At 38.2% G+C, this 1,153,433-nt stretch overlaps 9 protein-coding genes, 3 long non-coding RNA genes and 2 other non-coding genes across 21 annotated transcripts; 5 read left to right on the top strand and 9 right to left on the bottom strand.

Moving 5' to 3' along the window:
* Positions 1-22,401: 22,401 nt before the first annotated feature.
* Positions 22,402-28,287, top strand: LOC124155204. Its single transcript, XM_046528921.1, has 9 exons — positions 22,402-23,479; positions 23,573-23,670; positions 24,716-24,932; positions 25,011-25,319; positions 25,453-25,560; positions 25,643-25,714; positions 25,805-26,034; positions 26,124-26,289; positions 26,373-28,287. Exons 1-9 carry the CDS (start codon positions 22,402-22,404, stop codon positions 26,522-26,524), a joined length of 2,430 nt encoding a protein of 809 aa, XP_046384877.1. The 3' UTR covers positions 26,525-28,287.
* Positions 28,288-79,670: 51,383 nt separating this feature from the next.
* On the top strand, positions 79,671-79,742 carry Trnag-ucc. The gene has a single exon. It is a non-coding gene; the product is annotated as a tRNA-Gly (tRNA).
* A 103,619-nt stretch (positions 79,743-183,361) lies between these two features.
* On the bottom strand, positions 183,362-186,888 carry LOC124155036. The gene is made up of 2 exons (XM_046528781.1): positions 186,591-186,888; positions 183,362-184,006 (listed from the first exon to the last, which is right to left on the bottom strand). Exons 1-2 carry the CDS (start codon positions 186,816-186,818, stop codon positions 183,854-183,856), a joined length of 381 nt encoding a protein of 126 aa, XP_046384737.1. The 5' UTR covers positions 186,819-186,888; the 3' UTR covers positions 183,362-183,853.
* A 9,333-nt stretch (positions 186,889-196,221) lies between these two features.
* Positions 196,222-208,495, bottom strand: LOC124155202 (ATP synthase subunit b-like). Its single transcript, XM_046528920.1, has 2 exons — positions 207,818-208,495; positions 196,222-196,227 (listed from the first exon to the last, which is right to left on the bottom strand). Exons 1-2 carry the CDS (start codon positions 208,493-208,495, stop codon positions 196,222-196,224), a joined length of 684 nt encoding a protein of 227 aa, XP_046384876.1.
* Positions 208,496-276,670: 68,175 nt separating this feature from the next.
* LOC124156023 lies at positions 276,671-311,658 on the bottom strand. 4 transcript variants are annotated; one of them, XM_046530305.1, is made up of 4 exons: positions 311,487-311,658; positions 309,183-309,232; positions 279,142-282,637; positions 276,671-277,510 (listed from the first exon to the last, which is right to left on the bottom strand). In XM_046530305.1, exons 1-4 carry the CDS (start codon positions 311,498-311,500, stop codon positions 277,036-277,038), a joined length of 4,035 nt encoding a protein of 1,344 aa, XP_046386261.1. In that variant the 5' UTR covers positions 311,501-311,658; the 3' UTR covers positions 276,671-277,035. The 4 variants fall into 4 exon arrangements, with proteins under 4 accessions (XP_046386261.1, XP_046386264.1, XP_046386262.1 ...); XM_046530308.1 differs by lacking the exon at positions 311,487-311,658 and adding an exon at positions 310,137-310,541; XM_046530306.1 differs by lacking the exon at positions 311,487-311,658 and adding an exon at positions 310,010-310,081.
* On the top strand, positions 291,431-301,836 carry LOC124156024. The gene is made up of 3 exons (XM_046530310.1): positions 291,431-292,294; positions 300,074-300,263; positions 300,700-301,836. The coding sequence occupies exons 1-3, from the start codon at positions 292,159-292,161 to the stop codon at positions 301,481-301,483; spliced, it is 1,110 nt and encodes a 369-aa protein (XP_046386266.1). The 5' UTR covers positions 291,431-292,158; the 3' UTR covers positions 301,484-301,836.
* A 5,308-nt stretch (positions 311,659-316,966) lies between the features above and the next one.
* Positions 316,967-348,543, bottom strand: LOC124156022. Of its 2 annotated transcripts, XM_046530303.1 has the most exons (7): positions 347,969-348,543; positions 333,714-333,830; positions 330,121-330,335; positions 325,491-327,857; positions 323,847-324,385; positions 320,037-322,450; positions 316,967-317,161 (listed from the first exon to the last, which is right to left on the bottom strand). In XM_046530303.1, the coding sequence occupies exons 1-6, from the start codon at positions 348,385-348,387 to the stop codon at positions 320,072-320,074; spliced, it is 6,036 nt and encodes a 2,011-aa protein (XP_046386259.1). In that variant the 5' UTR covers positions 348,388-348,543; the 3' UTR covers positions 316,967-317,161; positions 320,037-320,071. The 2 variants fall into 2 exon arrangements, with proteins under 2 accessions (XP_046386259.1, XP_046386260.1); XM_046530304.1 differs by lacking the exons at positions 333,714-333,830; positions 347,969-348,543 and having other exon boundaries at positions 330,087-330,255.
* Positions 348,544-353,522: 4,979 nt separating this feature from the next.
* LOC124156021 (mucin-19-like) lies at positions 353,523-417,177 on the bottom strand. Of its 2 annotated transcripts, none has more exons than XM_046530301.1 (10): positions 417,098-417,177; positions 415,895-415,956; positions 415,670-415,798; positions 415,330-415,496; positions 410,136-414,165; positions 401,359-402,557; positions 388,261-391,285; positions 376,637-376,886; positions 370,307-370,626; positions 353,523-356,133 (listed from the first exon to the last, which is right to left on the bottom strand). In XM_046530301.1, the coding sequence occupies exons 3-10, from the start codon at positions 415,794-415,796 to the stop codon at positions 356,078-356,080; spliced, it is 9,174 nt and encodes a 3,057-aa protein (XP_046386257.1). In that variant the 5' UTR covers positions 415,797-415,798; positions 415,895-415,956; positions 417,098-417,177; the 3' UTR covers positions 353,523-356,077. The 2 variants fall into 2 exon arrangements, with proteins under 2 accessions (XP_046386257.1, XP_046386258.1); XM_046530302.1 differs by lacking the exon at positions 417,098-417,177 and adding an exon at positions 416,050-416,953.
* A 406-nt stretch (positions 417,178-417,583) lies between these two features.
* LOC124156020 lies at positions 417,584-418,179 on the bottom strand. The gene is made up of 3 exons (XR_006864253.1): positions 418,125-418,179; positions 417,849-418,018; positions 417,584-417,743 (listed from the first exon to the last, which is right to left on the bottom strand). It is a non-coding gene; the product is annotated as an uncharacterized LOC124156020 (long non-coding RNA).
* A 4,838-nt stretch (positions 418,180-423,017) lies between these two features.
* Positions 423,018-450,136, bottom strand: LOC124156018 (probable phospholipid-transporting ATPase IIB). 3 transcript variants are annotated; one of them, XM_046530297.1, is made up of 18 exons: positions 449,835-450,136; positions 449,354-449,542; positions 447,721-447,865; positions 447,524-447,637; positions 446,496-446,930; positions 445,588-445,776; positions 442,926-443,047; positions 439,106-439,328; positions 435,496-435,678; positions 434,365-434,526; positions 433,229-433,390; positions 432,642-432,818; positions 432,382-432,552; positions 431,073-431,261; positions 429,715-430,253; positions 426,952-427,118; positions 426,669-426,872; positions 423,018-424,229 (listed from the first exon to the last, which is right to left on the bottom strand). In XM_046530297.1, exons 2-18 carry the CDS (start codon positions 449,509-449,511, stop codon positions 424,096-424,098), a joined length of 3,474 nt encoding a protein of 1,157 aa, XP_046386253.1. In that variant the 5' UTR covers positions 449,512-449,542; positions 449,835-450,136; the 3' UTR covers positions 423,018-424,095. The 3 variants fall into 3 exon arrangements, with proteins under 3 accessions (XP_046386253.1, XP_046386255.1, XP_046386254.1); XM_046530299.1 differs by lacking the exons at positions 449,354-449,542; positions 449,835-450,136 and adding an exon at positions 449,003-449,178; XM_046530298.1 differs by lacking the exons at positions 449,354-449,542; positions 449,835-450,136 and adding an exon at positions 448,559-448,759.
* LOC124156019 lies at positions 448,847-450,293 on the top strand. The gene is made up of 2 exons (XR_006864252.1): positions 448,847-448,937; positions 450,130-450,293. It is a non-coding gene; the product is annotated as an uncharacterized LOC124156019 (long non-coding RNA).
* Positions 450,294-463,782: 13,489 nt separating this feature from the next.
* On the bottom strand, positions 463,783-1,004,363 carry LOC124156015 (Kv channel-interacting protein 4-like). Its single transcript, XM_046530296.1, has 7 exons — positions 1,004,051-1,004,363; positions 985,910-986,026; positions 982,297-982,359; positions 470,638-470,829; positions 470,117-470,190; positions 469,077-469,439; positions 463,783-465,674 (listed from the first exon to the last, which is right to left on the bottom strand). The coding sequence occupies exons 1-7, from the start codon at positions 1,004,067-1,004,069 to the stop codon at positions 465,564-465,566; spliced, it is 939 nt and encodes a 312-aa protein (XP_046386252.1). The 5' UTR covers positions 1,004,070-1,004,363; the 3' UTR covers positions 463,783-465,563.
* On the bottom strand, positions 616,135-861,289 carry LOC124156016. Its single transcript, XR_006864251.1, has 3 exons — positions 859,787-861,289; positions 746,419-746,557; positions 616,135-616,206 (listed from the first exon to the last, which is right to left on the bottom strand). It is a non-coding gene; the product is annotated as an uncharacterized LOC124156016 (long non-coding RNA).
* Positions 688,781-688,853, top strand: Trnas-gga. Its single transcript has one exon. It is a non-coding gene; the product is annotated as a tRNA-Ser (tRNA).
* Positions 1,004,364-1,153,433: the final 149,070 nt, after the last annotated feature.

Below are 1,153,433 nucleotides of genomic sequence, written 5' to 3'. Positions count from 1 at the left end.
ATTATTTCCTTTTATCTTGGCTGATGAATTATTTTTTCTCGAAATACTCAACAAATCAAGTGGCAGTTAAAGTTAATTGGTATAATTTAATTCCTCCACAATCGGTAACTCACGTCACATCATTTCTGGACTCATCGAGCATCGACAAAAGATCTCCTAATTCCGAGCCAAATTCCACTTTCAATGGCTTTAAAAAAGATGGTTTTATAGAATAAATTTCTACTTATTGCTTTCCAAAACATACAATACATAGAATTAATTACAATAAAGAAACATAAAAGCGGATTTTCCAGAGAGGTGGCAAAGTTGAAGGCAAAAAACAATCAAACAAATTCCGAAATTTCAGTTAAATTAAAATGCCACGCATTACTGTTGTAGTCGCAGCGGCTAACAGCGATAAACTCACTTATCATTACTCAAATGAGACTAGTGAATTTTCCAATGAGTGGACCATTGTTTCCCTGTAATTTTCCCGATGAAAGTACAGATTTCGATGGAGCTATTTGGGCTGCATTTTTGGGCAAATTATTCACATTCTGCCAGCATAGCCTACAGGAATTATTCCCTCGGCTCTTTGTAGGAAAGTCGTGATGGGGATGTTGGGCAATGAGGACCAATAAGCCAACCGTGACGAGTCCCGCGAGCACTCGACGCGGAGCGCGCCATCGTGTTCCACGATAAAATATTTCATTCCTGGAAAACGGTTGCTCGGACATACTGTCGGCGACAAAATGATATGCCGCTGTACTTTACATATCTGGGCTTCAGTGCATGCTATTATAATAAATAATTCGTCATTTTAAAGAAATTTTTATCCCAAATTCTTATTTATTTTTTGTTTTACGAATATTTACGCAATTTATTTTACGCAAGGTGTAATAAATGACCCTGTGCACCATAAAATCAGCCGTTTTGTCAACTTCATGAACCTTGAAACTCAACCTAGGGAAAACTAGTGCGTCTAGAGTATTCATCTTCCACAACAAGTTGCAAACTTTAATGTAGATCAATATAATGACTTTTGCGTATTTTTAAAACACATACTTTGTTGTTAATTAACGAAAATGTTTAACCATTACCTAGTCCTAAAGTTTACCCTGAAAGCAAAAATTAAACTGACATTATATATCTGGCTCTAAATGTTAAATGTAAAGAAAAGTCATACACCCTAATTATATCTTATCGATTCTACTCCCTGTGGAGGATTTTAGGAGGTTTGAATCGATAATTTCACAAATGTTTTGACAAATAAGCCATACCAAAACATCCTGTCGACACTCGGTCGGTCCAGAACTGCAATCATGAAAGACATTCTATTAATTCCAAACATGAAAAAATATATGGTCATTACAAAGCCCTTCTGTGATCGATAAACACTTAAAAACCTACTTAGGTCGAAACCTTAAATAATCATCAAAAACGGTATTTTTAGAATTTAACTACTGAGGTATCCGGCTGATACCTTCATCATCCTGATCCGTCTTCTTATTAAGGTTTTCATAAGGCTTTTCTCTCCTACTATTCTTTGGACTTCCTCATTACTTACTCCGCGATCCATTTTATACCTTACCCGCCCAAAATACCTACATCTTACACATCCTACCTGGATAAGATTCCATCATACTAGTTTTCAGCATACCAAACATGAACCATGGAGGTATAATGTTTAGTGGTCCAATTTTCGAATTTTACCTGACTGGAGCATACCTGCAAGTAGTTCTGGTATAATACAAGGCATTAAGTCAGAGTGAGATCACTCAGTGTAACCCTTTTGAAACCCTACGGCCATTTACTAACAAACAATAGGGGCATACGGATTACTAACTCGCTCACTCAGCGGTTCAACTCGAAGGTTGGTTCGGATAGTTGAGGGTAGAGCTCGTCCCAGAATAAGCCACAGTCGTGCGAACATCATGTTAAACTGTTGTGCTCTATAGTTCTATTTCTCTTTCTTTGCTGTCTGCTAGGATTGATTATCGATTGTTATTTTGTATCTATTGTTCGATTGTGTCGATTTCCGTTTGTGTGCGCGCGCAACTTCCGGTGCACACTATGATTATGTGTGTTCGCGCCTTTCGTACTGTTAGCGTTGATGGTGATGAGTATCCATGTTTATCTGACTATATTTGTTTAACTAAATCTGTGTGGGTCTCATTGCCACTGCCTAAAAACCTATACAACACATCACTTATTCAGGGTATGAGGGCCAGTTCCTTTCCCTGGCACACCTTGCACTTCGAGGATTTTCTTTGGGTGTTTCCAAATGCTTCACTCGGGACTAGAACCCACGACCCTCAGGTCAGCAGTCAAGCGCTCCACCCACTGGGCTACCACGCTCCCTCGGTATACCAATAATGAAGTAAATCAGAGAACTAAATGCAACTCGTTTTCGTTCCGAAAAAACGGCCGAGAAGGATTATAACTAAGGGGCTGCATAGAGGAGGCCCAATTCCATCCCAATGAAGGCTGATTTCTGTTGCCACTTCGGTCGCATTTTAATCAGTTTTCAATAATATCCGCGGCGCGGTGATGAGTGGAATGCGACCCACTTTTTTCCATTATTTAGCAATGTAATGTTTGTCCTTGCGAGGAATTGCAATGAAAAGTGATGAATTTGATATATCACATCCTCATGTGTATAAATTTCGGTTAACACCCTAAATTAAATTATTAAATGAAATTATATCACATTTCTCCGTGAAACTCGAATCAATTTGTCCGTCAGCGACACGAGTGGCGACTTTTGTAAACCCATTTAAATGCGCGGTGTGAGGTAACACATTTAGAGGCCGATATGAGGATCCTCTTTTGTAGTATTCGTGGTTATCACAATTGTATTTAAGTACTCCACACCCATAAACCACTCCGTATCATCCGCTCAGCTACTATCGATCCGTTCATTGAATTCCATTCATTTCATTCGCGGTTCGCTTGCCAAAATGAACAACGCCCGAAAAAGAAAGAGCGACGTTCGATTTATCTCACCGGAATTAAACCTATCACCTTTCTCATCGCGAAAGGATGGCAGAAGCCACACGTCCAGTCAAAACAGTGAAAATTTTAAATGATCATACCTATCTTGTGATAAAGGACAAAGCCAGTAATACGAATGTAGCACAAAAAACTTGTTGATTGATTATTCATGACATTGGATTATATGGAGAAAAAAATTAAGGGAAAATGTTTCCCCCGCGCCGCTTGAATTTGAACCCGGTCCTAGGGAATTAAAGTCAAGACTACTGCCAGCGCAAAAAATCTAGTCCCTTATTAGCCACGTATTCCGATATTAAGTTATTATATTGAAAGGAGACCGTACCTCACAAAACACTAAGTCGTTGGTGGGCTTGAATCTCAAGCGGAGGTAGAATTTTTTCGACATAAATTCTGATTTTGCATTACGGTACGGGTATTTTATAGGACAGGATAACCGAGAGGGACCTCTCTGTAGTATCGTGAGAGTTAATTGTAAAATAAATTTTATAAGAAAAATATCGCAAATACCTCTGAAATGAGGAGCTTATAAAAAAATAGAACGTGCACCCTGAACTTCGGCTTTGCTTCAACATCAATTCACAATAATGGCGGTCACCAGCGAACTCTTAGACTGGACATTTTATTGTCAAGATACTAGGATTTTAAAGATAGGAAAATGCGTTAGACATTTATAAAAATGTGATTAACTAAACCTTATGACCAGATGCGAATTCAGGATTTTTTCCTGGGGGGCGCAAGGGTCTGACAGGCAAACGATCTTCTCATACTTGAGATTAAAAACAACATACAACAATTACTGTACGAAACATCCTCTTTATTTGGGAATGAAAGTTAGTAATATGAAATTAAATCATTGAGGATCCGTAATACACTAAAGCGAACGTAATGATAACCGTGTAAAAATTTTGACTAATTTTTAAGCGTCTGGGGGGGGGGGGCACGTGCCCCCATGCCACCCTCCTAAATCTCCCTATACTTATGACATTATAGTATATGAGAACATTGCATTTATACCTTTGAGTACGAGGATTTGACATGTTATATGTAACTTATTTATATAATATGTTACTCAGTGTAAACACACCTTTAGGTGGCTCAATGGCGTAGCCAGGAATTTCGTTCGGGGGGGGGTCCAAAACCAGGGAGGAAAATTTTTAAAAATAGGGTACTAAGTAGTTTTAAACTAATTTTAACACTTTTCATAATCGAAAAAACCTCGTTTGCTGAAGAAATATTTCGTAAATTCATAATTTTTCAATATTTTTTGTTCTTTTATGAAGAAAAATAATTGTGTTATCATATTTTGGGGGTCCGGACCCCCCGGAGCCACTGAGGTGGCTAAATCAGTCTTCACTCGTGAATACACACAGCCGCCACCAGCAGAGATGAAATGAAAACGTGGCGTGGTCTAGAACGTGGGCATGAATTCAACATCACAGCTTATCATTTGCAGCAGCATGGAGCTCTAAATATGCATGGTCGTCAAAGGGATTACTAACGCGGATGAAGCGATCCTATGAAGGTGAATCTTTTGAAGGAAATCGCTCCACCATTCTCCTAAACGCGCGATTAACGTGCGTGGCGGCGACTGGTGCGACCAATGAAAAAGAGGAGTGAGGAGCCTCAACAAAACAATTTCAGCGTGAACCGAAATGCCGCCGGAACGACTGGTCGATAAAGTCGTAAATGCTTTTAAAAAGGTTCCACCGCAACTCTTATCAAATTTCACTGCCAGAGAGGGTACTTGGGAGAACGACGGATATACGCGGTCTCCAACGGACGGCAGCGACAAATTTTCACCTTTAAAAGCTCTTAACAATACAATCGAGTTCGAAGCCGCAAGGATTTACATGCGAGAAGAGGAAAGATTGGGTGAAAAATAATATGCCTGTACCTACCATTAATACAAATGTGAAAAACGAAAATGCAGCCCACTAGAATCATAATATGGCATAAAAGTTAACACCGTAATAATTTCACTGAGGTTATCTCCAAACAAAAATAAAAAATGACAACAGCATTTGAAATAGAATAAAATGGGATACATAATGTCATAGTCATTGTAGATACATAAAGTCAATAGATAGTAAATAAATAAGAATCGGGAACGCCTTAATCACATAAACTTCTTCACATGGACAATATCAGCGACTACTTCAATCGAAAAATAAATAAAAGCATTTTAAACTCCATCAGGGGACTTTTATAAAATAAAAAATCAGTCTTTTCCTCAAATAAATCATATTTCCTCCCGATAATATTTCTCCCATCGATAAAGAGTTCTAGTGATTCCAGCCGCCTTCAGGAAATTGAATTTAATGCTTTCATTCCGTCTTTACCAGTAAGTTACAAGAACTTCAAACCTATTGAGGGGAAATCACAAAAGAAATATTTGCAAGAGAGCCCTTTAAAAGTTAAAATTCGACAACCGCGTTGTTGGATGGTCCTCTGATGAAAAGAGAATGACAGTTACTACTTCTCACTCGTCAAGTCGCTCCTCGCATGTGCTGCAAGCACATGGGATCACACGAAGATCATTTTATTTATGTATTCATTTATTTACGTATTTATGTATTTATGTGTTTATGGGTACATGTATTTATTTATGTATTTATGTATTTATGTGTTTGTATCTTTGACTGTTTATCTAATTATCTATTTATTATTTATCTAAATAACCCCCGAAAACAGCACAATGAGGGCTTTACATAGGGGGTTAAACAATGAACAACAGACGATCACACACACCCATGTCCTGGAAGGACGTCCAACCTATCCAGGCGGGACTCGAACCCGCGACCTTCGGTATGGTAGTCGAGGACTTATCCCCGCCGACACTGAGGCCGAGATTTAATCCGCGAGCTGAATAAATTCCAAAAGAAAGTGGCGCGATTTGTGAGAAACTACTGCGAGCAAATAGGCACAGATTTTACAGGTATCCGGATGGAAGCCGCTTGAGACCCGTAGGCTACGTGCAAAGCTAAGTATACTTAAGCATTTAAAAACACATATCTTTCAAAGAGACTCGGAGAACTTGATATGAGCTCACTATATTTCGAGGTCTGGCAGAAACGATAGAATAAGAGAGGCACTGTGCAGACCAACGGATGGGTATAGGACTTTCCCCATAGAGTATTTTTCCCAAGAAATATAAAATATTTCAAATAATGTTCGATCAAACTTAGGCAATTATATCCCTCCGGACGAGCACCTAAATTTTTCTCGCAGTTTCACGGCTGATAACCAAGCACCTGCCACCACACGCCAGTCGAGGGTACTAGCGGTGTAGCATGTAGGTATAAATAATGCCAACGCATCCACTCTCATAGCTCATACCGACACTCGGTTGTCCTGGTTGTCGTCGCTGTTAGTAATGGCTGCTTGTTCGTAACGCCTATTGGAAATGAAGTGCTAATTGAATCGTGTTGACAATGATATCTCCCTAAGCTCGATCTCAGGTGGTCATCCACAGTGTTTTATTCGCCACACCTACAGCAAGCCTAGTACGTACAATACTATAGACCTCCATTTCCATAGAATCACTTATCATTTCACCGTGTTCATTCGCTCGTCCACCCGGATGTTGTGCGGGCAGGTGCGGCAACAGCTCACCTCACACTAGGGCCATCGGCGCGTGAAATGACCAATTCAGGGTCAGCGGGCCAGTTTCTTCCTCCACGCCGGATAACTTCCTCGGCTCGAAGCGGAGATTCAAAAAAATTCGAGCATTCACTGTGCCCTGCAGAGGATATCTAGACGCTCTATAAATTCTGAGTCTCTAGACAGCAATAATATTTCTTACCCAGTAAGAGAAATGACAATGCCATTTGAACAATTTTTGTGTAACAACCGGTGCTTAATTTCGGTTGGAACTCGCCGGAACAGCTATCCGGTACCTCTATAGGGTCGGGTCAAAAATTTCATCGATTTTTTTACATTTGGTAAATCATGATTCCTCATCGTAACTTTTATTACATGCTTTAAAAAAGGCGGAACCTTAACGAAGGCTTGTATATGCAAATCGTGTGGATTAAACGTGTTGGCATGCGTTCCAGTACCTAAAATGTCATAAATTAAGCGCTGATAACCAGTTGTGAGATCAAATAGTGTTTTAGTGCATGTAATTAGAATAAAACAGGGTCGTAGTCATGAAAAATTTTAATTATAATTTCCTCTTCTCCCCAATAACTGATATTGGTTTCATTAATTTTGTGGTTAATGTGACAAATTTGGGGATTACGGTAGCCTAGTGGGCAGGTGCTCTACTGACCGAAGGGTCCAGGGCTCAACTACCGGAAGAAGCCAACGGACAGCCCCAAACAAAAGTGCGACGTGGCCCAGAGAAAGGACCTGCTCCCTAAGGAGGATACAGGCAAGGGCGTACCCAGGATTAAAACTTAGGGGGGGGGGGGGGTGTATGCCGTGGTCGTTCAGTTTGTAACATTTTAGCACAAAAAAGGTTTCTGAACCAAAAGTTTAAAAAATTATCACATTGATTTATTGGTTTTTCTAATTATTTGCTTGAATATATAATGATTTTTATCTTAGTTCCGTCTTATAATAATATCATTTTTCATCAAAAGAAAATTTGTTGAAATTTTTCGTTTTGACCTAAATCTATTTTCGCTTATAGAGGGGGGGGCAGCTGCCCCCTCCCAGCCCTCCGCTGGGTACGCCCATGGATTTTTTTCTGTGGTGTCACAAGAGCCTGACAGGTAAACAGTGACAAATTTTCACCTTTACAAGCTCTTAAAACTAAAATCGAGTTCGAAGTCGCAAGGAGTTTCATGCGAAAAGAGGAAAAATAGGGGGAAAATTGTGGAAAAGTGCGTCTTACCATTAACCCTTAACCAGTGACGTGCAATTCTTGTTACACTACCAGTGACGTGCAGTCTGGGAGACCGCAATAAATCAAAAGTTCATAAAATATTGCTACGCCATTTTTATTGTTTTTTTTTATTTTTCTTTGAATGCTTAACTATTTTAAAACTTATATTAAAATTTTTACACTCCCAATACGAACCAATTTGTCATAAAAAAATGTGATTTGAAGCAGGATCAAAAAACTGATGCCAAAAACACTTGAGTTATAATTATTATATTTATGTATCAATATTTCGCCAGATTCAAAAAAGGCCTTAAATGTTAAAGTTGGAAGGCTAAGTAGTAAGTAGCCATGAAATTTATCCCGCTTATTCCTTTTCTTGATGCATTCTTAGTAAGTGACGTGCGGTCTCACAGACCGCTAATCGAGTTCAATTGCAAATTTACAGAAATTAATAAAAGGAACGTTAAATTTTAAGAGTGGGATGTACTTGTTAAGCAAAAATATGAAGCTATTTTGAAATCTTAATTTTGAAAATATTCATAATTTTAGAAACGCAGCGGTCTCTCATACCGCACGTCACGGGTTAAGGGCTAATACAATTTTGAAAAACGAAAATGCAGCCCGCTAAAATCATAATATGGCATAAAAGTAACCGAAATTTATTTTCGCTTCTAGGGGGGAGCAGCTACAGCCTCCCTGCCCAAGAGCCTGACAGGTAAACGATCTTCTTATACTTGAGATTAAAAACAAGATAAAACAATTACTGTACGAAATATTCTTTTTGTTTTAATATCAAAGATATTAATATTAAATCAAATGATTCAGGCTCCTTAAAACGCAAAACAAAACGAACGTAATAATAACTGTAATAAAATCTTGTCTTTTTTTTTAAGCGTCTGGGTGAGCACGTGCCCCCGTGCGACACTAAATCCGCCAATGCTGCTCCCCATCCTTAATGTGTAGTATTCTTACGCCTGAGGTATAGTTATTGATGAGTTTTATCCTTGCATGTCTTTACTAACCTTCAGGTCGAATAACTGAGCAAGTGATTAAAGAAAGTCATCAAAAAATTATGTAATTGCTAAGATTATTTCTAAAAATCAATTTCCTAACGGAGTTTGCAATAATGAAATAAAAATTCTGCCGTAACAAAAACTCTGTGAGAGTAAAACCCAATGAAAACCCCTGACAACCCGTTTTCTGCCTACTTTAGAGGATGATATAACACGGTTTCTCCTTTTTCACGTCTTTATGTCAGTTTTGATTATATTCTCTTATTTCTTCCCGTTTATTAAACTTATATGAAAGAATTTGCAGCTGCTAATGTGCAATTAATATTCTAGCTTTCAGCATGTTTATTTTTCTTCCAATAATATAATGAGTTGAGCTCAATGTTACGTGACTGGTTATATTGGACAAGACATTTTTTATGGCCTGCCCATGCCTCAACAAGCAAAGACACCTGCGCCTTTTCTGTTAAGTATTTCGGGAGAGATGGACCATTTTATGAATGTAAGCACGAACCCATCTTCAAAAGATTGAGGACCAATCCATTTCGCCTAATGTATAATGTACAACAAGAAATTTTAAATATGTCTTACACTTAGAATCCTGAAGTTATCTCAAATTTACAAATCACTGAACCAATGAAATAGATGTACAGTTTGTGAAAGCAGTTGGGATCGTTCATTAATCTATTAAAAATACACTTTACCGCAATTTCTGTCGATATCTGTAAAATTACGGCAATTTCTAACATTTTTCGCAGTCTAATTGAGATTAAAACAGGAAATTCAAGTAAATAGTAAGCAAATTATTTGGCATAAATAAGAACACGCTTCCTTCGTGCAGTGATAATGATATTTATTCTCCCATTAACATTCATTAATCACCGTCATGTACCCGAAAACGGTTTTGAATCGCCCGGCCAAAGTATCTCACCGGACAACAACCTCGTTCCCCATTGATGAGAAATGGGTACTACGACGCATTTGGTACAGGTTATCTCCGCCGACAACGCTAGCGCTCAGCATGAAGCGATTACATTCTGTGGCGCGGTGAACTCCTTGAGTAGTGAGATGTTCAAATTCAAGGGAGCTCAAATTCAAAATGTATCACGGCAAGAATAAACTATCCCTGCCAAACAGCGTTAATAGGCGCAGTTTTTTCTCTTTTGCTCAAAATTAAACGAAAATAATTGAAATAGAATATTTCTGACAAATTTAACAATTCTCAGTAGTAAAATTATAGCTGAGATAATGCGAAAGCTGGACATTTGAATTAAAATTTGTAACTGCATCATGGAAGTTGAAATAATTATATAATTTTCTTCAAACCCATGCTTTGGTAACAAGAATTTTAAAAAATCCGCATTTAAATATTTTATGCTTATAAGACAAATTACTTCGTATACAAGTATGTAGCTACGTCTCTTTTCTTTTGATTCGATTGTAAACCATTTTCATCATTTCCGCGAGTTTTTTATTAAATCTCGAACAATTCGTTACTATTTTCTTCTCCCAAGAATGTATTAATAAAATGGCATACATCGGGATAATTGTAAAAGAGATAATGAAAGACTGGAGGACAGCATTCAAGCCAAGCCCTGTTGGAAATATTCACAAATTGAAAAGTGACAAATTTCAATTGAATAAATGAAAATTCAATTGGAGATTAGGAAATCCAATTGAATTTGCATATATTCAATTGAAATTTGTCACTTTTAAATTGAATGGAATTGAATATTTCCGATAGGGAGCATGTATGCATACACCTTTCTCCTTCGTGTTTTAGAATCTCAATTAGTGAACATAAAAAAGTTTGTGGAGGCAATAGAGGCGATTTCAGCAACTGACAAATTGAATTACTCATTAGTTTTTATGCTAAAAAATACAATGTTAAATTATACAAGTTTAAATTTCCTCATTATTAGGAAGTATACCCTTTTGCTCCCATATTCTATCCTTTTGCTGAACCTATTCAATCTTTATTACCTACTAATTTTCTCACTGATGTTGTTATGAGCCTTATTCAAACTGAGTCCAATTTCTGATCAAGATATTAGGCCAAGTGGACTGAATTCTACAATACATTTACAAAAAATGTCCATGCGAAAGGCACTATCATATCTTGGTTTGATGAGATTGATGACACATTCATCATTCAATAATCTTGTATACTTTGACAAATATGACCAATCTGTGGGAGCACATTTGAACTATTTTACATCTATTTTTACTAATGAAAATTTTCCAAACCATTTGATCCAAATTTAAAGGTAACATAAATACTCAATCACACTTTGATAATTTTGCTTGCCTGACCACTACAACCTTTTAAATGGTATTCACTGTCTTGCAAAGGAAAGTTCATGCATTTTCAACATGTCCTTCATCAACTCAGATGAAATATTTTGAACCTTTATAAACAGCTTTCATTGCATAAAAGTTAAAAGAAATACGTAATGCTGAAATTAGAAATACATACTCTCTTCTTTAAGAATAATTTAGATCAATGGTGTAACTATGGGGGAATGAGGGGATAGATTCCCCCCCCCCCCTAAGCTTCAGAGAAGGGAAAAAAATTATTCAAAATATTGTCTAATTTTGACTTAAAATAATAGGGAACTTGCATATATTCCAGATATAATCAATAGCCCCAAAATTATATAAAAATATATGTTTGCATACCTCGGTGAAAGTTTTTTTATTATTTATGACGTGGTTTGCGATATTTAATGCATCAAAGTTCACGAGAATTTTCAAATGCAAGTGAGAAGCGAAAACGCCCGATGATTGGCTGGTAGAAAAGTGACGTCATAGTTCAGTACGAGGAGGCACGGCGGCACGGCCATAGTACTTGAATTGAATACATGCGACGGCGTGGTTATGATTCATTTATTGTGACTTCAGGGCTATTATTTGATCTATTTCTCCTCCATTGAAAGCGATAGATTGCGTTAAGATGAAGGATTATGGTTATTCTTAGGCTGATCCTAGCAAGCTTCCTGTTACTGATTCCATCATGATAACAGGGTCTAGACTTCGTCGGCGCCGAAAGTCGATGCCGAGAAATGGAAAGGTAGCTGATGTGTATCTGAAATGTTTTATAGTTCATAACAAAGCGAGACTTGCGTATAATATTGGCGAAAGCGTATACTCATGTGAAATGTGTATTCTTTTGGCAGTCCGGTAGAGAGTCTTATGGTGAACTTATTTCCACCTCGAAGCTGTCGATGATACTTTCAACTTAAAAATACCTTGCCTGGGGGGCGACAGGAAGCTCTGAGGAAGCCAGACTTTCAATGTTTCAATGTAGTAGCGATAATATAGACGAACTTCCAACACAATCTACCATCTTGTGACTCAAAAACACCGAAGCCACTTCCTATTCTGCCGAAAGAATCGGTCAATCGCACTTCGATCAATATAATAAACGCGACGTCTTCAGGTGTTAATAAGTTACTTTTGTAATGAAATCATTCCTAAATTAGCATTCAAATGTGAATTTTTTCCAAACAGAGTCTTTAATACATTTTGGGAGCTTTTCTAACGATATCTGAAACCTACTCTAAAGGCGAGCTCATCGTCATTGCGATCGGTTGTCACTTAAAAATTCCGTATCGGAAATCCTAGAGGGATGACCTTCGACGATGACCATGATCACCTGCACTCTCACTATCACTGGAACCCGTGGTGAAAATATCATCCCAATCCTATTTCTATTTGGTTTTAACTGGGGAAAGAGCAACATAGAACTGCACATTCTTTGGGCAACTTTGGGTTTGACTTTCCCTCAAACACCCCATTTCCCCTGTAGTGCACATTAGTCCTATCTTTATACGATGGCCTGACAACCTTTAAATGGATCCTTGGCAGTGGCGCCGACTTCATGGGGCTTGAGGGGGCCCGAGCCCCCTCAAAAATTCGTTATGGGTGTGAGAAAAAAATTGTCAGGCTTGTCGATTTTCTTCGGATTGTCCAGATATCGAGATTCGAGTTATCAGGGTTCTAATGTTGATCATATGATTCTTTTTAAATGCTTAAAAAACTTAAAATTCACTACTTATAAAATTTCCCGGGGCAAGATCCCCGGTTTGGGCCCCCCCAATATTTTTTGTAAGTCGGCGTCCCTGATCCTTGGCTTATCCTGACAACCAACTAAATGGAAATTGCTGATCCACACGTCTTCCTCTATCTCTATAGTTTCCAAATCAAGGGCCGCGGAACGTTCCTCTTGTGACTCAACTTTTTCTGAAAAGCAAGCAACGGCGTAGAATAAAATCAAAGAATGCTGCGATTCATTTTTTGTGACCACCCCTGGATTCCATTCTTTTTCCATTTACAACTTCCTTTATCTTTCGGGGTAAACTATGGGACAAGATAATGTTTAAATATTTTCATTAATTTATAACAAAATAGAAGTTCTAAAAATACCCAAAAGCCATTTTATTAACCCCTCACTGATGAGTGTAAATTAATGTGGAGGATGAATGCTGTAGACGTAGTAGTTTTCCTTAGGTTGAGTTGCAAAGTTCATGAAGTTGACAAAACGGCTAATTTTTCGGTGCGCGGAGTCATTTATTGCACTGGCCGTGTCTACATTTTTCAATTTTTTTGTAATAAAATAAATCAGAATTTAGGATAAAATTTCCGTTAAAATGACGTATAGTTCATTATTATAGCATGCAGTGAAGCCAGGATATAAATTTGCAAAGTACAGCGGCACATCATTTTGACGCCGACAGTAGAAGAAAACGCTGTCTTCTTGGCTGGCACTCGAATGCATGAGGATCAACGTCGCTCTATATTTTCATATTTCCTCCCTTGATTTTAAACATCATGGAATTTTCTTTGTTCTTCCGTAACTGAAATTGAACAAGTGCCATAAATAATTTGAGTCCATCGTCACCATCGAGAAAAACCTATCTCGATTTTTGTTGTGAAGTTGAGTTTTTATTCTACGGCGGCCGGATTATCGAAAAATCTCAGTTTCAAGTTATTCAGTCAATGAAATATGGAAATATCATTTATATTAAAGTTATATTCGCTCACATAGCACACGGGTTTATCATTCCGTTTATTATACTCTTATTTTTCCGTAACGCTCATCCCGACAGACGGCATACATCGAGGCTTTTCTTCTAATTTCCTCCGTGGGAATGCAGACGAAAATTTTTCTGGGGTGTTATTGCACAGAGGAACAATGCACCACTTGTAATTTTTCCTTACTTCACCCATGTTCTCCTTTAAACGCAACGTGGCTCGTCCAAACCTGCAGTTTCTGGCTTACTGGGCTTGGATCTTGGACTCCTACTGAACTATGACGTCACGGCCAAAGATTAGTGGGGGCGGTATTTTTTAGCCCGCGAAACTCGAAAGACTTTTGGAAGTCATTTTCTAGTGTATAAACTGAATTTTAAGCGGAAAAAAGTATATTGCGGTACTAAGTGTTTACTGTAGTATATCAGCATACTGTTTATAAAAAGTATGCAATTTCCCTATTGCATCTACTTAAAGTTAAATTTTAAGAGCCAAAATGATGTAAAATGTACTTCCAGCCATGTCATTTTTCAAAAAATTTCCTGAAAATTTTCAAAAAATTACAATTTGCATGGCGGGGTGGCCCGTGGCCAACAATCCGCGACCAAACCCAATGGGCGACCAGCGACGACCGACTTACTGACCCTTACTGACTGACCCCCTTTTGGTAGCCGTGCCAGTCTTTATATATTGTCTGTCTTGGATTGTTGACGCAGGAGGCGGAAGAGGAGAAGAAGCTGGAAGTTTCCACAATCCGAAAATATACAGTAAAAGTCCGGGAGAAAATCTCTCGGCAAACGGCTGAGGGCCATGCGCCATAGGTCGAAAGTCAAATCACTTCCTTGGTGACAAACAGGCAAAAGCGAAAGGGAAAATTAGCAAATAATGGAAAATAGCAGAAATCGAAAACAATCCCCAAATAATCCCGGTCACAACACAGTGATGGGGGACTGGAACGCTTCATTCGGGGAAGGGAGGGATGGAAAAAAAGTAGGGGAATTTGGATTAGGAATGCAGAACAACAGGGGTGAGAAAGCAGCAGAATTTTGCAGGATAAACAAGTTATACATCAAAAACACTTGGTTTAATCACCATAAAGGGTAGAGGTAGTCATAGAAAAGTTCAGGGATATAGGGAGATATAAGATAGACTACATCATGATAAGAAAGAGGTATGGGAATTGTTGGAAAAACTCTCACAGGTTCCCTGAGGAGGAAGCGGATTCATATCACAACATAGTGCTTATGAGATAGAAGTAAGATTCAAAAGACTGAGGAGAATCAAAAAGGCGAGGAAATGGAATGTTGAAGCTCTGAAGGGAATTTTGAGGAGAGAACATCAGGAACCAGTAGTGCAGCAAGTTTTGGTTTTAGGGGAGAAACCCCCCCAGAGCTAAGAGAAATTTTTAAGTTTAATCCATTTTACTTAATGTATTAGTAGTACTTATAGAATAGTGCTAGGATTCATCAAGTATCTCTCATAAAGCGGTAAAACTAGTCATTTTGAATCATTAATCATAAAATTTTCTGGAGGAGGGCCCCCGCAACTACCGCTTACCATGGCGGGTATGCAATACCCCCACACGCTATAGTATTAGTTGCACCTAAAACCCCCCCTGGCCTTAATTCTTAGCTGCACCCCTGTCAGAAACTAATGGAGAATAGTATCTGTGAGATGGGAGAGAGGGAGACTATGAAGGAAGGGTAGGATTAGATCAAAACTGAAACAATCAAAGTGGCCAACAAGTCAATTGGCTATGTTGGCATTAGATGGAAAAAGAACTTAAAAGCTATGGACTGGGGAGGAAATGATAAAAGAAATAGTGGAAAGAAGGAAGTGGAATAATGTGGAAAAAGAGCATGGCAAAGGATGCATAGGGAAATAAATATTTGATTAAGGTTAATAAATATGATGGTAAGGGAAGCTTGTAGGAAAAGACAGTGTCAGGAAATGCAAAATTTTCAGATCTAAGATACAGAAATCGAGAGAGCTCTTTATGATATGAAGTCTAGGAAAGCGATAGGCATGGACAATAACCAGTCTGAGCTTTAAAAATTTGGGGAAGGATGGTAAGAGAAGGTCCTTTGAATTTTTATGCAGGATCTATGAGCAGGCGCGCCGACTTACAAAAAATATTGGGGGGGCCCTAACCGGGGATCTAACCCTGGGAAATTTTATAAGTAGTGAGTTTTAAGTTTTTTAAGCATTTTAAAAGAGTCATATGATCAACATTAGAACCCTGATAAGTCGAATCTCGATATCTGAACACTCCGGGAAATATCGACAAGCCTGACACATTTTTTCCTCACACCCATAACGAATTTTTGAGGGGGCTCGGGCCCCCTCAGGCCCCATGGAGTCGGCGCCACTGCATAATATAACTTAATTAACTTCTTGAATTATTGAGGGGGCTCCGCCCCCCCAAACGAATTATTGAAGGGGCTCGAGCCCCCTCAGGCCCCATGGAGTCGGCGCCTATGTCTATGAGGAGAGACTTCGGCCAGAGGATTTTGTGAAAACAGTTGTAGGATGGGCAGACTATAGGACTATTAGCCCAATATTACAAGGAAAGTGGTTCAGAGGATTTTAAACTCACCAATGGAGACGAGTACAAACAAGTACATACATATTTGGGTACAATCATTGTGCTTCAGAAAATGAAAGTCAGCTTGAGATTTAGAAGAGATAATCATGTCCTTAGTGGAGAGGAGTTGGATAAATTCTCTCTATTAATACATATTATTTTTAATACATAGGTTTTTAATATTTTGTGTACAATTTTTGATTCTATTTTGTTTGTCACGAATAAAGTAGTACCAATTTTTTATGTTTTGGAGATGAACCAGAAATGTCTGGAAATGGTGTGGTTGGCTTAATTTTCCCCACCTATCAATAGCAGTAATTTAGGAGTGAATAACCAACAAGAGGAACCATAGGGGACATCCTGGGTATCTTAAAAAGTTTTGTGAATAGGCATTATAAGCTTCTGCAAAAGAATCAAATACAAGGCAGAAATGACTATAAGAACAACAGCAAAATGTGTTCAGCCAGTTGCTCATTCAATATTTCACGGAGAACAAGTATTATGTAGTCTGCTCCACCATTTGATTAGCAATGCCATAAATATAGCATTTTTCAGAAAAATTTGTTCTATCATCGGGCTTAAAACAAAATAGAAAGGGGTAAGGATGGGAGGGAACTGATATTTGATGTCTTTTCTTATTTCAATCAAACCATTCAATATCATTCAAACTTGTAAGGAAACTTCAAAGGCTACCCGGTGCCCACCATTTACAACCAACAGGATAAGAACAAATGTATTGTAAGCCATGGGTGTACCCAGCAAAGGGCAGGTGGGGCAGCTGCCCCCCCCCCCTCCTAGAAGCAAAAATCGCAAATGTCTTTAACCCTTTTGCTGCTTCAATAGATTTTTCATCGGTTCCATTATTTTGCCTATTATCCAGAAAAAAATGAATTGAATCATTCATTTGACGTCGCTGAATGTCGCCGCACGAATGGACGTAGTTCCGCTAGAATTTCGAGCAGATGACAGCACCTACGACCGAAGGGAGGGTTTTTCGAAAACGTAGATATTTACCCGCATGTCGTGTTGAAAGGAAAAGTTTTTTGAAAGTCGTGGAATATCCCCGCATGTCGCAGGCAATAACCATAATGTTTTTTGTGGGTATTCCCACTTGTAGCAGCGAAAGGGTTAAGGAAAATAATATTTTTTCAAGCAAATAATTTAAAAAAGTAATAAAGAGCTGTTACAGTTTCCTTAAACTGTTGGTTTCATTCACCTCTCCCATGCTTAAACCTTACCTATACTAACTTGGACAACCAAGACTTGCCCCCCCCCCCAGTTTTGATCCTGATTATGCCCTTGTTGTAAGCTGAATAAGAATTTCAAACACTATAAAGTATAGACCAAGAAGGATATATCAGTGGTTTGTGACAATAGAGCAAAATCAGGAGTTGCAGGGAAAGCCTTCAATCATCAGTAGCGACCATTGAAGTCTCCATCTTCACTCATATGAAGAAGAGCTCTCTTTTCCATGTCATGGGAAACAATATCGTTGGCGGTCTCCCATCAGGAAGTAATGGCATCAACACAGGTTAAGGTATCATTTAAAATGGCCTTTCTTAGCCAATGACACACCAATACCAACTCAGAATGCCATCATTGTTTTAGGTTGATGTGCATTATCTGGGGCCATGTAGCAGGTAGTCCCAGGTTGGGCATGGCACAACCTCGGAATGGTCGCTATTCCGCAACCCTATCCTCGAGTTGCTCACTCTCACTGGCCTCACTCCTAGACCCTCTCAGCAGGGGGCTCCAACTCAACAGTGCATATTCAGCAGATGCTCATTAACTTTGAAGTAAGGATTTCCTGTGGGATAGGCCAAAATGTATGTGCAACACTGCCTCTCAGTCACAATGTGTAATGGTTCAAGCACTGGTATTGAAGTACCAATTGATAGGTTCGACATTATATCAACTTGAATCTTTCAACTCATCATGTTTAAGTCCCAACTCGAGTGGAAAAACTTGTATTATCCGTGATCTTTCAATGGTATCCTGACCCCCAACTAATTGCATCTGTAGCGTTCAAGTCATTGTGTGCTACCACCGAAAGGTAGCTCCACCTGGAGGGAGGCAGGTGGAGGACCCTTAGCACCGGTAACAGGGCCTTAGGGATTTGGTGCCTTTATTTAGAGAGTAGTGTCCCAGAGCCCATGCGAGTGAGACCTGCCAGCCAACACACGGAAGCTGTTATTTGAATCCGCAGCCATCAGTTAGTCCGCCTACTTTCTGAGTGCGACAAACTTGTATTTGTGTCCTCAATAAATGGATATGTGGTTCACAGTTACATAGGGCATAGTTATTTTGCTCAAGATAACTCTTAAAGACCCTATAGTATCCATAGGTGGGCTGATACAAGCATAGAAGTAATGAAGCAGTTCACCAGGTGCTACATATGGAGCATGTTTCTCTATGGAAGCAAGGCTTGGACATTGACAGCAGCAGAGAAGTCAAGAGTGGAAGCATTTGGAAATGTGGTGCTACTGAAGAATAATGAAGATATGTAAAATGGATCAACCATGAAAGTAACAAGGAAGTGCTAAGAAGAGTGGGAGAAAAGAGAAGTCTTCTAAAAGCGTTATGAAGGAGACGGGACAACTTAGTTGGCTACATCATGAGGCACGATGGCCTAATGAAGACAGAAGTAGAAGGACAGGTGGAAGGGGTGGAGGGCAAGGGACAGCTCTGAATGAGTTACATGTGACAGGTTATAAAGGATGTGAAAGAGAAGAAATACGTCGCTATGAATGTAGCAGAAAGTACCTAACCTTGGGTTGGTATCTATGGACTTCCGGTCCATGAGAAATGGTGAAAGACCTAACGTTGGTACCGGTAGACACTTCCGTTTCCCCATTACGTAAAGTGATAATGTGTACCGATGTGTAAGAGCTATCAAATAAATACAGAGCCATCCAGAACCGACTTGCTCATTTAATCCGCATCACCCTCCTGGACCAAAAATGCAACAATGAAAAGGCTAGCGGATAGGAGAGAGGAATGGAGAGCTGCGTCAAACCAATCTTAGGATTGTTGACTAATGATGATGATGATGATGAGGTGGATTGATGGAGAGCAAGCTGTAAGCCTTTTATCCCCCTATAGAGGCTTAAAAAATGTACAAAAATTTTATACGGTTCCGTCACTATTATGTTCATTCTGCTTTGTGTATTACAGAGCCTCAATTATTTGGGCCTTGAGCACAAGTCAAGACCACAGATTTGACATCACTGGTAGAATCTATTAAAAATATCTTTGTGACTGGCCTTTTGTGCAAGCTTGGAATGTTTCCAGCAATGTCTTAGCAAGAGGTGGGACCTGCAATGCTAAGGTCAGTTCACTTTATCTTTCAGGGTGAGCTGGTGTGGCTTAACCGAGTTGGGGTGAGAGGAGGGAAAGTTTATCTACACGTGACTTTCCCTCTTCCAATCAGCAGACAGTGGGCGTGGCCTAGCACTTCGGAATTTCAGTCGCTCTCAGACCTCCGTCGTGTCAACTTCGTGAATCTGCTAGCTGTGTTGCCAAATCTCGCGCGTTCTCTTGGTGCTCTTCGATTCTGCCATTTAAATCCAACTTATAACTTACTGTTCCTTATTCTTCCACTTCAATCCTTTTCCATCGCCTTTCCAGAAAATTTTTATTCACCTTTGCATTCCCATCAGCACCGAATCCCTCCCTCCACCTATTCCCTCTCAATACTTTTCCGATCCCTTTATTACCAAACCCTAACCCTTTTCCTCAACTCCGTATTTACTTTTGGGTATTACAGCCTATATAGTTTTGTATACCTCTGATTTAAAAGAGTAACATCCGAGCGTGTTTATTGAAGGCTCCGAAAGTGACTCCGAAAATTAAGATACTGATGGTAGGGAAGATGAGGAGGTTGATTTATTAGCCACACCACTCAGGCAATATGTTACAAAATAAATTATTTAATAAAATACCCGTCGTGCTACTTTTCTCCATTCTTTTTGCATCCTCATCCTCACGAATTCCCTTGCAATCCCCGTTTATCAGAATGTTACGCTTATGTATGCCTTTCACCAGCGGTCTCGCATTTAGCGGACAATATCCTGGCTTCTGAGATGGGATTATCCTCAATCCCCTCTAAATAAGTAGCTATTGTATGCATTGTTTCGCCGCCGGGCCCAAAATATCTGTGGCCATGTATGAGTCACACCTTTTCAGGGGGACACTAGGGCGTCTGTGTACATTTGGCAACGTTAAGGTCGCTCCTGCTCTCTCTCTCGGTACTACCCCTTCCCCTTCAGCGAGGCCCCTCCCCCTTCAGCGAGGCCCTCCGATAGTGTCCGGGATCTCACGAAAGCTGACCCGCAGAGATAAAATGAACAGATAATAGGGATGTGGGATGGGGAGAGATAGAAGTGGGCGTTGCCATGTTTTCTCAAAAGTCTTTGTTAGTGCATCAAAACAAAGACTGTGTCAAAAACCCTCTTCCCTCTTTGCCACACAGCAAACATACTCATGAAACGTACACATGGAGGTCTAAAGACAGCTACATTTCCTGGAGATTAGGCTCCACCAATTGCATTTTGGTTGGTTTTAGGGAAGTCATGTGCCCTCTGCCCTCATCCCCCCGAAAAATTTGGCGTGCCTCTCAGCCACAAAGATATTTGAAACTAATTCTAGTCAGTGTTAAAAAAAACATTGCTTAAGCGGGAAAGGGACTCATGGGGAAGGAGGACAGTGAATAGCTTCAACACCTGCGAGTATGAACCATGAACCATCCCTCACAACTTGGAGACATTCTATCTGCCTCAGGTTCTTTCCCTCCCCTCCATGCATGCCTGTCCATGGAAATATGTGTAAACAGCTAAAGCCTGAGCTCCAGAGCTCAAACCAGTTGGAGGAAGTGGGCTGACTCAGCTCAGCCTTCTAATCACAAGCTACAGGAAGATGACATAGGTAGGTATGCCACTGTTGGAATGATTTTGATTTTTTGTTGATACCCAAGCAGCGCCCAAGCGCATTATATGTGCATTAAATGCGCGTACGACCGCATTGGTCGCTAATCCGCATAAATACCGCATTCGTAATGCGCATTCGCAATGCACTTTATATGCAGGTCGTAGATACATCCGGAACAGTAGAAATGACTTTAGATACGACATAATCCAAGATTTATGAGAGCAAAATTGTCTGCTGTGGTTTTTCTTTTCCGGTCTCATCAATATTTCGGCGAATACGCAGAATTTTTTACTCATATTAGGGCGACATATATGTTTATTCTCTTGGGATATTCGACTATTTCCATGACAAGCTCTTAATGATTTAATTATTTAAAGGTACGGGTTGTTACGTGACAACTCCGGTGAAAGTGAAGTGCAACTTAGGCTGGGTAGTGAGATTTTAATATTCGCGGGAACGCTTAAGCGGCGGCCACGACCTCGGGCCTGGCATCATCATATGGCAACCAGATGGTGACGGAGACTTCGGCCTGCTTCGGCCCATCGGGCCGCATAGGGCCATAGATCTTTCATCTTCGGCCCGCTGTTTAAGTGGTGTTGCGTTCTTCTCAGTTCGGCGGTTCGGCTTTTTCATTAGTCGTTCGTGTTCGTCAGTTACTGAAGACAACGGAATCTCGAAGAATGGAAGTAAGTAAATTAAAATATATCTTTCTATTAATTTATATAAATATAATACAATTATAATGTATGTGTAGTATTTCTACGTTAAAACTTTCGCGGGTACTCGTCATGTTGAGTTTTCTATTCAGAGTCCCTTGAGAAAGCGACCAGCGTTGACCACCTTCGGTCGGGAAACGTTGTGACCACATCTTGTGACTTGTGAATCTTAAGAATTGACGCGGCGACATAGCCCAAAAGTTTTTATTCATCGACGAGTACCCGCGAAATTTTTAACGAAGAAAAGTGCTCAAGTTTACAGAAACGTGAGAGAGTGAATATCGTGAACTGTTGACGTGAATTTCGGCGAGCATGGCTTCCAAAAAGTTCATGCCTTTGCAGCGGTCTATTAAAAAGCGCGCGAGTAGATTAGCTAAGAGACAGATTGATACTTTTTTTAGAAATCTTGATGGAGAGTGTGAAAACACTGGAATGGGATATGAAATAATTGGTGAACAATGTGAAAATGTTGGGAGAGTAGAGCGTAGCGATTTGGAGTCGGACGGGAATGCCAATCAGTTCATGGAGGGGGAAGATTGCAGTCCCCTCCAAAGTGATTTCGAGGGTTGTAGCTCCCCTAGCGCTACTCCAAGTGTCCCCGAGTCGGATGAAGATTCGATTTTTGGAGGTCATGGTTCTTCAGATCCAGTGTACCAAACTGAAGAGAATTGTGGCGAAAGAAGAGAATTATCTCTTCGCACTCAGTTAGCCCAGTGGAGTGTGGATTACGGGATAACTTTGGAGGCAACCTCTGCCTTACTAAAAATTCTGAAGCCTCTTCACCCTCACCTACCGAAAACCGCCGAATCATTACGTTTGACTAAGAAGCGCAAAGTCCCCGTCAAAAAGCTTGATAATGGCAGCTATGCTCATTTGGGGCTAATAAATGGGATCAAGAAATTTAGTAAGATCCGGGAATTGGAAGACGCGACAGTTTTATTTGATATTAGCTTTGACGGATTTCCCATTTACAAAAGTGCTTCCACTGAATGCTGGCCAATATTAGCCAGGTGTAATCAACTTGGTATTAGAGAGCCATTTCCTTTAGGAATATTTTATGGGGAAGGTAAGCCTAAGCCTTTAACGGAGTATCTCTCTGAATTTCTGAAAGAGGTAATAAGAGACCTGAAGAATGATAATGCCTTTGCATTTGGAAGACAGTGTCAATTAAAATTCAGATATATATGTGATGCACCCGCACGAGCATATATCAAGTGTATTGTGGGGCATAATTCTATTCATGGATGTGAAAGGTGTGAGCAGGAGGGCGAAAGTGTAGGGCATTTCACAATATACAGTAGTGTAGTTGGCCCATCAAGGACCAACAATTCTTTCCTGAATGGAGAAGACTTCTCTCATCATAAGGGAGACAGTCCTCTGAAAGACATTGGTACCAATTTCATTTCTGATATACCTCTTGATCCCATGCATTTAGTGGACCTTGGAACTCTGAGGAGATTTTTGAAATATATTCTGTTTGAAGGTAACGTTGTGGCCAGACTGTCAGCTGCCAACAGGCGCACTTTGGATGCCAACATTGAGGAAGTATCACCGTTTCTTCCTTGTGAATTCACTAGAAAAGTAAGGTCACTGCACTATTTTTCAAAATGGAAAGCAAGTGAATGTCGGCAGTTTCTGTTGTATGTAGGCCCAGTTGTTCTGTGCAGTGTGTTGAAGGCCAATGTCTTTAAATGTTTCTTGCTACTACATTCTGGAATTTTTATTGTGAGCAATGAGAAATTGATCTCATCCTTGGTAGATGATGCAGACGAATTTTTAAAACTATTTGTGTCGTACAGTGCAAAAATTTTAGGGAGCAAATTCTTGTCATACAATATTCACAGTCTGCTTCATCTATGTGGTGATGTGAAAAATCATGGGCCTCTCGCAAGATTTAGTGCATACCCTTTTGAGAGTAAGTTAGGGCACATTAAAAAACTTGTGCGGTCCTCTCATCTGCCACTCCAGCAAATATTTAAAAGGCTATGTGAGAAGCAAATATTTGGAAATAAAAGTAACGATCGTAGGAGACGAGGAGTTGTTGGTGAACATGAAGAAGGTCCAGTACCTGATGGAATGGATGTGACAGGCCAGTTTCACTCATATGAAGATGTACATTATATTCTAAAAGATCGTCATCCTGACAACTGTGTTTATTTGAATAGTGGGCGTTATGGATTAATTAGAAATATCGTAACTTGCAATGGTGGTCTCTTAACTGGTATCAGGATTGTTGCTCAGGAGTTCCAATCATTTTCAGACTTATATGTGTATCCTATTTCATCTGGGAAACTAGGAATATATAAAGTATCGAATCTCTCACATGAAACCAAAGTGTATGAACTGAGTGACATACTATGTAAAGCAATTCTAATGCCCTATGGAGAAGAACATGTGGCTTTCCCTCTACTTCATTCCTTCTAGATGAGATAACTTCCGTATTTTAGCATCGTTATAATGTTCAGGTGACTAATGGAAAGAAAGTGTCCCCTTAACCTGTATGTGTGTATTTCACTCAAAAACGGCTTATTTTAGAGTGAGAGTGAATTTTTTTTCGTACGTGGCAGTATTTATAGCGAATTTTATTAGGCTGTAAATGCATTTTAATCAGTCCTATCTCTTCCAGGGAAAATTTTGCGTGATTGACTTTTTACTTTGGTTCGATGATGCTGACCGAACAGCAAAAGTAAAACCCATGAGGGAGACTGCGGTTGTGCCGGAAAGGTGGCTTCTCCCAAATCATGAAAAATGCCACTGGCCACATGATTTCAGGGAGAGTATGCTAAGAGGGCCAGCAGACGTGTCATGGCCTACTTATGATGTAGAAGTGAGAGGCACCTACGGTAATTTCTAAGTAATTTCTCATGTGTTTCATTCTCTCAGGTTTCTTCTGTGTGTACTTATTCAACCTTTTCTTGCAGATTCGTATCCGAAAGCTAGGCTAAAATTGTCAAAAGCCTGCGATACTGACAATTTTGAGTCTGCTGCGGAGAATGAGGCAGCACTTATAAGGAAGAGGAGGAAGCCAACACGGTTTAGCCCTGATTCTCCTTCATCAACGGAGAGTGAAGAAGATAAGGAGATGGCATTCCCTCCTAAAACTACCAAAGAAAATGGAGACGTGAGGATGGAATTTATGAAAAAAGCACCTGAGAATCAGGGAATACCTTCTCCTCCTGAAATTCCTGTTCGTGTACCAATTCCTAAAAGCACGAATAGTCAGAGGCAAAGTATGAATCATTTTGATTATAATGGTCTACTCGTAAAACTTATTGAACTAGGATTTCTATGTCGTGCTACAAGTACTTTTCCATCAATAGCTCAAAAATGTTAGTGAAATGAAAATTTCAAATGATTGTTTAGCAGATGGAGAAACGCGCAGTGATGAGCTTACATCACCTGGACCATCTTGTAGAGGTCACCAGCATCATCCCTCGACAAAGCCATCTAGGGAAAGTCGTAAATGCATAGGTAATTTTTACGATTTAGAAATTTTATTACTTTAATACCATTTTTTCTAGTCTTACAGTGTAATTTGTTTTCCTTTTTTTAGAACCACCATCTGGCAGAAGCTTGGAGAATGTGCACCAAGAGAGCACAATGCAGTCCTCAGGGGCATCAGAAGGTGAGTAGCTACAAATCTGCACCCATTGTTATCAAATTCAATACTCAATTTTCCTTCTTGTTAACTTTTGGTATTTATCTTGGTTTGAAGGAATGAAAAGATGCCTTCAGAAAATATTGAAAAATCAGGAGGAGATAAAGACAACATTAAGAGCACATAGTGCCATACTAGAAAATATATGTGCTCATGTAGGAAGTGAGTCATCCGCAGAGAATTTTACAAAGCCCCAAGGGTGGCCCTCTGCGATGCCTCTCACAGATCATGAGGCCTTCGAAAAGTTTGAGTTTTTTCTGGGGAAGAAAGAAAACTTTGATTTTGTGGTACGTAGTCAGTCTAATAATGGTTAATGAACAAAATGTAATTTGAAGTTATACACAAGGTAAACTGAAACTATTTTTTTAAACTGCAGACAAAATACATTTCTTTGAAATGTTATAGCCCTAAGGGTTACGAGGAGATGAGTAGGAATATTTGCCGATACATAATTTCAAGGCAGTTGAAGGTGAAGTTGAACTGGAGGGGAACAGAACAGAAGAAAGGCGTTTGCAGCACGAAAACTGCTTCTGTTCTGACTGGTGTGTATTTTTTCTTTAACACAGATTATGCCTATAGACATGATCACTTTCTTTAAATTATTATGTATTTTCTTTCATTACAGATGCAGTACTTTTTAAGTACCCAGGCTCCGGCTCAAAAGCCATAGCCAAGGCAGTGAGCTCCTGGCTACGTAATAACCTCCCCTCAAGCAAAAAACGAGCCTTCGGAGACACTGGAAACATTGGCTCAGATGATGATTTGGGTCAAGAATAGAGATAGGTTGATGGGTTTCGCACCGGCTCAGGTCCTCCATTTCTCCTTCCAACGTTTCGACGGACAACTCGCCCAGCATCATCAGGGATTCAGGAATCCAATTCCAAATCCTCAAAGCCTCGGGGTATATGTATAGAATTCTGTGGATGAGGGCAGTTCAGTATCTCCTGATTGGCTTTAGTCCCCAGTTGTATAAGCCAATTAGGAGATGCTGAACCGCCCTCACCCACAGAATTCTGTATACATATATACCCCGAGGCTTTGAGGCAAGTGGGTGGCTGACACAGTGCCGTTAATACCTTGTCCTGTGCTTCCCTCTCCAGGTCCAGCTGCCGAGTCCCTGGTGACCAAAGACGACCTGCTATGACTCCTCAGCCTGCTGTTGGCCCATCTACACCCGAAGGAGAGGACAAACAGTAGCAGGGATCCTGGACAACGCAGCTCGTGACGTTCTGGGATACTACGTTAAGACAGTATATTCCTGGAACCAACAGCTGGCAGCCATCGAGAAGGCAGACGGATGAGCATAGAAACCTTATCTAATTCCTAATTCTTAAAACTAGCCTTCTCAAATCCAGCCCTTCCGGCATCGATCTGAATTTAACGTAGCCTTGATCTAATTTCATTACACTAAAAATTAAGTAAATTCATAAAAATGGGAATGAAAAAATTAATTTCAATAGACAATCATTAAATCAATATGGTAAAACTTTGTTTGTAAATTTTTAAATTGCTTAAAATCCTTGACCTGTGTTTATAACTTTACAATCATGTATTAAATCATTTGTTCTTAGCTTTTCTTCGCTGAAATAACTTTTACCTCAATTAAAATACCCATCTCATCACTTCAATTCCCATTTTAGTATTATCAGTAAAATCACTTTAGTTTAATCAGCTATATTTCCTTAGAATTGTCCTTTTACCCTCTCTATGATAAAGTGGAATCGTAATGCCTACCTTCTATAAACGTTTACTTAAATTTAAATAAAATCAAAATTAAATTAATATACCACTATGCAAATCTTTCCGCCCTTGAAGCAAATTTAAATATTAAAATCACACTAAATTATGTTGCTTAAAACAGTTTAAAAACTCATCCCTCATATGTAAATATCCTGCACTTTTATGCTTGAGTCTGTAATTTATTTTGATGACGGGCGCTATGTAAATAATTCTTAACTATGACGATGAAAATTCCACATGACGACTGCAAGTTTAATCTACTTCATAATATGTAAATATAACATCAGTGACCAAAGCTTGTTGGCTTCAATATGACTTGTGCTTATAAAATGTAATATAATGTATATTAATTCCAATTTCTGACATTCCATCACTGCAAACAAAGCATCACCACAAGACCGGATACACCAGCAATGCAAGGACACCAGGGTAAAAGCGAAAGACATCACCGCGAGCACTTCATCGACCAACAACAACATCAGCTTCATATGCACGGCGGTCTACGTGGGGTTTTGCCGGTTTCCCTCACGTCTCGGACGAATGTCGGACCAATAGCCATTCCGGAGGAAAAGAGTTCCAGAATACTGTCGCAATTGTTACCCACGATCACATCAAACTTGCACGCATGCAGCACCGCAATTATATTGGTTTTTTTGTATTATATATAGTTTTGTATTGTTCATAATATTTTACAGCGTTTATTGCAACCCTTAAATAAATTATGGACAATTACTTACTATTATCTTACTATGATGTTAGCTATGTATCTCTTTCGAAATATATTTGGTGTACTTCTCATAGCACATTTTTTTATTTGATTCTTCTCTAAAAAACAATTCATTGGTGGTACTGCTTTCCAGTGGCGCCAACTCCATGGGGCCTGAGGGGGCCCGAGCCCCCCCAAAAATTCGTTCAGATGTGAGGAAAAAATGTGCCACGCTTGTCGATTTTCCCCTGAGTGTCCAGATATCGACATTCGAGTGATCAGGGCTCTAATGTTGATCATATGACTCTTCTAAAATGCTTAAAAACTTAAAATTCACTACTTACCTATCCCAATGAAGTGGAATGAGTGCATTAATAATGCACATTCAATATACCTAAAATGGGTAGGAAAAAAAGTGCATTCACAATGCACATTCAATGTACCTAAAATGCACAGACAAAAATGTGCATTCACAATGTGCATTTAATGTACCTAAAATGCGCAGACAAAAATGTGCATTTACAATGCACATATAATGTGCATTTAAGGTGGGGACTGAAATGCGCTTTAAATGTGCATTTTCTATGTGCATTTAATGCAGTAATGAATGCACATTAAAAGCACATAAAATGCACTTTGGCTCTGCTTGGGTAATAATTATTTTGAGCTGTGATTAGATTTTTCTTGCCGGCAAGAGTGTGTTACAAATAGGCAAAAAAAGGAATAGTAATAATATTAATTGTAGAAATTCAATTTACATGATATATGCTTTACTCTAATTTCTGAAGCAAGGTTTTAGATTTTTACCTTTTATCTTAATACTCAATTCAATAATCGATTGTCATACTACATAATGTAGTGTATAATGATTGATATCATCCATAATGAGTGAAAAAGACAGTATAAATTCTTATTCCTCTTCCTCAAAAAAAGTCCCTGAACCCTGCGTGCATGTGAATGTGGAGGAATTTTTTTGGTAGTATGTATTACTTAGAAGATGTTTTTCGTCCTTTGAATTGCTTTCGGCCCTAGAGACAATCATTTCATTATTCAATTATAATTAACTGTGTTACTTGCATAAAAATGACAATGTAGTCTTTTATTTTTATATTTACTGACAGCTAGACCACCCTCGGAATTAGGGCAGGAGAGAGGGGGAGGTGCATTGGGCAGCAGTTTTCAGGAGGTGGCAAAATTTGGAAAGTTTATTTAAAAGTGTTATGCATTGTGCATGTAATCGTAATGAAATATTTATTTTTGTATGATGCCATCTTGTTTCAGGGAAATTTGGCAGTGTTTTGTTTTTGTTGCATGATGGTCAGGACAGACACATTCATGGACAGCTGTGATTTCTAGGCGTCCAATGCGAGCCCTGGCAGTACCTATCTTTAATTATTGTGTGATGGCAAATAAATCTGTTGTGCCTCATAACTGAGTTGTGCTATAATTATTCTGCACACTGCAAAAAGGTTATTAATTTAACTAAATAAATTATTAATTAATGAATATTGATTTATATGTATATTATTAAAGAATAATCTTAATAGCAAACATACAGTGTGTAATTTCAAGTAACGCACCTCAAAAAATAGCTTACGCATGTATTATATTTTAGAGATAGGAGTGGTGGGAAGAAAAAAACAGAAAGATCTATCTATATGGGGATTCAAAGTGAAGCTGGGTTGTATTTGGTTAACATGTAGTCATCAAAACTGATGTTAGTAAATGGTTAACGCTGTTGATAAAAAACACTTTACCCATTGGCGTTGTTAAAATGTAGCTCTGAACGCAACCAATGGCTCACAACCAATGGAGAGGGAAGACAGGAAACGAGGGGGGATTAGGGTACGGGGAGCAAAAAACTGATCTTTGCCCCACCTGACAAAACTCCTAGTTCCGGCCCTGAGCCAGGGTCAGATCCCAAGGAGTCCGGGCGCTATGCCACCCACCAAGCGAGAGCCTTCCACCAATGTACATTGAGGTAAATCTCACAAAATGGGAAGAAAAAAACAGAAAGATCTATCATAAATATGGGGATTCGAAGTGAAGCTGGGTTGCATTTGGTTAACACGTAGTCATCAACACTGATGTTAGTAAATGGTTAACGCTGCTGATAAAAAACACTTTACCCATTGGCATTGTTAAAATGTAGCTCTGAACACAACAAATGGCACACCAGTGGTGTCGTTGGAAACACAACTTGCTCGCACAGCTCTTTGTGCATTTACATAGTAAGACGAAATTTTCTGTTTTTACGCTCCAAATTGCAACACCTCGAAACAGTGGGCCTCCCGGCCTCCCACCAAAAAGGGCCCTGGGCCACCCACATCCTAAATCCAGCCATGCCATGAACTAGATTACTTTTCAACAAGCAGGACGGTTCAGATGTTACAGATGAAGAAAATTACCAGTGATTGAAAAATACTTGGCAAATTCCAACAAACTTTAAGTATCCACTGGTGGGTGAGGGGAAAAAAGTGGATTTTTCAAATGAGTTGGTTAAAACCACATGAATGACCAGCGAATAGCATGTGCATTAGTTTTGGCCAGCGTGAGGGGGGCACAATTAATGTGAAGCTGGGAAAGCCGGTGTTGGAGCCACTGAAAAGTGAAAACATATAAAAAGGCCACTGAAGCGATATTTGAAAGGCCACAAAAGACACCACATGAGCAAAAATATCACCAAGAGAACATGATAAAATCTCAAAATTTTTGTCTGGCAATGGAAAGAAAATCAATGGGCATTGTTCTCCAAATGAGAGCCCAGGAAATGAAAACTACTGAAGAGAAAGGTAAAAAAAACATATACCTATTAAAAAAACAATTATATCATGTGGATTGCAAAACATGATTAAAAGACCACAGGGATGATGGTGATTTAGAATTGGAGTTTTTATGAAGATGACAATGCAAGAGCATCGTTAAATTTCGAAATAATGCAGGAGATGAGATACTGCATGAATATGTAAACACATAGGAAAAGGGACTTTGGGAACATAGGCATAAATAATTTTTTTGGGCTCTGTCTCCCACCTCACTGTCAACAAAAAGTGCACAATGAGAAAGGTGAAAAGTGCCCCTAAGAGACCATTTTATGTTGTAAGGACAGGCAAACTGCCCCCTTTCTCTCCCTATCTTATCGACATTGTCTCAGTGGGCGGTACTGTTACGTGGAATGTGTTGTTGTTCTAGCGGAGAGAAAGGGAGGATTAAATTTGTGAAGCAGAGCATTCATGAGCAAGAAAATAGCCAAACACCCATGGCCAGTATTTCTGTTTCCCCAAATGTTTTTAAATGATGAGGGGATACAACCTAGGGACATGGGCAGGGCCGGCCCTAGCAGGTGCGGGGCTAGGGGTGAACCTTCAGTGCGGGGCCCTTCACTTAAACTATTAAACTCTATACCCCATCTACAAACTCGAGCATTTTGAATCCCTACCACTCTCTGGCTGAGTATGTGTTCCCCTTCCAAATTCAGACTTCGTAATTACACCGTAATGATACCATCACGCAGTTGAGTTCAAAATAGTATGATACAAATAAAATTTATAATTATATTTATGCATAAAATTCAAAAGCTCCCGCTCTCACTCATGTCAAGTTCTCTCACTCATTGTTGTCACTCACACAACACAGTACTGTACTGACAAACGCAATTGCACAATAAACAATACTTCATTATTATTCCTTTTTCATAATATTATTTTTTTCTAGCACGGACTTAACAATGCAGTAATAGTTGAAATTGCGTTTTCAAAACTATCGTATATTTTAATTTTTTTTTCACGAACCCCCCAAAGCGAGGGACCCGGGAGGGTCGCCCCGGTCGCCCCGCCCTAAGGCCCTGGACATGGCAGTCATGCTTCTATTCTCTGGAGTACCTTGGTGCTTGTGGATTCAACCTTCAATTCTCCCATTGCATGCTATTTATTTACTTTTCTTGTGTTTTCCAAATTTCCCCACTTGTCTAAAAAAATTTCAGCTTGCTCCTCCCGTCCCCTGGATAGAACTTGTTCTCCTCCTTCAAGAAAATCCTTTGCCTGTTCCTTTCAGACCAAGCTACAGAAGAACAAAACTTGTCTCTGCATTGAGTGTCTCATCATCACAGAGGGTAGTTTTTTCTGCAGTGAGGGTAAAGGAATGCGGTAGCATGTAGGTATACCATGGAATTGATTAATTATCAGCACAACGCCAAGCCTCTATCAAGCCAACTCCATTTGCTTTCACTTTTCCCCATGATCATCATCATCACTGGTCAACAGTCCTAGGATTGGTTTGACGCAGCTCTCCACTCAGTTCTCCCATCAGCTAATCTCTTCACACCTATGTATTTCTTCTCTTTCACATCCCTCTTTACTTGTTCCATATATTTTGCTCTAGGTCTTCCTTTTCCATTCTTGCCTTCCACCTGTCCCTTGACGACTGTCTTCATCAGGCCATCATGTCTCAAGATGTGGCCTATAAGGTTGTTCCGTCTGCTTGTTAAGGTTTTCATGAGGCTTCTCTTCTCTCCTACTCTATACTCAGTAAAATGTTGGAAATAAGATCCACCTTGCAGTTGCTCTCTGGCTAGCTAGGCTGTAGCAAGAAATTTTTTTGGGGGATTTTGGAATGGAATTTCTGGTTGAATAACTTGGAATTGGTACATCTAATTGACCTTACTAAAATTTCAGAAGGGGTTAAAACCCCTTAGCACTCTCAGTTTGCTACGGCCTTGCATAGCAGAGAAGAGGGAGGGAGGTCTGAGGACCAAACTAAGGCTATATCACCTCGGATTAACCAAACTATTTTGTGCTCTTCATGAGGCCTAATTGCAATTCAGGCCTCACCAGACACAGTATGTATTTGGACAAAGTTATCAAATATTGCAGCTGTTTGTGGTTGACTAAGGTAATGGAAAACAATAAGGATATTCTGCCTGATTTTATTTTTGGTTGGTTGGGCCTTGTACATATTTTGGACTGGGTCACTTGACCCAAATGAGCCAAACTAGGTGCATTGGCGATAATTTTTCTAGGGGTACCAACCTTGAGAAGGGCCAGTGGCTAAGTAACTGGTCATCTTGGTTTCTCTGATGGCTAAACTAAAATTTAAAATATTAAGAAGATCAGAAAACGATTTAAAGTAAGGGTGTGATGGCAATTTTTCTGTTTGTTGCCAGAGAAACAACATAAAAAGAATGAAAACTAATTTGTAATTGAGTCCCTTGTTTTGGAGAATTTGGCCGAATTTCCACTCCTCATGCCCACCCTTGAATATCCTCTTCACTGAAAGCAAATATGGCATTTGGGTAGGTTAGTCATAGCAGAGGCCAACGAATCCCAGCTCATTCAGATTATCTTGGTCATGCTCAGCAGCTCTTGTTAGGATAGGGGAGCTAAGCTTGACAGTATCTACATCTACATAATATCCCACAAGCCACATAAAAGGCGTGTGGCAGGGGGTGTTACGACACCAGCCGTTTACAAATAAAAACGAAGTGCTCTAAGGAAATTAGGACCAGCATTTATTGAATTCTTTTATGGTTCAGGGGAAAAACGAATTCCCATATCTTCTACTCTATCTACTCAGCAAAACATCAATCCTAATTTATAGCTTCTATCGGACCTGGAAATATCGTGGGGCTCTAATATCATGTTCTCCGTGTCGCTCTTAAAGATATCCATTCTAAATTGTTCAAGCAATCTAAGCCTAGCACGCAGCCTCTGAGCCTCCAGCGCCTCCCAGCCTAATTCACTTAACATCTGGGTAATGCTGTCTGTACGCCCATAACAGTTTTTGACGAACCGCACAGCCTTCCTTTGTATTTTCAGTTCAGTTCGCAGATTAAGTATTTCTGCACCGGATCCCATACCCTCACTGCATATTCAAGGTGAGGTCGGACGAGTGTGAAATAGCATTTTTCTTTTTCTTTCTCATCTGAAAATCTTCCCACAATACACTTGACGTAACCAATTTCTTCAGGGCTATGCCGCAAATATTTCTTATATGCGTTCCCCATGATAGGTTCAAGATTATCGTAAATCCTATGTAATTCACTTCGTCTGTTGCCTTTATGTTAGCACCATCCACAGCATAAACATGGTTATAGTTGGGCGAACTCTGCAAAAAATGACCGACATGCAATTGCTCAGATTAAGCATGGTGCCACGCAGAGAGTTTAAACACTTTCCACCTATTGGTGAGGCAACAGCTGATGGAAAGCTGGAAAACACCATTGGCCCAGAGCGGCACAGAGAGACTGAAACAGGCGTGAGAGCACGAGGGTAATTCTCACCTGCAAAGTAAGTACTTAGCCATAGTTCGTCAGGATAACCGAAGTCCACTTTACTGTGCTATAGCATTGTATTATGACTTTCTTTATGTTCTGCCATTTCATCAAATTTTGGATGACAGAAAAAAGGACGTCGGCTCGATGCACTCGAGCAATGGGAAATTACCAGGAGGAGAAAACGCAAGGAAAATCTTTTGAATGACATTGAGTTCCTGAGTCATTCCCCGTTGTTAGCCCTCCCCCCTCTCAAACCTTCAACCGAACCCCAAATCCTTACGTATCCCAACCACCTCCCCACCCCCTTCCCCCATCCTTTACCCCCCAAACCCTCTCCCACTTCCGCCGACTCATAAATATACCCCTCCCATTTGCATGATTGTATATATATATGACTTCTTGACGAAAATATGGCATTTTGTACCTGATGATAGCGAAGTAAGGTCGCTGAAACGCGTCGTACCAAATAAAATTACTGTGGACATGCACTAAGTTTGCTCTTCATTTACCACTACTCTGGCTGTTAAAAAGTAGATAAAAGTTAATAAAAATAGCAATTTTGTCAAATGAACAAAGTGGAAAAAGTGAGCATTTCACAACTTATAAAATTTAATAATACAAATTTTTAAAAAACTATAAAATTAATGAAGTTGATGGTTGGTGAATTAACTTTGCGGAAGTTATACATGATAAAATAAAATCACTTTGTACTTTCCACACACTTTTAATATTTTGCAACCGGTTTCAACGTGTTCTACGTCATTTTCAAGGTAGACTGCCATCTCCAAACAAGCCAAAGTTCATTATTAGGTATACTGCAAGCTGAGGGAGGGGGAAAGTCTCCTTTCCACATTACCTACAACCCAGCCCAACCCAACCGGCCTCGGTGGCGCCGGGGTAAAGTCCCCGACTGCTAACCTAGAGGTCGCAGGTTCGAATCCCGCCTGGGTGGTTTGACCACCATCCAGGGCATGGATGTATGTGATTGTCAAACAAGTTAATTGTAAGAGAGGACTATCTAGTCCTAAATTCGCTTGTGAAATAAAGACGACATCATTATTATTATTACTTCCTGTGGCGGAGCTCTTAATTTCAAGCGCCGTCACCAAGGCCAGCCACCTGGCCGAGGTCGTTGCCCTGGAGCCCTGAGGTATTACCCTGGAGCCACCAGGGTACGCGGAATCTAGCGCCACGAAGGCGCCGCGGAGAGGGAGACGCTGACGAAACGGCAACGGAGAAGGACGTTCACATATGAGAGACATTGAGCTACTGTATCGCTTACCATCGCAATAAACGTGGTCGAATTTACTTTCGTTTACTTAATTGAAGTGCGGTTAATTACCAGTACCCATAACCCCTTCAATTCCCTCCTCCCCAACCTTGCAGCATAATAATGAACTTTGGCCTCTTTGGAGATGGCAGTCTAGCTTGAAAATGACGTAGAACACGACAAAACCGGTCTAAAAATATTAAAATTGTGTGGATAGTAGAAGGTGATTTTATTTTATCTCTAAAATTGAGCTTTACAATAACCCTTTCAAAAAAGAATCAGGTCCTCTTTATTCTTCTAACATCTTTATTTTATTATTTTTATTATATGACCGTTTTGCACTGAGTATGTTGTAAATAAAGAAAATTAATCAAAACTTGGAATTTTATAATAGCAAAAAAAACTTTGGTTCAAGTAATCTGAGTATTTTTTACCACACCATTCTTATACGCTTCACGATAGATGCAAGCGTTGTGGGTGCCCCCTAAGCTCGGGGCCCTCAGCAATCGCAGACCAGCTGACCTGCCACACACAGTCAAGCCCTATTGAAAATCTCAATGGGATTTCGTTTTCCTATAGTAATTTGACAATGGGAAGCAATTGTTCCTATAGGAAACTTTTATGTTCCCATAGGAAACTTCTATGTTCCTGCAGGAAAATTATATGTTCCTATAGGAAATTCAAATTTTCCTATAGGAACGTGATTCCTATAGGAAATTTTTGTTCCTATAGGAAAATTTGATTTACCTATAGGAACATAATTTTTTCCTATAGGAACATAAAAATTTCCTTTAGGAACAAACGTTTCCCATTGTCAAATTACTATAGGAAAATGAAATCCCATCGAGATTATCAATAGGGAGGGCATACCCAGGATCAAAACTAGGGGGGGGGGGGGGCAATCCATGGTTGTTCAAGTTGTAGGTAAGATTTAAGCATGGAGAATGTAATCAACATTTTAAGGAAACTGTAACAGCTCTTAATTAGTTTTTAAAATTATTTGCTTGATCATCCTTTCACAGTTTTAAATGAACTGACAATAATCCCTTTCCTGCTGGAGACTTACTCAGGGTTATGGAACCTTTATTATTCATCAGCTGTTTATACCATCTAGTGGTTGGAGGTGAGGTAGGCCTTATAAAGTGGCCTTATAAGCAGGCTTAATTCCTAGCTGCACTCCTGGTCTCAAGTGCTTTGGCAGCTACGCAAAAGTATGTTCCAGTACAAGGATACTCTTAAATATAGACGCCGGCAGAATTTTGTATAGTAATATAATCAATGTATCAACCATTTGGTAATATTCTTATTCATTTTCTCACATATTAAAAGCAATAAAAGATACCTATGCTTATAAACGTCATGCAATCGAGTAAACAAGATAAAAGTCTTTTTTTTTTCATTAATCTTGTAGCTGAGTGTATAAACGCTGAAAAGTTGACAAATTCGCAGAAAGCCCACGGCATCATAACGCCTTGGTCATTCCATGACATCTTGTATTTCGCGGGGTTAAGTGTTTATAGAAAGTTTCTGTTTCCGTCGTTAGATGTCGGAAATGTAGCGCTGTGTGATCGCGAGAGACCAGCAAATCTCGCAAGGCAGCTACCATTTATCTCACTTCTATACGTCCTTGAAAATGCTGGAGAGCAATAACACTGAGGCGTGAAGCGCACGGAATTGTTTATTTACGGGCATTTCTACATGATGGAAAATAATCACCGTATCTGATGTCCTTGATCTACTATTTCGGGAATGTCTCAGCGAGGAAATCGCATTCGTTACTGACGACAGTTGGAGTAATGCAAGATTGTTCAGTGCAATTTCCGTTGCCATGAAATACTTCATCCCCCTGCATTGCGTGCGTTTTGCATTCTGTGGTAACGATTTGTTAAATCTGTATATTTTATTGATTTTAATTCTCAGTAACCGATTTTCTAGAACTGTTGGGCAGTTATATACTACAATAGATTCTTCGTAGTATCAATCTTTTTTGACACACAAAATTTATGAAGCTATAAACTATCAATCTTTTCTATTCCACACCCTAAAACATTTAGGACAAAGAGGAAAATAAAAAAATAATAAATTTAAAAGATGGAGAGCAAAATGATGCGAATTCTTAGTTAATAGTGATAGTCAAGGGTGAAAAAATTGTTTGTAAAGCATTGAGAAACGTTCACTGAAATTCAAAAAAGGTGTCGCAATCGCAATACCAGCGTGGAAGATGATGAAATTGCATTCCTGGCGAAATGCTAGTCAAGCGAACAAGCACAAGGTGTTGAGTCATGCTTTTCCATTGGCTCGCCGAGCGTCAAGAGCAATTTACTTTCAACTCACACCCTAACCCCCTAACGGCCGTGACCAGCCGTGACACATTACTTCGGAGCGCCATTGGCTATTGACTCGGAGTCACGTCGTCAACGCGTTGCCTCCTACTTGCCTCGTGCTTCAGAACTCCGAGCTCAGTTGGAAGTTCACTGTTCGGGTCTGGCCGATCGATCGACCAAGACTCGAAGAAAAACTTCTTTCTGAGCTTCTAGTCTGATGAGATACTGCTGCCCATCCCACACCTCCCGACAAAAACTTGCACAATAGAACTCGAACAACTCTTCCAGCAAATAGGATTTTTCGAACGACCCCGTAACTTTAGTTTACCTCTCGCTCTTGCACTGAAAACTTTACCCACGCCGAACTCCCTTCCACAAAAACTTCCCTTTTATCATCTCATTTTTAGGAAGTGGCCATAAAAACCCAGAGTTATCGACCCGCGAGACCATAGGAAGATTAGAGAGAGTCGGCTGCAACAGCGGCCATGACAGATAGCTTCGTCCGCCAGCCCGCGGACTCGACTGGGAAAAAAAGGCTCCCTTGGCTTGTTTCCTTCATCGATGGCCTTGCTTACTACATTCCCCCACCTCTATCATTTTAAGAGGCACATCGACAACAGCGTGTGCAGCGAGCAATGAGGATTCGCGAAAAAAAGCGGAAGCAATAAAAGTAAGAACACACCAACTCCTAGCTTCGCTCCGTTTTTAGTGCCTCTGAAATGTATTCGGGGGGGAGGTCATGTGAAGAGCTCTAAGCCGAGTGCTAAAGAGATGGAAGCGAGGAAGGAAAACGGTTAGTAGGTTTGAACGCGTAGATTCACATAAAAAAAGTCTTTATCATACGAAAGGTGCCCTATCCCCCTTTTTTACCACTGCCGGGGACGAGCGAATTATAAACTGGAATGAGTTGAAGATAACAGTTGAAACTCGCTGACTTTCTCGGTAAATGACGATAATTAAAACCAGCCCGGTGATAAAAAAACTCCAAGACTCGCTCTATCCCATTCCCACAAGATAAAAGCGGAGGGGTATGGGAGAGCTGATGTAAAATAAAAAGAGCTCAGTCGAGCGGAAACTTAGGATGGGGGAGGGAAAGAGGATTCAGAGATACGAGGACAATGGGTAGGCAAGCATTCGGCAGTGGGGGGAATGAAACTGCCAGGCTGGTGGAGGGAGTGACTCGAGAGAGCGCGTGGAATACCTATAATCTTCCTGCGCAGTAGTTCTCCCTTCACAAGCCACCCTCTCCACTCCTGAAAAATTTCCCCAGTTCCCCGGCATTAATTCTCATCCCACCAGAACCTGCCTCAGCGCCCTCTTCCCTCCTCCTTCCGCTGGCTGGCGAGCCATCCCCTCCACACTGTTCCCTCCGAGCCCGACCAAGAGCGGAAAAAAATATACAGAACTTCATCGTTTCAGATTACTCCCGTCCTTCCCATATTACAGTGCAGGCCTCTCCGTCTCGTTTAGCTCGCCCTTCAAGTAAATTACCACTATATGTCTCCGGCAGGGGAATGGGGAGGAAAGGAAGCGGAGTGCTGCCCTATTTCAACTCATCCCACTCGACCCGCATGCCAAGCGGGGAGGTGAGGAGCGAGTCTCTCTCTCCCTCCATTCTATCTAAGCCTCTCCGCTCTCCCCCCTCCCTCAGCCGGTCTGCCACCTCTGGGAGTCGTCAAGTTCCCTCATCAGCGAGTCCCGAGCGGTAACATACTTCCCCTCCCCTTTAAGTTCTCCTCCCTCGAGGCCGCCCGACTACAAGGCAGTCTTTCCCTCAGCACAAACTCCTCCGTCCCTCTTTCCCCTATACCTCTCCCCTTGCAGTCAGCCAAGTCCTCTCTCCTCCCCCTCTCTCGACTCCCATCCCACTCCTGCCACTCTAACGAGAAGAGATTGTGGAGGGATAACAGCCGCACTGCTGTGCGCTTCGCACGTATATATACCTACTCGCGGCGCTCCGCGCGCTCGTTAAGGGGCTCCGCCCCTTAAAAACCCGGTTCCGGCTTCGCCGTCTACAATTGTGATCGTTCGAAGATTTTTTGTTTGAATAATCTCACCTAAGCTAGGGGCCGGCTTTGACGGCCAGGGGGTAAGGAAGCGCCCTACTCATTCCTTGGAACGGCTTCTCCCTTCCTCGTTGAGAGGCGGCTTCGCCGCCCAGGGGTTGAGTGTGCCCCCCCGGGGCTACTCCGCTCAATACTCGGAATGGCTTCGCCGTACCTCGTCTGGGGTCGGCATAGCCGCACAGAGGGCGAGGGAATTTCGGAACTTTTTCACCGTTATTCGTTTAAGGGGCGGCTTCGCCGCCCAGGGGTGGATAGAGCCCACAGCGGCTGTGCCGCTTGAACATCGGGGTGGCTTCGCCCCCCGGGGGTACGGAAGCTCCCCCTCGCCTACGCCAGTTACTCTTTGGAACGTCTTCTCCGCCTTGGGGATGAAGGGCCTCCCGCGGCTACTCCGCTTAGTCCTCATAAATGGTCTTCTCCACCGAGAGGGGTGCCCAGGGGGATTCGGGGTTTCAATATGTTATACATGCGGTCACCAATCTTCCACAGTGATTATGTAGCGATGATTGTAAAGGGTAGTGCAATGCGGCGTAATAGTTGCGACAAGTACGCATAAAAGAAGAGTTAATGGGAAGTATTTCATTTTTTGCAGGGGGTTCCAACGGAATACCGAGGGTTTTATACTTGTGTTAAACCAGTGGTCACAAATCGTTCTAAAAATTTCGTGCTGATAAGTCGTAGGGGTCCGAAATAGAGGCGGAATTTTGACGATTCTTTTACCCGGAGAGGTGATTTAGTAGAAATTTTTTGGGAGGTTTCACGGGGTTAGCGGGGGTTTTAATAAGTAGTAGTGGCACCGGCTAAATTGTGACGGAAACTACTCGGAAAGGCGACTTTAAAATTTTATTTATTTTTCGGTGAGGTTCCAGGAGGTTATCGGGGGGTTTCTGGTATTTTTCCCGAATGGTTTACGGTGGCCCGCCTTCACCAAACATTCCGGATCTAGAGCTCAGAGGGGACGGGTAGTGCGGCGTAATGTTTGCGAGAAGTTCCCAAATAGGAGACTTAATGGCACATTTTACATTTGGGGGGATTTCAGGGGATACCGGGGGTTTATATGTGTGTACTCCAGGCGGTCGCCATCCGTTCACATAAATTGCGTGGGGATGAGTCGTTGGGGTAAGAACCAGCGGTGGAATAGTCACGAAAAGTACCCAAAAAGGTAGACTTATATGCAAAATTTTATTTATTGGGGGGTGTATGTGGGTTTATCGGGGGTTTATAGGTTTTTACTGCCCGGGGTCATCAATCGTCCACATCAATTCCGTAGCGACGAGTAGTAAGGCTTGGAAATGCGGCGGAATCGTGACGAAAAGTACCCGAAAAGGCTAATTATATGCAAATTTTAATTTTTTAGGGGTTTTCAGGGGGTTTAAAAATGACGATAATATATGGTCACATTCATTTACTATCATATCTAAGAGAAGTTGCCCCTATGACATCCATATTTCGAGAGTAAAACAATAAAAAGTAAATCTCTCCCCGGAAAAAATTAGTAGTGCCCGCATGTTTTATTTTTTCGCGGTAATATCGATAAAATCATTTATTAAATATTTATGTTTTCTGAAAGATAATACATAGTTGTATGTGACTACAAAGTTTGAAAGAAATCGGTGAGGTTTAAATTGACAAATTCCTGTGTTAATCTTTTGGAAGTGGTAATTTTCGGTGATTTTCGGAATATTTTAATATTTTTCAGATTAACCAAGGACGAGGAAAGATAATTGTTGCCTACATTTCGTAGACAATGTAATGAACATATATAATAATCATTGCCGATGTCCAACTCACAAATTTAGGCCGACGGCTGTGGAAAGTATGAAATATTTTCCGAGAAATTAATTTTTGGACGCCATTTTGAAAGCGTTGAACTTATGAACTAACTTAAAAAATAACATAAATAGGTGGCGACATTTATTGGCTTTTATAATGTACAACAACGGTTCGTGTGATGGAAATGCATCGCCTGTATAGCGACAAATAGTAAACGGACTCCCGGGAAAAAATGGGAAGTGTCAGCCATTTTTAATTTTTTGCTGGTTTTTGGATGGTAATATTGTAAAACTGTTTACATTTTCTAAAACATAATGCATAGCTCTATGTATATATTAAGTCTAAACGAAATCAGTCGTGTAAAACTGGATGAAATCTTGTGTTAATCTTTTGGAAATTGTACTTTTTGGTGATTTTTGGCATATTTTAATTTTTTTCTCGGCAACCAATAATGACAAAACAAATACTTGACAAAGTTAAATTAAGAATCATGTAAGCATATATAATAATTATTTTCGTTGTGCAACAGCCAAAATTAGGACGATGGCAGCAGAAAGTATGAAAATGTTTCCGAAAAATAATTTTTTGGACGCCATTTTTGCGACGTAATACTTAACATTCAGCTAAAAACAATACATAAAAACGTGGAAGCATTTATTGGCTTTCTAAATATACAACAACTTTTCGTGTAGCACGCACTATTTGCGCGCAGTAAAATAAAAACCGAAAGACGGTCCCCGGAAAAAGGGCGATTTCGGCCATTTTGTCGTCCTAGCGACGACACGTGGCGGAAACTTCCGGTTTTCGGATTTTTCCTCCGAATCATTTCGGGTTCCCCGCACGCGTGCCAAATTTCAGCTCTCCAACATGTCTAGAAGTGGTCTAGAGTTTGTATCCATGAGTGAGTGAGTGAGGCACACATCCGGCTGTATATAGATAAGATATGTAAACTTGTATACTATATACCTACTGCCAGTCCTTGTGACCTTTATCCTTTCCGACCCACCCCATTACTCCCGTCCCATTTCTCTCTGTCCTCCCTCTCCCTTCTCCAGCCCCTGGCTCCACTGACTCCCCTGTCGAATGCCAGGGCCCTCCCCATTATGGGATGGGAACTTTCTTCTTCACCCCCTCCCCCTTTACTCCTACACCATTAACTTCGCCCCCCCTCGCTCCGCCTCTCTCGCTCTACAACATAAACCTTTCCTTCATCCCCTCTCAGCCCCTGCCTCCTCCTCCTACATCACTACCCCCCCTTCCGCTACAGCCAGTCCCCTACGAGTCCCGTTCGGTTGCCATGGCAACCGACCCCTTCGCTATTGCGGCTCTTTGCTATCCCTTCCTCTCTCCTCGTGGATAGGATATTTATTTCTCTTCGCTCTCAAGGGGGGAGGGGAGGTGACTGACTACATACATACATATTATTGGAGTTTTTTTGTACGCGTTTTTATGTTTGTGACGTCAGGCGTGAGGGGGATGAGGCAATCGATTTCAATCTTTATAACCCACGCCACCTCTCGCCGTATCGCTGTCTATGTAAACATTTATAAATCCGACGCCATCCCTCGTTCCATTTCCCCTGCAAAGCTCATGGGCTCGTGGTTTATTTATGCATGAATAATGTAAACATGGATTGGATCCTTTCGCTTCTAACAACTTCGTGGTCACGTCCGAACGTATATTAATACGTAAACGTATTTTGCATCAGCCGTCATGTATGCATGAGTTGGAAGCGTCTATTTGTCGTCCTTCTCCTCGAGTTCTCTCGCCAACATGGCGGCAACGCGCAAGTTCGTGAGGGGACTATGAACACGAACGCACCGCTGCGAGCTACGCACGTCGTGGGAAGGAAAGTTTGAGGGTCGAAGTTGTAGACTCATATTGCAGTGTCGTACCCACCTCCGCCCCCGGCGGTGAAGGATTCTCATGGCTGGCTGAGAAAGCATGTGGGCTGGGAGGCAAACTCGTCGTAGAGGACATTGGCCCCTGGGCCTGCGGTGATTTCTGTGCGCCGGGAGAGTTGAAGGGCCTCGCCTTCGTAATAAAGGGTGTGCAAGATGTGAGCCGAGAAGAATGGAAGTTTATGAAAGTGGCCTTCGTCCCTGCTTTTCTTTCCATCCAGTTATAGCCTAGCCCCACTCTCTGTCTTTCAACTTCCATAGCTAACTATTCGGAGAAAGTAACAGGAAACGCCTCGGATAGTTAATAGAGAGCTGGGAAAATAGATGTCTTGAATTGCCAGCACCACAACTACGCAAGAGGAAGACAGAAACTTGTATTGCTTCATGGCTTTCCTTCTAAGATCAAAAATATTTTCCAGGGTTTAACAACTATAATAAAAATTTTGATATTTCAGTACTATTGAATGATTAATGGGATGGCTATGAGATGAACAAATTCAATAAATTTCAGTATTGCGCAGTGGAGCTAGTTATTGTTTTTATAAAAAAATTCACTTTTATTTTTTTGGTTGCATTTTATTCATTTTGTATTAATATTTAAGTTATAAAACTTACTTACTTTTAAAGAACACAAAATCATTGTCAGAAATAGTACATTGAATCGGATGATGGGTATAAGTAAAACATTGATTGTAGGGTTTGAATTTTAGAAATATTTTGTTCTAGAGAATAAGAGCTAGAAAAAAACTTTGCGTAGGAAATAAACTGCGCGACTTTTTCTGCCGTATAAGAAAAAAATAATTAAGAAAAATAGCCCAAAAATTGTTCGTTTTAACGAAAAGGTAATAATAATGTTTTCAGTCATCAACTTATATTAGCTGTCGAAGTCACAATTTTTAGCTTGCCTTGACGGTATTGATTTTTCAGATTTATAATTAAATTTAAATTACTAAATCTCATGGAGAGATATGTATGTGTCGGCGCAATCAAGAGTCGCTCAATAAATAATTTACTTTCATCAACTATTTAGCGGCTACAATATGTGGGGCTTTAACATCGGAATTTTAAGGCTTGATTCCTAATTTAAAAATAATTAAATATGTATTGATTAATACATCAGGAAGAAGACTTTTACGTAATGTTTTCATATCAATGGTTATGATTAATATTTTTTTAAATCGTTTAAGTTAAGTAAAACTCTAGCAAGGCAATACAAATATTCTAAAATTATTGAGGATCATTGAGAACAAACTAAAACAAGGAGTTTGCGATTCTAAACAAGTTAAAGGTTAGATTTGGGAGATTATTCTCATTTTTATATTCTTTGAAGATTTATTTTAGAGGTCTTTTTCCGCCAGAATCGATAAAAATTACCTTGAGATAGGAGTGAGGAGGAATGGAGTCGATTCTTAAGCAATAAACGTTAATTTTCTTCGCGGTTTCGAAAAGAGGTTCTTTTTGCTTATGATGAAGAAAACATTTTCTCCTAGTTGTTCTATCCCCTTATTAATTTTTTGTCATATGGGTAAAGCCATCACTTTCCCGCCGATTAATACAGCTTATCGGTTTCCGTTCCTCTATTACGACGGACGAAGATCGCCTCTCGAGCCCGCGTAAGGTTTACTTTCGAAATCCGACGATAGATGGCTCCCTCCGCTCCGTTTTCCCGCTTTCCCATCTCGTTCGCCGGCATCGCCTCTCGCTCCCCTTCGCCTCTTCACTTCGCTTTCGCCAGCATAGAAGACTGACACGTATACCACCCTCGGGTTCGATAATGGTAGAGTTGGAAGCGGCTAGATAGGAAGCATGTTATGTTTTACCTGATAGTTAGGGGAGAGCCCATTTCATCGCGCGCAACTTCGAGCGAAAGATCCAGTGGACGGGAATACTGTTCCAACGTTCAAAGCAAACAAACGCATACCCGTATTGCGAAGCGCCCTCTCTCCCACTCCTCTAATACCCATTCCATCCGCCCTAGCCTCGCTTCCCCTTCGCAATGAAAGAAAAAACAGGCGATTAAACATGTTTCCCTCCCCTCCACATCCCCATTCTCCATCCACTCCCGTGCCTCCGAAAGGCGACGCACACCAAAGCCATTATCTCCATCCCATTCCCCCTATCCCACCCACCTATTAACGACCTACCCCCGTCCACCGACTGCGTTACAATCCCCTCCTCCCAATTTTATCTCCCGTGCAGCGGAGATAAATTATATTCGCGCTGAAATTAGAGTTCTGCGGATGGCGGGAGGGAGGGAAGATACGGATGAGGGGGTGAGGGAAATGGCTCGGAGGGGGGAGAAGTAGGGGCACTGGCGTAGACAGGGGGAAGGGAATTGCGGCTGTGGACTATTGAAGCTGGCAGGTGGGGAGGGGGGGAAGTTTAGAGAGGGCTATCGCGTCCTTCATACATATGAAAGGGGTGGAGTTTGTGTAATGCCACGTCATTCGAGTCTTCCTGTAGGCTGGAGGAGGGGCGAGGAGTGTAGAGTGGGGAGCGTTTTTTTCATGGTATTCAATGCAGTGGGGTGAACGGCAATCTGGGTTCTGGGTGGTGGGGAGGGAGAAATGGAATGGATATATGTACACCGACTGTTTGTTGGAGCTTGGGGAGGAATTGAAGGGGAGTCAAATGGTGGGGGAGAGAGATATGCAATGGAAACAAAATTCACAATTTGTGAGCGATTCAGTAATTTCATTTTATTTCTGGCTCGGTCTCTCTCTCTCTCGTCCTGTTTGAATGAGGATTTATGTACGCCTCCGGTGGTTTTAGGTATTCATCGTCGCGGTAAAGTAGGTCATAAATAGATCTCGCTGCATGGCAAAGTAGAAAGCTCATCAAAAGGCCTGGCGCGCGTCCGGCGTTCTCGTTTCCCGTTTTTTTGTGAATGTTTCATTGCATTCCCTTCCATTCGCTCTGAAGTTAATGTATTCATGGATGTGCGCTGTTGGAATAAATTTAATGGCCTTGCAAATAAAACCGCTCTTCCAACAGCCAGTAAAAGATGAGTACGAGTACATAACTGCTTCGCTAATGCCTCTAATTGATCTCTGCGTCTCCATGACGTGTTACTTGTGTTCAATTTTTTTGTTCGTGAATATAATGACGATGTATTCGCTGGAAAACAGACTCGCCAAAACTGTATGCGAGTACAAATATGAGATGGGATGAGTGGGGGGAGCGTGGCTGTAAGCTAGAGCCCCTACCGGTCGATCTTGCGAAATCGCCAGGTAGTGGTGAACTTCGGCAACGCCGCGAATCCCAACTACCGCATCCGCCCGGTTCGAGCGGAAATTCCCATGACGTCAGCAGTGGAGATTGTGAAACTACAGGAAGAAGGGGCGGGGGATCTGCACACCCCGTTGCGGACATGTCGCCTGTCGTGCCAAGATAACGATTCGCTGCGTAGCTGCAATTTGGAATATCTTGCTATTCCATGGACGCAATATGTCAGTGCACGTATTATCATTTTCTCCATGCGCTGCTTGAATGAGTTATATAATTTATATACATTAGGAGATAATTTATTCAAATAGAAGCTCAATCCCTTGGGATGAAGTAACTACCTTCACGCTGCTTTTTATAAATTTACGAAAATGAAGACGTAAATTTACATTCATCCGGACCCATCTTAGATCTGTGTATGTTCTCAAGGTAAACGTGTTGTATGCTAATTAAAAGGTGCGTTTTTTATACAAATGACTGCACATGCACGTACGCAATTCGTCGTGATTATTTTCTCAAGACTAGAGCGTTTTGGGCCCCAGAGATGAAATTAAAGTCAAAGATGATCAATTTCGGTCCAGATCTTAAAAAGCAAGCAAATGTGATTGGGTTTGTTTTAGATCCTCAAAAATTTAGTTTTCAGCTAGTTTCGACATCATGCAACGTTGTAGTGTAAAGCTCGAAGTTATTCGTCGCAATCACGTTAACGAAATACGCCATATTTGATGTTGGAGATACTTCTCGGAAAGATAGCCATCATTAGCCCATCCATGGAAAGGCTTACAATTTGTAGGTTGTCACTGTGAACTTAGGTACCCGTAGACGCTGGTATCCTGCTTCCCCTACATCTACAATGGCTTGTAACTGCGCGAGTCACTTGTCGATATTTGGCTAGAGGAATCTACATCTACTAATCACCCTGCAAGCCACCTACAGAGGTGTTTGGAGGGGGAATTTGGAATCAATGTCCCACTGGAGCTTTGCAGAGTCGGCTAGAAGTTTCACCGTATATAAGTGTAAGGTTCTACATGGTATTTACTGTTCACTCCTCCCTGACCTTGCAACCCAAGGCTTAGTCAGCAACCTAAACCAGGCACGTAGCCCGACTGGTTCCAGGGGTAGATTTGGATGTGTACGAAATACCTACACAGATGTATTATTGTTGCTTCTCACGCATTGAACAACCATAAATTTCATTAAATCGGCTATCTATTTCGTTTACACAATGGCGAATGGCTGGTTCATCTTCGGTTATTGGCAGACATCAAGAATTGTAACTATATTGAATAATGGAGGGTCACAGGATGTACGCATCTGGGCTAGTGGTCTCTGGATCAGATATACCACAAGGGAAAAAATCGTAGAATAGCGAAGCATTGAAAGTGCCCCGCCCGGCCGTAACGGGAAGGCTGTCTTATTGTTGGCTCTGGCGACAATAGAGAAGGGGAGATAGATGGACTTTGGCAAATGTAGAGGGCTAGGGTTACTGCAGAAGGAGGGGGGTTTCATGAGGGGGAATGGAATACAAAAGAGGAGACTTGGGTTCAGCGAGGCGAATGGCGAAAGGGGAGTGTATGCCTCTTGGGGATCCTTCTCATGTAGAAAAGGGGATCCATACGCATCTGCCTACATCCGCCTGTTCTAACGGCTGAATCGCCGTCGGCGCAAGTACTGCGCAGTGTGACGTGCGGAATGACGGTTGGCGGGGAATGAGGGTGGGATGGGAAATTTTAGGATGAGGAGAGGGTGAGAGGATTAAATGGGGAAACTACAGAGGCGAGGGTAGCGCTCTCCCTCTTTCCCCTTGCCGAGGGTAGGATCGCCGTTTCGTATCGATCGTTGAAGTGCTAGGCTGAAGCTGTCTTGCTAAATGTTTTTGTTCAGTCAACCGGTCGGAGAGGGGAAATGGAAGAGGGGAGAGAGAGGAAGTCGTATGAATATTTATTTTCACGAGCCCCGCCCGACTGCGGCTTGCAGAGCGAGTTTCAGCTCTTTTTTGTGCGTAGGCTCGCTAGCAGTATCAGCATTCACGTGCGCGACTGAAATGGCGCCTCTTCATGGGGGGGGGGGGGGTAGATAGAGGTGTATATCAGCCCGTTGCAGTGTATGGCAATGGCGGAATCATGCGTTTGAAGAATCATCAGCACATTACCCTGCAAACCACCTCCACAGGTGTTTGGCGGGGGGTGAACCAACGTGCACCAGAAGGTTAAAATTTTCTTCCACTATCTTGCACTACGCCTCTTGTACGTTAAACAGGACATAGTCATTTTTGATTTCATGGTCTGTCTTCATAAGTGTAGTTAAACTTGGGATGAAAATAATAACTGAAGTATGCATCGTATTAAAGACAAAGAGCTTACTCTGAGGTTATGTCCCGATATTAAACGTGTAGTGTGATTCAGACCTTAACCTAGTCCTTAAGAGTTGTAAGGTTCAAAGACTAAAAAAGTCATAAATATTTGAAGCCATCGTGAGTAAGGAATATGAGGCTTAACATTAAAGTCAATGGTCAAAAACTTCACCTGATAAAGCAGTTCAACTATTGCACAAAAACAGGAAGCGGCAAGAATATCAGGAAGAGAATTTGGTCAGAAAAATATGCGTTCATGAATAGAAATGCTACTAAGAGGATCATTGTAAAAGCGTGAGGAAAAGTCTCGTGGAGAGGGTCTCGTCTCTGTCTTCATAAGGGTAGTTAAGCTTGGGATGAAAATAACAGCTGGAGTATGCATCGTACAAAAGACACCTGAAGTGTAGCGACTGTCGGTGCGGAAATGTGAGCTTTAAGGGAAAAAAAGAAGAGAAATGACTCTCCAGCGAACAATGCTACAAGTAAACCTACCTACCTGGAAGAATAATAATGGCAATCTAATTTTTAGGTTAAATAAATACGGTCGTAACTCATACTATATTTAGTTTAATTTTCTCCATAGATGGATTCGTGGAATATTTCCCTCATTACGTTTGATCCAAAGCTATTTTTTTCTATCATTTATCCTGTTTTTTTTTCAGTGTAGTTATTTCTCAAATGAATGGATGATTACTAAATTGGCAGTGTTATGGCCAGGGGACTAGTTTCACTCTAATAATGGCATTATGGATAATTAATTAATGATAAGTAATTAATAAATTTAGCATAAATTTTATTTTATATATATTTTTAGTAAATTAAAAATATACCATAAAAAATTAATAAGTTAATGAACGTATTACATAAAATTCTACCTGACGTAGGAGCCAGTTTACGACGAGTGTTCCCAATAATATTACTGTTAAGATTTAATTTTTAACTCCGCCAGATCGCCCTTATTTAATTTAATTTTTCCAGCAAGGTTTTTCATTAATGAGGTTTTTATGGGCCAACTTGAATAGATATTTACAGCATATCATACATTTGTATGGGTATAAATGAATTACGCTAAATGGATTTTTAAAACGCATTTAAAAAGAGAAACTGAAGTCATTAAGATAGAATATTATTGTATTTTCGACAAGCGTACGTTATAAATTGGCGTTTTACCCATCGATGAGAATAATTACGTATATTCTTATCATCATGTTTATGATATAATAAATTTTATTTAAATTAGCTCTGTTATAAGTGTAATTGGACTTTTAACGAGAAGGTTGCCGGTTTAGTGGAAGGGGACAGAATATTTCGGGGATTTATAGAACCTTCCGGGAATTTAAAAAATAATTATCCCGCATACTCTTTAATCAAATAATTTTAAATTTTGATTTTTTGAAGGCATTTTTTAGCAATTTCATTTCTCCTTTGGGACTTGATTCAAAATAATTTATACGGGTTCGAAGCTTTAATTATTCTTTCAAACAAATTTAATGTGCTTTGTACCTGTTCGAAATTCTGTGCGCACGTATATTAGTCGCTGGAAACAGAGTCCGTTTCATTGAATTATGCATCTTGAATTAGAACTGGGCTTTGATAAAGACGTAATTACTTTATAATCAATCAACTTTCACTATTATATTATATGTAGCGAGGCACGACATGGTGGAAGTTCTTAATATTAGTAAAATTAGCCATTCCAATATTTCCACTGAGTTTTTACGCGTTTCGTCGTTGCAAATAATATTATCAAGTGTTACTGATAATGTTGTTTGTAACGACGAAACGCGTAGCTCCATAATAAAACTCAGAGGAAATATTGCAATGTGTAATTTTGCTAACTACTTTCACTATATACTATTACGTCAATGACAAGTATAGCGATGAATCATAATCCTGGTTCTTGAAATTTTCATTGATATTGATGGTCCGAGGCGGGAAATATTATGAATAGACTTACCACTCTTTCAGATTTCTATACCGTAAGATCAATGGCCATTGATACAACCCTGCTATTTTTACATCATTACTATTACGTTGAAATGCTGATTAAAAGATTTCCCAAAAATGTGCTGACAACAGCTAACGCACTTAATTAATCTCATCACATCTATAAGATAGGCAAAAAAAGAAAACCTGCCCATGCCAACTTCCTTAAAAACGCCTGCGTCAGTTAACGTATGGTAAACTGTAAATAATGACAGCAGTGTTTAGTCGACATGGAAACCGAATTATTAGCACTATAACACCTTCCGAGCCACCGCATTAATTCCCTAAACAAAACAAAAATAAGAGGACACGCACACACATACGATGACATATTTCCCGTTTCCTAGCTTATTCGTAATTTATTATTAATTTTTGGGCACTTTATAGAGTACACGCAGTTCGAGTGAGTCATCACCACCAATCCATCGTTCATTCACGCAATTACTTGATTCAAAGGTGGGTTTGAATAGGTGATGGTAGAGACTCACCCCGGATTAAGCCACAGGTATCTGATGATCACTCATCTAATTGTAAGATAGTAGAGTGTTATTTAGTTACCCTGGGAAACTTCATTCTTCGCGGGAGTTGTTTTGGGAGTTTAAGAAGGCTTTTAACCCGGGCTTTGAGCTCGGAACACTTCGATCAGGAGCCCAGCACCACGATGCTTTTTGCAACGATGCTAATGTGTTTCAAAGATGTTCATCAGGCGTACATATTCATTGTTTAGGTATTGATAGGCATCTCTCTCCTATATAGGTTGTTTATAGAGCGTTAGCAAGCTTTTTTACATGATTCCTTCACAAGAAGTGGAGCTAAACATTGTTTATTTAACTCTCGCACTCATCTTGTCAATAATTTTGAAAGGCTATGTTTACATAACTTTTGAGGCAAGATGCAAGGCGTTTCAACATAGTTTTAGAGGTTGCTAAAAATATTTATACCGAGCATACAAGATTCCAAAATATAAGTAAGTGTATTCGGTTTCATGGAGTCGCACATTTAGCATTTGAAAATACCTTTTCGAGGTTCATGATGATGTATTTATCTTAACAGGAAAGATTCAGGGTTAGCACAAAACATACGCATGAGTATGGGTGCGAAAGTTGAGTCCAAGCATGCAAAGTTCGTATCCATAAAAATTTATCAGCAGAAATGCTTTACATACATCTAGAAAAAGGATTCATCAGCTTTATTATACTGACTTACTATAAGAAACAAGAGTATTTTCAATTATTTACGATATGCCGCAAACTATTATTTGGCCTCGTGATATATTCAACCAATGAGATGATGGAGCCAGTATAATACAGAGACTGGCTTTCCAAAATAGTTAGCATTAACTTTAGACCTTACCTTAAGTAAAATGATCACTGGTAACCCAGGAATTCCCGCCCTATCTCATCTTTTAGCTACTCGAAAACGCGGGGCTGCGGGTCAAACACGCGTTCGTTAAAGTTTTCAAACTTTGTGTTTGTGTGTATGTTTGTCCCTCTATAGCAACTCCATGGCGATACCAGTTAAAAATGTAAACTGTCTCTTACATTTGGTGCATGATATATGTTCTCCCTCTATACAAAAGTGAGAATGCTTTTTGCATCGGGCCGTGAGCGGTCGTCGTTTTCCTTATTATAGCCATGTATTTAGATACTTGGTTATTATTTTATCCTTCGTGGTATGCTGTTCTCAACTCATATGTGTAATGCGGGGTGGCGAGTTCCACGATTTCCACCAGTTTCCACCAAAAAGTAGGTATGTAGGCCTTTGGCTACCCGTTCGCATACGTATTTACTTTGCAATGCTATTTCACCGTAATTGAAAAATTGCATTCGAAAGGTAAATTAAGGTTTAAACGAGGTAAATCAAGGTTTCTCATACGTCTTCTCCTCGAGTGCGACATAAAATCCGTTATGTCTTTTGGGTTTATACCTCATGAGCATAAGTTCCGCATTTTTTAACAACACTATCGTATTTGGAGATAATTTTATGGAAAATATCTTAGCAGTAATGATAGTTTATGGGGTGCTTCGATGCAAAAGGTCACGTCAAACCGCCTCTCCTTCATTCTTATTTATTATACAAAAGATCACATCAAAAATGCTGTTAGAGGTCAACAATGCATCCGAAAGTTTATTCCTGATCTCATGAAGGAAAGGGTTATCCATTACGCAACTAATTGGGTGAAGTTGACCTCGTGGAAGTATTGCTTACGCGCCACATCATTGGCTTCTCTTGCTTTGGAATAGGACTACCCACAGTTTTTCTCTATTATTCGATCAAACAGATCAATCTAATTTCATCCTGCTCTGTCATCGTTATTTCTTTGATAACGGTGCTATATCAGGCAGCTAAATGTTAGAGTTAATTCTGCTATCCATGCTGTCATCCAAAGAAGGTTTTCATGTAATCTATTCACCGGGAAATCACGAAATTTGAAACCTGCGATTAATTGCAGGTAAGCTTGAATCCTGAAGGCATGCAGCTCTCTCGGCTACAGATTTTGGCAACTAGAAATATAGCACATATATCATACTGATGATGTAGAAAATATGTATTTCACCTGCGTGGTGATTGAAAGGAAATAGCGGCAGTCTAAAAAAATCTAAGTTTATGGAGTTTGCAGAAAGGATTCTAGGGTTTTCCACCGGGGGGATTGTGTTCAATGTCTCCCAAAATTGCTCATAAAAATCGACTAGCAAGTCATTCTTCGAAACGTCGGAAGACCTGAGAATGCTTTCTGCACTTGTTACTCCGCGAAAATCTTATATTTTATGGAATTTAACAGCGACAATACCCCGATCACTCACAGAACTGCTCAATGTTTTATCAACTGACCTTCGTCCTTGTTAAAATCAGCCAGGATCACTTAGGGTGTAAAGGGATGTCCTTTCGTTGCTCACCAGCAGTTGCGTTTTTCAGAATCAGGTAGAACAAAAACTTGGTAATTGTGAGCGTACCCTGGGGAAATACAGATAAAATATTTACTTTATTTCCTTTTTTCCTCTGTTTTCTTTAAAAGGATGTATCGCTCTCTCTCTCTCTCTTTCGACCGGTCGTATTTTTTAGAGGCGAATTTATCATTTAAAACTTATCGAAAAACAAAGTTGTGATCCAGAAAAGGAGAAATTGGAGCTGAACCTATTAGACTCTTGACACATTTGCCTGCATCTCAATTCCAAAAATTTTACATTTCAGGAAATATTAAGGTATTTAAAAAAATTGCAATGCAGTAACATATAAATTGCGAGATAATACGTTCCTCTTCATAAGAGATGCAGAAGCAATGGCGGAATAACGTGAATTATATTTATTGTATTAACATGCCCTACTAGGCCGGCGCTTATTTTTTCAAAATGATTCGATTTAAAAGTTTGTGGTTTCAAAATATGCGAAACGGTGAGAAAAGAATTATAAAACAATTTCTGGATCGTGCGACGTCGGATAGCCTTACAGGGCCTTAATGCAGTTATTTTGAATGTTGAGTTTTTCGACCCAGATAAAACGTTTTCATAAGTAAAAATGATAATTTAGAGCCCTCTGATCAAATATTTCAACCGTTTAGTCGTATCACGATTCCTTCATGCCTAAACGCTGCCTCAAAGGTGCCCACCGCACGCCCCCCGCCAGGCGCCCCGCGCTTTTCTTGATTCGACACTCCTTAGTCCCGTGGATCTTTGTGATCCCGGCCAGATTTGTAATGAGTTGTTACGACAAAAAGTGCAGCGTTTCTAGTATGCTACGCGAGCTAGGATGGGAATCTTTACTGGAGCGTAGATCGAAGTATAGGCTTAACTTACTTAGGAAATTCGAAGAAGATATTTTCTCACATGACGTGAATCATATCCTTCGTTTACCGTCGAACTATGGTAGACGTGATCATGAGAAGAGAATAAAAGAAGTAAACTGCAAAACAGAAGAATTTTAAATGTCATTCTTCTCTCGTACTATTAAGGATAGCAACGTTGTCTCAATTGATAGGATCAATGGCGTCACTCGCAAGAATGACTTATTATATGTTCTTTCCATAGTCCTAACCTTTCACGTATTTTCTCTAGGAATCACTAACCATTAGCAAGTTTTTTTTATGAATATGCATGCACATTTTGCTAGTATGGATAATATTTCTATGACCGTGAGATGTGCATGTGGCGGTCCTCTTGTATGCTTCATGTTGGTGATTGGTCACCCCCTGCCAACACCCTATAGGTGCCTCGCAGGGTATTATGTAGATCTTCCCTCCTTCCCTTACATGCTGGCAGAGTGGATCTAGCGTGAATGATAATGACAAGCCGAGGACCATATGATTCATTATTCAGTGCAATTTTATAAAATGTGTGTGTACACTTTGTGTACTTTCAAGTGCAAAGTACACTTTGAGCGAAAAGAGGCAGGAAAGCTAGGATTTTCACGGGGTAAATACGTTGAAACAACTCTATGATATCTCGTTACTTTTCATGTCTAACGATCAAAGTTGACATTTTGTCATTGGGAAAGCTTTTGCGGTGGTTTTGTACTGTAAATAATGAATGCTAGTTCGACCTTCTATTTTGGTCACACCTATTGTAATCAGTCAAGAGTTTTACTGCTCGCTCGGCATGACCATTAACCACTCTCCAACATTGCACTTTCTCTTCACCTTTGATGGAATTCGCCTTCGCTTCTTCGATCCCTGCTCGTCCAACACTCTACAGGAACATTTAAAAAGGAAGTATTGATATCGAGAATGGAGAAGAAAAGGCAAGCTTAGTGACTGAGATTCTCATTGTTTATGCAGTAGATAATTATCGCACGTCGAACGAACCTGAAACTTTTTCATAATTTTTTTCTCACAATTTCGCATATTTTGAGACCACGAACTTTTAAATCGGATCATTTTGAAAAAATAACAGCTGGCCTAATGCCCTAGTTCAGTAAGTCGCACAGGTTCTTTCCTCAGCCGTCGCTCGTAGTTAGAGCCTGAACGGTACTTTTCACAAGTCTATCGGAGGAAGTCATGCACGGCCTATGTTGGTGTGCTTTAGTGTTTACCCATGAACTCACCCAACAGTTGTTACCTTCGTGTTCTGCTTATTGAGGTGCATCGACCGATGAGTGCATGCGGTGCTTCCATGTAATTTCAGCCATATGACCGCTGGGTGTCTGGATTGAATACGTGCCTGTAGTGGCGTGTCAAACGGTCGTATAAATAAACGGTCTTATACGGTAGTAACGGTCGTATTCTTCCCTTTCACTAACAGGGGCAATTGATCCCTTTTTTCTTAGTCCATCACAAACGACAGTAAAAAGTTGGTGAACGAGCCCATTTTCTAAAAACTATTCACATTAACCAAACGTCAATATTTGTTATATTTTCCAGACGACATTTTTAGATAGATGGATTTATTAAAAAATTGATTTAGTAAAAAACTTCCTTTATTAGGATTGCAAATTCGGGATCGGCGTCTATATTGTACTATTTAGATTGCAATTTATTGGCGACTTTGACCTGGACTGGAGGCAGAAGTCATCTAGGTATAAGCCCAGGATCAAGCGGTAAAAGACAGGTATCCCTTAACTTAAGTGGTTACAATAACCTACTACAATACCTTAATGAGTATTTGGCAAGTTTTGCATTCGCATGATTGTGGTAGTATAATTTTTTAGCATACGTAATGTTTTTTATACCGTGTGGTATGCGCGTGGGAATCCTATTGCATGCTGCATGCTGGTGCCAAACACCCTGAGGTGGCTCGCACGGTATTATGTTGATGTAGAATAACCCGGGTTTCTCGAAGTTCGTGCTGGAGATGGGATTTTGCTTTGATCGAAAACAGTCTTGTTTTGTGCTCCTATGCGCATGCTATTTCCATAAAAAGCTAGTAAATAAAAGAGACGTCTACAGTAGATGTAGTATAATATTCGATCATAAAATCACAGGTATCCTAAATGAAGGACTGAGTGAGTGACTCACTTGTCAAAGTTCTTCCGATACGAGTGGATAGCTACCCGAGGTAAGCTTCGTTCCGGTGCGGAAGGTCGGTTGTCTGACGAACACGTGCTACGTTTTGGCAAGGTTTGGTGAAGGAGCTGTGACCGCAGACACTTGCGGTGAAAAGAAAGATCAAGAAGGGCGACTTTTCAATAACCAAGGCCAGGGACATTGACCGGCACGTGCCGCTGTCAAAAAAGGCAGCTAAGAGATCCTGTGGTCAACATCGCATAAGGAGTAATGTGACTTTCATTTGGCCGCTTATGTGCACGTTTGGTGATTTGTCTTCGTGCAACATTGGTTTGACAGAAATTTGCTCGAGGAGAGATTGCCTCGGACCTGCACTTTAGTCTTTAGTTTCCATGGCAATGAGCAAGTCACGGACTTAGCCAGTATCCTATTATTAATGAAATGGACTACAGATTGAACCAAGGCCATATTGGTAGGTTTTCTTGGCAATGCGGTGACCTTTTGATTATGAAGGAACTTACTTCCCTTGACAATCTTTAATAAAGGCCTTTGACAGAGTAGAAATTTGATATACGGTCATACTTTGGCATGTTCAATTTCGAGCTCATTAGTGTTCGTTAGCAGAGAGACTTCGTTGCATGCATTACTGCTCTCAACGTTGGAAATATTGTCCATTTTTCCACATTGCCATGTTCTCGAGTCTTACGTCCGTTTTCTTACTACAGCGATCTTCACTTATCTGGGTACCACAAGATGTTGCCAACCATTTCAATTTTCTTCAAGTTAAAGACGACTCGCTAGTTCCTCACTAACTGTACTCTTATTCATTTAATCTTTTCTATTTTTATCTGACAGCGTGCTGTAGAAAGGATAATCCATGAGGAACTTGGGGAAGAAAAAAACTTCTGTCGGCGTAATTTGTAATGTGCATGATTTACGAAAGCAAGGGATTTATTTATTTGGAACTTGTACATTGAAATTACTGACAACTGCATTCAATATTAGATACTTTTATGGAGCGAATAATGCAATGAAGCCTTCCTGTGTCCTCGACCAATATGTACTAATCATTAATCAGCGACAGAGATCGGCTTTTGATTGGGCTACAGCGGGTGTCATTATAATGTCCCTTGAAAGCGCGCTCCAGGATTAGCATTAAAGGATCAAATAAAGATATGGCAATTTTTTAAGAGGTTAGAATACGGGTCTGAATTGAAAAAGGCGCCTAGTCAATATTAGTGATTGTAAAAGACTCTGGCAGGCTCACTGTACTCCACAGCAGCATCGCACCTCATCAACCAAATCTTCATGAAAAGGAAATGTATCACACGTAAGCAGGTTTCCAAGGAACCCATAATGCAAAGTGTGATAATTCTTCCGTCGACAAAATCTTCCTAGCATTTTGGACGAAGGTTTGCATACTGAACCAACTGTTGAGTGTGAACATCGTGTGAAGCTGACGGGCATCAGGAGCTGAGTCAGGCAGCTTGGAGGGTTTTTACTCGAACTGGGGCATTAAATTTTTCTATCCCTTTTTCATTTCGTGGAAACGCTCCACACACTTGCTCTGCTCTTGCGCGAGCTATTTGCGTGACGATTAAGTTAATTAATCTTGGACCGCCGAATAGGGTGGATTGTGATTGATTTAAAATCAAATATTTTGCCCAACGGCAGGAACTACTTAATGATACAGCTTTCTTTCTTGCTAGAAGAATGCCAACATTCTTCCGAATAATATTCAATGAAGTGTCTTTCAGAACTGTCGCGGTGATACCAAAACGAAATTCTTCTCCTCCCATTTTCGACGAAATGGCTTATCGTTATTCAACAAGCTCACTTTTATAAGTATTTGCACCTGAAACTCATTTTGCATAGTTCAAATTCTAGCGTAAATTGCATTCATGACAACAGCTTTCATGTTTAGCGCTGTTGGGGTGGTTGAGGGCTCACCTGCTTAACAATCTAAGTGCATCTTTTTGAAGTAGAAGTTGAGGAATAACTTTAACTTCCATTATTTGAGGTGAATGCGTTCTTGCATTGTGGTAGTTGCTATAGAACCAATAAGTAGCGTAGCGTAGTGAAGTATCCGATATTTAACTCCTTAGGGATAGATTTTACCGAACAAAGGTGCCTTTGTGATTTTGGAAATAGGCAGAGTATACACTTCGACGCAGGGTGGTTTGATCTACGAGTATATTACATTTTGGCTGGCTGATTATTCTATCTTCATGGCGCATTCCATAAATATTTCCGACAAGGATGACAAGTGAAATGAAACGAAAATGTTTCGTTTCGACTCGGTGGGGGAAAAAATACGAGGCCTAGGTTTACTTTCGTTCCCGCACGAAATTAAAATCACCAAGGAGTTTAGTTTCGACCCGGGACGAAACTTTACTCCTAGGAACGAAACTAAATTAAACGAAAATCCGCTACTCATAGTTAACTTTCGATTCCACAAGTTGAGTGGAGGGGGATAAGAGAGAATAGTTTCGGCCCATCACGTTTGGCATACGTGTGGAGAGGATAAAACATTGAGCTTAAAAATCGAATGGCCAGTTTGCGTTCACCGTTCTCCTGTTAGTGGTAAAAATATGAGTGCCCCATGCATTTAATAGCGGTAGCTCGAGCCTCGACTTCATTCAACCATACTTCGTACTCGATGTGTGGGTCGAAACTAAACCGTTCTAAGGTGAAGCACGTGGTCCCTCCGGTGCGAAACATTATCTGCGTTTCGTTTCGTCCCAGAGTTTTACTTTAGTTTCGACCCGAAGCGGTTTTTACTTCGATTTCGTTTCGACCCTCAGTTTAGCTACCCGGGTTTAAATCCACTTCGTTACGTTTCTATATTTCGCTCCCGGGGACGAAACTATTGAAATTTTGCTGGCTTTGACTTTCGTTTGGTTTCTGTTGCCATCCCTGGTTTCCGATAAAATCAAAATATCATAAACGAATGATCAATAACAGCACCATAAAGATTTCAAGATCAAATATAGATTCCTCGTGTTTCGGAATATCCTGATGCTCGCCCTTGTAAACCGCAAAATCGCCGCTTTTTATAATTTGGAAACAAGCTGCCAAATGTCGGTCACTCGGTGGCGGCGGTTTGGGACCGAGTAATGTGGTTTTTGTCGGCGTGTCAGAATTTGGTGTGGTTAAACCTTAAATTTAACCGGTCAATTGGCCTTGGGTTTACTAACCTTGTGCGAAGGTCGCATTACGTGAATTTCGGAGGTCAAAAGACAAGAGTGTGTCAGGACGACACGTGTGCTCAAGGGTTCGATTATGGTCAAACGTGGCATAGGAGTTACGTGCGCTCTGTCACTGATACAATGGAGGTCTTTTTGACTTCGAAATATTGGGTATTCACTGAGATATCCATGAAAGTCAGTTTATACACCCACGATAATTTAAGGTATTTTTTTGTACTATTAATCCATTAGATTTGGTCAAAAAGCCATAAAATAAATAGTGATAATTTAAAACAATAGGTAGTGTTTTTGTAAAAGAAAAAATTTGATGTAGAAACAATTTTCTCTCCCATAGTTTTTTGTGGCCGTGTATCCTGCCAAATACAATTTATAATTAGATACGAATAAATGAATGGTGTATTCCCATCTCATGTATCATTTGGAATCAATTTGACGGTATCTGTTGCACAGATGAATTCTGTGTATGGGTTAAATGATAATTTTAGACGAAAAACATATCTTTTAATTTTAGCTCGAAAGACAAATGTAGGTAGCAAAATATTAAGATATCAGGTTAATTTCAGCTAACTAAAAAAAGTTCGTGCTGCTATCGGAGTATCCACGGAGCTTTCTCATAATCGAACCCAACGTAACTGACAACAGTGGTCCAATCCCCTTTTTTATTGTCACATTTAAAAAACAACTCCATTGAAATAAAAGGTAGTTGCACTTTTCCACGATAATTTAATGTATACGCGTTTCGGCTCACAGAGCCATCATCTATTACAAGACCAGGTCATCAAGGTCTGGTGCAAGACCATGATACCAAGGTCTTGTACCAGATGATGGCTCCATGAGCCGAAACGCGTATGCATCAAATTATTGTGGAAAAGTGAACTACCTTTCATTTCAATAAGTCGAACTTCCACTATATCACGCCTGAATCAGTTGAACTTAAACAACTCCATCAAAACTTATGATTATATTTTTTATTCTTTGCCCTAATTTAGTTTAGGTACCTACTTCATAGCAAATTCTAGCATTTATGTTTAATGCTTCGTATCGCTCCGTGAGGTAGTCAGGTTAGTCCTGGACTGCAGGAGGTTAGTGTTTTAAAATTTACCTTAGCTAGAACTTTATTTAAATTTCGGAATTTCCATGATATTATCTGTTAGTAGGTATCGTCCTGTCTCTCCTAGGGACTGGGTCATGTATCAACGCCAGAATCAGTACTTAAACTTTATGAGCTATCCGTTACTATAGAACCTTTACAATCACTTCTACTAGGTTCCATTATATCATCGTAAATAAATATTTTCTTCCTGGAATTTTCCTCATTTATTTCCTCTGGCTGCTCTAATACTAAATCGAGTCCTTTCCAACAGTAACCTTTTGGTATTAACGTTTGGATAACAAACAGTAGTTATCCAAACGTTAATGCCAAGTTAGGACTTGTTTGTTTCGAGCCAAGACAAAAAGAGGTCTGACATTGACTCCTATCTCCCATTCCATGCATTCCCTTCGGCTTCCCTTCTATTCTCATCGTACCCCACTCGCACATGTCCATTAGAAATCCTAGGCTGACCACGAGAGCCAGCGCTCCCTTCCTCCAGTTTAATATTCTTGAACCTCCCTCTAATTATCACAGTCTTGAGATTCCTTGATCCTAGTTTTGCCTTCACCTTTGCCTTCCTTATCTTAATAATCACTAATTTTTCTATTTATGAGCTAGGATGTAATGAGATGAGAGGCACTAATACAGGCGTTTCTACCTCGGTGCCTTATACGGCGCCCTCGCTGTAGGGCGTCGCATGTACCTTGGTTGCTGGAAATTATCTGAAACTACATCCACGAGGTACCGTGCAAGCCACGACCAAGGTGTGTGGCATGGGGTGCTGGCACCAAGCATGCAGCAATCATCCTAGCCTTATCAGACACGCGCTCGCTTGCCGGACACATGCCAAGCAAGGTCACAGGACAGTGAGATGTGGTCAGACCAGAAACTAGGAGAGTACTAAGGACATAAGCATGCTACCATGCAAATAGAACTATAAGTTAGTAATAGAAAAGTTAGCGCAGTGAATGATAAAATAAGAGGATATTATTTTTCTCCTTTGTAATTAACTCTATCCGGAAAAATTATAGCTCTTTTCGTTCCCGTTACACAATCAAACAGGTATCTTATAGCGTACTGCCAACTCGAGTTCTATATTTCGTCTGTACCCTTCAACTTTTCTGGCATGGCTACGGATAAAATTTTTCTCTATCCACCAGGAGATATTTTTACTTTTGCTCCCCAAAGTACAGCAAAAGTGGTATTTGTGGAAAGTTGTCCATTCCGAATAGATTATAACTAGTGGGAATAGCTATTTCTAATTTTTTCCGTTCAAAAGTTTTCTATTTTTTCCCATGAATAACGAGTTTCACTCTTTCGTTTTTTCCTTTAGATCATATGATCGAAAGTATTTTTTTCGCGGATGTACCCCGTCAACTGTAAAACGGTGGTTAAATAGGAAGTGGTTTTGGTCCTCTTGGCGGTATTTTGTGCGGTTTTTGGTCAGGTGTGACCGGTTCAATAGCCTTGTGTACTTCCTTGAAAAGATTTCAAGGTATAAACAATGTGAAGGTTGGATGACAGGGCCTCAGAACGACACGTGTGAATTCTGTTTGGAGGCGAGGTTGCGGTAAAGGCGGTATATGGGTCACACGGCCAATGTTCACATAATTCTTGAACCATCCTATTTGGGAATGAATACAGGAATGATATTCGGTTATTCATTCACCCACTCAATTCAATTTATTTTCTTGAAATTCATTACTCATATCTCTTTCAGATGACTCATGTATCCAAATTCGCCTTCATTACGAAGCTATTTTTTGCACAAATTGCTACAATGGAATATGTAAAAAATTGTATCAATTAGACAAGTAAAAGTAAATTAAACAACGAATTTTAACACTTTATGATGAATATTTTCATCTTCTTCGCGGCCTTTTATATAATTTTTCCATTTCTTTCCACGATGGGATTGTTTATTCTGATTCTTTAAGTAGATGAAATCAAGCTAATTGAGATACCTAGCTCTCGTTAATCCTGTCATTCTTTAAGCAATATTTTAGGCAAGCAATTTAAAGTTATACTGAAATTAAGGAAAATTATGGTTCAGCTGTTTTGCTAATTCTATTTCATTAATCCCATATAGACACTGTCACAATTATCCCAAATAGAGACTGTAGAATCCCTGAAATATTTAGGAGTTGGACTCGATATGAATGATCTATCGTGGAAAATATATATTCGGGAAGTAACAGGTCAAGCTAATCATAAATTGGGTTTTGATAAAAGAATATTAGGAAAGTGCGACGAAAAAGTGAGATAAATTAGCTACTTCTCCCTCGTTAGACCCCACCTAGAATGCGCTTCAAGTGTTTGGGATCTTCATGAAATAGGCTTAAAAACTGAGTTTGAACGCGTGCAAAAAAAGAGCTGCCAGGTACGTGAAAAGTCGTTATGCTGGTCTTGTTAGAGTAACTATCTTGCCAGTGCCTTAGATAAACTCGGATGGGAATCTCTGTCAGACCGTAGATTGGAATATAGACTAAACCTATTAGATAAATTCAAAAGCAGTGTATTTTCTGAGGAAGTTAGCCATATTTAATGAATGCCAACATAATACGGTAGATCAGATGATACAAATAAAAAAGAGAGATAGACTGTAGAGCAGACAGATTCAGAAGCCTTTTTTTCCACGGTCAATAAGACATTTTAGCGGCAGCGTTAGAACTCACAAATATATTATATGACCTGAATTGTAGCTTTCTTACTTTTTCCAGTAAAGATAGGTATGAACTAACGAACGATCTTGCTGCTATCCAATAATTTTTTTTAATTCGTAGCAATCAATTTCAGGAAAAAATAACTCCCCATAACATAGCTATATCATTCAGGGTCCCTATTTAGAATTTAACCTTACGTCTACTTAAAGCATGTTCTGAATTTTCTTATTATTAATAACAGCATGTTTTGTGTGTTCTAGCTTTATTTCCAGAAAACCTAATGAATATTTGGCAAGTTTTGCCCTCGCATAACTGTGGTAGTATAATTTGTTAGCAGACGTCACGTTTTTTAGACCGCGTTCTGTGCATGTGGGAATCCTATTGCATGCTGAATGCTGGTGATTGATCGCCCCCTGCCAAGCACCATACAGGTTGCTCCCAGGGTATTATGTAAATATAGATGAATAGTGTACTAAACTAGCCCAATTTTTAAGGCAGGTTGCCATGCAGACGGCACAATACATGCTCCAAGCCGCGATTATCCCACGAGTTTTCGTGGAATGTTATTTGTTTGCCTCCAATGCTTCTCGTAGAACAGTAAGAAAAAATACGAATTTGACTAATGAGCCGAGAAAGCAACAATAGAGGCCTTCGAAATGTGGTACTACAGAAGAATGATGAGGATCAAATGGATCGACCGCGTTAGTAATGAGGAAGTCCTAAGAAGAGTAGGTAGGAGAGAAGAGAAGCCTCATGAAAACCTTAAAGAAGACGGAACAACCTTGTAGGCCACATCTTGAGACATGATGGCCCGATGAAGACAATCGTCGAGGGAGAAGTGGATGGCAAGAACGGAAAAGGAAGACCTCTAACAAAATATATGGAACAGCAAAAGAAAGATGTGACAGAGAAGAAATACGCTGGTGTGGAAATATTATCTGAAAGGAGAATTGAGTGGAGAGCTGCATCAAGTCAAACTTAGGATTGTTGACCAGTGATGATGAGGATGATGAGTATAAAGTACCGCTATCGTAAATTTACGTTGTAACGAGCGAACCGGCTCAATAGATGTGTGGATGGGATATTGGGTTATATCACCAATAAACCTGGGTGTAAGCATAGGGTGATTCTGCACCAGGCACGCAGCACTCATCCTAGCCTTAATCAGAAACGCGCTTGCTTCACGGACACAGACCATGCACACAGGACAACGACACGCTAGACAATTAATTCAGTTACTATTTTCACCTTAGCAATTTTTAACTTATTTGCATGGTATATTCCCTTATTATTTACGATGCCTGTCATTGTCTAACATTTGTCTCTTGCTAATGTAGCCCGAATGATTCAACATGCTCTCTCCAGCACCTCTTGAATAAATCAACGAAGCATTTATTCCACGGAGGGTTACCATGAATTACTGAAGGTACTGGGCAGCGGAATTCATTTAAGGGTAGCATGGGGGAGAAAGACTAAGGGCTCGGCATATTACGAGCTTATGTGATGTGATTAACACAGAGTGGCCATTAAAGATGAGGCAAAAAAACTACGATCGGTAAAAAAATCGTTTTGTAACTGAAAATGGTAAGGGTTAATGAATTTTCCACTTCCATATAATATTTCAGTGAATTCCTCAAATTCATTCTAATAATGCTTAACTTTTATTAGAAGAAGTTTTATTTATTTTTAGTAGAAAATTTCAAAGAAAATGATTAGAAAAATGAGTAAAATAACAGAAATGAAGATTTATAACCCCTAGTGACCATTAACTATGAGCCAAAAAAACTACGATCGGTAAAAAAAATTCGTTTTGTACCTGAAAATGGTAAGGATTGATAAATTTTCCACTTCAATATAATATTCCAGTGAATTCTTCCAATTCGTTCAAATAATGCTTAATTTATATTGCGACCATATCTGTCCACAGCGAATGTCGCTTTACAATCCAACATTCTAATCGGTTTTCTCAAGGTAGTTTAATAACTAAATAACTGTTAATATAACGATTTCTGTGCCTGATGATGTCGCCTCTGCGACGAAACCGGTCGTATTGAAGAAATCGTGTGAAAAGGTACCATAGCTTTTTATGGTTCGGTAGAATGTTAGGTAAACGAGGGAGGGGAAGGAAGAGAATAGGATTTTTAGATAGATTGAAAGGGAGTAGGCCTTACAGTGAATTGAAGAAGGCAGTGCTGGAAGGAAAAGGAGGCGCCCAGATTACTTACTTAGTACTCCACGGAAACCTACCTTAATCGGTAGAATAGTATAACAATAATATCACCCTTTTAGGTGTGGCGTGTCACCCGCAACATACGGGATAGACGCCGCGAATTAATGTTTTACAAAAATAATTCTTACTGCTCAATGAGGAATTATATAAGCATACGTTTTTGTGTTTATGTCAGAAAAAAGACTAGTCACCATATTTACTACTTGGTTTAATCGGAAAAGCAAAATAGGACAAAATATTGTTTTTTTTTACCAAATGTGCGGCATCTCTCCCTAATTTAGCCTGCATTTGTTGCAGTATCCACGGGACTTGGGGATCGCGCCGTCCGGGTGATTCTGAACGACGACAGAGATCGATACCTGGGAACGCTCAACAAACGCCCTCCCCCATTCTGAATTATCCAATAAATCGTTGAGGATATTTTTCTCGGGATGAGTTTCCATCGTAGATGTATAAAACGATATTGATTTCCTGAAACGGAAAATGAAAAAAATGATGTTATCACCCATGGGCCAGCTAAACCCTGATTAGATCGTAAATTGACGTTCATATCGGGAACATTGATCTTTGACTCTGGCCATGGGTTCAAGGAGCTAAAATGGCCGAGGAACTAGCAGGCGAACAATTTATCTCGTTTCTTTCATTTCTGACACGATGAGAATGTATCACCCCTTTTATACAATTGTATCCATCATGCGGTACCTATTCGAAGTGAACCCCGGACAGTGAAGGTTTGTGATAAAGATTACGTTATCAGTATGTGTACTACAATGTACTACAACTGTGTGTACAATGCTGATCGGAGATGCGTTATGCAGACGCTAAACGAATTAGGCTGGGAGCCGCTAGAGACTAGGAAGCTTTGCAAGATATGTTTAAGAACGACATGGAGAACATATTAGAACTTCACTATATTTCTAGGTACTATAGAAACGATAAATTAGGCGAGCTATTTTGCCGAATGGATAAGTATGGGAATTCGTTTTCCCCGGGCAATAAAGGACTTTAAAAAATGGGACACAATATCGTTTAGGCGGTTTTAAACGGGGAACGGAATTGCGCAGGTTAGAACTGCATTAATTTCTAAAATGGCGCGGAATTTCGCGAATGCATGAACGGAATTAGAACAGGGGCTATTTTGCCATCTCATGTCCATGCATTCTCGCATGTGTTCTAGCAATTCACCGCTTAATACGATACAATTTTGACTGCGCCTTCGTACAGACGTCAGATTGAGAAAGTACGTGCCTCGTGTAAAACGGCCTTTTAGAGAATTTCCTTTTTATTTTTAAACGGCTGATGTCCTAACACCCCCGCCACTCGCCTATTGAGACGGCTTGCGGGGTAGTATGTAGATGTAGACTAGTAACGCTTACATTTTTGGGACTTGATGATCTAGGACTTCCTTAATTTCAAGACATGAAATGCCTATTGGTATTTTAATGTAGTATTATAAGCTCCCTTCTTTCGCGGCTATATTTGGTTGTTGCAACGGAATTTAAAGAGAAACAAGTGGTAATGGAAATAATCACATATATGCTCATGCTAACACCATTCTTTACCAGGCATTCTTTGGAGTTGATATCTTTTTTATCGGAAGCGAGGGACTGCCGTAACTGAATCATGAATATGATTACTATTTCCTGGATTTCCTCTTCAATATTGAGAGATTTCATTCCCTAATTTTCATTGAAATCTCTATAGATGCGAAAAAATCAGTTGTAATGGGAATGAATTTACATCTTCATAACACCCTGTGAGCTTCCCCTAGGGTGTTTGGCGAGTGGTAAACAATCACCAGCATGCCCTTGCACATGTGCACCACACGGTAAAAATTATTAGGCACGCTGATAATAATAATAATAAATAATAATAACAATAAAATTCGTGTACATTTATTCAAATGAAAAATTTGCCAACGGTTAGTAATTCCCTCCGCAAAACCATGGAAGGTTAAAGAATTGGAAAAATAAAAGCATGCAATGAGTCGTCGAAGACAGTGACGCCATTAATATGGTGGTTTCCTATTATTTTTTTATTGCCTAAATAGAAAGATTATTACCCCTTGAGTACGTATTTCACGCTTTTAGATTTTTTAATGACGCTATCTACTTTTCGCGATTAAATTTCAAGGGCGCGAAAACGCGACGGCTAAGTATGAATGCTGGGAAAACACCATGTAACGTCATTCCAGTTCCCGCTGTCGCCTAGGGAGGTGACCTTGGGGCGAGGCTTTGAGCGCTGATACGATGCAGGCTGCTGGCAGGGAGCAGAGTACCCTGCTAGCAGGTAGCACTTGGCTTAATTATGGATTATTAATACCTCATCAAACGAAGGAAACTTTCCGACCATAGCCAGTTTTAAAAGGTGATTATTAAGAGATGTTTCCCTGAGCTCTGTGCCTCATGTATGCATTGGTAATCTCAGACGACGTAAAACTCCTATCTACTCGAGTAGCATCTAGGCCCCTGTGACCTCACGTGGAGTGGCATCGCATGGGCGCCAATCTAGCCTTTTTCAAATGCGGTTAAAATTGACCATTGCCATTCGCTTAAACTGGGATTTCTAATAGCAAATAATTTGTATATTATGAATACATTAATAGTGGGTTACGAATCGCAATCAATGCCTTTCATTTTCTTTAATGAAGGAAACTACCCTATTTAATTAATCAAGACACCGTTGCTATCCCAATGGTGCGGGGATAGAATGACATTTTAAATCTCTCAGAATACTCGTGTTCCTCACTATATCATGCCATCCTCAGAATAAATGATATTTTTAATAATGTCTCGAAAAGATATTGAGACCCAACATCACGATCATTCGTGACGACCTGTTACCATGAAAAGCAGCGCTGCTTTTCGGAGAAGAATTGAACTGAAAGCATTTTCACGAGAAATTTGAAAATAATCGCAAAAGCCACCTCCCTCTCTCCCCAAAAATAATTGTTGAATTTTCAATTTGGTCAATTAAATAAAATATTTTCCTCCTTCCGAAAGTTTTATCCGCCATCTTTATGTTTCTCTTCCGTAAATTACCAAATTACCACTTTCTGCCTCTCTGTGGAAGAAATTATTATTATTTAAGTATTATATCGATTAAGGTAGGCTTTCATGGTGTATTAAATTAGTATTCTGTCACTTCTTCATGGACTTCCCTCTTCATTTCGCAATCAAGGACGATCCCTTTCATTCCGGTTAAAAATCCTATCCTCTTCATCTCCCTTTTTTACCCAACATTATGCCCTCTAACACCGTTTTCAGCATCCCCTCCACGCGAAGTACTCGCCTCATCCATAATCCCTATCTCATCCGTATCTCATCTACGAGATACCTCACCTCATAACATCACTTCGTCGTTCTTCCTCCTTTCCGTCCACTTTAATTCCGTGGAAGAAATTAGAGCTCTATAAAAAAAAACTGAATATTGAAAAATCTTGCCACCGCAAAAAATATCTCCCCATATCGTATACATTCAACAATAGGGTAGTTTCCTTCATCAAAGAAAACGAAAGGCATTGATTGCGATTCGTTACCCACCATTAGTGTATTCATAATACACAAATTATTTGGTTTTTGAAATACCGGTTTAGACGAATGGCAAGGGTCAGATTTTATCCTCATTTGAAAAAGGCCAGATTGGCGCCCATGCGATTCCACTCCGCATGACGTCACAGGGACCTAGTTTCTACACGAGAGGATAGGAGTTATGCATCGTCTGAGGTTACCAATGCAAGCATGAGGCACAGAGCTCAGGGAAACATGTCTTAATAATCACCTATTAAAACTGGCTAATGTCGGAAAGTTTTCTTCGTTTGATAAGGTATTAATAAACCTTTTTTAAGCCAAGCGCTACCGTTCAGCAAGGTACTTAGCTATCCGCTAGCATCCTGCGACGTATCAGAGCTAAGCCTCGCCTCAAGGTCACCTCACCGGGCGGGAGGGGGAACCAGAAATACGACGTACGGAGATATTTCCCGACATTCATACTTAAGCGTCGCGTTTTCGCGCGCTTGAAAATTTTCACTTTTCATTTAATCGCGAAAAATAGATGTTGTCATTTAAAAATCTAAAAGCGCGAAATACGTACTCCAGGAGTAATAATATTTCGATTAAGGCAATAAAAAAATAATAGGAAACCACCCTATTGCAACACCTCATTCCAGCGATTATATGTCATTAGTCGTTTAATAAATTTCAAAGTCTTATTCTTATGCGAACGCATACGTCCCTCTCGATTGGTCTTTTTTGGCGGCAGATTACTCGCTTAAGAATTACGCTAATATCTTAAAATATTCAGAGGATATAACATACACAGTTGTAAACATTTATCTGCATCAAAAATTAGAAAATGTTGCCTTTCAATTATTTTCTTAGATTTATATCTTTTACAATTGAGATACAGAAAAATATTAAGCACGGTCTCATCCACTTACCTTGAAAAGTTCAAGATAGTATGAATTATCCATCATCTAAAAACGACCGTTCGAGCGGAAGGTAGGCGTACTCTCCCGTAAGTCTCGATTTTGTTTATTTATTTTTATTTATTTAAATCGTTTTCGAATAAAGTCGTGACGCCAATTTAAATAGAACATTTTTACAAAATCATGAAAAGAGACATAATATTATAAAAATTTTAAAAATTACAAAGAATAAACCAGTAGAGAGAGATTTTCAATTAGCTGACAGATGAGACATAGTTTTTACGGTGAAATTGTTGCATGATGAGTAAAAAGGATTGGTGGACGAAGAAGATGAGCTTAGAAGACAGGAGAGGAAGAAAGTAGAGATCTTATAATCATCCGGATAAAAAAGAGAATAAGTCTGCGAGGAAAGAAGCTGGGACATAAGATCATATAGAAAATAAATTGAAGAGATAAGGCCCAAGGACACTGCCCGGAGGAACTCCAGATGTCACAGGAGACCAAAACGAAGAGGCACCGGCGAGTATAACTCGCTGGGTTCTATAGGAGAGAAAAATATGAATAAGGCTAAGGATTCTACCATACATGCTAAACTGTTGGCTCAGTCCAAAACATTTTTAAGGAGTTAACCAACTAATTTCGAAGTTCGCAAAGTTACAGCAATGTATCAGAGTAATAAAGTCATTTCTATTAATAAAAGACATTTTGCAAGTTCCGCTTAATAGTTAAGTGGAACTGGAAGTGGAAGAACTGAGCAGCCGTGGATTCTTAAATTCGTTAAACTAAACGTAGATTTTATAATTAAATTCCCTTGAATTTCATTGAATATGGTTTTCTCGCGCAGACTGAAGAGTATTTTATCTGAGCTCAAAGAACTTGCTTCTTTCGCCATCTCAAGGAACTGCCGTTCAAGATCGATTTTTCGAATCTAGCGAAGATCTAATGAGGCAAAAGGAACTTCTTCCGCTCCTTCCCCAGGAGGTAGTCGTCTTTTCCAAATTGACGGCATGAGGCTGTTTCCTCATCTTCAGCCCAATCCAATTTGGAGCATTATGGGGCTTCAGAGCTCAATCTCGCTTCTTCTCATCTCCCTTAACATCTCGCCATTTTTGTGCCAGTGCAAGAAAATCAAGAATAAAGTTAGCCGCATGATAGATAATAGATTGAAAAGAAATGAAAACAAGGCACTATAATTCCAATTTTTTTTTCTTTAAGCATCGGAGTTTAAATACCTTATTTATAACCTAAAGCATGGGACGTATTTAGGACAAAAATTGACGTAAATGGTCATTTACTCGTCATTTGGGGCCAATTTATTGCTAATATCATGTTGTCTTGCAAATTTATATGCTAGTTTTGTGGATAACGTTTTGGATTTTCAATACATGTTCCTAAACATATGCGAAATAAAACGTTTAACTAATCCATACATGACCCATTTATTGTCGAATTTAGAAACGTTAATGAGGTTGGAGAAGTGCAGGTGCCGATGCAAAAATGTAAAATACTTGTCAGTTTTATAAAACACATTGACATCGAGCCTTGACACGCTATATAATGAAAACATATATGTCGGACCAGCATCTGCTTTAGCTGCTTGACTTACATAAATACATTTCCTGACTCTAACAGCTAAATAAGCAGGTTCTCCATCGAAAACGTATCCTTTAACGTGAGTCATCTCCTACGTGTGATGAATGTTTCCCGCTTACATATATTTTCTCTATTGAGCTGCATCACTCCAGACCATTAGACAGGGTCAATTTTTAATAAATTGCGTATTTTGCCTGTATATGGTCGGTGCTAATGAAAACTTTGGTCGTATGCAGACTATATTAATTCATTTTTAACCTTTCGCTGAAAAACATTTGCAAACATATATATCTGATCACTTTCTAGCTTGTGACTTGAACGCGGGTATCATTAGGTTTTAATCTAATAACTGATTTACTGCACTCCTATAAAGTTAGTAATTCTAAATTTCCTAAACTCCTGCTTACTAGAAGTGATTCCATTTCCTTATACATTGGAGTAAATTGAGTCAAAGATACTTCCCACTGCCAAGGTATGACAAATATAGCCATGAAAATGTGCACCGGTTATGGTTGCATTCATCTCACGTTTACAGGAATCATCTCAACTAGGTTCAAGGGGGTCGTTCATTCCAACCCAAATTTGTCGCTTAATCCGTAAATTGCCAATATGAGTGGGAAAATGGGTGGCCAACGAGTTTAAAAAAAATGTAAATTCAGCCATTAACTTGTAAACTAACTATGATGAATGTGAAAATTCCTTCTCTATGGAGAATCGGCTTGGTTATCTGGCTCATTGTCAGAGCGAAATTCTCTCGCTGGGCTTCGGGAATCACCATACAGCGTCCAACACTGGATGTCAGGGATAAGGGAAGTCCGTATCCTTCCCTGACTATTTGTATGAAGCGGTCAAGAACTTAAACATTTCGTCGCGGATTATCGTAAGAGTAACTAATGGATCAAATGCGGAAAAAAATATTTTCTTACAAATAGGAGAACTTTAACAGATCAGTTATAAAAATATTGGGAAACAAGCCCAAAATTAATTACTGTTTCCCTTTTCTATAATGAACTTGTATAGCAGTGCAGTAATATAAAAGCTGGGCAGTGCGGATAGCACTGAGCTCTTTAATTTTTTCTGCCTTAGACGGGCAATCAGGTAAAGCTGTTAAAATTATTCACTCGGGTGATGCAATTTTATTTTACTGGACGGAACAAAAGGCCTTCAATAGCGTTAAAAACTCACACCGAGTTAACCCCAGTATGAGCCTATAGCGTGAGTCTTTTACAAAAATAGCGTGGTACAGTCTATTTCCCAAGCCCAACTAAGAGTTTTCACCATGGCAAAATTACGTTTTTCTCCCTGTGTAATAAAATCTTCACAAAAGATCGCCCTTGTGTAGCGGCCACCTCCGTAAACGGCCAATTTTCCCAGAAACCGAGCGCATTTCCCATACACACATTATATATTCCAAATCTTTCCAGCGGCCTCCTCCTTTGACAACTAACAGCCATATTTTGTCCATTATTTAAAGGACCGAAAAATACTTTGGCCCATTTGATCCTCATCATTCTTATGTAGCCCCACATTTCGAGGGCCTCCAATTTTGATTTCTCCGCAGCTGTAATTGTCCATGCCTCACTTCGGTGCAAAAGCGCGATCCCAATATAAGTTTCGATAAACTGTTTCCTTACATATATTTTGGACATTAATTTTCTCTCACCTAGAAACTCAGCGTTCAAAAGAGCACGGATTTATAAAACACAAAATTTCCACTTTATGGCCTGCTACCAGTATTTCTTAACTTTTACCGCTGGCTTTGTCATTTATGCACAACATTTAAATTTAAAGCTCAAGCTAGATAACTAATCATGCAAGTTTTAGGTAGAATATTAATTACTGGCTCATTGTGTTATCGCTCATTCCCAAAAACACTGCACCGTTAAAATTTTAGTGACCACCACTTCATGAGCTGCCTCGTATTTTCAAACCGTTTGGTAGCCGGTTACGTTTGGTTAAGTAATTTTTTGTCCGGAGCTTTCGCCCGCATCCCAACACGATTTCTGGTCAGTTTCCAAGCGCTTTACTCATCAAAACCATCCAGAGATATTAATTCCCATCGAAAGTCATTCATCCTGGGATTAATTTGACGCAGTCCTCAAATCAATTCCTGTCGGTTAATCAATTAGGAAATACAGAACTTATCTGTTTGATATCCTTTATCATCTGTTCCATATATCTCATCGGGGCTGTTCCTTCGCCGTTATTCACTTCCATTCGCCCATCGATAACTGTCTTCGCCAGGCTGTCTCATGATGGCCGAAGTTGACGCGTTCTATTGTTAACTAGCAGGCTACCCGGCGTAGCTCGGGTAGGATATTACCCAGAGAAGTGGGAAACTTGGAATTTCTATTCACATATCAGAATTTTTAGGTAAAAGAACACATAAATTATGGTGACAGTATATAGGTATCGATTTCCGTATTCCGCGCATGAGATCAGCTTTTATCCCTCAGCTTTATCCATAGCATCGATCGTTGCATGTGTCCTTACGAGCGTAGACCCAAAATGTCGTGCGAACGCATACCCCAGTAAAAGGTTTGCACCGAGAGGATAAATAGGTAAGTGTAGCATGGGCGTACCCAGCGGGGGGCAGGAGGGGGCTTCTTCCCTCCCTCTCCACCCCCCTAGAAGCAAAAATAATTTAGTAAAAACGAAAGTTTTGAACAAAGTTTCTTTTGAAGAAAATTGTATACAAGCATAAGGCAGGGAACTAAAATAAAAATCATTATTTATCCAAGAAAATAATATTAAAAACTAATAAATTGTTGTCATAATTTTCCTTCTTTTGATCCTGGGTACGGCCTTGAAGTGTAGTATATTTTGAGTGATTTCCCATTTGAGAGAGCCAAAAGGCGTGCCTACATGGCAAGATGCCCAACAAGAGAAGTTGTATGATGTGACGTAACAATTGGTAATGAGAGAACGAAGCAAATGTGGCATTAAGGGGTTAGGGAACATGAAATGCACCAATGTACTAATTTTGGTCTTGATTCGTTCAGCCGTATAGGAACACATAGCGGACGTACAAACAGACATCCTCTTTTTATTCATATATAGGGGTGCGTCGAATCACTCCCGCTGTACTGGCTATCTTCCGCGAGGTATTTATTGTTGAAATGTTAGATACATTATCTTGAAATGTTTAGAGCATAAATAGCAGGCATTTGTCCACATACCTCCACTTTTAAAATTATGCCCAAGTATTTAATAAAATTTAAATAGTCCATATTTTAGATACAGGAAAATTTTGATAATTATCAACTGAATTTTCCCCCAAAATTCCATAATGATTCAGTAACTAGTTTTAACCATGTTATAATTCAGGAAAAAAGACTGTCCTTAATGCTTTAGAAGCCCACACACCTCGTAACTTCCGTTTTCGTCTTCATTATCTTCCTCTCACACTATCGATCCACTGGGTCTTCACCGCTCTTTTGTAGCATCATGTTTCGGGCGATTTCTACTCTTAACTTGCTTGCCATTTTCATCATCCATGCTTCACAACTACAAATACGCACTCCCCTGTGAGCGTCACAATAAAAAAAACACGTTAGCCTGTGTGCCTATCAATCACGACACAACACGTGCGGGAATCAACTTTGGAGTTATATTCGGCATTGATTTGGTGAGAAAGGCTCTGGCCAGGGTTGCGGGCGTGACAAACCATCAACTGACCACAAGTTGAATCGCGGCTTTTTTTTCGAGAAATACTTCCTCGATCATTCACGCGACCAAAACTGGGTCATTACGTATTTTGGTTAACCACAGCTTGAATCGCTTTCCTCCCAGATTTTGCTCCTTGTAACACGTGATGATTAAAAACATCGCGCCCTCACAGCGTTGTAAAGGAAGCATATCTTTGAACTTTTACAATAATGACGACACGGAACATGAAGCGTGTCGTTTCCTATGTTGCGGTTCCACGAAGTAGAGCCGCAAGCGTCAAAAAGTGGAAATTGTTCACTTTTTCGCCTGTACTTACGAAATTTTTTACGATAATTTAAAAAAATATATTTCTTCGAAATTGCAACTGATAACGACAGTTTGTAGAGAAAAACCAGGACGAAACCTTTACGAAAAAAAACATTTTCAACGTTTTCCGGCAGTTACCATGTAAAATTTTAACCCTTTCTGTCCTATTAAATCATGTTTTAATTAGATTGAGAATGGAAATTGTACAAAATCTGATGCTACAGAGGAATGGTGAGTACCAAAAAGGTCGATAGAGTGAGAAGGAAGATAATGAAGAGGAAAACGGAAGTCATGAGAAAAGTGGTAGAATAAATTAGACAGAAAGACCATCCTCATTCCCTAAGAAAAAGTGACCAGCAATGGCCACGCAACGTCGGGGCACACCCGAAAAAAATCATCAACGATAGATAAGACGTCCGACTCCTAGATAAGCCTTTTGAATCCTAGATTTATGAGTTAACTCAACTTCGAGCAACATGATTAGTTACTTGAGGTCACTTCTCTGATCTTTTCCTCACGAGTGGGCATTTTGTGTCTGGAGAACTCTGAAGACTGCGCTATAAGCTCCGGACTAAAAATCTCTTTTGGAGAACAGCTGAGTTCGCCAAACAGTCGAGTACCAGCTGTCTAAGACCAGAAGTGAACGACTGTTAGAACCTACTCCTTATTAATGGAAATTTGATCGTCAGGTGGGCAATTTGGTACAAATTGCGACGACATTTTCTTCAGCAATTTTTATAGGGCGCGTCTCTTCCTCCTTACAATTAGTTTTCATGAATGTGAAAAATGAAATAGCGGAGAATTTTGCCTTAATAGACAAGCCAAGCGCATATCAGTATGCATGCGTTGCATTTTCAGACTGCTTAGGTAGGATAAATTTAACTCACCCTCAAGCAACGCGTTTAGTTACTTGAGTTCACCTCTCAGCACTTATCCTCATGAGTAGGCATTTTGGGTCCAGAGAACAGCGTGCTATGCATGTTCCTCTGCATCAGTGATGGAATGCCGCATGTTACTATCGGTGGACGCAGCTCAGACTGCACACTTATCGAAGAGAGTGATTAATAATCGATCCTTTGCTGAAATCGCCCAAATATCATATTCACCAATTCCTAAGCATTCCGCTTCCCAAAAAAAAACTCCCTATTGATGTCCCCCCGCTCACTGAATAGCACCAAAACTAAATCCTTCCAATAAAGTCCGAAGATTCAAGCAGGATGGAGTGAATTTTTTCCATATTGAAAAAAATGCTTACAATTTACCACGATTATGAAATTTGTTACCACTAAGGTTTCAACGTTTCATCCTTGAAGATGATGTGGTAACATTGAAACATAAGTCGTAATAAATTTTATTATCGTGGAATATTGAAAGTATTTATTTCAATAGATATGCTGCAAAATATTTTCTTTGCTGAGTTTAATGAAATTCAGTAGATAGCTCTTTCGTTACATTCCAGCGCAATGTGAACCATTTAATTTTAATTTTAATTTTTTAATTTTAATTTTATTCTCAAACCACCGGATACAGCTCTTATTGGCCATTTTACACCGGGGTGTTCAACAAATGTAACTAGTAAACGTATACAAACAACCATGCCCTGGACCGGGGAAACCTACCCAGGCGGGACTCGAACCCGCGACCTCTCGTTCGGCAGGCGAGAACATTACCCCGCCGCCACCGAGGCCGGCAAATGTTAATGTTCTATTATGTTAATAGCGTCCGTCAAAAATATTTGTATAAAAATTACCCTTCTAGATTAGCCTGCACAGTACACGCTCGCCAGCAGATTTTTTATGAGTCTACCTCCCTTACATGAGGAAGGTGACACTGGTCCTGTCCAGTGCTTCGCAATTTTTAAACTTAGTGAGAACGAGCCCCTTCGCTGAATTTTTGGAGTGGCGTCTCATATTATTATGTCTCTACATCTATTAAGTACCGTGCAAGCCACCACCAGGGTGTATGGCACGGGGTGATTCCACAATAAGCACGCAGCACTAATACACGGGGCACGTCATTGCGCAATCTGACGTATGTACGAAGGCGCAGTCAAATAGCGTCGTGTAAAGCTTGCTAGAATTGCTAGAATGCATGGATGCGATATGGAAAAATAGCCCCTGCTCTAAAGGCCACTATACACGGTGAATGACCATGCGAATGATCATGCTGAATGATCACGTGATAATTCACAGGATCATGCGAGCAAAATAGAACATGTTCTAATTTTCATTGAAAGATCATGCGCATGACGGTTCATTTTTCAGTAATACGTGGCGAACGATTTCATTTGCATGATCATTCACAAGGTCATTCATCGCGTATAGCGGCATTAATTCCGAGCTCGCATTCCCGCAATTTCAAAAATGTTTTCAAATTCCAAAAAAGTGCTAACCTGCATAATTATACCCATGCGCTCGAAAAAGGCCAAGCGCACAGGAGAACGACACGTGATCAGACCATAAACTAGGAAATTGCTACGGACACGATCACGCTACTTTTCAAATAAAACTATTAATTAGTAATAGAATACGAAAATTTGGTGCATAAATTATTAACTGTTGAAATTTAAAGTAATCACTTAGTGCATAGACGGATCTAGGGGTGGGCACAGGGACACGTGCCCCCCCCCCCCAGACCCTTAAAATATATGCAAGATTTTTAATACCGTCCCGTTATTATGGCGTTCGATTTTTATTACCGAATATCCTTGTGCCCCCCAGAGCAAAATCCTTGATACAGCCTTCCTTGCTCGTGCCCCCAAAAACGAAATCCTGGATCCGCCCCAGACTTAATGTAAAGAGTGAATGTAAGGGCTAGAGCCCCCCCTCTTCCCCGAAACGAAAATAAGTCACCGGCCTACTTTAATGATGCTGATTGCAGCAATACCATGTCCACTGTCATGGGAAGCATGTCAGCATCACGACCGGAGCTGATTCTAGGACGGGTTAATCTTTTGAGCCTCAGCTGAGAAACAAACATTGTGAATGGATTGAATGAATAAAATCCATTCACGGTCAGCTGAATATAGCGTAACTTTTTTTTTTAACTACGCGAGGCCTAGAACTTCCCAAGTATATACACTGCGTCCTGTAGGTTAATTACAAATTAATTCGATATGAATGTAATGGCAGGGTAATATAAATTAGGTATATCACATGCAAATTGTGAATGAGCGATGTCGAAGGCGTCGGTGGTGTAATGGTCAGCATAGTTGCCTTCCAAGCAGTTGATCCGGGTTCGATTCCCGGCCGACGCACTTCTTTTTTTAATTTTTTGTAAAGCTAGAGGAAATGAATGTAATAGTTATTAATGAAATTGCAGTTGTCGTAAAACTTCATATTAAAATGAAATGCAGTTGTTTTTTTCCACAATGAATTTAATGCATACGACGCGGGCCGTGCCATCTAAAACATGACCAGGCCAAGTCTTAAGGCCGTTTTACACGAGGCACGGAATTGCGCAGGTTAGAGCAGCATTAATTTCTAAAATGGCGCGGAATTGCGCGAATGCATGAACGAAATTAGAACAGGGGCTATTTTGACGTCTCGAATCCACGCATTCTCGCATGTCTTCTAGCAATTCACCGCTTTACACGACGCAATTTTGATTGCGCCTTCGCACGTACGTCAGATTGCGCAATTCCGTGTACCGTGTAAAACGGCCTTCAATTTGTGTACGTTAACTTGTTACATTTGTTGAACACCCCGGTGTAAAATGGCCAATGAGAGCTGTATCCGGTGGTTTGAGAATAAAATAAAATTAAAATAAAATAAAAAAATAAAACCAGATGATGGATCCGTGAGCCGAACCGCGTCGTACGCATTAAAAAAATTGTGAAAAAGGCATTGAAGATTTCTCGGGACTTACTGCGGGTAAGGCCCTCCAAAACCTCCCCAGGCGCTTCGATGGGCGAGTTACACAAATCATTGGGTTCCTGAATTTATGAGGACGATAATAGGACGTATTAGCATACGGAGGATTCCTTACCAAGAGCTCCAGCCAAATGCCTGTATGTGGTATGCCTGACACTGGTCGGAATCTTTCCGATCGGTTTTCATTCCGAACGGCAGATTCCCCTCGGTAAACAGCGCGAACGGGATTTGATGCGCTTGAAAATTTTCATTCTAACGGCAATATGAGCCCGCATAGTGAGTCGTCGGAATGAATATTTTCAAGCAATCTAGTTTCGTCTTTCTAAAACTTCTATAATCTTAAATATATTCAGGCTATAGCAGGCGTACGTCGAGCCCCAAGTTATTGGTGTACGAGTGTAACTGCGCTTGGTCAGAGTGGCTTAACCGAGTCATCGAACAATGGGATTGGTAGACACCAAGGAGTAAATACTCGATCGTCACGGTATATGCATTTTAAGAACATGAGACTGCATCAGCTAATGCACCCATGCCAGTTGCAGTCGCCTGTCGTTAAATGTGACATAGTTCCTTGGGTGTTCACCGTTTGGAGCGCCATAATGACTCTTTCCTCTAAAGCCACTTCCCAATTCATTGGCCAATCCATTGGATATTGGATTGTGGTCCAACCAATTTCTAGTCCAAATTCCTTTTCAAAATATTGGACACAATTTCTCGACCAATTTAATACTTAGATCAAATTCTATTTTCTAGCGGCCAAACTCAAATCAGAAATCAGTTTTGTTGACTCCTAGTGGCCAAAATAAGAAGCTCTTTGCAAAACCTCCGGTTTGGCTGTAAGAAATTGGTTTTGTTCCGAAAATTCGCTTGAGGTTTCTAAAATGTGGACGATAGTAGTTGTTTCACTAATGGTTGAAGCGTAAAAATCACATGAATGCTTACACAACGTAAAATCATCAAAATACAATGGCGTTCTCTCGCGGGACATTAGGACACTATGTCGGCCAATATTGGTGTACATGCTGATACGTATCATACCGTACGTTACGCGTCAAATTTAACCCATATTGCTCGCCGATTTATTAATAATAAAATGGAAAGTGTCATACGGGCTTTGGGAAATAGATACGGAGGAACCTTAATATCGTAATAAAACTTCTTTAATCTGAAAGCTGCCAGGGACCGGGAAGGGAATACGCCGACTGAAATGTTGAAAGGTTTAATCAGCTAATTCCTTACACTCTAGTTGGGAGCTAAAAGGGTAAATGGAAATAAAAACTTAATCTTATTATCAGCAGTCGTCTATCCTAACATTGGTTTGACGCAGCTCTCCCTTCAATTCTTCTATCGCCTTTTCTTCTTACACCTGCATTTATTTACATCCATCATCGCCTGTTTAATTTACCTCACCTCTTTCGCACTTCCATTCCACATGTCCTTCAACGATAACTTTTGTTTGACTATCGTGTCTCAAAACCTAAGTTAACACTTAAAATTTTCCGTTTCTACGGTTAAGTAAGATCATTCTCAACGTTTGCCTGCATTTAAGACCTGAAAATTTTGCCTCAGTTCATTTCTCACAATCAGATTTAAAATTTTCATTTTAAAAGATACATAAAAATGTCAATGAATGTCTTTTCAATAAAGTTGATGGTGATAGCATTAGTCTTAAATGGCATTTAAGTAGTGGCAAGAGATCAAATATGACGCATAAATGTAATAAAAAAGGGGTACAGATGCAAAGTTTCCATACATATGAACTGAAGACAAATCTTAACAAAAATGTTTTGTACACGTTTCAAGGTGGTAATGTTAGTCTCAAACGAGTATTGCGTCTTGGAAATAGACAAAGAATGACAAGTTGGGATGAAGTGGTGCGTCCTGTTATAATTCGACTCTATAGCGGCGGATGTGGGGGTTTTAACGAGGAAGAGTCGAACACCCGCAGTCGGAGCTTCAAACTTTGGCCAACGTTTTTCGATATCGGCCGAGCGGTGTAGCGACCGTTACCAAGGAGACGAATCACCATCGCAACCGACGCGAAGCCCTGCGAGGGATGTAGTTAAAGTGATGTCGGATGCCGTGGAGGGCTCTGCCTGAACACACGAGGATGTTTCACCCACACCCCCTGGCAGTCACCACAACACAACCCAACTCCCAGCCTCCCAGCTATCCAACGTCTGCCTCTCTCCTCGTCGCACCCCCGCCTGTGGTGTGAGAAGCGGGGAACCTCTCTGCCTCTGCGACGTCACATCCTTGCAACACGTTCTGCACAACCAGGGGGCTTCGAAGCAGCAGACTTGCCTTTTTGGCCACATGCGCAGGAATCATTCGTTCACGTCGCATCCACGAAAGTTGCCAGGGATTTATTTTGGCAAGGTGTGTCCAAGCAGAAGCCAAATTTGTTGGCAGTTGACTCAAAGACAGGCAGTTGAAATAAATAATTCCGTAAAGACAGATTTTGCTAAACCAGGTCGTTAGGTGCAAAAATTAGACTAAATCAAGTAGAGGATCCAGAAACAATTCCGCAAAGATAGATTTTGCTAAACGAGGTCGTTAGGTGCAAAAATTATACTAAATCAAGTAGAAGACCCAGAAATAATTACGCAAAGATATATTTTGCTAAACCAGGTCGTTTGGTACAAAAATTCGACTAAATCAAGAAGAGGATCCAGACTTTTGACAGAGATTATGGTATCAGTACAAGTGGTACACTTGGAGAAAGCTTCTAGGGATTTCTTTTGACAAGGAGTGTCTAAGGTCAACCCAAATTTGTTGACAGCTATCTCAGAAGAGAAATAATTCCTCAAAGACAGATTTTGCTAACCCAGGTCATACGGTACTAAAACTACACTAAATCAAGTAAAGGATCCAGAAGCTATCTGGAGAAGGATCTGTTGCAATTATCCACTAAAAGACATAATTATAAAACTCAAATATTCGAACCATAAATTACACTGCAGCAATTACTGTTAAATGTCTGCATTTTCTGCTACACTTATAGGAATGGCCATGAAACTACTGGTGCGTATATTGTACAGTCACTAACTCGGCGATACTAAACTTTTGCGGGTAAAGTTCAGCCAGTACTGAGGCAGAGGCGTGGTAAAATTCAAACTTTCAGCGTGGGGTGGGGGCAGTTAGTTTCCCTGGGATATAGCTCGTGACGCGATCCTGTCTGGGGGCGTCCAAAGACTTAACCTGGATTTGAATCATGGAGCCATCGATCAGCAGCCAACCGCTATACCCTCCAGTTCAACTCGCTGCCCGTTAGATGGACACATTATTGTGTTTCATTCGATTTTATGCATTGAAATTGTAGATATTGTACAGCGCGATAATTTATCTTGCTCAGTATATATGCAATGTAAACAAAATAACTTAACAATATTGCTAAAATTTACCTTTTAACCTTCAAATTATGAATGTGGTAAGGCCGATGCGAGCCATGACTATATGAGGGTTATCAAAAATTCCCCCGAAATGTTTAGGAGATTAGATATTTTAAGAGTTCCCTCTCCATTTGAACCTCTCCCCCATCAAGAAATTTCTTTACTGGTCAGGGTGTAGGAATGTGGGACATCACCATGCTGGTAAATTGTTTTCAATTTGTATAAAAGGAAATTATAATCTTTCTAAGATGTTTTCGATGAAAATAAAAACTCGAAGATTACATCTTATATAAAAAGTGCATGCCTCAACGTTACTTACGTTTTATTTCATAATACCGCTGGAGCAATTAGCCTTCCTTTTGGAGGGAAAAAGTTTTTTTTTTCTTTTTTTGGATAGCATTCATCGTTTCTTCGGATTTTAATTCCCCACGTTCGATAAAGGATTTCCAGCAAGTCACGCACGCCAGTAATTCTTAAATCCCACGATTATTACGGTAGGCAGCGAATCTTCCGGGTTTCCTTCCGCGTATAGCCATTTTGCACAACCAATATTTCGCCAACGTTCCAGTTGGCCTCCTCAGGTCCACTAAATGTTGATGCAGAAATTTGTTCTTCTTTATATACACCCTGTTTGGCGCCTATTTTGTGTAGGTGTGCCCTGATTGGTCAAGTTCTTTGAAGACCTATTTCCACGCGCTGAAGAGAGAGTGCAGCTTTTTTCACGGTTGAAGTTCTTGGGTATTTTGGCGATTTCAATAGGGTGGTTTCCTATTATTTTTTTACTGCCTAAATCGAAAGATTATTACTCCTGGAGTACGCATTTCACACTTTTTCACAGATTTTTAAATGACGATATCTATTTTTCGCGATTAAACGAAAAGTGAAAATTTTCAAGCGCGCGAAAACGCGAATGTATGAATGCTGGGAAAACTCCGTGTGACATCGTTCTGGTTCCCGCTGTCGCCTTGTGACGTGACCTTGGAGCGAGGATATGTGCGCCGCTGAGATACAGGCAGCTAGCAGGTAGCAGAGTACCCTACTAGCAGGCAGCGCTTGGCTTAAATAAGGATTATAAATACCTTATCAAACGAAGAAAACTTTCCAATAGGCAGATTTAATAGGTGATTATTAAGAGGCGTTTCCCTGAGCTTTGTCTCTCATGCATGCAGTGGTAATCTCAAACGATGTAAAACTGCTATCTAATCGTATAGAAACTAGGTCCCTTTGACGTCACGTGGAGTGGCCGTTTTCAAATGCGGTTAAAATTGATCATTGCCATTCGTCTAAACTGAGATTTCTAAAATCAAATAATTTGTATATTATGAATACACTAATGTTGGGTAACGAATCGCAATCAATGCCTTTCGTTTCCTTTGATGAAGGAAATTACCCTATTGGATTTCTTGAGGAATTCTGATCCAACCGGCATGGCTTCCGGCGCACATCGACACACAGCCCACGATGAGAGGGAATAACCGAGTTTACATCTTTCTGAGTCGTAAGAGGGATGAGATTTTGAGATTCCCATCTTTTGAGACCAGGAGCGGTCAAAAGTTACACGCGCGCACATCTTAGTTTTATGAGTACTCTATGAGCACGTACGTAGCGCGCGCTCCGAATGCTTCGTATGTGCCTGCTCCGAATCTGGCCCTTTGTCGCCAGAGAGGTGCCGTACTAAAAGGTGGAATGCACTTTTGTCTTAAGCGGCCCATACACGGTCGTGCGTCGCACCACGTACTCTTCCCGCCATGCACTGCACGACACGGCACGCCAAAAACGCTCCTACTAACGGTCGTGCTGCTCAGTCTAATGTGTCGTGCCGTGGAGTGCAGGGGCGCAACAAGGAATTAAGGCTGAGGGGATTAGGTGCGACTAATATCAATGTGTGTGGGGGTATGGAATACCCACCAGGATAAACGGTTGGTGCGAGATCAATAAATTGCCGAATTTTAAGATAAACGGTTCAAAATGGTGAGTTTAACGGCTTTCTGAGGGATAATTTATTAATTCTTAACACTATTCTATTTGTAATATCAATCCAATTAAGTAAAATCGATTAAACTTAAAAATTTCTCTGAGCTCTGAGGGGGGGTTTAATCCCCCCCAAAAAAAACCCACGTTGCGCCACTGCTGGAGTGACTATGCAAATCAGCAAAGAAAGGTTACTGGCGGTTTTATTTATCGATTTTGTGTGTGATAGTGAACGACGAAAAAGAAAACGGAGGACGTGGTGTAAAGGTTGGTTGTTAAAAAAGCAACGGTTCTCAGATATGGGCTCATTGAGGGAACTGAATGAATTTAACCCAGAGAACTACAGAAAGTATCTATCCTCCTTTGATTTTATCAACCACAAACAGCGATGACCTCTGTATACTTCGATAAAGTTCGGCAAGATATTTACTAACATGAATGCGTTTGAGTCAGCCATGATTCCAGAAAAACTTCACGGTCACAAACAAGTATCAACAACGCAATCACAACTGACCCATGGGCGTACCCAGCGAGGGGTAGGAGGGGGTAGCAAAGAGGCACCCCCCCCCTAGAAGCAAAAATCGCAAAACTCTTCAAGGAATATCAGACTGGATTAAATCGAAAGTTTTCAACAATATTTTTTTAAACCCATAAAAATACGTTAGAATAAGACATGTGACTAAATGAATTTTTTATCACGCAAATGATTTTTAAAACTAATAAATCGCAGTTTTAATTTTCTTGAAATGCTTATTTCATTTTCCTTTTCCATGCTAAAATGTTACAACTTGAATAACCATGGCTTGTCCCCCCCTTAGCTTTGATCTTGGGTACGCCCTTGAACTGACCACTGTAAATTTTTGACCAATGGTTTACATTGCGGACGTGTTAAAATCCACAATGGTAAAACTGATAACATCGAGTAAAGTCAGTTTTGTTTTTATAGTTGGAGACAGAATGGATTTTTTATTGTTTCAATTTTGCTACGGAATTTTTCCAGAAGTATACGCAAAATGCTGACTCCTTCAAACCTTAGAAATTTATGAAAAAATAACGTGGAAAAGTCAACGACTTCAACAGTATAACTATATTTTGTTACCTATAACTATGAATTAAAACTATACTTGATTTAGTATAAATAGAATCCGAATTTTAAAATTTTTATTGGAATAACGAAATTTTTTTGACTGTGTTGACTACTTTCTCGAAGTACTTGTGGAGTGTGAACAATTGCGCGTGACGAGAGACCCCGAAAAGCGGATGCCGCAGATTGTTATCGAAAGAAGAATTGAGTTAAGCCAATAATAAGCTTGAGAGAAAATATCCGAGGACAGGAAATCTGAATATCCATTAAATTTGAAAAGAAATAGAACATCTTCGAAATCTTTTGTCGATTAATTTGGCAATCGCCTATGAAGAGGAGAAAAGTAGAGTAAGGAGTACTCAATACTGATAAAATAGCCCTCGGTGCGATAACAACCATTCTCTTACCTATTCTAATTCTATCGATTGATATTATTGATTTACTTTTCAATGGAAAAATCGGATTTGGGGATAATTATATTTTTCCGAATTTAATTGGCATTTGCCTTTCTGTGGAACTTCATAACGTGAAAAGTTTGTGAGAACGATATATATGGCATTGATGAGTAGAAAAGATTCCGTAGACCGTGCAAAAGGGGAGGATATAAGTAAGATAAGGGTGGGAATGGAACAGACGCTATTGATGAAAAAAACGGAAGGAGGGACGTACGCTGGTTGAAAAGGAAGCTCCACAAAGAGGGAAGCCCCTGTGGTTTATTGAAAAATCATCATAAGCAATCTCATCTTCATTATTAGCAACCTTATGCAATCTCAATACGTAAACCACTTCTTCAGTGAGTCATAACTCTTTAGAAGATAATATCCCCTTAAACGAAGATGTCGTATTGCCCACATATTTTGCAAAAATATTCAAAAAGAAACGAAACGACATAACCTGATGATGCTTGTGTAACTATCGAAGCATATTCAGTACACAGTTATAATAAAAGTTGTGGGCAATACGATATCTTCATTGATAATTTAATATCCCCTCCATGATAATCCTACATATGTGTCCTGAGAGGTACTACATACCCAATGTGACTTCAATGCTTAATTTTTATACTAATCTTAATTCTTCATCTTGATTTAATTTAGATGCCATGTCATTTGACCTTGAATAATGGTTATCTTATTTCATTGCTTCCATTCGATTTATTGATGTCGTGTTCCTATTTCGGATCTACTCCGCACAGCTAGTGGGGGGACTATTAAGGGCCCATATTTTGCTGCTTTATTTGACGTGGATTTAAAATTAATACCATCCTTCCTGGAGGTCCGTAATAAAATCACCTATTTAGGGTCATTATAAAGTTCCTATGGTAAAAATTAAAGATACTCTATTTCGTCGGAGATCAAGTCAAAAATGTATTTCTATCCATATTGAAACGATAAATGATACTTATATATGTAAAAATTCACTCTATCACGCTTGGTTCTTCTGATTTTATTAATTTTATCCTTCGTGGTAGGCGGAAACTACATACCAATCTATTTTCTATGCTAGAAATTCTGGTTATCATGCTATCATCATTCGTAATGGTTCTCTTATAAAAGATAAAAATTTTACAATTAAAAATTTCACTGTGAACAGGATTTGAATCTGTACTAGCAATAGTCATTAGACTTCCAGTCCATATCCTCAGTCAATTTTACACCACAACTTAATGTAAAAATAAGAAATATTGAACTGCTTACACAGTCATAAACTAATGCTTACTTATGTTTTGTGACCCTCAAGAGATTGGATGCTTACGACATCCAGCCCAGAAAGCGATGGGTAAAGAAGCCTTCCCTTAGTTATCGAAATATCATTTGGATTTGCCATTTTTTATTTGAACTTACTGTTCAGATAAATATTCAGGGCATTATAAATAGCCTTCATTAAGTTCCTGAAGCTTTCCTAATGACCATACGCCAGGCATCTGACCTTAAAAGATTTGGCCTTAGCGTGAAAACTTCTCTTCCTGCCGAATTACCCTCGTAATGAGTGCAATTTCTCTCTGCCCCTGGAAATGGTCAACGGAAAAGAAGCATTTATTCCTACTGCCTGTATACGGTTGGCTCAGGCCTCTTTATGGAGCTTGGAATCCATCTACTGGGGATGATTTCGGGATCGATGACGTCGTATATTACGGAGAATCCAGGAAAGGAGAAGAAAACCCTCGATTTTATTTTAGTTTCAGATGATATACATATAAACTCCATCTTTCAAATATTAATGTAATTAGAAAAGTATAAATTTTATCCCGAACAATCATCGATATTCAATTTTCAAGTATCGAAAAAGGTTAAAAGGTTAATCTTCGGCTCTTGAATTAAATGTATGCATTATAAAACGATGTAAATTCTGTAATGTTCACAGGGTGTAACGATTGATGAAAAAGATATTCACCATCTCGTTTATGGCGAGTTTTGAGTTGCCTGGTCCAATAGATCATTAAACATTAATACATCATGTTATTAGAATGCGGTGGTAAAGAACTTTTAAAAATTAAATCGTGACCTTCAAGTGCTGACTAAATTCAAATGAGGATATTTGCTACCTAATTTATGCTCTTAATTGATTTAATTCTTTACTAATAAAATAAAAATTTCTTATTTTTAACTTTACTGTTTTTAGGAGGCCAAATTTTTTCGATTCACGGATATTGAGGAATCAGTGGACGTAATTATTTATGGTGCGTAATCGAAGAGAGTTTGCTTTGAAAGACTATTAAGAAAACGGTTATATTAATATTTTAAGGAGAAAAAATAAGGAAAATTGCTGGATTAAACCCAATAGGTTATGTCAGTAGATGACCGCCAGTATTCGTAAGTGGATAGTGGATAAAATCGCGTTTCTGTGAATAGCATCACATACTAAATACAATTTTATTTTCCTATCGCTTGGAACGATGCTAGACCATAAATATTGAAAGGTCGACTTGAAATTCGAAACACAGACTTCTTTATGGTGATTTTTCCCATGAGGCCCATATCCTATCAGATAAACTGATCCTGTAGCGCGATTGCCGACGATGAATGAATTTTGTGTACGATTTTTTGCTAATCGCTGATAGGTAAAAATCGATGGTGAAAAGATCCCATATTTTTATCACTATAAAGCCAATCTTGCACATATACAGTATTCTGGTATAATTATCGTAAATATATACCACTAACACAGGAAATCCCTTCATGCATTAAACAGGCACTTAAATCAGGGACATCAAGCTTGTACGAGGAGGGAAGTTAAGTGAGTATGTTCCACTTAATCCTCACCCTCTACCCATTAAAAGTAATCAAAACATATGTTTATTTGAAATTTTTATTAATATTTTACACATATTCAAATCGCGTATTCACGAGACGATAATGATAAATGATTCAAGACGAGGTGATAATTGGTTTCAATTTAATATTTTCAAATGTAGCATACTCTATAGCCAGTAATAGTAAGAAATAAAACCTCCAAAACAGATTGATCGGCTGTCGGTATAACCATTAAAATGTACTAAATTGTCAAAGCTCAATTGTGTCTGTATACATTTTTTGGCCCGCAGTTAGCGGGATAGTAATACCCTGCGCGAAGATTTCACTATACCTATTAATTCAGTCTTTCGAATGTGCTAAGTGAACGTTTATTATGCTATTCATGTATTAATTTTTTATGCTTTTCCATACGCACCTGTCAGACAAAATGACAAAATATAATGTTTAGTTTAAGGTCAAATTTTTTGGTTGATCACAAGATGTCCTCTAATATCACCAAGCTGTGGTATCCGAGTGGCTGAGGAGTCGATACTTGATATCTAATGTGTATTACCGGCAAAGGTTCGAATTCTATCCTATGAATTTTTGAGCAAACCTTTTTATCTTTAAAGAAAAAGCCATTACGTATAAAAAAGGCCATAATTAGGACTAAAATTGCTGAGAATTGTAAATAAAGTAATTTTAATATTCAGGAAAAAGAGATCGGCTTTTAATGCCTACTCTATGTTTCTCTTCGATTTGTTCCCTTTTAAATTTTTCCTTTTTCACTCCGACCACCCACATATTTTAATTAAATGTGACATTGAATGCTCTAAATAAAATTAATGGTGAGTTTTTAGTGGCTTTCAGTTCGGATTTTACGTGGTATCCTCTAATGAGTCAACTGAGATAGTCATTGAATTCCCTTTCCATACTTTCACAAATTTTCCCGTCGTCTAATGATGCGTCTTGTCTCATTTACTTTTAACTTTTTTAGACCATGTTGTGTCAAAATTTTTAAATGAAAATAGGAATCTCTCGCCACCAATTTGTTACTTTTGTCATCAATTAGGTCATACAAACGATGACATCATTTTTTTTAGTGGCAATAATAATTCTAGCCTTCGAATTTGGATCGTAATTGCGAATTCAGTTGACATATAAATTAAATTTGAAAATTAACTATTACCTTTTTAAAACAATGTTACGAAGATATTAAAAATTCAACACTGTATGATTGTACTGTGTACTCTGTATGATTATTCTGTGTACTAATGATGCGTAGCACCCCTCATCTTCGTCATACCTACTCTGCCCCCATCCCACTCGCCATGTTTCAGAGCGTCAAATCAAAGCAGTCAGCAAGGGAAAATTGAAAGTATCACGTAGCATATACCAAATAAGTATAGCCTCCTGAGCAGTACCCAATTACTCGTAATCTGATGCATTTTTGCTTGATGGAAATGGTAAAGTAATACAGAATTGTTTTGCGCAAATTATTATTTTTAAATAAGTTATTTTTCTTTTAGGCATTAAAATTGTTAAGATATACATATTTTTCAGTGAATATAACTATGGAAGGCAATGTACTGACTGCATTTATCCAAGAAGTTTATACAGATAATGTACACTTTTTTTATGGTAACGTTCAACAAGCTCTTTCACCATAGCGTCATTATACGACACTAAGTTTTAAAGTCATGAGAATTCAGTGACGTTAAAACTAGAGGCTATTAAAAAAAAGTGCAGATTAACCACATAAACACCTATTTCCATTATAAATTTTGACTTATGAGCATTTATAAAAATTTGCATTTCAAACTCCTTGCATTGCCTGTCTGCAGTTGATGTACTACATCGTAGTCGTAAATCGTCGTCACATTTAGCGAGGGAGAAATCTTTTGAAATACCAGCTCTTTTTCCTATCGCATTGATTCATTCATATTGCCACGTAAGTAGGGTATGAATGGCAATAGGAAAGCCATTGAGGAGCGATATGACGGTTCCTTACCGAAACTGTTGGTGTGGACCACGCGCTTCCTCGACCCTCTGAGAACCTGCCTGATTTCGGGTTGGGGTGATGACCTTATCAAGTTCAGGGCAGAGTAGAATTGGTGGTAGTTGTATACCCATTCGGCTTATCTAGCATGTTATCTCGGCGGGTCACTTCCCACAGTGTGGTTAGAAAAAGTATCAGTGGGCTACCGACGAGGTCAAAGCAAAAAAAGGCAACAGACTCAAATCTCACTCGCAAGGGTATGTAGTCGAAGGCTCTTGAGAGCAGGGGCGTAGCTAGGAAATAAGGCTAGGAGGGGTTATAGGCGCAACTAATACTGGTGTGTCTGGGGGCATGGCATACCCGCCAGGGTAAGCGGGAGGTGCAGGGGCCCTCCCCAGAAAAAAATTTAGATATGTAGTGAGTTTTACGGCTCTCTGAGGGATGTTTTATAAATCCTTTAAAAATTCTATATGCAATATTAGTGTAATTAAGTAAAATGGATTTAACTTTAATAGTCTATGAAACATTAGCAGATAAAATAGCAAACTATGAAAATTTTTGGATTCAGGAAAGCCAATCTCGGCGTTAGGTGAGCAAATGGAGATCAGATGTTAATTACTAAAGGCAATTTCTCGTATTAATTGAGAAATAGTGGTAATTGGAATCCACATCATGATAAATGATACAGAAGGGTGATTGTAAAAGCAGAGAAGGGGAGAGATACTCGAACGATGATTAGTTCGTAGGCCTATTTCCTTTCCTCTCAAGCAGTGACTCAGCGAGGGAGGGGTTTTGAGGGATAAACCCCCTCCCCCAGAGCTGAGAAAATTATTTAATAAGACCGCAAGAAAATTTTTTCATTTCTCGTCTCCTTCCAAAAACATTTTTGTGTAAAAACTATAATACGAATGATTTCTTATGCTTTTTTCCAAGACCATGCTACGTAAATCTTGGAGAGTCACTCCCGTTGTATCCGTTGTTTCCATGACTGGGCAACTACATTATGAATGTCCTTCGTCAATAACTTCGACAAGATATACTTCATTTTAACTCCTAGTGTAAATATCTTAGGTTATGATTTAAACAAATCATAGGATTAATAAAAAAGGAACGGCTATAACAAAATTTCGCTCTTGATTAGCTAAAAGAATAGTAATTTCAGTAAATATCCTTAAAATTTGGAATAATCAACTCTATTCCATGGCTTGGACTTAGCATAGAATATTTCGCAAAAATAAAATATTTCATAGATTTTTATTGATTTTTTTGTGAGCTACAAAAATCAGACAAATTATTACTTTGAAAAAACAAAAATTATTCTGTACCATTTCACAAATGTTGTTGATATAAAGTGGGAATAAGAGTGGGTCCATGACACTACCTTGAGGGACGCCAGAAGCGACTCACACCTCGTGGGAGACTGCACCGAATAATACTTCTCTTTGCACGCGATCGCTCAAAAGTTCTCTTAAGGCCGTTTAACACGGTACACGGAATTGCGCAATCTGACGTACGTGCGGAGGCGCAATCAAAATTGCGTCGTGTAAAGCGGTGAATTGCTAGAACACACGCGAGAATGCGTGGATGCGAGACGGCAAAATAGCCCCTATTCTAATTTCGTTCATGTATTCGCGCAATTCCACGCCATTTTAGAAATTAATGCAGCTCTAATCTACGCACTTCGTGCCCCGTGTTAAACGGCCTTTATTCAGGAAATTTCATCATTATCTGGGCTGTAATATTTCAGTTTTATTAATAACTCTCCGCAGGGCGCTTTATCAAATGCTGAAGATTCTGTGCTTTTCCCGGTGAATAGCATGGATGAAAGCTTCTCGGGTTTCCAACCGGGTTTGCATGGTGTAGGCCGACGTTTCGTTGGGGGACTTTCCCAGCATCCTCAGGGCTGATGATACCGATATTTCACAAATAAAAAAATTTTACTTATACCACTACTTTTTTTCATAACATGACCTGGGTTTCGATGAGTTATCATCATCTTCAGGCGTAAATTATGTTGCATATTTCTTATTATTGTTACCTCGTAACATAACGGAGCAAATAACTTAGAAATAATAAGATAAATACATACACTATAATTTACGCCTGAAGATTATGATAACTCATCGAAACCTGGGTCGCGTTATGTAAAAAAGTAGTGGTATAAGTAAAAGTGAAATACAGTAATAGTGAAAATATATAATGGAATACCACAAATTTATTAATGAGTTTGTGATTTATTTTCTTTTTTCCAGCCTTTATATCAACTCACCAACCTGTCTGTTTGTCTGTTTGTTTGTCTGTTTGTCTGGTAAAAATCTTGTAACTCAAATTTGACTCACTTCCTGTGAAGCAAAAACGCTGAAATTTTGCACACTTCATCATTTCCGATGACAATACATGAAAATATAACTTTTTCTCTCCAACCCCCCTTTAACCACCCCCCAGTCAACCTATAGCCCCCCAAAACATGTTTTTGATCTAAAAAGTTCCAAATGGTCGATTTTCGTGTTTTGCGACCACAGTAAAAGTTATCCACTTTAGGCATATCCACATAGTAGGCATTTAAAAGCATAGGGGTGGCATTTTGAAACATAGGGGGCTTACCATTCACTGAAAATTTAATAAATATAGTGACTTTTTTAATACGTCACTTTTGGTTTTTCGGGGTCACTGAGTTTTTTTGCTTTGTGTCATATATAAACGTTGCTCATCCCCTGTAATCTAAATATAAAGGCTGGTTTTTAAAAAAAAATTTTTTATAAGAGCTTATTTTTATCCTTGTTGGTGAAACTGGCCCTTAGTAAGCTGCACTACCATTCAACTAAACTATTTCATTTATCCTGGTCCGGTCCATTCCATTCTTCTTCGCCCCTCTCGTACCCTTATTTACTTGTTCCTTTTAGGCTGTCTGTGGGCGAGTGAGTGGTCCGGGCGAGCTCGAATCAAAGCGCCATTGGAGGCCACGCACGTGGAGCCTAGGGAGGAAGAAGACATTCAGTCGCGGGCGGAGGCCAAGGAGGAGGAGGGGCAGGGACGGGAAAAGATCTGCAGGTGGGTCACTCACGAGGGCAAGCACGCCAACACGTGCACCCCGACCTCCCTCCTCTCACTCCAGCCACATTCACTCTCGTTTCAGATTGTTCCTGCTTCCAAGGATGACGGGACGGATTCCTCTAATTTGCTAAATTTGGCTAAAGTGGGAGAATAGGGTGGTTTCCTATAATTTTTTTATTGCCTAATTCGAAAGATTATTACTCCTGGAGTACGCATTTCACACTTTTAGATTTTTTAATGACGATATCTATTTTTCGCGATTAAATGAAAAGTGAAAATTTTGAAGCGCGCGAAAGCGCGACGGATAAGTATGAATTCTGGGAAAACCCCGTGTGACGTATTTCTGGTTCCTGCTGTCGCCGTGCGAGGTGACCTTGGGAGGAGGCTTTGAGCGCTGATGCGATGCAGGCTACTTGCAGGCAGCGGAGTGACCTGCTAGCGGGTAGCGCTTGGCTTAAATAAGGATTATTAATACCCTATCAAACGAAGTAAACTTTCCGATATTAGGCAATTTTAATAGGTGATTATTAAGACATGTTTCCCTGAGCTCCGTGCGTCATGCATGCATTGGTAATCTCAGACGACGTAAAACTCCTATCTACTCGTATAAAAACTAGGTCCCTGTTTCGTCACGTGGGGTGGCATTGCATGGGCGCCAATCTGGACTTTTTCAAATGTCGTTAAAATTGACCATTGCCATTCGTCTTACTGGGATTTCTAAAACCAAATAATTTGTATTTTATGAATACACTAATCTACATCTACATAATACCCTGCGAGCCACCTCTAGGGTGGCTCGCAGGGTATTATGCCACCTCTAGCTCGGCGTTGCGTACTTGGGGGCGGAGCCAACTCATCGCAGCAAGTTGGAGCCCTTGACAGCTCTGCGTTGCGAAACAAATGAAAGGCATCTACATCTACATAATACCCTGCGAGTCACCTCTAGGGTGTTTGGCAGGGGGTGATCAATCACCAGCATGCAGCATGCATTTGGACTCCCAAATGGACTAATGGTGGGTAACGAATCGCAATCAATGCCTTTCGTTTTCTTTGATGAAGGAAAATACCCCATTAATGCAAAAAGTTATATCCCATTGCGAATGTTACCATGAACATAACACGGGGTTGTCATTTTCAAAATGTTGTGGTTTTGCGCATGGTTTAAATGGAAACAGGTATAATACGTATATCGAAGCCTTCGAGGTGAAGATGATGAAGTAACAATCGCTAAAGAAAATTATAATGGTGCAAAATTGAAAGTGTTTTTTTCAATGTGGAAACATTCTACTACATCACGCATCCAGATGATGTAGTAACATCGAAACCTAGGCCGGAATAATTTTTTTCTCGTGGAAAATTTCAATTGTGTATTTCAATAAACGAAAACAAAATTACTTGTAGGTAACTTATACTTTTTCCGATTTTGTCGTCACAACCATTTTTTACGTACTTCATCGATAAATATCAATACTTGCGCTCTTAGTCGCCCTACAAGAGAAATATCGTGGGCAAGAGCCTATTCTTTACGAAAAGTGCAAATTGGACCATGGCTTGACGTCCCATCGGACGGATGGAGTGACGCACTCTAGGCACTAAAGACGCACTCAAGTTTGGATCGGGCAGTCTCTGAAAAATCTCTGCCACCCTATCTTCCTATGAATTATTGATACCGCACCATTCTTTCATGATAACCCTGTATAACAGGATATAAGTAAACTGTTGAGTAGGCTTCAACTAGGGGTGCAAGTCTCACACGCTATCCAGCCGGTTAATGAGACGGTGACTTACGACGTTTCGACGCGCTGCGATCGCATCATCATAAGAACGCGTGGCACCCCTTAATGCTGCCATTCGGTTTATGAATGCAGCACTTAATTTTCAGCGAAAAAAATGGAAATATATCCCGCATTCATCCACCCCCTCGTAAATAAAAAATGCAAAAAACGTCCACTTTTTAAGCGAAAAAATTATTTCTTCCGTGTAAGAAAATTGGATTATATTCTAATTATGTTTGAATAAATAAAATTGTGTTCGCACTAAATTGGGTACCTGGTTTGTTGTTATGCTGACCCCCCGTGTGGCAGCCTCAGATGAATGCCAAAATTCGAAATATGCGCAGCTGTCTCATTTTCACGATGGAGAACCCGTGAAGACTTCAACTCAGTTCCATCAGGTGTGCAACCGTCTTCCGAAAATCTTACATAAAATAAAATTCTTGGAATATCTTTAAGACTCTTTTTTCTCCAAGAGGCGTATCAATTGCTTGGTATGAGAACGTTCAAAAAATTAATGGAATTAAGTTTTTTTTGACAGCTTGGAGAACAAGAAACGCTGGTTTGTTTGGGAAAAATAAAATGGCGCTGCGTATTCAGCACCATTTTTAGTTTAATAACAACTTATTTTGAACGTTATTAAATTTCATTCGGTCAAGAATATTTTGGAAACAAAATCTTTTCCTGGCTCAGAGACAAATTATTTTGTGCGTGTACAAATGTGACAGTGATTCACGTTTTATTTTAATTTACGAACGAGTGCCTGATTGCAGAATATTTATCGTTATTATCATAAATTAAATGGGATTAAAAATCAAATATTCATCCATCTATCGATTTTACTCTGCAAAATTGCTTCTGAGTATATAGTCATAATGTTCCTCACTGTCGTACTCGAACTACTAATCGGCGAAAAAAAGGTAGGACGTTGAACTTTAAGCATTTGTACACCTAAAATCATACCGAAGCTCCATAGAGTCGTGTCATATATCATTTTACTCATTGTTCATTCCACTACAATAATAAATCATTATACATTTTTTAGACGTAAACGTTTTTTTCTACGGCCGAAAGAGTGAAGAAGAGCACGCGAAAAACTACTTCATCTGGTCACGGACAAAATATTTTATTGGAGCATTCCATTGTATTTTTATGGAAAGAACAATTTGCATTACAAAGAGCTTTTAAAAATTAAATATTACCCTTTGGTTTTTAAAATGGCCTAAAGGTAGATTTCAATTTCCGAGGTGTAGAAAAGAAAATGAATATCGCAGTTGCGTATGCAATTTGTTAAAAATATTTCTAAACTTTTCATGTAAAGAAATTCTTATATTGTTTCTAGAATCTAAATTAAATCAAAAAGACTAAAATCACTCCGCGGCAATGCACTCTACCAATACGACAATTTACGATAGGATTTTTTACAGATGCTTTAAGCTCAGCGTGCTACCTTTTTTTTGCGCCGATGTCAGGCATGTCTCAGAATTAGGTATCTTTGTTTGTTTCCGCATGGTCATATGTAAAAAAAATCTTCAGAAATGCGTAGATCATGAAAAATAATCTTTTGCCTACTTCTTTCTAATTTGTGGTAACATATGAGCTTATTTGTGTTAAAAACATCAATACTGTGGACAAGTGGTTAATATTTAAATTGGGTCGAAATTTCCCTCTCTGCTTATATTTGATTGAGTCTTTGAATTGCTGCCCCATCACTACTGAGGAACTTAATTTTAAGAATTTTTATCCTCTCTATGAAAAACTCACTTTTGTCTTTCTTCAGTCTCTATGATGGACCTGCGAGCCAAAACGCGGCGTACCTACGCACTGAAATAATTGTGTAGAAGCGCAACTACCTTTTATTCCAACATTTCAAACCCCCTCTATACCACGCCTGAATAGGTTGGATTTGTGCTTTATTTTTTTCACTATCTTGGTCTTTAGCTTTAGTTATAAATTAACATTCGAAATGAAAAAGTGCTACACTATATATAATAAGCCTTCCTCGTATTGATATGTAGTGTTGCGCTGCGCATCACTAGCCTTACTTTCCTATCATTTTTTCTACTCTCTTACTCAGCGATCCTCTCATTGGTAACGTATAAGTTATCAAAAATTCCTCTTTAAATATTCCTTTAAAATCTTCTCCCTGATATTGTGCCTGTTTTCTTCTATTTATTTTTCTAACACTTAAAATGTCCGGCTTTATGAAATATATTTCAATATGCATCTATTTTAAGCCCGATTTTCCCTTTTCTCGAAGCTTAGGCTTCCATTTAACCACGGTGGTCCTGAAAAAAATAGTCAAAGAAGATATTTAAGAGACCGATTTAAAGAGAAACATGGAATCCTAGGACGAAGGAAAAACTAGAAAATAATTTTAATAAACCTACCGGAAAAAGAGAATAGATAAGCGAAGATTTGTGAAAATTTTGATAAAATGGGAGATATCGGAGAGATCGGAAAACCGTTATTGACTCCTGATGGCGAAGGGGAAGAGAGCGAACGAGGGGTAGCGATGAATATAAAAGCGATCATGAGGAAGGAAATAGCGAGCACAGAGGGGGAGGATTCATTTAGATATTGGCCGCCGACATAATAGATAATCCTATTTTCCAGTATCCCTAAAGACTTTCATCTACATCTACATACTACCCCGCAGGCCTCCTAAAAAGGCGTGTGGCAGGGGGTGTTCGGGCACCAGCCGTTTACATATAATTTTTACATTACATACATTATATCACTAAACATAACATTTTCCTGCACGCCGTGTCATGACGTTTGATGAATTAATTGGATATAAATGAAAGTGCACAAAAGTAGGCAGTAATTAAGAATCGAGATACAAATGCATGTTACCTAGAATATCTACATGTTTTCGTTTATTATTTAAGGGTTGAGCAGGTTCGCAGTACTAACAAAATGTGCTCTCACCAGGAATCACAAATCGTGAGGTATTACACAATTATTACATACCTAATGCCAGATCATTGTCAGATTTGGCCTTTAATAGCGGAATTCGATTTTTAAATCTTCTCGTATTATAGTTTTGGCAGACCTATATTAATATGAAAAAAATGTACCCATTTCTAATCATTACTCTGCGAGGGAGCAGTGGTATTTTTATGGGAGAGCATTCGCACACTTTTTAATTTAAGTCTAATTGCTGTGTTTTCTGAATAGGCTCGGTAGATTTTCCACGGTGTGATGTTTCCTATCGGTTCATATAGGCTGTGTTTTCTTCGAAGATTTTGCTGTTGTACATTTCCTCTCGATCGTTCGCTAATAGTTCACTCCTCAAGGTGAATAGAGCTATATTCAACCGAAGGACCTACACCTAACACTGCAATATTAAAAATTACTTACAGCTTCATTTTCTTATTATAAAAACCACATCGATGGCTAAGTTCTAACGACACGTATATCAAAATTCGACCGGTTTGAGACAGGTATTTAAACGAAGTGTAATAACAAACATCAAAACAATAAAATTCAAGCAAAAAACTCTTTGTTTGCAAATGAATGCCTCTTTTTCAGTTTTATGAACTTTGGTTTTTAATTTCAGTGTACAATGAAAAAAAAATGGTCGTTTTTTTGCTCTCCTGAAAATGTGCTGTTTTTAAGATACGTGTATTTAGAACTTAGCCATCGATATTGAAAAAGAGAAATTAGTGCACTGGAATGACATGAGCCATTTCCCTTAGGATATCTGCTGCACATTCTTTTAGCCTGTCATATGTTTCATAAACTGTCAGCCTGGCATATGTTGTACCATCTGGAGCATGTTTCTGTCCTTGGCACTCTCCTAGTTTGTTGTCTGACCGCATCTGGTCTGTTCTGTGTGCATACTTGACTTGTATCCGGCTATATGAGTGCTGCATGCCTAGTGTGGAAGAACCCCGTGTCGCACACCCTCGTGATAGCTTGCAGGATACCTCGTATATGTAAAAACATTAAAGTTGGAACCCAGTTAATCATGAGACAAGAGTTCAAAAGAAAATAAACTTCTTTACATCATATTTTTTTATTTATATAACGGTTATTAGGTTTTTCTTTCTTTCCGAAACACGGATTAACGCCATGAATTTCTCCGTCTCCTATTTATTATTCATTACTTTACATTATTAACGTAAGAGTCACCTGATGTCATCATAATAACGGTTTTCGAACATTTGAAAAAGTTTTTTTTTAATCCGAAGACAAATTTCATGCAATGGAAATAAGAAGATTTAAATATCTTTGGCATGACTTAGTCAAAATTTACATTGAAAATCCGGAAAGAGCCAAGATTGCGGCCCGAGGTGACTGCCGTGGCCGAGCTTAAAATATTCCGGTCTCTTAAGATATTTTTACAAAATTGTTTTACAGATTTCTCTTCTCCGCTTCAGATGAAGTATAAAATTTAAGCTAAGGGTAATCTTTTTCAAGTCAGTAAAATGTAAAATAAACATCGTGAAGACGTCGAAAATACTTTGAATTTTTTTCAAGACTTAAATTCAAAATTGACGCTGTGGTTGTTTGGATGGCATGTAACATGGAAGCGAAAGATAAAATTTCTCGAAGACGAAAATTCTCATTTGCAGAAAATTCTCATTTACTCCACACAATGCAGAAGCGAACCGGATGTGAGGTATCTCCTTTTCATTTCGAAATTTTCTCCTTAATTCAGGGGTATTTTTCGAATTTTATTTCCATTTGCATATTTTCTGCCAAGTTGTTCGATTTTCCTAAAGTTGTATGTATAGTGGCCACTCAATTAACTATGTTTATGCAGTAGATGGTATTAACATGAAGGCAACAGACGAAGTGAAGTAGCTGGGAGCTACGATAACCTCGAACCTCTCGTGGGGAACATTTGTGAGGAATATTTGAGGAATAGCCCTGAAGAAATTAGGATTCGTCAAGCGTATTGCGGGAAAAATTTCGGATGAGAAAGTAAAAGAAAGGTGCTATTTTACACTCGTCCGACCGCACCTTGAATATGCAGCGAGCGTATGGGATCCGGTGCAGAAAGACTTAATCCGCGAGGTGAACAAAATACAAAGGAAGGCTGCGCGGTTCGTCAAAAACCGATACGAGCGAACAGAAAGCGTTACCCAGATGTTAAGCAAATTAGGCTCTGAACCGCTGGAGGCTGGAAACTCGGAGGCTTCGCGCTAGGCTTAGATTGCTTGAACAATTGAGAATGGATATCTTTAAGAGCGACACAGAGGACATAATATAACATTCACACTATATTTCCGGGTCCTATAGAAGCGATAAATTAAGAGAGATGTTTTGCCGACGGATAGATATGGGACAACGTAGCCTCTACAACGTAGCTATATAATTAGGGGTACCCAATTAGAGACTGTTGAATCCGTGAAATATGTAGGAGTTAGACTCAATAATGATCTATCGTAGAATAAACATGTTCGAGAAATAACCGCTCAAGCTAATCGTAAAATGGGTTTTGTTAAAAGAATATTAGGAAAGTGCGACGACAAAGTGAGAGAAATTAGCTACTTTTCCCTCGTTAGACCATATTTGGAATACGCTGCCAGTGTTTGGGACCCTCATGAAAAAGGCTTGATAACAGAGTTAGAACGCATCAAAGAAGAGCTGCCAGGTATGTGAAAGGTCGTTACGATAGTCTTGTTAGTGTAACTGACCTCTAGATAAACTCGGATGGGAATCTCTGTAGATTGTAAAAATAGACTAAACCTTTTAGATAAATTCAAGAGCAGTGTCTTTTCTGACGAAGTTAACCATATCTTACGGACGCCAACATACTACGGAAGATCATATCGTATAAATAAAATAAGAGAGATAGATTGTAGAACAGACAGATTCCGAATGTCATTTTTTCCACGGTCAATAAGAGATTATAACGGCAGCAATAGAACTCGTAAGTAGATTGCATGACTTGTAGAGTAGCCTACTAACCTATGTAAAAATTAATGCATATTTGTTAATTCAATTATTATTTCTAACATCATATAGTAGTATAGTTTGTTAGTATACGGGACGTTTTTTGGACGATGTGGTGTGCATGTGGGAGTCCAAATGCATGCTGCATACTGGTGATTGATCACCTCCTGCCAAACACCCTAGAGGTGGCTCGCAGGGTATTATGTAGATGTAGATGAATTCGTTTTTTACTCGAACCATAAAGGACTTTAATAAACTCTTGTCCCAACTTCCATAGAGCACTTCATTTTTTATGTGTATATGGCTGGTGTCCTAACACCCCCTGCCACACGCCTTATAGGCGGCTTGCGGGGTATTATGTGGATGTAGATGTAGAATTAGAGTTATATTAATTTCAGTGATTTCAATTGCACATTTGTTCTAAAACGAGATCAATCGACAGTTACCAATTCGGCTAAGAACATAATTTAAATAACTTTTTGTGAATTTTTAAGCCTCAACAACCATCGAGTAAAGAAATTAGACTTCCGACTTAAATGTGAAATACATAAAGCCAATACACATACTGTAGCATCCAGCAGCCATTGCTGCTCGTGAGCCTGCACGTAGGCATACAAGTCCAAAGTGGAAGTCTACCAGATGACCCGCACGTGATCGGCGGATGACGGTCCAGGGGTAGATAAGAGGGTTTTTCGGACCTTCCCCTGGGGGAAGATTAAAAGGGTATGCCTAGCTTGGCCCGCGGTTGAGTTGTTGGGCGGAGACACGCTGGGTAGTCACGGCCAGGATGCTGGTGAACTTATTTGTTCATTCTCAAAGGGAATAAAGTCACTGTTTTTTGGGTCAGATGACTTCTTATTTTCGGCACCTGATCATTCCATTCGAGAGACGCTCGTATTGTCGCTAATATCTCGTTCGAAGACGAGCGGGATACGACAATACAAACATAAGTTAACAATCAATATATTTCTTCCTATAATAAATAATAATTCCTTCGTATGGCATTGAAACTTAGCGGAGAATGCCCAGTGAGGGATAACAGTTGACATGCGTAAGCAGCATTGTGGTCGAACCGTAAGGCCTGGTTACATGATGCATCAACACGTATGTGCTAATGTGTTCAAGCATTCACGATTCCTGCGGATCGGAACGGAAATTGTACGAATTCATGAAGCAAATAGGATAGATTCTACTCTCTTTCCCTGCTTACGTACAAGGTAGGTGATTATGCGGAGAATGCTCATGTTAATTCTCATATATTTTCATATTTTTACATGTTAACTCGCTCCTTCTAATATATCGAGTAATTTTAAAATGTGTTACAGCCTGAAACTCAATGGTAGCGAAGTGTATGTTGGATAAAAATATCCGGGGATCGGGTGACTGTGGTGTTGGCTTCACACTGCGAGGGCATGAGTGCAATTCCCAGCGGTGGAGGAGAATTACCAGAGGTTACCCGATTCCTGCTTAATTGCTGTGCGGAGGACATTTCAAGGGCCACACTCCGTCCGTCGGATAGGACGTTAAGCCATAGTCCCCTTGGCGCCTTTCGTTCAGAGCAAGCTAATTCAGACGCCGGGTTTCTCTCCACCCTCCTATTCCCTCCCATTGGCACGAATGATCTAAGCTGTGCGTCGCCTCCTCCAAGTATCACACCATACCATAAAAATATCCATCCTCAGCTGAACATCCGTATTTGACTTGCAGGATCTCAAGTAGATATAAATAGTTTGGAGGGTATTTTGTAGATCATCCCGATCGTATTTTTGGCAACCGTCATTATCTGGCCCGAATCACTACTCGCGAAGATCCACTAATATCGAAGTTAGAAGAGTTTAGCGTTGTTTAAAACAAATCCGTCAATTTTTATGGTATAAACAATATGTTTTCTGAAAACTGTTAATATTAGATCTGTCTTTATTACATCATTTTTCCAAGTTTTTGGAACGAAAACTACGGGAATACCAAGGGCTCAAAGTTGGGCAACTTGATTTTACGCGCAAAAAATGGGTACTTTTTATAAAAAATTAAGTTCAGGAAATTATATGGGGCGGAAAATTTTTTGAAGTATATGTCCAATGTAGAAATAAGTTCTCTTTCGTGTGCTTTTTACAACGTTTTTCTTAACTTACTTTCGTGTCTGTCTGTTTGTATGTCTGTTTGTAACGGTGGAATTTTGTGAAGACTTTACTGATCTTTGAGGGCTAAAACAATCAAAAACGCGCAGATATTAAATATTCAAACATTGCGTGTTAGGTAATAAGACATTCATGCATAACTGCTGAATACTCAAGCATTAACTGATGACCTCTTGAATATTAACATTAATAAGTCAACTCATTAGGTGCTAATTTCTAATACGTTCAGATGTTAAGTACTGAGCATTACCTTCTCATTCAATGTAAATTGAATTTTAAATAACCTTAATAATAGTGAATAGCATCAATTAGCAGCAGATATTATCAATTTACATAACGGTGGAAAACCCAACTATAAATGATAATAATGCAAAATTGCTAACACTAAATGTAACCTTACATGCGCCCAACGTTCTTCGTTTTGATCCTAATGATTGTCATCAAGTATATCACCATTTGAGTAACAATTCATATCGAGACTCAGATATGAACAGAAAAATTTATTTTCTTCTATTTGGTTGGAGAGATAAACGTTTTTTTAATTTTTTAAATTTATAATAGATATTATTGTTGCATTGAAATTGTTTGCCTCGTTTAGACGATAGAGGTCCTCAAGCCCTGGTGCCTTGCTTTTTTTTACAGACAGTCGGGAGTGCACTTATAACGAAGAAAAGAATCACCTCATGCTGTCCCGCAAATTGTCCGCGAAAGGAGGAGGGATGGAGATGCACGCTGGGAGAGGAGGAAGAGTCCTTCCTCAAAGGGTCGGCGACCGTGCGTCCTTCGGAGTCGTGGGCGGGCGTCTGGTACGGCCGAGAGGGAAGCTGCGGGGATCCTACACCACGTGAAAAGGTGCCTTCGCAGACTCATCCCCGAGGGCGAGAGGCGGTCTTTTGGATGGGTGGGCCAACGCCCAAAAAATTAACAAATAAAAAATATTTGTTTCGGTATTTTTTCAAAATAAAAGAACACCAGTCTACAAGGTCAGGCATTTATTCATTTTTTCAGGCTTTCATTCGTTTATTCCTAAACGTTCTGTACCACCGAAAACAGTGCCACTGGCCATTCACATCGGGAATTTCAAGTTAACAAGTAAACGCTCGCGAACATCCATGCCCAGGATGGGGGCATTCTTCCCAGACGGGAATCGAACCCGCGACCTCTTATGTGGCAGCCAGAACTTTGACCCGCCTCAACCGAGGCCGGCAAAACTGTTTTAAATTCGCAAATTCTATTAGGCTCAAACAGAAAACTTTCACAAGTTCACTTTGTGAAAGTTCATTTCAAGTTAATTGTAAATCAACCCCATGATTTGTAATGTGGACTGAGAGAAAGGGCATGACGAAATGATAGATACAGTGGGTGAGGTGAGGTAACTATAACAGTACGAGGTGTGTTGAAAAAATACCAGAATGTTTTAAATTTCATTGGTTTTAAGAGTCCGATTGCCATTTTAAAAAATTAGGTTATTATACATACCCCTGAGATATGAAAAAATTACTCGCTGTATTCATTGTTTACTTTCCCCGTGGCAGCCATTAAGGTAAGACGTGTTTTTTTAAGCTCTGCGATCTTCGTTTGTTGAAGGAAATGGATTAAAGAGTGAATACTTGGTTAGCCAAGATTTCATAACTTAGACATTCAGTAGGTATAACAAATAACGTTTTTTGTCACGGAATCAGTTCGAAGTCTGAAATATAAAAAAGACTTTTTTCATTTTTTTACCTCTCGATAATTTTACGTGTCATCAATGCCCAAATTTCAAATTAGGAAGAATTATTCCCGCCGCTCAGCCAGTTTAATTTTGTCTTTCGTCGTTGTATACAACTTTGTGTCAGAAATTACTGATTACATTTTTTTTATACAGGAAATTTTGGCAAGGGTTAACGCTATAAATGCTAAAAATGCAAAGACGACATCTTAAGATTTAAAGGGTAAATATTTCACGTAAAACTAATAGTCGACCAGCAGTGATTCGTCCTCTTAACCCTTGAACGAAAAAGATACATGTGGAAAGTTGTTTATTCAACTTAAAATTCAATTGTTATTGCTACCCGTCCTTTCCCTTGGGCTACAACCTTGTCGCGGTGGAAAGGCTTGCGCGTTCCTATGACCCCTAGAGCTGCACTGGCGGGATTAATTCTAAATTATTCCCGGTAGGGCCACCCATGCCAGATAGGTCGAAGGGTAGGAGCCAGACGAAAGGTAGTCCACGTGATGGTGTCACGTGAAAAACACTGTTGGAATGGAAGTGGGAAACCCTTCCAACTATCTCTTCCCTGAAAACATGGAGTACAACCAAATGAGCCTCGGAATCTCATCGCCCGGGACCCGTCCGCAAAGGGCGGGTGTCGGGCACGGCAGCGAGGTCGGCAAGGTCCTCGGGGTCGCCAACATGCGAAATCCTTGCAGAGACTTATCATCATCATCATCAGCAGCAGCAGCAATGAAGAATGAAGAAAAGAAGACCAAGAAGATAGAAAAGAAGAAGTCGGCTATAAATGTAGGGACGTGGAATGTGAGGACTATGATGAAGGGGGGGGGGGAAGTTAGAAAATATCAAAAGGGAAATGGATAAAGGGAGGATAGATATCTTAGGATTATGCGAGGTGAGGTGGAGGGATGGCGGGGACTTTGAAGTGATGGGTATAGGGTTATATATAGTGGAGGGGAAGAGAGCCAGCGAGGGGTAGCTTTAGTATTAAACGGGAAGATGGGTAAGCGTGTGGTAGGCATAGACCAGGTAAGCGATAGGATTCTGGTGGTAGAAATTGAGGCGCGGCCCACCAACCTTGTGGTGGTCCAAGTTTACATGCCCACTAGCAATCATAGGGAAGAAGAAGTAGATGAGGTGTATGAACAGCTCGAGGAAATAACTAGAGACACATCGGGTAAGAAAAGTCTGGTACTGATGGGGTAGTGATATCAAATAGACTACATTATGGTAAGACAGATGTTTAAGAATAGTGTGAAAAACTCGCGCAGCTTCCCCGCAGCGGATGCGGATTCTGACCACAATCTAGTGCTCATGAAATGCAACGTAAGATTCAAAAGACTTATGAAAGTTAGGAAGGCGAAGAAATGGAACGTAGAAGCCCTGAAGGGGAGTATGAGGAGAGAATATCAGGAACTAGTGGACATTAGTATACGGGAGATTGAAAGTACTAAGACTGTTGAGGAAAGATGGGATAATATTAAAACGGGAATAGTCAAAGCGGCGGAGAAGTCAATTGGTTACGTCGACAGTAGAAGGATAAAGAAGCCGTGGATAACGGAGAACGTGATAAGGGAAATGGAGGAGAGGAGGAAGTGGAAGAACGTGGACACAGAACAGGGCAAAAGAATGTATAGGGAATTGAATAATCGATTACGACGTGAAACTAAGAGGGCAAGGGAGGCTTGGTGGAAAAGACAGGTGAGGAAATGGAAAAGTTCCAAAAGGATGGAGAAGTAGGCGCGTTGTACGCCAAAGTTAAGTCGATATCGGGCGGCAAAAGAGGACAATCCATGTGTAAAATTAAGGCTAAAGATGGGAGGATGCTAACCGAGCGAGCAGATGTACAGAGTAGATGGAAGGAATACGTGGAGGACCTGTATGACGGAATGAACAGACCAGAGAGATTGACTCTAGAGGATGAAAGTGCAGTGGAGAAGGATAATCTTGGGCCGGACATATTAGATTCGGAAATAGAGAGAGCACTTCGTGACATGAAGGCTAGGAAAGCAGTAGGCGTGGACAATATCCCGTGTGAGCTTCTGAAGAATCTAGGGAAGGAAGGTAAGAAAAGGTTTTTCGAACTAGTGCGCAGGATCTATGATGAGGGATGTTGGCCGGAGGATTTCGTGAGGACGGTTTTAATTCCGCTTCCGAAAAAGAAGAAAGCTGTGGAATGCGGAGATTATAGGACTATCAGCTTAATATCGCAGGCGGCGAAAGTGGTGCTGAGGATATTGAACAGACGAATTTAGGCGAGGGCAAACGAGTATTTGGGCGAAGATCAATTTGGTTTCAGAAAAGGGAAGTCAACTCGTGATGCAATAGCAATAATGAGGTCCCTCGTCGAGAGGAACCTAGAATATGACCAGGACGTATATACGTGTTTCGTGGATTTTGAGAAAGCGTTTGATAGGGTGAACTGGGTAAAGTTGATGGATATTCTCAAGAGAATAGGTGTAGATTGGAGGGATAGACGACTGATTCGTAATCTGCATATGGCCCAGACTGCGCAAATGAGGGTAGCGGACGGAGAGTCTGGGTGGGCAAGCATTGGCCGAGGTGTGAGGCAAGGCTCTATCGCCGCTGCTCTTTAACGTGTACGCTCAAGAGATGGTAAGGGAAGCGTGGGATGAGTTAGATGCTGGAGTAAAAGTGGGAGGAATGATGTTCAAATCAGTGAGATTCGCGGATGATCAGGCGCTGATTAGCCAGTCATCGAGGGGGCTTCAGGCTCTAGTGGATGCGTTATACGAGCGTTGCGAGGAGTATGGGATGAGGATTAATCACAAGAAAACTAAGGTTATGCGGTTTTGTAAAGCATCACGAGCGAGGAATGTGAGACTCAAGATAAAGGTGGGTGGTAAAAAACTTGAGCAGGTTGAGCAATTCAACTATTTAGGCAGTACGTTAGAGGAAAACGAATACAGTAGTAAGGACATCAGGAAGAGAATTGCATTAGCGAAGGAGGCGTTCGTGAACAGGAAGGAGCTTCTAAGAGGATCGTTATGTAAGAGTTTAAAGAAAAGGTTAGTGAAGAGTTTGATCTGGAGTGTAGCTCTCTACGGTGCGGAAACGTGAGGAAATAAGACGAGAGAAGATTGGAGGCATTCGAGATGCGGGTATGGAGAAGAATGGAGAGGGTGAAATGGACGGAGAGGAAAAGGAACGACGAAGTGCTGGATATGGTTGGCGAGGAGAGGCAGCTTTCAGATGAGATACGGAGGAGATAGAAGGTATGGATGGAGTTAGTGCTTAGCGGTGAGGGGATGTTGAAAATGGTCTTAGAGGGTAGAATGTTAGGGAAACGAGGGAGGGGAAGGAAAATAATAGGATTTTTAGATAGATTGAAAGAGAATAGGCCTTACTGTGAATTAAAGAAGGCAGTGCTGGAAGGAAAGGGAGGCTCCCAGATCACTTCTTGAGTACTTCATGGAAACCTACCTTAATCGGTAGAATACTATAATAAATAATAAATTGCTACCCGTCCAATCACAATAAGCGCCACGTCCAATTGCGGTATTGCCCTCCTCTCGCAATTCGTTGACCGAATTAGGTACAGTAACACAATATTTCCAAGGAACACAATATTTACACAATGCATCAAACTCAATCAATACATATTGCTTTGGCTGCAAAGTTCGCACAGTTGGGAGAATATAACATTTATTTATGATGTACTTTCCAGAATTTTTCATGGCACAAATAAATTCCATTAGGTTAGTCTTTGATATGTAGTTTTTCGCGGCGTTGTCTAGATGATGTCTCCATGTTCCTGGGTTTCACCGCGTGGATTTTCTTTGTGACGACAGTTTCGACCTGAAGACGCCGGTTGGAATACCGGCGAAACTGTCGTCACAAAGAAAATCCACGCGGTGAAACCCAGGAACATGGAGACAGCAGGTTAGTCTTTGTTGCATTTATTACCACTTAATAGTGGTGCCGCGAGACTCGAGACTTCCTCGTCTCGTCTCGTTTTCTTTTACGAGACTCTCGAAAGTCTCTAAATACAGAAATATGTCCTTAATTGGTATTTTATATAGCTTTATCCATAAATCTATGTCCTTCTGATGAAGATAAAGTCTAAGATGAAGTAAAATTACGTTTTTCTTAGGTATGAAATTTTAACTTTAATTCAATAATAACTTCTCGATGAATTATCTAACTATGAAAAAGAATTTTTGCCGAAAAGTCGATTTTTTGATGGCATGAGCATGACTTCTGGAGCCAAGTAAGGGAGTGTTAACCACTCAACGCCGTCATGCGTACCCTGTCCCCTTCCTCATCTCCTTCATCTGAAAAATTTTCCCCGTCAGATGTTGTATTTTAAATTAATTAAATGAACGCCTTCCTTCAACTGTACTATCGTGAAAACTGCCTATTCTGCTCGTGAGATGTCCGAAAGGGCCAGCTCCTTTAGCATGAGATACTATATCTTCCAAATTAGTTCTCTGTCCTCCCTCTGGTTTTCCCTTGCGTGTCATCACCTCGAGCCCCAAGTGTGTTTGGTTCGCCTCGTTAATCCTAAGAGTCCTAAGGGAAGGGGCCATGTGCTTCGCTCTCCATTTATTTATTTCTTCTTTCGTGGGAAGTAATCAACGAAGATAAGAGTCCTTCTAAACAGTCAGCGTGAACCAGGGCCCCTTCGATATATTCCCTTGATAGATTCGAAACCGCACGTTTCAGTCCACTAGATCAATTCATGCTGTGTGGTGTTCTTTCAGGCAGTGTTGTAATTCTCGTAGGATATACTTCCTGTGCGAGGTTATTTTTATGTTAGGGGATCCGTATTATGGCTTCAACAAGTAGAAAAAGATTACAATATCCAATTGATGAAATATTAAAGAATTACTAGCAAATGATTCAGACGAAAGTGTAAGTTAGGCAAGTGATGGAGAAAAATTATATCAACGAGCACTCTGAAATTGACGCAATACAGCTGAAACTCTTCTTTATCAAGGACGCTGTGTTTGAATGGACAATTTCTATTGTTCTCCTGCTCTTGCAACAAAACTGAAAAGCAAATACAAGATTGACTGTGGTGAGACGTTGAGGTTGAACCGAAAGGATATCCCAAAATACGTGAAGGAGTTGAAACTGCAAAGGGACGAAATATGTGGAAAACATCCTGGGCCAGTTTTTGTTCTCAAATAGAGGGAAACAATCGCATTCATGATCTCCGAATTCCTCAATAACAAAATGGGAATAGTACTGGAAGGGAAAAAAAGAGATTCGGAAGTGTGTCTCTGTGTTAGATTAAAATAAATTCATGGGTGAGGTGGATCCCAAGGACCTGTTATTGCAGTCGTACCTAATAAAAGATAAAGACATAACAAGTTATGTGTGAAGTTATTTAGGAGACTATTGAATGCCACAGTCCTAAATTTATACGTTATTCACAGGGGAAAAATTTATAAAAAGTTGACCCTCTTATTATTCTGAGTGCAGCTGATCAAGGGAATATTTTTGAAATATGCAACTCCATATGGACAGTTTGTAGAGGCTGTCACCCCCTAGATAACTTAGAACCACGACTCACAGATAGACATTTCCTATGGAGCATTCCTGCAGCTGGCAAGAAATCAAAGCACCACAGTAGATGTGGAGTTTGTGCCAAGCATGGGAAAAGAAGAAACAGTGTGCACTAGTGTGCAGTGGACTTATGCTTGTATTGCTTCGAACCATGTCACTGATATCATAATTACAAAGGTAAAATCACTTTAATAATATTCATATTGACATTTAAAACAACAGAACGTAAGTAGGTACAAAAATTGAGAAATGATTCGGTAATGATAGGATAAAGCCAAAGGAAACGGTGACGTCATGAATTTTCATGTAGGTGAAATAAATAAATAAATAAATAAACTTTATTGGCTCTAGGAATCCTTTCCTTTGGAGCCTAAATAAATACATAATAATAAACACTCAGACTGAGAAGGTTAACATTAAAAAAAAAAAGAAGAAATCATCAAACACTAAACCAACCAACTCAAACAACAACCTTTATACAGATTTCCAATAACATGAAACAAAATCAAAAACCATACAAAAAACATAAGAGTGATCATTGATTTGTTTTTATCGAGCTGTTTTGGGAAATAAATAATGGTGTGATTTAATAATATGCATGTTGGGCCTTTAAATAGAAGTGTCTACTGATATGCATGAAACAGGTAATCCTATCGAAAATATACAATCGGTTATGAAATTCTTAACCCTTTATCACTAAAATATATCATGTGATTATTTTGAGTTAATGCATGGCATACTAAACAATTTCACTGGTTAATGGAAACAACATTTTAAATTTTGAAAATTAAAAAAAATCCATTGTGTTCAGAAAACGAGATACATGAAACAATAAATATTTATTCAAAATGTTTGAAAAGTTATCATACATTAACACATTATTATACGCAAGTTTACAAAAATTTTCAACGAGACTAATTGTATATCATGGAAGTTATAAATTATTGAATAATAGCATGCCGAAAAGGCGAATACATTGGTGAACACATACACACACACACAATACATCTCATCAGTCCGCTGGTATGGGATTTAATTAAATGCCCACCGCGCTTGAGGGGTTAAATGCTGACCTTCTGTTCTTCTAAATGTTTCCTTGTTTCCTGCGATAATAACTTTGGAAAATGTATGTAATAAAATTAGACTATACTATCTAAAACGATAATTTTCAGTGCTTGCTGCTACGACCAAATTACCTTAGATTATACTCGCATAAAAACCAAGTAGCGGTGATAAAATCAGGGCCCAGCTGTGAAGAAGCAAGAGTAGAGAGAGAAGAAAGGAGTACGACAAGGCTGTTCAATGTCACCCGTAATTTTCAACGTTTACAATGAGAAAGCTATTAATGAAATCAAAGAAAAGGCATTGGGAGTGAATATCCATGGAGAAAAAATAGCATGCTAACATTTCCCGATGACATAGCCGTTATAGCAGAAACAGAGAGGGATTTGAAAAATATTCTGATTAATATGGGTAGGGTAATGGGTAGATATCAACTGAAAATAAGCACGAAGAAAACCAAGATCTTAGTATGCAGCAGAAGAGAAGAAGTCAAGACTAACATTAAAATAGGGAAGCAAAAACTGATAGAGGTGGATGAATTCGGTTATTTGGGAAGCAAGATAACCAGTGACGGGAAAAGTAAGAAATAAATTATCAGCAGAATAGCCTAGGCGAAGAGAGCATTCCACCAAAAGAGAGACCTGCTTACAGCGGGAAACTTAAATATGGAAGTAAAGAAACAATTTATAAGAACCTACATTTGGAGTATGCTCCTATACGGAAGTGAGGCATGGACAATGACCGCAGCGGAGAAAGCAAGGCTAGAGGCCTTCGAAATGTGGTGCTACAGAAGAATGATGAAAATCAAATGGATCGACCGAGTTGGTAACGAGGAAGTCCTAAGAAGAGTGGGAGAGAAGAGAAGCCTCATGAAAACCTTAATAAGAAGACGGAACAACCTTATAGGCCACATCTTGAGACGTGATGGCCTGATGAAGACAATCGTCGAAGGACAAGTGGAAAGCAAGAACGGAAAAGGAAGACCTCGAACAAAATATATGGTACAAGTGAAGAAGGATGTTAAAGAGAAGAAATACATAGGTGTGAAAAGATTAGCTGATGGGAGAACTGAGTGAAGAGCAGCTTCAAACCAATCCTAAGATTGTTGACCAGTGATGATGATGTGTAAAGTATCGTCCAGCGGCTCTTGCTATCCTGCTTATACTTTGCATGCTAGGAGAAAATGACGGCACTGTTCCGAATTTCGCAGAGCACATCAACTCGACAGAAAGACGAATGATGGTTGAAATAATTATTTACCTCTTCCTGCATGATATATCTTTCGAAGTTAGTGAGGGCATTTAGCATAATTTTGCTTAATTGTGTTGAGGATAATAAAATAAAAAGGATAACTACAATAGCCTTTCCTTTGACTTTGATATCTTTTATTTGGCTTTATTTTGCTATCAAAAAGACCATTCCTGGATTCCCTGACCGGCATTTATTCATCAGCCACTCAGCCACCAATTCTAACTCCATTCATCATATTTTGTGCTGTTAGCGGCAGGTAACCTAACTTCAGCAGCATGCATTCCATTCTATAAGGGGCTAGGAACCTCTCGAAAAAATGTATTTGCAGACCAATACAAAATTCCTGAGAGGAAAAATCAATCGCCCTGACCGGGATTCGAACCCAAATCCTCGATTTGCGGCTTAGGTCTTTAGCTCAAATGGCTAAAGTCAATTAAAAAACTTAATTGCAATGTTAATTAAACTTACTAAATCTAAAGACTATTTAAACTGCGTTATTAAACCGAATATTATCTCTTATTCCAATCGCATTATCATTGTGATTATTTTCTTTAACCTTCTGTGGATTTCTCTGCAGTACACTTGTGTCTACAACCCATTTTGGAAATTTTTTGTTTTATGTCATTAGTTTTTCATTGAGTATCGATAAAATCAATGGTTTTAGCAGCATTTTTATGTAATTGGTGTCCAGATCAATATATATTTATAGTTTATATTAATGGATTTCCCATTTCAAGTGTACCGTTTCTGGGATTAAGTACGCAAAAGAAACGGCTTTATATAATGCTACTTAAATTTATTTAGGGGAAACGAGACGAGACTCGAGACGATACTCAAGTTCAGAAAACGAGACTGAGACGAGACTGGCTCAAGTCTCTTTTCGCAACAACACTACACTTGAACGTATTACTATCATGGTTATCCTAGAATGTCTTTAGCAAATTAAGAAAATAACCAGTGAGAACCCAGAAAAACCATAGATTTTGAGTGTTTTGCCGTATCTTGAATATGAAAGAAAATTCGTAATTGGTTAAGTATGTTTGGTGCCGCTTAAGCGTTAATTTTCACCGTTGAGTAACTTGAAAACAAAATGTTAAGTGGACGGAGAGGAAAAGCAGCTGCTGCTACTATCTGTGAGCTCAAGACATGGTGAGTGAGAAGAGGAAACAGCGAGAAAGAAACAGGGAGAGGTAATACCCATGTGCAATCATTAATTGGCTCTGTCTGGCAGATCCGCAAAACAATGTGCCAACATCATCGATTTTCAGTGAGGAACAGATGCTTCCCCTTGGATAAGGCTAGTGGAGTGGTGGAAGCGTGTGGATGTTGTGAAACTTGAGGTGCGATACGGAATTTTGATAGCCGTAGTGTAGGGATCGATATTCGGCAAGCGGGGAAGAGGAAGAAATTAAGCAGGCACATGAGAACAATAATGAGTAATTAGGCGCATTCCGGAATGAAGAAATGAATGCATTTTGGGACTCAAGGAAGTCGAGGATGATAAATTATACAAACATATTCATTATTCTTGTAAAGCAAACTTTTCTAGTGTATTACCTCTTACACCTAACTATTGTTAGCATGAAGTGGGATGGACTATTTTTTATCACAATCACATTTGAAATCGAGGACTGTGATATTTAGCCCAAACCATAACGATTTCATAACCAAGCAATTTGTCTGTAATTAGATAATCTATCATCTGAGGGAAATGTTTTCTGAGGTCAAAAGGAAAATTGAAGAATTATAAAGTTTTAAATGCGTAAATTAGGCACCTAAAATACCTATTTATGCATTTAAAAATGTTAGCATTGTATCATCATTGAATGTTCAGACCTTTCTCCCTCCAGTTTTGGGAAAGAGAGAAAATTGCCACGGCATTGTACAGGAAGTCAACTCCTGCGGGTGCAGGTGTACGGAATCGCATCCGGGCATTTTGATTGAAGCGGAGGATAGCGGATATTATTTGGAAACATCCGAAGGTACGACACCATGACTTAGTCGAGCAGATCCTGGCATTGGGACATTGAAGTGACTGCAAGCCAAATCCAGTATAACGATAGGTAGGCACTCATAGGTAAGGTAACGTACATTATCTCCTTCCCATCTTCTTTCCCCTCACCAATTTTTTGGCATTTACTGAGTCTAAAGCATATATTTTTGTGCTAAAGAGTCGTACTAACCTTGATAATAAATAATAATATAAAAACGAAACTGACAACAATATTAAACTTATAATATTAATAATGCCATGCATCAATAATTTTAAGGAAGTCTAAAAAAATCAATGATGTCTTAAAAGGATGAGAAGACTGCAAGGCAACTGCAATTGAGCCACGGGAAACTGCTTAATGCAGCTAAATTGTAGAAAAAATTGTATACATTAGATGTAGCATGGAAAAAGGCCGAGGGGTCTCAAAGTGCCTTATCCGGCAAAAATTGGGAACAACCAAAACTACTGGTATATCCAGAAGCCATTCAGCCTGCTTATCATTTATATAGTAATGGCTGATAAAAGTGGGCACAATAATCCTTCGCGGCATACATAGGTAGTCTCTTTTTTATGTGGTGATTTTTTACAATAACGTCAAAAATACGGCATGCTAGCACGACAAACAAAGAATGTAAAGCTGTATTTGAATAAATATACGCCTGTTTTCATTATTTTCCCTATCATTTCAAAGTCAATCAATCGATAAAAATGCCAATGTTTAAACGCGAGACTTATCGCGAATATAGCTGTGTTGACTTGGAAGTGAATGAAGCGCTCGATAAGTGATAGTCGAAGGATACCCACATTGAGCATGTGTGTGGACCGAAAAAATACCTGTTCTGAAATTAATGTGAAAAAGTTCAGGAGAATCAATATTTGCAATATTTCTCATTTATATGTAAAATTAGTTTTCATTTTCCGACAGCACAGATTTATAATGGACGGAAATAAGCTTCTGCCTCCAAAAAGAATGAATATGCCTTAGATCTCACTACAGATGATTATAACCTCACCAAAATGCAAATATTTGACATAATTAATGTACCATTGGCTTACATAATGCTAACATGGCATAGTGCCATTTTTAAGTACGATGCATGACGGAATAAAAATTCGTGGTTAATCCTCTGCGTGTGTACTGTATTAACTTGGAGTGTAAGATTTTCTGTATGATTCCAGTGAATAAACAAGCGTCTGTTTTCATTATTATGCGTGTAATTTCAGATTCCATCCGCAGAGTTCCGGAGACCTAAACATTTCCTCGTGTCAAGTCACTAGGGACGACATAATTGTCACAAAAAGTCAACTTATCCAAAGAAATACCAGGAAAATGGACTCCATGACCCCAGATGCGCGCGGATACCTGCCATATAAATCCATATTCCAAACAGGCAGAAACTTTATCTTTGATCGTAACCTTTGATCCTTCAGAATTGGGAATCAGGGTCTTTCTAGGGTTGAGTATGGAATTTGGGAATCTGGCTATTATAAAACGTATAAAAATGTGTAAACTCCCCGTAATAGCAGCTCTCCATGATTTTCACTTTTTCCCTCATCTTTGCTGAACCAGGAAAGCACCCTCTTCCCCCATCCCCCGCAGGGTTCAGCGAACACATCTGAGGATAGGTGTAGAAAAAATGCAAAAAATTTAAATTTTGAAATAAAATTTCATTGAAAACATAAGCTAAGAAAGAAGAGTTGAGAAAATTAATATATTGACTCACTTATAAGCTGTTTAGTGAAATTATTTAATGAAATTGCTTTCATGAGCTTTTCATGGTGCCACTATATGTACCCTAATGACTTTGTACAACGTGACTGGTTCTCCATAGGTAATCCACCACGCTAGCTAGGTTTTATTGAATTTTATTTATGTAAAAGTCTATCCTTTAAGGTATCAAATTAATAATGGATATTCTCTTCTTTTAAATTAGGTCAATGTATGGGCACAGTTCCATAAGCCATATTTTTTAAGCCAAAGAAATTTTAATTTAGTCACCTGGCTCGTATTTAGCTCCCACGTACTTTAAAAATAGATTTCCAGGTGTCCTGCGAACTCTCTCCTCGAATTTAACCAATAAAAAAACATGCCTAAATTCACACATCCGCTGATATCGAATTTGTTCAAAAGAAGATGTTGAGTAAAACTGGGTACATACATGACACCATCTCTTCACTTAAACATAGGCACCTCGCACGTTTTAATTATACTAATATTCCTGTTGGCATTTGAAATTATTTGGAGGAGATTACCGACACCTTAGGTCCTTGGCGCCAATAGGAAAGGTGGGGTGACGCTAGGTGTCAGATGCAGCCTAGTGTAAAAGAAAGGCGCTGATGGGACCACGGCTTAACGTTCCATCCGACGGACCTAGTACAGTTCTTGAGATGGGCTCCACAAAGCAATCAAGCCGTGATAATGGATATATGTAAGTTCTTCTCCACGGCGTTGATTTGAACCCAGATTCAAGCGGTGCGAGGCTAACACTAAAGGTAACACACCAACGGGAGAGTAGAGCGTCTGCTGGCTCTCAACCAATAGGGAAGTGCACTAATTTTTTTTATTGCTGAATTTGAAAGTTTAGCCTAAAAAAGAAACATTAGTATAGTCACTTTTATTTTCTGCATCTGGGGTACGCACTTTAAAACGTTTTGAAAGTCGGAAAATTTCATGTTGCGCTGAAACACAGTGCCTCCATCTTGATTGAGATGTGACGTCACAAGGCAGTAGTCACCAGTGGAGTATCACTGAATTCCGTCGCCTTCTTTAGCGCGGCGAGAGTTTCCGGGAATCGGTGGAGTTTGCTTCCTAAAAATGTCGTCTAGTACCGAAAACATGAATTCAAAATAGAATTATAAATGATTTTTTGTTTCAAATTTCATCTCGACGTCGAAACAAAAGCCTGGAGAAGATATTCATTCCCGTGCCTTAAGCACAAGCTATACGGAATAAATGGTTCAAGGCTGCTCCTGACTCTTACCTATCGATGATATTCTGTTTTGAAGATCATTTGCGGGTATTGTAAGATCAAATTGATATTTATATTATAATAATTTACTTAATAGGTACCTCAGTCACATCAGAAAGTGTGTTGAGTCAAAATATAGCATCTTCCGCGTAGACCTACGTAATTTATAAACTGAAAGTAGTTTGGTTAAAGAATTATGGCGCGACTGTTTTTTTACACGACCGGGCAAAATGCGTACTTTGCCCATGATATGTGCATATATGATAACAAACGATTTTTGTTAAAGTTAATCTTTATTTGTTGAAATTAGTACATTTATAGGTGATACAGATATAAAGGTACACGGCAGGTCGCGCGGCGTAATTTGTACTCCACTGGTGACGGGTTCATCTTGCTGATCCAAAAAATTAGCTACAATACCTCGAACTTTGAAAACTCGCAATATAGGCAGTCAAAGTACATTGTAAGAATACACGAGACCATTATAGCCCAGAATGTACGTACAATGTCGAAATCCTTGGTTTTCAAAGATTGACGTATTTTATACGCCAGCGCGCCCGGTCCAGGGTTATCAACTTTTATTTCATCCTATTTGTTAGTTGAAATTATATTTCAGAATGGTTCTTTTAGCACTGCTACTGAGGTAAACTGGTTGGTACTGAGTACAAGGTACTGAGGTATGTACTGAGTAAGTAAACTCCCTTTGGAGTAATGTGAATTACAAGTGTTCGAGATATATGGCATTTTATATTCGCTTTGTGTTCTTATTAATTATGCCTGTACGCATATTGTTGCTTGCCGCGAGCCTTTAATGGTATGTGCTCTTGCAAGAGTGGTTTTCATTTTTAATGTGGAAGTTGGTCAGTATAAGCAAAGAAAATATTAACATTTTAGCGCACATCAACCCTTGTAGTCATCGTATCTCTGCGTTTGTAATGACACTGCTAAAATACCTAAACGCCATAATGATGATAAAAAAATTGTCTCACGTCAATGATTGCTGCAATTATAATTAATGATAAACTTGATGCCGTATAATCACAATGAAGACAACAAAAAATAAATGCCATGACGCAGTCTTGAACCACGGCCCCTCGGGTAAAAGCTATCCTTAGAGTCGTGCACGCTACCACTACCCCAACCGACCCATTGATTGGAAGAGGACATTTTGAATTTATATATATAACTTGTAAAAAGTAACGCATGAAAATTAATTAATTACAGCCTAACTAACGCCCTAATTGAAAAAGATGCAGCAAGGTACGCGGTCTACCCTTGTTAGCCTTAACGTCTCGCATTTCTATGGAGCGTTGAACCTGTCCTCCTTATTCAAAAATTCAGTAACCATAAATACATCAAAGTTTGGTAAACCATTTATAAATCGTTGGAATTTTCCTTCTCCCAACCAAGATTATCTTTTCTTGAACCCATCCTGGACAGCGAACCATTGCAACAACCAGCCAGCTCGGAAATAAGGCTAACATCCCATGATTCTAGTTGCGAAGGGCGAACGTTCCGGCCGGCGTGAATACATACGCAACGAATAAGTCTTGCAGCAAACGTCTGAAATAGGTTTATTAGTTTGACTCGGTTCTTACAAAAAAAGTTTTGGCATGATAAACGGCATTGTGTCAAAATATACCCAGCGAAAAATAAATGCCATCATGCACTTATTAAAGATTCAATGTGCTATTCGTACTACTCTTTCCAAACTTGAAGTTGACACGTAAATGAATATTAATATATTACGCAATGATGCAGTCGTTTACTCAAAAGAGAAGCATCCACATATATATTCTGAAGATATTTTATGACAGCAAAAAACGGATACCCTCAAATTCTGTAATTTTTCTATGCAATAATAGTGGTAGAACTAAACGGTGTAGAAGCTGCCTTCTGCTACTGCCTTGTGACGTCACGGCCAATATTCAACATGGACACCCGTTTTCGCGGCCTTTGAATTTTTCCATATTTCAGACGGTCATCTCGAATAAAGTATTCACTATTAGGATTTAAACTGTGGTTTTACGACATTATGTTATTCTGAACTCTAATTTAAAAAATGTGTTTGGTGCATTTGAAACACTAGTGCACTTCCCTATTCAAGCGGCCTCACTCGACTTGGAATTGTAATCAGCTGAAAAAAGCTCAGAGATTTCTTTTTGGCAATCAGTAAAAATAAAGTTAGTGAGGGCCCGGTCTCAGGCGTTACTTTGTGGAATTGCTTCATCATAGAATAAAATAAAATTACTTTGTTTTATTCCACACTTTATTTTAAATAGCACGACCTGGGTTTCAGCATCTAATGCTATCATCATGTGGTTCCCTGATGATAGCATTAGATGCTGAAACCCGGGTCGTGCTATTTTAAATAAAGTGTGGAATAAAACAACGTAATTTTATTATATTTTATTTTATTTTATTAGTGAGGGGCATCGACGGTCATTTAAGCCAAGTCCTCTTAACTAGATTCTACGACTGATGCCCGGTCTGCGATTGGTGGACTGTTTAATTTATAGGGTAGGGCGATATTAAATTATTTTAATTTCTGAAGTAAGGAAATAAAACTTTGTAAGGTTCACTGTTATTTAATTATGGGCACGACCCGGGTTTCGTAACTTGGTTACATCGTCAGGTGACTGATCTTGCATGCATCATACATTTATACACAAAGTACACAAGTGACAATGAGGACATATAAATGTATGAGGACGTATAAATGTATGATGCATGCAAGATCAGTCACCTGACGATGTAACCAAGTTACGAAACCCGGGTCGTGCCCATAATTAAATAACAGTGAACCTTACAAAGTTTTATTTCCTTACTTACAAAATGGAGAGGTTTCACAAAGTAAAGCCTGAAGTTATTAGTTATATTTTAATCTCATTTTAATTATCGGATTTTGTGCCCGGCCCGTTTTGACCCTGTATTATTCGAAGGCGTATCCTGGGTTTAGGTTTTCCACGGACCGGATCAGCTGAAGTTTATCCACATGTGTTATCCCACTCAGGAAAGATTCGAACACGCGACCCGGATTAGCAGGCGAGGACAATATCCCGCCGCCGATAAGATAATTTTTGAATGAGAAATTTAAACTTTGTTTTTCCCCAGAATTTTTTTATTGAATTGCGACCATGGTTTTAAAAAATACCAGAAGAATTTTATTCAATAAAAATCTATAAAAAACTGTTTAAGTTATTCATTCAAAATATTCAGGATATTCCACATAGTGTCGCCAGAAACCACCTAGTTTAAGCCAATAGGACAAGTTACAGCCTCAGTGAATTCAGCGGATGAAAATTCCGAAATTCACATTCCGCACTCTCATTCCGCATCCGTGCACAGGGCAGTGTGCCCAAAACTGGTGCAACATCCTCGCTATTCTCCATGTTCGTACTCGTGCATCACATCCGTGACCCGATTGTGAATCCACCCGGGGTGAAAACACCTATGCTCCTCATTATCAATCTTCACCTGCATCCTATCCATGTGATATCCTTGCATCTCTCAAACAACAACATTTAATATTGTCATTCTGCGCAGCTATGTTGAGTAGTTCGCTGTGATGAAACTCTACTAAATAAAATAAGACAAAATTAAATAAGAGAGATAGACCTAGATGAATTCCTTGATCCTTTATTCCTTGATCAACAAGACCCTATAAGCGTTAGAACTTACAAATAGGTTAGATGACTTGTATTTTAACCTACTAACTTATGTATTCCTTAATGCCTGTTTCAGACTATTCTAAGTATTTCTAATAGCATGTTTTATTTGTCCTAGTTTAATTGGCAGATTGATGGTCTTCATGAGTAATTGGCATGTTTTTCCTTGGCATGAATGTTGAATTATAATTGGTTGGTAGGCGTAACATTTTTATGTCCGTGTGATGTGTATGTGGGAATCCTCTTGTATGCTAGTGAGTGATCACACTCTGCCAAACACCCTAGAGGTGTATTATGCCGATAAACACCCGCAGGGTATTATGCGGATATACTATGCTCCACGTTCCCATTCTACACCAGCACCCAAATCGAGCAGTATCCCACTTTCATGCTTCGCATTCAAAATGCTCTCTCCTTACCTGATTCACATGCTACAGCAGTTGCTGCTGGAACAGACAATATCCAGGACGAGTGATTCGTGTTTATGGCATAAAATACTGCGTTCAGGCGGGATATGCAAATCCCATTTGACCAAGCGTAACAGAAATTTAATTTGCACTTAGGAGGAATTTCAGCATGAATGAATTTGCAATTTGAATTGAAAAGCATGTTGAAAAAATCATCTGCCTTAGACTGCATGGGCCGTTTTACACGGTGCGCGTGATTGCGCAGGTTATAACTGCATTAATTTCTCATTATGGCGTGAAAATGCGCCGATGTGCTGACGAAATAAGTACATTAGGTCCATTTTTCCATCTCACGTCCATACATTATTGCATGCGTTCTAGCGATTCACCGCTATACACGACGCAATTTTGTCTGTGCCTTCGCGCACACGTCAAATTGTGACATTTCGAGCCTCGTGTAAAACGACTTTATGACTTTTCATCAAGATGAATTTCATCCATAGAGTAATGACTTTAAATCAATGCGAGTGATTACGAATGAAGATAGTAATTACTTGCGGTACTTTTATCTATTTATCTCAATTACCCCCGAAAACAGCCCAATGTGGCCTGTAAATCGGGAGTTAAAACAAATAGCAACAGACGATCATACACACCCATGTCCTGAAAGGGAAAATCTATCCAGATGGGACTCAAACCCGCGACCATCGTTATGGTAGGCAAAGACTTATCCCCGCCCCCACCTCGGCCGATGAACATTTGGCAACGTAAATTATTTTTCTAAGGAGTAGAATATGATCATTTGACCGACAAATTTTCACGGTATCCCATAGCCTAAAATGATTCATAGTCACCAGAAAAAATATGCAACCACCAACCGACAATTAATCATTCGCCCCAAGATGACGGACGGACAAAATTTTTAAAAAATATGATGCTATTTCAATTCCTTCATTCTAAGCCTATAGAATATAGATCAAGGAATCTATGATAGAGGAATACGGTGACGGTGGGGTAAAGTCCTCGCCTTAAAGTGCCAAACCGTAGGTAGCGGGTTCGAATCCCGCCTAGGTAGGTGGTCCCTATCCAGGGTATGAATGATAGTGTCGTACTTCGTTAATCCTCAGTTGTAAAGGCCTATATGTGCTCTTAAAGGGGAAAATGGAAATTTAAAAAAATAAATATGAGGTGGCACTCATTTTGGTCCATGAAAGCTTTAGTGCAACTTTAAAATTTTTGTCTTATTTACTACTTTTGGTCCCTTTCAAAAATATTTTTATTACTTTACCTCACATGCTTGTAAGATGTATATTCCTCTCAAAGCGACAATCAAAAACACCAATGGTCTGAATGCTGAAATTTTGGGATTGAGCAAATTTTTGGTGGAAAAAATTGGAAATTAAAAATATCTGAGTATTTTCCACAAATATCAGTTTTTTCATCTAATATCCTATTCTATTGTGCTCTCAACGGAAGCCTCGTAAACCGATTCTGTGCCAATGCCGCTAGTGATGTTGAGGCATTCGCGTAGAAGCGCCATGCTAAACTTTAATGATCCCATTAAATTTATGTCGTCTCAAGCTGTGCATTTTACCACCGCTTCGGCTGGCGGAGGTCATAGAATAGGGTAAACGTAAATGAACGTTTTTGTGGAGAATGGTTTCTGCAGGGCAAAAATAGGGAGAATATCTGATGACGCCTTGGAGATATTTGGCGAGGAGAGTGCTGGCGTTAGTGATGATAAGGAGAGAAGCAATGGGACTATGGTAAAAAAAATAATGAGGAGCAGGGCTCCGCGCATACTACTGTCTGTAAAAAAAAAGCAAGATACTCGAGTTTGAGGAGCTCTAGCGTCTAATTGAAGCAATCGATTTCAATGCAATAAAAAGCATACGAAAGAGAATTTAGTTCTACGTTATATCATGTACTTTAAAAATTCTTCGGCTCAATAGTATTTCCTGTACTTAATTTTTTCTCAAAAACGTACCCGTTTTTTGCGCGTAAAATCAAGGTGCCCAACTTTGAGCGCTTGGCATTCCCGTAGTTTTTGTTCCTATAACTTGCAATTTTGATATAAAGAAGCCACATCTATTACTAGCTGTTTGCCGAAAACAAATTGTTTATACTACAAAAATTAACGGAGTTGTTGTAAACAACGCAAACCTCTGCTAACTCCGAAACAAGTGAGTCAATTGAAAATTGATTGGTACTGTTGTCTTCCGTAGAATGTTAGTAATGCAAGCACATATGAAATGTATATTAAATATCAATAATAACGTCAATATCACTTATTATTTATCTAGATGTTTCTATGCGCGTAGCGGCAGCTCCGTCGTGGGAGGGGGAGGCGAAAAGAGGCGCGTGGTTGCCACCGACTCAGCAGAGGGCGCGCTTCCTTTAAATGACCGACTCGCACAATGAAAGTATCGTTGTTGCACCCTTCAGGTAAACTTAAGGTTAGGTTGGGCTGAGCTTTCGTCAAAATGCTTTTCTACGACGTAAAGTCCAAGCCATAATAGCGTAAATTTTATCGGATGGTAAAAATTCATAATCCTTCTGTTTAGCCGCGACTCTTTTCACTGATATCAAGCTGATACCAAGACAATCAGACACTGTTTGATACACAGGATATCTTTTGTCCATACTTTTTTTCTGCTTCGCAGCGAAAAAAGCAAATTGCACTCAATACCATTTGGACTTCCGTCTCCGAAAAACCCGTTCTTGGTCGCTTGATTCACCGAGGGAATCTGCACTAACAATAGTCGAATCATCCCTAACAGAGCCGGACCTAGCAGGTGCGGGGCTAGGGGCGAACCTTCAGTGCGGGGCCCTTCACTTAAAATATTAAACTCAATATCCCATCTACAAACTCGAGCATTTTGAATCCCTACCACTCTCTGGCTATAAATATGTGTTCCCCTCCCAAATTCAGACTTCGTAATTACGCCGTTATGTTACCATCACGCAGTTGAGTTCAAAATAGTATAATACAAATAAAATTTATAATTATATTTATTCTTAAAATTATAACGTAAAATAAACATAAAAAGCGCGCTTTTTCAATAGGTAGGTATTTTTATAAGTTAGATTATGAATGTCTCTCATGTCAAGTTCTCTCACTCGTTGTTATCACTCACACGACACTGTACTGTACTGACAAACGCAATTGCTCAATAAAAATTACTGCATTATTATTCCTTATTCATAATATTATTTTTTGTCTAGCACGGACTTAACAATACAGTAATAGTTGAAATTACATTTTCATATTATAATTTTTTTCACGAACGCGGGGCCCGGGGCGGTCGCCCCGGTCGCCCCGCACTAAGGCCGGCCCTGATCCCTAAAGGTAAACGTTTTAAAGCAACCAGCGAATGATTCATTAACTGCTAGGGTACTGTGAGTCACGATGCGCTATGTGGCAACTGCGCACGACTTCGAGAGACTTTCTCTTTTCTGTTGCTTTGTTTAGCCCATCCCCGTCAGGCAGGAATCGTTCCGAATGGAGGTTTGGTATACATGTGGACGTACATCTAAATTCAAGATGGCCGAAAGCGGAATATTATTTGAAAATGTAAACAAAGGCGAATTTTAAGGCTCGAGGCGCATAGAAAAGTACAAATCAATTGGAAACCGTTATTATATTATTATTTGATGCACAATTAGGCCCCGGGAGTGATTTTGGTTTCATAACGTTTGGGTTAACATTTTTGGTGAACATCTTAATGCCGGTATTAATAGGCCTTTTACATAATTTAATGACTAGAATATGTCTCAAAATGATAAAGTGGTTTTGTTTTGATGTCATCTTACTATGGGAAATCATGTTAGAGGAATGTATCAGTGTAAATATTCGATGTGAACTTGGGGTAACATTTCTGATGAACATTTTGCTTACGAGGCATTTATCCCTATTTTCATCATTGTGGGGTAAAAATTCAATAGTGAATAATAAAAAGGTAAACTTTTCTTGTTGTATTTCAACTAGAACGCTGATTTGATGTAAATTAAAGCAATGGGAGTTATTTTGGTTTCATAACGTTTGGGTTAACATTTTTGATGAACATCTTAATCCCGTTATTAATTGGCCTTTTACATTATTTCGTGAATAGTATTTGTCTCTAAATCATTAAGTGGTTATGTTTTAATGTCATCTAACTATGGGCATTAATGTTTGAGGAATATATCAGTGTAAACATTCGATGTGAACTTGGGGTAACATTTCTGATGAACATTTTGCTTACGAGTCATTTATCTCTATTTTCATCGTTGTGGAGTAAAAATTCAATAGTGAATAAAAAATAGGTAAACATATCGTGTTATTATACAACCAGAACGCTGATTTGATGTAAATTAAAGCAATGGGAGTTACTTTGGTTTCATAAAGTTTGGGTTAACATTTTTGGTGTACATCTAAATGTCGGTATTAATAGGCCTTTTACATAATTTAATGACTAGAATATGTCTCAAAATGATAAAGTGGTTTGGTTTTGATGTCATCTTACGATGGGAAATCTTTTTTGAGGAATGTATCAGTGTAAATATTCTATGTGAACTTGGGGTAACATTTCTGATGAACATTTTGCTTACGAGGCATTTATCCCTATTTTCATCATTGTGGGGTAAAAATTCAATAGTGAATAATAAAAAGGTAAACTTTTCTTGTTATATTTCAACTAGAACGCTGATTTGATGTAAATTAAAGCAATGGGAGTTATTTTGGTTTCATAACGTTTGGGTTAACATTTTTGATGAACATCTTAATCCCGTTATTAATTGGCCTTTTACATTATTTGGTGACTAGAATACGTCTCAAAATGATAAAGTGGTTTGGTTTTGATGTCATCTAACTATGGGCAATAATGTTTGAGGAATGTATCAGTGTAAATATTCGATGTGAACATGGGGTAACATTTCTGATGAACAATTTTCTTATGTGGCATTTATCTGTATTTTCATAATTATGGGGTAAAAATTCAATAGTGACTAATAAACAGGTAAACATTTTTTATAATATTAACATAAGGGGACTGACATCAATCATCCGGGCCAGGTGATGGACTTATGTTTTTGCTGACAAAGAAATTTTTAGTTAAAAAGAAAATTAGCTGTTTTTCTTTTGGCATTGAAATGAGGCAAGAATACTTTCACAGAACAATTTTCATTTCAAAAAATTATTTTCAGAGACACTTTCCAAAAATACAAAGCCTATTTTCAGAAAAATAACTATTTGTAGCTTAAATATTAAGTACATGAAAGTAACACTCAACAGCTATCCATTTTGGTACTGTTGATAAGACTGCTTTTGATATCACCTTTGCTGATTTTATCTGGATTTGACTCCCTTTAGTCTGGTTCCTACCCTTGTAAATTATTAGTGTGAATTTACATGACAATGAGAAAAATTTATCATTGCCAATATTGTGCAGATTTCACGGAACACACAAGCCCTTCCACCATGACAAGGTAGTAGTCCTTGGAAAGGGACATGTAAACTGCTTATCTACATATTTACAATATAGGTGTAGCTCTCACGTAAAAAATAATGTAACCGAAGATGACCATCATTACCCGGCTGATTTCCCGTGAAGATTTCATCATCAGCATTCGCCGGGAAAGCACCAAATCCTTCTTAACTGAAGATAAATAAATTCTTTGCCCATTCTCTTAACATGTTGAGCCTTCAAGACTTGGGAAAATAGAAATATATGTACATTATTTATCAAGGATATATAAGAGCCAGTTGTTATTGAATGGTTATAGACATGCTGCATATGATTAGAAATGGCTATGCAACTCTGCTTGACATATTCATTTCTTATCATGCTGTTTACAGAACGACTGGACAAAAATTTTCTCTCTTAGCAAGCTGTAATGTACAAGACATCAAGTGTCAGGACTTAAAATATTGCAGTTTTATAGAAAGCACCTTAGCACTTCCTTATAGATAAAGCTAAATAAAAGTCATGACCTTGTGGAAGACTTAAGGTGTTATGCATGGCAATGACTAGAATAATCAAATAAAAATTGTCTATCTTGGCATACCTTCCAATACAAAAAATAAAATATGACTAGCACATAAAATGATACAAATGCTATATTTCTGAACTAGGAAGTATGCTCCATCAAATTTGAAAAGATAGTAGGAAGAAGTAAGTAGAAGATGCATGTGATGCAAGTCGTCTCAAGATCTGAAAAAATGTCATGCAAAATATTTAAGGCACACAGGAAAATGAAATAGGAAAGAAGAATGAAAAGGTGCAGCTATTGAAGACACAAATATTCCTTTAACCTCTGGCAATTGGGTAGCCTGCAAGCATGGTTTTCAGTGGCTTCTCCCAGTGATTATGTTGAACATTAACTTCCTGTAGGCAATGGGATCGTAAGGATGATCGACTGGTTGTCCTTTCAGATCTTGCTCAGCAAACCTTGATATGTAAACCCCACAGTTAAGGCCATCAATTTGCAACAGATGTTTTGGGTGAAATGTCTTCCAGTCTGCAATCTGACCACCACATTTATGAGCATGGAATATAACCCACCGAGCAATATTGTATTTATACAGATGCTTAATGCTATCACTGTAAGGGTCATAAAAATCAATTTCTTTTTCATTAAGCCTAACTACTATAGGAGAAGCCTATGTGAATTCAATGGATGAAATGGAATAATTAGCTTAGTTACATCTGTGAAGGTAATTTTCTGAAAAAGAGATACATAATACCTTCTTTAATTTCATATTGCTAACTACAAACTGCAGGATCTATAATTCTAGCCGTAGATATAGATAAGCTTACAATTGTTAGAAAAACTGCGATTACAGTATCATACAGCCAGCCTCTTTGAAAATCTGGTGATACACAGGCTAATTGCTCAACTTCTAAATGACTTATAAAATAATCAAGTGATTTAGATGCACAGAATTGACTGTATAATGGCCACTCCTGCAAACAGTTTTCAGAAGAATACTGTTAGAAGAAATTTGATCTGTGAAAGAGCAACACTCATTATTTATTAATGACTCTTTAATGGACTCTTGTTGTTCTCGGCTAGGCCTCTGGAAGTAGTGCTTGGTGGGTTTGTGATCCTTTGAGGTTTGGTGCAACCTGTACTGAGTTGTTAGTTTAGAGTTAGGGGGTACTCTTGCATGCTGTAGTTTAGGAGGTTCTGTGGTATGCTCAATTGCATCCCATTCCTCGAGCAGTAATTTTAAAGTGTTAAGAACATGGAGAAGGAGAGGCTCTGACTTTTTTTGATTGATTAATGATGTTATTTGCTTCAAACTCATTTCTATAGAATGGAGTTACTGTTCTTTAGATTGATCATTATTGGAAAATGATGATGAGCAAAGGTCCAATTTCGCTGTACTTTCAGCTTCAAAGGCAGGGGCACATGAAGTATGATGATTTCGAACTTGAAAAGAGTGAACTTTATGAACGTGCTTTCATATTGAATGTTTGTCACTGCATATGTGTGAACAAAGACCCGCACAAGATAACCTACAGCATTTTACGAAGCACTACTCTGGAAGGCTACAATCACCATTGGCCAACTTGACAAAGCACAAAGACTAAAGGATCAGACTGGGCTCTAACATTCCAACACTATAGCCTTTAGTCACTACCATTATATTTTCATCAGGGATTTTGATGCCTTTGTAATGGCGTAAACAATTTACGTTTGCAAATCCAAGAGGTGGCTATTCAATCATCCTATTGTACTTTAGAGACAGGTACGCTGTTTTTTGCATTCTGAAAATAATTGTTACAAGATCATCTAATCTCCTCTCAACATTCCAGTTAAGGTAATGGGTTTTCAGAATGTGGTGAAATGTTTCCACAAACATATATATTGGTATTAGAGTTGGCATGAGGAAAATTTCTAAAGCACATAGCCCATTTATTACTCTTACTTGATAACTATAACTTCAACTTACTCAATTGATCATAGGAAGTCATCAATATGAGCTTTTTTTTACCATTTTACTGAATTTTCTATACATAGAAGAATAAGTTTTTCTATAAATTCCTTGTATGGAATACAATTGTGGTTGGAAAACTGGTATATAACAATAGACCCTCGTTAATACGAACAACGTTATTAAGAAGTTCTCGTTTTTTCGAAGCAAATCGTTGGTTCTGACGAAAAGGTCTATCCAAGCTGTAGGAAAAGAAACGTTATTACAAAAGTTTCGTTTTTACGAAATTATGAACCTCAGTCCCGGTCCTGGCGGTTACAAAATGAACTTTACTACGAAGTTCCACGCGTAAGCTATGGCATTTAGATGGATATTCACTACTATAAGTTTTAATAATCACGCCACGTTTAAGTTGTCCTCATGTACTGTGACCGAGAGCGTCATTTATGGTTATTTCTTCACCATTCGCGCAACTTCATAAAACAAGCTTCATTCCTTGGGAATCATGGTGACAGACTCACAGCTCGTAAATTTTATGTACAGTTAGTTCTCTTCCTACGCACATTCGATTTACGAACTTGCAGAGATGGCAGCATTCAAAAATTTCGAATTTGGCGCCTTTTGACTTCGCCGTTGTTACGCCGTGCGGCGTAGAGGAAATCGTACTCTGGGCATAATCTGAACAAAGTATCATTCATTCCGGTGTGAAGTAAGAAACTGTTCAGCGTTTTGCCCGTTGTTCCTTGCCGCGGAGAGCGATTGTTTTCGGCTCCGGCTGCGTTGCACGCCCAGCTAGATCAATTCGTCACAATCGTAAGCGCACGTGAAGTGTTGGATTCTGCATGATAACCGTACTCCTCGATGCCTTGCATACAGTACCACCGGTCCGATGATGGCACAATAGGAGGTGCGGATAACCCTTCGCCAGCACGGTTTGCAGCCAATCGCTGTCCCCCAAACGCACCTCACACATGCGTAGTCGTACAACGTTGTCAAATGCATACAGAGCAGCGAAATAAGCCTGATCCAAAAAACATGCCCTTCCTTCGAATCTCCAAAACAAGTGATTCTTCCACTGGGTCCTTCACACTCGTCCTTTCCGTCTCCATTCTTCACGGAGACCCTGGTAGCCGTTTCACTTTCTCACCTGGCAACGCTGCCCCGGCGTAGACTATTCTGCATGTCATCGGACAACTCTCGGTGGTAGGTTTATCAACTTAAGAGCAAGGTCTTGGAACGCATCTAGTTCGCAAATCGGAATTACTGTACTCGGGAGGATATCAAACCTCGATTACGTCATGCCGCATGCCGAAACTGAAAAGATTTTTCCTGTTTATATATATTTCCGCGTAATTTAATCGCATTTATCACATACGGTTTTTTCTGACGATTCCCAAAAGAAACGTTCATACGAACTTCGTTATTACGAACCTCCGGACTATCGGGCCGTTGAAATTCGTAATAACGAGAGTCTACTGTAGCTGAATTTTTCCTGCTTCTAGGATATTATATCGGTAGGTATCTGTTCTTGTTTATTTAGATGAGTAGAACACCAAGAAGAAGTAAGGTGTTTGGGTTTCATGTTTACGTGGAAAGTTACATGATAGAGTAAATGTATTTCAGGGTTTCAGTTCTTCCTGTGCATATAACATTAGCAGAGCTCTCTAGTGCTCTTTCCATTCAGGTCAGACTTGGACCATTACTAATATCTCGATTGCTTATTACGAAAAATTGCTTAAGAAACAATTCTATTTTAACATGCTATAAAACAGTAAAACAGATGTTTCATAATAAATTAATCCATATTTATCTCTTTGCGACCCATTGTATTTAAATGAGCACCACTAGCTAGTTTTGTCAGTACATGAGAATTATTAGCCCATGCATAAAAAGAAATAGAAAACTTTACTAACTCATTTTAAAAATGCCCATGTATAGTACACTCCCGATTATCCGGGCTAATGATGGGGAGAGACGGCACGAATAATCGGAAAACACGGATAACCCAAAAGTTTACTGAAATGTCTGGTAATGTTAATAATTTACGTAAAAGAACAATATAATATTATGTATGCAGGTATTCTGTTATTTAAGAGTTCTTCCCGGACTCAATGAGAGCTTTCTTCGCCAGTTCGCGATCTTTTTAGCGGCGATAAGATTGTTGTGCTTGCATTATTAATGCTCTATATAAGGCCTGGTTTCGAAAACCACACATCCGTGGCTGTGTGATCACGGATGCAGTAAAGTGGTTTGAACGAATGCTTCAAAACCATTACTCGACGTCGGAAACTACTTTCAGGCACCACGCCACTTATGTTAGTTGCGTCTCGCACAAGTTTCCCAGGTTGCAACTGCTGCGGGACTTGTATCCCAAGGTCGGTAAAGGAGTACCCGTGATCACGGAGCACGGTCGTTCATTGCGAGGCTTGGAAAATAGGAACACGGTGGTCCCGTCGATGCAGCTAGCGCGCGATCGCTTCCGTTTTAAATAGGGGATTCTAGCGGAAATAATAAGCCCGGAGTATCCTCGCCATAATGCAGTAATTGCGATGATTTTGCGTCCGATTTTATTTTTAATGTATAGCATAAAAAAATGAGCAAGAGTGACAATAATGCATGGATAATCCGCTACCCAGAGAAACCGTAGGCGGATAATCGGGAGTGTGCTGTACTAACAATAAAAATAAAGGTTTGCCCAGAAAAAGACTGGAACTCTTAAAAGCACATGGAAACACAGTATTCTATCAAGGATGTCAGTGTATGAGGAAAATATTTGCCATTAAGGCTGTGGTATTTATCACACTGCTGTATGACTTTCAAAACTGATTTTATTGGTTTGAATTATTATTTCAGTTATATTAACTGGTCCGACAATGAGATTTTATGAAACCAAAATCGCTATATGATGCTGTGAATAGTTTTTATGCAGTACTTAAGATGCTGTGTACATTTTCACTCCTGTAAATTTCTTAAGTAAGAGTAATAATCCTAAATGATTCTTCCCTGCTCTCAAAATTTTGATCACTCAAAATAAAATTTACTGATAAACCTTAAAAAAATGGTGATCGGACTGAGTACATGAAATTCAATCACCTCATCAAGAGATATTAATAGGTAATCATTAGACCATTGGGTAATTCTTTTGGCCTCATGTTACCTGGGGTGTAGCTAGGACAGGTGCAGCAAGGAGGAGTTTTGGGGATAAATAGCTCTCCATATTATCTTTAACAAGTCTAGATACTGGTACAATTCCTAGCTCCGCCAAAAAAGCAATTGTGATACCTATGTGTAAAAAGGTTAACACTGTTAAAGATATGAAAAAGTGGCAAGTCACTGCACAATCAAACTTATGTACAAAGGCACAGTCAAAATTGTGTCCTGTAAAGCAGAGAATTCCTAGGTCGCATTCGAGAAGGCATGGACACGAGATGACAAAATAGCCCCTCTTCTAATACCAAGCTCACATTCTCGCAATTTTATGCCATATTGAAAATTAATGCAGTTCTAACCTGCACAATTACGTGCCCCATGTAAAACAGTCTTTAGTGATTATAGACCATGATTATTCAGTCAGTTTTTGCCAAAGTGTTTGAAAACCTGATTACTGCAGTAATCATGATTAAGGGCAAGGATTTAGGTGCGGTATTTCAACTACTAGGTACAAACCTTTTTGCTTTTTCAGCTCTTTGTAGCTACAGATCTCATCGATCATTTTCAGGTAGAGTGTATTGTGATTTTTCCAAATGCATTCAATAAAGTTTATCATACTTCTATCAGCAGCAAAACTGAAAGCCAATGGAATATCTGGTCCCATGCTATAAGTGAAAGAGAGAACTCGCAAATAAATTCCAGAATGCAGAACCATCACAATTTTATGCAACATCTACTGTTCCACAGGGCTCCCACCTAGGACCACTTCCTTTATTACTGTTTGTGAATGATAATTATCATGGATTTTCCATAGAGTCCATTAATGGAGAATGGCCTTAAATCTGAGAAAGCACTCCATCTCCGCTGTTAACTTGAAAATCTTCTATTCCATTGATTCACATAGTGCAGTGTCAGCAGTAATACTACATGATGTCATTGGCCTTCAGCAACGGTTAGATTATCTTTCTACTTTGTAGTACAAAAATAATTTATTGCAGATAAGCATCATTAAATGTAGTGTACTTACCTTTTGTAAATAGAAACTCCCTTTTTTTTAATATACTAATTATCTGAAAACATATTACAAAGGGTACACTAAAAACAGATCCAAGGTGTACTGTTGGACTACAAACTAACATTAGATACAGATATTGATTCAACTGTAAGCAAATAAATATTAGAGTCCCTTGGTTTCATATGAAGGCATTGTAAAGATTACAAAAAATATTCTCAGTTACCCTTTCCTGAATGTCAACATGGACAGATCTGCAATTGAATAATTTACATTGGTATGAGATCCTTGATATCTCAAATGTGTATCCATTATTGAAAAGGTACTGAACTATTTAAAAAAAGTTGCATTAGTATAAATGATAAACAGAAAGAATTATTTACTGGTTCAGATTTATTATCATAAATATACAGGTTAACAATTTTCATTACAGATCAAAAAGCTTATTTTACATATATTAGTTGTATTTGTCGTTATTTTCTGCCAAAGTTTTGGAGAGCAAGAGATTAAAACATTAGCTTTGCTTCAAATAAGTGTTCCACTGATAATATAACAAGAAATGTATACCTATGCATTATTAACAATTGAAATTTATCTTACAAAGATGAAAATAAAGATAAATGCCTCGTGAGCAAAATGTTCATCAGGGATGTTACGCCAAGTTCACATTGAATATTTAAACTGATTCCTCAACCATGTTTACACATTGTCAGATGATATAAAAACCATACCACTTCATGATTTTGAGACAATCTAGTCACGAAATAATGTAAAAAGTCAATAAATACCGAAATGAAATGTTCACAAAAAATGTTAACCAAAACGTTCTGAAACCAAAATACCTCCAAGTGCTTAGGTTTGCATCAAACAAGCATTCTACTTGTGATATAACAATAAATGTTTACCGGTTTATTATTCACTATTGAATTTTTACCCCATAATTATGAAAATACAGATAAATGCCACATAAGAAAATTGTTCATCAGAAATGTTTCCCAAAGTTCACATCGAATATTTACACTGATACATTCCTCAAACATTATTGCCCATAGTTAGATGACATCAAAACCAAACCACTTTATCATTTTGAGACGTATTATAGTCACCAAATAATGTAAAAGGCCAGTTAATACCGACATGAGGATGTACACCAAAAATATTAACCCAAACTTTATGAAACCACAATAGGTCCCATTCCTTTAATTTATATCAAACAGCGTTCTAGTAGTAATATAAGGAGAAATGCTTACCTATTTATTATTCACTATTGAATTTTTACCCCACAATGATGAAAATAGAGATTAATGCCTAGTAAGCAAAATGTTCATCAGAAATGTTACCCCAAGTTCACATAAAATATTTACGCTCATATATTCCTCAAACACGTTTGCCCATAGTTAGATGACATCAAAACCAAGCCACTTTATCATTACGAGACACATTCTCGTCATTAAATGATGTAAAATGCCAATAAATACCGACATGAAGATGTATACCAAAAATGTTAACCCAAACTTTCTGAAACCAAAATAACTCCCATTGCTTTACTTTGCCTCAAATAAACGTTCTGGTCGTATAATAACAAGATATGTTTACCTATTTATTATTCTCTATTGAATTTTTACTCCACTACGATGAAAATAAGGATAAATACCGCATAAGAAAATTGTTCATCAGAAATGTTACCCCAAGTTCACATCGAATATTTACACTGATATATTCCTCAAACATTATTGCCCATAGTTAGATGACATCAAAACATAACCACTTAATGATTTAGAGACAAATACTATTCACGAAATAATGTAAAAAGTCAAAAATACCGGCATTAAGATGTTCATCAAAAATGTTAACCCAAACTTTATGAAACCAAAGTAACTCCCATTGCTTTAATTTATATCAAATCAGCGTTCTAGTTGTAATATAAGAAGAAATGTTTACCTATTTATTATTCACTATTGAATTTTTACCCCGCAATGATGAAAATAGAGATAAATGCCTCGTAAGCAAAATGTTCATCAGAAATGTTACCCCAAGTTCACATCGAATATTTACACTGATACATTCCTCTAACATGATTTCCCATAGGAAGATGACATCAAAACAAAACCACTTTATCATTTTGAGACATATTCTAGTCATTAAATTATGTAAAAGGCCTATTAATACCGACATTTAGATGTACACCAAAAATGTTAACCCAAACTTTATGAAACCAAAGTAACTCCCATTGCTTTAATTTACATCCAATCAGCGTTCTGGTTGTATAATAACACGATATGTTTACCTATTTATTATTCACTATTGAATTTTTACTCCACAACGATGAAAATAGAGATAAATGACTCGTAAGCAAAATGTTCATCAGAAATGTTACCCCAAGTTCACATCGAATGTTTACACTGATATATTCCTCAAACATTAATGCCCATAGTTAGATGACATCAAAACATAACCACTTAATGATTTAGAGACAAATACTATTCACGAAATAATGTAAAAGGCCAATTAATAACGGGATTAAGATGTTCATCAAAAATGTTAACCCAAACGTTATGAAACCAAAATAACTCCCATTGCTTTAATTTACATCAAATCAGCGTTCTAGTTGAAATACAACAAGAAAAGTTTACCTTTTTATTATTCACTATTGAATTTTTACCCCACAATGATGAAAATAGGGATAAATGCCTCGTAAGCAAAATGTTCAGCAGAAATGTTACCCCAAGTTCACATCGAATATTTACACTGATACATTCCTCAAACATGATTTCCCATAGTAAGATGACATCAAAACAAAACCACTCAATGATTTAGAGACACATTCTATTCACAAAAGAATGAAAAACGTAAAAAATACCGGCATGAAGATGTTCATCAAAAATGTTAACCGAAACGTTCTGAAGCCAAAATCACTCCCAATGCTTTAATTTGCATCAAATAAGCGTTCTAGTTGTATAATTACATGATATGTTTACCTATTTATTATTCACTATTAATTTTTATGAATAAAATGATGAAAATACAGATAAATGTCTCACAATCAAAATGTTCATCAGAAATGTTACCCCAAGTTCACATCGAATATTTACACCAATATATTCCTCAAACATGATTGCACACAGTTAGATGACATCAAAACAAAACCACTTAATGATTTTGAGACACATTCTATTCACGAAATAATGAAAAAGGGGAATAATACCGGCATGAAGATGTTCATCAAAAATGTTAACAGGGATATTTCCGCTAGTGGTTACTCATTTGTTTTTTGATTCCAAATATCAGCATAGGGGCGCTGTCATCGATGTTCGTCAGAAATGTATACTATGCCTCCAATCTCTAAAATTCGTCAGGCAGGGAGATGGCGACAACAAGGGCAAAAACCAAAAATAAATATAAAAAGATATTGAATATACTGCTTACATTTAACGTGTATGATCTACGTATATACATTACGAACATTCTACGGAAGACAACAGTACCAATCAATTTTCAATTGACTCACTTGTTTCGGAGTTAGCAGAGGTTTGCGTTGTTTACAACAACTCCGTTAATTTTTGTAGTATAAACAATTTGTTTTCGGCAAACAGCTAGTAATAGATGTGGCTTCTTTATATCAAAATTGCAAGTTATAGGAACGAAAACTACGGGAATGCCAAGCGCTAAAAGTTGGGCACCTTGATTTTACGCGCAAAAACGGGTACGTTTTTGAGAAAAAATTAAGTACAGGAAATACTATTAAGCCGAAGAATTTTTAAAGTACATGATATAACGTAGAACTAAATTCTCTTTCGTATGCTTTTTATTGCATTGAAATCGATTGCTTCAATTAGACGCTAGAGCTCCTCAAACTCGAGTATCTTGCTTTTTTTTACAGACAGTAAATATCAAGGCTCTTACGGACGCCAACATATTACGGAAGATCAGATCATATAAATAAAATAAGAGAGATAGATTGTAGAACAGACAGATTCCGAATGTCATTTTTCCACGATCAATAAGAGATTATAACGGCAGCAATAGAACTCGTAAATAGATTGCATGACTTATAGTGTAGCCTACTAACCTATGTAAAACTTAATGCATGTTTCTTAATTCAATTATTATTTCTAACAGCATATAGTAGTATAGTTTGTTATTATACGGGACGTTTTTTGGACGGTGTGGTGTGCATGTGGGAGTCAAAATGCATGCCGCATGCTGGTGATTGATCACCCCCTGCCAAACACCCTAGAGGTGGCTCGCAGGGTATTATGTAGATGTAGATGTAGTTGAAGGCTCTTGTTGAAAGAGTATTCATGGATCCTTTTGTGTTTTGAATAATGTGCGCTCTTATAAGAATAATGGTTTTGATTTGGTAACTGATGTAATCACAAACTGAATCGCAAGCTGTCAGAAATGTTTCTTTTAAAACGTGCGATTAAAAAAAAACACCTCGTTGACTGAAGTATGGCGAATTTGACTCGGAAAAATGCTGTAAATTTGCCTTTGGAATCCTATCAATTCGATATAAAATCGTTCTACCCGTTCATTGAGGAAAAATATGAATCTGATCACATCAAAATTCATTGAATTCGTTATTTTGTTTATTTATTTTATTAGATTTTTGCGCATTTGAACGAATTGGCGATAAAAAAATATCCCATTAAAAAATCATCATTCGCTAACCTTGGGACTCCTAACGCCTTTAAACTTGTACTCCAGCTATCACGTTAAAGAAATCGTAACCATGTGCCTCATAAACTTACTCTTATAAGTTGTACTACTTAACTATTTTGGTGAATTTTGAAGAGTCATAGTTGGATATTTTTGTGTGGTAAATCATAACTAGTGCATTAACTAATGCAAATGGTTATTAATTACATACAATTTTTAAGTAATAGCAATAAATTCGAAAAACTGACATTTACTTTTTCGTGATTTCTAGCAATGCAGAGTTACCTTGCAAATACAACAGTTCAGGAAAATAATAGACTCTAGTGTAGTATAAATATTATTTTTAAATTCATTTTTACCCTCTGAAACCTATCGCGATGGATAAAAAATAACTACCTTATACTTAAACTACTTATATTATCTTTTGCCCCTATTCTCTTACTCTGCTAGAGCGGTGAATGAGGATTTCATCTCCGGGTACAAAGCTATTTCCTTCGCAGGCGAGAACTAGGATCTTACAGTAGAGAGTCCTAGGAGAGGAGACCAGGGCCCTTGCTTGTGCTAGGGGTTATCGATCGGGTAGGCCTGCTCTAAGCTTGGCTGCTCGCCTCACACGTGGAGGAAAAGTTTGTTCGGTGTCCTAATCGAAGCGAAACTCTTGGCAAAACTTTTTTCCGACTCCTACCTAAACGAAGGCGTTGGAAATGAGTCCCACGTTATATTAACATCGGATAAAAGCTTCATATTCTTGAGTTAGAGTAGATCCAGCGTATACCATATACTTACTTTAATCTTGGCTTCACAACGTAATTTACCTCGAAAATTCGATTCAGATTCATATTGTCCTTATTATTAAAGTATTCTAACGGTTACGGTTTCGATGTATTCCTCTCCACTTCACCTTCTACAACACCCATATCTCGTAACCCTCTTCCATATGTACGTAATATCCTGCAAGCCACCTAACTAAGGAAGATCAGATCATATAAATAAAATAAGAGATATAGACTGTTGAACAGACATTTACAGAATGTCTTCTTTTCCACGATCAATAAGAGATTATAACGGCAGCGATAAAACTCATAAATAGATTAGATGACCTGTAGTGTAGCCTACTGACCAATGTAAAACTTAATTCATGTTTCTTCATTTTATTATTATTTCTAACAGCATATGGCAGCATAATTTGTTAGTATGCATGACGTATTTTGTACTGTGTGGTGTGCATATACTAATTGCATGCTGGTGATTGATCACCTCCTGCCAAACACCCTAGAGGTGGCGCGCAGGGTATTATGTAGATGTAGGTGTAAGGTGTTTGGCAGGGGTGATCAATTACCAGTATGCAGCATGCCAGAGAAAAAATGAGCCTCCTGTATTTTCCTTCCTCCAGAAGGCGATAGTGAAGGAAACGCTTATATAAACGTTAAAACTTCAGTCTTAACTTTGTGAAAGTGTGCACGAATTTTTCGTTATTATGCGTAATATTTTGTGACAGTGTGGTATGAATGTTTGAATCATCTTGCATGTTAGTGATTGATCACCCCCTGCCAAACACCCCAGAAGTGGCTCGCAGGGTAAAATGTAGATGTAGACGTTAAGGTAGGTTTACAAGGAGTAATTTCTGTATTAGCCTGGCTCGTCAAGTCTGTCTTGCCTCCCGAGTTGGACTTCCCTTTTCAATTCAACATGAAGCCCTCTTCATTTTGTCTCATTCATGAATCGTATTCCCTCCCTTCTCTTCCTCCGCGTACCTATCACTCCTTCCCATATGACGGTCTTTAGCATGCCCTCTCAGCTGAGTACTTTCTCCATCCAAACCCTATGTTTCTTCCGTAGTTTATCTTTAAGTTTTCTATCCTTGCTCAGTTTGTCCAGAACAATACCGTTCGTCTTCCTTTCCCATACAGTTTCTCCATGCTCCACACCCCCATCTCACAAGCCTTCTGTCTTTTCTCGTCCTACCTCCTTCAGAAAGTAGTCAGATTCAAAATGTCTTGTTTTCCGAGATTATAACGGCAGCGTTGGAACTCACAAATATATTAGATGACTTGTAGGGTAGCGACTAACTTAGGTACGTATACCTTAATGCATGTTTTTGAATTTAATTACTATTTCTAATAGCATGCGGAAGTATAATTTGTTATACGCGTGACATTTTTTGGACTGTGTGGTGTGCATGTGGAAGTCCAATTGCATGCTGGCGATTGATCATCCCCTGCCAAACACCCTAGAGCTGGTTCCCAGGGTATAATGTAGATGTAGTAGTGAAGGAAACGCTTGATTAGTCGGAGGATTCCCTCACAGTGCGTATTGTGCTTGCGAGTGGAGTGATAGATTCCCTTCTCTAAAAAATTAATAGGTAAACGTTCAGGATTAATAGGGGAGACCGGGGCACGAGGCCCGTTTTTTTATTTTTAAACATTATTTATTTATGCACATTTGAATTTATGAGGTTATTGCTAAACTATAGAGTAGTCTTTTTAAATCTGGATAACAATTATTAAAATTGGTTATATGAGTTATAAAGTTTAAAAATAAATAATTCCTGGGCATATGCAAGGTGGGCCATCTGCCCCTACATCGGGTAATTTTGCCCACGTCTTTTTTGATAAATGGAACTAGTATGATTTTAGGAAATCAAAATAAAACTAATATTTATCAAAAATATATTTCAATGTATATAAAGTAAAGTAAAATATTGACTTAAATACTAACCATTTTACTATAAAAATGGGAAAGCTGTAAATTATTAGGATTTATAGCGTGTTCATATAAACCAATTAACTTTTGTGACTGTCCAGATACAAAATATTAGCGCGTTTTTGCACTCTTAAACTAGTACACGGATTTTATTGTTCACACATGTCTGATGAGCCCAACGCTTGCAGTTTGTGCACTGATTACATTTTGCTCCAGGATGACCGTCGAAATGGCACACCTTAGGCACTTCATCTTCCTACATCGGACGGGCGTATTTTATTTTTTCTTAGCTCCAGTTGGCATGCGTTACATTGTGATTCTATATTACGTTCAAATAGATGTGTGTCTTCACCGCTGCGCTTATATTTTAGTTGCGTAACCTCTATGGTTGCTACGTGAATTTAATTCAAGACTTTGTCTTCAATCCGTTAAGACGCTTGAACCCAACGCTCCCAACGACGACGAATTGTTTCTGAATGTTATTATTGTAGTCACGATATTTTAGTCTCTGGGGAAGACAACATTCCAGTAGACGCGAATTTTCTTGATTTCAAAAAGGCATTTGATAAATTATCCCACGGAAAGTTAATGATAAAACTGAAATCTTATGGTCTAGACGAAGATGTCATTTCCTGGATTAGAGAATTTTTGAGCGACCGCGTCCAAAGAGTAGTATTAGACGGTGCAGTCTCCAATGAGGTTAGAGTGACTTCTGGCGTTCCTCAGGGTAGTGTCATTGGCCCACTCCTATTCCTTCTTTATATAAACGACATTGGCGAGGTAGTGCAGAGTAAGTTACGATTATTTGCAGACGACGCTGTAGTTTACAGAGAAATCCGTTCCAGCAAAGATATAGATCTACATCTACATCTACATAATACCCTGCGAGCCACCTCTAGGGTGTTTGGCAGGGGGTGATCAATCACCAGCATGCAGCATGCATTTGGACTCCCACATGCACACCACACCGTCCAGAAAACGTCCCGTATAATAAAAAACTATACTACTATATGCTGTTAGAAATAGAATATAGAATAGAAATTCAGAAACATGCATTATGTTTTACGTAGGTTAGTAGGTTACACTACAAGTCATGCAATCTATTTACGAGTTCTATTGCTGCCGTTATAATCTCTTATTGATCGTGGAAAAAATGACATTCGGAATCTGTCTGTTCTGCAATCTATCTCTCTTATTTTATTCATATGATCTGATCTTCCATATTACGTTGGCGTCCGCAAGATATGGTTAGCTTCGTCAGAAAAGACACTGCTCTTGAATTTATCTAAAAGGTTTAGTCTATTTTTCAATCTACGGTCCGACAGAGATTCCCATCCGAGTTTATCTATGAGGTCAGTTACACTAACAAGACTATCGTAACGACCTTTCACATACCTGGCAGCTCTTCTTTGCACGCGTTCTAACTCTGTTATTAAGCCTTTCTCATGAGGGTCCCAAACACTGGCAGCGTATTCCAAATGTGGTCTAACGAGGGAAAAGTAGCTAATTTCTCTCACTTTGTCGTCGCACTTTCCTAATATTCTTTTAACAAAACCCATTTTACGATTAGCTTGACCGGTTATTTCTCGAATATGTTTATTCCACGATAGATCATTATTGAGTCTAACCCCTAGATATTTCACGGATTCAACTGCCTTTAACTGGGTGCCCCGAATGATATAGTTACGCTGTAGGGAGTTATTCTTCTTCCAGAAATTCATTGCGACGCATTTTTCCAAATTGAATTCTAACTGCCAAGCATCGCACCAAGCTTGGATAGCAGCAAGGTCATTCGTTAGTTCATCTATATCTTTGCTGGAACGGATTTCTCTGTAAACTACAGCGTCGTCTGCAAATAATCGTAACTTACTCTGCACTACTTCGCCAATGTCGTTTATATAAAGAAGGAATAGGAGTGGGCCAATGACACTACCCTGAGGAACGCCAGAAGTGACTCTAACCTCATTGGGAGTCCAAATGCATGCTGCATGCTGGTGATTGATCACCCCCTGCCAAACACCCTAGAGGTGGCTCGCAGGGTAATTTGTAGATGTAGATGGAGACTGCACCGTCTAGTACTACTCTTTGGACGCGGTCGCTCAAAAATTCTCTAATCCAGGAAATGACATCTTCGTCTAGACCGTAAAATTTCTGTTTTATTATTAACTTTCCGTGGGGTACTTTATCAAATGCCTTTTTGAAATCAAGAAAAATCGCGTCCACTGGAATGTTGTCTTCCCCGGAGACTAAAATATCGTGGGCGAAAAGCGCTAACTGAGTTTCGCACGATCTGCTTTTCCTGAGTCCATTTAAAGTTACCATTAATAAGTTTTGCGCGTCTAGGTGTTTCATTACCGAGCTGATTACGATGTGTTCAAGGACTTTGCAAGAGATGGACGTTAAAGATATCGGCCTGTAATTAGATGGCTGTTCCTTGTCTCCACTTTTAGATGAACTAACGAATGACCTTGCTGCTATCCAACCTTGGTGCAATGCTTGGCAGTTAGAATTAAATTTGGAAAAATGCGTCGTAATGAATTTCTGGAAGAAGAATAACTCCCTACAGCGTAACTATATCATTCGGGGCACCCAGTTAAAGGCAGTTGAATCCGTGAAATATCTAGGGGTTAGACTCAATAATGATCTATCGTGGAATAAACATATTCGAGAAATAACCGGTCAAGCTAATCGTAAAATGGGTTTTGTTAAAAGAATATTAGGAAAGTGCGACGACAAAGTGAGAGAAATTAGCTACTTTTCCCTCGTTAGACCACATTTGGAATACGCTGCCAGTGTTTGGGACCCTCATGAAAAAGGCTTAATAACAGAGTTAGAACGCGTGCAAAGAAGAGTTGCCAGGTATGTGAAAGGTCGTTACGATAGTCTTGTTAGTGTAACTGACCTCTTAGATAAACTCGGATGGGAATCTCTGTCGGACCGTAGATTGAAAAATAGACTAAACCTTTTAGATAAATTCAAGAGCAGTGTCTTTTCTGACGAAGTTAACCATATCTTGCGGACGCCAACGTACTACGGAAGATCAGATCATATAAATAAAATAAGAGAGATAGATTACAGAACAGACAGATTCCGAATGTCATTTTTTCCTCGATCAATAAGAGATTATAACGGCAGAAATAGACCTCGTAAATAGATTGCATGACTTGTAGTGTAGCCTACTAACCTATGTAAAACTTAAAGCATGTTTCTGAATTTCTATTCTATATTCTATTTCTAACAGCATATAGTAGTATAGTTTGTTATTATACGGGACGTTTTTTGGACGGTGTGGTGTTCATGTGGGAGTCCAAATGCATGCTGCATGCTGGTGATTGATCACCCCCTGCCAAACACCCTAGAGGTGGCTCGCAGGGTATTACGTAGATGTAGATGTATTGTTTGCATTGTTAATAGCACATTGAAGTATAATTTGTCAGTATGCGTGACGTTTTTTGGACTGTATGGTGTGCATTTGGGAGTGCAATAGGGTGGTTTCCTATTATTTTTTTATTGCCTTAATCGAACGATTATTACTCCTGGAGTACGTATTTCACGCTTTTAGATTTTTAAATGACAATATCTATTTTTCGCGATTAAATGAAAAGTGAAAATTTTCAAGCGCGCGAAAACGCGACGCTCAAGTATGAATGCCGGGAAATATCTCCGTACGTCGTATTTCTGGTTCCCCCTCCCGCCCGGTGAGGTGACCTTGAGGCGAGGCTTAGCGCTGATACGTCGCAGGCTGCCAGCGGGTAGCTGAGTGCCCCGCTAGCTGGTAGCGCTTGGCTTAAATAAGGATTATTAATACCTTATCAAATGAAGAAAACTTTCCGACCTTAGCCAGTTTTAATGAGCGATTATTAAGACATGTTTCCCTGAGCTCTGTGCCTCATGCATGCATTGGTAACCTCAGACGATGTATAACTCCTATCCTCTCGTGTAGAAACTAGGTCCCTGTGACATCACGTGGAGTGGAATCGCATGGGCGCCAATCTGGCCTTTTTCAAATGAGGATAAAATTTGACCCTTGCCATTCGTCTAAACCGGTATTTCAAAAACCAAATAATTTGTATTATGAATACACTAATGGTGGGTAACGAATCGCAATCAATGCCTTTCGTTTTCTTTGATGAAGGAAACTACCCTATTGCATGCTAAATGCTGGTGATTGATCACCCCCTGCCAAACAACCTAGATGCGACTCGCAGGGTATTATGTAGATGTAGATGATATATATCTAGGTATAATTTACGAAGATTTTAGTTCCCAAGCAATTGATTTGGTAATTCTTTTCAGGATAACCATCGGGATGGTGATGCAATTTACCATCAACGATCGGAGAGTCAGTTAAGGGCATCAACGAGGGAGATAATCAAGCAAGAAAATAATTTCGGGCATATATTTTTCCCTGCGCAGAGTCAAGCCCGAGGGTGTTTAGGTTCTGAGATGCCGTTCCCATTGTATTAACGTCAGAGCTGGACTCCACGTGCTGCTAAGAGAGGAGCGCATCATCCCGGTCAAGACTCCCCCGATCCGGTTATACCGCTTCTTTTAAAATGCTGTCCCAGGAAGCTTGACGCCTGACAGATTCTGCGGATAGGGAAGGCGATTTTGCGACCCTTTCCGTCATCGCACATTTCTGGGAATGGACTCGAGTAAGATTTCATTTCTTTTTGGTATTTGCCGTTTTTTAGCCTATCAAGGGTGGTTAATACATACTACGGTAGATCAGATCATATAAATAAAATAAGAGAGGTAGACTGTAGAACAGACAGATCGTGAATTTCCAAAGATCCTGAATCTTTTTTTCCACGATTAATAAGAGATTACAACGGCAGCGTTAGAACTCACAAATGGATTTGATGACTTGTATTATTGGCCTTATGTAAACTTTAATGCATGCTTCTGAATTTTCTTAATATTTCTAACAGCATGTTTTGTGTGTTCTAGCTTTATTGGCATTTAACCTTAATGAGTAGTTCGCAAGTTTTATCTTATATAATAGTAGGTAAGGTAGTATAATTTGTTAGTATATGTAACGTTTTTTGGACCGTGTGGTATGCATGTGGGAATCCTATTTCATACTGCCTTCTGGTGATTGATCAACCCCCACCAAACACCCAAGAGGTGACTCGGAGGGCATTATGTAGACGTAGATGTAATAGAAAAAAACAAGTGGCAAAAATTGAGCATCTCGGAAAAATTAAAAATTATTATTAACTTATGTAAAACTTAACGCTCATTTCTGAATTTTATTATAATTTCTAACAGCGTGTGGTAGTACAATTTTCTAGTATGCGTAACGTTTTTTGGACCGTGTTGTGTGCATGTGGGAGTCCAGTTGCATGCTGCATGCTGTTGATTGATCACCCCCTGCCAAACACCCTAGAGGTGGCTCGCAGGGTATTTTGTAGATGTAACTGTACCCAAGGAGTTATCTAAGCCCACCACATCCACGCCCATGTTGGAATTATCTGCAATAATTAAACCCTATGATTATTTAGGATTTGAGAATGAAAATGTATTTTGAGCAATTACGAAATGAAATAAGTACGAATTTTAAAGTGGGATGTATGGCGCAGGAAGCAATCAATCTGCTTTCCCGCTCAAGAATTAACACTGAAGCCCGTTTTTTTTATGATTTTTAGAGGTAACACGATTAAGTTTTACCCCCATATATTTTTGTGCGCGTTTAACCAAGAGTTTGCGTAGTTAATTTCGGGAAATGTGCTTATTTATATCGGTGTTGATCGAACGAATTTTAAATTACTTCTGGACTTGGAGGTTTTCGGGAATTATTCCGCATGGAAATACAGGGTGTCCCATTTATCTTGACCACCCGAAATAACTTTTTGTCCAGATGCAAATTCAAAAATGTGTCACGCAAATGTTCATTAGCCATCAGGGGGACATTGATCAGCATGATTGCCTTCCTTGTAGCTTTTTTATTTACAAAGATATGAACAGCGGTATGTCTTTTTTAAATTGCACCCTATATTTTTCATTCGACAATTAATTTCCTCTCGTATGACTCCTGTTCATATTTTTTGTAAGTAACAAAGCTACAAGGAAGGCAATCATGCTGATTAATGTCCCCCTGACGGCTAATGAACATTTGCTTGACACATTTTTGAATTTGCATCTGGACAAAAAGTTATTTCGGGTGGTCAAGATAAATGGACACTCTGTATACTGATTAAGGAATATTTCGCAAATATTCCGGCAGCGGCATAACGAGGGTGGAGGTAAGATTCTCCCCCAGCGCTCCCTCCCCCCCGAAATATAAAAACACAATTTCTTTCGTTCATAAAAGAAAACAAAATATTGAAAAATCATGAATTTACAAAATATTACCTTTACAAATGAAATTGTTTCGATTATCATAAGTGTTAAAACTAGTTAAAAACCTTCTACTTGGTACCCTTTTTTTATTTTCCACACGGGTTTTGAAATTTTCCTCGTATAATTAGATTCTGGATTCAGAAGATAGCGATCAAGAATTCTTGTGAACAATCCACCGGGTAGGATAGAGTCACCACTATTCTAGGAGAAGATAATGTCACCAAAGTTTTGGACAGAAGTCTGGCCGATGACCTCGTCCAAGGGCTACTGGTTATTTCAACCCGCAAAAAAGGTTAGGGTAAAAACCTGCTGGATACGAAAGTAATAGGAGGATTAGGAAAGGTTGTTTCCTTGTACTCACAATATTGCCTAGCCGAGATGGGTCGAAATAACGCATGGGTCAGGACGCCCTCCCGCTGGGTATTCCTGGAAGCGAGTGGTTCCGTGATTATTTCCGAAAGGGGATGAGTGGTCATGCTGCATATCCCTTTTTTGTTGTCACTTAGGGTCGTCCTATCCTTACCATCGAAGCCTCGCGTTCACGGTTCTCTCATTAAACACTGTCGGCAAAGTTAAAGGAATTTGACCACCAGTAGGAGAATGTGAGAGCCACTTTTGAATGCGAGTGCTAAACCGTTATCGGGAAAACCCAAGATGATTCCTTTTTGGTCGATTGGGGAAATCCCACTTTGTAAAACGAGCGGGAGAAATTACCTCAAGGGAAGGAAATTTCCCGCAAAAATCTGAAGACCTTTTTGATAAGAAAATTTATCAAATCATCTTTAACAATTTAACAATAAATTAACATTTAGCATAATATTTCAGCTCCCATGCGTCAAATAACGGCTTATGAATTCATGGAAAATGCGAGGAAAGACTAAGAGACTACACTATTCTACTTTAAGGCAAATCCCATCCCCGTCTCGAATAGATACCAGTTGCTGTCGGAGGAAAACTCCGAAGTATCTGACGTGCCTTACACTACCAAACACCCTACTATAGAGGCGGCTCGCAGGGTATTATGTAGATGTAGATATACTCTACAATTTATCTAACGTTGTTTCAAGTCCTAACGCTGCAGTTATGGTCTCTTATAGACGGCGAAAAAGCGATATTGTATCTTCTATGTTCTACGGTCTATCTTTTATTTTATTTTTATCGTCTGATAATGGGTATAAGGTAGTATAATTTGTTAGCATGCGTGACGTATTTTGTACTGTGTGGTGTGCATGTTCTAATTGCATGATGCATCCTGGTGATTGATCACCCCCTGCCAAACACCCTAGAGGTGGCTCGCAGGGTATTATGTAGATGTAGATATACCTCACACCCTGATGGTCACTTGCACGGTACCTCGTGGATGTGGATGTATTCATTAATGCATGTTTCTGAATTTTCATTGTATTTCTAAAATGACGTTTTGTACATTGTAGCTTCATATACAGATTTCCTTCATGAGTATTTGGCAAGTTTGGCTTTTGCATGAATGTGGAAGTATAATTTGTTAGTATGCGTAACGTTTTTGTGTCCGTGTGGTGTGCATATAGGAATCCTTTTGCATTCTGCATGCTGGTGATTGATCATCCCCTGCCAAACACCCTAGAGGTGGCTCTAGGGTGTTTGGTAGGGGGCCATAGAGGGTAGATATATATTTTATGTCTTTTTTATTGTTTTAATCTTGCATGGAATTGTTATAGGAATTACTAACCGCTCGCAAGTTTTGCCTTTTCATTAATGTGCTCGTATTTTTTGTTATTATGCGTAATATTTTATGATCAAGTGGTGTGCAATTGGTGGTCCTCTTGCGTGCTCCATGCTGGTGATTTATAACCCCCCACTAAACACCCTAAATGTGTCTCGTAGGTTGTTATCTATATGTAATGAATTCTTGGAAAATGTGATGAAAAATGAAAAGGACGATGTAGTTATTTTTTCATTTTGAGTACACCGCTAGAGTATGGGGACCCGTATGAAAGAGGAATGGTGTCGGATGTAAATAGAATACAGAGACGAACAGCAAAATTCCCTCAAAATGGTTGCAATAAACATAGCAGTGTGACTGAAGTAATTAGGAATCTAGAATGCGGAAGTCTAACCGATCAAAGGGAAAAATTTAGTGTGAATGTTTTGCGGAAATTTCAAGTAGGATATTTTTTGGCTAACGTTGAAGATATTTTGAGAGAGCTTAATTATTATAGTCGTTTTTTCCACGAACAACAAGGGACTATAATACCTGCGATAGTTTAGCTCTAGGATACCTTTACTCGGATAAGGTAAAGTAGGCTCTGCATCTAGAGTAAGAACTAACTATTTTTGTCAATACTAGCTATCTGCCTGCATTTTTTGGCATGTTTTAACTCGTGCATGTATCAATGATTACGCAAAATTTTCGATTTCTATTTCTAAGTATAAGTGTTTTTTGAATGGTAGCATGTTTAGTGTCCTTAGCACTGTCCTAGTTTCTGGCCTTACCGCGTGTCTTAGTCCTGTGTGCCTGTTTCCGGCGAACGAGCGCGTTTCTAGGCTAGGTTGAGTGCTGCACATTTGGTGTGGCATCCGTGCCACACCTCCTAGTGGTGGCTTGCACGTTACCATGTAGAACACGTAGCGCAACTTCAGTAATTTGAATGACTCAGCGAGGAAAACTTCCCGAAATTTCCTTTTGCAGGGCCAACTACTTCAAGGAAATTATCCCGGGTTTCATTTCAACCCAAAAAAATGCTTCAGAATTAATTAAAAATAAACACAATTTCACATTATATCGCTAACTGCCGCAGTCCAAAGACTTGAAACACACACAGTTTCGATCGCTAATTGAATGGCTTTCATTCTGTGGAAGTTCGAAGAGATAAGATAAAATATTATTGATCAAGCTAAAGAGTTTCTATAACGTGCAGTAATTTAAGTAGGTACTTATGAAATAAATTGATAGCTACGAAACCTGCATTTACCTGTACAACCAAGGCTTGGAAAAATTTGTAGCAAACTTCCAATACTGCAGTAGATCTGATCATATAAATAAAATAAGAGAGATTGACTGTTGAACAGACAGATTCAGAATGTCTTTTTTCCACCATCAGTAAGATTATAACGGTAACGTGGAACTCACAAATAGACTGGATGACTTTTATTGTAGCTTACTACCTCATGTTTTCCTAAATGTATGTTTCTGTAATTTATTATTATTTCTAACACCATGTTTCCTGTGTTCCAGCTTTATTGGCAGAAAACGAGTAGTTGGTATGTTTTGCCTTTGAATGAATGAGGTGATATGATATGTTAGTATGCGTAACATTTTTTGGATCGTGTGGTGTGCATGTGGGAATCCTATTGCATGCTGCATGCTGGTAATTAATCTCCCCCAGCCAAATACCCTAGAGGAGGCTCGCAGGGTATTATGTAGATGTAAATTATTGCAAAAATAATGGAGATATAATACATCTACATCTACATAATACCCTGCGAGCCACCTCTAGGGTGTTTGGCAGGGGGAATAATACTATACATTGGCTGATAAAGAATCGTCTTGATTGAAGTCAGGGGATGGATTTTGTAATGTAGCGCCAAATTTTAATGAAAACATTTTTTCCCTAAAGTTATGTTTACCAAATTGAATAACCATCATCTTTTTCAAGGAAGAAAGTCAAGCCTACGCCGTAAAACGACATTCAAAAATATCTCATTGTGGGTCTTACATAGTAAACCATATTGCGTAGTCTTTAAAGGGTGATAGTGTTTTCTATTCAAGAGTCTGCGGCCAAGACTTCAAACTGCAGTTTGAAGTCTAAACTCCTGCCGTGAGATTTCCATATGTACAGCACGGTATTTACGTTCGTTTTTACTTCTCACCACACCATTAGTATCAAAGCCTCATTTGTTTCCCTCATATATAGGAAGCGAGTGCTTAAATGGAGTTACTCTCATTTGTACTTATCCAGTAGATAAGATGATAGATAATTGATCTCCTTTTAAAATAAAAAAATGGAAAAAGTTGTAAGCATTCACCTTATATTTCCCAATTTATCTTGGTATTTCCAGTGACTCGTTTTCACGTACAAAATTTTTCTATTCACCGTGGCAACAATGGCTTCGAGGTAAAAAGATTTTCTGAGTTATGCGAGGGTTCAGTTCGTGGAAAATGCAGCGAATAGTGTCGCCCGAGGCTTTCGTGTACTTCTCCATTGCGTGCGTTGTTTAATTTGAAGCTTTCGCGGTCACCACAGACAGTAGCGGATACAGAAAAAACTCAAGGGGGCGAAAAAAGGGGGCGCAGGTGTCCTAACACTCCCTGCCATACGCCTTTTAGGAGGCTTGCGTGGTCGTATGTATATGTAGATGAAAAGATATCTTGAGCTACCTATACTTTTATTCAGTAAAGACAAATTCAGAGACTAATATTACTCTACTCATCTTATTTGAAGTATAAAAAGGACACATAATTTTTCTACCGCCTAGAATTCCATATAGGTATACTTCCTTAAAAATAGAAAGCAATCACAGTAAGAACGGTGATTGTCTTCAGCCTGTTGTAAAAAATGAGATACTTTTCTCGTAGTGCACGAACGCTGCTCAAATGCTATTGTAATTGCCTAGGTGATGTCACAATTGAGTAGAACGGTATTGACCGACACATTGGTAGAACAATTGAATAAAATTTCTGGGGGATTACATTTTCAAAATATTAATTGCTCACTCCCAAATGAAGAACGAGTTCCGAATAGTTTCATGCCCATTAGCGGATACAGAAAAAACTCAAGGGGGGTGTCGTAAAAGATATTTTGAGCTACCTTTGCTTTTGTCGTATTTAAACAGCTTTATTTTTTCATTTTCCTTTTTTTAAGTTTTATTTAAGAAGTTTTATTTAAACTGATAATACGCATATACAAGACAGTGCCATCGTATGACATAAAAAAGTTACAATTGTGCTTCTGCAATGTTAGGCAGTGCGGGCGGCCCCGCAAAGGGGGGAGGGTCGCGCGCCCCCCATATGTATCCGCCACTGTCCATGCCGTCATAAAATTTTCATCAGGAATGTTTTTGGCCTTCACGCAAAAATGCGGGAATAGCACTGTTTGAAAATTGGGTTAATACATAAAATATTGGGTTCTACAGACATCAATTATTTTTACCAACATTGCACGAGATGCGTTAGAAACATTAAAGCTTATATTATTCGATGATATGTATCCCTACTAAGGCTTTTAAAAATCACGAATCCAACATGAAAGATCAGCGATCGATAGACGAATATCAATTTGAGGAGATACGAGCATCCTGGCGTAAAGTTGGTGGTGAGTTGTCACCCCCTGCCAAACGCTGCTCGCAGGGTATTATGTAGATGTAGAAGTTAATTTACACCTACATAATTCTCTGCGAGCCACCTCAAGCGTGTTTGTATAGTTAACCTTTCCTCTTGGATATGATTGGCGACAAGAGCCAACAAAAAGAGGATACTTAAGTTCTTGGAAAATCTCTTCAACTCATATAATTTCGCATCCAATTAATAATTTACTCACAGGGTTTCTTCTTATCCTTAGTCGAATGCAAGCGATGTATTGAGAACAAGGAAAGAGTTGATTAAGCCTCAATTTCTCGTCGATGAAACCACTTAACTAATATTTTTTCTCCGTTATATCTCTACTAAAGTACAGATCGTAATTATTAATGCTAAAAGGTCCAACGATGGATGAACATTGCGAAATAATTTAGTACCGGAATATATGTGTAAAGAAATTTAAAGATACACTTTCCGAGGAGGGATTTTGGCCCAAGGAACGCAAACTTGATCGTTTTTGTTCATAATTAAGAACTTTTTGCCCATTCAAAGATGGAAAATAATTTTGAATGTAATTATATTTTTTTCATTCATGGATTTTTTCATGAAGAAGAGCATGGAGTGCTTAAAATAATGGTGCCTTTCTCCTGTCAAATCTGCTGTTAAACAACGTGCTAACCACGTCCTAAAATTCGTGGTAACAATTCGTTGGAGGTAATTTTCATGCTTCTATTCCCCTTCCGCATGAGTTTTTCATGCAATGAATGAGAAATTTTGCCGAGCATAGCGCAGCTAGAACTCTAGAAGCCTAAAGGTACGTTTTCATGAACGCGTTTCAGGCGAAGCGACGCGAAAGCGAGATTTTCAGCCAATCAGAAGCCCGGATTTCTTCGTGTGATATCGCGTACGTCCGCCTATCATCGCGTCACCCGAGATGAAATATGTTCTTAAGGGTTATCCCACGCTGAGTATATACTGACCTCACACATACCCTTCCTCATGAATTATGCTTTTTCCTATCTTCCGGACGGAAGTCTGTTACGAAAAATGGTTATCCCTAACAGCGATAAGCGATTCAAAAGTCCTCAATGATAAAACAGGGAAAGGAGTCCAACATATATTATTTTTGTTTTTTTTTTCGTCATAGAACAATTGTTAATTCCATAAGGAAAATTGTGGACGTTAATAAGAAGTCTCGAAAGAAATTGCCGTTAAAGGGGAAATTTCAGTGGAGTACGGTGAATATTCAAATGTAAACATCAACGGAAAGAAGTTTCATAGCTTTACAAAAGAAGGCATTAACTTTGAAAATGAAGGCTCTTAAGGTCGGATCTAATAGCTTCCTTTGAAGATCTTATTACTAAGAGACGTTGAGATTCGCGAAACCTGTGCAGCATGGAGGAGAGGTTGGGTTTTGTTGGACAACAGTGCGTAATCGAAATTTTTGGAGGGAGTCGTATATCAGTGCGAGAGGGTTCACAAAAAAATTGCTTGATAATGAATTACTCAAAATACCAGTAAAATGGATGGAGAGGGGGCCCTGCTACAATTAATAGCTTAGTGAAATACACGTAAAAGTTTTAAGTGGAGGAAATCATCTATTTTCGGGGAGTTTAACTGTTATTTTGGTTGATTTCATAATTATATCATTTAATGAGCGATCTGCGGCCATGCGGAAGTTGAGAGAAATAATTTCCCAAGGCTCTACTCGTTAGTTAGCGAGAGTAAAGGCTTGGGGAATCATTCTACTCGCAATATATTGCTTAGTTTGAAGAGTGCCAAAAAGTATACTCTGCTAGAAAATAACGTCGTTTACTCTGGTCTGTAATCTTATTTAATTCACGCATCGAAACATAGATTGTAAAATAGATTTTCGGCGAGAATTTCGTTGCGGCATCACGAATCTGTTCCACATAAGTCTTCTATTTGGAGGGGACGACTCATGGGGCTGTCTGGTTGATCACTGAGTCAACGTAAGCTCAAATCGTCAGGCATGAAAATTTCGCAGAGGACAATCCACCCTCTGAAAAGATATCTTTTTTTAACTTGACTTGGATTTTAAATTTTTCACGATTGAGGTGTAGTATTCAAACATATAACATGTGACGCAAATAAATTACCTCAATCACCCTTCTTTCAAATTGCCTTAACCTTTCTTTTCATTGACTTATGAGTTATGACCGATGACCGCCTATCCTAGGCCGCATGATGATAAAAACTTATCTCTTCAATGGATGAGCTCGTTAATACAAATGATTTATACTTCAATTTCGGATGTTTGAAAAATGAGTATTCAATCCTGAGGAACTATGTTCTTTAAAAGCAAATGAATGTGAAAGCGATGAAAATATAGAGAAGTTTAAAACTGTTTTAGTGTTCTGTAATGCAGCCTAGTTCATCCCTGAGACAGTCGGACCTAATTCAACTTTGAATAAAAAATTATCCCTACTCAATATCATTGAATTTTAGGTTACATTCCACATGCAATTATACCATGAAATACTAAGCTTGTCATTTGCTCCATTATTTCATGAATACCTTCATAACGGCAGCGTTTGAACTCATTAATAGATTAGATGACTTGTAGTGTAGCCTACTAACTTACGTATCCCAGCATGTAGATGTAGATCCCATAATGTTTCTGAATTTTCTTGTTATTTATAACAGCTTTTTGTTGATCTCTATAGTCTCAGGCTCAAATTTGTGGAAGTTCATTCTAACAAATGAAAAGAACAAACTTTGTATTTATCCACAAATTTATTTTCCTGGTACCAATTTATATCCGTTCTTTTCATTTGTTAGCATTTTTTGTGCTTTCTAGCGTTATTGGCTGAAAGCCTTAATGAGCAGTTGGCAAGTTTTACCTTTGAATGAGTGTGGTAGTATAATTTGTTAGCATGCGTTGCGCTTTTTGGACCGTGTGGTGTGCATATGGGAATCCATTGCATGCTGGTGATATACAACCCCTGCAAAGCACCCTTGAGGTGGCTCGCAGGGTATTATGTAGATGTAGATAAAATTATGCTCTCAAGTTTATTTTATATATTGTAGTTTTAAGAGTGCACATGTACATGAATGCATACATTTCCCAAAATTTTCATCCTGTAGCTTTTCCTCCAGCAGAATTACACACTTTTAAAAAATCACCTCAATAATCTCATCAGCGTTATCTTCCCGGAGAAGTTCTTACTTCTCGTTGTGCAACCTTAAATTTTTAACTAACACTTTGAGGGGAAACCCAGCCAAACACGTAGGTTTTTACGGAAAGTTCATTACTTATTAAAGCGTCATCAGTTTTCAAAATATTTTATTAGTAAGTATTCATAAACCTGATAGCGCTAGATTGATTTACCTAAGTTTTCTACCATCCTAAAAAGGGATCTTTGCCGCCCGAAATCTAATGCCTCTAGATCATTCAACCCTTTCGATCCCGACGAAGGCATGCCCAGACCAGACGATGCATTATTTACGACTGTCTGAAAAAATGGTACCGACCCTTCACCCGACGCTAATGGCAATGACACCAATGACCGGCGGGTGGTAAATCTCTCTTTCTCTCATCCTATAGCCCCTTAATCCTCATACGAGAGTTTTCCCTCAATTCCCGCGTTAACCCTGGCTTTCTTCTCCTCCTTTTTTCCCAGATCTGCGTTGGAAGATTTTCTGGGATTCCCAAACACCCCAACGGGCGCCAAACGAGGTTCACAATGCACTCTTCAAATTCCGCGCCCCCTCCTCCCACCCGGCCAGACACCTTCCACTCAACGTCGACACTTTCATTACAATTGTACCTGTCTCCTTGCAAGGGTCTCAAACCCAACCTCCTTCCTCTGCTCCCTCAACCCACACTCTGTGCCCGCGGCCATCAATAATCTCCGTAAAAACCCAAATATTCTCATTATCTCCGCTGGCAAAGGCTCAAAGGCAAAGGCAAAGGTCATTGGCTCGACTATCCATAACGTTGAATACACCGCGGTGTGCAACCGACGTATAGAAAATTCCCTATTCCTTTCTCATACTTTTTCCTCCCCTCGAACACGAGTACTGCACCTCTCCTACTTTGGAACCCGGACTCTTCTCTCTCGAAGCCCATGACCATGTTCGGAACGTTCGGAACCATCTGGATAAGGAGGTCCCCGTCTATACCCCAAGCTATCGTTCACCTTCCTAACCTAGCGATTGGCTCTTTGCTTCGAGCAACATGTTAGGAAAGAAAGCTTGGGGGTGGAAGCGGGTAAAGGCCTGCTAAGGGTTTTCACGTTCCGTCATTGAGACGAACTCAGGCAGTCATGGGGGAGTTCGGGTCTATCATTCGTCTAAATCTTTATCTACATAATAACTTGCGAGCCACCTCTAGGGTGCATGGCAGGAGGTGATCAATTACTAGCATGCAATAGGATTCCCACATGCACAACACACGGTCCAAAAACATTGCGCATACTAACAAATTATACTACCACATTCATTAAAAGGCAAAACCTGTCAGTTGCTCATTAGGATTTTAGGCCAATAAAGTTATAACACACAAAACATGCTGTTAGAAATAATAAGAAAATTCATAAACATGCTTTAAGGAATACATAAGTTAGTAGGCTAACACCCAAGTCATCTAATCTATTCATGTGTTCTACCGCTGCCGTTATAGTATCTTATTGATAGTGAAAAAAAGTCATTCTGAATGTGTCTATTCTACAGTCTATCTAGCAAAGATAAATTACAAAGATAGATGAATTATCTGGGGTCTCTATAGAGAAGAAATTACAGTGCTGAGATTTGGACAATATGAACAGCAGGCCAAAATTAGAAAAGGAGTGAGACAGGGATGTTCATTGTGACCTGCGCTATTTAACTTAAACCTACAAAGAGCCCTGGACGAGGCAGAGAGCAACTTACCGGAAGCAGGAATTAAGGTCACTTTATTACACACTTTCACACCTAATTCATTGTTTCAAATAGCATCCGCACCAAACAGAGGAGAAAATATTCTTGATTTATTAGCGACAAATATACCACATCAGGTAATAAACGTTGGCACTGTCGAAGGAATAAGTGACCATAGGGTAGTAACTGCAAAGTTTTCTCTAAATACCGCTGTAAACTTTAAAAAAGAGCGTAAAGTTTTCATTTTTAAAAGAGCTAATTTTGATGGGTTTAAGAGTCATATGGAAAATGCTTTCCCCGAGTTTCAAGAATCAGTATTAAAGTTAAATGTAGAGAATACTTGGAAAGCTTTTCTTTCGCTCGTAACTTCGGGAATAAATAGCTACATCCCTACATCTACATCTACATCTACAAATTACCCTGCGAGCCACCTCTATGGTGTTTGGCAGGGGGTGATCAATCACCAGCATGCAGCATGCATTTGGACTCCCACATGCACACCACACCGTCCAAGAAACGTCCCGTATAATAACAAACTATACTACTATATGCTGTTAGAAATAGAATATAGAATAGAAATTCAGAAACATGCAGTAAGTTTTACATAGGTTAGTAGGCTACACTACAAGTCATGCAATCTATTTACGCGTTCTATTGCTGCCGTTATAATCTCTTATTGATCGTGGAAAAAATGACATTCGGAATCTGTCTGTTCTGCAATCTATCTCTCTTATTTTATTTATATGATCTGATCTTCCGTAGTACGTTGGCGTCCGCAAGATATGGTTAACTTCGTCAGAAAAGACACTGCTCTTGAATTTATCTAAAAGGTTTAGTCTATTTTTCAATCTACGGTCCGACAGAGATTCCCATCCGAGTTTATGTAAGAGGTCAGTTACACTAACTAGACTATCGTAACGACCTTTCACATACCTGGCAGCTCTTCTTTGGACGCGTTCTCACAGTGAGAAAATCATTGAGGCGACAGAGAGCGTGTCATGCTAAAATGAAAAAAGTCAGCACGGATTTATCCGCTAATGAACGCGAGCTAATAATTAAAAAATATAGGATGACTAAAGCCGCCACGAAGGAAGCGTTCAGGAATGCGTTCACGAATTTTAAAAGAAAAACACTAGTAGAGCAGTTACAGGATAACCCAAAAGCATTTTGGTCATATGTTAGGGAAGTTCAAGGTAAACGATCTACCGTATGTTCGCTGAGAAACGACAATGGAGATGTGTTGACAAGCAGTTACGATAAAGCCAATTTATTAAATTCCTACTTTAAGAGCGTGTTCACGGAGCCTTCCGAAAACTCACCCGAGACCGATGACAATCCCTGTCTACATAAGATGCCAGCTATTGACATTAGTACGCTCGGAATAGAAAATATATTGAAATCGCTTAGTCCAAATAAATCACCTGGTCCAGACGAAATCCCTTCTCGCGTATATAAAGAACTAGCCTCAGAACTTGCCCCCTACTTGCAGTTAATATTCAGTAAATCCATCAAGCAACACGAAGTACCTAATGACTGGAAAATCGCTAATGTAACGCCTATATTTAAAAGTGGAGACAAGGAACAGCCATCTAATTACAGGCCGATATCTTTAACGTCCATCTCTTGCAAAGTCCTTGAACACATCGTAGTCAGCTCGGTAATGAAACACCTAGACGCGCAAAACTTATTAATGGGAAATCAACATGGATTCAGGAAAAGCAGATCGTGCGAAACTCAGTTAGCGCTTTTCGCCCACGATATTTTAGTCTCCGGGGAAGACAACATTCCAGTAGACGCGATTTTTCTTGATTTCAAAAAGGCATTTGATAAAGTACCCCACGGAAAGTTAATATTAAAACTGAAATCTTATGGTCTAGACGAAGATGTCATTTCCTGGATTAGAGAATTTTTGAGCGACCGCGTCCAAAGAGTAGTATTAGACGGTGCAGTCTCCAATGAGGTTAGAGTCACTTCTGGCGTTCCTCAGGGTAGTGTCATTGGCCCACTCCTATTCCTTCTTTATATAAACGACATTGGCGAAGTAGTGCAGAGTAAGTTACGATTATTTGCAGACGACGCTGTAGTTTACAGAGAAATTCGTTCCAGCAAAGATATAGATGAACTAACGAATGACCTTGCTGCTATCCAAGCTTGGTGCGATGCTTGGCAGTTAGAATTAAATTTGGAAAAATGCGTCGTAATGAATTTCTGGAAGAAGGATAACTCCCTACAGCGTAACTATGTCATTCGGGGCACGCAGTTAAAGGCAGTTGAATCTGTGAAATATCTAGGGGTTAGACTCAATAATGATCTATCGTGGAATAAACATATTCGAGAAATAACCGGTCAAGCTAATCGTAAAATGGGTTTTGTTAAAAGAATATTAGGAAAGTGCGACGACAAAGTGAGAGAAATTAGCTACTTTTCCCTCGTTAGACCACATTTGGAATACGCTGCCAGTGTTTGGGACCCTCATGAAAAAGGCTTAATAACAGAGTTAGAACGCGTGCAAAGAAGAGCTGCCAGGTATGTGAAAGGTCGTTACGATAGTCTTGTTAGTGTAACTGACCTCTTAGATAAACTCGGATGGGAATCTCTGTCGGACCGTAGATTGAAAAATAGACTAAACCTTTTAGATAAATTCAAGAGCAGTGTCTTTTCTGACGAAGTTAACCATATCTTGCGGACGCCAACGTACTACGGAAGATCAGATCATATAAATAAAATAAGAGAGATAGATTGCAGAAGAGACAGATTCCGAATGTCATTTTTTCCACGATCAATAAGAGATTATAACGGCAGCAATAGAGCGCGTAAATAGATTGCATGACTTGTAGTGTAGCCTACTAACCTATGTAAAACTTACTGCATGTTTCTGAATTTCTATTCTATATTCTATTTCTAACAGCATATAGTAGTATAGTTTGTTATTATACGGGACGTTTCTTGGACGGTGTGGTGTGCATGTGGGAGTCCAAATGCATGCTGCATGCTGGTGATTGATCACCCCCTGCCAAACACCCTAGAGGTGGCTCGCAGGGTAATTTGTAGATGTAGATGTAGATGGAAGAGGATATATAAGCTATGTTTTGCGGACGACTTAGCAGTCTTGGCAGAAAGTGAAGACCAACTACAAGAAGTGCTTAGGGAGTGGAAGTCACGCTGGCTAGATACAATCTAAAGTTAAGCAGGACCAAAACCAAGACACTCGTTGTAAGCAAAACAGGAATACCAGCACATATAATCTTGGGTAATGCACAGCAGAACAATGTAGAAGAATTCACGAATTTAGGAAGCAAGATCACCAAGGATACCAGAAGCAAAAGGGAAACAGAATACAACCTTCAAGAATAGCTTTCAACAAGAAGAGAAAGATATACGTTTCAAAAAACATGAGTATCAAGATTAGGATGAATCTACTCAAAACTTTTGTATGGAGCATAATGCTTTATGGTAGTGAAACTTGGACGATAGGAGCAGCAGAGAAAAAAAGAATTGATGCTACTGAACTATGGTGCTACCGTAGAATGTTAAAAGTTTCATGGGTAGACCGGGTAACGAATGAAGAAATACTGGAAAGACTGGGAGTGAAAGCAGACCTGTGGAATATTCTAACTGCAAGGAGAAGTAAATGGGTTGGACATTTACTGAGACATAATGGATTGGTAAAAACAGTTTTAGAGGGCACTGTGTAGGGAAAGAGCGGCAGAGGAAGGCCGAGGTTGAGCTACATTACCCAAGTAATGAAGGACATAAGTAAGGAAGTAAGGAAGTACCCAAGTAAGGAAGGAGGAAAACTCCGAAGTATCTGACGTGCCTTACACTACCAAACACCCTACTATAGAGGCGGCTCGCAGGGTATTATGTAGATGTAGATATACTCTACAATTTATCTAACGTTGTTTCAAGTCATAACGCTGCAGTTATGATCTCTTATAGACGGCGAAAAAGCGATATTGTATCTTCTATGTTCTACGGTCTATCTCTTATTTTATTTTTATCGTCTGATAATGGGTATAAGGTAGTATAATTTGTTAACATGCGTGACGTATTTTGTACTGTGTGGTGTGCATGTTCTAATTGCATGATGCATCCTGGTGATTGATCACCCCCTGCCAAACACCCTAGAGGTGGCTCGCAGGGTATTATGTAGATGTAGATGGGCTGCAACAGCTACCTGGAGCTGAAGAGGCTGGCGGAAGACAGACAGAGATGGATGACTGCTGCAAACCAACCCAAGGGTTGATTACTTAGAAGAAGACAGTCTATCTCTCGTATTTTATTTGTTTGATCTTATCTACCGTAGTATGTTGGCGTTCATAGGATATGGCTAACTTCATCGGAAAATATACTGTTCTTGAATTTATATGATAGATTTTGTCTATTTCTCAGTCTACGGTGGTCTATGGCTATCATTGAACTCCAACACCGCACGGCATTGAGTTACCTATTTTTTTGGTCATATACTAGGTAAGTTCAACGTAAACGATCTCCCGTGTGTTCGCTGAAAAACGACAATGGAGATGTGTTGACAAACAGTTGCGATAAAGCCAATTTATTAAATTCCTACTTCAAGAGCGTGTTCACCGAGCCTTCCGAGAACTCACCCGAGACCGTTGACAATCTCTGTATACGAAAGATGCCGCCTATTGACATTAGTACGCACGGAATAGAAAATATATTGAAATCGCTCAGTCCAAATAAATCACCTGGTCCAGACGAAATCTCTTCTCGCGTATATAGAGAACTAGGCTCAGAAATTGCCCCCTACTTGCAGTTAATATTCAGTAAATCCATCGAGCAGCACATTGTACCTAATGACTGAAAAATCGCTAATGTAACGCCAATATTCAAAAGTGGAGACAAGGAACAGCCATCTAATTACAGGCCGATATCTTTAACGTCCATTTCATGCAAGGTCCTTGAACACATCGTAGTCAGCTCGGTAATGAAACATCTAGACGCACAAAACTTATTAATGAGAACTCAACATGGATTCAGGAAAAGAAGACCGTGAGAAACCCAGTTAGCGCTTTTCGCCCACGATATTTTAGCCTCCGGAGAAGATAACATTCCAGTAGACGCGATTTTTCTTGATTTCAAAAAGGCATTTGATAAAGTACCCCACGGAAAGTGAATAATAAAACTGAAATCTTATGGTCTAGACGAATATGTCATTTCCTGCATAAGAGAATTTTTGAGCGACCGCGTCCAAAGAGTAGTATTAGACGGTGAAGTCTCCAATGAGGTTAGAGTCACTTCTGGCGTACCTCAGGGTAGTGTCATAGGCCCACTCCTATTCCTTCTTTATATAAACGGCATTGGCGAAGTAGTACACAGTAAGTTACGATTATTTGCAGACGACGCTGTAGTTTACAGAGAAATCCGTTCCAGCAAATATATAGATGAACTTACAAATGACCTTGCTGCTATCCAAGCGTGCTGCGATGCATGGCAGTTAGAATTAAATTTGAAAAAATGCGTCGTAATGAATTTCTGGAAGAAGAATAACTCCCTACAACGTAGCTATATAATTCGGGGTACCCAATTAGAGACTGTTGAATCCATGAAATATCTAGGAGTTAGACACAATAATGATCTATCGTGGAATAAACATATCCGAGAAATAACCGGTCAACCTAATCGTAAAATGGGTTTTGTTAAAAGAATATTAGGAAAATGCGACGACAAAGTGAGAGAAATTAGCTACTTTTCCCTCGTTAGACCGCATTTGGAATACGCTGCGAGTGTTTGGGACCCTCGCGAGAAAGGCTTAATAACAGAGTTAGAACGCGTGCAAAGCAGAGCTGCCAGGCATGTGAAAGGTCGTTACGATAGTATTGTTAGTGTAACTGACCTCTTAGATAAACTCGGATGGGAATCTCTGTCGAACCGTAGATTGAAAAATAGATTAAACCTTTTGGATAAACTCAAGAGCAGTGTCTTTTCTAACGAAGTTAACCATATCTTACGGACGCCAACATACTACGGAAGATCAGATCATATAAATAAAATAAGAGTGATAGATTGTAAAACAGACAGGTACAGAATGTCTTTTTTCCCACGATCAATAAGAGATAATAATGGCAGCGATGGAACTCATTGATAGATTGCATGACTTGTAGTGTAGCCAAATAACCTATGTAAAACTTATTGCATGTTTCTTAATTTTATTTTTATTTCTAACAGCATATAGTAGTATAATTTGCTAGTAAACGTAACGTTTTTGGACGGTGTGGTGTGCATGTGGGAGTCCAATGCAAGCTGCATGCTGGTGATTGATCCCCCCCTGCCAAACACCCTAGAGGTGGCTCGCAGGGTATTATGTAGATGTAAATGAAGGAATTCAAGACAATTATGGATGAGTACGCAATGGCCAGTGATGTCCTCCGAGGGGAAGTTTTCAGCGGGACAAAATCGTTGCGGTGAGAAGGGAGGTAATGGGATAAATTAAATTGAGATTTTTCTGCGGACACCGGGAGAGGAAAAAGGCTGAATCGGTGGATGCGATGGTGTGTGGGGGGATGGAAAAATAATTACCGATTAATCAATCGTTAATCGGTATAAGATTACGCTTGTTGCAAAAATAGTTTTAATATGAATTAGTCATGCCAAGTTCTGTTATGCGACACACAAAAAAAATCAATGAGAATGTAGATTCATTTTCTTTACCAATCGATTACTTCAAACTAGAAATTATTTAAGGAGTTACTAAATTACAGGAAACCACTATTCCAAATAAAATAACAGAATAATTCTCAAAGTTTTATTAAAAATTAAATTATTATATTGGCGTTTTTAGTGATATCAATCAATAATAGTTTTATTTGGTTTTTTAAAGAATTCACAACGTCAAACACTTTAAAGGAGGAGGAGAAATTCCTGTAAAAAACTGCATACATTTATTGCCATTTATTTACTTGTAATCCATCTATTATTTCTCTATGTCCATTAAGTTTACTTGAAACACGTGTTATAGTATCTATTGTACCCATTATAAAGTTTTATAGCGGTTAAGGTAACTTTCGATGCGAGATGATTGCCTTCCTCTGAAAGAATTGTTTCTTATTTTCAATGCATCAATTATTACTGATATAATGTAAGCCCCCCTCCCATCGCTCACTTTTTCCACCATCTTCCGATGGCCACCCGCGGAGTGCTGATGCAGATTCTCACGCTTCTCGGCCGCTTATCAGGTAGGAGTTAGGGAAGAACGTGCTCGGGTGAGATCAGCAAGGGGCAGATGGACGTAGGCTCTGGTAGGCGCGGCCGGGAGCGGAGACGACGAGTCTTGGTCGGGATGAGCCCACAATGTGTGTGTGGGTGTACTGAACGATCGAATAAACCAAGGGTAGCCAAAAATTGTGTTGGCGTATTAATTGGTCCCCTGATGACCCCTCGTCGAACGCTGCGCCTGCAGAGCCTTACAATACGATACGATCGGAGCTTTACATCTACATCTACATCTACAAATTACCCTGCGAGCCACCTCTAGGGTGTTTGGCAGGGGGTGATCAATCACCAGCATGCAGCATGCATTTGGACTCCCACATGCACACCACACCGTCCAAGAAACGTCCCGTATAATAACAAATTATACTACTATATGCTGTTAGAAATAGAATATAGAATAGAAATTCAGAAACATGCAGTAAGTTTTACATAGGTTAGTAGGCTACACTACAAGTCATGCAATCTATTTACGCGCTCCATTGCTGCCGTTATAATCTCTTATTGATCGTGGAAAAAATGACATTCGGAATCTGTCTGTTCTGCAATCTATCTCTCTTATTTTATTTATATGATCTGATCTTCCGTAGTACGTTGGCGTCCGCAAGATATGGTTAACTTCGTCAGAAAAGACACTGCTCTTGAATTTATCTAAAAGGTTTAGTCTATTTTTCAATCTACGGTCCGACAGAGATTCCCATCCGAGTTTATGTAAGAGGTCAGTTACACTAACAAGACTATCGTAACGACCTTTCACATACCTGGCAGCTCTTCTTTGCACGCGTTCTAACTCTGTTATTAAGCCTTTTTCATGAGGGTCCCAAACACTGGCAGCGTATTCCAAATGTGGTCTAACGAGGGAAAAGTAGCTAATTTCTCTCACTTTGTCGTCGCACTTTCCTAATATTCTTTTAACAAAACCCATTTTACGATTAGCTTGACCGGTTATTTCTCGAATATGTTTATTCCACGATAGATCATTATTGAGTCTAACCCCTAGATATTTCACAGATTCAACTGCCTTTAACTGCGCGCCCCGAATGACATAGTTACGCTGTAGGGAGTTATTCTTCTTCCAGAAATTCATTACGACGCATTTTTCCAAATTTAATTCTAACTGCCAAGCATCGCACCAAGCTTGGATAGCAGCAAGGTCATTCGTTAGTTCATCTATATCTTTGCTGGAACGAATTTCTCTGTAAACTACAGCGTCGTCTGCAAATAATCGTAACTTACTCTGCACTACTTCGCCAATGTCGTTTATATAAAGAAGGAATAGGAGTGGGCCAATGACACTACCCTGAGGAACGCCAGAAGTCACTCTAACCTCATTGGAGACTGCACCGTCTAATACTACTCTTTGGACGCGGTCGCTCAAAAATTCTCTAATCCAGGAAATGACATCTTCGTCTAGACCATAAGATTTCAGTTTTAATTTTAACTTTCCGTGGGGTACTTTATCAAATGCCTTTTTGAAATCAAGAAAAATCGCGTCTACTGGAATGTTGTCTTCCCCGGAGACTAAAATATCGTGGGCGAAAAGCGCTAACTGAGTTTCGCAAGATCTGCTTTTCCTGAATCCATGTTGATTTCCCATTAATAAGTTTTGCGCGTCTAGGTGTTTCATTACCGAGCTGACTACGATGTGTTCAAGGACTTTGCAAGAGATGGACGTTAAAGATATCGGTCTGTAATTAGATGGCTGTTCCTTGTCTCCACTTTTAAATATAGGCGTTACATTAGCGATTTTCCAGTCATTAGGTACTTCGTGTTGCTTGATGGATTTACTGAATATTAACTGCAAGTAGGGGGCAAGTTCTGAGGCTAGTTCTTTATATACGCGAGAAGGGATTTCGTCTGGACCAGGTGATTTATTTGGACTAAGCGATTTCAATATATTTTCTATTCCGAGCGTACTAATGTCAATAGCTGGCATCTTATGTAGACAGGGATTGTCATCGGTCTCGGGTGAGTTTTCGGAAGGCTCCGTGAACACGCTCTTAAAGTAGGAATTTAATAAATTGGCTTTATCGTAACTGCTTGTCAACACATCTCCATTGTCGTTTCTCAGCGAACATACGGTAGATCGTTTACCTTGAACTTCCCTAACATATGACCAAAATGCTTTTGGGTTATCCTGTAACTGCTCTACTAGTGTTTTTCTTTTAAAATTCGTGAACGCATTCCTGAACGCTTCCTTCGTGGCGGCTTTAGTCATCCTATATTTTTTAATTATTAGCTCGCGTTCATTAGCGGATAAATCCGTGCTGACTTTTTTCATTTTAGCATGACACGCTCTCTGTCGCCTCAATGATTTTCTCACTTCCGCGTCGTACCATCTCGGTTCGCTGCCTTCTTTTACTATTTTACTAGGGATGTAGCTATTTATTCCCGAAGTTACGAGCGAAAGAAAAGCTTTCCAAGTATTCTCTACATTTAACTTTAATACTGATTCTTGAAACTCGGGGAAAGCATTTTCCATATGACTCTTAAACCCATCAAAATTAGCTCTTTTAAAAATGAAAACTTTACGCTCTTTTTTAAAGTTTACAGCGGTATTTAGAGAAAACTTTGCAGTTACTACCCTATGGTCACTTATTCCTTCGACAGTGCCAACGTTTATTACCTGATGTGGTATATTTGTCGCTAATAAATCAAGAATATTTTCTCCTCTGTTCGGTGCGGATGCTATTTGAAACAATGAATTAGATGTGAAAGTGTGTAATAAAGCCTCGCAGATCACTTTATTCCTCCCACCAGGAATGAAGCTATAAGTCTCCCAATCTATAGAAGGTACGTTGAAATCTCCACCCACAATCAAGTTTCTTTCAGGATACTTGGATGCTACGCTGTTTATTTGATTTTGAAAATCCAACATTGACGTTATATCTGAGTTAGGTGGTCTGTAATACGAACATAATAAAATAGTTTTGAATTTTGGACATTTAATTAAACACCACACAGATTCAACGCTGGTCTCAGTTACGGTTATCGCTTGGCTGACGATTGAATTCTTTACAGCTATAAAAACTCCGCCCCCAACTCGATTAATTCTATCTTTCCGATAAACAGTGAACGATTTTGGGAAGATCTCATTGTCTGAATCATCATCTGTTAGCCAACTTTCTGTTCCAAAAATGACGTTACACTTCGTACTATGAATTAAATGGTGGAATTCGGGAATCTTATTTCTTAAACTACGGCAATTAACCACAGCCACGATTAAAACTTCGGAACTAGTATTATTGCGATTCGGGAATAATTCTGATTTGCTTTTGTCGAATAGACTATTTACAGGCTCTATACCGCTGATAAATGGAAATGCATGTCTTATTGACACACTATCAAAATGACTTGAGCCTTGACTGCCTTTGAACGTGTTGCTCGACTGACGCTTCTCGTGCTTAAATGTAATACCTGAAACGCTGATTTTTCTCTCTACTTCTCTATTCTCATTTCTGGAAGAATCTTTGTCTGTGAAAAGTTTTGAACTTACCCCTTTATTTTTCAACCCACTAATATATCTACACTCTGCCCTACTCTCTACTCTAAAAAAGACCTACAGTGCTCAAATATGCTACTCGCTACACGACTAGCCGACTCGGCCGTGTAATGGACTCCCGAACGGTTCAGAGGGATCCTACACGATCGGATTGCCGGCCTAAGGTCCACGAAGGAGGCTCCGATGTCCGTGCAGAAACGACGCAGCCTCTGGTTTATGCCTTCCACTCGGCTCCAAACCAGAGAACCACGATCGATCCTCGGGACAAGACTACAAATCGAAAGCTCAATGCCGACTCCAATGGTCCCACCCACCCGCTTCACTTCGGAATTCAGATCCCGGAGGGAATCTAGAATTTCCTCAGATCCACGGAAGGTGGCATCATTGACGCCGACATGAGCCACGACCCGCAGTCTGGAGCACTTCGTGCCCCGTACCGCCGCACCAACCGCCTGCGTCACCTGAGGAACACCGCCACCAGGGATGCACCATGACGTTACACGGTCGCTTACACCCTCGCGGTCTGCCCTCTCCCGTAACGGGACCATCACACGACGGACATTGCTACTCCCTAACACTATGATCCCCCCCTTCCCACTCTGACGCCCCTTCCTAGGTGCCGGTTTCGGGGTAGGAGTAGGCACGTCAGGCACCTCGGAGTTTCCATCCGACAGCAACTGGTACCTGTTCGAGACGGGGACGGGATTTGCCTCAGCATCCCCCAAACCCCGTCTTAGAGTGACACTACCACCGTCCCTCCGAGACACGACCCTCCAAAACTCAGATTTACGGGGTGACGTGACCCCGTCATCGAGAGATGGACCTCGAGGAAGGCTCTCGATCGACCAGCCGCTATTTGCAATCGGGCGAACCCGTGCAGCCCCTGTGGCACGGCGACCTTTCGAAGAACCACCCCTCGGACCATTCCCCTCAGCGGTATCAGCCACCCTTTCAAACTGGGCCCGAAGTTCCCGCACCATCGTCTCCAACGCGGTAATGCGGTCTCCGAGAGCCTCGCATTCACCGGCGTTTTCAACTCCGGCAACGGGTGACCTATTCGAAGGCATCCTATCACTATCGCAACTTTGGATTTCAGAAAAGCTTACCTGACGGGAGATACGCTTAGTAGATATTTGAGAGAGTAAAACAAACCGATAAACTTACTAACTTGTCTCTTTTTAAACGTAAATAAGGGAATGTAGTTACCTGGATATGGATTAAGTCGATTAATGGGTTTAAAACTAGAAAACTATATAGTTCCAAAGAAGACTAATTAACGAAATTAAGATATAACTTAACGTGGGACAAATAGATTAACGATAATAATCAACAAGAGAGCAAAGACGAAACTAACTAGCTAAAATATAAATTCCCCGCAATATGATCCCCACGAAAGAGCAGAGCTATAAAAAGGGTGATAGACTAACAAAAATGTATAAATAAGGGTAAATAAGTAATAAAAGTACTAACAACAATATATAAATACGCGTAAATAGACTTTAAATAAATAAGTATAAATAGACTTTGGATAAATAAGTAAAAAAGAGTATATGAGTCCTTGAGATAAAAGTGTGATCAGTTGCAATGCGTTTGGTGAAAGTATATCCTAACACATGAAAAACGCTAACAAGGCAAAAATATCAAAACCGCACTCGAAAATGCAATGGAAAATAACTGAAGAAGAAAAAGGTCAACCTCCTACCCTCTAAATAGTCACTCGAGTTAACCGAAAGTGGAAGAAACGGATTAGCAAAAGGGATTGATAGCAGGGGGGGAGGTGTGCCTAGCTCTTCAAGGACGCAGGTGTTGTTTTGAGAGGGCTAGGAGGGAAGGGATGAGTCAATGACTAACAACAAGAGGGACGGAAGAAACTACCTGTGTTTCAAGGGGAGATATGTGCTAAAATGACCACTACTGGAGAACGGAACGAGAGTTTTCAAGATCACAATGAGTGTGCTGCGCTACGAAAATTACAATAAAAATCCTAACAGTCAAAATAGACCTCAAAACAACGGTAAAACAAATAATATATGAAGAGCTTTATAACAGAAAAAAATATATTAAAACAATATGTATATATATCGTTAGCCTATAATAAGAATTAAGAGTTAGGATTACACACCTGATGTAAAAGAAAGAGGGCAACTATCACAAAATTACTTAAATAATATTAAGACACTATTCCGATAGAAAAATTAAATCTAAAGCAGCCAAATATATATTCTACTTAACGACCGTAACACCAGATTAGTAAAGGCGCAGCGACACAAATAAAGATAACGTGCAAATAACTATGCAATAAATAATACTAAAGGGAAGAGAAAAATTTGAGATATACGTAAGTTTTCTACTTATCACTACTAGCAGATACTCGATAATCACACGTCGCAGGAACCGGGATCAAACAAAATCAGGATATTCACTCACTCGCACACACCACACACAAAACCCACACCAACTAACAATTAATATTGCACCCCTATATTAAAACTAAGACTAATTTAAATAGCCTACGCTAATAAACAAATAAGCTACGACAATATATGTCACTGCACTATTATGCACAAGCAGCAAGACCCAAGCAAGCAGCAGCAAGCGCAGGTAGTCAGGTGGCCCTGGGGAGCGCGCAAGGGATGCGTCCGTTCCGGTCAGGAGCTGGAGGCAGAATGAATATTTATAATACGATTTTTACGATATTTACAATACGATTTTTACAATACGAATACGATATTTACAATACGATTCGGTACGATACGACCTCGTTACGATAGTCTTGTTAGTGTAACTGTGTGTGGTAGTGTTAGTGTAACCATATCTTACGGACGCACACATACTACGGAAGATCAGATCATATAAATAAAATAAGATAGATAGACTGTAGAACAGACAAATTCAGAATGTCTTCTTTTCCACGATCAATAAGAGATTAGAACGGTAGCGTTGGAACTCATAAATAGATTAGGTAACATGTAGTGTAGAGCGTAGGTTTCCGCGGCGATGGTTTGATCTCTGCATTTCTCCAGGGTTTTCTTCCGCGTCAGATTGTTGGTTGACAACAGTTTCGCTGGCTATCCTGCCAGCGTCTTCAGGTCGAAGGTGTTAAGGCGAAACTGTTGTCACCCAACAATCTGACGCGGAAGAAAACCCTGGAGAAATGCAGAGATCAACATGTAGTGTAGCCTACCAACTTGTGTAAAATTTAATGCATGTTTCTAAATTTTATTATTATTTCTAACAGCATATGGTAGTATAATTTGTAAGTATTCGTAACGTTTTTTGGACCGTGTGGTGTGCATGTGGGAATCAAATTGCATGCTGTTGATTGATCACCCCCTGCCAAACACCTTAAGGGTGGCTCACAGGGTATTTTGTAGATGCAGATGTAGAATAATTCATCTCTTTGTGTTTCCGTAAGCCTTACGATTCTCTTACCGTACCCTCTATAGATTACGGTACTGAATATTTGTAGTAGAATCGCAAAGAACTAAATTCATTGTATCATTACAGAAAATTATCAAAAACAAAACATCCTATTTGGCTGGTAGTGAAGGCTATTCGAGTTCTCCACCGGGTAATCTCCTCCATGGCTGCCGTCGTTTCGGGGTACGAGTCGTACTCCATCTTAAGGGCTGAGTGTCATTTCTCGGAAGGTGTTCACCTTATATAGCGTGCCGGGATGTCACCGAGCAAGGGCCATATCCGACTCTGATAACCTAGCACAGGAGATCAATCATCTTAAAAAGACCTTCCTCTTGAATGGCTACAACAAGGGGGAGATATCAGCGATCGAGAAGGCGCCCGTAGGGATGAAGAACGTAAGGAACCGGTGGCAAGAGCCGGAATGCCATACGTTTCCACGGTTTCCGGCAAAATCTCCAGAATTTTGAAAAGACACGGAATTGAATCCTTCTTCCGGCCCTGTACTAAGCTTACATCTACATCTACATAATACCCTGCGAGCCACCTCCAGGGTGTTAGGCAGGGGGTGATCAATCGCCAGCATGCAGCATGCATTTGGACTCCCAGATGCACACCACACCGTCTAAAAAAAACATCCCGTATACTAACAAACTATACCACTATTAGGGACCAACTACTTAGAGCCGAGGATCTCTGTGGGAGCAACTCCCGGGATATACCAGATTCCCTGTGAATGTGGAGAAGTTTACGAGGGTGAAACTGGCAGGACAATTGCCACGAGAATAAAGGTACATCAAAGGCATTTCAGGCTATGTCAACCGGAAAAATCTGCAGTGGCCGAACACGGCATCGACCAGAACCTAGCCATCCATTGGGAAGACGTGAAGATCATCTCTCGAGAAAATAATTATTGGGTCAGAATTACAAAGGAGGCCATAGAGATCCGGCTAACGGAGAAAAACTTCAACAGAGATGGCGATTGGCGGTTACTCCCTTGGTACGTACTTGGTACTCCCTCGTAACATATGGAAACCCGTATTGCATAAAATCCGATTGGCTAATACCGAGGGCCAATCAGAGGGAACCTGACATCCCGGCACGCTATATAAGGTGAACAGTGAACACCTTCCGAGAAATGACACTCAGCCCTTAAGATGGAGTACGACTCGTACCCCGAAACGTCGGCAGCCATGGAGGAGATTACCCGGTGGAGAACTCGCATAGCCTTCACTACCAGCATGCGCCGGGAAAGCATCCGATCTTTTTTCATCCTATTAGGCTCACAGCATAAACTTGTGGCTTAACATCTAGAAATATGGGCTTATAAAGGTTTTAAGTTGGAAAGTCCTCCGCTGCAAAAATTGAAGATAGATGCTATTTTGCACCGGTAGTGGCATAGTAACATAACCAGAGATGAGTACCATTACATTATAATGGCTTCGGTTGTACAGCACCTCGATTTATCTTCAGATTTCGTTATCCAGGGCACTGCGATCATGTGAGTAAAAATATGACCCTTTATAAAATTTTCCATTTTTACCCGCCGAGGCAGTTTGTCCTTATGCGCTGTTTCATCTCTCTCGGTGGCTACGGTATGTCCAAACATTAACCTGAATTGTTGTCGTCACATTGTTTATATATTTACCTTAGGAACACAATCATGGCAAGGTTATTTCGAAATGTGAAAAAAAATAATTCGTGAAATAAATATTAAAAACAATAAATGTGCGCGACTCCTTAATTTATTTTGCGGATTAAATGTGCGCGTGACGCTGTATTCACAGGAATCTATAGAAAAAAACCCGATAGGCGGAACCTAATCTCCAGGAAATTCAGTCGCTTTCAGACTTCCGTGGTGTATGGCTCCTAAGCAAGTTAGCTGTGTTACCAAGTGGGAAGAGGGTTTATGAGACAGTCTTTCGTTTCCATTCCCTGACAATTCATTTTAGAAAAAATGGCAACGCCCGCGTCTTTTTCTCTCCATCCCTAGTGTGGCAGGTCCCACCCCCTGCCGCGAGGCCGTCCGAAGTATTCCGAGCTTGCACGACTGGGCCGGTCGCAAAGATATTTGAAAAGGATTGCTTATGCAGTTACAAGAATAGACACTTATTAGGGGACAATGTGGGTCTGCAGCATTACAATAAATAGTTTGCCAACTACTCTGAATAGCTGGGTACAACATGAACGTTAAAAAAATAAGAAATACTCATTAAAATGGGTCAATATAATAACTCGTATTTACACGGTCAACTATGAATCGGAATAAGCAGTGAGTGATATTCGAAAACTACTTCATCTACATCTACATCTACAAATTACCCTGCGAGCCACCTCTAGGGTGTTTGGCAGGGGGTGATCAATCACCAGCATGCAGCATGCATTTGGACTCCCACATGCACACCACACCGTCCAAGAAACGTCCCGTATAATAACAAATTATACTACTATATGCTGTTAGAAATAGAATATAGAATAGAAATTCAGAAACATGCAGTAAGTTTTACATAGGTTAGTAGGCTACACTACAAGTCATGCAATCTATTTACGCGTTCTATTGCTGCCGTTATAATCTCTTATTGATCGTGGAAAAAATGACATTCGGAATCTGTCTGTTCTGCAATCTATCTCTCTTATTTTATTTAAATGATCTGATCTTCCGTAGTACGTTGGCGTCCGCAAGATATGGTTAACTTCGTCAGAAAAGACACTGCTCTTGAATTTATCTAAAAGGTTTAGTCTATTTTTCAATCTACGGTCCGACAGAGATTCCCATCCGAGTTTATGTAAGAGGTCAGTTACACTAACAAGACTATCGTAACGACCTTTCACATACCTTGCAGCTCTTCTTTGCACGCGTTCTAACTCTGTTATTAAGCCTTTTTCATGAGGGTCCCAAACACTGGCAGCGTATTCCAAATGTGGTCTAACGAGGGAAAAGTAGCTAATTTCTCTCACTTTGTCGTCGCACTTTCCTAATATTCTTTTAACAAAACCCATTTTACGATTAGCTTGACCGGTTATTTCTCGAATATGTTTATTCCACGATAGATCATTATTGAGTCTAACCCCTAGATATTTCACAGATTCAACTGCCTTTAACTGCGCGCCCCGAATGACATAGTTACGCTGTAGGGAGTTATTCTTCTTCCAGAAATTCATTACGACGCATTTTTCCAAATTGAATTCTAACTGCCAAGCATCGCACCAAGCTTGGATAGCAGCAAGGTCATTCGTTAGTTCATCTATATCTTTGCTGGAACGGATTTCTCTGTAAACTACAGCGTCGTCTGCAAATAATCGTAACTTACTCTGCACTACTTCGCCAATGTCGTTTATATAAAGAAGGAATAGGAGTGGGCCAATGACACTACCCTGAGGAACGCCAGAAGTCACTCTAACCTCATTGGAGACTGCACCGTCTAATACTACTCTTTGGACGCGGTCGCTCAAAAATTCTCTAATCCAGGAAATCACATCTTCGTCTAGACCATAAGATTTCAGTTTTAATATTAACTTTCCGTGGGGTACTTTATCAAATGCCTTTTTGAAATCAAGAAAAATCGCGTCTACTGGAATGTTGTCTTCCCCGGAGACTAAAATATCGTGGGCGAAAAGCGCTAACTGAGTTTCGCAAGATCTGCTTTTCCTGAATCCATGTTGATTTCCCATTAATAAGTTTTGCGCGTCTAGGTGTTTCATTACCGAGCTGACTACGATGTGTTCAAGGACTTTGCAAGAGATGGACGTTAAAGATATCGGTCTGTAATTAGATGGCTGTTCCTTGTCTCCACTTTTAAATATAGGCGTTACATTAGCGATTTTCCAGTCATTAGGTACTTCGTGTTGCTTGATGGATTTACTGAATATTAACTGCAAGTAGGGGGCAAGTTCTGAGGCTAGTTCTTTATATACGCGAGAAGGGATTTCGTCTGGACCAGGTGATTTATTTGGACTAAGCGATTTCAATATATTTTCTATTCCGAGCGTACTAATGTCAATAGCTGGCATCTTATGTAGACAGGGATTGTCATCGGTCTCGGGTGAGTTTTCGGAAGGCTCCGTGAACACGCTCTTAAAGTAGGAATTTAATAAATTGGCTTTATCGTAACTGCTTGTCAACACATCTCCATTGTCGTTTCTCAGCGAACATACGGTAGATCGTTTACCTTGAACTTCCCTAACATATGACCAAAATGCTTTTGGGTTATCCTGTAACTGCTCTACTAGTGTTTTTCTTTTAAAATTCGTGAACGCATTCCTGAACGCTTCCTTCGTGGCGGCTTTAGTCATCCTATATTTTTTAATTATTAGCTCGCGTTCATTAGCGGATAAATCCGTGCTGACTTTTTTCATTTTAGCATGACACGCTCTCTGTCGCCTCAATGATTTTCTCACTTCCGCGTCGTACCATCTCGGTTCGCTGCCTTCTTTTACTATTTTACTAGGGATGTAGCTATTTATTCCCGAAGTTACGAGCGAAAGAAAAGCTTTCCAAGTATTCTCTACATTTAACTTTAATACTGATTCTTGAAACTCGGGGAAAGCATTTTTCATATGACTCTTAAACCCATCAAAATTAGCTCTTTTAAAAATGAAAACTTTACGCTCTTTTTTAAAGTTTACAGCGGTATTTAGAGAAAACTTTGCAGTTACTACCCTATGGTCACTTATTCCTTCGACAGTGCCAACGTTTATTACCTGATGTGGTATATTTGTCGCTAATAAATCAAGAATATTTTCTCCTCTGTTCGGTGCGGATGCTATTTGAAACAATGAATTAGATGTGAAAGTGTGTAATAAAGCCTCGCAGATCACTTTATCCCTCCCACCAGGAATGAAGCTATAAGTCTCCCAATCTATAGAAGGTACGTTGAAATCTCCACCCACAATCAAGTTTCTTTCAGGATACTTGGATGCTACGCTGTTTATTTGATTTTGAAAATCCAACATTGACGTTATATCTGAGTTAGGTGGTCTGTAATACGAACATAATAAAATAGTTTTGAATTTTGGACATTTAATTAAACACCACACAGATTCAACGCTGGTCTCAGTTACGGTTATCGCTTGGCTGACGATTGAATTCTTTACAGCTATAAAAACTCCGCCCCCAACTCGATTAATTCTATCTTTCCGATAAACAGTGAACGATTTTGGGAAGATCTCATTGTCTGAATCATCATCTGTTAGCCAACTTTCTGTTCCAAAAATGACGTTACACTTCGTACTATGAATTAAATGGTGGAATTCGGGAATCTTATTTCTTAAACTACGGCAATTAACCACAGCCACGATTAAAACTTCGGAACTAGTATTATTGCGATTCGGGAATAATTCTGATTTGCTTTTGTCGAATAGACTATTTACAGGCTCTATACCGCTGATAAATGGAAATGCATGTCTTATTGACACACTATCAAAATGACTTGAGCCTTGACTGCCTTTGAACGTGTTGCTCGACTGACGCTTCTCGTGCTTAAATGTAATACCTGAAACGCTGATTTTTCTCTCTACTTCTCTATTCTCATTTCTGGAAGAATCTTTGTCTGTGAAAAGTTTTGAACTTACCCCTTTATTTTTCAACCCACTAATATATCTACACTCTGCCCTACTCTCTACTCTAAAAAAGACCTACAGTGCTCAAATATGCTACTCGCTACACGACTAGCCGACTCGGCCGTGTAATGGACTCCCGAACGGTTCAGAGGGATCCTACACGATCGGATTGCCGGCCTAAGGTCCACGAAGGAGGCTCCGATGTCCGTGCAGAAACGACGCAGCCTCTGGTTTATGCCTTCCACTCGGCTCCAAACCAGAGAACCACGATCGATCCTCGGGACAAGACTACAAATCGAAAGCTCAATGCCGACTCCAATGGTCCCACCCACCCGCTTCACTTCGGAATTCAGATCCCGGAGGGAATCTAGAATTTCCTCAGATCCACGGAAGGTGGCATCATTGACGCCGACATGAGCCACGACCCGCAGTCTGGAGCACTTCGTGCCCCGTACCGCCGCACCAACCGCCTGCGTCACCTGAGGAACACCGCCACCAGGGATGCACCATGACGTTACACGGTCGCTTACACCCTCGCGGTCTGCCCTCTCCCGTAACGGGACCATCACACGACGGACATTGCTACTCCCTAACACTATGATCCCCCCCTTCCCACTCTGACGCCCCTTCCTAGGTGCCGGTTTCGGGGTAGGAGTAGGCACGTCAGGCACCTCGGAGTTTCCATCCGACAGCAACTGGTACCTGTTCGAGACGGGGACGGGATTTGCCTCAGCATCCCCCAAACCCCGTCTTAGAGTGACACTACCACCGTCCCTCCGAGACACGACCCTCCAAAACTCAGATTTACGGGGTGACGTGACCCCGTCATCGAGAGATGGACCTCGAGGAAGGCTCTCGATCGACCAGCCGCTATTTGCAATCGGGCGAACCCGTGCAGCCCCTGTGGCACGGCGACCTTTCGAAGAACCACCCCTCGGACCATTCCCCTCAGCGGTATCAGCCACCCTTTCAAACTGGGCCCGAAGTTCCCGCACCATCGTCTCCAACGCGGTAATGCGGTCTCCGAGAGCCTCGCATTCACCGGCGTTTTCAACTCCGGCAACGGGTGACCTATTCGAAGGCATCCTATCACTATCGCAACTTTGGATTTCAGAAAAGCTTACCTGACGGGAGATACGCTTAGTAGATATTTGAGAGAGTAAAACAAACCGATAAACTTACTAACTTGTCTCTTTTTAAACGTAAATAAGGGAATGTAGTTACCTGGATATGGATTAAGTCGATTAATGGGTTTAAAACTAGAAAACTATATAGTTCCAAAGAAGACTAATTAACGAAATTAAGATATAACTTAACGTGGGACAAATAGATTAACGATAATAATCAACAAGAGAGCAAAGACGAAACTAACTAGCTAAAATATAAATTCCCCGCAATATGATCCCCACGAAAGAGCAGAGCTATAAAAAGGGTGATAGACTAACAAAAATGTATAAATAAGGGTAAATAAGTAATAAAAGTACTAACAACAATATATAAATACGCGTAAATAGACTTTAAATAAATAAGTATAAATAGACTTTGGATAAATAAGTAACAAAGAGTATATGAGTCCTTGAGATAAAAGTGTGATCAGTTGCAATGCGTTTGGTGAAAGTATATCCTAACACATGAAAAACGCTAACAAGGCAAAAATATCAAAACCGCACTCGAAAATGCAATGGAAAATAACTGAAGAAGAAAAAGGTCAACCTCCTACCCTCTAAATAGTCACTCGAGTTAACCGAAAGTGGAAGAAACGGATTAGCAAAAGGGATTGATAGCAGGGGGGAGGTGTGCCTAGCTCTTCAAGGACGCAGGTGTTGTTTTGAGAGGGCTAGGAGTGAAGGGGTGAGTCAATGACTAACAACAAGAGGGACGGAAGAAACTACCTGTGTTTCAAGGGGAGATATGTGCTAAAATGACCACTACTGGAGAACGGAACGAGAGTTTTCAAGATCACAATGAGTGTGCTGCGCTACGAAAATTACAATAAAAATCCTAACAGTCAAAATAGACCTCAAAACAACGGTAAAACAAATAATATATGAAGAGCTTTATAACAGAAAAAAATATATTAAAACAATATGTATATATATCGTTAGCCTATAATAAGAATTAAGAGTTAGGATTACACACCTGATGTAAAAGAAAGAGGGCAACTATCACAAAATTACTTAAATAATATTAAGACACTATTCCGATAGAAAAATTAAATCTAAAGCAGCCAAATATATATTCTACTTAACGACCGTAACACCAGATTAGTAAAGGCGCAGCGACACAAATAAAGATAACGTGCAAATAACTATGCAATAAATAATACTAAAGGGAAGAGAAAAATTTGAGATATACGTAAGTTTTCTACTTATCACTACTAGCAGATACTCGATAATCACACGTCGCAGGAACCGGGATCAAACAAAATCAGGATATTCACTCACTCGCACACACCACACACAAAACCCACACCAACTAACAATTAATATTGCACCCCTATATTAAAACTAAGACTAATTTAAATAGCCTACGCTAATAAACAAATAAGCTACGACAATATATGTCACTGCACTATTATGCACAAGCAGCAAGACCCAAGCAAGCAGCAGCAAGCGCAGGTAGTCAGGTGGCCCTGGGGAGCGCGCAAGGGATGCGTCCGTTCCGGTCAGGAGCTGGAGGCAGAAATGATTATATACTAACGATACGGTAGTAGTAGTAGGTAAGTTTTGCATTTGCATGAAAGTGGACGTATAATTTATATAAATAATTTTTCACATTCAGCCGTGACGCCAATTTACAGTGAAATGTTTTTTCAATAACATGAATTAGACACAATACAATAACTTTATAAAAACTAAGAAGAATTAACCAGTGGAGAAAGGAAACATTCATTTGCAGACAGATGGGACAGAGCTTGTACGGTGAGTTTCTTGCATGACAGATAAAAAGGATCTATGGAAGAAGGGAGCAAATTTAGAAGAGAGGAGAGTCGATATGAAGGTGAGCGCTTGGTTAAGGCTCAATTACACTGGGCTAGTTTACACGCTACAAGCCAGCTTGTGAGCGAATGAGATTGTAAACTAGCCAAGTGTACTCACCGCACTCGCTCACACGCTGCTTTTAAAAAAGCTCTGAACAAGCTCATGGTGCCGGCGACTTTACACGCTGCTTGTCTGCTTTTGAGCGAATGCGATTGCAAACTAGCCAAGTGTACTCACAGTTGCTTGTGGCGTGTGCACAAGCGACAAGAAGCAGTTGTGTAGAAAATGTCGGAAGAAGTGGTTCTCGCGGGAGTGGTAGTCGTGTCAACAGTGCTAAAAAAACGCGTTAATAAGACGACATAGTGCAAAACGAAAAAATAGGAAAGTTTGGGTGAAACCATGGGTAGAAAGACGTTTTCGTTTTGGCGCATCAAGTGCATTAGTTAAAGAATTGAAGAACGAGGACCCTGCAGGTTATAGAAATTTACTAAGAATTAGAGCTGATAAGTTTGATGAACTACTTGAAATGGTACAGGAAATGTTGTCAAAACAGATCACAAAGTTGAGGATGGCAATCCCCGTAACCACAAAACTAGAGATAACATTACGTTATTTAGCGACTGGTGATTCGTTCAAGTCTCTAGAGTACTTATTTAGAGTACCAGAAACAACAATATCAAAGTTCATACCCTATGTACTTACGGCAATTTGTTGTGTTCTTCGACCATTCATCGAGGTAAGTGAAAATTTCTTATGATAATTATATATAGGCCCTATATACACACTCAAGAGTTTTTCTATACCCGAGTTGAAAATGAAAGCAAAAAATGGGTAAAGCAAAAGATAAGTACAGTATTTTGTAATGTTTAAACATCCTAAATTAGAAATGGTTGTTTTTTTTCGGAATGACCCTTTTAGATTAATTTTCACATCCCTTGTTTTGATAATAGTATATTTCATCACTAGGTCCAAAAGTGACACTTTTTGATACGAGCTCATGGCCGTGGCCATTTTTGTGTGAACCGACAACAACAGCTGGCAAAACTGAAATACACAACAGAAGTGTCAAAAGGTCGTTGCCCTCGACATATAAAGATCATCAAAATGATGTTTATTTACCTAGGGAGAAAAAGAGCCACTTCAACGCTAGTGTCATAAACAGCTGTTTTTAGTGCAGAATGACAAAAATTGGTTTTAAAATGACGTAATAATTATAAAAACACATTCCAAGTTTTAAATTATATAATAAACAATTTTTAATGAACAAAAATTCTGTTGACAACATGAAAATTAATACAGTCGTTTAATACACCATTTGTCCAAAGCACAAATTCTGTTGACATGTGAAAATTAATACAGCTGTTGAAATGTTGAAAACGACTGCAAAACTGATGATCTCAATATGTCCTCGCCATCATGGGATTGCCTTGAGCTACTGCTTGCCTCGTCGCTAGAAGCAACTGATTGAGGATATTCAAGATATCTACCGAATTGTTGTGGAGCTGTTTCACTGTCCAATAACTGTAACTTACTATTGGTGATACACTTTTGTATTTCTTGTTGTAGTATGATGGCTGCTCTCGTAGGTAACTGACGCAATTCAGCAGCTACATACTTGCCAAACTCGTCATACGGCTTGTCCACAGTAGTTTTGTTTGCAATTTCATCTAATTTTTGAATAGCTTGCGATATTTCTTTGTCTGCTACATCTACAGATTTTTTAAATTTTTTTTTTAGGCGGTTCAGGTGGCTTCATTATTGGAGACGATTCGGTGATATTGTTCTTGGCCGGCGTATTTTCTGGTATACCAGGCTCATCAGGATCAGTTTCTTCTTCTACACCTTGTTCTGAATTTTCAGACTGGTTTAGGTCCTGAAAAGAGGCACAACAATTACAACAAAGACTGTACTAATATGTTACTTACTTATTTCAGCTGGAAAAGAAGTTATAATAAATTATTTTCGTTTTTCAGATGCCCAACACTGTTGAGGATTGGAAAAAAATTGAAAAGTTATTCCTCCAACGCTGGAATGTCCCCAGATGCTGTGGGGCGATTGATGGCAAACATGTGGTCATCAAAAGACCTCCTTGTTCAGGTTCAGAATACTTCAACTACAAGAAAGCGTACAGTATTATACTTTTTGCAATGGTGGATGCTGATTACTGTTTTACATATGTAGACGTAGGAGGAAATGGCAGAGCGAACGACAGTGCAATATTTAGGGATAGTACTCTCAACATTGCAATTGAAAATCAAACCATTGGGTTTCCTGAGAACTCTGTTATCATTGGAGACGATGCTTTCCCATTACGCACTGATCTGATGAAGCCTTTTAGTAAGCATGGACTCAGTGATGAAGAAAAAATATTTAACTATCGGATATCCCGAGCCAGGCGAGTTTCAGAAAATGCTTTTGGCATACTAACCTGGCGTTTTCGAGTGTTCTCCCGACCAATTCAACTAAAAACCGACACAGTTGATAGAGTAGTTTGGGCTGCCTGCAGTTTGCATAACTGGCTTCGAAAAACTTCCCCAGGCTATTACTGTCCACAGCAAGCAGTGGACAGAGAAAATTTGTACACAGGAGATGTTACACCAGCAGCTCGATTCTGTAAATGTGATATGGCCGTCACAAGCGGATTTCGTCAATGTATTCACGGCTTTGACGCTGGAGCGATTCTGAAACTTTTTGGTGACGTCACTCTCACAGCCGCGTCCGTGAAAGTATTCACGCCCAAGAGGGCCCGTGGTAGCTTCGTCGCGGCAATGCGCTCTAATTTTTCATTATGAATTTACGCTGTGATTCATAATTAATAGCACATTATTCATTAATTACGATGGTGGCTATTTCATATTGTCACTTCGCATAAGTAATATGTATTAAAAACAAATAAAAGAAATGCATAAAGTTAAATTTACATTCGCGTCCTATTTAAATTGATTGGCGTTCATTGCGATTTAAGTTGGTGGGAAGTTAAACCTTGCGCTGAGGGTTTGACAATTATCTTATATTTGTGCATCTTCTAGAATGTACAATTAAAATACTGACAACTTAATTTTCATAATAATTTGGAGTAGAACCAACGGTAAAAGTATTGTGCGGTATTGAATGTTAACAGATTTATTTAATATTTATTTCGTAAGTTCAAGCCTTCGATTTGTTTTTATTAACGAGAATGGAGGCTCTTTACATACCTCCGCTACTTTTGCATGAGCATCAATGTCGACGGAGGCAATAGATGCACATATATACTTCGACGGCAGATACGCGATATCAACATTCCCTGCGAGACGCGAGATTGGCGATGGATCACTGAGTTCACACCACGATTAATTCGTAGACGTTTAGATGGCTTGCCGGGGCATACTTTAGTACGTTAAGATAAACATTGATCATCTATTCCATCTCTTCCATGCATTATTGCTGCCGTTCAGTAACACGACCAACATGATTCGTTTTTCTGTTGACATTATAGAAATACTAAGACATGTAAACATCTCGTCCTCTAGCAGAAACTGTTAATAATCTACTCGTATTCGCGCCAGAAACATTTTCATCAGTATAAATCGTGAATAGTGGCATGTGCTTGCACAATCAGACATATATGTATACGCACCACAGCGCATTTAAAATTATATGTACTGAAATGATGAGAACAGCTCAAACACATACGAGAGTGAACCATTATTAAATAATAAAATAACACTTGTTCTCATTCCGCGTAAGCATTAGCTCCATATCATGAGGAAATTAGAGCTAATTGTGCAATTACGAGCCCGCTACGTGATAACTGACTTTGATACGCAGCACTTGACAACATATAAAAGAGGTAATATACAGTTTATAGCTATTAACTAATTAAGCAACCGTAACTTATCTTTAATAGGCACTTTTAAAAGAAAAGACCTCACTCAAAATTGAGTAAAGAAGTATTATTTACTTTGGGAGTGAATATTCCACGGCATTGTATATGTTTCTCTATGGTAACTGAAGTTGCAGTTGGCCGCTGAAGTAAGTTTGTGTCGGAGATTCTGATTCGTTCCTTGCATCCGCACAGCTACCAACATAAGAAACTGAAGTGATCGTTCGCAATCCGTCAAACATCTCACGACACAGGCTTACAGGATCGCTTGAACGTCTTTCACGGTGAGAGGCGTGAGAACTCCACTGTGGTTCGAACCACGCGAAGCACAGGTATGACATTTACAGAATCGAGCTGCAGGTCAATGGAGGCAAGAAACTAACATAATACAACCAGTAAACATACGAGGCAATAGCAATGCAAGTAAAACTGCTATGGAAGTCAGACAAGATTTCATGAAATACTTCACGGAAGTTAATCCTCTACCCTGGCAATGGGAGAAACTTGGACTAAAGAAACCTTAAACAATGTATCTGAGCACCAAAAAATCATTTGTACTATGCTACATTGATGTGTTAATAAATTTACTTACCAAATTTGATGTACTGCTTCTAGTTGCCAAAACCTCACTCCAGTAACTTGCTTCGTTGAACCACTGTAGCTTAGGTACATACAAATCATCCGTCCCACAGCCACTCTTCCTGCTTTTCTCAATTTTAGCCAATTCTCCTCTATAGACATCTTTGAGGGCCTTTATTTTAGCCTTAACCTGCTTCATATCCATTGACCCTAACAACTTATGTTTTTCCAAATCAGACATGAGTTGTTGAAACAACGTATCTCTCAACGATTTATTGCAGTAGTCTTTATGTTTTACGTTCCACAATGCAGCATACGGCTCATAAACTTGTAAAAACAAAGAAATATTACTCACATTCCACTTCATGATGGGCACTGCTTGCACACTACAGAACACAAACCACTAGTAAACACTCAACCGTACGGATGAAGGCAAAAACAGGTGGTGTCCACACGCTAGCCTATTGGCTACTGAGCGAGTGGAAAAAACCCAGTGTACTCGGGAACAAGCTCACTCGCCAACAAGCCAGCTTGTTTAGTCGCCGGCGTGTAGCGTGTAAACTAGCCCAGTGTAATTGAGCCTTTAGGGAGATTCTGGGAATAGGCAGATGGAGTAGGGAGAGGTAGCGGGTGGAACGAGTCGGTATTCTACAATTCAACAGTGGAAGGACTTCGGGGCAGTGGGAAGTCGAGTTTAAAGGCCTGGTTACACGGTACATTAACACGTACAAATTAATGTACGTTTGCGTGAATGCTTTTGGTGGACCGGAACGGAACACGTACGAATGCATGAACCAAATTAGAACAGGTTCTATTTTCCGTTCATGCATTCGCACAAGTTGGGTGGTTACACGGTGCATTTGGCGTTCATTCTCGCGTTCATACATTTAGACATTAACCCGTACGTGTTAATGTATCGTGTAACCAGGCCTTCAGATCGTAGAACGTTGAAGTCCGTTTTAAGTCTGAGGTTCTGCAGTTAGTTTGTTAGTATGCGTAACATTTTTATGACCGTGTGGTGTGAATGTGGGAATCAAGGGCGCAGCTAAGAACTAAGGCTGGGGGGGAGGGGGTTTAGGTGCAACTAATACCGGGGTGTATGGGGGTATGGAATACCCACCAGGATAAGCGGTACGTGCGACAATAATAAATTGCGGAATTTTAAGATAAATGGTTCAAAATGTTGAGTTTTACGGCTTTCTGAGGGATATTTTATTAATCCTTACATCATTCTAATAGTAATATCTATCCAATTAAGTAAAATGGATTAAACTTAAAAATTTAAATTTATTCCCCAAACCCCCCCCCCCTCGCTGCGCCACTGGTGGGAATCCTCTTGCATATTGGTAATTGATCACCCCCATACACATTGGAGGAGGCTCGCAGGATATTACGTAAATGTAGTAAAATATCGCCGAAAAAAAAACACTCGCGTCACTCGATATCACGCGCTCTTACCGAGCGGATTTTTATGTCTCACACACTTTCTTCTCCTTCGGATCCATCTACCGTGGTTTGTCGTTGTTTACGGTATTCCGAGGTATTCTTTGCCTCATCTACATCTACATAATACCCTGCGAGCCACCTCTAGGGTGTTTGGCAGGGGGTGATCAATCACCAGCATGCAGCATGCAATTGGACTCCCACAAGCACACCACACCGTCCAAAAAACGTCCCGTATACTAACAAATTATACTACTATATGCTGTTAGAAATAATAATAGAATTAAGAAACATGCATTAAGTTTTACATAGGTTAGTAGGCTACACTACAAGTCGTGCAATCTATTTATGAGTTCTATCGCTGCCGTTATTATCTCTTATTGATCGTGGAAAAAATGACATTCGGAATCTGTCTGTTCTACAATCTATCTCTCTTATTTTATTTGTATGATCTGATCTTCCGTAGTATGTTGGCTTCCGTAAGATATGGTCAACTTCGTTAGAAAATACCCTACTCTTGAATTTATCTAAAAGGTTTAGTCTATTTTTCAATCTACGGTCCGACAGAGATTCCCATCCGAGTTTATCTAAGAGGTCAGTTACACTAACAAGACTATCGTAACGACCTTTCACATACCTGGCAGCTCTTCTTTGCATGCGCTCTAACTCTGTTATTAAGCCTTTTTCATGAGGGTCCGAAAAAAACTGGCAGCGTATTCCAAATGTGGCGGCGTATTCCAAATGAGCGGTTATACCCAAACGAGTCAATAAAACAAAGCTCAAATGACCAATTCCCGCGAGTGGGCTGAAACTTTCATGTTTTTTTTTCTTTTAAAATAATGATAGAATGGCTGAATAAAGATGATTATTTCATTTAAAATTTAATTTCCCATTCATCTGCCGAATCTTTTTTATGAATTGTGATCAACTCTTTGTGATGCTATCGATAAGGGAGAATATCATGACTTATTAAAATAAATAAGAAGTTAATATAAAATAGTTCCTAATGTTAACAGTAAGTTATAAAGAACTTTTTATACACCAATGGTGAATGCCAATTATTGTTCAGAGTTGCCAATACGAAGGGTTTGTGTAATATATCGTACAACAAGCATTTCAACGAACTGAACTCATACCAAAGGAAATTCCTTTCAAAAGAAGCAAAGAATATGAATGCGAAGTGATTTAGATTGACTTTTAGTTTTTCGCGACTACGGCAAGTTTATTTCTTATGTCTTTACTTTTAGATTGTTCTCCCTTATATCTGGTATGATATGTGGCACGATGTGGTGAAAGTTATTAACGTTATTTTAATATTATTCTTATGAAACATTGCTATATTTCCACTGAATATCTTTGAACACGACGCATTTCATTGATATAAAGACATTCTCAAGTACATCATGTGAAGCTAAGCTTTTCCTTAAATATGTCCTCCTGTTGAAGGAGAGGGGGTAAGAGCAGAATGGGGTTTAGGAGTCGGAAAGTGGAGGGGAGGGTTTTCTCCTCTCAAAAGTGCTAAAGGAGCACCCCAATAGAGATTGCAGCCACCATTTTAGATTTTAACTAAAATGCATTCTTGAGACCTGGAAGTATATGAATCCTTTCAAGGCTCCAAGTGACTCCTCTTAGTGAATTTTAAGTTTACTTTTCCTTCCAAACGCAGCAGATGCCTTCTTGACGGTTCTTCCCTTTACGTTTTAGGCAGATGGCGCATCCCTAAGATAGTGAGGGCACAAGGAGAGCTGGCACACCCTCAGACACCCGTGCTTTTAACGTAATGCACGACAAGATTTTGGGGAGAATACAGTCAAACCATATGGACAAAACAGGCAATTTTGTTGTGGGGTGTACAAGGACTTATGTGGATATCGTGCAGTTCGGCATATTTGGGACAAAAAAGAAAGGAGTTCTAATTTCACCACCAGAGAGAATGTACACAATTGTTTTTTTTTTAGTAAATGGGGGCGATCTGTCAATGGTGGCCAAGAATCTCATGGAAACAGGACATAATTGCAAGCTCGAAATAAAAAACCTCCACTTGGGAACGAAAGGAAAAATAATAGACGCTCTTGAATTTATGGAAATAGGGGAACACAAAAATCTGAACACGACCCTGATGAATGACAATTTATTCCATTTTGCCTCAGAGCTGAGTCGTGAAAATGCTGAATAACTCGGAAATCTGCAATTTAATTCAATCACGTATTCCAACATCGTTGTAATCAGACAAATACTTTGCTCGAGGATAATTTTTCAGTCCGAGTTCATTTATAATTCCACATTTAATTAGATTAATTTCGTGGCAAAGTCTACCGCCATCAATTTTGTTGCGACTGCCAAGTATTAATTCAGTATTCTAGATTCGCTTCCTTAACTCTTTCGTAAATAAATTATGAATCGTACCTTTGATTTCGTTCACAGCCGCGTGTTCAAGGCATTGTTATGTTGCCAATTTGGGTTCTCAGATTTTAAATTCATTTCATGGGTATTATCGATAACAGATACTTTGTTACTTCAACAAAAATATTTATAAAAAATTCTATTTTATGACCGGTTTCCGCTGATGCACCATTATCAAATACAGAAAATACATGTGATTGATAATGGTGTAACAGCTGAAACTGGTCAAAAATAAAATTTTTAATAAATATTTAGTGCAATTAACAAAGCGTCTGTCTGTTATTGAAAATATGGAGCCCTTCCACCAAAATAAGCTTCAAGTTTCAATTTCCTTTGATGGGCATCATTATTTTCCAGGCGCGTATTCCCTCGTAGTTGCCTCGTGTATATCGTATAGCTATTTAAAAGCGTCACGAAATACCACTTGTCGAACGGGGCCTGCGGAAGTATCAATTATGGAAGCTTCCTCGCCTGCTCCTTTCTCCCTGCCCCTCTAGTAATTTTGTCTGTCGTCTTTCTGCCCATTTCTGCTCGCAGCCATACCATTCTCCGCCGACCTCTATCCACACCACGTGTGAGGCTGGACTCATCCTTTACAACCTTCCCGTTGACCCCAAAACATCCTTGGGATCCAAGGGCTTTTCAATCCTAACAACCGCAACCAAGGGCACTCCCATGGTTAAAGGAGGCCTAAAAACATAACGGTTAAGCGTTACATCTGTTGCCGTTTCGCGCGCATTTTATTCGGCGGCGCCACTAGGCAGCGATATCTCGTTCAGCGTGGCTTTCGCAATTAAGGGGGAACCATCATTTCAGATATGCCCGAAAACCTCCCCTCATTTTGACACATGTTGTTGCTCATTATTTTTCCATCGAATAGCGAAAAAATATTACTATGCCATCGGCCATTTAAAAAAGATTTATGTTATTGAAAATGACGGATTTTGAAATGCAATGAATGAAATACGCTGTCTTTATGGGAGAATGATGACCTTCCCTTGTAAAACATATTTTACCTCAAATTTGGCCCAAAATTTATCGTTGAAAAATTAGCACAGCATAGAATAGACATCGATGTCCAATAAATATTTTTTCAGACGGTGTTACCGATATGTTAGCGTCAGTATTATAGTTTAAAGAACATACTTCCTGCTTTCTGCAGAATGCTGCGGAGGTAGTAGCAAAGTTGACAATCGTGTCAATTGCGTTAAATTTGTGGTTTATATGATTCATTTGGCTCAGTAACGAATTACTACCGTGCATTTCCTGGTGAAAAGTGGAAATCAATGACTGTTAGCGCCGTGTGTAGAAATTTTCAAATCAGTTTTTAATGCGTGCGGCGCGACAATTCTAGCGGCGGACTTGAGAATCCGATACTGGGAGTCATGGAAGTCGGCATCGCAGGATACAAAATGACATAGAACAATATTATTATATCTGAGAGACAAGCGTCGGAATCCTCAAATGCAATATTCGTGACCGCAATGCTCAACAGGACAGTGGACGTCATGGTACTACTAAAATTTTAGTAGTACAATGGTGGACGCGTATTATCCAACGATTTGATCGATGGATTTTTCTCATTTATAGGAAAATTCACCAAAATCGTTGGCACATTAGTGGCTTTGCCTGGTTTCGCTAATAGTAGGGCCCTCTTCGCTTCTATAGCGTTGAGGTGTCTTTCCCTCTCCCGTTCCTTCCGCACCTTTCCTCTCCCAGAGGCGTCGCCGGGCTCCTATCGCGGCGGCGCCTCTTTCCTTTTCCCTTCCTCTCCTCCCCCTCCCCGGGGGATCGGGCGTATAAGCCACTGGCTTGGTTCACGGCCCCGGTGCGTTGTATCCTCGAAGGCTTCGAAGGCTGAGCCTTCATGCCTTGGTGGGCGCGTATGTAGTACCCTCAATCTGGAACCTTCATTCTTCTACCCTTCCTCCTTCGAGACCCTAAAAACGACCCTCTCTCCCCACTTTCCGATACCCAAACCCCATCCATTATGTTAACCCCTCTCCTTCAACAGCATGACTTATTTAACGAAAAGCTTGGCTGCACATGGTGACCCCTCACACCCACAGAAGAGAGCAACAGTGACAGACATATCAGACAACGCGGCGCCTTATCTTCTCGGGTAGGTACTCCGTGTAGACTGTGCCCTCGTGGAGACAACAGATGGGGGCTGTGCAGCAAATAGACGGATGAGCCAAATATTTATTTTCTTTCTAATTAATTAATTGACAACTCTTTTGCTTATAGGCCCTAACGGCAATGGATTGGTTAAATTTTCGTCTGTTAAAAATCAGTAACTTCATTTTCCTTTTACCTATTAGATTCATTTCCTCAATTGCATTACGCCCTTGAGGCAAAATGTTTTTACTAAATTAAATAAACATATTCTGATGAAAATTTTTTAGTATATGAATCCATTTCATAAGAGATGTTCTTATCTAGAATGATTTTACAATACTTGGAGTTAATTCGTGTGCACATAACAATTATCCTCCAATTAATTCTCTCTTAAATATTCTTTCGTACACTCTTATCACGCCTTCCGTATTTCAATAAATTTTCAATTCAAATATTTTGTTCCCCTTAAAAATGATACTTCTTCGTTGAATCTAGTTAAATGAGTTTGGACTTCCCTGTCTTGAAATTTATCTTTGTATTCACATCTTCATGAGCTGAATGATAAAACTAGTGCAACTCTAATGTAGCATATTTCATGCTAATTCCGATCTTCAATTTTACAATCTCATACCAGCAGAGCAAAGACACCAGGATAATACCAACAAGACATCACTTGAATTCAATATGACTTCTTATCATCATCATCACTGCCAAACACCCTAGAGGTGGCTCGCAGGGTATTATGTAGATGTAGATGATCACTGGTCAACAATCCTGAGAATGGTTTGACGCAGCTCTCCAGTCATCTAGCCTTTTCACACCTACGCATTCCTTCTCTTTGACATCCTTCTTTACTTGATCCATATAATTTAGTTAGAGGACTTTCTTTTCCATTCTTGCCATCTATTTGTCCATCGGCGATTGTCTTCATCAGGTAATCATGTCTGAAGATTTGTCCTCTAAGGTTGTTCCGTCTTCTAATCAAAGTTATAATGAGGCTTCTCTTCTCTCCTACTCTTCTTACTTAAACGTAAGTTCATATAAATTGTTTCCTTACTTCCATATTTAAGTGTCCCGCTGTAAGCAGTTACCTCTTTTGATGTAATGCTCTCTTCGCTTGGGCTATTCTGCTGATAATTTCTTTCTTGCTTCTCCCATCGCTAGTTTTCCTGCTTCCCAAATAGCAGAATTCATCCATCTCTTCCAGTGTTTGTTTCCCTATTTTAATGTTTGCCTTGACTTCTTCCCTTCTACTGCATTCTAATATCTTGGTTTCCTTTGTGCTTATTTTCAACTGATATCTACATACCACTTTACCCTACGCATCTTCATTATCAATTACACGGCGGTCTACGTGGGATTTTGCCGGTTTCCTTTACGTGTCGGACGAATTTCGGAACAATAGCCATCCCAGAGTTCCAGATAATATGTACAACCATTGCTACTACATGGCCACCAATAAATGTAAACTCGCATGCTGGCGATCAATCACCAGCACAGCATGCAATCGGATTCCCACATGCAAACCAAATGGACTTAAGAATGTAGCGAATACTAACATATTTAAACTTTCACATTTAAATAATCAAGGTGGCAGCAAAGAAAGTCTACAACCTATTAGTAAGTACTAACACTGCCTTATAGTCTATCTTATCGATCGTGGAAAAAACGAAAAACCACTTTCTGAATCTATGTGTTTTACAATCTCTTTTATTTAATTTTTATGATCGATCTACCGTATTATGTTGGCGTTCGTAAGATGCAGTGGCGTAACTATGGGGGTGGGGAATAGGGGGATGAGGGGATGAATCCCCCCCAAAGCCTCAGAGAAATCAAAAAATGTTTAAAATATTGTCTTGATCTGATATATAATAACTGCATCTGCTTAAAGTTAAATTTTTAGTGCCAAAATGATGTAAAATGCATTTTCAGGCATGTTATCCTTCAAAACATTTCCTGAACTCCTCGTTTCGTAGGGGTAGCCCCCACTAACCCCCCTAGTCTCCTTACATACCCCTCATACCCCCAAAGCATAATCATAGTTACGCCACTGGAAAGATGTGTCTAACGTCCTCGGATTATAAACTGCTCATGAATTTAAATAGCAGGTTTAGTATAGCTTTCAATCTACGGTCTGAAGGCCTGGTTACACGGTGCATTAACACGTACAAGTTAATGTACGTTTGCGTGAATGATTTTGGTGGACCGGAACGGAACATGTACGAATGCATGAACCAAATTAGAACAGGTTCTATTTTCCGTTCATGCATTCGCTCAAGTTGGGTGGTTACACGATGCATTTTGGCGTTCATTCTCGCGTTCATACATTTAGACATTAACCCGTACGTGTTAATGTATCGTGTAACCAGGCCTTGACATTGATTCCCATCCGAGTAGATCCAATGATGCATTTGAAGACCTTGAGAATTTTTCTGTAACAACGAAACGCTTCGTGCTCTAATATATTCGGTGGTAAGGTTTCAATATTTCATTTAACTGATGTTCAGCCAAGGGCCGGATCAAAGGGGGGCCAAAGGGGCCCTGTCCCTGGGCCACCCACCAAGCATTACCCTTCTTTAGGTAAATCTCACAAAATCGGAAAACAGAAAAAAAACATCATAATTATGGGGATTCAAAGTAAGCTGTGTTTTTCTCGTAAACATGTAGTCGTCAACATTGACATTAATAAATAGTTAACGCAGCTAATAAAAACACTTAATCCGATATTTATCATTATTTATACGAAAATATATACATTGTTGATAAATTTGCTGAAAATTGTGTTACTCGCATTTACTGTTATTACATTACAAAATGCAACACCTTGAAACAGTGGGACTCCCGGTCTAATACCAAAATGGTTTCCAGGCCACCCATATCCTAAATCCGACCCTGGTTCACCTTATACTTGTTGTGTATATGCTGGGCGAACATTAAACGCAATAAATAAATGTAGTCAAACGGCTGAGGGAATTATTCACTTTCAATAACGCACCGAAAAAACTAACCGGGAATTTCGCCAGTAGCCCCAGAATATCCGTTAAATAATGTATTATTCACGAGATGTATGGGCGTGTCAAATTTATCTGAGTGAAATTTCCAATCTCCTCCCTCGTTTTTTGGGGAAAGGGAAAAAAAAGGTTTTCCGCCAAAAAATCAATGTTTTTTCATTCTTTTTTTATCGCTTGTGTAATTAATTTATTAATATTGACGTAAAAAATGTGCTTACCCTACCCTATGGTATAATGTGCCACTCGCATTCATTTTTTTCTCATCCGAAACTAAAAAATAATGCAAGCTAATATCAAATGTACGGTGGCTCCCGTTAAGTCGCAAGTGTTTCGTATTTATGATTTCAAAGCAGTATATTGAGAGATGACATACCATTCACTCCTCATGGAAATTCCCTACTATTATATCCCCTCCCACAGCTTACACGCTTTCCCACGTTTCCTTCTTACTCAATTAATCCCTTAAATCCCTCGGGAAATCATGTCTTATAATCCTCTCCTATCTACAATAATCCTTCCTTTCTCTTATACGCGTATAAGTTTAGGGACTCTGCTAAGCTTCGTTTTAGTTTTGTGTTGCGGTTAAACAGCATTTCATCATTTTGATCGTTACACTGGTAGTTAATTTCATCAGCGCTTCTCAATTTCGCAACATTGTTTAATTCTTCTCTACTCCTGGTGAAAAAAGGAAAACATAGAATTAGGAATTTTATTTCGGTTGATGTTTTTATGTCCATGACCATTTTATTTATTCACTGGCTAGACACTCTTAGTGACGTCACTGGCAGGATATACTGTGTCTACATCTATATCTTATTCATTTTATCGTGAAGTACAGATATTTCTAATGCACCTAATGAAATTTGGAGAGGTAGTGGTCACTGTAGATGAGGAGTAGCACTTAGAAACTTCACGATCACGAAACTTCACTTACACTCCTCTAAATAGCATTTTAATGAAAATGATATCGTGGGAAAATAATGTTCAGGATTTAACAGGTCAAGCTAATCGTAAATTGGGTTTTGTTAAAAGAGTAGTTGGAAAGTGCGACGACAAAGTGAGAGAAATTAGCTCCTTCTCTCTCGTTAGACACCACCTAGAATACGGGACTAGTGTTTGGGATTCTCATGAAATAGGCTTAAAAACAAAATTAGAACGCTTGCAGAGAAGAGCTGCCAGGCACGTGAAAAGTCGTTACGATAGTGTTGTTAGTGTTACCTACTGACCTCCTACATCAACTCGGATTGGAATCTCTGTCAGACCGTAGACAGAAAAATAGACTGAGCTTTTTGGATAAATTCAAGAGAAATGTATTTTCCGATGAAGTTAGCCATCTCTTATGAACACCAACATACTACGGTAGATAAGGTCATATAAATAAAATAATAGAGGTAGACTGTAGAACACATATATTTAAAATGTAGTTCTCTTAGTGATCCGCGATCTATAAGTGACATTAACAGCAGTGTCATTACTTAGAAATAGGAATCGGAAAACTCGAAACTCGTGACTTGAGAGATATATACTACTGGGAGAAATAATCAGCTCCTGCACCATTAAGAAATTGTAAATTTATATAATTTACGATCTATTTTACATCATACACATTGAATGTCACCCTATGGCCTTCTTATGGATGCCCATGTAGTGACCTTCACAGGACGTCATTTAAATATCATCCAATAGACATCCAAAGGATGTCCATAAGAGACTTCTGGACGTCTGGATGTCAAATGGACGTCCATTGGACACCTTGCAGTGGCTGGGATACTACAGGTATTTGATCTCGGTATTATTTCCAGGCCGAATTTATTTTCCTTAATTGCTTCTATATAATGCCTAACAGGCTGTCTTATCCCAGTTATTATCTCCGTATAACTCGTTTTCAGCCGCCTAACAATGTTATTTCTCACTTGCTGCCTTTAAAATTGAAATGAAATGTGGGAAAAATAAAATATTTAAGACAAAACGTAAATGGTTTCTGGCATTACCTGAAGAAATTGACGAATTACGGAATGTCATGTCACTTGTTCTGGAATAAAAATATCAAGTTAAGTGGGAATGAATTGTTTGAGAATACCCTCTTCACCTACTTGCTCAATAAGACTAAACATTTGGCGAAACTTTAAATAGTGCCATCTAATTTTGGCAAAATCCCCATATCAGTCTATTTTTATATACAGTAAAGTCTCGACACACCGAAAAGTGGAAAGAAGTTTCCAACATAAGTCATTAAAATAAGTTTCGTTAGATAAAATTCGTGAATATTTGCAGCAACAACCGCGCAATTTTACCTTTCCCAAAAATTCAAAAGCCTTTTTTACGTCCTCTAATGATCAGACTTGAATTTCCACCCTCCTCCAGGCCTTGGGTTGTCGTGCATTCATCGTGGGAGCCAAGGTAAGCTTATCTAATTTATTCCCCGAAGTCAAGCCAATGAGAGTCCATATTGCCCACAATTAAATTCTGCGGGCTTCTTCACTGCACGCTAATGACATTATGTCACATCCCTTGATCCCAGGCCAACAGAATTGATCCCAGTTTTCCTGGTCTCCGAGCTCAAAATAGCTCATACTTCCACACCGTCGGTAATATGATTTTCGTCTGGTCTTTCCTCCACCGAAGAAGCAAATCTCCATCTCATATATCATTTTATGGTTTCAAAGTATATGAGTACATTAGGTTTTAATTTAAAGTTGAAATTAAGAGAAGTTAAACATTTAAAAAGTTAACTGTTAACAAACTTAGCTGTAATTTAGAAAAAAATTATTTTTAATGACGTTCTGATAACTGATGTCAAGCCAAGCGGAGTTTTCTTTATACTCTTCGGTCCAAGCTCCCAGCCAATCAGCTGTCTTCCTGGTGTTTCCGGAACGGGGTTGGTTTATATACTAAGTTGTGCTTTTTGAAGAAAAGTTTGAGTCCGGGCATTGAAGGGTTAGGTAGGGAAAGGGATATGGGAAAGGGCTGATTTAGGATATCTATGTGTTGATTTGGAAGGAAGGTCATAGTCCCACAGATTCTCTATTAAACTATTTCTGGTTTTTTAATGGATTTATGAAATTGCGTCAGAGCTGATTTCAGTGAGAGCAAAATTGGGCAAATTTTTAAGTCATTGCGAATTTGACGGTTGCTGTCGAACCAAGGGGCGCCTATTATTTTCCTGATTATCTTATTTTCACACGTTTGGATTTTCTTTAAGTGGCATGCACTAGCATGTAACCAAGCAGGCGAAGCATACGTTAGCAGCGGCTTAATGGTTGAAGAATACAGGAGAAGTTTGGTTTTTAGAGCTAACGGAGACGATGATTTTAGTAGAGGGAATAATGCAGCATGGATTCCGATGGACTTGTCGGTCTGCGTCTTGATATGGCTGGCCCAAGTGAGACGTTTGTCTAATATTACGCCTAAGTATTTCGCAGTCTGACTTTTGGAATTTCTGGTGTTATCGTAGAATAGCTGGTGTCCTTCGCCGGCTTTTGGACGACGCGAGAAGACGATATGAGTGCATTTGCTAGCATTTACACTCAATTTCCATTCGTCGGCCCATTCTTGGTAGTCATCTAGATGTTCTTGAAGAGTGTCTGCAGTCCGATGCGGATCTGAACCCTGGGCCATGATGGTAGTGTCGTCGGCGTATTGGTAAAGGTTGGTTTGGGGAAGGGTGGGAGTGTCGTTGACGTAGAGGTTAAATAAGGTCGGGGAAAGAATGGCGCCTTGCGGCACGCCGGAGGAAATGGGATGGAAGAAGGAATCAGAGGAATGGACTTTAACGTAGAAGGAACGGTCGCAGGTAAAGGATTGAATGAGTTTGCATAGGTAAGAGGGAATTTCCTGGTTAATCAGCTTTTCAATCAGGCCCAGGGTCCAGACTCGATCAAAAGCGGCTTCCAAATCCAAGAAAACACAGTGGGAAATGTGTTTACAGTTGAATCCGGCGACGATATCTTCCACCAGACGAAGGATTTAGTGAGTGGTGGAGGTTTTCTCTCTGAATCCAGTCTACTCCGGACTGACTCCAGTCTGATAACTGATGTATTTCTCTAAAAAAAACTTTTACGGTGACATAAAAAATAAATGAAATATTTCTTATTTTTGCTGGAATGTCGGAACTTGGAGACAAAGAATATAACGGAATAAATTACTTCATTTGGAAAAAAATTAAAATATCGATAAAGGTTCGAAAATCATTCGTTTAATATTACGAGGGCTATTTTTATTCTACCTCCGTCCACTCAGAAAGAAATTCATACAAATTATAGGCGAACATTGCATTTTTATGGCAACTGCGCGTCTTCCGTACCACACACTCGGCAATATATACTGCCACTCATTTAAGTATGAAAATTTATCCGAGCATAAATTTTTAGTTTAGAGTGAGTAGCAGTCTCATTTACTAGGTCGCCTCAATTGATTCTCCGTCACCAAAAGAGACCGACCGAAATGAAGGTATTCGTCTTTTTACATGAGTCGGCCCCTTAAAAGATGTGACAATTAAGTCTGGCTTCACGATACTTCCAGGGCCGGGCAACCCAGGCAAACGTGGCTTGGGAGGCGACCACACGCCCAAACAGCCCAAAATATATTTTTTTCCAACATTATAAATTTAATATATTGTAAACGACTCCCGAGAGGTGGCCCTGGAAGGAAACTTGTGAGAGGTTCCCAGACCCCCGTTAAATGGAGTATATTCCATACCAAACCTCACGGTAGACACAGCAGCAGTTTGCACGGGTAAGTATTTTGCCTTGAGCCGGCCCTGGGTACTTCCCAAAAGAGTGAGCACCGTTCGAATGTTTTTTAGTGCACTACTATTCAAAGGCATTCACTGCGTGTCATTTCACAACGTTGTAGTGAGACGATATTTTGGAGCGCAAAAGAAGGTAAAAATCATTTCATATTACTAGAGGACCAGCAAGAGCTAAGAAAAACTGTGGACATTTTAAATCCCCAACAAGGGGAAGTGAAAAAAAATATTTTTGCGCACGAATATCGACCGCGACGGTTTAAATAATGGAACAGCGATAAATATTAATAGCCAAGGAAATTTCAGTATGGAAATAGTATATTCAAGTTCCCTGTAGTATGGAAACTCTGAGTAAAAAAACACTTATTTACATGAGCCAATTTTTGACATTGAACGGGGAGTTACAGATCCTTGATTGTAAAATTTTTACTTAGCGATCGTAAAAAATGATTGAGCATTGTTATTTTAGGTTGCAGTTGGATGCTAAGTACTAAAGAGGATACTAGGTAAATGCATGGCCTTTAACCGGTCTCTAATGAAAGCCCAGATGAATACAATGGCACCCACATCCTGCCGCGAGATAGTGAATACAAATAAAATGCCTGACTGTATAGTCAAATGTTCTTGGTGCTGCCATGGTATTCGTCGTGATATTTATTGTATTAGGTTCAGTATTTGTGTATTCATTTGATTGACTACTCAAGCATTCGTCTTTAGTATACAGGTAGGTAGTTATTCAAGCAATCAAAAAATAAACGAATTTGGCACAACCCCAAGGGGACTCATCGAAGAGGCCCAAGTCCGTTCCGTGGAATCTTAATTTATGTTGTCTCTTCGGGCGCACACAAATATGTTTTCAAAAACGTCCATAGCGCGGCGATGAGTGGAGAGCAATAGTCTCAATATTTACAATGTTACATTTATGATTGTGTCTGAATCCAATCTGAAATTCGGTAAATACTATGGGAAATTAAATCTTAACATTCATAAGTCTTTCCCTGAATGGGCGAAATGAAAACACGCTTTGTAATAGTACCTTAGTGATTAATATTTTTAATATTTCTCAGGAGGAGCAACCATGCTACGTGCCGTGAAATCATCATTAGTCAACAAACTTAAGATTGAAGTTGATGCGTAGTTTTCCGCGGCGTTGTCTAGATGATGTCTCCATGTTTCTGGGCTTCACCGCGTGGATTTTTCTTTATGACGACAGTTTCTCCGGTATTCCAACCGGCGTCTTCAGGACCGGAAGACGCCGGTTGGAATACCGGAGAAACTGTCGTCATGAAGAAAAATCCACGCGGTGAAGCCCAGAAACATGGAGAAAACTTAAGATTGGTTTGACGCAGCTCTCCATTCCTCTCTCTTATATGTTAGACTTTTCATAGCGACGTATTTCTTCGTCTTCTTCCGTGAAGATGTGAAACATTTCTTCTCCAATTGCTCAAGGAGCAAGACGCGGAATAAAAAAAAATATAAAATTTCTAGTCATCTTGGCTTGCTACAGCAACGGAATATTACGATAAAAAAATTATGATTGAGCCAATTCAGGATTCACTAATATTTTAAATGGGCATTAAAATTTTCCTTCTGATATAAGCCTGTTTATAGAAGAAAAAACGAATTGATGAATTAAAAACCAAATAAAAAACTTTCTTCAAGCCTCTCGTGCAATTATAAAAGCAGTTTTAGAGTGGTCACGTAACTGCACAATCTGACGTGTGTACGAAGGCGTTGTCAAAACTGCGTCATGCAAAGCGGTGAATTGCTAGAACGTACGCTATAATGCATGGACGAGAGATGGAAAATATGCCCCTATTCTAATTTTGTTCTTGCATTCGCGTAATTGCACGCCATAATGAGACATTAAGGCAGTTCCAAATATCGCAATGACGTGTCCAATCTAAAACGGCCTTAAAAAACGAACGCCATCTCAACGCCATCAATAAATGTTGAGAGAACTAACTTCAAGTTACCATGCACACTGTATTACTGATTGTGAATTGAGTTGCTCCTTTGCTGCCTTTATGCTTTTACCGCCGCTCATGTCTCCGATTTAATAATTTTATTTCATGTTATTCTTTATCCTGCGATATCTCCTTCCATGATTCACGGTAGCGGATTCTCAATTCCGCCTCTAGAATTAGGGATGGCAATCGAAACTAAACGAAAGTAAAAACCAGTATTTTCAATAGTTTCGTTCTCGGGAGCAAAATGTAGAAACGAAATGAAATGGATTAAAACCTGTGGAGCTCATAACTCAGGGCCGAAACGAAATCGGAGTGAAAACTACTTCAGGTCGAAACTAAACTAAAAATCTGGGACGAAACGAAACGCAGATAATGTTTCGCACCGGAGCACAGTGGGCTAGAATCGAAAAAAGATGGCCAAAACCTCAAAAACGATTTTTTTGAGCTAGGAAGTTGAAATTTCGCATACATATTCTCAAATATTTTGTGCATAACTTTCCAGATTATTTATTTCCTGTGTTTTCTCGTTAACGATATATGTGAGGTCAAGTTGAACAAATTTAGCGAAAAACGACCACCCTCGCTTTTTTCTGAAAATTGCCAACTTTATCCTCGTGCAGTGGTTTCATGAATAGTTTTATCAACAAAAATGTTATACCATCTTAATTGACACTTCTTTTTATTTCATATGAAGGTTTTTTTTAATATTTTGTTTCATCAATAACTATAGATATATAACAAAATGGCGGAGCCTGTTTTCAGCCCCTTTTTTTTACTTAAACGTGGACCACGTGCTTCACCTTCGAATAGTTAACTTTCGACCCACACGCCCAGAACGAAGTATGGATGAATGAAGTAGAGGTTCGCCCTACCGCCATCAGATGCATCGGGCACTCATATTTTTACCACAAACAGGAGAACGATGAACGCAGAACTGGCCATTCCATTTTTAAGCTCAATGTGTAACCTCTGTTTATTCTGTCATGAAATGGGTCGAAACTGTTCCCTCTTATCCCCCTTCACTCAAATTCTGGGATAGAAGCATAACTATGATAAGCGGAGTTTAATTTAGTTACGTTCCCAGGAGTAAAGTTTCGCCTAGGTTGAAACTAAACTCCTTGGTGAGTTTAATTTCGTGCGGGAACGAAACTATAAGCTGTTCATTTAATCTCTGCGGGTGAGCTGGTGTGGCAAAAGCAAGTGGAGATGAGGGGAGGGAAAGTTTCTCGACATGTGACTTTACCTTTGCCAGTCAGCAAATAATAGGCGTGGCCTCAGTGAGTCGCTCTCAGACCTCCACCGAGTGAACATCTTGAATCTGCTCGTGGAGCAGTGTTGCCAAACCTCACGCGTTCTCCTTGCATGTGACTAACAATAAGTATGCCTTCCACCATAGAGTATCTGGAGAGGGCGTTAGGAGAAAAAAGTGAAGCCAGCAGAAACCTGTTTACTCGATGCGCTTTTGTTCGTCCGCCATATTCCTTTACCCCGCTCGCTCGTTTTCCCGTAAAGGTACGTGCTAAGAAAATCACCTAATTTTCAGTAATCTGAGGCTGCTGAAGCATTCTGAACGTATGCTGATATTCTAGAAGTCATCTTAATACTAATATATTATTATCTCCGTTGAAAAGTGAGTATAGTCTGAGGTTTCAGGCGAGATGGAGTGGAAACGTGACATAATGAAAATGAAAAAGCAGGAGCAATTTCCACAATTTTACATTTATTAATACGACCGGTTTCGCTTTTCAGCATCATCAGGTACCTGATGATGCTGAAAAGCGAAACCGGTCGTATTAATAAATGTAAAATTGTGGAAATTGCTCCTGCTTTTTCATTTTCATTCGAAAAGTGAGTATTTAACCTTGAAAACGTCATTTTTATTCAACCTTTGCAGATGGTTTGCTGCGCAGCTTACGGGTGCAGTAATTGCCCCGATAAAAAGATATATGGAATCGCATTCCACTAGTAAGTTGCAAAATAGTCAATTATTAGTAATATCAGTATCATTTGCTTGAAGTGCATGGTGAACCTTGTTAATTGTCTATGTATGTGCCACGTGCAGCAGGTGGACTCCTGTGCGGCAGTGTACAGGTTAATTGTTACTTAATCCTTATCAGTGCTAAAATTGTATTATTCTATGTTGAATTTTGTCATGAGCGATAGTGATTATCATAATGAAGTTAGAAATTAAAAAAAATATCCGTTCTTTTTTGGAACTCCTTTCATCTCTGCCTACTTCGCTGGTGAACATTTTTGTGTATTGACATAATGGTACAAAAATTTTGGTACCAATTCGCTGTACAAATTGTGCGACGTGAGTGAATTTCGTGCTTCATTGAACACTTGGTGTTCAGATATTCGGTCTATTTAGGGCGGAGATACGCATGGCACTCTTAACCACCGAAATTCGACATTAGTTAAAAATCATAAAACATGTCCAGGGATTTGTGGTTCTCAGCCAAGCATTGGCAAATTAATTTTGTTTTCGACAAATTATGGAAATTAGATCTAAAATGCAAAATTGTTAAGTTATTATAATGGCCTAACAATTGCGTCTCACGTTTTGAAAGGATTGCCTGGCAATATTTCAATTACCTACCGAAAAGTTATTATGATCATTAGCGATGACCAGTAACAGCACTTACTCAGCAAATAAAGAACATGAACTTCCTCTGTTGATGGGTTGATATTGTAACCCCACCGTGCGGGGCACATTCGGGGAGGGGGAGATTGGAGGGCAAAAAGGGGGGGGGCGGAGGTGTAGTGGGGATATTCCGTGCACCTGGGGCGAGGGAATGGGATTTTGGGAAAGGGCAGGAGGGGAAGTTTAGGGGTGATGAGACCTGAGACAGGAGCGTTCGGATAAAGAAAGCCGTTCGACTGCGTAGTTCGCTTAACATAAATTTAATGAGTTTAAATATGATCATTTACAAATACAAGCAAATCAATGGCAAAAGTAACAATTAACCTCTTCTCCTTGAATTCAATGAAATACAACGCATAATTCACTATGCTGCACAACAGAAAAATTTCAGTCCTTAACCTAAACCCAAAAAAAAATCACGCTACACGTTTTCACATTCATAACCCATACAAAAACCACAAGAAAAAGGGGACAAATAAAAAAAACAAGAAACGGGGGGGGGGGGATGGAAATATGAAACAACGAAATAGATATTGCACAGAAATTCACACGGTAATAGGGGGGAAGTACTGTCCTCTTCTCTATTTGTGCGGGGGAATTTTATCAATGTTCTTAATGAATTCTCTTCTTGACTTGGTGAAGTGGGAATTTTCTTCTGTTCCTTGAGGGGAGGGGGGGGGTTGGGGGGGGGGGGAATGGGATTTCGTGGCTTTTCTCTTACAGTTTGTCGAATTTTCGGGGCTCTCGATCTGCTGATCGTGGCGATTCCGTTCCGCGGCGTATGCTGCTCTGCGTCAACTCCGGCAGGTTCACGAGTGGGAGATGGCTTCTCTGCGACAGTTGGGAGATCCTTTCATCGGCACCACGAGTCTACCTTGCAACTCCGGACTCGCGTTGGGCACCCTCTCTCTCTCTCTCTCTCGGGATCTCTCCACCAACTTTTTTCTCTGCCTCCCCACACTCCGCCTACTCTTGGGAGCGTTTTTTTTTTCGGAATCGCAAAAAAAAAAGAAAATCATCTAAGCCCCTTTTCCTCCGGTGCACCACGTTATATAGCCATTGAGGGGAGGAAACACCGGGGAGGGGGGTCAGGGGAAAGAAAGGGATGATGCACTTGGGGCTGGACGGTCACTTCACCAAGGACACGGGGGGGGGGAGAAACCACGCTCTTCTTCGTCTTAAGAATTCGACTCGCACACATATGGAGGGGGGGGGGGGAAGGGAGAGCATTACAAATTGTGGGGAGGAAAATAGGGAAACATCAAATGGGGACTCAATGATTCATGACACTCACGCACACATTCACACGAACACATATCAAAAGAAAAAAAAAAACGGCCTTCCTTCACCTCGCACTCCCGTCTCATGCGCCACTATGTAAGCGGGCAGAATGCACCGGTTACATATGCCCTCCTCTCAAAAGGAGGAAATACGGGGAACGTATTTACGAAAAAAAATATACAGGCAATCCGCCCAAAAAAAAAAAATCGCGATTCGCGAGGGGAACGCCCTCCTACTCAGGCGGAGCAACACACAGCAAACAAAGGCGGAATACAAAACATCGCCTAGGGAACGCGTCTGGCAAAGGAAAAAAAAATATCTCGGACACGTACGGAATTAGATTCCCGAAATTGTACGGACCTATCAATCCGCCGTCTTCTCCTTCCAACTCGACAGCATTTGGGGCAACGATACGGCGAATGACATATGGTCCGCTGTACAATGGGAAAAAATAACATTGGGCTGATTGTATCATAATAATTATCACAACAGCGCGCGTAATAGTTACACATTCCAAGGAATGCTCGAAGGCTCCGAACGTTTTTCGGCCGTTCGCAATCCACTATCGCCTTCACCTTGTCTGGGTTGGCCTTCGTTCCCTTTGTATCGATAACGTATCCCAGAAAATAGATTTCTTTCCCGAGGAAATTAGATTTTGTTATATTTAACCTTAAATTTGCTTTCTCGAAACGGTTGAAGATATCCCTGATACCTTTTTGAAGCGTACTTTTAATTTCTGGACATAATTGGAGCCTCTCCTCCTCATGATTCAACTCGTGGGCTGGGGTCCTTCCTACCCGTAGTGTTGATAAAATGGGGACTTCCACTTTTATGTTTGGCAGGTTTGGGTGGGGAAGTCGCTCGACCCAAACTCCGTAAGTTTTCCGCCCGCGGAGGTGGAAAGGAAAAATCCATAAGAGATTGGGGCATATTATCCTCATTCCGATTCCCTTCGCCCCCTTCTCTCTCATTTCCCTCCTGTCTATCTGCTTGAGTCTGCCCTCCTCCTCGGCTTCCACCGTGGTGCCACGAGCTAAACCCCCTGCGTGACGGATTCCTTATCGCGTTTACGTTAGGGTGGGTCTCTTCTGCCCTTCCAAAATGATTTTGGGACTGATCGAATCGTCCGAGCATAATTAAGAGCTTGTCGTAAGTGGCAACTTCCAAACTACGGAGCAAATCCTGAACATATGGTGGGAAATGTCTTACCAATAATGCCACCATTTCCTCCTCATTCTCCGGCGGCTCACACAGTTTGATCGCTGCGATTTTCCGAGTCGCGTACTCTTGCATGCTACTTCCCGGCGTCCTCCTGTACATTCCCGACATAACTTTAATTTTATAATTTATCCGATGCTCTTTACTCCAATACCGCGCGACAAATAGTTGTTTGAATACTTCCATCTCCTCCGGGAAAGGAAAAATTGTATCTGCCCATCCCTTTGCCCCTTCATCCAACATCTGATAGAAAAACCGCGATCGTATCTCGGGCGGGATGGCGTGAACGGAATAATAGTTTTCAACTCCCCTCATAAATGCTATGGGGTGTTCATGTGGTTTGCCACGGAATTGCAAATTAGCCGGGGGACTCGGAAAATTAGTCGAAGAACCCGTACCGCCTACCTTCATTCGACGGATCCCTGCTTCCTCTTCGGCAATATCTCTAATTCTTTTTTCGTGGTGGATCTTCTCCTCCTGTACACCTCGGGAAATTATTACAACTTGCTCCCTTACAACCTCTACCTTCTCGTTTACTTCCCTTTTTACTTCCTGAACGCGTTCGTCCACTATCTCCCCAATTCCTTCAATCTTCCCATTAATTGCCTCCAACTTCCCTTCTAGTTTCCCCCTTTCATCTTTCTCAGTATCGAAACGCTCTTTCATATCCTTCATTATTCTTTCGAATTTCTCGTCAAGTTTCCCCTCTAGTCTTTCAAATTTCTTGATATCCTCCTTTCTAGCTCGCTCAGCTTTTTCAAATCTCTCATCAAGTTTTTCCTCTAGTCTTTCAAATTTATTGATACCCTCCCTCCTAGCTTCCTCAGCTTTTTTCTTATCTTCCCTCCTAGCTTCCTCAGCCTTTTCGAATCTTTCATCAAGTTTTTTAAATAACTCATTAAGGCTGGTAATTTCGGTGCCTCCACTCCTGTGCTCTATTCTATCCTCCGCCTTCTCCGCTTGCGACTCCTCATCCCAGTTAGAAACGTCAATGATTTTCACCTCACTACTGGAATCTGACCCGTCCTCATCGTACCTAGGGGGTTCGCGATATTCTCTAAAACTCTTACCTTCCGGTTCCATCGCGTACGAGAGTAATTATTACAACAAAATACACAAGGAAAAAATAACAATGAAATTCGCACTTCGCTGAAAGAGTAACAATCATGAAAATCACGCTAAGGCAAGTCACGGTCAAGGCTACCACCGCAACACACGTTACCCACACTTTATCTAATACGGTGGCCAACTGACTGACGCCCACCAAAAACACAATTAAATCCGGACATCTTACAAGAACATGAGCAGAAATGAAAGGTACGCATACAAAATTGGGAATCTGATTCACAAATTTAAGAAAACATCGCTCCAAGAAATTTCCGCGATCTATGCAAAACGAAACGAATTTACTAATCACTCCGCTTGAGTCACTCGGGTCCCTGTTCGGGCGCCAATGATGTAACCCCACCGTGCGGGGCACATTCGGGGAGGGGGAGATTGGAGGGCAAAAAGGGGGGGGGCGGAGGTGTAGTGGGGATATTCCGTGCACCTGGGGCGAGGGAATGGGATTTTGGGAAAGGGCAGGAGGGGAAGTTTAGGGGTGATGAGACCTGAGACAGGAGCGTTCGGATAAAGAAAGCCGTTCGACTGCGTAGTTCGCTTAACATAAATTTAATGAGTTTAAATATGATCATTTACAAATACAAGCAAATCAATGGCAAAAGTAACAATTAACCTCTTCTCCTTGAATTCAATGAAATACAACGCATAATTCACTATGCTGCACAACAGAAAAATTTCAGTCCTTAACCTAAACCCAAAAAAAAAAATCACGCTTCACGTTTTCACATTCATAACCCATACAAAAACCACAAGAAAAAGGGGACAAATAAAAAAAAACAAGAAACGGGGGGGGGGGGGGGGATGGAAATATGAAACAACGAAATAGATATTGCACAGAAATTCACACGGTAATAGGGGGGAAGTACTGTCCTCTTCTCTATTTGTGCGGGGGAATTTTATCAATGTTCTTAATGAATTCTCTTCTTGACTTGGTGAAGTGGGAATTTTCTTCTGTTCCTTGAGGGGGGGGGGGTTGGGGGGGGGGGGAATGGGATTTCGTGGCTTTTCTCTTACAGTTTGTCGAATTTTCGGGGCTCTCGATCTGCTGATCGTGGCGATTCCGTTCCGCGGCGTATGCTGCTCTGCGTCAACTCCGGCAGGTTCACGAGTGGGAGATGGCTTCTCTGCGACAGTTGGGAGATCCTTTCATCGGCACCACGAGTCTACCTTGCAACTCCGACTCGCGTTGGGCACCCTCTCTCTCTCTCTCTCTCGGGATCTCTCCACCAACTTTTTTCTCTGCCTCCCCACACTCCGCCTACTCTTGGGAGCGTTTTTTTTTTCGGAATCGCCAAAAAAAAAAGAAAATCATCTAAGCCCCTTTTCCTCCGGTGCACCACGTTATATAGCCATTGAGGGGAGGAAACACCGGGGAGGGGGGTCAGGGGAAAGAAAGGGATGATGCACTTGGGGCTGGACGGTCACTTCACCAAGGACACGGGGGGGGGGAGAAACCACGCTCTTCTTCGTCTTAAGAATTCGACTCGCACACATATGGAGGGGGGGGGGGGAAGGGAGAGCATTACAAATTGTGGGGAGGAAAATAGGGAAACATCAAATGGGGACTCAATGATTCATGACACTCACGCACACATTCACACGAACACATATCAAAAGAAAAAAAAAACGGCCTTCCTTCACCTCGCACTCCCGTCTCATGCGCCACTATGTAAGCGGGCAGAATGCACCGGTTACAATATACATCTTATTTGTTCTTAATTAGAAATTAAATGATCAGCCATATAAATAATGTTGTGAAAGCATAAGTTGATAGGTATTAATGAATCTTGACCACTTTACATGCCCATAATGTGTTTTGCCTTGTTCCATAGCCCATTATTGTCCCCTAATCTCTTAGAAAGTGGTGGCAACATGTTCTAATTAGTTTTTGCTGAGTTACTGCATTCTCTGGTTATTATCATTTTTCATCTAGCTGTTGTTCATCTTTTTTTGCTCGTAGGTTTTGTTTATATTTGTTTATGTGATTACAACTTTGCTGAAGCAACAGCTCTTTTATCTATGATAGCATCAAGTTAGTGCCTCTTTCATTTTTTTCAAGTTAGTGCCCCTTTCATTACTTCTTTGTGAATATGTTCATGATGATCAATCATGTGCTCGTCTGTTTTGCAATTTAAAAAATAAGTATACTAATAATTATACAATAAGTATAATTACCCTGTATAAAGATGATGAAAGTATGTGGCAAATATGGTGGTTTCCTACTAACTACTCGCCCAGAACTCATAGTCTGTCAATGAATTTCCCCCTGTGACTCAACATGTGTGTCTTTCGTTACAATTGTCACTTCAATTTTATTCAATGTGAATAGCACTTCTAAGGTTATTGCTTACGATACAATAAACAATCTATTTTAGGCTATTTGTACACAAGGTGCATGCGTATGTCGTACAACTACAATACATAGCAAACAAAAGTATGCACCTATTTTGTACCATATATGTGCACCATAATGTCAAGTTACTCAAATACTAGCTTGCAAAAATTCAATTTCATTACTTTCATTGTTTTAGCATTAAAGGGTGACAAAGGTATTGCCAATTTTAGACAACATTAAATGGAATAGGATTATTTTGTATATGTGTAGTAAATTGTTCCCTACTTTGATAAGGACCAACTCTGTTTACCACCAGTGTGGAAGTGTGGTGGCCTAGTGGATAGACCATTGGGAGACTGCTTGAAGCGTGACACCTTTTGACACATCCAACACAAATTCTTGCATTTTGTGGTGGTCCAAGAAAGTAATCAGCCCTCCTATTCCGAATATCTTACATTCAATCACTTGCTTAATTAGCGACTAACTTCAAACGAATTCGAAATTTAAATTGCTCATTCATTGTTCTCCTGATGAAGTAGAAACCTAAGTGATAGCATTTTTCATAAACATCTATAGGTTTACCTTGATCAGTGATGCTAAGAATTTGTTATCTCACACAGATTCTGTCCATTTAAAATTGTCAAATAATTCCTAATTAGGTAATATAGCTAAAGAATTTATACATATTTTTAATTTCAGGTTCAGCTAATCCAGTAGCTGATGTAATTGAGGGTGTATGAACGTACAAAAATTGGAAATAATCCCGGGAGTGTGGCGGCCTTCATCGTGTATTCATAATTCTCTTGCTAATCTGAATATATTTTAATAGAATGTTACATCATGTCGGCCTAAGATTTATTGTTAATTCGGTTACTTTGCATTAATTGTATAAATAATCAGTTTCAATACCATTGTTAAATCATTCTGGAAATCTGAAAATGTAACATTTGATGGGTGTGTACATTATATAAGTTGGAAAATGGGAATTGTTTTCTTTTTTAATACCTCCTGCAACGATTCCATTTAATACAGCTGCTATCCACTGTGCATGTTTGTCTGATTTTGGGGGAGGAATGTAATTTCTGATTTGTCAGCACTTTAAATTCACCAGATCCATCCTCAATTTCTTCAGATAGTATTGTTTTCATGGCAGTTAACTCGGAATTTTAAGCGAAATCTCTTTCGATCTTGTCTCTTAGCTGATATTTTACTTTCCTAATGCTCAAATGTTTCCTTTGATGAGGAAGCCCTTTCGATTTAATGGCCATGAGGTTATTAACGGTAGTTTCGGAAATGATTTACACTGTGTAACACTTAGATATTGAAGTTACATACCCGAAAAAATGTCCGGTGATAAGAATCGAAGCTTGACTTCGGTGTGTTTCAAATTTTCTCATCAATAATTTTTGTAGAGCATTGATAATGTTATGGTACGCATGATTCCCGATGTAATTACTGTTGCAAGTCTTGCTAAGCCATATTATTTTCCTTGAATCACGATTTATGTATATTTTTGACGGATTATTAGCCAAATAAAATCTTGTAGCGCACGCAATAGCAATTAAACGTGATTATTATCGTAGCATTCAGTGTCCTCCCATTCCTCTCTCGTACATTTATCCTTTTTTGTTTACTTTCATAACTGAATTTGGTTTAAAAGGTTCTACTGTGATCATCTCAAGTTATATACTAAGTGGTATCAAATGAATTCATCAGTAATTTTTCAGCTTACAGCTGAAAATTAGTTGCTATTGTCGCAAATGATTTGTGGTGCGTCATATTTTTAATTTGCTACACCGTGGTTGTCTCGTCTATTTCATCCAAAAGATGCATTTTTTCCGGTTTTATATTCAACAGATAACCTTCCCTTATCGGTGGGAACGACTTTTTCCGGCTGTCAGTAGGTAAAATATTGAGTTTCCTTTGACGAATTCCCCATAAGGAACCATGTATTTCTGCTCCACCCGAGGTGGAGCTATGGAGATGGCGGACAGGCTAAAGTGCCACGCCCCCCTGGCTTCACTTTCCTACCGTGGGAGGGGTAGCTAACGCCCTCTCCAGATGCTCTATGCCTTCCACCAACGGTGCCTCATTCAGCGGGGTAGCTGACGATGTCATGGGCTTCTGTGAAAGGATTATCCCCAATGCCTTGCAAATGAGTAGGTATATTGTCTCGGCGCCGGGACCAAAATACCTGTGGCCACCTATGACTCGCACGTTTTCAGTGACAAAGTAGGGCGGCTATGTACATTTGGCAACGTTATGTTCGCTCCTCCTCTCTCTCTCTCTCTCTCGGTATTACCCCTCCCCTATCAGCGAAGCCATCCGAGAGTGTCCGGGCTCTTACGAAAGCTCACCCGCAGACATAAAATGAACAGACTATAAACCCAGGCGTCGTATTTTCATTCCCCTCCGGAACGAAATGAAACATTTTCGTTTCGTTTCACTTGCCATCCCTGGCTAGAATTGCCGTCGCTCCGCGCGCATTAACATCAGATTTCAAAATCACCACTGGCGGCGCTACCAGTCATCGATTTCCACTTTTCACGAGGAAATACACGGCAGAAATAAGTTACCGAGCCAATAAATCATATAAACCACACATTTGACGCATGCGAGACGATATTTAGCTAAAAAAAAAGACCACCTCCACTACGATAACAGGCTTAAATCACGCTGAGCGAGATACAGCTGCTAAGGGGCGCCGCCGAATAAAATGCTCGTCAACATATGTAATGCTTATCCGTCACATTCTTGGACCTCCTATGCATAGAAAAAGCTCCATGCTGCGATGTAATATTCGTGATCAATTGTTTGGGTTATCTAAAGACGGTAGTAAAGCGATTGAGACAAATTACTGTGTCACTTCGCGCTCATAAAAAAATTCATCTAATTCAAATTCGATTCAACTCCACGGTAACTTTCCCATGTATTTATCTAGTTCTCGCGCTAATTTTACCGTGAGCTATTGACCTGAAGGAAAGGGAATCTCGCAAGAGGTGCTCCCTAAGATTAATGCATTACTATTTAATTCCATAAACCGGCCTACAGTATCGTGGCGTTACATTATGCACTCCCCTTTCTTCTCGTTCCCCTAATTTGGATCGATACCACTCTGGTGGCTGTTTACGCCCCGGACGATCGCAGCAGATGGACAGCGTCCGCTAATTTCAACGCGAGTGATTGAGCGCCTGAGACTGACGGCGGTCGAGTCATTCATTTTATTAACGTACATGAATGATTGAGTGATTGCGAGCGCAGACGCATCATTTTTTTGATACTTTCATTGTGTCTAGGTAGTTGTTTTGCTCGTCCAAATGTTTCACGAAGGATTTGCTTGAAGCAAGACCCCTGTTCTTGCCTGCCTGCAGTTCATCGAGCCCTCCCTCCCTCCCATCTTTCCCATATCACTATCCGTTATGATAGATTAATTATGATTTTGATTCCTTTTTCAGTGAGGCTTTTTATTGTTCTTTTTAAATTAGTAGCATTTTTGTTTGCCGCTCATGAGGAAGGTTCATATGGATTTTGGGCGCCCCCGATTCATTTGCCAATCGCAGAGTCGCTGTGGTGCGGGTGCCCTCCCCCAGAAAATTTTTAAGATGAATGGTTCTGTAAATGGTGGGTTTTAAGGCTTTCTGAGGGATATTTTATTAATCCTTACACTATAATTTAAGTAATGTTTATCCAAATAAGTAAAATGGATTAAATGTTTTAAAAATTTCTGAGTTCTGGGGGGTTTTAACCCCCAAAAGCCCCTCTCGCTACGCCACTGTCTTCAATAACCCGCCATATGTAGTATCTTATCCGAGGCCTGCCACGGCCGATCTTACCTTCCAAATGTCCTTCCGCGATAATTTGCGATATACTATCGTGTTTCATTATTTAACCGATTATACTGTCCCGTCTTCCACCTGAGGTTTTCAAAAGACCTCTCTCCAACCCATCTTCGTACTTCAGCTTTATCACATGATCTATTCATTTAATATTCATCAACTTCTATTGTACCACATTTCAAAAGCTTCTAACCTCGTTTTATTCGCTGCTGTCATCGCCCTTGCCAAGCTGCCACAAAGTAGTATACTCCAAATATAAGTCCTAATAATAAATTGCTTCCTGATATCGATGCTTATATTATGAAAAGGGCGAACCCAGGATCAAAACTAGGGGGGGGCAAGCCATGGTTTTTCTAGTCATAGGTAAGATTTAAGCATGGAAAAGGTTAATGAAACCAACATTTAAGGAAAATGTAATACCTAGCTCTTGTTTAGGTTTTTAAATTATTTGCTTGAAAAAATATTATTTTCCTTAAAGACATTTGCGATTTTGATTTGCGATCAGCAGAAAAAAAAGACTCCTCTTCGCTCCCTGTGTACTCTCTACTTGAGCTATTCTACTGATCTATTCTAATTCATTCTTCCTTCGTCCACCATTTATTCACTCGGCTGCCCAAGTAGCAGAACTCCTTCACTTCATCATTTTATGGTTTCCTAGTTTCAAGTTAGCATTAATAATAGGGTAGTTTCCTTCATCAAAGAAAACGAAAGGCATTAATTGCGATTCGTTACCCGCCATTAGTGTATTCATAATATACAAATTATTTCGTTTTAGAAATACCGGTGTTGACGAATGGCAATGGTCCATTTTTATCCTCATTTGAAAACGGCCAGATTGGCGCCCACGCGATGCCACTCCACGTGACGTCACAGGGACCTAGTTTCTATACGAGTAGATAGGAGTTATACATCGTCTGAGATTACCAATGCATGCATGAGGCGCAGAGCTCAGGGAAACATGTCTTAATAATCACTAATTAAAACTGGCTAAGGTCGGAAAGTTTCCTTCGTTTGATAAGGTATTAATAATCCTTATTTAAGCCAAGCGCTACCAGCTAGCAGGGTACTCAGCTACCCGCTAGCAGCCTGCGTCGTATCAGCACTCAAGCCTCCTTCAAGGTCACCTCACAGGGCGGCAGCGGGAACGAGAAATACGTCTCACGGAGAGATTTCCCGGCATTCATACTTACCCGTCGCGTTTTCGCGCGCTTGAAAATTTTCACTTTTCATTTAATCGCGAAAAATAGATATCGTCATTTAAAAATCTAAAAGCGTGAAATACGTACTCCAGGAGTAATAATCTTTCGATTTAGGCAATTAAAAAAATAATAGGAAACCACCCTATTATAGTTTGTCTTAAATAGGAATAGTACTTGACTGAGATACAGCTAACGGTACTGTTATGGACGTTTTTACTTAAAACTTTCCGTTACTTTTTTCTGTTCAACTATAACACGTGGCAAATAATCATCCACTTTTTACGTTCCTGAATAATACTTTATACCCGACGTTCGGAAGTACAGACAATAAGTAATATCCAGTCCGTAAATACACTATCTATATTTTCAAGTCCGAAAGAATCGACAAATTAAGAGAGATATTCTGCAGAGCGGATAAGTATAGGAATTCGTTTTCCCCCGATCAAAAAGGGCTCAAACCTAGACCTAAGTACACGTATTCCCGTTCTTTTGTTAATGGCTAGTGTTTTGACACCCCCCGCCACACGCCAATGAAGGTAGCTTGCGGGGTAGTATGTATGTGTAGCCTTACCTTTAAATTAGGAGTGTCGTTGATCAATTTTGTGAGTTCACCTCCCCTTATCCTTCCCTCTTCCACTACCCGCCCTTTAAAACACCGATTACTCAACGTCACCTCTCTCAGCCTCTACCCCCACCTCCCACTCTTTTCCTCATTTTTCTTTCCCCGATTTTCATATTTAACGATTTTTCTTCACATTAGCGAAGTGTTTGTCCATGCAACGAGATTTTGATAGTGGTACTTATTTCCTCTTTAAACTATTTTGCTATATTTGAAACTATATATCATCGCGTTCCTCCACACTCTACTTTCCCCGTTGACGCACACAACCCATTATAGATGATGACCTAAGGAATTACCTTTCTTTCCTACAAAAGGAGAATATCACAGAATTAGGAGGGCATAAAATATGAGGCATGTTAGGGATGGTGGGACTAGAGACAGGTCAAAGTATAATCCTTTTCAAATATCTTTGCGACTGACCCATTCGTGTAAGCTCGGAATGTTTCGTGTGTCGTCATGTGAGCGGCAGGAGGTGGGACCTGTGACACTATACCCTTTTTCCCGACTCATAGCGTGTTTCCTTGCGCGCCCTGTCCCTTTCAAATTTCTATACCCTTTCCGTAATTGTTGGCGGCTGGACGATAGAGAGCTAGTTGTCAATCGAAGGCGATACTCCCTACATCGCACCGTTCCCCTCCATCCCTGTCCCTTTTCCGCTCCATGCGGCCGACCAGCGGTTCCAGTCCCTGGAGGTGGTGTGCGAGGCGGATCGAACGGCCATAGGCAACAACAATTTGGCAACACTGTGAGCTCGAGAACGATGCTTACTGCACGGATCTCAGAGAAAGACTGAAGACCCCCGCACACCTCTAGGTGCCACTCCTTTGTGATTGGCTGTAATAGTGGAAGGGATACAATCGTGTTCAAGGTCACCCGCCATCAGCTGGGGAAAAAGGATTGTAGTAGAGTAGCGGCACGTGAAAGTGTGGAGAAGGACTCAGTCTCTCTCTCTGATGTCCTTGTAGTACTCATCGCTTTCGAACCCGAAGTGTTGCCAAACGTAATTTGTGGAGATCGCTCAGCTTTCGTTTGCGTGGCTTGCTTTCGTGCGAGTGGTTTTATCAAGGATACTGCATGGAGGAGGCCCTTTTTCTTCCCATTGAAGGCTGATTTCTGTTGCCACTTTGGTCGCATTTTAATCGGTTTTCAAAAATGTCCGCGGCGCTGTGATGAGTGCAATGCGATACACTTTTTTCTAATGTTTTACAGCGTAATGTTAGTTATTGCGAAGAATAACACAGAAAAGTTATGAATTTTATAGATTACATCACCACGTATATAAATTTCGGGTTACACCCCTAATTATGCCTTATTTCCCCGTAAAACTCAGATCACTTTGTTCCCAACGATGCGATGCGATGTGGCGACTTCCGTGAACACATTTAACTCGGTGACAACACATTTAGAGGCCGACTTGAGGATCATCTTTTGTAATGTTCCTGAGTTTTATTTTGAGAAGAATATTTAGCTGCAATGGCAGAGAGAAAAGAAGTTCTCCACCGTCAAGGACAGGAAATTATTCAGCCCTTGATCAGTATGACTTAAGCGAAAAATAGCGGACGCCTGCGAACGCTCGCGCACCCTGCTGCGAATTCTCAGAGGACGGGGAAGACTGGAGAACACGGTTACCGCGCAACTTCTCCCTTTACGAGGTGAAAATTAATACTGTTACTTCTTTAATTGGCTACTTTTATGAAGACATCATTCGCTAGAAAATCCTGAGATACTATGAGAAGAGAGATTACCCTAAACTGAAGAAGTTCTTAGTGAAGAGTTCTAGGGATCGCCACCGGTCAGGAACTAATAAGAAATACTAATAAGAAAGAAATTAGGAAAGAATAATTTCAGCACTAGTTACAAATTCAATTTCACGTAGAAGTACTCTGCTTAAAGGATGAGACAAATGTTCAATGCAAACCGACCCCAACCGGTAGAACAGTTTAATGGCGTAATAAATTAACTCAATGAGAAAGGCGAGTAATTGGAACTCGATTATCGATTTATCGTCGTTAAATCCTCCCCGGGATTGTGATGACGGCACTGTTGTTCTGGCATTGCCCTAGACAGTGAGGCGATCGCTTCCACAAGAAATGCGACGAGTGCGAGTCCGCCAGTTTGACACCTCACACGGTGATTGTGGGCAGCGTTCCAGGTGGAGGGCAATTAGAGCATGAGCATGGAAGCTGCCGCCTGTAAGGCCCACGGAGACAATGAGTACTTGCATCTCCACCTATCTCACGCAGTCGGTCTGACGTTCTCCGCCGGCGAGGGAAATCTAACATCCCCCGTGGCATTTTATGTAACGTATGATTAAAAAAATGATTTCGGCATTTTCATTCCGTAATTTCTATACGTAATCCAACAATATCTGGATCAACTGGTTTCCACTAAGATCATCGGGTGTTCCCATTTCATATTACATTATGCAGATAGAAAAATCTTAATTTCACGCTTCAAAAAAATGTAAACCGACTCTAATTACATCACTTCATCCCATTTCAAATGTTTTTGAACCTTTGAGGCCAAGGAGAATAGTGCCAAAAACTATTTTTATTTAAGTGTGGAATGCAACAAGGTTTAGCAGTTATAACCACCATTCCCAGGCGAAACGGAAGCGATTAGGAAGTGTTGCGTAAGCGTCGGACGGAGTGTTCTGGAAGTTGCGGTGAAGTGTTGCGGAAGCGTTGATGAGGTGTCGCGGAAGTGTCCGGGAAGCAGATTATGGCCCACTCGGAACGCCTCCGGAAGCGTTTCGGAAGCGTCCAGGAAGTGTCCATCCGACACCTGACGCTGCCACATTGCAGAAAAGATTTCCACATGGAAAAATAAAATTTTAATTGTAAATCATGGAAATAATTATGAACAGCAGGTTTTTGTAAAATGAAAGGTAGATACAATTCTGAAAACAAATGCCACGTCCAAGAATCGAACCTTATACCTCCGGGTACGAGTCGAATTCGGTAACCACCTGTCTACCGCTCTTGGACGACAACATAGTAATTTTAAGGGACTATAGCAGCAGCGACCCTCGCTGGCGGCGGTGGGACTTAGGAAATCTACGGCGGCACGTCCAACCTCTTCACCACCATAAATTGCACTGTGTGAAGCCCTAGCTGTTTTTAGTGTACTACCATGATAACATTTAAAATGCTCCCACAACACTCAACCGCTACTGCTACTCCCGCAATACTTCATCGACGCTCCCGTTTCTCGTGGGTTCAGGGGCGGATCCAGGATTTCTTTTTGGGGGGGGGGGCACAAGCAAGGCCGTATCCAGGATTTTGTTCTGGGGGGGGGGGGGGCACGAGGATAGCTCGTAATACAAAACGAACACAATGATAATGGGACCGTATTAAAAATCTTACATATTTTTTAAGGTCTGGGAGGGGCACGTGCCCCCGTGCCCCTCCCAGACCTTAGGGGCACGTGACCCCGTGCCCCTAGATACGCCTTTGCGTGGGTTGTTTGTGAATTCTCTCAAATGCAACTTCACTGTTATTTACCCTTTCCATCATACATTATTAATTACAAATTAGCAATCCTTTGAGGAAGTCCTATGACCAAAATAGGCCCATCCTATTCAAGAAAGCGCGAGGGAAGAGTTCAGAAACGAGTGAAGAAACCGGGGAGATTTCGGAGAGCTTTTGGATCACTCCAACGGGAGTGTTTGGGAAGCGTCGCGCGAGCGTCCTGGGAGCTTTTTAACCTGGGAGTGGCGAGGAAGCGTCAGCGAAGCCGAAGTGTCGAGAGACGGGGAGAGTTCGGGAAGCGTCCGGGAAGCGTTTCAACCAGGAAGTGGCGAGGGAGCGTTCGGCAAGCGAAGGGTCAACACTCAGGTAGTCAGCTGCCGGGAAGCGTCCACATACCGTTAAACGCCTCCTGAACACTCCCGCAACACTTCCAGAACACTCCTCGAATGATTTAGAATGATGACAAATCTTATAAGATCTTACAGAGAATTACAGAAAACCGAAAATATTAGTTTTGGATTCTAATTCATTCCGAAATATGATAAATTAGTAGGTATATTAACGCACCAAGCTTTATTAGGTAGAAGTTTGTTAGAAACAAGTAAAACTAAAAAGAAATAATTTTCATCAACATCTACACAATACCCTGCGAGCCACCTCTAGGGTGCTTGGCAGGAGGTGATCAAATTACCAGCATGCAATTCCCACATGCACACCACACGTTCATAAAAATGGCTTGTTATGACAAAATATACATGCACATTCATTGATTTCTATGGTAAATCCATGCAAGGTTATAAATATGAAAAAATGCAATTAGTCGTCCCAGCGGGTGACGCCAATAATTTCATTAATCGAGATACCGTTGCTAACTCAGTTAGTACGTGGGAAGAATGACATTTTAAACCTCTCTTTTTTGCTGTATATTATTTTTCTTGTGGCCACGTCTACCATAGTACGACGTTAAACGAGGGATGTATTTCTCGTCGTCTGAGGAACAATGTTCGGCAAATTTGCAAATATTTCCCCACATGAACGACCCCCAATGGAACAATGGAAAAATATCAACATGCAATAAATAATATCCTAGTAAGTAAACGACGGTAAACGAAGGATGTATTTCATGCCGTCTGAGAAAAATTCTGTTGGGTATTTCCCTCCCTCCCCTTCGGCGAGTGTCGTCGCCCTCGGGATTTTCCAAGGCCCGGCCAAGTCCCTTTCGGCCCCTTTCTCATGGTCTCCGCCAAGGGGACTCGACTCACACCCTTTTGGAGTGAGGGAGTGTCGTTACTTGAGGGTCAGTAACCCTCATACCCTAGCATCGATGCCCTCGCCGACGGCGTGGGTTTCAAGTCAGTGTTCAAAGAAAGCCGGGTGCGTGTGGTCGCGGAGTTTTGTCGTGCGCTTCTCCGCAAGTTGCGCACGAAATAAACCAAATTCGATTGAAGGTGTCCTCGCTTTTCATTTTATAATAGCCCGTCCCCGCACGCACTTCTTCTGTGCCACCTTCGGGCCGGATTGCGCGAACAAATTCTTTTCCGTCTTTTCTAAAACCTAAGTAAATTTATCCTTCACTTTGCCCTACGCTCCTGTAAAGATTCCCATCCTAACCCTCCAATCATTACCTTACACACAGTTGCGGATCCAGGATAAGGACAAGAGGGGCTAAGAGGGGGTTAAAATTCCATCAGTAGTGGGAGTCGGAAATATATCACCATTTTATCTTATGTAAATTGGATACTCAAAGGGGCTATAGCCCCCCCCCCCCATAGATCCGCCACTGCTTACACATAACATCATAGTTCTCTTGAATGAATTCCACATTTTCGCGGCCAAAATTATTTCCTCCGACTAATGTGTGAGTAAAATATAATTTATCTCGTCGTTGACCTCGAAACATGTCTGTAAATTGCGGGTCCTCGATGTCAGTTTTGCAATTAATTTCGGCCGGGTTATCTTCAATCGAGAAGATATTTCGGAATTTATATTCCAATCCTGTCAACTAATTTTAAGTTTATGAACAACGAGGCAACCTAAGTCTGACATCTTAGTCGATGTCACAGGTTAAGGCAGCAAGGCCCATATTTCACCATTTCGTGTCGTAACGTTGAGTGACAGTAGTTTGTGATAATGATAAATGCATCTAACTCCAGAAAGATAAAAAACGACGTAAAATTTATAACAACAGGCGAATGAAGTCGGATTATCGGGTTATCGCAGCTGTTTTATCCATACGAACCGGTTCAATCTGATTGATTTCTCTCGGCATGGCCCATTACTCTCCGCTGGTAAGCAGCCTACTTAGGCCCCATACCCGTCTCGTAATTTATATTCACTGGCGTGGGGACACGAAGCATTGACCCATGAAGACCATTGCCATGCAGAAGAGAGGGCCTGTGCACAAACCAGCATTTCTACATCTTAATGTGCATTCTTGAAAATGATTTTTTCGCAGGTAGACATTTCGCATGAATTTTTTCGCACGTCATTGCTTTGGGAAAGGTGATGAGTGCTTCCCAAATTAAAAAAGTAAGTTTATTTTTATGTTCTTTGCAAGCATAAATTTTATTTAAGTTGAAAGCAAACGACAGTAATATACCATGTCTTCTATGGATGAAAGTCTAGTTGATCAAATCAGAGTATGTGCTCTCGTCGCGACTAAGTTTTTCTATTCGTCGCCTAAGGGGCAAAAATAAAATGATCGCTCTTTTCTCCCACTCTGCGGTTATGATTTTGTGGAAATTATTCATAGAATTGGTATTTTTATCGAGGTATTTTCGCGACTGCGCGACCAAAAGCAAATAGGGTAGTTTCCTTCATCAAGGAAAACGAAATGCATTGATTGCTATTCGTTACCCACCATTAGTGCTTTCATAATAATATACAAATTATTTTGTTTTAGAAACCCCAGTTTAGACGAATGGCAATGGTCAATTTTAACCGTTTTTTAAAAAGGCCAGATTTGCGCCCATGCGACTCCACTCCACGTGACGTCACGGGGACCTAGTTTCTACACGAGAGGATAGGAGTTTTACATCGTCTGTGATTACCAATGCAAGTATGAGTCACAGAGGTCACGGAAACATCTCTTAATAATCACTTATTGAAATTGTCTAAGGTCGGAAAGGTTCCTTCGTTTGATAAGGTAGTAATAATCCATATTTAACCCTCCGGAACTCGCGCTGAGCCTGACAGGCTCACATTGTTGATATTTTCTTAATAGTTCTTGACAAATTCTCAATAATGCGCTTAGATTTTCTCTACCTTTTCCTTACTCTTTTGGCTACATTTTACATGCGCACAATATCCCGATCAACCTATCATAAGGTTGGAATATGATACTTTTGCTTCGTATGCACGCGGTGTGAGCCCCTCAGGCTCATCGCGAGTGCTCGCGTTACATTTTTGATTCTTACCCTTAGCCTATTATTTTTCTCTGATTGCCTGTATAGACACAATGTAGGCTGTTATGGATAACCTCTAACACTATACTCCTAGTAAAGGTTCTTTTTCTGCCTAATCGGCTTGATATTTCGAAAGTCAAAACTATTTACATGTGAGTGTGTCTGAGAAGCCATTGTTGCTCCTCTTACTGTAATTACAAGCGCGCTATAGTTGACACAAAGTAAGCTACTTGTATTGATTTCACACAATGTTATAAGTTACGGTTCGTTATAATTACACCTCTTTTCGAAAAGTGTATTCACATCGCCACTCGTCGGCCATAAAATTCGGAGGACACGGTCATTCTGACTAGAGTGTGCGCAGATATTGGAGGTGCTCTTCTCGCTGAAGTTTCAACTGCGCCAGTTCCGCCAAAAAACCGTGAGTATTCTGTTTCAGCATGCTAGCAGTGATTTTTTGCTTGCGAAAATTATAGAAAATACAAATAATAACAGCAAAGAAGACAAAAAATGATACGATAGCTGTTGTCATGAGATATTTGAAAAATTTGACAATCGTAAAAGCTCTTACATTATTGGTGAATACACTACCATTTATGAGAAAATTGTGAATTTTCGAGGTCTTATCACATTCTAGCAATAAATCCCAAGTATGCCCAACAAATACGTGATAAAAAATTTTGCTTTGGTAGGTAGATGCTAGAATATTTTATACTTGGAACTTTGAAGTGTATGCTGGTAAACCACCTGATGGATCGTTTTCGGTCAACAACAGCCCTTCTGATATCGTGAAGAGTTAATGCTCCCCATCGGCAGTACTGGTAGAAATATTTCGATTGATAATTTATTTCCCAGTTTTTGTTTAGTAAATGAACTCTTCAAATTCCGACCTGCCGTGATTGGAACAATTCGGAAAAATAAGCGGGAGTTACCTACTTTTTTTCGTTGAAACAAAAAAATAAGAAATCCAGTTCATTTGATTGCTGCAAGACCTGTTTCTTGCGTCATACACTCCAAGAAAGAATAAATTTGTGTTTATGATATCAACCACGAACTATAACAAAAAAATGATGAATGTAGTGGAGATGAAAGAAAGCCAGAAATGATACCTTTTTCTGACATAACAAAATCGGGAGTAGATACACTAGGGGCCGGTTTTATAATGTCTGGTTAAACTGGAGTTTAAGCTAAGCGTCGGTTAAGTCCCAGAATTCTGTTTTATAATCGATGGTTAAGCCAAATCTGAGCGTTAAAGTGGTAGTCAAGCTAAACCATGGATTTCCCTTGGGTAAAAGGTTAACGTGAAGTTTATTAAGTTGAAAATGGCGGATGTTTTGAAATGCTGAAGTACCCTACGATAATATACGGAAGAAATAATCGACCAAGCGCAGCATCCTCCGTTTTTATCCGTATCTACGATATCAGCAATCAATTTCCAATATTTTTAGCACCATACTAGCAATTTAATAAGTGAAATATTTCCATAAGACCGGTGATATATCCGGAACGGACCACTGTTTTCATGCTATTCGACGTATTCTACGGTATACGCTACGAAATCCTTACAAACATCTCAAGTTTGATAATAATCACCATCCAATAAATAATATTGTCTATTCTATGGACTGCAGTCGGAGATCGTGTGCCAAACCCCTGAAAATGTTGAAGTTATGCAATATTTGTGCCGGTGTAGGAGTTTGTTATGATTTGTGCCAGCCAAGTGAGATGATGAAAAATATTAGAATTACATATCGGAGAGAAAGAAGGAGGTGTAACAGGAGTGTAGGTATAGAAATCTGTTATTACCTGGTTTTGCTGACTTCATCAACGAATTAAAAATGTGTCGGTGTTTACAAAGACAGTTTGAATTAGAAGAACAGCCAAGTTTCGTACCTATTTGGCAATCGAAAGAGAGAAAAAGATCGTACTTACTGATTGCATTCTGATTTACTAGCATTTGATGTCACTATAGAATTTATAATTAATTGTGAGGATATATGTTATGAGGTGAAAGTATTTTCGTATTTCTTTTTCCAAAAGATATGTTTGTCAAAGTACTACAAAAAAAATTGTAGGTAAGTCCATTAACAATATCTGGTGTACGGCTTGGTATTTCTTGGAGATAAATATGTAGGAATAAGTGAGGCAAGTGAAAGATTGCGTGAAAAAGAAAGGATTTTGCACGTTTCGTACGTAATGTATACAAGATACTGTTTGAGTTTTCTTTGGAGGCTGAGAAAGGCAAATTGATGCAACCAATACAGCTCGTGTGGGTAAAAAAGTAAGAATGACTGATTTGCTCATGAGATGGTATGACATATTAAGGAATTTGTTAGGCAAATGAGCCTTTAGAGTGGAAGTTTACTAATTATTGTACTTTTTGTGACTAAGTAATGACCTCTCATTATTTTGATAGAAAAAGATTTGGAAAGGCACCGTAAGCAAGAGAAGTCTTCTCGTCTCTGAGTGTTCTAATGTGTAGCCTTCAACGGAAAAAAATGCGACTTTATTGCCTAAGTGCAGTTCGTAGCCAAACATAGGTTATGTACTATTAAAACCTCCTAGCAAATCATCTACCATCAAAAGTAGCTTCAGAGCTATAGAATCAGTGGTGCATCTGCCATCAAAAGTAGCTTCAGAGCCATAGAATCAGTGGTGCCCATCTAGATACCTCATGTTAAAATATAAGAGTGCCAATTTGGTTACCAATACTTATCTTATTTCAGGTTTGAATATTTTAATATGGTGAAAGTAAACAATTCGATACTTTATCCTGAAAAAGTTTGATTTTATTCCACACATTTGAGCCTTAATTCAAGGAGAGAATTTGGACCCTTGCACCTGAAGACTCATGGAACATCAAAGTCAGATTAATCAAAGAAATATTATTTTAAGGTTCTTAAGCATTGTCTGCTAAGGGAATATATTTATTGGGGTTCTCAAGCATAGTCTGCTAAGGGAATGTTTGAAACAATCAGAGTCAGTTGTATTTCTTACAATATTGAGCCAGCTGGGCTACTCTTGCTTGCAATTGGGGAAAGCTGTTGTCTGTGTACATATGTATTTGCTCATGAGGTTGAAATTACAGGAAATGACTGCATTCACCACCATTACATTCATTATTTTCCATGCTAATCAGTGACTACTGAAATTTTTTCATCGATAAGCTCTTTCAAAGTATTTTGTATGATATTGAGCAAGATATGGTGAAGTTCTTCATATTAGTAAAATTAGACATTGCAGTATTTCCACTGAGTTTTATTATAATAAAATCAGTGGAAATATTGCAATGTCTAATTTTACTAATAACTCTTTCAAAGTCTTAAGTGGGATCCTTGGTATGGTTTCTTCCTAAAATATTAACCCTTACTACTACTTGTCAACGTTTAACTAACTAATGTGTTTAATAAGTCTTCAAAGGATAAGTGAAGACATATTCCTATAACAGCCAATTTATATCACATATCTGGTACACTCGTTAGTTTCTTGGGATGTCAATCCCATACGTAGCTTTTATTAATTTTTTCATGCTCCATCAGCCAATTTATATCACATATCTGGTACACTCGTTAGTTTCTTGGGATGTCAATCCCATACGTAGCTTTTATTAATTTTTTCATGCTCCATCCATTGAACTGTCACTAATGAGTACATACGTTCAAAAAATCTATTAGGTATAATATCATCAACACTAATAATAATGCATGACTAGATATCTCATTCCATTACTTACTGTTAGAAGTGATCTACTCATTAAGGTTGACATAGTTTTTTGTAACATACATGGTTATTCCATTTATTCCAGAACCATTGTCTCCCTGCCCTTGCTTGTTACTCAAAATCCTTACCTTAATCACTGTTGTCAGCATTTCAAGCTTGATATACACTTCATCTACATCATTTATATCTAATTCATCTCCTGCAATTATTCCCTCACCTCACTTATCACTTCCTACTTCCTTTTCCTGTCAATATTATCTATACATTCCTGTATACCTCTATTCTTATCCTCCTTCTGGGTCAAAAATACCAGTTCCATAGCAAACCTTACTCCATATGTCTTAACCAGACTTCTATTTGCACTTTGGTACTGTGATTATCCCTTTAATTCTCCTCTTTTTATTTATTCCAAGGATTATCTCTGTCTCATCTGTCTCGCTCCGATCTGCATCACTAGAGATATATTTTAACATGCATAGCTGCAACATATGTAATGAGAAACAGTCTATGTTCATGTCACAAAGGCAAATTTTCTTAATAGATTTGTGAAAGTGGAGTGGATGTAAGGGAAATTGCTCCTATAATCACTTCATAAATAGAACATGGTACGATAAAATTCTGTGAGGAAGTCATATTATTGCATTTATGATAATCGAAGCACATGTATTAATTATAAGTGAGTGATGTCAGTGTGGTGCATTCAGAGATTACTTGGTACAGCATTCATAAGGATTACCCCAGAAGTAGGTAGTAAAAAATATTACTTACTGTGACAACATGTAACAACATAATTCCATTGAAAACCCATATCCCAAAAAGACAGTTGCAATGAAGGAGTCATCATGATGGAATCCTTACGCTTTGCATTTGATACAAATAAATTCTTTAAATGCTATATAAATAACAGTATATTTGTACAGTGACGGATACATGGGGGGGGGGAGGGGGCTAAGGAGGGTATCCAATTTGCTCCCCTTGGGTACCATCCACTTTACACTAGATAGAATGGTGGTTTATTTCCAACCCCCACTACAGCTGGAATTTTAACCTCACCTAGTCCAACCCCCTTGTCCCTATCCTGGATCCACTACTGTCTTTGTATAATTTAGTACTCTGCTAAATATTTAAAACATGTTCAATGAAAGCTTCATATTTTGTGCGCTGAGAATAAAAGAAAATATCTATCACATGTATAGTATAGTATTCATAAACACCACTGAGAGTTGAAATTTAATGCTTTCATTCTGATTAGATATGTTTTTCGACAGATTTTTTATAAATTGAACCCAGCAACTTTAATATCTTTGCACCCCATCTCCTTTCCTTAAATCTTAAATACAATACAAGCCATTGCTGTTGATTAGATATGAAGTTAGTTATGTTAGCACTTAAAACTTATTCTTACACAAGGTTTGCAAAAATAGTATTAACATAAAGAATAGATCCCCCATCCCAAGCTATGAGCCAAAAAGAGTTGCAATATTTGTTACAGATGCATATTTTTATAACAACATGCAGCCTGCTGGTAAAGTATGAAAGGTTTGCTGCAAACTGTACATTTATTTAATAATTGGATAGCAGGAGCCCATGAAGTAACTGTGGTAGGGTTACGCATAAGTTATTCAAACTTTATTCATTCTTCTCTAATTTTAATTTTAGACTGTGAAGCTATGTTCATAATCAGTGATTTCTGAACATCCATTCAATTTAAAATGGCAATGAATACATTCTCAATGGCATTACCATAAAGACTCACAGTCATCCCTATTACAATATCAACTACACTATTGACAGCCAGTATCAAAATATGTTTCACTTTATACTTCAATGGTAAGGGCTACTTGGTGTCATGCAATAGATTTTGGTCTCTCTAATGAAGAAATTTAAACTTAGTTCTGACCCTTATTGAAAATTTATTTGCCAGAGATTATGGATTTCATGAAACATATTGCTTCTTAACCCTTTAGCTGCGGGAGCGTCAAAATTTTTCTGCCACTGTGTGCGGGACATGAACGGGGAAGATATTTTTCCGTCGACCCCGGGCGTGTGTCTAGCAGGTAGTGGACCCTCATAATCCGGGACTACCCACCCTACCCCCTGACGACAGACCATGAATACAATTGAGCCCTTTCTAAGAATCATAATTGGAATTAAAATATTTGAACGTTACTTTTTCTAAATTGAATGTAAATGAATTTTTTTCCTCAAATTTGGCCAGCATGATATTTTTATGAGCGATTTGATATCAAACAGTAAAAAAATCCATTGATTTTTAACCATATTCCTCAACATTTCAACCATATTTCAGCCGATTTGAACTTTGGGGAGCATTTGGAACGTATGTTTGGATGCGGTAGGTAAAGATAATGGATAATAAAGGTTATAATAGGCATTCTCATGAAGGTGGTCCGATATTACTCCAGATGAGGAGCTGTCGAACTGGAAAATCTGACGAGTAAAATCATCAGTCCTGGACCAAGAAGATGATGCGGATTCAATGTCTTCAGCCAAATTGAATGGACCACCATCGCCGGAATAATTTGCATCATCCTCATCCGTCTCAGTATCCCTGGTAGACACAGACACATCGGAAAATTTTCCGTCCTCACTCTTACAATCAGAGTCGAATAAAATATTGAGAACATCTACAAGACAAACCTTTCTCCTTTTTGGCCTAGATGGCAAATTTTCACTATCCATAGTGAAAATAAATGAAGAGATTCACAAAATGTAGTCACTCGAGTAGGTACTTGATTAGGAGCAAACGTACACCACCGAAACTCTAGAAAAACTGAGCAAAGATCAATAGAGCATGTGGAAAAGACGGGATATTCGAAGGGAAACCCATTCGTTGGGAAATCCAGAACGAGATTATAATACTCAAAGGAAAGAAATGTCCTTGGTAATTACGCAGGTGCGACAGACCCACCACCGAAAGTATAAGAAAGAATAACCAATGCTTTCAAATAAGTCTCCCCGGCTAATGGACAATGACAAGATTAAAAAATTCCTAGGAAATGTAAGGATTCATTGGAATTGTTTTCTTCGTGAATGTGCCGCGGAGAGCAGAGAGACCTCTCTCTCTGGGAGAGGGATAATCTGGGTAGCGCTCCCCGTGGTGAGGGTACCTAGTCCTCGAAAGACGCCTTTGTACTCTCTGCCTCTAGGTTGGGCCGAGTTCAAGCAACCGCGGAAAGGATGGCAATAAAATCCTAAGGGAAGTCTGCCAGTGGTAAGAAAATCTGGTCAAACGTAGAAATACGTTTTTCCCGCACTCACCATGCAGAACGTTTAAAAACGTTCCCGCAGCCTAAGGGTTAACAGTATATATATATAATCATAAAAAAGATGAGATAATTTAAAGTTATGAAATATCTGCTGCTAGCTGACAATTATATGGCTCAATTCTTTTCGTGTCTGTAACACGAGTGGCACATGGCTGAATATACCTCCTCATTGTGAAAATTTTAATAAAACTGAAAATGCTCTATATAAACACAAAAATCATCAAAGGAATTACCATGAATTGATCATAACAATGACATCATTGTGACAGAAGCCTCGTTATCGTTTTAATGAACACTGATGAATTTTTCTATTAGACGGTGGTTGGTTAGAAATTCTGTTATTTAAATTATGGCCATGGTGAGTACTTTGAAAACGGTAAAGGCTTTGATTATTCACAAATTTCAAGTTGTTCCTAATTCCGTAGGGAACACAGAGATGATAATAAATTAGCGTAGGGGCCATACTAACGCTAAGAAGATATATCTTACTGCAAAAGTATGATTAAAATTTATCGTCATTATGATTAAATTGTAGCCTCAAAATGCTCCTAAAATCGCTCTGGTGGCGTACTCAATAGAAAACCATTTCAATTGGTTTCATTATACAAATGAGAATCTTCGTTCTCGAATAATAAGCACAAACAAGGTTAATTTACCACTATTTCTTGCACTCATACAATTAACACTTGTACTTGCCAAATATTCACAAATCGAGGCGAGTATTTTTATTTTAACGACACACTGATGATTGACCATAAGATCGTCAACGATTAAAACCGAAAATATTGGCGTCATCTTCGTTTTCAAAGCTAACCATCACTTCAAAACAAACGTAAACAATTCTTTCACCACTCTCCAACTCGATTTTTTTCAATTTTGACTTTCGTCTGTTTCACTTTTTGCGATCAATTGTTGGTATGAGAATTACAGTAGCTGCGCTTTCCTCTCGTTAAAGTTCCCATAAGCCAACCGGCGCACAGTGGGCGGAAATCGGAAAAAGCCGGACAAAATTACAAAATGGCTTTTTTTGAGTTACAAACTTGAAACTTCGCAGGTATACTCAGAAATGATTGAAATTTATGGATATGCACTTCAATTGGCATAGATCCTACCCGTTACTGAGATACAGAGGCTCAAACGTGAGCAAATTTCCATAAAAACGCCCGTCTTCAATTTTCTCTGAAAATCTTCCAAAGTAAGTGGATGGTGAAGTTATGGGTGGATTCTTGCGAAATAAAAAACCACATAATCTGTTGGCATGGTGTTTTTTCTTTAATTTTCCGTAATCTTAAAGAATACTGTCCAGAAATTCTTACCGTGCAGTAACAAAATGGCGGATACTGTTTTTCGACAAAGTTTTACATTTAGGTAGAGTTTCAAATAGGTTTTCGGCAAGGTCGCGCGGAGTAACTTATATGAGAGCATTTGTTGAAGATTTCTTAAGGTTTTTATGCAGTTTTCTTTGAAATAAGTTTGCGTCGCCGGAAATGACATTGATTTTTCGACCGCGCGGCAGGGTTCGTCTCCGCGCGTCGGGAGTTGGATTAGCCGCGACGCGGTAAGGTTATTGAAGCTGTATGGGTTTTAACGCTCACCATTCACCGTTTTTATGTTTTTCTTCAAGACACCGATTCTCAAATGGTCTATGGTGAAGACAGTGGAGGTTTTTTATGCGATGTACTTGCAAGTTTCATCGAAGTTGATTCCGTTTTCTTTGGATACGATCGAAGACCATACTTCTATTAAAAGCGTTCAAACCTCGAAAAAGTGAGTTGTTTTCCTGGGACTCATACAAAAAGACCTACCAGAAAGATACCAGCTGAGACCCTTATACCTTCTTCACTCTCCGATCCCTGACCCTCAGGATTCTACTTCGAAAACGGTCGTTTTATGACACCGCGGAGTGGAGCCTTTGACCGTCTTAACGGGGGTATTTCCACGGGAACTTCTAGCTTTTTAAAAATGTGTATCATACCCTCAGTTCTACTTTATATCCATAAAATGTTTTCTTCTTGAGAAGCAGAGAATAATGTTCATAAATATGGCTAATAATACAGTGTTCAGTAACTTAACATAACTACTAATCATGAAGCTAGGGCATAACATCTGATGGCAACTAAATAATCTAAATTTTATGGACGAAAATTATGGATCGCGTGACAATCTCATGTTCGGCACCTACAGTAAGTACTAGAAAGTTGTCAGGTTGACGATGACCTGACGATGTAACCAAGTTACGAAACCCGGGTCGTGCCCATAATTAAATAACAGTGAACCCTACAAAGTTTTATTTCCTTACTTCCAACATATTGTATATGTCGTATCGATTGGAATTTAAACAGTGTCATTTGATAATTTAAGCTTTAATTTATTTTAGTTAGGAAAGGAATGCTAAGAAAATTTTCAGCAAAAATTAGTAATATAAATTAAAATAACTATTTTGAAAAAGATGTTCGGGGATTTATTCAAAAACGTACTTACAGGCAAGTGGAAGTTTGAAATCTCTACGCTCCACAAACAAATTCAAGTCACTTTCACAAATTCTGCGCACTCAAGAGAACTTAACTTTCCTACACCACAGTCAAAGTAGAACTGAGGGTATGACACACGTTTTAAAAAAAGCTAGAAGTTCCGATGAATTGTCTACCTAAACTACCCTATCTTCATCGTATCTGCTTCAACAACTTTCTAGTACTTACTGTAGGTGCCGAACATGAGATTGTCACGCGATCCATAATTTTCGTCCATAAAATTTAGATTATTTAGTTGCCATCAGATGTTATGCCCTAGCTTCATGATTAGTAGTTATGTTAAGTCACTGAACACTGTATTATTAGCCATATTTATGAACATTATTCTCTGCTTCTCAAGAAGAAAACATTTTATGGATATAAAGTAGAACTGAGGGTATGATACACATTTTTAAAAAGCTAGAAGTTCCCGTGGAAATACCCCCGTTAAGACGGTCAAAGGCTCCACTCCGCGGTGTCATAAAACGACCGTTTTCGAAGTAGAATCCTGAGGGTCAGGGATCGGAGAGTGAAGAAGGTATAAGGGTCTCAGCTGGTATCTTTCTGGTAGGTCTTTTTGTATGAGTCCCAGGAAAACAACTCACTTTTTCGAGGTTTGAACGCTTTTAATAGAAGTATGGTCTTCGATCGTATCCAAAGAAAACGGAATCAACTTCGATGAAACTTGCAAGTACATCGCATAAAAAACCTCCACTGTCTTCACCATAGACCATTTGAGAATCGGTGTCTTGAAGAAAAACATAAAAACGGTGAATGGTGAGCGTTAAAACCCATACAGCTTCAATAACCTTACCGCGTCGCGGCTAATCCAACTCCCGACGCGCGGAGACGAACCCTGCCGCGCGGTCGAAAAATCAATGTCATTTCCGGCGACGCAAACTTATTTCAAAGAAAACTGCATAAAAACCTTAAGAAATCTTCAACAAATGCTCTCATATAAGTTACTCCGCGCGACCTTGCCGAAAACCTATTTGAAACTCTACCTAAATGTAAAACTTTGTCGAAAAACAGTATCCGCCATTTTGTTACTGCACGGTAAGAATTTCTGGACAGTATTCTTTAAGATTACGGAAAATTAAAGAAAAAACACCATGCCAACAGATTATGTGGTTTTTTATTTCGCAAGAATCCACCCATAACTTCACCATCCACTTACTTTGGAAGATTTTCAGAGAAAATTGAAGACGGGCGTTTTTATGGAAATTTGCTCACGTTTGAGCCTCTGTATCTCAGTAACGGGTAGGATCTATGCCAATTGAAGTGCATATCCATAAATTTCAATCATTTCTGAGTATACCTGCGAAGTTTCAAGTTTGTAACTCAAAAAAAGCCATTTTGTAATTTTGTCCGGCTTTTTCCGATTTCCGCCCACTGTGCGGCGGTAGGATTTGCTTTATAAAACACAACCTCTCGTTAAACTCCACGTTACCGTAATCTCCACGTCAAATTAACGTGAGGTTTAACCAGACATTATAAAACCGGCCCTAGATCAGTTATGCACGGCATGCAATGTATCGAGTAATGCACGGCGTTGTCCTATGCCAAATATTTACGTAATGCTAAATATTGCTGTGGTAAATTCCTACATTTTATACCTCGGAAACAAAAACTTAGAAGTGAAATCTCGGGGAGCGTTATTTAGGCATTGGCAGCTGGAGTTCGTAGATGAGCACGCATAAAGAAGGGGAACCATAAAATCGCTCCCCAAAGAGTTAGGGCTAATTATAGGACGAGCCTATCAAGACTAACAGAATAGATTAACCAAAGGCACCTAAAAAACAGAGAACCCAAAGTTCACTGAAATTTGAAAAATTGTGTGCAGACTGTGGATACACGAAAAATATATTTACCGGGTATGTCTGCGAAAATAGTGGAAAGTGTATTTGTCTCGAGCATACACATTTATTGTATGGTGCATGCTTGCAGAATAATGATCATAGCTAATTTTGCCTTATAATATTCTTTCTGTCCTAATATTAACACTGTAGTGGTTTTACGAGTCAATAAATCATTGACAAGTAATGGTAATCTATTTTATGTCACACTCGATATGAAGAAATAATTGCATATTTTATCAGACGTAAATGGACTTGATTTTCATGAAATGGACCATTTCAGCATTATTAGTTAGACTTAAACAAAAGAAGGGGAAAAATAATCGACTTTAACAGGTGAGGACTTGAAAAAGAAAAATGAGCCTGACAGGCTCAGCGCGAGTACTCGCGTTCCAAAAAGGGGCGCGAGTCCTGCAGGGTTAAGCCAAGCGCTACCTGCCAGCAGGGTACATCTACATCTACATAATACCCTGCGAGCCACCTCTAGGGTGTTTGGCAGGGTACTCAGCTACCTGCTAGCAGCCTGCGTCGTATCATCGCTCAAGCCTCGCCTCAAGGTCACCTCACAGGGCGGCAGCGGGAACCAGAAATACGTCACACGGACTTATCCCATCATTCCTACTTAGCCGTCGTGTTTTCGCGCGCTTGAAAATTTTCACTTTTCGTTTAATCGCGAAAAATAGATATCGACATTCGAAAATCTAAGAGCGTGAAATGCGTACTCCAGGAGTAATAATCTTTCGATTTAGGCAATAAAAAATAATAGGAAACCACCCTATTCATTTCGCGAATATAGTATTTTTGTGGTTTGAAAAAATAGATAACATCATAATCAACGAGGATAAAAAAATAATACCGTACACAGAATCAGGATAATTCAACCCTTACATTTTCAAGTTGATATCTTTTCCAGCTATTTTACTCGAAAGCATTTTCATATAACTGATGAGATTCGACTTCAGTTATACCATTAGTTAGCTGATAACTCAACAAGTAGTTCGGTCACGTGCCAATATTTTATTTCTATCATGATTCTCATTATATAATTTTTAATTTAAGTAATAATTAATAATATAAGTATTCTTCCGATTAAGGTAGGTTTGCATGGCGTATTTAAGAAGTATCCTCTCGGTCTCCCCTCCCTTCATCGACGTCCCTCTTCAATTCATAATAAGCCTACTTTTCAGTGGCAGATACGTATTGGGGACGCAGAGGGCCCACCACCCCCCTTGCTTGGCTGCCCGCATTGCCGAACGTTACAGAACCACAATTATAACTTTTTTTTCTAATAAGATAGCACTGTCATGTATATACGTATAGTCAATTTAAATAAAACTCTTAAATTTTACATGTAACAGGATTATTTTTCATTACGATAAAAGTATGGGCAGCTCAAAATATCTTTTGCGACCCCCCTCTTTGAGTTTTTTTTTGTATCCGTTACTGGCCTCTCCCTTTCATTCTTTCTCAAACTTCTATTCTCTTCTTTCTTCTGTCTCGTTCATCTAATAATCTACCTTCTAAAATCATTTTCAACATCCCCTGCCCGCTAAGTACTCGCTCCATTCACACCTTCTCTCACCTCGGTATCTCATCTACTAGAAGAAGGCATTTTTCCTCACCCACCATGCCCAGAAATTCTTCGTTCCTCTTCCTTTCCGTCCACTTCACCTCCAGCATTCTTCTCCTCACCACGCCTCCTATCTTTTAACGTCCTCTTTTCCCTGTGTCCATGTTTCCGCACCGTAAAGCGCTACACTCCAGATCAGATTATTCGCTAACTCGTACGCACCGATCTTCTCATAAGTTCCTTCCTATTCATGAACGCCTCCTTTGATGACCAAATTCTATTCCTTATATCCCTACTGCTCTATTCATTTCTTATGGTATGTATAAGGAAAATTATTTTTTTAACAATTCATAGCAAAAATTATTTTACAAACAACAGGTTTTTAATGAAATGAATGTATTTAAGCTGTAGTCAACATTTTCCCTATGCTTAGAAAAGTCCTCCCACAAGAGCCTGTAAATTTTGACTTTCAAATGCAATTTTCATATAATATATCCTGTTGAACCATTTTTGACGGTCAGTCGATGACGCACAATTCGACAGGGGCGCAGCTAGGAATTAAGGCTGGGGGGGGGTTCGCTGTAACTAATACTGGTGGTTCCTAGGGGTGTGGTATACCCGTCGGGGTACGAAGGAGGTGCGGGGGCCCTCCCTCAGAAAAAAATAAGATAAATTGTTCAAAATGTTGATGTCGCATCCCGACGCCTTCGCCAGGACGTAATGACAATCGCGAGTCACAGGAGTCGAGTGGCTGCCTCCTGACTCGCGGGTGTGGTTGAGAATCGGGGAAAATGAATAAAATTCCCGCTGGATACTAGTGAGGTTATTTATTGAAAGTAAAATACAAGTCCCCTCTAATTAGTCCAGCTCGTCGAGACGCCGGAAAACCCAGCCCAGCCGCTTCCTCTCTCTGGAGAGGACTGGCGACACATCCTCCTCTTGCGTAGATTGTGTCCCAATCGAACCTCCCCCCACTCTCGACTTGCCCCCCAAAAGGCCAAAAGGCTCTGCTCTTCATCATGATGTTGATAACAGAACCCACCGCCAAAGGCAGGCACGACCAGAAGCAGGGCCATGTGGGGGTGCATGCAACACCTCCCCCCTTTACCAGAGAGAATCTTCCACACGATTCTCTCGACAAACTGCACACATGCCAAGCAGATATACATACATGTTACACACAAAAAAAAACATGAATGCTGGAGTCACTGATACAAAAGTGAAAAAAAATACACACAGTTAAAGCACTAACGTTTTCCCGATTGTGGCGTATTGCTACCACCCGTTCTCGATACTAATTGCTGGCTTGAACCCGGAAGGGGTACCAGCGGTAGATTTACCGTATCAGATGGTGGACTTTGATGCATTTGTTCTGTAGATGTATGCACCTTACTAACAATTTTTGGCTTAAAGATTATACATAAATCTTTACATTCACGGCGTCCCCTGTCATCTGAATACGGGATCAACCTTTTGAAACAACATTTACAACAACAACAATAAATCATTACAAGTAATATGAGAATCAAAGATACATAAGTAAATGTAGAAATTTTCTTGTGCTCATAGATGTGAGCTTGGTCCCAACTCTCTTTTTCAATTAATTGCTCCACCTCCGAGACCTTTACACTAGCATATTTTAAGTCATCCAAATGCCGAATCAAAGGCGAAAACGGCAAGTTTAATTTTAATCTCGCAAAAGATACTAAATCCTCCTCCGATAAACAGCAATCAAAGGTCAATGAAAGAGGAGGTATTACATCATCCTTGGAATTATTATATTTAAGGTTTATATCACCCTGGAGAATAGCACCAGTGCTATAACCTTTGCAATAGTCATTAAACATTAATTTTCCTGTGCCACTTATGGTAACGTCGTAAGGGTCATCACTCTTACATAGCACGGTGACCTTTTCAGGTCCTGGAGAAACAAATAACCACTCCCTCGATCCTAAACGAGTCCAGAATGTTTTTTTCTAACGACACAATTCTTCGATCACAATTTAATGGTATTGAGGAAGCTGATAGAAGCAACTGAGTTTCACAATCATCAAGCACGTGCACAAGTCTTAGTGGGCATGTTTGCTTACACAATCGTGCATTTGCACTCACCAATTTACAATCAGCAAAATCTTCTCTGGAAAGTTTTGTTACATATCTCCCACTTTTATCTAGCAGCAGATACTCTCTCTCCGGCTGGATAAAAATAAACTTCATTGACGTGCCGTTAATCTTAATAGGTAATGGTATTACATGGTACACATTAAATCTTACTAAGTTACTCAAAGGAATTGAAATAACATATCCCAATACGTGATTAGATAGAAATACATCCAGCTCTAGCATTTTGAGAAGTTTACTTCGGTAAGCCACACTTTGAGGGAAAGGTAGGGTTAGGTCTTTAGGAATGTCTGCCTTGTGCTTGTCAAACATAGTCATTATTTCTTCTGGGCTAATAATTTGTGGCTGCAGCACTCCCTTTTGCGCGTTTATTAGTGAGTCTATTACAGCATTATACTGATAGGAGAGTTCTCCGATGGCTTGACTTAACTGTTGGACATGTTCGTTCCCTGATAAGACCAAAATAATATACTTTGTATGATCAATCAGCTCTCCCGTTGTTTTATCAATATAATTTTCTAACCTTCTCAATCCTTCAGAAAGTATTTTCTCATTTCCCTCGACGTCTATTAATGACTGATTGACAGCTGAAATAGTGGATTTCATGAGAGTTACTTGTTTCTTCACAATAGTTAGAAGGTCCTTATTTTCAGCTTCCAGGTTACCTATTTGCCCTGTATAGTACAATGCATCTGCGTCATCCAGGGTCCCAAAAAGAACTTTACTTACTTCCCCTATAAAATTAAAAAGGCCTCTTCTTCGCCTATCAGGAGATCTCGAACGGGAAGTTAACTGCTCCATTATGTCCTTTAGTTTATAAATTCTATTCAAATCATTTCTCAGTCCATGAAACGTAGTTCGGCACCCAGTCAGATGAATCCACGAAGCATTCTGATATTTCCTGCAGAAGTCTTCAGTTAACGAAGCATAAGTATTTACTACGGCCAAGTTTCCTTCCAGTTGAGTGACATTTACGTAGGTGACTAATTTCCATTCACTACTATACATTTCCGCCTCTCCTTGTGAATCGTAATACAGCCCAGGTGATTGTTTGTACTCTTCTATTCTGTGGTCTTCCCCCTTTCCGATGGTCGCGAGACTCAAACAGAGGAAGATGCAGGCTCCCATCTCCATTTTTAGGATCCTGCGGAAGATTAGAAGAATATCTTTAGCCGGTTGGCATGGACTTTCACCTCCGACCCCCTTCTCCTCCTTATCGTAACATTCACTCCGTCCACCCCTGTGACATCATACGGACCGATCCACTGAGAAGATAATTTCTTTGAACGCCCCCTTCTAACGGCTTCGTCATGCAACAGGACCCTATCGCCCACTTTAAATATCTCCAAGTGAGTAGTCCTGTCGTAAATTTCCTTACTTCTTTGTTTTGCTTTTAGTAAGACTTCTCGGGCCCTCATGTGACTACTTTGCATCCTATCCCGCAATTCCTTCACGTAGTCGTCATACGTGTACGAGGGAACTGAGGGGTCCTTTTGCAATATTCCTGGGAGGTTAGCCTTTCTCCCGAACATCAACTCATGCGGAGAGAATCCCGTTGCGCAATGCGGTGTAGTGTTATACACAAAAATGGCGTACTTCACCCACTCTGTCCAATTTGTCTGGTCATCCGAGATGAAATGACGTAAAAACTCTATCAGAGTTCTGTGACTTCGCTCTAGGGCTCCGTTCGATTCTGGATGGTACGCTGAGGTCTTCAACTTTTTTATTCCTAGTAATCGGCATGTATTACTGAATATTTCACTTAGAAAATTAGTGCCTTGGTCAGTTAAAATTGTTTGAGGAACACCGTACTTCAAGATGATATTATCCACAAACGCTCTTGCCACTGTGGTTGCATCCTGTTCTTTTACTGGGATTGCTTCCATAAACTTTGACAGCTCGTCTTGAAAAGTGAGCAAATACCTACTTCCGTCATCTGTAACGGGTAGGGGTCCCACGATGTCGAGGCTACATTTTTCAAACACGCATTCAGGCGTAGTGGTTATCTCCAACGGCATCTTAGTTTTCCTCCTAGTGATTTTATTTTTTTGGCAACTCTCGCATCTTTGAATGTATTCTACTATGTCCTTTTTCATTCCTTTCCAAGCATGATACTGCTTGATTCGTTTGTACGTCTTATTCATTCCTGTGTGTCCCCCAAGAGGTGAGTCATGATATTGCTTCAATATTTCTCTTTTTCTTTCCTCGCATGGATTGGCAACACCATCCGTCTTCTCTTCAGCATCCAAAGAGTAAATTCTACTTAACGCGTCAGCATTAGCATTCTCCGATCCCTTCTTGTATACCACATCGAAATCGTATTCCGCCAATTTGATTCTCCATTTCATCAACCGAGAGCTCGGGTCCTTTACATTGAATACCCAAGTCAGCGGCTTATGATCTGTGACTACGGTGAATCTTTTGCCGTAAAGATAAGGACGGAAGTACTTAACTCCCCATACGATGGCTAGCATTTCCTTCTCCGTCGCGGAGTAATTTACCTCAGCTTTACCGAGCGTACGGCTTGCATAAGCCACGGGCGGATCCTGCCCAATGATGCCTTGAGATAATATAGCCCCCAACGCGTAATTGCTCGCGTCGGTCGTGAGAATGAATGGGCGTGAAAAATCTGGGTATTGAAGAACTGGCTCCGTAATCAAAAGATTTTTCAGTTTTTTAAAAGCATCTTCTTGCTCGTCCTTCCATTCATACTCTGCATCCTTTTTCAATAAATCATGTAGAGGTTTAGCTATCAGTCCAAACCCCGGTATGAAGCGGCGATAATACCCCGCCAATCCAAGAAATTCCTTCAGCCTTTTTACTTTATCCGGCCTGGGGAAATTTTTCACCTTCTCCACAGTCGAGGGATTTGGTTTGACCCCCGTCTCTGAAATCACATGCCCCAAGTAGTTCACTTCCTTGCGAAGAAACTCACATTTTTCCGGCTGCAATTTCAAGTTGTGTTCCCTTAGCCTTTGGAACACTTCTCTCAAGCGCTGATTGTGCGTAACTAGGCTATCTCCATGCACAACTATATCATCAAGGTAAACATAACAGTGTAACCCTTGTAAACCACTCAATACCGTATTCATAAGGCGCTGAAAAGTAGAAGGAGCTCCTTTAAGACCCATCGGCACTCTTTGAAACTCATAGTGAGCTCCTAAGGCACTAAACGCCGTTTTAAATTGGTCCTTCCGATCCAACGGGATTTGGTAGAACCCACTTGCCAAATCTAATGTGCTAAAATATCGTGCCTTTCCCAATTGATCCAAAATGTCTGTAATATTTGGCAATGGATAGGCATCGCCCACCGATTCTTCATTTAATTTTCTGAAATCCACCACTATTCTCCACTTTTTATCTCCCGTAACGTCAGCTTTCTTCGGTATAACGAGTATTGGGGAGTTCCATGCACTTTTACTGGGAACAATTATCCCCTCTTCTAGCATTTTCTCCATCTGCCTTTTTACCTCTTCCTTTTAAGATTCAGGGAGTCGGTAGGGTCGAGTATTAATGACTCCTCTTAAATTGGGAGTGGGAATCTCGTGACTCAACGTCTTAGTGTGCGATAACTTGTCTCCAGGCAAATAAAACAAATCTGCGAATTCTTCGCACAATTCAGTGATCACTCTCTTTTCTAGATCACACAGATGCTCTTGCCTTAAGCAACTCCGTAAAACTTCTTTCCTTGACAAATTATTTTCAACATTGCATTGAATTTCTTTCATATCAGTATCCACAGATTCCAACTCAACAGGGGAAATCTCTACCTCTTGTTCCTCATCGCTGATATTCAAAATGCTTCCAATGCACTCTCCCATCTTCCCCTCCGTCAAAGCTGATGCTAAGAAGACACCCTCTTTTATCTCTTTCTTGTTTATCACTCCCACCCCCGTGGATGCAGTAGGAATTTTTACTCGCACTTCACTTCGGGAGGGTATAGATATTTTTCTAATCTCCTTAGTTACGTCTTCCATGGATTCTTTTGAGTCAAAGTCCATGAGTAGGCCTCTCATGTAGACCCTTTTTTGTGTACAATAAATCACTGCGCCAAGATCATTCAGGAAGTCCCTACCGAGAATTCCATCTACTTCAAGACGAACATCGGCTCCCTCTATCAAATGAAAACCATGTTGCATCTCCTTCCCTTTCGCCTCCAATAATATAGCCGCTTTCCCTTTTGTCTTGATGGGCTTATCAGTAATGCCTCTTAATAGCAAGTAGTCCCCCGGCCAACACCTGGTTTCCCCCTTCAAGGACTCCATTTTAATAATACTCACATCTGCTCCGGTATCAATTAGAAGACGCAAGATGCCTCGTTTGCTCTCTCGACTCTGGAAGGTTATCGTATCGGCTACGTCACAGCGACTCGGCCCTTTCGACAACTTTCTTACTTCCGACAGACGAAAGCTCTTATCTCCTTTCCCATTCAGCGACCGCGAGTTATCATCCATAATTTGACGCGGCTGTGGCGATCCATTTTCGGAGGATTTGGCTCTTGGTCTGCGACAGTCTCTTGAAAAATGGCCTAATCGCCCGCAGTTAAAACATTTCACACTTTCTACCTTTTTTATCTCCTTCTCTTTCATGTTTACCTTCCCTTTAAGGTAGCATTTTTGCGCTGAATGCCCAGGCTTGCCGCAATTTTCACATTTAAAATATCCTTTCATATTCCCTCTTTCTTTCAGTGACAATATGGCACTCTCCTCTTCTAGGGCGACTTCTACCGCAGCAGGCAATAGTATAACTTCTCCCTTACTCCTCACAATTGTTTGTATGCGATCATTAGCCAGCCCTTGAACAAAGCAAGCTTTCGCGAGATGGTTAACTAAGGCTAAAGCGCCGGCGATCTCTTCCTCTTGAGATACTCGTCTGGCCGCTTCCCTCAATTCCGTTTGCATAGAATCTATGCGATTACCCCAACTTGCAATGCTCTCCGTCGGACCTTGCTTGGAGTTAAACATTGCGCATGCGTAATAGTCTAGGGTACGTCTTGTAGCATAGTTTTCTTCTAAAATAGCTCTCACCTGGGGCCACGTGTGAGCGTGATCTCTGACGAGAATTTTTGAACGAGCATCCCCCGTTATCCGAGCCTTCACGAACTTTAATAATTTGTCATGATCGATCGGATTTACTAACTCGAACACAACGTCCACGTTTTCTAAAAACTCCCGGAGTTCTTTCTTGTTCCCGTCGAATGGCTTATTAACAATCTTTATGGCTTCCGAAATACTGCAGAACGTTCCGCGGCTATCAAGGCCTTCTGAGCTAGTCATCGTTGTGACGGACATTATGACAGTTAGCAGACAAACTTAGTAAGGGCGATACAAAGGGCAGAGGAAAGGAATCAGGGTGGCTTACTTACAGTAAAGCCGACTTCTCCTTTGTACCCTCTCTCAGCGCAGCTTCCTCTCTAGACGAACCGCTGCGATGAGGTGATGCCGAAATCTCAGGGGTGGCGGCGACTAGTCGGTAGAGCCTCCCCTCTCAGCGCCTGATGTCCTCTGCTTCTCAGTGAGGCTCTTCAGTGGCCTTCTCAGGTCTCCACCCTGATGTCCTCTGCTTCTCAGTGAGGCTCTTCGGTGGCCTTCTCAGGTCTCCACACTGCGGCCACGACGACGATTCTCGAAAAACCCCACACACCTAACACCAGTTTTAATGTCGCATCCCGACGCCTTCGCCAGGACGTAATGACAATCGCGAGTCACAGGAGTCGAGTGGCTGCCTCCTGACTCGCGGGTGTGGTTGAGAATCGGGGAAAATGAATAAAATTCCCGCTGGATACTAGTGAGGTTATTTATTGAAAGTAAAATACAAGTCCCCTCTAATTAGTCCAGCTCGTCGAGACGCCGGAAAACCCAGCCCAGCCGCTTCCTCTCTCTGGAGAGGACTGGCGACACATCCTCCTCTTGCGTAGATTGTGTCCCAATCGAACCTCCCCCCACTCTCGACTTGCCCCCCAAAAGGCCAAAAGGCTCTGCTCTTCATCATGATGTTGATAACAGAACCCACCGCCAAAGGCAGGCACGACCAGAAGCAGGGCCATGTGGGGGTGCATGCAACATTGAGTTTTTCGGCCTTCTGAGGGATATTTTATTAATCTTCACACTATTCTGTAAGTAATATTAATCCAATTAAGGAAAATTTATTTCACTTGAAAATTTCTCTAATGTAAGCTCTGATTATCCCCCAACCCTCCCCCCCGCTGCGCCCCTGCAATTCGAAGACTATACATAACTGTACTATACCTTGTATATTAAAACTAGCTGACCCGGCGAACTTCGTACCGCCTAACAATCAATGAACTTACAGTTTACTTACACCATTTATAAATCAAGAGCGGCTGTATCGTTTTAATCATGTTTAATTTATTATAATAAAATAAGGATACAAATTCAATAAAACTACGTAATTGAGTACCAAAATTGCTTGTCAGAAAGACATTTTCTTCATTGAATCTACATAGGGTGGATCGGAGCACGTTTACGCGGATTTTTTTCAACAAATTTTCTTACGTTTTAGCTTAAGAAATTTTGGGCATTGTGGTTTAATAAAGCAGTTCATGAAATAAAAATTATACGCATTCAGTTGTTGGCTATTTGCGTTATTAGCTGTAAAAAAAATGTTTTTAGGTCCAAGTCTGTTGCATACACTTGGCCCATTCAGGGGGGAGGTTGACACAACCCCAGACCGACGCTTGACTGATGCTCAAAATCGTGCAAGAAAAGCCCCGATGAGGCAGCATTCGCATTAAATGACTTAAGGCGCGCCAGTTTTAGTATCTCTGTTTGGAAAAAATGCACTGCGTAAACGTACTGCATGCGTAAACGCACCACGGTGAGCCCTACACATTCGGGTTTAATGTCTTGCGTCAAGCACCTTCTGATAAACAACAGTTTTTGTTTTGTTATCAGGCGCAAGATGAAGCGGATGAAGCTAAATAAATATAGCGAAGCAAAGCAGTGACGCAGCGAGGGGAGGTTTTGGGAGATAAACCCTCCCCACCCCCCAAGAGCTTAGAGAATTTTTTTATGAAAGATTTTGTTATTAATATTAGGGGGACGGATGACTAACAAACAAAACAGATTTAACTATTCACACAGCCGCAAAACCCACTATTTTGAACCATTTATCTTAAAAAATGTCTGAGGGAAGTGCCCCCACACTTCCCGCTTACCTTAGCGAGTTTTCTATACCCTACAGACCCGTGGTATTAGCTGCGCCCAAAACCCCTATCCTAGCTACGCACTTGAAGCGAAGGAAGAAATACAGAGGATGGTTTATCGACTCGTGAACATTATTATAGTATTCTACCGATTAAGGTAGGTTTCCATGGAGTACTAAAGAGGTGATCTGGGAGCCTCCCTTTCCTTCCAGCACTGCCTTCTTTAATTCACTGTAAGGCCTACTCTCTTTCAATCTATCTAAAAATCCTATTCTTTTCCTTCCCCTCCCTCGTTTCCCCAACATTCTACCCTCCAACACCATTTTCAACATCCCCTCACCGCTAAGCACTAACTCCATCCAAACCTTCTGTCTCCTGCGTATCTCATCTAAAAGCTTTCTCTCCTCGCCAACCAGCAATCCAGCACTTCGTCGTTCCTTTTCCTCTCCGTCCATTTCACCCTCTCCATTCTTCTCCATACCCACATCTCGAACGCCTCCAATCTTCTCTCGTCTTCTTTCCTCAGAGTCCACGTTTCCGCACCGTAGAGAGCTACACTCCAAACCAAACTCTTCACTAACCTTTTCTTTAAACTCTTACACAACGATCCTCTCAGAAGCTCCTTCCTGCTCATGAACGCCTCCTTCGCTAATGCTATTCTCTTCCTGATGTCCTTACTACTGTATCCGTTTTCCTCTAACGTACTGCCTAAATAGTTGAATTGCTCAACCTGCTCAAGTTTTTCACCACCCACCTTTATCTTGAGTCTCACATTCCTCGCTCGTGATGCTTTACAAAACCGCATTACCTTAGTTTTCTTGTGATTAATCCTCATCCCAAACTCCTCGCAACGTTCGTATAACGCATCCACTAGGGCCTGAAGCCCCCTTGCTGACTGACTGATCAACGCCTGGTCATCCGCGAATCTCACTGATTTGAACATCATTCCTCCCACTTTTATCCCAGCTTCTAACTCATCCCACGCTTCCCTTACCATCTCTTCAGCATACACGTTAAAGAGCAGTGGCGATAGAGGACAGCCTTGCCTCACACCTCGGCCAATGCTTGCCCACCCAGATTCTCCGTCCGCTATCCTCACTTGCGCAGTCTGGGCCATATACAGATTACAAATCAGTCGTCTATCCCTCCAGTCTACACCTATTCTCTTGAGAATATCCATTAACTTTACCCAGTTCACCCTATCAAACGCTTTTTCAAAATCCACGAAACACACATATACGTCCTGCTCATATTCTAGGTTCCTCTCCACGAGGGCCCTCATTATTGCTATTGCATCACGAGTTGACTTCCCTTTTCTGAAACCAAACTGATCTTCGCCCAAATACTCGTTTGCCCTCGCCTCCATTCGTCTGTTCAATATCCTCAGCACTACTTTAGCCGCATGGGATATTAGGCTGATAGTCCTATAATCTCCGCATTCCACAGCTTTCTTCTTTTTCGGAAGCGGAATTAAAACCGTCTTCACGAAATCCTCCGGCCAACATCCCTCCTCATAGATCTTGCGCACTAGTTCGAAAAACCTTTTCTTACCTTCCTTCCCTAGATTCTTCAGAAGCTCACACGGGATGTTGTCCACGCCTACTGCTTTCCTAGCCTTCATATCACGGAGTGATCTCTCTATTTCTGAATCTAATATCTCCGGCCCAAGATTATCCTCCTCCACTGCACTTTCCTCCTCTAGCGTCAATCTCTCTGGTCTGTTCGTTCCGTCATACAGGTCCTCCACGTATTCCTTCCACCTACCCTGTACCTCTTCTCGCTCGGTTAGCATCCTCCCATCTTTAGCCTTAATTTTAGACATGGCTTGTCCTCTTTTGCCGCCCGATAGCGACTTAACTTTGGCGTACAACGCGCCTACTTCTCCATCCTTCTGGAACTTTTCCATTTCCTCGCACTGTCTTTTCCACCAAGCCTCCCTTGCCCTCTTAGTTTCACGTCGTAATCGATTATTCAATTCCCTATACATTCTTTTGCCCTGTTCTGTGTCCACGTTCTTCCACTTCCTCCTCTCCTCCATTTCATTTACCATTGCCTCCGTTATCCACGGCTTCTTTATCCTTCTACTGTCAACGTAACCAATTGACTTCTCCGCTGCTTTGACTATTCCCGTTTTTATATTATCCCATCTTTCCTCTACCGTCTTGGTACTTTCAATCTCCCGTATACTAATGTCCACTAGCTCCTGATATTCTCTCCTCATACTCCCCTTCAGGGCTTCTACGTTCCATTTCTTCGCCTTCCTAACTTTCATAAGTCTTTTGAATCTTACGTTGCATTTCATGAGCACTAGATTGTGGTCCGAATCCGCATCCGCTGCAGGGAAGCTGCGCGAGTTTTTCACACTGTTCCTAAACCTCTGTCTTACCATAATGTAGTCTATTTGATATCTCCCCGCATCCCCTGGACTTTTCCACGTGTACCTTCGCCCTTTATGATGATTGAACCACGTGTTTGTGATGAATAATTTGTTTCTCCTACAAAATTCTGCTGCTTTCTCTCCCCTGTCGTTCCGTATTCCTAGACCAAAATCTCCTATTTCGTTTCCATCCCTCCCTTCCCCGACTGAGGCGTTCCAGTCCCCCATCACTACCAGATTTTTCTTACCCGGTGTGTCTCTAATTATTTCCTCGAGCTGTTCATACACCTCGTCTACTTCTTCCTCCCTATGATTGCTAGTGGGCATGTAAACCTGGACCACCACAAGGTTGGTGGGCCGCGCCTCAATTTCTACCACCAGAATCCTATCGCTTACCTGGTCTATACCTACCACACGCTTACCCATCTTCCCGTTTAATACTAAAGCTACCCCTCGCTGGCTTTCTTCCCCTCCACTATATATAACCCTATACCCATCACTCCAATAATCCCCCCCATCCCTCCACCTCACCTCGCATAATCCTAAGATATCTATCCTCCCTTTATCCATTTCCCTTTTGATATTTTCTAACTTTCCCGCCCTCATCATAGTCCTCACATTCCACGTCCCCACATTTATAGCAGACTTCTTCTTCTCCATCTTCTTGGTCTTCTTTTCTTCTTTCTTCATTGCTGCTGCCACTGATGTTGGTGATGATAAGTCTCTGCAAGGATTTCGCATGTTGGCGACCCCGAGGACCTTGCCGACCTCGTTGCCGTGCCCGACACCCGCCCTTTGCGGACGGGTCCCGGGCGATGAGATTCCGAGGCTCATTTGGTTGTACTACATGTGTTCAGGGAAGAGATAGTTGGTAGGGTTTCCCACTTCCATTCCAACAGTGTTTTTTTACGTGACACCATCACGCGGACTACCTTTCGTCTGGCTCCTACCCTTCGACCTATCTGGCATGGGTGGCCCTACCGGGAATAATTTAGAATTAATCCCGCCAATGCAGCTCTAGGGGTCATAGGAGCGCGCAAGCCTTTCCACCGCGACAAGGTTGTAGCCCAAGGGAAAGGACTCGTGAACATAGCACGTTAAATTGACCATGAGAAAATCATGGGTTTTCATTAGTACATGAGCACAAACAACACAAAAACTGAAAGACTGACCATGCGATTTTTTAATCGTTATCACGAATGCAACACGAATTGGAAATTGAATATGTTTAAGCTCAAAAGGGCATATGAGTTGAGATCATGGAATCTACGGAATAAGGACTTCCTCACCTTTGAATTTTCCTTTAAGTAAAGTTGCGTGAATCGCATTCATTACCAATTATTTTAATCACCAAACACGTTCCGTTGGATAGTTATGGTTGGTTTAGGCTTCGAAAGATCATGAACACAGAAACTACACTTTGCTGTAAATCGCGCCTTGGTAAGCCAGGTACGTCCAAGGAATTAAAATATTCAGATAGATAGTTGGTGATTTCGTCTTCGTTTGTAACACATTTAAAAGATTCGAATTCATGCAGAGTACGAACTATTTGAATTTACCTCGTTTTAGTCATCCACATCTTCGTACTTGCTCGCTAAATCAACCATCTTTGATTCTTTTGGCGATCAATCATATTCTGAAACTCTTTGTTGATGAGCTCACCTCAATCATTCCAAGGAAATGAGTTAAAACTACTCGACTCCTCGACAGGAACACGGACATTACCGTTTGTCAACAATTGCTTGGAGATTTGTTTACAAACACGGTAGTGAAGTGTCAACTCGAGCTGGGCCACGGCTGGGCTTACAATTAACTCGAATTAAATTTTTTAAATGTAATTTCAATTTAATTAATATTTTGAATATATTTAGTAATTGAAATGTTATATTGTTACCAAATTCAGTTATTAAAGTGGTAAAAACAAAACAAATTATTTAATTTGTAGTTTTGACCGACTTATCAATTGTTGTGTTGCTATAACTCCTAAAAGCATGTCCATAGGAAAGAGATGAATTTTTTTTGTGAAATTATCCTTTTTTTAATGGCCTATATGTTAACCCCGCCTGAGACGAATCCAAAGAACCAAATCTCATTGAAATCGGTGCAGCCGTTCTCGAGTTATAAGTGTTCTAACTAACACGATTTTCGACTTTCTTTTATATACAGTAAAACTTCGATTTTACGCACTTTGATTTTACATCAAGTCTCGTTTTTACGCAGCGACACTCAAGTCCGGCCGGAAAGCATCGGGAAGTGCAATGGTGAAACTTCGATTTTACATCTTTTCTTGATTTTACGCAGTTTTTCGATTTTGCACAGCATAACCCCAGCCCCAAAGAGGCTGCTAATCTTGATTTTACGCAGTTGTATTTCGACTTGTTTTGAAAATCCCAACTGAAGCAATATGAAGTTAGGTTATTTATTCGTCTCAATGGGTTGCAAAAATGAATACAGGAACGGTTGAAATGACGTCGCGCTGTTGAGCGAGAAACTAAAAACATCGCGAATCTAATTATTGCTTCCCCCTGCGCCCTCTCAGTAATATTTCAGTCTCCTTTACGAACGCGAATATCGCTCTTAGTTAAAATTTGCCGTTGAAGGATATCGAAACCTAAAACATACGGCAATCGCCGTGTATGCGTAACTATTATTGATTGACAGATGACCGCCGGAGATATTAACATTATCACCTTTCGTTTATTATTCGACTTATTGGTCGACGCTGTTTATAACATATTTATTGCAATTACAGTAGATGGTCGTTAATCAGGAATTATGAACTACGGAATATCTATCCCCAACGGAAGGTTTTCTAGAATTTTGCCAACGCTATGCTTTCCGTCGCCCCAGCGAAATGAGTCGTTAAAAATCCTCCCGTGCCAAATTTTGGCTTCCAAGATGATCCAATAAAGATAGTCGTACTCTTAGTATGGACGTAAGTCGATGGTGATTCAACACGATGGTAAAAGCAGCATGCGTTGTCTTATTCCGCGGGCTAACCCCACATCTGCGGGACGAATGGAGGCGAGGGAAAGTTGATTGCGCGGCGCGCTTATCAGAACTGACTCAACTTGTATCTCATTGTCAGTGGGTTTAAATGAAACATGGTTGGATCTTGAATAGCTATAAGCTTAACTCCGTTAGATGGCAAGCGTTTATTTTTAACGGAACGGGAGTTAATGCCCTCGGAGAATAACTCGCGTCGTCAATCGTCATGTAATCATTGAAGTCAAATTCAAGACGTGAGTGATAAGGCAGTCCCTTTAAATTCAGGAATGGCTTAGCACCATTAAATCGAAATACAAAAAGTGTCCGGTGTTGTTATCAGACATGGGGAGCAAAATATTAAGCGAAGATGAGTCACACATCGGCTTGTGAGTCGAAGGTTCCGGCGCTGAATTCGCGGAAGAATGCCGACAGAGAAGCTATACTCGGTAGATTCAATCTACTAATGCTAAAATTTAATGGGAAAATGGTTTTTTAATGCGTAAAAATTATAAAGAGGGAAAATTTTTCCGGACTACTAATCATTTGTTATTCACCACTGGCGGCATGACGGTAGTTTCGCCGTTATTTTAAAAAAGTGATCTAAACACCGGAAAAATCTGAATTACCGAATATCCCGGGTCCTGCGTGCTCCGTATTACCTATGGTATGCTATTTGGAAGGAGGTAACGGACAGCTGGGGTCATTAGCGCCATGAAGTAAGGGCTGGGGGGATAGGAACCCTATGTTGGCATTAGCCAGGTTGTAATGATAGGCTCAAAAGGGACCAGGACTTAATGTCCCATCTAATGGACAGAGTGGTGCACTGGAAGTGCCCTCCACATTACACTCAAGTAGGGATAGGGCCATCTCTGGTAAGTGTCTGCCTCTGCCAGGACTTGAACCCAGGCCCACAGGGTGTAAAGCCTTTGTGATGTATAAGCAAAATTTTGCTCCCTGTCAATGGGGTTAATTTGGGTGACTATCCTCATATATCTCATTTCTTCAATCTCCAATCTTTTTTTGTCTGCAGGTGGTTTTCCTGAAAACTGCTTTTTATGAGAATATTTTCGAAAATTAGCTTCTCTGCGAGCATTTAGTATCACCATTCCGAAATTTATCCAGGGTAACAGAAGTAATTTTAGTGCCAGAAATGCTAGCAATTCTACCATGTTATTCAACCAAGGGAAACATTGTTCAGGAATGCAACGTTGTTTCTCTTAAGGTAACACGTCATCTGTGGTGTTGCTTGTGAGTAAATGAGATTATTAGGCTTCAATTTCTAACCTCCATATGAGTAATTGAATCTGGGAAACATATATCTGATGCGATCGAAAAGGATTTCATGGTCTTTTATCGTAAAACCTCACATAGGAGACTTTTTCTTGTTCCGGTTCTGGCTTAAATCAGAACTATACAAAAGTGTAAGACGCAGCATTCTAAAAATAATGAGCAAGTGTTATCCTGAAAACTATACTCCTCCTCAATACCAACTCTTGATTTTACACACTTTGATTTTACACAGTGCCCATATTTCGGTCCCTCCAAATGCGTAAAATCAAAGTTTTACTGTATATAGATTTTCATGAAAATGAAATCTACTTCCTCTCTTAAACCAACCTTTTTAATAGACACAACGCAACACTTCTACCGTCTGGAGGTACGAAGAGGCTGTTGATCCCATATAGCCCATCATATTAGGGGATCATCCAACACCTGATTTCTCAATACGTTCAACTCGTCCCAACATCGGCGCGAATAACATCAGGTGTTGCAAGCCTCCACTAATGATTACCATAGTTCCCTACCCGCCTGTCGTTAAGCACGCATATGACTGAGGATGAGGCTCGACTCCCTCTCCAGTTAACTTCCATACTATGCCGCTTCACCCCGACAAGGAGGAGAGGTAAGTTGGAAGAGAGACTGTGGTGCTAATGAGACTTTGAGCGGCAACCACGGCGACTCCAGCCATCCCGCGATACTTCTGCGTTCTAACGACGAAACGAGAAAACGAATGTCGTCATCCCTGACTTTGGTGGACAAAACACTATGGAGATAGTTTCATTTACATCTATAGAACCCTGTTTGCCACTTCTACATCTATATAATACCCTGAGAGCCACCTCTATGGTGTTCGGCAGGAGGTGATCAATCACCAGCATGCAGCATGCAATTGGACTCCCACATGCACACCACACAGTCCAAAAAACGGCATGCATACTAACAAATTATACTACCATATGCTATTAGAAATAATAATAAAATTCAGTAACATGCATTAAAGTATACGTAGGTAAGTTAGTAGCTGCTCTACAAGTCATCTAATCAATTTGTGAGTACTATCGCTGCCGTTATAATCTCTTATTGATCGTGGAAAAAAAGACATTCTGAATCTGTCTGTTCCACAGTCTATCTCCTTTTTTTATTTGCATGATCTGATCTTCCGTAGTATGTTGGCGTCCGTAAGATATGGCTAACTTCGTTAGAAAATACACTGCTCTTGAATGTATCTAAAAGGTTCAGTCTATTTTTCAATCTACGCGTATCTCACTTCTCACATCTAGGCTCTACAATTTTAGGTGACACTATCTGGGAAAATCCACGGCCGTCGTCGACACGATTTTGTCATCTCATCCGCTTTAAGTGAAAAAAGAGACAAAAGAAGTTACAAAATCAGAAAGACATTATATTGAAAGGCAGGTGAGTGACCTTAATGATTTCAATTCTGGAAGTAAAACGATCAAGTTCTGTTTACTACTGACAATGGTCAACGGAAAGGTAACGCTTATGTTGTTTACCTTATTTTCCCAATTCTTTCTTAACCTTAATGACAATATCATTTATTATCCAACAGGAAAGTATAGTCATTTCGAAATTAAGAAAAACGATTGTTTTAGTTTGCAACACACTGATGGAAAGCTGAAATATTAGGTACTAATTCTGCGGAACAAGAGCGTCGGGTATGAATAACTTAGGAGATGTAAAATATCGTACACCTGATATCGATAAATATTGTTGTTTTGTCTACGCTGAACTGCCACACACGATTTTTTAAATGCATATTGGATACATCTTATCGATTGGAATTTAAACAGTGGCATTAGATACTTTCAGTTTTAATTTATTTTAGTTTATAAAGGAATGATAAGAAATTTTTAAGATAAAATTAGTTACATAAATTGAAAAAACTAAAAACATACTTACAGGCACGTGGAGGTTTGAAATTTATACTCTCCACAAACCAATTCCAATCACTTTCACAAATTCTGCGCACTCAAGAGAACTTAACTTTCCTTCGCCATAGTCAAAGTAGAACTGAGGGTATGATACACATTCTAAAGAAGCTAGAAGTTCCCGTGGAAATACCCCGTTAAGACGGTATAAGGTTCCGCTCCGCGGTGTCATAAAACGACCGTTTACGCAGTAGAATCCTGGGGGTCAGGAATCGGAGAGTAAAGAATGTACGAGTCTTAGCTCACTTTTTCGAGGTTTAAACGCTTTTAATAGAAGCATGGTCTTCGATCGTATCCAAAGAAAACGAAATGAACTTCAATGAAACTTGCACTTATCTCGGCTGAAAAACCTTCACTGCCTTCACCGTAGACCATTTGAGAATCGGTGTCTTGAAGCAAAACATAAAAACGGTGAATGCTGAGCGTTAAAATCCATACAGTTTCAATAACCTTACCGCGTCGCGGCTAATCCAACTATCGACGCGCGAAGACGAACCCTGCCGCGCGATCGAAAAATCAATGTAATTTCCGGCGTCGCAAACTTATTTCCAAGATAACTGCTTAAACACCTCAAAAAATCTTTAAAAAAATGCTCTCATATAAGCTCCGCGTGACTTTGCCGAAAACCCATTTGAAACTCTACCTAAATGTCAAACTTTGTCGAAAAACAGTATCCGCCATTTTGTAACAGCACGGTAAGAATTTATCGATGATATTCTTTAAGATTACGGAAAATTAAAGAAAAAAACACCATGCTAACAGATTTTGTGGTATTTTATTCTGCAAGAATCCACCTATAACTTCACCTTCTACTACTACTACTTCTACACCAAAAAAAGCCATTTTGTAATTTTGTCCGGCTTTTTCCGATTTACACCCACTGTGCTACGGGCACTACCATCCGAGTTTATCTAAGAGGTCAGTTACACTAACAAGACTATCGTAACAACCTTTCACATACCTGGTAGCTCATCTTTGCACGCGTTCTTACCAACTTTCTCCATATCCTCCCTACAACCTGACGTAGATAGCATATACGTGTGAATTATCTTGCGACCAAAAATACGACTTCCTTCGCAAAAGTTGTAATCGTTTGGTATTGAATGTATGGAAAACATATCTCCCCACAACAGAGCTATTTTATTCAGGGTACCCAATTAGAGACTGCAGAACCCGTGAAATATCTCGGAGTTGGACTCATTAATGATCTATCGTGGATCTACATTTGTCCATATCTAAGACAGGCCAAGGTAATCGTAAATTGCGATTTTGTTAAAAGAATACTAGAAAAGTGAAACGAAAATGAGAGATAAATACCTTAGACCCCATTTGGAATACGCTGCCAGTTGAAAGAAAATAAATTCCTTAAGGCAGTACTTGTTGCTGGGCAAAAAAGCGGGGATTGTTTGGGAAGTTAAAAGGATGACAGTGGGGTGATACACAAAGATTTAAACTGAAACACAATTAAACAAAATCGCGCAAGCTCACCCACTCTTTGCCGAGGGGAGAAAATTTCACGTAGGTATATATCATACACCCACTCAGGTTTAAGAAGCTGCCGCCTACGCTAGGGGCCCACTCACACCAATGAAATACACAAAAATACTGCGTCAGTTTTAGGGATCGCTATGAAATGGGCTTAGAAACAGAGCTAGAACGTTTACGTAGAACAGCAGCCAGGTGCGTGAAAAGTCGTTACGATATTCTTGCAAGTGTTACCTACCTTTTAGAACAACTCAGATGGAAATCAATGTCAGATCGGAGATTGAATACTAGATTATACCAAAGATGGCGTAGTTTATTTTCCGACAAAGTTAACCATATCTTATGATCGCCAATATACTACGGTAGTTCGGATTTAAAAAAATAAAATAAGAAAGATGGACTGTAAAACAGATGCATTAAAATGTAGTTTTTTCCCTGATCGATAAGATACTATAACGGCATTATTAGGACTTAGAAATAGGTAAATTGACTGGTAGTGTAGCTTATTTACTCATGTATTCCTCAATGCTTGATTTTTCTATTATCCTAAGTTGTATTTCTAACAGTATGTTTTGCGTGTTCTAGTGTATCATAGGCAGACTGCCTTCATCAGTTGGATATAGCAGATTATGTGTCATATGTAGCTTACATAACGCGTTGTGCATGAGAGTGGAAGTAAATTTTAATACTGTGGTGCATGTTGCTGATTGTTCACCACTTGCCATACGCCTCTGCAGGTGGCTTGCAGGGTAATGTAAAGATGTAGATTTAGAACTTTGCATGATTTTAAAGTTTCCTCTTGGATCGTATTCGTGAAGTTTTGTCGGGTTTCACACCAGGTAATTGGGCTTATTTATACCTAATTATTACATACAATAATTTGCAATGATACATGCATATTTATTCTCACCTTCGATTGAAATAATATGCATTTGATCAAAACATGTTAGCTCACGATGAGTGTCCTTTGCGAAACTAATTTATGCATCCATCCAGTCGGCCAATCTGAGATTTAAAAATGCCTGAGTAATGTTCATTAATAAGACCATTACCTGATGTGACGCCCGAAAAAACTTAATAAATAAATATAGATTTTCTTTTCATCGGCATTTTCCAATGTTTTCAGTTGGGCAGTGTACGAAGTACCGGATATAATTAACTGCTGAGAAAATTGGACAAGTATCAATTCTCACGCGATGAGACCTGTTTCATCCGAGGTCCTTACACCCTTATGACCTTGTTCATAATGACCTTGGTATCTCTAAGTTTTGAAATGCCGAAATCATGGTTCAGGCGTATTGTGGCAAAGCGGATTAAAACTGTAGATGTTTCGGGGTTCAAATCTGCGTATGAGTGAGATTTCTGTAAAATATCGTACTGTAGTGATCCGGAAATGGAAGATTTCCATTTCCAAAATATGCATAAATATGTTTTTGTGTGACGTCTCAGAATAGCCAGCTATGACAAACCTTGCCTCGGGATTTGTACCTTTTCACTTCCAAGAACGCCTGAACTTCCTCTTCCCCTTCCTCTTTGATGAAAACATCCTGGTTCCACTTCCCTATATAATGGCACGGTGGAGATGCTATTGGCACTCAGTCAGTGACAGACACTCACTTACTTGACACAGTAGACTCGCCAGTGGTCAGTCATAATGTTGCCGTTAGTTGGAGTCGAAGCGCGGGCCGTATCGCCCGTGCCACCGAAGCGCCTCGCTATCCACCCGTGCCATCACCAGCAGTTCCTCTCCTTCCCGAGAGTTTGGTAATATCCTAACTTTAGGCTATTCTGGACGCACAAATTCATCATTTCTTCATGCCTTTTGCTTGAATTGATTTGGAAATTGGGTTTTTGAATGGAAATAAACTTAGGGGTACAGACTTTAAATACTTGTGTGTGATTATTTGCGTCCCGACACCAAGGGCAAGAACCCACGCAATTCAAAGCGTGAGACCCGCGACTTTCGAGGTGGCGGGCCGCACCGTTACAGTAGCACCAACCTTGTTGTTCGGCATCCCTGTAGTTCAGCGGCGGCTAGTCTGCACTTTGGATTTATTCAATGGAACTCATAAGGAATAATATGAACTAGAGCTGTGTCGTTCATTAGAATTATTTTTCTCTGACGAATTCGTAAATTATGGACGAGGAATCCAAATCCAGTTGCGCTAGCTCTGGCTGGTTGCTATGGAGTCGAATGATGCAGCTGTTATCCGTAACTGCAGAACATCAACCGTTCTTAATGAACGAGTAATAGTCAGTGGTTTCAGATTGTTGCAGACATGAATTTAGTGAGAACCATGAACAGAAAATTACCATGGAGAGTAGAGACTTATATATTTTCACCATCTTTGAAAGGCGTGTTGGATGTTAGCAATGCAGGTTGTTTGCCGAAATGAATAAAATTTTATCACCATAAACTGATTTTGCCGTAATCAGGTATATATTCATCTTCGATCGAAATATAATTATATAAATTTTTATTTACCAGTAGATGATAATTTTTATTTTACTTATTCTTCTTCCAACGTCCTGCGGGTTTCCCTAACATCTACATCTACATAATACCCTGCGAGCTACCTCTAGGGTGCTTGGCAAGGGGTAACAAATCACCAACATGCAGCATGCAAGAGGACCACCACATGCACACCGCACGGTCATAGAAATATTACACATACAAGCAAAATGATACATTCTTCTTCATAAAAAAAACTTGCTAATGGTTAGTGATTCCTAGATCAAATGCATGCAAGGTTACAACTATGAAAAACATGCAATGAGTGATCCTAGCGAACGATGCCATTAATCCTATCAATTGAGACAACGTTGCTATCCTTAATAGTACGAGGGAAGAATGACATTTTACATCTCTCTGTTTTGCAGTCCATTTCTTTCATTTTATTCTCATGATCGCGTCTACTATAGTACGATGGTAAACGAAGGATATCATTCACGTCCCAGAATCATCATTTGAGGTTCTTTCATGCTCATACGCATGGGTAATATTCCTCACAAAATATATCGGTTTCTTTAACCGTAAATAATGTACGGAGGTCACCCTGAAATCGCATTGATCTCTAAACATTGTTTCACTTTTCATTCGTGTCGGCAGTAGCAGAGAAAGCTTCCCAAACGCTATTGATTGAGTCAGTCGTCCTCATAAAAGCCTTTGGTGATTTACGAAAAAATTACTTTCTGCGCGGCATTATCCTGATACACTCTTGCTACGACCTAATACATTGATGATTTTAATAAAAAAGATTTCATGCAGCCGCTTCTTTGATATGACGCAGAATCGATTTTACGAAGCCATCGAGCAGAGTGCCTTTCAATACATACAAGGAAGTACGACGGTGGCTGGAAATTGCGTCTCTTTTTCATTAAGACTTCATTAAATCAGGGGTATATTGCCAATTAAACTTCCTTTTCCACGAAACCTCCAGTAAGATGAAAAAGTCAAGACGAGGAGGAAGAAGAATATGGGATAAGAGATTAAATAAGGTTCTATCGCGATGAGGGGACGATGTGATTGGGTCCATTCTGAGAAATAAATTCTCCTGTATACAAGCATGCTGTGGAAAATCGTACGGATGAAATTCTGAAAGAATTTCTAATGAGAATATTCCAAGGTACTTATGAGGGATTTTCTCAACTTCCTGTCGATAAATTCGGCGTGTCGAAGTTATTTTAACCAAAAAGTAGTGATTGAAAAATGTGAAGTTACTCTCGTATTTAAAGAAATGTTGAAAAACGTCTTCTGTTAAAGCAATCATCGCCCATATATATATTGAAGAGTTGGTTTTAGGAGGTAGCGGGTCATAAAGCAATGGCTTTACTACAGTTGAACACTTGTGGAATGTAAGGAATTCCCCAAAGACGAGTCTTTTGTGCACCCCCTCGATCGACCGTATTTTGTCTTGTTTCGCGTCAAATTACTTGTTTCAAACGCACTTTTTCAACTTGATATTTTCACGATGAAATAAGTAGAAATTTTTCCTGTATCTTGTGAACACATATTCGTGAGTTAAAAATAACTAACGTAAAATTTAACAAAATTGTTAAATGCGATAAGAATCTACTTCATTCATCGTGAAAATTTTAATATGAACCTAAAGTTTTTAACAGGCAATAAATCAAAGACCGGTCGAGTCGGATAGATGCATCTTCCTAATGGCTTGGATAAAAAAGGGTAAGGAATAAAATAAATCCATGGGTTAAATGTAAAAATATAAGGAAAAAAGGGATACACAAGCACTCATCCTCTCACTCAATTGCCTTGCAGAAAACATCATACCCTACAATCCACCTCTAGGGTGTTTGGCAGGGGTGATCAAAAACGATCATGCAGCATGCAAGAATATCTCCATATACACATCACACATGTTCATATGATACATAAGCCACTATAATACTCCTACTTATGACGGCATTCTGCATATGTGACGTTTGTTGGACGGTGTGGTGTGCATGTGGGAGTCCAATGCATGCTGCATGCTGTTGATTGATAACCCCCTGCCAAACACCCTAGAGGTGGCTCGCAGGGTATTATGTAGATGTAGATGTAGATGAAGCGGGAGCATGCTAAACATGCCCTTAAAAATACTATGAATATAAACTATACATACTAGAAACATAAATTCAGATCTGCATCCAGGAAAATATTTCCGCGTACGTCTCCAGCACACGCATAGGTTTGCGAGTGTTTCACCTCTATATGAACCAGCACATGCTTCTTTTTTTAAATTTTTATTACTATTCATTGGTACGAGTTACGTAGCTGCCGTAGGAGAAATCTTAGTAAAGCTCTGCGCAACTGAGGTGCAAGCAGAAATTAGTTCCTCCGGGCAAACGTGCGAGGTAAGTGAGTGTGTCGGGTGGTTTTTCTTTCATTGCGTCTTTTGGGTTCCTTTTTATTTTGCTGCTACGAGAGTTCCTCCAGCAATACCCTTGCCCCCCCGAGGGTGTGCGTGAGACGTTCGCGGAAATTGTTCCATTGGGCAAAGCTGCGTGTTGAGAGAATGAGGGAGTGCGCGTCTGTGTTTTCCTCTCGCTCTTTCATTTGTTTATTTTCCTCCCTTATTTCATCCCCATTTCCTTTACCCAATCTCGGAATTTTTTCTCTGAAGAGTACAGACTTGAGTATATTATTTCCCTCAGGTTTATACGAACGCATGCAGCCGAAAATTACGTTGCTACAGTGGCATAACTAGGAAGTAGGTATAGGTAGGAAGTAGGTATAGGTTATAGTAGTGTAGTAGGAATATGCTTTGGGGAGGGGTGTTGGGGGGAGCGCGGGCCCTCCCTGACTCCTTTGTCACCGGTCGGAATTCAGCGACTCGTCTCGCAGCCAAGATAATGATAAATGATCTTTAATTTTAAGCAGATTCAGTTATATTTACTATATGTCAAAACTAGACAATAGTAGTTTTTTTTTCTCTGAGGCTTTGGGGGAGGGATCTATCCCCCTCATCCCCCCCATAGTTACGCCGCTGCCCTACTACATTTACGTAGTCAAATGAATGGATCGTCCAGGGAATAAAATATTTGGGAGTCGAAGGGCTTTAGTCTACATAACTGCAAAAAAAATACTCACTAAAAAAGTGTTTTTTAAAGCATTTTAGCAGTTTAGTAGCCCTTAGCTGCTAAGCACTTGCGACTCAGCCATTAGCTAATTTGAAAAATTTCAACTGAATTGAATTAAGTACTCTTTCCTTCGGCTGGGATCCAATTTTTTTATAAAACTGGCGAACTTCCATATAATACGACTTAACTTAATTAACCGTGTCTATTCATTTCACCTAATGATAGAAACCCTCCTCAGTAATATAATTAACCTGATGATTTTAATAAACTGTTTGTAATAACGAAATCAATATATTTATTCAAAATGCTATGAAACATTTGAGTCATTTAATGAGGCTTTTCCCTTTGCAACGTCATGAATACGCTAAGATTCTATTTTAATCATAGTAATAACTCGGTCCCTTATATAGATCATAATCAAACGGCAGTTACCTTTATAATTCATTTTTACACCACTCTTATCCTCCTTGATCAGTTGCGTAGCAAGGGGGAGGTCCGAACCCCCCCGAAATATAAAAACACAATTTCTTTCCTTCATAAAAGAAAGCAAAATATTGAAAAATCATGAATTTACCAAGGATTTCTTTGACAAATGAAGTTTTTTAGATCATGAAAAGTGTTCAAATCAGTTTAAAACCCTCTATTTTGTACCCTGTTTTTCAAAAATTTTCCACCCTAATTTTGAACCCCCCTGAACGAAATTCCTGGCTACCCCACTGATACAACTCAGTCCTTGATCCCCATAGAATTTTGCTTCATTAAGCAACTCTTTAATAACTAATGGAATTAAATAACTTACGAATGCATATAGGTCATCATCAATTTTCCATTCCTTAATGAAAAGACTAGTAAACACTTAGCACTCCAATGTTACAAATGGCTCATCGCATTAAGTCTGAACGAGACGAATAAAGAATTGCAGTTTGGTTATTCGACCGAAAATGGTGACCTTCGCGGAAGCTATGGGAACAAGAAATGGAAAATCAGCAGAGCATCTCAGATCGATTTTGTACGCAAGAATAATCTTCACAGATCGCTCGAGTTGCAAGTATCTAATAATAAATCCCACTAGTGACTGGCAACCCGTTGAAACCGCTACCACCAATCAAGTTCGCTATCGTCGAGCTATCGCCACGTTTATCTCTTCAGTGATTTAAATACGGGGTCCGTTATTGTAATACAGATCCTGCTCGGTTTATCGATAACAGCGGATTTTTTCAGAACGACGGAAGGAGATCGTTAGATATTACGAAATCATTTCATCGTCGCTCCTTATCATCCCCGGCATTGATAAATGGTTTTACCTGCAACGAAATGTCTCCTTTTTTGGGTCATATGTGACAGTATCGCATCATGTAGAGAAAATAATGCGATACATCCTCCAGCGGAGATTGTTCGAGATAGCTGTCTATATTACGAAATCATTTCCTCTGCGCTCCTTATCATCCCCGGCATAGATGAATAGGTTTTCCCTGCAACGATATTTCTCCATTTTTGGATCGTATGTGACAGTATCGCATCATGTGGAGAAAATATTCCGATATGGCCTCCAGCTTTCAATCTGATTACGTATAATAAATGCGATAACATTTATCATCATCCCATATCTATTCCTGTTATGTCTTGCCGACTTAAAGTGGCCATTAAGGTGAAATTAACCAATCCACATTAAAATCTACGAGTTCTGATAAAAATTTAGAAATGATAGCACCAGAGTTTATTTTAAATCTTAATGTATTCTTGGAATTTGGATCCTGCCAGATGAAACATTATCTTCATTTCTTCTGCAATACCAGAAATTAACGAATACAGTGATTATTTGCTACCCGTTAATCAACTGTTAATATTCGTCTTTATGTCTATGACCCATCGTGATGGCCTGTAGCAGGTGTTCTTAGGCCCGTTTACACGGTAAATTAACCCGTGTGAGTTAATGTCTGTTGGCGTGAATGATTTTTGTGGACCGAAGCGGAACAGGTGCAAATGCATGAACCAAATAAGAACAGGTTCTATTACCTGTGCATGCATTCACACAAGTTGGCTGGTTACGTGGAGCATTTTCCTGTTCATTCACGCGTTCATACATTTAGACATTAACTCATACGGGTTAATGTAGGTCTTATCAAGCCTGCATTAACCCGTACGAGTTAATGTTTTACCTGTGCGAGTTTCAATTTCCTAGGATACATTAAGATTTAAAATTTACTGTTGTGCTATCATTTGTAAACCAGGCCTTTCGGCATTCAGTAAAAAATCAGTTGATGACGGAATGAACAATTTACCATAGGTCGCTAAACAGTCGTAATTTTTACGACGCGCCAAATTAAAATTCCAAAGTTTCTGAAAATCATTTTTCAATAAAAAATATGCATTTTGTGGTATTAGAAATATTTCTCCCCAGCACCTCAAATCAAAGTTTTTGTTATAAATCACACAAAAAGAAATATGAAAAATATTTCAACCAACGATACTTGGCTTAAATTTTAAAATATACATTAAAAATAATAAAACTTTATAGTCTGTATACAGGAAAGTTGGCGCATAAATAACGAAATGGTCGAAAGTTTAAACAAAACATGCAGTATAACGGCTAAAAAATAACTTTCGACCATTTCGTTACTTATGATCGGAGCTCTTCGTGTTTCATATCATTCTTCTTAGCTTTTTTAGTACTTTACAAATATGCTATTTGGATTGAGGTATTGTGAGAAAGTAAAAAAGTTAATAATTCTACTAGAGGTGGTATACCATTTTTCTGAACTGACGGCGGCTGACCTTGTGCGTGCTCGAAACCCACCCACTCTTCTAGCCAATCACAGAAGAGCGACAGGAGAAAGTGTGGAAGAACCCGCAGTCTCTCTCCGAACTCCGTGCAATGCACACCGCTCTCCAGGTAGCAGTGTTGCCAAGCCGAATCTTTGAAGATCGCACAGCGCTTGTTCTGCAGCCCCCGGAAGTACCATTATTCCCAAGGCTGGCAACGCCGAAAGGCCGGATGGAGGGGAGCGGAGGGAAAAAGGGAAGAGGATGGAGGGGAACGGAGAGGTAGAAGGGGCAGCGCTTATCATTGGCTAGTTTCTATTTTCCACCCAGCCGCCGTCAGTTCGGAAATATGGTATAGTCGGCTTCGTCGGGGGGAGGAAAGGGACGGGCGAACGGACTCGCCAGCTACCTGAGTCGGTCCCATACATTTTTTTGTCGGTCCTTTCCTCCCCTCCTTTGCTCGAGGCTCAGGTACTTCGCGGGGCCGTGCGCAAACTTACGTTATGCACACTATATCGATCACGTGATTCTGAGCCAGGTTTATAAATCTAGGGTAAGATTAAACGGTTGGAAATGTGAATGCTGAAGACATTATTCTTGGGTTTTATGCAAGATTAACCTTTTCCCTACGCAGGGCGTGATTTCACGGCCTGAATTTTCCGATGGCTAAGGATGAAGGCCGGGTTTTCACGGCTTGAATTTTTCGAAGCAAATGGCCAAAGGCCGTGTTTTCACGGTTTCGCGGTCAAGCATGCCAAGTGGGTCCCAACCGCCATTAGGGTCCCTCGGCGCGAGAGGTCCGACCCTTTCCTATTGTCCGCGTGGGGATTATCTCGGCCCATTCCGGCACTTAGTGACCCACTCAAGGAAGGTGCTCGTGGTCACTTATTTGTTTATAAGGTGGAATAACTAAAAAAGTAAATGTTGCATTTTTTGAAAATCAATGCCAAGAATTACATTTTCAATGTTTTTCTGATCGGTTCCAAATTTTAAACGGAACTCTAGCGTTCATATTAACGGAGTTTATCATCACCTAGAACAAATTCTGGAGACGCTAAGGTTAGATGTTTAGTTGTTATTTTTAAAAATTACTAGCAAGTTTATAGGAGCGATATTGTAATGATTTACATCCAAAAATATACGTTACCCTGTTTGCCACATTTTAAGTGTACATTTGCGGTGAAATTCGATAAAATATCCGATTTAACTCCAATGAAAATAGCCCTCGTAATGTAATAAAATATGATTCTCTCAGTTCTTTGTCGTGAGCCGAAATTACGGCGACTAATTTTAATAACCTCTCATCAACCTTTGAATACAAACGTATTATAAATTAATTTCGCTATAAATACTAATGAATGCATATCCTAAAAATTCGTAAATTTAATGTACAAATAAGGAATGTTTTACGTAGACACATGTTGTGAGAAGCATTCCATACCATTGCAGGAAAGAGCACTGCCCTACCCAGGTAATTAAGTACTATCATACCTTGGTTCTCTGGTCAGGTTACATTTAGGTGGTCTGCCCTGTACACCTCACGGGCTTACTTCGGGACACATTAGCGCATTAACGTTTTCTTGGAAAAACTTATTACCCTCCTACTGAAATATGTATGTGGAAGATGATAACCTCATTCTTCTCGGAATAGCTCCTTTTCTTTTCAAAATTTCCTTGGCGTGTATTCAAATTTAACCGTAAATTTTCTGTACGTATTCCTTTTCCTACTCGTGCAAGGATTGTCTTTCAAATGATGTTTCGGTGGAATTACATTTTTTCTTGGAATTATACAGCCAGGATTTTTTTCTTGAAGTGCCTTTCGATGGTTCCTTAGAGCTTTCGTTAGTTTTGCATGCGTTCTCGACGTGTTCAGAGTTACTTGGACGAGTGGAGCACTAGGCAAATTTGCTGGACGGGAATTTCCTTGCACTGGGAAAATGTCCAGGCTAATTACGGATCAATCGATCCTGGAAATACTCACCAGAAGTGATAATGAAGACCAGGATAGTGACTCTAGAAACAGTGTTTTGTATTTTTTCTTATTTCGTGCGTAATATTAATTTATATTTATCTAAGTGAAATTGCTTTATAAATATCGTTTTGCAATTTCAAACAACAAATTTGTTTGATTCAAGTAGTTTTATGAGAATTTTTCGGGAAAATATTCTTCTTAAAAACTTCGAAATGTTTCATTCCCATGTTTTCAGAGAACTCGTGGAGAGCAGACGCGAAAGAGGAGTGTGGATTTGGGCATCATGGATATAAAATATGTTAATATCATAAATCGTAAATATCTAGAAGTATGCTAGGAACATTGAAAGATTTCATTCCCTTTAAAGTATTTTTTGGACTATGATCTAATGCCCTTCTGCTGAAAACCCTTTAAAAAAACCGTAGAACTTCGTTTAAAAGTTCTATAGGCATTGCAAAATGAAAGGTATAAATTTATGAACTGACATTTAATGCAATAGTAACAATTTAAAAAAATTACAATCGAAGTAGTAACAATAAACTGACCGGAAAAGTACGCCGTGATGGGCTGCCTGCGGGAAAAAGGTCGAGGATTATATTTGCCCAGTTGACGAGGAAAGGGTCCGGCACCCCGCTAGAAAAGGTCATTAAGTGGAGGGAGCGACTACCTGGACGATTCCTTGCCGAGAAACAACTCCGTACAGGGCGAAAAAGAAATGCTCAAAGCCTTCGTACAGCCAAAAGCAACTTCCCGTGAAGGAGCCCGGCGCGAAAAGCGTATGGAACGTAGGCTTTCGCAGCGAGATTCACTGATGCCAACGACTTTCGAGTGCAGCTGCGTATTGCGCGTTGTCATGCAAGCTTTCGTGGCCATTGCAGGTCGCATCTTCAGGCGATAAATTGGAAAAAAATTTCAATTATATACTTGTCAACCCTCCTCACTCCACAGGGGTAGTGGAGAGGGGAGGGTGACGCTGGCGTCAGAAGAACTCTTCAGCCCCGTCCTTGAGCGGCGAGCGGACTATCCCACGTTGAGGTGTGGCGGGCAAGTGAATCATGGCTGAAACTATACTGGAAACATCGTCGTCGTTGTTTCTTTCGGAAGATTGGTTCTCTTTCACGTCTTGCTGAGTTTGACATCGTCCGATCGGTTGAAATTCTGGGGGCAATACTCAACTGCAATAGGGTAGTCTCCTTTCATCAAAGAAAACGAAATGCATTGATTACGATTCCTTACCCACCATTAGTGTATTCATAGTATAAAATTATTTGGTTTTAGAAATCCCAGTTTAGACGAATGGTATTGGTTAATTTTAACCTCATTTGAAAAAGGCCAGATTGGCGCCCATGCGATTCCACTCCACGTGACGTCACAGGGACCTAGTTCCTATACGAGTAGATAGAAAAGAGATACATTGTCTGAGATAACCAATGCATGCATGAGGCACAGAGCTCAGGGGAACATGTCTTAATAATCACCCATTAAAACTGGCTAAGGTTGGAAAGTTTCCTTCGTTTGAGAGGGTAATAATAATCCTTATTTAAACCAAGCGCTACCTGCTAGCAGGGTAATCTGCTACTTACTAGCAGCCTGCGTCGTATCAGCGCTCAAAGCCTCGCCCCAAGGTCACCTCACACGGCGACAGCTGGAACCAGAAATATGTCACATGGACTTTTCCCAGCATTCCTACTTAGCCATCGCGTTTTCGCGCGCTTGAAAATTTTCACTTTTCGTTTAATCGCGAAAAATAGATAACGTCATTCAAAAATCCAAGAGCGAAACCACCTTATTGCCTCCCGAATTAGTCGTCTGTGATAAAATTTTTCTTTGGCTAACACCTGCGTTTCGTCGATTAAAATTTTATGTCCGTCTTTAGAATATACATTATCAGCTACGGCCGACTTCTCCGTGTCATGATGCCGCCCGTTTGTGTTCTTTTATACGGGAAGTAACGGAGTGTCCGGTCTGTGCGACGTAAGATTTCCCGCATGAGCACGGGATTTTTGTACGCCTTCCACGTTCAGGGGATGGAGTCGGTCCTTGGCGGAAGGAAACAGGTCGCACATCTTCTTGAAAGCCTTGTGTCGCGTCACGATCCCTGCTTTCATCAGCACGCGAGAAATTTCTCTCTGAAGTTCCCGAGACGAATGGTGGCATAGGCGACTGGCTTTTTGTCCTCCCTCTCCGCGCATTCTTGTGGTGTGCATTTATTCGGAATTCTTGCGTGGCGCTGGATGAAAATTTCTGAACATCCATTCCGTCTGAATGTTTCTTTCTCGTGGTCCTCTTCTTTCCTCAGAGATCATCCGTCAGAAACCACTCTGGCCCTATGAAGGAGTGTATTCATGACCGATGCTTTCTGTTGCGGATGGTGGTGGGAATCGGCGTGCAGGTTGTGTTGGTTTTCTGTAGGTAGCGTGTCTCAGGGACCCGTTGATGTCCCTCTTCACCAGTGCGTCTAAAAAGGACAATTCCCTATTTTTCTCTGTCTCCATGGTGAATTGGGAATATCCATCGCGGACAAATCAGTGCTGTACACGTATAGGGATATAAACGAGTCCAAAAGAATTGCGCTTAATAGAGGTCTCAATGTTTTAAACGATTGGTATGGTACTTGACAATGAGAGTTAAATCAAATTTAACAAATTTGCATAACGATTTTTTTAAAGAAAAACTCACCCAACGAAAAGTATTCAGTCAATTAAGCAACGTTATTAAATGTAGAAACGGTTAAGTATTTAGGAGTAACTCTTGCCCAGGACTTGGGAAGCCCCAACTTTCTTGGCAACAGGCCTTGGGAAAAGCACATTAAGAAAACTAGCGGGCAGGAAAATATTACACTTGGATTTATTAAAAGAATTCATGGAAAATTCGTTGTAAGCGTCGAAGAATGATGCATGCCACTATTTTCTCGTGAGACATAATTTGGAATACTCCGGCAGAGTATGGGACCCAAGGGTGGTCTGGGGTGATTGGGGGCCCTCGGTTGGGGCTTCTTCTTAAAGGGAGATCCGAGGATTTTACCCCTGAAAATTTTAGGAAGTCGCATGCCCGAAAATAGATTTCGTCGCTATGGTGTTATTAAAAACTAGATAAAAGTTCATAAAAAATAGCAATTTCGCAAGTAAAAATACTACGAAGACTGAGAATTTCACAGTTTATAAAATTTAATAATGTATTAATGTTTTATTATCTATTATTTAAGTAGTGAATTTTTTACTTAAATTAAAAAAAAACCTCCACGCAACCATTTCCAATAACCCTTTCTAAAAAGCATTAGCCTCTCTTTTACGTTCAAACACCTTCATTTTATTATTTTTTACAGAACCTTTTTGCACTGAATATGCATAGTACTAACTAAATGTATTAAATTAAAATAACTAATTAAAACGTAGAATTTTATAATTGAAAAAAAAATTGGTTCGAGAAATGAGAAAATGTACATATTACATCTTTCACATACGCTTCACGATATACGCGAGCGTTATGGTTGGTCCCTGAGCTCAGGGCCCTCGGCGATTGCCGACCATCCGACCTGGCCAGACTGCCCCTGATAGGACCCATATGAAAAAGGATGGTTTTGGGTGTACACAGAGGCGAGCAGCAAGATTTTTTAATAATTGTTACGATAAACATAGTGGTGTAGGTGAATTAATAAGGAATTTAGAAAGGGAATTTATGACCGATTGAAGATAAAAATTTATTTTAAATCTTTTGCGGAAATTTTAACTAGAAAACCTTTTCCTGATTCCTCAAAATATTTTGAGAGAATTTTGAATTATTATAGTAGATACGATCACAAGGATAGTTACGGAAATAGACTGCAAAACGGGTAGATTTAAAATGCTCGTTTTCTCCGCGTACAATAAGGGACCATTATACTTGCGATAGCTCTAGGATAGCTTGCCTCGGATAAGGTAAAGTACGCAATTACGGTTAACAGCTTATTAAGTACATTTGTAAATACTAACTATCTGCATGATTTTTTTGCAGGCTATAACTCGCGTATGAATCAGTTACTCCGCTAACTTTTCGTTTTCTGCCACTAGCTAGCAGTTTTTTTATAATAGCATGCTGGTGTACTTAGCATTCTCCTAATTGCAGTTTATGGTCTGACCGCGTGTCGTTTTCCTTAGAGTGTGGCCTGTGCTCGGCGAACAAGCATGTTTCTGATTAAGGCAAGTATGAATGCTGCATGCCTGGTGTGGAATCAGGGCTGGCCTTAGGGCGGGGCGACCGCCCCGGGCCCCACGTTCGTGAAAAAAAATTAAAATATACGATAGTTTTGAATCAAGGTATCATAACGGCGTAATTACGAAGTGTGAATTTGGGAGGGGAACACATACTTAGCCAGAGAGTGGTAGGGATTCAAAATGCTCGAGTTTGTAGATGGGGTATAGAGTTTAATATTTTAAGTGAGGGGCCCCGCACTGAAGGTTCGCCCCTAGCCCCGCACCTGCTAGGGCCGGTCCTGTGTGGAATAATACCGTTCCACACACCGTGGTGGTGGCTTGCAAGGTACTCCATTGATGTAGTTGAACCATAGACTATACCCTGACCTTTTTGAAGAAAAAAAAACAAAAACTTCGGCTTCCTTTCCTCGTTGAAGAGAATGTACTTATATCCCTTGGGCGAAAACCGCTCAAAAATCTCAAATGTGCATAGTGAGATAACATGTAATCTGTATAAACTCGTAGACTAAAGGTCATTCAGGTCAAAGGGCTCTAGTTCAAAGGATATCGTAGATAACTTTTTCAACTTTTATGTATTTTAAGTTAGCCAATTCGTAAGTAAGATTATCTATCAATAAACACGCTCGGATAGATCATGATGTACGCTTGAGTTAAAATAGCTGACCACCATCCCTTATCGTACGAACCCTGCTGTCTTGAACAGATAAGACCGTTGTTTGGTCTAAGGTGGTATGGTCATGACTGGAGTGGGTAAATACTATTTGAAAAATTCATAGCGTGATTAATCCCTAAGCTATGCATGTAATCGGCCTTTTAGGTTGTGAATTAAAAAATGTGTATTCTACGTTTTCTGTGCCGTAGGTGATGTTGCGTTGATTTAGCAAGATCTCAATACCTTTGGTAAGCATGAGAATGGACAGACAGTATTTATTTCTCACCATCGACATGAAATCCACAATTACCTGAACCAATATTACGGCTAAAACACGATTAATACTCCTACGCTGTTCCATTAACCCCTTCCACTTCAATTTATTTTCTGAATATCGTGCTCCTATTCTCTATTTTTTTTAATTCTTAAGGTAATGAATAGATATTTAGTAGTTGGTAATCAACGTAGAACAGTCAAAAAAGTTTATTATGATTTCATATTGTGAAGTATCTAGTTAAATACATCGAGAACAAGCTATCGCAACTAGTAATATAATGTTGCTACTTCCTATGAATCATATTTCATGAACTATGAGTTCTTTATGTACATGATGGATGTTTCAACATATATAAACTACCAAAATATTTATATTGTTCCCCTAAATAGAGCTAAAGTCATGAAAATCTGATGGCGAGCTACACTCGTCATGGCGCCATTCAGCATCGGAAATTCATGACTAGCTAGACTCGTCATTTCAGCGCAAGGGGTTGAGATAACGTCGCTCAACTAGTCTCGAATGGATAAATCCTTTAGTAGTCCACAATACTACCTATTATTGTCACTAGAGTGTATCATCGTTCTCAATGATAAGTTGTCACCCGCGAGACCCAGATAACTTATGTGGCCGGTTAGGTGAAAAATTGGAAGGTTGGCACATTAAGTAACCTGCATTCTTTGTCTTCACAGCACCAAGAGCCGACGCGACGGTGAGATCAAATATGTGGTGTGGGTGAGAGGAGGAGGAAAGATGAAGTGCTGGACATGGTGGGTGAGGAGAGGCAGCTTCTAGATGTGATGCGGAGGAGACAGAAGGTATGAATGGAGCGAGTGCTGAGCAGTGAGAGGATGTTGAAATCTTTGTTTAACAGTAGAATGATGGGTAAGCGAGAGGGAGAGGAAGGAAGAGGATAGGACTTTAGATAGAATGATTGGGGATAGGCCTAATTGGAAAAGTAGGGGGAAGTCCATAAAGGGAGGGGAGACTTCCAGAATGATTTTTAAGTACTCCATGGAAACCTACTTTAATCAACAGAATACTCATTACATAATAATAATTCTTTTTCGGTATAAATAACGATTTTACGGTAATTTTCCAATTAATGGAAAATGTAAGATGCTTTAGGCAGATAGCAAAATGTCTATTTGGCGGTAGAAATAAAATAAGGCGAGATAAAATAAGGCGAGCGACATCTTGCAAAAGAGAAAGAAAATATTCATGACAATTCGAAGCTACCACTTATTAATAAAAAAAAAACTATCCTTGGGACGGGTAACAAAAGGAGATATTTATGAGGGTGTGTCATGAGAAAGGTCGCGCCAAAAAAAAAAAACAGAATTCCACTTCACGAAGATGAAAACAAATAATAATTACAAAAAAAAAACTTTTACTCACTTTATTCCAATAATGCCCCTCCAATGTCCAATAATGTGTAAGTCATCGTAAGACTCGTCAAGGGTCCTCTTCTCATGTTTCTGTCGTCTCTCATCCTCTGAAAAAGATGACTACACCTGCAAATACTTTCTCATCGTAAAGCGATTCTTGTTACATGCGTACAAGAGCGCTGATATGGATGTTAGCTGTCCTGAGATCTCTTCAATGGTTGGAATGAAGTATTCGCTTCATCAATCACTTCACTCACTCAGTGATTTCACCCGTACCTTGGATAGGTGACAGAAGAGCTCAACGGAACCAATCCCCGGACGCATACTTTCCACTTGATCACGGCATGGAGAGAAGTTTCTTTCCCAGCGCCATCTCGCGCAGCGATGATTTTACATGGGAATGGCATCACCCGGGACTTGAATCCACGACCCTTCAGTCAGCAGGGAAGACCCACTATACCCACAACCCACTACTCACGGATGAACATAAAAACAGGATTTCTGAGCACACAGTCACAGTTCTTAAACAAATCGTTTCGAATGTACACGGCCGAGTGACCGAGACAAAATACATCGCCCAAATGATCAACTAACTATAGCCTTGCAAGATATGGCTATGAGGTGACTCAACTATATTGTGGAAGTAGTGATACGTCAGCTTAGTAATTTGAGCAATGGCTTATGTAAGTGCGCAAGTTTACGCTCTCGGTCTGGGAAAGAAGGATGACCGCATCACCGATGGAACCTTAGTAGTTCAACTCGGTACACGATCTCCACTCAAGGTTCCGATTCACCTCCTCCGCCTAGCCACAGCACTGAGTAAATCAGGAAGCGCAACTTTCTGAAGCAGGAGTAAAGGCTGTGGATCCTCGGTGAAGACCCACATGTAGGCCCAACAATTCCCGGTAAAATGAGACTTTGCTGTAGCAGAAATACGCCTCGGCGATAGCAACGGCCAAAACGTGGGGCTAAACACATCGGCCGCAGGCACTTACCTCACATTCGGGCAAGGGCCTAGATATTACGACACATCGGTTCCCGTGAAATCACCAACGTGAGCAAAGCTGGACTCGGACTAAGGTTAAATGGACGACCAATCATGGCGTGGTGCTCTTGTCTGCAAGTGGCAGGCAAGATAAACATGGCGCCAGTAAAATGGGTCAAGAATGGTCAAAGTGCAATGCCCGTTAACGTGGGCTCCGCTAACCTTGAAATCTATTCTACCTCATCGCAAATACACAAAATAGCACTGTCTGTACAGTAGCCAAAAGCTATGAGCAACCATGAAACGAAAATTCGCTTTTATTATATGAAATGGAAAAGTTAGTTTCAATATAATAAATTTTTCAACCAATTAAAAAAACAGCAAAGAAAAACGCTTGCATTGTAGTTAGTCAATCATTTGAGCATTCCAATCTTGGTATCGTCCGCAGAAGTCGATACTCGCTCCCGTTTATATTTACTGTGAGAAACTTCCCACATGACCTACCACTCACGTTCATACAGATAATTGCAATTACATTTACGACTCCAACAGTCACCATTCTCATTGATGTCCTTTCTTTTAATTTCCTACCATTGAAAGGTCTTAATGTAAAAAATATATTTATGATAGCGAAAGTACATATATTCGAGGGTAAAACCTGGGAGACGACTGAATATAGGTGGAATTTTGAAGATCGGCCGTTCACATTTAGCGCACTCTTCCCACGAATATCCGGTATTTACATTCATACCAAGGGTATCATTTATAAACTAAGGGACATTATAGCGCGGTTTGGTATTCTGAACGGAGCCGGGAAAAACATTGCTCGGGGAAATAACCGGACAATTATTATCACTCGCTTTCGGAATCTCCACTTTTTCTGGTATGAAAACCTTTCGGTAGATATTTGCAAAAATTATATGCTAGCCAATATAACGGTTGTAGTAGTTCATTCTTATTTTCGAGGTTGTATTCCTTCCCACGAATGTTGCATTGTAGAATTTATAATTCGTATTTAAGCTTCGTTAATATATTATTTAACATTAGATATAACTACATCACCCATATTCTCAAATCACATACTCTACCACAACCAATGGCAAGCATTATTTAAGTTTCCTGTAGCTTTTTCATAGTCAAGGACTTGCGCGCGCGTTGATTAAAGATTGTTTATTGTGTACTTCATAGGGCATTCCGTTCATTTTCCGTTTTTACTAAGCCGAATACACATTTAATCTTTGAAAATTGCAATAAATTTGAACACTGTGGAGTGAATCGTGTGGAAGCGTACCGTTATCTCAACTAATGTTTACGTACAATTTGTGTCAAGTATTTGGTCCAATTTGTATGCATCTTTCAAGTATGCAGAAAAATCTGTGAATATGTAAATCAAAAAGTGAATCGTGTAGAAAGTACTGTCATCCTGCTTCTTGATCAATACATTTATGTAAGCTGAGTCTAGTATGGTTGCTGAAAATTATAGTCAACTCTCAACTTAGCCAATAAAGTGAATATTAATCTTGCAAAAAAAACTACCTGTACTTTGATTCGATGCAATAAATTGCAGTGCTATTCATATGCTAGATATTGCATTACACCTGTGCACAGAATGAATACGTAACTTCATTATTATTCATTGTTATCCTTTGTTTTTAGGCAAGTAAATCGACATCGACTGTTCGTGAAATATTTCAGCCAAATTTCAATCGTGTAGAAATTAGCGACTTATGTATGGGAAGAATTCAGACTAGAAGTGTGACTGTACAGTCGAAATGGGCGAATGTACACCTGATCACATAAATGCTACTGTCTGCTATCATTTTCAGTTATAACTATTACTTGAATCGGCGAGAACTTAAGTCAGGTAGTAAACGCAATATTGGGAAGAAAATCCCAGAATAGATCCGAGAGCCCACATTTAAGCTCGTTTCGTCGCAGGTAAGAAAAATTTCCCTACCAATGAGAGCTCTTTAATGAAATGATGCTCCTATGCGCAATTTACTACAGACCACAATCCGAAATGAATTATTTACTTCGTCAGTTGATTCTTAATTACAAGTAGCGAAGAATTTTTTTATACGATTTCCTCCTGTAAACACAGTTCGTGTCCCCGAAACAATGTCCGAGACTTCTTCGCGAAGTTCTCTCCACTAAGAAAACTTTTGATTATCTAGTGACCTTTCATCAAGCGCTATCCTCGCGAATACTTTTTTGGGGTGGAACCGCTACCAATGAATCCCTTAATACAGGGGTGGGGGGTACAGCGCTGTGTTATCGCGCCGCTGATAGAGCCTTCGAGAGAGTTACTCCGGCCCACATGATTGATTTTTTTGTCGGAGACTGCACTTCTATTCAGATGCCTGAAGAACTCATAACGAGGAACATAGGCTTCCAAAAGAAGCTTTCCGCTGCGGTTGCTGAACAACCTTCTTGATTTTTCGGTGCTACGGCATCTGTGGCTGACAAATTTTTTGTCATCCGTCGCAGGTGGAAAACATTTTGATCGGCCATGAGAAGAAGCACATAATACTAAGAATTTTCACCAGATGTAACTCCAGATTAGAATTATAAAATATACAACAAGAAAAAGTTTACGAAAATACGTCAAAGAATGCACATTTTGGTCAATGACTGGACATTGGGAATTTCATTAATAAGGGTCCTATGATATGAAAAATTTTGGGATGTTTATGATTTTCATTAAGATTACGTTTTGGAAGAGACAAAATTACTGTAATCATTCGACAGAGACACCCATTGACAATGCATGATCACATGAAGTCTCCAAAAACAAAAATAAAACTATTCAAAATCAAAGTTTTACGAGAGGTTTTTTAATTCAAAAAACCTCATGGTTAATTTCATTGGTACAAATATTCATGACTCACAACAAATAATACAGTTATATTTCATATCCTTCATCATATTAACATGAAAAAACACGTATTAAAATAACTATTATTCACAATATGGAACAACATAACACGGACTCAGTCAACTGCTGATAGAGAACACTTAAAAAAATCTCAGGCTTACAGCATTAACAGTCACAATAAAAAAAATATTTCATTTATCCAATCAATACAAATATCTTCATAAATTAACGAACCTTTTAGATACATGAATGTACAAATACAAAAAAAAACTTTAGCAGAAGTTCGAGGTTGTGTGTGTTCAAGTCAATTTACGGCACCATAGCCTTTAAACAAGTCCACCAGACAACTTAAAAAAACACCGATTTACTCCTTTGGTTCGGTCTCTTGCTGTTGGAAAATAACAGCATATAATTACACATGAACACTTCACTCAACCTCAGCATGATCAAAAGGAAACAAACTGATGCACCACATGAAACTAGTTCATCATCACTTACCAATGATGTCAAAGATAATTATTCTCTTTCCACAATCACCATACAAGTCACTCACAAACCTCTGAAGGCTGCTCCAGGACAATATTATCCACTTTTTCTTAGGCAGGAGCACTCAAAGATATAGGCATACCTGCCAGTCTCACTATTTACCTAGGAACTGACTGACCCATTAGTTGTGCATATTGATGAGGTGGAGCCCTGATAGGAGCACCTGACGGTAAGTTTGCATTTCCTTGGCTCAATGTCGGCACCGTTTGTGGTTGAGATTGTGGCTGCTGAGCAGCTGGTAGACTTTTCACAGGTCCAATCGGTAGAACTGCTGAGGTCCCCATAGACATTAAACCACTAATACTGTTATTTCTCACCTGGCCACTTGCATCAAGGCTCATTATTGGAATGCAAAAAGTATTGCTGTCAGGACTCATACCAAGCTGACTTAATGAAATAACATAATTAATTCCTAAGCTGGACAGTCGAGCCATGACCCCTGTATTCTTTAAATCCACTAATGGAATGACCAATTCAGGAGGAGCACCAGTGGCACTACCAAACTTATGCACCCTTTTAATGTGATTGCTGAGTGCCAATTGGCTGGGAAGCTTGATATTGCAGATTGTACACCTGAAAAATAATACATTCATAGTGAGCATATTGTGATTGCATTTAGAAGGTACATCAAAACTCCTCAAACAAAATGTGTTTCAAAACTTCAAGTAAATTCGATTAATGGTCAGTGGTCACACTATATGGCACATACAAATTTCCATATTAGTTGCTGATTGGCATACAGTTTAAAATAAATGTTGAGTAAGGTTTAGTATAGTTCTTTTTAAGTTCGTCGTGGAACCTCATGAACAATAAGTTTTGATGCAGGCATTAATGATATCTGCGAATTTATGATACCACTTGAGATGGGACCATGTTGTGATGAAAAAATTGAAATGAGACTCAAAATCACTACATAAGCAGTTATTCAAAATTCAGAGAATCCCATAATATGTGCTTTGCTGAATATTATTACACTTCCACTTACATTCTTATATTTCCCACTTTTTGTTTTTGCACTTATTTTCTATTTAGTATTATAAAAGAATTTGGAAAACCCATTATCTATTGTCACTGAATCTCCAAATAACCAAATGTTGACTGCAGGGAATGTGTTCCCATTGCCTGCCTCTAGTATTTGTTGCAATGCAATACAACAATTCAAATGGAAATTGGAATGAATCAACCTTCACGGATAGATACATTGATGATAGGTATCAAAACAATAACATTTCATGCTCCAGATAGGAATCCCATAAGGATGGCAAGAATTAGAATGTCATTCCTTGCTGAACTGGCCTTATCAAAAATGTTCAACTAAAAAGGAATTTGAATTGATATGAACACGGAATATTATCAAATTAATTCACTTTATGGTACTTCAAACCTTTAACTAACTTAGCCCATATACCTTGCAATCATTCTTCCAATTTTTTGGAATCGGAAAATAGATGAGTTTTATAAAAGACTAAGACAAGAATGGTGTTCAGAAAATGAGCCTAAGACAAGGATGACTCCTAATCTTCTTTCAACTTGAGCCAATGCTAATTTACTAGGGCATTTAATAATTGCTTTGGTAACGTTTAATACAGTCAATTAAATAATTTTTAATTGCATACTAGGTTTTAGCTGACATTCAATTTTTACTGCTTAGTCACAATACACAAAACCTTTAATGTTAGAGAATAAAGATAGAGATTAAGGACTCTTTCCTCAAAAAAAGGGCTATAAAACTTAGTAAAGTTTTACAATTCACAGGAGGTACTTGGACATGGAGATTCATTAGAAATCCAAAATTTACATATTACTTTATTTCTCCAATCTTCAAGAATTCTGGGCTTGTTCTTTTGGGGCTCCCTCCAAGTTCTCCTAAGCTATGATCCAATCATAATTTGGACCGGAGAAAGTGCAATTGGCGAGCCAGCAAATTCGAGTACAGTAACAGAACCCCAGAAATACTCTAAGCCAAACAGAATAATGGCATGAGATAACTACCATGAGTATTCAGTTAACCATATTTCCCAGGTTGGAGGACATCCTTGATGATAACTCAATACTTTAAAAATAAATAAATTACTCAACTGAAAACTAAAGCATATTCCACCAATACTCACCAGGGCTTAAGTTAATGTAATCAAATCATGTATTTAAAGATTTGCTTAACAGAGTAAAAATGATCTTTAAACTGCGTAAGGGAAAAAAATTACCTAAAGTAATTCCTTGTCTGATGGATAACATGCATGTGTTGCTGAAGGGTCTCAGGTGAAGGAAACTGCTTGTCACAAAGTCTACAAGTGACAACACTGTTGCCACTAGGGGGATGTGCATTTTCATCAGTGAGGTCAACAGTGGGTGGTCGTGGGGGACGATCAGTTGGAGGTGGTTGCCTTGGTGCCGGTCTAGCTGCCACAGGAGCAGGAACAGCAAAACCTTGGTTTTCCTGATGAGGGGGACGAGATGATTGAGATATTGATATTGCACTGTTGATGCCACCAGGGGAATTTTGGTTAGGAGAGGAGGGTGCTTGGGAGTGGTTTGGTGGAGGGGATGGTCGGGCTCGTTGTACACCACTTGATCGAGCTGGAGATGCTCCACTAGCTGGGGTCACGGTGATCCCTCTTGTAGCCAATATGGAAGCCACAGCATTAGCACTATGCCCCTTGTTCCCTGAGGAACCACCTGGAGGTTGGCGGACGCTCAAGGTTATGGAGTCAGTCAAATGAATAGTGGATTCACTGGAAGTTGGGACACTTGCACCACTGGAATTAACTGAACTGTCACTACCACTTTCACCAGTAGGTGATGCATTGGCACCCTGAATACTCTGGATTACTGGGACGCCCTCTCCCCTCTGTTGAACAGCGATTATCTCACAGTCCGAATCAGTTTGCTTAGAAGGAATACCAATGCTATCTCTTTGCTGTCTTCTCTGTTTAGTTGGTGGCTGACTTGGACTCTGCTGAAGCTGACTCTGTAGTTGCTGTTGATTTTGCAAAGCTGCTTGGTGATGGTACCTTAAGTTGGAAGAATTAGCCGTAGTACTCTTTCTCTTCTGAGCAACCTGCTGCAGGGAAGGAACTGCAGCACGAATCTGTTCCTGCTGGCCTTGCTGCATCAACTGATGATGTGACTGTTGGAAAAGCTGCTGATGGATTTGCTGCTGTTGGATCTGCTGCTGCTGGAGTTGTTGCTGTTGGAGTTGTTGCTGTTGGAGTTGTTGCTGTTGGAGTTGCTGCTGCTGATAGTGCTCTTGCTGCAGATTTTGCATTGACTGCAGCATTGAGGAAGTTTGAGGTAACTGCAGCCTAGCCTGTTCCAGCTGTGCTTTCAAGAGCGACTGATTATATGCTTGTTGAGAGCTAGACATAGCGTATGTACTCTGAGGCATCATTGCGGCACGGGGGGTCTGTTGAATATGAGTGGGCAATTGATTTGGATAAGGGGGAGGAGGCATCTGGTAGCGCTGTTGTGTTTGCATTGGTTGAGTATATGCAGAATATCCAGGTTGAGGTTGAGAGCCAGGAGGATAACCCTGGTGCATAGTCTGGTACCTTGCATTCAGTGCTGCTGCAGATGCAGCCAAGTGATTGGATGCTGATGCTGTGAATGGGTTGGCCGTAGCAGAGGGTTGAAGGTCAGGTTGATAACCTGAAGCTGGTATTCCTCTTATGTAAGAAGTACCAGGAATCGTTGGCAAAGCTGCTGTGGTTTGGGGATTACTCACTGCATGAGAGGTAGGCACTTTGTACAATGCAGGAGGTGGCTGCATAGGAACATTGGCCGTACTACGAGACTGGGATTCATTGTTCCTAATATTCGGAGGACGCATTAAAGGTGGCGGCATTGTGTCAGACACCCTGCCAGGAGGTAGACGAGTTTGAGGAGATTGCTGTGGGGCTCCACGAGCAGGATAACTATTTGCAGCCTGAGGTGAATCCGAAAGTACTGCCGAACTAGAGGTCGAGGGCGAATTCCTTTTTCCGGCATCTTGCTCATGAGCTCTAGATACCGCAGATAAAACTTCACTCCTAGGTTTAACAGGTGTTGCATTTTGTAATGGGTCGGAGGATCGTACGCCGGTGGGGGAGGGGAGAGGAGGGGTTCGAATATCTGCAGATGGTGATGGTATGGATGGCGAATTCGACAAATCACTAAGGGAGTCTCTACTGGCATCCTTATCGGATGACTCTCCATGTTTCGTCCTCACTGACCGTAAGCTGCTTTTCTTCTTCCTCTCATTGAGAGTTGCCGTTAAGTCAACGTACGGATGAGATTCTTTAGAATGCACGGCCAAGGCATCAGTGCTAGCACATGCCACAAAACATATCGGGCATTTGTAATGACCACGGCACAGACAGTGATCTTCGAGCGCAGTTTGATCTCCAACGACCGTTTCGCCGCATGCTTCACACAACATGCGTTGCTCTGACACCCTATCCGGGCAAGAAATGGCTGACTGTATCATGGAGTTCAGCGCCGCACTTATAAGAGGAGGAGGCCCATCTTTCTCTAATCTTTCGATGGGAATAAATTCAGATTGTACAGCTTCACATTCTGTTTCACTTGAACTTAATCCGTTTTTGTCACTGGCTACCTCAAGCGTACTCTGAATGACGGATGGTGACTTGCTTTGCATCTTTTCCATCTCACTCTCGGCACTTTTCATTTGCCGCATGATGCCTTTGTCTACAATCTGTTCTTTGCTTGCGTTCGAAGGTGTAGCATTGGACTCATTCACTTTAGAGGAAGCCTCAGAGGTTTCATTATCTCTTAACAGAATGGAGGACTCATTTAGTTCTGTACGGATAGGAAGAGAATCTTTCGCTTTTGGTGCGGACGATTGGGTGGCATCCGAGATTTCGTCACCATCGAGTACAAGTAAGGGACTGCCTGGCTTATCTTCCAACTTATTTTCCTCTGCCTTGCCAACAAATCCACCTTCGATGCTCTTTTCCTTGACACAATCCCCCGCCGGAGAACTTATCTGGTCATCTAAAACTGTAGCATCGTTTTCTTTTCCCTCTGGTTCTCCAATAGGTCCTTCTATCGATACAGCACCTGAGCTATCTAACAGCACCTCGGGCTTTTTATCTTCAACTGGCGATCTAAGATCATCAGCATTCTCAGGCGTTTCAATTCCTTTAGTTGACGACTTCACGAGCTTAAAAGAGTCCTTTTTATTGTTAGAATTGGTGCACATCAACCGGAATTTCAAAGGCGACCTATGGCTTGAGACCGTGATTCGTTTTCTTGCGACCTGGAGCCTACCCGAGGGAACAAATTCAGGGTCTTCGCAAACGTCCTCTTCCTCCGGAAGCCTTGTGAGTTTGACTTTGGGCTGCGAAAGATGCAATAACAAATGACGATGAAAATACAGCAATGTAGAAAAGCTCCTCCCTTTACATTTCACACAACAATATATCTGCGTACGCTGCTTAGATACTTTTTGTGCTTGTAACTTCGCTGTCTTCTGTGGTGAAGAGGGCGCTGGGTGAGCTAAGTCCACACCTGACAGCACTTTCGGCAATCGAGATAATCCCTTCGCTCGAAGTAACCCTGAATCATTCAGACCATTCTGAAGGCCCAAAACTTTCTCCGGTAGTTTATTCTCTTGCAGCGAATCTCCATCCACTTCCTCTATCTTTAATTTTCCCCTTTTCCACTTCTCCGTCAGTTGTTCTTCGCCTTCTTTACCTCCAACACCTACAACGAAAAGAAAGTAGAGATTAAATCATTTGACGAGGAATAAACCATATGCAAGTCATACTCACAGTCAAACCATAAGTAAATACTAAGCGATATGAGTAAGTTATTTCCTCACATAAAAGTTCGCCGTTATTTCAACTCGCTTTCAAAAAGAATGCCATTTCGGCGTTTACCGTGACGGGCAATCCAAAGGAAACCAGAAAATGCCTCGGATAAAATAAAATAAAACTCTATACAATGATGACGTCTGATTCCGAAATCACCGGGCATCGTTCACAGGGAAAACAACGTCAAGAGCGCCGTCACCTGACAAATGACATGTCTGACCCTGATTTATCAAGAATGTCGATGAAAATTACACAAGAACTCGCCATGGGAGGAAAAGAAACGTTACGCGTCTTTAACGCCGAAAATGGGTCGGTTAAAGAGGGAAACCCGGATCCAGCGATTGTGCCTTGAAAGCATAAAAAATGGGATCCATTCCAAATAATTATTGTCCTAAACATAACTCCGCTTCATAACTGAAAGTTGCATCCAGGGTCAATATCAGGAGAGAGACTTCGGAGACCAGCTCTCGGTCACGAACGACGGTGAAAATGGTGCAGTAAACCTATTGGCCTATCAATTAATATTTTCACCCCTTACAGGAGTCGCTTATGACTCCCAGTGAATTATGCCTGATTCGCCAATGGAGCACACCGCATTACCAGGGTCTGGGACCACTTTCGCGCAAGATTACAAGTATTTCATAAGCACTAACAAGAGATTCATCGTTTCGACTGGAACGATTAGTTAGTTAGTGTGACACTGATTGGACTTGCTAGCCTGCGTCATATGGTGGCTTAAAGATCTGTATTCTACGGTCATCGCAAAATATTTTCTCCTAATAGCATTACCCTTTCCTAAAAAAATACCAACCAAATTTACTGGGCCACATCTTCAACAGTTCCAACACAGGCATCTAGTTGAAAACGTGAAAAGTAATCTTTACATACCTTTTAAGCCCAACAAGACCACTCAAAAGAGGTCGCTCTTTATTCGGAGCCTGTTGTATAAAGGGAAAAGAAACAACAAACACATGACTCGTAACAGAAAGATTCATAATGAATCGAATAGATACCGAAGTTCGACTCCCCATAGTTGGCTAGTCATGTTCACACTGACCGACTGTTTCAAATTACTTGGGTGATATGGCGCCTGTAATCTATACTACTGTAGTGCTGTATTCTACGAATGCCGACAACATATTTTCTCCTATATGTGACGATATGCTGTTTCTCCTCCAATTATTTGAACTCACAACAGCACCATAAACATGACGGTAACAATAAAATTTCAATCGCGCAATTGGTTTCAAAGTTTGAAGAGTTCTGCGTTGCTTAAAAAACTTCTTAAAATTTAAAGGCATGTGAAATATGAGGGGAAACGATTTTACGTGAAAAATGGAATCTATATAAGAAAAAAAATTAGAACAAGAAATAGTGATGGGCAGAGGATTTTCAGGAAATGTAATCCCCCGTAAACATGAGTTATCTGTTATCCTTTATGCTGTATTGAATTTCATTGCTCATTTGGACGATAGAGCTCTTGGTATACGATCTAGGAGGTTGTAAGTATCTGAAGGCGCTGTTTCTGAGTTTTTAGAGAGGTCAAAGTTCCGCCATCTTGGTTTGACAATTTTTGGACTTAGTCTTTGACTGATATTTTGATGTGGCTAAGTTTTGTTCCGAAAGTGAAATACATTAAGTGAAAAATGCTACCACAATCATTATTATATCGCCGGTGATTGTCATCCGATTTTTTCAATCATTCGCGATACTTCTATGAATGTATTAAGTCGGTGTCAGTTAGCCACTTTACTGGTAAGGATATCCTTGAAAATATTCTTTATTACTGTAATTGTTAGATCTCCGTTGGCTATAATAAAATTAGATATCAATATAAGTGCAGGTAAATGACTAGCTACTCTCGTAAAATTTTATTTTCAGCTGAGCTGGTTGTAGAACGTAACCGTGGTGATTGATAGTAATTTTTCCTGGGAAAATATGTTTGAGTCATAGCTTCGCGAATCCTACCTATGAAGTAAGAAAAAAAAAGGTTTACATTATGCGTGTCATTGTTTATTTTCATGTCGTAACGAGTGACCAAAAATGTTTCGAAATAGTGAGCATTAGCCTTTATGGGGTTGTCAGTGTTCTGGTCGAAGTGGGCGTGGCTTGTCCTACCCAAGCACCCCCATTCCAGCCATACTTCGCTTCGCGCTCGAAACCACTGGTGCCCCCTCCAGATATTTACAACCCCCTTGTATACGCTACTGTTTTACATATGGGACCTCGACATATCTCAGTGCGGCCAACAGTTGGAAACATTAAAAGTAATTTAATGCATATGACTACCTAATTTTAAATTTGGCGACGAAAATTATTTATATTATTTATTATATTATAATCATAATTATAAACATCAGCCTGCCGGTGGTAACCTTCCAATCCAGGAAACCAGTTGAATTTCTCACACAAATCTATCCTTCGATCATGAGAAAGCCTATGAACTTCGTCATTACAAGAAGTGGGCTGGGAGTAAATAGAGGGTCACGGACTAATCTCCGAAAATTTCCGATGTCTGACTCCTTTTTCTAAAAATCCTGACCGATGAAGTTGCACTCCTTATTGCAGTAATGCAATGCCTTTCTCCACATTAATTTTCCAGTAATAGTTCCCCGTCGATTAAGTTGGAATCACTAAATATACAGCAATCGTAAGGAATAGCGAAGCGAACAAGATTTAAATGAAGGAAAATTTTTCCTCCAAATTGAGCGTCAATAATTTATTTCGTATGCTACCTGTAGTGATTCATCAATTTGGTCATCGAACGATTGCTCTAGTAATATTTATGCTCAAATAAAAGGTTTACACAGACCTATGTGAAATTCATAATTAAAGAAAACTATTTTAACCGCATGGATGACCTAACACCCCCGGCCACACGCCTTTTTAGGCGGCTTGCGGGGTAGTATGTAGATAGAATTTTTTTCAGTCGAGTTTTCAATTCTGACATTTTGGGTGTCTGGGTACGTATTTCATACGCAACGCTCCGCACGATTTCGACAAAAGAATGGAAAATATAGATAAATGACAGCATGGTATATTATATCTAGTGAAAAGAGGGGAATTATGCAGGGTTTGAACAAGCAGTAAGCATTAAATACAGCATTTGACCTAGAAAAAATTCCGCTTGAATGAGGAAATTGATCCAAGAATCACTAGGTAATCTAAGTAATATAGATAATGTAAATAACATACATATAACGAAATAAAACCAATATAGAAAATGTATCCGTACGTGATGCGCATCAAAGTTTAGCTAGGAAAATATTAATTATGCTTCCATAAAACGGAACAAATATTCTAAAAAACAAAATTAATCTTCTCCCACTAACTCAACCATGGGGTCGATTTTCAACTAATTACTTGCCACGACATTAAATTTCTGGAATATTTGATGTTCTCTTAATGACATGCAATACATAAAAATCATAAAAAATGCTTTATACGAGTCTCATTTAATGTCCGGTGAAAGAATTTAAAAGACAATTAAAGCTCAGCATAACGCAAGTTCTCATTTTTTATTTATGTTCTCATTCAAACATGGGTTTATGGGGATCATCTATGCGATAAAAAAAAGTTTTATTCAGTTACGAGGTTAACAAAGGTCTGTTCACACCTTTAATTTGAGCATAAATATTACAAGAGAAATCAATTAATGGCCTAATTGATGAATTGCTTCAGGCACCGTATGAAAGAAATTATGGACGCTCAATTTGGCAGCAGAAGTTTACTGCATCAAAATATTTTCAGTTTCCTTACAAATTTAGCATATGAAGTGATTCCGATGTAATCCATGGGAAACCATTAATGGAAATAGAATATTGTATTGAAAACAGATTTCTTAGGGGTTTCAAGGTAGTTTTTAAATTTTAATTTCACTCTGCCATGGTAACCTCTAAAGTTCTCCATTGAAATGAGGTAGATCAGATGCCGTGATACATCGTACGTGCGTCTAACGGTTAAGGATACTGAAGCGAGGATAAATGACGCTGATAAAGTGGTCAAAATTCACTCAAGTTATTAATATAGGACTTAAATCCTCTTATAATAACGAGGCAAACAATGTATTTTATAACATACATTTGTATTTATTTCCTAACGAAGGGCCTGTATCCATGAGTTAATTTGGCGCGTGACCGGCACCTGACGCACAATTTCGGACTCCAAATTTTTCTCTTGGTTATAGAGGGATATTTCCCATTCAATTCCCCTCCTGAATCCAGTATTGCGGGCAATACGCTACAGATATTTTTACAAGCCAAATGATAAAGATCTGAGCGGGCCGCTGTACCTACTCATGGAAAAAACATCGAACCCCTACCTTTCAGTCACACGTCAAGAGTATTAATACATAGCAGTAGTATTGAGAAAATTAATATAAAAGGAATATTAATATATTAAGAGTAAAAATGAGGTGCGATGACCTAAATAACATGAGGAAGGAACATAAGGAAGTCCACCACCTAACAGCCCCTCTCCCAAGAATGCTCCATTCAACAAGTCGCGAAATGCCCGCAATTTTATCCAAGAATGCACCAATATGACGCTCGAGGTAAACACCAGGATGCGTATTCCCTCACATTCGAACCAAAAAGCTGATTCCAGCGAGAGAATTCATGGGAATACGCAACCTACACCTGCATCGCAATCAGTAGAAGGAAGATAGCCCATCTGCGTAATGACTAATAAAGAAATGAAATAAAAAATACGAGGAAAACTACAAGATTTTTAGACTTGCATGAATAATAACCACCAAATCAAAAAAGGGTACGGATGCGTATCAAGTGTTAATAAATATTTTTTTTCAAATAAAACCTCCACAGGAAAAATTTTACAGGGTCTACAATCGAAAGGAAGAATAATCGCAATCGGATGAATCCGAAATTCGCTAAAGCCTTGATAGCATCGATAGTGAGAGAAATATATAAAAACAAAAAATGTACGGCTCTGAAGCAAGTTTTTAATGATAAAATATTTAGGAAAGATAAAAACGGAAAGTCATTGAAGAGCAAAAACGGGAACAAATCTTAAACCTTTAAATAAATTGACAAAAGTCAAACTCGATGACTTCATTATTAAAAAAGCGATCAACACGAGAAAGGAAAACATAAGAGTTATTACATGGCTGCCTAATAGATGCACATGATACACAAATTTTGTGCACCCAGACACGTGGTAAAAACTACTTGCCCTTCCGCCTACACAGCTTGACAGATAAGGTATCTCAAAGGGGAGAGATGCTATTCGTAAGTTGAGAAAAGTTAACTTTTTAAAAATACATGCACAAAAATAACATTTACGGATTGGAAAAATGTACATGTCAACAACAAAAATGTAAAAAATATAATCAAAATGGAAAAAAATTAAAATATCAGAAAAATGCAAATAAAAACGTTTCTGCTAACAATATCCACATGAAAATGTGTTAATCCATGCTCAAAATATAAGAGTAAACGTTTCTGCTAACACAAACGACACACTAGTCCCACAATAAAAAAGCACAACAAAATGTTTATATTGTTAACTCGCTGTTTGTGGTAAACATGGTTTGCCGGGACAGTTTTAACGCGCTTACGACGCGGTATATAAAGATGTGCTTTAACCGCATATTGTCAAAAACTCGAAAAAATTACCATTTGACGACGGATTTCTCTCCGCGACTTTTACTTAACCAGTCACAATACCAATTATGCTTCATGTTGGCGACGCGGAACTGGAATATCAAATGCTGCCAGACAGGCTTTGCAAGTCCACCGTCACAATTTCTTAGGAGATCTCGATCCTCGCCGTAACTTTTCAACACAAAGAACAACCACACGCCATGAAAGGTTCCAATTTTTATACTTACTGCCATCCATTGATTAATATACAGATCCAAGAGCACCAAAACTTCGATGGGGCATTCGAAATAATGCGATCGACTTAAATATCCCACAATACGCAATATATATATTGTAACATTCTAGGATATCCTGTAACATTGTTATCCACAAATCTTCCATATTTGCTATCGAACTGATGTTATAATTCCTATGAAAACTCCATCGAAAGTGAACGTGATACACAGAGAGTTCGATTCGACTTCTACGAAAAATAACAACAAACACTTACGAAGACCATCAATTAATGTAAAACATTCGGAATAGTAGAAACTCTCCCACCACAGCACCAAAAACTCGGAGAAAATGACACTATGATGAGACTTTTTCAACAACAATAAAACAATCTTGTAGATAACCTCCTATGATGAGAATTATATCACTTGATCTAACAGCACACCACAAAAAAACGAAGGACTTTGGCCCACAGCGCAGACGACATACCTTACGGACGGCTCCTGGCACCACTCCACTACGTAACACTATCGGTCAATCACTTCGCCCAACCTACATTCCCGCAAACAGTTACAAAAGAGACTGTGCTAGTTGACTGAGCGCAAGGCATTCGCGAACACACGTGATAAGCCAACAGAGGAACAGATCCGACCAACGCGCGTCGGTCCCCATCCCACAAAAATCACGCCGGAAGTGTTCATGACCGCGTCCTAGCCACGGTCGTCTGCTCGGATGGAGACAGGGAAGAGGGAAACAGATAAGATACACCAAGCATCTACACAGTTGCAGACGTGAGCGTCTACAGAGTAGTGCCGGACTATGAGATCTCCGAGATCCAGCCAGACACGCATTCAAGTCCAACGTCCGTACCCTTTGACCCATAAGTAAGATGGACTCGACTGCCCTCCCCCTCTCACTTCTGCCACTATCGTAGGGCATTTAAAGGCACCCCGTGCCACATAGTCAATCATTTGATTTCTCATGCGCCGGGAGTGCGTTTGGACGGCTTATCCTGGAAAGGTCCGTCGAAGGATGCAGTGCGTAACAAACATACGTGATGTAGTTAACTCAATTTCTCGTTAACAGCTAACCATTTGCACACTTTTTGCTATCTTGAAGTTAACAATTATTTACAGAACAAAAGTTACTATCGCCTGGATGACATGAACTAGACGAAACCTCATATTTTACAGACTATTGACATTACGAATGATAATGTTCCACGACATCTCTCCAAAAGTTGGCTTTATTGACAGTGCGGTGGCAGCATGGCAACGTTGAAGTTATTTTTTACAATTGACTTGCCGTGAAATGAAGTCGGTGCAAAGTAATGGTGAACTTACTCTAGCCCCTTCGTAACATATTGCATTCCATGATTTCGCGTGCTCGTATTAAATCGCATTCTGTCCGCACTAAGCACGCAGATGACGTTCCCTGCCACCAAAAACCCCAGTACAGCAACCTCTTTTTGCAAGTCCCATTTCAAATTAGGCGCGTAATACATCTGACGATTCACGTTAACTGGGAAGGACTGTGAAAATGCCACGGCACCTCAAGGTGAAAGGCATATGATCGAAAAAAAAATCGTCGCGAATTCCTTCGCAAGGCCTCGAAAAACATAAACGCTAACAAAAATAATGCAAACCAGCTGTAGCCATCTCATCTCTCGTGGATGTCATCATCAGTGTGCAACTTTGCAACATTCAGCAACTCTCTTTCAAAATGATATCGGGTAATCGGTGAAAAACAAATACGACCATCCGCATTCACTACAATAAAACTCTTATCTGTCGAAGTGACAGAAAGATTATGGGGTAAACATATAAGACCAGCGCCGGATCAAGGATAGGGACAAGGGTGGGGTTTGGTGGGGGGCCTCGGTTGCAACCTCGCGGCAGTAGTGTGGGTTCGATCAAAATTACGTTTTTATCTCATTTAAAATGGATACCCAAGGGGGGTTATAGTCCCCTACCACTGTATAAGACAAAGGGTGTAGCAAATAAACCACGTAAAATAATTTGCGACTGACGATAATAACGAACTAGCCATTGCAGAAATATTTTTTTAAATTATTCTACCGATTAAGGTAGGTTTCCAAGCAAACGAAAATAAAATCAAGAAAAGATGGGTAAATTATGAAGAGGATGTGGTAGATACTCGTTTATTTTTACCACGTAAAATTATTCTTGACCACTATTTATTTAAAATGACAAACCGAGCTAGTGAACAACGGCAAAAAAAACTAATGGTAGTTTCAATTTAAATCACAAAAGCCATCTTACAAGTTCCAAAAGCAAACAGTCCTCCAGATATTAATTGTCCTAATGTACTTAAAAAATGAATTCTCTATCACAGACACAAACAATAATAATACATATATCAACAGAATAATTTATACACAAAAAGAGCGGCAAAAAATTCAGTAAACACGATTTAGTGATACAGCACGCTATTTTGCTCATTTACTCTCTTAGTGGCAAGTACACCATACAAAAAAATAAGAAAAGTGATATAAAATACAACCATTGGCTAGCATTAACAAACATAAAAAACTTTCCATCGCATAAACCCCAAGGCCGTGTCAGTCAAGAAACACACTTGAGTGAAATGGCGAACAAATAATTTTATCAAAACTGATGACGTACAACATGCATTTCGCAGTGATAATTAATTTATTCATCAGTTTCCTTAAAAAACGCATTGTTTGTGTTCGCTAGTGTTTAAAACCATATTGACTTTGAAACATTATAATTTTATCGAGTCCCATTATTATAAGTGGATTTAAAAAAACAGCAGTCTATATTCAACATATTTATTGAGAAAATAATTTCAAACATATATATAATAAATAATACTCTGCCACATAGAAAAGCAAGGACACCATTAAATGGATAAACATTAGATGATTATAGCTCCCGCCCCCAAAATATGAGCAACAATATCCTAGTAGGCTTCGACGGTCAAGTGGTCGAATGCATATGAAACTATAGAAAGTTGGCATACAGTCATTATTTTAACAACGCGTGAACATACAGGCCCCAATATATTCTTTCTCGACTTGAAAAGTAACGGCACACATTTAACGCGGCAATCGCATTCAAATCCGACCCGAAAAGCGAATGGTTACGAGCGGCCTGAGATTCGCCGCGGGAGAAGGCATCTTTGAATGTTGCGCGCCGGCAGAGCGCCGCAGTTCGGATCAATTCCGATGCTAAGCTCCCCCTTGCGTAGGGCAGGGAGACTGGAACGGCTATGCGGGATGGTGGCAGGGGAGTTAACCGCTGACGTTATGGCCTCGACGGGAAGGCAAGGGGAGAGCGGCGACATGCTTGGGGCGAGACCCAGACGGGAGGCTACTCGTTACGGCGCATGCGCGTGGGTTTCGCACACGCCGACTGACGACGCTAACGTTGGAACGTTGAGTCAAGCCAGGCGGGCCGAAGCCATATTGACGCGACGGAACCAGCGTTAATTCTGAGAACGGAAAAGCAATAGTGCTCTTGCCTATCACCCCTCAGAAGATTTTCTAATCGTACCATCGACTTAAAGTTGTGCCAATACGAGAGCAACGAGGATCATGATCGACGACAGGAGGCTGATCGCCGAAATCAGGAACCATCCCTTACTATACGATCCCGGAGTACCCGAGAATAGGGATGTAAACGCTAAGGAGTCTACATGGAACTACATCGGCAAGACTCTAGGCTACACAGGTACGTGCAATAACCCCGACGATACCCTGACCCACCTCCTGCAAACCTGATGCCTTCACTAACGTCCGCACACCGCGCTTCTCGCTATATAGCATGCCGCGAACTTTGTTTAATAAAAAAACGAAGGTGAGCGCTAGATCCCGGCGCGCTTGCGCAAGGCAGTGTTCTTTAGTGAAGAGCTATGTCTTTTACCTCGGGAGTAGCGACCGCGATTGGATACATAATAGCGCATGCGCAGATAGCTTTCATGTCATCACATGCTCAAGACGCGATATGCAAGCACGCGTGGTCGGGAAGCAACGTGTGGGGTGGGAGCGAGTGTCTCGTCGGACCCCGACGGGGGAGGAGGCATTTGCGGGTGCACCTGCTGCGAGCGGCATGCCTCCGGGCCACAGCCAACGGCCAGAAGCACCAGCATGCCGAGGCAATGCCAACGAAGATTCCTCACGTGTAGGGCTTGCTCAATTTTTACTACCCTTGGCACAGTAATTGAGAGAGAATAGTTGAAGCACAGGTCTCTTCAAAGAACCAAAAATCGAAGCAAATTCGTCAGGGCATTGCATCGTGGATTTCTCCAAATCAAGCAAAAAAAAAAGTACGGGGGTCGCTTTAGTTCCTTCCCGCCCTTCCGAAGGGGCTAACTCCTAAAAATTGAGTTCTCACCTCCAACGAATACCCCCTGATCAATATACGATACCGAGCTTCTCTAACAAATACGATTTTACTCCAACCAACTGCACCAACTTCTCAGTGATATTGATGCGTATCGAACCACGACAGATAGTAATTGCAGATTTCGAAGCAGAAGTACGGGTAGCCACGAATAAATGGAGACAGATGAACCGAGGAGGGATGCGTAAGAGAAATGCGCGGCTAATGGCGGGCGAGACGAAACGGACGAAGACTTGTTCTCCCCCTCTCTTCCCTTCCGCCCAAACCTCTCTCACTTTGGTCGAAGTTCTTGGTCCGCAGCCAAGAGAGAGGGCAAGCGCCCTCAAGTGACATCACGCTGAACTCGCACACAGTGTACGTCCTAAATAACGAGGAGAGACACGACTCCGAACGGGATTGTATATTAATGGCATTCATTGGGACATTACAACAACGCGCATCTACCATTCGCTGCTTTTTTCCACTAAAGGCCTATCCTTTTCGGCAGACTAACCGATCGATGCTTAATATAATGGAATAATATCTTCGCCCAAGTGACCCAAAAACCCGGGAATTTGAACATTCCATGAGTTCCCATTATTAAGAGATTAAAGCTTGGTTCCCTGAAAGGAACTAATGCAAAGCTTACTTGCCCACAGCATCTCATTCATAAATTCATGTACTTAATCCTTTCAATTGCCGGGATAAAGTATTTGTGCAAACTAATTTATGCAGCATGTGCGGATATTATTATTTAATAGCAACCTCCGTTATTTAGGTCTATTTTTTGGTAGGTCTCTTCAACCACTTATTACGAACTCCTCCACAAAAGCGTGAAATATCGTTATGATCTTACAAAAATTTTGGCAATGAGAAGGAACATCCAGTTTTTTTTTTAGATAAGTTAGTAGATGTGCGATGTGAAGCGAAGATGAACGATGAGCCGTACGCTGCTGCAAAGACGTCGAGGTCATACAAGGAGCAATAGAGAGTGAATTGAGGGGGCACGTGTCTTGAGAAATATTCTTAGCTCTTCTCTATACTCGAAAAAGTCAGTTTCCTCAATAATTTAAAGTAACCAAACATCCGATAGAAGAATTACGATCAACGATAATGTATGGGCGAAGTTCGCATTTTATAACGGAAATTACGTTTGGGATTACAATTTTTTTCCTAGTTCTTTCAACCCCATAAAAAGATAAAATGAAAAATCAATAAAATTCATTATTACAAAAAGCGCGCTAGTAATTTAAGAGGATTCGCCAATTAAGTAAACTATTTTCCAGCCTCGTTCCACACACGAAATAATATAACTTCACGGAGGCATAGCACAAAACCATTTTTCATGCGTCACCAATGAAGAAAATAATGCTTATTTAATTATGCATAACCCCCTTACGAAACTAGGATAGTTTGCCACGGTCAAAAACCGTAGGAAGCGATCGATTACAAATGTGTTGAATTATATTCGCTGGATATATTAATTCTAACAAAGGTAATTGTGCTTGTGTGACAATCTTTGAACTTGGTATTTCACATGAACTTGACAATGACCCTGAAACCAATCAAAAATCAAAAGAGAGTTAGAATTATGCTCTATTTCTCCTCTGCAGTTGCAATCGATGAATTAATTTCTATTCTATACTAACATTTCATTCAATCCGACTGCCACCGATTGAAACCACGCGAGGGTAAAAGATAACAAAGGTATGCAATCCACAAGGTCACGTTCGCGCCCTCGATATCCGCGAAAATAAGCAAACGAAAGCTCGCAGACAGGCGCACCCCTCCGTGTTGTGACTGAGAATCGAGCACGGGGAATAGGATAGAGCCCCCACGCTGCAAAGAAATGCATATTAAAGCAACGTAAAAAAAATCAGCCTACCATTCAAGAACCCGTCGCGTGTAAACAAACGTATACGGGCTCCCGCAATACAATGCAAGTTGTTAACGGAACCATCGCCACCTATGTCTCAAAGCTATAGGAAAAATGAAAGACGTTAAGGGCCGGCTTTATAATGCCTATTACAGTTTTTCCTGGGCATAAAAACAGTGTTAATTATATCTCCAACTTGAAATCACCTGATTAACTAACCGTTATCCTGAAATACTTTTCATTAACATAACTTTCAAATCCGTTTAAGTCAAGATTACGACAGTATCACGTTCCGGTTAACGCTAACTAGACACAAAACATATCACTCACGGTCAATTGACCTTTCTTGGTGACATATTAATCGTATAAAACCTACGTTATCATAGTGAAAAGTTTAGGGTCTACTGTCTCGTACCGTGCTAGGTATTGGGACCAAAATTCATGAAAATCATACCCTCTGACCACATCCACGAAGATGGGTGGATTCAATACGGGTAATAAAAGCAAAAAACGGCAAGCAAGCTCGTCACGACCAAGCCGATACCTACGAGTCGATTACCGTCACGGCCCCTAGCCCGCAGCTGTATAGCCAGCGAGAGAATAATGCACAGCAGAAAACTTTGCGGCCTGCGTATCGATGAATAAAAAGGAGAAAACGAAAGGCCTACGGTCCCTAGCCTCAGGAATGAGGCAACGTGTTCGCGCTTGGGATGACCTTCAAATATCTCTCAATGTTAGGGACAGGCTATAAATGTACAGGATTGCCCTTCACGGGAACCAATGAAGACGATGGCAAGAAAAGGGCTAAACAGAACAGCCCCAGGTATTGGGTTCAAGCCTTTCATTTACAGAAATTCCTAGGAGATTTCCTAAAGCAGTTGGTATTGTCCATCCTCTTCAAGTGCCCATCATAAAGGTCTCATTAGATGTCGAAAGCCAACGCACTCACCCGTTCGGGCACAAGCCTCGCAAGCATTGATGGGGGTGGTGGAAGTGGGGGTGGGATTGGCTTCAAGTGAGTTTGAAGTTCAAGTACCCCTCGGGCCCTTATAAATATCACGTAGAATTGTAGAAAACATTCAGCGGAACAGAGAGACGGTCGGTTCCGGTAACGAAGCGACCGACAACTTAGCCGCATAATACTATCGCGCCGATCGGAAGTACTCAACCGGAAGGCAAATATGATTGGTATCCTCACTTTCACTGTTTTACTTGCGTGAACCGATGGGAGGAAAAGAAAAATGATAAAAACCCTCACATGCATAGGATGCATGATGGAGAACCGGGGGGTCCGTACCCCCCTCCCCCGAATATAAAAACAACATTACTTTGTTTCATAAAAGAAAAAAAGATTTAAAAATCTTGAATTTACGAACGATTTATTTGAACAATTTTTTTGATGAAGAAAAGTGTTAAAACTTCTTAGAAAACCCTCTAGGTACTGAATACCCCATTTTAAAAATATTTCCCCTAATTTTGGACCCACCCCCCCACCCCCCCGAACGAAATTCCTGGATAACCCACTGGCATAATTAAATTTTCTTGGTAAATTCGGAGATTTTTTCTCAGACGACATGAAACATGTCCTTCGTATACTATCCAACTACAGTAATTATGATCACGAAAAGAAAATAGACTGCAAAACAGTAATGTAAAAAGTCATTTCCTCGTACTATTAAGGATAACAGCGGCGTCTCGAATAACAGAATTAATGGCGCCGCTCGCTTGGTCCACTTAATGCATGTTTTTATTTTTTCCATTGTCCTACTCTAGACTCTTGAATGATCAACCCCTGCCTAACACCCTAGTGGTGGCCAGGGTATTATGCAGACGTAGATGTACACAATACGTTTCACTATAATGCAGCATTTCTGTGAAGCGGTAGTTAATATCGCCTGAATAATAAAATACACATCATAATAATGTGATGGAATTCAATTATGATTTAAAGGAAGACATTTCTGCATCGCTTGAAATCAGAAAGGTAGCTAGTTAATTTAAAATGGAGATAATTCCCATGCGGACTTCAAACCAATCTGACTCGTAGTCATAATAAACATTTATATGACAAACAAAGAAGTGTTTCCCACATTGCCATATAAACATGACGGAAACAAAAGTGGAGAGAGAGACAAAAGAAAGAAGAAGCGATGTGTTGTACCTCCCTCCTAAAAGAGAATCCAACACAAACCTTGGAACAAAGAGGAAAGCGCATAGTAGCATAAAGGGGTATATATGAAGAGGAAGAAAAACCTCGTTTATCACAAACATCCAATCAAATAAGGATTAAAGTGACCCCTTTCACCATAGTATAGTCACCCAACAAAGAATTACACCAATGCATGACACATAACTCAATTATTCGCGTTCTCCGAACACTTACGTGCTCTCTTGAGTTACACACGTTCCATATCAGGTCAAAGCTTGCAGATACAAGTTTGCATTGTTCTATGAGGTCCAACGCTCTTCTTCCTATGTAAAAAATACATATACTGTACGGAAGGAACTGGTTATCGACAGCATCATGACAAATGGCCGGCAGTCGGTGATGAATAATGTCTATGGGGATGAGCGATCGAATGTCAGAGACTGGAAAACAGTACTGAAGGATTGGCAGGATGAATGCGCATCACCTGCAAGGGTAGTAACACGACTGGGAGAGTGATATTTTCATTGAGAAAACTCATATATTGATTGAATAACGTCACCAATAATTCGCAACGGGCGTCTAAAAATATTTGAACGGTCGAAATGTTTTGGCCATGGTAAAATCTATGTTACCATCCGACAGAATGTTCTAATTGTAACTTTATTTTTATGATGATAATAATAAACAATAGCTCGATAAGTAAGGGACGAATAGAAAAACGGAAAAATATATTTATCTTCAAAACTCAATCTCAATCGGTAATAAAACAAAATTGGTCCATTGTACCATTAAAAAGCGATTTCCTTAACGAATTTTCACGAAATTTGTAGCAGCCAAATTTTAAAAAGTGCATAGAGGATCCAGAATTTTTAACTATGAATTTTAAATCACAGTGGTACATGATTATTTATTATGAACCCCTTAAGTTATTCTCCATGAAAACGTAGTCAAAATTGTGTTGTTTATAGCGGCGAATCGCTAGGACGCATGCGAAAATGTATGGAAGTAAGATAGAAAAACAACACCTGTTCTAATTTCGCTCACTCAAGCGCGCAATTGCACGCCATAATGAGAAATTAATGTTGTAATGACCTGCCCCGTGTAAAACGGCCTTTAAAAATGTGCGATTAACATAAATCACTTTTCAGCGAGACGTTCACCTAATAGTAATTTCGCAGCGGAACGACAAGAACAAAATAAGGGTCGCTTCAAAGAACTGACGGTATATTTACAATGAGGGATTTCCCCTCATTGTAAATATACCGAAATTATTTTTGCATACTTATCAGATCACAAACAAAAGAAAAAAGTATGCTAAATATGCATAAAATTATGATAAACAAAAGAACAAAATGCTCCAAACCTAACGCAGGCTTATTTTTATAGACAGCAAGAGCGCGAATGACAATAACAGGCAGCGAAAACATGTTTTTGCGGTTTTCAGGAAAACGATTCCCACATTAAAATAGCACAACCAGCAAGAGCGTTAAAAAATAATCGAGTAAGAAAAATTCACAGGGGTGTATTTTTCCGACTCCCTGATTGTCAATATATCAACGGTGCACTAGCCTCTACCTGATGAACAGAGCTCCAGATACTCCAGAGCATTTAATTTCCATTGTCGTTTGTCGGCATACTTACAATTAATACCCGATGATACTAGATAATTAAATAACAGGCGTGACTACCACGGTAAAACAAGTTCCACTATGGTCTCTCGTCGGTCACCGCTCAACCAGTCTGCCACAGTAGTACGTGCGCAACAAGGGAAAGGCCTTCATATAAACGCACGCAACAGCTGAAGTCTAAGCGGATGTAATGAGACCCAGGAACCCGACGAGCATGGAAGGTGTAATTATGCCTACAAGGGACTTCTTACCCTCATTAACAGGAGAAAGGACTTATTGTGCATCTACCTTCATGGACCAAATGTAATTAAATGAGGTAGCGTAATTAACAACGACCAACTACAAGATCATACTCGAAAAAATGACCACAGCACGAAGACACCGATATCAAAAACAGAAAGTCTTACGTTAACTTACGTTTTTGTCAGTTAACGTAAGTTAACTTTTGAAAAAGTTAACTTACGTTAACTGACAAAAATTAAATATGCATGTTTTGAGCCTGAAAGATAACTTGCCGCGAATAGTTCACTATGTTTCATTGTTTGTTCATACGACTTCCTGCCAAGATTCTGGTCAGTAAAAAGGAGAAGAGAACCGTAGGACAAGCCGATCAGCTTGGACAACTGCCGACCAGTAACGCCAACAACTAGGACTAGGCTAGGAAAGCCGAGCAGCATAAGTCTCTGCTAAATAAACTCAAGTTCCCATTTCAATGGCTTTCTATACTATAAGATGTATACATTCCTCCGGCGTGAATTCGGGGAATTATGCATCTTCCACCGTTTCTGCAATGATTACGCACGCAAACCATCCCAGTATTAAGTAGTACCTTTGCAACTCGTTGTACGCCACAATGCCCTTGTCAGCAAAATGTTGAGAACAACGGGAAAATGGTAAAATGTAATTAATAATAAAGACTACATGTGTTCATACTATTAAAAAAATATGCAGATAGCATTTCCTGTGTCTCATAGGCACGTAATCTACCAGGATTGACCGGGAAGCGAAAATGAAGCGAGAAAAACATTCAAAATCCGATTAGCATCACTAATTGATAATTACGGGCATCTGGTCCATGAAGGAGGAAACCAGGACGACCAGTGGAAACGGAGTAAAATAAAGAAAGAAAATCTCAAAAGCAATGAAAAAAATAGGGTATAACAAGAGGCTTTATGAAAGGGAATGTTAAAATAATGCAGAAAATGTGCAGGTTACTGTCTTAAATAATGCCTTCTTAACATATCCATCAAGTAATAAAGCATACGTAAAAACGGTTATACCAATTATCTACCGACCAAACACATCTAACCACCACAAAATATGCATTTTACATAGATATTCGACAGTACTGCAAACATTATTACAGCCTTAATATGACTTGAGTCATATCTATAAAAAAAACGGAACACTTCAACAACCACCGATGCAGAATTAATGAGAATCATAATTAACAATTTTATCCCCTTATATTTCAGTGAGAGAATGTAAAATGCGGTGGAAATCCTTGAGGGAGAGGTTCGCACGAGAAAGAAAGAAAATCATTATGTCCAGCCATGGAGAAGGTATTGGCAGTGATGATGACCATGAGAAGGATGGGCAAAAAGCTGGTTCATGGCACCTCATGAAGGAGATGAACTTCCTTTGGAACTTTGTTTTCCACAGAAAGTAAGATATTACCACCGCACTCATTATAATTAAGTCAGCACTACTATTGCTCTATTCGAACAAAGTTTCGCTTGCCTGATGAATATTTTCCTTTCCTCTTGATCTATGTGTTTTTTCTGTTTTATTACTCTGAACTGTGCATTGAGTTCTGCAAGACGATCGAGTTATTTTTCATAAAATCCAGGACCATTTGTATTATCAAGGTGAACTGTAGAAATATGTACATCTACCATATGATATCATTGTCAACTGCCTCTTCTACATTAAAGCAGTCAAGAAATATTATTGATTATTTACACGCAAATTGCATAAAATGGGTGATAAGGAAAATCTGAGTATTGTATGTTAGCTATAAATTAAGGGTATTAACAGTATCAGAGACAAAAGTTACATCTACCATATTCAAATAATTTATCCTGCATTTCATCTCTTGCAGCATGAATCGATCGAAGAGCATGATCTACCTGAATGATGACCACTCAAACATGCAAATAGCAACGACATCCTTGAGTGCACCAATATGGCTTTTACCAAATGTAACTCACAGCAATATACCTCAAACCATTCAGCCTCGACCAGCCCATCATGACGACACATCAAGTGATTGCGGAGAAGCAAGCAAAGGTCAAATGAAGGACCCACTCAGCAATGACGAAGAGAACTCCATGACCTTTGACATTGGTTCCAGTGATTCTGAAGAAGAGACAAGATCCAAGAAGAGGCTACTTGATGCATCACAATCCAGATCCACAACAGACACCACCGTCCTCAAAAGAGTTCGCAGAGACAGCAGTGGTTACCAATCTACTTCAGCAATAACAAGTACACCAGTAACTACAATAATAACCTCACATCAAAATGAGGCAACTATTAGCAGTGGGATGCATAGTGGACAAAATTTGGTCATTGTCAGCACTGAAAGTGAGAAAAATACTTTCAACCAAAGTAAAATGATAGACGTAGACCAAACCATGGCATCAACATCGGAGAGTAAAGACAGAGACAATCACATTGCAGACAGTAAAGTAATTGTTGCCTCTAAACACAATGTTTCTCCCGCTAACAAATGTGCTTGCCAATGTGGGTGGAAAAAACAAACTGAGGAAGAACTGTTTTGTTCAAGTATTGCAGCTTCAATGCAGAGACTGACCCCTAAACAAAGAGCACTACTAAAGCTCCAAATTCAGAAGGCTCTATTTGAAATAGAATATCCAGAGTGATCTAAAAAAATTGATGAAATAATTATCCATAATTGTTACATAGGTGCTTTGTAGGATTGGCGGCAGAATATCATGAGCATGAAAGGACATGGTAGCTGGGCATTCTGCTTTTTACGGAAGTGCTTTGGTGACAACATCACACTGTGAGTCATTGCGTCCAAGGGTAAAGTCAGAAGGGTATGCACGCTTGAAAGAAAATTCCATTAAAAACAGTTGTGCATGAGAATTCATTAATTACTCTTTGCTTGTGATGAAAATGCCTACAAAGCATATGACTTACTGCTAATGTTTCTAAAGCATATTTTTATATGTACTATAGCTGCTGCTCATTAAAGCTTCTGGCAAATATGAAACATGTCCATTTGTCACTGGAAGAGCAGGGTTCCTCCAAAAATCCTAATAGGGAGTGTGCTGAAGTATAACGTGTTAAATCTCCTTTTCGATGGGCTGATCAAAGTTTCATTTGATCTCTACTCTGGCCGCCCTGGTCGACAATCCTACATGAGTTATCTTGTTTAAGGCAGAGTGTATGTCCAAAAATAAATGCCCCGTTAAAAGCTGCCCATACAGGTGAATCTTCTACTGTCATCTCATTATTAACAACACAAAAATATAAAAGCTTGAACACACAATATACGACCCTCCCTTATGGAGTGTGAAAATTTCAGTCTCAAATAATAGAAAACTGCCTACTATACATTCGGTTTACAGGGTTTCTATTGCAGGCATTCTAGTTGTCAAAGTCAAAATAAATTTAAGAAAAAGCCTTCCAAAAGAATTTTGAAGCCGAGCGAATTTCGAACTAATTAAATAACTGTAGTCCCATCTTACCATAGCACTGCCAAAACCTTTGCTGGCCTTGGTAGCAGCAGGGTTTAACCCTCGTTTGCCACACTGAAGGTCACAAGTCAGTCCTGCCTGGGTAGGTTACCTTTATCAAAGTATCAGGTAAGCTAGTTGGTGCAAGGAGCAGGTTTGTGGCTTCCATAGTATTTATCCAGGATTTGAGTGCCTATCATGCATTCCTCTATGTTTAGGATGTGCCTCAGCAACTTAAGTACCTCCAACCTCCCCTATCGATTGCATAGAGTGGTCAGAAGCATGGGCGTACCCAGTGGAGGGAAAGTGAGAGGGTAGGAGGGGACAGCTGCCTCCCCCCCTCTCCCCGGAAGCAATAGTAAATTTTTTATTTCAAAACAAAATTTTTGAACAAATTTCCTTTAAATCCAAGAAAAGTGATAATAGCATTAAACAAATAAAAATATTTTTTCCGAACAAATAATTTAAAATACTATAAAAGTGCTGTTATGATTTTTTTAAATTTGGTTTCATAACCTTTTCTGTGTTACAACTTGAATAACCACAGCTTGCCTCTCTCTGGTTTTGATCCTGGGTACGCTCTTAGTCAGAAGTCACAATTGTTGTAGTTACAGAAGTTGTAGTTGACTACTGAATTTGGAGAAATGTACACAAACCCCTCCATCTCATAAAAATGGGAATATTCAGCACAGCATGCCACAAAAGGCATTAATGCCAACTTAACAAACATTTCCTTCTAAAAATCGGCGTACATGTTTTCATTAGTGAATATGCTCGCATTTAAAGGAACCTTGAGCACGATCAAATTTTGCCCAAGTATGCTTAACGTAAATAAACATATGAATTAATTAAACTAAAATTCTTGCCTTAGAGTGGGCACATAGAAACATTTTGTAATAGAGGAAAAATAAACGAAAAATAAAATTTTTAAAAAGTACTGCATCAAAACAAATAGAATTAATACTAAAATGTTGGTAAAAATTGGCACATAAACAGCTTTCAGATCAAGTTCGTTTTCATAAATGAAATCCGCAAAATGTAATAGAATTATACAGTTCTCAAATAATTTAACTAAAATATGACACAGTGGAAATTATCAATTTACACTTTTAACTTCAACCGCACAAAAAATTCCAGCTCATAAAAATACAATATATGTATATGTTTTCACTGAGACATTGAACAATGATGCCACACATTAAAAATTCAGGAAGGTAATTTTTCAAATTCGTAAGGCTGGCCCTCAGCCTATGATTAGTTTTACCATTCATCAAATTCACACAGAAAGTAAAAAAATACTGGCGTGCCTTGATAATCCCCTATTCAGCTTTCCATTACTCAGAAAGGACATAACTACACACTAACCTATCTATATAAGTGACAGCTCACTTAGAAAATGTATAAAGAATCTAAAATTATCATAGAAAAAATCATTAATTAAAATTGTTAATAAATTTACCATTGAAATCATAACCTACTCACAAACAACACAACAGACTCATGTTATCATAGTTATAGTATGAGAACTGTATTAAAAAATAACCAGTCTATGGCATCTAACTAGAAGAAATTTAAACAATTCCACAAACTAAAACCAATGCAGAAATCTTTGAAAAATCAAGGCCACCATTCATTCCATAATGCTAATTGGAGAAGGTATAGATTGAGTTGTTCTTTAACTTTATTAAACCATAACAAGAACTGAAAAAAATAAAATTGGAACCAATATACAATTGCACTATTATGAAAACTTCCTCTTCATATAAAATAAAGGCAATAAATTTAAGCCCAGTAAAAAATTTTAATAATGACTTGCAAGTTTGATTGTTACGACATTTAAATGTGACATATTTAATCTCCATAATATAAACAATCACGAGTAAAGGTAGGCGATAAATGCATCATACAGGACAAATAGAAACCTTTGCTGTTCATAAGAATGACTCTTAAAATTTACACACTGATTTCCATCAATGAATGTGCATTAAATTAATAGCTGGCTAAATTGCTTCTTTATTAGCTCAATTAATTTGTAACACAAGTCAACGCAAGTTTAAAACACTAGGTGGTAGTGGATAGGTAGGTAAGTAAAATTTCTTCTTCATAGCCAAAACTTAATAATACCATTTTCTTGTAGCCACTGTCTGGGAAATCATCTGGTAAGAAGAGCAGCAAAATTTGCCACCACCATCAGAAACAGGAATAACATTAAAGGCTATGGGCTAACATTGGGTAAGTTCCATCATTTAACCCATTAAGTCATTTATTATATTGATTCACCAAAAAATTCCACCGATGATGTTATGAGAGGGTAAACAGCATTGAAATCCAGACAGAAGTATGATGTTATGAGAGGGTAATTTACAGCATTGAAAGCCAGACAGTAGTTTGATATGATGAATTGATATTAGTCTGTTAGAATGTCCACATTCGTGTTCACCCACTGGGAGTCAACCCCGAACATTTAGAGACAGTTACCGCCAGAATAAGTCACAATGACATCATCAGTGGCAAATTACAAATGCCATCCTGCAGGCTCAAATACTTGTGTTGGAACTGATACCAATAATAGCACAGGAATACACATGCATGACTCAGTAAAATCTCACAGGAATCAAATGGCATGACATTATAACCTCAGACATCTTATTAGTCCAGGAAATGAAGCATTTTGGCTTGCAATTTTTTCAAACTGAATCGATTTTCTTGAAATTTTCACAATAAGTAGGGAATATACCAAGAATCAAAATCTATATCATGCCGACGGGCGCTTTTACCCTGGGGGTGGTTTCCACCCCATCTTGGGGGTGGAAAATATTAATTATATTTTGACTACAGGTATCAATAGAAAAATAAATTTTAAGAATAAAATGTTCTTTCCATTTTTTGGGTAAAATTAATATTTTTCGAGTTATTTGCGATTGTAAGTAACAGTTTTTTGACGAAAAAATGAACGATTTTAATCGATTATAGGCAAATAACTTGAAAAGTATTAATTTTATTAGAAAATTGTGAATTACAAAACTGTAGCTTGTAAAAAATTAAATAAAAATCTTTTTTTATATTTCCTTTATGACCAATTCGGACCGAGCTACAACTTGTTGATGGTTATCTATTGTTTGTCATACGCTAAATTTGAAAGATTCAATACCAAATAGCGGGAAAAATGTAATTTTCGAGGAACAATTATGTAATCTGTTTAAAAGTGTTTTTAAAAAACTTTCTTATAATGAGAAAAAATATTTTTTATCATGAAATTTGAGCGAGTTATGATTAAAAATAAGATCAGTCCCTAATTTTTTGTACGAAAAAATCAGTGAAAACAACTCCTTATTACCACACTAGACAAAATTGATCAATGCCCTTCAGTATTTCTCTTTATTTAAGTATTGTTAATTGATCCTAGAAGTTTTTTTAATTTACAAATCTAAATTTTTAAAAAATTGGAGGAAAAAGTGAAGTCATTTTTTACAATTTCGTTAAAAATGCTCTTTTTTTTTCAAAATAACTCCAAAAAAACTGGAGATATTAAAAAAATGCTAGAGTAATAAATTGTAGCTTCTTTATTTTCAAATATTTTGGTGTGTTTTAATTTTCTATGCAATAAATATTTGGTGAGATATTGATAATTAAAACCTCTATTTCCAAGGGAGCTCCACCTTATTTAAACCCTTAAATCCCTCCCCTTTCAAAATTAATGACTCGAAAAAAATTTAATTCACATGACCTCGTAGTCAGTAAAAACCCTACAACATACAATTTAAATGAACTTTCTATCATAAAAAATAAAGGAGCTATGTTTGAAATACCAATCAAATTTATTTTCGAAAAATTCGAAATCCACAATTCAGAGCATAATATTCCTCATAATCAGTGTATACTTTGTGTACTTTACGTTCGAAGCTAACGATACACTCAAATTTGCTACAAAATAAACACACATACCCATAAGATGTATATATACATACACATATGTGAGTATGTGTGCTCTCGCTCACAGTGACCTGTGTGCATGCATGTGGTGGGAAGACTGGAAGCCATACAGTCTCCGTTTGATTGTGTTTCATGTAATGTCTACATAAATGTACATTTATTTGTTTATGTTACCATGACGAAGTTTGTTCTGTTTATCCTATTGTTATATCTTTTCTGTGCTGTGATTAAAATCATGAGAGAAAAAAGTGAATACATAATAAAAGGAGTAAGAAAGTGAATAAGAAGATACAATGTGATAAATAATTTTTATTTTTAGGGTAAATAATTTTTTTTACATTAACCCCCAATAAGGGTTGATTATTATGGGTTGAAACGCCTTAAAATTATTTTCCAAACAAAAAAATAATTATACAAATAATTTAAACTAAATGTTACTCGTATTTAGCTTTAAAAAATATTTTTTTACGTTTCAGCTTTTAGGGGTAGTTTTCACCCCTAAATAATAAAAGGCGCCCGCCGGCATAATATAGATTTTGAAGAAGGGGGTATGATTAGTCTAATCCCAAATATTTATGCAAATCGATTCGGTTTGAAAAAAAATTTTAAAGGAGGTATGATTAGTATAAACACAACTTTTTATGAAAATCGATTCAGTGTGAAAATTCTTTTTTACATTAACCCCCAATAAGGGTTGATTATTATGGGTTGAAACACTTTAAAATTATTTTCCAAACATAAAAAAATAATTATGCATATAATTTAAACTAAATTTTACACGTATTTAGCTTTAAAATATAATGTTTTAAGTTTTAGCTTTTAGGGGTAGTTTTCACCCCTAAAAAATAAAAAGCGCCCTTCGGTATAATATAGATTTTGAAGTAGGGGGTTTAATTAGTCTAATCCCAAATTTTGGTGCAAATCGATTCAGTTTGAAAAAATTGCAAGGTTTTTCACTTTTACGAGCTTCATTTCCTGGACTATATGATCTTAGGAGGTTTTGACAAAAATCAGGTATACAGGAAACAACAAAGATATAAAAAATGAGACCCCAAGCAACAATGGTCCTCTAAAAACTCCATAATCAAGATGACCATCACTGAAAGCCAACAAGCAAGGTTAGTCCCAAACAAGGGAATCAGAAGAAATGTTAACTGATAATTAATAATAGAGGGACACAAGACAAGTTGAAATGATGGAGGTGGTCAAGAATGGAAACATAAGCAAGATTTTATTTTCTTCCCTTACTGTCACCCTAAAAAATAAATATTGGGATACCACATGAACAGAGAAGTTTGTGTGCTCACCAATGCTGATCAAATGTCCCACAGAATGCCTTCATTATTATGGATTGCTGAGGATGGCACAAAAACCTGACGAAGAAACAAGTGGCTGTTGTTTGAATTGATGAAAATCGTTTTCAACTGTCACTTCGATAAAACAATAATTAAGAGCCAAACATTACTTTTCACAACCAGATGAAACCCTACCAGACAGAAATTATTCCATAGTGAAGCCCAAATTTTATCCTTGAAAAGCATTAACGGAAATGGCCTTCAAACACTTAAATAATAACTCATCAACAGGTGGAAGGGAAAAATGGGAAAAAATATAAAGGAAATAATAAAAATATAGTGGAAAAATATAAATAGCTCATAGAAGGATGAAAATCTTTATCACAGATTCCACTTGCATTTTATGCAGAAAGCTATGATACTCAACACTATCACTGGGACCAAACCAAATCATCGGCCTAGCTTCAATAAACTTGAAAATGAAAACGTCCTTAAATACGTATGGAACCTGGAGCCATAGCAATGCCAATATACCAATACGAGCCGAATGCGCGAGAATTCCAATGATACACTAATATTCGACCTAAGTGCCAAGAAGTATTGTTATAGTCGTCCACTTCCAATAACTATGATATTTCATAATTCATTGACAGCCATTCAAACCGCCTCCAATGACTCATTTAAGCGCAACCATGGATTCTCCATTTCACTTCTATTTCTCCTGCCAACCTGATCAAACATTCCACATAAAAGATTCACTTCTCTTAAACATATTACCCTACCTCAATTTTTTAGTTCACAGCAAAATATTTCCAGAATATTCGCCAAATTATAGCTGTCTACTACTTAGACGGAAAGGGCGAAGAATTTCTTTCTATATTGTGCCCCATATCCATCAACTACAGGCAATGTTCCAAGGAAAAATACAATGATTATACCTCACGAAATACTTGGTGATATGCGTAAATAAAATAAAAAATGATTAATGTGAAACCAAAGTGTTAATTCTTGCTATCCAGTATAACACTTGTCCATTTCTCAAACACCCACACCTCCACTTGGCACACATGTTCCTTCCGACACACCCCTTCCGGCCGATAGCACACAAAATTATCATCAGAATCACATTATTAATTATTATAATTAACCCACATCGTAAATTACAATTACCGCTATTAGAGCGATCCAAAAATCGGTCGGAAATTAACAAATATGTCAATAATTCTCCTGACAGAAAAAGGATTCAATGTACACAATAAAAACAAGGGCATCAACAAATAAATCCCACTGAAATATTATGTGTTTGTAATTTCATGTATTTATGTAATACCTTAACCACTGACACATGACTACCTAAAACTTCTCGGCTGCAATTGAACATAAAGGTAAACGTAAACATTCGGTTTAAAATTTGAAGAGCCACCCCCTATGAAAAAATTGTATAAACCTGTATAAAATTTGTTTACATTCTTATACAATTGTCATGTCAATGTATAAGAATACATTGGGGACAATTTTTTCATAGGGGACAGGCATAACATACATACCCAACCTCTTTCTTTGAAAAGCGATTCATTAGTTAATGTGTTACAACGACTCAATGTATGATCAGTGTATAAATAAGGAGTTTCGTCGCCCATTACTGAACTTACCATTCTGATCAGTAGTTAAAGTTGCAAGGTCTGAGTCACTCATGGCCAGCCTGAAATAATAGAAATAAACCGTTTTCAGGAAAAAATGGAAATTTAGTGTAAAAAAGAGTGTATAAATATCACTTACACGCCCATTAAGACAACGAGTGTCACATAAGACTAAACAAATAACTCTTATCATCAATGTATCTTCGACAAAACGTGCAGTGAAGATCGAGTTGACACATCATATTTGGCGCCTATAATACAGTGCGCTCAACGTTGTCACCGCGCACAGAGATGTGCGACGTAAATCAATGAGAAAGGAAAACGAAAATAACCGCAAAGTAATTATCAAGCAGCGATGAAAATTGAAATCTAAAATATATTTCTCATCTCAAAAATAAATTTCATATGAAACTATATGGCAGTCCTCTTTCATGATTCACAGCTCGTAAACAACCTACACATAATACAGACAAAAGGTAAGCAGAGATGCCAGTAAAAAAACCTTAATGAAAATTAATAACTAGAAATTGAACCACGAAATAATGTGAAAACTACAACCCCAACGAACTAGTGAACAATAGTAAAGATCGGTGCGCACCGCGCAGTATTTCACTCCAGTGTCATTCGGGAAATTAAAAATCCACTACAATATAAGAAAATGGAAAACAATTAAAAATTAATCAAATGTAAGAACGGGAGCGCCACATGACAATAAACTTGATTCCAACAGAGAAAAATCAATCAATTTGAAACCAATGAACATTAAGAAAAACTATAAGCACAATAACACATCATTACTAGTAACGCAAATCAAATGCACGAAAACCATGCAAAATTACCACCACATCCACAATTCCCTCGAATAAATTAATAACAAAATAATCGATAACAAACGAAGTCACTGCAATCATTTCTCCGAAAATAAATGACGCTCGATTTAATTTTCCAATTGAAGAAACAACTCACCAATAGGTGTCAGAAGCATCGTGAAAAACGGAAACATAAATTGCCTCCCACTTTCAAATTACGATAGAGTACATGAAAACACGAACGATGGAGAAATATTTATCCAGAGGAACAATCACATAAACACGCACACACGTATCGGCGGACCGCGAACAGCGCGGCACGTCACTGTGGTAAAGGCGACAACTCCGTTCTGAATGGCGAACTCCTTTAGCGCACACAGCCGGTCTACCTGACACCCCTCGTTTGAAAGTGGTATGGCCTAGACCAGACAGGAGGTGAAGCCCCGCCTCCCTACCATCTGCTCACCCCCTCCCACACCTTTCCGTTAACCAACCAGCAACTCCAGGTTTCATGGCGTCCGGGGGAGCGTGGTAAGGGGAGCATAGAGGTCAGGCGAATGAGGGCGCGTCGTACATCCGCCCTTACATTCCCTCGGCGCGCCTGTTGTTTATTTAGGACCTACATTCAACGACACTTGCACATATCATTTTACATTCTTTACAAGGCCACATCTCAAGTTCTACTTTTTCCTTCCTCTGAGATCTCTGACTGATAATATTATGTATTGAAAGCTAGTTATGCATTAAAAGCTAGTTCTATTTACAAAGCATTTGTGATCTAATCAATCACAATCATCGGACAAATTATCAGTAACAGAAAAATGACTACCACTACGTCATCCAGACACGTGAGCAATGCGCGCAACTGATATGTAAAGAGCTACAAGTAGCATTCATTAGAAACGATTGTAAAATATCAGATGCAGCTGAACCTTCCCCCTCTTATAACCTTCTAACATTCCCCCTCCGACTGACTTCCCCTCTCACAGGATTCAGTTCCCACATCTGGCGTACTTCCAGCAGTCCGCCCCTCCAATACCTCCCCTCTACTTCGCTCATACTCCAGCCTCAAATTTCTTTTACACCACCCCTACCTTCCTCCCCTCCCTCCCCCCATCTTCTATACTCACTGGTTGCCAGGCAACGCTTCCTTCCCCCGCTCTTTCGACGGGAAACCCAAGTGCCTCGCCTCGGGCCTTCGGGCGGCATGCAATCGCAAACAATGTTGCTTTCTAATCGCCTGTGCCGCGGCAGCATATTACCGAGATGGAACAACGCTATCGGCCGCAATGACGTGTAGATCTAATTATGTTTCTTGAATGTCGTACTTTAAGTTTCGTAAAATTGTCTCCGTTTAACAGAACATTCTATAAACATCGTTATCGTTCAAATAGCGAGCTACGATAATGCTACGATAGTGCTACCGCATTGGTAAAAAAACGTTAAAATTCCTGGATACAGTACACGGTAAAACTCACCTGTGTCGGTAGATGTTTCGCAAGCTTACCTTGGTAATTCCATGGACACGTTGCCATCAGTGCTAAACGCCAACAATGACGACCGGAGTTTTTCACTAAGGTTAAACGAGAACTGCAGACGTGTTCGAATAGCATGTATGTAGAGTTGAGCAATGCGAAACCACAGATGTAGACCTCGGTCTAGCTGGAGTGAATGAGGGAAGAATGAATTCCTTGGGGGAGGTAGAAGGGAGAGGAGTAGAAGGGATTGTAGAGCGAGGGGAGAATGACTGGCGAAGTAGGGAGGGCCTGCTCGACGGCTGGCAGCAGTCGAAAGGGAGAACAAGTAGTCGTAGAGGAGGAAAGCTTCAAAAACTAGATTGAAAGCTGTAGAAACCCCATGAAGACTGAATGCGAGTTTCTCTCTTCGTGGGCCGAATGAACAGGACCTTCGCCCGGGGAAAACCCGAAGCTGATGATATTCCCCGTAAACTGCGCCACCCAACACAATGATACGATAATACATAATTAGAGGCTTTACATTGTAACAATTTTTTGAAAATCTTACTTAGCTAGAGGCTAACCTATATACCTAGTACGGAACCATTCCATGTGATGTTCTTAAACACTTCAATCAAGCCAACCCAATGCCATTCCTTTCCAAAGTAATTCATTTAGCGACCCTAGTAAGGAATAAGTACTACTTGGCAGAAATTCATTGCATTAACCAAAAAAGTTACAAGACAGCAAAGTTGGGAAATCGACTTTTATTGGTAGATACATCAAAAATATTTATGTGTGTATTTCACAAAAATGTTCAGCGTGGCCAACTTTCATGAATTTTTAAACCAGGGATCATGATCTTTTTACTTTTCCGACAACATTTCAAATAAATCCGCCTCAATTTTTAAAAATCATTGTTTAGTGTAATGCCATATCTACTTGAAATATCACAAGAGAAAATTAATGGCATCATACACAAATTAAGGCAAAAATAGTTCAGCATACCATCAGCATTCTATGGACAGCACCACCATTTACTGACGTACATAATAGCGCGGGCTCACGTAGTATAAAAATCACAAACTCTGTTTCAACTAACGTGAGGTTAATGTCGTTAATTTTTATCTACGACTTTCAAACTCATCCAAGAAATCAAAAGTTGTATTATCTCAGACAGGTTTGTTAATATCAAAATAGAATTTAAGGGTTGGAAATGGGGTTTCGTTATTTTTATAAAATGCTCCCTACATAACGCTCTTGGTCATTTCAGTCAACGACGGGTTTACCATGAATAAATCATATACCCTTACGAAAATAATACGCTCTTCTTAATGGCGTCGTAAGTTCGATTGTGGCGGTGCCAATCGTTCCCGTGGCGACTTGGGAATTACTCTGCACGGGAGTGGGTTATTCCATTCCAAATGTTATCCTTGGGTCCATATTTATATTCTTGCTCCGGCGTATTCATTTCACAATGTTTTTCTTATTTAACTAATTTGCATTACTTACATAAATGTTTTTTGACCATTGAAAATTAGGGTCAATAAAAGGCAGGAAGTGTGTAAGCCTGTATAATTCATTCAAATGTATTATAAATGAAATACCGGACTCAGTGGTGGATACAGGATAGGGACATGGGGCTAAGTGGGATTAAAAATTCCAGCAGTGGTGAGGGTCGGAAAATTTACCATTCTATCTAGTGTAAATCAAAGGGGGGTAAATCTAAGGCGAATCTAGGGGGGCTGCTACAGCCCCCTTCTAATGTTAAACAGCCATTCCACCCTGTTTATAGCTTCTCTAGACTCAAATTTGCTATATAAGCTTCATTAAAAGACTATTCCTGGTACCAATTTAAACCAGATTTATTTATTTAATTATAATAGCTAATATACTTAGGTACTTGAATTTTAGATTATTTAAGTAGTCATTATTCTAAGAATGCATTTAATTGATCGAATTTTAGCGAGGTTAAAGGGAACAACATTTTAGATCAATCTATTAGTTCCATGAATTTATCCTACGAGTTTCACAGTTATGTAAAATATTTTTAAAAAGGGGATAACACAGAAGGACAAAGACCGTAGAACATATATTTGTAAGTGTGACTTATCCACATTAACTCATCAACTTATAATGAACGTAATGAAAAAAATTAATTTTTTTAAACGTCTGCTGAGAAATATATTTAGTTCCAAATATGTGATTTGCTGGAAGTTTTGATAAGTTTTGGAAATTTTGATAAATCAAGGTCACAACTCGACTCAACGGATGTTAAGTAAAGGCGAAATTGAATGCACACAAATATCACAAGCGATACACTGTTTTTCAAAAGGGGACACTAACATTATGCGGGTTACTGAACAAAGCGTATTTGAGGAGTTTTTTCCTAAAATGCAGTGACAGTGCTTTGAAATGTGAATTTTTAGTTATTTTTCGCATTCAAAAAGAAGAAACTAAATTGAAATAAACTAAGATTTTACACAATTTTTATCATTACTTACGATTTTTTGCATTGTGGCACACGGAGTATTTTTTAATATCTTCAGTAAAAGCCGTTTCAACATGTGATTAAAATTACACTTTAAATACAATTGACTCTCATAGATTTTGTGCTGGCAGAACTTAATAACAAAGTTGTTTGACGGCGTTCTCATCGCTCTCATGTTACCTAATCAGACACGCACGGCAAGTATTTACACGTGGTTTACAGAGCAGCAATGCCCGCAAATGACGTCGGCGCAGCAATTACCCGCACGTCAAAAACCTGAACCTAAGCTACGACGTCGTATTTACTATGAGCTTTCCAAATAGGGTAGTTTCCTTCACCAAAGAAAACAAAAGGCAATAATTGCGACTCGTTACCCACCATTAGTGTATTCATAATATACAAATTATTTCGTTTTAGAAATGCCGGTTTAAACGAATGGCAATGGTCCATTTTTATCCTCATTTGAAAAGGACCAGATTGGCGCCCATGCGATGCCACTCCACGTGACGTCACAGGGACCTAGTTTCTACACGAGAGGATAGGAGTTATACATCGCCTGAAATTACCAATGCATGCATGAGGCGCAGAGCTCAGGGAAACATGTCTTAATAATCACTTATTAAAACTGGCTAAGGTCGGAAAGTTTTCCTCGTTTGATAAGGTATGAATAATCCTTATTTAAGCCAAGCGCTACCATCCAGCAGGGTACTAAGCTACCCGCTAGCAGCCTGCGACGTATCAGCGCTAAGCCTCGCCTCAAGGTCACCTCACCGGGCGGGAGGGGGAACCAGAAATATGACGCACTGAGAGATTTCCCGGCATTCATACTTAAGCGTCGCGTTTTCGCGCGCTTGAAATTTTTCACTTTTCATTTAATCGCGAAAAATAGATTTTGTCATTTAAAAATCTAAAAGCGTGAAATACGTACTCCAGGAGTAATAATCTTTCGATTTAGGCAATAAAAAAATAATAGGAAACCACCCTATTATTAGGTACATAAGAAGGTAGCGCTGTCGCTTTGCACTAATTCGAGAATTGCGGAACGAGGGATATGCTTGAAAACTTGGCTAAGGACTATGCCTCAATCAGCCCCGAGGACGATGAAAAAGTATTTCATCGAAACGTCGGCAGAAATGGTTAGCATAACCCGGTGGAAATCCTGAGAGACATTATATGCTTACTCTCAAGCTCATTAGCCCACTTTCATGTTTCACCATTCGAGAAGGGGTCGCGCAGCGCAAAACATCGACGAACATCCGATATTATGGTGCTTATATTTCGATTTTAATGTTTATGTTCCACAGTAACATACAGTAATCGATAAAATTAAATTTCGTTTAGGAGCGGAAGTGGCGCCACAATTTTTGGAGATGCTATTTTGACCGATAGTACATGTTGCGAAAATTCCACAGCTGAATAGAATTGTTGAAGTAGTCTCTACTAGTTTATTTTGAAAATTATTTCGTGCGCACAACCCATATAGGAAGGAACGTCAATACATTTATCGTGCACTCCACTTATGAGGTAAGTATTTTTGACCACGGATAGGAGGCCCTTATTTATTAGATATTTTAAATTATTTTTCTCTGAGATATGCTGCCGTAATTTTCACAGTTAGGTGGATAAATACATTTTTCTTTCCTGTAAAATATTTTTGGCCGTAATAAATATTTACTTAGTCAATACAAAATAATTCATTTTCCCGAACATCAACATTGGTACTTACTTGGGTACGCTTCTTCAGCAATAGATGTAGCTGCAAACCCTGAGGAAGGAATTAATTTTAGGTTTTCAATAGTCAAATGTTTCAATCCTTGTGGTCCTTGTGGCCTTAAAATGATTGCTTTTTTCTGAACAGCTGTATTATCAACAGCAGGTACAGCTTCCTAGACAGCAATTTTTAATTTTTCATAAATAAGGGAGCAGTCTTAAGCCATATTGTCACTATACTTCCACAAAACTTAGAGGATATAAATTATTTAACATACGATAAAGGCATAAGATCTCCTGAATCACATAGAGGAAAAGGAAACAGATGGTCTCCATTTGCAATGATATTGCCGCAATGGATGGTTGCAATAAGGCGGATACGACCACAGAAGTTCCCGAAATTTCCGGATAAATACCCAGCATATTAACGCATTATAATAATATATACCACAAATTTCTACTCGTTTGCTCATTATTTGGACATATTAATTCAGCAAAACTACTGACACAATCCTACCAACATCTTAAGTCGAAATTCCAACCGGCCATACCGATACCTCCACTGCAAAAACGCTCAACAATCCACCACCAAATCAAATCCACTCCTCTAATAGCCCTAGTAGTACTAGATGAGCGGATTTGTGAAATCTTCAGTTATTCACCATTAAATCAGCCGGGGCTGTTCCGAAGGCATGGATATCGATTCCTCCACTGCACAAACGCTCAACCATCTCCCACCGAATCAAATCCGCTCATCTAATACCCCTAGTAGTACTAAATCAGCGGATTTGATCGTAGCCATGTCTCTCGGTGGCTACGATTTGATTCGGTCGGAGATTGTCGAGCGTTTATGCAGTGGAGATACGCATGCCTCCTTAATAGCTCCGGCTGATTTAATGGTAAATAACTGAAGATTTCACAATCTAGCTTACGCCAAAAAATCTCATTCCGCAAAATAAAATGATTTTCAATAGGGTCCCACTTGTATTCACTTGCTACCGTGCATCTGGAATTCAAATTGAGAAAGACTTATGGTTTCCTGAGGTAACAAAAAAAGCTCACTTCTCGTTAAAGAAAAATGCTGATGGACAAAGGAAATCAATTTCGCTCATGGAACCCAAATAGCTGGTGGGAATGGTAACTAAACTATTTTGCGTCCGTCCAATACATCAGAGTTCCTGGTTCCTATATTCCTCTGGATAAAATTACAGCAACAAGTAAGAAATAATGCAAGTCAGGTAATCGAAAACACAGTGATTTATTGATATCGTGCGAAAAATATTGAATCCAAAAACATAGAGAAAATACATTGGAAGCAAAGAACGATGATTAGAAATAAGAGAAATGTATAATTTTTATTTCCCTAAAAGCAGGAGAACATTGAATGAACAAACTAAATTGATCGTAAAAAATAATTTAAAAGAATAATGAACTTAAGTAGTACAAACTCAAATAAAGTCTTCAGCTAGAAGAATGATATCTTCCTTTCATTTTCAAATAAAATGGTTTGAAGTAAACAGCAACCTGGCAAAGAAATGAAGGCACTTAGTACAGTCATTATTTTGATTTAAAGATACGTTAAAAACGGAGTGAGGCACACAGTAAAGCTGGAAAATCATTAACGCAATAAGAACGTCACGTTCACCCATCTCTAGTCTCAAATGTGCATGTATTGTATCACTAGTCAGTACGCAGATAGATTAAAGCTGTGGCATAACGACCGGGCATGTACAGAAAAAAATGTTGAAACCCCGATATTGTGCTCCATAAAATTCCTTAAAAAATCTTTACTGGCATGCTAGCAAGTCATAATTAACTTTCATTACTTAATCTTATTTTGAGTAATGGTATTGCAATATAAGGTGGAATCACGGTTATAGATAATATACTATCTTGAACATCATGCCAAATTTATTTCATGCCGGATTTAAGGCTCGTAAAATTAATAGTTATACATTTAAATCAAGCACTTTTCAAAAAACTACTTTCACAGGTCTCTTTTTCTAAGACCGTGGTCTGAGGCAGAGAAAAGAATTGACGCGAACTCGACGCCATCTATCCTTCTTCTGAATAACCAATACTGAATAGCAAACTGCCACCCTCACGGTACTGAAATTGGGTTAGTTTCTTAGACGGCATCAACGTCTTTTCCCGAGTGAACTTCCCAATTAGACACTGCATCCATGTTATTTTTCACCCGGAGATGACTTCTTACACGATTCACCGGTTGAGATGACAAAACACAAAAGAGCATGAAAAAATTGAGTACGATACTGCGTGTACCCAAGTTTCATGCTAATTTTCGCGTTAATTTCACGAGTTTCTGCGCAAATTTTTTCTTGGAACGCCATTATTGACTTGCCGTTTTTCTTCCTAGCCCAGCCCTCGAACAACCCTAATTACGCTGTTTTACACGGGACACGTAATTGCACTGGTTAGAGCAGAATGAATTTCTGTTTATGTCGTGCAATTGCGCGAATGCACGAGCGACATTAAAACAGGGACTATTTTGACATCTCCCTCCCATTCATGCATTCTCTTATGCGTTATAGCAACTAACCGCTTTACACGACACAACTTTGACTGCGTTGACTTCGTACAACGGTCAGATTGCGCAATTACGTGCACCCCTGTAAAACGGCCTATAGGAAAGAAAGAGTGTGGGTCCGGGAGCGAGTTGAATCTTTCGAAGGGATTTTCCCTGTTTCGTAATCCGTTCGGGTACCAGCACGAACTCAGGTATTCATGAGAGGAGAGTTCGAGAAAAAACGTTCGTCTGCAGGTCCCTATAGTAAAAAGATATGTATGATTGCAGATGAGAAAAGAGTTTTAGGAATTTAGTCAAATTACGGTATGAATAAGAACTGGTCTACAAGACTCGAAATCTCCAAACCACTATTTATTTATTGTATGTACTTCCCCTTTTGATATTATTGCCATGCACCAAGAATAATTTTAGCAACTAGGAACTTAAACCTTATCCTTCACACCCTCGAACTTTTTCAATTTCTCTTTATTTTCTCCCGCCAAATGTGAACTGTGGAGCGACAACCACAAACTTGCTGAATGTCTTCAGCTTTGACACGCCTCGACCTTTACGCCGATAAGAGAAATGGATATTTTAAATCATTGCGGTTCGAGATTAGATAAGTTGGATATTTCAATAGGACGCATCCAAGACGAAGCTACAACCACAAAAATGAATCCACCAAATATCACCAAGCAAACGAAGCCAAAATTGCAAACGAACCTTCAACAACGGAAAGGTTATTAATATCGTGTTTGAGTAGCAAAAATGTGTATTGATTGAGGATTTCATGCAACGGGGATCAGTGGCGGATACATACGGGGGGCTCAGGGGGCGCCCCCCCCCCTTGCGGGCCCGTCCGCACTGCCTAACATTGCAAAACCACAGTAATAACTTTTTTATACCATATCATGGCATTGTCTTGTATATGCGTATTATCAGTTTAAATAAAACTTTTTTAAACTTCGCATGTGACTTAATCATTTGTATAGACAGAGGTTTCGCAGGGCAAGTGTTAGGAACGTAGAAGCTGAAAAACGTTTTCATTGTAAGTAATGTAAAAGAAGAGTGGCATTTTTTTGAGATTCTAGTTGAATATCGAAGATATAAATATCTCATCATGAACTTACGTAAGACGCCAAGCGCATGGTGTCACAGAGGCACAGTAGTGTACCATAGGTTTCTATTGCCTTGAGAAAATGGCTTAAGTGCCGTCTTATCATAAACAAAAGTAGTAACATAACTTTATAGAAAATTCAGGAAGGTAAACTTTCACAGAGCGCAGAAAATGCGCTTTGGATCGTTAAATTATCTTTTAGAAACAGTATCATTGCTTTGAGAAAATGCGTTTTATATCGTGTCATAACACATTTTAATCAAAACTACTCACACCTTTAATATGATGAAAATCTTATGCTGATCAAAATCAATGTAGCATCAACTTAAAAAATTACATATAACAAAAGAAGGGGAGAAGTCTTTTCAACCCCCGATGGGCCATAAATAGAAGACAAAGTGAACGATTAAAATTATTTTAGAGCCAAAAATTATTATGATTGAGGAATTGGTCGCATCTGTGGAAAAGCTACACAATTCCATCTTCATAAAATACTTCTTTGTATCAACTTTCAATGCATAAGTTAACAACCCTTGGGTAATCCTAAACATGATTCCGACAGCTTAGGATTAATAACAAAATTTAACGATATAAATGAAAAACACACCCCTAGAGTGGATGTAGAATCCTTGATTTTATCAACCGAATGGTACCATAGATCAATCAATACCATAGATCCTGCTGACAACTCAGTTTGCAAACCTGAGAATTCTATATCCTAAGCGTTCGTCGAGAAAATTTCAGATACCACGTACCTAAATTGTGACGCTCTCATCGAAGCGTCGTGGAACTATTGAAGGGCACACGAAGGTGGAGATCGACTGCATACTCCACCCGAGCCAGCGGCTTTTGACTTTCGTGTTTTCTTGGAGCTACGCATCAATTTACTGAGGACAGATGGAGAAGAAGAGGTCGACTTGCCAGATTCCGTCGACTGGGGTGTTCTTGGCGTCGATTCATTTGAAGTCCTCGACAGCGACATGGAAGTATATTGAGACATCATACCCTGGTTGGGTAAAGTTGGAGCATTAACGATGACGGAAGAATGGGCTGAGCTTCCAAAATGGCTCCCTAAGGGAACGAAACTGGAACCAGAATTTTCTCCAAATTCAATCACAGTGTCTACACGCTTCTCGCAACCCAAATGTGACTCGATGTTATCCTCGCATGATTGTATTTCCACTGAACGAAAAGGACTGTCCTCGACGTTGATTTTAGCAAATTCATAATCACAGATACTTTCTGGACATGGATCTTCACATAAACTCGGAATCAAAAGCTGCGTTTCAATATCTTCATCCCCCATAGTTGAACTGCGACAACCAATGCCCATCGTCATGAAGGAAGCGTTCTCAGACCCTCTACCGGTAGCACCGACATCGTTTAAAGGATTGCAATCTTCGAATATCTCACAACCGAGGTTATCTTGAACCAAACGCTTCTTCTGCAATTTTGACTTTTTACCTCTTTTAATGCGTCTAGATATTAGCGCCGCCATTTCACCAACTGTAGAAGAACATCCGAGGTTTAACGAGATATCTTCTGGCCCCAAAAGTTCATCATGGTCACAGTGCAGTTCATCCATAGTTTCAGGAGGAGAGACAGAAAATTCAAATTCGATAGAAGAATTTTTCTTCGTCAAATGCGTATTAGGATTGCATTCTACGGTGCAGTTTTCTGATGGCAATTTTTCTACTTCATCACAGTCCTTAAGAGTTTTTGCAGAAATACTTCTGGACGGTTGTCGGTAGTTTTCTTGGCAAGATATATCGTCAGCTAGGATAGGAAGCTTCTTATTGTCGATCATTTTATTGCATAACAGAGTGGACTTTGGAACGTGAGATAGGTCTCCGCTGATATTAAGAGGGAAAACATCTTCTGAACTCTTACTAGCCTTTGCTTTCCTGTTTCTTTTCTTCCTCTTTCCGGAAACACCTTTATCATGAATCTCAAAAATTCCACACTCTGAGGAACACTTAATAGGGTTAGATGCAGTATCCTCGTGAGCCTTGTCGGCGATTCCATTTTTCTCCAGTGAAATGTTTTGCAATGAGTTGCGAGCACAAGGCATCGAGATAGACTGATTTTCAACGTGGAGTTTGGCGTTAAATGGCTCGTTCTGGTTTACCGAGCTATCTATATCCACTGATTCAATCATATTCTCTCGATGGGTATCTCCTTTCCCAAATTCCAACGTGTTCTCGCAGTGGTTTTCAACTGCTTTCGTCGCTTCTGCATCTAAACCAGTTTCTTGCTGAAGGGCCTTTCTATTTCTTCGTCTGTTACCTCTCCTCCTCTTTTTGTTGGAGCCTCTCTTACTGTCATCGCCAATAGAATCATTTTTATCACCTACATTTTTTTCTACCTCACAATGCTCCGAGTTTTTCTTTGATTTTGTTAGCAACAATTGGGTCTTAGCTTCTTCAATTACTTGATCCAAGGATTTTTCTTTCTTAGAATATTTGCATTTGTCTTTATCCGAGCCATCCTTAACGGCAGAAATCTTTAAATTTTCGCAAGATTTAGCCACTAAATTTCTCAAAGCAGTCTTCGCCTCGGAACGTTGGCCTCTTTGCTCCACCGACAAGCTCTCTGTCACTCCGCATCGCAATTTATCTATTAACTGAGTCGGCGTCAACAGCGATTCCAATTCTTTCGATTTTTGGCCCAAAGCATCCTTCTTCTTACGATCACTCTTATTCCTATTATCCTCCGTTGAAGCACTCTTTTCCAATGAGCTCTTGGACTTTTCTTTCAACTTAGCCTCCGGTACGCTGGCTTCTGCTCCAAGCCCTAGGTCTTTGACAGCCTTCTTCTTACCACGCCCGCCCGGTTTCTCATTTAAATTACTCGCTGATACCGTTTTTCCTAAATTTTTATTACAGTTACCAGGCAACGTGCAAGTCTGAGATGTTTGGGTAGCTCCTTGGGCCAAATTATTTTTGCTGGATGTTCGTTGACTCTTATTACTTTCAATGCTCGCGCCTTTCTTACCAGCGCTCTTGTTTTTGACACGGTCAGATAAATTCTTATCTGCGTTTTCTCCACTTTTGTTAGGATTATCATCGTGGACGAGATTTGGAACCCAGGCCTCTGGAACCCCTGTACCTTTTCCTTGAGTGGGGCTCTCTTTCCTGCCTTCGGATTTGGTGCCAGCCGTGGTAGAGGCCTCGGGGAAGATAGAGATATAAAATTGCATTTTAGTGATAATTTATCAGACTTCGAATGACAGTGGTATGAGGCACGCTAGCAAAAATAAGCGCGGTCCCTTAATGACATGAGCTATAGATTACATGTTACAGACCCTTAAAACGCACCAATCAAGCTAGAGTTCCTATTATTACCTAAAAACCATTAATAGTCATATTAACCAGACATATTTCAGAACCACTACAGTCTTCAGTGGTGACATTTTGAACTCAAAAGCACAAACACTAATGCGATTTTGGTGAGATTTGACAGGCAACTCGGAAAAAAAACTATTGTGCACTTCATTTTAGGTATGGCAAGATTTATTTATGAATCACTTTGCCCTTAGGCCCCATAATTTGTGTCCAACCTCAAGATAAAAATTTGCATAAGGGAATTCTATATTAAATATTTTTAATTAGAAAAAAGTCTACATTTCCACGTGAAAATGTCACTTATGAAGACATTAGGTATAGAGAACATAGTTAAGTCACTTTTATTTGTTATGTTCCAACCGTGACCCCAACAAGGTCGTACAGCCCTAGGAGGTTTTCAAGTTATTCAGACGATCCGCACATGAATATAAGCCAATAAAATTTACGCCAGTATTTTTTCAAGGGTAACTATATTTTTTCTACTTGTTATAAAGGTGAAATTTGACCGAACACTCTACATACCCTGAAAATTAAATGATGACAATGTATGTTTTAACCAAATATTATCACATGGAAAGCACTAAGTTCGGCCGATCAAGCGGGAATGATGCATCACGTTAAGAAAGTAAAGATCTCAAAGTAGAAAATTAAGTGAATGGTCAAATCTAAATACGAGTAAAAGTAAGATTTCACTTGTAACATTACTCAGCAGTGACATCCTCCAAACTAAATTATAAATGCAGGGTAAAAGAAACACGAACTTAATTTTTGCAAGGAAGAGGCTTACTTTTAAGCTTACTTTTAAGAAACTTACTTATGCAAGAAGCTTACTTTTGCCTGAGATCCGTGATTTGAATGAGCTTCATATTCCAAGAATTTGCTACTCACATTCCCGCGGAGTCTTTCATAGCTATTCATTTGTCCGAATTTCACCGTACGAGTGTTGGTTGACGATGAGTAGAATCACCGGCAAAGCCGTCCTCAACCAAAACTGAACGCAGTGAAACCCAGAAAATTTGGAGAATCACGCCGAGATTTTATCCAAGTGGCATAATTTTAAATAAATTTTTTTCCTTATTATAACTTCGTTCTTCTAAATGAAAAGGAGTGGCATATAAATGCACTCGCAAAATTCCTAAATGACTTCACGCCGTGAAATAAAATAAGGAAACTAATATCCTCCAAAATAAAGCAGGGGTAACGTGTTTATTCTTCCATTACCTGGGTCCGCTGCTCGTTTGGGGCCTCGTGCAGGGCACTGCTAAGTCTTCCGGTGGATCCTTCCCGATTAACCGGCTGAGAAATTGTGGGAAGTTGATTTGGGGTTGATTTCGTTGGTACCCCTCCACTAGTCTGTGTTCCACCGGCATTTCCATTATATCCACCCGTATTCGTAGATCCTTGGTCGGGTTGATGGCATTTACCCTTATTTTTTGTTTTATTAGCCTTTAAAACACTTTTGGAGGGTTTATTTCTGAGGCGGTGAGACGAGATATTTGGGCATGAAACTTGTGACGTAACTTCTTCAGGCGGTTTCCCTTCCCTAGCGAGTAATTCAGTTTCGCTTTTAACAACTGGTTGATGTTCAGCATTGATACCATCCACTGAGTGTGTTTTTACGATTTCTGTTTTGTTCGTGACCACATCAATTGAGGTTGAAGATATAGCTGCTTTGAAGTTTTCATTGTTTTTAACTTCGTGCAAAATCACCACTGGGTCCTGTGGAGGAGCTATTAAGGCGGGATCATTGTCATGGACACCTAAAAATTAATCAGTATTAAAAGTTAAAGGAGAGTGAATCAAATATAAGATACACAATACTAGTTACGCTATTTAAGGCGGCGTGAATAAAAATTAATGAATACATAAAACGTAAGGTGCACTATGCAAATTAAATTTTAATTGGATTCTACACTTCTTGTGTAAGCTTAAGACATGATATGTGAACACGGGGAAAGGAGGGCAAAGTGAGTTGTTTATCACAGCGTCTCAACTATTGAGCCCTACAAGGCGACTTCGGTACGTTCCACACCCGCCCGCTTTCAACTGGCTGTCGGAAATATCGAAAGTTTACACCCGAACAATTCGGCTCGCCGAGTAGTCCGGGCCAACAATATACATATAGCCTCTAGGGTCAACCGGCTAACCTTTAGGATACTCGCGTAACTACACCTCCCTATCCATCATGAAGGCCAATGGCTGGAGGAATTCAAATTTATTGAAAGTATTAGACAATTTCAAGGTTGGCAATGAAAATCGTAAAAATTATCCAGGTCGTGCTACTCTTTCACCCACGACAAACGCAAATTAGAAAATAGACTTTTCCAGTCTCAAATTATCCACTACGCCCAGACGTAAGCCCCAAATTATTTAATGCTCAAAATCATATTCAATAGAGGATGGCATAAAGCAAGGGGTTCTTAGCGCATTTCAAAATGCATCAGAACATAAGTGGGTTAAAAGAATAAAGTTGAACTTAAAAACGCATTTCAGCAGGAAAAAAGGACAAAAGCGACATAAAAAGACTATGTACATATGAAAGTTCACGTGGCTGACATAATTTTTAAATTGTTATTGAATTTATACAAAGGATAAAATGGCCGAAGAATTCGATTCAAAAAGGAAAAATTAGGGTAAACACGGAAATGATAAGGAAAACAGCGTTGAGAAAAATCTCAAACTCTGATCCATGAAATTTGAGGTGGAGATTGGAATGTCATGCTTATAATACAGGAATGGAAAAGGATAGCAAAATTAGTTTGGCGAAAGAGAAATATGACGGCAATATAATGTTTATAGAATATTTTCAGGAGCATTATAAACATTGGCATTATACTCTATTTCGCTTAAAATTTAAGTATTTACCTTCTTTAGGACCAGCACGTGACGAAGAAGGCCTCCTTTTGGCATCATCAAGGCTTAGAGAATTGGAAGACATTAGTTCTTTCACGGGCGCTGTGGATCCTTCTTTCACAGAGATTGGACTTCGCTCTGCGACTATCTTCGTCTCGCTTTCACAGCTGGATCGGTACTGTTCCACAGCCTGCATTTCTAAGTCGTGATAAATCCGAGAAACACTGTCTAGGGATGACTGAGACTGATACTGCTCAATCGCCAGTATTTCCAACTCTTTAAAACGTTTTTCTAAGCTATCTATGCTTGATGATGCCTCTGATGCCGGGGGTTTCGTACAATTGGATGGCACAATTCCTGCTCTGGTAGACAAAACGTCGCTGTACAACCGACGATGGCTTGAGACATTTAATGCTGGCGCCAAGACAGATTCCGCAGACTTCAAACGAGAACTACGAGATTTTTTACTTCGTATCGGAGGAAAAGAGGGATCAGATATAGTTTCCTTTATCATACTAGCCTGGAGAAAATTGAGCTCCAGACTCTTACTCGCTTGTACTAATTTCACACTTCGTTCAGCTGAAGTATCCTGAACAACAACTTCCTCATTTCTTTTCTTTTGATCAGCTATTTCTTCACCTAATCCCACATCTTCGTCGTGAAGTGTTAAATCGGGCCATTTTAACGAGTCAGCATTTTCTACCTCACAAATCCCGTCTTTGATGGGCGTTGACGTCATTGTTTTACCGATACCTTTCCTATCATCTGACAAATGAGCCTGAATTGTAAATTCGCTTTCTATACTTCCACCGCCTCCCGCACTGGGGCTGTACGCTTCGGTGAAGTCGATTGTATCTGGCGAGACTGTAGAAGCATTGTTAGGCATTTCAACATTAACTACGCTACTGGCCGAGCTAGACTCAAATACAATAGTTGATATTCCTTCAGACGTATCCTCATTTCGATTGCTATCAATTAATGAAGTTTCATGGGAGCTAATTAGTGATAAGTTTTCGGAAATATCTGGCAGACAGCTAGCTGCACTTGACTTCACTCCTTTATCGTCCAAAGCGTCATATCCAGGAATCTCCGATTTCTCTAATTTACCGCAATTATTATCTTTTACTATTTTTTCTTTGGGACCATGGTCCGGGACCTGGTGCCGAGAGCTCTTCCATCGGCCTCCACCCTTGGTCAAAACAATCAAGTTGGCCAACACAGCCCCACCACCTCCTCCACCACTCCCATTCCGTCGACGACTATTATTGTCGTTTAGAGTGAAATTGTAAGATTCAGGAGGTCGCTGATACACTGGTATGCTCTTCGGCGGAGACGAGCTAGGCTCGTCTTTTTCCTCTACCATCGGCTTATCTATCAATAAGACATCATTTATTGTTGAATCACCCTTTTGTGGCTCTTTGGGAGGTGATTTCTGCTCGTAATTAGTTTTAGGGGGAAATTGACTCGCCAATTCCGATGTATTATACTGAAGACTTGAAGGAGTGAATATAGAATGCATCGATTGATCCATTTGAGACAATGCTTGATAGTACTGCTGCTGGTAGTAGATTCTCAGAAAGTTTGCCATCCACATTTGATGCTCCAGTGACGTTCCGGAAGTCATAGGTTGCCGCCCAGAAACGGTAGGCTGCTCAGATCCAGTGAAAACTGGAGATTGGGGTTTCTGCATTGTCGGGATCACGTAATTACTGGGAAGGTTATGCGGCTGAGGCTGATGAGACTGTAAAGTCTGCTGTTGCTGCTGCTGTAAAGCGTGAAGTGCTTGGTTCTGCAAATAAGTTTGCTGGATTTGCTTCAGTGTTTGTCCTCGGAAATCCGACTGCATGCAATGTTGAGGAGAGTTATGCTTTTGTGCCGCAGAGACATGTCCAGGGCTATTGACAGAATTGACGTTCGTATTAAAAGATATTTTTCTATCTTCATTTGCAGCACCTATGTACGGGAAAAGGGATTTCGGAAAATCAGCAAATGAACCTGATGGGAAATACGGCCTCGATACTTCTTGCCCAAGCGTCATGTCGTCCTGCCGAGGATAAAACTCAGGAACTTCGACGTTCAAACCGGGAGGCTTTGAAGGAACGTAGCTAATTCCAGGGGGATTGACCAAGCGACATGTTCCAATCTGTTGGGCTCCAGTTTGAGGAAGCGGCGATTCTTTTGTATTTGGCACATTGCGAGCTTGCTTGGAGAAACCGCCAATTTTTTTATTCTCAAAATTAGAGATACCACGCTTCCATACATTTTTTGTGCTCTCAGAGCTCACCTTTAGATACAAAGAATATTCATCGCGGTCGACGTACTGGATATATGGCCGTGACAGACTTATATTTTCCTCATATATTGGCGGACGGCGGAATCCTGCAATACATAAGTGCTATTAGGAACGACCGTATAAGATTGAAAAAAAAATCCCCAAAATTAGCCGTCATAAACTACATGCACAAGGATTCGTATAAAGTAGTTTCTAAACCTTAACACTGTCCAATTTCTCAATACCACCGAGAAATTTATGAGCATATGCTTTTGGCACAGGTCTAAAATGTATCCTAGGAGTAGTAAAAAAATGATCCCATGGACGTAGAATGGTAGCTATTGGTGTCATAAGATATGTCTAATGTTATTTATTTCGATAAATAATCCTTGGATAAAGGATGAAATGATAAAAGAAATTGAATTAATTGAGAGAACATAGACACAGAGCATGGCAAAAGAATACATGGGGAGATAAATAATTGATTACGGCGGGTAAGCAAGAGAGTAAGGGAAGCTTGGTGGAAAAGACAGCGAGAGGAAATGCAAAAAAAAGTCCAGAAGGAAAGAGAGGTGAACGCGCTATACGCTTAGGTTAAGTCGCTGCTGGTAGGCAATAGAGGTCAACCCATGTCAAAAATTAAGGCTATAGATGGAAGGATGCTATCCAGGCGAGACGAGTTTCAGGGCATATGGAATGAATACATAGAGGATCTGTACGTCATCAGGAACAGGCAGGAAATATTCATAATAGAGGGCGAAATTGTCGTGGAGGACGATGACCTTGGTCTAGGAATCTTGGAAGCGGAAATCAAAAGAGCCCTTACTTGGTATGAATGGTAGGGCAAAGTTGGGCGTTGAAATATCCAGGGTGAAAAATATAGGGAAGGGCGGTAGAAGAAGATTTTTGAAACGGTTTTGAATCACACGAATGGAGGCGAGTGCAAAGGAGGATTTGGGCGACCATCAGAAAAGGAAGAACAACCCGTGATGCGAGAGCGGTTATGAGGTCCCTTGTAGGGAGTAGTCTAGAGTGTAACTACGACGTCAATGCCTGCTCCGTGGATTTTAAAAACGCATTTGATCAAGTGGAATGGGTTAGTGGATAGTGGAAATGCTAAAGAAAATAGGCGTATATTGGAGGGATAGGATAATCATTCGTAATATGTATAAGGCTATACTGCGCAAGTGTTACCTTGCCCAGTGTATACAGCACCCTAGAGATTACTCTCTGAGTATAATTTAGATGTTGATGAACTGAGGGTATCGGGCGGTGAATTAGGGTAGACTAGCATATGCCGAGTATTGAGACAAGGCTGATTGAGAAAACGCAAGGAGCGAAAATTCACGGTGAAAAATTAGCATGCTGCGATTTTCCGATGACGTAGCCGTCATAGAAGAGACAGAGAGAGACCTAAATAAAAATATTTTATTTAAGGGCCATGTTAAACCTTTTCAAGAAGAGTGACCAAAAATTAAAATTGTCAGGAATATTTTATTCTCATTTCCATATCAGTGGAGAATTGGAATATTTACCAGAAAATTTTCCAATCGAGCTAGCGAAATAAGCAAACGAGATAAAAGGTGATTAAAATTAGATTCTTTAAACACGGTCGACATCAAATGGACATAAAATTCACCTGTGAAATTTTAAAGTTTTATTTATTGCCATCATGGAAAAATTTCCCAACATTATCCCTGAAACACTTTCATTTGTTATGACAAGGGTAGCTAAAATGTATATTTACAAAAAATAAAAGTCACCGAGGATAACGAGGCGCTCTACAACCACCTAAGTACACTATAGTGAGATTTTGGAATAACAATGCTATAAATGGTTTTTTTCTGTGCTGGTGGTACGTATAAAATGGCTGACAGAGCTAAAGGATGAAAACTTAACTCGAGAATTAACTCAAGTTATGGGTGGTATATGTAAAGTTAGAACGCTCGCTATAAAGCAGCAAGTATTTTAACATTACATCTATTCGTAAAAAAAAATATTCGCACGAAGGCATTCGCAGATGAGCATCGAACTTCTAGAGTAAACTTGAAAATAAGCCTCAATTTTTATGGTTAAAATGAATAGAATAAATGTTCATTGCCCACTCAATCCACTATCACCATCGAAAAAAATGAAATTTGGCAAAAGAATTACGAATACCTGAGTTACGCCGTTATCAACTGAGCACAGATTGTTCATTGGAGCCAAGGGTAGGCACCAAGTCGAGTAATTGTTGTGGCGCCAGATATATTTTTTCTCATTCATCGCTACAAAATCTATGAAATAACTTAAATGTAGGAGTATACAAAAAAATAAGTTTTAGGAGTTGAACGAACTTTTCCAAGAGAGCAGCTTTGGATAAACACTTGCCCTCAGGGTAAGTCTTCGTTTCCTGTTCGCAATCGCCGTAAAATACATCCGAAAGCCTTACTCTGGTGAGGAACCGGCGGTGATGACGCATGAATTCTTGGGATAACACATCTTGCGGATTACATGGGCATTTCAGCGATCCACTGCGAGAGTAATTCTCTTCTTTAGTCACTACGTCCAGCTCCAAATCAGGTGGTGCATCTTGGGCAGCTCCCCTGAGAAATATCAGCGTCCACCTTAATTGATACATCGATGGATTCCAACAACACTTATCTCAAAATTTGACCGGTCTGAGATAATATTGATAATACTGTTAATAAAAAATAAAATCCAAGCAAAAAAACAACTCTTTGTTTGCAAATGTAAGCTTCTTTTTCAGTTTTATGTATTTTTGGTATTTACTTTCTATTAAAATTATAACCAATTAAAAAAATTAATCGTTTTTTTGCTCTCCCAAAAAGTTGTTATTTTTTAGGTACGTGTTGTTAGAACTTAGCCATCGATATGCTGTTCAGTCATTTTTCATACACTGGTTAAAGTAAATTCAATCTTGAGAACATAATTTTGTGTTTGCCATCATAGGCGGATAGGGGGGAGAGGACGGGGGAATGATCTTCCCCCCTTTTGTTCCTTAAGGCAAATCCGCGAGGTGCGGGAGTTTGCATTTCCTAACTTGATATTTTTTTTTCTTTTTCATTGATGTGAGCACTGGCGTTAGCGGCAGCTTCGTAACCTTCAGTGGGTGTGCGGTTGTGACCTACGTGGAATTTTGTTCCTTTGATCAAATCCGCGCGGAAGGTGAGTGTGAGCAGCGAGCGTTTCCTAATTTTATATTTTTTGTCTATTCCATTGGTGCGAGTTGGTCACTGGCGTAAGCGGCAGCTTCGTAAACCTGAGTGGGTGTGTGATTAAGTGTGAATTTGTTGCCCAAGGCAAATCTGCTAGGTGAGTGAGTTAGCTTGCGTAATTGTTTGTTTTATTGAGTTCCAGTTTAAATTGTTGTGTATCGCCCCAATCTCATCATATAACTTTTCTTGGGGAATTTATTTTCTTTCGATTCTTAAACGGCCGTAGATCGTTTATTTACCTATACAGGGTGTCCCATTTATCTTGACCACCCGAAATAACTTTTTGTCCAGATGCAAATTCAAAAATGTGTCAAGCAAATTTTCCTTAGCCGCAGTGGCGCCGACTCCATGGGGCCTGAGGGGGCCCGAGCCCCCTCAAAGATTCGTTAGGGGGGGCTGAGCCCCCTCAATAATTCAAGAAAATAATTAAGTTATATTATGCTTTGGGGAAATCACAAAAAATATATTGGTATTTTCCCATGTTTGACGATAGATACCTTTTAAAATGCATTCAATAATGTGTTAAAACAAATAATTTTAAGGTAGTAAGCAGGTTAACTGAAAACAAGTGGTGTGAATTATGATAGTGTTACGGTGCTGAGACACACTTTGAATTTAACCTCTTCCCGGGGTAAGACTCCCGATATGGGCCCCCCCAATATTTTTTATAAGTCGGCGCCCCTGCTTAGCCGTCAGGGGGGACATTAATCAGCATGATTGCCTTCCTTGTAGCTTTGTTATTTACAAAGATATGAACAGCGGTATGCCCTTTTTAAATGGCACCCTATATTTTTTATTCGGCAATTCATTTCCTCTCCTATAACTCCTCCTGTTCATATATTTGTAAATAACAAAGCTACAAGGAAGGTAATCATGCTGATTAATGTCCCCCTGACGGCTAAGGAACATTTGCTTGACACATTTTTGAATTTGCATCTGGACAAAAAGTCATTTCGTGTGGTCAAGATAAATGGGACACCCTGTATATAGATATCAGACAAGGAAACAATTTAGACGACGACAAAAACATGATTGAACCTGCCCGAGTCTGGGAGCATTAAAAAACAAGGCACACTCAAAACCTTTCGTAAGCCTCTGGTTGTCTTTCTAGCCTGTTGAAAGGAATGGAGTAGTTAAGGAGGGATAATACTGACTCTTATCAATGCGGATACTAATGCGGATAAAGAATATATACATTCCAATGGCAGATTCAGGCTTAACGGCTTTAGTTCTTAATAATCACAATGAAAAATAACTTGTTGAAATGCACACTTTAACTTACAAAGCGACCACGGTTTGAACACAACAGTAATGCTATCAGCAGGGCCATAGATCTATGTACAAGAACTCTTGACGTTGTTTGAACGTCCCTAAATATGACTATGATTTGTAATTTGGAAGATATTTTCTTCGGTTGCCTGAATGGATATGGACTAGGCCTCTTTTTTATACCGAAATTTCAAGTCTCCACGGCAAAAATCATAATTAATAACTAATGTAAAAAATAGATTTTAAAAATATGTAAAATCAACATCTGCCAGGCTTTTCAATTATGCAGAGAAAAGTAGCTCTAAAACGAGATACCCTAGTGTACACCATTACAGTCCCAGCTGTCTAGGCGGTCGGGCGTTGGTTTTTCATCCTGTGTATTTCTGCACCAAAAAGTACATCTGCCCTTGATAGAACTCGTAAGTGGGCTGCTTTTGGATACGTATGAACTTTCCCACAAGGTGCTACGACCGCACAAGTAGGCGGGTGTCCGTCAAACCGCAGTTTTTGCTGGCCAACCATGGAGTTATAAATGTAACACCATTCTGCCAACAGAGGTGCCCCTCTCAAACACCACTATGAAACTCACCAAGATGGTAGCACTGCTCCGTTATTGCAAGCTGCATGTCTACCTAAACGAGGGGTCTCCGAACTCTTCTATGCAAGGGTCTCATTATATATTTCCCTCATTTATGCGGGTCGAAGGAATAAAAATTTTAAAAATAAAACAAATCTGTTCCAGTAATTTAATTAAAAAGTAGTGTATAAACTTGGAAAAATATACTGTTGAAAAAATCAGGGTAAAGTGAATCGGTTTCCGCCTTTAGTTTTATGCAACCATATTAATGTGACGAATGATACTGCCGTTCTGACTTCAAAATCATTCATTAAAATCAGGCTCCAGATTAGATGAGACAATTGTAACCAACACACAAGGATTTGCTTGGCGGTCCGGATGATATTATGTTTCGGACGTGATATGGCCCGCGGGCCATAGTTTGGAGACCCCTGGCCTTCCATGATGAAATATTTTAATTATGCGATGTGAAAGTAACGCAGCAGTTCGAAAGGATAAAATATATAGTATATTTGCCCTCACAGTTGAATTTATGATTTGCAACTTAAGTATACAACTAAGGTAATCTTTTATTAGTTAACATGATGATTCACTCTCGCGTGCTTCCGTACATCGTCTATTCACATACTTGAAATCGTGCACAGTTAAAATATTTATAAGTTGTATTAAAAGGAAAGGAATATATCGTAAGGGAAATAGTTACATTAAAAGGAAAAATAAAACAATTTTCAACGAAGCTAAATTGCTTTCCACCAATAGTTTTAAACCGCCGATGAAAGTTGATATGTGCCCAGAATACACCATAATATACTTAGGAAATTACCCTTAAAATTAACTGCACTACGTTTTGATGCATAACACTATCGTGAAACCAAAAGGGTGTAATTATTGATATTTACGTTTTTCCTCTTCTAGAAGAGCCGAATAAGCGATAAAGCACTAGCTTCACCTGGAAGAACGGGCAGAACTTATCACATGTTCCATGGGCGAAATAACCTCTTTCGGCTAGCCTGTATCTGAAACAAAAAATGGAACTGGTAATCGAGAAAAATAATGGCTGCAAATTAGATAACATAAATTCAAACTAGAGAGCATACCGCACAAATTCTGGCTGCCAACAGATATCGCAGATGATGGAAGTCACCTTATTGATAAAAATGGACATACTGATATTGTAAAACATCTCTATTATAACGACAATTACTTACCCCCAATTACAGTCGAAAAAAAATAATCGACAATAACGACTGTTGATGCAAAAACTCTGACAAGTGATATCAATCGATTTGGGAAAAATAAAACGTGAATAATAAACTTTTATGCGAGCTGACAAATCTTTTGGGGAATATTAATATTCGTCGAGAAAAAAATTACAAAAAAATTCGCCTCAATCACACTACTACAGAGCATTAGCCCATCCATAAATTTAGATTTTGTGGCGACTCATAAATGAGTTTTAGAGAAACATTTAAAATATTTACAATTTTCAGCCGCACGATGAATCGGACCACATATATATAGAAAATACCAGGTCATCGATGGTGAAATTATTTAATACATCTGACATAATTATGTATAAGGTTGTGAGACGCACTGCAAAGTAAACCTGTCTTTTGTATGACAAAGGAGATAAAATTCATTGCATGCTATGTAAAATACTTCATCGCATCTAATTCTAGGGGAAGTATCCAGAAACTTTGGATTATGGTTGCTCCTTTAACAAGCAAGAAAAAAAGTTAGCGTCTGGAAGCGGTAGACACAGTTCTTACCACCAAGTTAAATAAAGAATCTAAAATTTAGATCCACAACGATTAAAACCTTGGCTTTTTGTGGGCCTAACTCCCATCTCAGTTTTCAGCTAAATCAATGGCTGAATAGGGTAGTTTCCTTCATCAAAGAAAACGAAATTCATTGATTGCGATTCGTTACCCACCATTACTGTATTCATAATATACAAATTATTTCGTTTTAGAAATACCGGTTTAGACGAATGGCAATGGTCCATTTTTATCCTCATTTGAAAAGGGCCAGATTGGCGCCCATGCGATACCACTCCACGTGACGTCACAGGGACCTAGTTTCTATACGAGAAGATAGGAGTTATACGTCGTCTGAGGTTACCAATGCATGCATGAGGCGCAGAGCTCAGGGAAACATGTCTTAATAATCACTTATTAAAACTGGCTAAGGTCGGAAAGTTTTCTTCATTTGATAAGGTATTAATAACACAGGTCAACAGTGGTTTTGGTGCCGGAGCTTTTAAAGCTGATTTCAAGTATAATTGGAGTGCTGAATCCAAATATGATATTTATTTTTTCCTATCAGCTCTAGTTTTCAAGAATCAGATGTTGTTACTTACGTAAACATATGTTCAATATGATGATATGGGATAATTACATAAATGATAAAACCCACAAAATATAAAGACTTGATTTATTAATAGGAATGTTTAATCACCTACAGTTACAACAGTTTTACAATAAAATTGAATACAAACAGTAACATTTTTTACTGAAATAAAACACTTTAAAGAAAAAAAGACGTAAAAACGTCACTCAACATTTCGGAAGCTTCTTTTGCGCGATTTTATTGCGTGCACTTTGTTAAAACAGTCTCGTTTTAAGCACCAGCAGTAATCTGCCATCATATGGTTATCCCATCTTCCTTGGTAGCGATCTTCCATTCTTTTGATTTTCTGATGAAATCATTCACCTTGTTTTTCACTTGTGTCACCTAAATTTTTAGGAAAACTGTCTAAGTGACTGTGTAGGTAGTGAACTTTTATGCTCATATTACATCCAAGTGATTTGAAGTTAGTGAGCATATTGTTTACCAGCTCAAGATAATTCTCTCGTTTGTGATTTCCTAGAAAATTTTTTATTACCTCAACAAATGAAATCCATGAAATCCAACTGTTTTTTTCAATCTTATTCATTGACTTGACAAAGCAGGATCCTTTGTAAGTTGTCTCATTTGTGGCCCATCAAAACTACCAGCTTTAAGTTTTTCTATACTTATCTGCGGCATTTTTATTCTTATGTAGCCGAAGCATGGCCCATCCTTGTCAAGAGCCTTTACAAATTGCTTCATTAGGCCTAGTTTAACATGAAGGGGCGGTAAGGTGATTTTCTCCCGTTTACTAAAGACTCAGCAATAATGTTTTTACCCAACAATTAAGTTTTCTCTCTCTGACCACTCCTTCTTAATCCAGTGGTTTGTCTGTCCCTGCTAGCACAGAGGCATAAGAAACAAGGATATTTTGTGTTAGAACGTAGGTTTCCGCGGCGATGGTTTGATCTCTGCATTTCTTCCGGGTTTCCTTCCGCGTCAGCTTGTTCGTAGACAACAGTTTCGCTGGCTATCCTACCAGCGTCTTCAGGTCGAAGGGCCTGAAGATTTCTTCTCGGTCGAAGGGAAGATTTTCTTCTTGAGTAAAGAAGGGTAGCAGATCCTTTTCCCTTGTGCGATAAAAATTAATTTTTGTACCTTGTTCCATTGAATTGCTGCCCAAGAAGAAAGTTCACAATTTTTAAACCAGCGTCTTCAGGTCGAAGGGTTGTTGTCTACAAACAAGCTGACGCGGAAGGAAACCCGGAAGAAATGCAGAGATCAAGGATATTTTGTGTTGCTAAATTGCTGCCCAAGAAGAAAGTTCACCATTTTTAAATCTACACAAATCACCTAGCGATGTCCCTGGTATTTTATCTTCTGTAAGACCAATACTATTGTATCATACTCTTCTTTCATTTCAGTTGAGTATTGGTATTGAGCCAAACTTGTTAACATTGTGAAGAACACATTTTAAACTACGCTTGGAGCTATCAATGAACAAACGCCAATCACTAGCTTCACATTGCGGTAGTCCCATTCCTTTCAGAAGACCTCTAATGTCTAAAAAAAATATAAGATTTTCTTCTTGAGTAAAGAAGGGTAGCAGATCCTTTTCCCTTGTGCGATAAAAATTAATTTTTGTACCTTGTTCCATTGAATTCTTTTCATGCATCCTTGAAGCTAGTAGTGCAGATGCTTCCTTCAATAAGTTCAATTCTCTAACAAGGTCGCCTAGTTCATCTTGATTAAATAGTTGAGGATTTGTTGATACTGCCTCGTAGTCACTGTCACTATCGCCAATAGCATCAGGAATGTGTTCACATAGCTCATATTGATCCTCACATACATCTCGTAATGTCTGAAATATTAGGATCGGGATTTCTTCTGAATGGGGTACCGGGCGTCTAGCTGAAGGCAAATCTGGATATTTCCACTTGTGGCGATTGTTTCGATCAATTCCCGAAACATTTAGCATGCAAAAATAACAGTCGTCAATATGGTTTGTTGGTTCTCTCCAAACCATTGTCACACCAAACTTTAAACTTTTCCTTTTTCCTGTAGTTCACTACCGCTGATGTACTGTACATGTTTTACACACAGCATGCGGTGCCCACTTTTTACCTTCGTCACCAAGCTGAATACCAAAATATCCTAGGTACGCACGTTTCACAAGGTCTGTAATGTTTTTCCTATTTTCTTTTAAAGTATATTCCCCACAAATGTAACAAAGCACATCACAATGATTTACTCAGCTTCTTCGAATTGAGCTCATTTTTAGAGGTTGCTTTACAAAAACTTTGAGAATTTGACCATTTGTTTTCGGAAATCCCCTTTTTGCTTACTTACTCCCGCATCTCCATTTTCAAAGACACGCTCTCTTTTTACCCTATCCACCCTTTTTTACTCTTCTCCACTTTTCTGTTATTCTTCCCACGTGTCGTTATTCTATAGTAATTACTAGAGTCCATTTCCACCGTGGGTTTCCCACATCCCTCAGTTGTATATTTTCCCACTGTCTCCACTCTGTACGCCTGTCTCCCTCTTCTTCAAACACGCCAAATCCTCCCCAACCCCTTTCTCAAAGGTATAAAGGTGATTTTCAAAGTAAATATTGCAGAGTGATTATGAATTAGTTTATTTATAGATTGCTTTAAATTTGAAAAGTATTTTCTGAAATATATCAAATATTTGAAAGAATCTAATCATAAAATGCGCCGTATCTAAAAAAAGTAGAACTGTTATATAAAAACGGATATCATATTTGGATTCAGCACCACACATATTGTTAATATCAGCTCAAAAACTCCCGGCACCAAAAAAAAATTTTTTTATTGTTGGCCTGTGTAATCCTTATTTAAGCCAAGCGCTACCAGCCAGCAGGGTACTCAGCTACCCGCTAGCAGCCTGCGTCGTATCAGCGCTCAACTCGCCTCAAGGTCACCTCACGGCGGCAGCGGGAACCAGAAATATGTCACACGGAGAGATTTCCCGACATTCATACTTACGCGTCGCGTTTTCGCGCGCTAGAAAATTTTCACTTTTCATTTAATCGCGAAAAATAGATATCGTCATTTAAAAATCTAAAGGCGTGAAATACGTACTCCAGGAGTAATAATATTTCGATTTAGGTAATAAAAAAATAATAGGAAACCACCCTATACCCTATCCCAGAATACGATGTTACCGGATAAATTGGCTATTGTAAATTTTAGGGAAAAATTAATTGTCTTATAATTATAACAGCATTATTTACGGAAGATATCATCAGAGAGAAAAATATATTTATGTAATAAAAACTATATTTACTTATCTACCTAGATATGAAAATTAAAATCACATATATCAAATGAAAAGAGAAAATAATGCTCCTTTCCTGAATTCAAAATGGCATTAGAAAATCTCATAAGAAAAACACATTCTAAAAAACAGGGATAAATACATTCCCATCCCTCTTGTTAAGGTTTATTAAAGCTAAACAATTTTCTGCTAAAAGTTGCGGACACTGCTTTGAAAATTTCATTCAAAGTTAATGGGGAGTTTCCCTGGAAGTGTAAGGGAGTTAAGATTTTTTTTTTAATTTTCAACCTATAATTTTTATACCTAGTTTGATAGTATCTACTCGCAATAAGGGTCATTCATACAAAAAATTTTCGAGCTATATCTGCAGCTCTTGATTTGGAAATTCTATACCCGTTTACATGGAGTTTGTACTGATAATACAAAAGGAGCTATGATTTTATAATCCGAAATTTTATTAATTTTTCCACATTTGTAATAAATTTTGGCCTCATAGGAAATTGAAAAAAATGTCTGGATAAAGCCACATTCTTCTTTAAAACATTCATTAAGTTACAGACTTAGGAAATTGAGTTACATGGGGTCCATAAAATAAGGACATAAAGTTATATACATCTATATTAATATAGTCTGCCCTTGGTAACAACTACGCACTATAGGTAGATTTCTTAGAAAGCTATTTTCATCGAAAGAGGAAGCTCTTGAGATGGCTTGAAATGAGAGATCACGTTGATGGTTTATTTGTGGAATTTGCCGAGCAATTTGAATGAATGACTCAACTTCGTTTTTCCACAGAATTTCGTTAAAATACGACCATGGTTTCGACGCTTAATGCCGTGTTCTGGTTAGGAATACATTGACGAACGCTGACGAAGATTAACGTCGACATCCTCCCCAGAAGATGAGGTTAACCATCGAAACCATGGTCGTGTTTTATTAAAATTCTCTGGACAAACAAATATTAATAAATTCATTCAAAATAAGATATTAATTTTAAAAAAGATAATGAAATAGTATAGTTAATTGTTTAATCAACATAAAAAACCGAGGAATTCCCAAAATACGTTTAATTGTATGGCTGTGTTTTACAGTTTACCTTCACGTGTGATGGGTTATAGAAGAGAGGACGAAAAATAAGTAGAAAAGAGGCAGGATAATATATACTTACTCTATGGTATTATTGTATTGTAAATAGTAACCTCTATTTTAAATACTTTTTTCGACAACTGTTTAATTCCAACGGGCACCTTCCGCTAGCAGCTAAATGATTTAGAAGTCTACTGAGGGTAAGGGGAGTAGCACATTGATCCCTTAATTTACGATATAATTTCCAAACAATTTGCCGAATTTTCTAGCTTAGCTCATTCTAATAATAATTCATTTTTACGTAGATAATTAACCATTAGGTGGTGCACATTGATAATGGAAACCGATCAAAATTTTCACCCATGCTACATCGCCAAGAGTGTAAAAACTTGCTAGTTATTCCATCTTTCGGAGTTATTTTTCACCGGTCATTCCCTGGTATGCGGTTTTCCTGATACATATACTTAGCATGGTCTCCATTTCGGACCATTTTTATGGCATATTTCAATATTCTATGTATAGGGGCAGCGCGTTACTGTGGTCCTAATTCGAAAAATGCTTGTCAAAGGCATTTAAAAAAGATTTTTTACGAGTTAAGAAAGTTTATCTAAGTGTCAGGCTGTAGATAGGTGTAAAGCTAAAAAATGTACTCATTTTGGGGATGGTTCGGCCCCATTAACGCCGTCCCCCCCCCCCCTCTACCCCCCTCCCCCCAAATGGAGGGTATACCGCAGGTTGCCTCAGCGAGCATTGTTTTATTTAGTTGATTCTGGGACTTGCCATGCAATGATTCACTCAGGAGATAAAAATAGACTAATAGTCACGCGCGATTATTATTCTCCAAGTATGCATATGAGATAACATTGTTACTTATACGTCACTTCCTCAACCTTGAGGATTGTTCACTAAGCGAAATCCAGAGCGGAGCATCCAGGGCGGGGCTTAGGGTTCTCAAAACAACAACAGCCAGCATTCATGCGACTCATTCAGCTGACGACGAAGAAATTATCTCCTATAGAGGGAGAGTGAGAGAAGCAAGAGATTAAAGACGCATGGAGGATACCTACGAAGAAAGCTGATAATTGATTTCAAAATCGGACACAGTCTGGCTTAGCCATTCCAAAGTTGACATCCTCACCGTGCAGCAGTGAGTTCAACGCGCATCCAAATAGTTCCGATTAGGATGACAGAGATATAAACTACGGGTTACTGAGAAGCAGCTATCACTCCACGGCCGGAGTTTCTTAACATTCCCATAAAAAAAGACTTGGTAAAGTGATAATTTTAACTTTAGAGACTGTCACGGTACGACGTGAAATCGACTCTGTGTAGCAAGGCGCTGCTATAAAAAGTTCAAAGGCAGAAACTCCCAACAAGCTAGCGAGACGAGAGAAGGCATACGACTAGATGCAGAGTCTTCACTGGAGTTTAAGTCCGCGTGAGCCATAACATCTTGGGACAACACGCCAGTTTGCATTGGGACCAGTTGCTCTTTTCATACACAGGCCCCCAGGTAAGTTTCTTTTTAAATCTAGTAGCACCTCAAGGCCGGACAAAAGCTGTCAACTTGGAGTTAACTGATAATTGGGAACAGTGCGTGTTACCGAATGTTAAGTAGGGAGCAGTTACAATTCAATTAAATTCACTTCATAGGCCTTGAGGCATTATAGCCATGACAGTGTAGTTTACAATATCTATAAACATATCATAAATATAAACAGTTAATATAACTTTAAAAATTCTGAAGTTGCACGCTTGACTCAAAAACGATTCTTCGATTGTTATAACAGTTCATAAAATACTTTTCTCAGTGCGACATACGCAGGGTATCATAAAAGAATGGCCAATTTTTTAAGCGCCTATCTTCACCTAGCAAATTTGCAAATTGCGGAAGTAGTAATATAATTTTTCTCAAGTATCTAAAGATAGCTCCATTGACCGTTTCGAACATGCCAGCTTTGATGCTAAAAATTCTGAGCACGACACTCTCTTTTGGCGCACTCTGGTGAGCATCGTGCAATGCAGACACTATTGAGGAATAACCGACAGAATAGGTGGAAGCGAAAACCACAACGGGTGCAATGCCCTCATTGAACACATATGGGCAACAAGTGAAATACAATGAAAATGAGATATTGGTCCTTAGTCCATTTTTACATGTCATTTGCTAAGTTTTTACTAGCTTTCTTTCTTCTGTCTGTTCAGTTATTGTTTAATAGGATGGTTTCCGATCATTTTTTATTGCCTAAATCGAAACGCTATTACTCCTGGAGTACGTATTTCACACTTTTAGATTTTTAAATGACGATATCTATTTTTCGCGATTAAATGAAAAGTGAAAATTTTCAAGTGCGCGAAAACGCGACGGCTAAATATGAATGCTGGGAAAAGCCCGTGCGACGTCATTCTGGTTCCGGCTGCCGCCGTGTGAGGCCACCTTGGTGAGAGGCTATGAGCGCCGCTACGATTCAGGCTGCAAGCAGGCAGCAGAGTACCCTGCCAGCAGGTAACGCTTGGCTTAAATAAGGATTATTGAAGGAAACTTTCCGACCATAGGCAATTTTAATAGGTGATTATGAAGAGATGTTTCCCCTGTTTCCCTGAGCTCTGTGCCACATGCATGCATTGGTAACCTCAGACGATGTAAAACTCCTGACTACCCGTATGGCATCTAGGTCCCTGTGACGTCACGTGGAATGGCATCGCATGCCCTCCAATCTGGCCTGTTTCAAATGAGGTTAAAATCGACCATTTACATTCGTCTAAACTGGGATTTCTAAAACTTAATAATTTGTATATTTTGAATAGACTAATGGTGGGTAACGAATCGCAATCAATCCCTTTCGTTTTCTTTGATGAAGGAAACTACCCTATTGTGTTTTAATTCCCACGTCGAATCTAGTGGAAATGTGGCACTCTTACTTTCGGTGGAGATACATATATCAATCATTAAAGTTACCAATGAAAAAGTTAAACTATATATGTAGGGGCGGATCCAGGATTTTTTTTAGGAGGCACTAGAGTCTCACAGGCAAACCATCGTCTCATACTTGAGATTAAAAACAAAATAAAACAATAACTGTACGTATTATTCTCTTTATTTTAATGTGAAAGTTATTAATACGAAATTAAATGATCGAGGCTCCGTTATACATTGATCTATCACATTTTTTATATATTTATAAGCGTCTGAGAGGGGGCACGTGCCCCCCCCCTAAATCCGCTTATGACTATATGCAATAATTAACTCTACTGGTGTGACTATATCCTTGAAAATATGCAACGTGCGATGTTACTGTGTCAGTCTGCCAACATTTTCACAGATGGTTCCTTCATATCACGAAGTCAAAAACTCTTTCTTCGAATGGACAAAGATTTTTTTCCGGATGTGTAATAACGGTTATTATGATTTCGGTACTGGAATAACAGCACCGCTAACTCCCTCAGCCTCTTTAAACTTGTTCTTCACAATTACTGCAGGAAATTCTGCAAGCGATTATACTTGTAAAAGAGCGGCACCTGGCCATGAATCACATTGAGATGAATTCTTATCAGCATTGGGGTAGCCAGGAATTTCGTTCGGGGGAAGTCCAAAACCATGAGGGGAAAAAAACGGTACTCAGTGAAGGGCTATGAACTAATTTCAATTTGGACGGGTCATTCCAGGAGCAACGGGAGTGTCTGCTGGCTACAGCATTCTCCTATTCCGAAAAACTGTCTGTGATAAAAGAAAGAAATAGAAGAAAACGTGGTGGATAATAGCAAATATCAATTGGAGGTGAAACTAACAATAATTTTTAGGGTGTTCAAAAATCTGCTTGTACTCAAAAAACTCCGCAAATAGGTATAAAAACAAATCGCTCGCCTCCTCCTCAATCTTCCCAAATTAACAATATGTACGACGTCCGCTGTGCTCTGAGAATTCCTTCAATTAATGATTTCATTAATCACATTGTCAAAAATTTCAAATCCAGGCTCAGGGCTACGAAAAATACACTTCTTACAGACATTTGGAACTACGATCCAGAAGTTCCCACCACATATATACTGCCTCTACAAATTACTCTTCTATGAGTCTGTCCTATATCTTTCCTTCTTCTAGACTTAGTTATTTTTTTAATATTCAAATATAACTGTGTCCATCAATATCGTTTACAAGGAAAAAAATACTGAAGAAATAATTATAAAAAATGAAAATAAATCAATCGGAAAAAATAATAAAACAAATAAATAAGAACTAAAAATCATAAAATATTATCAAAATAATAAAGAAAATAATATATTCACTGGAAAAAAAATGTTACTTCTGTGGACTTTTTAAAATTTAACAACTGTTTTAGTATGTAATTTTCTGCCAACACAAACTCCACACTACCCCAAACAACACAAACAAATGTGAAAAATAAAATTGTAATATAATCTGGCTGGCTGTGGTAAACATGGTTTACCGGTACGGCGTTAACGCGCCTTCGGAGCGACATTTAATGTGAGTCGTATAAAAATGAAGCTACTAATATTTATTCTAAATCTTAGTGGGCATGTAATATATTTTATGCAGGTTCACAGGGACTCATTAGATCCTAAAGGACCTTATACGGTTCCAATGAGCAGCCTTAAGTTTTATTACACCTACTGAGGAAAAATAATATTGCCTTTATCATAAGAATTAATAACCACGGCATAATATTAAAATTTTCTATTGCATCGTTAGCCATAGAAATAACTTTTTTCTTTGACTCTGGAATTGGCTTGGACGTAGGTACCATTGGAAACATTGCAATTTTGGGGGGGGGGGGGGGGGGGGGGCAATGAATAGAAGTTGTTTGGAAGTTTGAAGTGACTGGAGGGATGTGCAATTAAGATTCTTGGAGGGAAGGGGAAAAACTGTATCTCACGGTCTGCAACCACCCTCCACAACCGCAGTAATTAATATATTAACGTAAAAAGTCCGCCAAGTAAAATTTGATGATGGCCTTTTTCGCGATGACCAAGCTATGCAAAATTTTACATGACTTGTAGAACCCTATGAGTGAAATCCCACGGCCCCCAACCAAGTCTTTTTTATATGCCTAACATTTTCCTGTGTCACGAAATTCATTTTCCATTCGCTACTCATGGTAAGGTGAAGTCACACTCTCTGTGTTCCCTTTTTGATCATATTAGTGTTGACTTACTTAACTCCTGTCGAAAATATAGTTTGTCCTCCTTTCCGCTCACTACCTAAATACATAATACATTATCTAATCTCTTATATCTTAGGCCAATTCTCATTCAGCATCCTCAGGATCCGAGTTTTTACGCCTCCAAACTCCACAAAAAGGCACCACTGTATGAATTCAACAGGTTTATTGGTAGCCTAGAAAGCAGTAGTTTTACCCAACTTCCAAGAATGTGCATGTCATTTAGGAAAAAGAAGAGTTTTATGGAAATAAAATTTCAATCATTATGACGCTAATTGATTTTCTCCCTGTAATAGGGCTATACCGAACAGTGAAAGGATCTATCGAGCCTGTCGCCTTCCCATATAAAATTTCCTTCTTTAGCTCGGCTTAAGGTTCTTTGCTATTCATTCTATTTACCTCCTTATCCCTCTTCCTCACATGAACCCGATTCACATGACCATTTATTTCGTCCCTCTGAGTGATAGCTCCAGCCTCTCAGGGATAAAAAATCTGATCGCTTGACTCCTTTTCTGAATCATGCGGTTAATCTGCCATCCCTATTTCCGTCGCTTTTTGCGTAATTTCTGATTTACATTGTTCACTGCGGCACACCCTGAATCAAGAAAAATCGGTTGTACCCCTTATCCTGACTCATGGCGTGTGACCTTTTACCCCTTGTGTCCCTTTCACTCTTGTTGCCAATTATAAAAGAGCGGCACGTCAAAGTGAGGAGAAGGACTCGTTCTCTATACGACTTTCGTGCAGTAAACATCGCTCTCCTGCCCACAGTGTTGCCAAGCGTAATCTGTGGAGATCGCGCAGCGTTCGTTTGCGTGGTTTGCTTTTGAGTGAAGGTACATTTACTTTCACGGTTTGGCAACGTTGGTCGACATGGAGGGGAATAGTGAGGTGGTGGGGAGAGCACCTCTGATTGGCGACTACTTAAGCCCCGTCCAGCCGCGAAACGGGAAAAAGTTAAGTAGAGAGTTATTAAGGGACTATATAAATGTTACTACTTGTAAACGAGCGGCATTTGACCGTGAATCATATTGAGATGAATTCTTCTCAGCAGTGGGGTAGCCAGGAATTTCGTTCGGGAGGGAGGGTGTTCCAAAACCAGGGGGAGAAATTTTTTTAAGAACAGAGTATTCAGTAAAGGGTTTTAGACTAATTTTAACACTTTTCATAATCGAAAAAAACTTCATTTGTGGAGCCAAGAGTGGGGGATAGAACTCTATCTGAGCAAATGCATATTGATACAATTTTTGCAGAGTTCGTCCAACTGTAACCATGTTTATGCTGTGGATGGTATTAACATAAAGGCAACAGACGAAGTGAAGTACCTAGGAGCTACGATAACCTCAAACCTCTCGTGGGGAACATATAGTGGAATATTTTCGGCATAGCCCTGAAGAAATTAGGATTCGTCAAGCGTACTGTGGGAAGATTCTCGGATGAGAAAGAAAAGGAAAGGTGCTATTTCGCAATCGTCCGACCGCACTTTGAGTATGCAGCGAGCGTATGGGATCCGGTGCAGAAATACTAAATCCGCGAACTGAATAAAATACAAAGGTAGGCTGCGCGGTTCGTCGAGAGCTGCTACGGGCGTACAGACAGCGTTGCCCAGATGTTAAGCGAATTAGGCTGGTAGCCGCTAGAGACCCAGAGGCTGCGCGTTAGACTTTTATTGCTTGAACGATTGAGAATGGATATATGAAAGAGTGACACGCAGTAGCGGATACAGAAAAAAACTCAATGGGGCGCAAAAGATGTCATGATTTACCTTTACTTTTATCGTAATAAAAATATAATCAAGTCACATGTAAAGTTTAAGAAATTTCTATCTAAACTGGTTATACACATATACAAGACAGTACCATATTACGATATAAAAAGTTAAAGCTGTGGTTCTACATCGTCCGCTAATGCGAGCCGCCCCGCAAGGGGAGGCGCGCCCCTCGCGCCCCCATATATGTATTCGCCACTGGCGACACGGAAAACAAAATACTAAAGCCCCACAATAATTCCAGGTCCGAAAGACGCGATAAATTAAGAGAGATATTTTGCCGAACGGATAGTTATGGGAGTTCGTTTTACCCCCGAACCATAAAGGACTTCAATAAATGCTTATCGTAATTTCGCATTTCCTTCTTATGTGTAAACGGCTCGTGTTCTAACACCCCCCGCCACACGCCTTTTAGATGGCTTGCGGGGTAGTACATAGATGTAAAGACCGTTTTACACGGGGCACGTTAGCACTGAAAACATAACTTTTGATTTGAACAAAATTTATCCTACTACCTCCCGCTGGGTTCGCCCATGCTTCGACGGTCGTCTCGAACCACTGAAGTTCAGCGCATTCAACCAATCCACGGGATTGACGATCGTATGGCCGCCGGTGGCGCAAAGCTAACCGAAAATTCAAACAGACAATTTCAATTTCTACCTTCCAATTCTTGGTGGAAGGAATCCTCGCTTGATCATGTAAGAACGAAATATCTCCGCCCTTCAGTGGCGCAGCGATGGGGGGTTCTGGGGGATAAACCCCACCCTAGAGCTCAGACAATTTTTTAAGTTAAATCTATTTTATTTATTTAGATTAATATTACTTATAGAATAGTGTAAGGATTAATAAAATATCCCTCAGAAGGCCGTAAAACTCACCATTTATCTTAATTTATTTCCGGCGGAGGGCCCTCGCACCTCCCGCTTACCCTGGCAATGCCATACCCCCAGACACCCCAGTATTAGTTGCGCCTGAAACCCCCCCCCCAGCCTTAATTCCTAGCTGCGTCCCTGCCGCCCTTAATGGTAGTTACCATACGATTTGAACTATAGTGAGTTCGGGTACCCTCAATGCATTAGTCCAACATATCGTTCACTTCCTATTCACAGTGAGGGTAGCAGCATTCACCAGAGAATTATGAATTATGGAATAAGAAAGAATTGACGCTAAAAATAAGTAATGCGGTAACATGCGATAAGCCATTTCAGGAGAAATTGATATAAAAGCTTAAACCATTTTTCAATTAACTTGGAGAGTGCACTTCCAACGGATACGGGATGAGATTAAGTACCTACACTGATGCTGGGCTACTTAAAGCAGTAAGCTAGATTATTTTTAAGGGAGGGCGGCATGTCGTTCGCTAAGTATATAGAAGAATGTCCAGTATCGACCCTGAGCTCAAACTTTAGAATTAGATGAGAAAATCTGCTTTCGCCTCAGAATTGCAAGCAGTACCATTTTTAATGCAAATAAGAAATGGTATTCGTCTTACCCAGCGGCGTCATATCGTGAGGACCTCCCGCAGCTCACCAATTTGAAGATTCTTTCCACCTCGGGAAGCAGCCATGGCTCCACCTTCGTTCCATCCTTGTGACGGTGAGACTCTTTGGTTTCATATAAACTGGCGGATAAATCCAGAGGAGAAATACTCACGTCGAATTCGTAGAATCTTAACTCATCAACGAGGTTGAATGGTATTATATGCTGCACTCTTTTGCTCAGTTTCGACCATAGTACCGCAAAGCAGTCTAATAACTTCGCTCTCGCAAGACTTTGCACTATAGTCCAACGTAGCCATTCGTCCAAGTTAGTTCTTCTGAAGTGAGTGTCGTCCTCCGAAATCCACAAGTCCGCGTTTAAGAGAACATTGTCCTTGGCATATTCAAAAATTGTGTCATCACCAGAGAACATAGTATTTTCAGTAATTCATGTGAAGACAGTCATTCCCTCGCTTCAAAAATATACTGCTATAACGGGATATTCCCACGCAATGCACAAGAAAGGAATGCGTAGAATCTCTTGACATTGTTACAAGCTGAAGGTAAACAAATAACGACAACATAACACGTAAACAGAGGAAACACGGAAGCGGCGAAGGAAATCCTTAATTTGCATAATTGCATTCTCCTTCTCACGAAAAAATATTTTTAAAAACTTTACGAAGGGGTGAGTGCCAATGATCACTGCCGACACAATTTATGCTGTAATACGGGTAACCACGAATATTACAAAAGAGGATCGTCAAGTCGGTACCACCATGTGTTTTCATTCACCGCGCATTTAAATGGATTTACAGAAGTCGCCACTCGCGTCGCTGACGGGCAACTTGATCCGACTCTCACGGGGAAATAAGGTAAAATTAGGGGTGTCAACCGAAATTTACATTCACGATGATGTGATTTATCAAATTCACAACTTTTCAATGCCATTCCTCGCAGTAAAAACATTACAGTGACAAGTATTGGAAAAAGTGGATTGCATTTCACTCAACACTGCGCCGCGGACATTTTTGGAAGCCGATTAAAATGCGACCGAAGCGGCAACAGAAATCAGCCTATTACGGGATGGCATTGGGCCTCCTCTATGCAATCTCCTTGCCGGTAACTTTCTGATTCATAAAACAACTGCTGTACGCATTGCATCCATGTTTTTTTAGCTTCCTTCTATCCCCTCTATCTTCAAGCGAGAAATATTTACTAAGAAAAAATTATTCGTGATAACAGTTCTACGGATTCATTAAAGTTCGCGCATCATTTTATGATTACCCACGATGCAGCCGTAATACATCTGTCTAAGAGCTGGAAGGAGTACGTGCGGCTACTTCAGCGAAGATCAAGACCGTATATCCAATTACTTTCCTAGTGAGAAATGTGTGGTGGCATCTACGTGGGAAACTTCTGGTGATTGTTAATGGTAGATTTTACGTGACTTTGGCCATCAGATCAACGTGGAATTCAACATGGATTTCAACATACACGCAGCGAGGTGGGTTTGGGGGGATGACCCCCCCCCCCCCCGAAGCTCAGAGAAATTTTTAATTTTCATCCATTTTTACTTAATTGGATTGATATCGCTAGTAGAATAGTGTAAGGATTAATAAAATATACATAAAAATAGAAATCCGTAAAACTCACCATTTATCTTTAAAGTCCGCAATTTATTAATCTCGCACCTACCGCTTATCCTGATGGGTATTCCATACCCCACACACCCCGGTATTAGTTGCGCCTAAACCTTCCCCAGCCTTAACTCGTAGCTGCGCCCCTTGGTTGGAATGTACACAAGCAGTGTCATAGCCACAGGGGTTTTCGGTTTAAATTCCCCCTCGAGCCTTTGAAAGAGGCGCTAAAAACGGGTAGGATAAATACCCAAAATTTTCCCCCGGACTCCTCTTTGCCCTGGCGTGTTTTCCATACACCCCAGAGCAGGGGCACTAGGAATTAAGGCCCCGGTATTAGTTTCACTAATACCGGGATACCCACCAGGAAGCTGTAGGTGCGAGATTAATAAATTGCGGAATTTTCAGATAAATGGTTCAAAATGGTGATTTTTACGGCTTTCTGAGGGGCATCTTATAAATCGTTACCCTATTTTATTAGTAACATCGATCCAATTAAGTAAAATGCATTAAACTTCAAATTTATCTGAGCTCTGGGGGGGGATTTATCCCCCAAAACCCCCCCTCGCTGCGCCACTGCCCCAGAGGGACCCCAAAATCTCTGGTAAACACCTCATTTCAAAATCCTGGTAATGCTACTAAGTGGCGGAACTATGGGGGCTATTGAGACGAAACACATACATGATAAAATAGAAAATTTCGAAGGTTGTCATTTTGTGCAAAAGTATTTAGTTACATTTTCCGATATATTTACCTACTTTAACGAATTGAAATACAAATTAGCTCCAAACTTCGGGCCCATTTGACACGCTTTTGGCATCTTACAATCCAGTGGCAGATCCAGAGAGTGGCTATATGGACCCCTCCGGTTTTTCAATTTACACTAGATAGAACGGTAATATTGTTTGAATCCCCACCACTGCTGGGAGGTTATCCCCCACATAGCTCTCAACTTGTCCCTATCCAGTGTCCGCCCCTGACTAGAGGGGTAAGAACCCAGACAAAAATCTTTTTGCTGTCCAGAGTTAACCAGCTCTACTTTCTAATGATGCTAACAGAAATCGAAGTTACTTTCCATACACTCTCATTATCCAGTATTTTACAGTAGGTTTTCTTTGCATTTCCAAAAATAAATTATAGCATATCACATCGACTCTGTGAGCTATTCGCTAAGATTTACCAATTAGCAAATAGTACACACCACAGTAGATGTGTGTGCTACATCTCTATTACAAAAGAATGACACCGTTGGACAACGGTTGGCTTTGCTAATAATGACACAATAATTAAAGAAAAAAGGCAATATTTACCACATTAACTTGTTCTTCTTTAAAAATAATAAGACAACTTGGTCTCATAATGGCATGAAGCAATATATTGATGCATTATAGCCACCATATTATATTTAAAACATTTGATACTCTTCGATGAGTTGTCTATGCAATAAAATTATCATCTTTTTTACCTCTGTAACCAGATCTATACTAACTTTCAGGCAATATTATCCTATTTTCATTTCAAAGAGTAAATAAGTCAAAAGGAGAAACAACTGGAAAGCAATAGCATTATTTTAAACCGTATTCAAATTTTTGAAAAAATAATTAATAAAGTTCGGAAAAGAACCGGAAACTATTAGCAGTTTGAAAAGCAAACATATTCCACTTTAAAAATAAACATAATGCATATAGCAATATCCCCTTGCAGCATGTTCTGCAAATTTCAAATTAAGAGAAAAATAAGTTAAAACTTCTAGTAGTATTAAAAACAGTTATTATGCCTAAGTCTTCCAGTTCCACAACTTATATCGTTCAGAAATACAATTACCCATAACTAGGTACCTTGATCAGGATGATAAACTATGTAATATCAACCAAAAAGTAATTTTCCTTCAAGTGGAAATTTCGTTGATGACAAAGTATCACCTGCTACCATCATAGTTCAACATTAAGTCAATGTGAAGTCAGTTACCCACTGAACATCCACCAACTCGCTATTTTCACATATCAACATTGATTCTACCACCCATTTCTCACACGGTTGAGGGCAGGATTGAACCAGTAGACCCTCCTGCTTGATATGGCCTTAGCAATCTGTTAAAAATCAAACCATTGAACTTATTCAGGTCAATTAAACCCAGAAAAATTTAATGTTACGAGGGGTGCATGATTTCAAAGATTAAATTTCATCCTGAAAACAGAACACTACTCGTCGAATGGTCCCCGAATTCAACTATTCTCATCATGTACTGGATGGGGATTCATTTATCAAGTGACTGTAGAGTAGAAGAGACCATAATTTCAACATGGAACATATTTAGCAGGCAGTGAGCATGATCCTATTTTGTAGCTCATTGGATGCATTAATCTGGGATAACAATTTACTCTGATTAAAACGAATTACTACCACACCACAAGGCCACCCTAAGGGAATTAGCAGTTTACCCCAGGGACCCTCTAACAGCTTTCTTAGCAAATATAAATACATGGACAGTTTAATGAAAGAATAAAAAACCCCTGGAATCCAAATTCAATTGGAAGGCCACTCCAACCATCACACTAGTTCTAGTAGAATCTCACAATAAATAGTGTGCTCCTCCCACAGCTTTTAAAATGCCCAGTAATATTGCAAGGTTGGATAGCCAAGATTAGAAGTGCTACTGCTTAATACATGAGCAATTGATTTCTCACCGGCTGACAATATCACTCTTAAGAATGCTGTTGGAAGTTTGTTCTAAAACCTTCAAGGCACTATACAAAAGCACATCAAAATTTGATGCAGTACTTATGTGTATATATTACGACAAACACTACTAATACGTCCAGCAGGGATGCCATTTCTTTAGCAGCTTTAGAATAAGTAGGTGCAGGCCCTTTCAATGCTGTTGTATGCTAAAATTTGTTTTATGCACACACAACCTATTTGTCCAGTGTATGTACCATTGTCTGTAGAAAACACCAGGATGCTGCAAACTATTATAAGGTGAAAACTGGCTCCGTAGGTGGTTGGTGTGGTCAGTAAAATATCCAGTTGCTAGAGGATATCACACTGACTGCACCAACAATCATACGACTAGTTCAGTTTTTCTCAATGATTTCTATGAAGTAATGGAAAACAATAAGCGCTCAAAAGGGACCTCCAGCAAAATTCATTGCTAGTCCCAAAGACCACCCCTGACAAGCTTACCTATTGTCGAGTAGGCACAAACCATTGCTAGTGCAATATCCATTCCATTGATTTCTTATAGGTGGGTTTTACCTTTCTCGTTCGTAGTTAAAAAGGCATACCTGCATTGGGGGTCTATTATCCACCCAGATGATAATGTATAATTAAACTCATTGTGTGTAGTTTCACTCGTGCCAGCAAACATTTGAAAGCATCTTCACATTTCAGTGAATCATCAAAGGGAAAAACCTAAAGTAAGTAAATCTCACCCATAGATAATAACCCTTCAACACCCAAATGCAAAACTCAATTTGCCAACTCCCCTTCTTCCACTAGAATTCCCCGAACAATAAAATAATTATCAGTTACTCATGAAATTGATGTATAGCATACATCTTAGAAAAAAATCTCAGATTCTGTGAAAGTAAAAGAATCACACGAAACCGCTCATTGTAATTCTTTGTGTGCTGAGCTTTTTAAGTCAACAGGTTAACATTATGCAAGACTTTAGAGCAATATATCTAACAAAGCTTTACATAATAAATAAAATTGCACCAATAAAATTGCCAAACAAAACTGTCTAATCAAAATATAAAAGGAATTGTAGCATGATGAACTTAAGGACATTTAGACACAGGGGCGGTCTCGTGGGATGCTGATCAGTCAGGCCTATAATCTGTATCCATACACACCACAAACAAAAAGTAAGGAAATGGAAGGGCCAGAATGAGTCATTATGAATGAAAGCAATAATTAATCAGTTCAGTTTTTCTCAATGATTTTTATGAAGTAAAGGGAAACAATAAGTGCTCTCAGGGACCTCCAGCAAAATACATTGCTTGCCCCAAAGACCACCCCTGAAAACAAGATAGTTCACTCTATTCATGAACAAATATGAATGTAGTTAAACCTACACCCCATAAAATAATATTAACATTACTCAATAGGGAACTTGTAAGCTGTATAAATATTGCTACCATCTAGTTGGTATACACACAAACAATTTGATCACACTATTAAAAGGAAATTCATTCACAGTTCTATCAATGACAAGCCATGACACTCTCAAGTCTTGAATGCCATTGCGACTTCCATACATTGCACTAAATACCACCCAGTTTTTTCAATGCTTGTAACACAAGATTCAAACGTATTCTCAGCTACACTTTTGAAATGTTAGTGTAAACTAGCATATTAGGGTGCCCATGTGAGGTGCGAACCTAAGCCACATTTCTCACCATTAATTTTAAAAGGCTCCTCCAAAATTACTAACCATTCTGCTTACCTGAAAAATTTAAGGCAAATAGATTATTATTAGTGAATATTTACAATGCTAATAATGGTCCTTAGTAATTTCCAGCATTTTGTACTAGAGCATTCAATTGTACTTAAAATAGGGGGGCAATGAGATTCAAATTATTGATGCTTAAGCATGAATTATTTCCAAACTTACTGATTTTAAAATTTAATATAATATTAACATATTTCTCTTGTAAATGCATTTCTGTACACACACAGAAAGAGAGGTTAACATACTCCTGGCAAGAAACTGGCTTCTTATACTTTTGCAACCAGTAATCAATTTGGAGATAGTTAATTTCTGCATATGCCAGAGTTGTATATTACACAATAGTCTACATTTATAGAAAAATACAAAATACAGATATTGTGGAGACATTTCTTGAAATTGTAGACTGTAAAGAGGAGAAATACTTTTCAACAATTGGTACAAATCACCAAAAAGAGGGGGTAAAAGGAAAACTTTTCAACTGAAACAAGATCATAGTGGTGAATATGCTAAAAACTATACACAAAAAAGTATACATTATACAGTGTCTGTATTGTTACAATAAATCACCTTTCCAATATACAAACAACTGGTACAGGTAAAACTTGCCATCTGAGATTTTTGGAAAAGGCAAGCCCATAAAATATAGATTGAATATAAAAACCAACTACAATTCCAAGGTCAATTAACGCCCAAAGACACAAAAGGCTCTCGTCTGTATTTATACATACTCTCATCGTGGTTTTCTTGTGACAATTTTTTACTTAAGTCAAACGACTGGAGATAACACATTCTTTCTATCAACAGAACACTACAGTGAGGTACAAAGCAGCACTCCCAAGAGTCATTTTGGCTACAGTAGTACTAAAATACAAATATCCTAATGTCTCGCCTGTACAGTTTACCCTAAAAGTCTATTCAGGATCAATATTTACAATTGTATTTACAGTTTGACAGACTTTTTTTATAATCTTATTTATATAATTAGAATAATATTAATAATAAAAACCACCCTGTTGAAAAACTAAATACACCCTTTTTCTCCTTATCCAGTTAAATGAGAAAGATGCACTGATTCCCAACGAGGCTCCTCGTCACAAATAACCTTGCTAGTTTCTGTATCAGAAAATATCACAACTGGAGGTGGGTAAAATGTCCAAGGAAATTAGATTATGCCAACTAATACACTTTGATAACACACACTTCGAGCTCACACACAAAAACTACTATCACCTCCTGTCCATTCAAGCAAACATATTCAATAATAAACATTTTTACCTCATGACCCCTCTTCCTATACATGTATATGGTTTTTCTTATATGTATATTATGTACACAAATTATTTTTTCTCACACAACCTAATAGTTACTTATTTACATGTCCCACACACTCAACACTTATACAAAATATAACAACAGGTAATTTAAAAGGGATTTGAAAGGAGGATTCATCTCTTGATAGTTTAAGGCAGCATAGTATCTACATGGTTTCAACTCAAGAAGAGGAGAGAGGAAAAAATATTACGTCACAATTTTAGCCAAGGCATATCACCCTTTCGGACTCTGACTTCCCAAATCCTTTCTTAAATATGCAATCTCTTCTCAACTTTTTTTTCAAGGGACAGAAAAGGCAGAGATCCCCCAAATCTAATGCAATCACAAAGCACTTCCAACTCACAATGGGAAATATCAGGAACCTTCCAGGCAACATTGTGTTTCACTCATACCATTAACCAGCATGGCTGTTGTAAATATTATTCGCTCCAACTCACCTTGGCTGAAGCTCAAATGATATTTTTTTATTTTATTTGAATCCACAGTGAAAAAGGGTATTATCCTATTCAATTTGTGGATTTTCAACACTTAGGGCAACCTGTGCAAATAGCCATGAATGGTAGGTGAGACACATAATTAACAGAAAACATTTGCCCCCAACCTACGCCACCTCTAAGTGGAAGTCATTGCATGCTAATATATCACCAAAGTGGTGGCAGATGTGAAGGTGATGGCGGGGAGCCATCAGAAATGATGGGTCACTTTTCCTTTGAAAGACGTCTTCTTTTGCTGGCTGGAAGTTCTGACTCTGACACTAAAAGAGAAACAAAGAAAATTAGCAAGCAAATAAAATAAAAAAAAAACCATAAGAAATTTGTAACGCACTCTGAGGTCGATATGTCAAGGCAAAGCACAGTCAGGTACATACATTACACTAATAATGAAAATAACGGGACCCGATAGATGAGAACTAAATCAGAGACAGCAACTGGTATTAGGTCAACCAAGAGGAGACTCACTTGCTTCAAAACAAATCGCATTCATTAAATGAAAACATAGCTAGGAGAATGTAAGTATGTAATAATCTCCTAATGCCATGCATTTGCCTCATTCATCATAACTTCATTCACAGAGTATTTCCCTAGTTCATAACTTTGACTGAAAAAACAACTTAACTATAGAACCTGATAGCATTTTTGCCTATTTGAAGCATCTTTACCACTCTAAAATATATTATATCAGAATTCAACATTGATTCTATTAACTTATAAGACCATAACACAATAAGAGAGATAAAACAGTAAGGAAACAGAAGGAAAACAAAAGGCTGTGACAATGGACATGGACGAAATGGAAGAAAACCCGACAAGGAGGAAAGCAATCCAGCTTCAGAGAACCTCCACTAAAAAACCCATGCTTTGAGTAATTTTCATGATGTATCTGTTATAATTTGACACAAGGGAGAAAAAAACAGGCGAATAGAATGCTATGTAGGATCTGCAATGCTAAAGTACCAATGAAGCAAAATCACAATCCAGTCAAAGGTAACACACCCCTCCTCCCTTGCATCATGTCGCTGTGACAGTGTGACAAAATGTTTCTTAAATTATCTGTCTCCTCTTCCACAGTGAAGTCACCAAGACTAACCATACTCAAATAGACCCATCTCATTTTCATGTAGACTTAATGTGACCACAAGACAATATTTTCACCTGATGCCACAATGGTCATTACGACTGCAGTAATTTAAAACACAGTGTTATTCATATTATTCTCCTTTGCACTAATATTTCTAAGTGTCGTGAACAAATAATGCACAAACGATAAATGCACAGGAATATGAAATATGAATATCTAAATTATGAATAACATATAAATATCTAAAATATCACAGGGATCTATGTTATAATCTGTCATTCTGGTGGATGAAATTCTCCCTTAACAGGTTCTAGCGACAGCTACCAAACAAAAGACTTCCAGGGTTCCCACTCTACCTAAATGTCAAAATTCACGGTTTTTTCCAGGTTTTCACTTTTTTTCAAGTTTTCAGGGTTTTTTCAGGTTTTCACGGTCTCAATGTCGTCAAATTCATAGTCCGTTAATAAGCCAACAAAGGAAAATCACCGGCCATATATTAACTAAAAATTAACGTACGTGACGGACACGCTGTGAATGTAAACACAGCAATGAAAAGTGGTATGTGTTATGACGTCACCTATCGTTTGCAAAATTCAGGGCCGACTAACGGCCCAACCCAACCGCGCACTTGCCCGGACGCCGAATACCATGGCCACCTTTAATATGCGAATGCCCTTAGGACCTTCTTCCACCTGGACACTGGAAGTCCTTTCATAATTCCTCGCCGAGAGATTGTTTTTTGCACTCATAGTTATTACCGCACAGTAACCGATTTCCCTTATTCAATCTTATTGAGATCATGGAAAATATTTTATTTTATTTATAAATGCTATTACGAAATTACGAAGTTCAGTCCCGGTCCTACCTGCCACAAAAAGAACTTTATTACAAAGTTCCACGAGTAAGGAACGGCATTTAGGTGGATATACACTATGCCACATTATAACCATTGCGCTGCGTTTAAGTTCTCCTCGTGAACTGTGCGCGACAGTGTCAATTATGGTTCTTTCTTCAGTAGGAGATACTTAAGTATGCATGCAATATAATACGATAAGCTTCGTAACTGCCAAATCATGGTGACCCTCTCATTACCGCTCGTAAATTGGACGTAAAGTAAGCCCTTTTCTTACGAATATATGATTTACGAACTTACAGAGATACAAAAATTGGGGAAGTTCAAGCGTACCCGAAATTACAAATTTGGCACCTTTTGGGTTGACCGATGCGATGTGGTGTGGCGTAAAGGAACTTGCACTTTGGGCACAATCTGAACAAAGTATCACTTAATCTGAGATGAAGTCAGGAACTGTTCAACGTTTCACCCGTTCTTCCTTCCCATGGAACCCATTTTTTTAGGCTCCGGCTGCGTTGCACGCTAGCTAGATCAGTTTGTCAAAATAATGCGTTCACACAAAATTGTAATGCAGTGTTACATTCTGCAGGACAATAGCACTTCTCAATCCCTTACGTAGCTTTATGAACTAAAGATTCTTAAAAGAAACGTTCGTACGAACTTTGTTATTATGAACCACCGGTTTTTCAGTCCCGTGAGCTTCGTATTAATGAGAGTCTACTGTATCATAAAATAAAAGATTACACATTTCGATTTAACAATCATGTTTCATTCAAGCAGATTAAAGTTTTTTAACACCTAGGTTGATTAAAAAATATACAACATAAAATTAGTTACAAAAATGTACATATTTTAACTACCTAGATATTTTTACTTTTAACTGGCCCAGTGCTCACACCCCCCCTAACATGTCATTCAGGCCCCTGTTCGGAAATCCCTGCTCTTGTGCGTAAGTTAGAGAAGTGTAGCGAGAATATGACATGTGCATTAAAAAAATGAATACCAATGTTATACGGTTTTTTTATAGCATTGTAAGGAAGGTATGCAAGCTCAAGATAAAAGAAGGTAGGTACAAACTTGAGCAGGTATAACAATTCAATTTTAGGAAAGTGCACCAGAGGAAAATGGATACAGCAGGAAGGACATCGGTAAGAGAATAGGGTGGTTTCCTATTATTTTTTTACTGCCTATATCGGAAGATTATTACTCCTGGAGTACGTATTTCACGCTTTTAGATTTTTAAATGACGATATCTATTTTTCGCGATTAAATGAAAAGTGAAAATTTTCAAGCGCGCGAAAACGTGACGGGTAAGGAAATCTCTCCGTGTGACGTATTTCTGGTTCCCCCTCCCGCCTGGTGAGGTGACCTTGATCGAGGCTCTGAGCGCTGATAGGACGCAGGATGCTAAAGGGTAGCTGAGTACCTTGCTGTCTGGTAGCGCTTGGCTTAAAAAAGGTTTATTAATTCCTTATCAAACGAAGAAAACTTTCCGACCTTAGCCAGTTTTAATAGGTGATTATTAAGACATGTTTCCCTGAGCTCTGCGCCTCATGCATGCATTGGTAATCTCAGACGATGTATAACTCCCATCTTCTCCTATAGAAACTAGGTCCCTGTGACATCACGTGGAGAGGCATCGCATGGGCGCCAATCTGGCCCTTTTCAAATGAGGATAAAAATGGACCATTGCCATTCGTCTAAACCGGTATTTCTAAAACGAAATAATTTGTATATTATGAATACAGTAATTGTGGGTAACAAATCGCAATCAATGCCTTTCGGTTTCTTTGATGAAGGAAACTACCCTATTGCATTACCAAAGGAGGCGCTAATGAAGGAAAGAGCTGACGAGAGAACTGTTATGTGAGAAATTAAAGAAATGGGCAGTGAAAAGTCATTTTTGGAGTGTAGTGCTTTATGGTGCAGAAATGTGGACACTTAGGAAGGAGGATAAGAAAAGACTGAAGGCATTCAAGATGTGGGCGTGGCAAAGAATGGAGAAGAAGTGGACGAAGAGGAGGAAGAACAATGAAGTGCAGGACATGAGGCATTAATAGAGGCAGCTTCTAGATGAGATATGGAGGAGACAAGTTTTGGATGGAGCAAATATTGAGCAGGGAGGGAATATTTTTACAAAGTGCTTCCATAAAAGAAAGAGAAATGGCGAAAGCTAATTTATGACCAAAATAAGAACATATAAGTGATAAATTGATTCACCAAATTAATGATTTTTACCATTTAATTCAATTATACGATGTGGGAGGAATACCAGAGATGTGATCATGGAGAAGAATGGATGCATGTGGGAGGCTGGGTGGCCTGTCAAAGTTCAGGATTGACAACTTCCTTAGCCGGATTCCAGTGATTAATGAAAATAACTAGCACACAAACCAAAGCAACAATACTCTCCCTATTAGAATAATTAACAGAAGTTTAGATCCTGTTAGTACTCCAGGCATCGGAGACCATGACCGTAAGGGGTGCAGAGAAACATTTGAATTTGTGCTCATATGAATGATTTATGGGGGGAGGGGTGTGGAGCAGAAACCTATACACAAAATTCTAGCCCTTCTATAACCCATGCAGAATTTGAAATGATCACTCAGTCAATTTAGGGGCTTCATATGTTATGGGCATGCTTTATAGTTACTGGGATCAGAAAATTCTAGTACCTTCAAAATTATATCTCAACAGAAGTCCAACGTGGCTATATTTACAATGCCATCAATCAATGAGACATATTGGATTATCCTGCAATAACCTGCTTAACAACATACATCACAGATATGACTATCTGACAGTAAATTTACTGACCATGGGATTATCTCCTATGCTACCCTCTTCAACCAATACTCCAGCCCTTTCATCACTTTCTTTAGCCACCATCTCTCCCTCCACGTTATCACCATAGCTAACAGACATTCCTTTCTGATTCAAAAGACCTTCAATTGCTATACTACAGTTCCAATGCAGCAGACAAATTGCTTGCCTGAAACTCTTGCTTTGCTCTGAGTTTCCATTGACTCCAACCATCTTTAAAGCTCTGACAGGAAGCATACTGTTACTCCTGCTGCCGTTTTTATCATGTGTGTTCTATTCAATATATCCCCCTCTCCAATAAGAGAAGGTGTAAGTCACAATGAAAGGGGATTTAATCGTCATCAAAGAGGGAGTGAACAGCATCACCCCACTATCTGACTTTTTCAGGCTATTCACTGTGCACCATCCATAGTGAATTGTCAACAACCATAGGAATGGCTTGGAGCCACAGTACATTTTATGCAACAAACAAAGCCTTGCCGTACTGAATGAAAATAGTCGCCATGGTGTCCACTACCATCTTCCACAGTAGAGTGTTACTATATCTCAGGCACATTTTGATGCGCTTAAAGGGACCCAAAAAGGCCCCATGTCATTTTATGCCATGGCGGAGTTGGATTATTTGAAAGCGACTTCAGATATTTCCAAGACTAGACATCTAAATTAAGGGAAGATCCCTGCATTCGCGGAAATCCGCTTATTTTCACAGAAGAAGGGAGCACCCATCGACATTACACTCCTTATATCATTAGAAATTGGGGTAGCTACTGGCCTCGACTAGCTTACTTAGAGATTCTATGATTGAGTAAAAGTGGGTAAGAGAAGAGGGCAGTGTCTAAGATTGTCATACCCATGGCCAAGGGTTATCTACGCACCTTGGAGAGGGATTGGGATTGCAGTTGGGCAGCCGTGTAGTCACTACCTACCAATGACAAACACATGAACCAAATGCTTAAAATGTGAGACTAAGCCTCAGTTTACCAATTAAGAAAGGCCATATGACTTTTAAGCTAAGATATCGGAGTGATTTAACCTGCCAGGACCTTGAAAATACAAAGGAATGCCTATCACGATGTTGAGAGTGGTCTTTGTACACATGCCACGTTAGCAAAAACTTTGAGGCTTGACCGGGTGAAGATGCTACTGAATTTCTGTAGCAACTGAACCTGTTTTCATGGATTTGATTGAATAGACAGCTAGTTTCCTTGCATTAGTTGAAAATGACATCTCACTCTTCTCAATAGTCCGATTAACAGCTTCCTCTATTGCTGTAGACAATGAATGAACCACTAGACTTTAAAAAAGTGAGGAGAAAACTCTCCAAGGGACAGGCTATGTACACAGTAAATCAATAAAATGGAGTTCCTTTCACTAAGCTCCCCCTATATTAAAGACAGGGACCTGAAAAGTGGTTTGTAAAATGGGAGGTGTAACTGTATAAGTGAATAAGTCTTTAAAATTTCATGTAATTAAGTAACAGCGACATAATTTTAATAACATTTAGTTGCCCAGCAAGTAGTACCACTGAAATCACCAAATGAAATACCTACATGGCACAAACCAGTATGTAATAAGCACACATGGCACAAACCAGTATGTAATAAGCACAATCACCACTCCTTTTAAGCTTCCCATCTGCATTTCTTATTTAAGCATAACGCCCTATGCATATTAGAATATTGCGATCATTTTTTCAATGTGCATTCAATCAAAGATACTGTCCTCACATCTACAGTCTAATGAGCATTCACTTTCCTATTTGTCCTTGGGGTGGTATCAGACCGTTACCTATAGTATGAGATAATGTCAGTGGCAGTGACTAACACACTTCACTGCACCTGATTTTGTGGTCATATTTTTGAGTATTTCATGATTGGCTTCCAGGATACACAAGAATTACAGCCAAAGTAATCATCTTTCTGAATTGGTCATGCCACTTTTGCCATTGCTGTTGTCAACTTTTTTTCTGTAATTGATACCACACTCTAGTTTTGAGAAAGGAGGTGGATGGTTACTTGAATTCCTACTCAAGCTCACGCAGTCCCATTGCAGATCAGACACCCTTTAAAATCTAGATTTTTTCTCCTTTTTAAAGGTTTATTAAAAAATAAAAACACCTTCAACCCACCATTTTTAAACTAACATGAATAGCTATATTAACATTGTCATAATCATAAGTAGATTGTGCTCCCATAAATTGAATTTTGAAAGCATAATTCTATGACTATGATTGAATGTGAATACAGCGAAACCTCTCTCAAACGAAACTCATGGCACAGAAATTTTGCCGTTTTGTTGATCGGGAGTTCATTCCCCGGAGGTGATATGCACGTTGCATCATTCTAGGGGCATGGAAATTGAAGCAAGTCTGCAATGCATTATCTACATCCTTCCTTCGCATACTTCAAAACAGTGCTGATTTCTTCAACTGCAATGCAAATCGCGGGCGATAGACCACATTTAAGAAGCCTCAGTTCGTATTATTCAATCACTTCGCGTGCTTTTTAATCGGTTTTCAAAAATGTATGCAGCATAGCGGTGAGCGCGAGGCGATCCCTTTACTCTCAATATTTGAAATAGAGTACATGTATTCGTGAGGTTTACACTGAAAAATTAAGAATTCGATAGATTTGACCATTACTTATATAAATTTAAGGTAACAGCGCCAATTATAGTTCCATCATGAAATTTAGATCGCTCCACCATAACGACGCGAGTGGCGACTTTCGTTGACCCATTAAAGCGCAGTGGGTGGCAGCATTTCTTTTTAGTAGTCGAATCCAGATTACTCCATTGCAATATTTGCGGTCACGGGCTTCGTAAATAATTCATTGTACTAGCATCATTTCTGTCGTATTCCGGATAGACAACTGCCAATAAGAAAACATCTTGAAAGGCCTTATGCAGGAGTTCTCGAAGTAAAATACATCACGTTTTTGAAAAATGAGTTTTCAAGAAATTATATTCTGCAACCCTCAGTTTGCTGGCTTTGCAGATAACAAAATTTTAGTCTACTCTAGTGAACTCTTCAAACGACCCTTCAACATTCATGTCTTTTGAGATACCCTGCCAGGATTCACGGATTTCGCCATCACTCTCCAACGCGTGGTCGCAGTTGACTGCGAACCGGATAGATAACTGCCGATAAGAAAACAGCTTGGTCTCATGCATGAGTTCTCAAAGTAAAATCACGATGATGATGCTGTTGACTGCAAACCAGGTTTTTGCAAAATAACTAAATATGGTGACAGGTGCGACACGCTCCCAAGCTTACAAAGCCACTGTATTACCTCTTCAATTTTTCTGATTCCTTACATCCATTCGACAAACCAAAAACTCCACTAAAATCTGACAGCAATGCCGCTTTGCCGCAGAAATGACCCCTCTGTCGAGAAGTAGCACCTTAGCTGGTGCAGTTGGGGGGAAGAAAATAACGCGCACATTTCTTATTGCTAGTCATATGTTGGGGCCCGTGCAGCGATCGAGGAAGAAATCTACTTTCCCCATGAGTACATCAACTCCCGCCAACCCTGCTTAATTAATCCCGCTGTCATTCATGAATTTTTGCTGCTACCACAGGGGCATCACTCTCACCAGTGGCCCAGTCTAAACATGACATGTTTAGACTGTGACAGTTGATGCATGTGCCTTTATGACAGGAATCACTTTTGTATATGTTTAGTTTGTTTTCTGTTTTTGAGTTCATTTGTTGTTTGTTTTATTTGTCTGTGAGCATGTTTGTTTTTATTTTGATTTTTTTTGCTGATTTGATGCTATGGTGATGAGAGATAAATATAGCAGTTATAGTGGCATAGCCAGGGGGGATGTCCGGGGGGTACAAAATATTTCTTTGAAAAATGAAGTTTTTTCGACTATGAAAAGTGTAAAAATTGGTTTGAAACTCTCTATTAGTAGTACTAAGTTAGTACCCTGTTTTTCAAAAATTCCCCCCATGTTTTGGACCTCCCTGACCGAGATTCCTGGATACTCGACTGACTCTATCATTCTTAAAACAGCGTGGTTTCACGTACGTCCCCACTAAAAACGGAGGCAACTTCTCCGAGCCATCACTATTGGTGCATAGGAGTACTATAAAACGTTATTTGCTCATTTTTCCCCCGTGGCCCGCCTCTTCCTTTAAAGTATGGTCAGGAAGCAAATTATATAAAAAATGCTTTGTCAGCATTAAATATGTCCTTAGAACTGTTTCTATTCAGCTATCCTTAGCCTTGCAGATGTATAATTTGCCAATGGTGAAATAAATTTATTATTATTATTATCCATTCCCAACTTCTTGCTTGCTCCTTCAAGATGGGCCCTGAAATGGGGATCAGCTCCAGAAAGATAGTTGAAGACATTTGTCCATTGACAATGGTAATGGAGCGTTTTCAGTTAGGCCCCCTGGGACCATTTCCGACCGTTCGGCAAGAATTGTCTACGGTATTGATGACCAAATGTCATACTTAATTACAACTGCCGTCTTCTTCATGCAACGATCAACGGCCATCACAACCCTTTTCCTCTGAAGAAAATCAACACCGCTTCACATCGCTATAATGGTATGACAGAGACCGACCTTTAGAATAAAGCACTCAATTCAAATAACGTCTAGATCAATGGGAAAATGTTGGCTTTCGTCGCTTAAGTGCGAATATTTTTCTCTTCTCCTTCTCAGCTTCTCGGAATTTATGCGTTGCAATTTTGTTAAGATTCTTAAACAACCGTCAAAAGAATGCAATCGAAGTACATCATCATCACTGGCCAACAATCCTAGGATTGGTTTGACGCAGCTCTCCACTCATTTCTCCTATCAGCTTATCTTTTCACACCTACGTATTTCTTCTCTTTCACATCCTTCTTTACTTGTTCCATATATTTTGTTCAAGGTCTTCCTTTTCTGTTCTTGCCTTCGACTTGTCCCTCGACGATTGTCTTCATCAGGCCATCTAGATTTCATATCTTGTAAATATGCATGTAAATATTGGGACATTGAGTTATTTTACGAAAGTCAGCATTAACATTTTTCGCAATTCGCTGCGAGTTAGGGTTGGCAGAAACACACCATGGAAGGCTATGGTTACAGTTAATAACGACGATTCTGATTAGCTTATTCAGTGGAAGTCTCTGATTGGCCCTCCAACGCTATGAATATTAAATTATTCATATGAAAATAAAAATTTAACCAGAAAAATTGATTATTGAGAGGTGAATGTCACTCGATCGCACCAAAATTTCATTTCGTTGATCGGGAGTTTTCATTAAAGAGGAGTTCGTTCATCAGGGTTTTTCATTACTGTGTTTAAATAGCCAATTGGCTGGACCAATAGCATTTGTTCGTTGAATGGAGTTCTTCGTTTAGCGGGAGTTCATTAAGGTGAGGTTTTACTGTAGTAGGCAATTTCATGTTTTCTCTGAAATGAGACATGGAAGAGTTGTTAATCACGTTGATCTCACTGGACTCTTTGATGGCAAAAGCAATAAGGTTCTTCATATTGATTTTGGATTAGCATCAGTTTTTCAAAGGAGTTACTGCCTACCTCTAAATATCCCCAACAAGGACCAACCAACCACTCCTGAGACAGCTACCATTGTAGACCATGATGTTAGATCACTGATATCTCAATAAGCCATCTTATCTTTTCTAGCATCGAGCAGCTTTGCCTTCCTATACATGATACCTCCAATATTGTGCGGTGGTAAGTTATGGAATATTGGCGAGAAATAACCAAAGACTATAACAGAAGGCATTTTTAATTCCGACCGCAGCAGTAACATGTGCTAGTTGATAGCAAATCTGGGTAACAGAGGTCATAACTGGGATTGTTTTTAAGAAAGATAATGATGATAAATCAAAATAAACACTCTAAAATAATTTTCTGAATCATTCTAAAGTTAATGGTAGTTTTGAAAACTAAAATAAGCTACTGATAGAAATTCTTTTAAAAAATCGTAACCATGAGAGAAAACCATTCCTTAAATTCGTTATATGATCACTTCCATGTTGGATTGTGGGATAAACATGACAGAAATGAGTCAATTTCCAGTTAACAATTTTAAATTTTGATTAAGTTTTAAACAAGACAGCGGATCCAACATACAATTAAGTGACATTTTAAATGATGTTCTAGCAATTCTCCTTAAAAAATCTACTTTTCTAGCATGCTAACCAATTCAAAAATCCCGCTTTGAAAGATTGGTAATTTGATGGAGCCCCACTTACTACAAAGATCATTTCACAAGAGAGAACCCTGATCAGTCTAGTCATCTTCTCACTTATGCTAAATATACTGGTAATAATAACTGCATGAGAAAACAGCCAAAAACATGAAAAATCCGTCTGTTTAAATTTCAGAAGATTCTCTCTCACTCAAGCTACTTTGTGACTCCTCCCCAACTAAAATGTCACTCAATTCTGTGAATTATTTTTTAAAAGTACTGAACGATCGGAAGCTGCCTCTGCAATCGAAAATATAGGATATTTCACTAAGTTGATATTGAGGACTGAAAACTCAAGAAAGCAAGTGAAAGTGATTGCATTCGTGTGCATCCACCTCTCAACCACATCAGTGAGGGTCTAAAGTAATAACGTAGGAAGAAAGTTATTATCACATTAACAACTTATACAACGAAAGTGTTTAAGGTTTCTTTTTCACTGATGAAATTTTTGTAAACATGCAACTTCTCAAATTGGGAAAATCAGATAATAGGTTAATAGTTCTATTGATACCTGGTTTCCACTTCCTTCATTACGTGATATTATGGATTCAGGATGAATTCATAAATAAAGTGCTTTAATTCAGTTCTAGGTCTTCAACTCAACTGAAAAATGGCTCAAGATGCATTAGAAATGACTAGGGACATGCAAAAGTCGCAAATGCGATAACGCGAATTCCGTGGTTTTCCCACGAAATACGCGATTTCCGGGGTTTTCCCGCGAATACGCGAATTTCGTGTTAATTGCGATTTTCTCCAATTCATGGGCGATTTTCACTAACGCAGACGCTATTTTCGCAATTTTTTTCTTCTCCTCATGCTTCTTCCACGAAATTGTTTTTCGAGGCGTACATTTAAGCCGTAATTTTTTCACGGCACCGTGCAGTGAACGGCGATCGGCGAAAAGTCGTCGCGTTTGATAGTAGCCTCAAGGTAGCACTGTGTGTATTTCACGCCATAAACGGCGCACCGCCGGGCCAGATTTAACCTTGCCTTGCTGACTGTCAACAACACCGTGCCATCAACTGCGCGATACGACTCGTTTGAAGACATGCATTGAGACCAATGGTTATTTGAAAGAATAGTGCCTTGCCGTTGACGACGGCCGGAGCAAAGCAAAAGTCTGAAAGCGGTAAAAAGTGGCTGTGCGCCGTCTATTCCGTGAAATACACACGGAGCTACAATTGTGGCACCTTTCAGCCGAAACGACTTATCGCCGGCTGCCGTTCTCGGCACAGCGCCGTAAAATTCAGGCCACTTTCCGACAAGACGACTCTCTGGATTTCACGGCGCTGTGGAGGGAACGGCGGCCCGCGGAAATTAGTCGCGTCGGTGAGCGGCCAATGCCGTGAAAAAATTACGGCTTAAGTATACGCCTCGAAATACAATTTCATGCAGAGCAGAAGGAAAAAAATGAAAATCGCGTCTGAGTTGGTGAAAATCGCCCATGAATTGGAGAAAATTCATGATTTCCACAAGGAAACACACTCGAGGAAATAAGGCGACTTGTTTGTCCGGAGGATGTCTAAACCGCATTCACGATGTCTACAAAGTAGCCAAAATGCCATGGGAATCTGATGGTTGACTTAATAAAATAACTGGAGGGTTCAAACTATCCAAATTCTCACATTCTATGAAGAGTTAATTCTTCCGCTGCTAATGACGAAAATATGCGGCAGGACGTTTCTTGACCCGGGGGACGAAAGGCGAAAATTTTTGTCTGAGATTTTCCTACGCAGGCCTAATGCCGAAAATACGTTTCCTTGGTCTCCTCATTTTATGACATTCGTGGGTTTGCAAAGTCTTAGTTTCGGGACCCAACACAGGCCAACACCATGGACTGGCAAAATCTGTAACTGCCGAAATCCCGAAGCATGAACCTAGACCCTCGTCTCTTATTACCCCTCTTTGTGGCAAGGGACCGCAGTTATACAATTGTTCATTCAGTTAGTTTGCGAAATAAATGTATGTTTATTTTTCAAAAATATAAACAAAGAATTGAATTCTTTGTCTTTTGGCAGCGTTTACAATTTTTAAACAAAATTCTACCATAAATATTAACTCACATCTCGATTTCAGTATAAAATCAACATGGAAATTGTTCATGCATTAAATTCGTTAATGCTGACATGTCCAACATTAATGCTCCATACAGAGGGGACCGAAGAGTCTCACGGAGTGCAGTCCTGCATTCATGCTAAGGAGAGAACTCCACCGTTTTGAAAGAGTTAAGGAAGTTTAAAATGAGCCTCGAGAATATTCATAAGAGTACTTTTTTAGATAAAACCACTTATTACATCTGCAAAACATGAAAAATTCTAAAGCAGCTTCTGTAAAGTCAATACCTATGCAGATGGCTGAAAAGGCATCAACCAAACTTAGTTCTCTTATGGTAGAAGACCTAAGCAGAAAAATAGGTATTTGAAAAGATCTCAGTTTTTGATCCCCAAGAAGTTACGTCTACAGACATTAACCCTGGCTTAAAAACAAAAAATTCATGGCCTGGAATCAATGGAGACAGAGAAGTTGATGTTGGGGTTGGGAGAATTACAGAAATTACCACAAAAGCAAAATTCCCGGGGTTCAGTGGATGTAATTAAAGCAATCCAGGAGCTCAAATGTCTGAGACATCGTTTGCATCTAAGCGCCTTTAAGCGATAGGATCCCCTCTGCAAACATGGACCGAGAAAGATTTATTTCCTGCTATAGCACTGTGTTAACAAATAAGAGAACAAATCGCACGAATAGAAGGATCAACAACTTTGCTATTTCCACATAGTATTTTATTAACATCAACCGTGGTTTCGTTACAGAGTAACATTATCAAGGTAATGTTACTACCACCTTGATAATGTTACTCTGTAACGAAACCATGGTCGGTGTTAATAAAATATTATGTGGAAATAGCAAAGTTGTTGATCCTTCTATTCGTGCGATTATGGATTTCCATCAAGTTACGTCCTCTACGATTAATTATAAGAGAACAAATGTAAAAGATGACAACTTGATCACAATAGCAATATTTCATTTGAAATTACAGACGTTTAAAAGTAATTTCTCTCTATGTAAGCTAGGTATGTGTATAAGCGAAGGATAAAATATGTAAAATAGATGAATTCAGTCAATAATCCATGTATATTATTGCCTAAATTATTCCCGGTCAACAATATCCTAAATTAAGGGCAATGGGTGGGTCACTGGAAAGATGGCTCTCAATGGACATCAATTATTTTGCCGTTAAAATAACACCGATTTCAGGGGAAAATAACACCGCTTTTGTAGAAAAATAACACCACTTATGGCTATAAAATAACCCCACCTTTTGCATGTCCCTAGAAATGACCAACTTGACAGGCTACTTGAAATTTCATCCAATCCCAAGATAAAGTTAATGAGACCAGAAGATCTACAAAAAGTTTTTGATACAAAAAATATATTGATAGAATCAATGAGTTAGTACCTGATGAACCACTGCTTCTTGTCTTTCTCCTGGTGTTGACTTCTTGTTCACTCAGAGACTTCTCCGTACTTTCTTTGCCCCTGCTTGTCATTCCACCTCCCCCTCCCCGTGTTTTAGGAGGTGGCGATGCTCTATCCCTGGTACCAGCTTTGACACCCGTTTGCCGCACTGATCTTCTCATAGGAGTATCATCCCGAGGTGGAGGATTCGTCACTACTGGAGTACCAGTAATAGCTGTATTCTCCCTTGACCGGATTTCCCTCTTCGTGGCTGCCTCCTGATTCTTACCCTGCGTTCGATTATTCAACCTGCTATTTGTCCTGTTGAGGGAAGGAAATAATAACAATCAACATCATAAAAGGAATATAATTTGAAGTAATATCTACTCCGAATGATGAAGAGTAGGAAAATGTACCTCATGGCATCCTCAACTTGAGCTGATGAGGGGACAGAAGTTTAGAACAAATACTATTCCAAGTGCCTTAAAGAACAACAATTTCAATTTTTTAAAATTTCTCTTTAAATTGATGCAAATTCAATATTTTTGTGCAAGATTAGAAATGGTAGCTAGCAAAATTCTCATGACATTAGAAGCACGAGTACATTTAGTGGTGCATCCAAATACATATGAACACATATCCCATGATTAACCACATCGTATAATTTATTCCCATTAGAATCAAGGAGCTGAGAAAAGAATATGAAAAAGATAACGGATTTCCTTGAATTTCTATTAGTGATGGGTCGATTCCAAAATTTTATCGATTCCGATCCCGATTCCGATTCTGACATTTTGATTCCGATTCTACCGATACCGATTCCATCGATTCTGATGCCATAGGCTCCAAGAAAAATATCACTTAATTCCAGGCAACAAGAAAACCACTTTTAAAAATATTACTCTGTGAAAGAGTCAGTTGTCAAAAGCATCTTTCAAATAATGACTATGTAATTAAAATATAATAGCTAAATTTCAAAACAGAACATACCTGAGTACAGAAATTTTCATAGCAGTAATAAAGATTACATACTACGTATATGAATCATGTAATATTTGGCCTTTTCAAATTCTCAAGCAGAAAAACCAATTATTCTACATGCTCAGCCAGCAGGTTTTGACGTCTCCATGTTACAGTATTACTGTCTGCAGAAAATTGCCTTTTGCTACACATGTGTGTGATTGGGCAAGTACTTTCCCACCAAAATTGCAAGATTTCGGAGACTTTGGAATTTTTATTAAAAATTATATCAACGATTTTTTTGGATCTTGAATCTTCATGGAATTCAAGTGGTCGAAGCGAACAACTATAGAACTAAACTTTAGTTTTGTAGAGCCAAAAAAAATGCTATACTTCTCACGTCATTTAATCAACCTTAAAATCTCTTGCTTTTTTTAAGTTCAAGAAAGAAACTAAACGCTACAAATGAATATCACATCGGACGGTCGCAGTAATAAAAAAGGCTAAAAGAGCCTTGTGGTGTGAAAACTCCCCCTACCGCGCGACTCACCTCGGCGAAGGTGGAAAGGGAAAAAGGGTATCGGTTGTTGCCTTTCACGGAAATAGTTCTTTTTTCTCTCTCTTAAGCATGCTGACTTAATCTCTTCATTTTAATACAATACCCGAGGCATATTTCTTATGCGTGGGATGGTTCCAAAAATATCTAATCCTTAGTATTTTCACTCGAGTAATGCGCTAAATGGTCGAGTCGATCTATACATAATCCTTTTTAACATCCTCAGTTTAGTGTTTTAAGTCAATGAAGACGATTATCTATGCTTTAAATGACGATTTTCAAGACTAATGTTTTAAAAAACTTGAAAAATCGGCCTCAGTTACCGAGCCTTAAAGTTCCGCAGCGTGTAGCTCAGCCTTGACGCGCGATTGAAAAATCGCTCTTATTTCCTTCGTCGCAAACTTTTTTTTCAAGGTTTCTTATTAGTACTCTTTAGAAATCTCTACTTTATATTGTGGTTTAAATTTTCCGAGTTATATTTTTCGTAAACGCGTAAACGAAAGATAATGTCTACATTATGTCAAATTTCACATGAAAAACGGGTCGGCCATTTTGCGTTGTAAAACCCGACAGATGAGAGCCAAAATCTTCAAAAGTCATTGAAAGTATAGGCAAAGCACCAGATCAAAGGAATATTGCGTTTTATATTCCATAAAACTCACACCAACGCAAAACCACATGGATAAATTCAAAGATTTTTTGAGGAAAAACGATATCTCGCGTGGCATTGAAAAATTGGTCATGCTTGGGCCTCTGTATCTCACTAAAGGTTCGTATTTATGTGAAATGGCATATAAAGAAATATTTGGTAATGATTTATGAGTATTTACGCTGAGTTTCAAGTCTCTATCCCCAAATAGGTCATTTTGGACTTTATTCTAGCTTTTTCCGATTTCAGACTAGTGTGCGCCGGGTAGGAAGAGGATCGGCCGCTGCGGGTGGCGTAAAGGTATTCGGCGCCCACGTCGACAACTATAGTGTATTCGGCAAGCTGAAACTACCAGGCAAAGGCATTAGAATGACTTATCGGCTTTAAAAACTGCATTATTACATGAGTTTCATGATAGCGCTTCCTGTCGGCAGATTGCTGGACCTACTAGCCTCGAAAGCACTGTAACCTTAACTAATCGACTCGACATTCGTAATGCGACTCGAAACGCTCGAGTCGAGTACCAACTACTCGATCGACTTGAATTTTCGAGTACTCGCAAATCCCAAGAAGATATGTGTTTTGTTATTACGATTACGTGGCGCGAAAATTCAAATGACTGTTGGAAACGCGGTCGTTTATTTTGTTGTTTGAAGTACTACTGGAATCGGAATCGAATTTTCGCCTTGGCAAGTACTCGTTTTCGATTCCGGTTCTTGGCCGAGAATCGAGGAATCGAAGAATCGAGGAATCGAACCGACCCATCACTAATTTCTATTTTTTCACTCCTTTATCCAATTTTCCCTACGACTTCGACAATATATTACAGTAAACCATCTTTGGTTCTTCTCTTGAAACTTCAGACATTGAAATCCTAATTCTGGTATTTTAGTGAAAAATAAATACCATGCCAAATTATTAATATGTAATATTAACATTAGAGGAACCTCCATTATCTGTCCCAATAGAAATGAGAGACACGACACATTATCATAAAAATCCCTTCATAATGATTTTATTGATATCTTTCATCCCTGTCATGCCTTCCCTGAACATTTTGGAGCCATTACATAAAAAAAAACCATATTTAAGTAAATGAAAGATCGTAGCACTTTTCCACAAGAATTTTTAATGCGTACAACGCGTTTCGGCTCACTGAGCCATCATCTGGTACAAGACACTTGAACACATGTGAAGATCCCTTTTATACCCTTGAGAAAGGAGGGGGGTAGGAGAGGATTTGACATCTTTGAGGAACTTTGGGAACGGGTGTACAGAGTAGACAAAATGGGGAAAGATACAACTACGGGATGTGGAGAACCCACGTTGGAGGGAGGGTTCTAGTCGTAACTGTAAAATGACGACACGTGGGGAAGAACCATAGCAAAACGGGAGGGGGGGTGTTGAGAAGAGTGAAAAAAAGGGGGGTGGTTTAGGGTAAAAAGAGGCCACGTGTCTTTTGAAAGTGAGATTTTAATTCCACTTCACCCCATTTTTGCAGTCATTTACTAAAAATATATGTACTTCATTTGCTCACAAAATGTAAGAGATTGAGACATTAATTGAAAAAATTCATAGAGAAGGCCATCACTTAGCAATTAATACTGCTCTAACAACAAACATCAGAAGGTGCACGCACGAAATATAGGCACTGGAACAAATTAAGGCTACGTCCCACAAGGGAAAGACAAAAAAATACTTATAATGGATTGATTCACCATTAAACACCTAAAGGCTAGGTTACAGAGTACTTTAATGCATTCGAGTAATGACTAAATGCATGAACAGGAGAATGAACACAAAAATTCAATGGGCAACCACCCAACTTATTAAAAATATTCCTGTGAGCCTATAATTTGCAAGGTGAACTCCAGGCTACAGAAACTTAACCATAAAAATAAAATGTATTCCAAGGTTCAAATATCATAGAGATTGATATTATGAATATATTTAAATCTGAACTAAGTTTTACTGTGTAACTAGCTGACCCGGCGAACTTCGTACCGCCTAACATTCAATGAACTTATAGTTTAGTTGCACCATTTATAAATAAAGAGCGGCTGTATAGTTTTGATCATATTTGATTTATTGTAAATTAAATGAGAAAATATTGATGAAATAAAAATTATACGAATTCCGTTGTTGACTATGTGTGTTATGAACCGTAAAAAAATGTTTTTAGGTCTAAGTCCGTAGAGTAAACTTGGCTCGTTCAGGGGGCAGGTTAACGCAACGCTAGACCGATGCTTGACTGATGCTCAAAATAGTGTAAGAAAAGCCCCTATGAAGCAGCATTCGTATCAAATGACTTTAGGCGCACCAGTTATAGTATCTCTGTTTGGAAAAAATGCACTGCGTAAAAGTGCTGCATGCGTAAACGCACTACGGTGTACCCTACACATTCGGGTTTAATGTCTTGCGTCAAGCGCCTTCTGATAAACAACAGTTTTTGTTTTGTTATCAGGCGCAAGATAAAGCTAAATAAAAATAGCGAAGCGAAGCAGGGGCGCTGCGAGGGGGGTTTTAGGTGGTTAAAACCCCCCAAAATCTCAGAGATCTTTTTATAAAACATTTGGTTATTAATATTAGGGGGACGGATGTTTCACAAAATATTTAACTGTTCAAACAGCCGCAAAACCTACCATTTTGAACCTTTTATCCTAAAAAATGTCTGGGGAGGGCCCCCACACCTCTCGCTTACCTTGGCGAGTTTTCTATACCCTACAGACCCGCCAGTATTAGCTGAGCCTATCCTTAATTCCTAGCTGCGCCCTTGAAGCGAAGGAAGAAATACAGCGGATGGTTTACAGACTCGTAAACATACCACATATTATATACCATGAGAAAATCATGGGTTTTCACTGACACATGAGAACAAACATCACAAAAACTGAAAGACTGACCATGCGATTTGTTAATCGTTATCACGAACACAACACGAATACAACACGAATTGGAAATTGAATACGTTTAAGCTCAAAAGGGCATATAAGTTGGGATCATGGAATCTTCGGATTGAGAACTTCCTCATCTTTGAATTTTCCTTTGATTATAGTGGCGTGAATCACTTTCATTATCAGTTTTTTTAATAACCAAACACGTTCCGTTGGATAGTTTTGGTTGGTTTAGGTTTCGAAAGATCATGAACACAGAGCCTACCTTTAGCTGTAAATCGTGCCGTGGTAAGCCAGGTGCGTCCAAGGACTTTAAATATTCAGATAGATGGTTGGTGACTTCTTCTTCGTTTATTACAAAGTTAAAAGATTTGAATTGATGCAGAGTACACGGACATTACTGATAGTCAACAATTGCTTGGAGATTTGTTTACACACACGGTAGTTATGTGATTGTTGACAACTCAATTCGAGCTGAGCTTACCTCTAATTCAATTATTTTAATACTAAACGATTTAAGTTTTCCCTGGTGAATACTATTGTAATATTACTTTAACATTTTTAACATGTTTGAACATTTAAATTTTTTTAAATATTGTTAAAAAGATCAGTAGATACATTAGTAAAAACGAAAAAAATCTTATTTTTTTGACCGTCTTAACAACCAACTCCTAAAAACACATCTCTAAAATAAAGTTGATTTTTTTTGTGAACTTTTCCTATTTTTTAATGTCCTATATGTTATCCGGGGCTAAACGAATCCAAAGAGCCTAATGTCACTAAAATCGATGCAGCCGTTCTCGAGTTATAAGTGTTCTAACTAACACGATTTTCGACTTTCTTTTATATATATAGATGTCACATATTTGCACCACATACAGTGAACCCTCAATCATCCATGCAAATGAATTTTAGCAGTGGCCTAGACAACCAAGAATGTAATGACTGAGGCTGGCATATGGACAGTTTACTTCATAATGTGGAAAATATTTATTTTTAAATATTTAGGATTCATACATTTACATATGTTTTTAGATAAATTTTATACAGATGCATAGGCATGTCATTATTGTAGCCTTCAGATTATTCTTCAGAACTTAATGTTCAGAGAGAATAAAAATAGCCTGGATAACCCAATTATTCGTAATTGGGAGCTTGATAATCGAGAGTTGACTGTAGAGAAAATTTCTTTAGAATAGCAGCCTAGGATCAAAATTATTAAATTAGTATCATCATATTCCCTAAACATGCCATAAGTTCATGTTGACTTACTTGGGGTCCTTCAGCTCTTCTTCCTTGGTTGGAGTTATGGGGAGATGAGCGTGCTGGGCCAACTTTGCTCTCAGTTGAGCTCTTGACATAGGAATGGAAATCATTGGAGTCATAGGGAGACCTTTTGAGCTGTTTCCAGCAGGTAATGAATGAGTAGAAACATTGCTGTATGGTGCTGGATTCTTTCCCTTTCCAACAATCTCTATGAGAGGCTCATCATCAGATGATTCCTCTAAGGCCATTGACCCACCTATTGTGAATATAAAAATTAGCAAATTAGGTAAAGATTAGAAATAGGAATCCAAAAACCACTTCTTAACAGATGTTAATTTTTAAATAACAACAATAACATGCCCCTAGGTCAATGGGGTACTTTCTAAAACTATTTCAAGTACATGCTAATTTAAATATTAATTTATGCTGAGAAACACTGAGGGGGGGGGGCAAAAATTATTTAAAAATTGCTTCAGTATTAAATGAGATACTGAGCATTAAATTTTGAATTAATTGAAATTGAAAAAAGTAATTCTTAAAATTTCTTAACTATTCCATACCAACAAAAGGCAGAAAATATCTTCAAATGAACTGTATCACAGCTCCAAACAACTATGTATAATTTTTAGGTCACCAAGAGCTTAATATTGAAAAATATTGCTATATCTTCTCATATGAAAATTTAGAAACTAATTCTGTAGTTCTAGTTTTGAAATAAAATTCTGATATCAACATTGAGTTATAACAAATTAAACTTCATACTAATATATCTAAAATTCCCTCTTCCATTTTCTGAGCATTCTACAATACCCATGGACACAAGGTTTTTCTTTTGCAATGATTGCACAATACATACACAAATCCCTTGTTGATCCTTTTGCCCTAAAGAATGTTTTCATAATCATATAATTGAAGAAATTAGGGTAGCTCCATTTCGATATTTTTCTGCAAAATTTGGCTACTCCAGTAACTCATATTGATTCTGTCCAACAAGAAGGCCTAAACTTCCACTTAAAGAAGTCTCAACAATGTCTAAATCTAATCTAACCTTTTTGGAAGAACTATTCCACCACAGTCACAGAAATTACAACCGAATACTATTTCCGCCACATGGAAGGAATTGCAATTTTTTTGGAATATTATCGCTAGGGTTTATTTTGCAAAATACCTTTTGTTAGTTCCTTATAGCTATCATTAGTTTTCTTTAGGTTCTCGACAGGTTCAGAGGACATCATTTATTTCTTGGACAATAGGAGCATTCAGCGAATATCATTTCATTCATATGCTATAAGAAGCTTGTAGAGGGCAGACGCGAGTGATGAGAGAGTGGATTTGGGCATCAAGGATCAATAATATGTGAATATCCGAAACTGTAATTACCTAGAAAAATGCAAAGTGTATTGAATGTTGTCATTTTCCTTTAAGTACTTGTTGGTCTTTGATATAATATCCTTCTGCTGAAAACCCAAAAAATAACAGTAGAACTTCGTTTAAAATTTCTGAGGAGAGCACAAAATTAAAGGTGTACTGACATTTGCTGAAAAAAACAGTAATTTAATAATTTAAAAATTCAAAATTGCCCTGGTAACACTAACCTGACAGCAAAAATACACCACGATTGGGTACGTTCGGGAAGAAGGGTTGAGGATTTATATATGCTTAGTTGCTGAGGAAATGGTCCATCACCCTGTTAGGCATGGTCATTAAGCATAGGAAAAAACTACATGGACAATTCCTTGCTGCAAAAGAACTCCATAAAGGGCGAGAAAAGAGATGCTAAAAGCATTCATACAGCCAGAACCATCTTTCCATGAAGGAGTCTGGCCCGAAAGGGTTAAGTGAGCTTGTTTTAGTTTAAATTGTAACTAATTAATCTATTCTATGTACACTGTAGACTGCACATCTAACAAAATATATCATCTTTCAATTGTAAATTGCATCGACTGCACTGCAGGTATCGTATGTCCATAAGCACGAAGTTGATTGATGATGCATTGAAAAGTGATCTGGTAAATGAGTAGCATTTTGGCTGACACTGACGCAATAGGGTGGTTTCCTATTTATATTTTATTGCCTTAATCGAAAGATTATTACTCGCGGAGTTCGTATATCACTCATTTAGATTTTTAAATGACAATATTTATTTTTGCCAATAAATGAAAAATGAAAATTTTCAAGTGTGCGAAAACGTGACGGCTAAGTATGAATACTGGGAAAAGCCTGTGTGACGTCATTCTGGTTCCGGCTGCTGCTGTGTGAGGCCACCTTGGTGCGAGGCTATGAGTGCCACTACTATGAGGGCTGCTAGCAGGTAGCGCTTGGCTTAAATAAGGATTATCAACATCCTAGCAAACGAAGGAAACATTTCGACCATGGGCAATTTTAATAGGTGATTATTAATAGATGTTTCCCTGAGCTCTGTGCCACGTGCATGCATTAGTAATCTCAGATGATGTACAACTCCTGACTACTCCTATAGCACTTAGGTCCCTGTGATGTCACGTGGAGTGGCATCGCATGGGCGCCAATCTGGCCTTTTTCAAATGAGGTTAAAATTGACCATTAACATTCATCTACACTGGGATTCCTAAAACCGAATAATTTGTGAATTATGAATACACTAATGGTAGGTAACGAATCACAATCAATGCCTTTCGTTTTCTTTGATGAAGGCAACACCTTATTGCATCAGGTTTTCACTTTCAGTCTTTTACATCTACAGCAATGGAATCAAGATGAAAGCATTGAGTACATACAATGAGTTTTAAGTTAAAGGTTGTAAAGGGAACAGGGCTACTGCAAAGAATTTTGGAGTACCACTTACAGATTGCAAATTCAAGAATGATCAATCAATGAAAATATAAAGGCATTTAAAAAAAAGTCAGAAAAACCAATTAGCTATCTATCTAAAAATTATTTTTGCGAAAGATCCACAGAGAAAAAATCATTCCCCTTGACTGGGATTCGAACCCGGATCCCCCGATTTCCGGTCGAGTGCTTTAGCCAGTTAAGCTACCGAGGCGTCATTCTTCCCTGTGGATTTTTTCGGACACAACAGACAAGGTGTTGCTGGACTGCAGGGCATATAATCCACAAGCAGTCCAAATAGTGCGCACAGTGCCACAGCCGGATAGCAGGCCCGGACATAGAACACATAGAGGTGTTCGCTCTTGACTAGTTTAAAGTATACCGGGACTAGCCGCGGTGATAACTTTTACGGGAGTCACCCGCAATGCACAATCGTGCGAAAGATCCACAGAGAAAAAATCATTCGCCTTGACCGGGATTCAAACCCGGATCCCCCGATTTCCGGTCGAGTGCTTTAGCCAGTTAAGATACTGAGGCATCATTCTCCCCTGTGGATATTTGCGGACATACCGGACAAGGTGTTGCTGGACTGCAGGGCATATGATGCCACAAGCAGTCCAAATCGTATAGTACAGATCTCACGGCCTTCACTAGAAATTTTTTTTCTTATTCCTCCCCATCTTTAAATTCCTTTCTTATAATCGGGGTGCATATTAAACACCAATAAATACCTAACGTCTCTTTGCATCGGGGGTTGCCTGTACTTATAATAATAGGCTAATGCTCACTCAAAATCCTCTCACCACTAATGCTTTAAATTCCTGCAATAATTCCTGTTTCCAGTCACCCCATACACAAATGTAAATATGTATATGGAAATGCAAAGCAGTGAGTTTCTTTCCAGTTATCCTCATTTTTATGTCATGAACGGAGTTAAAATAAAGGTATCATGTGAAGTCAAATATCTGGTACGGTAAATTAAAACCCATAACGAGGAACACAAGAAGCGTTAGTTGCATAGAGCTGAAGATACTAAAATTCATCAAGCTTGATGAGGCAAGCACACCCGATAAAAAAGTTAATGGCAGGTGCTACTTCACACTTTTCAGGACACACCTTGAATGATAGTTGAGCACAGAAAGATTTAATGCACAAACTAAATAAAATACAAAGGAAAGAGACGCAACAAGACAAAATTGATGCAAGCAACACCTTTTACATGATTAGGGCTAGGAGCTGCTATAGACTCAGGAGCTACACCCTAGGCTTAGACTGCTTGAGACATTAAGAGCTAATATTTACCAAACTCCTCGGTTCATACCTATCTGACCCGTGGGAGTGAAAATATACATATCTTACAACAATTATGTGCCAAAAGAGGTCCACATCACTCTGCCTCGCTTATTTTTAACAAATTGCCTACGAGTATAAAACATATTTCAAATATTAATGTTTTTAAGACAGAATTTAAAAAAATTCTACAGCCTAAGGGTTATTATAATGTAAATGAATTTTTGTCTGATAGTTTATGACAACATGTATGTTTTGATGTTCTCCCTGACAATGTTCTATGTCACATGTTTGACCCATAGAACAATAAAGATATTATTATTATTATCTTTCAGAGTGACACAGAGAACATCATCTTGGCACCACAGCATATTTTCAGGGTTGATGAAAATGATAAAATAAGACAGATAATAAACCACTCAGAAGGGTACCAGAATGTTTTCCCCTTTAACAATAAAGGGCTTCAATTAATGTTAGGTCAAACTCAGACAGCCAATCTTTAAAATAAGCACCTTCTTCTTTTAGCGTACTCTAACAGGCTTATGGTGAAACACCTACATGCCTATTGCAGTTATAGTGTAGAACTCGCTGGTGCTCGCTACAGGGCTGTGTCCCTTAGAAGCCCTAGAGCTGGCATCGCCATGTAATTTAGTGGATGTTCGGACAAGTTTCATGCGAGTAATTGCAAAACATTCACTTTTACCATACTAAAATATGAAATTGATCACAGGATAAATCTGCTATATGTTGGGATAACTATTGCGTATTTTGCAAATATCGTAGGCCACATCATACACAAATCACCCAAAAATTGGTTCCAGAGCAGCATCCGGACTTCCGAGATCATTCCCCAAGAACTATAATCCGAAAGACAAAGCAAAGTTGAGAGGTCAGTAGTAGTTGATAAAATACTAAGCAAGTGACACTAGATTGTTAATTCCTAGTAAGGGGAATAGTGTCGAATAGATTAATAATAGACCACTTTATCGGATGTTAGTTTAGAAGAATAGGTTTATCAAGTCAATATTCAATTCAACTATAAACACTGGGGCACACCGTTTTCATCAAATTCACAGACCCAGGATTGAATGTCAACCTTTAAGAGAATGACTGCTGCAGAATTAAAATTCCTGTAATGTAATGCGTCTACACGGTTACCATTGGGATCAGAAAAAAAAATAAACCATCTGAAAATTTTACTCATTCCACTGTCTATCAAACCTAAATCATAGCAGATATATAGTACCTCCCTTTACATCCAAGAAATAAGCCTAATACGATCATAAACATGCTAATCTCAAAACAATTTGCTTTTTTACAGGTTTATAATGGGTAGTACCTGCATTAAATAGGTATTATTTTAAACTCACATCAATAAGCTTTTCAGAGAATAAACAACCATTTCGAAGAGGAAAAAGGTGCTCATGCCACATCGTATTTTACATTATCCAATTATGAGGAATTGAGAAATGTCCAGCAACCAGGAGGATTGATTTATTTTTTATTTTTTGCAGGAGGATCGATTCCACCAGTTTGAAAACGTTCACCTTTTCTAAAGCCCAATACAGTATTCTTTGTGCCTACAATGTCAAAGAAATTTGGTAGGCAATAAGTAGACGTAATGATGAGTTAATTCTTTGAAAATTTGATTTCTTAATTTTTGGTGATACTCAAAAGATTGCTTAATCTCTATCTCGATAGGCAAGAGCAGTGGCGTGAGTATGGGGGGGGGGGGGGGGATGAGGGGATCCCCCCTAAAGCCTCCAGAGAAATCAAAAAAATATTTAAAAATCTTGTCTGGAAAACATATAACAACTGCATCTGCTTAAATTTAAATTTTAAGTGCCAAAATGATGTAAAATGCATTTTCAGGCATGTTATTTTTCAAAATTTTTCCTCAACTTTCAAAAGTTTTCTGGGGGGTAGCTCCCACTGACCCCTCTCATCCTCCCCCAAAGCCCTCTCAACCCCCCCAAAGCATATTACTAGTTACGCCATTGGCCAAGGGTGGCAAAAAAATGTTGACCACATACAATGAAGAATATTGTAGGCATACATAATAATTTTTCCAAGGTTGATATGTCAATGGTACATCGTAAACAGAAAAAGGGATGGAAAAAAATACAATTTTTGCTGTTAAATTTAGGATCCTTTTGCAACAATCAACTTCTAAAAAAATTATGAGGAAACGTGGACACATCTATTAGCTTCCCTTATAAACAACAACCATCCTTATCGTATCAATAGTTCAAGAGTATTGGCGTAAAAACTAGAGATGTGCGAATAGTATCCGCGAATACTCGAATACCTCGAATACTAGAAAGTATTCGATATTCGAGATCTCGAATATTTATGCCAAAGGTGCCGTCTCGAATACCTCGAATACTTTTAATTTCGCGTCATACACTGTCGCTCGCACGTCGTTGGTAGTTGACTCGAAAAAATGAGGAGAACTCTAGTCGTTCAGTGCATGCAGCGCCGTTTTAGGCAAGCTGACGAACTACATCAAATTCGCGGGTTAGAGCGGTGAATAGAGTTCAACGTGGGGAACCGAAATTGATCGGGTGAAAAAAATCCGAAAATCCCAGGTGTCCCCCATCAGGAGAAGCTCAGTGCCGTGGGATAGTGACATTGGCGCATTTCCCACGATCCGCTATCCACCTCAATTCAGCGTTCGCCCCACCCCCTCCGACGATTTCCTCTTCTCCGAAATCAAACAAAAGGTCCCGGCTTGCCCAGGGATCGTATTACGAAGACCTCACCTTCGAAAAAAATATCAAGTTACCGGAAAATAAGAATAGCGTTTCACCCTTCTTCCCCAGGAGATGAAACTACCATATGGAGGAACTCATCAGTGCCGTGGGATAGTGACATTGGCGCATTTCCCACGATCTGCTATCCCCCTCCATTCAGCGTTCGCCCCACCCCCTCCGACGATTTCCTCTTCTCCGAAATCAAACAAAAGGTCCCAGCTCACGCAGGGATCGTATTACGAAGACCTTAGCTTCGAAAAAAATATCAAGTTACACTAGAACAATAAAAACGTGTCTCACGCCCCCTCTCTACTCACCCACTGGCCTTTTTCTGCTTACCTGCTTCGAAGTTCCCCATTTCTGGAGGTCAACTGCTGCATGAGTCATCTACTAGCCCAAAAGTAGTCTAGCAATGACTTTCGGCTATTGATATTACGCTTTTATTAGATTGAAATATTAGTAATAAGCGCGTAATTTAAAAAAGAATAAGACCAAACACGACATATTTCTGACTTTATTTAAGCATTTTACGCAGGAAAATAAATGCCGGAAAGACGAAGAAATACGACGGAGGCTTAGCATTTTGGCGTAATGCTCAAATACGGTGCTCTCCTATTATTTTTTATAGCCTCAATCGAAATATTAATACTCCTGGAGTACGTATTTAACGATTCTAGATTTTTATAAGACGATATCTATTTTTCGCGATTAAATTAAAAGTGAAAATTTTCAAGCGCGCGAAAATGCGACGGGTAAGTATGAATGCCGGGAAAAACTCCGCGTGACGTCGTTCTGCTTCCCGCTGCCGCGAGTGAGGTGACCTTGGGGTGAGGCTCTGAGCGCTAACACGACGCAGGATGCTAGCAGGTAGCCGAGTACCATGCTAGCTGGTAGCGCTTGGCTAAAATAAGGATTATTAATACCTTATCAAGCGAAGAAAACTTTCCGACCACAGCCAGTTTTAATAAGTGATTATTAAGACATGTTTCCCTGATCTTTGTGCCTCATGCATGCATTGGTAACCTTAGACGATGTAAACTCCTATCCTCTCGTGTAGAAAATAGGTCCCTGTGATGTCAACTGGAGTGGCATTACATGGGTGCCAATCTGGCCTTTTTCAAATGAGGATAAAATTGGCCATTGCCATTGGTCTAAACCGGTATTTCTAGAACCAAATAATTTGTATATTATGAATACACCAATGGTGGGTAACAAATCACAATCAATGCCTTTCATTTTCTTTAATGAAGGAAACTACCCTATTGTTTATATAAAATTAAAATATTCCATTAATCAGCTAAATTCCTGTTTGAATCCTTTAAAGGCAGTCACAATTACTCGCCAAAATCTTGGGTTTCCTGCTGCATAAGCGACCTAGTCAAACATTTTCACATTCATCGTTTAGTATTCGAGGTATTCGAAATTCGAGGTATTCGAATATTCGAGCAATGATTTGATATTCGAATTCGATATTCGAATTCGAGAAATCTACTATTCGACCCATCCCTAGTAAAAACCATACGTCCTTCTGGAAAAAAATGGGAAATGGTAGCCATTTTTGTTTTTTTTCGGGAGGATCAATGCAACCAGTTTAAAAAATATTCACTATGTGTTAATCTTAAGAATATTGTAATTTTCCAGTGACATTGAAGATTTAAGTTTAATTTTTATCTTAGTAAAAATTAAACTTAAAAACATGGGATGATGAAAACTCCAGGACTAGGCTAGGCATTTAAAGGAGAAGGAAATACACTGTCCCCCTTGAGAAGAAATATTTATAGCAGTGGTATCAAAATACAGAGCTTGCTTTTTTTCCCCACCCTGTTCAAATACCAAGAATATGGCATTTGCCTGATTATCATTCTATTATCATGTTTAGGCAATCCTATATCTGTTTTTATCTTTCAAGCTACTGAAAACTTCAAAATAATAATGAAATTCCCAGTCAAAATTTGCAGCATTAAGTTGGAAGTCTTTGATTAAAAAAAAATATTTCAGTTTGTACTGTGTCTGTAGACTTACTACTTTTTCACTTAAAATCACATTCTGAGGCTCATCGCTGATCTCTCTGAAAACCTTGAACTTACGTACTAAATGGTTAGTTCTAGATGATTGATGAATTCTCCCTTTAACATTCAAGAATACAGTGGAACTTGGTTAGTACGTTCCTCGTTAGTATGTTTTCCTCCTTAGTAAGGCGATTTCTCTCGGTCCCGGTACAATCAGAACAAAATACAGGTAAAAGTATTTGGTTAGTACGTTCAAAAAAATTGCGCTTTCCTGGTTAGTACGCTCAATTGCTTGCCGTGACGCAACCCGCAATTCGTTCTCTAGTATCTTCTTAAGGGTCGTAAACCTCCGAATTCATGAATTAATTTATTATTATTAGCCATTAACATTCTTGCATTCATTCCACATCTCTTTCTTCGACCGTGATTTATCCAAATGCATTTCTCAATTCTTATGACATGATGAATAATAAAATGCGGCTATTTATCAGGAATGTCTGACTATGGAAAACTGCAGCCAATGAGAAGCCCAAATTTTCCCCACCCCGAGCTCCTCGCCTTCTGTTGCCTCTGGAGTGCCCACTGCACACAAATTTCGCGAGTGGGCAATTGTTGCTATTGCACGAGTTATCATGATGAAGAAATGAGTCTTATCCAATTCCCACTTTATCTAAAGCAGTACTGCACGTACTCCATAAACTCGACGTCAAGGCTATGGAAGCATTGCATTGCTTCTCCTTCCAAGGAACAGTAGAAATAAATGAGATAACATTCTACAATTAGTATTATACTGCCTCCTTTTAAATGGTCTAGATTAGGTCTAGCGTATTTGACGACTGCTGCGGGAGCAGACGATGCTCTGGATCTCCACGCGAAGCTTAGCTTAAAAATATGTTATCTCGGCATGTAAGCAGACGACATTATACAAATTTCTAAAGTAAATTTCAACTGTATAATATAAAATCTTCTTGTAATTACGTCGTAATATAATAATCTTGCGTGTTATTAATCGATATATCGATCGATATAACAATCGATATGGTTTTATTCCAGAAGCGAATGTGTATGGCTTTTGCCATAATTTAAGGTTAATACAATTTTGTCCCATTTTTATGATGTTTAAAAACAACCAGTGGACATAATCAGGGTTGTTGTTATATTCTCCGAGTATGCTGTGAGAAAGAAGAAATGACTTAGCTTTACTTTCCTCTTTCTATAAATATATATAGGATAAATCACGGGAGATAGACGCTGTTTTCATGTAATTGTCTTCGGGAAACCTATGAAACATAGTGATTTTTATTCACATGGTATTGTTTTTCAATGTAGCGCTCATTTTCATGATTTTAAAGGTGAAAAGAGTTCAGGAAGGCGATCCTACGAGAACTACCGATAGTAATTGTAATTATGGCGACTTTTCCACAGATTGCAATTACCCCGACTGCTATTATTTACTTTCCTCCTTAGCACGTTTTCCTGGTTAGTACGTTCATTTTTTGTGGTCCCTTCAGAAACGTATTAAACAAGTTCCACTGTATTCACCAATTTTGATGTTTCAAAATAAAAATTCATCTTTGAGTTGATACTGAAATTGTTGGTGAATACCATGATCAACATTGAAGAAATGAAGGATGAGATCAAATGAAATATAATTGTCCCATCAAACTCTTATAAGGTGAAGTCTGAAGCTTCAATTTCTACGGTTGCTACTCAATGATTTTCCTTTGTCCGTCAAACTTATTCATAACAGTTTTGAAAAGAGAAAGTTATCTGGAACTTTATTGATAGACCTAAATATAACTTGAAATGAGCTTCATTTGAAATGAATATTTTGGGCAAGTCTTTCAAATGCCTAAAACTAAATTTATGTAATTATAGATCGAGGAAGTAGGCACAAATATATGCAGATAACAACCACTCAATTGCAGATCATTCCTTTTTCCAAAGCTAAAAGTTAATTTCATACCACTTGTCTATTTATCATTGTTGAGTTAAATAATATTTAGGAAAAATACTTGTACCAAGATGGACTTGGTACACAAAAGAGCTAAAGGGAGGATATGGACTGCCCAACCTAAAAAAAAAAACAAAATAATCCTGATACTAAAAATTAACATGGAATATTATTTTCAAACAAATATTAGTTCACCCTTAATAATTCATTAATTGATTTAATGGGTAAGCAAGTCTAGAAAGCAGTTATAATTTTGAGATCCTTTTGGTTGCATGCATTTCTGTGCCTGCTTGGAACAAAACTTAAAGACAATAAAATGTACTATGTAATGATATATGAGTTAAGTTTCAACTACTAAAGTTTTTTATTCAATTAAGCAAAACCTTCAATTTTTTGGCTAGAAATAGTTATTTTTCCAAACTTCACTCTTATGGGACAGGTGTTAATGTAATTAGTTTGCTTTTGACCCTTTCGTTGGAGTTGAAACATTGCCAACATATTTTTTTCCATTTGGTAACTTTAAAGAGGGTTCCACAAGAAAAAATTCAAACCCTAATTTTTTTGAAGACCATCTTGATGAGACCTATTATATACATGTGAGTGATCAAAATAAGTTTTATTTGTGAAATGAAGGTATGGAAAGACTCAACATATAAGCGCATCAGCAGTAAAATAAAGCATTTCCTGGATACTTTACAGACAAAAAAAAAACAATTCCAGCAGCCAGTATTAGCCAATTGTCATAGTATTGACTTGATTTGAGTTGAATGAAAGACTTCAGAAAACCATTTACGTAAAATTAATGAATATTATTACCTCGACGAGGCTTCCCCCCTCTCCTCGTCGGGGGCTGATCTGTATCCGGCCTTTCTGAACTGCCAGTGCTAGAAACTAATGTGGCTCCACTTGAGCTGGTGGCAGTCCCAGATGGTGGTGTACCTGCATGCCGCATCTTGTCAGTTTCCTCTTTGGTCGCTGGCACTGGTGGTGGAGCCAAAGTCTGTGATCCACCAGTAACAGGCTTGCTCTGCGGGTAAGGTGGACCTGGATGATTTGTGGACGGGGACTGCTGTTGTTTTGGCACACCTGTCATTTCCTCCAAACCCATACAGGCTTTTATGAGCTCAGCTGCATTTTCGGAGCACTTCCTTTTTATTGGTCTTGGCGTTCCCCCTTCACTGGAATCAGGAGTGGCACTCCGCCTGTGCTCCCTATCAGTTCTCCTGTGTCCAGGGAGTGTCACATGCAATGACTCTTCCTGGTCCTCTTTAGCTCCAACCGATGATGCTCCACTACTCTCTGATTCCTGACGCTTTCGCTTACTGGCACGTGGTATTGGACTGAGCTTGCTCCCAGAACTCATTTTCGGACTGCACTTGACGATGGCCGAGCCAGGCGTAGGCACAGATTCGTCATCTTTATGATCTTTGGGGCTCACCTTGGGAGCAGAGCGGGAAACAAGGGGAGAACCTTCTCTCATTGCTTTAGTTCCTGAGACACCCCCATCAGGACTAACCAATCTAGTACTAGATCTTGTATTCCTACCAACCACATGACCCCCAGCAGGTGCATTCCTCTTCTCTTCTGACTCTGATTCTGTTGGAATTTCTATCAACAACTGCTCCAATCGCTTTTCTTTCCCTTTGTTACGGGACACATAGTTATGATCTCCACCAGATTCTTTAGGAGCATCTGAACTACCCATCAGGTCTTTACTCGTAACAATACCCTCAAGAGAAATGCTATCGCCCTCTGTTGACTTCTCATCATGGAGCATACCTTCACTAGCCTCTCTGAGAGATGACTGAGATTCCTTCTTAGACTGTGACCTATTTACAGATGAATCGAGTCCTTCCAAATCGAGGAGGTTTTGCCCATCATCTAACGAAGGAGAAGGAGTTTCACGGTGCTTTTCTGGATTAGAATAAGTGTACAGAGGGGGAGTGATTCGGATTGGCTGGGGGTCCTCTAATGTAGGTGACGATATTGTTGATGGAGGAGTCTTATTGCCACTGCTGCCAACAGAACATTCTTTTGAGTCTGATTCAAATGAGCGTTTTCCGTACAGCTCATCTGCACCAGACCACCGTACACCGGATGAGTGACCAACTCCAGAAGCAGTTGTGACCGCAATAATAGTCTCGGAACTCACTGAATCCTTATGTATTCCACCACTACGAACGGGAGGCACATTTCGAGACTCAGCCTGCTCCATTGGCTGCGACACCATGTTGATAAGAGAAGGGGATGTGCTAGTAACCACAACAGATTTCACAACAACAGCAGTAACACCTTGAGCAGAAGGTCCACCTCCACTAACGACACTACCCTGACCAACAACTGCCGCAGAGCCAGGTCCTTTCATTGGGGAAACCTTTGAAACTAAAACTTTCACAGGGCTGGCAGTGGTAGGCAGAAGGGCCACAGCTCCACTCCCAGCTGACCCACCTTTTGCCACAGCCTCACTTTTTGGTATGCTAACTTCCAAAAGAGTTTTGGTGGCTCCCCCTCCTTGACTTTGGCCCTGTCCAGCCTTGGGTAAGGTAACTAATTTTATGGGTACCATTTTGGCACCAGGTGGTACACTGAATGAGGTGGATCCAACAGCTCTCCCCCCAGATGTGGTGGCAGCAATAACAGATGCAGACTGACTAAGGGTAACACCAGGTTGGATGGCATAAACTGTTGTAGTGGTAGCGGGGGTAGGGGATTGATTTGATAGTTGTATCGATGGTGCACGCGAAACTTCAACTGATGTTGTGGGTTGCACCGGAGTTCGCGATGCAACTGTGGCCACAGCAGGGGTCCCTTCCCCAGCACTTCTCAGCGTATCACTCTCAGAGGTTTCCACACTGCACACTTCACTAGACCCTTTTGATTCCTTAGTCTCACTATTATCACTTGGCATGGGTGATTTGAAAGAAGCCTCGAAGGACTTACCCGTGGGGACAACTGTTTTTGCAGATTCCGCCATAGATGACGAATCCGCTGACTGACTGGTTGGGGGTGGAGAGGACGACGAAGAGGAGGATGGAATAGTTGGTGATGAAGCAGTTACAACAAGAGGAGATGAAGACACAGCTGAGGATGTAACAGGAGGTAGAGGAGATGAAGAGGAAGTTGGTAAAGGCATGGTAGTCAAGGGTTGACCCATGCTGGAAACTGAAGGTGGGAGTGAGGATGGTGGATTGGTCCCAGAAGTTTCCTCCACCTGACTTCCAGCATCATCTGGCTTCATTCCTATCGCATCACCCACAGCACTCATCTTTTCTGGATGCTCTGGTGTGACTTCCACACCTGCCTCTTTCCCCTCCGAGTGATCTCCACTGATATTATGTGACATGCCCCCTTGAGGTGGTGCGTGCCCCTTGGAGGACTTGGAAGATTCTTCAGAGGGTGGAGATGTTCCACCCGATGCTGCAGTTTTTGAGGCAACTGAAGCTCCATTAGAAGGCACTGAAGTGTTTTTAGGGGGATTAATGGGAACAGAAACAGAGCTTACAGCTGGGCTAGCAACTGCAGGTGTCTTATCACAACAGGTCTCCGGATCTTTTTCTTCCTTTCGACAAGGGCTTTCTCCTTGATTGGGACTCTTCTCTGACAGAGCATCCATAGACTCAATGCCAGAGTCTTCACCCTGAGTGTTGCCTCCTCCCTCTTCCCTGTTTGTTCCAGCTGGACTCTCCGAGCCCCTCTCAACTCCTTTTTCCATGCTCCCATTAGCTGCAACAGTGACTGCTTTCGCTGACATAACCAACTCAGTCACAATTGGTGGAACAGGTGATTCAGCAATGCTCTTAGTAGGGTCAGTGATTGATTGCTCTGGAGGCAAATCTTCAAACTAGAATGAAGAAAAAATACATTTTAGAATATTTATGTTTATATAAATTAAACAGTAAATGGAATGAAAAACTGATTTTGTACGAAATCAAAAAAGAACTTCCACTCAAGTTTATATGATGAAAGAAATTACACTAAAATTTTAGTGAAACAACTTGTACTATGTTAATCACTCTAAACTGAATGATGCTTAAAAAATAATGAACATTATCAATTAGACAAATGATATATTTTCAGGAAGGTAGGTGCATACATTTATAATTGGGACACACTTCATACCACTACAAACATCGAAGTTAATAAAAAAAACGATCATTTACACAGTAGTTCCATGGTCATGATTTTAAATTCTTAAAAAAGCAGAAATATGAATAAGCAAGCAAGTTAAAATTTAATTTTCAAAACAAAAAATCATAAGAAATGAGGGGAAGAGCATTTCAGGCTTAGGGGCCAAATGAAAAAGAGAAAATTTGTCGACATTTTTGGGGTGGAAATAAGGAAAGAAAATAAAATAATCATCACGAGAAATTAGTGCATATTAAAATTGTTGAAATGCCTTACATCCTCATTTAAAACGAACAAGTTTATAGTTTCCTAAAATATTTTGTAGAAACTAAAAATTGCATCCTATAATTACAGTAGTAGCACTTGTATATTTTCATAAAAGTACCACCTAGAAATCTGGTGGACATTTCAAGAAAATTATGGACCCTAGGGAAAAGAAACACTTGGAAGTTGTATTTTCTTAAACCAACTAGAATTATTTAAATTAGATAAATTTGTAATAACATAACTATGTATTTCACATACACTGAAAAATAAATGTAATTATTACTGTGTAATGACATTGCGCCATAATGGTCTCAAAAGGATTGCGATCATACTGATACAGTTGACTTATGAACGAGATATTTCATGCTTCAACGCTAAAAGTGAAGTAGCCACTCGACTTATTTTGACTTTACACCAAACACAAAAAAAATAATTACCATGCTTCTATAGATCAATAAGAAACAACTACATTACTATGACCATAATCAAAGAAAGTTGTTAATGGTAAAATTGTATAGGAACAGAAGAAGTGTCTGATTTTTCAAAAGGGCTAATGAACACTTAGTTTACCAGTCTTCCAATCACAGGCTCAAGATCAATGTGTCGTCATGGCACATGGACCAATAATTGCGCTTCGAATATACGTGTGGAGATAAATGTGTGGACAGTGTATGCACGAGACTGACCTTGAAACATGATCGACATATCGATTTTTCTTTTGATCTGTCAATCGTAATTCTATGATAAAGTTTGAGACATTTTTAAGGTTTTACGACGCAATTCACAGCTTTTTCCAGGTTTTTTCACGGTAGACAAATTCACGGCTTTAACGTTATCAGGGTTGAGTGGGAACCCTGCACTCTTAGAAGGGGTTCACGAATGTCTGGGGTCCAATTGTACAGTACTTTCAAAAGTTTTAGGACAAAGTTTGTGGCACCACTTCTGCTTCCCGAGAAATTTTAGTTTCCCCTACTCTTTTTTTTTTCCTTGTTAATCGCCGAAAATATTTCGTTTGTGGAGGAAAATATATTGTCTCAGAGGGAGATACTTGCAAATTGATCATTCTCTTTCGATTCATGTCGGATTTACTGATAATTTTGTGTGCATTTTCTGCAAACTTGCCCCGGTAATGACAGTTGGTTTCTATTGTAAACGTCTGATTGTAATGCTGGAGATCATGAGATTTGAGTCTCCGACATGGAAAACAATGCTAATGTTATTTTTCAGGTTGTTCACTCGTTTCGTATTTCTTTATGTATTTCAAATCATTTTAAATACGACATATGCAAAATAAACTTTTTTAATGATAAAGAGTCATATAATAATAAAAAATTGGGCAGGGTTAGATGCTTACTTCTATGAATGGGTTGTACATTTTGAAGGTTATGGATTTGCTAAAAAGGGTAACCATAATCCAGAGGTGAAGGGAACATAAAAACCCAGCATCAGTGTTAACATAATTGTTTAAGACTGGCGACAAAGGGTCATTCACACTAGTTGATTATTGCAAATTTATCAATTGGTTTCGAATGCTGTTGGTTTTTAAGATTTTCTCTAATGAACAATATGCTGATCACACGCCTCGTGTGGCGGGTGTCGGAGCACAGAGGGCTAGCCGGTGGTAAAGATTGGATGATATCCTCGCCTCGGAGATAGTTAATGTAACAAATGATTATCCTCCATCAAAGGGCAAATCCTAATGTCCTCAAAATTTTGGGTGAGTAACTTTTACAGTACTCAGCATTTAGCTTCATAAATAACCATAACCAGTTTCTTCTGTAAAAAATACTGATGAGTCATAAATAAAATTTAAAGCTAATTGATAGATAGAACTTCAACCAAAAAGTTCATCACTTTTACTAGAAAAATATAATGAAGCTGGGCCATGCTTTTGCCCCAAGCTGCACAACATGTAACAAAATATCTCGATCCTGATGAAGGGTTAAATGTAAATCTTCCACTAAAGTGAAAATATTTTCACTTATTTCGTTTACACGTAAAGGAGAAAATCTGTGAGAATCATTTACTGCAAGTTTAACCGAATCTCTCAGTTACATACAATTGAAGGGGTTATTCCATGTATATTTTACATGGAATAGCCCCTACTGACACCAGATACGGAAATAATTTTGACTGAATACGATTAATTATCGTCATTTGATTACAATATGAAAATCTTAAGGCTGAAGGCTCAATACATGAAGTGATTGAAGATATTACAAAGTTGTAAAACTAAGTTTTATGTAAGTGTATCTACTTGTAAATGCATATCTCAAGGAATATGGATGCAAAAGATAAACAGAATTGCATTAATGAGCTTACATTCGTAAAGTAAAATTATGCATTACTAAATTGCTTAAAACAATGAGATTCACTGATGATATCTAGAAACCGTTAGTCAGTAAGCTAGTAGGTTATAAGAATTGGTTAATGTATTTGGTAAACGGTGCGGGGTATATGGCTTGAAGATTAATTACAAGAAGACCAAAGTTACAGGGTTTGTGATATATTACAAGCAAGGAATGTGAGACTAAACAAAAAGTAGATGAGTACAGGCTTGAGAAGGTGGAGCAATTCAGCTGTGTATCTGGGAAGCGAAGACAGCAACAGGGATATCAAGAAGAAAATTGCATTAGCAAAGGAGACAAGAGGACCAAAGTTGAAGAGTAAAGAGAAAGCAAGTGCTTTACCAGCACAGACCAGTATTGTACACAGAGAGGAGAGAGAATGAGAAAAGACTGGAGGCATTTGAAACGAAGGTGAAATGCACAGAGAAGAAAAGGAATGATGAAGAGCGAGACAAGATACGCAAGATGTGGAAACTCTATAAGGAAACAGAGGATTAAGGTGGAGTGAGAACTGAGCAGAGACAGAACCTTGATGCCATGTTAGAGGGAAGAATGTAAGGAAAGCAGGGAAGGAAGAGAATTGGATTACCACATTTACTTGCTCAAATGTTACCTTTGTGCATCCTGCCCACCCCCATTTTCAGGCAGGCTCATGAGAAAAAAATTTTTCTTATCAAAAATCAAATTTTTGCTGTATTGCCTGCATAATTTTACCGTGAGATGAATGTGCATTCTAAAATAAAAATCCTATACTCAATTTGAGTGTTGATGTACATCTTCATCATAGACTTATTGTATTACATACTGATATCATCAGAATACACAGCCTGTTTTATGGTGCATATTTTCTCCTAACATCACACAATAATTACAGATGTAAACGATCACATATCCAGCATAAACGACATCTGTTTGAAGTGATATCTAATGAAAGCAATTGCAGCATTATGACCTTTTCAACCCGATAATTTGACTGTGTAACATATTTACAAATATGATATTAGCAAATTAACAAATGAAAGCAGAAAGCCATCAGTATCAGATGGATGCCTGATATCAGCAGTGGTCTCATCAGCCATTGTTTGCTTTCAGCACAATAGCTGTGGGCTGGGAGCATTCAACATGGAACCTCTAGGGAACGCACGAAAAAACTAAGTTCACTATTTTAGCAATTATTATTCTTAACGGAAGATCAATAAATTCGTGGATCTAGAAACATCAATCTCTAATGAATATTTACATCATAATGGTACTCTTTATTACATTTTTGTTACTGCCTCTAAGATGTGAGAAACTCATGTCCTCAATTTCACTACCCCCACCTCGATGTCTTCGTTGCCATCTATGCCGTTTGAAATGCCACATTTCTTAACACCTTTGATGACTATGTTCTCTGGAATCATCTTTCTTGATGACAAATTCTATCCAGAAATCTACACAAAGTAGGTCCTTTTTTCCCCATGAGTGCCCGAAAGTATTGAGTACAAACATGCTCTACAGTAAGACACCAGGAAGAGATTCCTATACACAATCCAGTCTCAGACCACGTTGGGGTGCAACCAACCAATTTCGTGTGTCCTCACTATCATACCAGCTGGAAAGATCACTTTCTTGGGTATATTTTATTGTTAAAATATAAGGTGGGAGTTTTTTCTCATCTGCCAGCATTGTTAACATCACCATACAATGCTATTTATCATAACTACCACCTACACATGCACAGAATTCTGGTCAATACCATTAACAATTGCTTTTGATGGCATCTCAAAGTACATTATTGTTTGGTCTGTACCTCCAAATTATCCCAGTAAGTAGTGCTGTTATTTCCTTAGCTGAATAATATACCTCCGAAAGTTCTCCAGCTTATTGTATATGCATTTGGTTAGCTCTGGGAAGTTGATGTTCTTCACCTGATTGATAAGACTGTTTCCAATGAAAAATCATGGAAACCATCCTCAGCTTGCTGTACAGCCTGCAGGAGAAACGGCTGATTCTCTCACTATTTCTCTTGCTTTCACCTTACTCATTTATGCTGACACTGCAAATTCATAGTCATTGATCAAAGACGTATGAAGCGAGTTCAGTGTATTTTGCACTTTTACCCCGAAAAGCTCTCGTACTTTTTTTGTAGATTGAAAATTATCCTTCATTGTCCTCCAATATCTGATGCTCGCACCATTCATACACACAATAATTTCTTCCAGCTTCTTATTTTCTCGACACCACTTATAATATGTAGTTTTGAGCACACAGGGTATATTCACAATTTCACTTCAGAATTCATTTTGAGGATGGGAGCGGCAAATTAAAATTCTAAATGATTTGAACTCATTTACTCCTCTCACACATGAAGTGCATAGCACAGGCAGAAAAGCGGGTTAAGTAAGAAGTTACAATTTCAAAGCATTTGAGTCTTGCCACTGCATAAAAATTACTTTGCAGTGTTTCTATGATGTAGGTTTAGTGGGTATGCAGGAGGGGCTACATATTACATGATAAACACTACTACAGGCTCATGATACCCAATTCAGATTTTGAAAACACTAGAACGCACCACAACCCCTTTGCCGTGGCTTACGGAAAGAATGTAGACACAGGTTTGAAAACATATCAGTCCTACATTGTATTTCATCTTACAGCTCAATCAAAATTTACTGATGGTGACGTGTTATTCAGTGACATGGTGGGTTTTGGATGGCACTACAGTGTATTTTTGTGTGTGTTGCTATTCCAGTTGATATCATGTGATAAGGGACTTCAAGGTACTTAAGGTACAGTATAAATATATATTAGTGGAAATCTAAACAAACTCTGCTGATAGGTAAATTACTCTTACATTTCCTTTACTTAGCTACAATGCCAGCTGCAACAGTGGCTTTTTCACCAGCATTGAAAGGCCTCAATCAACGGGTATCGCAATTTTTATGAGGTTACCTATAGCCATATTGATTCAATAATGGTGCACCTTTTGCACCATACCAACTACACAGAAAGTGTGTTATACTGTGTGTATGGCATCCATGGATGCGCGGTTCTCACGGACTAGCACTCTATGCCTTAGATGGCCTGGTGACAGTGTCTGGGATACAGTTTCCGTTAATGCACACTGATTTTATACATCTTACCTATCCTGGCCATCTTAAAGCTGTGATCACGTCATTATGCATTACATGCAATGCAGCCACTAATGCTTCATTGGTGAAAAAGTGATGAGTGGTGCATCAGAAACAATGCTACTTGCCAAGGTAAAGAAACACTTTGTGGAACAAAGTTTCGAGAGACGACCGAATGTGATTCATTAAAAATAATGAATAAATTATTAAATGCAAGTAGATGGAAACATTCTGTATTATGGTAAATCTATAGGTCAGTTTTCCTAATGTTATAAGGATGAAAGGGCACCAAATGAATACTAAAGAGACTTCAATTCAAATTGAAAATTATTGTTTTGTAAGATCTCACTCCCAAAATTGTAGAAATTTAGGCTAGATTATGGACAAATAGTTCTTCTGCCTCATTCTAATGGTTAGGAAACAATGAGTATTACACTAAATTGAAAAATTAATTTAAACCCCATATTTCTATAAGAACCAAAAAGAAGGAAATAAACCAACCTGCCTTGGCCTAAGGTCCATGTTTAAATTTTTTAGATAAAAAGACTTCATGTTCAAAACAAAAAGGAGAGCATTCACCTTACATTTGACACTGTTATGATATAAATTCATGATCATGTATTAGCAATTTTAGTTGTGGTATTGTAATGGATATTTACAAGGAAAGAATTTAAGATGTTGAAAGTGAAACTTGCCACGATTTTGGTTTTGAACACTCTTAAATTAGCGCAAGACGGGGCCAAGGCAAGGGCATTTATTTTCTTTTTTTAAGTTCAAATAAAAATGGGATTCCATATTATTTTTTATTCATTGCAAACTTTTAATTTTTATAATTTATATAAAAACGGTTTTTTTTTATTAATTCTTCAATCTATTGTAACATTATATTCTCAAGTTTGTTTTATGAAATAATAGGCTGGCTAGACGTTTGATGTAAGGCTGGCTAGACATTTGATTTAAGGCTGGCTACTTCAAGAAAAAAAGCCTCATCTTCAGCTGCACACATATGAAGCTAGTAAGGGCACATAAATTTTTCTAACTTGGTGAGGAGGAATACACCTGTATCATAACAAATGAGTAAAATGAGAATGTAGCTACTTCTTTAAAATGACCTTGAATATTAATATATTGTAACAAAATTTATCCCTTGCCAACATTTTAATTATTAATACATATTTATACTCTTTCAATGCAACAGATTTACAATGAGCTCTTCTGTGTGACTTCAGCATCCATATTTATGGAGACAAGCAGTTAAATGTAAAGACTCTTATAAAAAATTCTACTTCCAAGACACTGCAAATCTCATCATTAGTGTTGTACATTACAAAATGGCTATGGGTGTTCCATACTGCAATCAGGATACAGTGTAACCTCGATAAAACGAGACCCAACGGTGCTCCAATAAACACTCGCTAGAGCGAATTGTCACTTTACTGGAGATGGAGCAAATTAAAGCTAATAAACCTATTGTCAACACTAATAAAAGAACATGATTGACGAGGTGACAAACACATTTGTATCCAATAAACTTCAGCATAAATCCAGACGAAAGGCGATATTTTGGCGTCACTAATTTCCTTACCATAAGAACAAACTAGCCATTCAATTTATAAGCGCTGTACTAGATAAAAATCATTCAAAGCATTGCTTTGTCACTCATTGTCCCAATGTGCAACCGACGAAGCCATTTTTGTATGTACCTAATGCGTTTACGTGATCATTCTATTATTTTGTTATTTTCCGCTGAAAGTTCAAACAATTCTGATAAAACTGCACTGCAGTTATTTAATGCCTCAAATGCTTCCATGAGTGATATTAATTGTTCCTGTGCGTTTTGTGGAAGTTGTGTAAAATAACATATAGCATTTGTTTCTACAAATGAAAACGGTGGAAAGTGGAGGAACAATCCTGCCTCAGAAGACTGTTTCTATCATCCAATGTAATATATTCATTATTTACACTAAAAATGTATGCTAAACATGCATAATTATGTGATTAAAATTGTCGTTGTTTTAAAAAAAAGTTCCATTTGGACTGTTACGCCCGCAACGTCATTGAAATAATACACTGAATGTATCCACGGAACAATTTGAATTAAAATTGGTATTACAAGACATTACATTGATATTATTTCACGAAAAATATAATGCAGATATTATGCTAACGTCACTAAGTAAAACAAAAGCAAGCGGTTCACACCTCAGGCATCACCAGCAATTATGAAGGGAGATGATGCTTTCGCTTTGAATTTGTATGACCAACTTTCCGAACATTTGAAGATCTCGATTCTCTATCTATCACTGACATACTCTGCTTTAGCCTTAAGCATATCCCCTTTCTCAGTAGTCCCCACAGATTGAAGTGGGAAAAATCACCCGAATAAAGCTCCTTCTAACTCTTCATGTTCAGCATTCCTGGGCAGCTTTTTTCTTTCAACTGTGATGAGTGCATAGGAAGATATATTAATTATGCCATTCTCATATTGCTCAATTATTTTCATTTTCTCATTGACATGTTTCGTGTTTCTTGGCCATGGTGTCTACCTTAAAATGCTCTCCATTCATGCAACTCACGGATGTGCAGGTATGCTGTCGACTGCTTTCTGCCACCCAAGGAACAAAAGAAGATCGAGCGTTCACGAATGTTAAAGCCACAATATTTTCACCAAAATGAACTACTTATTTATCGAAAGGTGTCCCAGTGATGAAGACTCACTATGGTGAGTGCCAACACCAAAAGGGCCTCGTAAAAATGAATGCATGTTAATAACGAATAATATTTGCATGTTTGAACATAAGGTTTGAATAAAATTTTTTTACAAGCTAATCATAAGGTCAATTGACGGTGCCTTGGCTTTCTCTTGCAATGGTGGGGGTCTCGCAGCCCGTACTTGCTTTAACTCGGTTCGACTTTATGACAATTTTCCATATTCCTAAAAAAAATATCAGTTACCTCAATGGTAATTTTAGCCAATTTTGGCATGTAATGTCCCATATACTAAATATTTCATTATTGAGAGGGGATAAAACAACAGGATATGAATAAAAAATTTAAGCTTCTGAGTACAATCACAAAAAAGTCCTGCATGGAAAACCTCAACTTCAGGACACTATGCAGGTAATTTATTTTTCTAATTGCACACAGAATGCAATGACTCCCAGGTACACAAATTGGTTTCACAGAATAAAAAATTTATAAATCCTATCATGGTGGCAACAAATTTGCAGTTCCCTTCAGGCAGCAATAGTACCTATGCCAATGAGCATCTGGTGTCTATGAAGGCCCCCTCAATAACTTTAGGACAAATCCAATTGGTGTCATCTCAAGTGAATAGGTAAGTTATAATGGAAGATATGCTTTAAATTTGAGTGATCAAAGAAATTACCAGATAACTATTTTGGATAATCCTTTTAATGAATGCTCACATTGCTAAAAAAATTAAGTTTTTCACCTACACCCTCAGAGATGAATTTTGGCTCAGGCAAAATTTCAGAGAACAAGAGTCCTCAAAATAAAGAATTTTTTTGTAATCAGGGCTGATAGTCATGAGCAAAGGGGTCTTAATTTGTCCATCTGCATTGATTATATTGGTATAATTGATGAGCATCTTGTGATTTAGTATACCTATGGGAGCATGGTAGCCTAGTGGGTGGAGTGCTTAGCTGCTCATCAAAGTATCGTGGGTCTAAATCTTACGTGAAGCCTTCAGACACCTCATAAACAATATATCTGAAGTGCCCAGAGTCCCAGTGAAAGGGATTGGCTCCTTATCCTGAATGTGTGAAAATCAAGTGCGTGGCTAAAGAGGATGTGATAAATACATTTACCAATTCCTTTACCAGGCCATATATTAAATTCACCGAAAATTTTAAAAAATCTTTCCATTCTTGAGATAATTTCTTCTCGCCTCATTAAAAGCATTTTAAGTACTGTAGTTTCAATGAGAAGATATATATTTAACTTCAACAAATAAGATTAAAGTAATTATCTAGTAGCAATCAATTTTGTTGCATTAACACACAACCATGTTGAGTGGAAGCTTAATTGTGAAGACTTACCACATAAGGTGTTTCACAGAATTCTTCTGATGGACGTTCCACAGCTTTCTCCTCAGATTCTTTCTCTGTTGCTATGAAGTGAGGTGAAGATTTACCAATAACCCGATGCTCTTTCTTTATCATGGCTAAAGTCTCAATGGCTTTCCTAATATGCTGGTGCACCTGCTGGGCATTCATGTCTTTTTTAGGAGATGAAGGCAATGAACGCTTGGCATTCAAGTCCACTGATGATATCATTTGAGGATTTTTTAACTTCATTTCTCTAATCATAGGTGAAGGATTCTTCCCCTTAAGGTCTATGGAGAGTGTGGAAACTTTTGACTTCACCTCAGCAGGTAATGGGGATGGAGAAGGTGTTAAAGGAGGAGAATTAGCAGGAGACTTGGATGATTCCCTCTTTTCAGTAGGAGCACCAGCTTGACTGACCTTGGTAGTGGATTTGTCTACCAACCTTCCTCCACCAGTCATCACACCAGGCACTGAAGCTTTACCAGCTTTGGCTTTTTCTAGACCCAATTTCTTAGCACTAGAAAATGACTGGCCTTGCTGTAATCCCCTAGTCTTTTCACTGGATCCTGATTCGCCTTTTCTACTCACATTCACTGAATGGGATTCCACTGCTTTATCATTAATGCAGTTGGGGCCTGACTTACCAGACATAATTGGTAGTGATACCTTAGCATGTGTTACATCATTCGGAAGTTGGCCCATGCCAGCAGTCCTATTAGGGGCCTTGGATGAAGATGGAGCATTGGTGATAGTGCTACTTCCAGTAGCTGAGGAGACAGGTAAGGACATAGGAGGAAGAACTGCACTAGAGCCTGCAGGGGGCCTTGAAGGATTCTGTAGCACATCTACTTTGCCGTGAGAACTGCTCTTTGAATCACTAACATTACTGGAGGATATGTCCCGACTAAACATTAATCCACTGCCACTAACAATATCTCTTTTTTGTCTGTCCACCTTTGGTGGGTAAACAAGACCATCTAATTTCTGAGTAGCTGACACTGACGAATGAGTGTGTTCGGATATCACAGGTTCACTTGGCTTGAAAGGTGATGGCACATGAAGGTGTTCCTTCTTTACTGGTCCACTGGAGGTTGATTCCTGAGAAAGAGTTTGACTGGAGGAAGGCAATGGACTGCTACTCTTCGTGCCCCTGGATATCACCTTCACAGCTAATAATGCACCCTGAGAGTCTGTAAAATCAAGTAAAAGCAAGGGTGAAAATTTTAATTTGTAATAAAGAGAGTTAAACTTATATTCTCAAAGCTTAATGGTGAGATGGATTTAGATTACAGAAATACAAAAAAAGGCAAAGTTTAATGCAACAGGGACAGGATTTCCTGCAAAACTTCTACGACTACAGAAGGTTAAAAATCTACCTTAGAACTGAGAAACTAATTTAGAGAACAGAATAAGGACCAAAATACCTTCACACCTAAACTTTTTAATAAGACTTACAAGACCCCAACAGACATGGCATGGTACTGAAAATTATGGTTCACCAAATTATGTTCTATACTCCCGATAAAGGAATGCAAAACAATGACACACAACGCTTCCCAACTTTGTTTTAAGTTTTCGTTTCATTTCCCTAAAGAAATCTGGTAACTCTAGTGTCAAACCATGCGAAATAAACAAATGCTTATTTATCATGGATCATGTGAACTTCACGGCTTCCCATAAGTTTTCATTCAAAACATCAATAATTTCCCCATTTTAAAACAATAATTGCCAGTGAGTAGCAAAATGATTAAGTATTGAAGAATACAGAGTCCACAAGGCAATACTTAAATCTCAATAGCTTATATATGTACTTAAGTTTCCACCATCCAAAACCTCCTGTACTTCTTGATCACGAGATTATGTAAAAAAGGAATCAAATTAAATATAATAAGTAAACGTACAGAACATAAGAACTCAAACAGTTTAAATGCTTATAAGTATAAATATAAGCATAAATGCAAAACAGTAAACCATACATCCTACATATGAGTATAACTCAATGAAGCCAAACTTTAAATATGGTTCAAAGTTTGTTACACCTAAACCAAACTCGTCAGTAAAAATATGCAAAGGCAGTAGAATCTTCCATGAGAGAAAAAGTTAACATGTTAGACAACATGTATTAAGAGTATGAAAACTGTCTGAATTTGGTTTATGTAGACACAAAAGAGTCCTATACAGTGAAGTACCTTACATTTGACAGACCAGTTGTCAGGTAACACAGGTGTAGGCCTTTAAATTACTGTTATATATAGAACGATAGTTGATTGACTAATAATGCACGAGAAAAACATTTCACTGAATTTACCCATTCCCAAATCTTATGTTGCTCTTCAGTTTCACAATGCTTGGAACAAAAGTTATTCTTCTAGCAGTAATAGTTACGGAGAGGTGGTACTACAACCTTAAGGGTAAAACATTAACTTGAAAGGATATGGATTCAGGAATTCACTCATTCTCACCAAGAAACATAACTTGTTCTGGGGGTTAAAATGCACGTGTTTAACATAAAATTATAATATGTACATTACTAAATAGTAAAATATATCATTAAATACCAAGGAAAATTACTTATTTATAAAAAAGTCGGTACTCCAAGAACAATGATTAATATATGATTCCAAACCTTGACTCAATCACAGCATACAATAGAGCTATATAGTCAAAATGAAGTCATACATCACACATTAAGCATTAAGTATGCTTTATTTCCACAAGAATATTTACTGTTCCAAAAAACTCACCCTGGTAAAAAAAAAATCAATACGAAGAAAGTTGTAAATATAATCTTTTGTAGCTCATGACAAAAATGTTTTAATCGTAAAAGAATAGGCTTTCAAAATTTATATACTAATTTTTCCTAATTATTATCGATGCTTGTTTTTGAATTCTTTACCAAATAAAATTAGAAATTTTATAAGGCTCATTGGTACTCTATTAGTCCATCAATAGAACTTTTTGGGGTACAAATCATCTTTAAATCACAAGAATAACAGAAAAAAACAAGAAAAAGTTGGTCAAAACAAAGGGAAAATATTAAAAATACCATAATGTGTATTCCATATCTTGCAACATAACTGATATCATATCTCAAATTATTACAATAATAACAACCCATTGTTACAACAGTAAAGAAATTAGATGTAAACTATCTAATAAGAGCATTTCATGAATCATAAAATATGTCAAAGGATCACTTGGGATATGACAAAGAACTATCACTTGGGAATTAATCAATTTGTTTCTGACCTAGTCATCACTATGGATCAAAGATATGGTTCTAGGTGCTTTAAAGTAGGGCGACCTTGACCTATTTTCGTATAAAGCTGACTGACTAGGAGTATGAAAGGTCAAGTAACTTAAGAAATCCTTACCACCAACAAAAAGTGCCTGGGTCAGCTATATACCAAGAACTGAATTTAGAGTGCAAATGGATTGTCTGAATGAAAGTAGAAGTCTCCAGCTTGACTTGGTGGAATTAGCTTATCACTGCAAATGAAGAGCTATGACTTCATAATTCCAAATAATTTATTTATGCACAGTTGTCTATTTTTACCTGTGTTAATCCCTGTTGATGATGTTCCATGATGAAACCATGACCAAATAAATTATGCAGAATTAGAGAGTCATAGCTCTTCATTCAAAAAGAATTTTCTACTTTAACACGAGAAAATGAAAGGAAAAGTGCAGAGTAATCTTTTGGCATAAGCATGATATCTGATTCCTGGCAATGAAAATACAACAATAATTGACTAACAACCAAACAAACATGATACGTAAGAATCAATAAGAAAAAGGATTTTGTGCCATAAAACACTGTTCAATGAAATGCCATTATGAAAGAAAAATGTTTAATCAGGGTTCCCACTCAATCTAAATGATAAAATTCACAGTTTTTTCCAGGTTTTCATGATCTAAATGTCTTCAAATTCATTTGTACATGCAGTTGAGGACCTCAAATCCGGAATCCAGAAACCCGGAAAACCAGAAATCCAGAACATTTGAAAATTCCTCTGCGTAGTATTTTGACTTGCCACCTCGTGGCACCACTCTCCAAGCCTTTTTCTGGGATGAGTAGGAAGTTAGCACATGCTATGGACATATGCTAAGAACCTTGTCAGGGACACATAAGGATATCAAATATCAAGTACAAAAGCCTGTGCACATGTATAAATTAATTAATTTACTAAATATACTATGAAGACCAGAAATCCAGAAGCCCTTCGGTCCCAAGCTTTCTGGATTTGGGGTCCTCAACTGTAAATCATTTTAGGCAGAAATATTGATCATGAAACAATCATCCGCTGCATGTTAACTAAGAATTTTACAAACACGACAGACACTGTGAATGCAAACACAGCAATGAAAGTACTATCTCTCCTGACGTCACATATTGCTTGCAAAATTCAGCTCCGGCTAAAGGTTGAGAGTGGGAAAATAGAGGGACTAGGGTGCCAGAGAAGTTAAGAAATGGCTGCATTTTCGCAAATGTTAATGAGCACTTTGGTTACCAGTCTTTCGGCTTTAGTATAGGCTTAAGGCCAATGTGTCATCATGGCACACAGACCAATAATAGCGCTTCAAAAGATGTGTCCAGATAAATCTGTGAGCATGCCTGCGATTGACTGACCTTGAAATATGATTGAAATATCCATTTTTCTTTTAATCTGTCAATCGCAGTTCTAAGTACATTTGTAAAATCAAGATTGAGAGATTTTTAAGGCTTTAGCAGCTTCAGGACGAAATTCATGACTTTTTCCAGGTTTTTTCACAGTATAAGAAATTCACGGCTTATTCAGGGTTTTAAGGTTTTCAAGGTTGAGTGGGAACCCTGTTAATGACAATTTTAACAGGCATGAGTTTCAGTGGACTAAATGTTTGGGAATGAAGATAGTTAAGATAATAAATAGATTATGAATAATTCTAGATATATTAGCCATTGCCTGCAGATTTGGCCGAGCAGCAGGCCTTTCATTAGAAAATTTCATCCATTTGGTCATTTCTGTGACTTGAAATCCAAAAATTGTGTGGGTGGGGGTTCTCAAGCAACCTAAGTAAAGAACAGTACTGTTTGATAAGCAAGCAGGCCATTCCAACCTTCATTGTATGAAATAAAAATTATACTTAATAGTACTAAAAGCATGATTCTCTCACAACAAGGATGAATAAGGTTTACATAGTTGCCAAAGCTTAAGGTGTGAGCTGATAGCTTTCCCCTCTCCCTACTAATTATTTCCAAGAAAATTAGCTAAAATATGGGGGTTCACCTTTTATGATGAATTGGTTGAAAATTGGTTTCATTTTAAAAGATTACTAGAAAAAATAAACCAAATGCCAAAACCAACTTATTCTCTTAAATATAGGTTGAAGAATTTGGGTGATCCTCATGTGAAGGGAGATGATTTTTCCTAGGGGCACTCACACACATGGTGCAGGAAATTCTGCAATAATGACCAAAAACAAAAGCTAGGTAGGTAATACAAGTAGGTATATAAAAAAATGGATCCACAGGACATCTTGGATAACAAAAAATACTCTGAAAACTGAACCATATACAATGTACATGCTTGATGGATTTTGAAATTGCGCCTAAGATACCATGAAGAAATAAAAGAATATGGGACATAAACAAATATATAAGTTAACAATACTTCAATTGATAAATAATGAAAAAGAGAAAGTGTAACACTGTATACAACATTAAATCTTTTCTCCAACAAATTACATAATATTTATCTTGTGTCTGGTCAAACGATGTCCTGGTTAATGTACAAAGAAAACAAAAAGAAGTGACAAATAAAACTAAAATGTTTAAAAACAAACAAAGATACTATTTGACAATTTGGTTGTCTAACTAAGTTTTCAATTCATTTATGTGGACAAATAGAACTTCTGTGTCTTTAGCTATTAAAAAGAATGTTTACAAAAATGACTTCAAAAAAGAGTCATTGAGAAGTATACATGACATTAAAGACACTGAAATTATGAGCAAACAGTACATCATAGTCAAAATAATCATCATACAATCACTTCTTTCATTACATCACTTTTCTTTAATAAGCAGTAGTAAAGAGTGTTTTATTTCCCACCAGAATTGTAACTTCAAACCATTTCAAAAAATACAATTCACGGCATTTTATTTTTGACCTCCACCAGCATGAAAGTCACCAAATAAATTTCCTAATTCATAGTGGAGTAAATGCAATTTTCAAATGATTAAAAGAATAATGTATCAAGTGTTTATAGTTACAGGCAAAAACTATCCCTCAGCAGCCTCGGTACTGACAACAAAGAAGTTATCTGAACCACTGTAAGGTATACATTGACCCTATGCATTAAGTGATGACACAGAGGCTACTCACTAGAAGGGATGGATGATATCTATCTACAATGAAGAGTACAGTGGCGTTGAACATAAAAGAACCAAACTAAATTTCATTATCTAATGTATTACCAGAGAAAGTAGAGTTCACAGTAAAGGTAAAAAGTGAAGCAACCGAAATTTTTTAAAACCTATGTTTCTGATAATTTTTGTTCTTTTTCTTAAATGCATTCCAAAGGCCTGTTTACACATCGTTTTTAATGAGACTTTATGCCATGGATATTAATGGTTTGATAAACACAACCAGTTTCTTAGAGTGGATTAAGATCTTTCATTGTAAAAGTAACGTTCAAGAGCAAATTATAACTGATTTTACAGACACTTTGGTTTTTCCTGGATTTTAAATAACTGCCAGTTGGTGGACATCATTGTGAAATAAATAATTGGGGTAAAGTTAAATCTTTATTTACTTATACAACCATAAAAATTTACTCGACAATTTGTTTTAAGATATGATTTCCCAAGCATAAAATAGTATTGAAATGGATGGTTAAGGATGTTTAAATCATTTAATTGTCAATATCTGCCCATAAACTAGGCCAACAAACTTGTCGTAACTGTGAGGAAACAGATTTAGGGAACAATGACTTCTGTCATCCAGTACTAGGTAAAGTTCTTAGTGAAAGTAAACATATACATTACTTTCAGATAAATATACTTCTAGAATTTCATCAATTTCACCCCAGGATACCGACAAACATGGAAAATCCATGGAATACAATGTGCTTGGGATAATTCATGAATAAATGAGTCAGTCCCATATTTCCATAATAAGCATTCTTGGAAGCATTTATAGAAATTTAGCAATAGAATTTCCTTTGTTCCACTGACATTCTCTCCTACTTTACAGGATTTTCTGTCATTACTCCTGCACATTCAAAACTTCAACCTTTATCCCGCTGAAATTATCGCCCTTTAACCTATTTACTTGTTAACTTGTAACTTTATTGTCTTGGTATATTCCACTATCTAAATTTTGAAAATGAAATGTTAGCATAAAATGACAGGCTAAGACAAAATAAGACAGTAGAAAACTTTTCTTTGGAGAGTTAACATTGAAATTAAATTACCATGGGACCAAATTCCTATAGATGATCGTAAGGGAAAAAAATACATGCACATGATCGTTTTGTTACAACCAGGCATTTCGTTATGCTGCTGTAGCTAATTACTAGAAAAACGCATCAATTAAGCATCAACCAAATACTTAGTTCTCATTACTTAGGGGTAGTTAAATATAAGCATTCAGACACACAAGTCAATAAGTGACACAATTTTACTGCTAGGAATTTAATCTATGTAACAACCAGGTAGCTAAAAACCAGGTCTACTCTCAGTGTTAATGAAAAATGAAACCATCAATTAAATCAACCTTATATCTTAGCACCAGGCAACTTCTATAAAGCAAAAAAAAAAACTACATATTTATATTGTGAGAAAAATTATGAGCAGAAATTTGATAGTTATTTGAAACACCCTACCTAAGGTGCACTGGGAAATTTACCACTACTTATGCATACCTGTAAATGCAAAACCTATAATCATTACTGGCAATAATGCAGTTCTTAAATTCAGGAGTTATTGACTCTTATTGAAGTGAACCGTTTGAGCAGAACACTTATATCAATACTTTAGCGAAGAATAAGCAGAGAATGAAAAACTTAATGATTTAAATATAAATCAAAGCAGGAATAACGAGATAACATTTCGTTTCTCTCCTAAAAGTATTCCCAAGATATTTCTGGGGCAAAATTCATAACTTCCACAACAAATACAGAAAAACGGGACCATCACATTAAATATTTAAGGAATCACCAGGTAGCCATGTATTACTTGATTGTTAGTGTCCTTAACCAAATAAAAACAGAATTCCTAAACAGATGACTGGAATTTCAGAAAGTGGAACCAATGCATTAACGATGTTGAGGCAATGTAATCTCGTCTGAAATTTCTAGCACACTCCGTGATTCGGACCATGTTTCGCACTACTGCAAGATACATCATCTGAGATAGTTCACACCCTTCAAGGAGAGTCCGGCAGAGAAGTATGAATACTATTAGACAATCAACTGAGCAACACTCAGGGCACCAGTAATTATTTTACTAACAAATGGTCCGTAGGAAATTCAAAGACAAAATAGGCAACGAATCATCAAACATCACACCTATTTTTGGTTTTGGATAATTCTAAAAGAGAAATGTGATACAGTTAAACACCTATTGCCTTTGTGATGAACAAATAAGCGGTACGATTTAAAATTACCGATATGATCACTTATATTAGGAACTTTACCAATCAACCAACAAGATCATTTGCTATTAGGCCCAATATAAATAACCGTACCACTAATGCCTCCTAATAATTACAATAATAAAACTAAGTTACCTGTGAAACTGAGATCCTTATCCTTATCACTTGGATGGTTCCTTCGACCCTGGGGATGCAAAATCTTGGATTCTTCCGTTTTGCTCTCACTTGGAACCTTCCTTTCTACACCCCCCACACCTCCTTTCACCTCTCTCCCACCAAACATTGCACCACCTCCCACATTTCTCTTGGCCCCAGGTGTCGACAACAGACTCCCCACTGCCAACTCACCATTCTCCATTGATGAATGACCATACCTCGCCTCAACACTTCGAGCGTTTCTTAGCACTCCAGTTGATGAGATCCCACTGTCCACATTCGGCACTGCCGTCCTTTCAAGGCTCTCACTACGACCTTCTCGCCTCGAATGCACTCTCGAACTGCCACCACCACTCGTTCCTGAGCACATTACCCCCGAAGCCACACTCCTTGGCGTGTTAGTAACACTTTCCGCGTCACTATGGCTGGCTGCCATGGGCTGTAAGGATGAGAACATTCCCGTCAACCTAATCCTCCGGAGTCCATCTCCCCCCACTTGCTTGCCCACACCTCTGAGATCACCACCACTTCCTCCACGACCTCGTCCAACTTGCTCGACCCTTCCACTCTCGCCCTCAATGATGTCCCCTGCTGACATGTGATGGTCTTTGCGGGGCAATAACGAAGAAAGCGACGGAGCTCCCACCATGCCCGCCTTCTTCTTCACCTCACCTCTCCGCTTGCCACGGTGGGCTCCCGGAGCTCCAGCAACTACCAGGGACCCTAAAGACCCTGCTTTCCCTTCAGTATCAATGGGCCTTGGACTCCCAGAATGCAATCTATTGATGGCACTATGTTCATCATGCACTTTGGAAGGTATTTTGCCCATTTCAACCGTTACCGAGCCTGTCACTATTTCTCCTGACCCTTTAGATGCCTGCTCCTCAAAGTTTCGGTCCCTTGCTCGAGACTTTAGTGGCACATCATCTAGGTCCCTCAACTTAGCTTTCCACCTCATTGCACTGGTTTCCAAGGGTTCCTCGGCGGATCTGCCACTCATGACATGACCAACACCAGAAATCGATCCAAGCGTAGAGCTTGGAGTCGCTTCTTTAACGACTTTTGCCTTCGCAGTCTTTGAAGCCGACGGTCTTTTCAACCTATTCTCCTCCACACCCCCCAACACACCTTCCTTCGTTCTTGACCTATTAACCTTGCTCCTCTTGTTTACCTTTTCTGGGGGCTGTCTGCCAATTATTCCTCCCGGATGCATCACACCTAGCCCAGTTGGACAACTTCCTTTGATGCTCCCCGTAATAGCAGACCCTGGAGAGCCGACCATACCACTGCTATCTGAACCCATCTCCTTCTCCCTAAACCTCTTGGCATCCTTCTCCTCTTTCCGCCCCACCACAACAGCAGCATTACGCCCTCGGAGAGATATGTGAAGGGGAGGCACACGAGGTTCACCACTACCAGAAACTCCCATCTGACCAGACATCCCCGAGGGCACAGAACTGGTAAGAGGACTACCAACACTGCTCGACACCCCGGAACTGAGGGATCCGACGCTTAATGTCCTCCCAATGGACCCGCTCATACCCCCTCCCACCGTCTTGTCAGCTTTTTTAATTGGAGGCACATTCACAAAGGAGACATCCACCTTATAGGCAGGCATAACTGGCTCGCTCTTTTCCAGCTTCAACCGCAGTTTAATTTTCTCCCCAGGCCCGTTACCGGAACCTCCAACCAGGAGAGGACCACCAACAATTTCCCTCGAGGATTGGCCAACTGACACCAAGGAGCTCTGTGAAGTTTCTCCAGACCCAGCTTTCGGCCTACTCTCTATCGAGCTGGCAGTGGATTTCACCGTGGCCTCCGAATCGGACTGATCCGTCGTTTCCTTCCGAGAAACAGTACTAACGTTAGACTCCTCTTCGTCAGAAAACACTGAATCAGGCCTCTCGTGGAAACTGGGGAAAAAGGGCTCTGGGGGCAATTCCGGCTCACTTTCTGAACTGCTATCACTAGGCATGGGTTCCAAATGCCCAGTAAGAGGATTTATGAGGAATTGGCGCTTTTTACCAGATGACGTTAGGGGAGGAGGGGAGGGAGGTGGAGAATTTGCTTCCCGCCTTTCTTTCTTTTGACTAGTTTCTTTCTTGCTAGCAGCACTCGTAGAATTTACTTCCGAGACAGTAGGCGAGTCTCTTCCACCAGACTTGACTGTTTGAGCCACATTCGCTGCGGTGCCTTCATTCTGCGAATTCATCTGCTGTGCCCTCTGACCCCATGTTGCAGATGTGGTAGTTTTTGTGGGAGTCACAACAGGAGCTTGGACGCCAGGGATGCCAATGCGAGTGTCAGCACTGACGCTGGTTGGAGTAAACTTGAAATCGGCATTATATTGCCCACTGAGCACAGTTTTGTGGTGTATAGAATGAGAGATGGAATTGTGCACCACATTTGACTGCTGATTCTGGAGAGCTGACGGTGGTCTCTGAAGCCTTGCAGAGGCCTGCTGAACTCCTGGGTAAGGAGGGGGAGCTTGAGAGTGTGGAGGGCGAATAGGAGAGACACCCACAGGTCTAGGTTGAGGAGTCGGCCCTCTCACAGCTCCCCTTCCCAAACCAGAAGTGACTCCTGCCACAACTCCACTACTATTACCACGCATAATACTGTGCTTGGACTGAACATTTAACTGTGTAGAGGGTTGAGAAACAGATGCATTTCCACTGGGACCCACAGTAGCTCTCTGGTGATTGGAGCCAAGGGCTGTCTGGTCCCCGTTGGTCTGGGGTCGAGCCCTTACAATGCCCGTGGGAATGGATGCAGTTTGAGCTTGTCCTGCATTCTGGTGGGAATTTGTGTGCAAAGTTTGGAGGTGCTGGGGCTGCGATGGCAGAACATGCGAGCTAGTGGAGTTATCCGGCGTTGTCCTTGGTGCTGCAGCAGTACCTTCAACAGCTGGAGGGGGTGACAGATTGAGATTTGGGACAGTGGCAAGGGATATGTTAAAAGGGGACACAGGGAGAGGCTGTGATGAGTCAGGATTGGAGGAGTTAGATGATGGAGAGCCAGGTGATAGGAGGGGAGAAGAACCACCAGGTGAGGATACCTCGCCAGCCACTGCCCTCCGCCTCGCAGTGACCTTTTTAGTCTTCCGTTGCTTATCCACAGAAGGTGGTGGCATGCGACCAGGTGTGGTTCCGCCATCATTTTGAAGAAGATTCACCAAGAGGGGGCTGGAAAGGGCCACATTTGGGGCAGAAGGACGGTCACCACTGGAGGGGCGTGCAGGGGTGCAGTTTGCCACAGGACTGGGTGCAGGGTGACGAATTGGGATGCTTGTTCCAGCCACCGTTACACTGGCTGGCGTGGTGCTTGATGAAGGAGTGGCGGCAAAGGCAGAAGCAGGCTGTGGAGTATTGGATGGGGGCAGGTTACCACCTGCAGTACCTGGATATGGCGGTGGGGGAACGTTGGGGAATCTAGTTGGGGTAGATGGAGTACGAGGAGCACCGGTAGGAGAAGCTACAACAGGTCCAACAGTTTGTGTTGAAGACACTGCTGAAGCTGGAGTTCCCGATGAATTCGCTGGAGCCACAGTTGAGCCTTGATGATGTGACTCCCGGTTTTGCATAGCATGGGCTGCATGCGTCATACTCGCAAAAGGGAAAGGTCCATAGCCACCAGGCCGAGCAGCAACGGAAACATTCTTTGGGGGGATAGGGATTGGATCACTCCCAGGAGCAACAACATTGGGACTGCGAAACTGATCAGGAGGACGAGGTGGAGGTGGTGGAGTTGTCCCCACTGAAGCTCCAGGAGTAGGTGCTGATGGAGGAGCTGCAAGAGAGGGGGGCTGCGTCACTCCTGAACTGGAAGCAACCACTGCTGCCCCAAGTAACCTAGCAACACTGCGAACTGCTCCTCCTGAAACTGTACCACTTGGTCCAGGATCAATGGCAGGTGGAGGACCTGGGCCATTGCTGACTGGTCTAGTTTCTGTCTGTAGCACGATTTCTTGAGTCTCATTGAACCGCCCAGCAATAGTTAACGATATTACCTGAAATAATAGGTAAAAAAATATCCATTAAAAACTAATGCCAAAACAAAAACTTTACATTAAGCACTTCAGAAATACAAATTTCAATAGGAGGAACGCTAATCTGATATCAAAAAGGAAAAAAATCTTGGAAACAGTAGAGCAACATTAGCAATGAATAGAACCCAATGACAATGTCAAAAATTTTATACACCATATATTTCAGTGACATAATGGTAGCACTAAATACCATTAATAAGTATTGAGCAATGCAATCCTACATCTAATGAAAGCAGATATGGTTCAAGGTATACTTCACTGCCATCATTAACTGTTTAATTCAAATCAGTTCACTGATAACAAGGTTCATTAAATATCAGATAATGTAAAGGGAAAAGATTCTTTTCTTAACAATCATCGCTAAATGAAGAGAGATCATTGTGGAAAACTGGTTACCATTCCTCACTAAGGTAGTTAGCAAATTAAGGCACTGTACCACTATTGAAGAAAACTAGCAAATAGATATGGTTCATATTAAGTTACCAAATAGATAAATGCAATTGTATTGCCCTTCCTATCACAAAACCTTTGCTGTCTATATTCCTGACTGTTTTGCTAATAAATGAAGCCACCATAGATGTTAACCGTAAAAATCATCTAATGCCTATTTATAAGAACATAGCGGATGGCAAACACAAATATCACAACCATACCCCATAAAAATGGAAAAAAGTAACCCAAATTAAACCTAATTCTGATCAATGTGTCATTTAAAGGCTCCTGAAGACTTTGCTGGAGTCATCATATTCATTAATGTTTACATCAATAGAATTATAAGAAAAAAAATGAGGCAATTTCAAAGATAATGCAAAACTAGCCACATTTGATAGCAAAAATGTAAGGTACTGAAAAAAAAACTGCATGAATTTATAATAGAAATAGGGTGAATATCAAAGAAACTTTGGAAAGACATATGTATGAAACAAAATAATGACCATTAAAAGATGAGATCAGTATTATATTTTGGATTTAGCAGCAACAAAAAACAACATTGATGGAATACGGCCATTAATTTTGACAAATGACCAATAAATTATGAGTCCTGGATATAGATAAAGTAATTTTATCAAACTACAACCTAGGTATTGAAATAAATTGAACTTTATAGACAAAGAAATGGATTACCTGATCTCCTTCTACCTGGACAGATAAGATACCCAACTGCCTGAGGGACAGGTCCCCCTGCTGAGCCAAAAGCCTCAAACGTTGGGCAGCCTCTCGAGGTATAGTGAAGGTCACTCGCACTGAATTCCATGGCTCCACTTTGGAAACCCTTAACGATTCTTCTTTTCCTGGAGGATAACAATATAAGAGAAGTTTAACAAATGGCAACATAACTGTATAGGGTTATTTTGAAAATAAAAGGGGAAATGGTTAATTCTATGACAAAAAATTTCCAGAGAAAGTAACAGTGAGAGACAATAACGTACACTTACACACAAAAACGTTGAAACATAACACTTACCTGTACATAAAATATTGCATAGATTTTTTACAATATAATTGAACCTATCAGGGAAGGCAGGATCAGTTAAATCTCCTTCACATGTGACCACAGTTTCAATAAGATCTCCATCACTGTCTGCGGCCATCTCTATTTAGCAAAAGGTAAAATAATAAAAATTAATTACCACTTAACACAAATCAAATAAAAAACTCAGTACCTACTATAGCAAACAAACCAACTTACATGCTTTCCAGATCACATTCAGGGGCAAAACCAACAAATTCTTTGGGAAATTAATAGGCAATCTGCAAATGAGAAAAATTGAGAATAAATCGCTCCAATTGTAAATCAACATCCAACTAATGGATATGTCATTCATTATCGTAGTAATAACGCACAATATGCATATCAAGTACTCTCATCATCCGAACATATCTTGACATCTCGAAACCAATGACGTCCACAAAACTTGTCTTATGCATTGGATTAGCTTTAAAATGACGGAATACTACAAAAATACCAACAAGCACCCGTATATTACACAGACCATTCCTCAAACACAACTGAATAATGCTGATGCTCGGTCTGTCAAAATTGTAAAATTTAAGTAAACCCAACAGGCATGACATGAATAATGCGATAAAACAACATAAAAATCCACAGCTCGAAAAGCACTGACGCCAATCAACCCAGAATTTGTTTTTCCGTGATCATAAGATTTACTTTCCATAGCCATTAACTTCCGTTTCGTTCACTAATCATTTATACCACATTATCGGTAGAAAAAAGTAATGTGATCCTATTAAATACAAGAACTTAAATAAAATTTTTCCCAAAATCTACACTTATACACCGGTTTTAATTAATTTATGGGTTGTATACAGAACGGTACTCGGTCACGTTCGTCAACATTTCCATGGAACCTCCATAACAGTAAACACTTTTCGTTTATCAACCTATATTTTTCATTATAACGTCATGCTACTACGTTTAAACTCATTTTCAAGCAATTTAACACATAATCAAGCTTTACAATTACATATATTGCTTAATACGATATCCAAGCCGTTCAAGGGGATTGCGACCTCCATTTTGTGACATGGGGGAGTGGAGCTCCGCTGCAGCATGCTTCTAAAGTTCCGTCAAAATGAGAACACATATAGCCATCGAAAATATAACTAATAAACACTCGCATGCTCGAAAGTCGTACGCATAATTTTTAAATAAGTAACATGACTTTCAATCACCCAGAGGCACTTAATTCCGTCGACAGAAAGTCGTTCGAGATTCGAAAACTGATCCCGTAAAGACGGAAAATCTTCCGTAACACCAATTTTGGCCTTTAATATATAGCTACATGACGGACGACAGACAGTATACAACGAAACTGAAAGACTACTCACATACCCAACGAATGAAAATCATTGTCAATAAGCCACAGCTTACCTGGTAGTAGGGAAAATTCAGGCATAATTTGGACGAAGTCATAAACGCCATGGAACAATAACAAGTGCCGCCATTTGCAATGCTCCAAACTGACATGCGCAAATCAATCAGTTGCATTATGGGAAACCTTCCCGCCACCAGCCATGTTGAAATCGAGTTTTCGTGAACTCCTATTGGAGCAGAGGCTACACAATTTACCGTAGTTACTAAACTTGTTCTGTATAGTGTTACTGTTCTATTTATTTATTGTTCTTGCAACTTTTCTATTCGTAACCTGTTGTACTGTAATTATAACTACACTGAGAAGCGCGAACACCTTAATTGTAATTGATGCGTTGGCACTTGGCAGTAGCAATCGATTTACATCCTTTCGTGCACTCACCACTCAATAGTTAGCCCATATTCATCTATTGGAGCTCAACATTATTAATATCGGTATCAAGGACCCAAATTTATGGTAATATTACATCTTAAAAATAAAATCAGTTGCGACTAAATAATTTTATTATCACATTATACTACAAGAAATAATTGGTTTTTCATATACAATTTACATTACAAGGATAACTTTTAGCCCTTAGAACTGGCTGATTGGAAAACGCCTGCCTTCCTCATTCTATCGAAGTCGGCATCGGCATCATAAGTCCTGCAAAAAGAAATATGTTTCAGAGGTTAATATAACTCTCATCTTACCAACGAAATTCACATATAAATTGATAGGTAGTATCCACATGAAACGATAGGGACATACTTGTAATACTCCGCAATCCTGCGCTTGCGTGGATCACTTATGGCGAATTTGTAGCCCAGACCAGCAGCAATACTTAATACAAAAGCAACAGAGATATTTCTTGTAATCTGAGAATTAAGAAGTCCTCGCATTTGAGGTTTGGCGAGCCGTGTTACTCCTGCAGTGGCCATCTATCAAATATACAGAAATAATACAATCAAACCAAGGCTCAAAATCATTACTCCGGCAAAATATGAGACGTGAATAATTTAAAAGGACATATACAATCAAGAGTACCTTGTTTAAAGAGTTCTCGTCCCTTTACAGCTCCCAATGCTGGCCGTCTGAACGAATAAACGAAAGTGCAAGGAGAAGAGGAAACAGCGACACCACTTGATAGTATTCGAAATTGAGAATCGGAATTCGCAATACAAACCAAACGGCGTCGGGGCGTTGCTATCACTGGTTTTTATTGATGTTGTGTTGGCATTGGTGGAATCTTATTTATTGCAGTGGGTAGTTCCGTTGTGAAAAATATGTAAGAGTTTTTTTCAAGGAGAGAGTGCTTTACACGGATTATTCCCCTTCTGTGTTATGAGTTGATGTGTAATCCGAAACCTGAAAGTTAATGCTGTCATATTTTGGTGTGGCTTGTTGTTGGTGTCGTGTTTTGTCCAAATGTGCACGAACTGGAATTTATTTTCTTTCCGAGTTCAGAAGGGAGGTGATTTTTTTAAATAATGTGTGTCAGGGTGTATAACGTTGCTAGTTTAACGGAGTAGCGACGTCGATGTTGTAAACAGGATGTTGTTGTTCTTAATATTAAAGAGTTCTTAGCCGAATGCGGAATTTTCCTCTTATGATGTGGATAGGCTTTTCTGTTCAGTTAAACGTATCTGTCCTTAAAATGCAAGTGGTTTAATTTCATGTAGCCGAAAGGTGTTATTAGAAATATGATCCGAGGTGATTTTCTGATCTTCTGTTTTGGAGAAATCCGTCGAAGGCCGTGAAACACAGCTGAATTTTTAAAACTCAGTTGCTCTATTCCACTGGTGTGTCCTTGTTAAGCACGATGACTCAGTCAATTGCACTCAAATAAAAAGCTATCCTCGGTGGTGTAGTTGCCTATATGATCTTATTTTTTAGATGACTTAGGAAGAGGGCTAGACAAGGCCTATCCAAAATTATTGAATATTACCTGAGGTTATCTGAGATTTGGTTGTTTATGACCCAATCATTCACATATTGACGTTTCAGAGGCCTACAATACGGATAGATTTCGGAGGCCTACGCGGTAAAGTGTCGTACGTAATTTCGACCGCCCCCAAATTAAGGTCAATAAAGTAATGTTTATGGTATCTCTGTATTCAATCTTAGGCGCAAGCTGTATTTTTCGCTGGAAATTTCTTTTCAGGTTTCCTGAAAATGACATAGTATGTGTCACGATTCCAGACTACTTATGCTTCCACCCTATGAACTGGCAAGCTGCAATTAAATAACATAGGTTATGACATTAGGGCCCTCATGTTTTATTCCCTTGCATACCAATGGAGTTATGTAAAGCCATCTGCTCTCTCAGACTTAATTTTACATCACAATTGGCAATCGCTTGTCAATCAATATGATTATTAGCAAGAAACCTGCCACAGCTTATTCTTATTTACCCAATCTTTTGCACCTGTACACAGATAATTAACTATATCCCTTTTCCATTCACGTAAGGTTTTTCAGTATCAAGCAATAAAAAATTTTACTCTGCAAATCTCTCTCCAGTTACTAATTGAAACTCCACAACCCACTGGGTAATTTAATTCACATATTACCTCTAGATATGCCGTTAGCATTCAATACTCATTTTTTAAATTCCACTACTCATTTCCTATTTCGCACTGAGTATCCGAGCTTTGGTGTGTTTGTGTGGTGTTTTCGAGTATGAGGTAACTGGTGTTAATACTATAGTTACTCTAAAACTGTAGCAAACCATTACTTAGCCTGCAATGCAATACAATGAGATACTTCGCAATTGTCCTGTTTTCTTATCTCTATTGAAATAGTATTGCAGATCCTCAATATTACCTCCTCCAAACTAAATGTTTGTGAATTGTAATGTTACAGAGGTCATTTGAATTAAGTTAAATGGTTAAAGACTACATTTTTAATGTAATTTTTGTCACTTTATCTGATTAAATTTTGTGGATTTTATTTTCCTCTCAAAATGGATTCAATAAAGCCAGCCATTCATTAAATTTTGGTGCCCATTAAAAACCTTAAATATGTAGCCAGCAGGGGGAGACATTAAAAGCTTCAGAGGTAAAAGTATTTGGTGTAACCCTTAAAAAGGAACTCACCCTCACAAATATTTTAATGGAAAAGCATCCTTGATAAGAAATTTTTATGTTGACCTCATCTTTTCATGCTGTCATTTCTTGGTCTGAGCAGCTGTCACAGTAATCAATTTTCATACATTACATATTTTTTCAAATAAACCAAATACTATTCATTATTAAAATTAAAAAGAAGAACTTAGTGCTTTCACATTAATATTTATTCACAAATTTACGACCATGGCTTCAATGTTAGACATCATCAGGCGATGATGACGTCTAACATTGAAGCCATGGTCATAAATTTGTGAATAAATATTAATGTGAAAGCACAAAGTTCTTTTATTTTATTTTAATAATGAATCGCTTTCACCAAGTTACGCCTCTATCAATTTGACTACCTGAGGCAGCAGCATTCTGATCCACCTAAGAGCTATATTGTTCTAACGAGGCTGAATTATTTTGCTTCTCCCTGGTAACTACTTTACTAGGCCACGATTGTGATAAGTTCCATCTTCCTCCACCTTGACCAGTAATTATAAAAAAATATTTAATTATGTACTTTCATTTTCGTGACCAAATAGAAAATTTACCAGCTCCTTCCCTTGAATTTCAACACAGCCATGAAATACTTCTTCAGCACCACTTAAAGTACCCCAAATACCACGGGAATTCCTAATTGAAATCTTATTCCCATGCACCTCAAAATCTCTATCAACACCCCCATTCAGGTTTTCATTCCTTAGTACCACATTTTTCCAAATAATTCAATCACCACATTAACTGTCAGCGGTCTCTTTCGTAATTCATTCCAAATCCTGTCAACACATTCCTGATAGATTCCTCTCATTTACTCATATATGTAGTAAATATTTGCGTGACTGAACCATATTCTTACTTTATGCAAAGAAAACTACACACTGCTGTATGCAAAAACAGTGACATGTTGTCCGACACTTGAGTTTCACTAATGAGTTAGATTGCCAGCATAAAAGTAAACATCAAGAAATTGATAGACTTTCACTGAAAATTTTTTAGAGAACAGAGCAAGGGGTTATTCCGCATGAAATTAAAGGCATTCAACAAAAATAAAACTGCTTAGTTTAAAGTGATGGCAAAAAAGGTCCTTGCACCATTCATACACAAGAAAACAATTTCATGAAGGTACAGGAAAATGTGAGGGGTGACACCTAACTAATTAGAATGAAATATGTTCCAGTGTATTTTTAAGACAAAGATGTAGACAACAGACTGCTGAAAACCTCAACCTGAGTTATTGCCATAAATACTCTACACAGGATTCACCACTCCCATAGTTCCATTGATTCCCACCAGTCGCAATAAATAGAGGCGTTCCAGTCGCTAGGACACAGGTAAACATACGTGTTAGCCCACAAGAGATGCACTACGCGTTGAATGTAATCGTTTATTGCTCAAAATCAAGCTCAGTTAATCAATATTAAGCTTATTTTCACATCTAACACTTAAAAAAACGCAGGTGAACATTTAAGAGTGCAATGTAGTTCCTTTAAAAGATACGTATTAGCCCGTATTACGTACTTGTAAATATGGTCTAGTGCTTAAGGTAATGGAACACCACTCTCAAGTTCCATGTTAGATTCCCACCTGTGGCAATTTTTTTCATAATTTCCTTCTACTTTTTCTGAAACCTGCTATTAACAATTATATTCATGATTTTCACTGATAATTTTAATTCTGTGCGAGGAAATGTTTGTTTACACTTGCTATGTCTGATGATCTCCCATTTTTTCACACGGAAGCTTCCTTTGAATTGTAGCATTTTCGTGTCGCAACACGACGCATTATTAATATACACATTGATTTGGTTTCCTTTTATGTTGCAAAATGATATTAACTCATTCTACCATTAATGCCTAGTTTTCGAATCTGATTTCGTTATTATTAGAACTTTTAACACCCTGCCGAGTAGGAAAAAAACATAACTGGAAAGGCTATATTCTTAGATGATTAAAATTGATAATTCTCTTGATAGAAAAAGCAAAATTTACCAACAAGATGCTTCTCTGGAGCCTCTTGTTAGATGAGATACAGCTTGCTGAGTGAAAATATCCCGTCTGTCCCTGACTCCGGAGGAAGAACCCATTACCTCCCTGGCTCGCTCTATCTGGTTTTCAACAGTTCTTTTCCAATGATTTGAAAAATAGGCTTGAATTGCAAGAGTCCACAAGCCCGTAATTCAATATGAAAAGAATCCAAGTACATGTGTATGTTAAACATGCGCCGTGTTGCGACAGGGAAATCAAATATGGACCAGAAAGTGCAGTGTGTAAGCTATGACTGGGACCAAATGAAGAATGGTATAGCAAGAATTAATGGAGATTAGAATACCGTATTTGTCTGAATATAGTCCCCCTTTCTTTCCAAAAATGCCCATGATAAAAGTAAAGGGGGGACTATATTCAAATGCACTTTTAAAATTTTTCCGGAAACTCAAGCCTCAAAATTAGGGGGGGGGGGGGGACTATATTCGGAGAAATATGATATGTGAAAGAAAACACTACTGTTAAGGACAAGTTAGAGAGGGTTAAAACAGGGATGTGTATTACAAGCAGCATAGTTGTTGATTAGCTACACGGAGAGTGTGGTTATGAAGCAGGATCAAAGAAGAAATCACTGGGTTTTTGTTGAGTGGTAAAAGAGGACAAGTTATGCCTTAAGTTGGAGTCGGTAATTCGAGGGTAGGATTAAATTTCATAACCAATCAGTTTCACTGTCCATTGGTACTTAATCTCTATCTGTTTGCAATACCTCTTTATGAAGACATAACAATCCTTATAAATACATAACAAAAATATACAGGGAACTTGATAGAAATGAAAAGGAATGAACATGATATTAGTTTAATATACTAAAATAAATACAAGGGGTGAGGGGATTTGCAGATAATGTCATGACTGTAATATAAATGGCATTGAATATAGAACAATTAAAACTGACAGAATTTCCATTTCTGCCCTGTCACAGGGGCATTTCAACATGTTACATTCATATTCAGTAATTTTATCTACTATTGAGTAAAAAAAACTATTATGTACTTACTTAAAAATAAAATGGTGACTTAAACAGGAGCTAATGAGTAAATTACCAATTCTATAAAAAAGCACACGACAAAGGGTAAAAGCAATGCAGTTATGCAAAGGAGCTGACACATATCACAAAGTTCTGGCAGCATTTCATCCAATTTCTCTACCCTAATGCACTGTCAACAAAGACTCCTTATGAATGAACATGATGAGTTTATCACAACCAAGTACACTTCCCCCGGCATACATGTATCCTGAATCAAGGTTGATTAATTGGTTACCAATCTTCATGTAACAGAAATTAGGTACTCAATAACAGAATATATTAGTCTCCATATACAAACAAAGTTACCAATTATGAAAGATTTAAGATGTATTTTCTTTAAAATTAGAACAAAAAGCACCATAAGGAAATAATGATGCTCCATAATATATGGAGGATGAAATCAAGTAATCTCTTTCCTTTCAAAATATGGAAGTGTCAAATGGCTCGGAGATAGTCTGTGAAGTTAGGTTACCATAATTAGGACAACATGGTAATTTTGTAAATGTCCTATTATCACAAACCAACAGTTAAGTTACTAATTTTCCCCATCTCTTTATCAACATCTTCTCTGAATACTTCACATTTTGATAGAAATCCTTCCTTCTTCATGCATGCTAAATAGATACACATACCTCGTCTGCCAAGAAAAACAAATAATGATGCATGCCTCTTAGGATATTACGCTCAAAAGCCCCAAAAGTGTTAATTAGAAAATAATACTTGAAAGAACCTAGAAAAGTTCCACAGAGAATGCTCAACAAAAATGACTTTGGTCAAAGAAGACTTCAAGCATGAAGTAATTTTGTAAAATGAATATGGTAAAAGGATGAGATTCATGAAAGTTTGGAATAACTGGGAGGGGAGAACTTTTTCCTCAGGAATTTTAAAATGTACAGAGGTAGGCAGCTAACCAGAGTTATGACCAAGACCTTCCACAAGAAATCAGTTGTTTGAATAAACTCCGCATCTGAAATGGATAAAAGGCCAATTAAGAAAAAGTAATATATTTTTAAATAAATAATAATGACTCAATAATTCAAGTAATTCAATGCATTAGCACATTTAACTGATACTTTTGGGACAAAAATGGAATAATAATTGAAAAGTTTGCATACTCCTGAAAACTCTCAATCACTAATAGAAATATTTAATTTAATTTTTATTGCCTTACTAGCTGACCTGACGAACTTTGTACGGCCTAATAATCACCAAACAGTTTAGTTACACCATTTATCAATCAAGAGCGGCTGTACTGATTTTAATAATTTTTAACTTATTGCAATAAAATATAAAATTCAATAAAAATACAAAAATAAGAACTACAATGGCTTCTCAGAAAGATATTTTCTTTATTCAAACTACACCAGGGACATAGAACAAGGCATGTATAGGTGGATTTTGTCAATGAAATTTTTTATTTTTATGTTTTTCACTTAGGAAATTTAAAACATTGTGGTCTTATAAAGCAGTTAATGAAGTAAAACCCATTCTTGGGGCAAGTTTATGTCATGTTAGACCGCTACTTGACTGACGCTCAAAATCTCGCGAAAATAGCCCCAAGGGAGCAGCATTAATATGTCATGACTCGTGGCACGCTAGTTATAACTCTGTTCGGAAAAGTGCACTCCCTAAATGTGCCCCAGTCTATCCTACACATTCGGGTGTAATCTCTTGAGTCAAGCACCTTCTGATATAAAAGTTTTTTAAATTTTTATAAGGCGCAAGATAAAGCGAATTAATTGAAAAACTAAATATAAAATCATAAATATTACAAACGCTGAAATATTGATCTTGTGATTTGATAATCATCATGACAATTGCAACACGAATTGGAAGTTGAATTTGTTTAAGCTCAAAAGGGTATATAAGTTGGGATCATGGAATCCTCGGAATGAGAACTTCACAATATTTGAATTTTCCTTTGAGTATGGTTGCATGAATCACATTCATTATTAGCTCTTTTAATCACCAAATGCATTCTGTAGCATAATTTTGGTTGGTTTATGTTTCGAAAGTTCACAAACACGAAGCCTACCTTTAGCTGCAAATTGTGCTGTGGTAAGCCAGATACATACATCCAAGTACTTCAAAAATTAAGATATATAGTTGGTGACTTCGTCTTCGTTTGTTATACAATCAACAGATTTGAATTAATGCAGAGTACCTACCAACTATTTGATCCTGATTTACCTAGTTTGAGTAAACCACATCTTCCTTCTAGGCCTTGCTCGCTCAATCAACCATTTGTGATTTTTGCGGTGGTAAATCATATTCTGGAACCCTTTGTTGATGACCTTACCTTCTGATGAAACGAATTTGCATACAATCCGAGGAAGTGAAATCAAACGGCTCGATTCGTCGACAGGAACACGGATATTATCGATAGTCAACAATTGCTTGGTGATTTGTTTACAAACACGGAAGTGAAGTGTCAACTCAAGTCGGAGTTACAATTAGCTTGAATTAGATTCTAAAAATATAATGCCAATATTTTTAATATATGTAACAATTAAATGTTATATAATAAACGTGCTATACTGTTACCAAACTCAGTCATTGAATTGGTAAAAACAAAAAAAATAATTTAATTTGTAGATTCAACAGCTGTTGCAGCGTTACCAACTCCTAAAAACATACCCCTTAGATCAAGATGAATTTTTTTGTAAACTTTCACTATTTTTTAATGTTTATTCTGTTATCCAGGACTGAGACGAATCTAAAAAACCAAATATCATTAAAATCGGTGCTGTCGTTCTCGAGGTATAAATGGTGTAACTAATACGATTTTCAACTTTCTATCATATACATAGATTTTCATTGAGAAATACTATAGAAACTTCTAAAAATACATGGCACTGATTTTTCCAGCAATCAATCTACTATAGGATGAACTTGGCACTAGTTAGTCTTAGGATGGGAATACAAAAGTTTTTAAAACCATGTTATGATGCATTCCCACCATCCAAGTAGTTACAAAGGACCTATACCTGGATATATGTTAGTTACAACAAGATGTGACTCCCTGCTCTGCCATCAAAACATTAACGTAAGATATACTAATCCAACTCTCATCCCAAAAAGATTTCATATGTGAGATTCTCATTTTTACGATTAGATTCAATAGCTTTTCCTCACATAGCCTACCAGTACTAGCTTATAAATTACCACCATAACATACCAGTCAAGCCGCAACATTTAGAGGCTAGTTTAGTCAAGAAACTTATTGTTCCAGATATTTACAGCTGTGACTCAACCAATTTATTTGAAATTATAACACATCTTTATTCATGAATATTAAAAACATAAACCATTCTTAGAAAAGCCATCTTTAAAAATATTATGGAAGAGAATTCAATCTTCAAAAGTAGGATAGTGCAAACTCAACTCTCTGAAACAAGTTACTTACCAAAATAGTCTTTCAGAAGAACTAGCGATAGGACGTATAATCCAAGACTGAGAAGCTCAGCCAAAACCATAAGATGATGCCAGGTTCGCACATTGAGTGCAACCATGATAAGTTCAGTTAGCACAAGAGATGAAAAACTTATTGCCACAATATGTATGAACTCATCCTCAAACAATACTAAAGCACCATACATAATTACACCACCTGCAAAAAAAGTATTGATAGAATTCAAACATGACTATAGGCTTAAGCAGAGTAAAAATTATTATAAGCAATTATTTACCTTGGTAAATACTAATTAGAACCCACATGAAGAATGTTTTGAAAGACAAAGATCTTCCTTTACTTAATTCCTTATAGAGTTCAGGGTAAGTGAGTGCAATTTTCCCTGATACATCCTTATCCAGGACCAACGAAAAAACTGGAAACATGGTGTATAGAGTGGCGTAACTTCACCCAGCACATAAAAAAGAAGAAAATAAGCTCATTGGAAACTTCATTGTGAAAGCAATCCCGTGCAAATTCTTTCATATCGATAAAATATTCAAACATGTTTCCTTTTTATCACCACACGTTTATATTATAATTTTGTTGTCATCATCTTCCAACAGAAAAATATATCTATATTTTATTTCAGACATTTAAAAATTTCATGATGAAACTTTTATGCTACTATTAATTGGAAAATTACAGGTGAATGGCTTACTTCGTACAATTAGTATGTAGCACTGAAATAAGATAATACCTCATTTTCAAGCTTCATATGAGTGAAAGCAAGTATCATATCTAAATGTCTTACTTAAGAGTTTATAAATACCGTATTCATCTTAATATAGTCCCCCCTTTTAAAAAAAAAACACTGGTGAAAGTAAAGGGGAGACTGTACTTAAGCATATTTTACAAATTTTTTCTCAAAACTGAGGCCTCAAAATTAGGGGGGGGGACTATATTCCGAGAAATACGGTAATTTATGATAAATTCCACAATTACAAGTAACTAGTTAAAAAATAAAAATTAAATGCAAATGGTATGACATTCAAATTACAGAATAAATTGAATAATTTCAAAATAAAAATTGTTATCATAACTTTCAAGGACAGTCATTTCAAAGTTACTGCAGTTCTCCAAAATTGAGGAGGGGAGGATGGCCAAAGTAGGTACTTGGGTAAGTGATGAACTATGTATGTATCTTGTGTCTAATCTGGAGAGGCCTTTGGAGATACCCAACTGACTCCAGCATCTCCATGATTATCAGAAATTAATATTTATTCACTGAAGAATTGCCCTGAATGCGTGAAATTAACGGTAGCAAAGCCAATAACTACACTCTTTTCCAATAAACAAACATTAAGAAGTTGACACACTGATAGCCAGAGTTAGTAAAGCATTTAATCCAGGATTACAAAAGAAATTCCAGAAAAGAAGGGGAAAATAACATTAAAGTCATTTAGTATATCATCGTTTTTAAAATACCCCTGCTGAAATCATAACAAATCTAAGCGTCCTTGTAGTCCAACTGGTAAAGCACCAGACCAGCAACCGGGAGGTTCTGGGTTTGTGTCCCACTAAGGCTGCATTTTTACCCTCTGATTTCTGGCTTTTTCCATCAACTACAGCACTGATGCACAAAGGTTAAGAAAAGACTTAGCTGTTTCACAAAATAAAATATCTTTGCGACCGGTTTCGATACAGCGTATCATCATCTGGCAATTACAAGTATCAGTACATAGAATTTATACCCTTGAAGGCGTTAGAGGGGTGGTAGAGTGGAGGTGGAGAAAGGGGGGAACTTTGGAGTACCCATTATTGGATGCAATTAGTTTGATTGTGTTTAGCTTCTACTAATTTTGTCCTTGGCACTGCCCAACAGTTTGCCAAGTGTATTTCTACTGTAGAAGGCAGCCTTCACTTGATCTTTAGGTAGTAATTTTCCAGTTTTGTTGGATATACGAACGAGATAGGGGATTCTACGCCATTTCGTGTCATCATCTTTCCCTCTATCTGTGTAAATAAGGTTGAGTGCGAGGACAAAATTAGTGCCGGAGAACACAGCGGAGTATATAATCTCCGTTGCAATGACTGCAATTCCTGTTACATAGGAAAAACTGGACGGAATTTCAACATCCGGGCCAAGGAACATCGTTCATGTTTTATTAACAACAAAGAAACCTCACACTTTGCCAAACACCTCTTGGATTCCGACCACACAAGCGATTTCGAACCGATAATCCTACATAAAGAAAACAACGGCCCAAGGCTTGACGCACTCGAGCAGTTGGAAATTTTAGTGGGCCAAACCTCACCCAACATAACATTAGTTAATGAGCAGTTGTATTCTCACCATTCACCCCTTTTCAATGTTTTTTTCTGAGAAACCATTACGGATGACACTCACCACTCCATAACACCCCTCCCCGTATTTCGTCATCATACACCAACCCTCGTCTACCCCGTGCAGTGACCCATCAGCGACGTACTTCCCAAACCTACCTTCCCTTCCCTTACCCCTCCACCAAATAATACACCGCAATTCACGACACCACTTCTCTCACAAACTATCAGCAATACATTGTATGCTTCACAGATTATGATTGATTCCATTGTTGAATTATACAGGATGAAGAAGCTAAACACAATCAAACTAATTGCATCCAATAATGGGTACTCCAAAGTTCCCCCCTTTCTCCACCTCCACTCTACCACCCCTCTAACGCCTTCAAGGGTATAAATTCTATGTACTGATACTTGTAATTGCCAGATGATGATACGCTGTATCGAAACCGGTCGCAAATATATTTTATTTTGTGAAACAGCTAAGTCTTTTCTTAACCTTTGTGCATCATGAAGGAGTTTCACCATGTTACGCCAACCACCATCGCATTTAACTACAGCACTGTTGTCCACATCCTATTTCAACCATAAGTATCTATCCCTTTCCTCCTTACCTTATGAATGTATTTGTATTGCTTTTACAAGTTAATATTTCTACACATTCAGAAAAACAAATTAACAACAATGCAAATAGACACAATCAAGGGAAACATACCCAACCATAAGGAAACCTTGATACAGGGCAACTGATGAAAAATAGAAGACTGATGAAAAAACTGCTTGCATGGTGGAAATGACTAGACCCCTATGGATTACAAACTGGCCAAGGGATGCCGAACGTTTGTAACTACGACGACCATGAACCAACATAAGACGGGCCAAGTAGCGAAACTGGGTCACAGAAAAATCTGCAGCCAGGGATGCTTGGCGTCCCTCAGACCCAGCTATTCCAATGCCAGCATCTGCCGCTTGAATCATGCTGACATCATTGCCTCCATCCCCAACAGCAGCCACGGCTCCTCTCCATCGACCGCCACCACTTCGACTGCCACCGCCGCTGCTCACTCCGCCTTCGCCATTTGCCCCAGATACACTTACGCCACCCCCTCCGGGAGACCAGCCACCACCATGGGCACGTGCCCTCACTAGCCTAGCCACCTGGGCCTTCTGAGTGGGTGAGCAACGGCAGCAGACAACACCTGGGCTTGCACATGCCAGCTCCATCAGCTCCTGTTCGTAGTACCTCAAGCAAACCTATTAAAACAACCAGATACAATGGATGATTTTACATCAATGGTTGGTGAGTTAACACTATACAATACATCTCTAAAAAAATACACGTGGCTGGGGGGCCCAAACTTCCGCAATTTCTACAGCCCCATTCTCACAGTAAAAATAACATTCACTTAACACATATTTTCATAATCCATTGCTATTACAATTAATTTAATTTTATGCAAATTTGATTAAATGGACATTTTTTGTCCGTGGATTACCTCCCTAATGGAAAGAATCTTCGTTGTGACATCATTTTTCCCAAGCCTTACGATTGTGGATGGTAAACATGCACCATAGTACAATAAAAGGAGGACAATCTTCCAATGACCTTTGTCATGAATATCATATGATGCCGCTGAACTGCTGTAATCTCAAGGTTCCTACATTAATTGCTTAGAACTGTAATGAAAAGATTGGTATACTGCATGCTCCCATGTTTTTCCTTCCCAAGCAAGTTCCTTTGGTTCCCTGGTATTCTTCGTCCCTGTGTACAGATTTATATGCTCCAAGTTTATCTCTAGGTGCTCTTTGAAGGACTTTTTCTTCAATTTTTCTCTCCAAGGTTCCTAAATTCTCTAAAAATTTATGAAGACTGAAAGAAGTTTTTGAGCTAATCACGGCCACTCCATCACTGATAGACTGATCTTCCTCTAGTTCAAACTGTACATAAATATATTGTATACACATAAACATGATGGAGGGTGAAGTAATTCAGTGGAATACCAACAGAGTGAATGAATATTTTTGACATAATAATTAAGCTCACATCACTTTATAATAATTAGTATACTTTACCTCCAGAGAATCACCAGTGATAACCAGAGCACAGTCTTGCTTTTTACGAAAAGCGTTCAGCTCCAAATGGGCATCTGTGCGAGTTGTAACAGGCCGGAATATATGCATCCCCTGTGTTCTGGAGACCAAGCGAGAGCTTTTTGCAATGCAAGTGGCAGTTTCCAATTTATCACCTGTCAGCATCCAAATCTTGAAAAATAATGAAGAGGAAAAATCAAGGAGAGACCAATACGCATGAATCTAGCTAAAAACTGAATTCAAACAATATGCAACTCAGGTAACTGATTACTATTCAAGAATTTGATTTTTGGGATGCACAATAGGATTTTCAATAGGAAAATCAATGTGTATAAATGAGGCAGCTAAATAACCATTCACCTTTCGGAGCCAGTTGCAAGAATCAAATTTTGACATAATTTATGGCTGAAAATTGGAAGAATTAATGAAATGGACCACAAGAATGCAGTTAAGCGCTTAGCCAATGTACACATCTGATCCATTGCCCAATTTATTTAAGCTTCATGGGGTAGATGATTAAAAGTAGATTCAGCATTAAAAAGTCAGCAATTTTAAATTTCCTGTCGGTTTTATAATGTGTAAAAAGAATAGCAGAGTTTTCTTTAACAACAACCTTTGGTGATAGAAAAATTATTAAAAGGTTCTCGTCTGGCATTCATAATTAAAAGATTCTGTCATTCCATCACATGGGCTCTCATGGGCATGAAAGGTCCTAGACAAAAAAAACGGATTCAATTCTGAGGTAAATACTGGTTTTAGAGCATTAAAAACAATAAATTTTTCATACAAGGCCGAGTAAAAATTTGTTCACGCTATGATGAGTTGCTAAAAAAATATTGAGGAAATGTAAAAATATTTTTTCTAACATTTTCAGTTTATTCCATTACAAATGATCAAGTTGTTACTAAGATACAACACATTAACCTTAGTTGTCTCGACTTTGGGTAAGGCCAGTAAATCACCATGTTCTATAAAATAATTCATGTATATTTCAACTTTACCAATAAACCACACAATAAAAAAGTGAATTTTTACCTAGTCTTCCAATGCCATACCTTGTCCCATTTGTTTTGAAACACGAAATTCAGCTATTTCTGAACATTATCACATATAATCCTTGTACCTCATTTCACCAAGCCTGATTAGCCCACTGCTACAACTGCTTCTTGTCCCTCTGAGAGTAGAGACTAACCTCTACCCAACTGGACTCAGTTTAAACTAAGGTTTCAAACCTGGTTTTTGCACTTTGCAAAAGATGTCTCATTAAAAGCAAATGGATCTCAATAATTACCTTTATCCCAGCATTCCTTAGAACCTCAAGTGTAGGACGCACTCCTTCCTGTAGTCGATCTTCAACACCAGTAACACAAAGAAGTTCCATCTCTCGCTCCAAGCTTTCAACAACAGCTGCAACTCTAACACCCCTATCTGAAACGCTCATTCTTGCAGCATTGTAGCGAGTCTGCAAGCAGTATTTTAATTTTAATAGACCATAAAAGATTATAATTTCACTTTAAAAGCTTGTAATTTAAAAAGAAACACATAACTTACTTCAAAGTCCAAATACTGCTCTTCTGTAAGGGACTTCTTGGCAACAACAAGGGTTCTGAATCCTTCTCGTGCCATATTATCACATTCTTCTTCAAGCCAGTCATTATACTGCACAATTCCTGACATGACAACATCAGCACCCTTAAGGTAAAAAACTATTTCTCCACTTTGCTCCTCCTGTAATTTATGAGAATTTTCACTTTCAGGAAATGCATAAGAATATATCATTCAAGGTAAGGTTAATGTTTGTCAGTGTGATTCCAGTAGCAATGAGAAACAAAAATAAAGTATGTGATTAGTTGAGGGTGGAAGAGAGTTACTAGTTGAATGATTTTCTGGTTTGTAGCTTACTAGCAGGCTTGGGAGAAAATTGGTTGTTTGAATCGACTGCATTAGAAATAATGGAATAAAAATAAAAGATTGGGATCAAGTTTGTAACAACATAGAACTGATCAAAAAACAGCTCCTCTATATTAAAATTGAAAATTTTCAAGTATCACTCATTCAAATCATAAATATTTGGGATTCAACCATTGTTTAACAACAAAAATATCAGTAACCACATTTACAAAGAGGAATATACCAACCTTGACAATAACTCCCATTCGCTTTGTCTCTGAAGTAAATGGAAAAATTTGTAAAATAGTATAGGACAACACAGCCCCTGTTGGAGTCCTAAGATGCATGCTCACCAAATCCCGTCGAACCAAGGCTAGACCAACCTCTTCTGTCCACTTAACCAATGCAACCTTCAAAATTAAATAATCATTACTTTCAGATGCATATCATAATGAATCACATAAGGAAGCAACAAACAATGCACCCTGACATATAAAATCGTTTCAGGTTCGATTTTGTGGAAGTTTGATTTATCCATGATTAAATAACACAAATGGTAATTTCCACACTTTTAATACAAAACTCAACAACCGACCATGGTTTCAACACACTGTGTCATTTCTTGTCACTGTCAAGAAATGACACAATGTGTTAAAACCATGGCCGGTTTTTGAGTTTTCTATTAACACGTTGCGTACCGGGATATTTAAATTCCTAGGAACGCCGATCCTTGACATATGTGCCTATTAGGGCGTAATGCCTTTGGTTTAAACATGGTTAAAAAGCTAATGTTTAGAATATAACTTTACCCAATCAAACGTTATAATGTATCAAATCATCATGAACAGCGAACAACAACTGAAAACGCACTAACGAATACGTATTGTACGCTTTAAAATTGTTTAGGTTGACGCGCCTAAATGACGAGAATCTTCGTCATCCGTCCGGAACGTTCGGAAAAAAAATGACGAGAATTCTTGCCATCCGTAGGCAACGTGTTAAAAGTGTGGAAATTACCATTTGTGTAATTTTATGTATCATGAATATGCCCTGAGTCAGGGAATGCTAATTTTTCCCATTTTGCCAAGTATACTAATCGCTTTCAAGCATTTCAGATTTTGAAGCATTATCTAGCTAAGTGATTATAAATATAGGAAACAAATAACATGAATTTGATTAAGATTACCATAAAAAAATAATTCCCCAAAATTATAATAGAGCACACAAACCCCTTGCTTAAAAGATCTGACGTGCATAAAACACTCATGTATTAGCATGTTTAACGTACATAATAACGTACATAACGTACACAGTATGCATTATCAAGCATATGTTTGAAAGTCCACAAGATTTTCCCAAGTTCCATAACGTTCACAAAATATACCTCATCTGGACTTGATGCCTGGTACACCACGTTCTGCCTTGAATGTTGATCAGCCTCAGTTTCATGACTTTCTTCCGTGGATTCCCCATCTCCCATACTTCCACTGTGACCTTCATACACTGGGGTCACATTATGACATAATGCCACTGCTTTAACAGCTTCCTATAAGAATACACACAAACAAACTCTTATTACCATATAAAACATTCAGGAGAAAATTTAGGTTCTTACTCCCAAAAAGACTTGATACATATTTTTCCTCTATTACAAAGAAATCTTTCAGACATGAGGATAAAAAATCAATTATACTAAGAGATTACAGAATTTCATAATAATAATACTCCTCAATTTCTACGCTCAGTACATTTTTTTCTGAAATTATAAGTAAGACTTAAGTCTCTGAAACCATAAGTAACACCAATATGGTAGACTCTTAATGATTTGAAAAATAAAGTCTTAGAAATGAACGTATCAATAAGAGAACATCTGAGCATCAACTATGCCAGAAACAAGATCCTGAAATATTTAATAATATATACAATGAATTTTCACTGTATAAAAAAACAATTTCAAAAATTTAAGTAAGTGTCCGGCGATACTTGGTAGATATGTTTCATCTCCATGAGAATAAAGAAAGAATGGTAAACTTTCACACTATTTTATTTAATTAACACATAGTGTCATTATCAAGGTACAAATTAGGTGCAAGGTGCATACACTGGGGTCACATCATGACATAATGCCACTGCTTTAACAGCTTCCTGTAAGAATACACACAAACAAACCCTTATTACCATATAAAACATTCAGGAGAAAATTTAGGTTCTTACTGCCAAAAAGACTTTATACATATTTTTCCTCTCTTACAAGGAAATCTTTCAGACATGAGGATAAAAAAAAACAATTATATTAAGAGAGTACAGTTGCACACATACAGCATTTCTGCCAAAAAAAACATTATAGAACTGAGGAAGGCCAATTTGTACCTTAATCATGACACTACGTGTCGAAACCAGGTAGATGTTCATTTAAATAAAATAGCGCGGAAGTTTACCATTTGTTCTTTATTCTCCTGAATTTCAAAAATGTTACAGAAATGACATTACACTATATTTCCCAAAAGGAACTAACCTGGACACGAGTAACTTCAGATCGCCGCAACTTGGCAGATGTGGCTGCTGAGCTGATGGATATAGACGCTGGTGTTGTACTTCCAGTTGTCAGTCGAAGAGGGGATGGTGTGGTTGCCCCACCACCTTCAGGTGTCTGTAGGGTTTGGGTTTGGGAATGAGCTGTTTTGAGATGGGCAGCCACCTAGAAGAATTAAAAAATATATTACAAAAACAAAAAGCTAATGGACATTAATGAATGCCCAAAACAGTATGATTTACAAAAACAAATATTTTGCTGTGTGAACTTTTCCCAGGCCTCCCATGGGGTGGGTAATTTCATTTCCGTTGATGTTTCAATTACTGACTTGGTAATTATCCTCAAGATTTATTTGCTATTTATTTATTCAAGCGGTTGCACACATACAGCATTTCTGCCAATTTACAGTGGTGCAGTAACAAACATGAAATTTAAACGCAAACAATGAAAAAAAAGAACAGGCAAAAGATGGTAAAGAACAAAAATAAAAGACAAGTGGAAAGGGAGGTGTACGAGGAGGTTTATTTATCCGCCGGTGAATGGGACAAGGCGAGATTGACAAATGAGTTTAAGGACAGAAAAAAACGGATCAATATTATCTGGCAATGAATTGAGCAGGCAGTAAAGGTGGTGTTGGAGTGAGCACTTAATGAGGGATAGACTTGGGGTAGGTGTAAGAAGTAATGAATGTGTACATACGGCTCGTCTAGGCACTCTGAAATTAATAGAGGACAGCAAATCAAGACAATCAATGTGTGAGTCTAGAATATTGTAAATAAATTTTAAATCTGTTTTAATCCTTTGATGGCAGAGATCAGTGATTGATATAGAAGATATGATTGAGCTGACTTCTCAATCTTGCATAGTCTCTGTTTGGAATCAAGTATGTACCTCCTCATTGGTAGGTGGGTCGATTCATTGGTTGGTAATATTAAAATGTCGACAGAGATAGAGCTACCCTGAGGTAGACCTGAGAAATATTAAGGCAATTGATTTTCCAGGAAAGTGCTATGTTGTTCTAAAAAGTGAGTGCAAAAGTTTATAAAACATACATAATATAAGCCTGAGAATGACATTACAAAAGAAAACCTAAAAATGTGCTACATTTAAAGGGCATTTGAAATGATTATAAAACCTCCCATCTTAATATCAGTAACATTTGGCATACTCGCTGTTCTTCATTCGTCACAGTCTCTGAACAATCACAACTTACATAGAATCAAGAAAAAATCAACAAGTTAGATTGTAACAGGAGAGGGAAAAATATCCAGGAAACAATCAACCTAGGCTCACTAGTGACCACTGATTTTCACTCTCCATTAATCATGATTTTCCAAAGTCTGATACCCTTTGCAGATACTTCCTCCATATGTTTGATGGATGCAATTTACAAAAATGTATGAACATGTACATAAAATTTTTCTCAATGACTTACCCCATTGTATTTGCTTGGCCCTGCTTTATAAATCTAAGAGAAGATATCCCTCACTTAAGGTAAACAAGTTCAGTATCCCACACTGCTAAGTCCAAGAAAAAATAAACGACACAGTAAAACGGAATGATGAAGTTTAGCATGGGAGGCACTTAACTTCAATCTTTGATGCCTTTCCTCCACAGTCAAAAGACGTTTTCTAAACAGCTAGCTCTGACTTCAGTAACGTCAAAAGATGAAGTTAGAAAACACCCTAAGGCGTCATTTATCTAATTAGATGACTCTTCATTCAGAAGTAGCATATTTGTCCACCAATCAGATGCAATAAGATGACATACTGTAAAAGTGATCTACTAAGAAAGTATACATAGTTTACTTTGATGTCAAGAAAATGACAACAGTGGAACCTCGATCTATCTTTTTCAGGGGGATGGACGAAAAACACGATGAATGTGGGAAAACGATCAATACAGGAATGTTAGGCTAGGTTGCCTATGTCCCAGGAAATGAGGGATTTTGGCGTGTAATTATGATATTCGCTAAAGGATCGAAACAAGATTTTGGCTAATTACAAGAATACTAGTACTTTATCAAAACACTTAGGTCATATTGCAGATTCGACTATCTTTCAAATATCCTAAAGGAACACGCCATCTCGCTAAAAAATGTTTGCACTCCACTCGGCATTTACACTGCTATTATGGATTTCTATCTGATGTAAAAATTCTTATCCATCAAAAGCCATTTTCAGTAAATGTATTCACGAGAGAGATGTGCACGTTCTGCCTAAAACAACCGCTTTCACTGGTGCAGTGATTGCTAGTTAGATGGATCACAAAGGCCAAAAATAGTCTTTTTTTTTTAAATGTTCCTTTCTAATAAATATATTTTTCATATGATTGAGGCAATGAGTAAAGTGTGAACAATGTTGCATTAATCGTCAGCGGCATGCCCACCTGATCCTCAGCTTCATCCCACTTATTATTTTCACCAGGTAGCTCGCTCTACCCCCACCCATACCGTCATGTGCTAGCGGACAAAGCGAGGCATTCCGTAATATTCACACGCTTCTAGCCCAGATTCTTTTCTTCATCTTCAATTATATCCAGTCCATCTTTTAAAGTTCTCACTTGTTTCTTCGGAAGGGCCATGTTCTGAAGATGAATAAAAATAAAATTAATAAAAAATAAACCTGACTTTATTACACCCACACGGAAAACACTCGCTAGTTTGAAGTCAACCCACCCTGGAAGTACGGAACCACTCGTGTGAGGTGAAGTTCGGAACTGATGCTATCGGGAAAGGTGTACGCAGAGCATACGGCAGAGGGTGAAGCATGGCCATATGACTGCGCCACGAAATTTGTTGTCCTAATAAGAAGGCAACTTACCCACTCATTAGTAACTCTGACAAGAACGTGAGACTTTATAGTATAACTTGTAAATTGATAACTGATGATAACCTGATATCCTGTTTTCGGAAAAAATGCCGAGAAGCTCAGCTACGAGGACATCAAGTTTCACCAGAAATCACCATCCTATTTTTCCTAATATTTCCTTGCTTAAAATGCTTAAATAACGTTAGAAATGCGTCGTCTTAGGTCCTGTTCTTTTTTAAATTACATTCACATTACTATTATTTCACTCTAATTAAAGTAGAATAGCAAATGCAGAAATTAATTGTTAGACAACTTTTGGGCTAATAGGTGATCCATGCAGCTTCTCCCTATGGTAGTTCTATCTCCTGGTGAAGATTCAAACTATGTGCCTGTTGTAATTAGCCATGAATGACATGTATACATTTTGTCTCATTTTCATCAATCGATGGATGCAGGAAAATTATACCTCGGGACCGCGATCTTCGAACGATCAATGCAGGAAAACGATACTTTGGGGAACGATAGATGCGGGAAAAAATTACATTGTCTACATGGAACTTTATTTGGGACCAGGAACGGCCAATGATGAATGCGGGAAAACGATGAATGCGGGAACGATAGATTGGGGTTCAACTGTAATTATTTTAGCACTTATACGAGCCATCATTCAAAATATTTCTTAATTTTTATTTGGCTGTAGTATTTTAGTCTGTTATGAATCATTCAAATATAAATATATGATACTCACAAAAAAGAGATAAAAATATGTAATTAGAACCTACCTCATCGAAAGTTTCAGCACCATATGAAACGGTTCCTAGGTGGAGCTTCTTCAAGATCATTTGATTCTGAGTAAGTGTGCCTGTCTTATCAGTTAATAAATAAGATATTCGACCTAATTCTTCAGGAATTGTTGTTGATCGTACAACTGTACCAGCTATTTCAGGATCCCTCTGTATACTCCAGGAATAGAAAGCCTTTCCCATGTCCAAATTCACCCGTAAACTGTAAAGTGAAATGTAGTACAATGATTATGAAAAAAATGTTTCGAAAGCATCATCAAATATCAAATAACTCACACCAATTTGGAAGCCTAATTTCCAAAGGCAGCGAAATTAAGGAATACATATAAATATACATGTGTAGAATTATGACAGGGTAATTTATTTGTAGCATGAAAAACAGCAGAGTATCACAAAACATAGAATGATGATTTTATGCATACAAAATATTATTCCCTTGGAGGAGGAAGAAGTTATTTGAAAACTAAAATTTAATAAAGAATTTTACAATGGATCACCAAGGAGATTAAAACCATAGATGCCCATTGGTAACATACTTTGCCAAAATTTTTTTTCAAATGAAAAATTCTTTCCTTCCCCTGATTAAACCCTGTTCCTCCAGTTTTTTTAGTTGTGTAGCTCTTATTATTTCATGATTCTATATACAGTAGACTCTCATCAATATGACCAACCTTATTATGAAGATCTTGTTTTTACGAAGCGACTTCTTGGTCCCGACAAAAAGTCTAATCGAACTTATAGTAAAAGAATCGTTATTACCAAATTTTCATTATTACATCATGCAACCTACGATGCATGCACACATTCAGTGGCAGAACTAAGGGGGGAGTTAAGGGGGCTATAGCCCTTCTCTACCCCGCTGGGTCGAAACACACACTAGATAATATCAAAATTTTTGAAGGTTGCCACTTAGTGCAAAAGTATTTAGTTACATTTTCCGATATATTTACCTACTTGAAAGGATTGCAATACAAATTAGCTCAAAAATTAGGGCCTATTTAACACGCTTTTGGAATGTTACAATCGAGTGCCAGATCCGGAGAGGGGTGAGGGGGGATATTTCCCTTGGGTACTCAATTTACACCATATAGAATGAAAATTTTGTTCAGATCCCCACTACTGCTGGGATTTTACCCTCCACTTAGTCCCCCCCACTTGTCCCTATCCTAGATCTGCCACTGCATGCACGCATCGTAGGTTGATTGAGTTGTACATATATCGATTTCTCAAGGATGTTCACACCATTTGCTGTTTAATTTCCTCACGTCAACTTCCATTCAGATGTTACTTACTTACGCATCCCCTGTTTTCCCCCAATTGTTGTCTTCCTAATTGTACTTCACCATATTCATCATTTATAAAAGACAACCATCATCCACATTCTTCTATTCATAAAATCAAACAAATGTGTTTTGTTTTGCGTATTTTTGCTCATAATTCCATTGGGTACATCAAGTGGCAGATCTATGATGGGGGGTAAGGGCCCCCCATCATAGGTCACTATAACTATCACTACATCATAGGACTATAGTCCCCCCCTTGGGTATCCAATTTACACTAGATAGAATGGTAATTTTTTTCAGACCCCCACTACTGCTGGGAGATTACCCCCACTTTGCTCCCCCTTATTACTATCCTGGATCCGCCACAGGGTACATCATACACATGACTCTAATACTGTTTTGCTGAGCAACTTTAAGTATTTTTATATTGTATTTTAGTGTTTTTTCAATGAAAATACAATAAATTTTGGCATGGTATTTTTGCGATGATTCCTAAAAGTAACACTCATACAAAGTTCATTATTACAAACCTCCAGTTTTTTGGTGTCGCAAACTTCGTAATAATGTGGGTCTACTGCATGTAAAGGTATAGTATTAATATTTTCATAAAAATAAATGTTATTAAACTCATTTTTTAAATACTCAGCTTGCCATTTATGCACTTGAAATACATACGTTCCTTTCTACTTCAGCTCACAGGCTCCATATTTATTTGATATTTTGAAAGACCTACCAGCAGAGAATATTGCTCAATGTCATTGATTTCATTTTAGGGCATAATCACATTTGTGATTTAAGGGGAGACAAAAATCAACTTCTACATTTTTTTCAAAAGCACAACAATACCTTAGAGGCAATATCAACATCAACACTATCAAAATGCATCATTTTTTAATACTATGAGAGAATTAGAGTAATTTGCAAGACTTTACACTGGATTAAACAAAAGACATCAACAGACCAATAATCATCAACAAATCTCAATTTGCAGACAGCGGTAACGTTGAAAATTAAATCCAGTTCAATAACCAAAATGTATACCAGTATGCCACAAACATTTTAGACTGTATAGAAAATTTTTAGATTGTATGATTGATTTTAATAATGATAAGCTTAAACAACTACAGTATACTCCCGATTATCCGGGCTAATGAAGGGGAGAGGTGGCACAAATATTCGAAAAACATGGATAATCCAAAATTTAATTTTATTTCTGTAATTTCCATAATTTACGTAAATCAAACAATCTATAATTGCTTACGCACATTGCCTATGATAATAGATTGCTTTCCGGAATCGTTAACAGCTTTCTCTTCCCGACTGCGATCTTTTTTGCGGTGATAATGTCATTGTACCCGTATTCCTACTGCTACATGTAATACCTGGTTTCCGAAAACCACGCACCTCTGGCTGCGAGGTCATGGATTCAGAAAAGTGGTTTGCACAAATCCACTTCGAAACCACTCAGTGATGCCGACTTACAAAAAATATTGGGGGGGCCCAAACCGGGGATCTTGCCTCGAGAAATTTTATAAGTAATGAGTTTAAAGTTTTTAAGCAATTTAGAAGAGTCATACGATCAACATTAGAACCCTGATAACTCGAATCTCGATATCTGGACACTCCCCCTCAAGCCCCATGGAGTCGGCGCCACTGAAACCACTGCACGACGTCGGAAACTACACTAACAGGCACCATGCCTAGTAGTCGCATCTCGCACAAGTTGCCCAGGATGCAACGGCTGCGGGACCCGGATCCCTAATCACTGAGCCCCATTCCGCACCGTGATGCTTGAAAAAGAGGAGCATGGAACTCCCGAGAAGGCAACGGGAGCGCAATTACGCCACTGCGTATTTGCGGTTATAGGAAACCAGGACTTTTGGCAAATTGTCTACACAGGGGAGTGCTTGGCTATGACTCATGCTATCTCTACTTCCACTCCCCCCACTGCTTTCACTTCTACTGTTCCATTCCTATCCAATTTGACCTTGACTGGTAACGGGGTAAACATGCCCGAGTGCGACAAAATCTCCGGTCCCCTTGGGCCGTAATCAACTGCATGCGACGCCACAGCAACAATTGCGCATTAGCGATATGAAATAGGCATACAATCTGAGATCGTAAGTAACATTTGTCTGAGTTTATGCATGATTAACCATTGAAGAATCTTCTAAAATTAATCTAGAGTTTTTTTCTATCGTTGTCTACAATGCTAGAGCAGACATCCAAGCATACTTGAAACATTCCGTGTCAGCAAATAGATAAAACAATTCCACTTAAAGAAGGGGATTCTAATGGAAACAATTAGCCCGGTGTAGCACTGTATTTAAAAAATTCAAATATCTTGGTGCTTTTTTGTCTGATTTTATTTTTTTATAAAGATTGCAGAAAACCTGGACCGTGAACTCATGCACGGATAATCTGCAACCTGGATAAAACGCAACCGGATAATCGGGAGTCTGCTGTATTAATGCAATCAAACATGAAATTAAAGCAATTAGAAGCGAATGACTTACCTAATAGGAATGATGTATGAAAATAGCAGAATAAATCTGAACATATATCTATACCAAGGACCACTGAAACCTTTGAGACACATCATAACCAGAGTTAATCCAATTACTGCACAAAACAAGACCTGCAATTAAGAGAAAATTGGATTAGCACAGTTTGAAGCACAAAATAATTATACACTGAAAACTCTGGTTTTTATGAATAACATTATTACAAAGTTATTGTCACTATGATATCATGGTCCTAATGAAACATCGCTACAAGGTTTGAAGCAAGCACAGCAGAATCTAAAATGCTGGCTGCTGTACAAATTATGAATTTTTTCTGGGCACCCCACACCCTTCAATTTTAGTACTTTCAAAGAAAACAATGGATGTTTCGCATAAGCAAGTAAGCTAGGTAAGGATAGAGCTTTCCTAATGGATTAGTGAATCTTGAAGGGCATTGAAACTATCCGAGGTTCAAGAGAGGCAAATAATTCAAAGAAATAAAGATGGAACTCTTACTTTTTTTTGTATATTAGAAATGATGCGAAGCTGCGCTAGGATAATAATTTAAAGGAGACTTTATGCGTTACATTCATTTATTTCCACAAAAATATCAGCAGATAAGGCAATTCCTGTTCAGGAAATAATGGAACAAATATTTCTTGATGGTGAGGGGTTTCCAATATAACCTTTACAGGCTGCCAGTTCTTGAAAGGGTAATGGTGTGGGCTAATACTTAATTCCAGAAGACCGTTTTACACAGGGCACGTCATTGCACAATCTGAAGTATGTAGAAAGGCACAATCATAATTGCTTCATGTAAAGCGGTGAATTGCTAGAACACACGCAAGAATACCTGGATGTGAGATGGCTGAATAGTCCCTGTCCTCATTCAAAGCTCGCATTCTCACAATTTCAACAAATTTTTTTAGTGCTGACAAGTGCAATGACATACCCCATGTAAAACAGCCTTTAATGTGACAGCTTGTGTGTCCTCGTGAAGTGTAGCTACAACTGAGACTAGCAATAAGGGGGAGTCACAGGGACTGGTTGTCATTCCCCACTCACTGCCAAGTGCATTTAATCATTCTAACCACAATAACAGTTAACCCTTCCAAGATTTAGTCTGTGACTTTGCCATCTCTATCAGTTGCAGTTGCCGTAACAGAGCTGCTAGACAATATTTTTGCTCTGTTGTTGCAATTGTGCCTGATGCTCACTGCGTTAAAATATAAATTTACTGAGAACAACTAAGAATGCATCTGTATTCAGAGAGAATATGCATCAGGGATCTAACTAAGAACAAGTGGATATTTATTCGGCCAACAGCTATTTAGCCATGACTATCAAGACCGTTTTACACGGGGCACGGAATTGCGCAGGTTAGAGCTGCATTGATTTCTAAAATGGCGTGGAATAGCGCGAATGCATGAACGAAATTAGAATAGGGGCTATTTTGACGTCTCGCATCCACGCATTATCGCATGTGTTCTAGCAATATACCGCTTTACTTGACGCAATTTTGATTGCGCCTTCGCACGTACGTCAGATTGCGCAATTCCGTGTACCGTGTAAAACGGCCTTCATGATTGTAGCTGGACATGGCATGAATCATCACAATGGACAAAATCGAATCCACCAATGCCTAGAACACCATGAATATTGACTTTCCTCATGTAAATAATTACTGCATGATGAGAGATGATCAAGGAGTTTTGAGAGGAGGGCACAAGCAGGAAGTTTTGACAATGGACCAGGGGTGGGGGAAATCATACTCCCATGCAGTATGAGGATGACTACATCGGATAGAAGACCAAAGAGGTAGGAGGGGAATGCGCCCAGGCTGGATAATCCCAAGGTACTTGAGTTGATTCCTTTATTCCATTTGAAGAAAAATAGTGCTACGTTTTCTTAAGGGTAAGGACTGAGCTCTTTGAAGCTATCTGCTCTCAGATTGCCATCACTAAATTATTCAATATTCCCAGACACATTTTTCAGGCATTTTATACATCTTTAACAGTCTCGTTTTTTATTTTGGGTGAGAGTATCCTCTACTTACTGATTTTAACAGGTTTCAGTCGCTTACCAAACTCTCATGTCATTCCAATCAGATGTGTAGAAAAATATCCATGCTACAAGCAATTTCCAAGTAAAGCCCAAATTTCCAAATTTTTCCCATAAAACAAATAAAATTTCTATAAATATTGCCCTTTTTCTGCTCAACAGGGATTGGTTAAATGCAGGGTAAACGATCAGCAACCTCTGCTGGGAGGAATTTGATAGAGGTCAGAGGAATATCATTCAAATTCTGAGAGCTCTACGAATAGCTGCCCTCTTAAGATACCAGGTCATGCCACATAATCAACTTAATAAAAATTGCATTAACTCACAAGTATGGTATGGTATAATGGATAGTTTTGCACCTTCCATACGAAACTTTGTGAAAATCAAAAGCATCATACCTGGTCTGTAAATATTAAAGCAAATAATTATGACCCAGTTCAAAATGGAAATGATGACTTAAGAGTCATTTGGAATGAAACTTGAAACAATGTTATGTCTTGTACTGGATCACATCCCCTGATTAAAATAACAACGATACCAATGGACTACAGTAAAAAATTAAACTCTGGGATATCACCAGGCATAACTTGATTGGAAAATTATAACATCTTACCTTAGTCAACTGATTAATTTCCATGTCCAGGAGACCAACTTTACTGCGAGGCTGTGAATTATTCATGACTGATCGGGTCTCAGAACCAGTGTAAACAACAACCCCAAGTGCAGATCCAGATGCTACCACACAATTGGCCCACAAGGTATTTTCAACATCCAACGACTCTTCCCCACCACCTCCGTCACTCTGTATAATGAAAATCGACAGTTAAGTACATATACAGAAAAACATACATAAAATTGACATAAATCAGCAATAGTTTCATTTACTCCTGTGAAATTCTTTCACAAACTATATGTAAAACCATAATATAATTTCAAAAATTAGGTTGATCCTCTCTTAAAACTACCCTAGGAAACATGCTCTAATCATCACAAATTGATGCTGTACAGAAAACCTTAATTTTTTGATCTCCAAAAAAATAATGTATGAATAAAAAGTATTTATAAGTCATAATTATCATAAAAAGTAATTTCCACCCTTCTTCATAATTGCTGATTTATCACTTGAATATATTATTAATTTTTCCGTGATAACATTGTATATGTATCACGAGTGTTATGCCATCAATGCAAACACTGGTTTTGTATCACCTTTTATAAGGACTTAAACACCCCAGTTTTGCATCTGATATCTAATAAGAGGATATTTGTTTTATGTTTTATCAACAGAATATTAAATGGTGGAGACTCATAAGAGCTTTGTGGAATTAAATTGTCAACATAATGAGACGCATTTTCATTCTATAAAGCCATTATATTATGAAAAATCACTAGTTTCACAGTAATTTACTGAAATGAAGAAAAAATATTTATTAGGGTAGATTACACGACAAATTTAGAAAAATTAATGAAAAATACAAATATAATCACATTGAACTGATTAAAAAGATATGTATCTCTTACCCTTGTAAATGTCCCAACAAAACCATGGATGTCCTTCTGGGGACGCTCGGCATACACTTGGCCACCAAGGGAGAAGACATCAGCATCTGATGCCAATTTTTGTGTGGCTGGTACAGCCAGTCTAAGTTTCCAGTCAGTCTCTCCATCTAATTGATCAGTTCGAACAAAGCATGCCCCAGACCTCTCCGTGGTACGCAATAGAACAAGGTCAGCAGGCACACGCTGGCCTTTCTCTACAACAACAAGATCCCCCACCCGAAGTCTTGCTGCAGGTACAGCAAGAGAAGCCACAGCAGTTCCACTTCCACTGCTCCCACCAACTGAACCAGCGCGAGCAAGTCTACGATATAACTGGCAGTTGACTTCTCGATCTCTTCTATATCTTCGATAATCATCAACAGCCTCTCGGAATATTGTAACAGCAAGGACAAAACTCTGATGGACAAAACAAATCATAATGCGTTCATCTCTTTTGAATTTGTACATTGGCCTGATAACACAAAGCTTACAATTCAAAATACTGACTATATTAATTCAGATTATTTCACAAAAGACATTAAATGAACAGAAATTGATTATTACTGTTGAAAAGGGTAAATATTGTGCCTAGCGATGACAAAAATGTTAATATCCCAAAGCAGAAAGAGGGAACAGAGTTTTAACTTAGAGAAGATCTGGACTAGAGTTTACAAGCACAAAAGCATGAGTATGGCAATAGCTATTGCAAAATTACTTAAATTAATGAAACAAATAAAAACAGACCATTGAGGATTTGATTGCTAGCATTATGACTTATTTTATTTTAATGCTTACATTAAATTACACTAGTTTGCCAATACTCTGAAATAGTATGACTTCCAGATAATGAATTCACACACTCGCAACAATCATTTTAATGTATCAAATATTTAGTCAACTTAAGGTAATGCTTTGGAAGACCAATCGAAAATACAGATTGAATATAGTACCCTACTATGTATAAGTGTAGCACAGAGATAAAAAATATAACAATTAAATCAAATACTTACCAATGGACCCCAATAAGTATAAAGATATCCAATTCTTATATCTGGAATAAACTGACTTGTAGCCATAATCAGGAAGTAAAGGTTGAGAAAAAATTTAAATTGTTGAAACAGTACCTACAATAAAATAAAATGGTTTATAATAACTCCCCAGTCAGTAGCAAGATAGGAAATAAATGCATAAGGGTTTACACACTCACCAAAGGTAGAAAAGTGATGACATTGTACTTTTGGTTTCTGATGACATTTGGTGGAAACTTCTCTGGGCTAACCTGGCCAATTATAATATTTCTAGCTTTGAGTTCACGTTGTCTTCGACACTTCCTCCATATCCACTGGCAAAGCCTGTGGATACACAAAATATTCTTCACATCCAAAAACTTCAAATGATTATGATATATTAAAAAATGCAAACCATGAGCCATAAAAATAATTATAATAAAAAATTATTACTATTATTAAAAGAAACTTGACACAAGCAATTTTTACAGATTGCATCTTGAAAACACACCGTTCAAAATGAAAGGTAATGTGAAAAGTGGATGTAAGGGTTCTTAACCCTTACATTCACTTTTCACATTAGTTTGTCGTCCAACGAACTTTTCGTCATCCTCGATTCTTACTAACCCTCGAATTCACTTCATTAAAACATTTATCACAGCTAGGAATTATTATCACCAAACAATCACTAACACACGGTCAAATTAATTATGGTTCAGAGAGATAACTCTCTCCTTGACATTTAACGGTAATTTTGGAATTAAATACTAGGACACAGGAAATACAGCCGAAAATAATATTTTTCACGTGAACTATAGAAAATATTAGCACTTCGAAGAAAATAACCCCACTGAAACCAAGAAAGTAATGATAGGGTATTAAGAAGCCATTTCGTGACTACCAATTAACGTCAGCTGCCACAAAAATACGATACCAGGTAAAAACGAAAATAAGCCGTGAGACAAAGAATACAAGATGATATAATATTGGCTGGAATCACGTCCAGAGAAACGGAGGGCATTGTTATTACGGTATTACCTCGAACAAAGACTGCTGCTATGTTTTGGAATCAACGGAAGGTCTTCCGTGCCTTTCGTCAAGGCTGTGGTAGACTCTGTTCGGCTGTTTTGAGTCAAAGAGGTCATAATTGGAACCAGATCCGAATCAATACAGCGGTGAACACTTTCTCAATTAGTATATTATAACCATCGCCTTCTAAACACTCTCCCTCGTCTCTCTTTTTGTACCCGCTGACTTCCTTTATTGACGTTTTTACAAAAACAGCTGACTAACGATAGTACATAAAACCAGCTGCACTCGTCCACGGCTCGACCCACACCACCTACATTCGCCGATGCATGACGATATTTCGTATTGGATGATCAAATTATATCAACATTGAACAAATATTTTAGATGTGAGTTGAATATACATTTTATATAGCTACACTGTCAAGCATACTAACACCAGTTACTTTCTTACTTGTCATCCTCATTGCCTTCACCATTATCCATTACGAGCATTTCGTCATCCTTTTCCATTTTTGCCACGGCTTTTCATGAGTTTACGTCTCAAAGTGATCTCCTATTTGAAATCTCACACATAAGCGAGTACTATAATATAATACAAGATTAGAACCAGCAATTACTCATGGGTGAAAGAGTAAGTGCCTCCGTTAGTCTCACTCGGAACAACTTCTTGATATCGCTCCTTATCTTTTTGTAGCGTACGCACGTCACAAAATGCTTGACGATGAGGCTCACTCGGTCTTAAATGTTCGATAATTATTGCCACAACGGTAAACCTTTAAAATCTTTGAAAACAATTACTCACCGACAGAACACAAGCCCGAAGCAACCCCTTTGCTTCTTCGTGTAATGAGGTTTATAGCTATCTCGAGCATCCTGTTCTGTAGGGGGTAGCAAATACTCCCTTTCGTCCAAATCAAAATCGCCCTCATGCAATGCAACACGCAGCGGTACTTCTTCCATTCTCGCTAACTTCTAAGCATTCTTGCATCGCCTACAAGGATGAAATCACATTAGGAGTTAATGACCAATTTTTATGCTAACCCAGGCATTAATCTTCACACTTGAATACATTCAACAAGGGACATTCAGCTTGTATGATCCCCAAGCACTATATTACAACTTACACATAGATTGATCAGATAATAATTTATTTTGAAAGTTAATTCACAAATAATTGCTAAAACATACAGCCCGGAACAGCGTTAAAGCCGAATAATAGCTTTTACTGTAACAAGAGCTAGCCCCCAAAAAGTTTTATGGATACCAATCAGAGCAAGAAATACCTTGAACATAGTAAACTACAACTTTATTTCTCCAACGATCTATATTATATACGCAATATTTCCCGGAACGATGCCTGATTGTCCAGCACACGCCTTGATTCACGATCACGCACTATTTTGTTTGTTGTGGTTGAAAAGCGCTACTCTTTTTTTTCCAGCGGGTTGTGGTCTTGTGTACAACTCTTCTACAGTTTCATTCATTGTGATTTCCTAGTGTTGTGGAACGTTTTAGGAATGTGGATAAGATATATATTTTTTCATCATTTAACCCTTTCATTTGCTGGGACCCAATCAGAGTGCTCCAACGACCCAGCGATACGAAGCAATCCGAAGACAGCAACAACGACAGGAGAAGAGTGAGAACATCCAAGAATCCGGTTCCGGATTGATCCGGTTTTTATCACGCATTAAAACATGTCATCGCACCCGAGAAGATTTAAATAAATGGATGGTTTAGCACTTACGATGTCAGTCAATTATTCGGATGTACAATCTGTGTAAACATAACATGATGGAGGTAAGAGGCGCCTCCGAAATTTCCATTCATTTGACCTAAATTATGTGATCCGTTCACTCCATTTTCTTCTCGGAAAATTGCCGATTGGGCAATGCTGGGCAATGTTTTTTTGGTTGTATTAATGTAGGTACGTAGCATGGCTTCCAATTGAAGGAGACCATTTTAATAGTAGTTTTTTGAATATACATGTAAGTATTTTTCGTGAGAGAGATTACTGCGAAAGTTAATCCATTGAGGTAGTCGGAGGGCAGGGCTTAATGTGATTAAAGCAACTGTGAGGATGCTGTGTGATGTTGTGGCTGGAGATGTTTCCCCTTGGATCTAGTTGACATTCGGTTGTATCAGTTGTTGGACGAATAAGTACCACCCAAGGCTTTATTGAAATTTAAGTCACATTATCTGTATAGTTTCAGAATATGACCTTACTAGAAAAATTGAATTTTTTTTTAACTTCTCCGTCATCTTTGGCTCTATTGCCCGTTAGCATATTGTCATCACTTCCTTCCATACTTGTGTGTCCTCCTCTGATTCTCTCCACATTTGAACCCTCTACTTCTACGAATATTTTTCTACGTGTTTCGCCCATCATTTTAATCTTTCATCTAGGTTTACTCATTCTCCCCTATGGTGTTCCTTCAACTACTTAATTCGCAAATATTCTCCAAGCATTATTAACATGTCTGCGTCTACCTACTCTATATTACAGCAATTTGCTGCATTTTAACATCCCTTCTTATGATAAATTTCCCTTCTTTAGGCTCTGTAGCCCATCTATATCTCCAAGTATTTTCTCCACCCGCTCCTGAAACATTCTTTTGTCACATGGTCAATAAATGGGAATGTAGAATTCTAATCTTCGAAATATAATGATGGAACCAATTAAAATTCTGTTTCTAAGGAGGTTCATCTACCTCGAGTATACAGTTCCTTTTATGTGGTATATTTAGTAGAGTCCGAACTTAGTTGCATGTGGGTGATGACACGTGAAACACCTGGCTACAGAGCATGCCCCAAAGCCTGGCCTCATAGCTTTAATTTTCCCTTGATGCCACTTCTTTTATGGCTGTTGAGTTACAATACTTAATTTTATGGCTATGTTACTATAACCTTACTCACAGACACCTGTGACTGACATGGATTTTGTCTAGTCTGGATCATCTCATTCTGAAGCTGCTATGGGAGGCATGGCCTAATTTTGCGTGTATGTGGTTATACATAAAGTGAATTTTTTTGGTTACAGTATCTCAAAATGAGAAGTTTGTCGTTATCTTCAATTTCTCAGGCATGCTTCATGGGGTAAATTCTTTTATTTAAGAAATGAGAGGCCAGGCTCTCAATATCTAGTTATGATATGAATCACTCTGGGAGACTGCGGAAACAGAAACACTCATCAATAACTTGATAGTGGTGGGGGCATAAATGCCTCTTAGCGATCGTTTAGAAGAGGGTGGAATTTATGAGCAACAAGAGGAAATAATTAGGGGAACTTGTTGCTAAAATTTAGTGGTGATGCAGGACTGGAATGTGGTGGGGAAGAGAGGTATGGACATTAATTAGGAACCATATGTGAGCAAGGGAAGAAGGCTGGAGAATGTCGCTTGAGAAAAAACTTGCCTTAAACGTCACAACTGGTACAGATACTCATGAAAGAGTTTAACGAATAAAGAGAGATACCAAAAAGATTACATTATGGTTTGCAGATGCTTAGGATCAGTGTAGAAAACTTACCTGGCTTCCCAGTATGTGCATTAGCCTCTCCCAGCAATGTGGATTAGGACCACAAGATAGAGCCAATTGGATACAAATATGTACTGAAATTAAATCAGAAGGGACTTAGGACTATTAAGTAATAAGTTATAACACCAGGGCCTGGTGGAGAGAATGAGTATGTGGGAAAATAGGAACATGAAGATTGTAGAGGAGGGATCAGAAAAGATTAAAGCAAATAACATGAGCAATGGATAAGTTGATTGGGGGTATCGAAGGAGAAGGTAACTGTGGGAATGATGATGAAATTGGAGGATAGAAGAAATTAAATGAATATAGACTCATGGAGAAGCAGGAGGTTATGGAGGGAGATACACTGAATTGATTGGCTGGAAATGAAGAAGGCAAGAAGAGATCATACATTCATGTAGGATTATAATCTTACCTCTGTCATGTGGGATTGTATTTTGTGGAAAAATTATCTGAGGAAAATTTGGGCCACCACAGTTGGTCAGCAAGGTTATTGATTTCCTCTTTGGTGGGTAATTTTTCTGAGGCCTAGTTCATGACGAGGGAAATGCAAGCATGTCTCTTTGTCTTCCTCTTTTGGCAATACAAGTCTGAGATGGAATACCAAGAACTTGCCCTCAATACTCACATCTTTTACCACTTTGACTTCCTTTGTTATCTTGTATATACAAGATATCTTATAAGATTGAAATGTAGTGGGTGAAATTCACTCTCCAAAAATATATTTTCTTAACAATGAACACTGTGTAAAGAAAACAAGAATATTTTAGCATGAGGGACTTAGTATTTATGCATAATTTGGTTGAAATAAAGTGTAGTGTCAATGAGCAGTGCTGTCCTTTCTCATGGTCCAACTTGGGTAGGCGCAATAAGCACAGGAGGCATCCTTCTTAATGCAATAATCGCCTTGGATGCCTAGAACTATGTGAAGCACCATAGGAACCTTAAATCACATTTATTTTCTCATAATCAGTCCATAAAACACACCCAGGGACTACATCCTGGGGTGCACACCTCTGACTTGCGAAGATCCTCTCCCAGACCAATACATGGTCTGTCTCAGTGAAATTTCACTACACTTGGGGCAGGTACAGTACTAGAAAGATGCTTTGGGGAAGCTTGGGTGGTGTGTGGTTTGCCTATACTGATATTTTTTCAATTTGTTTATCAGAAAACCCTGTATTTCATTGAATCAGCCATATATATATATTTTGTTTGCTGAAAGTTAAATTTTTTGTTGGCTACTGGCAAACATTATGAAATGGAACTACACAAAAAATGGAGAGTCAGAGAATAGGTGTCCCTGGCTTTGTAGTCTTGTCAGCAAATGTATTGTGGATAGTGGCCACAAGGGTAACATTTTGACTGAACCCCTTGAAGATCCCCTCTCCCTGGCTATGCACTTGAATTGGAGTGTCAGTCACCTCTGCACAGGGTGTCATGAACCTCACCAAGTGAGGTAACTTACGAGATCGCTCAAGCATAAGGAGGAGCACAATCTTGAGATTTGTGGGAGAGAAACAGTTTTCAGATGTAGTATGTGCCATTCTTGGTGTCTGAAATGAAAGAGGGGTTGACATATAAAAGTAATAAGTTAATTTAAGATTCTTTTTATTAAAATTTTTCTGTGATATGGTACATTTATTCCATCAGTACCTGACGAATTCCATGCATCTCTCTGAAGGTAGTTTCTATATTTTGCTTGAAGACAATGTTATTCCATCATCAGACAATGCAGCAATTTGTTTAAAATTAATTGAGGTAAACATTCAATTCGGGTCAACAGATTAATATAGTCTACATATGAGGGTTTCAATTGACATAAACCATACCACTCACTACACCATTTAGTTATTTTTTCAGTACAATTGTGGCACTGCCTTGAGATACCATAAGGATAATAGGTGCAAATTCCTCTGAGACATAGAGATAAAAATGTATCAATATGGTTACTAAAATATCAAATGTTTAATAACCATGTGGAATTTATTTCATTGCATACATATCCTTTTTTAAATGTGGTGATATCAATCCAAATATTATTAGATCATCATTTATTTTTCCAGAACAAAAAAATCTCCTGCATACATCATGGATGATTAGACATCACTATGATTTATTTGTATACAGAATCACAAATAATTCAGAGTTAGTATTTTTATTTCATGACAAGTTCCAATATTGATTACTATCAAAACATCAATTGTGACACATAGTAGTGGAATACCTCTTCTGTAATATAGTTATTTTAGAAATTATGTATTATTTTGTTGTTAGCAAACAGTTCTTACCAACACTGTGTGTACACAATGAAAACTGGAAAGGACCATTGCCTTGAAATAATGATATCAATGTAAACTGCTAGAATATAATGCTAGCTTCTCACTTTGTATTAGATTTTGAGGGCCATTCCTTTCAGCATCTTTCTTAGTCACAGAACTCGGCCCTCTATCATACTATATAATTATTTTTTCCAAAAGATCAAAGATATTATTTGGCATTATAGGCTATTGATTAAAGAACTTACCTAATTCAAAGTACAGTCATGCCTGTCATTCTTCACATCACATTATATTGTAGGTATAAAATCTCCAGATATTATGTTCCTATCATTCTTACAACCCTGTAATAACATTTTCATACTCTATAAATATAATCATTTTTAATTCCTGCAAATACTTGTAACATCTATTCTTGTAAATATAGTTTGAATTGATCATTTTTTACCACATATACTCTCACGTATGTTCCTTTGCTTCAATCGAAAAAAAACTCACTTGCAAAATTGGTCATTTCATCTCTCATTTTATCTTAAAGAACTTGAAAAAACTTTGTCCTTTGTTATGAAGTTTTGCTAAGACCATGATCTAACTTTAATCCAATCGTACCTTTTAATATCTATCATAATTTGTTAAAAATGATGGAGAGTGACTGTTCACTGGAATGAGCACATTAAATTCAGAACCCAGACTCATTGGTGCAGCGAGGGGTGGGGTTTTGGGGATAAAACTCGCCCCGGAGCTCAGAGAAATTTTTAAGTTTAATCCATTTTACTTAATTGGATTGATATTACTAGGTAATAGAAAAGTGTAATGATTAATAAATTATCCCTCAGAAAGCCGTAAAACTCACCATTTTGAACCATTTATCTAAAATTTCAGCAATTTATTAATCTCGCATCTACCACTTATCCTGGTGGGTATTCCATACCCCCACACACCCCAGCCTTAATTCCTAGCTGTGCCCCTGCTCAAACAGACAGTTGGTCATGCAGCACTATAAGAACAGCTTGATCGAGTGCATTTCTCCTTTGATTTAAGATCTAACAAGCACTTTAATGCCATATTATGCTTAAGCATCATTAAAGATTGTTATATTATGGAAAACTTCCAATAACGTATTTCACCTAGATATGATATAGAAAATAATATCCTCAGCTAGTTTTATTTTGGTACAAAGTAAATTGATACGTTTCACCGTGATGCTGGGCTTGAATCAATGGTTTCACTGGGATGCTCCCAAATTTCTATCATTGGATGCAGAACAATATATTATTCCATTAAAAATTGAGGGAAATAGTTATCCTCAATGTCATTTGCACCTGAAGAAATATAAGCGAGAGTATTGTGAAATTGGCATGAAGCAGTGGCGTAACTATGGGGGTGATAGATCCCCCTAAAAGCCTCAGAGAAATAAAAAAAAATATTTAAAACAATGGTCTAGTTTTGATACATGATATCTACATCTGCTTAAAGTCAAATTTTTTGTGCCAAAATGAAGAAGGCATGTCATTTTTCAAAGATTTTCCCAGAACTCTTGTTGCCTGGTGTGGGGGGGGGGGGGGGTTGCCCCCATGCATCCCCATTCCCCCTGCATATTCCTAGTTACTCCACTGGCATGAAGTGTATGTGTATGATTAAAGTGAATGATAAGAAATATGCAAATGGGAATGGGAAGAAGTTGGCTGAAAGTAGAAAATTAAAGAACCTCAGCATCTACTGAACCGTGAGTCTGAATTCAATGATTATAGCATGGGGGTACTCAATTACTTTTTATGAATTAGTATTTCAGCAGCCAGGATGCTTGTGTCATTAACTGGTCTTTAGAACAATGGAATAGGGTATGTAAAACATGCATCTATTCAAATTTTGTTTCTTCTATGAATCCCAAAATTAATTTTTATATCCATTTCAGGCTCAACTGGCATATTTGAATAAGTAAAACTTATTTTTCCCTTTTTAACATTGATGATTTTGGTTTTTACAACCTTAAAGCTCTGGTCTATGGTTCAATGTTATGGTCTGCATGGCCCTTAGCTCGGATTCTCCAGCCTCTCTTGGGCACCCACAGCAGACCCCCTGGGCTGCTCCATTAAAAGTGCAACCAGGGTTGACTACACCCACCTTTCCATGTTACTGGTTGAAGATGGGCATTGAATTTATGGTGAGTATATAGTGAAAGACCCAGTAGTAGTGCAACCCTCTGGTCACACTCAACTTGTGAATAGGACAGTTATTAAATTATCTGGTGATGAGAAAGTTAACGTGCACTCATGTACTCACCATATTAATAATGGCCTTTGAGAAGAATAATTCAGTCGACATGTGGCAGAAAAAAAGAAAATTTTTCTTCTTGAGTGCTAAATTTCAGAGACCAGTGGTTGAGAAAATTGGCATTAAATAATACGGGGGAGAAAATTGTTTCTATGGCATTTATGTGTAAGAAAATTGTTTTTTTCTGATAGCTTTTTATTGTCATGGGGAATTCTGTCTAGGGAAATTCGAGCATGTTATATCATCTTCCTCTTTTCTCCTCAAAAGTTGGAGATACATAGTATTCTCAAAGCTTGCTTGCCCATGTGTAAGAGAGGTGTCTAGCTAGGTATGAAGAAAAGGGAGGTAGATGAAATATGAAGGTAATTTTTGGTAAGAGAGTTTCATTGAACATATCTAAGGCATTAAATAAGGATTATATAATGTGACACCATTCAGATGACAAGTGCAAATTACACTCAGGGCATGCACAGCCTTACACATTTATAGTCAAATAGTAATATGTAGCATCACTCAGTGCAGTCCTACAGGAGTATGCAAGAGTCAGCCCACACAAGATACATGTATGTCTATTGATGTCAAAATGAAGTCTGGCTTATATCAGCTTGTATAAGTAGTGACAAAGTTAGGATGGCATCATGGTTAGTGCCGTTACGATGGAAATTTAAAATTAGGAAACATTGGCAAAAAGAGTTTTCATGCAAAGACCTATCCGTAGTATTTGGAATTGAATAGTACATATATATTTATAGAAAAATTTGGGCCTTAAAAGCAAGTATTTTTATTAATCACTCAAATTCATCTCATTGTTAACATGAAAGTATTTTTTAATTCATGTGATAACTTAAAGGTAATTATAAGATCATAATTTAATGCAGATGAACTCATGCAAAAATTGAGTTGCCTGTAATACAAACATACTCTTGGAGTAGTTGGTCGTCATACTTGTAACTTTCATGGCCAAGAAATGTTGTATTTTGATAGATTACTATGCATGTATACTGATCCAAAAAAACTTTCATCAGTCTTTTCATCTCATTTTTGTAATATTTTCCAATTTTTTTTGCGGACATGATTAGTCATGAGACGTATAATCCAAATGAATGAAGTTTGGTATTATGACCTATTGTGTTGGGGAACAGGCCAATAAAATGGACCCATAGGAGAGAACAGCAGATATAAAAAGCCTTGGAGGAACTATCTTTACATTGGTTCACTTTGAATTAAAGTCAAATCAGCTGTAATGTGGCACTTCCACCCTGGGAATTCTAAAAGGAAATTAGTGAGGTGGTACAAATCATCTCAATTTACCCCACAGATGTATGAAAATTGTTTTCTTCCCCTCAATTTCATTATGTACCAACAATACATCACACATTGCATAGCAGAGCCATAACTAAGCAAATACAAGATGAATTTTACACAGAACCAAAGTGAAAACAGATCATCTTAATTTGCTCATACCGGCTGTTTTAATCGTAATGGAAGCAATTACATGTTTCCAACTTCAAACTTAGCGAATCATTCATTGTTAGTAGATGCAATATGGAAATACGTATGTAGACGCACAGATAGCTGCTATTATGAAAGTCATCATCCAATCAAGGGAACTACATGGAGGAGGGACCTGTTTGTCCAGTTAAGAATTAATATTTTTTTGCCTCTTTGAGTCCGTGGCAGATACAGAAAAAAAAATTAAGGGGGGGACAAAAAGGTATCTTGAGCAGCATTTACTTTTGTGGTAATGACAAATAATTAAGTCACATGCAAAGTTTAAGAAACTTGTAATAAAACTGACAATACACATATACCAGACAATTCCATCCTATAATATAAAAAAGTCACAATTGTGGTTCGGCAATGGGAATGACCCGCCAGGGGGGGGGAGGGGGGTGGGCATGCGCCCCCCATATGTATCCAATACTACTTTGAGTGCATTTTAATTCATTTACCAAAATATTTGCAGCATGGTGATGAGTGTTTAGTGATCCATTTATTCTCAATATGTAGTTACAACAAAATATTCATCATCGTGAGGAATAGCATTTAAAAGTAATAATTTTGGTAGGTCAGATCACCAAGAAAATGAATTTTGGTTAACAGCCCTAATTTCAATTTATTTTTCTATGAAATTCAGATCAAATGGCCTGTCAGTGATGAAGATGGAGACTTTTGTAAATCCATTTAAATACATGGGGTGGAAACACATCCAGAAGTAGACTGGAGAATTCTTTATTGTAATATTTGTACATCCAAGAATGGTTGTGGGCATTTATATTATTTGCAAATGCACCGAGGATGTTCTAGCCAATCAGAAGTTATGCATCAAATGTGAAGAATACCCATTTTTAAATGCCAACAGAAGTCATCCATTCTATTCTAGAAGTCAGCGTATTCTAGTGAATGGGTTACATGATATGATGTTTCTACAAAGCTGATAATTTAATGTAAAAAATAGATCAGGTGAAATAAAGCTACAAATAGCTTAAGCAAACTTTTTAGTCTTTACAGTAATACATTGGCGTAACAGGGAATATGCTTTGGGTGGTAATGGGAGGGTCTAGAGGGTGACCCTCCACCCCTCAAAGGCAACTTTTTGGAAAAATGAAAGTTTTTGAAAAATTGCATGCCTGGAAATTCATTTTACATCATTTTGGTGCTTACAACTTGGGTTTCACTTGCAATTCTGTGGGAAATCATCACAACGGGGAAAATATTAGTATACCTACTAGTAAAATTTGTTTCTCATTCTCTTAGGCTTTGGGTGGGGGGGGATCTATCCCTCTCATCCTCATCATAGTTATGCCATTGTATTTATCTAATGGTCAGTAGATTAAATTTAATTTCTGGCTTTGAAATTTATGGAATATGGGCAATAGGGATGAAAAAAAAAACTCAATCAAAACATTTATAAGAACAAATAATGTAGTTAGCTGTGCACTGAAGAGAAAAATTAGGTAGGGAGATACAGTTAGAAATGTTTTGAGTTGTGGATTAAAAATTCTAACTTCTTATGCAATGGCTTGAAATATGAGTTCATGCCAAAAATATATCTATATGAAACTACTTCTTACTATAAGGATGGCACTACTGATTGTAAAAATGGAACTACATACATAATTGAAGATGGTTCATCACAAAATCAGCTTGATAAGTAAACTTAACTTTAAGGATGCTGTCAGATACAATTTTCATGGAAGTCCATTTGGAGAGATATCTAAGATCATAGGTAGGTATCTGAAAAACATTTAGACAACAGGATCGAACGTTTATCTGCTCACAGATGATCTTGCTTTACAGAACTAATAACCATATGTCTATTGAGAGTGGACAGTTACATATTTTAGTCTTCAATTCGTGATAGTTTAGCTTCAGGATACAGTTTCATATCCAGAGTTTTTAATGTTCACTCTCATATGCATTGAAATTAACATAGTTGTCTCAGGGAGGGAAGGGTCCTCTTAGATAAGGACGGAAAACTTATAAGCCCTTTTAACTTGATTTGACTCCTATGCTTTTGACTTGGCATGCATAAATATATTCCTCCTCATTGGATATTTTGAAATTAGGTACTTATGGAATGGTGAACATGTCTGTATCTCTTCACAGTAACAATATTAAATCCTTCATGGAGAAAGGTGTACCCTCACAATGCTTGGGGACCACTGATTTTTATGAACATCCCTATTAGAAACATTCAATTTCGTTCAATTGAAAAGTGACAAATTTCAATTGAATATGTGCATGAAATTCAATTGTATTTCCTCATATTCAATTTGATTTCCATTTATGAAATTGAAATTTAACGCAATTAAATGGAAATGAAATTGAATTTCATGCACATATTCAATTGAAATTTGTCACTTTTCAATTGAACGAAATTGAATATTTTCAATAGGGATTAGAGAGATTATATGCACTAGAAGTGTGTCAATTGCACGAAGAAAAATCATTCATCATGACTTAGACTCAAAGCAATGAGGTGCTTATAAACCAATTAAACTACCAAGGCATCCTCTGCCTCTTTGAAATTTGTTGGTTTTGTGGTGGTGGAGGTGTATTGCTGCACAACACAATGTACTAGAAGGCAGCATGTTCTTGCACATATGTATCACCACAGTATGAAGCCTAACTTTGACCATCAAGGAGTTTGCTATTGACAAACTTTAGGAAATAAACTTTAACTAGCCATAGGAAAACCTTCAAAGAGTCGAAGGAGAGCTTAAAGCAGAATTTTGAATCTTCTGTTTACTTATGGATGACTCTAAAAAGTACATAGCAGGTCTAGTAAGGCTATTTTATTATGAAAATTTGGTGTAGATATGGATCAGAACGGTGCACTTAGAAGAAGTTAGAGTGAAAATTTCCAATTAGAAGTTAGGTGATAGTGAAGTGGAGTAGAACACCTTACATTTTTTAAAATTTCTTTCATAATTATCCTCAATAAATACCTCATCAATGATGATCTTCATTCAATGAGTACAAAAAAACATTTTTTTTTCAGTTCAGTGATTTAAAATAGCAATCTTCCTAGGGACTAATTTTGCTTCTAGGAACAACTTTTACTTACTGTGCAAGGCATATGATGAATATAAAAAAAGGCTAAACAGTGGTCTAATCAACCTGGGAGAATGTTAATAGACACCCATATCTCACTTTTGACTGCAGTTTGTTATATAACAATTTATTTTTTTTTGGCGTTGAATATTTTGCCACTCTCCATGCAATATGAAGCTCAAGACTTTAGTGTAAAGCTTTGAAGAAAGGGTTAGAGTTTTTGAATGAGTATGGGGTTTTAGAATAAGTGTATTACAATAAGTTTGCTTTTGTTTACCATCATCATGAAGGGACTTAACAGTTCTGATGAAAATGCTGCTTATCTGCAGGAAAGCAGCATAATTGATGGTGCAACTTCAAGAGAAAGTTTCTTCATCAAAAATTTAAGGCCGACATTGGGAAAATATGCAAAGTTGGTTCCTATTTCAATTTAGCTGCAGCATCCTGGTCAAAAATATCTCAAGAGAGAGTTGTCATCAGTGCCCACTTTGTAGTTCATGGTAGTTGTGCATTTGGACAATCTTTTGCTTGTCAGTTTACGAGACTGGAGGTCCTAACTTCTTTGCTGAAAGTGAAAACACCAAGTATGGGGGGAGAATGCAAAATCAACAAAATTTCATTCAAAGCAGCAAATCCTTGGCATCATGCTCTACTCAAACTACCAGAGACGCCTTTATCGGTTCAAGGAGGCTGCTCTAGCTGACTTATCTTTCTGATGTTAAAATTTAAGAAAGCTAGTTTGATCATTGATTAAAATATAAGTCCAGTCCAGGGAAATATCAGTCTCACAATTTTCTCATAATTGAAAAATCACATCATCAGTATAAAGAAAAATGTTTTTTATTCTTATTAAGTTGAAGATCATCAGAAAAAATTTGGAAAAATATGGCTCATCACTCAACTTTGCAACTCTCAAAATTTGGATGCCAGGCGATGACATTGCACATCAATTCTAGAAGTTTTTTGAGCTAACCACATCCTAGGCAGATTTAGGGGGGACATGGGAGCATGTGCCTTCTTCCCCCAAACGCTTAAAAAATAGACTAAATTTTTAATACGGTTATCATTATGTTCCATATTGTTTTGTGAATTACAGAGCCTCAATCATTTGATTTTATATTAATAACTTTCATATTGAAATAAAGAGAATATTTCATGCAGCAATTGTTTTATCATGTTTTTAATCTCAACTATGAGAAGATTGTTTGCATGTCAGACCGTTATGCCCCCCCAGAAAATAATCCTGGATCCACCCTCACACCGCATCCATATGACGATTACCACACCTCAGTGGCATGTTGAGTTTCCAATAGCCAAAGTTACTTTTGCTTATTAGGTCATGTATAGCAACAGATAACATTGTAATGCCACTTGGACCCTAGGTGGCCATAGTAATCCCATAGAAGATTTGAAAGAGGGTTTGGGGGCAGGGTTGCCAAGTGCTGAGATGAAAACACACATTGTCAGAGAATAAAAAAGATTATGAATAGAAAGAGTTCTGCAAGAGAAAGAAAAAAGAAATTATATTTCCTAGTGATCCACATCCAAATGAGAATATTTTATGGCACGACAAGGGTTTGAGTTGTCAACGGGGACATCAAATGACCAAGCAATAAACATAGCTACCAAGGGTTCTTCGTACCCTTTTACTCTGTTAGGGAAAACTTTGGCCTGTTCAACTGTAAACATTGATGTGATTGCTCCAGCTTTCATTGAAAATGATAAGGCAATTTATGCAATGAATCCTTCCTAGAGTATGTAGAAAAAATGTTGATATATTATTTCTGCCTAGGACAACAGTCCAACCAACGTATGTACACCTTAGCATACAAAAAAAAATGCTTGGCATGCAGTGTGGCAGATTTATGGCAGATGTAAGAAGTTTCAAAATGCAACTCTGCTCTAGCCTGTCTGATCTTTTTCCTCCTCTTGAATGCATCTCAAACCATTCCTGCCATGTAATTTAGTGGATTTAAATCCTTAGTGCTTCAAAATGAGCAATTTCATGTTAATTAATGTCACAAGTGGGTAACATTGTGCATATCTAGTAATTTGGAAAGAAATAAAAATCTCAATCTTTGGCTTTTATGCTGAGACCTCAACAATTGGTTCCCTCACGATCCAACATACCATGGGCTGCTCAGGTAACAAAGGCCATAGACATGGCCCACACATATTTTTTGTATTGTATAAGTATGAATGTATGTAGTTAAATTAATCATTGAGCTTCTATAAATTATTTAGATGGAAATTATTACACAACCAAGGTAAATATGAATTATGACAATTATAGCCAATTCTGCACCCAATAAATTATTTTCTTTGACTCAGAATTTATGTAACCAAACATTTCTTCACTTTACAATGCACTTCCAATTATCAAGACAAGACTGCATGAACATCCTTTGATTAGCAATACGTAGTAACTTTTAAGAATAACTCATATTCAATTAAATTTAGTTGTACATATAAGATGCATATTTTACTGAAATAGGACTGAGCGCATTGACAGCTTTTAATGATACAAAACTGTAGGATCACTCCAATTCATATTTGGCCATAGCAAGTCAAGGCTAGCACAAAGTTCCTTGAAAAATGAAGTAAATTTATTTGGAACATTCAGATAAGACATTCAGTTTTTAAACATTTAATCATTACATCTGGAAAAAACTCTTCATCTAAACAAACAGCAGCAGGACTTATGCTATCATACACATCGTAATTTCTAACATGGTGATAAATTCTTTCCACATAAAAAGGGTATAGGTAGCAAAATACTCTCTCTTTGTTACCATATATTTATGTGCCAGGCCACAGAGACAAAATATTAACTAGATTATTTTTTTCTCTACATCAAATAAAGCAGTATCCATTTTATTTGGTACGAATGCCCCCTGCTTTGTGTATTGGACAAAAATGAGTGCTTTTGCTCAATATCCATTTCATTTCATTATAATCCTATCAATATATGGCAACATCTGTAGTTACATATAACTATATGTACACAGAAATAAAATACACTTTTGACCTGTATAAAAATCCTTCTTCAATGCTTGGTGTCACAATTTTCCTGAAGGAAGTACATATAGGAAAGTAAGAGCAAGTAAAAGAATGTTTCTCATAATGGGGATCGGCTTGTGAAGTTCGTATGCTTTGAATTTCTTAAAATTTATAATCTTTTAAATGGATTTCATTTGCAGGGAAGGGATATGTTTGATGCATGCTTTTTTTTGCAGTATATGTACCAGCTTGGCTTGGTGGAGAAATGGAACTGTCCACAATTATTTGAGAATAATTTTCAATAAAATGAGAAATAACTGTAGAAAAGGATATTTTCTAAGGCATGACTCAGCTGCGTATGCTTCCAGGAAGTCCAATAACCATATTTAATGGCTGTTGATTGACTTGAAGGAACTGATGCTGGAAAATGTACCAGTCCATGTGATGGAGAAAAGCTGATATGAAAATCCCATTCTATATTGAAGGGATAGTTATCTTTACCCATAGATTCCATAATTGCTATCATCCATTCATCTCAATCATATATTATAGAATCATTCATCTTAGCACGTAAAAATCCTGGAATATGTATTAATTATATATACACACTGAACGCTCAAATTTCAAATGAATGTTAGGTGTATTAATTAGTGCCAGTAACTCATTTGAAATTCCCATTCCAAGATAATTCTTCTTATATAGGTACAGCAGGTGTATTCTCTGACTGATGTACTGTCAGACACTCTGCTGATGATTTATCACTTCATCAGAAATGTGACGAATGATATCATAAATAAATATATGTACACTTATATTCTTAGTAATAACTTAGTTTTTCCTAGAGAGATGACCTTTTCTAAAATTAATTTGAGCTCAAGACTTATATTCAATATTTCTCTGGCTTATTTACACTATTCTCTGGGTTCATTCCAACACACTTGGTCAAAAAACTTAACTTTCAACAAGAATACAAGATTTTATAATGTGGACCATTCATTTAAACTATCTACTATTTTATCACTTGCTGCTTTTAAACAAATTTCTTTCAAAAATAGCAAACCACAGTGCCAATGAGCACGCACATCCAAAACGTTTATTATAGTGTTTCTTAAGATTTTCATACGAGAATATGCATCACGTGAATGTATTCTGCAATGTAAATCTTTCTGTCCATAGCAAAATCTTATCACTTCATCATCCTTAGGCTTAAATTCCACCATTAATCATGATCAATGCTTCTTTCATTACAACACTCGAAATAATTTCAATCATTGTACAATTTTGAGTTCTATCACACAGTTAAAGGAAGTTAGGCAGGACAACATATGAAATATCAAATTGACCTGTACTTGATGGAGATTGGGGTCAGAAGGAGGAGTCAAATACAGCCATTGAACTTGGGATGTGCTCATCATGAAGGCAGCTTTCAACAAATTCTTCAAGGGTGACCACTCCATCTCCATTCCTATCCATTTTCTGCAGTAAAAGACACAGATGGAATAATGAGATTGAAGGCATAGCTGAGGTAAGTACTGATAATTTTACATAACTTTTCTTATAACATAATTCTATGATTCCCACAATGGCCCAGAGCTTTGGACACTCTCTGTAGAAAGCAGGACGACTACTAAAGTCAATACCCAACATAAGTTTCCTGACGAAATATATATATATTGTAACCGATGCCGCTTGGTGCGGTTCATGGGCATTCAAATCAGCATTCCTGAGGTAGAGAAGGCTGACGTAATTTTGTGTGTGAATGTGTGTGAGGATGCAGTGAGGCATGAACGAACCCAAGTGCAGTGTATTTCCCCCACCTCCCACGATTCTTCCGCCCGCTTCCCGAGTACGGAATTTTCCTTGTGGACGTGACCAGTGCCAGGTTCACCTCATCCCCCCCCAAGAAAACAACACCTGCATGCAGCGATCGGAGGGTGATGCAATTCGCCACCCCCCACAAACTTTGGCAAACCCCCCCCCCCCCCCAATGGACGATTCGGAGAAAACCCGCCACTACGAGTTTCCCTACCAACCCCAGAAAGTTAACCTTGCGGGGTTATAAAACCCGAGGACAGCCAGCTAGAGTATTCATTATTCGGCATGGAGAGGCATCCGGAGGCTATGTTGGCTGGCAGAGGTGCATCCCTGTAGTCCCGTGGAAGAGAGAGAAAGATAAACAAGGCATGGAGTTTGGACCAGAAAGGAGAGGACTGGTGAAAGTTGGAAACAGGAGAAGGAACGGTTGATTTCCATTGCCAACAAGAAGGTGGTCAACCCACGTCATCCCACTGAATATTCTCTCAGCCCACAGTGAAAGTAGACGCAGCGACCCTGACCGGAACCAGCCAAGGAGGCCATCTCCATCCACGACACATAGAGCCGATAAGTACTCTTGTCACCCTACATTCCGTCCCTCCTGAATTCAGAAGATCCCCGAAGAGTCCCTTTTTCCCCCATTCAAGACCAGAAGAATCGTGAAAATTTCCCTTGCATTTATTTTATTTTTGCTTGCCCTCCCATGTTCCCCGTGTGTGAGTGAATAATTGTAGTATTTAGGAAAGTGTGTTTAAAGTAATATTGGCGTTGTTTATAGTTCACCTGTTTTGTTTTTGTATTCACTCCAGACATTTATTAAAGCACAGTTTTTGACTAATTGTTCTTTTATTGATTGGTAATTGTTTATTTTTTTAATTTCGGAAAGAACCAATTAATTTTGCTTTCATTATTATTTCACTGGCCAGTAGCAGTAGTGTTTTTTTTAGGTTAGGAGAAACGATAAATTTATGTGTTTTATTGTATGTTTCAAGATTTATTTGTGCATTAATTGTTTTGTTGAACTCGTAACTTGCAGTGTAAGCCTTCGTTATTTCGTGCACGCCAGCCCTCATTCAGCAATAGAAACCCACCCCACACCCACTTTCTTCTTTGTTCCCCACCTCCCCTCACTCCCGACCCACTACCCATTCGCCCTGGACGAGCTCTCCAAACAAACCCTCCCACAGTCCCACCCGACAAAGCGGTTTACAATGTATATATTTTTCATTATAATTTGAATACACCACAATGGGAATGCTACTTACATGTATTCCTGCACCACTTCACTGCTAGGGTGCACCTGGTAATTCCCCAGTTCAAACCTTCGTAAGAGTGAGTTGACTTATTTTACAAGAAATTTGATGACGACTAGTAATAAAGTTCAGTTTATTTTAGACATAGTTCACTGATTTAATCTAGTTTCTGTTTCATGTCTTCAAGTATGAGCCAATTTTCCTTTACAGTTTTGTTCTCTATGCTGGGAAACACATTAGGGCAGTGAGGAGTCGCTGCAATACACTCTCAAGGAGGCATGTTCATGAAAACTATAATATTAAAAAAAAAATAATTGTAACTATAAGGTTTTTACAATATTATTTTTACAAAAATAACAATCCTTGTTACTTCCTAGGTCTAAGTTCAATTTGATAATACTTTGATGGAAAAAACTATTATGGCTCTAATAGTTTTTTTTTGTAAACAGCGAGGTATTTGAGTGGCAAAGCATCAGGATATGTTTTTAGTGGAGTAGGAGAGGTCATTTCGAGGGGGAGTAGGTTGGGGTAAGGGTTAGTAGGTATGCATTTTACTTAAGATTACATCCCTTCCAATTATGAAATCAATGATGAAAAAATATAATGATTAGCGTGAATCAGGGGATATTCTTTTGAAGGTCCGCATTTAAAATACCAAATTTTTTCTCTATTTTGCCAGTGGCCTTATCAGGACCATTGGCACAGTAAGGGGGGGAGGGTTTGGGGGATAACCCCTCCCAGGGCTTAGAGAAAATTTTAATCCATTTTACTTAAATGGATAAATATTACTTATGGAAAAGTGTAAGGATTGATAAAATACCAGTCAGAAAGCCGTAAAATTCCCCATGTTGAACCATTTATCTAAAATAATTTCTGGGGGAGGGCACCTGCACCCCCGACTTACCCTGGTGAGAACTATATATCCCCCAGATTCCCCATTACCAGTTGTGCCTAAAACCCCCACTAGCCTTATTTCCTAGCTGCATGCCTGGACTGCCAGGACTATGACTCATTGGCTATATTGCACATCATTACATTCCTCCTCAGATAGATGGAGGAGGAAAGGAAGGGATTAGGTGTAATTATCTCTCTGTAGAAATGACTGGTAACCATGACTTACTGATTATTTGCCCTCGATCTGTTTTGAAGTTCTATTTTGCCTTAGATCTCTATAGAAATATTTGATTTTTTGGTATGTACTTTCCTAAACATAATATTGTTGCGAAATACCCTCATGAAAGAGAGTCTAGCACTCATTAAAAAATGCACAGGGATGCAGACTGCTTGAACCCCCTCCACCTCACAAAATGCCTTTTTAATTACCAAAAGAAGGAAAAAATGCTATGGAAACCTAAAATTAACCACGGAAGAGGACTTCTGAAGAAGAGCATCCAGCAAATCAAAAATAGGAAGAATTAGGAATATAGGACACAGGCAGATAATGAATATTAGTGACAGGCAGGTAATGAATATTAGTGAAACATAGGTAGATGAAATAAGAACACAGCAATTGAAATAGCAGAGAATAGCCCCTACCTCTTTATGAATACTCCCCAGGAGAGAGGGGAGTTCTCCCATGTAAAATTCTTTAAAATACCCTTTTTTAACGCATTTCGGAGCCTAAAATTTCATTTTTGTTCTCAACAACAGGTGGAATGGAACAAGTTTAGTCATTTAAGGATGCAAAAACTATAAAATAAAAAAAATATTTATAAAATTTAGGGGGGGTATCAGGGGGTCTGAACCCTGGCATCCCTCATCCACCTTTAATCCGCCCCCTGTCCCAAGGTTACGCTACTGAGCCTCTCACCTGGAAGAGTGCCTCGACCCTCTCGTTGACGGCGGCGGCCGCGTCGTCCACGATGCAAATGGTCGGGTGTCCCTCGCCGTCCCCAATACCCCCGCCCTCAACTTCCGACGCCCTCCGCCCCCGGTGGTGGTGCGCGGCGGGAACCACGTGGCGCTTTCGGTGCTGTGCAGAGGGGGAGGAGGGCGAGGGTGAGGAGGGCTTGGCCGTGGAGGCGCCCATGAGGTCGTAGACGGCGGACACGACGCCCGCCATCTCCTCCTTGGTGATCTTGCCGTCGCCGTCCACGTCGTAGAGGGCGAACGCCCAGCGGAGCTTCTCCTCGACGGAGCCGCGCGAGAGGACGGAGAGGGCGTGCACGAAGTCCTGCTCCCAGGAAGGCAGATCAAATAGAAATAAGAAAGTAACAATTATGACCACTACAAAAATAAACTGACGGACAAAATTTTCTCTCCACCATATACCAAAAATGCGGCCCGGAATCAACTTATTAATTTCAAAACGAATGCCGTCTACCCCGTGTTTTCATATAATTTTATTTAGGAGGTATGACTTTAAAACAATTTCATCATTTACAAAATGCTCCGTTTAATTATTTACTTGGCAGCCCACCGGTGTTTACAATGAATTCCGTAACTTCATCGCAATGGTCTCGCAACTAGGCGTGACTACGCTTGACAAGGACGTAGTGGCTGTAATTAGAGGCTGGCGCTAGTGACCTTGTGTGCACCTGGTATTGGACCACATACAGTCTATATTCTATCCACAATGTAGAGACACCTTAGAGTGAATCTATACAAGGGCGCTCAAGGTGGCTGCGTAGATTCCAAAAGCCGAGACCAACATTGAAACCCCAACTTCACTAATATTATGGAGAAGGTAGATAGTTAACAGAGATTGCATTGAGTACATGCATTATAATATTTGACATTTGTTGAAAACATACATGGATGTTAGAAAAAAATCACCTCTTAAATTGCATTAATTTACAGAAAAAGGAATTACTAATGTTTTAAGTTATTAAATACGGCTACATAACCCACCTCAAAGCTCAGAAGTCCGCTATTATCCTGGTCCAATGTCTTGAAGACATAATGAGCGTACTGGCTAGTGTTAGCTGTAAAATGAAAAACAATGCATGTCGAAACTTAATTATCTCACTATTCGATAGGTAAAAATATATTTCCAATTATATTATGATATAAGGACACAGAAAGGCATGAACAGGTTTCACATGTCCTCACAATCGAAACAACCTCATAAATGATGCAATGCTGTCATTTTCCCGCTACATAATACATTTACAATTTAACACTTTTTACATACTAATTATTCCCTGCACCATGGCATGGTTTTAAGTCATAGCGAAACAGTTTTAGAAAAAAATCATGCACTTTTATAAAAAACATGCATCCAAATTGTACGCTGAGTAACAATATACTCGCCAAAAAACTGAAAAATGAATTGAGTCGTACAATTAATTTTGATGGGAGGTGTTCTCGACTTTTTTTTTTGCTAGATTAAGGTTTGAATGAAATTCACAAAAAATCACTCTTGTTCTGACCTCCTTGAGGGAAGAACTGGGAGTATATTCCTTTGAATGTTTCCTCCCTGACGACTCCCGTGGGACATTCGGCCTTGAATCCGCGATAGATCCTCTTCAGCTCCGACTCGGAAAACCTCGTGGCCCTCCTCAGCGCTTCTAAGCTGTCCGGACGGTAGCGGGGAGCGCACTCACATTCTTCCAACTCGGAATCTGCATTGCAGTTTGAAATGCAAAATGACGCATTAAGAATAGCATGAAAAGTGAACATTGCTTTCCATCTCCTTGATTCTACTTTATTTATAACTTTGGCTTTCTTTAAAGTTAACAAAGAAAACTCCCTTTTACATTTGATGATTGCCTCACACAATTTTTCTTTTTATTATGATTGCATATTTTAAAATATGAAAAATTTAAAAATTAGTAAAAGAGTAATATGTTAAAACTTAATCACACCGTGAGCGTTACAAGAGAAATTATTAGCTGAGCTGCCAAAAAATTCCTTCTTCTCCGGAAACAAAAGTGAAAACACCGTTTCAGAAAGGTATTGTACATATAGCTTTAACGGCTATGGTAACTGGAATTGCCAGTATTGGTTGGGCTTGCATTTCACACTCTCTCTTCAGGAAAAATATTAGAGTGAAAGCTCATGAAAACCATGCTTGCGTAAAAATTTTAACTCTGACAAAATGTTAGATGTCAAGCGAAGAGAATGTAAGCACGTTAATTTTTTCTCGCACTTGCGAGGAGGAAGTTAGTTTAGTAATAGTATTAAATGTAGAAAATATTAGCGTGGAATGTTAGATCCAAAAGGGAAAATCAATTTAAATGCATTATTAGTCCAAGAAGTAGGCAAATGCAAAATTTCGATCAAAATTTTGTTTTGTGAATTGATGTGGATCAGGGTAATTCACTGCCATTCTGAAGTTTCTTCAGTGATAAATAATTTTATTAGATGAAAAACACATAATGATATTCCATTTTCAACTTCCTCTTCATAATTAAGGAAATTGTACCTGGCAACGCCCTTTAAGAATAGTTTTTGAGGCTGCATAAGGCAACACAAACTTGAAATGCAGTCCCGTTAGGAGATATACCCCCAAGAGACAGTATCCACACTACGTTCCCATTCACCCGCAAACAATAGACTATTGTTCCGGCGCCTACAAAAAAATACGGTGGGCAGACTCAGACTGAGTCCATTCACGAGGAAACCTAATTCTGAGCGAAAAAGCATTTATCAGAATTGAACACGTGGATTTCCGTTCTTGCTCTCCTCCTATGGTCGAGTTCCCTTATTTATTTTTCTCCCTAACCTATTTTCCTTGAGCGAAGCTATTCCTTCTCCCGTACAAGAGTTGCTCTCGTTTAAGAAGTTTTTTTCTGTTTTCATGACTGCTCGCCCTCGTTACTTTCTTTTCCTAATACATAAGAGAATAATAATCTCAGAATTACTGTGAAACCTGTCTTAAGCGGCCACAGATAGGGATGCATTTTCAGGAGGAGACCACTAATTAGAGTTGAAAGATTTAAGAATTTCAGGAATGACCTATAATAAAATGAGGAATTAATTAAATCTTTGAACTGACATGATTATCTGGCGATATTTTAAAAAGTTTTACCCCGTGCACGAATGCCTATGCTATAGGCTAGAATGAAGCAATACAGTTATCAGGACACGGAGGAGCGACTGTGTGTGTTATTTTTAATTAGAGCTCCTTAGTACGTAGAGATTTTGACTTTGAAAAGAACAATTCAAAATTGATATTCAACAGTATTTTGTAGAAGTTAGCGTCAGGGACTGAGGATTTGTCGTTGGCCAAAAAATGACCGGTGGCTGTTGAAATAGGTGGCCGCTAAGAAGAGGTGGAATTTAAAGTGCTTGTTCAGGAAACACGCACGGTTATGAAGAAAATTAGCCGCTAAACATGGTGGCCTTTGAGTAAGTTTAATTGTATTATAAGTGATTGTACCTTTTTTATATTCATCGCAGACGAAATAAAGTGAATAATACGTACGCAATTGACAATTTCATCATGATTTATGACTTAAGTAGAGCCACAGGGATTGAGAGAGCCGTACCGAGGGCGAACTTGACTCCCGTCCACGCCTGCTTGACGAACCCCAACAGTCTCCGGTACATGGAGCGGTGGGGGGTGCGATAGTGGCGACGCCCGCTCCGGCTGCTGTTGCTCTCGCCCCCGCTCTCCCCGCCCCCATCGCCCCCGCTCCCCTCGCTGCCCCCGCCATCCTCCCGCCGCTCCCGGACGCCCATCCTAGAGGGACCGCCTCCGCCTTCGCCCTCCGAAGAACCGGAAGGCCCCGCCGACCTGCCCGCCGAAGAACCCGCACCGCCCGCGAGGTGCTGATGCCTGTGGTGCTGGTGGTGATAGTGCAGATGGTGCTGGTGGTGTTGGTGGTGCGGTTGACCCCCGTAGGTGCCCCCGGCCGGGAGGCATTGCGTGGTGACCGAAGCGGTGGGATCGCCAGGTCGCGAGTGCAGCCTCGAGGACGTCTGCAGGAGGGTTAGGATGGAGGGGGTGGTGTGGAGGCGGGCGGGGGGATGGGGGTTCGTGCGCGTGGAGGGCGGGGAGGTGGGGGAGCGGTTGTGCCTCCCCGAGGGAGCGGAGTGGGTGGAGTTGAGGGACCCAATGGTGGAGGGTGTGCGGCGCTTGGGGGGAGAGCGGAAGAATTTGGTCGCGGGGGGGCGGCGGTGGCCGCGCCGCCGGCGGCTCAGCGAGTTCCTCGGGGTGGCCAGGAGACGGCGTTTGGGACGGCGAGCCGCTCTCCTACCCAGTATCACCTCCGGGACAGATTCCAGCGGCCCTCTCGAAGACGTGGCAGCGACGGTTGGGCTTTGGCAGTAAAAGACGAGTGGCAGACGTTGGTGGAATGTTTTCGGTGATTTTTTTTATGGATTCCAACTCTGCTGGAATGATACCGTATGAGAATACCTAATGGCTTTGGAATGTAAGATCAGTGTTTGTAAATTCAGTTTCCTTTTACCGCGAGATCGCAAAGAAGTTATGAGACAGAGACTTGTTTATATTACGCGATTTTGTCAAAAATTTTTGAAAGCTTTGATGAATTTGAACTTGTTTTGATACGGGAAAGATAATATGAGTTTCCAGCTGCGACTGAAGAAAATTTCGATTATTTTTGCTCCAGAAATGTAACTTGTATTTTCAATGAGATTTTTTTGGAAGACCTAAGGACATGATATGCTCGAAGAAGTTACAGACTGTTCAAGAGCGAGTGAGTCTAGACCAACGTACATCAGAGTGGAAATGTATGATTCCGAAAAATTGCTTTTTGTGATTCAAAGAAAAATTATAATGTTAATTTTAACTCTTTTCTACTCGATAGAAAGCGCCTGGTTTAAAAATTACGTCTTTAACTCAGAAGTCTGGGCATACGTATGTAAATGCAAAATACTGTGTAATATTAGCTTGCTTTCAAAAAGCAGACAGCTGATTATCGTTCAGGAATGGAATGCAATTCTGCGACCAATTTTTTATCACTTAAATGAGGTCAACTAAGAAAGTTATTTTTAATCAGCTTCGAACGATCGGCCTTCGAATATACAGATAAAATCAAAGATTGAAGCTAAAATACCTGGCTACGAACGACCCTATACGGCTGAGGAAAATTCATTTAAAATGGAAGCCCTAGCTCGAAAAAATATTGGGTTATTAATCGTTTCCATTAGATTACTTCTCCGTCACCTACTTTTTGATGACCAGCTCGCTGCAGGAAATGAAGTGTCTGGATTAAGTATCGGCGTCACTTTAATGCGTTCCGGATGGATAAAAAAACTGACGGTCGAAAAAGGAAATGAGCGCTTTTTCAAACTTAATGGCTTCCAATACTTAGCCGTCCGCTCAAACTTCCACGAGAAAGCTGAGAGAGTATGGGATATGCCTTGGGGCGGGGGATAAAACGCTTTGGCACCCCTTTTCCTTCCTCTTAACCTATCTCGGCAGGAGAGGAATTGATTGCTTTCGAATTTGGGTGTGGCCTCGTATTGATCCGAAGGTGAAGGAAGACGAAGATTGCGCTCTTAGTCTAGATGTTGGTGTAAGAGACTGTTTGTGGATATGGGCGCGTCCGTGATGGTATGCGAGGAGGTAGGGCACTCCGAAAAGAAGCGAGTAAGTCGGCTACGTGGACGAAGATGACGTTACTAATGGGGGAACGCCTCGATAGAGGGAAATTCCAAGGACTGAATCACGGAGTTTATGGTATAATAGAACTCCTGGGTGCTGGGTGTTCTGAAGGGCGACGATTACACGGTCCCGTTCATGGCAGGGCGTTGGGGTCCGCCGGGTGCGCAGTTGTGCGGAGTGGGACGCATGGCGGTGGGTGTCATGTGACTGGAATCCTTCCCGCTTCTCCCTTTCTCTCAGGTCGCCGCAGTCGAGGCGGTGATGGTCATCTGTCGGCGCAAAGTTCAGCGTCCGATGGCCAGGAAACAGATCCCTTGGCGGAGGATTCCGTCCTTCTTCATCTTGAAGAAGTTCGGGGGTGGCGAGCTGCTCAACTCAAGATCATTCCGCTAGCAAATTTCATGGTACTCGTGTCCTAAAATTGGACACAAAAGGTTTTGTTGTTGGATGGTGTCCGCCAATAAATATTCATGCAATAAAATGAACGATATTCGAATTTATGGCTAGATGCAATGGTAAATGATGAAATTTCTAAGGTGAGCAATATAAGCCGTTTCCGAAAGTATCATAGTAATTATTATTTTCATCAGATATCGAGAGACTTCACTGCATCAAAATCGCGTCACCTATAAGAGCGTTTGTACTGAAATCGCTATTGATGACGCAATTTTGACGTAACGGAGACTCTCAGTATCTAGAAAAAATTACTCCTTCGGCACTTTTAGAATCGGCCTCGATATTTCGCACTTTTCATTTCCGTGCTGCGCGCTTTACCATCTTCATTTTAGTTTTAGGTGTTTTACCATGATTTTTCCCATTAGCTTTATCATTTGATTAATGACAAAGCTCCATTAATAAAGTCCGTCGCACGGAATGATAAAGTGGGCCATTACTAATTGTATTATTTTACAAGAATAAGAAAATGGACATACATGGTGAAGCGAGATGTGATGGAAAAGCACTAATACCAAGAAAAATAAACCATATATTATATCAAACACATTACATACGTAATGACCCTGGGAAGATGCACTGACTAGTCAGCGGAGAGACTTTACAGTGATACTATCACGAGAACATAAATGCAAGCATAACAAATTGGAAAATATCTGCTTTGAGCTGGGCTCGAAACTGGTCCTCCGAATAAGTGCCGAATCTTTAAACCATAACTAGAATCATAAAGCTTCAAAGACATAAGACCTTGATAAATCTTTTCGCTGATTAGCTTGGTGCAAATGAGTGGAACCCTGTTTCAAACACAGGTCATGAAAATATATCATTTTTGACGAATTTCTGTCCTTAATTAGGAGTTCATTTCGCTTTTGTGCATCATAATTCCATTAAAAGGTGTACCTTTACTCATTAAGACGCAATAATTCACAAGACGAACTGAACAACGCTGAAGTACAATATAATGCCGTTCAATCTTTCACCGATAAGTCAGGAAACAGACAGTTTTTTTTTGTATATTAGCCACAAATATAAGACGTAAGTGACCGCAAAAAAGATAAGGAAAATAATTTTTGATCGTATACGTTCAACACTTTGAGTAGTATTGAAAACTCCTCAATAGAGAGGGAGAGAGAGAGGGAAATCTGGTGGGCAGGAGAAAAACCACAGAAAACGAATTATCCAGTTTTTTTCTAAATAGTTATAAGAAGAGACGAAATTATATAAGTACGTTAAAAATCGTTAATTATGTGAATCAGAGGGGTCCCTAAGATAACTCTCCGGCTATAATAAAAGGAGATAGATCGAAATCAGCACTAGGTGGCATGGGGAATATCAATTATTTTAATGGGACAAATAAGCTACATAAATGAAAAAAAATTTAAAACTTGGAAGGCCAAATAAAAAAAAACAAGAGGAAAGAAAAATCAAATACTCCTTATACATTACATACTAAATTATACTAAATATATATACTTATTCTAAATTATTTTATCTCAACAAGGCAAGCATAAATATGAAATATAATAGAAATATACTAAAGTAGATGTATGAAACGCATTTCAACGTTGAATTGGGAGTAGGGCTCCAAAAAAACAAGTGGCTGTAACTAATTTCCTAGTACGCGAAAAAAATTATCTCTAATCATCTTGAAATTATTATTCCAGTTCAAGTATTAAAATCAGGAGTAAAAGACCTTAAGGAGGAGTATATTTATGACCTTAACATATTCCACTGCACGTGGCGTTCCATTCGCTAAGGATGATAATAACTCTGAGCCAAGGAAAAATTTCTCCATCACCACCTGTTCTAAAAAGAGCTAAGAAGCTACATCTTTTATAATTTAGCTTGACCCAAAAGCTTCATGCGTGAATAGCGTCACGATTAATTCAGGCGGCACAGTTCAATGGACCCGTAGAAATGGATGCGTGTAACAGGACGTCTCTCTAATGTGGTAGGGAAATGAACACAACTTATCAAACTGTACGCCACTCCCGAGAGAACAAAATTATTTTGCTTTCTGTCCGCCAATTCTTAATTAGCACATGTGGGGAGCATGAAGTTTCCCGCTCCTTGATGACCACAAAATTTATAACGCAAAGATTGTCCTAGAGCGCGATGAGAAAATATTACTTCCTGCCCATCCATCCATTTCCGACTTCGTGTCCCCTCTTTTAGCATATATGCTGCTATTTATTTTTTTTACACTATGTGAGCCACTTTTACGTATATATAGGATATGTAGTGGAGGTTATATGCCGTATAGAATATTTGAGGAGAGATTTTGCATTTCTTTTGGGTCAAGTACTTATCTAGTCAAATGCTTATCTAGATTTTCATCCAGCAAGTGGTGAATAATAGTGCCTAACAAGTGGTTGAGTAAAAAGTTGGTTTGATATTCAAAGTATATATATACACTTTGAAATGTTCCTCGACGAGGTAAATAACGTAAAATACCCTAGGTTGGGCAGAATCACAGAAAACACTAAAAAAAGATAAAAAACACTCAAAGGTACTGAATTTTCGGTGGCGTGGCCACCTTCCTCAGAGTTAGGTCCTAACTCTGAGGAAGGTGGCCACGCCACCGAAAATTCAGTACCTCTGAGTGTTTTAAATTATTGACAGTGCAAAATTTTGGATAAACTTTTTTTGAAAAAGAATTTTATAAAACATGATATTTACATTCATCAAAATGTCTCACTTAAATTACAAAGGTAACACTATTTCGTTTATTTACTAATAAGAGCGGCACTAACCGTAGAATTTCACTGACGTGTTTTTAACAGATATATCAACATTACTATTTATTTGGTGAAAAAAGTTGCCCCTGATCAATTGCAGCATGAGATTAAAATAAAATAAAAGAGCTGAATATTAATAGTTCATCAGTTATAAATTAAGAGCCTAGCGACCAAGTATGGATAAAAAGGCTCAAATCTTAGCCTAATATCCATTAAACACTACGAATCAGCCGTGGAAATAGTTATCGGGCAACTGCCGACTTATACAAAAATAGAATACACCGATACCACTATCTTGTTATTTCTGGGGATAGAATTAACGGAGGCAAAGATCAGCTCTAAAAAATAATGCAGGAGATCATGATGAGATGATGCAATAAGATTGGCGTAATTACACAGAAGTCTTCCATAGAGCTCATAGGTTGGCTCGGCATTTAGCTCAAGTAATATGGATTTAATGGTCAAGCTCCTTGTTTGTGTCACCGTCTGCTACGATTTTATGGATTATTCCACATCTCCCTTGCATAGAAGAGAAAAAAAACTGCTCAAACAACAAATTTATTGCTATTAATCTTAAATTGTATAATTCCAGATGATAGGAGTTAAATATCACGAAAGTGATCATTGATTTATCTCCAAAAAAGAAACCTAACTTTTAGGAATCCCAAATAAAATGCAGAAGTTACAGTTTAATAACGTTTAAAATCGTTTCAAACGTATGATTTATTTATAAAGCTTTTAGTTCAAGTGATGCAAAGAGTTTTAATATCCCCTCCCATAATAATAGACCTCGCTTTATTTTGAAATATTTCTAAGTAGACGTTACATGGATAAATAAAGCCAAATGATTTTATAATAACCTTATTTCATGCCTATAATACAATTTTATCATTAACCTTCCATTCATCGATAAATTCCCGAAAATTAAAAAGAGGCAATCAAAAGTACTGTATTCAAATAACTCTGGCGGCTTGACAAGGGCTACAGAATTGAAAGAAGTCATTTAGCATGAAATTAATTAAAAATAAAACAAACATTCGTGATTTTTTTGTTTTTTTTTACATCAAATCCTTACTTCTCAATTTGGGAAGATAGTTATCACATTTCTCAACGCATAGACCAAGGATGTAATGCATCCTGAGTTATACGCAACACTAGTTACACATAAATCGTGAGTGTTGCTTTTAATGAGGATACAAATTTGCCATAGTAACTACCGTACCCAACGTAAATAAATCGACAGTATACCAAAAAAAGACCATCTAACGACAAATACTATCTACAAATTGAAATTAATAAAATAATTTACGAAAAATTAAGGTCAAGCCACACGGAGGTACACACCGTCAAACAAGAACAAGAAAGGTAAAACTCTCTGAGCGCTCAAAGGAATGTCAACTTTTTAAAACGATATACTTATTTAAGCCAAAAATCGCTTTATAAACCTTCGAGTTGACCATTGAACAAAATAATAATTTATATATCCATTTAAGTTAATAGAAACGTCATATTAATGAAGTGTATTTGATTGGCTTTGAGAGCGATTGAACGTAATGCAGTTCTGTATACCCACACGCAGCCACTCGCCTTCAGGCCAATTCTTTATCTCGCAGAAGAAAGGTATAAGTCCTTTTCCAATGGCACTGGAAGAGATAACTTAAGGCGTGAAGAGTTTAGGGCAGAATATCGGACATTTTGTCGGCAGTGGCGTGTGACGTATGCTGAGGGAGCGCCTCTAAACTGAGGAGGCACTGCGCAGTGAAATCGAGAAAGTCTTAGGGACAAATAACGACGGTTTGTTTACTGGGTCCCCTTACGCATTCCTAGTGTAATAGAATGGTCATATAAAAGGAGTTGAGTGAGGAAGATAAGGATGGGGAGTTGAACAGGGTGTTGGAATCGCCCTGGTTAATATGAAGGGTGTAGAGGAATGGGATGAGAATTAGAAGGAGTGAAATGGGAGGATGGTTGGAATTGCTTAAGCCGAGGCGGTGCGACTGGGATCTCACAACTAACGGAGACGATGAAGGAAGACACTGAGGGAAAGAATTCTTACTTAGAGGTTATAAGTTTCAGCCGAAGTCCTCTGAAATAAGCCTTGAAAGCTTTTTCATCCGACACTCATTCATTTCATTGATCCCGTGAGAATGTGAGAGGATAAAGTATTTTAGCCCCTATGAAAGGATACACAAACGTGAAAAAACCAATAGGATAAATAGTAAGGAGAAGGCAGAGAAAATATTTGAGTGATTAAAAGTCACAACTTTTTGAATACATTATAATGAAGTCCCAGGTTCAAACGCAAAACTCGTTGTTTGGATCCCCTCAACGATTTAAATCATTACCAAGGAAAAGCTTAAATAATTGTCATGAAATTTCCTCAATTGAATCATAAATTTAAAATCTAAATGTGAAATCATTTTTATATTTAGGAATATTTAAAAATAGTTATTTTCAAGGTAAATAATAAAAGGAAATCATACATTTTTCGATAGAGTGCAAAAAATTAGTAGCAGCTGAATTTAATGGTAGAATACTGAAAGAATTATTAAGAATAAAAAATATTGATATAGATGTAATCGGAAATAAAATAAAGAACTTAATTACATAACTTAAGTACATAAAATTACTTTCGTTAGCAAAAAGAACAAGCTAAACTCTGAAAAAAAAACCTCTGAGTTGATCGCCAGTATCATAACGTACAACAAATCCATTGACTCTGAGAGCAAACAAGAGGTTGATGAAATAATTAAACGAGGTAGTCAGCGGAAAACAAGGGCGAAAATCATCAGTAAACATCAGTAAACGGAAGAAGCCCCTTCGATGGGAAAAATGTGCGGGGAAGGAGGGATGCAAAGGAGAAGATTTCTTCGCTCTGTGGACGAAAGGGAGGATTTGTGCGGAGGGAAAAGAGGGGGATGGACCGGCAGGTAGTTTATAAGGAATAAGGGATAGGGCGCGAAGGAAGAGAGGAAATGACGCGGGGTAAAAGGGTTTTAGGAAGCAGCGCTGGGTTTCGGGGCGGGTGCGGAGTGAGGCTATAAATTGGGAGTCTCGTTGGCGAGATGAGAGAAGCGGTGAGGATTTATGGGGCCGCGGGGAATATTAAGGGACGGCGTTTGAATGGAATGCAATTATGACAGCGGTGGAGGAAATGGGGAGGAGAAGGAGACGGGAGAAGGGAGAGGGGAAGGATAACGGCAGTGAACAGGGCGAGCCAAAGGAAACGGGAGTCGGGGAAAAAGAAATTGTTTTCGAAAAAAAATACGAAAAAAATAAGACGAGAAGAGAATTTCCGGCTCGTAAAAAAATACGTGAAAGTTGGGGCAGGACAAGGGCGTGTGATTTATTGGTATCCACGTTTATTATGTGTTTATGAACAGTAAAATGAACTCGAAAGATCCGTAATACATCATATCTTTTGAGGAAAAACGTCATGAAAATGAGGTTTTCGGTGTTGAGAACAACGTAATTAAGTCCTGGATGACTTAGTGATTGTTTTTCGCGGAAATTGCCCATCAGATAGGCAATTTTATTTTTTATTAACGATGAAATTTGTTAGCTTTAAATTTTTAACTACTTCTGCATTCATGAAACTATGTATTATTTATGCAGAAATCGGGAGAAAAATAGAACCATACTTTCAGAAACAGTTAATTTATTTGATTAAACTACCTGTGACGATACTTTGCAATTTGAGTAATAAATTTCTTACCACGAATGAGGTTTAAAAGTTAGGTTTACGTAAGTTACATAACATGAACTATTACTTTCAGTGATAGTGTAATCTTATACAATGGAGCTCACCTCAAAGAAGAATGAAGTATTCATAAATACAAACTAAGTTTTCCTCTTCTGAACAAGATAGCTTGCTGGATTCCTTATTGAAGAAACTGTTTGGGAAAGCAGCGCATAAACACTTTATTTTTATAAATATCGATAGCGCATCATCTATAATTTAAAATGTTACTCACAAAGTAACTCAAATAACTGAATCGAACTATTAGAAATGTCTAACTTCTTGAGTTATGAATGAATCTGGACGATCAACAATATTTCCCTTATAGGAAAAAAGAATGGTTAAAATAAATTAATTGTCATTTAAATCACATAATATTCTATTAAACAGTTAAAAAATAAGCAAAAATTTAACATCTCCGTAACTCCTATGAAAGTGGGTATTCATAACGTAGGATAATAATTAAATGTATGTATTAACATGTAGTTTGATTACTCACGGTACTAACAACTGCAATATCAAATATCTGAAGGTAATAATTTCATTTTTCGTTATAAAATATACAACATCATACATTCATTCATGAATGCCATTTATTTATAAGTTTAGATGCAAAAATAACAAAAATTCCTTTTCAATAAAATTACGAAATTATATCGCTAAAAAAGATAAATTAGATCAATAAAAAATGTATATACGGCGGAAAGAAAGAAAATAAAAGCAAAAGAAATAAGGAGAGACCATTTTTCGCGATACTATATTATAAGAAGCACCGAAAAACCCTTTGAGCATCTGAAAATTGTTATTTTCTTCCCTGATTACCTCAAATAAAACGAGAAACAATGAATTTATACCTTTTGAGAGGTGATGAAGATTATAGATTGCTTTTCTGCTGCTTTCAGTAGGGATAGCAATTTTGCTCGTAATGACACATCCTCATAGCGTGGATACATCTCTAGTTAATTAAAAATACAAGCGAAAATGTCTAAATGTGGCCCGGACTACCCCGTAGCTGAGTCCCTTGGCCCTTGTATTTTTCAATCCAACATCAACAGGACGCAATTCGTGTTCAACGTACCACTCTTTCAGTAAAATCTCCAAAGCAAACGACTTCCCCGAATCTCGGGAAAGGACAATCACATTAATCCTTTTTCCTGCGCCGAAACAAAGGCACTAGCGTCATCTCTGGGAGAGCTCTCTCACGAGGAGGGGAATATAAATGGATCACTATGGCACGTCGCAAAATTAACCGTTATCAACATAGACGGAATACGATGCATTTCACTGGATGTGAAAATAAATCTAACTATGGATGAATGATTAATGTACACTTCCCAAAACTTCCCAGAGTTGAACACTCTGGAAAAGATTCATGAAAGAACGTTAAATGGATAAAAAAGACATTGATAATACAATGATGGTGAATGAAAGTTTTTCAACAAGTTTGTCCAGCTACTAAGTTAAAAGTATTCCAATTACTGATAAAAGATTGATTGATGCAATTGATTGACAGTTTATTCCTGCAAATTATGCTAAAAATGTTAATTATATGGAAAATAAAATCAATTTCAACATACTGCATGTAGTTAGAGAAAAAAGCTGTTAAGCATTCTAAGCTTGGACATATGCTACTATGCCAATGCGGTCCTATTTTAGACTTTTAAACTTGAAACTCCACTCAAACCAACGAATCTGCTGCACTTATTACGTGATAAAAGTAAAATAACATAAAAAGGAACACAACTTTCCAGAATTTATCAGACAGTACACAATACGAATTAAAATTTTAATAGCACACAAAAATCATTGGTGATAAATCTTTAAAGAAAAACCAACATGACTATTTAGCATTTTTAAGTAAAAAAATATTTTTCTTGGGAAGGTAATGAACGCTGCATTGAGTAAAAACGTGAACTAATGGACAGTTTGGTATATACGTACGAGTACCTTGTTAATGGCTACAATTAATAGCTACTCGATAGTTTTTTTTTTTTTTTTTTTTAACTGTAACGAATAAATTTCTCATCACGATACGTCTGACAATATCAATGATTTTTCAACCCTTATGGACATGTTTCATCCCGTCCAATTAAGCATCAAAGCCAGAATCAATCCTCGGTTACCCTTCATACGCAATCCGACCCTTCATCGCTAACAACTCTTTGCAAGTTCGCCTCTCCGGTGCTCGCCCGAGTCCATCTTTCTCAATAAGGGTCCTTCGATCCTCATATTTCTCAGTTAAAATGTCCGGCGTGCTCTTCGTCATTATGAATTTTGCGGGACACATTGGAGGAGAGCGAGGACGCTGATACAATGAGGATGGACGTAATAGGATCGCCACGGAATGAGAGCCAGACTCGCAGCGTAAAGGTTCACAGGGGATGAATGGTGATCGCATCACGGTGTGGATACGTATAAGGTGCTGTAACGTTAATCGGAAGCCACTCAGAGGACATTTTAATAGTTTTTCAATAAGCCACAAAATTATAGAACCTTAAAATATATGAGAAAGCGATTTCACAGAGGGGAGCTTATTGATACATTATAATGGCTGGGACTAAATATCCACGGGTATGTTTATATGCTTTATATAAATTGAGTTTTCCCTGTAATTATGCTAATGAGAAAACTATAAAATCAATAAATAAAAAATTAGTAATTTCTGTGGAGCAAGGATTTTGCCAAGTTTATTTGCTGTACTAAAAGAATTAAATAACGCAAAATTCGGCTGAATGAAACAAAATCTCACAAAACACCATTGATGAGTACGTAAAATCCCCATTTATCATGCCAAAAATTGATTTTTTCTTCACAATTTTACTTCAGTCAATTTATATGAAGAAAAATAGGTATTTAAGCACCAATTTAGGCGAACACCATAAATATGTACATTAAAAAGTGAAACAGCACGGATGAAAAACTTGCACGCAAAGAAAAACTAAAAATGTTCAGGCTCGAGCGACACCTAACCACAAGCCAAGAATAACTCGTAATAGTAAGTATCGTTACAAATTTATAATAACCTCCATCAGTCCCCTTACCCTCATCTATACTAGATATATACACTGACGAAAAAATTAACACACTCGTGTCCTAATAAACCGCACGGTGTCTCGCACGTGGTGCGATGATGAAGCCATGTTTTAAGGTGAAGCTCCGGAGGCCAAGAGCCTATTAGCAAGCGCTGAGAATGACACAGTACCGGAACGCCATGGGTGTGTGATTAGTGATCTCGGAGAATAGGGCAGTTGAAGGGGAATAGGGATGGGGGTGCGATATGGAGGAATGAGTTGGAAATTCGAGGTCAGCACGTGAAAAAAATGTAAACAAAACTCCACTCCATGAGAAACATCGCATCATCGGCAAATCATCATTAAGCGAGACCTCGCGTCAACGCCTTGTTTGGCAAAGGAAAAATAAAAACCGCACGGCTTCGAAGAGGAGAATTTATCGCCACAGTGAAACAGTATATACTTCAAAAGTGCTTCAGAATAATGCCGGATGCATGATTCGTGATTCGAAAAGAATCGCTCATGCGACTGTGGTGTCGATGTCACCTCGAGTGTCAAAAGCCATTGTAGGAGAATACATCGAGCTGAAAATGATGCGATTGCTTATCTGCACGGGAAAATCGCACTGTTTGCTTTTCTTCACCAGACACAAATATTGATGCAATTGAAAATAAATTTGGAGTGCGATCGAGTATGATCGGTGAAAACTATTTCCATGCATGAGATATTCAAAATCAATTTCATGCCGAATAGGTTAAATCGTTTAAATAGCTCAAAATGTTACTTTGCCAAATGAGTGAATTTTTGGGGAACAGAAGAAAGCAAGAATGAGAAAAATAACAATATTACTCAACAAAATTCATACGTTTTCAAGTGACCTGAATGAATCATTGACTAATTCTACTTCTGCAAAGAAATATGAAAGACAAAGACAGTATATTAATCGGTTCTGTTACTCAACGAGAATTTTATCTGAAAATATATTCAGAATTTTCTTAACATTGTCCTAAGAATTTGGAAATGATTTCTCACTGTCAGCCAATTTAGCGAGAGAACTAAGAGTCAGCTCCATCAATCTTAATTCAGAAGTGAAAAGAGTTAAATAATTTACTATTGTTGAGCTTATTTTAGGTAAGAATAGTTAAAAACTGACACATAATGAACAAACAACGCTAAGATTATAAAGCAGAAACACTCAGAGTGGACAGAAAAGCACAGAATATTAAGTTTGCACGGCAATGGGTGGCAGAAAAAGAATAATGCGTTGCAAGTATTTTTAAGAGTTTCAAATAGCTGCTAAAATACTAAATACTATAATAAATACTACTTTTTAGTAGGTTATGTCTGAGCGTTTATTTACCTCAACCCATTTCATACTTATTTATTTTGCAGGATATATCATTAGTTTCTTAACAACCCGGAGAAAATACAACAGTATTCCAATGTGGCTAGTGTCGGCCATGGTATAGCTCAGTCATCATAGTTCCAAATAACATTATTATTATGTTTACCATAAGAACGAGTTTCTCTCTCAGTCTCATCACTGAGAGAACCCTCTTTATTCAGTGCGCCAACTACTGGAGTTATTACCATTTGGCGTCATGCTGCTATTCATAGAAGAGGAACAGGTTCATGAATTGTAAGCATAATTATTCGTAGGCATAGTGCAGTGCCTGTTCCAGCTGCTGAGAATGAGAGCAGTTATGATGAGGGTCTAAAAATAACGCCATTACGTGTGATCTAAGGGATAGAAACAGCGGAACTATTTCCCTAGGCCATAAATTAGTCTTCCGGACAGCTGAGATGTCCTCAAATGGAGATAGATGCAGGCGTTCGTCAAAATTACACGCACTTCATGAAGTATGAACAGCTCATTAATATTCCGCTACTTGGATCGAATAGAGGCATGATACCTAAAAGGAAGGACATTTATGATATTAATGATAGTTTCATTTTTGCGTAGGCTCTAATAGCAGTGAATTATTTCACACCAAGAATTCTTACGGAAGAGAGGAATGGATTGGAAATGTTATTATAAATGCATATCAATTTTAATCATTTTATTTGGAAGGCTTACACTGATGAGCATTCATTTACTCATGCACTTGCACACGGAATTAGTTCAAAATGAGATAAATGTAATAGCTAACAATGAACCATCTTCCTTAATACGGGCAAAATACATTCGTGTAGCCGGTAACGGGCAGCTGAGTAACCGATGATTAACAAAAGAAGAGAAAAATGGAAGGAAATGGCACAAGCGTGGAAGGTATTCTCCAAAATGGGGAATCCGTTCACAGTTGTGAAGATAAGCATTATTAAAGAAAGTTTCCGTGAATTCTGTAACAGCGACGCTTGACAGATAATTACGAGACTAGGCGAAGAAAAAATAAATGAAATCGAATACGTATTTAACGAGATTCTATGGATGAATCTAATTTTCATCAATATTCTTGTAGCTAACTCTTAAATAGACGCAGAGAAAAATAGGAGGTTTTGAGGAGACGATAATAGTAACAGCACTGTGTAGGCAACTAAAATGGCCAAGCAGTCGTGAAATATATGCAGCTGAGAAAGCAGCTGTACATATTATATATTCAGAGATTATTTATATTTTATTGGCCGGATCTTTACACTCGTTTATACTTCATTGACAGGAACTTGGAGAGCGGTCGCTGAAAAAAATTGGCAATAAATTTCTGTATGTTAAAGGAAAATCATATCCGATAATTAAGTTGATAATTAGCTCGATGAAGTGTGATCACTAATTGTTAAAAAATAAGAAATTCCTATGAGTTTTAATTCAACAAAAGCTATATAATTAAAAATTAACATTAATTTTTGTACATTTTTAATTAGAAAATTAAAGAGGAAAGTGATCAATATAAAATTATTATTTTAATGAGATAATAAATCTATATGTAAATTGCCAATGGGATGATTAAAACAGAGATATTGAATTTATGGGAAACGGAGGAAATATTTGAGATTCACAAAAAAAACGAGGGTTTGAGAGCGTGGACCACAAAAATATCAATGATTTCATGGTAAAACCATAAAAACAGATCCACGGAGAGGATCTGAATGACCTATGGAAGATTGAAGCGAAGGAAAGAGAGCTTAAAAATAGGGTTGTATGCAAAGTGGTCCATTAATTTGACAAAGGTGAAAAAACAAACGCAGAGCGTTCAATTGGCTAGAGTTAACTACAAAGTTTTGCAAGTTTCGAAAAGTTAATTGCACTGTTTCTCAGGCCTCACTACAATCAAAAACTCTTACAAAAGCACCTTAATCAAGAAAGAACACTTTAAAAGTATATTGCATAAGATTTGAAGCTGAAAGGTAAACGCAATACATTACAAGATGATTTTGAGAAGCAAACAGACAAGCATTCCAAAGACTAGGACTCAAATATTTGAACGAAGAAAACGATTTCACCAGCAGCTTTTGGGAGTATTCTACGACTCTAAATCAGTGTATACCTATGCACTTTGGATTTTCTCACAGCCATGTGCTCTTATTAGCTTAAACAGCTGTTTACTTTCAAACCTGAATTTTACTTACTCAGTTTGGTTGATCTTGCAAATCTGGTTTCACAACATTTTCATCAAACTTAAGGACAAATGTTCAAACATACGATATTCAGATTCAGAATTTACCACGATTGACATTAGAATAAGTGCATATACAAAAATCACTCACAGTAACGAAGTTCATATTCAAATGTAACAAAAATAAACCGAAGAGAGAGTTCAATACGTGCAGATCGTGGTCATACTTTCAAAACGAGAGCATTTTGCAGTTTCCCCCAAAAAATGTAATCACCTGTGGAATCCAAAATCTTTTCTTGGCTCACTACTGCACTTGAAATTGGTTTCTCTCCATTTCGATTATATTTACGCTAACGAGACTGATGCAATCAGCATACAAATGAAAAAAAATGGGGGGAATCGTCAATCAGCTTTCGACCCCTTTCACCCGCACAGCTTACCCTCCAATTCATTTCCCCCAATACCGACTGCTCTCTCATCCCACCCAAACCCAAATACAACAAGTTACCAGAATTCCCTTAGTGTGTGGCCTATATACAGGGCTGGGAAAAATACAGGCTGAGGGGTATTTGAAATACAAAAGACAGTTCCAAATGTATTTGAAATGCAAAATATAAAATAACTATTGAATAAAAACGTTTGAGCTATGTCGCCGCGTCAATTCTTGGGTGGCCACAACGTTTCCCGACCGATACTGGTCGCTTTCTCAAGGGATTATGAAGAGTTGGGAATTTAAATTCTTATATATAGGTATCTGTGTCTGGCGTTGGGGGAGGGGAGCGGGAGGTTGGAGGAGTGGGTTGTTTTATCTCACTACGGGTTGCCAAGTATGGCTAATGTGAATGCCTGTGTCCCTGTTGAAATAGTTCTTTTCTTCTTTAGATATTTCAATGGCTTCTCTGACGAGTCTCTGTTTAAAACCTTTTACTTTAGCGTCGATTTTGGCTTCCTTGAAGTCGATATTGTCCTTGAGGTCGATGACGAGCCCCCGCGTAAATTGTAATGAAGAATTATAAAATAACTTTTACTTGGGTGTTTGAAAAACAAACTACAAAATATTAAACAACCTGAAGACACCAAGTGTTTATCAGATTCCTTATGAATGCGGTAAACTATATGTAGGGGAGACTGGCCGAACGATTGAGACTACATTGAAAGAGTACCGAAGGCATTTTAGATTAGCGCAACTAGAGAAGTCGGCCGTGGAGAAACACAGTATTAATGAAGACCATTCTATTAGACGAAGAGATGCAAAAGTTCTTTGCCACGCACAACGCTACTGGGACCTCGGAATTAAGGAAGCCATCGAGATCCGCCTCAATCCAAAAAATTACAATCGTGATATTGGCTTTCATCTTAGAAATACATGGAGACCTGTAATCAATTGCACGAAAAACAGAAGGGGAAGCTCATAAAGAACTTCAAAAGACTAATTAACCAATCGGACGACAACTGAGCCTTATTGTTGTAGTCGCAAAACGGTCGATTCAGTTCAGTGCACGACTTGGACATTCATTGCGTAAAACTCCTTGAAAATGGAAGACAAGTCGTCTTCCACAACGTAGGCCTATACGACTTAATTAACCTGGTTGAGAACCCTAGTAGAATTCCTCTATACAAAATAGTATTTGAAATACATTATATGAAAAATGAGAGATATTACAAAAATTTAGCCTGCCTTTGCACGTTAAGGATAGTTGCAAACACGAAGAAAAAGATTCAAAGAAAACGAAGTAATCTCTGAAGCATAATGTTACAGAAGTGTTATCAGAGGTACTTCATAAGTATTTTTTATTTTAGAATGGGAAAATAATAAACATCTGTATTTGAAATACAAAATAAAAGATACATTCACGTCCTGTATTTGAAATACTAAAGATAAATTACAAATGTATTTCAAATACGTATTTTAAAATACTTATATTTATACACGCCAAAATTTCAAGAGATACATGATATTCCGGTCATGATTTTTCGGATGTTTAATAAATTTTGGGCTCTTATAGGCATTCCTTTAACAGCCAGCACTGATTGTCACTAATTTTACTTCTCTTGAAACTTTTTAAAAGGTATAAAAATAAAAATAAAGAAATCCTATGGACTTTGATTGGATTAGGCTTTGTTGTTTTCATCAAATATATGAAATAAATGACCTTTGTATTCCAATCCCTTCAGAATATAGCTGGAAGTTTTCAGTGCTATACTTTCATATTCAGAATATATATCCGCCTGTAAATTTCATTTTATAAACAAATATATATGTATCTACGCATACCTTCGGAATAATAGACTTATCTATCGATGAAGGGGATTACTTACGATGGTGATTTCCAAATGATATGGGCGATCAAACGATACGTCACTAACACGTCAATAGCTTGATGCATCAGTGAGCTTATCATTGGAAAGGAGGGATGCTCGTCTTTCCATTGCAGACAAGGCTATCATCTCCACCCCATGAAATGCCTTTCATGCACATTTTCCGGGACGTTATACGTAGGACTGAAATTCCAATATTTTCCGGGGGCTATAAAACTCATTTCAAGCAGCATGCTTCAACGGCAACGTTACACTCAGTCCTACTACGCCTGCATCTGCCTGGCCTCAATGCTTCTCACACGCATAGATTGTTATTTTCTACCAGTCCCATAAGGTACGGAAAAAAATGCAAATGATGAGAAAGGAATGGTTAAAAATATAGAAAACGATTGAGCCTTCTTTTTGTTGCCAACGAACCGATAGCACCGAAACCGATAGGACCAAAAACAGATGCAAAGTTGAATGCTCACCTGTGCGCTTTTGTGAGGTTAATTTCTGGGAAAGCATACAATTGTGCAATAAAATAATCCGAAATCATTCTGATGATGAATATATCTCTCACATTGCAGAAAGATGTAATTTCAGGAGAATTCAATAACCTAGTATAACGTCAAAGAAGGTTCTTTATCAAATAATTAATGGCTACGACGTGGAGCAACATAAAAATATTTAAATAACTTCGAATATCGAGAAGAAGAAAGTGCTTTGAAAATGATTTCAAATTCTAAGTTCTGGGTAATTCAGTTAGGAAATAATTTACAAAAGGATAAAAATAGGTAAAAGAGTTTTTAAGTGTGGAGCGGGAATATATAGACCCTGGGATCACCATACGACCCGTGGGGATTGTATGGTGCTCCTTACTAAGTAGGGTAAGAATGGCTTACAAGAGGTTGCTTAACAGCGGAGCAAATGGATAGACAAGCGGATGGACTCAGATCTCCGTCGTCTGACAAGCTAGAAGTTCTTAAAACAGCGGCAATGCGGATCGATAGCACAATCAATGCATGCACAAGGAAGCGGTAGACAAAAAAGAAGGGACAAGGGATGATTCCACTATGTGACAGGAAAAATCAGATTCAGAGAAACGCTTGCGTGCATCTTATTGCTAACGATGATAATATATTTCATACGCGAAAAAATTATTTGACGAGTGATGTACTGACGAATAAACTACGCAACTCTCAATCATGGTTGTAACTCAGTAATGTGGAGACTATATCACAAAAAGAAAATTGATTTACTATTTTAATCTTTACCCATACGCACAGTCCAGCTTGACAAGTGGAATATTAGTTAAGAGACTACTGAATAGTCTATTGTGCCTTGCATTCATGAATTTCATATTTGTCCAATGCAACTTGGTGCGGCAACAAGTTGAGACGGCTTTATACTTGCATAGCAAGTTTACGAGAAATAATTTCCATTAAATACATTGAAAAACGAATTTCTATGCATATGCAATCAAATCAAATGCACATATTTATTGCTCACCTAAAAGTGCCTTAGAATCATGATAACTCACTCACAATCAGATACGTAGGTCAAAGTTCATCAAAAATAATATGTTTACGCACACGGTTATTGCAACAGTCAGTTAAAGGTTAGACTATTTCAACGAATAACAGCAAACATTACAATATATTGGCAAATTGAGTGAATTTTGAATTTTATCATAGACTAGCAAAAAAGTGAATCCATGGATACACCATATAAAAGTTTTGTTGAGCTCTCAGGGATTTTAAAGTATAAGATGACGAGTAGTTTCGCCTCTTATCATTTTGGCCACGAGAATACATGTGTCGAGGGAACATGCCATGGAACTTCGGAAACCCGAATCCGACCACCTAAGCAATATTTTCCCATCTCCCCGCGCAGCACAAATATTGCCCCAGATTGATACCAATTCCACTCGAACGAAACGTTGGAACGTAAATCCCCGCGCAATATTTTTCGAAACACACAAAGAGAAACGTTTACATCGTGCTTGCTCTCGAATTAAAACGGAGATCGAGATTTCCCGAAAATACGAGAGAGAGAGAGAAAAAAAAAATGAAAAACGATGACGCGATCAAACAAAAGGAGTTAGGTGGGTGGAAAATCGAGAGATTCTGGGGCATGTCTCGGAAATTCCTTGCACTCCTCCTCGACAAGGTTTGATGAGGGGTCATACGAGACGGGTGGAACTTACGAGCTAACAAGGGCACCTCCGGAGGTGGGAGGGAGAAATACGACTTGGGATGAGGGCTTCGTGACAAAGTCGGAAAGACGGGTGGGGGGAAAGTGGTGAGGGAAAGATGGGATGCCTCGAATGTCGTTCAGTGTGTCTCTCCATCCCCACCACGCTGCCGAGTTAAGAGACCGGGTCTCTGGCTCAAGAAGCCACTCCCCCCCCGCGACCCTCACCCCAGACCTATTTTGCAGCCCAAGAGACACCGAATACCCGGAGCGAATAACGCCGAGGAACTGGGGTTGGAAGCAATGGCGTAGCGAAGGGTAGAGTCCCGGGGGTCGCGACCCCCCGGAATCCACCCCCTCGCTACAATTACTTTGCTTCAGGAAAGAAAACAAAATATTGAAAAATCATGAATTTACAAAAGATTTCTTTGAAAAATTAAGTTTTTTCGATTATGAAAAGAGTTAAAATTTGTTTAAAACCCCCCACTTAGTGCCTTCTTTTTCAAACATCCCCCCTCCCTGGTTTTGGCCTCCTCCCCTGAACGAAATTCCTGGTTACCCCACTGGTTGGAAAGCAAGGGAAATCCCATAATGAAGCCCGGTCGGTAGGAGGGATGAGTTCTAAAATTGACGAGTGGGTTGTGGGAGATTCACATGTGAATTATATGGGCTAATATTCGGAGTCAATGCGGATCCTTGGGAAATTGGTGTTATCAAGTGACTTGAAATAGTTCCTCTCAGACTGCGGAAAACAAAATAAAAAATATGCAGATTATGCAAAATTAGAGGGCGGCAATATTTGAGCGACCTTTTACAATAGAATGATAGTTCTAAAAGTGACAAAAGAGGTGAAGATGATTCACATGTGTATTATATGGGCCAAAATTCGGAGTCAAAGTAGATGCATAGAAAATTAGTGAGCCAACATTCGGAGTCAATGGGAAATTGGAGTTATCAAGGGGCTTTAAATAGTTCCTCTCAGACTGCGGGAAACAAAATAAAAATAATTTCCTTCATATCTTCCGGGGTGCTGGAGAAATGCACTCAAAAATGAAGAGCTTTATCCCAAAAATATGAAACTGTGGAGCAGAATATGCAAAGTTAGCGGGCGATAATTTTTGAATGACCTTTTACTATGCAATGTTGGTTCTAAAAGTGACAAGAGGGGTGTGGGTGATTTACATGTGAAATATATGAGCTAATATTCAGAGTCAAATAGGATCCATGGAAAATTGGAGTTATCAAGGGAACTTAAAAGTTTCTCACAGACTGCGAGAAATAAAACAAAAACTAATTTTCACCTTATCTTCCGGGGTATTGGAGAAATTCTGCTCTCAAGAGTGAAGAGTCTTATCCCCAAAAAATGAAACTGTGTTACAGAATATGCAAAATTAAAGGACGATATATTTGAGCGCACTTTTACTAGGCCACGATGATGTAACACTTTTCAATTAGCTTCATTTAGAATATTTTGACCCGATGAAAGAGTAATTTACCAGTAGTAACAATTGTATCACTCATAATTCTCAAGGAGAACTCATTAGTAAAAATACAACGAAGAGCATTTTTTTTTTAATTTGAGGTTTCTTCGTAATACCAACAGTACTACCAGTATCAAGACTCATTTGAAAATTTTGACTAGTAAGGAGAATAATGAATTTCCTTTTAAGTTGTGAATAAGATAATTCAATGACGAATAGATTGTTTAAAATTTTCTCACTTATGAAAACTATAAGAGTGGGAGATGCATAAAAAATTAGTAACACTACACGTGGAGAGAAAAAAAAGGCTTTTTGTTTTGAATGCAAGTGCATTTAGAATTGTAGAATATTAAAATATAGTACCATTACAATTTATTTTTCTTTTTGGTATAATTTAGAGCCTAGATACGTTCTGTAACTGGATTAAAGAGGCTATGCAAGAGACTAACTCTGAAGTGACGTTCAACGATCCATGTTATGTTGCCAAAATTAATGAATTCCGCGTTAAATTTGAAAATTTAATAATGTCAAGGAATTACTTATCCACTGTTATGGGAAGCAACAATTGTTCATGATGACACTCATTCTACCGATATTAATTATTGGTGAATGGAAATAATGAAGAAATTGCTCTTCTACATTAACATTGCAATTTTTATTTCTTGTGCGTTCCAATTTGTTCACAATAAACCTTTCTAAAGCATATAATGTACGATACGCATGGTGCATTGCTATCATACGTCCCAAATCATGAACAGCACACAGAAAGAATACTATCCTTAAGGAATGCATTGGACCGCCGTTTTGCCATTTAGCATGTGGGATCTGTTATCAATATTGTATTTTATTCAGGGGGCTTCAGGGCCGAGGTTTGTGCTGGAACTGGATCACAGTCGTCAAATAATACTTAAACCGATTGAGATCTTCCATGTTAAGTTGTATATTTGAGTTTATTCCCCATGATATTATAAAAAATATAACTGACGCACTAGGAAACAACTAACAATAAGCACAAACATGTTGATGATGACGCTCAAACCAACGAAATCCATTGGTCGGCACAAATAATGGGGGAAAAGATCTTCTAAATTTATAGATATTTCACTCTGTGCTTTAAAATTTGCTCACGTGAGCCATTTTCAAAGTACATACTGTTGATTCAATATCTAGGAGTATTGTTCAAGACCTATACTCCAAGAAACTGAATCAACATTAAATATAGAGGTCAAGAGAATAAAAAAACTTAAAATATTCTTCCTAAAGCCCTAACCCTCCCCCCTATAACCCTTCGGTGACTGTGCGGGGTAACTCAGTTACACCAAATTATGTTAATGCTGTATAATTTTTTATTTTTCATTTTGTCCCTTTGATATTTTTTGTATTTGAGCTCAACCACTTTGTCATTATTAAGGCGAAAAATGATTTTTTTACATTAAATTTTTTTTGTAAACTTTAATTTTTATTGGTGGGGTAACTGAGTTTCCCCGCACAGCTGTTGGGGGGAAGAAAAAAAAACTTGTTTGTTATACGAGTGCAGGGATAAAAGTTGAATGCAATAAATTTTATCAGATTATAACTTCAATAACGCCAATATTCTACATGATGGCACCTTTTGTACTTGTTTTTTCATATTATGTTAGACAACATACAGTTACAATAGCAAGATATGAAAGATTCCTGCCATTTTGCACCAAATCAATGTAAAAACCTAAATGTAGCCTACAATGTATTTATAAATTATTCAAAACAAGATATTATATCATTAAAAATGAGCCATGGTGTTGAATTACAGGAAAGACCAAAGTACAAAATATAATTTATGAATTACAAATGGGGTTATCTGAGATACCCCACCCAATCGTTCGCGTGAGTTTTCTAATCACAGTCACGGAAAGGTTAAATTCGCTCACGTGAACCATTTTCAAAATATATATTTTTGCTTCAGTGTCTTGGAGCATTGTTCAAAACCTGCACTCCAAGAAACTGAATAAACATAAAAAATAGAGATCAAGAGAATGAAAAAAAAAACTCAAAATTATAAAATATCCTCCACTGCTACTTTCATTCCATTCCATTACCCGTTAAAAGAAAAAAAATATATTTCGTACAGGAAGGATTAGGACCGGCATTGCATCATTTAACATGTGGGATTCTTCATATATTTTGTATGAATTTTTCGGCTTCAAAATTATTCCTGGCGTAGAAGCAAAAATCTCTCGACTATCAAGGAAGCTCTCAAGATGTCACAAGTGTCGGGACGACGGCAGCCTGCTCCTCCCTCTCAGTGCAGATATAGAGGGAGTGGGTGGAGGAGGAGGGGTTAAGAAGCGAGTGGAATGGGGATGGGGAGAGGGAGGATGGAATAGGCGGGAATCAAGGGTGAGGAGGGATGATCCTGGAGGAAGAAGGCCGTTCCTCACTTACGGCGGAGAGCCTTCTTTTTTTTAAATATTTTTCCCTCGACTTTGCAGAAAATTTGCCACTCACACCCCTTCGACGATATCCACTTGTTCTAATTATTTCTCGCCGGTAGGGATTGAATGGGCTATCACAGTTTTCCGTTCGTAATTTGAATTTTGATAAGGCTCTTGAGAGAAAAAAAAACACTGATTCCCCCCCCCCCCCCGCATCTTTCCTTCCCAGTTGAGTTCGTAAGGGAGCAGGGAACGCAATACCGTGAGAAATTAACGAGCAAAAATAAAAATTGCGATCTGAGGGTTGGAATGAGAAAATTCGACAGAAAAGCGATTTATTAGCTTTAGTGGCGTATTAAAGATCTGTTGAAAAACGGACTAGTAATGACGTCACAGATTGATAGCCATTTGTTTATTTTTTCCAAACGAACTTCTCCGGCCTATGTAAAAGTATTGAGGGAAAGTTTGGTTATTTTTCCTATCCCTCCAGCGGAGTTCTTCGAGTCATGGTATCATTAGAGGTAGTTAATTATTTCTGTACTCATAACGCACTGTCAGGTAATATTGACCTAGAAACAGAGCTTTCAAATAATGAAACTTCCGCAGAGGGGTCATGCTTCCCTATGGTGATTAACTTTTAGGTGTATTTTCGACGAATTATAGTGCTATCAAAAGTACTAAAATCACTCCATAAATCTAATTATTGATTTTCGTGCTTACAGTATCCATTTTGTGGCATTTAAGTTTTAGTTTATGACTAAAACTGATTTAATCGCTTGCCGCACTACCTAAGCGAAACAGGCGAACTTCAAGGCTGTCACAACCTTCACCACGTTCAGATTTTGGGCAAGAAAGGATAAAAGTGAATTTACTCCGCATATATACTCATAACTTATTATTCAGATTGCCTTGAAGTTGATGAGATTACGAAGACATGATATTCATAGTATTTGGTATAAAGGATTACAATTTCCTCGCAGGAACGCTACTGCGCATATTTCGCGACGTGTCTATACAGCGCTAACCGTACTATATTTTGTTAAAAGGCACAATAACAATACATGTAGTCCATATTTTTATTTACCAAATCAGCTTGGGCCAATAAGGGTATTCATTAGATCGTGGAAGCGCTTTACGCATGACAATGTCGTCGGCCTCAGTCGAGAAAACCTTTTTATAAGTGAAAAGGTAATACCAGGCTCAGAATAAAAATAAGGGAAGTTGCAGACAACCTAATGCGATTCAGTAGAGATGATTTTACTTAAAGTTACCGCAGAAATAAAAAAGGCAGTGTAAAAATATCCAAATCGCAGAAATCTCAGAAACTCGAATTTGTTTAAAAAAAAAGATGGCAATCTCTCGATGGGAAAATTGGATGTCGTAACGTCAGAGTTTACCCGTCCATTAATATAATATATATTATATATTAATATAAGTCCCGGGAATAATTATTCTGCCAACAATAAAAAACGATACATTTTGAAGGAAATTCTCCACTTTGAATCCCATTGGGGTTAACATAATCTATGGCACCAGATGATAATAATTACACATTTAAAAAATAAAAGATGTATTGATTTAAATGCAAAACCATGACACGTATCGCAAAAGTAATAGAAAGTTTTGTAAAAATTAGTGAATAGTAAATTAATCAAGCGTTTGTACCTATCTAATTTCACCATTTTTTTCATTAACTAGTGCACTTCAAGAGAATTTTTATCACATGCTAATCTGCAAAATGCACTTAGGAGCAGCGTAGTAGATCCGCCATACAGGGTCTTTAAAACTTTAAATTGAAATGACGCGTTAGGTACACAAATGCGTCGCGGGCGATAAAACTTTATTGCTTGCCTTCTAATCAAGGACGACGGTAAACTTCCAATTTTTCGAGAGTTTTTGCACGTGAATAATAAAACAAGGCACATTCGCATTGACGGGCGCTTAAATAACGCTAGATATACGAGAACTGTGTCACTGTTGTTGACGTAACCTTTTGTTAAAATAGATACCAGAAATTCACAGCTCAAACTAGGATTAAAGTTAACTAAGCTGTTATTTTGCTTTTGACATCAATACTTGGAAAAAAATATAACGGCAGCAAAGTCTAGCTATCAAATTAATTCTTATTGGCTTCACTTGGACAAAATGTAAATGCTGCCAAGTCTATCTATAAAATTTATTTTTTATACTTTCAATAAACTCACATCAAATGATATCTGTATTATTGGAACAAAAAAGCAAAAATATACCATTGAGTTGAAATTTCGCAATTCATACTTAATGGTATCATGGGCTGCACCACGTTTGTATATTTCAAATTACCTGCTATCTTTAATGATTAAATTCTATATCGTGACCCACAGATGAAGTTTTTTTTTACCTTTCTTTATGATAAATTACGGAAAATAGGACGGAAAAACATCTACCGAGGCAATCATTTAAAAACAGTTCAAAAGAGACTGCTCTTTAGGAGGAAATTCCGTTGTGAACATATTTAATTTCTCTGGCATAATTACAGCGTGGAGGCATTATAAATCATAATTCATCAATAAGAACTTATATACGGAACATGCCTTGGCATGTGTTTTGATTAATCTAATTGTTAAAATAAAAAAGGGAAAACTAGGAAAAAAATTCCTCAGATGTTTCTCGAGGGATCATGGATTTATTTTCATTAAATGATACGTTCTACTAGAATAACTTGTTTATACGCAAAAAAATATTAAACACTGATGACTAAGGTGGAATAGAGCAATACCCTTTCTTCGGGCAAAACTTTGGCCAGCAAAAATTCCAATTTTAAGAGAAGTGGATTTACGTTGAAAATTACTTTAAATATTCCGGCAAGAGAATACCAGAGGAGATAGCAAAAGAAGTAATATAAGTAGGGATAAAGCTTCTTGAAGATAGTCTATCATACGTTTCGTTATGCAATGGTGTCATGGAAAATATAGCTCAGGCTTTTCTCCGTGGCGGAGAGAGAGTTAGAAGACCCTTAGATACCAGTGACCATCTGAGGTTACTTGCACAACTCAACGACTACGTAACTGGGCTGGTTTAAGCTAAAAAACGAGCATTTTACCTTATTTTACTGTCAATATGCAAGCAATATTTTACTCTAAAATTCATGGAATTATTTCGCCGAATTATGCTGGAATATTATTAGGCACTAAAAAAAGTATTGTACACAGTATGTTGCACCTTCGGCTTGTCAACATAAATAAAACGTCGTGATTTAAAATGGACTGCATTTTAGTTTTTTTATACCGTTGTTATAGGTATTTAAGTATCGTTCTTATAGGCGTGGAATATGCATCGTACACCCACCGTCAATCTGTTGTGACTGTTTTTTTCTGTATCTTCGTCCCTTCCAGTCCATTTACACTTTATTGTCTCTTCTACCTTCCCACTTCGAGACACCCTATACAATACAACCCCTTCCAGGGCACCTTAGACGGTCCATCTCCTTCCAGGGCACCACTCACAATCAGTCACTCATGTCTCTCCAGGCATCTGTATGCCATCTTTTGATCCAAAGAGCAACAATTTCATTGCCGTAACACAGGAAACAAACGATTTTAAGCTAATTTCAAATTCTGTCTTAAATTCGGGAGAGTTTTCACTTTCACATTATCTTATAGATAATTTTTCATAGTTTCATGAAGATAACACATTTTTAGGAACACATTGACTTAAGTAATACCTAAAAAAAACATAGTTCCTCAGCCGGCAGTCGACAGCGCAATCCCCTTGCCTACTAGGTTTTGAGGTGTGGAAAGGTTTGAAGATCTGTAGCGCCTCTGAATCCTCTAGTATTTACAGTTGAACGGCCGGAATTCCGATCGGTCATTTTAACAAGACAAAAGTAAGCTCACAGGGGTAAGGTGAAATCTTTACCATGGTTTTGGCAAAAATATCAATGCTTTGTGATATAGCGAGGAAAGTTTGGGTTAACTAATATAGAGATGGCTTACAAACATAATTCGGATGGTGCTTTCTCAAATACAAAGCATACTAATACATAAAAAAAAACAGTTTGAAATTCTTTTCGACCGTAAAAATAAAACGAAGCTTTTCTTCACAATTTTAAACAAATTAAATCCTAATGATGCAAACCTATGCCGATACACTCTCCCCGTATCAACGTATTGAAAGCTTGATACATTCAACAAACGCCTTACTTCATGTAAGCTCAAAGTTGTCGAATAATATTTGAAACCTCACTTTTAAACGAAATTAGCAGCATTAAATTAAGTATCTGCATTTTTACAAGACCGTAAAAATAAAACGAAGCTTTTCTTCACAATTTTAAACAAATTAAATCCTAATGATGCAAACCTATGCCGATACACTCTCCCCGTATCAACGTATTGAAAGCTTGATACATTCAACAAACGCCTTACTTCATGTAAGCTCAAAGTTGTCGAATAATATTTGAAACCTCACTTTTAAACGAAATTAGCAGCATTAAATTAAGTATCTGCATTTTTACAAGTTAAGAGGTAAGACATAAGGCATAGAATGCTAAAAAAATCACATCTTCTCGGTAAATGGAATGAATTTGGAAAATGCGATCTTCAAAAAGGAACTTCATATTTGAACTGTAATTCGAAGCGGGACACTCCGTTTCAATTTGCGTTGAGGGTCTTTCCCTACTTACCAGAAGGCATTCTGCACGAAATGCACCGTGAGTGCTTCACGCCCTCGACCGGAAATAGTGGCCACCTATTGCTCCGTGAAAATCATTTCCCTGAATCTAGGAGAAGGTTGATGTGTTTCTTCAACTTGGAAGAGACTCGAACTACAAAGATTTTCTCCAAGGCCAGATGATAAGAGCTCCACACATTTAGGTCTCGATAGAAAGATGTAAACCTCAAACGCAATCGTATTAAAAGCTTTCATTTAAGTGTAAAATTTTACAAATTCCATCTTCAAAAGAAGCTTGGAAAAAGCTTTCATTGGAACAGCAAAGGATTTAATTGTTTAATATGGAAGGCACACGTTCATGCACCAGAAAATATTTCATTCTCATGGGAAACTAACCTAGACGCAAGAAAAATTATTGTTTGAACTTTCCTAACTAAATCACAATTAAAATTTAACTTTATGAGGAAATAGTGTTGAAATAACGCTTAGAATGCGCGGTAAACTTATAACTTCGACCTAGGAAAGATTTCTATAAAGTTAAAAATAAAAGTGTACTGTTAGCCATGAGATTAACGAAAATGTTAAGCAGCACTGTTAAGCATGTAGACATAAGAATTAATTTTTTAATTCACGTAAATGACTATCATAACATATCAGCCTTCGTAAAACACTTCTAAACTGACGTCAATTATCCACTCTCCTTTTTGCACGGCAAAAATCCACTGATACATGCCCACGTGACATGATGCGGGGTAGTACACAGACATGGGCAAGAAAAATTTGGTTGACTGATGCAATTTGATGATAAAGGAATATATACCGTAACCAAATTTAGGGTGGACATTTGAGGGCATTTTTGAAACTAAAATGGAGAAAGCTTAATGCCGCCCAAGATTGATAAATTATAACTTTTTCTAAAACTGCTCACTATCGTCCCATTTATATGCAATCTAGCGGTCACAACAATCGTTCACAACAACTGGAATAAATGTGGCGTGACTTAGGAATTGAAAATGTGAGAAGAGTGTGTAATAGTTCACAACTTAACGCAGAGAACTCCTGCCGCGGCTATTTCTTGAGAAGATCCGGAATTTCTCCCCATACCAGACAATGGCAGGAGAGATAGCAGTACCTATCGATAGTTTCTAAAAACAAACAAAAGTCCTCTAATATCGATTTTATAATTGCGAAGCAGCGTGAGTCGTGAATCTGTATTTACTTCATTTCTTGGTCTCCACTATAATGAGCCATAGATATTTTTGCACATCACAATTAATGAACAGGTCCAAAGTTTATCTCCAGGTAGCGAGGCACATGCCTATTGTACAGTCTTGAAAGTATTTCCCAAAGTTCTCCCAACGGAGAAGGCACTATAAACTCCATGCGACCCCAAGCTTGGCACTGAGGAGACTTGAGAAACGGCGAAAAAAGGAATAGAAATGAGAGCTACAAAGACGAAGAGACAGGGGTAACTCGAAACCCTTTGCATGCACTGCAATCCTCAAAGATCCCTGCAACCTCACATCAGGTGGTCGACTCCACTATACATGACAAAAAGTTTTCGCATATAGTGCTATGCCATCATAGATGACACCTATCGAGGTTAACAAGGAAAATAAGAGCACAAGGAATGAGGATAATTCCATCCTAAAACTTTAATGTTAACAATTTGTTCATTAGATAGAGCGCACCAGAGCACCATTTTTATGTAAAAAACGGTATTTGACTTAAATTACAGCATTAGTTCGCTAATAACGGAAAAAATTAGTCTCATGACGAGCTTAGGCTTTATATTTTACAAAATTACAGGCATAAATCGAAAATTACATTACATTTTTGCTAAATGGAATACATTTTCTGCGATTGATCAAATTTTTTTACGCAATTACTTACGTTTGGCATAACAGTTTGCTTATAAAAAGTAAAAAAAAAATATTTCCTGAAAATATGATATGGAAAACCTATTTTTTTGAGGCCGCCATTCGATGAGATACTATTAGATGAGCATATTCTAAAATTTTCATGAAAATCGTATGTATTTCGTTTCTCGGCCCATCCACCTTAAGGCCATTTCGGGTCAAAAAGTTTTGGTCGCACCCTATGCTAATGTTCATACCGTCCGCTGCACCATATTCCACTCCCGGACGCCCCTCTGACCTTCCCCACATCTCACAAAATTCATCTCTTCCAGTTTCCAACTCTTTCCCGCGCATTAAGCTCGGGTCGAGTGAGAATACTTGAATATAGTCCGAATAGAGATCCCGGGGGCACCTTTTGAATCGTTAAGCCCGAGCAAAGACACCAAATTGTACGGAAACAAGTAAAGTGCGGTCTCATGCGAAGGAAAAATTGATAAATTACATTTTACACCAGAAGGACTGGACCCATCATTTTGACAAGTATTCCTTTACGTACTTAACTAAAAATTACCTACATTTTTTCCTGTCGCATTAATTTTTTCTGACCTTTATCTATTTTTTATGGTACGTATTCTGTCTAATAATACAGGATTTCTGTTTTCCAGTCCGCTATGCGTTTCCATACGGCACGGGTCCATATGGCTGCATGGGTTGCGACCAAATTTAGCACATAGGTGCACCTTATGCTCACAAACCCCGCAGTATTACTTTCGATCGCGTCCAACGCGTCCTTTGCGTCGTTTTCTGATCACCGTTCCTTACGTCACGTCATACAACTTCTACGGTTGGACATCCTGACGGGTAGGCACACTTCTTGACAACCTCAAATAGAAAACATAAATATCCTGGCTATGTGACCATGAATTTCAATTTCCTAGTTTCCCACTTCTCTGGGCACTATCCTTACTAAGCAACGCCGGGTGGCCTACTAGTTAAAATACGAGGGAGGTTTTTTTTTCAACCCCCGATAGCTCAGCAAAAACACCATAAAGCGACAGGCAGGTACTGCGCAGGTAGGGCAATTGCGCGGCCTCCGCACCACACGCTCAAGTAATTTTTGACCGTAAATTGTTAGTTTATATTAAGGTTAGTAGCAATCTAATTAACTGCACTTCCTCAATTGATTCTCCTGCCAAGTGTGCACTTCAGAGAGACAGCCAGAAAACTCGCCGAATGGCTTCAGCATTGACATATCTTGCTTGACCTTTATGCCGATAAAAGAGAATTTTCCTTTAATGCAATGCTTTCGATAAAAGAGAATTTTTCTTTAATGCAATGTGGCCAGAGTGTGAAACAGTGACGGCTTTAGCGTTTCTATATTGTGGGGAGTCAAACAAGAAGTACAACGCACCGACGCTGATCAGCGCGGTCAACCAGGCGAGCCCGGTCAACGCGGCGAGGCTGCCGCATCGAACCAAAAGCAGTATATCCAGCGTATATAAGATCAGCGGAGAAGCCACCGCGGGAGGCAGAAATATAAGAGAAGGTGACAGCAGAACGCTGTGCTAGAGAAAACTGTGCCACCTCAAGTGTAAACCGATTTTTGTGCATAATAAAAATCGTACATTGGAAGAGTGTTGTTTGTTTGCAACATAGCCTAACAGCGACCTTACAATAGCATTTGTAATAGTAACACGGGCTTTATTCAGGAAATAACTACACCGTTTTACTTCTGGCCATTTTGGTCTTTAAGTTAGCATGCATTTAACATTCCTAATTACATATTGAATGGAAATAAGCAGCATATTTGCCGCGCCGTGTGGCCTACGTTGTGTGGCTCCTGAGAAGCAGGAGCGACAAGACCGCTGTTCACTTTCAATTTTTTTTGTAAAATGATTTATTAAAATTTCTCAGTTGAATTGATAAATGAAGGAAAAGGTTATATTTAATTAGAAGTTATCAACTAATTTTAACATAAACGAAGAAATATTTTAAACTAGTCGGCCACCCGGCGTTGCTCGGGAAGGATAATACCCTGAGAAGGGGAAACTTAGAACTTGGAGTTCACGTTAATATTAGCCTCTTAATTGGGAAAATATGAAAGAACATAAAAAGAAACACAATTTATCAGAATGGAAGTTTAAAAGGATAGCGAGGTTATTCGTGGGCCACATACCATTGAACGGTGAAGTTGCAATAAAAGGCGGTATTGGAACTGAAAGTCCCCTAATTGGTCTTCACCTCGCATACAGCCCGTATAAAGATATACAAACATGGCAGAGTGGATGGGGATGCTATCAAAAGGTGGGGTAGTAAGCAGCGTGTTGAATTTTGAATGTTGTGTGGAGGGCATTTCAAGCGCAACACTTCGTCCGTCGGATAGGACGTTAAGCCGTGGTCCCCTTGGTGCCTTTCGTTAAGAGCAGGCTAATGCCGACGCCGGGTTTCTCTCCACCCTTCCTTCCAAACCCCTTCATGGCGCAAATGACCTCAGCTGTCGGTAGCCTCCTCCAAATACCATACCATACCATACCAGTAAGCAGAGGGTAGAAAATAGGTGCTAGGTACTTGCAGTGTTCGGTAATGAGAAAAAGACACAAAGGACGCGTCTGATGCAACTGGAAGTAGATCTACGGGGTTCGCGAGTATGATATGCACCTATGTACTAACTTTGGTCGCAATTGATGCAGCCATCAGTATGGAAATGCATAGCAGACAGACAAACAGACTCTTTTATACATGCAGATAATTTCTACTCGTCAAATTACTGGTAATGGTCCTTCTAGGCAGCCATACGACTCCAGTCCTACTGGAGTTAATCATGTCCGGTGAACTTGAAAACAAAGAAAGGTAGCCGATGTACTATTAGATTGAGTCTAAGATTCACCCATGTCGAGAGCAGCAGGGAAAGTGGGTTTATAAAAGTATGCAAAGGGTGTTTCGGCGCGTTGCTTGCGAGATTAAAAAAAGGAAAAATCTTAAGGCCAGCGACTTAAGAAGATTTAAGGATAGCAGTGGAAATAAATCCACTCCGTAGGCAACTGCGAGGGGTAGATAGGAGTCGATTTAACTCGTTTTCTTGTCTGAATATTTTCATTTTCCAAAATTCAGCAACATAATTCTTACCAAAAAATTAATCTTACTTTGAGATAATGATGTCAGTATCACAATGATAAAGCAGTTTCTCTAAAATATGTATTCATGAGGCTTAAATCCAAACTAAAGTTTTTTTTTGCCTACTTGAGCACGGTCATGGTTGTCCTTACTGACGAAAGACATATATAATGAGAGAGAGTAAGAGTTCATTTATAAGAGTTAAATTAATATTGGTCTAAATGGAACACATACTTTTATTAGAAGTATTTTGTCCACACTTGATAGTGGAGTCATAAACATAACCTTCTCCTCCTAAATGGCAACCAAATATTTTCTCTGGAGCGTCGCAGGACAATTTTATCCTTAAAAAATGGACACTAAGTAACCAAACACATCTCTGCATGATATAATAAATGTTTGCAGAGAATATTATACATGATAGAACTCCAACCCCTATGCAACGGTAAATCATATTCTCACTTTCCATAGGCAATTTAATTCCTCAGTAGTACTTGGCAATAGCATAAATAGAAAAAGCTATGCAATGAGAACAATCTCCTATTGTTAATAAACTGCACACATTTTTAAGAGGTGGCGTCGTTTTCAAAATTTTAAATATTACAAAGAAGTTCTTTCTAGGTGGTGATATTCTCAATGAATGGAAGAAATCGATCCAAAAATAGAAAAAGTAAGTGAAAAGAATGAAAAGCGTATCAGAGTGTCACATATGACGACCTAACTAAAACTTTATCGCTGGTGAAAAGACCAGTTTTTTCCTACGATTAAGATTTATCCTTTATTTATGAAGCAGAATTATGTGGTGACACATTTACACCGTGAAGTTAATGAAAAGAAGCAGGTACCCGGCCACAAGAAATGTTCCCTCCTGGGGCTAAACAACAAAAAAAGAAACACCCGTACATTGCGAAGCAAGGTACGTTATAGATGAACTGAATCGTCGTCGCTTTCATACCTCACGGGACTTCAAGAGGAGTTAGGTGGGATGGGGTGGTGGAAAGCGAGGGGTTAGAAAGCTCCTTATACCCATGGAGCAGGGAAAACAAAAAGTTTCCCAACCCCATTCCCTTATTTCCAACTCCTATCCAGACCCAGGCCTTTTACTCCGCATGGCAATATGCAAAATGGACGACTTAAACGGTTTAAGATGGGGACGGATTGGGAGGGAATTGTGCTGGAGGCTGGATATAGAGGTTAAAAGAGGTTAGGAGTGGGGAAAGGTAATGGTATGGGGAGGGGGAAGAAGGCGTGAGAAAGAAGGAGAGGAGGAAGTGAACGGGGAAAGGGAATATGGTAGAAAGAGAGAGAGAACTGAAGTTATTCACGTCGAGGGGAATTTTTAGTAGGTGTGACAGAGGCACCGGAGAGAAAGTTAGGAGAAACTAAGTGAGAGAGAAGGTGGTTGGAGAGGCTAATGCGATCAAATCGGAAGGGAAGACGTGAATTTCAACACGTGCCCAGAGAATTGAATTGATAGTAAATGATACTCTCAGAAAATTACCCGTGAAAAATCGCTTTATCCCAAAAAAATAGTTGTCACGTTAAGAAAAATCGAGTGTTTGTTCATCGGGGCTTACACTGGAGAAATGAGAATGTTCTGTACGTCATCTGATTTGAAAAAAGGTAACAAATTTTCCCCTTAATGAAACAATTCAGACCAAGTTTCATCTCCGTGTCTCCCTCTTATTTAAAGCAGAATTAAACGTGGCCATTAACTGAATCGCTCGAAAATAAAGTTTTACAGTCAACGGTCATAATATTTTGTCAAAAAATAATATCCATAATTATTCCCGGAAAGTGGTTTTGCATAAATTAGGGGACCAAAAATTTGATCATATTTTTCATAAAGACTCTATCATTAATTGGAGATTCCATATATATTTTTACGGAGAACTGAGTTGTTTTACTATCTATAAGAGAAAAAAAGAGCACAGAAAGAGATCATTTTGTCTATTAAAAAACTATCCTTATAACCCTTTGCCAGAAAGGTCAGGCCAGACACCATGCCACAGAATCGATCCACAAAAAGTACTCCTGAGGTTATAGTTATCATGCCACCATTCTTAGGCAGACTGAGCCTGATGAAAAAAGAGTGCCATTGTTTCCGTCTTCCATTCAATCCTCGTCTTCCATTTGTTTTCAGTTCTTCATTCAATAATATTCATCAGCGAATCAGATTAGCTTTACATGAGTTATATTAACTATGGTTACGATAAAAAAAAACAATTCAGTGAAAAAGAATCTCTCGTAGTATGTAAGAGCTATATCAAAAATGTCATCATCAATCTATCATGTCTATAGACGAAAATGCCATGATCTATGAAATGGTACTAAAAACAGATTTTAAAAATATAAGGCACAAAAACAATGTAAACATTGATTAAGCCCATAGTGATAATATTCTGATTGGAGATAACTATATAATCATGAAGTGAATGAGAAAGATTTGTTGTAAATACTGTATAGTACATGAATTCCTCCATGGAATCCGGAAAAGGTGCTGAATTTTTCCCATCGGAGAGTATATCGAAAATAAAATTTCAATGTGTTGATCCCTGGCTTCCTCGAAACATTGGAATATTAAAAAAAATAATTTTCGAATGGAAAAATAAGTTACAATAATGTAAACTATTCATCCACATAATGCGATTGGATCCGACTGACTCTAGGTGGAATAATTTTTTGGTGAGCGAAGGAAAACACTGAGAGTGAACTCATTTTGATTCGAGGAAACGTATATTACATTGGCAATTCCAAAATGATTATTTCCTCATTGCTTGTTGATTGACAAGTTTATGCATGACAGCTGCGAGTGAATTACAACGGCTGTCATTTCCGGTGAAGCGAGATCATTGAATAATACGACCGAGATGAAATTTCTGCGGACGAGTTGTTCCAAGTTGATACGAGGTTACAAAATGACATGACCATACACAGGATCGCTTTCCACTTGGAAGGGAGGGTACACAGTAGCCATGACAGTAAAGAGAAGACTCGCACATTATTTCATTTACAGGGAGACGTATATCGGTGAAATAGGAAAGAGTTGAGGATGTGTGAGAGACAAGAGCTGAAGTAGTTTTAACGCCAAAGTAACTCGATTATAGAAGAGCTATGCGAACCTCACAACTTAAAAAGAAACAGTTTTCAAGTACCTTCTCAGATGTGGTCCTTTAAACACGAAAAAACCTAAATTATTTTATATATACTATTATTTTTGACTTCTTTTAAAGTGTTTCGACAAAATTTATACCAAAACAGATAGATCAAATGAATAAGAAAATACTATTCAGATCGATTGTTGACGAGTTTACTTTGAGAAAATTCGTTGTAATACGATACTTACAACTTTAGTAATTTTTCACACTGCCTTGTTAATGACGTCTAAACGTTTAAAGCGGTTGAGCGAATAAAAGTGTGGAAAATTACAACAGCTGCTTGTATCTCATTACGAAAATACTACTCTTAAAAATGGGATAAACTAGATCACATCAATCATCAAATTCATATTTTTGGTATTAATATCTAATGAAAAATACATGTGCATTATGCTTGCGTGTACCTTATCTATTTTTCATAAAACCATCAGCATTTTAAGAAAAAAGATATAGTTCCCCTGCCAGGATCATACATTACAATATTTTTTGAGTCACGAATGGGTTTTCGCCTCCCACAAAGAGAATATCGCTTACCATTACTTTTCACAATCTTGGGAGAATTGCTACGAAACCAGGATGGCGGCGACAAAGGATAGAACTACAAGAGGCGCACCATAGGAAGGTGAAACCTTTCGCCTCCATCCAAATTCAAGTGGGGTTTGGGAAGGCGGTTTCGGGAGATTGGTAGAGAGATGCGAGTATTGGCGGAATGAAGTGAATCTCCACAACTCGAGGTTTCCTACGGTGGCGGAGAAGGGACCAAAGAAGGTGAGGAGAGTTTCGAATGGGGAATAAGAGGAAGAGAAATGGAGAGGGCGAGGGAAATAGAAGCAAGTAGAGAGACAGAGAGAGAGAGAGAGAGAGAGAGAGAGAGAGACAGAGAGAGAGAGAGAGAGAGAGAGAGAAAGGATTTCCTTTTGCTTCGAGAGAAACGGATATTATGGAATGAGAGCGGCGCGGAGAATGGGAAGCTGAAGGAGAAGTAAGACCGTGGAGTTGAGTGAGTGAGGGGGCTTTTATAAGGTTAAGAGCGCGAGTTGGAAGTTTTCGATGTAGGGGGGCCGGGAGGAAGGTTTAGACTCGAGAGTGGTTCGAGATATGCGAGGCAAGTAGTGAAATACAATGCAGGAGGTAGGGTATGGATGTGTTGGTACCACTCTGGAGAAAGCAATGAGCTTTGAGGAGGCTAGGTGGGAGGGTTTGAATGTACTCGAAACAGGTAGTCGAGTAGCCATGTATAACACTCGACTACCTGTAAGATTCAGAGTTGAGGCCCAATGCCAAGACCCAGTACTCATACTTATTGTACAAGAGACTATGTGGCTACTCAAGAACTCATGTATTCGTTTACCTATGTGGTTACTCAGTAAAAAATATTTAAAAAACGTTATTCGTCTGTAAGTAACAGCCTTCAATACCGCTAAATGTGATACAGCGAACCAACAGGGTGGTCGGTACGAAAATTGGCAAATGAGTAAATTTCTAAATTAAAAATTTTTCCTTTAGCTTAGCCGCCTTAAGGGTTGAAATGCATTACGAATGTTGACTCCGGTAACATTACTATTTTTCTAATAACTGATATTGTAGTTTCATCAGGTGTATCACCATAATCACTGACCAACAATCTTAAGATTGGTTTGACGCAGCTCTCTACTCAATTCTCCTACCAGCTAATCTTTTCACACCTATTTCTTCTCTTTCACATCTTTCTTTACTCTTCCCATACATTTTGTTAGAGATCTTCCTTTTCCGTTCTTGCCATCCACTTGTCCCTCGACGACTGCCTTCATCAGGCCATCATGTCTCAAGATGTGGCCTATAAGGTTGTTCCGTCTTCTTATTAAGGTTTTTAGGAAGCTTCTCTTCTCTCCTATTATTCTAAGGACTTCCTCATTACTTAATCGGTCGAGGCATTTATACAGGTGTATACATTTTTTAATTACTCCAAGTGTACTCGAGTACATCAACTCCAAGAACATTCGACTACGGTTTACAAACTACTGATTCGATCGAAGAAAGGGGGCAAATAAAAGTCAGGGGAAGGGGATGAATGTTTTGTGGTAGAGTAGAGGAAGGTACCTCTCGGGGGAAAGCTTTGTGTTTCAAGTAGGTTCCGGGAAAAATCCATGCAATTCGACTTTTCCACGAGGGGGAGAAAAATACCCATGTTTTTTTGGAGCCATTGTCTCAAGGTCATAGGGTCGCCATTTTTTTCAGGTGGATAATGGCGTAGGGGCGAAGGATAAAGGGTTTGTGGTTCAGTAAGGTAGAAAGCAAGGTTGGAGAAGGGCAGAGAGGAGGAGGAAGGGCACTTCGTTTTTTTATGCTCCAGACTTATTTTTGGCCTCTGCTCGCCCCACATATACACTATGTATATTCTCGTGGAAATGGATCGAGCGAAACGCGTCGCAGTCTCGTGAGTACCCGCACTACGCGAAATAAAGATATTTGCCCGCGAGATCAAAGTGACGGCTCACATCAATTTTTAGAATTTATTCAAGAGAAAATTCTAAGGGATAAAACTCACAAAACTATATTTGGCTCTCTTATAAATTCATTGAACTCACAAGAAATGCTTACCGGCTTTAACTGTATTATTTACTGACAAACGATCGCAAATCAGATGTTCAGACTGAGTCATGATTAAATGAATACAATGAACAGAATTTCAAATCAGTTGAATCAATTCCTTCTTTGTCTGAAAAATGGTTTTAAATACTTTTTAGAAATTTTCAGGGATATAATAATTAACTTTTGCCACCTCTTTTGAATCAGCACGGTTTTAAAGAAATACTACCACTCTATCCTTTCGATATTCATTTATATACATAAAAAATAGCTCTTAGTCAAGCACTGTCAATATATATTCTAGGAGAAAAGACTTGATGATATTTTTTAACTGTGTAGATAATGAAAGAGGTCTCCTTTTGTCATCAATGGGAAAGTTTCTCATAAAAAGCCATCGATTATGAAACCATAGTCAAATTACTATCGATAATATTATTATGAAATATCATTTGGCAATATTCATTTACATATCACTACTTTATCCTCTTTTTAACCAATAGTGTTAGAATTAAATCCATGCCTGAATGCGCATAAGGGGTAGGGTAGGTAAGGGGGGGTAATCTTAATGCTGCCGCCTTCAATCCTTTAACCAATATACAAGTATCTGACCCTATCCTTTAGACAGCTTTAGCCATTAAAGAAGCAGACAAATCGAGGTTTAGAAACTTGCTCATTAACGAGAAAAGGATAAACTTAAACTTAAACGAGAATTGAACGTAGGGGCATTGGAAAGGAAGAATAAAATACAAAACAGACAATAAGATATGAAAATTGGGAGTAAACAAATGAAAACTTATTAGATTTTGGAGGAAAGGTAACCGAATGAAGTACGTAAGGATTATGAATTTGGTATGAGGACATCCTTAGAGATAACTGCCGAAAGGAAGGAACATATGGACTGGAGAGCTAGGATAGAAAAGCACTATAAAACCTATTGATGGTAGAGAAAACAGAATAGATTTTTCCAGGAAGGAATTTTTTCCGAAGAGAACTTTCTGGAAAATTTCGGCTCACGGAAGTAAGGGGCAAGACTTCTCTTGGTACCGGTAAAAGTAGAATATTCAGTGATGACGATAGATGGAGCACTACCAATATTTTTTCCGAAGCACAGAACTTTAATGTACCCTCAAAATTTCCTTACTACGCAAAAAATATTATTTGTTATTTTTTACCATTGCACAGCGAAACTAAGCCTTCAAAGTTCTTTTCTACATTAGTTCATAAGGAATGAAAGCACTTCGTAGGCGCTACATTCAGCTTCCATAGGTAAGAACTTTTCCTACCCTTTCACAATCAAAAATAGTCTATCCTTAATGTTACCCTTCAATTTACTCACATCTATTGGTAAGTAACAGAGTAATAGACTTTATACTCCGTTCCATATAACAATGCATTAATTAGCCTAAATATCAAAAGCCACACATTTAGTTCCCATTCTGTCTTTACAATGCTCAATAAAAAGTTCATTACCTGCGTTCCCGAATTACCATCGTTAAACGCCCATTAAATCTTCAATTTAGGGCTACTATTAAATCTAGGATTAACTAGACTCAGTTACAGTAGTGCTATGGTGCCGGAACGCCGCGCCGTTCCGGCACTGGTTAACAAGAGACATAATACTCAAGTAAAACTTATGTTAATTCTAGAGCCATACATTTCTAATATATAAATTTTTAACCAAAACAAAATGATTTGTAATGAAATATAAATAATAACTTGTAATAAAAAACACACACACTTCTGATAAAAGCAAAGGAAAGTGTGTTCCGCACTAAAAATTTCGCCATGACATCACTGCTCAGTTCATTATTTAACTTAAACTAAATTCGCCTTCACTGTCATTTATCTCGTGCAGACAATTCCCTGTAAACCATGCATGGTGCCACAGCGTTGCAGCAACGTCTTACTAAAACCTAATAGGAGTTGCTACGACGCAATGACAACGTCTTTAAACCTTCCTAACCCTGCCACAAATTGGCAACGTCTTCACAGCATTGTTGCAACGTGACACACTACATTATCACAAGTCCTCAAGACTTTTGGAGACGTATTACTACGTTGCAGGTGCAATGCAATACGCCCTGAAGAGCACTTTGAGTGGGGAAATTATAAGTCGCAAGGTTTCTCATGGAAGATTAAATGAAAGACTTAAGCGGAAAATACTTGTGCCGGAGTTTCTCATCCAACAATAAATTAAGCTTACAGCGGAATGCTCCATTGATATCCCCGCGGAAATATTTTCAATGCCCCTAGCCTTCTCACACAGGGAGTTAAAAATATATCCTTCTGGCAACTGTTTATTCACTTTAAATTACAAAGAAGCCTGTATTAAACAACATTTTCTAAGTCACTTTCTGCCTCAGCAATTTTGAAAAATTCTTAGTCCAAACTATTGGAGATGTAATTATTACGTTGCAGCAATGTTGCAAAGCGACCTCAACATCGCTGCAACCTCTCACAACCTGTCTGCAATTTTGTTGCAACTTGTTTTGTTTATTGGGTTGTTATAGAAATAGTGATAAATTATAAAGGAACGCCTCAAAGATGGGTGGAATAAAAAAAAATTCCAAAACGAATGAATAAAATAATAGAGGGAATGTTGCTGATATGAGAATTAGGAGAGATGCCGCGCAGGCCCAAATCCAAAGGTGATGGCCTGTGATAAGGATGAAATCTCCCCCAATGCGATTGCTTAACGTAGACGCAGCGGTGCGATGCGGCTTATCTACTGCGCAATAATTCTTGTGGCTCACAAGGATAACGTCTGATTAACCAAAATGGTGAAGGCGAATTGAGAATTAGGGTATCATGAACACTCTCAAAAGGACCACCCCTTTCAATTACTCAGACCAAACTACGGCTCATATGCTGCTCGATTTCCAACTCCCGAGTCAAAATTAGTTTCCCTTGATAAAATAACGATGTTAGAGCAAAGCTTTTGATCTCGTCTCCCAAACTTAGGAATCTCTGAAGACCAAAATTAAAACATCGCCTTAAATTTTTTTTCATTTACTTAGGCTTAAGTTTCGAAATTCTTTCAGCTCTTGAAGGAGGAATGCGGCCGCATTTTGGATTAACCGAAATAGCGAGCCTGCGATCTGATCTCTTGGGTTGAGGAATTCTACTTCCAGCAATGCTGCTTCTGCGGCCGATTAATTACTAATTAAACATATTCTTCCTGCGCTCAAGTTATGCCGTGTACAAACACGCTTCACCACCTGGGAGAGAGAAAAACGTACAACGTTTTCGAGAGAGGCATATGGACCAATCTTTCAGATGCACAAACGTCCATTCAAGGGCCGGAATACTCTTTTTTTCGCAGAATGATGCGGTGTATATTTAAATCCAGGGCATGAAGTTACATGATACTGCCGTGCTGTTTTCGTTATCCTTAGCGGAAAAGTTAATTAAAATCTTAATCTAACTAATGCAAACTCCCAGCTTTTCCGCAACTGCAACATGAGCGAATTCAAATAGGAGTAAGCTGATGCTAGTCCATTTTGAGAAGTGGTTAACTCTCATTTTGGCACATAGGCCCAACAAATAAATGAAGATTTCCATGTGCAATCAAATGCGTAGAATTTTGAATGATAACTGAAAGCAATTAAGTCCACCTTGCGGCATTTCTTTGCTGTAAACAAATGCAGAAAACGTCTATTCGTAGAAATAAGCAGTATGTGGATTATAATTTTTTTTGCACCATGCAGATGTACGAGGTTAGAAAATTGATTCAAATTTTGATGGATGTTTTACAAAAACACACGAATAAAGAGAGATGGGGCATACCCTTAGTTATTGTCCCGCTTAAGCACAGTTTAAGTCATTGAAAAGCAAGCAATATCAAGGAAATGTTCATTATTTCATAAATTCATAGAAATTTACTTAGACTTCAATTGTAGCTAAAAACTCAAAGAAAAACAAATTAATACTGTTTAAATACATAGACAATCAATGACTCATCGAATAACACTCCTTTTTACTGGCTTTGTAACGTAACTTAAAGAATATCTTAAATTACTGGTACCCTAGAAAACTTCTGATACCTTATTCATTCGGATATATCATATGGCACTGTTAATTCTAGGCTTCCTATGAAATGTTTCATTATATAGAAATATGTCTAGAATTACTAGAGGACTAAGCATTGTTATTATTGAGGCTATTAATTGAGCGAATAATTTGCATTTTGTGACTTTAAAAAAATACAGCATCTAATTTAAATGTACATACAATCTAAGATGTAATATGATGGGCATACAGAGTAACAATAAGCAATTATTTTTCAAAATGCAATAAAAATAAGGCCAATTGAAATAAAAACGCAATATAATCTTGAAGCAATAATCATAGGTTTAATAATAAAAACACAAGTGAAACAAGGAGTCACAGTGTGGTGTTCTTATTAGGAAAGTTCGTTATCATGTTACTTTGATAACTAAAATTGGGCCACAATTAAATATTTCGTACCGGTATTGAAATATTTGGCCGGTTAAATCCATGTGATATGAGGAAATCACTAGCTAGATCAACAGCACGCTACAAAAGATCTCTTTCGTCAAATAACAATGAACCGATTCCATCCAGCAATTTGAAGTGCAGTCTCCGCCGAGTTTAACCTCTGTGTTTCTGCACGACATTTGGAATCATTTCGACCCTCTACTCTTACAAAACTTTTAATATAATCGTATTATTATGATAAGAATTTAATAAAATTATTATATGTAATAATAATTTATTTCATGATACTATTTTGGATTTTAAATATTGAGCGAAGCTGGAAACTCAATATAATAAATATAAAATAAGTCCATGAACTGAAGGAAAATTCGGATGAGAGTATTCTCATACTTGGTATTTTTATTAAAAAGTATCACAGTTGATTTATGATACATTAAATAGTATCCATATTAAAATACGGCAGAAAAGACAAATATACTGAAGAAAAAATGTATATGGCGATATGGTAAAAAATCCTGTCGGAGATGTATAAAATAGCACAGGTGACCTTAAATATAGGCTTATGATTGCGTCTATGGGGAGTAGAAAGAGAAAACTTTATCAAGGAAGGTAAATTCGTTAGCAGGCAAGGCGAAAGGAGTTTCTGTCTGTTGAATGATAAACAAGGACAAAGCACGGTAAAATATAGGTCTATTTGAAACAGATGGATCGGGGAGAGCTATTTGAAACCGATAAAAGCTGAGAAAAATCCCGATCTTCTGCATCGACGAATTTTCAGTAAGTATGCTGCAGTTTGCGGGAGAGATCTCAAAAAAAGGAGAAAAATGAAGACAATTTAGGTCGGAATACTGCTTTTTGTGAAAATATGTGAAATGAAGAGTCTAAGGTTATATGATAGGTGATAGGATAGGTTGCAGATATAATAATATTACATTCCATACTCCCACATTAATGAATTAAAACTTGTAAAAGCACTGAAATTATTAAAAGTAAAAATGGAACATGATTAGCATTAAAAAATTTCTTATTGCGTTTAACTAAAAAAATACTGCTTTGCGTGAGTTTACACTGAACATATACAAATACCCTCATAATTTTACATCTATATATCACAAATCATTTGAATTTTTTTGGTTGTGGCGTAATAATTAATTTTGGGGTAAATATCTTATGCGGAAGAGCAAGTAGCATATTAGATTAAACAAATGCTTACCAACAGCGAGAAAATACATTTTACTGCGGCAGCTTCATTGCTTGATTCAAAATCATTGATGCACTGAAGTCTCTTTTGTATAAACCAAGTTATTGAACCTCAGAAAATAATTTAAGCATTTACATAATACAGCACGAAGATATCACGGCACAGTATAGGAAAAGCAATTCGTATTTCGTTCGAACAACAAAGGATTTTAATAAATGTTACGCCATAGTCAAATCATCCAACCAAAGCAAACCTAACTTTTTTCGGGGTACATACACAGGTTTCTTGTATTATACTAATTATAGTAACTTAGCAAATAATTGTAACATTTAAGTAATTCAACATCATGTCTTACTCCACAAGATACATGGAGGAATGGGACACATGGAGGAATTGATAATTCCTTCGAACAATGAAGGATTTTAATAAATTTTACACCATAGTCAAAACATTCAAACAATGCAGACCTTTCTTCTTTTCTTGGTACATACACGAGTTAGTGATCCTTACATCGTATTGCCACACGCTTTCACTCACAAAAGTAGGTATCACCTAAAACCTACAGTTAATCAGGATCATATTATCTCGTCCAATCCCACCTAAAAATACAAAACGGAATTATAGCCAAGTTTAATACGTACAGAAGTAAATTATTGTTGTCCTATGGCATCGTACTGCTACACGCTTTCTCTCACGAAAACAGGTATCACTGAAAACCAACAGCTAATCAGGATCATATCATCTCGTCCAATCCTAACTAATAATACAAAACGGATTATAGGCATGTTTACTTTCGGAGGGCAACTTAAAACGCACGCTGGCAAATAAGTTAGCCGAGGGTAAATAAAAGTGGAGGAATAATAACGGGGGCAGGGAGGGGTGGAAGTATAGAGAGAGGAGGAGAAAAAACTCCGGGCACCGTATCCGGGGAAGTCCTCATCATCTCTTCTCATTATCCCGCCTCCCGAATTTCCTCGCATTAATCCGAACCCTCTCCTCACTCCTCCCCCGCTAAGAAGCCTCCTCGAGTGAGAGAGAGCCACCTTTCTCGAGCTTCGCCTCCATCTCCTCTCGACTTCCTCCTCTCCGAACTGACTCTCCTCAACCCCAGTTACGGTAACCCCTCTTCTCTCTCCTCCCCCGAAAACTCTCCCCCCCCGAAATTTTCCCCCTCCCCACACCGTCTCACTCAGCATCCCGAATCCATCCTCCCCCAACAGGCTATTTTTCGCTCTCCCGCATCATCTTGCCCCGAGGCTCTTCCGACGGAGGATGAGAAAAAAATGGTTTCATTTACATCTTCATCTACATATTGGCTGGCGAGACAGGAATTTTTGCGAACAGCGGCGTTTCTATAAAGACTCCTTGAATGTGACGGGAGATAGAACGCTTCAAAAATAAAAATTAAAAAGTTTTGGGGAAGAAGCTTAAGTACGAAACTAATAATATTCTTCTATTTTGGACAATATTTTGAATTATTGATTACTAAAATCATCCATAAAAATATTGTCTATATTAAATAAAGTTTTTACCAAGTGGCAAAGTTTTGATTACACTGTTTATTTTTATATAGTTTTCAGTGAATTTCATCTATCAGCATTTTTTTGTAAGATGATAACGTTAGCAATGATTTAATTGTTCTTGATGTGTCTATATAATTTGATGGCTTCTTTAGGTTGATGCCAGGTACTTGTGTCACATTAATGTAAAGGATTTCCACCGTACAAAATAAAATACAATAAAACAAAAGTAGTGTTGTCGGTAGAATACTCTTGACAACTCATGACTTCGAATGCTTGGCCTACATTTGCTTTTGAATTTATCCAGGGCATCCAGCAACAAGGCAAACTCGTAGCCAATCGGCTGATAGTGTCTCTAGGTTAGAAATGGTGCGTTTTCGATCGAAACATCACAGGTAATTTTGTTTCCTACTGACATCAGTTATAATCCAACGATTTTATCGCTGGATTTTTCTCTTTTCACTAGGAAAATCCTCCAAAATCGTTGGCACATTAATGGCTAATGCCGGGTTTACCTAGTAAGTGGGACCTTTCCACTTCTATAGCGGTAAGTTGTTTTACCCTACCCTTTCCCTTCCAATCCTACCCCTAACCCAGAGGCATCGACGGGCTCCTATCGCGGCGGTGCCTCTTTCCTTGTTCCTGCCCATCCAAACCCCTCCCCGGGAGCGCGGGCGTATAAGTCTCTGACTTGGTTTCCGGCCCCGGTGTGTTGTATCCTTAATAAATTTTACACCATAGTCAGAACATTCAAACAACGCACACCTTACTTTTTTTCTTGGTACATACACAAGCTAGTGACAGTGTCCTTACATCGTATTGCCACACGATTTCACTCACGAAAATAGGTATCACCGAAAACCAACATCTAATCAGGATCATATTATCTCGTACAATGCTAACTAATAGGAGTCCTGATCTCTCTGACATCAGTTATCCAGAGTGAAAAGTTCGTGACATAATTTTTCTTCACCCTGTATACGCACACACATTTTGTGAAAAATGATGATATAATCCATCGAAATCATAACTTTTCAACACTACTTCTCAAAATTAAAGTTTTATATGGTAAACATTTTGATTAAATGGATCTCTCAGTACTCCTCACCGCGCTGCGGACATTTTTCAAAACCTATTAAAATGCGCCCAAAATGGTAACGTACACCAAGCTTCCACGGCAAGTACTGGGGACTCCTCCATGGATTTCCCATTATCATGGTAACATGAAGTGACCGATCCAATTTCTGCTAACCAGCTCATAGAATTATCATGATACATTGATGGCTCGTTTTCTGATTCACCGATGCATCGAAAGCATTTTTTGTAGTGAATACTAAAACGCCCAGATTTCACGCTGCGAAACTTTGAGACCTACCTCTTTTTTTTCTAATATTCAAAGCCACCTAAGCAACCACTTCGACTTTCAACTATAAAATGTTTTTTCTTCGTGTGTTGACGTGCATATTGAAAAAATATATACACAATATTACGCATAATAATAACGTAGCAGGGGCTTAGCTCATTACGCATAAGCAACATCTCTGATAGTAAATATACGAACATGAAAATAGTTCATGAATATGAAAATTCCTGTCAAGTTGACCCGCACCGTAATGGAATTCATGGCTTCAATTATAAATATAAAACTGACGTGAACAAATATGGTATGAATAAGTGTTGCAGCAGTAATCGAATTGTTAGTCTTTCAGTTAAAATCATGCTTTAATGGCGTACTTAACGATAAGATATGGTGGCCTGATAAAGATAATCGTCAAAAGATAAGTGGACGGCAAGGAAAGAATGACTTCGGATGAAATTTATGGAAAAAGCAATGAAGGATGTGAGAGTAACCGTAAAAAAAAACTCGGAATTGTTGATAGCTGATGATAACGCAAGTATTTGCTCACGTTTAATTAAGTAAGGATTACTTACATATTTTACGTTTTACTCTCAATTTGACTAATTTTACCCCGTAATATAACATGAAATACTGTGCTCCCTCTGTAATCCGGGACTTCACTTCTCAGGCCCTGTAAGTAAGCCGGCGTTTTTACGAAGGCATCTACCAAGCGGGGTGGCTCGGTAATTTCGGGTAGTCTAATACGCAGGTGAGCCTAGTCCAACTCAGAAAATAGGGGAAGTAGTGCTTACTGAGTGGGGGACATGCACGAACAATTCAGTTGAGTATTGATACGAAACCATTTAGTACTGTAATGTAAGTTTAATTTTTCTGTCTTGTTATTTTACTTACGTTAACACTTAAATTGCGTATGTGTACCAACGTAGTGCATAAAGTATACTATAAACATTTGTGTACACAACATAACATATTGAGCCGAAATATTGCGTCGCTGTTGCTGATTTCCGATTATCCGGAGTTTTCGGTATTCCGGCAGTGATTTGGTCCGAGATCTGACGAATAACTGAAAGGCCTATATTAATTGATACGTATGACTACTAAGACATATTAATTTTATCAACTACTTTACAGTTATAATTACATTTCGATCACATTTTTGTTAGTGTTTATTTTCAAAGATTTGTACCCAATGCACTTGGGAGATCTAATCTATTCTATTCCTTTTGTTCCATCAAGCCGGTCACTGCAAGTCGCCTCTTGGGGCCAAATACAGTGGCGGTGAGATCATGCAGCAACCTGCAATCATTTAAATCCCAGTGCGTCCACCTTATCTTCATTCCTTCGCGAAGGGATTCTCTTGCTGGCGAGCCGATGGTGGCGGCATCTCTGAAGTCCATTTGCACACTACTCTCCGCGCGCTCCTTCCTTAAGCGCTTAAAAACGCCTTCCTCAGTCCCCTTGTTTAGTTTACTTCCCGACTTTCCCCATCCCATCTTGTCCAAGCCATTCTCCTCTCCCCACACCTCCCTTCTCATTCCAGCGAGGCCCCCTAGACGGCCGCTTTTAATTCTCAGGGCCGTTCTCTCTGGTCTTGCATTGTTTCCTCGTTTTGCTCCATCCTCTCCCGCCTTTATGCTAAAAACGCGTGGTAGCCTCCGGAGTTCATTAAATTTTTGTTCGCTTCTAATTGGAGGACGGGACACTGAAAGTAAAAAAAAATGTATAGCCTTAACACATGCTTGCTCTTTTTCCCTCGACCTAAGACCTCTTATAGCTTCTTCCATTCTCACCCGTTTTAAACTCCTTTCGTAATTACGAAACGCTTTCGGCGCAGCGGACTTGGCAAGTCTCTTTAATCCGCGACGATGATTTTAAATTGAGTCCAAAATCTTTAAAGGAACGGGAGATAAAAGTATTCAATGCAACGTAGTTCCTTTATGAGTTTTGTCTCTTGACCGAATACTAAAATGGGCCATCTGTTACCGTCAGCCCAAGTCACGCCGACCTTTGGAAATGGCAGCGGTGAGGCGAAGGTAGGATTTCATTTAACAGTGGATGAAAATCCATTAATTTTCACTATAACGAGAAGTATTCAATGAAAAATAATTCCCTTGTGAATTTTGCCTTTTGACCGTGCACAAAAATGGGTCATCAGTTACCGACAGCCCAAGTCATGTCGACCTTTGGGAATGGCAGAGGTGATGTAGGATTTCATTGAATAGAGGATGAAAATCCATTACGATACCCTAAAACGAGAGGCATCAAGTTGATGACAGTTAACTTTCACAGTGACTTGATGATGAATCCAACTTAACGGCATGGAGTTCAATTAAAGTTTCGAATGCATTGCAGGATTAGCCATCCCACCCGAGCAGAACTCATTCGATTCACTTCAAGATCTAGAGTTCGGCTCCAATGACGACAGAATTTGCGTCTAAAGCCGTCAAAGTTCAATTCAGTTTCCTCATTCAATGCAACTGCGACCATGATCTCAGGAGTAGGCCGCTATTCCGTCATATCTTCCCTTCTAAAACGCATTAAAAATAGCCAAACTATTAATCTTGTTCTCCTGGTATTGTGGTTGACACAAGACCCACTTCCTCACTCAGCGGTGCCATAGAAATACTGGATTGGGTAGGTGAGAGTTTATACATGGAGAATAACCCGGCATTGGAACCCGGTAGCCTTAGAACAGCAGCCAAGATTACCACGCTATCCATTTATCCACTCACCCACTTATCACGTTTACTTGCGCAGAAAAACATGTGGTATAAATATTCATCTGTAAGTATGCAACGCACTTGGTATTTTCCGCTCAAAAAATACTATTAATTTCACTGTGACAAAATCCATTATTGACAAAGAATAGTTACTGGCATTGCCAAAAGGGAAATAAATAAAATTCACTAGCTCTTTTTTAACCTAGTGGCATTCCATTCTATGATTTCTTGGACAATTCCCTTTCACTAAAACCAAGTATATATAGTATAGTTAAAGTGAATTGTCCAAGAATATCTTATAATGGTAAACAAACAATTCTTAGGTGAATACGTAGGTAGTGACCGCCTAGAACGAATCACAAGCTTAGGGAACTTTATGCAACAGGAATAAAATGTTGAGTTCACCAACGGGAAAAATATAAATCCAATAAGAAATACCTTGAAAACTATAGTAACCATAGGAAACCGTTAAAAATGCTCCCATAGTGGCTACTAAAATAAAATCTTCAACGGAACGGACTGGTGTTTCCTCTATGTAACCCCCTTGATCATAAATTTCAATTTCCAAGAGTGCAAAAATTCCACAGAATGAACTTTGTGGCCTTGACTGGGATCCGAATCCCCCTACAAGGCGAATCCTCGATCATCTCGGTCAAGGTGAATGATATTTTATGATTTTTTATCTCGCACATTTTGTGCATTGCTGTTAACACCGTAGAGTAATCACCGTGGCTAGTCCCCGAATATTTATCTTCTCCAATTTCCAATTTAGAAACAATTCAACTCTTAAAAAATTAAAAGAGTGATTTTTCCTCTTATCTTATAGCACATAGGAGATAGAAAAGGTTCAATTCAACGGAATCATTTGAATTATAAGTATTCACAAATAACTATTCTTTTCAAAATCTATGAAAATGTTTACAACCTTTTTCCCTGTTAGAACTTAAGTGTCCGCGGCGATGGTCTGATCTCTGCATTTCTTCAGGGTTTTCTTCCGCGTCAGCTTGTTTATAGACACCTTCGACCTGAAGAGGCTGGCAGGATAGACTGTTGTCTATAAACAAGGTGACCCGAAAGAAAAGCCTGAAGAAATGCAGAGACCTTTTCCCCTGTTAATAGGGATGTGAATATGGAGAAATGAGAATTAGAAGGATTATTTAAAATCACTCCATCGGGCTTACGCTGTATAGTCACAACTTCAAACTTCTCTAAGAAATACATCATACAACCTATGTCATTTTTTGTAAAATATATGGAAAACAGTTGAATTCACGTACACGGCGGCGTTTTTTTCATATTTGCTTTTTTCGAGTTCAAATTTTTTTTCCATTAAATTTTAGACTCAAAAAGAAGGAGAAGTATTAAGATTTGAATAAAATCTATTCATTAATAATTACTTAGCCAACCGTTTCCATTTTGTATATTAGTATAGAAGTTGTAATTTCAATTTTGGTGCCGGCTCATGATTACTATACAGCTGTCATGCGTGTTATGCTGTATGAATATTTCCTCAGAGGTACGTAGTACATCCTTGCCTCGCCGGCTCGCCTTTGGAAAACTCACGGATATTACAAAAAAGGATTCTCAAGTCGGCCTCTAAGTGTGTTGTCACCCACCGCTCATTTAAATGGGTTTACAGAAGTCGCCGCCCGCCTCGCTGGCGGACAAATTGATTCGAATTTCACGGGGAAATAAGGTATAATTAGGGGTATTAACTCTAATTTGTACACATTTGGACGTGATCTTTCAAATTTAATTACTTTTCAATGCCATTTCTCTCAATCACAAACATTATACTGCAGAATGTTGGAAAGAAGTGGATCGCATTGCACTCATCTCCGCGTCGCGGACATTTATGAAAGCCGATTACAATGTGACCGAAGATGCAACAGAAATACGCCTTGTCTATTGGATGAAATTGGGTCTCCTCTACGCAGTACCTACCCTTGGAAAAACCTTTGAATCCACGTCCACGGTGGCGTTTGTTTTCATATTACTGCTTTTACCGATTGGAAAGTGTATTCCCATAAAATTTGAAACTCATAAAGAGCAGTAGCTGTCTCCTCGATCGTAACCTTCGTGAACTTAGTGCACCCGCGACAGTCAGTTTTTTTCATCGTGCCTCTGGACGCAGCTCCTTGCGTCAGGAGCAGGGATCTCAAGAGTGCACTTCGGGACAACCTGTGTTCATGGACGAGTCTCCTTCCGCCGCCTCTATTTTTTTTTACGCTCCCGAGCAAATGGAGGGATTCAGCTCGTTGGCCCACATCCGCAGGGGCTCATTGTCGCCTCACTTCGCTCCCGATTCCGAACCTACAAGGCCGCCTGCTTGCACTTGCCTCAGAGAGAAAATATATACCACAGCACTCTTCGCACGGAATCAAGATTGAAATGGCAAAATCCGAGATCAAGCGATAGATCGCATGAATGGGATCGGCTGAAAAACCACGACAAACATTTCATTCAAAGTATTGAAATCCCAAGATTGGTGAACTATGGCATTTCATGAATAAAGATTTCTCGGGTTTCCCATCGCGTGTGGTTTTGGGTAATTGCTCCAAGCGCTTCAACTGATGAGTCTGCCATCCTCTCCAGGGGTATAATATTTACGTTTTTTTTAATAAAACACGTAAAGATTACATCCTAGAAGACTCAGCCGTTGAAATTTTGGGAGCAATTGCCCAAAACCACACCCGGCGGGAAGCCCGAGAAACTTTCCTTAAAACTATGCGCCGGGAAAAAATTAAAATCCTGTAGCACTTCATTTATTCCAAACAACGTAAGTTATTTTGCCTCCCTGAAGATCTACTTCCCTCGATCTGACATAGATACTTATCTTCTGGTCTTCCTCTGGGGGGACGTCTACATTGTGTTTCCCGCGAAAGGGAGGAAAAATTTTGGGGGAAGGAGGTGCTAAACGTTATCGTATGGTTCTTCGCGACAACAGTGGGCATTGTGTATTCCGGGATGGCGTGCGCATCCCTGGCAAGTGTGTGTGTACAAGTGCATACTTAATATAGTGTTGTTTAAAGTTAAGAATAACTGCGCGTTATTCCACACACCAATCCACTACAACTGGCGACGAGGATGGGATACGAACTAACTGCTGTGGCCAATCTATTGTGTTCTTCTTTGGCGTACAGTGATCCATAGTTTCCATTCTTCTCCTAATATTCTATATGCCTCCTCGTTCCTATCCCAATCTGAACGTTTTATATTCCACATTCGCCTCTATTCAATTCATAATTTTCAATTTAAAAAGAATTTAATTCTTAAAAAATTAAAAAGTGACTTCCCCTTTTCTGATGACACTTAAGGGATGAAAAAGTTTAAATTTTAATGGAGTCTTTTAATATAAAGTATTCATAAATAACAAGTCTTTTCGAAATCTAAAGGCTTTGTTACACGGTAAATTAACACGCACAAATTAATGTACGTTTGCGTGAATGATTTTGGTGGACCGGAAAGGAGCATGTACGATAGCGGAGGTATTCATATTTACTGATGTCGATAGGAAATTTTAATTCTGTTTAAGTTTAAACTCAAAAGGAAGGAGAAGTATAAGGATTTCAGTAAAATCTTATTAGAAATATTAAACTCACGAGGAAGGAGAAGTATATGGATTTCATTAAAATCTATTCACAAATATTTAATTAGCTAACCATTTCCATTTTGCATATCAGTATTGATCCAGGGGTTTCAATTTTTGTGTCGGCTTATCATTACTGTACAGCCGTCATGCCCACTCTGAATGGGTATATCTTCTAAGGTACTACAGACATCCCCGCCTCACCGGCTTACTGCTTATCGGCACGAATATCAAGGGCCGCATACCCGTTTATCGCCGGGGTGCAAGGAGATGCCTAGATACCAGGCGCACTGTCACGGACTCGAATGTCCAAGGCGAGACGAAGGAATGTTTCTCACGCTTCCATTCCTTCCGCACTCAAAATGTTTTACGAGTGCTCTGAAAGAAAGGATGACGAAATTGCAGATTATATGTGGCGGAAAAACTTAATTAAAACGATAAACAAAACAATCATGATGTAAAGAGAATACCTGTTCAGCAGGCGTTGAGATTGATAAAGAAACAAAATACGAACGTATATTACGGCAAATTACGGTAACTTTTTATATGCGGAAATAACTTGGCTGCAAAACCAAAATTTACGTTTATAGGCTAGCAATAGCAAATGCTGGTGAAGGTTAATTAGCCTATTCAATCCGATTCCGTCTCTGAATGTATAGGATTATTATTTTCAAACGAAGGATCAAAGGAGAAAAAAATTATTGTGACTGATCATCAGTAGTGATGCGTGACTAAGCAGTGAATAAAATCCTTCAGTCAACAATAAACAACCTGACATCAATAATGAGACTTTTCCGTCGACACAATATTAACTGCATGAAGGATTATCGGAATGGAATGAGCAGATATAGAAAAATGCGAGTCTGAAGAAGATCTTCATAATAAAGTATTTTCAGACATGACGAATACACACCGTTCATTAATTTACATAGTTCATCGACCTTGAAATTGACTGCTGTGCGCTTGAAACTTATATTGGAAATAAATTTTTAACTTGTACAATTCAATCAGTTAATGTTTCGTCATTTCTGTGATTAAATTCACAAAACTACGCCTTCAATCATTAATTTGATAAAATATCTTTATAATACTATCGTTAAAACAGAAAAGTTGAGCAGTTGTTGAATAAAAAATAACATAATTGATGTATAGTTTCTTTACCTCTCAATAATATTAATATTTAACATCGTTACTATCGATACTAAAAATGGATATTATCGTAATAACCCTAATTTCGGAGCTTCTTGCCACTTTTTACGAGACTGTAATGGGTAAAAAGTTTACTCCATCAATGCTTTGAGGAAAGTTGAGCTTAGTTGATTTCTCTTTACTATAAATATCAATAAGTAATAACGTTACGATCGATATTAAATATTGATATTATCGTTAATACCCTACTTTCGGAGCTTCTCGCCTCTTTTTCACCTGAATGATATGGGTGAAAGGTTTACTCCATCAAGACTTTAAGGAGCACCGCGAGACTTCCTAACACTCTTTCTTAAGATAAAAGACTATGACATCACATGACTAGCTTTCTTTGTGAAATTCCTCTTACTCCACTTGCATTACCCTTTGCCGTTTTCCCTAAAAAAATCGCCGAGGGCACTCGCCGCGTTGAAACGAGGCGTCTCGTCTCGCGCCCTCTTTTGCGGAGCCAAGGATACTTGGAAACACTCGGCCATCCACTTCGCGGGTAATGAGAGCTGGACCTTGCACGCAGCTTCTTTACGGCTCAACTCATCTCCTGCCTCTTTGTCACACCATCAATCCATCCACCTTTCATCTCTTCTAACGATAAAGCTTTGTTTTACCAATCAGGGGGTGCGGTGGCCTGGTGAGTAGAGCACTGGGTTTCGAACCAGAGGCTCCCGAATTAAAAACAGAGATAAATGTATGGGAAGAACGAAGTTTCATTTGACACGCATAATTATGAAAATTAACCGGTATTTATAAGTTTTCCTCTGGAGTATCAAGGTTTATGTTCATCATAGAATACATACAAACTAATTTCCGACTTATAACTGTTCACTTACTAATACATTTTTACTGTCATTGATTTTTATGATAGGTTTTGTATGCACTACCTCCAATAACGTGTTGATCTAGCGGGTAGCGCACTTAGCTAATTATTGTAGAGTCTCGGACTCAAATACTCACCGAATTCTAAAGATACCAACTCCAAAATCATCAAATCGAAGAAAAGAATTGCCCATCAGCCTTAAATGCGCGAGTTCCACACGCCTTAGGCTTACTATGTGGTGAACTCTATCCTTACCTAAGTTAATCAATATAGGTTGAATCATTGAGTGATGTTGCATAATAGGTAGGCAAATCGGCCGAAAAATTCACAAAATCAAAAAGTTTTATGTGATAAAAAATTGACTAAGATTTTCACTTCTCTCCCACTTAAAATTTTCCATTATTAAACTCTGGATACCTCTTTATTCAGTGATGACAATGCCTGCTAATAATTCCCACTGATTCAGACTTTTCACTTTTTTCCTTAAGCTCTTTCCCATACGAACCCTAATTTTGAACACGTTTGAGTTTCATACTTATATTATTTCAACTTTGGTGATGTTACAGGAAAACATTGGAAAACACAGCGAGTAGGCAAGCTTGGAGTTAAGAAAGCAAGTATCTATTTTTTTTCCTCATAGATTTCCTTATGGAAAAATGTCATTATGCAAGGAAAATAAGGAATGCCAAGATTATGTTTTGGACTCAAGAGTACGACAAAACACAGGGGAAAATTCGCTTCTGAGGCACTCTATACATTAATTTTAATACATAATTAATGCCGTAAGGAAACTTCAATAGAGCTTTATATTGCAGATTTAATTTTCATTTTATGGCGATAAATTTCTGCAGAAGTGTTCCAAGAGTCTCCTTAATCTTGCAAAAAAGTATAATTTAACTCGGAACACCGGCTTGGATATAAATTCACTTCGTCTCGTAAGCGTAATTTTTCCCGCCCAAGCAAGCCCCACTCTCTTATATCCTTCATCGTCTCTTTAATTACTCTCTGCAAACGAGCCCTTTTTTGACGCAGAAAAAGCCATTTTGCGGAGAAGAATAAGTCATCACGCAACTAAGAAAAGACTTAAGCTACCAAATTGACATTTTTAAGAGTAATATACCGGCCTAGAAGTTGATGAGAACTTGCGCGTTTGAAACTACTCGTGCGTATACTCCCTGACGAGATAATGAAAGACAAGGAACAAAGGATGATCCTGTAGCATGGAGTAACTCTCAATGGATTCGAGGCTTTTGGCAATGATAAAATTTCACCACGTGAGGAAACATTAATGAGGTGAAGCTACCGGAGGCGATGGTACGGCACGGGGAAAATAAGTGAGCATCGCTTCGGTTGGCGCCCCATTTGACCTCGAAATTGTCGGTCGTCGCAAAATGGAGCACAGGGAATGACGGGAAATGATAGTTTGCTGTAGATGATGAGAGGGGACAACCGAGAAGCCGAGTTGCAAGAAGGTGTATCACGCGCAGAGGAAAATAAAAACCTCCGTGAACGTGACAAAAGACGAGCAGTTAAACGGAAGACACCGTGCGCTGTGACATTATTGCTCTGAGTGGTATCGCGCCAAAAGAGGCGCTATTCCCACCCGTCCATCTCCCGAATTTATATCTCACGTTTCCACTATACGTACCTGCCCTTAGATAGCTGGTAACGGCGCAATTACGTCAACGTGCGAGAGCAAGGAAATTCATTTCCTTAATATACAGGTGGCAAGTTTTTGTCTGTTTCACACTTTGTTTAAACAAATAAGATGAATCCATGATTAAAATTACAAATGACAATTTCCACACTTTAATACAAAATTAAACGACCGGCCATGGCTTTAGCATATCACGTCATTTTTAAGGTGATACAAAACGCACTTTCTCCGATATTTAAACGCAGAGCCAAGGTAGGAAGTGTGAGGTGAAAATGATATAATATGTGAAACCAAAAAATCGCTCGCGATTTATTTTAACGCCCTCATAACCATAGGTTTTTTGGACCAAAAAAAGGTAACAAAAATAGACATGAATAGACAGTATTTACCATTTTCGATCGGTATCTTTATATAACGTGTGATATTTTGAACCTTATATTTTTTGTGACAGTTTATTTGGAGTAGTGGCTTAAATCGTAGTTCCTTTTCACCATCGATTTTTATCGATTTTCATTAATTTTCCTCATTATTAAAGCATCTTTATTAACGGATATACATATCAACTGAATCAACTGACACATGAAATTAAACTGCATTGCGCATGCGCCAATGCGCATGCACTTGATACATTTCAAGGATACGTTATGCGCATTGCAGTCACATGGCATCTTATCTTTCCCCATGCAACGCGGATGGCAGGCAAGCAACACCTCCCACACGAAATCGTTTTCATTAATTCCACTTGAATTAACTGAATTACTCGCGGGTCATATTCTCGGCTGGCGCACATCGGTTGGTTCGTTCGCGGCATCCTCCCTTCGAAACCTCCCTCAGCCTCCTCGCCGAAATTCCTGGCTTTATTCATCATCACCTCCGCACCATTAATTTTCTTTCCCGCGGCTCGGCTTGCACCGAGACAACACACCCTTCAGCGCCGAGAAAGGAGGCATTACCTAATTATGCCCCACCGAGCCATGCTTAGGCTAATATTATCAGCCTCCTTGCGTCGGACAAGGTCTTTCATAGAGTGGGAAGATGATGATTAACCGCGAGGCATAACTCCTAGTCATCAATGCGAAAAGCGCCCTTTGATAGAGAGAGGGATCCACTGTTTTTCTCTTTCTTTTCATTATTTTATTTCGGCAACTCACGCGCGAATCCTTGCGCAAGCACCACAGTGCTCTCCCTAGCAGCTCGTTCATGTGCATTAATCTTTCTAGTTCTTACCCACCCCGACTCTTCACTCCGTGCTTGGCTTGCCGTTGCCACCTTAATCCAATCTCGACGAGCCGAACGTTAGGAGAAGGTGGGGTAGGGAAGAGTGGAGAGTAGGTACGCTAGCGTGCACTTTGAAAGCGGTGAAAGACCCTCGGAGCGAGGAAAAATTCATTACGCCCTGCATTTTTCGCCTCCTCCCATGCCGAAGCTAGTCTTTCATTTAAAGACCAAGCCTCTCTCCGAGGGGAAATGATGAGAGAGAAAGAGAGACAGAAAGAGAAAAAAAGGTAGGCGTCTGTTTACGCACAAACCTTATTCCGAGATAACGCTGAATCTAGACCGCAATTCCCTACTCGCGCTTTATTACAAAATCATTGTCCCGCACCGCAAGCGTTTTTTCTCGTCATTTGTTTTTATTTATCAGGCCAGCGTTGTACTAACCGTGCATCGCACACACTTTTGGCCGGCTTATGATAGGTTGTAAAGCTAAAGGGAAATTTGGGACGAGTAGAGGAACCATAAATGGTAACGAAGTATGCAATGCTGGCAAAGGCTGCAATTTGGGAGCAGACAATGATGAAAGAAAAATTTTATGACACTGAGAAGGAGCACGTGTGCAAGGCTGTAAAATGAAAGTAATTTAAAGTGCAAAAAAACTCACGACGAATAACCGATGTCGATAGGATCCGACGTCAACAAGTTTGCAATGTTCCGGCGAAAATGTGAATTAGAATATATAAAAAAAGAAATTTCTCATTTTTGTAACGAGCATGCGAAAGAAAAATTTTAACTACTGCATTCATGTGTGTCAATCGGCCGATATTGAAATGGCATGTAAAAAATGCCTGTAAATTTTAAGGTGACCATATGATATGAAAATATACTCAAAACGCAATATGTCACCAAATATGTTCTCTTCATTTGATAGAATGCATTACAACAGGTAGTTCAGGGAGAAAAAAGATTTTGGTCAATGTTCGTAAATCATCCAACTGTACAGAAATAAAGAAAAATTCTTCACTTCACGAGGGAAAAATGTATCAGCGGTGGTCAAGGATTTTTTATGTTACCATCAGATGCCATTGCCAAAGATGAATTGACATTTTATCTCTGGTCAAACAACCAAAACGTTATATTATACTTCCAGTGTGCGGTATGTAATTCATTATTTCGTAATAAAAATCTCCTTCTTCACCAATTTTTTTCCTGCGACTAGAACATATGGCTATTAAAATGAAGGATAGCTATGACAGAAAAGCAAATTTATCAACATACTTTTTTCAACTCTTCCATAAAAACATGCAAGTTATGGTGACTGACTAAAATTGTGTCTATGATCTAAGACTATGGTGATTGACTGATTAAAAAATTACTCTGCTTGAAAAAATCACGCAAACAAGAAAAGTGTGCATTCATGCATTATTTAAAGCATGAGAGACGTCACTCAGTTTTCTGACAAAATTTTTTAAAACTGTAAACCTTAGAAAATTTACACATTTAAAATTAAAATTTAAGGAATTTGACAATTGTTTGGTTGAATAAATATGATATTAGAGTAATGATAACACTTCTTGATAACACTTCATGGCTAATATTGAGACCTTTCACCACGTGTAAGCTTCTAGCTGGATTTATAGTATTAAAATTGAAATTAATCAAGTCTTTTAACAGAAAAGATTCTGCTTTAAACCATTCTATATCAATAAGTTCACCATTAAGCAGAAGGTAATGAGAGAAGGCTAGTATTTTCAGGGCCGTAATGGCATGGAAAAACTCCATGATAAGAATCATAGTCAGTAGATTTTTAAAGTTAAAGACAATCAATATAATTTAAGATTTTAGTCCACGCTGAGAATTATCCCCAGCGCCGAAATCGATGTTCACTTTTCCAGTTTCGAGGTAGCTCAACAAAACACAGCTCGTTCTTCCCCATCAAGCACGCTTTCCTGGAAAAATCACGCTCTGCCCATAATGCAAGCTGTTTATCGAGGCTGATGCCTTTCTAGCAATTGACGGCCCTAATGAAGGCAGCTTGTCCTCTCGCGTCACTCACCTAGGCAGCTCCAAGGCCGCTCAATGCAAGCATAGGTTACGGCCTTCGCATTTCACTTATCCACCTCCATCTACCTAAGCCATGGGTCAAGTCATGTGCAAACTGCTACAGATAATTTTTAACAGGAGGCTTCGATATGATTCTGAAGGAGATCCGTATTAGAAGAAATTTTATTTTTAATTTCACACACATCAATTCCTCCTGACCGGTAGTATTTGGTCTCCTTTTGCCACGAATCACTATACGTATACCAAATAACCCACTTCCGACCACTGCCTGTCTGATCCATACAAATTTTTGGGGTGAATGGGACGAAATACAACAACTAGTCATAAAATCGACCCCCTCTAAAATCGTCTGAAACCCTAGAAAAAATTGTCGAAACACTAAATGTTCTATCTATTACAGTATTGCCTACTACCTCTACGCCTCAACAGCTTGGGGACATTTGGCGGTCAAAAAATCGATGGTAATGAGGAATTTGAATATCGCGGAGAAGCTCGTTAATAGCACCTTGTTTTTTTGTGGGAGCGATTCGTGAACAGCTTGTATCAGTCAAAAAGCCTGGAAGCCAAAAACTGTTTGGTATTCATAGGATTAAATTTAGGTTGTTTAGTAAAACTTTTACTGAAGAGACCCTCGCCATTTCAAGATTCAAGATGCTGGCCAACGAGAAATGCGCGATAGAAAATTAAATTATCGTCAACTCAATTTAATTCACATGAACGAGGTGAATTATTAATGGAAAGTAGTTATGCAGCAACAGCTTATTCTACCGCTTATATATTTTATATTTATTCTTTGATGGCATCCTTAAAATCCTCGCTACAGCAAAACTCTTCCTGTATTATTCAAACATGATGGAATTACTCTATACTTGTAGCTATCATACTCGTTCGACTTTAATACCTTAGGGTTATTGGAACATATTGTTATCTGTATACATATTCCGTAAAATAAATTAAAAAACATCAGTAGATTTCTACAAATCTCAAGATTATTATACATGACTATGGACGAAATTATTTAAGAGTGTCGTTGGTAGACAGAATGTTAAATTATGAATGATTATATTAAAATTAAAAAATCTTAGTGCCTTTTTTCACTTTGGTTAAAAATTTAACTTCAAGAATATATAACTGCCAGGAAGTTGATTCATATCAAAGGCTGGTCATAATTTTAATAGAAGGTGGAGCAGGTGCGTTCAACTAAGAAACTTTTATCTGAGATGAAGTCATAAAAATTCCATATCTATATTCATGAATCATTGATATCCTCTTATTTTAATTAAGTGGAATATAAAATGCACGCGCATTAGAATGATGAGAGGCTCAACTGTAAAAATATTCGAACCCATGGTGTTGATGTAAAAGAACCCTTTTGCCTTTTGGAGTGAGAAGAAAAGGATATTTATCTATTACAATTTGTCATGGCGATGATTTATCTCGGGCTCAAGAAATCTTTGGTAAACATTTTCTATCACAAAATGTAATAATTGATTCAGGATTCTTCCAGGAATTATATTTCACTTTGATATATTTAATTTAGGTTAATTTCAGAGCAAGAATAATTATCAAAACTGTCACCGCCGGAAAGTGACTTTGAGGCAGCTAACTTTGAGAGCAGCTCTCATAAGGTGGCTAGAAATACATTTAAAACATAATCGTGACAGAGAAGGAAAAATTTTGAAGAAGTGTTATTAAGAGGGGTCTTAGAGTAATAGAAAGATTTGTTAAGGGCATTGGAATGAATATTATAACAAATTTCAATGCTTAAATTGCCAGAGAAATAGATCAAATCGTCGACATCGAGAAATTTCTTAATGATATTTGAAGTAATTCCCTGTAATTTCACATAAAATACAATCAGAAGTGCACTAATATTCATTTATGTGGAAATAATTCAGCAGTCATTCAACCGTCGCAAGTAGAAAATTTTATTCTGTGAAAATAAATGAATGTTGAAAATGGGAAGGGAAAAATGAAATGAAATTCAGCCCGCTTTTTCCCCTTTCGTTTTTGCTTTCTCTCGTCTCCGCTTCAAATCACCCGTCCTCCGTCGTCTCCTCCAATTACTTTGCGGCAACGCACGACTTGTCACATCGCTTTTCCTTCGAGGACTAGCTTGTGGGAGGCAGAGAGACGGTCGAAAATTGTAACCGCATCTCCTGCAGGGTGAAGACGGCATGAGGAAGATAGTGAGGAGACAAATTTTAGCAACGCATGATACATTGGTGAAGAAAAAAAATATAACAAGAGAGGTTATTAGGATTCCTTCCCACATTCCAATTCGCCTTGGTATTCACTTTTCACCCTGAGGTTTTATTACGGTCTCCAACACAAGTTAGCGAAGAAATAGGCGACTATCAAAAAGATTTTTGTGCTTGAATAGGATTGTTGTATCTTCTCATGGTTAGCTAATGCTAGCTGCACCTAACCCTTAGCAACGAAAGAATTAGAATGAACGCCTATATCCTAATCCAGAAATGAGTATCCGGGCTTATGCTGGCTTGCGATATCAGGTAATTTAATATTGAAAAGGTGCGTTTTCAAAGATTATATGTACCCATTAATCTATAATTTACAGTACCCTGTTTATCAAATGAGCATTTATGGTGCTTTAAATGCGGCTCGCCCTGAAGATGTTACTATCATTCACAGAAACCCACAGGACTTATAAAACACCATTTTAAGGTAGGTACCTCATTCTTATTAAAATGTTTTAATTAAATGAAAATTTATCAGAATACTATAGTGGAATATTCTAACATGTAGACTAACTACTTCAGGGCCTAGCAGGGTAAGATGTTTAAACCTGGCCAATACCACGAGTAGAGCGAAAAAAATCTTTTCCACCAATTGTTAGATCTCTGCGTTGTCACAAGACCCGTCTGGGGCATATTGAAGGTCCAACGGTTTCCGTAAATGTTTGAGGAACAGAGGAACAGAAAAAAATTCAATGATGGGTATTGGCAGAAATTACATTTATTAAGTGTTTAATTATTGGATCATCATTTATATGAATAATTACGCAATTCAGTAGCCTACAGCTTTTTCAAAGAAGATGAGGCGATAGTCATTCGAATAAGCACATGGCATTCAGAGAAAATATCACGGATGGGCATTCAATTTTATAGATTTTTTGTCGATATAATTTCAGAGTTTTCGACATTAAACATTCTGCGAATATTCTATGATGAAATTATTTGAATATTTTTTTTCGAAATTATTTAATACCTACATTATGATCAATGCCTTATACTCACAGATTTAGTAGGACTATTTTTTCATAAGTTTACTTTAATTGATTGAAAATATGCCGTCAATCATATTTTTCATTCTATATATAGTTAAGAATTAGCTGAACGAAGATTATTGATATTTATCACTTATTTAATCTAATCTTTGAATCAAGGCTACTAATAGTAAGAATTTTTTAAGACCATGTAACAGGTCAAAGACTTACTTCTTTTGCCTATCTATATCTCTCTCTTTACTCATGCAATAAACATTCGTGCAGAATGAGAGAGTACGCGTAATTGTGCATATAACGCGAAATATCATAGAGAAATTAGGTGCGTCAAAGAACTTCATCGTGAAATACACTTAAAACTTTATAAATGGTGCTAAAATCTCCTTCTTCACATTACTATTATTGAAAATTCCTTTATATAAGTACAAAGGGTCGACAAATGAATGTATAGATAACTGAATAGAAAATTCGTTCTCTAGAATATTATAAAACTAACAAAAGATGTTCATAACCAAAATCGACAGGCGGTCGAAGTGGAATAAAAGACTAATGGTATTGCTAACACGCATAAAAAAGGATTTTAAGAATGAAGCAATCCATGTCTGAGAAAGAAATTAATTTTATCCACTGGGAGGTAAGAAAATACGAAGAAAATTAGTAAAAAACAAAAATCCAACAAACACTCCCATATGTGCCTGTAAAAATCCGCAGAACGCTTCAGTTATTGTTTTCATCTAGACTCGCCTCGAAGAACTAATGCCTTTGACTAAAAAAATTACTAAGAGAGTCAAAATGGATACGCTTCTCCATAAAGTGACTATGGAGGACTTGGGATTTGCATCCTACACTCTGTGCAAAGTGAGCACTTCCAAACCCCATATTCCCCGTCTGTTGCTCCTTAAATCTTGTGTGTATTCAAAAGAGATCTTCTTTTCAAGAAAAAATCTCGTTTCACAAGTAGGTTAAGCAGCCACATGGGGAAGAAAAGAGTGTATTCTGAGAGCGAGGGCTCTTCGAAAATGTTTGGAGGAGAATGCATCGTTAAAAATTCCTCATTATGGAATCAACTGAAGTTATGAATTTGAACGTAACAGCAGTGCATCCTTAATATAACTCTTCAAAGATTTCAGGAACAATATATGACCTCTTAACATGCTATACTCTATGCCTTAAGTCTCAGATAAATATGTCGTCCTATTGCAGGTGGAGATAAAACACGTAAGGCGTGCGAAAAGACTTAATAATACCAGCTAAAACAATGAGCTCACCGTATTTATAAACAGAAAAACCACCGAGCAGGTCCTCAATGGAGTGTTAGTATAAAGGTGGTCTTTGTAAAGGCCGAGGTCGAAGACTGAGTGTATCCATCTTCGTTGATAAATAACAGAGAACTATAAAATGTTTGACAGTGACATCTTTACATTCTTTGATCCATAAAAAACTCCACACCCTACAATACCATCATTCATAAAGCACAAAGAAATGATTTCTGGTTAAACAGGACGATCTAAGTACCAACGAAACACTGAAGGAGGAGAAAGCTTTGAGTCTCAAAGATGGGGTTTCTCGAGGAACAGGGGACACAATACGCAATCCCTTAGCTTCACTCATACGAAGGTAATACTTCACTGATGCATAGCGCCAAACATTTGGTATGCTATTTGGAGGATGCGACAGACAGCTGAGGTCATCTGTGCCTTGAGGGAAGGTTATGTAAGGAAGGTGGAGAGAAACCCGGCGTCCGCATTAGTCTGCTCAGAACGAAAGGGGCAAAGAGAACCACGGCTTGAAGTCCCATCCAACGGATGGAAATCTTTGCTTGATATGTCCTCCACACATCATTCAAGCAGGGATCGAGCAGTCTGAAAAATTTCGGCCACCGCCGGATTTAGGACCTGAGCTCACTGGATGGGATGCCAACACACTAGCTACCACTCTAATCCGATCCCTTGCCATACATTTTATTATAGCTTAGTAATCACTCCTCGAAACCAAAGGTAAAGAGCACAGTGAGACAGAAAATTTAACTTCAGAGGGTTAGTCGGCTCATGAATATAAATTTCTTTTTAAAGACACAGAGATTAAATATTTTACATAATTTGCTTAGGTAATCATCCAAAGTATTCCGAATTTCATCACAGTAAGTAACAATGATGGCAACATTTAAACAGCCAGAATTTACCGTTGGGTTACATTCCTCAAGGCAAATTAATTAGACTGAGAAGACTTCGGAGGATGTAATATAAACTCATCAAACAATATATACGGGCCCACGAGTGGTTTTCCAAGATTCTCTCTAAGTTACGGATGACGGATCACATAAGCAAAGCAAAGCCATATAAGCCGTCCCGGAAGTTAGGAGCTAAAAAAATAATTCAACAATGCTGCTATAAGCTAAAGAACAAATTAAAACCAAAATAATTGTGATAAATACGGAGGAGAAAAATGTTCATGACTGGTGTTTTGCTCTTCATACCTTATGTACTCTAATGTTACTAAAACAAATACAATAACCCTGCGCAGTGAAAGAAAAGAAAAGAATAGTTTTGGCCCCTACTATACGGTGCATAGAGTTACACTTTATTTCAAATGAGGTTAAACATCATAGTTTTAAAGGTTAAGTATCGATATTCTGAAACAAACATAATCACCATGTACATTGAAAGGAAAGAAATGAATAGTTTTTGCCACTACTTCGGTACACAGAGCTACACTTTATAGCAAACAGTTTAACCATAGTGCTATTAAAGTTTAGGAATCGATATTCTGAAAAAAATACTATAGCACACCTCTTAAATCATTCCACGGAAAAGTTTTTATTTGAAATATATATAAGCTAAAGCTGAGGGGTATCCTAAGCAATTCCCCGAAGGATTTCGAGGGACCCAACCATGCGCGATGAGTCCTTTCCCCTGGAGTAATCAAAGCCCAGAAACTATGTATACATACATATATATAAAAGGGACTGGCCCTCTCAAAGTAACCGAAGAAACTTTATCAATAAGGACCTGCAACTCGTGGGTCGCTCTCGCTTTCCAAATCTTGGGCTCCTTCCCATCCCAAGCGGAGTCCGTGAATGCCATTCCTCTACATCTCTCGCTCAGACCTCCCACTCAAAAGCCCTGCGATACACGTTGGGAGTGGCGCTGCACAGATAACGGCCCCATCAATCACACAGCGTCCCTCTTTCCTCACAAGTGCGTCCCAAGGAGAGTCCCTGGCCCATGGGTCCCGAATACTCCGTCAACCGCCACCAGGGATACACTCACTCGATCGCCACCGCAACTCCATATCCTGGGGGTATGGTGCTGCTAACCACTCTTGCTGTTGGGGTCCCCTCTCCAGTCTCATGCGTAATTGTGTCTATCGGCAAACCGTCCGACAGCGGCCACTGGGGTTGATGGAGGGCTAATTTTTTTCCAAAAAGAGTTCCAAAGGCTCAAAATAACTTAGATGCACCAAGTATTAAGTTCGCCATGAAAAAAAATATTTGACCTAGCCGAGGTTCGAACCCGGATTTCTCAATTGCTGGTCAGGCGTATTAGTCAGTTACACTACCAAGCCCTTTTCTCGGAACGAACTTCGGGATGGGTTTTAGCGAACAAGAAAGACTAACTTCGCAAGGTGTTGACATCACACTTGTGACATCAACAGTTTCTTCAAGCGAACATGGTGAAGTTCATCCTTAGTGTAATTAACTTCGCAACAGTGCGCGTGACTGCATAAGAAGTCACTTATTTCATGCAGTGTACAAGTGACTTTGTATGTTGTGTTTTGACAACATAAAAAATAACATTGGACTCCCATCAGATCGATAGTTGACGTGTTTACTCTGTGAAAATTAATTATAATAAGATAAACAGCTGTAGAAAATTTCTCAGACAGCTCTTTAAATGCCATATAAACTTTTTAACCGACTGAGCGGATAAACAGGGCTGCAAATTACTACAAATGTTTGTATCTCATCATTACACGGTGGAAATTGAATAATTTGGTTAGATAGCGAGTGGTAATCCAGTGAATGAGGAGATTAGATAAGTTTGGCGGCTTTGGCGTTTGATTTCCATCCTGTGGGCCCGGTTTCAAATCCCTGCGGTTGAGGAGATTTTTCTAGGACTACCCAATCCCTCGTAAAATAAATTGTCTGGAGCATTTAAACTAAAGCAATCTCCCTATCGGAGTGGAAAATTCAGTCGGAAGAGTACATTTGCCATGACACATCCTAAATTACCAAACAAATTACATTACCAGATGAAGTAATTACTCAGAACTGTTGAATTTCTTTCCGTTTACAGGATTGAATTATTTGATCGACCATTTACAATGGAGCGGCCATCGAAAAATGATTTAACTAAAAGAAATAGCAGTTAACTGTAAAGAATGGAATAAAGAGCTATACATTTGATAAATGACATCATTATGAATGTAAATTTCGGTTGACACCCCTAATTATACCTCATTTCCCCGTAAAACTCGGATCAATTTGTCCGTCAGCGACGCGAGTGGCGACTTTTGCAAACCCATTTAAATGCGCGGTGGTACACAACACATTTACAGGCCGACTTGAGGATCCTCCATTGTAATACTCGTGGTTTTATATAGTCTAATTTTGAAAGAACTTCGGATCTAAGATCTTGATGTATGTAGTCAACTTTACAGCACATGGAAAATTATGATCCCGAAAAAAGTCATTTTTCGAACAAAATTCACCAACTCTGGCCTTACATTGCGGTATTTCATTATAAGTTTCCTGGATATCAGACAATTACTTATACCACTTATTTTTTATCAGAGCAAGACCCGGGTTTCAGTGAATTAATGAATATGGTGATAATTCATTGAAACCCGGGTCGCGCTCTGATAAAAAATTAAGTGGTATAAGTAATTGTCTGATATCCAGGAAACTTAGTCATTTTTCGGCCTACACCAACCAGAAATATAACATTTCGTGTTCAATGATATTAAGATGGCCGTCGACAATTAGTCGACTGTTGACCATTGGAAAAATACACTGAAAATTCAATCTTGGAAAAAAGTCATTTTTCGGTCAACCCTTACCAGCATTCCAATGTTTTGAGTCCAGTGCCCTCGACAATGATTCGCCGTTGATCATCGGATAAAAAAATCACTGGTGCCTGCCATGGGGATCGCAAGTCACCGTTGCATCTGGTATTGATTGATCGAACCGGCTGGCCACTTCATCCTATCCGGCACTTTCTCTCCTCCGTCCGAGTACGATGCAATTGCAAAATTTGAGAGCTCGGGTGAGAGTTGCAGTCCGCGACGCGGAAGTGTGTGAGAGGCGTCGAATTGGTGTTGGCACACGTGCACACGCCGTAATTGGGATTGCATTAAAACTCGCCGCATCAGTTTAATTACTCTGGCCGTTGGCGAGAGGTACGTGTGATGGAGAAACTGGGAACTTGGTACGTTTACGCGCATCGCTGCGTGCGTCACTTGTTATTAACGCTCTCTTGTTTGTTCTTTCTAATTTTCTCTTCTGTTCCCAACATCAAGTGCAGCACAAAAAAAACTATTTCCCACATTAAGTGCAATAGAATGTGCCTAAGAATTAAAACTTAATCGAAGGAATCGGAAAACCGAAGTGTGAGAGGAGTCGAACTGGCCCTGGCCTAAGTTTTGCGTTTAATGTTTTTTAACGTTCTTTCTAATTTTCTGTTATGTTCCTAACATTGCGTGCAATTAGGAAAATGCTATTTTCTGCGAGAAAATGTGCCTAATGATTAAAAGTTAATGTAAGGAATCTGCAAGCCGAAGTGTGAGAGCAGTCGAATTAATGCTGGCCTAAGTTTTGTGTTTAATGTGTTTCACGTTCTTTCTAATTTTCTCTTATGTTCCCAACCATGCGAGCAACACGGAAAAAACTATTTTCTGCGAAAAAATATCCCTAAGGATTAGAACTTAATCTAAGGAATATGCAAGTCGACGGAAAAATTGTAGGCTTATTTATAATGTGTTTAAAGAGTAACTCGGATATGACAGTAAAATACATCGTCTAATGAGATGAAAATAGTATTATAAAGTAGACATTTCTTGGATACCTACATACCTCATTCCACGGTTGAAGGCCGCGTGGCATTATAAAAAAACTTCTCCACAACAAAGAAAATCAGGCTGACAGCCACACCGGTTACAGCTAATTGCTTTTGCGGTTTTTCAAAATAAAATTAAAAACACTTGGGTGGGATCGTTAATTTCATATGTAAATGTAAGGAAACAAGGTAATAATAACCTCAACGTAAAAACACGAATTTTCAAATGGCTTACGTTTTCAACTGTAGTTAAACTTCCTAGATATTTTTGGAAATAGATAATGAAAAATCTGCGTATAATTTTTTTATATTCATATAATTATCAACAAAGGACACATGTCCGTAGACCAAGGTCCAACACAAGGAAGCAGTATGCCAAACAATGTATAAAAATTCAAAGAATTTCAAACCAATCAGGGCTTTAATGATAATATAATAATGTCGTCTTTATTTAACAAGTGAATTTAGGACTAGATAGTCCTCTCTTACAATTAACTTGTCTGACAATCACATACATCCATGCCCTGGATGGTGGTCAAACCACCCAGGCGGGATTCGAACCCGCGACCTCTAGGTTAGCAGTCGGGGACTTTACCCCGGCGCCACCGAGGCCGGCGGTGTGCTAAACAGTAAAATATAAAATGGTGTAGGTAGACCAAAGTGCATTTTCATACCGAAGAATTTAAAACATTTTCATGCAATAACATAAGTGCCACAGCTGATTTTAGTGTCTTGATAATTTGTATGTTCAAAAGTTTCACTTCACCTGAATTTAATGAAGAAAATGTAGAAATAAACCCAACATTTTCTATACTTCTAACTCAGACTCATTGAATTAGCGAGAAATACATTATGATAATTTATAAATACTTAATGAAAAAGGAAAATTGATCACTAAGAATTATCCATAAAACAAATATTGTTCACAACAATTCAAAGATATATTACTGATGCCAAAAAAACTAAGCAAATCGTGAGAAATACTTCAAAAGATAATTTGAACCAGTAAAGTTCAAGAGAAAATACCACTTTGAGGGAGATAAAGATCACACAATGAAATGAAATTGGCAATTGTGCCGAAGGGAATCGGTCTAGAGGGAACAGGTTGGATGAAATAGTTATTAAAAAAATGTGAATTTCCCCTCTCTCAACATTCAATGCTCCGAAAATACTGCTGTGACTTTTTCATTTTCTACCTGCGCAAACCCGGCATTCATTTACGTTGGAGCGAAATAACCATCAACACCGTAAACGAAAAAAACCTACACTTCCAAACAAGGCAGACGTGGTTTGATTGATCGGAGAGTGTCCCCGTTTTACGGCACTAGACGGAAGAGTGTAGGCACCCATCGAAACAGACACATATCGGCCTGCACCTCTCATCTCCCCCAACCCACCCACTTTTATCTTATCAATCCTTTCCGGAAGGCAGGGTAAGGAGAAGAGGCGTTATCCAGAGAGGTGCGGGATAGACATGTTCACCGACAGCAAAAATTCGGCGACGGCAAATTCCGGGCGTATTTTTTGCCGGAGTACACGCTGGTGGTGAACAGATACTTAATGTAATGACACAGAAAAATCTCACTATACAGGCTTATCTGCCGGAAAAATCTACCGATTTGATCGATAGATTTTTCTTCCTCATAGGAAAATCTACTAAAATTGGTAGCATACTAATTGCGTAAGCTTGGTTTCGCTGATGGTAGGACCTGCCCGCCTTGTGACGGTGCAGGATTCCTCGTCCCCTCCCTTCCTTCCCCGTCCTTCCCCTGGAGGCGTCGTCGGGCTCTCATCGCGGCGGCGCCTCCTTTCCTTGTTCCTTCCCGTCCTTCCCCTTCTGGTGGTAGAGGAAAAAAGCTGATCGCTTATAGCCCCTGCTCCAGGAGTGTATCCCGCGAGCCCGTCCTAAGGGTTTCGTTCCCACTATACAGGCTTATCATAAAAGAATGGTGCGGTTTAGGACATGACTTAAATGCGAAGTTGAGCTAAATTACTTTGTGAATATATTACTTGACCACTTATTTCTTAGAATTGTTTTAGTTTATCTTAAGCTTTGACCAATAAAAGTATTGGACTATCAAATAAGAATGGTGCAGTTTTGAAAAGGAGTTAAAATAAAACAGAATTACTTATATTTTATGTTTTTTTCTACTTTGCGAATGTTTCGTCTCAAATCAATTTTTTTTCTTAATGAATAAATATCAATATGTGCACCCTTAGTCGCTCTACCAGAGAGAAGCCTGGCGTCGACATTAGCTTACTGCTCCTAATGAAAGACGCCAAGGGGACCACGGCTTAATATCCCATCCGTTGGATGGAGTGCTACGCTTGAAGTGTCCTCCTCAAGGCCCTCTCACAGTGATCGGGAAGCCTCTAAAAAATCTCTGCCAACCTATCCCTACTTACTTCTAATGAATTATTGGAACCGCACCATTCTTTTAAGATAACCCTGTATTTGAAGTTCCGACAGATATGATAGTTTAAAAGAGATGTTCTTTTGGTGCAGGAATTACATTCTCTGAACAATAAAGGGCTCTAATAAATGCAAGAGGGGAGTCAGCCGTCATATTTTTCCGATGTGTATCTCCTTTATTTTCTTTTTTCACCTGCTGATGTCCTCACACTCCCCACCTTACTCCTTTTGAGGTGACTTACGGGGTAGTTGATGGTCTCTACCTCTTAAAAAGATAATATATGAATTAAGTTGAGGGCCGCTAGAGACTCAGAGGCTATGCACTAGGCTTAGATTGCTTGAGAAATTGAGAATGGATGAATGATGAGCAACTAGATCCTCACTACATTTCCAGGTTTGACAGAAATGATAAATTAAGAGAGATAATTTGCCGAACGGATAGGTATGACAATACATTTTTACCCCGCACGATAAAAGACTATAATAAAAGTTAGGAGCAATTTCGTTTGAGCATTTCCTTTTAAGTTGTTATCGACTAGTGTCTTAACAACCCCTGCCACACGTCTATTGAGGCGGCTTGGGGGGAAGTATGCACATCTATAGGTCGCTAACGATTAAAAGTTGAGAACCAAGAATTAAGAAGTGAAAAATGAAGATTAAATATCGAATATGCATCCTAGCAATGGGAATATTGTGGAAGGTAAACGATGCTATTTTCAGCAGACTCATCCTCGGTGGCGCGGCGCGGACTATCTTACGGTGCTCATGGCGCGGCGACGCTCGTGAGAGGTGGGCCTGAATGCTAGCCCACTTCGTCTCAGTCTGCTCCGGGCAACCAGGAGGGTCGCTGTTTTGTGAGCGATGGAGAAAGGTGGGTTTCTTCCAGAAACATAAAGTTAATGTATTTCTTAAAGCATATTGCATCATGAGTCTTTCAATTAGAAAAAAAATCCAGTATATATTTACCACTACTTGGATAGATTACTCAATTTCGTCGAAAACTAGACCAAATTATCCTTACTCCTTCCAATTTCACGGTTGTATTCGTATGATTTCATAATCAGTCTTATTATGTTTCATTCTGCGATTTTTCCGACAGATAATCTGCGGAACTCGAAAAAGTTTGTATCACAGACGTTACAAAAAATCCTCATATGAAGCCTCAGATTATGCCTGCAAGAAAGAATAGCACAAAGAATAAATGATAAAGAAATTCTGCATTTTTCAGAGAAATATCGCTAGAAGATGTGTAACTTGAATAATAAACAAAAAATTCTAAATGAGACTCACGTATTCAACAAATTTCACGGTTTATTTTACTGCAATTGTTACTTATTCAAAAAATTCAAAAAATGTCATATAATAGCTAAATTTTTCATTACTTGAAGGCATCATGGCGCTATAGAAAAAGGATATAATAATTATAAAGTGCATTATTCTTTTTTTCCGCAAAATTGATCTAATATGCAACCGCCGGCACAGCTTTGATACCTTCGTGCTATCAGTCATATTTTCTTGAAAATAACGAGAACGTCGCGTCGTAAGAGCGATAGTGACATTATCCATGAGATAATCTAAAAGGAAATAAGAAATACCTTCTAATGAGAAGGATTCCTAAGCGATAGTACCGTTGCCCATTAAGTTAACTGCGAAGAAATGAGATATAACTTTAAATAAGATTGATTCCTGTTTACTGGAAAGCGAACACATTTTAATTCTCCGTGACATTTGATCGCCTAAAACCGAAAGGCTCAACGGATTTAGCATTTTCCTTAGGTTTTCTGCGCTTTCCTGGCTGCCGCTGCCCTGCTTATCCTCACCCTCCCCACGTAACCTTTTCCCTCCTCGCCCTCTCCGCCAATCTCGCAACAACCCACGCTTTAAAAGGCTCCACACGCCGCCCACAAGAAATCCATTCCACGCACACAATTTTCGGACCGAGAAACTTTCTTTCCTGCTCCATCTTCTTCTCCAACTCTCCCCTCCTCCCCCCTCCCCTTCCATCCCTCCACACCCCCTCCACCCACTCGTTCCCTTAACGAGGATACCCCAACCCCACCAAGTGGTGCTGCTTTTCCCCTTCTTGACCTGCCTTTCGACCATCCCTCCCGCCAAAAACCCTCGCGCACCCCATTTGCATAATTATATATACACGCTCTTACTCCCCTCCCGACCAGGTGGAACCTCCAACACCACCACCACAACATTTGCACCCTTACCTTGCTGGCGGTTCCCTCTCCTGGGGGGTAAAAAGAAGGCCCCTTGACTCTCTCGAGGCTGGGTTTGCTACATGAATGCGTAAATCGGCGCGTTCCGTAAAAAGCGAAAGAACTAGAGTTAGCCACCTATTTCTTTGGGAGTAAAATTACCCATGTATTGATATATTAACTGGGATGCTATCCTATTAGGAGATAAGGTAACTTCACGAGCGTACAGTGAGCTGGAATCCCTAAAAGATGGCCAAAACCTCGGAAAGACTATTCATTAGATAGGAGGTCGAAAATTTGTTTGAACATTCTCAAATATATGCTATGGTAAATGTACTTGAAGATTTTAATCTAAGTTTCAACTCCATGGCAAAAAAAAACGTTTATGAGATCTTCTTCAGTTTACCTCGATTTCAGCTTACTGTGCACAAACCAGTGTAATAAGCATTGTAGTTTGAGTATTTCTTTTCGAAGACTTAGAAAGGAATACACAGGGTTTTCGAAATATATATATTAAATCAAGAGATGAAAATATCAAGTATGTTTTGAGTATCTGCAGTCAAAAGGTCGCCATCGTCTCAATATTTCGTTAAATCATTTTGAGGACCTATTAAGTTCAGAAGGAGAAGGAATATTTTATTGCTTTATTCGATTTTAAAAATTATTCACTTTTATAAAAACCACAACATTTTCCAATAGTCAAAGTCTAACGTCACCAAATATTTGACTTAAGTTACGTTAGAAATAACTACGTGATATATAATTTGATTTAAGGTACAACAATTTATTTAACATTAATGTATAATCTAAGCTTATAAAGTCTCCAATGCGTTACTCCGAATTAATGCATATTTCCGTTAGGTAGTTGAATAATGTTCCAATATGCTACGTACATGTCATAAATTTGCTGTGTTATCGAATATGTGAAGGGACATCTATGCTCGTGAATAAGGCACGTCATTATTATATTACGTAGATTCCATTAAGCCAAGGACGCATTGGATGATGTAACGTATAAGATGAGCTGCGGAGATCCTCATGGGGTGAAAAATGAACAGATCAAGTCTATAAGAAAAGGGAGATGAAAAAGAAAGAGCTATCTTGTAATAATTAGGGTATCACTCTGCTGTCACGGAAATATTTGTGCAAACGATAAGTCGAAAGCATAGGTATAAGAACGTATCTTATCCAGGATCTCTTCAGATAGAGTGCTCGGTAAAATGAAACCTCTAAGCCACTCTGAATTTCATGACATAGGATTTTTTCTGCACTACTCAGAGCATCTGGCAACTTAGTAACTCCTGATAAAGTTTATCCATTAGTGGAACCTAGTCTTGGCGTTTCACGGAGAGAAAATCACGGTATTATATTTTAAAACTAGTCAAACACTTAGGAGTTTTGCTGAAACAGCACGTTTGCTTAAAAAAATGTAGGTTATAAAATTTCCTATCAATTCCTCAAAGTAAATTTCTAGATTAGCTTAGCAGTGATCTCATATTATGTGTATCGAAAAACTATTTTGAATTTAAGGCAGCTTATATTTAAGCGATTACTTACTACTAGTCACACATCTTTATTGTTTTTTTTTCAAATTTTCAATATCGATCCACTTGCAATAATATGTATTTTTCAATTAAGGAACGAGTACAGCCTTTACTGCAACTCTGGAAATCTATCAGGCGCCAATTTTAGATAGGGCTTTTAACACAGGTTTAATACACGGAAAATATCCATTCTAATTCGATAAAAAATTAAGAAAAACCTAAAAAATTAAAAAATATCACTGAAGAATTAGAAATATGTTTGGAACATTTTTTTTATTTTGTAGAATTCACTAAAAACAGAAGGCCAGATCGAAAAAATGATCTGACATGCGCCTCTGCGCAGCATGCCACTTGCAATTGATGCATCTGTTCTGTACACGGCTTGGCACTAAATCTAACACTTGCTCCAATGCATGGGTAAGCACAGCCCGCCAATCTGTTGCGCAGCCCGTGCAGTGACTGGCACCTTTCACCTCTGCGGGCATCGCAACGGCCGCGCTCGCACACAGAGGGATAGACAGGGCTTCGCGCCTTCCGCCCCGCTGACCCCGTGGCCCGCTCCCGCCGGAGTAGAAGGGTTCACGGGAGAAGCAGACACCCTCACCCGTCAAAACTCGGCAACCACTTTTGTCGTTCGGAACTGACGCGAGCCGTGAATGCGTGCGCCAGGCTTTTCTCGGGTCGGGTGAATTTTTGGGGAGCTGCTCGTTTTTCATTATCTTAGTTAATGTTTAATAGTCTTGATCGTAATTAAATCGGTCGTAAATTAAGAAGACGCATCCCTCCCCTCGACCAGTAGTAGTTAACCTTGTTTTATAGACGTATAACTCCTTTAAAATCTGAAATATAATTAGGGAATTTTCAGAATACATAAAATAGACCTTTGCCAACATTTTCTAGTTTCTCAAATACATATCCTCTCCTATATATAGCAAATATATATTTCATATATAAGTCCTTCAGCCTGCCACTAAGCAGGTCGCAGGTTCGAATCCTGCCTGGGTAAGTTTCTCATATCCAGGGCATGGCTGTTCGTACCAGTGAAATCGTTAAATTTGTTGAAAACTCTTATGTAAAATGGCCAATATGTGCTGTATTCGGTGGTGTGGGAATAAATAAAAAAATATAATAGAAATAAAATATGAAAATGTTGCATCTGAGACAATGGTGTCATGGTGGCGGAAAGTACCGGAATGCTGTTCCGGCACTGGTTAACAAAAGACACAATGGTCAAATAACACTTCCATCGTAGAAGGACAGGTGGAAGGGAAGGAGGGCAAGGGACGGCCCCAAATGAGTTACATAGGACAGGTTATAAAGGATGTAATAGAGAAGAAATACTTCGCTATGAAAAGACTAGCGGATTGGAGAGAGGAATGGAGTGCTGCGTCAAACTAATCTTAGGATTGTTGACTAATGATGATGATGAACACTTCTATCAATTTTATTACCTCAAAATTTTCAATTTATATATTCGTAACCAAAACGAAAAATTGGTAATAAAATGCAAATAATAACTGGTAATGAAAAAACTCAAAATAATATTTTTCTTCCAAAAAAAGTTAAGGAAAGTGCATTCCGGCACTGCTGATTTTGCCATGACGTCATTGACCTGAGGTGATATATTGAGGTGGTATTATCCGAAACCAGAAACTTGCCAATTTTGAGAAAGGTCCAATCAATAAACCCAGAAAACTTCAAAATGGCATTTTTTTCTTTAAAAGAGTAAATTGTCATGGAAAAAAATTCAGTCTAGTGGGGGAATGCGTCCTCTTAATGCCGTTTTACACGAGGCATTGAGTCATGTAAGTTTGCGCATAAACACGTGCGCCGGGAATATTACGCCCTTGAAGGCGACCAATACGTGCAAATCCATGAACGAATGCGATTATTCTACTCACGTGCATACATTCTCGAACGAATCCTTCTCTATATCAAAAGTTGAAACAGCTGCTGTGACCTCCATATTGGACGCAAAATTACCTGTCTAGTCTTCACAACTCTTCGCTTAGCAGGTGAGATGGGCTTGATTATAATCAGTAAGCACGTCGTTGGTTAGATACGCTGCACATGAAAACGGAAATATATGATTCAAAGAATAATTTTGTAACGGAAATTCTTCAGCAAGAAATCATACATAATTATATATTCTCGTTTAAAACGAGGTTCAATTTGTTCTAAAAACGCTTGTTAGGGAATATTTTTCACGATTAAAAAAGAGAGTTCCTACGAAATCTAAATTTTACAACATACGGTTGAACTTTTCAATGAATACTACAAAAAGGAATGCGTCAATTATTAAGTTTATATGTCAAAGTAAATTATGAGAATAAATCAATGATCACCATTAAAAACTTCTAAACTGTCTCTTGACCAATGTACGAATATGAAATAAATAAAAGAACACTCTTTGACTGGTCCAGCTGCAAGTGCACAGGGAATCATCAGATTAATCGAAGAGTTTTAAGCTAGACTTCATACGTATCTATTACATCGGCAGCGATAAATCCACTCGAAACGCTACCTGCCGAGGGGAAAAGGACTGATTGATTGCTCTGTCAACAGGTTCCGTTTCCGTAAATAATTAATCCTCTCCGAAGCCGTGCGGCCGCGAAACCTGTGCAGATAAATCCTTTTAAAGCTTCGTGCTATAAGAATTTCAATGGATCCCACAGCGTCGGTGCAAAGAGCCTCAGTCACTTCCGCCCCGCCGCGACAACCGACTCCACACGTACGATAGAGAATCTCAGCATGCTCTTTGAAAGTCAATTCTAGCAGCCAGCGTCACGGAACAAATTCCGAAAATAGAGCCAGTTTGCTTACGCAAGTTCACTCAATTTTTTTCCGGTAGAAATCTGCGGCAGTGCACAACAGAGCTTAAGGGAGTTTACTTCACACCAACACGATACGCGGATTCCCTATAGAGATTACAACTTGACGGGATTGAACGCAAATGGGTGCATGAGCAACTAGAAAAGAACGCATGGATGGGTAAAGGAATTCGCAAGTGAACAAAATTAATTCGTAAAGAATGGTAAGCGGATATATGAAATTGTGATAATTTCTTTTTTATCGGTTTTAGCATTTCACTATGCAAGCTCTTAGAAAACCGCACATGACTTTTCCATAAGGAAATTTTTGTGACTAATTATAACTTGGGATGACGATGCATAACATGAAAAACCTCTAAGATGAAAACTCTAAGGACTCCCTTAATCTATACCCACATTGTACCTATGCAAGGAAAACCGAAGTCCTATCCACAGAACACGGCTGATGTTTTACTGCCTAAGTCCTTCCTCGATAAATGGGGGTGACTCGGCTATCACTTATTTCAGACAACAACTGTATAAATATGCAGGAAGCGGCGTTGTGGTATATTGGTTTTTCGTTGCTAAAATTTGGGATAAAAATAAACTCATGTAAAATGTCAATCGCAAAATATTAACGTATTGCAATAGATTCATGATCGATGAATCGCTCGAAAATGTATTTAGCGCAGTGAAGGAACTTGGTTTCTCACATAATATTCATGGAAATGAACAAAAAATTTAAGCAAAAAATTATATTTTAATATACACAAATTATTGAGATGGAGCATGAACAAAATGTTTCATTTAGTATTATTTCCGTTTCTCGCCAAATTAAAAAATAAGAATAAACGGGCTGTTTGAAAATAACCGTGCCTAAAATGTGCACCTATATGTTTCCGAATAGTTCAATCAGTTTGTTCAATTTGAAACGAATTACGTTTAAGTAACATATAATTACACAAAAATAATACTTGAAAGCACATCGCCGCCATCCTGAAGGGAAAATAAAAGATCAAGTCACTTTTTAATGCACGTAAACTTTCAACGTAAAATCTGAATATTTATTCCCTAGGTTGGGAGACCTCAACACTCAAAAATCAATGTTTAGCAATGAAGATACTTCTCTCCAGTTATCTTTTGAAGTTGAGAGCACTCCAAGGATACTAAAAAAGTGAGTGAATACAGAAGTCCTTCTAGTAAATTTTTCTCAGCGTCAGCAATCAATAAGAGGTGAGTATTGATAAAAATGGCAAAGAACGACAATTTTAAGGTCATAATCCGAACATGGGTGATGAATAAGCGATCATGGGTATGAAAAGACAGATAAATCATGAATCAATCAAAGGGTAGCAAACGGAACTGATTTCTCGAGCGGATCAGTTGTTGCCCTGGGAATATACAATCACAAGTGAAAAGTCGAGAAAGGAAAGTGGGTTTGGAAAATGAAGATTCTATGCAGCACAGTGGCTCGAATACAAGTTTACGTGATTTGTTTCTCATAACAGCAGAAATATTACTTTTTTATTTTATTTATTTATTTGCAATAAACCCAAAAACAGTACATGAGACCTTTTACATTGGATTTTTAAACAAATGGCTAAATAATAAAGTGTAACAAGAAACAACGACAAAAAAAACTTGATTAAATACACTCAGATATCACGTGATACTCCACTTCTATGAACGCCTCATCCGCTCATATGCTATTTGGGAAGGGCGGAGAAAGAAAGAGGGATTTAAAGAGGAAGTTTCCTGATGGCGATCGTAAATGATGAAATTGATGATGTTATGTCAACAGAAGGAGCTTTGATGGAATTGTAGGTAAGATGTAGCCGGTAGGTAAGGGATCTCTGGGTCACTGATAAACGGTGGAGAGGTAGATGGAAAAGAGACGAGTTCCGTGTTTTACGGGAAGGGACACGGAGGGAGAACATTGAAAGAATGTCGTTAGACCTGAAGTAGCCATTCATGAGTCGCTGGAAAAACCTGAGGTCACTAAGAGTACTATGTCAAGTTGAGAGAGGAGATCATCAGCAGTGAGATTACGGAGGGAAGGGTTACGGTTTTTCACGATGCTTACGAAGAAATTAACAGGTCTATTAAGAATTTTGAGATTTGACTTTAATACTTAGATACCATTAAATAATTAATGGTTTGAGTTAACCACAGACCTAAGGTTAAATATAAACTCAATAGCTATCTCCCCATGATAATGTAATATGACGAAGTATACAAGTAAATCGACTGCTCGAATCCTAATAGCGTAGGGAATTGCAATAATATCTATTAGCGCTCAACACCCACCTTCCAGCGTTAGAACATTCGTAACCGCTTCGAAAACTCAAGTTGAGGAAACCATGTGATACGTGGCGAACGCGGTTGGGGCATGTTATCGAAAGGTCAGTCTCGGGAACGTGGAAAAAGTTCGTAATCCCAAGCGTGCTCGCGTGGGTTTTTTCCGATCGCAATCTTATGATAGGCTGTGGTGAAGGTCTTTGGTGAGAGCGATTAGTTATAGATGGAAGAGAGAGAGAGAGAGAGAGAGAGAGAGAGAGAGAGAGAGAGAGATGGAAGCCGCGTGGGTGATGAGTAGGATGGGGGAGAACCAAAGTGATGCTGGAGTCGAGGCATCAATCCGGGGACGCAGACATTTGGAAGACAAGAACAACGCTAGAGGAAGGAGTGGGGCCACTCACCAACACCCAAAATCGCACGTAATTAATGTTATAGCATGCGTTATTATTGCATGAATACGGTAATTTTCAGTTGCATTTACTTATTCATATTTTTAGCAATGTGATGTTTATTTTGTTTTAAGAAATAAAAAGGCTCAGTTCTGGTTTTTCATATAAACGACGCGGTTAATCCATTCTATATTTGCATACTCTTATGCGTCGCCATATTGCTTTCTTTAGCGAAAGAGTGAAGTAGCATACTAAAGCGATTCAAAAAATTTAAAGAAATCAGACTTTAGAACAGAAAGATTAACTGTTACTTGTTTTCATCGACTTTTCTTTCCAATAGTTACCCAATTATAACCCAGCATAGTTTTTTGGGAAAATAAAACTAGAAGATTTGTCATTTAGAAAATGTGTAAATATTCAGGTTAGTCACCGTAATCATTGAAACTTTGACCATTTAATTTTGCAACATAAAATAATCATTAGCTCATATTTATGTGCACATTTAAATGTGTGCATCGTAAGTTGTGCAGTGCAGACTTTTCTCCACTTTGCTTAGAAGCAACTCTGGGTTAAAAGGTGTTAATCTGGTTGTCACGGTAGTGTTTCATTCTTACATACGGTAACGTTTGCAGGCAAATAAATTTTACTAACACCACTTCCTAATAAAATTGAGCTCCCCGGATTCCAGTGAGTGATGCCTCGTTCAGATTACTATTGTTCCAGCAATCGTTGGAACTGTCGTGAATTCACACTACGATGGTTTAAACCTGTGCTGCCCTCTAGTGTTGTCTAAAGTGAACGAGAAATTGACGGTTAGCAAATTGCAGGGTCAAGATATTACTATGTTCAACGTGTATTTAACGAATAATTTTTCTTCCGCCCATATAATTTCTTGTTTGGGCAAATCCATGAAAAATAGAGCGAAGGGAGCTTCACGAAATTTTCGTCTTTCTCATGTCGCTTCCTTTTGCGGTCTCCCAGCGCCTAACCATCGTAAAGTGGCAATGTTCGGAACTACGGTAACTATTGTCAGGACATGAATGCACAATGCTAGTTCGGCCAACTATCGTTAGGACGATCGCTCGGACAATCGTAATCTGAACGAGGTATATTCATTATCGGGGATAGATAGGGATCTGTTTATACTATTATTGTTTCCGTATTTACTCAACACAAGTTTGAAATGGAGGGTAGATTATGGTAAGGGGTAGGGTAAGGCCCCGCACGTAGGACTTTGGTCGATAAAACAAACGTGCATTCACACGACCATGGCGAGCCACTGTGGCCCTCATGTACCAAAAATGGTCTACATTAAAACGTTCTTCATTTTTTTTCTGAAATTTAAAAATGTTCTGCATATTTACTCAGGCTCTTACGACGAAGCTCGTTTAATCATTGAAAAATTCTGGCTAGTCCATGAAGGTATACATCATTTTGACAAAAAATTGACAACATATTCACTACACCATCATAGTCTGTAAAAATAAAATAAATGCATCGCACCGAACCACTTTTGCAGTTTCTCGAGCCAACTCAATGTTCAGAAGAAAAATTGGAAGTTAAAGAAATGACAATCGGAGAGAGGATAATTTATTGCCATTTGAGGAAGATAAGAGCTTATTAAGGGATGCATGGGTGAAATTATTTCTTACAGAGTCGAAGAAAAATAATTCCAAAAGTTGAGGGCTAATTGAACACGGAATGTTTAAAAAAGGTAGCACCGTGTGTGGGGTAATAATTAGATCCAACAAGCTCTATTTTTAGAAGGAAAATATTACCGCATACCCTGAAATTAGGGGATGTAAATACTGCGATTAATTAATTTTTGATTACATTGCTCAAAACTCTGGATTAAGAGAGCGATTATTAGGAAACGATAAAAGTTTCAGAGGTCGATTGCGGCAAAACATTTGCCTACACAAAGGTAAAAAAAGGCGACGAGTAACGTCAATAAAAAAATAAAAGCATCCCATTATTATGATTGTCAATAAAGCAAGCGGAAAAAGGCTATAAATATTGAAAGGTTCGAGAAGAAAACACTCCGTGACAATTAACAGACGGATGACTTCAATTTCAGAGAAATTTCACGGTTTGCTAAACTTTCCTCGTTTTTATATACCCTGCAAATTGCCCTGTTTAAAATAAAAACTGCGCATATTAAATTTGATGAGATAGCGAAAAATAATATGGGAAAATAGTATGGGAAAAATAGTTACGTTCCCCATTTCAAAATAAAATGAATATAAATTATAATAAAAGTTAGAATTGGTAATATTTTCGATACTCGAACTTGTCCATGCTGTTTTTTTAGTGTAAACTCACTTTTGGCAAAATTTATGAGATCAACAGATGATATTTATAAAATTGTGCTTGCTTAAAAACTAAGAAAAGATAACTATCAAAACTCATGTTATCCAAGTGCCCAAAATAAAAGGTCCAAAATATAACTTGATCAAAGGGACAGTCTTTGAAGGAGACTGTATTGAGTTATATTTAGACCCTGATCGAAGATAAGCATGGGTAAGTTTTTCGCGAGGGTAAAAGTGAGAAAGAGATGCTAGAAGCGTTGTATGAGGAAGAGGCTGAGTTTTCCCTTCTCCCTCTTTTTCCTAAAGAAGCGGTGAAAATAGATTAGGGAAAATAGAGAAAGAGATAGAAAAAGGAGAGAATGAACACAAATGCTAATGTTTAACCAGAAAGAAGTCTGTTGAACATTTAGACTAAGAAGGCAATTTCAAATTCCTAAATTACTGTAAATCAATTCAAAATTAAAATGCATACATATTTGTTCGAAAAAATACAATTATAACTAGTGTTGATTGAAATACCCATTAATCATGAAATAATTTTACTTAATAAATATCAAGAAATTTGGTATAATTATCTCACTGATCAAGGCTAACCTCCTCTATTGTTCTCAATGCAGAAATTAAGTGCGCAAATTATTAATATTCCGTGATACAAGGTCCTCGAACAAGCAATATATCATAATTATCAACCCCATTTGGCAACGGCATCCAAATGGCAGCGTCAAATGCTTCCATCCGAATCATTCAAGCGAAGCAGCTGTTTCCTTGGAAACGGATTGATAACAAAGTAACCTGGAAAAGGTGGGATCGGAGCAAAACTTGAACCACATTATCCCTCGCCACTTGAGATATTTCCACGGGTCCCCGCGAAATACGACACGTGCACACACCAACACTAATGCCTCTTAACATTTGAGGGAACTCGTACGAAAGGTGAATGAACGGTTCGAATAATGCCCCTTTGAAGCGAGCACAATCCATCTCATTCATCGCCATGGTTTGCGAACGTGTGCACATGATAAAGGAAACTCACGCTTCTCTCGCTCCCGGCGACAATGGCTCTCAGATGGTCTGATCTCCTTCTTCCATCAAATAATAGCTATGGCAGCGCCCCGATCTTTGTCTTCCATTGGAGAGATGAGGGGAATTATTATGTCCTCTTGTCAGCCATTGTCTGCGATGATCATCATACATAATTATTTATTTCTAAATTAAGAAATATAGATATCAGCTGTGATCACACTGCGTCAAAAACATTCAACCCGTATCAAATTTTTGATGATTATAAGTGAAATTTCCTAGATTTTTTTAACATGAATTAGCCTTTAAGCCTTAATTTGGCCAAAAAAACAACTGGAGTGAGCCTTATAGCCTCTTTAAACAGCAGACTTTAAACGAGAAAACTCATTAATAAATTGGAGCCGTACATAGTAGGTGGAGAAATATTGGAAATTGTCCATAGAATAAGTGTACAACAGAATGGCGGTAGTATTCAAACAAATAATATAATACCATATTCTATTTTGACATAGCGATACAGACTCAAATCACGGGGTTTTGGTATTTAGGTTAAATGCGTGACAATAATTTATAAAACAAAAAAAGATAGGTATTACTTTCTAATCTAGGAAAGAGGGACCTGATTAAGCGTAGTGGTTTTAGGAAAAGACGGTACAAAAACGGTGCTTTAAAAACGTGTCGATTTCACCGGTTAATAGTGAAAGAAATGAACAGTCTCGTTTCTAATACGCACTCCTTCTCATTCTAATATCATTCAAGAGCAATATTCGAGTCCATAGAATATTTTTTCGTTGAAACCGATTATTCTGCAGGTAGATGAGGATTAAGGGGAATTTGTATGGGCAAATGGAAAATCTTTTCTCAATCTCCAATATCAGGGAAAGGAACGTAAAAAAACTTAAACTGTAAAGCAAGTAAATATATTTTTAAGCCCAGGTTTGAAGTTTGTTCCTGCACTTTCTGAAGGGAAATTAAAAATTGCCATCATGGGTTAGAATTAACAGGTGGGGTAAATTTAGGTGCCATCTCAATGAAGTAATTACACATAGATGAAATTGAATGGCTAAATTCCTCGGGCAAACCGAATATGGCATGATACACGGTCCTAATACGCAAGAGATGTAACTTCCCTTATCCCTCTGGGAATAATTTCATAATTACATAGACTTAAAGTTTGTCGCTATGGCTCATTAAAATAAGAAGATTTGCAGCAACGTCAATGACGAGAACACGCATGCACCACGCACATCGTTTCGCAAACTATTCCCACCAACGACATCTAACGGAAGGCCCTGAAGAAATTTTCCAGCTTCTTGTGGGACAAAAGCTATATAGGATACGACGGGGGAAAGCAGAGAGCTACCAAAAGTGGCCTCGTGGTTATCACCTTGGAGCAAAATTAAGACGCCATTGCTTCCGTTACGAGGTATAAAGTTAACTTTTCAACCCCAATCTCCATTCAACCCGAAAGCTCGAAGAGTTAACGGCACAAGTTTTCACAACTCCAATAACCCGGTGATAAAAACCCACAACCCCATCGACGTGGTGCTTTTCAAAGGAAGATTGGAATCGCATGGGTTAGGGGGATGGGGTGTCTGAGACGGGTACAATATGCGGCCAAACTGTAGGCAGGGATGAGAGGGCCCGAAAAGGCAATAAATGGAATGATTGAAGGCTCATCCTATCCGCCTTTGTCCCCAGATTCCACTACTTCGCACAATGGGAAAAAATAAGGAAAAATGTCTAAATGCCTGTTTTCGAGGTAATAGACTAAAAATTCGGCAAAATATTCATCAATGAACGGAGAATCACGGAAATTGACAAGGAAAGCATCGATTAACATGTCAATTTCTGTGTGAATCCAAAGTTGAATGATACAAGGACCCAAATATGGCATAAATAAAAAAGGCTCTATTAATTTTTCGAAAATCTTACCAATTACATATCAATGCTAACGGCCCTTCTCAAGATGGCTGGATGTGCAATTCTTCAGTTCACTTAGGGAGTGCGTATCATTATACTTTTTTGTTGATACGTGTGGAGCTGCTTAAGTACCAGGTAGCAACGCTTAGTGAAAGATTAAATGGGATATATGCTAGGCATTTGCAATAATAAATTATTCCTTCTATTTACAGTTTTTTAATTAGAATACAATTACGTTAGTAAATGGCAGAATGAATACATTTCGAATGAATAGCATAAAAATACCGTTTTACTTCGCCAAAAGATTCGTAATAAGGTAATAATAGAAGAGTTGTCAAGGAATATTCAAATAAAATTTTAAAAAGTGTATACTTGTATGTCACAGCAGTGAAGAATTCGCACGAAAGAGTTACTAAGGCCATTTGGGTGTGGGGAAGATTTGGGACTGCGGACACTTGAGTTGGAGGAGAGGGGAATGGGTTGAATAAATGCCCAAACAGGGGTTATGAATTCTGCGAATCGAAGCGATAACGGAAAAGGAATCACCCGACGCTGGCCCACCCCGAGGTCGCACGCTTAGAACCCAATGGTGGTCCCAGGAAGAAGGAAGCGGATATGGCAAGGGAACCACTTGGGTCCCCCTGCTCAAACTCTGCCGTGAGGATAGTGATCGAATACCAAATGCGACTTGAAAAAATCACGTGCGCTTTATGGTGGAAAAAACTGAATGATCGTTTTCTCTGTCCGGCAACGACCTCAGCAGAAACCTTAAATTGCAATTAAAATACCTTTTACACGTCAAGTTATACCGCGGAGATGATTGTATTGAACTCATCCGAAACTTTGAATTCCTATATTGAACTATGAGGACATATTTTATGAAACATTTTTAGCACTAATATTTCACTAGCTAGTCGATATAAAGAACGCTAACCAAGATGAATGAAGGTTATTGGGTTTTCCAACCGTTCCATAAATTTTCAGGAAAAAATATTATGCATTCGATCTCAAGTTCTTCTAGGAATCCATTTCTACTGTTACTCACAGCAAAATTAACTTCCCGAGACAACGTGCCGCTTTTAACCTCGCAATACATCGATATAATTTATTTTATTTCTACTGAGCCTTCAATACCCAAATGCGTGGTTATATTAATTCACATTTTTCGTTGAAAAATATTTGTCTTATGAACAAATAATTCGTTGCTTATCATAAAATTCCAAAATTAATCATTTGTACGAGGTTTGCCCAGGAAGTAATTCACCACAATTATTTTCTCAGCCGACAACGATGTTGCGAATGCGAAACGTCACATGTGCATTATCTAAAGTTTAATGGTTACGCACGCAATATTTCTGGCTTTGCCGACATTTACGTTAGCTGCAGGACCGTTTCAAAACGGCATCTGTAAGTGATATACATAGCAAACTGCGTGCCGTTATTGAATTCCTCACTGCAGAGAAAGAAGCGGTTGGGAATATTCAAAAAAGAGATAAGTCTAATGAGTGTCTGCTCTCAACAGGAATACAGTTAGTCGCTGGGGTCAGAGGACGAGGGCATTAGAAGGCGGTTCGGCGGTGCTCCAAGATCTGCAGCGATCGGGGAACTGGACAAGAATTGGAACCAACAGGGCAAACGCGTATTGTATCGCGATGACCATTGAACGGGACGGAGATTACGTGGAAAAATAGGGTGTGTAGTTAAAACATCATTCATTCGTGTGTTCAGTTCTCGTTTTGTGCAAAGAATAAATGTCGAGGAAAAAAATATGGTGCATTACTATCTGGGCAACCCTCGTAAAATTTGTCTTAAATGAATGCATTACGAATGATGTTTGTATATTGAATTGATTTGTACATTGAACAAAAAGATAAACATCTGAGTGCAAATCAAAGAGCATTATGTATTTACTCTTCACTTTCTTTTTTATCAATCTAATTCCCAGTAAAAAAAAACACCTTTAGTGATGAATATGATTTCAACCGCCGACATAAATTTCTCAGACTAAATTTATACGAAATTCGCTGTATGTATACCTTAGAGGGTTTGAAACATTGGGTAATTATTTGGTAACTGAACACACGTTAGTAGAAAATCCAAGTTTTTATAAAATTTCAGACGTATCTTGAGAGGCATCTTGGGTGCAATAATTAGCTAAATTTTGAATTGACAGTACTCTTACACATATCTTAGCCAAAATTTTTCCACTGAATATGAATGGAAAGGGTTAAAAGAAATTAGAAGCTAGCAGTGAAAGAAAGAATAATAGCTAAAAATATTTCCGGAAAAAGTTATTTTAGAAGAGAACCTGCATAACACTACGAATAGACCTAGCTTTAATACTTGATAACCAATAAATACTCAAGCTGTGATGAAAAAAAACCAAAAAATTCCAAAGCAATTGAAAAAGTCACACTCGCGTGACGCACTCACTTAATACCAGTGTTCAGGGATAGTCATCGGGATAGAATCTCGAAGGAAGGTCGTCCGTGAATTCATAGGCAGGGATATGAACGCCGTGAATCCAGCCACGAGATGTAAATGCCCGGCGAGGGAATGGAAGGACAGGAGCGGCCATGCGGCACGCCGTGATTACGCTGTTTATTGCGGCATACAGGATGGTTGCTATCTCGCAACCTCCACGATAATGTTTTACACTTCTCGCCATGAATCTCGGCCAGAGTGAAACGGCATAGTGGAATATTAATGAAGATATTACAGTCGAAATTTCCGACTACTCCCGGTTCCCTGGAGCGATGAAATACGCTTTATGGAATAACGGTTCACGGGTGCAATTCCATTCATGCGGAAGTAGGGTCGCAAACCCACGACCATCTGGGCGAGGGAACCATATTTCCCCCTTGATAATTTTAGAGTCTAAAACTTCTAAATATTATGGGCCTAAATAATTATTCACTCACACCAACAACATTCACTGCTCACTCATAAATGTTATGATACGGAAGGAAAGAAATGAGTGGAGGAAGAATTTATTGAAGGTAAATATCCGATTCTTCTTGAATTGATTTATTTGATTATATTGTTATATGAAGATGATTAAAACTTTGATTTGCTTACTTATGGGATGTTTGCTACACCAAAAAGCAGTGGCGCGACTATGGAGGGGATGAGGGAATAGATCCCCCTCAAAGCTTTAGGGAAACAAAAAAATTTAAATTATTGTCTATTTTTGACACATAATAACATCACCTGCTTCAAGTTAAATATCATGTATTAATATCATGGCAGTAAGTTGAGTTTGAGTCTGAGTTTTTTCAAAAATATTCCCGGGCCTGGAGGGGGATAGACCTCCCCCAAGGCCCCTTCATCCTCCCCCTCCCCAAAGGGTATACCTAGTTTTGCCACTGCCAAGAAGGTTACGGTAAACAATAATTTGGCGTGAAATATATCTTGGCACATGCATAATTCACTTTGATAGAAGCCAATGAGTAATCAAGAATATTCAGCTAAAATAATAAAGAGCTCTGAAAAAGATCGGGAGAGCACGTGAAAGCATATGTGAGTGAAAGGGTTGAGAGAAAATGATTACGTGGCCGTCAATTTCATTCTGGATAAATATTTGCGTTCAGAATTTAACAGAGCAAATAAGACAATTCTAAATTCGTCACGTTGAGTGAATCAACGATAACGATGTGCTTTTAATACAATGAATGACGTACCGTGACGAAATGAATACCTAATGAAACTAATACGTTGATGACTTACCGTGTGGAAATAAATATTTACAATAAGTAACCATTTAGACGAAACTCTTTTCATCTTCGTCAGTGAAAATTCTTTAGTCATCCTTAATCATATCACAATGAAACTATTAGTGTTTAGTATATCGTAACAAATATAACTTACAAATTTTGAAGGGTCATTAATGTATCCCAATATGGAAGGCTGATTTCTCGCAGAAACATATGCGATTGGAAATGAAAGTAGCAGCACTGAATTTTCATTCAGAGTAATCCTGGATTTTCATTTCAACAGTGGCAATATAACTATTGAAGAGATGAAATATGCCAGGAGTGTTTCGGCGTTATTCTAGATATCAGCAGGAGAGTAGCCAAAGAGTAGTTATGAGAGATAATTTCGTTAAGAGCAACCTACCAATCTAATAACGACGATACTGGTAATAAAGACAATATTAATTCCTATTTATTGGCATTTTTCACCGTTCTACCTTATCTAGTGAAAAACCATAACCATGAAAATATACTATTATTAATGGGGTATGTATAGTTTCATGTCTATAACCTCTTCTAAACAATATAAAATAACGAAAGATAAAAGAAAAACATGACGACTTTTTGAAAAAAAACATTAACTCATAAAATGAAACAGTTATGAATGTTATCAATCTTTGGGCAGAAATAAATGTTCATCTTGCTTTCTTCTAAATTTACTATGGAAATTACCACCATAAAGCCTGGACTTATATTCGCTTCTCATCATAAAATACAAAATTATAACCAACGCAGGGGTTTAAACATTCAATTCAAAAATAGAATATAAAATCATCAGGGGAAATAAATTTGTCTTTCTTCTCTCAGACCGGAAGAGTAATAAAGAAACGAATCCGGATAGAGTTGTGATAAAAGTGAGAAATAGTCCTGAGCTCAAAATAAAACTCCTGCGAACCGCTATCGATTGCATGAGAGAATAAAGAAACCTTCCCTTCATTAATCGTGTCAGCTTCACGTCGTAATCAACCTCTAAAAAATTGCATATTTTTATCTAAAGGTCAGGTAACTAACAACGGGGGGTTTTTGGCGGAAGGCGTACATATTGTTGTCAGCAGAATCCGATGAACCACGATGACCTTATACCCTCCATTTAAATTAGCCACGACTTTCTACATTTCGCATGATATATGAAGTCTAGTTCATTTCGGAAGGTTTTTTTTGTCACGCACTGTATTTCCAAGAAACCTAAACATCCACTATGGCCGGGAAAGTAATACTAATGGACCTTTAAAATAAATTTAGTGTGCCAAATTCAAGCTATACTACTGCGGACTGAATGGCATGTTGTAGGGAGCGTTACTACAATAGCCATCGGAATAAAACAGATAGGAGAAAAGGTGGAATGAAGGTTGATTATGAGATGGGAGTAGTTCAATTTTTATTACAGCCATTTCTCCCGTCAAATGACGCCCATGGGTGTTGTCTAAAAGGTCATGGCAATCCAAGCCATGGGAGAACACCCACAGCACGGCACCCATGAGTGCTTTAAGCTCATGATAACTTTTCTCAGCAAATGGAAATCTCGTAACTATCGATGTGGAAATATATTTCTGTTATTTATCCGTTTCTACTAGATCTAAAAATATAGATCACCGTCAAACTGGAATTCCCTCTTACACTCGTAAACACGTCAATTTTAAATTACTGAAGCACTTTAAAGTCCATCGTGCATCTTCGCTTCCCCTATCGGCTCCAAACCTGATCCTTCATAAAGCTGAGCAACACTCAGTTCACGTGCAGTAGCCGTTTTTTAAGCAAGACGATTCCTTTGTATTTTAGGCAATGTTTGCCGGCGATGATTGATTTGGTCCCAGCAGTTGGTCCCGATGTATTCAATTTGTTCGCTTGAGGTTCGTTATCGTCGTTTGCTATTCAGCGGGGTGCAATCGTAACGAAATTTCTGGCTTTCGCGTCGGAGATGAAGCAAAGGACCCGGGCGGGATGGGAGGGAAATAAATCAGGCCCATTACTTGAGGCACATTCCCCTCTTGAATTTTCCAGACTCTAAGAGAGGTCGGCCAGCAAGCAAATTGAACGTCATCGGTGACGAGGGCGTGCAGAGAATCGAAATAAATGCACTCGACGATGGGGAAATTAGATAAGGCTTTGAGGAAGCCTCGATTCCAACACAACGCATGAATATGCATCCTTCTGCTCGCTAAGTAAGCACTGCCGCTACGGCGACGCGGGTACATGAGAAAATTAGACGAAGAATATACGAAGTTTGGATGAAAAAAGCGGAATTTAATACGGTTTGGGACTAGGATACGCAAAATACAAGGTCACAGCATCACCGAACTGTATTCGTGTGCCTTTGAAAACTTATTGCGAAGCTTTACGGCCATTTCACACAGTAAAATTAATTACTTGGAGATGGAAGCAAATAGAGCGTTTTAAGCCACCGAAAGTAATTAATGATTTTTTTTATGAAATACATTTACATGATTGCAGCTCCTTTCAATGAAATTCATCTGTTAACTGATCAAAGGGATACAAAAAATTGCTCGTGATAGAAACTTCAATTAAACTTATGAGAAGGCAATGACAACATCACATTTGGATATATTTATAAAAATACATGATTTTTGAATTACGTCTGGCTCCGTAGATACGGTAATTACATTCACCAAATGTGTATAGGGCACTCAAATATCTGAGATGACCTTTTCCATTTCTAGAAAGAGATTTTTTGGACAAACATTCCGTCATCCATTACACAGGGAATTTTAATGATCACTCGCGAAATAAGGGCAATCTAAAGGATAGTGCTCATTACTAAAGTCTTTCTCTGATGGTCGTCTGTATATGAATCAACGTCATAAAACCAATGGTGCACACCTCTTCCCAAGGGATGTATCATAAAATATATTTTTTAAGCAACAGATGCATATACTAGCTATGTAATTTGAGCTTTCTCGAAATAAATATTTTTTTGCTCGCCACGGCGACGCAGAGCATGCAAGAGATTGAGTTACAACCCAAAAAGCAGTTTTTGCACATTGTTTCGGAGCGAAACGGTCGAGCGACTCTGGTCCTTCCCTGGATTCGATATGAAAATTCGGTTTCGCGTGATGTCGTGACGCGCTCGAGCGAAAAAGAGAGGGGGAGAGGCTACCAGGGTTTGGGAAGGGAAAGAGCCGCCACGAGGGGAACAAGGGTAACGGCATTTTCGAGAGTGGGTAGCCTGATCCATGGGCGGATAAGGGGTTGCCAGTAATCCTGTCGGGAGTCTGTAGGCTACGGAATACCCACAGTGACAAGGGAAGGTATCCGAGGACCTCCCTTCAAAAATGATATTTTTAACATATTTAAACCTTTGATGTTTTTTGCTTTCATTACACTTTAATGTACAGGTTTCGTACCAAGACCAAGAAAAATTTCTTTCGTTTACATGTACATAGTTTTCAACCAATAGGCTATCTCCTAGGCCACGGATCTTCAACCTTTTCTATGTAAGGGCCAAAATTTGACGTCACATCGTCCGGAGGGCCGCAAAGCTTACCGTCATTTTACCACCACATCAATAAAATAAATAAAAATAATAAACTTTCAAAGTGCAATAATGTATTGGCAAAAAAGTTCAATCAATCAATGCGACTTTTGACATAGTATATTTCTGACGAGTGTGTCGATATTTGGTCCGTGAAACAATATTTTCTTTAGCCTCTAGGGGCCGCAAGAAATTAGCCGGCCGGCCTCATGCGGCCCGGGGGCCGCGGGGTGAAGACCCTTGTCCTAGGCGTTGCTGGATTTGTTGGTTTCATATATTATATTTTGATCTTACTTTCCGTAGTGTCATGGCATTGCAAGGGTTAAGGTAAGTTGGGAGAGGGAATATGGGAAGGGATTAGACAGGATTCGTCCTTTTTTTCAGATAAATTATTATTTAGGTTCGGGGGTGGGCGGCAGGCTCCCCCTCCCCCCCAAAACTCCGCCCATAGCGGTGATGCCACCGCTCTCCATTATGCACCCAGCCGTCTCGTCACGTTCCCAGTTTACGACGGCGTTTTGTGGAAAACATCGGGTATCGGGGAACGACTTACAACGACACGTGCGGCTGACGATAGGGGGATGGAGGGAGGGTGCGAACGAAACACGGTCTGTGGGCATTCACGTCGAAGCGGGGATACAGCCGCGGAGCTTATGTGCACGAAAACAACTTTGTGAGTGTTTTGAGTCCCGAATGCCGATGTTGCCCGCGGTTAGAGTCTTGCAAAACAAGACCATCCGCTCAGGATTATGAGGGCGATGTTGATTCACACGGAAGGGTGCTCCCCGCGAGACAACAGTGACACGAAACTAGAGTGAGGTGCTCTGGACAAACAACTTCATCACGGGATCAAACTAGGGTTTTTCGTCCGTCATTTTACATTTTGGCTGACCGCGCTCAATACATATTTTACCACCCAGATGGGTCATGGTTTAATTTCAACCAAATTGACTATAAAATAGAGAGGAAAAGTTATTAAGTGGAGAGGACGAGTTTGTGGGCCAGGGTCGCATATGATGAAAGGACAGAAATGATTGAACTCTCCCACAGACCAAGAAATATCAATGGAAATGAGAATAAATGAATAATATAACCGGAATGTAATTTTTTTTACTTGTACACGATAGACTTCTAAACCTATAAATTCCATGTTTTGATTGAGCTTTCATATGATATCTCATTAACGTCATCTCAGGATCCTCCTATGAAATTGAGTTTTTTAATCCGTGGTAATATTAAAAAGTATCGAGACAAACAAAATTGATGGTACTAAAATTAATATTGGACAACGTGGTGGCCAACAGATTTTACAGAGGTCTCTCTCATCCAATAAACCAAAGCATATTCACGGGTGATCATTTTTCAATATTTCATCTCAAACGAGTTAACATAGTGAGCATAGAGTTGTCATATTTATGTGGAGAGTAATGCTGAATTGGCGTATCACGTAAACGAACAAATTAGTAAAATGTCACTGTAAAATATTGTTAAGACGATGTTAGTGATTTCCACAGATGAAAAGATATCAAAGCAAAACGTCGAGTGAATACTGGCATTATTTTGACGTTAATACATCATCAAAATTGCACCAATTACTTCAGTTCCATTTTGAAAATAAAAGAAATAGAAGCATTCCACTTTCACGTAAAGATATTAAAATTTTAGACCACAGTGGAATACATGCATTCCTGAGAAAAAAATATGGTAGAAATGGGTATGACAACAAGAAACACATTCATTCTGTCGAAAAAATAATTACGGATCCGATACATTTCCTCAGAAAGTCGTGAGAAATTTATTGAGTGTTTGAGTTCGGCATGACGATACGCTGTAAAATGCAAAAAAAGGACATATGCTAAAAATTTTTAAAGAATATAGCCTTTATTTTATGAAGAAAACAAAGTTTAAAGTATAGTATTTCTTTACCGGTTGGGTTATAGCTAAGTTTTCTTAGAAATTGCACAAATTAAGTTAAATTGAAATAGTGTAATTTCCAAGAAAACTTATAATGGAATACCACAAAGTTAGTAATGAGTTAGTGAATTTTGGGTTATAGCTGTCAAAATAATAATATTTCATGACTCCAACAGTATTTTGACTTAATTCCTACCGATTTCTTAGGATTTAATCGAGGCCTCACCTTGCTTTATGATGATTTGTTGAAGTAGATTGAATTTCGTGGATAATCAAGACCTACTACCGAACTGTAAACGTTCTTATACGGCAAGTAATTCATAGTGCATCTGAGAAACCACGCGATGTCAAACGAACGCGAGAGCTAATGGTTTCGCTTGATGCGGGCAGAGCACAGCAGGCAGGGAGGCTGACCAGCATAGGTCTCCATCTGCACCTGCTCCTTAGCGCGAACCTCAAGTAGGCCTCCTGCCATTCCTCCAATCGGACGGAGAGGAAGAAGCGATATGCAAGCCTAGGAAACTGGCGATAATAAGTTATTAGGTCACGGAAGACTAGGCTACGATTGCCCTCCCTTGCTGATTCTACCCTCGAGGGATCGTGCCAACAAGCACTGCCGGGAGGCACTTTGCTGCATGCTGAGGTTCCTTTGGGGACCGCCGCCGCGCGCCTTAAAAGGAATTTCTCATTAGCTTAGGGGAATAGTTTGTGCGCTACGCACTTCCCTCAAGGCACCCAGATGCATGCTGAAGATTTTATCAGAGGAGTTTGTTCTCATGACTACGTGAATGCCTGACTTTGGGGATGCGCTCAACGCGATGAGAATTCCAAGATATCATGTTCAACGTATTAGAATAGCTCTACACCATACAATTAAAATCATTTCTTATGTACAACTACATTTATAATGCCACAGATTAATCTGCCAAATCTCTCGATCTCCACAAGTTCGCGGATATAACACGGAACGTATAGCATCTCATGAAACCTTTCTGGCAAGGATTAACTTACTATCAGTACGTACGGCATCTCAATAAAGATATCAATGCAAAACTTCAAGCGAAGATTGCTATTTGTTTCACACTATTGAATTAATATTGTCCCCAACGCTTCGGTTACAAGTTTTAGACACTGACACAAATGGGAAAATTGAAAAATAGTTACCTAGACACAGAAAGTGTGATCTGTGAGTGCAAAGCGCTAATTTTCAGAATATAATTGAAGTAATAGCACAAAAATTCACTACTAAGTTAATAGCCTTCCGCCAGAGGCTTTAGCTGGCAATTATATCTTCTGATACTCTTCTCCGTATGAAAGCAATACTCAGGATGATATCTCCCGCAAAGTTTATCATAGGGTGGAAGTCACATCGGAGATAGTATTAAACTATTCGAGTCTTCTGTTTTATCTCTAACGTTTTGCCACTGTATTTTATTTTGGAGGATATACGATGCGTGTTCAGAAAATAACGGGAACTAAATGTTAAATGTCTCGCTAGTTTGGAGAATTCGACTTTCAATTTATCTTATTATATTACTATACACGACCCTGAAGCATGATACGATTTTCAGTTGAAATTTTTGTTTACGTATTATATGGCAGATGATAATGGTTGACATGTTTTTATGATCTCGGAGATTTTCGGCGCACACTTCATTGCTTGCTCGTGAATTTTTGGCCAAAAACAATACGGTAAAGATGCGCCTGCTGCCATGTTCGCCAGACACGGCTAAGTGTAACATTTTCCAAAAGTGAAGAGTTCCTTAAAGGGCCGTTGTTTTATAAGCGACATGGGGCATTAAAAGAAATCGCTGAGAGAACTACAGGATATCCCTACTTAGCCGTGTAAGATCGAGCTTTATAAAGGCTACAAATATAGGGAGAAGCGCTGGTACAAGATAAGACAAGCATGATATCTGATGGAGTCTATTTGAAGGAGACTACATTAATTAATGTAGACTAATAAATAAATATTTTTTTCAAAAAACTAAAATTCCCGTAATTTTCCGAATACACCTCGTGTACTAATCAGGGGAAGCACTCACAGGGAAGCTGTAACGAGAAACAAGAGTCAAAGATTCTTGGCTCCCAAAGGACTCCTTGAACTGAGGCCTCTTACCTTCTGGCAATGGAGACCCACGCACAGAACACCTGGAGTACGGGAAACATGCGGGCGTATCCCAGGATTCGCACGTGTGCGACATCCTCCTTGCGGCGGTCCGTGAGGTAGAGGTACTATATCTGCACCTAGGCACAGGAAGCACTCTTTGTCACTCACGCGAGCAAACATCTGAGCCAACCTCGCGGGAATTCTTCACTTCGCATTTCGCTGGGACTTCCTTGAGCACGCAGTCAAAGTGATCGAAGTTCAAGAATGAGGCGAGGAATGGAGACGTTGAGGGAGAGAGATCGTTTGGATTCGAGAGAGCATACTCGTGCCGCTTTTAGAGATAGAATGAGGGCCTTACGGTAACTATTTGCGAAAATTAATACGATTACAATAAATAATAAGCCAGGAAAAATAGCAACTATGCATTCTATAATTTAAAATTTAATCGTTGACTTTTTTCAATAAACTGTATCATTTTCAAGACAAGTGGTACCACTTGACCTGTAATGCTAGCAGCGGTGGTGCAGCAGGCAAAGCCTGGCTATGCTACCAGCTTGATGCACTGAATTTTTGAGGCCTTAACCCAGTAGAATTCCATTTTAAGTCAGGAAAAATAACGCCTTTGATTTCTATAATTTACAATTTAATCGTCGACAAATTTCCATACACAGTATCATTTTCAAGGCCAGTGTTGAAAAAGGCACAACATATTGAAACGGCGATTGAATTTTAAATTAAAGACGGCAAAGGTGTAACTTTTCCTAACTTAAAATGTAACTCTACAAGGTTATGGCGATTACAATATAACTCTGGCCATTGCATAATAAAGACTAATTATTCGATATTTGAAAGGGCGAAATTTATAAATATTGGTATGAACGTTAAGGTAGAGAATCCAATGTTTTTTCTATGGAAGAAATAGATTTTTCGAGATAAGTTATAACTATAAAGTAAGGATAAGTTGAGAAAATAATGCAATAAATATCGATTAAAGACTAAAGTTCTCGTACATATTCCATTTTGCTAAAGACCTATCCTTTTTCTTCATAAATAGTGAGGAATTAAGATTTAACAAAATATGTCCATGAATTAAGTTTATTTTAGCATAAAATAACCAGAGGTTCATATTTAAGTGTTATGTATTGTTAAAATTATTAAAAAGTCCAAGTTCCCTTTATTTAGCAACCAAAGAAATTTCATTATATGTCACTCTTCTGTCTACATTTCGCATTTCCCATCTCTTATTTAACCTTAAAGAAACTACGAGATTATTTCATCGATCCATTTTGGCTCAATCATTACGTACTTTATCAAATCATTTTGGCTCAATTATAGAAAAACGATAACTTTCACTGATTAGGATCCAGAATGCCGTGAATTATGAGGTATACATGTTACAGTCCGATACGTAGAAAAGAAGAAGGAGATTAGATTCACACCCCAACCTGTTACAGAGAAGCAGACCCGGGTCTCATAAAATCCTCGTTGAATCCGGAGGCTCAAGAGCTGCAAAAATCTGGGATTATAGCAGGTCATATTGACCAATCTGAGGACGACCGCGAGATAAAACTCATAGGGCTATCACACGGAATGTGCTACATTAAATCTTCACCCATGAAAACCCCAAGCACTTGAAAGTGTCCGTGAATTGCCCTTTTGGCTTACCCTGATATCCTTGAATCATATGAGATACGAATCTTTCCATTAGGAGCCGCGAAGCACTTACTAGAAATTTCACGCACATAAATACTTATCCGTCTTGCGAAATGGGATATAGAACGGAAGCGGTGACCCTTAAAAAGGTCAAAGATATGACAAAGGAGATTTACGTCTTCCATTCGATGGGCTTCTTTAAAAAAAACAATAAAGAATCGGAACCTTAAACGATGGAACAGATCCAAAGCATTAAAGCTCTATATTCAGCCCTCTCTCCCGTCTAGTTTATTGGAAAACGTCCAGAAAAAGCACCACTTCACGCATGTATATACGTTTTTTCCCAATATTTCTTCGGCTTGAAAAGGGGAGCTTCGTGAAACGTACGCGCCAAGTAAAAAAGCAAACGAGTCTCGACTGCGCTTCACGCGCGTGAGTGTGTCTGCGATTGATGACTTACGGCCAATTACGCCCCGTCGATGGTCCTCGAAATTCGTGCGGCCAAAACGTCTTTCTCCATCTCGGCCCTTCTCAGTGTCTCCTGGGGAACAACAATGCATCGTCTGCCTCTCCTCCGGCAACAAGAAACGTCGTAAAGCTCGAGAATGTGGGTTATATAGAGAGAGGTCTTTTTTTATACGAAGGTCTTAACGGCAAAAGGGGAGAGAAAGGTCAAGTGTTCCCTAAACGATTTCGTATTTGAGCGGTCGGTAGGAAAAAAAAGCTTTTCCAAAAACCTTGAGACGTGGAGCCATTCCAATAACTGGAGATATGATGAATACGGGTGCTATTTGGTTGCGTGCCGTATACTAGGCCTCTTTTTCTATAGGATAAAAACGTTTACTCACTTTCGAGTAATATATTCCGAAATGTGACGCATTAACGTTTCACGCACATTCTGGCTACTTTATAAGGCAATAAAAATAAATCTCGAAAGAAGCCGAAATCGGTACCTTAAATAACCAACAACGAGACAAGGAAAGATCTCCGATCAAAGAAGTTAGAACAGAAGAGTGAAACATCATAATAATTAAATAGAACTCAGCTGTCATTTTACATTTGATGGCTTAGTTTTGCACGAAAAAATTCTAATTAGAATTTTTATAAAATAAATGACTGAGGAAACTATTCGTTGGCTCCACAGGATTGCTATTGAAAAATATGCCGTTTATCCTTGTTTTGAAGAACAAAAACGACTCAACGGAAAAATATAACCAATGTAAGATAAATTGATTGTGCTTGATCTCCATAGCACAAGTCATAAAAAATAAGCACCGAAATAAAAATAAGTTTGCGTTCCTAATCCGTAAAAAATATGCACAGAAAGATTGGAAACAATAAAAGATACACTGAGCTGTATGTTCCACAAAAGTGTAATTGACCGACCCAGGTTTCGACATGTCATTTTCAAAGGTTTGAAAATGCTTGTGTACCTTTGAAAGTGACATGGTGTACATGTCGAAACCTGGGAGAATAAAGTAAAAGCATCTTGTACTTTCCACGCGATTATAATATTTTGCGACCGGTTTCGATGTGTTCTACGTCAATTTCAAGCTAGAAATCTCTTGCTCTCTCAAGCTTGAAATTGACGTAGAACACGTCGAAACCGGTCGCAAAACATTAAAATTATGTGTAAAGTACAAAGTGCTTTTACTTTATTCTATCATGCACAAATTCCACAAGGTTAATTCCCCCACCATCAACTTCATCGAAACCTGGGTTGGTCAGTTAAATTTTGGTGGAACATACAACACTGTATCTTTCATTATGTTTCCTGTCACCAAATTCCACCAAATATCGCCATCCAGCCTTAAGTTGTACAGAAAGATTCGTACGAAAAACATTGCCAAACGAACGCGGGTGTATATGGACGAACGAAACCGAGATACGGAAGAGAAGAAATGGTAAAAGGACTAGAAAAACACAATTATGATGAAAAAATGTGTTAGTCGCAGACAAAAGGGAACGAGAATAACGAGTTTAGCAAAGAATAGCAAAGGGAGGAGGACATGGAATGAGCAGGAACAATAATCAACGAGCGAGGGGCATGCGAAAATAAATTGAAAGCTCCGAGGGTAGAAGGATGGATGGAAAAACAAAGGAACCTCTCCGGGAAAACAGGAATCTGGGAGATTACTGGGTTGGGTTCCAGGGAGGAGGGAAAAAGAAAATACTGAGGGCAATGAAAGAAACTGAAAGGAGAGAATCGTGTTGGAGTTGGATGGAAGAAGCAAAAAGAAACGCTCAGGAGAAACACGAAAAGGAAAAATCAGTGGGAAGCAGGGAAGGACCACGAGTATTACAAAAACTCGTTATTCTCGTTCCCTTTACCTGCGACTAACAAATCATCATAATTGTGTTTTTCTAGCCTATTTATACCATTAAAATATCTCTCTGAATCTATTGGAATACTCGTAGAATACTCGATGATGATCTAATCTCAACCCAATACCTCAAGTCGACCTCTAAATGTGCCGTCAACCACCGCTCAATTAAACGGGTTTACAAAAGTCGCCACTCGCGTCGCTGATAGGCAAATTGATCCAAGTTTCTCGGGGAAATAAGATATAATTAGGGGTATTAACCGAAATGTATACATATGATGATGTCATCTATCAAATGCTATTACTTTTCAATGCCATTCTTTGCAATCACAAACTTTATACTGCAGAATATAGGTAAAAAGTGTATCGCATTGCTCTCATCACAGCGCCGCGGAAATTTTTGGAAACCTATTAAAATGCGACCGGAGTGGCAACAGAAATCAGCCCTCTATGGGATGGAATTGGGCCACCTCAATGCAGTTTCCTTGAAGGAACCGTTCACGAGATAGACGAAGACGGAAAATCAGCGAGAAGCAGATGGATTGGATGAGGAGAGGGCGGAAGTATGACAGGGAGCGAAAGATAGATAAACGAGGCGTGGAGCAGGGGAACTGTTTGGCCCCAGCAGCGAGAATTGCTATAGTTTCCTCGAGGTGGTGATAGCGATGGGATAAAACCCAAGGGCGCAAAAGAAAACAACCTTGGGCCAATAGGGTGTGAAGAGAAGAAGAAAAGAATAATACTGTAATGGAATAATAAGGCCGGGCCGGAAGGTGGTTACGTTTTGTACTCAAGTGGTGCAGCCTACAAATTTTTTTTGCAAAAATAGGGATGTTTTTCAACCCCTGACCGAGTTTCACAACCACTCTGTGGTAGATGATATTTAAGCCCGTGTGTAAGACCAGTGACGTCATGGCAAATCAGCAGTGCCGGAACGCACTTTCCTTTACTTTTTTTAGAAGTGAAATCTCTCTGTGTGCTTTTTTATTACTAGTTATTTTTTTACATTTTATCACAAAAGTTTTTGTTTTGGTTACGAATATTAGAAATTTTATGGCAAAAAAATTGATGAAAGTGTTATTTAGGTATTATGTCTTTTGTTAACCACTGCTGGAACGGCGTTCCAGCGCGTTCCGGCACCATGACAATAATATGTATGATTAAAAAATATATATTAGCGATAATGAAGCCTTAAAACGTCAATGATTGGTCACTTTCATTTTTGTCCATCATTACATTTATTTGAAGGGGGAAGCGTAACTTTATTTCTACAAGTTACTCGATGTTGACTAAAAAGTGATGCTAGAAGGAAAATTCATTTAATCACCAGTACATTCGTCGCGGTCTTGGACCTAGTTTCTCCATTTCCATTGCAAAGGGGGAATAACTTTCGCAATAATTATTTTCGTAATATATATACTGAAGAGTTCACTCAGGGGATAAAGAAATAACTAATTTTTTAGGAAGTGTTCCCAGACGAGGGAATATTTTCACGGATTATTAGAAAATTGCGTTTCTAATACGATGCTAAGAAAAAAATTTAAATTCAAGAGCCGGTAAACCTAAGGAACCACAGCACCCGAAAAAATTAATGCTCATATAAGACAGAATTGCGCAAAAAATTAAGTCTCTGTTCCATCAAACAAAAATATATCAAATTACGGCCAATTTATCCATAGCATTCCAAGTATTCGGATCAATTTTGGTTGTCTCAAGTTTTCCGAGTTTTCTGCCATAAAATAGCCGAAAAAATGCCGTAAATAAGCCGAGCACTAGTAATACATTGTAACGAGGTGACACTTATAAGAGCATATAATGCCTAATAATATGATAATTATGACTAGTATCTTATATAAGACTCTTACATGAAATTGGCATTAGAATTTGCGAGTCTCTAGAATGCTCCACTATTCATGTACTTAATTCATTATTTTCTATCGGCCTTTCATGGCTATATTTACAACTAATGTGGAGTTAGATTTCTTTAAAAAGTGAACTTGGGCAAACTATTCTTTTCAGAAGCCAATGAAGGAATTCGATAACCTAGGAATCACTGAGTACAAACTTTCTGAATCTGTTCACGTAGAATAGTCGATGATCGTCTAATATCAACCCAATAGCACTCTCTATAAGTCGTTAAAAGTTTTGATGGATTGAAATCTTCTTCATTAAATTATAACTCCGCCAATCTTGACTTCCATAAGAAGTTAAGCAGCTGCTAATCTATAATCGATAATTGGATGAATGGAGGCTTCAAAAAGGCTATCTGGAACCATATTGAAACTTATAACTTGAAGTGACTCTTTCCCATCTATCAAAAAAAAAAAACCTCCGCTAGGAATGGAACCGTGACAAACTGATTTTCAAAGAGCTGATGTAATAGAGTTCCAAGAGGTCCCCTTTTATTAAGTTAGAACATTTTGCAATGAACCTCTAAAGATACAAGTAGTGGAAGCCAAGTGATGAAGCATACATGCTTAATTTTACTTCATTAAACTATGATTGGAATATAATTTGCGGTTCTCACAAAGATGACAAATTTTTACGCATTTTCAAATTTTAGTACGCAGCCCTAATAGAACCCACGTTTAAATTCTTAATTTTCAACCTAGGTGGGTTGACAGATAAAACCTGGAAAATGTACTGCATCATATAATTATATTATTCTATGAGGAGGCTTCACAATGAACCGTCGGAACATGTGATAATTTGTTATAGTTTACACGAGTGAGATGGACAAGGAACTCATTATTAAGTCTCGAAATATGCCTAGTCTATTAATAATAATTATCTGCAACTGGTTATAGACCAGGTTCAAGGAATACGCGCAATAAAGTGAGGAACAAAAAAAATCAATGAGGGCACGTCGGCTGTTAAGAAATTTCTGCCAACGTGAACTGTTTCTCTAATTGCACCGGGCCAAATAGTAACGGGCATTCAGCCTGCCTTCCCTATGCTAATGAGTACCTCCAGGGCACCCTGTATTCCGCCGTCTCGAGACATACGTGCACGGCAAGACCCCTCAAACACTACACCCATCCAAGTCATTTCAGTTCATCTTCAGGCAGGTGCTGAGTCGGACGGTCTCCGGAGCAAAAGGCCTTGGATTGATCTTCGGCGGCGGTGGTGGTTAATCAACTCCCGTCAGTTTGCTCGAGACAGCGTAACTGAATCAAAGGGCTTGCACGGAGTAATGGGAAAATGAAAGGGATTAAGTGCTTCCGCTTCGAATTTCTCTGGCTCCACCGTGCCCGCCCTCCGTTTAGTCGTCTGTAGGTTCTACACGGTGCCGCGCACCCGGAGGAATTCTGAGGAAATTGACTGAAGACACTCGTTAAGAGGAACCGGAAACAGCATTAAGTCAGTGCCGTAGCATTAATTTTTTCTTGCGTCAACATTCTTCGCCCCTCAAGATTTCGTGACGCACCAAACTAAGAAGTTTATTTCCATATTTTTATTTCTTTAGCGAGAACATCATTAATCCCCCAAGTCCAAAAAGACGGTATTCCTCAAAAAGAGGAATATTTGTCACAGCTGAAAATATAAGCGCTGAAATTAGGAGGTAATTTATGAGGACTTAAATTTGGAGCATGTTGCTTTATGGTAATGGACAACAATAGTATGCTTAGAAAATAACAGCAGCAGAGAACTCAAGGTTGGAAGCTTTCGAAATGTGGTGTCGTAGAAAAATGATGAAAATCAAATGGATAGATTGTGTGAATAATGCGAAGTTCTAAGTAGAGTACCTATCAAAGGAAAGAAGTCTTTTTATAAAATTGGGTAGAAGACAAAAAAATTTAGAGGGCACATTATGACACACGAAGGTCTAGTGAAAAACATCGTTAAAGGACTGGTCGGAGGGCAAAACGGTAGAATTAAGCTATGGATGAGATTCATAAAGCAGATGGTAAAGGTTTTAAAGCAGAAGCATAACGTACGCGTAAAAAGATTAGCCGATAAAAGAACTGAGTTGAGAGCTGTGTCAAGCCAATTTTCGGGTTGATGATTGTTGATGAAAATGATAAACTAATGAAAGCTAAGTGAATATCAGGCCCTGCAGCAAGGGAATCGTTCTCAGTTTGATTTTCAGTGGACATCTTAGATTTATTCCCTTCAATCTAAATAGAAACAGACTTGATGGTACTTCAAATGTTGCACGCACGGAGGGCATACAAGTAGTCCCGCCCACTGCCGCTCATGCCCTTTCCTAGATTGCCCTCGACCATGACGAACTCTTCCGCCTCTCTTCCATAATATTCTCACTTCCTGACAGAATTATCCCATGTTTCGATTGTCGAATTGTCACATTTACATTGTATTTAATATTACTATTTGAAAGTATTCGTTCCCATTCACGAAATGCCTGCATATGATATATAAGTAGGTTCTTTCCAGCCGGAATATACTGCAGCAGTAACTTTGGATATGCTGCCAATTTAAAACAAAAAAATATTTCCAGGCACAAAGGAACTTCGTAGGAATAAAAGAAATAAAAAATAATGTAATTTTTATACTCCCGTAAATGAATTACAGTTCAGGGGAATTAATTTTGCATTTACTGATAGATATTTCGTTGCGTCACAAAGCTTGCTCATAAATTTTGTACACGTATTCGTTAGTGAAAACTGAAATATCTAGTGTTAAAAGCATTTACAAGTATTCGGCAAAGAAAAATGGGACCATATTTATATGAATGGGTTCGTGAGGTTATTCATATTTTCTATCTAATTAAAAAAATAGGATTTCTTAATATCAATTTATCCGTAAGAGTAAGCCAGCTACGCAGAACCTAGTTACAACATTGACTGATAAATTTCTCAAGAAGTATACCGATCGGCCACAATAAATTACCATGTGGAAATAGCCAAGATTTTATTTCTTCCATTCCTACGAGAAAGGATACCCACAAAGTTACGCCCGCTACCATTAATTAAACAAAGGAACTTGATGACTGTATACTTTTTGAGAAACTTATCAGAGTATCTTAGCATTAAGTGCTGCATAGCTGGCTGAATCGTAAGGATAAATTGATTTTAAGAACTCCTACTTTTTTTAATTACATGAGAAATATGATTAACCTCAGGAGCCCATCCATATGCTTCATATAAGTATAGTACAATTTATCTTTGCGGAATAATTATAAATGCTTTTAACCCTATAGATATTTCAGCACTTAATATAGTTTTCACTAGCGAACACGTACAAAATTTCATGAGCAAGCTTCTGACGCGACAAAATAACTACCCGTAAATGCAAAAATAATTCCCCCGAACTGTGATTCATTTACGGACGGAGAACAATTACACGCCTGTGAAGTCCATACACGTGTGACTATCGTATACCACACATAATTAAACGAAGCCCTCATTTTCAGCTCGCCATGTTACCAACAATTTATATGGAGTAATTCCGAGAATTAATTTCACACAATGAGGTTAATGTCAGAGTTCGATGGAGGAAAATCATTAAAGATGGCCCGACCTGATCAAGTCCAAGAGCCATTAGCGTCTTCTCAAGCCCTGCGATGACCTTTCAACACGAACACCAAGGGCGAATAGAGAAAGATGGAGAGAGCGAAGGGACATCGGGAGTGGAAAAATGGCAACTTTTCCCCACGAATGCTCTTTCACGATCGGAACGGCTACAGGGCGACGGGGATAAAGAAAGAAAGAAAAAAAAAACGCCAGAGCGGGAGAAGAATATCGACGACCTTTTCCCACCATTTATTGGCACGAACGACCCTCCATCGCACGGGACTCGACCGATACAATGATTGGACCAATTTGATGCCGAAATGAGGAAGAGGAAACAGGAAATTAACGAGCTTTTTTGGTGTGAGAAAAGGGGGAGGAAAAAAAAGCCGACGCAGGAAGTATTGAGAGAAAGAGGGGAAATGGTATCATGGGGAAGGAAGATTTAGAGGGGTGACACGGGACGGAACGAACATCTGAGCAAGTGGGGGTCGTGAGGTTTGGAAGGGGGAGAGGTTTCGGAACGAGCAACCTGTTAACACGCGCGGTGGCGACAGATGCACCAATCAGGCCCGAAGCATTACTTGTGCGGGAGCGTAACGAAGCCGATCCGGGGGCAAACGCATGGCGAAATCCCGGGCGGACGGACGTCGTCGGCGGACGGTCGTGGTCCAGTGCGCTGGGCAAATGGACGCACCGCGTAAAAGGCGATAGTGGGAAGGCGTACGGGAGGGAAGAAAAGAATTTCATGAGGATCGTTTCCACGGGGACGAGGTCACGTATAAAAAGGAGCAAATCGGAGGTGCTGGTCTTCAATTAGGGCTCTTTCTTCTACCTCAAGAACACACCATGATCCTGAGGAAAGATGAACGGCAAATCGCTCCTATACTTGGGTAAAATAAAATAGTACGGCTGACATTTAAGCTGCGACTTAATGAAGATATATTCTTGAGTGAAACATGAACCCGGACTTATAACCTAATACTGATTGTTTCGGATTAAACTCACAAATAAATTTATGTTGAATTTTAAATATTTTATTTTCATTATAAAATTAATATTGATGATAAAAATATTAATAATGATTTCTATTGTTCAATTCAAATAAGGTTCATTTTATTTACCAAATGAATGCTTTTAAATTGAAAAATAAAAAAAATCATGCTTTAAATGTGAATATATTTTAGGAGCACATCATGAAAATGTCAGTAAAGAGCCCTTACTGCACCTGTGAGAAGTAGTTTAAAAAATAACTTTGAACTCACCTTATAAATATGAAATCTCTGATCAGCGAAACGAAAATTCATCCCTGCATTAGAAATCTCCTAAACCATCTGCGTATACAATTTTCCACGAAGTTTAGGAATATTGGCGACAATTAAACCATTATCGGCTCATATAATCAGTATTTTTAAGAATATCATTATTTCTATAAATATTCGAGTTTGAATCAAGCGTTTGCATTAAAATTTATCTGAAATATCTACCAAGGAGTAGTATTATTTATTTCCTACATCGTGAAGTTGAAATAAATATAGGGGATAAGAAAAATGTGCAAAATACATACGTTTTCAAAATGTAGTGGAAGTTAAAATGTTATTTTTAACTCACTTATTTAATTTTTGATGGAATTAATAAAGACTCCACCTCGACTTTGAATATTTTTGTAGCAAAACGAGGCACAAACGGGTAGGGGGCCAGACAATCTTTGAACTCTAACCACATGGTATCAACTAAAAAAGATAATTTAAATTTTATTAAAACATTTTTTAGCTTCAGTTACTGAACAAATAAGGATAAAATTTGAATGTAATTAATTCTGGAGAACCAAATGCATTAAATTGATCTGCTTCGTAAATATTTCGTATTTTTGGAATGTAAATTCATGACAACATGGCTTTGTGACATTCAACTACCACTGCTATTACCACCTATAATAATTGATTGCTTGGGTATGTAGCAGTCAATTAATTATACTAAAATTGTGTGAAAGGGTGCATCAAGAGATTTACATAAATTAGGACAAAATACCAACGGAGTCGAGGAGAGTGAATGGAACAGATAAAAGGATAGCGGTTGAATTTCTCCAAAGGTTAAGAAAAAAAACACCCGTTAGCAGCTTTGAAACAGGTGCGCGGTCAAGAAGCAGGTCTTCTAGGAAAAGTTCAGTCATACGGGTGGAAAGAAGTTTAAAAGTTTCCATGACAAGGGCTGCTTAGAGGAGAAAAAAAGAAAGAAAACGGCTGCAGAACGGGAAAAAACTCTCGAGTTTAATGGGAAACACGCAGCATCTACTGGTTTCACTCAGCCAACTTCGTCAAAATACGAGAAATTTTAAGAAGAGAAACACATTCTAAGCCACCTTAGACTGCCTTTTTTCTCAAAAGTGTATTTATCTGAAAGCAAGCCTCCTTTTAATACTAAAACTGGTTGCGGCACCTTCATTCCGACATAATTTTATACTTCGAGAGTGACGAATTACACTAAGGATATGCTTAATAAGTTTTAATATTCCGAATAATTTTCAATCATGATTATAATTTGTAAATTATTTAAACATTCGACCATCGATGCACGCATCGTAAAATCCAATCAAAATTTAAAGTTTTTGAGTAAATAAAATGTGCATCACAATCTAGGTTGAGTCATATTTTCATTTACTTGATGATGCAACAATTTCAAGAAAATTTACTTTATTTCGTGCAAAGACAACACATGGTGAGATAAGAGTGAATACTTACTATGGGCCACAGTGAGTTCTCATCAAATTAAGTGTAGTGAACAATTTTCCCGGTGTTATAATGCCTCCTTTTGGGTAGAATGTAGACCTAAGGAGCCGGCATCAGAAATGGGCATCTTGAAATTTATGAAGTGGGAAGGAACAATACTGAAACCTTTGTCATCTTTTGCGAAATAATTTGGAAGTTGAAGACATGTGAATCCATCTAAATTATTTAACATTCTTACAAAGAGCTATCGCCAAACTCTCTATATGATTATTAAACAAGGCTATCAATGCCATACAAAATATACTTAGTTGATCCTGCTCGTATATTTTGATCGTGGATTAATGAAATTTTTCATTTGAAGAAGAGCATTTTCATGAAATTTTCATTTCCCGCTATTTTAATTACATATGCCGCTATATTAACGAGTGCTCGTATATCCATCAACTGCCGTAAGGTTAATGAGTATACACCGAACAATGGCCGCTAATGAAGGAAAAATAAGCAAAAAAGTTGGAGCATAAAGGGATGTAATAACGAACTGGTACTCAATAAATAAAAGAAACACATTAATTCTGCACGCAAATATTTGACTTCAATTTTACGCCCCTGAAAATTCATGCCGGCATTCAGGCTTCCTTCAATGTAGGCCACACGCATATTAAATATGTTAAGTGGGTCTCGAAAAGCAGGATAGAAATAACGAAATCCCCAAAGCAATTATTCTTCTTTCACCACTAGCTATGTATAGCTATGTCAAAATCGATTGCACGCATTAAACAGACGTACGTGAGTTTAAGATTATTTTTCGATGTTTAACGATACATGACGGCTGCATATAATCACGACTGAACGCACAGAGTAAGGATGAAAAGTTCTCCCAAATATGTTAACCGACATCGTCATCATATTGTTTCATCATAATATACCATATACTTGTTATTTTTTTAACTTTTAAAATGAAACATAGCAATATTTTTTGCTCATCTTTTATGCACTCGGAAACTTACATGGTCTTATTTTTGGACAGAATGTGATTAGGTACGCCGATATGTACACGATGAGCCATTTTTGTAAAATTTATGGGTATGGATATAGGAGAAAATGTGGACGAAGCAAAATTTGTCTCGGTTCACACGAAGAAAGCGCGTCTTCTGCCTCAGATATAAGAATCTCAAAACGTTGATGAGAGCTAAGCGCAAAATGTGAATTTTTGGTAAACATTGGTGAAAGATAGCGTGCGGACTAGCAGGTAGAGAGAGAGCCAAATGAGAAAGATGGAAACTCGGGTTTAGGAGTAAAATGGTCACTAGTGGAAAGCCAAAACGGGGTAAGGTGATCAAAATGATGTCGCACATAACAATATGTCGATGGCTAAGTTCTAACAACACATATCTCAAAAATAGCAATTTTTAGGAGAGCAGTTAATATAACTGAAAAAGAAGCATTCATTTGCAAACAAAGAGTTTTATTTTGCTTGTATTTTATTTTTTTAATGTTATTACACTTTGTTTAAGATACCTGTCTCAAACCGACCGAATTTGAGATACGTGTTATTGGAACTTAGCCATCTATATGCGCCTTTATGGCGTGTTTCTTTTTGCAATGTAATCGATACTATTTTTAAGTAAACATATTTTTACCGCATACTTTCGACAAGTTAAAATCTGCAATGCTAGTGGAAATATAAAAAAAAAACGCTAAAATCTTAATTCTATGAAGTGGTTGAGTATGAACACAACCAGTATTTAAAAACAAAACTCATGTAGAATATGACAGAAAATCAGAAGTATCTCAGAAATGGTTATTATAATCATTATCATCAACTACAATGAGTAGAATAATGATTCAAATTGGTTATACAAAAAAGAAGGAAGAAAAATGACGCAATCTATTATTCATACAGCATTAAAATATGAAACTCTTAAAGAATAAGACAGGGCATCAGTAACATCTCAGATATTGTCAATTGCATTTGCAATACTTAAATTCAACAAGCTCAAATATGAAATGCCAGGACAAATATTAAAAACACACTAAAATCTAAATAAGATAAAGTAAAGGAAAACGTGTACAAAAGGATATAACGAATGAAGAACATAATTTCTGAAATGAAATGTTACTGAGATCGCTATTAAAATCAGCTTCGTAACTTTGCAACTCCAGGGGGTAGAATAGTAAGATGCCATCCATCCGATACAGTAGTCAGCAAGGAGGAAACCAACACGCAATAACTAAATTTCGCGCTGATGTGGAGGAGGAAACACGAAGCAAAATCAATGGTTGAAATAAAAAAAATAAACGGCGAGAGAGTGCGCGGGATGAAGAAGGCGTGAGCGGCGAAGATGAGAGAGCAACGCTTTCGCGAATGGTGTTAAGGGACTCGGGAAGGATGGAGGAGGATATCGCGGGTGATTGGGGCATAATCGGCGGTCTGAGGGTTTGGCCCTCGAGCGGAGAGAGCGGAGCGGCCTCCCGTGGCCGGAGAGTTTATTGGATCCGCGGCAAGGGTGAGAGAGATAGGTGTTTGGGGAGCAGTGGCGGAGGAAAGGAAGGATTCGGGCGGAAGAGGGCGCTTAAGGGCCTTTGAGGAGAGAGGTGATTGTGCGCGGAGATAATTGAAAAGGTGAGCTTTAACAGCTTTTGGAGATACTGCGGACAGATTGCCACGTATACGCACTAAATTACGAGAGATTGAGAGGGCATTCGCCTCAAAGACACACACGCGTGACTCACTCATCATAATCTCCAGGAAGAAGTGAGCTGAAGTAATTTCATATGATATCAAATACGCAATTTAGATGATTATTCCTGCATTTTTAGTTCATGATTTCACATTTAGAGTAGATAAAAAAGTAGAATAAAAAGTAGTTCTGTATAAATCCTACCGACCTAAAAGATTAAGGATAATTAAATGTCACTTATTACCTAACAGAAAAAATGCGCTACTTACAGATAAATTACTCAAAAAAATTTATTTAATGATTCATCGTATTGAAAGCATTCAGGAATCAATAATAATTGCTTCCAAAATGATGAATAAACTTGAATAAGCTATTTTGAATTTTTTTCTATTGTATTGATGCATTCATCATTTTTACAACAATAGAGGCATAGCAGTAAAAACATTTAGCCGTATGAATATATTCGAAAGTATTCCTTAAAAAAATTGTCTTTTAAACTTTGTTCCTTAGTCAAGAAAACATGTTTTTTAAAATGTACATATTGTGCCTGGCTGTATAATAACATAGCTTGACTCATTTTGAAACACCCTCACTTCTTAACTGCGTTATTTTTATCTCTCGGATAGTTTTATATTAATGATTTATTATAATAGTACAATCACTCAAAGTTAAGAAAGAAATCATATGCAATTTGAAATTAAATAGCGCTGTAATGCCAGCCTAGTGGTGAAAAAAAGGGAGCAACACTAATTTTCAATCCGATCTGTCAAATGCCATAAAATTTTATCTTCTACTCACTTCAGTAGACTTGATTATTCAAAAGGAGGTCATCATCAGTTTAAGCATTCTCAGCTATTCAAAATTCCCATATTCTCCAAAGGCCTAGAGCATTCCTGGCTTATCTTGACTTAGAAGTAAAACTTGGGAAACTTGCAAAACGAACGAAAAGTTATCTTTAAGCTTTCAGGACCGATCAATTAAAACTTATTCGCCCCCAAGGCGTTTTGATCAAACAACCACTAAAACTGACAATTGTCTACTGCAGCAGCAGCAGCATAAAAGCCATGAAGAGCAAGTCTGACGTCGTTTCATGTATTATATAGAAATTTTAAGCACGAATCGGTATCCGCGAAAACAACATTAGGGAACGATGCTGAATGATAGTTCATTTTAATGGATTAAAAATTGAATGCTACAAAAAAATCATAATTTCTAGAATTTATTCAAATAAGCATTAGAAATATTACCTTACAATGAAATTGAATTATAGTAATTGCGCCTGCTAATATGTATAAAAATGTACGCTCTAAATTATATTTTAAGCAACAAATTTTGAATACTTACCACAGAAAATAGCCACAAAAATTAAATATTAACTATTTTTTTCAACTCCAATGCATTACTCAAAAGTATAAGTAACAAATTTCGTGGGAAAAGTGGCAGAAGTTACCAGAATTAAACGAAAACAATGATTTTATTTTTCTGATACAATCCAGGTTTAAGCCGGTCAATAAAAATGTATTGCGTTTCATAGATGTGCAATAATTTCATGATATTGATAGAGAAAGAAAAATTAGTAAATCGCATCCAGTTCAGCGTTACTCAATAAGAATTTTGTTCATCATAAAAGAATAGTTTACCAAATCATAGTGTGAAAGCCGATTTAAGATAAAAACCGTTAATTTATCAACTAGGTACCCAGTAACACATCAGACTTTAAAAATTGTTATTTGATCAACCGTCAGCGTCTCAGAGGCAAACAGTGACACAGATACATATTCTTAATGTAAATCAAGATAATAGAGATGATTTTGTAGTAAAAGCAAAGGTGTATCAAAATCGCGATCAACTTTCCGTAATGTTTTAATTTGATTGCAAAAGCAATTTGATTTGATCCTCCTCTGATTTCAACCATACTCTTATTGAAGGTGGATTGGAAAAAAGAAAGCGTAGACAGTAAGTAAGTAAAAAAAAGTAAGAAAAACGACCACAACCTGCGCCAAATGCTCGAATCCGTTCGAGTGAGAAGGCAAAGAGGCGGTATCCTTGGAGAGGGAGGCAAGACCAAGGAGGTAAGCTGGGAGAGAATCGACGACTCGAGAGTGGGACTTAATCGAGTGTTGAGAATAGAATTCCTTATGCATGGGGGACGGAGGTGGGCTACAGGATGGCGGAGGAGTGAGGTAAAAAGGGAAAAAGAAACGGAGCAGGAGGGGCTGCTTTTTGGGATAGCAGGCCATTTGCGGCGGATAAAGTTTAGGATGCACTCGGGTGCTGGGAGGCAGTTATGGAAAAACAGGTTGAGCGTGAATGGGGAGTAATGTGAAACGAATCGGGGGAATACTCGGAGCGGAAAAGGAGAAATATGTGCGTACAAAGGATTAGGGATCCAAGGGAGAAGGATAAGTGGAGTACCTATATGCTGATGGGATATAGGGCAGAGAATTGAGCCCGGTGCACTTATATGTGCAATCGTACGGAGTGAATTCATCGCGGTGACTTCAATTCAAAAAGGTGTTTTCATGAAATGGAATTTGAGGCACGGTAGAAATGACACTGATATTGAAAACCTTACAGATATTGATTACCTTACGGATATTGTTGGTCAATTATAATTTGCTTGAAATTATATTTTGGCGATTTTCTTTCTGGAGCACCTGCCTTTTCATGGTTATGCGACAAATTTTGACGGATACGAACTTCTCGTTTGGATGTATTTACTTTCACCGCATTCTTGTACTGCAATAGCATTACTGAATATCGATTTCTACCACTGTACCTCAATCAACTGGAAACAAAGCTGTCGCAACGTTTGTCCATCCAACGATAAAGTTGACTTTTTATTTGAGCGAAAGCCATTACATGATATTATGCAAATACAAAATCTTGGATGTAGATGGAAATATTTCTCATGCAATATATTAATCGAGTTAAAATCAACAAAAGCACTTTCACCGTATGTATATTCGCACTAAATTAGGTTATGATACTCCTTTTTGCGGTAACCAAATATTTTTAATTTAAGAAAAATGCGTAAAAATGTGACAATTTGTCTACGAGGAAAGGTTTTAAGGATAAAAAATATATCTAGCATTTCCTGAAGAAGTATCATCGAGTGAATTATAGACTGGATCAAAGTGAAACCCCGAAAAACTTACTTTATTTTGAAATGCGTGTTACCTTGCACGTTCAAAGTAGCCCCCAAATCACAGCAGGATTTTACGCTGTATAATTTTTAAAGTTTCAAAAAAGTGAGGAAATGATACCCCTCGTAAATCCAATAGAACAACAATAAAAGTAAAAATTTGAGCAAGTACAAAAAGAAATCAGAATATTTACATCCTCAAAGGGGATGCGCTTTGATCATGAACACCTGCTGCTGTCAATCAAACTCGATTTCAATTAATTTTTAGATCGGTATCAATCAATGCACTCTCAATTCCAGTCATCAGAAACCCATTCCATCCTCGTCAGTAGAATCCATTCAACTGCTCTAAACAGAAACGATTGGATTAGTTTTTAACGATTTTTCAATGATTATAAAACGTGGCTAAGGACGCCAGCAGCTAGAAGAGTAAAGTACCTACCTAGTGAGAATAAACTAAGGCACAGGAGGGAAAGTTGAATCAACCAAATAGCAAAGAATGAAAGAACTTTTTAAATGACTTTCCAAATGTAAAGTAGGAGAGTGATATTTCCTATAAAGAGTATTAATAGTAAAATAATAGTAAATAAAAATTCTCTCTTCACATTGAACCACGGACGTAGAGTTCAAATAATATTCAAACCAAGAATGGTGGGAGGATATGAGTTTTTATGATATCCAGCTACTGCGGTTTGAGAGTGCAGCAGAGCGACGAAGAAGATCGAATATCATTTATCCATGCCAGCAGTTATTCAAGAATGAAAACGAAAAAAATAAATGCTTCAGATTTTGATTTTAATTAGTCTATATTATGTTCTATATAACTTTGAAAATATACTTACGTTAAAATCTAGAATAGATGTTGGCTACCTACACAAGCCCAATTATTCGTTTTTACAAATGCATTTTTATAAAGTTACTCTGTACGTTCACAGTAACCTCCAAACCGAAGCAGCGGTTTGCGATGCATAATTTTTTAAGCTATCAAAGAGCTTAATGAAATGATAAAAAGCTCAGGAAAAGCAATAGAACATGCTATGCGTGAATGATGGGTATGTGAATTATAAAGGAGATAGAAGAGGAACCATTTTAATAAGAAGATAACGCTCACTACATAAATATTTCAATGCCTCCACTTTGAAATTATATTAATGACTTAAAAATATGATCATTAAGGATAAAACCATTGTAAACAAAGAGAAGGCACACTATACTACCATAATTTGACATGATTTATAGAACCACTACGTAATAGCAAAGAAATTCTCCGTAAGCATACGCAACAAAATATTGACAGTGACCCGTCTTGGGGATGCGTTCACTCTAAAAATGAATGACGCATTTTTATCGCAATAAAATTTACTAATAAATCCAGTATCCCTAATGAAAAATCAACTTGTGACACTATTATTTTTACTTTTCAATACGTTTAAAGTTTTCAGCAAAATCAATGGCACAAAAAAGCTCCATCCATTTCCGTGCGGAAAAAACAAAGCTAATCTCATCAATTCAGAAATATGGATTGGTTACCAGGCAATTCACTCACTTTCGCTTCACAGGGGAAGGTTAAAGAAATAAAAGAAGCGGGAAATGGTTCCAATGAAGCTGGAGCTGCGATGCACGGGTCCTTTACCCCAAAATGTGGACTAATACCCGTCTTCGCGTAACCTTCAGTCTAAAAATGAGCTGCGCAATTAATTGCAATGAGAAATTTACACAAATGAAACCAGTGTCTCTAATGAAAAATCAACTTGTAAAGCGATTAATTTTACTCTATAATACGTTCAAAGCTTACAGTGAAATCAAATGCACAAAAAAAAAACGCTCCATCGATTTCCGCCCAGACAAAGCGAAGCTAATCTCATCAATACAAAGATGGGGACCGGTTACCAGGCAACTCACTTACTTTCGCTCTGCAGGGTAAGGGTCAAGAAATAAAAGAAGCGGCAAACGGTGCCAACGAGGCTGGACCCCGAGACGCACAGAACCTTTGCCCCCGACGACATCTCCGACAATCTCGCTCCAAGGGCTCCCTATTTATTCCACCCCCGGCTCCACCCCCTTTTCAGAGCGCCTCACTCCAAAACTCAGGCCGCTCTTACTCTCTCCGCCCCCGCAGGCGGCAGGTGGCGAGACGTCGTATTACTGTGGAACGGGGACAGGGAGGATGAAATGACCGCTTGAAAGCTTAGCAAAGGGAGTGGACGGAGCGGAAAGCGATATTCCATTTCGACATTGAGTCGGGGGTTTTCAGGGAGACAGGAGCAGCTGTAGAAGGCTGTAAGGGGACCGGGACGAGCCGAGAGTGGAGGGCTGTGCCATGGAAACGGAGTGTTTGGACTCTCAAGAGTGCGTGGGTTGGAGTGAAGGAATGTCGATGCGCAAGTAAGCGAACGCTCGAAGGTTTTTCCGACAAAGAAAACACGTCTCAATCTAAACTGCCAAGGGTATGGGCTCGAGAAGAAGACTGATCCATACATGAAAATTAATTCACAATAATTTTATAACAAATATAAAGAGGAGGCAAAGAGATGAAATAAAAATGCACATTATCTTTAATTAAGGAAAAGAAATTGGCTACTTAAATGATAAAAAAACAACCAAATGAAACTATATCCAAGTATAATCGGAAAAATTCACCGAAATAAATATATGGAACGTAGTAAAATATCCATGATGTTTTCCATTCCAAATTATTATAATTGAGGACCTTAGAAGCCAAGGATAATACGTGCAATTGTTTTGGCGATATTTGCGGAAAATGATTGCTGGGGTACACAATATTGTCGCAACAAAGAAATACATATAAATCACTGAATCTCTATGTATATGCTTATCAGTGATTCATTTATATCCCTTTGCCGCAACAGTAGCATGTACCCAGCCAACCATTATCTGCACATTTCTCAAAAAGAAAAAAAATGTACTTATCGCCCTTGGCTTCTAAGGTCCTCAATTATGATAATTTGGAATGGAAAACATCATGGATATTTTACTACGCTCCATACTTTTGTTCTCGTTTCGTCTCAACAGATAACAAACATTAGTCAATAATTATAATAAAATTAACATTTTTATCTTTCGTGAAGAAATACACCTTACATATGTTATCTTTTATTTCTTTCAGAGTGTAGCAATTGAATTATTAACCTGCATTTTTCCCTTGAATCAATATTATTTTCAGTGTACATATCATTATTATTTTAAGATACTCGCTTTTGTCCTATTCTTCATATCCATGACCTTCCCCAACAAATCCTCCTTCGCACCCTCATGGACTTCCACTAACGCCTTCCGTCGTTTCTAACTTAATCATACTTAACCTCTTTGAACAGCAGAAAGTGTACCAAACCCCTCTCACAATGTGGGGCGTGGTGCATTTAATTCTTTCGAGTGTCCATCGTCTCTCCACTGACACCACTCCAATCTAGTGTACCCATCTCAACACCCACTGCCACTCACGTTAAAACCATGCTTTCCTTTGACCATTACAATATATCATTTGGCCGATGAAAAGTCAGCCAGTCAGTGACGACAAAAATATTAGTTCAGTGAAGTGGGGGAAGGGTATCGGCGGGACCTAACATAACAAAGACAGCGAATTTCGTGACAGGTGGGTTTTACATCATTGTTTCGTTATTACTATTATTATCAATACTTAGTTGTCATATCCATTAGATTGCAAAGGAAATCAGCTTTGATATCTTATGCCACCATATGAATAACTTTAATATGTGATGCTATGCAGACAACAGACTAACCAATGGGATTTTTATTCGGCTTTCAGATAATTTCACGTACTTAATTCGCTTACTCAACTCTGATTTTCGATTACTAATTACTTTCCACGCAAGTTCCATTTATCCACTCTCTCCTTATTGAATTTATGTATTTGTATGCATTGATTACTAATTATTTTACATCTTCAATGGTATTTACAGAGAGTAAACTGACTCAAATGTCCTGCAAACATACTGCTTATTCCTACGTTGCGTCATTGTGTCACACATACAATATAAAATACGAAATGAATTAGCAGAAAACGAGAATTTTACTTCATGGAGCCAATAAAATTGAAAAAAAATAACAGCAGCTACATTGATTATGTATAAATTAGTCTCAAAAGAATGATTCTAGATTTCTAACTGAATTCCGTTTCATGAGAGAAGTTCATTCCCACTCAATTAAATTTTATCAACGACATGGTTACATGAAATCAATATTTTGACGGAAGTATAATGATTATATTTGTGATAAAAACAAAAATTGAGCTTTTAGTGGAATACAAGAATCGAGTGTTGTAACTACATGGTGAAAACCAAATTCCTTGCAAGTAGTGGTGCCTTATATGGAAAATATGTACTATGCATATGATGAATGTGTGCATCGCATGTTAAATTCATGCAATGCTCTGTACTGACTGTAGTAATCGTATATTTGTATAAAAAACGAATTTATTTTCATTATAAAGAAAGAATACAACAGATTTCAAAGAAGGCAATAAAAATCGTGAACTGAAACTCGTTAGGGCTACTTGTCCATCTTTGACAATCAGCTTATGGAAAATAGAGTCTTACAGTATCAAAGTGATTTTACAAGCGCAGAAAACGCTAAATTTATTTCCTCAAAGTGATCCATCCTAATCTTTGAGCATCCAATTACCTTTGAGAGATTTTTTCTTTAAAATAATTATATTTAACCTCTTTTACACGCGTGTTTACTCGGTGGATATTTTTTGTGCTGCTGAAATGCGCAAAGACGCTGAAAAAGGCTTCTGGTTGTTTATTTTGACAGCTTATAATTTTCTCTTGACTACACAGCGTCTTGAAATACCTTAGTGTGTAATTGCATCATTCCCGATACGAGCTTTGAGATGGGGATCTTGAAGAATTTCCAAGGGACGTTTCCAGCGAAATACTTTCAACGTTAAACTCGTCTAGACGCAATGTGATCTCAAGAGAAGGTGAAGGTATCATGACTACAAATGGAAATATCCAAAAAAACGCTAAAGGAAATATAATAGGCGCTACTACGCAACAAGAGATGCTAAGTGCTATTTTTGATGGAAGAATTCGATAAAAAGACATGGGAAAATGATAAAAAAACACTGGGAAAAATTAAAGAATAACTTTTCTTATGTAAAGCAGAAGGCTGAATATGGTTGTATTTATCGAATTTGATGGTCAAAACGAAGAAATTGGCCTAACTGCATTCACTATCATCACAAAAAGATGCCAGCTTCTGAATATTTACATACGGAGAATCGAGAGTAAATTTGACCTTGTCTCACCAACGCTATTCATTCCCACAAAAATATACAATCACTCAGATAAAAAAACAATTTACCCCCTGCTATCGAAGCATATCATATGAATTATTGATTAACGACTTAAGATTTTTCCGTTGGACTAAGTTCAAAAGGTTTATCGGCCTTAGCATTTGGTTTATAACATCCAATTTTTCTAAAACGACTTGTTTCTCACATCAGGCAGATATTCTTATTGCTCCTGAATCCTAACCACGATCTGAGAAAAGAATGAACAAAGACTCGTGGATATAACTGTCCGCCTACAAGCCGCATTTGCTGGGACCATTCACTAGATATCAGCACGAACAGTCGCCCATCGGAAAAAATGCACGCATAAGGATTTCGACGGAAAAATGTACGGGGACTTCAATTTCTCCATATTTTGGTTTCTTGCGCGTCAATTGCAATGTGACGACAAAAGTTTCGCTGGCACAAATGCCAGCGTCGACAGGTCACGTAGCAACCGAAGCGGTGGTAACTGAAAGATGACTGAAGGATATTGGAATCTCAACACCGAGGAAATCTTCGTAGTGACATGCATGGGGAGGTTCAAAATATCCATCTGGGTAAAGGAATGTGCAAAATATTTTCTGGAAGTCATTGGAAAAATTGCATCCGTATCAAAGAAAAATATAAAAATAAGGTTGTGTTGCATTCGTTTTCTCGTGAAAAATAAAGTAAATTGGAAACATACGCATTTCCCCGTTAAATACCACATACTGGGTAGAGACAAATTGAGTCACGAATTTTTAACCCTGGACACCACGTGGAACGAGACACCAGGGTGGGCTCGCGGGGTTACACTCCAGGGGCAGGGTCTGTAAGCTCTCGCTTTTCACCTCTGCACCACGCAAGGGGGAGGACATGGAAGGAGAAAGGAAGGAAGCGCCGCCGCGATAGGAGCCCGACGACGCACAGTGGGCTAGAATCGAAAAAAGATGGCCAACGATTTTTTGAGCTAGGAAGTTGAAACTTCGCATACATATTCTCAAATAAATTTTGCATAACTTCCTAGATTATTTTTCCTGTGCCTCCATGTTAAAAATATATTTGAAGTCAAAGTTGAACAAATTTTGCGAAAAACGATCACCTCGTTTTTTCTGAAAATAGTCAACTTCATCCTCGTGCAGTGGATTCATGAATAGTTTTATTGACAAAAATATCATACCACCTTAATTAAAACATCTTTATCTTCCACTTGGAGGGTATTTAAAGATTTTGTTTCACCATTAACCATAGATATATCACAAAATGGCGGAGCCTGTTTTCAACCAATTTTTTACATAAACGTAGAATAAAGTAGATACTTACGCTGACTTCCGCCAAGTGACTTACACCACGTCGTTCTACGAAGTTTCGACATTGTGAATCTATAGTAACATCTTGCACTAATTTGCAACCCCGATTTTTACATCGTTATTTCGAGCGTGCGGCCTACTCCGGTTCTGGTCGCTGGCGGCGGAGAATACGGCGACGCGGCAAGCGTGTGGATGGGATATAGCCACATTCAATTTTATATCTGAATAATAGATATAAAAGTGATAGAAAATAATCACCAGAAAGTAAAATTAATGAATATTGCTACAAATGATTCTTATTATGCAATCGCTGGGCACTGAAAGAGGTACACTGAAAGGTTTCTTTCTTTGAGTTCATTCCAGATACTACTACGGAGAATGGACATACATCGTGTGCTTAAAGTAGGGAATGGGACACTTTTGTTAACTCTTAATTGTATAAATTACTATCTTTGGCAGGCAAAGCATTCGAAGTCGTAAATTGTCCAGTGCATTCAGCGGCAAGGCAAATTTTCAGGGCTTGGCTCTAAATTTCTGTTGTCTAAAAATGGTGCATTTTCGACCTAAATATCATCAGTACTTTTGGTTCCCACTGGAATCAGCTAGACTAGATCTTGACAGAGAAACTTCAGCAAAGTTCAATTTTCATTCATCAGAGAAAAGGGAACACAAACTGAAGATGAAATACAAGTCGCTCATTGAAATGCCGGCGGTATTAGAAATAATCATTTAGTGCAAAGCCCGAGAAACGATTTTACATGATATTTCTTCTTTCACTGAAATTCTTTCTACTCTCCATCTTAATTTCTTTCTCCACTGTACCTCCAATTTTTTTCTCTCCCAAATCCAACAACGCTGTTGAACATCGTACCTCTCAAACTCACAGTTGTGTAAAATCTCCCTAAGGCCACAGCTTTCCTCGTAATTACCTCCCCAAGAGAAGAGAAAGGCGAAGTCCCAGTACCCTTAAAGACGTCCAAGGTGGGTTCCACTCCATTTCCTTTTGCCAAACAGACCTCATTTTTTTCTCTAAGGCCATCTTTTTCTTTTTTCTTTCTCCTGCTCGCTTCACCCAATCCTCGGCCTCCTTTCGCTAAGGGTCATAATCTGACCCAGTGTATAACCGAATCGACCATAGTGGGAAAAGCTTCTTCTGCAACCCTTACTCACAAATAAGCGTCTTTTGACCAGTGAATCTCTAGCTTTCTTATTCTGACAGAATTTTGGGGAAATGGCTATAATCTAGTAAGCTTCAATGCAGTAGAAGCCCAAATTTAAGGCTCACCAACTCCCTGTCATTATGAAATACATTAATGAAACGCGGAGTGGTGCATAGTTTTGATAGCAAAATACATATAATCGGATTTCTACAAATGATGCGATCTAAGGGCTGTATTCTAGGGCGGATCGGAAAAATCGATTTTTTTCAAATCCATCTGGCCCAATCAAAAAAATTTGTGGGACCGATGAAAAATAAGGCCTGAAAAATTTGAGACCTCTAGGTGAACCCCTGACCCTCGCTAAAATGCAATTTAGGGGGGGAGGGTCAAAAAAAATATACAGTATTTTATGGTCGTTCCCTATAGATTTTGCCGAGTTACTGCCCACTAGGACAAAAATTTCGTGCATTTTGACGTATCTGCCACCGTTTAGTCACAAAATGCCCAATTTAAGTCCGCGTCCGCAAAGAAAATATTCCAACGCCCACGCAGCGTCGCGAATACAAGAGCCGCAGGTCGATCCCTTCCCCTCCCCGCTCACTTCTCCCCCTTCCACGCCTCCAATATAGCAAAATTCATCCCGCGTATGCTGCTAGGAGGTCGTTTATCTTTGATAATATAAATCGGAAGATGGAAGAAGGTAATAAAGGAAGCGTAGTGAGACGACTTGTCCCTTTTAGGCGCCTCGTCGGCGTTAAACAAATCGATGTAACCAACTTTTAGGAAAGTGATGAAATATTTTTAGATCCGAGAGCGAAGGAAAGGAGCCTACGGTCTATGAAAAGGCCTCTCGAGTGGCTATAAAGGTGTGCGAATTTTGGATATGCGCTTCAATTTCGGCATTGTTAGGCCTAGCGGGCAGTACCTCGGCAAAACCTATAGGGAATGACCATAAAATATTGTATTTTTCGAATTTCGACCCTCCCCCCCCTAAATTGCATTTGAGCGAGGGTCAGGGGTTCACGTTGAGGTTACAAAATTTTCAGGCCTTATTTTTGATCGGTCCCACAACTTTTTTCATTGGGCCAGATGGATTTGAAAAAAATCGATTTTTCCGATCCGCCCTACTGTATACCATCACCGCAAGACAAGAACCCAGTTTTTTATGTAATAAAAATCATATTTATTTAAGTATACCGGGACTAGCCACGGCGATAACTTTTTACGGAGTCACCCGCAATGCACAAATAGTGCGAAAAATCCACAGAGGAAAAATCATTCGCCTTGACCGGGATTCGAACCCGGATCCCTCGCTTAACTGCCTAAAGCACTCGGCCGGAAATCGAGGGATCCGGGTTCGAATCCCGGTCAAGGCGAATGATTTTTCCTCTGTGGATTTTTCGCAATAAAAATTCATATTTATTTTTGTTAAATTAAAAGCAATATTCAGCTAAGGTGTCTGCTATGAGAATGATATGCTTCCACTAAGAACAAAAAAATCCATTTTTTATGAATCTATCTCATGACGATGTATTCGCCAACATAAATTGGAGTCATGTTATTTTAAAAATGTGGCATCGATTATCCTTCGGTCTTTCCACTCGAATCAGGAATTTACACCCATTAAAGCAAACTTCCTGAGATTACAAGGTAATTATTTTCTCCTTTCCTCAGACAATATTATTTCAATATCTTAGGTGGAGGACAGAAGATTCATCCTATAATATAAAGTTAACTCCCACTAAACTTGACTTCTTTCGAGACGGATTACTTGCTAAAAGGTTATACAAAAATCTCGATTTTTTTACGGTACATGCGGTAGATAAATGTCAAAATTTGATTATGTTCAAAATGTATAAATATAACTTCAGTACCCTCTCTTAGGTAAAATGTTTATACTTGAGACAAATATAAAAATTAAGCTTATGTCGGGGATAAAAGAATAAAACATTGTGAAAAAAACCCAAATATCTTGCAAGAACAGAATAAGATCAGAGAAAAAAATTAATTCTTCGAGACGTTTTATTGAATAATGTGGAGGGTTGCATTCTTTCTCCTTTTACCCCTTACAAAGTGTGTACATACTAAGAACAACCAAAGGAAATAAAAATAAGCAAATCTTCGATAGTATAATTTACCGCTCTAAAAAATTCAGGGATTCACAGATGCTACCAAACTAGATGACTTGACGGAAACTCTCAGTGAAATCTACGAGTCAAAGCACTCTGCATAAAATTGGCAAACAATGACCTAAGATTGAGAGGAATCATGAATACAGTAGATAAGAATTCGCGAGAATAAATAAAATACGATATATAGTGCAGCGTGAGCGGAATATCTCAATCGGTCCGACGATCTTTTCCAGAAACAAAACTTAACACAGAAAAGTCTACAAAATGTAATGCGGATCGTCATGTTCCGGGAAATGATACAAAATCATTGCAAAAGGAATAGTTAAACACTGTTGTGGAAGAGAGAACGGATTAGATTGCCTCCAAAGGCCGGCGTGGGATGGGCAAAAGAGGCAGGGCTGAGTTCCCATCGAGACGGATTCGGAGAAGAAATATTTTCGGGAGAATGTGTGGAAAGTAAGCGGACGCATAGGAGTGGGACTGCCGGCGAGTTGAGTTTTCGGGAAGGTGGGCGTGGGAAGAGAGGAGGTGGAACGGAAATGCTGCTTTGGAGTTTTCAAGAGGGCAGAGAGCCGGGGAGGGGGCTGGAATCTTGGGCTGAAGAACACGCCAAAGGGATTACAGGAGGCGGCCACGACAAGCAAACTGAGAAGTTGGGATCAGAAATCGGAGAGGTTCTAGGGAACATGGGCGATCATTTCACGCAGTCAATCTAATTTTTTGCCATTTAATTTATTAGAGGTAACAAAGTTTCCAAACTGGTTAAATAAAACTGGCTATCATTATTAAAAGAGTTTTAATCCCTAGTTCTATGAAATCAATGGTTTGAGAGTTTACTTTGTGGAATTGTGACATGATGGATAAAAAATTAAGAATAAAGCAAATTTAACTGTTCAATCCGTCCTTATTACTAGCCTTATTATTGGCCTCATTCATGCCATGTAACAGTAAAAAAAAATTAAAAAAGAAGGAGAAAAATAATATAAAATGGCATTCACTAAATACCAAAATTTTTAAGAATATGAATAATAACATTAAACTGGAGAATACAGGTATCTAAGGATCCATTTAAGAATGTAGCTCATAAGGTTTGTAAAGACTTGGATAAATTGGATGGACTTGGACAGTTCTTTTTACCGAAATGGCAGGGAATATGAAAAGTATAATTGGGTACCATTACTGCCAATCCCTAGTTTTCCCACCAAACTCTGGTGAAATAAAGCCATAAGTAAATTAAAATACATCCCTCACAAGCCAAATCATATAATACAAAGAGAAAGCGTATAAAGATTTCTTCGGTTTGCTACGCGCTGTTATGGCAAATACATAGAGAGCAAAAATTGCTCATGTTGTAGTAAAATAAGTACATATGCTTAAGTCCAAAAAGAAAAAGAAATATTCTACTATGACAACGAAGTGGCAAGCCATATCATGCAAATAGATGCATTAAAAAACCAACGGCCAATCATCCATACGAAGCTAACTTATCCCCTTAATTTCAATCCAACCTTTATTCCCCTTATCCAGAACTTTAGCGGCAACGTACCAGATTCGATCATATCCGAGGCTATAGATACAGTCATATAAATAACCAAGGCCGTTTCTTAAAAATTCAAACGAATGTCACGTACAAAATAAATTGATTCCCTGGGGTAGAAATCAGTGAAGTGATTGAGTATGAAAGATGGAATTAACATTGATATGAACAAAGGGTCAAATAAAAAGTTCTCTGTCTTCAGGAAATCGCGCAAAAGAAATTCAGGTTATTGCGAAACAAAATTCACGACAGGCTCCGTCACTCCCTGATTCAACGGAAGGGTTGGTTTAGGTACATGAGAGAAGAGCTCTACTCAACCCAGGCTGAGCCACGGACGGTTGCATTAAAAAAATTCAATTTCCTATCCCTGGACTGGTATCAAGTATGATTTGCACCACTAACAGTTATATGAGAAAAATATACAATGAGTGAAGTGATTCGACATTTATTTAGTACATATTCAGCTCAAACGAGCATGGAACGATTGCCCCTTATAAAGGAGACGAAAATCCAGGCGGGACAATAGGGCTGGATAGGGAATGAGAAACGGGATAGCACAATAGAATTCACCCAAGCGTCATAGGACCTATAGAGGACACAAGTGGTCGCCTTTGGGCAACGAAGGTTGTCGAAGGATTTGGTACACGGAAGGGGAAGTGGAAGCTGGCAGAGAAAGTAAAAGTAATAGCGGATGGAGTTTCAGATTATTGGCATGGTGGGCTCGAAGCCAAGGTCTACGGACGTGAGGAAGAAAATGATTTTTGTAGAAGAAAAAGACATCCATCTGGAAAATGGATGTGGCTTGAGTGCGATACGAGCCGAGAGAAATTACTCCATAATGCTCAAGTACCTGATAAAATGTGGCAAAGATGGCCTTTGCTTGTTAGAAGCAGGATTCCAAAGTTCACTGATCGAAGCGATTAGGATAAATGTACAAATAAAAAGGCGGAAAAATTATGGAGAGACTTAAAGGAAACTTAATGCATACTGTTAAGTTCTAATTTTCGTACTAGTTAAGTGCTACTGAATGGAAAATAATCTGGAGTAAACTGGTTTATATTATACCTAGCTAAGGTGTAAAAAAAGTTGTATAACGCCACACATTCTTCCTGCAAAAATAAGCAACTGTTGTTTAGAAAAGCCTCCTCTAATGTGATACATGAAATTGCTCGCCAGCACCGAGATAAATTTATGTTAATATTCGTACGCATGAATAACTTGTGAAGGGAAAGTCATTTATTTATGTTTGGCTCAAATTCCTAAAGCCGCATGGAGCTGACAATTTTTTCTCTCATTTTTTGACCCATGAAGTCAAAACGGTGACTTAAAGATCGTGAGCGGAGATTAAAGCAAAAAAATAAATAGGTTAGCATGAATTTCACATTTAACCACTGGGAATGAAGTTAATAAATGTCTCAAATAACTCAATGGTATAAGTCCTTATTGTAAAATACCACGAGTGTTAAATCCCGACCGTACGTATCGATTTTCAATAAGTTTTTCCTTTCCATTCCGTGAATGTATAGAAAATAAATAAACTCCCTTATTATTTGCGGAAGAATTGGGGGATTAAAATGGAAATCTACAAAACAAGGCATTCGATGACGACATCCAACGATCGATACCCTGAAACCCTCTCAAAATTCTAATTTACTGACCCCTAAGAGAATTAAATGCGAGCCAAAAAAGGATTTAGTCCAGAATTATTTCCGATAGAATTTTTTCCCCCTGACATTATCATCTCGCGGAATTTCACGTGAAATTCTCTCGACAGGGGGAAAAAAATCATCCGAGCGCCTCTCAAATCCCGTCCGATTATTAAAAGGAGCCCAACGCTAATGCGTTTCATCTGATTGGCTCTCGCGGAATATATTTTCTCGGTATTTTTCGGCGAATACCTCTTGCTCGTACACCGTCATCGGCGCCTCGCTGAGGAATCTGACAGAAAGCGGGAGGGAGAGGGTTAACAAGGATTTCCGACGGTGGGTTTCGCGCTGGTAGTTGAAAGGTATTTGTTTCGATCGAAAGGTTGAATTTCATATTTTTATGCGAGATTCGGCATCGGCAGGAATTTAAAAGAGAAGGAGAGGTTACTCGATAATTTTATGCGATGGGATTAAAGACAGAATTATTGTGCGATGGAGACTAGTCCGATTTCGCGAATTGGGAAACTAGTTATTTCTTTCGAAGGAATTAATCTATTTCCAGTAGATTCAAATACAGAATTAATCATTGATTAATCATTAATAATCGATTTCAGCCAGCTAATTCATTCTACATGGAATAGGTGAATTAATATTTCAACGAAATAATATCGAAATATGCTGCCATTCACACATTAAATACATGAGTTAATTTTTTTGGGTAAATGGAAATTATAAAGTCGGTGGTTTTCGGCGTGGTATTTGCTGAACGTTTGGATGAATAACATAAACTCTGTTCTTCCACAGATGTTTTTACTAAAACACGACCATGCTTTCGACGATTAACGTCATCTTCTGGTCAATGACGTTAGTTGACGTTAGATTGACCAGGAGGTGAAGTTAGTCGAGTTTTAGTAAAATAATCCTGTGAAAAAACAAAGTTTAAGTTATTCATGCAAAAAATTAGAAAGTTTAAAAAATGAATATGGGGACAGGAATAAAATGAATACGACGTATGGTTATTCAAAATAAAGGAAAATCACAACCGGCAAACGTGACGCGACGTTTAGCTTATTCATTAAAGAATAATTAGGACCTGGAGGAAAAAACGATGAAAACTAACGGTTTAAATTAACTTACTCAATATCTAGGCGCCTGTGAAATGGTTTCAGGCTCGACGTGGTGGAAATGCGATATATCCAGGATAAAATATGTACAATAAATGTTAATTTACACACTTTAGCACATAACTCCACTACCGGCAATGGTTTCAACACTATATGTTATTTCCAAGGTTGAAAATGTCGTTGACCTTGGAATTGACATTATGTGTGTAAACCATGGTCGATAGTATAGTGATATACTTGTATTAAAGTGTGGAAGTTACTATTTTTTGTTTATATTTCTAATAGATCTTGGCGCTCATTTAATTTTAAAATAGGGAGCAAAATTCCACTCCCAAAAACAAAAATAAAATGGAAAACTAAAATACGCTGAAAATATGATTAAGAAGGAAATTTAAAGACTTTCGGGATGTGAATTTATGTTTGGCCGAAGTTACTGAAAACAATTCAATATATTTGTTAGTAAAACTACAGTATAGCAAGTAACCAGGTTCAGAGAAATGTGCAAAACTTATGTGATTTTAACACCGGAAATCCGTAAAAATAAAGGTTGTGAAAATAAGTACGAAGGGTGGCGTTAATGAATACAAATATGTAGCTGTTCTTAGAATGTATATACGGGAAAACTAATATAGGTGAGAAATAAGAATACGCAATTCACATTAGAGGTAGTTGTCTATGAGAAAGTTAATTGATTTGACTTAAATATACACATTAACAATCTCGGCAGTCAATGTTGCGAGTAGCACGCTTTTTAGGTAGTACGTCATTAGAAGCAAATCTTATACATATATCTTGACGGCGGGAAGCTAGCGAAACGCATTGAAGATAATTTTTGCCATTATTTGATATTTTTTCAAACTTCATCTTTATCTCACACTAAATTAATATTATCTCATTCAAAATTAGGAAGCTATCTTAAACAGCGCTCAATTTCAAAAAGCAATGACTTATACGATGATTCATAGTCATCTTCTTCTGCATCAGGAAAGAGTGCTGAAGAATGGATATTTTCATGTAATTATAGGAACCAGATGTAAAGTCCACTATGTACTGTTTTCGAGAAAGTTGGAAAGTAAATAAACTAATAAATATGTTTATGGAATAAATTGAATATTTTTTCTAATTATTCGAGCGAAACAAAAATCGCGATTTGCCGACGCCGCGTTATACCCATTCACAAAATAATACTCATTCATTCTAATATGTACAATGGAAACGAGACACCTAGGTCGGGCTCGCGGGTTACACTCCTAGGGCAGGGATTCTAAGCGCTAGCTTTTTTCCTCTGCCCGCAGGAGGGGAAGGACGGGAAGGAAAAAGGAAGGAGGCGCCGCCGCGATGAGAGCCCGACGGCGCCTCAGGGGAGGGGATAGGAAGGGAGGGAAGGGACGAGGAATCCCGCACCGTCACAAAGGCGGGCGGGCCCTACTAACAGCGAAACCAAGCGAAACGCAATTAATATACTACCAATCCTAGTGAATTTTCCTATGAGGAAGAAAAACCCATCGATCGAATCGGTAGATTCTAATATGTACAGCATGACTATACAATCATTGGCCGCCAAATGATTTGGAAAACTTGGATGCCTTTCGTATATAATCACACCCGTAATTTAGACGCCGCTGTGGATTCGTAGAAACTGAGACAAACTAACTGGAGCTCGGCTGGGAGCGATGAGTACGGCACACTGCGTTGGAGGACGTGAAATTGCTGAATTCCGAACACTGCGTCTCCCGCTCCATTTCACGGCCGGTGCGGAGGGAAAAAAAAAACAAAGGAGCGACCAATTACGCCAAACCCCCTTCTGCCTTCCGAGAACGTCTCGTCGTGACGCGCGGGAGAGGCTTTACAGGCGTCCCGGCTCCTGTTGTTTCCAAGCTCCAAAACTTTTCGCGTTCCAGATTTCATTTGCACTCTCGCGAATTAAAGTGAGAGAGGCAAGGTATACGTGTTCTCTCTCCCCTCTAAAGAAATTCCTATTTTTTTTTTCGCAACCGCATTTAGCAAAATCTGCTAACGACTCCTGTGCTCTTTCGACTCCTCTCGTGAATGAAAATAAATATCTGCGTGATATGATTAAAGCAAAAACATCGTGCGTACTTCATTTTTTTGGAAAATATCTAACATGATAATCGAAAAAAACAAATGAGATGCACGAAATGGTGGCGGTGGCATAGTTTCAGCCCTTGTTTGTTATCCCGTGGTCATGGTTTTACGTATTTCTAGGCTCACATTTTGGTTGTGCGTAATCTATAAGCGGTAGAAGCCTCTGCGAAATAGTGGCGGTGGAGACGTGGAAAAAAACTTTGAAATTCCATGGGTTATTGAACTATAAGGATTGTCCTCGAAACATAAAAAACGGTATGATACATTAGGCTACTCCAATTAAAGTATGCCAGCAAGAATATAATTTGGTATCCAGTTAGTATTCAAAATCACAATCCAATATCTTAATTCTGAATGTTAGCCAGTATGGTCAGGTTACTAGATTCTTAGATTGGAATCACCATACCTACCTTACTTAATTTTTTAAACACTTTTTAAATAAACCAAATCATCACTCAGAATATTAAAAAAATGAAATGTGTCAGCCCAGCTTCAGCTCTAACTCAAGCAAATGGCATGGGAGAACTTTTATCAAGAATAAAATTTCTCCATAGGTCCAAGCTGTGTGTGTTCTTCCATGAAAAAAAAAACTAAAATTAAGCATGAAATTACAATCTCAAATCAAAATCCGAAAGTGGAAAAAAATACTCTTAAAGAAAGATGAACATGCAGACTATGCAGGTGTTCTTCATGGATGAAAAGGAGAGGCAGGTAGAAGCAATATGAAATGGAGATACAAGCTGGAGATTTATCCCTCGACGCACATTATTAAACTTGTTGCCTTTTGGAAAGCCGTGCTACACACGCACATATTGAAAAGGGAACGCGTCCTGGCGGGAAATAAAAGATATGCGACGGAGGGGTGAAGATTTAGGAAGGGAGGGGGAAGGTGTGCGGGGATTTATGGCGAAGTTGGGATGTGGGTATAAGTATTTTTTCTCAGATTGGAAGGGGAAGTTGCGGAGTGAATGGATGAACGTTTATTTAAGCTCTACGCTTCCCCTTAAGAGCAAATACAAAATACAACAATATTTGCTCGAGCAACAAAAATAAATTTATAAGATAATTATATATAATTGACATATTAACAATCTCATTATTCGACTATTATAACATTACTATTAGCAACAAAAAGCAATAAAACACATGGAAAGCAAAAATAACCTCAGGTACACGATGAGAACAAAACAGAGTCGAGCAAGAGGAATGGAAACATCAGAAAAAAAACTTCGTATCACTTGAGATTGCACACCATAAAAATGAAAATAATTTACTGGCATTAAATATAATTTACACTTTACAAATATAATGGATAACACAAAAATAAATATAATTTAAGGGCGTAAGTTCTCTTTGAGGAAGTAAAAAGGTTTCCTTGAAGATGAAGAAAGAAAAGGAATCTTTTATAAATGACCGCAAGGAATTCCAGAGATTACTACCAGATAAAAGAAAAGAATTTGGATAAGTGTTTGTCCGAAAAGGATGGGGACAGTATGAAGATAAGAGACACGCAGGTAGTGTTGGGGCAGTGTGGCACCACTGGAGGGAGTTGCAGAGGTCCGTCCGAAGGTTTTGGACGGGAAAGGACAAGGGTTTAGGGAGCAGAATTGAAAATGAGGCCACTGGATGGGGAAGGGGTGGACTGGGTACATGATGCGTAAACGGAAAGAAGGAGGAGGCAATAGTGAAAGGAAGGAATGATACAAGTTAGCGAACGTTGGATTTATGGCTCGATAGGGGATCAGTGAGTGTTTCTCTTAGGACTTCGGGAACCGTATGGAGCTTTTCAAAAGAAGGGGGCTCAGGAAGGAATCCATTTCGCAGACTGAAATCGAGAAATTTCTATAACTCGATAGAGGAATATAGAAATTACACAATAGTATTTTTTCATTTTCAGATAACTATTTGCCCATCGAGTTGGATGAAAATACTTAAAAACGATGAAAATCATAAGAGGAATGTGCCACAGTAATTCTTTTAACCTTCATCAAATATCATTCAGCTATATTTGGCCCTTGACGCCAGAAAGAAAATTAAGTTAAAAAAAAATTATTATGACACATCTAATTAATATAAAAAGGATAAAAAATTATACAAAAATGAAGACAAAAGTCAAATGCACGATAAAAATAAATGAAAAACTAGTGATTTACCTTTCGTATGGCTATGTTCAAAATAAAAAATTATCTGCAAAATGAAAATATGTGACAAACTAGCGATTGGCCTTACGCATGACTTTGTTCAAAAACACTTATCATCCACGAACATAGAAATACATTTATACCAAGTGAAACGATTGAAAAGAAATGAGAACTGAGAGAGGAGGGAAAATGTTATGTTAAGCATTGCTCTCGTGGGCATCATCAAAAAGCGCCAACAAGTTTGTGGAAATATTTGAAAATAATCTCCATATTTACCTTTATATGTTAAAATCTAAAGAATAATTAATTAAGTGAATGGAGTTGAAATCATTTTAAACATAAAATTTCATTGGGAATTGATATTTATTGAAAATGTCAGATTTCTAGATTATCGGGAAGTTATTTGAAAAATTGAGTTGCAAAATTCCACCGCAACAGACACAAATCAAGCGAAGTAGAGTAAAACGATATAATAACACGAGAACTGAATGACTAAAAGGTGTGGGGAAGAATAAATAAATAGAAAAAAGGAATACGTTGGATTGGAAATATTAAAGTCTAGTGAGCGAGTGAGCTGAAAAGAGCAAGGCATTAGAATTTGGAACAGGGACAAGTGGAAGCCGAGATTTTCCGAAGAGAATGGTAACGCCTGCAGCGGGTCTGAGATTGGGGGAGGTCCTTGTTGGAGGAGTAGCAAGAAAACAAGGATGGAGCAAAATGAAAAAAAAATGGATATAATACAAGGAGAGGAGATAATATGCTGAACCTGATCCAGAAACCAAGGCTAATACGTAAACTCCAGGGTATATTCATTGATAAGACAGAGACTACGCTTCGAAAATGCAGCAATCGTGGTTTTACTGGTAAAGAAACGATTACGTATAAGGCAGATCTGTAATTGAAGGCACTAGGAACAGCAGAAAGAGCATGCCGACATGAAAACTAAAGACAAAATTCTAAAATTCCACCAAGGGATCATATCAGGGCCAAGGAGTTTCACCGTTTCGCAGTAGAAAAAAACGGAAATAGTATTTATCTAAAAGTTGCATTTCGGATTATTTTGGCCACATATCTCATTATTTTACTTTTTTAGAGGAGGTCATCTGAGCTTTGGACTCGTTTTATCAGACTACACAGCTGTATAAATACTAATAATAAATTCAAGCAATACACAAAAAGGAGTCAAGCCAAAAGTAAGGATAAACAGAAAGCATGGAGATGGAAAACGGTCTTACTAATCTCGAGCCTTAGCACTTCAATTACTGTGACCCAATTCGAAAGCAAATCGAATACTGTTTTCATACCACCCACGATAGGAAACGAATTTCCTTGAGACTTGATATAGAATTGCACGGTATTTTTTTAAAGCAGCCTCTGACCCCAAAGAGTCCTAAAAGAAGACGAAGACCATAGTATCGGCAGTCAATTCTATTTCTCATTTTTTTAGCAAACTCTAACAAAATACGGACCAAAACCAACATTTACAACACCTAAGAAACACAGAAAATGGAGTCATCCACGCATTAAATTAAGGAAAGACTTTGAAAATGTAATTAATAGGCATGGATAAAGTTTCAAAGGCTGGTAGTAAGTTTGTATGTTTAAGATTAGATGAATCCTTGCAGCAAGTTTGGAAGCACTGAAAGCATTATTCAATAGAATATATAAAAAAGGTGTGTCAAAGAATAAAAAACAGCATTCTTTACCTGGCGGCTGCAAATCGTGAGATATGTGAGCGAGAACTTTAAGTGCCTATTCGCCGATAGGATTGATGAATATAATGCTACTAATTGAATAATTTTGCAATATGCAACTAACCAGCTTTCATTCCATTAGCTTAAGTACAAAGATACAGTCGAGAATAGAGTGTATTGATGATGACGCAGCACTGAATAATTTACATAATATTTCCATATTCTATCTAGATATTCAATCATAGCTATATTTAATCTTGAATGAAGTTCCATCGTTTCACATACAGTGAAGCCTTGAGGAAAGGGCATAGAAACTAATATTATAATTCACTAGTTCAATGACAGCCAGAAAAGGAAATCGCTAATTCATTTATTCCGACGAAAACTTTATTCGTTTGCGCACATAGGAACGGAAATGGTTATAAAATTAGGACCAAGGACATTTCATGGGATTAGTTTAATTTGGAGGTCACTGAAGGTCACGTTAGAGCGACAAGGATTAAAAATCAGAGCGATGCTATGCGAAATCTCCCAGGAGGGAGTTAGCATCGTGTCGGGACGGATTTCATGGGCAGACCGAAGGGATTATTGCGATGACACTCATATGTCCTATGTGTATAACGGATCCAAGAGAGTTTCCACGAAAACCATACAGACACTCGTGTTATAACGCCATCCTTGTTGCTACTAAAATTTGGCAAAATGATTCCTTTCAAGGGAAAGATTCATTCAATGCCTAAATACCGCGTTGGAATCTACAAATAGATGCATTATCAAAACAGCAATTTGATAAAAATTAGTGCTAGTTAAAACTAAACTTCATTTAATGCAGTTTTTCATTATTTTAAGGGCCAGATAATTTATTGTATTAGGGTCCAAAGCCTTTTACAAATTTCAAAGCTTTTATGGCAGCAATATGGCACATTTAACTCATGGACAACTGTGGGATTCTAATCAAACACATTAATTAGTTTGTAAACGAAGATTAAGTCGCATTTTATTTATTTAAAAGATTTATCCTCTTCTCATCATCTTTCATCTTCGTATCCATTTGTCATTTTTTACTAATATTCTAAAATTGCTTCGCATCTAATGATTAGAATGAAGTCATCACGAGCCCCATTACTTAATTTGGATTCAAGCTAGAATAGTATTTTGCACATTTTTCAACAGTTCCTCAAGGCCGAACAGTTATTTTATTATTTTCCGTTATGGCATCTGTTTTATTAGAGGCAAATGCGACATGAGGTGGTGTACAATTTTTAGGGTAATATTATTTTTCTTAAACTTTTACAATGAATGAGATTAAACTAACTATTCCAATATAATATTTGCTCTAAAGACTAACTTCATGATAAATTAATGCTTAATCTCTCTTTGAGTTTCATTTATTTTGACTAATAAGGTAATATTTTCCAAAGAAAGTAAAAAAAACGGAATGAATCAAACAAGTAGAGAATGAGAATCGTGACAAAATCATGAAATAGTATCCATCGTTACCCAAAAATAAATATTTTATCTGTTAAGGCGTTATTAATAAGGCATTAAAGTAAAATAGGTCGAATATGACGTTTGAATACGCCTTACTGGAGAAAAATGGATTTTGAAGCATTGCATTTAATATCGCATTTACACTTAATACGAAGAGCAAGATATTTTGGTGATTGAGCCTCTTATTTTGGTGCAAATGTGGAATTTGTATATTTTTTATCAAAAAATTTTCAAGTAATGGAATATTTGTATTCTTAACGTAAAAATTCACCTCATCATAGAACTTGATTGTTTCAATCCGGTTGCTTCCTTATTTAAAACCCGCGAAAACTTCGCCAGCAACAAAATCTTGTAAAGAAATAGAATTTACATCAACTTAAGTTGGAAGTTAATCATTATATTTCCGTCAATTTTCGGCGGTTTATGAATAAATTGAGGCTTCAAATCGATAGGCATTAATATTCCCAAACAAATTTCTCGACTCGAGACGGAATCGCTGCGGACCATCGGGTCGAATTCTGTCATTGGGTCATCTCTCCTTTCGCCCTAATCCCACCGCTTCTCCCCTCTCTCTACTCCCCTTTTTGTCTCCCTCTAATCTCCCCGACCACCGCTCCTCCAAATCACAATCAGGGTTTTCTTATCGGGGACTAAGAAATTTCTCCCGGAGTCAGACGAGCCATTGAGTTCTTCGGGAGCGGCGACTGGCCTGAATAAAAACCAAGCCACAACAGGGTGATTTCCTTTTATTTTTTTATTGCCTAAATCGAAAGATTATTACTCCTAGAGTACGCATTTCCTTTGGGCGAGGACATGTGCGCCGCTAAGTGCAGGCTGCTGATGCAAGCTGCTCGCAGGTTGCAGAGTACTGCTAGTAGGCAGCGCATGGCTTAATAATGGATTATTAATACCTTATCAAACGAAGGAAACTTTCCGACCTTAGCCAGTTTTAATAGGTGATTATTAAGACATGTTTCCCCGAGCTCTGTGCCTCATGCATGCATTGGTAATCTCAGACGATGTAAAACTCCTATCTACTCGTATAGAAACTTGATCCCTGTGGCGTCACGTGGAGTGGCATCGCATGGGTCCCTTTTTCAAATGCGGTTAAAATTGACCGTTGCCATTCGCCAAAACTGGGATTTCTATAACCAAATAATTTGTATATTATGATAACACTAATGGTGGCCAACGAACCGCAATCATTGCCTTTCGTTTTCTTTGATGAAGGAAACTACCCTACTGCCACTCTCTCCTCCAGAGCGCTCGCCTATCGTCAACTATAAAATCTTGCGGTCTCAAGTTTGAATACGAATAACTAAATATCGAATGCCACAGCTAAGCTAATGGCAACATAATTTTCTTTTTTCATTCAATGTTAGAGACATAATTTTAGTTTCATGAAATAGAGAGCATTTGCAACGAAAGAAACACCTGTTTCAGAGAATGTTCAACGGAAGTACCGGTGTGTCTATGAAATATATTGTTGATAACCATTAACCCTTTTAGTGCGGCGGGCCGATACATTGGCTCTTACGTACATCATTTTATTTGCTATAACTTATACATACATTGATATATTTTATTTCAGCAAACGTAAAAATATTTTGTCAATATTAACCAGTTTGACTTTGATAATAATAGTAATAATAGTCATCTGGTCCCAGAGGTAAACCAAAACGGAATTAGCTGATTCTCATGGGCACCCACAAAAACGTACACCTTACTGTCACAACCACAATGAAGATATTGCACGATGAATATAGTTAGCTCAAATAAAACAACGCAGTTATTTTAAAATAACTTTGTAACCGCGCGTGTAACTGCATGCAAAATTACTTGTTTAATGCAGTGCTTTTTTTAAAACAATGCGGAACTATGAAAAGAAAATTATGACGCGACTAATTTTCCTGGACCATATTTAGTAACTAAGATAATCAAATTCCAAGTCAAGCATGCAAGATTTCAGGGCCAATAGAAAGTGGAATTCTTAAGAGACGTGAGAGGGTAATTGCGCGAGGAAGATGGCAATGCGGGAGGAGGTGGCAAATGCGAACCGGAGACAAGGCGGGACAGTTTGCGGCCGCCGTGGTTAGTTGGGCTCTAGCGCACTCGTGCTCCCGACGAGGTGGTGGAACGCGATGTCCCGGGGATGCTATCTGAATAACCCGCACTTGGCGAGATCCTAAACATTCCGTACCAATTATGATGGGGATTGCGTTGGTACGCAAGCTGAGAGAATCTTACGTCCCGTCTTACTGATCGAATCTCGGCCGGAGAATTTTCGCGGGCGCCCAGCTACACGATTTGGCCTCAGCAACTAATTTGGAGGGCATTCCAAAAGCACTGTTCTCAATGTCTGCTGTGGAATTTCTCACCTCCTTTACACACAATCTTTATTTTTTTTGTATGCATAGTAATGCGACATTCACTCAAATATGCCCTCATACGCACCACACACAAATATTTTTTCACCTTTAATCTTATTCATTCATGCTTTGAGGAAAACATCCAGTATCGGTAAGCTTAGTTTAATTGAAATCCCCATAATTATTGGATTAGTATAAAATTTGAATTTTCCAACTCTTTATTCAGTAATTTTATTACAATGCCAGAAATAAAGAAAAGAAACGTTTCGGCAGTCAAAAAATTCCTGAGGGAACTCTTTAGTCTAGAATTTTAGCTATGGCAATCCTTGTGCTTTAAAGAAAAAGGTGCAAACACTTTCCAATCAAACGTAAAACAAAAAATCTTTGAAACGAATAAGGGGGTAGAAAAAGGAACTCCAGAGACATCCTAAAATAGCTTCCCTCGTTCAAGTAAAAATAAAGAACTTTAATTAGCAGCATCGAAAATTGCATATTTCACATTCTATCATCTTAAGAACTTTTTTATAGGAAAAGATTAACATTATTTGTATAAAGTAATCAATAAATAAATACGTCTTAGATTAAACATGATTTAATTAGAGCATAATTTTTAATAAGAGCACATTAACTAAGGAGAAATGAATGCGAAACTTCAACAAGGACAAAATGCTGAGGCGGAAACAAAAAATATAATTGGGATAAGGCCTAGGGCTAAGAAAATGAGACACGTTGACACAGCTTTTTGAGCTGCTAGTGCTCCATCACACTTGCTCGACGCGACCTTCGGACCTGCCTGACAAGAAATCCCCTTATGGAACTTGCGGTCAACTTCCCTCAGCGGATTTCCGACGGCTCTAGCCCATTATTCTTCTTGCGTCCGCACCTACTCTCTCCTGCACCGCTCTAATTGTCTGCGGTTCTTTCTAGACTAGCCGCGATACAAGTAGTGTTAAAAATCTCACCAGAGTGCTTCGCTTGAAGACAAAAGTTCCTTTGAGATCCTTTCGTGCCGGAAAAAAATCACATAATAAAAAAAAATATCAACAAGATTTTAAGCCATTACAATCGTAGCCTCATTAATTTGTTTTCAATTATAAAACCTATTTCTACTTTTTAATCGGTTAAAAGTCTAGTTAATCGTTCAGCGACGGCTCTCCAATGTGCCCTCTATATAATGTGTCAATTCCGTATCTTCTTTTCAGGAACTTTTTGGAAGGAAATTTATAAGGAAATTGTTTTCTTGGGATATTTTTTATCCACAAGAAAAAATTGAAGCTAGCTATATATAGGTATTACACATTATTCTGTAACGAAGAAATTAATGGGTATTCCAAGTATTCCATGATAAGTAGTGACTATTACTGTGAGCCTCTTTTCAAAAATTAAATGCAAAAGTAATACACTCGGACGGATATTTGAGGAAATGTTTCGTTGAATAATTCCTCCCAGTTTTCATCCACTTCATTAAACAAAAAATACTATAATAGTTCAAAAATTAACACTTTTGATGATGAGATTTTATTAAAGACGTATCAATTTAAAAAAATTATTTGCCGCAAGACATTTCCATTCATAAGTCATAGGCTTACCAAACTGTTTTCACAGATACTAAATTAGACAAGATCATTTATCTTGCAGATGGAAACTGACTTGATAAAAATATTTTAAATTCAAGTACTTTTCAGTCGTTACGTATAGATATATTCATGATAGAAAAACGAAGAAATGACCATTTTTGATTCCGCTAAAATAGCGAGCAAAGGTAAAAGAATCTCTTTTCGGTGAAATGTGCCTTTATATTCAAAACAAAGTGGGTCTAATAGGCATGATATTCTAAAGGGACCAAATATTTCTTCAAAATAAAAATTTCGAAATGAAATCAACTTGTTTTCAAATTTATATATTAGAAAGAAAAAAGCAGCAACGCTTCATAACAGTACTCCAAAGCCTTTGTCATACAAACTCGCAGTCGAAGTGGAGTTCCACTCGAACTAACAAGAACCTTGAATCAACTCCACAAATTCCTGGGCAGCTAGATTACAAAAATGCCTTCCATGCAAGAGTTGTTTCATACATGGCTTCAAAGGACAGCAAATAAAATTTACCAACGGAAGATATTAAAAAGAGACAAGAATTTTCTTTCTATTCCGTTTGAAATATGGAATGAATTGGTATAGTATACGTAAAAAAGGCTTTCCTCTCACAGTCACGAGCTTTCAATCAAAGGTACAGAATATTTGAGAGGGGCTACAAATATACAGGTACATTTGAAGTATCCCATCATACTAGATCCCAAAATCAACGAAATTTCTTCCAGCTTCACCTCTAACGATGGGTAAAAATATTATGTAACTAATAGAAAAATTAGTTAAGCATAAAAATTTAAAATGATAAATTAAATTTTCAAGACTGATTAACATAAATGAAAATCATATGACAATCACCTCTAAAATGCTAAAAATACGACTATTGGACATAATTTTCTATTAAATGAGATAGCTTTAGGAAAACAACAGTTAAAAATATTATAATTATATACTGAAAGTTTTATTCAGTATAATACATAATTTATGGTAACACTTTTTGATAAATATCTCTTATGCACAAATATAATCCGACGCAAATTTTCCTAGGGTATTTTCTGTTCATAAAAGTAGGCGTAGTCGAAGTAAAAATACTCAAAATAAATTTCAATAATTTTGCTGAAGGTTTTAAGGCTGATATGCTATCAATAAATAAGAAAATGGAATATAATACTATGCATGCCAATATGGAAATGCATCACATAAAATAATTTAGCAAAGGAAAAGATAGGCCGAATCATGTGTCACTCACCAAGAGGAAAGATCGTGCTTTTTCCTTTTATTTTCCTTTCGTGGTGTTTCTCACGGCGAAAACGCCCAAGAACCTGCGAGGAAATGATATTATACACTTTGTTACAAATCTATGAGACGATTATGAATACAAATTCGAATCACTTTCAAACTCTCCCCAAAGGAAGTGGAATACCACAGTGAAAAAAATGGAATCACATTGCTTCCTATACCTAAAGTAAAAGATACCTTTCGATTATTCCATGGGCGAAAAACAATATTGAAGCAGAGAATTCAGGACGATCCCTTTCGTAATTGTTAATGGCGACGAGAAAATAATAATATGTAAAGAAATAAGAAAATGAAATTTTCGTTCGTCTTGGTTGAGAGTGTAATCATGAGAAAACATGCAAATCACAATTCTCTGAACTCATCGCATTACTTTGGAACAAATGAAACTACAAATAAATGAAAACACACATAATTTAAAAAAAGCATAACTAATTGCCACTTGAATGATTTCAAACATCATTCTCCAGAATTTGTAACTCTGAAGAATCGAACTCGTGCGGCAGACTCTCAAGAGAGATCACAAGAGGTAGAAATCGGTGGCGTTTTTGCATACAATCATGACCCGTGGAAGATAACAACCTATTTTATTTAAACAAAGCCCAAGTTTTAGCGAGTATAATTGCTCGCCATTGATTTAATACGAATTTTAGCTATTAGGTATATGAATCAACCCGAAGCGACGGTAGAAAATCATCGCGTAACATAAGACATTTCCTTTCAATAGAATAATAAGTAAATGCTATAACGTTAATGGGAGCGTAACTTAACTGCACATAAAAACGAGAAACGACATTTCGCTTTATTTTTACATTAACTCCACGAACAGGTATCATCACAACTTGAAGTATCAGTAAAAAGAAAATTATATTGCCATAGAATAGAGGTTTTGTGAAAGCGATGGTTGCTAATTTTTTCTTGCGAAGCTATAGAAAAACTAGTTACAAAAGTGATGACCGTAGGCGAGCTTTGCGCATGTGCTGGAAACATGGAGGGCAGTACTTGTCACTCGGCTGAACATGCTTCGGTGTAAGAATTATAAATTATGAAAAAAATTTACTTTAGCGAAGCAGTCGCAAATGAATTGGTATCCTCATCCCAAGAAAATAATTATCATTGATTTTTACCTTCATCCATCTGGAATGCAATGCAAACCAATCTGGATAGAGCTTTTATTAGTTTTATTAACTTTCTTTTCGGATACCTTAAGCTAAATGAGAGGTAAAATTCTTTCATCGTCACGGCTCTTCAAAATTAGGCAAGTTTTTCTTGGTACATAAACGAAGAGCCAATTAACTGAGGGATTGCGTTCACGATGAAAGGGCATAAAGTATAAATAAACATATGTAGATTTATTTTGGAAAAAATATTTGGCCTTGGAAATAGGTATTGGCTCGGGAAAATTTAGAACTATCAAGGCAAATAAGAGTGCCACTAAATTAAAATACGAGCTATAGTGAGCATATTAGTGTGTCATGTACCATAAGGCTATGAGTCATCCCTTACACAAATATATCTTTTTTTACAAACTTTCGGTTCTCATCTACGGTAGCAAGTGAGTATAACCTTACCACATACAGTAGCTTCATCTAAGAAATACAAAAAAATTATGCAACGAGAATCTAATACATAGGCGCATTCGATTTATCGACTCATTTGATGACGATAGTAAAAATGCTAAAATTAGGGCCATATTCCATTTCAGTTTATAACTATGTATAGGTACTGACGAATTTATTCTAGCATAATTTCAAATTAAAAACAAATGAAAATCTAATCTCTACAAATAAATTTGATATATTCCTACCTGACCTCCTGGATCATAAAAGAATGGCAAAGTACTCCGCATTCCCCAAACCCTACATCTATCAGCAGGATGATACCTATCAAAAGTGACGACGTGAATACAAAACAGAGAGAAACACTGCTTTTCGCTGAGCAAGAACCATACGTTTCGTCATTTTCATGATCCATATTGGAGTCTCAAAGCGGTATCATGTTTTCCCCATGCTACGTGTCCTCATTAACATCACGGAGACATCAGTACAGAGCACGGACACCCAGCCAAAGGATTTAACGATTCCGTTGGTCCGGCCTTAGGCGGAGCTTTATCTCGGACGTCTCCTCTTCTTCCCTCACTTTCCTCCTGGAGTAATGGAGGGGACCGACCCGGCCCGACCTCACTCTTGAATTATTCGACTCCATCTCCCTATTAATATGCGCGCAACCCGACCGAGTCGTCTCACCTCGTGAATCCCAACGATCCAAGCACTCTTCTCGCGGGTTTTGATTCCCGAACTCCGCCTCGCGCCGCTGTCGGTCGTATCTCTGACCTCGGTACGCAGAAAGCAGAGGAGCTTAACCCCAATCCACGGAACCCCGTTTCAAGAAATATTTTCACTTTCTGCCGTAAAATTCAAGTTTTTTACCATTAGGTTTATCTCCCCAGCACTCTAGCCGTTCACTCCCTCAGTTGTTCAACACGAATTTTGGTTTGGCTAGGTGATGGTAGAGGTCACCCCGGATTAGGCCAAAGACGGGTGAAATTCACACATTTAGAGTTGGTGGAGCTAGTTATTTTCCTTAGACCACTTCGAGGATTTGTACTTTTGGATTTCCAAAGGCTTTACTTGGGATTTGAACACGGGACCCCTCGATCAACATTCAAATGCTCAACCCACTGGACTACCACGCTCCCCACTCTTAGCGTTATGCGCAATTTTTTTTTTTACAATTATGCAGCCGTAACCGGTGTCCAAGGGCTCAAATTAAGTTCTATGGCTGGACCAGACTCTGGAACTGATTCCACAATTCTCCCAATTTAGCCACTGAAAATTCTTCAATCAAAACACATTCAACGCCAAGGCAGTGCCACAAAATCGGAACGCCTTGGGAGTCAACTTCAAATATTCAGGGTAGTTGTGGCCAGTTCCTTCCCTTTGGCCACCTCGCACTTTGAGGGTTTTTGTTTGCGGGTGTCCGAAGGCTTGAACACAGGACCCCTGGATCAGAAGGCAATTGCTTTACCCACTAAGCTAACATGCTCCCCACTCTAGGCGTTATGCACACTTATTTTTTTTCAATTATGCAGCCGTGACTGGAGAGTCAAAGTAGGTTATATAGCTGGAGCTGAGTCTGAAACTGAGTCTACCACTCCCGAACTTTAGCCCCTGAAAATTCTACAGTTAAAATATACTTGACACCATGACGTTGTCACAAGGTAGGAACGCCTAGAAATGAAAGAAATCAGTCGCCTTGATGGATTCCCAACCGTGCTAATATTTTCAATCCCTTATGTTCTGCAATCTATATGTATATTTATTTAATACCAAGGCTGCTTCACAGCAATGGCGGATACATATGGGGAGCTTGGGGGGTGCGCGGCCCCCCCTTCCCCCCGGCATTGCCTAACATTGCAGAACCACAATAATAAATTGTTTTATACTAAGATGCCACTGTCTTGAATATGCGTATTATCAGTTTGAATAATACTTTGTTAAACTTTGCATGTGACTTAATTATTTGTACTTATGACAAAAGAAAAGATAGCTCAAGATATGATTTACGCCCCCACCTTCAGTTTTTTCTGTATCCGCTACTGCTTCACAAGCTGGGCGCGTCTTCAGCAACCTCTCCGTGCTCTGGTCTAACCTCTTCCTCCTCCTCCCTCTCGTATACAAATCCTCCAAATCGCCCACCTTCCGGTGGCGTTGAGGGAGGCAACAATCCCGGCCACCTAGGGTCACAATTGATCCGCTATCCACTTACCATAATGCACCAGCATCCCATCACCGCAACCTCTGCTACGCTCTCCCGCGAATAAAGTTTATCTTAGCCGCGTACACCATCTCCCTCCGACACAGAGACCGCAATTCTAGCCGCCTGAAGGCTGACATTGATTCCCGTCAAACCCCGGACTCATGTTTGTTACAGCTTCGCTAATTCCGCTATCTCCTGTGATTAACACTCCTGGATGTTTAATTAAACTGTGGAAACTGTAATAAATATCGCGAAAATTCCACAGAGAAAAATCGTTCGCCTTGACCGGGATACGGTATAGTTCACAAATTTCCACTAAAGGGAATTACGCCTCCGCGGCTTCACTGGAAAAAGCACTTGACCGGAAATTGAGGGATCCGAGTTCGAATCCCGGTCAAGGCGAATGACATTTTTATTCTGTGGAATCTTCGCAAAATTAGTGCATTACGGGTGACTCCGAAAAGTTATCACCGTGGCTAGTCCCGGTATATTTAAAATATAATAAATAATTTGCCTTAGACGGAATTCGAACCCGGATCTCTCGATTGTAGGTAAGATAAGTGTAACTGTGAGTTACACATGCCTGACCGGCATTCGTGAGATCTGGGTTTGGATCCCGACTAGGCCAAATGATTTTTTTTTCATGGCTAATTTCATCATCAGTGTATATAAATTTGCACCAAGAGCGCGACTGCGTTCAAAGTTACTTGTTTCATGTAGTGATTTGGAAAACGTCCACCTAAATCGACCTCATTTGGGGACATAAAAAAGTTGCACTTTTAACTTTTTACCGTGGAATATAGAGTAGCGTATATTTCTCCGACAGCGGCTTAGTGAGCATGGCCTTGTCAATAGCTTGAAGCATGAAGTCAATATCTACCTTATTCCGTAAACTCTGAGTAAAGTCTGAAATTCGCCTTGTAAAGGTTTGGATCGGTGACGATTCAACGGTGGATTTTGAAACCGGTAGCAGACATTGATATATTTCTTTTTGATCGAAAATGGCTAGGATACAATTCTCAACTTATCGAAAATTTCTTGATGCAGAAACATGGATTTTAAGGATAAACACTACAGCCAGTTAGACTCACAGAAACTAAACCCTCACAAGTTGTATGAAAAAAGAGGAAGAGGAGCCCACTTACACTGAGAGGAAAACAAACGTTATTGAGCAAGAAATTTAATGAGGTATTTTGATACAATTGTGAAGAAATATACTTTGGCAAAAGGACGACAGACAGCGCTAGTGAACCCTCAGATTATACTAAAGAATAGAGGAACAGTCAAAAAATGAGAAAAAAAGGCCGAATGAGAGAGTAAATCACCGATATGTAACGGACGATGAAGAGTTATACTATGGCAAATGTCGTTGCTTGGCAGTAGCGAAAGATCTTCGTTTGCAGGTCCAATGAGGTCAATGCATGAACCAAAATAATCAAGATAAGACGATCAACAACTTTGACCACCGCTCAAGAAGAAATAAATGAGGCAAAGGAGTATTCCAAGTCGATATATCCTAAAATTTTCCAACTAACAAGAACAGTGTAACTTACGCTCATATTTGAAAGTGGTAAATATAGCACGATTTTCTCCACTACAGCCCATTCGAGAACCGCATTGAGTAACATAGCTCCACAAATACGCTAAAGAAGAAAAATGCATCGAGGAGTCATACAGCAACTTTGCATCATTACTGGAGAGAAAGTGTACACTGCTTGTCTTCTTTGGAAATCCATTCTCCCGATTTATGCTATGCAATGATGTAATGTCATTATGCAAATTACCGTTGCTACCGCTTAATTGCATGCATCCACCCTCCGACTTACGCTCATGCATATTCTGACTTTTTCCAAACGTGTCACTTGTTGATGCTACCCTGCGGCGGAAACAACGACATTCAAATGAATATCTTTAAGCAAAAATACAGAAGTCCCATGCATTTTCAGTCACACACTGAAAAGTTCTATCAGCAGCAATAACGAATATTTACGACTGAGACCTTTAATTAAGGCTGATTATCGCACGTTGTCAAATTATTTTCATCAATGCTGAATTAATTGTCACATAAAAAGGACAAAAAGAAAGGGCACGAATGCTCGGTAACACTAAAATTTTAAGTTGGTTCTTTCCGCCAAAGTAGTAGTTCCTTATCGAAGCGTGACCTAACATTAGCGTGGTTGGCGCGATAAGTGATAACATCACTTTAATTCTGTGCTCTTCATAATAAACATAACAAACATACATATCAAACCGAGCTGCATGCACGCACAAGATCCATCACGCTTAAATATATTATACAAAATATCAATAAATAAATTAAACTTCTTCTTGCCGTATGGTGGGCACACCGAGAGACAGGAAAAATAAACGAAAAATAAAAAAGGGAATTTACGGGGAATAGTTACCTCGAATTTTCGATGGGACGCAGCCCATCTTTCTCAATGATAAGAGGAAGGAAAGTGAGAGTAGAAGGAAGGGTGCAAAGGAGAGGGTAAAGATGGAGGGAGACAAAACGGTTGACGGGGATCGGTGGTGCTTTTGTGGGCGCGGTTGATCCCTGGAGCAGGAAACGCACCTCTAAAAGCCCAAATGCACCCCTGCTCCAGGTCTTCAGCTCTGGGGGGGTGGTAGACGGGAAAGGGAGGCCAATATTCCCACTTTGTAACACTCGTCAAATAGAGTGTTGCGGGAAAAAGCTGTATGGCGACTGGAAGGGAGGCAGAAAGAGAGGAAACGCTATTGCAAGAGGAGCGATGCCCATTCATTCGCATACACAGGGGGTATAGCGGATAAGCCAATGTAAAAAGCGAGGCATTCCTACTACAGGAGTATATATACAATGTTTTTCGTCGTGCAAGAAAGATGTGACACTGAGGGGAGAGGGAAGGTTAGGAATTAATCGGGAAGGGGTATGGTAATGAGGATGCGACATGTTTTTAATCTTGCACGGTTGCAGGGTGTGGGCTGTGGTTTAACAGATATTTTATGTTTGGACAATGGTTTCGTTGTTTTAAAGATGCTGGCCAGATTTAGTGGTCTTTTGAAGACGAGTGAAAGGCGTCGCGGGAAAGTCTCGAAGTGGTTGTGTAGTCCGGGAGGACAGGGAAAAGGTCTTTTGGAGTCCTACGCAGTGCGTCCATGCCCGGAAAAAAGGTCGTGCGTAGGGATATAGGCTGTGAGGAATTGTCCCCACCTCGTTGTTTCGGGACATATGTTTTTTTTCGGATTTTGTGCCGAAAGAGTTATTCCAGGTAACCCCTTCATTTTACAAAATATACTTATTCTTTAATGGCCAAAGTAGTAAAAACCGATGCATAAACGAAAAAATGACACGCGAATTTATCCATTAAAGCGTCAAAATCTAATATAGGGATACGTAATTTTATATGCGGCAAAAAGGGAAAAGTTTTCCATAGTGACACGCAAGATAATTTGGGCTGTAATCTTCACATCGTATTGAGCGGTGATCAGAATTCTTGATCATTTTATCTTGGTAATTTTTTTTTCGTGCATTTACCTCATTAGGTGATTGTCTGCAAACGAAGATCTTTCGCTATAGGCAATCAACGACATATGTAAATCGACGGCTTTTCATCGTCCATTAAATTTCGGTGATTTAACATATCATTCTGACATTTTTAATTTTATGATTGCTTTATTTTGATTTAGGTTGATTATCGCTGATTGCCAAATTATTGCCATCAAAGCTTTAGTAATTGTCACATTAAAATTACAAAAAAAGGGCAAAACTCGCCGATGTTTCTATTGCAACGTCATCTCTCGGTGAGTGCAATGTTCTTCCCATTGGACGATTACACCTCTGCCACCTTCGCACGATCTTTCCCTTCAATGCACGTATCGCCCGTACGCAAAGGAACTCTTCACGCATCCTACCTCCTACAGATACTTCAGATCGCACCCCCCACTACTCACCTTCAACCTCTCTCACACTCTTTCTCCCAAGCTCTCCGACGTACCACACACACACAAATACACGGAACCACATGAACCTCTCCTTCGCATCCACCCCTTCTCCCCCAATCAAGGCGATGCCCCACTCCAAATCGCCTTAGGGGGACCTGAAACCCCCATCCTCCTCTTCCCCCACGTCGGCCGCCTCTCATGCAAATCAGAACTCGGGATCGCAATAACATCTCGTCGTCATGGCAACGGACAGCGTGTGTGTGTTTGTTGGGGAGAAGGGAGTTAGCCGAGGAGGATGAGATGAGCAAAAGGTTGAGGGGATGGATGGATTGAATGTGGGTTCGAGGAGAGATTGGACGAGTGGTCCAGGGGAAGAGAAAGATATATACTCATACTGGACCTTAGTCCGTGGTTCCCTGGCTCCCCGGACGGGACCCAATTTATCGCTGGGAATTAGGGCGGTGCGTGAGCGGAGTGGTGGTGGTGAGCAGGGTTTTGAGGTGGGCAGAGTTGAGTTTCGGTAGCGGCGCTGGCACAACTCATATGTGTACCGCAGAGGGTTCTAAATACTCATAAGCAAAGTTGCCAATATCGGTGAAGCTAATTTAAAATAGAAGCTGGCAGGCAACTAGGCGTGCAAGTGCACGCCACTATCTTTTCTGGTTCTACTTGTTTGAGTGAGGCAATGATTTGTCTAGTATGTTTAACATGCAACAGCGTCTGCTGACAAAGGTAGCAAACTGCTCACTTAGTCACGCGAATGTAAAATCAGTTATCTTCGCTGCTGACAAATAGCTATTAGAAACAATGGTGTGCAAATGGGAAAGTGTCGAATAGTACAGTAACAGAAAGATTAGGAATGAGTCAAAGAAGCGAGCGCTGTATCAACATCTGATCAGAAAGTTGTCCAATCTTGTCTGTCTTTGGAACAATAATTACTTGCTGTGATAAGTGCCATTGTTGGGAATTTTAGAAAATTTATTTAGAAATTTATTCCTGGTAGAGAGTTTGAACATCAAAATCTAACTGTGTAGACATAAAATTACTCTTTATCCCCTTAAGTAGAACGTACCAATGCAGAAAAACGCCAGATATAAAATATTTTTTGATGAAATATACCTAAATGGATTTTGCGCTGCGCAAAAACTAAAGGGGCTCAGCTAGCCTGTCAACTGAAAGTATATCTTTTTAGAGAGATGGAACCTGCACCTCCTATAACTTGGCGTTGGGAGACTTCAATAACGCAATCGACATTAAAAGAAAAGAAAGAGTTTACCCCTAAGAAAAAAAACTCTTGGTTCTGGGGAGGAAAGTTTTGAAACCACTTAAAATGCCTCAAACGGGTATAGCTGCTGTTTTTTTACATCAGGGAATATCTTAAATCTGAGGTGATGGTGCAAAAGAGTGTTTTAAGATACGGATTCAGTGTACAACCCTAATAGTAGAGCGCATTTCAATGTGCTTAGTACAAAGTCTTGCTGACTGGAAATAGTCCACCGGTTACGTTAAGTAGTCATAAAGCTGGAATACCAATATCCTTCTTCAATATCCTCTCTTCTGTTCAGCACACAGCCAAACCCCCGTCATCGCATTCAAACAACTTTTTCCCTTCAGTATTCCGAGAAACTACTCACCCTATGAATCCTGCATTTCAACATTTCACTAAGCACAATGTTGATTCAAATCCTCTGCCTCCGCTTCATAACATTGAAGACTACTATTTACACTCAAAATATCCATAAAATTCTCAAAAAAAATGAGAATTTTATGGCTATCTTCTATCCATATACATTACCTCGTCTCATATAATGGGGTGAACAAATTATTAGCAATCCTAAAACACCTAGCTAATATACGTACAACTAGTGGTTAAATATACTTTACAAAAGTATTGTTCGGGTTCAAAACAAGAAATTCTGCAGAAGATTTGCATTTATCATGAAAGGTGTTAGGATGAATAAATTGGTACTATTATTTTCTTTAAAGTTTTGGCAATATGGGAGAATAAAAATCAAATTGGACTGAAATATCTATCTAAATTAATAGGAGATAGGAAATGCTCGAAGAATTTAGTTATAAGATTCTTTCCGATTCATCAGAGTCATATTACTAAAGTTTAGTTATTGCGCCGTAGAGTAACATATGATTTTATAAAAGAGGAGAATGTAGTTGAGAAGTTGACTATGAGGAAATCTTTTCGGGGTTTCCACCGGGTGAGTTCCTTATAGGACATCGAAACGTTGCCCAACAAGCAACTCACTCAGTGAAAAACCCGAGAAGATTTCATCAGTATCATACGCCGGGAAAGAACAAAATCATAAATCAGTTAATTGACTATGTTCAAAAAGAATATATTTCCTCTTTCTTCTCTGGAAGTTACTCATTTAAATCATTTTCTACAAGTTTACACAGGAAGATCCTCGCTGGTGGAAGAAAATTCAACACCTAGTGGCGATTACCTTGATCAACGATAACAATGCTTGCTTAGAGGGAGAATGTGTAGAGTCGAAATTTGATGAGTTACGCAGGAAAGCCATCATGATGTCGCGCCTCTGGATCTATTACGATCCTCTGATGGATAGAAATGTGAGCGTAGAGATTGGAGATAATAAGTGCGGAAAACCCTAAGGGTTTGTGTCGAGAGGGTACCATTTTAATTACGTCCACGTAAATCGACCTCATTTGGGGACATAAAAAACTTGCACTTTTAACTTTTTACCGTGGAATATAAAAATTAACTGCCTCAATTATGGCCATAAAAGTTAATCGGTACCGCGCGACCTGTAGGACAACGTAAAACATAAAAGATGAAGATCAGTAGCGCGCAGTTACGTTACAAGCAAATAGATAAAATTAAAATTGATGAGGAGTAAAACAACCAACCGTAAAGGATAAAGAATTATGACTCAACTTAGATAAATCGCTCGCAATAATTTTTGTTCATCACTCACCATCTTTGCATTACCAAGACACAAGTGATGCAGGGACATAAATAGTATGCTAAGGTAAGGTAAGGGATAAAAGCATTTACACCTTGAATAAAAAAACGGGTTGATGAACGTTAGTGAATTAAGCAGATTCAATTAGAGAATATTCTCCATTTGATAACAGTTAACGAGGAAATTATCATTCGGGAATCTTTAGAGATTAACTCAGAGTAAAAGAAAGACTGGACTGGCGTAATATTGTTAGTAGTAAGGTATCCGGGCTTGCCTGATGTGGACATGCAGCTCCGTGCCCGCCGAAATAATCAATCAGTTCTTCAAAATGGAAGATTCATACAAGACCGAAATTCGGAAGTTCAAGCATAAAATTAAGCAGTATAATGCTCCAAATGGATCAAATAAATCTTTTAATTTCAAATCTACTAAATTATAAAGTGAAAATTTTTTTCGGTAGGTGTAATTCAAATAACTGAAAATTAAATTTACAATGGGAATGCGGATATCAATTATGAAACTTCAAAGACCTTCTCGAACATAGTTAAATACATCAATATTAGTTTTAGGAGAATCGACCGCAAGGCTATACCTAGGTTACTGCATGGTAAATGAGGTAATCAATATCATCATTTTAACTAGACTGATCCACGCAATATTCACAGAAAATAAGCCAGTCATTGTAATCCGCAGGCGTTAAACTAAAATATACCTGGAAAAAAGAAGCAAACGAATAATTTTCGATTGCCGGCCTCAATGGCGGCGGGGTAAAGTCCTCGCCTGCGAAACCGTAGGACATGGGTTCGAATTCCGTCTGGGGAGGTGGTCCCTATCCAGGGCATGGATGTTTGTGTTGTGCTTTGGTGATACACCGTTGGGAAGGCCTTTATGTGCTGTTTACGGGGAAGTTGGAAATAAATAAATAAATAATTATTTAAGAACATACACAAATGTGGCTTAACATTAACGAAAATAACTCAATGACTCAGGAGAAGTCTCAGTGAATAGAACAAACCGTTCATCAACATTCAAACCACGATTGAACAACAAAGACGACGTAAAATAATGACATAAAAACGTTTGCATATTCCACAGACTTTTACTATAAACCGAACTGCTTCAACAACTTATGTCATTTTATGGTAAGACTCTCGATAGCTTGTTATTTTCAATAAACTTTAGCGCAAAGGAAATAATTTTATATCCATAAGCGTTCCACTCACAATTTAGCCTATCCCTTTCAAGTGATATATCTCTGGAATAAAAGCTACCGTATACAAATAACACAGATTCATGATATATAATTTTTTAATGATTATGATTTTAATTTGAATTTGATAGGTAACGAAAGGTTATAGTCTGGGTATCTTTTAAAAGAAATGAGGATGATGTCCTTGAATCCTGGCCAAGTGTAGAAGCTACAAGGCCTAACTTCATAGAAGAAATATTGAACATAAATTACCTTACAAGTTTCATAAACGACCCAATTTTAATCGACTTCAAACGCTACATACGAGCCTCTTTGAAAAGCATCGACGCTGACGTAATTAGATTAATGAAAAATTTAGGTAACAATATGTTACATATGGTATTCACATCAAAGTTGTGCTTATTCTCCGAAAATTAAATCACTCTTTGAGAAAAATGAAAGTGGAATTAAATGTTTCGCAGATAAACAATCCTAAAGGCTAATAAATAAATTCCGAATATTTTGGGAAGTATGTAGGCCAAAAGAGTTTGTCACGTATTGGCGATGGAATTTGAGAATAGACTTCATGCATTCAACAGGGAGACTAAAATCTTGTTATCTCCGTTGGCACCATGTTAAGACGAGTAGATAAAAGATGGCCAGGGATGGTAACTTAGGTGCGAAATGAAGACAGTTCTTGACAAGGAGATGGAGAGACTTCGTGATTACTTGGTGGTGTTCGACGTTTGCCGAGGGATGGAGAGGAAAAAGGAAAAACTGAAGAAAATGAAGAGGATGGTGAACTGAGAAAGTGGATCGCACGAGTAAAAGAAAAAAATCTCAAGTAAACAAATAAGTCACCTCAGTTTCCCAGTTTTACCCAATCCTCTTTTCATTCCATAATGAAGGAGAAAGATACTCGCGACTTCAGCTAGAGTTTCTAGTTTGCCCAAAGTGTCTCTGAAGTTGTCAGAGTTTAGGATCCTCCATGCCGATTGCGTGGACCGGGAGTGCAAAAGGAAGATTGATGAGATGAATGAGGATACTGTTAAGCGGAGGGAAAAAGTTAGATTAGAAAGGTAAGAATCGAGCAAACTTTAAATGAGCCGATTTTGACGCTGGCTTTCCTCCATAGGTACGTAGCAGAACAGCCTTGGGCCAAAGTTCTATGCTAAATTAAACTTAATCTGTAATAATCAGAAGAAATTATGATTGCGGCCTATGAATTAGGTAAATAAATTTTCGCTGAATATGAGAAAATTAATATACTTGAGGCTCTCAAGAAAGCCCCTGATATAAAAATAAATAGAAAATATCATAGAAAGATTTTAAAAGTGAAATGTTAGCCGTTAGAGATCATTTCAATCATGATTTATTTGAAATGCATTACAATGTATCTGACTGGAATATACTAAGATTATGCGATACATATCGCATTGAAATTCATCATCTTTCGATATTGTAGAAGATATATTGCACAGAATAATTTAGGGTAAAGAAAAATACGTAGAGTAAAAAATATTAACACTTAAAACTTCTAAAGTGACAAAAAATGTTTCATCCAAGAAAAAAATTAAAAATGATATTGAAAAGCACCTGCCAATTACAACTAGCCGTAACGTGCAATATACCTTAGACTAAATAGAATAAATAATAAACCTCAAATACAAAAAGTCTTCGTGTGAACATCTGATTCGAAGCATAATTGACTGCTAAAATCTACGAAGGAAGCACATGTCATTATTACATGTGGGGAATACTGATACTACCTGAAAGTGAATTGCTCAAGATTGAATTGCACATAACTGTTATTCTGATCCCAAAAGATCTAAAAAGTCCTCAATTTTCTAAGGCGCACCTACGCGCGAAGGAAAATAGCAAAATAGCTTCATGACCTACGGAAAAAACGTTGGAAATACTTTTAAATATTTTTCAAATTTGATTGATTTAAAATAATCCTAACTTTCACGAAAAGTTAAGGGTAATTTCTCATAGATTGAGGGGTAATTAAAAAAACTGATGTTATCTTGAGTTGAGAATGATACAGGGCACATTCAGTATTTTGAAATGTATAGCATATATATTATCCAATACACAAATTTAAACACTGAGCATCTCTGAAATATTGAGGGAGGTTGAACAACAGAGTGAAAATATTGGTTTTTATAAACCCACGTCACTTCATCTCTGGTTTCTATGTTGCTAGCTTCTTGTCTATTATGTTGATGCTTGGCATTGCATTGGTGTTTGGAGTTTCTTATTAGAAGCAAAAGAAACAGCATCTTTGTTCTTTACAAATTGAGGTTGTGTCTCTATTGCCGGGTAAAGTTATACATAGTCCATCGCCACAGAAAATACCAAAAATCTATTTGGATTTTGACTGACGTTAGGAAGTCCAACTAACCCACGAAAACAACCGTAATATCTTAGAGAAAGGATCTTATTTTTATATTTACCTGATATTTTTACATTCCTGAATACCTATATGAAACATGGAATATTTAGCATTTCGAGATGTATAATAAAATCACATCCGTTACACTAATTCAAACATTGAACATCCCTGAAAGGGGGAGATTGGGTGGTCGAGACGAAGGCGTGGAACGGGAAGACCTCCCTAATTAAAACTTATGCTGAACTTCTGCGAGGGAGAGGGGAGGAGGAGCAAGGGGTGGTGGCGCTTCCGGCTGGATGGCGGGAAAACCGTTGACGTAGTTGGCCCTGAGGGGGGACGGGGTGATGGAGGAGAGGTCGTTGATAGCAGTTTTGCTAGAGGGAGAACACAGGAGGGAAAGAGGCGCTGCGCTGTACCTTCCCAATGAGGGCGACGGGCTCCTTTCTTTTCCGAAATAATATTTTGAAAAATACGCTACAAGGGAGGAGTGAATGTGATCATTTTATCATAATGAACTGATCCGCAGATAAACCAGCGTGTACTCTCTAGAGAATATATATATATATCTTGTAGGGTGGAGAGAGGCGTAGCGGATTATCCTCCCCAAACTCGGATGCATTCATCACTCAGGGTGTTGGGGAAGGATTCGCGGGGAAGAAGTGTTAGGACTAAGAAACTTCACGAGCTCGCTTTCCCTACGAACTGTTCCGTAAAAAAGTTTCTCACTACAACCCACGGGAACGAACGTTGGAATATGCACTTATTAAATGTCAACCCAAAAAGGAACTCTTTTGTTTTCCTTTACTTTGTCCGCCAAGCTTTGCGCTTTCATTTCAGATGAATTAATTAAAATCCCCATATTATGATATAACATTTTGAGCGCAGTTAATGGAAGGTGAGTGAACTTGTTGGCTTTACATTTCGTCATCAAAACATGTATTGGATAAGAAAATGACTCCTACTCAGCTGCTAATGACATTATTCTCATACCTTATTCGGAAAACCTTTTAATTTGACTTTAGAAGAAACTACCTTGGTGATGTAACAGGTAGCCTACTTGACCGGTATTTGGAGAACCGGAACCGTATTCCGATTAAGCAAAGATTTTTTTCAATTGTGAATTCCATCTTTGGATTAAGTAACTTTGTACCTGTGGCGTGACTGCGAATAAAGCTACTTGTGTGTGCTTTTACAAATGGTTCGTCAAATTTAAAGTCATTTAAAACTATTTCTTCATTACGTAGACCACTTGAAAATAAAAGAGGGTGTTTACACTGGCTAAGTAACGAAAATAATGTATAGAATCGCAAAAAATCACTTAATGCGACGTAATAGTACTTGTATTATGGACTATTATGATGGAGACGTACGCGTACTCTACAGTCATATTTTATTAGTCGTGCCCTTAGACATACCCTGCGTGATTTTTCCCTGATGGCCATACTTTGCTGCTAAATATACAAATGATAGCAACGGTAGAAATGAAGTAAAGGCACAATTGGAGTATTTTTAAAAGTAGTCGTATTGATGCTTTAGAATGCCTCTGTAGAATAATGATTTACATAAGTCAGTTACCTAGCAATATACTTACAATATGCATGAAAAATGAATGCAAGAGACACGAGTCAACATTTCCTTCCAAGAGCGATTTGCGATTGAATGAAATGGAAAACGCACTCTGAGACGAAGTAAGACAGTATATCCATCGGAGTTATGGCATATATAAATGACATCGCAAAATATACAAATCTCTCCAACAAGTTCTTGAAAGAAATCGAATCAATAACGTTATGGCACTTTTGATCGGAGATAGATATTCTATCTCAACGCGTTTGCGAACGAGATTCGCGCATACATTTTCATGCATATATTTTTGAGTACACGTCTCAGAGAGTAGGTTACGATAGAACTCTATCCAAGATTCTGATACATTGCAGCACATTACATCGAGTGCCTCGTAAAAAGAGTGCGTCTTACGAGACGTATGAAAGTTCCATCAGCACCAAATGACGTTTTTCATGAATCGCAAATAATGAGAAAAGTGGAGAGAGTCGACGCCTCATTTACGTTCGGGATCTCTCGAGTGCACTGAAGCAAAATTTCACGGAAGCTTTAGCGTGACGGATGGCAAGTAAGATCTCGCGGGAACGGTCTGAAAGTGGATAGGTACACACTTGCAAGAGCAAGGGGATTGGTGCGGAGTATTCTATCTCCGCAGTATATTATTACGACTAGGACTAAAGTCTATCCAGGAATATGGCCAATGAGCCGGCGTCATAAGTAATAAGTCGGCGTCGGTGGTAAGTCATAAGCCGGTGTTTATCGCTGCTCTTAGCACTCAGTAATAAAATGTTTTCTCCTAAGAATTCTTTAGCCTAGAGACGTTAGGTATGGTATGGTATTTGTAGGAGATGATCGACAGCTGAGGTCATTAGCGTCATGAGGGAGGGGTAAGGAAGGATGGCTGGAGGAAAACCCGGCGCCGGCATTAGCCTGCTCTTAACAAAATACGCTACCACCTTCACTAATCATAGATTAACGTCCCATCCGACGGACGGAGTGCTGCGTTTAAAATGTCCTCCACACAACATTCAAGCGGGGATCGGGCAGTCTTGAAAATTCTCTGCCACCGCCGGGATTTGAACCCCAACCCATGATGGGAAGCCAACCCATTAGCCACCATACCAACCCAATCTCACGAGACTCTAGGTTTTGCCTATGTTATTTCTTAATCATTTTCTCTTGAGCATCATTTCTGGTTTAATTTGTATCTAATTTCATACTTTACAGCAAATATCGAGGGTGATACAATCATAAAGCCATCTCTAATCGAGCCAAAATTCAATCGGCCTTAAGTGAAACATTTTATTCCATCTAATCAGTGCTTTGATGGACTTCATGAAAAAATGAATAGGCATTGAGACAACAAGTTATTAATTTTATGTGTTATAATTAAGTTATTATTTATTAGTTTAATACCTATTCGAGCAATAGTTTCACTGCGGGAATTTTGGCACTCACTATCCGCCATTTCTGAATTTATGTCTACATGAGTCAGCTTATCATTGTGCCGGAACCTCTGAAGGTGAGTGTAATGGGTTGATTTCGCCAACGACATGAAATACCTGTGGACGCAAAACATTCTTATTTGTTAGCGCAATAATAGTCCAAAATGACTTCGCCATTTCACTCGAAAAATAACAGGCGTTGTGTGTTAGAGAAGAGAAAGACATACGGGTATATGACGTATGTCTCTCTCTCTCTCTTTTATTCACCATGAGCCGCGAAAGCTTCAATCAAGAAATTAAGTGTCAGATTTTAGATACACTGAAAAAGGAAAACAAATAACATAAAAAATAAATACATGATAGTATTTCAAAATTAGTATTATTTGAAGGAAAAAAATAAAACAAGGATATATAAATTCCATGAAGTCTTATGTTGACCAATATGCCATCAATACTTGATTACCTCTATTTTTATCTCTCAGGAAAAGTGGATAAAAATAATTACTAGATGACCAGCACTATGCTCAGTTAATAATTGCTACGTCGCGTCATTTAACTTAAAAAAATTAGAATGTATCGGACCGTAGAATTGATCTATATACAGCGAGGCTAGACATGGCGTAAGCAATATGGATGAAAATTAATCAAGAATGATGTTGGGCCGTGATTGGAAGGAGATTTTCATACAAAATGCCTTCTAAATCGAAAACAAACAAACGGCTTAAGTTCTGTCAATGAGTTAGCGGTGAATATGGCCCTGGGAATGTATCCTGCAAGGCTAAATCTTTCCGGTATCCAATCTTAAACCTACAGCCTCACCGACCGTTACTTGCGCTGCTAAGGTCTAAAGTTTTCCATTATAGACCCTTCCATTCTCCATGAGTTACCAGAGTTTTACCATCATCCAACCTCTCTCGACCTATTTTCCGAGCATCAAGGGTCTCACAACGGTGTCAAGAGAGAGAACGGGTAATACCGGCTTTGTCTATAGGTAAATGTCCTGCATTAGGGAGGGATGGTCGGGAGATACATAATGGACAATGTCGTATTGAACTAACGATTATACCTATCCGCATTTTGAAACTTCTGGTCGCAGATAAAACAATAGCCTACGGTGGGGACGAAAATGGAATAAATTAGTTTATTTTAATGAGGATAAGTCACTTACCTTGACCTAGACTGGGCGGATAATCTAAAATTGTGCCTGGTTCTTAAGGTGACTTAATTACCAAGTACCCTCCTTCCATTAAGAAGTTATGGCTTCAGAGTAATCAGATAGAACAATATCCAACCGGACATACGATACGGACAAATTCGCGACTGATCATGTCCCACTGCAAAGCCTAGGATTGCCCACTGTTCATAGCCCGAGGTTTATATGATCATTATCGCTAATTATCCCTTTTATCTAAACATGTAAGATACAAAATGGAGATAGTTAGGTATGTAAGGCACGGAATTACTGGATTTTGTATCCAGGTCAGCTCAAAGAGGCTATTTCTTGGCACTAAAGAATTTGAAAATTGAATTTAAACTTCGGTTGAATCCATAGAAGCACAACTCTGGCTTACCCGCAGTTATTCCTCCATAGAAATAACAATAAAGTTTGTAGGCAAACGCATCAAGACTTCCATTAGGCCCATTGAATTATCAATATCAGCGAGGTTGGGAGTACCACGGAGGAGATACTCGAATGGGCGAGCAGATATCTTTGAATGGGCGATGGAGATAGTTTGAGGAGTGGTAAATGGCTGTCAGCAAAGGTGCTACAATGGTAATTACCGATACGCTCTCTGAGGACATCGTGAGTGGTTTTGATCGAAGACTAATGAAGGGGAAAAGGCTTTGTATGCACAAAGTATGTTTTTGCTCCCGATAGTGCCGAATAGATTCGCGCAAAATACGGTAGATGCCCGAAGAAAGCGTTTCCTAGATGTATTTCGGAAACATTTAAATATAATTCGCAGAATTTTCAGGATATAAAAATTACTTTAAAAACCAAACAATAGAGATGTGAAGAAAATTTTCTACCGCTGAATTTGCTCAGTGAGAAAATTACACAGGATTGCATTGCACGTTTCATATAATGATTATAAAAATAAATAACAAATAAATCGAATGCCAAAGGCGTTTCTCTGGCCCAGTCAGTGGTTTCCCTTTCTAAATGATGCCTCGTAATAAGTTTTATGGTTTCATAAGTATAAAACATGCAAAAAAGCATTAAAAAAATCTTAATAAAGGGGTTATTTAGAGGCATCGCATGAAAGGAGCGAGCAAAACAAGTTTTGTACGAGTGGGTATACCGCGAAGTTCTTGAAAGGAGATCAAAGAAAAATATCTCGATGGATTAAGAGTGGAAAAGGGAAACTGATGCGAGTTTTCGAAACTGTACGAAATATTTGCTGACGCTTGAAAAGAAGACTTTTGAGTCGCTTCGAAAAAATTGAAAAGCAGTTAATTTGAAATTTACTAATTGGTACTCATATTTGATTCACAAAATAAAAAAATATGTATAAATTAATTACACTTCGGTTATGTTAATCGAAACTCAACACTCAGCTAAGAAATATAATCAGTGTGAGGTAATGGCATGCATTGCCAATAAATAAAATAAATTAAAGATGGAACTTGGGGAAAATTATTATTTATTTAAAAGAAATAAAAAAAAAATTTGCATGTAGCCATTACGGAAACGCATCAAGCTCTCAAACGTGATCCATTTTGATATACTTTAACTTAGATTAATACAGCACCTAATCCATCTAAATTGTCTTAAGAATTTAGATAGTTGAAATGACAAGCTAAAGAGAGATATTTTGCGAGAGAAAGACAGCTGTGATAAAATGCTCCCATGATGTGGTGCGAATCAAAATATATAAAATGTCACAGATTTCTGACCCATCAACAAAAATAATTTCTAATTTGATCCACCCCTATAGTCATACCGATAATCCATATATTCTGCCACGAAGATTAAGTTTCTTACAAAGTTAAAGTCTAAATTAATGACAGCATTATGCTTCAGCAAATGAAAAATTGTGTAGTGCTTCCATTGAAAAAATCAAACTAATCAATTCTGCAAAACAGCAATAGGAAGCTAAGGTTGAAATTTAGCATAATTTATAACGACGGAACCCAACATAAAACAAAGAGAAGATTATTATACTGAAGCCCTCCTTCTCTTCCTCCCCAAGCTAATTCCTACAGTTCCCTTCTTCTTTGTGTAGTTCTTTATCTACCCCTATTACTTGCCCTCCTTCTCTATCTTCTGATCTACTAGGTGAACTTTTCCTTAAACTATTCCTCCATTCATTATATTCCTAACATAACTGCTGTGCCATGTCACATAGCCTAATCACCGATCCAGTATGGTGACTTCTCTGATATGTTGTGCTACACCGTTACTTTTCTTCTCATTATCTCCTACGCACTTCCTCAATTTTCATCCCATCCGTCCACCAACACCAGAACTCAAAGGCCGACTCTATACTTTTCTAATCAGTTTTCCCAATGGTTCATTCATACGTAAGCGATAGACAGGAAAAATTTACTCTAGCGATGATTTTACCCTTTGATATGGTCATAGGAATTTCAAACGATAGGATAGCTTAGAGGAGTAGAAGAGGGAAAAAGCAAACCATTCGTTGAATTGACTTTGAAAAGGGACTTTGTCTCACGTAGAGATTGAAAGGTGAACTCATATTTTTTTCGCATGCGTACCTCGAGTGTTTCCCACTCTGATTGTCGGGCCCTTCGCCAACACTGTTTTTTTCACATTCATGCGTTCGCGAGTGAAAAAAAATTTAGGTTCTTTGCCACCATTTCGCCTTTCTTCAGGACCCGTCAAAAGCAGGCGGTAGGGTCAACCACTATCTCCCTCCTCGCTTTTTCTCTCTCTTTCTTATTGCGACTACCCTTTACCCTGGTCTCTATCTCGAACCTTGCCTACCTACTCCCTTCTCTTTCCTTGCTTCAAATCCCTCGCCTCGCTTCATTCCTGTCACTATATAATACGATCAAAGCGCGCGTCCCTCGCCACAACATAAAACAGGCTGACAGCAGTACATGCCTTCAACTGCCGTGTTTTAGTAACAATTAAACTGGAAAGCTGTTTCCACACCCACATCGAGGCTTAGCAAGAGCGTTTTTTATTTGAAAAGCAAACCCATTCAGATCTTCAACATAATCTATAGTTGAATTATTTCAAAAATCCGATTAACAATTTTAAACAGTTAATATAGAATTTCCATTCTCATCATAGATTACTATATTTTTACCATTTGTGCTAAAGCCTACGTGATTTTTTTTTAGTTCTCACTATCTTCATCTTCTTTAAAAATCGTTGTCTTCGTCAGAGAATTCATCATTTTCATCACTTGAAGGTAGGTAAGATTTTTATTCACTTGATCTACAAGAAAGTTAAGTTTAAATCCAATCACTTTGCCTCAATTACCACCTGCAACGCTCGATATATAATCATCGATGTTGATGTTTTTAAATATTTATTGACGGGAGGAGAGGTAGAATTGTTGAGCAGAGAGAAAAAAAACAGAAAGTTTAAAAGAAACTGTATCTTTAAGAAAAATAAGAGAATTAGGAACAAACGAAACGTCTGACGTTACACACCACACGAGCCAAACCCTTATATCTATCGAAAACTTCGTCGTCTGAAACTGAAATACGATTTTAATTAACGTTCCATCCGACGTACGGAGAGCCGTACTTGAAATTAAAGCTCTTCAGAAAACATTCAAGCAGGAATAGGATGGTCTCTGAAAATTTCAGACACCGCCGGGATATTGACCCGGACCCACAGGGTGGGGAGCCGCCACTCTAGCCGCCCCAACAACCCTATCCCTAAATTTAATTTATATTCACGTAGATAGAACCACATACGTGGCAATAAGGATGCATATAAAACGTCAGCACTGTAGCACTTAGCCAGCCGGAGAAGTTCATATGAAGCCACGAAGGGGTAGGAATAGATGTTTTCAATTTGTAAAATCACTATGACTACCGATTTTAATATATTTTTGCCGGCGTTGGTGGCAGTGGGGTTAAGCCTTTGCCTGTTAAACTGAAGGTAGTTGGTTCGATTCCCGCCTGGATAGGTTGCCACTAACCAGGGTTTGGCTGTTCGTGTACGATTAATTACTAAATTTTACAGAAACGTCGATGCAAAGGCCAAATAGCGCTGTTTTCGGTGGTGTAGCAGTAAATAATAAATAAATTTATTCTTCCACTTGCAAGTTATGGAAAAAAACGAGGTCATCTCGAAGATACTCCCAGATCCACCACATTTATGGGCCCATAAGTCCCCCATAATATATATATATATATATATATATATAAAAATAAAGACATGTCTCGTGAAATCCACCTCACATTCCGATCGTCTCCATCCTGCCCTTTATACCCCGAAGAGGATCCTCGAGGACTGTATTCTTCCAATGCGCTTTCAAAGCTCGTCTTTCAATTTGGTCCCTCCACGAACGATTCCCTATTTATCCCTCCGTGGCCTCATCCCTCTCATCCAGTCCACGAGTACGTACCTCGTTCCAGGGCCCTCTAATCCCTTCTTCCCGACCACCCACTCCTGCGGGATATAACGTCTTCCCACGCATCCACAACCGACTACCTCCTCAATTTCCCTTTCCGCACCGCCGTCTACCAACAAATGTATTTATTTCGTTTGATTCTGCCTCTCTCCCCAAAAAAAAAGTTTCTCGTAGCACGACCAATAAAAGGAAATCGCGTTAGAGCCTATGCTGTATGTATCGTTGCCCAAAACGAGGTACGTCAGCACCACAAGCTTTTCAGGTGGTTGGAGAGGGGTTCATGGTTGCGTCCACAGCCGTATTTGTAGAGCAGTGTCTACGGAAGGGCAAGCCAACGGCCCTTGGTATGACGATTTCAACCGTGGTGTGAAATAAAAAATACTCCGGACAAAGACTGATTAACATTCTTATGAGTTTTCGGTTCTGAGATTGGTTTACTATTATTTGGAAAGGAAAATTTATTTTATCAGGTATTTAAACAGCAACGCCTATGAATGGGCTATCCAACGGTCCTTGTGATGATAATTACAACAGTGGTGTGAAGTATAAAATATCGAGGATAAAGAGGAATTAATATTCTCTTGAGCTTTCGGTTCTGTGATAGGTTTATTTTTAATTGAAAAGGACAATTAATTATTCATGGAAACTCAAAAACCTACGTAATAGAGATCCATTTTCTGCCAATTTCAAACATACAAGTGAATAATTTAGTTTGTATTTGGGTGGAAAATATTCTTCAATTAGCTATTATAAATTGTTATCGTGGTGTCTGGTGGCTTTGTAATTGTTTTCTGCTGGCTAATTCGCGATTATTTCCTAAAATAATAATGGCTGAATTGCAAAACATAGCAAAACATGCACTTCATGGATAAACACACGAACTAAATATAACACGCGTTATATATAGGTAATACAAAAAATAGGTTAATATGAAGTTTTTCCATCAATCTACCTTGCCGTCCTCCTCTCTACCAGTCGCGGACTCTGGATAAAGCGAATTAAATCCACATATGCTGCCTCTGCGGCTCAATTTTTTCCCACCAAAACCTTTAAGATATCCATCCATTCACCTCCGGAAGGCAGTCCAATCCCTGGAACACCAGGCCCCGTTTCCATGGGGATTAGGAAAAATGCTATGAGAAGGGCGAATGGGCTGTGGTAGGATAAGTGGAATTCGAGGGTGCGCGATCTTGTGTTCTCAGGAGAGATGGCAGACCTTGGGAACGGAGGAATGGATGGACGGCGACCAGCGCTGCTGGATTTGGATTTCACGGCGGAAAACTCTATTTCCTTTCTCATTGACGGTCATTATCATCGCCATATTTCTTCCTACATTGCTTTCCAAACACTCCTATTCGTCCTTTGCCCACTCGAAAGGCCTGGTTACACGGTACATTAACACGTACAAGTTATTGTATGAATGCATGTACACGAGAATGAACGGGAAAAATTACCGTGTAACCACCCCAAAATGTACAAATGCATGAACGTGTGTACAGAAAATAGAACCTGTTCTAATTTGGTTCATTCATTCGTACATGTTCCATTCCGGTCCACCATAATCGTTCACGCAGGCGTAAATTAACTTTTAGGTGTTAGTGTACCTTGTAACCAAACCTTAAGAGCCGGGCAAAGATTGAATATAACGTAAATGCACCTTGAAAATCAAAATAAAACCTTAAAAATAGGATGACAAGGCTCTAGAATTATTTAATTCTTTGCCTCGAGCGTAAATTAATGGAGTTAACTTTACATAATGAAATGTCAAACAGTTTATAATTCCACATAAATTTAATACTGTACGACCTTGTCCCAGATTCTATGTGACTCTTCATCATCAGGTACATTCGCATCGAAGACACTGAATAAATGAATACCTCTAGAATTATGTTTTCGTGTTTCCAAGTCTTTTATAGTTTTCGATTGCCCTCAGGTGACCGATTGTCAAGAAATAAAATATATTCCTAAATTTTATGTGGAAAAACAACATAAATAGTTGGATACTAAAAATTCGCAAAATATTAAGCAACTCTAAACAATTCAATTAAATGTTCCAGCGAGAAGTCTCTTACTTGCATCCAACTTACTTCATAAATCAGAGAAAAATTTCATTATCAGTTTATTTAACGCAAAGAATTTTACAAGAATATTTCCGAAAGTTATAAACTAACTTTATAGAAATTTTCGAGAGTGAAATTTTCAATATAAATATTCCAAACCCGAGAGTAATAAATCGTTATCTCCAAAATAAATTGAATGAAAGAACGTGAATGGGAATCTATGGAATATGCTACCAGCATGAGACACGCTTTGACAGCATGAGAAAATTACATTTTTTAAGCCCTAAATTTTACCTTCTCACTTGTCCGCTTTCAAAGAAAACTGTATTAATTGCAGCCATTTAAGAAGCATTGAAAATGATGAGAATTTAAATGAATCAAGAAGCAATGATAGGTTATGATTCCTCATTCAAATTTAAGATTTTCACTGTGTAATATGTATGTAATATGTATGTGAAAGCCGACTTCCATTACCACGAATATTACAAAAGAGGATCCTCAAGTCGGCCACTATATGTGCTGTCAACCACTGCGCATTTAAAGGGGTTTACAGAAGTCACCACTAGCGTCACTAGTAGACAAAGTGATCCTAGTTTCCAGGAAAATAAGGTATAATTTGGGGTGTTGACCGAAATTTACAGACATGATGATGTTATTTGTCAAATTCATAACTTTTCAATGCTATTTATTGCAAATTGAAACATTATGCCGCAAAATATCTGAAAAAAGTAGATGACACTGCACTCACTCATCTCCGCGCCGCGGAATTTTTTGAAAGCCGATTAATATGCGACCGAAGTGGCAATTGAAACCAACCTTCTATGGGATAGAATTGGGCCTCATCCAAGAAGTCCCTTCGTCTATGACAAATAAACTCTTATTATCAGAGAAAGCACAAGATGTACTTATCTCGACATAAAAATATTATGGCGTCACAAAGTCGTCTCCCCCATCCTTGACGGTCTGGTAGCTACTCCATTTTAAAACGCCTCTCCAGACAGAGGAATCGATTCTCTGACGGCGGCCTAGGTGACGGATCCGAAGAAATTCCTTGGTCTTTAAAGCGGTAACATATCATTTTCACATTAGAGGGCTTTTCCGTGCATTTATGGGATATTTAAGGAACTAACGTTTGAAGATTTCAGTAGCAAGATAACAGAATTTTCCGTAGTTATGAATAACTTTTATGAGTTAATTTCTTGCGTTATGTTGATTAAACATTTTCTAATTAGCAGTGGAATTACATCAGACACTTAATTCCATTTTCGAGAATTTTAAGGTCTTAAATAAAATAGTGGAAACATAGCAAGATATGGTAAAGTGGCATTGACTAAGTAATTCTGCAATAGGCCGGCTCAATAAGCTTATTTCAGCAATATTTTACCCTAGAAAAACCAATATACTGAAAGTGAGTAGCCAATTATTGGCACTATGGTGATAAATACAGAAAAAAGTCACAATAATACAGTTCGAAGTAGTGATACGCTGAAATTTAGATGAGCAGTGGATGAACAGTGAAAATTATATGAAAACTTTACAAAGAAGATGGGATTTTAGCTTTTGATGAGAATATTTTCTTTCTCAGGTTTGCGCAATATTATTTCAATAATCTAAGAAAAGACTGATTTTGTGTACTATAGAACGTTAAGCCAGAATTTTTCCTCAAGTCTTAACTCTATTTCTATCCTTATCCCTTTGTTTTATTCCTATTTATTAGAGTATATTTCCTAAATGGATAACCTTTTCTTGCCGAGTCTAACGTCCTAATGAAACCATGAAATAATGATTTCGCTACGCATATTCACGTCGAAATACCTCGAGAAATCTTGGAGCCCTCGCGCGGGGCCATTATTCTGTCACGTAAATTATAGCACCCGAAAGTCATTTGCTTTTCTGAATAGATGTAAATTAAGTCCAAACTACATCTTTATGACACCAATTAAAGGAAAAACGGCTCAAGAGTGAGTGATAACTGTTGGTGACGCTAATCTTTGCAAAATAGCTCGAGGAGAGGGAAAAGAGTGGTGGAGAGGTTGCACTGGAAGGTCGCAAACGTACAGGCTATTTAATTTCGGCTATGCAGGATTTAAACGATTCAATGACATACACGCTAGCGTATTATGAATTTGAGAAACATACAGTCAAAGTCAAATTTTAAGACTTTATCTTACTCTTCCGACGAGTGAGTACAGTTAATGTTGTGACGGATGCCTGGTGAAAATATTCAGCTGTGGCTATCTGTCGAAATGTACGATAGTAAACCATGATGTTGGAAGTACTACAGACGTCATGGCAAAATTAGCAATGCGTTTTTATAGACGTTAAATTACTGTCTGTTTTTTATTATAAGTTATTATTTATATTTTGTTACAATTTTTTTGTTTAGTTAGAATACATAAAATAGAAATTTTGAGGCAACAAAATTGATAAAAGTGCCATTGGACTACTATGTCTTTTGTTAATCAATGCCGTATCGGCGTTTCGGCACCATCACATCACTGATTGGCAAAATTAACGTATCATTAATATTGAGTACACAATACACAGATGTAGGATATGAGATAATAGCGACAAGGATTATTGCATCAGTTTATGGCATAATAAATTCAATAGATGAACATATCAACATAATGTTAATTGAATACCATATTGCTAATCTTGAAAGTTGCATAACATGAATATTTGAAGAAATTTATACAATAATATTATTTTTCGCCCGTTTCTTCACATTTATTCAGCTTTTTACTTTACTCATTACACTTATTACTTATTATGGAGTTCTCTCAATATTTATTAGTTCAGAGCCTTTTAATAAAATGAAAAACTTGTACTTACGAAGATGCCTTATTCTACTCTGTGATTAAATGTTTATACTACGTCGTTTTAAAAGAGGCGGCCGCTGAGCTTTTGCTCAAGGGTAGATAAAAGGAGTTCGAAAATTTTATTTATGTTATTTTTAGTGAATTATGAAAGGAGATGATATAATGCATCAGGGTAAGGAAACCTATTAGGAATTGAGCGTGTGAAATGAACCGGAGCTTGGAATTTTTTTAATTAAACATTTTAAGATGATGATAGGGGTTTCTATTTTCAAAAAGTTTATATCAAACATTAGCGAGCGATATTTTCTCTTATTTTTCATTGAAGATGTTTTGCGTAATAGAAATCACGGAACGCAAGCGAGTTTTATATCGCGTTTCATAAAAAAATTACGAATATACTAATACGAATATGAGATCTTGTTTCAAGCAAAATTTCTTTTCCAATATGGTTTTACTCCTATGATGCCCTTCCTGAAGTTATAATTCTTAAGCTTAATTTACACTTCAGCAAAACATAATTCTTCTCTTTAAATGCTTCACCACTATAATATATCCAATTTAAAACATTCTACTTCCGAGTTTCACTTTACTAAGCAATTATTCGCTAATTAATTATGCGTTGATGGTCATTGAAACGTCTTACAAATCCAGCCATATTTTACCAGAAATTAAGTTTTAAGCGCTCTGAGAAAAATAATATTCACTGGGAAGATTTTTTTGTTTCTAATTATAGCTATGAAGCAAAAGCAAATTTGTAATTTATTCTCAAGCTATATGTGATCGCATTATGTTTAAAGGGCTACTTTTTTTATTGTACATTACTTACTTATACATTTTATTTAATAATTATGATATTATTACTGATGATTAATATATTTTAGTGAGGTGCTGCTGTCGCTGACTTCGTAATCTACCTTGTACTCGTATACATTTCGAGAAAACAGAAAAGCTACGGTAGAACAAGCCTACCGTCCTTTCGTCCAGTTATTTCCATTATGGAAAGTCCGACCGGAACGCAATCACCCTTCCCAGAAGTTGAGGGGGAGTGGTGCAGTAAAATCGGGAGCTCATGTTTTCGTGCCTCCCTCACCAACTTTTCGCACCTCTATCCCACAGCACAAGGAACAGGAAGGGGCGATAGCGGCCGCAAGACGGGCGGGACTTCGGGCTTTTGGACGGGAACGGAAGCCAAAGATGAAGAAGCGGAAGGGATGAGAAAGTGAACCAATAAAGTAGCACCTCCGATTCGATAAGTAAGTACGGGTATTCTCTCTCACGGAAGAGAAGCGAAGGCACGGAAAGAAGTCACGCGTGCCAAAAAACAATAAAAGTCAACGTGCGGGTGATGATAAACGAGTGCTCTGCCAGGAATAACGCATGTGTGGTATCTGACGAGAGTAATGAAGACGAATGGCGTACTTTGGAGGGCGGGCAACGTCGTAACATTCATTTTTGCTGTCCGTTCTCGGTTCTATCTTTTTTCATCACGAAACCTGTACTGTACTGAAGTAAGCGACACGCTGGCTAATGAAGTACATTCAAAATGAAGTCTCAATGCATCAATTTCACACTCGCATTGAAACGACTCTGTGCGAGTCTACAGAGGTGATATATAGCATTTTTTCATGCTTTTATTTTCTCAAATGATGGAATGCAACATCCCGATTGAGTAAACATAACCATTACGGAAGCATTCTAAAATAAATTTAACCATAGGAATAAACAAACCGTCTTTAATTTTGCCTAAGGGGAACTGTTACACGCTGCATTGCACTACCATACGTTTGTTCGTAATATTAGTTCAGAAAGAAATAGAAAGGGAAATAAATACGCTAATCAAAAGCATTTAGCTCACTGTTTAATAAATTTAATAAAATACCACCATTCTTATATAACAGCGTTTGTTCACAATCTGTTTTAAAACTAGTGATCACGATAGAGCAAGAAAAATAAAGAGACCCGTCATTTTTCGATTCTTTATGTTGTCGTCATTTTCAGGAATTAGTATTGATGATGTCACAGTCTCCTGCCGAGAGGGTCACTGTATTTCAACTCTTCCTCGGCCTTGCGTACTCCGTTATTGTTTAAAATAATATGAAAGATTCATTCCTTCAATAATTCCTAGCGATATCGGCTCTAAGTGAAATAACCTATTATTTTACACGAAACAAATGAATGCTATGTTTCTTGCAATCGTTTCACAGAAATTAGCGATAAAACGACATAAAAACCTGTTCAGAATCATCTTTTGTTCCGTATTATTTATTCGGAATGAATATTTTCCTTTCATTCCCTGCGAGTTCTCAAATATACATATTTAACACGAAGGAAGGAATTATTTTCTCCAGTTATTTACTTTGTCCAAAACATTTTTTGGAGTAATTTTGGAGAATTATGAAGTAAGGCATGAAATAGGTAAGCGATTCTTTAAAAGTAAATTGAAATATGACTTAGCGCAGAGATTACAAGTCAAGCAAAGTATAGTAACGGTAAGATTGATTAAAGTGAAACAAATATTAATTTTGATTGCGAACCAAATTATTGCAAGACCAACGCCTGAAACCCCATAATTATCCATCACAAATTCAGTAATCTTACTCTAAGTCTACGTGTAAATGGTATGATATTTATCTTTTGCAAGAAATATGTTATTTCAATAATATTACGCAGAGTGCTTTTAAACCGAAGAACTATACCCAAAATTAAGTAATGAATAATACCGTTGACATCCCATGCTTCGGATCACAAATTTAAACGTTTACTTTAATGATGACTACAAAGTATCCGTAAAAAATTGTCAATAACAACTATAAATTTTACTGTTCCATTGAATTTAGAAGCTCATAATTATTTCACAAATAATGATTATCATAATTGATCCAAGACAATTCCCCGAACTCCCTTCTAACATTCCTTGCCAAGAAATTTTTTCAACATATCTATTAAAAAATATGACAGCACTAAGTGCTCGATTAAAGCTAGCTTAAACCGCTGAGTTGACGCAAAGATAAGGAATAATAGGATTTAAATTTTAGCGTATATTCAAGGAAGGTAAATAGCGAGGTAACTAACGACTAATTTGACATGTAAAAAGGACTCGGAGTAAAAGAGCTCGGCAGGAAAATATATTCCTTAAAGAATATTTGATGAGGCTAAATTTATTATCTAAGAATCAAGAGTAAAGGGACAGCTGATATTTTTTAATAAAGGTGGTTAAAAAAAAGACGTGCAGCGGGCAAGGGCACAGTTGTATGTCAAGCCACACCGTGAGATAACCTTTAAAGACGTCTCCACGAATTGAAACGGGATAATTACCCGTTAAACGACATCATAATAAACGACCGCCAGAGTTAAGAGAGAGAGAGAGAGAGAGAGAGAGAGAGAGAAGGTCTGTGAGCAGTAAGAAAAGGTAACGTTCCCTTTGATAACGAGACGCATAACTACGGCGAAAAGGACGGAAAAGGAGCGAGTTCCCTTCATAATCAGTTAATTGCGGCGAGAAAAGAGAGAGAAAGATAGAGAGAGAAAAAAAAATGAGAGGGGAACGGCGCTTTAAAGTGTTGCTGAAGACAAATCGCGGAGCAGACTGCGCATCACGGAAAAATAACTCTCCCGTTTTGCCGCTTTGAAAGGACGGCGCTGCGGGTGCTCGCTCTACGAACAGTTTGTCTCCCTTGCACCGCCTCGAGGAAGGAGGACGAGCCGCTTGATGAAAACAAATGCTCGGAGAGGAGGAGGGAGAACTCTTAAGGGATTCATATTAACACGGGGAAGCGAGTGTAAAAACAAGGAGTATCGCGCTCAAGCAAGCTCCTCGGTGTCATTCAACGTTTCCTCTCGCCCTCAAGGCCGGGTCCTTGTTCCCCCCAATTCATAGAGGCATAAGTTATTCACGAGATTAACTATCAACGAGCGTTGAGGAAAGTCCTTTTGGAAAAGAATTTTTTGGGAGAAAGTTGAAAGAGTAAACGGCCGCTTTAAGGCATGGGTTGCAAGTAAAATTTGATCTTTTCCTACCAAATGTCTCCTGTCCAAAGATTTAGAGTCGAAACTCTTTCATCGCTAAACTGTATGAGAACTTTTTCTGGAAAAATTCGGATATATTCAATATGCATAAGCTTTGCGCGAAATTTAACCGAATTTAATTCGATCAATCAATATTATATTCTAATTTTTGGTAGCGTAGGATTACATAAAAGGCTAAAATAGGTACAAATTATTTTATCAAAACACTACATCAAAATTAGTAACAGCTTACAATTTTATCCCCTTGTAAGACGATTTTGAAGAAAATTGATTTCAACAAAGCAGCAGGTCTGAACGGTGGAGCCGATCGTCACCATTGGGCAAAATCATGACGTTTTTATTTTATTTCTTACAATAAACCAACCATCGAAAAAGGTTAAGAATTTGGAACATCTTTAAGGCTTTATCTCCAAAAATGCTTCATAGAAAGAAGGGTACCTTTGCATTGAATGATCAAAGAACGCTCAGGTAGTAACTGACAAATATGAGTATCTTATTTTTCTCATTTACTAGTTTGAAAATTTTTGCTCGCTTGAAATAATAATTATGATTTTCAGTGAACAATATAATAGCATGTTCATTCAAAATACTAATTTACTTAAATTATCCAACGAATGGTATTTAATAATATCATTTCGGACTGACTGTTGCAATTTAATCAAAAATAAATATTCTAATACCCGACGAATTCTCTCGCGGGTAATTTAAAAATAATAAATCTCCTTTGATCAGACCTATATTACACTTCGGGGTAGCCAGAAAGAGTATTGAAAATTGATCAAATACCAATGCCTCAGTCTCGACCTTATTAATTGACTGTTGCAAAAAGGAATCAGCCATGTAACAGGAGAAAAGTGTGTGAAAATATTCGCCTCCTGGTGGTTATCCTCCGATTTTAAACCAAATGAGAAGAGGAATTCTCACGGAGGCATATGTTTCGATGCAATACCGTGACTTCGAATATCTCGCTAGCAGTAAATTCCTTGGCAATTTAGGAATTGACAATTATCGAGAAACGCAACGATTCTTTTTATTCAGCAAATTATTAACATAAAGTGGTGAATAAGTTCAATTTTCACTTTTTCCAACTATTTAATCCAACTATCGGTTTCGATACACTATAACATTTTCAACTTTGGTGGGCTTAGCCTCGTGCTTCGACATTAGTGCAATGGTGAGAAGGAAATTTTATGGAAGAGGCATGTTTGGGGCGGGGAAGGAAAGAGTAAAGACCAATTCATGATGGAACATTTCCCCCTCTTCGCTCCTTCGCTTTGGCATCTTCGCTTACAATAATTGTGTACCACTCTTTGGGAGACTAACGAAATATACCACCTTGCATTGCACAAATGAGTTGCTAGTTGGATATCTTTAAGGATGAGAAATATTCCAACCGAGTTGGAACGACATATTATAACTCCAAGCAGAATATAATGAATAACTTATAGGGCTTGCAGGACTATGGTATTTGTATTATGGACGAATTTTACGCTTACAGAAATTTCAAGTGAAAAAAATTCACCGAATCAGGGATTGAGCTGCAGTCCTACGGTTTTCCGTGCTAATCGCAGAAACGGAAATCTGCCGCTCCGATTTTCGCCGAAATTCCGATTCCCGGTCCAGATAGATACTTTAGCATGAATATGCATGCGCTATTGTCAGATCACAATAAGACAAAACTACTTAAGTGATACCTGACAAAACGTAAATCTCCATATGAGCCTACCTTCCATACAATCGAAAGTATTCCCCGTTTAAGCGACTTAAATTCTACCTTTTTCAGCGACCATCTCCTTCAACGGTCGGCAACCATATTTTTTCGACAATCTTTGATCGACCAATTCCAGCCCTTTATTACCATATATTCTTTTAAATGTTGATTGGGAATTGATGTCTTTTAATATAAAAACTCTACGTTTCAAAATCCGTCTTAATAGCGTTCTTTAAAGAATAAATTTATGGAACAGCCCCCCCCTCCGCAAACTTTAATCAGTTTTGTTTCATTCACACCGTTGGTAATGGCATTTACGAAAGATATTTTTCTTTTTGATTTCTTTCCAGATAAACATGAAATTTTTAGGCAAAAACTAAATAATTCCTGATTTCATTATAACACATTGTAGAAAGCTCTCTTTTATATTAAGCATTCACCATTTTGTGCGGCCACTCTTCTTAAAGTAGTGTGGTGTGACTACTTATTACAGGTAGTATTTGGTACGATAATTGACCATCCACAGCGGAAGAAACACACAATCTGGCGCGGAAGACTAAATAGGACCTCCTTTTTTTCTAGATACAAGCACGAAAACAGCGAGTAGATTGGGAGAGAATGGGAGCGAGGAAAGTAGAGAGAAGAAGAACGAGGGCCACCACGTCCTACGGCGCTAGAGGCGAACTAGGTAATGGCTAGACAAAGATTTACGCGTGGGAAAGAGCATCCGTGGGGTGGAGGAAGGGGTTGGGGGTTGGGATCCGGAATGGCGTGGAGGGCGTGGCAGTGGCATGTGATGGAGAGGAAGGGCGCGGCTGCGGAGCGTACGTGCGTTACGTCCGAGAGTGTGGGGCAGGGCGTGGAGGCAGTGTGTCGGATTCGGAAAAGGGGTGGTGACCAGGCTGACGGAGAGACGGCCTCGGTGTTGTGGGCATAGAGTGGGAGGTAGGGAACGAGACCCCTTCGTGAAATAGTGCGGGAGTGCGTCGGATGGTCCCGAAGCGGTCGTGACGTTTGATGGGCCGTAAAGAGGCTTGCGGTTAAGATGCAACCGCGGGGAAGGAGGAGGATGCCGGGGAGATGTTTGGGTGAAACGGGCAAAGATTTTTTTTCTCTCTCGCCGAAAGAATGGGAGGGACGAAGGTTGTTGAAAAGCGGTGGCGTAGCGTGGGGGTAGTCCGGGGTCAGGAACCCCGAGAAATATTAAGAAATGCAAAAAGAAAAAATTAAGCATTGCACAGGGAAAAGACTACAAATAATAAATGATCTTACCGTTATGAAAAAGGCTGTCTCCTTTTTAAATAATAAAACAAAAGAAATGAAATAATGAAGAACTAAATCCTGAAAAATCATGAATTTGCAAATAAAATTTATCTGAAAAATGCAGTTTTTTCGATTATGAAAAGTGTTAAAATAATTTAAAAACCCACCACTTAGTTATGCATGTATTTAATGTCTCCCCCTCCCCCCTCCCCAGGTTTTAGACATCCCCCGAACTAAATTCCTGATTTCTCCACTGTTAAGAAAATCGGGAGCAGGGATAGAGAGACTTTAGGGAGAAGGTACGTTTTAAAGGACAGTAGCAGCTGCGTGGAGTAGAAAAATACATGCCTTGCAATTAATTCCACATTGATACTAAATCAAAGACTTAATATTTATTCTCAGATTTTTCCTCTCCTAAGCTATTGTACGAAGTGATACCTTCAAAATCATTATTGGCATAAATTCAAACCAAAGTCGTTAAATAATTCCAAAATTCAAAAAAATGAAAACTTTTAGCTACGTAGAATGCATCAATGGTATCACATTTTGGTTAGAAAAGTCATAAAATTGGTAAATTTTATGAAATTGTACAATAGATTACATGAGAATATTCCCGTCGTATAAAGTTTTGATATAAGATCATTTTAATGAACCCAAAACGAAATATTTTCTTCTAATATAATCTCTGGTGTCTTCGGTTAGATAAATAAAAAAAACTGCATCACTACTGTAATACTCCATTTCACTTCATTTTTATGATTTTTTATAAATAAGAAACGAAAAAGTAAAAGTTGACTTCGAATATGACAGAGGTAGATGTTTAGAACACAAAAAAACCTCGATGAACTATGTGCCCCTGTAACTTTTCAAAAAGTATTCGTTAAAAAATATTCCAGGCTCTTTCGACTGAACTGAAGTTACAGAAGGGATAAAGAATAAAGAAGCGTAGGCACAAAAAAAGTGAATGCATCAAACGAACGACGTGCTCATGAACTGAATCAGTTACTCCAAAACAGCATTCATTTGACGACGGAAAGAGGGTTACGAGGATATTAGTTCATTAATATTTAAATTGAGGCAAGCTGCACCGAGAAACAATGACGTATAAAGGAACTTTCCTTTATCCAAGATTGGTGAGCGTTTTTTTTCGGCGGCCCAGCTACCATTGTTTAGGAGCCTGCCTTCAAAGCATGCAATGAGTTTTCTTTTATCACCGGTGCTTTAAGAGTTCAAAAGTCTCTTTGATATGTAAAGCCGTTCCGTCAATAAGGGAACATGGATTAAAGAACACCAAATTTTTAGCCATTCTCCACTGAGTCGGCATCACATTTCTTTCATTTCGTTTCGGAAGATTTTTTTCTGGCATTGAAATAAACGGATCGTCATGCTCATTAGAGCGGGAAGAAAGAAAAACGCAAGGTTACAAAAGAATTACTTAGCTCTCGGTCCTCGGTGACCTTGACATTATACATGCGTTTATAAATGGAACAGGCCTCACGGAGGAAAGAAAAGTTCTGAATTTATTTACGTAACCACATGTTCATCGTCAATAGCAAAGGAAAAAGCCCATATATAAAGTTTGTTGAACCAAAAACGGCTTTATAGGAATGAATGTATATTAGCATTCGCCTTAAGTTCACTTCGATAGCAATTTCAATAATCGATTTTCCAGCGATATCATACATTGAAATCATAAAATGTATCTCCTCAGTATAGATGCCACTGAAAATCCTAAATATGTTAGAAAAGAGAAATATATCCTTAGACCAAGCAGTCTACGTAATAAATGCAATTGATTCAACTCTGTAGTACTTAAAATTTATTAAATTCATAATAATATTTAAAATGATCACAGCAACATGTTACTTTTAGTGTCTCAATTTATCGGTATTATTGAAGAGTGTGTATAAAATTACTTAGTGATGTGTTCTTAGAAATATAATTTTTTATTACAGCTGTGCATAACATCAATCAGAAATTGATAAAAATATTTAGTGATGAAAAATTCTGCATAAATGCTACAGAAGAGTACCGACTACGTCCGCATAAGATAGAAAAATAGAGGAACTAGGTAAGCATTTGTCACGAGGAAATTGAATTAATTTGGAAATATAAAAGAATTTAATCAGATCGCAAGGCAATCTACGCCAAACTTCGAACCGTCATCAATTCATACAGATATGGTGCATGATGAGTACCACCCTATTTCGAGTAATAATAATAATAATAGTAATAATGATTAATTTACTCCTGCATTTTGATTTTATAGCTGATAATAACAGACAGAAGGAGGTCTCCAAGGTCATAACACCAGAATTGAGCCACCATCAAGTAGAAAAATGCATGCCAAAAATAATGCCGTAAATATTACTTAAGTATTTTAACGAAATAACATCAAAATAAATGTTAAATAATTTCTTGAGAGAAAAGCCGGCCTTTGGAAAATCTTAACATTTTACTTAAAAATTCAATTTGTTCAATTTCAGCGAAGTACTATGTTCTGCATTAATTGATTTGGTAAAGGATACTCGCGATTCATTTAATTCAAGAAGTAAAAGAATAAATGCTTAAAAATCTTTCATAAAACATTTTCATCGAATGAATCATAGATTCTGGGAATATTCGTCACATGGGACGAGGAGCTCAAAGACGTTGTTTGTGGGTGTCGAAGTATTCGTGGAGAGATAACACTTCTCACATAACCCATGGAAACATTCATGCGATGGGTGAAATCTCCATCCAAGACAATGGCGCGGAAGTTAAGTTATTCTTGGACGGGCTAGCAGGGGGAATGGCGAAGGACTCGATGCAACCACAACATCGACATAGGGACTGCACGGAGAGGCGCCTCACTAACAAGCGCATCTTCACACTCGGACCCGATCCTCGGGTGCGTCTCGAAAACTTTCCTGGGCGAGACCATCACTCCACGAATATCATCATCAACGAGATCACGACCATCTCCCGGACTCAACAGCCATTCCAACGGGCTGACGAGGCCGTTATATCTCTCTCCATTCCTCCCGGAAAACGGGCCGCGAAATCATGGCAAACTCCCGTGCATTCGGTAAAACTTCGTTCCGTAAGAATTTTCACTCATAACAAGTAAATGAATGGAATACCAAAGTTTTGAAATGGTCGACAATTCCTATCTTAAGGGATAAAGCCGGATTCAGAATTATTTTCGGGGGGGGGGGCAAAAGGGCCTGACAGGCGTAAGATTATCTATTATTTGAAACTAAAAACAACAAGCAGCAATTATAATGCGAAATATTCTCATTATTTTAATACGAAGTTAGCCAGTTTTAATATTAAGTTATTAGTAAGAAATTAAATGATTAAGTCTGCGTAACATGCAAAACAAAACGAACATAGTGATAGCCGTTTAAAAAAATCTTTTCTATTTTTTAAGCGCCTGGGGGGGAGGGAAGCACGTGCCCCCCCATAAATGAGCCTATGTTAAGGGAGCAATATTTATCTTCAAGAGATGGTTTTAGTGAGAAGAAATTCATTTATCAAGATTTCAGGTCAAGATTATAATTTTAACTGCGTCAATTATTTGTCAGCATCGCTGTATCTTTATTATCATTTTTTGGCGGAATGATTTCATCCTGCCCTAGGGAAGTGTGCGGCGCTTATTCTTGGAAAGTGTGCGGAATACTTATTTTTAAATGTTCAGCTCTCATTGCCACTCTTACTCATCTTAAACCCTTGATAAATCAAAAGGAGTGTCCAGGTATTTTATATAAATCATAGGGAATAATCAACAATCATTTACCAACCAGTATGACAACGGAAGTTTTTGGCCTGTTTTTTTTTCAATTTCACTCTACTGTGCGATGGTGCTGTGGGCTCAAACGAACTTTTTTTTCCTTTTCCTCGATCATAGGGAGAAGTTGGATTTATTTCCATAAAATTATGGAATGGAATAGATAAGGTCAACATACTTATCTTAAAATACAATCTAAAAATGTGATACTTATTTATTCAAACTGCGCCGGCAACTACTAACTCTATAAGATTATGCAAGATAACTGTACACATCCGTTCCATGGGATTTTTTGTCAGGGATGAGTATCTAATATTTAATCTTTTTTGCACAATTCAACTCTTCGAGCACATTTTTCAGCATCAAGTGACCTACTTGCTCCGTGTAAGTAGTAAACTGTTCACATTACTAGGGAAAATACAAAAGAAATCATTGACTCTTCAAATACCAATGACTTGTGTTTTGTTGGTACAATAAAACACTTACGTAGACTAGTATTTTTCAAGATAATTATCGGATCAAATGGACAAAATTCAGTGCTTTTTGTAGTGACGATGATTCTTAAAGTGTTTTCCCAGGAATTTTTATACTCCTTCGGCGAGGATACTGACGTGCCACCGAACGCCGCAAAAATCGCCCCTGGACGGCTCCACTGAATTCGGCAGTCGACGCACAGGTCTATATCAACATCCACCCCGAGGGGCTGACGATGCTGTTAAATCACCCCACCAACACACCCCCCAAAAAACCGACCCGCGACGCCAGCGCCGCGGATTCGAACTGTCACCGCGGATAACCCGACCACAATGCGCGCTAGTCACCACCTCTCGGCCCACGTGTGACGTCGACGTGACAACAAAGGCCTTCCGCGATACGGCGTGATTGTTGCGGGAAGCGTTCGGGAAAGGGGGCGGTGGCTGTGTTGAATGGTTGAGGGACAAGGGATTTCATTAACCGGGCCAGGGCGCCGTTGTGGGCTCCTGATAGCAAGCGGGCTGGATGCATGCGGAGGAGCCGGTCGAGAGACCGACAGATGTCCCTTATCAATACTTCGGAGAGCGAGACGATGAAAAGCACTCCAATTCACTCGGACACTTACTCCGGCGTTCATTCGAAGAAAAATATAAAGTATTGATTACGCCAGAGTGAGCTCTATTCTTGATTCACAAAGGGGCGGAAAAGTTAAGGAAAAAAAAACTAATGGAAGCATGATCGACAAAAAAGCGGTATAGACAGCTCCTAAATAAAAAAATTAAAAATAAGCATACGATAAAGCGATAGTTGTTGAAACGTGGGGAGTTTTTCTGAAAAGTTTTATTTCGTCGTCAAACAATCAGGGAAACAAATCAATTCCTTTTGACGACAATTCATGCTTGACGCCGAACAGCGCCAGAGTTTATGATTTCTTTTTGAGGATGAAAATTGATTTCACGGAGTTTACATCCAGTCTGATTTATTGGAGCGAGCTATTCAACGAGTATTCTTCGATATGTGGTCTTCCAAATTGAATAATGCGCAATACCTGGACGTTAAAATGCCCATGCATGCGGAAAACTGAAACTTTCAAGATATATCATGTAGCTTTTATTCACTAAGTCAAGTAAAGATTGCGGTTAGATGCATTCAGTTGTGAAATAAGTTTTATATCATTAATGAAACATTCATAATGAGTCAATCATTACGCAGACCGAGTATTATCATCGAGACGTGGGGTAGTTTTACAAAGTTTTTTAATAGCTTCTACTTCAAAAAGAAACAAAAAAACTTCGGCAAAATTACACATTTATCTCTGTAAATAAATTAATGATGCAACCATAAGAAGAAGACCTCGATAGCAGGCGCTCTTCTGAAAAATAAGAAAAATAATATGCTTGGTTGAATAAGACACCCGTGCCATGAGGAAAATAATTTTTCGAATACTTGAAATCCAAAAATTTGGATTCAACCGGATCGTACTAGAAGTATTTAGCTACTGATTAAAAGAAACAAAACAAAAAATAAAATTTACAACAAAACAGAGGAGGGTCCATATAAGTCAACAGCAGTAGGTGACAAACTAGAATAGGTAACAGGATTGTTTTTTCGACTTCTTGAAACCAAAATTTTCAAGCTATTAAAAAATGAAACTTTTTTCTATGTTGAGCTAATGGAGATGAAAAACACGGATTTTCTCAAGTGTGGACATGAAAATTTGACCTTGAACTTTTCTTTCCGTCCACATTTCTTAAAGAAGAAAAGTTAAATCTCTTTGTTACACAAATAAACGGGCTACGCTGCGAATTAAGGTAAATATTTATTTAAAAAAATCACATCGATTCAGTTTTGAAGGATGGTACGTACAACATTCCAGGCTAAAAGGAGCAAGAAAATTATGTGCTAAGTTAATCTGCAAAAATATCTCCTCTATTTCAATTTTTCTAGCGTGCTTTGAAACTGATATCTTTTCATCAGCGATGCGCAATTTAATCAAAACAAAACACGCATTTATATTAATGCAACGTTGAAAACACATGATACATCCAGGTTTCGCAAAGACTAAAGGTCATGAAGCACAGATTGATACGAGAAGAAATAATAGGAGCTGGCGAGGGACATGAGGAGAAGAATACAAAAGGCTTTTGTGGAGCACTTTGTGAGGGCGTGTTCGTTCAAACTCCATGAAAGGAGTTAGGAGGAGGAGCGGGACCACAAAAGACGATGCCGCAAAGAGAGCTTTACGGTAAGGGTTGTATGGAGACGGGGTGAGGAAGGTCGGAAGGACAGTGGAGACGACGAGAATAAGGGGGTGTATGAAAGGACAGGAGGGTGGATACGGGAGCAATGAACCAGAATATGGAAGGAACAAATCAAGCACTTAAGATGTGTTTAGCAAGATGACTCAAAGTATAAGCGATTTTCATGAAATATTCACACTATACTCCTCTAAAGCGGCCCCAAGACGATCAATATTATTGTACAATGTCTTGGGTTGTACAATATAATTGATTTTACTTGGAAAATATTGAAAGGTAGTGCAAACTCAGATGTTGGAATTCTTTGCAAACAATTTTACATTCTGTTTTACAAATCTTAGTCCATATGTCGAAACATTACGTGCGACCAAATGGCAATATATTGGTTGATTTTCAATATCTTGAAAACATATAGGGCAACCGGGATAATATTGTGCCGTCTGTTGGCAAGAGAGTGCTCCTCTACGCATTCGACAAGTGAAGTAAAATGCTAAAATGTACCTGACATTATGGGAAACTAATATAATTTTCTTAATGCCTTAAAAGTCATAACTACATTTAACTTAAGATCATTGGGGTGGACTCATCCTTGAAGAAATAAACTGCAGTCGTAGCACCAGAATTCTGATATGTTAGTCAAACACGTATATTAAACGAAAATATCTCTAATATCGTTACAAATAGAAGTAAAATATGTTATCTGAAATATATAAGGATAGAATTAACTACTTCCTCTGACCTTAATTTCGCCGTTTATCCTCGATGGATGTCGTCTATTTGTATTTGTAGCATCTTATACAAAATTAACTTCTTTTACATCGCAAACCAAGCCCCTTTAAGTTAAATTCGTTGTAATAAGTATCGCAGTATAATTTGAGACTTTTTTCATATACATAGTCATTTTCATGAATACCAATAGTAGATGACGTTGTATCGATGATATCGGGGAAGAAAAAATGAGAGATTAGACAAAGTTACTCATTAGTATGGCCGTATAATCTTAACTCCTACAAGTAAAGTCTGATTCCATACGAGAATGAAGCATGCACAAAGAGACATAACACGTTTATCAGCGGCGACGAAAGGATACATGGACACGAGAGGAAGAAGTGACAGGAAAGAGGAAGCTGAAAGTTAAGAGGGGAGGAGGTCAAAAATTAAGGCTAGTCTCTCGGGTTAGTTTCTGAATAGAACTCGATGAAGTCCACCCTTATCCTGTAAGGAAGACAAGCAAAGGGTTGGAACAAGATGGTACGGGGCGAAAGAAGCTTGGGGAAAGTGAGAAGTTGCATAGTTTGAGTTGGGAGTAGTTTTCATCCAATCTCATGAGTTGAAGCGGAAACCAGAGGCAAAGATCTGGGAAGGTCGTACTTCCGGTGGTCCAGCGATCGCTAGCAAATGGCGTATCCGAGGACTATGCGCTGATTTACGAGCGTAGTTTGAAGATATATAATTTTCCTGAATAATACCCCGGACGCTTAGATTTATCATTCGATACGGGTTTCCCATTGCGGTATATCCACAATAGTGAAACAAGAGGCGGACCTCACACCCGCGTGCGATATATTATGCCACTGAAGAGGAAATTACTTTTGCGTTCACGAAGCCATTGATTCGATTTTTTTCCGTCATGCAAGCATATTCGTGAGATATATTTACAGTTTTTTTAATAAAATACCATGCTTCTAGGTGGTTAGCTTTTTTATATTCTGTTTTACAAATCTTAGTCCATATGTTGAAACTTTACGTGTGACCGAATGGCAGAAATCTTCCCATATAGTGCCTATGAGTGAACTAAAAATAATCTAGTGAGAATGTCTTCCATAATTCGTTACTTAAATTATATTTATTGTCCTCATAAAACAATTAATTTAAACATTTACGCGCCTCAAGAGTCCATATTCAAGAGAACGCGTGACAAGCCTTAAGATCTTAAGCGTCGGCCACGTTTACAATCTAAAGCTAATAACCTTAATGCAAAATTGATAATTATCTTTCATTCGTAATGCGCAGCTAATATCATGTTAAAATCACAAAGTTTATAGTTTACTATTCAAAGAGGGAAAGTTATGGATGTATTTTTGCTTTGAGTTTTAAACACATTTCACGCATTGGAATTTTTCTTGCGCTGCCTAAACGTTACCTTTCCCAAAATACTACAAAATATTGCCATGAATTATTTTCAACGACATTTTTTATCGGTGATTGAAACTTAATTGTCTCAAGAAAATATTGACAGAAAGCTTAAAAGGAAACATCTCTGTATATTTAATCTTAAAATAGACTAGAAAAAAATTAATAATACAAAACGGGGTATTCATTCAGCTTTAATGGATAAAATTAGTAGAAATTGCATATTCTAAAGCCGCATTCCCAGCTAGAGTAGATGTTATGAAAACTATTGATCTCGATTAAATCTTAAATACAAGCGGTATAAGAAACTCCCAAGAATCTCTCTATCCCTTTCTTTCCTTTTCTAACTACCAAGTGAACTATGACTTCGTCTCCGATATCTCAACAAAATCAAAGAATTCACTTCATTGAAAATAGTGGAAACGTTCCATATATTGATTTCCCTATTCCACAGAGAATTGATGATCTATCCTCTATTGGTAAAACCAGCATAGTCACACGAATCGAAACCAAAAATTCCCCTTGTTACGGCGCTCAGACGGAATTTAACGGCGCGGATAATGAGCCCATGTCTGAGGGATAGTGACTTTGGGATAAAAGAAAATATAAAAAAACTGGAGGCTTTGAGGATGGAAAAATAATACGAGAAAGGAATAGAATAATCCGATCAGTATGGAAAAGAAAGCAACGGAAGAGGGAGGAAGAGAGAAGGAAATATGTTTCCTTCTCAAGCGACTTGAGAAGGAAACATTCTTTTATATGTTACAAGCAGGCCACCCAGTGTTACTCGGGAAGGATAATACCCAAAGAAGAGGAACACTTGGAACTTGGATTTCATGATCATATAGGATTATTTTATTTTATCTTTGAACGTGTAGAGAGGTGTGCATACCCGGCAGGATATCCCACAGCAGAAGTTGTATGACGTGACGTAACAATCTGCTAATAGAAAACGACACAAAGGATGCGTCGGACGAAATAAAAATTAGCACTACGGATTTCGGAAGTATAAGAGATATCTATGAACTAACTTAGGTCACAATCAGTGCAGCCGTATGGAGACGCATAGCGGACAAACAAACATACATATTCTTTTATAAATATAGATTACACGACCGAGTCGGGGGACATTTGTCGGGTTGCTTGAGGACGCAATCGAAATGGTGGTGGATGGTACGATGGTGAAGTACGGTGGAAAGGAGGTCGGGAGAAATGAGAGGAGAGAAGGGCAGGAATGAAGATGGAAAGAGCTAGGGGTCCCTGGAGACATGTGTCGTTTTGAGAGCAAGGGATCACACGAGGGGAAGGACGCAGAGATCTGTGGCCGAGTGGGAGGCTGAGGGGCAAAGGGATGAGAGCTCAGAGCAAGGAAAAGCAGACCCCGCAACAAGGCTGCCAGCAGTCGACAGCTGAGGGCAACCCTGAAACAATATGAAGGAGGAAAATTCGTATAGGTGTCGCCTTTGAGACTGGAAAAATTAATTTAAAATATTCGGAATAGAATGCATTTTAATTCTCATACCTCTCCTTCTTCGTGAGGGCTAAATTTAATCAAAATAAAAAGTTTACTCAAAATCAACAAACTAATAGATACAAGTCAAACAATGTTTTAGACGGAAACAGACAATTCCTATTGCCATTCTTTTCTAAATTTATTGGAGACATAACTACGCCAACTTTTGAAGCATATAAAGATCATTATGTGATCAAAATATAATTATCTGAACGAAAATTTTTCTTGTGAATGTATGTTAGCATTTGAAAAAATATTTACTCCCAATCTTATGTACATGGAATTGAAACATGTCGCCTACGGAAGGGTGAAGTGAGTTGAGTGCTCCTATTTATCATTATTATGTAAAAGTAGCGGGCGTGGATAAGTGGAAATCCCTTCTTAGGAGTTGAAGGAATAAACACCTTGGTTTTTCCACATGGTGATTTATTTTGTTCGACCATGGTTTTGTTTCAGGTGAACATTTTCCAGGTGAGGAGTACAGGAAAAATTAGCAATGTATATATTTTCTGTACTCCTTAACTTGAAAACGTAACGCTGTAACGGAACCATGATCGGAAAAAAATAAAATCACCACGTCGAAAAAGCAAAGTTTCCATTTCTTCATTTCCTACTTTACCAATCTTGCCCATAGAATCCAAAACTTGCTCTTCCTTACCCTTACAACGGCAGGAAGGGATGAGTACGATGAAGGGATAGGCGCGGAGGAGTGAAGCGAGGTTTTTGGCGTGAGCAACACGTAGGGTGCAAGCGAGGTCGCAACGTTTTCCGTCCATATCGCTGGGGAATAGGGGCGCGGATTTGAGTTAGGGGCGGGAAAGTGAATATTGGCCTGGAAGGTGGTGGGGCGGGGGGGGGGGCTGGGGGAGGGACGAATGGGGTGGAGAAAGGCACGGATGGTTGGTTGTGAGTGCAGGGGATAAGGAAGTAGGGTAATAAGGAAGTGCCGGAGGTTGTTCGCTGAGTTGCGTCCCACAAAGCCCAAAGCTATTCCGGCGAAGAGTTAGGAGGAGGAGGGAGGAAGTATCTGGGAATAAAGGTACGAAAGAGCCATGAGGAAGATCATACCCGAATGGAGTCAGATGTTAAAGAGATGTGAAAGAAAAGATGGATACCGAATAACGGAAACCGGACACAGGATTATGGAAGTACCCAAATAATATAGGTTTTTAGGTTTTTATCACAAAATATTAACACTAAACTAATTTATTTTTCTTGACCTCAATTATTTAATGATGAATAACGTCTCGAAATATAGGCCTGAGAATGATATGTAAAATTGTTTGCCAACGAATTAAATCGTTTTTGGCTTAATTTGGTGGCAGTTCAATATATCCCTGATGAAAGAACACAAATGACAATTTCCACACTTTTTTATTCCAAACTCAACAACCGACTATGGCATGAAAATGACACAATGTGTTGAAACCATAGTCGATTGTTGAGTTTTGGAATAAAAAAGTGTGAAAATCACCATTTGTTTGCCAACGTTTGGTTACATTTCTTATATCTTCTTCAGGGCAATGAATGATAACGGTTACATTAAATTTGTACATGACACATGATTCATAGCATATAAAACCGTTTCCGGCTTGACATGGTGAAAGTTCGATCTATCCACGATAAGAAATAGAAATTGTTATATCCAAACTTTAGCTCAAAACATAACCACCGACCATGGTTTCGACGCATTATGTAATTTTCGAGTGAAATCATTTGTAGTTTTTATCATGGGTATAGTATTAATAGTCCTAAAATCTTTTCCAAAGATAAACAAATGATCAAAACTTAACAATTGTGTTAATAATCAGTTTATGGCAGGATAGTTAAAAATTCACGCATTTCTATTTTAGTTAAAATACATTAAATAGATAGTGATTGGCAATTAAAAATGTAATCGCTAGCAGCCAAATTAATCCTTCCGTAATATTGGATCGATTTAATCCACGAATACAGAGGTATTTGGAAATTTAAGCGTATGAAGCAAAGTAATTTAAGGAGAAAAATATCTACTACTGAGTTTTAATTTCCTGAAAGCATTAATTGCTCGCAGTAAAACTCTCATTTACCCAAATAATAAAGGTTTTTAGTTTTTTGATCACAAAATTCAATTCGCAACACGTAATTTCGGCTGCATTAGCGAAAATAATTGTGGGCAACACCTGTGCGGACAATCATAGCGGCAGGAAATTGCGTAGAGATGGAATTTTTTCCTGAGTAGCGCCTTATCGTTCGGAAGATCCAACCCACTGCCTCAACCCCTACGCAACATCGACTGTCCCTTCCATATTTAATCAGGCTTCTATCCCGAACGCGCAGACGAAATGAAAGGTATGGCACGTGAAGAAATCGACAGGTAAGAACGGGAACAAGACGTGAGGCAACAGTGGGAGCGAAAGAAAAGGAGAGGGAAGAGGAATCAGAGAGATGAAGAAGGAAGAACGAAAGATGGAAGTAGGAGAAAGGAAGGAGAAAAGCTCAGAAGATGGCGAAAGGGTTCGAGGCAGTAAGACAAGGGTTTTTAACCCGCGGCCCCCGGGACGCATGCGGCCCGTAAAGACTAAAGAAAATGTTGTATAGCAACTACAAAAATACAAACAAATATCGAAACACTCGTCGAAAATAATTAATAGCAAAAATCGCATTGATTTATTGAACTTTGAAACCAATCAAGATTATTTCACTTCGAAACTATGTTTTTTTTTATTTTATTGATGTGGCTATCAAATGACGTGTAGCACTGTGGCTTTCCGGACGAAGTGAAATCGATTTTTCTCCCTTGCATGAAAAAAAGGTTGAAGACCTCTGCAGTAAGATGTTACAGGGATGAGAAACGGCCGTGAGGAGGTCGAGACGAACGGGTGAGTTAACTTGGAATACGCCTTTCCTTCCGTCACCATATTTCTTTTCCTCCTGAATCTTTATTCCTAAGGACATGGAAAAGCTAAGATAAGATTACAAAGGAGTGATATTTAACCGAGTCCAGAAAATCTTGACTAACGCACCATGTACCAACTTGAAGAGCAGAGCGATGTGTGGAGAGACGTACAATGTAATGGAGGGAAAGGCGCTCGTGGTAAGTTGACATCCAAAGTCACTATTCAAGAGAGAGATGCGGGAACGATGAGTGTTCCACCAGAATGGCATTTCAATGTTAATGGTGAAATGTATAATTCTAAAAATGTAGTTGATGCAAACGTGATGGAAATTTGCAAAATAAAATTTAGGTCTCCACTATCCCATTACCAATTACAGTTGGTATATACAATCAATTACTATCAGTCCTCACAATCAGTTCCCAAATATATATCTACTTCTTCTTACATATATCTCTTCATAGGGTGAATCTGAAAATATCCATCAACAGCATATTTTGCAGCTTTTTGGGGAGCAACAACATAAATATGAAGAAAATTTGGTCACCTGGGTCAAAATACAATTAGCAACAAAATCCAGCAGTTTTACTGGGAAATACAACTTACGCAGAGAAACAAGAGGATATTATCATTATAGATTATGTTTCTGACGGTGCCAAATCGTAGTTGAAGGAACAATAAAGAGCAACATGAAATCTCGCTCCAAAAGATGAAAGACCTAATTTAATCGATCATTCCCCATCGATAATCGATGCAGATAAAACCATGTAATTAAATGGAGTGATACGATAAATAAATGGAGACCAAGGGACAAACTTCTGCGGGATATTAAATTATTTATGGAAAGAAAAGGAAATCAGGGGATGAGGGCGTGTTGAAAAGAGGAAATGCTCGAGGGCATTTCCTCTTCTCTCTCGGTGGAAATAATGACGGAGAGAGAAAGATGTTGGGGAATGTATCGGAACCAAATACAGGAAGCTAGAGAGCGAGCGAGCATCTTACGAAAGGCCAATACGCACAATATGAGTGGACGATAAGTTTTCACTCGTTTTTGATTCAGGTTGTTTAACAATCGGTCACATACGCTCCTATTCATAAGGATGTTACTTTACGAAAATGCCAGTGTTCCATTGTACAAGATGACGAAAGGGTTACCATTAACATTCAAACTTGAGCTGAAGAATAACGCAAAAAGATCCGCTAAAGGAAGCAATACTTGCGGCAAGCCTAGTTAAAACATGTTAACAGATGCCTGGCCAGTTTTATGGATCAAGGCTGTTTAAAATAATGTTGGCTATGTAAACTAAGATATTGAACTTATTCTTCTCCACTTCTGACAAATGATGTATTTTCTGCACATTAACCAATAAATGAGTGGAAAAAATATACGTAGATATATTTTTTGCCCATTTACAGAACATCAAGGGCGTTTCCTATACCAATGGCTATATATTTACTAATATCGTAATTATAATATAATAGCTATGAAATAAGGTAAAAATCAATAACACAGATAATAGCAATCAGTTTGTCAATTAAAAGGACTGAGGAATTAATAGCGGGCTGTTGAAATAAAAAGAGTCGCAGGATTTTTAGTAAACTTAAAACTGTATAGAACATAACTGAGATGTTGAAAATGCGAGTATTTTAAAAACGACATAATGTAAATATTAAAGACGCAAAATATGTTTTAGCTTGATGTGCTTCTTAGCACTATAACCCAATTATCAATCAGCAAAACCACATGCAGTTCATAGAATTTTAGTTTTACCCCGCGAATATTACTGCAAAGCAAAAACTAGTAGGGATGTGCGAGTACTCGAAAATTCGAGTCGAGACGAGGGTACGTTGGTACTCGACTCGAGTGATACAAGTAGTATTGCGAATGTCGAGTCGAGTCGTTTCGGTCACAGAGCTAACGAAGCCAGTATGTTCAGAAATCTGCCGACAGAAGGCACCATCATGACACTCATGTGGTATTATCGTTTATAAAGTCGACAAGTCGTTCTAATGCCTTGGCCTAAGAGTTTCAGCACATAGTGGTCGACATGGGTGCCGAATACCTTTCCATCAGCCGCGACGTCCGACCGTCTTCCGCCACCGCGGCGTACTTGGAGAAATCGGAGTGGACCACAGCATAGCTCATCCTTCCTTATGCGATAATTTTATACCCTACCATACTCAAACGCCGAAGGAATGCGTAAAAATTGTTAAGATTTCTATGGAAATAAAGGAACTTTCAGGTTTTAGCGGGCAATGCCAGTGTTTGACGTTACAAGCAGTGCCATATTTTAGCCTTTTCAGCACTAAGAACGTCAAATGATAATTTTCGTTTATTCCTTTGTTGCGTTTAGTTTCTCTCTTATATTAACAGAAAATAGTTGATATGGTTGATTAAACGAAGTAAGAAATAAATAAAACGGCTTTTTTAAAATCTACAAAGCTAAAGCTAAGTTCTATAGTTAGTTCCCTTCGTCCAATAAAATTCCATGAATATTCCAGATCCATATAAATCGTTGATATAACTTTTAATAAAACTTCCCAAGATTCCCAAACCTTGCAACTCTGGAAAGAAAGCACTTGTCCAGCTACACAAGTGTGTTGCGAAAGACATTTTTCTGTAACATGGAGACGTCAAATCCTGCTGCCTGAGAATATAGAACTAATATTTTTTCGGCCTTAGAATTTGAAAGCATCAAATATTACATAAAAATTTACAAATAAAACTGTACAGATATCTTTGTTGAGGGGTCTTCTGAGCAGTTTAGATGCATACATTGACGATATATTACTAGAGGTTATTTCATTTCAATTGTGCTTTTGGAACTGTTTAAGATACATTAATTTTCATTCATCCCCCAATTGTGTCTCAGTTACCATCAACGTTCCTCGTTGTCTCTTCTTTTTACATCAAGCTAAGCATTCAAAATAGAAAATTCGCAAGGGGATGGAAAAAATTGAGAATACGTTGGAGCATGCATTGCTCTATTGCCTAGTACAATAATTACCATACTCGACTCGATACTCGCGAGTGTTTTTCAACTCGACTCGAGGTAAAAAAGTACTACTCGCAAATCCCTAAAAACTAGTATAATTACAACGTTTTTCAGGCTCAACATTATTACAGGCAAAGTTATCGCAATCCTTTTATTATGATGAAAAGCACAAATGAGAGAATGACTTATTTCTTTAATTCTCCAGATCATTTTCCTTCTCGACAGAATTGTCACGCAGAGATAAAATACTCGATAGTAAAACTCAACATATGTATGAGATGGAAATCTATCTCTACACTGTTACAAACAAGCTACTTCAACGAAAATTCCTATTTATAAACTTGATGGGGCAAAATCTAACGCACGATTTAAAGTTTATTTCGTATATTGATATCGGCGGTTAAACAGTAACATGTATAGAATTCATACATCCGTTTCAAATTTCAAAGCTGGCTTATTGAAAATAATCGCAAACTAATGGAATTCGCGGGTAAAGAAAAAAAATCGGTAGTAATTGGAGTCGGTGCTGAACGTTTGAAATGTGCCGCTGTCGGTGCTAAAAAGAATCGTGACAACTATTCCGCGAGGGATTTCTTTAATTAAGGCGAGAAAAAAGATCAGTTCGAATCCCATGGGGTGGTCCGGCCATCTCGCTTTCCTTTCGATAAATCTGCTTTTGACAACGTAGTCCGGATATTCTAGAAGCTCTCGTTACGCCGGCTCTCCGTTGGCCCTAAACCCGAGTTCTCCGCCCCCAATCTGCCGCATTCCGATGATACCCCGACGCAAAAAGCTGGAAAAATAATATTCACTGTCGCCTTTCCATTTTTCAGTCCGCGTTCATTTTAAATTGCTCATCCATCCACCTTCTCATATATTCTCTGTGCGTAACGTTGTTTAGTGTCTTGGAGTGAAGGTCTTTGACAATAGAATGCAATTTTTTTGCAATGAATATGCTTTTTTTATCAAGCAAAAAATCCTAATGAAGGTATAAAAATATAGCGAAACGTTGGCAAAAAATTTGCATTAATTCTTAAAGACCTACATTCCAAGACAATAATCAACGTTAAAAATAAAGATCATGAGAAATGAAAAAAAAACAAAAGACCTTGTTAATTTTACCCACTGTCAACTCACATAGGGTTTCAATAAAATGATTTGAATTGGTGAGGGTAGAGCTCACCCAAGACTAAGACACAGGAATGTAAATTTCTATCATTCAGTAATGAGGTGCATGTTCCTTTCCCGGGGATACCGCGTACTTCGTGGGTTTATTTTGAGGTGTTCGGAAGCTTTAGCTAGGATTGAACCTGGGACTTTCCAATTGGTCGCCTAAACCTCAACCTTCATGACCTCCATGCTCCCCTCGATTATGCACAAATATATTCATTTGATAATGTGCCGCTCTTTCACTAGGAAGAGCAATTGAATAAAAACACTGCAGATGGAGGGAATTGGAATCCGCTCAGTAAACTAGTAGCTACAATGAGATTATTTTCGTCGCTTTCAATGCTACAACTCGTTAAAAATACAACGAAATTCAGCAAGAGAAAGATCGGTTTGTATGCTATTCCTTGAGTTCTCCCTTGACTTTAGAGTAAATAAACCTGTCCATCCATGATGTACGTCAAACATCGAATTGCTCGAATTTGAGCCCTATCACGGGTTACATCGCAAACCAAACGCTTCATTGATATCATTCATAAAATCCAATACACATTGACCTGGATGATGAAACTTTGATAAGCTGTTAAGTAATTAACTAGTCACCCGACCCCCCTGCTATGTAGAAAATTAGAATCGTTTAACAGTTATGTGGCTAAGGCATTTGTTGGAGAGGCAGAGAGAGAATAGAATTGAGAAGGGTACCTACTATGCAATTATCTTTATATACATTAGAGGAGGTGAAGAGCTAAGATTCGCTGTTCATTATAATATTGAAAGGACCTTTCAGCATGAAGCGCAGCTCGCTGACATGGAAAGACTTAATCGACCCTTCAGCGTGAGTAATTGTGCAATTAAACGATGGGGAATCCAGCAAAATAAGTACATAGGACCAGTGTAACCTTTGCAGTGCTGATATAGAAGAAGATGAGAAAAATATGTTCGTGAGCGCGTGCAGTGTAATACTAAACTAGAAGTACACCATAAGCGAAATGGAAGAGCCGGAATATAGTCAATTAATAATGATTATTAAAAACGGTTCAATAATTGGCGAACTCCAGCATGACTTCGCACCTACAGAGCTGATTATAACGCCACCGTTACACGACGTTAGTGGGGATGAAAGTTCGAGGAAGAGAACCCGCAAAACTGAATTCATGCATGACATTTGGCGGAAGCCTTCCAGCCAACTGCCTATTCTTTTTTACGCGCAAATTTCTTTTTTGGTATTCTGTTTTAGATTTTCGGGTTTTATGAACATTTTTTCTAATTTAAGTATGCCGAGACTAGCCACAATGATAACTTTACGGAGTCACCCGCAATGCACAAATTGTGGGATAAAACCACAGCGAAAAAAATCATTTTCCTTGACCGAGATTCGGTTCGGAAATCAGGAGATCTTTGATCGAATCCCGGTCTAGACGAATGATTTTTTCTCTGTAGATTTTTTGCAAATTTTTTTTTGTGATGTATTTTTATCCCAAAATCGTTGGCGCAATACATACAGGAGTCGTAAACCAGTGTTCAGCACTGACAATGAGGCGTCACGTACCAACTCCACAGTGCACCTCGACATTGCCGCAGCGATTGCGTGCTGGATGAAGAGATCATTGCATCAACCTTTCCGAGTCACCATCAATCACTCAACTCCCAGGGGACCTTCGTCAACCCCCTGAGCCGTCCGATCCAACCTCATCGACGGCTGACCGTATCTCATGTCCCCAATTTCAACGCCACACCCCATCTGCCCAACCCATCGCCTCTCTTCGGCCACCAAATCGCCAACGATACAACCCACGAAAGGACGTCAACCTCAAGTTACATTCGGCCACCTCACTCTCCCATCCTTTTCCCTGGCACCATTTCCATCCCTTATCTGTCTCTACCTTTTCCTTATGCCCACTTCCATTCAATCTTCCACTTTCTTGGTCTCTTCCGACCGTGGAAACTGATAAACTAACAGGTCGAACGTCCCAACTCTTATCTCACGCCATTCACTACCGTTCATGGATGGCTGACCGCGAGAGATAAGGATTACGATTTAAATATTTTCTTTTTTTACTTGATTTATAGCCATTTGCATTAACTTTGGCTCAGTCATTGCTATCCTTAAAAAAAAAACGCTTTATGCTTTACATAACATTTGCTGAATCAATTATTTTGGTATCAGATAAAAAAAATAGATTAGCAAAGTGAAAAATTGATACAATTCAGAAGATAAGTTATTATGTAACACCCATTAAAGGGATATAGAATGTTGAACTTCGAAGAGAGTTTTGATGGCAACAATTTTTGAAAACACTTCCAAATAAATGAGATGATAGCATTCCTTCGAGTATAAAAGTTTTCCAGTTGAAAGCATCAAGCCCCTCTGCACGTAGCAAAACTATGGTAAAAAAGTCGTACCAACATGAAGTTTAAAGTACTTTTTTATCAGACTTGGCGCGTTCTGAACTTGCATTAATTTAACCTTAATGATTTGTATCTTTCTTCTGCATTCCCTATGTTCACTTAGCATTTATTCACCATCGATTAATTCGCAATCATATCCAGAAATATAAATAGACAAAGTGAAATATTGCCGTGAATCAACAGAGTTGACCGAAATTATAAAGAAATTATGACATTACTCTCATTGAAGAAATATAACATGAGCAGGAATTTGAGCGAAAAAACATTGATAGAAAAAATATCACTGCCGAAAATACTGAAACAATGAGAGCGTCATTTTCATTCAAGTATTGTGGATTTCCAATTATAACCCTTTAACGCCATGCGTATAGCAACATAATGGCAATAAAATACCAATCCAATGGAAAAGAAACATTCTTAAAATTCAAAACGGTTCCATGGCTGTAGAGAGAGTGATACTGGATCTTAAAGAAAAATGTATCACTTTCACCGCCAGGAAAAGTTCGATCAAATCCCTTTACAACGAAATGGACTTAAAAATCCCTCTCAGCTACCGAGGAAAAAACTGAATTGTTTTAACGGAAAAACGTTTCGCTTCTGCCACCGAGGGCGTAACATTCACGGTCCAACTCTACGGGGACCCTCCAGTACGTCCGCACTAATTCCCGGGCTCGAGATAGCCCTTCAATTCTTCCTCATTTTGGGATCGCTCGCGTGCGCTTTGTTACGTACTTCCCCCGGGCATCCCATCGAGTGCGTTGTTTTCGGGCCCGAGGCTCGCAAACAACGAGGAAAGCAAACAGGGTCGCTTTACTCCCTCGCCCAATTTCTCACACACTCCACTCTCCCCCCAGCCAAACTAACCGACTCTCTATTCCCTTGAAGTGGGACGCGATTTGATGAGGAGGGGGCACTAACTAAGAGGCAGGGGACGGGGCATACCTGCGAATCTCATTCGCCAGTATGACTACCGATGAAAGAGGATGTTTGTTTGTTTGTCCGCTATGAGTTTCCATACGAATGCACTAATTGCGACTAAATTTAGTAAATAGGCGCATCTTGCACTCCCAATCCTGTAGTATTACTTTTGGTTGCTTCCAATGCGTAATTTTTCTGTTGCAGTTTGTTTCGTCAGGTCATTCAAATGCTGCGGTTGGACATCCTGCCGGATAGGCACACATCTTGACACGCTCAAAGATTAACTATTACAGTCCTATACGAATTCCAAGTTTCCAAATTTCCTGTTTACTATCCTTCCCGAGCGACGCCAGGTGGCCGGCTAGTACTGTATGAAACCGAGAGCGATGATTTTTGGCTGATAACACTTCCGTACCAATGGTTTCAACCCACTAATGCGCAAGCCTAACCAGCTCTTACGGATTACATTACATTATAATTTGCTTGTTTTGTTCTTACTGTCGGATATTTTATGCATCGTTATATCAATGGGAAGTAAGCAGTTGTTAAACTTGAACTCGGCTTCTGCGATCAGAATTGAAAGGAGAAAACCTGAGATCGCGTGATCGATTTGATTAGTTGACAACTCAAACTATGTGACAAGAATAGCATTTTCATGAAACCATCTCGCGATCTCCGCTGGTATAAATCGTTATGAATCGCTAATGATTTCACGAACGACTCATCTATCGTGATCAGGGTGAGTGCATTTTGCTAGCCTAGAAGCCTTTATGAAAATAATTTGCCGGGAAAGAATTACATTAAATTTAACCATAGTATTTGTTCACATTTGTTAAATCTCGATCGGAATTTTTGCTCTATTAATGAACGCATTATTTCCGCTCGACCAATTTTCGTTACGCACCAGTAGTTTAAGATTAATACGAACATCATTACTTTTTTAGGGAAACATTTGTCAGTATGTTAAATTTTCCATCAGGCATTTTTCTCAGATGTATTTTTTTAACATGAGATAAAGGTAAATGTCGAAAGTAAACCACCCCAATGTACCTAGGATATTTCAAGATGATGGCATAAGTTAAATTCGATTAAAATGCTGCCAAAAAGACAAAATACGATCGGTCAAAAGGAAACTATACCGACTTCTAAATGTGGTTATTAAGAAGGAGAAGTATAATGGTTTTAGCAAAATCTATACGTTAATATTTCATTGGCTAATTTTTTGAATTTCCTTTGATAAAGCTGAATTTGGTGTTTCAATGCTGGCCTCACAATTTGGCTACAGCGTGGCTACCTTGAGATTTTTTGAACAGGTTTGCCATGGATATTATAATACAGAAATCCTCAGTCGTCCACAAATTTGTGTCGCTACCCAACGCCCATTTAAATGCGTACTCTCGTCACTGAAAGGCAAAGCGATGCAAATTTCATGGAGAGAAACAAGCTAAAATTATGACAGTATACCTTTATTTAAGTTATTGAAGGTGTTGTCTATCAAATGCACAACTTCTCATTGCTAGTCCTCACGATTGCTAATGCAATGTTGCAAATATTGAAAATAAATGTATCACCTTGCACTCACAGCCGCCGTAGGACCAATATTTGTACATGTTCATTCAGTGAGTTCTGTGACTAATTTCAGGGCCTTTTAAAATGGTATATTATGGTGAAAAATAGGCTGCGGAAATTTTTGGCAACCGATAAAAATGCGCCGTAAGTGGCAAATGAAAAAATCTTCAACGGAGCGTATCAAAGCTTCCTCAATTTAGTCTTCATGGTATACAGTATGAGATCCCTTTGGTGCTGAGGAGAAAGTTTCCCACGGAGGCACCTTGCTAGCGACGCCTCAACGCCCTTGGCCGCCGCCGGCCTTTACACACTCATCCGTCACACGTGTTTGCCCCAAGACCTATTTTCCATTCCAATCCCTCGCGCACGGCAAGGGATCACTGTTTATCCCGTCATTTGGACTCCCTCTCCACTCGCCACACAAATATATTTGCTCTGATTAAACGCTGCGATGAATATACTCGTATTCAATCCAACCATCACGAAGCAAGTTTCATCGCGACTGAACAACCTTCGATTTTAAACGTAAACAGATACGACCAATTTGCACACCTTGCCACTGAGGTAGTTTGTCGTCCATGAATCCCGGTTCGTTGCCGTCATAGTGTTTATGTTATCAACTAAGGAGCATGACATTTTTGGGTTAGTTTTTTCGTAACTCATGGGACTGGATCCGGTTGGTGTTGTACCTGGAGTGTTTTTTCACACCCCGTGGACCTGGATTCAAATACCGGCGGTGGCAGAGATTTTTCAAAGGTCTGCTCGACCACTGCCTGTGGGTTTTGTGGGGGACATTTCAAGTTCAATACTCCGTCCATCGAATGAGACGTTGAGCCGTAGTCACCTTGGTGCCTTTTGTCACAGAAAGACTAATGTAGACGCCGGGTTTCTCTCCGCCCTTCCTTCCTTGCTACTTCTTTCTGCAAATAACCTTAGCTTTCGTTGACTCCTCGAAATACCATACCATAACGTAATTCATCAAGTATGCATCGGTATTGATGCAGGGAAAGCTCTTAGTGACTAATCATGAAAGAAATTTGATGATGGGACCAATCTTATGCCCTTTCAACCAGGGATGGCAAGTGAAACGAAACGAAAATGTTTCGTTTTGACCCGGATGGGAACGAAAATACGAGGATAGGATAAATTTCGTTACCGCACGAAATTAAAATCACCAAGGGGTTTGGTTTCGACCCTGTACGAAACGTTACTCCCAGGAACGAAAGTAAATTAATCGAAACTCCGCTGTTCATGGCTAAGTTTCGATCCCAGAAGTTGAGTGGAGGGATTAGAGGGAATAATTTTGACTCATTACGTTTGACATACGTGTAGAGGGGTTAAAACATCGAGCTTAAAAATCAACTGGCGTTTGCGCTTTTGGCGTTTGGCAGTTTGCGTTCACCGTTATCCTGTTAGTGGTTAAAATATGAGGGACCCAATGCGTCATGCATCTAAAGGCGGTCAGCTGAACCTCTATTTCATTCAACCATACTTTGTACTCGGAGTATGGGTCGAAGCTAAACTGTTCGAAGGTTAAGCACGTGGCCCCTCGGATGCAAAACATTATCTACGTTTCGTTTCGCCCCAGAGGTTTAGTTACGTTTCGACCCGAAGTAGTTTTGACTCAGATTTCGTTTTCGACCCTAAGAGGGAACTAAACTATTGAAATTTGACTGGTTTTGACTTTCGTTTAGTATCTGTTGCAATCCCTGCTTTCAACGCATCTACTTTTTTCATTAAAGTGAACAAATCAACGCAAATTATATTTAGCATATTTTGTGGAACAATATTAGAATGTTTTCAAAGCTGACATTCATTGATATTCGACAGAAAATAGCATTAATAATTATGACAATTTAATGCAAATATTAAATCGCTATTTTTTTAAACCAATTTGTTTTCACACATGACATTTAATGATATTCGAAAGCAATTGATATAAATATTTAAGAAAATTTAATGAAAATATTATTAAACTCATTAGTTTTCAATTTTAATAGGCCGACGGCGCTCGAGAAACGAAGTACTTATACACCACTTTATGAAATGTTCAGGATATGACTTATACATGTACTTTAACAATCGGCCTTGTGGTATAATTTCCGGAAATTGCATTTCTACATACCCATTTTATACAAGCTATGATGGCATTTTTTTATAATTGAGTAGTTCCATAGCTTTTCACGAGGAAAGAACAGCCAAGAAATGGCATTTGTTATTATTTTTATCGACGAAAATCACTGGGAAAAAAAACCTGAATTTATTTACTGGCGATCGAAAAAACTAAGTACAAAGTTGTAAAAATCAAAATATAGGCTTAAGAATTATTGCCCTAATCAACCGTAGAAAGGCTGACAGTGAAAATCATTTTAAAATAATAGAGCCATTTTTGAGTAGAACACGAAAAGTACAAACATTATTTAACATGAATTTATGTCAGGCAGGAGTCACTGACAAATATTATCTCCTAATTATTTCACAATATGAGTTCAATTGAATCAACTAATTCAGTATTCGGCCATTATGGAGGCAAAATCATCATTTGATTTGATATTGTCCTCGATATGACGAAAATGAACATGTGTGGAATTAATTTGCGAAAGAAATACACAGCTCGTGCACTCAGTGATGACTAATTCTCACAAATTTGAGTCAATTTCAATGGAATATGCAGAAATTATGAATATTTTTCGGACGGATTGTTTTTACTGATGACATGGTAGCTTCAGTTAACCTTTCCCTAATCATAAATGCAAAGTACAGAGAGAGCGTTGGGGTGTATCAGTGGCGCACAAAGTGCTACGGCAGCAAGGGAAAACCAATATTTACGTTTATGCATGATAATAGTGGCGTTATCGATAGACTTCCACAACAGTGAATAATGTTCCTCACTTCCTCAAGTGTTTGCACTTATTGAGGCTTGAACGTTCCGCTATTACATGTTCATCCATGCACATCCTCAGGGTTACTTCTTGTTCCAAGTACCACGTGATTAGGACCCTTTCGTTCATGCAACAGATCTACAACAATGGATAGGTCTCGGTGATAACCTTTGGTCAACATACAAATACTTTTGTACTCAGAACTTGGTGTCTTAATTATGAAGAATAACCTAATTTCCCTAAAATGTGAATTTATTACAATGAGAAATCCCTTTGCCCTTCTTCTTAGCCCTGAATAAGGGCCCCTCATTTGTCAATCAAAATAAGGATTATTGTTCTCGTTAGCTCCCAGTTCTATACAAAGATAATAAGAAAACACTCGCGTGGATTGTCTATTTTTCACATTTTTGAATGGGCTTCTGTGGAGAATCACGGAGTAAACTTTCAGCCTGTGGTAATCCATGAGAAGGAAAGTGAATAAATCTCACTAAAAATGTAGGCAATAATAATTTTATTTCAATACAGAAACGTCGAATTATTTAGAATCGTAGAAGATGAAAAAAAAGCTAATGAAAATTTTAAAAGTGCTAAAGACGCATCAAAATAAACGAAGCAAATAAGTAGGAATTAACGTTAATTAGAGGAAGAAAAAAAGGTATCATTTCCCATGACATCAACTAAAATCAAATTGGGTTCTCACAGACTATGAGACAAAGCCAAACAGGTAGAAGAACGCATTGAAAAGCCTATTTTTCAGCTCGGAACTGAGAGATAATTGTCATGGATACATCTTCATAACTTAATTTGATCGGGTGATAACTTTATTTTCAATTTTATAATTTTCTGAAGAATAAAAAATCCGAAGCATTTATAGAAGTTCAGAAATATTTATTATGAAAAGAAAGATTTAAAGTTCTGAGAGAATTTTAAAGCTTTATTATTACATAAAGTACCCCAAATTGGCAAAATATTTACATATTTTTTGGCTTGAGCGACTCACTGTTTCATATTAATTCTATCTCCTCGTAGGGATCGCCATTAGGTTATTATAATTTGATAAAGCTGAGCTGTAGTCATCATATACATATATTCATGCGACAAATTAATGGACTTTAGATTCTTCAATTAATTGTCTCTCAAGATTCGAAATTACATTATTACGTGGACTAATTCTCCTTCCATTTAAGTGTCAAATTATGGAAAAAGAAGGAGAATGCGACCTGTTAAACATGATGAACACAATTTATCAACATATATCCTTAAACAAATTCTTTAAGAAAATAAAATTCTGGGAAAAAACGGCAAATTTTATTCTTTCAAAAAAACGTAAGATACAGGATGAATAAGTTGGAAGAAGCGTTTGCCGTCTTTGGACGATAAACTAGGAAAATATTTGATTGAAAAAATAAAAATCGGGGCATTTAAATCAATGATCGATTGCCTGGCACTTCGGATAATACGCGTATTATCTTGTTCGTACACCCTTTTTGTTGTTTTTGTTAAATTTTGTTCGTACACCAATTAAAAATGTATTCTTAGCAAACGAAAAAATTTCATAAATTTACATTGTAGTCGTGCATATACATAAAAAAGTGTATGCAAATTTTTACGGACATTTTGTTCAAAGCGTAACAAATTGGCAATCAAAAAAACACATTTTTAGGACAAAACGATAAGAATCAATCCCTAAACCTTCACAGCAGTTTTCTAGACTTTTTAAATTCAGCGTAAAATCTTCGCAGTGAACGCTCCCGTTCAGCTATGAAGAACTATCAAAATGCCCATCACCCCAATTTTCCCACCTCCTCAAACACATATTTCAATCTCTGGTACTTCCCTAAACAACTAAACTGCTCCCATGTTCGTTCGAACACCATCAATCATGGTACTGAATTCAATACCCGAGCATATCCTGAGTAGCCACCGTATTTCAACAGGAAACCATAACCTAATGACGATGATGACGCGGGAGAAATCGTCGAGAAGAACGCTACTCGGGCTGTCGACGGCTGTCGGGCCGCGTTATTATCGCTCCGCGGGTCGCTCATGCCATCAAGTGCACATGCCAGGGCGTGTCGCGTCCACGCCATAATGGTGTCAGGACGGTCGTCATAAAGCACACACACTCACAGGACGCAGGGCCGCGTGTGATGTCGAAGGGTGCGAGGCGGCGTAATCAGCGCGGTCGGACTGAAGGGAGGCTTAATCTCTCCGCCAAGAGTCGGCACTATATCCACACACATGCACGCGAATCTACACCACCTCGTCGCGTCCGGACCGAAGATGATCCACATGACGAGCCCTCTGCGCTCATGACACCGCATTTCTCGGGCGAAACTCGAGTATTTCGGAATTCAAGAGGCCCGGTTCGCTAATTTGGACCGTCGCTGAGGTTTCATTGCTAACGACGGCCATCACTTCGACCTCGGTTTCGACGCGTCGAATCTTCCGCTGGAAATCCAAAGACCCCTTGGGGAAGGAGCAAGATCTCCGCAATGTGACCCCCCCACCTATGCACATTGAGGAAATTGGTGATGCCCTTGTCTCCAACATGGCGTTTACGGTGCGTCTGCTCTCATGATAGAGGATATTCAGCCATCCTCCCGCGAAACGCGTTTACCACCAGGATCCCAATTTAACACAGGTACTGGATTAACGTGAAATACACACAACTCGGAATGGGCGGGGAAAATGACTGGTTCCAATTGATATCTACAGAACAAACGACTAATGTCATTCAGACGCAGCAACATATGTATTACATAGAAATCACCGCAAATCCATCAAAATTTCATTTTAGTACTCTGAATAATATCTTCTATCTTTTTTGTCTTCCATATAAGATTATCCGCTAATTTACAAATTAAATAGATCATAGCGTTTCATTTTAGTCACCATGAGAGTTTGAACTGCACTACTCTACGATAAATCAAACATTGCCATCCAAGTTTAAAGATTTTCCCATCATTAACCAATATACACATACATGCAACTACTATGTAAATGCAACTACTATGCATATCCAACTACTATGTATGTATATGCAACTTCCTAAAAAATCGAAATAATCTAAAATTAATCGATAGAGGAAAGAAAAAAATGCTTGAAAATGAAAAAATTATCTTCCGAGCGTATATAAAGAATTTAATATGAATTCCAAATATTTCACAGATGCAAACGCAGAAAATGGACCAACGTTACTTTTCCCACATTAACCAATTCTCTCTGAAGAAACTAAAGCCGTTTATATTGAATGGAAAACTTCAGTAATCGTATTTTGATGCTGCTGATAGCCATCTCCACGGAATGGACATAAAATAAACGCGTAAAAAGGTGAATTATTAAATAAACGATGAAAATATCGGAATTTGAATAATTATTTCCCCTTAGTTGGTGTAAAAGCAAAAACTCTGAGCTTAAGAAACACTATAAAAAACATCACCTGAGTAGCCAAGTCGTAAATGATATAACGCTGAAAAGAAAACTCCCCAACGCAAAGAATCCATGATATAAGATTATCCCAAAACTAAAATAATAAACGAGAGATCATATTTACAAATGTTTCACATGTATCCATATTAAAGAAGAGATAACTTATCTCTTTAACACTATTGACATGATCGTCAGAGGCAATCTACATCTTGATACACTAAAAGAGAGCGATGAGTTAGAGGGCCGTTCAGGTCCGAAATAAGGCATAAAAATAGAATAACAAACAAGAACTCATCTTTTCAAATCTTCTAAATTAACCCATACTAAAAGAGGGATAACTTCTCTGTTTAACAATATTGACAGGATCATCTGAGGCACTACATCTTTATCCACTCTTCGAGGACAGTGAATTGGAGGGAATTGAGACCCAAAATAACGCCTCTTCGCTCCACTGCCGATAAGGAAAGCCCCAAAATGATCTCATCCATTCACTTCAAACGAGCACGTGTCGCAACGACGAAGAGGAATGGCTCGAAGAAGAGGAATGAGCGATAAGACGATGGAGAGAGAAGGCATAATTCCGGCGAAGATCACTGCGCTCATCCCGAGACCAGTCCCATGCCACCGACGCTTAGACCTCTCCAGTGACACTCCCTACCCATCCCAAAACCCTTTTTCCCTGCCTACACTCCCTAGAGCATTCCTCCCCTTCACCTAGGGTATTCACGCCCCATCGGTTTAATCCGTCCGCCCTCATATCCTCCATCCCAACCCTCGCTTGGCACAACCGCTTCCCGTCCCGGAACTCACCCCGTTTGCAGGATGGTCACTGACTTTAAAAATCCGGGAAAAAACCGATGAATTAGAAGCTACCGGAGAAAAAACTCATCACATGTATCAAAATCGTAAATATCACTGATAAAAATTAAAAGTGGTAATTTTCAAAGTGTGGAAATGACCATTTATACTTGATATCATGGTTACATTACATTTCCACCAAGTTAAGCCGGAAACGATTTTTTACGCTCTTCAATATCACGCGTAATATCTCATACTCAGGGTGGGGGTGCGACAGTTTACACTTCGAGGATTTTATTTGGGGTGTTTGAATGCTTAGGGTTTGAACACAGACCCTTCGGCTAGCAGTATAACGCACTACCCACTAGATGCTAATACTCTCCTATCGTAAATAATCACGCTGAAATACACTCTTGCGCTCGAATTGCGCAAATGCCGAGAGAAATCCAAATTTCGCGGATACATTCAACCGGAGATTGGTTTGCATAGGCTAGGGTAGAATTCACTCCAGACTGACCCACAGCCGAGTGAAGTACACACGATTAGAGTGAGGATAAAGACCAATGAACATGTTAGCCCAACTAATTGATTTATTTTAGCCTTAATTTTTCATTTCGTGACATTTTTAAGTCAACTTCATCAATTGGTTAATAGAAGCATTCAGAAGCTCACGAAGGAAAAGTGTCGTCGCCCTGATGAAGTCTCCAGCAGCGGGGACGAAACTGTTGGAATTTTAATTTGTGACACAGGTAAACCCAAAAATAAGGATCTTAAGTCAACTTCATCTTTAAAACTCACTTAGTGATTCAACTAGGACGTTGGGATGGGTGAAAGTAGAGGTCAATCCAGACTAAGTTACGTTTGTTATATCTCACATTCATGGAGGTGTGATAGTCCTTACCCAAGCCTCGTCACGCTTAAGATGATTTTCTTGTAGGAGTCTGAAGGCCTCAACCGGGGTTTGTACCAAGACCAAATATTAACCTAACATTCCACCAACTACTCTTCCACGCTACCATCGTTAATTATCACACAGAAATCATGCGATGCGGTATGCATAATGCGGACATTCTACCAACAAACACTTCACATTTAACCTTAAAATTATACTAGCTGACGTCTCAGCATTTAAAAGCAATTGTGTTGCTATGCTTCTGTAAATATTTTATTGAATACGTAAATTGAAATCGAATATTAGGATAACTAAAATAATTATCGAACCCATGTCAATCCAATTTTTGGGCGTAACCTCGTGAAAACCCATAATGATTGAAAGGAAGAGAACTTGATGCTTGAGCCTAATGATTTTTCGACAGTAGACGCATTTTAATACAAAGGCGTCATTCTGAAGCACCTAGGGAAGAGGCGAAGCAAAAATATTTATTTTGTGATTCATCAAAGCCAAATATTTGTATTGAAATGAAAGTAAGTCGCTCTTTTCCACAATAATTTAATGCGTAAGACGCGTTTTAGCATTTCTCTGGTACAAGACGTACTGTGGAGAAGAGCAACTACCTTTCATTTCAATATATCGAACTTCCACTACATCATGCCTGAATCGGTTGAACTTATTCCGAATATTTATATTTAATGGAAATTTCCCATAAATTATTTGCATGTTGTGTGAACAGAAAAATAAAAAGGTACAATTTAGTAACCTGGAAGTGTTAAACAAACTCTAAAAAAGCGGTAAAAATTCGAGGATAAATAATGTTTGTAGGAAACTAAGAGGCGACCTTGTGAATGCCACCGGAGTGAGTATGTTTGAAGAGATGGTTTCCTCCCGTCCTCCTCAGCGGCTCGGGGGATTTCCGGACCCGCGATCCATCAATGTCGCATCATTCTCCTCGCTGCCGCCACAGTCATCCTATTCGCGCCGCAACACCGTGCCTTAATCTACCCGTTCCTCCAGGCACAATGCACTCACTGGGCGCGACCCGCTCCTACTGCTAGCCATGTTCCCAGAGGAGGGTGTATGGACGCAAATATTCCTTCGCTGGTGAATCAAACCCCACGCCTCTACCGCAGTGCTCTCAAATTCCATCGTGTGACTCTCAGTATTTCTATTATGAGTCGAAGTTCGATTCTACCCCATTTTATAGCCATAAATATTTATGTCATGTTCAAAACCGCACCATTATTTTATGATAACCCTGTATTTTTCCGGTAAAATTAAGTTTACACGGTGCTTGCTGCAAGTCACTCCCAAACCAGTCTTGTCTGCAATACCATTTTGAACTTCCCTCTTCCCCCATAAGGCCAAAGCCCTTTAATTATATCTTTTATTCCTATTCTCATTTACTACTCCCCCGCTAGCGCAATACCCTTCCCAACATTTAAATACGGTTTTTTTAAATTCCCTCCTACTTGGTGATTGATCCATCCAGACCATTTGTCTCCTCACCCACAGCATCAGTTCGTCACTCACCTTCACCACCGACAGCTTTTTATTTCTCCTCCACAATCTAAAATGTTATTGATACACTAACGTTACGATTGTTTCATACGCTCTTTCCTATCCTACCACAGATGTTTACACACGATCTAATCAAGTTGGAAACTTATACAGAGAATAAGAGCCTTGAATAGGAATTGTAAGATGAAGTGCTCCAACACCCTTAACGAATTCTACTTGTACGTTTTACACCGACCCGGGTATTACTTAATTGGTTTGAGGGAATCGATTTAGTTCATAATGCAGTAATACCTGGGCCGGTGTAACACGGAGAAGTAGAATACGTTACAGCTGTTGGAGCACTTCATCTTAAAATAACTTGAACAATAATCAATGTAACGATGAACAGACACCCGAGAATGTTTTTGCAAAATATTTCGTCGAATAAAATCCGCATCATGCATAAAATGATAATGTTATCAGCGGAACTAATATTTATCCATGATTGACGATTCCCAATGTCAGTAGATATACCCAGAGGCTAAAAACTGCTCCATGCATCACGGCCGTATTTATGGTGACCTGGGACGAATAACCCTCTTCATTCATGTTACAACGGATACGCAATTATTCATCAGCGCGACCTGCTTCGATATAGAGCATAGCATCGGGAATACTGTACGTAAATTTCTTCCCCGGGAATCAAAACTCCATCTTGCCTCCCTCCGCGACCACCCTCAATCTCTCATTCGTCACACCAAATGGTGTGCACTTCGGTTTCGATTTGGGACCTCGAATCAAAAACGTAGCCTTCGCAAGATCGATACAAAAAAACTCATCAAATGCTAAACTGTAATTTATACATTATTAATGTTGAACCAATGATACGTGTATCTTTATGCCAGTTCATAAATCAGTCCAGAGCATACTAATTTTGGATGAATTGCACGTATACTGAAAATAAAATTAAAAATATCTGGCATTGGCCTTTATTCGAGTTTACACTATGATTGTTTTTGCGCATAGATTTTTTTAGAGAATATACATTTTTTAAATGATATATGTAATTAATTTGTGTGATCCATTTATGATGTAAACATCACCATTTCAATCATGAATTAAAATGGCTTAAGATAAATAATGCTTGGTTTGATTGCTAACCCTAAATTCTCGGTAGCTATAATTACAAGAATTTTAACTATGATAATAGTTATATTCTAATGAGTCAATAAATGGAATAAATGTTAATACGCCTGCCAAAATAGATTTGCTTATATTTATAAAAAAAGCACAATTCTCACAATAAGTATTCAGGTCCGAGGTTGACAAATGCAAATAAACATCTTTCTTAGTTCCTTGGTCTGTATTAAAAATAATTAAAAAATTAAATTAAAAAGGTAGACTGCCAACATGAGACCGTATTGGGACTGCTGAAATTGCACTAATTTTTTATTCCACTCAATTTTTATTCCACTCAATTTTATTAATATCCAAACGAAACAGCAGTGTTTCTCATATTTAATATCATACGGAGACGTTTTAAATTTCATCACAATTCATTACTCCTCTAACATCATGGTGTGTAATTTTCGATTCACAGACAAAAATAAACTAAAAATTCAAATTCATTATTAATTAAGGGCATACACATACGGAAATATATATCTTTCTTTCTTATGTTATATTGACATTCGAGAAAAGTTACCTGTAGTTAACATATACTTGGTACCTATATCAATATTAAAATTACACTGCCATATATTTCCTAGCCTTAATTTCGAGTCCCTAACAATATCCAAACGATACAGCAGTGTTTTTTATTTTTAATATCATACAGAGGCGTTTTAAATTTCATTACAATGGAATTCCTTCTAACATCATGGTGCGTACTTTTCGATTCACATACAAAAATAAACTAAAACGACAAGAGCTAAATCTTTTTGTTTCTACATGATTAATGTAGAAGTTGAATAAGAGCATTCCAGACAGAAGTTTCAAATGGAGAAGCAGAAACAGAGAACATTTTTCCACCCCATTGCTTCGAAATTATCGCCACTCTTTCAGGCTCAAATGGGGTACATCCCTCGACGCCAGATGCAATAATCGATATTGGCCACTCGAACGATGAACGTGGGCGCGGAGCGGAAGTTGCCACCGCGGCTCAGGATCGGGATATTTGGGACTAACGACTTCGTAATGCTGGCAGATCATATATATATATATATATCCCGTGAATTAGGGGAGTTGTATTCACCCGGTGACATTATAGATATTCGAACGCGCTACGTGAGAGCTAGGGAAATGAGAGTGATTGCCCGTATACCATGTTATTTTCCGCGCTCAATTTCCCACGGAAGATCAATCGATACTGGAGGGCAAAATGTAAAAGGTGAGTGAAACGGAGAACTAAATAAAAGAGTTGGGAGAACGATGGGAACTGAAAATGGAAAGCAGTGAACGAATTTCAATAATTGAGGAATGAAAGGGAACAGAGAGAAAAGGAAAATTATTAAATTTGTTAGGCTTGGTTAGGGAGAACATATCAAAAGTTTAGCAAATGCTTAAACAATTTGACCAACGTTCGCATAATTTTTAATTGGCGTCAAGAGAAAAGTAAAATAAAAATGACTGGATATAAGTAATTGCGGATGAATAGAAAAATAATAATATCAACCAATATCAAACATTCCTGAAGACAGAAGAAAAAAAATAAGATAGACAAAAATTCCTGAAAAGGCATTACCTCCTCTGAAATGACATTTAATAAGAGACATTTTTCATCATAGCGCATAATTTTCACCTAATAATGAACCATTTCAACGATAATGAATGCTATCAAAGTTGCTACAGGAAAAATGCTTTTATAAGAACTTATTTTCATATATTGAACATACATGAAAACTAGTAGCTATATGCTTGAACATTGAAGGCTTATATTTGATAAACATTCTATCAGAAAGGGAATGGCGGGGAAAGAAAAAACCGCGTTGAGATAGAAGGAGAGAGAAAAAAAAGGTGAAAGGAGGAGCAAAGACTAATCAACGATTACAAGATTAATTATAGTCTAATTAAACACTGACTTCAGGGAAAAAAGTTAATTTTCAAATGTTAAGTATATCATTGAGAGCTTGAATGCAGAATAAAAACGATGTGACTGACTGAGGATATTGGAAGGAAGGCAACTTTATGTATCATGAAACCCACTCATATGAAGGTCTACGCAGGGAATTAAGCCAGCCCCACCCAGGTTGGGTAAACATTTACATAGGCTCAAATAGAAGGGTAAAATGGCAAAATTCATGCCCTTTAACCTTTCCGAGATAAAAAGTGTCAACCGACAAAACACACGGCCGTTACAAGACGAGAGTATAGGATATCATATAGGGATATTTCCGGGTGTTGATACGAAGAAATGAATTGCATTCGTATGAGGCTAAGTGCGTACGTCTCTCAATCCTCGAAGAACAGGAGATAGCACTTGCAAGTTCACAGATTATTACCTTGTTTGCCACTTACTAAAACCTGAAATATTAAATTTAAGTTCTTTCATGGAGCATATTTCGTATCTCATACGTAATACAAAGTGATTGAGTCAATATAATAAATAAAATCAGATTACGCAGAAATTCTGTGCGGCACGTATACACAATGGCTAAAAATAGTGAAGAATAAACGTTTTCAGCCGTGGTGTTCGTAATTTTCTTCCACTAACAAGGCTTAGAGTAGCTGTATCAATGTATCCATGATAAATTAAAATTTGAATATTTCCATTTGTTGTTTTTTCAAGCGGAACCTTTAAAATGACCTATAGTGTCAAAACCATGGTCGGTAGTTGAGTTATTTATAAAAGTGTGGAAATTACAATTTTTTGTACTCATTTTATCATGGATATATCGCATTTCCATCATGTCAAGCCTGAAAGAAATTCATATGTATCAAAGTAACCCCACAATATAGCAATAGAAAACTCTGACTAAAATCTAACAACGTACACATACATACCAGGAAGAGATCAGACGCATTCAAAATTCCATTTACGCCCAAAACGCCCACACATTGGAAATTAAATCGATTTCAATGGAGAATCTAAAATAATTTTATCATCCCCTTCTGGACCGATCTATTTTCCGCTGTCCACCCACGTCGCCGGAAAATGACACGCAGTCTCCGACAGATTCACTTTTAAGTGGGGCACTGCTTTTTTTTCGTAGAGGAAAAAAAATCCTTGCCAATCTCTTCCCCCTTCGCTTTTCCACCTTTTGAAAGGTCTCGTTAAGCCCAGAGTCCGCCCTGTCCGATGTGACCTCCCTCACAAAGGATTCACTGCTTGGCCGATCCCCGGGGCATGAAAGGGACACTCATCCAGGGTCAGAGGGATTGAAGACCACGGCCGCCTCCCGCAGCATCAACTTACCCAAACCGCTTCTCCCGGACTGCTGCGCCCCTTCCGAGCGAAGCCTAAGAGAGAAGCCGCACCCACGTCAACTCAAGTCTCCACCCTGATCCGATCCTGCTCCTCGACTAGTCTTCCTGCTGAAGCGCTGTTGTCTATCCGCATCTATCTCCATCTCTAAGCTAACCTGTACGCTCACCACATCTATATTAATGTAAAAGTTAACAAATCTAATAGATTTTCCTTAAATATGTGAGGAATCATTATAGTCTTGAATTTTCTAGGTGATACAAATGATCTCTAGCGCACAGGGAAATGTTGGGATCGCCCATTTTTTATTCCTGAGCCACCAAACAGCCGGTTTTTTATACTTAACAATCAAACGTACACAAACATCACGTAAGTGACTGGGTAAGCCACCCCTAAATAGCGGTAGCTTATCCAGTCACCTAACCCCTAGTACTATCCTTAGGTAAGGGTAACTTAACCCAGGCGGGACTCGAACTCGCGACTTCTTGTGTGGCAGGCATGGACTTTACCTTGCCGCCACCGAGGCCACCTCAATGATGAAGCGATAGCAATAAGAATCAAGGGAAGAAATTAAACCGATAATCAGGCTGTACCATGAGCAGCTCTTGGATAGAATATAGAATGATAGAACGCCAAAGTTTACAGACTAAATTTGAACGGTCCATTATTTCAAAAATCGGAGCTCGACCTATCCCCCTCCGTCAGCGTCCGTATGAAACCAGCGGACAGTTGAGATTAGGGATGGTTGCCTAGAGGATGAGTCGCAGCTCGAAATATCGGCAGCCTTACAATCACTTTCCCCGTGTAGAGGACGAGAAGATTTCGTCATTGCAATGCACGCGGGAGGCGTTGAATCTATACGTTAAGTAACTATTGGTGTAGCTAAATTGATTTTCAATTCCAAAGGCAAATACACAGATATAAATAAATATAGGTCATATAAACTTACATGTGATGAATATTTAGCTCATGCGAAAAGAAAAATCATTTTAGAGTGTTAAACACATAAAACCGTCTATCGTAGCTTAAAATTTCGCAATTATTCAATCAATAAATATTCATTATTGCCATTAATTAAAATTTTCAATCGCCTCATACTGTACCGCTTAAATTCGCAGTGCTTTCAAATTTATAGGCAAAATTTTATCCGGTTTTAAAGCCGGTCAAAAAGCCATAAAGGCAAAATTTCCCTCGAACCAAGTAATTGACTAAAAAAATTGGTATAAATGTGGTCAAGTCATTATAAATGAACAATATAAAAGCAACTAACGTTGCGAGAGTCCCAAAAGTAATTTAGCACAGCAAGTCTCAAGGAAAAAGCGGTCGTAATATGCTTTCCCGATTTTAAAGGGCAAATGAAATTCAAGATGATTTTAAAAGTTTAATTAAGGCGGAGTAAAACGTAAGAAAAGAAGTAGAGGAACGAGACATTCAAGATTTGATTTTTTGAAGAAGACTCTCTTCTATTAGGTGTAATTATTAGCTTCACTGTTTTTACCCTAAGTACTTACCTCGTGACCCTCTCCGTGGGAATTGCCCTTCCATTCCACTCGATTATGCTTCCCACGTAATTGATTCTTCTGAGGATGTTGTCAACCCAGCGCGCGCGTCTTTGGGATGAAGTGCTCTCTAGTGACTTTTAATTTATGATTTTCCTACTTGCCTCCACCCTCCAATAATTAAGGCTCTCAAGATTGATTCATAAGGCTTTATCTTTTCTTTATACACGCAAATAATATCTTATCTAAATCTCTAATATTAATCTAAATATCTAATAAATTCATAAAAATGAGAAATACAGAATGAAAAGTCCTACACCAATGCTGTTTTTCATGAAACAGTAAAGGGTGTTGGCAGCAGTATTGCTTACAAAGATCATATTTCTTAACACCTAGTGCCATGAGCCTCGGTATAATTGCCATGGGAATTAAAGAACCTGGGTAGCGTAGTGGTCTGCGCATTGGCCTGGAAAGCCAAAGGTCCGTGGTTCGATTCCCGGTCCAGGGGAATTTTTTCTCATGGCAATTCTTGTATATATTTCTTTCGTTCAACGAAACAAAAAAATAGATAACTGGTAGCCCTCCTCATTTTCCCCTCATTTCACGCATTTTAACTATAACGAAATTAAGATTCAATATGATTACACTATGAGTGTGGCAAAACTACGGTCGCCTTCATTTTCTTCTCAGCTGCCCACATGAAAGTCGTTCCCGGATGAGAGAGGACTTACTAGTAATACCCACGCAACTGGCAAAGACATCCTTCCTAGCCTTATGGTCGACTCCTCATCCACTGGCATGCATGATGTGAAACTAAATGAAATTCTCCCGCAGGATATCATTCAATACTTGCTCACCCTCGGTATTTCCCCCAGGGAACGATGTTTCCGCTTCTCTAAATCGCATCTCACGATCGTCCAAAACTGGCCAAGTAAATATCTAACACTTATTAGGCATCGCCTTTCGACACCTTATAAAAATCTCACCTCTTGCGCAAATAAGAAAACGAGCATTTAATAGTTATTAATATCAATGGGGTCGGGAATTGTTTTGTTTTTGAGGTTTCTGCTGAACTTGAGAAAGAGGTGCTCTTAAGAATTATTGCTATTAAGATTATAATTAGCTCTTGTATGTTGAAGTCTCCTATTTACCTTCCAAGCGTTCATATTCTGTGAAAAATTCCATTCGCATATCTAAAATTATCTAGATGGTTTTTACCATGAATTGGACATGATTGAGCACATACGTAACACAATTCAAAGAGCAAAGTTATCATCAAAATGAATGTTCATCATATTAAATGTTGATCACAACATTGCTATGGCAAGATTCCAGAGCGATGCTCACTAATCGCCTGATTGAAAGCTGCAGTGTTATTACCGAGCTTAGGCCAATGCCCAACGATTTTTTGGAGTTGAAAAACTTTATTTTGTCTCCAAATTTATTCAAAGCGTAAAAAAGCATTTCTTATAAATATTTTATGATAGATATAAAAAAAACGGTGGAATTACCCGCGGTGTGCCTGTAATGAGTAATCGGCAAAAGAAACGAATAATAAAAATTTTATAGAGCTGATAACATACTGGAGACATATTTATATCCTTCACTGAGATTCGAACTCGTATCCCAAAAATCCGCGCGAGGTGCCTTTTCTGCTATCCTAGCAGATTTCCTTCAAGGCGTGACGTGAACTTGAACGGACACTTTTATTTACCAAATTTTTCGCGTAACTAATTGTCACAGCCATCCTTCAGGTATGAGTGAAATTTTAACGGTGAAGTGAGCAACATATTTCTTTGGGGAGTTGTGGAGACCCTTCATAGTATTCACGTAATGAAATTTCGTAGGCAATAACGAGAAAATTTTAAAACTATATAGAGAGGAATTCCGACAAATTTAGAAGAAAACAAGTTTACAAGGCGAAACATATTGCGACCAACCTAGAATGATGTAAGCGACTTCAAAGTGGTCAACAGTGAATTAAAAAAAGGCTTCCTTTCTTAAAACATAAAATTTAAAAAATCCATTTTCCTCAGTATTACACCATAAATTCAAAATATTTCAAAATGAATTAAAATATCGTGTTAAAAAATTTCCTTTATCATAATTTAAGTTATTTTTAAACGAAATCCATTTTCCTTAACTTGAACCATTTATTATTGATAAAAATATTTTAAAATGAAAAAAATGTCTAAAGATTCCCATTCAATTTCCGACAGGTTCATTTTATCCCTCACGCATGCGGCCGTCATATTCCCCTTTTATTACGCCTCGTCCTTCACATTTTCCTCCTCCCCCCTCGGTCCCTTCCCCGGCACGAGGCTCTCCCCTCTATTCCTAATACCCTCGCCACCAGCTCCTTCCCAATTTCCCCTTACATCAACCCTCCTTCCCCCCTCCCTCTTCAAATTCCTCCCGGCCTCATATTTTGGTTTATTCATTTTTTTTCATCTTTTTCCTTTCCTCCAGTCTCATAATCCCATTTCCCCGAGTCCCTTTTCCCAGTAATTTAAGGGGCCACAATCTGAGACAATGAGGTGGTATTCTTGATGCGACGGCCTTTCAAAATTAACCAGTAAATTTCCTCTTTTCGAGAGGAGCGGGTAGTTGGTCGTGAGAAATGATTCTCCAATATTCCCCAATGTACGTGGGACGGTAGTCGGCTGAGAATCTTGAGGCAAAATGCGTTGAATGCGTAAATAGCTAAATTATTTTTATTTTTCTTTATCTTTTCCTTATTATAACCACGCTGAAAATACTAGCGTAGCATAACACCAAATTTTTATCATAGAGATAAGTTTAAGATGTAAACCTGTGATTCCTTATGCTACAAAAGATAAATTGCTCAACGGATGGATTCGTGAATGTTATTTTAAGCTTCATAAGTATTTCAACTAAAAATGGAGGAAATAATTATTTTACAGAAAGCTGTTTCTCACCGATTTTTATGACCATGGTTTTAAAATTAGATACACTGAGCCTTTGAATTATTTAAAAGCACTGAACCTTTGAACATCACTGTCCAGGAATAGGTTTCATCATAAAACGTCCGTATCAAAGACCGCAAATGAGGTGTTATGAGAGAATAACAGTACAGGGTTTAAAGACGCGTCCTTTTTGCAGTAGATATATTTCAGTGATTCAAGGCTTGTGCTTTCAATCACAGACAAATAATAGTCAACTACCGGCTTATGACAAAGATACAAAAGGATAGCAGCTTACATATGAATTGATTATAAATGCGCAGCATAATCGCTTACAATTAGTGTAAAAAGGCTAAGGTTGGTAAAGTTTCAATGAAACGATTTCCTGCGGCGGAACTGACACTAAATTACCCTAAAATATTTTATTGTATAATTATGTTCAGCATGCTCACGAATATAACCAAATTTTAAGCTCCATGACTTTTTAGTCTATTGGAAAAAAGTAGAAATAAAATTCTGCACATCAAAACTGTTATCATTGTGCAGTGGGCTGTGCGTAACTTTTCCATTAGTCTATTGATTCTTATACTAATTAACGAACATCAAATGCAAATATGTCCAGAATATGTGGATTTAAATATTTTAATATTTCAATTAGAAAGAAATAAGGAAGGTTTTTTTAACGCTGCACATTATCATATAACACCTATTATATTTTTATCCAATTTAATTCATCATTCAATTTAACTACGTCGCGACGCACGCTTAAATTGATAGCAGAATTGCTAAAAAGAAAACAAATAACGCCTGAAAATGTTTTGTAACGCCCAGTTTCAAAGTCAATTAATCATGGAAAAATTAAATACACAGAATTTCTATTCGAGAGAGAGAAATGCCATATTAGGAAAATAATTGGGTAAAAGCTATTAACAAAATAACTGGGAAGGTATAAGAACGTTGCATATTCGACTTTCCACAAAATATCAAGCATTGGTGGTTGAACGAGTTAGGAAGTTCAGGATAATTTAACGGGAATAATTCTCCTTACTAACGAGCACCCCTTCAAAACAGCAAGTATTCAGACATAGATTTACAAGCTAAATAAAAAGAACAGCTAACAGCGATTAATCACACGTAATTCCCACAACTTTGCTTTCCCTTAAAGTATTAAAACTCTGCGCTAGAAAATGCGTGCATGTTTCGACGACAATAGAAACTCTCGTAATTTCTCATTGCACTCACGCAATTTCAAGTAAAAGGAATCGCACGCGACAAAAATTCACGGACTAAATTGGCTTCGACTTAATAACTCCGCATAAAAACTCCTGTTTCACGCTAACCCAATGAAAGACACGGAAAAGGAGACAGTCGAGGCCGTTCTGCATTTACGCCCTTCGCGTAATTTTCCAACCGGACACGGCTCCTTCCCACTCAGTCTTTTCAGACCTCCTTAGTGGCTCAGATATTGAGGACAAAGGCAGAACTTACACCCTTAACGTAAAAGCTTAGGCACTTTTCTTCGAATGAGGCGATTGAATATTTATCGTGATGCTCACAAATTTCCTTCAATGTTTTTTTAGGTAATTAGTATATTTGGTTCTTGTGTTTTTCATTTCCGCATACCAGAAATTTGATGTTAGCCAAGACGGGCTTATTGCCCTACAGGCTACCTTACTTCCCTTGGGTATCCATTTTACATTAGATAGAATAGTAATTTAGTTCGGACGCCCACTACTGCTGAGAGATTACCCCCACTTAGCCCCCTCCTTGTTCCTATCCTACCACTCTCACTTGTCACTATCCTATGTCACTCAGATTGAGTGGTCCCTGGTGAAGGAAGGATGTTTGAGAATAATGCCTAACCACACATACGTGAGCAATACTTTTTATAGCAAATTAACAAATTTACGGCTATATGACTGCTGATAATTCTCATCAATCGGGCGTGTGTATTTAAGTTTGTTATTTCAATGCACTAAAAATACACAAAATGCTTAGAAATTCATAAAAAAATTTGTCCTAATTGTTTTGTAGTGTCCTTTCAATAGCCTTAGAAATTGGATTTGGACAATAATTGTCTCATCAGCCAAGAAAAAAATATTCATGTCAAAATAAGGTGACCAAATTACCCTTGTTTGTGCATTTTCCGGTCAACAAACTATTCAAGAAATACTGCGTAGATAATTATGTTAAACAGATACCACTCTCTATAGAGAAATTAAATTTTTTTCAGAAGAATCCTGGTGAAGATTCATTACCTATGTTTGTGTATTTGACGGTCACCAAACTGTGCCGGCCGGAGAAACAACATGGAAATATGTAATAGAGATACCATTCTCCATCATCTTTAAGGAGAAATTTCAATTTTTTCGAGGAATATCATTTCACGTATTCATATGACTCATTCCGATCGTACATTTGTTCTTTAGCTCTCAAATAATGAATCATTAGCGCAACCATTGAGAAAGACTTATGTATTTCGAAAACTACTTCATTTATCGGGAGCTGTCCACGGAATATCAAAGCAACATGATAAGAACTGAGCCTTCTTGCCTTTTCTCTCAGATATTCACCCCCCTTCATCTCCCCCACGATTCCATTTTCTCAGCGTCTCCGCAATGTGTCTCCTTTGCCGTCACCCGCTTTACCCCAAGTCGACCCACGCGGCCTCCAACATAACGATTCGGACCTCGCCACAATCTCTCGCCCAATATTCCGCTCTTTTTATACGTAGCGGCGGCGGCGGCATGGTCTGTCGGGCCACACGGCGGTGGCATGGCTATGCGAGGAAGTTGTGGGGGTGCGTGGGTGGTGAAAGGGGAGAATTGGGGGAGGAATTGGAGAGCAGGCTGCGCACAGGAAATTGAGGAAGACGGACGAAAGCAAAGCGAAGGGGGATAGCGACCATGGTGGACCGCCGCCCCGCCCACCAACTTCCCGCCGCATTCTCCTCCATCCGGCACCTCGATACATTTCTCAATTTTCCCTCGTGACATATTATTTCTCCTTCCGCTTTGTCAAGTTTCTTCAATAAATTGCATATAGGCGTGAGTGAGTGATTGAAGAGTAATTATTGTTAGAACAAGATGTTGACCCACCCTTCGAGTGGGAGGATCACGATTTTCATGTATGGTAATTGATAAAGATGATCTAACTGAATATGAAGTGAGCACCATTGAATCTCTACAGTTATATTGTACGTATGCAGCTCATCGGAGTGCTGCACTTCTACATGCTTAATTTATTTTTACGAGCATGGTCTGTTTCAGCTTGTTTTGTCATAAGGGACAAAAACCTAATTCGTATGAATAGAAGAAATAAAAACTTGGCTATTACCATGTGGAAATAGCTAAGTTTTTTATTTCTTCAATTCTTACGTTAAAGGATTTCCACAAAGTTACGCCCGCTACTATTAATTATAAAAACCCAATTGTAAATTCTGGTCAAATGCAAATAACTGGGATGAATTTTTACGACGAATGTAAGTGATTGGGCTTTCTTTACACTTCCATTTTAAGGTACGTGCTTATGGATTTTAAAGCATGTTCCATGTCAATCTGCACCTTAAAGAGGAATATTAGTGGAAGCAACTTAAAAAAAACGAATCTATACTCCAGACGCAACCCCGCAGCCATCCTGTCCTTTACCCCATGTCATGACATCCGCTTCCCTCTCTCCAAATTTCATCTTCTCCAATCCGATCCCGAAACTTTTTAAAAGCAAATGCGTGTAGGCATTGATGTATGTAATACAAATCAAACGCGTCATGTTGTTTTGTTTGCCCTGAAGAGAAAGAAATTCTTTTCTCGGGAAATATGAGGCCTCAATGTTTCTTCAAAAGACTTAGAAAACCAGAAATTTCTTGAATATGTTCATCTAGGATCCATATTCAAGAATAGTATTTTTACTCCACTAAGAAATTCTCTTGCATTAAAAGGCTTGAGCTCTTACTCGCTGTTTTGAGAAATGAAAAAAATCAAGTTCAGTGAGAGTTCAAGCAAGGTTTTGTGGCATCTAATACGTAATATAAAAAACCTGGAAAGTCACATGATGCCGCCAAAACGAAAAGATTTAACTGATGAAAGAAGATTAAGTTGATATTTCAGTATAATGTGAGATATTTTAATTAAGACAGTTAAAATATCACTACGCAAGTTATATCCCTTATGAAGGAAATTGAAGCAACTAAAATACGATAAAGTGTAACAACTGACAAACGAATAAATAATTGAATGAGACGGAGAAGAATACTGTAAAATTACTTGACATGTCATCATTTTTAAATGGAAAACATTCACATTGATTCATAGTGATTTAGCCAATGCCTGTGAGGTAATATTTTATCCATAACTACCTATGAACAGCTGACTACATTCGTTTCAAGTTGTAGCGAGTTTTAAAATTTATCTATTTGTAAATGGCCTGAATCGCATCATAAAGCGTAGCTGCACCTGCCATTGGCTCCCAGAAGCCCAACCCCATTAAAAGCATGCCAGTAACAACTGCATCACCGTCAAAATAGTTCACCAGTGAACTGATTACAGCCAAGAATTATTGATCCAATTTTCAGTTTCCTGCAAATGTTTTCAAGGTGCTGGTCGAAGTAAGCCTGCTCCAATTAACTTAACTTTCTCTGGAATGGAGTGAATGAAAGTAAACCAATAGGAGTTTTCACTTTCCTCTCAAACAACGCAAAGTTGTCACCAGAGAATGATACTGATGATAAAGTCACAGAAAGTTGGAGGGTGTCACGTGAATATAAATTTTCTCCTGCCTCATTTATAATTCAGATCGCGTGAATTTACACAGCGGAGCAATGGTGATAAACATGCAGGTGAGCCATCGGAGAAAAAAAGCCAATGTGAAATCATTTCTTGACACGAAGTGACAATTTTCACAGTATAAACGAGAAAAGTTATATAGCTTATAACAGATGAATACAAAAGAAATATCATTATAAAAATAAAACAGATTATTAGGGATCACAGAGACGGAACCGTTAAGCTGGGACTTTCAGTTTATGACCAGCTAATAATTTACTCGAAGAATATGGGCAGCACGATATAATAGGTTTGCTATCAGTAAAACTGGCTTGAGGGTGACTATCTCCTCTTTAGAGGATGTAATGATATTCCATATCTTTTATCAATAATCCATAGAGTGAATTATGTTGCCGTGTTGCTCACTTGGCATAATTCAAGACCACAGCACACAGAAAGCGTGGCTGAGAAAACTAAATAAATGAATGGGAGATACCTCATGTCGTAATGAAATAAAATTGAGCCTAGTCATCTTACCGCGTCGTTTAGTTCTTATACCTAGGCACCTAATTTACTCATACTGTTAAGGTACATACTCTATTACCCTCTATACATATGCATTAAAACGAAAATGGACATAATATAAACTCAATCGATTTAAAAAAAAAGCATCTGCCGAAAGTAATTCGAGAAGTATTGATTTCATAAAGTTATTTCTTAATCTCTAGCATGCAACTGAAAAACTCTTCTCTTACGATTTCGCATAAATGAAATTAAACTGTACTAGAGGAAGAATTTCTTCTTCAAGTAATGCAGATGTGTTGTGAGGAAATGAATGTTCATCGAGCATAAAGGGGAGACGACGCAAAATTTTGACGACCGATAAAATATCGCCAACGGCAGCTTTTCAATCGAATAATGAACGGACTGTGAAAGAAACAGAACTTTTCAATTATCGATTTCTCATTCAATTTCATGACCGAATGTTTCCCCGAAATTTTTTTTCGTCAGTTTCCCCCGGCTTAACTTCGACTCATAAATTCTCAATTTAACCGCTGCGACAGAAAAAGAAAATGTAAATTTGGCAATGCAAAATATGCTCTCTTTCCTTCCTATTACACCTCTCTCTTCAACGCCCTCTTCCCTCGACTCGTCTCCTTCGCTCGAAAGCGTCAACCCGAATAAACAGAGGGCCTGGAATAACAGGCTTTTAAAAACATTCATTACGACAACACTCCTTTCCTCTTCAGTTTTCTTCTTCTCCAGCAGCCTCGTTTGTTTCTCCTAAAAAAAAGATGAAAATTGTGCGCCACTCGATAAAAATGACACTCGGGAAAAGGAAACTCTGGCGAGCGATTTTGAAACAGTTTACTCCCGCTCTCCACGGCAAGGGTGAGGTGAACTTCCACAGAAGAGCGCGGTCCTATATGTACGCTACTCAACTCTATTCGAATTGTTTTGAAAGAAGTCTAAACTGCTGGAGCTCTGGGAAAACAAATAAAACTACCAATGAATGTACATTGCAACGAGGTATTACGTCCTTGGAAAATTTAAGCCAAGCTCTGCATTTTAAAACGACGGGAACATTCAAGCAATAAATTTATAACGTGCACTGTGGATTTGATATAAGTTTCGTGAAAGGAAAAACTTTACTAACATCACCTCGAATTATATAAATGATCTCTATAAATTTACCCATTTTTCTAGCATTTAACTTCCAAATAATGCCTTCAAACATGACGTTTGAAAATTTTCGTATAACTTTCCAGATTATAGAGATACTTGGAGGTTATTTAGAAAGTGTGGCAATGCAGCGAAGGAAAAATTCTGCTATTATTTTTCACTATTAAATCTGGCATTTGGCAAGCTGCTTTATTCACCAAATTACAATTCATCAAAAGAATCGAATTTCTTCTAAAACAATTTGACAAGCAATTCAGCATTCAAACATTATATCAAACATAAGCGTCAACTCAGAGAATATACTTTAATAGTTACACCCACACAATCAAGGTTCGCTTATTTCATTAAGAGTGAAATCCCATCACCTTCGGGCGCTCTAAAGGTCTGCTGAGCCAGCAGTCGGGGTTAGAACCGCGCCAAAAATATGAGATGGTCGCAGGTCGCAGTCTACACCTCTAAAAAAAAACAAGAGTTCTTGTTCAATATGTCTAACAGTTGGCACTCCAATGGAACGATGAGGCCTCACCATCACCAGTCTCAATAGTCTTTCGAACAAGCGTTAGATAATTTCACGAAACAAAAAGTAAAATTCATACATATTGAGCAAGGCATACCACTCGCCACCTCTTCAAAATTAATAACAACGTAAGAGTCCATCCAGTTTCCACTCACCAAAGGGCTATTTAATGCTCTCACCCACTATTGCAACTAAACCTTAATAATTAGAGTACGGGAAATACTTTGTAACCGCAAGCCCAAAATAATCAATTTTTGACAGACAGCTTACTTAGTTAATTGGAAAAAATAAGATGTAAACGTTTTAGTTTGTGTAGGTGACGTTCACATATGCATTGATAAGTATTTCGAATGAATATTTTTCGCCATGTGCAACTAAATGCCATACATAAATAAATCTATTCAAGATATTTATTTGAAATAAAAAAACAATTTCTGGTAATACCAAGTTGAATATTACAGCTACGGTTATTTTTATTTTAAGAAAGAATGTTGTTGTGATACGGAATTGGGTTACGACTTCATAACTTACGAAATGTTAACCATGAAATATAAAATAAAAGGGATAAGGAACTAGAACGACTTAATTTCTTCATACAGATAAGAACCGGTCAAGAGAATCATAATGCCAAAATATGTGTTTCCATAACAAACTTTTGAGTGTACGGCATTGAATTAATTAAACGTTAAAAATTAACGTAGGATACTGCTGTGATATGAATGAATTTAAAATACAATTAAATGTAAAAGTAAACCAAATTACATATTATACTTCCTTTGTTTCCAGACCAATTTTGCCGCAACGCAGTGATACACAATTTGTCTTTTTCGCTGTCCGTACCGAGGGGAAAAAACGCCGGAGGGAATGAAGCCTCCATAAAATTTTCCTCAATACCGTTTCACACCACGCCTGAGCTCGCAAGGACTGTGGGCTTCTCGTTCGTTTTTCTCATTTTAAAGGTTATTGCCTGAAAACAAACTTCCTTTTGTCGCCACGTCATGTTTCATAAACTACCTACCACTCCGTTCCTCCATGCCAACGGGAGTCGAGTCCTCATAAGGTCCCCATCAGCTTACGTTGTTTGCGCACGCGGCTAAAATAGCGTACACTCTCCTAGTCCATGTGTCTGGTTTAGCTGTTTTTTCCCACCTCATCCCGGAACGACATCAACACAGTCTCACTATGCGTGGCTCTTTGAAGATTCGATCTCGGATGGTGCGTCTCCACCTGCCTCGGAAATATTTTTCTTTTCCATCAAATCCGTGGGAAATTTCCATTCCTCACCTCAAGGCTACACTACAGAGGGGGGGGGGGCGCCAGTCTCATCCCTTCTTCCTTCCATACAGAGACCTTTTTTCCATCCTTGCCTCACGCCCCTGACCTCAGCACCATGCTTCAAGTCCAACCTCATATGCGATGTGACTCGAACTTATATCGCCTCCTCCGTCACCGCTTCTTTCCACTCACCTCTTCGCCCACGCCTGTTTCTTTCCATCGGTCTGCTGTCTCCTCCGCCAATGAAGCAGCCCCCACCTAAACACGCTCCTTGCCCGACTTCCATCCCACAGCCCCGTGAAGCCTTTCTAGGCCCGGCTGTCCATGAGGATGAAATAACTTGACTGGTTGCTACATTGCCTTTATATTAAGGTCGTAACACATTCTATTTTAGTATGGAAATAACGTTCTTGTCGGAGAAAGATGGCGTGGGTGGTCCGTATCATAGTTTTGTCGCACTTATCTTTATTCAAGAATATTGAACCCACCCACCTCATGAGACATTCTGACAGTCTGGTCGACCTTAAATAAAACAGACGAGATACCAGTTTTCCATACAATTTCCTGCTTCAACCGCGCGCATGACCACTCGGCGTCCTAAATCTACGACATATTGCTGGCGATTTTATTTAGTGATTTTATTCAATATCAAAAACAGTGGTGTTTTAAATGTGTTTTTTTTTAGTATGAGAATTAAGCCATAAGCCCAAATGGGATGAAATCTGGGACCCCAGCCAATTAGTGACAGTGCTAGTCAGTTAGTGATTTAGCATGACACCTTCGGATAGCAAGGGTGGCTCTAAGCGGTCAGGAACTCATACTTTCCCTCTGTGTAGCCTATTTCCTTGATATGGCCAGTAAAACTGCAGCATCTTCCTTGACACGGGAGTGAAGAACAAAGCATTAATACTTATGGCATGATATGTCACAATCGCATGTATAAATTTTCCTCATCTGATGGGACAGTTCAAGACCGCGGGAGTTATAGTTTCTCACGGAACATCTCGACCTCAAGTAAGCCCTCCCAATGGAGAGATGCCGGGCTACACTTTGTGATCCAAAATGGGTTTATAAACGGAATTCAACCGTCGCGGCGCGCCGTTGGCCCGGGGCAATGCTTTTGTGCCTTTTGCGCAGGGGAAATTGGCTTCGCTTAGTCGCACAAGTCTGCGCAACTGGTCAGCGGCCATCAAGATGAAGAACACGAGACCCAAGACTACAGATACGGCTGACCTACCACGCTTCAAATTAGGTTATGTCACTAACTTAGTCACAGCGTGGAATGAACGCCTCGGGAGCAAATACAGCACCCTAAATTTCACATTGGCTTGCACTGTCCGCAACTCAGTTCTTATAGTTTGCCAATCTTATCACTATCGGTAAACGGATGCTTTTTTTTATATATATTTTCATCCCAATTTTTAGGTAATTAAATAGTCGCGAACAGTAGGTAGGTTCCTCATACTATTATCCTTTTGATGCTGGATTTGCCTCACATATCTGTATTCATAGTTATTGAACCCACCCACCTCTAGAGACATTCTGACTGTCTGATCGCCAGTGAATAATACACGATATACCAGTCTTCCATTTAATTGCCTGCTTCAACTACGCGGATACCACTCGGAGCCCTATATCTACAACATTTTCCTCGTTATGTTTTGCCAGTATACTATGTAATTTCGGGTAAATTTTTACGTTAAGTGTTTTTAGTAAATCCCTAATACATACTCAAAGGCCAAATGATAATTAATTCTAGTTTACTTTTTTGGAAAGAAGTTAGGTAGAACTGTTTTTCTGAAATATTATTTTATTCTTAGCATGCTAATTATACAGGAGGATTTCCACTGCAGAATTTTCCAGATTCCTGACTTTTCAAGGCCTCCCATCTATCATAAATGTTGGTTACGACTAGAGTAATTCAGTCACTGGTTAAAGATTGAATTCATTTGATCCTAAATCTCCCAACAAAAGACGCAGCTATTTTTGGATTATTGAGCTATTTTGCCCAAAATATATTTTGAAATTTGTGTAGGCAGGAATGTAGGGAGGTTTTTTGTTTATCATTTTAAGTCATTTCTTTTTAAAAAGACTAAATGCATGAGGATACGTTGTTCGAGAAACACAATTTAAATATAATGTTTAGTAATGATTATCTTTCAATAAACAACACACAAACCGATTTCTAAGTGAAAATTGATGTCTAAACTATAAGCTTATACAGCGGTTAAGTATTACCATTCAGTTTCCATTGAGTTACTACAAGCTCTCACTGACAAAAAATTAACCACCAACCAACGTGTTTCTGTAATTTTACCATACCAAGATGAAAGAAAACAAAAGAGATTTTTTTAAATTTCCAAATTAAGTTGACAGTAAAGACAAGACAAGAAGTAACAGAGGCACCGCAATGCTAAAAATTCAATAAGTTCACGAGATGAGTTTCACTGGGTTGCTAGAAGGATGAAAGTGCAGTCTCAAGAATGGCCTCTATCTATTTCGACGGTCTCTGCGGGCCACTACATTCATCTTCCACCCGCCAACGTGCCAACAGCCCATTTTCCAAGCTTGGGCGCCCCCAAGTCAACCATCCGTGCAACTGCCCCTGACCGCCTTCCACAGAACTCTCACCTTCATGACCCCACCCTTTACCACCTACCCTCTCTCATCAGTCCACTCCCTCACCCACAACTCTCGACCTCAATTAAGACCAACATATTCCTATTATAGCAGCCGAAGTGTAAGTTGGTAATGTATAAAATAATATAATAAAATTATTGGGCGATGCTGCCATTGTTTCTAACGTTTTTATTAGGGATTCTTTTAGTTTCAACTGTAACGTTTGAATCTCTATAGCGATATCGAATAAAAAATTACCGGAAAAATTAATAAAATTATTTTCTTTAAAGAATGTTTAGTTTTCTATTTAACTTGAAATAGTCGACAGACTAAAATTAAAAATTCGAAATGGAACCGAAACTCCCTTAATAGTCTATGGAAGGCTGCACAAGCATAACACAACATGAATCCAGGCTAGGTTTTACCCAAAGACTCATTTTGACAGTAGGTAAAGGGATTTTTTGAAAGCATTGGCCAGTGATGGAACTCCTGCCATTTAAATGAAAAAATACTGATTCATATGTGCATGAATACATGAGCAAATTTTGTTTACGAAGTATTATGCTCGAAAAACATTTTTTGGGTGAATGACACTTTCGACATTCAGCCAAACCAAATATGATGAGCAAGAAATAGTTGAGTAATGAATTTCTGTTCTCACAAAATACGATGGCAGAGATTGTCACGAAACGTCACCGATAAACACGCGTTTATTTCCGGAATACTTTTTCCATCAAAGTTTATCATTTGTCCCTGAAATTTTTTCTATCCCTCCACTTCTCACTGTGCGAAAGAAACAGCGATTGTTCCATTATCCCTCTGCTATTGTCCATCCCCTTCAGTTTTCTGCCTCTTTCTTTTGTTTCCTCTCTCTCTCAAGAAGAAGAAAATGAAGTCCTGTTAATGGAACGATCAAAAGAAGAACGCAGAAGCAATCTCGCTGAACAGTGTGAACATCAGCATTTCCTTTTCAGTTGTTAACAGCTAGCATCCGAGCACCCTCACCGTAAACCTATTGAGGGGGCTTGCGGGGGTAGTATGCAGCTGTAGATGATATATTACGAGCCAATAACGAGTGAGAGAGAGTTAAATTGATATCAAGACGGCCAATATCCACTAGGGACAAATAGGAAGGTTATAACCAAGCATTATAATTGAGTTTGACATTCATTAACAGTTCGTACAAACGATTTTCTGAGCTTCTGAACGATAATACGCTCAAGTAAAGATATGAAGTAAATTAACTATTGGAAATACATAGTAGAGATGAGGAGAGTAGGGTAATCATGTGTTCATCATGTTGCGGAATCGTAACAAAAATGTTGACGACATCTATTCATCCATAATCAGTATTTCACTGCACTTTACTCTTAACTTTGCCGTACATACAGAAAATTGGAAATCGATGAATATAAACTTGTAAAAAGAAAATTATAAATGATGAAATGAAGTTGTTTTCAAATTGAGACGAACGAAACACAAATTATCGACTTGATAAAAAATGAGTTGGAGATGAACAACATTTATTTATTAGAACATCTAACTCTTATATTACCATAATTTTGTCAAAAAAATTCTGCTCTAAAACAACCATTATTACCACCCAGTCATTTACGTGTTAAAAAGGGCTAGTTTAGAACTCGGCGGGCTATATAACGTGAAAACTTGAGGGTAGTCATTATCCCAGACTAATAAAGTGAGGGAACAGTTAACATTTTTGTCGGAACATTTTGTCAGCTTCCTACACTTGGATCAAGGGCTAATCAGTGGGGAAACCGTAGATGAACCCTTCACTCGAACAAAAAAGAAATCGTGTAAGGACCGTGGCGAACTTGTGAAATGAGGCGAGAGCTTGAGATAAAGGGTGAAAAATTAAACTTAAAAGAGAAAAAAAAATAAACGCTCCGATTTCACTCTGACGAGAGGAGGCTGCATGAGACTTAGGGCTTTGGGGATGAGAAGCGAAAGATGAAACGAAGATAGGGGAGGGGAAAGGAGGAGGACTTTCCTTCAAACATCTCGAATGGATCGCAGCAGTTAAGACGGGAGGAAGAAGAAAAAAGGAAAGTGAGGAGAAGAGGCGTGGGGGTAATGACGCAAGAGTTTGGAGGGAGACGACGATGGGGTTGATAGATGGAATCCGTGGATAACAAACAGCCGAAAGTGGTGGAACAAATGACGCCTCGTGGTATCGTGTAGGATGCAGGGCGGGATCGGGTATCGTCTCGCGAGAGGGTGGATGCCTTAAGGAAAGAGAGTTGAGGGGGAAGATTAGTGGAGGGGTGAGGGTGATGTGATGGAATGAGACAATGGAGAAGTTGGGCAGCCTGCGGAAGGTGAAGTAAGATGAGGAACGTGAGACGCAAGCGGAATTAGAGGTGGTAAAGTTCAGAAAGGAGAAAAAAAACCTCGGGTATTTAAAATAGAGAGGAAGCGCTTCACCCGTACTAGATCTATGCACCGCCGGCACAGAAAACTAGCCAAAGCCGCGGAATATTTTGATAATAAGATAATAAATCACCCAGAATACCCTCAATATTAGGATACTTCTACGCAAATGTTGAAATAACTTCCCAACAGTAGATAAATCGTTAACGAAGGTTTTCGAGGGAAAATGAGCTATTATGATGATCTCTAAAAAATATGCTCCGATGCTGCCGCTATCAATTTTTTAAGTGCACAATTCCGGATTCTTTTCTGCCACAAAACCCATAAGCCATTGGAATATATGTCTCATGCAGCAAGAGAATTGGAGCACATACGATAAAAAAATTCAAAAAGCAACAGGAAGCATAAGACAAAATTTATATTTGATTTTCAAAATACGATCAGCCTTTGAATAAGCTATGACAAGGTAAGATGTCTCAACATTCAGTAGAAATGAATATAATTATCCTTTTTTTGAGAATCATGGTACTGAGAATTATAACGACGAAAAATTTACGCAGTTAAGAGTTAACGTAATATCCCTTGACGCATTTACACAATACGCGGGAAAAAAGGAAATGTACCCTTTTAAGTGACGATTAAGCAACAAAAGGTTGCTAATACAAAACTATTACCATTCATTTTCACCAGCTATCAACAAATTAATACAAATGACTTTGCTGAAACTTATTGAAACAAATACGGCGCCGAAACTTAATTCCAAAATTGCACGTATTAAAATGTTGTATTAATTGCAATTATATTAGCTAAAGAAATGAAATAATTTACTCATATAAATAATATTAAAAATAGATGGCATTCCATATAGCAGTTATGGGATTGGGAGACAAAAGCTCGGCAAGGTCGGGTAGGGAAAAAAAATGAGCGGGGGAGGGAGGGAATGACGTCACTTGGTGGAGTGGGAACCGCGAGATGACGGCTATTTCGGCGAGAGTGTGGGGGAAAAAGACAAAAAAAAGGGGATGAGGATGTATTGGTGGTGGCCCTTATCTTTCACGTTCGCGTGCACTCATGACCAAGCCCATTGAAGCTTCAGGGCATTTAACTTCTCAAGCTTAAGTGACCGTGCCTTCCTCCATCACCTAAATTACCACCAACTCAATCAATTAATAGAACGCATCACACTCGCTTAATTGGTCTTTTCTTTCGGAGTATTAACAGCAAAAAACTTCGTAATCGGCAAAAATAATCGACAACCTACTCCTCCAACCTCTCACTCCCCTCCCCCCACCACCTGACACGTATACCTATATATACCAATTTTAAATCCCACCTCTTCAGATTCCCTTGAGAAAGCGACCAGCATCGGTCGGGAAACGTTGGGGCCACCCAAAATCTGACGCGGCGACATAGCCCAAAAGTTTTAATTCAGCAAAAAACTTTTTTCTTCTATATTTATAGCACAGAGAATGAGCATTTTTCAACATTTGCCTGCATCTCTAACTTGAAAATAAATACCTTAGTATTCTATAAGATGCCCTCTGCAAGGTTCACCCTCAAAATTTCAAGGTGAGAAGATTTGAGGCATTAAAGAGTTTATTTTTTGCGAAAAAGAATAAAATATAAGCGGCCGAAAACGAGCAATGCATCCTCTTAATTTCACTTTTTAAATCCGATCTGATGTCAAAAAACTGAGTGGGTGCGGTTAAGTTTTTGGATAGAGGACTATTATTAGACTGATCATGCCCAATCATTTTTGCTTTAGGGAATGTGTGATGGTTTGAAATTATGTGAAAAATAAAGAATAAATGAAAAATTGACTACCCACACGGTAATGCCTTCCTTGCGCGAATTGAAATTGACATGAATGGGCTTAAAAAAACCCTCAAATATTGTACACTCAAAACAATGTGCCTTAAGAAATGGGGTTAATTACATATTACTAGCAATTAAAATAGACTAACAAAAGTAGGATATGGAATCTATTTTTATCTTGGCCTGAAGTCTGTTGCTGTAACCTTATGAATATATTGTCTTCGTTGTACAATAAAAGCACAATTTCGTTCTAGAATATGGCTTTCTCCATGTCGAAAATATTTTTGCATCTGAATATATCTTTATTATATGTAAGACTGCGTCATATCCGCTAGTGTCATCATGGAATTCAAGGAAATATGAATAATGTTGCTCGAAATTACTTATACTGTCGAAAGCTGATTGATCAGTGAGCTGAAATCGCGCTTACGTTCAGGGAACTTTCTCGTCATCATGGGCATCTTTACGGATACAGATTAAAAACGCTTAACCCTATCACCATATACTAGAGTAGATAATGTAAAGCAACACAAAATCAGACCCACAAAAGCGAGGGTTTATATTTATTGCCACACCATCGAAAACAGCGTTATTTGGCATTAGTAGCCGGGTTTCCATAACATTCAACAATTCAACGTACACGGAAATCCATGCATTGGATAGGGGCAACCTACCCAGGCGGGACTCGAACCCGTGACTTTCGGTTTGGCAGGCGAGGTCTGTACCCCACCGCCTCCTAGGCCGGATTGGGTTTAAGTGAATGTTAGTGCGTTGGCCTCCTGTCCCGCGAACCCAGGTTAAAAACTCGGCCGTGGCATAGAGATTTTTCAGAGAATTTTAAGCCCGATTTCTTTTTGAGTTCGGCGTAGAGAGCACATCAGTTGGAGCACTGCGGCCGTCGAATGGTACGTTAAGCCGTGGTCCCCCTGGCATGGCGCTCTTTATAAAAACCAGGCTAATGCCGACGAAATTCACGGGCTCATTGTTAACTGTGTGGTATTCCATTTAAATGTTTCTTGGTTGGATTACTATTACTTACACCACTTCTTTTTCTTCTTACTAAATAGAAGGGATATAAGTAATAGCCAACCGTGAAACCTAATGCCGACGCCAGGTTTTACTCCATCCTTCCTAATCCTACCCTTCCATGTGCCGCAAATGGCTTCAGCTGTCGATCGCCGCCTCCAAATACCTATTTACCTAAAAACCAGGGATGGCAAGCGAAACAAAACGAAAATGTTTCGTTTCAACCCGGAGGGAAACTAAAATACGAGGCCGAGGAGTAGTTTCGTTTCCACACGAAATTAAAATCACTAAGGAGTTTAGTTTCGACCCGGGACGAAAATTTACTCCCAGGATCGAAAGTAAATCAATCGAAACTCCGCTGCTCATAGTTAAGTTTCGATCCCAGAAGTTGAGTGGAGGGGGATAAGAGGGAATAGTTTAAACCCATTACGTTTGAAATACGCGTGGGGAAGTTAAAAAATTGAGCTTAACAATCAAATAGCCAGTTTGCGTTCACCGTTCTCCTGTTTGTGGTAAAAATATGAGTGTCCCATGTATCTAGTGCCGGTAGGCCAAAACTCTACTCCATTCAACCATACTTCGTACTCGGTGTGTGCGAAACATCATCTGCATTTCGTTTCGTCCCAGAGTTTAGTTTAGTTTCGATCCGAAGTAGTTCTGACTGAGTTTAATTCTTTTTCATTTCGTTTCTACATTTGAACGAAACTATTGAAATTTAACTAGTGTTGACTTTCGTTTAGTTTCGATTACCACCCCTTCTAAAAGCACGTGGGTAAATAAATACTACTAATAAGTCACCGAAGCCCGCACTCGCTTTGAATGAGCCGGTTCCACGCCACCGTCCCATTTTGAGAAGCGGTCGACGCACAGACGGGGAAAAGGGGAGTCGGGAACGTACGACAACCTCGCATCAACAAGTCAACACCGCCCATCAAACCAACACAAGGTAACCCCTGAGCGCATAAATTCGTATACATACATGGAAAGCACGCACAAAGCACAAGTACATACCTAGCTACTCCCAGCTTTATTACCCCTCGCCCTGAACCCATACTTTTCTCACCCGTTTTCGCGGGCAGTGCACCTGTTGATGGCAAGCGAATCAATATGGCGGGGAGTGTGGAAGCAGGAAAGAGGGGGAGGGGAGACTGGAGCGAAGGTTTTTGAGGATAAAAACCAGCCTGGGGAGGTAAAATAGGGGGGGGGGGATTGAGGGAGGTAGAGTGGGCGGGGTTGCGTAAGGGAAGTTGAAAGGGTGAATACGACCTCCTCCGTCTCCTTTTATACCATCCCCTCCTCCTTTTCAGAGCACTCCATCCTCCGGTCGACACGTCTTTGTGAGCGAACGGCATTTCGCTTTTGTGCGCCGAGATCTTTTCTCTCCCGTCGCACACGCACCACGCACGGATGACGAGATGGCAAGGAAATGAACGCGAATCCTCCCACGTAACATGTTGTACATTACATACGAACACACTCACACATCGGAGGCGCCCTGGCTGCTTATTTATTCTTCCGAATCGCGGATTTTCCACAAATGTAGCCACTGAATGTACTCGTGTCGCTGGTGGAGAGAGGCGGAACTCAATAGGGAAGGATTTTGTGCCCGCCAATGCTTTGCCACGATTTTTCACACCTGCTGAGGGGGTCCTATTCTGTTAGGTTTTATGAAACACCTCGTGAACTATGTGCACCGATTTAAAAGGCGTGAAAAGAAATGCTTAGGGATTCCGACTACCATAAGTTGAAGATTTCTTCGCAAAGAAATGTGATCGGCAATGTTAGAATGTATATTTAACGCGATATTAAAAAAAAAGAAGGAACGTAATATCAAGGGTTTTGAACAAACGTAATATCAAGATAAATACGCTAAAACATGAAAATTTGCGTACACGTGATAAGCGAAGACAATGATACCCTATGCACAACAGTTGATAGCGCTAGTTGATATTAAGTTGACAAACCAACTTCATGAAAAATATTAATGAAAAATCAATTTATCGAGGTGATATTAACTGCAGAAAATAAAAAACTGAAGAAAAGCGATAAATTATACATTGTTAGTGGAGACAAAAATCTCAAATCCATTCCAAGTGTAGAAAATAAAACATAAGCAACTTACCACAAACAATTAAATATAAATTAACAATTCTTGAAAAGAAAATTATATAAAAAATGATTTTAGTATGTTACATATAAAATACACGGTGATCCACAAGATAAGGATATTTAATGACGAATTTGAGAGCACATAAATTTTATCACTTCCACTATACGACGGCTATAGAGTCTGCTTTATTTCAGTCAAAGAACCACATATTCAAGAACTGAAAACCTGTGGACTGAGGTGATATAGATTATATTCATGCCATGCCAAAGTAATAATAAAAAAAATTATGTCATCTCAGAAAAAACTCATATGAGAAGTTAAATATTTCAATGAACACTTGCGGAAAATGGTTTTGGAATGGACTCCAAATGGATAAACATAGAAAACTATTCACATAAATTTTCTTATCTCTAAAAACACTCCAATTAGGCTTTGAATAGTACAGTGAGCATATAAGATAAGCGGTATTCATATGGACTTTAAATGGCTTCTTTTTTTTAGGTGATCAACAAAATATTTGCCGGTAAACCAACAAAAAACACATTCATGTTAGGGTTATGTGAATTACACACGATATACAAAGCCACAAGTTGAGCACGCACTCGAATTTCTCGATAAACCCGAGAAGATGGATATACCTCATCACAAGTTGAGTGAAAAGACGCCAAGAAAAAAACTGGGAAAGAAGATAGGAGGAGAGGCTTCGAATGAAAAGTGATAAAACCCCTCGCAAGAAGAAAGACGTAACTTGTTAATACCGAGAGAGAGTTCTGTTGGAACAAGGGAGGAACGCCAGGCGACGTGAAAGGATTAACGAGTCGCGCAAAAAACAGTGCTGGAAAAACGGGCGCACGAATTAATGACTGAACGGGTGGGCGGGGAGGAGTGGGGGGGCGGGGAGGTTGTAACCGGGGCCAGGAAGACGTTTCGGAGGAGAGAGGGGGGAACAGTATAAGGGGGAATGAGGAGACGCTAAAAAGAAACGAGGTATTTCCGTACATCTTCCATATTCCCTTTCCAAACGATTCCCAGGGTGTCACAGAGGATTGGCAGAATAAAATGAGCACCTGGAATTGGCTTAACAATTTAAAGTGGAGAAAACTTCCCAACGAGATTCAAGAGGTACAAAATATTTACTGACGGATTAAGACCTTGGGATTTATCTTATGCTCATATAGAATCATTTTAAATTGGAGCCAAATATTTTGATGCGCAATTGAACTTATTATAAAAATAGCTCTTGGAATTGGTAAAACAATTTAAAGAGGAGAAACCTTCCCGACGATATTCAAGAGGTATACAATATATATCGACGGATTAGGACATAGGGATATATCTTAAGCTTGTAGCCGATCATGCTTACATGGGAACCAAATATTTTCATGCGTAATTAAATTTACATTGGTATAAAATTAGCACTTGGAATTGGCATAACAATTTGAAGAGAAGAAAACTTCCCAATGAGATTCAAGGGTTACAAAATATGTTTCGCTGTATTAGGACCTTGAGATATATCTTAAGCTTGTGTCCAATCACTTTACATTGGAGCCAAATGTTTTCATGTGCAATGAAAATTACAATTCGGATCTATTTCACGCATCTGAGAGAAACTATCTATGAATACTACTTGCTTAAAAGAAATCAAGTTAAAGGTATAATGGTAATTGATAAAATAACCTACCTATTAATATATTAGTGTCTATCAATTTAAATTTATCTCAATTCTTGCAAGTCGCAACATTTATACTCAGATTGCTTTAAAAACACACCATACGAATATTCTTTTTGCTTGAATTTCAAACATTAATAATGGTGGACTGATTGAAGATAATATTTTATATTTGTCTTTAAATAATTCTCTGCATTAAGCCATTTCATCGGGGTCAGCTCTACCATACTTAATGTGTAAGTTATTTTCATAAAAGAATCTTCAATCCGGTGTATTTTTAAAGATCTGGTGTGTTATAAATGCAGTTTCTGTCAGCGAATAGTGATACATTTAAATTGATAGACATTTCATTAAAGGTAAGTAATTTTATAATTTCACAAGTAAGCCCTGATCTAATACTGATAGTTCCCTGATACTTTTCCGGTGTGTGCTGGCAATGGCGGCGGCTCTGATACTTCACAGGGTAATCTCCTCCATGACTGCCGACATTTCGAGGTACGAGTCGTACTACGAGTCGAGTATTCTCCATACAGGGGGGTCAGGTCCCTCCCCCCGAAATAAAAAAGTACACTTAGTTTGCATCACAAAAGAAATATGAACAATTACCAAATATTGGAAAATCATGAATTTACATAAGATTTCTTTCAAAAATGAATTTTTTTCCATTATAAAAATTTTTAAAATTAGTTAAAAACCCTTCACCAGGTACCTTGTTTTTCAAAAGTTTTCCCCCCTGGTGTTGGACCCCCCTCGGAACAAAATTCCTGGTTACGCCACAGGTCTCAGGGGAAAATCGGCTGAAGGGGGCCAAGTATTAATAAATTCCTAACGGCCAAGAGCTAAATAAGTGCCCGTAATTGAAAAACCTAAAAATATTAGATTTTAATCATGGAAACATTTAAAAATATCTTGTGTGAAAAAATCAGGGTAAACTAAATAAATTCTTGCCTTTATTTTTATGCAAACAATTCGTTTTGAATTCAAAATTTCATTAAAATCAGGTTCCAGATTAGATGGACCAATTGTAGGAGTTATAAGTAAACACAGAGATATTTGCTTGTGGATGTTTCCCGGATGTTGCCCGCGGGCCATAATTTGGAGACCCCTGGTCTAGGGGATAAGTAAGTCAAGCTCGGAAACCATGTTTATAACACAGTTGCTATTTATTGGAGCAGATCGATAACTGGAAATACATGAAGGAAACGGCAGAAATTAGTTCTTGCGGTCAACAGGTTTGGGCCCTTCATCTTCGTGTTACGCCCGGCAACTTTCCTCGTTGACTCTCATCCAATTCCCTTTTTACTTCCTCGCCCTCAAATGCGCAATTTACTGCCCCATTCCACGCAATGTTCCGCTCCTTTTCTTCCTCCATTATCCGCTACTTTTGCCGTTGTATATATATTTTTTCGCTTCAAGCACATTGCTCCGCTATTGATGCGGAAGAGATGAAAAGAACGGTCTCCATGACGACGAGAAGCGATTGACGCAATCCCTTGCGGAGCAAACAAAGGGGGAGGAGGAAGACGATGAGAGATTCAAAGGATCGAAGGCAGAGGAGAACGAAGCCCGGGATAGGAAAGCATTGACTTCCATCGAGTACTGAATTTCCGATACTTTCAATCGGATCGTAGGCAATGAGTGACGTAGAATATGGATTATGGGCAATAAGGGAGCTATTCAAAACAACTGCATTTATCCCTTTCTAACCCAGAGCTGCTTCTAGGAGAAATAAAATTTCAAGACTTCTCATTTTAAAAAAGTGGAAATTTTCTACTCAATCATAGTTATTGTGGCAGCTTATTATTTCACCATTAAAATTTACAGCGCAAAAGAACGCTCGTTTAAAATTTTCCTAAGTAGAACTGAAAGTGTATACATTTTAGATATACCTTAGAAGCAAGATTGAGTATAATAAGTTTATCTCCAGCAACCTAGAAAAAGAATAGCGTTCAATCGTCCCATTTATCAAGATTTTCGCAAATGTATTTGAAATAGAAAGGAACCAAAGCCTAGTTCATGGATGAATATATTTAAATTCCTATGATTAATAAGAATCAAAAGTATTTTCGCCGGCATTTCAATGCGAGAGCTAAATTCTTTGGAAGGCAGAAGATGCAAAATTAAAGCGATACTATAGTTCCTTACTGTAATAATTAAAAACGAAGTTTACCAAATACTAATAAAACTGATTGGGCCGTGAAATTTCCGAGAACATCAAAAATGTCAGTCATTGAAATTTCAGTGTATGCCTGGTTTTAACGACGTTAAAAAGATCAAAATACCAAAATTTATATTTGAGTTATCATTGCACCACAATAGCTGCCTTACACCCTCATTAATTTGATAAACAGTACGTTCATCGATTAAAAAGCCCGGAATTATTAAAAAGATAATTTACATTAGATAATTATGAAAACATCTAGCATATTCTCGCAGCACCAAAAAGCACATTGAAGTTAATGTTGAAATTAAGACGCCGGGTATTGGTTTCAAGTTGACCTAAAAGCGATGACTTGACGGTGTTGACATGCCTGGGGGATGAGATATAGGATGATTTCCCACATTAAAAGTAGCAAAATAAGCAGGTAAATAAAATTCGTTTATAATGAGAAAACTCATAATTATAAAAATGTATTTCATAGAAATATGACATTAGCTCCATAACTATCAAATTTCAAAAATACGTGTAAAAGATGACCGGCCATAAGGAAATAGCGGACATTAACATATTTTATGCTGCTATATTTTTATTTTCACGAGAAAAATTATGACTACAGCTTATCACATGATATCAATTAACATAAAATTTGCACCAAAATGAAAAGAACACAGTAGAATTAAATTTGATCCATTTTCCCCCAAGTTTCGTTTTCAGGAAAAAAGTCACCACAAACTCAGTAACACGGTGATTCGTCACCAAAATAAGAAATACTTCAGCTAACAGTATTCAACATCTCATGGGTAAGAGTCGGATATTCCATTTCCCGTTAAAAAAAAATATCACCGAACAGCAAGCATTTTGCTGAGAGTACTCTTTCCTCCCCGCATTGGAGGGCCCGGAAAGGAAACTTTCGAAAGCATGCTTGAAAAAGAAAGACCTCAGCGATGCCAGATAGTTACAGTATAAAAAGGAGGAGGAGGAGAAAAAGAAAACTTCGAGTGGGAGAGAAAAAGGACACGCAAGCAAACACACTTTAAATTTTATCGCTTACGGAGTGTAAGCCTCTATGTCTCCTCTCTTATAAGGGAATACGGAAAGTTTGAGTGAGGAAGGCTGAAGGGTGGGATGCCAAAAACCAAGTTCCACTCACTAGCGAGGGAGGGGGGTGGTTCCTTTGATATGAGGAGAAAAGGGAGAAATTTTGGGAAAGAAATGGGCGAGAGGGCCACGCTCTGTGGGACGTAAAAAGGGCCTTGACAGTCAGTGCCTCATAATCCGACGCCCGAGACCAAGGACGAAACTGGATACTTGCGAAAGAGTTGGTGAGGCACCGGAGCGGAATCCAGCCGCCGTTCAAAGCGAAAGACGAATAAGGAAGGTGTGGCCGGGCGATGATGGAAGGGAATACTTGGCTCAAGGGTTTCTGTAGAGAAAGACTTCAACAAGGTTGGGGAGTGAATTAGGGACGCAGACTGTAAAGTAAATAGCTGATGAATTGTCGTGGCGATAGACCGAAACTTGATATACGTATGATGTTAAGTACATGATTTACGAAGCATAAATTATTTTTGTAGGTTGGACTTTATGAATAAAATCAAGGGAATAGATTTCAGAATGAAAAGGGTAACCAAATACTTTCTAATAGGCAATAAAAGCTGACATTATATACGATAGATGCTTAAATCCCACTAGCTCGTGTTACGTCGCGGTGGAAGTAGAACAGTTTCCAATGATACAACTGGATGGATATCATTTAAGAGACATATACAGCTACTGTACACTGGATTAAAATAGTAAAATTAATGGCGTAGAGTCTATAACAGAACGATGTAAACAAATATTGTCAACAGAATAATAAAAGGTTACTATGGAAAAGGAGGAGGATTCTATTATAGAAACTCGTGCTCATTACGGAAATTGGAAGGATGATGCATCACGAAAAAACAAGTCACCGTAAGTACTACTTTTAACAGAACGAGTGCAATAAATTGATGAATGTATACAGAAAACATACAACCTTCTCTGTCAATTTACTATCAAAAAATAGAGGATGTCTGATGTGAGTTGACTCGTCAAACACATGAATATTTTTGCGCAGGGACCTCTGAGCGACGCTGGTATCTTCAGCGCAAGGCATCATGAGAAAACTTATCACAACTTTAAAGGTGACCAGCGGGGTACTTAGCACATATAAATAATATCCTGCATGCCAACTACACAGGTGTTAGGCAGGGAGTGAAACATAATGTGTGGGAATACATACTTTATCCTCGTGATCGCTGAGAATGACAAATGGGAAGGAGATTTTGGATCAGTGGAAACTGTTAGCGAGACCAACCGCTGATTATGTTTCACGGGAGTATACATGTGGCAAAAAAATTAAGTGGACACATATCTACCGCACTACCGGGGTACTTTTTGACTTATAACACCTGTAAAACAAACGCTATCATGCTAACATTTTAAACATGTATATAAATGAGACTTTTTCAAAATTTTCATGCTTCTCAATTACAAAATTTTAACTCGGCATTTTCTCCCATGAATTTTTATATAAATTTTACTTATAGGCATATGCTAACAGGGTTATTTCTATCCTAGGGTTGATACCACTAATGTCAAAGTTATAACAGGAGTTTACAACAAGTACTAGGTCATAAGAAAAGGAAAAATACGACCAGCTGAATGGGAACGACGCGTCCTATTAAGATATAGGTGGGGAGACGATTGATGATAGGAATAAAAAGAAGAATATAAGGTAACAAACAGTAAAATGGAACTGCTACGCAACTTTCTTTTGAGGGGAGCCACTATCCGATTTTACTCAGTTAAATGAAGTGATCCATTGGGAAGAGATTGAACAAAATTCAGCTGAGGCAAGTGAGTGGATCCAAGAGAGGCTTCTCTGTAAACTTAATCCGCCATTGAAACTGACACCGGATTTCGGGGAATTTCGAGCGCCTTGGGCACCACTGAATCGGAGCCTCAAATCGATCTTAGTTGATCAAAAGAAAATTGTGGATGGATGATACGGAAATATGATATTTCAAACCTTTCATGAATTTGGAATCATTTTAGCGTGGATAACGTTACTGAAGCAAGCATAATGGTCGCGCAAAGTGATATCGTTCTCCACGAATAGTGGAAATAACTGCTGTAACCTTAATGCAATAGGCAAACCAAGTATTTTGTTGAATCTTATGGACGTAGAATGCATAGAACGAGTGTATAAATAAGAATTTGCAAAACATTAAATTAGCCATAGGGAAAATATAATGCACAAATTCAAATTAATACACTTACGTAAAATAAAAATTTCACCTAATAACGAAACGAACAACGTAATTTTACAAATGAGTTACGACAAAGGGGGAGCATTAGTAAAACTATTTTTTTTTCATGAAAACTCACCTAAAACAGGAGATAGTCGTTAAAAATGCTAAGTATTTAAATGAACACTGGAAACGAACATATCATTCTTGGCCAAATATTATTGTAACAGTACATTCTTAAAGTTTCCAGAAACGGTTTTGTTTTTGCAATGAAAATTTGCAAAAAACGAGGCTACCCTACAGAAAAAATTAGATCTACTTAGGAAGATGGAGTTCATTACTTATGGCAAAAAGTAGTTCCTTTCCGTTTCAGTCAATCAATTCTCTCTGAAAGATCTGATTGAAGATTAGTCAACTGATGACGCTCTTTCTACCCTGAATAATTCTCAATTTGTTACGCATTTACTACTATCCAAAAACCTATGAATACTCCGTTGACAGAATGAAAATGTTGAAGTTTTCGAAGCGTAAACGGAAATCGCCTTTTTGGTAGTGTGTATTGCTGCTAGGTGATTTTCGTCTTTTGGTTTATTTTAAGTAAGAGGAACAACACAAAAATTTCCTTGCATGAAAAGTTTGAAAATATTTTTTCCACATAGCATACGTTACTTCTTTTCTACTCCTCGGATATTGAAATCTAACTTTCAGCCATTTTTAAAATCAAAGACTGAGTAAAATTTTATTTTGAAAAGCTCTTTGTAATGAGAAGGTGTCATCCTCTCTACAACAAATACAATGAAGTACACAAATCAAATATTTTGCCCGTGATGAGATGAGGAAGACGACCGTTTCGCCGTTCTCATAGTTTTTCGCGTTTATTTCTTTACTCTTTCGACCGTACAAGCTAAACGTTTACTTTTGAACAATATTTAATGGTTTGTTATTATATTTGAATAAAGAATGAGTAAAACGATGTATGACATCACCCTATGGAGCTTCGGCAGGATTTTATACAAATGCTTAAAGTTCAGCGTTCTACCTTTCTTGCGGCGATAGTAGTGCCTTTGCATCTGTCCGTAAAAAGAAAAAAAAAACGCTTTAAGTACGGAAAACTCATCCTCAAGTAAGTACACTAAAGAATTCACTTTTTCGCACAAATAAGCATCCTTTCATGTCAATGCACAAGTCTCAACCAAATCCCTCCTTATCTCCTCCAACCAGTCGCTCCATTCCCCTGCCATATTGAGTATTCCTCATCCATCTTCCTCTCAGCCTGGAGCACCTTCTAACATCTCTTCATATGCACCTCAAAAACCTTCAGTCAACTCTGAACTCAATCCAGGGACTGGACGAATATGCTTTAATGCGTGGAAGTATCAATCGCATCTATGCAGTAATACACTAAAATTATATAAAATATTATTGAGAGAGCAGAGGTATAGCTATTTATATGAACGGAATAAGTCAATAATAATTATAATTAACAGATACAGTATTAACTAAATATCAAATCCGTAGGTGATTCTGGCAGACATATACAATTGGAAATTACTTTTAGATTTTTCGCCACGAAATAATTATATTATTTTGTCTATCTTCTCCTATGAGTACCGCTTCGATCGTCGATAATCCTGATAAATCTGCGCAACCCAATTCGTCATTTCGCGGGGAGTCTTCGCTCGCCTGGTGAGCATCGCTCTCACCGCTCGCCGTCGTCATCGTCTTTGACTCCGTTCGATCAGTTAATCGTTTGTAATCCCAGTTTTTATGCCTAATTTGAAAATAAATGAATTATTTTTATGATTTTAAGCGTTCTTAATAGTTTCCAAATCCTGAGGGTATGCAATTCTTGAATGAGCTACGTAGCCCTGTGAACCAAGCAACTGGGGCACATCAATAGTTTTAAAGGCATGAAAGAATACCAGGGAATCGCTACCGAATGACATTGCTCCAAATAATCCAAAATTCTTGATCTTCTTCCTTTACCGGTTACCGCTCACAGAAAAGGGTAATATATTGAAACCCAAGTATACATATGTACCCTATAATTATGAATTTTCACAGAAAATTTGAATTCAAATGATGACCGGGGTGTTTTACTGTAATCTCAGCTGCACGCATAGACATCTAGGTCGTATGGTGAACGGAGGAGAGCTAACACGAAATATATATCCTTATTGTATAGGCACATTGCAATACGAAATGAGATGAGTGTTGCATAATCATATACGTATGCTAGTAGAAAACCAGTCTAGCTGAATAAAACCCGCCAGTAACAACACAAAGTTTTGAAGTTTTAAGACATTAAAACGTTTCATTCTCACAAAGGGAAGAATTCATTTTTCGTAGTGTCGTAAGCACCTTCGCACATTTGCACAGGACTCTTAATTGCAAATTTTAGATACATACATTAATTTTTTATTCAATTTCGTGAAAACTAATTTTCTATATACTTGCGCTGACCTATGTAAATTACTAATACTAAACCTTTCTTCGGTGCTATTCTGCGAAAAATAATGCTTGCCCTTAATGCACGGAAAATTGACATGCTCCTCATTAGGAGTACGGTATGAAAAGGCCAACTTTTCAAGAAAACGCCCAGGCTAAACTTTAGTAAGGCTAACTTTTCATGCGAAAAGCGCCGCTGGGCATTAAGTTACAAGCATTGTTAAACCGACTGTCTATGGGGGAATTCAAGGGAAAACCCATTTAAAAACCATAACAACAGATGTACCCGAGCGATGGAAATGAGGAGTTCCTACAGGTGATGATTGGTCCCACGCTATTCTATTGTTTTCCGGGAAAAAAACCTTTCCTCGGGGGTGATACTCACATGATAAAATAATGAGAGAACATAAGGAAGAAATCGGAGAAGCGATGAGCTACAGAGAGAGGATGGAGGTGAAGAATAGCATAGAACAGGAAAATCGCTTCATGCCATTCCATTGTTTTCAGAAAAGAAATTTGGGTTACATTGCGGTGGTAATATTTTTCTTACGCTAGTCAGGGAGAGCAGGTTAAAGCTAAAAAGTTGGAATAAAAGAAAAGACATAGGGGCAGAGATCGTAAGAGGTAAGAGAGAGTAGGCAAATGGCGAAATGGCACAGATGTTAATTCGCTTCACGCCTATCCACAATTATTGGAAAATTTGAGGCTTTTGTTTTCCATTCGGCAATAGAAAATCAAGACCATTTGACTGACGTCACGTTTGATGTATTGATGGGGGTGCATTTGAAGTTGCAAGACATGCAACTTTTGTTTGGTTTGTTTTCGAGGTTTTATTAAGATGGCAGAGGGGGATTGTTGAAAAGAGATGGAAGACTACTCTTTTAGAAAATATATCCGCTGTACCAATTGAAATAAAGTTTGTTGTAATAAGGCTATACGTGATCGATTTTATACAATATAAAGAAAGAATGGGGATAGAAAAGAAGAAGGAAAATAGGTTTGTTTAGATGGGAGAGGGGGATTGGTGAAAAAATACGTAAGCCTCTTCTTTTGGAAAATAATTCTCTTGTAGGTACTATTTGAAAGAAATTTAGCTGAATACAGCTACACGTGATCGATGTTACAATATAAAGAGGAAGAAGTGAGGAGAAGGAGAAGGGGATACGATACAGAGAAAGAATGGAAAAGTAGCAGGGAAAGGCGAAAGAGATGGGAGATAGAGAAGGAAGGATTGGCAAGAGGGGGATGAAGGCGATCATTAATTCATTATGAGGCGGCCTCCGCGACGCGCTGGCCGACGTCTCGGTGGAGGCGGCGAAAGCTCCCGAGGTGTCTCTCGGTCGGCGAACTTAACTTGCCCGCCCACCGCCGCTCCCCTCTGCACCCGGCCGCACACCTTTCCTCGCCAATGCGCTCAAAACACTTCGTCTCTCGCCCAACCAAATCCTTCACATCCCACACCGCTCCACCTTTTTTCTTCCCCAGTCTCAAACTCGGTAGCTCTCTCAAACTGGTCATTATGCCCACCGCATGCACTCACGCCGTCCACCTCACACGCCTCAACTCCTTCCTCCCGTATTCTAACCCCTCCACTGGACGATCTTTAGCAGTTCGCTACCTCCCCCCCAAGATGTCGACGAATACTTTTAACTGCCCTGAAATTTTCATGTCCCTCCGTCGCCTCGTGCCTAAGTCCGCGTATATCTCGCAAGAGGCACAGCAGACAGGGACCGATTCCAATACTTTGACTCATACTTCATTTTATTTCAATTTTCAGTGAGAATTAACATAACACGAATGAAGATAATAATCTCAGCGGATTATGGGAATTTCCCCCATTCCAATTTGCGAAAGACTCGATTAGTGAAGTACTAAAGGCTTAATGGAGTGTAAATAAACGTTTAAGCAGAAAAGAAAAATTATTAAAAATAATCGATGTTTCATTTAAATTTCATTAGAACTAATTGTAAGCAGTTTAAGGGATACATTATTCCAAAAGTGGACATATATATTTCTCAATGTAAGTACCAAGTTAGCCTTCTGAAGGATATCAAAATGATAGGGTAATTACTTTAAGGACCGCCCTTCTATTAGAGGAAATTTTGCCACGTCGCTAACCTTAAAAGCATAAAGACCGTCTAATGCAGAACAAAATTGCAGGCAGTAACAAAACTATGACGTGAATTAGTCGAAATTATAAGAAGTGGTCCATTCTATTTAAGATTGCAATACTTAATATCACGATAACATCTAGCACTGAGTTTAAAATCGGTATGCTGAGGATCATAAACAAAAGTAGATAACATGCATAATTAAAACGCCAGGAAAATGAGGTTTGCACGAAACCTAGATTTATTAGGCATAAGCTTGTAGTTTTAATTCGGAAGTAGAAAGATTATGGAAACACAGGCAGTGGTAAATTTAATTGTCACGCTGTACATTTAAAAAAATTGTAATACGAGTAATTAACTTGAAAAAACTTCCTACTTCGCGCTGTATTAAAATTCCTCTTGATCAGATATAATTGGTTCAATTTAGCATGAAGCCTTACCTCCGTCCCATAACTCCCTCATTACGCGGCAAGGAAATGAAGCATCAATCTAGAAGATTAAATAAAACAGAATTCATAGCGTATCCAAGGAATTAATTTTCACAAAATATTTTATGAATCGCCTCTTAAAAATGACAATTAAAAATATAATGCGGAACATAAGAAAACGCCGAGTGACGTGTTCTAGAGGTTTCTTATCAAATGAAAAGCGCCATTAGAAAAATAGCTTCCTCTTGAATTTTCTTATGGGAGTTCGAAGTCCGTAAAAAAAAATACTGCTGCAATAACTCGAAGCATCGGCTGACAGTGATTCCTCAACGAACGCCTACCTATAATAGAGCAGGTAACAAGAAGGGTTGCAGTTATAGGAAAGAATCTTATGCCCAATTCATAGGCCCAAAAGATAAAATAACTAAGTAGAAATTCAAATTTCCACAACCGAAATTTATTTTCGCAAGTTCTTTGAAAATATTAAAAAAGTGAATGTCGTTAGGTGCAAACATTTTACAAAAGAAATATCTTTCTGTTCCTTAAAAAAAGTTTTTAAAAATTCAGTACCCTTTGTTACGTATATTAAAGCAGAAAAATGTTCCAAGACAAAAAATAATTCACAGCTTCGTTGCGTTGGAATGGAATTTCAACATAATTTATGCTTCAAAATCTACATGTTGTGAACCCTTAGCATAAAAATTAGACTATGCAATCAAAATTTTATGTCTCTTTCGAGTTGAAAAATGGAAAGTTAGACATTACTAAACGTTGGACTTCTGTAAAATAATTTATAATTGGAGGAATCAAATTTTCTCATCCATTACCTTTAATTGCAGCTAACGACTAAAATCCTCTTATTAAACGGATTTCACGTGCAGCCGTAATATTATTTGAAGTAAATATGTTTTCAATACGAAAATTAAGGGAATGTTTCGAATATTTTAAATAGCTTTCCACTTTTCACTGAATTTCTTCTCTAGTATTAAATTTGATAAATATGACTTTTACACATCATTCGTCTTAAGAGTAAGTTTTAGATCATGGCATTATTCTCCAAATGATCCACAAAAATAAGCGGAAATAATCAGTATGAATGCTCCATTTAGGGAAACCGTCATCCAATTACACGTGGCACTATAACCTCGTGTCCGCAGGGCTATTGTCGCTTGGACAACAGCATAGACTGTTGGAACGCTTGCCTTGGACGCTCTTGTCCTCTCGTAAAGGTTGAAAGTCATTTTCTTTCCCCGATCCTTTTCCCTGCTAGCCATTTACCCTCACTCGCTATTTTTAATCCCCTCCTGCGCTTCTCTTTCCTCGCGCCCACCCTTACCCCAGGGTTCTCCCCAAACCCCCCATGTATACGCTTCCCTTGGTACAAAAGCCATCTTGTTTGCTCGCCAATGTCGAGCGCTTGCTTGCTCGTGACAGTGTTTGTGTTGGCCTCGGTTGTTACGGGAAGAATAATAAACCTCCCAAAATTTCATTCGTCACACTTTCTCTCGTACAACCCTATTACTCTCCATTCTTTCACTTCCACGACTCTTTCTACTCTCCATTTTACTCAGCGGCCGCCTTAAAAATTGGTGGTTCATTACATAAATTTCTAGATGGCTGAAAACAACGGCAAATATTATACAGTCCCATTAATTCAGGATGGAATTGTAGGAGATAAATAGAAGTTCAGAAAAAAACACTTTACAGAAGAATTCAGTCAATAATCATGTTCGTTTCGCCGATTTCTAATTATCTAAAAGACAATTTTGCTCACAGAGTATTTGCTCATATGCCTTATACAAAAAGAAAAAAATTGTGAATTCCTAGGCTCCGTTTTCAACAAATGCGTAAACTTCGTGTGACTAAGGAGTTGAAAACTTTGAATGAGCATACATGAGTAAACAAATTTATGTGGCGTTAGTAGTTATAGCCTAAGCCGGTCGTTTCGGTGAAGTCGAAAAAAATCACCGTTTATTTGAGTGATTCATACGCGAACGGTCAATCGTCGGTCACGACCGATGCCATTCGCGATCTATGTCATTTGCAAAATGTCGCGAGTGACCGACGACCCCCTTCGACCGAGATTGATCGCCTAATGCTTTCAGTTGCGAGCGACCAAAACGTTTGTGGAGTGTTTCAAGCGATCCTGTCCATCAATAGATCGCACAGAAGATCTCAGTCGCGCTTGCCGTTCACTATCGACTGACACTGGCTAAAACTTGACTTGGAATAATTATTCTTTGAGATAGGCCAATTTTTTTCATAAAATAATCCAGTAGCAAAGAAGGTAGCAATGTCAATTTAAATTACACGAACTATTATGACGTCTCTAAAATCCAATCCATAATTGCAACATGTCTGATCTGCTATTGGTAGAGTATTTCACCCATTGATATCGGAGAAATTACGTACAGTTAAGTTGTTATAAACGAATCCTAATGTGTCTATAGTAAATTAGAGAAATACCTTCCCTATAATGAGAAAAAAATTACGCCACACAGAAAAAGACCACGATAAAAGTAAAACTTTGGAAAATCCTATATGATATAAGGTAAAAATGTCATGGAATGTAGTAATAAATAAATATCAACATTATGTAAGGAGAATGAAATAGTAAGCTGATAAGCTCCTCAAGCCACGCACAGTAGGATGGGAATGGGGTGAGGAATTTTAATACCACTAGGCATGCAATAGCTTTTATGAGTTGAAAGTCATTATTCAGCTGTACGAGAATCCACTCCGTATGGTCCCTCGATGAGACATTTACGCATGCATAAAATAATCGATTAATGACTGCATCAGTGAAGACGTTTTTCGAGTGCAGTAAAAATTTATCTTGTTGACATTTGGTCTTATGAGTTAATCATTCACTAATATACTAAGAGAGATAAAATTATAGATAATCCAGAAATAAATTATCTTATGTGCAATAATGAAACAAATGGAAATCAGAAATCAGTGAACGAGCCCTAAATATTTACATTCAAAGACAAACATTTCACTCATCACAATCTTGCAAACTTCATGATAATGGTTCAGCGATATTTCTAAAATAGTCGTAGGAAAGTCAAGGGATACAAATGAAATTTATCACTTGCAATCTCTATTTATTTTCCTTCTTTCGATAAGTACCACAATCACAACTCTTAAGTAGTAAGTACTACAAAAATGGTTATGAAGTTCTCTTTTTATATAATAAGTAAATCGTTAGTTCAATCGATTAATTCCCTAATAAACTCGGACTAAGCCACTTCTGGCTACAAGTTATTACTCGGTAATGATTGCTTTCACATCGTTAATTTATATTCAGCCTCGAACACTAAGAAATTCATCGTCATCTCTGGAGGCGGATCATACCCAGATTAAAACCAGGTGTATAATAGGCATTAATGAATGACAAAGGGAGATCAAACGATGAATGAGGTATTTGATCACACTTCTTGCATGCTCAACGACGCCAGGACACTTGAGTGAATAATGAGTGAGACAGGTTGAAAGGGTCCTTCTTGAAAGGATACCAGGCTAAAGGAGAAGCAAGAAAGTGAAATGGCGAAGGCAGGCGAAAGGAGAGATAAGGAGAAAGCGTAGATACTTGTTTGCCATGGCTGGAAAAGTTGCGGGCCAAGACGCGAGAGTCAGCGGTGAGATACTGGGCCCACAACCCCTTGCGCCAAGAAAGGGTAATCGGTAGCGGCTTTCGGAAGGCTGCCGCGGTGCTGCCGCGCTCTAAAGCAACCCAGACTGTTTCCTAAACTTTTTAAATGGTAAAGAAACGCACGGGGAATAGTTAAAGCACTCCATACGAGGTGTGAGAAAATGCATGGGGCTTCTCTTAAATACCAATGCAACTGAATCAACAATAAACTTCATGTGGTAACGATTAGACATAAATTAAGATTAAATTTTGGAAAAAAATTAACAGACCTCATAACTTATCTATCACAGGCCTAATATCTCCCCCAGTTGAGTCGATATTCATGCCTGATACTAAGAGTAACTACAACGAATGTAAGAGACTATAGAAACATCTAAATATGTATCCCGGGTAAGTATTAGATTACGGTGGAAATAAAATTAAGCTTCCGGTGGAAAAGATATACTTATCTGTAATTTTAAATAGGTCCAGGATTAAACATTTCTATGAAAAATCTATTTTGCTTAAGAGCATCGAAACATTGATTGTATTAAAGCTTCAAAAAACGTGCTTTTTCAACGCATGAGAAATTAAAATTTTTGAATTAGCCTCTCTCTTGATAAAGATATTTCGCCCTCTAGATAAAAATTACAGTAAATTCCTGAACAAAAGGATAATAATCACACCCATAAGTATACGCTGTTTTTACGGATAGGAATCAGGAAAAGTAAGGACTTACCTTAAGGAGAGACTGGGCGCTTGTCCCGGTCACAGCCAATGTCCAACTCAACCGGGTCCCTTACTTTACCCTGCATATATATACCCAAGCAGGCCAAGATGGCCGGCCTAGGCATATTAGAGGAGTAAAGTCCGGGATGGACGATCGGCGAGATTGGCTGCAGACGGGACAAACCTCCAGGACACATTGCGTGTCGGATCCTTTATTATACGAAGGTACATGTCACAATAAACATCATCATGGAACAATAATCCGCTTCCCTTGCGGACGCAAGCGAGCACAGCTTGATTATCAATACAAACAATTAATTCAATAAAATCTGGGAGAACAGGAAACAACAAGAGCACGCTGCGTAGGGCTGCTTGTAAGAGCAATGGATATTTATGTATGATGATTTAGGTATCAATAGGAAAGTCACAATCGTTAAGTTACACATAGTGAAGCTCAAACAAATATTAAAATATGGTCTACGGAGAATCGAAAATTAAAATCGAGAATTAAAAATTAATAAAAAATCAAAATGAATTACCCAAAGAGTGAGCGCTCAGAACATCACGTGCAAGGACTCAGGAACTAGATTATAACCTTTTATCTACCATTAGTTGCAAAGAAAATTTTGAAGTTTGATTCCGCATGAAATGAAGCTGTTATTCTATCAGATGAAGAAATATATAAGGCCTCAGGGACGAAAAAGTTTCGCTATCCGTAGGAAGTAGCGAGCATTTGAATGAGTGGAGTAGGAAAGAATATTGAAATAAGAGTTCTACATTCGCCCTGAAAGGATTCAGTGCAGCAGATCTGTTCTAATAAAGAAAAATGTACATTTTATACTTGCTTGTTCTCCGGCTCCGAGCAAAAACTTAGGTTTCGTTCTCTATAAATGGAGTAATAGGAGTGAAAAGTTTTAAACTGCGGATAAAAAGTTCCCGCATATGCATATGCCGGAGAGCTTCTACTAACATAAAAAACAGTAGCAAAGTTAAAAAAGTTAATCGAGGTAAAAATATAATAATACTAAGGTTTTCCCATGTTTCCCTGGATAACTTCTCTACTTCTTGATCTAAAGCATTGAATTAATATAGCAAAAATATTTTTACGCCTGTTTTTCTCGATAGTCATTCACTAATTTCAATACAGTAAGAATATACGTTCCCAACGAAGGCATACAAATTTTGCCAAAAAATCTTCACTATTACTTGCACAGGCTGTGTATAAATTTAGTAATTTTAAAAGAGCATGTATAAAACGCTAATAATTCACCTGAAGAAATTTTGTTACTCTTAATAAAAAGCGTCATAAGCAGAATTATAATAGGTATTTATTACTAGCAACAATTTCAAATAAGTATGTAAATATAAATAAAAAATGAATGTAATAATAAATGAAAAATGTAAGTATATTATAAGAATATAACTCCGCATTCCCCTCGGAAGAGTTATAATTGGTAATATGGGACTAAAATATTTATAATATACTTATCGCATTAATGTGGGTAAAAAGTGACTCTCAATTTATAAACATACGACTTCAGAGGAAAAAAAATCCAATTCACCTAATTCACGGAGATGATAAGATAAGCCTAAAATATACCATACAATGCTCAACCAATAAATGCCTCAAACTATTGAATACGATTGTGAGATGAACGAAGACGGTGTTAAATTAAGGAAAAGGAAGAAAATATACAAGCTATAAATAATTCCATGGAAACGGCGAACGGTGAAGTTATTTTATATCTGAAGAACAAAGGGGAGCTAAGCTTCAGGAAAAAAATAGCATACCTATGCGGCATCAAGTATTTTTATTCCTGTAGGAGATATAACAAAATGTTTCAAGGGAGTCTCGAAAAGTAAGTACGAATTTTTCTTCCAATAGCATGAATAATAACGCAAAATACGGCTAAAAAACGATGGAAAGTGATGAAGGATATAGGAGGAGTGAACTACAGCAAGATGATGCTGGAAGCAAAGGAGCATTAGAGGGTAGGAAAGATGAGAAGGAGCTGCAAGGGTAACAAAGGGGTCTGGATAAAAAGAGGGATAGAGTTCTTTCAGCGTTTAGGAACAAAGGCTTGCCATAGCAACGAATCTGATTCAAGGCAGATAAAGTTTAGCGGTTTCAAAAAGTGAGATCCAACATCAATAAGAAATATCTTCAATTGTTTGGGAGTTAGCTTGTGGAAACTCGAATTCATATCTAAATGTACTGAAACTTGGTAAACTCCGCAAAACATTAATAAGTAAACCGCAACCGGTGTCAACGTTTTTTTTTCCTCAAGAGGAAATGCTATAAGTATATGCTAAAAGTGTTTACTAAGAGTTTATTCTGTAAAGAAATGTAACGCATTATGTCTGGAAGCTTGTAAAAAGTAATAGAGAATATTAATGATTATACAACATTCACTGTTACAATCCATCATTCATAGATCAAGAAAATGCATAGGTTTCTAAGTACAGCAGCTGTTTGAATACAAATAGCCGCATAAATATAATTTTATAAAGAATATAATACTTTTATTTTAAATAAATTACGAATCAACGGATCTCATTTCGATGGATTAGGAATTTGTAATGAGTGCAAGAAAGAATAGTTAAACGAAGTTATAAGCAGATTTAGCAATTCATATAAAAAATGTATCCAACAAAATTTCCCATTTATTCCCAAATCCCCAAAAATTATCCAATTTTCCCAATCGATACGAAAGTAAGAGTTATTAAAAAATCTATTCAATTTAACGCTTAGAATTTCCTTGCTGCATTACTTGTAAACAATCTGCTGTAGCAATAATCACAACTTCAATTTTTGCAAAACAAACGCTAAATTAGAAATGAGAATGGAAAAATTATATCAGCATGTGTACCGGATTTCGGAAGATTATGGAAGCAAAAAAAGCACATTGGGAAGCAAAGGCTTGCGGATATGAGGATAAAATAGGTGCACCGAGGTCATCAAAACAAACTAATTTCGGTATCATGTCACCATAGACTTACGATAATGTCTTCCAGACAACTCTACATTAGAACATGGATAAGTTAAGGGGTTTGTCTCCATTCTATAAACCATTGGATGATCTAGTCTGCTCTAAGGGAGCCCCCATCCATATTGAACTCCCAGGAAGAAGAACAAAAGGAGACAAAGTTAAAGAGAGGGAGAAGAAGAGATGGGAAAATAAAGTGAAAATAAGGAGAACCGGAATTTTGGAGAATGTGAGGCAAGAATGTGAGAGGGAGAGATACACAAAAAGGTGTTAGATTGGCTCACGAAAATAGTAAAAAAAAAGAATATGGGGCGAGATAAGGTGAGAGGAGGAGGAGGAGGGGGGGGATAAAGACTTGGGAGTGACGTGAGGTGACGGCCTTGAAGGCGGGAAAAATACGAGCAAGGGAAAAAGAGAGAGAGAGACAGGGTGCGGCCCACGTGTCCGAGGGAAAGGGTGAATGCGTGTACGTGGGGGTTGGGATAACATGTACGCCGGATGCCCACGTGGGGCGGAGGGGAAAGGAGGGGAGCGCGTATTGCGCAGGCAGCCTGGCAATTTTTTTTCATGAGAAAGAGAACCATGCCTTGCATAAAAAAGGATGGATGGCGCCAGTGCAAGGGTTAGCGCAAAGCGGCAGCACGGTGTAGCAGGGGTGTGGACGAGAGGTCGTGGGTGCTCTTATTGGTTGGATTTATTGCGGTACATCAAGATCACCACGAATGAATTCTTTTCCGGTTTCCAATCGCGTTAGAGTCTGCATTTTGTAGGGCGACATTTCGTTGGGAGACAGCCCTGAAGATGTTGAGAAAGTCTCCCGAAAAAACGTCGGCCCACAACATGCAGACGTTAACGCGACTGGAAACCGGAGAAGAATTTATGCAAGATATTCACCGCGCAAAACTCGGCGGGGATGTTAGGACACACCAGACGTTCCCCGAAACGATAATGAAATACCAAAACCTCATTTTTTTACGCGCTTCAAAATGCTTCATTTACCTTTACGCTTTGCAATCTCTCTTTTTCCTTTAAATGTCTGTTTTTACTATTCTGCCTCCACTTATTTCCTCAGTTTCTCTACTCACGTATTGTTTTCTATCATCGATTTTATTTCGCTGTCTCGCCGAAATTTTTTTTCCCTCTTAAGTATCTGAATATCAAACTACCGATCAAGGCTCACAAGCTTTCCCTCAAGTTTGGAAGTCTCCGAGCCAAATGACGACTCAACTCACTCATGTGTGAATATTTTTTAATGTTGTCTCACGTAACTTTGATAACATTTTATCAATTCCATCGCCAGCACATGAAACCTTCTCCATTATGCACGAAAGACGTGGAATAGGAAAGACACGGTTTCAATCACAAATAGCAAAAAATAATGGCAAAATTACTTCCAGAGTGTCTAGCTGTTCTCTTCATATATTAATAGTATTCATATGTATTCTGAAAAAGAACTTTACGGTGAAAAAACAATTGCTACAGAAAAAACATACTTTTGCTTAGCAAATATCTAAAGTAACGATTTCGTGTGAGAAATGAAACAAAATATCCCAAAAAGGTATCTAATTGCTGTCTCAATGTATTTCATCAACTACATTCAAAGAAGAGATTATTCTCCATGTTCTTCCGGTTATTTAATTATGCATTTCATAATAAATAAAGTTGATTATATTTTTAAATCGATCACAAATTCCGTTAAATTCGGGATAGATATGCCAAACACAGCCAACGTAGTAGCTTTGAATAACGCAATACATTACGTACGTTATGAATTTTGAAATCTATATTTATCATGGTGGGCTTTTAAGTAAGACAAATATCCAATCTACAACATCACTCGAAATTTGCAATTTAATGTTTCGTAACTACAACGAATTATCATAAATACAACGAAAGTAGTTTTTTTTCGAAGAAACTGAAGAAAATCTGCTAAACAGAATAAAATAGCGATAAAAGGTAAACAGTCATGCATTCTATGAAATACGACATTCATTGGTGCGTGAGTTACTTATTAAGACCGAAACCTGGCTACAAAAGCCCGCAGATAAATGTAAACAAATGCACAGATATTAAATTCCAGAATTCCACAACATGACCTCAATGGAAAAATAATCAAATTCCTACGCCTTAAAATATTTCAAACAAAAGAATGATTATTTCTAATAGTAAAGGAACAACCTTCTGAAACGGATTACGGAAGAGTACTCTCATGACCTGAACTAACCACCTTTTAAGGTGACACCATGCGTACAGGATTCAACGTCCCTCTTTTCCCTACCCAGAGCTTTAAGTCTCTAGTCGTCGAGTAATGAGGACGGCAATTAATATTTACACGGCCCAAACTCGAAAGAGAGGGGATGGAACGCTGTGGCGGAGAAGATTAAAAGGCAAAAAGCTATGGTGGTCTTTCGGTGGCAATTAGAGGCGGGGGTGAAAAGATGAAAAACCACCGCCGAACTCGAGAAGATGTAAGCTTTCCCTCTCTCGAGATTGCGAGAGCCTCGGCTTACGGCGAAGGAGCCGGGATTTCCTCCTCTCTTTCGAAAAGAGGACCCGCAAATGGGAGGGAAGGATGGAAACTCTTTCAAGGGTGGGACTTGAGATAAAGGGAAAAACGGGAGGAAGGGTGGGAAAGAGAGACTTTTGAAGGAAAGGGAACGTACTGCCCTCTTCTGGAAGCCCGGGGAATCAAAAGGGAGGACAAAAAAGACAAGCGGGGTTAGATGATCTAACTTCCAATTGAATCCACTACAAATTACGGGTCGCCATCGAATGAAAGACCCGACAATTAAATGGGACAAACCGCCATCCGATCCGGCGAGAAACTACGAAGAAAGAGATTGAGGAAAAGGTAACCTCAATCAGGCTCAGGATAAGGTCGCATATAGGCGTATTGGTAGGAGTGGAACATAGATAGGAAGACACATAGCCATTGGTGAGAAGGGTAGCATAGTCGGTAAAGCGAAGGACTGTTGATCCGAAGGTCCCCGGCTCGAAACCCAGAAAAAGCCTTTGGACAATCCCAAACTAAAACTTTTTGGATTATTTGTCAATGGATAGAAGCTAGCCCTCCTTAGATAGAAGAGAAACTCCCATATGTCATTATACTTACCTATATTTACAACTCCTGGTAGAGAGCAATCGACCATCTGGCTGTTGGTTCAGTGTATGCGACACTACAGGAACACTTAGGTATCGTTTATAGATTGGACCCGAAAGATTAAATGTGAAGTTATAAACGGTGATGTAAAAGAAAACTAAATGACTACGGTAACAAGGTTCTATAGGCGATGAAACATTACATTGACCAAACATGGTACTCCACAAAATATAAGAAAGTTCATCGTTCATATTGCACCTCCTTGAAAACCTTTCATGAATATCGTAATTACAGAAACAACAGTCAACATAAAATAGAACAAGTTTCCTTCAAAGTATAAGTATAAAAAACAGAGTAGAATAGAAACTAGTCCAATATGTTGGGATATGGGTCAGACATTCTTAGGTGTACCCCCAAAAGCGTTTTGTAGCAATGCCTTGGAGATCAGCTTCCTACAGATATGTAGAATATTATACGCAAGAATTTAAAATATGCAGTGTTCTTTTTTGCTAAAATAAGCAGAATTAAGTGGAAACAAATGGCTAATATTCCACCCTAAGGTTTCAATATAAACTGCTTCCCGCGTCACTTGGTAGCGATGATTCCCTTAAATCGAAACTTGAAGCTTTTACGTGGTGAAAGGGCTTCATGTTACCAATAACAGACACTTTATTACTTCCAGAAAAATATCATACACTGCGCTACACCCAACGTATGTATGGCCTATAACTATGAATAGCACAAACAATGCCGCCATCCTATACCACTCTTTCGTCACTTGTAAATATATGCGCACTTGTATACATATTTATGAATAGGAATTTGTTATAGAATTCGTGCCCTGATGTTACTGTGGTACTGTGAAGTAAAATTAATACCGTGTCTCCAGTTAATTTCGTGGAATTTTAGGATTCTCTGTTTACGTCGATCTCTGAGTACGGGAGATAAACATGATGATGGAGGGATGATGGACAGCATAGCTTCTTCTTCTTTTCACGCACAATTAGCGGCGTAGATTTTGTACAGACATAAATTGATCCACAGACAATAAGCATACCCAATGAGTAGAAAAGCTCACAAAATCTAATCATGGTAATCTAATCTAATCATCATTACCCACGAAACTTAAAAGCCAATTCAGAATTAATATCATCGCGAGGTTATGACATCCAATTTTGAAAATCTGCCAGTATAAATTAATACAAACAATTATATTTTGCGCAAATATCCTTAATAATCTAATAATGTGGACTGTTTCGCATCAATTCACGGCTCCTACGAATTTCCGTGCATTCTACGTCACCCACCTAAAACCTCCGTGCTTTATATCCTTAAATCGTAAACGGAAACTGAAGACAGTGAAATCGCAATCATCGCCATTGATCACTTAAACGGTTCGCAGCAGCTAAGGTTGGGAATCACGAAGTCCATGCACAACTGTAGCGATCATCTTTGATCACAGTCGTGCGTATCCTTTGCCGCGATCCCTCCCTTGCCTGCAATATTATCCATGGATACACAAAGCGAGCGGCGTCACATTGGCGACCCTTTTTATAGCGCGTTTAATTCGGGCCGCCCTTCGAAATTCGACCCGAGCGGTAAAAATGGAAAGGGGAGAGAGGCAGCGAACGGAAGGGCATTAATTCAGCGGACGCAGGAGGGCGGAGAAGGCGGTCTGTGAGTCAGTTTGTGTGCGAGGCAACCAAGATCCCTAATCGAATACACGACATGCCAGCCAGGGAGGCAAACGCCGTTAACCAGAGCGAAGTCGGACGGATTTGAGGGTCGACTCGACCGGAGCCCCAGCTTTATTCACAAAAACGACGCGGGAGAAGATGAAAAAAAAATCCTGCCTTTTCCTATCAAGCTGCATTTACGAATCTCTAATGAAAATACCGTAGGTGAAATGTGAGAAGAAAATTTCGGTTCCATCAAGTCAATTTACCTCAAGGACTAAAAGAGCTCGAATTTGTCTACACCACGCGATGAATATATTTCAAAGTACTTACAACCATGAAATACCACTGCTCCAGAAAAGGTCAAAACTGTCCCTAAAAACAAACATTATTTTTTACAAAAGCATGTCAAAACCGCTAATTAGCTACGCCTCTCAATTTTGGCTGTTTGAATCTAAAATCTAATGAAAATCCAGAAAACAGAAAATATTCTCATCCGAAAAGTTGCAGCAGCGCCTTGATTAATCAGAAATAAAGATATCCGCAAAGACCTGCGCATCACCAAAATACTGCAAGAATTGAGAGCAAATCTCAGCATTAAAAAAAAATTACTCCCACGGACTGTAAGAATTAAAAATTATAAAATCGTATCCGGTTCGATTTTGTGGAAGTTCTTTATATCCATGATAAAAAGAAGAACACAATGGTAATTTCCACACTTTTAATGTCACAACTCCACAACCGACCATGGTTTCAACACGTAAGTGTCATTTTCAAGTTGAAAAATCCAGTACTCTCTCGGCATATATACCCAGGCCAAGGTAGGAGGTGGGGGCATATGGAATTAGGTGTGGGGGAGTGGGCGGGGAAACGGTTTTGGTGAACAAGTGAGTGAAGGACGAAAACATACATCGAGTGTATCGGAGTGAAGGTCAGGGTTTTGACTTCATGGGGATACAAGATTTCTTGTTCCGCTAATCATTTATGCCTATGTAACCATTTTAACAATTTTGACATACATATTTTACATTGTATTGACAAAGGGCTTAAACTAGATTTTATGGAAAAATTCGAAATTGCCAATAGCCCGGATGGACTTTGTAATGATGTTTTATTTTGTACTGACTCTCCTTTGTTAAAATGCATCCCCATGACGTCAAAATCCTGACCTTCACTCCGATCCACTCGATGTATGTTTTCTTCCTTCACTCACTTGTTCACCAAAACAGTTTCCCCTCCCACTCCTCCACACCTAATTCCATATGCCCCCACCTCCTACCTTGGCCTGGGTATTTATACCGAGAGAGTACTGGATTTTTCACCTTGTAAATGACACTTACGTGTTGAAACCATGGTCGGTTGCTGAGTTGTGACATTAAAAGTGTGGAAATTACCATTGTGTTCTTTATCATACAAGCATTAAACTTATAAATCTCTAGAATTACATTCCGAACCAAATAGCAAGGCACAGAACCCCAAACTCCATATTCCTTTCCCTTAAAATATAAAATTCCTGCCATACTGTGACCATAGAGCAAAATTATAACTGAAACTAGAATTTTGGAAATGCACTGAAGATAGCCTAAACGGCAGGGGCTAGTGTATTCAATAAACCAGATATTCCGGCGAGGCGAGGCGTACCATGACAAACATGACTGACCGTGTAATTGAATTACATCACCGAAACCGAGTTTATCAAGAGGGAAAGCTGAAAACTGGGAGTGTGCGAAAAATAAATCCTTTGAATGAGAAAACGACACAAGACGCAAATACTGAGGATGAAATTTGGACGAAAAGGGAAGCCAAAAAGTTGATAGTGATCTAATAATAATACAAAGCTATGATATGTGAAAAAATATCTGCATAAAAATTTAGAAAAGTTATGCAGCCTAAATCTTGAAAGAGAACCCCTAGGAACTGCCTCAAGTAGGAGATGAAACAGCCTACCGTAAATATGTCATAGGTAGTAACTGATATAAATTGGCTTTTGAAGGTGTGTGAGTAATTTATCCAAATAAATCCATTGAATGTGGAATATAGCGATTGGTTGCAATGTACCTACTCCATAAATTATTAATCCCCAAAATTGTTAAACTCAAAGAAATCCACTCCTTATATAATTTTCTGAGAGTTAACTGATATGAACTACCTGTAAGGCCCCATGCACACACCGATTTTGGACGGCCGGTAAAATATCGGCCGATATTTTGCCGGCCAAGCGATGCTTGCACACACGCCGGATTTTTTCCAGTCAAACGATAGGTTTTTGAGCCGGCGCTGGTGATCCACAGTGACAATGGCCGGCAGCTAACCGGCATTTTGCCGGTTGCGTGCCGGCCGGTGATGAGTGTGTATGCAAGCTCTCATGCCCTCCCATTGTTCACTAGTATAATGTGAACGGCCGATATTTGACTGGCCGTCCAAAATTGGTGTGTGTGCAAGGAGCCTAAGGAGCAATTCCGCGTCTTTGTGCTTTGTTGGTAACTAAAAGCGCGCCAGTACGCTTCACAGACATATTTTCCATCATGTAAATGTATAATTTCAATATTTCCATTGAACTTTGAATCAAATCATAATATTCATGATTTGATCATGTCAAATTTAGCATCGGAGAGTAATATTTATGTTTTTGCCAAACAACTCGTATGATTAGAAAACAATATGGATGGACTTAGAACGTAAAACGTATTCTACTGGTGCCGTTTCGCATCCTTGTACGTTACATCTGCTGAGGAATAATTACCAACCCTCGATTTACCACCTGTAAATATTAGGGAGGTAAGTTTCACGCCCCAAGTATTTGAATTCTCAAACCTTTATCTGACGGGTCATTTAAGCGTTATTAAAAAACGACGATTGCAGATCTCAAAAATTCCGTTCCCCCAGAAGAAGAGAAGTTCCTTCAAGCTGCCAGCTGAACTGCTGTGCAAACTTTGCGAAAAACCAAGTACAATTCCACGAGACTTTTCAACAGGATGTTCAAGAGGAAGAAGAGCGGGTGAAGAAATCCCACCGAATCGCGAGCTCTCCTTTGTTAGTGCTCGTGGAGGAGAAAAACAACTCAGATAAAAATGGAAACTAGAAATACGAAAAAGCTTGAGTGAAGAACGACGCATCGTGACGCCGGCTAGAGAGTTAAATGTCTGCTTCCCATGAATAGGGATGGATAGATGAAGAAAGATAAAAAAAAATATGACAATCATGGCACTGGATAAGGGAATTGTGTACTTTAACAAGGTGGAAGAATAAGGTTTATATCGGTTCGGTAAACTAATGATTGACTTCCACGAAAAATTTCACTTGGCAGATGAGATCAATGTTATCAAAATGGTACTGCAAAATAGGCTAACGTGGTTATTGATACAAATATTAGTATCATAATAATAACCCTCAGCTTTTATAAAATAATAAATACTTTAAATGTTTCAGACATAAATTTTTAACGTAATAATGTAAAGTGCACAGTGGTTGGAATGTGCGGCGGCCTTTATTTATAGTCTATGTTCAAAATTTTTTCTTCCTGCAATTTATGGGATCGTAATCGACTTTAGGTGATCGATTCTCGATTCCTATTGCGTAGCTGAGAATTGGTGGAATCGAGAATCGGCATTTGGAAGCGACTCATCCCTAGAATCGTTATCGTCTTTAGGCGATCGATTCTCGATTCCGTTCTCGAAAATCGTTGGAATAGAGAATTTACGTACGGAATTGACTCATCCCTAGTATGAAACGAATGGAGAAATAGAACTAAGCCGGCTTAAATGCTAGAAGTCCCTTACCCATGATTCTGGCGGCGGGACCTTCCGTCGGCCGAAAAAAGGAGAGAAAAACCTGCAGAAACAAAACGGCTTGTTAGATATGAGCGCGACAAAGGGAGAAGTTCTGGGAAGACAGCTCTTAAAGGCCCGAGCGGTGACGGCGGCAGAGTTTTCCCGTCGCTCGCCCGAAAGGAATTCCACTTGAGCGTTAATTACGAAAACACAGGCGCCACGAGGAGACTAATAGAAAGGATGGAAGGGGAGTAAGTGAGTGGGTTGTTTGTGTAGGTGGAGGCCAGGATACGGGAATTATCCCGAGCGGATTTGCAAACTGTGCGGGGATAGCGATGGTAAAATGTCGGTCATATTCAATTTTTCGAGTAATCAATTTTTACCGAAATTAAAAGCTATACTATTCTACAAAAATCAAAATTTGAACCAAAAGATCAATTGATAAAAAAAATCGACGTTCTTTTATGAAAAAAATAGGTCTTATAAAAACATATTTATTATACATAAATGAAAACATGTCGGTCTAAACCGATTTTTCGTGCAACCCATTTTTTATCGAAGTAAAAATCTAGGCATTCTAACAATAATCGAAGTTGGAACCAAAAGATTGGTTTTAAAAAAATCGGAGTTCTTTTTTGAAAAAAAATATACGCCGTACTAAAACATGTGAATTATTCATTAGAAAAACTCTGAAAATGCACATTTAAGTAGTAGAAAAAATCTACTCAAAATTGTATAGTTAGTAGTAAAAATTGATAAATACATGTACATTAAAGTTTTGGTTCACCCCTTGGAACCATTCGGCTTCAATAAAAAATTTAAGAAAGATCAACCAATTTGGATGCTTTCTTGATGATCGAGAGTGAGCATTTCCAATTTGCAAAGGCCAGAGAAAATCTTTCACTCGGGACCAATGACGTTATAATAGACCGATAGTGACACTGCCGAGATCGAACGAAATCGTCAAGATCGAAGTTAAAAAATCGAATTTGGATCGACAATCGAAGCAGTAACTTGCTCACAATCTCCTCGCTTTTCGAATTCTAAAACTCGATTTTATATTTTAATCGAAATCGATATTGACCAAAATCGATTTCAATCGAAATCGAAATGGACATTTACCGAATTCAATTTTTATCGAAATCGATTTTAATCTAAATCCAGATTAACCGAAATCGATTTCAATCGAATTCGAAATGGACAATTACCGAATTCAATTTTTATCGAAATCGATTTTAATCTAAATCCAGGTTAACCGAAATCGATTTCAATCGTATTCGAAATGGACGTTTAACGAATTCGATTTGTATCGAAATCGATTTTAATCGAAACCAATGTTTATCGTAATCATTTTTAATGAAATCGATTTCACCATCACTATGCGGGGAGCGAAGAGAAGAAAAGCAAGCGAGTAAGGCGAGATTGGCAATTTTCGGGTTATGCACGGGAATGAGCAAGCAGAGGCAAAGATCGAAGAGAAGGCGGATGAGGCAGGGGGTGTGGGAGTGGATGAAGGGAAAAGCCTTACGGTTGGAGGTAATTGGAGATTTTTCAGCGGACCTAGGGAGCAGAAAAAAAGCGAAAAAATTGCCAACCTTACTATTTTTGCAACCAAGAATAAATGAGTTTGAATGAGCGAACTTTCACCATGATGAGGGGATTAATTTCATTCCAATTGCCAGCGCAGCAACACGAAATGAAGTGCTCTCGACGCCATTTTCTCTCGTAAACGACATCTGGCCGAACAAACTTTTGCCTTAAGAGGTTTGCGATTTAAAATTTCATGAGATTATGGAAATCCAATTTTTCGCCTTCACCGACAGGTGCGCATGGTTGACACGAGCTGGAGCAGATTATGCATAAAATTACTAAAATGACGTATGAAAATAAATTTAATTACCAATGAATTAATAGTGGCATTTTTCTTGAGACAAAGTGATCTAGATATTAAACCGATATTCACTGCACTAAGAAAGGTATCTAAAGCAGGAACCGTCAGTGTATGATGGAGATTTTCGAATAGTTTCAACTTTTCATTAAAAAATTTCATGATTTATGTTAGTTTCGTAGTTTTACCTTTCAAAAGAAAGATAGATTTTTAATTGAATTTCGATTTTTTTTGATGAATTTGAATTTGATTTTGATTCTAGCAAATTTTTCTATCAATGAATTTTCTCTCGTCTTTCGACATTAAAAAGGGAATTTCAGGTTAAGTGTGATATTATTAAGGGAATTTCAGCTTAAGTGTGATATTATTAAAGTAATTTCGTGTGTTATATTCACCTTTGTTGGTTGCATAAAGTTTGATCACCAAAGGACACAATACAGAACACTGCAGTACTTTAATGAAATACGAAATACATTATACCTTATCACGATAGTAATTATCATGGTTCTGTGATTTTTACCACAAATATTAAAATTAAATCCGATTTTTTAGCATGCCTTAAATTAATCTCCATGACTAAATACTGAGGTAATTCCAAACGGAATTTACATATTCAGCCAATTCGAAGGATGAACCAGAGAGCAGTTTCACACCAGATTAGCCGCCAGCTATTATCTCTCCAAGCGACAAAAATATGCTAAAATTCCTCGTATGCATAAAAATGTTTTTTAATTTCATTTTTTCGAACAATTGCATACACGCATATTTTAAAATTCCGACACAATACCAACACTAAAAAGAAATAAACTGAAACAGTGATCTAATGCTTTCTCCCCGCATACACGATTAATACTAACTTCAACTAAATTATCTACCTATTACACCAGTTAACGATTTGGAAATTATTTTATCTTGCGTGTTCTTTCAGGAATATTTTTAGAACCTTAACTGACCTTAACAAATTAAACTACACTGATCGTTAAATATAGCCAGCATGAATGGCTGGAGTCATCAACTTAGAGGATGAAGGTCAATATTTAAAATGATCTGGGCAGAGCACAAAATGATACCTGATGATTTATTTACAGAAATATAAGAGCGAATTAATTCCTAAATTTAGCAGCGAGACGCAATATCCTGGGTTAAGATTAGCAAGCATGAGGACTTGGGGTAAAAATATTTTTACGATGGTGAGCCATTAAGATAAAAGTTTAATTGCAAGAAACCCGAAGCCCTTGGCATACAATGACTGAAAGAACAGCGTAAGAGGAAAAGGTACGTCACGAAAGTCACGCTCGATGCTCATTTGAATAGAGAGGGGAAAGTTAAATTTTAAAAAATTGGGTAACAGAACGGCGGTGGAGACGATAGAGTCGAGTGAAATGAAAAGCGAAATAAGGACGCACTGCGAGTGGGAAAGCAAGCGGAATCGAATTATGGCGTACATTCGATGGAAGAGCCGAATCTTATTTGGGAGAAAGATGAGATTAAAGAAAAAGAAAACCGAAAAACCACGTAAGGCAGTTAAGCTGAGGATCTGGCCGAAGACAAGAAAGATGGCGGCAATCACCTAGATTTAGGCCCACTCTAGCCGTATGTCAAGAGCGCAAAGCATTGATTCAGTGAACAGGATCTTCAAAAGGAGAAGTCGGAGCTAGCTCAATGTTTGACACATATTCATCGAGTTAGCATATTGAGCATGAGTGTAAAATGATCATCAACTCGCATACAATTAAAAGGCCCCCATATACGTAAGAGGGGGCAAGAAAGTGAAAATCAATGGGTTTAAATGGTATACGTCAGTGGCAAAATCTTTATTAATAATGTTCTCTCATAAATTTTCACTTTTTTGTCTTCTATCATACACGAAGAAAGTGGAGACTCTCAAATTCCTTTCCGAAATTAAAAAATAAACTACTATCCTGTATTCTATATACTCTAATATATATTGTAGAGTCTAAACAAGAAAAAAAGGATTGAAAAATCCAAAAGGCTATTCTTCCGATACTAAAACATAGCTTAAAATTCCTCCGCAAAAACAGGGGGTTATATTAAAGTACCAAAAAATGAGTTAGACTTACTTAAATTTTACTTCAGGCTGATAAGAATACATTATTCGAAAATTCAACTTTGCTTCAGCCGATTTTAGATTGAAAATTCATCATTAACCTATATGACGACTACCACTGAATTCCAAATCTATCTCATAATCGCGATATAATGGTTCTTAATATGGCAAATGGCAATTCGCGTAAGGAAAAAAAATCGATTTTTAGTACTCTCATACTGCACCACCATAAGCTGCAGGTAAATGTTTTATTTATGTTCACATCTTATATTAAAACATATTATATTCAAAAGAGAAGTGTGGAGAAAATATGTGGCGGTACTAAAATTACTCAATTAGACAAATAAGCTGCTGCTTTAATTACCAGTTTTCGGTATCACATATTGAGAGAGATTAAATAATTTTGACTCTCTATATACTTTTCTTCATCATAAATTTGAAACTAAAACATTGAAAAATTATATTAGGTATGCTACAGGACATGGCAAAAGGTTCAATGTACTACTTTTAAATACGCTTTTGGATAAAGTAATAAAACCGAAATATTTGAAGTTTACGCAATAATTATGCAGCTCAAACATCAAGCCCACTTGTGTATTATTAGTCGAACATTTTCTTGCCGATTTATTACTCGACATCAAATTAAGAGATTCTGAAGGAATATAATTAATACGAAAGGACAAACCATTAGGAAAGACCGCAAAGGTAAGCTGAAATATGGTAATGGCCATGGACACGCAATGATAAGGTGTTAAACGCAAAAACGGATAGCAGTATAAAGAATAACACCCAACGAAATGAATGAATGAGCAACATTTGATTAAAAAAGTAAAACTGATAAAGGGAATACGGTTAACATTCTCTTTCTAATTATTTTTAGAACCCGATAAAATGCATTAAAATATAAAACATGACTCAAGTCAATCGAGGCAGTTTTAAATTACAGCCTTCTCTCTGCGAGCCATGAAAAATTTAAGGGACTCTTTTTGTGTCTTTATCTCCTCCACTAATAATGATAATGAAGTGAACAAAATGTAAGGAAAAATATGTCTCAAGATGCTCATAAAAAATGTCGTCCTCATCATTTATTCGTAACTTTAATGGGATGGTAGAGTGTTTATGTATCATTAAATAATGGCTCAAAAGTATCTGGCATATGCGTCAATTTCGCGCAAAAATGAATTAAATGGTTCCATTGGTGATTATTATGGGGCCAAGAGAAAGACCCGGGGTGAAGCGTCAAGGAAATGTCTCGTAAAATATATGCTTTGCCACTCGTGTTTGCCACGCAGGCTCTAAGGTCTGCCATCTACCACGCTTTGGCAACCATCCTGAAAATTTAAATTTCTAGTCGGATCTGGCCTAGAGACATTATATACCCAGCTGAATATTTTAGCTCAATATTTAAAAAAAAAGAACATACCACTCGTTTTGGAATTACGAGAAGAATACTATTATCCTAAATAAAATATTCTATTTGCAGTTCTACTCAGGCCTTATTGCATGAAAAAAATATTAGAAAAATGACAATCAAAACAATACAAATATCATCATGCTTCCGCTTTTTACCCGGATTCAGAAACTATTTTTTTAACTTAATATGGCAAAAAAATCGTAAAAATAACCATTTTGCGTGTTTCAAGCCACTAAGGCACTTTACATGGGAATATAACTAGCGAGAAAAAGTAGAATAATTTCAAACACTTTGTTTTTCCTTTTTTCCACAAATATTGATAAGCTACATACAGCATACAGCAACATTTAATATGGCAGCAGATGAATTTTAAAAAATCCAATGGCAATGGAAGAATTTACTTCGGGAGAATTCAGAAACTGCGGAAGGATATTCTGAACAAATGAAAATGTTAAATATAACTGATAACTTCGGGCTTTACTTAGTGAAAACTCTCCATATTGGAAAAAAAGAAACAAAACTTTGTAAGGTTTACTATTATTTTAATATGGGCACGACCCGGGTTTCGTAACGTGGTTACATCTTCAAAATTTTAAATGCCCATGAGAAATTTTCCATCATCATCAACACTTTGTTACGTTGATGGGGTTCAGCTATCAAAACACTACGAAACAGGGATCCATTGAAAAGCTAATCGTTCCCTCGTAAGGCATCCCTAGCGGATAAATATTATTGACGACGATAAATTTGAAATAAACGGTAATCATAACCATAAGTCCGATAATCTTAGAGCGGAGGGAAGTCAGCAATCGTATGATTGGAAATTAAGTACCACGGAGATGGGTTAAATTGACATAAAAAGGGGAAAGAGCTAGGAGAAAATTAAAACCTTGATGAATAAAGCATGGAAGGAAATATTAAAAATAAATAGTAGGAATAAATGAACATAAGTTAAAAGCTGCCACTGAGAAATAGTATTACCAATCAAGGGTATATAAAAGCGATTTTTATATGAATAAGCATGTATACTTTTGCTAGTGTGCGTAATATTTCTATGACCGTGCGGTGTCCATGTGGCGGTCCTCTTGCATGCTGCATGTTGGTGATTTGTCACCCCCTGCCAAACACGTGGCTCTATGTAGATGTAGATAAGGGAGTGAGAGGCCCAGCCTCTCCCCGAAATGAGGAAAATATCATGTCTATGCTATCTATCGCCTGCCGCTTTGAACTACAGCAGTACTTTCCACTAATATCAACTATCACTTTCATATTTTCTATAATCTTTTAAATATTATATACATATTTCATATATTATATCATTGGGTGTCCTAAATTAAAATGATTAAGTTGGACATTACTACACTCAGTAATGTACGGCGAGTATTTTCAATCTAGCAATCTGGATTTCAACTCTTTACCATTCATCAAGGTCAAGGAGTTACCTAATCTAATCTTCCACTTATTATTACTGCCCCCAAAGATTCAATCTTTACCAAGACGAAATTAATAGCACCACTTTTCGGGGGAAACATTAAAATATGGGAAACCGGGGGATGATATCGTGGACCGACAAAGTTGAGGTGGAACTTTCACAGTCGGAATGACGCCAACGATAAAAAAAAACCGAACGGTAGGGGTGTGGAATCAGGGGAAGTAGATGCGGTCGAGGCGAAGGCAGTGGACAATGATTTATTAGAGGCACGAACAGATGCCATCCCAAAAATCTTCATCGCCCGCGAGTTATGAAGGCTCATAAAGCCCTTGTTGAGCACCAGAGGGCCGTTGCACGCATCAATAATTCCAAGACATTGGCAAAAAAAGCAGAAAGGGTGGAGAGGATAAAAACAGGGGTAGGCTTCCATGATTCGTTGGAGGGTGGGAGATGAGAGTGAAAAAGAGATGATTAAAAATGGGGCTAGGGGTGTGATGATGGACACTATCGGAGGCTGTCAAGGTGCGAACTTGAATGTTGACAAAGAGACTGGAATTGGGCTGAGAGTGGGGGTGCGCACGGGATTTTTAGGGCCTCATTTTTCATGTTTTCTCACACTCCATCTCTCCCACTACCCCTAAAACCAAGCCATTTTAGTGCCAGCCGAGTTTGATGGTTTTGAAAAATCAATTCGCAACCGAGTGTGGATGATATATCCCTGAAAACAACGGTGACTGAGAAGGGTGTGCTCAGTAGAAAAAATACAACCATTTCACTTAAAGTGCATAAAAAGTGGTTATTATCCTTCATTGCGGAAAAAATATTTAACTGAACGAGGTCAAAAAATTCAAAGCTCTCTGCTACATATATCTTCATGCATACGGGAAATATTTGCCTTGCATACCAAAGAATGACAAAAGGAGCAAGGAATATTATATTTTCTTGAGAAGTAGGATTGGGGCCGCTAACCTTACCCAAAACCTTTTTAAACTGACTGTACATCTTGCTTTCAAATCCCACTTATTTCACCCAGAATTACCTATAAAACAGTTTTATCACCTTGATTTGTATCGCAAGATGACCAAGTGAAGAATTAAATAAGAATATCACAACTTCGCAGACATTTGGAAGCCTTCATGCTTACATACCTTTACATTTTAAATACTATTCCTTCGTATCAATTATGAAAATAAAAATTATTTAATGCTTCCACATTCAAAACAAATATATCATTTAGTTTCACGATAAAAAGTATTACAAGCGAAATTTATTCATCCAACCAATTTTACGTTAAGGGGCATCAATTACCAGAGTCCAGAAAAAATTAGCGTGTCTCCTACAATGCAAGTTCGAAAAGTTCCATTTTTTAATATGAAGGGCTAGTCGCATATATGCACAGCAGTCCACACCATATTGTGCGGTGTAGTCCCCAAATTTCCTCGCAAGTGAAAGATGCCTCGAAGAATCCCGGTCAAAGCGAGAGATTTTTTCTCTGTGTTATGTTCGCACAATTTTTCCGATTTTGTATTAAAAGCATCATTAGGCAATTAGAAAATTTTAAAACATTTCCCTCACTTCGCACAGATTATAGGTCTATCACAAATTATTCGATACTTTCATCATTTACATCTTCTAATGGAATTCAACCTCTAGTTATAAAAATACTAAAAAATTGTGAACATCTCTCCAATAAATATTAAGGCACATTTTTGTATTTACTTTTGGCAGAAGAGCACTGCACATAATTTCAACTCATTCAAACTATCGCTGCATTTCAGGGCTTAAAAATCCAGTGGAATAGTACATTATTCTGGAGAAGTAATACAAAGCTATACGGTGCAAACAATCCTAGTCTTTGCAAGAGTCACTAAGGAAAAAGTATCTCAAAGTATTTGGAGAATTCCATTGCAATTGACTTGTTTAAAAAAAGTAACTTTGCAATTAATGGCTTAGGAAATTCATTATGACATCTATCAGTTACCACTCTCATAAGGATCGGGAAACTGCTAACAAATAGAGACCGCTTCTCATACTCTACTTATTCCAGTATATGCTAATGGAACTCCGAAATATGCATTTACATACCTACAGAAAATTATAATGCTAATCTTACATTTTACTTATAGCATATGGAAAGGAAAAATATTTTTTGGATAAAATTAAACTTACTGGTTGAATAACTATCAGGAGACGTTCGCCAAGTAGATTTAAGGTAAATTACTGGATTACCGGAACAACAAACTTCGTCGAAAGTCACAGTTGAAAAATCTCTGGAGCAGAAGCCAGGGCACTTTCCAATTACGAGATCCTGTGGAAGGGGAAAAAATATTTCTAGATGGGAAGGAAACATGCAAAAAAAGGATTTCCTCAGAGAAGTTAATATTTCCATTAAAAATGCCTAGATCACACATGTTCATTTTAATTTTCAGAGAAAATATTTAATTTTATTTGCCACTTAATTAATTTCTGTGAAGCTTATGTACAGCTATAGTTGTGACCAAATATCGTTAATTACCTGGCCGCAATAATGTTTAAGGGAAATTCAATCATATTAGAGGCACGTACGGGGAAAAATATTAAGACATCAGCAAAAGTATAGTACATGGCCTATTAACTTAAACACACTTCCCTCATTATTTTCAACATATAAGCATATGAATAACTTAAAATTAAGGGTTCAAAATTTTCCTTCATCACATTTTTCACCAGTTTGGACCACAGGAGCCAGTTTGATTCATAATTATGTAAGTGGCATGATATTTACGGATGAAAAGAAAACATTAATTGGGGCTGTAACAAATTAAAAGGGATAAAGATAAAAAATAATTAAGCATACGCAGCTTAAGTGTACCACGTGATAAGAAGAAAATTGCATACATTTTTCACATACGAATCAAAGGAGCAAATAAGTGTGGCTAAATAATGGTCCTAGAGAAGTTGTCCGTATGCGCTATTATGAGAAAGGGAAATTTTACAGTTTATTTTATTGACGACTGGAACTATCATAGAAAATTGTGCAATATATTAACCCTCTAAAAAATTCAACACGCACTGAACATAATGTATGCTTGAGAAAATACGCATATATTTCAATGAGCAGTGAAAGGGGACCGTCGAAATTCGAACGGAAAACAGTAAAGAAGGAAGAAAAAGAACTGGAAATAGGAATATCGGCGTGCAAAAACACGCGATGAAGAGCGGTGAGCGAGATGCATAAATTCGGTGAATGGAGTCGATGGAGTCAAGCTGGCGGAGCTGAAATGCCGATGGCACACAAAGTTAACATACCTTGTAAGTTAAATAAAGGAAGGCAGAGAAGCAAGTTTCCTTTATTGCTGTTGCATTGCAACTGTGATGAATATTAATAGAATTCGAATTCCGTCAACACATCCAATTTTTATTCTTTTGTGAGCCGCATATTTAAAAATATCACTGAGAAATAATGAATTCATTAACTTGTTCCTATTTGAAATATTTAATTATTTTCAATAAGGTGGTAAACCCGACAACGCCCGTCGTCACCTATACGTGTCACAGTTTGTGAACACATCAAATACAACAGGGTAAACTTAGAGACACGGCATATCTTTTTAATATTTCTTAGTCTCTTTCTGAGATACATAATGGAATGTCATGTTGCTTCGGCGACAGAGAAGTCTTCAGCACGCCTGTGAATAGAAGACAGTGAGGTAGCGTGCATGGGACTGAGCATGGGAACTGAACTGAACAACAGCCCAAGTGATGTAGATGATGTGTATAAACGTAGCATCGAAAATTGTGTACTGTTTCAACCCTCTCAATAATTCAGTACGTTTTGACGTAGAGGAAAAAGCGTATGCATGAGAACATACGCATATATTTCCATGAGCAGTGAAAGGGAACCGTCCAAACTCGAACGGGAAACGGTAAAGAAGGAAGGAAAAGAACTGGAAATGGGAATATCGGCTCGCAAAAATACGCGGGGAAGAGCGAAATGTAGAAAGTCGATGGATGTGAGTCGGGCTGGTGGAGTTGAGATGGCGATGGTGGATAAGCGGGGTCTTTCTCGCCCTAAATCGCCTCGGAATGGATACGACCGCCGCCGCAACGTCGAGGTAACCGCCCTCCCCGGTCGAAAGGGAACGGAGTGAGTGGGTGGGTGGTGCCAAAGCTCATCCAGGCAATTGGATTGATGCATCGCTCTCGATAAGGGTGGATTTACATCTGACACGGAACGAGACGAGCGCTCAAAGTTTAAGACTACATTTTCCGATAAAGTTTTCCACCCCTGTGAGGACGTTATCCACGAAATACGACGAAAACTGCGTCGCAGATAGGAAGTTTCTATACAAACTAAAGGGTCGTAAAAACTTTTGAATTTTTTTAGGATTCCTTACGTATCACCGACGAACAAGAATGAAATTCGGAGGGAACTAAATATATCCTAATGCTGCGGTGTAAAAATTTGGAGAGTAATACGACCAAAAGATTTTTTTCTCCAGAAATTACCACAATAGAATAAAAAAGCAAAAAAAGGAGAAAAAATAAATAATTCACATAACTATAACAGCTAATATTATTTAATAATTTCAAATAATGTAATTATTGCCAGGGCCTGTCTCATACATTTAAAGGAAAGATATTGCTAACTATCAAAATTATTACGAATATAATATCATAGAGCGAAGAAAACATGTTTCCAATTTAGGACTACTCATAAAACATACTTCAGCCATTTGTTCAGTCTAAAATATACTCGAGCCACCTGATTGGTTAGAACTAATATAAAGTTTTTCAAAAAGGAAGCATAATTTAAATTCTCATGTGCATAGTCATTCGATAAAGAATTTACAGATTTACAACCCGGTTGATATCGTGCCCATGAGTTTCACTACAGCGGTAGATACGTCTGCAAAATAGGATTAAATATGACCCAAGATGATGCGAGTTAAAAAGCATGGGATTGCTAAACAGGCAGGGAGAAATTTTATTATTCACCCACTCTCAGCTGAATTACGGACTCAGCCGTGGAGCGAGCGATTTAACTGCATTACGTTGAACTTGCCTCAAAACCTAATTGACCTCCACGCCCAAAACCTTAGCTCGGGTACTCCATCACCCCTAAAAGGTTTAACAGAGCGCTCCGTGCACAGAGAAGGGTGGATATGATGTTCAAAAGGCTCCTTCGGGTCGCGGAATAAAAACGCTGGTAGAGGCAAGAATTCGGGCAAAGGAGAGTAGAAAAAGAATTATGGCCGGGGAGAAAGATGGGGTTTATATACATGCGAAGGTGAAAAGTTGAATTTACATTTCGACTCAAGGGAAAGGTGAAATGGAGTTGAACGTGTGAAGAATCTCCGAGATAGGCCCACTAGGATTCTACGCATGTATAAAAGAAGATTCGTATTCTTTTCTGTTCCCTTGGACACGATAGGTGGCAAGGCGAAGTCATACATTAACATGCGTATGTGGGAGCCGGAAAGGGAATACTTTTTTCTAGATAATATATTTAACACGCATGGATAAAATTTGAAGATACAACGCTAGAGGCGAGGAGGTAGAGTCCTTGCCTGCGAAATTGAAGTTAGTGGGTTCGATTCCCGCCTGGGTAGGTACTCCTAACCTGAGCATGGATGTTTGGCTGTAAAGCTGTAAAGGCCAAATAGAGCTGTTTTCCGGGTGACGTTTGTAAGTTTAAAAATATCACACAAAATATAATTAGAACAATAGCGAGCGGAAGGGATTTGGAAAAATAGGTAAATATTCGAACACACGAAAACTTTAACTTTACAAAATACTAATGAGACATTTCACCAAATAATTTTCCAAAGCTAGGAAAAGGTTTGAAGGACTGCAGTGAAACTGCGCTAAGAGTACCACATGCGACGATAGCTATTCATCATTTCGCTTAGTCTTTAATTACCCCTAATCTCCGGCGATAACTCTTTTATCGCGTTAGCATTAGGAATGGAGAGATAAAATTAACGTTCAAGGAGGAAGTCGGGCATTATAGATCGAAAATAAGGTTTTGCACCTATTGCAGTGAATGGAAGACCGTAGTTTCACAGAACATAAAGGAGAAAGTGTATCTCGAGTGGATGGCTCTTGCTTTTACACTCGCTATTATCATTGCTAAGGAGACTGCATAGAGGAGGCCCAATTCCATCACAAAGAAGGCTGATTCAGGTTGCCAATTCGGTCGCATTTTAATCGATTTTCAAAAATGTCCCCATGGTGATGAGTGCAATGAGATCCACTTTTTTTCCAATGTTTTGCAGTATATGTTAGTAATAACGAGGAATAGCATTGATATTTTATGAATTTTATAGATCACGCCATCATACATATTAATTTTTTGTTAAACCCCTAATCATACCTTGTTTCACCGTGAACCTCGGATCACTTTGTCCGTCAGCGACGCGAGTGGCGACTTTTGTGAACCTATTTAATGCTCGGTGGTTGACAACGACATTTTGAGGCCGACCTGAGGATCTGCTTTCGTAAAATTCGTATTATCGCCATTGAATTGCGGCGAGGGGATGCATAGGGGATGGAAAGTTTTTCCAAGAGGCTTGCGCGAGTGTTTTGTCGCGAGCTCAGGGGCAGGGAAAAGGGAAAAACGTGCGAGCCAGAAGATCTGCGTCCGTGGGACCCCACGCACAATACGTGTCTGGGCCGAGGTGCGTCGGCACGGAGCCGTACGTGGTCGCCCCTCTCTCCGCGTCCGCAGCGAGAGCGTGTGTGCCGACGGGGAACCGCAGGAAACGGAGGGAAAGAGAACTTGAGAGACTCAGTACGATTCGGCGAGAAAGGAGAAGCAGGCCTCTAAAAGAATGCGCGGACTTGCCCCGGAAAAATAAAATAAAGCTGCCCTTGCTTCAAGAGCGAACGTCGACCTCTCTCTCTTCAATAGAAAATATGGCCGAAAGGAAAAAATATATAGAAAGGGTTTAGGTTTTTTTTCCACTATACTTTACCAACCCTACCTTCCGGTCGCACCCAAAAGATATAGGCCTACCCTTTGAAAAGGAGAGAGCACCTGCGGAGACTTTGAGATTTAAGTGGTGTCAAAAGAGAAGGCGTTATTCGGAGAATAAGAAAAGGACTTCTTAAATTTATGCCATTCCTTCGAGAGCACCGAACCATTTACTACATCGTTCGCACTCGGGTCCCCACGTTCCTCTTAACCATTTCCTCAGTCCGTCCACTGTTCTATACTACTATACCCTGCCAATCTACGAATATCTACAGCGCCAAAATATACAGCATCTGGAAAAACTGGGGATATCACACCAGTTTGACGACAATTTATTTCAAAACTTTCAAATAAAGAGGTGTTGAATGATAATCGATATAGAAAAATGTACTTTGGAGTCTTTAGAATTATTTTGGTCCAATGTCTGTTAGCGTATATGAAAATGAAGATAGTAGTGACCTCGAAATGTTTAAAAGCTAAAATTCGGGTAGTTTAATTTTCGAATAAATTAACTTTTTTCTGAATCACTTACAAGAAAGATAAGCGAGTTTATCAAAGTCATCTTCACGCGGGGCTGCCCATAGGTTACTGAAAAGGGACTTCGTGGGAGCTTTAGGTCCTGATTACTGTATATATTACTGTTACACACTATCTATACTGATAGCCATCCTATTTCTGGCCAAACAAAAGAGTGGAACGATCGGAGGTTGAAATGAATGACATGCATAAAAGTTAACATAATTGGGAAGCTAAATTATGAAAGGCAAGGGAATCTAGCTGCCTTTATTGTTGTTGGATTAACTGTGATGGATACTAATGAAATTCGTATTGTATCATCAAATTCGTTTTGTTTCTTTAGGGGTTCAACGATGCGGTCAGATTTATCTACTGAGTGACAGGGAGTTAATTGACAAGAATTTAATCTTTGACGGGTTATCCTTTCAATGCACACCCATTGCGAGTAAATAATTACGTTAACGTAAGCAGATTTTGTATGCCGACTAAATATCACTGTTACATCATTTGCCAACTACTCTAATTTACATTACTCAAGGCAGAAAAATGAAATCTTTACGAGAAGGGTTGGCAGCTGTGCATGAACTCTTCATTGCACATACAATTGAATATCCTTCGTTACAACTTTCGCGGGTACTTGTAATGCCAAATTGACGCGGCGACTTAGCCCAAAAGTTTTTATTTGACGTGAAAATTGAATATCATTATTTTTGCATCAATTTTTGGCGGAGAATGAGCCCAGAGTGAATCATGAAGAGTCGCGTTTGGAGTGTATGCATTCTACAAGGCGCATATTTTTTAATAAAAATAGCAATGAGAAATAATGCTTTCGTCATTTTGCTACTCTTTGAAATCATTATATTTAGTAGGGTGGTATAAAATAAATGCAGAGGTAACTGAAAAACTGCCCAGCTAATGCAAATACCATTATAATCATTCAAGTATCTTAAAAATTGGTGCACAAATTCAAAACAGCTTCTACGTACGATATTGAAGCATAAAATCAAATTTCCACCGAATGACACAATTTCAGGAGGAGCTTGCTCAATGACCTCATTCCGTCATAAACACGAGGCTGCAAGAATAACAGCTTCGCAGTGCACGAAAGCACTCCACTAAAGCATAATATCAGCATTCATCATTGGAATCCATCGATTCATCGGTTTTGCTTCGGAAAATTTACAGCAAAGTGCATGTGACTTAGCCCCAGTATTCTGCAAGACGGGCCGAATATTAGCTTACGCCGCAGAATCTAGATACAACCATGTTTTACTAGATTTACCTTGCATCAATAGATGGTTACTAATGCATCAGGAAAGAGAAATAATATTGATTAGTTTCATAATACACGCCTGGGGGTCTTGATAAATGAAAACATATTGGATGAAAATAGTCCTTATTCTACTAGCATCACACCAAAAAGCAATAATAAAATAATTTTAGGACGTTGACATGAAGCTTATTACACTATATAAGGCCATAGGTTTTAAAATGCCAAAAAATTGCGATTTTATTGTTTGTTATTGTAGTGTATGTGTTGGTTCCTTAAATCAATTTAAACACTGTCAAGAATGCGGAATTTACCCAGATATATCATTCTCAACAAAAAATACTATCTCGAATTCAATATTTTTAAGCAACTCACGAATTAGCCTTAAAAACCTTTTCGATACTTTTATTACTATTTACGAGTGGAAATAGCACATTCCTATTTAAATTTCGGAACAACTGAAAAATTATATTAAAAAATTATGATTTTTTAGCTGTCGAGTTTAATGGGGATTTAAAAAAATTGAAACCATTATTTTCAGTAAGGTGGTATGTCGATAATTTTATTTAGCTACAGTGCACGGAAGCATTCCAGTAAAGCATAATATCAGCATTCATCGTAGGAATCCCTTGATTTATGGGTTTTGCTTCGGAAAATTTACAGCAAAGTGCAACTGTGGTGGACGAAAGAGTCTCTAACGTGCATTTTTAAGTGGCGTCCTTGCATTAAAGTCCGTTTAACATCGTAAAATAATACGCAAATACGCTAAATGTATCTCAGCACATTCACAATTATTTGTGTAATTAGAGACCTTTTCATGCCAAGAAGAGGAAGAATTTTACTTTAGGATCTTCGAAATTGTAACAAAAGAGCGCCACATATAAATTCATTAAAAGGCGAGAGTTTAACTTGAGCCCTATCTACACGATCTTCTATACTCCATGAAACTCGAATAAAATAGGTTGAACATGGTGTGTCCCTTCAGCAAAAGAAAAGTAGGTATTCCACTGCATATTCTAGTGAAAGACGAGTAGTAGTCAGCAGTGAGTCAAAAGGCAAAATTATGCCAAATAACGCAATAATGCTCTAATTTTCTCACCCGTACCTTTAAAGTCTAATATGACAGGCTGACTGGCTATTACTGAAATGAAGTGAGAAACAAATAAACAAAACAATGCCTCTCTTAATCACCTCTTTTTACTGTATATAGTTATGACAATAAATGATGACCAACGTGGGCGGGAAAGAAATTACCATCAGCAGAGAGATTAGAGTATAAACTTTCGAAAACATTCGCCAAATTAAATACACAGGACTTTTAACCCATTTTTGCCTCTAAACAACATCAAAAATGTATAAATTTTCAGCTCGATTCAGGGAAAATCTAAACTTCGCATTATTTTGTGGTGTAAATTTGAATGACGAAATATTTATCTACCACGGTAATAATGATTGAACGCAAAATTTTTCAAGTTTACGAAATGAGATATCTTAAAATTTGATTTCTCCCAGAAGCAGCTCTGGATTATACAGAGTTGTTAGTAAACAATGCAAATTTTCGCATTCGTTTAAATTCTCACATTTACGAAGGAGAAGCCACCAGGTGATATGACAATATTTGACGAAGAGCGACGCAGAACATCGGCGGCGATGATGACACAAGAGTCGCGAGGATCGGATATATACAGTGGGAACAAGTGGGAGTAGAATAGACGTCACGTTGAAAGGGGACGAGTGGCGGCGATGGAATTGCAAAGTCTGAAGCATTGAGTGTGGTGGAAAGCGAGGGCACCCTGCATATAAAATTCGCCATTAAATCGGGTTTAATTACCTCGTCACGTGCGAACGTTTTTAGTGCAGAGATAACCTACGCCCTCCGAGCGGATAGAACGCGAGAGATGGCTCGTAAAGAAGGGACAGAAAAAAGAGCACAATTGTACGTTCGCGGGGATGTCTGCCACGCTTGAAAAACTCCCTCGTCTGCCCCTTCGTGCTGCATACTGTTATGGCAGCCACGACGCTTCGTCGGCAAGAGCGATATTCAGACGTTTCTTCGCAGAACTGACGGCCATTTTTTAGTACCCATTCGTAAAAGAAATTAAGGTAGATGTTGACGATAGATTCCAACCTGTAGGAAAAATACATCTCCAAAAAAAATATGTAATTTATAATTTCCCATTTTGACAAAGGCCATTTTTTCCACTATTTTTTCTTGGTTCGCACCAAGTATTTTGTATTGAGATTTGATTTCAATTAATTTTTTTCCTCATTTATTTTCAAGAGCCATTCTTGAAAGAAATTAAGGTGGAAGTTAACGATAGATTCGAATCTGCTGGATTAACATATCTCTAAAAACACTAAATTAAATTTGAGTTACCCTTTTTGATAAAGGCCAGTTTTTATCCTATTGATCCTTGTTTTATTGTTGAGATTCTGAAATAAATCTGTTATGTATCTGATACTTTCAAATAAATTCCGTGCACCAAAGTACGTGGGACGCCGAAAAAATAATACCCTAGTAAATATTTACCTATTAGAGTAGCAACCTTCGATATGCAGAAAAATTTCGCCAAATTAAATGGTAAAAGATGTTAAACAATGCACTTTTTTTACTCTCATTTATATTCATCTTCTTACGAAGGAGAAGCGACCTGACGATATACATGCACGATTTGGCGAAAAGCGGCGCATGTACTTTGCGCGGATATGAGTCTTTTAGGGATAAAAATCTAATGAAGTAATTTTGAATGGCCGATGACGCTTGGTTTTTACGCATGGGTAAAGAAATTTAGGTGGACATTGACGATGGATCCGAACCTACTGAAACAATATATCTCTAAAAAAGTCATGTAAATTTGAATTTTCTATTTTGACAGGGGCCAGTTTTTCCACTCTTTTTTCTTGTTTTACACGCGAGATTCTGAAATCAATTTATTATAAATATGAAAGAAAAGGAATAGCTTATGATCCTGATTCATTCACCACGACCTAATGAGAGATGAATCATTGCTAAATGGCTTGCAGTTGCGATAGCTCTTGCGCCTATCTGGTGATAAAGAAGTTAATGAGCAATAGAAATGACCCCACCAACTTTAAAGTGGGGGATAAAAATACCGTCATTTTGCTCTTTATTCAGCACATGGAGAATATACGTAGTTTTAAAAAAACAAATAGTCTAAAATATGGAAAAAAAAGGGATAAATTAAAGCAAAAATAGCTTATTTCGGCTTCAGATGGGAGTTTTTTTTCTCTCAGAGAAAACGGTTCCTCATTCTATCATGGTACGAGTCCTCGTGGCTTCGTTTTACGGCAGAATAGAAATTGCTCCAGCAAAATTTACGCCAAAAATTCATTACCCCAGTAAGGACGGACGCTTGCCAATACCTTCTAATACATCACGATGAAACCGTCTGTAAACATTGCGCGAATATGGGTCATTGAGGTATCAAAATCTAATGAAGCAATTTTTAAATGGCCGATGACGCTTGGTCTTTACTCATGGGCAAATACCACGGCGGCAGCACAGACGGGAGATGTAAACGCACAAAAACGTGCGAGATTATGAGGCAATAAAAGAGTCTTTATCGGTTACTGTGAAAGCAGTAAGTGCTGCCGTTCGAGGAAATTTAGGTCTGTGCAGCCTTAACATTGGAATTACCAGCTATGTCTCCGGGATATGCCAGCGGCTGCTTCACTCCTCCCATCGGAACCTCTCATTTCAAGGTCTTTTACGACGCAATTCAGGAAACGAGTAATTCAACTTTTCAACTTAACTTCAATTTCCTATAAAATACAATACAAAATTCGTGTTAAAATACTACATCAAACATTTTTTCCTTATCTTTTCGCGAAGATTTGAACAGCCTCATTAGCCCATTGAATTCAAGCTGCGAGAAAGTAATTGTCAAAGTTTTGAGAGTTTTTGTAGAATAAGTTTCGTACGTGATTTAAAAAATTGATGAAGTAGATTACGATTGAAGACATGTAGAGATATTGCATTTGCTGACGCAGAGTGAAAGAAAGGCGCATAAAAACTCCATGAATAAGATGTAACTCAAAAGACAAGAGGCACTAAGCCAAAAAATATAATTTAAAAATACGAATACAGCCTTTTTTGACAGACAAGAATAGCAAGTTTTCCTTTTTAATGGCACTATCGATTTAACTACTTTTATACTACGGTATAAAATGAAAGATGAGTTATCGTTATATTTCAATCACACTTAATAGCAGTTAATTAATATGAGTACCTGTTTTGTATTATCCATGTTGTTCTTCAACAAATATATAAATTATTCCTCATTTTTATACATAAATTTTAAGAATTATGGTAAAATTAAAGTTTGAAATTTCAAGCGGCAACATTTTAAATAGTTTAAAAATAAAAATAAATGTAACATCAACCCATTATAGGCATATATCTTCTTAAATATTTGCTAAGTGCGTCAAGGAATCAAAATGAAATATTCAATCGATATATTTAATAATTTTTAAACAGAAAACTTATTAAACTCCCAATGACGAAAATTCATACAAAAGAGCTAAATATTCTAAAGGTCGATCATTAAGTTTTTTAATCGTTAGGTGTTTTTTCTACAACCTTTACCCTAGATTCTTCGAACGACGAGCTACCGTCTGAGACTTAAGGTCTGCAGTCACCAGGGTGCGAGCCGTCGCTGAACCGAAACCTGGGAGAAGTGCCTTTGGAAGACAATGGTGCATACCAATCGAGTCTTTACCCTTTTATTCCTTCGCCTAACCCCATTGAGCTCCAATTTGGGGATTTCTAGACGAAGGGAAGGGGCGCAACAAGAAAGAATCCATTATTGGCAGGAAATAGAGACAATGAAAGTATCTGTGCTTGGAGCACGATCCTCTGCATTCTAGAATCCGCCGCCGCCGCTACTCGGCTATCAACTTGGAATATCGAATGTCACCCTTTTAAATTACCTCTCAAGGAGCAATTAGGAAGTGAGCTTAGAATTTTAAAGAGAATTCGAACTAAGCAACGAGAATTGGGAGATTTAGCGGCGAATACTGGAGAGGGAGCTTTTCAAGTTGACTTTTCATTGACTTCAAACCCTTTCTAAGCTTTGAGTCTTTCAGATGAAATATGGCCTCATGGAAATAAAATGTTAAACAAATAGTTTGACAAATTAGGCGCAAACCACAGTCTTTTTCAATAAGTTGAACTTTTACATTACGCAGGAGAGGCGAATTGCCTCCAGTACCGAATTAAAATAGCAAATGCACTCGAATCTGATGAAATGCATTATGAGGTGCATTGTACCCTTCCCACGATTTTGAATGGAAAACTATTCAATTCTGAGAAATTTAGAAAATATAGGAAAAAATCACTCTGCACAATTTGTCACGCATCGGGTATTTTTGAAAACCGATTAAAAAGCGACGGCATTGACAAAAGAAGTAAATCTTCTATGGGACGGGATGAAGCATCCCTTATGCACTGCCCTAAATTGGGATCATGGACGAGATATTAATGTTGAATTAAAAAAGCATGAAATTTATTAGAATTATCCAAATATTAATTTTATCTAGAATTTTATGCCCCTTTCGAATGAGTTTCCTGGTATTCGAACGAAAAACCCAATCTATGGAAACTGTGTCTTTCAAAAAATAAGTTACATCCTACAGGTTATTGCGAGTAAGATATTTTTTAATGCAATCGTGGAAAGGCGTATAGAATTCCAGCACAATCCTACTCCTTGCAAAGGGACCGAGAGGTAAACAGATTAACGTTCCATCTAACAGATGGAGCAGCTGAAAGGCTCTCCAACAAAGCACCCACATAAGGATCGGTATTCCGCCCGAAAATTTCTCGCAACGCCTCCAAAGGCGACGTAGCTGCAGGAAGCAATTGAGAAAAGGGTGGGTGTCGGGTCAAGCTTTGTCTCCCGGGTACATTCGAGCAGCAGAGTACAGACTTCCACCGCCCCCTTCCATCACCTTCCTCTTCGCCGGGGACCTGTTCGATCTCCCGGAGCCGGTGACCAATGCGCTTTCGAGAAAAAAAAATAAATCGTCATCTTTCTTTTCAGCCCATTCACACCCCCATAATCCTTTCCTATCTATAATGTGTCCTCTCAGCCGTCGAGGAAATGCATTTCTCGTGTTCGTCAGGGAGAAAATAATCGAAATTCAAGCGAAAAAAAGGTCTGAAATATGGTTGAGAATGAGTGATGGACGCAAGAGGTGAAAGCAAAAAATAGCCCATTTTAAGTATATTTTTATGTAAAAACACAATGAGCATAAAGTGACGCTAAGGAAAAAAGATTCAACTATACTTCTAACATCTATGGTTATTGCACAAGGTATAGATCTAATTAAGAAAAGATATGCGTTGCATTTTCTAAATTTAATGATATTTAAAAGTAATTCATTTCCAGCATATTTTGACCAAGCAAACTGCTTACGCTCCATTTTTAATTTATCTTAACCCCGTGCAACCCCTAGTGAAGCTTATGTATACTTACGCCCAACTTCTAATACTGAAATAGGCCTGGAAGGTTACTCATCGGTATTAAGTTCACATAAATATTCACTAGATATTTATGAGCAGTTTCTAATATAGAGGCCGATGAAAATTTCACTTATAGTTTATTCATTTAGAGGTGAAACTCATATTTCAATTTAAATGTGAAAAAAGTCCATCCTTCAAACATTATATGCATTGTCCTGCGGCGCATTAGATCATGACAATCAACCAAAATTTAAAACAAACATCAAATGTAGATACTAATGTAGAGGTTAAGGAAAAATTGACTTATATTTCATTTACTTTTCGGGGAAGATTATACTTCAATTTAAATATCGAAAACATGCTGTTCTCCCAACATCATATTCATTACATTACCTGCTATGCATTAAAACATGACCACCAGCCAAAATTAATAACAAAAATCAAATGCCGATTCATATAAATTTAAATGATATGCGATAAGTTAAATAAGTTGCACCACACATTGCTCCACTTCATAAATTACTCTATATAACTTACATTTTAAGAGTATACGACAGTGGAAATTTTGGGCCCTACCCAGGGATGCCGACTTATAAAAAAATATTGGATTGGGGGTCTTGCAATGGGAAATTTTTATAAATAGTGAGTTTTGAAGTTTTTTTTTAGCATTTTAGAAGGGTCATATGATCAACATTAGAACCCTGAAAACTCGAAACTACGGGGAAAATCGACAAAACCTGACACATATTTCCCCCTTCACGATAAAGAGTTTTTGAGGGGGCTCGGACCCCCTCATGCCCGATGGAGTCGGCGCCCCTAACGAAAGTGCTGGCTCGTAAATAACAACCCTTGCTTCAGGGAGCATAATTTGTTTGACAACTCGGACATAATCCGAAAAAATCTTTGGTGGGGCCGAAAGTTTAGGTGATTTCGGCGGGATAAATTGAATTGAGGGGATAAAGGAGTGAGGAAGGGCGAAGGGAGCAAATTTATTTTGTGAAAACCGTCAAAGGAGGTGGGTTAAAGAGGGATGGAACGTAGGAGCAAGGCCGAAAACGGCGAAAGAGGGGTGGGTGGCAAGGAATTGTTGTGTGTGTGTTTGTGAGGTGACCAGGGAGCGCGTTTGCATGAAAGAGGGTTAGAGGGGACGTCCGACCTTATTGCCGTCCTATTTCTGAGCGCTTCGCGTAGACGCTGCGTGTATATACTAACACATGCACACGCCGAGGTTATTTTGGACAGTTGCGTGACATCCCCACTTCTTTTTTTCCACTTTATGTCCCATTTATAGTCCTCACCCAACCGACTACAACTACCACCCCCAAACACACTCGCTTTCTTTCCCTTTTTATTTCCAACAGCCTGCCTTCCTCTTTCCAGTGTCATGGTGGCGGAGACAATGACGTAGGAGAGGGAAGAGATTGGAGAGGCAAAGCGAAGGAGTAGAGCACCAGCCGCTCTTTTAACACTGTGCCAAGTGTACTCGAGAAGAGACATTGAGTATCCAAGTAGAAAAGATTAGAATTTCTTTAATCCGAGAAGTACATACTCCTAAAAAAATTGAATAATAGCGGCGATATATTTTGCGATGAAAATAACAAAGCATAATAACTTAATGGATATATTTACTACAACCGTAGAATGACATTAGGAAGGAAAGAGGGGCAAGGGATGGCCTCCAATGAGTTACATAGGACAGGTTATAAAGGATGTTAAAGAGAAGAAATACGTTACTATGAAAAGGATAGCGGATAGGAGTGAGGTATAGAGGCATATTTGAGGGCAGTGTCAGACCAATCTTAGGATTGTTGACTGATGACGCATACATTTATATAGAAACCAACATAGGTAATGGAGAACCCATATCGATACTCAAAAGCCCAGATAGGAAGCCAAATGCCCTGAAAATTATATGAATAACCTTACATTCGTCCGTGAAATCGAGTGCCCCTCCGGATATAAGGATCCGCGGCACTTTTTTCACCTTTTCACCTAGGCAACCATGTTGCATACACGGAGCTTATCGAATGTGAAGGGAAGCTTCCAAATATTTACAACGGGTCGAGAGACAGTAGCAAACTCGTTTGAGCCTTGATATACTCAGTCTGAGTATTTGAGGATACAGACGACTACATGGGTACTAGCATACTTGCCAGGTGTGCATACAAGAGTACTCGAATAATTTTCAGTGCATTTAGCTTTCTGTTTAGTTATCTGAGTATCGATATGGATTCTCGATTAACTACCTTGGTTTCAACGTAAATTTATGCATTAAGTTACTTTGCTTTTACTAATTTCAATGCTAAATATAACGCATCTATTATCCAACTGATTTTAGTATGTACTCCGCGGATTGAATGAATTCTTATCTTTTAATTTTGAGTATTCAAATCTGCTTTATTTGAAGCGGCACTAAGTTCAAAACACCGATGAGAGTTTCCGAGAATGCAGATGAATTTATTCCACTTGATGTGATCGATGACAATTACTCCACCCTTATGATGCATGGTTACTCGAATACCAGTTTTCAAGCACACTAGTAAAAATCCTACACAGTTCCTCGATGACGGAGACAGAGACTTGATTGGGAGGGGAGGGTGAGGCCGGGAGAAATAGTGAAGCACCAATAGCCCTCTGTTTATTTCTTTCTCGCACGGCGGAGATAAAAAAAATCGTCCCTCCCGCGCCAAAGTGTTCCAACTGCTATCCCTCTTACACAACCTCCCTCTCCTTCTCGCCGACAATGCATGCAACTCCCTTTCGGGTCCTGTATTCAAATTGAAGGTCGTACTCTGTTGAATTGCTCTCCGTCGAGAGAGAGAACACACAAGACACTTGGCGCGCTGCGTGATTCACCCTCTTTTCGAGCCACGCCGGCGGAGAGGAGGTGACATTCGGATTACAGTTGGGTCGACCCAGAGCAAGTGTATCTTTTCGCTCCCTTGCTCAATACGTGGAGCGCGGTTTAGAGCTCCTATTTCATGTCCCTCCGGCGGGGTTGTAAAATGTTTGAGAGCTGGTCACAGTGAGAATTTAGTACACTACACATATTCTGAACGAAGTTCTAATTCTCTCGCGGCAACAACAGGGTCTTATCCTTTCATTATTGCCACCAACACATACAGAAATGTCTTAAAAACATGTAATAAAGAGCATTTTCATCATGCCGGAATAATTGTGTTAACTTAAAAGAATCAAAAATTCTTCATGAGATCATACTCCTAGTGTTATACCAGGATTTTACTGTCATTAAATTAATATCAACACAAAAAGAAGTTAAGAAGTCAATCAGGAGTATGTATAGCCATAAATCATAGGGTTGGAATATATGATTAAATTTTATCGAGGAAAATAAAAGTAATATTCCTAATTCTTTAACATAATATCGCTCCGAATAAAGCATGAGTATATTATAATGAGAGAGAAAAGATTAATACACGGGATTGCGTGATAGTTTTACAGTATCCGCTGAAAACCAGCTTTCAATTTATTTTCTGCTATACTCGTCATCTGCTAAAGTCGATCATTCATGTCATCTGTCCTTCAAATGAACGAGGGATAATTGAAAGATTTCACGTAATACATTATATCTTACAAGCTGTCAGGTGCAGCACGGCGATTTTTATGTACGTACCGCTGAGTTATTATGAAAAGAGATTTCAAGCAAGAGGCGGGGAGGAGGCGTATGGTTTTCGAAATACAAGAGAAAAAACAAGTTTTAATGCCGAGCCATAACTCTTGCTCCTGTATTGTGCCGGTGCAACGTGAACGTAGATAGGCCGCAGTGCAAAAATTTCGCCCTGTCGGAATTTTACGAGGATGCAATCTCAGAGAAAAAATTCAAAAAAATAACATACAAGGACGAAGAATCTCTCGTAAGCCGAAACAGGTCCGCCTATGACAATGCAAAAACGCTGAACTACTTTTTTGTTGATAAAAATCCCAATGGTTAAATTCAGAATAAGGTATCATCTAACAATCAAGAATGCAGACTATCAGTTAGAAAAATCATTGTATCACAATCATCGAGAAGATAGATAAAATAGCGTTTTAAAAGTTAGCATTTAAAATTCCTTATACGATCACCCCATGCATATTAAATTTCTGTTACGCTACTAAAGTATATAATCATTGACATAAAGAATAGGGGAGTGTAGGTAAAACGTTAGGATATGACCTAAGGTTCAGAGTTCAAATCCCGGGGGAAGCGTAGGGACACCCGCAAATAAGTGCGACGACATAGATCATTCCTCTTAAAAGAAAGCGTATTTCGCCACAACTTTTCCGACTTCCTATATTTTCTATTGATTAAACGCTAAATTTCATTTTGTTTGAATACAAAATTTCGGCTTAATATCTTCAAGTAAGCGATTCCTTTTCTTTAAAACCTTCCCTTCAGCCATAACTAAAATACACACGAGTAGAAAAATCACTATTTATCCATCAAAAATACCTATTTCAATATTAGGCTACGTTATATCTCAGCAATACGACATTCCCTGAGGTACCCTTTTTCTTTGAATTATTCCCATACACTGAGACAAAATATAACCGCGAAGAAAAATCGTATTCACCACCGAGCATCCAATAAAAATCGGTGTATTAATATCCAATACCTATCAAATCACGCATTCAATCCCTTTCCGATTATGACGGCCACAAGACCGAATGTGAAGAGAAACAATGCAGGCCATATCGGGTGAGGAATGGGAGGGAGAGAGGGCCAGAGTGCAATTGCAATTACAAAGCTGCCCATGCGGTAAGCCTCCTCGCTCCGACCGCGTTCCACGGCTGGAAACACTCTTGTTTGCGGGCCGACGTAGCCGTCCTCTCTCCCCGCGCCTTCGCCGAGCACTTCAACCGAATCCTCCTTCACGGGCGGGCGAGAGAGGTTCCGGCGCGGCGGGTCCTTAAGCTTCAGCCGGCCGACGCCGCCGCCGCGTGAGTCTCCCAGTCCCGTGTGCAATTAACCACGTTCCCTTGGGCGTGCAATGCGAGGCTCCCCATCGGTGTTTGCAGGAGGAACTGGCGCCTTCCCAAGAAAAGGAGAGCGACCTCGTTTCTAGGGGTTTTCTCTCTATATTAGATAGCCACAATTGTTGAATATAAAGCATTGACACCCTACTCACTCAATATATTTTCCTGACATATTATGTGATTTCGCAATACCAATTCCTTGTTTAAAGCTCAAAATTTCTTTCTTTTGCTTGGTTTGGAGAAAAATTTAGCAGTATCCAGGTGTAGGATAAAATGTATAGTATTATCCTCCATTGTATCTCAAATGTTTTTCGCCTTAATAAACTGATATCAGACAATATGTTTCGCCACGTTAATTTTAAAAATAATATGGAATTAAAAATACGTAATTAAGAATTTGGGAACATTCTCAAATAATGCAGCTATTTCAGAATTCTTCCTATTTAGCTACTTCCTCCTTTTTCCTTCTAAAGACTTCCTTAATTCCTTCTCTTTTTAAAGTCTTTTTAACGACTCAAAATATATCTTTACCAATGGATATCGTGTCCTAAATATGACTGATATGACATGTTTAGGCTGAACAGAGAAATAATTTGTAATTTATAATTGTACTAATTGAATTTTATTGGAAAATTAGTGAACTTTTACTATTATAAGACCACCACAGCAATCAGGAGAAAATAGCTTGCAAGACACCATTCCAATAGTTCTGCACTAGTAGTATATTTCTATTATATTTATTGATACGAGGATAATGACAGGGTGAAGTTTATTCACGCAAAATATTTTTAAAGAATTTAGATACAAAACTACCTTGCACGCTCTTTTTGAAAGAAAAAGCTACTCTTTCATTACCTATGCATGCATAATTCAAAATGAGGGAAAATATTTAACATTTTCCTGTATAATGGGCGTCTGCCAGCCTCACACCTCCTTTCAAGGTAAAACATTTGAGTAAAAATAAAATCATAATTACTGGAATCATACCCGATGAAAACATGAAAATTATAGCTTGAAAATAGTGACCATTCATGTGTTGGATAAACCAGTAGTTTAAATATCGGTAAAAGATGTTTCAAATTATAACTAAAAATCAGTTCTTCCCGTAACTATAGGTATAAAATACACATTTTCGTGCATAACGAGCACCTCCATTTCTTGGCATTAAAAAAATAGAAAAACATATAAGTATAGCACATGATGGTGAACGATACAAAAGTTTAAGACATACGTCAATGAGATAGCTGAGGGGCAAATAAAAACATACGTTATTAATGTAATCCATTTCTTGCATCAGAATGATAAACTCAGCAAAATTCCACAGAGCAAAACGACCTCAAAATATTCCAAAAAGCCCTCCCAATAGCCATCAATCACATTCATATCGCGTCGCTTGCAATTCTTCAGCCAACCACAACTGCCAGCGATTACCGGGAGGGAGTGCTTCTCATTAATTTCCGTCATTCAACGGGTGTCGAGTTGACCAAGGGGTTCTCCAATCGCTCTTATGTTACATCTGACACGCGGGAAAACCAACTGACTCAGGAGGGATGAACGCGTGTAGTTATCCATAATTATCACCTTCAACTGCCTCCTCTCAAGTGCCAACATTGAAGCCGGCACTCTTCCCATTTCGGGTCTCAAACGGCTTGCGGGGAAAAGAGAAGAAAACAGTGGACATAGGAATGGAAGATGGCATTTCATTTGATAGGCTTGGGGATAGCATAAGGGAGAAGCAGAAATGCGGAGCAATGGAGGAATAGGAATTTCCTTGACGGCGACGATTAAATTCAAGGTGATTAGATACGATTCCTGCAACTGTTACGATTCATAAATTACGAATGGTATTACTCGTCTTGATCTCTTGATATTAATGACTAGCCCAATTTTTCAGTCCATATCATATCTAATGGTAAACATGTCTTCCGCCAGCGTCAAGGATATTTCTACCATTATGACCTGGACAATTTAACAAGGAATAACTTTTGCAACCATAAATAATCTATTTAACTGGATTGATTGGCTCTTAAAATAAAGATAATTTTGAGCAACGTAATCATGGGTATAATACCAAAAGATGAAATATTCTAGTAAGAATGGCAAACCTTGATAATGGAATGATTGAATTTTATAAATGTAGAGGGAATATCAGCTTTCATTTCGTTAGGCCATAACTCGAAATGTTAGATATGTTATTTCCAAAACTGCAGTTATGCTGTGAGGAAAAAATGTACCTACAAGTTTGTTATTTAATCCTTGTTTTCTGCAGTAGCTCTACTTTCTTGAAACTACATCACCGACCTGCCTCCGTCAAGACATCAAGTTCATGCGATAGGTTATGTAATAAAACTATCTTACTTATCACAGCATGGACGGATATACGCAAAAAGTTTTCTGACAAATAACTGTAACTGCATATTTATACCTGAGACAATTTCCTTTTTTTAATTGTGATGCTTACCTCATCAAGCAAAAATTATATCGTGAATCTAATAATGATTACAATAGCCTAAGAATAAGTAAATGACAAGAGGGTGATTTGACACTAAAATCGGCTTCATTGTTTTTCAAATTTTTCTCACCCAAAAGTACGACTATGCTGTGCTGGGAAGAGAAAATGTTTAAGTTTGTAATCTACTCCTTGTTTTCTGCAGGTAGCCCTACTTTCTTGAAACTACATCAATGAACTGCTTGGCCAAAATATGAAGTTCACGCGATAGGTTATATAAGCTATAGCATATGTAAAAAATTATTTATATAACCATAGCATACGTAAAAGATTGAAGTAAACGGGCTTTAAGGGAAGATGAGAATAAGAGTTAAGTGACACGCGGAAAATGACCAAAATGAGAGGATATAGAAAGGTTGGCAGACAGGAGCGTAGTGGGCCGGACGTTGCCGTCGGGTTTTCACTTCTCCCCAGAGATTCCCGTCCTCCCGTTTTCTTTGTCTTCCCTCCTCCTCTACATCCACCCTTAACTCTCTTAATGACCCTGTGTACCGACAAGCTTCACAAGGAATCTATTCTCATTGCAAACAAGGCGAATGCGTCAGGCCACCACAAAAACGTTTAACAATCAAAGAAATGAGGACGGCTGATCACATTTTTAAATGAATTTAACGGTTAAACACTTTTAACGACTGGAGCTTATTTACTTATAATAGGTATTTATATCATCGGTGTATATGAGCACCAAATAAAAAACTTCTGAGGGCAATAAATGTATTTAAAATAACTAAGAAAAACTTGTACAACAGAAAGTCACCCTTTGAGAAAATGAAAACACAATGAGATAAAACACAAGGAATTTTGACCAAAATCCATCCTCACATGGACAAAATTAAGATTGCAGCCTGATGATAACACGAATGCAAATTCATATATAATGAAAACCTTCAACCAAATTCTATTCATATTCACACCTAAATTCCAAATTTTTTTACTCTGAAGTTAATTTCAATTGATTTAGTTACGAGCGTTACAAGCTGGAAATTGTAATAACTGCCGATAATAACGTGTACTAAAAAATATAGTAAGTTTAAAAATATTTTCCAAAGTATTTTTCATCTGATTGGTACCGCGGTCATCAAATTCTGTCCAGAGGATTCCCGGCAGCATATCAGAAGCTTTACAATACCGAAAAAAAAATTAGGAGGAGATTAACTTACAAAAAATGGCCTATATAATAGTAGTAAACACGTTAGGAAGATAATATCCCCACAGATTCCCCATTATTTTCCTCCACTGCTTGTCAATCCTCTCTTGCGAAGCGCGCAAAGTGGATTACAATTCGTTACCTACTTACAGAGCACTATTTGGCACCCATCCTTCAACTTTGGATAAAAATGATATGAAAAAATGCTCGTTCATGAACATTGGAGGTCCAATTTTTTTTACTGGAAATTTGATGCACAGGAAGCTCGCAAAAAATATGGTATCCCAGGAGTTTCGAATAGATTGAAAGTATACGCCAATCATGCTTAAGTTACTCCGTTGTTTGCCTGTCAAATTAACAGGGACGGGATAATGGAGACACAGGCGAGGCTCCAAGGATTGACGCGCCCGCTGGGAATTGCATTTCCAACCGGTTATGCGATGACGACGCTTCTGCTGGCGACAGTCTCTCTCTCTTCCCCCGCTCGTCCGACCGCACGCGCGCTTCGCGGTCACAAAAGCGATGGATCAGATGCACAAGACAGCGGGACATAATTTTTATCCATAATAACTCAAAATCTCTCGGATGGCGCATCTCGTAGCAATATACACGAGGGTGGTGGAATGAATTCGACGATAATTAAGGGAAAAAAAGAGGAATTATCCGGGAAGACGCTCACATTTTTCATGATCCAGAAACTTTTAGAATTATGACAATGATTAATGAAATGAAGAACAAGTAAAGCTAGGGATTGCTTTTCCAGGGGGAAAATATGAAACCGGATTTTTGTCAACTGCGATATAATTAGTCCAGAGCAATCCAGAAATGTAACGTGCACGGAAACTTCACCAGACAAAAACAGGCCATCACTATAGTTCTAAATAATGATATCTGAAGTGTAAACACCTTCATGACTTATGGTATCATTTAATAAATTTCAAATTACATGCCTCATGCCTCCCGCTTAATGATAACTTACCACAGGCTTGTAAAGGGCAATGCATAAAATATTAGGTCCATCTGAATATTCAAAATAAAATTAGATCAAAATGCTATGAACAATATGTCTTATTTCTGAGGTCATATTTTGGCCGGAAAGGGTGATATAAATTGAAAATTATTTAATACAGTTCACATAGAGAAAGCCATCAACGAAATCAAGCAGAAAGCTTCGGGTGTCTATATCCACGGAGAAAAAATTAGTATGCTGCGATTTGCTGACGACATAGCAGTCATAGCCGAGACAGAGAAGGATTTGAAGAAGACGTTGACAAACATGGAAAGGACAATGGCCAGATATCAGCTGAAAATCAACAAAAAGAAGACTAAGATATTAGTTTGCAGTAAAAGAGAGGAGGCTAAAACAAACATCAACCTAGGAAAGCATAAGCTTGAAGAGGTGAACGAGTTCTCTTACCTGGGAAGCCGAATTACCAGCGATGGACGGAGTAAGAAAGAAATACACAGTAGAATAGCGCAGGCGAAGAGGGCTTTCTACAAAAAGAAGAATCTTCTTACAGCTGAAAATACCAGCATAGAAGTAAGGAAACAATTCATCAGATGCTACATATGGAGTATGTTTCTCTATGGAAGCGAGGCTTGGACGTTGACAGCAGCAGAGAAGACAAGAGTGGAAGCATTCGAAATGTGGTGCTATCGAAGAATGATGAAGATAAAATGGATTGACCGTGTGAGTATTCATGAAGTGCTAAGGAGAGTAGGAGGAAAGAGAAGCGTCCTAAAAACATTACGCAGAAGAAGGGACGACTTAGTTGGCCACATTTTGAGGCACGATGGTCTGATGAAGACAATCGTTGAAGGACAAGTGGAAGGGAAAAAGGGCAAGGGACGGCCCCGAATGAGTTATATCGGACAGGTTATAAAGGATGTAAAAGAGAATAAAAATGTAGCTATGAAGAGATTAGCGGATAGGAGAGAGAAATGGAGAGCTGCGTCAAACCAATCTTAGGATTGTTGACTAATGATGATGATTGTTTATTAAGGGAAACAAGATAAATTTTTTTCATGAGTTGGTTTATTTTGATACATATTGGAGAGAAAATAAGCTCCAAAATACATTCAAAACCACCAAACCGAGGGGCTCGGAACGCTTAAGGCCACACTTTTCTCGTTAAGAATGGATGGCGAGCTGTAAGAGCTGACACATATGCTGAAGTATGTTGGCTTCAGCGTCCGTCAAATGGGATGTTAAGGGGACGTATGCTACAGGCCTCCAGTTAAAAACATGCTGGGTCCTTGCTATTGGTCGGCAACTCAAGATAAGCAACCCACAGGTACCCTAAATATAAAATGCTCCAAATTTCCGCCACATACTGATCTACGTTTTTATAAATATAATGTTACTCCGCTATTTAAGCGTATTGCAACAACTCTAAAATATTCAAGTTATTTTTTCTCATTAGGGGTCATATAAGCATACGCTGAAAGCCTAAATATTTTTAACAAGAAATAATGTGTAAACTGGCAGAAATTAATATTTTACCGCATTAAAATATATAACTTGTAACCAATTTTTTACTAATCAGTTTAACCAAATCGTTTATATTTGTTCAACGAGAAGATGTATTTACTCTATTAAAAATTTCTATTAATTTCCAACGTTTCTGATTGGTTGGTCAATTATTATTGACATCGAGATTTCTCCCGAAGCCCATGAATGTGGACTCCACGATTCGCTATCAATTTCAAAAATCGAATTATCCTTCGAGCCGTCCTACCAAAATTGGATACGGAACCTCCATAAGCACCCATTCCTAAAAAAAAAACACGCCAAATAATCCTCGCCTCATTTGCGACCAATCACGATAGCAATCATGCGAGGGCGCGTTCCCAACATCCGAGACAAATCAGAGTACAGGACATAGGGTTCACGGGAAAAGCAATGGTTTGGCACAAAGAAACGAGAGCGTCGGCCGATCGCGGGCATTCAAGAAGGCCGGGAATCGCTTGCGGATCCAAAGGCACATCGCCCGCTTCTTGCTCCAACTTCCCGCCGGTAGAAGGCGTCACATCAATGGGAAAATCGAGCTCGAAGCGGCCCCTTCAAGAGGGACCTTGGCCCGCCGATGTCGGATGAAAAGGATATCTGTGGCGGAGGCGCAAAGGTGAGCATCAGTAAAGGCAAGGAGACGCGGGAATCTCAAGAGAGGAGGGATGTGTAACACGCAGCTACCTGACAGAGATGACCGATGCACGATATTACGTATCTAGTAATATCAAAGGCATTGAATTCTCTGAATCTGAATCTTGGATTCAGATGTTCGATAATAACTTCCTTTATTCAATAATATATACTGAAACTTGAATAGAACGCTAACACAATAGTTTCAAATCAAATGATATTAAATAAAACGAATACAGTGGTTAAAATCAAAGTTATCGTCGATACAAATATACATTCTGTATATGCCATCAACATCGTTTGTATTGGTGCTGCGGATATTAAATTGAAGTGCCATAGGGTCACGCAGATAATTATAATCCCTACACTCATTTTTAGAAGAAAAAGACATTTTTCATCTTAAAATCTTTCTATTTTCACCATTGCAATAAATAAAAACAAAGTTTGCTGTGGAAGGTACATAAAATTATATATGTTCTTTGGTTAGTTATCTCGATATAAGTCGTCGGAATATTATCATTATTTCACCAAGTGAAAGTAACTACTGCCCATTTGTTTCCCAGGAAATGAAACGGCAAAAGATGAAAGAAAGAATGAAAAAAACAACACAAGAATGAACATAACACAAATCATGTGATTTTGTACGCATTACTTGAGGGTTAACTACTAGCAGAAAATTATTCAAAAAAATATGGGATGAAAAATCTATAGAGGATTTTTCAAAATACAAAGAGTGAATAGCAGCAGAATATCCTAAATAGATCGCACACGAAAATTCATTGTATTCTAAATTTACCAACAAGTTATTGCGTTGAGGAATTTTCCGAATATCTATACCAAAAATTAGGTTAACTTAAGTAAAACTGAGATATTAAATGAATTTCATGAAATGATGTATGCATTGTGCTCCCTAACTTTAAAGAAAAACAGTGTAAAGGTATATGATGACCTTAAAAATTAAATGGGACGTCAGACTATCGGATCGCTCAATAACTTCAACATACTATTTCTAGCAGACGTTACCCTAGATGTTCAGAAAAAAGTAGTTTTTATCTCTTCCGATATTTTTCCTACCGAAAAATGAACTTTCTATCTATTAACAGAGAAATTAAATAAAGAAATAGAATTATTAAAGGTATAACAATTTATAGAAATTCCGCCATTCCTTGACCTAAGTAAATGAATAGTATTGTAAAAGGGGTAATCAAAATAGTACGAAAAAGTGAGTGAGATAAATTTAGAAGTCAAATTGTGAAGGTGATACGACTCAGTTGAATATATTGGAAAAGGTAAGGAGCAGAAGCTTCACCATGAGCGCGGGAAGACTCGAAAAAGAAAGACTGAGATGAGGTGGCGGAAAATCAAGCTCTGCTGCGCGGAAGATATTTTGAGAACGCGATTCTAGAGAAAACTCGGTCTACGGAAAATTCTGGCCGCTGGGAAAAGTTTTTCGGTCTCGCGGAGGAGAGAGGGAAAGTATAGAGAAAGGTGAATGGGAATTTCAGACGAACCTATCCCAGGAGTACGAATGAGGGTTGTGTAGCCGAGGGTAAAACAGGCGAAAATTATTGCTCAGGGTCCAAAATCATTTCCAAACTCCATCTTCTCTCACTCGTGCGATCGGAATAGTTTAGTGAGGAGTTTGAGATGGACGGCCTCCACTGATATGTGACACCTTTAAGAAAGTTTTAGTCTGCCATGTCAAACATAAAATTCTCCGCTCCCAATCCAAGAGCATGTAACTTAACGGCAAGGGAGACATTAAAAAATTTTCCCCTAGACTATTCTGGTGATAGCAATGAAATCCCAATGGTGCTATTTCAACTATGTACATAAATTCACACGGGTCGAAACCATTAAGAATACGTATCTGCCCATGAATTCAATGCAAGAAAAGTAGTCCATCCTGCTTTAAACTTTTGTAAATTACCGTCCTAGCATTCGTATTATCACACGAAAGACGTAATGTATGTACTGAAGTAAAATATGCCTGAAGTTGGAGATATCGATGAAGTCATGATTATGCGTCGGAGTGAAATATATGTTGAACATCCTTTAACGGGTGACCAAGGAAAAAGCATTGTCTTAATAAATAATAAGGCTTTTGACTTTATTATCTCAACACCACTTCAGCTGACTAACTCAAAGCTGAATGATTTATTTGAAACACACAAATATTTATTACCTCAAATTTTAAACCTCTTTAATGCTAAGATATATTTAAGAAGTAAATTTTTACGCTAAAGCATCATTATTTTGTAATTAACTGAGATAATCAGTCATTGGGTAATTGGGTCTCATTAGAAAGGAAAATAATTTTTAGCACAAAAAGCAAATAAGGCTTCCAAATGGAATAAATTGATTATTGATTTAATTAATAAATTGATTGATTGAATTATTATTGAGCTTATCAAAATCATATTTAAATTAAGCAAAGAATATTTGGCTAAATAAATTCCTCTAAACAATTAATCGCATTTTCTCGACTTTAGTTCATGAAAATTCGCCAGGAAAAACATAGCACGTCAGGCATGCATATGATAGATTTATTAGTTTACGATGCATCTTTATGGAGTCAAAGAAATCTTAATAAACCTGCATCGTGGATAATTTTGACGAGTGCGAAACTTTATCGGCATACAAAAAGCAAAAAACATATTCGAATTATCATAATCTCATCTGAAGAAAATTCAGCTCTAGCAAACCAATTTGATACTCAATTCCACCGCATCGTGAGGAGCCCATCAAATTTGTAAATCACTATAATGTCATACTTGTAATATATATCTGAAAATAATGGGTATTTCAAGGTGCATGCCAACTGAATGAATCAAGCTAGTAGAAGTATGTCAATGCACGCGTTTAACGAATGCACATATTATGCGAATGCACGAAATACGAATGCACATATAAGAACATAATAGAATGCACAAAAAATTTTGACATTAAAAAAAGTTTAATAGTTCATTTTTTAAAACTTTAAATTATATTACTGTATAAAAAACGCGATCGTTACATTTTTATGTAAAAATATTGTATATCGTTGTCATCTTTGTATTTTATATAGTTCATGTTTTCTCTTTCATAGCCCTGAGGATGATTTTAAATAAATCGAAACGTTGGCTACAACTTGTTTTTACATTGACCTAAAACTCCAAGAAATATTATTAAATATATTACAAAATATAAATAATTTCCTCAATATAGGTCAGAATATATTTTATTGATACATAAGCTCACATTGAAAATCATCTTTGCACAATTCATATTGAAAGCAATTATCCCGTATCCTTTGAAGAATGATTTGATTTTATTTGGGCACAATAGACTTAATTTCAGCCAAGCATTACTCTCTATGATATTTCCTAGTGCTATCAACATAGAAGGGTAGTATGCTAATTTCATTTTCATAAAATGAATTGACTTGATTAATCGTAAGGTGCTATTATAGAAACTAATTAAATTATATGACATGCTCGTAATGTATGTGCATTTATTTAGTGTAGGCACATGGCAAAAGATCAATGAAGAAGTCATGTTAGTGATTCTCGTACAATTATTATTATTTTGTTTTCCTTTTCTTGACCTTGTTTAATATATAATACAGTATTTCTTGGAGTTTAGGTCATTTATAAAATAAGTATTAACGATTCTCGTATTTAGATTTATTTAGATTTTTATTTATTTAGATTCTCCTATAGTAACATCAAATTATAGGTATGTTGATTGCAAACCAATGAGTGAAAAATAAATACTTTAAGTTCATCATGTCTCTTCTTATTCTAACTATTCCTGTTATTTGATTGTTATGTTATTATTATAAAGGCCACCTTCCAATCAACGTCGAAATGTATAAACAGAATAAATTAAAACAATTCTTCGAAAATTTTAGAGTAAATATAACTATTCTACGGCAGCTGTCCATTAATGCTAGGGAAAAATCAACACAAATGTTCTCATAAAATGACAGATCTTTGCGAATTACCTAATTAAGGGTTTACATATTTTTTATCGCATTCATATTTCAATTCCATGACAGTTTGGGATATTTATTAGTTTTTTTGATTGATTTTCGAAACTATTCAAATATTTTATTGAAAAGAGAGAGACAGAGAGCAAGTCATATTTTTGAAAGGATTATCCTCAGTTTAATCAAATCAAAATTATTTCAATTCATCTGCTCATTCGCTGTGAATTGAATTTGTTGGTCGGAATTAAAAATGCATGGATCGAAATCAAATTACACAACCAGACAAAAAGCTAATTCAAATTGCACAAAACGGTAGAGAGATAAAAAAATAAAACGCAGCCCTTTCACGACTTTCATGAAGAGATAAAACGCCACATTCGCGAGCATATAAAGCTCTGACGGGGAAATTGCATTCCGCGTTAATTTGCATTTGACCGCCGCGGCTGGTAGATAAAGGACGCGGAGAGAGAATGCGTGATATCGGCTTAAAAGCAAGGGCTGGAGGCAAGGGAGACGGCCACTTGCTGTGTGGGAGATTATCTTGCGCCTGAGAGACAAGAAGAGGCCAGAAAGAGACTATGGGGATATTGAGAGATTCCTTTGCTAAGAGCCTGAAGGAAGGGGATGTGGGTTTATGAGGTGCCGCATTGAATAGAGGATGCTTGCGGGTGGCAGATGAAGGCCACTGCGGACAAGGAAGGGGTAATGATGCCTTAGCCGAGGAACCACATGAATTGGAGTAGAAGCTCGAAGATAAGGATTCGTGAGAGTGACGATGACGGTAGATTAAGGGAACATAGGCGTGCGTTCGGGTTAAAAGAGATCAAGACAGTAAGAACATTGGAATGGGATTGCACGCATAGTAATAATACAATATGAAAATAATTTTTATAAAAAAGCTTTTTCATCGCGAGGATTTTTTCAATAACTTTTTTTGTCAACAAATTCGTTGCTATAATTTTATATCATCCTCCTTCCTTTTAATGATCACAGCGTCGCCATCGGATTTTGGTGGCCATTTTTTTGAACTAACTTTCAATTTAAAATTTCAATTCTGAATAAAAATCTAGATACAGTTTCAATAATAAAAGAGTAAGAATGTTGTATCGTAATCTTGTTTTAAGTCATCCTGAAAATTTCAGCTATCAAGCTACTTGGAAAAAGAGGTAAAATTGAATTGTAAGATTTTATCCGGACAAGGTGACAAACAATCGAGATTATGAAAACACTGTAAAAAGAGGAGCAGAGCAAGTTGATACGGAAGGATTTGCGTTCCTTCAAGAGGCGTAGGGAGTGGAATTATCGGATGAGGTTGCCGAGTTAAGATTTGGAATAAAAATAATTGCAGCCTTGAACGTTTATCCATCGAGAAACGGTTCGTGGAAGAAGAGCAGTAGAGATACTCAAACTGTACGAATATGTCACGTGATGGTGGTGGCTGAGTATGTTGGTCCCTGGATCGTATCCAGGGCAAACCCCACCAACATACCCCCTACCCAGAAAAAATTAAAGAAAATAAAAATCACAAACCTGTGGATTAGTTTGGCTTGGCTGAGTGATCATGACCCAAAAAACGTTCCTATTTTGTTCTTAATTAATTTCAACTTCATTTTATGATACCTTAGGTTTAGCACAACGTAAAACTTGAAGCGAGGCAATGTGATGCAAAGAGAAAACAAACTTCCAAAAACTTATGGCGGCAAAAGTACTAATTCGCCGTTAAACAACCAAAATTGCTAGAAGTGATTATGTTACCGCTCGGTATTAATCTGGTTCAACTTCTAATAATTTTCCCTACTTCTGGCACACAGCTTGTATCCAATTAGGGGGAGAGAGGGAATTTTTAGGGAAGTCCACAGAAAAGGGTTTGTCATTTCATACATAGCGGATGATAACGCTTATTATCGATTGAAAACGAAGTATACAAACTCTAAGGATGAATTCAAGATGGGAATTCATCCTATCTATAGGGACTAAATTATATTTCTACATCCTTTCGTAATCTTGTATTGTAGCACCTAACTATTCCGGTATGCTGTTGCTAACACGTGGTGAATATTTACCCACATTGGTAGTTAAGCCTACGTTGAACTAAAAAAAAGTTGGCAAAACGCATTGACGAGCGAGGTTAAAGGGGAAGACGAAGGGCTAAGGGGGGATACTTAATGGCGTTCAGAGGGCGTGGGATGGTAAGGATAAGGTCGTGGGAGGCGTAGGCGGGAGTGTAGAAGAGCGGGAGGAGTGGGTAAAGGGGTTACGTGGGCCTGTGAGAAACGTAGCGAAAAAAAAACAGGGAAATAAGTCGCTAAGGTGGTGGAGGGAGACGGCACGAGAGAAGTGCTTTTAGAGGAAGAGGTGTATAGAGAGAGAGAGAAGAGTGGGTTTTTGGGGCAAAGACCCTTGCCGGAGCTTCTTAAAGAAAGAATCCTGGAGATTTCGGGAGGCCTGAGTGAGAAGAGGCATGGTGTGAGATACTGCGAATGTTTGTCTTTTATTTGGAGGAGGAGAGAGTGAAGTGAATAATCGGAGGGGCTTGAAAGAGGAAACACACCTCCTGTTCGACAGGTATATTTCGGTGACGGATTAACTTCGCTTAAAACTTAAGCTATTTTGAAATAAATACTTGCAGTTTTCCATGTCACAGTCATTAATCAACAATCCTAATAGTGTTAAGTTGATGCATAGTTTTCCGCGGCGTTGTCTAGATGATGTCTCCATGCTTCTGGGTTTCACCGCGTGGATTTTCTTTGCGACGACAGTTTCTCCGGTATTCCAACCAGCGTCTTCAGGTCGATGTGGGTATTCAATTTTTGGTGACTTATATAGTGACTTAGTTGCCTTATATGGTGACTTAGAATACGGCTACCCTCTCCACAGCTCGTGGAAGAGGGTCATACGAGAAAAAAGCAGGTGGACCAATCATCATCCAGCATGAAAAATTGGCGCCAATAATGCACTATATAAGTCACCAAAAATTGAATCCCCACATCGACCTGAAGAGTCTTCAGTGAAGACGCCGGTTGGAATACCGGAGAAACTGTCGTCGCAAAGAAAATCCACGCGGTGAAACCCAGGAGCATGGAGACACAAGCCTAAGATTGGTTTGACGCAGCTATCCATTCCTCTCTCCTATCAGCTAGCCTTTTCATAGCGACGATTTTTTTTCTCTTTAACATCCTTTATAACCTGTCCCATGTAATTCATTCGGGGTCGTCCCTTGCCCTTCGTCTCTTCCGCTTCTCCTTCTACGATTGTTTCCATCAGGCCAATATTCCTCATAATGTGGCCAACTTAATTGTCCCTTCTTCTGCTTAAGATTTTTAGAAGACTTTTCTTTTCTCCCACTCTTCTCAGCATTTCCTTATTATGTTATTGGTCGATCATTTTTATATTCACCATTCTTCGGTAGCACCACAATTTGAATGCTCCTAAAGACAAATATGCTCCATTAGTAGCAGCTGTTGAATTGTTTCTACATTTATATAAAATTTATAAAGATCTTGGCTTCATTGTAATTACATCATCTTCAAGTTTAAATGATTTGAATTGAGCTCAATTTATACAATTTTTAGCTTGAGTGGGGGAAGCACTTATCCTATTGTCGTGAAAATTTCAAAGCATATAAAATTGACTGTTTTCAACATGTACCTGTACATCAAATTTGATAGTTTTGCTTTTCCATCAGGATGATTGCTTAATGATGATTGTATTCCAATCGAAACACGTGTAGTATAGTTGTGAAATAAAGTAAACTGGGCCGGATAGAGTTGAGTTTTTTCATCATTTCCTCCGATGACATTTTCTAAATTTTTGATCCAAGCAAGTTTTGCTCTCCGTTTCCCCTGAAAATTTTAAGATGTAAACATAAGTTTTACGAGAGCGTTATATCACCAAAAAAGAGCGGTCCCAGGGTGATGCTTGCTTCCTCTTAAGGGGGCTGAATATCTCATCTAAAAACGCCACTGCCGGCCATCACGTTTCCCAATTTCGTTACTTAAAATTGGCCATATTACAATGCCATTTTTTTGTATATTCTAACGCAAGGATAAACGCAGAAATACCAATTTAAAATTGCGTAATAGAGGAAAAATAGTGCTATAACTTTCGTTATTCCCTAGATTACCAACAGTTGTTTATACATATTCGACTCCATAAATAATCTAGAAAACTCAAAGTATGCCATGGTTTATGCTTAAATTGTATTTTTGTTGTTGAAATGCAGTTTTGCATAGAGTTCTCAAAGTAAAATCGCTGATATTTGCTGTCATCGCATTTAAACAGTTAAAATTCACCCCTTAAGACGACCACAGTTGGCTGGAAGGACAGGAGATGCAGATCCTCGTGTAGAAGAATGATGCGCATAAAAAAGGTACAGTGGAACAACAAAAAGGTACCTAAACATGATGACGGCCATCCATACGAGTCCTTCAAGCTGAGTTATAAGTTTGTGGACCATCTCCCATTTTCTGGATGGCTTCTTAAATTTTTTTCAGGACAAAGTAACGTTTTCAGGTCATCTATTTGTCTTTTATTCCTTGCACCTCATGCTCTCCACATAGCACACCGTAAGCGACCAAAAAATTTTTATCCTCCTTTTATCATCCTTTGAATAAATTAAAAACAGTCCTTACAAACGGCATCCGTGAGTCAGTACATGGTCCACGCAGCACATTTTCCAATTCCGGAAAGTTTTTTCGAGGGGGGGGGGGGGGGGGGTGGGGGGGAAGACTTAAACGGGATAATGCACTTAATGGGGTGGGGTTCATTACATTGGGTGCACCCAAGAAGGTATCTTCAAAATATTTAAGGGGTGTTTTAACCCATTGATTCTCCCGCTCGCCTTAGAACTTACCAAAAAATTTTGCATTCCTCTTCCATCCTTACCTTATCTCTTTTCGATCAACTACCTAATTATAGGTTGTCCCTCATTCAGAATTACAAAATTAAATACAATTACAACTAAAAAATGCATTCGTATACATTTTCATGCCAGAAGTATGCCAATTTTTTAGTTCAAAATTTTCCATATTGAAATTTAGAAAACATACAGTATTACAAAAATACTGGATACAGTAAAAAGAGAGATATGAAACAAATAATTAACAACATTGTAACACATTATAAAACGCTGGTTAAACATTATATCACAGAGTAAAATTATATTTTCAGCTTTGGATCAGCTAACTAGAAAATACCGTTCAGTGTCAGCGACTTACAAAAGTCATATTGTCTGATGGTGCAACAAATGAGAAAACGCGCAGATCCCAATGCTGACTAAAGATCACAATTCAGCAAAATCATTAATCAAAGATTCTATAGCCAGATTATTTAAAATGAGCGCTAAATTTCAATAATAAAGATGGAAAGCGATATTCACGCGACTTGATATCCAATACGGATAAGTGAGTGGGAGAAGTGGAGTGCTATCTGCGGCAGAATAACATTAGAAGGACTATCAAAAACAAGTGAAGTGCATTTCAGTAAAATTACGGCGTGAGAAAGTGACCCAATCACGGAGTGTAAACAGCCTCTGTGTCTTCGGAACATTCATCGATTTCCGTGGGATTTGTACACTCGACCCGTGGTTTTTTCTCAAGATATTTCCGGAATCGCCGGAAGAAAGGAGAAAGCGTGAAAAATAACCACAACGGAACAGAAGCATTGGATGAGAGTAAATCACGCCAAAAGAAGGGTCGAAAACATCTTCGCTTGTTACAACGGCTGGGAATTTCAGGTAGTGTGACCTCTAGAGCATCGGTAATTTGAACCACGGGTTTAAACTAGGGTAAGTAACATTGATTTACTAGATTCAGTTGGACACGACATTAACATATTCATACCGTAACTTGAAAACGGGGTCAAAGTATCCTGTCCCATAGAAGGGACTAATTGAGCCGGTTGTTGACATTGACACCAAAACCTAGAAATCCCCGTAATATCCCTTGACGAGAGCACGGGCCAGCAGTAAAAGATAAGACACTCTGCCTCAACAAAACATTAGGGTGATGATTCAATTAAGGGCTAAATAGTCACTCACGCAGAAAAGAAAATAAGTTATCACAAAAATTAAATTATCTGGCTTAAAACTTTTTCCCGGAGACTGCCTGACGGATGTAAACCTACGTCTGAATCATCGGAATGCCTGAGGGTTTAGGACCTACTTTGATTTTTCCCTCATCCGCAATACCTTTTTCCAACCGAACCGGTATTAACCTCAACCGATTTACTAAAATAATTCATGCAAGTCGTACAGCGGTTCCTTCAAAACAATTAATTATAGAAAGCCAAAGCCCAACCCTCATTGATTATAATTATCGAAAATAACTGCATATTTTACATGAAATGTACCACATAGGAAACTTAGAGATAACTTTGGCAATAAATAAAACTAATTCCTGGATGGATCTCCAAAATATTTTAATCAAGTTGATATAGAAGAGGAGAAGGGATTTAATTCCAAATTACCGCACAGGGAAGGCGAAGAGATTCGTCTCGCCAACTCCAGCTGCCAAATAGACAACACACAAGTACGCAAATTTCCTCCCTCCGACGTAAACCACAAACTGAAGCAAACTCCAAGCCAACACTAAGTAGTCACGGGAGATAAATAACAAACGGGAGCTCTGCGCGATTTGATTACCACCAAGTTAATACAAGGGTAATACGAGGGTAAGTACTATGGGAATTTCACATAGTTGGCGCTCTTAGATTACAGCCCAGAGGCGGCATCAGCGACGGAGGATTATCAAAACTAAGGAGCAAGGCGGAGAAGATGAGAATGGATTATAGACAGCTAAAGTGTTAACGTATAACTACTTCGCCTCTTATGTATCATACAGTCATGATGCAGACATAGCTGAGGATCTAATTCCAGTAACTAAATGGAGGGGAATCAGTTATGGCAGTTGTATGTACATCTTAAGATGCAGGAGAAGAAAAATCCTCCGGGAAGCATTAGAAGCAGCATTTATCCTCCTTAAGAGGGGGAAGAAACTCTCGGGGATGTAGCTACAAAATTGTACAGCCTAAAATTTATGTGCCCCATCTTAAGATGCTAACAATTTAGACTATCAAAGTAGATTGTCCATAAATGAAAATACTTGGCTGTTTAAAGTTTGCTGAATGACTTCTCTCTGAAAAGCATTTTCCCAAATCGTAAACAATTCAAAGTCTTCTACAGATTAAAATTAAGATAAAAAAGAAGTAAAAGGTGGCTTTAAAATAATTTTTTTGTTAAAATATTTTGGCAGAGATTGGAAATGCAGAGAACACAGCTTAATAAAAAAAAGATGAACAGCTTTGAGTGCTATTCATTAGACCGTAATAAAAATTTGACCTCTCACTTCCGACCTAAGAAGTTAAACCTGTAGATCAACCTGTGGCATTGTTCATTAACATTCAGGAACATTATTCCACTAAAATCTTCCCAGTTCCTTCTATTACTGTTGGTAATTACTTGTAATTTTGTTCTCTGGTACACCGAAAAAGCATCAAATTATAAGATATTGATTGTTAATTTTTTTTTCTTGCTATATAATACTAAATATTTTACTCTATATCAATCAGCAATATTTTTGGTCTCACTTTTGTAATTATGCCATGTTATTCACTTAAGAATTCTGTTGAATTCTAAAACATCACTCTTGAAGTTATCATTTTCAGAGTGATAAAAATGTATATTCTTGTCAAACCTATTGTTTGAGTGATATTTCATCTAAGCTGTTGTCTAAATCAATGAAAATTTTTATATTCAGTTCAATTCTAACAACTGAATCATGTTTTTTTTGTGACATTTATGGGGGTTAAACAGTGGGGGTTCATCCAGTGAAAAACCAGTGGAACTGTGATGTCTTGAAAATGTTTCTGGGCATTAATGATTTCTTGGTGGAGGTGTCTTGGTCCACAAGTTCAAGCAAATTTTGTGGTCATTTTCCCACAGAGGATGTGGCATTTTTTAGTGTCCCCCCCCCCAGAAGTTTGAGGGGAAAATTCTGGGTGGTATGCTGTTGACTCAAACCCAGGGGATGATGTTTTGCGGAACAGCCGGTCAACAGGAGCAGTGGCGCAGTAGTGAATTCGCCTGGAGTACCCCCTCCGCCGCTTGGAAAAACCCCTCCCCTCAAATCCTGTCTCGACTTGCAATAGGCAAGCTCTCTTCTGCTCGTGGCCTGGTCGTAGACGCATGTCTACTGAGACATGGCAAATGTAGAGCAATTATTCTGCTGGTATTCAGCTGGTAATGTTTCCTTTGGGATCATGAATTACTATCATTGTTTTCTGTAATACTTCTGATTTTTGAATACTCTACTTTGAATAGATATCGAACGGTAATAACTCGTAAATTATTTTTGGCTACCTTTTTCTTGTGAGCTGATTTTCTTGTTTGTGGAGTCTTTCCCTGATCCAGCTTGTGACCGACGGTTGGAGTATTTCTCTATGTCTGGGCTTACGTGAGCAATCAACTAGATTTACGACGTAACGCCACAAACCCTCCATGCCGAAAGGTTGAGAAAGAATACGGTGTTGATACCGATTTTCTATTTCTTAAATATGACAAATCGATGCAAAAAAACTGCATGACTTCTGCACGTATTTATTTAATCATTTCCTTGGCTTCGACTGTTCAACCACTATGGAGTACACAGCAGTCATTGTGACATTTTCAAGGTTCACTCCATAAGTAATGCGACCGAATTTTTTCTCATGCAACGGTACGCCACTGCGTGTTCTAACTTCTGGGCTAGATAGAAGAAGGGTGTTAGATTCAAAACGCGCCCGGTCTCATTCGGCTGCGAGCTGCTAGAGAGTCAGGACGTGCGTTTCCGGGAGCCCCGTTTTGAGTTTCTGTAACACGGCACAATCGTTCTGTGGAGCAACGGTACGCTTTCCAATTTTTTGTTAAACTTGGGAAGTCTTCCACTGAAGCGTTTCCATTAATTCAGCAGATCTATGGGAGTGATTGCTTGTCCAAATCACAACTTTTTCGATGTCAAAAGTCATTCATGGAGGGCCAAGACGAGATCATCAACGCACCTCACAGTGGACGGCCATCAACCTCAAATCCATGGTTCCAACCAGGATCAATATTATGTTCATTTGTTTTACGCCAGAGGTATTCCATCACGAATTTGTACCTACAGAGACTACAGTGAACTCAGCTTTCTACCTGGAAGAGCTGAAAGCACTGAAAAGGAGGGTCGCAAGCTGACGTCGTAACATCAAGATCGTGTGGTAAGTTCACAAAGCGCCGAGACACAGCGCCTTCATTGTGAAAACTTCCTGGCCAGGACCAAATTCCAAACCCTATTGGTTCCCCAACAGTCTTGGCCTTGCTCCCACTGACTTGTTTGTTTCCTGCAGTTATGGGTTTTGTTTGCAGTTTAAAGTCCTCAGAAAATTCTAAGTCCAAAACTCCATGTAAAATCCCTATGGTGACGTCAGTTTCCGGTCCCCATCCCACTGCCTGCCTCGGCTCTCGCTCGCTACATCCGGTGTAGATAAGAGTGGTCTCTCTCACTGAGAGAGCTGAGTGTCACTTGTGACGTCAGTGGTGGTACAACATGCCTAAGTATCGTTCTATAAGAAGAGGGGCTCCTCGGAGAACCGTGGAGAAAATAATAAAGGATTGTACTATGTTGAAGGCTAATCATTCTGGAGCTGTTAACGTGTGGGTTGCTGATACCATTGGAACTCTTGGATTTAAGTTTACTTCTGCTGTTCACATGCACAATTCACAAGGTTCCCATTGGCTCACTATTTGCTTTGCAAGGATTCCTAATAATGTTACAATGAATATTGGTGGGTTGGAGAGTTTTCCTACATCTGATGTTTTGTGTTTTAAAACTATTCAAATGAATAATTTCCAATCTTATCAGAAGGAGCATTGCACTACTGTTTCTTCGAATGTGTTAACTTCTAAGAGGTGTATGAAGTTTTAACCTGAAGATCGTTTAATTGTATTTTGCAAAAGTTATTTTACCCCAGATACTGCTTCGATTGGTGTGTTTGGTGATGTACAATTTTATGTTAAAGGTTAATAAATAATGTAATACATTATATCATTCTTTCATTTCCATGCGCATAGCGTGTTGTCTTTTGTTATTGCGCCCAGCGCTATCTTGGATTCTCTGGACTTCTCTGGACCCGTACGCAGTTTTTTAATGCAGTTTTTAATGCATATATTGCGATACCATCAATTTATTTATGCATGCCAAAAATAGAAGCCCTCATCAACGTAGAAGTTTCCCATTTTGAAAACATTTTTTATTATAAATGAGATTATTCTGTTAATATTTTAATAATTGAGAGTGGTCACAAGAACAACAATTAAATAGACAGAAATGAGTGAAACTTCAAATTCACCTCTGGATTTCAGAGAATAATTGAAAACTTTATGGACGCAACAAAATTATTCCTATTGTTTCCCGCATGACGACAGCGCATTTACAGATTTGTAGCCTCGAGGTTACATGAAAACCTTGTGCTTCAATGAATATAAGCTCTGAATGCAATAAATTATTTTGAATTCAAAAAACAGCCCACCTTAAAGGAAGACACTTCGTGACCTCCTTATTCTCCTGCCCTGGGGGACTCCTTTCACTCCATTGAAGATCACCCCACTCCACTGAATTAACGAGTTAAACGGGGCAAAACAGGGAGAAAATAAGGCGGGCGGAATTGCTGGAGCAGTCCAGGCAACCGTCTCCACTTGTATCAGGGGAACAACGACCCATGCGGACACAAAAGTGGGGAGGGAATTTCGTCAGGGGAAGGACCCGAAGAAGATGCGGAGTACGTGGAGGGTGAAGGGATCCTTCTTCAGGAGCAATCTTAATGCTTCATGATACTTAACTCCGAGGAGGGGTAAATTTAAGGGTCACGAGGAATAGGGGCAATGGTAAGGGGCGGATGTGGGCCAGTGTACAAGGTTAGACTTCGTGATTTAATTTATTTTAACTATCAGTTTTCATCGTATCCGCATATTTTTATCCATATTTCCGTTTTTTTAATCCAGTAAAATTTATCCATTAATCCTAAATTAAATAAAATATCAATTACACAGGTTAAATATTTTGTTTTTTCCCATGCTGAAAGAGTATGTAAAATTAATTTTTTTAATAACAAATTATCATAAAATACACAATTAGAAATTAATTTTTCAGTAGACAGTGCATCCATTTTTAACCAGACGCTACAAAGGGACAGGTGTACGAAATAATATATTATTTGATTGCAACTTATAAGCTGAAAAAACTACTTCTCGGAAATTTAGAAGAAAAAAATTACAAAAAACTACGTAATGGTTCTTATAATTAGGGCAATTTTATGCTAATATTTTTAAACCAAAGACTTTTTAAGATTTTTCTGACAAATTTTTTTTATACCTCGCGTAATTTTACTGTAAGTAGTTTAAACATTTTGTTATAACTGAAGAAATAAAGTAGGTAGTCATTTGATAACCATAGTTATAATGGCAAAAATCATAGAAGGACGAGATGACTACAGGAAAAGAAACTTGCTCCCTTTTCCTTCTTCTACGAGTTTCACAACCCAGTAGCTTACACCGGTATCAGCTTTACCCTCACATATTTTACGGTTATTCAGCATATATGAGCCAAAACTATAGTAGATTTGAGACCAACTCGAGTCATCAAATGCCCTATGACACCAGGGAGAGCGCGCCGTCTCTGTCTTTTCATCATTCTTCCATTCCTACGGCCATAGAGAGACTACCTCCCCTGAGGGATAGCCTCAGATAAGACCACTGGTCAGAAATGACCATCGCGACGGAAAGAAAGGAAGGGTAAATGGCGCCAGAAGAAGCCACACATTATAATTTTGTTTTTCAGTGTTATTGCATTATGAGGTCCTACAAAACCAAATGAACCAGTGAAAATTACGCGTAAATGAACATACACAATGAGCATATGAGGGGTATAAAAATTATGGTAATGGTTATGGAAAAATATAATATGGTAAGAAAATTTTCATTATTGGGAAGGGTCGCTTCCCGGGTCCCCAACTTACCACTGCGTTGGCATAAAATCTGATTTGCGTCAACAATCGAGGAATGGGATTTCCATCCCTCGAACCATCGCGAAAAATGATCGCGTAAATCTCGCGATTTTTTCCGCCATCATTGGAGCGATCGCTGTAGCTGTCCCTCGGAAAGGATGGAAAAAATAACCGTTTGATTCAGGCTCAAGATACTATCGTGTCCTCTCGTGGACAGCTGGACAATGGGCGGCTCAGACTTGGTGCCTTGACTGACGCTGAGGGATTCCGGGATGCGAAGGTGGTCCTCTCAGAGGGACAGTATCGGTGAGAAATGAAAGATACAGAGTTTGCCGCAAGGACTGTATTTTAAGACTGTCGGTTCTTGAACAAGATTGATCTCCTCCCGCGGATACTCCTGGGCAATCGTAGAACTTCCCTTCCACGGCCCTGTGGGCGCCTGCTACGTGGGCCCCAACTCTTGACGAAAATGAACTCGAGTGAATGACGCGTGCAGTTTTTAAGCAATCGCGGCATCCGACGGCCCCGCTGTGCTATCTAGAACTTTACACTGGTGCGCCATTCTTTACTGAAAATCGCACGCGCACCGCCTGTCAAAAATGTATTCCCCACTGACAGCACAATCAGCAGAGTACAGACATAATGTAAAGTTCCAGCAACTCACGCAATAACAAAAAAAAAGGCCAATAAGACGGACCGGGATTGAACAATAGCCAGGCATCAAACAAAGAGTAAGCATTCGATGATAATTTAATCGGCCATCAAAATAGCCACGCATAAAAAAAATGTGAGTTTAATCGGCAAGAAAAATAAGTCGGGATAAAACAATACATTCTTAACATTAAGTTAGATACGCACGCTCTCTTTACATATCTCTAATATTCCTCCTTTAGAGTTGTGCACAACAGGGGACTCCGCACTTGTGCCGCCGGCTATTCTCCGTCTCCCTTTCTGATTGCGTGTGGAGAGAAGCACGAGAAACAGCCCGCGGACATTGCGGAGCGTCACGAGATATGGAGTGGAAGGACATTCTCTCCTCTCCAGAGCCTCTAGGAGTGTGGGAGTGGCCGAAATTACAAGAGGGGGCAGAAAAGTCGCAGAAAAGTGACAAGGTGGCTCCCAAAACACCCTCTTGTAACGTTTTATTAATCTTCGCTGCTTTATAAACAAATAATTCCAATACAATTCGAAACAAACTCTATATTTTGAAACTTAGAGCATAAAACCAACATCAAAAGCCACCATGATATCACAATTCCATTTATATCTACCACCACCACTCTTCTGAACCACCGCCATGAACTGCATCAGCGTGGATCCTGAGTTCCGCTATATTCCTCTCCTCCCGCTCTCTTCTCCTCTCGTAGGCGCCTCCCCTTCTCTGCTTTCTCTTCCTTTCTCTGCTACACCGCCACCTTTCTTAGTCCTTATCCCGATCCTTCCTTTAAACACGTCTGCCTCCTTCAACTCTCTATACACAACTCCCCTTTTCCTTCACAACAATCCCCCCGTCCCTCACTACCATTGTCAGTTTTAAATTATATAAAAACAATATGGTGGCTTGTTTATGTTATGTTACACTCTTTAAACCTACCTACCACAAAGAGGGACCTATCCTATCACGACCGCAAAACGCATGAGGCGAAGACATATTTACGCTAAATAAAGATCCCTTTCAGCTTTTTCTTTCAACAGAAGCGAGCTGTAGGATCTAATAAAAAATTCTGATCCGTTTTAAAATGAATTAAAATCAGGTTCTTGTCGATATCACCTAATTTCATTCTGTAGAATTTAGGCTGCATACCCTTCTCGACAACACTGAAATTACGAAAGGTAAGAAAGAAAAGAGCTTTACAGCATCCTAGCTGGCCGCTTTGTTGGATAATATTAATGACAGCCTAACATAAATGTGTCACCAATAATGAATACGAATTTTCAATTTACGAAGTTATAATTTTTGGCTTCCTATATAGCTCCTCAAGTAGCGGCTAACATAAGGCTTAGTTTCTGGTAGGTTGAATTTTCTTCCGTGAAGACGGGAGGATTGTTTCGATTTTGACATCAAAGGTCTCCTAGAACTAGTATTTAATAACCTGCTCTTATAATCTAGGCAAAAAAATATTGTCCCAGAGAGATGCAGCTGAGCCATTATAATTATCCGACAGTACTGAAATTAGTAAGCTTATTAAAAAAACAAAAATTAGGTTTGAAACTAGTCTTACTATCTTCTCTTAATTTAATATACCACGTAATTCTCCAAAAAAAATGCGGTTGAGGCATATCTTACGTTCATTTTTTTTCATTTTCCTGTGAATACTACAGATAAATAGGATGAAAAGTTAGCAGAGTTAAAAAAGACACTACACACAAACAGGCCATTACATGAATATTCCGAAAAATTTATACCCTATTACTACACGGGGTCATACTATTTAAAGTTATATACTTAATTAATTTCAGCTGAGCTCAGTACACATGGAATTTCTGACAGACTTTCGAAGATGAAATTAACCGTAGTGTAATTATTTAAAAGGAAAGTTAGTGACATATATTATTCGTATCCACAGAACTTCATGTATTTACATATCACAACAGATATCAGGAAAAATGTGATTATTCAAGTTCTTGAGACCTCGAAGGACCTGAGAAGCTTTGAAGATTTGTTTTACCGAAAGCATCCAGGCTAGGGGAGCAGCTTACCTGTTACTCCGAATGGTTTTCCTTTCTTTTTAGGGGAATATAAAATCAAGCACGTTGAAGACGGTAAGGGAAATAAAGAAATAGCTCTAATCTTTAAAAGATTATGAAATAATTTTTATCATGCATTCATCTCCCGTACAAATTTTATTGGGAAAATCGTTGATTAGAGTCAGATTTTCGGCACGCAACGGCCGAGAAACGACCATTTACTCAAAGGCAATGTTATTCGCTGGTGATTCGATAGTTTTTGACAGCAAACCGGAATTTCATGATGCCAATTGCTTCCTTTTTTCGCAATTATTATTAAGTTTAGCATTAAATGAGGTGCTATGGCATTAAGATCTATTTGAATAGAATATTTCAAGCTAAGACTTTTACCAAGTAAATATAATGCCTATAGAAACAACTTGCCGTTTAAGTATTAGTATGATGCAGTAGAATGAGCGTCACGATAACATGATTGAAAATGTTACGAATATAAAAAATTATTGGTAGATGTTACTAGAAAACACACCGTAAAATCATTTCGTGATTATTGGAAGAAAAACATTCACTTATAAAGTTTCTCTCCAAGGATAAGATTCTGGGATCATCTGATAGCAGATTTTCATGGACTGTTAAATTAAAAATATTCGTACTACATGAGAATAGAGTGAAGTTCACGATACCTAAAAGTTAGGCGAGAATTTTAGTAAAAAAAACCCATAAATTATTTCGTGTGTACGTCTGAGAGCTTAATATTTAACTCGACGTTTCGTTCCTCCTACTGGAAACGTCATCAGGAGACTGAAATTGCCAATATTTTTCAGGACACAAGATCAACCTGGATGAGGTTAAAGCCAATGCAAGAACATCTGCATATTATCCAAGGCTATTTAGAGAGGCGATAGAAATTTCTAAACGGGCTATAAATTTTAAAAGGTACGATGGATATAATTTAAGCCATGTGTGGAAGAGATATCTTTCAAAAAATTGAATTACAATATTCCAATACTCCCTCCCGTTTTTTAAAGTTGACGTTTTAAAGAAATTGCTTTTATTTCATTTTTATTTACTTCTTTAAACCCTTGACAACAAAGGACCAGTTTCCCAACGGTACGAGAGAAAAATATTTAAATCATCAGTCTCCTGACGACGTTCCCAGCAGGTGGAACAAAACGACGAGTTAATTATATTAGCACGCAGACGCACACTTGAAAAATAGAATGTAATAGTGCATTTAATCGCCGCGTAAACCTTACAACCAAAACGGTAATAATACCTAATTGTATTATATTATTGGTGCTGAATGATTGGCAATAAACTTGCAAGTATGCAGTTTTTAAGTTTTAAGCCTGGAAAAATGGCGCAGTGACAATAAATAATGCACAGCATGAATATATTGAAGCAATACATTCAAACCAACACTATTCATAAAACTGAAGAGGCGATGACGAGGAGTTTTGGACATGCTGCGTGAGCTGCTTGTCAGTTTCAATCATACCGCCTCTCTGAGGTGGACGCACAAACAATACGTGATCGCATTATTTTTCAACTAATTTTTAAGTCATTCCGCTGTTGTTGATAACCTTCATTTTAAATTAATAATTCATTCAACGTACATCTGTGAATATTTATGCTACGATTTTCAACGCGTGCTATGAAACAATATGATTTCAAAAAAGCATTTAAAAATTTATCGACGACCAATATGGGAGGGTGACCACATGAGACTGAATAAACAAAAATATACGATTGCATCCGTGCCGCGTATTAATGAATCGACCACAGTACCAAAACATCGGGGCAATTTCAATGAAAAAATGAATTGTTCCAGGGGAACAAAATAAATTACACGAATTCAGTTTTTTCTTGCTCTTGACCTCAATTTTTAACGTTGATTAGTGTCTTGGAGTTTTGGTCTTTACGAATTAAATGGAAAATTTTGGCCAAGGTTTCGGTATATTTTTATACCTTCATCAGGACTATGAATGAATATGATAACATTAAATTGATACTTAAAGGCATGAAAGGTTAGTTTAATGTTTTTACAATTATATAATAAACAAAGAAAAAGAATTCAATTAGAAATTAATTTTAATGGTACCTAGTAGAAGAAAAATAACGTCAATTAAAATTAATTTACAGTTGAATTATTTTTAGTTTTTATTTATTTATGATAAATATTTTTAAATAACCTTTCAGTCCTCTATGCATAAAATTTATGTAATAATACTCACCCCGCCATTTACCCGGTCGGTCTCAGTGGCGTCGGGGTAAAGTCCTCGCTTGCCAAACCGAAGGTCGCGGGTTCGAGTCCCGCCTGGGTAAGTTACCCTTATCCAGGGCATGGGCGTATGTCAATGTCCTTCATTGTTAATCGTTAACTCCCCATTGTAAAGGCCGAAAATGTGCTGTTTATGGGGTAATGGAAATAAATAAATAAATCTCATTCACAGCCCTGATGAAGATTTAAAAATAAACCAAAATAATTCTTAGAAATAAATAAGTTCCGGGAAAACAATTTTAGCTCGTAGGGGATTCGGAAAAATTTCATTTCCACATCTTAACGTTACCTACAAAATAGAAAAAAATCTCGGCTCCGACAAAAAATCTAGGTGCAATCTCGCCTCTACTATATTACGATCTAATTAAAATAAAAAATAAGATTACGCGGTTGATATAAGGTGAGGAGGGAGGGTTGGAAAAATGTTTCTGAAGGACAACGAAGTAGCGGGACGCGGCAGGAGAAAGGCGGAGCGCGTGGGAGGCGGGCGAAAGAGCCATAAACGGGGCATAGGAGTAAGGCGAGCAGAATGAAGACGCCTTCTTTTTACGCTCGGAGCATTAAGGAGTAACGCGATCCACGCCGCTGAGCTAGACAGGGAAAGAGAGATACCGCGCGGCTGGACGGAGTAAGTGCGCCTCGGATGGACCGCAAAAAGAAGAGACGACGAACCCATGGAGGAGAAGGGGGGAGGATGCTTTCAGTACTTTTTTGTCATCACGTGGGTCTTTTTATGCCCTGGATCCCCTTTCGCGGTTCCCTAAAGACGCTGTGAGTCTCTGTAGTACTATCGGGATCCGAAAGCGCCCGGGAATGGTCGTAAAAACTTCTCATCTCAAGTTACCAAAAACCGCTAATCAAAATGTTAATCGAAAAGTGATAAAAACTCTCGTACAATTAATCCAATTGGCTGCAATGGGAGGTAACGTCACGTATCCGAGAATCAACCACTCTGAAACTTACCCTGTGATGATGGTTTGGGTTAGGGCTCTTCATTCCAAGCCTTCTATCACCCCGTAGACCTGTTGTCTACAAAAGGAAACACTAATCAAGTATAAATGGATGTTTCAGTTACTAGACAAGCTCGTCTAAAAGAGAGCACAAATATTCCTTTCATTGATCAATTTACGTTGTTAATTAATTACTTGTTCAAGGTAAAAAATAAAGATTACAATATTAAACAAGAAAAATCGCGAATAGACAATTATTGAAAGCATAATGCGCCCGATTTTATGAGATAGAAAAACAAAGTAAGCAGATTAAATGTTAAGAAAAGAAAGTAATTCTATAATAGCGGAATAAAATCGCGTCTGTCACATCTCCGTCGATTATTATGACAATAGACAAGCATTCTCAAAATTCATTGAGGGATATTGATTACAATAGATCCATGAGGGAATTGTAAAATGTTTCTTGACTTTGGAATCATGGAAATATTTAACAACGACTGAAACGCGATGAAGCAGCTGGACCACACCCTTAAAAGGGAACAAAAGTCATATCTTAAAGTAAAAAATAACGTTCTGATTAAAGAAATGGGCCTCTGATGGTGGCATCATTTTCCACAAAAACTAATCAATTTCTTAAGTAGATAATAAGGAATGAATCACACAATAAAAGATTAATATTAATGGTCTTATCTTTCTCAACGCATACATATTTTTCAATTCGTTTCTTTAAATCGCAATTTTAATTCACCCATATTTTATGAAAACATATTCTCCTGCGAAAGGAACGGCTTCTTGTAAATAATTTGAAGCTGTACTGAATCGTAAGTCAAATTTTCCAAGCAGCGCAAAAAACTCGGCTCGAAGTTTTTGTCATTTAAAATGTACGTGGAGCGAATGCACGCTAACGCGCAACAGTTTTGGTCGACTACGCACCAATCGCAAGATATGAACACGGCTTCCGAGGATTTAATAAACCTCTATAATGGAATTAAGCTGAGGCTGTGGGTTCCACCCTGTCTCCTGCGATTTAAGGAAATGCCGGGGAGATAGCTGCGAGGCTGTTGTCGTCGCTACCGACACAACGGGATTACGCGTACATAGTATCTCGACACGGCAGACTCAGCCTCCGCCATCCCCAACCGGGAGCCTCGCCCTAGTTTTGGGCAATTATTTCATAAAGAGCACGCCCGCCGGACAGGTGCGACATCTACAGCCATTAACCACTACCTCCCTTTGACCGATAGACCTTAGAGAAGTGGTGGCATCCTTTGGTATGTCTACGACAGCATTCTATGACGCGATAACGAATAATAAAATAAATAATTCTCCAATTGGCCTCTGCAATTTAGGGCGGATCGCAAAAATCGATTTTTTTCAAATCCATCCGGCCCAATGAAAAAAAGTTGTGGGACCGATCAAAAATAAGGCCTGAAAAATTTGAGACCTGTACGTGAACCCCTGACCCTCGCTCAAATGCAATTTAGGGGGGGAGGGTCAAAATTCGAAAAATACAATATTTTATGGTCATTCCTTATAGATTTTGCCGAGTTACTGCCTTATTTATCACTTCTCTAAAAGTTGGTAACATCGATTTGTTTAACGCCGACGAGGCGCCAAATAAGGGACAAGTCGTCTCACTACGCATCGCTTTTTACCTTCTACCATCTTCTGATTTATATTATCAAAGATAAACGACCTCCTAGCAGCATCCGCGGGATGAATTTTGCTGTATTAGAGGCGTGGGAGGGGGAGAAGCGAGCGGGGAGGGGAAGGGATCGGCCTGCAGCTCTGGTATCCGCGACGCTGCGTGGGCGTTGGAATATTTTCTTCGCGGACGCGGACTCAAATTAGGCATTTTGTGGCTAAACGGTGGCAGATACGTCAAAATGCACGAAATTTTTGTCCTAAAGGGCAGTAACTCGGCAAAATCTATAAGGAATGACCATAAAATATTGTATTTTTCGAATTTTGACCCTCCCCCCCTAAATTGCATTTGAGCGAGGGTCAGGGGTTCACGTACAGGTCTCAAATTTTTCAGGCCTTATTTTTGATCGGTCCCACAACTTTTTTTCATTGGGCCAGATGGATTTGAAAAAAATCGATTTTTGCGATCCGCCCTACTCTGCATGTGTATGTTGCCACAGTACACGTATTTATATGGGTTCACACAAGGTGCCACTAGCAAGGCTGGCGGGTAGAGCCAAGACATTTGCTATAATTAGATTTGTTAACCGAATTTTATATTGGTAATTATGTAGATTGATATCATATTCATACATTTTCAATGCTATTCCCCACAACTGCAAATATTATGAAGAAAACATCAATCTATTTAAATAAAAGAGGATGTCTGCTTGTCTGTCCGCTATAAGTTTCCATACGCCTGCACGGATTTCGACCAAAGTTAGTTAATAGGTGCATTTCATGCTCCTGAAACTCTAAGTACCACTTTTGTTGCGTCCGAAGCGTTGTTTTCTCACTATAATTTTTTACGCCATGTCACACAACTTCGGCGATTGAACATCCTGCCGGGTAGGCATACCTCTTGAGACGATCGAGGGAAAACATTAAGTGCAACATTAACCGATTTCTACATCTACACCTACATGAAACTCCGCAAGCCGCCTAAAAAGCGTGTGGCAGGGGGTGTTGGGACACCAGCCGTTTGCACATAAAAATGAAGTGCTCTCAGGAAATTATGACTAGCATTTATTAAAGTCCTATATGGTTCGGGGGAAAAACGATTTCCCATATCTATCCTTTCTGCAAAACAACTCTTTTGATTTATCGCTTCTGTCGGACCTGGAAGTATAGTGGGTCTCTAATATTATGTTCCCCGATTTACTCGGGTAGCGTGTTCATAGGACGATTTTGGTCCAAGCACGTATAATCTGATCCCGTGCGCGGCATACGGAAATTGTTTTTCCTTTATCTTCTTTTCCAATTTTGCTCATTATATCCATTGTCTGCTCCTCAGCCGGTCTTCAGCAGACCGTCTTACTTCAACTTTGTGTCAACCGAGGGATATATTGGAGTTCCAAGTTTTGCACTTCCTATCCACAAATATTGCAAAAGAGGATCCTCAACTAAGCCTCTAAATGAGTTGTCACCCACCGTGCATTTCAATGGGTTTACAAAAGTCGCCACTCGTGTCGCTGACGGACATATTAATCCATGTTTCAAGGAGAAATAAGGTATAATTAGGGAAATTTACCGAAATTTATACACATTTTGACGTGATCTATCAAATTCATTACTGTTTAATGCCATTTCTCGCCAGTGGCGCAGCGAGGGAGGGTTTTGGGGGATAAACCCCTCCCCCCACCTAGAGCTCAGAGAAATTTTTAAGTTTAATGCATTTTACTTATTTGGATCAGTACTACTTATAGAGTAATGTTAGGATTTATCAAATATCCCTTAGAAAGCCGTAAAACTCGCCATTATTCTTAAAATTTTTCTGAAGGATGGTCCCCGCAACTCCTGCTTACCCTGTTGGGTATACAATACCTCACACCCGTAAGTATTAGTTATCCTAAAACCCCCCCTAACCTTAACTCCTAGCTGCGCCCCTATTTCTCGAAATGATTAACATTATCATTACATTAGCATTATTTAGCCCTGAAGATAAGCCAGCTAGTCGTAGCTTGAAACGTAATGGAAAAATAAACCAGGAAGGCATTCCCGAGAAGAGTTTACCCACATTGATAAATAGTTGGTCGCATTGCACTCATCACCGCAAAGGGGACATTTTTGAAAACCAATTAAAATGCGTCCGAAGTCAATTCAAGCTCCAACGGGACGGGACAGTGCCTTTTTATAAACTCCCCTCGGACGCGAGTCTGGTGGCGAGACTTTTTCTCGGGGGAAATTTAATAAAAAGAGTCGGCTAATACGTGTCCCCAGGAAGGCATAAAAAAGAAGGCGGGATGGGAAATGAGGGAGCCTTGTGGTTCTTCGAGTTTTTCCACCACCATGTTTGGCGACGGGGGTAAGAAATGTGGTGAAATAATCCTCCATATTTGAAGATCGTGACTGCGGATCTATGCGTCTCACGAAAATCGAGATGAGCTGGAATGTTTATAAATTCAACAGAATTATAAGCAGTCGAGACTAAGCAGATGGAATAAAAAGATAAATGATATTTTACCCGTGAAAAAATATTAAACCCATCATTTCCGTTGATAAAATTTTAATAGCGTAAACATTAGTAGAATATGCTAACATAATTATGATAAAAACAACAAAATAAAGAATAGTCTCTCATAGTGGGCTCAGAAGATTAAATGCACATTTCTGATATTAGTCGACGTTTCAAAGGGAAATAAAAACGAAGTATGATTCTTCCTGTTTTTCACTTCATGCCTTTTTGCCTTTTATGAGAACACGTTTACAGAAAAAAGTATGACAGCCATTAAGTAGGGCGTGCCGGCTTTACTGATGCATAAATAGAAATACATGTAGAAAGATAGTTCTAATTTTCCCATTGTCTCTGTAGAGAATCAGAAAAACTTTCTAAACATAACGAGATATGACAGTGGAAAAGGTGCCAATTCCTCCCATGATACTCGTATTTACTTCAGTTGATCAATAAACTACACGTGCAAAAAAAAAGTTCTGCTCAACTTTGAATGAAAATTTGATTATGTCACACGCATGAGTTATTTTCTTACTTTGGTCTCTACGGCACCTACACAAAAACCTCACCGGAACACTGAAGACCGCCACGAAAAGGAAAACATGGGAATGAAAAATAAAAAAACTAAAAAGAACAATGCCACAGAGCAGGCAATGAGAGTCACTGTAACGAGAATTGAATATGAAACCGTGATACAGAGAACAAAAATAAAACAAAGGAGACTGGCTCTCAGAGTTCGTAGGTCAACTGTTCTTTACAAATTCATGGTATTTTACTCGTACATATTCCTTCAAGTTCAATCGCACTCCCTCAATTCTTCGCAACGGCACATTCTGTCGACGTGCACGCTCCAGTTATTCACATTGATCCCAAACTATACTGGTTTAGTCAAGTCTTCACGCTATTTTGAGCTTATAACTTAGTCTTTTTACGCTTAAATCATGAATTTCTTTACTTTTTTTGCACTTTATCATCTCTCAGCAAGTAGCGCTAAAATTTTACTTATAAAACAATTCATTGCTGCTCACCATGCTGTCTCATGTAACCAGAGAAAATAATAGGTAGAGGGCGAATAATTACTTCCAACGGGTACACCTCATTTAATATTCGTAATTCAAGATATAAGACATATTAAGGCGTGCAACAGAGAATGCCAAAAAGCTATAAAAAAGAGAATAAAAATATCAGACAGAGAACAAAAATTCAGAAATATCATCATTGCCATCAGTAATACGTAGATAACTTATCTTGCCTAAGAAAGAGAAACGTGGGCGTAATCCTTGTATAAGGAAGAATAATTTTTAACAACACATCCATGCTAAGTAGTTCCTCTTCAACATTAAATAAGACGTGATAAGGAAAATAGAACATAAAAGTGCAAGCTTGAAACTACTCGAATATTGGCTAGCTTATGATACACTAGGTGGAGAAAAAATAATACAATTGACCTCACGTAAATAAATTTTGATATATCTCTCGCTGCAAGTTCCTTATATCTGTCTGTTAGAATATTCTTACGATTTGGTTTTGTCTGAATGTTTTCCAAATAAAATGAGAAATTGTAAACAAGAGGTAACAATTGGGATTCAATAAATAAAATATCCTCTAAAGTAAAATTATTCCATAGTCAGTTTGGCAAGAGCAGGAATTAATCTTAACTTTGTAGGATGCAAAGAGCAAGTTTACTATCACCCTTAAAGTATTGCTTTGAGATTTTTATCGGTATTATCTCATGTCGTAAGGATGAGTTATTTTTAACATTTTCTCGGAAAAATGGTTTTTCTCTTAATCCAGCACCTATTGGTCCCACCTCTTGAACATGAAGTTTGGAATGACGTCTTCTGCGTCTCAAGTGATCCCTTTCCAATTATATATGGAACCAAAAATATTGCGCAGCGTGCCATCTTGTCCTTCGTCCACTTCCTTTCCTGAATAACGACCGAGATCATTTGGCGCCCGATATTCCACTCGAAAAAGGAGACCAGGAATAGACCTGACAAATATGATATAATAACATGGAGACCCCTTCCTCGTTCTCCAGATCCTCTTCTCAACTCTCCCCTCAATCTCTTCTGGCACCACTTCACCCACTGCTTCAATCGCTTTTCCAACGGCTTCGATCCATGGCAGCGAAGTTTTTCCTGAAAATATCTACCACGTACATAAGGTGGAAAATGCATATCCTGCCGTGTTTTCTCATTTCGTGTAGTATGGGCCGACTACCTCAATATCGCACGGTTTTTGGGACCAAAACCGAGGTCAATAGTTGTATAACAACTTTTCACCATAGGAAAGAGGCGACATTTGCGAAAGTTGCGGCAGCAATCCATAGAGAAATGTGCGTCAAGCTAGTCTTCATTATATCACTGCAAAATAACCTACTCAACTTATTCTTCCTCTGCAAAAACGGAGCCGTAGCGAAAATATAAGGCAGAGAGCCATAAAACGACACATCAAACCCACCCTTCGGATCATATTTCTCTTTTTTCATGACATATTACTTCTTAAGAAGTAAAGTTATCATCTTAAAAATTTTAGGGTGGCCGGAGTAAGCCTAATTCAGCAATTTCCAGCATTTCAAATGCATAACTTTTACTACTGGAAGCATAAAATTTTGAGTTTATAGAAACAAGCAAATGTCAAAAGGGACATTCTTTTTATAATTTGTCAAGATTATTGGTAGAAATTTAAGCAAGGGAAACTTCATTAATAAAAACTTTGTCGAGCGGGAGTGATGCGTCAATTCAGCTTTAGGTAGGTGAAAATTCTTACTACTTGGAGGAAAAACGATGGCTATAGCTTCAAAGATGTAAAAAAATAAAGAAAAAGTAATGTCAATTAAAATAATAAATTTTTATTCTATCAAACAAAGCGTTACCAACCGAAAAGTAATAAACAGATAATAAGAGCCAAGAAGAACAGGACCCGCATCAACCAAAAATTTGACCTAATGACCTTACTTCGTCGATAGCCACAAATTATCCTCAGAGAAGAGAAAGTTGATTTTATTTTTATTCAGTGATGGCTAATAAATAATTAATGGCTGTTAAATTGCACCTGGATTATAATATAATTGCAATTAGGATATAATACTGAATTGAATATTTTGAAAGATCAAAATCTATTCCCGCCAGGTAAGACCTTTCTCTTCTATGATTTTTTCACTTCCAAAGAAACAATATTTACTTCTGCTAAAACAATTGCGAAATTATTTAATGATTTGATCCAAATAACAATACGTAATGCCTACACTCCGGACAGTTGTCGTAATTTGCGTGAAAAGTAAACAAATATTGTTTTACAGCGAATGACGTTAAAAGTATCCGATAGTGAGTCTTTTGAGCATGTCTTTTTGGCATCTATAATACTGAATACTAAAAATGGAAAGAGAATAAATGAGAAAGCACACATACATTTGTATTTAAAAGAACTGTGATGATGTGCGGGACTGGCGCTCGGCTTTGTCGATGTGATACTTCACAAAATCTGTTGCCATCGCAAAAGAGCGACGTAGCTGTAACAGCGCGCCAGCCGTTGATTAAAACCTATCACCCACATATTTCCCATACAATTAAGGCCCGTCAAGGCCTTCCGTAGATTTGAAATCCCGAATCCCGTTGAAGTAAACAAAAATAATCCACCTGCCGACGGAACTGATGGTTGCGCTGCAAACTGATTTTTGAGGCCCCAAATCATGAAAATCCACCACGAAGCACGTCGTGTGTCGTGTTACAGAAGTAATTGGATATAAATATGCCTATAAATTAGTCAAATTGATAAGTGATAATTTCTACCTTAAAAATAACATAACTACAATAAATTCATGAATTATTTACAATCAAAGTATTTTCCAATGCATCAGTTTTCTGTATGAGTTTCGTTTACAAAGAAATGGAATTGAGTGAAAATGTTTATATTAATGGAAACTTTAAACTCTTTCAGAAGATATTAAAGGCAATCTACAACTTGCAATGTGATAAATATGAAAAAGTTCAGTTTGCATCATAGATCAAACCTTGAGCATTACCCGAGAGCTCAAAAATTATAAACCAATACATAAGTCAGTTACAATCAGCCGGTAGTGTTTCAGCGAATGATCGATTGCAAGGTCATTTTTTCTTTTCGAAGGTGGAGTTCAATGCATAAATTTTTAATGGATCTAATGCAGACACACGGCATTATAAAAATCCATCCGGGTATTCAATGACATATTTTACAAATACACTTTCACATTGTTGTTTAAAATATATCGCAGCTATATTTCACGACAAAAACTTGGTGCTTTACTGACACGAAAATCACCATTAAGGAAAGGAAAAAACAAATTAGAATTCAAGCGGTTAACTCTGCTTCGTTCTCATTTTAACTTAGTCAGCATGGAATATAATCAAACTTCTAAGTTTTCTGCACACTCATCCTCAATCAGTTTTGGACGTTCATTGTAAATATCTAGAGACTAGCAAACATAAAATTCAGATTTTTTTTAGCATACCGGACTAGCCTAGGCGATAACTTTACGAAGTCACCCGCAATGCACAAATTGTCCGAAAATCCACAGAGAAATAAATCATTCACCTTGACCGGGATTCGAACCCAGATCCCTCGATTTCCGGCAGAGTGCTTTTTTTCTAGTCGCATAATATGCTCAGCAGTCCATAGCACCTGGTCCAGTATAGTCCTCAAATTTCCACAGGGGAGAATGACGCCTCGGTAGATTAATTGACTAAATCACTCGACCGGATATCGAGGGAGCCGGATTCGAATCCCGGTCAAGGTGAACGATAAAAATCAGAATTATTTCCAATTTTTGACTAGAACTAGAGGAAAGGGAAAGGTTAAGGAAAGATTGGAGATTAGGGAAGTAAACGGGACAACTTTAGTGCTATGAAATCAAGAGAAAGAAGAGTTAATAGGGGTCTTCCTTCAACTGTGAGTCAACTTTGGGATACATTGAAGGTGGCATTCCCAGTTTCCGACTTCTCTGGGTATCATCGTTCCCGAGCAACGCCGGGTGGCCTGCTTGTTGAGAATAAATGGAGAAATAAATGGAACCAATTGAATGCGCCCGCAAATGTTAACTCAAGCTCCAACGGACGGACTGGTACCTTCTCCATGAAGTCCCCTTGGACGCAAGTGTAATACCATAGAGTAAGTATATACTTACTCTATGGTAATACAAAGGCCAAAGTATAATCTTTTAGGGGTTGTGAAGATAATAAGATTCAAAAATACTCTGCTTTGGCGGCACAAACAAATCTAGAATGACCACCGCAAGTGCTTCATCATCAACATGCTTATTGGCTCAAAAACGGATATATTTCACCTTCGTCGTCGGGACGGGACGAAGACGCGTCACATGAATTTCCGTACGAAGTTCGGGACGGACGGACGGATCCAATGGCCTCGCATGTCTCCCCCGATGCGGGCCGCCTCATCTTATTCCCTCGGCGTCTTTCCCTCGTCCCACTGCCTTTATTTCGCCCAACCCCGAGCACCTTTTTACCCCTCATTTTCCCACACCCTCATTCCGGATGGGAGGCAGAAGCAGCTCAACCAGTAGTCTCCCTTCAGATCCACGGTCGTCCTCGGGAAGGCCCTACTCGTCCGGGGACTGCCTTCGATGTACACCGGGAGATCAATAAGACGTCGAAAGGGAAAAGGAAGAGAGAGAGAGAGATAGAGATAGAGAGAGAGCAAGGGGATGGAGAAGGAGGAAAAGTAAGGAAAGACGGAGAAAATAAACTTCAATATTTCTCAGGGGCTACTCCAGAGCAAAGCACGGAATTCCATGGTAAAATTGACGAGAAAAAAATCATAGGTAGCTCTTCCAATTAAAATCGCCCAAAATCACTTGGGACATTATACAAACCAGTCACCCAAACACGCGGCAACTAGCCCTGGGAGCGATGGAGGAGTATTCCATCGAAACATTGGTAAGTCAGAGAAAAATTCTTTGCATCATTACAACGGGAAAGAGTAAAACCTTTCCGAATGCAAGTAATTCAACATGCCTAGAGAATCCAGCTTCTGAATGAGACGTCTATCAGTATAGAAATTCCATAAAAAATGAAAAATATAAACTCTCAGAATTAGAGAATGGGAACATGACGAAAGATTTACGGAGCTGATATAATGTCTGGTCGTTTCCTAGTGAATAATAGCAGTGCTAATTTCTCGGGTCTTTCACTGGGTAAGGTCCTCCATATGTCTTTCCATGTTTCGACAAGCAACTCGCAACTAGCAACGTCTTCAGGGATTCAATTCACCGCGAGGCATGGACAAAATGGCATTGAATCCCTGAAAAGGATGGGCGACCTGCTTGTCGAAACGTTGGAAGGAGGTGAGGAGTACCTCACCCGGTGCAAGACCCTAGAAATCTCCACAGCCAATTACAGAGCTACGCCTACAATACCCATCTTTCCGAGAATTCAACACCATCTTTAATCACCCACTGGGTCGAGGAGAAGGAACGTAGGATGTAGTAGGGCGAGGCGAAGATGAGAATTGTGGGGATAGCGTGAGAGAAGCCGAGTGGACTCGCCGCGGGGAATGAGATGGACGGATGAAGGGGAGCAAGTCCAAGGGAGGAGATGGGGGTGCAGAGGGGTGCAGGAGGGTGCGCGACTCGGATGATTGGGTGCTCGGGGATCCAGGGGAGAGAGTCAACCTGCTCTGATTCCGGGATCGAAACCATTTTAGCCCCAATTCAACCCGACTTATTTCCCCCGATTCTCCGCCGGCACGGATAGAGATGTGACAAATGAGGGCGGAAGCTGTAAGGAGGTTCCTTTTCGGTGATGTTTTGATTTGGCCGGATGCCATTGATATGCTAGACTCACACCCAAATAAATCATCCTTCAGTTTGCACCGTTCCCGTCCATTGATTCATTTTCATGCTACAGCAGCAGATTGAATCCTCAAATATTTCTCTGTCGTAACGTCGACACTCGACGTTCAAAAATCAAAGATCCCATTAAATTCTAAGCGTAGCGATAATTTTGACAGCCAACCACAGGTGGCTGAAAAGCTTCTGTGATTGATATCACTATGAAAAAATACTGAGATTTAGAGGGCAGGAAGACTTAAGGTAAAATACAAGAATGCTGCTATTTTTTCCCTCTGTAAACAATTGTAGGTGATCAGAAGGGACTGTCAAAAAAGACGGAAAAACACGATAAGGTCTCTAATAAAATAATCCTGCGTTTTGTTAAATTACACCACAGAAATACGTTAATACCCATAGACCTGAGATGAAATGGATGTTCTTCGGGCAATAACCCGACGGAAGCAATGAAATCGAGAAGGAAATTTCTTTATTTCTTTGCCGTACACAACCGGTGCATCTGAGCAAAAATACTAAGAGTTATTATATCAATGAAAACTCAAAAGGTCTTGATTGCTACGTATTTATAGCATTTAAACGTTTCGGAAAGACGAACTTATCTTTGAGAGGCACTAAAGAATTAGAACGATATAGCTAATTTCCAGGACAAACGAGGTTTCTGAATTCAGCTGAGATGGAATACTTCATGGTCTGTTTTAAGCCTGGAACCTCAGATTTGGCTGATTAAAATTGTTGGAGGAAAAGATATCTTAAGAATATGACAATGTGGTGAAATGAAAAAACATGATTTTCCCGTAAATTGGTAAAGTGTATTCCGTAATTTTGATGTATCAATATTGTTTTACCACTTTTGCAAATACACATTGTAGTTACCAAATGAATTGAACTTGGATTAGAGAATGAGTTGTCAGGAAAGGGAACGCTGGTTCGATAGGTGGGTCTTATTCTATACTTGGCTTAGCGCCTTCAGAAATGGGGGCCTCTTCCCATCCCTGAGATTTCCTGAAAATTTCTAGCGGCGCGGAGCAACACAAGAATTCAAGATCCGGAGACATCCATAGGATATGAGTGGGTGAGAAGCAAAGGGATAGGGGTGACTTCTGTTTTTATACAGAGTTAGATACAGAAATTAACCATAGAAAACAAACGAGATCAATTAGATACTTAGCAGTGCATTTGATTTTCCACGGAATGTCAGCACAGAACTCTTGTATCCCTTAGCAACCAAGTTTTTGTGTATTTTCTTCTAACAATTAACTTTACCTAACTCTGTCGAGACAATAATCACTTGTACCCCTTGATCCATCAACCCCTCACATGAGTTCGAGACCAACTTCTCAGGAGCCCAGCATAGCTACCGCGCCACCTCGATGAAGAGAGAGAGGATACTATAAATTCACTACGCTTGAGAAAAGCGGAATGAAACGAGCCCTTAGCCGTAGACTTGAGGACGTCATGAAAGAGTATGGAAGAATGTACACAAAAAATTGTGCACATTTCATATGTTTTAAATGAGGACGAATTTTTGCGACGCAAAAACATCGACAGCCATATTATCCACCAGCTTTTTTCAATATGAATAAAAACACATCCCCTACGGAAAAGAGATAAAAAACCAAGAGTGCAAAGAAGAGCAGGTGAACGCAGAGTTTTCCCGAATGAAAATTTCGGACTTCAGGGAGAGGCAGGATCTGGGCGAGAGGTTATGCCGGATCGCTACGGCGTCGCACTGTCGAGATTACCCGGAAGAGAAAGAAGGAAAAGAAGACAGAGAAACACAAAGGAAGATAGAGAAAAAGAAACAGGGAAAGCGGGGTCTTTCCAAAAAAAAAAGAAAAAAATCAAAACTCGATCCCATCTACGAAAAACCTACGGATTTCGGGAAGGAGAGAGAAGACGGATAAGCACAAAGAGACAGAGAAACACAAAGAAAGAAAGGAAGAAAGAAAGAGAAAAATGAAACAGGGAAAACTGTGTCTTTTCAAAAAAAAATGAAAAAAACAAAACTCGGTCCCATCTACGCAAAAACAACGCATGTCGCGAAGGCGGGAGAAGATCTGAACTCTCAACAACTCCGCAAGTGCTCCCGGGAGATGTTGAGTGGGAGAGAGATAGAGAGAGAGAGAGAAGCAAAGAGAAAGGACGGAAAGAGGAGAGGAGAAAGAGGGGAATTGGGAAGAGGGGTCGGTGGATGGAGCCACAGAAAACGAAGGTCAGGGCTGAGAGAGGTTTGAAAAGATTCGGGGGAGAGGAGGAGGGGTGGACGGTCGGGGATGCAAAGAGGTTTTCGAGGAAGGAGGAGTCGCTATGGAGGGAAAGAGTAGAGGAGTAGCCGGACGATAAGTGGGGAAGCAGAGAGGAGGCATTAGGGCAAGGAGCACGAACCGGAAAAATAGGATGGGAATGGAAAAAACAGCCAGTAATGGGGATTTGACGGAAAAATTAGATTAGGGTGGGCCCTATTAGGCCTTGCTTCATGTCGTATTCACAAAATTATGCTCACATTGAATAAAAATCTTTCTCTTAATATGAATTATGCCTTATCTCTGTAAATATCCCCCTAAAAATTATTATTGATAATATGTACATCACCGACATAATGATGGAAGAAACAAAATTTGCTTAGACCTGTAGACCTATAAAATTATCCCATATTTAATGCTACGTAATAACCTTGAGAGCCAGAGTCTCAAATAAGGATATTTAAATAGATTCGGTAGTTATTCAAATACTACCACCCTGATAAAATATAAACAAAATATCGAAATTTCCCAACTTTAACAAAGAACTCCTCCACCGACCATCGTTCCGGCGCTATGTCACGTTTTTTTTTTTTCATTTTTAAGGTTAAAGTAAATAGAGTGCTGAAACCATGGTTGGCAGTGGAGTTGTATATTAATGTGTGGGGATTGCCATTTGTAGTTTATATTTCATCATAGATACATCGAATTCCCACCATTTTAAGCCTTGGAAGATTTCACACATACCACCACTCTGGCCTCAGAACTTTTTTTTTGCAAAAAGAGAATAATATACACAAAAAAGCCGTATTAAGAACAACAGCCTCAATGCAAATTCATTATCAAATACTTTATACTTCATCATGTTCTCGCTAGGAGCACTGCAATACTCTCAAGGATGCTTTGTGACAAAATAATCTCCCCAGGTTATTGATGAAATGGTACCTCGGATAGATCACTCAAAAACAAACATAGCGAGATACCTCAACTGAAGAACTCGGCCGGAAAGTATACCTAAACACCACACAAGACCACACGAGTCTGCGAAGAGTGCTTCCCAGAGTGGATCCAAGCCAGTAGATAGAATTGGAGCAGGAGGCATCATGATCCATTTTCCAAACTCCACTCCCTCGGGGAGCAGTGCATTACTTAGGGTAACTCGGGGCACAGAACAGGGTCATATTCCAGATTCCTGCATCACACTGATGGCGATATGGTGGTGAGGGAGGGAGAGAAAAAAATAAGGTTAAACAAAGACGAAGGAATTTGATGCTCGGTCGAGCAACAGAAGGAAAGAATTGAAGGTGATGTAGAGGGGATGGAATTGGGAAGATCCAATTGCGATGGAAAATAGTGGGAACGCTGGGATAGGGCGTGGAAGAGGGAAAAGCACAATAGTATATAGGAATAGAGCAAGGAGAGAGAGAAATGAAGCTTTTATTCGCAATACTGGAACCCTATAATTGGTATGCAGCTTTGTAATGTTCGATATTTATATTTATGTTTTGATTACTGTTACTGTTTGGATGTTAATGTTTAATTTGATGAAATGATTAATGAAAACTGATGGAATTTTGCCAAGGAGTTGTTGAAAGGAGAGAGGAGATTGGTTGAGAGGAAAGGAGCTGGAAGGAGGGAGAGGAGAAAAGAAAATTGCAATTTGAAAGGAATAAAGAGGTCATTCGAAGAAAAAATTGTCTGATGCTACGAACTCCACTCCATTTTTCCCTTTTCCAATCCAGTTCCTACAGTACATATTCCTACAGTTTCCAATCGATCTCTTACAGTTTTCTCTTCTCCCGCATGCTCTTCATTATCTGACCCAGTGGCGTGACTAGGAATACGCTTGGGGGGATGAGGGGACTTTGTGGGGGGGACTAGGAGAGGGGTTAGTTGTGGCTATCCACCCAGGAAACGGGGAGTTTGGGAAAATTTTTGAAAAAATAACATGCCTGAAAATGCACTTTACATCATTTTGGCACTTAAAATTAAACTTTAAATAGTTATTATATATCAATCCAGACAAGATTTTAATTTTTTTTTCTATTTCTCTGAGGCTTCGGGGGGTATAAATACATGGTTGAAAGAATTTAGTTGGAAGAATTTACTAAATTCTTCCAACCATATAATGGAATTCTACAAAGTAAAGGCCTCAACAATTCAGTGCATCGGGTATAAATACCCTCATCCCCGCCAATAGTTACGCCACTGATCTGACCCAAGTACGTATCTGTTGACCTTCCTAGGGGAAGTATTCCTGTATTTTTTCCCTCCAGTATACTTCTCAAGTAATGAACATGACTTTCGACATTGCCTATCCATCGGGTCCTTATCTGGCTTATGGTGAACCACACTTCCCTTCCTTCCACTATTCTTCGGCACTCTTTGTTTCTCACCCATTCCTTTCCTTTCATGCTCAGCACTAGCCACCAGCACCTGACCAAGAGCGGTACCTACTACTCTTGAAGAGTGTCGTTCTCAATGCTGAAAAAATCATTCATCATCATTAGTCAACAATCCTAAGATTGGTTTGACGTTGCTCTGCATTCCTCTCTCCTATTCGCTAACCTTTTCATAGCGACGTATTTCTTCTCTTTTACATCCTTTTTAACCTGTCCTATGTAACTCATCCGGGGCCGTCCCTTGCCCTTCTTCCCATCCACTTGTCCTTCTACGATTGTTTTCATCAGGCCATTGTGTGTCATAATGTGGCCAACTAAGTTGTCCCATCTTCTGCTTAAGGTTTTTAGAAAGAGTATTCTTTTCTCCCAATCTTCTTAGCACTTCCTCGTTACTTAACAGTTGATCCATATTATCTTCATCACTCTTCGGTAGCACCCATTTCGAAAACTTCCACTCTTGACTTCTCTGCTCCTGCCAACGTCCGAAACTCACTTCCATAGAGAAACATCTCCACATATAGCATCAGATGAATTGTTTCCCTTCTTCTGTGCTTGTATTCTCAGCAGAAAATTCATCAATGATAAAAAACTTTTGTTCAAATTCTTATTCAAGTTTTGTCATAAATTGATTGCAGGATTCCTTCATAAGTGTGCATCATTAAGTTTACGGGAAAAAATTATTTAAAAATAAAATGGTACATTTTTTAACGAAAATTTGCCTTGAACATATGTCCCATTTTATTCAACGGTTGACATTTTCAGTCCTGCAGGTATACAAGTACAATTTGAATCAGTTTTTACTACTTAACCCATCATCAAAAAGTGGACACTATTAGGGCTGATGACGTTCATGGACGAAAGTGGTCCTCAATCAAAGATAACTTGAAGTGAAAATTTATGCAAGGTTGTGATTTTAATCTGCTTCTTTTTTCTGATTAGCGATCCAATGGTCGTAAGGGGAAAACGACAGCAAAAGCAGATAAATGAGAGGAAATTATTTTTGGAGGGACGACCAATGGTCATTGGGGAGGCTGAGGATAGAGCCGAAAGCGTAGAAAAGGAAAATATCGCGACAGAAAAAGAAAGGTTTGAGCACATCGAGGTTAAATCACGATTGAACGAACGCTTACATAGTACTGGTCGCACGAAAACTCGTTGTATTGATTCAAAATATAAATGTTTACACAAGAATGAGGAAACATGAGACAATTCGCTCCTGCACTGCTCTGTTTAATTCATGGATGAGAAGATTGCTGATTGTGAGACCAGGAAGCAAAATATTTTTGTTGTTATACTTACAATTGGATCTGGGATTTACAAGCTGATACGTACGTATCATTGCATCAAAAAGTACAGTCACTAAGATCGAATTAAATCAATATTGAACAGTTAATTTATTCAACAAATGCTAGAATAAAATGACGCAGTGACGAAACAACACGTTTTTGTCGACAAAGATCAGTTTATAAAAAATACTAAGTATATAAAAAGAAATTCAAACAGTATTTGAAGTTTATGTGTATTATATACACTAAGGGCCAGTTTCATAATGACTAGTTAGCGTTAACTGGTACATAATACTATCGTAACCTTAACTATAAAAAATTGAAAGCTATAGTTAAGAAAAGGAGTTCAGGATAACGATTAGTTAAACAGGTGACTTCAAGTAGAATACGTAGGTAGTTAACTCTGGATTATATGCTCCGAAAAACGTAACTAGACACTGTTTAACCGTACCTAAGCTATTTAAGTACCATGCTAGATATTAATTTCGACAAAAAAATATGAAAACGGGACGAATAAAGCGATTGTTCAGAAAATAAGAAGATATATCGTATGATCCCTTGCTTTCGGACTAGAAACGCTGCACACGTGTGGAAAAACGTGAAAGATGTTACCTCTATTAAATATTTCAAATAAAATAAATAAAGGTTAATGGGAACGCATTCCTGTCACCAGAGTAGTCTCGACCAGTGGCGCAGCTAGGGGGGATAACTCCCACCCCCTAAGAGCTCAGAGAAATTTTTAAATTAAATCCATTTTACTTAATTTGATTAATATTACTCATTGAATAGTCTAAAGATGAATAAAATATCCCTCAGAAAGCCGTAAAACTCACACTTTGAACCATTCATTTTAAAATGTATCTGGAGGAGGGCCCCCGCACACACAGTTTACCCTGGCGGGTATTTCATACCCCTCAGGCCCCCCAGTGTTAGTCGTGTCTAAAACTCCCCCCTAGCCTTTATTCCTAGCAGCGCCCGTGGTCAAGACGCGATGAAAAAGAAAGCGAGATAAAAATGAAAGCAGAAAATGTTCAACTTTAAGAAGAGGCGAGGAGAAGTAGTCGAGGGAAAATAATGCGTTTGCTTGAATAAGAGAGAGAGAAAGACGGGGAGTGGGAAAGGACGCTGAGCAAGGGAGAACGAGTTGGATTTCAGGGGACAGAAGAGGTAAGCCCTGGACGTAGGGACAGGAGAATAAATTGGGAGAAGGGAAGAGAGAGAAGGAAGAAGGTATAGCACGAAGGGACCGCGGTAAAGGAAATAGAAATTTTAGCCGAGGTATGGCGAGGGAAAACCAGGAAACTGTTCATTAGACTGAGAAAAGTGAAAACTTAGTACTACACGCTAGTATTATTTTATGACGGATTATTTTTGACTGATTATGGAAAGACGTAGTTTTTAAATTAAAAGAGTAAATTTTTAAAGTTGCAAAAATTGTTTTTGGGTGATTATCATTTAAAATATTTTGTGGGTAATTACATATTATCCCATTTTTACGACTATAATATGAATTTTACGCGGAATAAAGGCTCTACGATTACATTTTTATCAATTTTTTCATAACTTTTTACACCTTTCAGCATCTATAAAGTTCAAATTTTGAATAACCTAGCATTCTCTGTCCCTGAGGCTGTTCACTGAGCAAGAACAGTCAGCGTGTTAATAATAAACCAAAGAGAAGTCACGAGGAATTAAACGGATGTAAAAAATTCCGAGAGAATAGGTATTCGATCGGAAGAAAAATCTCCTCACGGAAGTGAACAGAAAATAATGAAGTTATTAGTTTCCCTCAGTAGGGATATGTAAATATTTTTCGCGATCACACGAACTTTGTGAGATGCTGTATAGGCATGAATAAACGCTGATTGGCAATTTTTTTCATCCATTTTGACACCTCTCCGAAACTAGCCTAGGAACTCTTCTTTGAAAAGCATCGCATGGGAGATTTAACTCTAAAAGTAGTAAAAATATTAGGACACTTGATTTGACCGGATTTATTGAAGGAAAAATGAAGAAACAGGAATGAAGGGGGTCGAAGTTGAAGTGGGGTCGAAGTTAAAAAATGATGGGGATTTAGGACAGTTAGTCTCCGAATTCTTCGAATTCACGAGAGATTCGCTTGGCAACCAAGAACGCTTGTATGCTTCGTGACATAGGCAATGATATGGGATACCATATGTCCATTCTACCTTATCAAAGCAGCCTTAATTTTTTTCATGATGTACCTAACATAAGAAAATTTAAAAATTTTCAAAAATTTGCAATTTACTTTAAAAGACTGCCTCCTCCCTATGAACAATGACAAATAATTCTTTCTGAGATTTAACTGGAATAAATTTCTAAGTTTCTAAAGACTGTTATCTTTTTTATCGAAAGAATATAATCTATTTAATATAAATAAAGCCATGAGAACAAAAATCGAAAATTACAGCAAAATTAGGGTATAATTGCTCCAAAACGTTTTTCTTGCACTCAAAACTCACTGAAATGACCAGAGCGTAACTGGGAATGAGGTCCGGGCGGTTTGAACCCCCCCGCCCCCCGGAATAAAATAAAACAATTAATTTCCCTCATAAAAGAGAACAAATAAATATGAAAAATCACGAATTTACAAATGAAATCCATGAAAAATGAATTTTTTTCTATTATGAAAAGTGCTAAAATTTCTCCCCTAGTTTTGAACTCCTACCAAAAGAATGACATTCCTGGCAACCCCACTGGAACAGAGTAACCCTCCGAAAGCTTTATAAAGATCGAAAGAAAGTGTTAGCGGCTCGGGGAACCTTATTTCTACATCAACAATATCGTGGATGCATGCAATTATGCAAAAACATACTTTAGCCCCCTGCTTATCTGGCGAAAAATGGAGACCCGTTTACCATTTCCTTGAAAGCCATGTAGAGGCAAAAAATTGTCACTGTAATTTCTAGGAGAAATGTTTTGTATTTAATGAAAAACTACACCGCAGATAATGGAACCCGAGTTGCGATTAAAGTGAAATTTAGCAAACACCGCGTTTGAAAATTAATTTAATGGAAATGAGGGCTTTCCACCCATGTTTCTCGTGCATCCTTGCAGGTTAAGAGGCCAATCAATCATGCTGCGAGTCCCTTGAGTCTTCGTCGTCCTCTTATCTGCCGCCAGCACCACGGCAATGAAGGCGCTGGCTGGCTTTGTTTGCAGCCTAGCCTTCTGCAGACTCTCCCTTGAACGGCCCCGCCTCGCTCTCTATAAACACATCAATCCACCTCCATCCCTGGACAGGTTCAGCTCACGAAACTGATGGACGGGTGAAGCAAAAAATTACCGGAATGAAATTGAAAGCACTCCTACGAGGCTAGATGCCACCTATTAAAGAATATCACGGACAAAAATCCAATAGTTTTCTGGCTCGAACCGTTGGTATTTTTACATATTATAATAAAATAGGGTGAACATTTTCTACAAACGTTACACTCTAAGATAAGATGGAAATGAATGGAAACGTAGACATAATGGGAAATTTTTTATTCCTCTCAAGAAGCAACATTCAAGATAAATGACCACCAATTGATTTATTTTCATAAAATTACTCGACAACATTACTTACCGCTCGTGTAATCAATATTTCTAATTGGAATATCGCCACATTGACTTTATGCGTACTTATAGCGAAAATTTATCCCGGCAACTTCAACATATGCGTCAACATGCTGCACTTACTGATTAATTTATAAGATGCCGTATGTACACTGTATTCATTTCATAATCAAAAGTTGTTTCTTTTACATTTTGGTGACTTTCATAGCTTAAGAAATATATTCTCATCATTTCAGATTGGATGGAAGTCTGGTTCTATTGTTCTCTGCCTAAAATAGTTTTCGTCCTCGACATAAAATTATCCCGTCTTCACTTCTGCATCTTTGCCCCTCTTTCTGCATGATTTTCTCGTGGTAAGCCAAGTGCAATGCCAATTTCCTTGAAGCCTTCACCTGTTCCGTACGTCTTCTTGATGATTGTCAGTTGAGTTTCTCCGCATGAGTGCGCCAGCTGTTGAGCCATAAGATGAACAAGGATTAGATATTAGATTATATATTGAAGATTTAGAATCTTAATAGTACAATTGTCGAGATGACTGTGACTAGCTGCTGCAATCATCAATGACGAACTAAATAATGGAGCCTTTAATGCATTCCTGGAATGTCAATTCATAAAAATCATTAGGTGGATGAAAAGATACGATACAACGAAGGAAATCCTCATCATTTTGAGTTATGGAAACGTGATAGTAGCAACCCACATTTTATGCGTTGTTGTCTTCATATAGAGATGAGTTTAGAGATGCTTAAAAATAAAAAAATAGGTAGCAATGTAACTATAAAGTCTATTTTCCCATTCAAACTCATATTATAGTTACAAAAATCGGATAATATGTCATTAATCACTAAAAAATATCTTCACTAAATGTTAACTTTGCATTTTTACTTGAAAGATTTCTTCCCTATGACCAATAACAAATACTTCCTCATAAGACAATCCTAGCATAAAGTGCTAAGTTTCCGAAGGCCATTACTTTTTTATTTAAATAAAATATTCTGTTTAAACATCATATGTTCGTTCAGGGATAACCTCCATCTCATTGAAAGTAGGAATCGCATGCGTGAACAACAATAAACCAAGAGAGACCTAAGCACAAGGCTGAAGAGCAATTGAGAAGCGGAAGCCTTCTCGCTACGAGCTTGGGACGTCATAAATTCATCTTCGAAAAGCTTAAGGCCGTCGATTTTTCGTGGTTCGATATGTATTCAACCTCACCCAGCCTGCATGACGCAACGATCACAAATTCAAAATTAAGTCCAAGAAGCAGAAAACTTTAGAAAAAATTCTACCTTCATAGAAGAATCAAGGAGTGGAATGAACTACCTGAAGAAATTTTTAAGAAATTTCCCGCTAATATTAAAATTCTTAAGAGTAATTGGAGCGTTGGCAGTTGGGAAAAGTAGTAAGTCAGAAAAAATCTATATTTTGTTTTGATATGGAGGAAGTTTTACATGCACATGCCAATGGTATTGACAAGGTAGGAGTCAATGTGTATAATATACGATTGACCTTCATAGAAGAATCAAGGAGTGGAATGAACTACCTGAAGAAATTTTTAAGAAATTTCCCGCTAATATTAAAATTCTTAAGAGTAATTGGAGCGTTGGCAGTTGGGAAAAGTAGTAAGTCAGAAAAAATCTATATTTTGTTTTGATATGGAGGAAGTTTTACATGCACATGCCAATGGTATTGACAAGGTAGGAGTCAATGTGTATAATATACGATTGACCAAGTTTTTACACTAATATTATAGCTTCACAATGTTGGCAAACCTCTTTCTTTCGTCTCGCGTAAAATTCACATTTAGTGACTTACTGCCTTTCCCTTATCAACGCTTCAATTGTCCCCCGATTCTTTGCTAATGTCACTTTCGAAATTATGGATTAGTACGGTTATATATATATATTAGTGAAATAACTGACATTAGTAGTATGGTATTCGATCTAATGTACTGTTTGTATCCCATGGGTGTATTTTCTGTTCCTTTACTTTGCTCTTGCTTTTACGCTTGCTTTGCATTACCTTTCTCTTACATTGGTAGGTTTTTCATTCATTTATTTATGCCTCATGCTACCACCAGGCGATAACCAACACGCAGAAGTATGAAAAAAAGTAAATAAATGGGGCATTATGGGGATTCTGTTCCTTTGCTTTGCTCTTAGTTTGGTAGGCTTTTCATTACTAATTTCTTTCCGATCTCATGCTACAACCAGATGATAACCTACTTGTAGCAAAATGCAATAAATAAAAAAATAATAGGGAATATATAGGGACTGGTATAGAAATAATCGACGAATATCTTGTTCGTATCTGGTCGAAAGTGTAGTTCCCTCGTATTAAACTGACCCTCCCTCTCTCGCATACGTTGGCAGCCCTGCTCTTCATTCACTTACGTCCCCCTCTCCCGATGAATTACGACTGCCTGGCAGGAGGATTCTTTATGAATTACGAGCGACGGTTTTACGCTCGTCTCTCCGTGCGTGTCTTGTGTCTCTTCCAGCCTTTTACTCTCTTTCTCACACTCTCTCCACGTTTTTTCCCATCCTCCAACCCACATCGCTATCTCCACCAGCCCCCATCCTTTCCCTCATCCATCTAATATAAATATATATGCCCATGGGCACATGCCGCGGTGCTATTCATTTTTGCGGCGGCCGAACGCGGGGCGAAATGAAGACGACGCGTTGCAACCGACGCTCCCAGAAGGGTGAATAATGCAGGTCTTTACTCCACCGCACGTTTCCAACCTGACTCGCGCGCGTGCGAGAGAGATTCTCCACGCCCCGCGTTGGTGTCTGGTCCGAGGGTGGCGTAGTGCTTTCATTCCGGCCGAAATGGTGGCGGGAGTCGCGGAGATGGACAGTGGGGAGGGTCCGTCGGTTGGCGGGCTGATGAGCGGGCTGCCTCGGCCGTCGGGCTCGGACTGTGGGGAGGGGGATGAGGCTTGTCCCAATTACTACGGGATTCCTTTCTGAGACCTTGAAAAAAAGAAAGGGGAGGGAAGTGCTTGGAGGTTTGCGTGCTGTCTAATCGTAAAAAAAGTCGCGGGGAGTGGGAGAGAGGGAGAGAGAGAGAGAGGGATGGAGAGAGGGTGGGTAAGAGAGCGGGGCAATCAGAGAAAGAGGAATATGTATTGCCGGGCGTGGGGAAGGTGGTGGGGGTTAACGTTATCGTATGCGAGGCTCGCGTTTCCTTTCGGAAAAAGCATTGGAGTTGCGCCTTCATCTTCACTGTCTATGTTAGTGAGGACCGCCACATATTTTCAACCGCGCGATTTCAGCCTTTATCAAATCAGATATGAATGAATTTAATACTCAAATGACCACGAAAATATTTACGTAAACACAATTTAAAGCATCAAAGTACATATTTAGAAACACAATCGATACCCTTTTATAAGCCTATTCTTGTACCTTGAACATGAAATTTATAAACCAGTTCGTTATATAAGGCTGTGTAAAATGTTACGACTATGTAAATTAATGCAACGTGAATAATGCTTCATGAAAAAAACTACCCTTTTTGAAGTGAAAACTTCTTATGTAGCGTTGAGCACTTTTGTAGATGGGTAAAAGACATTGGACTCGCGTCACCGTCACCGCTACCACATTTATGTATAATAGTGTATATTCTGCGTATACACACTATACTCGCTATATACACAGTACTTGTGGTGGAGGGGTACAAACTATTAGACTCTCATCACCGTCACCAGTTCATACTCGTGCAGGAGTGTGTACTCGATACAAAAATAGTGAAGGTTGGAACAATATGACTCATTTTCTTTTAATACGTTCAATTTGAGTGGCTTATTCGTATGTTGTGCCATAAAATTAATTTATAAATGTGAAGTGTTTACAATGATATATTGTAGAAATATAAATAAGGAAACACGTGGAGAATTTTTTTTTATCGCTAGTGTGTACATATACATATAGACAGCTGTCTCGTGAACTGTTTTTAACGCATGAGCGCCATCTGTGCTTTCAAATCCAGAAACACAGAACAAATTATGCGCGGTAATTTCAAAATGTATGTTTTACTGGAATTTTTAAAAATAGTTAATTTTGTATTACGATTTAGGTACAGAAAAATTTGTATTATGCGGTAAATTTGAAATATTAAAAAAAACATTTGTTAATTGTTTTAAATTTACGCGGTAAATTCAAAAATGGTTTAAATGTAATTTTTTAAATACAGTGCACTGTTATATGCATGAATCTACTTTCTACTGAATAATAAAACACTTCATCAGAAATTTTCCTTACATTCAAAAATGCTCATTTTATTTCAAGTTTTCACTTCTGTCGGCACTCCCAGAGTGCAGCTTTTTTATCCATGGCTCCTCCCTCAAGAAAGTTGAACTGAGTATTTACAAATAAATGTATTGCACTTAGAAGGACGTTAGTTACAGCATCGATGGAATATTTTTTTTGTAAACACCTATTTACGGTGAAAGGGAAAAGGTGAAAAACAGGACAAAATACGTAAATCGAATCAAGCTAAATTAAGGCTTCATGCGATTTCATTTTATAATTATTTTGAGCTATCACAGTCAGCGACAATAAATGCTTGCGAAAAATATTTTTTTTAATCACAATGAAACAGCATCATGAAAGTTTTGAAGACGAATAGTTTACGATGAGTAGCCATATGACAATCCTGGATAAATGGGAACAACTCATAACATAACACACATTCACAATTATTATTCTTGAGTTAGAATAATAATTGTGAATGAGAGTTATATCTTAGAGTTATTCTTGAATCGATTATTCAATATTCATGTAAAACCCAAGCATTTAGAATAAAAATCTTCATCCTTAACATAGTGCAATCTCCTGGAACAAACTGTTACGGTCGGATGAGGGAGATAAATTTCAAAAAATATATTCGATTTGCTAATACTTGCAATAAAAGTGGATACACCTTATCAATTCGTGATTTTAAGCGGGTATTGAGAGTTCCTATATCAAGTAGGTATAATACAGGGATTTTATCCACCAGACAAAATTTTACTCAAGCTTGGTTTAAGCAACGTAGTTATACATATAATTGAGTAGTGATCGCGAATAAGCCCAAAAATGTCTCCGTTCGCGTGTTCTGCATAGAACCGATGTTTACATCAACGCTAAGGAACTAAGAAAACAATTCCACTCACTTCCAAGTGCATGTTTCCACTCATTTGGATAGTGAAAGAACCATCTAACGAACTAGTGCTAAAGAAAAGATAAAAAAAAAATTAAAGACGCTTAAAAGGAATAACTAGTCACGGCTACGTCTAACAGAGCACGTGGAAAACCTCAAACGCTGCTCCTGTGTTTTGCTGCGGTGCTTTGAATAAAAAGAAAGTCCGGATTTTTATTTGAAAAAGGGCTGCAGTTGAAATCGGGGAAACTGTTGACCTACCGGTCTCCACCAAACGGTATAAACGCGCGAGTTTTCCGTCAGACTTTTCTTTATTTCGAAGAGCTCGAAATAAATGTATAACATAACATGGGAGAGCAGCTGCGATAAAAAATCTCTCTCTTGTATTTGACGGAAATGCGTTAATCCGATTCTTTCCTGAGATCCATGCCTACAAGGAAGGATATATTTGCTCTCATAACATTGGATGGATGTATTAGATCTCTTTAGCGTGGATTAAAAATCTAACAATGGCAATGCTTAACCCTCTTTCAAGTCGAAAGAGGAATTTCAATTATTAATATTATCTCTGAATTTTAAAATTGATCAATCTTTAAAATTTGATAGGTAAATTCATTGATAAGAAACTATTTTCTGTACTGCTTGCCCACCCCATCTCATAAATCCTTGAGGTGAACAGAAACTTACGCGGAAGGGACATGGTGGTAGAAAACACAGCTTCTACTAATTTGAGGCAATACTAACGAAAGAATCCGATATTAAAAGAGTGATGCCAACCCAGTGATGAGACAGTTAACAATAATGTCAGGAGTGTAAGCCAGTTTTTGCAGTCACTCCTCATCGAATGGCTGGCCTTCACTTTTTCAGCATAAATTACACAATTTTTTTGATCGATGTGAATTACACATCTTAAAAGACCTATGATTCACTTGTATTTCTTACATATTGAAATGCATTAAATGATAAAAAATATATTATTTGAATTGTTTTGGGGCTAAAAATACAGAATTTAAAGAAAATATGCAAAATGAAAATCAAATGGTGGAAGTGAAAACTTTATTGTCCTCCATCAAATAATGAAATTTTGATTTATATTCTCTCATTTTCTAGGAAATGGCGATGGGCATTAAACAGCAAAATTTATTAGCTGGAATTTTTGTACTTGTAAAAGCGCAAATGAAATGAAATTAATTTTATATATCAACCATTGATACACTTATATTAATCCATGAACGTTTCTGAAGGGATGTATGATTTCTCACATTCCCAGTGAACAGTATATTTTAACTTTTCTCGAGTTTCCGCGCGGGTAAGATATTCAAAGAGCGCCGACGTCTCGGGTTCCGACTCGTCACCCATTCTCAAGGCTTCTGAATGAATGTTTGAAGTGAACGTTGAAGCTCAACACCAGGAGGTGCGGGATTGGTCGAGTCCCGATTGTTGTCGCGTAGTTACGTGGACCAGCGTAGACTTTTTAGAGTTCGATTCCAAGAACTGCTGATCGAATATCCGGTATCTCTGTCGACATTTTAATTTTCCAGTCTTATCTCTATAGCCTCTTTAGCTAAACGATACCGACGTTGGTTTGATCGTCATAAAACTCTGGTGTCATTCCACCTTATTTTATGATCTTCACTCAGGCTATGCTGAACTATAGCTGATTTTTCCGGTTGAAAAAGCCGTAAATGCCTTTAGTGTTTATTTGTTTCTCAAGGGAAATTCCATAGCATCAAATGCAGATGTTAATTCCTCTCCCATGTATCAAAAAATTGCCAGAAATTTAAGAACAATCGGAATAAATTGATTTGCTGAACAGGTGAACAGAATTTAAGAAAAAAATACTACTAATTCCACCTGACTTATACACAGATAAGCCCTGTGACATTAAAGAGTAGGGAAGTATATGAAATAATATCGTATAGAAGTTGAGAATGAGCTTCACCATTATATATTCGAGCAAAATTTCGGTTTGAGGCACAGAAAGAGATATAATAATAATAGAAAGGAGTAGAATTCACACTGCCGATATAATTCATTTAAATTCAAACCAAAATTTCTTTTCAGAATCAACTTCAATAATAAATCTTGGACAATAACGTGACATAACAGACATAAAAATCTAAAGAATTTCTCATATCATTTAATGATGAAAAGAAAAAATATGCACACGTATAATCAGACAGAACTTACAGTTAAAGTAACAGGTGGCTAATGAACGTAGTTCTCAGAGTAAGAACATCCTAGATGAAGGCTATCAACAAATTTAGGGAAAAATATTAGTAGACATAAAAGGCATAAAAAGACTAATCATCCCCTCGTAAACCCCAAGTGAACAAAAAAGAGCAATCTAGTATTTCCATCTTAAATGGTATAACAGAGAGAGTAGCTTATATCTACATAGAAATATCATGAGCTTCAGCTACTTATAGGCATCAATCCATTTTTATTTTGAATATACTTAACTACCACACTATTTTCGCCATATTTGAATACTGAATTCAAATTTTCGGTACACAATTGAAATTTCTGCATCGAGCAATGAAACTTAGAGAATTAACTCAGTAAATCAGTCAATGATGGTTGCCGCTAATTCCCAAATTCATGGTTGCGGGGGAAAATATCCCCGAAACGTGCTTCGCTATCCTCCGTCAGCGCTCAAACGATTAGAGCTTCCAATTTTTTTCCAAGTAAAATAATCTTTTCTCGCGCCACCTCATGAATATTCGATTATGGCTATAAATAGACGCCCCTTTAAAGCTTTGGGAACCGCTGAGACGAGAGAATGGCGTGTTCGATTCTCACCTTGGACATTAATCGATCCTTCCTTTCGAGTCTAGCAATCCACTGAGACTCCGAGATCATCAAAGGATGGAACGGAGGCAGACGTCCGACAACAACACAGTATCGTCGCAAAGTAAATAATGAAAAAAAGTATAGTATATTCCGGTTACTCGGGACACTTTGGGTCCGGGGTACTTCGTCTCCACTAAGTACCCGCCCTATTTATTCGAAGTATACCGTGAGTTTGCATAAATACACTTTGATATGTAAGACAAAACAATAATTAATAATAATGACGCAATACTGTTTAATTATTGACTAGTTCAGCAACCAACGGATGTCTACTAATGAACAAGGTTAAGACTACTTGCAAATAGAAGCTGAAGCAATGGCATCGACGTATCGCTTCAGATCGTTTCGTGACCACTCTTTCCTGCGCTAGGATGACTCCACATTTTAGCTATAGCTTATTTGAAATGTATTTCTATTACGTTGGCAGAACCAAATTAAATATTTAAAGTAAGAGAAAATTATTTTTTCAGCTTAACAAAACTCCTTCTTAAAACTAGGTATCGGATATTCTTTAAAATTACTTTTATCCTATAGAATAGCTTCGTTAGTGACACAATATTAGAATAGCATAATATTTAGGATTATATGGGTAGGATTGATGACGATTAATCTGTACCCTATTTTTAAACTTGTAAATAGATATTGTGAATTTATTTCTCATGTTTCGGTAAAAAAATCCAGCGGAGTCAAGTAACTGATGAAAATAATTCATCATTATCAAATTCAGGATTTACTTCAGCAATTATACACTCCACGATAAGCACATAATTTTTATTGGAATTTTATTTCGAATCATAATTAGCAAATAAAAATACGGAAGTCGAATTCTAAATAGGAAGAAATAAAGGCCATATCACACTAGCGACTGCGACCGCCGCTGCGACCGCGATTTCGGCTGCGGCTGCGACTCTACCCGATCACACATTGCGGCCGACGCCACGGTCGCGCATGCGCACGTATGAACGTTTCTGCTTGTGGCTTGTTTGTTTACGAAATCCCAAAGAATAGATAGAGAGCAGCAATTGTTGAAAATGTTCCTAAAATATGTTAAAACGTACTTCATTTTCATTCACCTGTGTACTCGGGTGCAATATCCAATATACTGGGCTTCCATCTTCACTTTAAAAATCCGAAATTATCTCAGGGTTATCAAATAACCTTCTTGAACTTCCCTTGCTACGGTAACCAAAACAAACAAACACGTCTGCCGCAAGCGCGCGAGATTTAAATGGAGCTCTCTGATTGGCTGCGACTGCGACTCAGAAGAATAGCCGGTCGGCTATTCTTCGGAGTCGCAGTCGCAGCGTCGACTGCCTCGCTCTGATTGGTCGACGGGCCAGTCGCAGTCGCGGTCGCAGCCGCAGCGCCGGCCGCAGTCGCTAGTGTGATACGGCCTTAAGATGTCATTCACAATACACACATTTAATGTACCTATGCAGTATGATAAAATAATGATTTCGAGAATTAAATCAATGGTGACCGAGGAGTAGCTGAAAAATGAATCTACACTTTGGAAATTATGTAAGTCAATGTATGATCTTAGGTTTTCCCGGCGTAACAGGGGCAGAAAAGTCGCTGCTCGAAACGTCGGACGACATGGAAAAAATCAACCGGTGGAAAACCCGAGAAAATTCTCTGCATTTGTACGTCAACTTAGAAATCGCATCCACTCTCATTCATCCATAGAAAACATTGTAAGTCATTCGGTTGCAAAAATCAAATTCAAGAAGCCATGTAATTATTGCATTACGGCATCACTTGTTGCTCTGCAAATAAAGATATGTAGCGACGGCAAGTTGGTGATACTACTGGTTACATGGAAGTGTTATGATTAAAATAAATCAATACATAAATAATAGGGAAGAGAAGTTACTACGCAGCAACATTGAGGATTGCTGCATATTTTATAGCAGAAGCACGCTTTACCATATTATCTCGCAAATACCCGTTCTGAAGGACCAATCGTCAATCAATCATACGCCGACGTATGTTAAACCGGAATTCATTCTGAACTGGGAAGTACTTTTAAAAGTATCATTGCACGTAATTGTAGATATGTTAAAATAATGTTTCATTAACAAATAAGGAGTGCATAGGGCGTAAATAGCATTGGCTCTCGAAGAAACATTTGGCTAATGGAAATAAAATCGGCGAAGGTTGAAAATGTAACGGCGCACGCAAAATCAGCTCAGATTCATATGTAACATCCATCATTGTCGAGCACTCCTTATAGAGCTGGGGTCTACTGTATTCACTGTGAGGGTTTGAACCCGCTGGCTACCCCACGATTGCCTCCGGAAGAAAAGTCTGCGTAGTATGGTACGGTATTTGGAGAAGGCGACATATATTTAAGGTCATTTACACCATAGGAGTGAGGAAGGAAGCAAGGGTGGAGAGAAACCTTAAAATAATATATAACCATAAAGGCCGTTTTACACGGTACACGGAATTGCGCAATCTGACGTATGTGCGAAGGCGCAATCAAAATTGCGTCGTGTAAAGCGGTGAATTGCTAGAACACATGCGAGAATGCGTGGGTACGAGACGGCAAAATAGCGCCTGTTCTAATTTCGTTCATGCATTCACGCCATTCCACGCCATTTTGGAAATTAATGCAGCTCTAACCTGCGCAATTCCGTGCCCCGTGTAAAACGGCCTTAAAACACTCGAGCAAGGACCGCAAGGGTAGTCTCTGAAAAATCTCTCCCACCGCCGAGATTGGAACTCCGGCCCAAAGGGTGGGAAGAAAACACTCCAGCCATCACACCAATCCGATTGGGCACAACCCACATTGCCACCATGTCATCACCTCATCACATTTTCTCTCTCTTCCTACTCACCTTCCTTATCGCGCATTCCTTCCCAGCTCACCTACTCCAATACCACTACAAAACCCACCCCCGCCTCCCCACCCTTTCCCCTACCTCCTCCTCACCCCTCAAAATATCCCACTCCTTCAACGAAGAATCTCGAGAGGAGTCCCCTCTTTTTTTTCGACACACAACCCCCTCCACCCGACACCATTCAATCCTGGCCCTCGCTCTCTCTTCAATCCCTGTCTCTCCTTCGCCACCTCGTACACCCTCATTCGAAAACACGTGACCGTGGCTCTGCTGCCGAGAAGAAAGGCAGGGAGAAGACTTTTAGATCGATTACTTAAGGGGTCAAGAGGATCGCGGGGGGGGGGGGTCCCCTTGCCCCCCCCCCCACATCCAACCCTCGCTCCCCACCCCCCTCCTCCTTACCCCCGCCGCCGCAAATGAAAGGAGAACGCAAAATATATACGGAATGTGTCCCCCAGGTCGAAGGGATGGTGAGAAATAATATGGAGAGCGTCAAGGTGATGCGGGCGGAGAATTTCTTTCGCGGAATTTAAAGAGGTTGATGCGGGAGACTAAGTGCAAAGATCACCCGTCGCATGTGTGCCACAATGTGGACCTGTGACGTTAAAACCTTGCTCGGTTAAAACTCATCCCGGAGTTCGCTCTGAGAAGATTCGATTTTTGAGTTAGTTTCAAAATATGCTGTCATGATGAAATTACCAACCTTGAAACTGCATAAATGTGGTTTAGGAGGGAGGTTACAAGAAATAGTTGGGCCAACAGATCATATATAGAGCAAGTACTGAGTGAAGCCCATACAGAATAATTACTGCTGGGAAAATATAAAATAAGAATCCGTACTCGATACTCGTACTCAACAGAAATCATAATTCATGGCATGTTCACTTGAAATAACAGGTAGTTTAACAAATTAATAATTTAATCATACATGTTTTTAGACTCTTTAACGGTCTTTTATCTTTATTCTTTTTTGTTTCATTAGAAATGCCATAAAATGCAGAAACATCAATAATCGTAAACAATTTTTAATTTTTTTTACCAACGGGAGTCCAAGTTTTTTGAATTGAACCCACATATATTACTTGGTTACTCTCCAATGAGATTCGAATTTTGAAGCATCAAGATGAATGATTGTGGGTTAAGAGCTGTAGGGAGTGGAGAGAAAAGGATTGCTTTTCTTCATAAAAGAATGGCATGGAAAAAGTGAATGTCGAACAAGGGGCCGTATTCTGTATTTCGTCGGTACCGCACCGATCGGTTTCCCTTTCAAGCCCACCGACTGGACATCATTCCGTACCGACAACGGTTTCCGTACCGACGACGGCACTTTTAGCGATTCTGTAAGGTCGTCGGTTTCAAACCAGTCGGTACGGTTCCCCCTCCTTCCCAAACAAGGAAAATCCGAATACATCCGAAGTTGGAAGTCATCTAACGTGTCTCCACCAATGAAATAAGGGTAAAAACAAGTGAAGACTCATTGGCACAGTTTGTTGTCGTCGTTTTAAACCTTTTTATTTGCGGAAATTACGACTTATTGTTAAATAAAGATAATGGATATTGGATAAGGTGTTAACAATGCTTATAAAATGTGTGCTAGTAATGTTGTACCTACAGAATCAAAGGAAACAACATCACAATATAGTTTGTATGTGATGGAGATTATTATTGCTGGAATGAATTATTGAAACTATCCTTGAGATCATAGCTTCTTTTTTTATATATTGGTTCTGTATATTGCTATTTATTAATGATTAGGTAACAAAGTTGTCTTAAAGTAAGTTCCGTCTAAATGTTACCAACGGAAGGTTATGCCATTGGCACCGTAGCAGACGAAAATCACATACCATGGAACGTGAACGTAGGATTCAAAAGCAAATGTAAATGTCATATTAGAGAAACAAGTAAGGAAATTGTCATAAAAATATGGAGCTGGGTGCAATTAAAAGAATTGTAATGACGAGGAAGTAAAGAAATTGTGATTGGGTGAAATACATATGTATAAGTTGCACATTCCAAGTGAGAGAAAATGATAGTATAGCGGCAGACCTCATACTTATTAACAAATATCTTCTTTTATCGTCAAGGGAATCAATGGCTGACGATAAAATGAAATATAGTTGCCTATTACAAATGAGAGAAACTGATACCGTTGCAGCAAACTTCATATTTAAATAAAAAGATCTTATTTCTATGTCGAGAGAAACGTCAAATGATGATTGAGTGAAATAATAGTTGCCTATTCAGAGTAAGATAAAGTGATAATATTGCGGCAAAACTCATATTTAATCGAAAATATCTTTTTTATGTCAAAGGAGCTAATAAATGATGATACTGTGAAATAAATCCTACTACAAGCAAGTGAAAGTGGTAACATAAATGAGAGAAAATCATTATATGGTGGCAAACCTCATGTTTATTAACCAATATCTTATATTTCTGTCAAGGTAATCAATATAGATGATGACACAGTGAATTATAGAGGCGTATTTGAAGGGGCAGAAAAAAATAACATTGCAGCAAACCTCATTATTTACTCGGTGATGAGGTAAAAACAAAATAAAACGTACAATGCGCACAGGGGAGTTCATGAAACCCACTAGTCGGTGGCCGTACCGACACCTTTTTGCTGTCGGTACGGCTACCGACGATCTCCCGTCCTCACGTCGGTGCCGCACCGATCGGGTTCGTACAGAATCGCATCACTGCTTGCCGGAAGTCGGTGTGACGTCGCACCCGACGAATAGGTGCCGGACCGATCAGTTTGGAGTTACAGAATATGGCCCTAGGTTGGACGGGTTAGTAAAGACAATCAGTAAGAGGAAGGGTTATCGCGAAGACAGAAGATTGGAAAGGAGGGCTAAGTCCAATGGAATAGAGTGCAGTACCGAGAATTTCATTGCTGTCAGGATCTTCATAATTGGCGGACCAACAGAAAAAACTAATGAGCAAGCATGTGTAATATTTCTAATCCTGCCACGGGAACGGCGATGAAATATAAAAGAATTCCCATGAGAAAAATTCCTCTGGACCGGGAATCGAACCACGGACTTTTGGCTTTCTGGGCCACTGCGCAAACCACTACGTTATCCGTAATTGCCATAGGAATTCAAGAACCTGGATAGCGTAGTGGTCTGCGCAGTGGCCCGGAAAGCCAAATATCCGTGGTTCGATTCCCGGTACAGGCGAATATGCCTCATGGCAATTCTTGTATAATGAGCAAGTACTAACTTAAGTCCATGCAGAGAGAGAATACTGGAAATAATTAAATTACGATTACTTTTTAAAACCAACATACGCGAAAAGTATCAGTTTCGGATCGCGTAGTCGCGATCCTATCTCCTTAAGGAACGGCAATTACTGAAGATGGCATCCTGGTAGGCCGTCACTTTGCGACTCTTCTCTCGACAAGGGCCTCTTCTCCAACCCTTTTATATGCATGGGAGGCCGGGAGGACTCCCTCGCCGACCTTCTCATACATTTTGCGTGGGCTTACCTCAGAATTCGGTCTGCGGGGATTCGCTGCCTCAGATTCCTGGGCCACGCGGTATCGATGCGTAGAACGCATCAGAATGGAGAACGCTGCAGAAAAATTCTTTAGAAGTTTTTTGACTGAAAAATTGGTCGACTGTTGGTACCGATTGAAAATTTTGTAGAAATACTGTAGTATATCTACGATGTAATATCACATACGATTGCAAAACTTCAAGGCATAAGTGAAAGAAAATATCGATACTAGACGTAGATTCAAATGGCGATGGAGTCTTATATTGATTGTGGACTCAACTACTATCATCGGCTAGAGTCCTCTAATTACCGCTTTCTATCTTCATACTCTTAAACTCTTAATAGTCAGGTCTGCCACCTCTCCATACTGTCATCTAAACTGTATTCTTTCAAAGCAAACTTTCATCAACGAACGAAATGAGGTAGGCAACTTTCTGCTATGCATGAGTGCAGCCCAGTATCTTCGCTCAGTAAATAAATTAAGAACAGAACCTAAAAAGGAATAAATCCAGGAGACTTATACTTAACTAATAAACAAAATTGAAGGGAAGCTTTCAAATTTATTGCACTAGATAAGCGAAATTTACAACCAAGTGATTCTTTGGAAACTAAAATATGTTGACATGGGAATTAATTTCTCGGAGAGTAAAAAATATTTCATTTATCTATGCAATGGTATTCATCAATCGTATAAACACTGAGGATAGGTAATTTATTTGTTCACAACTGTGTAACTACAAATACTGAATAAGGGATATGTTAATCGTAGAATATATTTGCTCGATCCACCGCTGTGTAGTTTTAACACCGGATGTACTGCTTGAGAGGTACTATGAATAAAGTTAGCGTTTTTTCATTTTCTGAGGAGAAACCAGTAACATTTGCCAAGAATGTTTTAATTTTTCATAAGTCCTATCAGGCTAAGAAAGATTATTCCCAGGAATTGCTAAATATTATCTCCGAGAGTCCCTAAAATAGCTACTTTAAATGGGTGGTTGGTGCAATAGCATTACAAATGAGGGATGTATCGGCATTAATATCAGGCCCTCAAACGGACATTAACATTGGAGCAATGAGAATTTAAATTTTAAATACGTTACATTCCCATGCTAAAAACATGCTCTTTCGCTACTTTCGCTTTATATGCCTAAACGTTATAAAAAATTGACAAAAAGCCACATGTAAACTCATTCAAAAAAATTAAACTGGCATATCACTCTTCAGATTATTATTTAGCCATGCCTTCAGACTCTGAGTCGAAGCTTGATAAAATTAATGCATTCACTCATTGAGCAGAGCTGAGGCAAGAATCCATTTTTGAAATCTGAGGTTACGACCAACAGGCACAGATTATCGGAAAATAGCATGGGACACAAGCATCAGGTTTCTTTATCCGGGAAAGGAAAGGAGTAATTAAGCCCAGTATTTTAAGGGATAGAGGAAAGATAAAACGTGCTTATCTAATGAGCGTGTTAGAACCCCATCAGATATGAATTAAAATCCTCGAGCGCGCAGTAGTATTTTTAATATAAGAAAACTTTTCTAAGGCTTAATAGCAGAGATCTAAGGCTTGTAAAGAAAAAGTTAGAAATTAACATGAAAATATTCACTCTTGTAGGGAATTTTATGTAATTATTTCGCGTATTGACGCTTCTCCTTTTTCTTGAGTATAATATTTAATAGAAATAAAATGTCTAATTCAAATAAAATTCACGTAGACTAACGCTTTCGTCAGAATCAGACACACAAAGGACCACGTGATGTGGAATTTCATTTTCCATTTCAATCATAGGCGTTGCTCTGGTTGTAATAAGTGGATGCTAACTTGAAAGGGCAAAAAATGATGAATCTTTCTTGATTATAGTATAAATATCTTATAGCTACTTAATGTTATCTGAGAGGCGTTGCCCTGGTCGCATTATAAGAAGTCATAAATAATTAAAGGATGTACCATCGCTGTATATTCTCCTTTTTCGATTAGCGATCGGAAGTTATTTTTATAAAAAGCAGCATTTGGAATGAGTGAAGGATCTCCTTTTTTGTAGCATATAAAAATATTTTAATTTGAGAAAATTTACGTCGATTGAAAAATTTGGACTTATTGTAATTATTATGCCGAACTTTCAGTCGTCATGCAAAATATTGTTAAATATGCTTCGCAAATAATAATATTTCCCTTAATAGCTCGTTGGATTCTCTCCGCCAAAGATAAAAACCAAAGAAACAGCGTGATTTCAGAATACATAATCCTACAATACGCTACAAGAAGAAACTAAAGTTTGGCAACATTAATATGCGTAATGAAAAAAGACCTTTAATAAAATTAAAACTAAGTATTTATCCAGTTAACCTTTCACTAATGATTTGAAGGGTGAAGAGGTGTGAAATGAAGCCGCACCTCGACAGCTTGCCGGGCAGAATATTTTATAGAAAACCTCAATAGTTTAACCATCGTTATCCGTAGCGTAGATTATTAAGAGTCGTTCCAAGTAAATATTTTGTGGACGATAGAAATAGCAATTAAAACATTATATGGAGTGATGAATCATCCAAAAAAATATTTGTAGCTTAATAGAAAGAACATTGACATAAATGATCACCATGTTCCAAGTACCACTAATAAACCGCTATTCTCACATGTTATATGTAAAGCATAGCTTTTCCAATTCCAGGACGACAAGCAGTATAACATTAATGTCTTAAAAAAAATGCTTGATGTTAAATCTCTTATATTTTTGGAGTTTCAACCACCAATCAGAATACCAGTTGATTACGACGATAAATGCCCGTAAACTGAGTCGCTTCCAAAGTAACACAATTTTACGGATGGGTTCAGGCAGCTTCACCAGATTCTCCATTACAATCAGCCGGCCATGGCAACCATTTGAATCAAAACCTCTGATGAAATTGCATTCCTATAATTGCATTTCTTTCACCCATGCACGGGAAACAAAGGCTTTCCACAACGGACAGAGGAAAAAAAGCTGCGATTGAATTTATCGGGTACTTAATATCCATGTTAACTTCAAAAATAGTGGAAAGGAATAATTTATGACATAGCAAGTGAAAAATTATTCCACCAGCCCATTCCATACATTGAGAACAGAAGCATTGAGCTCTGTTCATCCAGGATATTCAGATTCAACTCCTTAAGTGAGAAAATTGATATTTATAGAGGATACTAGACTTAGAGAACATAATTTATCCAAGTCTCATTTTTTCCTATGTCAATGCTTTAATTAAAATAGAAAAATGCTCAAGTAAGATCTGATGCTTTCCCGGCAAATATATTCCAAAAGGGCTATTCGGGCTTCCAGCCGGGTGGTCTCTCTCCATTCTGCCGACGTTTCGGAACACGAGTCGGGTTCCATGATCAGGGCCAACATCAGCATTAGCCCGTGGTTGATGGAATGATGTTGATGTTGATGGAACCCGACTCGTGTTCCGAAACGTCGGCAGAATGGAGGGAGACCACCCAGCTGGAAGCCCGAATAGCCCTTTCAGTAAAATGCTGTTCGGAAAGAAATTCTATAATATTATAAAAATCCAAGGTCAAATCTAAAATATTGAAATTAATTGGCATTATATAAATCTTTAAAATATGCTAAAATGCGCAAAATAGAGGAGTAATTGACTCATGGCATCGTAACTTTCAAATTTGAAGCCTGAACATGCTCCCCGTTCTCTCACGAATCATTCCTAACTGATAACTAATTGAATTACTAGAAAGCCCCATACGGAGTATGTGAGCCTGCGTGCAGTCATCTGTCACTTCCCCCAAAATTTAAGTCATCACAATCATATTTATTCCAAAACCAGGGAAATAACTAATAGGGAATATATCGTCCCTCCCGAACTTGAAAAAAATCACTGGTCGACCGTATTTTCCTGGTAGGCATAGTTAACTATATTTACTAAAGGTCTCACGTCACAATGAACCGGAGTATATGCTTCGTTGAGTTTTGAAAAAGGGGTCTCGCACGATGCCATCCCGGTTTAATTCATTAGGGCCTTGACAAGGAGATAACGCTGTGACCTGTCACCGACATTGTCCCTCAGCGTCGCTCCCATCATGCGTATTAAACTAATGAGTAAAGCCACAGGGTTTGAGGAATCGACATGACAAAGGCATTCACCAACACACAATCCAGTGCACAAATCAGAGAAAAGTACGATTTCTAAAAATGGAAAAAGCCACGTCCTATGATAAGACTTGCCCATTAACGTCAGAATATTCCGGCAGAAAACATTGGGAAACACTATCGCGAGCTCCCACCAACCTGGTGGGGGAATTTCCGTGATGAAAAATTTACGATGGATGTAAAAATATTTCACTAAATAAAATGATGGGCATTGAAAAGGCATTGTATGGAATGAAAAAAATGAAAGCTTCAAAATTTATATCATTCACACACATGAAGAATTATAAAATACTTTAAGAAAAGCCTCAAGGTTTTTTTTTCTAATTTGCATAGAAGGAGAGAAATCTTTATCCTGAATTAAGTTACTAGACAACACGAATTTACCATGATAACTTTCCAACATTATTTATAATACTCATCTAAACTTAAAGTTTCCTGAAAAATATCCGTTAGCATTTTTAAAATAACCTTATTCCATTATAATATTAAGGTACTACAATAAATTTATTTGCATCGAGGTCTCGTATCGTCAGGTAAAAACTTCAGATTCTCCAGATACATACAGATATAGAGTAAAATCATATTGATGATATCATTCAAATAATATTAGTTATAAAATAATTTGAATTATAAAAATAACATTTTTATAAAATCCACGTTTTGTTAAAAATATTAAATAACTACCTACGGCCCTTTAAATTATTGAAAATTTCAAATATGATTGAGGAAAAAGTACAATAAGTTTTAGAAGAACATTACGGATAGGAAAAACAAAAAACGTGGTGCGCATATAAGATTGGTACACTCGCTTTTGCTAGGAGAAAAATCTGATATATTTTGACCACCAGTGATTAATTATATAATCTCACATGGTATAATAAAAACAAAAGGGATGGAATTTTAAAGTAGGTACATAATGAAGATAAGAGGTCTTGAGTTTTCCTCAAAAATATTTCGCTGTTTCATTTTTTAAATTCATATTTAATTTTAACTCATACTTTGGACGCATTTACGTTGAAGCTGTAATGTGGTCTAATTTACAAATATTCGTATTAAAACGTAAACAATATTGACTCACACAATTGAAAACACGAGTTAAGGCTGAGGAAAACAAGGCAGTCAAATTGAAAACACATCCTACACCCGTGGATAAAAGAGCAGCCAAACGATGTAGGGAAACGTAAGTAGGAGATCATACAAAAAAATGTAGCAGAGGCTCATTCCATGGCATACTTGAAAAATCTCACTGTACAATTTTAAGGCAGAAAAGGCCCACAAAAATAGCAGTACAGAACTATAAAATTCGAAAAATGATAACAGAATGATAAAAAACCGTTAAAAACATATTAAAATTAATGGGATAGGTAAAAATGATGTAAGTATATCAAACAACATCGCATCAAAGGGGATGAAAATAAATTTCTAATAGCTTGGAAAGAAAAAATATCAAAAGAGATGCTAAGATGCATTCTCCACTTTAAAAAAAACATAGTGAATAGATAATTGGCTTGGGATGTAAGGAATGCAAAAGGGATGAAAATGTTTGGCAAACTCGATCGAGGAACTTTCCCCATCAGCAAAATCGAACTTTGGAACATCAAACTAGGTTTTTGTCTGCTAAAAGAAATAAAAATATATGATCACTATGTGATAAAACATGAGTAATATATGTCAGTAAAAATTTCTCTTTCTTCCCCTCGGATGAATAAAAGTGACATTTCACCTTTCCAGCATTGACGTTCCGACCGCTCTTCCCTGGTGCAATAAATTTTGGCATGATAAAGTATTGAATCCATCCCGCTCTGAACAAGAAGGATACGACTTCCCAACGGGTTCGTCGGTCGGGCGACGCATTGTTACCCAACGTGAAAACATTCCCAGAAATACGAGGGAATACCTCGAAGCCAATCGGAACCACGTATCCGATCGAAATGGGATTCATTCCCCCGCTTCCAAGAATTGATTCCCACATGTCATATTCCCTACGTCTTTACGCGATGCAGAGCGAATCGGTAACATCAGTCATAAGCCAAGGGGATGGGAGGAATAAGTCACTGAACGAGCGGCAGGAGCGACGAAATGAATTCTAGCCGCTCCCACGCCCCATTTGATGGCAAAGGGACGACGGCGCATTTGACTATAGAGGCATGGGAGGAGGCTGAATATCCTGGTGGTAAGTGGCATGGGCTTATTCCAGGCGCGAGAAATAGAGACATCCGTAATATAATTGTTTACGATAGCAGACAGTAGTGATTTTGTGGTTTTTCGATACCAGATTAAAGCGTGTCATTTTATACTTCATCTATTTCACCAAATGATCTTCCATGTATAAGGAATCCGTGCCAGTAAAGGGCAATGTTCCATTTTAAATGAACAATTGAAATAAATCCAGTAGTGCGATTACTGACTCGCGCATACTCTGCAGTACTGACTAGGCTATCGACCATCAGTTACCCACAGTAATCCAATTGCACTATAAATAATAGAACAATAAAAATTACAACTAATTGATCAAGGCTAAGAGCCATCAAAGTAAATTATTCAATACCAATAATTTTTGTGCCCAAAGGATAAAATTATCTTCCACTTTTATTTCTTTACTTTTTACTTTTTCCTTAGAAACATCATCAAATATATACCCAGTAGTACTTTCCAAGAATTACTTAAATTTTTATGACCGGGAGACACATTTTTCGAGAATGATCCCACATAAATTATTAAAAAAAGCAATATTTCCTCACGATCACAGAAGGAACTGCCAACATTAACTGCAGTTAAATTAGTTATTCATCACATCTAGTGTCACCTTTTTGATTAATTAACAACTGAATTATGCATCAAATTTATGCACTCATATTCTTTCATTGCCCTGATGAATGCGTATAAATATGTATCCCGAAACGTTGGGCAAAGTTTGCAGTTAAATTTCTGCAAGGTCCAAGAATTACTTAAATTTTTATGACCGGGAGACACATTTTTCGAGAATGATATTTATACTCCAAGACTCTGAATCAACATCAAACATAAGAAGTCACGAGAAAGAAAAAATCTGAATTCATAGAGATAATATCTACAAGAAATATATCTACATATAGTATGTATATTCAGCGTAGGTAACGGTGGCAGTGATCTCATGCATGGGATGACACGCATATTCAAAACCTTGCGGCTATCAAGCGACCAAGGGTGGGTGACCATGAAGACGAGCGCGCGCAACTCACCGTCGGATGTTTCGGGGTCGGGAAGGGGATACACGCTACGCCGCGGGCGCTGCCGTGACTGCTGTTCGACGCACCGAAAGCTGCGCGTGCGACAGCGGTATAGGATCGTGAGAATATAGGAGAGGGGGAGGAGGAGCAGTGAAATATTTAGGAGGGAGAGGAACGAATCCTATTGTCGTGCCTTTGGGTTGCGAGAGACACAGACGTAGTGTAATTCGCACACACCACGTCACCGGCAGATGCCCCCGATCAAGTTCCCCGAACATCTGATTTCGAAAGCATTCCGTGGAGGGGAAAGGGGGTCGCCAAAGGATGGGGAAGGATGGGGCGACGAACAACCCTTCCGAAGACGTATTATGATCGTCATTTCCCTACTTTCCAAGCTATCCCTGTTTGACTGGCGAATAGGAGGACTTAATAACCACCCTCTTTCCTGAACATGTCGTTCAAATTGCTCCCTACACGCATGTCGAGGTCATGAGGATCCTCGTATGCAGAAGAGGTTTGAAGCAGAAAAAAGACAGGCAGTAAAGGGTATGCATGGCTGAAAGAATATAGCTGAGATGGAAACACTGAGCTTCACCACAAGGGCATTAATATTATTTCCCACACTAATGTGCCCACTGTACTCGTAAAGAACTTTAAGCATTATAAAAAGTAGAAAATTTAATTGTTAATATATTACAATTTATCTTACGTCAAGAGACCAATGAAAATGAAAACAGTTATAGGGAAGTTTCAATTAAAAATAATTGTGCACACTTACAGGTCGTCGAGACCTAGTCATGCAGTAGACAGAATGATAAGAGATGACAATTAAATCATTTTTGAAGCTGAGGATATAGCAGACAACATTTTAATTTCAGCGTAATATCGTAATTTTTCATCACATCAAGCACTCATATTTTGCGTGCGAATACGTCCATGGAGAATAAAAAATAAAAAATTTCTATTATAATAGAATTTGGATTAATTGGAATGAATTACAATAAATCACAAGCTTGAGCTTAACAGTTTGGTTAACATTAATACTAATATGCTCTATATACGATTTATTTGCCAATGCATTCCAAGGACCACTTTAAAAAGCAACACCAACACTATATCCATAAACAATTCCAGACTGCGAAATATTGCTCGAATTCCTGAAGCGCTACTATTGACAAAATTCCCTAAAAGGTAGGAGCACAAAGAATTTATTTCGTCGGATTATGAAGCAGCCCTTTTATATTCGGTAATTAATTTTCTTGGAGCTCCAGCGTTCATTATCCAAGCCGCAAAATGGGATATAAAAATATTACAATACGTTCCTTGAAAAAAACGAGAAAGCACCCAAAAATCAGGTAAATTAACTTCCTTGTTGCGGATAAGCCGTAAAAAATTAATAACATTTAAAATTTAGAAAGAAAATATTTACATAAGAAGTAAGCAATAAATTATGTAATCATAGATTGTTATTAGCTTACAGAGGGTCTCAAAATATAAAAATGTTGGTAGGAAGTTGGAGTCGAATTAAAGAACACAATTCATATGATAAGGTTAATCTGGCGTTGATGCTTATGAGTAGTTTCTGAACAAATGTTGAAAAGCCTTACGTAAGAAAATTTGCATTGCCTACATTATATATTTTATCTAGCACGTAATCTGAGGTCCTGGATTCGCCATATTACCAAAAAATAATTGATCCTTAGAATGGAGTAATGAAGATAAGGCTCAATTTCTACCGTGAAGATCATTAAAACAAAAAACGTAGCGCGAGGTAACTAAGCTATTCCTTTATAAATCACAGTTGAATTTAAGGGAAATAATCAACTGATTAAACTGCTTAAGAACATTTACTGTTTTTAAAGACACAAATTCACTCATGGAAATATGTTTTGATCTCTTAGGAGAAAAGTTACTCTCCTATGGAATAAGGAAGGAATAAAAGAAAAGAAAATAGGAGTTAAAGAGATAATGCCGAAGTTCTAATAATAAAGACATAAGACCAAAATGACCTTTGGGTAAAAAATAATGGATATCCCGGGTGTCTCAATGAAATTCAATATCAATGTCTCAAATGAACATTCACAAAGTTCTCCATCTACTATATTTCCTTCCGGTAACGGTATAAAACGTACTCGTAATTACTGACGAAAATAGGTAAATTTTATTACGGTTCTGGTTTAGTTATGAACAAGCTATCCGTAGAAAAACTCTTGATGGTAAAATATTATAAAATCTAATTGGTACATATAAAACTCAATATAAAAGGCCATAGAAACTTTACAGCCTACTCTCCACCTGAATACATTAATATTATAATGAACATAAAAAAGAAAGAAAGTTCATCCACCGAGTTGATCAGTAGGGTCGGATATGAGATAAATTGCGAAATGAGGTAGGAAGTCGTTTGAATATAGCGATCCTTTGGGTAAATATATCAACTACAAATGAAAATAACAGAATAAAAACCCAATCCTCCCGGTGGCTCCTCTCATGCCAAAGAATCACTAAATAATTACTGTACGCCTTCGAAGTGATGAACCCCACTCCCTCAAAGGTCAATATATCCTTGAACGCAGGAAAGTTTCCAACCGAATAAGACTGCATTATAAGAAAAACAATGCTAAAAAATTGCACCCCAACCTTATAAAACATATATAAATACAAAAGTATTTTAACGCAAATTATTACTCTTAAAACAAGTATGGACTGGGTTTTCTGAGCTTGTTTGGTGAAGTTATAACTCACTAATGTACGAAATGCAGTTTTCCACGAAAATAATATAATTTCGAACGATTTCGATAAGTTTTTATCACTGAAACGCTCGTAGAATTGTATAAAACAGTCGAAATTAAAAAATAGTTTCCAACGAATTACAAATAAAAAATTCTTTTATAATCAAATGAATTGAAGGTTTATTGAGGGCAATAAAAAGGAAGCCAAGATGAGTGAAATTGAAAGGTAAGGATTGCAGGAAAATCCCGAGAGTATAGAAGGAGAGAGAAATCAATCCTTAACTTCAGGATAATCCAGGTGCCGAGCGGAGACAAAAGCTTTTCATGGGAATGAGAAGAGAGATTGCAATAGAATAGGACGAGGGAAAACTGGATGGAATTTTCCACTCATCCTCCCGGGAGGCAAAAGTTTGCAGATAAACTCAGCGGACCAAATAACGCATTGTGCCGATGGATGCGGAGAGGCGGCGGAAACTGCGGATCAAGGGAAGCTTTGGAAGGGCGACGACGATATAGTCCGCTCATCCACCTGGGGAACGTGGATAAGGGAACGTGGATAAGGGAACGTGGATGGGGGAACGACAGTGACCATCTTCCTCCTTCAGGAGGCACATTCGAGGGGACCGCATACGCACACAATACTTCTAAACTACAAACACCGACTCGATCTTCATAAAACATTCAAGACCAAGGTCATGAGATATCTCGATTTTTCGCCTCTTCGAGATACACCTTCGCAATGAATTAGGTAATGGTGGCAGAAATATTAGGCTTAATACAAGATGCAAAGTGGTGCGAATAATTAAATTAAATTGTAATTGGAAGCGGCAATAAATATTTTAATATAATATTGGATTCAGTCATAGTTTATGAGGAGAAAGATAGGTTAGGAGTATTGGTCCGATTTCCCAAAAAGAAATTAATAAAATTGGACTAGTTTTAATGGACATGTCTTGAATACGAATGAATGAATACTCTGGATGTTTCTGTATTTCAAAATTTCTGTCTGGACGATTCTGTATTTCAAAATTTGTGCTGAAATGCGGATGATGTCACAAACGTCACAAATTGTTAGGAAATTCGATAAGTGACCGAATACGGCGAGCGATCAACGACCAACTTAAAGGTCTCACTTCCACGGGAACGGTTCAATTCCATTGTTGTCATCCATAAACTGCATATTGTCATTGCTGATACCTTGACCAATAAACGACTCACTGAAAGATTCATTGGAAGATCAAATAGCTCTCCAAATATCGCCATTTTCATTCAGAAATACATAATAACCCCCCTGAAAAGCCAATCCTTGACAAAGAGGTGCCATGCGGGGATAAAACCCGATCTTCCACTTAAGTAACTAGAATGGAGTTACAACCGTGACCATTCGGAAAGCACACATTCGCGGGAACCTCACTCCCCCGTCCCTTACGACCTGGGAGCAGCGGCCGTGGAGTCCCAGTGCTTGAAGCATCCGGACTCCATCCCTTGCCTTGAGGGCGAGCCCAGGTGCAAAATTGAGCCCGCTCGCCTGAGTCCTCACACATCAGCTTCATCAAGGCCCTCGGGGTCTAATTGAAATTGAAAACTTGTTCGCACTCAGGATTTCCACTCGAAAACACTCCTCTGCCTTCATAGCAGCCCGTGGGGACGTTTCTTCTTCCCTCTCCCGCAATTTCTCCTCCTCCCTACCACTTCCCATACCAGTCCCACATCTCGAATGGATCGTGCTACCTAGTGCTATTTTTTAGACAATCTGCGTCTTCCACTCAGACGCAAGAAGCTGTTTTGAGATACGTTCTCAGGCATCCAATCCTGAGTTACGACGCACAATGAAGCGGATTGAAATAAGGCGTACAAAATTATAAAAAGACGTTTTTCGAGCTAGGATCCCGAGACTTTCGGACAATACTCCAAAATTGTTGGCAAACAATCAAAGGATACATACGATTTGCGGTATAAATTTGCCTTTGAAGCATGCCCACATAACAAAACTTTCTAAGGAATGGAGGTTAACAGTTTTTGGTCCATTTTCTTACACAAATACTGTCATATATCAGATTTCATTCTTCAGCACATGAGAATAAAAAAAAACGAAAGCAACCTACGCCTTAAGTGACGAAAAATGATGGATATAGAGAGCGCACCGAGAGATCTCAAAAGCGTCCTCGAGCTTGAAGATGGACGAAACCAACGCAACGGTGGAGCACGCATCAATCCCTCTCGACTGGTCCATTCCCGTGGAGTATTACTAGCTCAAAACTTATTCTTGAAATATTTAGCGTAAATTGAGTACACCGAAGTAACATTTTCCTTTATCTCAAATATGAGAACTTGTACTCAGTTTTTCTTCGATGTTAATTTTTTTTATATTTGAAACAAAGATATATGTTGACTCTGTACAAAAGTATATGTTTACTATACTATACACAGAAACAAATACTAAGGGCGGAGTTTAAAATTTTATATCAGGGGAACCAGAAATCCTGCCGCGGTTTTACGGGCCTATTGAATATTCTCCAGTGAAATGAGGGGGTCTTCAGTGCCTTTCCCTGGAAAATTTGTTTAAATTATATTCTGATAATAGCATTTTAAGGACTATCTGAGACAAAATGCTTCCACATTTCTTCAGGTTTCGTAGTTTTTCCGGAAAAAGTCACTATTTATTTTGTGTTGGGGGAATAGACTCCCCCTGGCCCACCCATGAATAAATGTGACAGGTTGATTGGTTATTATGAGTCTGCTTAAGAAATGGCCGCTTAATAACGTCTATGCAGCTTGTGTTGATGATTTCATTAGTACCATTGACAGCAGAACTAGGATGAACGAAAATGCAGCTTATAAACATTCGACATCTAGCCAAATTCCTCTCCCCCTCTATGATTATTGAGATTATTAAGATATGTATCCCTGAGCTCTGTTCCACATGTATGCATTGGTTATCTCAGACTCCTGACTACTCGTATAGAATCTAGGTCCCTGTGATGTCACGTGGCATTGCATGGGCGCCAATCTGGCCTTTTTCAAATGAGGTTAAAATTGACCACTAAAATTCGTCGAAACTGTAATTTCTAAAACCAAATAATTTGCATATTATGAATGCACTAATATTGGGTAACGAATCGCAATTAATGCCTTTCGTTTTCTTTGATGAAGGAAACTACCCTATTGGGGCTCCTATATACAGTCCCCTAGCCTAACCCTCTCCGTGTCCCCACTCTAATGCTCCACTTCCTTCTCTCATCGCCAGTTGGGAGAACGGCTCGACCCTGCCCCTGCTCCCGATAAGCTCACTTCCGTTGCAGTGCCCGATTATCGCAGGCCTTTCTTCCAGCAGCTGCCGCTCACCTGCACCATGAAATCGGACTAAGTAATCATGGATTATAGACGACTCACAGTTTGGAACAAGGGGAGTCACCGCAAAGTAACCTTGAAGAATTAAGGGAAGCCTACTTTAGCACTGAGGGAGACTCCCAATGCATTTGATTCTATTAGCGAGTTTGGCAATCCTTGCCTTCTCTTTGACTTTCTTGATCTTACGTGAAAAAGGAATTTATCTCACAAAATGAATGGAATTTATTGAAGTATGATACCTGTGCATCATGACAGAGGCGTACCAAGGATCAAAACTAGAGGGGGGTAGGCCGTGGTCGTACAAGTTGTAACAAAGAAAATGTTAAGGGTACCAAAATTTCAAGAAAATTATGACAGCGGTATTATTATTATTTTTAAAATTATTTCCTCAAATATAGAATATTTTTATTTAAATTAGATGTTTTATACTAATATCTCTTTCTTGGATTTAAGGAAAATTTGTTCAAAACTTTCGTTTTGAACTAAATTTATTTTTGCTGAGCTGCCTCCCGCTGGGTTCGCCCATGCATCATGAATGGGTTTATAGAAAAGTCTCATGGTAAATTAAATTAGTAACTTTGGCTAACACAAACGGAGTAAAATACATTTAAGAAGAGTAAGTGCTAAATGTAAATGACTGAAATCTACCTCCACCAGGTTGAATCACCTGATCCACTGCATGATAAGAATTAATAAAAACCTGAGGGTTTAATATGTATCGACATTTTCCCTGAGGAACTTAAAAAGAAGAGAGTTTAATTGCAGTGAGAGCAATATAGGTTCAAGTCGATATATCAATTAGACTCCGAAATGTGGACGTATGCATAACTTAAAAGATAAAGTACTCACGCATTGATTCATTGTCTTTCTCTTTAACCAACTTTCTATTCAAAGGAAAACAGAGCTCTAATGCAGATCATACGTGCAATTAAATCTTATCCAAATTATTCAGCCTTTTCCCCAGTCTTCTACTGAGACGAATAACAAAGTGATCCTCCACGGTGGCGATCTACCAGACACTACGCAGCTACAGAAAGCCGGAACAAATAGAGCCTGGGTGAAAAAAAGACCACCGAACCATAATATGAAAGAAAAAAACAGAAATTTGTTTGGGCTTGAAGTGTTTGTGTTTTATTTTCGGACGAACGAAGAGGCTCGATGCAAGTGGCGACCTTTTTCGCATGTCATTCGGCGATCGAGGGATTAAAAGTCAAAAGCAATTCGTTCCAAGGATGGGAGTCGAAGCAATTAACTCATACGCAGACAAAACGAGTTCAAAATGTTCGAGGTCGGCTTTGTGACGCCTAACGTGCCGCGAAATAATTGAAGAATCGGAAAGAACGTCGTTCATAGAAGGCGCGGGCATTTTATTTCTGGCGGACTCCACCGATGGAACGCAGAGTGTTCTACGATAACCGTTCACAGTAATTGAATTTTAAGCCTGAAAGCCCCTGAATTATTCCCTCTGTGAGACCCACATAAGCGAACGCGTATGACACCCACATGCCGGAAAAAAGCTCACATTACGAAGCGATGACCGGTGTAACATATACCTCAAGTCTATATTTGCTATTAGGCACAGTTAATTTAATTGAAAATTTGACATTGTTCCGCTATTCCCAAACCCATATTTTGACACAAATGCGTTAAGATATGTGTCTCGTGGGGCATTAAATTTATCTATGCTGAATTATCATTTTCGCGGTCGCAAAAGAAAAAGAGGAGTTAAATAGCTCGTAAGGGAAAAAGGGACAACATGCAACTAGTAGTCTCATATAATTTTCAATAGGCAAGACACTAGCAAAAGCTATTAACGTTTAAATTTAATTTCTGACTAGCATAACGCAGGGCTAGATCACTTCATAAGCTCCAAGCTAACACTAAACAATGAAGGCACTTATTGCATACTTTTCGTGAATTAAACTAGTTATATCACCAATGCGAGACATGGTAAGGGAAACATAATTGAATTCAATGTGAATTGGCCCCTAAATTCTGAAATATCTGCAATGGTTAGGTTCATATGAACCACTTGAGCTTAGAAGATCAAATGGGATGTTTTGCTGGAATAACGGATCGATTCACTCCAGTAGCTCGCTCCCATTAGGGTATCAATACTTAATAATAAGCAGAAAGATTTTCCATTGCATGATACTTAGGCGCAAAAAATATAAAAACCAATCCTAATCAACACGAGGGCATGATCTCTTACCTAAGTGCAGAATTGGACGCAATAACGGCGTAAGGACTAAGCCAGAACTTTTTCTAGGGGGATCTAAAATCATGGGGGGGATTAAAAAAAATAGGGTAGTAAGGAGAAGGATTTTTAATTAATTTAACCCTTACCATAATCGAAAAAAAATTCATTTTTCAAAGAAATATTTTGTAAATTTACGATTTTTATATATTTTGTTTTCTTTTATGAGACAAAGTAATTGTGTTCTTATATTACGTCGGGGGAGGCGGGCCATCCCCCCTCGCTACATCATTGTAAGGACTCCTGGTTGAATACATTCATTAGCGCGAACCAAAGCAAAGGGAAAATTGAACAACCAAAAAGGGATTGAGTTGAGGAGCGTCAATATCCTTACTTCCCGTTCGAAGCCCAGGTTTCAGCGTCGAATTAGTATCGATTGGGTCTTAATATAACGCGAACGAGGCCCGTTAAAAGGGCTGCTAATTCTCCGTCAAAACCAAAACGAAGAGCCGAGATATTCCGTTCTGATTTTTATGGACCGGAGTCAGTGGTTTGAAACGCCAGTGGCCGAATATAAAAACCAGGATGTTCTCACGCGATTTGGAGGATGGTACACCTATACCGAACGTCGATTGTCTGATGGGCGTCTGAAATTAGGAGAAGGGGAAGCAATGGAAAGAAGGAGTACGTCAGGCTCCGTGGAGATAGAAAAGGGCTAAAGGTAAATAAAAATAATCTGTAAGAGACTTATTTGGTTCCAACAGAGAGGTAAGAATTAATATTCAACAGGTTCAAGGAATACGAGGTCACTCAGAGAGATTTGTAATCGTAGGCGATTGAGTTATCACAGAATACAATGCAATGAGTGCATAATTACTAATAATGTAACATCATAACTTCCAAAATTATTTAAAAAAACGTAAAATATTTAACATTTTTACATGAACAGAACAATGTTTTCCAATATCATCCATGATTTCCTTCCACTCATTTAAAGTCGATGACAAATATAACAAGAGGAAAATACGGAGGAAATACAAAGTCGCTAAGAAAGTCAATAATAGTAACAATCATAGAAAATATGAAAAACTAATATTAATAAGTAGAAGTGAATATAACGCGAAATTTTACCAATAACACTTGCATGATATTTCACATGGATAAATGCTGAAATAAAAAAGTTAAAAATGAATAATGATAGATCCATAGAGGGGGAATATCATATTTCACAAATCATGTAAAACATGATCAGAGTCCAGCATGAGCCTCGAAAACGTCATGTCATGTACCGTGAAAGAAATGATAAATTGCTACGATATTTTGTGAAAATATATAGGGTCAAGAACCCTATTCCATTTTGTAAGTGAAATACACTCACATCATACCTCGCCTAGATAATATGTACGCCGCCGCCACGAAAATCCCGCGATGATTAATTTCGCGTTTTAGTGTCAGCATAGTGTTAGCTTATGAAGTGATCTAGCCTTGCATTATGAAATTTTGTCGTGTAAGTAGTCTGGTTCATTAGAAAAATCACAAGAAAACATCAGCTGGTAACCAGCATGGTAACCGGAAGACTGGTCGCATTTGGTTGCGGACAACAAGTTTTAGAAACGAATTTTAGCATATAAAATCGGACGAGCAGACGTGTCTATTCGTACATAAAAGCCCACTGAACTCCCTCAAAGTACTTAGGAACTGCAGAATCCTTTGATAATTGGGAGATTTCAAATGCAGTAGCACGATGAGATCGGGCTCGCTACAAAAGACTCCCGCAAGCAAAGGGATTCAGGGGTTTCAACCTCAGAGCGCATAAAATCATCATTTCCAAACCACTCCCGTAGCATCACTGTATCCTCGCAGGAGTAAGTACGTTAAACCCACCCATCTACCTCGGAGGAAATCCTAGCTTGCCGCGAAGTAGGCGGTCGTGTGCCGCGAGAATCGATTGCTTCGGCTGATTAATTCCTTTTATCGTAAGTGGGGTTGGATTCAGCCGCTAAATGGGGGAAAATATCAGAAGAGGAAGAACCCCGCCCGCTATGCAAAAATTTTACTTTATTCCGAACTTTACTATATGCGGCTGAGTTGAATCGAATCTAGTAACGAAATTAAAATTACAGTATCAAAATGCTCAGAGAGCTCTCAACTATCTCAGTTTGGATTTGGAACAATTTCAAGCCCATAAAATTCAGTTGTCATCCTGAATAATTATCGTATGCATAAGATATCGTACATACATACCATTGAATTACGGTAGATGAAAAAAAAATTTCAAATAGCTGTTTTAATAATTTAGCTGTTTTACAGTTCGTGATACATAATATTGAGGTTTGGAAAATTGGTTGGAAGATAAGTGACATCATACCGTTTGTGTTTGGCAACTGCCGCAATCGTGGATCTCAGAAATAATTCTACCAGACGCAATATAAATTGAGGGTACAAGAGTTGTTCTTCAAAATTAGACTCAGCGATAACTATATATCAGAATAAAAAATCAATTTTCAATCATTGAACAAAGAATGAATGCTAAGATATGAACATTTTTTGCATTGCAATTCTCATCGATCATTACGAGTCTTTTTAATCAGGTAAGTCGAAGAAAAAAACCGAAATTACGGAAATAATGACATAAAAATAAACTAAATACGATGTACGTTGAATTAAATACGCTACTCATATTTTTGATGAAACCCTAATGAAAATATCTATTATTTTAAGGTAGGTGAATGGGTAGATTTTACAATACCATTATAGGGTTAAATTAATTTAAAAGGTCAGAGCGTGGGTAAACACCTTGAATGACTATGTAAAAGGCCTTTAGACGTTTTGCTTTTTATTTACCCCAAAGTAGGTGCACTACCTTTAAAATATCACAATTAGAAACAATCTATGCGCTGGAACGATGCTTGTAACGCACAAAAAGCGAAGTAATCATCGCAAAGAAAATATCAATTGCTACTAAAAACAAGGAGAAATCAACGTACACGGAGCCATTTTGTAATAAAACGAAAATAATACGATAGCATGTACAGAGAGATAAATAAAGAAGCAGAAATAACTTTTAAATGTCAGTAAATGGAAATTAAGTGAACGATTTCCATATAAATGAAAGAGACATAAAAGCAAATGGTTTAATAGCAAAAGCAAATGAAATGAATACATTATCGTAGCAATAGGCCCTGAAGCATCGAATTATTTCCTTTTAAATGATAATATTACACCGAAAACATTTAGCCATATCGCACAACTTTGTAATTACTTAACGCATGCAGTATGAGTACGATACGATAAATAAAAATTTCAAAATTTCTTAAGGAAAGAAAAACAGGCAAAAAAACAAAGAACTCCTTTTCAAAAACAAAGTTTCGAATTTCATTTGTCGGAAACGTCAATTTGCTGAGTATACCGTAGAAAATTTTCAAATAAACATCAGCCCGCGAGCCGATTCAACATGCGTGGTAAACATAAATGGTGCGTAAAATGTGGAAAATTCAGTTCATGAACTATAATGAGTGATATAAGTATTTATCTCAGTAATTTCTTATTTCTTGTATAACTATGAGTGTTCTGTAAGCTTTTCCCAGCGTGTGATAGAGCTTGACCATAAAATTTCACTATAAATAAAGAAAAATTACGCGCATTAGATCCCATAAATCACGGTAACTCTATGGATACTCTGTTTACATTATAATTATGCATAAAATAAATTCAAATTTCAAGTAATACCACTTTACTGCTGGAGGGGAACAAATATTTATATCTTCTCATGAAATATCAAACCCATATCTTCGGCTTAAAACCTTGCGTACTTTACCGCCCTAAGCTATAATAACAAGAGACTAACTGCCTCACATGTGAGATAGCCAAAAGCACTTGATTTTCTCTTCTAAAATTCACGAGCTTTTCTTTATATGGTTAGCTCTCAGGTCTTATGAAATAAATTAATTAATAATTAAGCAACTATTATTTATGAAGAGGACACGTGGAAACGTGCAAGGAGCCAAGATAAAACTTTGGATGATAACTTTAGTTGTAATATAGCCTCCTTCTGAAATTTAAATCAATACTAGAATGCAATTAGCCTACTGGTAAAAAAGAACGTCATGCAACCTTCATATCACGGATTCTTACGCCATTAGGCCAACACAAAGCCCCCAAGTTATGATACCGTAGCGTTGATGAAAAAACCAGCCTTGAATAGGGCCTCTTGTTATGGTCTTGGGTAATTGTTCTTTAAGTGGGAAATTTTTTTTCAGTTTAGTTTCTAACCCGGTGGGAATTCCGATGAATGTTTAACAACATTTTTTAGCTGGGAAAGCACCATATCTTTTTTGTTATTAAAGTACCCACCTAGGGAATGCACTTAACCAATGCTGCAGTTTAAATTACATTGTGCCACTGTGTGCGTTATTACGTATTCTACGAGAAAAGGATCTCCGCTCAAAAATTTACATCCCGTCCGTGAAACTGTTTTCATTTTGCTGTCAATCACTCATCCGAATGGATCAAATGGATTGCGCTAATGACCCAAGGATATTCGGAGCAAACTTATCAATTGTTATCAATTCAACCTATATTTCCACGTAACACAGTTTCAATGACATTTTATAAAGCGGGGAATGCTTCTCCTGTTCTTCATCACAACTTTTTACGTACATTCAAACCATCCACATTGCCAAATTCACCCATTTCCCAGCAAAAATTCAGCTTGCTGGGTCACTAGCGTCACAGAAAACCCGATCCTAAATTGCGCCTGCGGAACATGAACGGCTTTATTCCACAAAGTAAACTTGAAAAAAAAACATTTACATAACATAGCGGTCCTCGACCCTTTTTATCAAAGACTGAAAGCGATCTCTTTGTAGAAATAACTGTGCGCGAAGGAAGTGATGCATTGTTCAACCACGAGGACACATTTCATCACATACTGGGAGAAAAATGCAATGTTTTCACTCCGAGTCTCCGAACACTGCGGCAGCGCCAACGCGAAGTAATCTGGAACAAGATGTCGGTCATGAAAATGGGATATCTCTCTCTGCGAGCCATCATGTTTACCACGGTCGAAAACCAACCTCCTATTTACCTGATGCGAATGAGATGAAAAAAACCTGTGTCGCCGCAGAGCTTGGCGCGCCATTCGAAAATGAGGGGATGAGAAACGGGGCGGGGTTGATTCAGGGTCGGTTCTTGATACGCATGTAATTTAAGCGAACAACGTTCACCCACCCCCCTTAAAATTAACACGGGAGGTACTAAGGATTGCCTCTGGATACATTTAAAAATATACTTTAGGAATAATAATTACTAAAGGAATTAAAGTATTAGACTCGAAAGGTTGAGAGGGACATGGTTGGAGCTGACGCATTTAGCAGAAATAGTTTAGTATGAGTTTAGTAGAAGGAAGGAAATGCTCTTGAAATCCCAAGTCTTTCGTACACAATTTTTTTAAGATACGGATCTCCGGTGGAGTTACGGTGGTTAATTCCTCTCCATAGTTTGAAGTCTTTTCAAAATGTTATCTCTATTCATTAAAATTTCTCACGCGACCAAGAGAATACATTGCGCAAGAAACTATTCAGATTCTCATCCTTCGCTAAAATTGAAACGAAAGAAAAATTTAAAATACCTATCACTCAATAATTTCATTTTTGATAAAATCCTAATGGGTAAATGACGTTTTTGGAGGATAAAAAAATATTTTAATAATAAATTTAGAAATAAAATAATTACTTTAGAAATAAGGGTCGAGACTTAAGTATCAGCGTGAAAGTATAACTTGCTTGCTCTTATATATTGAATGTGATATTTTGAGAGCTTAAAAACAATTATACATTTTAAAAATTCAGAGTAAAAATGTAGATAAATCAATAATTACAGCACGTCAGCTTTCGAGATTGATTGGTACTTAACATTGGAATGAGCGCTTAGGCGCTCCCTTTTGCTTGGCGCCCAATGCGGTCGCATACTTTGCTTACCCCTTAAGTCGGCCATTGGTTGATTGCATATGGGATGGAGATGAGAAGGTAAAAATCTATAGGGTAGTGTGGGAGGATATAGGAAGGTTGGGAAGGCAAGAGCCTGTCCTAAATACTCTACCAAGTCCTCCATCTTTCTAAAGGAAGGAAATGCTCTTGACATCCGAAGTGTTTCGTGTACAATTTTTTAAGAGACGGATCTCGGCTAGACTTACGGTGGTTAATTCCTCTCCATAGTTTGCAGCCTTTTCAAAATGTAATTTCCATTCATTAAAATTTCTTACGCGACCATGAGAAGTTCACCGTTGCAAACATATTCTGAAGGACTATGACGGATAAAATGTATTACAAACCAGCGCGAGCGTCTCTTGAACGAAATTACTTTCTTTCTTTCTTTCCAGCCTAATAGTAATTGATGCTTTTTTCTCATCCGGATTCGAAATTATAAAAAAAAACTTTTCCCTTAGGGGTGAAAAGTTGAGAAGGACGTTGGAGCTGGCGGATGAATACATTGCGCAAGAAACTAGTCCCGATTCTCATTATTCGCAGAAATTGGGACAAAGGGAAGTATTAAAATGCCGCATGATTAATAATTTAAATTATTAATAATTATATTATCCAATCATTTCAAGTTTGGTCAATTACGTCACTTTTTAAAAATCGAAATGAGATATTATCGCTCTTCGAGGACTTGAAAAATGTTGTACGGCATTATAATATTTTACAACTGGGTACACATTAAAACTATTAAATTGAATATGTATATGGAAGCAAATAGGGCATTTTCAACGAACCACTGATTTCTTCTCATCATTCTAAGTAGATTGTAACATGAGGTCAAATGCTGATTTCAATGTAGGAGAAAAAATATTTGTTCCACTCAGAATCAGAACGTAACCCTCGGTAAATGAACTATTACTTAAGATATTATATCCTCTATGGGATGACTCTCATAAAATATGCGAAAAATGCGCATATGTCATCTCATATCAAAATCCCCGGAGTGCGATGTGGCCCTGGGAGAGAAGCAAGCCCCCTTACCAGTTGGGTGAAGCTCATATGCGCGTGGTCTTGTCCGGGGTGAGCTCTTCCTTCACCTAAACAAACCGACCTTCGGGTTAAACCACCAAGGGATTGATCCATGTCAACGTTGCGAAAAATTATTTTCAAGTCACACGGAGATATATCTATTATAAGAGTGCACTCTAAACAGTAGGTTAGATATATGTAACATCCATAGGCGGATTTAGGGGGTGGGGTAACGGGGGCCCGTGCCCCTCCCAAGACGCTTAAAAAATAGGCAAAATTTGTATACGGTTATCATCGGAGAACCAATCCTTTAATTTCATATTACTAACTTTCATGTTAAAATAGAGAGAATATTTCGTACAGCAATTGTTGTATCTTGTTTTTAATCTCAAGTATGAGGAGATCGTTTTCCTGTCAGACCCTTGTTCCCCTCCCCAGAAAAAATCCTGGATATGCCCCTGGTAACATTGGTGAGAGTGCAAGCGAACTGCCAGTAATCGGACAATGGCCATGAGAGCCTCACGCCAAAGCCACATCCCTCTCCCTGAGGGCATACGGTTTGACAAAAGGCAACCATTTTGGTGCAATTACAGGACTAACTTTAGCAGTACATGATGCCGTTGAGTAAATGGGAACTAAAGTGTAAAGAGCGAAACCGTGTTTCAATGCGATAAGATTACCTCAGCAGTCGGGATTTTGCCACTGCATCGAGAGTGGGTGGTTTCTCTTGTTGGTTAGATTACCGAACAGATTCCAATTTCGTCTCTGATCCGATTTCCGCATTGGACTGAGCCCCACTCTCCTAAAACACGACACGCTACAACGAATGCAGCAGAGGAAAGCGAGAAAATGCAATGGTTTAGCCGACGGAATTGGATTTCACGAAAATCGCTGATTGGAACGTAAATATCCATTGGAATGCGATGAACTTTGAAGTCAATTGAGTAAATGATGCCGTGTTAGTTATTTTGTAAGAGTTACCAATCTCTCAGGCACGGAAAAGTGGTACACTTTGGCTGAAAGAAGAACGGGAAAAATTGAATCGAATATGCAACGTGGCGACAAACGTCAAAAATGCAGATATTATGGTATGGCTAAAAATAACATGTCAGCAGCCATTTTTACAACTTGCCAGTTTCAGTTCGGAGTAGAATATACAAAATGGTAGGTTATAAGTCAGAAGTTATGATGGTTAATAATGCTAAAAAAATAAAACGCATCACTTAAAAAAGCAAATATTATTTCAAAGGAAAGATATTTACTACAAGTAAAAGGTGTTTGAGGCATATCATTTTTATATACCTTTAAATAAAACTGTTACTTAAACAGCGCATCCATTTAAGCGAGATATATAATGAAAGTCAATTTTAATCCGCACAGGAAAGAGACGCTCACTGGTAGTAAGAAACAGTACATGAAGTGAAGAAGTAGGGTACCTACTATCATGTATCATGGACAAATGGTGGGGGCAGGAACGTCACTTTTGAGAGAAATTTAACAATTAATTACTGGGCACAACATTAAGAGTAATCATTAATAAATTAGTCGAGTCATTCCTTAAAGATCACTTGACCGAGGTGGAGGCCGTGCCTCCATTTCCATGGTACCAACTGTTAAAAAATAATGAAATATCAAGTTAATAAACTTTAAAGCACGCTAAAGCCACTGACTTTGAATGGAGATGAAATGAGAAGAATATAATAATCCACTCCATATGAAACACACTTACCCACACAATAAATTCAAAATCTGATTAAAATGAGTCGATTAAATGTAAAATCATAATGAAAATTGCGATGTTTTATCAAAAAGTATTATCATTATTGTTTCTTTATATTGTATCGTAACCTTAATACTGATATTGCATGCACGTATAGTAACTTCTAAGAAAAATTAAAACCAGTAATTTTCAATTCTTTTTTAGTGCGCGAATTATCATCATCATCATTAGCCAACAATCCTGAGATTGGTTTGACGTAGCTCTTCATTCCTCTCTCCCATCCGGTAACCTTTTCATAGCGACGTGTTTCTCCTTTACATCCTTTATAACCTGTCTTAAGTAACTCATTCGGCGCCTTCTATCCTTCCACTTGTCTTTCACCGATTGCCTTCATCAGGCCATCATGCCTCAAAATGTGGCCAACTAAGTTGTCCCGTCTTCTGCTAAAGGTTTTTAGGAGGCTTCTCTTTCCTCCCACTCTTCTTAGCACTTCCTCGTTGCTTACACGTTAAATCCATTTTATCTTCAACATTATTCGGCAGCACCACATTTTGAATGCTTCCACTCCACGATGCATCAATCAAATGTGAAATATATATTACTTTTTTTTAGGTTTTCATGCCTTAAAAAATAGATATATCCGAATTTTTTTATGTCTAAATTCTTATACCAGTAAAAACAAGCTCTATGTGTCGGCCCTTCTCAGGCTCGTGAGTTTAATGCTCTGTAAAACAATATCTCTTATTTAAGGGATAGACAAGAAAAATATGAGGATGTTTGCAATTTTTTGAATTTTAAAGCTTAAGTCACTATAATTTTTTCTGGTACCTGCATAATTAAAAATAATAATCTTTTTATACAATAATTATATAAATATAATCTTTGTAATTTAATAACCCGTTTTCTGCTCTTAATCTCATTAACTCATAGCATTTTTCGCTTGAGTGCATTAAAACTGAAACGTATAAAATAATCAATTTAGGAGTAGCGGCGAGATAATAACATCGCAAAAGAGGGATGATTCAGAATGGAGTGGGAGGTCAACATCAAACTCACCCCCCATCGCGATTGATTGATTGATTCATTCATTCTAACCTTCAATGGGCGTGGTAAACGCCACCGCCAACTTCGACTAAGGGGGTGGAGAAAGATATTGCGGTATCGCTACATCTCCCATTTCGGCATTGTTTAGAGTCATGATGGTGCGAGCCAAAAATAAACAAAATATGAGCGTGTAAAAGATACGGGGTGGATCCATAAATCAATTCGCAGTGGATGACGGCGTCGTGGCGGCGGAAGGAGGTCGGCCGTCGCCGGCGGGGCAGCGGACACCCAAGTCCCGCCTCGCGCCGCTAATCTTCCGCGCCAGTGGTTAGTACCACAACTCCAGTGGAAGCTTACGCCATTGCGCAGTAGACGACTGGATGAGTCTATTCTTCATGAATTAATTTTCGCTGGCTGCAAATAACTCTCAAGTTGACTCCGATGTGGCCAAAAGCTGTGGGCAATATTATAACCCCCAACTTATTTGTCATCATGGGGGATGATAAAAGCTACCTTATGAAAACTTGCGCACAGATGTATCAAAACCCTGGTGCCTTTCTGGCATCATAAGTGATGAATTAATTGAAATAATTATTTTATGAAATGAAAAACGTAAACAAACTCACCGCTACACGTTAAAAAACGCTAATGCAAGAATTAGTTACTTTCCAGGTACAGTAATATAAATAATAATAATAATCTTGAATTTATTACTCCAAAACTCTTCTATGTACGACATAAGCAACAAAAAAAGGGAGTTTCAGGTAGCTTCAATGGTTAAAACACCAGATTGGTGGAGGAGGGATGGATTGAAAGCCTGGAAGCCATACATCATTCTTATTTAATTCTCTCTGAGGTCACGGGTGCAAGGACGGACTAATTATCACGATTTTCGCACCCAACTTAGCAATTTTCCTCAAGCCTTTGAATAATGCCATCATCGCAGTAGGTGCTGTTCCTTCATTTAGGGAGATGGAGAAGGAAAGGCGGAGTTCGATGCTCCACGACGTGCTAATTTGGCCAATAGGGCTTGAAATACCATTTTTCTCCCCAGGTCTTAGATTTGCCATTATCCTTTCCTTGTGCTCACTTTCCCTACTTTCCCTTCACCTTCTGCATCATATTTCAACCATGCGTTTCCACGATTACAGGATGGTAAGCTTTCGCGAGGCCTTTATGTACGCTGCATACCAATTTTTATCTCAAACGGTGATGAATAAACATGAAATGTAAAGCGTAATAACTGATTGTAAGTAGTTCGTCTTTCATGATTACGTGTGTATAAAATCGAAAGCCGTCATTGCAATAAAGTTTCAGGAACATTACACAGGTTTTATCATTCTGCACGATAACTGGAGCTGTTCGCTGACTTAAAAAGTCCAACTGCAATATATTTATTTAAATAACCTCTTGACCACAAAACCTACATAAAGGGATGAAAACTTCGGAGTCGTGATTCGAACTTCAAGCTTTTGGACACTCGCAACATCAGCACATTCTAAATGAAAAAAGAGGGGTTGAGCGTAAACAGATGGAAAAACTCTTAAATTTATTTAGATGCTACATTCTTCATCGATTTTGGATATAATATGTGAAATGGTATGGATGTGTAACACTAAATAAATAGCTATAATAATTCCAAAGACATATTTTTTAATGAACTTATTATAGTGATATCGAGTTTCCTTTAGCTACCATTATTGATGCTGGGTTGTCAAGATAAGCTTTAATTAAAAGTTTTAGATAAACTTTACAATTTGGCATTAAATAATTTATGAGTAAAATTAACAAGGGTTTATTTTTTTCCGAATTTTTTATTCAAATATGATATCAAGTAGATACTCAATTATCAAAGCAGGCGGAAATAAATTGAAAAAAATCTGTTTCTTTTGGAATCTGAAGTCATTTATAAAAGAGGTTACTGCAATGGAGGCCGCAAGTAAGAAACTAACTTTTGAGGCTGAATTGTTAATTTAAGAAACATTATCTGCCTAAATAACATTCTAAATTCAAATTCACTAACTCATCACTCACTATGTGGTATTCCATTATAAGTTTTCTTGGAAATTGCTTTATTACTTATACCACTATTTTTATAAATATCGCGACCCGGGTTTCAATAAACTATCATCATCTTCAGGCGCAAATTACGATCTCCAAAAATCGACTTGAGATAATTTATAATCTGCGCCTGAAGATGATGGTAATTCATCGAAACCCGGGTTGCGCTATTTGAAAAAGAGGTGGCATAAATAATAGGGTAATTTCCAAGAAAACTAGATTCGCATAAAATACTTAAAAAGTATGCCTAGAAATAGAAAAAGGACCTCATTTGGCCATTCGCCCCAACTTCGTCATTGATATCAAGTGCTGATTTGCCAGATTGGAGTTAATAATTTCCATTGATAGGACAATAAGCTACCTTGGAGGGTAACTATTCTTTGAATGGTTTACGAATCGGAGAGCCGAGAGGGGAAATCATAAGTAATGAATATTTGGTTGGGACCAAGAGACGGGGATTATTAGGGATGGAGGAATGGGAAGAAAGGCTTTCACTGCGTCTTACGGATTTAAAGAAGTAGCTAAAAACAAGTCTCACGGGCAGAGGTACGGATCGTCAATTCTCCTCATTTCGCCTCTCAAACAGGGGATTGGAAAAATGTCTCAATAAGCCGGAGTTGGCCAAGGACCCAAACGGATTAAAACCGGAAATTTACGACGGCCCAAATACGGATAAGAGAAAAGTATTCGAGAATATAATTGCCCCAAACGAGGGCAGCAAATTAAGTGATCCGGAATAAGAGTCGATAAATCAGAATTCAATTCTTTCTCAAAGCCAATTTTCTTTATTCAAAAAGGTTAAATTTGAGCTTCACATGTATCGGGCGTAATAAAAGTCGAGAGATAATTACTTCATTAGCCGCGGAATGATTTTGATATTATTTTTTTGCCGAAATCGGAAATTTCGTGCTCCAACTTCTCCATTTAATCTCTAGTTGTTTTTTCACCTTTATGACTCCCTGCCTTTGAAATAATATGATGAGGATCACATAATGACTTCACCCTTGTCTCGAGAGAGCTTGCTAATATCGGTCTAACCATAAAGTTTCAATTACCACAACAGCCATTGGAAAATTTCCTAACATTGTGTTTCTACAACTATGTTTTCTCACACAGTAAAACCAATGGCTATAAATAAATTGGTAAACGTCGTTTAAGTCAAGGAACTTACTACCAAAATAAAGGAAAACAAATTTAAACGAACGAAGAAAAAGATTTTTTCAATTTTTTTTCGAAAAAATGCACATGTAACAGCATAAGTACGTAAATCAAGGCAAGTTTCAACGATAACTCGAAATGCTCCCAAATCCTTAATTCATACCATTCTTTTATTAATAAAAGGAGCCAAAGGAATCTCTACGGTGTGATCAATAGCAATTTTGAAATGTGATAAAAAAACTTCCGTGAGCATCGAATTAATCAACAGGAACGTGGATTTACTGATGAAATTTTTTGCAAAGAATATTTTATAACTTCACACCAAAAGTGACGTAACTTTGAGGAGTTTCTCCACACGAGGAATAATAATCACACTTCGTAACGATCTGTAAAATTGAATAAATTTTAATAAAGGACCCATGTTTTGTCACACCGCAATAAATTCAGGTGAAGATATGCCAAAGGTTTCTTGGACAATTCACTTTTACTTACATCACCACGTTTTATATGACGCGACCCGGGTTTCGATGAGTTTTACTCATTGAGCAATCATCACCTTCAGGAGTAAATCATGATGTATTTATCTTATTATTGCTACCAAGTTACCTAACGGAAGAAGAGATGAATTTTAAAATGGACGCCAGAATAGGGGAAAAAGATAGGTAAAGATATTCGTTTATAAGAGTGCTGTCCTGACTTTCAATAATTTTTTAAAATTTCCAACTGCTCTCGTGAGTCTAATTCACGGCGATCTAATCATAATTTTAAAATATTCATTAAAAACGTAAAAATATTCATTTAAATAAAAATTTTAAATGCTCATGTAAATTTAAAATATTCATCATTCCTATGGCAGTTGCACATTAAGTGCTTAGCGAAATTAATTTTATCATTTTTGTTCTTTTTGCAGGCACTTAAATGTTCCTTCTTCCCGACTCTGAAGCTTCTTCCTTTGTGCCCCACATAGACACCACTGCTATCGCTTTAACGTTGCATATTATAAGTAACAAATAGACGCATTACATAAATAGTAGTGGTATAAGTAAAAGTGAATTGTCCAAGATGGAATAGCACAACGTTAGAAAGAGTTGGCGAAATTGGGAGATATGACTGCCATAAGCTGAATAAGAATGTTGAAAGAAACCGGTGCTGTAGACAAAAAATCAATTTAGAACATCACTTCGAGGGGTGATTTGTATTTGTAAAAATTTTACCCTTGCTCACTATCCAATTCTCGCGGCAATTTCTGATAAGACTTCAGATTAATCAGTAACTCAATCTAGCCCACCCTCACCTTACTCTCAATAAAGCACAGCCACCGGCCCACATGATGAGACTCACTCAAAGCACACAAACTCAAAATTTTCTTTAATCTCTTATCCACCTTTTCCCTGTGCGGACATTCTACAAGCGAATTATGAGTGTAATTAAATATTGGCCAGCTGGTGGAGATGCTAAGCTTAGCGATCCGGAACTGAATTCAGTCAGCAAGAAGCGAAGCTTCTCAGTTAACTCACCAAATTAAAATTTGTTTAGGCAAATATAATGATGATTCTATACTCAATGAGAACTACTGTTGACCTAATATGCCAAGTCCGAGAATTTTTTATGAACGCCAAATAATTACATTCGATATACAAGTAGGCCAAGTAGCCAGAAAATGTACATAGCTATCAATAATCTATTTCAGAAAAAGACATCAACTTACCAAATAATATCCAAGGAATATTTTTTTTATTTGCATGACCTTAAGCGAGGTCTTCATGATAAAGTAACAGCCACAAGTTTTTTTTATGTCTAATTGAAGGAAATCCGAGCTACACCTCTGACCTACGAGTCCCACAAGATATAGGTCACGCAGGTAATTGGAGCACTAAGGCATACCCGGAATGAACTCATACATTAATTACTGCATTTACGAAGGAAACATAGAATGCAGCGGACTTTAAGGTTAAATATATTATCAAGGTCGTGATAATAAGTATTTTACATACAATATATTCCATTGTGTTTTTTTGGGAAAATGAATTGCTTGGGTAAAATATCTTTGTTAAAAATATTACGTAAAAAAGAAGAACGCTAGAAGTAATCGTCACGCCCTAAATACAAGTAATAACATTAATAAAAGTCAATGATCGGTGGTATGTACTGTATTAGGGATTAATTGCATCCAACATTACAGTAAGTACATGACTAGTACCAATAGGAAATGAATGTTAACGATGAGAAATGATAAAAAACATTGAGATAGATATCGACTAAAAGATGAGCGTAAGAAAACAAATGGGAATAGGCAAGGGATGAAAAATTCCGAAAGAATGTCTTCTTGATTTACCCGTAATATCCGAATTTTGTAAATTAATAACACAAATGAGTAATGAGTAAGATAAATAATACTTTAGTTAATACAAAAATACCGGAGGAATACATAATTTTCAGCTTGGTATTTTTATTTTCTAGAAATAATAGAATCGAGGAGCGACTACGTTAAAAGAGACAGATCAAATACTGAACATTTCTGTAGATTGTGTGCAGAGGCGAGGTGATTTATCCTTACTAAAAGGCATTGAGGATATCATCAATATGCTGTTGGCACCTCTATGATTAACTTCGAATACTGGAGAAAAATCAAAGCTCTTATTACCTCATATTAAAACCCCATTGCTTCTCCTTTAATTAACCTAATCCACAGCGAAAATTTATGGGTTTTTCTATCAACCACCACTATTCCATTAACTATTTAAAACCGCCGCTAGGGAAGCATATTTATAAAATCAACCCGTCTCTACCACCGAAAGACGGATACCTTGAGAAATGAATGAAAAACTTCAAGATACTATGGGGTCCTATGGAAAATAAAACAGCGGGCACGCCAGCGAGCAATGCCAAATTCAACAGGGCATGGAGGAGACGGCAGCCAAGGTCTCATTCCACTTTTTAGTTCCCACTGCTTGCAATCGGAGAAACGAAAAACGGGCAGGAACCTCTTTTAAGCAGTCACATAAGGCTACGGAGCGGTGAATTCAGTGAGAAGGCCAAAAGAAGTAAAAAAAGCAAGGAATTGTGGAAGGACTGAGTATTCATGGGTCTCTTCTTCCACATCCCTCACTCCGACTGGCTCGTGTGGTCCACGGAGGGAGTTTGAAAGGGGAACGAAATGGGAGGGAGAAGGTTTAGTACTCACCAACCACCTGTGAGAACGCAACGGGCGACCGCTAAAGGCGAACCCCTTCCCCTCTCCGCGTGCTCCGCCGCTTCGATATTACGAGGGGGCGGTAAACCCCCCCCCCCACACACACAGTGGGGTAGACCGCGTCGAGTCGCCTCGGACGCGGCGGCGATGCCGGCCGGCTGGACCGGGAAATCGTCGGCGGCCCGGTGGTCAAACAGGGAGGGAATGGGGGAGATGGCTCCAGCGGATCACGCCCTGTGTTCCCTCGGCGCGCCCGCGTCAGGGGAGAAGAATCGAGATATAATCACTCACTGACGTGGATGGACGAGCTCGAACCGTACTTACGGCCGGGGTTTATACATCGTTGGGGAAACAATGACACCTGTATAAATCTGATGGGGACACGTGCTGCCGAAGTTCTTACTCCCGCTAATGAAACACGTAGCCTTAATTCCGTTTCAATATGGAAGTCGTAATTCAGTGTAGAGGTTATTTCACAGACGCATCACCAAGATTTGATGAGAATAATCCTAAATCGCCACTCCGTAGTTGTGATATAAACAGACACAACTAGTAGGTAGAAGTAATTACATATGAGGGAAATATTGGTGCGTATACGATTATTTCTCTGCTGCTTCTAATCAGGATACACACTTAAAGTTCAAACGACTTACAACCGACGGGTCACAACATGACAGTCGATGAACGCGGCCGAGGATAGAGCAAATAAAATTTCCGGAAAACACAATGGCTCTTAGCCGAAGACTCACGGATTCACAAAGGCTCCGAAAGGCTGAGTGACACCGTCGTAAACTTCGCCTCCCGTGCAAATCTTTACAATTCCACTCGCGTCACCGTCCTAAGAACCTAATTCCTCGATGACTGCCAATTCAGCCAGGCATTCGAAGTCAAGGGTTTAAAGTTCACCTGGTAAGAAACCTCTTGGCAGCTGACCTGCCTTTGTTTTCACTGAAAAACACCGTGCGAGTCAATGGAATGAATGTCACAACCCCCGAATAAGTCAAGTCTCTTGAACTTTTTCGGGAGAAGCTAAACTGGCTCATTCCAGAGCTATCAAACGATGTGGAGACATTTTGTGGAGTCCAACCGACGAGGATACCGACGCAATATGCCCCTACGACGAAGAGCGGAGAAAGATTCGGCACACTGCACACAGCTGGTCCGCGACCCTTTTCCACACTTCGGTCGCGTGCTCTTGTTTTGATCCCGATGACCCGACCGTCTCCCGCCTACCAACTCCCACGACGAACTGGCAAAGTCTATGTTCTCCTCGAATCTCTGCGACTCCTGTGCGATTGATTCCCGAAAAAATTGGCGCAATATATGCCACAAGGCGAGAGACTACTGAGGAAGACCTCACGGATAGATTTGAAATCGGGTGGGAAGGTAGATGTGAAAAAATATGGGAGTCTAGGGTTCTGGTTAAGAGCAAGGTGGTTGTTGGAAAAGGAAGTCGGCGGCCGTCGTCGAAGACCCAGGCCGATCCGAGTTCTGGGACGATCGGCAAGCTACTGGTGCCACCAAGTTGAGAAGGGGCGTGGTGTGGAGAGAGAGAGAGAAGTAGATAAGGGGAGAGTGAGAGAGAAGAGGTGGAAGGAGGAGGGAGGGGAGGGTGCGGGAGACGGAGGGGAAGATCGACGAAAGGGGGGGAGGGTGACGTTGGGGTGGGTGGGTGTGGGAGGGGAAGGGGGCGTGGCAGTGTACGGGGGATGGGGCGCGCTGGAATTGAAGTGAGTCTGAAAGGCCGGCCGAGGGAGGAGGAGATGACGGAGAGTGAGTGGTTTACCGAAGGCGCTCGTGGCCCGTTCCCGCCGCAGTTGACTCCCTTGGACGCGGCCGTGAGAGCACCAAACCCTTTACTGAATAGTGAAAAAATACGCATATCCGAAAGAACACATAAGAGGCCGTCCATTAATTGAGGCGATTTTGGAGATTCTTGGACCCCGCCTCCCCCCTTAGAGAGACATCGTGAGATTTTACTCGACCCCCTCCCTCTAATCACACGTGATATTGTTCAAAATGCGTATTTTCAGGTTAAATACGTTGATATATGCTTCATTGCGTTGGCTTTATAAAAGAAAACAATTTGATTTATTATTTTTATTTAAAAATACTTAAGACTAGTATTTAAGATTGCTAAGGTCGTAGTTTTGCGCTGTTTCTTGCGGAAAAAAATTCGTTGTACTTGCCAGGACCTACCTCTTCCCCACGTGAGATTGGATGAGAATCGGCTTGACCTCCTCTCTCTTCTCCCCCAAACGCCTCACGTAAATAATGGATGTCCCCTACACTACTAACAAATAAACTAACTTTGGCCCAAACATTCATGATTTTTTGAAAAAAACAAACTTATCTAATTTTAAAATTAAGAAACAAAGTATATACAGTGGACAGATCTTTAATGTACCTTCTATTTTAGGCTGTTTCTGAACCTCTGACTGTTTTATCAACCAGGATTTTTAAGTTGGGCCAAAGTTATCTTGATTGGGGGGTAACTTGGACCCAATCCAATAAAAACACTCAAATCTAGTTCTAAACCATGAGTTGGAGCATAGATACCCACACAAAGACATACAAATATTTCTAAGTAAACTGTTTTCAATTTTTCCTTGATTTTAACCTGTAAATGTATTTTACTCGGGTTAAAAAAATTAAAATAAAATTTCTTCAAGGAAAAAACACATTATATTGCAATATATCAATGTATACATACTCAGTTAATCCTGTCTCTCTTTTTCCTACTCATTCATCGTATTCTATTTCTCCTACCTCACGTAACCAGTACCTACCTTTTGAAAAATCATTTTTGACGTTTGTATAGTGCATAGGTGCAAATTTGCACTCAAATTTCAATCAAAATTATGCTTTCTTTTGAAGAATCTGAGCTTTTCCAGGTGAATAGCATGGATGAACGCTTCTCGGGTTTTCAACCGGGTCAGGGTCTACATGGTGTAGGCCGACGTTCCGTTGGGAGACTTTCCCAACATCCTCAGGGCTGATGATGGCGATGTAGTCACGTCATGGTCGCGATTTGATACTGCACCGATGAGTCTTGGCTCACCCCAACCAGCCAGTTTACAATGATCATAAAAAATGGCGCACGTACTCTGTTGTGGGTGTATTATGCTGTTTGTGAGAAATATAAACTTATAACTAGAATTTCTTAATACAGAAATAAATATTGATTTCTTAATGACATAAGATTGGATTAACACAGTTTATTTAAATGCCATTTCATTATAATTACAATTATAACTATAATAATAATTATTTATTAATAAAAATAAAAAATGATTAATTAATAATAATTAAAAATAAATAATAATACACTTTATACATTTTTTTTAGCCCTGAGGATGTTGGGGCAGTCTCCCAACGAAACGTCGGCCTACACCACTCAGACCCAGACCCGGGTGGAAACCCGAAAAGCTTTCAAGCTTACATCGATGTTTTCTTTTGTTTCGTATAAAATCGTTTCAGGCTTAATTTTGTGGAATAATGCTATACCCATGATTAAAACACAAATGGTAATTTCCAAACTATTTAAATAGTGTTTAAATTACCATTTGTGTTTTAATAATTTCCTTTGTTACTTTTATTGGCGAACTTATTTACTCTTTTGCGAAAATGATAGGCACCCCGAGTACATCACTTGACTTCAGCCGGATCCGCTCTAACCACATTAAGGGAGTCAAGACTAACCAAAAACAGTTTTCTCGCAAGAATCCTCTCCTATTGTTAGTGCACCTATACATGATACAAGGAATATATTCTGAAAACTTCGTGGCTCAAAAGTTGCGAGTGTACGTTGATGAGAGAATAATTCAACCAGTCGAAAATGAAAAGGAGACTTCGTTGACCTCCACTGATTTATTTCGTCCGTATGACATGTTTCGAACCATAGAGGTCATTATCAAGTACCCATCATTACATGTCGTAGGGACGAAATTAATCAGGAAATCAACAAAGTCTCCTTTTCATTTTCGAATAATAACTTCCACATAGTTGATCCTAACACCATTGAACGAATTCAATCAGTCAGTTAGAACCAGGGATGGCAAGTGAAAAGAAACGAAACTTTTTCTTTTCGACCCATAAGGAAACGAAAATACGAGGCCTGGGTATAGTTTCGTTCCCGCACGAAATTAAAATCACCAAAGAGTTAAGTTTCGACCCGGGACGAAACTTTACTCCCGAGAACGAAACTACATTCATCGAAACTCCGCCGCTCATAGTTAAGTTTCGATCCCAGAGGTTGAATGGAGAGGGATAAGAGGTAATAGTTTCGACCCATTTCATGACAGGATATGGAGAGGTAAAAACATTGAGGTTAAAAATGGAATGGCCAGTTTGCCTTCACCGTTGTGCTGTTTGTGGTCAAAATATGAGTGCCCCATTCATCTATTGGCGGTAAGCCGTAACTCTACTTCATTCAACCATACTTCTTACTCAGTGTGTGAGTCGAAACTAAGCTGTTCGAAGGTGAAGCACGTGGTCCCTCCAGTGCGAAACAATATCTTTGTTTCGTTTCGTCCCAGAGGTTTACTTTATTTTCGACCCTTTTTAGTTTTAACTCCGATTACGTTTCGACCCCAAGTTTAGCTCTTCGGGTTAAATCCATTTCGTTTCGTTTCTACATTAGGCCCATTCGGGAACGAAACTGTTGAAATTTTACTGGTTTTGACTTTCGTTTCGTTTAACTCGCCATCCCTAATTAGAACACGTTGTTTTACTATAGAGTAGAAGAATACACCCTGGAAACATAGAGGCTTGTTATAATTAGTTTCATATTTCTTGATAATTAATAAATAATACCTTGTCTGAACTTTCTCTACATAGAATGATTAAAGTTTGAATAAGCGGCTCAAATACAGCGCGTGTTTTATCCTCAGAACTCAGAAGGAAAGAGTTCTTATGCATTTCATGAAGTAGAGGGTTGCAAATTATGGGAATCTCATTGTGAAAACAATACGTTGCGAAGGATAACTTTGACTTTGCTCAAACTTTTCGTATGCTGAGTTCACCGTGGAATTACATGCGAATCTAGCGCAATTTTCTCCCGCTTATTATTCGTCCGTATTAGTTTTCCGTGGTGCCACCCGTTTTGTAGTGGATGAATTTTGTGATGTTTCCACACATAGTTTGATGAAATGATTTGAACATACCATGAACTTTCATACAGGGATATCTTTTGAGTAATTCAATGCCAATAGCCTTTTCCAAATTATGCACAGTTAGTTAATTTTTTGATGTAATAATTTTAATTATTATTATTTCTAAAAAAAATAGCTTCTCCCTTTAATATTTTAGTACGGTTGACGAAACATTTAAAACTACCCCTGCTCTGGACACCCTGGCGGAGCTCGAACCAGTAACGTTCGATATGGCAGGCAAGGACTTGCCACCTATTAATTAGTCCATATTTAAATATTTTGAACTCTTTCCAGCTTCAACTGCCTTCCGGATTAAATTAAAATTTTTTCTGGTATGTCGCAGTATTCTCGTGAATCAATATTTCCCCGATTCCGATAAACATTTCAGGCCTCTTGTTTTTTGTTTAAATGATAGATGAAAATTCATTAATTCATTTAGGATGATGATTTTAACATTTTAACATGCCAGAAAAGGTTAGCACTACCTAGATATAAATCAAACCAAAATTAAATTTAAAATTTAAAAAGTACTACGTAGATACTTGATTATTTTTACATGCGGTGAGATACTAACGAATTATATTTACTTATTTGAAGCAACCACTGCTAATTTAAATTTTCGTCATCTGATGGCGTGTAATAATCCATTGACTTCTATTTTTATGATTTGGCCATTAAGCGATGTAATGCATTTTATACACCATTTCTACGAGACTTTTCCGTTAGAAAATAATGAAGTAAATTAAATGTTTTTATGCAAGCGCCAGTGGCAGAGACTAGGTGATTTCTGACGCAAAACAAGCTTTAAGTACTTCGCATTATATATCTTTATGACTTCATGTTGGCGGCATTTCATTTGCTACCATTTGTCCTTTACATTATCTGACCTTAAATCTCTTAGCTTATAGCTTTGCATCAAATTGCAGGCCAATAATTCAGGGTGCCGAATATGGGTATTGTAGCACTACTTAGCCACTATAAAGTCGTATTTTAATTGTTACATGCGCTCTTAAAACGAAGTTCAGTTTTATTGTACTGGCTTATCTCTTCCAAGAGTTTAATAGCTTATACAATACCTCCCATGCCCAGCACCAATTTCCTCTACTGGTCCTTCATTTTTGTATTTTAAATGCAAATGACACTGGATAGATGAGATATTACATCCTATCGCTAAGTACTCCTCGTCAAACCTGTAACAGTACTCAATTCACTTAATGCCCCATTCGAAATACTATCGAAATATGAAAGTTCTGTATTTTATATTTAAAATAATGAAGTAATTTCCTTCTATTTTCTACTAGCCCACAAAGTGGATCCTCCAAAAATGTTAAACATGAGGCTCATTTCACGAACATCATCAGGACATTTAATATTTTTATGACTCGATTTAAAGGCTTAAATATACTCTTTCCCCATGAAAAATATCAATCAATTGAAAGATGTGGGAGAAATCATATATTAATAAAATGAATTCGACCCACGAGAAATTTCCATAATATACCGAAAAAAAAGGAGCGAAGGATAAAATTGAGCATTATTATCCTAACATTACTCATTTTATTATCTTCGGAGGTATCCTCAAATATGCGACATTATATTGTACTACTAATGCAGTTTTGCTAACGAAAATGTATCATAAACACAATATTATGGCTAATTTTTCTTTTTGAGCAATTGGTCTCTACCGATAATAACCTAGGAGATGCAATTCGAGGTCTTAAAAGGAGTCGTTGGAAAACAGAAAAATACAGTTTATAACGAGGGGGTAAAATATGAAGAACAGTGGCGTAGCGAGGGGGGTAGTGCCTGAACCCCGCCCCCCGAGAAATAAAAAAACACGATTACTTTGCAACATTAAAAAAACACTGAAAAATTATGACTTGACTAAAGGTTTCTTAGAAAAGTTTTTTCTATTATGAAAAGTGTTAAAATTAGTTTAAAATCCTATACTTAATACCCTATTTTTCATAAATTTCCCCACCCTGGTTTTGGACACTCCCTTCCTCCCCGAACAAAATTCCTGGCTACCCCAATGATGATGAAGGGTTTTCCGGGCTTAAGGGCCATCAGGAAATAGACATTACAGTAGCGGAATTTGGGAAGAGTGAGGACAAAGTAGGATGGTGATGAAGGAACCACTAATGCGGGAATAGAAAATAGATGGAGGGTTGAAGCACGTCGAGTCGTGGTAAAATTGCCGAGGAGACAACAATTGGCTATGATCGCGGAGGAGATGACAGGGAAAAAAAAAAGGGTTGAGGACCTTCTCCGGGAGGAAGACGTTAAAGGTAAGTGCGTTTGATTGTTTCCTCGTTTCGCGTCTGAGAAAGAGGAAGAGCGGGACAATTTCCGCGCTTTTGAGAGCGCGAACGCCATTTCCTGCGCAAAAAGCGGGCGGAACTTAACGCTGCAAATGGATATTAATTCGTCTTATAAGGCCGTGCCTTCGGGGATCGCCATTAAATAAATTGCACCAGTAATTCAATTTTTTTGGCGCCGAGAATCCCATCAGCTTTTGCCATTTGTGAAGATGAATCTAGAGTTGGAAAAAAAGAACAGCTATTGTTGACAGGAGGAAGGACAACTCAAAAATATTTAATTTAGAATTATGCGACGTCCTGAAGTATGAAAAATATGAAAAAAATAATTTTTTTATAGAAATTATATAGATATTATTTGATGATGCAATTTGTTTTGTTAATATAGATAATAAGTTTAAAAAAATCATCCTTCAGGTTTTTACAGAAATTACAATGTAGCGATATTTATAAACAAATATTTTTACACATCTAAGCTGTACTTGCTAAAATATGAGGAAGTAATGTAAATTAATATCGTGTTCCGTGTCCCTTATTTTGATTTTGAAAGTAAAAGCAGTTTAAAATTTCATTTTAAAAATATATAGATGACTAGGAGCAAGCAAACAAATCCTTGAAAAAATTTGGACTTCAAAAACAGCATATTGAATTTCAACGGGTAACCTAATTTGAAATGAAGCTTAAATAAATATATTGATTCAAGTCATAGCAGAACCATTGGAGTTATTGTATACCGCAAAGTAATTTTCGCTCAAAGATCCAAAATTTCAAGAAATTGGAGTCATTTTTTGATAAAACGCAAAACCAATTTAATGGTATGGGATTTCCGTACAGATGCAAGATCGTAAGCTTTTACTGCGGCTCCCACTAATTTTAAAACTTTTCAGAATATTTCATGTTTCCTCTCAAGAATGAAAGACTGACGAAAGAATAACTTTTGCTCTATTTCGGGTTGTGTTGTTCTCTTCTAAATAACTAGATACGGAATTGCTCTAGATACTACCGCAGCACCGATTCCTGCGTGAAGTTAGTCGAGTATTTGAAAAGAATCACTTACTTTCAGAATTTTTTTTGCCACAATTAGAATTGATTCCTTTCACCGAAAAATTCCTTGCTAAGGAAGTTTGGAGTGCATTAGGAAGTTATCCATACACTACTTTTTCATTTAATAAGTTGGCTGAGTTATGTATGCTCACTGAAAAAATTACGCTTCTGAGCAAAGAAGGAAGTCTGGAACCAATAAAATAATATTTTTACAAAGTGACATTGAATGTAACGCAGTGCACTTGTCCAAAAATGGAACACGCGAAACCCTTTCAAATGTTAATAGGAATATATCTTATAAACTCTCTCGAGCTTACGCTCATAATGAGTATTTTTCCCAGTATTTTTACATTGGGGACACCATCGGTTTCGCAAGTTATAGCATCATCAAGTACACTTTTAGGCTAATATTAAAGACAATAATGTATATATGGGCGTGGAAATATAACGATGAAGCTAAATGAAAAGAATCATGACTGCATTTCTGAGTCAAATCCTTCGCCGCACATTATCATTGAAATTGTTGACTCCGGGAATTTGTGGAGAGTCATAAAGGCATTTCTCTGAGAAACTGTCCCGATTACCTTTTCTGGAGATCAGAGGTCCTGCTATTTCACCAAGACCTTTATAAGCCCATAAATTATGACAAAATAAATCTTTTGCTCGAATCCTCCCTTTTAATTAAGACTGGAGTTATTTTTAAGGGAAGAGCGTTAATATAACACGATAAAAATACACTCCTCCATATCTTTTGCTATTTCGAGAGGGCGAAGGAGAGAACTTAATTGGTAGGTCATTATAAAAGAGGGAATGAAATTTTCAAGAAACAAGAGAAGGTTAGACTTTGTCGAGCCAGGAATCAATACGCCAGGACGGAAGGATTGAGCATTAAGGGTAGAGTATCCGTTATCGCACCGAATTTTTATGTTTACGTTCCCTCATTATTTATCCAAACCTCCTGCCATCAAAATAATGCTCTTCCTCCCGTTTCAATTAGTCGCAATTTCTACCCCACGAATTTCGTAATAACGTGGCAGAATGATTCTGGAATCAGGCACGAAGAAGTGAAGGAATTTTTCAAATCGATAATTTATCACGGCTTTTAGATACAAAAAATAGAAAATATGAGTAACTTTTATCTAAACTGTCAAGCTATCCATGACGCAAAAATATTGATTTGAGGTCTCTACATAAATAAGTCGGATAGCATATGACCGGACTCGACGAAATGACCAGGAGTTATTTTAAAGTTTCTACGAAAAGTAAATAGAGAAGTAATATCATTCAGAATAGGCTTATGTAGCTTTTAAAAAATATGGTTTTGTGCTACATCAGTTAGTTCATCAGCAACAGGATTTTTCAGTTGAAGAATATTTTTATCGCTTTTTAGGATTGTCCAAACATGAGTAATTGGTACAATGACATAAAGAACAGATTTTTCTAAAAAAAATATGCATGTCTTCAAAATAATACCCCACAATATTCAATTAATTCCAGGCTGAGTAATGCTATTTTCACTATTAAATATCGTAAACGCGCACAGTGATAAATTGGAGACATATAAACTAAAAATTGAAAGGAAAAATTTTGCCAAATCGGGAAAATTTTTAATCTCCACAATCTCCACTATTTGATCACGGTAAAAAATGCTTTCCATGTAATCAAAAGAGGGGTGGTATTATATCTTAAGGCAAAGTCATCGCTTCTGCTGATGATGATGATAATGAAGACTCCATCGCAAATGGCTTACTTAAAAATGTATACCATCGTCATGGATGAATCACTACATCTAGAAATAAAGTTTGAAGAATTTTCTATGATATCATGCAATGGAATCTCTTGCCGTATCTAACAAACAACTATTTTTGAAAAATACAACTGCAAATAATAATTAGTTTTATGAAGACTATCTTTCGATATCAAATTCGTTAAAAACGATAAAATGGCAAACTCTATGATGACCACCTACTCCTTTTCTGAGGGTTTCATGACATTCCAAGAGATGTTTACTCACGCAATCGGTTATGCTATTTCATTCACTGGATGCAACAAGATTTTACATGAAAATTCTATTATTCTTTCAAATCATGGAGATATGCAGTCGAACATTATTTGATGCACTTTGTCAAGGCAACAAAATAACTTCTCTCTCGCGAAAAGAGCTCCCTTCAAGGGCTTGCAATGTAACATTAAACGAGCACTAGAAGATGAAACGACCCAAAAAATGAGCTGGGTGTCTAGGATCACACGAAAGAAATTCGAGTGTAAGGAACATGAAGTATTAAACGTGCACATACTAATGCGTGGAAAAAATTAACCGCTAAGAGGCTCATATTAAGAAGACGTACCACCCCCACTCGACTTGTTTTTTTCTTGACGCATAACTCGTTCAAAATTTATGTTCCACCAAGAAAATGTCACGGTGTATGGAGCAAACTATTTTGCAAGTATATCCAACCAGAAAACTATATATTTTCTTCACTTCTTCCTCTCATATTTATTTCGAAACTAAGAATGTTCTTAGATGTAAAATTCTTACTTTTGTCATAATCAATTTTTGAAATAGGCCTCGATGGCTCTATAACTCGATGATACACGATAACTTACGACATACCGCATTAATTTCAAGATGATACTGCAGATTTTAAATGAATAAATCTCCAAAGAAAAACGACTGACTGAGGGTGTCCTCTTAAGGCTTAAAGATACAATTATTGAAAAGGCATAAATGGTGACCTACCAAGCCAGTGGCGCAGCGAGGGGGGATAAACCCCCCCCCAGAGCTCAGAAATGTTTTTAAGTTTAATCATTTTATTTAATTGGATTGATATTACAAATAGAATAGCGTAAGATTTAATAAAATATCCCTCATTAAGCCGTAAAACTCAACATTTTGAACGATTTATCTTAAAATTCCGCAATTTACTAATCTCGCACTTACCGCTTATCCTGGTGGGTATTCCATACCCCCACACACCCCAGTATTAGTTGCACCTAAACCTCCCCCAGACTCAATTCCTGGCTGTGCCCCTGTACCAAGCAGTTGACATATGAAGAGCCTTCAGGGGAAGTCAAGACAAGGGACGAGTGGCAAGCTGGGTAGGTGAGTTTAAATATGAACTTTGCCTGCATCCAAAAAGCTGCTAATAGACGGCTTACTACTATAACATATGCTTCAGGGTTTTTGAACTAAAGCAGCTAAACTCACCATCCACCGAAAAATGGAAACTCAGCGTCCAGCTTACCACGGCTCGTATCACAGGGCGCTTCCTTCATTACTGGCTCAACGTTTTGTTACTGCTATAGCGTTATCGCTATTCACTTTCGGACTTTTCATCACGCATATGAATGGTATATAATGGGAATCTTTCTTTAGTTCATAGCAATTTCTTTCTAATGACAATAATGATGATAGTTCTTAATATTATTTATTTTTTATTCTAGAATAATTTCTTCCAATGATACTTAATTTACACCTCTGAAAGGTGCAGGTATTTTTAACAGCTAAGGAATAATGATGACGAAAATATCGAATCGCTTTATCGAAACGTCATGAAAGGGGACTGCATAGAGGAAGCTCAATTCCATCCTATAGATGGCTGATTTCTGTAGCCACTTCGGTTACATTTTAATCGGCTTTCAATTATGTCTGCGCATGAGTACAATGCGATCCACTTTTTTCCAATATTTTGCGGTAGGCTCTTTGCAAATGGGAGGAATAGCATTGAAGAGTTATGAATTTGGCAAATGACGTCATGTAAATTTCGGTTGAAACTCCTAATTATACCTTATTTCCCCGTGAAACTCGGATCACTTTGTCCGTCAGCGACGCGAGTGGCGACTTCTATAAACCCATTTAAATCCCATAAATGACATCACATTTAGATTTAAATTTCAACAATTGAGGATCTTCTTTCGTAAAGGCCTGGTTACACGGTAGTACTATCATTTGCAAAAGTCTTGCAACAAATCGAGCGGCGCCACTTTCGCTCCATTGTCGATTTCTGGCGACCATTAAGTTTGAATGATCACTATCTAGGTATGAATCTCCATGGTAGCTCGGGTACGACTCACGAACGGGTCATCGTGACACGGGAGTGGGACGTAGGAAATCATTACGATGTTCAGTTGAGTAAACGAGCGTAGATGTTGTTAAGTCGTCGCGGCGTTTGAGATTATTTTTGTACCCGTAGTTGACTGGAGTAGATTGAAATATTAATAAATTAAGAAATTAATAATATTATACTAATTGAAAATATTTGCCCGTTAAAAGAGTGGGTACCTTTGACGCCTGGCTTCCAATAGTAAACCCCATAAGGCCGGCTGGGGGCACGATTTCGCCATTAGGAACACGGAAATCAACTCGCTCGTAACCCTTTTTTTAGGGATTCAACGTCGTTCAGGAGACTTTATATTAAGTTGTTGAAATATTTGTTCTACATAGAAGAATTAATAAATGAAAAAAAATTAAATTTCCAATTAAATGGCAATTTTCCGAAAAAAAACACGACTCTGTCGTCTCCACCATATTTAATTGATTGGCATTAAATAGTTCTTTACGTAGGTTGAAGCTGATAAAGATAGCTCCATAAGCTTTCTTCTTCATTAATTATCAATTTGTTAATTGGATAAATATATTTACACCGATGGAAATGTTTCTTCGGAAAAAAATGGAATTTTGATTGCCAAAAAAAATCGCTAGGCCTCATCGTTGCTAGCAGAATGTGTCTCTATTTTTACTGTTTACATATCTAGGAGAGGCTTCAATTTTTACGATAGCACTAACATATTTAGTGATCATGTCGCATTAATCTTCTTCTTGTTATAATAAATTAGTTATTGTTTCGATTTTAATATTTCGGCCATTATTATATTATTAAGGACAACCAACTTAAAGAGTGGCTTAATAGTACGACTTTTCCCTACCCATGAATGTCTCCATTGGTAAGGTTTCCAATAACAACAACGGACAGAGATTAAATTGAAAGTCAATTTAAACCAATATTCGCCCTTTTTTAGGGAGGGAAATACTTTGCGAATCTATTAGGGAGGTAAAATACTTTGCGCATAATTTAGCCGCTCCCTCAGCTCTTAACGCTGAATCGGGTGCTCCCGGGCCGTAGTTTTGGTCAGCTAATAGGTCCTGCACCTCGTCTTGCCCTACATCTTTATCGCAACTTTACCAGCCAGGGACGAGAAGTATGTTACCTGGAGTAAAACTTTCAGGCCGTGAGTGATTCTCACGTACTTCCAAAATAGTGTAAATAGGACCAATTTGTAGCACTATCATATACATGTTGATGCCACAATTTGCTTGAAGAAAGTACGCACTAGAACAATAGTTGATAAATACCTCAAGATAAGCCTTTCCTATATTTAAAAATAAGCGCCGTGGTGCGTGCGCGATTAAGGATTACCATTACATAGGTTATTCCTAGGATTGTACTTAGTAGATCAGCTAGTCTCACATTCTGTCCCTTTCCAACAAAACTACTGTATTAAAAAACACTGATTGTAGAATACTGAAGCCTAAAGTTTAAAAGTAAAATTCTTCACTTAATTTATATCTTTTTCTTAAGAAAAGTTTCCGTCACTGCTCATTTACGAAACGAAAAAGGGTAAAATTGTTCTGAAAAACTTTACTGGAGAAATTAACTTGGTAGGAAATGGCGACAAGTTGAGGACAAATAGGCAGCATACTACATAGATGGACAGCATAATCGCTGCAAAATATCATTCATAATTTTCTTTTTAATCAGATAAAATTGATCTATTTAAGAAATTACGTATATGGAACCTTAGATTATTACAATAGTTCTCATTCCAAAGGTTAATAATGTTGAGCAGTTACGGACCTGTAAAGGAAACCATATAGCACTAGGAATTACATTCACCAGTGATTCTGATTGGAGTTCCTTCAAGAAAACGCAATTGATTTGTCCTACCGCGCTAACTACGCAAGATTCACGGCACGGTCATTTAAATTATAAATTGTTGCTCAAATTCAACAGCTGGTACCCTCTTAACATAACTTTCAAAAATAAAAAAAAAAACTTTAAAATAAAATACGGCTGTGCGGAAGATAAAAAAATTACGGCCACGGGAAGGACTTGAACGCGGGCTCATCCTATCACTAGCCCGAATGTTTATCCACTGAGCTATTCCTAGCTCAAGGTCATAGTTTGGTAATTTTGATTATTTACTGTTATTGTAACACCGAGCTCCTTCATGTGCTTCTCCTACGGCTTCTCACTTGAACGAATTTGATCAAAATAATCACTTTCTCGGTATATTAGTCTTTTATTCGTTTATATGATTATAACTTGAGCACGGAGTCTTTCGCATACTCTATGTTTCGGCTGGTTAATATATACAATAGGAATATAATGATGTTGTCGCCTGCGACTTCGGTATGGTATCGTCTTTTTAAGTTATTATTATTTGTTATTATGTTTCAAACTCGGTATTTGTATTTCTAATGAAGCAAGCGTATACATTCATTACAAACAGAAATTCTGTTAGGATTTGCATATGTCCTTCTTACTCGACTTGAAAGGTTTTATGAAATGAGCTGCAGTTCCACTGATGCCTTAAACATAAAACGTATTGCCAACAAACACATTTCCTAATACAATGTAACCTACTAAATGCAAGTAGATAATTCAATTAATAATGCTAAGTAAGTATCCTACATTATCCCGAATTCATCAGTGTATATGTAAATGATTGCATCTAAATAAGATAACTTAATCATCAACGACATAGCAGCTTAGAGTTATTATTCGCATTCCCACTAATTCAGCAGGAGAACATATTATCAAACAATACCTGTTGAAATCCGACAATCATTAAAAATGGGACTTTTAGCTGGAATTAAGTTTTCCTCGTCATACTTTGAAAAAGTGGAAAGGAATACATCTTTACCGATTGACGGACGTCGGAGAACTCTGTTATTACTTACGCAAAGATTAATACCGATCAGCTTAACTAATTCATATTTTACGTGTTTGCTCAGATATTTATATGATGAAACACTGGGAATTTCAAAGCTGCCTCGTATCATATGTCGTAGATATTGTATTAAAACATCAACCCGAGTCGATAGATGTAAACAAAAGTCTGCCATGTTCACAGTGAACGACTCGTGATTTCAAGCTCTCTGAAAAGAGATGAGATCACTCAAAAAGAGCCAAGCTACCAACTTTTTAAAATCTCTCCGAGGAATTACCTTCGATCTTTCCTACTGCATTAAATGCTACAATGTGTTTGGGGGAATATCATGAACATTAATTTCACTTAAATGGAAGCGGTCAAATCCCGAGACTGAAAAGGATGACAAAATACCTCACCAACCCAATGACCCGTTCTCCATGCATTGAACCCTGAAGACTAGTATTGGATTGTTGCATACACCCGAAAACCATACAATTTCCGGGCACAATCTTTGTGGAGCGAAAGTGGCGCCGCTCGATTTGTTGCAAGACTTTTGCAAATGATAGTACATTAGAATGTACAAGAATCTTTACATTTTTCTGAATGGTTTTCTGAACAGATTCTTGTACTATTCTCATGGACAAGATCCGCGAGTAGGTGGTTACACGGTACATTTTTTCGGACATTTTTTCGTACATTTTTAAATGCGCAACAAATTATTTCGACTTCAAATATAAACCAATGGGGAACATGCAAACTTTGTTAAAAGTTCTAGAATAATAAGATCCTTACCTCAAATGTACTTGCCGAAAATTTCGCGGATGAATAATGTTTTATAGCTGAGATATGAGTCTTTAAAAATAATCTTCATCGACTGTTTGAAAACACGTGACGGAGCGTGCGCGCGTTACATCACAGCCTGGAATCCACTGATGACAGACTGAGGAAGTGGATAGAAAAACGGTCTATGTAGGGACTCAAACGCAAATTTGGCGAATATAATTGCTGCTTTAACGTCAAACTTCGGATTGTGAATATATTGGGTTGCCAAGGCGTTGTTGAAATAAACAAAGGCGATTGTTTGGGGGGCTTTGGAAAGATTAAATTAAAATAGGTTGATTGCAGATTGTGATCTACGTTACACACCTACATCATTTGCTTAATGCAGTAAGTATATTGCAGCATGGACCTTCAATAGAAAAACGTGTGAAAACCATATAAATCGTGTATCCCATAAAACCATATAAAGTGCTCCGTCGTCTAGTACCTCTATTTACTCGCCGGAGAAGTTTTTTGCTTGTGTTGGAAGGGACAAAAATAAGAGGAATAAGTGGTTGATGATCCACAGAATGGAGTCAAATGCATTGGCTATATTGTCAACGGGATATCCTCAACGTAAGTACACTCTTAAATCAGGGTTACCGCAAGATTTAATCAAGTTACTTATTTCACTTTGTAAACAACTCTATAAATGTACCTATCATTCTACCCATTGTAGGATCAAATTATAAGGAAAGTGGCTGTTTACGAGAATAAATACTGATTACGATTAAACCACGGTGAAAAATAAGGAATGTAATGGGCGGCCGGCCTCTCGTCACAAGGAGCCCCTAACAAGGAATATTCACGAAGTGTCTTTCGCCGATATCGTTAAAATTTTGTTGGATAGTAATGTTCCATAATAAAAGCACATTTTCAAAATTTCTCGTGCCCTGAAGCCTTGTGATATAATAAACAGGACATAATAAAGGCAGTTGAATTTTAGACTTGAAAGAGAGTTAGTCGTGATTTCTCTCCATCCTTCTCCTGTGAATCTGCGTAAGCTACAGGAATATACGAGAAATATGAGACTTTTGGCAAGGTAAATTCAATATTTATTACTGCGATGCCCATAACGTTCGCTGCATGTCAACGCAACACCTACAATTTCGACTCGTTTTGCAGTCAGTCTCGATTCAAAAACAGGAACTAGAGTAAATACAGCGTAAATAGTAGGTACTTGAATCTTATTTCTTTGCCTATCACATGCTTTTTTTTTGACCTTTTAACGATCATTCTCTCAATCTTGGACAATTCTCGCGGTTCATACATTCAGCGCCTTTCCATCTGATCCTTCCTTTTACCCATCCCCTTTTCTTGTGTTCTATTCTTTCGCTACCCATATCCAATCAGTGAGATATCCAAGTCAAGCAAGATCATATCAAATCGAAATAACTATCGGGGCCGTACGTAAACAAAGAAGTCGCCTATACAAGCCAGATGAAATGAATGTGTCGTTTTCGTAGTCTGCCACCAGGTGACTCTGAGTTCAAATTGTATGATTGTCTGAACGAAATTAGGGCAGGCGTTCAGAAATTCATACATTCTTACATTTTGCGCGGTTACACGACGCATTTTCGCGTTCATTCTGAGATTCAGACATTCTCACATTTTCTTGTACATTCTCATGTACCGTGTAACCAGGCCTTAATATTTGTGAGTCAAAATATCAGGGAGGGCTTTTCAGACAGATACGAAGATGACAAGAATAAGAAAGAATTGGTCTTGCTTCTGCTTGGGTTACTCCGGCAAAAGTCATGTGCCATATAAAAAGTCGAGCGGAGTTTTCGGAAAAGAAAACAATTACGGTGTGTGGGTCGGGAGAGATTGAGATCAGAAAAGAAAGAATCCTTGAAGGGGGATTACAGAGAATCCCACAAAGAAAAGCTGTGGGACTGAAAACCGATTGAATCTTTTCATCGAGAGCCTGTGATCTCATCTTAAGGAATTTGGAATGCAAAGCTTCTGGGGTCAAAAGTGACGACAAAGGGAATCTAATGTCGACAGAAAATTAGTTATGTTATCCAAACAAAAAGGTTATTTATACACCATTCTAAGGTTAAATAAATGCCATCAAAATGAGATTCGATGAGGCTGGATTAAATTTGGTCTTAAAGCAAACACAGGCACCAGGAAACTGAGAGGAAATATGCCCTAGTTTTCTAGTATACCTGCAAAATGAAGAGTGGAAATAAGGATTTAATCAATCAATGATTTCATTGCTGATTTTCACCACCTTGGTTTTTCCTGGGTTCAAAAGTTGAGTTTGTATTAAAATTTAGAAGTGAAACAGGTAATGACAAGTATGACACATAATCTAACATAATATTATTTAAAATACTTCAGAATGGCACTTTCACTTGCATCAATAACTCGTACTTTTTCCTCCTACTACTACTCTAACCAAGCAAATTCCAGTGAATTACTAAAATTTAATCTCGCAATAGGGTGGTTTCCTGTTATATTTTTATTGCCTTAATCGAAAGGTTAGCAAGTCCTGGAGTACGCTTTTAACGCTTTTAGATTTTTTTCTGACGATATCTATTTTTCGCAATAAAATGAAAAGTGAAAAATTTCAAGCGCGCGAAAACGCGACGGCTATGTATGAATGATAAGAAAAACCCGTGCGACGTCATTCTGGTTCCCGCTGCCGCCGACTGAGATAACCTCGGGGCGAGGCTCGGAGCGCTGATAGGATGCAGGCTACTAGCAGGTAGTAGAGTACCCTGCTATTAGGTAGCGCTTGGCTTAAATAAGAATTATTAATACCTTCTCAAACGCAGGAAACTTTCCGACCATAGGCAGTTTTAATAGGTGATGTAAAACTCCTATCTACTCGTATAGAAGCTAGGTCCCTGTGACGTCACGTGGAGTGGCATCGCATGGACGTTAATCTGGTCTTTATTCAAATGCGATTAAAATTGACCATTGCCATTCGTCTAAACTGGGATTTCTAAAACAAAATAATTTGTATATTATGAATACACTATTGGTGGGCAACGAATCGCAATCAATGCCTCTCGTTTTCTTTGGTGAAGGAAACTACCCCATTGATCACACAATTGATTTATGACTATACTAGAAATACTTTAAGTGCTATCGCATCGCTACATAATTACACAAAAATGTGTAAAAGTCTGGCCGAGCATAATGGTGCAAAAGATCTTTTACTCAGCCATCGAGTGTAAAACCTCCTCTTTCATTCAAAGATATCGGAAAACTCACAAATATTCATAGCAAGGAATGAACCTGAGTATTTTAACAAATAATTTATTCAGTACTCCCTCTATATTCCGGCCCTGCCAGTAAGCCGGAGTATATATAGAGGCAGCTATTAAGCAGGTAGCTCGGTAATTTCGAGTAGTCTACTTCGCTGGTGAGCTTAGTCCAGCTTAGAAAACAGAATAAATAGTCCTTACTGACAGGGGGGACATGCTCAGTTGCCTCGCGGTAGAAGGGTTTTATTGTGGTTTTACTTAACGTTAACACTTCAATTGCGGGTATGTGCTAATACAGTGTATATTACAATGTGTATACATGTATGCATTAAATAAAGCATAGCATACCGTTTATTTTCGTCATTGTTCGTGATTTCCAGTTATCCGGCAGTGCTTTGGTCCAATCTCTGCCGGATTACAACTGAAAAAATAAACCTAAATATTCTGTTGAGCTCAAAACCAAGCAAAATACAACGTAATGTGATAAAATGCACAACAGCACAAGAGCAGGAACACTCTTTGTACGCGAAGACGTCCGGCAGCTCTACAAAGTTAGAAAAAGCAACCACTTTTAATGAGTTAGGATCTGAATTTCATATAGCTCCCGAGGGCAGAAAGCTCTGGCGTACCCTGTAACCTCGGTGGGCGACTGGCCAATCCCATCCCCCATGATTTTTCTCCCAAATTCCGGCGCAGCATCAGGGGGATGAAAAAGAAAGAAGCGACGGATCTCCCTCTCTCAGTTCTCGGATATGAGAGGGATAAGAGAGGCAGGAGGAGGATCCGCAGAGAGAGAGAGGCAATGATGTGGATGGAGAGAGTGCCCTATAGGATTGCGTGGGAAGGGATTAGGGAGGGCATGGCAGGGAAATACGTGAGGCAGACAATGTTGCGAGTTGGCCGCAAGATTCTCAAGGGCGCTGTTTGGTGGTTCGAGGACATCGATTGGAGCCTTTGTATGGATGGCGAAACGATTGGGAAGAAATATCGGCGGAGTGTTGCTGATTCGGCTTTCTTTCTCTCCACGTGCGACGTGAAGATTAAAATTTCATCCAACACAATTATGCATCAACTTAGTTTCAACATACATGATGGACAAAATTCACTAACTCTTGATTTACTTTATGGTATTCCAAAGTATGTTTTCCTGGATATTACACAATTACTTATACCACTTGTAAAATATAAGTGGTATAAGTAATTGTTTAATATCCAGGAAAACATACATGATGGAACCGGTAAAAAGGAAACAGAAAATAAATATACAAGCTCTAAATCTTAGAGTATGTAGCATTTTGGAAATCACAAAAATTTTGAAAATTATTACGCCACTAGGTTGTATAAATATGAGTTTTGGAAAGAAAATTCGCAGATACATATGATGTTCTCCCTTGTTATAATATTGCTGGCGACAAGGTTTACTAAACGATACCGCGCGACGCATATGATTGCTATGCAATTTTTTCCTTAATAAAGCGTTACACCTATTTTTGGAGCCACTTTTTAGGGACCTGTGCCATAGAAAATATTTTTATTATAATTAAATTAAAAAACTTAGCTTCCCATCCTTATTTGCGAACCTATACATTTTATTCCTTCTAATTTAAAAACTTTAACGTTGGATTTTATTGTGCATAAATTGCGTCAAATGATTTAAGTATAATGATCATATTGATCACGTTACTCGTGTGATAACTCAGTTTATTATTTTAGGCGGCTTTCATAATCGCAAAAAAATCATGACTTGCTTTTGAAAATGAGTAGGGTAAACCAGAAACACAAATGAGAACCGAGAACCGATGCCAGTGACCGCACCACAATCGAAATAGACACATCCTTACTTTCAATAAATATTGCACGCATTGAATACCGAATAATACAGGCTAGATCGAGGATCACCTCTTTTTTGGACAAATGTTGGCCGCCATGGTAGGGATGTTTACCAACCCACAGCCGCTTCTTTTTGCTTCTTTTGCCTTCAGGGCGTCGCCTTCTTGAGCTGAGATGGATTCACTCTTCGCGAAGCGTTTATCCAATGTACCTGCCTAAGGGTTCCACGCGTGCTTTAAAGGTTCGTACGTCCCGCAGATTCAAATAGATGTGTGCGCACAGCAAGCTCCATGTTGCCAGCGATCGGAGAGCTTGCTTTGATCCAGAATTCCCTCTAATCATTAGAAAGCTGTGCATAGCAGTGAAGTAATCCTTTTTAGGGATACAAGTTGAGGGAACTTAATATAAAAAATGCAACTTATGTTCCCTCTTAATGCAACCCTTTCATCACGAGAGTGCTTTGGCTTTGTGATTTTTAAGCATACTTCAGGGTGCATTACTTACTCAACTCGGCTAAGGGAGCCAGCGGGCAATGACTTAAAAATATCAGGTGATTCCCTCTGGGGCTGTCTTGATTTTCGGACGCGTATTGGAAGACGCATGGACTCAAAACTTGCGTTACAGGGGAAAAATGACACTCTTAAAGTTCTTGATAGTTTTGAATGGAAGAGCGAAACTAACTATTCTGCACTATCGAATTAATTAATAACTTGAAGACGGCAATAATGGCTCTATTTTTCCACATGAAATAAAAACTCTGTTTGAGCGACCAGGGTGTCGAAGTATCTTTTTACCGTAAGATTATGCTTCGAAAACTGGGTCGATTAAATAAAAGTTTTTCATGTGTAACAAAAAAGTCAGAACTGTCATTAAGATGATTTACAATACAAATGGATATTGAAAATAATTTGAGTACAAAGGTTTTGTTCTTCTCCTCTCATTAATGTACATAGAATAATATATTTACACCATTGTTAATTTTAAAATATGAAATTATAGCAAAGATAAAGTGCAGAACATGCTGGGTACCTTTCTACAAATTCCATTAGTGAGTTAATTCATCCAATTTAAACAATCTCTCGTCAAAAAGCCCACTCAAACATGGGGGAAATAAAACTACTGAATGCATTTAAACGAACGCGAAACAGTTAAACGGGGTAACTAGACAGTACTCAAACACTCACCAAAGGTCTCTTTAATTAAGAACGCATTCAGTTAAACAAAGCGTTAACCACGCTCGATTGGAACAATATACATTGCGGTCTGCACTTAAGAGACACTTTCTGACTCAATTACCGAACGTAATGTGCCACGCGCGTCGCGATAACCGCTGAACAGACTTCGCAAACCTATTTCAGCTTGTTTATTTTGCTCCGAACGACGTACGTTTAAGCTAGGCCCACATAACTACTCGACAATGCAGCCCATTTCCGGATTCGAATGCGTTATAGGTGGGAATCGAAGCGGAAATGCGTTCAAAAGTTCAAACAAGCTCCCTATACCCGTGCCGTCCTCACCTTAGCGCAGGTAGGGGGGACTTATATACTGCGCAGAATATCTTCTTCCCCGTATCGCTCTGGCCGTGCCGCTCACCCAGCCTATGGAATGGCGCGTATCGCGGCCGCCTCTCCTGGTAAACTTTGCCGCAGCTTCCCGGCTTAACTCTCTACCCGCTCCGCCTCAACAAATAAAGTCATCCCCCTCCTACCACTTCATTATCGTTCTAACGTGAGCTTGTCTTTTCCGGGACTCATTAAAGCCATCCGAGATTTCATAATTAACACGTTTTCCAAGCAAGTGAATCAGAAATGCAATTTTCTAAGTCGTCGGTGGAATTATTCCGTAACTCTTGATGTAATTATTAGCTCCGAGCCGATTTTGAACAATCCATTTAATTTAAATTACATTCAAGAGATAGTTCTCATTTTAAGAGATAGTTCTCATTTTATCTCCGATGAAAGGGGAGTGAAATTATACCTACTTCCAAAAAATAAACGAATGAGTACTGTATATTACAATACATAATACTAGAAAAGAGAAAAGTTGCGCAGATTCCACTGCGAAAAAATCATTGGCCTTGATCGGAATGATTTTTTTTTTTCTCTGAGGAATTTTCACACAACTTGGGCATAGTAGGTGACTCCGTCAAGTTATTACCATTGGTAAGTATTTAAATTATAAAAAAAAGTATTGGAGATATTACTCTGTTTACTCGGGTGGAATAGATATTCAAATTAATTTCGTAATCACTATTCAATAGGCGAATGCAAAAACTTTGGAAGAGAATAAATTAATAGTTTTAAACATCGATCATTATCATAATAAAAAGCCAGAATATGGCTAACGAATAGATGTCAAAATGACTAAGACTCTTCTCTAAGCTAGGAAGACACCCTCGATGTTAGCTAGCGTCTGGCAGTGAAGAAAAGAGGATGGTAATCTAATATATTTTTAGGGAAATCTCATTTCGGCTGACAAATTTTTTCACTCACCGACCTAACGCAGAGAATCAACGCCACTCTAAAAGCTCCTAATATTCACGAGCATCGCAAAAGGATTGTCGGTCCCGTGAAAATATTTAATTGAAGCAAATCAAGGGGTTCAGCTTCCGGAAAAGTTTGGGAGGGCCCACAGAATGGTTACGATAGCGATCCGTCCCGGAGGTGCTAACTCCCCAGATTTAATGGCGGCCTCACCTCTACTTTGATGATGCATTTTCGACGCAGTCGGGCAATGATGCGAAGTGAGTATTTCAATACAAACGAAAATCGTGAATTTTATCAAGGAGGCTTATTAAGCACACGAACGCAAATGGTGGCTGCATAGGGGCCAAAAACTGAGGTCAGCACTGAAATGAGGTGAATAAAATCCATTCGATGTCCTGGATACGCAATTTTAAGAGCAACAAATACTAAATAAAAGATATTTTGAGTTTATATTAAGAAAAAATAATCTTAAAAACTTAATATACTTAATGTGTAAAAACTGTGACATAAAGTAAAAATAAATTGTTTGAATGCAGATGTAACGTTTTTACTTGAATGATTCCATAGTCGTTAGAGTTTTTATATAATTTGGAATATCACTCCATACAACGGTAGATCTGACAACAAAAGATTTATGGAATATTGTAGTCCTATGATATGGTAAATAGGGATCAGAAAGTTAACTCCGTGTTATTATGGTTCTGATTGTGAAATGCCAACTTCGGTATCATTATGGCAAATGGAAAACGTTAGGACATAATTTTATTAAAACCTCCATTTATATTTTATCAAAATCCTCGTACATCACCCTCTTCCTTAGAATTGATAGAAAATTTTCATATCGAAATAAATAGTGTAAAACAAGTTAGTGTTGTAATCAGCCGACTATACCCATCACATGATCTACAGTTTAGCTATTTCAGCCATGGACCCCCGAGAAAAACACGATAAACACAGAGATGCGTACTGTGGGGGCTGACTATACGTTAGATTCGGCAGGACGGGTTCTTGCAAGTGCTTCCTGAACGTGGCAGAAATATGGGTGTTTGGGAAGGTTTCAACTTTGCCTAATTTGAGAAAAACATAACGAGAGAACGGAAAGAAAGGTGTCATTTAATATGCCTCTGTAGCTTATTCTCCAGATAAAAAGGAAAAATAAGAATACCATCATCTAACCTAACCAACCAATCAACTAACCAACAACCTCACCAAAAGCAGTAATAGAAGTAAAACTCAAGTCGATAGAAACTTTTCTTGTGTTTTATCCTGACTATAACCCGATTTCTCTGGCATTTCCACGAGTTTCAGTCCAAATTCATATTTCCCTGACCGTTATGAACCCTGACCAACTTCTTTAAGCCAGGTAAATGCTTGGAGACATCTACAAGAGTTGGAAGGCTGGAATTCAGCCCTACACATGTGACTCCCTCCACCGGCAACGAACTAGGATTAATATTCGAGGGTGACCCCCATATCCTGGCCACGTAGAGCCCTTCGCCCACCGTCCGACCAGCAGCGTGCCGCTAAAAACCACCGCCCGAGAATCGGGGCCCCGCCCAGGCAACACACACAAGCCTCACCCGACGCAACTTCCTTCCTCCCGCCGCTGCCTAGCAACGCTTAATACTCCCTCCACACCCCTTCTGACCCCTTACTTCCCCCACTCCTTCCCCCCCCCCTTCCCATCCCCTCAATACACCCACCTGCCCACACTCCCCCGCCTTCTCCTTTGCCATTTGTCTCGCTCCGCGTAAAATACTTTTCAATAATGAATCGATCGCCTTGGTAATGGAGTCGGGGCTATAATTTTATCATGGTCCTCTTCCCTTGGCCGTCACTTGGGCATAAAGTTGGGTGGCACTCAGAGCGATAGAGAGTCACGAGATGGATCGAATTTCTCAATTCCAAATGAGGTGAGAAATATAAAGGCTGCTCCGAGGTTAAGATATAGCCTGAGCCATAAAAGCTGAATATTGATCCTAATTTTCTCTCAAACGTATGTAGACGTGGGGAATATGGAGATTGACGGAAGGAAGGAAGTCACTTCAGCCACAAAAAAATCATGGAAGCCAGGAGCGCCATACATCATCCACAATGACAGTGCAATAATGTTTATAATTATTAATTTTCTTTGATCGTTCAAATGAAAAAGACACTGGGTATAAATCTTCGCGGATGTAAACATCATGCTTAACAATATTCGGTCAGGGTGATGAGGCAGAAAGAAGTTCGCAAATTCATTTTCATCAAATTCTCAAAAAAAGGTTTCGACGGCTAAGACCTCCATGAAATTAATCGTCACTCAATCGCATTACCCTGTGGAATATTGCATTGATTTAGGATGAAATGACTTATTAATTTTCCACACGGCTTATACAGCTCCTTAAAAAATGACGCTATTCCGTCGAAAAAGGCATAGCATTAAAAAACCGTGTGAACAAATAATAAGTTATTTAATCCAAAGTAAGATACCTTATGCTAAACATAAGACTAAGGTTCAAAAATTAAAAACGACACAAAATAAAACAAACTACATTCTTAGAGAATTGAAATCCTTTCAACATAAAATAAACATCTCATTTGAACCTAAAAGTTTTGAAGCGTCATCAAGACCATACCTGGCCACTACATAGAGAAATATGCCTAATGGCAGACACGAAACCGTATATAAACTTCGGAAGATACCAAAACCAATGGAGTAATTTTATGGAGGTACTATTTGTCCATATCTTTTTTGAAAATATGAATATGTAAACTTCTTCAATAACATCCTGCCTTAATAGTGTTAAGCATGCTATTTAAATCTTTGTAGATTCACGAGCTGTGTCTTTTTCATTGGAACGATTGTATAAAATTAATTACAACAAACATTATTACACTCTCGCTGTGGATGATTTATCCCGCTCCTGGCTCGGGATATACAAAATGATTTAGTGCATGTTTAACGGAATGGATCCCAGGACTTGAAATGCAGGAAGCTTATGTAATAGTTTAAAAGAGCAAAAAAACCGAAGGAATGAATTAGGTTTCCCAAGGAGTTTAAAGGGACGCACAAGAAATAGAGACAGACAAACTTAAACACTTGCCACATTGCCCATTTACCGATGACTAGCGAAAAAAAACACACATGAAGGCCTTGACAATGAGTCTCCTTGGAGAAGAGAAAAAGCGTTCAGAAGACTCCGAACATCCCACTTTAGTCTCCACGTGACGCACCCATACCCACTCCAAGCCTCCCTGCCGTCCACCCCCCCCCCCCTTGTCGTCCATTTCGCCTCGATGACCTCTCCACGTCATCTCCCAGAGCGACGCCGGCTCCGTCACCGCCATCCCGCCCGGACATCAGCGGCAAGTGCGGGGAATGAGGTTGGGAGGGAGGGGGAGTTCGCCGGCCTCAATGACGCACTCATTAACCGCTTTTGTTCGCTCGCGTGTATGTGAACGGGGCTGTCAACCTCTTTGGTTAGTCCAGTATTTCGGCAAACAATCATTTTTACAAGACACACACATATTGAACTTCCCTTCTGGTTGGGAAATGCTTAGCCTTTGAGACACTACAAGTAAAGTGTTACAAAGGAGTATTACAAGGTTGGTTTGAAAATAACTATAAAATACCTTGGATCTCTTATAAATAATATCCAAATGTTTAGAATTGAATTTGTCTGTTCATTAAAAAAAATTGTTTGGTGTATTTTAGTTACATTGAAAAATTTCACGCTACCATAAATTCAATCGTGTCATGCAAAACATGATGGAACTCCTTCATGATGTATCAGAAAGGAAAGGCAATGGCAGGTCCACAATTTATCAATTACTGCCACCGGTTTCGATTACATAGTGTCATCATCTTCACCCCTCCATCCCTCTTGACTACTACGTATATGGAAATAATCCTATTATAAGTGCCTGATAATGATACTATGTAATCGAAACCGGTCGCAGTAATTAATAAATTGTTGAACCTGCCATTGTATTTCCTTTCTGGTACTTCGAGCCACCATTCAAAAAACGCATACTAATAAAGCCAAGCTAAACGTCTGAGCACGAGTTTCTCTGAACCCATACTGAAAAAAGTTAAAATTTTAAATGAGAGTCAAAATATATCTTTTGTTAACAAACACAAATTATTTAGAAAGCATGTTCCCATACGACTGACTCATCACATGCTGTAGCATTTCTATACCCTTAGGAAGCTGTTGCAAGCGAATCATGAGACATGATACATTTTCTTTTAGGGGGGACTTGAGTGTTGTGTGAATCCTCACTGATTCCTGAATATCGTTCAATTATAGTTAGAAGAAATGCACGAATTAAAAATTATAACTTTTTTAAATACATCGCCTAGGTCTAATATTCAGGGTAGGAGAACATGCATGATTTTATTCACACAAATTCAACCACATGTTGAGAGTAAATATTATTCCTACTCATATCAAAACCTTAGACAATTTATTACTTTACCTTTTAATTTTTAAAGTGAGGAAATTACCGTTTGTAGTTTTATATTTTACCAAGAATGAATCAGTAAATATTTCCACTCCATTCATCTATTCATATTGAGCAATATTACCTAAGTAACTCAATGATACAACCAGAAGGTTGCTTCGGCTAGTTAAGGGTAGAGCTCACTTCGCATTTCCACCAAGTCAAACATGAAACAATTTCGTACGTTCAGAGAAATAAGTATTTTCAACAAGACTAAAGAATATGTTCTGATTGTTCGCATTGTTTAAAAAAAATCATATTCGAGAAGAAATATTTTATTGAATATACTTGGAAAAAACAGCCCTTACAGCAGCGTGTACGTCCTACATATTCTATAGAACGAGGGCGGCGCGTATAAAATGGATGTGCGACTGACCCCGCCTATTCACGCGTCTCGAAATAAAAGCCTCACCCCACTGCACACAATTCCCCTCGGGCGACCTGCACAAGGGCGAGAGGGGCGCACATACCATCGGAAGTCGGTCCGAAGGAATCATATTTTGCTCCCCTGGAAGGCGATGATTCCATATATATATACATTATTTTTTTCGCCCCCTTCCTCCCGACCGAGAGGATCGCTCGAAGAGAAAGAATTTTTCCTCTCAATGCAGTGTGCTCGATGAGAAAGAAAGGCTCGCGAGATGACGTGAAGACGACCGGCGGCAGATATGGAGGGCGCTCGAGGATTGGATGAGCGGGAGGGTGCCGACGTCAGTCGCACAGAAACAAACCCACCGGCATCATCAACCCTTAATAACACAGCCTTGCCAAGATAGGTCGACGTGGCTGCATAACGTAACAGTGAAATATAATACCTCAGCGGAGTTTATACTACATTAATTCCAAGAGGTATGTACCCGTTAAGGGATTTGTAATGAGAGCAGCACTGTATTTTAATTTGTTTCCAACTAATCTCACATTGCAAACTTAAATACACCAACGGAAAAAGTTCGCTATGAAAGTTCAAGATTTCATGGCGAACTTCTTCCGTTGGTGTATTTAACTTTGCACCCGTGCGCGTGACTGGGTGCAAAGTCACTTGTTGCTGCAGTGCTTTAATCTCACATAATTTGAAACAAAGTTATTGGGAAACCCCCATGGATAAGCCTAAATTTGGATTACCTTACTGCCGATCATGCAATAACTATTTTCCAGCAAAAAAAATAATTCAATTTAATCTCAAGTGATAGCATGAGCATTGAACATATCCTGCTATATTTTTTCTGTAGCCTTTCATATATTTAATCCCCAACCCGGTAAATGTTCGCACTTACTTCGTCTATTCATATTTTGCGATATTAGCCACAATTACTGAATGATAGGTAAAGGTAGAGCTCACCTCATACTGCCCCACAGGCGCGTAAATTTCACAGATTCACCGTAGGTGGCTCGTTCCTTCTCGTGGGCCGCCTCGCACTTCGAAAATTATGATGATGGGGGTCCGAGAGCTTCAACCGCTATATGAGCCCTGAAACCTTCGATCAGCAGCCCAGAGCTTTCTCCGCTAGGCCAACATACTCCTCAGCATGGCATAACACATCCGTAATATGTACCAACAAACCCCATGATAAAAATAAAAAGTAATCCATCCCATCCATAGAGCCAATTTCCACACCTCCATTTATCCATCTTCCTCCACATGTAGCGATCTTCGGCACCTCCTCTTCCCTCACCAGTAGATCTGATTACTTATTCTGTCCCTGCATCCATTCTACAAGCTTCTCTTATAGCCACGCAGATACTCCGCAATCGTTTCCTATTCGTCGAATTTAACTGCCCCATATTCATCCATTTATAAAAAGTATTAATTTTTCTTCAGTTACCCTTGCACATCAATCTAGTAACTTAATTAAAATTGGTAAAACAGACTAAGTGAGACCATATATCATTTTGATCTGAAAAGCCAAAACTGTAGCGTTTATTATAACAAAATCGCTTACTAAGAATTTATTAGAGTATCCTGGCCCGCGATATATGTCTGCTATAATAGTGCTTGAAAAAATATTTAAAAAATGGCATAGAGCCGAAAAGTATAGATGTACCATTGGATAGCCGATGAAAATTAAATTGATGTTTTTCATCCATCAGGATGTGAAATTTTTCATCAGATTCATTTATGTTTTTAATTCAGATATGCTATCCTAATTCATAGTTCTGAATGTGATTGGCAGTCGTTATCATGCAGTTACGTAAATAATCGAAGAAGTATCACATCCAGCTTAATGAATTATTCCTATAAGGTTACATTATTTTGTTTCTTGGCATGTGGTATCGCTACCTTTCACCAAACCTATGATGTTAGGATAGCGCCTAAAAGCTTAACTGAATCGTATTAAGCAGTATGTTTCGAAATATTAATCGCATTTTACGCATGAATATTGCAAACACTTTGAAGGGGTAGGACCGCGGCTATGCGTTCCAAAATAAATACTTATAGCCAATGTCGTTTAAAAACTCGCTAAACATCTACCAATTCCCCACAGTAAAATAAAGTACGCAGAATATTCATAATTATATCACTTTATTTTAAGTAAACATTGTTTTCAGATATTGAGCCAACCGTAGTGCCATTGTCAGGTAAATAACGTGATTAGACATTACGCACAGCATTCATTCGCCAAAAACCTTAAAAACAAAAGGACGGTGATGAACAAAAATTTTATTTTTATCATTGAAACTAAGTTATGACAAAACATAAAAGCAGTTTATTTACTTAAATTTCCAGTATTTTATGGCAATATATCAGTATTTTCCTTTGCAAAAACTCTTATCATCACATCCGTATAAAAATGAAATTTCAAGAATATGAAGAACAGAAACTGTTAAAGGAATAGAGAGATGGGACTTTTCCACAGGTTTATTGAGAGTACCACGCGTTTCGACCGTTAGGTCATTACAAGTAGGTACTTGATAATTACCTAACGGTTGAAACGCGCCGTTCTATTCTTTTAATACTTACAGGATGTCATTCCACTATGTTTCGCCTTCTTCTGTTACTGTTATGAAGAACAGAAAGACAATATTATTGGCTGTCGGACAATGAAGAACAATCAGGCGGGCATCATTTGAAATTTTCATGACCATAGAATATACCTTCTTTCTCTCAACATCCACAAAAACCACCTCAGATGCGTATTGAATCCCTTGATTCTGAAAGGGAACGTACAGCGAATTGCCTACGGCGTGAGGCAAGCTCGAGAAATGGCGAGATGGAGGTGAATTTTCACGCCGGCTTCAAAGCGAACCCTACCGCTCCCTCTATCCCTTGCACAGCGCCCTGTTTCGCGAGATTCTGAAACATTTCCACGTGAGAAGCTACGGAGAGAGAAAGATGGAAGGGGCGAGGCCACGTTGGATCTTCCTCGATGGCGCGAGTTAGTCGGAGCGTATTTCCCTCGTCACCGCGATACAGATGGACAGCCGAGTCGTCACGCAGTAAACTTTCAACCGGGAAAGATGCGCGCACACTCACGAGCCGTGCAAAATTTCCTCCGACGTGCAAGATATTACATTTCATGAAATATTGAACGGAGAGCCAGTTTTACGGCTATGTTCACTTTGATGGCCACAGGAGCAGAGGAGAGCCAGGCGGTTAGCGCTTACGCTTGCAGCATGCGGGAAGCGAATTTTCCTAACCAGAGGCGAATTCTCTCCACTAAATATGAAGAGATTTTAAGAATACGTCTCTGGAATAGCATAAGGAATGCAGCTGTCATTCAATTCGTTAAGAGAATTGCTTATCATTCTCCGTTTTAGTTTTTAATGTCTTCTTTCATGTGAATGCCATCCTTAAGCTTATGGATGTACGAAATGATTAAAAAGATTAAGTAGAGCGCACAAGCGGATCATATACAAAAGAAATATAATAAAAAATTATAAGTAAAAATGGCAGGCATGAAAGGATAAGATGATATGCGTCAAACAAGTCATAGGATATTTAACGAGCGATGATGATGAATTAGAATAACACCGACCCGTTCGCAATTGCTGCTATTTTGCATCACTGCAGGTAGAAGTTAGAGGGCCGTCATTAAACAGCAGCCTTTGATATAGTTATAGATTTAGGTGATGCACTCGAACTATGCTAAAAACCTTGGTGGAGCTCGTATTCTCCTTAGTATAAGAAACTGTACCGTTTTATCAATCGCCCAGTAAAGAATTCTAATCCGAGTTCTTTATTTTCGCGTAATATTTCTGTCACAAATCTGTGAGAGGTACGTCGAAATTATAAAGATCTTCGATAATGATTTGTAGGATGAATCTAGAAGAAAACGTTGGAACGAATTCAATAGCATGAATTTTTATCATACGTTGCTAGATAGCGTCAAAGATATAAAACTGAGAAAATATTAATTTGCACGAACATGAGAACCTTAAATATAATGAAAATGAAAAAAAAAACTCCTAATTGAGACGGAATAGGTGTTAGAAAATCAGCAGGCACAATATTTGGCTGTAAGGCAACATGAAACCATCACTTGATTTATGTCAATAGATAATAGCTGTAACAATCACTGTAGATAAGAGAATAGATCTTCACTAAAAAATAAGACACCAAACAGCACTTTTGAATATTTAAATTCATTCCATAAAAGTATTCGATTTCACAAATATCAATGCTTGCCTCAATTAAGAAATGAATTTTGAGGATACCCAAGCTTTTGGTGTTGCAGCCAAATATAAAATACTGAAAATACTCATGCAATTTAAAAGCAAGGCGTCTCAAAGCGACAATGCAACGCAAATAATAGCATTTTATAGTTTGGACACAGTTTCACTTCCCACGAAAAGCATTTGAAACAGCCCAAACGGAAGAGGAAATGGAACATTCCATAAATGTCCGTAAAACTTCATAGGGCAGCAAATACTGTTGCTTTAAGGGGGGAGGGTGGGGGGCGAACCGCTCCGAGGAAATATTGCTGAATCCCTCTATGCATCCCAGGGACGTAAATAAGGTAAAGAAAAAAATGTGGACCGAAAGAGCGCTTTACCCGGTAGCAGGGGTAGCAAGCGCATTCGACGCAACAATTAGCGAGAGAATTCTCTTTGGGGGGCCGGAGGAGGAGAAAAAAATCCTGAAAACACAGCACCGAAGCACATATAAAAAGCCGTTTGAATGTTTACCATATGAGCGTAAAAAGGAGGAAACCAAACCCATTTCGCGGCAAGAGGCCTCTGCTTTAAAAGCTCAGGGATAAATAAATTCCTGGAGCCGAATGCACTGACTACTAGTACGTTCCGGAGACTCACCGTCCAGAGAGGGTCTCGTCAAATTCGCGTGAAAATTAAAACATCCGGACGGAGCGTCGACGAAATATTTATTTTTCTTCCTCTCTCTCAGTCGGGGAAAATGGGACATCACTGTCACACTTCAGCGGGGGCTGATGCCTCGGATTAGCGACTGGCACCACGACCGTGACGGCTATGACGTGTCAATGTGCCGACAGGTGAGAACTACAGAAGAGAAGGAAAGAAAGAAAGATGCTGGAGAACAGGACACGGAATAAAATTCCCGTTTTTTATAGACAAGGGTGAGCATCGGAAGGACAAACTGAGTGGAAGATAAATGAGAATTAAACGAGCAAGCAACATATACGGAAAAGAGTGAACATTTAAAAAGTAGTACAGGATTTTTAATGGGTCATTGTATTTATAACATAAAATAGGATGTAAAAATAACAACATTAATCAGTTTTAAAAACACATTGCCGGTAGCATAATGAAGGAAAATGTTTGTGTGGTCCATATAATTTTATTTAATGAAACTTTTGTCACTTTTTTAACATGACATAATTTGCCGAAACCTAGGTCGGATAGTTATAAAATTCAGTGCACATTACAAGCTTTTTTATATCATTATGTTACCAGTTACACGACTCCTTAAAATCTCGCCATCCACCCTCAAGTACTTTAAACACATTACCGTTGAAATAATATGAGAAGGAAGTGAATTTATCCTACAACCTAAGAGATTAGTTCCAAATTAATGCTACGCTTATTATATCATACATCTTGCTACACTCAGCGTTGATAAATTAGGGGGAAAATAATCCACATTAACATCTGAGTCATTCGTTTTTCTTATAATAACATGAAATGCGGGTGAAACAGAGTAATTTATCTTACGTGCCAGCTAAATTATCTGAAACGTTAACTTCTGGCTTTTTAAGGCTGGATGACCTGAAATCAGGGAAAATACAATAAAAAAATAACAGAGAAAAAAGGAAGAAAACGGACGGCTGTGAAAGCTGACCAGGAGTTTATACTGTAAGATGTGGGGACAAAAATATTTTAACAAAATTTTTTATGTGAGGGCTGATGACTTGATAATGTTCAAACTTATTAGTGGTAATGAAATACAGTAGCGAAGGACTCACAACGGCTCTTCCTTTCAAATTTTGAATAAGAAGCATATTTGAGCCTTAGATATTGTTTCATATAGATGTACATAGTTTTTTGCCAATGTGATTATATTCTTAGTAAAACTATGAATAAAGCAAATTACCTTTGCTGAATACAATAAAAAAGATACGTAAACAAGATGTTTTATGAGAAATTATTAAACGTTCAAGGAATTCTCTTAAACTCTAGCGCATGACCGCACGGCTCACCCCGTGTTATACATAAGGATAAGTCTCTAAATTATATTTTTGGTCGTTTCGAAATGCTTGTTTTAGAAAACACCTTAAGTATATTCAACATTAGTATTCATTTCGCATGCAATACGTTGTGATTCATCGGGTGTGATTTGACTTCTCCTCACACTTTTAGTCATTTCTTTCCACGTCTTTAAAAAGGATGCACAATTCCAATGACCCCATTACCTTAAAACTTAACCCTCATACGTAGTAACTCAAGTATAAAACTAATTGAAAAGTCCTGAAATGGGGAAATAGGAAATCCACTCGAAAATTAAAATTGAACTACGTGAAGCCACGCAAAACGCTTTCAGATGATGAGTGAATCTAGAACTCAGAGAGAAGAGATGGAGTTCCATAATAGAGCTGCCACGCAACTAATGTGAGCAATGGAATTATAAAATTTGAGTGGCGCTTTCATAATAGCTTCTTGGAATAAAAAAGGATCGAGATCGAATTAGAATTGGTCCAAGAGAATTCAGCGCTCATCCTCGCCGTGAAACAAAAAAAGTCGCACGAAAATGGAATTATTAACGAATATATATTCCTAACATGAAAACAGACTGAGGGTTAATGGAATTATATCGAGGAAGTGATAGAGCAGTAATAGCGTGTGACAGACATAAGAATTGAATTAAAACGATCTATAAGCTCAATATAAAGGGAAGCAGTTTGAAATACATGCACTATATAAAGCAATATATACACTTTTTTAAATAAAAATGAAAAAGTTAGGTAGCAGATAGAATTTACCAGGGTGGGCGATAGTATACCTACCGTAAAATATAAATTATAAAAATTCTTTATGGTTTTTCTTGAGTCATACATATTTTCCCTACTTATCTTAAATGTATGCATTTTACGAGTGGAATGTTCAATAAACGTATCTTGAGTAACATTCAACTTCAAGAGGAACACGAAGTTTTAGTCCAAGATGGTTGCACAATGCAAATCTCCTCATATTATTGATCTTTAACTCCTATTTCATTAATTCCCTAATTTTTCAGTAATTTCTGTTGAGCAGAAGATACCGCGGCTTTAATTTAGCTAATTTAATATCCGCACTTGCTTTTTTAGAATATTCCCTCAATGGCGTCATATATCGAAAGAAACTGCTAGGAAATAGCTCTTTAACCACGGGAAAATTACCCTGTATATCTCTCGTTATCCAGCAGAGTGGACAGTAATTATTTTAAAGGAAATCCATGTAAGACATCCTATAATGCAGAAAAATCAAACAGAAAGTCGATATATTGATTTTCAGACAAAAACCCGGATACGAAAGTATGAAATATTGGAAACTTCCGCTTCAGACATTGAATATTGCTCAAACTAAAATTTAGACAACTTTGATTATGAAGGCTGATTGCGCTACAATATCACCGATCACTCTTCAAAAATTAAAATATTATGTATCTTCAATAACCACGAGACAATATACTTGTCTTAATAGATAGCATGCTGACCTAAGCTAAATCACAGACTGATTAGAAATTAGTGGTCACAGAAGGTATTTTACCCCTAAGCTATGTTAAAAAAAGCAATATTGACATTACAGATGGACGAGATCCATTTCGGCTACCGAAGATCGTGCACGTATCTTGTTTTAGTAATCTTAGCTCATTAAATATTATTTCTCATGATATATAATCCTTTAATGAATCTATGGTTACAAATAACCCATTATTTCTTAAAAAGATGTGTGCTCAACAAAATGGAATAATAATTAAAAGTAATGAAAGAATAGTACTGCGTGTTAAAGTACATTCATTGTATTTAATAGTAACCCGCGGCCTACAATGTACTGCAATTCGTAAACCACGCAATCATTATCAAATAATGAGATAGCTTAGCTCTTGTGTAGCAACCTAAAAAACGAGTTGAAATAAATATAAAAATTAAAAATTAGAGATAAATTTTAAATTGTAAACAATTTGCATTGAGAAAATATATCGTAAAATAATATGTAAGTTCTACTATTTGAATTTAAAGTACACTGGGATAAAATATTTGCCTATTCCTGAACATATTTGTACACAAGCATCGGAGTTTTTATAAAACCAAAGAAGTGGAATCGAAATTACAGATACAAAAGCTTACTTTAATGTGCAAAAATACAGAAAACACGACACCGCTATTTTAAACAGGACTGTTTTCGCTATTCCATCAAAATTTCCTTTCTCCAACCAAAATAATCCTTTTAAACTTCGTAATTACTCATGGGCTGGGAGAATTGGCGTTGGGCCAGCCAGGGCTTCTGCGTTTGTAAGTAGGGAGAGAATGACACAGTGACATCCCAGGCAAATCTTAGCAGTAAAGGACAAGCCGGGCGCACCAGTATTAAGATAGGTAGCGAGATTGGTCCTCGCCCTGAGCATCCGCACTATCCGCTTACACGATTCCCTCAGGAAGGTGATGCTTAGCGAAAGCTTATCGGCATCCCGGACAGCTCCGCCTCCGTTTACGTTCCCCGTCTCCGAGCTGTAATATACGCTATCGTAGGGGACAGCCGTAATTTGAATAATATCTCACCACGGGAAACAGTAAAAAGGACGCAGAAGCTTTTTATAGGAACGGCGATTCAGCAACTTGGAACGCGAAAACATACCCCTAGCAGGAAAAAAAAGGAATTGGATGCGACTCTCGGACAGGTATTATGGACTAAATGTACGATTGTTCGGTTGGAAACGGGCGGTAATAAAATTTGGAAGCTCAGGGCCAATCGTAATAAACAGCTTCAGCCGAAAGCTCTTGCAACCAGCGCAGTAGATATTATTCCGCGTCCGATGCATTTCACTGTGGCCCAATCTCACGGTTTTCCTTGAATAAAAAAATTCGTTCATTTCTACCCACACGGCTACCCTCCAAATGCAATGTAACAGCGCAGAGAACACTTATCTCTCCCCTGGCGAGATCCCTAATCCATATTATATTACGATGCTGCCGAACCTCTGCCAGCATCGTCTCCAGCTTTGCACGAAACTTGGGTCTTCTCACAGTCGTCATAACGTGAGACTTTATAGACCCATGCCTGAGTACACACCCGATACGGAGGGCGGTGCGCATACTTAAATGTGTAAGCAAACATAGTGATTAGCTCCGATGCGGGCTTGATGGATGAGTCCAACTTCGCTCTAAGCCTTGAGGCACGGGAAAATTACGGTTTTCTGAGTAAGAGGGAGAAGGTCCCTCCTCTATCGGTCGTCTCCCGCCGAGTTGATACAGAATTGTCCAATTATTTAATGTATTGAGAGCGTCAATAACAGAAGTTAGTTTGGTTTCCAACATTATCTCGGGAAGACCTTTGAGAATTTCTGCCTCATCTTTCAAGCTGGCTCGTGCACTTGGGGAATTGGGTTTCAGTAATCACAGACTGCAGCTTTTGGGGAAGTAGATGAGAATTTTCATGATTAAAAGGTCAAATGGGTTAATGAGGACGTAAAATAGAATTGAGATACGCGAAATGTGAAAGAAATTTGAAAAATCTTCACGGTGTTTTCAAGAAAATGCAGGAATGCTGCTGAAAAATTGGAATTTACCCCTATTAATCAAAAACCGGTTTTTAGGACAGAAAAAATTAATCGGATCATTCATGTTGATTTACACCTGTTTTACTTGATTTAAATCGATCGGAAATAACTCGAAAGTCTGGTAAATACTCCTGGTTTCCAGTAAAACTTTGCAATGAAAAAGATTTGCGGAAAATATGATATGACCAGATTTTATGCATATTTCATGCCACTGATACTATAACTAACTAGTTACCATTTAAATTTTTAGAATGAAGGGACTTACTTTTCCCAAAATGTGAGAAAAAGGACAATATTAGAAGATCATCTATGCAATGGAATATAATATACCACTTACTCGGTTACATAAAATAAATAGACAGAAATAAATTTCTATTAAGTTATGGATTTAAAGCTTTTAGTTTTACTTCGATGTTCATTCATGAAAATTAATAATAATAACTTGACTTTATTGGGCGAGACTGGGACTAGAAAGTCTTATCTTCCACTTAATCCCGAAAGTGAAGAAGAGAGAGTGAAGATTTTTCTCATAATCTACATTGAAACGCCATTTCGTTGTGATTATGGTTTTTCAAATCGCCATTGGCGTCCAAAACCATTGGCGTACAAAATAAGATATACGGCTATCGGTAAATCAACTCAGTATTTATAATAGTACGCCGTTTATAAAAATTTTACTTATTAAGATTTATTAATTATATATGTACTAGGCTTTTTATCTATTTAACTTACATTCTGAGAAGTATTTGGTTAAGAGATCCGTATTCATCTCCTAAATGAAAATATTATTCGAATATCATTGCCACTTTTTAAGAGCAAATTTTTATGCATACGTCCCAATAGTATGCATTGCCTGAGTGAAATGCGATACTTCTCCAAGATGTTCAGAAGTCACGATACATATGAGACGATTTAAATATATTAAAAGGTAAGTGCCGACCTACTGCAATAACGCTTTTGCTCTTGAATGCAGTATATACCAATATGGTTTTTACGTTATGACGATACAAATATTGGATGGCAGGGAGAAAAATATTTACCAAACATTTAGGCGGACGAATGGCCTGTATGGACATAATCGCCTCTTTTTGACGAATACATTTTAGTAATAGTAAGGAAGTGCTGGAAGGAAAGGGAGGCTTCCAGATCACTTATTGAACAATCCATGGAAACCTACCTCAATCGGTAGACTACTATAATAATAATAGCTACAATAATAGCTAGTGCACGATTTGTATTCGGAGTTTTAAATAAGCAGCAATTATTTTCACGCCTCATGGTACTCAAATAAGCATATAAATTTGTAGCAGTCAATCTTAGCAAATTCTAGTGCAAATGGAATTTTTGTTATATTACTAAAGAAGTTAAACAGAGCCATTCTGTAGAGTTATGTCATACTGCTTTATCAACAAAAAATCTTCATCCGGTCTTCTTGCGGTAGTTACTTCTCCGTGGTTAGTAGTCCTAAAATTGGTCCAACACTCGCGGAGTAGATTGTTCCATTAGAGCCATGCATAATCTGTATTTCCGTTTTTTTTTCGTTATTTTCTCAGCTATCGAGTGATTTCATTTTGCTTCAGGTGAAAGAAAAACTCCATAAACCTTTCGATATTCACGCCTCGGTTGGCCGTATTTTATAAATGATAGTGAAAAGAAAAAAATATAATAAAGAGACGCATTGTAACATCTGTCATAACTTTGGGTGAAAACCTTCTCATACTTAATATTTATTTATTTCCAACTCCCCCGTAAACAGCACATAAAGGCCTTCACTCACAGAAGATTAACAAAGCACGACACAAACATCCATGACCTGGATAGGAACCACCTACCCAGGCGGGATTCGAACCCCGTCCTACGGTTTGGCAGGTGAGAGCTTCACCCCACCGCCACCGAGGCCGGCAGCCAGTGGTCAATAGTCTGTGGCGTAACCAGGAATTTTGTTCGAGGGGTTGGGGGTTCGAAACCAGGGGGGGAAATTATTGAAAGACAGGGTACTAATTGTTAGTAGAGAGTTTTAAACTAACTTGATAGATTGCGGGGTGACTATGGCGACCCCGGTTACACGGGACCGATCGTCCGTAAATAATACTCGATTGCGCTACTTATTTTTTTACGGCTAAAGAACGCTTTTCAATTCTAATATAAACGGTTATATCACAAAGATTGGAGTAAGGGTTTCGGATTGGAGTTGGCTGGACCATTCTTTTGCCTATTTTTTAACTAAATAATTTTCGCACTGCCATCCAATATTTATATCATCATAACGTAACAATCATGCTGGTACATATTATTTGCCTTCCACCCAGATTATCCGGGTTCAAATCCCGGCCTCGGCAGAGATTTTTTTCAGACACTGCCCGATCCCTGCTCGAATATTGTGCTGATGACATGTCAAGCGCAACACTCCGTCCGTCGGACGGGACGTTGAGTCATGGTCCCCTCGGTGCTTTTGTTAAGAGCAGGCTAATGCCTACAATACCCTTTTTTCCCCAACCTTTCCTATGGCGTAAATGACCTAAGCTGTCGGTCGCCTCCTCCAAATACCAATACCACTAGGATGGGAATAGTATCAGTATATATGGAGGATAACGGAGAAAAAATATGGGGAATTAAGTGAAATAGTTTATGGACGACCCCACATGAGGAACGGATTCAGGAAGGGCACGATGAAACGGATTTGGTCACCCTGAGTTCAACAGTCGTCAGGCAGCTGCAACGTAGCGGTGTCCGTCAATCATGGCAGGTGAACGATTAGGCCACCTACCCCTATTAATCTCGCACTCTCAATGGTGTGGGGTGGACTGGAAACGTTAGCCGCAGCTTTTTGCAAGTTTACTGGCAGCACCGTTTCCCCTGTGACCCGGAATGGATTGTCTATAAATAACACTCGATTGCTTTAGTTCTTATTTAAAAGTGAAAGTACACTTTTTAATTTTCCAATACTAACGAATATATAAAAATTATTCGAGCAATTTCAGAATATATGGAGAACAACTCCAAAAAAATTAATAACATTTGTCATTATCCTCCATAGTAATAATTCAACAGTCCCATAATCAACAAAGAAAACCTTATTTTTAATGAAATTTATATTTAAAAGTTAAGGATTTTTGTGAAAGAATTATTTTTGCACTCTTGAATAACCCTCTTATTAAAATGACTGTCAGTAGCCAAATTAACCTCAACCCTACACAAAAAATGATTTACTCGCTGATGCCTCTTAGATCACGTGAGATAAAAAAGAACTAGGACACGATATATCAACATGCATATAAAACTGATGGCTTTCAATAAAGATAAGGAATATTATTCGATTAGGTAGAAAATTCAGCAAGAGTTTATCCCAAATATCGATAAAACGGGTAATATGAGAGCCATCATAAAATTATCAACATAATTAGAAGTTGAAGTACTTAGAGTCACCTTTAATTACAAGTGGGAAGTGAAAAAAAAATCACCGTTTAAAAAAATCATAAGTGATATGAAACCAACGGAATTCTGTACCGCCAAATTGATAAGCTATATTCACTACCTATTTATTTAAACAAGCTTTTATCTAGCAGCTTAAGAGCTATATGCCAAATTCTGGTTAAATGTTGGCCAACTATAATCCAAATTTAATTTTTATTCAAATTTCTACGGGGTAAAAATTTTCTGAGAAGATAAAATTTAAGTTTCGACTAAAAACTGAACCACGGCAATATTTCTCAACGCATAAATTGTCTAGCTTACTAGCCGTAAGCCTGTACCCTACGATTAAGAAACCATTACTCAGCATCGCCAACCAAAGCCTCTTTCCGGTCTTCAATGATGTTCTAGACTTTACAATTGATGGCTTACCGTTCGTGAAAACGTCGATTTCTTTCAAAGTCATAATTATCAATTGCTATGTACTACTTTGATTCACCTATACGTAGTCAATTCGACACAAAATATTGAAACGATGTGAAAATTCAGTCAGTCAATTAGTACTTGTTTGAATGAAATGAATTTTTTATAGCTCTCAGTCAGTTAATTAGTATTTGACCATACTCTAAAACAAAAGAGGGCGTAGCGAAATGAAGTGTTTCATTGAAATGAACGGTAATTATTCAAAATTACATATAAATGCACGGGATCATGCAGGTAAAGTCTGATATATTTATGCGTTCATAGGCTTAAAACTTCTAAACGAACCATGTAACAAAAATTTCTTCAAGAAATATAACTGTAGACTTTTAAGATGCAATCAATAATTTCCTGCTATAAAATGCTGAAGTCAATTAATATTTGACTTCAGCATTTTTTTCAATATGTTTACCCGAAATTGATGAATTTTGATTTTTCAATCTCATTCATGCACCAAGTATTTTTCTCTATTTCAAAACTAAATACACCCACGCGCAATTAATTAATAAAATCCTACAGCAATAAACCTACAGAGAAACGGAGCGATAGGGAACGAGTACCGAGATTATTTAATTTCAAGGTTCAGCTAAATGAAGCATTAAAATAAAAGCCGTTTGCCAAACTTATTCCTAAGGTATCGTTTCCCGTTAACACGAGTGATCCCCAGCTCTTAAAAGTGTGTCAATATTTACATTGTACAGAAGGTATGACAAATAAAATAGCAATAAACATCCACGCCAAAGGAAGACGGGCTGCATTGTATTTTCCCGGACACCGGAAAGGATCAGATCGGGGGCCGTTCGAGGGAGGACGAGGAAGGGAAGAGAAAATAAAACAAAGGAATAGCGCCGAGAGAGGAAGTCGAAAGGAGGAGGTTCGTCGAAAGAGAGGGAGGAGGAGGTCAATCTCTTAATCGGAAATCCTCGGAGCCTGAAGGATGCGGAGGAGAGTGCAGGGACAGGAAATTAGAGTGCGGAGGGCGGTGGGGGGTGGAGAGGGTTCGGTGTGACAAATAAATTGGGTAAGGAGATAGGGAAGAAGGGAGAGTTTCTCGAAGGGAGAGGGAGATGAAGTTTTAAAGCAGTTGGGGGCAGACTGAGTGGCGTCCCGCGGGGAGAAAGAACTCTTCTTCCCGGTCGAAGAAGGGCGGGCGGGCGATGGAGTCTCGGACCGCTCTCCGTTCGCTTCTTGTGATCGTCGAGTTGGAACAATAACGTCTCCCATCCCCTATGCTCATCCCAGACCCACTCTGGAAAATCTCGACTCCATTCGCCAACTAATGCTCCTCCTTAACACCACTTTTTGTCCTTTGGAACTTCTTTTCCAGTATTCTCAATATCTAAGGACGGAAGAGGTATAGTTTCCACCGTTTCAGTAGTCCTCGAGCAACAATTGTCATGAAAATTCCACTTGAAATACATAACCTATTCATAGGAGATAATACAGATATGAGTAAACTCTTCTCGGGATTCCCACCAGGTTAAATTACCCATATTAGCCAACGTTTCGAACTTCGACTTGGGGCTCATCTTCAGGGCTGCTGAATGACGTTTCATTTGTTTATGTTCACTGAAACCTGAAGCAAAAGATGAGCATTAAGGAAGAATACGGAAGTAGGATGTTAGGCCTGCGACTATAGCAAAACATGCGTATCACTCGGCAAAATTGAGAAAGGAACAGACAAGGTGGAATGTAGGCGAACAGAAAAAATTAGACAAAGACCTTCGTAAAATTCTCATTGATTCAAGAAAACTTTTCAAAGCCGGAATGAAGATGGAAAGGAAAGGAAACAGAAAAATTATTGCGCCTGAATAAAACCAAAAGCAATATGCCAATGCCAAATATTTTCTCCGCTTTGGTTTAAGTATACTGGGACTAGCCACAGTGATAACTTTTCGGGAGTACCCGCAAGGTACAAATTGCGCGAAAAATCCACTGAGAAAAAATCTTGATCTCCAGCTGTGGCGCTGTGCGCACAATTTGGACTGCTGGTGGCATCATATGCTCAGCAGTTCATGACATCTCGTCCGGTAGTGTCCACAAATATCCGCAAAGACAAATGAAACCTCGGTAGCTTTACTGGCTGGAACACTCCAACGGAAATCGGGGAAGCCGGGTTCTAACCCCGGTCAAAGCGAATAACTTTTTTCTCTGTGGATTTTTCGCACTGTTTTCTCCGCTAATAGAATTAGAGTGTAGAAACATGTTCAAAACGGTTATAAGAATATTTATTTCGGTTATGTAAGTATCATAGTTAAAATTCATTAAGCATTAATCGATGGCCCAACCATTTCCCCTTCATCACTGACAGAAATTTTGTGAACATTTTCAGTTAATCTAATTTACTTTCTTCCAACTTTTCTCCCTGCAAATCTAAATCACAGTATAAAAATTGAGCTAAAACAAAAGTGGCCATTTTCTAACTATACGAACATATTTTGGTTTGCACTGAAAGTGAATAGTTTCCACTACATTGCGACTTGGGTATAACATCTTTCGCTGCTTTCCTTGAAATGGTCCCATACTACCGTAAAGGTGACGTCTACCATTCCATGGTCCAATTATAATATTTTTCCATGTCTCTTCCGCAGATTTGTTGGTTACATCATCTCTCATTTTGTTTCCCACATCTTCTTTTAATGCGAGGTGATGATGAGCCTTTTTTAATTTTTCAACTCGCCAATTTTTTACACCTTTTCCTCGATTCGTTTAATTTTCGGAGACGTTTCATAATAACTAAGCTATGGTCATTGTCGATATCTGTCCTGTTGAAGTTCTTTACCTCGTTCTTGAATCTTTGTGTCACTAGAATGTAGTTGACTTTGGGTATTTTCTACGTATATCTTCTTTGCATGGAATTTTTGAATAATAAGTTTGTGACCACTAGGCTGTTTTTAAAGCAGAATTCATGCACCCTTTCTCCTCTCACATTTCGGTTTTCTGATCAATATTCTCCAGGTACTAATCTTTTTTACCTTCCCCGATAACGGTAATCCAGTCATCGAAAAAAACAGATTTTCTTCCCCTCTTACCTATTTCATTACTACGGTGATAACTTGGCAGACGCCTTACAATTTTTCATCTCCATAACCTGATGTAGGCATGTAAACCTGCAACTTTACAGTAGCTACGGGTTCGGTTTCTATCTTCGCCATTACTATCTTTTGAGTAGCTATTCACACGTGTCCCAGCGCTCTTAACCATAATATCCGCTCCTACCTTATGACACATCAGCGACCAGCATTACGTGCAAGAAAATTTATGACATTCTACATTCACGCTAAGAATTACATGGGAAGGCAAGGATTTGTTGGTCCCATCGAAGAAAACTGTAAATGTAATTTTAAATTAATTGCGCTCAATATTAAAGAAAAAAACTACAACTATATATAAAAATTGATCGTCAATTCGCAAAGAGTTGAATACGATATTAAGCGTAAAATGGAGGATTTCACAACGCATATATGTAGCTATACGAAGTGACAACTATTTTTCTTAAACCTTTCGATCATAAGCTCTATAGTCAAAAGAATGTTCCGAGGATACAACTTCTAGCATTGAACACCGCATATTGAACAGTGCTACGTGATTAAATAAAATTTACGTTATTATAAAATTCTTCGGCACAAAAAAGAATTCTGAACTAAAATCCATTCATATAGTTTTGATAGCTTTGCATTATTATATTTAAAAAAATTTCAACGCAAAGATCCTTAAATATTTTCTACTTGATTCATTTTAATTTTTTCCTCAACATGCCGCAAAGGATAAATTAATATTCAGAATAAGGGGAAATTAAAAATCGATAGTCAATTAAATTACTCCCGAATCTCCAAAGAAATTATCCAAGGGCACGTAGAAAAACTCTTCTCTCTCAAAAACTTCAAACCCATCAAGAAAACAGTTTCGAAATCAATTTTAATTTCGCCAGATTAATAAAAAAAATTCAGGGAAGATGTATAAGCTTCAAAAACTAAAGCTAAGATTTTTTCCTCAAGATCCATTGAAGGGATGGTCCCAAACAATTTGATCCTACTACCCATAGTGAAATTCGGAGGATGCTAAGATTGCAGGAAAAAAGGCCCACTTGGTAACACTATGCAAAGTAAGAAATAATTTACTTCCTCTTCACAGGTTTCGCTCCAAAAAATTGTTGCAGTGTAAGGCGACGAATCTAGATCGGACCATAATGTTGGGCTAACTAAACTGTGGAACCAAACACACTCGCACGGTTTCATCCAATGTATTCAATCCGAAGGAACGGTCCTGAGAGAGAGGTACAAATCGTGATGGGTAGAAAGGAAAGCACCGGAAGACAATTCGCTATCTGCCGGACACTACAACGTCCTGAACCAAACACGTATTTAGGGTGGAAATGCACTCCTCTAAAAAGCCCAGGGATAGGCATGAAGAGATGCGAGTGCTGGAGAGGAAGGTATTGCCGACGGGCAGGCTAACGGTCCGGAGCGTAACGACTGGCAGACATCGGAGCTGCTTCAACCGTAAAACGAAGGAGAAGCGCAGAGAGGCGTGGAAATGGCTAAGATGGACGGACAGTATAGTAGAGGGGTTAAATGAGAAGTAAATAAGGCAATGGAGAGAATTTAAAGAGGACATCAGGGATGAGGCATTGGTACTGAAGAGGTGAGGGTTACTGCTACGAAGCGCAGTAAAATAGAGGTCTTTTCCAGGGTAATTATTGCAAGAATCTCAATTAATGCAACAACTTTACTTGGGCGACGAAAAAAATAACGATTACCAACTTTCTAGCAGCAATTCATCCATGGATCCGTGCTTTAAGTCAAGAAATTAGTTCATTTTATCCTTTAGTTTCATGAACTACATTCATAAAACGTTTTTTCCATTGAAAGCTCTAGAAAATGAGATGCATGCTATGCACCACACGATTTCATTAGATTTGTATTTCAAGTCAATTATTTACCACTATGATTGAAGTAAAGTCGACATTTTCCGGAAATACATTGTGGAACATATCAAATGATAAACAAATACACTATTCTGTATCGTACTGCCCACTTAATTTTATTTCACAGTTATACTGCACGTGCTTACAATCATCATTAGTAACTGATATGGATCAGATGCGGGCAGTACGATATCTTTGTTTTTCATTTCATATGATTATAGTGGCAGTCACCTATATCCATACTGGCCTCAGTAGATGATAACATTACTTGCATTACATTGAGGCATTCTGAGTTATCATTCCATTATAAACACTAATGCATATCTCGTTCCGCAAAAATCATAAAAATATCAGGCTGATGAAAAGTAATATATATCTTAAGCTGTAAAAAAGGAGACATCTTTCTAATTAAAACACCATATAATTACTGAGTTGCAGGAAAGATGAAACAATCCTTTTTAGCTACCAAAGTAAGGAACAAGAATTTCTACAGCTCTTTAGTATGCAAAAATCATAACCTAAACATAGCTAAATTTAGTTGAAAAAAGCTGCAGCGTTTTCAAATAAAAGGTTAACTTTTCATGGCCAAAAACATTAAATTGAATAGTTTCAGTATTGTAATACATATGATTTCCACGGACCTGATCGATTTCAATTATTTGATTAAAGTAGCTCTTCACTTTTTTTTAAAGAAGCACAGCTTGCGATTCCTAATGGAAATCATCTCATCTAGATGCACTTTTTTTTGTGAGTGCATGAGGAAAAAGTGGCGCGCAATCATCACCATTCGGGTATATTGAAAATGCGGCAGTTTCGATTCCAACAATACGCAGCCTTATCTTTATTGATTTAACGTTCGATCGATTTATATCTCTCCCTTACCTGGACTCGCCGAGCCTCTCTGCGGCCCCAAGACCCGATACGTACCGACTATTTGGGAATTATTTCGTTAGGAGCGCTCCCTGATTACCCCCATTCAGATCCCCTGCCACCGGCTATCACTCATATCGACCGATTTGGGCTCCCAACCTCACTCCGCTTACATCTAACTCCCCTCCAAAACTCCTCACTTTCCCTTATCGCTGTTTCCCGTGGTTTCCTCCTCACCATAACCCCCCCCCCCTCAACCTCCTCCTTCTCCTCCCCCGTGGTCCCTCATCTGGGGCGAAGGGCTCGAAAGAAACAACGAATATAAGATACGGCGTCGGATGCCGCAGAGATCCTGGGACAAGCGAGAGTGACAGTTAAACAGGGGTGGGTGGATATAGAAATAATAAGGCTGACTCGTATTTTTCCGTGGCATTCTGGACTCGTGGATCTTCTTGGTTTCCTCCGCGTTGGTTGTCAGAGGTTGACATCGACTTCGCGGGGATTCCACCTGGCGTCATCGCTTCGACCTCATCATCAACTGACCATGGGTCATTAGGTCTAAGTGATAACACCTACATCTACATAATACCCCACAAGCCGCGTAAAAGGCGTGTCGCAGGAGGTGTTACGACACCAGCCATTTGCACTTAAAAAGGAAACTCTAACGAAATTACGACCGACATTTATTAAAGACCTTTAAGGTTCGGGGGAAAAGGAATTTGCATAACCATCCGTTCGACAAAATATCCCTCTTAATTTATCGCCTCTGTCGTACCTGGAATTATAGTGGGGCTCTAATATTATGTTCTCCGTGGAATACTGGCGAAACTGTCGTCAACCGCTGACTACCAGAGCGGCTAAAATCCGGAAGATGGAGAGATCCACAATTAATAAGTTTATTCGTATTCGGGGATAGGAATGGGAATCTTTCTCAGGGTGCGAATGTAATTTCGATTGCCAAGATCATAAATGAAACGAAACTGAGCACAGAAGGCGATCAGATTTCATCTTTGATTGAATAATTCTGATTCATGTACCCCATTTTCTGTAGAAAAAAATAAATAAATTTTCGCATTCATAGCATTTGGTTATTTAGGTGGCATTCGTCAATTTGAAAATCGACCTCAATTCAAACGGAGTAACGTTCCCAGACGCCTTGTCACTGACAAAAAAACGACAAATTAGCATTGTTTGCTCGGATGAACACATCACTTGCAGGATACACTAAAGGGATCTTGAAATATCGCATCACTTGTGTTGACGTACAAATAGCACTTAGGACTAGAGCATACTTTCATTGTCCAAGGGTAAATATTCTCGAGGAGTAAACGAAAAACTACTGCTAATGGAAATTTTAAATCCACTAAAAGGATGCGCCTGACGGAAGTATAATATATTAATAAAATCACCACGATAAAATAATGGTCTTAGAAATTTGACAAAGAACTCTTACCGCTTAGGTAGCAGTATTGACAGTCTTTACCTTAAGGTTGCATTTGTCGTTAATTTAAGCATATAAAAATGATAGAATACATAACTTAGAACAGGCGGAAAAGGGGAAAGGGGAAATAATTGTAGCTGTATCCAATATAATTTGTGATAAAAAGTAAACATTTAGCATGTTTTACAGAAATTTCTTTAAATATATATTAATTTCAAGATAAATGTGAAATATTTTTTGATATGCCATCTCTTGAATACAATTCGACAAAACCATAAAAAGTTTCCTCATATGATAAACAAGGTCAGCAGGAATAAATGAATATGAAATAGGTACATGGGATTTTTGAGCAATCTATCAAGCTGGAGTGAAACAATGAATTGCATCAAATAAACCGTCATGTGTAAAATCTAGGAATAGCAAACCATAAGAAATAGCTCTACTGTGGAGGATTATCTTTCGTTCCCTTCCATTCCATCGCGAATGAATTCAAATTTTGGTTCAGTACATTTTTCTTCGATACCTCACCAATTTCTATTCTCCACGGATATCCATCACTAGCGTCAGAGATACAGGTTTCCTACAAAAGAGACAGCATTTTTTTCCGAAGCTGTCTTCGGCTACACCTTGACCAAAAGGCATCGTTCAGCGGCAGACGTGTAAAGGAAAGAGAAAGGAATGGAAAAGGAGAAGTTAATCGGAAGGGAACTGCGGTGAAGGTTGTCGACGCTTGTCACGCGAGGGTATTCTGCGTTCCTCGCCATCGTCTGCGAAAGGTCGATCAAACCTGTCATGCATGCCTTTCATCCACTCTTTCGGCGAAACACTTACACGAATATTGTACCCCTCAAACCTAAAATTTTCGCAAGAGAATAAGCTGACTCAAAATTAAAACTTGAACCCTCAGAGGGACTGTAGCTTTAGGGAGAAAAAATTAAAAGGCAGTCATCTGAAATTGATTTTTGTCTCACATTTTCATAAGAGAAACGTTTGCTACCAATACCTCATTATGTCGTAACTTATATTTTCCTATTTAAATGTAAAATACTTTTGAAATTTCTGAGCCCCTAACCCTTAGCACCATAATAGACATTTTTGGTGAAATTGTAAAATAAAAATACATCATTGTCGCCGATATTACAAAAAAACTTGTTTACCGTATAGTTAAACATTTAAAATGTAGTAATACATATTGATTAAAATACAAATTTTGTTATTTATTTTCCAACGCAATAGTTCGTAATGGCAAAAATACCTAACACAGCAAAAATGCTAATTCACATCTAAGCCACCCATGCAAGAAAAAGCAACAAGGATATAAGGTTAGGGTGTAAAATAATTGAAAATAATTGAGAGTGCAGCAGACATTGGTTGGATTGCATCTGATAGGACATTAAAACCAAATCCTTTACAGCAGCACCATTCAACATTATTATGTTCCACCTAGTTGGGCCTATTACCTCGAAACATGATTCGAGGTACTCGATTGAGTATATTGACGAGTAAAAGATGAGAAATTGAACAACCTAACAAAACTACATTAAATGCCTTGCAAATGACCTCATGTCCACCAGGGTTGAGTGTTTAAAATGTGCTTGAAAATTAGCCTTGAAATCTCTCGCGACTGGAGTAGCATAGCGTTAAATGCAGACTAAGAGCGGAATAGGATAAATTAACATTGAAGCAGTACAGGCCATCATATGCCACAGGGCCCCATTTAATGTACTTACTCGAGCACTAATGCACAATGCTCGCGATTCGCCGGAGGGAAAAGAGAATCGTATCAATGCAAAATTTTATCGGGATGAGTGGGACAGCAGAGGTTCGTTCGAATCTGATTGCGAGGCTGACGGAGAGAAAGATGGCGGCTGGAAAATGCGACAGAGAGAGAGAGAGCTGGAGGGAAAAGGTGAAAGAGAATAAGAAATAAAGGGAATATGAGGAGATAGATAGATTGAGAGATCGAAAATGAAAGCTGAGATGAAACGGAATAAGGCTCATACACAAAAACCTAGCCTGGTGAAAGAAAACTATCGATAATTTGAAAGTAAGGCCTGCTACTGATGTTTGATGAGTTCTTATTATGAGATATTGGGAATGACCAACACAAAAATAGCGGTGATTCACTTGGATAATTATTTATTACGTCAACACAGTACAAAGTACACAGGCGATCTAAGAGAGAGGAAGCCGAAGTTTTTGTAGATGGAGTATCGACATCTCGATGAGAGGCTAGGTGTATGAGAAATTAACTGAAAAATAAGTTTTTAAACTAAGCTGAAACCGAGATGAAACGCCAGGCGAGGTAACCCTAAAGCGAGACTAAAATCTCAAAATGTGACTGATTCCTAAATTTTGATTGTTCATTCCTCAAGTATTATTTGTATTGAGAATAAAATATTTATTTTTCTCTTGGAACCACATAACAGGGTAGATAATGCTTAATAGAAATATAAAATACTATCCAAAGTTCTCCAAAATCGATGTCATGAATGGAAGGTGTATCAGCTGCGATTGCTGTAACACTTCACATAGCCATCAGAATCGTATACAGTTTTGTTACGCCAAGTAAAGTAATTAGGGAATATTTAGAAAGAGAGGGAAGATCACTGAGGAGGAGTGAGTGATGGTAGCAGAACCCTTGTTATTATCATTATCAGACTTTGTAGCAAGCCTTAACATGCTCTTCGACCTAGCCACGCAGCCTCTTATCGGAAACAAAATGATCTAGAATGAGAATCGTAGAATATGCCTCCTGAAGCTTCACCATATTTTACTATGATTTTACTCTACATACTTCAAGAAAGCGGATAGGAGAGAAGAATGGAGAGCTGCGACAAACTAATCTTAGGATTATCGACTAATGATGAAGATACTTCAAGAAAGAAGGCGATAAAAGTTGACAAATAAAATAAGAATACGTGCCATAAGCCATAAGGAATGTTCCAGTAGAAATCACACAAAACGAAACATTAAAGAAATAAAATAATGAAAGTAAGAAAACAGGAGAACATAGAAAGAAGTAAAAAGCTAGAACAAGAAATTTGCAGGATTACGACTGGAACATACCACTATAAAGCATGATAAGGAAAAACTTCATTACACCTCGTATAAACGCGATGCAAAGGCCACTGACATTACCATTATAATTGGACAACCACATCAAAACCACAACCAATTCACCACAACAAAAATTTGAAAGGCTGGAGTATTCTATAACAATTCGCCACCAAACGTTTTCGTGTAAGCCTCAATGGTGACAGATAAAATCCGTCAATGAGAGGTCTCGATTCGGAAAACAGAGCTTTGTGATCAGATTAGTTGACAAATCAATTACTTGCTAAACTTGCCATGATATTGGTGCCATAAAATCGATTTGCCCGGCGCAGGAGATTAATCGCTCACCGCCAAAAATAAACATTTAAATCCTATTATGACTATGAGTTAAGCCCTATCCAAGCATCAACTGGAGGATAATTGCTCGCGTATTTAGATAGATTATACAGCCAGTGAGCTGTTTCATTTTTCCGAAAACAATGAGTTTGCATTGCGACGAAGCTGATTGCCTTAACTAATATAAATGTGATTCATTCATCCTGATTAAAGGCCACTGATGTCCCCGGAAGAGGGAGACTACGTCATCCATTTGGTATTCGTCAAGAAATAATTTGGCGCCATAAAAAAAAGCAATTTAAGATATGTGCTGCGAACTGACATCCATATATCAAATAGTTCAATTAAACATGAAAAGACTGCATTATGATTCAGTAGTGGAGTAGAAAATAAATACATTTTTACCACAAAATTCCACTTTCACCATCACATAAATTCAAAATTCCATGTATAATGCAATTAGGCTGTTATACGTGGAAGACCTGTGACTGGTGAACAAATTAATAATAGTGAATGAATAGTAAGGATGACAATAGATAAAGCCAACAAAATATATCTCCTGAAGTTGAGACGATTGCTAAGATATAATCACCATCTTCCATTCACCATAACAAGGTGAAATCAATTTCATTGTATTCTCTAGGCATTCAATTCATAGAATGCCAATAATTTAAATATGGAAAAAACGATGGGATAAAGGATAAATCAATGCGGGTCGCATATAGGACAAAAGTATGCATCATACTTGGACCAAATATGGAGCCCCTATAGAAACCTAGGCTGCAAGAGGGTAAAGTTGACGGATAATAGACATGAAGATACCTATAGGCGAGATAGACTTATACATAATGGGGGAAAACCCTGCTGTTTTGCTGAAATTGTTTTTCATTAATTCCTCAAAACTTTTAGCCGCTATTTTTTCCAGTGGTAAAAAAAATCATAACCACATGGAAAGCTGGGAAATGCAAGCGCACGAGAGTAGGCTTTGGTTAAGTAGCCATTTTAAAACATACGCAACGGATATGAGATAAATCACATACAAGCATCTTTGAAAAAAATATGTAATTTGCGATGCCAAAAATATTTCATTCTATTCAAAGCTTTAAAGAACGTAAGCAATATCTTAATGCTATCCGTCAAGATATGGACCACAGTGTTAAATTTTAGATTCAAATGGAATGATATTTAAGCTTTAAATATTGAAATCCTTGCACACACATCAGGAAAAGTCGAGCCAACAAACTAAATTTAGCATACCAGTTTTGTTCACGCCATAAGGAGCCCTGTGCTTTAATCGCCACTCGCTTCCTTTGCTATTTGTTGGGTGCCCGTGTGGGAGAGAGTTTAATGTTTAAAGTACCTATTGTTTTCGTGGTTGTTGGCCGTGAGTGGCAGTTGTGAATATGTCGTCAAGTTGGAAAGATCTCAGAGCCGACGCTGCCAGAGGACGCCATCGACGGGAACGCGACACCCAGGTGAGTGGTGATTTTGGATGGTGTGGGACTCCCGGCGCATATAAAAAAATACAGTCCACTTTTTAATATTCTCGTATCGCGCGCACAGGTTTGTAATTCTCTAACATTTAAAATCGCAAGGCTGGATATGCCGCCAGGCCTGAGCAGGGTACTCTTACTAAGGGAGAGCATATCTACGCCACAGAAAGTTTTTAAAATACAAGCACTAGGAGAATGACATATCATGATCTTCAATTGAATACTAATGAAAGTAATATTGGATTTACATTCTTCTTTTTTGGCGAAATTTTTTCCGCATGCATTTAAAAATTGTTCTCATAAACCCCTAAGGGAGACACATCACTTCCACTTGACCGGTTGTTTCTTTTCCCGTTACGCATAATTAACTTAACTTCTATTCATTACGAAATGATCAGAGTATAGGGACATAACTCTTGTCAAAATTCAGCTGAGTTGTACTCAAGTTACACCTCACCACGGAAGACGCGCTCAAATGTAAGAGATAGGCCCTCTGGAAAGCATGAATAAGTAAGTCAGAAACATTGGATTGGATTAAATGCCTAGACTAATACGCTGAAATTTTACATAAAGTGGCGGTTTTAATAATTAAAGAACACTGGAGAAGTAACGGTCATGGCACAGCCACTTTAAAGCCTAACTACCGAATTGAAGAGAATTATTTTATTAATAAATGAGAGAATGGCGTATTCAGGGGGAAAAATTAAATTAAGACGAATTATTTACTTTCCGTTCGAAAAGCCCTGGGGAGTGGGATCGTGTAGTTGATCTTTGAAATTTATTCCCACCGTGTGAAGGATAGTGAGGTTTAGTATCTCGCAAAAGTGTTGAAAAAATATGGCCTCTCGCTTCTCCTCTGCAAATTTATTGTTGGCTCAGAAACTTCCGAAATTTAAGAATAACAGAACCTCAAGCGGCGGAAAAATATTTTGACTCCATAAGCAGAGAAAAGAAATGAAGCATATCCCGGAACAGGGGGAGGATAAACAGAGATATTTCAAGTTATTCTAGACCAATCTGGCGGAATGTAAAGAGTAATCCGAAGGCATGTCAGGCAAGCGTCAATTAACGTTAATTTATAGCAGTTTGGCAGTGGTAAATGTCATTATAATGATATAGACATACATTTCACAGTCAACAACCTCACCACATAAATAATTAAATAAAAAATTAACAACATTTGAACGCATAGCTAAGAATATGTTTCGAATTTCAATAGTTTCTTTTTGCAGTAAAAAATTACTTCGGCGACCATTAAATGGAAATGGAATATGAATGGAAAATACATTCATAAATCATGCCAAGTAATCTTTCCAACGCCATTAATAGAATGAATAATTAATATTAAATGCAGATATGCATGATTTCTGCATAAAATGAAATTCATATAAATTAATGTTCAATGAATTCGGTAAAATTCCATTTTGAATCACGCTGCAATTATTTGACTGCATTTTTGAAGACCAATAGAATGAACCTTCGCAATGAAGGGCAAAAAATGAATTCCAATTGGCGTTCTCAGGCGGATTGAACGAAACCCCTTACTGACACATTGTAAAAAAAACCTTAACAACCGCCTGTCAGAATGAAATAATTATAACAATAAGATTTTTTTAGCGCAACATGGTTTCAACAAACTAATGTTTCCTAAGGCTGGAATTACTGCCCAAGCAATTAATTGTGTCCTTTTCCGCATGAAAAAGACTGCAAATTTCAAGCATGGATTTATCTATAAATAAAACAAAATTCAGCGGTATATTTTTACAGTGTGCCGAATATGAAGCCATGTGACATTACTTCTCAAAAAAGTACTAAAAAACGCTCATAGTATTAGGCGTATACCGTAATACATTTCCCAATTACTTTTCAATTCAGTCTGTCCAGTCAATGCAATGTGAGAAATTTCCGTTTAAGAACTTAGCGTTTCATTTAGTGCGTGAAAATGTTTGAAAAATTATTTCAAGTGCTTAAAAATATTTCATAGCCATCTGAGCATAATGTTTCGGGCTTTATATAATTAGGGTAAGACAAAGAAAAACTTCAAAGGCTTTGTACCCCGGCATTCTCTTGACAACAACCGTGTATCTGCCATAACTAGCTTCTAGAACCTCAGCACCAAGAATATATTTGCTGCGGAAATAAAAAAACATCACAGACCACTCAGACATAATTACTGCGGCAAGGGAAAATACGAAAAAGAATATCTGTTTACATGAGCACTAGAATAGCTTTTTATTTGACGTCATAATAATAACAGGTACATAAACTGCTAAAATACTAGAGCTTCTGTAGGGTCGTAAAACAATGCTCATTCATTAACGAGATTTCCGTTCAAAGTGGGGAGCAGAATATTACTTTTGGAAATAGTTGTTTCGAGAACGAAAAACTAATTGAACATCATGAAGTAGTTAATAATAATTTTGAAAGAGCATTGGATAACAGGTAAATGAGAAAAGTTTACTTAAATGAGGTAAGCCCCATATTTTTCCCCGAAATTAAGTGGACTTATGTTGTAAAAAAATGCCTCGTCTCATGCACGCAGGCAATTTAACATCTAAATAAAGAATGCCGGTATTATGATCTTAATAATGTGTGTTACCTCTCGCGTATAATTCTCTTCTTAAAGGAATGGAGACTGTTTAGTTCTCTTTAATTGTGCTACTCCTCGGTATGAATTCTTCGTACATTTTTTCATCGCTTCCACGAAAGGAAATGATCTACGAGGTACACATGGGGGAATCGGAGACTGCTGAGCCCCTCTAATGAGTTCAAAATCTCCACGAGAAGCAGGAATTCATCACGAGGCTTGCAAAAGTTGAGGCCAATGAATGCGGCAACAAAAGACAAGAGAAGATTGCAGAGCGGCGGGGAAACCTGTAAAAAGAGCTGAAAACATTAATTTTGAGGAAAATTTCTACCACAATATCATATTTCAGCGGAAAAAGGAATTCAATTGTCCTCTGGGAAATTTTGCGAGAGTAAAGTTATGAAAAAAAATTCACCTAATTGTTCTTTATCTAGGAGCATAGTATATTTACTATTGTGTCGGATGATGTGTTAAAAAAATTAATAGCACACTTAGTTGAACGAAATAACTATAGTATTTGTCCACATTTTCGATTTCTCCAAGTGGGTTAATCGGTTTCCGTTGAAAAAGAAATTAAGTGGAACTAAGCTGATCATATGATGCGAAATAATTCTTCATTTCTTATACCTGTAGATCAAATGCAGAGAGGGAGAAATACCGTATTTTTATTAAAGACAACCTATTCATCAAAAGGAAGGTACTTATCTTTCGTAATCCATTTAATGTTTATACAAACATACGGAATGACTGATAGCCGTAACAGCCTCCTAACAACCTATTTTCACTAGTTATATGGAGGAAGAAAATATGTTTTGCTTCCATACAGGAGTGATATTCATATAGTTGTAAATTTATCAAAAATATCGGCAACGTACTACTTCATCATTCAAATATAGGTATATATTACCTCCATTAACCGATGCTGGGGCCGATCTAGGGGAAGCTCTGCCCTCATTTATTAAAATGACCTACTGGATAAGGCAGCGAGTGAGATGACCGAAAATCGAGAAAGATTTCGACAGACATGGACACTTAGTCTAAGAAATAATTTAAAACATGAAACTTTATATCATTTTCTTGTTTGGGTAGAGCTCACTCCTATATTAGGCCCCAAAATCGATTAATGGAGGCAAAACATTGATTTAAATTATGATGTAGTAGGTACTTCGTTGATATTCTTGCTAAATTCACAAGGTGTGCTAGGTTAACATCAATCCTGTGTGATGGCAAAAATATTTTCTTCCTCTACATGACTAATAAAAATTAGTTGTTAGGAAGCTGTCAATCATCAAAATCAACATAGAAAATGTATATCATTTTCTGGTTCCCTGGACGGAAAGGCTGTAAGAAATACTGCGGTGCTAGACACTAGCTAAGGCCATGAGAGCCACTTTGAAGGACGGAAAGCATTGAAGGTATGGCAAGAAGAGGATAGCACGTTAGCGTCGGCAAACATTGACACACGGTTCCCGCCTTCCGTGGGTTTCCCTACCGTACATCCTATCCCCTTCATCCTCCTCTTATCCCCTGGATATACTTTCCTCCCTTTCCATTCCAACTGGGTTTTCATCTCGTCATTTCACAAACTTCCCCGGCATCTCCAAGGTGGAAGAACCCCGTCTTCCACGTCCTATTTTTATTTCCCCAGTATTCACTCCGCTTTCTTTGCATTTCGCGTCAATCCTCTGTCGCCTTCCACACTCCAGACACTGTCATTCTTATCGCCTATCCTCTCACTCTCTATATTCCTCTCCCCCGTCACTCCTCCCATTTAAAGAGTTGGTTTCTTCATTTCTTCCATCCTAGCTCGTCCGCGCACTGGAACCACATCTAGCTCTGGCAACTGAGCTGCAAGAAGTTATCAGAAAATATTCATCTTATTTCTTTCCTTCGTGTAATGCATCCACTGTGAGTCTTCGAGATTAAAAAGTTATGAAAAAAATTCATCTAATTGTTGTCCATCGAGAATTATAGTATTTTACAATTTTGTCCAATGATGTGTCAATGGTACACTTAGTTCAAAGAAAAAACCATAGTATTTTTTCAATTATTTTATCCCCAAACTTTTAAATACAAGCGGGTTAATCAGTTTGTCGTAAAAAAATTTAAACATAACCTAGACGCAGAAAATTCAATTTGTATTCCATTTCTTTAGTCAATTTTCTACTCGCAAAAGCACGTTTACGAATTTTAGCTATCTGCTTCTGCTGAGATTACCTGTCTTTAAGTTTCAATTCCTCTCCTACTTGGAGAAAACTCGAAATGGCTAGCTTCTTATTTCTACTTAAGATGAGTAAATTTAATAATATATGTTTTACTGTGATTTAAAAGGTGCGTAATTTTATTTTTCTAATCCCATAGGACTATTTACAGAACCAAACGAGGAGAAAATTCGACATCATTTTCATAAGTAAATACATTGATGATTTCAAGAGTTTCTGCTAAGCGGACAAAATCGGAAATAGATGCACTTTTGCCTTAAGATGCAAACTTTCTGAACGAGTAATTAAAATTTTTTAGCCAATTCTAGCCACCGTAGCCAATTTTTACACACAGTCAGTTGGAAAAAATTTAGAGGCAACGGCTATCGCGGCAAAAATTAAGGGATAGAATGAGGAAAATTTGTGCCTTCAAAAAATTTCGCTAGTGAACTATTCTTGATAAATCACGAAAACCCGATTCCTCTTAATTTTGTCTCAAAATGCTATTATCATATAATTATACGCAATGCATTTATAGTTATCAATTATCATCAAGCAACATAGATCAGCATGTAAAAAAGTACTTCACCAGTTTATCATCTCAATATTTTATCATTCAAGGAGAAAGGGATTGCGCAAGATATAAGCAAGAGACGAAGGATAATATTCCAGTTATAGCCAAGGATTAAAGAATATCTCCTCTGCAATCTATTCCCTTTATGAGCAGCGTTTTGTTCCTCCAACGTCTTTTTCGATTCAATCAATACTACTAGTATTCGTCTTTTCCTGCTTCTTTGAAGTTCTTTCAATCTTACAAATCCTCTGGTGCTCCACCGATTCCCACATCAAACCCACCAGGAATCCCTGATAAGCTTTACCGCGTAATATTAGGGGCTTCTGATAAAATTAATTCACCGTTACCACAAGAACTACCCCAATTTTTTACATAATATTTAATGCTTAATTAACTTGCTTCCCCTAAGTTCTAACTCAATTAAAAGAAGGTGAGCTCATGCAGCAAAGGATGAATGAGTAAAAGATTTGATCCCAAACTATATGTTTACTAGAAAAAACGACTAAGCAATGTAATGGTAGTCACTAAGTACACGCATTCACTGATATTAAAACGCTTGTATGATAGATGGCCCGATGCGGAGGACGCTATTATATTTATTTAATAAATTTCGATATTTTCAGTGATTTTTTTTAGTATGACGCGTTTCGTTGATTTATAACATTGTGTTGCAACGACGACATGCGATGCATTCAAATAAATTCAGTGGATTTATTGCAATTTGCCATTTTATAGTAATCGAAAATCCGTCTCTTTACTATTTATAACCACATTCAAAGTTAAAATTTGCTCCATTTAGATCAATGATTTCAATTCTATTTAATGTAATCGAAATAAAGGCTTTACAGCATAAAGCATTTAGATGGAATTTAGATGTTTCCTATCAGATATGCATAGTCATTCAGGACTGAAACCCATGCCGGCAAAGTTAACGCCACCAATAATTTAGAAAAAAAAATTCCCACCTTCTAAGCGAAATTATGTGTTTCATACTTGAATGCTTCTCAAAACTTATACTCTCTTCTTAATATGGGCTCAAAATATTAATGATTGTTTAGTTTCATTGAATTCTTGGCAATCAATTAATTTCCTGAAATCCTTAATTTTTTATAATACTTTACTCAATGACATCAACAAATGACATGAGTTTGTGCACCATACCATTACAGAAAATATGAAAAACAAGACCATTAGAAATGTTGTTCATCATCGTTATTGTTATTTTTCATGTGCATCCATTAGCTATCATTAATTTTCTTGCGTATTTCTGATGGAGATTTTTCATCTATTTATAAGATTGCAGAAATCGGCACTTAAAGATTCTGAAATCTGTGTAATGTATAAAATTCTAATAAAACTAATAACTTGAACGAATACAATGTTCCAAAAATTCTCAAATACCTTAGACGGAACGGCCAAACCGATTATGGCACACAAAAGAAAAAAAAGGGGCATTCGCTCTGAAGACAGATGCAACGCAATTTTCAGTGAAATTAGTGAACAACTAAGCTCATGCGTCTGCCTACCACCCACTCACATCCTCAAGAGAACTGCACCGAAAGAGAAAGTTCGGCAAACAATAAAGAGGAAAGCTCTCGATTTTCCCACCATTCGTTCGCGTTTTCCGAAGCGGGAGCGATTTGTGACGATGAGTTCAGACGAGCAATGGGGAAACACCTCGTCGTGGCAGGCAATTTACCCGAACAATGGAGAAGAAGTACATTCGTTTTAACACTATTTGCGACCGACTCCACAGGTCGCAAACAGAGAGGGAAAATGTGAGTCACATAACCGTCCGCAAATGCAGCGATAACACCGCGGCCATGTACACTCAAAAGAACGCAGGAGTAGGTACCATTGTTGTCACTCCACCAGATGTCTTAAATTCTAAAGGCTGAAAATACCACGAGAGTTAATTTCAAAACCCATATTAAGCATCTACATCTCATTATTATAATGAAATATTTTTGTAGAGTATTTATATCGTAACCTTTTTTTTAATTTCTTATAAATTATTGATGGTAAACATTTATTTGAAAGTAAATGGAGCCATCTCATGGCAATATACCTGAATCGATATATTATATGCAGAATATTTTGTAGCCCAAAATATTACCTCTTTTTTTTCTTTTGTCTGTCTAATAGGTTTGTTCTTCCTTTGCTTGTCTGATAGGCCTTCTTTGGTAAGATATTTGAGAACTGTGCACAAAATTGTGTACGCAGTGTTTTCACGTAGCATGGTATAGGGCTATCCCATTTAAATGTAAACCTAAACGCTTTCCAGCAAAAAGAATACGGCCAACAAATGATGAGTCTCCTCATTAGTACAAAAGAAATTGAAGAAAGCGATAGATTCGGATTTCACTTGGTAAAATTTCATACTGAATACTATGCAGCCTTTGTGAATTTTCGGATACATTTTTATTTGTTGCTTTGCGTATCGACGCTAAGGCGTACTCGAAGCCTAATGAGGCCTTATCGCTGAAACACGTAGGAACAAATAAAAATCAATGAAAATTCCCATATATTGCATGTCTTCAATCAAAGAAACAGAAATTAACTCTTAGTTTTTCCATCGGGAAAACAAGTTGTGCGATTAAAATTCTACAGAAGGTGATGTTATTATAAAACTTAGCGTGCTATTGCCGTAATATTGCGCCATCCGTCTATCAAAAACTCGTAGTTTGCCTCTTTTTAAGCCAGCGGCACTAATCTCTAAATAAAGAAATAAAAAAAGCAAAATTCATTCTTAAAAAAGATACGAAACACCCATTTCTAGCATCAGAGGTTCGTTGTGAAGAAACAACACATAAGGATTGAAAATGGCCAAAACAGGGCTACAGATCTACTATTCTATGGCCTAAACTGTAAGTGGTAATAATATACCCATAAAAAATTGTAGTACCTATGAATTCCGTCCTCGGATAAGGGTTCAAGAGAGACTCGATAGAGAGCCTGAGAAGATGCGAAGGAAAAATGGAAATGAGAGATTTGCAGGGTGGGAGGGCGGAGAGAAGGCAGGGGCCGACTAATGAAGACAGAGGAAGGAGGAAATGGGGCCACGAGAGGGCAAGGGGAAGGCTTATTGGCGAGAAAATAAGGCGAGAAGGAAGGCAAACCTCACTTTATACAGCAATGGGTTTAAAAAAATGTAACAAGTTCTAGATTAAATTCTTGGGATGCAAAAATATTCTGCATGTAACACACAAACCAATATAGGTATATTTATTCCCGTACTGCCAAAACAACATATATTGCCTTTTTACATTGAAATTTGAACACATTTTACTATTACGCGTGCACAAACAACCATTCCCTTAATAGGGGCAAAATACCGAAGCGGGACTCAAACCCGGGGAATCTTGTTTGGCAGGCGAGGACTTTACCTGGCCGCCACCGAGGCCGTCGTTAATAATCCTTTAAAATGGCTCCATTTGCTGCCGCATAAGTTTTTACCATCCATAATACATCAGAAATTAAAAAAGGCTAAGATATAAATACTAACCTCAAATAGCCTCTCAAGCTCTACCGCAGTACTGCATTACATCGATAAATGTCACGAAAAAATTTAAATGCAAAGAGATACAACACTTCTCTTATATGAATGACAATGTTATAAATCTTAAGATCACAATTCACTTAATCAATATAAAAATTACGCGTTAAAATCAAAGATTGGGTTCACTGTTTTCGACAAAATACCCAAACAATCAAGGGAGGCAGATTCTACGCGAGTACGCTAACAAGATAACGTGGGAATTTTCGGCCTGAACCAACAAGTCGATTGGTATTGAATTTGCCCTCAGCCTCCTACACCAGATTGAGCAATCGGGTTGACTAAAAAGACAAACCCGGATCCGCAGAGGGAAATGAGAACGAGGGAAGCCGTAGCACCTCCGGGGGTTCGTCCATTGTCAAAGGGAGAGAAAAAGAAAAACAGCGACGAATCAAGAAGCGAGGATCAAGATGAGAGAGGCTGAGAAGATGCGTGGGGGATGGAGATGAGGGAAAGGAGGCAGCGGGTGCAGACAGATGAGAACGGAAGGAGGAGGAAACGAGGCCAACAGAGGCCAAGGGGAGGCCTTATTGGTGAGGAAATAAGGGGAGAAGGGCAACGGACGGGAGAGGGGTGGGAGAATGGAGGAAGGGGACGGAGGGGATAAAGCCAGCAACCTGAAGTACCCTGATTACGAGGGCTGTTCGCAAAGTACCTCCTTTTTTTATAAATAAAACGCTAAGGTAGATTTACAGATACCTAAGAGATATTTAAAGATATCGTGAGCTAACTTTACTTTCATAGTAATAAAAATATGTTACATGCAAGGTTTAAGAAAGTTTTGTTTAAACTGATAGTACACATATGCCGGACAATGTCATCTTATGATAAAAAAAAATTACAATTGTGGTTCTGCAGTGTTCGGCAATGCGGGCGGCCCCCCCTAGTGGGGCGAGGAAAGCCCCACGTCCCCTCTCTTTTTCTTTTAAAAAAAGGTATGTATCCGCCGTTGCCATTGGGTCGCATTTGGGCAGATTAAGTGCGCTGGAGGAGTGAGAAATAGCGAAAGAGCCCAGCGATGCTCCTCCGACACAATCTCCAAGGGATTGACAGGGGGCTGTCGCTGGTCATTTGGGTCGCACCGTATTCCGCACATTTTATGATCGTTATAATGGGTCGAAAAAAGGTCCATTAAGTCTATACTCCGCAAATGGCCGGCAACTCTTTGTTCCGTGAGGGTGTGGGGGCTGTACGTGGAATATTCCTTTAAGATGCAATGCATGCAAGGCGCACAACATAGTGCGAAGTTGTGATTTTAAATTATTTTTCTCCTTTAATCACTGCACAATGAGCACGAACGTAAATGAAATAAAAACACAAATAAAACTAAATAAATCTTCCTTCCAAATTGTTAATTGCATAAGAAATATGTGCTCTTATACAATAATGACCTCGTAGAACCGATTTACGCTATTTTAAGTTGCTGATAACCCATACATTTCCATCTCACCCAATAGTTACGCCAAGTTCAGTCGAGTTACAAGGTTTAAGAGATGTGAAGGAACGTCCCTTTTGGGGCACCCTGCACGAGACGTAATGGCGAAGAAAAGGTTAAGGTGTGTCGATACGAATACAGGAATAGACTGTCGAGGCAAAAAAACGACGCCTGATTGGGGTGGGGTTATTTGTGCGTGGAGGGGGAGACACGTATATACAAGAGATTCAGGAGGGGTTGCTCCTGCACGGGCGGGAGTTGGGGTGACTTGGAGGAGCAGGGGTGTTCATGCAAGTTGGCGGGAGGTGATCTGGGCGTGGTGGGGAAGGAGGGAAGAAATTAGGGCGCCGGGAAGGGAGCAAGGGCCGAGGACATCCGGGACGAAGACCTCTCGCTAGCTTAGCAGTGGAGGAGATGGAAGGGGGTGGTGGAGGAAGGAAGGAAGGATGCGAAGCCTCGAAGAGAGAGAGAGAGAGAAACGGTCTGGGTCGACGATTGCGAGGGAAAGGAAAACATGGCAGGAACTATTGACAGAAAGTCAATGTAAAGGGCGACCCTCTTTTCTTGCCTCTATCCAGTTCGGTTGCTGAAACTCTCTCTCTAGGAAATGTATGCGGGCGGGTATAACTTAATCCTATCCTTCCGAGTTAAAATGCGGGTTTGGGGCTCCCTAGAGCAGATTTTGATATAAGAAATAAAATTTTCTCAAGGTGCTCTAGGAAAAAACAAGAGGAATCTAATTCCTCTATTCACCAAGTTAACATATGTAGTGTTTTTATAATTATAACTCCAAATCCAAACAAGAAGCAAATATTACCTCTTTTCACCAAAGTTTAATAATCACAACTCCAAATCTAGCCAAGAAACAAACATTACCTATATTCACCAAAGTTTCATATGATAAGCTCAATGATTATTACACTAAATGAGGTGAATTAAATTTTCCCATTAAAACGAAAGAAGGCGAGTGTTATCAGGAAAAATGTCTGGTTCAAAAACACAACTCTTTTAGGAAACCTATTTAAAATAGCACAAATATTATTTCTAGAGAACTATTCTCAATTACTAAGGGCACATCAATGCATAATAATCTCCACTCAGTAGCGCCACACATGTCCTTATTTTTACTATATGATTCAGTAGGTAAAGCAATCACTAACATTTGTATATGATTTTAGCAAAATTCATACGTGATTAAATATAAAATATTACAGCTATCAAAAGCGGTACAATATTTAAAGCCAACAAAATTAACTGAAGTGCGTTTCGACTCACAAAATTCGGCTCCATCGGTTAAAATGGCAAAACAGGTAACAAAGTTTTTTTCATCAGGAAACTAGGGTCGAGTACCGGGTCTAAAGTAAAAAATAAACCTTATTCAAATAGGAAAGATATCGCATGCAAAGTTGATAATAAGTAAACATCCGCGAACAAATAAGCTGTCAAAAAGAAAAAATGTGATTTCCGAGATTATTTATCCCATAAACAATTCATTTTCCGAGAATTACTTTCGAAAATTGCGTAAAATTAAATTTAATACACTCTCAACGGCCTGCTTTTTGCTAAAGTGCTTTATTTTAAGTAATCTTTTGAGGCTGACGCATGTGTAGGATTCAAAGCTGTATGGTTAATCTACTTCAAGTGATTTAAAAAAAATGTCCACATTCCGCATGCCCACAAAAGCATTTCAAATTACAAAAACACCCCTTTATTACCATAATGAGCGACCTTTTAGCTGAAAAAAAATATTCCGGGAACTGAGAGCAAAGTTTTGTAGCCATTAACTTACCACTTTCAGAAAAGTCATTTATATTAGTATCATTTCTGTTTTCTGGAGATATATACTCTTCCCAAATTTTCCCCGGACCATTAGCGTTAATATTTGAGAGAGCAGATGAAGCGATCCTCTCGGATACGTTTCAAAGCATCCATCACCCAACGGTTGGAGAGCGTAATTCCCTTTTACGCTCCTCATCTCAACCCCCTGAATTTTCAGAGCGGAAATTTAAAAAAATTTAAAGTGACGAGGTATTTCGAAGGAACACACGGCGGACCATGATAGAGTATTCAGATGGCAGACCAGATGACGTACCAGAGGATGTGCCCTGTATACACCATCCTGCCAGTCACCCAGTTTAGACGAGCGCGGGAAGAGACAATAGAAATTTAATCCATTATAATCTAATGTTGCTTCTAAGGAACATCAAAAATGTATCTATTTTCAGCTCAATTCAGGAAAGAATTAAACCACGTGTTCTATTGCGGTGTACAGTTTGATGGCTCAATATGTAGCAGCCACAATTATTATGAAAAAGTAGAAAACTTTCACATTTTTAAAAACGAGAAGTCTTGAAATTTAATTTCTCCCAGATGCAACTGTGGGTTATAAAGGGTTAACATGTACATTGAAGACGTCAATACTACAGTTTGTAACGTTTTGAGAATATCCACCACTAACCAAAGAAATAATTTTAGTACAATTAAAAAACCAGCTCTATATTTTAAAACTTTGGAGCAAAAACAAACAACATCAAAAAGCCACCATGATTATCACAACTCCATTTATATTTTGTACTACCACTCACTGAACCACCGCCATGTACTGCACCATTTTGGATCTTGAGTCCTTCGTATCCCTTTCCTCCCGTTCTCTTCTCCTCTCGTAGGCGCCTCCTTTTCTCTGCGTTCTCTTCTTCTCCCTGCCGATCTTGAATTCTGCCGTATCTCTTCCTCTGCTCTCTCAATACACCGCTACTTTAGTCTTTCTCCCGATCTTTCTTTTAAACACGTCTGCCTCCTCCTTCTCTCCATACACGACTGCCCTTTTTCCCTTCACAACAATCTCCCCGTCCCTCACTACCATTGTTAGTTTGAAATTACATACAAACAACATGGTGGCTTGTTTATGTTATGTTACAAGTTCCTATACCTATCTCTTCCCTCTATGATATTTCACTCGAACAAACATTGCGGCAAGCAATTGCATTGCAAGCATTGAATCTGCGGCAAGAGAAATAGGAAATATAAAATAAACATTTCTAAGACGGAAAATCGGAGAGGGGTAGTGCCCTTCCCTTATCAACAAAGTGACCAACAGTTTTATATTTGCCACAAAAATAAGCAGATTATTATTTGTCATGGAGTGGAATAAGATTATGGTAGAATCAATCTCTTTTTCCCAGATGGGCTTCGAAGTAGAAGAGACAACTCAGTGTACCGTCCACTGGATGCAGAATTCCTAAACACCCAAAAGATAACCTAATTGTTACTGCACTACTGGAAACGCAGAATTCCATCGGGTGTTCCACCATTCACCGTTAAAAGAGACGATCCTAAACGAAAGATAGCTATATGATGTAATCTAAAATCCTATTTGTAAAATAATACACAAAATACTCCGCCTTGTACGTACTTCACCAGGTCGATGCACCTCTGGAGGTACAAAGAGATTCACGCAAAATACTGCCATCTGGTCAGCTATTATCAGCACTAAATCATTAGTATTTTTATCATTCGAAATTTAAAAAATAATAATAATTTATAAAGAGCAAAAAATTATTTGCTCGTATGTTTTATAATTCGAAATAACCTATACATCAGATGGTATAAGTACAGTGATATAATTGATCACGAAAAATTTCATTAAATTAAATTTCATGCCTGCCGCCTTTTAACTGACTTTCATCAGCCACAGCCGGAAAGTACACGCACCACGTACCTACGGAAGGGAAAAGAATCAAGAGGCAAACTCGGAGAGAATACGGGGGCGTCCACAAAATTTTGGCGGAGAAGGGAGCATCCGGTTTCTAGCATTCATTGGCTTCTGCTGAATATTTAATCAATTTACTACATCATAATTCTTAAAACTGTTACTTAGTTTTCAGCTTATTAAAAATGCATCTTTATTTATTTTCTAAAAATATTACACTTAAATATTAATGAAGAACGGAAATAATTATAGATAATTTATTAAAATTCTTCAGTGTCATGAAGCATTGAACGACGTTAAACTTTTTCCGGAGTACTCGTTTAGAGCTCACTAAGACTAGGAAATGAATAATATATGTACGTAACCTTGGATCATTTATAATTTCATGACACATAACTGAACGAAAGCGAACCAATTGGGATTGCGAGTCAAACTTGACCTTGCGCTCATTTGGCCCTTTGCCCGAATCACCTCTCTTCATTGTGAACTGTTCCGTTGTCATGGAGACAAATGATTAGGAGGGCGTAAAGCGTGCTCCGAAACAAGCTTGTATTTTTCCACGAATTTAAAGGTGAATTGTTTTCAAAAGAGACATTTCGAGGAAAACTATATTTGCTTTGGAGTCAAATAAAATCACCTCTTACTCATATTAATCCAACAGCCGTTCTGCCATCTAACGGTGTATATCCTCCATAAATTGTCGAATACTCTCTAACCACGCTTCTTGCAGCAAAAAAAGCTTTGAGAAACTTCTCAAATTGACCATTAATGCCCTATAATATCCTGAGGAAGTATGTACCGAGTTATGATTGAATAGTTTCTAGAAAAAGAGGCTGAAAAATCACTAATACCTATGATGACATTCTGAAGATAATAATAAATATATAATTCGTCTCATATTACAAATAATTGGCTTTTCTAGATTTTCTTCACATAAATCATTCCTCCTGGTCCACATTGACCCCAAAAATACCTTTTTTAACAAACATTAACCATTCTGCACATATAAACAATATAATATAAATGCCAAAGCATAATTGTACAAAAAACTCATGCCCACTCAAAAGATGAAAATTAAATATATATTTAGGACAAATCAAAACTACTTCCACGTATACATAGATTCTATAAGTATTGGAAGAAATAAATGTCCGGAATTACTAGGGTATCTAGCCAAAAGCAAATCCAAAAATCATTATGGTACTATGCGTAATAAGAAAATGGTAGTTACTGATAAGACCCTTGTAAATCGGTACAGCATCTAAGTTAGGTCGACAAGACGTCGGCCGGAGATGATGTATTTACGCTAGATACGACGATAAAAAAATATTCTCGTCAAAGTATTCCCGAATTTCTAAGCTCCCCAGCAGCCTAACCAGCTCCCCAGAACCCTAGAAAACAATCGGTTCGCCGAATCGTTCGCGGTAGTACTCAGCCCTTTCGGCAGCGGAGAATCAAACTCCTGACCTCACCAATCATTGCCACAGCCCATGAGCTAGCCACTCTATCGCCCGTAATCCTCGCCCTTGACACAGTAGGGACGCAGCGAGGTGAGGTGAGGAGGTGGGAGAAGGCTAATCGCGAGGGGAGGGAGGGAAAGGCAAAGGAGGATGGATGGAAGGAGGGGGGGTGCAGGATCGTGGCGCCCCCTGGAAGAGATTTGAGCCGTTTGGCGACCGTCGTCATGGCAACAGGTTGCCAGTACACCGCGAGGGGAGGGAGGAAATGAGGGTGGGAGGCAAGGCTGCTGGAGGGGAAGGAGGGTGGTAGGGGAGGCTGAGAAATGGACGGAGGCAGAAGGGAAGTAAAAGGAAGGAATTGTGAGGGTTGGTTGGCGCGTCAGGACTCTTGACGAATGGACATCAGGACGGAAGCCCAACTCCATCTTTCTCTCCTCTCTTCCCACAATTCCTGAATCATAAAGAAGTAAGAATCACACCAAAGACGAAAGTCATCCTCTTGAGAAATAATACCATGGGGTTTGTATTTATTCTGTTTTGTTGCATGTATCCTTGTTCGATAACAATTAAGAAAGTAATATTATAAATAAATGTAAGACTATTCTAGCTATTAGCGTCAGTCCTAAAGCGTTTCATCAATATAACTTATATAAATATTAATATACGACACTGGCATATGCCTCTAAACTACCAAGGAAGAGTGCCTAAGCAGCACCAATAAATGTATGCACTTCAACTACAAGAGCATCTGAACAATTTGGAGAGGAAGACGCCTACGGAAACTGAGTGGATATTAATAAAGCATTCATAATGAAAAACTTTCAAGAAATATTATCACTAACAAGAAAGCATTACCCATAAATAATAAGGTGGGAAGGCTCACCATGACCCATGGGCTTGAGATATTAAAGCATAAGCCATCGTACAATTAAGGATATCACAGAGGAAAAGAATATTTTCCGTCTTTTCCAAGTCCACGTATATCTACATCTTCATAATACCCTGCGAGCCACCTCTACGGTGTTTGGCATATCCTCCAAATACGGCTTTAGATACGCAAATCATTCCTTCGTTTTTTGCGACAATTGTATGGGCCATCGGGAGATTGAAGCAGAAAATAATGGAAGAATATGTGAAACTTGGGCGGGATAAATGTCTGCTAAAGGGGACGTAGGCTAATCAGAAAATAGAGTGTGCGGAATACATATAGTAAAGCACAAAACGTTTGGAGGGACGCAAGAACGTTGTCACGAGGTCCTTACAGATTATCTGAATACCCTTGACGTAACCACGAGAAAGAGGCAGCGATGCTAGGAGGATAAGATACAGATACAAATCACATATAGAGACGAAACGAATTTCCCTATAGATGGGAAAAGTCCCTAAAAGAAAATATGAGTATATTCCACACCTGAAGTAACACGGAGCATGAAATTTGAATAACTATTACAGATCGATTGGGATATCAAGGGAGGGAATCGGTAAGAGGGGTACAGTGAAACTATATTGGATGTGTGTATCCAAATTGAATGAATTAAACTAATCAATAATAAAGAGTTAAATCCAAGAACTATACGCGGAAATTGAGCATTTTTTGAGATATGAGGCAAATTTACGAGGCGAAAGCATCAGATAATTGGCAAGAGGACCAAAATTCTCAGGAAAAAGGTAATAGAAGCAATGCAAAATACAACTGAATTTGGCGAAAGGATATAGGAATGTGGTAAAGCGTGTAAGTGCGGGTAAATTGAAAAGGTAGTCGAAGTTGAAGTAAGAACGCAGCGTTGGTCAGTCAATGGTCGTATTATAATACCTATTACGAAGAACCTATAAATTACAGTTATCTCTTATCACGGCGACTGAACATATCAAGTAAGAATTGAATGGCGCTTTAAAAAATGCATCCTTAAGGGGTCCAACTTGGGACACAACTTCTGAAAAAAATCTAAGGAAAACGATCCATGGATATCAAATTAACTAAAACAATAATAACATGTATCCACAAATATATTGAGGAAACCGAACAGGTTTCCACTTCCTCAGATCATTTTCAAGGGTAGATGCAATATTTTGCTTCAGAATTACCGATCATTTAGAAACATATGCTGGGTATGTGATCCATAAAAAGGAAGACGGTTGATGAGCTATGAGTAATTTGGAGGGTTTGAGCATATCAGCAAAGGAGGGAAGAAGCAAGTGGCCGCGTCAGGGTCGAGCACTAAGGGGTGATGAGGTAGGATTGCACAGCAGAGAACAAAGGAGGGAGGGTACAGCACAAAATAAGGGTCATTCAAAACACAATCGCTATGCATTCAGTGATACGATAAAATTTCGCAGTTTTTTTTTCGAGAAATTTCAAGCATCAGAATAGTTGGGTATGGCATCAAATTTGAAGTGTTAGATTACCTTAAGACAGAAAATGGTATGTAAGTAATATAAAGGTATCTCAGCATCTTTGATTTCCTTCGGTAGGAAGCTATGATACCCTAAAGATATTAGTATATATACATCTATAAAATCAACAAACTAATTTCCATGCCACACACCTTTAGGCGGCTTGCGGGGTATTATGTAGATGTAGATCTACATTCTTGATGAGATGTAGATCTACATACTTCTCCACATCCACCTCAATAGGCATGTGAACAATAGGCATGTGACACCAGCCGTATGAACATAAAAAGGAAATGCTATAACGAAATTACGCCTGTCATTAATTAAAGTCATTATTTGTTCAGGGGAAAAACCTATACCTATCAGTTCGGCAAAATATCTCTCTAAATTTATCGTTTCTGTCGAATCTGGAAACATATCTATTGGTAATGCTTGATACACGAGGCAGGAGCATCGTATTTCAAGCACTACCTGTATTTCAGCCTACATGTGGGTACAGCTTCCGTATCCTTTTATGCATACCATTATTTATAAGTTCTCATTCCATCGATATCATTCTTCCTAAGTTATCCATAAAAACCTTGAAGTCACTGCGAGAAATAATCTGATTCTGACAAATTTTATTCAAATATAATTTTCTTCTATTGAAGGCTATCTTAGGTAAACCAAATACCGCTATATTAGAAAATTTTATTCCCAATAAATTACTTTGTTAACCTACATAGTTCCACGTGTGAATAGCATCCTTCTTCCCTCACGTCAAGCGCATGTCTTATTTCTGGAATGGTATTGATGAAGTCTCAGGAGATAGTGAATGAACATCCAAAATCCGGGATACGGATTTTGGATGTTCATTTTTGATTTCAACTTTTCCCTCCATCAGGTGGGTTAGTAACAATATCACACCACTGAGGATACGAAATCACACATGTTCTTATTGTAAAACATGGGCCAAACCAATTAAAAACGCTTCTGGACAGAGAAAAGAGCAGCGCAATGGGACATAAAATTAATGACCCGCGCAGTCGATTCTATACGGGCGGTTTGGACCTGCCATTCGACTTCCCAATGCTTCAAGTCAGAAATGTTCCCTCCTGCGGAGAAAACGACGCATTTTGCAGGTTTCGACGTTATTTTGGCAGGAGAGAGGAATGAGGAAAGAGAAGGATCAGCAGTCGCCTCTGACAACCACCTGCAAACCTCACCCCCTCCTCCTCAACTCTAAATCTCCCCATTCCACCCACCCTCCTCACACCAACGCACAATCGTACCCCACCCTCTCAATATCCCTCTCTCTCTCTCTCTCCCACCCTCTTGCGAGCGTACGTATAACTGCGTACACGTTGGAGGACGCGCGTCGTCATGGCAACCGACAATGGGATGCCCCCGCGCGCGCCTCGCGGGCTCTGGGGCTGTTTGGCAGGACGAAAAGAGAGAGATAGAGAGAGAGGGAGCCTTTGGAGGGAATGAGGGGAGTGCGTGCGAGCGAGCAAGCAAAGCGATTGCCCGGGAAGTGCGGCGCCATTCCCCGCGGAGGAGGCGGCGGCGTCGGGGCAACCAAGATGGGATCGATCTCTCGGGCGGGCGGACGGTCGGTCGCCGCCGCTGCTCCGCATTCTTCCGTCGACGTGGCCAAACACACGCACCCCGCACACACCCAAGAGCACGGAAATTTAAGCGAAGCCTTCGACATGTCCCAATGCCGGCACAAGTCCCCGCTTAATTAAAGAGCGAATGGCGATTTCTCCCTCATTTCCCCGGCGGCAAGCATTTGAATAATAATGTGTTTAAAAAAAAGGCTTCTTGATATTCCTCGATGAGTTATTTAACACAAATATAATCCAGGTTGGGTTAGACACAGTATAGAAGGCAACGAAAGACACAAAAAACACTCACACGACTAAATTTTCAGTGGCACTACCACCTTCCTTGGAGTTAGAAACATGAGTCTTTCCCTAACTCCGAGGAAGGTGGTGTTGTCACCGAAAATTTAGTCGTAAGAGTATTTTTTGTGTCTTTGATTGTATATATTCTATATATTGTGTCTCACCCAACCTGGATTATATTAGCGTTTTTTAAATAATTATTATTTTACTTGAAAAAACTGATTCAATCACACACACAAAATATATGTAATTAGGTTATTTTTTATATTACGAGCCATTAAGAGCCATAAGTGGCTCATCAGAAGGTTATTTTCCTTATGTTTTCCCCATTATGCATTAATGTATTAAAAAATAAATTGATTATATGCAATTCATAATAAACAAGTTAATAAACTATTACTTTTGTCCTATAATTACAACACAGTTGAAACATAATTTTTCACCTCAAAAATATTTCACCCATAAAATTTCACCTCAAAAGGCACGAAACAGTATAATTCTAATTCGATCGTCGTAAATACAAATAAAAATTATTAAAAATGAAATTAAAACTGACATGGAAACAAATACCTACTAAAGATTTCGAAGGGTGAGCTTGAACTTCACTCACACAAAACCACTCATTCTACATAAAAATGAACATTTGGATATTCTGTGATCTAAAGAAAATTTAATGAACGCCAAAAAAAACAAGTATTAAAAAAGCAAGGACGACAGTTTAATAACGAGAAAAAAAACCGCCTTGTAGAGCTCTAACCTTGGTAATAATCCGTGTAAAAGTATTTTTGCATTTGCTGTGCCAAAGTAAAGGCAGGAAATCATGTTCTCTAAAGATTCGAACCACGTATAGCCCTTCTATCGAGCACCGAATTCAAATACTCAAGTGATATTGGAGCATGCGTATTCCGTGCAGCTTGTTTTAGAAAACACATGCTTGAGATTTGACACTAGTCCTTTACTGTACCTAGGGACAACAGGAGAAGTAAGAAGGGTGATCTCCCTACTACGACCTGGAGCCACTTCAATCGTCCGCGAGAGGAAGAGAGTTGGAAGCAAGAGGAGGAGCCAACAAAATAAATACGAACGTACATGCTGAAACAAGCTAACTGGAATATTTATTTCTGCTAGCGAGAGGAATCAACAAGTTGACCACGCTGAAACATGCACTCGATTTAATTTTCTACCGAGACACGTTATACCAAAATACTTTCATAACGCGACAATATTGGCAACTTAGCATAGCAACCAACAGAAGAAACATATCCTATGCGAACTGATTAACAAAAATAGACGATAAAAATAAAGGGTGTCGATACCAAAGGAACGAAAGGGAAATATATATGCATCAATATATATATCAATTCATGTATACAGATGTGGAGTAGCATCCCTATCCCTTCCGTGAACTGCCATCATTATGAAGTATTCATTACCTCCAACAAAAGATTATTAAGATAATAATTAATTACTTTCACAAAAGTAAGAAAACTCAAAGATATATAAAGATAGGTACTGAATTAAAAATGTGACCTCAGGACATGACATTTTAACATTGAAACCCAGGTCTTGGTTAAAGTTTGTTTTGCCAAGAAAAGTCACCTATTATTTCAAGTTGGATGAATTTTACTCCACCCATCCGGAATCTTCGGATTTTATGTGGAACACATAAGAGTTTGGAAGTTCGAATAACTCGAAAAATTTTGACGGAGTCTTAGAAAAAACGCATTCACGCGCGCCCTCATTTTGAATTCTCTGTTGCAAGGGTGAAGGACGGTAACACTTCTCCGGAACTTCTCATAATTCCTCTTTTTCCAACTATTGAAAAATTCAAAACGTTTTTCTCCCACATTTAGGCCTGCATTTCGAATCATCCAAAAGGAACAGCAAGGAACGCCTAAACGGCCAAAAGCTTTGTTTTACCATATTCCGGGAGCATGAGTAAAAAAACTATTCTCTCTCAAAGAGGTCTGTAGGCATGAGACTGAGGTGAACGCAAATTAAAAAAAAACCTTCTGAAATTTACGTCCAAATGTCCGGCCCTCAACGTCCGTCTTAATTGCATTCAAGAAGGACTCTCAGGTGGGTGGGCCAAATGAGAAAAGAAAAAAGGTATTTCGGTCAAGGAACAATGGAGATCTCATGTATATGTGGGTCAAGCGTGAACTCCGCTCATACGCCGACCGTAATTGCCGGGCATTGGCGAGGAGGAAGAGGGGAACGCGGCGATGTCTTACCGCTTATCCGCGCGATAGGGGAAGAAACTTCATGGAAGGGGTGTGGCTGAAAGAGGCTGGGGCACAGGCTCCGACAAGGAGATGCAAGGGGTCGAACGAGATGGAGGTTGCGGTAGGCTTTAGGCAAATGAACTCGTCGTAGCTTGGAAGATGGATGGTCTTAACCAGGGTTGGCTAGTGAAAGTGAAAATTTCGTTCCGACCCGGAGGGTTTAACCAATATCGCGGAGCTGAAATTCCAGATAAGAAGTCGAGGACGAATGCTTTCTAGAATAACCATAATAATTTAAGTGTACCGGGATTATCCACGGTGAAAACTTTACGGAGTCACCCGCAATGCACAAATTGCGCGAAAATTCGATAGAGGAAAAAATTATTCGCTTTGACCGTGATTGGAAACCGGATATCCCGATTTATGTTCGTGCGCTTTAACCAGCTAAGTTACCGAGGTTTCTTTCCCCTCTAAGAAAATTTGTGGACTATACTATCTTACATAATAAGATATCTTGTCAGGTATTGTCCACAAATTTCCACTGAGGCGAAAGACGTCACTTAACTGGCTCAAGCACTCGACCGGAAATCTAGAGATCCGGGTTTGAATCCCGGTCAAGGGACATAATTTTTTCTATCTGGAATTTTCGCATACCCATAGCGTTCTAGTCACATGTATTCCATCTGGAGGGTTCCAAAGATCTGGTGATGGAGTGAATTCATTGATAGTTAACATAAAGGTCTCGTTCCCACCTGAGTGAGTTTACACTAAATATGATTGCCAGACAGAGGTCGTACAAGTCCCATATTTTTCAGAATATTGAATGCCCACATATTTATAAGATATGTACTAAAGTAGAGGAGAAAAGTTTGTTATGTTTGAATAAAAACTTCTTACACAAAATAATGGGGGTCATCACAAGAAGTAATATACGGTTAAAAAAGGAAAGTAAGCAAAATTATAAAATTTCTCATTGAAACTTTCTCATAAACTCAATGAAAATTTCTCATAAACTTTTTCATGACAATCATCGAAAATAGCTCAAATAATATCTCGAAATAACCTTCATCAATCGACAAAGTATAAATAAAGGTTGGTATTGAGACACGGTGTGACGTTGCTTAGAGACGGTCATATTACGAGTCCACATGTCTAAGGGGGTTATTGTTTGGAGAGTATCGGGAGAAAACTCAAGTCTGATTCAGAAATTGAGACGGCAAAATACCCAATCACACATATGCCAGCTGCGATACCTTCCTCTTTTTCTCAGCGAGTACAACTGTAGACTGACAACTAAAGCCGATCAGATTGGATTTCCCCTAATTGAGTCCTGCCGTTGGCTTTCGTGCATCGGTGTCCCACGGGAAAAAAAACAATATTTATCAAGGCTGCAAACGTAATAAAACTCAGCATGCTCACGATATATTGCCATAGAAACACAAGTAAGCGGAATATTCACCTATATGTTAACAATTTTCATCTAAGGCGATAAAAATTGACTTTTATCTTCAAAATGAGAGAACATCAATCAGCCTAAAAAATGAAAAATATACTAACAGTTGCGACTTCCATACTGATCTTTGATTGATGTATGAGGACACAAAATCCATTGAAAAGCCTTCATTTAATGCTAATGCAAAGACAGGAAACAAATGCGCGTAAAGAGACTCAGGTTTAGAACGAATATATTTTAATTACTTTAAGGATTGATAGGTCTTTGTTCAGATATAATCACAATGGCTCCCTTGATTGCGTATAATTCATCTGTAACTCAATAGCAATAGCATATATTTCATCCTTTCCACAGAATTTTCCTAGGATAATTCACCCACTTTTTCATGCACAGCACTCTACCCGTCGTATGGGACATTAAACCTCGGTCCCCTTAGCCCCTTTCGCTAAGAGCAAGCTAAAGCCGATGCGACGTCGGATATCTCTCCACCCTTCCATATAGGGAAAATGGCCATAGCTGTCGGTCGCCTCCTCCATATACTATACCATACCCACACACTTAAATTCACTTACCTATCCACTTGCCGACCGTTCGGAACTAAATGAAGATGATCGACAGATGCAGCATTACCACTGAGGTAAGCAAAATAGTACTTATGACTAGATTTGATAAGCAAAAGAAAATGAAAAAAATGTATTTTATGTAAATAAAATAAAACGACAAGTTGTTTGACTTTAAATTCATTTTGATACTATGTATGTCGTACTGTCCAAACTTCCGATTAAGAAAAATTACCCCTAACTTGAGGGTGTACTGTACCGTAATTGTGGAGGAATCATTGTACCGTATTCATCGCATCTAAAAGCACTTATTATCCTGGAATTCACTTCGTCACGCAATGGATAACTGCTTAATAGTTACGCTGCCTCCAAAACCCTCCCTTTCCAAAATGTGCTCACGCTAATGTCACACAAAAGAGACAAAATCCTGTGCACGCGCCTGGAGCCCAGTCTGAGCCGTAAATGGCACAAAATAAACCCGATCCCCAGTCTATTGGGTTTTCCGGACGTGTCAACCCCATTTCCCTACCCCATTCAGACCCCATTAGACGCCAGATGGCCATTGAAGGGCGTCGCTGCATCACCGCGGGGAGGTGTGCATTCAGCCCCGTGCCGGGACGGCGAGGCGCGGCGCGGTTGTTCCGCCTGACACCCTCCGGACCCCCCAAACCAGACCCCACCCTCCTCTCCAACACTCCTCAAGCCACCCTACCATGCTCCTCACGCTCGCGTCGCCTACGGAAGCGGGAAACCGCGTCGTCATCACTTTATCAGCAAAAGGAGTAAGGGCACGTATTGACTCCACTTCTTGCCCACCCCACCCAACCAACCTCCCTCTCTCTGAAGCCACCCCAACGAAAGGTGGCCTCAAACCTCAAATCCCTCTATCTTCCCGACAACCCCAGCCATTGAGCCACCCTTCCTGTAGTTTTAATTTTTTTATATTTCCGTTTTTTTATTATTTATTTTTATATCGTTTATTCCGAGAAAGGTCTTCTTCTTCCCACTTTTTTTATATATGCCTAGATCCTTCTTTTTTCTTGGCTAGGGGATGTGAACGAGCGCTGGCAGCAGTGAAGAGAGAGAAGGCACGTCTTACGGAGGAGAAAAAAAGTTGAAGAGTGCAGAGCGGTGCAGTGGCTGAGAGAGGAGCCATTATTTCCCCTTGACTGCGGCCATCAATCCTCCTTTCCCTGTCTACAAACGTGGCCAATTATAATAAAAATGATGTTTGAAAAACAACATTGCGCTAAAATGAGCAGTGGAAAGGCACATAAGGGACTTACTTTACTCGTATCACCGGATGTTAAGATATGCTTCTGTAATATTGCACTCTTATATTCTCCAAACAGCCAAGAAAGAGTGGCGATAACGATACTCATCATAAGACCGCACCAACTATATGAAAGCAATAAAATTACCTCAGTTAATTCTTTCCAGCTCGGCATATTTTAACTATAGTATTCCACTATTCAATATTACATGGAGGGGCCTTACTTTCCTCGTATCACCGAATGTTAAGGTATACATATATATTCCCATAATATTTAAGACTAATTTTAGCTCCTGACCAATTTTGTAAAGATAACTTATCATAAGGTTGCACCTACTGCTTGATAGCAATAAAATTACCGAAGTTAAATGCTTTGCATCACGCTATATTTTAATTGTACTAATCACCTACTCAATTTTATATGATTTTCATAAGATTTACAATAATAGGCGAATAGAAGTTAGGGCAGCTAACGCATGTAAATAGAATTGAATGTAAAAATGACTGAGAAACACATGGAAAATGAAATAAATAGGAAACAGATAAATTATGCAAACAAATTTGCATTAATTTAATTGCAAAATATTTGTAAAACACTTCCCGAAACAGCAATTCGAATTCCTCAAAGCGTCTCCCAAGTCTAGAATCTATTATAAAACTGAAAGACGCTAAAAATGTATCTACTCGCCGTAAGTCGCATTTGCACAACACATGAGTTTTAAAATTAAACTAATTTGTCAACCAAGCTTTCTGCACTTTATTTAATAGGAAAACAAATGAAGAGCAATTGCGACTAGGAAATCAACGAACCGTCCAACTGGACAGTATGGGTAATAACGATTGCTAATATGGCTCAGTTACAAAATACTGTGGTCACAAAGGAACACTTTTCCACAAACTGACAGCCAAATCAATGAATATCACGGCAGTGAAGTCAATCAGAGCGTATCAGAAATCTAGCCGTTAACAGGGTCATTATAAGTACCTAGTTTTAAGTTACAGAAAAAACGAAGCACGTCATTTATTGCGAAATGGAAATTTTATGTAGGCGAAACTACATGCACTCAATTGATTGAAGATACTTTAAATGAGAAAACTGTATTCTTGCTTACGTGAGAAACTGGCTTAGATTCGTTTAATAAAATATACGAAAAAGTTTAAGTAATCTGCGACGGTAAATATATAAATGAGTAAAGAGGAAAAAATTGACAAAAATGGCACATGGGAAATAGCTAAAGAGGAAAAAAGACATTAAATGAAATAGGAAGACTAATTACCATGGAATCAATTCAAATTTTTGGATTTAAGACTGCATATGAAGGATAAAAAATAGGCAAGTGCTTGTGCTGCCATCGGGAGAAAAATTTCTGTACCTGTCAAAAGACACCCAGAAAGTATATTCACAGCCTTTACCCCATTCGTCACTGAGCAAGAATTTAATCTACCCTAAAGCCCAAAAATAATGGCTGGGACACCATTCGCATTATTTCACTACGTCCAAATATATGCAAAAACAATTAACTCTACATAAAATATAATAAAAGGGATTATGGGCAGGTGTAAAGCATTTTATAAGTTGATTACCTAAGTGTTAGGCACTAAAATATCTCGTGAAAGTTCAGGCAATCTAGACTCGAGCAGCCAAAAGTCGAAATTGATCATGCACCCCGGAGTAAACTTATTCACTGTCATACTCAGTTTTCTTTTAGATTACAAAAACTTAAATCCAACCAAATTAGGGGAATAACATACCTTCACTTAGCTGCATGCCAATTCAAAAATATCCTTTCTTAAGTTGTATTGCAATTTGTAATTGTAATTTCTCCAACTTTAATATCACATCAACAACTGTAATTTGCTATTCTACAGGAGAGATAATAATCAGATATAATAAAATCAAATTAAAATAACATTTGGAGTCAGAAACACCATGAAAAATCATGCAGAATAGTTAAATGAGGCTTTAAAAGACGCATCACCTACCAAAAATATTTGAGACGTAAGAGTCAAAAGTTATTCAACCAACAACGCGACAATATTTCGGCAGTGCTTTAATTTGACTATCTGAAATTTAGGGACACTTTATCCTTTCCCCTTCCTACAGTCATGGTTTGCACCCTGTTTGCAATATTTTTTGAGCTTTGAAAGAAAGAAATAAAGTCATTTTTTCGCATGGAACTGGAAGGTCGCGATTTGGAATCGTATGAGCAGCATGCGGCTCGCGAGCCGCGGTTGCCGACTCCTGTTCTAGACCCAAGACAGTATTTTTCTGTACATCAAACTTGAAAATGTTACCTCAGTGATTTTCTAAGATGAAAAGTTTTTACATTTAAAATATAGTACATTTTTGGCATGAATCTACTCTTTTAATTCTGATACCTTTTAACTCTTTAAATATCACAGCTTATGTTGTAAAAAAATATGCCACCGTAACATACTAAATAAGCCCGGTAAAGAGGGCGTGAGTGGTCCTCATAAGAATAGGAGGTGATTCTTTTAGAAATTCACGCATGGTTCCGAGCAGGATAAGCGCGTACGGAGTCTCACCAAGCAATTATAAATGTCCGTCATTGTTCGGGAGGAAAACGAATTCGTATCCCAAAATGTTCACGACAAAATATATCTCTAAATTAATCTTTACCGTTGTCAAATGAAGGGGTATAAAAATCCATAGTTTCATGCATGAATATTACAAAAGAGAATCCTCAAGATCTAAATTCATTTCAACCACCGCGCATTTAAATGGGTTTACAGAAGTCACCACTCGCGTCACTGACGGACAAATTGATCCGAGTACCACTGGGAAATAAGGTATAACTAAGGGTATTAACCCTAATTTGTACACATTTTGACGTGATATATCAAATTCATTACTTATCTATGCTATTCCTTGCAATTACAAACATTGCAGAGCAAAATATTGGACAAAAGTGAATCGCATTGCACACATCACTGTGCCGCGGAGATTTTTGAAAACCGATTAAAATGCGAACGCAGGGGAAATATAAATCACCCTTCCATGGGATGGAATTGGGCCTCCTCTATGCAGTCCCCTTAGTTCCGAGTAAAGACAAAAAGTTTAACCAACGTAGCAAGCCAACCGAAGGCTGAAGATTACGTCGAATCCAGGGTAGCAGGTAGGCAACCTACACTCTCTCTTTAAAAAACCAGCAATCCCTCCATCCCACACCAAAACTCGCCCTTCTCCGCGCCCAGATCTCTCTCCAAGTCCCCAATCCCTCTTGAAATCCCTCCTTGACTCAACCACACCTTGGCTTCGCGCCAATTCTTCCACACATGCCCCGACATGTCCACCCCCATATGACCGCAAGGCATCTTGCCAGTGTCTCCTCTCCACATCCTTTCCTGAACTTCCCTCTTTTTCGCTCTGAGACTCACCAGGGGGGCTCTTTTTTCCCTCCTCACGCCATAATATATTCCGCCTTTCGGATTTGAGATGAAGCATCGACGATGGAGAGAGAGAGAGAGAGAGAGAGAGAGAGATAGATAGAGAGAGAGAGAGAGAGAGAGAGCCGTTGGAAGAGAAGTGTGAGTTTTCTGCCTGCACCATGCTTTGAACAAGGGAGAATAGGTCTTCCTTCCGCGTTGTCCGAGGTCGAACCCCTTTCCATGCATTATCCCATCGCGTCACCTCAAGTCGGTGGATGGTCCTCCGAGCTGCCCGCCAAGGGATTATGGCTTAACCCTAATACGGGCAACATATTTTTCTGACGTAATCGGGCAAGGTGAGTCCAATGGACTCTTTTAACTTATGTATTTAATTTAAACTATTAAACAGTGAAAAATATTACTTTTCACATCAATTTGTACATATTGTGCACTATAGAATCATTTAACATAAAATTAATTTTTTTTTGTTTAACAAAAGTTTTACATTACTTATTAGTTTCATACATAGTCAAACAGCGATTACAGCGGACTCTTTTGACTATTTCTTTCTGTTTTCACTACATTAAACACCAAATATTTATCGTTACATGTGCATAGTGATAATTATACATTATTTTGATAATTCAAACCAAATATTTGTAAAATGCACATTACTTTTTACATTTCGTGCAAACAGACTCACCTTGCCCGGATTTGTGGGAATTCAGGGAAAAAATTATTTCCAAGTTACTTTAATTCCAAAAGAAGTTTGAATTACTCTAATTTATAGGAAATATACAATTAGAAGAAGTAAAAAGTTACAACATGCTGACATTTCAATAACATAATAAAATTCTCAAAAATGTGATGCGATGAGTCCAAGAGACTCACCTTGCCCGTATTAGGGTTAAAGAGATTATGTGCCAAAGTAAGTAGATCTCGATACAAAATCCAAGTCATACGTAGCTAAAAATAAACAGCAGATTCATATGCTACATCTTTTCCCATGATTTACATTTACATATACCTATGAATGGTTTCACTGTTTTGAGAAATGTAGATCGCATTGCAATCACAGTTAATTCGGCTGCGTCAAGGATTCAGCCCTTCATAAACGAAACTGCGAAAAATGCTATCATTCTTGTGAATCGGTCATATTTTTACGGTAACGTTTCTTGTACAATGTTTTTTCATTCATTTCTTTTACCGAAAAACTCAAAATTAGTTCTTGCTAGATAAATATCACAGAAAACATTTGGTTGTACTATCGCTAACTTTTTGTGAATCAGTAGCAGAATGTAAGAATATACATAAAGCAGAACGTCCAGGCGAAAATGTTATGATGTTTAAAATGTTCCTACAGCGACAACTAGGCAGTCGATAGCCATAATATTACTTTAAAATTAATTGCCTTGGTGGTCCGACTCCAGAAAAAATACCAAACGTCCATTTCAAGAGGCCTAGGGGCCCTAAAAGGTCCGTAATGGCTATCCCATTAGAAAAGCACAGGATCGATGCAGAGGCTTAATAATTTGGTTATTTGAAGTACTTTGGTTTAGGTGTCGTATTGTAAATATAAAATTTGGAAGGATGAAAAAATCAAGAGACACAATAGCAATACATAAGCGTATTCCTCCCATTGCAAACGTATGAAATCTTTCCGGGCGATTAAATATAAGTATTACAACCGCATAATACCTGGAAAAGTGGAGTATTTGAGAAGTTTCTGAAGCAAAAATAGGTATACCTAATTGATTAAACTAGAGTGAGTAGATGTATAAATCCGTCCTGAGTGGTATCGAATACTTTAGCAAATGATGCATAAGAATGAGGTAGTAAGTTTAAATTCGGCTAACAATGCTAAGAAGAACCGGCCAAATATTTCTTTTGACGAAATTAAAGCACATATCTAACGGAAATCACCAACTAAGTGACGTCAACTATATTGAACTCATAATTTGGTACAATTAAATTGGATTCATTAATTAATTGGATTTTAAACATAGAGCCAGGAAAACTGCCAATATAATGGAACGAGATGAGAAGTGAAATCTTTCATAAAACATGATTTTTCAGGTAAGGAATATTGCTTTAACGTTTTGGGCTCCATGTCTGCTCTGGGATAATGAACATTAGATTTCGGAACAAAACTACGCCAAGATTAGTAAATAAGCACCATGCACAGCATGCATAGCCAAGTGAAGTTGATAAAATACTAAGTATTGAATCAATCAGAGGGCATTGTCGGTCTATTGAGTATATTGAGAATGTCAACGTAAGACTAACATTTTTTCTGTTTTGATTACAAAATAGCCATATTACTCCTCGATTTTATCGCCCTAGTTGAGAATAAATGGGGCACCTCCGTAAGTAGGTATCAGTAATAGCGTTTTCTTTATTTTTACTTAGTGCTGGTGTCCCAACATCCCCCACCACGCGCCTATTGAGGCGGCTAGCGGGATAGTATCTAAAATTAGTTTAAGTATAAAGCAAGGCATTATGTTTCACGATATACTGTTTGAAAGTAAGTGTGTAGTCCGTAAAGCTATGAGATACCTTGGAAATATCAGTTCACGTCAACTTTCACCGTCATTATCCACTATAGCAATTTGTTTGAGGATTGCGGTGGCATATAGGAATGCATGCTGTGTCGAAAGGCTTTTTTTAATGATAAAGGTTGCCTATACTAAAAAATGAGCGACAATTGGTTCTCAATTGTTACCCTGGCATATATATGTTACATTATTACATAAACCAAAAAATATCCCGCATCCCAAGCTATCAGCCAGCAATTCAAAGCATCAGATTACATACGAATCGAAATGTCCCTATAACGAGGAGAAAATTCTCCGCAGTTTGGAATCTGCTAAAAAGAATTCATTTTGGATAAGATGAAAATTAAATTTAATAAAACCTGGTGATTGTTTAAACTTCCCAGGGAAGGAACGATCACACCATTCTCGTGTTCCTTAACAAGGGATCCCTATGATTCGCTTAATAACTAGCATTAGCTTGTTTATAAAATTGTAACTAATCCAATTTACTACCAGAACGTAAACTCATCTCTCACTAAGCTTCAATAATTCTGCAGAATGTGTCACCTGCGTTCATCCGCTTGGATAGAAGAAACGTGGATGGGACAGAATTCAATTTCGCTCAGGAGTTCATCTGGCTCTTACACAGCCAGGAAAAATGGAGCTCCAATAGAAAACCCACCTGATGCCCGGAAACTTGCGAGGGGATAATAAAAGAAAATAATGCTCCAGATGCTTTTAATGAAAGGAATCTGAAAACCCAGACATTTCTTAATTAAGAGTGTTCAATATTAGAACTCAAATCTCCCGCTATTTAATGCATTTGCTGTTGCAATCTCTAGAAAAGGCCTTTCTGAGTTTGGATTAATCGGAAAAACATCCTAGGTCTCTCTCGGTGCCAAACTTCCCTCGAGTTCCTTGTCGCCCCTCCTTGCTTCTCCAACGTGATGAACAAGAGACGTCTTCTCTTTTTTTCTCCCACAAACTTTTGTTCCTCAATGGATCAATCGATCACCATTCTCGACATGAGAGCAAGCAAAATATTTTTCTTATTCCTTCTCCTTCCGAAGTTGAGTCCCTTCGAAGGCTCAAACTGTCAAAAAAACATGCAGGTCTTCAGAATATTCGCTTCGCTGTTCGCTTTTGCTTCCCGTGAAACAAAAAATTAGTCTTCCTCTTCATGAATACCTTTCCTTCCATCATGGTATGTCACAAATCGACATAAAACACACATTATTTGGAGTGCAAAATTTATAGCTCAAATGTACCAAAAGAACTACCAAAAAAAAAATGAATAACATATTCGATGGAATCTCTTGAAATAACGTCTTTTGACGCTGGAAGCATTGGATGAACAACAAATATAAAAAGGAAGATTATGTAAAAGAAATCTTATCTTTGCACAAAATTTACAGCCTCAACTAATGATAATGAGCCCATCAACCCATTATATTCCAAGAAATAACTCAACTTTTCAAAAATACCCGTATGCAACCGAAATTACATTATTTAATGCAAGCAAATACATTTTTTTCCAATCCGCTAAAGCCACGCTATTCTAGAGCCACAGGGGTACTCAAGCTACGAGCAAGAGAAAACCATTTCCGATTTACAATAAAAATAAAATGAATAAATTTGAAATACAATAAAAGAAAAAGGAGAAAAATAAAAATATCACTGAAATGTTTGTAAGAAATTTTTCAAAACCAAATTCAATTTGATACTGATAACGCCATAATTTTATACACGGCGTAGTAGTGAGGTGGAAGCTTTGAAATATTTATAACTCAATGGAGACGAACAATCAGCCGTCACCTCTGAATGGTCAGAAAAATTATTTTTCAACAAAATAACAAAAAAATACTCTCCGTCGGAGGAATAAATTTTCTAAAATCGACTAAAATCCAGTCAGATAACGAATTTTAAAATGTTCTCTCCAGCTACTAATTTTTTTGTGCTTTCACAGTCGTTAAAAAAATATAAAATACCGTATTTCCCGCGGGTTTCATCACGTGCTGCGCAAGGGTAAAAGCTAAAACAAATTTCGAACGCAGCACTGGGCCGTTGAGACATAAAAAAACATCAGCGAATCCTCCAAAAGCAATAAATCCCAGCCACGTCCACTTCGACTGCTCCCACATGTTCCTCTTGCTACGTGATACCCCTCTCGAAGCATCGCACTAAAACAGGAACTTGTTATCGGCAAAAACATCTCTGTTGCCGTATCGAGTTTATAGAATATAAGGAATGTTTGGATTTCTCAGCAATGAAATTGGGCTTATCTTGCGTCCAGAGAGCTCTAATCGCTAAAACTCCGCTTCAATTTATAGCCCACTTCGAAATAATAGCTACCTAAATGTAAAGGTCCAAAGCAACAGGAGGCTGATAAAAATATTTTTTGGTCTCAAAAAAATTGACGAAGTTTTAAACAATTACTTAGTTCGAATTTATCAATATTTTAATACCTGACGCACTGATATCAGAAAAAACACGACACCACGCTCAAAGCTTACTTGCATGATGAGATGAAAGTGTATTATCACGTTGATCACAAAAAATAATCTAATATAATTGAACTGACGCTACTTGACTTCATCTGTAGACCAAATTAGCCTCAAATATATCACTCGATAGTGATATATACCTACATCAAAGAATAGTAATTCAGAAAGAGAAACAAAAATCATGCACGCATAAAGAAGCACATATTAAATTATGGATACCTAAATCTCTACGAGAGGCGCTGGTTATTTGATAAAAAAGAACAGCAAAAGTTTTGTCATGATTCCACTATACTCATCAGGAAGAAGAGTTGACTAAATATGAAAAGAGCTTTAAGCAGTAGGAGAGGTGGTAGGGGTACTAATTAAGTGCGTAAAACTTCTTGATAAACAATATTGGTTGACAAGTTAAAAATTATTCGTATTATTCTCGATCAATACTGTCACTTCACCGAAAAAAACCATTTGAACGAAATATCGCCTTGAATAGTGATATTTCTGGGAGGATATACACCGAAAAATCTTTAACAGCTACCTTATAACGAGACTGAAAAAAAAACAATTTCCGGAAATGAAATCACTGGACTTCAGCCATTAACAACAACATTTAACTACATCAAACTGCCTTAATGGGTAAACTCTTTGAAGGAAATGTGAGCAATGAAATGTGGCATACAATGCCTTTAACTTGCATGGTTTATTTTTGTAGAGTCGACTATTTTTATAATATATTTAATTAATTGGCTTATAAACATCTTTCTGAAGGCAATATTATCAATTAATTCAATGCTGTCGTATGAATTGTGGGTTAGGATGGCTTTTTAAAATATGCCAAGCATTTCAAAACTAATTTTCCCCTTTGCCTTCTATTTAAAGAATTTTCGTAATAAAAATTCTTCCAGTTTGAAAATTAGCTGACCTAATGAATGTAAACGTACCAGACAGACGCCGTACAAATTGTAGGATAAGAGAGAAATTTTAGAACCTCAGACTCAAATGAAAGGGATGAAATTACTTAAACACGTAAATTCGAACGCTGACAGAGGTAATCCGATTCTTTTTTGGGTTGATGGAATGCCCCTCCAATCCTATTGTTTCAGAGGCTGGCAAAAGATGACTGGCGAATATAGTGAAGAGAAGTAGAGAGAAAAGGACAAAATTAGAACACAATTGTTAAACATGTATAATTGCAGAAGGTAGTTTATTTCGTGGGCGGAAGAAAGGTGATCTTAAAAAAAACTAGTATGCTTACTCAATTTCGCTCTTCCCTGAATAAATAATAATGGCGCAGGAAAAAAAAGAAATTTAATTCGCCCGTAAGGAGAGTCATTTAGAATAAAAAGTCAAATTGGAATCATTTTTGATATAAAATGACATGTTTTTGCGGAGCAATTGAGTGTCACGCATTGTATGCATTTACGTTATAATATACTAGATTCAAGTTTCAGGTAACAAATTGCTTTTTCCAAAATTTCCCACTGATAAATTGTCATACAATATTTCCTTATATTAACATGCCAACAAAGTTAATGAGAAAGGGATGGCAAAAATTCTAAAAATGCCATTACGTTTTGAGATTCACTAAATGATTAAAATATTTCTTGTTTGCTTAAATTAATGTATTAAAATTATTTAAAAATTTTAACACAAGTGAAAAAATTTATAAACTTAAATTTTTTCACTTGTGTTAAGATGCATGCCTACATGTTAATCATTAATAGATATTGAGGGAAAATAATGGAAAGAATATTAATTACCGAAATTTCTGATAACGTTTTTGTAAACGTTTTATCTCATCAAATACAAAAAAATATTTTCAATTTGGGGAAAAAATTAAATATGGAAAACATAATGTTAACGATGAAAATTTCTTGATATCATTTCATTTCGTCATCATGATTTTGAAATTGTTGTGCCTCACCACACCATATATTGTCATAAACGATATTTCGACTAATTCACTTTAGAGATAGATGCAGTTATTGCGCTCAAAATACTGATATTTGAAATACTCAGAGAAGCAGGATAGGGATATTGAGTTCCAGATTAAATGTAGACACAAACGATACCCATTGACATATACTGAGAGCATCAGCATCCAAAACACGGGAGAACTAAAAAACACGCCTCAAGTAACCCATATTTGACGAAGAAGGGAATTTTTACGGGATGAGAAAGGATCTTAACCCGTTATAATCTACTAACCTACCACCTAGTAGTGTTATATTTTGGAAAAACAAAACTTGAAGATTTGTCAAATAGAAAATGAATACGTTTTCAGGTCAATCACCATTATCATAACAGCTTTATAATTAACCGCTTCATTTTGCAGTATAGAATAACCAGCATTATATTTTTCTAATATCTTTTACGTAGCTGGGAATTCACCGTACATGCATTTTTAAATGATGTTTCGTCATGTTTCTCAGAAGCAACACTGGGTTTAAAAGGGTTAAAATTACTAAGGGCCGTTTTTTGAGATATTTGACGGTAAAATTAGGATAATTAAACATGGCCTCGTACGGATAAATATGGTTTTTTTGAGCTAGCGAATCTGTTTGTCACAATTCGTTGTGGAGTCGATACTCTTTTAAAGCAAAATTTTATGCCAAATCTAAATATGCACGGGAAAGTATAAGTTCAATATAAAATTAGAAATATATTTGCAAAAAACTGCTTGAAACTGGCCAGGTGGCTGGGAATTTGTGGTACCAACCTTGCAAAACGAAAAGACCACAACACCGACTTCGCTTGAATTACGCAAATATATTTAGTTTCCCGGCTTTCACATATATATTTTGCTTGTATTTATTAAGGATTTGCCACTTAGATTGTGAATATTTAGTCAAGGTGTATCGTCAACAAATCAGTTCGCAAAGGTTGAAAGCATCGTTAAAACTAGTCAAATTGACTACTGTAAATACCTTTTAAAAATCATTTTTGACGTTTGCAAAGGGCTGAAGTGCAAAATAAGGTGGTTGCTTATTATAGTCTTATGGCCTAAATCGAAATATTATTACTCATGTAAACGTATTTCACGCTTTTAGATTTTTAAATGAAGATATGTATTTTTCGCAATTAAATGAAAAATGAAAATTTTCAAGCGCGCGAAAACTCGACGGCTAAGTATGAATGCTAGGAAAAGCCAGTGTGACGTCATTCTAGTTCCGGCTGCCGCCGTGTGAGGCCACCTTAGTGCGAGGCTATCAGTGCCGCTACGATGCAGGCTGCTAGCAGGTAGCAGAGTACCCAGCTAGCAGGTAGCGCTTGGCTTAATAAGGATTATTAATACCCTTTCAAGCGTAGGAAACTTTCCAACCTTAGGCAATTTTAATAGGTGATTATTAAGAGATGATTCCCTGAGCTCTGTACCACATGCATGCATTGGTAATCTCAGACGATGTAAAACTCCTGACTACTCGTATAGAATCTAGGCCCCTTGACGTCACATGGAGAGGCATCGCATGGGCGCCAATCTGGCCTTTTTCAAATAAGGTTAAAATTGACCATTAACATTCGTCTAACCTGGTATTTTTAAAATCAAATAATTTATAATGAATACATTAATGGTGGGTGACGAATCGCAATCAATGCCTTTCTTTTTTTTTTGCTGAAGGAAACTACCCTATTGCACTCACATATCATTCCTAATTATGTTTACTTTTGTTTAATTTTTTTGGGGACTTTTTTGGTTAAATAACTACCCTAACTGCGAGAAGACGGAGCAGGACAAAGCGTGGGAAGATATAAATGCGATGGCAAGGACAGAAAGGTAGGGTAATGAGTGGAACCGAAGGAAGCAAGGACGGAGAAAGGAGGAGAAGGATGGATGGGAGTCCACCATTCGCCCGCTTGGTTATTAATTCACTTAATTTGTTCCCAAACCCCCGGAGCTGCCTCTCTCCCCTCCTCAGGAGTGGGTACTACACCTCCCTATTCGTTCCCTACCATCCTTACCCATCCAATCCTCTCCCACACTGCTTCTCTCACTAGGTTCACCCTTTCTAAGAAACCAATCTCTTGCAACTCCATCCCATCCCATTCCCGTAGAATTCTCCCCTAATGCTCCCGGCCGGTGCGTAAGGAGTTATGGTGTCGGCGATAATGTCACCGGCTCACTCCAAGATTGCAGAAACGCACGAGCACACTCCTCCCTGTCCCTTACCCGCGACAAATAATCGCCTTCCAGGCATTCCCAGGGAATTAAACTACCGTAGATATATGAATATACTAACTTTCCCTCGTTGACTTATCTTCAATTGTATCGTGCAATGCAACAACAAATAATCGTTCAACTTTATGTTCCCCTTTATCGATCTTTCGCCTATGATAATTCGTTCTACGTCACCTCTTACGATAATTGGAACCTCTTACATCAAGATATTAATAAATATCAAAATTCCTATCCATTGGAAATGAATATTATAATATGCTGTTTCATTTCCATTAATGAATGTGCTACTATGTGTGACACCTATACGCATATATTTGTGCTGTAGTGTTTGCAGCCTTGCTCACTAAAATTCCATGGTTATTTAATATATGAAGGAATTTAAAAGTGCTTAAAAGCGACGAATCGTCTTTCAAGCACAACCAGGGAATATAAGTCCCGTGGACGCGAAGTAACTTTTCCTAGCTCACTAATCTTCAAATGTACCGTACCATGCAACTACAAATAAACGTCCAGCGCTCCCTCTATGTACCCCTATATCGATCTTCTGCTTGCGTTTATTTTTTCTACGTTTCTCTTTGCGATATATGGAACCACTTACCTCAAGATAAAATTAATAAATGTAAAAATGCCCATCGATTGGAAATGCATTTTATAATATGTTGTTTAATTAGCATTTATAGATGTGCTACTTTGCGTAACAGCAATACGGAAATAGTTTAGTAATGATGTAGTTTTTGCAGTCTCGCTCATTGCATACCCATATTAAGGTACTATAAGAAGGGAGCTATTATATCCCTTGTATGTATATATAAGAGATGTTATATTTCTTTGATGATGTTAATTTGCCCTCATTCTGTCATGGAATTAATTTCTTGCCTGCTGATAGGCATTATGTACAACCACTTGTGTACCTTTGGGACGAAATGGTGAATATGCTAGTAAAAATGGAGATCAAATAGCCTATTGATAGTAAAAATAATAGTAAGTGTTTACTGTCGTAGACCCTTAGGGTCCGACAGACTTTACATTACACTTGCTCCCGAAAAAAGTACACAATATTCAAGAGTAATATTTCTTTATTTTCCTTTTCCTCTAACTCTAAAAGCAATAGACTAAAAATGGTGCCAATTAAGGTACAAAGAAAATATTTACGGCAATTTTTTATGCATTCAAAGATGAGAAACAGCACATATTTACTATCACAGGAAGTTTCATCTAACCAAAGCACATTGTTAACCCTACAAGATAATACATTCGACCAGCAAGAAAAACTGTAATATAAATACCAATAGTAAATATGTCTCCTTCCGCTGAGGTAGAAAAAAATCACATTTATGTATGCAATTATTACTGGAAACGAAGTCACAAGGCATCATAAAAATACACAACTCTGTGGAAAGAAAGGAACCAGAGGTGACTTAAAATGAAAAGCGAAATAAGTCTACGAAAGAAATCCCTTACCGCAACAGGTCACCTTTGCTTTCGCCGCGCCGCGCCGTCTTGGTATTTCTTACACAATACAACCTCAAGGCAACATTGAATCTACATCCTCTACATCAATTCATCTTCAAGGAGCAAATCGCAACTCAACGAAGCACTCAAGAGAGGCCAATGTTCGCCTAATTTCCATGGCGACCAATCCTCATCTGAACTGCTTCCTTCGCCGCGCAACGAGACACTTAGGAGAATTCGCCATGGGAATAATTCAAGAGACCCTTCACGCACAGGGTGGGGGAAAGAGGAGGGCCCTTCTCCAAACAACGGCCAAATAGCGTCGTCCAGGGACATCGCTCCGAAACTTTCCGCTATCTAGCATCAACCGTCATCGCCGAATTCCCCGTAATAGATACATAAAGCACTTGTAACGGAGTGTCGCATTGTGTCTCTATTGCGCGTAATGAGACATGAATTCAAGCCCGATGTTGGAGGTGGATAGGGAGAGCCCTATAACCGCCATAAACACTAACATTCCCCCTGCCCTCCACCCTCGCTCATTATCTCCTAATTTATCGCCGACGTGCCTCTACCCCGTCACAAACCTCTCCATCCCCCAACGCACCCCTTCCCCGGCATCGCTTCCCAGCTCGTAAACCCCTTTCCTTAATTCACGCGCCACGCTTCTCGCTATCCTCTTCTCTCCCTCTCTTATTCTCATTCACTCTCCCATCTATCTCTCCTTCACTTTCTATCCTTTCGCTCTCCTCCTCTCTCTTTATCTTCCCTTATCTCTCTCTGCCACTATTTCCCCTTTAAGCCATTATAGCCCAGTGTTGCTTCCAAGGAACATCATAAATGTATAAAGTTTCAACCACATTTAGGAAATATCTAAACTACGAATTATTTTGTGGCGTAAATTTTAATGGCGAAATACTTATCACCCACGATAATTATGATTGAGTGCAAAACTTTTCAAGTTTTCAAAAAGAAAATTCTTGAAAAAGACATCACCCAGAAGCAGCCCTGGGTTAGAAAGGGTTAAGAAGGCTTCGTCGCAAATGATGTGGAGACGTAATTTTATTCATATAATAGATATATTCTCACACCCCAAAGAATATCGCATCACGATTTTTTTATTTTTTTTCATCGATGCACTAATCTCTACCAAAAAAATATTAGCTCGACTTTTCCAGCAAAACTTCTAGATACATAATGATCATAGAACTAAGTACAATTGTAAAAGGTGAATGTACAAGCGAAAAAGTGACCTATGGAACCAAGCTAGCAAACATTTAAAACATAAATACGTAGTAAACATAGAGAGAGTTCTCCCTTGTTATGGACTCCAGCGACGAGCAAAAGAAATGAAACGTTGAGACGTTTAAGTACACCACAGTACGCCCAAAACATTATTGAGACTATCATAAAATCACATTCCGGCATTGAAAAAATAACAATGGACGAATTCGCCTTACTAGTAATTACGAGTTAAAGAAAATTTCAATATGGGACGGGGAGTGGAGTGGGTCGTCCGAAAATTGCTCTATGTAAACCTACCATTACATGTAAGATATAAGAAAAATAAGATCGATGGTTACTTTACGTCTTAATCACGCGTCGTTAGATAACCTAAGTACCCTTATAAAAATATCTTAAAACTCAGCGTACCTGTTTGTTTTTCATAAAATGGCGACATAAATCCATCAATAGCAATTCATTAAAATTCAAATAATTTTATACTCGATAGGTATTTTTATTTTGTTACTCCTCGTTAACAAAATTAATAAAATAAAAACTCCTTTTTAAATTTGTCATGTAATTCCTAATCATTTTTGCACGCCAAAAATATCGCATAATAATGATAAAAGGCTCCATTACACCAAGGCGAGTGTCAGAACTTGAACGTCCTTTGAAGACTTGGTTCAGCTCAAAACTTCGGAAAGATAGAATACGGTGCAGTGCGGAAAAGTTTAAAAAATTCATAGCCATCCCTTAATATATTACGATCCGCCAACTCAAATTCTCCTCTTCCTATTTTTACCCCAGTGAACGATTCTAGCCACCCCATGACTCTGATGTCTTTGATACGAATGCGCCGTCCTACGCACAGCGCCCTAGCTCCGACTGCAGAGGCGTCGCTAAAAGCTCGATGCGTCGCCTCCGCCGAGCACCTCGCTAATTCATCCCCGGTATCTTCCGAGCCCTCCGAACCGCTGAGGTGGAGGAGCTTGTTTAAAATTCATTGCCTCCTCCCACCTTCAGCACCTTCCCACGCCCCAACTCCTCCTTGTCTTCTCCCTCGCCGTGTCCTCCTCAACCTCGTTTCTCGCCTAAATGTGCCAACCTCGCCATGTTCGTCTCGCGTTACTCCACCCCGTTCTACCTAACCCTTTCAGCCCAATTCCTCTTTCCTTCCCACGTCCCGAAATATTCTTAGTAGTTTGATTCCCGAACTAGGCCCCCTAAATGCCTTTAGAATATAAAAGCCTTGTTTAAGCTTGTGACGCAATTCCTGATAATTTTTACCGGCCGAAAATATCGCATAACATTGTTAAAAGTCTTCAATACACTAAGGCAAGTGGTAGTACTTAAATGCTAGTTGTGCGCTTCATCCTTTAAAGACTTGGTCCAGCTCAAAACTTCTATTTCTATATCAATTTAAGCAGTTTCTGGGACGCCGAAAATATCGCTATATAATGATGATAATAACATGACAAATAATCTGTTGATACAAATGAACCAAAGGAAAATGGATACAAGGATAATGAGAGGAACATAGCTACGGGAGCTATGTCCCATCTCATTATCGTTGTTCAGGAGATTCTGAGAAATATTCAAATAAATGTAAAAATATTTTATTTATTTGAAACATTCGTAGAAAGACCTTTTATGTGGTATAAGTAATTTTTTCATCTGAGTTGACTAAATTATCATTTGGCTATCAGCCCTATTATTGAAACTGGATGAAAAGAAGGGTGCGATAAACGATTTAAAAAGGCATAAAAATCTAAGAAATATCTCAAATACGACAAATATACCAAATAAAAAAATGGATACAAAGATAACAATAGGAGAAACATGGCATACCTCTTTTCAGAACCAATTATTTTACCATTTCTTAAAAAATACCTTTATAATTTAGAAAATCTGTACCAAAATAATGGATTTAAAAAATCTAAAAGTCTCGAAAGTATTCCAATGAACTACATACATACAAACATACAATTTTTTCATACAACATTTTTATCCCTCTCCGAAATACGATATTGGATCTCATTCTTTCCTATTTGCATTCAAAAATGACCAAAGTAATCTCTCTTTCACCTTCAAGTAACGCTCACCTTAAAAAGCCATCTTCCCTCATCTGCCACTTTTTAATGGCAGTGAACGTCACTTTATTTACGATAGTGTGATTTCGAAAGGCCATCAATATTTTTAGGAGATGTACTCGAACAAACTTCCTTTTGTTTCGGCAGATTATTGCTTAATTTAAACTACCAACAGCATTCCTGAGAGGACTTTGGCAGTAAAAAAAAAGAAAGAAGGAAGAGAGGCCAATCCATCAGCCACCCTTCAATAAAACACATCCCATCCTAAGCCCTCGGCCATTCCAATCAATCTACGCCTTCACTGCCATCCCTATCTCTATAGACCCTCTCTATTTTTTGCTCGAGCATGTATGTTTTTTTCCCACCCACCAGCACACCACAGCATTGACCTCATCCAATACATCCCCCCGAGCTTTACCCAACTCACTCCACTCCTTCTTTTCCGCTCGGTTTCAACCCTTTACCACTTTCTCTCTCTCTTTTTTTTATCCTTCTCCGGACTCGAATACACGCGATTCTCACACTCGCGCGGGCAAAAACATGAGGCTCGGCGCAGTAGCGCAGCCAGGATTTTGAAAGGGGGGGGGTTTAGCGGAGATTTTGGGGCCCTTCCGGGGTGCATGGAAAAGGGGACCCTCTCCCGGAAAATGCTTGGCTTTTCGATGTTGAAAACGTGATTTTTAAGAATTAAATCGAAACTTGAAGCACGAACGTGGTGGAAGGGCTCCATATTAATAATGAAAGACACTTTTTTTTCTTCCACAAGTTTATAAAATTTATATTAACTGGTTTCGGCAATTACACCATTAACAAATACATTTGATAATGGTGTATTAGCCGAAAACCGTCAATATTAATTTTATAAACTTGTGGTAGAAACAAAGTGTCTTTCATTATTAATGTGATTTTTACATCTACATAATACCCCGCAAGCCACCTAAAAGGCGTGTGGCAGGGGGTGTTAGGAAACCAGCCGTTTACAGTTAAAAAAAATGAAGTGCTCTAACGAAGTTAGGACTAGCGTTTACGACTAGCGACTAGCGACTAGCGACTAGTCCTTTATGGTTCGGGGGAAAAACAAATTCCCATATGTATCCGTTCGGCAAAACATCTACCTCAATTTATCGCTTCTATGGGACCTGGAAATATAGTGTGGCTCTAATATTATGTTCTCTGTGTCGCTCTTAAAGATATCCATTCTCAATTGTTCAAGCAATCTAAGCCTAGCGCGCAGCCTCCGTGTCTCCAGCGGCTCCCAGCCTAATTCGCTTAACATCTGGGTAACACTGTCGGTACGCCCTTTGTAGTTTTTGACGAAACGTGCAGCCTTCCTTTGTATCTAAGGACTCAAAAACAGTAACTTTAGTATATACATTGGATGGAGTACAAGCTTTACAGGCCTAGGGGGTATTGTAACCCAGAAAACCCCCTGCGCCCCTGGCTCGAGGAGCATCTTCGCCCGCCCACCCACGATCCGTATTTCGGGTATCATTTCCACCCCTCCCAAATCGCCTCCCCCACGCCCGCCCGTCCGCCATCAACACGTACTCTCTATCTCTCTCTCTACAGACTCTCGCTCGCCCAAAACCGAAGAACTGCTAACGAGCAAAACTTTAAATCAATAGCAGGCCCTTGGGGGGAGTAATGGCATAGGGTATTGTCATCGACGCTGCAGCAAGTTTCCCACACTATACTTATATATATTACTGCTTAAATTCTAGCCACGAACAGAATATGTCATGCCTTTTTCCCTGCGCAAATCTACTTAGCGAACTCCAAATAGTATTTGCTAAGGTACTAAGCAAATACTATTTGGACTATGCCAAAGCAAATATTATTTTATGCAAATAATACATTCATTTCTATATCGGGGGATAAGGGGTGGAAGGCAGTTTTTTAATGCTACCCGCGTAACCTAAAGACTCTCATGAGAGGGTTAAATAATGTTGAATTGTAAGGGTCTATTAATGTTTGTACGTTTCCGATGTAGTGGGTAAAGTTTGTATTATATTACTTGCGTATGTGCTCCTCCATGTACATGTATTTTTTCATTGCTAAGTCATGTATTAACGCCATGTACTGTTGGGTAAAACTAATCCATGTTACCATCAGACCGAATGATTTACTTATGACTTTAATTTTAATATTAATAATAATAAACAATAACGCAAGCATATTTTCGTTCTCATCAATTCAAACAATCCTTCTTTGCAGTGGCAAATGAACATAGAATTTTAAATATTTCAACTCCATTACTCCTGGGGCGTTTTTGGAGATGTGAAGAAATAACTATATACCAAGTACCAATATGTTTAGTACGGATAAAATCAAAATACCTGCCAACAATATTTTTGAAGCCCCTAACGATGCAAAATTAAATAATCTTAGTAGGAAATGAAAATTAATTAAAGCCATGAATTTTCACGTACAAAACGCAGCTAAATTAGTGTGGTTGACAGCTAAGCGATGATTATTGACTCCTTAAAAATGTGTTATTAATCGGAAATATAAGAAAATTTGATCGCAGAAATATAGCATGAAACATTTTAGGTCATAAGTTTACGTAGCGTACCTTGGCTTTGATGAAATAAATGGAAGATAAAAATTTGATAAATCACCCAAAAATATGTTACAAATAATGCTTCATCAAAATCATCGAATAACGATAGGAATTTAATGTCCATGACAAAACCATAGAACTTTGCCAGTTACTTACAAGAACTATGGAACACTCACTAACAATATTCATTATAAAACTATAACTTAGACACTAAAAGCAGAAAAACCAAGCGTGACAGAGTGGAATTTCTCCATATTGAAATATACACTTGCAATTTTCCACGATTTAAACTTTGATTCCGGCCTAGGTATCAATATTACTACATCATCTTCGATTTACAAAAAAGGGCATTTTTTACCTTGAAAAATATGTAGTAATATCGATACGTAGGCCGGAATTAAAGTTTGAAATCGTGGAAAATTGCAAATATTTATTTCAATAATTAATAATCGCAATACACAGAAATCAAAATCCCAAACGTAGGTGGTCTCAACTCTTAGACAGGCGTTTCCTACAGTGAGGTCTCGATTCTTCGCTTGACTCTTTTTTCTCACCTACATGCTCCCACCACAGGCCCTCAAACCTTCCCGTTTTCAGCGGAAGCGATTAAGCACAGCGCGAGGGCCGAATGCCATTGGAGGAGAACAAGGCGCTGAGTTCACAACTCGGTGACAAAAGGGGGAGGGGATGGGTGGGAGGGGGAGAGGAAAGGGAGTGTGACACGGTTCCTGCGACCGGGTTTCCGCACCTTCTCCAAACTTTGCCAACGGATCCTCTTACGTTCCAAAGAGAGTCCTTTTCAGCACATTGTTGCGCAACACTATACCCATTCTCGCGCTCGGAGATAGCATTCCTTGGATTTGTCTCCGGAAAAGAATGATATTGGACTCCGAAGGTATTGCATTGAAAAATAAAACCTCTAAGGTAAAGAAAAACAGAATTGGAAATTGTACCAGAGTGAAAAATTCTATGAGTGGCACCAACTATTTCTCCTTAAATTTAATTAACCAATAAATACCAGACGAATTTTTCGCATCACCAGCGATAATTGTTTTTTTCACTAAGTAGTCGTATTTTACACCCAGCTATTCTGTCGTGAACCAACTATGCCCACAGATATCACGTAAAGACCGATCTTCACCTAATCATCCCTGCTTGCCAAATACTGATATTCAGGTTAATAAGTAAACAACAATTACCAATCGCATTAAACTCACCAACGAAGTAACCTTAGTCTAGGTGTAGCGTTAATGTAAGATTTAAACTATATTGTGGAAACATTTTTTGCCAAAAAAAGATTTTGATTGACCGTAAGGAGTCGTTTTAGTCAGATTATTTGGTAATTTCCCCTTAAAAATGAATGCCAACCTCACCAAATCATTCATGCGGTGAAGGAATATATACGAATAATATAGGAAAAAATGAAGCGTTTCGAAAGTTATACATATCTACACCTAAGGTCCAGCAAAATTACGCTATCCGCCTGAAAGACATCCACATTTTGACACCTTCATAAATACATAAAATTATTCATTTGAGGGCATATATATTCAATTCAAGTTAAACAATATGAGATATGGGCAGCAGAGCAGTATTTACGAGCGGAAAGTTCCGCAAAAATGAAATATTAATAAAGTAAGAAAACTTCTGCAAATAAATAAATATTTTTAATGTCAATTTCAAGAAACAGTGGTATATGGTGTAAAATCAGGAAAAGAAACCTGAAAATAAGCATGAGGAGAATTCCTTGCTTATTCCTCATTTATTGCTTTAATTTTAGGTACGTTAATTGGGAAGCCTACCTTAAATTAAAATATTTTTTTAAATTACTTCAGCAAAACATTCACCGCTACATACACAACAATCAAACGAGTAGAGTGAGACGTGACACCTTTACTTTTGCCGTAAAATTGAAGCATATATGATGCAATGTCGTGATTCCTAAATGCGGTCCAGATTTATACAGGAACGTTAATAACCGCAATAAACTACTCTCGTAGTTTTGTGACCATCCAATCTCTGATGACTGAGAACACTTCCCCTATAACACGCCGTCTCAGCCATTCTGCATCCACCAAGTATTCCACGCATTCACGGCCGATGCAACGCAAGACCGAACAATAAGGGAACCCAAGCGTCGCTCGTCCTTCCTTATCAGCGCAACTTCACCCTCGAAAACTCTCTCCCTCCGCAGAATTGAGTCTCCCGTGGGCTATACGCACGCGCTATCAAGAATCACACATACTAAGGGTACACATTCGCAACGAGCCTCGCAAGCGCTTACAACGTGATAATACACATCTCTTCCGATCTTGGCCAAAATATCACTGTAACTGCCTGAGAGCCTGAGAGATTTAAATTGTTTAGGGCATACAACACCTTTGACTATTTTGCTGTGGTGTTGCAATTGCAAAAATACCAGGCATGTTACATCCTCCAGATGAGCTTCAACCATTCCTTCATGCCACGAAGGTAACATAATCATCAGGATGGAGATTTCTCCATAATATGGCTAGTGAAAATGGTATTACCTTGGATCTATCATTTATATTCTGAATTAAAATACGATTTTAAAAGAAGTTAAATGTAACAAGACTAATCCAACATGATAGCGAGACAAAATGCATCCAGTGTTTCTATGAACATTGAAAATGTCACAGTCACTGAGGCACCAAGAGCAAAGAAGTTGATTTAAATTAAACTTTGTTGTATTCCACATTTATTTCTTAAAAGACTCGACCGGTTTCAACCTTTCCAGGTCATTATCATGAGATGAAATAGACATAGAGAAAGTAAGGTGTATAAGCATACGTAGGGTCTCAACCATTGAACAGGGGGAGTAGGGGAAGAGAGGAACTACAAGGACGGTGGTTAGTAGGTGGTTAGGAAGCTATGAAAATGTGAGGAGGGAGGAATGTTTAAGATAGGGAGTAGAAAGTCCCATATTCTATCTAACCCCTCGTCATAAATTAAACATTTGCAGTTTAATGCATAGTCAAGTCACTCTTGAAATTAAATGCAGCAATTTAATGCAAAAGAAACAGAGAGGGACCCTATTAAGAAACAACAAGAAAAATCAGAGCGAACAAAGTTACATTTATTTAGTGCAAAAAGTTGTAAAAAAAAACGGGGGAAAACCTAAGCTGCGGAGGAAGGTATTAGAAGGGTTAGAAGGGATTACGTTATTTGTTCAAATCTGTTCAAAATTTGTTCTGAGGGATGAGCGTGTGGGGAATGGGCCAAAATCACAGTAAAGAGAGAGAGTGGAGTACTCCCTTTCCACAGCCATGCGCGACACCTCACCGTCACTGTTTCCCATGGACAGGACTCTCCCCGCGGGAAGGGATGAGGCGTTGAAAAGTCACGAGGGGCATACTGACTGGAGGGAAGGTGAGGAAGGAGGAGAGAGGAGGAAGGCGACACCGAACGGTTCGACGGAAGGATTCAGTCAAAATGTGGTGGACGAGATCATCAGCGAGGGGGAAATAGGCTGAACTATTTGGGGAAGTCTGATGAAGTCGAGGAATAATTTTCCCTTGAGGAGGATCAAAAGGGAATTTTTCACCTTAGGGCCAAACAAAGGAAGGGGACGGGTTGTTTGATCTGAATAATTAAAACATGGTTGGGAAGCGGCACAGTCGGTAGCCCCACCTCGTCGTCAGAGACAAAGGCGTAAGGAATAATGGCTGTTGATCTACCTTGCCCCCGCCGTCTTCACTCATAAGGGAGCATCGGCTCCTTTCAGCCGTGTCTAAATCCAGAATCACATTAAATTAATGAGAAAATAGATAAGAATTTTACTGATCAATTTCAACATGGCTAAAGTATTTTCGATGCCAAACTTTGCAGTAGAAGCACATCTCAACATATTTGCTCAGAATCATTAAAAGAAAGAATAGTATACAGCAGTCTTATTTTCCAATTTTCATAAAGAAGAAGCCAATCTTAAAAGTATTAAGTTAATGGAAATACGGACGGAATAGAAGTATAAAATTAATTTATCTAGCATGACGAGAAAATTAATCGATTTCTTAAAGAAGGATAAATGATATTAGAAATAAGATTTCAGGAATATAAGCCTTTCGAATATAAGCACTATAATATCGCTTTCGAGAGTCAAACTTGTGCCTTGAACAGAAGTATATTTGACAACAACACCGTACCCTATTCATGCAAACAAGCGTGTCAGAAATATATTCTGTATTAAAATCATTTTAAAAATAATGCTGTGATATTCAAAGCTAACTTATGGGATTACATTGTAAAATAAATACTTGGTATTCAAACTCAGAATAAAACTCTTAGCCGGAAAAAAGGTACACTAAAAAAAACTATAGGAAAAAACCTTCAAAGATTATACAGCCAAAACTAAAAATTAAGGCATGACTGCAGACATTAAGTATATACTAACACTATAAAATGTACGTCCCATTCCTAGTGCAACGTACATAGGACTGATAAGCTTCAAAAGAAAATTCTTGGAAAAATTTGCGCAGGGTGAAAATTTATGCACGCTGATTTCGACACAATTAACTAATCGCTTTCGCCAGGAAATCATTATGCAGATTATGCATATCATTAGCCGGGTGTGACTTGCACTTGTGAAAAACTTTTCGGAGACAGGGAGAAACTAGTCACAAAGAGGACAGTTTAAAGTTGGGAGAACAGAATATATTGGCGCACCGCTTAAAGACGAGAGAGATATAGAGAAAAGTGAGTCTGAAGGAATATAGTGAGAGCAAAATCTAGAAGACACCGGCAGTCCTATTTTTACACGATTTTTCTGAACTTGATTCGTCTGTTTCATCGATGGAATCTTGTAAATCAATTTTAACCCACTTCCGGCAGACTTGCTTGCTTCTTAAGACAATATAATATTCAATGATCAGATATTTGAATTTTTTCATTGTGCTCCACTTAATCAAATTTCTATATAAAACATAGTTACATAATTCCTAAATATAAGGCGTTAGTTATAAATTGTGGCAGATATTTCTTTAACAGCTCTGCTTTAATCACCTGCATGATTCACCGCTTAAAAATACGAAATAAAGACATAATAAAAATAATTTAATAATACGCTTTCTTCCAAAAACAGTGTAAAATGCACTAAAAATAAAAGAATAAGCTTTTCATCTCTCGCAGAATAAAGTGTATGTGCTGATTAGGTTTACATAATTTAGTCCATTTATAATACACCTAATAATCATGAGCTTATATTTACTTTTTAGAGCATATTTCACTACTTTTGTAATAAGCATGTTTTACATTCATTGAGAGCCTCAAGGACCGTAAAATAATATTGAATCTAACAATTTAAAATATTTTTTATGATATAAATCTACTTTATTCGCTACTCCGTAAGAGCCCAAGTACATCCGCCTTTCTTGTCTCATTTACAGAATTCTATCGAGATTAATTCAACAACTATTCAGTAAATATCGCTTCTGCTCTTGAATGTAATAATGCAGCAATGTTACTCATATCCAACGACGAAATACAACAAATTCAAATCGTAAGCCCTATAATTTCAAATCTAAAAAAAGAAGAATAAAATTAAATTGATCAAAACATTTTGACCAATCGATCATAAAGCACACTTAACTTGGTAATATAGTTCTATTCAGAGTTAGTTAAGTAAATGCTATTGATAAGTCGAAATGCAACTGCTACCATTATTACGTCTTTAAAAACGTATTCATTTTTTAAGTGGAATTAAACATCACATGTTATCGTAAGTATGCTGACAGATTTACTTGCTTTACTAGTGAATATACACACTACTGAAACAGCACCCCCTTATCGCCAATTATTGAAGTAAAGGTATACATTCATTGTTGACAAACAAATGAGGTGGATCACTACTACACAACTCTAATTAACGAGAGTAACGAATGCGATGGAAATAAGTGTGATAAAATTGTATTTAAAATAAATACAACATGGTTTAGTCAAATATAAGATAGGTGACAGCCCAAAGAAAGAGGAATGGTGGAATAAATACGAGGATTGGGAACAAAATGTGGGAAGGCGAGGCTAGAGAGAGAGAGAGTTAAGTAATTTCTAGCGATAAAAGGCGCCCGGTAAGCCTTTAATCTGCAATGGTAATGTGATTGTTATTATTATTCGTCGTGTCAGGACTAAGTTCTTTTCCTCGAGGGATGAAGGATGGAAGGATGGGCGAGGTGAGGCGGGTTGAGAGGCGTTAACCACTCCGGTTCCCCTGAGTGAGGACCAGCCATCCCCCAAAATTCCTCCACGCCCTCCCATCCCCCTTGAGACACTTCATGTTCTTATATCCCTCCTTCCACCCGGCCTCATCTCCATTCATATATTCCCTCCTCCACTTCTCATTCCCCGCTTTCCTCGTCCACTCTTCCTAGTTTCACCCTCTTCTCGCCCGGGCTACACCTCCGCCTACCTCCGCCTGTCATCGTTTTTTAATGCCCTACCTTAACCCCATCTTCAATCTCTTCAGCTATCCACCGCGATTTCACGAAAACGCTCACCGCTCCACTTCTGCGCCTTTTCAATTGGCCCGGATTCAAATTTATCGGCTACTCAAGGAAAGGGCTCGTAAAATAGCTAACCTTTCCCTGGATATCTCTCGGTCGCGTCGTTTTCCTCTCTTTGGTGGGCCAGCATATCCTAAATCCTAAAGCTTGGACTGTCGGTTTATTCGGAATCCTACAGCTACAAGATGGGAAAGAATGAAGTCGATTCACTGGTTTTCAATATGAGAGCTTCCATATTCATGGTCTCTCCGCCGCAGACGTTGGAGTGTCGTAAACTGGTAAAGGAACTGCCAACCTTCAAGAGATGCAAATGACCCACTTCTGGGAAATAGCTTTTCGAAAACAGGAGTCGTAAAGTTGCATATAGTTCATCTTTTTGCAACTACTACCACCTTGGCAATGACGGAAATGCTACCTATTATTACGATCAGATTGGTTAATTATTGGGCGAAAAATATAATGATAGCCACGCTCACAAATAAAATAGGAACTTTTGAGATGATAGTGTTATGGATCAACTAAATAATCACGGAATGAGACAAAAATCAGACCGTAAGAACAGTGCCATTATCCGCTTATCCGCTACCCACATTGATTGCAACTGACGAGCAGACTTTCTTCAGCGCTATCGTTTCTAGCGGCCGAGCACATGATAGACACAAGACTGGAAATGGAAGGAAAAGCATCTTAAAATACAGTTTACCTTCCGTTTATCCAGAATAGCATATGATGATACCCGCGTACACAATACAAAGATGAGTTCATGATGAGTTACGATAGGGATAGAGCTTGAAAAGATAAGAGACAGATATTTTGCCGCTTTTCAATGCGTGGCGTCCTCCATTTCTCAAGCTATTCGCGACGAAAATTCGTGGGCTCTAACTATTGGCAGATGAGAGTACCTAAATTAAGTTAAGAAACTCTCATGCGATTTCGTTAAACGTGGGTACAGAGTATAGATAAATTTATCGAGTTCATACCGTATAAAGAATATTAAGCGGTGGAATCCAGATAATTAATCATTTCAAATTAAATTATCTGTTTGGATGTGATCTCAGATTATTTAAATGGAAATTTGGTTCGAAAAAACCGCAACCATATGTGACTGGTAGGCTTCCGTAGTCTCGGTCAAATTTTCGATTTTTTATTTAAATTTACGCTATGCAACATAGAACGCAGTTCTGCAGTTTACCGCTAAATAGGAAATAATGATCCGGAAGAGTTCACAAAATGAACCTTTCCCTGGAAGGTGGAGTTCTAAATTTTGCTATCTGCAAGAAAATGGAGAGTTTATGCTATTTTGCTACAAAGACACAATTTGTGAAGGCAGGTTATAAGCTTGACCCCCTCTTGAAATATAGAAAAATGCCCCTTAACATTCATTTCCCTCATAGACAAAAATTGTAAATAATTTTGATTTTTATACACCATCCATTTTAATATTGCATTGAATGTATCAGTAGCATAATATTTTTTTCTAAATTTTAATAATTATATGATAGTACAAGCAAAACAAACCAAAAATTAATTAAGTTAGATTTGATCTATATATGCCGTTGAACTCGGAACTCAAGAAGCTCAAGAGTACCTAAGAGTTTTGAGCAAGCTCACTCAATTATCATTCTCTCTCTGTGTGTACGAGCCTAAAAGCGTTGGGAATGCAATCCTCAACTCTCTTAATTGTTACTTGGGTGCTGAAATGACGTGATTAATTTTCATTTGTCCAGTATATATATCTGATGATGGCTGATACGTAACAAGGGAAAGCTATTTTTCTTATTTTTTATATTTTCCACAGATCACGTTTATGCATTATCGCAAAAAAAGCTTTCCCGTTCATCCACTCTTATTTATGAGGGGTTGATGAAGCCTAATTTTGGAGACTTGTAGTCACCAGATTTCATCGACAATATTTTTCAGATATTCTGTTGGAATATATAAAACCTTTCTTGCTAAGCCCTTTACTGCGTAATATTTGATTTTAGCCATTCCACTCGCATAAAAGAGCAATTAATTATATTAATTGCTCCATAATGAGTGAAAATCTCATACTGCAAACAGAATCTTCGAGCAATGATTTGGCAAAAATAGGAAGAGAACCGCATGAAGCCATCCTAAATATGATAACGAGACCAAAATAGCGGAAATGACTATCAAACGAGTTCCAAGATTTACCGTTGGTGACATGCAAAAAATATTTATCACGCAGGAGGAAGGAAAGGAGATAAGGGCTGGAAGACAAGCATAACACGTTAATGGGCAGAAATAAAAAGTCAAATATCATTCAATGTTAAAACATAGACGTGTAAGGATTCGAATAAAGATAAATTAGATGTATAAGATCATAATCATGACTAGGTTTAGAACACGTCCGTAAAGATGTTGCGGCTTACACCGAGGGAAGCGGAGACTGTAAGGAAGAGATTGAAACCGCCGTTTCATGAAAACCGTGATTTACTGATTAGGTTTAGGATTAAAATATGCACCGAGTGATTCAAGCTGTTGCGACGTACCACCGTGCTTCATCCATTAAATGCCCTTTTGTGAGGAACGTGCTTGCGGAACAATGAGCGGACAACGAGAAAATACAAATATAATAACCTGCATCCAGAGCACTTCGTTTTCATTCCGTCATTCGGATTAAGCGCAACTGTGACGAGAAAGCGAGAGATCAGGCTATTTTATATTTTTAACCGATTACATTTAATGCACCAATTAGCCGGCGTGAGTAACAGCCCACAAAATTTTCATGCGCGCTTCGTTAAGAGCATCATATTTTCCTGCATTTCCGCATGTGGTTTGGAATATTAATGGCGCCTTTATGACGAGGACGTGAACAGAACACATTTATGGAGTCAATGATGCGCAACGTGCACGGCCATGGAACGGGTGTAAATTTTAAATACGAGCGTGCATGGCGAGGTTTGGTGCAGTGATACTAGCGTAAATTTAATTTTTGCCTTTATAAGGGAATCCGTAACGAAATATGTTTCGTCGGCACCGCAGACGAGTATTGATAACGACGCCAGAATTTCTGTATAAATGACGAAAAGAGAGGAATAGCTCATCCAGCTAAATATTACAGTCTGGATAAATACATCATAAGAAATATTATGTGCGAAAAACGCTACCGGAAGTTTTCCTTGATAAAAATTAATAGGTATGGGAGGGCAAATTTAGCGGTGAGAACACGTTGAATCAGGTTACATCGGCAATAAAATGGTGATTGTTTATGGTGTGAAATAACTGTATTCGATACCGGGTGAAATTATAAATTACATCCGTGTTAGATTCAAAGAGTAAATTATTTTCTTGCTACGTGATTAAAAGTATTTGTCGAAATGAACCAACCTCAGATTATGTGTGTTGCGAAAAATGCGCACTACCATCACGATTACATAAACATAAATATATAAAATAAAATAAACCAAATAGAAACCATTATCAATTTTTAGATACGAATACATCAGCATCACGTTGTAAATTCTATAAATTTACTTAATGTACAACTGTTTGGCAAAACCCACCATCGCATAGCTCCTTATAATATCGGTATGGTAGTAGGAGGAGGCGACTGACAGCTGAGGTCACTTGCACTATAAGGGAAGGGTGGAGAGGAACCCGGCGTCGGCATTAGCCAGCTCTTAACCAAAAGGCTCCAAGGGGGCTAAGGCTTAACGTCCCATCCGACGGACGGAGTGTTGCGCTTGATACGTCCTTCACGTAACATTCCAGCAGGGATCAGGCACACGCTTAAAATTCTCTGCCATCGCTGCGATTTGAACGCGAGTCCAAGGGGTGGTAAGCCAAACTCTAGCCACCACACCAACCCGATCCCCTCGAGAATCTCTTGGTAAATAATCCAAGGCATAAGGATAAACGCAGCGATATTCAAAATGCATTTAATTAGAACTGCAATTATTAGACTGCTCAATTTTTGAAAAAAGCAATTGTCAAATCACCCTATAAATCATTAAAAATTTGTCAATATCACAAAAAAGTCATACATTCCCTAATTAACATAATTATCTAAATTTCCTCTTCCTGAATTTCGGTGACAGCAAATAAAAGAATAACAATAATCCGTATTTATTATGATAAAATTTAAACGTAGTTATTCGCACAGTCATGTATATTCGCAAATAACTTCTTCGGAGGATAGCATTATTTCTTCCATGCCTCGCTCGATTTAATGTATTATTGGCAATAGAAATAATTTAATTCAAGCAGCCATTTTCCGAGACCATATTTATACACATCACAGTTCCGTCATAATTGCAAACTGATTCAGAATAAAATTAATGTTAGATTAAGAGAAAGTTTTGACGATCAATTGACGCATTTCATAATTATAACGGAATTCCGGGAACTCATCACGGTCTTTGAGATCTGAAGCGTTCAATCAATCTCAGTTCATCCGCAAAAACATCACATTTCATCCCTATGACATGGAATCAAATTATCCTAAACGAGCATATCACGAATCAGAGAATACCAATTTGCTCAACAAGCCCGTGGTTATTCTTGGTAATCGAAGCAATACGCCTACCACGAATTTAGACGAATGGAAACAGGAGAAAAAAACATAATTTCATAGTGCTCTAATGCAAAATTAAACCATGGACATTTTCATAGTGATATAAATACTGAAAGACTTTTTGTATTTATATTACCGAAAATTATTTCGGAAAATGCATTCTCAAATGTAGTGGGGAAAATGTTTTCGAATCTGCGCAAAGGAAACGTGACGCTATTAAAATATAATACAATTTGAGGATATCAGCATATTGTAACATTCATCATGTAAAAGTAAATGTGGTCAATACAACGCAAAAAGTGATTTCTCCCGATAATTCTATCTGGGAACAAACATACCCCACTGGGGACACATTAGCAGAGTTTCAGATTACGCCACAAGAATTTTTGACTGTAGACTGAAGAGTGGGTAAATAAGTCCACAAGTCAGTCAGCCATATATCGCGTTCTTATTGAGATAGAAGACTCACCGGTTAGAATTTTACACAAAAAATGTGCAAGCTCCTAAAACATCTACTTCACCACGCAAGATGAATCTGAATATTAGTTTGACTACATTTAGATCAGATATCACACTGTAAAAATTGCTATTTCTATTCTTCAAGTATGTTTGACAGACTCTCCGTTCGTATTTCGAAAAAGTAAAACATAAACATCAGGAAAAGTAAAAATAATGGATGAAATGTTAGGATTATTTAAAATTTAACAACATACGGATGCTCGAAGAATAGTATTAGCTATCAAAAACAACATTGGATTGGATTTTCATTGAGCATAAATTATAATTTTTATGTGATAAATATTTAAGTGCACACCACACATTTTAACAAGCCTCGTCTAAAAAGAGGATGATAAGATCAGTGCAGAGCTGCAGATAAAAATTCACATCAAGAAAAATAATTTGTACGAAAAATTGTTTAATACTATCGTCTTCACCAAAGTATTATATAAAATATGCAAAAAAAATTCATGAAATGAAACGTATTTATGCTCCAATCCTTTGGTCAGCATGCTCTGCATTTCAATTTAAATTAAATTGAAGGATATAATTTAAAATATTTCGGAAAATAATTAATTTAACCATAGGGGTAATCATTCTTTGATATCATTGTCAATCATGATACCATTGCAATCGAATAGTCTGATTTTTTTCTCTGCAAGAGCGAAAGATTTATCATAGTGCTCACGGCAAAAGCGGATAAGTTATAGCACCTAATAATAATAGTATGAATAATAGATTGTACAAAAATTATCAAAAATCAGTTATAAATAAACTTCCTTATCATTCAATTTCCAACTTCACCGCTTTTCCCTTTCCTTTTCCAATGGCAACCTGTCTTTTCTTCACTCTTCTCCCATTTCCTCCAATCAATTTCCGTTTCCCTCAATTCACTGCTTTTCTCGCACCTCCGGTGGCGCCATCTTTTCCTCAGCCTAGGAAGTTCCACGAAACATTTCCCGCCATCCCACAACATCCACCCATCCAACACATCATCCATCGACAGAAACTTCTTCTCCTTTCTGCATCGTAAGGGAGGGAATATTGCGACACAGTGGAGATTTCTGACATCCCTCAGCTCCACCACGGGCAATTTGCTATTCTTTCATCCATCCACTCCAGCAAACTTCACCGCTTCATTGGTCTGACTTCTGCATGCATACCCACCAAAGTCTATTCCTCGTTCAGCCATAATTTCGGTAGTCTCAATCCCTATACTATCCACAAAATAAACGAAATAATAAAACTGGAATGTACCAAAGAGACAGGAACATGACGATATGACGACGACACTGCGGTGGCATGGAGAGGGAATGATGGTCAAAAAAACACTCGGAAAACTTTCCCTTTTGAACGGGAATCGAATCTAGGACCTTTTGCCTTCCGGGCTGGTGCTCAGACCATCGAATAATTGAGACTACTATAGATTCTTGTCTTTCGATTTCCGTTACGTAATTTTACCGTATATTTGATCTAAGATATCAAAAACCTAACCATCTTTCTAGTAAACGGACATTTCAGATATTAGATAATAGTTTAACTCAGACAAGCAACGGTTAAAATGTAGTGTGGAAATCGTTGGTTTCCTGTAACTACAGAATTTCATAACGTTTACTATTTCAGTACGTTTTTTAATATTACTGAGATTAATACACCGCTATTATTAAATCATAGTGGTATTTTATATTTATTCAGTGGCTTCTCATGTGTTTTTTATCGAAAAAAAATTTTTATCCATTTAAATAATTTCTTCCTACGTCATTTTAACTCTCAGGTCAAATGTCTCGATGGAAATCATTGGTTGCCTCCTATCGCCTTATTTGGAATTTAAAGGCGTTAAATAGAAAATTCACTCTCTTCCCATGGGATCCATGGATATTGTATACCTTTGAAAATTATAATAAGATATGTTTTGATAGTAATAATTGAACCTGAACAGTAGTGGGCAGAAAAATCCGTGATTATGATAATGTGAGAACCTAAAACATGAATCGTATGGATCTTATATCGTAAAAGTTAGCTCGAAAGTAAAAAAAAGAATTCCATAGAAATGAATTTATACAGCTATAATAAAGGAAACACCTTTGGCGTATTTATGAACAGAATCGAGAAAAACTTTTCGCACTACCTAATCAAAATTGCTCAAATTCTTATTAAAATTTTACGGTAAATTTCGTTACGGGAAACGAAAGACACACTAACTTCAGACTAACCGACGATATTGCCTAGTTACAGGACTAGTACGGACCATTAATTTTCGCAGTACCGAGCTCTGAAGTTCTCCATCCATTTCTTCCCACATTTATTCCGAGCACAAAACGCGAATTTCTTCCAATCGATACAAGTCTTGTCCTAGTTTTTCCAATGTGACCGTTTTAGGCAACATAACCTTAGATTTGGCCAAAATGAACTAGATCAAACCGACTACACGACGAAGGGTACTCAGTCATCAAAATTATAACCAATTCTTCCGACAGTCTTCTACAGCCATCAGTGCCTTGTGCTCCATTTGCGGACTTTACTCTTACCCTGATCTAAGGTCGCCTCCATTTGTTTCGTTCTGTTCCATGGCCTTTGGGAAATCAAACGAGGATATAATGGAGAACTGCGGTGAAGAACCCATTACCTTGATCCTACCTGAAGCAGGGTAAACAGCATTGCAGAAGTCTCCAGGTTGTGGTCGAATTTTTCTCAAGAAACCATTACAGAGAGTAAATTGAACACCAAACCCATATAGGGAATAAAAAATCGTGACTATTTAACTTCAAGCCGTAAAATAATAGATCACATGAAAGAAGAGATCGTAAACATAATAGTTCTCGAAAGTTCTTCATAGAACTTATATCACCAAGGTCTCATTAAAAACACATCTCAAAGTCAAATCAATTCCACGCAGATAATTTCATCTGAGATTCTTGACAAGCCATATTTTCGGGATTATTATTCCTACCAAATCACATTAATGTAATAAATTGTATTTAAAGCAATATTTGACTAAATATGGATAAATTCAAACATGCTCACTTGGTTTGCTACTAGCTAACTTGCAGTAGACAAACTTTCAGGCAAAACTAATTTAAGAACATTAATAACGATTACCAAAACAAATTGAGAATGATCCCACTAGCCTTGCTTCATATTGCATCATTTAAAATATTACAGTACGATTGTCTATGTATTTGTAAAGGCTCCAAAGTAGTTACCTAGAGTCAATTATAGTTATGTATTTGTTTTTTTCGGCATTATTTCGTTTTCATTATTTCGTCGGCATTATTTAACCTGTTGATAGCATTAGATGGTGAAACCCGGGTCGTGTTATTTAAAATAAAGTGTGGAATAAAACAAAGTGATTTTATATAATCTATAATGAAGCAATTCCACAAAGTAACGGCTGCGACCGTGTCTTATATTATTTCGTTGATTCAAAAACTGTAATGCATCAATTTGGATGGGGTTAGAGTGCTTTTTCAACACCAGTCTATGTTTGTTGAGGAGGAAACTAGAGGAAATCGTACGTGGCTACGATGTACGCGGAGATACGAAACAGTCCAACTCGCAGCAACCAATCCCCCGGCACCAGACGAATTTGATTAACGCTGTTGACTCCCCGTGCGAACGAATCCAGTTAAGACATCAAACAGGTAACCGCGCCCAATTCAATTTACGGACACAAATATCCATGCAGCTCGACGGAATCAACAACGAGTTGCGGGAGCGAGCGACCTCTGCCGTCCGTCACACGGGCACGCATTCGCATCCGCCGAGAGATTTGCAGGCGGGAGAGGTCTTACCTACTCCTCCCCAAACACCACAGATAACACCACCGCCTCTCTATTCACAAACACCTACTCTCCTCTACATTCGTAAGTGGTTTTCTATTTCCAAATTAAAATTAACCCTTTTACTGCCATCAGGCCGATAATACGGCCCTCGCTGGTTGAGCGAAAACTGCCAGGGGCCGATTTATCGGACCGAATTATTTCACTTTTTTCGTGATTGTGGCCTTTTCAATGGCTGTAAATTATGTAAACCCCCATGATCTACCAATGGTTATAAGATGTAACTATATATCTTAAGAATTGGGAAAAAATCTAGATGCATTAAAAAAAAAAAGTAGCTGAAAAATTTTTCAATCTGAAATGTTGCTAATTCCGTCAAAAAGCCTTGGCAGTCTTTGTACATCCCATCCGAAATGGGCTGGCAGGAAAAGGGTTAAATAAAACTCTGTTTACAAAAACAGAATACAAAAAGTATAACATGAGGTGTCATCCCTCGGAGAATAAAACGAAGGTGCTTACTTCGTCGATTAGAAACTAGCAGGCCACCCGGCGCGGCGTTGCTCAAGAAGGATAGTACTCAGAGAAGTGGGAAACTAAAAAGTTGGAATTCATGGTTACATAGTCTCTCTTTGAGCGTGTCAAGATCATGCCGTAACTTCCTCCATGGCTGTCAGCACGGGTTCCGAAAAGGTAGATCATGCGATAGGTACACAGCTCGCGCTCTTTCTTCACGACGTTCTCAAATCTGGTGAATCGAAAACGGAATAAGTTGACGTATTATTTTTGTATTTTAAGAAAGCTTCGATACGGTATCTCACAATAAACTTTAATACAAATTATGGTCACGCGTATTAAACGACACAGTGGTAAACTGGATACGCGACATCCTGAGTGATCGTATACAAAAAGTAGTTCTTGATGGAATTCGCTCTGATGTGGTTAAATTGACATCAGATGTTCCACAAGGAAGCGTAATCGGCTTTTGTCCTTTTGTTCATTATATACAGTAATGACCTCTGCCCCCGAATTAGCAGTAAAATACGTTTACGTTTGCTGGCGACGCTGTCATCTAATTTACTAATTCATGGTACCATAGTTTCTCTTTGAGCCTGTCAAGAGCGTGTCGTAACTTCCTCCATTAGGTTCGAGCGAAAGTGATGCGTCCTCTTAAATAGGTTGTTACCGCTGGTGGAGAGACTCAAATTCTGTTTTAATTCTAGGAATAAAGTACTTCAATGATCATCCGTACCAAAACAAATGAAGAATGATATCACACAGTTCACAACAAGAGGAAAATTTCCAATCATCGACGTGAAAACAAAACGAATTAGATAAGAAAGTCATGCGTGATTAGAAAATCATACGTAAGTACCTAATCAATGTCATAGTTAAAGTCATAACAAGAAAATGTGGCTAAAATTAACGTATTGTAGGTGTTTTCGGAATATCGGTATGCATGCAGAAATGGGATACATACAGAAAAATTTAGCAAGGGAACGCAAGTAAAAATTTGAAAAATTGCACTAAGGATAAAAGGATTTTGATTTGTGCCATTGCACGGATTGAAAAAAGAAGGATACATAAAAAAGTTTCCTTCGGATCAAAAGATTCCGCGTGGCACAGTGTTGACAATAACTTTGCTCATTGGGGAGGGCCATTTTTACTAGCTAATTTTCGAAACTCGAAACGCCATGGAAAACGAAAGTTTTCCATGGCTATAAAACGTCCGTCTAATCAGTAGGAGAACATAAAGGCACAACCGCAGAAAATCTAAGAGAAGCCAAGTTTATTGCTACATTCTCTGAAGTATTTAAAAATAACTCAGGAGATTAATACCGAGTCGTACTCCTCGCAACAGACGTTTCGACAGAATACTCTGCCATCTTCTCAAAGCAGTGTTGCAGACTACTGCGAAGACGACGAAAGAGAGTTTCTTTGAAACGTTAGTCGCAAACATTTTGACTAGGCTCGACTCTCATGATTTCTTTTTAAATATAATTCACCAAGAAAGGACTAACTCTCATATTCTCTCAACTACTTCGCTAATTCACGTCGATGAATCAAAAAATATGCATAGGACTATTGAATCCGTCGATGAAAGTTGTATGGATGACAACTGATCAGAAAAAGAGACACGGTCGAAGAGAAAGATGTTACTGATCTCAGTAAAGCAATTCTTTGAGGAACAGGAGGTGGGGAGGGTATTTCAGATATAAGCCTCGAAAAAAATGTATCTTTCTTTCAGTACGTTTTTCAATGAATGCGATTTTCATGCTCACGAAATTGCATGCAGTAGCGAGATTGAAAACCTGGCGTCTCCTACGTGCACAGATTCCCGTTTCGTGGATATGAAACACGTAAAATAGGAACGAGCACAGGGAAATGGGGACGCAGGGATCTAATTTGAAAGATACGGCATATCCGCGAGCAACCGCCTTAAAAATTTTGCTGACCACGAAATAAAGGCAGGCTGCCATCGATGAATGCGTTCATTACGCTCGGCTCAGTTGTATAAGGCGGGGAATGTAAGCTCAAATGAAATTGCTTCCATGCTCCGTATGCGATTTTTTTTCATATTGCAAGAAATCGGCGAGTACAGTATGCACCACGAAATTCAACAGATGACAATATATTTTGCTGAGCAATGCCGAAAAACTTCTTGGTAAATGCCCCTGCGCAACGAAACTATATCATCATTTAGAGAACTAATTCAAAGGTGTATCTTGGTACATATTCATTATTATCATTTATCTCAACCCATACTAATGATCAATGAAAGATCATCCCTTTGCAAAAATTAAATGTTAACCTTTCTCAAAACATTTCAATTAAACGTAATATTTATCGTTTAAAAAATCACAATATATGTTTTCTGAAATCACAGTGGTAATTAAATGAGCAATTGTGATAATACAACATTTAATTTCATTAAAATAGATTTTCACCCATGATTTAGGCGTAATCCTATTTCAATTCTTAACAGTTGAGTTTACATTCAGTTTGGCAGATATTAGGTGTATTTTACATAAAATCATACCGTAAGGTAAATATTTACTGGATATCCAGAGACCGAACCCAAACGAATTCTGCGATTATAAGGCCCATCTATTTATTAAGTACACTATTTTTATCTGGTGACGTAACCTGATTAACTCTCTGTTCTGCACTGCAATCAATTAAAAAGATACTCTGATCACATCCTGAACTACAATAGATATGAATTCAATTAAAAATAATTGTAGTAACATACCTACGTGCAGCATACCTACTATATTACTGCGTATTACTTAAGATTTCTTATTTCGTCATACTTATTGTATTTTCAGGAGAATTTCGCTTCTCAGTAGTTATGTTTACAAATACATGAAATCGTTGTCCCACACGAGAACTCTGAGGTCAATTAAAATCAATTCAAAAAGAATTGTTGAAATGTTGATTTTATACTTCTTCAAACTCGCTAAATCAAATTTTATACCTACTTTCGAAACCATATTTATGACCGAAAAAACTTATGGAAACAAATATATTTCCGAGTCCTCGCTAAATTTACCATTAGAACTCAATGATATCTACTTATACTTCCAACAATAAAGGACATCATTCCTTGTAACTTTCCTTGTAGGACATTTTTCCGGCCTGTCACTAAATGAACAATTTCTACAGTCGCTCATTTTGCTTATGCCCTCAAGGCCCTCAGAAAATAGATTTCAATCACTGCTCTGAGAAATGAATATTGGCAATGCAGATTATAAGAATCTGATGATATCACTGCCGTAATGGATACTTAATGAGTATCGCAAACTTAGTAGCATAACATTTTCTCGATACCCCCCAATAATTCGTCAAGCGGTATAGGGTTGCATATTGCGCTTCTCCCCTCTGGACGAAAATCTAACTAGCTGGAAACTCTGACTTGCCTCCCTCACATCATCGAAAAGTCGCCGCGACGCGTATTTTCCGAACGAATGACTCATGTAGAAACCGGTCGAGATTAACACTATTATTAGTTCAACGAGTTACCGAAAGTCCTTAGGGAGCGCTAAGGAGTATCCCTGACTTTAAAGCAAGCCTCGGGCGTGGAGAAGCTAATGCGTCCGCCATTCCATTAACGGTCTCGGTAACGCAATTCTTCGAGAAACAGACTCCCGTCTGAGAAGCGCGTCCACAAGGCTTATTAAAGCGACGACCAGAGTGTAACGCTGAGCAACTTGGGAGTCTATACGTGGGAAAGGCTCTACTGCTATAACTAGACGTGGCGCACCGCCACCGTTGAGAAATTTGACCTCTTCCAGTAATCCGTTGGCACCTGCACGTCAGATTGTGCCCCGGTAAATCACAAGCTAGAGTGGTAGGTAGAGTAAAGGGATACGGGGCGTAATGACGAGGGATTTGAGGCGAAGTTCACTTCACCTGATGGAGTTAAGGGGCAGAGTTACGAGTCTGCCTCGGGGCCGCAAGGAAGGGTCTTAGTTCCAAGACAAATTCTCAGAGCTATGAAGAGTTTCGTACGCGATTTAATGGTGAAGAATGTAATTACTGCGAACGCATTTTAGTGCTTATGTAGATATTGAAATAAACACTTGCAATTTTCCACAATTATTATTTTTTGATACCGACTTAAGTTTCGATTTTACTATATCATCTTAAAGATACAAAATAGTCAACTCATGGTAAAATATTACCTTAAATTTTTACTTATTTCAAATTTTGGTGAAATAATTTCAGTACCCTATAATGCTCCCGATGATTATGACATTTACCGCAAAAGTAATACCTACTTCTCAAAAAATTAACCATTTTATACCTTGAACATGATGAAGTGACATCGAAACCTTGGTCGGAAAATATTTTTAATGGTCGTGGAAAATTTCAGTTGTTAATTTCAATGTGGAAAAATTTCACTCCATCACGCATCTTGGATCTTCGTATTTCATTAGTGCTTTCGTTACGTTCAGGAAGTATTCTAAAACATTGCTTTTCTTACTTGACGCAACTCTCAGTAACAATTTTCATGAAAAACGAGGCATCAAAAACTCATCAAACTTCAATCGAAAAAAAATTATTTTTGATGACCTACGAAATGATAAAATAAACTCAATTACCTATTTTCGTCCCTAATGCTGACGATTATAACAGCATTTACCGCCAAAGTAGTATTTCTTAATGATCATCAAATCAAAGAAAGACGGGTTCAAGTTGGGAAAAATGGGATGGCCCTAAAATGCTCAATCCTCTCATCGTGATACCAGACGGATAAGCGAAAAACATCTTAGCATTAAATGAATTGCTTAGGGAGGCTAATAAAATAAGCAGTGTACCTGAATTGGCGGAGTTAGAGGAAGAGAAGAAGATGTGACGTAGATACAAATACGACGTAGACGCAAAAAAGGAGTTGGACACAACAAGTACGACGGGAACAACTGAAGCACATTTCTAAAAAGTGTACGTTAGAATATTTTTATGTGAATAGAAAATTGTTGTTGTCTGTACGACGAATCGCTCATGGCTCCAAAAGCACCCGATGAAACATTTTGAATGAAAAATTAAACTTTGTTTTTCCACAGAATATGTTAGACAGCTTGACTGCATCGGATCTACCTTCCTCCCTATTCTCCCACATCCCCTTTGTTTAAACAAACTCTGAAAGACCCAACCCCTCCCAATCCACCCTCCCCACCTGCCCCTTCCTCTAAAGTTCACCCCCCACTCCCTCTGGTTTATATTTCAGGTATTTAAGATAATGGAACAAAGTACTCCTCGCCTGAGGAAGGCGCGGAACGCATGGTAATTTACATAAAAAATATATTATATTCTGTGGAAAAACAAAGTTTAATTTTTCATTCAAAATGAGTGGATTACGTAAGTATCGCCAGAAACCATCAACTTCGATGAAAATTTTTAAATTCTCCAGCGAACAGAGACTCTGAGACGACGATAACATATTTTTTCTCTGATTCGAACCGCAAAAATGTGACTTAGTGCGCAGTCACGCGTATGGGTGCAAAGATACAAACGACAAAGAAGAAAAGTCGCGGAGAAAAATTTTAATCGATCGGGAATCCAAATCTCCCTATTTCCTGTCGGGTACGGTACAAGCTACGGAAATAGTAATTTCGAGGATCCGGGTTTGATACTCGGTAAAGCCCAAAAGTTTCTTCAAGGCTAACTTACTCTTTAAAATCCATTTTAAATTGGATATATTGGAAATAGATAAATTGATTTAAGTGTAGATTGATTAAGCGTCATGATCACAGCGCTCGAATCAGCTTTTATTTACTTGGAACAAATGTGGAAGATGAAAATAATAATAAATTTAAAAAAAAGCCTGAAACATGGTATAAAGAAAAACAAATACAATTAAAAATGCTGTAAATGACATGGTATCAGCTCAAACTAAAAAGAGGCATTGATTCAAAGGTGTAGAGGATAAATATACGAGATACCTGCTAGATATAAAACCAGCAAACAATAAAAGTAAAAACCTATACACGAAAGAAGAAAACTTTTCATTGATATTAAACTGTACATAAGCAATTAAGAAAGGGTGACTCAATTTTACCATAGCCGCATATGTCGCAGCTATCAGAAAATTTTTTTGCTGTTAAATATTCCAAAAAATCAGCCTGAAAAGAAAATATTTTCTAACTGAAAGTCTTTCCCTTATTTATTTGGTAAATAAAGTAAAGTAATGTAATAAAGTGAAGTAAAGAGAATGAACACTGTAATGCTAACAGCATAAGACTAGGAGAGTGAGAAACTTAAAAATAACATATTAATGTTGCTACTCTTATTTCATTCACGAGTAGAGGGTTATTGCGTTAAATATTTTAGGTATATGTCATATTTTAAATGGTTTAATTTTAAAAGTATCTTAGTGGATAAATATAGAGGATAACTGCTTGATATAAAACCAGCTAATGATATAAGTAAATACATATAAATGAAAGACGATAAATTTTGATTGATATTCAACTCTATACAGATAATTAATGAAGGATTGAGTTAATTTCAACATAATCATGTTTCAGAAATCAAGCCATTTTCATCAATAACACACTGCAGTTCAACGGACTCTTATTCTGATATTGAAGTATACCTGCACTATTATATCCCTAAGAAATTAAATGAACGGCTAAATATTCTATATTTACAGCACATCGTTGTTGGTATCGGGTCGCACACTTCCATTGGAAATCGCATTTATCGATAAACCATGTTGATGGTGAAATACAATCATAAAGATGTAAAATCGGTAAACAACCACGTTAGAATATCAAAAATAAGGTGACAATCACTGAGGAAGTTTCAGAGTTGGCGCGGTTGACTGAGACAGGGAGGAGTTAGTAAGAAGGGCCACGCAAGAGGTCTCTGTTTCAAGTCAGTTGACGTTAGCATTGGCGGCATGCGCTAAGCGGCGAGACCTTGAACTACAAGAGGCGAGCAAGAAATTCATAGCAACACTTACAGTCCAGGTAACCGTCGCTAGATGTCTCGTAATCCTGCGTTGCTCCTCGCAGTACCTCGCAAACTGAAGGAAAAATTCGAAGATCATTAGAAGCGCTGTAATCACAAGGTCTAGGGACAATTTGTTTTTAAAAACTCAATGGGCAGTAGGGATACCATAATTAATGGGGACTCCTTTACTCATAAAGCAATGATCTTACACAATCTCAACGATAGAATTAATTTCAGGGTAAGGGATATCTTAGTGTTAAAGATTGTTCATACTATGGTTGAATTTGAAATATTACTCAACAGAATTTACTTTAATTTTACGAAATTTCCAGTAACTGAGTTCCCTACTATCACGTCCAATTCCAGCCTCAACTTAAGGAATATCTTTTTAAAAATGTCCATATTGAAACAAACATTACAAAGTAGTTGTGCGCCATGTAGCAAAATAAGTATAAGATAACGCAACATATTATAAGTGGTATTAGTAGAGTAGGTATTTAACTGAAGTCGCCAATAACTGAGAAAAAAATTACAGGACAAATCTATTGATTAAAAGTAAGTAATTAATCGTGATCATTTCATGGCACCTTTCGACAGAAGCATAAATAAGAATGTATAAAAATTGTATATTACCAGAGGATTACACTTAGGAGTTGATGATTGATATTGAAATTAATATAATACATTGCTAACGCAAAATCACGTAAACGAAAACTCAAATTGTAATATCCCGTAAAAATATATAAAAATATTTGACTGGGCCAAACTTTCGGCACTTTTCCACTATATTTAAGCTAAAACAAAAAAATAGAACTTTTATATCTATTTTAAATACAAACAAGAGAAAGGGACTATTCACGGCTCAAAATATCAGTTTTTGAGTAAAAAAGAGTGTGTAAGACATACCAACCAGATACCTACCATCTACACATGATATACCCCCAAGAAAGTACATATAAGTTTATTGGTCGCGCTAAACATACGCCAGTATAGGATTGATCATGTAGATCGACCAACCGATTGGTTGGTATTATGTCAGTATTATATCAGTATGTCAGTAATATATCAGTATGATAGATAGCAAGATAACATGATGCGGTAGATATTGTTCAAATGTTTTTATTTCAGATATTAATCAATTTAAAAGTGCTACTTATTTCTTACTTAAAAATCATGATTTAGATGAAAAATATCGCATGCTTAAAATAATTCAATCCGCGAACAATCTTTTTAGCCACTAGATAATCATCTACTCCTTAAGAGGACCGCAACACACACGTATTGAGAATACACGAAATTAACCTGTGGACAAATTCTGCCTTGTTTTACTGGAACAATAATGAATTTTCACAATACCACGGGTACAATGGTTACCTTCAACTGCAAGCCTAATATTATTCTTAAAAAAATATTATTCCACGAATAACTTGGTCTTGCACGAGTAAAATCTGAACGCTAGAAATACCTAGCTCTCTTAAATTAACATAAACTGCGCTGATTTTCAAATCATGCATCTAGATTGACTAAAGCCTAATGTAAACCTGAAAGAAACCATTAATGTAAACGGCATCAATTAATTATGGCAGTAACCCTAGATTTTTACACTGAAGACATCAATACGAATATGGATGAAATATGTTTGCACATACTCTTCAATAACCCTCTAGGCTCTAGGCAGAGAATATGGTTTATGCAATCCCATTTAGCACCAATTAGGGAAGTAACGCCAAAGGATTCCTCACAGAACATATTATAAGCTAGATAGTATATATTGCTGCCCCCATGTACTCTACAGATGATTATGGTAAAGTAGACATAGCATCCATTGTATGTATAACAGTAACGGATACAGAAAAAACTCAAGGGGGGGGGGGGGGCGCAAAACATAATTTGAGCTACCTATCCTTATAATAATCAAATCACATGCAGAGCTTCAGAAATTTTTAATTAAAGTGACTATACACATATTCGAGACAATACTATCTTATAGTATAAAAAAGTTACAAATGTGGTTCTTCTATGTTTGGCAATACGGGTGGCCCCGCAAATGGAGGGTGCGTGCCCCCTATCTGTATTCGCCACTGGTAATTATATCGTAATGAAAAATAATTAAGTTACATGCAATGTTAAAATAGTTTTATTTAAACTGATAATACGCATATACAAGACAATTCTATCTTATGATATAAAAAAAAGTTACAATAGTGGTTCTGCCAGGTTCGACAATGTGGGCAGCCCCGCATGAGGGGGGCGCGCGTCCCCTGTGCCCCCCCTATGTATCCACCATTGATTTACATACGCTTTTCATTCTTTGCATCCATTTCGCCCTAAAAGTTTATGAAAATGCACATAAGCTATACCATCATCTGCATTGTTTCCTTTCTTACCTTTTTTCCTTCTCCAGGTACATTTCATTAGAAATATTCTTTAAAAAATTAATTTATCGCTCCATGTTAACTTATAACTCTACGAATATAGTATAAATACTACAATACTATATACTATGGCATATACTATCAACTATTATAAAAGAGTTCTCTCATTACTTATTTTCAAAACTGGTTTCCTCAACCATGCACCTAATTGTGTTGTTAACGATAAAAACACAAATATTAAATATGTTGGTTAAAATGTTATTGATCGGTTATCGTTTTCCATAGCAATCCAAAAGATGATATGAACCAAGTAAATGTCACATTAAATAAAATATACATTAATATTACTTATTAAACTCAAAGCACGATTGTGAGGAAATTTAATCATACCTACCATGTTCTCTCAATAAATTAATTCCTTTGCATACAGGTAAACGTGACTATTTTCTTGTTTGAATTTTTTTAACGCCTAATGCTGAAACAAAATTGTCCGAGATAGGTGTGTTTTTATTGTTTTTTAATGAGGGTAGAGGTGAGTACATTTTCTTAGGTGAGACTAAAATCACAATAAATCACGTCCAAAAAGGGGTACTTTAACTGCTCACGTTAGGGTTGCATCACTAAAATGGCCTTGTTTCACAGGATGACTGACAGCTTCATATTTCTCAATGCCACTTACGTCTTCAGTTTTCCTACAGGATGCATCAATGGTTATGTGGTTGGAAACAGAAAAATATGGCAGGATACCCGAAAGACTAGCAACTTCTAAACAAAGTAGCGGTCATCCAGTGAGGCATTGAATAATGTTTATGCGTGTTGCGGTCACGGATTGAAAGAGTATCGCACGAAAGAAAAAGTTAAAAATATTTGGGAGAACGCTGAGAGCTTGATAGCAAACTCAGTGTTTAGTAGGCTAGTTTCTTCCATCAAATGCCTCTTTTTTTCAGGTTTTCTCTAATTTCTACAGTTAAGAAAATGTGCACCCCTAATTTCATCACATCTATCAGAAAATGGCATGCAGTTAAGCGACGAAATCATAGTTTTTGTCAATCTAAACACTCATGTTCTCATTTGAACAGTTATTCCAATTGGTATGTCTCCCATTCTAACTTTCATTGGGATTAAATAATTTTATTAAAGGGACAATTACCAAACCTCATGATTGAGATGTGGAATTCATGCTATATATTCTAGAAAAAACGGCATCATTTCGAGGAGACTGAATGGCGATAACGATTACTTACTTACCCTTTGCCAGAAATCGCCTACATCCTTTGTGATCGTTGGTTTCTGGAAGTTTCACTTTCGGCGTTCTACTCTTCTTCCGAGGCAAAGGTTTCAAGGAAATGCCAATGATAGATTCATCTGCGCAAAGAGAAGAAAATATGTGAATAAAACATAAATTTAATAACTATGGTAATGTAAGCGGATTTGCTTGGCATTGCGTAATACTACACACACCACACACAACTTATCAAGAAAACTAATGAGACTGCTCAAGCGTTGCTTTTTGTAAGAAGACATGCAATTAAATTAACATCTTAAAATAACTATGAAGCATATAAAAAACGGAAATCGAGCATCAGGTATCACTTTTTACAATTTAACCGTTGGATGACTTTGCAAATAATTTTATGTAATGATGAGAAATTATTTCCCCAACCATTCTTATTTACGAGGGCGACGTATCTAATCACTTTGAGCCAAATAAGTTGAATATATCAAAGTAAGGAGGCTCTACATTAATAACCCCAGATGTGTGAACTGACTGCAGCTGTGATAGAGTAACTTTTCGATAAGATGTATGTTTCCATTTGCTACAACAACATTTCACATGTTCAATAGCATAAAAAATGTTTTGGCCTTTTTTCGGCTATCTATTAACGCTATAGTTTCACAACCCCGCAGTTATTCCATATTTTTCTTCACACATCAAAACGTTTCCGCTTCGTTGGATGTACCTATTACTAAGCCCATAAAATATTTTCACGGCCACTTCAACCAGTGTGAGCACTTGTGAAACTCAGAGGAGAAGCTTTACAGGATAAGTACAATATTGAAAATGTAAATTCATGTAAACTATTGGATTCAATCAGAAAAACCTACGGATTAAATATATTCCACGCATGGAACAAAAGTTAAAATATACTGGACATCGTGTGATAAGATTGTATCGAAGTTTTCAAATTTGCTCTAGCCCTTGAAATCAAATAATATTGTATTTTTTGACAAGGGCACTTTAATTCCATTTCCCACAAAAAAGAAGTTAACAAACACAAAAAAATGATCTTTCCTTTTATCAAATTCTGCGTTTGACTTTTGACCTAGCATTTATCTTCAATCCAGGAATGTAGCGTGCAGGTAAATTTTGAGTGAAAGTTAGTAAGAAAATCGGAAATACAGAATTCCGATTAAATGTGCACGGCAAAATATTTCTCTAAATTTATCGTTTCTATTGCCAAAAGAACCATAGTTTCATGCAAGTCCATAGTTTCATGCATGAATATTACAAAAGAGGATGCCCAATTCGGCCTCTAAACGTGTTGTCCCCCACAGCTCATTTAAATGGGTTTACAAAAGTTGCCCCTAGCGTCGCTGACAGACAAATCGATCCGAGTTTCACGGGTAAATAAGTTATGACTAAATATGTTAATCAAACTTTATACACCTCATGATCTATCAAATTCATAAGTTTCCAATGCTACTTCTCGCAATTACAAAAATTACGATGCAAAATATTGGAAAAAAAGTGGATCACATTGAACTTATCGCCGCGCCGCGGACATTTTTGAAAAACGATTAAAAAGCGATCGAAGTGGCAACGGAAATCAACCTTGTATGGGATGGAATTGGGCCTCCTCTATGCAGCACCATTGGGTTCATGTTTTCATGCCAAGAGACAAAGTTTCTCTCGGCAGATAGCGATGAAAACCTACTTTGAAAATTTAGCTCTCTTAAAATTAAGACTTCCAGGAGAGGAGGAGGTGGGTGGGTTTGGGGGTGGAGGACGGGCGAGCAGAGCAGTGGTTGAGTTTGTTGGGACGACTGTAGTGATATCTTGGCCGACCTGACTCCCAAGGTCAGCAAATGAGGGAAAATGAGAGAGCGGGAGGATTGGAGAAAAAGGGAGGAGGTGAGGAGGTTTATTTGTCCTTAAATGTGGTCGCAAAACACACCGCTCTCAGGGGGGACGACATGGGTGGCTTCTAATAAGGCGTGGCAAGACTATGGGATGGAGAAATGCCTCGGCACGGAGGCAGATGGAGGAGATGTGAATACTACAAGAGATGCGCGGTAAATGACACTCAAAATAAACTACACTTAAGTCTTCATGGTCACGTCAGTCCCATGCCTACGAAAAATATGGTTTCATTCATTCTCAAGATTAGATTAGATGATGCGGAGGCGGATCAACTCCCGGGACACTTAGATCTGTAGGTCCATTGTGCTAACCACCGACAACTGATCACCCACAGAGGACTATGTCCTTAGCGAAGGACAAGAGGTCCCCAATGGGAAGATCTCTTACCTCCTTGGGCTCTATAAAAGGTGAGCCCAGGTGTCTATATCGAGTCCTCATGATTGCGGGGTACTCGCATATAAGATGGGTGGTTATTTCCTCTCCCGTCGCACACCATCTACACCTATCTGAGTCTGTTACCCCCAGCAGGTGCATATGTCTCATTACATGATAGTGGCCCGTAAGCAGGCCTACTACCGTTCGCAATTGACTTCTGTTCATAAGGAGAATTCTTCTCTCGAGTCTAGGAGAGAGCTCTCCTATAAGGGTTTTAGACGTAACGTAACCCCGTACGTAACCCCGGTTTTCTCGCTACATCTTTGAGTGTTGGGTTGATCCCCACCGCATCCTCAAGCTAAGATATGAAATTTATTTGGCCTGGCACCTTGTTCGGTAAAACCCATCCTGAAGTTCCTGGAAAGATGGCTTAATAGTGTAATTGGCTAGCACACCTGATCGGCAATCGGGATATCCAGACCCAAATCCCGGTAAAGCCAAATATTTATTCATGGCGGACTTCGACCTTTGCGTACATAAATTCGCAGCCGTTCGCTTGACTGCGTACAAACTCACTTGTTTCATGCAGTGCTTTGGATTTCAACAACTAACAACAAAGACCACTAACACCAACGCCTTGGATAGAGGTAACTTATCCAGGCGGGGCTCGAACCCACGACCTTCGGGCTGGCAGGCGAAGACTTTCCCCGCCACCACCGAGGCCGGCAAAGTCATTCACACTTATCGCTAGCTGCGCCAAGCCAGTTCGACGGATTGCTCAACAGAAACTATCACCGAATAGCAAAGCCTTTTAATAATTTGTTTTCGCTTGTCTTCAGCCAATTACTGCCACCCGATACAATGTCGATTGTAAATTGATAATCACACATCCATGAATGAATATTGGATTGCGATCCACCAGTTTACTCCAATAAGACCAAATGAAAATAAATGCGAAGTTATTATACTCCCCTACAACGACGTACATCATCTGGGAATGAAAATCTACGGCCAATTGGAAGCCCCCTTCGGTTGCGGCAAAGTGGCATGGGTAGCTCCAAAGAGATATTTAATTTTAAGATAATCTCAAATGACAAAACGACGTCGTTTTCTTCCGCGGATTTGTTTCTTTTTTTGGTACAACGTGCTTCAACCTCAAGATGTCATTTTCAAAAACTTTGAAAATGGTACTTGAAAATGACCTCTTGAGTTTGAAACATGTTGTACTAAAAAATAAATCTGTGGAAGAAAACGGAGTCGCTTTGTCATTTTAAACTTCAACTTCCAAAAAATTGAGCCGGAAATCATTGAACGCATAAAGATCATCTATTTTTTCCATATTTTTATGCAAAATTACGTTCCAGTGAAACAATTGTATGCTTTAATGTTTTCCTTTCAAGCTTTAAAACAAAATAAAGAAAGCCGTTTATGCATCGCATTGGAAACAAATTACCCACGATACACACTTATGGACGGGGTTCATGAGAATGTGTACGCTCAGGTGCAGGTAAATAATGCGTAGAACGCTGTTATGTTTTAGCTTTTCTGAATTCTACTCTAAAAATAATTTTCTCTCTGAAAGAGTGCAATCCTGCGAAATGCTTGTCAAATTCATCTACAACCCTTAATTATCGTTATTCGCTGTCGTCGTTTCGGATTGGAAAACTAATATTGGCGTCAGGCATCGTTCTACAGAATTTACGCATAAGGATCACACGACATTATTCACTTTGCCACTTTCAATATATAATTTAAAGCACGATATTTATTACCTTAGTCAATGTAAGCTAATGCTGTGTAATGTGCGGTCCCTATCCCCCGGCCCAGATATTGCTGAGGTGCAAATTATTACTGCAAACTGAAGTGTAACGGACTCAATAAATTATTCGCATCGGAAAACAGCGAACACAGTAAAATGCATATTGCTTATACGGGAAGTACGCACATATCTTCCTCAAATAATAACTACCACCTTAGGCTTTGGTTATATGGATTTCGACGAGTGGTCATATCCTGTAGAAGGTTTTTCTACTTTTTTGTTACACGGTACAGCTAAGTAAGTTTGAAAAATATAGGTTTTGTACATTTCAATAATAAGTATATGGACAAAAACCACTGAATACATAATATTAATCCGTGATTGTACTTATGATGAAATCCATTCCATCGGAAGTGAATGCATTAATACTTGAGGAAATTTATACATGGAATAGGTGCGGGTGGAAGGGTTATTCACGCTAAACATATGAATATGAACTTTAGCGAAAGAGCAAGCACAGTAGATTAAGAGAAAAAAATTTCGTTACATGATCGTACTAGCGAATATAAATACCATTCGCAAGGCCGGTTTCTGCAATAGATGTTAATCGGAATATAAAAGCAGCCATGCGAAGGTAGCAGAAGTATGCAAAGCTGATTTCCTATTTCCTTTAATGAATGAATCAACAAAATATTGACGAATTATTCTCGCATTGATATAATATAACAATATGATATTAATATATAATTGTTACATTATTACTTATTAAATTATAATATTACAATATTATATAATCAATATGTTAATATTACCTTGACAAACCATTGAAAACTTATCGATGTTGACCTAATCACCTAGTGCAAATAAAATCCGCCATATTTGTTTCTCCAAGCTATAATACAGCACATAAAATACAGCAAGCGTAGAAACTCGTTCAATGGATATGATGACTGCGTTCAAGAAGTAATTTTAACAGCGAATTTAATTTGAAGGAATTACATTGACATCTTCGAATGACAGTGAAAGGCATAATTCAATTACTAGTATATGATTGAGGACAGGGGCGGATCCAGGATTTCTTTCTGGGAGGGGCACAAGCAAGGCCGTATCCAGGATTTTGTTCAGGGGGGGGCACAAGGATACCTCGTCATACAAAACGAACGAAATGATAATGGGACCGTATTAAAAATCTAGCATATTTTTTAGGGTCTTGGGGGGGCACGTGCCCCCGTGCCCCCCCCCCTGGATCCGCCTATGATTGAGGACAATATGTTGGGAATCCTTAACTTGGAGGTAATTGAAGACATGGCGATAATGCAAGTGCTAATTTTCGCACGGGTTAGGGACATCACACTGGTTCAATAACCAACCAATGAGGAGGTCATACCAATATGTGCTGATTGGGATCATACTTTTCAACAAAAAATAACGAAAATCAATCGACCATTTCATAACTCATGACATTTTTTTCGCGTATTTCTCGCCAATATTTTTTACAACTTTCTCAAGGGCTAGTAGCATTAAAGTAGTTTAATTTTGGACCTCACTGTCATCTTTATAAAAAGTGGACACTATGGATAAATGACCGGAAGATTACTCTCAAGTAAACATGATTACACGGGCTGAAAATAGTTTTGAGTAGTGTTCATGCGTTGCATATAATTTATGTCATTTATACTGTGAAAAGTTGGACTTACTTACAAATATATTTAAATTCTGCCATAAAATAATTCAATAAATATCTAGTAATTAGTAACGACTATCCGTTACGGTTTTTACAATGGTATTCTCCAACGGGAATTCTGTAATTTTGTATTACAAAGATACGCAATTGGTCCCATTATTCCGCGTTACAAGTCATGTCCTCGAAAAGAAAAGATCAATCCAATAAAAACAAGCTAGTTCATAGTCAAGCTAGCTGCCGTATCGGTGGAAGTTGAGAAAGAACTAAAGGCATGAGGTGTGCGTCACAAAACAAAAAAAATCACGAAAACATTGTCTCGCTTGCAACGGAAAGGCAGCGTTCACTTGGGTTGAGACTCGGGGAAGAGATTTGGCGCGCAAAAATGCCGCGCAAAATGGAGGGAAGGCATGAATGACGGAGGCCTAGGGTGGCAGTCAAAGGAGAGGGAGAAAAAAGAGCGGCAGAGGTGCGTCGAAGAAGGTTTTTACTTTTCAGAGGACCAAAGTAGGTTGAGGCAGAATGAGCCGTAGTGATAAACGGGTGAAGAGGAAGGCAGTAGAGGGTAGGTGGAAGGAAAGGGTGCGCGGCAAAGCCGAAGAGAAGTTTACGGCTCGTTTGGCCATCGCTGTCCCTTGCGGTCCCTCTGTTTCTCCTCATCCTTCCATTAGAAAGACCACTCCCCCTTCCCGTGAGCGCCCTCCTTAAGCACCAATAATGTCCGACAAAGCAACCAACCACTTCAAACCCAAGAGCCCTTGGAAACTGTCCTCAATTATTCCCCGCACCCACAAAGAGATTGGGTTCGATTGTTAGTGACAAGGACGAAGAAATAATACCATTTCAGATTCGTGTACCTTTTTCTCGCCGCAATATAATATTAATGCTGATACCTAACTAGCACGATGATCGGAGGTCTTACTAGCAAAAATTAATATCTATTATTACATAGGGGGAAAATTAACTTGAAGATTTTCAGTAAGATTCAATGTAAAACTATCCAGCGCTTTCATCACAAAGGATCCACAAACGTATACACTTATTTGTTAGCTATTTTAAAATCGTTTCGCTTATAACTTAGAGACTTTCCTTTTGGCCATTGTTCCATGGAAATGATAACTTATTAATCAATTTTGGAAAAATAATTAAGTTATTCCATGAAATAGGCGTGAATTGAAACGTTAATTTTATTCATTTCTCTTCCTATCTGAGGGGTTAATATTATTATTTCTCGAAGTATACATTGCTACCGTAAACGCCAACACAATTTAAAGTATACATTAAAAAAATAAAAATTAAACTATCCAAATGTTTACATCTTCAGTCATATTAATAGTGATCCAAGTAAAAATTGCAGAATTTGAAGAATAAATTACTTTTTTATGCACGCACTACATTCGCACCATTAATTTAGAGGTGAACCACAATCTATGCAGAAAAAACTAACAATAGATCCAATATGAATAACTAATGGCAAAGCAGCTCCAAAAATGGTGTTAAAATAACATCTGAGAAGCTATTTAGGAAGAGAAATGAACTTTGACTAACTTATCTACATGCTGCCCTTAAAAACAAAGTTGGTGTACAGGATTACCCCTGAGGTGAGTTAACAATAGTTTTTAATACCCTCATTTAGGTATGTAGCGTGTCATAATTTGAACAAGGAAAACTGATAACTGATCGTCTGGTCAGATACTTTCACTTAAATTGCTTTGTTCAGAACAATTGCGATTGGCAGAAACAATAAGAATCCTCATTTAGGAGCATTATGGTGGCATTAATGAGCACAAGTGCACAAAAAAATTAAATATGGCGGAAACTAGTATGAAGACCTTAATTACAAAGGTAGTAGAGGTAACATAATATGCAGTTTGAAATTGTTACAAAAAATTTAAATTGACTGATAAATCTCAGAAACCTCAATAATTCTTTCAAGACGGTAAATATAATTAATACATAGTCCTGAAAATTTTATATGAAATAAAATATTTTTCAAAAAGCCATGAATATTTCAGCCATGAATGACTGACATAAATATCACTATTTCTATTATATGGTAACAATATAATTATTACTTCTTTAACACAGCAAGCAGAAGCAATTTCTTCAACAGCTACCTGATCCTTCATTAAGAAGCAAAACAGAATAAATCTCGACTTATCGATAACATTCTTCTTCATAAATACCGTAATACTATTTAAGTGCAGAAAACTTTTATTAAAAGTACCATGGATTCCAATTAACACGAGTATTAGAGGGTCAAAGAAGTAAATGCCGACGTCACGTGGTCATAGCAAACAGGAAGGGCAGTAATTATCCCCACGATTTTGTCACATTTACACTTCAAATGGATGAAATTATATCGTTCATTATGATATCCCGGGAGAAAAGCACAGCCTATCTTTTGAAAAGTTATCCCAATCATTCAGTAACGGTCATAGCTTTAATTTGATTGTAAAATAATTTGGAAGCCTCAATTTTCGAATTTTTGCGCACACCAAATATCATTAATGGCCCTCACTTTTGAAACTTTTGAATGAGCAGTCAAATAACTGTACTTAAACACCAGCAATTTTATGAATTATCACCAAAATCAAACTCTTTAACTGCACGTATTAGATAATCAAAAATCTCCAAAATTACATTCCAAATTGTTCCAAATCCCAAACAATTGATAGGCCGAATTTTCCACTATAATAGAGCGATAAATTAAAAATTACTAGTAAACCAGTTTATTTGAAATTGGAAGGCTATCAAATAAATAATTTAGAACTGACAAAATATATCTTCTGAGATCGAAGTGAAATATTTTCTCACTCCGGGAAAAAAAATCCCAAGCGAAGTAACGTAACCCTAGCAACTCTTGAATAAAGGCTTCGTTTCGACGTTGCCAATCATCATTTATAGCTCTGCTGCCGCGATCACACCTAGCGAGAAGTTTACGACGACTTGGCCAATAGCGGAGAGCAATTTAGCATCATTGCGTCCATTTTATGTGCGCCATTGGCAAACAGGAAACTCGTTCGTTCTGCTTTTGGGCAAGGAAATGCCGGAGAGCAACCCGCTGCCTTGCTCCGGCCGCTGTGTTTAAGATAATCGACTCTCTTTGCGAGCCATTTCCGGAAAGATTTTCCATTTCGCCTTTCGCGCCGCCAGGCAAACATATGTACAATTTCGGAGCTGGGAATGATCGACCTCACGCAGTCATCACACTCCATCATTTCAACAGACCAATAACCTCAATTAAAATCAAAACAAGAGAGAAGCCGAAAACTTGTTTTGACCATTGCCTAAGCGCTCAAAATGAACTTTCCTCGGCATAATAATAATAATAATATAAGATACCATGCAAGTGATACATTTAGCGAAAACTTTACGTTAAATAGAACGTACATCATCTCTATCGTCTCAGGCTCAACTTTGTGGAGGTTCATTTTGAGCAAATGAATCTAAAAACTTTGTACTTTTCTACCAATTTATTTTCACAGTACTACTACACTAGAAAGGTTCAAGAAGAATTCTGTTCTTGAACCCTTTGTACCTGAAGATGATGCCGCTGCGTCGTAACTAGTAGTAACGTGAAAATAAAATGGTGGAAAAGTGCAAAGTTTTTTTTTCATTAGCTCAGAAGGTGCATCCTTTACAAAATTCAATCATCAGGAAAACTTAAGGCATGCCCCAGTGATAGAGCGATCTAAATTAAACGCATACCTACTCTTGCTTGCGATTACATAGAGATGATCACAGTTTCGTAAACTTTTGCATTTGCATAATGGGGTATGCGTTCCATTTAACCTCCTCATACAATTTAAGAATGCGCCTTAAATAATTAAATGGAAAACTCGTTTAAAAATAAATATGAAATGGAAACGGAATATTAACCTTTAAGGTATAGCCATAATAGCAAATAACAATAAAAAATCGTGAATTACTGTGGGAATATACAGGAAAATTTCATCGAGCATAAAAATATGTATATGACTTAACACATTAGAATTGACCGCACAGTCACCCTGTAATTCAGTACTTACTATTTTTGCTATTACAGCCACACATTCTTTCCAGCAATCACACAATAATTTATGAAAATCTCAGCCTGTAAATATGTCATACATTTGGACACTAAGGTTTCATTTAAGTGAATTTTCCCCGTATAAGACAGTCCTGCATGCCAAAGTCACAAAGGTAAATACTCATCGGTGTGAGCGTGTAGTCGAGGTTCCCCGGTTCATTCCTTGTCCTAGGGCTCTTAGTAAAGTATTTTTTTTCACTGAAAGTTCTCCAGCCCTGTCATATGTAGATTCGTTCCACATAATCAACATAAAAAATAGCAATTTTCAGCTTTTGCACATGCCTCTAAGATTGAAATGACATTAAGATGCGAGATCACGTGATGGTAGGTATGTAAGAAGAGTACTCGGCGAAACTAGGTGAAAATACCTTGTATCCATGAGATGATATTGAAAGACAGTAATAAATTTCCGCACGTGTTTAATGCTGACCAAACCGGATTCGACACTTTTTACCTTAATAAGGACTTTTTAGTTCGACACTTTTTAGTCCTTATTAAGGTAAAAAGTGTCGAAATCTGGTCGGCCAAAATTCAAACTGAGCGAAAATTTACAACTGTCTTCCATTATCATTCCATACCGATCACGGGATGGGTCTGATAGACTAAAAACGAAATTTGTGTTTCTTGTTTTATTTCTTAATTTAAGCTTTCATTTGCATTTGATTCAAAATATTAAAACATCGCGAGGTATAAGGATTTCAATAAAATTCATTCGTGTGTATTTCATAAGCTAATATTTTTCATTTCCCATATTAATATTCAAGTTGGGGCATCCATGTTGGCCGCCTGCCACCCTGGAACTTACATTATTTATAAATGCGAGACCTGCCTATGTCAGCTCTCATTATCGTGCAGACTATTCCGGTGCGAAGAGAAGTTCCTGTATCTTTTTAGCCAGCCTTCAACGGTTTTTCAGGTTTTCCCCCCAAATGGTGGAAAAACCTTATCTTCGTGGAATTATAATGAAAGACAGCAGTGAATTTCTGAACGTGTTTAATGTTGACCAAACCGGACACTTCTTGTATTTTTGACACTTTGAGCATTCATCAAGGTAAAAAGATTTCCCCGTTCATTGTGACTGTAAACGGATATGAGGTTGGATACATCGTATTTGAAATGATATCACTTAACCATTTATAGAAGAAATAGCGTTAAATACAGAAAGTATATCAAGTACGCATCTCTCAAATACCATTAAAAGTAAGAATAAGCTGTTTTAAAAGTCAAATTTCACGAGGATAGTCCATTATATTCCCACAAAGATCCATTGCATTTAAATGGGTTCGTGTGATATGAGTGTAATTACTTCCACGCTAAAATAACTGAGAAATTAGTGCATGTGAATGTTAGAATGTCCTTATTTCTACTAATAGTCAATTGAAATTATCGACACAGTGAACTAAAAAAATTCACGCTATATCAAAATAGACCTAACCCAATCCTAATTTTGTATAAATTTAAGATCCGCATAACCTTTTTATGAATGTCCCCAATAACGCAAAGGTACTGGAATAACACGATGAGAGCTACCAAATTTTCATTTATTGCATCTTTATCCACATAGTATCCCGCAAGGCGACGCAATAGGCGTGTGGAGGAGTGTGTTATGACTCCAGCCGTTGGTAAGAAAGTAATGAAGGGAATATGAAACGCGCCTCCCAGCAGTGGCAGATATCCAGGATTTTTTCTGGGGTGGGCATAAGGGTCTGACAGGCCATCTCATGTTTGAGATTAAAAACAAATTACAACAATTACTGCAGAAGAGATGCGTAACTAGGAATATGTTTTGGGGGTTATGGAGAGGCCTGGGGGGGGGCGAGCCCCCCCAGGCAACTGGGAAATCTGGGAAATGTTTTGAAAAATGACATAACTGGTAACTCATTTTACATCATTTTGGAACTTAAAATTTAACTTTAGGCAGATGCAGTTATTATAAATCGCATCTAGACATTAGTCTTAAATATTTTTTATTTCTCTGAGGCTTTGTGGGGGGGGGGGTCTATCCCCTCATCCTCCCACATAGTTACGCTACTGGTGTAGAATATATGTTTTCTTTATTTTGATATGAAGGTAATGAATATTAAATTAAACGGTTGAGGCTCCGTAGTATACAAATTAAAACGAAAGTAATGATAACCTATTAAAAATCTTGTTTATTTTTGGGGCGTCTGGGGGGGGGGGGCGTCCCCACCCTCCCTAAATTTGCCTATGCCACTAACCAGTTAAGTCCTTTTTGTTCGGGGAAAATACGATACCTTATATCTACTCGCTTAGCAATATACCTCTCTTAATTCATCGTTTCCGTTACATTTGCAGATGATAGCAACAATTAAAAATTAACTTTAACTCATTTTGTTCGAAGTGCCACTCATTTCAAAACAATGAGGCATAAAAATTAGGGAAAATAACAGTTATTCCGCTACCCCTCACTATAATTGCATTATTCAACCACGGATATTACACCTACAGAATAGTTTAATTTTATAGACTTCCTAATGATTTTACCACCTGTTATTCATCAGTTCCGGTAAGTGGTATTATTCATCATAATTTCCCAATCTTTCTCTCAATTGAGAAATGGAGGAGCTATACGATACCTTATATATATGTAATCTATTCTTACTTCTTCCATACCTTGTGAATGCATTGACTTATATCGATAAATGTTTTATTCTAATGATCCTTTTTATATCAATGAGCTCTTTTGCTTAGTCTCACACGTGGCACACCATTTTGCGGCGTTGTCATTCAAGATGGGTCACAAAATGGCGGCAGCGGAAACACGAGACTCGCAGAGAAGTCATTAACTGGAATGTATAAAAAAAAAAACTTGGAGACCGAGAAGGAGGCGGTTTCTCCGTGGAGGACTTTTTCATTCCCACTTATCCACGTCGACGGATATCAGGGGCGGACGGTTAAACACAAGAGTTTAAAAGATCGCCAATCCTCGCGAAACACATGGCCGACGCAAGGATAAGAGAAGAACATTGGTCTCTCGTAGCGAGAGGAAGACACAGAGGAAAGGTAAAAAAAAGCGAGATGATGGTTTGAAGGCAGGGGAGCGTAAAAATCCATTTCTATTCCCCCACCACCTGAGCGTATAGAATGAAAAATAAAGGAAACGGAAGCAAAAGTGCGGCTTTGAAACAAAACAATTGACGTGAGGAATGGGTGTATCTCGAGGTGAGTTTCCCGCGCGCATTCAAACCGGGAGACACAGAAATTAGACGCGGAAAACGATCGTTAGGCTTTGAAAAAAAGTGTGTGCAGCGGGAGTTTCCTTCTTCGGAGCTGCAAAGCGGTCCCAAAAAAAATTGAAACACACCAGACGTCATAAAAGCTATAGGTGGGGAGAAAAGAGTAGAGTCTCTTTTGTCTTTTGTTTCAACAGGAATGAGACTCGGTAAGGGCACGGGCTGTGATCGCAAATAACTCCTCCAACGGGTGCAAAAAATGCAAGGAACAATACAGAATACTTGTCATCGAGTCACCTCGAGTCGCTATTAGCACACAAATGTATTTATTTTTTTAACAGGAAAACATGAAATCAGTTATTTTGTCTTAATTATGAAATAATTACTTTACATGCTACAAAGTATTAATATTGTTATTTTCAAGTTCCCTACGGCAAAAAATTATGCGTAAAAATATATCCAATAGGAAAATGCTAACAAACTCACACTGGTCAGCACTGTTAATCTAGTAGGACTACTTAAATTATACTATATACGCCTTCAATGGGAGGATTTGAACAGTTTTATACGTAATACGACAACGATCACCTCAATTATCTACTCGTATGAGGAAGAAAAGATTAACTGCAAGTCAATCTCAATCAATCACTCATTGATTAACCCGAAGGTTGGTTTAGAATCCCGAGGAAAAAGTTCACCACGGCCTTGGTTGAAGTAAGGCACGTGGAAATCATTAAAAATTAGATTCACAAATTCAAGGTGGGAGAATACCACGAACTTCGAGGATTTTAAATAGGGTTTGTTCGAAGTTTTCATCTGAGACATGAATCTGAGAATCTTCCATAATAAGCTAATGCCTCTACCCACTGTTATTCAGCACTCCTTTCGTTAAGTCAACCTCACAGAGATAAATTCCACAGTGAAGAGCTTTGTAACCTACTACTTTCTGGCATCTATTCGCCAAACAAGCCTTCCAATGCCAAAAATCGGTTCTCACTCAGGTGAAAGGTTATTTCAACCAAGCTTTTCATAGCGAGGGAATGCTTGTGGGCTGAGACAAGTTTATGATGCACAAGTATCGTTTGGAAGATAAACGACAAATCCGATAAGACGTTGAGCATAATTAAAAATCATCCACGCGCCCCTGGATAGCGATACATGGGATTTTTTTCGAGAAACTAAAAAACAATGAGGCAGGAACTGAAGGATCATCTGAGAGAGAGACGAAGGGGAGTGGGATGGGGTGTTGAGCCAAAAATAAAAATAAGCATCTTGGAGTCATTCCCGAGAGAAAAACCCTCCTCCTCTTGGCCTCCTAAGCACAACACCAACGTGCCATCTCTATTTCCTCCTTCCCTTCCCACCCCTCAACCGCCACCTCCTTTGTTCCGTCGTGCATTTGGTTTCGTCCACACGCGCTGGCACACTTTGCTGGATTTGGCTGGTTTATTCATTCATAATAATTATTTAGTAAAAACATGAAATCTATGGATTCGGCTTTCCCTTGGTGAACACTCATGCAAAAGAAAGACAAAAAAATATTTATTTAATTAAAAAAAATAATTAAAAACATTGCAAATTTTCACTGACTTTTTTATTTGGCAAGACGCGTTTCGATGTTCAGGAGTAATTTTTGAGTCACTTACTCGCCTTAGCGTCGAAGCACGTCATGCCAATCAAGAATTCTGAAAAATCTTAAAAGATGTTAGTCTTCATTCAGCAAGAGGTATAAACAAACGATTAAGGAAAAATTAGTATTACAGCCTTCGGCTTTTGTAAAAAAATTAACGCGTACTATTCGGTATCTGAGGAAAGTTGAATGGTTGCTAGTTTTTTTCTCAAGATGGAAAGTACGAGATTAAATTTGCTACAAGTGGTTTTGGTGGTACCCCTTCGTTCTTACGTCTTTATAATCTGGACGCGGATCCCAAGTCTACCACTGTCTATTGCTTGCGTAAAATTTCTGGTTGCATTAAATAAAGTAAGGTTGGTTACATTCGTGTGAACAGACTTTTAAACCACCAGCTTGTGGTTTGGTGGATTAAGAAAGCTTGGCTTATGACTAGAAGCTCTCGGGTTCATATGAGGGGTGAAGCCTTCGACGACCCCCAACGGAAAATCCTCGAAGTGGGAGGTGGTCCAGGGTAAAGGAACTGATCCACACCCCCTACCATGCATATTTTATATTCGCACGCCCTCGGCGTTAAACAGGTTGAACTCGGCCCTTACCTATCGAAACAAACCTTCCAGTTGATTCACCGAATGATTGAGAAGTCATCCATTACCGCTCTGGTAACTAACAGCATAATGCCGCACACTATATTAAAATAAAGTAATTACTCAGCTGCCTTGATGCCTATCTCCACATACCATCTCATTGTTATACCCACTCTATTTTTCATCCCGATATAATGTCTTCTATGACTCATAGTTGAAGTTTGACACAAGACTTTAAAAGACGTGGACGTGGACTAAAACCTGATGAAATTAACGACAAGGCGAGCTAAAAAAATTCATGCTAAATCAAAATAGACCTAACCCAATCCTAATTGTATATAAATTTAAGATCCGCATAACTTTTTTCTATGAACATCTCCAATGACGTAAAGGCACTGGAATAACACGGTAAGAGCTACCAAATTTTCATTTATTGCTAATTTCTTTAGAGCCAGGCCTTTATTGAAAGGTTTCGTACTCGTTGTTTTCCACTCAGCCATATCACATATCATAAGCGCTGCGGCCACTCTAAAACAAACTAGTATTTACACTTCCTTTCAATAGCAGTAGTTATTGCTTCTCTTCACGTATTGTACTCGAATATGACTTTAAATTGCAATGGGTATTTAGTTTGTTGAATAGTGCAATTGGGGTACATACGTAAAAATAAATCATACACTTAAACATCAAACCGTTCCCATCGCTCTCACTTTGATACTTCACTTATCTTCGAAAAAGAGAAGGAACAAAGTTATTCGCGCCTTTTTTTTAAGTTTCCAGAACAGAGAATGTAAATTTAATGCAGATATAGCTTTACGCGAAATTTTTTTTCCACTTAAGGTGCTATTCGCCAGTGGCTTATACTTCTAGCTTGAGAATAGCAGTGTATCACACACGCAAATGAAGTACCCAAGATAAAAAACTATAAATGTTAATTTCCACAATCTAATGTATATCCTTGAAACTTCCTTCTCCTTGAAACTTCCTTCTCCTTGAAAATTACTAAAATGAAAACTAAAATTTTCCGTGAAAAATCCTTGAGCCAATCCTTGAAAATGATATAGAATGTTTAAACCATAGTCGGTAGATGCAGTGGCGCAGCGAGGGGGGGTTTTGGAGGTTGAAACCTCCCCCCCCCCCCCCAGAGCTCAGAGAAATTTTTAAGTTTAATCCATTTTACTTAACTGGATTGATATTACTAATAGAATAGTGTAAGGATTAATGAAATATCTCTCAGCAAGCCGTAAAAACTCACCATTTTGAACCATATTTCTTAAAATTCGGCAAGTTATTAATCTATCACCTACCGCTTATTTTGGTGGGTATTCCATACCCCCACACACCCCGGTATTAGCTGCACCTAAATCCCCCCAGACTTAATGCCTAGCTGCGCCTCTGGGTAGATGAGTTTTACTTTCAAGTGCGGAAATTACCATTTTATTTATTTTTTTTGGAAATTACCATTTTATTATGGATACATCGTATTGACACCAAGTCAAGCCTGAAACGATTTTATACGTTTGCAATAGAGGTGTTGCGTGAACGCGAGCAGGGTTCTTACGCGGGGGAACGACCAGCGTCGTGAGAACGGAAAATGAAGATAGCATTTGGCTGTTACGGAGGGAGTCGATCTCCCATCTGGCGATGGACGAATACACACACTCTCGGATGTAGGTTCTCTCCCTCTTCACACACAGTGGGGGATATTTCAGGGCAATCGGCGACTAGAGAGGCGGGGAGCGGGAGAGAGATGAGTGACAGGGAAGGGAGGGAGGTGAAAAATAAATAAAGTGGTCTATAACGGGACAATGACCGCTAAAATGGAGGAATAACTGAAAACGTCTCGAGGAGGGAAAAAAAACATTATGAAAGCATTTAAACGTTATGCAACTATGTTGACCTGGATCGGAACGCGAAATGACCCGTTTGCTCGACTTGCCTTTTTTTGTTGTCTGCCATGGTGTCTCGTCTCGAAGGATTCATTTTTATTTATGGAGGAGGTTCTTTAATACGCAATCTTTTTGTCAAGGAAGGATGCATCTCATCCCGTATCTGGGCAATCTGCATTCACATGTTTAATGTGCATGAATAAATGCTGGTAAAGTATTCCCGAGGATATTTCGATTCAATTTATTAATTTCAGTTAAATTTAATTAAAGATAGCTTATTCAGTAAAACCTTCGATGTAACTCTCAAAAATTATCATAAGATTATAAAACAGGTGAAAAAATGAAAGCAAAGTTCCGGTTTGAGTTTAAATCAATGAAACATAGCACCGATTAAACATATTAAATCACTTATGAATAAGTCGTAGTTGAGATGAAACCAAATGTTTTGCTAAACAGGAGAAGGGCTATGGAAGGACTATCATTAAAATGAAATTGATAGATGCACATAGGTTTTAGCACTGTGAAATTCATCACATCCATCCATCACAACATCCATCCATTGAAACTACGGTACAACATCGTCAGAGAGTTAGGTTAAATAATAGAAACAGAGTTCAAGGCAAAACTCCAGCAGAGTAGGAATTGCATTTTATGCTTTTGTTTGACTGCAGCTAGAGCACTCTCCAACTGAAATGATATTATGAATAAAATCGCGAAAGTTTCGTTCTTAGCCGCTTTTATTTAAAATTTCTAATACTAAAATGGTATATCAGGACAATAAATAATGCGGGGAACATATTCAAACCAAATCAAAGGTATTGCATATTCTTTTTCACTGCTTTCACTGCTCTGCTAACATATAAGTGATGTAACAAAAGTCGTAAAAGAACTAAGGATAAACATAAGACCAAACAGCACCCCTGAATAACACCAACAGTTAATGCACACATTGCCTGCCAGAAAAACACGCTCACACACTACCCAAATATTAGAGGGCGTGATTATGAAAAAGCAACACGGACCATGCCAAAGGAATGCCATCCGGGCGAGATGTACTCACTATTTGGCACAAACTGCATAGCGGCAATTCAACGGGAATGAACGTAAACGACACGAGAACTATTTGAAATTATAAATGAAGGGACGTGAAAACGCCGATGAAGAACTAAGACCAGATATTCTCCTCACGAGACGGCACACACGATCCGGAATCCAGTCGGAATACTTCTCAACAATAATTTTGGCGAGCGGACAAGAAGCTCTAAGGATATATATGAACACTCAACCAAAAAGACGAGTGAAATGATGCGGCTGTAATAAAATCTCGCTGTCACACGTAAAACAACGCTTCCACGATCGCCTCCGCTTGCACCTTTCCCTGCCGCAATACTAATGCCAAGCGAGGACGGTTCCCCTTGGCAAATTTCAGCGGCGCTAGTGTGTCCCATCCAGCAATAAACGCGAGTCGTGTGTCGTAGGAATGTCTTATTTTTTCCTTTTTTCCCTTCTCGTTGGACCGAATGGGAAAAGCCCGTCGTCGTTGTTTGGAAGTCGGGGATGAGAGTTATCGCCGCCACTAAACGCCGGCAACTCTCGCCAACCTTCCCTCGCGTCGCACCTCTACGGTTTTCGGCTTCCGCCGGCTGGTAGCGTCCTCGTCGGTTCCGCGGATGTGTAGCGAGAGGGAGACAGACATCTGTGGTAGGGAATATAAATTCGTCGCTTCGCGGGTGGAGAGAGGCGGGGATAAATGCGGCACGACTGGCGGATAAATAAAGAGGCTAAGTGCACGAGGTCCGGTAAAAGGGGTCGGAGGAGACATATGCGAGACCTATCTTCAAGAAAAAATTTGGCCTGTATTTCGTGTTCTAAGACATAAGCGCGAAAAACGTTATTGCTATGCCGCGTCGTATTACAGAGTACAGAATACAATAAATTACAAATTTGCTATTCTTGGACAGCATTACCTTGATGACATAATATAAAAGTCTCAATAACCTCCGTGGGGTTTGTGATTCCCCCTTGCTCTTTGAGCCTAAAGCGTGAGAGAAATTCTAGGATGTTATGCAGGCAAATGATTATAAGCTATCTTCCATATTCCATACTTTGAAGGACATATAACTCAGTTAGATTTGATTCCTGCAATTTATTATCGGAAGATTATAACCACAAAGGGGTGGGGGATACTAGAAACTTGCAAACTTATTTTCAAAAACGAGCAATCGAAAGCACGCGAACGTGTGCATAAAATTCGAAATACTGAGACACAAAAGAAGCATTGAGTCATGCAAACGCCCTGCAGTCAGGCATTGGAATTGGTGAAATATGGTGATTACGTTTCTGCAGAAGTCAGGATGAATATCCTTCAACTCTTCGAACTTCGACAAGATTTGAAATTAAATTTTGTGTTCCTAACAGTTGCATCATGCCATGCTGTGGTGCTTGCAAGACTTAATCTACTTCCTATTCGGTAATAAATCATCCACTAAATTATCCGTTACTACGGCAGAGTAATAAATTGACTGATACAGGCTCAGATGCAATGCACCGTGATGCAATCGCAATAATACAGAAAACAATTCAGCTAATTTAAAATATTTAGTAAAAATCAGCTGATGTCTAATAAGGAAAAAAATGATAAGCAGTACATAACACACTATCTCCAATACTCAGCCAATAAAAAATGATATTCCACGTAGTCCACGTAATTTCTCAATTAAGGTAAAAATAATTGTAAAATGGCGATTTAAAAGATTAGATGATTTGTAGACAGAAAAACCACTTTCTCCAATGATAACCGAAAATATAATCAAAGCCTATGTTTTGAAAGAATACGAAACAGATTGATTTAAAAAATATCATTATCACAGGTAATCGGCCAGTCCAAGCAAGTGTACTTGTGGCAGTTTGCTAATTATTTCTTATTAATCTGATAGATTAAATTTCCCTTTTTAAATCGATACATGACTTATAGCCTTTCATGACATAGCGTAAAAAATGTCACCCATCACAGGAATAAATCACGGATAAGTCGGCTGGGACAAAAAATCACGGGAATTGTTAATTTGGGGATGGGTTCGAAAGATTTATTACAAAATATTTTATGAATACAAAAATTTTTACCGGAAGTCGTTGATGACAAATTAATGTTGAGCGTTCATCGTAGTATTATATACTAAGTCTCAGACTACAATAGAATTAGATTAATACAAAAATAAAGTCCCTGTTTTACCTATCCTCTACGTGACGTATGTGTTTCAAATGGAAAGTAAAAAAGTCAAATGAATAATTGACTCGCTAGTTTTCCTTCCTTCAAATCGAATGGCTGAAGATAGTATATTGCGGAGCCCTTTTAAGCTTATTCTCGAGAGAATTATGTCTTCTTTCCACACGTTTATCATCATTTTTTTAAGATCTCGGTTATTATCACGAAGCATTTCGGCTTAAAATAAAACTCAACTAGATGAGTTTCGGCTTTCCTTCGCATATACGAAACGAAAAACTGGCATAGCATTTTCCAAAATTCGAAACTTCCATATTCGACCAAGGATTTCAACTGCAAAGCAAACATTTCCAAGCGTATTGAAAACTGGCATATGATTACTGAACTTTTATTGCTGGTTTTTCCATACTTCTGTTTTAATTTCCCTAAAGAAACACGTAGGGTAAACTATTTTATTCCCTCCACTTCTTGCTCGGTCATGAGACAATCTCGGGTCAATAATTGCCGCGAATTACTTCAATGCAGACACGAGCGCTGATAATGAGTCATCAAGATGAAGAGCAAAATGAAGGATGGAACTGCAAACACTATCCACCACCACGCATGTAACCTCGCGGAAGGCAACTTTAGGATCTTTTGCTCCCCACCGACATTTTTTACATTGTGGCGTCTACCCGCGATTCATCTGCCGGAGAGGACACTAGCCCCGGGGTTACCATACTCTGATAAAAAATTCATTTCTCAACATACTGTTTATAAATATAAGGTCTGTTACTAACCAACGATGAATTTAACTTTGGTAAATAAAATAAAATTCAATAAAACTTTCAGCCTCTTGCAAAAGGAATACATAACTAGTAATGAATGCACTCTTTTCCGATGCTTGCGAAATGATAACTATGCACGTGCTAGGTAAACCAAATACAGCCAAAGCCCCGAGGCAAGCCTCTGGCTACGTGCTTGTCCACAGCAGGTCGGCGTGGAGGAGAGATTAACAAGTGCATCCGAAAAGAAAATGGCGGAGAAGAATGGAGGAATACGGAAGGAGGAGGAGGGATAGAGAGACGGAAGGAGAGGGAGGAATGGGCGGGGAGGAGCCCACAGCCATCGGAGGGCGGAGAACTTGAGAGGGAGAAGAAGAAGGGTACTTAAACCATTCAGCGGTGTGTAACGCGGGAGGCGACGTCACAGCTCCATCACCATCAACGGAGAGGGAGCGGCGGCAGCAGCAAGGGGCAACGCCAATGGGTCGACGACCCCGCGATCGCACAAGGGAAGTAAGCCTTCCTCCCCTGGCCGTGTGTGTGTGGAGCTGGACGGGGGAGGTAGGTACCGGCCTCAGAACGGGGGATGGGAAAGGGTCACTTTCTCATACCTCCGTAGACGGAAATTAATGCAAGTAATATTCACCAAAGAACTTCTATCAAAATGAAATTCAAAGTAAATGTATAGCTAAGTATATATATCTTAAAATATAAATTAAATATAAGTATTCATGAAATAGAAAATAAAAAAAATTGCGTCCGCGTACCGTATTAGTTTCAAACAGTAAAAAAATATTTATCTTCACCACCCTGAAAACAGCGCATTTAAGGCCTTCGCAGTGAGGTAATTCAACGAGCAACAATGTAGGGCTATCACAAACACCCATTCCTTGGAGAGAGCCAATCTACCCAGGTGGGACTCGGACCCGCGACCTTCGAATTAACATGCGAGGACTTAACCCGCCACCACTTAGGGCGGTCGTTCACCATTTTTAAATAATCAAAAACCAAATGAGGGCAATTCCATTTGTGACGGAATTACCTTTAGAGAAAACTATGCAATAGGATATTTCGATAATATTGTAAAATACAAAATAACTGCAAAAATTATAACTGTGCATATTCAAAAAACATTTATGAAGGTGACGTTAATGTACAGAAACAAAATTAATTATCGAAATAATGTGCCCAAAATAAACATGTGACGAAATAACTGCCAGGCCAACCTCCTACGTGTAATGATTTCTAACATCTTCAATACTCTGCAAATCGAAGTATAGTTTGAAAACTTTTAATAAGGCTCTGAATAATGTTTCAAATACTGATTTCATAAAATTCAATCATTTACCTGTTGATAAATCAAGATAAAATATTTCCAACCTAAATTTTAATTTCAGAGTAAAAGTTGGCATTTACATATCCCAATGAAATTAATAAAAAAAAACACCGAGTCGAGGTTTGCAAAGGAGCAATGGCAATGAGCTCACTCTCCATTTTTATTTTTTTTTTTGTTAATGTGATATACCTATTTTGAAAAATCTAGTTCTTATATTGTATTAGACGCGTCGTCCAATTCTTGAGCTATTTGTGTTAAATATTGGTGATATATGCCCGTCCTCAAAGATGTTGATGGCGACACAAGCTCATACTGAGAGTATTTCCTCTTCTCAGCTACTCCTTAGTAATGCTGTAGAGAACAATTTTTTCCTACAGTTGATAATTCTCTCCGACCGAATAAATTAGCCAAAACTATGATGCTTTACCTACCAATTCATGAGAGGTGGGCGGTATCTTTCGTGTTTTCTCATTTCAAACAAACAAATTCACTGATTTGCTGTCACCGTAACTCATTTTTGCCTTTTATCGGCTGAATTTAATGAATTGTGATTTTGAGTCTCAGTAAGCGATCCCATTCTTGACGAGTCATAGGTGCGATAAATCAACAGGGGTCATAATTGTCCTGAGTCAATTAACAACCCCTATTGTCCAGTAATTTATCTATTAAATTCAATTGCAGTAGCATGATCCGTATTTAGACACAGAAATAACCTTCATTTTAATAAAACTTTAACAAAAATGGAAGATTTAAGAAGAGTAAGGGTTGAAAGGAATTCGAGTGAATTTTAAAGATCCACTCCCTAACCCGAAAATCAATTACCCGGTAAAGGCAAACAATAAGTGAAGTAAATAATACACATAAATAAAGAGAATACGAACATGGAATCAACTTTCACAAAAAATGCAACTAAATGAAATGGGCTACCAATAAAAATCACTTCCAATAATAAGTTATTCAAAAGATGCAAAGAGATGGGTTTCTCAAGAAGAATTCAAGGGAGGTTCCTCCGTTATCAAACTTCCAATACTATTTTTTAAATGAATTTCAGACTTATTCTGACATAAAACTAAAGCATATGCTCCACTAATAAATTCAATATCAAACCCAGAAAGATGTTCTGACTCATCTTCAGGAATATCAAAAGGAAGACGAATATGAAACAATTGCGCGGCAATATAAACAAGAAATTGGTCGAGGAAAATGATAGATTCTTTGAAATAACCGCGCCTTATTTTCACTTGATCATGATTACGTAAAGATACACCAGAGATTAGTTTGTGATCTACTAAGATTCTGGACTACTAACCAGCAGCATTCCTTCCGGATTCAATGGTATACTTCCCGTATTTTTCGGTATGCCTACTGCATTCATTGGTATTCCTAAAGTATTGTTCGGTATTCTTACTGCGTACGCTAAGCATTTATTATGCAAATAAAAGATATTATCACACAGAAAATTAATATTTTCAGGGCAAACCATGAAAAGAAAGTTAAATTGATTATATCCGGAAAATAAAATTAGAAAGAAATGATAAAAGTAGCAAAAAGGGCAATATTGTTCGTATTCCTTTGAGCCTTTTAAATACAGAGAAATACCAATAATTACTGCGTCCTGTGCTAGGAATAAGATGGCATACTGAGGGCTAAGCAAGGAATAATGATGAATACCAATTGATACCAAATTAATATTTATAAATACTCTTGCCGTTTACTTCGGGTAGGTACAAATAGCATTGATTAAGATTTTTTCAATAATTAATTGAAAAACTACAATATTTGAGAAGTAATCTTTGACAGGGTTCTACCAAAGAAGTACTACAGTAAATATAAGAACTGCATTGGATTATCTTTTGGGAGTGCCAAAGTTATTTTATTTTTTCTGGTGGTACACTTCGCCCAGGGCCTTACCCTGACCATCTTTCTTCAGACTTTTTCTGGTGGGCCGGAGCCTTCCCTGAGATTTGAACTCGGGGCCGTTCGAGCAGTATCCAGTAGCTCTACCTAACAACCCACCAGCTTAAAGCAATTTCTTTAGAAATAAGAATGCACAGTTCGAGGCAAAAAGGAATGGAAGAAAGAGCTGCAGTGAATTATAAAGACATAAGGATTGAAAAAGACGGTCTTCAGCTCCCACCTTTCGACAATCCCCACTTTCCTGACATCTATCGGTGAATTCTAATGCCGAATGCCCGGTCTGTTTTTCAGCGGCCAATGTAAAGCCTCCAAAGTCTCCATCTCTTCCTCAATTCCTCTTCACCGTCTCCTAAGCAGATGACTCATATCTTACACGACGCTTGGCGGCATTCCGTGAGAAATTGCAGATACTGAGGAAAAAATGAACGCGTTAATAACCAGGTGCTGACGAGGCCAATGACATTCAGCCATTGCCTTTAGCGTATCTTGAATCGTCAATGACCAAGACCGCGATTTTCTCGGAATATCGCTCAACATACACTGAGTAGAATACATATCACCTGCCACAATCATGGTTGCGGAGAAAGTAAGAGACAAGTATTCTCTTTCGAGATTTTTACTTACGAAGAAAATATTATCATACCTTCATTATCACCCACATTACCATTATACTGAAATTCTTTACTTTCGAATCAGTAATTGTACATGGCGGTTTGTAGCTAGGTTATTCAATTGCATTTATTTATCGGGAGCAAACATTTCACACATAGTTGAACCGTATTTTGAAGAATTAAATGAAACATACTGATTAAAATTGTATTATTTTAGATACGTATTAAAAATGAAAATATTTAATCCACATTAGCATCCACCACCGAGTATACACTAGAAATGTATACCCATATGAAATCAGTTAAATATTTTTAGGTGCAATTTTTGATACCATAGGATGAGAAGAGGAACACAAAAGCTCGATGGCATGTTAAAATCATAGTCCAAGTAATTTAATCGAGTATTTCAGATTTAATTATTTCGCTCAGCACTTGGGGAACATCAGTTGATTTAGCTCCTCCTATTTCCAATAGTCAACTCTAATACGAATAATGATTACTATCTGTAAATACGACCATCATATACGCTCATTCATAAATCAGTAGACAATTCCTGATAACATCTGATAACACCATCTTGGTATCATCACGCCCTAAACAAAACTAAAAAATAATATAAGTTTTTGAATACCACGTTTTGATTTCAATGCAAAGGCATTAGAATGGAGAAATATAGGCAGAAATAAGAAAAATTCTAAAATAAAATTCGCAATAAGAAATTGAACCAAGGAGTGGTTTCTGTATCAATTATCCGGGGTGAATAATAAATTATGTCCAAATAGATTCAGCTATGAAACAATTAGTTAGGTAAAAGCAACGTAACTAGGAGAATGAAGAGTCACCATTAATAAGGCTACATATAGGAAAACGAAAATATATCAAGGTATGGAATGTATTTTTTCTAAAGCAAATAGCTGATTCATAACAAATTATGTAAATATAAGCATAAAATTCGCTTATCAGGAATTCCCGGATGAAGCAATTGACCTTACTCAAAGTATATACCAATCAGTACCTTTTTGTAATCAAAAGCTATATTCACGGTAGAGTTAGCTTCATAAATGAAGGAGACTCTAAATGACAGCACAACTGCTGAGTGAAAGCACAACATTATTTTACGCTATAATTATAAATTATGTGAAAAAAATGAAAAAAAATCGCAGTCAGGAAATCATGTCGTCATGAAGATATCCAATTCCTTTCATTTTTTGTAATGAATGAAAAACTTGCAATGCTTCCCATACGTTGGAGGAGGACAGCAAAATTATCGCAACAATAAGATCAAGAGAGCTCACGTATACTTCATAGCCTCCCGAATATCAGTTGGTGGTCACATATAGTCTCCCTACTTTCAAATCATTGGTACTGACCTTTCCTCAGCAAGCGGTTCCACGACATAGAAAGTTAGCCTAAAAAATAAATCTTGGCAAGCAGCTCACTTTCGATGCCAACCAAAAAGAAAGAAAATAGACGCGAGAGCAACTTCTAAAAATATAAAATCGGTCAACATAGAAGCGAGGGGTGACCGGTCCAAAAACTGTTTAATATCATACCAAAACATTCTGCACAATTTGGTATGTAAACTTGAAACTATGCATAACATTGAGAGGGGCTTGAACAATATTGATTAAACTGGTAAAATGTCAGCCATTTGAGTAGTCTCAATACTCAAAATTTGAATTTTTTAAGGTTTCCACACCATAAGCCTCCACATTTTACTCTTGAAATAGGAATATTTGACGCTGTTTGCATTCAATGGCATTTCTTTTCCTTTTTTTAACCTATATGTCTTATTAAGATTTAAAATTTGTCCCGATTTTTCCAATTGAGTTTCGATGGTTCACGTGTGATCGTTTAGCAGTCTTGGCGTTTCATACTATGATCATTAAGTCGTCAGTGTAATTTCAATTACCACCAGTATAGTAAAGTATTATACCAATTACCAAAGTCTTAGACGTCTGAGCACTAAATTTTATAAACAACGTGAAAATGCATCCAGGTCTACGCAGTCCGGATCATCTAAGCAGAAAATGTATCACAGACGAAAGCGATTCTAAGGGAAAGACACATCTATTTATAAACATCTTGCACACTTTTTTTTAACAAAGATGTCTAGACGGTCTATATTCGAAAAAGAATATTATTTTCGAGACAGAAATCCTCAAGAGGAAGAACTCAATTTTCTTGAGCTGGCGAAAAAGATAGGGCGGCATTCACACTCAGAAACAATTTCATCGAAACGGTATTAAATTGCTCAGAAAATATTGCCAGTGGCGATATAAAAAAAGAGCAGTCGAGAATTATTTCTTTGCATTTTGAGAAATTGATGGGATCACGAGCGGTATTAAGGCTGAGAAATGTATTCCAGGACAAATTATGATTATTTCCTTGCCTAAGCGGAGATTTCAAAGAGGCCGATAATAGAATAGAGTGGAGTAGTCCATAATATGAAATTTTGCCTCTCGGCTCCATCTTTGAGCAATGATATTTAGCTTTTTTTCCCACTCGAACAAAGCAAAAAATATCAAAATCATGGCTTCAGCCATTGGTTTACGGGGCCCTCCGTTAATTTAAGTTTTATTTTTATCTTATATTGCGCTCGATAGAGAATAGTTTCCGTAACGATAGAATACAGGAACGATATTTTATAAATAATCTGGAAACATCTACTAGAAAGAGGTCACTACATACATTAATAAAAAAATATCGCCAATAAGAGTGATCTTATTAAAAGACTTCGGGAGCATGAACATTTGGAGCAACATAGATTACCGTATCCATTACGGTGGTATAATTTAATTTTTTTTTCGCGATAAAACTTTTATGCCCTCGTTTCTCGAAGGCAATGCAAAAGCGTCAGCCACATGTTTAAGGGCAATGATAATGTATGAGTCTTTCCAGAACGTGATTACTTATAGGGCATAACCAACTTAACCTAAAGATAGCTGCTTAGATATTTTTTTAAATATAAACCAATGAGAAACATGGCCCTAAAACATTAAAATAAAGTTTAGATTTAACGATGATGAAACTGAAATTAGCATACTTTTTCACTTTCCAGACTGTTTTTTCAAAATACTTCATAGTATTTTATTCATAAAGACCTACACATAACATCGCGCTGGAAGACAGTTGAATGTTAACCTAAAAACCAAGTAAATAAAATCAAATTAGAGCACAACCTAAATGACCATTTGTAATTGGAAAGTCAAATATTTAAAATACACTACACATTAGAGGGTTAGCCAATATCAGCATTTGACCTCGCCGGTATGATTTTTCCACACTTTTTCAAATTTCCCAGATTCTTTATGACTTCCCAGACAATAAACTTTATGAATTTTACAGGTTATTCCAGAAGAATGGCCACTCAGCTATAGATTCAAATCGACGGTATTTACCAAAATAAATCTCAGTATTGAATAGCAATTTCATTCCTCTAGCTTTGAAATAAAATTGATGCAGTAGAAAATTTTTGCGTACGTTGTAATAACGAAAGAACACGTATTTTGCCTGACGCCTAGTCTGTTAACTGCACGCATTAGAGCTATGCATACTCTAATATTTAAACGTTTAAATTCTGAATACTCTACGAAGTCATCAATATTCATCATAAAATCTGTCACAGATTTAGGATGAGATAGAGGGTGCAAAATCAATCAAATTCAATAAATCAAGACGGTCTTAAAGCATGACAATGTAAGCAAGCGTAAATTGGTTCATTCAAAAGAGCGAGTCATAAGGCAGCAAACGAATACGGATGTGGATTGAATATCTGTTGTAGTACTATGATATTCAATGCGTATTCATCGCATAAAACTGTGCCACCTCCGGTCTCCTGAATGAATTAGGCCGTACACGTGCGACCATTTTAATGGCGGTAGGCATAGAATTGAGTCACGAGAGGGCACTTTCTGATTAGCGGAGATATTCGAATCAAGCGATTCATACTCCTTTGGGCGAGGTGGGTAAAAATAAATGAGAGATGAGGAGGTACGTAAATATGAGCGGAGTTGGAGAGGTAAGGTGGATGGAGGAAAATGAAGAGGAAATTGAGGGTTATCAAAATCAAATAAAAATAACAGCGCCTTAATGACAGAGGGCAGAAAGATTGAAAATTTCCAATGGTAATGGAATGGGGCATAGCAAATTATGATTGTCTAAGTTGCTAAATCATCTATTGTAACTTTAAAGTAATTGTAACTGTAAAATCAGTCATTTGAGAGACAGGAAATAACATCCACAATGTTCATTGCACAGCTACCCAAATAAATTTTAATCAAAAGATATTTAAACACATGATATAATTTGTCCCCCAATATTTATAACATTAATGAATTATGTAAACAACAAATGGTAATTCCGCACTTTTATTTACAACTCCGCTACTTACCATGGTTTCAACACTGTGTCATTTTCAAGGTCTTAGGATATGAAAATGACAAAGAGCCATCTAGAAAATGACATACAGTGTTGAAACCTTGGTCGGCAGTGGAATTATACATTAATGCAGGGAAATTACCATCTCCTTTTTTTATTTTTTCATGGATATATCGCATTTCCACCACATAGAGCCAGATACGATTTAATAAACAATATTAAAAAAACAACATCTCTTGGCATAAATACAACTAAAGGCAATAAAACTATGAGTACTTCATTTATTTAAGGGAAGAAAAAGAGAAAAAGCAATAGAACATCTGAAAGACTCTGAAGCGGTAGTATCGAAATATCTATAACTTCTACTTTCATCATTTCAGAAGAGGCAGCACTGCGTTCCCATTAGCACAATATCACACAGTTACATTGGTTTATTTAGTCTGATATTCTCAATTCTCCCAAGTTTCATACTAATTCCAATTTAATGATATTTTTTCAATGATTAAGATTTTTTTCTTCATTTAAGGCCTAATTTGCGATTAAGACCCGATTAAAAATATTAAATAGATTGGAAAATTTTGAGTGAAAGGATTATAGGGAATCAGGATCATATAATGACAACGCTACTGTTTTTCGGCCGGATATTGTGAATAGGCTTGCACACGAATTTCACGGAGGTGCGAAGTTTTCAATTACCTTTGAGGGAGACAACACTTCAAAGGAAAATGATCTCTCACAAAATTTAAAAAATGCCTTATAAAGTTATTCAGTACCACAAGCCTATACTAACTAGCCAACACTTAATAATGAAATGAGTAATTTCCCAAGTCCAAGTATATCAAGAACTATTCTCTCTCATACAATTAAGATTTATACCAATATTTTTCACATATTTCCATTACTTTCATAACATTTAATATTTTTAATCGAATAATACATTTTTAACCACCGTACGACCAGCCTGATTACTTAATTTAATGGAAGGCACACATAAATGATTCGCCTTAATCCATTAGTAACCCAGTCGTTTTTGACCGATCATTTTCCCCTCATGTTGCCATTTATCACAAAAAAGTAATCATTGTAATTCGAGATTGAAACACATTTACGCCGGGCGGAGCGCTTCCTGCGAACAAAAGACAAAAAAAAAAAAGTTACACAAAATATTCACAGCAGTTCCAACGAAATTCGGTCCCGCCAAAAAATAACCCCCAAAAAATGGGATTGAGAAGAGGAAGATTCCGTGAAAACCCACCGGAGTCATCGTTTCCCGGGAAACGGCGAGTCTTCATGAAATCCCCGGTGCCATTCGGTAGAAGAATTAAGTAATAATCGAAATTTTCCCACGGCGCAGCGAGAGAGTCTTTTGCCTTCGTGCGGCACCTTTGTGCGAGAATTAAGGCGGTCGACAGGACAGGAAATGGAGGGTGGGTGTACCGGTGTTTAGGCGCAGGGCGGGAGGGAAGTTGTACTGCCAGCGACGGCCGGGAGATTGCAGGATTGCCCTCGCAAAAGCCCTCGTCTTTAATCGATTCGGGGGAAGCCAGCCATCGCTATCGGAATTGATGGGATCGAGATCCGCGCGCCTCTGCCGGGGAAGAAGTGCGAGACGCGACAACTCGCCTATGAATTACAGGTCTCTCTGGTGATGATGGGGTTTACATAAAACCGCCGGTTTACGCAGCATAGCGCATGAAGGGAGAATTGCATCGGGTAAAAATTATATAGGCGAGGAGTCCATATCCCGGGAAATCCGGATAGTTGCGGATACTGGCCGCCGGAGGTCTCTGCCCCACTGATAAGACTCGGGAGATTTATTCCACGAAGCGCGCGAGACTCCTCTTTAAGTTTTCTCACTCTTCGATCTTTTTATTTTGCGGTCTTTGGCGAAGGCGAGAGCTCGGCCGCAGTTGAGATTGCCCCTACATGCGAAAGAGATTCGCGGAACGGGGCTCTGTGCATGGGAACCCTTTTTCGAAGGAGCTCCAGGAACTCGGGAGAATTTTTATGAAAAAAACAATTGATCGAGAGAGAAAAAAAAACAATTCTCTCCTCGATCGTATTGACGGTGAAATTGTTATGGGTTATTGCCACTCACAAGGGTGGCTATTGAGTCACTTTTCCAAATTTTTGATCGAATAAATAATAAAAGGGTAAGTGATGGTGAATATCGTCAAGAGTAGCACTTTACTGAGTCTTTGATCCTTGCTGGGACTTGATATATGCATAAAAATAAGGGTCTCAAATATCATTGCAATTGTATCAAGTTCAAAGTAAACACCTCGCAAATACGAAAAAACCTCACAAAAGACTTGATAATAATTGAGAAACAACAAAACAGGAGTTATTAGGGACAGTTAAAAAAAAAAACGAAAAATAAATTATGTTAAGATGTAAGAATTAATGCAACAATATATTTACAAATGCTCACTCACCGCGGAAAGTAGTTTCATAATGGTTTTTTGGTTTATCCATATCTCTATTCATTTCCAAGCAATAATTATTTGAAAATAACTGCTACTTCGACAAAGACAACAATACGTCTGTTTTATTGAATAGAATGATTTAATGTAGGAAAATATTTGGCATAAAAGGAATTAACAATTCAGATAGAAAGCCAGCAATTATTCAAACGGTGACCTGATGGACCTAAGAGACCTACCAGATAACCAATTAATGGTTTAAATGCAACAGGTTCGCATGAATGGAAGAAATTGTAGTAAATTCCACTTTTGATAGATATTAAAGGTTTTACTTTTGCATTGATATAACAAAATAACTTCTGATTTATACGCGTTTTAATGAAAACATTCCAGATGGTGAGAGGCCGTGACGTAGCTAGGAATATGCTATTGGGGGGATCGAGGGATCTAGGGAGAAACCCCACCCTCACCCTTTCCCCAGGCAACGGGATAATTTGTGAAAAATGACGTGCCTGGAGAAACTTTTTACACCATTTTTGCACTTCAAATTTAACCTTCACTCGTAATTCCGCGGGAAATCATCACAGCAGGGAAAACATTGGTATACTATAAAATTTTATGAGGCTTCGGGGGAGATCAGTCCCCTCATCCCCCCCCCCATAGTTACGCCACTGGTTAGAGGATTAACAGCGAGAATTTACTGGCATTTACAATATCTGTCATGAATATGATGAATCAAACCTTGAGCCTATTTCATTTAAAGAGAACACTTCATTTAAGCAATATATCATACAATAATAGGGAACCAAACAGAATATTGCAAAAATAGCAGTAATAAAAAAATACCAAATACCTACTACTATAGTTGTCAATATCACAGCTGGTCAATGGCGCAGCGAGGGGGGTTTGGGAAATAACCCCCCCCCCCCCCCGGAGCTCAGAAATGTTTTTAAGTTAAATCCATTTTACTTAATTGAACTAATATTACTTATATAATAGTGTAAGAATTAATAAAACATCCCTCAGAAACCCGTAAAACTCACCATTTAACCATTTATCTTAAAAAAATTCTGGGGGAGGGCCCCCGCAACTCCCGCTCACCCTGGCGGGTATTCGGTACCCCAAGACCCCCCAGTATTTGTGGCGTCTAAAACCCCCCTGACTTATTTCATAGCTGCGCCCCTGCAACTGGTTAACAATGGCATTACTTGGTAGGAAAATGCTAATCCTCGAGCGGCAAATGAAAAGAACGGAAGTAAATAAATTGCAGGTATCTTTACAAGTCATTTTTATTTCACTATCGGCCCTTTTGAACCTCAACGCGGTGTTTAGGAGACCGAGGACCGACGAACAATTAATTCGACGAATCGGCCCACTTCGAGACCGATTGGGATCCGCCAAAAGGATTCCTTCCAATAATCCAACCTTGTCAAGAATGAAGCGGGTTAGACATCCCGGAAGTCAGATGTGGTCTTTCCAAAGATATAATGATCATCCTGATGAGGATTCTGGTGAAGATGAATTTGTATTAGGGACACGCTATGGGAAATACCCAAGAGGAAACAAATGATCGCAACCGGCATTTATTCAAGAAAACCTTTCGTCTCTGAAGACATCACCGCTAAACTCGCACTAGCAAGCGATGCAAGCAATGATAGTACCACGTAGTTTCCATCTTCAATTTATTTCTATTTTAAATCACCAAGCTATTATTTTCACCTTATATTCCCAAATAATTACTCTCACCTTTCTTTGAGAAGTGTGAAATCATACTATTTCCGGTTTTGGTGGTGGCGGGGTAATGTCCTCGCCTGCTAAGCCGTCAACTAAAAGTCGCGGGTTCGAGTCCCACCTGGGTTGCTTGCCCCTATCCAAGGTATGCATATTCCTTAGATGCTATGAAAACGTTAGATGATCCGTGTTAGATGTTATGAAAACCCCAATGTAAAGGCCAAATATAGCTGCTTTCAGTGGTGTGGCATTAAATAAAAATCTGGAGAGTTCCTTTCGGGAAATGTTGAGTTTTAACATTTTTACTTTTTAGCATTTCCCGAAAGGAACTCTATGATGGATAAAAGAAGCTGCGGAAATCTTAAATCGATAAGAATTATATAAATACGTAAGAGCATTATTTAAAATTTAATTTGAGATTTTGAGTAAATAAGTACATACATCCACTGGATGCTAAAGCTCTTAAGAGCTCTTCATTAGTAATAGCATTGCGCAGCGTAACCCAGAGCGCAGGTCAGCAACGTGAAACAGGTAATTCGCCCAGAAAAACTAGTAGCTATTCCATAGCTCAACAATTGGTAAAGATACTCCACTACTACACCTACACCAAGTGCAGGAGAAAAATCTGTAGGTTATTGTTCCATGTAATTATTTTCCAATAAAATTATCCTCCCTTTAACCGTTTCATATCCTACTCAAAGTGCTAAAATTCCGCACAGTAAAAATCATTAAATCAAAAATCCATCGTCTAAATTATAGCTAAGACCGGGTGCTCTTATGAGGAAATACCGCTGGTTAGTCATTGGAAAATGTTTATGACTTATTCCACACTGGAAAACGTCTTTGAAATAGATATTTAAAATAAGTGCTTTTGATAAATGACCTTATTATAGCAGAACCATGGCGGCAATCAATGCGTAATTTCGAAATGACCATTTAAATTACTAAACTAACATCCAAATCATGCCAATACTATTACATGCCAGAGAGATATATAGTTGAAAAATAATTAGTAATTTCTAGTTTCCGACTTAAATTTTCGATTTTCCCTAATCTTCGGCTCCGAATAACAATGAAATTTCCATTGAAACAAGGGTTTTACATCTTTCCCATTATGACAGTCTGAAAAAACATATCGATATAAGCTCTGCGTCTCATCCCAGTTCATACGTTTAGTTGAATATCTCACGAAAACGAGACAAAAGTGTATATATTTTTTTATGACGATGGAATGTAATTAGTATTATATTTAATTTCTGTAAAAGCTTAATTGCTTAGATGACACGAAATTTCTTTTATCAACTGAAATTTAAAAAATTTAGAATACATTGGTGAGAAAAATTACCAGAAAATCACATACGGCACTGCCACTCCAATGAAACACCGCCAAGTACAATTAAAATTTTGATTAAAACTTTGGAGCAATTAATGGACCATTAACCCCCATGTAAGCCTGGACTGTCAAAAAGTACTAAAATGAAAGGCAATTTCATTTTTATTCTACCTAATAATATCAGCCAGACTATTTTTCTCCAACTAGATAAACCATATTTTAAAATCATATCCCTACTGACCCCTAAAAAATCGCACATTCTGATCACGTTTTGGTGAAAGAAAGCCCAACCTCTCATCTTTCAAAGTCTCGCTATTCAAGTCCACGAAACTCAAGCGTTTCCCTTTCATGATAATGAGGTATGTTTCACTATGTTGGCAAACACAAGTCATTGGTTTTTCCCGCGAGGTCTCACAGGTCTCGTTCCAAGACAAAAAAGCGATTCATAGTTGGTATTTCGTTTCCCAACCCTGTAAAATCCCTTCCTATGTTTCCACTTTGTTCCAAAAATTTAATTGTTTGTATCCTTTAAGAACATTGCTCTACTCCTCCATAAGAAAGTGAATCAGACAGGAAGTTTTAAGTTAATTAGGGAGACATAATATTTTCTCACTGAAATTCATAACGTCTCCATTAGGTGCAAAATTCAAGAAATTAAAGAAAATTAATCATATCTATCATCCAAGAAGCATCTATAATTTGGGAAAAAAAATTTACCAGCCTAAGAAGAGTCAAAAAAGGTCGTAAAAAATATGTAATGAGAGAATCACTTTGATAAGTATTAGCTGTTTCAGCGGATCACTGTACAGCTAGACAAGTTGTTACAAAATAGAAGAAATGAGGCTGGTTTTAAAGCACTTAAGATTGATAGAATAGAAATATAATCCCATAACATTTTTCCTGAGATAAACATTAACTTCTTTGAGACAATACGAGAACTAAAGACCAAATTTTAGTCATTGCTGATGGTACGTGGTCAGTATGATCCAATACACCATGACCCAGACTTCATTCTCATTCCATCTCTTCAAAATATTTTACCTACAACTGTTTGGGGTAAGCATGGAGATGATTACAACACTTCCATAAAATCCATGCTCCATGAACACTAATAAAAATAGACTGAAAACTGCCCTTGCACAAAGTACGTTCATCTTTCGACTGCCCACTTACAGACCATCACTCTCCTTAAAACTTCCACGGCAGGATTATAACCTCGGTGTACTTTGGTAAATGAATAAGTTGACTCCATTCATAGCCTCCTTTAAAAAAAAAACTCCGCCCTGAGTTCGACCGGATGCAAAACTTGGAGAAAAAATAAATGGGTAAAATTTTCGATTCTCATGTATTCCTGGAAAATCTCGGTCGCTGCATTCAAAATCATTTAGCAGGAAAATTGGTAGGAGAACAAGTCAAAACGACGGAAACCTAAGGCATGGGGATTTTGGAGGGAAGGATCTCAACAAATCTCGGAAAGGGTTGGGATTGAACAGAAGGCTTATGCGGAAATACCCATTTAATGTTCGTGAATGAAGATCCAAAAAAGACAAAATGCCGTTGAAATTTGGCAATGGTTGGGTCCTTCTTGAAGGTAACCGTTTGAAAGAAACCTGAGAGCCTAATAGCTGTATAGGTTGTCCACAAGTTGGTATAATAATTAACATGCATATTACAACGGTCTTCTTATCTCTTAAAGCAAATTAAATCTGATTATTAAAATGCCTGATTCGCGGAGTCATATCGCTCGTTTCAAGATCACCCTACACTGAAAAAAAAGTTTGATTAGAAATATCTATTTCTGATGAAATTTATCAAACTTTTTGGTTCATATGGAACACTGAATATATAGGTAACAGTTACCAAATCTTTTTGAGAGATGCAGTTTGATATATTCTATCAAACGGGCCACATCAGTTCGATAAAAACTACTAAAATCAAGAGGATAATAAATCCTACGTAGCATGCACATATGAAAGATTTTCCACCCAGAAAAACATTGCCCTCCTTGAAAATAATAAAATTCGGTGTTTTACAAAAGTTTCCGCAAAATTATTCAATAAATAGGAGAAAAAATACGACTTCAGGAAGCATTTAACGTGTCAACCGCGCGGTAGCAACGTACTCCAACAACTAGTCTAATGCGGTTGCCATAATAAATCACCCTGAAGCAAATCGAGTTTATCCAGTTATTTTTACCAAACTCTTCCGTACAACTGGTAAAATTATGAAATATCGAAATGTTCGATGAAATTTATCTAGTGCTTTGGATAAAATAAGCCAATTGCTCAATTATTTGCATCAAAGTTTAAGTATATTTAACACCTATCACACCATTTTCATACTTTTAATCAAATCATTTTTTCCATTTAATGTTCTCCCTTTCTATTTCAATTTCACATGCAAGAAAGTAATAATCAGATGTCTTTTAAATCAAAAATTTTAGTACCAAGCTCCGTTCTTTGTTTTACCAATGGCAATGGCGAATTTTGACTCCTTTACAGAAAATACACCGACTGATTAGTAAAAAGGTGACATTATCATTTAATAAAATCAACTCAGCTAGTTTCATTAATTGATAAAACTGCCTATATTTATAATATTTTAACCAAATATGCATGACCGTAAAGCTATTCGTTCAAACAGACTTGCAGGGCTGGAATAACAAATGGTGAAAGTGAGATCTAAAGTAACAAATCTTCCGACTCCATTTAATAGCGCCCACGAATTGAATTCGCTAGTTTCACTTACAGCTCAAACATAAAATAAAAATACAGCTTAGAACTAAAGATTTTCTCGAGGGTTGGAGATAAATAACAATGACAAAAAAGTGAAAATTACAATGAGTATCTGTAAAGAAACTGATGTAAGATAGGGATCTAAGATAAGAATAAACACAAGCTGGTAATCTACTTCAAGATAAAATGTATACAGCCCCTTAAAGTCTTTATTACCAATGTTGGTTACAAATATTAGACCGATTTTCAGCCAGAAACCAATACATTTCACATGAAAATTCTTACGAAACAAATAATAAGGTAAAGCTTCCACGACAAAGAGAGAGCACGGAAATATAAGTCCCGACCATAACCTCAATTGATCATAGATGTTTAAGTTAATCGGAAATGAATCAATTCACCCATTTCTTTCACTTCGACCTTCAACCCGTTCCTTCAGGCTTTTTAAATAAATTTTACCTACCTAATGCTCTCTCTAGTTCTTTTAGATCCTAAAGACATGAAAAACTATTCATATTCCCCTTCTCTAAACATTTTGTGGGCAACAAATCATAATATTATAGCAGCCTCCGCGGCAGGCAGACTGAAAGCGTGCAAGGGGTGCTTTCAAAAGTCAACCAGCCATCGCTTCCACTCCTGCATTTTATTACGCGATAAAATTCGACAGCAGAACGAGGAAAATAATTTGGGAGGAATATGGGATGTAATTCTCTCTTCCCTCTAGTCTTCGCTTTTCGAGGATCCCTTTGATGTTATAGGGCTCCTTTCAATCGGTACTGATGTGAGGAGGTAGCCACCACAAAAGAACGCTGTCCTTCCACTTCTTTTTTTACGACCCCACTTTGCAGCCTCTTGACGACTGTGTACCCGCCTTTTTTATAGTCCGCCGGCAGATTAGGGACTGATGACAAGCTCGTCTCACCGAGCCCTCATAAAACAATCTCACCCGATCGAGTGTGTAGCGGGCAAACCGAAAAACTCCCATGTGGTCGGCTGGAGGACCTCCCGTGACGGCTTCATCGTATTCACGAACTCGGCGCGGACAAGAGGTCGACGCAGTACAGCACGTACGGTCACGAAACACCTCGTACGGCCGAAAGATATAATTAACATAACGTGGAAAGAAGAAGGGTCCTCTCGTGACTTAGGTGCCCGCGCGTTACACAAGGCCTATGCGCTATTACCGGCGGCATATCGTTTGCTTTTTTTTACGACTCCTTGACCCACCTTTTACGAGGCGGCATGAGATAAAGACTCTAAAATTTACATGATGGCGTCGAAAGGTAGCACTCACTTCTTCGCCTCCACATGCTTCTCATGTAACCAAAAATTCAATTGAATGATATTATTTTCGTGAGGTAAAAGTTAATTAATTTAAGTGTACCGGGACTATCCATGGTGATAACTTTACGGATTCACCCAAAATGCACAAAATGTGCAAAATTCGACAGAGAAAAACAAATATCTACAAGTGGTATTGCCGCCTCGATAGCTAACCTAGCTAAAGCACTCGACCAGAAATCGGGGGATTCGGTTCTTAATCCCGGCAAAAGTAAATATATTTTTTTCTCAGTCGAATTTTCATAAAAGTTGATATTCGCTATTAAGTTTTCAAATGACACGTAACGAAAGAGCACTCATTTCTGAAAACAGATTCAACTCACTTTGGAATTCAATTGGGCAGGATGAGTGACTTCATTTGAGTAGGCTAAAATTTTAAAATATAAAATATCGCGGAATTTTTGGATCCGCAAAAATTAATGGTTGATGTAACCATACCAAGTGGCTTCACCAAGCCAGAATAAAAATACTCTATCACATTATATATAACCTCGAAATGGATGCAGACTACTATAGCCTAGAATAGAAAAGCAGCAATTAAGTATTGATTAAAGATACGTAGGACATGACTTGAGGCAATACAATGTTACACCAAAGGTGAAAATGTTAACAACGTCCATTGATCCAGATGTACCTAGTATGGATGTATCGAAATAACTTGTATAAAATGATTAGCGCAAAGAGATTCTTAGAGAAAACGGATTTTAAATGATTATTTAAAAATTTTCCATGCATCGAAGTGATTAAGGTCTACAAATAATGCCAAAGAAGTTCTTTTCCTCCTCCATTCAGTTTCTCATGCAATATACCGCTCATATTCTCTGCCCATTCATGACACCATCCTAATATATCAGACCCAGAGAATGAGATAGCCACGAGGAAATGAATGGCCGAGAATACTATGAGAAATAGAATGAAAATGCCAGAAACGATGATTTTCACGGATTCTCGGGGAAAAGAATCAAGTGAGATGAAAAAGGTCTTTAGGACTACACGGATGAGATGGTCGTTGAATGAGGGCAAGAGGCCAACAGTAACGAGAGGACGGACAAAGGGAAGAGAAGACGCCCGTCTAAAAAAAGATCCCAACCTTTTTCCCAATATTCTCCAGCTTCATTCATTTCCACGACCACTTGGCCCCACGTCCTCCGCCCATTCATAACGAAAATATTCTACCACGTCAAACCTGGAGAGGATTGAATTGGAGCACTCAAGAGAAAAATCATATTTTTTCAATAATATCAATTCTATTTGCTCACACTTATAATTTCAATCAAGAAATTTTTCGTTATAGTGACATCGTTACTTAAAAACCTTTGGTCGCATATGTACCTTCCATCAACTTCATTGCGTATTTTGTCGAAATATACATTTTTTCTAAACTACCCACAATTGTTGCACATTGAAGGCTAAATACGGGATAATGCAGAAAAATACACTTAAATCGATAGGATAATAACGCAATTACTGAAAACCTCCCATCAGTTTTCAGGCCCATTTTGTCTCCTATCTCAACATTGATACGGGAACCAGATATGGAGTAATCTGCTGCTGCGATTAACAAATGTTATAGATTAGATATTTATTCACTGTATTACGACTTCGCATATCAACATACAAAAAATATAATAGTCACTTAGTTGGTCGATGATTGAAGGCCTAAAAAGCTCGGATCTCACCCTGAAAAATTAACAGTACTTATTCTCCCATTGGATGAAACAACTTTTTCAATAAAGGTACCTCTGGCGAAGGTGAAAAAACACTTTTTAAGGCATTAAGGCCAGCCAAAATATCATGCTACAGCACCATTCAATTTTTAATGTTACAATAGAAAGAGAAAGTTTAGATTAAAATGACAAATACCATTATTTTAGTAGGTAAAAAAATCTGTCCCTATAGAATCAAATGAAAAATGAGTAAATTATTGGAGAATAAACGAAAGGATTCATAAACAATTATTTAACATTAAAATAAAATATAGTAAGACCTTAGCGAACAATGAACCACATGAACGACAAAAAAAATATTTACGAGTTAAATATGCAATATTCACGCTTCAAATTACAATCGTAAAGCTGCTATTGCATTTGGTAAGATTTAATATGAACTAATTAACTATGACCGAAAGTGACGCAAAAAAAGAACTAAAGTTATTCATTTTAAAACTTCATCCGGTTGAGAGCGAACGATATCGTGGGGATAGGCAGAGCTCAAAAGGCAGATCGAGACCAACCTAACTCAGTTCTCGTCAAGGAGGCGCGCACCTGAGCGGAACTTCCAACCGTGTCTTTCAACGAGGAAAGCCGTGTTTCACTCATCAATTCCGTTCGCCATAAAAATGAAAACGGCGCGAACAAAGGTAGGGTAGGGAGGGGCCCTTGGTGAGGGGTGATGGAAGGGACTTAATGGGCCGAAGGATGGCGAAGGCTGCTGACTGAGGTACGCAACGGGATAAGGGATGGGCTTGGGGTAAAAGAAAATGAAGTTGGAGCGACGGCTACAGCAGCAGTGTATTTGAATAGGTAACAGATGAACAAATTAAATTGAAACTTGTACGTGGTGGAAGGGCTCCATATTATCAATTAAAGACTTTTTTTTTACTTCCACAGTGCATTTTAAAAATACGATCGGTTTGGGCTGTTACCCCAATATCAAGTACATACAATATCACTAAATATGGTTAGGACAGGTTTATATATACTATGGTTGTTGATAGGGGGTTAGTTCAGACGGTGTAACAGCTGAAAACGGTCGGAATTTTTAAAATATACTGCGGAAGTAACAAAGTGTCTTTTATTGATAAAATAGATAAAAAACATTATAAAAATATGAAACGGACGGGAGTTAACGTAAACAAAAATATTCTATCTCAATAAAATTAATGTTAAAAAATAAAAGTCAATAATATTTAAATCTAATCAATACTGCATAAGAAAACAAAAATAATATATTATAATATAATTTAATAAGTTAACATTAAAAAAATAAATGACGAATCATCACCACAACCTTAATCAATGAGAAGGATAAGAAGATTTAAAGCCCTGTTAATCCAAGCTGATAATACCCTTTACCTATGAAAAAAAATTGGATACATACTCGACTCAAATGAGCCAATCATGGCTGAAAACTTTTTTTGTAATATTTAATACTGAATACGACACATGTGTGCGTTAATCTTGCAATGATTGCCTTGATTAATTTATCACAAGTCATCGAGATTTCTAACGTGAGAAAAGCAACACATCCAAAAATGTAATTCAGCTTTATAATTGTATTTTTTAAAATCATCAGTTCAATTATAACTACTGTACCTTTACTCATTGAATGATTCAATCCAAAGGTAGGTTTTCATCAGTGGGGAGAGAGCGTAAATCAAACGCGCGTGAAGTTGCAAGAAACTGAGTGCAAATTACACACCTTCATTAACGTCCCTATAATAGCTGCAAACTAATTCACTGATTGTGTGATTGATACAAATTAGCAGCCCAAACTGTGATAGGTGTGGGTATATGGAATATTGGACGTAAAAGTAAAAAAATATTCATCGGGAGGAAAAATCTGAAATCTTAAAAAAGTCGATAACTTTTCGAGATATATCGACTTGAATTAACATGGGAGCCTTATGGGACTAAAACTTTTTCACTTTTATTATGTATTTTTAAATATGTGAGGAACATGAGATTCCCTTGGTATAAACTAGATTTTTTGGTTGATTTTTTGGTGTGGTTGTCAATGCGATGAATTAATATTTAGTATTTTTTATGATTTTTTGAAAGTGCCCCATGCTTTTCTTATGGCACTACGTTAGGATTTTTTTTGACCAACTTGCAATCATCACAGGACAAATTCCTTGAAACGCAAGATACTAGATTTTTTGGTTGATTTTTTAGCTATCTCGAAATTTTCATATGTCGAAACAATTCCGAGGAATAAACGATTTCGACTTTCCATTGTAGAGGTGGTCGAATTTTCAATCTTGGATTTCGGCGTTGAGACATGTGCCATATGAAAATTTGGAATCTTTAAGAAAAACCGTTAGAGGGTTCTCCGAACCCTCACGTTTGAGCTTACTTTCGCCGTAACCCTCTTGGTTAATTCATAATTAAATTCCGAAAAATGTCCTGCAAGCGAAAAATCATTGTCGCCATTTTTTTGTGGAGCATGCAATCTTGAATATCTTAGCAACCGTTTAAGCTAGAGGAATGAAATTTTCAGAGTAATAATATTATTAAAATGGTCAACTTTTGCAATGATGACCATTCCGCTCGATCGATTCATGTGCGAGTTATATCGATACGAATCTCCTTGGATACGCTTTAATCGCTAATAACTTTTTTATTAATCAAGTTTTGAACATGAATGTCTTACAAAATACGACTGAAAATGTCATTCATCCGACAAAAGTTATATCAGGCGAATCGATTGATTAGACTCGAAGTTATGATCGATACAAGGTTGTATTCGATTGAGCCATTTTTTGGGCTTATTTACATAGTTACGGAAATAAAAATTTTAACAATATGTAAGGAAAAAAATGAATTATGCGCACACATAAATTATTTAGATGAATTATGTTTTCTAATGAAGATACATCGATTTGAATTTATATCTTTTTGTATTAAGCCCCCGTAAGAAATACACGCATCCCGTCTATCTACGTCACCAATATAAGAACATAGGCTAAATTTTGAAAGCGGGGATATTAGAGAAGGCAGGGATAAGGGAGTGACCATAGAAGGGATATCAATAGGATTGCGGATTTTACAGTACAGATGTCAGCAGTGTCTAAAGTACGATTAGATTAGTATAGCAAATACGCAAATTGGCATAACTTGATAAGTGTGTACGTTGGACCAATGAAACTTGGTAAACAGGTACATCTTGGTATTCCTCACGATACTCTATGGTAGTATGTTTTGTATTCAGTCTCACGTTCGATATATATCGAATCTACTTTTTCTTAAAATATATCGAATTGCTATAACATGTAGGATTTAACATTCAAGGACATAGTTTACTAGGGATTAAATAGTAGATACCCATAGACTGGATTTAAAACCAATAGCATTGCGGATTTTACAGTACAGATGTCAGTATGATCGAAAAATCGATTCGATTATTATAGCAAATACGTAAATGGGCATAACTTCCATAGATTTACCGTTGGATCAATGAAATTTGGTGATTGGGTACATATTGGTATTCCTCACGATGCCCAATGAAAATTTATTTTGTAAGTAGTCTCACATTCGATATATATCGAATCTACTTTTTCTTTAAATATATCGAATTGCTATAACATGTAGGATTTTACATCCAAGGACATAGTTAACTAAGGATTAAATAGTAGATACCCATAGACTGGATTTTAAACCTATAGGATTGCGGACTTTACCGTACAGATGTAAGTATGATCGAAAAATCGATTCGATTATTATAGCAAATACGTAAATGGGCATAACTTCAATAGATTTACCGTTGGATCAATGAAATTTGGTGATTGGGTACATATTGGTATTCCTCAAGATGCCCAATGAAAATTTGTTTTGTACGTAGTCTCACATTCGATATATATCGAATCTACTTTTTCTTAAAATGTATCGAATTGCTATAACATGTAGGATTTTACATCCAAGGACATAGTTTACTAGGGATTAAATAGTAGATACCCATTGACTGGATTTTAAACCAATAGCATTGCGGATTTTACAGTACAGATGTCAATATGATCGAAAAATCGATTCGATTATTATAGCAAATACGTAAATGGGCATAACTTCAATAGATTTACCGTTGGATCAATGAAATTTGGTGATTGGGTACATATTGGTATTCCTCACGATGCCCAATGAAAATTTGTTCTGTACGTAGTCTCACATTCGATATATATCGAATCTACTTTTTCTTAAAGTATATCGAATTGCTATAACATGTAGGATTTTACATCCACAGGCATAGTTGACCAGGTATTAAATAGTAGATACCCATAGACTGAAAATTAAACCAATGGGATTGCGGACTTTACCGTACAGATGTCAGTATGATCGAAAAATCGATTCGATTATTATAGCATATACACAAATTGGTATAACTTGAAAAGTATACCCGTTGGACCAATGAAATTTGGCGAATGTGGACATCTTGGTAATCCTCACACTGCCCAACAGAAATATGCTTTTTATGTTGTCTAACGTGCGATATATATCGAATATGCTTTTTCTTCAAATATATCGAACCGCTATAACATATAGGATTTTACATCCAAGGGCATAGTTGGCCAGGTATTGTATAGTAGATACACAGACTGAAAATTAAACCAATAGCCTTGCGGATTTTACAGTACAGATGGCAGTGTAATCGCAAGATCGATTCGATTATTCTATCAAATACGCAAATTTGCAAAACTTAATTAGTTTATACGTTGGACCAATGAAATTTGGCAAATGGGTACATCTTGGTATTCCTCACAATGCCCAAATGAAACATATTTTGTGTATAGTCTCACGTTCGGTATTAATCGAATCTACTTTTTCTTAAAATATATCGTATTGCTATAACATATAGGATTTTACATCCAAGGACATTGTTGACCAATATAATTATGTGGAAGATAGCCATAGACTGTTAGTTAAATCAATTGCATTGCGGATTCAACAATACAAATGCCAGTATAATCGAAGAATGGATTCGATTATTATAACAAATACATAACATTGGCACAAGTTGAATAGTGTATCCGTTGGACCAATTAAATTTGGTGCTTGGTACATCTTGGTATTCCTCACAATTCCCAAAGGTAATATGTTTTGCATGTAGTCTCACGATTGATGCATATCGAATATGCTTTTTCTTAAAATATATCGAATCGTTATAACATAGGATTTTGCATGCACGTACATAGTCGACCAGGTATTTTAGGGTTGATGATCAAAGATTGGAAGGTAAATCAATCGGATTGCGTATTTTCAATGCACGTGTCAGTATACTTGATAATTCGATACGATTATGATAGCAAATATGCCAAAACTTTTTTGCAAATTGGAATATCTTGAGAATAACTATTTTTTAAGACCAAAGAAATTAGAGGAATCGTTACAATTCAGTATTTTACAAACTGCATTATGGACGTTCGTTTTGCAAGTGGAATATCTTTATATATTTATCTAAGGAATCTGCGTTGTATTTTCAAGAGTGGCTTATCACAATGCTTATGAACTTTAACAGTTGAAAAATAACCACATAATCAACACTCTCTTGAAATTTTTAAACCTTATTCCGATTATGTGTCAATGGTTAACTTAATGGATCAAAGAATCAATTATCCGTCAAATAAAATCACATTGAAAATAACAAATATTTCTAACAGTGAAAAATTTAGTTCCTTACCCTTTCAAAAAACGGCGGGGAAATTTTTGAATATTAAACCACTTATGGGCACATGACTCGAAAATATGTGACACAACTATGTTTCCACCCCCCCTAATTACCCGCTTGATGAATTCAAGCGCCCAATCGACTCGTTAACGTCCCTATTAAAGCTGGAAAGTAATTCATTGATTGGGTGATTGACACAAATTAGTAGCCCAAACTGTGATATTTGTGGGTATATGGAATATTGGACGTAAAAGTAAAAAAAAATTCATCGGGAGGAAAAATCTGAAAAGTTGAAAAAGTCGATTAGTTTTCGAGATATATCGACTTGAATTAACATGGGAGCCTTATGGGACTACGACTTTTTCGCATTTATTTTGTACTTTTAAACTTCCGAGGAACATGATATTCAATGGACATGGACTAGATTTTTTGGTCTATTTTTTGGTGTGGTTGCCTTAGCGACGAATTGATATTTAGTATTTTTTATTACTGTTTGAACGCTCTCAATGCTTTTCTTATGGGAAAACTTTAGGAATTTTTTTGACCTACTTGCAATAATCGTACGACAAATTCCTTTGCCAAAAAGTTAGATAATTTTTTGGTTAATTTTTTGGCTATCTTGGAATCTTCGTACGTCGAAACAATTCCGAGGAATAAACGATTTCGATTTTCCATTGTAGAGGTGGTCGAATTTTCAATCTTGGATTTCGGCGTTGAGACATGTGCCATATGAAAATTTGGAATCTCCAAGAAAAACCGTTAGAGGGTTCTCCGAACCCTCACGTTTGAGCTTACTTTCGCCGTATCCCTTTTGGTTAATTCATAATTAAATTCCGAAAAATGTCCTGCAAGCGAAAAATCATTGTCGCCATTTTTTTGTGGAGCATGCAATCTTGAATATCTTAGCAACCGTTTAAGCTAGAGGAATGAAATTTTCAGAGTAATAATATTATTAAAATGGTCAACTTTTGCAATGATGACCATTCCGCTCGATCGATTCATGTGCGAGTTATATCGATACGAATCTCCTTGGATACGCTTTAATCGCTAATAACTTTTTTATTAATCAAGTTTTGAACATGAATGTCATATAAAATACGACTGAAAATGTCATTCATCCGACAAAAGTTAAATCAGGCGAATCGATTGATTAGACTCGAAGTTATGATCGATACAAGGTTGTATTCGATTGAGCCATTTTTTGGGCTTATTTACATAGTTACGGAAATAAAAATTTTAACAGTATGTAGGGAAAAAAATGAATTATGCGCACACATAAATTATTTAGATGAATTATGTTTCCTAATGAAGATACATCGATTTGAATTTATATCTTTTTGTATTAGGCCCCCGTAAGAAATACACGCATCCCGTCCAATTACGTCACCAATATAAGAACATAGGCTAAATTTTGAAAGCGGGGATATTAGAGATGGCAGGGATAAGGGAGTGACCATAGAAGGGATATCAATAGGATTGCGGATTTTACAGTACAGATGTCAGCAGTGTCTAAAGTACGATTCGATTAGTATAGCAAATACGCAAATTGGCATAACTTGATAAGTGTGTACGTTGGACCAATGAAACTTGGTAAACAGGTACATCTTGGTATTCCTCACGATACTGTATGGTAGTATGTTTTGTATTCAGTCTCACGTTCGATATATATCGAATCTACTTTTTCTTAAAATATATCGAATTGCTATAACATGTAGGATTTAACATTCAAGGACATAGTTTACTAGGGATTAAATAGTAGATACCCATAGACTGGATTTAAAACCAATAGCCTTGCGGATTTTACAGTACAGATGTCAGTGTGATCGAAAAATCGATTCGATTATTATAGCAAAAACGTAAATGGGCATAACTTCCATAGATTTACCGTTGGATCAATGAAAATTGGTGATTGGGTACATATTGGTATTCCTCACGATGCCCAATGAAAATTTGTTATGTACGTAGTCTCACATTCGATATATATCGAATCTACTTTTTCTTAAAATGTATCGAATTGCTATAACATGTAGGATTTTACATCCAAGGACATAGTTTACTAGGGATTAAATAGTAGATACCCATTGACTGGATTTTAAACCAATAGCCTTGCGGATTTTACAGTACAGATGTCAGTATGATCGAAAAATCGATTCGATTATTATAGCAAATACGTAAATGGCCATAACTTCAATAGATTTACCGTTGGATCAATGAAATTTGGTGATTGGGTACATATTGGTATTCCTCACGATGCCCAATGAAAATTTGTTTTGTACGTAGTCTCACATTCGATATATATCGAATCTACTTTTTCTTTAAATGTATCGAATTGCTATAACATGTAGGATTTTACATCCAAGGACATAGTTTACTAGGGATTAAATAGTAGATACCCATTGACTGGATTTTAAACCAATAGCCTTGCGGATTTTACAGTACAGATGTCAGTATGATCGAAAAATCGATTCGATTATTATAGCAAATACGTAAATGGGCATAACTTCAATAGATTTACCGTTGGATCAATGAAATTTGGTGATTGGGTACATATTGGTATTCCTCACGATGCCCAATGAAAATTTGTTTTTTACGTAGTCTCACATTCGATATATATCGAATCTACTTTTTCTTAAAATGTATCGAATTGCTATAACATGTAGGATTTAACATTCAAGGACATAGTTTACTAGGGATTAAATAGTAGATACCCATAGACTGGATTTAAAACCAATAGCCTTGCGGATTTTACAGTACAGATGTCAGTGTGATCGAAAAATCGATTCAATTATTATAGCAAATACACAAATTGGTATAACTTGAAAAGTATACCCGTTGGACCAATGAAATTTGGCAAATGTGCACATCTTGGTATTCTTCACAATGCCCAACATAAATATGTTTTGTATGTTGTCTAACGTGCGATATATATCGAATATGCTTTTTCCTCAAATATATCGAACTGCTATAACAAATTGGATATTACATCCAAGGGCATAGTTGACCAGGTTTTATATAGTAGATACCCATAGACAGAAAGTTAAACCAATAGCATTTCGAGTTTTACAATACAGATGTCAGTAGGATCGAAAAATAGATTCGATTATTATAGCAAATACGTAAATTGGCATAACTTCAATACTATATCCGCTGGACCAATGAAATTCGTGAATGGGTAAATCCTGGTATTTCTCACAATGCCAAATGGAAATATGTTTTGTATGTAGTCTAACGTTCGATATATATCGAATCTACTTTTTCTTAAAAGATATCGAATTGCTATAACCTATAGGATTTTACATGTAGGGACATAGTTGACCAGGAATTTTAAAGAAGTTACCCATACACTGGAAGTTAAACCAATAGTATTGCGGATTTTAAAGTACAGATGTCAGTATAATCGAAAGATCGATACGATAATTATAGCAAATACGCAAATTGGCATAACTTGATTGCTTTATAAGTTGGACCAAAGAAATTTTGGGAATGGGTATATCATGATATTTCTCACAATGCCCAATATAAATATGTTTTGTATATGGTCTCACATGCGATATATATCGAATCTTCATTATCCAAATTATATCGATTTGCGTTAAAATTTAGGAATTTACATCCACAGGCATTGTTGACCAGGAATTATAGAGTAGATGACTATTAACTGGAATTATAATATACAGCGTTGCGGATTTTACAGTGCAGATGGCATTTTAATCGAAAGATTGAATCGATTATTGTAGCAAATATGCAAATTGGCATAATTTAAATAGTATATGCGTTGGACCAATGAAATTTGGTGAATGGGTACACATTGGTATTCCTCACAATGCCCAATGGGAAGATTTTTTGTATGTAGTCTCTCCTTCGATATATATCGAATATACTTTTTCTTAAAATATATATCGAATTGTTATAACACATCGGAATTTACATCAATGGGCAAAGTTGACCAGGAATAATATGGTGAATGGCCATTGACCGGAATTAAAATCAAACGCATTGCGAATTTTACATTACAGATGCAGTATAATCGAATGATCGAATCGATTATTATAGAAAATACGGAAAATGGCATAACTTGATTCGTATATTCTTTGGACCAATGAAATTTGGTGAATGTGTACATCCTGATATTCTTCACAAAGCCCAATCGAATATGTTTTCCATTTACTGTCTCATTAGATGTATATCGATTCAGCGTTTTCTTAAAATATATATTGAATTGCTATAACATGCAGGATTTTACATCCGCGGGCGTATTTGACCATGAAATATAGGGTAGATGACCTAATGGGAAGATAAATCAATAGGATTGCGAATTTATATTTTCACATGTGAGTAAACTTGACAATTCGTTATGATTATGGTAGCAAATATGCTAATGTGCGTATCTTTTTTACTACTGATGTTAGACAAAAGAAATTTTATGAATATGTTTATTAAAGCATTGTTCATGCTGCACCAATGAAATATATTCGTTTGTTATGCTCCCATTCGACACCTATCGAATATACCTTTTGTAAAATATATCGAACTGCTATTACTTACCAAATATAACATCAACGGAGACAGTTGAACATTCTTCGGTTCTTTCTCCAATTTAAGTTTCATAACCGTATTTATATATTTATTGTAATCAATGCGTTTTGTTGTTATAAACCTTCCTTAGATCTAGAAAAATGACAGCATTGAGAGACATACATCGTCAGAGAAATCCGAACATTACTTCATTATTCGAGACATATTTATTCGAATAATCATTTCATTAGTCACTGTTCATTTATTTTCTAATAATGATGTATTTAATTTCATTAAGTCTGCTGTATTCAAACGCTAAAAATCAAAAATAAAGGTGATATAATCCTAGGTTAAGGGCTAAAATAAGAAAAATCGGCTATATTTCATAAGTTCATCTATCGTACACTATATATTTTTCTACATTGCGCAATTCATTCATATCAAAATGGTTTCCCGAAGCATTGATCACCGTGGTTACTAAGAAGGTCTTAAGTATTGTTGACCGTGAATGAGCGTATTGTCCGCATATTTCACTCATTCAAACGATATTTGGGGTGTTTCTTTCGCTTTTTGAACCACTTATGGGCATATGACTCGGAAACATGTAACACAACTATGTTCCCACCCCCCTAATTACCCGCTTGATGAATTCAAGCGCCCAATCGACTCGTTAACGTCCCTATAATAGCTGCAAACTAATTCACTGATTGTGTGATTGATACAAATTAGCAGCCCAAACTGTGATATGTGTGGGTATATCGAATATTGGACGAAAAAGTAAAAAAAAATTCATCGGGAGGAAAAATCTGAAAACTTTAAAAAGTCGATAACTTTTCGAGATATATCGACTTGAATTAACATGGGAGCCTTATGGGACTAAAACTTTTTCACTTTTTTTATGTATTTCTAAATATGTGAGGAACAGGACATTCCCTTGACATAAACTAGATTTTTAGGTTGATTTTTTGGTGTGGTTGTCATTGCGATAAATTGATATTTAGTATTTTTTATGATTTTTTGAAAGTGCCCCATGCTTTTCTTATGGCACTACGTTAGGATTTTTTTTGACCAACTTGCAATCATCACAGTACAAATTCCTTGAAACGCAAGATACTAGATTTTTTGGTTGATTTTTTGGCTATCTCGAAATTTTCATATGTCGAAACAATTCCGAGGAATAAACGATTTCGACTTTCCATTGTAGAGGTGGTCGAATTTTCAATCTTGGATTTCGGCGTTGAGACATGTGCCATATGAAAATTTGGAATCTTTAAGAAAAACCGTTAGAGGGTTCTCCGAACCCTCACGTTTGAGCTTACTTTCGCCGTAACCCTCTTGGGTTATTCATAATTAAATTCCGAAAAATGTCCTGCAAGCGAAAAATCATTGTCGCCATTTTTTTGTGGAGCATGCAATCTTGAATATCTTAGCAACCGTTTAAGCTAGAGGAATGAAATTTTCAGAGTAATAATATTATTAAAATGGTCAACTTTTGCAATGATGACCATTCCGCTCGATCGATTCATGTGCGAGTTATATCGATACGAATCTCCTTGGATACGCTTTAATCGCTAATAACTTTTTTATTAATCAAGTTTTGAACATGAATGTCATAAAAAATACGACTGAAAATGTCATTCATCCGACAAAAGTTAAATCAGGCGAATCGATTGATTAGACTCGAAGTTATGATCGATACAAGGTTGTATTCGATTGAGCCATTTTTTGGGCTTATTTACATAGTTACGGAAATAAAAATTTTAACAATATGTAAGGAAAAGAATGAATTATGCGCACACATAAATTATTTAGATGAATTATGTTTCCTAATGAAGATACATCGATTTGAATTTATATCTTTTTGTATTAGGCCCCCGTAATAAATACACGCATCCCGTCCAATTACGTCACCAATATAAGAACATAGGCTAAATTTTGAAAGCGGGGATATTAGAGAAGGCAGGGATAAGGGAGTGACCATAGAAGGGATATCAATAGGATTGCGGATTTTACAGTACAGATGTCAGCAGTGTCTAAAGTACGATTCGATTAGTATAGCAAATACGTAAATGGGCATAACATCCATAGATTTACCGTTGGATCAATGAAAATTGGTGATTGGGTACATATTGGTATTCCTCACGATGCCCAATGAAAATTTGTTTTGTACGTAGTCTCACATTCGATATATATCGAATCTACTTTTTCTTAAAATGTATCGAATTGCTATAACATGTAGGATTTTACATCCAAGGACATAGTTTACTAGGGATTAAATAGTAGATACCCATTGACTGGATTTTAAACCAATAGCCTTGCGGATTTTACAGTACAGATGTCAGTATGATCGAAAAATCGATTCGATTATTATAGCAAATACGTAAATGGGCATAACTTCAATAGATTTACCGTTGGATCAATGAAATTTGGTGATTGGGTACATATTGGTATTCCTCACGATGCCCAATGACAATTCGTTTTTTACGTAGTCTCACATTCGATATATATCGAATCTACTTTTTCTTAAAATGTATCGAATTGCTATAACATATAGGATTTTACATCCAAGGACATAGTTTACTAGGGATTAAATAGTAGATACCCATTGACTGGATTTTAAACCAATAGCCTTGCGGATTTTACAGTACAGATGTCAGTATGATCAAAAATCGATTCGATTATTATACCAAATACGTAAATGGGCATAACTTCAATAGATTTACCGTTGGATCAATGAAATTTGGTGATTGGGTACATATTGGTATTCCTCACAATGCCCAATGAAAATTTGTTTTTTACGTAGTCTCACATTCGATATATATCGAATCTACTTTTTCTTAAAATGTATCGAATTGCTATAACATATAGGATTTTACATCCAAGGACATAGTTTACTAGGAATTAAATAGTAGATACCCATAGACTGAAAATTAAACCAATAGCCTTGCGGATTTTACAGTACAGATGACAGTATGATCGAAAAATCGATTCAATTATTATAGCAAATACACAAATTGGTATAACTTGAAAAGTATACCCGTTGGACCAATGAAATTTGGCAAATGTGCACATCTTGGTATTCCTCACAATGCCCAACATAAATATGTTTTGTATGTTGTCTAACGTGCGATATATATCGAATATGCTTTTTCCTCAAATATATCGAACTGCTATAACAAATAGGATATTACATCCAAGGGCATAGTTGACCAGGTTTTATATAGTAGATACCCATAGACAGAAAGTTAAACCAATAGCATTTCGAGTTTTACAATACAGATGTCAGTAGGATCGAAAAATCGATTCGATTATTATAGCAAATACGTAAATTGGCATAACTTCAATACTATATCCGCTGGACCAATGAAACTTCGTGAATGGGTAAATCCTGGTATTTCTCACAATGCCCAATGGAAATATGTTTTGTATGTAGTCTAACGTTCGATATATATCGAATCTACTTTTTCTTAAAAGATATCGAATTGCTATAACCTATAGGATTTTACATGTAGGGACATAGTTGACCAGGAATTTTAAAGAAGTTACCCATACACTGGAAGTTAAACCAATAGTATTGCGGATTTTAAAGTACAGATGTCAGTATAATCGAATGATCGATACGATAATTATAGCAAATACGCAAATTGGCATAACTTGATTGCTTTATAAGTTGGACCAAAGAAATTTTGGGAATGGGTATATCATGATATTTCTTACAATGCCCAATAGAAATATGTTTTGTTTATGGTCTCACATGCGATATATATCGAATCTTCATTATCCAAATTATATCGATTTGCGTTAAAATTTAGGAATTTACATCCACAGGCATTGTTGACCAGGAATTATAGAGTAGATGACTATTAACTGGAATTATAATATACAGCGTTGCGGATTTTACAGTGCAGATGGCATTTTAATCGAAAGATCGAATCGATTATTGTAGCAAATATGCAAATTGGCATAATGTAAATAGTATATGCGTTGGACCAATGAAATTTGGTGAATGGGTACACATTGGTATTCCTCACAATGCCCAATGGGAAGATTTTTTGTATGTAGTCTCTCATTGGATATATATCGAATATACTTTTTCTTAAAATATATGGAATTGTTATAACAAATCGGAATTTACATCAATGGGCAAAGTTGACCAGGAATAATATGGTGAATGGCCATTGACCGGAATTAAAATCAAACGCATTGCGAATTTTACATTACAGATGCAGTATAATCGAATGATCGAATCGATTATTATAGAAAATACGGAAAATGGCATAACTTGATTCGTATATTCTTTGGACCAATGAAATTTGGTGAATGTGTACATCCTGATATTCTTCACAAAGCCCAATCGAATATGTTTTCCATTTACTGTCTCATTAGATGTATATCGATTCAGCGTTTTCTTAAAATATATATTGAATTGCTATAACATGCAGGATTTTACATCCGCGGGCGTATTTGACCATGAAATATAGGGTAGATGACCTAATGGGAAGATAAATCAATAGGATTGCGAATTTATATTTTCACATGTGAGTAAACTTGACAATTCGTTATGATTATGGTAGCAAATATGCTAATTTGCGTATCTTTTTTACTACTGATTTTAGACAAAAGAAATTTTATGAATATGTTTATTAAAGCATTGTTCATGCTGCACAAATGAAATATATTCGTTTGTTATGCTCCCATTCGACACCTATCGAATATACCTTTTGTAAAATATATCGAACTGCTATTACTTACCAAATATAACATCAACGGAGACAGTTGAACATTCTTCGGTTCTTTCTCCAATTTAAGTTTCATAACCGTATTTATATATTTATTGTAATCAATGCGTTTTGTTGTTATAAACCTTCCTTAGATCTAGAAAAATGACAGCATTGAGAGACATACATCGTCAGAGAAATCCGAACATTACTTCATTATTCGAGACATATTTATTCGAATAATCATTTCATTAGTCACTGTTCATTTATTTCCTAATAATGATGTATTTAATTTCATTAAGTCTGCTGTATTCAAACGCTAAAAATCAAAAATAAAGGTGATATAATCCTAGGTTAAGGGCTTAAATAAGAAAAATCTGCTACATTTCATAAGTTCATCTATCGTACACTATATATTTTTCTACATTGCGCAATTCATTCATATCAAAATGGTTTCCCGAAGCATTGATCACCGTGGTTACTAAGAAGGTCTTAAGTATTGTTGACAGAGAATGAGCGTATTGTCCGCATATTTCACTCATTCAAACGATATTTGGGGTGTTTCTTTCGCTTTTTGAACCACTTATGGGCATATGACTCGGAAATATGTGACACAACTATGTTTCCACCCCCCCTAATTACCCGCTTGATGAATTCAAGCGCCCAATCGACTCGTTACATATATAAAAGCTGCAATTTGACTGTTGACTGATTCATTGATACAAATTCACAGCCCAAACTACCGGGTCGATCGAGTTGAAATTTTCGGTGGTAAAACTAAAAAAAAATTCATCGGGAGGAAAAATCTCAAAATTCCAAAAAGTGCGATACTTTTCGATATATATCGAGTTGAATTAACATGGCAGCCTTATGGGACTAAAACTCTTTCCTTAATTACGACTAAACACCGCGTCTCAGGGTAATCGTCTCCCATTGACGTAAACTAGATTTTTTGGTCAATTTTTTGATACCTTGGTTATTCATCGATCTCTCTCGATCACGGTCGAAATAATTTTTAAAAATCGACAATGCTTTTCTTATGGGCGAAATTTGGAATTTTTTTCGACCCACTTGAAAAAGTAGTTGGACGTTCGCCGCCTAATACATTGTTTCTAATTTTTAGCCTGATTTTTCGGCTATCTCGGAATTTTTGTATGTCGAATAGATTCCGAGTTATTAGCATTATCGAAATAACATTGTCGAGATAGGACGATCGATAAATATCGATTTGAGAGCTGGCGCTTCAAAATTAGGCTATTCAGCTCAAAAAAGCATGCCTACAAACGTACCTCCGGTACGTCCAGGTTTTCATTTTTATTTAGATTTCGTAATATTTAACGAGTTATTTCATTCCGAATTTTTCCCAAATTATTTTCTTGAGCCCACGGCTATCGCCGCCATTCCTCTCCGCCAAACGGGCGGTGGTCGGTCTCCGGAAGAAATACACGCATTTCCCTATCCCATTCATGTATTTAGGCGGGTGAAATTTGCGGAGGGCTGACAGGACTATACCCAGTAAAGCCTCACGGCATAACTTTTTAAAGTATTGATTTTTTCATTACGAAACCAGTATCGCATAGGCGACACTCATTTGTTATGTATACGGATTTTGCATTGACATGGGCCCATGCTTTAGAAGGTGACTTTGCTGCTATGGTGAAACGGAAATGCGCATAACATCCAAAGTATTTCACCTAAGCCTATAAAATTTGGCGAAACGGTACATCATTGTTGTGCATTTGACCATATAAAATGTAGTCCAGTACTGGTCATTACTTTCGATATATATCGAAACTACGTTTTCTTGGATTTTATCGAAAGCTAATAACTTATTGGAATACTCATCTCCGGGGATAGTTGTGCCGGCATAACATGTGAACCGACCAACCAATGGAAAAAAAACAAATGACATGCGTATTTCCGAGAACCTATGTCAGTATAATCGAATTATTCGATTCGATTATTTTAACTAATATGAATATTGAGATAACTTGACAAGTTTTTGTGGTAGATGAATGAAATTTGGTAAATTGGTACATATTGGTATTGCTCATAATGGAATGTGGAAATATGTTTTGCATGTAGTCCCATATTCGATATATATCGAATCTGCGTTTTCTTAAAATATATCGAATTGCTATAATATAAGGGATTTAACATCCACGGGCAAAGTTGAGGGGGAATATTATAAAGTAAGACCACAGAAGGTAATTTGAATCAGTATCATTGCGCATTTTACTGTACAGGTGTCAGTATAATCGAAAGTTCGATTCGATTATTACAGCAAATACGAATATTGATATAACTTAATAAGTATTACTGTAAGACCAATGAAATTCAATGAATTGATACATCTTGGTATTACACATAATGATATGTGTAAATATGTTTACTATATAGTCTCATATTCGATATATATCGAATCTGCGTTTTCTTAAAATATATCGAATTGCTATAATATAAGGGATTTAACATCCACGGGCAAAGTTGAGGGGGAATATTATAAAGTAAGACCACAGCAGGTAATTTGAATCAGTATCATTGCGCATTTCACTGTACAGGTGTCAGTATAATCGAAAGTTCGATTCGATTATTACAGCAAATACGAATATTGATATAACTTAATAAGTATTACTGTTAGACCAATGAAATTTGGTGAATTGATACATCATGGTATTACACATAATTTGTTGTGTAAATATGTTTACTATGTAGTCTCACATTCGATATATATCGAATCTGCGTTATCTTAAAATATATCGAATTGCTATCATGCATGGGATTTAACATCCACGGGCAAAGTTGAGGAGGAATATTATAGTGTAAGACCAAAGAATGAAATTTAAATCAATAGCGTTGCGCATTTTACTGTAATTGCGTCAGTACAATCGATAGTTCGATTCGATTATTATAGCAAATACGAATCTTGACATAACTTGATGAATATTCAAGGTAGATGAATGAAATTTGGTAAATGGGTACATATTGGTATTGGTCATAATGCACAGGGGTGTTATGTTTTGTTTGTAGTATCACATTCGATATATATCGAATCTGTGTTTCCTTAAAATATATCGAATTGCTATACCACATAGAATTTAGCATCCACGGGCAAAATTGATTTTCTTTAATAATTCGGTTTCGTAATAGTAAATGAATTTTTTCATTTTGAAATTTTCCTAAATTATTTTATTGGGTCCCCGGCATTCGTCACCATTCCTCCCCGCCAAATCGGCGGTGGTCGGTCCCCGTAAGAAATACACGCATTTCCCTATCTCATTCATGCATGACGGCGGGTGAAATTTGCGGAGGGCTAACATAGGACTATACCCAGTAAAGTCTCAGGGCATTACTTTTTAAAGTATTGATTTTTTCATTACGAAATCCGTATCGCATAGGAGACACTCATTTGTTATGTATACGGATTTTGCATTGACATGGGCCCATGTCTTAGAACGTGACTTTACTGCTATGGTGAAACGGAAATGAGCATAACTTCCAAAGTATTTCACCTAAGCCTATGAAATTTGGCCAGTAGGTACATCATTGTATTCTAAATATTACTATATAAAATTTAGTCCGAAGATGGCCATCAATTTCGATATATATCGAAACTACATTTTCCTGAATTTACACGAATGCTAATAACTTTTTGGAATACTTATCACGGGGGAAAGTTGTGCCAGCATAACATGTGAAACGACCAACATATGGAAAATAAACCAATTGACTTGCGTATTTAAGAGTACCAGTGTAAGTCTAATCGAAAGTTCGCTTCGATTAATTTAACTAAGACTAATATTGACATAACTTGAGGAGTATTTGAGGTAGATGAATGAAAATTGGTAAATGGATATCTATTGGCATTCCTTATAATTCCCAATGCAAATATGTTTTGCGTGTAGTCCCACATTCGATACATATCGAATCTGCGTTTTCTTAAAATATATCGAATTGCTATAACACATAGGATTTAGCATCCACGGGAAAGTTTGCGATGGTAATAGATAGTGGATGACCATGGAATGAAATTCGAATCAATACCTATGAGATTGGTACCGTACAGATGTCAGTATAATCGAAATGTCGATTCGATTATTATAAGAAATATGAATATTGACATAACTTGAGAATTATTTGAGGTATATGAATGAAATTTGGTAAATGGGTACATATTCGTTTTCCACATAACGCACAGTGGAAATATTTTTTGTATGTCGTGTCACATTCGATATATATCGAATTCACTTTTCCCTAAAATATATCGAATGGCTATATCACATAGAATTTAGCATCCACCGGCATAGTTGTGATGGAAATAAATAGTGGATGACCATAGAATGAAATTCGAATCAATAGCTATGGGATTTTTACCGTACAGATGTCAGTATAATCGAAATTTCGATTCGATTATTATACGAAATACGAATATTGACATAACTTGAGAATTATTTGAGGTATGTGAATGAAATTTTGTAAATGGGAATATATATTGGTATAACACATAACGCACAGGGGAAATGCGTTTTGTTTTTCGTCACACATTCGATATATATCGAATCAGCATTTTCTTAAAAATGTATCGAAATGCTATAATACATAGGATTTAGCGTCCACGGGTTTAGTTTTGATGGTGATGGATAGTGGATGACCAGAGGAAGAAGCTCTATTTCATTGCTATGAGCATTGTACTGTACAGATGTCAGTATAATCGAAAGTTCGATTCGATTATTATAACAAAAACGAATATTGGCATAACTTGATAAGTATTTGAGGCAGATGAATGAAATTTGGTAAATAGCTACATATTGGTATTCCTCATAATGCACATGGAAAATACGTTTTGTACGTAGACTCACATTCAATATATATAGAATCTCGGTTTCCCTAAAATGTATCGAATTGCTATACGCCGTAGAATTTTGCATCCACGGGCATGATTGAGAAGGGTATAGATATACGATGAAAACAATTGTGAGAAATGGGTAACATAATTAAAATGCGAATAGATATTCGTATTTTTCAAAACAGATGTTACTTTATTTATAAGTTCTCCTCGGTTATTGTAGGAAATATTCAAAATCACATATCTACATGACTTTTTCAGTTAAAGCAATGAAATTTGGAGTGTGTTCATATTAGTGGTCCACTTACTTTTAATCATAAATGATTAAGATAATGCGAAGACTCTCGATTCACATCGAAAATAAGTTTTCATAAAATTTGCCCAACTGCTTTAATTAACGAGGTGGAATTAACAAACTTTTTACCAACTTATGGACCCAGGACCAGGCCACCATTCACACCACCATATCTCCTTACCCACCACGAAACGCTTGAAGAATTCAAGCATTATATACTCGTTGGATATATTAAAGCTGCAAATCGATTGATCACTTATTCATTGATACAAATTCACAGCCCAAACTACCGGGCCGATCGAGATGAAATTTTCGGTGGTAAAATTAAAAAAAAATTCATCGGGAGGAAAAATCTCAAAATTCCGAAAAGGGCGATACTTTTCGATATATATCGACTTGAATTAACATGGCATCCTTATGGGACTAAAACTATTTCCTTAATTACGCCATAACTAGGCGTTTCAGGGCAATTGTCTCCCACTGACGTAAACTAGATTTTTTGGTCAATTTTTTGAAACCTTAGTTATTCGTCGATCTCTTTCGATCGCTGTCGAAATAATTTTTAAAAATCGACAATGCTTTTCTTATGGACCAACTTTGGAATTTTTTTTGACCCACTTGCAAAAGTAGTAGGACCGTCGCCGCCTAATACAGTTTATCTAATTTTTTACCTGATTTTTTGGCTACCTCGGAATTTTCGTATGTCGAATAGATTCCGAGTTATTAGCATTATCGAAATAACATTGTCGAGATAGGACGATCGATAAATATCGATTTGAGAGCTGGCGCTTCAAAATTAGGCTATTCAGCTCAAAAAAGCATGCCTACAAACGTACCTCCGGTACGTCCAGGTTTTCATTTTTATTTAGATTTCGTAATATATAACGAGTTATTTCATTCCGAATTTTTCCCAAATTATTTTCTTGGGCCCGCGGCAATCGCCGCCATTCCTCTCCGCCAAACGGGCGGTGGTCGGTCTCCGGAAGAAATACACACATTTCCCTATCCCATTAATGTATTAAGGCGGGTGAAATTTGCGGAGGGCTAACATAGATCTATACCCAGTAAAGCCTCACCGCCTAACTTTTTTGAGTATTGATTTTTTTATTACGTATTCGGTATCGCATATGCAACAGTCATTTGTTATATATAGGGATTTCCCATTGACATTGGCCATAGGCTTAGAAGGTGAATTTACTGCAATGGTGTAATGGAAAAGTGCATAACTTCCAAAGTATTTCACCTAGGCCTATGAAATTTGGCAGATTGGTACATAATTGTATTGTTATTATGACCATATATAATTTAGTCCAATAATGTCCATCACTTTCGATATATATCGAACCTACGTTTTCTTTAATTCTATCGAATGTTAATAACTATTTGAAATACATATCTTGAGAGTTACTTATGCCGGCATAACATGTGAAACGACCAACCAATTGAAAAAAAACAAATGACATGCGTATTTCCGAGAACCTATGTCAGTATAATCGAATTTTCGATTCGATTATTATAACTAAAATGAATATTAAGATAACTTGATAAGTATTTGTGGTAGATGAATGAAATTTGGTAAATTGGTACATATTGGTATTCCTCATAATGCCATGGGGAAATATGTTTAGCATGTAGTCCCATATTCGATATATATCGAATCTGCGTTTTTTAAAAATATATCGAATTGCTATAACACATACGATTCGGCATCCACGGGCATATGTGCGATGGTAATAGATAGTGGATGACCATAGAATGATTTTCGAATCAATAGCTATGAGCATTTTGCCGTACAGATTTCAGTGTTATCGAACGATCGATTCGATTATAATAAGAAATGGGAATATTGACATAACTTGGGAAGTATTTGAGGTAGATGAACGAAATTTGGTAAATGGGTAGATATTGGAATTTGGCATCATGCACAGGGGATATACGTTTTGAATTTTGTCTCGCATTCGATATATATCGAATCTGCGTTTTCTTAAAATATATCGAATTGCTATAACACATACGATTTGGCATCCACGGGCATATGCGCGATGGTAATAGATAATGGATGACCATAGATTGAATTTTGAATCAATAGCTTTGAGCATTTTGCCGCACATATGTCAGTGTAATCGAACGTTCGATTCGATTATAATAAGAAATAGGATTATTGACATAACTTGAGAAGTGTTTGAGGTAGATGAATGAAATTTGGTAAATGGGTACATATTGGTATTTGGCATAATGAACAGGGGATATACGTTCATATGTCGTCTCGCAATCGATATATATCGAACCTGCGTTTTCTTCAAATGTATCGAATTGCTATACTACGTAAAAATTAAGCATCCACGGGCATAGATGTGATTGAAATAGATAGTAGATCACCATAAAATGTAATTCGAAGAAAATAATATGGGAATTTTATCATACAGATGTCATTATAATCGAAGTTCGATTCGATTATTATATGAAATATGAATATTGACATAAGTTGAGAATTATTTGAGATACATGAATGAAATTTGGTGAATGGGTACATATTTGTATTCCTCATAACGCACAGGGGAAATACGTTTTGTATGTCGTCTCACGTTCGATATATATCGAATCCGCTTTTCATTAAAATATATCGAATTGCTATATCACATAGTATTTAGCATCCACGGGCATAGTTGTGATGGTAATAGATATTTGATGACCATAGAACGCAACTTTAATCAATAGCAATGAGTATTTCACTGTACCGATGTCAGTATAATCGTAAGTTGGATTCGATTATTATATGAAATACGAATATTGACATAACTTGAGAATTATTTGAGATACATGAATGAAATTTGGTAAATGGGTACATATTGGTATTTCTCATTATGCAAAGGGGAAATACGTTTTGTATGTAGCCTCACATTCGATATATATCGAATCTTCGTTTCCTTAAAATGTATCGATTTGCTATACCACGTAGGTTTTGGCATCCACGGGCATAGTTGAGAAGGTGAGAGATAGTGGATGACCATAGAATGAATATTAATCAATATCTCTGAGCATTTTACTTTTAGTATGCAAGTATATTCGAAATATCGATTCGATTATTATACAAAATACGAATATTGATATATCTTGAAAAGTATTTGAGGTAGATGAATGAAATTTGGTAAATGAGTAAATATTGGTATTCTTCAAAATGCACATAGGACATATGTTTTGTATTTAGTCTATCATTCGTTATATATCGAAAATGCGATTACTTAAGGTGCATCACATTGCTTAACAACTTAATTTTTTGTATCCACGTGCATATTCGAGAATGTTTATAGATAATGGATGAATAGAATGAATTTGTATGGATATTTTGATGAAAGTATGAATAGATTTGTGTATTTTTCAATACAGATGTCACTTTATTTATAAGTTCGATTCGATTATTGTAGCAAATATGCAAATTGACATATCTTCATAACTTTTTCAGTTAGAGGTATGAAATTTCGTGTGTGAGTACATATTAGTATTCCACTTGCTGTCAAATAGAAATTAATGAAGACTATGGGCCAAGTTCCAATTAATATCAAATATAAATTTTCATTAAATTAATCGACTGGCTTTACCTTTGACATGGTGAATTTCTCCAACTTTTCAAAAACTTATGGACCCAAGACACAACTACTTATGACACAACCATATCTCCTTACCCACCACGACACGCTTGAAGAATTCAAGCATTATATACTCGTTACATATTTAAAGCTGGAAAGTCAATTTAAATTGCGTGATTGACCATAATTAGCAGCCCAAACTGTGATAGGTGTGGATATTTGGCTTATTGGACGTAAAAGTAAAAAAAAATTCATCGGGAGGAAAAATCTGAAATCTTAAAAAAGTCGATAACCTTTCGAGATATATCGACTTGAATTAACATGGGAGCCTTATGGGACTAAAACTTTTTCACTTTTTTTATGTATTTCTAAATATGTGAGGAACATGACATTCTTTTGACATAAACTAGATTTTTTGGTTGATTTTTTGGTGTGGTTGTCATTGCGATGATTTGATATTTACTATTTTTTATGATTTTTTGAAAGTGCCCCATGCTTTTCTTATGGCACTACGTAAAGAATTTTTTTGACCAACTTGCTATCATCGCAGGACAAATTCCTTGAAACGCCTGACACGAGATTTTTTGGTTGATTTTTTGGCTATCTTTGAATTTTCGTGCGTCGAAACAATTCCGAGGAATAAACGATTTCGATTTTACATTGTCGAGATGGGCGAATTTTCAATCTTGGATTTCGGCGTTGAGACATGTGCCATATGAAAATTTGGAATCTCCAAGAAAAACCGTTAGAGGGTTCTCCGAACCCTCACGTTTGAGCTTACTTTCGCCGTAACCCTCTTGGTTAATTCATAATTAAATTCCGAAAAATGTCCTGCACGCGAAAAATCATTGTCGCCATTTTTTTGTGGAGCATGCAATCTTGAATATCATAGCAACCGTTCAAGCTACATGAATGAAATTTTTAGGGTAATACTTTTATCAAAATGGTCAACTTTTGCAATGATGACCATTTCGCTCGATCGATTCATGTGCGAGTTATATCGATACCAATCTCCTTGGTTACGCTTAAATCGCTAATAACTTTTTTCTTAATCAAGGCATGAATGTGAAAGTCATATATAATACTACTGTTAATGTCTTTTCTTCGACAAAAGTTAAATCAAGCGAATCGAGCGAATACAGTCGAAGTTATGATCGATAAAAGGTTGCATTCGATTGAGCCATTTTTCAGACCTATTTACATAGTTACGGGGATAAAAATTATAAAAATATGTAAGGGAAGAAATGAATTATGCGTACACATAAATTATTTAGATGAGTATTGTTTCCTAACGAAGATATATCAATATGAATTTATATCTTTTTGTATTAGGTCCCCGTAAGAAATACACGCATCGCCCTATATACGTCACCAATATAAGAACATAGGCGAAATTTTGAAAGCGGGGATAGTAGAGAAGAGAGGGATAAGGGAATGGCCATCGAATGGAGGGGTTAAAAATAGGATGCGAATTTTTCAATACAGGTGGCAGTATAGTCGAATGTACGATTCGATTTTTAAAGCAAATACGCAAATTGGCATTAAATGATAAGTGTATACGTTGGACCAATGAAATTCAGTGAATTGGTACATCATGGTATTCCTCACAATGCGCAATGGAAACATGTTTTGTATATAGTCTCACGCTCGATATATATCGAATCTACTTTTTCTTAAAATATATCGAATTGCTATAGCATATAGGGTTTACATCTAAGGACATAGTAGACCAGGAAATATATAGTAGATACCCATAGACCAGAAATTAAACAAAAATCATTGCGAATTTTCAAGTACAGATGTCAGTATGATCGAAAAATCGATTCGATTATTATAGCAAATACGTTAATTGGCATAACTTCTATTGTGCTTCCGTTGGACCAATGAAATTTGGTGATTGGGTACATCTTTGTATTCCTCACAATGCCCAATGGAAATTTGTTTTGTATGTAGTCTCACGCTCGATATATATCGAATATAATTTTTATTAAAATATATCGAATTGCTATAACACATAGGATTTTACATCTAAGGACATAGTTGACCAGGAATTATATAGTAGATATCCATAGACTGTATGTTAAACCGATAGCAATGCGGATTTTAAAGTACAGATGTCAGTATGATCGAAGAATCGATTCGATTATTCTAGCAAATACGTTAATTGGCATAACTTCAATAGTGTTTCCGTTTGACCAATGAAATTTGGTGAATGGGTAAATCTTTTTATTCCTGACAATGTCCAATGAAAATATGTTTTGCATGTAGTCTCACATTCGATATATATCGAATCTGCTTTTTCATAATTTATATCGAATAGCTATAACATATAGGATTTTACACCCACGGGCATTGTTGACCAGGAATTATATAGTAGATGACCATAGACTGGATATAAAAAAAATGTCATTGCGGATTTTACATTACAGATGTCAGTATAATCGAAAGATCGAATCGATTATTGTAGCAAATACGCAAATTGGCATAACTGGATTAGTATATACGTTGGACCAATGAAAATTGGTGAATGGGTACATCTTGGTATTCCTCACATTGCCCAATGGAAATATGTTTTGCATGTAGTCTCACATTCGATACATATCGAATCTACTTTTTCACAAATTATATCGAATAGCTATAACATTTAGGATTTTACACCCACGGGCATTATTGACCAGCAATTATATAGAAGATGACCATGGCGTGGAAATAAAATCAATATCGTTGCGGATTTTACAGTGCAGATGTCAGTATAATCGAAAGATCGATTCGATTATTATAGCAAATACGTTAATTGGCATAACTTCAATTGTGTTTCCGTTGGACCAATGAAATTTGGTGAATGGGTACATCTTGGGATTCCTCACAATGCCCAATTGAAATATTGTTTATGTTTAGTCTCACGTTCGATATATATCGAATCTACTTTTTCTTAAAATATATCGAATTGCTATAACATATAGGATTTTACATCCAAGGACATAGTTGACCAGGAAATATAGAGAAGATTTCTATTAACTGGAATTAAAATCTACGGCATTGCGGATATTACAGTGCAGATAGCAGTTTTATCGAAAGATCGATTCGATAATTGTAGCAAATACGCGAATTGGCATAACATGATTAGTATTTACGTTGGACCAATGAAATTTGGTGAATGGGTACATCTTGGTCTTCCTCACAATGCCCAATGGAAATATGCTTTGCGTGTAGTCTCACGATCTATATATATTGAATATGCTTTTTCTTAAAATATATCGAATCGTTATTACATACAGGATTTTCTATCCACGTACATAGTTGACCAGGAATTTTAGGGTTGATGATCGAAGACTGAAACAGGATTGCGAATTTTCAATACACGTGTCAGTATACTTGATAATTCGATACGATAATGATAGCAAATATACCAAAGCTATTTTTTTCAAATGGGAATATCTTGAGAATAACTATTTTTTAGTACCAGAGAAATTTGGGGAATCGTTACAATTTAGTATTTTACACACTGCAATTTGGACATATGTTTTGCGAGTGGTACATCTTTATATATTTATCTAAGGAATCTGCGTTTCATTTTCAAGTTTCGCTTATCACAACGCTTTTGGACTTTAAGAGTTGAAAAATAACCACAAAATCATCACTGTCTTGAAATTTTAAAAACCTTATTCCAATTATGTCTCAGTGGTAAACTTAGCCTATTCAAATAATGAACTATCCGTCAAATGAAATCATATTGAAAATAACAAATAATTTTAAAAGTAAACAATTAAGTTCCTTGCCCTTTCAAAAACCGGCAGGGAAATTTTTGAATATTTTAAACACTTATGGACACAATACTCGACAACACGTGACACAACAATGTTCCCACCCTCCTAATTACCCGCTTGAAGAATTCAAGCTCCCAATCGACTCGTTGGATATATTAAAGCTGCATTCGGATTGATGACTTATTGATTGATACAAATTCACAGCCCAAACTACCGGGCCGATCGAGTTGAAATTTTCGGTGGTGAAACTAAAAAAAAATTCATCGGGAGGAAAAATCTCAAAATTCCGAAAAGTGCGATACATTTCGATATATATCGACTTGAATTAACATGGCAGCCTTATGGGACTAAAACTCTTTCCTTAATTACGACTAAACTTGGCGTCTCAGGGTAATCGTCTCCCATTGACGTAAACTAGATTTTTTGGTCGATTTTTTTGTACCTTAGTTTTTCGTCGAACTCTTTCGATTACTGTCGAAATAATTTTTGAAAATCGACAATGCTTTTCTTATGGACCTACTTTGGATTTTTTTTTGTCCCACTTGCAAAAGTAGTTGGACGTTCGCCGCCTAGCACCTTTTTTCTAATTTTTTACCTGATTTTTTGGCAATCTCGGAATTTTCGTATGTCGAATAGATTCCGAGTTATTAGCATTATCGAAATAACATTGTCGAGATAGGACGATCGATAAATATCGATTTGAGAGCTGGCGCTTCAAAATTAGGCTATTCAGCTCAAAAAAGCATGCCTACAAACGTACCTCCGGTACGTCCAGGTTTTCATTTTTATTTAGATTTCGTAATATTTAACGAATTATTTCATTCCGAATTTTTCCCAAATTATTTTCTTGAGCCCGCGGCAATCGCCGCCATTCCTCTCCGCCAAGCGGGCGGTGGTCGGTCTCCGGAAAAAATACACGCATTTCCCTATCCCATTCATGTATTTAGGCGGGTGAAATTTGCGGAGGGCTGACAGAACTATACCCAGTAAAGCCTCACGGCATAACTTTTTAAAGTATTGATTTTTTCATTATGAAACCAGTATCGCATAGGCGACACTCATTTGTTATGTATACGGATTTTGCATTGACATGGGCCCATGCTTTAGAAGGTGACTTTGCTGCTGTGGTGAAACGGAAATGCGCATAACTTCCAAAGTATTTCACCTAAGCCTATGAAATTTGGCGAAACGGTACATCATTGTATTGTGCATTTGACCATATAAAATGTAGTCCAGTACTGGTCATTACTTTCGATATATATCGAAACTACGTTTTCTTGGATTTTATCGAATGCTAATAACTTATTGGAATACTCATCTCCGGGGATAGTTGTGCCGGCATAACATGTGAACCGACCAACCAATGGAAAAAAACAAATGACATGCGTATTTCCGAGAACCTATGTCAGTATAATCGAATTATTCGATTCGATCATTTTAACTAATATGAATATTGAGATAACTTGACAAGTTTTTGTGGTAGATGAATGAAATTTGGTAAATTGGTACATATCGGTATTCCTCATAATGGAATGTGGAAATATGTTTTGCATGTAGTCCCGTATTCGATATATATCGAATCTGCGTTTTCTTAAAATATATCGAATTGCTATAACACATACGATTCGGCATCCACGGGCATATGTGCGATGAAAAGAGATATTGGATGACCAAAGAATGAATTTCAAATCAAAAGCTATGAGCATTTTGCCGTACAGATGTCAGTGTAATCGAATGTTCGATTCGATTATAATAAGAAATAGGAATATGGACATAACTTGAGTAGTATTTCACGTAGATGAATTAAATTTGGTAAATGGGTACATATTGGTATTTGGCATAATGCACAGGGGATATACGTTTTGTATGTCGTCTCACATTCGATATATATCGAATCTGCGTTTTCTTGAAATATATCGAATTGATATACTACGTAAAAATTAAGCATCCAAGGGCATAGTTGTGATGGTAATAGATTGTGGATGACCATAGAATGAAATTCGAAACAATAGCTATGAGCATTTTGCCGTACAGATGTCAGTGCAATCGAACGTTCGATTCGATTATAATAAGAAATAGGAATATTGACATAACTTGAGAAGTATTTCAGGTGGATGAATGAAAATTGGTATCTGGGTACATATTGGTATTTAGCATAATTCACAGGGGATAAACGTTTTGTATGTCGTCTCACATTCGATATATATCGAATCTGCGTTTTCTTGAAATATATCGAATTGATATACTACGTAAAAATTAAGCATCCAAGGGCATAGTTGTGATGGTAATAGATTGTGGATGACCATAGAATGAAATTCGAAACAATAGCTATGAGCATTTTGCCGTACAGATGTCAGTGCAATCGAACGTTCGATTCGATTATAATAAGAAATAGGAATATTGACATAACTTGAGAAGTATTTCAGGTGGATGAATGAAAATTGGTATCTGGGTACATATTGGTATTTAGCATAATTCACAGGGGATAAACGTTTTGTATGTCGTCTCAAATTCGATATATATCGAATCTCCGTTTTCTTCAAATGTATCGAATTGATATACTACGTAAAATTAAGCATCCACGGGCTTAGTTTAGTTGGTAATAGGTAGCGGATGACCATAGAATGAAATTTGAATCAGAAGCTATGAGATTATTACCATACATATGTCAGTATAATCGAAGTTCAATTTGATTATTATATGGAATACGAATATTGAAATAACTTGAGAAATATTTGAGGAAGATGAATGAAATTTGGTAAATGGGTACATATTGGTAATTCACATAACGCAGAAAGGAAATACGCTTTGTGTGTCGTCTCACATTCGATATATATCGAATCCGCTTTTCATTAAAATGTATCGAATTGCTATATCCCATAATACTTAGTATCCACGGGCAAAGTTGAGAAGGTCATATACAGTTGATGAAAAGAATGAATGGAAATGTATAATATAATGAAAGTATGAATAGATTTGCTTTTTTCTCAATACAGATGTCACTTTATTCATTAGTTCGAATCGATTATGGTAGCGAATATTAAAATTGACATATTTCCTTAACTATTTCAGTTAGAGGTATGAAATTTCAGGTGTGAATACATATTAGTATTTCACTTACTGTTGAATAGAAATTAATGAAGATAATTGGCTTACTTTAAATTTATATCAAATATGCGTTTTCATAAAATATATCGTATAACTTTAACTTGGTGTGATGGAATTTTCTAATTTTTTACTAACTTTTGGACCCCGGACTAGGCTACTTCTGACACTACTCTACCTCCATACCCTTCACTAACACGCTTGAAGAATTCAAGCGATAAAATACTCGTTGGATATATTAAAGCTGCAAAACGATTGATCACTTATTGATTGATACAAATTCACAGCCCAAACTACCGGGCCGATCGAGTTGAAAATTTCGGTGGTAAAAGTAAAAAAAAATTCATCGGGAGGAAAAATCTCAAAATTCCGAAAAGTGCGATACATTTCGATATATATCGACTTGAATTAACATGGCAGCCTTATGGGACTAAAACTCTTTCCTTAATTACGACTAAACTTGGCGTCTCAGGGTAATCGTCTCCCATTGACGTAAACTAGATTTTTTGGTCGATTTTTTTGTACCTTAGTTTTTCGTCGAACTCTTTCGATTACTGTCGAAATAATTTTTGAAAATCGACAATGCTTTTCTTATGGACCTACTTTGGATTTTTTTTTGTCCCACTTGCAAAAGTAGTTGGACGTTCGCCGCCTAGCACCTTTTTTCTAATTTTTTACCTGATTTTTTGGCAATCTCGGAATTTTCGTATGTCGAATAGATTCCGAGTTATTAGCATTATCGAAATAACATTGTCGAGATAGGACGATCGATAAATATCGATTTGAGAGCTGGCGCTTCAAAATTAGGCTATTCAGCTCAAAAAAGCATGCCTACAAACGTACCTCCGGTACGTCCAGGTTTTCATTTTTATTTAGATTTCGTAATATTTAACGAATTATTTCATTCCGAATTTTTCCCAAATTATTTTCTTGAGCCCGCGGCAATCGCCGCCATTCCTCTCCGCCAAGCGGGCGGTGGTCGGTCTCCGGAAAAAATACACGCATTTCCCTATCCCATTCATGTATTTAGGCGGGTGAAATTTGCGGAGGGCTGACAGAACTATACCCAGTAAAGCCTCACGGCATAACTTTTTAAAGTATTGATTTTTTCATTATGAAACCAGTATCGCATAGGCGACACTCATTTGTTATGTATACGGATTTTGCATTGACATGGGCCCATGCTTTAGAAGGTGACTTTGCTGCTGTGGTGAAACGGAAATGCGCATAACTTCCAAAGTATTTCACCTAAGCCTATGAAATTTGGCGAAACGGTACATCATTGTATTGTGCATTTGACCATATAAAATGTAGTCCAGTACTGGTCATTACTTTCGATATATATCGAAACTACGTTTTCTTGGATTTTATCGAATGCTAATAACTTATTGGAATACTCATCTCCGGGGATAGTTGTGCCGGCATAACATGTGAACCGACCAACCAATGGAAAAAAACAAATGACATGCGTATTTCCGAGAACCTATGTCAGTATAATCGAATTATTCGATTCGATCATTTTAACTAATATGAATATTGAGATAACTTGACAAGTTTTTGTGGTAGATGAATGAAATTTGGTAAATTGGTACATATCGGTATTCCTCATAATGGAATGTGGAAATATGTTTTGCATGTAGTCCCGTATTCGATATATATCGAATCTGCGTTTTCTTAAAATATATCGAATTGCTATAACACATACGATTCGGCATCCACGGGCATATGTGCGATGAAAAGAGATATTGGATGACCAAAGAATGAATTTCAAATCAAAAGCTATGAGCATTTTGCCGTACAGATGTCAGTGTAATCGAATGTTCGATTCGATTATAATAAGAAATAGGAATATGGACATAACTTGAGTAGTATTTCACGTAGATGAATTAAATTTGGTAAATGGGTACATATTGGTATTTGGCATAATGCACAGGGGATATACGTTTTGTATGTCGTCTCACATTCGATATATATCGAATCTGCGTTTTCTTGAAATATATCGAATTGATATACTACGTAAAAATTAAGCATCCAAGGGCATAGTTGTGATGGTAATAGATTGTGGATGACCATAGAATGAAATTCGAAACAATAGCTATGAGCATTTTGCCGTACAGATGTCAGTGCAATCGAACGTTCGATTCGATTATAATAAGAAATAGGAATATTGACATAACTTGAGAAGTATTTCAGGTGGATGAATGAAAATTGGTATCTGGGTACATATTGGTATTTAGCATAATTCACAGGGGATAAACGTTTTGTATGTCGTCTCACATTCGATATATATCGAATCTGCGTTTTCTTGAAATATATCGAATTGATATACTACGTAAAAATTAAGCATCCAAGGGCATAGTTGTGATGGTAATAGATTGTGGATGACCATAGAATGAAATTCGAAACAATAGCTATGAGCATTTTGCCGTACAGATGTCAGTGCAATCGAACGTTCGATTCGATTATAATAAGAAATAGGAATATTGACATAACTTGAGAAGTATTTCAGGTGGATGAATGAAAATTGGTATCTGGGTACATATTGGTATTTAGCATAATTCACAGGGGATAAACGTTTTGTATGTCGTCTCAAATTCGATATATATCGAATCTCCGTTTTCTTCAAATGTATCGAATTGATATACTACGTAAAATTAAGCATCCACGGGCTTAGTTTAGTTGGTAATAGGTAGCGGATGACCATAGAATGAAATTTGAATCAGAAGCTATGAGATTATTACCATACATATGTCAGTATAATCGAAGTTCAATTTGATTATTATATGGAATACGAATATTGAAATAACTTGAGAAATATTTGAGGAAGATGAATGAAATTTGGTAAATGGGTACATATTGGTAATTCACATAACGCAGAAAGGAAATACGCTTTGTGTGTCGTCTCACATTCGATATATATCGAATCCGCTTTTCATTAAAATGTATCGAATTGCTATATCCCATAATACTTAGTATCCACGGGCAAAGTTGAGAAGGTCATATACAGTTGATGAAAAGAATGAATGGAAATGTATAATATAATGAAAGTATGAATAGATTTGCTTTTTTCTCAATACAGATGTCACTTTATTCATTAGTTCGAATCGATTATGGTAGCGAATATTAAAATTGACATATTTCCTTAACTATTTCAGTTAGAGGTATGAAATTTCAGGTGTGAATACATATTAGTATTTCACTTACTGTTGAATAGAAATTAATGAAGATAATTGGCTTACTTTAAATTTATATCAAATATGCGTTTTCATAAAATATATCGTATAACTTTAACTTGGTGTGATGGAATTTTCTAATTTTTTACTAACTTTTGGACCCCGGACTAGGCTACTTCTGACACTACTCTACCTCCATACCCTTCACTAACACGCTTGAAGAATTCAAGCGATAAAATACTCGTTGGATATATTAAAGCTGCATTCGGATTGATGACTTATTGATTGATACAAATTCACAGCCCAAACTACCGGGCCGATCGAGTTGAAATTTTCGGTGGTGAAACTAAAAAAAAATTCATCGGGAGGAAAAATCTCAAAATTCCGAAAAGTGCGATATTTTTCGATATATATCGACTTGAATTAACATGGCAGCCTTATGGGACTAAAACTCTTTCCTTAATTACGACATAACAAGGCTTCTCAGGGTAATCGTCTCCCATTGACGTAAACTAGATTTTTTGCTGGATTTTTTGGTACCTTCGTTTTTCGTCGAACTCTTTCGATCACTGTCGAAATAATTTTTGAAAATCGACAATGCTTTTCTTATGGACCAAATTTGGAATTTTTTTTGACCCACTTGCAAAAGTAGTAGGACCGTCGCCGCCTAATACAATTTATCTTATTTTTTACCTGATTTTTTGGCCATCTCGGAATTTTCGTATGTCGAATAGATACCGAGTTATTAGCATTATCGAATTAACATTGTCGAGATAGGACGATAGATAAATATCGATTTGAGAGCTGGCGCTTCAAAATTAGGCTATTCAGCTCAAAAAAGCATGCCTACAAACGTACCTCCGGTACGTCCAGGTTTTCATTTTTATTTAGATTTCGTAATATTTAACGAGTTATTTCGTTCCGAATTTTTCCCAAATTATTTTCTTGAGCCCGCGGCAATCGCCGCCATTCCTCTCCGCCAAACGGGCGGTGGTCGGTGCCGGTAAGATATACACGCATTTCCCTATCTCATACGTGCATGTATACGGATGAAATTTGGAGAGGGCTAACATGGTTATGATCCCAGTAAAGCCTCACCGCCTAACTTTTTTGAGTATTGATTTTTTCATTACGTATTCGGTATCGCATATGCAACAGTCATTTGTTATATATAGGGATTTCCCATTGACATTGGCCATAGGCTTAGAAGGTGAATTTACTGCAATGGTGTAACGGAAAAGAGCATAACTTCCAAAGTATTTCACCTAGGCCAATGAAATTTGGCGAATAGGTACATCATTGTATTATTATTATGACCATATAAAATTTAGTCCAATACTGTCCATCACTTTCGATATATATCGAACCTACGTTTTCTTTAATTCTATCGAATGTTAATAACTATTTGAAATACATATCTTGAGAGTTACTTATGCCGGCATTACATGTGAAACGACCAACCAATGGAAAAAAAAACAAATGACATGCGTATTTCCGAGAACCTATGTCAGTACAATCGAATTTTCGATTCGATTATTATAACTAAAATGAATATTGAGATACCCTGATAAGTATTTTAGGTAGGTCAATGAAATTTGGTAAATTGGTACATATTGGTGTTCCTCTTTATGCAATGGGGAAATATGTTTCGCATGTAGTCCCACATTCGATATATATCGAATCTGCGTTTTCTTAAAATATATCGAATTGCTATAAAACATACGATTCGGAATCCACGGGCATATGTGCGTTGGTAATAGATAGTGGATGGCCATAGAATGAATTTCGAATCAATAGCTATGAGCATTATGCCGTACAGATGTCAGTGTAATCGAACGTTCGATTCGATTATAATAAGAAATAGGAATGTTGACATAACTTTAGAAGTATTTCAAGTAGATGAATGAAATTTGGTAAATGGGTACATATTGGTAATTGGTTTAATGCACAGGGGATATACGTTTTGTATGTCGTCTCACATTCGATATATATCGAATCTGCATTATCTTAAAATGTATCGAATATATATACTACGTAAAAATTAAGCAGCCACGGTCATTGTTGTGATGTTAATAGATAGTGGATGACCATAGAATGAAATTCGAACCAATAGCTATGACATTGCTACCATACATTTGTCAGTATAATCGAAGTTCGATTCGATTATTATATGAAATACGAATATTGACATAACTTGAGAATTATTTGAGGTAGATGAATGATATTTGGTAAATTGGTACATATTGGTATTTGGCCTAATGCACAGGGGATATATGTTTTGTATGTCGTTTCACATTCGATATATATCGAATCTGCGTTTCCTTCAAATGTATCGAATTGCTATACTACGTAAAAATTAAGCATCCACGGGCATAGTTGTGATAGTAATATGTAGTGGTTGACCATAGAATGAAATTCGAATCAAAAGCTTTGAGATTTTTACCATACAGTTGTCAGTATAATCGAAGTTCAATTCGATTATTACATGAAATACGAGTATTGAAATAACTTGAAATTTATTTGAGGTAGAAGAATGAAATTTGGTAAATGGGTATATATTGGTATTTGGCATAATGCACAGGGGATATTCGTTTTGTATGTCGTGTCACATTCGATATATATCGAATCCGCTTTTCATTAAAATATATCGAATTGCTATATCACATAGTATTTAGCATCCACGGGCATAGTTGTGATGGTAATAGATATTTGATGACCATAGAACGCAACTTTAATCAATAGCAATGAGTATTTCACTGTACCGATGTCAGTATAATCGTAAGTTCGATTCGATTAATATCGCAAATACGAATATTGATATAACTTGATAAGTATTTCAGGTAGATCAAAGAAATTTGGTAAATGGGTACATATTTGTGTTTCTCATAAGGCAAAGGGGAAATACGTTTTGTCTGTAGTCTCACATTAGATATATATCGAATCTGCGTTTCCTTCGAATGTATCAAATTTCTATACCACATAATATTTAGTATCCACGGGCATAGTTGAGAAGGTTTATAGATAGTGGTTGAATAGAATGAATCACTATGGATATTTTGTGAAAGTTTTGACTAGATTTACGTATTTTTTAATACAGATGTCACTTTATCCATAAGTTCGTTTCGGTTATTTTAGCAAATATTCAAATTGACATCTCTTCATAAGTATTTAAGGTAGACCAATTAAATTTGGAATGTGAGTACTTATTATTATTTCACTTACTTCTAAATAGAAAAATAATGCAGCTTATGGGGTAACTTTCGATTACCATCGAGTATCCGTTTTGATAAAATATATTAAATTGCTTTAACTTGACGTGGTGAATCTTTCGAACTTTTCAACAACTTATGGACCCAAGACCAAACTACTTATAACACAACGATACACACTATACCCTTCACTAACACGCTTGAAGAATTCAAGCGATAAAATACTCGTTGGATATATTAAAGCTGCATTCGGATTGATGACTTATTGATTGATACAAATTCACAGCCCAAACTACCGGGCCGATCGAGTTGAAATTTTCGGTGGTGAAACTAAAAAAAAATTCATCGGGAGGAAAAATCTCAAAATTCCGAAAAGTGCGATATTTTTCGATATATATCGACTTGAATTAACATGGCAGCCTTATGGGACTAAAACTCTTTCCTTAATTACGACATAACAAGGCTTCTCAGGGTAATCGTCTCCCATTGACGTAAACTAGATTTTTTGCTGGATTTTTTGGTACCTTCGTTTTTCGTCGAACTCTTTCGATCACTGTCGAAATAATTTTTGAAAATCGACAATGCTTTTCTTATGGACCAAATTTGGAATTTTTTTTGACCCACTTGCAAAAGTAGTAGGACCGTCGCCGCCTAATACAATTTATCTTATTTTTTACCTGATTTTTTGGCCATCTCGGAATTTTCGTATGTCGAATAGATACCGAGTTATTAGCATTATCGAATTAACATTGTCGAGATAGGACGATAGATAAATATCGATTTGAGAGCTGGCGCTTCAAAATTAGGCTATTCAGCTCAAAAAAGCATGCCTACAAACGTACCTCCGGTACGTCCAGGTTTTCATTTTTATTTAGATTTCGTAATATTTAACGAGTTATTTCATTCCGAATTTTTCCCAAATTATTTTCTTGAGCCCGCGGCAATCGCCGCCATTCCTCTCCGCCAAACGGGCGGTGGTCGGTGCCGGTAAGATATACACGCATTTCCCTATCTCATACGTGCATGTATACGGATGAAATTTGGAGAGGGCTAACATGGTTATGATCCCAGTAAAGCCTCACCGCCTAACTTTTTTGAGTATTGATTTTTTCATTACGTATTCGGTATCGCATATGCAACAGTCATTTGTTATATATAGGGATTTCCCATTGACATTGGCCATAGGCTTAGAAGGTGAATTTACTGCAATGGTGTAACGGAAAAGAGCATAACTTCCAAAGTATTTCACCTAGGCCAATGAAATTTGGCGAATAGGTACATCATTGTATTATTATTATGACCATATAAAATTTAGTCCAATACTGTCCATCACTTTCGATATATATCGAACCTACGTTTTCTTTAATTCTATCGAATGTTAATAACTATTTGAAATACATATCTTGAGAGTTACTTATGCCGGCATTACATGTGAAACGACCAACCAATGGAAAAAAAAACAAATGACATGCGTATTTCCGAGAACCTATGTCAGTACAATCGAATTTTCGATTCGATTATTATAACTAAAATGAATATTGAGATACCCTGATAAGTATTTTAGGTAGGTCAATGAAATTTGGTAAATTGGTACATATTGGTGTTCCTCTTTATGCAATGGGGAAATATGTTTCGCATGTAGTCCCACATTCGATATATATCGAATCTGCGTTTTCTTAAAATATATCGAATTGCTATAAAACATACGATTCGGAATCCACGGGCATATGTGCGTTGGTAATAGATAGTGGATGGCCATAGAATGAATTTCGAATCAATAGCTATGAGCATTATGCCGTACAGATGTCAGTGTAATCGAACGTTCGATTCGATTATAATAAGAAATAGGAATGTTGACATAACTTTAGAAGTATTTCAAGTAGATGAATGAAATTTGGTAAATGGGTACATATTGGTAATTGGTTTAATGCACAGGGGATATACGTTTTGTATGTCGTCTCACATTCGATATATATCGAATCTGCATTATCTTAAAATGTATCGAATATATATACTACGTAAAAATTAAGCAGCCACGGTCATTGTTGTGATGTTAATAGATAGTGGATGACCATAGAATGAAATTCGAACCAATAGCTATGACATTGCTACCATACATTTGTCAGTATAATCGAAGTTCGATTCGATTATTATATGAAATACGAATATTGACATAACTTGAGAATTATTTGAGGTAGATGAATGATATTTGGTAAATTGGTACATATTGGTATTTGGCCTAATGCACAGGGGATATATGTTTTGTATGTCGTTTCACATTCGATATATATCGAATCTGCGTTTCCTTCAAATGTATCGAATTGCTATACTACGTAAAAATTAAGCATCCACGGGCATAGTTGTGATAGTAATATGTAGTGGTTGACCATAGAATGAAATTCGAATCAAAAGCTTTGAGATTTTTACCATACAGTTGTCAGTATAATCGAAGTTCAATTCGATTATTACATGAAATACGAGTATTGAAATAACTTGAAATTTATTTGAGGTAGAAGAATGAAATTTGGTAAATGGGTATATATTGGTATTTGGCATAATGCACAGGGGATATTCGTTTTGTATGTCGTGTCACATTCGATATATATCGAATCCGCTTTTCATTAAAATATATCGAATTGCTATATCACATAGTATTTAGCATCCACGGGCATAGTTGTGATGGTAATAGATATTTGATGACCATAGAACGCAACTTTAATCAATAGCAATGAGTATTTCACTGTACCGATGTCAGTATAATCGTAAGTTCGATTCGATTAATATCGCAAATACGAATATTGATATAACTTGATAAGTATTTCAGGTAGATCAAAGAAATTTGGTAAATGGGTACATATTTGTGTTTCTCATAAGGCAAAGGGGAAATACGTTTTGTCTGTAGTCTCACATTAGATATATATCGAATCTGCGTTTCCTTCGAATGTATCAAATTTCTATACCACATAATATTTAGTATCCACGGGCATAGTTGAGAAGGTTTATAGATAGTGGTTGAATAGAATGAATCACTATGGATATTTTGTGAAAGTTTTGACTAGATTTACGTATTTTTTAATACAGATGTCACTTTATCCATAAGTTCGTTTCGGTTATTTTAGCAAATATTCAAATTGACATCTCTTCATAAGTATTTAAGGTAGACCAATTAAATTTGGAATGTGAGTACTTATTATTATTTCACTTACTTCTAAATAGAAAAATAATGCAGCTTATGGGGTAACTTTCGATTACCATCGAGTATCCGTTTTGATAAAATATATTAAATTGCTTTAACTTGACGTGGTGAATCTTTCGAACTTTTCAACAACTTATGGACCCAAGACCAAACTACTTATAACACAACGATACACACTATACCCTTCACTAACACGCTTGAAGAATTCAAGCGATAAAATACTCGTTGGATATATTAAAGCTGCATTCGGATTGATGACTTATTGATTGATACAAATTCACAGCCCAAACTACCGGGCCGATCGAGTTGAAATTTTCGGTGGTGAAACTAAAAAAAAATTCATCGGGAGGAAAAATCTCAAAATTCCGAAAAGTGCGATATTTTTCGATATATATCGACTTGAATTAACATGGCAGCCTTATGGGACTAAAACTCTTTCCTTAATTACGACATAACAAGGCTTCTCAGGGTAATCGTCTCCCATTGACGTAAACTAGATTTTTTGCTGGATTTTTTGGTACCTTCGTTTTTCGTCGAACTCTTTCGATCACTGTCGAAATAATTTTTGAAAATCGACAATGCTTTTCTTATGGACCAAATTTGGAATTTTTTTTGACCCACTTGCAAAAGTAGTAGGACCGTCGCCGCCTAATACAATTTATCTTATTTTTTACCTGATTTTTTGGCCATCTCGGAATTTTCGTATGTCGAATAGATACCGAGTTATTAGCATTATCGAATTAACATTGTCGAGATAGGACGATAGATAAATATCGATTTGAGAGCTGGCGCTTCAAAATTAGGCTATTCAGCTCAAAAAAGCATGCCTACAAACGTACCTCCGGTACGTCCAGGTTTTCATTTTTATTTAGATTTCGTAATATTTAACGAGTTATTTCATTCCGAATTTTTCCCAAATTATTTTCTTGAGCCCGCGGCAATCGCCGCCATTCCTCTCCGCCAAACGGGCGGTGGTCGGTGCCGGTAAGATATACACGCATTTCCCTATCTCATACGTGCATGTATACGGATGAAATTTGGAGAGGGCTAACATGGTTATGATCCCAGTAAAGCCTCACCGCCTAACTTTTTTGAGTATTGATTTTTTCATTACGTATTCGGTATCGCATATGCAACAGTCATTTGTTATATATAGGGATTTCCCATTGACATTGGCCATAGGCTTAGAAGGTGAATTTACTGCAATGGTGTAACGGAAAAGAGCATAACTTCCAAAGTATTTCACCTAGGCCAATGAAATTTGGCGAATAGGTACATCATTGTATTATTATTATGACCATATAAAATTTAGTCCAATACTGTCCATCACTTTCGATATATATCGAACCTACGTTTTCTTTAATTCTATCGAATGTTAATAACTATTTGAAATACATATCTTGAGAGTTACTTATGCCGGCATTACATGTGAAACGACCAACCAATGGAAAAAAAAACAAATGACATGCGTATTTCCGAGAACCTATGTCAGTACAATCGAATTTTCGATTCGATTATTATAACTAAAATGAATATTGAGATACCCTGATAAGTATTTTAGGTAGGTCAATGAAATTTGGTAAATTGGTACATATTGGTGTTCCTCTTTATGCAATGGGGAAATATGTTTCGCATGTAGTCCCACATTCGATATATATCGAATCTGCGTTTTCTTAAAATATATCGAATTGCTATAAAACATACGATTCGGAATCCACGGGCATATGTGCGTTGGTAATAGATAGTGGATGGCCATAGAATGAATTTCGAATCAATAGCTATGAGCATTATGCCGTACAGATGTCAGTGTAATCGAACGTTCGATTCGATTATAATAAGAAATAGGAATGTTGACATAACTTTAGAAGTATTTCAAGTAGATGAATGAAATTTGGTAAATGGGTACATATTGGTAATTGGTTTAATGCACAGGGGATATACGTTTTGTATGTCGTCTCACATTCGATATATATCGAATCTGCATTATCTTAAAATGTATCGAATATATATACTACGTAAAAATTAAGCAGCCACGGTCATTGTTGTGATGTTAATAGATAGTGGATGACCATAGAATGAAATTCGAACCAATAGCTATGACATTGCTACCATACATTTGTCAGTATAATCGAAGTTCGATTCGATTATTATATGAAATACGAATATTGACATAACTTGAGAATTATTTGAGGTAGATGAATGATATTTGGTAAATTGGTACATATTGGTATTTGGCCTAATGCACAGGGGATATATGTTTTGTATGTCGTTTCACATTCGATATATATCGAATCTGCGTTTCCTTCAAATGTATCGAATTGCTATACTACGTAAAAATTAAGCATCCACGGGCATAGTTGTGATAGTAATATGTAGTGGTTGACCATAGAATGAAATTCGAATCAAAAGCTTTGAGATTTTTACCATACAGTTGTCAGTATAATCGAAGTTCAATTCGATTATTACATGAAATACGAGTATTGAAATAACTTGAAATTTATTTGAGGTAGAAGAATGAAATTTGGTAAATGGGTATATATTGGTATTTGGCATAATGCACAGGGGATATTCGTTTTGTATGTCGTGTCACATTCGATATATATCGAATCCGCTTTTCATTAAAATATATCGAATTGCTATATCACATAGTATTTAGCATCCACGGGCATAGTTGTGATGGTAATAGATATTTGATGACCATAGAACGCAACTTTAATCAATAGCAATGAGTATTTCACTGTACCGATGTCAGTATAATCGTAAGTTCGATTCGATTAATATCGCAAATACGAATATTGATATAACTTGATAAGTATTTCAGGTAGATCAAAGAAATTTGGTAAATGGGTACATATTTGTGTTTCTCATAAGGCAAAGGGGAAATACGTTTTGTCTGTAGTCTCACATTAGATATATATCGAATCTGCGTTTCCTTCGAATGTATCAAATTTCTATACCACATAATATTTAGTATCCACGGGCATAGTTGAGAAGGTTTATAGATAGTGGTTGAATAGAATGAATCACTATGGATATTTTGTGAAAGTTTTGACTAGATTTACGTATTTTTTAATACAGATGTCACTTTATCCATAAGTTCGTTTCGGTTATTTTAGCAAATATTCAAATTGACATCTCTTCATAAGTATTTAAGGTAGACCAATTAAATTTGGAATGTGAGTACTTATTATTATTTCACTTACTTCTAAATAGAAAAATAATGCAGCTTATGGGGTAACTTTCGATTACCATCGAGTATCCGTTTTGATAAAATATATTAAATTGCTTTAACTTGACGTGGTGAATCTTTCGAACTTTTCAACAACTTATGGACCCAAGACCAAACTACTTATAACACAACGATACACACTATACCCTTCACTAACACGCTTGAAGAATTCAAGCGATAAAATACTCGTTAACGTCCCTATAATAGCTGCAAACTAATTCACTGATTGTGTGATTGATACAAATTAGCAGCCCAAACTGTGATAGGTGTGGATATATGGAATATTGGACGTGAAAGTAAAAAAATATTCATCGGGAGGAAAAATCTGAAAAGTTGAAAAAGTCGATTAGTTTTCGAGATATATCGACTTGAATTAACATGGGAGCCTTATGGGACTAAAACTTTTTCACTTTTATTATGTATTTTTAAATATGTGAGGAACATGACATTCCCTTGACATAAACTAGATTTTTTGGTTGATTTTTTGGTGTGGTTGTCATTGCGATAAATTGATATTTAGTATTTTTTATGATTTTTTGAAAGTGCCCCATGCTTTTCTTACGGCACTACGTTAGGATTTTTTTTGACCAACTTGCAATCATCACAGGACAAATTCCTTGAAACGCAAGATACTAGATTTTTTGGTTGATTTTTTGGCTATCTCGAAATTTTCATATGTCGAAACAATTCCGAGGAATAAACGATTTCGACTTTCCATTGTAGAGGTGGTCGAATTTTCAATCTTGGATTTCGGCGTTGAGACATGTGCCATATGAAAATTTGGAATCTTTAAGAAAAACCGTTAGAGGGTTCTCCGAACCCTCACGTTTGAGCTTACTTTCGCCGTAACCCTCTTGGGTTATTCATAATTAAATTCCGAAAAATGTCCTGCAAGCGAAAAATCATTGTCGCCATTTTTTTGTGGAGCATGCAATCTTGAATATCTTAGCAACCGTTTAAGCTAGAGGAATGAAATTTTCAGAGTAATAATATTATTAAAATGGTCAACTTTTGCAATGATGACCATTCCGCTCGATCGATTCATGTGCGAGTTATATCGATACGAATCTCCTTGGATACGCTTTAATCGCTAATAACTTTTTTATTAATAAAGTTTTGAACATGAATGTCATACAAAATACGACTGAAAATGTCATTCATCCGACAAAAGTTAAATCAGGCGAATCGATTGATTAAACTCGAAGTTATGATCGATACAAGGTTGTATTCGATTGAGCCATTTTTTGGGCTTATTTACATAGTTACGGAAATAAAAATTTTAACAATATGTAGGGAAAAAAATGAATTATGCACACACATAAATTATTTAGATGAATTATGTTTCCTAATGAAGATACATCGATTTGAATTTATATCTTTTTGTATTAGGCCCCAGTAAGAAATACACGCATCCCGTCTGTCTACGTCACCAATATAAGAACATAGGCTAAATTTTGAAAGCGGGGATATTAGAGAAGGTAGGGATAAGGGAGTGACCATAGAAGGGATATCAATAGGATAGCGGATTTTACAGTACAGATGTCAGCAGTGTCTAAAGTACGATTCGATTAGTATTGCAAATACGCAAATTGGCATAACTTGATAAGTGTGTACGTTGGACCAATGAAACTTGGTAAACAGGTACATCTTGGTATTCCTCACGATACTCTATGGTAGTATGTTTTGTATTCAGTCTCACGTTCGATATATATCGAATCTACTTTTTCTTAAAATATATCGAATTGCTATAACATGTAGGGTTTAACATTCAAGGACATAGTTTATTAGGGATTAAATAGAAGATACCCATACACTGGATTAAAAACCAATAGCATTGCGGATTTTACAGTACAGATGTCAGTATGATCGAAAAATCGATTCGATTATTATAGCAAATACGTAAATGGGCATAACTTCCATAGATTTATCGTTGGATCAATGAAAATTGGTGATTGGGTACATATTGGTATTCCTCACGATGCCCAGTGAAAATTTGTTTTTTACGTAGTCTCACATTCGATATATATCGAATCTACTTTTTCTTAAAATGTATCGAATTGCTATAACATGTAGGATTTTACATCCAAGGACATAGTTTACTAGGGATTAAATAGTAGATACCCATTGACTGGATTTTAAACCAATAGCCTTGCGGATTTTACAGTACAGATGTCAGTATGATCGAAAAATCGATTCGATTATTATAGCAAATACGTAAATGGGCATAACTTCCATAGATTTACCGTTGGATCAATGAAAATTGGTGATTGGGTACATATTGGTATTCCTCACGATGCCCAATGAAAATTTGTTTTGTACGTAGTCTCACATTCGATATATATCGAATCTACTTTTTCTTAAAATGTATCGAATTGCTATAACATGTAGGATTTTACATCCAAGGACATAGTTTACTAGGGATTAAATAGTAGATACCCATTGACTGGATTTTAAACCAATAGCCTTGCGGATTTTACAGTACAGATGTCAGTATGATCGAAAAATCGATTCGATTATTATAGCAAATACGTAAATGGGCATAACTTCAATAGATTTACCGTTGGATCAATGAAATTTGGTGATTGGGTACATATTGGTATTCCTCACGATGCCCAATGAAAATTTGTTTTTTACGTAGTCTCACATTCGATATATATCGAATCTACTTTTTCTTAAAATGTATCGAATTGCTATAACATATAGGATTTTACATCCAAGGACATAGTTTACTAGGGATTAAATAGTAGATACCCATTGACTGGATTTTAAACCAATATCCTTGCGGATTTTACAGGACAGATGTCAGTATGATCGAAAAATCGATTCAATTATTATAGCAAATACACAAATTGGTATAACTTGAAAAGTATACCCGTTGGACCAATGAAATTTGGCAAATGTGCACATCTTGGTATTCTTCACAATGCCCAACATAAATATGTTTTGTATGTTGTCTAACGTGCGATATATATCGAATATGCTTTTTCCTCAAATATATCGAACTGCTATAACAAATAGGATATTACATCCAAGGGCATAGTTGACCAGGTTTTATATAGTAGATACCCATAGACAGAAAGTTAAACCAATAGCATTTCGAGTTTTACAATACAGATGTCAGTAGGATCGAAAAATCGATTCGATTATTATAGCAAATACGTAAAATGGCATAACTTCAATACTATATCCGCTGGACCAATGAAATTTCGTGAATGGGTAAATCCTGGTATTTCTCACAATGCCCAATGGAAATATGTTTTGTATGTAGTCTAACGATCGATATATATCGAATCTACTTTTTCTTAAAAGATATCGAATTGCTATAACCTATAGGATTTTACATGTAGGGACATAGTTGACCAGGAATTTTAAAGAAGTTACCCATACACTGGAAGTTAAACCAATAGTATTGCGGATTTTAAAGTACAGATGTCAGTATAATCGAAAGATCGATACGATAATTATAGCAAATACGCAAATTGGCATAACTTGATTGCTTTATAAGTTGGACCAAAGAAATTTTGGGAATGGGTATATCACGATATTTCTCACAATGCCCAATAGAAATATGTTTTGTATATGGTCTCACATGCGATATATATCGAATCTTCATTATCCAAATTATATCGATTTGCGTTAAAATTTAGGAATATACATCCACAGGCATTGTTGACCAGGAATTATAGAGTAGATGACTATTAACTGGAATTATAATATACAGCGTTGCGGATTTTACAGTGTAGATGGCATTTTAATCGAAAGATTGAATCGATTATTGTAGCAAATATGCAAATTGGCATAATTTAAATAGTATATGCGTTGGACCAATGAAATTTGGTGAATGGGTACACATTGGTATTCCTCACAATGCCCAATGAGAAGATTTTTTGTATGTAGTCTCTCATTCGATATATATCGAATATACTTTTTCTTAAAATATATGGAATTGTTATAACACATCGGAATTTACATCAATGGGCAAAGTTGACCAGGAATAATATGGTGAATGGCCATTGACCGGAATTAAAATCAAACGCATTGCGAATTTTACATTACAGATGCAGTATAATCGAATGATCGAATCGATTATTATAGAAAATACGGAAAATGGCATAACTTGATTCGTATATTCTTTGGACCAATGAAATTTGGTGAATGTGTACATCCTGATATTCTTCACAAAGCCCAATCGAATATGTTTTCCATTTACTGTCTCATTAGATGTATATCGATTCAGCGTTTTCTTAAAATATATATTGAATTGCTATAACATGCAGGATTTTACATCCGCGGGCGTATTTGACCATGAAATATAGGGTAGATGACCTAATGGGAAGATAAATCAATAGGATTGCGAATTTATATTTTCACATGTGAGTAAACTTGACAATTCGTTATGATTATGGTAGCAAATATGCTAATTTGCGTATCATTTTTAACACTGATGTTAGACAAAAGAAATTTTATGAATATGTTTATTAAAGCATTGTTCATGCTGCACCAATGAAATATATTCGTTTGTTATGCTCCCATTCGACACCTATCGAATATACCTTTTGTAAAATATATCGAACTGCTATTACTTACCAAATATAACATCAACGGAGACAGTTGAACATTCTTCGGTTCTTTCTCCAATTTAAGTTTCATAACCGTATTTATATATTTATTGTAATCAATGCGTTTTGTTGTTATAAACCTTCCTTAGATCTAGAAAAATGACAGCATTGAGAGACATACATCGTCAGAGAAATCCGAACATTACTTCATTATTCGAGACATATTTATTCGAATAATCATTTCATTAGTCAATGTTCATTTATTTTCTAATAATGATGTATTTAATTTCATTAAGTCTGCTGTATTCAAACGCTAAAAATCAAAAATAAAGGTGATATAATCCTAGGTTAAGGGCTAAAATAAGAAAAATCGGCTACATTTCATAAGTTCATCTATCGTACACTATATATTTTTCTACATTGCGCAATTCATTCATATCAAAATGGTTTCCCGAAGCATTGATCACCGTGGTTACTAAGAAGGTCTTAAGTATTGTTGACAGTGAATGAGCGTATTGTCCGCATATTTCACTCATTCAAACGATATTTGGGGTGTTTCTTTCGCTTTTTGAACCACTTATGGGCATATGACTCGGAAACATGTAACACAACTATGTTCCCACCCCCCTAATTACCCGCTTGATGAATTCAAGCGCCCAATCGACTCGTTGGATATATTAAAGCTGCATTCGGATTGATGACTTATTGATTGATACAAATTCACAGCCCAAACTACCGGGCCGATCGAGTTGAAATTTTCGGTGGTGAAACTAAAAAAAAATTCATCGGGAGGAAAAATCTCAAAATTCCGAAAAGTGCGATACATTTCGATATATATCGACTTGAATTAACATGGCAGCCTTATGGGACTAAAACTCTTTCCTTAATTACGACTAAACTTGGCGTCTCAGGGTAATCGTCTCCCATTGACGTAAACTAGATTTTTTGGTCGATTTTTTTGTACCTTAGTTTTTCGTCGAACTCTTTCGATTACTGTCGAAATAATTTTTGAAAATCGACAATGCTTTTCTTATGGACCTACTTTGGATTTTTTTTTGTCCCACTTGCAAAAGTAGTTGGACGTTCGCCGCCTAGCACCTTTTTTCTAATTTTTTACCTGATTTTTTGGCAATCTCGGAATTTTCGTATGTCGAATAGATTCCGAGTTATTAGCATTATCGAAATAACATTGTCGAGATAGGACGATCGATAAATATCGATTTGAGAGCTGGCGCTTCAAAATTAGGCTATTCAGCTCAAAAAAGCATGCCTACAAACGTACCTCCGGTACGTCCAGGTTTTCATTTTTATTTAGATTTCGTAATATTTAACGAATTATTTCATTCCGAATTTTTCCCAAATTATTTTCTTGAGCCCGCGGCAATCGCCGCCATTCCTCTCCGCCAAGCGGGCGGTGGTCGGTCTCCGGAAAAAATACACGCATTTCCCTATCCCATTCATGTATTTAGGCGGGTGAAATTTGCGGAGGGCTGACAGAACTATACCCAGTAAAGCCTCACGGCATAACTTTTTAAAGTATTGATTTTTTCATTATGAAACCAGTATCGCATAGGCGACACTCATTTGTTATGTATACGGATTTTGCATTGACATGGGCCCATGCTTTAGAAGGTGACTTTGCTGCTGTGGTGAAACGGAAATGCGCATAACTTCCAAAGTATTTCACCTAAGCCTATGAAATTTGGCGAAACGGTACATCATTGTATTGTGCATTTGACCATATAAAATGTAGTCCAGTACTGGTCATTACTTTCGATATATATCGAAACTACGTTTTCTTGGATTTTATCGAATGCTAATAACTTATTGGAATACTCATCTCCGGGGATAGTTGTGCCGGCATAACATGTGAACCGACCAACCAATGGAAAAAAACAAATGACATGCGTATTTCCGAGAACCTATGTCAGTATAATCGAATTATTCGATTCGATCATTTTAACTAATATGAATATTGAGATAACTTGACAAGTTTTTGTGGTAGATGAATGAAATTTGGTAAATTGGTACATATCGGTATTCCTCATAATGGAATGTGGAAATATGTTTTGCATGTAGTCCCGTATTCGATATATATCGAATCTGCGTTTTCTTAAAATATATCGAATTGCTATAACACATACGATTCGGCATCCACGGGCATATGTGCGATGAAAAGAGATATTGGATGACCAAAGAATGAATTTCAAATCAAAAGCTATGAGCATTTTGCCGTACAGATGTCAGTGTAATCGAATGTTCGATTCGATTATAATAAGAAATAGGAATATGGACATAACTTGAGTAGTATTTCACGTAGATGAATTAAATTTGGTAAATGGGTACATATTGGTATTTGGCATAATGCACAGGGGATATACGTTTTGTATGTCGTCTCACATTCGATATATATCGAATCTGCGTTTTCTTGAAATATATCGAATTGATATACTACGTAAAAATTAAGCATCCAAGGGCATAGTTGTGATGGTAATAGATTGTGGATGACCATAGAATGAAATTCGAAACAATAGCTATGAGCATTTTGCCGTACAGATGTCAGTGCAATCGAACGTTCGATTCGATTATAATAAGAAATAGGAATATTGACATAACTTGAGAAGTATTTCAGGTGGATGAATGAAAATTGGTATCTGGGTACATATTGGTATTTAGCATAATTCACAGGGGATAAACGTTTTGTATGTCGTCTCACATTCGATATATATCGAATCTGCGTTTTCTTGAAATATATCGAATTGATATACTACGTAAAAATTAAGCATCCAAGGGCATAGTTGTGATGGTAATAGATTGTGGATGACCATAGAATGAAATTCGAAACAATAGCTATGAGCATTTTGCCGTACAGATGTCAGTGCAATCGAACGTTCGATTCGATTATAATAAGAAATAGGAATATTGACATAACTTGAGAAGTATTTCAGGTGGATGAATGAAAATTGGTATCTGGGTACATATTGGTATTTAGCATAATTCACAGGGGATAAACGTTTTGTATGTCGTCTCAAATTCGATATATATCGAATCTCCGTTTTCTTCAAATGTATCGAATTGATATACTACGTAAAATTAAGCATCCACGGGCTTAGTTTAGTTGGTAATAGGTAGCGGATGACCATAGAATGAAATTTGAATCAGAAGCTATGAGATTATTACCATACATATGTCAGTATAATCGAAGTTCAATTTGATTATTATATGGAATACGAATATTGAAATAACTTGAGAAATATTTGAGGAAGATGAATGAAATTTGGTAAATGGGTACATATTGGTAATTCACATAACGCAGAAAGGAAATACGCTTTGTGTGTCGTCTCACATTCGATATATATCGAATCCGCTTTTCATTAAAATGTATCGAATTGCTATATCCCATAATACTTAGTATCCACGGGCAAAGTTGAGAAGGTCATATACAGTTGATGAAAAGAATGAATGGAAATGTATAATATAATGAAAGTATGAATAGATTTGCTTTTTTCTCAATACAGATGTCACTTTATTCATTAGTTCGAATCGATTATGGTAGCGAATATTAAAATTGACATATTTCCTTAACTATTTCAGTTAGAGGTATGAAATTTCAGGTGTGAATACATATTAGTATTTCACTTACTGTTGAATAGAAATTAATGAAGATAATTGGCTTACTTTAAATTTATATCAAATATGCGTTTTCATAAAATATATCGTATAACTTTAACTTGGTGTGATGGAATTTTCTAATTTTTTACTAACTTTTGGACCCCGGACTAGGCTACTTCTGACACTACTCTACCTCCATACCCTTCACTAACACGCTTGAAGAATTCAAGCGATAAAATACTCGTTGGATATATTAAAGCTGCAAAACGATTGATCACTTATTGATTGATACAAATTCACAGCCCAAACTACCGGGCCGATCGAGTTGAAAATTTCGGTGGTAAAAGTAAAAAAAAATTCATCGGGAGGAAAAATCTCAAAATTCCGAAAAGTGCGATACATTTCGATATATATCGACTTGAATTAACATGGCAGCCTTATGGGACTAAAACTCTTTCCTTAATTACGACTAAACTTGGCGTCTCAGGGTAATCGTCTCCCATTGACGTAAACTAGATTTTTTGGTCGATTTTTTTGTACCTTAGTTTTTCGTCGAACTCTTTCGATTACTGTCGAAATAATTTTTGAAAATCGACAATGCTTTTCTTATGGACCTACTTTGGATTTTTTTTTGTCCCACTTGCAAAAGTAGTTGGACGTTCGCCGCCTAGCACCTTTTTTCTAATTTTTTACCTGATTTTTTGGCAATCTCGGAATTTTCGTATGTCGAATAGATTCCGAGTTATTAGCATTATCGAAATAACATTGTCGAGATAGGACGATCGATAAATATCGATTTGAGAGCTGGCGCTTCAAAATTAGGCTATTCAGCTCAAAAAAGCATGCCTACAAACGTACCTCCGGTACGTCCAGGTTTTCATTTTTATTTAGATTTCGTAATATTTAACGAATTATTTCATTCCGAATTTTTCCCAAATTATTTTCTTGAGCCCGCGGCAATCGCCGCCATTCCTCTCCGCCAAGCGGGCGGTGGTCGGTCTCCGGAAAAAATACACGCATTTCCCTATCCCATTCATGTATTTAGGCGGGTGAAATTTGCGGAGGGCTGACAGAACTATACCCAGTAAAGCCTCACGGCATAACTTTTTAAAGTATTGATTTTTTCATTATGAAACCAGTATCGCATAGGCGACACTCATTTGTTATGTATACGGATTTTGCATTGACATGGGCCCATGCTTTAGAAGGTGACTTTGCTGCTGTGGTGAAACGGAAATGCGCATAACTTCCAAAGTATTTCACCTAAGCCTATGAAATTTGGCGAAACGGTACATCATTGTATTGTGCATTTGACCATATAAAATGTAGTCCAGTACTGGTCATTACTTTCGATATATATCGAAACTACGTTTTCTTGGATTTTATCGAATGCTAATAACTTATTGGAATACTCATCTCCGGGGATAGTTGTGCCGGCATAACATGTGAACCGACCAACCAATGGAAAAAAACAAATGACATGCGTATTTCCGAGAACCTATGTCAGTATAATCGAATTATTCGATTCGATCATTTTAACTAATATGAATATTGAGATAACTTGACAAGTTTTTGTGGTAGATGAATGAAATTTGGTAAATTGGTACATATCGGTATTCCTCATAATGGAATGTGGAAATATGTTTTGCATGTAGTCCCGTATTCGATATATATCGAATCTGCGTTTTCTTAAAATATATCGAATTGCTATAACACATACGATTCGGCATCCACGGGCATATGTGCGATGAAAAGAGATATTGGATGACCAAAGAATGAATTTCAAATCAAAAGCTATGAGCATTTTGCCGTACAGATGTCAGTGTAATCGAATGTTCGATTCGATTATAATAAGAAATAGGAATATGGACATAACTTGAGTAGTATTTCACGTAGATGAATTAAATTTGGTAAATGGGTACATATTGGTATTTGGCATAATGCACAGGGGATATACGTTTTGTATGTCGTCTCACATTCGATATATATCGAATCTGCGTTTTCTTGAAATATATCGAATTGATATACTACGTAAAAATTAAGCATCCAAGGGCATAGTTGTGATGGTAATAGATTGTGGATGACCATAGAATGAAATTCGAAACAATAGCTATGAGCATTTTGCCGTACAGATGTCAGTGCAATCGAACGTTCGATTCGATTATAATAAGAAATAGGAATATTGACATAACTTGAGAAGTATTTCAGGTGGATGAATGAAAATTGGTATCTGGGTACATATTGGTATTTAGCATAATTCACAGGGGATAAACGTTTTGTATGTCGTCTCACATTCGATATATATCGAATCTGCGTTTTCTTGAAATATATCGAATTGATATACTACGTAAAAATTAAGCATCCAAGGGCATAGTTGTGATGGTAATAGATTGTGGATGACCATAGAATGAAATTCGAAACAATAGCTATGAGCATTTTGCCGTACAGATGTCAGTGCAATCGAACGTTCGATTCGATTATAATAAGAAATAGGAATATTGACATAACTTGAGAAGTATTTCAGGTGGATGAATGAAAATTGGTATCTGGGTACATATTGGTATTTAGCATAATTCACAGGGGATAAACGTTTTGTATGTCGTCTCAAATTCGATATATATCGAATCTCCGTTTTCTTCAAATGTATCGAATTGATATACTACGTAAAATTAAGCATCCACGGGCTTAGTTTAGTTGGTAATAGGTAGCGGATGACCATAGAATGAAATTTGAATCAGAAGCTATGAGATTATTACCATACATATGTCAGTATAATCGAAGTTCAATTTGATTATTATATGGAATACGAATATTGAAATAACTTGAGAAATATTTGAGGAAGATGAATGAAATTTGGTAAATGGGTACATATTGGTAATTCACATAACGCAGAAAGGAAATACGCTTTGTGTGTCGTCTCACATTCGATATATATCGAATCCGCTTTTCATTAAAATGTATCGAATTGCTATATCCCATAATACTTAGTATCCACGGGCAAAGTTGAGAAGGTCATATACAGTTGATGAAAAGAATGAATGGAAATGTATAATATAATGAAAGTATGAATAGATTTGCTTTTTTCTCAATACAGATGTCACTTTATTCATTAGTTCGAATCGATTATGGTAGCGAATATTAAAATTGACATATTTCCTTAACTATTTCAGTTAGAGGTATGAAATTTCAGGTGTGAATACATATTAGTATTTCACTTACTGTTGAATAGAAATTAATGAAGATAATTGGCTTACTTTAAATTTATATCAAATATGCGTTTTCATAAAATATATCGTATAACTTTAACTTGGTGTGATGGAATTTTCTAATTTTTTACTAACTTTTGGACCCCGGACTAGGCTACTTCTGACACTACTCTACCTCCATACCCTTCACTAACACGCTTGAAGAATTCAAGCGATAAAATACTCGTTACATATTTAAAGCTGGAAAGTCATTTTAAATTGCGTGATTGACCATAATTAGCAGCCCAAACTGTGATAGGTGTGGATATTTGGCTTATTGGACGTAAAAGTAAAAAAAAATTCATCGGGAGGAAAAATCTGAAAACTCGAAAAAGTCGATTGGTTTTCGAGATATATCGACTTGAATTAACATGGGAGCCTTATGGGACTAAAACTTTTTCACTTTTTTAATGTATTTCTAAATAAGTGAGGAACATGACATTCTTTTGACATAAACTAGATTTTTTGGTTGATTTTTTGGTGTGGTTGTCATTGCGATGATTTGATATTTACTATTTTTTATGATTTTTTGAAAGTGCCCCATGCTTTTCTTATGGCACTACGTAAAGAATTTTTTTGACCAACTTGCTATCATCGCAGGACAAATTCCTTAAAACGCCTGACACGAGATTTTTTGGTTGATTTTTTGGCTATCTTGGAATTTTCGTGCGTCGAAACAATTCCGAGGAATAAACGATTTCGATTTTACATTGTCGAGATGGGCGAATTTTCAATCTTGGATTTCGGCGTTGAGACATGTGCCATATGAAAATTTGGAATCTCCAAGAAAAACCGTTAGAGGGTTCTCCGAACCCTCACGTTTGAGCTTACTTTCGCCGTAACCCTCTTGGTTAATTCATAATTAAATTCCGAAAAATGTCCTGCACGCGAAAAATCATTGTCGCCATTTTTTTGTGGAGCATGCAATCTTGAATATCATAGCAACCGTTCAAGCTACATGAATGAAATTTTTAGGGTAATACTTTCATCAAAATGGTCAACTTTTGCAATGATGACCATTTCGCTCGATCGATTCATGTGCGAGTTATATCGATACCAATCTCCTTGGTTACGCTTAAATCGCTAATAACTTTTTTCTAAATCAAGGCATGAATGTGAAAGTCATATATAATACTACTGTTAATGTCTTTTCTTCGACAAAAGATAAATCAAGCGAATCGAGCGATTACAGTCGAAGTTATGATCGATAAAAGGTTGCATTCGATTGAGCCATTTTTCAGACCTATTTACATAGTTACGGGGATAAAAATTATAAAAATATGTAAAGAAAGGAATGAGTTATGCGTACACTATAATTATTTAGATAAGTATTGTTTCCTGACGAAGATATATCAATATGAATTAATATCTTTCTGTATTAGGTCCCCGTAAGAAATACACGCATCGCCCTATATACGTCACCAATATAGGAACATAGGCGAAATTTTGAAAGCGTGGATAGTAGAGAAGAGAGGGATAAGGGAATGGCCATCGAATGGAGGGGTTAAAAATAGGATGCGAATTTTTCAATACAGGTGGCAGTATAGTCGAATGTACGATTCGATTTTTAAAGCAAATACGCAAATTGGCATTAAATGATAAGTGTATACGTTGGACCAATGAAATTCAGTGAATTGGTACATCATGGTATTCCTCACAATGCGCAATGGAAACATGTTTTGTATATAGTCTCACGCTCGATATATATCGAATCTACTTTTTCTTAAAATATATCGAATTGCTATAGCATATAGGATTTTACATCTAAGGACATAGTAGACCAGGAAATATATAGTAGATACCCATAGACCAGAAATTAAACCAAAATCATTGCGAATTTTAAAGTACAGATGTCAGTATGATCGAAAAATCGATTCGATTATTATAGCAAATACGTTAATTGGCATAACTTCTATTGTGCTTCCGTTGGACCAATGAAATTTGGTGAATGGGTACATCTTTGTATTCCTCACAATGCCCAATGAAAATATGTTTTGCATGTAGTCTCACATTCGATATATATCGAATCTGCTTTTTCATAATTTATATCGAATAGCTATAACATATAGGATTTTACACCCACGGGCATTGTTGACCAGGAATTATATAGTAGATGACCATAGACTGGATATTAAAAAAATGTCATTGCGGATTTTACATTACAGATGTCAGTATAATCGAAAGATCGAATCGATTATTGTAGCAAATACGCAAATTGGCATAACTGGATTAGTATATACGTTGGACCAATGAAAATTGGTGAATGGGTACATCTTGGTATTCCTCACATTGCCCAATGAAAATATGTTTTGCATGTAGTCTCACATTCGATATATATCGAATCTGCTTTTTCATAATTTATATCGAATAGCTATAACATATAGGATTTTACACCCACGGGCATTGTTGACCAGGAATTATATAGTAGATGACCATAGACTGGATATTAAAAAAATGTCATTGCGGATTTTACATTACAGATGTCAGTATAATCGAAAGATCGAATCGATTATTGTAGCAAATACGCAAATTGGCATAACTGGATTAGTATATACGTTGGACCAATGAAAATTGGTGAATGGGTACATCTTGGTATTCCTCACATTGCCCAATGGAAATATGTTTTGCATGTAGTCTCACATTCGATACATATCGAATCTACTTTTTCACAAATTATATCGAATAGCTATAACATTTAGGATTTTACACCCACGGGCATTATTGACCAGCAATTATATAAAAGATGACCATGGCGTGGAAATAAAATCAATATCGTTGCGGATTTTACAGTGCAGATGTCAGTATAATCGAAAGATCGATTCGATTATTATAGCAAATACGTTAATTGGCATAACTTCAATTGTGTTTCCGTTGGACCAATGAAATTTAGTGAATGGGTACATCTTGGGATTCCTCACAATGCCCAATTGAAATATTGTTTGTGTTTAGTCTCACGTTCGATATATATCGAATCTACTTTTTCTTAAAATATGTCGAATTGCTATAACATATAGGATTTTACATCCAAGGACATAGTTGACCAGGAAATATAGAGAAGATTTCTATTAACTGGAATTAAAATCTACGGCATTGCGGATATTACAGTGCAGATAGCAGTTTTATCGAAAGATCGATTCGATAATTGTAGCAAATACGCGAATTGGCATAACATGATTAGTATTTACGTTGGACCAATGAAATTTGGTGAATGGGTACATCTTGGTCTTCCTCACAATGCCCAATGGAAATATGCTTTGCGTGTAGTCTCACGATCTATATATATTGAATATGCTTTTTCTTAAAATATATCGAATCGTTATTATATACAGGATTTTCTATCCACGTACATAGTTGACCAGGAATTTTAGGGTTGATGATCGAAGACTGAAGCAGGATTGCGAATTTTCAATACACGTGTGAGTATACTTGATAATTCGATACGATAATGATAGCAAATATACCAAAGCTATTTTTTTCAAATTGGAATATCTTGAGAATAACTATTTTTTAGTACCAGAGAAATTTGGGGAATCGTTACAATTTAGTATTTTACACACTGCAATTTGGACATATGTTTTGCGAGTGGTACATCTTTATATATTTATCTAAGGAATCTGCGTTTCATTTTCAAGTTTCGCTTATCACAACGCTCTTGGACTTTAAGAGTTGAAAAATAACCACAAAATCATCACTGTCTTGAAATTTTAAAAACCTTATTCCAATCATGTCTCACTGCTAAACTTAGCCTATTCAAATAATGAACTATCCGTCAAATGAAATCATATTGAAAATAACAAATAATTTTAAAAGTAAACAATTAAGTTCCTTGCCCTTTCAAAAACCGGCAGGGAAATTTTTGAATATTTTAAACACTTATGGACACAATACTCGACAACACGTGACACAACAATGTTCCCACCCTCCTAATTACCCGCTTGAAGAATTCAAGCTCCCAATCGACTCGTTCGTTTTAGGCAAGGACTTGGCAAAATTAAACAAAATATTTGCATGCCAAATAAGGACAAATCAACCGTAATAAAGCAATATTGAGTCTAATTACACGAAACAGGAAATTGCAGGGCATCCTTTGAGCTCACGAAAAAAACTGGAATTCGGAAGGTGAGGACCCCAAGGGAGAAAAATGCCCCGCGATAGGAATTTAAGACCTCACCGGAAACGGGGATCTATAGAATGAAGCGAATGAATGAAGAATATCTATCTTTGTGTCTAGCGTAAAAGTAGTGGACAAGCAGCCGATGGAACACGTGCTTCCGATTTGTGAACGGGAAGCAGAAAATGTGGCGAGTCATTCGTCTAATCTTTTGATCAGTTGGCGCAGCAAAAAGGGATAGATTTCTTCGAACGGAAGAACCCGTTCAATGATATATCATTCGATAGCGCGAGATGATCAGAGGCGGGTGGTATAATGGGCTCATTCACTAGCATTTTACGAGATATTGAGGGAGAAGTGTGCATTAGCAAGACGGAGCAAAGCAGAAAACCATAAAGATACGGAGAAATTAATTGACAGTTCTGTTACCTGATTGAGGACTTGACGCGTCGAAATTTTTATAAAAAAGTGATTGAAGTTTGAGTGCAACGTAAATAATTATGAAATACATAGCGCTTATTCTTCGATTAAATGTGGTACATAAACATGAAATAAAAGTAATTCATCATATCAGATGTATAGAAACTACGATCAATCTCAGGTACAAAAAAAACTCTCTTTTCTGCCCATTAATAGGTAATTTCATATTTTTCCTCCGAGATAGAATAAGATACAAATCATCCAATCGAAAGAGTTGAGTTAATTTGCCGATTGAGTTAATTAAGCCGCCGAATCAGATTAATTTTTCTCTAGAAAAATAAAATGCTTGCAAATAAAAATCACGCTAAGGAGCAATGATCGTCAAAATTGAGGTGATTCTATTGATTCAAAAAAATCCCCAAAGCAAGGATAGGCTTTGTGGTTAACAAGTGTATGGTTATAACGGGCGGGGAAGAGCAAGGTAAGCTTGGTAACCATTGTGAAGAACACGCTGAGATTTCGCTTAAGAAGAGAGTCACGAGGTCTTGTAATGATTTGAGAAATTTAAATGTAGGATGGATTTGTTATGCTGGAAAAGGGAGGAAGAGAATGGCATTGATGGAAACTAGCCTAGTTAAAGGAGGCAATTCAATATGGGAATGGGAACAGGAGGGAGTGTTTAGTAAAATGCACAATTCCGGTTCCACGTAAACCTCACTTAACAGGTCATAAGGGTCATTAATTCTCAATTCATCAAACATTTGTCCATTCGGATCTCAGACTTATATGAAAATATACAGAACCACTAGTCCGCTTTGAAAAAAAAACAATTTCGTTTCATGTGCACTTCACTTTTTTCACATTATTGCTAAAAAATGTGCCTTAAATCAGATAATTCCTTCAATTTTTCCACCAAATGACCTTCGAGCCATGAATAGGGTAGTTTTCTTCATCAAAGAAAAAGAAAGGCATTGATTGCGATTCGTTGCCCACCAAAAGTGTATTCATAATACACAAATTATTTGGTTTTAGAAATCCCAGTTTAGACGAATGTTCATCATCATCAGTCAACAATCATTCGGGGCCGTCCCTTGCCCTATTTCCCTTCCACTAGCCCTTCAACGATTGTCTTCATCAGACCATCGTACCTTAAAATGTGGCCAACTTAGTTGTCCCGTCCTTTGCTTAAGGTTTATAGGAGATTTCTCTTTTCTCCCACTCTTCTAAGCACTTCCTCGTTACTTACACGGTCAATCCATTTTATCTTCATCATTCTTCGATAGCACCACATTTCAAATGCTTCCACTCTTGAGACGAATGTTAATGGTCAATTTTAACCTCATTTGAAAAAGGCCGGATTGACGGCCATGCGATGCCTCTCCACGTGACATCGCAGGGACCTAGATTATATACGAGTAGTGAGGAGTTTTACATCGTCTGAGATTACCAATGCATGCATGTGGCACAGAGCTCAGGGAAACATCTATTATTAATCACTTATTTTTGCCCATGATCGGAAAGTTTTCTTCGTTTGATAAGGTATTAATAATCCTTATTTAAGCGAAGCGCTACCTGCTAGCAGGATACTCTGCTACCTGATAGCAGCCTGCATCGTAGCGGCACTCAAGGCTTCGCATCAAGGTGGCCTCACAAGACGGCAGATGGAACCAGAATGACGTCACACGGGCTTTTCCCAGCATTCATACTTAGCAATCGGGCTTTCGCGCGTTTGAAAATCTTTACTTTTCATTTAATCGCGAAAAATAGATGTCGTCATTTAAAAATCTAAAAGCGTGAAATATGCCCTACAGAAGTAATAATCTTTTTATTTCAGTAATTAAAAAATTAACAGGAAACCACCCTATCGGAGCTTATTTAAATAAGCTTAGACTTATCGAAACACATAAAATTCGCAAAAAATTGATTAAAGCCCTTTTCTAAAATTGTTATACTTAAATTTTTTTGAAATTGATAATTTACTCTTCTCTAATATTCCATCTGAGAGTTGGCTCAAACCAATATTTTGTCATTTAGGAGCATATAGTTTGCCTTTTCAAAAATAAAATATAGTGGCGATTCATAAATTGATTTTTTTATTCAGAAATTTATATTCTCTCCCGCGCGGTGTTCCACAGAAAGACATACGGTAGGTTTATAATACGGGTCTTTAGATGCTAATACTAGCATTTTTGATAAATGATTGCTGACCTTCTTAGGCCCGATGGAATCGTTATCGCAAAAATATTTCACGGTTTTCTAGTTTCGCTGAGAGTAATCGATTGTGGTATAAGAGGTTAAAATGATTCCATTACTTGGCGCATTGATTAATCGCTGATCCCATACACTGGAAATATTTCATAGACTAATTGAAATAATTTTGACTCACTAATCGGCATTATACTTGACGAATCCAAGTCTACCCTGTTTCATGTTCAATGGATGTTTATCAAGTGGCCTAGACGTAGCCAGCTAATCACATGAAGTAAACATATTTTGAGAGCTTCATATTGAAGTAGATGGACTGAATCAATTTTAAGTGGTCAATATCGATTTTTTTGACGTAAATATCGATAATGGATGTACTTCCCCTTCATCCTTCGTGAACAATGGCAATGTATAAGTCGACCATATTTCAAGGTCCAATATTATCAATTTTCAACGACACAAAGATTTATTTGGCACAGAATTCCACTAATCAAGACTATGGCAACATTTGAACGACATGGGATATATTTAATCATCAAATACCGACTTAAAATATCTAAAAGATATATATTTCCATCAAAATAAAAGGGATAAATGTGGCAGAACAACACTCAGGATAGACCCGTGGGCTGCCCAAAAAAAAACTTTGCTGAAAAAAATATAGACTCTTCTAATGGTTGGAAGGAGAGTCCATATTCCGAGAATTTCTAAAAATGGGCACCTACAGCACGGATCAAATGCGACGCCAGGCCAGGTGTGAAGGACATAATTGGACGCACCTCCACCTTCCAACCTTCGTTAGCAATGGACGTGAGCGGAGAGCAGATTCAAACACATAATCGAATCAATATTAAACTTGGTAATTAAACCGTGACAAGAATAAAAGCTTAATATGTTACCCATTAATTACCCATTCCATTAATTACCCATGATCTTCTGAACGGAAGAGGATGTGAAATTAATGGAGTTTCACACCTTTTCCGAAAATTCTTAACAAGGCTATAATTATTTTAATAGCACTAACTGCATTCGCACTACTTCAGAATACTGATCACATCTCATTCATGAAATAGCGTGAAATCTCAAAGTCAGGGAAATACGCGATCGAATGAAGGTAGCTGGTGATTAATATCAACGTTAATTTATAATAGCGCTGCAGTGCTGAGAAAAGATGGGTTTTAACTGGCCGATGATAGGTACTTCTCTCTAAATATGGCCATATTATAATAATACTTTAGAAAGTCTTAAATTCTTGAATGAAATTATATCAGATAATGGCATGAATGATATAATAATTCCATTCAGCATCAATTAAGATGAGACAGAGTCCCATAGCATATTTATTTGATACTCATTTTAAGGAGAAGATAACTTTAATTCAGGTAATGAATCGCACGTTTACATTACCTTCGGATTTTTAAAACTGCTTTGAAATTTACCAGAGACTATAGAGTGTTTATCAGCCCTAAAGTTGTAGCAAAGTGTATTTACAATGATATAAATATTAGCATTTGTACATGCATTGTTGTGTCTTTTCTTTTAAAATGCAATTCACATGGAAGGATTGACATTGGGGCAAAGAGGGAAATCTACCTGATGCGAGCTGCAAATGGAAAGAAGCTGCAAAAAATAAATTTGATTTTCTCCATAGAACCTAAACAAAATATCGGGGGCATTTCATTAATGAGCGGGCTGATACGTCTGATTATGGGAATATACACATGCTTTGAACATCTATTTTTCTCTTAGTTTAAAACGGAATAATTGATAATCAACTCATTTTAAAGCTGCAATCAGGTTAGAAGCTAACAATTCCAATGCTGTTTTCTTTCACCTCCGGCAAACGAGCTCACATTATTTTTAATGTTGTCAAAACTGTTTGAAGTTGAGTTTTTCAACACCAACATACACTTTTACTGCCATGAAGCAAATTGAAATGAGAAAAATCTGATAAAATTAATTCCTCTATCATCATCATTGGCCAACGAAGAGTGGTTTGACTTAGCTCTCCGTTGCCCTGATCAATTAGCAATTCTTCCATTATTTACGTTTTTCTATCCGTTATAATATTTTTACCAAAACTTACATTCGAATTTTACCTCTCTAAGGAAGTGAGACATGGACAATGACAGCAATGGAGAAATCAAGGACCTTTGAAGTATGGTGCCACAGGTGATAAACGAAGTCAGTAAAGAGGAAGTCCTAAAAAGAGAAGGAGAAAAGAGAATGCCCCTGAAAATCTTGTCAAGAAGACGGAAAAACCTTAAAGGCATTATTTTGAGACATTATGCCCTGATGAAGACCATCGTCGAGGGAAAAGTAGATGGCAAGGACGGAATAGGAAGACCTCGGACAGAATATATGGAACAGGTAAAGAAGGATGTGAAAGAGAAGAAATATCTGCATATTTTAGAGGTGGTTTTGCATCCGACAAACCATTGGTGCATGCAGCAGCTGAGTAAGCTCTTGGTAAAGAAAAGTCGTTATGAAAAAAAACATGGATCACGCAGGAAGTATTAGATCTCATTGAAGAAAGAAGAAAATACAAGGCTGCGACACAGAGGAAGGGCAGGATTTTTACAAGAGAATAAGGAATGAGATATGCCGTAAAGCGAGGAAGGTTAGAGAAGCGTAGATGAAAAATATTCGTGAAAACGTACAAAACAATCTTGTGCATGAAAAGTAGAGGCTGCTTATAGGATAGTGAGGAACCAATTTAAGGAAAGGGGCGTAAGATGTAATACCATTAAGGACAAAAACGGAGAACTATTGATTGAAAACGAAGATAAAGGGAAGAGATGGAAGGAATACCTGGAAGATTTGTACAAAGGAAGCAGCCTAATTGTAAGAACGAATGCTATCGAAAATGCGAGGGAAGTGGATGAAGATGAAATGGGAGCCTCAATTCTAAGATCAGAGTTTGATGCGGCTGTAAGAGACCTTCGGATAAATAAAGCATCAGGAATTGATGATACTCCAGCAGAGCTAATTAAGAATGCAGGAGAAAATACGTTGACCCAGCTGAACAAAATCATAAGTGAAATGTATTCAACAGGTGAGATACCAAAGAACTTTGAGAAGAACACTAAAATCCCAATGCCTAATAGGAAAAGAGCGGAGAACTGCGAACAATTTAGGACCATAAGCCTGATTATACATGCGTCGAAGTTACTGACAAGGATGATCTATAGAAGAATAGAACAAAGAGCAGAAGAGTACTTGGATGAGGGCCAAATTGGATTCAGAAGAGGCAAAGACAAAAGGGAAGCAATATTGGCCCATAAGCTGCTCATAAAGAAGAGAATAGAAAGAATAAGTTCATTGCGTTCGTGGACTTAGAGAAAGCATTTGATAATGTGGATTGGAACACAATGCTTGGAATCCTAAAATAAAATGGAGTTCTCTGTAATGACAGAAGAATCATCCACAGTTTATTCAAAAACCGAGTAGTGGTGATACAATCAGGGCCAAGCTGTGAATAAGCTAGATTTAGGGAAGTAATAAGACAAGGCTGTGCTTTGTCACCCGTAATTTTCAACGTTTACATTGAAAAATCCATTAATGAAATCAAAGAAAAGGAATTGGGAGTGAATATCCATGGAGAAAAAATTAGCATGCTAAGATTTGCCGATGACATAGCCGTTATAGCAGAAACAGAGAAGGATTTGAAAAATATTCTGGTTAATATGGGTAGGGTAATGAGTAGATATCAACTGAAAATAAGCACGAAGAAAACCAAGATCTTAGTATGCAGCAGAAGAGAAGAAGTCAAGACCAACATTAAAATAGGGAGGCAAAAATGATAGAGGTGGATGAATTCTGTTATTTGGGAAGCAAGATAACTAGTGACGGGAGAAGCAAGGAAGAAATTATCAGCAGAATAGCCCAAGCGAAGAGAGCATTCCACCAAAAGAGAGACCTGCTTACAGCGGGAAACTTAAATATGGAAGTAAAGAAACAATTTATAAGAACCTACATTTGGAGTATGCTCCTATACGGAAGTGAGTCATGGACAGTGACAGCAGCGGAAATAGCAAGGATAGAGGCCTTCGAAATCTGGTGCTACAGAAGAGTGATGAGGATCAAATGGATCGACCGAGTTAGTAATTAGAAAGTCCTAAGAAGAGTAGGAGAGAAGAGGAGCCTCATGAAAACCTCAATAAGAAACCGGACAATCTTAAAGGCCACATCTTGATGATGGCCTGATGAAGCCAATCGTCGAGGGACAAGTGGATGGCAAGAACGGAAAAGGAAGATCTCGAACAAAATATATGGAATAGGTAAAGAAGGATGTGAAAGAGAAGTAATACGTAGGTGCGAAAAGATTAGGTGATTGGAGAATTGAGTGGAGAGCTTCGTAAAGACAATCTTAGGATTTTTAACAAGTGATTCTGATGATGGTGAATACTTATACTAAAAAAACTCAATTCGTATCGCTGATACAACAATTACATCGAATCAATTGGTTTCCTCTACAGAACGTAAAGGGATGTCCTGATTGGGTAGACTCAAGAAGGAGGAAAAAAGGTCTCTCTCGGCTATGAATAGCGCCCAATTCTTATCCTTCCATAATTAACCACTCCTTTGGGACCACTGATAAGCGAGAGGGTGAGATTAAGCCGCCCGAAGGTGCACCCAAAATCGAGGAACCCTGGGAAAACATCCACCCACCGCCGAAGCCGCCGGATGGTTCGTCTGCACTTCCGATCCAAGCGGGTTGGGCAAGGGCAGAGGGGCGTCCCCCCCCCCACCCTCTGCCTCCTCCTCCTCCGCCCGCGCCCGGGAAAAGAGCCCTCCGCTCGGGTGGAAGATTCGTTATCGGATTTCGCGTGAACGCACCGCTGATCCAGCCCCGGTCATTACGCGCGCTACCCCCGCGAAAGATCGCAAACTCACGCCCACTTCTTTCCTTCCTCAACCCTGATCATGGACTCCTTATGAAGGAAAGCAAACTTCCCTCTCGCTACACCATATTTTTTTTGCCACGCCTCCATCTTGCCAATGTTTCTCTCCCACCTAGAGCCTGTCGCATCCGCAAAATTCTATACGAACATATTCCTCTCTGTACCACTATGTATTTATCTTATATCCTATACCGTTCATTCATACCCATAATGCATTTCCTCCTATTTAAATCCCTTTGCAAATATTTTAAACATGCCAGCAAAAATGACCAGCCACATAAATTTAAAACTCACATCTTGCCCAAATCCATTGAGAGTAAAAAGAAAGCAATTAACAATGACTTTACATTTAATGTAAACAAAATACGTTTACGCTCACTGATATGAAAACTTGACTGGATATGCATGAACAATGTAGGGTAAAAATCACTACACAATTACATCATTAGTAACCACCGATATTTGCGACTAAAAATAATATTTAATTCCATTGATTTAAGAAAAATATTATAGTCTCAATAAGTAAAAGCTTGCATATAATCTGTATAATATATTTACGGAATTATGCAGTACCTAATCTAAATATCAAGTAATATTACCGTCTCAGTAGAAGCATACAGCACCTAATTGTAATACTAATGGCCTCATTCTTCTCTGTATCGGTCAAAATCCGATTGAATTCTTCCAAATAAATACGCAACTTTCAGAAATAATTAACAATAAACTTGCAAAGCTCACCTTCAATTGATACTTTCTGTAGAGCTGCTGCTGTACAATACTTTTTCTAAGAAATAAAGAATAGTTTAACCAACTTCATTTTATTTTATTTGTAAAAAATATTTTCTAGCAAATATACTTAAAAAAAAATACGAATCACACAATGAGAAATTATACCTGCATAATGAATGCACGACACGGATTTTTCAAAGTAGCCGATAGGGTTTATGAAGGGCACCTATTTTCGCTAAGGAAAACACTCAACCTTTCTTCAGCATATCCCACGAAAGATAATAACACATAAATAGACAAAGATAGATATTCACCACATTTACGTAGTGTTTCCAAATAAAAACAATTGGATAAGTCAGTAACTTCAAGACTTGAAAGAGGTATCAAGAGTATTTTCTTAAAAACCCGAAAAAAAAAACGCTGAGGACTACAGGTAGCGGTTTTCATTAGAACGGGAAATTGCAACACTCAAGGACGAAATTCGGGTGCAACGAACTCAATTTTAGTTCAAGCAGAATAAGCTGGACAATTTTGGACTTTAAATGCGGGAGGAACTGGAATTCCACCCAAAAAAAGCCCAGTAATTATCACAGAGGTGCATCGGAGGAACGCAGCGTTACGCGAGCCGTAAGCATAATTTAAAGGTAAAACAGTCCTTTTCACCTCCCGAAGGTATTACAAATAACGAGATAATATTTTTGATGGCATAAAATATTCATTTCAGGTATTTTATAATTGAAATATTGTAAAATGATTAGAAGAAAAATAATATCCTTATTCACGCGTAGGTACGGATGTTACTTACAGGTGCTTTATCAAGCAAGTTAAGTCAGTCCTCCAGTAAACTCTTCCTTGAAATAATTTAATTAATTAATTTCTCTGAAATTAAAATATCAACAATTTATGCATACTTTTTTTAAGCATACCGGGACTAGCCATGGTGAAAACCTTACGGAGACACCCGTACTGCAGAAGTTGTACGAAATTTACAGGATGATTTTTTCTCTGTGGAATGTTCGCACAATGAATACTTTATGGTGATACATATTATAAGCCACGATACCGAAATAAAAATACCTTTAAAAATACTAGGGAGTCTACATGATTTTCAACAGCATTCAGGCAAATACACCTTATGGCAATGCACAAATTTTAAGTTCTTAAATCAAACAGCTTCGAAAATGCAATTAAAGTAGCATCCTCTATCCCCAACCTAGCAAAGGAAAGGAACGGTAAATCGGCGCGCTTAGAAATGCCTGCGACGGAGACCACCACACTGCAGATTTTCGAAAAAAAACGTTTACTCCGGGATGGTAATTATAAATTAACAAGGAAAAAAATTGACGGTGGATTGATTTGTATTTTTTTTCTACGAGGAGGGACGTTTTGATGTCGGTGGGCAATTATGACATTCCGCCGTCTTGAATGTGTCTGCCTATGCTCCAATCGCAGCTAAAGTATTCCAGCCCTTGACGAGGAAGCTCTCCCGCTTGGGGCGGGAGGAGGAAGGCGGTGTCCTCGGGGTTTGTGGGGAGGGAAAGGCGGTGGTGGTTGAAGGCACTCCTGCACCAGAGGAGGCCACCAACGACGCATTGTCAGGGATACGTCGCCGTCGCGGAATGCCACGGACTCGGAAGATGTAGGGAAAAAATGAATTATTACCCCATCCCCATCTGAAGAGGAGAAATATTCCGCCAATGATCCAGATGGTGAATCCTCCAAAGTCCTCTTTCCCACGGCCGAACGATCGCACAGACCGAGTACTCATTCATATCATAAGCCAACACACGAACTCCACGTAAGTGCAGTGGCAGGCACTTGGCATTCTTTCCTCAATCCAGACAGCTCACGATACCGCTAAGACTCATCACCTCCTATCAAGCCAGGGGTTATATCCTATTGCCAACAATTAACAGCTATGAAAATTTTTCAACAACGTCGTATCATTATTTGGGGACGAAGTAAACGTATAAGGAGCTTTTGAAACATGATCCTGAGGACACACTAATATCTGCGCAATAACGAAATTTCTTCATTCACCTTTCATCGCAAAAATATTTCCACATTATTTTGCCTTACGATGACCACCACTATATCTAATGTTTAAATTCAAAGTAATAAGTCGTAAGAATTCAATTCTCAATCCAAACAGCTCATGGCCCCTCTTAGTCTCTTCACCTCGTATCAATCTAGGGATAATATCCTAATTCCACCAAGTAACAGCTGTTAAAAAAGTTCAACAGCGTCCAATTAAGTTTTGGGATTAAAAAAATGATTATGCAGTTATGTAATCTATCCCGAACTGTGCCAGAGCATGGGTCAGAATAACCACATAAATATTCTCGCAAACTCAAAGATTCTTCATTCACCTTTCATAGGCAAATATACCTTACGACGATTCCCAACCTACCTAGCCAAGGAAAGGAAAGGTAAATAGCAGAAATATTTCCACACTTGTTTGACTTACGATGGTCTTTACTGTACTGTTTAAGGTCTAATTAACAAGTAGAATGGATGACTTCATAGCCATTACTAATAATTTGTCGATAGTTTTTCAACAAAAAATTACCGACACTTGTCTGTACACTAAATAAAGAGTAAAAAAAAAGGAATTTGTGATATTATTGCTTTAACATTCGACATAATTACATCCAGAAAATAATATAGTAATTTTTCTCTGTCATATTTCAAAAAATTAATAGGATCCATGCTAGCTGAATGCGGTATCAAAGCTATGGAACTGAAATTCTTTTTTTTTAATTCTTAAATACCTATGTAGACAATATAATCTCTAGAAATAGATAATTTCTTCCTTGCTACTCCGACAGTTTTCCAAAATTATACAACTTTTACCGAAATTAAGACTTCCATATTTTAAGAGAGTTGAATTAATGCCAGTAAAAGTTGACAGTGGCAGTACTTCCATCTTTTATGGAAAAATAATAAGGAAAAATCTTTTTTGTAGATTCTTATTAATATATTTGTGACCAATGCGGTCATTGAGTGATGACACTCAATGCATGACACTCGAGGAGTACACTATAGACTATCTTACATCACGCGGGAAGCAGTGTCATATAAGGAAAATTACACAAGAACAAGGCAACTGACGAGTAGAAAATTATGACTCGCAATACCTGAGCTTTCGAAATACACCATAAATATTTTTCTAGCACTTATCAAGGTTATTTTCACATTCATTTCCTGCCGTACTGAAACATTTATTGCTCCATTTTCCAAAAACACGCGATTTCTCTCCTCAAAAAATATAGCCGTTCAAAGATATGGAAACATTTACTCACGTTCATTTCACACACGTGGCCAACGTAAATCGATAATAAAAAAGAAGGAATAAGATTGATATAAAATTCATTATTAACCTATTGCTGAAACAAAAATCAAAACACTTATTCAAGAAAATGTTTAATAAATGTGAACACATACGTACCAGCTTCAACCATGAAAGTATACAAGCTACTAAAATTATACTTACTGCGATATATTCCAGAAAAAATGTGCTCACTCTTCATGCGAAGTTTAACATGCATTTTATGATTTTAAAAGCATATTTAATTATATAAGATGCAAATAGTACTGACTCCATCGAGGAATTCAGCACGTATTAGTAATAATAATGATGGCTTGTAAGTACAATGGAATTTGAAGTCAATTTTGGGATCGAAGAGAGTATCACTCTTAAATTGAGTGCCCAAATGGCTGCGTGACTTGCATCGCACCACGGCCCTAGACGCCACCAGGCCCTGGCAGAGATCTCACCCACGGCCAGGCAGCCAAATGGGTTCTTTAACCCTTTGCCCATTAGCGATTAACGGATGTTTGCACGCAAAGAGAATCACTGCATCGTACTAATTCCAACCCCTTCCCATTGGGCGGAGGCCTAGCTCCGTTCTTCTAACCGACCCTCCCCTCCTCTCCATCCGGAGAGCTCTTTGTCTAATTGCCTGCACGTGTAACAATCCTGAACCTGTTCTTCGTCCCACTAGACCGCAAACCTCTCAGCCCCTGCCACGCGTTGGGTGGTTGCTAACCCCCACACTCTCGTCATCGGTGCATCCCGGATTCCCAACCTACTCCACCGACAGGGGAGACCCTTCCTCCCGCCTCAAACCTCTGCAGTGCCTTTCAAACTCAAGCCATCCCCTTCTCATTCGAAGATTTAGCAGAGTCACCGTCCATTCCCACCCTGGCCAAGGGTTTGGGATACGAACGTGTCCGAAAAAAAACGGGGTATCCTGTCCTTAAAAAAAGATCTATTAGACTTCAAGATTTTTTAGCTAATTCAGGACGAGAAAGCATAACAATAGCCCTGACTGAAGCTGAAGACGATAATGAGAGAGTAAACAGTTTTAAATTTAAATTAAGAGAAATTTAGGCATATATTAGACGGTTAAGTTGATAGATATTAGATAAATAACTTTAAAAAACCTACGTTATCAAATGTGTCAGAAGGCAAAAGGCCTTTTTTGGCATCTGCCCATACGGGATGGTGTCAGGTGAAAATAGTAAGCGGCCCTGCCTTTTAGATTATTCATAAGTCCTACAATAAATCAAATTTAAAAGATGAATTAATGCCAATCCTAGCTAAAGCCGAAAACGCAAAAATCCTCCCGCCACCCTTCATTCCTCACCATTTCTCATGAACCGAATCATCCTCAGGCACTTACATATGTGGCGTTTCCTCCAGCGTATGCAACTACTTCAAAGGTTCCTTCACAGTATGTAATGTCTGTTTTTTTCCCGACGAACAATAGCAGTGAACATTTCTCGGGTCTCACACCGGGTAAGGTACTCCATATCTGATTTCGACGCGACGTTTCGATGTGCAACTCGCTCATCGTCCTCAGGGATTCAGGAATCCATAGGATAATATAGTTCTACATCGAAACGTCAGTGGGAGATATGGAATCCATATTATGGATGACCTTACCCAGTGTGGACCCGAGAAATCTTCACCATCTTTCCCACATTACTTTACGCCTACCCTGACCTGTTCCATAGACACTCTAACCAACCCCAACTACACACACTCTGTAACAATGAGTAATACGTCATTTTAAATAATATTTTATTATTAATTCTAATTTATTGTTTTTTTTATGAAAAAGTCAAAAATGTAGGCACGGCAGTGCAATAAGTAACTCCGCGCACCGTAAAATTAGTCGTTTTGTCAACTTCATGAAATTTGTAACTCAACCTAAGAAAAACTGCCAAGTTTACACTATTCATCTTCCACAATAAGTTGCGAAAGTTATTGCAGATGCATATTAAGGCCATTTCGTACTTTTATGACGCATAGTTTGTTGTCAATTGAGGAGTTGAGAAGACGAGGGGTACAAGTAATTTTTTCTTAACAGAGTTAGGTAAAGTTAATTGATAGAGGAAATACGCAAACATTTGGTTGCCAAGGGATACGAGTGAGTCTCTGTTCCGTGCTAACATTGAGTGGAAAATCAAATGCACTACTAAACATTAATTGACATCGTTTGTTTTCTTTACCTTACGTCTGCACCTAACTCTGTGTAGAAAAAAGGAAATCACTTGTACCCATTGGCTTCTCACCCACTAAATTAACGAAAATGTTTAAGCATTATCTATTCCTACAGTTCACTCCGAAAGGAAAAAATTAAACGAAAAAGAAAAAAATTATAGAAAAACGTCATAATTTATTTGAAAATTTTCTACGATCCGAAAATACATCACTTATTCGTAGCATAAATTGTATATGGACATTACTACGCGAGGTCCTCCGCTGCTTGCCTTTGTCGTTAGGTGCCGGTCCCTCGTGGAGCCAATAAATGGTGAAACGGAGATCTCTCTCACCAAACGTTGGACATGGGCGGGAAAAATGAAGCATGGAGCGGGGGAAAGGGTCGGCGGAGGAATTACCCGTGCTGCAACAGCACTCATCCTCACAACCCGGCTGCACTGCTCTCATCGCAGTTTTCCTCCAATCCAAGCTTGTCGGCTGGTCAACCCACACCACAGATGCAACTAGAAGACCCCTCAACACTCTTCCATGTGGAGTCGAACTGCCCACAAACGGTTCTTCACTGCCATCACTCATAGATCGATTTGAAAATATCTATAGAGATTTTGCACACATAAAAAGGTGAATCCAAGAGATCCGCTTTGCCATATTTAGCATAAAAACTTATATTAAGTTAAGAAAATTTACTCATTGTACATTTTATGAGCCTTATATTCAAATAATAAAGACTTCCTTTAGGTACATACTTCGCTCTGGCATATGAATCCACAGATATCGTGGCAAAGGTACCAATATAAGTTTCCTCTCTTAAACTTTGAATTTTTATTATTCCTTATATATTATTTTAAAAATTTATGCCGCAAAGTATAAAATATAAATACTATTCCTGCGAGATAGAAAACTAATTAACTGTAAAAATAGCACCTTGATTCAAGTTCTTAAATCCAAATAAGAATAGAGGGGCCAAATAAATTGATAAGACAATCATGAAAAGTAAGAAGTAATTAAGTTAAGAAGTACGTGGAGTTAATACATGGAAACCAATTTGGCATATTTTTTAAGAAAATAAAGAAGCTCCTTGGTTCTCCATATTTTTCTCGGCGAGAATCCTAAGGGTGATGCGTCGGCGACACGAGTGGTAGAATGGTAAAACTACCTGAATAGAAACAAATTAATTATAACTATGAGTCAGTACGACACAAAATAACTGGTTCCCTTCAACAAAATAATCTCAGTATATTTGTCAACTGAATTCAAAAGCTTGTGTCTTTCGGGATACAAATTATAATATAATTTTTATTATAAAATACGATAAATTATTTTTAAATCGCTGCACATCCCCTACTCTTGCCGTATTCCTAGTGAGTACAAATGTTATCGGTTGCGAACGTCGTGATAGAGAAATGGACAGGGGAATACAGTGCTAGCAGACACTTATACTTGAAGTTTCCTTGACAAAGCAATCGAGCGGGTCGGGCATTTTTTGAAAAATCCCTGCTAACACCGGGATTGGAACTCAGCCCCACGAAATGTTCATCCGACTCTCCCGCTAAGGCACCGACCCGATCCCCCGAAGCAGGTTCAGATCGATTCGTCATAAACTGCAACCAGCCAAAAGAAAGCGTCACACAGCCTTCACCGTAATTAGGCCTGGGGCCACTCAAAAAGGTACACTTAATTCTTAGATTTCTTGAGTAACTTAGGAACAGATATCCATCAGAGCGACTCGGAGAACATCTATGTTCCACGCGCGTCTGCAACAATAAGAGAGATATTTTCTCCAATGGATAGGTAAAAGAATTACTTTTCACCGAATAAATATTTTACATTTTACAATAAAAGACTTAAATCAATGCTAGGTTGAACTCGAGTCAAATTTCTTCCAGTGCGCACTTACTCTTTTTGTGTTCTTATACAGGTTAGTGAACTAACGATTCCCACCACATGCCTAGTGAGGATGCATAAACTTGTTGCGAGGTTGTGTGTAAATGCAACAGAAGAAAGAAATCTGTGGATTCTTGACTAATTAGACATTGATATAATTATCTATGGGCTTGATTGTTGCGATTGCAGATTTTCGCAATCTAACTCTTGCTGGCACTTTTTTAACGTAGCAGGTCCGAACGCCATCTAAAATTTTGGTAAAATCTGAAATAGCTCACAAATATTTTTTTTAATCGTGTAAGAAATACAAATGAAGTATGAAGCCGCAATCATTTACATTCGCAAAAATCAATGAGCTTTACTATTTACACATATATGCTCCAAATTCTCTTTTTCGCCCTCACTATGGTGACCCCACACGCACGCTCCACCCGTTGCATCGCCAGATTCCCAACTCTTTTCCGCCCCCCTCGGAAAAGAGTGCAACTAGCAGTGCGTGCTGTAGGATTCCACGGACATCTTCGCTGCGTGTGTGGCCCGACTAACAAGGGGCCGTCATAATGGAGAGGGGGATTACTCGCGCACTCGTGAGATTCCCAAGTATCCAGCAAACCAACCAAAGGGGGTTGAATACCCTCTCCATGCGCAGAATGCAACGTCCGGAGTTGCAAGCATAAGGAAAAGCGGGGAGAGGAGTGACAGGGTTGAAGGGAATGCAGTAATTATGTGAGGTGTGTGGGTTGTACCTCGGTGCACTCATGACGAGGGGTTGAGGGAGTCGTATGACAGAGAAGTCCTCACGTCACCTTGTTTTCCTGATGCACGTGAGGGAAATAATGTCTGCGAGAAGGAAAAAATGTCACAATGACGCCTCTCACCTAGCAATGCGGATAGATCTCTAGAGTTAGCCATCTATTTCATAAATGCCTTTAGATTTTTCATATGCGACAAAAATCTACCAATGCCTCAGGTACTAAGTCTGATAGCCAATTTTTAAATTAATTAGAACTAGCATAAATAGAAACTGCATGATTTAATAGCAGTTTTTCAAAACAAGAAGCAAGTTATTAAATTTGAAGAATAAAAATTTTGACCAACGTAATTTCAGTATATCAGATGGTACTTGACTCAAGAGAATAAACCCGAATGTGTAGGGTAGACCGGGGAACGTATAGGCAGTACTTTTTTTCCTTACCGAGTTTTAACTAGCGCGCCACGTGTCTTGACATGCTGCTTCCTACCTATGGGCCATTTTCACGAGATTTTGAGCGTCAATCAAGTATCGGTCTAGCGTTAACTTGCCCCAAGAACGGGTTTGACTTTATTGACTGCTTTATAAGACCACAATGAATGAAATTTCCTAAGTTAAAACATAAAAATTAGAATATTCATTGAAAAAATCCGTGTATATTGTACATACCTTGGTCTACGTTCCCGGTGTAGTTTAAACAAAAATATCTTTCAAATAAGCCATTGTAATACTTACTTTTGTATTTTTTAATGATTTTTTAAATTATTTTATTACTACAAGTTAAATATTATCAAAATCTGTACAGCCACTCTTGATTGATAAATGATGCAACTAAATCGTTCAGTGCTGATTATGCGGTACGAAGTTCGCCGGGTCAGCTAGTAGTAACATAAATAATCATGTGAGTTCAATACAGCCAACATGCACTTTTTAACAACATCTGCGTGCAACGCAATTCTATTTTTCTCCAGTTGATATTATAATCAGACAGTAGATTCGCCTTATGGAGGATGATCAGGAGAAAGATTGCACGAAAAGCGATCGCATTTAAACCGGACATAAAGGTGCATTTAGGCACCAACCTAGTTTTATAAAATCGGCAATGGTGATGACGAATATAACTCATACATCACTAAACCATTACAAGACTTTCAAATGATTCATTAATCACGTATCAATACATTAAATGCTTGATGATAATCGTTACAACTAAACGGAAAATAACATCTGACGGTACCATATGCAAAATGTTTCAACAAAAGCAATACTATCTAAATTACGTACAAACCAGCTGCCAGTATAAGACGAAGAGCTATAACTATGAGGCAATGTAGCAATTTTCCCAACACATTAATTAGGTAGTCCGATCATTGGTCCTCCCATCAATAGAGAACATACACGAGTTGAAGGTCTGCAGGCATGACTGAGATCGAAAAACTTATATTTATTAATATGAGTGATTTCATTACCCTGATGTGGAGCAGAAGAGATGAAATATTTTATTTCCACGAAATAATTGCCGCAATTTTTGAAAATTATCTCTGAATTAATTTTCCACTTATACTATCTTCCTAAGAACAATATCAGTTATACTCTATAATAATAACTTAAAGATTGATAGCACGAAGGCAGACATCTTTAAGTTAGTTTTCCTTTTCTTTTGAGGAACCTAAGGCAGATTACTCCCTGGCATCAGACAAATACGTAATCCTCCTCTGATATTTAATCTATGTTGACCTACGAAAATAACCATAGTAATTAATAATTAACTAATAATTAATCATACTAAACTACAGACAATGAATTAATCTTGGTCACACGTTCATAACCATCACCCCAGGTATTGGAGAAATAGATTTATTCTACACATAATTCGTGTCGGAGAGTTGAAAATCCGCACTTGACATCTTCAAAATGAGGTACCAAGGTGAGCATGGTTGAGAAAATGCAAAAATGACACTCATAACGAGATAAAACAGAGAGCAAAAAAGAGTTAGCCATCCAACCGCAAGAGGAATATGGCGGGAAGCAGTCGGATAAGCGCCATTTGGAATTTCACACACATCTACATCTACTAGGTACCGTGCTGGACACCACCGCGGACTGTCGACAACAGACATGCAGAATTCATCCTATCCTTAATCAGACACGTGTTCGCTGACCGGACATTGGTCCAGCACATGATAGCGAGGTGCGGTTGGATCAGACGCTAATTGCTTGAGATACGAGCATGCTACCATGCAGATAAAACTATTATTTAAAAATAGAGAACGAAAACTTATCGTAGAAAGTGATTCATGTATTAGTTATAAAATGCCAATAAATGCATGCAGATAGCTAGTTTTGACAATTATAGTATGCATTAACTATACAGGCAGAGCTTATGGTGATGATAAAAGTCATTAAAAATTTATTTTCCGAGCAATTAATTTTTTTATCGAAATGAAAACTCGACTTATCAAAAAAATCTAAATTTGTGTTGAAAAACATAGTTGTTATTTATGGTATTACTTTTATACTTGTTGTCGTAACATTTACAAATGTCAAGGCCATAGTGCTGTTATTGGTGTTAGCTAAATAAATAAATTAATTAATTAATCAAACAACTCGACGATTATTTTCTTTAAATATATACAAATAAATGTTTATTATACATTCTAAAAGCACTCAAAATGCAGATTTGAGATGCATAAAAAATACCAAAAAATCCACTTGGGACATATTGGGATACTTGGGAATAATTAGTAGCTAAAGTTTACAAATGGATTCACAGTTTGAGACCACAGCTTGTAACCATTCAGCTTCACTAAGTTTCTTTTAGAAAGATCAACTGATCGCGACGCTTTCTTGATGATCGAGGGTGTGCTTTCCAAATTTTACCGGCCTTAGAGAAAAGCCTTACGCATGGGACGGATGAAGCTATCATAGGCAGGTAGTGACGCTATTGATATCAAACGAAATCATTGAAAGGATTGAAAAATTGAGTATTTCATCGTAAAAGTGGGAACTCGAAACGTCGGCGCTGTTGGATTATCATACCCGCGCGGAAACCCGAGAAATTTTTTAATATCACCAAACATATTTTACCTATACCTACGGGGAAAACTTAGCATTGACGTCAGTAATATGCTCCAGAAAGATTGGACGAGAGGAAAATTCGAGAATGGGTTTATCCCGAAAAAGATTAAAGGCGAATAATGGTACTCAAAAGCGGTGGACTAAAAATTACGTACGGTGAGTGGGCGGATAAAGGAGAGGGAAAAACGAAAAAGAGAGGGAAAGATGAGCGAGAAAGAAGAGAGAAGTAGAGAGAGGAAAAAAAAGAGAATGGTAGTGGGATTGAAAACATTCCTCGGATATCCTTGCGTCCTCTTCCACTCCTTCGCTACTTTTTTACCCGAGCAACATTAGCTACCTCTCCGGATATTCTTTTACCGTACTCTCTCCCTCCCCTGCCATACTTCCCAAGAGTGCTCACCCCACTTTCCTCCCCTATCGCAGAGCACGCCCCCACCCCTATCTTTCTCATCCCCTTCGGAGCAACCGCCGGCGACGTTCGAGGAATAGAGAACTCCCAACGTCAAAAACACTGCCGTCGCTTCCTGTACTCGCCCTTCCCTCGTCACACTTTGAGACCGGAAAACCAGAAAAGTGCGCATAGGTCGGCGCTTGTAACTACATTGTCAGTTTTTTTTCCCGGCACAGAATGTACATTAAATATTATTTCAAAATTATGACACCTATTTTCTACAGAATTTTTTGTCACTGAAGATTTCTTGGGTCTCGCACCGGGTAAAGTCCTTCGCAAGTCCTTTCGACGTTTCGATGTGCAACTCGCCCATCATCCTGAGAGATTCAGGAATGCAATCCAAAATGTATAATTTCAATATCACTTTTAGAGATTAATTTTCGAAAATAAATAACAAAAAATCTTATAAATTGGAATGGAATCGCGTTTGTCGTGAGAAACCAGACAGTACAAGATTGTTTTTTTATTATAATATGACAATTAATGCCAAAATATATAATTGAATGTATACACCTTTTTCTTGCAATATAAAAGAATGAATGACCAATTAATTGTCCCTTCATTCCTTACTATAAACAAATATTGATGGTTATGCAATATCTATCCCAAGTCCTAAGCTGAATGAAAACAAATACAGCGTAATAGGAGATAAAATGCTTGGGATAAATTATCGGTTTGACTCTATGGATGCAGATACAGATGTAGGACTTAACGACATGATTATCGTTAATCCGTAAAACCCTAAGAATTTTTTTCTGAATCCTCGCAACATATATTCATTCTGGGATATTTTGTAATGGTTTTGCATCTTGTACTCCTATAGATATAACTTTCAACATTATTCTGCAAATGACTAATCTCAGTAATAATTTCCAATCGATCATGTTTTTCACAAATTCTATATTGCAAAGTAAGGACTAGGCGACAAAAAAGATGTGGTCGCTGTCATAAAAATGTATGTTAGGGTGATAAATATAAAACTTTCGCATTTTTTTGTAAAAAGGCTCCTTTACGAGAGCAAGGAAAAAAACTAAAAAATTCGAAAACTCAAAAAAAAACTTTGGCTGGATTGAGCGGTGACATGAAGAACTTTTTAAAGTCACCGACGTGCGTGAGCTCGTATCGCTCTCGGCAATAAAACTTCAAACTTGTTTAGGACAATGGGAAAGCAGCGGGCGAACACTGCCAAATAAAAGGGGAGAGGCAGGAAAATGGAAGCACACGGCGAAAACAAAAGAAGAAAGAGGTGAAGAGATTCGCCGCCGAAAAGGGGAGGGGGAAGAGGAGGACCACCCAACGGCCGGCAACATTTTGGAGGGGGGAGATAGAGAGGGGGGAATGGGTGGGAGACACCCCTGCTACCCTTCCCACCCACTCCCCACTCGTCTTTCCACGCCTCCCTCGCCAATATTTTTTGTCCCCACTTTGTACCTTGTCCGTCCACTTCGAAATTGCTTTACCAAAATATACTGAAAGTATTAAAAAAACGTTAAAATTTACGTAATTAAAGTGATAAGAAATAGGACTGATCGTGGGAAACAAGCAAAAAGTTGTAAACTAGAGTAATTTTAGCAACACATTTTCAGAAACGGCAACGGACATCTAAGGTTACACCCATTGTAAAGGGCAATTAGGTCGATCATCGTGTCAAATATTGTAACGAATCCTCGAAAAAAACCGGCGAGGCGTCAGCAAAGCTGGGCGTTGAAAAAAGGTTTAAAAAGCACAACTACTATGATCCATGAGGACCGAGTTTCTAACATAATCTTTGCGAATAATCATTGCTAAAGTTTTTATTCATAAAACAATACATGGATTTTTACTTAGAGGTAGAATAGCAATGACATCAAATCAGATCAGGTGACAAAAGAGGCACCAAGTCGTTCTTAAAAACGTAACCTAAGTGGCGGGTGCACCAGATGTATACTGGCAGAATATATATCATGATTTATAAAAATATAAATATTTAATTTCTTAAGATGACTATCAACCAAGTAGACCGGGATGTATTCTTAGAGACTCCTAAGTGACATTAAACCTAAAAAGAAGACGGGTAAATTCTACAGATAAAAATAGTGAAGCAGAAGGAATCAGTCAGAGGGCAATCATTTTTTGCAGCAAACATTGGCGACAAACATCTCAATTTTAGATCATCAAATCGTATACTAGTATCAAAATATATAGGTTTAAGCAAGGCATTTTCCAATACCGAGAACAATAAAGTGTAAAGAGATGGGCTAAAACAGGAACGCAGCGACCGGAAGCGTCAAACCAATCAAAACAGGACCACTCCATGTTGATGCCTGATAAGATCTACGCCTAAAAAGGGCCTCAATATGAGAGATGACAATAATTACTTGTTACAGACAAGGTATAGATATAAGTTAACACCACGCCATAATGTCATCAGAATGAAACGTAACCCGAGAAGATAGGTGTATATATGTTGTCCAATGAACCTAAAAATAAAATTTTAACACCTCTAACTCAAGATATCTTTTATAATCCCTACAGCAGTTTGATTACCCTGAAAATTTGGAGAGATATGAATCCGTATAGTTGGCCCGCTTGGAAAATGGGTCCTGGGCTATTGATATATTATCCTCTCAAAAGCAGGCAAATAACAGAAAGAGTACAGTTATCAAAGGTATTTTGATAAATATTAATTGTGCAATATACAAACCAAATAAGCCCAAAAATATTCCACTAAAAGTTATAAAACGTCGTCGCTACCACCAAAGTGAAAAAATATTCTAGACATTCTAAATATCCTATTCTAATAAATAAAATTTCACAAAGGAAGCATATTTTGATATACTGCCTTTGTAGGGCCACATACAAAATTTGCAACTGCAATAACGCGAATTTTAATACGAATTGAGGGATTTTTAAAGGAAAACGCGAATTATTACTGTGAATTCCAAAAGTTTAGTGCGATTTCATCATATTTTATTCTGCTGCCCATGCTTTTTCCACGAAACTTATTTTGAAGCGTATGAAAGCCATTTTGTTCCAATATGATGACTATATTTGCAGGATAATTGCATTTTCATTAAGTTTCATTAAATAATACGAGGTGAAATATAACAGGAATTAACTAGAGGACTCCACGATTGCTTGATGTTCCGATATCGATAATGATAAAGTTTACGATGCCTATTTCCAATTACATCGTTCATAATATTGCCACTAGGGGCGCCACTGTTTTAATTCCGAGTGAGATAAAAAAAACACGGCGTGTGTAAAGCAGCTTATCGCCGCTAAAGTCATTGGAGCAGTGATTTTCTTTCGCTATTACATTCAACGGACGTTTATTGCCTGAGGACGCCAATAACTCGCAAACCAGCGCGAAGCGGAATTTCGAAAACTTGGTGCTGATGAAAAAACACTACCTGTAATTTTCTGCAATACAACCTCGATGGAATGGAAAGACAGGTGTACGAAATATATTCATAGTGATAAACAATGGCTTACTGTTGAAAAAAAATTTTAACAGGGAAGTGGAACTTCACGACTAAAATCTACATCTAAACTACCTCTCGTGCATTTTCAAAAGACACAATTGCCTTCATTATCTAAACTTAAAATTCTGGTTGAAAAGATAATGGAAAATTCATGCATTATAAAATTGTAAAATGAATATATGCATGTTGAAGGTTCGTTTTCAATTATGTAATTCTTTCGCTACAATAGCCGCCGCCCGCATTGCCTAACATTGCAGATCCACAATAATAACTTTTTTATATTATAAGATGGCATTGTATTGTATATGCGTATTATCATTTTAAATAAAAATTTGTTTAACTTTGGAGGTGACTTTATTATTTGTACCTAATCCACAAAAGTAAAGGTAGCTAAAAGTACCTTTTGCGCCCCGCCCCCCTTGAGTTTCTTCTGTATCCGCAAATGCTTTTAAATTAAAACTCTTCCGAAGAAGAAGACGCATTGGTAGTTTAAGTAATGGAACACTTGGTACAAATTCAGGAGATCAGGGTTCCAATCCCGGTCAAAGCAAATGATTTTTCTTCTGTAGAATTTGCGTAACTTGCACTTAGTGTTACTCCGTAAAGGTGTATCTCTATGTCATGTTCAGAGTAATATCCTTTGTTTATCAAACTTTTATAATTTTAATGTATAGTGCTAATCCATACTGAACACAAACGTAATATTTTTCCATGAATAGTGATCAAAATTTATGAATGCTGCAATTACTTTGAATAAGGGAGTAGGTTTCATTCACATTACAAAATTTTACTTCAATTAATATCAGCGGATGACTTCGTTGCTCACATATTTTAATTGAACATTATTATATTAAAATTATCATTGTATTGAATGAATCCTTGTATAATTTAGGTTTTTTCTCAAAATTATGCTTCACGATTGTTTTCGGAGTGCAGAGCAAGTAGGTTGGCACCTTAAGGAGGATAGCACCTTATTAACATGCATTGTGTTGCGGTTAAAATATAACCGATATTAGAGTAAAATGGCAGCTCTTTTTGTAAAAAAGTAACACCTGTTTAGGGCATGAAACAAACCCACCTTTTGCATTTCTTTACAGGTTTTTATTTCATAGCTTTAAAAAATAAAACTATTGCCAACAAGTTATTGAAGGAATTCAAAACAAACTGAAAAAATGGCTTTTGAATGAAACAGACGTTCTGTGCGAAAGATCCACAGAGAAAAAATCATCCGCCTCAATTTCGCACGATTGTGCATTGCGGGTGACTCCCGTATAAGTTATCACCGCTAGTCCCGCTATACTTTGAACTAAAGAAGTTCTATGTTTATGCAGAATAAGAATAACTAAGAATGGTGGGAGTGAAGGGCTTGAAAAATTATCACCCACATGAGTTCACAACGTCATCTTCCTATAAAAATACCAATATAAGAAGAAAATTCTCTTGGGATTATATCACATATTAAAATGAAAATACGCACACCAAGGCAATGAGAGACATAATAGCATGGAGCATCAAAGTAAAGACTCGGAAAGAACCCATTGATATGATGGCGCCTTTCGCATGCAATCTTGCGTAGAAGCTCCGACCGAGATGAGCTATTGAAACGAAGCGCGACGAGAGCAAGAGACGCCTTCCGACATCTGGTGAAAATATACAGAACTAGGTGGAAGGGTTACCAGCAACAAGTGGCACAGCTGAGGTACTGATCACGGGGCAGAATGGATGATTTAAAAGTGAGATTTGGATCACTTAAGAAGCAAAATAAATGACAGCAACAGAATTTATTGAATATTTGAATAAATAAGTAACATTTACTACCACAATAAATCATATTACGACGATGCAACGAGGGAAGATCTACCATGAATGAGAAAATGATGAAGACCTACACCGAAGTAGCTCGTAAGATAAAAATTTCAAATATATATATTTCACTCTGTCCGCTACAATAATGAAGTTTTTAAGTTGTTTGAAAACGTATATTAGAACAGTGATAAGAACAATGCTTGGAATAGCGTTATAGCAAAATAACTTCCTGATTTTTCATGCGGTATAAATATTATGACTTGGTAAGTATTGTGATGCTAGAATAAGAACAATTCCAACAATTAACTCAAGGGAAGAGTTCTAATTTTCTGCTATGCTGTAAGATGCATTCTCGGGGCAGAACAATTAGGTGGTTATTAATTACATCACTTGCAAGTCTGACATCTAAAATCAATAAATGAGAGAACGATGGAAATTTGTAGTCAACCGAATTCACGTTAGTACTAATAATTAATTTAAACACATTGCTGGTTTCATTATTACATTGATTAATAACACCATTATTGAAACATAAGCATGATATCAGAGTGAGTCGTCACTGAGTAGATCGTGTGCTTCCTCGGTACGAGTGAAAAGTGCTCAGGCACATAGTTGTAGGAAATCTTGGCGTCGAAATTGAAGGAAAACGTTTTACTGAATATACTGAAGCACTTGGAACGGAGTGACTGCCATCCGTAGTCTCATAAGTAAGAAATGTATTCATTAGCGAGGGTTCGTATAAGTAATGAATTCTGAATTTAATTAACAGCGACAAGAATTACCAGTAGAAAAGAGGAAAAACGACAAGATTTAAATTTGTAAACCGAAAATTGAAACATCTGAACTCTGATTTAAATCACTATGCAGTGACATAATCTGCGTTGATAATTCCTTCCTTGAGTAATAAGCAAAATCATACATTCATGAATGGATTCCTTGAAAATTCGGATGGGGACCTCATTTCTATTACCAAATATTACAGAAATTAGGGAAAATTTAAATAATAAGTCATATTCTCAAGTTGCCCATTGTGAACTAAAGCCAAACCACGTCCTTCAAAAATATCACTGATCTATTGACGCTTATTCCATTAGGTATACTTGTACACGGCATACTGGATGAATAAGTCTATTCACCTTATACCAAACTAGATATCTCATAAAAATTGATACTAATACCACTGCTGAGAGTCCAAATCTTAACGAGTATTTTAAATAATTATAAGTATGATGGACTACGCATATTTTTGAGTACCATGGGATTACCAAGTAACAAAATAATCAGCCGGAAATCTTAGTTTCACAAACAAAAAGGCAATCGAGAGAAACAATGGTGGAATATTTTGATAAAGACTATGCTCAATAACTAAAAATCACTAATTAGGGAAGTTTCCTCCACAAGAGGCTTTTTTAAAATACATATCACATGACATCAAGTCAGGTAGCATGATAAAGAAATCATATAGATCACGTATTGATGACCCTCCTGTTAAAAACATTCATTCAGAAACCATACAATTAAATCTATCGCAGAATTTTGGGATTTTTTTATTTTCTTAAACTCTTGATTTTTCCACACTGGTTCCTTCGCCTTCTCCCGCAAGTTCTGTTCTTTCATAACTGCTAACACCTAAGTATTATAAAGTCATGAATCTCTCTCTCCCAGTTTTTCAAAGGCCTCCAATCACCTCAGAGGGATTTAAGGTTACTAAAGCCTAAGTCTAACTAAAACTCTGGACTCTGGTGAAAAACGATATGGATAAAACAATGAAATTTTAAAATGTCATAGCAGTAAATCTCCAACTAACTAAGAATGATTTGGTAACTGAACAAACGGTAATGAGCCGTTAAATCCAAAGTTGCTAATACCATTTATTATAAGATTTCCACACATGGGAAAACGGAAGCTCCACTGAGCAAAATTGGTTCACAATGACATGAAAAAGACCAGGATCTCTAGAATAAAAAAATAAAAGAGCTGAAAAAATTGCCAAACATCCATTCTGCAATACTCGATCCGATTTTACAACATAAATTAATCAGAGAAGCACCATCACCAATAAAAACTAAACTTACTGTGCACGTTTGGGTGACTCCGTAAAGGTTAGTTGCAGGCTATTCAGTTGTTATTCCCTAGAGTAAGATAGATCTAATAGCAGTCCTCCGACCATATCCTTTCCTTGGAAAAATTCGTAACGATTGGTTTGGAAACAAATCGTATCCAGTGTTAACCGAAGGCCTGAAAATGGACGTGTATTTTACGACATCCCATCCATTCCTCTTTTCACTCCTCGAATTCATGAACTTGCGATACACCAGAGGTTGTAAAGTCTCCACCATGACCTCATGGAAGTGAAATATTTGGCCGAAGAACACCTTATATGTCTCCACAAATTGAATAAGTGACTGGACCGGCATCAACGCTCTTAAAACAAGTGATTTTGTTTCACGGAAATGCCATTGATAAGGACGCAAAGACATGAAGTAACTGGTAGTTTCACTGGATTATCTGCGCAAAAGGATTATTTTCGAGCATTTATAATAATCATTTTTGTGATACTACTCACGAAATTACGTTGATGGCAGCATAAAGCGTGGCAAAAAATGAATTTTTTTTCCGTTAAATACAGTTTCAGATGGTATTTCTGCTAATATAGACGTTAAAACGCGGCGCAAATATACGTTCACTATATCCTTCACCACGTTCCTTACAGATGATACCGATTCGATTCGTGCCATTGTAATCTCCCCGTAGGCGAAATGGCTATGCTCCAAATGCAGCATTCTATGGCAGCGCAGTTAACTTTTTACTGTGACTTAATCAGCTTAACTTACCAAGGGCGTGGAATAAAATTAATGCGACTGTTTTCCATTCTCCTGCATACGTCTGTAACCCGGCTCTATTCATCGTACATTCATTGCCATTAAGTTGAGGAAATCCATCCACACAGTAATCCGAGTGTTGATTTTGATACGAAGGAAAATCTACTTCATCTATTTCACTCCTGAGGGACGCGACTTTAGGATTCGATGGTGGCGGCGTGCTGACATAATTTCTGTGGCGTGGAAGATTCAAAAAAAAGTAAATACGCATTTTCAACAGAATGATTCGTGATTTTCTACTTTTGTAAAATACTTTAATTTCTACTAGTTTCGATCAACTCCATTATTTTGAGAGTTAACTATTTTTTTTAACTAGAGAGAGTTTTGTCAACTATTCCGGATAATTACCAATATTGTGTGTTGAGTTTGACAATTCTTAGAAAGCCGTGGAGTGTCTGGTCAGCATTTGAGTTATCATCCTGAATTTTTTAAAAGGCAAATACATCTAACTGAGCTCTAACGGAAACAATTGCTAAGGTGCACAATACCAATCAGCGCGGAATATTATGAGAAAAGTCTGGGAAAGTCGGGGAATATCAAATAGATATGTTGAATTGACTAACCTCTCCTTAGCTTACTTGGCAGCGATCGTGAGCGCGGGCGGATTTGAAAGAAGAAGCGTGGAAGTATCGACCTTGGAACCAAAAGTTACAAAAAGTATGTACATGATTTTGTTCTTTCCCGGCGCATGATACTGGTGAAATCTCGGGTCTTTAACCGGGTGAGTTGCTTGTAGCCCGACGTTTCTACAGCTCAGCACACCTATGCCATCGTCCTTATACCTGAGGACGGTGGCAGAGTTCGCTATCGAAACGTCGGCCTACAAACAACTCACTCGGTGGAAAACCCGAGAATATTTTACCAATGAATATATATATCCTTGGGTGAGTAAATTTTTGGGAGGTTCATGATATCAGTATGTACGGTACGGAGGTGGCAGAATTCGCTATCGAAACGTCGGCCTACAAACAACTAACTCGGTGGAAAACCCGGGAAGATTTTACCAATAAATATACATCCTTGGGTGAGTAAATTTTGGGAGGTTTATGATATCAGTATGTACGGTACGGCGGTGGCAGAATTTGCTATCGAAACGCCGCGTCGGCCTACAAACAACTCACTCGGTGGAAAACCCGAGAATATTTTACCAATGAATATATATCCTCGGGTGAGTAAATTATTGGGAGGTTCATAATATCAGTATGTACGAACTCGGCGTTGCCGCAGAGACCAGTTGTGAGTGTGGGAGGCGCTAAGTCCAGCGACCCGAGCGGCAGGGATGAGGAGAGGCCGCAGGCACCCTCTTCCGCCACCGCCCGCTTTTGCCAAAGACTCGCCGCCGCGTTCCCTCCCCGTTTCCCCACGCCTCACACCCATTCCCTCGGCATCCTCCACCAAAAAGTCGACACCCTTTGTCCGTCGCTAATGAGACTGTTCTGTCGACACTTTCCTCCCGGTCCTTTTCTTCTTCTCACCCCAGGGAAAATCGTCCCTCCCCCTCCCATTCCCCCAACTCCTTTCTCCCTTTCACTTCCACACTCACTCTCTCTTCCTACATCCACCGTCACCTTCACCTTATCCCCCTCCCACCTCTATCCTCTCCTTCCATTCGATTCCACCCGCGCACACGATGGCCGCCAAGTGAGATAAGGAGAGGTTAGTCACTCCAACATCAATCTGATATTTCCAGACTTTTCCTGGCCGTTCTCATAATATTGCACGCTGATTGGTGTTGAGTATCCTGCCCTTTGGAAGATCTATAGATTTGATTATTCTTGGTTTAATATACATGCCTTATTAAAAGTACAGGAGAATTACTCAAATACTGACCTGGTACCGACCTCACATACCAACTTTCTCAGAATTACTGAACTAAACAAACAAAATTAGCGATTTTCCGGAAAGAATAATACCTAATGTACATGAAAACTGAACAAAATATTCATATTCATGGATAAATAATTTTTTTATTAGCAGTGACATACAAACCTTGAAACAAAATTAGTAAAATCACGATATTAAAATGCATTCCAACAAAAAATGGAGGACCATTTATGATACGGGATGTCCAAATATCCTAGTTAGACCATTGCGTAAGTGCATTACAGCAAGAAATCAAGCGAATTTTGAGCAAAATTAATTATTCACATTTTCTGTCATAATTATTGAAATGACATGACTTTTCAGGCAGAATTAAGTACCCTGAATTTCAGAGCAGTAACCACTCTACTCTATTTAACGCCTCGTTGTACTCCGGTCCTCCACCTTCTCCCCAACCCATTTCTCCCTCCGCTTCTCCTCTTTCAATTCCATCCGCACTTCCCCGCCCACGATCGCGGGAGATGAGAGGAGCATGCCCCCGCCAGGGCCAGTGCCACTGGCCGAGACGAAAGAGGATTTTGACACGCCTCGACAGGGGAGAGGGGGCCACCGGAGTGAGCCCAGATGGCATCAGATCGCCACCCACCCACTCCCCGCTTTCTTCATTTCCCATAGACGCTTCCAATAACGCCACACCTCTTTGACCCACCCCCTGGTCGCCATTTCCCATCAGCCAATGGGAGACGTTTGATAGAATAGGGTGGTTTCCTATTATTTTTTTATAGCCTAAATAGAATGATTATTAATCTTGGAGTACGCATTTCACGCTTTTACATTTTTTAATGACGATATCTATTTTTCGCGATCAAAGAAAAAGTGAAAATTTTCAAGCGCGCGAAAACGCGACAACTAAGTATGAATGATGGGAACACTCCGTGTGACGTCATTCTGGTTCCCGCTGTCGCCGTGGAGGTGACCTTGGGGCGAGGCATTTGGCACTGATACGACGCAGGCTGCTAGCAGGTAGCAGAGTACCCAGCTGTCAGGTAGCGCTTAAATAGCGCTTAGCGCAGGTATCAGGCTTAAATAAGGATTATTAATACCCTATCAAACGAAGAAAACTTTCCGACCTTAGGCAGTATTAATAGGTGATTATTAAGACATGTTTCCCTGAGCTCTGTGCCTCATGCATGCATTGGTTATCACAGACAATGTAAAACTCCTATCTACTCGTATAGAAACTAGGTCCCTGTGACGTCACGTGGAGTGGCATCGCATGGGCGCCATTCTGGTCTTTTTCAAATGAGGTTAAAATTGACCATTGCCATTCGTCTAAACTGGGATTTCTAAAACCAAATAACTTGTAAATTATGAATACACTAATGGTGGGTAACGAATCGCAATCAATGCCTTTCGTTTTCTTTGATGAAGGAAACTACTCTCTTTTCACCCAAAGGTATCGGCCCACTAAGTGCATTTCAAACGCTCCACTCCGCTACATCTCGCAAATCAAATAAATGTATCGTCAGGACTTCATAAATTCTTCCATAATCGATCATATTTAATTCTTATATTGCAAAAAGTTTTAACTATTAGTAGCTCCAGGCGAACATTTTACGCTATTTCATTTACAATTACATATTATAAACGTCTTGAGTTCATTAGTTCAACATTATGTTAACCACAAAACGCATTTTAATTATTTAATCGCTCATTCATTTTAGCAAAAAAAATTTGATAATTGAAGCAAAATTTGAGGTTTTAATTTAAAAACTTTTAATTAAATTCTTTGAGGCATATTTCTAGACGATTAAAAACCAACGTCTTGCATTGGCACCATGATAGTTCACACAAGGTGATTTTATGCAATCAGCATCAAATTCAAACAGTTTATTACCTATTCCTCTGGTAGCTCCAACGAGATCAGCATAGAAGTATGAACAGCAGATACATTGCAGTTATTGAAGTGCCAAATCAAATTCTATGCAATCAATAAAATCAAGATAGCTCTATTTTCCTATTAAGAATTCATCAACTAATGACAGCGATAGATGCAAATGGAATGAAACTATTCTCATGATTGACCTACGCATTCATAAAACTATTGTTGTTCTTAGAACTATTTGACGGCTGCGAATCGTAAACTTAACACATGCTATCCTGAGGTCGGAATGTATCTGCCTTTTTTTGCTGCCATCTGTCCAATCCCTTTTATTTTTCCGGCCAACATCCTGGCGTCTTTTACCGACATCAGCTCGCCTTTGGTATATGCTCCTACCATGTACTCTTCTTTTCACAGTCTAAGATGGGATGGCTCAACCTGAGGTGCAGACTGCGTCAATTTCCGTTTCCCTCTCCCATGCACCACAGCGCTGGTTTATATGAAACGATAATTCAGGTACGTTTTCAACTAGAAAGATTCAAGAAATGTGTGCAGTAATAGTCAGCCTATCCTGAAATTTCATAGCCTTAAGCTATTCTAAGCATAGCTAAGCATTTTGGATGGGTCGTGCAAAGACTGCCAAGGCTATCTTACGGATTTTGCAAGATTTCAGATTTTAAATTTTTATAAGCACTTAATTTTCTTGAATTCGCTGAGATTTATTTCCCACCACTAAAGATACATTCAGAGAACCATAGATGGGTAATGGTACGGTATTTATGAAAGGGCAGCCGGTGAAAAGGCCGCAATCACGAAATAAAATAAGTTTAAAAAGTCAGGACGAGATATCGGCCCGTGGCGGTTTTCGCACAACCAGCGAGGGCCAATATATCGGCCTGCAGGCTGTAAAAGGGATAATCTAAAACAATGCCGTTGCTGCAGAGGAAGAATTAAGTCTTGCAAGAAGCAGAATTTAGATGAACAAGTTTATTAATCAAAATGTTTTGTGCCAAACGTGCAAGAAGAAATATTTAGAGCCAACAAAATGTACCATTAAAAAAACACTTATCATCCTCCATCTTTTTTTCTTTTCGTTTCATGTTTCATGACTCATATGCCGCTCAAAGCAAATGGTTTTGTGGGACTTTATAGCTTCACGTAAACTTGCTTTTGACAAAGAAAATATTGGATATTCCTCGGTTATTTCCTAGAATAACGCCTTTCTTCTTGAGCATAGGATCACCTCATTTCCCCAAGCACCGCTGACAATGTTCCAAAGAAGAAAAATTTATTGGCAATTCAGTATATATTTAACGTTATACTGTTAGGTTACATACTCGGGTTTCCCAAAGAATCCGAGGGAGTAAAATGGCATTGATTAACCAACCTTCTTCTTCCCTCCACTGCTACTTTGGATCAAACTTCCAGGCATTTATTTTCAATGGTAAAGGCCTGATAAAGCCTGACACTCACGATTACGAACTTGTAAGGCAAATAAACGAACTTTTCCACTTAAAGATATGTGTTTTATTCACAATTGTTGAAAAGATAATGCATAATAATGCTAAAAGTTCAACCAGTAAGGATACTTACACTCCGTCACAATTTCCTCACAATCTTCGTGTTCGCTTCCTTAAACTCGAATCACTTCCCCATCCAACCTGCAGCACCAGTGTGATCTTCCGAGCAAGACGGATCCCGTCCAACACTATCGCACAACGAAGGAAAATCACTGATCTAGCGGAAAATCGACTTTTTTGTCATCTTTCCCTCACGACCGCGACGCATGCAGTAGTGATTTTGAGGGGTGAAGACCGCTTGTGAGGATTTTTTGTCCACGCTGCACGAAAGAAAATGTTTTGAATGTTGGTAGAAAGGAGGAAGCAGGCAGTGAACAGTGTGGACAAAAAGAAAACGAGATTTCGACGATATTTAAGCCCATTTAAGCACCCAAGCCGTATTTAATTTCTTTTGAATCGAACTATTAGCGAGAATTGCAGAACAAATCAACCGAGCACAAATCAAGATGCTTACGCTCAGTTATCTTCAGGTTGAACAAATGCGAAATAAAAAGTGATTTGTTTTACATATTGTCCTCTAATCAATTATGAAGGTACACGTAGAGAAATTGAATATTTACAGCAAATTCAAATTTTTTTATTATATAGATTACCTTTATTAGCATATACAAACTTGATCCTTCCAAGCCATATGGCTCGTCAGACAGTTCCATTAATCCTATACAGTGGCAACATTGAAAGCGGAGCATTTATATTAAGTACATTACAAGTTACAACTTCATAAACAAAAAAACAATACTATGGCACAAAAAGTTTTAGGAGCTTTGAAACAAAAATATGATAATTTAATATAATTTGTACATTTCCGATTAAATTAAGGAAATTACAAGTTTACAGCAATGCTTTTAAAGTTACTGATTCCATTCCGTAGCTACTGCCAAAAATATCAAGGTAAAAATAAAGCAGCAATTAAATGGCCAAAGTTTAAACGCAGATGACTGTCATTCGTATAAAATCGAGGATGTTCACATACTACCTAACTTTGGAACTGCAGAATACTGTACAGTGACAGAATACTGTATTCGTACAGAATTCTGAACTACAGAATAACAACAGAATAAGCTTCACTGTTGAACTTGCAGGATGATAGCACTCACGTTAAATGTTCAGAAAAAATTTGCAATAGGATTAAAATTAAAGATGAGATTATAAGAATATAAGAAAAGCTAAGATTACAAGAAAAAGTTAATTTATTATTCCTAGATATCATCTACCCGTCTTATGATCTAAATTTTATCACAGAGGCTTTAAGGATTCTTTCAACCACGGGCATGTCAAGTAGTGGCATTAATCCTCACAAATCATCCACACCTTCCCGGCACCTCATTCTACCACCTTCTAAGGATTTCCGAAACAAAGCGCTTCCCGCGAGAATGGACCCGAGATCAACGTTGCGCACCTTACGGCTCCATCCCTCCTTCCCCCGAAAAAAAGCCTTACCCCACCCCTTTCGAGCAGGATCCATTTGCATGTGTCAGCATCTTGTTGGCCGAAGGTTGCCTAGGTAACGCCGTCCCCCCTCACCGGGCGCCTCCTTCCGCGACCAATCCCCATTCCACGCGCAGCCGCCTCTCCCCCTCCCCTTCCTCTTTCCCCCTCCCTCGTTCCTCCTCCCCCCGCCGCACATTCCTTCCCCTCCGTCCACCTTCCCTGCTTCGATCTCACCGTGTCCGCGGACCACCATCTTGGACCGGCCAAGGAGGAGAAGGCTTAATGCTCGATCCATTTTATGGAAAACTCCGCCTTATCGCGCAATATTTATGACAAAAATAGCATTCCCTGAATGACCTAGACGTTAGGATACAGTTTTACCTCATACAATAATTTCCATCGAAGAAAAAAACATCAAACCACCTAAAACTTTTATAAACAGTCCAAAAATGGTCTGAATATTCTTTAAAGGCAATATCGCAGTCACTTTGATGACATGCATCAATTGAATGCGGAGTGTAGCCATTGAAAATGAGGATTTGCGCTCTCTCTTACAAGGCTTGGGCTTTCTCTTGCCAAGGATTCGATACAATTAGAAATGCTTTGCCTGTGCCCCGATCTAAAACATCAAGTATGCAGGTGAAGAATCTAGTCAGAGCTATATGTTTTATGATAAATCAGAATATGCTGCTAACGTAAAAATTGTAAATCTTCGGCACTGAACAACAACCGTCCTCATAGAAAAAACTCTCTGTAATGAAAATCTAAAATCTTAACGGCAGTCAATTGCAAGGGATGTGATGAATAGTAATAATTTCTCAAACAAGCATAAGTATGCGACATCAACGGTAGCATCCGAATAAGTAAAATGACCATGGCCTAAAAAGAATGATCACGGCGTAGATTTAGGTATCTTAAAGTAAAATATACCAACATATTTAACACTGTAAATTAAACACCGAATGAAAATATTTTAAAATTGACTGCACACAAATTAATTTTGACATAAAATTGTTCGTCACAACGATAAAAGAACGCTTAGGTTCCAATGATATAGATAGTTTGTGACTCTGTAAAACTGACACTTGCACCCCTAAAATATCGCTACTTGGTATTTTATAACCAATATAAGTACAGATATTTACAATTACAATCTTTATAATCATATACTTATAAATAATTATTCGATATTTGAGAAAATGATTTAACTAAGCCTAAAATAACACCAGGAAAAAACTGGAAGAAATTGGCAATGATAACGCAAAGGAAGCAGCGAGAATATTACAAAGCGCCTGCAGAATAATTCCTGTGGATTCACATTTGAGTTCACTATACTTCTGTAAATCATAATATGCAACACAAACGATTTCAAAACCATATCATGTGTATTTAATAGGAAATATATTGTCTACAAGCTTCTTTAATTTGTTTTGACACGGATGAGTTTTCACAGCCATAACGACTTAAGTTCTCAATAATTCTCTTTCGTTTTACTTGTTTAGATGCTAGCTCAGGTAACTCATGGATAATATTCCCTGAAGCTCAAATATCCTTAAAAATGCATATAAAATGAGCCCACATAAAACTAAAATACATAAAAGATGTCCCCGTTCTACTCAATCAGACTGAACTCAGTTACTAAAGTAAAATAAGTACTTCCATCAAAAAAGGAAAATTTAGAATCGTTTGAGAAAAAAGGAACCCTAAATCAAGGTACTCACAAACAAATAAGGATCAAATTCGTCAATTTATAATATTCCTAACGTCATATTACTGAAATTGATACTTACGAACATAATGAAATAATGCAAACGGCAGCGAGGTCAAATTAATAATCAGCATAAAACGACGGCGGAAGAAATTATCACCATACTAGGTGATCTGAGATCCACCCATGATTTCGTAACAAGTACGGACATCATGTTCCCTGCTTTCTTTTACCACTGCCTATCAGCAAGGTATATAAAAAGATAACATTGCTCATCATAACGGTAAATAAACTTAAAGAGTCTAAACACTAAATACTCGCAGTGAATTTGGATTTACTGACTATGACTGCATAAAAAAACACTGTAAACAGATTTTAACAAGATTTCCCTCGGCATGAAATTAGCACCATCGCATTCCTTAAAAAAAAAGAGAATCAACTGGTTGCGAACGCTGGTTGCATATCAATGAGAGCTGGTGGAGTGAGCTAACTGCCTACCCTGACTAACCACTCGGAAACCCTCCTCCTTCGCCATAATGTCTCGGTATGCGCAGAGATTTTGCCGCGTGGAATTTTAACGCGACCAGGAAATTAATATGAGAGGAATCCGGCTTCGGTCCGCCACCTCGAGAAAAAAAATAATTCGTCGGCAGAATGATTACGCAATTCGTAAGGGCTGCTGATTACAGAGGATGAGATTCGACGATCGAAGGGGAAAAAGGAGGAATTGTGGGGAGTGATGGCGCAGGGAAGAACGAGGCCCCCGGGGGCCCCAACGGGAAGAGACGCCTTCTGAGAAATAAGCGGGGTCTTAGGCGGTCCACTGCAGCGCCCCTTGACTGTTCCAACACACTTACTTGGCATGAAAATTTCAAAATATCCAGGGGTGCCGACTTACAAAAAATATTGGGGGGGTCCAAACCTTGCCCCGGGAAATTTTATAAGTATTGAGTTTTAAGTTTTTTAAGCATTTTAGAAGAGTCATATGATCAACATTAGAACCCTGATAACTCGAATCTCGATATCTGGACACTCCGGAGAAATTCGACAAGCCTGACACATTTCTTTCTCACACCCATAACGAATTTTTGAGGGGGCTCGGGCCCCTTCAGGCCCCATGGAGCCAGCGCCACTGAATATATCCCCTTATAATTGTATTTCGTCGACAGATGCCGAAAATAGCTTTTATATGCTTGCTTTATTCTTCCCAAGTTTTCCACAACGATCAAACACACACCACATCAAAAATCCACATTACATACAGAATCTTACACAGCTATCAGTATAACATTTTTAAAAAATTCTACTTGCTAGAAAACATAGGCCATTTTGGCAAGGAACCGACATTATATTCGTTTTAACATACGAATCACGATTACAATAAAACTTGATGATTGGTTTCCGGGTTTAATCCGCGTCGACTCATTTTTTCGTGGGCGACAATTTCGGGTGCGTTACAGATCCCGTCTTCAGGTCTCGGGTCAATTTAATCACCGCGGAAGCCCCCTCAATAAAATAAGACTTTACCTACATACCGGGCTACTGAGAACTGAGCCATTGAATGTGGCTAGAGGCCTATACATTTTCTTCATTCCATGAAAAGGGAGGGAGGGACTGTTACTTACACATTAGCCGTATACCAACTACCGCTTAGAGCCATCGTAGTACTTCCGATGCATTTCATATTACAATTGTATTTTATCATTTTATCAATTGAAGATCAAATTCACAAAAGGACATTCATTTCAAGTAAAAAATTTCATGGATTATGCTTACTTAAAATTATTTATCCTTTCTTGAAGTTGATTTTGGGCTCCGCTCTCCGCGAAAATGTGTTTTACATGCACTAATGAATACAGTAAAATACGAAACAAAAATTACGTTAGTGACAAGAAAAAAGTGCAACTGTCGGCTCCAACACCTGGAAAATAAATTAACTCAAAATATAAGTATGGAAAGAACAGTCTAAATTCTGTGTGCCCTATTTCGCTGCAAAACCTCGATGGTCGTCAATAATGACACCAATTTTCATTTACACAGACTAAAGGTATGTTTTAAACCTTGAAGTTGTGGACCTACCTTCTCAACACCCACATGCGAGGTCCCAGATACGGGAGGTAGCAAATGGCCAGCAAACTCAAAACAGAGAAGAGCATTCCCTCGCGTTTCCCTTCTCTGATTGCTCCCTCCTTTGAGCATCACACATGGCACCCACCTTCGCCTCCCGGCCGCCATCGCTTCAAGTCAACTCCCATTCCAACAGGTCTCATTGTTACCGTTCGCTACAAGGACATTCCCTCATCCTCCGAAGCTCCCCTCCCACAAAGCCCGCATGGGATAACAGCTATTCACTTTCACTGGATCTTTCTCATTGCAGTAAAGGAAAGATATGCAGGAAAAACGTTCGGGAACTCCATCGCATTTTGTTACAGCCAACACGAATATATCAAATTTATTGCCAAGGTTAAAACATGAAAACGAAATGTTAAAAACTATATAGTATTCAGTGACCGATTTTTTTCTATCATACTCCATGAATGGATTCAAAAATATTTCACAACAAGAATCAAAAAGGGCGATCCAGCAGTAGGTACTTTGCAAGCTCAATACGAGCTTATTTAGGAATCCGTTTCTCCTCAGAAACTCAAGATTAAAAATTTGAGAAATTGAACGAATGGCTAAGAATTTGAGACTGGATTTGGGTAGCATAGTTTTCTCTCCGCAAAATTGACAAACCTACATGTTGTTATATGCCCATGCATTGTTTCCACGGGCTGTGATTACAACTAAAAGTAAAAATAATAGTTCAAATTCCTAATTCAGAGCGGAATTGGAGCGGTTAAATTAAGATCTGAAACCAATTCACTTAGGCACACATTTCTTTGCATACAATTTTCTTTGAAACTGTCCTTCGTAAACGATTCACTTTGCTCAACAGCGTCGGGCATCATCATGCGCACATCACAGATAACCGTAACTCAGTTGCAATTGGTAAAATTTCCGGGCCAATATAATAACTATTTACAAATAAAAATATAAATTTTACGCTTCAAAAACATATAAACCTCAAAAATCTGCTCAGTTCAACGGGGAAATCGATATCTACTTTTGATAACAGCGGGTAAAACAGGTAACTTAAAGTTCGCAGATTGTTAGCGGCATAGGTAGGTCAAACCGGATGATTGTTGCAGAATTATGCGTGAAGCAAAATTCTTCAACACTAAAAAAATGAGTGCCCTGGGTTAGTAATGTGGTGCAGATTCTGGACATGATCCTATGAATAATGCTTGAGTTTTTTCTCATTTTATCACCTTTCTTTCGCCCCAATAATCACCGTTTGTATTCCTCCCATCCAATGAACAAGTCTTGGCTTAAATGCCTGACTTTACTTGACCCCCGCTCCACAATGTACGCCAGGCTCTCAAGGAGTTCAAATGTTTCCACACGTTCCCCAGCGATACGTCATTTTAGTGTTCGAATCGACAGCAATCCAAAGCGATTAATGACAAAGTGCGTTCTTCCTGTCTCGTGGGACGAGATGGAACCGCCCCAACATCAACTTTGAAGGCGTATCGATAACTATTTAATTGGATGTTTAAGAGCGAGCGAGAAATCTCATATTAGAGGTGTCAGAGGGGTGTTTAGGGCGATTTGATAAGGGTCCCCAACGTTAGCATCATTCTCCCCGTCCCCTAAACTATTTCCATGGCTCGAAAAGGGTTGAAATGTGGCCAAGGGATAATGGGAGGCCGGGGAACGAAGGAAGCGAGGCCTTAGTTCGTGGAAACACGTCTGTGCGATGATCGAGGGACGTGGGCCTATTTAACCGACACTCAGGGTGGGTGGAGGCCCATGGGGACCCTGGGAGAAGTGGAGCAACAGCTGACGGTCAACGTAACAAATTTCAATTTATGTGACGCCCCTGAATTCTTTCGCATATCTCTTCCCTCTTTCTTTAGACACCCACCATTACTGCAAAAAAAGTAGCTTGGAATTTATTTTACCTTCCTACTGAGAATATTTCCTGACTTTATAATCAATGGTTGCATAGCAATCGTTCCTTTTTAATTTATGCCACCATTTCCCATTAATCGCTGAATTTAGACCATAATGAGCCTTGTGGATAGACCTCTTTCCATCGCTTCTTGGGCAAAATGCTCTCATAATGTACGGATATCGCAAAGACAGAAGAAGAGATAATTATACATCAGCATACCGGATCATACACTAAGTAAGTCGTATTCACAGCAGGGAATACGGGTATGGAAGATTACAAATGACTTCAATTGAATTGGTAGGGTCTCAATTTAGAACAAAATCAATGAGGCAGAAAAATATTTCATAATTCAGCTATTAACAATAACTTGAAGGGTTAATTGCGTTCTCAGAGTGAAAAATTAAGCATTTTTTTTCCGCATATTTTGATTGTTAAAGTCGGAGTCACTCTCAAATATTTCCCTTTTTGACCAAATATAATTCTGAATTTTAATACTATCGAGCATCACCATAAATATAAATCACATTTTCACATTAACCCCTCTCAGAACCATGATCTTTTACGTGACTTGCATGGAAAATATGAATTGTGACCGAAAGTTAAAGCAATGGAAAATACAAGGCATTCCCCACGAGGTTTTAAAGACATTGCCAATTACTATTCACATTATTTACAAGGAACACCAACTGGTAACAGAACCACAGACCTTCTGCTTTCCGGGTTACTGCACAGACCACTACGCTATTCGAACTCCTGATTTCCAATGGCAATTTTACCTGGGGCCCTGTAATTAGTTGTTAATTGTATCATCAACTTGGATAGCACAGTGATCTAAGTAGTAGCCCGATAATCCAAGGGTACATAAAATTAACTAACTCATACTTAACTGTGGTATTCCATTATAAGGTTTCTTGAACAAATGAATTTTACCTATGCGACTTTTATGCATACTTTTTTATACTACCTTTTCATACATGGCGCTCCGGGTTTCGATAAATAATCATCATTTTCAGGCGTGAATTTTGATGTTTTTATCATGGTCACGTTTTATAAAAAAGTAGTGGTATAAGTAAAAGTGAATTGCCCAAGAAACCTTACAAGGGTATATTATTTGATTCTCGATCTCAATTTTTCTCGAGGCAATACATGTGAATTTCACCGCCTTTCACGAAATACATTTACAATGCTACAGATTGCCAATTACTATTTTAAATTTTAGTAACTACTAATTAAACCACTATTCAATGCCAAGTATATTGTAAGGCTGATTAGACAGTTCCTTAACCACATGGTTAAGTTCATCAAAAAATTTACGAGACCGGATCGGCCAATAAAATATCGAAAGCAGGCGAGGAATTTGGATTGAGCTGGCAAGAATTTGAGGCATTTATAGTTAATTAATTCAGCCCTGCAAACAGGAAGAGCAGCTAGATGGAAAATAGGCCATTTTTCCAACATAATTTATCGTCTGTCGGGGAGAATCCTCCGTTATCGGATATTTTGCACTCTCGCACGTGTAATCATTCAATTATAATACACCCGCAAGCGACTGGAAGCATGTTATCGATTAGCCAACGGAACTTTTTCCCGAGAGAAGAATGCAAATTTCAGCTTCCACTGAGAGTGAGTGCAGTGATCCACTTGGGTCGACGGATATGATTTTTCAACATTTTAAAAATCACCCCTATGCATATCACCATTATAACTCTGATGGAAAAAAATAATAAGGGCCAGGTGTTACTTAAGAACTCGTATCTAATTCCGGAAGCCGATTTATGATGAGCCATTGAAAGCTTGGAGAAAAACGCGTAAAAACGTGTGCTCAAAGATTTCTTAAATGAGTTAAATTGTTTAGAGTATAACACTAATTAATTGGTATAAGAAGTAGATGGGAGAAACTTCAGCGCAGAGAACAAGAAAACGCACAAATCGGCCCCTAAACATGATAACAGCGACAATTTTATCAATCATAATTCTGAATTAAACCACTAAGGCTAAACAAATCCAGGAAGCATCTCTAGTATTGCTACGGCTATTTACTTTTCTGCAATGGTACGCCTCACAATATATATTATATAATAATAATACTATCTCGAACGCTATGTCAAGTCTCGATGAAATCTTTCACAATAATACGAATCACTGAGTCACATCAGCTAAAATTTTCATTCTCACAGTCAGTACGATCAAATGGTTGTTTTCACATGCGTCCCTATAGCTGCTCACACAAGGAAAAATGCACCACCATACTTTAACGAGTTTATCTGCCCTCCACCCTCTTGCATTGATAGATAACCTATGGACATAGAATGTAGGTCTTACTTCCGTAGGAAGACTATAAAATCCGTATCCCAACGGAATGAGAAAAAGGAATATTTTTGGTCCAATGAGATAAAAATCAAGTAGATGACGAGACTAAACCTCATGTACTTGAACGTGATTGACAGAAACGGTATTTTTTTAAATCACCAAGTAGCCGACAAGTCTGAATTGCTGCATCCCTTACGAGAGAACGAACGACAACGAGAGAAAGGTAGCGTTGGGGGCGAGATAGGTACAGTATATATGGGTAATGAACGGGAGGTGGGGTGGCAGTGTTCGGTGGCGACCGCGGCCTCCCGCCGGCGGCGGCAACAGCAGCCTCGTCGCCCCAATTTATCTCTGCCACCGCGCCAGACACCGCACGGGCGACTCCTGCAACATCATCCAACCACCATCCCACTTCAAAACAACGAACACGACGCAACAACATTTTTACCGCGCCGACTCCATTCTTCCTCACCACAAACCCTATCATCCGAACGCGTCCCCCTCCCCACCCCCCCCACCCACGCCCTCCGTCCTTTGCTCTCTATCTTTCCAGGAAAACTGACGGGCAAGATGCTGGACTCCTCATTCTCTCATCTCACACACACACACCCTATGGGCCACCACCCCCACCTCTATGGCTAAACTCTCCCTTCATCCCCCATGTGATGATGCCCCTCCCCCATTACGCCACCTTCAAGGGGTAACGCAAGCGAGGGAGGAGGTGAGGGTGGGAAAGGGGAGGGGAAGATAAGAAAGAGAAGCTAGTAAAAAAATTGATGAGTCGGGAATGACAATTTTGATGCTCGGAAGGAGTGTTAAAGGTGTGTGAAAGTAAAGTACAGGATGGATGGGTGGCTCAAAAAAGGGTCAATGTTCCTCGAGTAGGTGGTGTGGACGCGTGCTGACACAAAAATGTGTGCATCACGAGTCCTCAAAGTCACTTTCACCAGCTTCCTAATCGTCATGCGCCCTCTGTGGATAATGTGACTTCATCGAACGAATCGAGTTGGCATCGATTTCAGATAATAACAATAACATACGCAATGCCTAAAAAATAACTATTCCTGAAGAAGGATTTGGTGCTTTCCCGGCGAATGTTATTGATGAAGTCTTCACGGGAAATCAGCCGGGTAAGAATGAAGCAATGTCCATCCTTACCCGGCTGATTTCCCGTGAAGACTTCATAAATAGCTATTCCTGTATCCAGGTAAGGCATAATATTTGGAACTCCATATTTTACAAATCCTGCATCACATGTAAAATGCGGAGAATTTATTATATGATATAACTCTAAGAAACCTAAACCCTCAATTTTTGAAAACTGGAAATGGTATACGTTGAATGTTTCCTTCTGATGACGTCCATAGGCTGTAGCTATATTTTTCATAGATTTCTAGTTCACCGTACGTATCGAGTTGATTATTACTTAACATATTACATCAACCGCAGGTGTTAAAATAGCACTAAGATTCACTTTTGAACACAATTCACTTCTTCATAGTATTAATGAGGACGAGGATTATCCATAAATAGATATGATTAATAAATCCTTAACTATTTGTGAAATTACTCTTCAGGGACCAATTGTCTGAAAATTACCATTTCTATATCTAGTGACACTATTTACGATTGCACTGGGGGAATTTTTTTAAACTCAATGTATTTTATTCCATTTAACCCTGCATTTGTGCCTACTTCATGTGGCCTCATGAGTGTATATCCTAATATTATCCGTGAGAAATGCGTTTCAGTAGTTCAGTTTGAGTAGACTTAACATTTCAGTCAGTTGCACACGGTGACTGATCTAACATATAAAAGCAGTGAAATATAAAGTCACTACTTCTCTCATAATACTCGTGTACATTACCAACGTGAACCAATGCTGATCAATGGACAGTGTGACCTTCTTGATGGACTGTTAATTTTACATGTTAGAGGAGGTTTAGCCATAGATAACAATTATATAGAAATTCTTATTATTTATGTAATTACTGTTTAGCACCAATCAATAAGACAAGGAAACTCAGCATTTCCTGTTCGTTTCGAACTGGAACTTTTACGATAGAATTAATACACTGAGGGACCTGTAGGCTAATTTAGTCTTCGGCACTCAGCATCTATTAAACACAGGTTGATAGTTAAATTATTAGTAAGGATATCCTTAGTTTTTCATCAAAAATATAAACCAGCGATTACAGTTTCATTCAGAAATTAAATATCTAAACAGGTACACGTAACGGCTGATCAATCATAATTTAGTCGTTATAAATTCTAACTCAAAATGCAAAAAACTATATTCTTAACTAGTTAAAACCGGAATTTTTCAAAGGAATTATGCATAATTCTTCGGCGTCTTTGTCTTTAACCTAAGTGATGAATTCCACATTCTCTAGATTGTCGAGACGACAGTAAGAGCGTTCATTATTTGAAACAATTATGCCATTATGAATGACTGAGCTGCATTACTATAACTAGCTCATTAAAATGAGGAATGATTAGGAAATAGGGCAATTTTCAAATAATTACTCCATTTTCCCGACTGTTTAAAGATCGTTGGTGGCTGAGTAATTCAGGCGAGGTAAGAGAATTAAGAGGATGACAAACATTTTGGAGGCAGTGAATCCAAATTATTTGTAGCATATGTGTTTCTTTCTAAAAAAAAATCAAAATATTTTCGGATTGCATGGAAAGAAAAATGGAATTACGATAAACAGAGCAGCCAAATATTTTCAACTGTCTTTGCTTTACATCTAAAAGCCACTCCACGAAAATAGTTAGGGATAACTATTTTGCATGGAGTTAAAGCACTATTAGCTGATCAAATTTTCCTCAAACAGTACATTTATTAAAATATCAAGAAATATTCACCATAATAGGCAAAAGCTATTCCATTATTTTTTTCTCTTTTACGTTCCATGCTTCGTTCTTGATATGCTAAATGCGGCGAAGAAGGTGCGGAGCAAGCGTATAAGTGAATAAACGTAGGTAGAAGTTGTTCCCTAAGAATCAATTTTTCCTATCAAATAAAATTGACAGCAGAATAATCCTAAATTTCTCGCCTCATTACTATAGCAAAACAAACCTGACCTATCTGTATACTTTCATGGGCCCATAATTCAAGATATACCTATGCTAACCTGTTTCAATCTCACGAGACTTTTCGATTCCCTTCCAGAGAACATGCGATCACTTTTCCTTATGACGCAATATAGTACCCGTAAAGCAGTACTTCAATTTACATATCAAACATATTTTGCTTTTCTCCACAGCTCATTCGCAGAATTTTCACATAAAGTACGCGAATCACGTTATAGCAAGCGACACTGCTGCATTTAAACACTAAAGTAGTTTCCTTCATCAAATAAAACGAAAGGCATTGATTGCGATTCGTTACCCACCATTAATGTATTGATAATATACAAATTATTTGATTTTAGATATCCCAGTTTAGACGAATAGCAATGGTCAATTTTAACCGCATTTGGAAAAGATCATATTAGCGCCCATGCGATTCCACTCCACGTGACGTCACAGGGACCTAGTTTCTATAAGAGTAGATAGGAGTTTTACATCGTCTGAGATTACCAATGCATGCATGAGGCACAGAGCTCAAGGAAACATGTCTTAATAATCACCTATTAAAACTGTCTATGGTCGGAAATTTTTCTTCGTTTGATAGGGTATTAATAATCCTTATTTAAGCCAAGCGCTACCTTCTAGCAGGGTACTCTGCTATCTGCTAGCAGCCAGTACCGTATCAGCGCTCAGGGCCTCGCATCAAGGTGGCCTCACACGACGGAAGTTGGAACCAGAATGACGTCACACGGGGTTTTCCCAGCATTCATACTTAGCCGTCGCGTTTTCGCGCGCTTGAAAATTTTCACTTTTCATATAATCGCAAAAAATAGATATCTTCATTTAAAAATCTAAAAGTGTGAAATTCGTACTCCAGGACTAATAATCTTTCGATTTTGACAATAAAAAAATAATAGGAAACCACCCTATTCTGCCGAAAAATAAAAAGTACCTCCTGGCGGTAGGTGAAATGTGATGAGGGAAAGAATTGGAACGAGAAGAAAAAAATTCAAGTCCCAGAATTCTTTCCGAGAACTAAAACCGATTGTAGGAGAGAGTCTTTAACCCAACTCCTATAGCGCAGCTGTTCCGGTGCAAGCGGCTGTTCGTCGAGCCACCTTAAAACCCCTCGGGTGACAGTCCGGAATAAAAAACGAACACGTTTTCATGACCTGCACATTCCGCCGAATGCACAATAATTAAATATAACCGGGGATCAGGTTGGTTTATTGGGTATAGTGTTAGCTTCCCACACCGCGGGCTCGGGTTCAAATCCCGGTGGTGGCAGAGATTTTACAGAGACTGCTCGATCCCTGCGTCGAGGGAGGAACAAGCACCACACTCCGTCCGTCGGGTGGGACGTTAAGCCGTTGTCCCCTTGGCGCCTTTCGTTAAGAGACGGCTAATGCCGACGCCGGATTTCTCTCCACCCATCCTTCCATACCTTTCCCTCATGGCGCAAATTATCTCAGCCATCGGTCGCCTCCTCAAATACCATACCATACCTTAAATATAACCTGAGTTAATGCTGGCGCTATCCTCTCCTTCAAATCCTCCTTCCTATAGCTCCCGAATCCGACTTAACAAAAGTATAATAGATCCGGTGGTACTTTACGCTTGCGAGATTTTTGCCAAAAACCGAAATTTCGCCGCAAATTACAAATTTTTCAAAATACATCCATAGGATCCCTACTTCATATTAGCCGCTTAGTCAAAATTTCTGATGTTCTTTCAGTTCACAAATTCCCCACCATGAATAACTTAATTTTCCAACTTGTTCTTAACTTCAAGTCAAGGCTGAAAGGCACAAACAATACTCTAATTACGGGATTGCAATATCTGGGATTGCAATCCATGTATCCCAACTACACATACTGTCCCAACAAGTTACTCTTCTATTAGTCTTTCCATATCTTTACCGCCTTCTAAGCAAAGGTTTTTATCTAATTATGGTTCAATTAATTATATATTTTTAAATAATGTATATAAATAAAACGAAAAGCAATAATAAAATGAAAAAAAATGGAAAAATTAAATAAAGAATATTCTACCAATTAATGATAATTCCTAGAATTACAAAAAATATAAAAAATATTTTAAAAAATAAATAAAATTACTTATTACCAGAATGTTTATTAAAAAAAAGTCCAACTGTGTACTGTTTTGAATTTCTTAGTGTAATATGCAAAAAATTCTAGTTTTAAGTTCCTATTTCACACATACAACACTTTACACCAACAACTATACACATGCGCTACTGTTTTTAATTGTTTATTGTAAACTGTCTAGTTGAGGTGAGCCAAGGCTCATCGGTACAGCTCGATATTCGCGCCTCCGGACCGGTTATACAATGAAACTTTTGATGGAGATATCACTTAGCAACCTAAGAGTAGAAGTGCTCAACCTTTAATTTTATCTTTCAATCTTGAAGTCAAATCTCGTATTTAAAATTCGCACTTAGGGGTTAACGGAGCTTCGACCATTTATTTCTTCCTTAGATCTCCGGCGTTGCTCCAAAAGTTGTCCAACGCGTTGAAGAAGAATTTATGCATAAGATTATTTATTAAAGATGATTTAATCCATAGTTCCTTAGTTTATGAAACTCTCTTCAGCTTCCAGTTGGGTTAGAGTCAGCTCCACCGCGACGTTTCGACAGTTTCCTCTGCTTTCATCTTCAGAAACCGGGTCCCTTGCTCGCTCGCTCGCCCAAAAATATGACCCAACATTCCAGCTGCCGGTGAGTATGTTACCACCTCTTCAGTGGTTTTCATAGTGCGTTAAATGCACACTAAGGGGACTAATGGCACAGCAAGTGTAAGGGACCAGTATTACCTTACCAGTGTAAGTGAGAACTGGGTGCCTTGACAATTTCGGTTAGACTTATATAATAGCTCAGGTCGGTAGAGGAGGCGCCACCTGATTCACTGTTCTTTCCTGCGTCCTTCTCATGCTATGCATGATTGGAATCCAAGTGCGACAAGCAATTAGTGAGAAACCAGCGACGCGGTTTATTCGTCTTTCCTCCAATCTGATTCCAATGACTTCAATGACTATTCCTCCTCCTAACCTTATTTTTACTCTTCTCTAAGTTGAAGAGAAGTTTCTTTTCCGACGAAATTAACCATATCTTACGATCGCCAACATATACCAGGGTAGATCAGATCATAAAATTAGATAGATAGACTGAGTATAAGATAGATTTTGAATGTTTTTTTCTGCGATCGATAAGATACTATAACGGCTGCGTCAAGACTTCCAATTAGAAATAAGTTGGTTGACTGGTAGTGTAGCTTCCTAACTTATGTATTCCTTAATTCATGTTTGTGAATTTTCCGAGTATTTCTAACAGCATGTTTTTCATGTTCTAGCTTCATAGGCAGATTGCCAATTTAAGTAGTATATATATTAATCCCATAGTTTATGTGCCGTATGTAGCGTAAATGTAGCGTAGTGCTTGTTAGTGGACGTAAATTTTAATCCTCTGGTGCATGTTGGTGATGGTTCACCCCGTGCCAAACACCTCAGTACTACTCTGTGGCCGTAAAGAAGGCTGTGCTCGGGGACAGCTGACTTATCTAGTTGCTTAAAACTGGTAAAGCACTCTTGCTCCTTGAGTCGCGTTTCAATTGTTCTTTCCGTTTCTCCAATGCAGCAGGTCTTACCCGGCTGGTGTCGCGAGAGTGTTTGATGAATATTATTCGCCGGTAAAACCTCAAGTCATTTATACGTTTCTACGCATCATTTGTAAAGATTTTTTTTACGTTTGACTCAGAAATTTCCTGAGGAACTTACACTCCAAATGTATAAGTAAAAATCTTCACTTCCCTCCACTCAAAAGTTCCACATGGCCACATCGGCATATTGCATACAAGCTTAAATGTCTGAGATAATACTAAATCTAAAATCCAATTCTCATTTGAAAAAATTGTTACGTGAAAAATATAGGCATCAGTGATTTTACAATATCACTATGAATAACAACCAGTAGCCTCATCATCTCCTCGTCAAGTTCTCAAACAAACGGCAAATGATCAAATTCTAAGTTTGATCATTTGGAGGCATTAACGTACACAAGCATTATAACTACTGCAAAGGTTTTATTTAAATCAAAGACAATAATAAGAAGATGACAGGGGATCGGGTTGGTGTGGTGACTAGAGAGTTGGCTTCCAACACCGTGGGCTCGGGTTCAAATCCCGGTGCTGGCAGAGAATTTTGAGATACTGCCCGATCCCTACCAGAATGTTGTGTGGGGAACATTTCAAGCGCAACACTCCGTCCGTCGGATGGGACAGAAAGCCGTGGTCTCCATTACGCCTTTCGTTAGGAGCAGGCTAATGCCGACGCCGGGTTTCTCTCCACCCTTCCTTACCCACCCTTCCCTCATGGCGCAAATGACCTAAGCTGTCGGTCGCCTCCTCCAAATACCATGTACCACAAGAAGATGACAACCCATATCGGAAAGGAGCTAGAATATCGCGCCAAGACCATACAGCAAAAACTGATGGGAAAGACAAGCTCAGAATATAATATATAAGGTACTATAATTGGAAATCACAAGTAAGCCCAACCATATCGGAAACATTTAAAAAGGCTAAAAATAAAAGAATATGCATTGCCTTAAGATCTGATTGTTCGTGGATAGACTCAGCATGGTTTAATAGACATTTTTGGAAAGTATAAAATGCTAATACCTATAAACAAGCTTGCTCAACGTCTACCGTTACTGCAAAACCTGAATCACAACGCACAGCTACGAGAGCGAATCCAATTGCTTACAATAATTTAAAAACAAATACTTCTGATCATTATGCCCTGATTTTATAATGTACTTCCTTGATTACCAGGTTGAATATCAATTATTCTTCGTCCGTAAGATAAATATTAGTGAAAATATCAGCCAGGAATTTCTTAATGGCTCATTTTTGTCATAAAAATACATTAAGTTTTCAAATTGTTTGATCATAATTATTCAGATTTTCATTAGTCAACAGAGAGCTGAAATGGCAATATTTAGAGATTAGGACTTTCAGAAAAATGTGTATGCAATCCGAAACCGGATAGTTTCTTCTCGAGGTTATGCAATGAAAGCGCCGATGAGAAAAACATGGAAAACTACCTAAAACTGAGCTATGGATCTTATCCTAACATGTGGCGTCACTGCAGATTAAATTATTATGAATCAAATCAATCATAAAATATGGCATCCGACGAATAATAGAGGAGGAATTATGATTGAAAACCTGAGACTAGCTAGACCCATGGTAATGACTTTTTTACTCTTACTGTGTCATTGAAGAATAGGTAGCATATCAGGCAACGCTGAAGGCTGGAAAACGGGAAAGCTGGTGAGAGGAAGGTTGACATAACCTAAAATGGAGTAGTCTCTCAGCGGGGTTATATTACAGGAAAAGGTAAAAAAAAAGAGCTGAGGTCGCAATAAAAAAGCATAACTATGAATTCACCCCCAAAACCAAGAAAGCAGACACCAAAATTCAACCAAAACACACATCGATGAATTCTAAAAAGAACACGAAGACGATAAGCATGTGTAATTATATCTAGTAGTGAATCTGTACAACATCTATATGCTACTTTCCTCTTTTTATGCAGTAGTATAATGAGACGCCCTGTTATCATACATGATCGAACCTAAAGGCCGTTTTACACGGGGCAAGTCATTGCGCAGTCTAACTTCTATCCGAAAGCGCAATCAAAATTGCGTCGCGTAAAGCAATGAGTTGCTAGAACACATGCGAGAATACATGGATACGAGACGGCAAAATAGCCCCTGCTCCGACTCTCACAATTTCAACATGTTTTCAGTCCTAACCTGCGCAATGACGTGCCCCTTGCGAAACGGCCTTTATGTGAAATGTGTCCGAGTTGCTTAAAAAGTGGCATATTTCAACTCAATTCACCAGAATATGATGGAGCAATTATACCACGTCCAAATATGTACCTTAACATGAATATGTACAATAAATGTAAATACTTTTCACTGAAGCACCCACACCTTTCAATCTATCCCCTTACATCGCAAATGGAACGAGAAAAGACGAGAGGTTAAAAATCTCTTTTCCTTCGGGATCGCGTGGAAGATGGAAGCAGATTGCCGGCCGATGATGCCCCAGCCTCCGTTCCGCTCCTGCTGCGGCGGTGGCTGTTATGGATTTCGCACGCCCTATGCCTCGCCCTCCACCAATCAGGTGAGCGGAGAGCCGGGGGGGAGGGGTGGGAGGAATCCGGCACAGAGGCGGACCCCAACCCTCCCTCCGCGCCCCCCCCCCCTCCCCGTGGATGTCAATCAAAGGGGCCCGCTCCTCCCACCGGCCCCCACCCCCTTTTCGCGCATCTCCCCCCTCTCTCCCATCGCCATACGCTCCCCTGCCCCCGGACTGCCTCCTCTCCCGCTGTAGTAGCCACATTCTCCGCCTCCCTTTCTCTCGATCCATCCATCTCTCCTATACTCTCCTCCATCTCCATCTAGTGCTGCCACCTTTTTAGTAATATTTTTTTAAATGTAAGAGCAAATGATCTCCACGAAAGTAATAGCGAATTGTAAGTGTCCTGCTTTCTTATTCCAACTACTTAACATGACCTTACGTTGTCAATTCGAAATAAACACGACAGAGGGGACCTCAGGACATAAATCATTAATATGTTAACAACCCCGATGTAAAAGGCCGTATAGAGCTGTTTTCGGTGGTACAGAAATTTAAAAAAATATTGTGGAATTCAGACGGAATTTCTGTGAGCTGATGGAGAACAGATGAGGATGATATCCATTCGCTTGACTTTTACCACCATAGGTCACTATATTCTTTTCCTACATTACCCTTCTTCCTTTTCCTAGCCCCCAATCAAGACGCTGAATATTTTTATTATTCCGAAGTGATAGTCCATTGGGGACATTTTCGGGAGTGTGAAAAAAAAAAAAAATACTTGAACACTTTTTCTTGGGTCTCTTGTAACCACAAACTAAAAGCTTTTAAAATGATTAATAAATTTCCGAAACGTTAATCATAGATGTATTCTTAATAAACAAGAAATAAAAAACTTATAGTCTTTGGGATGAATCCATGTATCCATAATAAGAGGTAAAGAAAATTATTCCCTCACAAAAATACTAACAGAGATATTACATCGTTCAACAGAAAAATTCCCCGTAATAAACCCCCTCCGTCAATGCTGTGATTTTAAATTATGGGCCTTATGCGCCATGTTGCCGTTTTTACTTTTAGTTTTAAGTATATCGGGAATAGCCAAGGTGATAACTTTTACGGGAGTCACCCGCAATGCACTAATTGCGCGAAAGACCCACAGAGAAAAAATCATTTATTATCTCATTGACTTTCAAATTCATTCCCCTTGACCAGAAGCCTGTACAATGCGAATGATTTTTTCCCCTGTGGATTTTTCGTTTTTACTTTTGATTAAGCATTAGTATTCAACTAAGGGACTGGTGATTCGATGGAGTTCTCATCATTACCACCTAAATGCTAAAATATACATAAAATCTAAGTAATGAAAATAATAAAAAAATAAAAGCCTTAAAAATAAAGCACGTTTATAGCCTCGAAAACGTGATGAGCATAATGTTAGTCCTGCACAATGAAAATCTTGAGAGAGCTCTGCAAGAAAGTACGAGATCACAAAATTAGACAAAGAAGAGCTCAAGCTCTAACACTGTGGAAATAGACATCACAGTGGGGTCTCAGGATATTGCAGTATTCAGATGGAATTTTCGTAAGCTAATAGAGAACAGATGAGGTCGTCCATTCGCAAGATTTTACACTTGTGAAATAACTAATATATATTTATTCCTACATCATCCACCTCTTTCACTTACCCTCCATTAAGACGCTGAATATTTTAAATTATATCATATAAGGAGCCAGTTGAATCAATGTAAGCACACAGACACAGATATTTGATATGAAATTCAATTGATGACTACTTGATAGTTAGAGTAAAAAAGAATTCCAGTACATCATAAACGTGAGAGCTATAAATGGAGTATCAGCAACGCGATCGGCGGGATGGCTATACCATTGATGATGCTTGTGTCACAACTTTTGGCAATATCTTTAGAAATCAATATAACCTTGAAGGAGTCTTTTAAGTTACGGAATAATCTACAACCTTTACAATAATTTTACTCCCCCCCCCCCCCCCACGAAGGATTTTTCTTCTCATGAAAAGAAGAGCACTTGAGAAACTGAAGTACGGGGAAAATAAGACACTGGACAATTAATGCGACTGGACGGTAAAAAAACTAATAAATTACGGAAATACATTGGGGTGATTTTTTTCTGAGCTTTTTTCGGTTTATCACACCATGATTTAGCTTCATGACAATATTTAAGACCAATCCTTTAGGTTGAATATTATCTTCTATTGGTCTAGTTTGGTATAATTCAGCAAATTAACTCATATTATGAAATAAGTGAGGTATTTCCTTCAGGGTAAAGAAGGTCATTTTCCCAGTCGGAGATAATACTTCAATTAAAAGCATGGCATTATGTTAAGCTTTCAAATTAAGGCAAAATTATTTTCACGTGCTTGTGACTAGGATTCAATTTCCACATCACCGCTGTGTTTTGAGTTTTAGTCATACATTCTACCTCTTTCCTTCTTTTTTCACGAATACGTATTTTTGTACTTGAGCCTCTGGTGTTCTGTGAGAAGGAGAAATGGGTAATATAAAATACATACCATCATTATAATTCTTAAACGAGTCGGAAGTTAAGAAAGGAAAAGGGATTGAAAGTACGAAATGGTTTACGATAACAAAAAAAATAAATACACTCACGAAACTGCTCCATTTGCTGAATTACTCTAATCTCTATTAATATGCATTCGTGTTCAAAAGGCAATACTTTAGCAATGAGATACTTATATCAGAATGCATAATTCCAAGAGCGATGAAATAAAATTTATTAAATGTTGCTGCCTTTCTCATCCCAAAGCTAATACATATATCTTTAACAATAACAGCTGACAGTCTTCAGCTATAAACGTTTCGTAATAGCTACTAAAATTCATTCACAAATTTACAATGAAAATTAAATAAAAGCCGCCGCCATTCCTTACGATTTGTTCAAATAAACGCTCCTACGCTTACGAGCGAAACTATCCAAGTACTCTACATAGGCAGCTAGTGATACAATACGTAGGCGCCTCAGCTATGATGGATAAATTGAAAGTTTAAAAATGGATACATTTCTATGCATGAAATTGCATCCTTTTCTTCCGTGTTCTACAAGGGAATGAAAAGTGAAATATGGACGGATATGATAGTTTCAGAAGACTAATCTGAAGGGAAAGATGAACATCTTCACAGGTGGCAACACCGCTAGCAGCATGTCCAAGGGCAGTGGCGGTCAGCTTGCGGAAGCCGATGACCTAGCATCCTTTGCGTGTATGGACCTTCCAAATGATGCCTCGGATTTACACCCCCACCTTCTCCAACTACGGGTCTAACTCGAGCCCTAACGAGGCGTGACGATTTAAATAAAGAGTGAGCGAGGGGAATAGAATTCGCTTCGCAAAAAAGCTCTCTCTTCGAACGCCAATAGCCCTGCAAATGACACCGATTGGATACGCTAAAAAAGTCTACGCAAAGGCGATAAACTCCATCAACAGCCATAAAAACATCAAGGGAGGGAAAATCCCATGAATGCATTCGCGCTGCTCATTTCAGGGCTGGTTCCTAAAATCTTATTTTAACATATTGCACGCGTAAAATCATTTTATGATTCAAAAGCATTTTATAGACCAAGTTTAGCAACCTTATGGAAATTGCAAGGAGTTCGAAAAATAATATGTCAATTGTGAGGAAAAATAAATCGAATTTATGTCAGTCATATCACATCAAAAAATTATGAGACAGAATAAAGAGTACGTAAATGGGACTTTACAGGAAGAATAATAAAAAAGCTGGGATGTAAAGTTAATTATAATCGTAATAGTATGAGTACTCAAAAGTCGGTACGCGAAATTTTTCGACTTTCATGCCTTATCAAGGAATAGCAAACAGGAAATGGAAATGCCGCGGTTTGTGGGTTAGCAAGTCTGCAAGAAAAGAATTCCCAGAATTTATCACAGTACATCATAGAATACATAAGTTGGCATCAATGATTAAATAAAATTAATACATTTTATTGCTTTTAATAAAAATTGATAGGTAACCCCACGACGCGACGTTTCCTTTAAAATATGATTCGATCGATAATCCTGATCAATGAAAAATATCACGAACACCTAACGTTTCCCAGAGGAAAATTAATGATCGAAATCACAATGTGAATGTAAAATAAATCTAATAGGTCGACCCTGAAGTAATAGACACGGCCCCTAGATGAATCACTCCTTTCATTAAGGCAAAACGCCATGCTTAAGCGCCACTCATAACTCCTATTGGCATGTGTTTGCTGGGCTGAACAATAATTCACCGCTATAGATAAGTGAGCTTTAAATAGGTTATTTACAAATATTGTGTCGGCCATGATAAGCTAACCTCGATCTATAGCAGCAAAGAATATCGGAAGAAATAATTTTTCTATTGCTGCGGATTGTTGGAAACAGCTAAAATTTTAGTGAGTAAAGTTCTTGTAAAGCGTAGAAACTATAGGTTACAACTTTTTGCATTTCGCCATCGTACAGAAAAACTCAATCTTCAGCCAGATTACATTGATGGTACTCGTTATCCTGAGACTACACTATCTACAGAATCGGACTTGATTACAATTTCAATGTACCTGACACGATTTTAACAAGTTCTTAATCCAACGCAAAATAAAAATATGGAGTTAACATAAATAACAGAAGCTAATTCGTTAATTCACAGTGACTCCACTGCCCTCACCTCCGAAACAGGGGTTGCCCCACGAGTATTAATCGCATTTTTAGCGAGTGATTTTCTATTTTTTCAATAAATTTTTGAAAACTCTCCCCGTCTGCATTTCTGTTACAGTTAACACTTCGATCCAGAATAAATTACCCCATCACCATGCTTAAAGCATATGATCTGTTCCTTAAGGGAATGAAAACAAGAATAAAATATGGTATGGGAGCAGTAAATTTTTCGAGGCCATTTCAAGGCATCTGCATGCTGCTCGTCCAAACCCAGGACGCCAAAACAGCAAGGGGCGTAGAAACAATTACCATACTCATAATAATTAAGCAAAAATGGCATCATTACAAGTACTACCATCCGACGTCGTCTTATTGCTGGAAGTCCTCATGGTTAGAAATGAACTCATTTTTATATTTATAGCTACAGGCTGGGGTGCTATTCTATTACTAATGAATGCGTTTGACATTTCAAACGGTGGGCAATAATTTTAAAAAATATATCATAATTTAAAAATTGTAGGCAGACGATAAAAGATAATTGACTACCCTAAAACAAATACAAATTCAAGACAGTAACCTCAACCTAAGTGCTAGATTCTAAATGATAAGATAACAGCTAACCTTGAGTGAATGTTTAAGTCATCCAAAAAATTCACAGATTCGGCAAGGAATTTTAACAACTAAAGGCTATTGACAAGAGGAAAATCACTTTTAAAATTATACTACCAATAGAGGGCGACATAAGCAAAATTGAAAGTAGGGGACATTTCTAATTAAATATTGCTCCCCCTTAAATGTAATTATTGCTTGCTTCAGACCCAGTCCCACTCTTTAAGACAAAACTCTTAACAGCCATGGCCACCTTATTGGACTTTCTAATCAGAAATTTAAGGTCATTCGATTAAAAAGAAACACTGACAGGCGTTACCATTAACCTCACCCCCAACCTCCATTCAGCATAATCCATTTAGTCTTTCTTCCATCTTAAATACTTTGCCTGAGTAAAATGTTACCCAGATAAAGGCAATGACTACGTTGGGACCCAGTTCGGTACGAAAAGAGAGGATTTGAACCAAGTAATGTTCATTACGATTGAGAAACTGTAAAATATCTTCAACAGAATCGGTTGATGATAATAAGGAAGGAAGCTACAAAATAAGATACTTTCGATCTCAAATACAGAATAACTAACACCCTAGGACCACAAAAACAGAACCAGCATAAATAACTCCCTATACCCTTACAAGAAATAAAGGTAAACCGAAAATCCATTACGTACGATTTTGGATGTGTCTTCGAGGGACGTCTCCTATTACATATGGAAATTTTTAGTTCGTGTATTCAATAAATATATATATATTCAATAAATATTTCCAATCTAGCAACCATTACTGATTTTTCTGCATGCCGGTATTGGGTTTCACAGCAAAAATAGCTATTGTGACGGGTAACAAAAAACATACACAATCTTCTTACGATAGTAACTTTGAGCTTATGATTTCGAAGGGGGCCTCCTTCGTTATCGTAACTCATACATATCATTAAACAGAGTTACTATCATCAACTCTTTCCTAACGCAGAAGACCTTCTCAAACTTGATTTCTGAAAGCAGTAATTCAGGGTCAATATTCTCCTCGTGTAAAGCAAACATTATTAAATTTTAAGAACAGACCTAGCTTGCATACCTCTGCATTAAAATAATATACCATGCTTAATAGTTATTATTTAAGTAATAACTTGAATTACTAACTATCAATTAAAATTTCTAAAAATGTGTTCATTGATAAATAACTGTACCTATGAAGAAATGCTATGCGCTAAGTGTAATCACCAAAGGAGATGACATATTGCCGTACGATATGAAATATCACCGGGTATGAAATATTAAACATTATATTACTACGGTAGCAATTTTTGCAATAAAGTATTTATCAAGCCGAAGTTTACTATAATTTTCCTCATGCATGTTCTGGATAATATTTCAAATAAAAAACAACACGTCAAACGTCTTCGAAAGGGAAATTGAACAGAACTAATTTCCGTAGTTCCATTACAGGAAAATCAACTTCATCCATTATACAGATAGGAGTATAACTCCTATAGTAATTAATTACTCAATAATCACGATAAATAAACATATAAATAAAATATACTTAATAAAAACATTGAAGGTGATAGCAAATACAATCAGCGATCGTTTTCCAGGTTTAGAGCTAGTTTTACAATATAAATAATACTTTCACCCAAAGCTATATAAACTGGAAAATCAAACTGCCACCAGCATTATAATGGGCTTAAAAATCAGAAAACTTAAAAAAAGGAAAAATAATTCACATGTGAGTTTTACATTACATTATAATTTGCGTTAAATGTTATCTGAGCTTTCTTGAGTCAAAGGATTGAATTAAGGAATTCTACCTACTTGCTAAAGAAAGGTTAGCAAATTAAAATAAATTTATGATTAAATTTATTAAAATTATTTTCTCTCAAATATCTCGCAGCACTAAATATATCTCAAATTGCTGGGCACATGAATATCAATTCATCCTTGTACTGTTTCTTGAGCACTTATTTGAAATTCGTAAAAAGAAAACGAATATGACTGCTAATTGGTTAACAGGTATCGTTGGAAAAAAATATTTATACCTCCGAATTTAAAATTTTTATGTCTCCGAAATTGATTTTTCTTTAGCACAAAGAAAATTTAAAGAATAGTAAAAACCTAAATGCAAACAAAATTCCATAAAAAACAAAATTTCGCATTTAAGTTCGAATTGGATAACTTAGGAAATATATGCAGCACAAGAAAATATTCAGGGGATTACATCAATAAATTATACCACTAGAATATCCTTTCGTCATTCAATTATCATTGCGGATATTTGTATTGGACATATTTATAAAAAATCAGTCTTAGTAAATAAATCAATACTATCAACACATTCATCATTTTCGAAAACGTTCGAAATTTTATTTATTGCCAGGGTGTCGATATGAGAATAAGAAATACATTAAAAACTCAGATATACTTTCAAGGCCCAAAAAATTCGTCATTCTACAAAAATGAGAAGCAAAAAAATTGAATTTGCCCCATTATTCACAAAAATGTTCATAAAACCAAAATCTAACGCATTAGAAACTTCTTTTTAAAAATGCCAAAAATGGTAAAATTCGGTTCCAAGACAAAAAAAAAACCGACAGAAACCTATGCTGCGAGAAGAAAATTATCAAGTTCACATCTGTAAATTATTTTAAATCTACTTCTGCATATATTTTCAAAGCCCCAAAAATTATAGCAAAGGCCAAGAGAAAATTTTCTTTCCACAGCGAGCTAAAAATATCCAAAGGCAAAAAAATATATACTCACAATTATCACCTCGGCAGGAACCAACATAAGGCCAGAAACTGATTATTATTCCGATCACAGCACATTCGTTACATCCCCCTCGAAGCTCGAGTCAGGGAACATAACCCACTCTTCAACAGCAGCCAATCCAGAACGTTTTTTCACCCATAAAAACTGGTCGGGATTGAAGGCCTCAGTGATGTTTTTTCACCCCATCTTTGTTTCAGGAGCAGATACCCTGGAAACACGAACAACGAGACGATGAGTCCTCCTTGCGTATTCCTTCCACACACAAACACAATACACCTCATCTCCACACGACACAAGTGGCGTCGCACTGAATAATGCCCGCTTTGCACCCTAAACGACGACTCACTCACATTAAACACCACCGCGGAACGGGAAAACGGGATCCCTGGCTTTGGAGCAAGGGGGCGCTTGAGTTAATTGGGAAGCGGAGAGTTGACTAGAGCTCTGCGGGGATGTTAGGGAATATAAAGCACCGAAACGAGATGGACACAGAGAGAAGGAATAAGAGGAGATGACAAGAGGCGAAGAAGACAAAGGAGAACATAACTGATCCCAAAGAGAAGGAAATTTGGATAGGGATGGATATAAGTGCGAGTGGTAGGATGAAGAATTGGTTCAGGGTAACTTCTCTCGTGGAGAGAGGAAATTAGATAGGTGAAGGGTTTAAGTCTGTTAAGAGCTGGAATGCGATGGGGAGAAGAAATAAAAAGGATGCGACTGACAACACATGAAAGGGAAGAAAGGGAATGATAAAAAGCCCGTGGGCTGTTCTGAAATGCGACGAAAGTACCACGGTCTAGCGTCCCATCCGATAAACAGAGCGATGAAATTGAAGAGCCCACTAAATAGACCACAAGGCGGCCTGAAAAATCTTCGCTACAGTTTAGCGTCCCATCCGATAAACAGAGCGATGAAATTGAAGTGCTCTCCACTAAGCAGACCAGCCGGTGGCGCTGTTCTTAACGAAAGGTACCCAGAAGACCACGGTTTAGTAGCGTCCCAACCGATGAACGGAGGGAAAAATTGAAGAGCCCTCCACTAAACAGACCGCGGGGCGACCCGAAAAATCTTCGCCACCACCAGTATCAGAACCCGGACCTGCGAGTTTGGAAAACGACAGCCCAGCAGCCACACCAACGCGATCCCAGGGGACGGGAGAGGGTTGAAGTGATAGCGGTGGCGGGAGAAGCGTGTTCTCTCCCAAGGAGAGGCGCGTCACCTGGGAATAGAGTGTTTGAATAGTTGGTCACTCGTGGTTGCGTTGTGGGAGCGGAATGGAGTTGAGTGTTATAGCAAGAGTGCGACAGGCAGCGGGGGCGGGGGGTGCAGAAAAGGGGACCGAAGGGGGGGGTGGGCGCCTTTTTTTAAGTTTAAGAGAGGAAGGGCGACAGAGAGGGAAGTAGAAAGAAAAGGTGAGAGAGAGAAAGAAAGAGGGAGGTTTTTGAGGGGGAGTAAATTCCCTGAAATATGCCGACCAAGTCATTCCCTGAAATCGGTTACTAGGAAGCGGCGGCCAGCGCCTCCCGCCAAAAGGAATCCTTCTCTCTCTCTCCCGTTAAGTCGGGATAGGAGTCAGGGGGGATGGGGCGAGGGTGTATGTGTGGGGGAGGGGGACGAAGTGACAGGGGTGGAGGTGGGAGGGTGGACAAAAACGCGGCCCTGCGATAATTGAGATGTGTGCCCCCCCCTCTCACTCGAATGATGTGCCACTCTGTTGGTAAACACACGGCTATCATTCCGCCGACGACGCGCGAATGCAAGGGTGGAGGAAACAAGTGCGGGACATAGGGAGAGACTCGATTGATCACACCCTTGGTCAGCCATTGCAAGGAAATCTTAATTAAATTTATTTGGTTTCAATAGACGCATTTAAGTATGCCGGATCTAGCTTTCGAAAACTTTACGAAGTCACCATCCGTTTATCGGAAAAAACGCACCGCGGAAAAGTGACGCCTAGGTAGTAAAGGGCGTATTCTACTTTGGAAAATAGCCCAAACTGCGGAGCCGAGTGCGCTGAAGATTATTTTACGAAACTACCACAGCATACTCAGAATTAGGTTGCAAAATCATTATTTAATCTTAGTTTAGCACATCGGCGATTATAGGGCGGCGATTATGAACGTCTTAGCCGCACAATATATTTATTTAAACTTTTCGAGCTTGAATAAAATTTTAGCATTATTTTTTATTCTTTTGCTTATTATTTTTATTTATAATAGTTTTATCAATTGAAAGGAAGACTTATCCGTACAGAGTTTGATGTACTACTAACGGCTCTAGTTGTCTAGCTAGGCAGTTCAAAATCCAAATTTAATACAACCGCTCAACACATTTTCCCAATCTGGGTAAATTTAGTTCAGGTGACCGGATATATATTAGGTTAGAGGTAGAAAGGTTGAGAAGTGGGTGAGGGTGGTTCAGAATAAAGAATCAGGGTCTGCGTCAATCAATAGCATGTTTTAAAGAAAGAAGGGTGATTAATGAATCTAAAATATCGATAAGGCGGCCTTGACCCTCACTGGTTTTGGACTAGCTGAAAAAAATTCTTCCGAGGTGATGCTACAAATGTGTTGAAACCCAGTCCGGTTTTTAATTAATGATGGATCAAAACTTAGTACTTTTCACCAGGAGTTACTCGGACTTCCTAAATGTTAATCCTAAGGTGTCTATATAGCAATGAGTCATCACCACAGTAAAAATTAGTAGGTAGTTATAATTCAGAGTAGGGAAAAGGAGATTGAAAAGAGACTCGCGTTTTTAGCCGCGTCAGACTATCATTCTCCCAAATTTATCTGGTTTAATTCGGTATATTATCAGGATTTTTTAACAAATTAATCCCTGTAGATTTAGAGTCATTTTCCCACTTTTTGCTTACATAAATAGGGCCAAAAGGGGGAAATACATACGGTGCATCAGCGACGCTAGTCTAAGCATAGGAATGAGTTTATCACGATGCGTTTTAAATATGTGCATTTTATCAATATTATCATCTTCATTTATTTATTTATATATTTTTATTTATGATTTATAGAAGTGGACAATATATTATTGCAGATTTCATCAGAGAAACAAATTCACTTATAGGATTCTTCGTGACCTCCGAATATAGTAGTTAATTCGGTAGTTAATAACGCAGTTATTTTAATGAGAGTGACCACTAGGTTGCTTTTATCAGCTTTCGTATAGAAGTTTTTTTCACATTAAGGATTTAATTATTTGCAGTTGGGCTTTAGAATAGTGGTATAGTGAAATTTTGGATCGGGACAAGTTATTTTTTTAAAACTGTTTTTCACAACTATTCCATATAAATTCTTTAGCTACCTTGACAAAAAATCTAGTGGAGGCTTTTATACGTGCAATAATGTCGATTAACGGAGATGATTTAGGTTTCTAACTGAAATTCAGGCTAAAGTTCAGCAACTTAAATCATCATCATCATCATCATCGAAAGTCATCGAAATTACTTTTTTGGAGGCGAAATTTACTTGACTAACTCAATTCATCAGCCGCGGGAACTTAGGGCCGGCTGTATTGGCCTTCCTGGATCTTTTCTTCGCCACAGCTAGATAAGTCTTCCTTTCGAATTCATCTCATGCTCTGTACTCGACAACGGCCAGATTCCATGTCAGTTTTAAAGAAAAGTCGTTGATCATTACCTCCAACCAGCTCCTCTCAGCTAATTTAAATTAATTTCTTCCAGTAATATTATCCCTTTTATTTTAACGTCTAGGTGCCCGTTGCGTCTCATAAATATAGAGAGTGAACTGATGAATATAGGAAATATTACGTTTTGCTTGCAATTATTAACAAAGCGGATGTCTTCTGCGATTAGGGAGATTAGCATTTTCAGTTATGTGAATTTATCCAGCTCAAATGACTGTAAAGACATAATTATTTATCTCTTTTGTTCACCCAAGTCATAAATTATCTGCTCTCCATTACTTCATAAATAAACTTGCAAACGGTCCCGAGAACGCATCACCATTTGATAGAAAATTAAACTTCAGTAAAGATATTTCCAAATATGATGGATTCCAAACTTCATTAAGTGATCATATTTGGAAATAAAAACACGAATTTAAACAGCTAATAAACAACGCAACCGTCACAAGAGAGACAAATCGACAAGAGACATCAAACTTCCGTTCAATTCTGCCTAAGCAAAAGGTGTACACAAAGCTTACAACGCAGTTAACAATAAAATTAAGTACACTAGTGACTACAAATTGAAACAGCTGTTGGGACACACAAAAGATGAGACACCTCTTTATAAAAGGCCCGGCATCAACCAAATTAACTGTATTTCCTACCAAGCTCCCAGCATAGCTCAAAAACGGCGTAACTACTCACAATATACAGAGAACACTTTTTGTACTGCAAAAATAATAAACCAGAGAAATCTTGAATAGCACAATACTTGACGGACACATGCCACCAAATTACCCATGAGAATTTAAATATTTTGAAAGAAACACCAAACCACTTACTAGATGCCTAAGAAAGTATTTTCATTTCCAAAATTAAACAGCTCGTTTTCATGGTAACGAGGGACATATCCTTAATTTTTCGCCAACCGTCACCAGTTATTTTTCACCACACCCACGCCCGTAACTGCCATCCCTACGTTATCTTTTCCTCCTCCCGCACCTTACGTTCAACCCCTTTTCCTATATATTCCTTGCGGTATCCAACATTTACAATGACTCAATGTTTTGTTGATGAGAAAACTGACCCTCAATTGTGCTGAAAAGGAAATCTTTGATTTATAAATCGGTCCACTTATCCCATCCAGTTTCCCGTACATCGAGTACCTTCAGTCAGAGCATTTCCACCCTGATTAGAGCCCAAGGAGTAAGTTTTGCACGTACTCGCGCGTGTTTAAATGTGAGCGAGTGGTAGGTATCTCCATCCAGGTAACCCAAGCAAGGCCCCTTAAATCCTCGCAAAGTTTACTTCGAGAGTCCATCAAAAGAGTTATTTGTTTCGTACTTATGACGTTTCCCATAACGCTACGGCCATTGGAGACTACTATTATGTTTTTACCAATTGTATGATTGATGTGCCCTTCATATAACACCAAAATAGAGATACCGATGTTTTCTCTGAAAAATCTCTGATGATTAAAAAATATGAGTTTGGTATTCTATTACATTTGTGCCATCCGTACAAGATTACTACACACTACTAACCTCATCGCCTCGATTCACTCATTATCTTACACGACTACCATCACCTAGGATCCTGGTGACCGCCGAAACAGTTGCCACCTATCACCAGTGAAAAAGTGTGTGTCTTTTTCATTTCGTCTTTTGTATTCGATTTTTTTTGCGAATCTTGCAATAAAATTGGTCTTTTCGGAAGGGGCCAAGCACAAAGATAATTATAAATAAATTAAAAGCCAAATTAAATAATCTATTATAGTCATTTCAACTACTTGCACGAAATAGAACGCCACCAGAAGCACCAAAGCGTACAACCGAAGCCTTTTACTTCATGAACAACATTTAGGCAGAATTTACCTACTCAACTCAAAAGTGCTAATGCTCAAAGAGTTTTATACCTCTTAGATGTAACTCATTCATTACAATTTTACTTCTAAGTCGATTTTCGAGTCTCATTGCTTTTTTCAAAGCCCATCATATGTCTATCACAGACGTAATCCTCAGTTCCCAGAATGTCCCGGAAAAAATCTTGATATATAGAAATGCAGTTCATCAAATATGTTGTATGCACTTAAGGGTTAAATCATGTATATCAATCTGGAACCGAGTTAATAACAAGGTGACCTTTCGACCCAGTCTTCGCCTTCGCCATAGGAGTGACGGGGTTGCATTAAGACTGATAGGATTACTCGACGTTCCGTGAAATTGGATTGCTGTCGCTACTTAGCCTTGATAATTGAAAATTTATTCACTCGCTAAGATAATTCCAAGAAATTGTATATCATTTCTCCACGCTTATATGATATGTATGGCCTATAGAGTTCTGATAATTGAAAATGCTTACATATGGTAGGTATTTACAGAGAATTTTCAGGTTATCTTTTCATTCCAACAGATGCTATGACGTGGGAGTCGTTTTTTTCGGGGAGGGAAAAAAACAAATAATTTTATCTCCAAATGAAAAATTGTAATATCAATAACACCGTGAAAACTATTTATGACTTCGTTTTCCTTTTGTGAATGCCATGTGGACTCATGACACGCATTATCCAAAGATATTAATGAATTACGAGCTTTTACCATATGATTTCCTTTTAACACTGTTATCACCGCCTATCATGAATGCACACTCATGAGATTGCGTGTAATTAGGAAAAAGTAAGCAGATGAATAGCACCAAATTGACAAATAAATCAATTTAATAATCACCACTCAGTACTTATGGGGCATGTAGGACCACAACGAATAATTATTAATATATTAATTTTCTAAAACTTATATTATGTCAATGAAAATCTAAGAGTAATTCCACAGATACAATATTTTAATCATTTTTATTTTTTTGGTGAGATATCCCTATATAAGCATTCTGCTCAAGCAGGAAGTCGGTAAATATTTCCTATTACATAGGACTAATCTGCCAAAATGTTTCTCTCAAGTGTATATAGGTACTTTCTGCTTACTTATTACTTAGGTACTTACTATAGGTATATTCAACGACTACGAACATTAATTCATTTATTCATATGCTAAAATCTTGGCACAACGGCTGTTGTACTAGCATTTATTTTGATTCATCAATCATATGTTCCGTCTTTGTTGGTTACAGAGATTGGTTATATAGTTGGTTATAGATGGTCAAAAACTAATTATTACCGGGCTGAATAATTAAGCTAATTTCATTTTCTCATGCAACTCGCATTAAATGATCGAATTTCCTAAACGCTAGGTTAGACAATAAGCTCTACTTTCGCAATAAAATTTTGTGGATAAGTTAGAATACACTTTAGATATCATCTAAAAAATCTAATGGATACAAAATTCGATCTCTTCCGGAGAAATAGATTCTCAATGGCTTTGTTCAGCTACCCAATTGAACTCCCTAATGAGATGAAAATCTACTCCCCACACAATGCAGTTCCACGAAATTTATTGTGCCGAGTCAGTCAGCCAACTGCTGGTATGAGTCGGCTCCTTCGGAAAGCGGCCTATTCCAGGGACGAGGGTGGGAATTTGAGAATAACCGTTGTGGCTCGGGAAATAGAGGATGGAAAGGAGGACAATATGTGCACGAAACAGATGGTAAAACCAGGAATATTACAAAAGAGGATCCTCGACCTCCTAATGTGCTGTCATACACCGTGCATTTAAATGAGTTTAAGAAAGTCGCCATTCGCGTCGCTGATAGAAAAATTGATTCGAGTTTTACGCGGAAAGAAGGTATAATTAGGGGTATAAACCCAAATTTATGCAAAATATGATGCGATCTATCCAGTTTATAACTATTCAATCGCATTCCTCACAATTACAAACATTATGCTGCAAAATTATTGAAAAAAAGTGGACCGCTTTGCACTCATCACAGCGTCGCGGACATTTTTGAAAACTGATTAAAATGCGACCAAAGTGGCAACAGAAATCAGCCTTCAATGGAATAAAATTGGGCCTTTTCTTTAAAATTGGGTAAAAGACACTATAAGGACTAATAATAACGGATGAACTTTACTGTGGGACAAAGCGAATAATCTGCAGCAAATAATGTCTTACGGGTCACAGTGCATTTACGAGCATTTAGGTGCATTTACGAAATTCAACATTTGTTACGCAACATTCTCACTCTATTGGACTATCCTAAGATTCAATCTTATACCAGAATGTTTCATTTATATACATTAAGGAAAGAATTTCCTGGCAGCTGCCAACGAACTCTTAGTGCCCTCGGTAAAGAGATCGATCAATCTGAGAGCAGGAAGATGTGCTATTTGAGACGAGATAGTATTATTTCAACTGGCCACCGACCACTTCTAAGGAATGTATTTT

The sequence above is a fragment of the Ischnura elegans genome, chromosome 3 (assembly GCF_921293095.1).
Source record: "Ischnura elegans chromosome 3, ioIscEleg1.1, whole genome shotgun sequence".
In the NCBI taxonomy this organism is placed as follows: domain Eukaryota; kingdom Metazoa; phylum Arthropoda; class Insecta; order Odonata; family Coenagrionidae; genus Ischnura; species Ischnura elegans.
Note: the sequence above shows the minus strand (reverse complement) of the source record. Positions and strands in the feature narration are given on the sequence as shown.

Excerpts from the sequence above, each read along its gene's own strand:
- LOC124155204 (XM_046528921.1), top strand. The coding sequence starts at position 22,402 with ATGGCTTCCAAAAAGTTCATGCCTTTGCAGCGGTCTATTAAAAAGCGC. Across the intron at positions 25,320-25,452 it reads CACGAATAGTCAGAGGCAAA|CAGATGGAGAAACGCGCAGT; the intron begins GTATGAATCATT and ends ATGATTGTTTAG. Across the intron at positions 26,290-26,372 it reads AACTGCTTCTGTTCTGACTG|ATGCAGTACTTTTTAAGTAC; the intron begins GTGTGTATTTTT and ends CTTTCATTACAG.
- LOC124155036 (XM_046528781.1), bottom strand. The coding sequence starts at position 186,818 with ATGTCTGATTTGGAAAAACATAAGTTGTTAGGGTCAATGGATATGAAG. Across the intron at positions 184,007-186,590 it reads GAAGCAGTACATCAAATTTG|GACCTAAACCAGTCTGAAAA; the intron begins GTAAGTAAATTT and ends GCCTCTTTTCAG.
- LOC124155202 (XM_046528920.1), bottom strand. The coding sequence starts at position 208,495 with ATGGAACCGGAAGGTAAGAGTTTTAGAGAATATCGCGAACCCCCTAGG.
- LOC124156024 (XM_046530310.1), top strand. The coding sequence starts at position 292,159 with ATGATCGACGACAGGAGGCTGATCGCCGAAATCAGGAACCATCCCTTA. Across the intron at positions 292,295-300,073 it reads CAAGACTCTAGGCTACACAG|TGAGAGAATGTAAAATGCGG; the intron begins GTACGTGCAATA and ends CTTATATTTCAG. Across the intron at positions 300,264-300,699 it reads AACTTTGTTTTCCACAGAAA|CATGAATCGATCGAAGAGCA; the intron begins GTAAGATATTAC and ends CATCTCTTGCAG.
- LOC124156023 (XM_046530305.1), bottom strand. Across the intron at positions 282,638-309,182 it reads TTTAACTACTGATCAGAATG|GTGTTGGAGGTAAAGAAGGC; the intron begins GTAAGTTCAGTA and ends TTTTCGTTGTAG. Across the intron at positions 277,511-279,141 it reads CAGACAAGGAATTACTTTAG|GTGTACAATCTGCAATATCA; the intron begins GTAATTTTTTTC and ends ATTATTTTTCAG.
- LOC124156022 (XM_046530303.1), bottom strand. The coding sequence starts at position 348,387 with ATGTTCTCTGGTGATGACACAATTTTTGAATATGCCAAGGACAATGTT. Across the intron at positions 324,386-325,490 it reads ACGTGCTGGTCCTAAAGAAG|GTGTCCATGACAATGATCCC; the intron begins GTAAATACTTAA and ends ATTAATTTTTAG. Across the intron at positions 322,451-323,846 it reads CAAACGAGCAGCGGACCCAG|GCCTCTACCACGGCTGGCAC; the intron begins GTAATGGAAGAA and ends ATCTTCCCCGAG.
- LOC124156021 (XM_046530301.1), bottom strand. The coding sequence starts at position 415,796 with ATGGCCGCAGACAGTGATGGAGATCTTATTGAAACTGTGGTCACATGT. Across the intron at positions 415,497-415,669 it reads ATGCAATATTTTATGTACAG|GAAAAGAAGAATCGTTAAGG; the intron begins GTAAGTGTTATG and ends GTTATCCTCCAG. Across the intron at positions 356,134-370,306 it reads AAGAAGCAGTGGTTCATCAG|TGTCAGAGTCAGAACTTCCA; the intron begins GTACTAACTCAT and ends TTTCTCTTTTAG.
- LOC124156018 (XM_046530297.1), bottom strand. The coding sequence starts at position 449,511 with ATGGAAGAAGTACCGCTGCGTGTTGCATTGCATGAGGGCGATTTTGAT. Across the intron at positions 446,931-447,523 it reads ATACTTATTGGGGTCCATTG|AGTTTTGTCCTTGCTGTTAC; the intron begins GTAAGTATTTGA and ends TTTGTCCATCAG. Across the intron at positions 432,553-432,641 it reads AGCAGTATTTGGACTTTGAA|ACTCGCTACAATGCTGCAAG; the intron begins GTAAGTTATGTG and ends TACTGCTTGCAG.
- LOC124156015 (XM_046530296.1), bottom strand. Across the intron at positions 982,360-985,909 it reads TAGGCGATTTCTGGCAAAGG|TTTGCGAGGTACTGCGAGGA; the intron begins GTAAGTAAGTAA and ends TTTTTCCTTCAG. Across the intron at positions 469,440-470,116 it reads GCGGACTTCTGAGCTTTGAG|GACTTCGTGCACGCCCTCTC; the intron begins GTGGGTTATGTA and ends TCCTGGGAGCAG.